General features: G+C 49.3%; 13 protein-coding genes and 2 long non-coding RNA genes across 23 annotated transcripts; 7 read left to right on the top strand and 8 right to left on the bottom strand.

The window, feature by feature from the left end:
* Positions 1–5,635: 5,635 nt before the first annotated feature.
* LOC123345083 lies at positions 5,636–11,905 on the bottom strand. Of its 4 annotated transcripts, none has more exons than XR_006572706.1 (5): positions 11,680–11,905; positions 10,508–10,719; positions 9,054–9,179; positions 8,125–8,229; positions 5,636–7,041 (listed from the first exon to the last, which is right to left on the bottom strand). It is a non-coding gene; the product is annotated as an uncharacterized LOC123345083 (long non-coding RNA). The 4 variants fall into 4 exon arrangements; XR_006572705.1 differs by having other exon boundaries at positions 5,636–7,407; positions 11,716–11,905; XR_006572704.1 differs by having other exon boundaries at positions 11,716–11,905.
* A 297-nt stretch (positions 11,906–12,202) lies between these two features.
* Positions 12,203–45,562, top strand: LOC123346795 (zinc finger protein 436-like). The gene is made up of 8 exons (XM_044984254.1): positions 12,203–12,470; positions 14,992–15,080; positions 17,605–17,718; positions 18,058–19,086; positions 33,422–33,649; positions 34,101–34,164; positions 42,522–42,670; positions 43,122–45,562. Exons 3-8 carry the CDS (start codon positions 17,628–17,630, stop codon positions 44,228–44,230), a joined length of 2,670 nt encoding a protein of 889 aa, XP_044840189.1. The 5' UTR covers positions 12,203–12,470; positions 14,992–15,080; positions 17,605–17,627; the 3' UTR covers positions 44,231–45,562.
* Positions 27,114–33,529, bottom strand: LOC123345060 (zinc finger protein 34-like). Its single transcript, XM_044981682.1, has 5 exons — positions 33,271–33,529; positions 32,538–32,626; positions 30,906–31,032; positions 30,188–30,301; positions 27,114–29,905 (listed from the first exon to the last, which is right to left on the bottom strand). Exons 2-5 carry the CDS (start codon positions 32,559–32,561, stop codon positions 28,851–28,853), a joined length of 1,320 nt encoding a protein of 439 aa, XP_044837617.1. The 5' UTR covers positions 32,562–32,626; positions 33,271–33,529; the 3' UTR covers positions 27,114–28,850.
* A 22,492-nt stretch (positions 45,563–68,054) lies between the features above and the next one.
* On the bottom strand, positions 68,055–144,259 carry LOC123346794 (zinc finger protein 271-like). Its single transcript, XM_044984253.1, is given in 7 exon segments — positions 68,055–68,358; positions 68,611–68,995; positions 69,136–69,327; positions 77,444–77,532; positions 87,428–89,177; positions 89,592–89,699; positions 144,046–144,259. Coding segments are annotated over 7 exon segments (3,042 nt in total).
* Positions 144,260–151,989: 7,730 nt separating this feature from the next.
* LOC123346793 (butyrophilin subfamily 1 member A1-like) lies at positions 151,990–155,139 on the bottom strand. Its single transcript, XM_044984252.1, has 2 exons — positions 155,034–155,139; positions 151,990–152,577 (listed from the first exon to the last, which is right to left on the bottom strand). The coding sequence occupies exons 1-2, from the start codon at positions 155,137–155,139 to the stop codon at positions 152,033–152,035; spliced, it is 651 nt and encodes a 216-aa protein (XP_044840187.1). The 3' UTR covers positions 151,990–152,032.
* Positions 155,140–170,279: 15,140 nt separating this feature from the next.
* Positions 170,280–191,961, bottom strand: LOC123346792 (butyrophilin subfamily 3 member A2-like). The gene is made up of 7 exons (XM_044984251.1): positions 191,707–191,961; positions 186,302–186,418; positions 182,335–182,682; positions 178,362–178,643; positions 176,945–177,061; positions 170,803–170,835; positions 170,280–170,431 (listed from the first exon to the last, which is right to left on the bottom strand). The coding sequence occupies exons 2-7, from the start codon at positions 186,405–186,407 to the stop codon at positions 170,280–170,282; spliced, it is 1,038 nt and encodes a 345-aa protein (XP_044840186.1). The 5' UTR covers positions 186,408–186,418; positions 191,707–191,961.
* Positions 191,962–212,228: 20,267 nt separating this feature from the next.
* On the top strand, positions 212,229–264,420 carry LOC123345200 (butyrophilin subfamily 2 member A1-like). 2 transcript variants are annotated; one of them, XM_044981907.1, is made up of 12 exons: positions 212,229–212,658; positions 217,918–218,034; positions 223,144–223,491; positions 230,121–230,402; positions 235,175–235,291; positions 237,892–237,924; positions 239,065–239,097; positions 239,186–239,218; positions 249,381–249,401; positions 251,511–251,516; positions 251,619–251,645; positions 262,687–264,420. In XM_044981907.1, exons 2-12 carry the CDS (start codon positions 217,929–217,931, stop codon positions 263,238–263,240), a joined length of 1,560 nt encoding a protein of 519 aa, XP_044837842.1. In that variant the 5' UTR covers positions 212,229–212,658; positions 217,918–217,928; the 3' UTR covers positions 263,241–264,420. The 2 variants fall into 2 exon arrangements, with proteins under 2 accessions (XP_044837842.1, XP_044837843.1); XM_044981908.1 differs by lacking the exon at positions 212,229–212,658 and adding an exon at positions 212,762–212,862.
* Positions 264,421–298,677: 34,257 nt separating this feature from the next.
* Positions 298,678–299,799, top strand: LOC123346791 (uncharacterized protein F54H12.2-like). The gene has a single exon (XM_044984250.1). The coding sequence runs from the start codon at positions 298,678–298,680 to the stop codon at positions 299,797–299,799; it is 1,122 nt and encodes a 373-aa protein (XP_044840185.1).
* A 23,588-nt stretch (positions 299,800–323,387) lies between these two features.
* LOC123345197 (butyrophilin subfamily 1 member A1-like) lies at positions 323,388–974,467 on the bottom strand. Of its 2 annotated transcripts, XM_044981900.1 has the most exons (15): positions 974,242–974,467; positions 971,239–971,296; positions 968,899–969,015; positions 965,219–965,566; positions 949,606–949,887; positions 944,195–944,311; positions 941,414–941,446; positions 940,495–940,527; positions 940,374–940,406; positions 655,561–655,593; positions 655,437–655,469; positions 645,230–645,250; positions 643,971–643,976; positions 337,772–337,798; positions 323,388–325,653 (listed from the first exon to the last, which is right to left on the bottom strand). In XM_044981900.1, exons 3-15 carry the CDS (start codon positions 969,002–969,004, stop codon positions 325,094–325,096), a joined length of 1,632 nt encoding a protein of 543 aa, XP_044837835.1. In that variant the 5' UTR covers positions 969,005–969,015; positions 971,239–971,296; positions 974,242–974,467; the 3' UTR covers positions 323,388–325,093. The 2 variants fall into 2 exon arrangements, with proteins under 2 accessions (XP_044837835.1, XP_044837836.1); XM_044981901.1 differs by lacking the exons at positions 940,374–940,406; positions 940,495–940,527; positions 941,414–941,446; ... (4 more) ...; positions 971,239–971,296; positions 974,242–974,467 and adding exons at positions 655,682–655,714; positions 656,601–656,633; positions 658,371–658,487; ... (2 more) ...; positions 704,440–704,556; positions 718,564–718,757.
* LOC123345204 (butyrophilin subfamily 1 member A1-like) lies at positions 418,851–499,962 on the bottom strand. Its single transcript, XM_044981913.1, has 12 exons — positions 499,720–499,962; positions 485,093–485,209; positions 470,546–470,893; positions 447,349–447,630; positions 441,023–441,139; positions 434,284–434,316; positions 433,419–433,451; positions 433,173–433,205; positions 427,742–427,762; positions 425,867–425,872; positions 425,736–425,762; positions 418,851–420,820 (listed from the first exon to the last, which is right to left on the bottom strand). Exons 2-12 carry the CDS (start codon positions 485,196–485,198, stop codon positions 420,261–420,263), a joined length of 1,566 nt encoding a protein of 521 aa, XP_044837848.1. The 5' UTR covers positions 485,199–485,209; positions 499,720–499,962; the 3' UTR covers positions 418,851–420,260.
* LOC123345202 (erythroid membrane-associated protein-like) lies at positions 555,891–569,822 on the top strand. Of its 2 annotated transcripts, XR_006572749.1 has the most exons (4): positions 555,891–556,015; positions 559,128–559,133; positions 559,236–559,262; positions 568,166–569,822. XR_006572749.1 is itself a non-coding variant. In XM_044981910.1 (3 exons), exons 1-3 carry the CDS (start codon positions 559,112–559,114, stop codon positions 568,729–568,731), a joined length of 615 nt encoding a protein of 204 aa, XP_044837845.1. In that variant the 5' UTR covers positions 559,018–559,111; the 3' UTR covers positions 568,732–569,822. The 2 variants fall into 2 exon arrangements, 1 of the variants encoding a protein (XP_044837845.1); XM_044981910.1 differs by lacking the exon at positions 555,891–556,015 and having other exon boundaries at positions 559,018–559,133.
* On the top strand, positions 718,863–1,062,523 carry LOC123345199 (butyrophilin subfamily 2 member A1-like). 3 transcript variants are annotated; one of them, XM_044981905.1, is made up of 13 exons: positions 718,863–719,572; positions 728,314–728,430; positions 999,264–999,611; positions 1,020,117–1,020,398; positions 1,027,738–1,027,854; positions 1,031,764–1,031,796; positions 1,032,102–1,032,134; positions 1,032,223–1,032,255; positions 1,032,347–1,032,379; positions 1,042,512–1,042,532; positions 1,045,736–1,045,741; positions 1,045,844–1,045,870; positions 1,061,843–1,062,523. In XM_044981905.1, exons 2-13 carry the CDS (start codon positions 728,325–728,327, stop codon positions 1,062,400–1,062,402), a joined length of 1,599 nt encoding a protein of 532 aa, XP_044837840.1. In that variant the 5' UTR covers positions 718,863–719,572; positions 728,314–728,324; the 3' UTR covers positions 1,062,403–1,062,523. The 3 variants fall into 3 exon arrangements, with proteins under 3 accessions (XP_044837840.1, XP_044837838.1, XP_044837841.1); XM_044981903.1 differs by lacking the exons at positions 718,863–719,572; positions 728,314–728,430 and adding exons at positions 991,304–991,548; positions 996,000–996,116; XM_044981906.1 differs by lacking the exons at positions 718,863–719,572; positions 728,314–728,430; positions 1,027,738–1,027,854 and adding exons at positions 991,304–991,548; positions 996,000–996,116.
* Positions 795,480–841,155, bottom strand: LOC123345201 (E3 ubiquitin-protein ligase TRIM39-like). Its single transcript, XM_044981909.1, has 9 exons — positions 840,673–841,155; positions 832,378–832,473; positions 822,761–822,991; positions 821,159–821,181; positions 820,952–821,059; positions 819,892–819,927; positions 817,660–817,670; positions 796,253–796,311; positions 795,480–795,986 (listed from the first exon to the last, which is right to left on the bottom strand). Exons 1-9 carry the CDS (start codon positions 841,090–841,092, stop codon positions 795,480–795,482), a joined length of 1,491 nt encoding a protein of 496 aa, XP_044837844.1. The 5' UTR covers positions 841,093–841,155.
* Positions 845,209–849,709, top strand: LOC123345205. Its single transcript, XR_006572750.1, has 3 exons — positions 845,209–845,261; positions 847,020–847,151; positions 849,507–849,709. It is a non-coding gene; the product is annotated as an uncharacterized LOC123345205 (long non-coding RNA).
* On the top strand, positions 864,382–870,375 carry LOC123345203 (endonuclease domain-containing 1 protein-like). Its single transcript, XM_044981911.1, has 2 exons — positions 864,382–864,643; positions 869,124–870,375. Exons 1-2 carry the CDS (start codon positions 864,518–864,520, stop codon positions 869,520–869,522), a joined length of 525 nt encoding a protein of 174 aa, XP_044837846.1. The 5' UTR covers positions 864,382–864,517; the 3' UTR covers positions 869,523–870,375.
* Positions 1,062,524–1,153,433: the final 90,910 nt, after the last annotated feature.

Here is a 1,153,433-nt window from a genome sequence, read left to right as displayed (position 1 = left end):
ACTTACCCGCCCTGTTAAAATGGGGGCTTATTTCCCATCTGAATTTGTCTAGCTTCAGCTTCCAGCCACCAGCATGCGAGCAGAGCTGTCCCTAGAGTACGGCCAATCGGGGCAACTCCCCCAGGCCCCTGTGCTTTGGGGGACCCTGCACTTCGTGCGGAGGCGGGCACTCGCCGGGGAAGTGAGGCGAGAGGAGTGAGGAGGTGAACAGGGAGGTGAGTGGCGGGCGGGGGTGGGGAAGAGGAGCCCCCCTACCAACCTCCCCCTCCCCTCAGCTCCTCCCTGATCAGCGCCTCTCCTTCCCTCTCAGTGCCTGCCGCCAATCACCTGTTTTGCAACATCTGGCGCTGGTGGGGAGGGGAGAGGAGCGAGGGTGCAGCATGCTTGGGGGAGGGGGTAGAACTGGGTGGGGAAGAGGCAGGGTGAGAAGGGTTGGGGGCAGGACTGCCTGGGGGGGCAGGGCAATTTGCCCCAGGCCCCACGAGTATATAGTATTCTATAGTATTGCAACTTTTTTGTCTGGAAGGGGCCCCCAAAATTGCATGGCCCCAGCCCCCCTGAATCCTCTGGGCAGCCCTGGTTGGGGGTGGGAAGAAGTAGGGCAGGGTGGGGCCCTGAGGAAAGGTGGGGAGTGGGGGCGGGGCCTGGGCAGAGCCTGGGGAAGCACCCCCCGGCTGATAAGTGCAGAGTTTCTATGTCCCAGGCCCCGCACCCCCCCTAGGGACGGCCCTGCCTGCGGGGGAGATGGGCTACGTGGGGAATTAGGAAGTTGCAGGAGAAGAAACACAGGGCTAGACCCTCTGCTGGCGTCCAGTGGTACAGCTCTCCTGGAGTGGCTGGGGATAATACCTAGTTCTTCTCTAGGGCTACTCATCCAGAGCCTCAAAGCCGACGGAGGTGAGTGCCATTGTTCCCCTGTTACAGATGGGGCAGTAACTTGCCTGGGGTCCCTGGCCAAGCTGGGGATTTGGGAAGGAGGAGCCTGGGAACTATAGACCAGTCACTTTGACTTTGATCCCTGGAAGCTATTGGCCAGGGGTGGCCAAACTGCGGCTAGTGAGCCCCATGTGGCTCTTTTACAGCTCAGGTGCGGCACGCGGAGCCCCCCTGCCCCATTCTCCGCCTACCAGAGACGACTGGTGGCTGCTGAAAACAGATGGGGGGGACAATTTAAAGGTTTGCCCCCCGCCAACAGCTTGCATCATGCCCCCCAAGCACACACCCCCTTTCCCTCAGCAGGCCCTCCCTGCAACTCCCAGGTGTTTGCTCCAGTGGAGAGGCAGCAGCAAACAGCTGGGAGCTGCAGGGAGGGGTTGGTGCTTTAGCTCCCCGAGGAGAGGCACCAGCAAAAGCAGCGGCTCTCCCTGCAGCTCCCAGCTGTTTGCCACTGACTCTCCCCACAGCCGCAGCTCCCACAGCTCCAGCAGCTGCTGTGCAGGGAGGGGGTCCTGCAGCACCATGTAACCAAGTGGGGCCAGCAACCCCTGGCAAAAATCTTAGCGGGGGATATGTGACCCTGTGTGCCTCCCTCCACATGCGTCACTTCAGACTTCTGCCTAGCGGGACAGGAGGTCTCAGGGCTTCAGTCCCACAGGGCACGTCTGCTGGGGCTTGGGACTTTCAGCAGGAGCAGGGCTTCAGCCCTGAGCCCTGGCAGGCACCTCCCATGGCGCTGAGGCCTGAGACCCTCCCCACCGGCAAGGCTGAAGCCCTGAGCCTCGGCAGTCGCGCCCCGGCTCTTGAACTTCTGAAGATTGTCGTATGTGGCTTGACGGGTCGGTAAGTTTGGCCACCCCATAATAGAGCAATGTATAACATTCAGTGTGCGAATACCTGGAGGATGAAGAGGTAACCCGCACATCTAAGGACAACCACACGGATTTACTAAGAACAAATGCCAAACCAGCTTGATTTCCTTCTTTGACAGAGTAACTGGTTTGGTGGATGGGGGAATGTGGTGGACCTAACTTATTTGGACTTCAGCAAGGCTTCTGACACAGCCCCACATCTCGTTTTGATAAGTAAGCTGGAGAAATGCAGGCTTGGCAGAACTACCATTGAGTGGATATGTAATTGGTTAAACAATCGCAGGCAAAGGGTAATTGTTAATTGAATGATGGCAGATTGGAGGAAGGTCTCGGGAGGGGTTCCATAGGGATCTGTTCTGTATACAGTGGTGTTTAATATCTGCATTAATGACCTGGATGTAGGAGTATGTCCAGACTGTCTGCCGGAGTCGACGAGAGCATGTTCGGGGATCGATATATCGCGTCTAGACAAGACACAATATATCAATCCCCAATAAATCTCTCAGGATTGTTGGGCAGATCCTGTTGTGTGTCTCCCACCGCTCACTTTTCTGATCTGAGGTTAGGCTGAACTGTGTCTGGATCCAGAGTTGCAACACTGGGGGAGAGAGTGTGCCGGGGACAGAGGTTGGTCACTGGGATTAAAGGGAAATTAACCTGCGTCCCCGTTAATAACTGTTTAGTCCCTAATTTTAGATCAGTCACTGATGGAAACAGAGGCAAAGCATCATAACCCACAGGACAGAGTGGGCTTTTCCTCCCTGCCCTGTTCAGGGGCGGCTCTAGGTTTTTGGCCGCCCGCCACGGGAGCAGCGGACCTCCCACGGCCTGCGGCAGGTCCGCTGCTCGGTGGACCTCCCGCAGGCATGACTGCGGCAGGTCCGCCGGCCCAGCCTGCCGCCCCCCCCGGGAAAGGGCCGCCCCAGGCAGGTGCTTGCCCCGCTGGGCTCTGGAGCCGGCCCTGGCCCTGTTTAGTCCCTGGAGCAGGAGGCAGGGAAGTTCCATTTGTGCAGAATAAACACACAATCCCCCATCCATGAGGCGTCTGGGCAGCTTCAGCCTCTCTCAGCTCCTGTGGGGACTCGTGGGAGGGGATTGGATCCCCCTGCAGCCTGTGCTGGACTCAGGAATCACTCCCTCGTGATATCAGCCACACTGTCCCCTCCACTACCGAAACAGGGGCAGGAGTGAATGTGGTTGGGGTAGGAGGCTCTGGGGAGGAGTCTCCCTTGTGAGCCTCAGAGGATGGAACTCTGCCAGCTTCATCCGCGGCTGTTGCTGTCTGTTCCCCCCCACCCCCACACATTGAACCAACTCTGGCCGCCAGGGTGGGTGTGGAGGGGCTGGAGTCAGGAGTGGCAGAAGGTCCTTAAAATTGGAGGGGACAACACCTGAACTGTGACCCCACTGCCTCACCCCTAAGGCCTGCCCCCCCATGCTGCCCCTCCTGCCAAGGTGCCATCCTCACACTGCCCATTCCCCCGAGGCCCCACCCTTACACCGCTTATACCCCCTAAGCCCTCTGGCCTCGCACCCCTGCTTCTCCGCTGAGACCCTGCTCCCGAGCCAGCTCGTCCCCCCAAGACTCTGCCTTCTCTCTGCCCCGTGACCCCCCCCCCGGCTCGCCCTTACAGCCGTTAAAAAGTGAGGGGGCCATGACCCCCTGGCTCCCCACAGTCCGGTGTCCCTGGCTGGGGGTTGGGACAGATGCACAGAACACTTTATAAGAGGAGTTCCAGAGTCAAATTGTGCCCCATCCCTGACGCAGTCACATTTGGGGTGGCAGGGCATGGGCCATACATTGAGTCCAGAGCCCAACTCCTACCTCACGCTGATAAGTTAACAAGCTCCATCCATGTGCAGCTTAGGACCTGCACATCTACGCCTGCCAGAGCCTCTGGCTTGTCTGACAGGGTGCACAGACACACGGCAGGATCTGCCTGAAAAGCCTGAGAGATTTGAACCTTGTGTGTGTGTCCTGGGCGCTGAGGGGTTCGCGGCCGGGAGATGTTACTGGGAGGTGGAGGTGGGAGACAAGACAGGCTGGTACCTGGGGGTTTGTAGGGAATCTGTACAGAGTAGGAAGGAGTGGGTCACACTCACACCTGGGAATGGATACTGGGCTGTGAGGCTGAGGGATGGAGAATACAATGCCTGTCCCTCCCACTTAACCCCCTGTCTCGTGAGCATCAGGCCCAGCCGGGTGGGGATTTTCCTGGACTATGAGGCGGGCGAGGTCTCATTTTTCAATGTGACTGACAGGTCCCATCTCTTCACTTTCACTGACACCTTCTCCAGGACGCTCCGCCCTTATTTCTGTCCTGATTTCAGTGCTGGGGGTAAAAACGCGGCTCCCCTGATAATCTGCCCGGTCCCAGCTCAAGCCAGAGGGAATCTCTGTCCCTGACAGTGACCCCGTGGCACAGACTGTCCCTTCCCAGCGCTGACCCTCCCCAGACAGCCTGCAGCCCTGCACACTCATAGACTTTAAGGCCAGAAGGGCCCATCATGATCATCTAGTCTGACCTCCTGTGCATTGCAGGCCACCGAGTCTCACCCACCCACTCCTGTAATAGACTTCTAACCTCTGGCTGAGTTACTGAAGTCCTCAAATCATGGTTTAAAGACTTCAAGTGACAGAGAATCCACCATTTACACTAGTTTAAACCTGCAAGTGACCCATGTTGCAGATGTCATTGTGGCCAGATGAGGCCCCCAGGCAGTACTGTCTTTTCCCCTTCAGACACTCCATGAAAGTGGCTCCATCCTGGTCTCAGACACTTACCCCACCCAGGAAAACCCTGCCTGCCTTCAGCTCCTCGGAGCTCTCTGCAGTGTAAGGACACTGGGAGTAGACACCATCACCCCACCCAGACAGCTCCAGTGCCCCCTGCCCAATTCCTCACCTTTCTATGTAGGGAGGGGGGAATCTCACTTGGCACAGACTTCAGCTTTCTGTGCTTTCTATGGTTCTCCCAGCCAGTGGCAGATTACTACACAGGCCAATGGGGGCCCCCAGAAAAATCTCCCCCCTCCCCACATGGCACTGGGGCTAGAGGAGCTCTCGCTCCCTGCTGCGGTACTGGGGCTGAGGTGAGGGCACAGAGCTTCTCTGGTCTTGGGGCCGCAGCAGGGGATGGGTGGGTAGAAAGGAGCCAAGCAAGCAGGGAAGGGGTGGGGGTGTTTGCAGGGAAGAGGTGGAACGGGGGTGGGGCCACAGGCAGAAGGGGTAGAACGGGGGTGGGACCACGGATCTGGTGCCAGGACCCCTCACTTGCTCTGACTCAGGGCCTCAAAAGGCTTTAATCCCCCTCTGGTCCCAGCTCAGAGTGCACATTTCCCCTCATACCTCAGGGGATGTCTGTCCCCACAGAAGACACTGCAGTAGATCGGGTGAGCTGTCTGGGACTTTGTCTCACTGTGGCCTTGGTGATGGGTGGGGGGACCTGGCTTCAGTTCCAGCTGGTTTGTGGGGGTTGGGGGGAGAGTAGCCCCAGGGTCTGTTTTAGCTCTGCTGACACTCCTCTCCGGAGTCAGGGATCTGCACCCACTCCTCCTCCGGGGCTGTCGTTTGCAGCCCTTTCCTGTTGAGGAACAGCATCCCCGCCCCCGCAATACAGTTTCCTGTATCTCCATCACTGGTGCAGTGAGTTAGCCATTCTCAGCTCTCCCAACCTTCCAGTGTGACCCCTACAGGTTTCCCAGCCCTGTATTGCCACATTCCCCCACACCCTCTCCCTTCGCATCACATCAGGGCAGGCCTCAGGACCTAACCTTCCTCACCCCGCCTCTGCCTCTTGGCCCAAGGATTTCTGTGCCAGAAGAAACTGCTGAGTCTCCTGTAACCAGGGGCCTGAGACTCAGCACACGTTTGTTTTATTATTGGTAATTTTTCATATTTCAGCCATCTGGGAAGTCTCTGAGACGAGAGAGGAGAAAATGAGCAAAAACAGATGGCCGTGAGACAAATAACCATTTGGGGAAGGGATACCCAAACAGCTCAAGGCCTAGCAGCCAGTTCTCTGGGGGCTTTGAGAGTGTTACAAGGTCTACAGGGTGTCCATCCCCCAGGTAACAAATTCAGGTGAATGGGGATCCCAGCCCAGGTGCTGGGGGAAGCTAGGCACAGGTCTCAGGAGTGAGGCATGGCCGGCGTATCCTTCTCCAGGGATAGGGAATGGAGAGGAGTCCATCCCAGGCCCAGAAAGCAGATGGGAGGATCTTTCTCCCCTGCCATGAAGCAAAGGACTTAGAAGCTCGGGCTGCAGCAGGAAGGTGGAACTGACCAGGGTCTTTCCTCCTCTGCCTACTGAGCCAGAGAACGGTACCGATCAGGCTGGAGTAGGTTCTGCTGTCTCCTGACCCCAGAGACAGGCAGCCAGCCACTGAATGCCCCCTGGCATTCCTGAGAACTGCAAATGCTCTGGGGATGGGGCGGGGGTTTGTTTATTTAAGGTCTTTTCACACAGTGGAGTATCTGATGCACAGCGAGGTTGGATCTCTGCTGGAAGCTCTTCCTGCAGCCCAGGCAGGAATAGGGTGTGTTGCCCGTGTGGACTCGCCGGTGCGTCACGAGGGATGAGCTGTAGCTAAAGCTCTTCCTGCACTCAGAGCAGACGTAGGGTTTCTCTCCCATGTGCAGCCTGTGATGGCTGGCAAGGGTCTAGCTGCTGCAGAATCTTTTCTCGCAGTTGGGGCACTTGTAAGCAGGGCTTTGGAGCTGTGCTCCGGCTCCGCTCCAGCTCCGGGCAAAAACCTGCAGCTCCACTTCTCCGAAGCTGCTCCATGCTTCAGCTCTGGGCTCCACTACAAAGCCCTGCTTTTAAGGCCTCTCGCCCGTGTGGGTTCTCCGGTGCCTGTAAAGGCATGAGTTGCAACTAAAGCTTTTCCCACACTCAGCGCACCTGTGGGGTCTCCCTCCCACTGGGTTGCTCAGCTGGGTTACACTTTTGTTGAGTTCCTTCAAACCTCCCACGCCATGAGTGGGTTTATCCTGACTTGTCCCCAGCTAGTTTCCTTACAGCCTTTCTGATCCACACTGAGATTCACAGACTTTTTCCTGCTCACAACTCTGTGAAGCGTTCCCTTCGGTTTTTACTGATTCCCCCCCATTCAGGGCTTAGGGACACATTCCTCTCGGATTTTATTGACACTGTCCCATGCAGCTCCACTGGCTCAGGGCCCTCCTGCTGAGAATTCTCCTCCTTGTTCTCAGCCACTGTCAAGTCACCTGCTGGGATAGAAAGAAACCCCAAACACGAGTCATCCCCTGTGCCAGGGAGACAGGGGATCTCAGAGACGGGCAAACCTCAAAACAAAACCAACTGTTCACATACAAAAATCAGAAGCAGATCTCCTGTCTCTCCTCTGGGTGAAGGGAAAGGACCAGTTCTGCCTCTGCATCCATCTGAACACTCAGGGGGAAGGGAGCTATGGCCAGGTATCAGTCAGCCGGGGCAGGAAGCCATGAGTAACATCTGATGTGATGATACGACACCGGCTGGGGACAGCTCTGACCTGGGTGAGATGAGGTAGAATTTGGGGGAGCTCAGGAGGCCTTTGTGGGAATCCCAACTTTTTACTTCCTGTGTCAATGGGTCTGTCATAAAAGATAGTTAAGGGTTAATGTCTCTTTTACCTGTAATGGGTTAAGAAGCTCAGTAGACTTGGCTGACACCTGACCAGAGGATCAATAAGGGGACAAGATACTTTCAAATCTTGGTGGAGGGAAGTCTTTTGTTTGTGCTCTTTGTTTTGGGGGTTGTTCGTTCTCGGGACTGAGAGGGACCAGACATCAATCCAGGCTCTCCAAATCTTTATGAATCAGTCTCTCATGTTTAAAACTTGTAAGTAACTAGCCAGGCAAGGCGTGTTAGTCTTATTTTTGTTTTCTCAACTTGTAAATGTTTCTTTTTTCTGGAAGGATTTTTACCTCTGTTTGCTGTAACTTTGAACTTGAGGCTAGAGGGGGTTTCCTCTGGGCTATATGAATCTAAGTACCCTGTAAAGCATTTTCCATCCTGATTTTACAGAGATAATTTTTACCTTTTCTTCCTTTAATTAAAAGCTTTCTTTTTTAAGAACCTGATTGATTTTTCTTCGTTTTAAGATCCAAGGGGTTTGGATCTGTGTTCCCCAGGGAAGGTTTCGGGGGGACAGAAAGTGTGCCAGACACTGATTTCTGGCTGGTGGCAGCGTTACCAGATCTAAGCTAGTAATTAAGCTTAGAAGTGTTCATGCAGGTCCCCACATTTGTACTCTAAAGTTCAAAGTGGGGAAAGAAACCTTGACAGGGTCATTTTAACCAATTCCTCACCTGTGCAGGTGCTCCCTGGACTCTCCCTTTTCTCTGAGTACTGGAGGCCTGGGTCTTCCCCTCGCTCCTGCTGGGACATCATATTGGGCTTAGAAATCAGATGCCCTGCTCAGCGGAAAGAAAAGATGTACGATCAGGGGGAATTACATCTCTGATAATATTCCCTATGTAGAACACGCTATTATTTTGATTCAGCCTCCTTCTGTGTTGGGGGGGAGGGGAGGGGAATACATGGGAAGGTGGTAATACATGGGGTGAGAAACGTTTGCATGTAGGGGCGAGTGTTGTTCCTCTTGTAGGGGATTCAGGGATCTTCAGACATGGGCTGACACAGTCTTGGTGCTAAGCCCTTTGCCTGGTTCTAAACCTCCAGAGGCCTCTCTATGGTCCAGGCAGGAGGGGACCAGGGATTCTGTGTGAATGCAAAATTCTATGCAGCCCTTCTGCCTCCTAGGGGGCGGGATTAGACTCCCTGCAGAGTTTCTGAATTTCCTGGGAAGAGGGTGTGGGGAGTGAGTCTCTCTCACAAGGGTTCTGGGGAATGAAGGGTTGATACTCCCCCCACCCTTAAATCTAAGGCACCAACAGCAGTTGAAGAAGATCAGCGTAGATAGGGAGAAGTCACTGATTTGGGTGCCTGTTGTCACAGATCATGACATTACGGGGTGATGCTATGTTTCATCAACATGACATGATGGGATGCAGCACGGAAAAGAGAGGGAGGCTCCCACAAACCCAGGAGAGGGAGAGGGAGAAAGGAGAGATCCTTCTGGGCCTAGAGGAGAGGATGGGAAAATGTGACACCCCCCCGCCCCCACACACACTTTCACTTAAACCCTGGGGACCAGGGAAGAACCCTGAGCAGAAGTGGATTCTGGCACTCCAGAGACTCCACAGCGGCTAGTCACAGAGGGGACAGGGATCCTTACATAGTGAGGTCACTGTCTTGTAATTCTCCTGCATGACGTCCCTGTAGAGGGCTCTCTGACCGGGGTCCAGCAGAGCCCCCTGCCCCGTGTGAAATACACAGCCACCTCCTCGAAGGTCACCAGACCCTGGAACAACAAGGGCAAAGAAAAAAGGTCAAAAAGGTGAAAAATTTAACTGGCGCCATTATCAGTGCCCATGTTGGCACCCAGCCCGACACAGGAGCTCTGAGATGCATGAACTACCCCACTCATCCCAAATGGCACGTTGACCTCAGAGTCTGAGGAGGACACATTAAATGGCCACACTATTAACTATTTCAGCTGGGAGTCAAAGCCCATGAGGAAGGCAAGGACAATCATACAATGAAGATCTGCACTAGCTACTGCGAAAGGCACATACATTGGCCACCACAATTTGGTCGAGTTCCCTCCGACTGTGTATTTTCCAGGAGCCCAGCATCACAGAGTGGGGTGCAGGAAGAGATGGGGTTGGCTAGATCAGTGCTTGTGAGACAGAATCTGCTTTTTTGAGTACAAATTATTGGGGGGAGGGGTGGATTGGAGAACCAAAATATCGCTCACCGAAGGCAATAATATATTTAGGATCCACCTTGGCAAAAGGGGCCCAAGCATATGGCCCAGAAGTGGGTGAAGGGAAACGGTTTGCTGAACAAAGGGGTGGCCACAGACTTTCTTTTCTAACGTGACTTATTGGAGATGAAGGAAAAGCCAGAAGAACCGCCCCACAAGGGGCAGCAGGACATGCGGCAGTCTGCAGCAACCCTGAGAACAATACGCTCGATGAGCTTGGCACACAGACAGAGTTCATAGGTATATCACATCCACCACTTCTCCTTTATCCACAAGACTCATTATCCTATCAAAGAAAGCGATCAGATTGGTTTAACATTATTTGTTCTTTACAAATCTATGCTGGCTATTCCCTATCACCTTAACACCTTCCAAGTGTTTGCAGATGATTTCCTTAATTACTTGCTCAATTATCTTCCCTGGCACAGAAGTTAAACTTAACTGGTCTGTAGTTTCCTGGGTTGTTTTTATTTCCCTTTTTATAGATGGGCACTATATTTGCCCTTTTCCAGTCTCCTGGAATCTCTCCAGTCTCCCATGATTTTCCAAAGATAATAGCTAGAGGCTCAGATACCTCCTCTATTAGCTCCCTGAGTATTCTAGGATGCATTTCATCAGGCCCTGGTGACTTGCAGGCATCTAACTTTTCTAAGTGATTTTTAACTTATTCTTTTTTTATTTTATCTTCTAAACCTACCCCCTTCCCATTAGCATTCACTATGTTAGGCATTCCTTCAGACTTCTCAGTGAAGACCGAAACAAAGACGTCATTAAGCATCTCTGCCATTTCCAAGTTTCCTTTTACTGTAACTCAGGGCAAACTGATCCCAGATAAATTTGAGTGGGAGGCTGCGGGTACCTACCAGTGGCTCTTTGTTTTTCCTCTCCCTATAAGTTTTGCTTTCTTCTCTCTTTCCTCACTTGTGACATCTAGAAGAAGGCAGAGGGGGCGAAGAAGGTGCTTTTTTACAAATTGCCGCCAATGGCTTCCCAGATGCCAGATTTCAGCACCCCCAGCACTCGCTCACACAGATCCCAGGGCAGGAGCAGACCCTCGGGCTTGTGGGTTCAGCAGCTACAGTGAGGCAGATGTCAGAGGGGTAAGGCCATGGGCCAGCAGATTTTCCACAGAGAAAAACAGTGGCAGCTCAAGTGGGGGGAGTGATGCAGTCCCAAACCACCAGCTCCCATCATCCCCTCCCAAATAGCCTTCATTCCAAACCCTTTCCTACCCCCCAAACTCACCCCATCTCCGAACATCTCTCCGCAGACCAGTTCTAAACACAGCCACCAACCAACACCCCAGTTCCAACCACTGCCCCAGGAACCAGCTCCCACATACCAGCTGCCTGCTCCCCCCACTATCAGACCTCTCCTCCCCAAATTAGAATCAGTGTCTGGCACAAATCCCAGATCCAAATATCCCCCCCATCACAAAGCCCTGGTCCCCTCAAACACCAGGCTTGCCACCTGCCCAGATTTTCCCCAGATGATCCTTTTTTCTATTTTTTTTTTGAAGCTGCACTCCCAGGAAATCTGTGAGGGTGCTCATTCCACACCGCCCGCTGGCCAGCTGTGTGGGCTCTGCATCATCCCAGATTAGGGTGACTAGACAGCAAGTGTGAAAAATCAGGATGGGGGTGGGAGGTAATAGGAGCCTATATAAGAAAAAGCTCCAAATATTGGAACTGTCCCTATAAAATCGGGATATCTGGTCACCCTATCCCAGGTGTCCTGGGTTTTGTACCTGAGAGGTGGTGCGCCTAGTCACCAACACCCCCTAACCTGAAACATCCCAGCTCCAAACATCCCCCCCCCACACCATCTCTACACCCCAGCTCCCTTCCCCCCACCCCAGTTACAAACAGTGCCTCCCAACAACCAGCTCCCAACCTCCCCCAGTGACACCCCCTAACTCTCTAGCTCCAATTCCTCACACACCCCAGTGACAAGCACCCTCCTCGCACCTCCTAGCTCCAACCCCCCACTCCTGAACACGCCCCCCACCCCAACAGCACTCGAGCTCCGCACAAACCCCTTGGGAGATCCGCTGCCCCCTGGGTGTCCCCACCGTGCTCCCCAGCTGCCCCCAGGGCTGCAGCAGGCTCCGGGGGATGGGCTCCTGGCACCGCGGGCAGCACTGGCGCTGCTCCGCTTCCTCCCAGCGCTGGGGCCCGGGGAGCGGCGCCCTGCGTGCAGCGCTCCCTGCCCGGGCCATGGGGCAGCCGCTGGGTTTGAGCTGCCAGGGCTCAGGGGAAGGTTTTGCCATGGGGGCGGGGGGGGGTCTCCTTGCCGGGGATTGGTTGGTGCCTGGGGCCTCGCCAAGGTGTGGGTGGATCCAGCTGTAGTGAAAACCAAACCCAAACCCCGCGAGGCTGAGAAGATCTGGGGGATGGGCAGGGAGTCCGGACACCTGGGTTCTCTTCCCGGCTCTGTGGGAACAAGGCGGCTCCTTCCAGCCTGACACAGTCCCTGTGAGTGTTGCTACCCGACTCGGTATTGAAGGGCACAGGAAGGGGCTAACCCAGCTGGGCTCCTGCAGCTGCTGCCGGGAGGGAGGCAGCAGGTGCTGGGGGAAAGGAATCGGAATCGGAGCCCTGGGGGATCCTGCATGTGAGTTAGTGCTAAAGTCTGATGCCGCTGCCTCCGTTGTGGTCTGGGAGCCCGGGCTGAGCAGCTGCTGCGTGGGGTCTGTGCGGGGTGGGGGGAGACCTGCATTAACCCCTCTCTGTGCCCAGCGGTGGGGGACTTTCTCCGGTGCTTGGAACCAGCCCCTGGGGCAGCCCCGGGCTCTGCCGCCACCAGCCCCTGAGCCGGAGCCTGCAGGTGAGGGGAGAGACCTGGGGGAAGGGCTGGGGCTGGAGCCGGAGCCGGGCAGGAAAGTGACTCTGCACAGCCTCAGATCTGGCAGTCCCGGTCTCTTGTTATTTTGTGCTTTTCTTAAAGCCCCAGGAGCATGTATTCCACGGGGTGTGCAGAGTCTTCCAGGGGGTAGATCAACTCACCTAGCTCTTTGCCTAGTTTTACAACAGGCTACATAAAAAGCCGAGTGAGGTCAGTACAAGCTAAAATTTCATACAGACAAAATGAGAAAGGAAGCAATTTTTCAGTACTAGTATGTGGTGATACTTGTATTTTTAGGTCTGATTTTGTAAGCAGGTCATTTTTAAATGAGGTAAAATTTGGGAGTACACAAGACAAACCAGCCTCCTGAAAGGGGGACAGTCATCTGGAAAGGCTGAGAGCCACTGGTCTGGTCCAGTGTTTCTCCCGCTTTTTGGAGAGTGATCTGCTGCCTTTCTAAACTGCATCTGGGAGATCTCAGGGCAAACACTGTTCTTTTAGTCCAGGCATTAGGGTGTCGTTAAAACTCGGCTTCTAGCCTTCCTGGTTGCACAGAAAAAAAGCTTGATGACTTGAGTGAAACTCAAAAGCCCAAATCCACACAAACAGAACCTGCAATTTTTGTTATTTTTATTTTTAGCAAATGCCATGATTTTGGGGGTCTGGCTCACGATTTTGGGGTTGTCTGCACCAAGAGCCAAACTGCAGGAGAGAGCCACTTCAGGGGGACCATGAATAAGCCTCAGTGGGGTATCCTGTTTTGTCAGAGGAGTTGTCAGGGAGGGGGTGAAAAATAAGACCGAGATGCAGGGAAAAGAAGATGTGTGGGAGAGACAGCTTGAAATGTGGCAGATTTAGCCATCTCTGTGCAATTAGGGCAATAACAGGGAGCGACGAGAGAGAGTGTGTGTGTGGGGGGGTTTATTCCTGATTTACACATCTGCCCCGTTGTTGTCCTGTTGTGTCCCCCCCACACACACCCCGAGCCGGCTACTGCTTCCAGTGATAAGTAGGGCCCTACCAAATTCACAGTCCATTTTGGTCAATTTTGTGGTCATAGGATATTTAAAATAGTAAATTTCATATCAGCTATATAAATCTGAAATTTCACAGTGTTGTAACTGTAGGGGTCCTGACCCAAAAAGGAGTTGTGGGGAGGTCACAAGGTTATTGTAGGGGGGGGTGCGGTACTGCTATCCTTACTTCTGCGCTGCTGCTGGTGAGGTGGCTTCAGAGCCGGGTGCCCGACCAATAGCTGCTGCTCTCCAGCTGCCCAGTTCTGAATTTGATCTGCATTTCCAGCAGATCGAGGGATGTGATCATTCCCCTCTACTCAGCACTGGTGAGGCCTCATCTGGAGTACTGTGTCCAGTTTTGGGCCCCACACTACAAGAAGGATGTGGACAAATTGGAGAGAGTCCAGCGGAGGGCCACAAAAATGATTAGGGGGCTGGAGCACATGACTTATGAGGAGAGGCTGAGGGAACTGGGATTGTTTAGTCTGCAAAAGAGAAGAATGAGGGGGGATTTGATAGCTGCTTTCAACTACCTGAAAGGGGGTTCCAAAGAGGATGGATCTAGACTGTTCTCAGTGGTAGAAGATGACAGAACAAGGAGTAATGGTCTCAAGTTGCAGAGGGGGAGGTTTAGGTTGGACATTAGGAAAACCTTTTTCACTAGTAGGGTGGTGAAGAACTGGAATGGGTTACCTAGGGAGGTAGTGGAATCTCCTTCCTTAGAGGTTTTTAAGGTCAGGCTTGACAAAGCCCTGGCTGGGATGATTTAGTTGGGTTTGGTCCTGCTTTGAGCAGGGGGTTGGACTAGATGACCTCCTGAGGTCCCTTCCAACCCTGAGATTCTATGATTCTATGAAGATAGTGCAGAAATAAGGGTGACAATACCATGACCCCCACAAAAAATAACATTATGGACCCCCCTGCAACTCCCTTTTGGGTCAGGACCCCCAATTTGAGAAATACTGGTCTCCCCCGCCCCCCCCATGAAATCTGGGTAAAAGTACACAAAAGACAGGATTTCATGGGGGGAAGACCTGATTTCATTTTCCGTGATGCGTTTTTCATGGCTGTGAATTTGGTAGGGCCCTAGTGATAAGCCATGGGGTTCCCATAGAGTTCCACAGGGATGGGTAAACGTCCCCAGTATGAAAACACAGTACTCTTTAATTCCTGGTTTTCAGAGGTTTACACAGAGTTGGTTCAACGGTCTGGAAGCACACAAGGTGGGTCAGTCACCCTACCTCTGTGTTAACAATTTGGGGGGGGGGGGCTGTGAAATGTCCCTTTGCTATACAGAGGGTTTAAAAATGTCTCAGTGGGTTTAATCCTTATTGGGAGAGTCTGGGTCTGGGCTGTAATAAAATGACCAAATGATTTCCCAACCAGGCAGAGTCTCTCTGCAGGGAAACAGCCTGTTGAGAATTGGGGTGTGAAAAGGACTAAAACTCCTTCTGCAGTCACCCCAATCACTCCTCTTGCCCTGACAGGCTGCAGAATAACAGCCACATTTCGCTCCAGATTGTCCCATTCTCCTGAGGGGCCGGGTAGAGGAATGGCTGCAGTGAAGCTGATTCAGGTAGGGGATTTTTCAGGGGCCTGTCCTGAAGGAGACACAAGAGGAGAAAGAGAGGGGGACAGGGTGTGAGAAACCTGCTGGGACTTGTTGGATCTGGGTCCTGGTTTATAGGAACAGGCCCGTTGGAAGGGGGCAGAATTTCCCCAATTTATGGAACAGTAAACAAACCCCTGAAGAGAAATGGGGAAACTTGTCAGCCTCTCCACATGGAAGCTTGAGCCCAGAAGCCAGAGGCTACTATGAAATATGAAGGGGCCACCCTGCCCTGTCCCCTCACACTCAGCAGCTAGCAATGGGGAGCGTATTGGGATTCCCACCCGGGCTCTGTCCCTGTCCCCTGTTTGGTGCCTCCATCTCCTGTATCAGCTAGTAGGCGTGTGATTAAATGTGATGGTGCTGCCCTCTGTCTTCTGGGAAGCACAAGGAGCTCTCGCTTTCTCCTCACCCCCTGAAGCCTCCTGACTGCTCTGACTCTCCCAGAGTTTCCATTTTATTGGCCCCCTCCCCTGTGAATAGTGGGATTGTGGCTGGGGCAGCAGGTACCGAGTGGGTGACTGTGGCTGTTTCAGATGCCGGTGACCTTCGAGGAGGTGGCTGTGTATTTCACCCAGGGGCAGGGGGCTCTGCTGGACCCCGCTCAGAGAGCCCTCTACAGGGACGTCATGCAAGAGAATTACAAGACGGTGACCTCGCTGGATAGGGGATTCCTGTCGTTTTGATTTACCCCTGGGGGAATTCTGCGTATCAGATATGCAGAATTCATCTGTCTCCTATAATTTTGTATTTTCCTGCATAAGAAACGTTTTGCTTAAGAAGTGCTGCAGTTCCGGCTTTTACCCACCAGAGGCTAGAACAGCAGCACCACAGCGGCCTCTGGTGGGCAAAAGGTAAAAGTGCAGCACTTCTTAGGCAAAACGTATTTTATGCTGGAAAATACGTAATTCTGTGCCCAGTGCTGCAGAATTCTCCCAGGAGCAGGGCCAGCTCCAGACCCCAGCACGCCAAGCACGCGCTTGGGGCAGCATTTGCCGGCAGGGTGGCAGGCGGCTCCGGTGGACCTTCTGCAGTCATGCCTGCGGGAGGTCCACCGGAGCCGCGGGACCAGCGGACCATCCACAGGCACGTCTGCAAGAGGTCTCCCGGAGCCACGGGACCGGCGACCGGCAGCGTGCCTTCTGCGGCATGCCGCTGTGCTTGGGGCGGCCGGATTCCTGGAGCCGCCCCTGCCCAGGAGTAGAGTTTATCACAGCACCCTGCTCGCGGATCCAGGTCAGGACAGAGAGGGGCACACAGGGATGCTGGGGGATCACAGACTGGGGTTCAGAATGGGACAGACTGGCGCATGGGCTCAGGAGCTACTGGGGTGACAGTGTTGAGCCTGGGGACGGGGGAGGGGGGGGGCTGCAGAGACCCATAGGGATGAGAGGTGCAGGGACGTGCCTAGCTGAATGGGAGAGGCTTGGGGTCAGCGAGGGTCTGCATGCGGGAGGCTTCCCAACACCATAACATTTCTCCCACCCCTCCCCCCCGCAAAGAAAAACCACATACCCACACCCAACACCCTCCAGGTTCACTCCTAGGCTCCTTCCCTCTCCCTCAGCTCTTCCGTTACCCCTGAATCCCCTAAGCCTTTGCACTGCTTCTGACAGGTGCAGAAAATACAGTTCTGTATTGCAATTTAAATGAATTACACTAAGTTCTGTATTAATATGCCTCATAAGGAATCTATTTGTAATATATAAAAACCAGAATCTTTTTTTTAATCTGTATTGTTACAGACATACTTGCTGACAGATATTTTGAAATAAATTACCAAAATAATTGTAACTGGTATGATTATATTGTGTTATTTTGACAAATAAAATATGCAGAATTTTGCAAAATGTTCAGATATTGTGTGCAGAATTTTTATTTTATTTTTTGTGCAGAATTCCCCCAGGAGTATTGATTGTTAGAAACTGTAGGGTCTGTGATGTGCCCAATTTGGCTTCTGCTCAGGTCCTTTCCTGGTCTCTTAGGCTGTACAGGATTGGGCCCCGTAGTCCCCTGGCCTGGTGAGAGAGAGACTTTCAGCTCTAAACCTTTTCCCATGGGCCAAGGGAGTCAGAAACCTAAGGGAGATCCTACTTCATATCCATCTTCCATAATTTACACGGGGGCAGAAGCTTCATCTTCTCCCGTCTGTATTCACTCTCTCACACAGAACCCCAATTCCCCTCCCTTTCTGGGACTAGCTCCATCTGTGGGGTCGGCCCTGGCCTCTGCAGGTTTAGAAATAGGCAGGGACTTAATATCAGAGCTGGGTCTGAGTTAGCATGTCCCCCAGAAACTCCTACTGAGGTGCAATATCTCCCCACGGAGACATCTGCCTCTCCCATAGGGTTGGGGGGGTCAGTGACATTCACATTTCACACGCCCCTAGCACAGCATGGGGGCTGGTTAAAATCAGGGAATGTTCTTTGTGACTGATATTCTACAAATATATAATGCATCCTGATCTTGCCTGATTTCACTCCCTGGGCAGGATTTCTCCTTCTCAAATCTGACATGATCATCTGGTTCGAAAGAGGGGAAGAACTGTGGGTCCCGGATCTCCAGGGCTCTGCAGAGAGGGAGATGTCGAGAGGTACCTGCACAGGTGGGGAACCAGTGAAATGGACGTAGGGAACTATCAGCTGAGTTTTGCTCAAAGACCTCGTGAGCTCTCCCAGTTCTGCCCTACCATCTCTTACGCCCAGCATGTGTCATACCCTCAGGGCAGACGTCACTCATGGCTTCCACCAATCCCGACTGACATCTGGCAATAGCTCCCCACTGACCTCTCTTCTTGGTGTCTAAATCGGGTCCCTTTATTTCTCAACCACCCCAGCAGTTACTGTGTTTCATTTCCCCAGCCCTCCTGATTTTCTATTCCCTTTCTGAGCTTCCCTTTCTCCCCAGTGCCGGGAAGGACTCATGTCTGGATTCTCTATCCCAGCAGGTGGTGGGATGGTGAGTGAGAACCAGGAGAGAAATCCTCTGCAGGATGGTCCTGAGCAAGCAGAACCCCATGGGATGTTATCAGGAAGAGCTGAAGGGCTTGTCTCCCAGGACCCCGAACGGGGAGAAGGCTGTGGGATTCAGCACAGGCCAAAGAGGCAGCAGGGAAATCATCCATCGGAGAAAGGTGGCAAATCCAACAATGGTGTGGGAGCTTGCAAGGGCCTCAAGGAAACCCCAGCCCAGCCGAGAAACCCCAAGGGGGAGAGAAGACACACGTGCACGGAGTGCGGGAAGAGCTTCAAACGGAGCTCCAACCTTATCACCTATTGGCGGATCCACACCGGGGAGAGGCCCTACAAGTGCTTCGACTGCGGGGAAAGCTTCAACGTGAGCTCCAACCTCATCGCGCACCGGAGACTCCACACGGGGGAGAAACCTTATACGTGCTTCGACTGCGGGAAAAACTTCATCGTGAGCTCGCAACTCACTATACACCAGAGGATCCACACGGGAGAGCGACCCTATCAGTGTCCCGAGTGCGGGAAAAGCTACATCCAGAGCTCAGCCTTGGTTAAGCATCGGAGAACCCACATGGCAGAAAAACCCTACAAGTGCCCCGAATGCGCAAAAAGCTTCACTGTGAGCACCGCCCTCATTAGGCACCAGAGACTGCACACGGGCGAGCGATCCTATACGTGTCCCGAGTGCAGAAAAAGCTTCGGTGTAAACTCGGACCTTATCCGACACCAGAGACTGCACACAGGAGAGAGGCCTTATAAATGCCTGGACTGTGGGAGAAGCTACACACAAAGCTCAGCTCTGATCAGGCATCAGAGAATCCATACAGGAGAAAAGCCTTATAAATGCCCCAGCTGTGGCAAGAGCTTCAGCCAAAGATCAAATCTGATTAAACACCAGAGAATCCACACGGGAGAAAAGCCGTATAGATGCGGCGAATGTGGAAAATGTTTTAGCACCAGCTCAAATCTTGTAACGCATCAGAGACTCCACACTAGAGTCTATTAGAACAGACCAAAGGAGATAACTTACATTTGTCAGTTGCCTTCTTGGGTGTTATGTGTGTTGATCTCGTGTTTAACCAGGCAAGACCGACCCAAATCATCTGGCCCATGGGGATTCTGCCTAACTCTGGAGCCCCATGCCAGCCTCTACAATTCTGGGTACTGCCTATATACCCTGGACTCAATGCCACCCTGTGAAAACTCAGAGCTTCGCCGCCTGCCAGGGATTTAGGTGGAGCATCTCTGCATTCTCAGCCCCATCCCTGCACACTGATGGGCATATACCCAGATGCCCCTGTGTAAACTGTGGGTTAGGCTCTGTCTCCATCATGTAACCAAATACCACCCCCAAAAAGAGTCTTGAAGACACCAGATGGGAGCCACCACACAAAAATATTCCCTGCTGGGGTTGAGGGTTCTTCATCCTGCCTTAGTCTTGGATCCTCCTCCAGCTCTGTTCTTCCTGCACAAACCCAGTGTAGTGTAAAGGGATTGGGTAGTGTCCCTTTAAATTGTATGTGAGGGCCTTTGCTGGCCCTCACTGTCTTCTCTGAGGCCAGAGCATGGTATAGGTATGTACCTAGGGTCTTGCATGTTGAATATACGTACAAAACACAGCTATTTGGACTCCACTGTGCTTGTGTAGTTTCTCCACATTACGTATGTTACGTAAAGAGCAAAAGACACACCAGTTGTTGAAAGGATGGGATCCTAATCCACGAATAGAGTGAAATAGATAGTGACTGCACTTCATAGAATCATAGAATCTCAGGGTTGGAAGGGACCTCAGGAGGTCATCTAGTCCAACCCCCACTTAAGAACAGCCATACTGGGTCAGACCAATGGTTCATCTAGCTCAGTATCCTGTCTTCCCACAGTGGCCAGTGCCAGGTGCTTCAGAGGGAATGAACAGAACAGGTAATCCTCAAGTGATCCCCTGTTGCCCATTCCCAGCTTCTGGCCAACAGAAGCTATGGACACCATCCTGGCTAATAGCCACTGATGGACCTATCCTCCAGGAACTTATCTAGTTCTTTTTTGAATCCTGTTATAGTTTTGGCCTGCATAGATATAGGTTGACCATGTGTTGTGTAAAGAAATATTTAATTTTGTTTGTTTTAAACCGGCTGCCTATTAATTTCATTTGGTGACCCCCTTGTTCTTGTGTTATGAGAAGGAATAAATAACACTTCCTTATTTTCTTTCCCCACACCAGTCATGATTTTATAGACTTCTATCATATCCCCCCTTAGTCATCTCTTTTTCTGAAAAGTCCCAGTCTTATTAATCTCTCCTCATATGGAAGCTGTTCCATACCCCTAATAATTTTTGTTGCCCTTTTCTATATCTTTTCCAATTCCAATATATCTTTTTTGAGATGGAGCAACCACATCTGCATGCAGTATTCAAGATGTGGGCGTGCCAGGGATTTATATAGAGGCAATATGATATTTTCTGTCTTATTATCTATCCCTTTCCTAACGATTCCCAGTATTCTGTTTGTTTTTTTGACTGCTGCTGCACATTGAGTGGATGTTTTCAAAGAAACTTGCTGGGGCTGTAAGTTAGCTGTTCATTTAGAGATTATTTAAGTAAAAAATGTGTAGCTGTTTCGGGGAAATGGATTTGTTTGAGAGCTCAGTAGAGAACTTGTCCACCTGTATCAAGAGACTGAAACAATCTATAATTTCTCATAACATAACTGATGAAAGAAACGTGGCATCTGTTAAACCCACCAAAAAACAAACAAACAAAAAACCAAACGTTGCTGAGAGGTGAAAACTCTATAAAGATCTAGGTCATCTGGCAAGGTCTAACAATGCAAATCCTTGCTAGGAGTTTAGTGTAGTGGCCAGGGATTGATACATACAGTGAAAGCTGTGTTATCTGGCACTTCATCAACTGCAAAGCTCTATTCTGATCTCTCTCAATACAAATCTTCAGTCTAGTAACCGGGACTAGTAAACTGCCCAGGAGGTTATGCAATTGCACATTCTGCACTCTGCTTTTATGCAAAAGAGGCAGAAGACAAGTCAGCCAGTTGATATGAGGAATTTATTCAAAAAAGCAGCTTTTTTGTGTCATAGGGTCAATATAGCTTCAACCCAATCTCCTACAGTGATAGTTGATGTTGATAATGCCAACCCTGAGACACTGCAAGATCCTGCAGTGCCTTCTGAATCATCAAAGAAAGACTAAGTTAAGTTCAGTATAGCTTTAGGGTTCAGTGTATTTTTAGTGATCTGGGTGTAGGCATTGCGCTGCCCATTGTGGTATGTAGTGTCATAAGATAACGTGCTGTATAGAAAACTTTCCATGTATACACCTAAGTGCTTCAAGAAACCAACCACTCTGCAGAGCAGTACTACCACTGGATTGGTGAGTACCTGTCTACTATTTTATACTTTATTCATTTTATTGTGTTCTAATTCTTTAAAAATTGGTAAGTATAACTCTTAGTTACTTGGAATTTTTGATTAACCGGCATCTCCATTCCCCCAACATGCCAGATAACAAAGCTTTTACTGTAAATTGCAAAACAATGCCTTTCCTGTTTGGATAGACTTGGTTAACATTGGTTACTGGGGATACCCCACTGTGCCCTGTGGTTTCTCCATGTGCAAAGGCTCCAAAACATCCCAGGAGGAGGGGGAAGAGGCCCTTCTTTAACATTTTTTAGCCTCATGATTAGAGTACTGACCTGAGATGTGAGAGGCCCCCTGTTCCAGTCCTTTCTCTGCCTGATGAGAAGGGATTTGATCAGTGATCTGCCACCACTGGACTGTAGAGCAGTTCTCACGTTTTCTTTGGCCCCATTGATATTACATTATTGAATTAAAGTGGAACAACTTCAGTAGGAGAGGACACCCCTCACCCCCCTTCAGAATATCCCACAGCCTGGTGGTTAGAGCTCTGACTTGAGTGGTAGCAGATCCCTTCCCCTCACTAGCTAGAAAGGGGACTTGAACTTCTGTCTCCTAAGTGAGTGCTCTAACCACTGGGCTAAAGGGACAGCATCTTCTTGATTGCTCCCTGCAGGCGAACGCCTGACTCCCCCAAGCTCATGGATTGCTCTGGGGGACTGAGGTGCCTGGACACACACACAGCAACGGCAGCAGCACACATGTCCAGAGGCAGAAACAGGTGCCTAGAGAACTGTTACAGCAAAAAGTCAGGTGCTGAGTGCGTTTAGGCACCTATGGGGTTGGGTGGCAGTTGAGTAGGGGGTTTTGTGGATTGCAGCAGCTCCTATAAATGGGATTTAGGCATCTAAATCTGCAGGTTAGGAACCTAAATACCTTTTGTAGATCTAAGTGTGACTCTCTCTGCCCCACTTCCCCCCTCTCACTCCACCACCAGGGACATCCCCACAGGAATAGAAGCCTCATCGGGGATGCTGCTGTAAAATGCACCGTGTTCACTCGCTCCCCTTAACATGAGCTCTCTGCATTTCCTGCACTCCGAGTGTTGGTTTTTATGACTGGATCTCACCATCTCTCATGGAGTGTCTGCACTTTTCTACCAGCTTTAAAAAGCCGGCCTGTTGCTGGTTCCTAGGCAGTGGCGGGAGTTTTGCTTTTATTTCCTGGTTTTAATTAATAAAGTAGAATTTAGTTTCTCAAAGTCCCGGAGCCGTCTGTGAGCAAAAATGGCCCTTAATAGAGTTGGCAGCTTCCTGGGAAGTCTCTTCGATGCGTTATTTCCCCAGCCCTGGAACCCATCCACTGCAGACCCCCAGAACAGGAGCAGGGGGTTGTTAACAACTGCCCCCTAATGACAAATGTTGGGCTGCCTGCTGCCTCCATGGCTGGCTTTGCAGGCCTCAAATATGCCTTAGTGCGCCGAGCTGGATGTGGGGAAAGAGCTCTGAGGCAGGGAACATGGGGACTCAGTGGAAAGCACTGATCCTGGTTGTCTCTCCAGGTTGTTGGGCTGAAGATGGAGGGTTTATGACAAAGCACAGTGTTACATTAAGGTTTGTTAATTACAAGTACAACATTTGAGATTTTACATCAGCACTGGATATTTAGATAGAAAAATGTGCAAATGTTTTGTGAAAATATTAATAAATAGAAAAGGACTGAAATCGGGGGGGGATTATATAAAAATTCAATAACTGAGAAAAGGGAAAATATCTGATGGCTATTGCAGTAACATTTGATTCTTGGAGAGAAGCACTGAAGACGGGAGAGGCTGTCTCCAGATTAGATCATTGTAAAGAACAGCAATAGTAGAGAATTGATATCAGTATGAGCTACACACACACAAAAAAGACTCGGGCAACCACTCAAAGTGTATAACCTGCCACCTATGAACAATGGGAGTTGCCATACCAACTCATTCATTGCTGTCACTAGTAGGGTGACCACATGTCCCATTTTTCAAGGGACAGTCCCATTTTTCGGGACTTTTTCTTATATAGGTGCCTACTACCTCCCAGCCCCTGTCTGTTTTTTCAGTTGCTATCTGGGCACCCTAGTTACTAGGGCTCTTTGTTAATTATTGCTTAGGCAGAGGAGGCTGCTAGTGCTCAAGATATTGGGGGTTAGTTTCTTGGGTCAGACACTGCTGTGTCCTCCACTGGGATCTGGGCTCCCCCAGGCTGAGGAGCTACTGCTCCCCCCAGGGCAGCTGTTTCAGGGACAGACCTTCATTAATGCTCCCTCTGTGCCCAGCCAGGTGGGAACTTTCTCAGATGGCTGGAACCAGCCCCTGGGGCAGCCCCGGACTCTGCCGCCACCAGCCCCTGAGCCGGAGCCTGCAGGTGAAGGGAGAGACCCGGGGGAAGGGCTGGGGCTGGGCAGGAAAGTGACTCTCTGCATAAACCACAGGAGCACCATTAAGGGGAGGGGGGTTTCCTTCTCCATAAGTCTCAGTTTTATTTTCAGTGAACAGTCAGTGCTTCCCTTAGACATTTCAGTTGCTCCTGATGGAAATCAGAGGAAGTTATTGGCCATACCTCTGCTTCTCACTCAGCAAATAAAATGTTTTCTTTCTTGAATTAGTCTTTATACCCCTGGGGCATTTTTTTTTCATAATAACATCTAAGACATGTAGTGTCATATTATATTTTCATTAGGCACAGTTAAGAATTATCCAGTTGGGTCACTGTAGATACTCAGGATTTCTATATTACTTTATAAAACCGAACATTTTCCAGAGGTTAAAACAGGCTTTTAGCTCACTAAATGCAAGATCAACTTTTAAATTCATTTTTATGTTTTGAATCCTTATACCTTTAGTCCCTTGAACTGGAGTGTGTTTTCATTTGTGCTGGAGAAATATCAAATGCATTGTATAAATAGATTACAATGTTAAGACTTTATTTCTAATTATTGAGTAACATAATTGGAAAAGTAAACACATTGCCAGTGGAAAAAGGTGATAATATTTTATCTACTGGAAATACACCTTCAGATGTATTACAGCTGATAGGAAATTCATGGGGTTGGCCAATCTATTGTAATATTTTCTTTCCAATTATCACTTTAAAAGCTTTTTGGCTTTTCTTTTCTTTAAGCTAGTGCCAAAATGAATTAATTCTCTAGTTTGTTAGTTATTCCATGTTTTAGAACAGGGTAGGCAACCTATGGCACGCGTGCCAAAGGCGGCACATGAGCTGATTTTCAGTGGCACTCACACTGTCCGGGTCCTGGCCACCGGTCCGGGGAGGCTCTGCATTGTAATTTAATTTTAAATGAAGCTTCTTAAACACTTTAAAAACCTTGTTTACTTTATATACAACAATAGTTTAGTTATATATCATAGACTTCTAGAAAGAGACCTTCTAAAAACATTAAAATGTATTACTGGCACGCGAAACCTTAAATTAGAGTGAATAAATGAAGGCTCGGCACACCACTTCTGAAAGGTTGCCGACCCCTGTTTTAGAAGCATGTTTGAGGGGAAACTCAACTACTTTAGACTTCTCAACTTTTTGATGAGAAATGAGATACAAATTAAGACTAAATATATTTGCTTGAGTATAATTTTCCAAATGGTAATATAATTAAAATTAAAAAGTATGTGGGTGTTTGAGGGTAATTGATGTGATGTTGTAAGGACAATGATATTGAGCAGATATTCTGCATGAATTCTATATACCCATTAAAGTTATTAGTTCTTGTATTAAGGCTCCAAAACTGATAGAGGAAAGTAAATGAAAAGTAATGCACATTGGAAAACATAATCCCACCTATACAAACAAAATGATGGGGTCCAAATTAGCTGTTACTACTCAGGAAAGAGATCTTGGAGTCATTATGGATAGTTCTCTGAAAACATCTGCTCAGTGTATAGCAGCAGTCAAAAAAGCTAACAGATTGTTAGGAACCATTAGGAAAGGGATAGATAATAAAACAGAGAATATCATAATGCCTCTATATAAATCCACGATATGCCCACATCTTGAATACTGTGTGCAGATCTGGTCGCTCCATCTCAAAAAAGATAGACTGGAATTGGAAAAGATACAGCAAAGGGCAACAAAATTGATTAGGGGCATGGAATGGCTTCTGTATGAGGAGAGATTAAAAAGACTGGGACTGTTCAGCTTGGGAAAATATGAGTAAGGAGGGATATGAGAGAGTCTATAAAATGTTCACTAGTGTGGAGAAAGTAAATAAGGAAATCTTATTTATTCCTTCTCATAACACAAGAACTAGGGGTCATTAAATGAAATTAATAGGCAGGTTTAAAACAAACAAAAGGAAATATTTCTTCACACAAAGCTTGTGGGACTAGTTGCCAGGAGATATTGTGAAGGCCAAAAACTATAATAGGGTTCCAAAAAGACCTAGATAAGTTCATGGAGGATAGGTCCATCAATGGTTATTAGCCAGGATGGGCAGGGTTGGTGTCCCCAGCCTGTTTGCCAGAAGCTGGGAGTGGACAACAGGGGATGGATCACTTGAAGATTGCCTGTGCTGTTATTCTCTCTGAAGCACCTGGCACTGGCCACTGTCAGAAGACAGGATACTGGGCTAGATGGACCTTTGGTCTCAGCCAGTATGGTTGTTCTTATGATACTTCAAGGCTTGGGATTGGGAATATTTTACTGCATTATCTCCTGTTTGTTCTAAATTTACATATAAAAATAAAATATGGCTTTAACTGGTGTTTGTATATATATTTTTCTTTCTTTATATAGGAATCCGTTATAGTGCTCCTGTCAGGTAATTTCTAGGCTATCATCTCCCAAAAGAAATAGAGTTTTCAGGTGCTTAAGTAGCTCCTGGAATCATGGTTAAAGTTCCTCCCCCCACCACCCCAATCTGAAATGGCGCCAACAGTAAATTTGTAGGTCCAGTTATCACAACAGTTACCACAGAGGGAGCAAGAGCATCAGAGAAACCACCAGGAACCCAGAAGCAGGCATTTGATGGGAAGCAATGGCCTGGGATGGAGGACATCTGAGAGCCTGCAGCTGTTCTGTGTCCATGGGGAAATGTCACAATTCTGCCTGGGAGTCATTGGATCCCGCACTGGAGCATGGAGCAGGAAGAGGGAAGAGACACTGGAGATGCTGCCAGGGAGGAGATGGGCTGCTCCCCATCTGGAAATGTTCATGTATTCAGCCTCCCAGTGACCAGCTGCTCCAGTCCTGAGCAACCTCTGGGGCTCACCCCCAGCCAGGGCTCCTGAACTCTGAGGTGGTTTATCCCCTGCACTGATTAAACCTGCCGGACAGGGGAAGGGAAGAGACAGAGACTGAACCCAGAGTCACTCAGAGCCACAAAAAGACGTGGAGGAGCCCAGATCCCCTTTTAAAACTGGATGCACAGAGACATGAGCAAAAGGGCTGGATATGGGGAATGATCAATTCCCGCCGAGGGACAGTGAATAAGGGAGGAAGTGACCCGGTTTGGGACACCTGGCCCACTATCCCTAGAGCTCAAGAACGCCGGAAACTTGTGGGACACCCAGGGTGATGGGAGAATTGCAGCAAACATTTTATTAGCATGTCTTTGGAAAACCAGAAACCAACAAAGGTAAAAATGTCAACAAGAAAAAGACTTTCCCAAAACCCACATTTCCAGAAACATGAGACCATCCAGAAAATGGAGAAAAATCCTCCCAGGGCAGTTCCTTCAGGAATAACTCCAGCATGTGATAACGTGAACAGAGCCTCTGCCTGGAGACAGGGACAAAGGAATCCAGCTAAAACTTTCCCTTTGGCTCACTAAAACAGTCTCCCACCAGGGAAAGCCAGGAAAGGAGAAGGGCTGCTGGTAGAAGGTCACAAATGTAACCATTAGCAGAGCTGGGAATGGAATGCGGGACTGCAGTTTAATAGCTGTCCTTCCTACTCTAACCCATTAAATTTACTGCTGTGGGAATTCTGCGCCATTGCACAATACAGAATTTTGCAGAAATTAATGTGCACGCAGAATTTCCTTTCCCCCACAGAAATGGGCTGCAGAGCTGCTGGTCACCCCTAGGGGCTGCTGGACCCAGTAAAGCTGAGCTCGCACATAGACAACACTGCTGGGTGGTGGGAGGAGGGAGCTGGAGGTTTCCTGGCAGCTGCAATTCCCAGCATGCCCTGAGGAAATGAGGCGGTGGAGTGCAGGAAACTCCACACAAGCCTGGGACCCAGCCTCAGGCTTATCCCTGGGCTCTGGGGATGGGAAGGGATATGGGTATATGGGCCGGGGGGACCCTTCAGCTGGGTTCTGGGGAGGAGGGTGTATGGGTATCTGGGCTAGGGGGCTCTGCAGCTGGGCTCTTGAGAGGTAGGGCAGTCAGGTGTATTGGCTGGGAGGGGGAGCACAGCTGGGCTCTGGAGGAGAGGGGTTGTGGGTGTCTGGCCCCCTGACTGGGCAGAGAAACAGGAACTGGGTTATCATAGCAGTTTCTTTAACTCTCTACTCCTGGGGGAATTTTTGTGTATGTCTGTATTGCTACAGACATACTTGCTAACAGGTATTTTTAAATAAATTACTAAAATAATTGAATCTGGCTTGATTATGTATTGTTATTTGGACCAATAAAATGTGCAGAATTTTAAACTATTGTCCACAGAATTTTATTTTTTTTGGCATATAATTTTTAATTTTCGGGTGCAGAATTCCCCAAGAAGTAATTAGACCCTGTGCCCCACCCAGAGTGGAGAACAGAAGCCAGGAGTCCTGATTCCTAATCCCCTGCTTACACCATACTGCCCACATAGTAACAGTGCAATATCCCAAAGGTCTCACCTCCTCATCTGGCTCCAGCCCACCTCACTGCCTGCAGAGATAGCCAGTACACGGAGCACTGCTCTGAAATCCTGTCACTTCAGACCAGCAGCTCTCACTGCCTTATAACTACAGACCCACAGGCCCCCTTCACTGCTTCTCTGAATAACATCCCCCCACCTCTGTCCCGAGAGGCAGAGATGAGTCTGACACAAACTGTAACTCTTCTCTGTACTCTAAAGTGTATGTGGAACCCACAGAAATGTCACCCAACTCATCCCATCACCTGCTCCCTCCGACTATAAAACGACCAGCTCCTCAGTACCAAGAGTTCCTTCCTCCCTGGCCAACACCAACCATCCTCCACCGAAATCCAAATCATCCACTTGCCTTCTACTCCTATCCAGACCCTCCACATTTACACTTTGCTGCAGAAGGACACAGGGAGAGCTCCCACCACCGTCTATCCTGTGGGATATTAGAGCAATCTTTGCCTTGTAGCTTTTCCTACAGACAGAACACTTATAGGGTCTCCCTAGAGTGTCAGTTCTCAGATGTTTAATAGGGACTGAGCTGTAACTGAAGCTTTACCAACAGCCAAGGCAACTATAGGGTCTCTCTCCCATGTGCACTTTCTGATGTGTAATGAGATGTGAGCTACGACTGAAGCTTTTCCCACACTTGGGGCATTTATAGGGTCTCTCTCCAGTATGGACTCTCTGATGTGCAATGAGGTTTGAGCTACCACTGAAGCTTTTCCCACAGTTGAGGCATCTATAGGGTCTCTGTCCTGTATGGACATTCAGATGTGCAATGAGGTGTGAGCTACAACTGAAGCTCTTCCCACATTCAAGACATTTATAGGGTCTCTCCCCGGTATGGACTCTCTCATGTGCAATGAGATGTGAGCTACAACTGAAGCTTGTCCCACAGTCGAGGCATTTATAGGGTCTCTCTCCTGTATGGACTCTCTGATGTACAATGAGATGTGAGCTACAACTGAAGCTTTTCCCACACTCGGGGCATTTATAGGGTCTTTCTCCTGTATGGACACTCTGATGTACTATGAGGTTTGAGCTGCGGCTGAAGCTTTTCTCACATTCAGGGCATTTATAGGGTCTCTCTCCCGTATGGATGCTCTGATGTGCAATGAGGTTTGAACCGCGGCTGAAGCTTTTCCCACATTCTGGGCATTTATAGGGTCTCTCTCCTGTATGGACTCTCTGATGCGCAATGAGGTTTGAGCTACGACTGAAGCTTTTCCCACACTCAAGGCATTTATAGATTTTCTCTCCATTGTGGATTCTTCGATGTACAATCAGGTTTGGACTCCCACTGAAAGTTTTCCTGCATCCAGCATCTTCATACAGTTTCTCTTCCATGTAGATCCTTGGGTGGATCACAGTTTCATTCAGGTTATTCAAACTTCCATCTCGGAGAGTGGATTTACTCTGTCTCTCCCCTTGGTAGTCTCCCTGCAGCCTCTCTGGTCTGCGCAGACCCTCACAGGTATTCCCCTGCTCCAGACTCTGGGAAACATGGCCTTCAGATCTTCCCAGTACAGTCCCCTGTGGTTGTACTTGCTCCGGATCTTCCTGTTCAGGATTCTTCTCCTCATTCTCACCCACCAACCCATCACCTGCTAGGACAGAGAGAGAATCCAGACATGAGTCCTTCCCTGTGCCGAGGAGAAAGGGAAGCTCAGGAAGGGGAGTGGCTAAGGGGTGGAACAAACAGAAATATCTCTTGGAGAGATAGGAAAGACAGGAGCCATGAGTGATTTCTACCGTGAGAACCTGCAGGGGACAATCCTGACCCAGGTGAAGTGAGGCAGAAAGCAAGAAACTTGTAGGCCCTTTGTGGGAGTCCCAGCTGTTTGTGCCAATAACGAGTGGATTGTGAATCCATATAACTAATTCCTCACCTGGGCTGGGGTTTCTCAGGATCTCCTTTTCCACGCAGCCCCATAGCTCTGGGACCCACAGTTCTTCCCCTTGTTCCAGCTGGGAGATCACCTCAAGTTTGGGAATGGGAAATCCTGCACCAGGGAAAGAAAAGAGGTGAAAACAGGGTCTTACAGTTACTCAGAGACACAGATGTTTCCATATATGCTGAGTGGGAAGATGCCCTTGAATAAAACCAACAGGTGAGGAAATGTTCCTGGAGACCATTCGAGCAGACTGGATGGTTCCTGGGAGATGTGCCGTTTCCTCTGCAGGCAATACAAGGATCTCCACACTGGGGGATTTTAAAAATCTGGTATAGAACAAGATTTCATTCAACCTCTTACCCCTTTGTAAGCCTGCTGAGACCAGAGCCCTTTCCACGCACAGAGCCAGTCCTGGGAAGAGCAGGACACACAAAATCCCAGTATGTGAGAATGAGCCCATGTTTAAAAAGACAAGAGGAGCACATCACCTACCCTCTCCCTTTGATGGGGACGGATTAATATCTCCACTCTGTCTCCGAATTGCCTCTTCCCTGGAAGAGGTATGGAGGTGACAGACTGGCTCTCAAGAGTACTGGGGACTATGGGGCTGATCTCCCTGAAATCTGACTAGGAAAGAAACCTGAGTAGAAGCCAATTTTGGTTCATCAGAGATCCCTCTGGTTCTAATACCCAAGGGGACAGGAATCCTTACCCAGCGAGGTCACATTCTCATAATTCTCCTGCATCACATCCATGTAGAGGTTTCTCTGACATAGGTCCAGCAGAGCCCACTCCTCCTCCGTGAAATACACAGCCACCTCCTCAAAGGTCACCGGCCCCTGAAACAGCCAGAGTCCCCCACTCAGGACCTGTTCCCCCAGCCACAATGCCCCCAGTTCAGTCACAGGCAGTGTGATTGGGGGTGCTCCTCACACCGGCCCTGCAAAAGCTGAATTTGGGCTAGTTGGGCCCAATCAGCTAATTAGGCTGCAAACAAGGGCACTTTAGGCTAGAGGCAGCTAATTAGAGAGAAGCTCACCTATGCAGGGGCAGGCGGGGCCTATATAAGCCAGGAAGCTGGCTACAGACAGGGTCAGTGGGAAAGCAGGCTGCAGTCACTCCCTGGGAGGAGGGAGCTTGGCGTGGCAAACCCAGTGAAAGGGGAGAACCAGCGAGGGTGGCAAGGCTCAGGGGAAAAATAACGAGGTATGGGGTAGGCTAGAGATTGGCTGCGGATGAGAGGGCCCTTGAGCCAGGACCCAAAGGGGCCGGGGCGGCTCCAGGTACCAACACGCCAAGCACTTGCCTGGGGCGGCAAGCCACGGGGGGCGCTCTGCCGGTTGCCGCAAGGGCGGCAGGCAAGTTGCCTTTGGCAGCATGCCTGCGGAGGGTCTGCTGGTCCCGTGGCTTCGGCAGACCTCCCGCAGGCATGCCGCCGAATCCGCGGGACCAGGGACCTCCCGCAGGCAAGCCGCCAAAGACAGCCTGCCTGCCATGCTTGGGGCGGCAAAATACTTAGAGCCGCCCCTGAGGGGGGACATGTCCCCCTACCAGGCACTGATGAAGTGGCACTGGTGAGGCAGTGAGCAGAGAGACTGCCTGAGCCCCGGATTGTCAAGAGGGACTTTGATAGCCTGGATGGAAGCGGGAAACATGTCTGGTAACTCTTCCCAAGAGCTGAGTCCTGAAGGGGAGACTGCGGTTCCAAGAGCGAGAGGAGTCTGCAGGATGATGGGAGAGACACTGCCAGAGGAGGGAAGCACCCAGCAGGAGGTGGTGCCATATGCAATGGTCAACCATGTGATGGGTAGGGCTGGTAAATCTCCCTGCTTTCTCTGGGGAAGGAGGGTAAAATTTCTCAAATTCTTCATTAAAAACCTACACTATTTCCATGGTGAAACTGTGATGCCCAGAGCTGTTGACTCTAGTGATTTCATCACAGGTCTCACAATATTTATTTGAGAGTTATAAAATTATCCCATGATCTCACAGTTCCTAGCACAGAACATAAGAACAGTCATACTGCATCAGACCAAAGGTCCATCTAGCCCAGTATCCTGTCTTCAACAGTGGCCAATGCCAGGTGCTTCAGAGGGAATGAACAGAACAGATAATCGTGAAGTGATTCATTCCCTGTCATCCATTCCCAGCTTCTGACAAACAGAGGCAAGGGACACCATCCCTGCCCATCCTGGCTAATAGTCATTGATGGACCTATCCTCCATGGATTTCAGGCCCCACATTCACAGACCCCAGCAGAGAGATTTCATTTCCTCTTCTCCTCCCCTTCTGCTTTCCCTGTCCCCCCACGAATTCACTCCAGACCGAACCCACCATCTCCTACCTGAGCTTGTTCCACTTCAGCCATTTCCCTGCCCTGTCCCCTGGGAGGATGGGACAATCTGGATCAAAACATGGACGTTATTCTGCAGCCTGTCAGGGCGAGATGGGCAATTGGGGAGAACATAAGAACATAAGAAAGGCCGTACCGGGTCAGACCAAAGGTCCATCTAGCCCAGTATCTGTCTACCGACAGTGGCCACTGCCAGGTGCCCCTGAGGGAGTGAACCTAACAGGCAATGATCAAGGGATCTTCCTCCTGCCATCCATCTCCATCCTCTGACGAACAGAGGCTAGGGACACCATTCTTACCCATCCTGGCTAATAGCCATTTATGGACTTAGCCACCATGAATTTATCCAGTCCCCTTTTAAACATTGTTATAGTCCTAGCCTTCACAACCTCCTCAGGTAAGGAGTTCCACAAGTTGACTGTGCGCTGCGTGAAGAAGAACTTCCTTTTATTTGTTTTAAACCTGCTGCCTATTAATTTCATTTGGTGACCCCTAGTTCTTGTATTATGGGAATAAGTAAATAACTTTTCCTTATCCACTTTCTCAGTGGAGGTCTCAGAAGGGGCTTTGGTTCATTTCATACCCCGATACCCATCCTCCCCTCCGCTCTTTCCCTGCAGACAGAGGATCTAGCCTCTGCCAGGCTGGGAAAACACTTGGTCACTTTATTACTCGCTTGAGCCAGGATCAGCCTTTGAATTTACACCCACAGTTCTGCACCCACCGTTATTTTTCAGCCACTCTTCTCCCGAGGGGGACATGCAGCGGGGACCCAGCTTCCTGTGCCCCAGGCTGGAGCTTTTCTCCAGGACCCCAGAGATCTCCCAGCGCTGTTTTCCCTCCCGGCCCCAGCGCGGTCCCTCGGGTCTCTGCAGGCTCCGGCTCGGGGAGAGACCCCGCTGCAGCCGCCCGCTGCTCGGTCCCACTCCCAGCTCCCAGACAATGGAGGCGGCAGCAGCAGCAGCGTCTGGCCCGGGAAGCTCCGACCCCGAGCAGAGCGAAAGGCAGCGATCGCAGCCTCCGGAGCCCCCGGCTAACGACACCCGCTGCCCGCGGGCTGGGGACGTGGCCCGAGTCTCCCGGCGAGGGCTGCAGCTCGGACGGTAGCCGGGGCACAGGAAGGGGCTGGATCAGGGCGGCTCCATCCAGTGAGTGTTGCAGCTCGGCTTGGTATCGCGGGGAACAGGAAGGGGCTGGAGCAGCTGATGATCGTGTGGATGCGGGGGTGGGAGAGGCTCTGCGGTTCCTGGATGGGACTTGCTGCTTGTGATCCCGGGCTGAGCCGCTGCTGCTCCCCAGCGGGGTGTGTGCGGGGAGAGCCCTTCCCTAGCGCCCCTCTGTGCCCAGCCGGGGGGACTCTCTGCGGGGGCTGGAACCAGCCCCTGGGGCAGCCCCGGGCTCTGCCGACACCAGCCCCTGAGCCGGAGCCTGCCGGTGGGGAGAGACCCGGGGGAAGGGCTGGGGCCGGGCAGGAAAGTGACACTGATCTCACAGGCCCTGGGAACCTGCTGCCTTGTGAACGTGCCTGCAGCAGCATCTGAGCTGCTTTAACAGAAATGAAGCCGCTGCCCCGAGGTCCTGTCAGGATTTTCCCCAGGGGCCAGAGCAGGAGGACGAGGTAATGGGGCTGCAGGGGAACCATGAAGAGGCCCTGGGGGGAGGGTGTTGCCCTTTGTCTCTCGAGGAAGCGAAGTTGTCAGGAAGGCGAAGCTTGGCAGATTTAACCAGCTCTGCCCAGTTAGGGAAGAGACAAGGTGGGGGAGGTAATAGCTTTTATTGGACCAACTGCTGTTGGTGAGAGAGACAAACGTGCAAGCTACAGGGTGTTCTTCATCAGCTATGGCTATAGCTACACTACCAGTTATGTCGCTGGGGTGTGAATAAGCCACTCCCCTGAGTGACATAAGCAGGGCCATCCCTAGGGGGGTGCGGGGCCAGGGACAACCTCCCCCCTCCGCCCCAGGCCCCACCCCCACTCTATCTCTTCCCCCAAATCCTCACCCTGCCTCTTCCTGCCCCTGCCCCGCCTCTTTCTGGTTTCCGCCCCCTTCCCAGAGCGATGCTAGAAGCCGTCAAGGTGGGCTGCCGCTTCCCACCAGTGAGTGCAGGCCTGACCCCTGCTGCCCGTGCCAGGACCCCCGCTAAGACCCTGGGCCAGCCTGGCCCCCTGCACCCTAAGCCCACCCCCCCGGCCCGCCTAGCACCGCCCACATGCCATGCACACAGAGCTGTCCCTGTGGGACCCCTCAAGAAACACACCCACTCAATGAGGATTCCCTCTTTACAATTACATTTTGTGATCTGTCACTTAGCTAGTTTTTAATCCATTTAGTGTGTGCCATGTTGATTTGTATCAGTCTAGTTTCTTTAATTAAAATGTCTTGCAGTATCGAATCAAATGCCTTACAGAAAATCTATTACATCAGTGCTATTACCTTTGTCAATCTAATTTGTAATCTCATTTAAAAAAATATCTAGTTTAACAAAATCCATTTACCATATATCTATGTTGATTGACATTAACTGTATTAGGCCTGGTCTACACTAGGACTTTAATTCGAATTTAGCAGCGTTAATTCGAACTAACCGCTCAACCGTCCACACCAGGAAGCCATTTAATTCGAACTAGAGGGCTCTTTAGTTCGAATTTGGTACTCCACCCCGGCAGGTGGAGTAACGCTAAATTCGACATGGCTAGTTCGAATTAGGCTAGGTGTGGATGGAAATCGAACTTAGTAGCTCCGGGAGCTATCCCACAGTGCACCACTCTGTTGACGCTCTGGACAGCAGCCCGAGCTTGGATTCTCTGCCCAGCCACACAGGAAATGACCCGCGAAAATTTGAATTCATTTTCCTGTCTGGGCGGTTTGAATCTGACGTTCTGGTTGCACATCGGGGCGAGCTCCGCAGCACCGGCAGCAATGCAGAGCTCTCCAGCAGAGGAGTTCATGTAATCTCTGAATAGAAAGAGGGACCCGGCATAGACTGACCGGGAACTCTTCGATCTGATCGGTGTGTGGGGCGAGGAATCTGTGCTTTCGGAACTGCGCTCCAACGAACGGAATGCAAAGACCTACGAGAAGGTCTCCAAAGCCATGATCCAGACAGAGGATACAGCCGTCATGCAACGCAGCGCCGCGTGAAAATCAAGGACCCCAGACAAGCCTACCAAAAAATCAAAGCGGCCAACGGACGCTACGGAGCCTGCCACCACTGCCCCACCAGTGACCATGGACTCTGATGATGGGACAGTGTCGACGGACAGTTCCTCGACGATGTTCACGGACGGGGAAGATGAGGAAGGGTTTGTGGAGGACGAGGCAGGCGATAGCGCTTACAACGCTGGTTTCCCCGACAGCCAGGATCTATTCATCACCGTCACGGAGATCCCCTACCAACCCTCCCCGGCCAGGAACCCGGATCCTGAATCAGGGGTAGGATCTGTCGGTAAGTGCTTTAACCATGTTAACTTTTATTCTTAATATAACAGGAATCTGAAGTGTGTGAAAAGGAGGTCTCTGTATATATGGTGATAGAACAGAAATCCTCCTGGGAGAATGCCACGAAGCTCTCCTGCCGTTAATCGATAAGCATCAGCAGGAGGTTCCTGGGGAGAGCTGCCTTATTGGGTGCTCCGTGGTAGCACACTTTTCCGCGCGAGGCTTTCACGCGGTATTCAGGGAGCACTGCCTCCCAGAGCACGGCTGCATAGGTCCGTGGTTCGTGCTAGATTTCACGCAGCATGCGCGCTCTCTATCTCCTTCAGTGCCCGTCCTCACGGTGATCTCGCTCGGAGACTCCTGCATCTAAGTAGGGGAAGAAATGTTACGTTACGCCTGGTCCAAAGTATTTTTAATAAATAAACGGACAGACGGCATAGCACAGACTCAGCACGCAGCTGCGTGACGAGCGTAACGGAAAGCCAAAGAATCAAATGGACGCTCATGGAGGGAGGGGGGAACGAGGACGCAAGGTATCCCACAGTTCCTGCTGTCTCCGAAAAGCATTTGCATTCTTGGCTGATCTCCAAATGCTTCTAGGGTCAAACACAGTGTCCGCGGTGGGTCGGGGCATAGCTCGGCAATTTACGCAGCCCCCCGACCCCCAGAAGTTAAAGGGAAAACAATCCTCTGTTGACTCTTTTACATGTCACCGTATCTGTACTGAATGCTGCAGATAGACGCGATGGTGCAGCACTCAACACCAACATCCTTGCTCCCCCCACGCTATGGATGGCTGATGGTACAATAAGATGGAAATCCATCCTCATCATCAGCCTATTGGCACATGGGGCAGTGCAAAAGGACTGGTAACCATGCGTACTAGCATCTGTGAGGTTGATCAAGGGCGCCTGGCCCTAATTTTTCATGGTAGATGGTGCAGTATGGCTGGTAACCGTCCTCATCATTGCAACAGGGGGCTGAGCTCCATCAGCCCCCACCCTTCATTGTAAAGAAAAGATTCAATTGCCCCTGGACTAGCAGAGGGATGAGTGGCTCCCTCCTCCACACCCCTTAATGTCATCTCTGGACTATCATTGCAGCTGGAGGCTTCCTTCCACTCATTTCTCACAAACGACTACCTGTGTCTTATTCATGCATTCTATATTACTTCATCACACAAGTGGGGGGACAATGGTATTGGAACCCAGGAAGGCTGGGGGAAGAACGGAATGAACAGCTGGGGTTGTTTCAGGAGCACACCCTGTGAATAGCGTTCAGCTCAAAATTTATGCAGGATTGGACAGAGAGCAGCTGTGGTCTCTGGTTGTATGATACAGTGGTTCTCTAGTACACTTGCCCATAATCTAGGCAGGACTGATTCTATTTTTAGATACCCAAAAAGGAGGGATTGACTCGGGGAGTCATTCCCAAATTTTGCTTTTGCGCCCCTGGCTGATCGACCAGGGGCACTTATGACAGCACCAAATGGCGCAGTGCAAAAGGACAGGTAACCATGACCATCTTATTACCGTCTTCTTACCAGTTCATGGTATGGTAGACGGTGCAGTATGCCTGGTAACCATCGCTGCTGTCATGCAAAAGCATAAGCATGCTGCTGTGTAGCGCTGCTGGTCCGCCTCTGTCAGCGGCATCCAGTACACATACGGTGACATATACAAAAGGCAAAATAGGGTCCATTGTTGCCACGCTATGGCGTGTGCCAGGGCATTTCATGGAAAACGTGCTCGAAATGATTGTCTGCCATTGCTTTCCCGGAGGAAGGAATGACTGGCGACATTTACCCAGAATCCACCGCGCAAATGATTTGTGCAACAGCAGGCACAGGGGTCTCAACAAAAAATTCACAGAGACAGCCTAGACTCAGTTAATTGTTCGCAAAAAAGTATCATTGCAAGGAATTAACTAACTGTTTCCCATCTCACAGCTTCCACTGTCTCCAGACCTGCCACAGCATCCACCTCGCAGAGGCTGGCGAAGATTAGGCGGCGAAAGAAAAAGACAAGGGACACGATTTTCGATGAATGTGTGGGCTGCTACCTAGCCGAGGCGGACCAGCAGAGGCAGTGGAGGGAGAAAGTCTCTCTGTACCAGCGCTCACACAGCGAATGGGAGGAGAGGTGGCGTGAGGAACACAAGCAGGCGACTCAAGCAATGCTTGTACTACTGAGGGAGCAAACGGACACGCTCCGGCGACTTGTGTATGTTCTGCAGGACCGCTGCAGGACAGAGCCCCCGGCAGTATCTCTGCAACTGCCCTCCCCCGCCACAAAGTCACATTCCCCCCTCACCTCAAATAACCAGGAGGATGCCCGCCCTGGGCCGTGAATACTGTCACTGCACCCCAGCAGAGTGCTCAAGTAACCAAAAGCTCTCCTACCCTACATTTGCATAAGTCCTTCCCTTCCAGACTCAAACAAGTCCCAATCCCAGTCCCATCCCATAACTGTGTACTTAAGTAATAAAAATACTTTGCTGTTAAGTACTGTTTCCGTCATGTTTCTTCACTGAAGACTGTGTTTGAATGGGGTGCGTGGGGAAGTGCGTTGCTAATTGCATAGGACAGGCACCTTTCGCAGGGTACAGACACGGGGGCCGGATCAGCAGCGGGTAACACACACAGTGCAGTCAGCAGGCACCGTGGTCGGTATGGGAGGTGGTTTCCAGGTTCTGTGTGGGCGGTGGGGATGTGACTTTTTAGCGGGGGAGGGCAGGTACAGATCTTATACAGCGGTCCTTGTCGTGGACCGCTGAGTCACGCAGCAGAGGAATCTGTATCCGTCCTCCTCCGCCACAAGGCCACATAGCCCCCCGCACACAGAATCCCAAAAAGGAGGGATGGCAGGCTCCGTTGAAACAAGCAGTCCGGCAATGCGGACCGCTGTAGGAGCAGGAGCCTGTCATTCCTTGAGTTTAGAGGCGGTCTTTACATCAGCGCACACCCTACCCACCGCAGTCTGCGTTCCAGTTTCGACCCTTTAACGAAAAGTCATGAATAAAGAAACCTCTCCTCAGTAACAGTGTGACATGTATTTTATTTTTACACGTGTCTTGGAAGTGGAGGAAACGGGGAGAACGGGGTATTTAACCGAAGAGGAGAGTCAACAGTAACTGGGTAAAGAAACAGGGGCAGGTTCAGCTTCTCTGTAAAGAAACTGAACAGTCACAGGTCACGCTGCTCGCTGGTATTTAAAGAGTTCCTTGTCGCTGTCCCAGGCGCCTGTATAGGGCTTCATGAGCAAGTGCATTAGCGGGCAGGCTGGGTCACCGAGGATCACTATAGGCAAATGCACATCCACAACAGTTATTTCGTGGTACGGGAAGAAACTACCTTCCAGCAGGCGTCTGAGCAGCCCACAGTTCCTGAGAACACACGCATCAGGAACCTTGCCCGGCCATACGACGTTCATGTTGGTAAAACGTCCCCTATGGTCCCCAGTGCTTGCAGAACCATTGAAAAGTAGCCCAATTTCTCAGCAGCTGAATGTGGAAGAGGTGGACGATAAAGTGCGAGGAGGAGAAAACGGCGAGGATCGCAGCGGGCTCCATGCTTGCAGTGCTGTGGCGTCCACGCTGTCACTGACCAGAAAAGTGCACGAACAGATTGCCCGCAGGCGCTTTCAGGGAGGGAGGGAGTGAGGGCGTGATTGACGGTTCAATGACGACAGTTACCCAAAACCACCCTCGACACATTTTTTCCCCCAGCAGGCATTGGGGGCTCTACCCAGCATTCCAATGGGCAGCGGGGACTGCGGGAACTGTGGGATAGCTTCCCACAGTGCACCGCTTCGAAAGTCGACGCCGGCCCCGTTAATGTGGACTCAGAAGTTCGAATTAGTGTATTTAGTATGGATACACAAATTCGACTTCATAAGGTCGAATCCACAAATTCGAATTAAGTAGATTCGAAATAGTCCTGTAGTGTAGACAAGGCCTTACTCTCCTTTAATTCTTTACGTCTCATATCAGCTGTTCTGTTGTTTTGCTTGGGATCGATGTCAGGCTGATGGGCCTATAATTACCCAAGTCATCCCATTTACCCCTTTGAAGCACAACATTAGCTTTCTTCCAGTCCTATGGAACTTCTCCATTGTTCCAACACCTTTTGAAAATTAACATTAAAAACAGAGGTCCAGATTCACAAAGGTACTTGGGCACCTAACCCCCAGACTGAGTTGCCTAAGTCCTGTTTTTAGGCACCACTGTGATCTGCAGAACTCCCACTCAGCTGCTGCCTAATCCTGTAGGCAGCTAACCGCATTCAGCACCTTTGTTTTTGCAGGAAGAGCTCCCTTGGTGCCTATGTTTCTGCCTCTGGGCGTGTGCATCACCCTAGGTACCCAGACATCTCTGTCCTGCCTAAGCCTCAGTGCTATTCACAACCCGAGGGATAGTAGGTGGCAGAGTGTTTAAATCTCCTGGGGGGCCAGATCTGGTAGGTGTGCTTAGAGGCCTCCTAGATCTACGCAAAACAGCCTTGAGAGTGCAAGGGGGAAGGCAGGCCTCCCTTATAACACAAGAGGTGGGAGGCCATCCATTCACGTCCCTCCTCTGGCTGCTGAGGGATTTGAACAGGGATCTGCTATCTCCAGGTGAGTCCTCTTAACCACCGAACTATGCGATGTTCTATTGCGGGTCATGCTCTGTCTCGCCTGTTGAAGTTGTTCCATTTTAATTAAATATTAATTGGGCTAGAAATAAAGTTAGAACGACTCGGTAGCCTAGTGGGGTTAAAGTACTCACCTGAGAGGTAGCAAAATCCCTTCTCATCAGGCAGAGTGGGGAACTGAACCAGAATCTTCCACACCCTGGGTGAATGTCAGAATCACCGGGCTAAAGGTTCCAGGGGAGGGCCTGCCCCCCACCCTGTTTTATGTAGATCTAGGCAGCCTCTGAGCATGTCTACTAGGTCAGGTCCCACACGCAGTTTAGGCAGAGGAATAACTTTCTTCTCTCGGTTTGTGAATCACTAGCAGAAGTAAATGCCCCCCTGCAGCCCGGATTTAGATGCCAAGCTTTGTGAGAGGTTTGAGACGCACCTCTCTCCTTGGCATCTCCCACTGGCTGGCTTAGGCAGCTGCTCACCTAGGGTGCTGGCTTTTGTGGATTCCATTCTAAAGTGCCTGTTGCACAGGGAGCTCAGGCATGTAACTCAGACTTTGTGGATCCCAGTGTTATTCTTGTGATTTGCCAGGCGCCTAAAAGTAGGTGTTGCAACACTCAGTGTCAAGCTGCCTTAGCCCCTCGGGTTCTGTGGTGGCCAATTCCTTTGTTTGTCTGGGGTAGCAGTGCTTCCTGAATCTGGTTGTCCAAGAAGTCTTCTGATGCTCTGTAGCATCTGTACTTGTCCTGCCGAACCACTGATCTTTCTTCCAGCATAGCCACCAACTAGCACTTAATCCAGAGGAAGTCCCTTCTGACTTCCACCAGGACAGAAAATATGGCACATCCAAACCACTGTGCCATCGCTGACAATCACGATAATGAATGTAGGAAGAAAGCCTCTCACGCTTCCTCTCTAAACTGCCTTCAAAATGTCCCTGTTTGCCTCTCCAGTTCATCTGGTAAATCACAATTTAAAAAAAAAAAATAAATGTTTTGTTATTTACCTCCTGGTTTTTGAGACTTGTGGAGGGAGAGAGCTGCCTGGCCCCAGCATGTATGTGTAAGGTGAGTGTGTGTGTGCACACGTAATCACATCACAGTGACAAAACTCCACCTGCAACAGTGCACATGGAAAAATACTGCCTCACCCACTAACTCTCCCCTGCCACTGGGACGGGACAGGTGTCTTTCAGTCCCTCTCCACCCACCTCCCTTATCAGTATTTTGTCTGCTCTCTTCCCCAGCCAGTCTCCTGCCCACCCCACCATGGCTTCCCAGAATCTCCTCTCCCCACCTGTCCTTGTATTCATCTGTCTTTCCCTGTCCAGTCTGCTACCTCTCGCTGCTGCTATCTCGCATGCACCTGCATGCCCAAATCCCCAGCACTCATCAGCCTCTCTCCAGCTCCCACCATCCCCCTGTGCCTTTTCAGCCTCCCCATAGCTCCCCATATTTCCATGTATCCTCATAGTTTCCCATCTACTCTCCTAACCCCAGAGCTGCAGCCATATTCCTTCAGTCTCATTGAAAACAATGGGAGCTGGTAGCCATCTTTACTAGGGGCAGCCTCACTTCCACATGCCAAAATTTCAGGAAAATTGTAGCCATTTTGAATAAGGGCAGTGTGAGTCCAGCCCCCCTGGAAGTCGTGGAAAGATGACAGGCATGTGGAGCAAGGGGAAAATGTGTGAGTTCTGTGCCAGGAATTGTGAGATCTTTGTGATAAACTTCTAAAAATCCCAGCTAAATATCAGAGTTGGCATCTCTGGGCATCACATTTTCCACACAGAAACTGTGTGTTTTTAATGGAAGCTTTGAGAAACTTTCCTTTTGTCTCTGGGAAGGGGGATTTTGCAGCCCTGCCTGGGACTGAACTGGTGGGACTGTGACGGGGGCAGCAAGTTCTGAGTGGGGGACTCTGGCTGTTTCAGGGATCGGTAACCTTCGAGGAGTTGGCTGTGTATTTCGCGGAGGAGGAGTGGGCTGTGCTGGACCCCCCTCAGAGAGCCCTCTACAGGGACGTCATGCAGGAGAACTATGAGAACATGACCTCGTTGGGTAAGAATTCCTGTCCCCTCGGGTATTAGAAGTCCTGGGTCCATTTCTGCTCAGGGTTCTTCCCTGGTCCCTTAGATTTCCCTGGACCCAGCACATCTGGAAAACAACTCTGTATCAGAATTATGGTAAACCCCTGGTCTCGTTCAGTTCTGTGTCATCTCACCCAGGTCCGGATTATGCCTAGCAGGTGTCATATCCTCATGGCAGATGTCACACACAGCTTCCCACCCACCCTGACTGACACCTGGCTGTCCCCCACAGATGGGATGTGGAACCAGAATTGGTCCCCTCCTGTTTCTCTGCTGGGAAAGGGTTTGGGGGGAGTCCCCTACTGATTTTTCAATCTCCCCAGCAGTTATTTTGATTTTCCCCCCCCATTTGCCTTTTCCCTTTCTGAGGTTTTCATTCTCCCAGTGCAGGGAGTGACTCCTGGATTCTGTCTCTATCCCAGCAGGTGATGGGACGGGGAGTGAGAACGAAGTGGGGAATCCTCCTCAGGAAGGTCCTGAGCAAGTGCAACGGCCCAGGGCATTAGCAGAGAACATTACCCACAGTCCTGAGCAAGGAGACACCTGTGAGAGTCAGCACAGGGCGGAGATGCAGCAGGGAGCCCATCCAGGGAACAGACGGGATAAATCCACTCACCAGGGGGGCAGTTTGAAAGACCTTAATAAAGACTTGATGCAGCCGAGAAACTGCCCAAAAGATAAACTGTATCAGTGTGCTGAGTGTGACAGAAGCTTCAATCGCAGTTCAAACCTTCTTGTCCATCAGAGAGTCCACACAGGAGAGAAACCCTATAACTGCCCCAAGTGTGGGAAAAGCTTCAGTGATGGCTCAGCTCTGACTAAACATCAGAGGATCCACACCGGAGAGACACCCTATGTCTGCTCTGACTGTGGAGAAAGCTTCAATCAGAGATCAAACCTTACTGTACATCAGAGAGTCCACACAGGAGAGAGACCCTATAGCTGCCCCGACTGCGGAAAACGATTCACTCACTTCTCAAACCTTGTTAAACACCAGACAATCCATGCGGGAGAAAAACCCCATAAGTGCCCCAACTGTGGGAAACATTTCAGGTGGAGCTCACAACTTATTAAACACCTTGTTTCACACCAGAGAGCCCACAAGGGAGAAGAACCCTATCGCTGCTCTGACTGTGGGAAACGCTTCAGTTATAGCTCACACCTTAATAGACATCAAATTATCCATACCGGAGAAAGACCCTATAAATGCCCCGACTGTGGGAAAAGCTTCAAGCTTAGCTCCATCCTTCTTGTACATCAGAGAATCCACACAGGAGAGAGACCTTTCCACTGCCTTGAATGCGGGAAAAGCTTCTGTGACAGCTCAGGCCTTATTAGACATCAGAGAATCCATACCGGGGAAACACCCTTTCAATGTTCTATCTGTGGGAAAAGTTTCACTCGGAAATCGCATCTTATTTCACATCAGAGAACTCACACAGGAGAGACACCCTATAAATGTTCTGTCTGTGGGAAAAGCTACAAGGTGAAGGTCTCTCTAATATCTCACCAGAAACTCCACACAGGCTAGCATGTGGCAAGAGCTCTCCCTGTGAGGCAATGGGTCTCTGGCCTTCCAAAGCAAAGTGTAAATATGCTGCATTTGCAGATGGTCTGGGTTGGTCCAGCAGGTGGGCGGATGGTTTGGGTTTCAGGGTGGAATGGTTGGTGGAGGCCAGAGGAGGAGAGAACACAGTACGGTGGGAGATGGGTCATTTCAGGGTCTGGGGAGAGCAGGCAATGGGGATTAGTGGGACATTTCTGCAGGTTCCCCACACACTTTCCAATGTAGAGAAAAGGTAAAAATGCTGCATTGCAGTTTGTGTCTGAGTCGTCTCTGTAGCTTCTAAGACCTCTTGGGACAAGGGGATTTATTTAGGGAAGCAGCGAGGGGTCCCGTGGGGCCATAGTGATAAAGCAGAGAGCTGCCAATCTGCAGTGACCGGATATCAGAGCAATTCACCGTTTATTGGAGTCCTCTGCAGACAGGGTGGGGGAAACTTGGGCATTCATGGTGGAGATTCCCTAGTGAGGTGGGGTTTTGCACTGTTCCTATGAGGGCAGTATGGTATGATAGGGAGAACAGGGGGCATCGGGACACAGGATCTTGGTTCTGAGAGGGGAGTGAGGTCTAATGGGTTAGAGCGGAGGGGACTGGGAGCCCTGACGCCTGGGTTCAATAACCAACTCTGCTAGTGTCTCCTGGTGTGATCTTGTACCAGCCACTTCCCCTCCTCTCTGTGCATCTATTGTTTCATCCCTACAATGCACGTACTAGCAGTCACTCACCTCCCCGTGGAGTTCTGAGATTGTCACTAGTTACTGTGTATTCAGAGGCTCAGGAGGAAAGAGGCTCCATGGGAGGAAAGTTGCATTATTACCATTACTGTGTTGTATTATTATGAGACATTCTCCCGTTCCTTGCCAGGTCTCTGTCGGGGGAGTGTGTTACTGAGCTGAAGGGAAGGGTTTTAGCTAGGTTCCCTTGTCCTTGTTCTCAGGCACAGGCTGTTACACACTCAGATTATTCCTGAAACAACTGCCCTGGATGGGAGTTTCTCCTTGTTTCAGGATGGTCGGGGAGGGAAGAGGAGAGGGTCTCGTGTTTCAGGGCATGCAGGCTTCAGGTTAACCTGTATTTCTCAGTGAAGTTTTTACCTCAATGGGTTTTTGATTTTCCAAATAAATTCCTGGTCAAATGTTTGTTGTGCATCTCTACTTCATCTTCTGGTGTATCCCTGGAATTTCCTCTGTTCTCCAGCTCTGGGCAGAGTGCCCCAGACTGGGTCAGTTTCCCCCTTACTTGCTCCTGCTTAGCAGGAATCACTCACTCCCAGTATCCAGCCCTTTCACTGATGTCTCTGCCCATGTGACTTTAGAAGGGGGGTGTTGATTCAGGTGCCTCATGTCTTTGCTCTTGCGGCTCTGAGTGTCTCTGGGCTCAGACTCCGTGTCTTCTTTTCCTCTCTCCCAGGGGTTTAATTGGTGCAGAGGATAAACAGCCTCAGAGGCAGAATCTGGAGGCCCTGGCTGGGCGTGAGCTCCAGTGGTCACACACAGTTGGAGCGGGGCTTCCTGAGAACCTGGATACATAGATGCTTCCAGAGGGGGAGCAGCCCATCTTCTTCCTGGCAACATCTCCAGCATCTGTCCCCTCTTCCTGCTTTGTGCTCAGCTCTGTGAGGAATCCAGTGACTCCCGGGCAGAACTGTGACATTTCCCAGGGCCACAGAGCAGCTGTAGGGCTCTCAGATGTCCTCCATCGTAGGCCTTCGTTTCCCATCAGATGCCTGGATCCTCCTCCCAGTTTTCTGGAGGTTTTGCTGATGCTCTGCCTCCTTGCTGCGGTAACTGCATCACTCTAAGGGACAACCCACTTTCCCCCCATACTCTGCTGTCTGGTTCTCTGTCCTAGAGCCCAGCTCCATTGCAAACTGGGCCCACAGTGCTTCAATTCCAGCCATTGTAGGGTTCTTGACCAGACCTGGACAGTGCTACCAGAACTCAACCAGTAAACAAATGGGGCAAATCCTTCAGATAGGATCTTGTTTGTGACACCAATTGTGTAAGTGGGGGAATGGTTCCACTATTGTGGGGAACTTTCCTGGCTTCCACGCTGCCCCGGTGGAATCGGAGTGAAAGGATCTGAGTCCCACTCCAGCTTCCTTTTCCCAGCCTTGTAAGAGACAACAGTGTGTAACCCACTAATGCCCCTTTGACTGGAGGTGGTAACAGGCCACTTGACAAGGAATGGTCTCTTCTGATATGTGTTACTACTTACCATAAATCTGTTCCTCCCTGTATTTAGTTGAGCGACTCTGACTGACCAGTTACAATCGGGTGTTTAAAGTTTCCACAGTGCGATTGACACTCATTTCTCCACTGTCAGTGCAGCTCTCATTTTGGTGTCCCTACGCTGGAGGGCTGGGGCAAGTTTTGCACACAAATCAAGGAATGTGGCCTTGTGCATCCGGAAGTTCTACAGCCACTGCTGGTCATCCCACACCTGCATTAAGATGTGATCTCCCCAGTTGGTGCTTGTCTCTCGGGCCCAGAACCGGAGCTCCACCGTCTGTGACTGCGCCGTGAAGGCCACCAACAAGCTTGAATTGGTTGTTGCTCTGTCCCACAGCAATCTGTTCTGCACGGACTCCTCATCTCCCCCACATCTATTTTTGTGGCTCTCCATATACTGCAGGATCATGCATCCTGGGCTTGCAACGCTCATAACAATAGTGCAGAGATGTGCAGGCTCCATGCTTCCATCAGAGAGGGCCATGCTGGTTTGTGGGATATAGGGAAAAAAGGTGCAAAAATTATGGGATATGTATAAAATGATGGGATGGTGAACATTGCATTATGGGAAGTTGATCCCATGCTCCCAGTCACCACTGTGCGACCCATTTGGGCCCCACTGTGTGTTGCCAAAATTTTCCAAAATACAGTGTGGTGGACGGTGGTGAGTTGCATTGGGGGAATACCTACCCATGGTGCACTGCACTCGGAATCAAGGGCTCCTGGTGAGTGCACTCCCCACCAACACAAGGAGCCAAGTAGGCACGTGCACAAGTGACATGTTAACTGCAGCAACTATATTCTGGTGTAACTTCAGTTAACGTAAGATTGTAGTGTAGATATGGCTTTAGGAATATGAATTATTTGGGAGAAGTAACAGCAAAACAATGAGGCTAGGCCAAGATTCATTCAGGGAATTAGACTCCTACTTTTGTGGATCTGGGCCTCCTGTACCCCAAAGAGCCAGGACCAAAAAGACACACAAAAAGAACCCAATATTTATTTCTTTTTTAAATTCCATGACTTGAGGGCGTATAACTCATGATTTTTGAATTCTTGTGGTTGTCAAGCAGTCTTTGGGTTGTAGAGGTGTGTGCGTTATGTTGTGAACGCCAAAACTATAACTGGGTTGAAAAAAGAATTAGATATGTTCCTGGAGGACAGTTCCCTCAGTGGCTACTAGCAAAGGTGATCAGGGATGCAACCCCATGCTCTGGATGTCTCTAGTCTCTGTGTGCTAGAAGCTGGGAGTGGACGACAGGGGGACGGATCACTTGATGATTGCATGTTCTGTTCATTCCCTCTGAAGCACCTGGCATTGGCCACTATCAGAAGACAGGATACTGGACTAGATGGACCTTTGGTCTGACCCAGTGTGGCTGTTTTTATGTTCAGTAAAAATCATAGTAGATTTTTGCCTTTGATGAGGATTTAATAGCAAATTGCATACTGTCCTTAGTGAATATTGGGAACCAAGTTCTACACGTTGCAAGCAGAGACATGCAAAAAAGCAGTAAGGCCTGGATTGAGAGGCAAAACAACAGTTGTGAAAGGCAATCCCCATGAGTGGAGCAAATGAAAATGAAGATGTTTTGACACCAGGCCAGGAGATCAGTCAGGCTGGAAGTCACAGGATCCAACAGAATAAACTTGCGCTATACAAATAAAAATTCCAAATTAAAAGTCACAGTAAAAGCCTAGGAAGTGCTATACTAGAAACACAGGCGTCATTGCTAGAACTACTAGCCACTATTTACTTCTGAATATTTTCACTGATTTGCTATTAAAATATAAATTAAATAGCACAATGACATCCATCTTCACAGTGTTGACAAAGGTAAATGATGAAGTTATAACATTAATGACATTGTAAAAGGTAAACAATTAGAAGGGGCAAAACTATATTTAAAATGGCTTACAAGAAAGGGAGCACAATTCAGGGAATGCCAGCAGAAGATCAGACACATTTGTCAGCGGCCAGGAGGCTCTACACAGACATATAATGGGATAAGGGATCTTTTGAATACTCAAGATGTGGGACACAGTTTTTGGGGGGTGTATGTAAAATATTTCACTGAATCAAGTCTCCTGCAGCATCTCAGCACGTCATATCTGATAGAGACGCTGCCGTGTCTAGGCATTGGTATACCGGTGCCTTAAGAACCCAGCCCTGGGAAGCCCGTGCTGAGCCGTACTGTCTTGTGCAAAGGGGAATAAAAAAAGTCCCTCTGCTCTACACCCTATTTTTGCAAATACAGCAGGTGGCTCATCCCATTGGGGTAACTGTTATCCATAGGTGCTGGAACTAGGGGTGCTGCTACACCCCCTGGCTTCAAGTGGTTTCTATCATGTACAGGGTTTACAATTTGGTTCAATGGCTCTCAGCACCTCCACTGTACAAATTGTTCCACCTCCCCTGCTGTTACCCCCTTTGCCCCTCCCTGTGCCCCAGGGCTTTGCCCTGAGCCACCATCTGGCAGCACCTCACCCCTGGGCTTAGCCCTGGCTCCTTCCTACCCTCCCCCAGCTGCAGTGAGATCAGCAATGCAGAGTCATCAAGCAGCTCCACTGTCTGTAGACATCAGAGAATCCACACTAGAGAAAGACCCTATAAATGCACCAAGTGTAGGAAAAACTTCACTCAGAGCTCAGTCCTTACTAAACATCAGAGAACCCGCACAGGAGAGTCACCCTATAGATGTTCTGTCTGTGGGAAAAGCTACAAGACAAAGCTGGCTCTAATGTCTCACCAGAAACTCTACACAAGATAGAAGGTGTTGGGAGCCTTCCCTGTGGGTCAATGGGTCTGTGCCCTCCTGAAGCAAAGTGTAAATGTGCTGCATTTGAGGAGGGTCTGGGTAGGATCAGAAGGTGGGTTGATGGTTGGGGTTTCGGTGGTGGGAGGTTGGTTGGGGCCAGGGAAGGAGGAAACACTGGGTACTAGGGAGATGGGTCATTTCAGAGTCTGGAGGGAGCAGGCAATGGGATTAGTTGGGAGACATTTCTGTGGATTCCACACACACTTTCCAATGTAGAGAAGAGGTAAAAATACCTGGTTGCAGTTTGTGTCTGACCATCTCTGTAGCTCCTACGGCTCTTCGTGGTGGGGATAAGGGGACATTATTCTGGGAGGCAGCGATGGAGCCTGTAGCTATAAGGCAGTGAGAGCTGCTGATCTGAAGTGTCAGGATTTCAGAGCAGTGCTCCGTGTATGGAATATTTCTGGATACAGAGAGGTGGGCTGCAGATCGGGGAATGTGTGGGGACGTTATCTGTGGGGTGGTATCTTTGGGGTACTGCACTGTTGCTGTGTGAGCAGTACGGTGTAATACTGCAGGGAGCAGGGAGACTAGGAATCAGGACTCCTGGGTTCTCTTCTGCACTCTGCATGAGGAGTAGGGTCTAATGGGCTAGAACAGGAGAGACAACTATGAATCAGGACTCCTGGGTTCTGTTCCCAGCTCTGCTAGTATTTACATTTGTGACCTTATACGAGTGGCCCTTCCCCTGAATCTTCCTGCTAGGAAACTGTTTTAGTGAGCCAAAGGGAAAGTTTACCTGTTTCCTTTGACCCTGTTTGCAGGGAAAGGCTCTGCTCATGTTGTTACACATTGGGATTATTCCTGAAATATAGTAGAACCTCAGAGTTATGAACATATCGGGAATGCAGGTTATTCATAACTCTGAAATGTTTGTAACTCTGAACAAAATGGTATGGTTGTTCTTTCAAAAGTTTACAACTGAACATTAACTTAATTCACCTTTGAAACTATACTGTGTAGAATAAATATGCTGTTTTTAACCATTTTAATTTAAATGAAATAAGCACAGAAATGGTTTCCTTACTTTGTCAAATCTTTTTTTAACCTTTCTGTTTATTTTTTTTCTTCATTTACGTTTAACACAGTACTGTACTGTATATGCTTTTTTATTTGTTTTTTTGTCTCTGTTGTTGACTAATTGCATACTTCTGGTTCCAAATGACATGTGTGGTTGACTGGTCAGTTCATAACTGTAACGGCCATGGGAGGATTTTATTTCTTATTGTCGATGGTCAGGGAGGAGAGAGGGTCTCGTGTTTCTGGAAATTCGGAAGAGTTTTTTTCTTGTTTACATTTGTACTTCTCTTGGTCTCTAGCTTTCCAAATAAATAATAAAATGTTTGAATGATTCTCTCATCACCCTGGGTGTCCAAGTTTCTTCTTGAGGGGTGGTGGGCAAATTGCCTCTAACCAGGTCAGTTCCTCCCTTATTCACTGCCTGTCAGCAGGAATCGCTCATTCCCCATATCCAGCCCTTTTGCTGATGTTTCTGTCCATCTGGTTTTAAAAGGGGATCTGGGCTTCTCCACGTCTTTGCTCTCAGTTCAATCTCTGTCTCTTCCCTTCCCCTGTCCGGCAGGTTTGATCAGTGCAGGGGTTAAACAGCCTCAGAGGCAGAGTTCAGGAGCTGTGGCTTGGGCTGAGCCCCAGGGCCGCCCAGAGAATTCAGGGGGCCTGGGGCAAAGAAATGTTGGGGGCCCCTTCTATAAATAAATTGCAATACTATATTCTCCTGGGGGCCCTTGTGGGGCCCACAGCAAATTGCCCCACTTGCTCCCCCCCCACGGGCGCCCCTGGAAAAAAATAAACCTTCCGCATTTTGGCACAAACCCAGTTTTGAGAAAACTTCTTTACAAGGTATCACTGGTTCTCAGCATCAGCTACTACTAAAAGGCACTAAAGCTCATTAAAAGGGTTGGACAAATATTTTCCATCAAAACTTTTTCTGGATCGAAAACTAGGGGTTTTTAAAAAGCAGAAAAAAATCACGGACAACGTCTGCTTTCCTTCAAAATTTGTTGGGGTTTTTTTAATTAAAAAACTGAAATTAGTCTGCCAAAACCTGAACATGGTTTGAGGTTTCAAAAGTGTGTGGCCAAATATTTGCTGCTTGCTGTGTTTGATTGTTTAAAGAAACAATAAAAAAATTCTGCTTAAAAAAAAATCCAAAACTTTTGAACCACCTCAGCTTGTAACCAAACACCTGAGCCATCCAAGCAGAGATTTTTCCAGGTTTCTGATACTCTGCTGGCTTCCTTGACTCATATCTGTCTCCATAACTTTGGGTTCATTTAGGTTAGAACATAAGAACAGCCATACTGGGTCAAACCAAAGGCCATCCTGCCCAGTATCCTGTCTACTGACAATGGCCAATGCCAAGTGCCCCAGAGGGAGTGAACCTATCAGGTAATGATGAAGTGATCTCGCTCCTGCCATTCATCTCCACTCTCTGAGAAACAGAGGCTAGGGACACCATTCCTTGCCCATCCTGGCTAATAGCCATTAATGGACTTATCCTCCATGCATTTATCTGTTTCCTAAAGACTGGCTCCATGGGGTCCCTCACAAACTGGAGACGGTTACTGTGGGTTTGTCTTTAGTATAGTTTATATACATACTCCACGAACTGAGCATTTGAGCTTCTTCCAGAATCTGAGATGAGCCTATGTTGTCAAAACTGAAATGCTCAAAATAGCACATGCATGTGAATGGACACAGGGTGCTAAAATTAAATTAATCCAGGGGTTCTCAAACTGGAGGTCAGGACCCCTCAGGGGGTCACAAGGTTATTACTGGGGGTTGTGAGCTGTCAGCCTCCACCTCAAACCCCGCTTTGCCTCCAGCATTTATAATAGTGTTAAATATATAAAAAAGCGTTTTCAATTTATAAGGGGGGGTCGCACTCAGAGGTTTGCTGTGTGAAAGGGTCACTAGGACAAAAGTTTGAGAACCACCGAATTAACCCCTCTGAAGCCTCAGGGAATGCAGGGGAGGGGGGTCTCCCTTGGCAGGGTTGGGAAGGATCTTGCTCTTCTCATGTGATCCCTCCCCCAGTGGCTAATTTTAAATGAAGCTACCCTCCCCTGACATGAATCTCCCTATGGCACTGAAATTAAATATAGACTATAATTTGGCATTTGAGAAGTGAAAGGGATGGTAGCCCTAATGGAAAAGCTAACAGGTTGGCTCTTCTGCAAGCCTCAAACTGCTGAATGAGCTTTAGGGTAGGGAAGGCTGTGCCTCCCAAACAGCCTGGCCCTGCCTCCTATCCGACCCCCACCCACTTCCTGCTCCCCAACTGCCCCCCTCAGAATCCCCGACCCATCCTGCTCCTTGTCCTCTCACTGTCACCCAGAGATCCCCCACCACCACCCTGGGACCTGACCCCTGCTCCCTGTCTGCCCCAACCCCTATCCACCCCCCCACCCCCCTGCTGAGTCCTGACAGACCCCCCCCGGAACGCCCACAATCCAAACCCCCCATTCCCTGTCCCCTGACCGCCCCCTCCCTGTGCCCTGACTGTCCCCAGGACTCCCTGCCCCTTAGCCAACCCCCCCCCGGCCCCTTACCCCTGGCTCCCCCGCCTCACCCGGAGCCTCAGTGCCTTGCTGAACAGCTGCAGCGTGTCTCTGGGGGGGCCTGAGCCCCGCCCTGCTCAGGGCCGCGTGGTGAGGGGGCGGGGCTGTGAGCTCCACACCGAGGAGAGGGAGCTGAGCTCAGCCCGGAGCTCGCAGCCCTGCCCCCTCACCATACGGCTCTGAGCGGGGCGGGGCTCAGGGGCCCCGCCGGAGACACACTGCGGCACTGTCTGAGGACAGCGCTTGATGCGCTGAGGCTCCAGGAGAGGGGCGGAGGCGGGAGCCTCAGCTGTTCTCCTGGGGGCTCCTGCGGAGCCCAGGGCCTGGGGCAAATTGCCCCACTTGCCCCCCCCCTGGGCGGCCCTGCTGAGCCCCAGAGGTTGCTCAGAACTGGAGCAGCTGGTCTCTGCCAGGCTAGATAGTCAGATGGTCCTGGATGGGGAGCAGCCCATCTCCTTTTCCCCGGCATCATCTCCAGTGTCTCCATGCCTAGCTCAGTGAGGAGGCCCGTGACTCCCAGGCAGAATTGTTACATTTCCCCATGAATGCAGAAGAGCTGCAGGCTCTCAGCCATCCTGGTCAGACTCCATCCCAGGCCTTCATTTCCTCTTGGATGCCTGATCCTGTTCCCAGTTTCCTTGTGGTTTCTCTGATGCTCTTGCTCCTTCAGTGGTAACTGTTGTGATAACCGGGCCTACAAATTTACCTCTTCGCAGAGCTTCCAAGGAAGATGAGTGGTATCTCCTGTTGTGACACTCTGACCCTCAAAATAGCACCCTGAAACCCTCATAGACTCATAGACTTTAAGGTCAGAAGGGACCATTATGATCATCTAGTCCGACCTCCTGCACAATGCAGGCCACAGAATCTCACCCATCCACTTCTATTATAAACCCCTAGCCTATGTCTGAGTTAATGAAGTCCCCAAATTGCGGTTTGAAGACCTCAAGCTGCAGAGAATCCTCCAGCAAGTGACCCGTGCCCCATGCTGCAGAGGAAGGCGAAAAACCTCCAGGGCCTCTGCCAATCTGCCCTGGAGGAAAATTCCTTCCCGACCCCAAATATGGCGATCAGTTAAACCCCGAGCATGTGGGCAAGACTCACCAGCCAGCACCCAGGAAAGAATTCTCTGTAGTAACTCAGATCCCAACCTGTCTAACATCCCATCACAGACCACTGGGAATCCTTACCTGCTGATAATCAAAGATCAATTGCCAAATTAATTGCCAAAATTAGGCTATCCCATCATACCATCCCCTCCATAAATTTATCAAGCTTAGTCTTAAAGCCAGATATGTGTTTTGCCCCCACTACTCCTCTTGGAAGGCTGTTCCAGAACTTCACTCCTCTAATGGTTAGAAACCTTCGTCTAATTTCAAGTCTAAACTTCCTAGTGTCCAGTTTATATCCATTTGTTCTTGTGTCCACATTGTTACTAAGCTTAAATAATTCCTCTCCCTCCCTAATATTAATCCCTCTGATATATTTATAAAGAGCAATCATATCCCCCCTCAACCTTCTTTTGGTTAGGCTAAACAAGCCAAGCTCTTTGAGTCTCCTTTCATAAGACAGGTTTTCCATTCCTCAGATCATCCTAGTAGCCCGTCTCTGAACCTGTTCCAGTTTGAATTCATCCTTCTTAAACATGGGAGACCAGAACTGCACACAATATTCCAGATGAGGTCTCACCAGTGCCTTATATAACGGTACTAACACCTCCTTATCTTTGCTGGAAATACCTCGCCTGATGCATCCTAAAACCGCATTCACTTTTTTAACGGCCATATCACATTGGCGGCTCATAGTCATCCTGTGATCAACCAATACTCCGAGGTCCTTCTCCTCCTCTGTTACTTCCAACCGATGCGTCCCCAATTTATAACTAAAATTCTTGTTATTAATCCCTAAATGCATGACCTTGCACTTTTCACTATTAAATTTCATTCTATTACTATTACTCCAGTTTACAAGGTCATCCAGATCTTCCTGTATGATATCCCGGTCCTTCTCTGTGTTAGCAATACCTCCCAGCTTTGTGTCATCCGCAAACTTTATTAGCACATTCCCGCTTTTTGTGCCAACGTCAGTAATAAAAAGGTTAAATAAAATTGGTCCCAAAACTGATCCCTGAGGAACTCCACTAGTAACCTCCTTCCAGCCTGACAGTTCACCTTTCAGTATGACCCATTGTAGTCTCCCCTTTAACCATTTCCTTATCCACCTTTCAATTTTCATATTGATCCCCATCTTTTCCAATTTAACTAATAATTCCCCATGTGGAACCGTGTCAAATGCCTTACTGAAATCGAGGTAAATTAGATCCACTGCATTTCCTTTGTCTAAAAAATCTGTTACTTTCTCAAAGAAGATCAGGTTGGTTTTGCATGATCTACCTTTTGTGAAACCATGTTGTATTTTGTCCCAATTACCATTGACCACAATGTCCTTAACTACCCTCTCCTTCAAAAATTTTTCCAAGACCTTACATAGTACAGATGTCAAACTAACAGGCCTATAGTTACTCGGATCACTTTTTTTTCCTTTCTTAAAAATAGGAACTATGTTAGCAATTCTCCAGTCGTACGGTACAATCCCTGAGTTTACCGATTCATTAAAAATTCTTGCTAACAGGCTTGCAATTTCATGTGCCAGTTCCTTTAATATTCTTGGATGAAGATTATCTTGGCCCTCCGATTTAGTCCCATTAAGCTGTTCGAGTTTGGCTTCTACCTCGGATGTGGTAATATCTACCTTCATATCCTCATTCCCAATTGTCATCCTTCCATTATCCCTAAGCTCCTCATTAGCCTTATTAAAGACCGAGGCAAAGTATTTATTTAGATATTGGGCCATGCCTAGATTATCTTTAATCTCCACTCCATCCTCAGTGTTTAGCGGTCCCACTTCTTCTTTCTTTGTTTTCTTCTTATTTATATGGCTATAGAACCTTTTACTATTGGTTTTAATTCCCTTTGCAAGGTCCAACTCTACCTGGCTTTTAGCCTTTCTCACTTCATCCCTACATGTTCTGACCTCAATAAGGTAGCTTTCCTTGCTAATCCCACCCATCTTCCACTCCCTGTAGGTTTTCTGCTTTTTCTTAATCACCTCTCTGAGATGCTTGCTCATCCAGCTTGGTCTACAACTCCTGCCTATGATTTTTTTCCCCTTTCTCGGGATGCAGGCTTCTGATAGTTTCTGCAACTTTGACTTGAAGTAATTCCAGGTCTCCTCTGCCTTTAGATCCACAAGTTCTTCAGGCCACTCCACTTGCCTAACTAATTTCCTTAATTCTTTAAAGTTAGCCCTTTTGAAATCAAAAACCCTAGTCCCAGATGTATTTTTGTTTATCCTTCCATCTAGTTTGAACTGAATTAACTCATGATCACTCGAACCAAGGTTGTCCCCTACAACCATTTCTTCTATGAGGTCCTCACTACTCACCAAAACCAAATCTAAAATGGCATTCCCCCTTGTTGGCTCTTCAATTACTTGATGAAGAAATCCATCAGCTATCACATCCAGAAAAATCTGAGCCCTATATAATACTACTAGCACTTGTCCTCCAGTCTATATCTGGGAAGTTAAAGTCTCCCATGATCACACAATTTCCATTAGTGTTTACTTCATTAAAAACATTAAAGAGGTCTCTATCCATCTCCAAATCAGATCCCGGCAGTCTGTAGCACACCCCAAGCACTATCCCAGGGGAGGCTCTAGTAGCTTTCTTTCCCAATGTGATTTTTGCCCAGACAGACTCTGTCTTATCCATTCCATCACTTCTTATTTCTTTACAGTTAACCTCATCATTGACATACAACGCTACTCCACCACCTTTGCCTTTATTTCTGTCTTTCCTAAACAGCACATAGCCTTCAATACCTGTACTCCAGTCATGACTACTATTCCACCATGTTTCTGTTATCCCTGTAATATCCGGTTTCACTTCCTGCACCAGTAGCTCTAGTTCCTCCATTTTGTTTGCTAGGCTCCTCGCATTAGTGTACAGACAGCTTAATTTTTGCCGTTTGGCTTCACTGACATTCTTTATCTGGTTAGGCACAGACATTCTACCACCAGTATCACCTATTAGACTGGTATCTACACTACCCTTCCTCCTTATGTCCATTCTTCTGCTCATGGCTGTATCCTCTCTTACTTTGTTTTCTTCCCTCTCGGTGTTAAATTCCAGCGTGGAGATAACCTGGACATCTCCCAACCATCTCCCCCAAATTCCTAGTTTAAAGCTCTCTTAATCAGTTGGACGAGCCTCCATCCTAGAAGTCTATTTCCCTCCTTACTCAGGTGAAGTCCATCCCGAGAGAACAGTCCTCTGTCCATGAATGCTTCCCAGTGGCCGTACATCCCAAAGCCCTCCTTATAGCACCACTGCCTGAGCCATCTGTTGATCGCCATAATATTGTCACATCTTTGTTGCCCTTCTCTAGGAACAGGCAGAATCCCACTGAAGATCACCTGAGCCTCGATTTCCTTAAGCGTCTTCCCCAGCCTGGCATAGTTTCCCTTGATATGTTCCAGCAAGAACCTAGGCGTATCATTCGTTCCCACATGAAGGATAATCAATGGATTCTTTCTCGCTCCCATTAAGATCCTTTTCATATTCCCCACTGTGATTGGATTATGATATGTTTGTACAATGCATGCCTTGCGAGGTATCTGATGAGTTGAACATTAATATCCTGTTGAATTGTATGGACTGTCACTGTATGTGAAGTTATAAAGTATTGCTATAAATTTGTTACTGAAATGTGTGGTAATTTGGAAACAGGCTGAGCTGGAATTCAGTCTGTGTATTAAGAACTGTAAACTACCTGGAACATCCAGTGGGGTGAGAAACTGCTTGATTCAAATCTTGCTTAGTCTGTAGAATTTAGACTGCAATTCTATTTTTTATTTCTTATGCAATCAACTTTGATCTCTGGGGCTGCTACTTATAATCACTTAAAATCTACCATTCTATAGTTAATAATCCTGCTTTATGTTTTATTGAAAACTGTGTTTCTGGTTGACATGCTTGGGGAATCTCAGCTCAGGTTAATAAGGGCTGTTGCACATCCACTGCAATTGGTTGGAGTGGCGGACTAATAAATGAGCTTGCACAGCCCAAGGGAGTCTTGAGCAGTGTAAGATGGTACATTACTGGGGTGCAAGGTTGGGGGTTGGAGTGATTTTCTGGTGCCTCTCTGTATAATTCATGACTGGCTGAGAGAGCCTTCATGAAATGTAGGTGGGTGTGGGTCTCCACACGCTGATGGTTGAGTGATCACAGAGCCTGGAGGGGTTTGCTGCTTGTCACTGGCAGAGCACTGTAAGAGACAGCCCAGGCTAGAGAGTTAAGGGGGCACAGTGGTACCCCAGTTCCAGGTTGTACCTGAGGATCCCATCACACCTGTGGTTTGTTTGTTTTTTTTCAGCCCAGTATCCTGTCTACCGATAGTGACCAATGCCAGGTGCCCCAGAGTGAGTGAATCTAACAGGTGATGATCAAGTGATCGCTCTCCTGCCATCCATCACCACCCTCTGACAAACAGAGGCTAGGGACACCATTCCTTACCCATCTTGGCTAATAGCCATTAATGGACTTAACCTCCATGAATTTATCCAGTTCTCTTTTAAACTCTGTTATATTCCTAACCTTCACAACCTCCTCAGGCAAGGAGTTCCACAAGTTGACTGTGCTCTGTATGAAGAACTTCCTTTTATTTGTTTTAAACCTGCTACCCATTAATTTCATTTGGTGGCCCCTAGTTCTTATATTATGGGAATAAGTAAATAACTTTTCCTTATTCACTTTCTCCACGACTCATGATTTTATATACCTCTATCATATCCCTCCTTAGTCTCCTCTTTTCCAAGCTGAAAAGTCCTAGTCTCTTTAATCTCTCCTCATATGGGACCTCTTCCAACCCCCCCTAATCATTTTAGTTGCCCTTCTTTTCTAATGCCAGTATATCTTTTTTGAGATGTACTCATCTGTACTCAGTTTTCAAAATGTGGGTGTACCATGGATTTATATAAAGGCAATAAGATATTCTCCACCTTATTCTTTATCCCTTTTTTAATGATTCCTAACATCTTGTTTGCTTTTTTGACTTCTGTTGCACACTGTGTGGACGTCTTCAGAGAACTATCAACGATGACTCCAAGATCTTTTTCCTGATTAGTTGTAGCTAAATTAGCTCCCATCATATTTTATGTCTAATTGAGGTTATTTTTTCCAATGTGCATTACTTTACATTTATCCACATTAAATTTCATTTGCCATTTTGTTACCCAATCACTTAGTTTTGTGAAATCTTTCTGAAGTTCTTCAGTCTGCTTTGGTCTTAACTATCTTGGGACCCGCAGCAGGGGGCGCTGCTCTGTGGGACACGTTCCCAGGCTGGGAGAAGGAGTCAGGCCGGATCCAGACACGTGCCACGTTCCCAGCCCACAGGCAGGGGGTTTCATTAGCCAGGGGCCTCTGGGGGCTGCTTGGGGGATGGGAGGCTGCGTTCGCTGCCTCTCGCTCTGCTCAGGGTTGGAGCTTCCCAGGTCAGATGCTGCTGCTGCCGCCACCTCAATTGTCTGGGAGCGGGACCGAGCAGCGGCTGAAGCGGGATCTATGCTGGGGGGAGACCTGCATTAACCCTGCTCTTCCCAGCCCAACTGGGACCGGCCCCTGGGGCAGCCCTGGGCTCTGCTGCCCCAGCTCCAGAGCTGGAGCCTGCAGGGGATTCAGAGACCTGGGGGGACTGCGCTGGGGCTGGGAGGGGAGGCCGGACCCCTCTGCACAGTGCTGGGCAATCTCTGGGGAAAAGCTCCAGCCAAGAGCACAGGGTGCTGGGTCCCCGCTGTCTGTTCCCCTCGAGCAGGTCTCGGGGTCTGGGGGTGTGTGAATGGGGGTGAAGCCGTTTGAGAGCCCCCCAGGGAAAGCCCTAGAGAAGGGCAGGGCTGTGTCGGGGTGATGAGTTAGTTGGTTTCCCACAGAAAATGGGCACTGCCCAAACCCAGACCTGAAAGGGGCAAAACAGTGACACGTGCCTGTGAATTAGCCTCTGAACGTGCCCCCAGCCAGGGCAGTGCAGCAGGCACAGAGCTGTAGCTGTGCACACGATGCCCTTTGCACACTCAGGAGAGGAATGGCTGGAAATAACTGTGGGTGTAAATTCAAAGGCTGATGCTGGCTCACATGAGTAATAAAGTGAGCAAATGTTTTCCCAGCCTGGCAGAGTCTAGATCCTCTGTCTGCAGAGAAAGAGCCTGGGGTGGGGGTATCGGGGTGTGAAATGAACTAAAGCCCCTTCTGAACCCTCCCTCATCACCCTTCTCACCCTGACAGGCTGCAGAATAACGTCCGTGTTTTGATCCAGATCATCCATCCTCCCAGGGGACAGGGCAGGGAAATGGCTGCAGTGGAACATACTCAGGTAGTAGATTGTCTGGCAGCTGCTGGAAGGTTTGGTCAGAAATGATTCGCGGGGAGGAAAGGAAAAGGGGAGGAGAACAGAACATGAAATCTCTGCTGGATTCTTTAATGTGGGCCTTGAATTACATACAAACAACCATACTTAGTCAGACTTATGGTCCATGTAGCTCAGTATCCTGTCTTCTGACAGTTGCCAGTGCCAGGTGCTTCAGGGGGAATGAACAGACCAGGCAATCGTTGAGTGATTCATGCCGTCGTCCACTCCAAACTCCAGGCAGCAAGAGGCTAGGGACATCCAGAGCATGGTTTTGCATCCTTGATCATCTTGTCTAATAGACATTGATGGACCTATCCTCCATGACCGTAACTGATTATTTTTTGGCCTTCACAACATCCCCTGGCAATGAGTCACACAGGTTGACTGTGCATTCTGTGAAGCAGTAGTTCCTTTTTGTTTCTTTTAAATTTCATACCTAGTAGGTGATGCCTGGTTTTTGTGTTATGTGAAGGAGTAAATAACATTTCCTTACTTTCTCCACACCCTTCATGATTTCATAGACCTCTATCATATCCCCCTTTAGTTGTCTCTTTTCCAAGCTGAAAAGTCCCAGTTCCTACCCATGAGAGGATCTTCCCTCTTCTCCCATGACTGCTTGTGTTGCATAAGAGCCTTTGGTGAAGGACCTTGTCATAGGCTTTCTGAAAGTCCAAGTTCACTAGATGCCCTGGATCACCCTTGTCCACATGCTTGTTGACCCTCTCAAAGAATTCTAGATGATTGGTGAGACATGATTTCCCTTTACAAAAACCATGTTGATGCTTCCCCAACAAATCATGTTCATCTATGTGTCTGATAATTCTGTTCTTTATTAAGGTTTCAACCAATTTTCCTGGTACTGAAGTTAGACTTTCCGGCCTGCAATTGCAGGGATCGCCTTTTAAAAAACTGGCATCACATTAGCTATCTTCCAATCATCTGGTACAGAAGCTGATTTGAGTGACAGGTTACATATCACAGTTAGTAGTTCTGTGACATTCCTAGCAGGGTGTGGTGGAAATTCCTCACTGTGAGGAAACAAAGCCCTGGATGTGCTGAAATCAGAGGCCTATTGCCAGTGCAGATTGTGCCTCAGCCATCAACCTCCTGGAAAGGCAGGGGCTGGGCTTGCATCTCACAGGGGTTTAACCAATCAGTGCAGAGCAGCGCACTGCCTCTCTCACGCTGGCTGACCTGTGCACCCCCTGAGAGAGAGCAGCTCGTGAAGTTTCTGCCTGTGAAATATGATCTGTATAGAGAACAGCAGGTGATGGCAGATTCTGCTGCAATGTGGTGGGTGGGGAGGGGATGTGTAGGGAGTGGGGGAGGGTGAGTGGGGAGGGCATATTTGGGGGTCATGGGCGTTACAAACACCCCCAGCCCTACACTCAAGAGTATAAACAGTCCCTGTTCTATTCCCTCCATTCCCCCCAGCACATTCCTCACCCCAGTGTCCCTTCCACATCTCCATTTCTCCTCCTCACACTCTTCCCATCTCCTCTCCACTTTCACCTTCCCCCCACTCTCACTGGCTCCCTTCAACCCCTATAGTCCCTGCAGCTTCCCCTCCCCCCCCCAAACCTGACTCCTTCTCCTCCAGGTCCCCCCAAAAGCTGTCCTCTCAGGCTGTGTTAAGTCTGGTACAGTCCAGGCTGTATGATCTCATCAGGCAGCCAGCTCACCACTGCCTGTGATGTGCACGCAGCAGCAGGGAGCACCAGAGAGATTCCTCTGCCTGCAGTGCCCAGTGGGCACCCTGCAGGCTGGATTTGGTCTCTGAATCAGGCTTTTCTGGTTTTCATTTTCACCTAATCAGCAGGGATGCTGCCAGTGGATCCTTAAAACATTCCCTGGAATTTTGGAATGGATCATAGACACAGGGAGAAATCCCTTTGGGTGGCGCATCGGGCCCCACTCCCCTCTGCCAGGAAATTTGGGGGCAGTTATATTTCCCTTCCAGTGTCAGTTTGTAGGGTGGATTTCATTCCCCCTGAGGGGGGAGAGGGAAGTGTGTGTGTGTTTTGTGTCACTATAGGGAGAATTGCCACCTTCAACACCACACATGCAAAAATGAAGGCCCACACTGCTCACTCAACCCCCAGGAAAGGGGAACTTCCCTTCTGTTCTTCTTCCCTCTGCTTCTTACCAGCACCCTGTCTTCTCTCCATCTCAGCTACTCTCCTGCATTCTTGCCCCACCCCCTATGTTCACCTCTCTTTCCCTTCAGTCTCTTACCTCTCACCTCTGCTATATCCCTACATGCCCCTGCCCACTTAGTCCTCACACCCCTTCCTGTACCTCTTCACTGTCCTTCCTACACACCTTCCCCTGAAGCCTCCTAAACCTCCTCCCTGCACCCCAATTTCCTTCCATTACATCTTCCCTGCCAAGCCCACACATCTTCCTAAACTCTTCAGGGTCAATCTGCTCCCCACAAATCACCCTGGACCCTGCTCAGACTCCCACAAGCTCCCAACACTTACCCTGTATCTGCCTCACTCCACTCATGTAATTTATAGATCAATGGAGCTGGCATCTGGGACAGAGATCAGGGCAGCAAAGTGCCTAGGGGATAAATCCCCTTTTCCCCAATACAGACAATTGCAACACTACAGAGTTAGTATCACAGAAAGCACCAAAAAACTAGAAGCAGGAGCCAGACACCCGCTGGGAAGCAAACGCTTGGGATGGAGTCCAGCCAGGATCTCTGAGAGCCCTTCAGCTGCTCTGTGTCCTCGGGGAAATGTCAAGATTCTGCCCGAGAGCAACTGGATTCCTCACTGAGCTGAAAGAGAGGATAGACTCTGGAGATGCTGCTGGTGAGGAGACAAGCTGCGCCCTCTCTGGAGGTGTCTGCATATCCAGCCTTGTGCTAAGCTCAAGAACTGAGGAAATTCCCCAGGATGCTCAGGGAGACGAAGGGTTTGCAACAAATCTTTTAGTCAGAAAAGCAGAAACCAATATTGAAAAAACTTCAATGTGAAATTAAAGACTCAACCAAAATCTAAATGTCAAGAAACACAAGACCTCACCCCCACCATCCAGAGGCAAGGAGAATTCCCTCCCAGGACAGTCATTTCAGGAATAATCCCAATGTGTTCTGAGTCTCTGCTTGAAATCAGGGACAAAGGAATCCAGCTAAAACCCTTTGACTCAGTAAAACACTCCTCTGACAGAGAGAGCTAGGGAAGAATGAGACAGTGGCAGAATAATAAAATACAGTAATAATAAAGAAACGTTCTAGCTGAAGATGACAATATTCATAGAATCATAGAACTGGAAGGGACTTCGAGAGGCCATCTAGTCCAGTCCCCTGCACTCAAGGCAGGACTAAGTATTATCTAGACCATCCCTGACAGGTGTTTGTCTAACCTGCTCTTAAAAATCTCCAGTGATGGAGATTCCACAACCTCCCTAGGCAATTTATTCCAGTGCTTAACCACCCTGACAGTTAGGAAGTTTTTCCTAATGTCCAACCTAAACCTTCCTTGCTGCAATTTAAACCCATTGTTTCTTGTCCTAACCTCAGAAGTTAAGAAACTTTTTCTTCTTCCTCCTCCTCCTTGTAACCACCTTTTACATACTTGAAAACTGTTATGTCCCCTCTCAGTCTTCTCTTCTCCAGACTAAACAAACCCAGTTTTTTCAATCTTCCCTCATAGGTCACGTTTTCTAGACTTTTAATAATTTGTGTTGCTCTTTTCTGGACTTCCTCCAATATGTCCATATCCTTCTTGAAATGTGGTTCCCCAAACTGGACACAATACTCCAGTGGAGGCCTGTGACAAGTCCTCTGCCCGCCCCTCTTCCTGGGGCCCACTGGTTGCCCCAATAAAGCTCAGAGAGGCTTCCAGTTATGCAGCACCCGTGGCTTTATTTACACAACATTCTCCCACCACCAGTGTTATGCTATGTACAGAGCTTGCAGGCCTGATAATCTCCTCTCCTAAACAGAGTCTGCCCTCAGCCTGGAGACTGACCTTCCCCTGGCCATTCCCCCTTCTTCTGGCTGCGAACCAGCCTTTATAGCCCTTGAATCCTCAGGCCCCAGGTGCAGCCAGTTCTAAAGGCCAGGCACCAGGCTTCTCCCCAGCCCCAATCTATTTCCCCTGTTTGAGGCTGGCTTAGCAGGGGCTAATTAGGTGCCTTTGCACCAGCACCCTGTTACAAGGCCTAATCAGCACGGAGTTGAGTGGAAGAATTACTTCTTGTGTCTTGCTTACAACACTCCTGCTAATACATCCCAGAAGGATGTTCACTTTTTTTTGCAACAGCGTTACACTGTTGACCCATATTTAGCTTGTGCTCCACTATGACCCACAGCTCTCTTTCTGCAATACTTCTTCCTAGGCAGTCATTTCCCATTTTGTATTATTGTCATGAGACACTTGATATTGTTGCTATTAGCGAAATCTGATGGGATGATGCACATGAGCGGAATGCTAAAATCAATGGTTATCACCTAGTCAGGAAAGATCAAGTGGACAAAAGGAAGGGGGAGTGGCACTCTGTCAAAATAGCATGACTTGTTTCTAAGTTACTGATAACTAGGAAGAAAATGATCTTGAATGCTTATGGATCAAGATCATAACAGATAAACCACAAGCTGGGGTACTAGTTGGTGTCTGCTACAGACCATCAAATCACACTAGGGAACAACAGGATGACTGAATCCTTAAGTATCTACCTTTTAATATGTAGTGAAAAAAGCTACATGATTGAGAGACTTCAGTCTGAGTGACATATGTGGGAGGTCTCATGCAGCCACTAATACAACATCCTTGGAGTGTTTAAATATAATAAATGACAACTTCCTAACTCAAAGTTTTGCATCCAACACAGGGGAATTCTGTATTAGATCCTGTCATGACATACAAGGAGGAATTGATCACAGAACTAAAAATTAGTGGTAGCTTAGGCACAAGTGATCATAACTCAATCACATTTGTTACATGCAAACATCATAAATCCCAACCAATACTGTATATACTTGATGCTTTGAAAGGACAAATTTCACAAAGCTGAAAACAATGATGAGACAAATCAGCTGCAAGAAAGAATTTAAACAGAAAAATGTAAATGGTAACCAGGGATAAGAATACTTTACTAGATGTCCAAAATTCCACAATTGGTTAAAACACAACAACTTGGCTTCAAGAAGTGAAGACAGCTATAAAAATAAGAAAACAGTATATTAACAAATGGAAGAAATGGAAAGCTAATAATAATGAACATAAATCAGAAGCTAGAAATTGTAGAAAATTGAGAAGGGACTCAAAAGGACACAAGCACAACTCCAAGGCCAGAAAAATTAAGGACAACAAGAAAGAGGTTTTTTTAAGTATATTAAGAACTAAGAGTCCTAACAATGGTACTAGTTCCTGACTAGATGGAAATAGCAGAATTATCAATAATAATGCAGAAAAGCAGACGTATTCAATAATTTCTGTTCTGTACTTTGTATCCAAGAGTTTTAAAGGAGTTAGCTGAGGAGCTCTCTAGACCATTAATGTTGATTTTAAAATAACTCTTGAAACACTGAGGAAGTTCCAAAAGACTGGAAGAAACCTAATGCTGTGCTTGGAAGGTTAATGGGATGACTTAGGCAATAGAAGGACTGCCAGCCTTACAGATCCTGGGGAAATTAATGGAGTAGCTGATACAGGACTTGATTAATAAAGAATTAAAGGAGGGTAATATAATGAATCCCCATTAACATGGGTTTACGGAAGACAGATCCTGTCAAACTAACTTGATCTATTTGTAATGAAATTACAAGTTTGGCTGATAAAGGTCATAGTACTGATTGAATATACTTAGACTTCTGTAAGACATTTGACTTGGCACTGCATGATACTTTGATTAAAAAACTAGAATGATTCATGGCACACATTAAATGGGTTTAAATCAACATGGCACACATTAATGGATTTAAAACGGACTAACTGACAGGTCTCAAAATATAATTATAAACTGGGAATCATTGAGTGGGTGTTTCTAGTGCAGTCCTGCAGGGATCAGTTTTTTGTGGTATCCTTTTTAACATTTTCATCAGTAACCTAGAGGAAAACATAAAATCATCACTGATAAAATTTGCAGGTGACACACAGATTGGGGACTGTTATAAAGTTGGGTGCCAGCAAACCATATGCATTTCAGTATGGCCAAATATAAACTAATATAATTAGGAACAAAAAAAATGCAGGCCTCAGTTACAGGGATGGGGGACGGTATCCTGGGAAGCAGTGATTCCGAAAAAGATTTGGGCGTCATGATAGATAATCAGCTGAAGGTGAGCTGCCAATGGCCCAAAGGACAAATGTGCTCCTTGGACGTCTAAACAGGGAAATATTGAGTAGTAGAGAGGTTTTATTACCCTCCATATTTGGCAATGGTGTGACAGCTACTTGAAGTCTGTCTCGAGTTCTGGTGTCCACAATTCAAGAAGGTTGTTGATAAACTGGAAAGGGTTCAGAGAGGATCCACAAGCATGATTAAAGCCTTGGGAAACATGCCTTATAGTGAAAGACTCCAGGACCTTGAGCTATTTACTTTAGCAAAGAAAAGATTAGGAGGTGACTTGATCACAGTCTCTAAGTAAGTATCTTGGAAACAAATATTTGACAATTGGCTCTTCAGCCTAGCAGACAAAGATCTAACAAGATCCAATGGCTGGAATTTGAAGCTGGACAAATTCAGCCTAGAAATAAGGCACAAACTTTTCAACAGTGGAACAACTTACCAAGGGTTGTGGTGGATTCTCTATCAGTAGCAATTGGTAAATCAAGACTGGATGTTTTTTAAAAAAAGATCTGCTCTGGTTCAAACAGGAATTAATTCACGGAAGGCCTATGGCCTGCACCATGCAGGTCAGGCTAGGGGAACACAATGGTCCCTTCTGGCCTTAGACTCGATGAACACACGATGATTAGTGACAGCCCACAACTCTCCAGGGAGGTGGGCGACTATTACTATCCCCAGGGCAGAGACGGGAGGAAGGGCACCACAGAGAGGGGAAGTGACTGGTACGGGGTCACACAAGGGGGGTTGGCTACTGAACGGAGAAGTCCTAACTCCCACTTCCCTTGCCCTGCTCTAGCCACCTGACCCCACTCTTCTCAGAGCCAGGAGCCAGACCCAGGAGTGCTACGTCCCAAGTCCCCGGCTCTCACAGGGCAATCAAACCGCTCTAGGGAATCTCCCCCCAATGTCCAGTGCATCTCTCTCCCCTCCTCCCCCCGCACGTCTACAGGGATGTGCAATACATCGAGACTTGCTCTGAAATCCTGTTACTTCAGAGCAGTAGCTCTCGGCTGCCTTATAACTACAGCCCCATACGACGGCTTGGTGCTGCCCTACAGAACGTCCCCATGCATCTGTCCTCAAGGGCCTTAGGATGCCTGGATGGCAACAGGGAATTTTTACCTCCCTGCTGAATCGGAAAGCGCATATGGAACTTGCACAAATGTCTCCCTGCTAATTCCATCACCTGCTCCCCCTAGACCCTGAAATGACTCATCTCCCCAGTGCCCAGCATTTCCCCCTCCTCTGGCCCCACCAGCTGCCCTCACTGAAATCCAAACCATCCGCCTGCCTGCTGCCCCCGCTCAGCCCATCCTCAACTGCAGCAGGTTTACACTTTGCTTCAGGGGAGCACAGACCCATTGCCCCACAGGGAGAGCTCCCACTGCCTTCTATCCTGTGTGGAGTTTCTGGTGGGACACGAGGGAGACCTTTGCCTTGTAGCTTTTCCCACAGACAGAACATTTATAGGGTGTCTCTCCATTGTGCATTCTCTGGTGTCTAATAAGGTGCCATTTCTGAGCAAAACTTTTCCTGCACTCGGGGCAGTTATAGGGCCTCAGGCCGGTGTGGATTCTCCTGTGTCTAATAAAGGCCGAGTTGTGACTGAAGCTTTTCCCGCAATCGGAGCATTTATAGGGCTTCTCTCCTGTGTGGATTCTCCAATGCACAATAAGGTCAGAGCTATTACTGAAGCTTTTCTTGCAGTCAGGGCAGTTATAAGGTCTCTCGCCTGTGTGGATTCTCTGATGTGAAATAAGTTCTGAGCTCTGCTTGAAACTTTTCCCACAGACGGAACATTGATAAGGTGTCTCTCTGGTGTGGATTCTTTTAGGTATAGTGAGGTCTGAGCTCCGAATGAAGCTTTTGCTGCACTCAGGACAGCTAAAGGGTCTCTCTCCAGTGTGGGTTTTCTGATGTGTAATGACATGAGCCTTCCAACTGAACCCCTTCCCGCACTCAGGGCAGTAGAAGGGCCGCTCTCCCGTGTGGATTCTCTGATGAGTGATAAGGTGTGAGCGCCGACTGAAGCTCTTCCCGCACTCAGGGGAGTTATAGAGTTTCTGTCCTGTGTGGATTCTCTGATGCTTAATGAGGTTTGAGCCATCACTGAAGGTTTTCCCACAGTCGGGGCAGTTATGGGGTTTCTCTCCTGTGTGGGTTCGTCGATGTGAAAGAAGTTGTGAGCTGCGCTTGAAGCTCTTCCCACAGTCGTGACACTTGTAGGGTTTCGCTCCCGTGTGGACTCTCTGATGTATAATCAGGGTAGAGCTCCGACTGAAGCTTTTCCCACACTCGGGGCAGTTATAGGTTTCTCCCCCGTGTGGTTTCTCTGATGTACAATAAGATGTGATCTCCAACTGAAGCTTTTCCCACACTCAGCACAATCATACGTTTTTTCTTTAGTGCAGATTCCTGGCTGGATCGTGTCTTTGGGAAAATCTTTCAAAACTCCACGGTGAGTGGATTTACCCTGCGTCTTCCTGCGGTGGTTTCTTAGCTGTCTCTCTGGCCTGAGCTGACTCTCGCTGGTTGCTTCCTGGAGTCCTGAGCAGGGACTGTTCCCTTCAGCAATTCCTGATTGCATCCCATACAGTTCCACTTGCTCGAGACCGTCCTGCTGAGAATTCTCCTCCTCCTTCTCAGTCACCATCCCATCACCTCCTGGGAGAGAGGGAAAATTCAGACATGAATATCAACTTGATCTGGGATGAAAGGGAACCTCAGAAAGGACAGTGCAAAGTCAGCAAACCAAAATAACTGCTGGGAAGATTGAAAAAAGCAGGAGCTGAATGTCCCCTCCTCCAAAACCTTTCTCTGGAAGAGAGGAGGGAACCAATTCTGCCTCCACGTGTCAGGCAGGGCGGGCAGGAAGCCATGAATCACATGACACCTCGTGGGAAGAATCCTGAGCTGGTTGAGATGAGGCAGAACTGGGGTAGCTCATGGGGCCTTTGTGGGAATCCCAGCTGTTGACATCAATGGCGGGTGGTTTCTGCATCCATTTAACCAATTCCTCACCTGTGTGGATGTTTTTCAGGATCTCTCTTTCCTTAGAGCCCTGGAGATCCAGAACCCACGGCTCTTCCCCCTGTTCCAGCTGGAAGATCACATCCGGTTTGGCAATGGGAAAACCTGCTCCAGGAAAACAAAACAGATGAGACAAGAATTTTACAGTTATTCTGATCCAGAGATGGGTTGGGTGGGTGCCCTTGTATAAATTCAACAGATGGAAAAATGTTCCTGGAGCCCCTTTGGGATGGTCAGATGGTTCCTGGGAGACCTGCAGTTCTTCCTGCAGGAGATTCAGAGATTTCCACCCACAGGGGATTATATGACTCTGGCAAAGCACAGTTGTGCAACCTCTTACCCCTTTGTAACCCTGGTGAGATCAGAGCCCTTTCCAGGTATAGAGCCAGTCCTGGGAAAGGAGGGACACACAACATCTTTCTGCGTACCAGCGTGTGCCCATATTTAAAAACACAGATAGGAATATACCACCCATCCTCTCTCTCGGACATGCCGGGAATGGGGATGGGGATGTATTAGCACCCTACTGTGTCTCAATATCTCCTCTCCCGTAGGAGGAAGCATAGAGGACGCAGACATTTCCCCATGGGTTCTGGGGAATCCCCCTGAAATCTAAGGGACCAGGGAAGTACCCTGAACAGACGCCAACCCAGAATCTTCAGAGACTCCCCAGCTTCTAATAACCAAGGAGACAGAAATCCTTACCCAGAGATGTCACAGTCTCATAATTCTCCTGCATGATGTCCCTGTAGAGGGATCTCTGACTGGGGTCCAGCAGAGCCCACTCCTCCTTGGTGAAATACACAGCCACCTCCTCGAAGGTCACCGGCCCCTGAAACAGCCAGAGTCCCTCACCCAGGACCTGTTCCCCGCAGCCATAATCCCACCAGCTCAGTCATGGGCAGGGCTGGAAAATCCCCCTCCCCACAGAGAGCAGGGAACTGCCCTGGGAAAGGGGAGATTTCTCAAAACTGTCATTAAAAACACACAGTTTCGGTGGCGAAACCATGATGCCCAGAGCTCCCAACTCCGGTAATTTTATCATGAGTCTCACAATATTTAGCTGAAATGTTTGGACATTTCCCATGTTCTCACAGGAATCTCATGATTCCTGGCACAGAACTCACACATGTTCCCTTTTTCAACAAGGTCCCATTACTTTGGAGAGGGGGGGGGGCTGGAGTCAAACTGCCCTGATTGAAGATGGCCCCCATTCACCTGCAGTTTTGGCATGTGGAATTAAGAGTGAGGCTGCCCTTGGTAAAGATGGCCACCAACTCCTATGGTTTTCAATGAGACTGAAGCCCTGCTCTCCTCAGGCACAGCTGTGACTCTAGTTAGGAGACTGGACAGGAAACTATGAAGATAAATGGAAATGTGTGGGGGTCAGAGGGAGGCTGAGGGGGATTCGTGGGGCCTGCAGAGAGGCTGAGGAGCTGCAAGGGCATATGAAGTTGCAGCTGTGAGAAACAGGAGACTGCAAAGGGGAAGACAGTTGAATACAGGGCAGGTGAGGAAGAGACTGGAGACTGCGGGAAGACATTGGTTGGGGCAGAGAGGAGACAAAGTAATGGGAAGGGAAGGGGTGGAGAGAGCCAGAAAGGCATCTCCCCCTTCCCAGCGGTAGGGGAGGGTCAGTAGTTGGTGTCCCCCTGTGAGCAGCGGCAGGGAGGTTTAATTTTTGCATGTGTGCAGTTGCAGGTGGAAGTTTTGTGGCTGCAATGCAATACACAAACACTGGGGCCAGGCAGCTTAGCCCCAGGTGGCGGGAAGGAGGGGTCCTGCCCCAATGCTGAAAACCCAGAAAGCAAATAAAACTGCTGCAAAATGTAAACGCTAGTGTTTTTTAAGATGAACTAGAGAGGCAAACAGGGGACTTTTGGAGGGAGTGTGAGAGGTTTCTTCTAGGTACAGTTTTACATGGCCAGCAATGGAACAGTGGTTGTGACCTGCAACAGATGTGCCACATTTTCTTTCCTGAAGGAGGTCACATCAAACTTCCTCTGGATGACGTGCAAGTTGGTGGCTATGCTGGAAGAAAGATTAGTGGTTTGGCAGGATAAGTACAGATACAGAGATGCTGAGAAGTTCTTGGACAACCAAATTCAGGAAGCACCAGCACCCCAGACTCAAGACTGGAACTGGCCACCACAGAACCAGAGAGAGGAGGAGACAAGAGAAGGAGGCATGGCAGTTTGTAATCACTGAGGCAGGAGGACCAGGTGACATTCTCCACAGCTGCAGGCATTTGAGGATGGGCAAACCATGAACACCAGAGAGAAAAGGACCAGAAAGAACTCCACACAGCTAGAAGTATCCCATTGCATGTTCTCAGTGTGGAAACTGCAATATCTAGTTAACCAAACAGAATGGAGACCTGTACAGGACATACCCGAGGATGCCTGTCCAACCCACAAGACAATCAAGCATGCCTGCAAAGAGATCTCCACCCATGCAAGAACGGCAGACGATCCTTGTTGGGGATTCTGTGCTAAGAAGAATGGAAAGAACATTCTGCCAGGGACAGGCAGGCAACAGGACAGAGCCCAGACATGAGGAGTCACTCTGAGATCGGGGAGGGCTTCTGGAGTCAGTGGGCAAGGATGCAGTGGTGATGGTCCGTATCGACATTAATAACACTGTGTCATGGGGCACCTCACCGATTACAGACAACTTCAGAGAAACCAGAAGGGTGCTAATGGAAAGGACCATGAAAGTGATAGTCTCAGATGCTTCTTGTCCTGGGAGCGAAGGAAGGCAGAAGGTTCTGGAAGCAAACCACTGGCTAGATAAGTAGTGGAAGGTTTTGGTTTTATGAAATATTGGACCATCTTCTAGAGGGAAGAGAGGGCTGTACAGGTTGGATGGCCTCCATATCTGTTGAACGGAAACCAACCTGCTAGGTGACAAGCTGGCTAGAGTAGTCAAGAGGGCATTAAACTAATAACAAAAGGAGAAAACAAATGAGCACTCAGACCAAAAGATCAAGATGTTGAGAACAAAATTATTCAAGGCACCAAGAGACATGAAGAGAAGAAATTCTTTAATTGCCTACACACTAGGAGCCTGAGTAAAAAACAAACGAAATTGGAATTGATTGTTAATGAGAAAAAAATCAACCTACTTGTTATTACTGAAACTTGGTGAGAAGATTGGCATGATTGGAGTGTTAAAAAAATTAAATGATATTGTCTCATATGATGATAACATTTCACTAGTATATCTGGAGGATGTTAAACAGCAGCTACTAAGGTTAAACATTTTTAAATCAGCAGATCCAGAGAACTTGCATCCAAGAGTTTTAAAAGAGCTGGCTAAGGAGTAGCTGAAGAGTAGTTAATGTTGATTTTCAATAAATCTGGGAGTACCGAGGAAGTTCCAAAAGACTGGAGGAAAGCTAACGTTGTGCCAATTTTTAAAAAGGGTAAACAGGGTGACCTGAGTAATTATAGGCCTGTCAGTATGACATCGATCCTGGACAAGAGAATGGAGCAGCTGATATGGGACTCGATTACTAAAGAATTAAAGGAAGGTAATGTCATTAAAGCAAATCAACATGAATATTTGGAAGATTAACTTCGTACCTTTTTTGAGATGGCAAGTTTGGCTGATAAAGGTAATAGTGCTGCTCATACTTAGAATTTTGAAAGGTGTTTGACTGGTACTGCACAACATTATGGTTAAAAAACTAAAATATCAAATTAAAATGGCAGAAATTAAATAGATTAAAAACTGGCTAACTGGTGGGTCTCAAACAGTAACTGTAACCAGGGAATCGTCATCAAGTGGGTGTGTATCCAGCGGGGTCCCACAGGAATTGGTTTATGACCCTATTGCTATTTAACAATTTTATCAGTCACCTGGAAGAAAACAAACTCATCACTGATAAAGTTTGCAGATGACACAAAGATTGGAGATGTGGTAAATAACAAAGAGGACAGATCACCCTTACAGAGCGACCTGGATCATTTAGTAAGTTGGGTGTCAGTAAAGAATTTGCATTTCAATATGGCCAAATAGAAACTCATACAATTAGGAAGAAAGAATGCAGGCCATAGACACAGAATGGAGGGCTCTATCCTGGGAAGCAGTGAATAAGACTTGGGGGTTATGGTGGATAATCAGCTGAATATGAGCTCCCAGAATGACGGTATGGCCAAAAGGGCTAATGTAATCCTCGGATGAATAAACATGGGAATGTCGAGGAGGAGTAGAAAGGTTATACTAGCTCTGTGACAGCTACTTGACTACTGTGGCCAGTTCTGGTGCCCACAATTCATGAAGGGTGTTGAAAAATTGGAAAGGATTCAGAGAGGAGCCACAAGAATGATTAAAGCTTTGGAAAACATGCCTTGTAGTGAAAGACTCCAGGAGCGCAATCTATTTAATTAACAAAGAGAAGGTTAAGGGGTGACTTGATCACAGTTTATAAGTATCTACATGGGGAACAGAAATTTGACAATGGGCTCGTCAATCTAGCAGATAAACATATAACAAGATCCAATGGCTGGAAGCTGAACGTGGATAAATTCAAACTTGAAATAAGGCACAAACTTTTTAACAGTGCTGGTGATTAACTGCTGGAAAAACTTACCATGGATTTTCCATTAGTGGCATTTTTTTCAATTCAGTTTGGATGTTTTTGAAAAGACAGGCTCTAGTTCAAACAGGAATTAATTCGGGAGAGTCCTAAATCCAGTGTTATAGAGGATATCAGACTAGCTGATCATAATGGTCCATTCTGACTTCCTATGAATCTATGCCCATCTCCTGACTTTCTGGAGAGACTCACGGCTTCCGAGTTCTGCATTCTGGTTGTAGGCTTTGGATATCAACATTTGTAGGCATTTGCTTTCTCAAGTATAGTAATTTACTGTGCTTGTCCCACAAATTCAGGGCCCACATTAAAGATAGTGCAGTATATAAGGGTAGGTTAGTATCTCTTTAAAATAGTTTGTAAGCTCTCTAGTAGCGCTCACTGTGCGCTAGTTTTAGAAACCTCAAGAAAGCAGTGCAACAGTGTGTGTAGTTAGGCCTTGGGTGTCGGTGGGTATTTAGTAAACATGGCTTTTTGAAACCCAATTCTGCCTGTGTGCTTTTTCCAAGTTCTTTGTCTTGTTTGAAGAGCAAAAGACCCAGCTGGCAATGGGGATTGGATCTGAATCCAGAAACGCAGTGGAATAGACAGTGACTGCAGATGCCCAGTTGAAATGGAACTCAAAGGAAACTGCTGCCTTTAGCCAGTGGGACTGTCAGTAAACTGCTCATTGAGTGGGGACAAATAAAGGGTTAAAAAAAAATCTCTGGCTGGCTGAGGAAAACGGACTTGTTTGACAGCAGAGGGCTCGTCCTCTGGAGAGCTGGAACAGTATTTCATTACTAATGGTGCCAACAGGGCAGGGGCGGGTGCAATGGGGATCGTGCAGGGGCACGGGCCCCCCCAATCAGTGTGTGCACAGAACTCCTCCAGGGCGGGAAGAGAGACCTCCTCCGGCCTGAGGGTGGGGAGGGAAACGACAGCCCCTCCGGCTCTGGGCTGAGATCCAGCCCCTCCAGCTGCCTGGGAAGAGCGAGCTCCTCTGGCCCCAGGGTGGGAAACGACAGCCCCTCCAGCTCTGGGGTGAGATCCAACCCCTCCAGCTGCCTGGGAAGAGCGAGCTCCTCTGGCCCCAGGGCTGTGGCTGGGAGAACCAGGTCCTCCAACACTGGGGCTACAAAGGGGAGAGCCAGCTCCTCCGCCCACGGGGGGCAGGCACAGAAAGTGTCTCTCCAAAAGCGGCCAAACTTTTATTCCTGTTTTATTGGCCTTAAGCAAGGGGGAGGGGGAGAGAAAGAATAGGGCGGCTGTCACAAGGTGGACTGGGCCCTTGAGGAAAGAATTGGTCCAGCCCGCCTGTGCCTCATTAACAGCCTCTCAAGGGGGCATGGTGGAGGGTTCTAGAAAGAGCCAGAGGAGAGGAGACGACAGGAAGAGGAAGCCGTGACAAAGAGCGAGACAGGCCCCTGCAAGGCAGACCTTGGGAGTTTTGGGTCAATGTGTCAGGGAATTGACTGTGTGCAGTTTAAGACTGGAGGGGGTGGAAACAAAGATATTTTGGGGTTAATTTTGAAATTTTTGTTAATAAAACAGACCCTAAGGAGGGGTATTATTGAAGAGAGAGAGAATTCTTTTTGAGTTTATTGGGGAACCAAGAGGGGAAACTGAGGCAGGACACTTGCAGCACAACCTCAGTCTCTAATGGGGTGCTCAGGAGGTGGCTGGTCCTGTTACAGTGGCAGATAGCTCTCCTGGCTTAGGGGGAATGCGAGAATGGGAGAAACAATATGTGGAAAGAGGGGGATTGGGGAGGACATGGGAGGAACCATCAGGGATTCTGGCATGGGGAAGGGGGGACACACAGACCCTTAGTATGAGGGAGTAGGTCGGTGGGGGGGGGTTGCAGGGAGCCCCTAAAATAGGGATGGGAGGATGGCACACTTGTGGGGGCCACAGGGAATGAAAAGATGCCAGGAGGCCCTGATGTGTGCAATGAGTTTGGTCTACAGAAGCAACAAAGTGTTCAGTCTTCTAGTAACAGGAGTATCGATAGTAACATATTGCTAAGTTATTTTTTTAAATGTTCTCCTTCATCAAAGAGGCAGGAGTAGACAGTGTGTAGGAAGTGGGTAATATCCCTTTAAACAGTTTGTGAGCCCTCAGGCGGCCCTCACTGCGTTCCTTAGGAGCTGCCAGAAACCAGACCAAGTCAATGTACACAGGTGGCGAGGCCTTGCACTTCTGTGTATCGTCAGAAAAACCCAGCTGTGCCCCTAGGGGTTCTCCATATTGTGTGTTGTGTAAAGAGCAAACTATGCAACAGAAGGTTTTTCATTTCCTGTTCTTCCCTCCCTCTGTATTTACTGTCCCTCCTCCAGGGGTGAAAGTAACTTACAGGACTTACCGGTACTGCCAGAGTCCTGAGGGAGGCGTGGCCTCATAGGAAGAGGCGTGGCCTCAGGGGCGGCTCTAGACATTTCGCCACCCCAAGCAGGGCGGCATGCCACAGGAGGCGCTCTGCCGGTCGCTGGTCCTGCGGCTCCAGTGGACCTCCTGCAGGTGTGCCTGCGGAGGGTCTGCCGGTCCCACGGCTCCACCGAAGCCTCGTGGGACCAGCGGACCCTCCGCAGGCACCTCCCTGCGGGAGGTCCACCAGAGCCGCCTGCCGCCCTCCCGGCGACTGGCAGAGCACCCCCCACGGCATGCCGTCCCAAGCATGCGCTTGGCATGCTGGGGTCTGGAGCCTCCCCGCATGGCCTCTCAAGATTTAAAGGCCCTGGGGCACCAGCTGTGACTCGGAGACCCAGAGCCCTTAAATCAACCAAGGGCTCCCAGCTGCAGAGGTGGCTGGGAACCCTCAGGGGCAAACTAAAGGGCCCAGTGCTCCAGCCACCAGGGGGAACCCCAAGCTTTGTGGGGCTGGGGCAGGGATTTAAAGGGCCCAGAGTTCCTGCCGCTGAGGGAAGCCAGGAGACCTTTAAATCCTGCCCCCAGCCCGGCCGCCGGAGCCACGGCCAGGATTTAAAGGACTTTGAGCTGCCCACGGCCGAGGGCAGCCCAGAGCCCTTTCAATCCCCACCGTGGAAGTCGATGTGGTCCAACACAGCATACTGGCTCTTGCCGGTACGCCGTACTGGACCGGACCAGCTTACTTTCACCTCTGCCCTCCTCCACATGCAGGCCAACCCCACCACTTCCCTGAAAATCACTTACCTGCACTGGCTCCATTACAGCCCGTTCCCTTCCCTGTCGCCTGGGAGGCTGGGACAACCGGGAGCAAGATGTGGACACTATTCTGCAGCCTGTCAAGGCGAGAAGGGCGATGGGGCAGGTTATAGAAGAGGTTTTAGTCCATTTCACGCCGATTTCCTCAGGCTCTTTCTCTGAACAAAGGTACTTTACATTTAGCCTCTTTATTGCTGCCTAGCCCAGCCCCGTCCAGCCCCCCCATTAGGACTAAACTCATTGAAACAGGTTTAAACCCTCCAGTAACACAGACTTTAAGCCAAACCCCAGAAAGGAGCAGAACCAAAGGAGCTGCTCTGGGGGATCCCCCGACACTGTCCCCAGGCAGCGCATCCCCTCAGCAGCGCGGGCACCAGGCAGAGGCAGGAACTGGCTTTTCCTCTCCCTGCCCCTCCCCTTCTCCCCAGGAAGGTCACTGTGCCCCGGGGTGCTGCAGGGAATGGGGCTGGGCAGGGCTGGGAGCCGGGAACCTCCCTCCCCACTGATCGCTCCTGCTGCCCCTGCCAGGCTCTGCCCCTGTCTCCCTCCTGCCCCCTCCCCTCGGGCTGGGAGACTCGGTCCCTGGCCCGGCCCGGGCCGCTCGCTCCCCGGAGCTGGCTCGGCTCCTGCAGGCGCTCAGGGGGCAAAGCCGGGGGGGGGGGGTCAAGGCGGGCAGCAGCTCTGGGACTCGCAGCCCCCCGGGAGCAGAGCTGGGGCAAGGAGGGGCCGGTGGTGCAGAGTCACTTTCCTGCCCGGCCCCAGCCCTTCCCCCGGGTCTCGCCCCTCACCTGCAGGCTCCGGCTCAGGGGCTGGTGCGGGCAGAGCCCAGGGCTGGTTCCAGCCCCCGCAGAGAGTCCCCCCGGCTGGGCACCGAGGGGCACTAGGGAAGGGCTCTCCCCGCACACACCCCGCTGGGGAACAGCAGCGGCTCAGGCAGTGATTTCCCTACACCCCCTCCAGTTTTGTGAGCTAGTTACATACCAATTTAGTGACTGTTTGGAAATCTGAATTTAAACTGAAACATTAATACACACTTTAAAAGCTTATACAGTATATGATAAAATATGTGTATCTGAAAAAGTATAATAGATTTGAAAAGTATGAACGTAGACTAGCTTCCTTGCTTCCTTATACAGCTGTTTTTTTATGATGTCAGTGCATTCATTTCGGTGATGTTGGCCAACCTAATAATTTCAAATGATGATTTGTAAGCAAAGTCTAAATGAGCTCTCCCTGACAGCTAGTGATGAGCTTGGGGCTAAGGCTTCAGGGCCAGATTATATTTACATTCACATCTAATCTACCTAGGTATCCAGCAAACAGAGCTGTGATAGATTTTGGCTGGGGTTGGGTTACAAACCACTTGAATGTGGGGGGAAAGGGGGATGAAATGTTGTTCTTATTGTATGAGTAAAGGGCAGTAGAACTGTACTTAGCCTGTGATGATCTGAAGGCATCAAGAGAGAGGGTGGGGACTTGTCCCTCTCCATTGTTTAAAGACAGAGCTGATTAGGCTCCATAGTCTTTTGTTCTGTTAAGTGATCACTGCAGCTGAAATCACTGACAATCAGGTCTAAGTGCTTAGTCCTGTTGTGGGGACAGTGTTCCTGTGGGGACAGTGTTTTTGTGTAAGAGACAGCCCAGACTGCACTAGCAGCGAGGTTCCCGCACTGAGAGCTCAGCTGAAATCACTGAGAACTGGTGGAACCTCAAGAGACCAACTCGCAGAGGTCACAGTGGTAGGTGACAGCAGAAGGTGACTGTGCAGGGCCATTGGCAACAGAGCGGTGGAGTGAATGGTGGCACAACGAACAGCCGTGGCCAGAGCGAACTGTGCCTTTTTGTTCCCCACCTGGAAGGTGTACTCACGTGAAAGCACCTCTGAACTCTGAGTCTCCACTGACCAAGGACAACACCGGTGAGTGGAGTGCGGTGGAGGGAAAAGTGAGGGGCACGTTAAATAAACATTTGTTTGTTGGACTATATTTTAGTCACTTTGCTCCAGAATGCTAGATTTGTGACTGGGAATGGAAACTTATATAAATATGTTTCCCAGTAGGCCAAGATTTTTAAAATGCAGTATTTGCCAAGGTTGTTATCTCACATTGTTGCTATCTTGGGAGGTCATTATGTTGGGGAGTTTCTGTACCAAACATTTTTATTATAATTAATTTTTACATAAGAATGGTCATACTGGGTCAGACCAATGGTCCATATAGCCCAGTACCCTGTCTTACAACAGTGGTCAAGGCCAGGTGCTTCAGAGGGAATGAACAGAACAGGTCATCATCAAGTGATCCATCCCCTGTTGCCCATTCCCAGCTTCTGGCAAACAGGCTAGGGACACTCAGAGCATGGTGTTGCATCCCTCTCATCCTGGCTAATAGCCACAGATGGACCTGTTCTCCAGGAATTTATCTAGTTCTTTTTAAAATCCTGTTTTAGTTTTGGTCTTCACAGCATCCCCTGGCAAAGAGTTCCCTGGGTTGACTTTATATTGTGTGAAGAAATACTTCCTTTTGCTTTTTTAAAACCTGCTGCCTATTAATTTCATTGGGTGACTGCTAGTTCTTGTGTTATGTGAAGGATTAAATAAAATTTCCTTATTCACTTTCTTCACACCAGTCAAGATTTTGTAGACCTCTATCATATCCCCATTAGTCATCTCTTTTCTAAACTGAAAATTCCCAGTCACTTTAATCTCTCCTCCTGTTTCATACCCCTCATCATTTTAGTTGCCCATCTCTGTACCTTTTCCATTTCCAATATATATTTTTTAGGATGGTTGACCAGATCTGCACACAGTATTCAAGGTGTGCACGTACCATGGATTTATATAGAGGCAATATGATATTTTCTGTCTTATTATCTATCCCTTTCTTAATGATTCCCAACATTGTTTGCTTTTGTGACTGTTGCTGCAAATGGAGTGGATGTTTTCAGAGATGTATCCACAATGACTCCAAGATCTCTTCCTTGAGTGTTAACAGCTAATTCAGATGCCATCATTTTGTATGTATAGTTGAGATTGTTTTCCAATGTGCGTTACTTTGCATTTATCAACATTGAATTTAATTTGCCATTTTGTTGCCCAGTCACCCAGTTTTGTGAGATCCCTTTGTAGCTCTTCGCAGTCTGCCTGGGACTTAACTATCTTGAATAGTTTTGTATCATCTGCAAATTTTGCCACCTCACTGTTTACCCATTTTTCCAGATCATTTATGAATATGTTGAACAGCGCTGGTCCCAGTACCGACCCCTCAGGGATACCACTATTTATCTCTCTCCATTCTGAAAACTGATAATTTATTCCTACCCTTTGTTTCCCATCTTTTAACCAGTTACTGATCCATGAGAGGACTTTCGTCTTACCCCATGATGGCTTACTTTTCAAAAGTCAATTTAAATACTTTTTTTTAAATGTATATATTTTTAGAAATCTAGACCTGTTATGTATTATAGTATAACTTGCATTATTCTTATGTTAAATTTGCATAATCCTAACAAAACATTTACTTTATTCATATCTCTTTTATATATCTCATTGGTTCTGACACCCCCTCCCCTGTAAATTCGAACACCCCCCCTAATTTCAATTCCTGGGGAAACCACTGGGCTCAGGCTGGGCTTCCGGCTCACTATGGAGGCGGCAGCAGCTTCTTCCAGCCTCCTCGGTCATTGATCACTCAAATGCAGGAGCGGTGCAGTCTCTCGCCCTCTGTGACTACCATTAACGCTCACCCCAGCGCCGGATGCAGCTCTCAGCTGTTGCTGCTCCCAGCCCCGCTTCCTGTGCCCCCGGATAACCACCCGGGCTGCAGCCCCCCCAGGACCGGCTGTAACGACAGCCCAGAGTCTGTCTGCGGGGACAGAGCCTGGGGGAATCAGGGTATGAAATGCGCAAATCCCCTCTCGAGACCTCCCCAGTCGCCCTCCTCGGCTGCAGAATAAGGATGCGTGTTTTGCTTCAGATTATTTCTGTTGGGGGAGGGAGGAGGAGGTTTAGTTCTTTGCTGTTACCCAGCTGCCTGGGTCCAGACATGCTCAGTAACATGGGCTGAAGAAGCCGCTGCCCTCCCCTGCCATGAGAATCTGCTCCCTGCTATAAAAGGGGGCTAAAGCAGCGGCTGACAACCTTTCCAGCCCACTGGCCCCCTTTCAGGAGTCTGGCTTGTCATGTTTTACAACAGGCTACATAAAAAGCACTCGCAAAGTCAGTACAAAGTCAAATTTCATAGACAGTGACTTGTTTATACTGCTCTATATACAACACATGGAAACGTAAGTGCAATAATTATATTCCAATTGATTTATTTTATAATGATATGGTAAAAATGCAAAAATCAGCAATTTTCCAGTAATAGCGGCTTTGACACTTTTGTATTTTTAGGTCTGATTGTGTCAGCAAGTCGTTTTTAAGTGAGGTGTAACTTGAGGGCTGGCAGGATAAATCTAACTCCTGAAAGGGGCACAATAGTCTGGAAAGGCTGAGAGCCGCTGGCTTAGAGAGACCAGATGGTGGAGGGGGGAGGGCGTGACCTAGTAGTTTGCCCTGTAATAGGGCAGCAGCAAAGGCCAGAGCAGTTCTGGGGGCTGTGTATGCGAGGGTGTCCCTGCAGCGTGGAGCAACGCAGTAAGTCCTCGCTCTGGGGAGACCCTGTGTGGAAGCCCTGAGTTACAGGGACCTAGGTATTCCTGCCTCATGGCTCTATTTCCCATGGAATTTCTTCTATTAATTAGATCACGATAAACGGATGGTGCCCTGTTAACTCCTGGAGGGAGGACTGTGTCTCTGGGGGGGGGAGGGGTGTCATTGGGGAATGCGGGACTGTAGAGAATTGTGAATGTCCCAGGAGGTCCCCAAAATTAAAAGGCCCCAGGGATGCTGACCAAAGCCCAGGATGACAGCAGAGGGCCCGTGTCTCCAGGACTCTGGCTCTGGTTCATTCACTCTGGAGGTTCCAGGGAGGAGAGAAGGGTTGTGCCTGGATCCCTTCTGCACCACATTTCGGAGTAGGGGTCCCATGGGTAGGGGTCCCATTGGCAGGTGGCTGAGGTTCTACAGCTTTGGGCCTGGTTGGAGATTGGGATGGACAGCTGAGTGCCTTGTCCTCAGCTAACCAGACTTCGGAGGGGTGGAACTAAGGACAGCAGCCCACCTTTGGGGACATGAGGGAGACCCTTGGGTCCCTGGCCAAAACAGGAAAGGCCTGGGAGAGGGCGAGCTATAAGTGGGGGAGCTGCAGGCCTGTAGGCTGGGGAATCTCTGGGTGGATGTGTTCTTTGCAGGGCCCAGAGGGATTTGGCCCAGTTGTACCCAGAGGTTCTCTAGTGATCCCTCACTGTGATGGCGGAGTTGTGCAATGCCCAGGCAAGTTGATTCAGCTTAGTTTTACTTTAATGCATTCCCTGTATGACCCCAGCTAGGCTGGGGGCAAAGGTCACAGAATGAACTCAACCCCAGGATGTGAAGGGTCACTCGGAGGGGAACCCTGAGTGTTAGGCACCTGCCTGGGAGCGGAGACAGTCAGGCACCGACAGTGCTTGTGTAACCCACTGGCCAGTGTGTGAGATGTGTCTCCCCAGCCCCACGCTCCGAGGAAATGTGGCCGTCATAGCCCAGCTACTGAGCCATGCTGAAGACACTCATGCATCCAGCTAGGGAAGTCACTGGTGTTGGCCAGGCTGTGTTGTGAGACTCTGCTGCTGACACTGTGATCTGTGCCAGCTCCGAGAGATGCTCCCTTTTGGATTCTCTCGATAACACCCTCTGGGGTTCTGACCCAATGACCCCAATGCGCAACCATTGATTTACACCAGCGAGGCACCTGTCCCACTGTTGTGTAATTTTCATGTGTCAAGTGGCTCGGTAAACTGAAGGAAGAACTGGGGTGGGCTTTGGTCTGGAGAGGGCTCTCTGGAGGGAATCTCTCCTCGTGCCTGGGGAGGGCACGCTCTGCCCCTGGTATGGCGGCTGGTGTGGCAGTGGCTCTCCCTGTCCCCAGAGTCATATCCAGAGGGATCTCCACCCCCAGTGGAATGTCTGATGAGGGAGGGATGCGCGCAGCACCTGGGGGGGTCTCTCTGCCCTCTCTGGTGCCTGGTGTGAGTAGACGTGTTCCCAAAGGTTCTTGCTGCTGCTCTCACACTGGTAGGGCCTGGCCTGGCTGTGTGGGTGCTGGATGGGGGTCTTCCTGGGTGGCTGTGTGAGCGCTGGGGACCCTCACAGGGTGTCTCCTCGGGCTGGCTGTGCAGTTGAGTGACATCTGCCATAAAGATACAACGGTTGGGCACAATCCTGACCTGGGTGAGATGAGGCAGAACTGGGGGAGCTTGCAGAGCCTTAAAAAAAATTCCCAGCTGTTTATACCAATGATGGATGGTTTCTGTAGGACCGTTTAACCAATTCCTCACCTGTGTGGATGTTTCTCAGGACCTGCCTTTCCTCAGAGCTCCAGGACCCACAGCTCTTCCCCCCATTCTCAGCTGGGAAATTATGCTCAGTTTTGGAATTGGAAAATTGGTTGTGAGAAAACAGGTGAGATGCGGGTTTTACAGTTGTCCTGCGACAGAGCTGTTGCCAGATGGGCTGGGTGGGTCCTTGTATAAAGAAAACAGATGAGAAAATTTTCCTGCAGATTCTTTGGGGAGCTCAGGTGGTTCCTGATGTGACATTGGCAAACCATGTGCCACTTTATGCCAAGATCCCTACGCCTCACTTAGATACTGAAAAACACCCAGAACCAGCCTGGTTCACTGTGTGTTAGTACTGGTCAAATAGGTGGTAGAGTTATAAAAACGTGCTTAGTGTTTTGACTGTTTTGAATGCTTATAAATGCTGCGCACTTTAAGCTCACTTATAACATCTGCATCCCATATTGTAAGGTAATAGTTGAGCATTTGCATTGTGAGCCTCTCTAATGATGTAAACCACCAGACAAGAGGGAAACATTAACTAGTGTGACATACTAGTATCTAGCCCGACAAAGCAAGCCCATTGACACCAGACAAACTGGGAGACATGATGCAAGTGAATTCCTCCCAACAGTTGAACTTGCAACTCAGAGCAGAAGGGGGGAGGGAATAAAAAGCCTTAAGAAAGAGGAACTGTATCTTCATGCTGCTTGGATTCTAAGGGGCAAGGATTACTGAGCATAAACTAAAGATATCCTGTTTCCCTGCAGCTCAGATGATGGCCCAGGGCTGCTTTAAACACCTGCCCTGAGATGTCTGGGCTGACAATTTCAGACAACAAACAACACATGGGAGTGTTTTGTCTGGTGGCTGCAATTGGTCACTCCCCTCTAGGTCCAGGGCAGGGGTTGTGATCAGAGCCCTGATGTTGGGGTTCAATGGACTAGGTACAGCACAGAGCCATGGAGCTGGGGTCTGGGACCGAGAATGGGAAGCAGAGTATAGGGGAGGGGAAGACCCAGAGACTGAGCCCAGAGGCACTTAGAGCTGCAAGAGCAAAGACATGGAGGTGCCAGATATCCCTTTTAAAGCAGAATGGCCAGACACATCAGTGAAAGGGGCTGGATGGGGGAGTGAGAGATTCCTGCTGAGGGGGAGTAAATAAGAACGGCCATACAGGGTCAGCCCAATGGTCCATCTAGCCCATGGTTCAGACTTCTGACAGTGGCCAAGGCCAGGTGCTTCAGAGGGAATAAACAGAACAGGCAATTTTTGAGTGATCCAGCCCATCGTCCAACCCTACAGCTTTTGGCAGTGAGATGCTTAGGGACACCCAGAGCACGGGGTTCCGTCCCTAAATGCCTTGGCTAATAGCCATTGATGGACCTATCCTCCATGAGCTTATCTAATTATTTTTGAAGTTATACTTTTGTCCTTCACAACATCCCCTGGCAATGAGTTCCACAGGCTTATTGTGTGTGTGTGATGAAACACTTCCTTTCGTTAGTTTTTACCTGCTGCATATTAATTTAATTGGGTGACACCTGGCTCTTGTGCTATGAAGAGTAAATAACACTTCCTTCTTTACTTTCTCCACACCAGTCATGATTTTATAGACCTCTATCATATCCCCCCTTAGTTGTCTCTTTTCCAACAGGAACAGTCCCAGTCTTTTTCATCTCTCCTCATATGAAGCTGTTTCATACCCCAATCATGTCTGTTACCCTTCTCTGTACCTTTTCCATTTCTAACATATGTTTTTTGAGATGGGGAGACCAGAACTGAAAGCCATATTCAAGGAGTGTGTACATATCCTGGATTTATACAGTTGCATTATGAGATTTTCTCTCTTATTATCTATCTCTTTCCTAACGATTCCCAACATTCTGTTTGCTTTTTTGACTGCCGCTGCACACTGAGTGGATGTTTTCAGAGACCTATCCACAATGACTCCAAGATCTCTTTCTTGAGTGGTAACAGCTCATTTAGACCCCATCATTTTATATGTATAGTTGGGATTATATTTTCAAATGTGCATTATTTTGAATTTATTGACATTGAATTCATGAGGGGGAATTTACCCAATCTGGGGCACTTTGCCCTGTACCCATATAGCTGAAGAACAGAGGAAATATCTGAGATTCCCTGGGAGACGATGGATTTTGCAACGAACATTTTATTAGGAATTTATTTGGAAAAAACCCAGAAACTAATCAAAGTAAAAACTTCAATGAGAAATAAAGATGACTCTGTAATCTGATTTTCTAGAAACAAGAGACCCTCCGCTGACCCACCATCCCAAAACAAGGGGAAAAATTCCTCACGGGGAGGGAGCATTTATTTCAGGAAAAATCCCATGTGTGATGTCAGCTGAGCCCCTCCCTGAAAACAGGGATGAGGAAATCCTGCTGAAACCCTTCCCATTGGCTCAGCCACTCACTCCCCTGACACAGCGAGCCAGGAAGGGACCGGTGAGTTTCAGTACCTCTGGCCTCCTGAGTCACTCGTCACACAATAATTAGTGGCACCTCATGACTCCCTGTGGAGGGGAGCAACTATTATCCCCATCAGGGACCGGAGAAGAGGAGGCTGCACAGAGAGGAGGGGGAGTGACTGACACAAGATCACACCAGGAGACACTAGCACGGAGCGTTATTGAACCCAGGGGTCCTGTCTGCCCATCTCTCCACTGCCACCCCACACCTCCCACCTCTAGCTGTGGGGATGTACAGAAGATGCTCTGGCATTGGCATAATTCGCCCAGTCACCACCTCAAAGGGTGTGTGATCCATGGAGGCAGCTGGAGTTGCCCTGAGTGCCATTAAAATTAGTGGAATCAGGGTGTCCTGACAGTATCCATTGGCACCTACCACCTTCGTTTGATGGTGCGATTGGGCACCATAACTGGGAACTGAACCTAGGAGTCCCAGGGTCCCAGCCTCCACAAGAGCTGAGAATAGAACCCAGGAGTCCTGAGTCCCAATTCCCTCTGCTGTCACTATTGCACCATACTGTCCTCCCAGGAACAGTGCAACTCCAAATGGCAATACCTGTCTGGGTAATCTCCACCATTAATTCCCTTCTCAGTCCCTCCTCCCATCCCACGGCTGCAGAGCTGTTCAATACACTGAGCATTGCTCTGAAATCCTGTTACTTCAGCTTAGCAGCACCATCTGCCTTATAACCACAGCCCCAAGGGGCCTCTCGCTGCTTCCATGAGTAACGTCCTTCTGCCCCTGGCCTGAGAGGCCTGAGGAGCTGCAGACACAAACGGCAACAGTGCATTTTTACCTCTTCTCTACATTGGAGAGCGTGTGTGGAACCCACAGATACATCTCGCTACTAATCTCATTGTCTGCTTCACCCAGACCCAGAAAAAACATAACTCCCAGTATCCAGCGTTCCTGCCTCTTCTGGGTCCCATATAAACCATTCCCCACTAAAACCTCAACCTTGTGCCCACCTGCTGCCCCTGCCCAGACCCTTCTCAAATGAAGCACATTTACACTTTGCTTCAAGAGGACATTGACCACAAGGAGAGCTCCCAACACCTTCTACCTTGTGTGCAGTTTCTGGTGGGATATTAGGGAGACCTTTGCCTTGTAGCTTTTCTCACAGACAGAACATCTGTATGGTTTATTTCCATTGTGCATTCTCTGATGGACAATAAGGGCTGAGCTCTGGGTAAAGTTCTTTCCACACTCAGAGCAGTTAAAGGGCTTCTGTCCTGTGTGGATTCTCTGATGTCTAATAAGGTGCAATCTCTGACAGAAACTTTTCCCACATTCGGTGCAGTTAAAGGGTTTCTCTCCCGTGTGGATTCTCTGATGTGAAATTAGTTCTGAGCTCCGCTTGAAGCTTTTTCCACACTCAGGGCAGTTATGAGGTTTCTCTCCCATGTGGATTCTCTGATGTGAAATAAGGTCTGAGCTGCGCTTTCAGCTTTTCCCGCACTCAGGGCAGTTATAGGGTCTTGCTGCCATGTGGATTTTCTGATGTACAGTGAGGTTTGATCTCTGGCTGAAGCTCATTCCACAGACAGAGCATTTATAAGATCTCTCTCCTGTGTGAATTCGTCTGTGTGAAATAAGGTCCAAGCTCTGTTTGAAGCTTTTCCCACAGTTGACACATTTATAGGGTGCCTCTCCCGTGTGGATTCTCTGGTATGAAATCAAGTCTGAGCTCAGAGCAAAGCTTTTCCCACAGAAAGAACATTTATAGGGTGTCTCTCCTGTGTGGAGTCTCCAGTGTTTACTAAGGTCCGAGCTCTGCCTGAAGCTTTTCCCACAGTTGGGGCACTTACGGGGTCTCTCTCCTGTGTGGATTCTCTGATGTGAAATCAGGTACGAGAAATTGGAAAAATGCTTCCCACACTCCAGGCAGTTATAGGGTCTCTCTCCTGTGTGGACTTTCTGGTGTTTAAGGAGGTTTGAACTCTGGCTGAAGCCTTTCCCACAGTTGGGGCATTTATAGGGTCTCTCTGCCACATGGATTCTCTGATGTACACTAAGGTCTGTTCTCTGCTTGAAGCTTTTCCCGCACTTAGGACAGCTATAGGGTGCCTTTCCTGTGTGGATTCTCTGGTGGACAGTAAGGTACGCTTTCTGACGGAAGGTTTTCCCACAGTCGAGGCATATATAAGGTCTCTCTCCTGTGTGGATTCTCCGGTGTGAAATCAGAGATGAGAAATAAGCAGAATATTTCCCACACTCAAGACAGTTATGGGGTTTCTCTCCCATATGGATTGTGTGATGTGAAATAAGGACTGAGCTCTGCTTGAAGCTCTTCCCACAGTCAGGGCATTTATATGGCCTCTCTCCCGTGTGAATTCTCTGGTGTGAAACAAGGTCTGAACTGTGCTTGAAACTTTTCTTGCAGTTGAGGCATTTATAGGGTCTCTCTCCTGTATGGATTCTCTGATGTACAATAAGGTTTGATATCTGACTGAAGCACTTCCCACAGCTGGGGCAGTTATAGGGTTTTTCGCCGGTGTGGACTCTTTGATGTCTAACAAGGTTGGATTTCCGGTTGAAACTTCTCCCACACTCAGCACAGTCATATGGTTCCTCTTTACTGAAGACTCTTGGCTGGATCGTGGTTTCCTTCAGACCTCCCATTTGGTAAATGGATTTACCCAGTTTCATCCCTGGGTTGTTTCCTTGCTGGCTCTCACAGGCTTTTCTCTGCTCAGGACTCTGGGAAACGTCCTCTTCAGATTTTCCTGATAGATTTCTGTGTTGTTCAGGAACTCGCTCGGGAACTTCCTGCTGAGGATTCACCTCCCTGCTCTCTCCCACCATCCCATCACCTGCTGGGACAGATGAATAATCCAGACAGGAGTCATGTCCTTTGCCCGAGGGGAAAGGGAACCTCAAAAAAGTGAATGGGATGGCAGGAAATAAACCAGAATATCTGCTGTGGAGATGAAAAAATCAGGAGCCAAATCCCTCCCCCCGAAACCCTTCCCCAGAAAGGAGAGAGGAGGGGACCAATTCTGCCTCCACATCCCAAGTGAACACCCAGGGGGGAGGGAGCTAGGTGTCAGTCAGAATGGGTGGGAAGCCCTGAATTGCATCTGACATGAGGATACGACACCAGCTAGGCACAGTCCTGACCTGGGTGAGATGAAGCAGAAGTGTGGGAGCTCATGGGCCCTTTTGGGAATCCCAGCTGATTATGCCAATGACAGGTGGTTTGTGTGTCCATTTAATCACTTGCTCACCTGTGCGGATGTTTCTCAGGATGTCCCTTTCCTCAAAGCTCGGGAGATCTGGCAGATCTTCCCCTCGTTCCAGCTGGGATATTATGTTGGGTTTGGCAATTGGAAATCCTGTTCCAGGGAGAGAAAGCAGGTGAGACCAGGAATTTACAATTATTCTGAGACAAAGCTGTTTGTAGATGTGCTGGATGAGTGGGCATCCTTGTATTCTTCACAGAGTTTAGGGCAGAAGGGACCAATAGATCATCTAGTCTGACCTAATGTGTATCACAGGCCTTTCATTTCACCCAGGTACCACCTATATTAAGCCCAGAGACTTTAGCTGAAAACATTTCAGTCCCCAGGAGAGTAAACTGTGTGGCACAGGGAGAGAACAGGAGAGACCAACATGCTACTAATGTCTGAGGCCCCTGCACTGGCAGGGAATTGATTTGGTAAAATGCTCAGATGATCCCAGCAGGTGAGCCAGGCCCAATGCTGCAGACTCAGGAAAGCTAACCCCATCCCCCGCCAAGGTTCCAGCCAATCGGAGCTGCAGGAAAATTCATTCCTAACCCCGTCAGGTGATCAGTTTGATCCTGAGCATGTGAGTAAGATACACCAGCCAGGAATCTAGAAAGAGGATTCTCACCCTTAATTACTGGTCCACCCCATCTGGTGTCTTCTCTTCAATTATGGCCAATCTCTTATGCTTCAGAGGAGGAAAAATACAAACAAAGATCCTAGAACATAACTAGCCATTTGTACATTGGGGTAAAATATTCTTTTTTGAGCGCTGTAAATGACCAAGTGAAATCACAAAAAATGATTATAATCATTATTCAATGACCAAACAGAAAAAACACTTAATAAATTCAGTGACACCCAAACCTCCAAAAACCCGGTAAATACAAAGTTAAAGTATTTCAAACTCAACTTCTGAGAAAACAGGAAATTGTACTGGCATGGCAGTGCCACTATAGTTAAGGTTGCATCACAACTTCTGTTGAAAGGTTGACTTTTCTAAGTCCTCTAAAATCAACATCCTTTGTTAGACTCCTTTAAAATATGGTGTGCGTGAGGAGGGTGTTGGGTGCAGTCAGTGACCCAAACTTGGGGTCATTTGAGCTAGAAGTGCCAGAGATATAAGACCTGAAAAAAACAGCCATTTATAAAAAGAGTTTCTAGTTTGTTTTTTTTGCATAGAGCTAGAGATCTAACTATTGACCAGCGTCACACTGTTCTCAATAGTTTTACCCAAAATAGTTCATGGCACCCCCTAAATCTTTGGGGGATCCAGACTGAAAATGGGATTTAAGAAAATGTACATTTTTTAAATGACACATGCACCAATACAGAAAAGCCGTTAGCGGGTTTCCATTTCTGCCATTTTATAGGCTTTAAAGCACAACTCTTGTAAGTGCTCTAAAATCTGAATGGTTACTCAGATCATTTTGCACCCTCCTTGGGGTGTTGGATAGCATTAGTGACCCAAATATGGGGTCTTTTGAGGGGTTTTCGAGTTATAGGTCCCCTCAAAAATGTCCCTCTACTGTGAGGTACTAGTGACTCAGACCTTGCTGAAACCGGTTAACTGTAAACTCACCCTTCAATTATGCTTCAGGGTTTCAGCCAGCTACCAGCAGGGATCAGAAAAGGATCCCCACAATGTATTCTGGGAGGGTTTTTTTGTATTTTCTTCCTCTAATACACCAGGGATAATAATTGGAGATGGGGCAGTGGGCGGGGTGGGCCAGGGCTCTTAGGTCGCACTGAGGAGTCTCTCTCTCAGGTACTTGGCTGGCTGTTTCTTGCTCACAACATGGGGTCTAACTGATGGCTGTATGTGAGGTTGGAAAGGAATTTCCCCAGGTCAGATTGGCAGTGACCTTGGGGGTCTGTTCACCTGGTTGTCCTCTGCAGCATGTGGGTGCGGGTCACTTGCCAGGATTCTGTGGAAGCAGCAAAGAATCCTGTGGCACCTTATAGACTAACAGACGTTTTGCAGCATGAGCTTTCGTGGGTGAATACCCACTTCTTTGGATGCAAGTCACAGCTACCCCTCTGATACAGGATTCTGTGGGTATATCTCACTTAATCATTTCCCTGCCATTGTTGGGGCCTCAGACTCTGTGCACCTTGGTTCCTCTTATTCTCTGCCTGCTACACATAATGGTCTAGTCTCCTGCGATCTGTAATACTTCAGTCTAATTTTGGTTGTGCAGTTGTGTGCAGGTGCTGTGGGGTGTTGGTGGCCTGTGATATACAGGAGGTCAGACTAGATAACCCGGTGGTCCCTTCTGGCCTTAAAACTCAGTGACTCTAATGACCTTCTCTTAAATCAGTCATTTCTAAGACAGAGGCCTGGTCTACACTTACAATTTAGACTGATGTAGTGACAGCGCTCAGCTACACTGCCGTAGCTGTGCCAACCTAACCCTTGGTGTAGACCAGGGGTCAGCAAAATTTCAGCAGTGGTGTGCCGAGTCTTCATGTATACACTCTAATTTAAGGCTTCGCATGCCAGTAATACATTTTAACATTTTTTAGACGGTCTCTCTGTAAGTCTATAATATATAACCAAACTATTGTTATATGTAAAGTAAAGCTTCTGAAATATTTTGAAAACCTTGTTTATTTAAAATTAAATTAAAATGCAGATCTTATCAGTTTAGTATCAGAGGGGTAGCCGTGTTAGTCTGGTTCTGTAGAAGCAGCAAAGAATCCTGTGGCACCTTATAGACTAACAGACGTTTTGCAGCATGAGCTTTCGTGGGTGAATACCCACTTCTTCAGATGCAAGTTGCATCTGAAGAAGTGGGTATTCACCCACGAAAGCTCATGCTGCAAAACGTCTGTTAGTCTATAAGGTGCCACAGGATTCTTTGCTGCTTCTATCAGTTTAGTGTGATCCTTGCCCTTGCTTTTCCTTGCTGAGTTTTCCAATGTCTGGTGGCTCGTATTTGGATACTTTAAGCTGCACAGAGGCTTCTGAGTGATCAGTTGTTAACTGGCTGGAACCCCAGATCGGCAGCTGAGGTGAGTGGAGCTGGTGGCTGGTAGGGCTGAGCAGGGCTGGAGGCCTGGACCCTGTCTGGCAGGGAGCCTGCGCTGGAACTCCAGCCAAAAGCAAGATGAGTGGGGCTGTGGGGGGGTCCCGGCTGGCAAGGGGCCAGCAGCCAGAACCCCAGAGCAGCAGTGGGCTGAGCGGGTCAGCCTGCCCAGCTCTGGGGTTTCAGCCGCCAGCTCTTGCCAGCCAGGGTCTCAGCCCGCTGCCAGCCGGGGGTTCCTTCACCCAGGCTGGCAGCGGGTGCTGAGTGGGACCGGCGGTGGGACCCCGGCTGGCAGGAGCCAGTGGCGGAAACCCCAGAGCAGCGATGGGCTGAGTGGCTCAGCCTGCTCCACGTGCCATCAAAAATCGGCTCGCATGCCACCCAGGTGGACAGAAGAGTGCTTCATTAGGATAGTTACTGTCACTCAGGGAGGTTGTGTTCCTACAGTGACCGAAAACTCCCTTCCATTGCTGTAGGCTACATCTATGGGGTTATGCCAGCGCAGCTACATTGCAGCAGCTATGCTGCTCTAGCCTCCACAGCGTAGCCAAGCCCAGAATCTTTCATGCTGTAGATATAATCTGAATTCTTGTTTTCTCAGATGTATTACCTTGCATTTGGTTGTACAAGTACTAAACACATTGTGACAGGTTGGATCACAGAAACCCCCTTGGGAGCTGCCACCTGATGTGCCAAGACTACTTCTATCCCAGCTTTCCCTGACAGTTCAGGACTCCAGCACCCTGTCTTGCTGAGCCAGACACTCCTGTCTGTTCCAACACAGACGCAGGGTCTGAATTACTTGCCCAAAGCTGCAGGTTTAGCTGAAAGCAGCTAACAGAAGTGTGCTTGTCTTTAACACTCAGATGCCCAACTTCCAATGGGGTCTAAACCCAAATAAATCTGTTTTATTAACACTCAGATGCCCAACTTCCAATGGGGTCTAAACCCAAATAAATCTGTTTTACCCTGTATAAACCTTATGCAGGGTAAACTCATAAATTGTTTGCCCTCTATAACACTGATAGTGAGATATGCACAGTTGTTGGCTCCCCCAGGTGTTAATACATACTCCGAGTTAATTAATAAGTAAAAAGTGATTTTATTAAATACAGAAAGTAGGATTTAAGTGGTTCCAAGTAGTAACAGACAGAACAAAGTAAGTCACCAAGCAAAATAAAATAAAATGTGCAAATCTATGTCTAATCAGACTGAATACAGATAAGATCCTCACCAGTTCCAGAATGATCCCTTTTACAGACTAATCTCCTTTTAGCCTGGATCCAGCAATCACTCACACCTCTTGCACACTGTCCTTTGTTCCAGTTTCTTTCAAGTATCCTGGGGGTGGGGGGAGGTGGAGAGGCTCCCTCTTTAGCCAGCTGAAGACCAAAATGGAGGGGTCTCCCAGGGGTTTAAATAGACTCTCTCTTGTGGGTGGAGACCCCCTCCTCACTCCTAAGCAAAGTCCAGCTCCAAGATGGAGTTTTGGAGTCACCTGGACAAGTTACATGTCCATGCATGACTCACAGTTTTTACAAGTAGCATCCATTTTTTACATGCTACCTTGAACGTCCTCAAGTAGACTTCTTATGTGGATTGGAGCATTCCAAGAACCATTGTCCTTTAAGTGTTTCTTGATTAGGTAAAAAGAACAGGAGTACTTGTGGCACCTTAGAGACTAACAAATTTATTTCAGCATGAGCTTTCGTGAGCTACAGCTCACTCCTTCGGATGCATAGAATGGAACACACAGACAGGAGATATTTATACATACAGAGGTGGAAAATGTGGAAGTATGCATACCAACAGGAAGAGTCTAATCAATTGAGATGAGCTATCATCAGCAGGAGAAAAAAACACAAACTTTAGAAGTGATAATTAAGATGACCCATAGAAGGTGTGAGGAGAACTTAACATAGGGAAATGGGTCATTACACTAGTTGAATCTAACCATTCCCAGTCTCTGTTTAAGCCTGAGTTAATTGTATCTAATTTGCATATTAATTCGAGTTCAGCAGTCTCTCTTCGGAGTCTGTTTTTGAAATTTTTTTGTTGCAAAATTGCCACCTTCAAGTCTGTCACTGAGTGGTTAGAGAGGTTGAAGTGTTCTCCCACTGGTTTTTGAATGTTATGATTCCTGATGTCAGATTTGTGTCCATTTATTCTTTTGCGTAGAGACTGTCCGGTTTGGCCAATGTACATGGCAGAGGGGCATTGCTGGCACATGATGGCATATATCACGTTGGTAGATGTGCAGGTGAACGAGCCCCTGATGGCGTGGCTGATGTGATTAGGTCCTATGATGGTGTCACTTGAATAGATATGTGGACAGAGCTGACATCGGGCTTTGTTGCAAGGATAGGTTCCTGGGTTAGTGTTTATGTTGTATGGTGTGCGGTTGCTGGTGAGTATTTGCTTCAGGTTGGGAGGCTGTCTATAAGCGAGGACTGGCCTGTCTCCCAAGATCTGTGAGAGTGAGGGATCATCTTTAAGGATAGGTTGTAGATCTTTGATGATGCGCTGGAGAGGTTTTAGTTGGGGGCTGTAGGTGATGACTAGTGGCGTTCTGTTATTTTCTTTGTTGGGCCTGTCCTGTAGTAGGTGGCTTCTGGGTACTCTTCTGGCTCTGTCAATCTGTTTTTTCACTTCAGCAGATGGGTATTGTAGTTTTAAGAATGCTTGATAGAGATCTTGTAGGTGTTTATCTCTGTCTGAGGGATTGGAGCAAATACGGTTGTATCTTAGAGCTTGGCTGTAGACAATGGATCTACTTGCGCTACATTGATGACATCTTCATTTAAGCAGGAAATTCAGATCACTGTAACAATAACCTGTCCTCATTATTATTGATACCCCACTAATCTTTGTGCCATCCACAAGCCTTAGCAGCAAAGATTTTACATCATCATGAAGATTGTTGATAAAAATATTAAGTAGTGTTGGGCCAAGAACTGCTCCCTAGGTCACCCACTAGAAACAGCCCTGCTCATTGACTTCTCCCCATTAACAAAAACATTTTGAGATCTGTGAGTGAGCCAGTTGTCAATCCATCTACTGTGTGGTCTAGTTCATTCCATATAACACAAGCTTTTTAAATCAAAATGTCATGTGATACCAAATCAAATGCCCTGAAGAAATCCAAGTATATTGTATCAACACTGCTGCCTCCATCCACCAGAGCTGCATAAACCAAACAGATGTTCCTGAAGACCCTTTGGGGAGGTCAGATGGTTCTTGGGAGGTGTACAGCTCCCCTTGCAGGAGGTGCAGCCATCTCCACACACTGGAGGATTTTATGACTTTGGCACAATACAGTTGTGTGCAACCTCTTACTCCTTCCTAACCTTGCTAAGACTACAGCCCTTTCCAGCCATGGAGATAGTTATGGGAAAGGATGGAGAGCAGACATATCTGTGTGCGAGAGCATGTGTTTAAAAACACAGAGTGCTACATACAGCCCATCCTCTCCCTTGGAAGTTCTGGGGATGAGCCTCTCCACTATGTTTCTGAATCTCCTCTCCCCTGGGAGGGGTATCAGGAGGGAACAGTCTCTCTCACATGGTTTCTGGGGCTGATCTTCCTGAAATCTAAGGGGCCAGAAAAGAACCCTGAGCAGAAGCCAACCCAGATGCTTCAGAGACCTCCCATCTTTCTAATACCCGAGGGGACAAGGAATCCTTACCCAGCGAGGTCACATTCTCATAGTTCTGCTGCATGATGTCCCTGTAGAGGGCTCTCAGACTGTGGTCCAGCAGAGCCCATTGCTCTTCAGTAAAATACACAGCCACCTCCTCGAAGGTCACCAGCTCCTGAAACAGCCAGAGTCCCCCTCTCAGAACCTGCTGCCCCAGCCACAATGCCACCAGCTCAGTCACAGGCAGGGCTGCAAAATCCCTCACCCCCACCCCACAGAGAGCAGGAAATTTTCCTTGGGGAAGGGAGAATTTCTCAAAGCTGTCATTAAAAACACACTATTTTGGTGGTGAAACCGTGATGCCAACAGCTGCCAACTCAGCTGATTTTATCATGACCATGATTCCTGGCACGGAACTCACACATTGTTCCTTGTTCTACATGGCCACCACCTTCCATTACTTTCAGGGTGGGTAGAGTCAAACTGCCCTTATTCAAAATAGCCACCATTTCCCTACAGTTTGTAAACCCACCTCCAGAGTTACTCTTGGCTTCTGAGTGCTGTAGGATGGCAACAGAGCTTTGGTATCATGGAGTTGTTTCCTCACACAGGAGTACTTCCACCCTGTCCCTGAAATTCGGGTCCTACCTTAAAGAAGATATAGTGTATAAGTTTAAGTTAGTATTTCTTTCAATGGTTTATGAGCTCTTTAGTGGAGCTCACAGTGTTATAGGTTTTAGAAGCCTCCAGAGCCAGAGCAGCAGTGGGTATGTAGCTCATAGACTTTAAGGTCAGAAGGGACCATTATGATCATCTAGTCTGACCTCCTGCACAATGCAGGCCACAGAATCTTACCCATCCACTCCTGTAGCAAACCCTTAGCCTATGTCTGAGTTATTGAAGTCCCCAAATTGTAGTTTGAAGACCTCAAGCTGCAGAGAATCCTCCAGCAGGTGACCCGTGCCCCACGCTGCAGAGGAAGGCGAAAAACCTCCAGGGCCTCTGCCAATCTGCCCTGGAGGAAATTCCTTCCCAATCCCAAATATGGTGATCAGTTAAACCCTGAGCATGTGGGCAAGACTCACCAGCCAGCACCCAGGAAAGAATTCTCTGTAGTAACTCAGATCCCACCCCATCTAACATCCCATCACAGACCACTGGGTATACTTACCTGCTGATAATCAAATATCAATTGACAAATGAATTGCCAAAATTAGGCTATCCCATCATACCATCCCCTCCATAAACTTATCAAGCTTAATCTTAAAGCCAGATATGTCTTTTGCCCCCACTACTCCCCTTGGAAGGCTGTTCCAGAACTTCACTCCTCTAATGGCTAGAAACCTTCATCTAATTTCAAGTCTAGACTTCATAGAATCATAGAACTTAAGATCAGAAGGGACCATTATGATCATCTAGTCAGACCTCCCGCAAAATGCAGGCCACAAAAGCTGACCCACCCACTCTTGAAATAATTCTCTCCCTTGACTCAGCTGTTGAAGTCCCCAAATCCTGGTTTAAAGACTTCAAGTAGCAGGTAATCCTCCAGCAAGCGACCCCTGCCCCATGCTGCGGAGGAAGGCAAAAAACCTCCAGGGCCACTGCCAATCTACCCTGGAGGAAAATTCCTTCCCGACCCCAAATATGGCGATCAGCTGAACCCCGAGCATGCGGGCAAGACTCTCCAGCCAGACACTCAAGAAAAAGACTTTCAATATCCCAACATTGACTCTCGGTACTAATTACCAGTGGCAGCACGTTATTGACCTATTGACTAAATAGTGTTATCCTATCAAACCATTCCCTCCATAAACTTATCAAGCTTAATCTTAAAGCCAGAGAGGTCCTTCGCCCCCACTGTTTCCCTCGGTAGGCTGTTCCAGAATTTCACTCCCCTGATGGTTAGAAACCTTCGTCTAATTTCAAGCCTAAACTTCCCGACTGCCAATTTATATCCATTTGTTCTCGTGTCCACATTAGTACTGAGCTGAAATAATTCCTCTCCCTCCCTGGTATTTATCCCTCTGATATATTTAAAGAGAGCAATCATATCTCCTCTCAACCTTCTTTTGGTTAAGGAAAACAAACCAAGCTCCTCAAGTCTCTTTTCATACGACAGGCTTTCCATTCCTCGGATCATTCTAGTGGCCCTTCTTTGTACCCATTCCAGTTTGAATTCATCCTTCTTAAACATGGGAGACCAAAACTGCACACAGTACTCCAAATGAGGTCTCACCAACGCCTTGTATAACGGGACTAGCACCTCCTTATCTCTACTAGAAATACCTCGCCTAATGCATCCCAAGACCGCATTAGCTTTTTTAACGGCCACATCACATTGCCAACTCATAGTCATCCTGCGATCAACCAGGACTCCGAGGTCCTTCTCCTCTTCCGTTACTTCCAACTGGTGCGTCCCCAGCTTATAACTAAAATTCCTGTTAGTCATCCCTAAATGCATAACCTTACACTTCTCACTATTGAATTTCATCCTATTACTAATACTCCAGTTTACAAGGTCATCCAAATCTCCCTGGAGGATATCCCGATCCTTCTCCGAATTGGCAATACCTCCCAACTTGGTGTCATCCGCAAACTTTATCAGCCCACTCCTACTTTTGGTTCCGAGGTCAGTGATAAATAGATTGAATAAGATCGGACCCAAAACCGAACCTTGAGGAACTCCACTGGTAACCTCCCTCCAACCTGACAGATCACCTTTCAATACGACCCGCTGCAGTCTCCCCTTTAACCAGTTCCTTATCCACCTCTGGATTTTCATTTCAATCCCCATCTTTTCCAATTTAACCAGTAATTCCTCATGCGGTAGCGTATCAAACGCCTTACTGAAATCAAGATATATTAGATCCACCGCATTTCCCTTGTCTAAAAAATCTGTTACTTTCTCAAAGAAGGAGATCAGGTTGGTTTGGCACGATCTACCTTTCATAAAACCATGTTGTAATTTGTCCCAATTGCCATTGACCTCAAGGTCCGTAACTACTCTCTCCTTTAATATTTTTTCCATGACTTTGCATACTACAGATGTTAAACTAACAGGCCTGTAGTTACCCGGGTCACTTTTTTTCCCCTTCTTGAAAATAGGAACTATATTAGCTAATCACCAGTCAAACGGTACAACCCCCGAGTTCAGAGATTCATTAAAAATTATCGCTAACGGGCTTGCAATTTCACTTGCCAATTCCTTTAATATTCTAGGATGAAGATTATCCGGGCCACCTGATTTACTACCGTTAAGCTGTTCAAGTTTGGCTTCTACCTTGGATACTGTAATTTCCAACCCCGTACCTTCATTCCCATCAGTCACTCTGTCACTATTCCTAAGCCCTTCATTATCCTTATTAAAGACCGAGGTGAAATATTCGTTTAGATATTGTGCCATGCCTAGCTTATCCTTGATCTCCACTCCGTTTACAGTTTTAAGCAGTCCCACTTCTTCTTTCTTAGTTTTCTTCCTATTTATATGGCTAAAAACCTTTTACTATTGGTTTTAATTCCCTTCGCAAGGTCCATCTCTACCCGGCTTTTGGCTTTTCTCACTGCATCCCTACACCCCCTGACCTCATTAAGGTAGGTTTCTTTGCTGATCCCTCCCATCTTCCACTCCCTGTACGCTTTCTGTTTTTTCTTAATCACCCCTCTGAGATGCTTGCTCATCCAGCTCGGTCTAAAACTGCTACCTACGAACCGTTTTCCCTTTTTCAGGATACAGGCCTCTGACAGCTCCTGCAACTTCAACCTGAAATAATCCCAGGCGTCTTCCGCCTTTAGATCCCTAAATATGTTAGTCCAATCCACTTCCCTAACTAGTCGCCTTAATTTCGTAAAGTTAGCCCTTTTGAAATCGTAAACCTTAGTCTCAGATGCAATTGTGTTTATCCTTCCATTTATTTTGAACCGAATTAGCTCATGATCACTCGAGCCAAGGTTGTCCCCTACAACCATTTCTTCAACAAGGTCCTCACTACTCACCAAAACCAAATCTAAAATGGCATCCCCCCTCGTTGGTTCAGTAACTACTTGATGAAGGAATTCAACAGCTATCATGTCTAGGAAATGCTGAGCCCTATTATTATTACTAGCATTTGTTCCCCAATCTATATCCGGGAAGTTAAAGTCTCCCATGATCATACAGTTCCTATTAGTATTTACCTCTTTAAAAACATTAAAGAGTTCTCTATCCATATCCAGGCTAGATCCCGGCGGTCTATAGCACACCCCAATCACTATCCCAGGGGAGGCTCTAGTAGTTTTCTTCCCTAATGTGACCATTGCCCAAACAGACTCCGTATTATCCATTCCATTACTAGTTATTTCATTACAGTTTACCTCATAATTGACATACAATGCTACTCCCCCACCTTTACCTTTGTTTCAGTCTTTCCTAAACAGCACATACCCTTCCATACCTGTACTCCAGTCGTGACTATGTTTCGGTTATTCCTACGATATCCGGTTTCAATTCTTGGACCAGGAGCTCCAATTCCTCCATTTTGTTACCTAGGCTTCTCGCATTGGTGAACAAACATCCTAATTTTTGCTGTTTGGCTTCTCTCACCTTTGTTACCCAATTTGGTAGGGACACAGTACCACCAATATGACCTATTGGTCTAGTATCCATCCCCCCCCTCTTCATTACCTCCAAACCCCTCCCTATGGCTATATCCATTCTTATCCTGTTGTCCTCCCTCTCAATGTTTAAATTTGGCGTGGAGAGTGACTGGACATCTCCCAACCGTCTCTCCTCAATTCCTTCCTAGTGTCCAGTTTATATCCATTTGTTCTTGTGTCCATATTGGTACTAAACTTAAATAATTCCTCTCCCTCCCTAATATTTATCCCTCTGATATATTTATAAAGAGCAATCATATCCCCCCCTCAACCTTCTTTTGGTTAGGCTAAACAAGCCAAGCTCTTTGAGTCTCCTTTGATAAGACAGGTTTTCCATTTCTTGGATCATCCTAGTAGCCCTTCTCTGTACCTGTTCCAGTTTGAATTCATCCTTCTTAAACATGGGAGACCAGAACTGCACACAGTATTCCAGATGCGGCCTCACCAGTGCCTTATATAACGGTACTAACACCTCCTTATCTTTGCTGGAAATACCTCGCCTGATGCATCCTAAAACTGCATTCGCTTTTTTAACGGCCATATCACATTGGGGGCTCATAGTCATCCTATGATCAACCAATACTCTGAGGTCCTTCTCCTCCTCTGTTACTTCCAACCGATGTGTTCCCAATTTATAATTAAAATTCTTGTTGTTAATCCCTAAATGCATGACCTTGCACTTTTCACTATTACATTTCATCCTATTACTATTACTCCAGTTTACAAGGTCATCCAGATCTTCCTGTATGATATCCCGGTCCTTCTCTGTGTTAGCAACAGGGCCGGCTCCAGACCCCAGCGCGCCAAGCGCGCGCTTGGTGCGGCATTTTGCCAGGAGGGCGGCAGGCGGCTCCGGCGGACCTTCTGCAGTCATGCCTGCGGGAGGTCCACCGGAGCCGCGGGACCAGCGGACCTCCCGCAGGCATGACTGCGGAGGGTTCGCTGGTCCCGCGGCTCGGGTGGACCTCCCGCTGGCATGCCTGTGGATGCTCCACCGGAGCCGCGGGACCAGCGCACCCTCCGCAGGCACGTCTGCAAGAGGTCCCCCGGAGCCACAGGACCGGTGACCGGCAGCGCGCCCCCTGCGGCATGCCGCCGTGCTTGGGGCAGCCAAATTCCTAGAGCCGCCCCTGGTTAGCAATACCTCCCAGCTTTGTGTCATCTGCAAACTTTATTAGCACATTCCCACTTTTTGTGCCAAGGTCAGTAATAAAGAGATGAAATAAGATTGGTCCCAAAACTGATCCCTGAGGAACTCCACTAGTAACCTCCTTCCAACCTGACAGTTCACCTTTCAGTATGACCCGTTGTAGTCTCCCCTTTAACCAGTTCCTTATCCACCTTTCAATTTTCATATTGATCCCATCTTTTCCAATTTAACTAATATTTCCCATGTGGAACTGTATCAAATGCCTTACTGAAATCAAGGTAAATTAGAGCCACTGCATTTCCTTTGTCTAAAAAATATGTTACCTTCTCAAAGAAGGAGATCAGGTTGGTTTTGCACGATCTACCTTTTGTAAAACCGTGTTGTATTTTGTCCCAATTACCATTGACCTCAATGTCCTTAACTACTTTCTCCTTCAAAATTTTTTCCAAGACCTTACATACTACAGATGTCAAACTAACAGGCCTATAGTTACTTGGATCGCTTTTTTTCCCTTTCTTGTTACTATGTTAGCAATTCTAGGCCTTGGGTGTCTGTGAAAATTTACTAAATGTGATTATTTGGAACCCAACTATGCCTGTGTGGTTTCATCGAGTTCTTTGGCACATTACACAGTAAAAAGACACAACAATTTGCACCGAGGACATGGTCCAAATCCGGGAATACAGTGGAATAGACAGTGACTGCAGAGGCCCAGTGAAAGTGACTCTACAAAGAAATTGCTACCTGCAGCCAGTTGGACTGTTTATTAAGTCAGGGTGGAAGAGGGAAGGTTTAAAACTGCCTGGTATTTTGGGAAAACGGGCTTGTACAATAGCTCAGTAGAGGACTGTCCCACTGATATTGAGAGACAACATGGATCCCAGTGAGACTATGTCTTCGCTGCAGAGTTAACACCAGTTTATGAGCTACTTCTCATAAACTAGCCAAGCTTGAGTGAGGCCTTGTCTACACTACAAGACTATTTCAAATCTACTTAAGTCGAATTTGTGGATTCGACCTTATGAAGTCGAATTTGTGTATCCACAGTAAATACACTAATTCGAATTTCTGAGTCCACAGTAACGGGGCTGGCGTCGACTTTGGAAGCGGTGCACTGTGGGAAGCTATCCCACAGTTCCCGCAGTCCCCGCTGCCCATTGGAATGCTGGGTAGAGCTCCCAATGCCTCCTGGGGGAAAAATGTGTCGAGGGTGCTTTTGGGTAACTGTTGTCATTGAACCGTCAATCACGCCCTCCCTCCCTGAAAGCGCCGGCGGGAAATCTGTTCGCGCCCTTCTCTGGTCGGTTACAGCGCGGACGCCACAGCACTGCGAGCATGGAGCCCGCTGCGATCATTGCTGCACTTATGGCCGTTGTCAACTCCTCGCACCTTATCGTCCACCTCTTCCACAGTCAGCTGCTGAGAAATTGGGCGAGGAGGCTCCGGCAGCGCGGTGAGGACAGGAATTCACAGAGTGGCGCAGACCTCTCACAAAGCAGGGTACGCCGCGCCGTGGAGATCATGGTGGCAATGGGTCAAGTTCATGGTGTGGAACGGCGATTCTGGGCCCGGGAAACAAGCACGGACTGGTGGGACCGCATAGTGCTGCAGGTCTGGGATGAATCACAGTGGCTGCGAAACTTCAGGATGCGTAAGGGCACTTTCCTTGAACTCTGTGACTTGCTGTCCCCTGCCCTGAAGCGCCAGGACACCCGGATGCGAGCAGCCCTGAGTGTGCAGAAGCGAGTGGCCATAGCCCTCTGGAAACTTGCAACGCCAGACAGCTACCGGTCAGTAGCGAACCACTTTGGCGTGGGCAAATCTACCGTGGGGGTTGCTGTGATTGAAGTAGCCCACACAATCATTGAGCAACTTCTCTCAAAGGTAGTGACTCTCGGAAACGTCCAGGACATCATAGATGGCTTCGCCGCGATGGGATTCCCAAACTGCGGTGGGGCTATAGATGGGACTCACATCCCTATCCTGGCACCAGCCCACCAGGCCAGCGAGTACATTAACCGAAAGGGCTACTTTTCAATGGTGCTGCAAGCACTGGTAGACCATAGGGGACGTTTTACCAACATCTTCGTTGGGTGGGCGGGCAAGGTTCATGACGCGCGTGTGTTCAGGAACTCTGGTCTGTTTAAACGCCTCCAGGCAGGTACTTTCTTCCCGGACCACAAAATAACGGTTGGGGATGTGCAGATGCCTACAGTGATCCTCGGGGACCCAGCCTACCCGCTAATGCCCTGGCTCATGAAGCCCTATACAGGCGCCTTGGACAGAGAGAAGGAACTCTTCAACTACCGGCTGAGCAAGTGCAGAATGGTGGTGGAGTGTGCTTTTGGACGTCTCAAGGGGAGATGGCGGAGCTTACTGACTCGCTCGGACATCAGCGAAAAGAATATCCCCGTAGTTATTGCTGCTTGCTGTGTGCTCCACAATCTCTGTGAGAGCAAGGGCGAGACCTTTTTGTCCGGATGGGAGGTTGAGGCAAATCGCCTGGCTGCAGTTTACGCTCAGCCAGACACCCGTGCCGAAAGAAGATCCCAGCGGGAAGCGCTGTGTATCCGGGAGGCTTTGAAAACAAGTTTCCTCGGAGAGCAGGGTAACCTATGACTCTCCACTTTCTTTCAAGAGAAACTGACCCTGGGCCTGTGTCTGTATGTGTCGATTTCGATCTGCGGTTACATACCCCGTTCTCCAAGTTTCCCCCACTTCCAAAGCACGTTTTAAAGCAAATTAATTGTTACACTCATTATTAATAAATCTTTGTTTTACTTTGCATTTCTGTTCAGGTGTTGAAACATGGACGCATACTGTGCTGGGCACGGTGTGCACTGATGTACAGACCGCTTGTTCCATAGAGGAATGACATCCTCCTGCTCCTACATAGGTCTCTGGGGTGGGGGACGGTTGCAAGTGGTTGTGCATGAAGGGGAGGAATTGCAGGAAGGGGTGGGTTTGCAGGAAGGAGCGAGTGGTGCCTTCTTTGGATAGGGGTTTGGATGACGGCAGTGGACTGCGGGTTTGGGCGTAGGAAGGGGTGAGGGGTGTGGGGGAAGGGTGAGTATCTGTCCGTGGATGAGGGATCTTGTTGGGGCTCAGGGCAGCGGAGAGGCTCGTTGCTACGGTGGAAGTGCATGGTAAGGGCAGCGTGCCTTAACATTAAGGGGGTGGCAGGCGCTAGGACCCTGGACAAGCATACACATCACAGAATGACCCGGGGCAGCATACACCACACAGAGTGACCCTGGTGCCTACTGACTGCAGTGTGTGTGTGCCCTGCAGTTGATCATGCCCCCAAGTCTGTACCCTGGTAATGTAGGCTATACCGTGCAATTATAAATCCCCTCCCCCCCCATACACAAAAAAATCCTCTGACACGAAAGACGTGACCGAAACAGTGAATAACAGCAAACAGCTTTTAATAATCTAATACACAGTGGGGGGATGAAACTTGGATTTGGGACTGGGTGAGCCTGTAAGGGAAGCACTTCTACAAATTTATAGCGTGAGAGGTGTGTGGTACATTAGCGCTATGCAGTGGTGCAGTGACAGTTCTCACGGCCCCTACCGCCCCTCCGTCTTGTACTTTTGGGTGAGGGGGGGCAGGACTTCTTGGCGGGGGAGGGCGGTTGCAGATACACTGCAGGGGGGCTCTGTCCTCCTGCCTGCGGTCCTGCAGAACATCAACAAGGTGCCGGAGCGTGTCCGTTTGCTCCCTCATTAGCCCAAGCAGCGTTTGAGTCGCCTGCTGGTCTTCCTGCCGCCACCTATCCTCCCGTTCGATGTGTGTGCGATGCTGTTGACATAGGGTCTCCCTCCACTGTCTCTGCTCTGCCGCCTCGGCTCTGGAGCAGGCCATCAGTTCCGCGAACATCTCGTCCCTAGTCTTTTTCTTTCGCCGCCTAATCTGCGCCAGCCTCTGCGAGGGGGATGCCGGGGCAGTCCGGGAAAGAGCCGAAGCTGTGTGATGGGAAAAGTAACTGATTTCCTTGAACAGATACATGTTTGCGAACAGTGAACACAGTCTAGTCAGTTTCTCTGAACAAGACCATACAGGGCAACAAGTCTCACGAGATCTCAGGACAAGTTCGAGATTTCGGAATACGCTCTCATTGGCTGCGGCATTGCACAGGAGAGCGGACAAGTGGGGAGAGACAGCTGAATCCGTCTAGCAGACAGTCCTGGTAAGCCTTACAGTACATTCTGCTTATCAGTTAATGGATAGCTGTGCCCTCCCGCTAAAGGCAATCTGGAAATCATATACTCTGACCCTTTTCCAGCCACTCCCGCCAGTGCACGGGAAAGATCAATGTATGCTTTTCCTATGTGGCCTACAACACGTGGCTGTTAAGTGAGGGTCATTGTTATGCAAAGTAAAAGTCAACCATTCACAACAGTAACAATACACTAATTGCCCTAATTAGATGCAGCATTTCATGAACGAGATCACCCTGATGCGGGTCCCTCGGAGTCACAAAGAGCGGATGCTAAGGGAAGCCCTGCAGAGACCAGGACCATATGCGGCCATGCTTGTGGAGGCGATGATTCCCATCTACATAAGGATGTCCTGGCGCGGAAGAGTGTGCTTCCACGGAGCACCCAACAAGGCACCTCTCCCCAGGAACCTCCTGCGGAGGCTTTTCGAGGACCTAAATGAGACCTTTCTTGAATTGTCCCTGGAGGATTATTGTTCAATCCCTATATGTGTGGACCTACTTTTCATATAGTATTTCACTGAAAATTTTATATATAGTATTTCTATTTTTTTATACCTGTTTTATAAAAAATAAATGTTTACATGTTTATAGCACTTACCGCCTGATCCTTCCCCTGATTCAGAGTCCGGGTTAACGGCCGGGGAGGGTTGGTAGGGGATCTCTGTGAGGGTGATGAAGAGATCCTGGCTGTCAGGGAAAGCGGTATTGTGTTCGCTGTCGCCTGCGCCGTCCTCCACAGACCCTTCCTCATCTTCCCCATCGGCGAACATCGAGGAGGAACTGTCCAGGTTCACTATGCCATCCACTGAGTCCACGGTCACTGGTGGGGCAGTGGTGGCAGACCCACCTAGAATGGCATGCAGTGCCTCGTAGAAGCGGCATGTCTGGGGCCGGGCTCCGGAGCGTCTGTTTGCCGCTCTGACTTTTTGGTAGCCTTGTCTTAGGTCCTTGATTTTCACGCGGCACTGCATTGCATCCCGGCTGTATCCTTTCTCTATCATTGCTTTGGAGACCTTCTCGAAGGTCTTTGCATTCCGCTTGCTGGAGCGCAGCTCCGACAGCACAGACTTCTCGCCCCACACACCGATCAGATCCAGGACTTCCCGGTCTGTCCATGCTGGGGACCTCTTTCTATTCTTGGATTGGCCGGACTCCTCTGCTGGACAGCTCTGCATCGTTGCAGGTGCTGCGGAGCTCGCCCCGATGTCCAGCCAGGACGTCAGATTCAAAGTGCCCAGACAGGAAAATGAATTCAAATTTTCCCGGGTCATTTCCTGTGTGGCTGGTCAGAGAATCCAAGCTCCGACTGCTGTCCAGAGCGTCAACAGAGTGGTGCACTGTGGGATAGCTCCCGGAGCTACTAAGTTCGATTTGCATCCACACCTAGCCTAATTCGAGCTAGCCATGTCGAATTTAGCGTTACTCCACCTGTCGGGGTGGAGTACCGAATTCGAACTAAAGAGCCCTCTAGTTCGAATTAAATGGCTTCCTGGTGTGGACGGTTGAGCGGTTAGTTCGAGTTAACGCTGCTAAATTCGAATTAAAGTCCTAGTGTAGACCAGGCCTGAGAGAGGCCACACAGCGAAATAACACCTGAGTTACTGTGTCCATGTCCACATGGGTGCTGCTCTCACTCGTGTGTGTTGCTAAGACTTTTGGGGGCACACCCCATGATTCTTCATTCTGCAGGCAGCTGAGCTGCTCTCAAGTTAAGGGTTTTGTGTGTGAATGCGACTCAAGTTAGGGACAGCACTCGAGCTATAAGTAGAGTTAACTTTGCCGTCATGAGAAGCCCCGGGACAGTTATAGCATCTCCAGAACTGTTACATTTAGAAGAAAACAAAATGTTTGGAATTCTTACAATGTAGATGAAGTTAGACTTGAAATGAAGCTTGATAGAGGGTGTGCTCTGTCTTATTTCATAGCAGGATTATCAAAGGCTACTTACAGAGATAAAGTTGTGGAAAACCTCAGTGCTACTAAAAACATACAATGGAAATCCTCTCTCCCTGAGGTCTTATTAAAGTGAAGGTAACATAAATAAAGTGCATATGCTGAACCTGTAGGTTGTGGAGTGAAAGGATCCAGTAATAGAGAATGACATGGATTCAGCTGGACTGGCTGAGCATAAAAGTCCTTCATTTTTATTATTATTGAGTCTGATACAAAACAGATTATCTGAACTTATGCACAAGAAAGCTGACGTCTTTCACTGAATGCCTGCCTAAACCAGCTTTTAAGAACAGGTTCAGCAGGATGTCCTACCCCAGAGATGCCTAACGAAAACACCCATCCTCCAGTACAGCCACAGACACTGACTTGTGTCAGCACCACTGAGACTTGCATCCTTGTTTCCACTACAACTGACCCTAGCATCACATAGCGGGAAAATGTGGCTGACACAGCTAGGCCAGAAGTACAGATTCTGCCTCAGATGCTGTTGTGATACCAATGCAATGGTCTTCCGAGAGAAGTTGCAAAACAACTCGGACTGAATTTGTAGCATGCTGGATTCTTAACCATAGTCAATTTGACAATAATGTATTGGTGAGATTCTCTCCCCCCACCCCCTATACTCTTATATTAAAGAGGGAGGAGTCCGGAGCGTGCAGGAATTGGGTAATATCCTTGTCATGCGGGTAATTGGTCTGATGAAAACGGGAGCCAAGCATGTTGCTGGGTAATGATAAATGGGGAGGACTGGAGAGTGCTAACCTCATCAAGGGTGTTGAGCATTATGATTGGGTGAACCCTAGAGGAAGGAAGGCTGGGTAAGCCAATTGGAGGGGGGCTAAGAGGAGGATAGACTGTCTCCCCCTTCCTGAGGGAAATGGAGGCAATCCCCGACTGTCTCTCCCCTGCTTGATGGGAACGCGGGCGATCCCCCAACTGTCATCCCCTGCCTGAGGGGAACGCGGGCGATGCACCGACTGTCTCCCCCCACCTGATGGGAGCGCAGGTGATGCCCTGACTGTCTTATCCTGCCCCCCTGAGGGGAGCATAGGCGATGCCCCGACTGTCTCCCCCTGCCCCAGGGGAGCTTGGGTCATCCCCTGACTGTCTCCCCCTGCCTGATGTGTTGCCGCTTTTGCCCTCAAAGGGCTTTGCCAAACTCGTGCAGAGAGCAACTGGCCTGGGAAATGCTGAGGAGCCTCCGTACACTGTGGGGACTTTGTCCACTGTGAGTAACGCCTATTGCTGCAGCAGAGAGGTTAGACTCCTGGGCAAATCAGCACTCTCATCACCTCATCATACTCCAGCAGCTTCAGGCCTGCAACATCTTATCAAGATAGATGGGGTCCTCCACCTTACGGAGCCCACTACTGTGGAATAAACTGGACTCATCAATCCAGGGCAATCCACTCTAGGGGTTGTGTTACTTGCGAGTTGTATGGTGTTACTGAAGTATCCACTCCAACTCCATCTTTCCCTTCCCTTTATAGGCTTCCTGTATATTTCCCCTTGTAAATAATGTGTACATTAACTGTTGGTTCATCCATTACAGAAGGTATGTAATGTACGGAGGCATCAGGCTAGTCCTGGGGGTAAGGACCGGGTCAGGGATAACTGAAACTGCATAGGGAGGTAGGGTAGGGTTCCTGGCTCCCTTAAACAGTCAGGTGGGGGCACTACCAGCTAGTAACTGAGAACCCAGGCTCTGGAAACTCACTGTGGCTGAAGCAGAGGAACACCCAGTAAGGGTTCCTGTTGATGATTAGCTGCCCTTAAAGACCAGGCAATCCATAAAACCCCATTACATCCCTTTAGGCATTTTGTGATCTCTCTGGTGGCTCACTATGTTCTATGGTTTAGAAGCTGCCAAGGACTAATCTAAGCAGTAGTGTAAATACGTGGCTAGGCCTTGCATGTCTGTGTCTAGTTACTAAACATGGTTATTTGTGACCTAGAAGTGCCCCCGTGGCTTCTCCCTATTGTGTTTGTTGTGTAAAGAGCAAAGGACACAACAGAGGTTTTTCATTCCCCATTCAACTTTTCTTCTGTATTTCCTGTCCCTCCCCCATGTCCAGACCAACCCCAACCTCCCCAGGGGCCCCCTGCCAATCACTTACCTGAACCAGCACCTCTGCAGCAGCCATGTCTCTTCCCTATCCCCTGGGAGGATGGCAGGATCTGGAGCAAGATGTGGATGTCATTCTGCAGCCTGTCAAGGCAAGAAGAGCCATTGGGCAGGCATCAGAGAATGTTTTAGTCCATTTTACACCCCAGCTCTTTACCTGAAGCCAGATTCTAGATTCTGCCAGGCTGGAAAAACACTTGGTCACTTTATTGCAGCACAGTCCCAGCCCCTCCCACCAGGATTAAACCCATGAAGACGTTTCTAAGTCTCAGAACCAAATCTTAGGGCAGGTCAGCACTTACAATGCTGCAGCAGCACAGCTGCATCTTCAGTAAAGACGCTACCTAGGCCAACAGGAAGGCTTCTCCTGTCGAGGTAGATACTCCACCTCCCACAAGGCAGTAGCTATGTCCATGGGAGAATTCTCCTGCCAATCTAGCACTGTGTACACAAGGGGTGGCAAACCTGAGCCTGAGAAGGAGCCAGAATTTACCAGTGCACATTGCCAAAGAGTCACAGTAATATGTCAGCAGCCCCACATAAGCTCCCCCTTCCACACTCCCAATGCCTCCCATCCACCAGCAGCCCCATTGATCAGAGCCTCCTGCTCCCTCCTGATCAGCTGTTTTGTGGCATGCAGGAGGCTCTGGGGGAGACGGGGAGGAGCAAGGGCACGGCAGACTCAGGGGAGGTGGTGGAGAGGGAGCAGGGCTTGTGGCAGAGCCAGGGGTTGAGCAATGAGCACCCCCTGGCACATTGGAAAGTTGGTGCCTGTAGCTCCAGCCCCGGAGTTGGTGCCTGTACAAGGAGCCACATGTGGCTCTGGAGCCACAGGTTGGCCACCCCAGTCTACACCGGGGATTAGATGGTTTAACTGTGTTACTTTTCTTGGGGTGTGGATTTTTCACACCCCTGAGTGAGGTAGTTCTACTGACCTAATTTCCTAGTGTGGACCTGGCCTGGGAACAGAGCAGAACCAAAGGATCCGCTCTGGGGGATCCCCTGACACTGTCCCCAGGGCAGCGCATCCCCCCAGCAGCGCGGGCACCAGGCAGAAGCAGGAACTGGCTTTTCCTCTCCCTGCTCCTCCCCCGGAAAGTCAATGTGTCCCGGGGTGCTGCAGGGAATGGGGCTGGGCAGGGCTGGGAGCCGGGACCTCCCTCCCCGCTGATCGCTCCTGCTGCCCCTGCCAGCCTGTTTTCCCCCCCGCATCTTCTTCCCCCTCTGCCCAGGTGCTGGGGACATTCACTCTCCTGGCTGGCTCGGCTCCTGCAAGTGCTAACGAGAGCCGGGAGAGGGGCGGGCAGCAGCTCTGGGACTCGCAGACCCCCGCCCCCCGGGAGCAGAGCTGGGGCGAGGAGGGGCCGGTGGTGCAGAGTCACTTTCCTGCCCGGCCCCAGCCCTTCCCCCGGGTCTCGCCCCTCACCTGCAGGCTCCGGCTCAGGGGCTGGTGGTGGCAGAGCCCGGGGCTGCCCCAGGGGTCCAGCCCCCGCAGAAAGTCTCCACCTGGGCTGGGGGGCACAGAGGGGGCTTGGACAGACCCCACTGGGGAGCAGCAGCTCCTCAGCCCAGGCTCACAGATCACATTGGAGGCGGCAGCAGCAGCAGCCTGTAACCCAAGAAGCTCAGCCCCTGAGAGGGAAGGGGCGGAGGAGAGGAATTTCCCCACGTTGCTGAGCTGTCCCTGAGCAGGCTGGAGCGATCTGAACATGCTCGGGAACATCCGCTGAAGCCACTGCCCCCACCTGCCATCAGAATCTCCTCCCAGGGCTGCACAAGGGCCTCTTGTTTATGGGGCAAGGTCTAAATTGTGTCCAGAAGTGGGTGGAACAGCTGGTGGAGGCAGGGGAAGGGGGCAGGTAGACAGAATCAGGGGGAGGGCGCAGGAACCGAGGTTAGACTAGGGGGAGATGCGCTGCCAGACAGGGACAGAGGGGAAAACCCCGGGACAGTGAGGGGCAGAGGGGATAAAAGTTACTTCAATGGGGTGAGCCCTGTGCAGTGGTTGCCAAAATAGCACATGGGTGGCAGAGAGGTTTGTGTTCCTTGCTGGCCCATCTCAGCAACCCCTCTCCAGGGCTGTGGTGTTAAAGCACATTATTGTATACGTCTTTGTTACACAAAATAATTCATTGTCACTTTATGGGGGACTTATCTACTGTTAAGATGCCTGACAGTTACTCTGTTTCCTATAAGCCACTGTAAATGCAATTTCACTCCAGGTTATTTATTTTTAATTCATATGCTCATAGACTTTAAGGTCAGAAGGGACCATTATGATCATCTAGTCTGACCTCCTGCACAATGCAGGCCACAGAATCTCACTCATCCACTCCTGCAACAAACCTCTAACCTATGTCTGAGTTACTGAAGTCCTCAAATTGTGGTTTAAAGACCTCAAGGTGCAGAGAATCCTCCAGCAAGTGATCCATGCCCCATGCTGCAGAGGAAGGTGAAAAACTTCCAGGGCCTCTGCCAATCTGACCAGCCCCAAATATGGCGATCAGCTAAACCCTGAGCATGTGGGCAAGACTCACCAGCCAGCACCCAGGAAAGAATTCTCTGTAGTAACTCAGATCCCACACCATCTAACATCCCCTCACAGACCACTGGGCATACTTACCTGCTGATAATCAAAGATCAATTGCCAAATGCATTGCCAAAATTAGACTATCCCATCATACCATCCCTTCCATAAACTTATCAAGCTTAGTCTTGAAGCCAGATATGTCTTTAGCCCAGGGCCGCCCAGGGGGGGGGGCAAGAGGGGCAATTTGCCCCAGGCCCCGAGCCCCACAGGGGCCCCCACAAGAGTTTTTCGGGGTCCCTGGTGCGGGGTCCCTCACTCGCTCCGGGGGCCCCGGACAACTCTTGCGGGGCCGGGCGCAGGAGCTTCTTCGCTCCCGGTCTTCGCCGGCGGGGGATCCTTCCGCACCGGGGCGGAAGGACCTCCCGCTGGCGAAGTACTGCCGAAGACGGAGCGGGACCCGCTGCCGAAGTTCAGCTCAGTCTTCCGCGGTAATTCGGCGGCGGGGGGGCCCTTCCGTTCCGGGATCCGCCGCCGAAGTGCCCCGAAGACCCGCGGCAGGGCCCCCCCCCCGCAGAATTACCGCCGAAGACCGGGCTGCCCGTTGGCGGCGGGTCCCGCTTCGGTGGTAATTCGGCGGCGGGGGGGGGGGGGCACGCCGCGGGTCTTCGGGGCACTTCGGCGGTGGGTCCCGGAACGGAAGGGCCCCCCACCGCCGAAGACCCCAGGCCCCCGGAATCCTCTGGGTGGCCCTGCTTTAGCCCCCACTACTCCCCTTGGAAGGCTGTTCCAGAACTTCACTCCTCTAATGGTTAGAAACCTTCATCTAATTTCAAGTCTAAACTTCCTAGTGTCCAGTCTATAATCCGTTTGTTCTTGTGTCCACATTGGTACTAAGCTTAAATAATTCCTCTCCCTCCCCGATATTTATCTCTCTGATATATTTATAAAGAGCAATCATAACGGTGTTGACAACAGGGGGCGCTATTACCCCTGAATTGGGTCTTTACTGGCTCCCAGTGGAGCAGATTACTGTCATACCAGTGAAAAGGGTCCACAGCAATTATTTTCCATGCACAGCAGTTTCATGAGAAGGAATTACACAAGCAGTAAAGGGTTACATTAAGCACATAACTCCTATGTTAGACATTAAGAGCTATACATTAAGAGCTACAAATTCCTCTTAACGAGTCTCTTTTACAAATACACACAAACAGGCTCTGCACTAGCCTCACACAGTTCCTACTTCTTAAACACAGAAGGTGGTTGCCAATTTTATGGACGGCTTTGTCTCTCCAGGTCTGTTCTTCTCAGCCCTCTGGTCTGTCTTGGATTCCATCGAGGCAAGGCCTTGGCTGTCTTCAGACACCTCTGGGTCACAGTCCTACTCGAGCCCACGGAACAAAGTTTTGGCTACTCTGTCTGGCAGCATTGTTTCTTAAAGAGTCAATTAAAGAATCTCAACCAACAGTAATTTACTTTGCTTGATTCTCATACTCTTTTTCCTCAAAGGAGTCACATGTCTTAAAAGCATGCCCAGTGGGCGTGTGGTTATTAATTTTATTTAATTAGTATTTTAGAAGGGGCTGGGGAGGTACCCAATGAAAATCACTCCACATTTACTCACTCATCAATCATTCACTCTGGCTCTCTGCGTGGTGTCCTTGCTGTAGTAAGGTCACTACAACCCCAGGTTGACCTGTGCTCCATGCTGGAACTTTATACATGTGATATTTATTTTGCATGGGCCCAAATTTGCCAACCAATAGGTTCAATATCGATTGTACACACAGACTTTGCCAGTTCTTTATCAAATCTGCTTCTGCTTAAAGGGACTCTGCTTCCAGGATCCTCTGCAGCCCTTCAGCCATGTTTAAGTCATGTCAAGTTATGCTCACACAATTCATTCAGTATGGCCACACCATACCCGTAATTTGTACGCTAACTATTAGATTATGTGTGGGGTTTTTTGTTTTTATAAAACTTAAAGCATTATTTTACGATTATTAGTTGCATAATTTAACAACTTAATTTTATAATTTTTTTGCAAAGCTTATTTTTTTTATATTGCTTACAGATCTGATATTTACAACAGAAACATATAAGGAATAATATAGAAATTTCAGAACTACAAAATAACATTCCCAATTAACTTTATTTCATGTTACTTGACATACAACATCATACCAAGCACACATTTGAGATTTTATTTTTTCTACAGTTTTTTAAACAATTTTATACTTTTGAGCAAGCAGACCTTTTACAGATAGTATTAGTTTAGTTGATTGTTCTATTTGGCCCAGTGTGCCTTGATTAGTTTGTATTTTTATAGTCCAATCAGTAATATTTTACTTGATTTTTTTTTAACTCGGCAATGTTAATTTAGGGTGAATCATAAAGATTTCAGTCATTTGGGGGTTCCATTGCTATTGTTCATACTGGAAATGAGTTATATTTTCATGAGTACACCACATTTCTTGGTCCATAAACCAGGTGTGGTTGTTTATTGTTACATTACCCTTTTTTTAATGTCAACATATATTTTGGTTTATTTTATATAATTTCCACCAACCATTTTTTTACTGTAAGTTTATGGTGAGATTACCTTCCTTTATTTTAAATTTCAATTTTTTAAAAATCAAGGTTCCCCATTTCCATTGGGCTTCCAGTATTTGCTTTTCTTTTAATTCAGGTATTTACCATAATTCATTTTCTTCTAGTTTATTTTATAGTATTTTGTTTTATTTTTCCAGCTGCTGGCATATATTACTGGATACACTTCTTGTGCCTTTCCATTGGCTATACCGGAAAGGACGAGAGGGCACTGGCATATGGTACATGTTTGCACTTGCACCTTTCAGGTATCTTGGAATGATTGAGTCATATAAGAGTAGTAACTCAATGCCCAGTTAAGAGTCTGGGGCCAAGTTTCTTTTTGGCTCTGTTTTAAGATTTTTTTATTGTTCTTTTAAGATTTCCTGGGCTTTTATACAAACTTTTTTCCAGGATAATCCTGAGCGAATATTACTTATTTGTTTATCAATATTTAAAACACTTTTTTCCAAAAATTTACTTAATTTCATTCCAGAATATCCCAGCTTTTGATTCATTGTTTTTCCTTGTTTTTCAGTGTGTGCTGACTGCATTAGTTGCTTTAAAGTTTTTTTTATTTTTGCCCTTAGGTTAGAGAGGCTCCACATGTTTCCTGATAAACACATGCTCTATTTGTTACATGAAAGGTTCATATTCCTTGAGAGGTTTTTTTGGCCCCAAAGGGATGAACAGATTTTGTTACCAGACAGTGCCAAACTTTTCCATTTTCCACATTTAGTTTTTTTCCCTCATCATAGCCTTTATCAGGTTTGACCACTTTTTTCAGTATTTGAACTGAGGAATTGGCTGCTTGGAGAAAGAGTTTTGTGTTCTTATTTTTTTCTGGCTTCCTTTTTTTTTTTAATTCTGGGGAGATAAGTGTTGTTGAAACATAACTTTGGACAAAGCTACAGAGGACGGCTCTGAACCGTTATTTATAGTAAGGTTCATGCCAGCTAGAACTGTACTTAAATTGATATTATTTTCAGCAGTTAGGGATTGTTTTTGAATTTCTGCTCCTGCTTTTTCAGTTGGGCAGAGGTGCTGTTATAGTTATAGGTCTGCGTTCTATAAAAGGTGGAAGTAAGGTGATTGGACTCTCATATCGGAATCCCCATTTTATTCTTTTATACAGATACTTCCCTGGTTTTACAAATACTGCTTCACATTTTTTCACACATTTTCAATTAAGTTGAAGACCATTTTTACAAGAACTTTTTCCTGGTCGGGGTAGGCTCACCATATAGGGCCTTTACTTCATAGTTTTGTGACATTCCAGTTCCAAGTCATACATTTTTTGTTTGCTTTAATTACCTTTCCACGAAGGGTAACTATAACACTCAGTCCTATTTCTTACTCCCTTACCCATTCAAGATTAGTACCTCCAATTTGGAGGAGAAAATCTATGCATATCTTTGGTATAAGCCCCCATTGCTGTTGGAATTGCTTGATTTTACAATCTCTGGTTGCCTCTTCCATGGGACAGATGGATGGTGATTCAGTAGCCACATGGCAGACGAGCCCATAGATGACCAAACGAAACAGGTTCCATGGTATATTTTTTGCTTCCATGGATTAGTTTGTGAAAACAAATAAACAAAACACAGGCCTCTAACCAGTCCTTATAGGTTAGTACATTTTACATGACTATATACTATTTTATATTTATCTTATATATTCATGAACTATTATACTAACTTTTTTGGTGGATACAGTTTGACTTGATCAGAAGGTTTTCATACATTCCCATTTGGAGTGGCCACCAGAACCATTATAGGACTGGCCACATATTTTACAGGGAATGGTCCTTTTCACGTGGGGTTTAGCCTTTTTTTTACTTACCAATTTTTGACCATTTTCCATTAATACCCAGATGGTTCTTTTTATTCTTCCCTTTGTCTTCGCTGATTCTTTTGTGCCCACATTTTTTTAACTGTTTGCACTAAATCTGCTATTCAAACTTCCTTCTGCACCCATTCAGGTATCCGTTTTTCAGATGCGAGTAGGAATTTAGGAGTTCTCATAGCAAGACCTGTCATTAACTTAAAAGGTGAGTAGTTACTTTCAGCTTGTTCCAAGGCTTTTATGGTCATCAGGATTGCAGGTGTAAGCAGAGTCAGGATGAGCTCTACCCTGACATCTGGTGGTGAATTATGGGGAGTGTGGAAAGGAATTTCAGGTGTTTGCATTTGCACACCCACCCCACCTAGCAAACCCACGGCAGCCTGGGATGGTTATTTTGACAGCTCTGGGATCCCCAATTTCTTTGTTATTGGGGCAGGAGGAATAAAGTGTGGTCACCCTGATTATGTGAATGAGGAACTATGAGACTGCTTTATGACAGAGAGTCTCACCATCAATTAAGTAGCACTCGCTAGACGAGGGACATGGGTGCCAAAACCCAGTGAATTGAGAGAGGTTGGGGATTGGTGTGTGTTCCTGATGGTATGGGCCCTGTTTGAAGGCCTGGAACACCAATTGCACCACCTTCTCTCTGCACTGTTGAAGAGCAGAGCTAATTTTGATTCCAGAATTCACTTTGGGCCAAAGGCACACCAGAACTGGGGCTCCCCTACTACAAGCTGAAATCACTAAAAGAGCTAAGCTTGCTGAGCTGAGATCAATGAGTGCTGTGTTAACTAGTGGGGGAGCCTGAAGATCTATCACTAAGCGGCTGGCAGAGTGGAGCAGTTTGCAGCACATTGGAGCAGCCCACGGAACAGTGAGCAGAGTGGAGCGGCTCACGGGTTGGCTGGAGAAGCGGCACAGCTGGTGGAGTGGGGCCGGTCATGGTGAAGGCTGCAGCAGAACTCCATGGAGAGGCAGAGCAGTCGGCCCTGGCCCATGTAAGGTGCCCCTTAACACCCTGTATGCCCCCCCCCATTTCCACCCAGGCTGGGGGGGTAAAACTCTGCAGATAAACTTTTGAACTCTGGGGTGGCACTGACCAGGGACAGAGACTCTTTGGGTTGTTGGACTTTGGGGTGATTGGACTTAAAACCCTAAGGGGAAAAGGACATTGCCAAAACTTACTTGGTGGGTCTTTTGCTCATGGTTTACATTACGAATCCTGTTTGTGGTGTTTCCCCAATATGATGCCACATTGTTTCCCTCCTTCATTAAAAGGATTTTGCTACACTCAGACTCTGTGCTTGCGAGAGGGGAAGCATTGCCTCCTAGAGGCGCCTGGGGGGTGGTATGTAATTGTCCCAGGTCACTGGGTGGGGGCTCGAGACGGTTTTGAATTTGCGTTATTGAAACAGAACCCCTGGATACTGAACCCAGCCCTTGCTGCTGCCAACTCAGAGGGGCAGAAGGGTTACACAGGTAAAGCAGTTTTGCAATTTCAGCCCTGTGTTTGAATTTGCTTGGTCACGGCTGGTTTTTTGTTGCTGTTTTTTACTTTTCCTGCACTCGGTGGGTGGTAGGCGGACTATATGCCATTTTTGTTTGATTTTCATTATTATTAATAATGCTTTTGCCACTGTTTCCATGAAGTGAGGTCCTTGATTACTATTTATGATGAAGGGCATACCCCATCTGCTTAGTATTTGGGTCCATAAAGCCTGAGCTGTAGTTTGAGCTGTGTTATTTGTTGTGGGGATTACTTTTACTCAGCCTGAAAAATTATCTATGACCACCAAGCAAAAGGGTTTTTTTGTAGGAGTTTTTTTAAAAGGTCCAATGTAATCCATTTGTAATTTTTGCCACGTGTTAGGTTGGTGTTCCTCTTCCCCCTCCACTGCCTCCTCCCGCTCCCCCCGGCATTTAGAGTTAACTTGGGCACACACCAAGCATTATTGACAAAATGTGTTAATATGCATGTTCATTTCTGGCCACCACATTACTTTTTTAACTTGTGCTAATGTTTTTTTAGCTCCAAAATGTCCTTGTTTGTGTACAAATCAGATTAGTATTTTTTATGTTTTTCTGGAGGTACCCAGTTTTTTATCCCCTTGTTTTGCTATTATTACATTTTGGTTTTTTGTTATTTTTCATTTTCCTTCTACTTCTGTTATTCTTCGTCCCACTTGTTTTCATTTCTGGTCTTCACACTGTCTGAATGCTTTGTGTTGTTTCAGAAGTTTTTGATCAGCTGTATCAGTGTTTGCTGTTTTCCTGGATTTGCTTATTTTTTCATTTGACATTGAGTTACCACTTTGATGTTACTGTGAACCACAGGAGATGTTGTAGCTGCTGCTTCCTTAGCCATTTCATCCATTTCACACTGTAGTATCCTTCCAGAGTATGTTGTTTAGCATGAGCCTTAGGCCTGGTCTACACTAGGACTTTAATTCGAATTTAGCAGCGTTAATTCGAATTAACCGCGCACCCGTCCACACCAGGAAGCCATTTAATTCGACCTAGAGGGCTCTTTAGTTCGAATTCGGTACTCCACCCCGACAAGGGGAGTAGCGCTAAATTCGACATGGCTATGTCGAATTAGGCTAGGTGTGGATGCAAATCGAACTTAGTAGCTCCAGGAGCTATCCCACACTGCACCACTCTGTTGATGCTCTGGACAGCAGTCTGAGCTTGGATGCTCTGACCAGCCACACAGGAAAAGTCCTGGGAAAATTTGAATTCCTTTTCCTGTCTGGACAGTTAGAATCTCATTTCGTGGTTGGACATCGGGGCGAGCTCAGCAGCACCGGCAGCAATGCAGAGCTCTCCAGCAGAGGAGTTCATGTAATCTCTGAATAGAAAGAGGGCCCCAGCATAGACTGACCGGGAACTCTTGGATCTGATCGGTGTGTGGGGCGAGGAGTCTGTGCTTTTGGAGCTGCGCTCCAAAAAACGGAATGCAAAGACCTACAAGAAGGTCTCCAAAGCCATGAGAGACAGAGGATACAGCCGGGATGCAACGCAGCGCCACGTGAAAATCAAGGACCCCAGACAAGGCTACCAAAAAATCAAAGCGGCAAACGGACGCTACGGAGCCTGCCACCACTGCCCCACCAGTGACCGTGGACTCTGATGATGGGACAGTGTCGTTGGCCAGTTCCTCGGCGATGTTCGCGGACGGGGAAGATGAGGAAGGGTTTGTGGAGGACGAGGCAGGCGACAGCACTTACAACGCTGGTTTCCCTGACAGCCAGGATCTCTTCATCACCCTCACGGAGAGCCCCTACCAACCCTCCCCGGCCGTTAACCCGGACCCTGAATCAGGGGAAGGATCACTCGATAAGTGCTTTAAACATGTAAACTTTTATTCTTAATATAACAGGAATCTGAAGTATGTGAAAAGGAGGTCTCTATATATATGGGGATAAATCAGAAATCCTCCTGGGAGATCTCCACGAAGCTATCCTAGAGGTAATCGAAAAGCCTCCGCAGGAGGTTCCTGGGGAGAGCTGCCTTATTGGGTGCTCCGTAGTAGCACACCTTTCCGTGCCAGGCTTTCATGAGGTACTCAGGGAGCATTGCCTCCCCGAGCACGGCTGCGTAGGGCCCTGGTTTGTGCTGGCTTTCACACAGCATGCGCTCTCTATCTCCTTCAGTGACCCTCCTCAGGGCGATCTCGCTCGGCGACTCCTGCATCTAATTAGGAAAATTACTGTAATGTTACGCCCGGTCCAAAGTATTTTAAAAAAATCTCCGGACAGACGGCGTAGCAGAGAGTCAGCACGCTGCTGTGTGACAAGCGTAACGGGAAGCCAAAGAATCAAATGGACGCTCATGGAGGGAAGGAGGGAGGGGGGGGGCTGAGGACGCAAGCTATCCCACAGTTCCCGCTGTGTCCGAAAATCATTTGCATTCTTGGCTGAGCTCCAAATGCTTCTAGGGTCAAACACAGGGTCCGCGGTGGTTCAGGGCATAGCTCGTCAATGTACAGCCACCCCCCACCCCCAGAAGGAAAAGGGAAAGAAATCGTCTCTTGACTCTTGTAAATGTCACCCTATGTGTACTGAATGCTGCTGGTAGACGCGATGCTGCGGCACGCTACGGTAGCATCCTCGCCCCCCCTCCCCCGCCTCATGGGTGACTGATGGTGCAATACGACTGGTACCCGTCCTCATCATCAGCCTTGCGTTAGATGATGTAGTGCAATAAGACTGCTACCTGTCCTCATCATCAGCCCATAGGTAGACGGCCTGCTAACCGTCTTCATCATAGCAACAGGGGGCTGAGCTCCATCAGCCCCCGCCCTTCATGTGTAAAGAAAAGATTCTGTAATGCCTGGACTATCATAGCAGCTGGAGGCTGCCTTACCCTCATTTCATTTCCCTAACAAGTCACTGTTTCTTATTCCTGCATTCCTTATTACTTCAGCATACAAATGGGGGGACACTACAACGGTAGCCCAGGAAGGCTGGAGGAGGAGGGAAGCAACAGGTAGGGTTGTTGCAGGGGCACCCCCTGTGAATGGCACGCAGCTTGTCATTCCTGTGGGATCTGACACAGAGCGGCTGTGCTCTGTAGTTCTCTGATACACTAAAACCCTAGTACAGTTGCCCCATATTCTAGGCGCGACTGTTTCTATTTTTAGATACCATAAAGGAGGGATTGACTCGGGGAGTCATGCCCAGTTTTGTCTTTTGCGCCCCCGGCCGATCTCGGCCAGGGGCACCTATGACAGCAGCAGAAGGTGTAGTGCAATAGGACAGCTACCCGTCATCACCTTGCCAATTTACATTGGCATGGTAGATGGTGCAGTATGGCTGATAACCATCTCTGCTGTCATGCAAAAGCAAATGAATGCTGCTGTGAAGTGCTGCTGAATCGCCTCTGTCCGCGGCATCTAGTACACATACGGTGACAGTGACAAAAGGCAAAACAGGCTCCATGGTTGCCATGCTATGGCGTATGCCAGGGCAATCCAGGGAAAATGGGCTTGAAATGATTGTCTGGCATTGCTTTCCCGGAGGAAGGAATGACTGACTACATTTACCCAGAACCACCCGCGACAATGAAATTTGCACCATCAGGCACTGGGATCTCAACCCAGAAGTGCAAGGGTCTGGGGACACTGCGATGGGGTAGAACAGGGGCAGAGTTTATGCTTTCCGGATTGCCTGCTGCAGGAGTGCGGACGAGATAGGTGCTGTGCATGGTGTTGTTCACAGACACAGACTAGACTGTGTTCATTGTTCGCAGAAATGTATCTTTGCAAGGAATTCACTCCCTCTTTCCCATCACACAGCTTCGACTGTCCCCAGACCTGCCACAGCATCCCCCTCACAGAGGCTGGCAAAGATTAGGCGGCGAAAGAGAAAGACACGGGACGAGATGATCGCTGAACTTGCGGGGTGCTCCCGAGCCGAGGCGGACCAGCAGAGCCAGTGGAGGGAGACCCTCTCTCAGCAGCAGCGCTCACACAGCGAACGGGAGGAGAGGTGGCGTGAGGAAGACAAGCAGGCGACTCAAACGCTGCTTGGACTAATGAGGGAGCAAACGGACACGCTCCGGCGCCTTGTGGATGTTTTGCAGGACCGCAGCCAGGAGGACAGAGCCCCCCCGCAGTGTATCTGCAACCGCCCTCCCCCGCCACAAAGTCCCATACCTCCCGTCACCCAAAGTAACCAGAAGGAGTGGCGCCAGGGGCCGTGAAAACTGTCACTGCACCCCAGCAGAGTGCTCAAGTACCCAAAAGCTCTCATACCCTAATTTTTGAGAATTCCTTCCCTTCCTGACTCACCGTAGCCCCAATCCCAGTTTCATCCCCTGACTGTCTGGTTAATTATTAAAAATACTTTGCTGTTAATTACTGTTTCCCTCATGCTTTTTTACACAACGCTGCGTTTGAAGGGGTGGGTGGGGAAGGGGGTAGGGTATTGCATAGGACAGTCACCTTTAGCAGGGTACAGAGACGGGGGCAGGATCAGCAGCAGGTCACACACACAGTGCAGTCAGTAGGCACCCTGGTCGGTATGGGAGGTGGTTTGCAGGTTCTGTGTGGGTGGGGGGGGTACGTGACTTTGTAGCGGGGGAGGGGGGTTACAGATCTCATGCAACGGTCCCTGTCCTGGACCACAGAGCCACGCAGCAGAGGAATCTGTATCCGTCCTCCCCCGCCACAAGGCCACATAGCCCCCGCACACAGAGTCCCAAAAAGGAGGGATGGCAGGCTCCGTTGAAACAACCAGTCCGGCACTGCGGACCGCTCTGGGAGCAGGAGCCTGTCATTCCTCGAGTTTAGAGGCGGTCTTTACATCACCGCACACCCTACCCAGCACAGTCTGCGTGCCAGTTTCAACCCTTTAACGCAAAGTCATCAATAAAGAAACCTTTGTAAAGTCACAGTGGACCATCTGTTTTATTTTTAAACGTGTGTTGGAAGTGGGGGAAGCGGGGTGGACGGGGTATGTAACTGCAGATGCTAGTCAACAGTAACTTGGTAAAGAAACAGGGGCAGGTTCAGCTTCTCTGTAAAGAAACTGAACAGTCACAGGTCACGCTGCTCGCTGGTACTTGAAGAGTTCCTTGTCGCTGTGCAAGGCGCCTGCACAGAGCTTCACGAACCAGGGCATTAGCGGGTAGGCTGGGTCCCCGAGGATCACTATAGGCAGCTGCACATCCCCAAGAGTTATTTTGTGGTCCGGGAAGAAACTACCTTCCTGCAGGCGTCTAAACAGACGAGATTTCCTGAAAACACGCGCGTCATGAACCTTGTCCGGCCACCCGACGTTGATGTTGGTAAAACGTCCCCCATGGTCCACCAGTGCTCGCAGCACCATTGAAAAGTAGCCCGATTTCTCAGCAGCTGACTGTGGAAGAGGTGGACGATAAAGTGCGAGGAGTTGACAACGGCCATAACTGCCGTGGGCTCCGTGCTCGCAGTGCTGTGGTGCCCGCGCTGTCACTGAGCAGAAAAGTGCACGAACAGATTGCCCGCAGGCGCTTTCGGGGAGGGAGGGAGGGTGTGATTGACGGTTCAATGATGACAGTTACCCAAAACCACCCTCGACACATTTTTCCCCCCAGCATGCATTGGGGGAAAATCCCAGAATTCCAATGGGCAGCGGGGAGTGCGGGAACAGTGGGATAGCTTCCCACAGTGCACCGCTTCCAAATTCGATGCTGGCCCTGTTACTGTGGACTCACACAGTCGAATTAGTGTTTTTAGTGTGGATACACAAATTCAACTTCATAAGGTCGATTCCACAAATTCGACTTAAGTTGATTCGAAATAGTCTTGTAGTGTAGACATACCCTTAATGTGCTTGATTTCTGTGGAACCAGCCCTTTTCCGAATAATATCAATCATAGTTTTCCATTAATCCCAGTATGCAACTTCTTTGCCTTCCTGCTGTTCCCATATGGGTGCCCATATGCTTACTCCTTGCACAGTCCATTGAGAGTCAGAGCATATGACCACATCACAGTCCAAGGGAGTTGCTTCGAATGCTAGCTTGACTGCTGCCCCTTCGCATCCCTGGGCTGACATTTTTTCACATGGGATCATCAGTTCTTGTTCTGGAAACAAACAGCTGCTGCTGCACAAACAAGTTGACTTTCCTTGTAATAACTAGATCCATTTGTAAACCAAACCCACTTGTGATCCTGTATTGCCTGTAGTAGATCCCCAGTTTCTTGCACAGGCCACTTGTACTGTGTCTGTACAGGTACAGGACATTCATGTTGTTTCCCTTCTATTATTAGAGCATGTGGAAGTAGTGGGGGTTCCTTTATTTACCACAAGCCTGCGGTTCTGTAGAATCAGGGCCCACTTAGCCAAACAATAATCACTTACTTTAATATTCAAAGTCTTTTCTTGCAGAATCAGCTTCACAGGGAGGAGCTGTGGTTACAATAATAGGAGTTTGTCCTGTTATGTATTCCCATTTCTGTAAGGCCCATATAATAGCCAAGCATTCCAGTTCACATGGAGAAAATATGGACTCATGGGATGTTAATTTTCAACTTCCATAAACACCGGGGCATTGCTTTTCCAAGTACTACTGCACCTATAGCTCCCAAGCTGTGTGATACCATTAAGTAACAAGATTTAGTTGGATCTGGATATGCTAATGCTGGTGCAGTCATAACTGCATCTTTTAACGTTCTGAATGCCTCAGCATGTTCTGGGCCCCCGTCCCATTGTCAGTTTTTTTTATTAGGGACCATAGGGGGTCTACAAATGTCAGCCAAATTTGGTATAAAATCCTGAGCAAATTCCATAGCTCCCAACAATACCCTAACTGAATGCACATCCACTGGCTTAGGGAGGGTGCTTAAGATTTTCACTTTTAGTTTACTGATAGTACAACCCTCCTGTCCCAAGATAGTACCTAGATATTTAACTTTTTGCTGTGCCTTGTCCCATGATAATTTAAAGCCTGTTTTTTCACTATTCCCAGGACCAGCTTAGTTCGATGTTTACACTCCTCCTGGGAAATGGCTGTTATTAGTATAAGCAGCAAAGAGTCCTGTGGCATCTTATAGACTAACAGACGTTTTGGAGCATGAGCTTTCGTGGGTGAATACCACTTGGTCATGCATCCAACGAAGTGGGTATTCACCCATGAAAGCTCATGCTGCAAAACGTCTGTTAGTCTATAAGGTGCCACAGGACTCTTTGCTGCTTTTACAGATAGAGACTAACACAGCTACCCCTCTGATACTTGTTATTAGTATGTTATTCACATAAGAAGTAACCCACGGCTTATTCAAATCAGGGAGCTGATTCCACATCCTTGTCACATGTGCATGTGCTATAGCTGGAGCATCATGATAACCCATGGGGACACATTGAAACGTGAACTGTTCATTCTGCAATGTAAAAGCAAATCGAGACTGACTCTCAGGGGTTAATGGAATAGCAAAGAAACAGCAATATCCAGTACAGAGAACCATTTAGCAGCTGCAGCTATTCCAGCCAATATAGCTGGAAGATTAGCTACTATTGGTGTCATCGGGACTGTAGCCGCATTGATTTTCCAATAATTAATTGTGAGGTGCCCCTTCCATCCACTTTTTGCACAGGCCAGATCAGAGAATTGTGTGGACTCTGGCACTTCACCACCACTTTTTGTTTTTTTTTTAAATCCTGTAACAATTTTTTTTTCTAAGCAGCACAGCTTCTGCAGGGTAGGAACACTGAGGAACTGGTTTTACAAATTTTTCTACTATTTTCACTGCTGCTTGTATGCTCCCACATTCAGATTATTTTTTGGCTCACACCGTAGGGAATTCCCGTGTTCATTTATTATCATGCAGCACTGCAGCTGCTACGGCTTTACAAGCTTCTTTCCTTAATTCTCCTGGAATTACCTGCTCACTCACAATCTCTGTCTCCCTTTTCCACAGCTGACTTTCTGCCAGATCAATTATCCGTTTTTTCTGCTGTATCACATCTGCACCTAAGGTAGCATTTTCTGTCATGCTGTTACAGACCCCTGTATCTGTCCAAAATTTACTGTGCCTTATCAGCCATGACAGATTTTTTAAAATAAAATTCCTTTTACTCCTTTCCCCTGAAAGCCAAATAAAGGAAAAAATTGTCCTTTTTGCATGTCCTCCTGCACCAATTTAATCAGAGTTGCCTCCACTCCTGTATCAATTAATGCCAGTAACCATTGTATGTTTCCTTTCACCCCCACCTGCCCCGCTTCCACGTAAGGTCTAGCAGTTACGTGGGGCTGCAATTTAGCCACTAACATTCAATCTTGGGGGGACAGGGGTTGCTAAGGGCAAGGCAACTCTACTGAGATGTGGAGCTACCCTACGGGAAGCTGCCACCTCCATCTGAGCCAACCCCTCGGACAACAAGCCATAAGGGCCGACCAGATCTCCCGCACCTGTTCCCACAATCTCAACAGCCTTAGCCCCAGGTTGTGGCACAGGCTGTGACTTGTGCCCGGCCTAATCACTCACAGCATTTAACAAAACCTCTAAAGGCTGTCCATTTAAACAAACCATATCCGCTCCTTTCTCCTGGAGTAAAGCCCATATTTATGCTCACACTGATCTTCCACTGGACCCTCTGCATCCTCTGTGGGTCGTCCCACTTCATGTCCCATACCGGCGTGATTAGGGCCCCTGTAGCCTGCTTGGTTGCTGTAAGAAACCTTGCTGACTGCCACTTATTCTGCTCACTACCTTTTTAGCCTGTCAGGCCATCTTAATTAATTTAGCCTGATCCAACTCCTTTTGAGATTCTATAAACACCTTAATAGGTTTCCTTAAACCATTATATAACAAATTTGTTACCTGCCCTTCCTTTATATCAGCTAGAGAACCTGCCAACAACAGTCTAGCACAATAAGCCATAACTGACTTTCCCTCCTCCTGATGCATCAGCAAAACTGCTTAACTCAGAAGGGGTTCAGAAATACTGAGCTATCGCTTGTACTGCAGCCTCTCTGTCCTCTTGATTTGACTCCAGCTCAAGCTCTGCTAACACCACCACCCCTTCCGTGGGGCCAGCACAAGTTATTACCAGCTCCCTTAGGTCTCCTGAATCCAAATGTTCTCTAACAGTGTATCCCATTAACCAACTCAGACACGTTTTTTGAGTCAAGGGGCCTAATTGCTTTGCTAACGCCTGCTTCTCACTTTCAGTAAACAGGTGAGTTGTCTTTTTTAATAGGGGATTTAGGTATTTGAACCATCAATGCTGGCTGTTTTATCCCCCCCCCCAATTCAACAGGCTCATCCTCCTCATGCAGGAGTTTAAACACCTCACTCCCTTTACACATCGTACCATCAGCATTGTATTTGGCTCTATATCTTTGTTTTTTAATCACATGTGGATGCCTTACAGGTATATCAATGTTCTGGTATATACATAGGCTGACTTGCTGCTTCAATCCCATACTTTTTGCCAGACCGTAATGACACACACCCTTTTTCCATTTTTCCCCTCTTTCATATATTTATATGGAGGTGGAGGGGCGCTTGGCTTTACATATTCCTCCTCCTTCTCTTGTACTTTTTCCCTTTGACACTTTTTCAGAGCATTTTCCCAATCCTCATCAGCTCAGGGATTATGATTAAAAGCCAAGCTACAAATCATTTTTCTAGCCACCAAAGCAGACTCCAGCTTATTAATTACAGTGAAACCCCACTATAATGTGGTGTTTGGGATCCAAAAAATTCCATCGCAATAAATGCGGGGTCGCGATATAGCGGGGTTTCATGCCGGACAGTTTAAGTCAGTGGTCCCCAATGCGGTGCATTGATGTGCGGCCGCCTAGTGCCCCAGTGCCTAGTGCCCAGCAGGGGAAAGAAGCTGCGGCCCCGCACCTACCGGCGACAGAGAACTCCGAGGCTGCAGGCACCGGTGCTCTCTGTCCCCGGCAGGTGCAGGACCGCGGCTTCCTTCCGGCTTCTCTGAGGCTGCAGGCGGCGGTGCTCTCTGTCCCTGGCAGGCCGGAGAGAAGCCGCATCCTCGCGCCTGCCAGTGACAGAGAACTCCAAAATAAATCTTGAAAAATTGTTGGCTCCTGCCACACTCTTCTCAAAACATGAATGTGCTACTGGCCACAAAAAGGTTGGAGACCACTGCCGTAATACTCAAAAAAAACAGGAGTACTTGTGGCACCTTAAAGACTAACAAATTTATTGTAGCATGAGCTTTCGTGAGCTAAAGCTCACTTCTTCGGATGCATAGAATGGAACACACAGACAGGAGATATTTATACATACATATCTCCTGTCTGTGTGTTCCATTCTATGCATCCGAAGAAGTGAGCTTTAGCTCACGAAAGCTCATGCTACAATAAATTTGTTAGTCTTTAAGGTGCCACAAGTACTCCTGTTTTTTTTGCGGATACAGACTAACACGGCTGCTACTCTGAAACCTGCCGTAATACTGTTTGCATTTTGCCGGAATACTGTACTTTTTTACAACATTTATAAATAAACTGCGTTTTTCCAGTCATATAGTATAAAGTGACTTATGGCCATTGCAGATCCATTGCACTTACTGTAGTCCTCAGGTTGTACATGTGTATAGTGTTTGTCTATGAAGTTGTTATTAATTTCCTATATATTTAAAAATATTTTATCGTTATGAATATGCCAGTTCGCAAATGCAAGTCATTTTCTGCCAGAGAGAAATTGTATGCCCTGGATCAACTAAAGAAGGGCAAACAACAAACTCAGCTTGCTAGATATCTAGGAATTAGCGAGTCCACTCTGTGAGGGTGGAAAAAAGAAGAAGAAAAATGCCATAGCCTACCCTGCATTCTTGAAATGGAAACTGGTTTACAGCGCAAAAAGGTCAAGTTTGCGAATGATGAAAGCCTAGATTCAGCCTTGTATCAATGGTTTGTCCAGGCTCGCTCAGAACGAGTTCCTATTTCTGGCCCTATTCTGAAAGCTCAAGCAGAGAAATTTGATTGTCTTATCAATGGAAATGAATCCAAATTTAAGGCGAGTAACGGCTGGCTGGACAGACTCAAGAAAAGGCACACTATAAGCCAACTTCTTGAGTCTGGGGAAATCCACTCAGCTGATAAAGAGGCTGCTGATTCCTATCCAATTGAGCCTAAAAAGTCACTGGAGGAAGGTTGCTACACAGCCAATCAAGTTTACAACTGCGACGAGACTGGTTTATGCTTTAAAATGTTACCCAATCGCACCCTTGCAACCAAAACTGACAGTCACAAACGAGAAGGCTTTAAGCAGAGAAAGGACCATGTCACTCTCTTGTTTTGCGTCAACAAGTCTGGCAGCCACAAACTCAGACCTCTGATGATCAGAAAAGCGAGGTCTCCCAGATGTTTTCATCATGTTAATATGAAAGCCCTTCCCTTTGAATACACCAACAGCAAGAATGCATGGATGAATAGCTCTATATTTGAAGGCTGGTTCCATAAAACTTTTGGGCCAGCCGTTCGGGCTTATTTGCGAAAGTTGACAGCAGGAGGAAAAAGCTCTTCTTCTGCTGGATAATTGCCCTGCCCACTCCCCAGCAGAAAATCTTGTCAGTCGTGACGGCAAGATTAAAGTCTCTTATCTCCCAAAGAACAGTACATCAGAAATCCAGCCACTGGACCAAGGCATCATATCGGTATTTAAACAAAACTATCATCGGGAAATGATCAAGTGGATAACTCCTCCTCTGTCCACACATGACTGGCATCACTCAACTTGAAAGAAGTCTGTCACCTCGGTGGGAAAGCCTGGGATGCTATCTCTGCATGTTGCATTGAACGGTGCTGGATAAAGGGTCTTGGTCTAGCTTTTCCATCATCTACAAATGCTGATGGCAATGACAAAGAGCTTGAATTTACAAGATTCATTGAAGACAACGTATGTTTAGCCAAAGAAGCACTCCAAGAATATGAGCAGTCATCATGATATCCTCAACTGGTTTTCAGCAGATGACATCTGCCCCATATATGAACACATCTCAGATGATGAAATTATTGCAAATGTCAGTGGGAAGAATGAAGCTGCACCACCAGAGCCCGAAACCAGTGGTGATAATGATGATGACGATGATGATGATGGCACCTCAGCTCTTCCACCAAAAGCGTCTGAGGCAGTAAAGCATCTAGAAGCCAGTTTGAGGTGGCTGGAAACTCAAGACGTGGAGAGCATCAAAATCCTCCAACTCAGAAGCATACTTGACTTTGCTAGAAGACAACAGTCCGTGGCAAATAAGCAGACCACACTAGATAGCTTTTTTAAGAAGCGATGTGTAACAAGATTGACTTTGCACTCTGCGCAATGATTAGTACTGTATACAGTACTGTAGTTGATTTCATGTTTCTTTCATGTACATTTAATTAAATTACTACTTTTGTGTTTAAAACAGGCTGGGATAACCATTGTTTTTTTTACAAGACTTAAACCAGTAGTCCCCAACCTTTTTGTGGCCAGTAGCACATCTATGTTTTGAGAAGAGTGTGGCAGAGCCAACAATTTTTCAAGACTTATTTTGAAGTTCTCTGTCACTGGCAGGCACAGGGCCGTGGCTTCTCTCTGGCCTGCCAGGGACAGAGAGCACCAGTGCCTGCAGCTTCAGAGAAGCCAGAGAGAAGCCGCGGTCCCGCACTTGCCGGGGACAGAGAGCATCGGTGTCCGCAGCCTCGGAGAAGCCAGAGAGAAGCCACGGCCCGCGCCTGCTGGGGACAGAGAGCACCAGTGCCCGCAGCCTCAAAGTTCTCTGTCCCCAGCAGACGCAGGGCCGCAGCTCCTCTTGAAGCGGAGAGAAGCTGCGGCCCTGCACTTGCCAGGGACAGAGAGCAGCGGCGCCCATAGCCTTGGAGTTCTCTCTCCCTGGCAGGCACAGGGCCTCAGCTTCTCTCCCCTGCCATGATATTGGGGACCACTGGTATTATGCCTTAAAGGGGAGCCAACCTATGATTGCTTTATATGCCATTTTGCTTTATGGCGGGGAGTGTTATTACGAGGTTTGACTGTACTTCAATGCATTTCTTATGATTCTCTTTTCCAGGTGGCTTTGTAACCTGTTCAGTTAAAACTGACACAGCCCCTTTATATTCTTTTGCCTCTGTAACAGGGTCCACGACCCATCCTCCTTCCTGGGGCCTGCTTGCTGCCCCCAATAAGGCTGAGAGAGGCTTCAGGGTTGTGCAACACCCGTGTCATAGGTTTCTCCCCCACTTGGAGCTTTTGTGTTCACAAGATGGGGACCTGCATGGACTCCCCTAAACTAAAATCCTAGTTTAGATCTGATACGCTGCCACCAGTCAGTTTTCTAAGTATCTGACACACTGCCTGTTCCCTTCAAAACTCTCCCTGGGGAACACAGATTCAATCTCCCTGAATCTCAACACAAAGGGAAGCAGCCCACTTCCCCCCTCCCTCTCCCGTAGCCACTCGGGAGAGATACACACCGATTCAACTCTGTGAATCAACCTCAGGAGGAACTCACTCTTCCCCCCTCCCCTTCCCTTGAATCTCCACAAGAGAAGAAATTAACCAAGTCCAAAGAAAAGAAAAGAATTTATTAAAAAGAACAAAAAAAAGAAAGTACACTATCTCTGTCATACCAGGATGGAACAATACACAGAGTCTAAATTATAAACCTGGAGAGAATTCCCCCTCCCCCTTTCTTTCTCAGTAAAAGCAAAGTACAGCAATAGAAATAAAGAGATTACTTCAGCAAAACACACAATTGCCAATGCAGAAATAAAAGAAAAAAAATACTAGTTCGCCATTCTAATACTCACTAGACTGAATAGAAGAACAATACTGCAGAAACCTGGGAGGACTTGATTAAGATGTCTGGACTCCCTTAACTCCCAAGAGAGACTCAACTCAAAACAAAAAACACAGAAAAAACTTCCCTCCACAGATATTTGAAATTATCTTGTCCCTGATTGGTCCTCTGGTCAGGTGGTCATCAGGTACTGCTTGTTAACCCAGTACAGGTAAAAGAGACCTTAACCCTTTACTAACTGTTTATGACACGCCCCCCAAAACGCAGACAGTGGGGAACCCACACTGGCGGTGATTTCCTTCTAGAACTTTAAAGTAAACATATTAAAAAACACATGCACTGTTACAGATACTACTAAGTATGTAACCAACGAGATTTTTCACATTTCAAGAACAGTTGTTAACCATTTGATTCTGGGAAACTTTCACGAGAGAGTGCATCAGCAACCTTGTTGGAAGCTCCTGAAATGTGGTGAATTTCAAAATCAAAATCTTGGAGAGCTAAACTCCATCGAAGAAGTTTTTTGTTGTTTCCCTTGTTAGTAATGAAGCCACTTTAGTGCAGCATGGTCGGTTTGTAGCTGGAACCGCCGTCCCCAAACGTATGGGCGTAGCTTTTCCAGGGCATACACAATGGCGTAACATTCTTTTTCACTGATGGACCAGTGGCTTTCCCTCTCAGACAGTTTCTTGCTGAGAAACACGACAGGATGGAAGTTGTGATCCGATCCTTCCTGCATGAGAACTGCTCCTACCCCACGTTCAGATGCATCTGTGGTCACTAGGAAGGGTTTGTCCAAGTCCGGGGCCCTTAACACAGGGTCAGACATGAGCGTCGTCTTAAGCTGGGTAAAGGCTTTCTGACACTCATCAGTCCACTTAACTGCATTTGGCTGTGTTTTTCTGGTTAGATCAGTTAGTGGGGCAGTGATTTGGCTGTAGTGTGGTACAAATCGCCTGTAATATCCGGCCAAGCCTAAGAAGGATTGGACCTGTTTCTTTGACCTTGGGACAGGCCATCTTTGTATAGCCTCCACCTTGGCCTGTAGGGGGTTAATGGTTCCTCGACCCACCTGGTGCCCTAGGTAGGTCACTCTGTTTTGGCCTATTTGACACTTTTTGGCCTTAGCAGTTAGTCCTGCCTGCCTGATGCGCTCAAAGACCGTTTCCAGATGTTCTAGGTGTTCGGGCCATGAATCAGAAAAAATGGCCACATCATCGAGGTAGGCAACTGCACATTCTCCCAATCCCACGAGTAGACCATCTACCAGCCTTTGGAAGGTGGCGGGTGCATTCCGCAGTCCGAACGGAAGTACATTAAATTCATACACCCCTGCGTGGGTGATGAATGCTGACCTTTCTTTGGCGGGTTCATCTAGTGGTACTTGCCAGTACCCCTTGGTTAAATCCAATGTAGAGATGAACTGGGCACATCCCAGTTTCTCCAATAGCTCATCGGTGCATGGTATTGGGTAGTTGTCGGGGCCAGTTACAGCATTAAGCTTGCGGTAGTCCATGCAAAAGCGTATTTCCCCATCTGGTTTGGGAACTAGAACCACTGGAGATGCCCATGCACTGGTAGAGGGGCGGATGATACCCATCTCCAGCATGTTTTCAATCTCCCGTTTAATAGCAACTTGGGCATGAGGTGACACCCGGTAGGGTGGGGTTCTAATCGGATGAGCATTACCTGTGTCAATGGTGTGGTACGTTTGCTCAGTCCGTCCTGGGTTGGCTGAGAACAAAGGGCCGAAGTGAGTGCACAGCTCCTTGATCTGTTGCCGCTGTAGACATTCCAGGGTTGTGGAGAGGGTCACCTCTTCCACACCACCATTTCTTTGTCCTTCGTAGTAGACACCTTCAGGCCACTCAGTGTCATCTCCTCCCTGGGCTATAAACTGACAGACCTGTAATTCTCTGGGATAAAAGGGCTTGAGAGAGTTAACATGGTACACTTTAGGCTTTAAGGAGGGATTAGGAAATGCTATGAGGTAGTTAACAGCTCCCAGGCGCTCCTGGACCGTGAATGGTCCTTCCCATGACGCTTCCATCTTATGGGCCTGTAGCACCTTCAAGACCATGACCTGGTCTCCTACCTTGAAGGAATGCTCTCTGGTATGTCTATCATACCAGACCTTTTGCTCTGCTTGAGCATCCTTTAGGTTCCCTTTAGCAAGGGCCAAAGAGTGTCGGAGGGTGTTTTGTAGGTTGCTTACAAAGTCCAGAATGTTAGTTCCTGGAGAAGGCGTAAACCCCTCCCATTGTTGCTTCACCAACTGTAATGGCCCCTTAACTTCATGACCATACACAAGCTCGAATGGTGAGAATCCTAAACTGGGATGTGGTACAGCTCTGTAGGCAAACAGCAACTGCTGCAACACTAGATCCCAATTATTGGAGTGTTCATTCACGAATTTATGGATCATGGCCCCCAAAGTTCCATTAAACCTCTCCACCAGGCCATTAGTTTGGTGGTGGTATGGGGTGGCAACCAAGTGATGCACCCCATGAGCTTCCCACAGGTCTTTCATGGTCCCTGACAGGAAATTTGTTCCCAAATCTGTAAGAATGTCAGTGGGCCAACCTACCCTGGTAAAAATGTCAGTTAAGGCCTGGCACACAGTGTTAGCCCTGGTGTTGCCTAGAGCTACTGCTTCCGGCCATCTGGTAGCAAAGTCCACAAAAGTCAGTATGTACTGCTTTCCTCTGGGGGTCTTCTTTGGGAAAGGACCCATAATATCCACAGCTACTCGCTGAAATGGGACCTCAATTATGGGAAGTGGCTGGAGAGGGGCCTTGACCTGGTCTTGGGGTTTTCCTACCTTTTGGCATACCTCACAAGACCGGACATAATTGGCAATGGCCTTGCCCATCCCCTCCCAGTCGAAGGACCTTCCCAACCTGTCCTTGCTTCTGTTCACCCCAGAATGGCCACTGGGATGATCATGGGCTAAGCTTAAGAGCTTTTCCCGGTACTTAGTTGGAACCACCAACCGTTTTTGAGGATGCCAGCCTTCCTGGTGTCCACCAGAAAGAAGCTCCTTGTATAAAAGTCCTTGTTCTACAACGAACCGGGATCGGTTAGCAGAACTGAGAGGCGGTGGGTCGCTCCGTGCCACCGCCCATGCTTTTTTAAGGCTGTCATCGGCTTCCTGCTCAGTCTGGAACTGTTCCCTTGAGGTTGGAGACACCAGTTCCTCCGTAGACTGTGGACTTGGGCTTGATCCCTCTGGAAGCGATGTAGGTGATGAGGTTGTTTCCGTTGACTGTGGACCGCTCTCCGCTGGTTCACTAGGTGTTATTTCAGGCTCCAGCTGAGCCTCTTGGGTAGGGTTGTCTGCTGCTTCTGCCAGTTCAGGCCCGTTGGCGCCCCCTGGCGCTGGTGTCAGTGCTGGCGCTGGTTGCTCTTCCAGTTCCGGTCCTGGGACTGGAGGTACTATGGCTGCTGTAGTTGTTGGCATGGGATCCGATTCCACCACCTCTGTCTGGGTCTCTGGTAACACAGACGGGGTCCTGGTGGATGGCTCAGGAACAGGGATGGGAGTGCCTGTTTGTTTGGCCTGGCTGCGGGTGACCACTCCCCCCTTCTTGGCCAGCTGCACATGGCTGGCCAAGTCTTCCCCCAGTAGCACGGGTATGGAATAATTGTCATAGACAGCAAAAGTCCACTTTCCTGACCAACCCTTGTACTGGACAGGCAATTCAGCTGTAGGTAAGGTTACAGATTTTGACATGAATGGAGAAATTGTGATTTTGACCTCTGGGTTGATGAATTTCAGGTCCACTAAGGACTGGTGGATAACTGACACGCTCGCCGCGGTGTCTCTCCACGCAGTAATCTTCTTCCTGCCCACTCTCAAGGTTTCCCTGCACTTCGGGGGTATTTGAGAGACATCCGGGCCTGGGGATCCTTGGTGTAGTGATGGTGTAATGGACTGTACTCGATGGGGGTTCTTGGGGCATTTGGCCTTTATGTGTCCCAGTTCATTACATTTAAAACATCGCCCAGCTGATGGGTCACTGGGCCGAGGTGGGTTGCTGGAGACTGGTGAGGTGGGACTGTAGGTGGTTTGAGGTTTTATTTGGGTTGCAGCTGGGGTCTTGATTGACCCCCTGTGGTAGGATTTATTGTCCGTTTGTCCCTTGTTAGATTCACTCCCCTGGGTGGTAGCTTTTTTCTTTTCTGCCACAGCCATCCATTTGGCTCCAATCTCCCCTGCCTCAGTGAGATTTTTTGGTTTGCCATCTTGTATGTAGCGTGTAATGTCCTCAGGAACCCCATCCAAGAACTGCTCCATCAATATCAGGAGGTTTAGTTCGTCCACGGATTTAACATTGGCTCCTGATAACCAGGAAAAATACTGCTTTTCAAGGTAGTGGGCGTGTTTTGGAAATGACACCTCTGGTTTCCATTTCTGGGCTCTGAAACGCTGACGGGCATGATCAGGGGTTATGCCCATTCTGTATCTGGCCTTGGTTAGGAACAGTTTATAATCGTTCATTTTGTCCTTAGGCATTTCAGCTGCCACCTCGGTTAAGTCTCCGCAAAGCTGTGACCTCAGCTCTACCATGTACTGGTTTTCAGGGATGATGTACCCAATGCAGGCCCTTTCAAAGTTTTCTAAGAAGGCCTCAATGTCATCACCTGTTCTGTAGGCGGGAAATCTTTTCCAAGAAGGATGATCAGTAGGTGGATGAGGGGTTGGATTGGTTGGATCATTCTGCTTAGCCTTTTCTAATTCCAGTTCTGCCTGTTTTAACTCCATTTGTCTCCTGTGCTCAGCCTCTTGTTTCTCCATCTCCCTCTTGTAGTCAGCCTCTTTGGCTTCCATCTCTCTCTTGTGGTTAGCCTCTTTGGCTAGTTGTTTCTCCATCTCCCTCTTGTGGGCAGCTTCTTCCTTGGCCAATTCTGCTCTAACTAGATCTATTTGCAACCTAGCAAGTTCCAGTTTGTCAACTGTGTCACTGCCACTCATGTTTGTGCCTTCTGGTGTTGGCCACACCCCTCTGCAGTCAAGGAATTGGGTTGCTTGCTGGTGCTGGCCACACCCCTCTGCAGTCAGTGAACTGCGTTCCCCCAATTCCTACCCCTTTCTATTCCCGGATAGACTGAATAGAAAAGAAACAAAAACTCTGTATTTGCATTTGGTGCTATGCTGATGTAGCTGGTTCACAGCTACCAACTGTGCTTTAGACTGAGAAAGAGAAAAAAAAATGTCCCCCTCCTCTTCACAGCACTAAACAAACCGGTCTAGCAAGTGCATCTTGCAAATTCTAAGTATCTTTCAGTAGGGGTCTCTTCTAACAAAAGCCTTGCCAGAAAACCCTTATTCCCTTCAGCCAGCCTCACTGAAAATCTCCTTCTAACAAAACCTTGTTAGAAACTGAATACTTCTAACCCCCCCTCTTCTCTCAGGTTGCTTTCCTGCTCTAGAAGAAGAGAATAGCTCTTTTCAGCTTAGCCCAGCTGAAAAAAACTCCTTCTAACAATACCTTGTTAGAAAACCTTGTTTGTTTGCCTTCGGGGTATTTCTCCCTCCTAACCTGCATTCCTGCTTTAGGAGAAGAGAATAGCTCTCAATGGCTCTCTGGTTCAAGTCACCGCTGCTCACCATGTCATAGGTTTCTCCCCCACTTGGAGCTTTTGTGTTCACAAGATGGGGACCTGCATGGACTCCCCTAAACTAAAATCCTAGTTTAGATCTGATACGCTGCCACCAGTCAGTTTTCTAAGTGTCTGACACACTGCCTGTTCCCCCCAAAACTCTCCCTGGGGAACACAGATTCAATCTCCTGAATCTCAACACAAAGGGAAGCAGCCCACTTCCCCCCTCCCTCTCCCCTAGCCACTCGGGAGAGATACACACCGATTCAACTCTGTGAATCAACCTCAGGAGGAACTCACTCTTCCCCCCTCCCCTTCCCTTGAATCTCCACAAGAGAAGGAATTAACCAAGTCCAAAGAAAATAAAAGAATTTATTAAAAAGAACAAAAAAAAGAAAGTACACTATCTCTGTCATACCAGGATGGAACAATACACAGAGTCTAAATTATAAACCTGGAGAGAATTCCCCCTCCCCCTTTCTTTCTCAGTAAAAGCAAAGTACAGCAATAGAAATAAAGAGATTACTTCAGCAAAACACACAATTGCCAATGCAGAAATAAAAGAAAAAAATACTAGTTCGCCGTTCTAATACTCACTAGACTGAATAGAAGAACAATACTGCAGAAACCTGGGAGGACTTGATTAAGATGTCTGGACTCCCTTAACTCCCAAGAGAGACTCAACTCAAAACAAAAAACACAGAAAAAAACTTCCCTCCACAGAGATTTGAAATTATCTTGTCCCTGATTGGTCCTCTGGTCAGGTGGTCATCAGGTACTGCTTGTTAACCCAGTACAGGTAAAAGAGACCTTAACCCTTAACTAACTGTTTATGACAACCCGTGTCTTTATTTACTTGTTATCCCGCCACCAGCGTCTATCTATAGACATGCTTTACAGGATTAGTCACCTCCTTTACAGGCAGAGTCAGCCTTCAGCTGGGAGGCCTCCAGTTCCCTCTCTGACTGACTTCTCCCTTGCTGCCCCCTGTCTTCTCGCTCACTTCCAGCCTCTATAGCCCTTGGTTTGTCAGTCCAGCAGGTGTTGCCAATCCTCAGGCCGGCATCAGGCCTTTTCCATCAGCCCCAATCTGTTTCCCCAATTGTAGCTGATTAGGCAGGGGCTAATTAGATGCTTTTGTACCAGCACCCTGCTACAGCCTCCCATTTATACTTTTGTTTTTCCTGCATTTGTGCATTCATATTACATTTTAATTCCTGACAAGTTTCAGTTAAAGCAGCCATCTGCTGGACATTAGTTACATTTTGCATCAGAGCAGTTTGCAAATTTTTTTTCATCTCCTTATTTTGCAATTTCAGCTTCTCCAGCTCCTGTTGCAAACTTTCCTTCTCCTGTTTCCAAATTTCATGCTCCTCAGCAAACTTATTCACAGCCTAATAAATGCTGCTGTGTCATTTGTTTCTTTTTAGGAGTAGGAGTGCCACAGGGATAGAAAGTTTTAAGGAGGGCTGAAGAGAGTAAACCGAGGCAAGGCAGTTGCATGGCCACCCAGAGCCAGCTGAGGGGAGTTTAGGGGTGTCACCCCATGATGAGTCTGCACAACTGGCCCCCATTTAACAGAATTGCTGCCCGTTCCCCAGGCAGACAGAGCCTGCGTCCCTGAGTGAGAACCTGGAGCAACTGAGCACAGGGTGGTGCCTCCCACCTGACTCCTGGTTTCTGCATCCGAGCTCCCAGGCTGTTCCCTCTTGCCTGTGGCTATCTCTGAGCCTGCTGTCCCTGCCCTCTGGCTGCCCCTGCTCAATGGCTCCATGTCTAGTTGGCAGCCGGTATCAAGCGGAGTGCTCCAAGGGTCGGTCCTGGGGCCGGTTTTGTTCAATAGCTTCATTAATGATCTGGAGGATGGTGTGGACTGCACCTTCAGCAAGTTTGCAGATGACACTAAACTGGGAGGAGTGGTAGATACGCTGGAGGGTAGGGATAGGATACAGAGGGACCTAGACAAATTAGAGAATTGGGCCAAAAGAAATCTGATGAGGTTCAACAAGGACAAGTGCAGAGTCCTGCACTTAGGACAGAAGAATCCCATGCACTGCTACAGACTAGGGACCAAGTGGCTGGGCAGCAGTTCTGCAGAAAAAGGACCTATGGGTTACTGAGGACGAGAAGCTCGAAATGAGTCCACAGTGTGCTCTTGTTGCCAAGAAGGCTAAGGGCATTTTGGGTGGTATAAGTAGGGGGATTGCCAGCAGATCGAGGGACATGATCATTCCCCTCTATTCAGCATCGGTCAGGCCTCATCTGGAGTACTGTGTCCAGTTTTGGGCCCCACACTACAAGAAGGATGTGGAAAAATTGGAAAGAGTCCAGCGGAGGGCAACAAAAATGATTAGGGGACTGGAGCACATGACTTATGAGGAGAAGCTGAGGGACCTGGGATTATTTAGTCTGCAGAAGAGAAGAATGAGGGTGGATTTGATAGCTGCTTTCAACTACCTGAAAGGAGGTTCCAAAGAGGATGGATCTAGACTGTTCTCAGTGGTACCAGATGACAGAACAAGGAGTAATGGTCTCAAGTTGCAGTGGGAGTGGTTTAGGTTGGATATTAGGAAAAATTTTTCACTAGGAGGGTGGTGAAGCACTGGAATGGGTTACCTAGGGAGATGGTGGAATCTCCTTCCTTAGAGGTTTTTAAGGTCAGGCTTGACAAAGCCCTGCTGGGATGATTTAGTTGAGGATTGGTCCTGCTTTGAGCAGGGGGCTGGACTAGATGACCTCCTGAGGTCCCTTCCAACCCTGATATTCTATGATTCTATGAAAGCGCTGCTGTGTGTTCACACTGTCAGCTGCCAGTGCAATAGTGTGGCCACACTTGTGGCACTTGCAGCGGCATTCGGAGTGGTGAACTATGGGCAGCTATCCCACAGGGCACCTCTTCCCCTTCTGCCACTGAGGCTTGTGGGAAAGCGGAGGGGGGATTGCAGGGCATCCTGGATCCTGTCCCAATGCCCTGTCATGCATCTTTTTGCATCCCAGCAGCACCTTTGCTTCCATCCGTGTTTGGCGCCATCTTTCAATTATTTTTGTAGTGAGCGCCCTGTCTGCCTCACCGGTCTGCAGGAATGGATCCTGCACTGTTAAGGAATGTGCTGATGGGTCTCACTAATACATCACAAATGGCAGTACAGTTACTCCTTAAACTACAAAGTGATGAGGAGGAGTCCGACAATGATACCACAAGCAAAATTTGAGTCAACAGTGTGATGCTGTTGCAAAAAAAGCAAACATGATTCTGAGATGCATTAACAGGTGTGTTGTGAGCAAGACACGAGAAGTCATTCTTCTGCTCTACTCTGCACTGGTTAGGCCTCAACTGAAGTATTTTGTCCAGTTTTGGGCACCACATTTCAAGAAAGATGTGGAGAAATTGGAGAGGGTCCAGAGAAGAGCAACAAGAATGATTAAAGGTCTTGAGAACATGACCTATGAAGGAAGGCTGAAAGAATTGGGTTTGTTTAGTTTGGAAAAGAGGAGACCGAGAGGGGACATGATAGCAGTTTTCAGGTATCTAAAAGGGTGTCATAAGGAGGAGGGAGAAAACTTGTTCACCTTAGCCTCTAAGAAGCAATGGGCTTAAACTGCAGCAAGGTTGGTTTAGGTTGGACAATAGGAAAAAGTTCCTAACAGTCAGGGTGGTTAAACACTGGAATAAATTGCCTAGGAAGGTTGTGGAATGTCTATCAGGGATGGTCTAGACAGTATTTGGTCCTGCCATGAGGGCAGAGTACTGGACTCAATGACCTCTCAAGGTCCAGTCCTAGAATCTATGAATCTATGATATCACCACGCCTACTAGCTATGACATGAGATTGCCTGTGGCATTCATGGATGTGCTGGCCATCATGGAACACCACTTTTGTGCTCGGGAAACAAGCACTGAATGGTGGGATCATATCATCATGCAAGTCTGGGATGATGAGCAGTGGCTGCAGAACTTTCGGATGAGGAAACCCACTCTCTTGGGACCGTGTGCTGAGCTCGCCCCCGCCCTGCGGTGCAAGGACATGAGAATGAGAGCTGCCCTGCCAGTGGAGAAGTGTGTGGCAATCGCACTGTGGAAGCTCGCTACTCCAGACAGCTACCGATTGGTCGTTCAGAGTGGCCAAGTCAACTGTTGGACTCGAGTTGATGGAAGTGTGCAGGCCATTAATCGCATCCTGCTCAGAAAAAACATTGCTCTGCGTGACGTGGATGGCTGTACACAAATGGGCTTCCCTAACTGCAGAGGGGTGATAGATGGCATGGATATTCCAATTCTGGGGCACCAGACCACCTAGCCTCCGAGTACATTAATCGGAAGGGGTATTTCTCAATGGTTCTCCAGGCACTTGTGGATCGCCGTGGGCGTTTCACGGACATTAATGCAGGCTGGCCCGGAAAGGTGCATGATGCACGTATCTTTCGGAACACAGGCCTGTTCATTACATCCCTTGACAACCCCTCAGGTTGACATATCTGCTGTAGAATCTAAACTCCATGGTTTAATGCGAATTGAGATTTGAAATTGTTTGTTGTACTAGAAGTACAAAAGGGGGGAGTGTGGAAGCAAGGAAAGAATTAATAAGGATTTGAAGGGGATTTTAATGCATGTTAGTCAGTTAGCAAGAGTCAGGCCATACTGTGACCCTTATGACGTGAGATTTGTAGAAGCAAGATAATGTAAGACAGAGTAAACTGTGTGAAAGTATTATGACCTTGCAATGTGCAGTCTTGCTTTTTCTAGTAAGATAGCAGAAAAGCTTATGTATAAACAAAATGTATTTGTTGCTTTTTACTGTCTCCATAATTGTCTAAGCTTGTCTGTAACAAAGGTATAAAAGCTTAATGTAATTGTTTACCAGTTGAGAGACCTGTCCAGGACCCTGTGTCCTATGGCACTCTCTCCCTCCATGGTAATTACTGGAGAAATAATAAAGTATTTAATTTTGCTGCACCCAAACAAAAAGCGAGAACTAAGTTTTTCTTCGACACCTGCCTACCCCTTGATGCCAGGGCTCATGAAGCCTTGACAGCAGCAAGGAGCAGTTCAACATGAGTTTGAGCAGGTGCAGAAAGACTGTCGAGTTACTTCTGCTGAGTGTGCCTTTGGCCATTTAAAGGCCCGCTGGCAATGTCTGTATGGGAAGCTGGACCTGGTCGATGACCACATCCCTATGGCTATAGCTGCAAGATGTATCCCACATAATATTTGTGAAAGGAAGGGTGAAAGTTTCACTCTGGCCTGGAGCGCTGAATCTCAGCGGCTGGAGGCTGAATTTGAGCAGTCAGAGACCAGGGCCATTGGGGGGCACAACGCAGGGCCGTGAGGATTCGGGATGCTCTGAGGCAGCAATTTGATGCTGAAAGCCAGTAATGTTTGGTGCCATGCACAGGAGTGCAGTGGTTGTAATGCTAGTAGGTATCTAGTGCTCCACATGATGCACTGACTAGCAGTGCTTGTTGCTTTCCTGGGCTAAGCTTGCTTTCACTTAATGCTGTTGTGACGTTGCACTCCATATACTTCCACAGGCTGTGTTCATCATTCAAAATATCTCGCTGCTGAGGTGATCAAGGAAGCAGGTCAGGGTTTTCTGCAAAACTGTGGATTCAGCCCTGGCCCTTATGCAGTTTCCCTTTGTGAGGCAATGGTCTTGCCACCCTGATGGCACAATGGGACAATGAACACAGCAGTGTTGCCAAGGAACCTACAGAATCGGATTGCCTGGTATCTGCATGAGACCTTTGATGAGATCTGTGGGGCCAATTGCCAAGATGTGAGAGATGCATCAATGCCCTGTTCCAGTTCTAGGCACTACACAGACCCAAGCCTGCTTTCTGCAACTCTCTTCACCCCACCAACCTGCCCCCAGCAACTCGCTCAAAAGTCAAAGTCACTTACCAAGTGCCTCCTCTGATCTTTGCGATTCCCCAAGTTCCAGTTGGTGTGACTGGCTAGCTTCCTCCAGGCTTGAAAACAGCTCCTGGATGCATGCATCTATGGATGCCGGGTCATCCTCTGTCTCTGGGCTCCCCTCCTCCTTAGCACCCTCGCTCCCAATTTCCTCCTCCTGGCTCATTGCACTCTGGGCTGGCATGGCCTGTGAAGTGTCCATGGTGCAACTTGGAATCGAGGTGAGTGTGATGGGTTGGATCACAGAGATTCCCTTGGGACTGTCACCTTGTGTGCTGAAATCACCCCGAGCCCATTTTCCCTGCCAGCCTGGGCTCCCCAGAACCCCATCTAGTAGAGTCAGACATGCAAGCCTGCTCAACACAGACCCAGGGTCTGGGCCAAGCCCCAAAAGCTGCAGGCTTCACTGAAAACAGCTCAGCAAGTTACCTGTCTCCAGCACCCAAATACCCAGCTCCCAGTGGAATCCAAACCCCAAATAAATCCGTTTTACTCTGTATAAAGCTTATACAGGGCAAATTCATGAACTGTCCGCTCTCTATAACACTCAGAGAGATGTGCACAGCTGTTTGCTCCCCCAGGAATTAATCACTTTTAATAAATTAATTACTCTGGGTTTATTAATAGACAAAAATGATTTTATTAAGTATAAAAAGTAAGATTCAAGTGGTTTCAAGTAATAGCAGACAGAGCAAGGAAGGTCACAAAAATAAAATAAAACTAAATATAAGTCGAAGCCCAATACACTAAGAAACTGATTACAAGTAATATCTCTCCCTCAAAGCTATTCCAGTAAGCATACTGCACAGACAGGATTCTTTCCTAGCCTGGGCCCAGCAATCTTGCTTTTCAGACCAAAGCTGTAGTTTATGGCCTGGGTCCAGCAATCTTGAGCTGGCTGAAGACAAACTGGAGGGGTTTCCAGGGTCTTTCACATTCTCTGCCTTGTGGGAGGAAACCCCTTTGCAAGATTACAGCAGCTAGATGGAGTTTGGAGCCACATGGGCAAGTCACATGTCCATGAATGATTCAGCTTTCTGCAGGCCGACCCGCCATTGTTTACATGTTAGCTTAGCACATGTGGATTGGTGTCTCCCACAGTCCATTGTTAGTCAAGTACTTCTAATTTACTTGAATAGTCTTCACAATAGGTTGGCTCACCCTCCCTTATGTGTTTCCCACAGCAAACACTTAACATACTAGACTAGAGCCAACACTCATAACTTTAGATATGAAAATGATACATGCATACAAATAGGATGAATATATTCAGTAGATCATAACCTTTGCAGAGATATGTTACATGGCATATTTAGCATAAAGCATATTCCAGTTATGTCATACAGTAACTACTCACTTAAAGTCATCCCGGTTAACGTTGTTTTGTTCTTACGTTGCTGATCAGTTAGGCAATATGCTCGTTTAAAGTTGTGCAATGCTCCCTTCTAACGTTGTTTGGCAGCCACCTGCTTTGTCCACTGCTTCAGAAGAGCAGCCTGTTGCAGCTGGCTGGTGGGGGGGCTTGGAACTAGGGTGGACCGGCAGCCCCCTATCAGCTCCCCGCTCCCCTAAGTTCCCTGTGCAGCACTGCATCCCGGTCACGGCCCCTTTCAGTTATGGCTCCTGAATCTGTCCATAAGTATCGTAATTCCTATGGCTGGAGTGCAGCTGGGACTGAACAGCTTTCTCCCGCCAAACACTGATGAGGTCTAGCATCTCAGCATCAGGGCCGGCTCCAGACCCCAGCGCGCCAAGCAGGCGCGTGGGGCGGCATTTTGCCGGCAGGGCGGCATTTGGCTCCGGCGGACCTTCTGCAGTCATGCCTGCGGGAGGTCCACAGGAGCCCTGGGACGAGCGGACCTGCCGCAGGCATGACTGCAGAGGGTCCCCTCTTCCTGCGGCTCCGCTTGAGCTCTCGCAGGCATGACTGCGGCGGGTGCGCTGGTCCCGCGGCTCGGACGGAGCTCCCGCAGGCATGCCTGCGGATGCTCCACCGGAGCCGCGGGACCACGGTATCGTCCGCAGCCACTTCTGCCCCGGCCACGGGACCGGGGAAGGGCGGTGCGAGCGGCGCGGTGCGCCGCCTTGCTTGGGGCGGCGGAATTTCTAGAGCCACCCCTGCTCAGCATTGCTCCATGCTGAGGATCACCTGGAGCGTGGAGGCATGGTCACCTGGAAAGATGCACAGAGAGCGCTCCATGCCTTGCTGAGCAAATAGGAAGGGGACTTTCATAATTCCCAGAGAATTTAAAGGGCGGGTCTGACAGTTGGTCACCTGAGGCCAGGGCAGTAGAGTTCAAACTGATGACCAGAGTGGCTAGAACAGGCATTGTGGGACATGTCCTGGAGGCTGATGAGAGCACAGCAATAGAGCAGGGCGTCCACACTGGCACTGCGGTGCTTTAGCCTGGGCGCAGAAAGCTCTACGCCTCTCGTCGAGGTGGATTACCAGGAGTGCTCCAGCCATGGAGTCGGGGCACTCTATGTGCCTTGCCAGTGTGGACACCTCGAGAGTTATAGTGCCTGGGACTGATTTAATGCGCTCCAACTTGACGGCATGCGAGGTGGAAAGAGGACATGTAAAATTATATATCGACATGGCTGTCCAGAGCAGATACTGGCAGATCTGGGTTCTGAATATAATAATGAGGTAACAGTTTCCATTTGGTGTTATTTTCACTACATGGTCACCTACACAATCATGCCCCTGTGACGGGGGCTGTTAGCGGCTACAAACTGAGCCCTTTGGAAGCTTGTGATATGCATTGCACAGCTTCTTCACTGAGAGCACCCAGGGCACCGGGTGCAGTTAGAGTAGGAGGGACTGAGTAGTTTGGGTTTGAAAGGGCAGAGGGGATCACTTGTATCTGTAGGGAGCCTGATGAGGTCACTAGCTCAGTGCTGAGAAGAAAGCAGCCGTATAAAAGGCTGAACCAGGGAGCAGGAAGGGGCCTCCACGTAACTGCTGCTATCTTGTGATGTACAATAAATGGTACTAAAGACACTTGTGGGAGGTTCCCTGGCAGACTCCCTGCTGCTTAATTCACACAGAGGTCTGCCAGCCAGGGGTTGCAGGAACTGATGCAGGAGCATTCATAGTTAGAAATTTAAAAATGAACATTGCCAGCTATCTCTTAATGACATTTCATGCTGTAAATTGTTAGTGACAACACACTTTTATGTCTTGTCAGATATGTTAACATACAACATAGTTTTTACTATTTGCGAACATATTTTCCCATGTAATAATGCAATAAAATTGGATAAGAAATCACAGTAATTACATATAATTCAATGGGAAATGGGGAAAGGAACGCAGATATTACAGAAGGAAATTTTAGGAAAAATTATCTATTTTTAGATTAACACTTCCCGTATTAAAAACTAGGAAAAACAGATAGCTTCAGCCAGGGCCGGCTCTAGGTTTTTTGCCGCCCCAAGCAAGAAAATTTTGGCTGTCCCCCACCTCAACCCTGGGCTCCCCCCCGCACCCTTGGGCTCTCAACCCCCCACCAGTGCCCTCCCCCACCTGCACCCCCTGCTGCCCCAGCCCTGGGCTCCCCACCACCAGTGCTGACTTCGCCTGCTCCATCCTCGCCTCCAGCCAGTCCGGGGCTGGCAGGGTCGGGGTAAGCAGCAGGGCTCCCGGGCTGCACCTAACCCCAGGGTCCCTCTGTGACGGTGCTGCCCGTGAGAGCCAGCTGAGGTCACTCAATCAGGGTGAACTGCAAACCAAACGGGGCAGATAAACCCCAAACGCTGGTGGTTATTCCAATACTTAGATTTACCAACCAGCACAAAACAGCTTCTATAGCACCTCACTGGTTACTTAGAAGTCCAAACAACACAGTTCCCTTAAAGTACCCAGCCTCAGGCCTCTGTCCAGACACACCTGTCAGATATGATGATGATTACTGAAAATCTGACCTCATCATATAACAGAAAAGGTTCTTCCAATCCCAAAGGATCAGCCACATACCCAGGTCCAATTATAACTTAGACCTTACCCAAAATACACGCTATAGCCAATTCTTATTAACTAAGCTAAAATGTATTAAAAAAGAAAAGAGAGAGTGAGTGTTGGTTAAAAGATCAATATACATACAGACTTGAATTCAATTCTCAAGGTTCAGATGCATAGCAGAGGTGAGCTTGTAGTTGCCAAAAGTCCTTTTAGAAATAGTCCATAGGTTACAGTCCAATTTCTATATTCAGGGTGGCTCCAGTCATTGACTGGGGATCTCAATCTTTGTGGCTTAAGGTTTCCCCCTCTTGAAACCCAAAGCAGATCTGAGATGAAGCAGGATCATGTCCCAGGGTTCTTATACACTTCCAGCAGCCTTTTAGCCTGAGAAAATAATAGGCTTAACTCTCCTTCCAAACATCCTGGCAATTAGTACAGGGTAATTTATCCATTAAACAGTTCAGATACAGGTTACCACAATCTTCAAAGAGACACATAGACAATAATACCATTTCACTCAAGTATCATCATAAATGTTAATATTCCTTTTTTGATCTTTGAATTAAAACTATAGCAATAGACAAGACTTGTTTGCTTACATCACAAGACCTGAACAAACATCTACCCTTCTACCTCTGACAATGCAGACTTGCATTTCAAAGCTCTATTCATTTACAGATCTTCCTAACCAGTCCTTAAGGTTCACCCATGGGTTAGGTCAGTCTGTGAGGTGACTTAATTAACTCTTTCTGGCCCTGTCACCTTTCAATGAAATATTATATTACACTCTTAATGTCACACCCTCCAGCCAGGGCACTCACCTCCAGGACCGGCCGGGACTCGGGAGGGCAGAGCCAGGGGAACCGCCCTGGCACGGGGCTGAGGAGCCAGGGCAGGGCAGCCCCAGAAGGAGTGGAGCCCCAGAGAGCGGGACATAGTCCCTGCATGGCAGCGCCCCGGGTACCAGTCCTCTCTATGTCCCCACTGCTGCTGCTGCTCCTGGCCACCCTGCCGCAGCCCCTGGGCGGCTTGGGCTGGTTTGCCCAGCCCTGGCTGTGGCGCTGGGGAGCGGCCGCCCTGCAGCACCTGCAGGCGGCTCTGTGCACCTCTGTGCACTGCGCTGCTCCCCAACACGAACCACAGCAGCCCCAGGGCACCTCCTGCGCAGGACGTGCTGCTGCTGCCAGGTCTGGCTCTAGGCTTTTGCCACTCCAAATGGGGGAAAAAAGAAAAAAGAAAAAGGCTGGCTGGAAAGCCGCCCTTGAAAATGTGCCACCCAAGCACGTGCTTGGTTTGCTAGTGCCTAGAGCCGGCCCTGGCTTCAGCAGCCCCATGCCACCTAGACAGCAGCAGACTGGATAAAAACACAAAAGAATCCATCACAAGATAACTTTAGGGTATTTATTTTCAAATAATCAAGGTAAGTTTAGGGCATGAATAAATTTTCAAAACTGAATTATTACATTGAAAATGTTCATAACGCATCACATTTAAAACAAAAAGTAGTCCTAGCAGTGCCATGCAATGTGCCTCCCCTCATACTCTGCTCAGCTAGCTCTTCAGGAAATGAGGTTCAATTGCTAATTTCAAGGAATTAGACCAATCAGTCACTATTTGTACACAGCATTTAAGTAGTTGGTGGACAGAGAACCCAGAGGAACTGTGATGAATTTCCTGGAGCAACTTTATTTTCTTTGTACTCTAAACCTCACATGACAACAAAAATATCACTCTTTCAATTGATTTATGGCCGAGAAGAAAGGTTTCCCAATAAAGCTTCACCAAATTTCATGTTATGGGCCATTAAGTGCCAGCATCTTTAATACAATTAAGTTAATTTGTGATGATTCAGTAAAGGAATACAACCCCTTCTCTGTTTTTTTTTACAAAAATACATTTGTTACGTTCTTAGAACCAAGAACATGAAGAGCCTGGCAGTACATTGAAATCAACAGTGGACACTGACAGTATATTGCCTGCAAATAATATTTCTAAAGAAAAATAAACTAAAGAAAAGGATATTGTAGAAGAGATTTCTATCTACAGGAAGAGAGCATTTGAGGTTCGGGACCATGTTTTGTTAATTGATGTGAGAACAAGAAAGGAAGGGTCATGTCTTGATTACCAATTATATGTAGCTAGAAAGTTAAAAATCATATGAATTAATGCTGACAGAAGTTCAAAGACTATTTTATAATCTTGTGTGAGTTAACTTAAAAATATTGCTTAATTAATTCTATCATTTTTTCACCAATTAATTTTCAAAGGTGTAGTGCAGGAGGCGGGTGGACGTGTGTCATAAACAGTTAGTTAAGGGAAAAAAAATTTTTTTCTTTCTCGGTCAAAAGCACAGTCATTCCCGCAGAACACAATTTGCAAAACAATAGATTTGATTTTTCTTTGATTAGTCGATGATAGACAGGGTTAGGAACTGAAGCAAAGAACACAGACAAAGGCTTCCCTCCACAGAGATTTGAAATTATCCTGCCCCTTGATTGTTCCTCTGGTCAGGTGTTTCTCAGGTTACTGAGCTTGTTAACCCTTTACAGGTAGAAAAAAAACCTTAACCCTTAACTAACTGTTTATGACAACGTGCCCCAGGGCCGCCCAGAGGATTCTGGGGGCCCGGGGTCTTCGGCGGCGGGGGGCCCTTCCGTTCCGGGACCCGCCGCCGAAGTGCCACGAAGACCCGCGGATGGGGCCCCCCCCGCCGCCGAATTACCGCCGAAGCCGGACCCACCGCTGAAGTGCAGCCCGGTCTTTGGCAGTAATTCGGCGGAGGGGGGCCCCCGCCGCGGGTCTTTGGGGCACTTCGGCGGCGGGTCCTGGAACGGAAGGGCCCCCCGCCGCCGAACTGCAGCCCGGTCTTCGGCGGCGGGTCCCGCTCCGTCTTCGGCGGTAATTCACCAGCGGGGTGTCCTTCCACCCCAGAGCGGAAGGACCCCCCGCTGGCGAAGACCAGGAGTGAAGAAGCTCCTGCGCCCGGCCCCGCAAGTGTTTTCTGGGCCCCCTGGAGCGAGTGAAGGACCCCGCTCCAGGGGCCCCGAAAAACTCTGGTGGGGGCCCCTGTGGGGCTCGGGGCCTGGGGCAAATTGCCCCTCTTGCCCCCCCCCCGGGTGGCCCTGACATGCCCTGCCTTCCAGAGAGAACCAGTCAAGACAATAAAGACAGCGAGAGAGAGCAGCTGCTCATGTGTAGTTGTGATGTTTATGACACATGTACATTGTAACTGAACAACCCAGTCTGACAGTTTTTAATAATTATTTTGATAAGATAAATATTTTGGATTTCCTGAAATGACACAGTTGAAATACAAATGATGCTATGTAGAGAAGTTAAACCTCAATATAGATTTGAGGGAAGAATAAAAAAAAATGTAAATAATTCCATTTCTAAAAATATGCTTGTTTCTGAAATACTGTTGAAATGTAAATGAAAATATTTTTGTTTACAATAACAACAGTTTCTAATATAGAATAATTTTTTTTTTCATATTTTGCATTGAGATTCCACAGGGGTAGAATATTCTGACAGGAGTGAATGATCCCCATCCACCACCATCTGCTACCCATGGGCAGGGGATGGGGAAAGGTGACAGCAGCAAAACCCACCAGCTGCCTGGCAGGATTTCTTACCAGCATCACCCTGTGCCGGGCATGCAGCAAACACAGAGGGAGCGGGTGGGGTGGGGAGGGGGAAGCTGTCTCGGCTCCTTCCAGCCAGTGGGTCCCATTCACCCAGCCTGGACTGGGGTTGGCAGGTGTCCGGGTTTCTCACTCACTCACTCATGCCCGTCACCCCAATCGGGGTATGGGCCGCCAACCACAGATCTCCAGAGTCCTCTATCCTGGGCCATTCGCTCTAGCTGGTTCTACTCCAGCTGAAAAGGGAAACTGGCAGCATCTGGTCAGCACAAAAAAGTCCAGTTCCCTGCAGTAACCAGCCTCCACCACCAGGGGGCAGGAAGAGCAGCAGGGCTGGGAGGGGCCAGTCTGTGCCGCGGGGTCACTGTCAGGGACCGAGATTCCCTCCGGCCTGAGCTGGGACCGGGCAGATTATCAGGGGATCAGCACTGAACCAGGGACAGAAATAAGGGCGGAGCGTCCCGGAGAAGGTGCCAGTGAAAGTGAAGAGATGGGACCTGTCAGTCACATTGTAAAACGAGACCTCGCCCGCCTCATAGTCCAGGAAAATCCCCACCCGGCTGGGCTGGACGCTCACGGGGAGGGGGGTCGGGGGGGAGGTGCCGGCCTCGTATCCCCCATCCCTCAGCCACACGGCCCAGAATCCATTCCCAGGTGTGAGTGTGACCCACTCCTTCCTGCTCACAGATCCCCTACAAACCCCCAGGTCCCAGCCTGTCTTGTCTCCCACCTCCACCTCCCAGTAACGCCTCCCGCCTGTGAACCCCTCAGCGCCCAGGACACAGGGATAATAATCAAATCTCTCAGGGTTGTTGGGCAGATCCTGGCGTGTGTCTCCCCATCTCACACGTTTCCGATCCTCAGACAGGACGAGCCAGGGATTTGCCGTGTCTGGATCCAGAGTCACGTCCACTGGTGAGAGAGTCACAGAGTCAGGGCCGGGGCAGTGGCTGGTCACTGGGATCAAAGGGAAATTAACCTGCGTCCCCGTTAATCACTGTGCAGGGTGGGGGAGGGGTTGTTGCCTATGGGAGTCAGGGCCCCTCTGCCTGTGAGGAAATGGCAGACGCTGGGGGAGGGGGTGGGAAGGTGTCAGTGGGGGAGGGGAGGGGAGGGCAGCAGAGGGATGGGGGAGGGGACAGCTTGATGCTGGGAGAGGAAAGGGCTGGGCAGGTGACGAGCAGTGGGGGAGGGGCAGAGGGGGGCAGGCACAAGGGCAATGGGGGGCAAGAGGAGCTGGCACCAGGAGGGCAGGGAGGGTGAAGGGGGGCAGATTCAAAGGGGATGCAGGGGCTGAAGGGTGGAGCAAGGGGAGAGGAGGGGAGGGGCAGACACAAGTGCAAGGGGGGCAAGGGAAGCAGTGGGCATCAGGATGACGGGGTCGGGGAAGGGAAGAGCAGGTTCTAGGGGGATGCAGGGGGTGAGGGGAGGGGTGGGTGCCAGGGCAGAAGAAGGGGAGAGACCCCAGGGGCACAGGGGTGTGAGGGAATGGGGGGGAGCTCCAGTGCGGTGGGGAGGAGGGGAGGAGGAATGGGGCAGGTACTGGGAAGGCAGAGGGGGGTAGAAGGAGGGGCTGGCCCCAGGGGAAAAGGAGGGGGAGGGAGAAGGTGTGGGTGACAAGGGGAGGAAGGGGGTGAGAGGTAGGGCAGGTGACAGAGGGACATGGGGGGAAAGGTGTGGGGCAGAATCCAGGGGGAAACAGGGGACCAAGAGAAGAGGCTGTCATCAAGGGGGAGAGGGGCATGATGGTAGGGGTGGGTATTGGTGGGGGGGGGGGAGGGCTAGTCACCAGGAGGGATGCGGGGGCTGAGCAGAGGGGCAGATGTAAGGAGGGGAGACAGGAGAGGGGTGGGCACCAGGGGGCAGAGTGGGGGAAGGGAACAGATGCACACAGGGGGTAGAAAGTGGGGTGTGGAGAAGGGCACCAGGGGGCAGAGAGAGGATGAGGGGAGGGGTAGGACCCAGAGGTTAGAAGAAGGTGTGGGGAGGGGTGGGCACCAGGGGGGCAGAGATGGGGGGAAGGGTCTGACACCAGGGGGCCCAAAGTGGGTCAAGGGAAGGGGTTTGCACCAGGCAGGCCGAGGGGGCAAGGGAAGGGGCGGGCACCATGGAGGCAGATGGGGCCGAGGGTAGAGATGGGCCTCGGGGGGGCAGAGAAGTGAACAAAGTGGCTGGTACCAGGGCACTAGAGGGCGGTGAGGGGTGCAGGTGTCAGGGGGCAGAGAGGGGTGAAGGGGGCAGACCTGCATCTCTGTTGCTTTGGGGCCGTGTGTGGTTGGTTTGTTACTAAGAGCAGGTCAGTGCCGTCCCCACACACACTGGCCAGGCAGCCCTGCCCCAGGGATGGAGCTGGGACTCTCCATGCCGGCCAGCCCCATGGGCACCACCTTCCAGCCAGACAAACCCCACAGACAGCCATGGGAAGTGGATCTGGGCTTGGCTCCTGGGTGGGGGCAGGACAGTGGGGGGATGGGCATGGGGGGATGCTTGGAGGTGTAACTGGGTAATGGGGGGAACAGGGGCCATTACTAATGAGGCTGGGGCAGTGGGGAGGGTGGGGGCATTTCCTCACTTCCTGCCCCCTCCATCTGGGAGAAGCTGCACCGGGGGCCAGTCCCAGCTCACACCTGCGCAGCGCGTCTGCACTAGGGTTTTGCTCGGGGGCACCAACATGGCTGAGACACTGCTGTGCCAGGGGCCGTAACCCCTCCCCTCACTGGGGTTATGGATCAATAATTACAGGGTCACTGGGGCAGGGGAGCTGGACTCTGGGCTCCCAGGTGGAGCCCGACCCACTGGGCTGCAGAGTCATTCTCACTCCCACACTCTGGCCCAGTGCCCATGGCAGTGTTTAGACACAGGGGGCGTCTTCAGCAGGAGAGATTGAGGGAGCCCCACGTCAGACACCCAGAGCCCAGCAGTTCCAGCCCTCACCTGAGTGGGGGGGGGGACTCCCATTCCAATTCCTGCCCCACATATCAAGGTGGGGGGGAATTGAACCTGGAGCTCCCAGCTGAGGGCCCAGCCACTGGGCTAAAGGCTAGAAGGGAAGCGGTGGCACCTTCTGTTCATTCAAACCATTCAGCAAACTCAACATGGACTTGCAAAGTTTCAGTCGATCCAAAATAATATATTGCAGCAAATAAACTATTTGTCCAAAACATTTCACCCAGCTCCACTGCAAACCTGTCTGAGCAACTTAGGAGCCCAAACCCCAGTGACTTGCAGTGAGTGACTGTCAACATCCAAAGCAACGTAGAGTTATGGGCTCAGGACATCGGCTATGAAACACCCCAGGGCTGCTGTTAAATTTGCCCTGGGTAGGAAAATTCCCCACCCCCCGCAGCTCCTGATCTCACCCCAAAAACCAGGCTGAAAATGGAGTCTCAGCTCCAGCCTGAACTCTCTGCTCAGAGCGATTTGTCCCCTGGACTCTGCGAGCAGCACAGACCCTCTGCAGCTGCATCTAGGCATCTCCCAGAGTGGATAATGGTCACCGAGCCCGTCTCAGAGCCCCAGGGCTCAGGTGTCTCCATCTAACAACAACACCAGTCTCATTAACCGTCCCTGGGTCAGACAGGCCGAGAACTTTCACACCCAGACTCTGGAGACACTTTGGGTTCATCTACACAACCCGCGGCAGCAAGTCTCAGAGCCGGGAGAACAGACTGAGGTTTGTGGGGCTCCTGCTATGGTGCTAAAAAGAGCCGTACAAACCTTCTGGCTCAGGCTGGAGCTGGGGCTCTGAAGCCCAGGGAGTAAGTGGGGGCTTCAAACCTAGGCTCCAGCTCCAGACACAACATCTACTCAGCTGTGTTTAATGCTGTAGCACAAACCCCACAAGCCCATGTCTGTCACCCCGGCTCTGAGACTCGCCCAGGAGGGCTGACAGAACAGCATGACACAGACCCCTTCCATGCCGGAGGGACATTCACTCTCCCAAGCTGGTGTCTGGAGGGCCAGCAACAGCCAAGGGTGTTCCAGCTCCCATTGCTGGAAGTGCCCAGGCACCCACAGCGATGCACTGAGGAAGGCCAGTGACTGGAAAGGGTCACCCTAACCCACCGCAGACAGGGCTGGTCCAATGCTGTGCACTGACTGTGGGCAGGACGGGCACATGAGATGGGGCTGCCTCCAGGAGCAAGGATGGGGAGACTGGCCTGGTTTCCCAGAACACTTGGGGAACAGGGGAGTCCCAGGTTATTAAATACAAATAAATGTACCCCATGTACCATGGGGAGGTCAGGCCCAGGACTGTGGGAACCCCATTTTGGGCTGGAAAGAGTGACCCCCCCCAGGGTTAATTTGTTTTGACTGCAGGGAAAAGGGACACATAAAAAGATGCTGCTCTACAAGAACTTTGGATTTGGGGCAGAGAGGTCGTTGCTATGGGGCAGTGAGAGTTTCTAGTACTGGGTAAAATGGGTTGCTAAGAAAGCAGGCCCTGGGGTATGAGCTTCAGAGGGAGAGGCCAGCCATGGGTTTCAGACGTCCCTCCGCTTACCAGGGATACCTTAGCCTCCCTCCCAGATTCAAAGCTTGGGAACTGGGGGTGTTTGAGTAGCTTCCCCCAAGAACCTGAAAGGACTCCCTTGGAAAATGATCCAGCCAGCAGCTCTAGGGGACAGCCGGCTCCCTGGGCCAGGGGAGCTGGGGCAGAAGCTAAATGAGATTCAGCCTTTCTGGTGTTCTTGGGAGCTGGGTGTGACAAGAGCTCTGACAGGGCTATTGAACAGCTCTGTAATTTGCAGGCCCAGGTGCGAGTTTTCTTACGAAACTGGCCAAGCAACAGGAGCAAACCCAGTGACCAGAGGACAGGCAGAAGGAGCTACTCGCAGAGCAGGAGAGAAGCCACCAGGTTCAGGCTACAGAGAGCAAACAGATCAAGACACCGAAAAAGAAACGGCTTTCGGCAGAAGATTCTGTTCTAGCTCCCAAGCATCCCAGCCATTGAAGATAAAGCTCCAGCACCAGCGTAAGTGAAGGACTGATGTGACTATTGATATTCAGGAGAAACTCACAGCTGCTGAATGTACCAAGCCCCAGACACCACCCCACAGGGAGGAAGCAGCAGTTGGAATTGCCAATACCCCTGGTCAAGGAGCCCAGGCGCTAGAGGAGAAGCAGCACCTGGAGACCAGAATAGTTCAGCCATTGGAGGAGCAAAGCATCAGGGAGCTGGGGAACAGCAGTCTCTACGCAGCCAAGGTAGGAAATGAACCATGCAGAGGAAAGTTACCCAGGAACCAAAACCGTAAGGGCTTGAACAAGCCTTAGGCCTTGCGAATGAGGGGCCCAGAAAAGGCTGCAGGATGTGAGTGGTGTGGCTGGGAAACTAGAGCAGGGTTTGCTGGGACACAGGATCCTGCCACACTGGTTAGAAGGAAGAAACCCGGCAAACTTGAAACAGAGGGTGTCTGCAACTGAGCTGGGAGGTGAGATTCCCAGCTCATGTAAACGTACCTGCACTAACTCTGCTCAGGCTAGCACACTAAAGCTAGCATGCTAATCGAAGCAGTGTAGCCTGGCTAGGAAGGGCCGCTCGGGCCAGCTGCCTGAGTACGTACCAAGAGGGCTGAGTGGGTTTCTACTCAGGCAGTAGCTGAAGCTGCCACCTGTGCTACCCTGGCCAAATGGCTATTGTTAGATGCTAACAGAGGTATGTCTACATGAGCTGGGAATCAGACCTCTTAGAACAAATGTAGATGTTTGCTAAGAGAGGAGAAGGAACAGCTCCTGGAATGAGTTAAAGAACTAGACGGACAAAAGCTGATGGCTCAGGAGGGGTCAGAGGTGCTGGCTGAGGGCTCTGGTGTGTGCGATAAGAGAGATCCGAGCAATAAATCACCAGGAAGCTGCATTTACACAGGGGAGTGCAGTGATGCTGCGGGTGTCCTGGGAGAGTTTTTAGCAGAACAAGTGGATCACACACTGAAGGGCTGGATGTCGATGGGCACAGATACAGAGGTGCTGGCTACAAAGGAAGCTGCACTAGTGGCTGTGTCCTCTACAGCGACTCAACAAACCCACCCACTAATGGACTGGAAAGAACTAGAAGAAAAGGTTGCTGCAGCTGAGGGGAGCAGGGCCGAAGGCCTTGCACAGCTGAGCACCCTCCAGGTCCAAAGGCTGAGGCCCTGCAGGAGCTAGAGGAGATGCAGTGACAAGGGACTGGATCTCAGCCCAAGCCATCCAGCAGGAGCAGGAGCACTGGAAGGAGCTTGTTTCAGCACTGGAAGGTGACCGGGGAACAGCAGTGTTTGTTGTTGCAGAAGGAGCTGACTAATCTCCAGAACCAGCTTAAGATCGAGTGTGGAACGAAGCTCAGCTCTGAGACGCATACAAAGCAGGAGAGCCCAGAGGCCTTGTGGAAAGAGATGAAATTCTGTCAGAGAGCAGGCGCGGCGTCTCCAGAAAACAGAGCAGCTGGGCAGGGAGCTACACCAGCTGGCTGGAGATAAGCACAGAGTTGTGATGGGTGCAGAGGTACAGGCCCATCGCGTGGAAGATGGACTGTCTGAGGTGGGGATTCCACCTGCTGGAGGGAAAAGCCACCATAAAAACACACCTCCAAGAGGAAGTTGAAATAGAAAAGGAAGAGACTGGGGACCTCTCCCCGCAGAGACCTGAAAGAGCAACACAAAGCCCAAACCAGAGCTGGGCTAAACCGAAGTCCATCCTACAGGAAAAGGGGAGGAGCAGAAAGGCACTTTCCCAGCTGATAACGTTACACCAGCCATGTAGACAGAAGAGGATCTGAACATAGGCGCCGACTTATATGGGGCTCTGGGGCTTTAGCCCCATGAATAAATCCCAAGCAGGGGCTCTGCCCCACCAATGTTTTTTCTCCCCTGCTTGGAGCGCCCCCCCGCCGCTGCCGCCGCCGCCAGGGCTGCCCAGAGCCCTTTAAATCCCAGCCGCGGCTGGGAATCAGAGGGCTCTGGGCTGCCTGCTGCAGCGGGAAGCCCAGAGCCCTCTGATTCCCGGCTGCGGCTGGGATTTAAAAGGCTCTGGGCTCCCCGCGGTTGCAGGCAGCCCAGAGCCCTTTAAATCCCAGCAGCGGCTGAGATTTAAAAGGCTCTGGGCTCCCCGCGGTTGCAGGCAGCCCAGAGCCCTCTGATTCCCGGCGGCGGCTGGGATTTAAAAGGCTCTGGACTGCCCGCCGCAGCAGACAGCCCAGAGCCCTCTGATTCCCGGCCGCGGCGGGGATTTAAAGGGCTCTGGGCTGCCTGCAAACGCGGGGAGCGCAGAGCCTTTTAAATCCCAGCCGCGGCTGGGATTTAAATGGCTCTGGGCTGCCTGCAAACGCGGGGAGCGCAGAGCCTTTTAAATCCCAGCCGCGGCTGGGATTTAAAGGGCTCTGGGCTGCCTGCAAACGCGGGGAGCCCAGAGCCCTTTAAATCCCAGCCGCGGCCGGGAATCAGAGGGCTCTGGGCTGTCTGCTGCGGCGGGCAGCCCAGAGCCTTTTAAATCCCAGCCGCGGCCGGGAATCAGAGGGCTCTGGGCTGTCTGCTGCGGCGGGCAGCCCAGAGCCTTTTAAATCCCAGCCGCGGCCGGGAATCAGAGGGCTCTGGGCTTCCCGCTGCAGCAGGCAGCCCAGAGCCCTCTGATTCCCGGCCGCGGCTGGGATTTAAAGGGCTCTGGGCTGCCTGCAAACGCGGGGAGCGCAGAGCCTTTTAAATCCCAGCCGCGGCTGGGATTTAAAGGGCTCTGGGCTGCCTGCAAACGCGGGGAGCGCAGAGCCTTTTAAATCCCAGCCGCGGCTGGGATTTAAAGGGCTCTGGGCTGCCTGCAAACGCGGGGAGCGCAGAGCCGTTTAAATCTCAGCCGCGGCGGGGATTTAAAGGGCTCTGCGCTCCCCGCTGCGGCGGGGAGCCCAGAGCCTTTTAAATCCCAGCCGCGGCCGGGAATCAGAGGGCTCTGGGCTTCCCGCTGCAGCAGGCAGCCCAGAGCCCTCTGATTCCCGGCCGCGGCTGGGATTTTAACAGCTCTGGGCTGCCAGCAACCGCGGGGATCCCAGCGCCTTTCAAATCCGAGCCGCGGCCGGGAATCAGATGGCCCGGGGCGCCCCGCCGCGGCCGGCAGCCCAGAGCCTTTTAATCCCCAGCCGCGGCCGGGAATCAGAGGGCTCTGGGCTGCCTGCTGCGGCGGGGAGCCCAGAGCCCTCTGATTCCCGGCCGCGGCTGGGATTTTAAAAGCTCTGTGCTCCCCGCGGGTGCAGGCAGCCCAGAGCCCTTTAAATCCCAGCCGCGGCTGAGATTTAAAGGGCTCTGGGCTCCCCGCCCCAGCGGGCAGCGCCCAGAGCCCTTTAAATCCCAGCAGCGGCTGAGATTTAAAGGGTTCTGGGCTCCCCGCCGCAGCGGGCAGCCCAGAGCCCTCTGATTCCCGCCGCTGGGATTTAAAAGGCTCTGGGCTCCCTGCGGTTGCAGGCAGCCCAGAGTCCTCTGACTCCCAGCCGGGGCTGGGATTCAAAGGGCTCTGGGATCCCCGCGGCTGCCAGCAGCCCAGAGCCCTTTGAATCCCAGCCTCTGTCCGCTGATTGCCCCCTCCCCAGACCCCTGCCCCAACTGCCCCCCAGAACCTCCACCCCCTATCTAAGCCCCACTGGTCCTTGTTCCCCAATTACCCCCTCCCGAGACCCCTGCCCCTAACTGCCCCTTGGGACCTCAGCCCCTATCTAAGCCTCCCTTCTCCTTGTCCCCAACTGCCCCCTCCTGAGACCCCACCCAACTTCCCCCCCGCAGGACCGCACCCCCTACCTGTCCCCTGATAAACCTCTTAGACTCCCATGCCTATCCAATTGCTGCCTGTCCCCTGACTGCCCCTTCGAACCTCTGCCCCATCCAACTCCCCCTGCTCCTTGTCCCTTGACTGCCCCCCGGAACTCCCTACCTCTTCTCCAACCCCCAAACCGCTTACTGTGCCACTCAGACCAGCGTATCTGGCTCCATGCAGCTCCAGACAGTTGCTGCCATGCTCCCCCATGGAGCCCACAGCCCTCTCCCACCCCCAGCACCTGCCTTCCAGATTTGAACACCTCAAAATTCAGGAGTGCTCAAGCTCGGTTTGGGCAGCTTTTACTTCATTTCTCCCAAATCAGTTTCCCCTGCAAGGTGCCAACTGAAGGTGTTGGAGAACAGAGAGATCAGGTGGCCTCCTAATGCCTGGAAAAGAGACAAAGGCCGGAGGAGGGAGTGTCAGTGCCTGTGCGGACTTCTGGGAAGTGCACGGTGTGGAAGGGGATGCTGTGATGCTTTGGAACATCTCCATACAAAGCCAGTCAGGACTCTGGGGGAGCCTCCTCTCTCGGAGCATACTGTCTCCAGGGCAAGAAGCTTACACCTTCCTGGGTCTGACCTCGGAGCATTCAGCATGCCCTTCCACGTCATGCACTTTCCAAAGTGAGTCTGCCCAGGCTGGTCCTGGGGCAACCAGAGGTCGCTGCACCCCAACTCTGCAGTCAGATGTGACTCTCAGCCAGACAGTAAAACAGAAGGTTTATTAGATGACGGGAACACAGTTTAAACAGAGCTTGTTGGTACAGAAAACAGAACCCCTCTGTCAGGTCCATCTTGGGGGGTGGGGAGCCCAGAACCAAGTTCTGGGTCTCTCCCAATTTCCCCAGCCAGCTCCAAACTGACACTCCCTCCTCTGGCCTCTGTGTCTCTTCTGGACAAGGAGGCCACCTGATCTCTTTGTCCCCAACACCTTCAGTTGGCATCTTGCAGGGGAAACTGAGGCACCCACACAGTATTCAGAGAAAATATTAAGAACATTCCCACTTCATCACAACAGATGCAACAAAATATAATACCGTATATTGAAGTAGGCAAGTGCTGCTTCTGACTTTCCACTTTTAATTGACCCTTGTAATCTTGTGGCGCTGACGCGTTGTAGCTTCATTTTATATCGGCTTACAGGGCGGGAGCGGGGGGGCACCACCATTTTGGGCCCCACCAAAAATTATACAAACCTGCCGCCTATGGATCTGAAATGTGCTCCCAGAGCTAATTTACTGAAGGATGCAGGAAAAAAAGCTGTGCTCAGTAATAATTAGAGATACTAATCAGGAGCTCTCTGAATGAAAGACAAACTTAACTCCGAAGGGCATTTGTGTGAGTGTGTCCTGGGAGGCAGCTGTTGGGGGGATGTTGTAGCTAGGTGGGGCTGTGTGTAACAGACCTTATTTAAGCTAACCTCAGCCATACCTGGCAGAGCATTAAAGGGCCTTGTGATGAGCACATCTGGTGTGTATCTGGCTCTGTAGCCAGCCCGTATCTGTTACAGCAGCATGACGGCAATGGTGGAAGCCCGGTGCTATTGCCTACTTCTGCTATGGCCAGAGGGCCTGACTCACAGAGTACAAGTTGTTCTGAACTAGGCCATGCTGAAGACTATGGGGGATTTTGCCCATCACATGAGCTACACAGGACTGTGGGGAACACAACTCCTGGTCTCTTCATTTTTTCACAATTCAGTGATGAGAATAAAAATATGACCAAGGGCCTTGTAGGTTTCCTTGTGGCAGAAGGGCAGGAAGTGCCCCCTGGCTGCAGAACATAACCAAGTGTTAGCCACAGTCAAGCCTGCCTTTAGGTAGACTGGGGGAAGGGAGGTCATGGGGGCCCTTTAAGGGGAGTCAGGGACCAGCCTACCTGTGACAGGCTCCTGTAAGGGAGAACCAGCCAACCCAGCCCCACCTGGAAGTAACTAAATCCCTAGGTGGCTGGTTGGCAGCTAAACAGCTAATAAGTCTGATAAAGGGTTACCAGGGCTGAGCTGGAGGGATCCCAGAAACAGGAAGCTAGTGAGCAGAGGGGATCCCAGGAGAGTTCACAGAGCAAGAAGCTGGGAAGGGGTGCTCCTAGAGAGAGGAGCTGCCAGAGATGACATTGATAGGAACAGCAGCTGTATGAGGACAGAGCCCTGCAGGTGAGGGCTGCAGGGAACAAAGGGACAGTCTGAACTGAACCCGGCTCTGGGAAGGACGGCTGGGGGCGCCTGACTCGAGGAGAGTGAGGCCCTTGAATTAGAGCCAGAGGCTGAAGCTGAATAAAGGAAAAGATTTTATTTTGGGGTTAGTGGGACTCAGAGTGGATCCCAGCAGGGGACTTTTGTCTCAGCCCTTTTGGAGTGTGGGGAGCAGTTTAAGGAGGGCTGAAGAGAGTAAACTGAGGCAGGGCAGTTGCAGGGCCACCCAGAGCCAGCTGAGGGGGAGCTTAGGGGTTCTACCCCATGATGAGTCTGCACAACTGGCCCCCATTTAACAGAACTGCTGCCTGTTCCCCAGGCAGACAGAGCCTCGCTCTCTCCAGTCTGTCTGCTTGGGCCCAATGGAGCCTGCGTCCCTGAGTGAGAACCTGGAGCAACTGAGCACAGGGTGGTGCCTCCCACCTGACTCCTGGCCTCCCCATCCCAGCTCCCAGGCTGTTCCCTCTTCCTTGCAGCCTGTGGCTGTCTCTGAGCCTGCTGCCCCTGCCTTCTGGCAGCCCCTGCTGTGTGTGTACTGAGCCCATTGATGGCTGGATATTGAACTCGAGGTGACCCAGGGCCCAGCACGGAGCCAGCAGGGTCACTACAATACTCTGTCTGACCCAGCCAGACAGGCCGAAGATTGCACTGGGATCCTTGCACCATCTCGGCGTTGTTGCCCCCCTTGCAGGGCCTTGTCCTCACTCAGACCGGGAGCTGTTAGGGGCTGGCAGCCCCTTGTTCTGTCTCTGCAGCACTTGACTCACGCATGGGCTCTATATCAATAACACTCACTGCCCAGCCCCATAGGTCTGTGTGACAGCACGAGGCCTTCCCCATTACACATCCCTAGTTACTCTGCCCCACATATTCACCCAGTGACTCCCCTGAGCTGCCAGACCTGGGTCCCTGGGGTCACAGCATGGGCAGTCGAGTGGCACTGACCGGCCGGGGCTGCTGGGGTGGGGGGAAGGAAAGGGTTAATCCCAGCACGGTGGCACTTTGCTGCCCGGTCCTGGCTGGTCTCCGCCCTCTGGGTGCAGCGCAGGGCATGTATCTCTGAGCAGGTCCCTGCCCACTCAGCTGCCATTTGCCCCAGACACAGAGAACCCAGGTGCCAAGGGAAGGAGCAGCCCCAGCAGCGCCACATTGGCCCTGGCACGGACTGAGCCTGTGAGTGCAGCAGCAGAGGCAGCGGCAAAGAGAGGGGCTCAGCCATTGAGAGCAGCAGGGTCCCCACCCACAGGGGAGAGGTCAGTGCTGGGACAACAGGCCAGGGTGGGTCAGGGGCTGGGAGCTCTGGCAGCGAGTGCGGTGCCAGCACCAAGGGCCCTGGCCATTTGGGAACAGGCATTGAGTCTCTCAGGGACCAGGACCCTGCCCAGGGCAGGGTGGGGGAGGTAGGAGGCTCCCCAGGGGCTGGAGATTCCCTAGAATGAGGCATCGAGGAGACTGGCTCAGGATCCCGACAGGCTCAGGGGCCAGGGGTGTGGAATGGCCCAGAGCCCAGCCCTGCCCAGGGCCCCGTGGCCATAGACTGCGCTGGGCTGGAGGCAGCAAGGGCGGGGAGGGAAGCAGGGCTGGCAGTGGCAGGGGTCTGAAATAACCCAGAAGGAACATTTGGCCTTCCTGACTCTAGCCTGGCCCGGCTAGAGTCCTGATCGCTGCCACCAACTCCTCCTCCTCCTCACTCTGGCGCAGCACATAAACAACAATGGCTCATGTTTTAGGTTCTTTTGCAAAAAAAAAAATCTAAATATACGAATGTGCTGATGAACGTTCTATAACATCTCTGTCTCCCTTCCTGAGCTGGGGTGTCTGTGACTTTGCTCAAAGTGTTAATAAACCATTTGTAAATCTAAAAGAGTTCCTAGAGTGTGAGTGTGCAGCTGTGCACAGCGGGGTTCCCAACTATGTCATGATTTAAATAATACTGGGCCTGATCTTGGGACAAAAACCCTCAAAGTGACAACTACAAATTCATAAGTAATCAGTATAATCAATATAGAATCTCTAGATCGGGCTACAGGCCCCCTCACACCCGCTGCCATCCCCTTCACTGGCTCCACTCCTTGTCCCCACCCCCAGGCTCTGCCCTGCCCACCCCTCACCTGACACCTCCTGCTGCTCCCCCACTACCAGCCCCACTCACCCTCCTTCTCCCTTTGTTCCCTTCTCCCACCAGCTCCCCCTACACCCCGAACAAACTCCCTGCTGCTGAGCATCATCCAGCCACCTCCTCCTCCTTCCTGCCTCAGAACCCCCTGCTCTCACCTGGCTTCCCAGCTCCGACTGCCCCCCACACTCCTGTGCTGCTTTAATTCACACACCCAGGCACTGGGCACTAGCACAGTGCACATGTGCAAGGTCCATGTCCTATGGTGGCACATGAGACCCAAGCTCTGTGACAGTCCCCTGGCCTTACGGGGCTCTGCTCCCCAAGCCCTCCCCTGCCACTGCCCCTCCCTGGCCAGTCCAGTGTCCTGTCTGTTATCGGGGTAGTGAACGGATGCTCTTGTGGGTAAAGTGCTGACCTAGGGACCAGCAGATCTAGGCCCAGCTTTGCCACAGCAGGGGGGAGTCAGGGCTTGAGGTCCCTGGGAGGGGGGCTGATGGGAGGCTTCTCCTCTTTCCCTTGGAAGCAGGTGTGACAGTAACTTACATTTCTTACAGGTGCTGTCCTATGGCAACCGCCCCTTGGGGAGGGGGCTCAGGGCAGGGGGTTGGGGCAGTGCCACCTAGGACTGTGGGTGCTGGCTTGGGCTGGGGCCTCCCTCCTCTGCCCCTGGTCGTCTGGCGCTGGGGCCGGGGGTCACAGGGGTGGTGCTTTGGGCTCCTGTGGGGGAGGAGGATAGAAGGGGAGGGACGGGGCAGAAGGGGAGGGATGGGACAACCATGCCCAGCACGGCCCAGTATTAACCTGCCAGCAGCATCCAGAGCCCTGCCCCCAGCTGGTCAATCTCTTACCGGTGTGCTGCACCGGGGCACCCTGGCTCACTTTCACCTCTGCTTGGAAGTAACTTTAAGGACTTGTCCACATGGGGAGAAGCCATGAGTAGCTAGTGCAGAACAGCTACTCAGTGCTAGCTGCCTGTGCGGACACTCTGATTCCATGCTAAGAGTGCCCTTGTCTGCTTTGGGTTAATCCCCATTGGAAGATACAAGTGCAGAATATTCCACACTAGCTACTCTGGGATCTTCCCCATGAATTCCCCATGCTGAGAAGCCCTAAATGTGGGGACAGGAGGTTTAAATTCCTTGTTCCTCACCCCAGCAACCCTTCTAGAGCCACCAGCTGCCCCTCTGCCCTCCACCCACTCTCTGCCACTGCATCCAGCAGGGCTGGATAAGCTCATCAGCTGGATGTTTCTGCCAAACAATGGCCAGTACTGAAATAAACAATGTATTAATTAGAGGCTATAAAATAACAACAGCGAGCAGTTAACCAATTATCTGTTTGCACCTGCTCCCTCCTGCCCCCAGCAGGTACCCTAAGGGGAGTGTGTGAATAACCAAGCTCCTTAAAGTTTCACGCAGACAATGACATTTTGCCTGACCCCTTAGTTACTGTGAGAGCTGTAAGAGGACTGAGCAGGGACTGAGTATCCCAGGGGAATGGGACTGAGAGGGACTGCGGCAGTATCAGTGTTAGTTACCTGCGTATCCTCGGGCTCTGGTGAGTCCTGAAATAATCAGAAATGAGAATTTACACAAACGAAATGCAGCCTCAGCAAGTCACAGACTGTGAAAAACAAATGACACAGAACTTACCCAGTTCTGCCAGAGGGTCCATGGGAATGAGAGGAGAGAAAAGGGAAAAAAGAACATAAATGAATCAACAGGAGAGATTCTCAGTAACAAAAGTGCCCAGTTCTAACCCAGCATTACATTGGCTTCAGTGGGAATTTTGTCTGAGTAAGGACAGCAGGACTGGGCTCCTAATCAATAGATATGATGTCTCCAGTGGTGAAAGTAACTTATGGGTCTTACTGCCGGAGTCCTGAGGGGGGCGTGGCCTCAACTGGAAAACGTGGGGCCTCAACCAGAAGAAGCGTGGCCTCTCAAGATTTAAAGGCCCTGGGGCATTGGCTGTGGCTGGGAGCCCCAGGGCCTTTAAATTGACCCGGGTCTCCCAGTTGCAGACATGGCTGGGAGCCTCCGGGGCTCAGGGGCAAATTAAATGGCCCGGGGCTCGGGACACCGTGGAGCCCCAAGCCCTTTAAATCCCCACTGAAGCTTCAGCTGCTGGAGCCACAGACTAGATTTAAAGGGATCTGGGCTGCCCACAGACATGGGAGCTCTGAGCCCTTTAAATCTGGCCCCAGCCCGGCCGCCAGGGGAGGCGGGATTCAAAGGGCTTTGGGCTGCCCGCAGCAGTGGGGAACTCTGATCCTTTTAAATCCCGGCTGCTGGAGCCGCGGGTGGGATTTAAAGGGCTCTGGGCTCCCTGCAGCTGCGAGAGCTCTGTGCCTTTTAAATCCTGGCCCCAGCCCGGCTTCCGGAGCTGCAGGCGGGATTTAAAGGGCTCTGGGCTGCCCACAGCTGCTGGAGCTCTGAGCCCTTTAAATCCTGGCCCCAGCTCAGCTGCTGGAGCCACAGGCGGGATTCAAAGGGCTCTGGGCTCCCCTGCTGCAGCGGGCAGCCCAGAGCCCTTTAAATCCCCGCCACCGAAGCCGGTGCAGTCTGGCATGGCGTACTGGCTCTTGCTGGTACGAAGTACTGGACCGTACCGGCTTACTTTCACCTCTGGATGTCTCCATTATTGCATCTAATCCTGCAAACCCTCCCCACAGAAATCAATGGGGCTGCACATGTGGGGATCACTCATGTGAGTCAGGGGGGGCAGAATGGGGCCATTAGTGATAAGGGGCCCAGTTCTTTCCCCTGCTCCGGTCACTGTGTGTAGGGATGGTACAGACTGGCTGGAACCAGGCCCTGGACATCAAAGAATTCACCTGGCGTAGGGAGAGCCCATATGGGATAAAGCAGCATATCTGGTTCCTGTGTCAACTGCCCCCCTGCCATCCTGGTGTAGGGGGAGTGTCAGGGCTGGGAGGGGCTGGGGTGTGTGTGCTGGGGCAAGGCAGGGCAGGGCACATCACCAGTTCTCAGGGACCACAGCCAGCTGGAGTGAATTAGAGAAACCCCTGGGGCAGCCTGAGAACCAGGGAGCCATAACCAGCTCCCTCACTGCCCCCACCCCAAGCAGATCCTGGCCCAGCAGAGAACCTGGGCCTGCAGCTCAAAGAACTCTTCCCTCATAAGTGTCTCCATCAGCTGGGTGATGCTGGGTGACCCCCAAGAGGTGATAGTGCCTGCAACTCCTGCCAGCTTCAGTGTGATCAGACCCATGTGCCTGATCCTACAGCTGCTGTGTGTGGAAGCCAACAGGGCCCAATCCTGCTCCAAGGAGACCTATGGGTGCGGGAGAACATCCATGGAGAGCTCACCAGGCCAGGCCCTATTGGTATAAAAGAATCATTGTTCTCGTTACAGGGTCTCTCCAGTGTCAGTAGGTGACGTTTGTTTGTTTGCTTTTTAAGGGTATTTTCAAGGGTTAATGTTGTGAAAAATAAAACTGGTAACATTCATATTTCAATACCAAAAATTTCCCATCTATTATGTCTGGGTAATATCTGAATTTCCCCTTGTCATGTACGTTACCTGTCTCAGTAACACAAGTTTTTACACTAACACGTCTTTTCACACTCAGCTCTGAGTGTTCCTTTTCCAATTTAAAGCATAATCAAAGTTAGTACAAATGCCCTCACCTTTCGCTGCCTCGTATTCCGCTGGAAAGTCAAAGACATCGGGAGTTAATGTTGAGTCTCAAAACTTAATGGGCAACAGTCAAGCTAAAAGTGACGTCTCCCTCACTGGTGATACGAGTGTTTTGGAAGATTTGTCCATAAGGCACTAAGCAGAACACAGCACAGGAGCCGGCTTCTTATGGGCGAATGGACTGAAGCTGTCCTGCCCCATCTGTTATATCTACTGCGTTATAAACCTCAGATACTGGACAGGTAAACCTGGCCCAGAGAGCAGGGCTTCCTGGCTCCACGTCATTACTCGTCTCTGGCCGTGCCACACTGTTCCCTCTTCATCCTGCAATGAGGGCAGGGGACTGGACTCAATGACCTCTTGAGGTCCCTTCCAGTCCTAGAACTATGAATCTATGAATCCCCCATCCTCTGCACACACACACACCTTTACGCTCCACCCCAGGCCATAACTCCAGTCTCCTGCCCCACTGCACATTGTTATTTGCATTCCAGTAGCATCTACAGGTCGCACTCAGAGCTGGGCCCCACTGAGCTGGGTCCTGTACACACACACTCAGGGCCAGCACTGATCGCGCTAGGTCCCGTACACACACACTGAGGGCTGGGCCCCACAGCGCTAGGTCCTGTATACACACACAAGGCTGCGACCCACTGGGCTGCATCCTGTATGCATACACAGTGCCAGGCCCCATGGTGCTAGGTCCTGTACACACACACTCAGGGCCAGGTCCCATGGTGCTAGGTCCTGTACACTCAGGGCCTGGCTGACCACATACCCACCCAGGAGAGATTCCAGGGGGTGCAGCACGGCTGGGTTTGGAGGAGGGATTGAAGAGAGAAGGAGGCAGCTTTATAAATACTGAGGGGATGTTTTTCAGTACATGGAGTGGGAGTGGGAGAAAACACTGAGGCATTTAAGGGAGAAGCAGACAGGCAGGTGACCAGACACCCCAATATTAGGGGCTTTGTCTTATAAATGCAACTATCATCCCCCACCCTGCACAAAAAAAGTGTCCTGATTCTTCACACTTACTATCGGGTCACCCTACCTAGGCTGTCAGGAGAAAAAATAAATAAAATAAAAAGCCCAGCGGCAATAAAGCTGCCCCTGGAAGTGGTGCCAAGAATGATGGCCCCACTGGCCCACCCCTAAAACTGGCCCTTCATGCCCACCCCTGGAACTGGCCCAGCACGTCCACCCCTAAAACCAGCCCTGCTGGCCCACCCCTAGAACTGACCCTGCTGGCCCATCCCTAGAACCGGCCCCGCACACCCATGTAATTATCCCCAAACCAAGAAAATACAGGAAATACAGAACTAAGGTTACATTTAAAATCAGTTGGATCCCACTGACCCCAGACACTGACCTTTCTGTCTCTCTATCTCAGATTGCAGAGCCTCTAGAGGGAGTAAAAGAGGGAGAGGTGAGACTTCCCCCTGTCATATATATGAAGATAGACTTAATATTGTAACAGACACTGACCTTTCTCTCCCTCCCATTCAGACAGCAGGGTCTCTAGAGAGAGAACAGAGTGAGAGGTCATTCATCAATTCACAGATTCCAAGGCCAGAAGGGACCATTGTGACCATCTAGTCTGAGCCCTGCATAATAATTCCTACAGCAGATCATTTAGAAAAACACCCAATCTTGATTAAAAACTGCCAGTGCTAGGGAATCCACCATGACCCTTGGTATGGGCAGTGGGTATAATAGGGTAGGAGAGGCTCAGCCTCCCCTGCCACTGCCATGGCCACCAGACCTCTGTTTGTGGGGTTTTGGGGGGAAGTTTTTGATTTATTACACCCCATGCAGGTTCAGGGCAGCTGAGGAGGTGGGATGTGCTATTCAGCTTCCTGGGTTCAATCAGTAATTCCCTTGGACTGGAGATTACTGAGGAACCCAGGAAGATGAGTAGCACATAGCACCTCTTCAGCCGCCCCGGAATCTGCATGGGGCATAGCAAAAGTGTCTTCCAGACCTGAGAGATGTTTTTCCCCAGGCAGCTTGGGATCTGGGAAGGGGAGGCACAGCACAGCTGCAGCTGAACCGGGGCAGCTACGGGCAGGTGGGAGGGGGGAGGACTTGGACTTCAGCCGGCCTGGGGCTCCTCCAGCTGAGGGACGGGGCACTTGGGGCTCCTCCAGATGTGGGGGAGGGACAGGGGGTCCTGGGGTTCTGACTGCAGTGGGGAGGGGGGCCACGGGTGAAAGAGGCAGAGCTGGGGCTAGCTTCCCCAAAGGGAGGCTCCACCTGCCGCCCATGACCCTCAGTAAATTGTTCCAATGATTAATTAATAATTAATAATGGCTGGCAAGATTTCACCCTGTTGTGCTTATGGGGATAACTCTACGGCCAGCTAATGTGATGGGCCCAGACACTGACCTTTCTCGCTCTCCTTATCCGATTGCAGGGTCTCTAGAGGGAGAAAAGGGCGAGAGGTGAGATTTCACTATCACATTTAAGGCGCAGTTCCTGCTATTAACGTAATTGTGCTGTAACTATGGAAGCGAGGCAGACAGACTGACACACAGGAGACACTGACAGATCTGTCTCAACATCCCTGCAGCCAGCATCCCCCATGCCTGTCTAATCTGGCTATTGAGAGGGATGGTAGGAATAGGGGGAAGGTCTCTTTTTTTGTCCAGTTCCTTGCCTGCTCCCCTCTGGCCCATCCCCTGAACAGCCCCAGCTCTCTCCCCCCCTTCCCCCCCACCCAAGCTCCTGACTGGGTGGATGGAGGATGGAAGTGAGCGATGGAAATGGGGGCACTGACCTGGGCTGGGAAAGGGACGGGGTCTGATTGGCTACATTCTAGGCCAACTCCTGACTCTGTGGCAGGTGCCTGTCCCTTGGTCCTAGTGCTACATGGGAACAGCTCCCCCTAGGGCCTGGGGAGATGGGAAGGGTCCCAGCTAAGAACAGGGTGGAGAGACCTTTCTTTAGCTGGGTGCTCAAGTCAGCATGAGCCAAGGGGGGGTGGGGTATGAATGGGTCCCTACAGGCGTCGCCTCTAAGATCAGCTCTTTCCCACTGGCACTGGGAGCTCGTCCCCTTGATGTGTCACTGCAGGAAATGGAGGTAGCATCATGTCTGTCAGTCACTGCTGAGCACAGCCTGAGTGAGAGCAGGGCCGCCCAGAGGGGGGGGCAAGAGGGGCAATTTGCCCCAGGTCCCGAGCCCCACAGGGGCCCCCACCAGAGTTTTTCGGGGCCCCTGGAGCGGGGTCCCTCACTTGCTCCGGGGGGCCCGGCAAACTCTTGCGCGGCCGGGCGCAGGAGCTTCTTCTGCTCCCGGTCTTCGCCGGCGGGGGGTCCTTCCGCTCCGGGGCGGACGGACCCCCTGCTGGCAAATTACCGCCGAAGACGGAGCGGGACCCGCCGCCGAAGCGCAGCCCGGTCTTTGGCGGTAATTCGGCGGCGGGGGGCCCTTCCGTTCGGGACTCGCCGCCGAAGTGCCCCGAAGACCCGCGGCGGGGCCCCCCTCCGCCGAATTACTGCCGAAGACCGGGCTGCGCTTCGGCGGCGGGTCCCACTTCGGCGGTAATTCGGCGGCCGGGGGGGGGCCCCACCGCGGGTCTTCGGGGGCACTTCGGCGGCGGGTCCCGGAAGGGAAGGGCCCCCCGCCGCCGAAGACCCCGGGCCCCCGGAATCCTCTGGGCGGCCCTGAGTGAGAGCATCATGTGTCCAGTGTGAGTAGTGTCTCAGACCAGCTGTGCAAGTCCTGAGTGTGTTTGTGTTATTACAGCATCCGAGCCAGAGCTCACCAGTGCAGCTGGTGCAGAGAATTCTCTGAAAGGCCCAGGGAACAAGGCAGTGACAGTTAATTGTTCTGATTGTTTAATGCTTCAAAATGAGCCCAAGAGAGTTCTCTCTCTCTCTCTCTCTCTCTCTCTCTCTCTCTCTCTCTCTCTCTCTCTCTCATTCTCTCTCTCTCGGCATATACATGACTTTTACATACAACTCAAAATGAGTCTATCCCTGTCACCTAAACATGCACTCAACCCACATAATGTATCTGTCAACTAAAGCCACTAACTAAACTAGTTCATACCTGGTGCTGAAGGTGACAGTTCTAAAGGTGCAGCATCCAGTTCCAGCTTTCACAAGTTCAAAGCACATCTCCTTTCTACTCCTCTGAATTACCTGCTTCCGTCCCCACTGGGAAATCATTGGAACAGACATTTCCCCTTCCCAGTTATTCCGACACTGGTACATTTCTACATCATTTTCACAGCCCTTCAGGTGAGAAAACTCTCTGGGTGGCACTTTCACAGCTGCCTTGGGGGTTTGCACACTCAGCATCCATTAATTTAAACAAAAAATGAATATTCAGACCCCTTAGGCAGCTGTGAAAATTCCAGCATCTCTATAAACATATAGATCACTGAAGGGCAGTTCTGCCCTTTGTGACTGGAAAGAAAACTACAGCTGAGCACTTATGCTACAATAGAGAGTCCATTGCCCTGTGTACCCCACTGACTGACACCCTGAGAGCCCAGGGCTATGAGCTCCAGATCCAAACCCTGATTGTCGGCGCCCTGGGCGCGTGGGACCCAACAACAAGCCAGTGCTGAGAGCATGTGGAGTTGGTTGGTGCTGCACCCGGCTAATGAGGCAGCTCATGGTGTCCGATGCCATCAGATGGTCCAGGACATATAGATTGAGCACATTACAGGACACCGACAATACCAGAACCAGATCGCCAACAAGGGACACAGTCAGGGAAATAATTCATTTCCTTCCCTGACAGACTGTATCCATCAATAGAAGACCCACCAGACACCAACAGGCTGAGGGACACTCTGACTCTATATACTCTATGGGTGGTGAACCTGAGAACACTTATTCCCTACCACTTAGAAACTCACACACCTTAATCTGGGACAATGCTTGTTATGTACCCTACGTATCTCGTCAGCTTTGTAACCAAGTGTATCTATTGTGTGGTTAACCCGCTCCTGCCCTGAAGGGCTTAAAACAGCCCTGGGGGAAGGTTGTGGCTGGGAGCTGCTAAATTGGGCTGATTGGGAAGTGGCTGCAGCCGGGCCAAGTCCCAATCAGGCCACAGCTGGCCTGTATAAAGAGTCTGTGAGCCAGGAGCTCAGCAGTTTCTCTCTGCATTCAGAGAGAGAAGGGTCTGGCTGTAGGGAGCTAGGGTATGTCTACACTATGGGATTATTCCGATTTTACATAAACTGGTTTTGTAAAACAGATTGTATAAAGTCGAGTGCACGCGGCTACATTAAGCACATTAATTCGGCGGTGTGCGTCCATGTACCGAGGCTAGCGTCAATTTCCAGAGTGTTGCATTGTGGGTAGCTATCCCATAGCTATCCCATAGCTCCTGCAGTCTCCCCTGCCCAGTGGAATTCTGGGTTGAGATCACAATGCATGATGGAGCAAAAACAGTGTCACAGGTGATTCTGGGTAAATGTCGTCACCCAATCCTTCCTCCGGGAAAGCAACGGCAGACAATCATTTCGCACCCTTTTCCCCGGGATTGCCCTGGCAGACACCATAGCATGGCAATCATGGAGCCCCTTTTGCCTTTTATCACTGTCATCGTTTGTGTACTGGATGCTGCTGACAGATGCGGTACTGCACTGCTACACAGCAGCATTCATTTGCCTTTGCAAGATAGCAGAGATGGTTATCAGTCATATTGTGCTATCTGCCATTGTAAAGTGATGATGAGATGACGGTTATCAGTCATTCTGTACCGTCTGCTGCTATCATGGGTGCTCCTCGCTGGCCTTGCTGCAGTCGGCCGGGGGTGCATAGGCAAAAATGGGAATGACTCCCCAGGTCATTCCCTTCCTATGTTTTGTCTAAAAATAGAGTCAGTCCAGCCTAGAATATGGGGCAAGTGTACTACAGAACCAGAGAGCACAGCCGCTCCATGTCAGAGCCCCAGAGATCCCGCAGAAATGATGAGCTGCATGCTATTCTAGGGGGTGCCCCTGCAACAACCCCACCCGTTGCTTCCCTCCTCCCCCAACCCTCCTGGGCTACTGTAGTAGTACCCCCCTATTTGTGTGATGAAGTAATAAAGAATGCAGGAATAAGAAACCCTGACTTTTTTAGTGAAATAAAATGAGCGGGAGGAAGCCTCCAGCTGCTATGATAGTCCAGGCAGGACATTAAAGGGTGGGAGGGGAGAGGAGACCAGCCTTCTGCTACTATGATAGTACAGGCACTACAGAATCTTTTCTTTAGACATGATGGGGGAGGGGGGCTGATGGAGCTTAGCCCCCAGTTGCTATGATGAGGATGGTTACCAGCCATTCTGCACCATCTACTGGAAATGACCAGGAGTCATTCCTATTTTTACCCAGGCGCCCCCAGCCGACCTCACTGAGGCCAGCCAGGAGCATTCACAGGATGATGACAAGGACGGATACCAGTCCTTTTGTACCATACTGTCCACCGGAGGGGAGAGGAGGGGAGAGGATGCTGCTGTTTAGCGCTGCAGCACCCCGTCTATCAGCAGCATGCAGTAGACATAGGGTGACATTGAAAAAAGGCGAGAAACAATTTTTTTCCCTTTTCTTTCGGGGGGGGGGGAGGAAGGTTGTAAATTGACGACATACACCCTGAAACACCAGGGAAAATGTTTTTGACCCTTCAGGCATTTGGATCCCAGCCAAGAATACAAATACTTTTCGGAGACTGCGGGGACTGTGGGATAGCTGGAGTCCCAAGTACCCCCTCCCTCCCTCCATAAGCGTCCATTTGATTCTTTGGCTTTCCGTTATGCTTGTCATGCAGCACTGTGCTGAGTCCCTGCTGTGGCTTCTGTCTATCATAGCCTGGAGATTTTTTCAAATGCTTTGGCATTTCGTCTTCTGTAATGGAGCTCTGATACAACAGATTTGTCTCCCCATACAGCGATCAGATCCAGTATCTCCCATATGGTCCATGCTGGAGCTCTTTTTGGATTTGGGACTGCATGGCCACCCGTGCTGATCAGAGCTCCACACTGGGCAAACAGGAAATGAAGTTCAAAACTTTGTGGGGCTTTTCCTGTATACCTGGCCGGTGCATCCGAGTTCAGATTGCTTTCCAGAGTGGTCACAATGGTGCACTGTGGGATACCGCCCAGAGGCCAATACCGTCGATTTGCGGCCACACTAACCCTAATCCAACATGGAAGTACCGATTTCAGCGCTACTCCTCTCGTCGGGGAGGAGTACAGAAACCGGTTTAAAGAGCCCTTTATATCGATATAAAGGGCCTCATTGTGTGGACGGGTGCAGGGTTAAATCGGTTTAACCCTGCTAAATTTGGTTTAAACGCGTAGTGTAGACCAGGCCCTAGAGATAGAGTACCTGAGTGGAGCAGGGCTGGGGAAAGGCAGAGGAGCTGGGGTGCTCCAACCTGGAAAGCCCCAGGCTGTGGCCTAGCATAAGGCCAAGCAGTACTGGGGGTTGCAGAGGACAGCCCATGAGTAGGCCAAGGCAGCAGGTCCAGACCCTCCTTGCCAGTGATGAGTGGCTGATACCGCAGTCTGCCCCAGGGAGTGGGGCTAAACAATGACTGGGAGTAGCCATATACTGAGGTGAGGTAGGAATAGGGTGACCAGATGTCCTGATTTTATAGGGACAGTCCTGATTTTTGGGTCTTTTTCTTATATAGGCTCTTATTACCCCCCACCCCGTCCTGATTTTTCACACTTGCTGTCTGGTCACCCTAGGTGGGAACAGTGGGTGGGGGTTCCTTGGGGAGGGGAGACCCTGAGACTGGGGGGTTACTGCCAGGGGGCAGCACCCCAAGTAAAAGGGCACCGGGTCCACGGAGGGACACAGGGGGCCAGAGAACAGGTGGAACACCAGCCTGCAGAGGGCGCTCCAGAGCTGGAAGACGTAATTCCTGGAACAGACCAGCAGGAGGCACCACAGGGGTGAGTTTGCCCATCTACACCGAGACTTTTAATTTTTCATAACCCAAGCTTGACTGCAGATGTACAGTGCATTTTTCATTTAAACCTGTGTAATGTGAATTTGATTTCAAACATTAGTTTTAATAAAATATTTGTGTCTCAGGCAGAGCAAATCTGAGTGTAGATAAGTGCTAACCTTTCCATTTGCACAGCCACTGCTTTGCCCATCCACAGCTCCTACTCACAAGCAGACTGGGGGTCATATTTGGGCCCTAACAACCCCATGTCTTCTACTTCACATTGTGTTTTTCTTGCCAGCAGCCAAGTTCCATATGTCAAGGCTCCAAGCCCAGCTCACTGAGCCCCACATGGTGTTTCAGACAGAGCTATGTGGCTCCCCTGGGAACAGTTCAGAGTCACATTCACTCTGAATCCTAGAGTGAGATCTGAAGCCACCCAACAATTCTTGGTTCAAACACGATAATTTCTTCAGCTCCCTCTTCACCCTCGGCCCAGCTCCCACTGCCTGAAATGCCTCCAAACACTGAATCAAAGCCCCTCTATCCCTGTCTCTTTACTTCTGGTTTGTTTTTTAAATCTCTGTCTGTCTCTCACCATGTTCCCCTCACCCCTCTCATTACATCACCTTTCACTCTGCTTTGCTTCCAGAAGCAGTAACTGGCCAGGGCCATGAGAACAGCCATGAGAGGCAGGATCACCCCCAGAGCCACCGTCCAGGGATTGTCTTGTGGGAAATACAGTTCTGCAAGAGAAAGTGCCATTGACTTGGGAGCAAACACATGCAGAATGAAGGCAGGACACTGACAACTTACAAGACTCTCACAGGCAGATGTGGCTGCTTTGTGCTTTGAACATGGTTAATTAATGGGAGGGGGTGTGTTGGGGATAGGGAGGGGGCAGGGGGCAGCTCCATTATGCTACACCTATCCCTCACTGTCATAAGTTCAAGAAGTCCCTAGGTTGCTCTAAGTGACCCCAAGGCTACAGATTAGGGTTCAGCTTCACGGGAGAGTCTGGCCCAAAATACGGTAATGCAGGATTTTAATAAAAACAAAACGTGAGCCTATAGATTCAGAGTAAAAATTCCTCCAGAGTCCTCTTCCCTGGGCCTTGGAGCAATGGCTGACTAGAGGGTTCTTTGCTAAGTGATTAGTGGTGTATATTGAAAACGGTGTAAAACTTACAGGCTGACACTTAAAATTCTGAGGGGATTATGTTCCTGTAGAAAAGCCCTGATTCTGCTCACACGCTTTGCTACAGAGCCCCCTAGCCTGCTAACAGGATTGGGAAACCGCTGACTCTTAAAGTAACAGCTTGCAATTCTAACACAGTCCTCAGTACAGCACAAGAACAAGGGAGTGTTCCCTCCCCCATCTCTACTGAGAAGAAGGATGATTGCTGGGTACTAAGCTATTATGAAAATCTGGCCAATGGTTCCCCAGCCTCCTGGAAAGTCCTAAGCGCTGCCAAACAGCTGTTTGGTGGGAGGAAGCGCTGGGAGGTTGGTGGAGGAGCGGGGCTGTGGCACGCTGGGGGGGGAGGAGTTGGCGCCTATGCCAGGCTCCAGGAAATAGCTCCACGAGCTGTCTGCGGGCCATGTGTTTGAGACCCCTGCTCTACACTGTAGTCAGACACCTGCAGCTGGCCCATGCTAAATGATTCAGGCTCAAGGGGCTCGGGCTAAGGGGCTGTTTATTTGCAGTGTAGGTATTCGGGCTGAGGCTAAAGCCTGAGCTCTGGGACTCCCCCAGCTTAGAGGGTCCTAGAGCCCAGTCTCCAGCCCAAGCCCAAATGTCTACACTGCCATTTAACAGTCCCTTAGCCCAAGCCCCTTAGCCTGAGCCAGCTGGCACGGGCCACCAGCAGGTGTCTAACTGCAGTGTAGACATCTCCCAAGAGAACTGAGGTTGTTCAGGACTTTCCAAGACATGCTCAGCACCTTGAAGGTTCAGGCCAATAAATAGGAGACACAATGATAAATACTCTCTGCCCATGTCTGCAGTGACTTAGTTTATCCATGTGTGGCATGGACAGGCACTGACCTGCTAGGGAAATCGCTGTCTTTCTCTCCTGGTTGAGTAGGGGATTCCTGACACAGCAGGACACTTTCTGGTTGGACTCTTCTGTTATAACAACGGCAATCTCTGCCTGAAACAGACCATTGGCCTCTTGTGCAATGTTTTTAGAGGCCAATGGTAAGATCTGCCCCTGGAGATCTCTCCACTGAGCCTCGGGCTGTGAGTACCATCTGTCTGATCGACACACCACACGTATCCCTCCATCCTGATGTCCCTCCACAGAGATGACAGGATCAGAGCCCAAACCTACAGAAGAAATAAATGAACTTGTGATAATCTTACAGCACCCAGTAAAGAGCCAAAAGTTTTATTATACTGTTATCAAAAGCCATTTCCTATTAAATTAATAATTGACTGAGAGTTCATAAGTATGGATGGTCAGTTAATATGGCCAGATTCTTATTTGATACACAGTAAAATAAATGTTAATGTCAGGGCTTTTTTATGCACAAACTTGTTCCAATTTAGTTAAACTGGTTTAGTTAATCCAGGGCAAATCCCTGTGTGGACACACTTAAATCAAGAAGGAATTGACTCAAGCTAAAGCAATATAAGCCATTTCCAAACCCATTTAAGTGTCTACACAGATGTTTGCACTAGCTCATTGAAAGCAGTGCACAAGTATGTGTAGACAAGCCTTAAATTAATTTACAAATAAAAAACCTTGTAATAGGGGAGTTTGGGTTGTGTTAGCAGGGCCTTGTACCCTTCCAGAATATATAATGGAGATATACACCTATCTCCTAGAACTGGAAAGGTCCCTGAGTCCAGCCCTCTGCTTTCATTAGCAGGACCAAGTACTGATTTTGCTCCAGATCCCTAAGTGGTCCCCTCAAGAAGTGAACTCACAACTGTAGACTTTGCAGGCTAATGCTCAAACCACTGAGCTATCCCTCCCTGTTTAACTGGAAAAGTGGATAGCAGAAAACTGGTACCTCCGAAAGCCAGGAATTATACTCGGCAAAACAGAAACACAAACACTAGATAGAAGGAAATGACAGGTTGTGATGCATCCCACATCAGATCACACTTGGGTTTTTTTAGTACTGACAAGCTAAACTGAAATAAAATTCTCTTAATCTGAAGCAAGTGTCTTGTACCTTAACCAGGTGTGAATTCAAAGAGATTTCATGATTGTGGTGTCAGAGTGTATGCAGAGAAGCCCTCAGGGAGTTTGGAAATTTCACACAAACCAGCCTAGAGAGGGAAACAACCTCCCAGGAGAGACAGAGAAAGGATGGGTGGCTGGAGCCTTCCCCATGGGATTCTTGCCCAGTAGAGCACAGGCTACCAAGTCCCCTCCCAACACGGGTGTGACTCACAAGGCTTTGGTCTGACAGACTCATGGGAAATGCCCAAGTGCCACAGACAAAAGCTGAGGTTGAAGGGCCTATGGTGGACATTATATGTAACTCCCTATCCCATCCCCCATGCTTCTGTGGCTGTTCCTTTTAAAAAGTTCACTGATTCCAGCTAGTCGGGGATTAGCAAGTGTAAGGTCTGGGGACTTTTTTCTACAGCCACATTAGGAGAGCAGCAGCCATGAGCCAAGAAGCAGAAAGTCCCATCCTCACATTCCATCTAAATTACATTAAAACAATGTAATATCGGGCTGTTAAGAAGGAGATCCTGTCCTAATAGTGCCCACCATCACCAGATAAGCAAGGAATCTCTTAAGATGTTTAAAGAAAACTTTGCCTGATGGCCTTCTGTCTGGCAAGGAATCACTTATCAATAGTTGTGGGTGTGAAACCTCTACTTCGTTATTGTTTTGCCTTTATTGTCCCCACTTCTCTATTGTTTGTGTCTGGTTTCTGTTTTGTTCTTCGATTGTTTCTGTCTGTTGCGTAACTAATTTTGCAAGATTTAAATCAACTAAGGTGTTGGGATATCATTGGTTAAAGAATTGTTTCATGATATGTTAGGACTGATCAAAGAATATTGTAATATTTTAGTAAAATGATTGGTTAAGCTAAGCAGGACTCAAGCTTCACTATGTAACTTGGGGTCCAAGGAGACCAGCAGAAGGACCAGAAGAAGAACAAGAAGAAAAGACCTGGAAGAAGAAGAACTCACCTGTAAGACACAGCCTAAGATCAGAGCCGGTATGAATCTTCTGCATGACTGTGATGAGCAACAACCAGAATGCAGATGAGACTGACCTTGCCTGGCCAACAGGGAAAGTCCGCCTGCCTGATCAGGATTGGTGAGCAGAGCATTGTATGCTTAGCATGTGTATTCTGCTCGGTAATTGTTAATAGAGGATATGGATAGTACTGTGTAAGGGTCTTTCACTGGTAAAAGACCCCGCAAATCCACGGAAGCATGCCCCCTGAGCCCTAGGAATTGGGTAAGGGTGGGGTGTCCTAGAGTGTGCAGGTAACATGGGTGAACAAAGGAAAAAGTTAATGAACTCTTGCAGTATGCCCAGTAGGGCATCTCCAAGGGTGGGAGACAATTCCACTCCCAATATAAAGAAAAAAAGTACCAAAGTCTTCAGTTAAACCCAGAGGGGCGGTGAAGATCTCTGCCCTGAGTGCTGATACTCACTCACAGGCCTGCTTTAACTGATTGCATCGAGAAGATAATCACAAAGAGACGGATACCAGCTTTTTGGATGAACTGGATGCTTGCTGCTGGTTCAACTCAGAGCAATGTGGTGGCATTAATGCCAAATCAGCAGAGTATCTTTTAAATGCACAGAGTGTGTGGCCTGTGAACCATTTGGTACTGAAGAAATCTGTATGTTTGATGCTAATTTTGTTGGTGCTAGATTTATGAGGAGTCTCAGTTAACCGTGTTCCCTGGGGTGGAAGGAGTTACCCTGCTGTGCTCCAGTTCGTGCCTGTTCTTGGTTGGAGCGGACTCCATCTTGGCCATGAGGGGTCTATAGTTACATATTAATACCCACAAACTACTTGCCAATGCAGAATTATGGCTGCCTAGCAGGGCTTTGTGCATTTCCAGCAGCTAAGCTTAAGCTCCTGAAACCCAAGAGATACAAAGTAACAGCACACAGAGCCCCAGCCCTGCAACCTGGACTCTGTCTCTTGGGCTGGCAGTAAGTGCTGGGAGCGGTTTAGTGAGGGTGGTTCCATAATTCACAGGCTTGACGGAGACTGTGTTTGGAGTCGCTGTAGTGATTGCGGGAGGGATTAATTTAAGCAGGCTGGCAGAGCTGTCACTGCGATATGAGGAGAGGTGCATGTACCTGAGGGGTCATGTATGTGTCTCATTTCAGTGCTGAGGTCTATAGGCTGTGTCAGTAGAAGTGCACAGAGGCGTCTTCTTGCCATAGGTACTCTCAGCTGTCTGGTGTTTGCTGCACCTGACCTAAACCTCATGTCCTGGTTACAGACCTAGCTACACATGTGCCCACGCTGGTGTCTCTGGCAGCATCTTCAGGTATCAGGCCTCCTGCCTTCACCTGTCCTGGGGGGCAGGGAAAATTGCTCAATTCTCCCATTCTTATACCAGGCTCTGGGCTACAGGACTCTGTGTATCAACCACTGTTACCTTGTGGGTGACAGACACATGTCGAGATCAGTCCCAGCTGGTGACATCAGCATGGGGAGGATCAACTATTCTCTGGCCCCAGATGTGCACAAAAATTTTGTAATAATCACAACATGCCAATATCACCTAACTTGTTAGGGGTGTTTGTGTGTCTCATTAATTCCTTGCTCTAATGACCTCAAAGTTAGCCCACTAATCCTGTCCTAGACTCTACTGTGTCACAGCAATTTTCAAAACAATCTGAGTACGTGTGTGGATTTTAGAGTCCATAGACAAAACAGCTGTTAAACAGTGAACTAGAATAAACCTTATCCAGAGCAGAGCTACTGCCCCACTATAATGAGACACATCAGGTGGCATCTCACAATGACCCCTCTGACTCCACCCTTTTGAAGACGTCGAAGTATCACAAGTTACTGACCTGCCACCTGTAGTTCCAATAAAGCGTCTTTATAAAAGACACTGGACTGAAAAAAACACTTGTACGGCCCATTGTCGGAGGGTCGGATATTGTGTATTCTCAGGAAAACTCTCCCATTGGTGATGTCATCTCTCAAGAGCTCAGTTCTTCCACTATATTCTGGCATCTGCTGTCCATACTGATGCTCCCCATCACGGTACAGGTGCACAATTTCAGAGTCCTGGGATCGTAACCATCCCACCTCCATGTTCTCAGCACTCATCCTGGGGGAGAGGTGGCAGGACAGGATGGCCTCCCCATCTAGGGAGGCAGTGACTGCATGGTCAGATCCAGTCACTGTGAACTGTGCTGTGAAATGAGTCAGAGGGAAAAGAAAATTAAAGTGGAGAGAAACCAAGACACACAGGAATGTGAGTGCAGCAGGATGAGTATTGCCAAGTCAGGCCCCCACCCCCCAAATCATTAGCTTAAAAATAAAGAGATTTAAAAAAAAATCATAAAATTGGGATTGTTCTTTGCCTTCTGATTTCTGAACCTTTAAAGTTGCCTTGGGTCACATTTCCAAGCATTTATCTGTATCCACAAGGGACAGAAATTTACTTTATAACAAAATGAAAGTTGAGCTTCTCACCTAATCACAGGTCTCCAGGAGCTGTGGCTTTAAGAAACACATCAAATGTCATGAGACTTGTGATAAAATTCTGCGAGCTGGTAACATTGGATGGGGATGTCTACAGCTGGAGCTGGAACTGTAATTTACAGTGTGGGGGGAAATGCATCCACTAGCTTTGATTGAGGTAGCATGAGAAAGTGTAGCCATTGGGGTGTGAGCGGGGGGGATGGGTTAGCTCCCCAAGTATGAGCCTGCCCAGGACCCTAGGTACATATTCAGGGATGCTGCTTATGCCACTGTGGCTACTCTACCATTTATAGCACGACAGCTTGATCAGAGCTAGTGCAGGTACGTCTACCCCATCTGGAGACAGCAAGGAACAACATCTTACATATTAAAGGCTTTGACAGTGCTAACTAATGGCTTTGTGGTGAGGGAAGAGGAGGGAGAGCTGAGATGGTGGAGGGGAAGGGGGGGCTTTATGTTGTGAGGGATGGTGGGGTAGAGGATGGAGAAGGAATCAGACTCAGCAGTTTTCTCTCACACTTACAGTCACTGTAAGCACCAGGGAACTGTCGAGATGCTGGGACATGGGCTGTGTCTCAAATTTCTCGGTTAGCAACTACACACTGTAAACCCTTCAAAGCACAACCCTATTATCCCCATTGCACTGTAACAAAATGCACAGGCAGGGCGAGGAGTGCTGAGGAACAACATAGCAACCATGTGGCCTAGTGGAGAGACCACTGGACTGGGACTATTCCTGGCTCTGCCAGGGGCCTGCTCAATGACCTTGGGCAAGTCTTGTCACTGCTCTGTGCCTCAGTTTCCCCATCTGTAAAATGGGGATAATGAATAAAGTTCCTTGAGCTCTACTGATGAAAAGCACTATAGAAAAGTTAGGACTTTGTGTTGTTATCACAGTCATGTATCAATTGCAAACCTAAGTGAGAACTACAACCGCCTAAATGACCATTAATGTCTACTACAGTAACTCCCTACTTAACGTCCTCTCGCTTAACACTGTTTCGATCTTATGTCCCTGCTCCATTACGGCACGTGCTCGTTTAAAATTGTGCAATGCTCTGCTATAATGTCGTTTGGCTGCTTGCTTTGTCCATGGCTGGCAGCCCCCTATCAGCTCCCCTACACCCCCGCCCCCAGTGCCTCCCACCTGCTGGCAGACCCTGTGGCTCAGCACCTTCCCCCTGATTCCCAAGCCTCCTGCCCGCAGAAATCAGCTGGTTTGCAGCGTTCAGGAGGGAGGGGGAGCCTGCGCGCCACGTCCTCGCTCCTCCCTCTTCCCTCCTGAACACCACAAACCAGATGATTGCCACAGGCAGGAGGCAGGGGAGGGATGGGGGAGGAGCGAGGATGCGGCGTGCGAAGTAAAGGACGGGGGGGGGAAAGAAGAGACAGGTTAAGGGTGAGGGCTTGGGGGAAGGGGTGGAGTGGGCAGGCTGAGGGTTGAGCCCCCCACCCCTGGCAAAGTCGGTGCCTGTGCTTGCAAGAACAGCAAGAGGAGCAGGGGGACAATCCACCCTCTTGCACTCTCTGACTCCACCACCTCAACCAAGCTTCATACTCAGCAGTGATGATTGTAGTATTAAATTGTTTCTTTAAAATTGTTTAAAACCTATACCAGTATTAAATTGCTTGTTTAAAATGTATGTTTTTTGTCTGGCAAAAAAATATTTCCCTGGAACCTACCCCCCCTCCATTTATATTAATTCTTATGGGGAAATTGGATTAGCCAAACATCGTTTCACTTAAAGTCGCATTTTTCAGGAACATAACTACTATTGTACAAGGTGTCTCTTTCTGTTCAAGAAACTCGGAAAGACACTGACAAAAATCTTTGCTAATGCAGAGTTAAGGTTCCCAGAGGTATCTCAGGTCCTTCCAGAAAACAGTTCAGCAAAACTCAGGGCTCTGAACACCAGCAAATGCAAAATTAAGGTACAATCCAAAGCAACCTTAACTCTGCCCTCTCTGAGAGCTGATCCAATACACCCACCACACACAGACCCACACTCTGCCTGCGCAGATAAGGCACATGACTCAGGGATCAGGGCACATAACAACTGTATCCAGAGCCATTCTGTCCATTGGATGGTTCAGGGCAGTCGCCCCAGGCCCCACGCTTTGAGGGGCCCCATGCTTCATGGCACGTGGGGGCTGGTGGCAGCGTGACCAGCCCTGCTTAGCTTCGCACCGCCTTGTCGGCTCCCGGCATCACTCCGGGGAGGTGTGGGGGGTTGGGGGAAGGGGAGGAATGGGGGCGGGGGTGGGAGGCCCCCATCCCCTTAGGGACGTCCCTGACTGTAGCACAGAGTCAAATGCCTTCGCCTTGCTAAGGGAAAACTTGTTTTTAGGGGAGCTGCTCTGAACAGGAGCTACCAACCCTGTTCTACACCGAGCTACTGCCCAGAAACAGCCCCTCACATGTCACATTTTACAAACCCTTCACCCCCTTTAACAGCCTCTCCACCCTCACTCCCAGCATTCCATCTAGCACTACATGTTCCTTACCCATCACTGAACACACAGACAATCCCCAGGGCAAACAGACCCCTGAGCCCTGCTACTGACACAACTACACAGCTCAGGGCTGAAATGGGGGATACTGGATCCCTCAGTAGACATGCACCTCTCTCCTTTCCTCACATGCCTGGGGGAGCTCTGACCCAGATCACCCCACAGCACAGCGACAGCTCCACCAAGCTGCTCCAGCTAATGTCTCCACTACACTACCTAGTACTATGAATGCAGCTGGAGTATATGCAGGTAATTCCCAGTGGCTATTGCTAGCTCTGGGGAGGAGGGAGTCAGTGTGGCAGAGTTAAGGTTGCATTGGCGTGTGCTTTAACTCCGTATGTTCTGGTTTTCAGCAGTTTGAGTTTTGCTGAATTCGATGCTCTGGAAGGGCAGATGAACCCCCCAGTAACCGTGACTCTGTGTCAATGAAGGTTTTTGTCAGTGAATGTGCCAGGTGGCAGGAGGAGTCGGGGAGGGGGACACTCTCACGCTAGCAGGAAGGGGCAGAGCGGAGGCTGGTGCTAGATTAAAGCAAGGACCATAAGGGAAGTGGAAACACCAAATCCAGGGGAGAAATCCAGGCCCCACTGAAGTCAATGGGAGTTTTCACCCAGGGGTTTGGCTGGCAGGAGTCCACCAGACAGCATTAGGAGGAGGGATATTCTGGGTGTGCCCTGAGCTGTGGGGGTGTCCAGTGGGGGTGACCCTGGAAGGGGTGACATGGTCACTTCTCTCTGTATGTGTGAGGAGCTGCAGGGCAGCAGAGCTCTGTGTGAGAACAGGCAGCAAACCCAGCGAGGAGGCCGGAGCTCCTACCTGACACCAGCCTGTGAACCTGTAGAGTGAGGCAGAGAGCGACGTAGCCGGGCAGAGCAGAGCTCACTGTGGAGCCAGGGGAGAACGAGGGAACCTTCCCCATCATCGTAGCTGGGTCTGGGCACAGAAGAAACAAACAAAATCAGACGTGCAGTGACTGGCAGGGTTAGCCCACCCTGGTGTGCAATGCCTGGAGTTGGGAAGGGATTCTCCCCATAGCTCTAGTTTGCACTAGCTCCAAGCAGGGTCAAACATCACTGGGGTTAAAATGCCAGCAGTTGCTGGCAGCCTGTTTGCACTAGTGCTTGCTCCCTGGAGCTGCACCTGTGCTAAGGTTAATGGTTATTTCAGAATAAATCCATATGTGGACACTCTAATTTTGGAGTAAGAATGTCTTGTTTCTATGTTAGCCCACTTCTGCAGTGCACTGGGTAAACAGGAACAATGCAATTGTCTTCTGGAAAAAGAGTGTTGTATTAATTTAGCTGTAATATAGGGTGTGTCTACACTTTCTGTTGACCGAGACTCTGAGATTACTGCTGCGAGTCTTTTATTGCTGTGTGGACGTACCCATAGGGGCCCAAAGAGTCAAAGTGTTAACATGACCCAGTCACTATTCAATATTAAACAGTTAAAATGGGCTTGGATTTGGTATACAGAGACCTCAGCCTGCTTAGCACCATGGCAAATCCTTTCAATCTTTTATTAAAGATATAGAAAAAGAAGGAAAAACAGTTAAAAAATTTGAAATATAAAATATTAAATTAGACTTTCATTTAACAACATCCCTTGTTTCCTTTCTCTTTAGCTTTTTTAAAAGGAAAAAGCCTCTTATCTGACAGTCTCTTAGATGGTAATAAATTATGGGAATAGAGATGGTGACCTGAAGAACAGCTCCGTGTGTCTCAAAAGCTTGTCTCTCTCGCCAACAGAAGTTGATCCAATAAAAGACGCTACCTCACCCCACCTGTTTCTAATATCCTGGGACTGACATGGCTACAACTACACGGCATACATGTTACTAACTGCTTTGTCAGGAAAAGAGAAGAAGTTACTGACATGGGCTGACTCTGTTGTTGTTGCTGTTGTTGATAACGTCCAGTCATATTTGCTAAGAAGACAAAACAAGACAAACACACAAAAGGGGAGAGACAAGACCAGCAAAGATAGAAAATGCAGCTTCTGTCTCTGGCGCGGACCCTCACTTGCAATTTCACTGCTGGAGAAACACAAGCCCAGAACATGGTGGGACCTGGGTTCTAAGATCTGGCAACTTTTTTCCAGCAGCAGGCTGTTTAGGGCATTGCTTTAACAGGCACATGGCAGTGTTGCAAAATATGCAGTCTTGGCCCACTAAATCAGACTCTTATTAGACAGAAGGAAAAAGGAGAGAGATAAGAAATTAAAAATGAAAATGAAAATTGAAATTAAAAAAGTAAAGTGGGAGAGAGAGACACACTCAAAATCTCACATCCCAGGTGGTCTTTGGGATTCAGCTGGAGCCCGTGGAGGTGGTGATGCCATCAGGGTCCCTCTCTCTGGCCTGGTCTGGTCAGGACATCTCTCAGGACTGAGGTGAGAAAGGTCTGGGATCCTAGGAGATTCTGGGGGTGGTAGGTATGATGGTGAAACTCAGGCCAGTGGCCCATTTTTCTCCCCCGGAATCTTTCTTTAAGCACTCTGTCACAAGGTGCTCCACTCACCCCTTGTCTGGCACCTCCTCCTGGTCACCCTGAGGATTAGGTCTTCAGCTAGGTCATTTTTCCCCCTTCTGGGGTACAGTCCTCCAATGTCTCTGTCAGTCCCACAGTGACCCAGGCAGTCTTTCCAGTTCATTGCACCAAGGATGCCTATAACAGTCTCAACCCCTTTCATAGGACTATGATAAATTTTGTACTAAGTATGCCTCATAAGGTATCATTTGAAAACATAATTTGCTGATTATTGTTGTCCTGGTAAAATATGCATAGCAACATTGTAAGTAAAGTTATAAGATTCTATTGTGTGATGTTACTAAGACAAATCCTAAATCTAGAGAGAGGTCACAAACTGGTTGTCCAATAACAAAAGTCAAGGCAATGTCTCAGTCAGGTATCAACAAACTCAAACGGAGAGAACTTGGGGTGTTTGCTCTCCCTTCCTATACAATTTTTCTCTCTCTCTCCCTTCCTCTCTACCCACAGCATCAACAACACCTGACAAGCAAAGGAAGCAGAACTGGAGTGGGGGGAGGGATTCTGACTGAAAGGAATTCAGCCAGTAAGACTGCTGGAATATGTGGTGAGAGAGACCTTTGTTTTGACTTCACTTAGATAGTTAAATTATGCGTTAGTTGCATTTTACTTTTATTTTCTTGTAACCAATTCTGACTTTTATGCCTCGTTACTTGTAACCACTCCATGCACAGAGATGACCAAATTTGGCCCAAGGATTCTCTCTTCAGCTGTCACTGCTTTGTTCTGTTATCTCAGTGCAGTGACATGGATATTAAAAACGCAATGCTGGGCAAAAGCTCTCACACCCACCTGGCAGCATTGCCAAGGATCCACAGATTCTCAGGGTCTGGTCTATACCCAGCCTGTAACCAGTCTCCTGGCAGTGACCCCTTCAGTGTGCCAGGCCCCAAGGACCCACACAGTTCTACTGGGGCAGTCCCATGGCCTCCAAGGCTCCAAGACTAGAGCATCGGGCAGCAGCAATCCCTATGTCTCTATGTGGCTTCCTGCAGTGAATCCAGTCCAGCCAGACTCCTGCAGGAGGTTTGTACTGGGCCCCTTCAGGGCTCTGAGGTCTCAGTGTGTATTTATAGTGACACAGGCAGCCTTTGCAAATCAAGAGAACCATTTATTGGTCACCAGGTACGCAGACTCCAAAAGTCTTTGGGTTAGAATGAGAGAGGCAGGCACAGAATATAGTTCCTCTGATTGGAAGCCAGGCTGTCACCAGGCCCATCCTCACCTGCCTTGTCTTCTTTGTCTCCCCATTCCAGCAGCGCTCTGTGTCTGTGTACCCCGCTCTTCCTAACCTAACCCTGACACCTCTCCTCTTTGCTCTCCAGACACAGCCATGTTGTGCTCCCATGTTCAGCTGCCCCTGCAGCGAGGTGCTAATATTTAGTCATTGTGGTTTCCATTGTCTCTGTAGGGTCGGCCATTCCAGCCCAGAAAGTCCAAGCAGCTCTATGTCTGAGATACCTGCCTTCATCTCCCATGTCCCAGGGAGAAAATCAATTCTTTCCCGCAATGGATAGTGCTGCCAAGGTGATAGATACAGAATCATACAGATAGTTCATAAAAATATTACAGACAATTCCCACTTTGTCACACCTCTTTCCTCTTTGAGATCAAACTGAGTGAGCTCTCTTCAACCAGTGACCTGGGAGTGTTCATATCTCCTGCTACTTGGGACTCAGATGCCTTCCAAGTTCAGATAAAACCACAGATGTTTTCCATAGATGCCAAAACCAATTTCCCATCCACTTGGTAGCTTTTCTACCAGGCAATTTCAAGATTCTTACAGCACAGACTTTCATTACTCAAACAGACCGTTTTCAAAACACAGTTCAGAGCAGTTTTATATCCCCCCCTTGGGCCTTATCTTTTGGATGACACTAGGAGGGTGCACATGGGGAGTTTTCATGTGCCTCTGTGTTCTCCTGCCTCCGCAATGCCTTGAGGATTGAAATTGAGATGGGAACCTGCCACTACCCCCTCCCGCTTGTCTTCCAGGGAGTGAGGAGGGCTGTGAACCAACCTTCCTCCATATGTCAGCTGACGTGGCCACAGCGTTGGGGTGTCTTTACCCCTTGGTTGAGGTAGGGAGTGAGCCTTTGAGTATTTGGGAGGATCAGAATAGGGAAAATGCTCAGAGGCAGAAAAATAAGCACCTGTAAACTGTTACTGCAAAAATTTAGGCACCAAGTGATTGTAGGCACTGCAGGGTTTGGCCACAGATGAGCAGAGTTTTTTGAATCCCAGTGTGTCCTGATTCTGGGATTTTTTTGTAGGTACCTAAAGTGACAGGCACCTAAGTCCTCTTATGAATCCATCCAGTGGTAAGGAAGGGGAGCCACACACAGCCAATAACATCACGTAAGGAAGCGATTCACTAATTACAGCTCTCATCAGGCAGCAAAACAGCAGGAACAAATGAGCTCTACTGCAGGGCCCCAGGCTCTGCTAAAGTCCAATGAACCAACAAAGGGAAAAACCTTCTCTCAGTCTTCAGGCTAGAAGATCTGTGGGGCAGAGGCTCTGCCTCATTATGTGACTGGAATGGACTAAGCACATTGTGGTGTTACCAAAACCAAACACTTACTGATCATGCTAAGGCTAAAATTCCCCACTCTGGCACTTCGAGTGCAGAAGGTGGGGTCCTGCATGAAAGATCCCCTAAGCTTATATTTTACCAGTTTAGTTTAAAACTCCTCCAAGGTACAGAGTCCTCTGCCTTGGACAGGTATCACTGCCAACACCAAGTGATTTACACAAAATATTCAGGGAAGGATCACTTGGAATCCCTATCACCCCAGAATATTCCCCTAAGTCCTTCACCCCCTTTCCTGGGGAGGCTCGAGAATAAAATACCAACCAGTTGCTTTATCAAGGTGAGCACAGAGAAACCCTTTGTTTTAAGGCCTTTGGAATCAAAGGATTCTTTTAAAAAAGTAAATTTTATTATAAGAACAAAATAAAGAACCACATATGAAAAAATCACGATGGTAATAGATTTCACAGAGTGCTAGAATTTAATATGCACAGAGAATTCCTCTCTGGGCTCAGCTTTGGTTTCCAAAAGAAAAAGATGAAAAATCCTACAAAAGCACAGAGAAAACACAAGCCCAACAAACAAAATAGCCTAATCGCATCTATCTAAACCCTTTTTTTACCCTACTCACATTTCTGTGGTTTTAGATGGATTATTCCAGGTATGGTTTTAGGAGATTTTGTACCTGCTGGCTTCATCTCAGTTCTGAGAGAGACCCAGACCAAAACCAAAGACTGCTGAGAAAAGGAAACTGTTTTCCCTGATTTGAATGTATTTTTGATTTTCATTGAGTCTCAGCTCTCTTCCAACTACTCCTTTGTTTGTTTGTGTTTTTTTTCTAATCATCTTCAGGGAAACAGTTAACCCTTTACAGGTAAAGCAATTCAGAACAGCTAAGAAGGTCTTTCTAGCTAAATGAATGGGCTGGTATACATAAAGGTTGCTACCTTCCCCCTATATTCATGACAGATCATCATGTGTGCGTGTTTCTGCAGCCAAATTTACACTCGAAGTGTGGGAGCAGCAGTTTTCCCCTGCCAAACCTGGGAGAGGAGCCCTGTGACACTGACAGCTGAGTGAGTGTGTGGATGAGGAAATATCAAACTACTCTGTAGTTCTAGGGACGGAAGCCCCCTTACCTGCCGAGTCCTGCGGGGACACTTCCAAGCAGCTTCAGGGTCCTTGGGAAGCTCTCAGTTTTTCTAGCATCCACAGCCATCTCCTAGGGAGAGTTCCTGCTTTCTGTGAAACCTCCCTTTGCTGAGGTGGTTTCGTCCATTCAGCACAGGAGATATAGAGCCAAGGAGTTTGACTCTGTCCTGTTCATTTCTGTCTTCTGTTAATTTACTGCATTTGTAACTGAATGGAATCGCTGCCTGTTTCTGCTGCTCCCACCAGCTTCAGAAATGAAAGTAACTCAGTAGCTGGGAAGTTATCGAAACAGGAATCCTTGTCACATGCTGAGTAAAGTACAAGGATCAAAGTCCTCTTAAAGAAACATCCCCAGCAGTGCCAGTGAGTGACAGATTTGGAACCAACCCACTCACTTTGGCAGGTGACACTCAGCTCTGCCGTGTTTCTCCTGCTCTCTGAGAATCAGTAAAATAAAAAGAAATTGCATGTGAAGGCACCATCCTCCAAGGCTTCCGTCTCCTGTGGGTGAAGGAAAGGAAGTTTCACACTTACCTGATTGTGAGGGGGTGTGGCAGGGCTGGGCGCTGCAGACACTCAGCTAGAGACCTGGGGTAATTGATGAGTTTTCTTGTGCAGCCAAAATACAACAGATTATCCGAGCTTGGGCCATTGTCCCTTCATGCAGCTGCACAGTCTGGGACATTGCTTGCCTGGCAGGGCCTCTGGAGGTGAGTTTTCTCACACTCCATGTCCAGGGGATGCCTGGCTTGTCTGCTGAGACTTCTAGAAAACACCAGCACTAGTCATGACGGTGGACTTTGTGGTGTGGATGCCAGTTCCCCAGGGCACAGACTAAGCCCCATTGATTAACTTTGCTGAGTCACACAGTGCCCAGTTATAATGAAGGGCTGTGTTATCGCACGTGCAGGGCAACTGAACCCATTCAAGCTGTCCCAAAGCAAAGATAGGAAGAATAGTAAGATACCAACATGGCTTCATCAGGAGTTCTTTAATGACCTGAAAGTCAAAAAAGAATCTCACAAAAACTAAACAAAAGACTAGTACAAGCATGTCAGGACAAAATCAGAAAGGCTAAGGCACAAAATGAGTGACACCCAGCATGGGACACACAAGGCAATAAGAAGTTGTTCTATAAATACATTAGTATAAAGGGAAAGATGAAGAAAGAGCAGGTTCTCTATTTAGCGGTGAGAGAGAGCTAAGAACTGATGACATCAAGAAGGCTAGGGGTTTTTAATGTCTATTTTGCTTCAATCTTCACTAGAAACGTTAATTGTGACCAGATGTTTAACATAAATCATATTAACAGCAAAGGGGAAGGCATGCCAGCCAAAATAGGGAAAGAAGAGGTTAAAGAATATTTAGATAATTTAGATGTATTCAAGTAGGCAGGGCCTGACAAAATTTACCTTAGGCCTTGTCTACACATGCAAGTTAGAGCACATTACATCAGCCCCGGGCACCCTAACTCCTGAGGTGTCCACACTGGCAAGGCATGTAGAGTGCCCCGACTCCGCGGCTGGAGCGCTCCTGGCAATCCACCTCCATGAGAAGCATAACGCTTGCTGCACCCCGGCTGGAGCGCCATGGTGCCAGTGTGGATGCCCTGGTCTATTAGCTCTGACCAGCTCTGGGATGTGTCCCACAATGCCTCTTCTAGCCACTCTGGTCATCAGTTTGAACTCTACTGCCCTGCCCTCAGGTGACCAACCGTTAGATCCACCCTTTAAATTCTCTGGGAATTTTGAAAATCCCCTTCCTGTTTGCTCAGCAAGGTGTGGAGTGCTCTCAGTGAATCTTTCCAGGTGACCATGCCTCCATGTGCCAGGTGATCCCCAGCATGGAGCAATGCCAAGGTGCTGGATCTCATCAGCATTTGTGGAGGCTGTCCAGCATCAGCTGTGCTCCAGCTGTAGGAATTGTGATAGCTGATGGATTTCTTCACTAAGTAGTTGAAGAACCAACAAGACGGGATACCATTTTAGATTTGGTTTTGGTGAGTAGTGAGGACCTCATAGAAGAAATCGTTGTAGGGGACAACCTTGGTTCAAGTGATCATGAGCTAATTCAGTTCAAACTAGATGGAAGGATAAAAAAAATAGATCTGGGACTAGGGTTTTTTATTTCAAAAGGGCTAACTTTAAAGAATTAAGGAAATTAGTTAGAGAAGTGGGTTGGACTGAAGAACTTGTGGATCTAAAGGCAGAGGAGGCCTGGAATTACTTCAAGTCAAAGTTGCAGAAACTATCAGAAGCCTGCATCCCAAGAAAGGGGAAAAAAATCATAGGCAGGAGTTGTAGACCAAGCTGGATGAGCAAGCAACTCAGAGAGGTGATTAAGAAAAAGCAGAAAGCCTACAAGGAGTGGAAGATGGGAGGGATTAGCAAGGAAAGCTACCTTATTGAGGTCGGAACATGTAGGGATAAAGTGAGAAAGGCCAAAAGCCATGTAGAGTTGGACCTTGCAAGGGGAATTAAAACCAATAGTAAAAGGTTCTAGAGCCATATAAATAAGAAGAAAACAAAGAAAGAAGAAGTGGGACTGCTAAACACTGAGCATGGAATGGAGGTTAAGGATAATCTAGGCATGGCCCAATATCTAAACAAATACTTTGCCTCAGTCTTTAATGAGGAGTTTAGGAATAATGGTAGGATGACAAATGGGAATGAGGATATGGCGGTAGATATTACCACATCCGGTAGAAACCAAACTCGAACAGCTTAATGGGACAAAATTGGAGGACCCAGATAATCTTCATCCAAGAATATTAAAGGAACTGGCACATGAAATTGCAAGCCCATTAGCAAGAATTTTTAATGAATCAGTAAACTCAGGGTTGTACCGTACGACTGGAGAATTGCTAACATAGATCCTATTTTTAAGAAAGAGAAAAAAAGTGATCTGAGTAACTATAGGCCTGTTAGTTTGACATCTGTAGTAAGTAAGGTCTTGGACAAATTTTTGAAGGAGAAAGTAGTTAAGGATATTGAGGTCAATGGTAATTGGGACAAAATACAACATGGTTTTACAAAAGGTAGATCGTGCCAAACCAACCTGATCTCCTTCTTTGAGAAGGTAACAGATTTTTTAGACAAAGGAAACACAGTGGATCTAATTTACCTCGATTTCAGTAAGGCATTTGATATGATTCCAGATGGGGAATTATTAGTTAAATTGGAAAAGATGGGGATCAATATGAAAATTGAAAGGTGGATAAGGACCTGGTTAAAGGGGAGACTACAACGGGTCGTACTGAAAGGTGAACTGTCAGGCTGGAAGGAGGTTACTAGTGGAGTTCCTCAGGGATCGGTTTTGAGACCAATCTTATTTAATCTTTTTATTACTGACCTTGGCACAAAAAGTGGGAATGTGCTAATAAAGTTTGCAGATGACACAAAGCTGGGAGGTATTGCTAACACAGAGAAGGACCGGGATATCCTACAGGAAGATCTGGATGACCTTGTAAACTGGAGTAATAGTAATAGGATGAAATTTAATAGTGAAAAGTGCAAGGTCATGCATTTAGGGATTAGTAACAAGAATTTTAGTTATAAATTGGGGACACATCAGTTTGAAGTAACAGAGGAGAAGGACCTTGGAATATTGGTTGATCACAGGATGACTATGAGCCGCCAATGTGTTATGGCCGTGAAAAAAGCTAATGCGGTTTTAGGATGCATCAGTCGAGGTATTTCCAGTAGAGATAAGGAGGTGTTAGTACCATTATACAAGGCACTGGTGAGACCTCATCTGGAATACTGTGTGCAGTTCTAGTCTCCCATGTTTAAGAAGGATGAATTCAAACTGGAACAGGTACAGAGAAGGGCTACTAGGATGATCCGAGGAATGGAAAACCTATCTTATGAAAGGCGACTCAAAGAGCTTGGCTTGTTTAGCCTAACCAAAAGAAGGCTGAGGGGGGATATGATTGCTGTCTATAAATATATCAGAGGGATAAATATTAGGGAGGGAGAGGAATTATTTAGTACCAATGTGGACACAAGAACAAATGGATATAAACTGGACACTAGGAAGTTTAGACTTGAAATTAGACGAAGGTTTCTAACCATTAGAGGAGTGAAGTTTTGGAACAACCTTCCAAGGGGAGCAGTGGAGGCAAAAGACATATCTGGCTTCAAGACTAAGCTTATGGAGGGGATGGTATGATGGGATAGCCTAATTTTGGCAATTAATTTGGCAATTGATCTTTGATTATCCGCAGGTAAGTATGCCCAGTGATCTGTGATGGGATGTTAGATGGGGTGGGATCTGAGTTACTACAGAGAATTCTTTCCTGCGTGCTGGCTGGTGAGTCTTGCCCACATGCTCAGGGTTTAACTGATCGCCATATTTGGGATCAGGAAGGAATTTTCCTCCAGGGCAGATTGGCAGAGGCCCTGGAAGTTTTTCGCCTTCCTCTGCAGCATGGGGCACGGGTCACTTGCTGGAGGATTCTCTGCAGCTTGAGGTCTTCAAACCACAATTTGAGGACTTCAGTAACTCAGATATAGGTTAGGGGTTTGTTACAGGAGTGGGTGGGTGAGATTCTGTGGCCTACATTGTGCAGGAGGTCAGACTAGATGATCATAATGGTCCCTTCTGACCTTAAAGTCTATGAGTCTATGAATTAAGATACCTATGGGCAGATATCAAGGGCCATGATTGAAAGGGGCCATGACCGGGACACAGTGCAGTGCAGGGTTAAAGTGAAGGAGCTGCGGAATGCCTACCACAAGACACGGGAGGCAAACCACCGCTCCACTGCTGCCCTCACAACCTGCTGGTTCTACAAACAGCTGGACACAATACTTGGGGGCAACCCCATCTCCACTCTGAAGAGCACCATGGACTCTTCAGAGGCTGTGCCAGCCCAGAATGCAATGAACCAGGAGGAAAGCAGGAGCGAGGGTGCTGAGGAGGGGGGCCCAGAATCAGAGGACGGCCCAGCACCCATAGATGTATGCATCCGGGAGCTATTTTCAAGCCCAGAGGAAGGTAGCCAGTTGCAGGAGATGGTGCTTGGGAAAGAACAAACAGCAATGGAGGCACCCAGTAAGTGGCTTTTATATTGAGAAGGGAGTTGTTGGGTGAGGGCTGTTGGTGAGAGGAGGGTTGCAAAAAGAAGGCTTGAGGATGTGTACATGCCTAGATGAGGAACAGGGTGTTGATGTGCTCTCTCACATCGCTGTAATCAGCCTTGGTGATCTCATCAAAGGTCTCGTGCAGAAGCTGGGCAATGCGCTTGTGCAGGTTCCTTGGCAGAGAAACCGTGCTCCTTGTCCCAGCACCGCGCCACTGTGCCATGAGTGGAGGGGGACCATTGCTGCACACAGGCAAGCTGCATAAGGGCCAGGATGGAAGCCACAGCATTGCAGAAGACCCTCCCTTGCTTTCCAGATCACCCTCAGTAGCGAGATATCTTCTAGGACGAACCCTGTGGAAAATGTGGGGACAGTGTTGAGTATAGGGGCCCCCAGCAGTTGTTGGCTCCCCGCAAGAAACAGGACCCCAGAGGACAGTATGGCCCTGGAACAATCAGTCCCCTGTGCCCCTGTGGTTACTCACCATTTCGAGGCTGTTGTGGGTTAGGTGTGCTTGCCTTGGAACAGGCTGTTTGAGCTATTGTGTGAGCTGTGCTTGTGTTTAAGTTCAGCTGAATCATTGCTCTGTCTAGTGCAAACAATGCTGCCTCTGTAAAATGTTGCATTTTGGCTTTACAGATGCAACCTTGTGATCCCATCCATCCTTGTCATCAACAGCCGAACGGCTGCGCAGCCTCAGGAAGCGGCTGCGCAGAACCAAGGAGGACCTTCTGCATGAAGTCATGCATCAGTCCCTTACTGAAAATGAAAAAGCACAGGAGTGGCGGGAGACCAAAAGGAGAGTCTGGCAGGAGAATGCAGATCACCGGCAACAAGCCATGAAGTGGCTCCTAAGCATCATGGAGCACCAAGCAGACTCAGTGCAGGTGCTCGTAGCATTGCAGACGGAGAAGATCCACCCCCCCGCCCCCACGAAGCCCCTGTCCCAAAACTCTTTCTCTTGAGCACCCATGTCACTACCAACCCATTTTCCACAACATCCACTTTCTTATCTCAACCAGCTGCCTCCGTCACCTTTACCTTCATCATCCACCCATTCAAATGCCAACCCTTGCCCTCTGTACTCAACCCCCATCCCCATGCAGTTTAGCCAGCCTGAAGTGCACTGCACAGACAGGAAGGCTGAATATGATATCAGGACATAAGCAAATCTGTGATTGTTCCATGCCCCACCCCACGCCCTTCCTCTCCAACACAGTACAGATGCCATGTTTGTTTCTCCAGCAGTTGTGTTTCTTTTCAATAAATGCATTTTTCTGGTTTTTGAAACATTCTTTATTGCATTAATTAAAAGCAAGCATATCCCAGAAAAATGACAGGCATTGCTAGTCAGTGCATCATCTGTAGCAAACACAGATGCCTACTAGCATTGGAACCACTGCTCTCCCATGCAGGAGACCCAGCATCAATTTGCTGCCTCAAGGCATCCCTAATCCTTGCAGCCCGGCGCTGGGCCCCTCTAATAGCCCTGCTCTCTGGCTGTTCTAATTCAGCCTCCAGGTGTTGAACCTCAGCAGTCTATGCTGGAGTGAAGCTTTCACCCTTCCCTTCACAAATGTTATGGAGGGTACAGCACGTGGATATAACCGCTGGGATGCTGTCATCGGCTAGGTTCAGCTTCCCATATAGACATCACCAGCGGGCCTTTAAACAGTCAAAAGCACACTCCACAGTCATTCTGCACTGACTCAACCTGCTGTTCAACCTCTCCTTGTTGCTGTCAAGGCGCCCCATGTATGGTTTCATGAGCCATGGCATTAAAGGGTAGGCTGGGTCTCCAAGGATCACAATGGGCATTTAAACTTCCCCTATGGTGATCTTCTGGTCCAGGAAGAAAGTCCCCGCTTGCAGCTTCCCGAATGGGCCAGTGTTCCGAAAGATGAATGCATCATGCACCTTTCCAGACCAGCCTGCGTTAATGTCCGTGAAACACCCATGGTGATCCACAAGCACCTGGAGAACCATTGAGAAATACCCCTTCCGATTAATGTACTTGGAGGCTAGGTGGTCTGATGCCAGAATTGGAATATGTATGCCATCTATCGCCCTTCCACAGTTAGGGAAGCACATTTGTGCAAACCCATCCACAATGTCATGCACGTTGCCCAGAGTCATGGTTCTTCTGAGCAGGATGCAATTAATGGCTCTGCACACTTGCATTAATACTCTTCTTATATGTTCCATTCTATGCATCCGATGAAGTGGGCTGTAGCCCACGAAAGCTTATGCTCAAATTAATTGTTAGTCTCTAAGGTGCCACAAGTACTCCTGTTCTTTTTATGGATACAGACTAACATGGCTGCTACTCTGAAACGACTCCAGCAGTTGACTTTCCCACTCCGAACTGGTTAGCGACTGATCAGTAGCTGTCTGGAGTAGCCAGCTTCCAGATTGCGATTGCCACACACTTCTCCAACGGCAGGGCAGCTCTCAGTCTCATGTCTTTGCACCGCAGGGTGGGGGCAAGCTCAGCACACAGTGCCATGAAACTGGCTTTCCTCATCTGAAAATACTGCAGCCACTTCTTGTCATCCCAGACTTCCATGATGATATGATCCCACCACTCGGTGCGTGTTTCCCAAGCTCAAAAGCGGAGTTCCACGGTGGTCAGCATGTCCATGAATTCCACAGACAATCTTGTGTCGTATGTGTTATGCGTATCGACCTCTTCATTGGACTTCTCACTGTCACTTTGTAGTTTAAGGAATAACTCAACTGCCATTGGTGACATGCTGGCGAGACCCATCAGCATATTCCTGAACAGTTCGGGATCCATTCCAAGACAGAGCATGCTGTACAAAAACAGTTGAAAGATGGTGCCAAATGCAGAAGGAAGCAAACAGACTGCTGGGATGCGAAGCGATGCACAACAGGGCATTGGGACAGGACCCAGAATGCCCCGTGACTCCCCTCCCCCTTCCCACCAGCTTCAGCATCAGAATGGGGAGAGGTGCTCCATGGGATAGTTGCTCATAATGCACTGTTCCGAAAGCCACTGCATGTGCCGCAAATGTGGCCACACCACTGAGGTTGGAGTTGACAGTGTGAACACATGGCAGCACTTTCCCTGCTGCTGTCTCTGAGGGCAGATATAACTCCAGGCACCCTACAGCTGCAAGAGTAAACGTAACCTTAGATTACTTAAGGAACTAGCTGAATCTATCTCTGACAATTAAGAATTATCTTCAAGAATATATGGAGGATGGCTGGGGTCCCAGAGAACTGGAGAAGGCCAAACAAGGACAACCCAGGTAACTTTAGTACCCAGAAAGATAATGGAGTAAATAATCAATCAATCTGTAAGCACCTAGAAGAAAATAAGTTGATAAGTAACTGTCAACATGGATTTGTCAAGAACAAATAATGCCAAACCAATCTATTTTTCCTTCTTTGACAGGGTTACCTGCCTAATGAATGGGGAGAAGAAGCAGCAAAGATATATCTTGATTTCAGTAAGGCATATGACCAGTCACCACGTGACATTCTGATAATCAAACTAGGAAAATGTGATCTAGATTAAAAACTACTGTAAGGTGGGTGCACAGCTGGTTGAAAAAACACTCAGAATAATTATGAATGCTTCACTGTCAAATTTGGGAGTGCAGGCCTAGCCGGGTCCTGCAGAAGTTAGGCCTGGGTCTAGTACCATTCAATATTTTCATTAATGACTTAGATAAAGGAGAGGAGAGTATGCTTATAAAATGTGCAGATGACACCAAACTGTGAGGAGTTGCAAGTGTTTTGGAGGTTATGATTAGAATTCAAACTGATCTTCAGAACCTGGAGAAATGGTCTGAAATAAATAGGATGAATGCAAGGACAAATGAAAAGTACTAATGAGCTGAACAAATACAAACTAGGAAATGACTGCTTAGGAAGGAGTACTGCAGAAAATGATCTGGGGGTTAGAGTGAATCATACACTGAATATGAGTCAACAAAGTAATATTGTTGGAAAACAAAGTGAGCACCATTCTGGGATGTATTGGCATGTGGTCCTTTCTCCTCCAGCTCCCAGTAGCAGCTAAACTGTAGCCCTAAGGATTAATCTGCTGGTCTGTATAAATATATCTTTCTAATAAATTTGAGTATTTAATGTAATAGGCTTATAGATTTATATTAAGAATAAGTTTGGCTGTAATGCAAGAGACCAACAGGCCAAACATCCTGTATGTGATGCTGAGGCAGCTTTAGCACATTTTTGAACCCTTACTCAGAAAAGTAATAATAGACAAAATACCTACACAGATGTCTAGAGATCTTTGACTGAACCAATAACAGTAAAGAGTGGAAAAAGGGGATTTTTGCCCACAAATCTAACAAGTACACCACAAATGCGTACATGCCTGTCATTCATATGCACATACATACTAGCCTATGGGGCAAGGGTACCCTAACATTTCTGTGGGGGAAGGATGAAATTTGGGCATAGGAAGAAGGATTTCCGTCTAATGCCCTATAAAAAGGTGAGGCAGCTAACCATTGGGCAGGCAATCTACCCATCTACCTGCTCTCGTCTACTCTTCATTGCCTCCACCTTCAACTACGTATCGATGCTACCCATCTACGATGGCTATTAACTATTAATAGGCCGTATTATTATTCCTTTTCAAATTGTAAGTCTCTATTTCATTTTATAGAAAGCATACATAGTTAAAATAGAGAGCAAATAGCTCTGCAATAGCTTCCTCTGCCAGAGGTGTGAAAACGGAAATTGCCACAGGCATGGCCTGTATCTTCCAGCACCAGTTTATTAAAACAGTGTGTGAGTATTAACCACGTTTGCAGCTCATAATATTGTATTACCATAGATATATCTCTTAAAGAACTGTGATACTTATAACTCTGTAATCCTAACTGTTTTACCATTTGCTTACCATTTCATTGATTTTGATAAAAAGTCTTTATGACTATATCTGTCTCAATGTAAGCTCCTGTCATGACCCCGAAGTTCCTTTTGTAAACTCTGTGAAGCCTGATCAGGACAAACTTTATCTTCTGATCAAACATATTGGTGAGCCAAACCCATACTAATTAATATCCAATAATTATTATTAATATCATCAATTAGTTGTAAATTAATTAATTAAATAAAATTAAATTAAGTGGGTAAATTAAATTAACACCACTAACACACTCCAAATCAGGCTACACAACCCAACAACCCTCTACCCTGATCTGTTGCTCCTTTTTATATGGCCCTTCATAGTTAGGTCAATATAAGCTGCCTTATGGTACATTTGATACGCTTGTGAAGGGTCAGGGCCTACTAGCCAAGAATGTCCACTGAGAAGGAGCCCAGAGTGCCAGGCACTCAAAACCAAAACTCATTCCTGGTGCCCCACCTACAGTAGAAGGCCAAGCAGTGGCAGAAGGATTCCTAGGCCTGTCCTTGGTGGAAAATCACTCTGCAGACAGTGCTGGAAGAAACATGAACAGCGCCAGCATATCTAGTGACTTCTGTGAGCGAGCATTTGGAGACTGCTTAACTGATGAAGTACTTATAGCAGAGGTTTGGGAGATACTGGCTCAGAAGTCACCACCATTACTGAGTCGCATTTTAAGAAATATTTGAAGGACAAGGAGCTGACCACGCACAGTACATGGTTTGTACATCTAACAGCAGCTAATGGAATGGCAATCCCAGTGGTAGGGTGCCTTGAAACAGATATAGAGAACATGGGTCAGACACTGCCAGGAAAATGCATCTTCATCCCGAAAGACAAGGTCTCTGAAGGAAATCATATGGGAGATGGAGTCCCAGGGATTCTAGGGATGCACATCATTAGTGAGCTGAAGGAGCTACTGTTGCCAGGAGAAGGAACGATGAACTGTCACAGGCTCTCTAAGGAGAATGCTGTGCAGAGTAGGGTACTGGCTTGAGCAGAGAGACAGCCATTCCCTGGGCCCCTTGGGGCAGACTGGAAATGTGAAAGTGGCTGGAAGACAGAAGAATCATAGAATCATAGAATAGAATCATAGAATATCAGGACCAATTCCCAACTAAATCATCCCAGCCAGGGCTTTATCAAGCCTGACCTTAAAAACCTCTAAGGAAGGAGATACCACCCCCTCCCTAGATAACCCATTCCAGTGCTTCACCGCCCTCCTAGTGAAAAAGGTTTTCCTAATATTCAACCTAAACCTCCTCCTCTGCAACTTGAGACCATTGCTCCTTGTTCTGGCATCAGGTACCACTGAGAACAGCCTAGATCCATTCTCTTTGGAACCCCCTTTCAGGTAGTTGAAAGCAGCTATCAGATCCCACCTCAGTCTCATATCCAGCTTCTCGTCCACCGTAACCCCTAGGTCCTTTTCTGCAGAACTGCTGCCCAGCCATTCAGTCCCTAGTCTGTAACAGTGAATGGGATTCTTCCATCCTAAGTGCAGGACTCTGAACTTGTCCTTGTAGAACCTCATCTGGTTTCTTTTGGCCCAATCCTCTAATTTGTCTAGGTCCCTCTGTATCCTATCCCTACCCTCCAGCGTATCAACCACTCCTTCCAGTTTAGTGTCATCTGCAAACTTGCTGAGAGTGCAGTCTACGCCATCCTCCAGATCATTAATGAAGATATTGAACAAAACCGGCCCCAGGACCGACCCTTGGGGCACTCCGCTTGAAACCGGCTGCCAACTAGACATGGAGCCATTGATCACTACCCGTTGAACCCAACGATCTAGCCAGCTTTCTATGCAACTTATAGTCCATTCATCCAGCCCATACGTTTTTAATTTACTGGCAAGAATACTGTGGGAGACCATATCAAAAGCTTTGCTGAATAACACATCCACTGCTTTCCCCTCATCCACAGAGCCAGTTATCTCCTCATAGAAGGCAATTAGGTTAGTCAGGCATGACTTGCCTTTGGTGAATCCTTGCTGACTGTTTCTGATCACTTTCCTCTTCTCTAAGTGCTTCAGAATTGATTCCTTGAGGATCTGCACCATGATTTTTCCAGGGACTGAGGTGAGGCTGACTGGCCTGTAGTTCCCCGGATCCTCCTTCTTCCCTTTTTTAAAGATGGGCACTATATTAGCCTTTTTCCAGTCATCCGGAAGGTGGCTATTCTGGAAGGTGGCTATTCCTCCCTGGAGAGGGAAGATCCTTTGTGAATGCTGCTGAGTACCAGGAAATACTGGTGGATATCAAGTGCTTGTAGAGCTCGCATCTTGGGCAAGCCTACCTAATGGGTTCTTGACAGCCAATATATTGACAAATGCCATGAAAGGAAGAATACCAGTGAGTCTTCTAAGCTCAAGTGTGAAGACTGAGGAGTTGTATCCTCGAATTAGAGTTGCTGAGGTACACCGGCCTGAGGATGTGGTTCCTCGGGTGGAGGTGACCTTTGAAGAGAATAAAGATGAGCTGCGAGTGATAAGAAGAGAGAATGAAGAACAAATTGCCAGTTGCAGTTCAAGCAGAGCTCCAAGAGTTGATTCCTGTCACAGATGGTTAACTTAGGGCTTGTCTACACTACCACTTACTTTGGTATAATTTATGTCACTCACAGGTGTGAATAAGCCACCCCCCTCGAACGATGTAAGTTACTTTGATCTAAGCACCAGTGTGGACAGCACTATATTGGTGTGAGAATTTTTCCCACCGACATAGCTACAGCCTCTCATAGAGGTGGAGTTTTATGCCTACAAGAGCTCTCTCCCAGTGGCATAGAGTGTCTTTACTAGATGTAGAGCTTCTAGTGTAGACTAGCCAGGGGCGGCTCTACCTTTTTGGCCGCCCCAAGCAGTCATGCGCGGGAGGCGCCCCAGAGCCGTGGGAGCAGCGGATCTCCCGCGGGCATGACTGCAGAGGGTCCGCTGGTCGCGCGGCTCGGCTGGACCTCCCGCAGCTGCGGACGGTTTGCAGGTCCGGTGGCTCTGCTTGAGCTGCCGCAGGCATGACTGCGGGAGGTCCAGCCGAGCCGCGCGACCAGCGAACCGTCCGCAGTCATGCCGGCGGGAGGTCCGGTCCTCCCGGGGCTCCGGTGGACCTCCCGCAGGCATGCCTGCGGAAGGTCCGCCGGCCCAATTTGCCGCCCCCCCCGGGAAAGCTTGCCGCGCTGGGGTCTGGAGCCGGCTCTGAGACTAGCCCTTAAGCATGTTGCTAGAGAAGCATCAAAAATCTTTTCTAAGGATGAGCTGACCAGTTCGGAGGACTGGGTCAAAGGTCACCATGACAGGCTGAAGACAACCTGTGAAGTTGCTCCCAGCACAACTCAAGACACAGCCCAAAGCAGGAAGAGGACTTCTGATCACAAGACCAGTGGGGCTCTCATCAGACCTGCTGACCATGTCCTAGTTCATAACCATAGACACTGGGGATGTAATAAAATACAGGACAAGTGGGAGTCAAATCTCCACATTGTACTTTCTCACAACAATCCTGAGCTGCCAGTTTACACCATCGGGCCTGGAGGAGGAGGTCCTGAGAGAGTAGTGCCTAGGGACCAGCTAAAACATTGCACTCTTAGTCTGATTAGGGACCATAGGTGGCACAGATCAGCATGCCCCGAGGAGACTGAAACCAGTCTGAGTGTGGTTCTAGTCACATAAACTGAGTCCCAGGGGGAACAGAGTAGAGCAAAGCCAAAGCCTGATGAAAACGGTCAGATCCCTCAAATTGACCCGGTGTTACTCGGGGACGGGGAATAGAAAATATGGGTAATAAACCACTAGTGTTAAGATGGTTCCAGGGAACTAAGAAAGGTGAAACACCCGTTACATTTACAGATGATTATGTTATTGGTTTTGTGCATTGTATTAGTGAATGTTATCATGTGTAAGATAAAGAAGTGGACATAGAATGTTAAATATGTTAAATGTTTATATATATAAAATGCTTGTAAATGTTGTTAATGTGGGACCTGGATGTGCTAGTGTTGACATTCTGGATGTGGCAGAAAGGGGGGAATGTACGGGGGTTGTTGGCCCTGTACTGAAACTTAGTGGAGGTTTGGCACTCTCCAGAAAGAAAGGGGAAAGGCTGAAGAGAAATTAAGATCCTAAGACTGGCAGTACCCAGGGCCAATGGGCAGAGGCCAAGTTCTCCAAGTAAACCTGATTGACAGGGCAGGCAGGCCAATGAAGGAGTCAAGAGCCCAGAGGACCATCCTCATGTGAACTGGAGCTGCCTGACCGAATCCATCACAATTAGCTACCCTGGAGCAGAGGATGGCACAGATGAGAGATAGCAAATTGTGACAGATGTTTGAGGCCCTGTCACAGTTTGCTACCATGGAACCAGAGGATGGGGATGGTAAAAAATTTTGAGAAGTGTACCCTCATTTGTATCCTTAGAGCCATTAGAAAGGTGGGAGGTGTAGCAAATTGTGACAAGGCACCATGAAAGTCGGTAACTGATACTGGTAACAAAATCTGCTGGACGTTTCCAACATGGAATTTAGTATCAGTTGTGCAAGTCTGTCTGTATTGGTGGTCTGCAAAGTCCCTTCACTGCATGCAAGGATAGTTCAGGGACTAAGGCCAGGAGAATTTGGCCAATGCTTGCCCTAGAAAGCAAAGGGAGGTTGGAAATGGGAGGGGCTTTGAATCCTTAGTGTTCTGTAGCATTTACAATGGCAGAAATTTCCCAAACTTCCATAACCCTGACTGCCTACATAAGCTTTGTGACATTCCCACCTCTCCTGAAGAAGCAGAAAAATCTTCTCAGTGCACTTTTAACTCACTGGTGAATGTGAGCTATGCATCCACAGAGTATATTCAGCTTTTACACCTCTCTGCTCATTGTCCACCCTCCTTCCTTTGCCACCTGCTCCCGTCTCCTGCTGTTAAACAGGGTCACAGATTGTAGTCGGGTCACAAATGACACAGGATGACGGGAAAGTTCAGTCTGAGTGTTTCTTTGCACTGGGTGGGGAGACTGGGTGGGGTCAGATCAGCCAGGCAAATTATTTACCAGGTGCTGGGAGAAATAGCAGACAGTGAAGGTCTCGTGTCCTCCTGCTTGGCAATCAGGGTATTTCCACCCTGGGGAGTAACCTGCATGTCACTGATCTGCTAACATGGTGTAAACACGGTGTGGAGTGGACATCCCCATTTAATCACCAGGTTTAAAAGCCTGGTTCTGCCCTTGTAGTGGGAGGAGAGCAGGCTAAGGTGACTGGATTTGGGGGGCAAAGGGGCTAAGGTGACTGGATTTTTGCCCTGACATCTCTCTGGTGCCATGTGTGATACTGAGCCACTGGTAATCACATGGGAGGTCCCCACATGGGGCCCGGCTGTAGCCCCCACTGATGTCAGTGGGAGTTTTAACCATTCACCCAATGGGAGTGGGATGGGGGCTCACAGGTTTGAAGCATCGAGCTGAGAAGTGTTGATTCCCCCTCCCAGCCTCAGGAACAGACAGACCCCGTGGGGGGATCCTGAGGCTGGATCTGCCAAGGACAGAAGGGAACAGGCTAAGATAAGAGAAGGGTGGGACACTGGGAGAGGGCAGAAGGGGCAGGTGGGTGGCAGCGGGAAAGGGGGTGATTGAGGCAGGGTGAGACCTTGCCCCATGAGGGGTTCTGTACCCTTATCCTGTCACCTGTGTGAGCCAGTATCTGCCGCTAGTGTTACATTAAAAGCAGCAAAGAGTCCTGTGGCACCTTATAGACTAACAGACGTTTTGGAGCATGAGCTTTCGTGGGTGAATACCCACTTCGTCAGATGCAAGTAGTGGAAATTTCCAGGGGCAGGTATATATATGCAAGCAAGAAGCAAGATGTTAGATGAAGTTTTCTAACTTCTCTTCCTTCTCTTTTTAAGAATGAAACTTCCCAAGTGCCAGACAGTTAATGTGTCACTGGCCATCAAGCAACCGTTGACCTGATAAGGGAATGGTTTTAAGGTGCTACCCGTATTATTTATTGCTGTAAAGTCTGAAGGTTACAACAATTCCTGCCTCCAGAGATAAGGAGCTTTTCAATGCAAACTGGTATGAAGAAAAGTTACCAAATACGGAGGTGACTCATGTCCCCTGCCCAGATCTGCTCTGACAGGAAACCTCTGCAACAGGGTCCCCTGCTCCCATGTGAATGGGCTCAGAGGTCTCTGTGGCACTGCCCCCCCTGCAGAGTGTGCTCCATGGATCCGACAGCAGACGGTGAGGAGAATGGATGGGCCAGAGCTGGGGATACCCATCGTCCCTCCCTCAGCCTAGTGGAGATTCACTGGAAAAGGCAATATCCCCGGGGGCTGTATGATATTTTCTGCAGCTTCCCATTCACGGTGGGGATCTCCCTTTCTGGGGTTCCCCAGGTGCAGCTGTGATCACAGGGGACTTCCTGCTAGTGCTGTTCCCTACACGCTGTGTTTCCCAGGGATGGCCATGGGCACTGCCTGGGGCTTAGGGCCTCCTGACTTCCTGCTGGTCCTGTCACCAGCCAGTTTTGGGGCAAGTCTCTGGCTCAGTCTGTGGGAGAGCAGCCCCCACCACTGACAGAGCTGTGCGAAGGGTATTCCTGTATGGGAGCCCCATGGAGACATCCTGCAGCTGCAACCCCTCCGGTATGTGTTACCACAGCAGGGGTGTGATCCCTCCTGCTCTAGTCAGGTTCTTATACTGCACCCATCCCTGTGTGCTCTGCAACCTTGTAATTTATATATTTAGTCTTTCATTAATTTTGGAAGAGTTTAAAAAAGAAAAAGAAATTAACCTTATGGAAAAGTAGAATACAAATGTTCCCAGCAATAATTTGTACAAAAGATTCTGGGGAAATGCAGGGGAGATATTGAGGTATCAAACCCAGAAATCAAAGCAGCTAGGAGGACAAATACAATCCAATGATCCTTCAAAAAACTTTCTGCAACAGAGAAGTGGCTGGGCATTGGCACACACCTGGCTTTCACCACTAGGGCACTGGTACAGTCAGTCAGTAATAGCACAGGACAATGATACATGGACGTCTGGTGACCTATGTGAAGTGAGCTGCTGGGTCTTAGTCTATTTCATAGGGAACTGGTACTACATTGCCTCATCCACTCTCACAACTGGCACCGACACAGATGCTGTTTGAAGTCTCAGCACAGAGACAAAACATCCACTGGACAGGGAAATGGTTTCAAAGAGGTAGCCGTGTCAATCTGTATCAGAAAAAAAAAAGAGGAGTCCTTGTGGCACCTTAGAGACTAACAAATTTATTTGGGCATAAGCTTTCATGTGTTATGACCCACTTCATCAGATGCATGGAGTGAAAAATACAGTAGGCCGGTATAAATATACAGCACATGAAAAGATGGGAGTTGCCTTACCAAGTTGTGGGGTCAGTGCTAAGGAGGCTAATATAGTCAGGGTGGATGTGGCCCATTCCCAGCAGCTTACAAGAAGGTGTGAATATCAACAGAGGAAAAAAATTACTTACTGTAGTGCTAACAAGGCCAATTCAATCACGGTGGATGTGGTCCATTCTCAACAGTTGACAAGAAGGTCTGAATATCAGCAGGGGGGGAAATTACTGTTTGTAGTGACCCAGCCACTCCCAGTCTTTATTCAGGCCTAATTTGATGGTGTCAAGTTTGCAAATTAATTCCAGCTCTGCAGTTTCTCGTTGAAGTCTGGTTTTGAAGTTTTTTGTTGTTGAAGAATGGCTACTTTTAGGTCTGTTAGTGAGTGTCCAGGGAGACTGAAGTGTTCGCCTACTGGTTTTTGAATGTTACAATTTTTGATGTCTGATTTGTGTTATTTATTCTTTTTTGTAGAGACTGTCTGGTTTGGCCAATGTAAATGGCAGAGGGACATTGCTGGCACATGATGGCATATATCACATTGGTAGATGTGCAGGTGAACAAGCCCCTGATGGTGTGGCTGATGTGGTTAGGTCCTATGATGGTGTCCCTTCAATACATATGCGGGCAGAGTTGGCAATGAGGTTTGTTGCAGAGATATGTTCCTGGTTTAGTGTTTCTGTTGTGTGGTGTGTAGTTGATGGTGAGTATTTGCTTCAGGTTGGGGGGGGCTGTCAGTAATCGAGGACTGGCCTGTCTCCCAAGGTCTGTGAGAGTGAGGGATCGTCCTCCAGGATAGGTTGTAGATCCTTGATGATGCGCTGAAGAGGTTTTAGTTGTAGGTGATGGCTACAGGCGTTCTGTTACTTTCTTTGTTGGGCCTGTCCTGTAACAGGTGACTTCTGGGTATCCATCTGGCTCTGTCCATCTGTTTCTTCACTTCCTCAGGCAGGTATTGTAGTTTTAAGAACGCTTGATAGAGATCCTGTAGGTGTTTGTCTCTGTCTGAGGGATTGGACTGTATTAGCATCATTAGCACTGACCCCACCCCACTTGGTAAGGCAACTCCCATCTTTTCATGTGCTGTATATTTATACCGGCCCACGGTACTTTTCACTCCATGTATCTAATGAAAGCTTATGCCCAAATAAATTTGTTAAATCTCTAAGGTGCCACAAGGACTCCTTGGTTTTTTTGGACAGGGAGAGTGACTGACTCAGATCCCTAGAGGGGCCCTGCCCATGGGGTCACAGCCTGTGCAGCTGCATGAAGGAAACCTGGCCACAGACTCTGCTACATTGTTTTATTTAATTGCACCAGGAAATCTATGAATGAAACTGACACCGTGGAGCGGGGTTTTGTCTGATTATCTTGGGCAGCTGCCTGAGTTACTGAAGTTCTCAAGTCATGATTTAAAGACTTTTAAGCAATAACCTTGGAAATGAGAACAGGCAATGACTGCCTGAGTCTGCAGACAGACTGAAACAGTAGCTCTGAGAGGAGTGAAATGCCCCAGACATCTGAGCTAAGGTCCCATGGAGGGGGAGAGAAAAGAACAGCAGAGAGAGAAAATTCAGCTTCTGTCTGTGGGTCTGACTCTGACTCACAGCCTCACTGCTGGAGAATCACAGCACATGGTCTGATCAGCCACTGCGAGGACAGAGCAAACTTGTACCAGCATCCGGCTGTTTAGGTCATTGCTTTTAGTGCCTCTTTCTGGACACAGGCTTACAGCTATTTTGCAAAATATACAGAAGGCAAAAGGAGAGGGACTGGACAGAATAAAAATAAGGCAGGGAAGGAAAAGGACACAGAGAGAGAGGGGTGTGTGTGTGTGTGTGTGTGTGTGTGTGTGTGTGAGAGAGAGAGAGAGAGAGAGAGAGACAAAGTCTCTTATCCCAGGGATGTATCCAGAGTCGGTGGAGGTGGTGATGTCACCTGGGACCCTCCCTGGCTTGGTCTGGTCAGCGCATCTCTCTGGATCAGACCTATGAAGGCCCAAGAGTGTAATAGTGGATTCTGAGGTCCCAAGAGATGGTGGGGGTGGCAGCCATGATGGTGGAGCTCGTTCTTTCAGGCCCACCCAGCTCCCAGTCAGTCAGCAGCTGCTAATTCCCCTCCCAGGTTCTCTTCTAGAGGTCCCCACAGGGGGAGCAGTGGGTGGAATAGCCCATCCCCTCATTATTTGGTTCACCAGCTAGGCCTAATTTCAGGCACACCCATTGTGTTCCATTGATTTCCCATCCCATCCTCCTCATGTTAACCAGGTATGATCTGAACACAGCCCTGGAGTTAAACCAGGAATCTGTTTGTGGGGATTGATTCAGTCTGTCTGTCTCCCAGCAGAGCCGGCGCTCGGCATAAGCTGACTAAGCAGCTGCTTAGGTCCCCGAGCAGCTCAGGGGGCCTGATCTGTGGAAATAATACAGTTAGAATTCACATGGCTGGGTAAGGGCCACCCCCCCACACACACTATTCCTGATAAGGGACCCGCAATGGGGCAGCACTGGCTCTGTTTGCAGCTTTTGTTATCAGCATTTATTGCTATCGGCTATTGTGATGTTTTATCAACTTTAAAAAAAGAACAGGAGTACTTCTGGCACCTTAGAGACTAACATATTTATTTGAGTATAAGCTTTCGTTAGTCTCTAAGGTGCCACAAGTAACTCCTGCTCTTTTTGCGGATACAGACTAACACGGCTGCTACTCTGAAATTTATCAACTTTCTCTCACTTCTCACATCTCGGCTCACAATTCGGGTAGATGTGTAGCTCAATTATCACAATATTACACAGTGAGGGAATTCAGCATTTTCCAAGATCCCACAGAATTCAGGAGGTTTGTTGCACTCAGCCAGGCACCATTTTATTTTTTGTCTCCCTGCCCTGCTGGGACCTGTTTCTAGGGGAAGAGCAGAGCAGCCAGGGCCCAGGAAAGAGGATCTGGGCCAGGCTGTCTGAATAACACCACAGGAGTGGAGGCCCAGGGAGTAGGGCTGGCCCACTGGAGAGCATAGAGCAAAACCCCGTCCCCTGAATAATCACTGGTTAATGTTACATCAGGGAACTGGAATGATTAACATGGCCACTGAGTCTAGGGGCTGCTGCAGCAGGATTTGGTCCCATTCTTGACACAGGGCTGAAGTAATTACAGAGATTCGTAGAGCACAGGACAAACAGCCTGCAGAACTGGCCGTCACCAGGCAACCTGCAGAGCTGAGGCTGCTGGCACGGAAGCTGCTCTCTCACTAGCTCTGTGGGTGTGTCAGAGGAATTTGATCTTTGTGCCATAACCGTCCTGTGAGGCGGATCCAGTCACAGTCATGTTCGATCCTTCTTTCACTTTTGAAGCTGGTGGATGTGCCAAGAGGGGACGGGGCTTCCATTCATTATAAAATGCATTAACTGACTGAGAAGCTCAGGGGCAGGCTGGAGTTAACCCCTGCGGCTCCCTGACCCCTCTGGCAGGATGGATGTCACAGCCTGGGAAAGGGAACCAGTCACTGGGAGCAGGAGCTCTGCCTAGAGGGAATGGCTCTGGGTGCTAGCGAAGCCGGGAGCCCCCTGGAGAGACTGGAACGGCTCCGAAACGACTCCACAGGACACCGCAGGTAGGGGGTCACTCACTGCAACCCCAACTGAACTGCTGCCCTGGATAGCTCCAGGCTGATTAGTCAGACGAGCTGCTGCTGTCAATGGGCCTCGTTCCTGGGATCTGGGGGATAAACTGTCACTTTCCTACTGGGATCGCAGCTGTGGCTGTAGAAATGTCCACACAGATTCAGAGACCTGCCCAGTCCCTTCTCCACTGCCAGGTTTGCGTTTGTTTGCTGTTCTGCTCTATTTACTGACAGGGGTAGGCACCGATTCGCCGCCTGTAATGTTCCTGTGGGGCGCTGTTGGGAGTGTGCGGGTGTTTTCACCTTCAGCTCACTAATGGGACACTCCACAGTGAGAGGGTGAAAGATGGAAGGGAAACACCTGGGGCCGGATTGGGTGCAAGTGGTGCAGCAAGGGAGAAATTTTCTAAAGCTCCTAATGGATTTTGGAGCATAATCCCATTCCCTGTTGACCCTAACTCCTCTGTGTTTGTAAAAATCTCCCCCTCTGAGAGTCAATTGCACCTGTCTGTGCCCACGAGGCCCTTGGCATCCTGGGGGCCCCTCACCCCAAGGGAGAGCTGGTGAGGCTGCTGCTGCCCTTAGGGGGGTTTCTGGCAGGGCGGGGGCAGTTTTACTTCTCACTGGTGCTCTATCAGCGGCTGCCACCGAATGCAGGTGCCCAGTGAGTGACACACACTGTGGCCCACCAGCCCTGCTCTCACCTAATTCCTCCCCAGTGTGGTTGATCGTTGAGCCATGCCAGCCCCTGCAGCCATCCTGGCCTGAGGCAGGTTACAACCACTTCACCACATGACAGTCCAGACCCAGCCAGAGCTTCCATCGGTGTAACATGGTGTGAGCCCCATGTGGAAGGCCACTGCCCTTCACAGCAAATCAGCGTCTTGCAGGCACTGGAGGCCATAGAGGCCTAGGGCCACGTTTCCAAAAGAGCTCAGCTCTGAACTGCTCCTGGTGTGACAGGGCAGGTTTCCGGGGCTCTGAGCAGCCGCAGTTGGGAGGGCAGGGCAGGCGGTGACATAGCCCCTCACTGGTCTGGATTGCACCCAAAATATCACAGACACTGCAGAAACAGGTCACCAAAAAAATGACTTAGGGGCTGGAGCAAATGCCCCACAGTAGGAGACTGAAGGAGATCAATCTGTTCACTTTAGCAAAGAGAAGATTGAGAGGTGACTTTCTGTCATGGATTCACTAGGTCTGATCTATGCTCTGGCCTTCAGCCAGTCCCTTGGGACTGACCTTCTACTGTGCTGGACCACACGATCCACACAATTCCACATTACTATGCGGAGGACCAGTGCTAACAAGGTCAATTAGATCAGGGTGGATGTGGTCCACTCCCAACAGTTGATGAGAAGGTGAGAATACCGAAAGAGGGAAAATTACTTCTTGTAGCGAGCCAGCCACTCCCAGTCTCTATTCAGACCCAGTCTGATAGTGTCAAGTTTGCGTATGAATTCCAGCTTTGCAGTTTCACACTGAAGTTTTTTTGCTGAAGTATGGCAACTTTCAAGTCTGTTACTGAGTGTCCAGGGAGATTGAAGTGCTCTCTTACTATTTTTTTAATGTTACCATTCTTGATGTCTGATTTGTGTCCAGTTACTTTTTTGTGTAGAGACAGTCTGGTTTGGCTAATGTACATGGCAGAGGGGCATTGCTGGCACATGATGGCATATATCACATTAGTAGATGTGCAGGTGAACAAGCCCTTGATGATGTGGCTGATGTGGTTAGGATCTATGATGGTGTCACTTGAATAGATATGTGGGCAGAGTTGGCAACGGGGTTTGTTGCAGGGATTGGTTCCTGGGTTAGTGTTTTGTTGTGTGATGTGTAGTTGCTGGTGAGTAGTTGCTTCAGGTTCAGGGGCCATCTGTAAGTGAGAACTGTCCTGCCTTCCAAGGTCTGTGAGAGTGAGGGATCATCCTTCAGGATAGGTTGTAGATTGTTGATAATGTGCTGGAGAGGCTTTAGTGGGGGCTGTAGGTGATGGCCAGTGATGCTCTGTTACTTTCCTTGTTGGGCCTGTCCTGTAGTAGGTGACTTCTGGGTACCCGTCTGGTTCTGTCCATCTGTTTCTTCACTTCCCCTGGTGGGTATTTGTAAGAATGCTTGATAGAGATCCTGTAGGTGTTTGTCTCTGTCTGAGGGATTCGAGCAAATGTGGTTGTATCTTAGGGCTTGGCTGTAGACAATGGATTGTGTGACGTGTTCTGGAGCCATTTAGGTAAGTATAGCAATCAGTAGGTTTCCAGTATAGGGTGGTGTTTATGTGACCATTTGCATGGTAGCATCTAGGAAATGGATCTCTTGTGTGGACTGGTACAGGCTGAAGTTGATGGTGGGGTGGAAATTGTTGAAGTCCCGGTGGAATTCTTCAAGGGCCACCTTCCAGAGCCAGTGCAACCTATTAGGCGATATAGGCAGTCACCTAGGGTGCTAGGATTTGGGGGGCGCCATTTTCTTCGGCGGCGACTGCAGCAGCCGGATCTTCGGCCCACCGGTCGCCGCCGGCAGTTAGGTGGAGGGACCTGGGGCGGGGGAGTACAGGGAGGTCTGCCTGCAGCAAGTAATGGAGGGGGCGGCACTCTACTTGCGCTACAGTGATGACATCTCATCATCTGGACTCATGGAAAAGAAGCCCTCGAGGAATTCCAGCGTGATTTTAACAATTTCCATCCCACCATCAACCTCAGCCTAGACCAATCCACACAAGCGTTCCATTTCCTAGACACTACTGTGCTAATAAGCAATGGTCACATAAACACCACCCTATACCGGAAACCCACTGACTGCTATACTTACCTACATGCCTCCAGCTTCCATCCAAGACACACCACACAATCCATTGTCTACAGCGAAGCTCTAAGATACAACCGTATTTGCTCCAATCCCTCAGACAGAGATAAACACCTACAAGATCTCTATCAAGCATTATTAAAACTACAATACCCATCTGCTGAAGTGAAAAAACAGATTGACAGAGCCAGAAGAGTACCCAGAAGCCACCTACTACAGGACAGGCCCAACAAAGGAGATAACAGAACGCCACTAGCCATCACCTACAGCCCCCAACTAAAACCTCTCCAGCGCATCATCAAAGATCTACAACCTATCCTTAAAGATGATCTCTCACTCTCACAGATGTTGGGAGACAGGCCAGTCCTCGCTTATAGACAGCCTTCCAACCTGAAGCAAATACTCACCAGCAACCGCACACCATACAACATAAACACTAACCCAGGAACCTATCCTTGCAACAAAGCCCAATGCCAGCTCTGTCCACATATCTATTCAAGTGACACCATCATAGGACCTAATCACATCAGCCACGCCATCAGGGGCTCGTTCACCTGCACATCTACCAATGTGATATATGCCATCATGTGCCAGCAATGTCCCTCTGCCATTTACATTGGCCAAACCAGACAGTCTCTACAAAAAAGAATAAATAACACAAATCTGACATCAGGAATCATAACATTCAAAAACCAGTGGGAGAACACTTCAACCTCTCTAACCACTCAGTGACGGACTTGAAGGTGGCAATTTTGCAACAAAAAAACTTCAAAAACAGACTCCAAAGAGAGACTGCTGAACTCGAATGAATATGCAAATTAGATACAATTAACTCAGGCTTAAACAGATACTGGGAATGGTTGGGTCATTACACTAATTGAATCTATTTCCCTATGTTAAGTTCTCCTCACACCTTCTATGGGTCATCTTAATTATCACTTGACAAGTTTTTTTTCTCCTGCTGATGATAGCTCATCTCAGTTGATCAGACTCTTCCTGTTGGTATGCATACTTCCACCTTTTCATGTTCGCTGTATGTATAAATATTTCCGGTCTGTGTGTTCCATTCTATGCATCCGAAGAAGTGAGCTGTAGGTCACGAAAGCTCATGCTGAAATAAATTTGTTAGTCTCTAAGGTGCCACAAGTACTCCTGTTCTTTTTTCAATGGATTGTAGTTTCCTCAGGAAGTAAGTGGTGTCTCGAAGAGAGCTAGGAGTTCTGGTAGCATAGGACCTGAGGAGAGAATCCAAATAGCCAGACAATCCTGCTGTAAGAGTGCCAATGCCTGAGATGATGGAATGACCAGGATTCCCAGGTTTATGGATCTTGGGAAGCAGATAGAGGGTGTGTCTGTGTAGATTTGTTCCTGTGATTCTTCAGGGAGTTTCTTGAGTAGATGTTGTAGTTTCCTTTGGTACTCTTCAGTGGAATCAGAGGATAGTGGCCTATAGAATGTGGTTTGGAGAGTTGCCTGGCAGCCTCCCATTCATAATCCGACCTCTTCATGATGACTACAGCACCTCCTTTGTCAGCCTCCTTCATTATAATGTGTTCTCACCTTCTCATCAACTGTTGGGAGTGGACCTCATCTGCACTGATTGAATTGACCTTATTAGCACTTGGTCCTCCGCATAATTATGTAACACACCCACCTCTGCATGTTTTTATATATCTGCTCATTGAAGTTTCCACTTTATGCATCTGATGAAGTGTGTTCCAGCCCACAACAACTTATGCACAAATAAATTTGTTAGTCTTTAAGGTGCCACAGGACTCCTCATTGTTTCCATTGATATGTGTTGATTCCAGCCCAGACACTCTGAGTGGCTCTGCATCTCAGATCTCTGGCCTGTTCAGCCTAGTTCCAGTGAGAGAAGCAATTCTTTCCCCCAAAGCAGTAGTGATGACAAGGGGAATGATAGAGAGTCCTACTGATAGTTCATAAAAATATTTCAGTAAAGTTCCCCATCTGTCACACCTTCATGGAGAAAATACAGGGTACTAAGGTTCTCTTTAATATAGGGTAGAAAGGCATAACAAGAACCAATGGCTGGAAGTTAAAACTGGACAAATACAAATTAGAAATAAGGCACAGAATTATAACACTGAGGGTGATTAATCATTGGAACAAACTACCCAGGAAAGTGGTGAATTGTCCATCTCTTGCTGTCTTCAGATCAAGGGTTGGTGACTTTCTGGAAGATGCTTTAGTCAAATACAAGTTTGGGCTGAGCACAGGGGTAAATGGGTGAGAGTGTTTGGCCCATGGCACAGATCAGACTAGATGATCTAATGGCCCCTCTGACCTTAGTCGATGAATACTGGGAAGTGGGCTAATGTAAACGTAACTGATCCATGGACCAGGGCTGTGAAAATCAGACAACCTGGCGCTGTCACTGTGTCCAACTCACTCGCTGTCTGGTTTGTTATTTCTCCTGTTCCCCAGACCAAGCTACGATGATGGGGAAGATTCCCTTGTTCTCCGCCGGCTCCACAGTGAGCTCCGCTCTGCCTGGCTACGTCGCTCTCTGCCTCACTCTACAGGTTCACAGGCTGGTGTCAGGTAGGAGCCTCGCTGGGTTTGCTGCTGTTGGTATTGCTGGTCGTTAACATAATAAATAATAATAGGAGATATACCAATCTCCTAGAACTGGAAGGGACCTTGAAAGGTCATTGAGTCCAGCCCCCTGCCTTCACTAGCAGGTCCAAGTACTGATTTTTGCCCCAGATCCCTAAGTAGCCCCTCAAAGATTGAACTCACAACACTGGGTTTAGCAGGCCAATACTCAAACCACTGAGCTATCCTTCCCCCCCTAACATCCATCTCACACCGTTGCCATCTCTTACAAACCACATCTGCTCAACTTGTCAACAACTAGTACCATGGAGAAAGCACAGGGCACAGCTGGGTCCTCAGTAACCATGGTTACTATCTATACAACATCATGTCAGGCCTTGAGGCTACATCCATCCTACTGTTCTGGCTGCTTTCTGGCAACTTCAAAAACAGAACACAGTGAGCACCACTACAGGGCTCGCAAACTATTTAAAAAGTCACTTCCAATTGCTAGACACTGCACTGCCAGACCGTATACCTCACAAATCAAGTATCAGAGGGGTAGCCGTGTTAGTCTGGTTCTGTAAAAGCAGCAAAGAATCCTGTGGCACCTTATAGACTAACAGACGTTTTGCAGCATGAGCTTTCGTGGGTGAATACCCACTTCTTCGGATGCAAGGCATCCAAGTTGAGCAGATGTGGTTTGTGGTTTGTGGTTGAGCAGATGTGGTTTCGGATGCAAGGCATCCAAAGAAGTGGGTATTCACCCACGAAAGCTCATGCTGCAAAACGTCTGTTAGTCTATAAGGTGCCACAGGATTCTTTGCTGCTCTCACAAATCAGACTCTTCAGCCATGGAGGAGTCCTGAATCCTAGACTCTACAGTTTAGAAGTAACTACACACAACTCATTCATGCTGCAGTAGACACATCTGACTAGGACTCAGAGCTAGACCTCATCTCACAGTGAGGATGTTTGCTGGCTTTTTCATCCCATGTCTTCCGTGAACCCCTTAAAGCAGTGGTCCCCAACCTTTTTTGTCTGGTAAGGACAAGCAGCGTCATCCAGAGGCATCACTGCCGAAATGCCGCCGAATTTCGCCGGCATTTCGGTGGATGCTTATCCGCTGGCCAGTACGCGGGTGCATTTAGATACCCCCACGGGCACCATGGCACCCGCAGGCACCGCGTTGGGGACCCCTGCCTTAAAGTGACCCCCTCCACCCCCGGGGCTGCCTCCACAGCTACTCGAGCATTTCGGTTCCCTCCTACTGTGGTTTCCATCCTGCTAATTTGACTGGCTCTCTCTGAATGCTGTGTCTTGCCACTGAGACACCCCCCCACACTACCCACCCCTTCCTGTGCAGTTCCACAGTGACTAGCTCTCTGTTTTCTTCACTTTTTTATCTGCTTCCTTCTCCCCTCCATTATCTGGCCTCTGACTTTACCTTTGACGCCATTGTCTGTGTAGTGATGATCTGTTTTCATCTCTTTACACCTTGCTGGCCTTTACACCACCCCTCCTGCAGATGAGGAGGCCTCTGTTCTGGAGCAGCAGGAAAAGGCCTTGGTGTGTCAGAGACCCAGGACCATTATCCCCAGGGCACCCACGAGATGTGTTGAGCCCTATTCAGAGATAATAGGGACAATGTCTAACACTCACATGTGAACTCTGCGTGGCAGATATTGCAGCCACATGTGACATTTTGGGGACTGTTGAATTCACTTTATGAATGTTCTGTGTATTTTTGTGTCTCTTTTATCCATGGCCTCTATACATGTTATATGTACCTTTGTGGGCTGGGGATTATAATCTACGCCATGGGGGAGAGTTACCCCACCTCCCAGCCCCACACACTGTTTCTCTCTCACACACATTCTCTCACACTCTCCCCACCACACACTGTGTCTCTCTCTCACACACACACTGTCTCACACTCCTCCACACACAGTCTCTCACACTCCCCCTACACACTCTGTCTCTCTCTCACACACACACTTGTACTACTGTTGTTGTTATTAATTCTTGATACTTCCTGTCGAAATGCACAAGGCACATATATTCCCTGTAATTTTATTCTTTCAAAGTTCCTTAAGGATAACAGTGCTGGTTTTTTTTTAAAACGTGTCTGTGCATTTCATAATCTTATTTCCCTCTTATGCTTAAATTTAAGTCTTTGAGTAGTGAGTTCTAAAATGCACAGCCTGTCCTGGCTGGAGTAATTCTCATTAGTACTTTTATTATCATATTGTGCTTTGCCATTCATTATTTAAAGTGGTACAATTAAATAATAGTATCCTTCTAAAATGTAAATTTAGCTTGTACTCACCTTAGCAGTGCCAGTTTAACAACAACAACAAATGCTAAACACGTAACTTTAGCCATTGTGCAGAAAGTCACTTATTTTCAAATGGCATTTTTAGTTATATCTGTAAAATAACTTACAATTCATATGAAAATATATGTGGTTCCAAGTCTGATACTAATAGTAATGATGGAGTCAAATGTTAGTGAGTCAAGTACATGACTGTGATAGGTAAACATGAATGCAAAAGTAATTAGAAAACTAAATTCCCATTGGTAATAAAAGAGAAAAAAAACTTTTTCTAAATTAAGTAAATACTTTTTTAGTGGAGTGAAGAACAATTGCCTAGAATAGAGTAGATAATGGCAGTAAAAGAGATTGTGTCTGTTAGCGAAAGTAAGCAGATTTTATTTATTTTTATTTATCTCTACTAAAGATAGAGCACAAAGTATCAAACTTGTGTTTCTTATATCTGTGTTAAAGCTCCAGACCTGTTAGCTCAAAGTTTGGGATTGGGAATATTTTGCTCTATTATCTCCTGATTGTTCTAAATTTACATATACATTTTAAAAGTGGCTTTAATTGGAGTTTGTCTATTTTTTTTCTTTCCTTTTATATGTAACCTTTCTGCCAGGTGGAGTCGGCAGCAACCAGGGCCAGGTTCAATATCTATGGGTTCCTCTTCAACAACCCAGAACTGGTTCCAGTCCCACTCAGTAACCTGGGCAAATTACACACCACCCCTGGGCGCCTCTGAGAGACAACACTTCCCCACTCACAAGCACAGAATCTGAGTGTAGAAAAGAAATTTAATGAAAGGAGAGGGAAGTCAGCCGACGTTAATTAGGGAAAATGCCACAAGCAGGATTCATAATCATAAAACTGTGAGCAGGATACCCATCCCAGAGTGTGTAGGGCAGTGTCTTCTGCTTCATGTTCTTGAGTTCTACAACCAAAAGTTCCTTTTCTGAGCCCCTCTCTGCTCTCTCACTCCACCCCACTCCACTCACAGTGGTTGTCCTTGGTCAGTGAGGAATCAGGGTCAGAGGTGCATCTGTGTAGGTTCACCTCCCACCCAGGGAAGAAGACACCTGGCTTGATTTACCATCTAAGCACTTGCTCTGACTAGTTCCCCACCAGCCCCCATTCCTCTTGCCAATCACCTGTGTCTGCTGTGACCTGGGCAGGTTGGTCTCTTAAGGTTTTATCCAGCTCTTAGTGATTGTCAGCTCTGAGGCTGGGCAGAGACACTATCACACCAGAAGTGATTATCAGCTCTTTTAAACACTAAACAACAAAAGGCTCCTAATAGAACCTATTTAGTATTATCTTTGAACCATGGGGAGGAACAAGTTAAACCAGACCAGGAACCCTTAAGAAGCAGCACATCTTCTAGCTAAAACACTTGCCCCTATTACTGCTCTTTTCCCGGAAAGTGCTGGCATTCCAGCCCCTGGCTTAGTGAGGTCCTTTCAGGTCAGGGTGACCTCTCATTTGGGACAAGTTAAGCACAGTTCTGCTCCCTTCTACTCAGACAATAAAGACAACAACACTGATAACAGCATTTCACTACCCCTGCATTCAGTACTAAAGTGATCTGTAACCCAACACCAGCCACAGTTGATCACTTGGAGCTGCACAGCTCCTGTCTGCTAGATATTTACACAGAGTAGGTGTGTTCATGTAAATACAGTTTGCTCCTGAAGTCTCTCCCCGTCTCAGCTGTCAGGGGAGAGTTCATTCAGACCCTGCTTACCTCTAGGAAATAGATACAGTGCTCCTGTCAGCTAATTACTAAGTTATATATAAAAAAAACAAAGCCTGGCATTTTCAGGTACCTATATAGCCCGTGGAATCACAGTTAAAGTTGCCCCCACTCCCCAAAATCAGAAATGGCACCCAGTGAGCCAGGAGTGGCCCACAGGGCTGCGGGCTCTGGCAAGATGCAGCCCCTGTGTGGTAGTGTAAAGCCTGCCTTGAGCTGCAGGCTGAGTGCCAGGCACCATGAGTCATAGTAGCAGTCAGGGTAGCATTGTACCATATATCACACCAGCCTTACTTCTGTGCTGCGGCTGGCAGGACTGTTGTCTTCAGAGCTGGGCACCCAGCTGGCAGCCACCACTATCAGGACACCCAGCCAATGCTGGAGCTGAGCTCTAGCACCTCTTTCAATATAAATTAAACACTTGGGTGGGGCAAGGAGGTGATGGGGAAGTGGGAAGACTGTGGGTGCCAAGAGATGGGAGGAGACACCAAAGACTTTGAAATCTACCAGTGAGTCCCATGTGCCAGATGAGAATCCTTTGGCACAAGCATAACGCGTGTTCAGACCTTTGATTGGTTTATGGTAACTTTTCTCTGTCAGGCTTTTCTCCTTATATGTTCTCTGCTTTGGAAGAGCTCTTTGGTTATTGGTAGCCGCTGGCACAAGCTGTTCATAGCCCTGAGAGAGAAAACAAAGCACAGATGCTGGTCTTTGATCAGGCCTGCTGGGAAAACCACAGTGAATTGAGTGGCCTGAAACCCTAGTGTGGAGGGAGAAGGCCGTGGGTCCCTGTTCAGAGAGAGGTGATGGCTGGAGGCCTGAGACCTAAGGAGACATTCCTTGAGCAGACCACAGAGGGGTCAGAGGTGCAGTTACCCCAAGCCTGTGACTCTCTGAACTCACAGACATGTCTAGGGCACTGCATGGGGACATGGTGTTCACTTCTAACCCAGGGTGCTCTCTTACTGTGAGTCTTACTGCTGAGTTAATGCCACCCCCAGCCACTTGCCAATTTAATTTCCATTTTCCTTTGTACATTTTACAGCACAATTCACAGTGACTGGACTTAACCATCCAGTCACTGCCTCCCTAGGGGGTGAGGCCATCCTGTCCTGCCACCTCTCCCCCAGGATGAGCGCTGAGAACATGGAGGTGAGATGGTTCCGATCCAAGTACTCTGAAGTCGTGCATCTGTACCATGGTGGGCGGGATCAGTACGGAGAGCAGATGCCGGAATATGGAGGGAGAACTGAGCTCTTGAAAGACGACATCACCAATGGGAGAGTTTCCCTGAGAATACGGAATATCCAACCCTCTGACAATGGGCAGTACACGTGTTATTTTGAGTCCAGTCTCTCTTATGAAGAAGCTTTATTGGAACTGCAGGTGGCAGGTCAGCAATTTCTTCTGATACTTTGACGTCTTTAACAGGGTAATAAGTGGAGTCTGAGGGGTCATTGTGAGATGACAGTTGACTTTTCTCATTATAGTGGGTCAGTAGCTCTGCTCTGGTTAAGGTTTGTTCTAGTTCACTGTTTAACAGCTGCTTTTTTCCTAAGGCTCTAAAATTCACACTCATACTCAGATTGTCTTGAACATTTCTGTGGCTCATTGGAGTCTGGGGTACAGTTAGTGGCCTAAATTTGAGGTCATTAGAGCAGTGGTTCTCAACCAGGGTTACATGTATCCCTGGGGGTACACAGAGATCTCCCAGGGGGTACATGAACTCATCTAGATATTTGCCTAGTTTTACAACAGGCTACATAAAAGGCACCAGTAAAGTCAGTACGAACTAAAATTTCATACAGACAATGGCTTGCTCATATTGCTCTATACACTATACACTGAAATGTAAGTTCAATATTTTATATTCCACTTGATTTATTTTATAATTATGTGGCAAAAATGAGAAGTCAGCAAATTTTCAGTAACAGTGGCTGTGACACTTGTATTTTTATGTCTGATTTTGTAAGCAGGTAGTTTTTAAGGGAGGTGAAACTTTGGGGTACGCAAGACAAATCAGATTCCTGAAAGGTTAAGAGTCACTGCACTTCTGCTGACACAGCCTACAGACCTCAGCAGTCCAGTGAGACACATACGTGATCCCTCTCGTCATATCACAGTGACCTGAGTGACAATCTTGCCAGCCTGATCTAACTAACCCCTCCCCCAGTCACTACAGCGACTCCGAACACGGGGAAGGCAGTGGCAGATAGATGCTGGCATCCAAATCCGAGAAACACAACGCCAGCAATGGCACCTTCCTCGTGCCTGTTTATCATGGCACCACCCTCACTGAACTGCTCCCCGTGCCTATTGCCAGTCCCAGGAAGCAGAATTCAGGTTGCAGGGCTGGGGCGCTGTGTACTATTACTTTGTATCTCTTGGGTTTTAGGAATGTAAGTTTAGCTGCTCCCTGCATTTGGAACGGCACCAGGCTCTGCTGAAAAACTGTAATTCTGCACTGGGAAGTGCTTTGTGGGAATTAATATGTAACTATAGAGCCCTCATGGCCAAGATGGAGTCTGCTCTGCAGAGCGGCTCTGGTCAAGAACAGGCACACACTGGAGCACAGTGGGGTAACTCCCTTCCACCCCAGGGGCACCTGTTCTGACCCCCCTGTGTAAATGCACACACCCCGGAATAGATCATAGGAAAGGGAAATATTTATTTACAGAGGAATGAAGGTAGAAAAACAACAGGGGGAAAATATGGGAGCCCTGGTAAAACAGGTTACAGTCAACCCAAGGACTCATAGGCCCAAACACAGTGTCACAAGGCAGACACCAAGGTCTGTGTCTACACTCTGAGTTCAGGAGTCCTGGGTCGAGTTCCCATGCAGCAGTGAGTCTTGGGTGCTCCTGGTCGTCTTTGACACCAATTAATTTTCCACAGCAAACCCCTCCAAGTGCCCTCTTCTGCTGCTCTTGGCAAAGCCCCACAGAGCAACAACGTCCCCAATTAGTTAACTAACAGCCTCCCACCTTAATCCCAATGCAAAGTCACAAGCTCCAGTACTCACAGTCCTATACAGCTCTGAGTGACAGCAAAACTGGGTCTGGCTCTGGTTTGTCCTTCTCGGATGATTCCTCCCTGGCACAGTGCTCCTCCTGGCTCCCATCCTGGGATGTCCCCAGCCAGCCACTTTGTACCTCCTAGGCTTTGAGCAGGTTCTCAGCTGCTTCACCAGGCGAGGGCCCATTCACTGTAGGCCTCTTGTCAGGAGGTACAGACACACACGCCCTCTTGCTTTCCCTTTCTCCACTCTCCTTCTCTTGGAACGCCCAACACTTCCTCTGCCCAAGAGGGTCACAAATGTTTGTAAAATTATCTTTGTAACTAAGTGGAAGTAGTGGAAGACTTTAGCCTTCCTGCCCATCAGTTAAGCAGTGCACAGCTCCTTCCAATGGTCCTTCTGATCCAATCCTTTGTCCCTGCTGAGAGGTGTTGTTTGTGTTCAGTAGAGGAAGAACCAGTCTCTTGTTCCTGCTCAGGAAATTGCAGGATTATGTAGCAGCTCCCCACAATTGGTACAGATGTGCCAAGACTACTTCTATCCCTGCTTTCCCTGCCAGCTCAGGACTTCAGCACCCTGTCTTGTTGAGCCAGACACTCTTATCTACTTCAACAAAGACCCAGAGTCTGAATTACCTGTCCCAAAGCTGCAGGTTTACCTGAAAACAGCTCACAGAAGTGTGCTTGTCTTTAGCACCCAGGTGCCCAACTCCCAGTGGGGTCTAAACCCAAATAAATCCGTTTTACCCTGTATAAAGCTTATGCAGGGTAAACTCATAAATTGTTCGCCCTCTATAACCCTGATAGAGAGATATGCACAGCTGTTTGCTCCCCCAGGTATTAACACATACTCTGAGTTAATTAATAAGCAAAAAGTGATTTTATTAAATACAGAAAGTAGGATTTAAGTGGTTCCAAGTAGTAACAGACAGAACAAAGTAAGTCACCAAGCAAAATAAAAAAAAAAGCGCAAATCTACATTTAATCAAACTAAATACAGATAAGTTCCTCATCAGTTCCAGAATGCCCCCTTTTACAGACTGATCTCCTTTTAGCCTGGGTCCAGCAATCACTCACACCGCTGTAGTTACTGTCCTTTGTTCCAGTTTCCTTTAAGTATTCTGGGGCGGTGGGGTGGAGAGGCCCCTTCTTTAGTCAGCTGAAGAACAAAATGGAGGGGTCTCCCAGGCGTTTAAATAGACTCTCTCTTGTGGGTGGAGACCCCTCCTTACCCTGTGTAGAATCTAGTCACAAAATGGAGATTTGGAATCACATGGCAAGTCACCTGCCCATGCATGACTCAGGTCTTGTAGGCGGCAGCCATTACCCACATGCTACCTTGAATGTCCTCAGGTAGACTTCTTATGTGGATTGGAGTCTTCCAAACTCTTATGTCTGTTAAATGCTTCCTGATTCAGCACATTCCTTTCTAAAGGAGTGACCAAATGTTCCAACTAAGGCTACTTAGAAATCAAGCAATTATACAGCCGATGTTCATAACTTTGAACACACAAATGTTGCCTGCATACAACTAGGATGAACATAACCAGTAGATCATAACCTTTACAGAGATATGTTACATGGCATATGTAGCAAAACTCTGTTCTAGTTATATCATACATACATTTATAAGCACCCCCATTAAGCCTTACGGGGTACACTGTCACAGTAGGCAATATGAAGCATGTGCACATAAGCTAGAACACCACTAAATGAGAGGCAGCGTTAGCCAGTGGATAGCGCAGTGGACTGAGAGTCAAGGGACAGGGGTTCTATTCCTGCCTTTACCACTGAGCTGTGCATGAACTTGAGCAAGTCTCTGCACCTCTGTTTCCTCTCTCACCCTTTGTCCATCTTGCCTGTTTAGACTGTAAACTCTTCAGGGCACAGGCTGTCTCCTGTGATGTGTGTGCAGTGCCCAACACACCAGGGCCCCAGACCATAGGCACCGACTCCGTGGTTGCTCTGGGGCTGGAGCACACATGGAAAAAAATTGGTGGGTGCTCTGCACACACCGGCAGCTCCCCACCCTGCCCCCCCACCCCAGCTCACCTGCTCTCCACCTCTGCCTCCTCCCCTGAGCCTACCATGTCCCGTTTCTCCCCCTAGCTCCCAGCACTTGTGCTGTGAAACAGCTGTTTCACTCAGCAAGTGCTGGGAGGGAGGGTGGAGGAGGAGGAATGCGGCACGCTTGGGGAAGAGGCGGGGCCGGGATTTGGGGAAGGGGTCCAATAGGGGCAGGGATGGGGCAGAGGTGGGGCAGGGACTTTGGGGAAGGGGTTGGAATGAGGGCAGGTCAGGGGCGGGAGGGGGCTTGATCACCCACCGGTGCCAGGAAAAGTTGGTGCTTATGCCCAAGATTGGGGCCTCTAATCGCTGCTGTATGACAGACAATCATAGCCAATAATTCCAAAACACTTGTAATTTGTGTATTTCATCATTTTAATTTTAATGCACTGACAATGTTACATTCTACTTAAAATCCTTCTAGCCACTCACTCCCATCCACAGCACAATAACTATTAACTGTGGGTAACCTGAGCTGCCAATCATGGCCATGACTGGATATTACTTTATAACCACAAGGCATTCCCTTGTGTAATGTACATGTAACCCACCACACTTTGGTTACACAAGCACCCACTGTAATTCCATGTTACTCCAGGAACAAAGAGGGGCATAATAACACGTGAGATTAAATATACACATTTGGACAGTCATGGATGCTCATAGCCTGAATTTCTTCCAGACTGGAGCAAGACACCACAATGGAGTAAAGCTGCTCAAACTAAAACAATCGTTAGGTTCATAAGAGGACAAGCTGAGAGTTAACTGAGACTCCTCATAAATCTAGACGCAATCTTATCATTATATCCAACGCGTTGCAAACAACAACAATGAAATTAGCATCAAACATACAGATTTCTTCACTACCAAATTGTTCACACAGAGGCCCCAAATCCTATGCCTTTAAAACATACATTACTGACATGGCATTAATATCACCACTGAGCTGAACAAACAGCAAGCACCCAGTTCTTCCAGTAGGCTGATATCCTTGTCATTGTGGTTATCTTCTTGCTGCAATGAGTAAAACAGGCCTGTGACTATCAGTGCTCAGGGTGGAGATCTGGTATGGCTGACACTCCCTGAGCCTGGCTAAACTAACTTAAGATTTTGGCAACTTTTTTTCTTCATACAGTAAACGCTGTTTTATCTGGCACTTCAGCAGCTAGAAAGCTCTGTAAACTGTCATTTCTGATCATCATTGAAATTGCAGTTTATAATCCGCTTGGCGCAGGGCTGGCAGGGGGTTGGAGCACAGGAGGGGTTATGGAATGTGGGCTCTGGGACGGAGTTTGGGTATGGGAAGGGGTGCAGGGCTGGGGGTTGGGGTGTAGGGCTGGGGCACAGGCTCTGGGAGGGAGTTTGGGTGTGGGAGGGAGCTCAGGGCAGGGATTGTGGGATGGGAGGGGATGCAGGGTGCCAGATTTGGTGGCTCCCCCTCGGGTGGCTCCCTGCAAGCAGTGACCTGTCCCAGCTGCTGCTAGCAGAGGGGTGGCCAGGAGGCTCTGCATGCAACCTCAGCCCACAGCTCCCATTGGCTGCAGTTCCCTCAGTGAGGGGTGGGGGCAGCACACGGAGCCACCTCCCATGCATCCATCTAGGAGCAGCCAGGACAGGTCACCACTTGCAGGGAGCTGCCTGAGGTAAGTGTCCCAGGATCCGGCACCCCGTCCCCTTTTCTGCTCCCCAAAACCCTGCCCCAAACCCCCTCCATCACCCAAACTCCCTCCCAGAGCCTGCGCTCCAACCCCCAGCCCCGCACCCTCTCCTGCACCCAAACTCTCTCCCTTAGTTAACTGGAATTTTTCACTCATTGGTACCCCCCATTGCCCCAACATGCCGGATAAAACAGTTTTTACTGTATTTGGGAGTGGAATTGTCCCCCACCCTTGGAGATGCCCTACTGAGCTTGCTGCAAGGGCTCATGAACTTTTCCCTTTGTTTACCTGCGAGTCCCCAGCTAGCTGGAATCAATGGGCTGTTTAAAAGGAACAGAAACAGAAGCATGGAGGGTTACATAGAATTTTCACATCAGGCCTTTTAACCTCAGTCCTTGTCTGTGGCTCTTGGGCATTTCCTCTGAGTCTGTCAGACCAAAGCCGTGTGAGTCACACCCCTGCTCGGTGAGCACTCCACAGCCTGTGCAAGAATCCCATATGGGGAAGGCTCCAGACACTCGTAGCTTCTTTGTCTCTCTTTGTAGGTCATTTTCCTTTCTAGGATGGTCTGTGTGAAATTTCCAAACAGCCTAAGGGCCTCTCTGCACACACACTGACCCTGCAATAATGAAATCTGTTTGAATTCACACTTTTGATTAAGGTACAAAACTCTTGTTTCAGATTAAGATAGTTTTATTTCAGTTTAGCTCATCAATAATAAACCCTCCAAGTGTGATCTGGTGTGAGAAGTGTGAGTGTTTGTGTTTCTGTTTTGCTGAGTGTATTTTCTGGTTTTCAGTTGTATCAGTTTTCTGCTGTTCACTTATTTATTCTGTAAGCCTACAAGGCACTGCCAAGCGGGGATTTTTTATTTGCGAATTAATTTAACATTTGTCTACACATACATGGGCACTGGTTCTGATGAACTAGTGCAAAGCTCTGTGTGGACACTCCTAAAAGAGTTTGGAAAGGGCTTATATTGCTTTACCTTGAGTCAATTCCTTCTTGATTTAAGAGTGTCCACACAGGGATCTATACTTGATTAACTAAACCAGTTTAACTAAAGTGGAACAAATTTGTGCATAGAACGGCCTTGACATTAATGTTAATTTTACTGTCTATCAAATATGAATCTGACCAGATTAACTGACCAGCCACACTCATGGACTCACATTTGATTATTAGTTTAACAGGAAATTGCTTTTGATAACAGTGTAATAAAGCTTTTGGCTTTTTACTGGGCACTGCAGGATTATCACAGGTTCATTTATTGCTTCTGTAGGTTTGGGCTCTGATCCTGACATCTCTGTGGAGGGACATCAGGATGGAGGGATCCGGGTGGTATGTCGATCATCCAGATGGTACCCAGAGCCCGAGGCTCAGTGGAGAGATCTCCAGGGGAAGATCTTACCATCAACCTCTAAAGCAATAACCCCAGAGGCTGATGACCTGTTTCAAACAGAGATTGCCATTGTTATAACAGAAGAGTCCAACCAGAAAGTGTCCTGCTGTGTCAGGAATCTCCGACTCAACCAGAAGAGAGAGTCAGCAATTTCAATAGCAGGTCAGTGCCCGTCCATGCTGCACCTGTATAGATTGTGATACTGCAGACGTGAGCGGAAAGTATTTATCACTGTGTCTCCCATTTATTGGCCTGAACCTTCAAGGCGCTGAGCACGTCTTGGAAAGTCCTGAACAACCTCAGTTCTCTCTGGATATGTCTATACTGCAGTTAGACACCTGCTGGTGCCCTGTGCCAACTGGCTCAGGCTAAGGGGTTGTTAAATGACAGTGTAGATGTTCAGGCTCGGGCTGGAGACCAGGCTCTAGGAGCCTGTGAGGGTCCCAGAACTCGGGCTTCAGCCTAAACCCATCTACACTGCCATTAAACAGCCCCTTAGCCTGAGCCCAGCACACCTGAGTTAGTTGGCACAGGCCAGCTGTGGGTGTTTAATTGCAATATAGACATAAACTTTGACTCCAGTAGGAGCTGAGGGTGTTTAGCACCTTGCAGGCTGGGACACCATTGGCCACATTTTCATAATAGCTCAGTACTCAGCTGTTATGGGTGGGACCCCCTTAGAAATTATATAAACTGGATTATATTATAAACAAGAAATATGTTTACTAACTACAAAAGATGGATTTTAAGAGGTTAAAGAGGTAGCAAACAGAACAAAGCAGATTACTAAGAAAATAAAACAAAGCACACACACTAAGCTAGATTCACTAATGAAATTGGTTACATATAGCAATTCCTCACTCTCGATAGAGGTCAGTATTAGGTAAATTCCTTCACAGGCCAAATATCTTTCCAGCCTGGGTCAAGCAGTTCTTGTTTCCAGATGTTTTTCAGTGTCTCTTTGGGTGGGGAGGCAGCGGAGAAATGAACTGAAGACCTTGATTGTTTCCATCCCCCACCTTATGTAGGATTTTGATAAGGCAGGAAACCTTTGTTTGATTCCCCCAACTCCCAATGGAAAAGTTCAGCCGTCCAAAATGGAAGTTAGTATCAGATAACCAGATCACCTGACTCTGTAGCATCACAGCATCCATGAGTTAGTGGCACTATGGAGCATCCACAGGAAGGCCAAGCCTTTTCACAGTCCATTGTCCTCACTGATGGGCCATCGGCCCTGTCTGGCTTCTCCATTGTTGTATCTGAAGTGTTAACAGTGGCTGTCACCCAAAGTAGTATAGTTGGAATACAGATACATAGTCAATATTCCTAACTTCAGATACAAAAAAGATGCATGGATACAAATAGGATAATCACATTCACTAAATCACAACCTTTCAAATGATACCTTACTTGCATAAAGTACATCTCAGTTATGTCCTGTTCATATCATAAGCGTATTTTCATAAAGAATATAGAGCGTAATGTCACACCAGCAACCATCATTCTTCTCAGTAGGGGTGGGGGAGGGAATTCTTTTTGTTCTTGTGGTGTAGTGTGGACTGTGTTGGTATTGCAAGTTGTCACTTTAAGAGACGGGTGTTTGCCAGGTGCTGTTTGCAGAACAGAGGGCTCTGTAAAAATGCAAAATCAGAGCTTGTCTACAGGAACAGTTAGTTTGTGGCAAGCTAGGGTGTAAATCTGGTGCACACTAACTGTCTGTGTGGCCCCTGCTACATGCACTAACAATTCCATAGTGTGCTTTGATCTGCCCCACTTTGAAATGGGAACAGATCTACGTACACCAGGGAACTTTCAGTGCACAGCAGCAGGGTGCACACAGCAGGCTAGTGCAAGGTGGATTTACACCCCAGCCTGCCATGCACTAACTGTTCCTATAGCCAAGCCAATGTAAAGCAAGGTGCCCACTGCCTTAGGGAGCAGCCTCCCCTCTCCGGTTTGGGTTCTTGTGTGTTATGGTTCTGGATTCTAAGAAGTAAAGTCCTGTTTGTGACATGCCCTAGGGTACAGTCTGGACTGTTGAACTGCTGTGTCCCTTTAACTCTCCAGCCCAGGATGCCTGTTACATGGCTTTGCTAGTGAAAAGCAGGCTCTGTTCACACAGCCATTAGCATGTAAAGTCACTCCCAGCAAAGTTACATGAATGCTTTCCCAGCCACTTATGAACTACATAACATACAGGGTAACACTCACAAATTCCCCAGCCTTGTACCCAGAAATGTGCATCCTGTAGTGTCCAGCACATTACTGAACAATCTTTAATAGTCAGTCATTTCATCAAAGGAAATGATTCTGCTGGGGTGTTTGTTAACCTGAGTACAGATTTCCCAAACACTTCAACCAAAACACACTGGTAAAGGTAAAAAAATAAAATAAGTTTATTAACTACAGAATGGTAGATTTTAAGTGATAATAAGTGAAAAGGCATAAAGGTCAGAATTAGTCACAAAAGAAATAAAAAATAAAACCAAAAACTAATTCCTAAACTTTACTAAGCTAAGTAAGATTTGAAAGCAAAAAGGGTTCTCACGCCCCAAAACGTACTGAAGCCCATACTAACTGGAAAGCCTTCCAGCTAGGACCAACTCTTCCCCTGCACCCCCCACACCCCCAGTTCAATGATGCTCCTATTGACTTTCAAGCAATCTTATTGCTATGAGTAGACATGGGGAAAGAGATGTAATGTCAAGATCACTGTCTATTATTTTATACTCTGCTCCTCTCTTCGAGGATTACTCCCCACTGGGGTATAGACAAAACAGACCCGTGTATGTGAGACTTGAAGAGTCTGTCAGGAGAACTGTAAATTTCTTGTTCACACCAGCCGTGTATGTAACATTCGAGATGTCACAAGGGATGATATGCAAATCCTTTGTTTACAGTCCCCCGATGACAAATGGTTGCCTCAGCAGTTAATAGCTTTCTAACACCTGTCATCAGTTCTTTGTTGTTTCACAGGAGCTAGTCTGTGGACATTCCCCAGAATTACAATATATTTCACTAACAAACATAGTAAAATCTCATAGCTCCACATACAATGTTAACGTACACATTTTAACAGAACAGAACAGTGATGTTCATTGAATTATGAATTTTCAAAATATACCTCACAAAGCATACTTTGTACAAGATATATCATAACCATAGAACCGTGGTGAACATGGGGGTTCAGGGTGTTATATGGGACACAGTGTGTCACAGTGTTACATAAAGCGTGATATGATGAGTTGTGCCCACTGTCTTAGGGACTCCATCGTGGGGTTCTTGTGGGTTAAGGTTCTGGATTCTAAGGGATACAGTCGTGTTATGCTGCAACCTTCCAGCCAGAATATTTATGTTTGTATCTAACCTCTCTGTGTGTGCTGTGAGGATCACAGTTCTCAGTGTGGAGAGGGAGGGAACTCTCCTTTCTTCTCACTGAGAACTGCTGGGTGCTCTGTATTTATGCAAATTTAGCCAATTAAGTCGTTTTTCCGGATTAGCACAAGAGAGTCCTGGATATGGTCTGAGCATTGCTACTTAGATGATGTCTGAAATGACCACATCAGTATAAAAGCTCCACTCTGGGCCCAGTACTTCAGTTCAGACTCTGGCAAAACTCCAATCATCTTAAATGAGAATTTTGCCCTAGTCATAACTGAGGATCAGGTCGTAACTTGTGCTTAATTGCACAGAAGGCAGTAATCATAGAGCTCCACAGCCAGCATCGGCCATGAATGTACATTGTGTTTTTTTATTTCACAGTCACACAGTGGGACAGATCCTATCTTCCTTGCATAACCAGGTTGATGAGAGTTTTGGCAGTGCTAACACTAAAGGATCAGGCCCAAAACATGCAGAAACAAACTTTTAGCTAAAAGCATCTTAATTTTTAGAAAAAAAGGTTCATTTTTTCTGTGTTATTATCTACTAAATAACTTTGTTAATACAGAATGAGTAGTTCATCACTATAATAACAATGTTGCATATGTTAATCACTATTCATCTGAGATCTCATAGTGCTGCACTGCTGATAAGCATATGCTATGACCGGTATCACATGATTGTTGTGTTCCCAGCATACCCACAGAGAGTTAGAAACAAAACAAATACTCTTCCTGGAAGGGTGCAATGTAACACTGCTTTATTCCCAAGAATCCAGAACTCTAACACACAACAGCCAAATGCAGAGAGAGACAAAGCAGGCTGCTCCCTGAGGCAGGGAGGCAGAACACAGCCCACTTGGCTCTGTGCAGAATGACTGCAGAGGCCCCACACTGCATGCTCCTTACAGAGCCCCCTAGCCTGCAAGCACCAGAAATCCCCTCAGGATTCAGGGGGACAATTTGTGATTTTTACACAGTTTTTAATACATCACACTAACCACATAGCAAGGATCCTGTCGTCAGCATTGCCCCAGGGCCTAGGGAAGAGGAATCTGGAAGAATTTTTAATCTGACTTTCCAGGCTCAAGTTTTGTTTGTATTAAAATCCTGCAATAAGATATTTTGGGCCAGACTCTCTCATGTGGCTGAGCCCCTCTGAGCACAGGGGAGCTGGGGGTGTCAGGGAGCTGGTCACAACTCTCTGATTCTCAGGGCCAGTCTGCACTGGCTGCAGCTTGAGGATCAGTTAGAGCAGCCTAGGGAATACCTGAATTAATGCCAGTGGGGGATTGATGTAACACAGCAGAGCTCCACCCTGTCTCTACCCCCTCCCTACCTCCAGCACGCCCCCTCCCATTAATGAACCATGATAAGTAAGAAGAATGAAGCCTGGACTTTCATTGACTTAATAATAAAGCACAAAGGAATCACCTCTCACAGTGTATTTCCCTGTTAGATTCTTTTAACTAATCACGGTGTCACCACTGTCGCAGTGTCCTGCCTTCATTCTGCGCGTGTTTGCTCCCAAGTCAATGGCACTTTCTCTTGCAGAGCCATTTTTCCCCAGGGTCAATCAATCGAAAGTGGCTCTCTGGGTGATCCTGGCTCTCCTGGCTGTTCTCATGGCCCTGGCCGCTTACTGCTTCTGGAGGCGACACAGAGCAACAGGTGAAGTAACGAGGGGTGGGGGGGATTTGAAGTTGGGGGGAAAGAGAAAAATGAAAAACAAAAGTAAAGATACAGGGATTAAGGAGCTTTGATTCCATGTTCAGAAGAGTTTCAGGCAATGGGATTCAGGGGGAGGGTGAATGATGACTTCATATTTGAGTTGAGAAGGGTCAAATGGCTTCACCCCTTCAATGCTCACTAAAGGATCCCAATCGAATGGGATTCTGAACTATTCCACAGGATCAACACTGCTTACATTGAAACACCCGTGTGGGGCTCAGTGAGCTGGGCTTGGACCACTGACATTTGTTACTTGGCAAGAAAAAACTAACGGACAGTAAGAGAGAGGAGATTTCTTCAGCTCCAGTTCTGCTCCATTCCCCCGTCTGTGCATGCCCCTTCCCCTCCCCATCTAGATGAGTAGGAGCTGCGAATGGGAAAGTAGTGATAATGGAGAGGTTACCTCCTCTACAGTGTGGTCATGGAGCAGTGCCCAGAGACAGCTCTCCCTGTGCTCTAGGAAAACCACTCCATGAGGGGCGTAGCTCCCGGTGGGGGAAGCCTGTCTACACTGGCAAGTTACTGCGCTGAAACTTGCTGCACTCAGCCTGAGGGTGGATCTACACTGCACACTTCTGTCAGTAGAACTACATCCCTCACTCGGGGGTGTGGGAAATCCTTGCCCGTGAGCAACTCAGTGATCCCGACCTAGCTCTCAGGGAGGTGAAGTACCTACCCCAATGGGAGAGGCTCTCCTGTCAGCGTAGGTAGCATCTCCACTACGCGCTCCAGCGGCGCATCTGCACTGGTGCAGCTGCAGTGCTGTAGGTGTAGACAGGCCCTGAGATCCTGCTACAGGGACAGGGCAATAAACTCTCTATTGTAGTACAAGTGCTCAGCTGTAGGTTTTCCTCTGATCACAAGGGGCAGAAATTGGCCTTCAGTGATCTGGCCATTTCTAGCAATGTTGGGTTTTCAAAGCTGCCTAAGGGATCTGAATACTCAATTTTTGTTTAAATTAATGGGCACCAAGTGTGCAAACCCCAAGGCAGCTGTGAAAGTCCCAGGCAGGGTTTTCTCGCCTGAAGTGCTGTGTGGGAATTTACAAGTATCTGAAGAATTGGGAAGGGGAAATGTCTGTTACAATGATTTCCCAGTGAGGATGGAAGCAGGCAATTCAGAGAAGCAGAGAGGAGCTGTGTTGTACCTGTAGAACGGTCACCTGTAAACCTTCTGTCTGTTGGAACTGGCAGCAACAAGGGCCGGGTTCAATATCTAGGGGTTTCTGTACATCAGTGCAACACAGAAGCAACTTGAGCCCCCACCCAGTAACCTGGGACAATTATATACCACCCTCTGGCAGTACTTTCCCTCTTGCAAGCACAAAGTCTCAGTGTAGAAAGAAACTTGTAATAAAGGAGGGAAATAACCTGGCATTAATTTGGGAAAACACCACAAACAGGGTTCATAAACATAAACAACGAGCCAAAGGTGGTGGAATCTCCTTCTTTAGAGGTTTTTAAGGTCAGGCTTGACAAAGCCCTGGCTTGGATGATTTAGTTGGGGATTGGTCCTGCTTTGAGCAGGGGATTGGACTAGATGACCTCCTGAGGTCCCTTCCAACCCTGATATTCTATGATTCTATCATTTATTTCCAAGCACTAAAAAAATCAGAAAAATTAACTATCACTGTCTTGTTCCCTGGGCCTTGCAGAGAATTCTCTGCACCAGTTGCACTGGTGAGCTGTGGCTAGGATGCTGTAATAACACAAACACACTCAGGACTTGCACAGCTGGTCTGAGACGCTGCTCACACTGGGCATAAGATGGTCTTGCTCAGGCTGTGCTCAGCAGTGACTGTTAGACATGATGCTACCTCCATTTCCTGCAGTGTTGGTACCCCAGGGTTGATGCACCAAGTAGATGAGCTCCAAGTAGGAAAGAGCCGATCTTAGAGGCGATGCCTGTAGGGCCCATCCACACACCCCTTCATAGTTCATGCTGACCCAAGCATACAGCCCATCCTCCACTCCATTCTTAGCTGGGGCACCCCATCTGCCCAGGCCCTAGAAGGAGCTGGTCCCAGATATCACTAGGATCAGGCAATGGGCATGACCCTAGTGAGACATGGCCAGGAGTTGACCTATGATGGAGCCAATCAGACCCTGTCCCGTATCCAGCTCAGGTCAATGCCCCATTCCCATCACTCACTTCCCTCCCTCATCCCCACAGTCAGGAGCTGGGGAGAGCTGGGGCTTTTCAGGGGATGGGCACAGAGGGGAGCAGACAGAGAACTGGATACAAAAAAGAGACCTTCTCTCCTCTCACCCACAACAGTCAGATCAGACAGGAGTGATGGATCCTAGGAAGCGGGGATGGCTCCTGGGGGAGACACTTAGAGCAGCTCCTAGAGGTGATGGTCAGTGGGAAGGAAAGTGAGGGATGGTCAGTGCAGGGATGTTGAGACAGATCTGTCTGTGTGTCCTGTTTGTCAGTCTGTCTGCCTCGCTTCCATAGTTACAGCACAATTATGTTAATAGCAGTAACTGCACCTTAAACATGATGGTGAAATCTCACCTCTTGCCCTTTTCTCTCTCTAGAGATTCTGCGATCTGAGATGGAGAGCGAGAAAGGTCAGTGTTTGGATCCCATCACACTAGCTGGAAGTAGAGTTATCCCCATAAATAAAATAGGGTGAAATCTCACCATTATTAATTAACTATTGGAATAATTTCCCAAGGGCCGTGGTGGATTCTCCAGCACTAGCAGTTTGTAAATCAAGATGGATGTTTTTCTAAAAATGATCTTCTGTAGGAATTGTTGTGGGGAAGCCCACAGGTTTGTGTTATACAGGGATCAGACTAGGTGATCATAATGATCTGTATCTATTGGGCTTCCGGGAAACTGGGCGGGAGGAAGCCCGCCCAATGCTAAAGGATCCCCCCCCCCAGCCTAAGGGGAGGATCTACAGGACTTCAGAAACCCACTAATTTTGGGGGACAACTAATAAAAGAACAGTGACAGGAGTGCGATCAAACATAATGATCTGTAGCAGGATGGTCCCCTGCTCCTGCCCTTCAGGGCTTAAAACAGCCCAGGAGAGGGCTGTATCTGGGGCAAGAAGCCTGGGCTGATTGGGAGAAAGCAGGCCCAGCTGTGGCCAGGTCCCAATCAGGCCCAGCTGGCCCCTATAAGAGGCAGTGAGCCAGGAACCCCATCATTCTTCCTCTGCCTGTAGAGGGAAAAGGGCCTGGCTGCAGGGTGCCTGTGAAGGTACTAGAGTGGAGTAGGGCTGGGGAAAGCCAGAGGAGCTGGGGAGATCCTGCCTGGAAAGCCCCAGGCTGTGGCCTAGCATTAGGCCAAGAGGTACTGGGGGTTTCAGGGGGTAGCCCGGGGTAGACAAAGGCAGCAGGTCCAAACCCCTTTGCCTATGATGAGTGGCTGATACTGCAGTCTGCCCCAGGGAATGGGGGCTAGATGGAGACTGGGCAGTAGCCAATACTGAGGCAAAGTGGGGATAGTGAGGTGGGGGTTCCCCTGGGAGGGGTAGTCCCAGTTAAAGGGGCACTGGGGTCCTGGGAGGGACACGGGGGCCAGTATCTTGAAGGTGGATCACTGGCCTGTAGAGGGTGCTCTGGGCTGGAAACAGAGCTAATTCCCGGAAGTCACCAGCAGGAGGCACTGCAGGGGTGAGTCCGGCCCTTCTACGTGGTCCCTCCTGGCCTTGGAATCTATGAATTGATGCATCACCTCTCACCCTGTTCTCTCTCTAGAGACCCTGCTGTCTGAACGGGAACAAGAGAAAGGTCAGTGTCTGGGCCAGTTACAATATTAACTCTATCCCCATAAACACGACAGGGGGAAGTCTCACCTCTCCCTTTTTTCTCCCTTTAGAGGCTCTGCAATCTGAGATGAAGAGGCAGAAAGGTCAGTGTCTGGGACCAATGGGATGCGTTGAAGATTTCATGTGAAGTCAGTCATGTCAGCTTAGTTGAGCCAACTGAACTCAATTGAAAGCCACATTTACTGCCAGTGGAGTCACAGTTTAACATCTTTAGCTCAATTTTTAGCAAGTGGAGTTAGAGCCTGTTTGAATGAGTGACAGGGAATGTCTCCATCTCAACACCAGAGCCCCAAGCAGTGAGCTCAGGGCTGCTTGCGCTGACACAAAGAGGCTCTGAAGGGTGAATGGCCCATTTGTCCTAATAAACCCCATGGGAATTACAGAAATGGCACCTTGAGCCCAGGGCCCTGCATACACCAGCCCAGCTCGGTCAGTCTCATTGCTGGAGACTGTGGGTACGTGTATAGTGCAAAAACCCACCTGTGGCTGCGAGTCTCATTGCCTGGGTCAACTGCCTGGGGCTTGTGCTGCAAGGGCTAAATCTGGGAGTGTAACCGTTCCCACTCGGGCTGGAGCCCAGGCTCTGAGATGCTTTCCCCCATCGCTGGGTTTCAGAACACAGGTGCCAGCCCAAGCAGTAACTTCTACACTGCTATTTTCAGCCCTGGAGTGCGAGCGCTGCAAGCCCGAGTCACTTGCTCCAAGCTCAGACCCACTGACCCAAGGTTTTTTGCAATGTAGATGAACCCAGAGAGACTTGTCCAGTGTTTGACAGGATCCCTCACCTGGGAACCCCCTGTGTTCTGACCCTTCCATGCCCATGTAATATGGTGTGGGGGGGAGGGATTTTACCCTCAGTGACCATGCACACCCACAACCTCAGCCCCACCCTGCAGTGACTCCATACAATAACCATACAGGTCTTATCAGTGCAGAGCAGTGTGTGTGGTTCTACATTAAATGAAACTGATTTTTAAAGGCACACAATATTTTTCAGTTTTCCCCTCATGATCTTACTACAGGGCAGAGTTAAGGTTGTTTAGGTACCTTAGAATCATAGAATATTAGGGTTGGAAGGGACCTCAGGAGGCCATTGAGTCCAACCCCCTGCTCAAAGCAGGACCAATCCCCAGATTTTTACCTTAGTTCCCCAAATGCCCCCCCAAGGATTAAATTCACAATCCTGGGTTTAGCAGACTAATGCTCAAACCACTGAGCTATCTCTCCCCCCTTAGCTGATTGCTAGACCATAGATTTCTTTTATAATTTAACCATAATTTGTATTTCCTGGGTGTATAACACTTGGTTTGGGAATAATTAAAAGATTCCTCCTGTAATGTATTTTACCTTTAAGTTATGTAAGCAGAGTCAGGATGAGCTATATCCTGACATCTGGTGGAGAATTATGGGGAGTGTGGAAAAGAATTTCAGGTATTTGCATTTGCACACCCACCCTGCCTAGCATAGCCAACGGCAGCCTGGGATGGTTACTTTGACAGCTGTGGGATCCCCAATTTCTTTGTTATTGGGGCAGGAGGAGTAAAGTGTTGTCACCCTGATTATGTGAATGAGGACTACGAAACTGCTTTATGACAGAGTTTCACCATCACTTAAGTAGCACTTGCTAGACAAGGGACATGGGTGCCAAAACCTAGTGAATTGAGAGAGGTTAGGGACAGGTATGTGTATCTGATGGTATGGGTTCCCTTTTGAGAGTCTGGCATACTAATTGCACTTCTTTCTCCCTCTCTCTCTCTCTCTCTCACTGTTGAACAGCAGAGCTAATTTTGAGTCTATTAGGAATCTAGAAGTTGTTGCGCTGAATTCACTTTGGACCAATGGTGCAACAGCACTGGGGCTCCCCTACTACAAGCTGAAACCACTAAGAGCTGAGATCACTGAGTGTTGTGTTGTGTTGTGTTAACTAGTGGCTGGCAGAGCAGTTTGTAGGATGGTTGGAGTAGCCTAGTGGAGCTGAGCCGTTTGTGGGAACAGCTGGAGTAGTTCATAGGATGGCTGGTGGAGCGGAGCAGGGTGTGGAACGGTTGGAGCAGCCCATAGAACAGTGAGAGGAACAGAGCTGTTTGTGGTGAAGGCTGCAGCAGATCTCCACGGAGAGGCAGGGCAGTTGGCCTCGGCCCACATAAGGTGCCCCTTTACACCCTGTGCTGCCCCCCCCATTTCCAATCGGGGTGTGGGGTTAAAACTTTTGAACTCTGGGGTGATTTAGACTTAAGACCCTGAGGGGGGAAAAGGACATTGCCAAACATACTTAGAGGTGGTTTTTTTTGCTGATGGTTTGTGTTATAAGCCTGTTTGTGGTGTTTCTCCAACAGAATGCTGCATTGTTTCCCCCCCTTTATTAAAAGGATTTTGCTATACTCAGACTCCATGCTTGCAAGTGGGGAAGTGAGGCACCGGGGGGGGGGGGTATGTAATTTTCCCAGGTCACTGGGTGGGGGCTTGAGCCGGTTTTGCATTGTGTTATTGAAACGGAACCACTGGATACTGAACCCGGCCCTTGTTGCTGCCAACTCAGAGGGGCAGAAGGGTTACAGTTACAAGTACGTCCCCTCAGCCTTAACTCCACATTAATGTAGTTTTTATCTGGGAATTGCATTGTGCATTATGGCCTGGACCTACAAAGAAACCCCAGCCATAAGCCTCTCAATCCCAGTTTTAGGCACCATAGTCCACAAAACTCCACTTGGTTGAAACCCAACCCTGTAGGCACCTAAACTTACTTGGGGCATTAATCCCTGGTGTAAACATTCTCTTAGTGTCTAAGTTTCTGCCTCTGGACACATGGAATACATGGCTGCCTTGCTATAGACATCTGGGCACCTATCTCCCACCTGTGACCCCGGAGACACATCAACTGAGGGGAGGAACATCTAGCTCACTCGTGGGGCCTGATCTAGTAGATGTGCTCAGAGGTCACCCAACAGCACACAGCATGAGGTGGGAGATGGAAAGAGGGTGCACCTCCCTTGTAACATTTAGCCCAGGGGTTAGAGTACCCACGTGGGATGTAGAAGACTCTGGTTCAAGTCCCCCATCTCTACTAGAGAAGGCATTTAAACAAGGATCTTCTATCTCTCAAGAGAATGCTCTAAGCCAGGGGCAGGCAAACTTTTTGGCTTGAGGGCTGCATCAGGTTTCCAAAATTGTACGGCCTGGCCCCGACCACTTCTTGCCCCCTGACGGCCCCCTCGGGACTCCTGTCTCATTCAAGCCCCCCTGTTCCCTGACAGCCTCCCCGGGACCCTTTTCCCCATCCACCTCCCTGTCCCCTGACTGCCCCTGGAACCTCTGCCCCTGACTGCCCTCCTCCCGTTCAACCCCCGTTCCCCACCCTCTGACCTTCCTGCCCCTTATCGACACCCCTGACCACCACCCTGAACTCCCCTGCCCTCTATCCAACCGCCCTACTCCCTGCCTGTAGCACTGGGTCAGGCCGAGGCTCTGCAGCTGCACTGCCCCAGGAGCTCCCAGTCCTGCAGCCCAGAGCATTGTGCCGGCAGCACAGTGAGCTGAGGCTGTGGGGGACGGGCGGGGTCTCGCTTCCCGGGCCAGGAGCTTAGGGGCCTGGCAAGAGGGTCCCCTGGGCCACATCCGTAGTTTGCTCACCTCTGTTCTAACCACTGGGCTATGGGACATTCTGATGTGAGGCTCCCTCTGTCTTTTTTGTTCAAGTTGTTACACTTTAATCAAATATTAACTCAGAATCACTCTATAACACCCCTCTGCCCTTCAGCCATCTTGTGTGGAGTGTGGCTAGTGCCTTACTCTGTCTCACAGACACACTGCCTGGCTCCAGAGAGGGGCTCCTTGCTGTGGATCGTTAGCAGAGAAAGGCATCACCGTCAGGAGAGGGGTGGGGCTTAGCACATATCCCTTTTGTCGGTCTCTCCCATTGGCTGGCTTACATGGCTCCTAACACACTGGGTTCTGTGGATCCCATTCTAAGGCACCTGCTTCTCCCCATTCATTGTATTGGGAGCTCTGAGATGCCTTTGGGGTTACACGAGTTCTCCAGGGTAAATCGCTGCAACCTGCTCACAGTGTGGGACCCTTCTCTGTGCCCACCGGGGGAAATTCTCCCAAAGCTACTGGCTACAGGCAACGCGAGGCGCTGGGCTCCATGAGCCCTGCTGTCTCTCTCTGCAGGCTACCAATTCACACCCCGGCTTTGTTACACTCCCGTGCCCAGTCCCCTGTCTCCTCCTGGACACCAGCAATGCACGCCGATCTGGTGCCTCAGTGGAAGCAGTGCGCCCCTGCTTACTGGCTTCACCTTTGCACTAGGCACTTAGACACATCTACAGTAAAACCAAACTGAAGTTTAATTAATAGAGCCTGAGACAGAGATTCAAAAGCAAGTGTAGGTTTGTAAACAAAGTTACAGGTATAAGAAACACAATCTATAGCCTATACTTGTGTAACCCTTCTGACCCTCTGAGTTGGCAGCAAGAAGGGCCAGGTCCAGTATCGAGGGGTTCTGTTTCAATAACGTAATGCAAAACCAGTTTGAGCCCCCACCCAGTGACCTGGGACAATTACATACCACCCCTGCCCGGGCGCCTCTAAGAGGCAACACTTCCCTTCTCACAAGCACAGAGTCTGAGTGTAGCAAAATCCTTTTAATAAAGGAGGGAAACAATGTGGCATCATATTGGGGAAACACCACAAACAGGATTCATAACACAAACCATGAGCATAAGACCCACCTCCAAGTACGTTTGGCAATGTCCTTTTCCCCTCAGGGTCTTAAGTCCAAATCACTCCAAAGTCCAACAACCCAAAAGTCTCTGTCCCTGGTCAGTGCCACCCCAGAGTTCAAAAGTTCATCTGCAGAGTTTTACTCCCCCAGCCTGGGTGGAAATGAAGGGGGCACACAGAGTGTTAAGGGGCACCTTATGTGGGCCAAGGCTGACTGCCCCGCCTCTCCGTGGAGGTCTGCTGCTGCCTTCACCACGAACGGCTTCACTCCTCCAGCCGTCCCCACAAACTGCTCCAGTCTGCTCTGCTCCACTTGCTGTTCCATGGGCCACTCCAACTGTCCCACATGCACTCCACCAGCTTCTCCTCTCCCCTCGCTGTCCCGTGAACCACTCCCACTGTCCCCACAGACTGCTCAGCTCCACTCTGCTGCACTCACTGCTCCAACCATCCTACAAACTGCTCTGCCAAATGCTTAGCAATGTATCTTTAGGCTCCCCCACCAATTAACACAGCAGTCAGTGATCTCAGCTCACTAAGTTTAGCTCTTTTAGTAGTTTCAGCTTGTAGTAGGGGAGCCCCAGTGCTGGTGCACCATTAGCCTAAACTGAAATCAGGCTCAGCAGCCTCTAACTAGATTCCTAATGGAATCAAAAGTAGCTCTGTTACTCAAGAAGGAGGAACATAGAGAGAGAGCACAATTGACATACCAGACACAGCTATCCCCACCCACTCTTAATTTATTGGGTTTTGGAACCTGTGTCCCTTGTCTAGCAAGTGCTACTTAGTTGATTGTGAGACCCTCTGTCATAAAACAGTCTCATAGTCCTTCATTCACATAATCAGGGTAACAACACTTTATTCATCCTACCCCAATAACTGAGAAATGGGGGATCCCACAGCTGTCAAAGTGACCATTTTGGGCTGCCGTGGGCTTATGCTAGGCAGATTGGGTGTGCCTATGCAAACAAGACCAGCCCCCTAAGTTCTTTTCCACACTCGCCATAATTCACCACCAGATGTCAGGGTAGAGTGCATCCTGACTCTGCTTACACTTGTTAGCAGGGCACTATCTTGTCTGACAAGGTATTTCTCACCCACTGGTCAGTTCTACTCACAGTGGCTGTGAGAAGGCTGGTGCAGGGAAGGGAGTTACAAATTTCCAGCCTTTCACACAATGAGGCTGAGGTTTTCGAAGCTGCCTCAGACATCTGGATGCCCGTTCAAATTTCTGCTTGAAACCTTGTTAAAATTTTGTTTTCATGTTTCTGTTACAATAAGACATGAACAGGGCCCTTTCCCCTGACTTAGGGTGTCCTGCAGGTGTCTTCCTGCTCCCTGAAGCTCTCCATAGCTGAGGGACTTGCTGGCCAGGCATTTATGAGGACAAGGAGATCTTTAAGCCATCACCTGATCCCTGGCCTCAACATCAGCTGATTAGTCACAGGGTGTGGCTGGGTCCAACTCCCCTTAAAAGACCAGACACCCTGTGACACTTAGTCTCACCCATCTTCACACTTTCCATCCCTGACCCCCATTCCCTGTCTAATTATTGCCCCTTCTTCCATCCATCTCTGAGCTCAGTGAACGCTCTGTCTACAATCTCTGTCTGGAGATCCTCTCCTCCAATTCCATCCTAGACCTGCTCCAATCCAGCTTCTGTCCCCTGCACTCCCCTGAAACCACTCTTGCCAAAGTCTCTAATGACCTTCCTGGCCAGATCCTATGGCTTCTGCGTGATCCTTGTCCTCCTTGTGCTAGCTTCATGCTCCTCCTTCTGACACCACTGACCACTCCTGTCTCCATTAAATCCTTGGCTTTCACAGCTCCATCCTCTCCCACTTCTCTTCCTGCCTCTCTAATTGCTTCTTCTGTGTCTGTTTTGTTGAGTCGGTCTCTTCCTGTCTCCCTCTTTCAGAGAACACCCCCCAGAGCCCAGTGCTTGGCCCCCTGCTCTCCTCTCTCCACACCCTGCCTCTAGTAGCTCTTACCTACACGCATGGCATCAGATACCAACTCTGTGCCAATGTCTCTCAAACTCTTTCTCCGCTAAAGACTCTTCCCACATCTTGGCTGTCTGACATCTTCTCATCAATGTCCAGAGGGCAACTTAGGTTCAACCGCTGAGTGTTTAATCTCTTCTGCACCCCTCAGAGCCCTCCTCACTTCCTAGTTTCTTCATCTCTTTGGATAACACCGTGAGCTGTCCCAGAGGCAGGGGGCTGTGGCTGCTCCCCCTGCCTCCCTGCCTCCCATCCCACACACTGGTCTGTCCCGAGCTAGGTACCAGGATCTCTGCTTCTCCTGTGGTCCAGAGACCTGAGGTGGGGTGTGAGGCTTGAGCTGACTGGAAGGAGCCCAGAGTGGCTCAGAACTGTTCCATGATGCAGGCCTGGGTTGGGAGTTGGGCAAGCAGGCAGAAAAAACTATCCTGTATTTTTGAAATACAGTGTTGGCCACCCTAACAACACCTCCATCCTCCCAGTCACTCAGGCAAGAAATCTGGGCATTGTCTCTGACTCACCCTCTCGCTGGGCTGCACGTCCTGACCTCACCCCAGTCTCCCTGCTCCTGCGTGTATAACACGTCACAGATACAGCCTCTTGTGTCTGTCCTGACAGCCCAGGCTCTCGTTCCCCCCATCATCTCACACCTCCACTGCTGTGATCTCCTCCTGCCCAGCCTTGATGCCAGCCGCTTTGTCCCCTCAGCTGCATCCAAAGCCCGGCTGCTGGGCTCAGCCCTCAGGCTTGTCTCTCCTGCCACCTCCACCACTTAGTTCCACTAAGGCCCCTCCAGCACCGCTCCAGCACAAGCTCCTTGTCTTTGCCTTTAGGTCCCTCAACTCAACATTTAGTCCCACCCTGTCTGAGCGATTGGCGCCGCCTTCCCTCTGCCAATGATGGCAGCCTGCAGAGCCGGCTGTAGGGGTGGGCTCGTGGAGCCATCACCCTCAGCACCACTTCCAGAGGGAGCCGTATTGATGCTGGCCTTTTTTTTTTTTTTGCGGTAGGGTGTATAGTTGCATATATAAGACAAAGCCCCTAATATTGGGACGGTCCTGATAATATTGGGGTGTCTGGTCACCCACAGCCTGGGTCACCCACCTGTCTGCTTCTCCCTTAAACACCTCAGTGTTTTCTCCCCCTCCCACTCCATGTACCGAAAAACACTCCCTCAATATTAGTAAAGCTGCCCCCTTCTCTCTTCACTCCTCCTCCAAACCGAGCTGTGCTGCACCCCATGGAATCTCTCCCATCTGGCACTGGGCACCTGCTGAGCTGGGCTGTGGTTTGTTTTTATCGTTACCTCCCCCTCCCAACCCCTTCACGCCACTTGTCTATTTCATCCCCCTGTTGTACCCGGTTGGCCATGCAGAGGGTGAGCTCCCTGGGCCAGGGACTGTCACTTTCTTAGATGCAGTTTGTGTGGACAGAAGGGGACAGTGGGTGCGTATGGGAGCCATAGAAGAGGCTGTTGTTTTAGTTGTGGCAGGATCTAATGAGGGCCTGAGAGAGAGATTGTGCTGCAGGGATGGAGAGAAAAGGGCAGATACTGGAGATAACGCTCAAGAGGCAGCAGAAGTGGCCTGGGTGTGCAGAGGGAGAAACCAGAAATAACCACAAGGCTGTGGGCACTGAGATTTGGCCAGGGCGATCACTAGGGACCCCAGTGAGAGCGGTTCGAGTGGAGTGGGAAGTCAGACTGGAAGGGATCTAGGACAGCTGGAGACACAAGCATTGTTTGCAGCCTGGGTTCACTGAGTTCAGAGACAAAAGGGAGGAGGGAGATGGGGCAGCAGTTAGAGGGGTGGGTGGGGAAGAGGACGAGGTTTGTGGGTAAAGTTAGACCTGGGCATAAATATTTGCAGGGTCAGGCCCCCAGTGTGTAAACACTTTGGAATAGGGACTGTGTCTCTTACAGTCTGGAGTGTGTGTGTACAGGTCCTAGTGCTGTGGGCAGGGCTGGATTAAGAAGGGGACTTTAGGGGCTGTAGTAGCGCAGGGCCCCAGGCTAAGCGGGGGTGGGCCTGGGCTGCAGCCACTAAAGCTCCTCTGTGTTGCATTCTTGGCCGGCTCTGTCTGGCGGGGGGGAAGGGGGAGCGGTTCCATGCACTGCTGACCCGTTTCTCCCACACCCACCCCGGGCTGGAGCTGCGCCACCACTAGTGCAGGGAAGCTCTCTGTCCCAGTGCTTTGCTCGCTCCACTCCCACTGCTCCCGTAGGCTGGGAATTGGGACCAATGGGAGATGTGGGGGTCGGTGCCTGCAGGTGTCCTTTCCTGACACCAAACGGGAACAGCAGGTAAGTGCCCCACATGCCAGCCCGCTCCTACACCCTCCCATACCCCGCATTACCACCGCCAGCCTGCTCCCACACCCTCCCTTCCTCCCAGACCCCCCACCCCCACACCCTCCCTCCCAGACCCCCCCAGCCTACTCCTGCACCTTCCCTCAGATCCCACCCTCCCTCCCTCCCAGACCCCTCACCCCCACACCCTCCCACACCCTTCCTCCCAGACCCCCCCAGCCTACTCCTGCACCTTCCCTCAGACCCCACACTCCCTCCCCCCAGCCCGCTCCTGCACCCTCCCTCCCTCCCAGATCCCGCACCCCCACCCCTAGCCTGCTCCTGCACCCTCCCTCCCTTCCAGACCCCCCAGTCCCAGCTTTCTCCTGCACCCTACCTCCCGCCCAGATCCCTGCCCCCAGCCCGCTCCCCAGCAGCCCCCTCTGACACACTGAAACCCTCATTTTTGGCCCAACCCCAGAGAAAAGGGGGCCCCACAAAATCAACTAGTCCCAGGCCCTCAGGAGAGTTAATCCAGCCCTGGCTGTGGGGTCCAGCCCTGAGTGTGTGTGTACAGGACCTAGCACAGTGGGGCCCAGCATGGACTGTGTGCATACAGAACCTACTGCAGTTGGGCCCGGCGCTGAGTGCAACCTGTAGATGCAACTGGAATGCAAATAACAATGTGGAGTGGGGCAGGAGACTGGCCATGGGATATGCAGGTATGATGTTGGGTGGGGCTTAAAGGTAGGGTTGCTAACCCTCCAGGATTTCCCTGGAGTCTCCAGGCATTAAAGATTAATCCTTAATTAAAGATTATGTCTTGTGATGACATCTCCAGGAATACATCCAACCAAAATTGGAAACCCTACTTAAAGGTGTGTGTGTCTGTGCAGAGGTCAGGGGATGAAGAGGAGTGAGTGGGGAGAGTTTCAGGGATCAATATGGGAGGGACAGAGAGTAGTGATGTGGAGCCAGGAAGCCCTGCTCTCTGGTCCAGGTTTACCTGTGCAGTGTCTGAGGTGTATAACATAGTACATGTAACAGCTGGGGCAGGACAGGTTGGGTCCCTGCCTCCATAAGAAGCCGGCTCCTGTGCTGTGCTCTGCCTAGCGTCTTATGGACACATTTTACAAAACATTTGTATCACCAGTGAGGGAGACGTTGCTTTTCGCTCAACTATTTCCCATTAAGTTTTGAGACTCAACATTAACTCCGGATTTTACTTTCCAGGGGAATACGAGGCAGTGAAAGGTATGTGTGTTTTTACTAGTTTTGATTATGCTTTAAATTGGAAAGGGAACACTCAGAGCTGTGAGAGCAAAGACGTGTTAGTGTAAAAATTAATGTGTTACTTTTACAGGTAACGTACATGACAAGGGGAAATCCAGATATTACCCAGAAATAATGAATGGAAAATTTGTGGTATTGAAATATGAATATTAACTACAGTTGCCAATGGCACAAAACCATACACCCTTGCCCCACCCTCTGCCCTGCCTCTTCCCCTAGGGTCTGTGCCTTCTCTGAGGCCACGCCTCCATTCACTCCATCTCCCCTCCCTCTGTCGCTCACTCTCCCCCACCCTCACTCATTTTCACTGGGCTGGGGCAAGGGTTTGGGGTGCAGGAGGGGGTTTTGGCTCTGGCTGGGGGTGCAGGCTTTGGGGTTGGACCAGAAATGAGGGGTTCAGAGCATGGGAGGGGGCTCTGGGCTGGGGCAGGGGTGCAGGAGGGGATGAAGGCTCCAGATGGGGGTGTGAACCCTGGGGTGGGGCCAGGGATGAAGGGTTTGGGGTGCAGGAGGGGGTCTGGGCTGGAGCTGAGGGGTTTGATGTGTGGAAGCGGGCTCAGGGCTGGAGCAGTGGTTTGGGCTCCAGGAGGGAATTTGGGTGCTGGTGGGAGCTCAGGTCTGGGGCAGGGGTTTGGGGTGTGGGCTCTGGGAGGGAGTTAGGGTGCAGGAGAGGGTTCCGACCTGGGGCCGGGGGTGCTGGAGAGGGTTTGGGGTGCGGGCTCCAACCTGGTGGCACTTACCGCAGGCAGCTCCCAATGAGCAGGGCTTTCTGCCTGCCCTGGCTCTGCATAGCTCCTGGAAGCATGTCCGGCTCCTAGGCGCAGGGTCAGCCAGGTGCCTCAGCGCTCGCAGGCACTGCCCCCGCAGCTCAAACTGGCCCTGGTTCCTGGCCAGTGGGAGCCGTGGAGCTGCCACTCAGGGCAGGGGCAGTGCTCAGAGCTTCCCTGATCACCCCTGTGCCTAGAGGCCTCAGGGACACGCTGGCTGCTTCCAGGAGTCACACGGAGCCAGGGCAGGCAGGGAGCCTGCCTTAGCCGCACTGCACTGCTGACTGGACTTTTAACAGCCCGGTCAGCAGTGCTGACCGGAGCTGCCAGGGTCCTTTTTCGACCAGGTGTTCCAGTCATAAACCAGACACCTGGCAACACTAATATTAACGAGAACAATAATTATTTTACATGAATAGGGCCCACCCTGAGAACTCGCCATGGATGTTATCCCACACACATAGGTTTCCTTGGAGCAGGATCGGGCCCTCTGAGCCCTGTTTCCACACACCACACACAGCAGCTGTAGGATCAGGCACATGGGTCTGTTCACACTGAAGCCGGCAGGAGTTGTAGGAGCTCAGCACCCCTTGGGGTCACCAGCATCACCCAGATGATGGAGACACTTATGAAGGAAGAGTTCTCTGAGCTGCAGGCCCAGGTTCTCTGCTGGGCCAGGACTTGCGAGGTGGGGGACGGGGGCAGGGCGGGAGCTGGTTATGGCTCCCTGGTTCTCAGGCTGCCCCAGGGGCTGTTCTGATTCACTCCAGCTGGCCGTGATCCCTGAGAATTGGTGATGTGCCCTGCCCTGCCCCAGCACACACACACCCAGCCCCTCAGTCCCAGCCCTGACACTCCCCCTACACCAGGATGAGGGGGGCAATTAGCACAGGAGCCAGTTACGCTGTTTTACCCCAGCTGGGCTCTCCCTACGCCAGGGGAATTCTCTGATGTTCAGGGCCTGGTCCCAGCCAGTCTGCACCATCCCTGCACACAGTGACTGGAGCAGGGAGAGAACCGGGCCCTTTATCTGCCCCCCTGACTCACATGAGTGATCCCCACAGGTGCGGCCCCATTGATTTCTGGGGGGAGGTTTTGCGGGATCAGGTGCAATAAAGTAGAAGCCCTAACTACTGATTAGGAGCCCAATCCTGCTGTCCTTACTCAGGCAAAATTCCCACTGAGGCCAATGTAATGTGGGTTTAGAACTGGGCACTTTTGTTACTGAGAATCTCTCCTATTGATTCATTTATGTTCTTTTTTTCCCTTTTCTCCCCTCTCATTCCCATGGACCCTCTGGCAGAACTGGGTAAGTTCTGTGTTGTTTGTTTTTCAGTGTGTGACTTGTTAAGCCTGTAACTTGCTGAGTCGGCATTTTGTTTGTGTAAATTCTCATGTCTGATTATTTCAGGACTCGCCAGAGCCCGAGGATACGCAGGTAACTAACACTGATACTGCCACAGTCACTGTCAGACCCATTCCTCTGGGATACTCGGTCCCTGCTCAGTCCTCTTACAGCTCTCACAGTAACTAAGGGGTGGGGCAAAATAGAGAATACCCAGGCTACACACACACACAGACACAGTACCTGCTGTGAGGGGGAAGCTGGTGCCACAGGCAATTGTTTAACTGTTCTTTGTTGCTATGTTTCACTGCTCACCTTTTTTTGGCAGAAACATCCAGCCGATGAGCTTATCCAACCCTGCTGGATGCAGTGGCAGAGAGTGGGTGGAGGGCAGAGGGGCAGCTGGTGGCTCTAGAAGGGTTGCTAGGTTAAGGAACAAGGAATTCAAACCTCCTCTCCCCACACTGAGGGCTTGTCGGCGTGGGGAATTCACAGGGAAGAGCCCAGCATGGCTAGTGTGGAATCGCTGTTCTGCACCATAATAGTGAGGGTGTGAATTTAAAGCTATTCCGCACTAACTCCCCATGTGGACACTATTATTCTGCACTCAGTCTGCAGCAGAGGGGGGAGGGCACTCAGTTCCAATGGGGATTAACCCAAAGCAGACACGGGCACTCTTAGCATGGAATCAGAGTGTCCGCACAGGCAGTCAGTGCTGACTAGCTGTTCTGCACTAGCTATTCAGGGCTTTTCCCTGTGTAGACAAACCCTTAAAGTTACTTCCAAAGGAAAGAGGAGAAGCATCCCCTCCCCTCCTCTCCCCTGGACCACAAGCCCTGACTGTCCCTTGCTCGGTTGTCCACACTCCAGATCCCCCATGACAACTCCACACCCCAGGTTCAGGCTTCAACAGGAACATCTGCAGCACCTGGGAAATTTGAGGGCAGCATAAAACAAACAGAATTTCTTATTGAGTTAAAGGCTGGATTCTGCCACCCTGGTGCAATGGATCTCGAGGGGCTGCCCAGCGTGAGTCTGGGTGGCACAATCTGATCCTAAACTCACGGATATTATTTGCAGTGCAGGACGGCCTGGAGTTTCCAGCCACACTCAGGGCCCTGGTGCTGGGAGCTGTAAAACATGTAACAGACCGTCCCTGCCCCAAAGAGCTTCCAGTCTGAATAGACCAGATGGACACAGAGTGGGGGATGGAAGGACGATTATCATGGGTGGCACATGAGCCCCCTTCGGGGAAGCTAGCCACATGGCCCAGCCCCTTCTGCCCAAGTCTTCATCCCCCCCAACTCCCATCTGCTGGAGCCCCATATATCAGCTCCCCCCTGTCAACCAGTGCCCTGAATGCGCCCCCACCCTCTTCCTCGAAGCAGCCAGAGGAGTCCTGATCAAGCCATCCTGAGTCACTGGCCTGCACCAGCACAGTACCGCCCCCAGTGCCAGGTCACCGGCTGGCCTCCACACTGTCCCCAGCACCGGGTTGTTAGCCTCTGGCCAGCGGCAAAGCTGAGCTCCCGCCGGCTTGGGCAATGGCTTGGGGGAGAGCGCAGAACATGGGTGGGACCAGAGCCTGGCCTATTTTACCCACCGCCCATGACGATTATCCCCATTTCACAGCTGGGGAACTGAAACACAGAGAGACTCAGTGACTTGTCCAAGGTGACACAGACAGCCTGTGGTGAAGCTGGGCCTAGATCTGCTGGTTCCTAGGACAGCACTTTAACCATGGAGGGAGTTTGTTCCTGGTCTAGAGGGAGCTGGTGGGAGAAGGGAACAAAGTGAGCATGAGGGTGAGTGGGGCTGGTAGTGGGGGAGCCGCAGGGGCTGAGGGGTGAGCAGGGCAGAGCTTGGGAGGGGAGCAGAAGGAGTGGAGCCACTGAAGGGGATGGCAGTGGGTGTGAGGCATCCAGGGTGGTGAGGAGGACAAATTGTGTGGCAACCATCAGAACAGAATCCCAGGTCAAGGCAAGAGTCAGGAAGGCCAGATGCTCTTTCCAGGCACCAACCTAGGCTCAGGTTCATTTCATCCCTGCTCCCCTCCCCACCTCTGCTCCCCTCCCCTTTGCTACCCCCAGCCCAGTGCAGTCTGTGTCCACTGGGCCTGGTCACAGATGGGTCTGGGCCATTTCATGTCCCTGAGCATGTAGGGATCCCGAGCATCCCATCATCATCCCCTTCTCACATTCATCTTCCACACTCCCTCAGCTGGCTCAGGGTGGCCCTGCAAACACCCCACCTCAGCTTACCCTCTTCACACTCCACATTACTCCACACAGTCCAAAAGGTCTGAGACAAAAGTCCCCTGCTGAGGTCTGTTTTTAGTTCATGTAAACCCCCAAATAAAATATTTTCCTTTGCTCTGCTCCAGCCCTGGCTCTCACTCCAGCTCCTCACTCTCCTCAAGTCAGGAGTCCCTCAGCCCCCCCATTCCCAGAGCCGGGCTTGGTTCTGTCTTCCTCATGGAATGAGGAGCTCCCAGCCCTTCTTCCTGGAGCTGAGCTTGGTTCAATCTCCCTGGTGGAATCAGGAGCCCCCAGAGCTGGGTTCAGGTCAGGCTGCACCTTTATTCCCTGCAGCTCTCAGCTTTAGGGCTCTGTCCTGCTGTAGCTGCTGTGGGCTGTCACTGTCACCTCTGGGGGCTCTTCTCCCTCAGGGGAGCCCCTCTCTCTAGGGGCATCCCCTCCTGGCTCCTTGCTGTGTGATCTCTCCTGGGATCCCCTCTCCTCAGCAGCTTCCTGTCTCTAGGACCCTTCAGCTGAGCCTTGGTAACCCTTTATCGGGCTCATTAGCTGTTTGGCTGCCAACCAGCCATCTACAGATTTAATTACTTCCAGCTGGGGCTGGGTTGGCTGGTTCTCCCTTACTCGGAGCCTGTCATAGGTAGGCTGGTCCCTGACTCCCCTTAAAGGGCCGGCCCCCATGACATCCCTTCTCCCCACAAAGCCAGACTGTACCCAAAGGAAGGCTTGACCATGGCTCACACTTGGTTATTGTCTGCACCCAGAGGGGTACTTCCTGCCCTGCTGCCACAAGGAAATCTGCAAGGCCCTTGGCCATATTTTTATTCTCATCACTGAAGTATAAAGAGACCAGGAGTTGTGTCCCCAATGTTCTATGTAGCTCATGTGACAGGCAAAATCTCCCATAGTCTGCAGCGTGGCGTAGTTCAGAACTTGTACCCCCTGTAAGGGCATGTCTACACTGCAAACGTCAGTCAACCTATGTTAGGTCACCTTACAGCCACGGCAGTAATTACTGGGGTGGCTGTTGTCCCCACTGCCCTCCTTCTCTCAGCTGTGCCCAGCTCCCCGCCAGGAGCCCAGCTGCCCCACAGGGATCTTGGGCAGCCACCCAGCTTCTCACCTCCCTTAGCAGGGAGCTAGGATGGAGGGCAGCTGGGCTTCAGCTGAAGCCCACCATGGGACAGGGCTTTCTTGATAATTTCAGGGTTCCAGCATGGAGCCGTGAAATTAATGACAGCCAACAGCTGACATAAGTAAGGCAGTGCCTGCACCAACACTGCATCACCCTAACTACACCGATATTAGTCCTATGCCTCTTGTGCAGGTGGAGTTATTATGTCGGTGTAATGCAGCACTTACATAAGTGGGAGCAAGGCTGTGGTGTGTGCACTGACATAATTAGGTCAGCATAAGCTGCCTTGCATCAGACTGACTCTGTGGTGTAGACCAAACCTAAGTCAGGCCCTCTGGTTATCGGAGAGATAGTCAATAGCACTGACCTTTCACCACTGGTGTCATGCTCCTGTGCCAGATATGGACTGGCCACAGCGCTTCCCTCCGTGCTAGATACACACCAGCTGTGTTCAGTGTAAGATCAATTAATGCTCTGCCAGCTCTGACTGAGGATTGTTTTAAAAATGGTATTTAGCACACAGCAGCACCTAATGGCTGAACAGTATAATACAGTTTAGCATTCCATTACATCTCCCCCTTTAAATCCTACATTCCTACCATTTACAGTATTTACACTGTCACACTGTATTTGGAGTGCAGTATGGATCAGTCTATCGGGTCTCTCTGAATGGCACTGGTCTTCTAATGACATGACCCGAATATGTAAGAGATTGGTTCTCTGGTGTTCATTAGTTGCAATGACTGACTGTGGTCCGTCTGGAATCCTTGAGTCGTCTTCTTGCTCTGCATCCACCATCTGTAGAGTTTGCTCTGTCGATTGTTCTTTTTGAGAAACAAACTGTAGATACTGACAGTTTCTGCTGAGCTCTCTTCTGTCAGTCTCGACCACATACAACCTGGACGCTGAATTATTTTTCTTTACGACAGCTGGAGTATTCCATTCTTTTTCTCCATCCAGTTTGACACAAACACCATCACCAGGTTCTAGATCTGGTAGGTCTCTGAATGATGTCTGTTGTAAAAGTGTTCCTAAGCTCTTTTTGCCTTTTTATCGGATTTGGCCACTCCCTACTTTGGGAGGGCAGTTCTGAGTTGTCTTCCCATCAGGAGTTGTGCTGCACTGTATCCAGGAGCTGCTATTGGTGTTGATCTGTAACTCAGAAGAGCAAAGAATGGATCTTTCTGTTGTAGGATATTCTTGGCTGTCTGTACAGCTCTTTCAGCTTCTCCATTCACTTGTGAATAATATGGGCTGCTAGTAATATGAAGAAGATCATATTTTATCTGGCTAAATTAAATTCTGCTGCAGTGAATTGTGGTCCATGCTCTGTCACAAGTTCTTCTGGAACCCTGAAACAACCAAAAGTGGACTTCAGTTCCTCAATAACACTCTGATATGTTATATCTTTTAAGTACGCTATTTCTATATGCCTGGAAAAATAATCCACAACTAGCAAGTAATGATGTCCCCTGAATTCACAGAAGTCTGCAATGAGTCTCTTCCAAGGTCTCTTTCATTCAGATTATTTCCTTCTTTGCATCATTAATTGCTACTGGCCATATCTTTTTTCCTGCAGCCTTCAGCAAAGGAGCTCTGGGAGTCCATTTTGGATCCTCCTCCGCCCACACGACTGTGTGTAATGTTATCAACTGGAAAAGCACCTTCCTGCTCCTCCCCTGGAGGGATGTCTTTTCCTTTCGGATGGACTTCTTTATAGCCCAGCTTCAGTTCAGGCTTTGTGTTGCTCTTCCAGACCTCTGCGGGGGACAGGTCCCTTGTCTCTTCCCTTCTTATTTCAGCTTCCTCTTGGATGTAGGGTGACCAGACGTCCCAATTTTCTAGGAACAGTCCCAATATTTGGGGCTTTTTCTTATATAGATGCCTATTACCCTGCACCCTCTGTCCCAATTTTTTACATTTGCTATCTGGTCACCCTACTTGGATGTGTGTTTTTATGTTATTAACATGGTTGCTTTTCCCTTTAGCAACCGGAATCCCCACCTCAGACAGCCCATCTTCCACCCGTGCACCCATCACAGCGCTGACCTTGTCTCCAGCTGGCTGGCATAGCTCACTGCCCAGCTGCTCTGTTTTCTGAAGATGACTTGTGTTCTCTCTCTGGCATAATTTTCTCTCTTTCCACAAGGCCTCGGGGTCTCCTGCTTCGTATGCATCTCAGAACCAGGCTTCATTCCACACTCGACCTTAAGCTGATTCTGGAGTTTCGTCAGCTCCTGCTGCAGTAACAACCACTGCTGTTCCCCGGTCACCTTCCAGTGCTGAAACAAACTCCTTCCAGTGCTCCTGCTCCTGCTGGATGGCTTGGGCTGAGATCCAGTCCCTTGGGCAGCGCATCTTCTCTAGCTCCTCCTCAGCCTTTGGGCCTGGAGGGTGCTCAGCTGTGCCTTCTGCCCTGCTCCCCTCAGCTGCAGCAACCTTTTCTTCTAGCTCTTCCCAGTTCATTAGTGGGTGGGTTTGCTGGGTCGCTGTAGAGGACATGGCAATTACTACAGCTTCCCTTTTAGCCAGCACCTCCGTATCTGTGCCTGTTGACATCCAGCCCTTCAGTGGGTGATCAACTTGTTCCCCTAAAAACCTCCAAGGACACCCACGGCATCACTGCACTCCCCTGTGTAAATGCAGTCACCGGTGATTTATTGCTGGCTTCTCTCTTATCGCACACACCAGAGCCCTCAGCCTGCACCTCTGCCCCCTCCTGAGCCATCAGCTTTAGTCTTTCTAGTTCTTTAACTTGTTTCAGAATCTGTTCTTTCTCCTCTATTAGGAAACATTTATATTGGATCTAAGAGGTGTGATTCCCAGCTCACACAGACGTAGCTGAGCTAGCACCTAACAATAGCCATGTGGCCAGGATGGTACAGGTGGCAGCTTCAGCTACTGCCTGAGTAGAAACCCACCCAGCCCCCTTGGTACGTACTCAGGCAGCTGGCCCGAGCTGCCCTTCCTAGCCAGGCTACACTGCTACCTTCTATTAGCATGCGAGCTTCAGTGTGCTAGCCTGAGCAGAGTTAGTGCAGGTACGTTTACATGAGCTGGGAATCTCCCCTCCCAGCTCAGTTGCAGACACCCTCTGTTTCACCTTCTCCAACTTTCTTCCTTCTAACCAGTGTAGCAGGCTCCTGTGTCCCAGCAAACCCACCTCTAGTTTACCAGCCACACCACTCACGTCCTGCAGCTCTTTCTGGGCCCCTCCTTCCCAAGGCCTAGGGCATGTTCAAGCCCTTCCCGTTTTGGCTCCCGGGTAACTTTCCTCTTGCATGGATCATTTCCTACCTTGGCTGCCTTGAGACTGTTGTTCCTCAGCTCCCTGTTGCTTTGCACCTCCAATGGCTGAACTATTCCTGTCTCCAGGTGCTGCTTCTTCTCTAGGGACAGGGCTCCTTGACCGAGGTATTGGCACTTCCAGCTGCCACTTCCTCCCTGTGGGGTGGTGCCTGGCGCTTGGTACATTGAGCAGCTGTGAGTTTCTCCTGCATTTGAATAATCTCACCAGTCCGTGGCTCATACGGGTGCTGGAGCTTTATCTCCAACGGCTTCTTGGGAGCTAGAGCAGAATTTCTTCTGCCAAATGCCCTATTCCTTTTTCAGTGCCTTGACCCATTTGCCCTCTGTAACCACAACCTGGTGGCTTCTCTCCTGCTCTGTGAGTAGCTCCTTCTGCCTGTCCTTTGGTCACTGGGTTTGCTCCTGTTGCTTGGCCAGTTTCAGTAAGAAAACCTGCACCTGGGCCTGCAAATTACAGAGCTGTTCACTAGCCCTGTCAGAGCTCTAGTCATATCCCTCTCCTGGGACCACCAGAAAGGCTGAATCACATTTAGCTTCTGCCCCAGCTCCCCTGGCCCAGAGAGTGGCTGTCCCCTAGAGCTGCTGGTTGGATCATTTTCCAAGGGAGTCCTTTCAGGTTCTTGGGGGAAGCTACTCAAACGCTCCCAGTTCCCAAGCTTTGAGGCTAGGTGAGTGAGGCTAAGGTATCCCTGGTAAGCAGAGGGACGTCTGAACAGGGGCGGCTCTAGCCATTTTGCCGTCCCAACCACGGCTGGCAGGCTGCCTTTGTGGCAGCTTGCCTGTGGAGGGTCCGCTGGTCCCGTGGCTTTGGCGGACCTCCCGCAGGTGTGCCTGCAGGAGGTCCGAAGCCACGGGATCAGTGGACCCTCCGCAGGCAAGCCGCGGAAGGCACCCTGCCTGCTGCCCTCATGGTGACCGGCAGAGCGCCCCCCGCAGCTTGCCGTCCCAAGCACGTGCTTGGCGTGCTGAGGTCTGGAGCCACCCCTGCGTCTGAAACCCATGGCTGGCCTCTCCCTCTGACGCTTATACCCTAAGGCCTGCTTTCTTAGCAACCCATTTTACCCAGTACTAGAAACTCTCACTGCCCCATAGCGACAGCCCCAATCCCCTCTGCCCAAAATCCAAAGTTCTTGCAGGGCAGCATCTTTTTAATGTGTCCCTTTTTCCTGCAGTCAAAACAAATTAACCCTGGGGGAGGGTCACTTTTCCCAGGCCAAAATGGGGTTCCCACAGTCCTGGGCCTCACCTCCCCATGGCAGGGTGTCTTTAGTAACCTGGGACTTCCCTGTTCCCTGAGTGTTCTGGGAAACCAGGCCAATCTCCCCGTCCTTGCTCCTGGAGGCAGCCCCATCTTATGTGCACAGCACTGGACCAGCCCTGTCTGTGGTGGGTCAGGGTGATGCTTTCCAGTTGCTGGCCCTCCTCAGTGCATCACTGTGGGTGCCTGGGCACTTCCACCAATGGGAGCTGGAACACCCATGGCTGTTGCTGGCCCTCCAGACACCAGCTTGGGAGAGTGAATGTCCCTCCGGCATGGAAGGTGTCTGTGCTGTGCTGCTTTGTCAGCCCTCCTGGGTGAGTCTCAGAGCCGGGGTGCCAGACTTTGGCTCATGCAGTTTGTGCTACAGCATTAAACACAGCTACTGTCTGTGCTGTGCTGTGTAGATGTTGTGTCTGGGGCTGGAGCCTGGGTTTGAAGCCCCCACTGCTCCCTGGGCTTAAGAGCCCAAAATTCAGACTGAGCCAAAAGGTCTGTATGGCTCTTTTTAGCGCCATAGCCGGAGACTCACAAACCTCAGTCTGTTCTCCCGGCTCTGAGACTCACTGCCATGGGCTGTGTAGATGAACCCAAAGTATCTCCAGTGGCTGGGTGTGAAAGTTCCCAGCGTGTTTGACCCAGGGCCAGTTAATGAGAGCAAGGAGGGTGGCTGGTGCAGTTGTTAAATGGAGACACCTGAGCCCTGGGGCTCTGAGATGGTCTCTGTGACCATTATCTACTCTGGGAGATGCCCAGGTGCAGCTGCAGAGGGTCTATGCCACTCACAGAGTCAATGGGACAAATGGCTCTGGGCTGAGAGTTCAGACTGGAGCTGTCTCCATTTTAAACCTGATGTGGGGGTGAGATCAGGGCCCGGAGAGGGGGATTTTTCTACCAAGGGCAAATTTAACAGCAGCTCTGGAGTGTTTCATAGCTGATGCCCTGAGCCTGGCCTGCCCGTACCTGTGTGTTTCTGGGGATGTTGACAGTCACTCACTGCAAGTTTCTGGAGTTTGGACTCCTAAGTTGCTCAGACAGGTTTGAAGTGGGCCAGGGAGAAATGTTTTGGAGAAATAGTTTATATTTTTGGTTTGATTGAAACTATTCCAGAATCCATGTTGAGTTTGCTGACTAGTTTCAATGAACAATAAAAGGTGCCCCCTGTGTGATGTGAGGCGGGAATTAGAATGTGGGTCTCCCCCTCAGGTGAGGATTGGAACTGCTGGGCTCCGGGTGTCTGATGTGGGGCTCCCTCAATCTCTCCTGCTGAAGACGCTCCCTGAGTCTAAACACTGCCATGGGCCTGGGCCAGAGCATGGGGGTGAGAATGACTCTGCAGCCCAGTGGGTCGGGCCATATCTTGGAGCCCAGAGTCCAGCTCCCCTGCCCCAGTGCCCCTGTAATTACTGACCCATAACCCCAGTAAGGGGAGAGTTTATGGCCGCAGCACAGTGGTGTCTCAGGCCGTGTCTGCCGGGGTTTCCTTGCACCGATGTAACTGCCCTGGTGCAAACCCCTAGTGCAGACGCACTGCACAGGTACGGGCTGGGACTGGCACCTGATGCACCTTCTCCCAGATGGAGGGGGCAGGAAGTGAGGAAATCCCCCCTCCAAAGCAACAGAGATTCCCTGGGGTCTGCCCCATCCCTCATATGCCTCTGCCTCCCAGGTGCCTGCAACTCCACAGTACCACTTGGCCCTTGCCTCTGTTCAGCCATAACCCCAGTGAGGGGAGGGGTTACGGCAGGGGATGGCCACCGACATAACCCAGCCAGCCTCCTCTGACTTTAGCGCAGGCAGGAAGGGGTTAAGCCCTAAGGATGCATTGTGCACCAGGGCCCAGGGAACCTGACTGCAGGGGCTTCAGGGAACCGGGCCAGAGAGGTGGCTCAGCAGGGGAGGGTGCCCAGGGGATGGAGTAGCTCCGCACTCCCTGAGAGCAGGACCCTACCCCGGGCAAGTTTGGGGTGTGAACAGGCTGGAAACCACACACACACACACTCTCTCTCTCTCTCTCTCTCTCTCTCTTCAGAGCTTAGCTGAGGAGAGGAGAGGCTTCTTTGTGCCAGCGCTAGGGGGAGGGCAGGGGAGGTTGGCACATGCAGGGCTCGGCTCCTCCTGGCCAGTGCCCTGAGCTGGAGGGTCTTGGGTTTTCCCAGAGTGCAGCCCAGCCAGAGGCAGTGGGGGAAGGAAAGAGCCTGCCAGCGAGGCTGCTGGGGAGCTGCTGAGCACTCGAGTCAGGGGCTGGTTCTTCACACAGTGCTGGGAGCAGGATGTGCCCCGCTGGGGGGCAGCAGATATGGAGGAGCAGTGGGGCTGGGGGGCGGGAAGGGGCAAAGCAGGGAGAGGACAGCGAGAGGGGGGAGCAGGTAAAGGGCCAAGTTGGGGTTGAAGCAGGGGCAACATGTAACCAGCTGCCACCTGGTGCCTGCCTGCACTCACCAGCTACTGCAGCTCACAGCGCGCAGTCAGTGCTGGCCGGACAGGGGGCAGGACCCTGCTGGCTGAGAGCTGGCACACAGTGGGGGCTGCACTGATGAAACCGCAGGCAGGGCCAGCTCTAACATTTTTGCCTCCCCAAGCAACAAAAAAGAGCCCCGCCCAGCTGTAACACCCCCCCCCTGCGAGCGCCATGCCGCTGAACCCCCCCGAGTGCCACGTCACGCTGCCCAAGTCCCTGCCCCCCCAAGCATCGCATTGCGCTGCCCAAGCCTCCCCCACCCCTCCTCCAGCACCGCCTGGCCGAACCAAAAAGAGAGAGGGGTGTGGGGATGTGGGCCCCAGGGGGGCAGAGGGAGGATGAGGGGAGGGGTGAGCACCAGTGGGGCAGAGATGGGGTGAGGGAAAGGGCTTACACCAGGGGTCCAAAAGTGGGAAGGGAAGGGCAGGCACCATGGAGGCAGATGGGGGCAATGGTAGAGATGGGCCTAAGGGGTCCAGAGGAAGAGTGAAGGGAGGGGCTGCCACCAGGGCACTAGAGGAGGGGTAAGCGTGCTGGTGTCAGGGGGGCAGAAGGTGAGGGGAAGAGCAGGGGGGAGAACTAAGAGGAAGGTGCCGGGTGTGTGTGTGGAAGAAGGGGCAGGCACCATGGGGAGTAACGGGGATGCAGGTTAATTTCCCTTTGATCCCAGTGACCAGCCCCTGCCCCCGGCCCTGACTCTGTGACTCTCTCCCCAGTGGACGTGACTCTGGATCCAGGCACGGCTCATCCCAACCTCGTCCTGTCTGCAGATCTGAAAAATGTGAGACACGGAAACTGGGATCCGCCCAACAAGTCTGAGGGAGCTGAGCATGATATCTGGGTCCTGGGCACTGAGGGGTTCACAGGCGGGAGGCATTACTGGGAGGTGGAGGTGGGAGGCAAGATAGGCTGGTACCTGGGGGTTTGTAGGGAATCTGTGAGCAGGAAGGGGAAGGTCACACTGTCACCTGAGCATGGATACTGGGTCATGTGGCTGAGGGGTGGGGGATATCAGGCCCTCACTTCCCCCTCGACCCCCCTCCCCGTGAGCATCAGGCCCAGCCGGGTGGGGATTTTCCTGGACTATGAGGCGGGCGAGGTCTCGTTTTACAATGTGACTGACAGGTCCCGTCTCTTCTCTTTCACTGACACCTTCTCCGGGACGCTCCGCCCTTATTTCAGTCCTAGTTACAGTGCTGGGGGTACAAACGCGGCTCCCCTGATAATCTGCCCGGTCCCAGCTCAGGCCGGAGGGAATCTCTGTCCCTGACAGTGACCCCACGGCACAGATTGGCCCCTCCCAGCGCTGCTGCTCTTCCCGCTCCCCCAGTGGTAGACATTTTGTGCTGACCACATGCTGCCAGTTTCCCTTTTCAACTGGAGGTTTCAGTCGAGAACCGGACACCTGGCAACCCCCACCTCAGGCTGGATGAATAGGTCCCACTTGCTGGAAGGAGCCAGACAACTTTTCCCCCTCCCCCTGTGTTTGCTCCATCCCTGGCACAGGGTGATGCTGGTAAGAAATACTGCCAGAAAGCTAGTGGTTTTTGCTGCCCTCACCTTTCCCCATCCTCTGTCCCAGGGGTAGCAGATGGTGATGGACAGGGATTATTCACTCCTGTCAGAATATTCTATTCCTGTGAAATCTCAATATGAAAGAAAAAAGATTATTCTAATTTAGAAAATATTATTGTCACAAGGTGTAAATGCAAGAACATTTTCATTTACATTTCAACAGCATTTCAAAAACAAGCATCTAAACATATTTTTTAGAAATGGAGTTATTTACATTTTTTTTAGTTCTTCCCTCAAATCTATATTGAAGTTTAACTTCTCTAAATAGTATAATTTGTATTTCAGCTGTCGAATTTCAAGAAATCCAAAATATTTATCTTAAAAAAAATTATTAAATTGTCAGACTGGGTTGCTCAGTTACAATGTACATGTGTCATAAACATCACAACTCCACACATGTGCAGCTGCTCTCACTCTCTTTGCCTCTCTTTATTGTCTTGACTGGTTCTCTCTGGAAGGCAGGGCACATACACCCACCCCCTGCACCATACCTTTGACAATTAATTGGTGAAAAAATGATAGAATTAATTAAACAATATATTTAAGTTAACTCACACAACATTATAAAATAATCTTTGAACTTCTGTTAGTATTAATTCATGTGATTTTTAACTGTCTAACTTCATATAATCAGTAATCAAGATATGACACTTCCTTTCTTGTTCTCACATCAGTTAACTAAACAGGGTCCCGAACCTCAAACGCTATCTTCCTATAGATAGAAATCTCTTCTACAATATCCTTTTCTTAGTTTATTTTTCTTTAGAAATATGATTTGCAGGCAATGTACTGTCAGTGTCCACTGTTGATTTCAATGTACTGCTGGGCTCTTTATGTTCTTGGTTCTAATGATGAAACAAATGTATTTTGGTAAAGAAACAGAGACGGGGTTGTATTCCTTTACTGAATCATCATAAATTAAGTTAATTGTATTAAAGACACTGGCACTTGATGACACATAACATGAAATTTGGTGATGCTTTATTAGGAAACCTTTCTTCTCGGCCATAAATCAGTAGAAAGGGTGATATTTTGTTGTCATGTGAGGTTTAGAGTACAAAGAAAATAAAGTTGCTGCAGGAAATTCATCTCAGTTCCTCTTGGTTCTGTCCACCATCTTCAGGAATACTCTGTAAAAATAGTGACATTGATCTAATTCCTTCAAATTAGCCATTGAACCTCATTTCCTGAAGAGCTAGCTGAGCAGAGTATGAGGGGAGGCACATTGCATGGCATTGCTAGGACTACTTTTTGTTTTAAACGTGATGTGTTATGAACATTTTCAATGTAATAATTCAGTTTTGAAAATTTATTCACAATATGCCATTCATGTCAGAGTGCCCTAAACTTACTTTGATTATTTTAAAATAAATACCCTAAGATTATCTTTTGATGGATTCATTTGTGTTTTTATCCAGTCTGCTGGTGTCTATGTGGAATGGGCTGCTGAAGCTATGTGTTTTTTCCTAGTTTTTAACACAGGGAAATGTTAATCTAAAAATAGATAATTTTTCCCTAAAATTTCCTTCAGAAATATCTGCATTCCTTTCCCTGTTTCTCACTGAATTATGTGTAATTACTGTGGTTTCTTATCCAATCTTATTGTGTTGTTACATGGGAAAATATGTTGGCAAATAGGTTAATATACAACATGGTTTTTACTATCCGACAAGACATAAAAATATGTTGTCACTAACAATTTACAGCATGAAATGTCATGAAGAGATTGCAGGCAATGTTCATTTTTAAATTTCTAACTTTGCATGGGCTCCCCCATCAGTTCCTGCAACCCCTGGCTGGCAGACCTCTGTGAATTAATCAGCCTCCAGTCTGCCAGGGAACCTCCACCAAGTGTCTTTATTACCATTTATGGTGCCTCACAGAATAGCAGCATTTATGAGGAGCCCTCTTCCAGCTCCCTGGTTCAGCCTTTTGTACTGCTGCTTTCTTCTCAGCGCTGAGCTAGTGACCTCACCAGGCTCCCTATAGGTGCAAGTGATCCCCTCTCCCCTTCTGTAACAAGGGGTGCTCTCGTGGGACCAGGGCTGGCTCTAGGTTTTTTGCCGCCCCAAGCAAAATAAAATTTGGCTGCCCCCACCCCAGCCCTGGGCTCCCCCCCGCACCCTCCTGCTTCCCCAGCCCTGGGCTCTCCCCCCCCCACCTGTACCCCCTTCCGCCCCAGCCCTGGGCTCTTCCCCCCCTCCCCCATCTGCACCCTCCTTCTGCCCCAGCCCTGGGTCACTGGTGACTTGCTCCCAGGGCAGGTCATTCAGCAGGAATTTTGGATGTGCACAAAACACAGACAGGATTGGTTCCCATATGGTTACAGAACTGCAGTAAAGTGCCTCAATTTTCAGCTTGTGTGATTGGAGGATATCTGGATGCATTATAAGACTGTCCTCCATAAATGAGGAAAAGTTGAGGTGCCTTTATTATTCTTTTGTTCCACTCTTTGTTTCTATGGGGAATTTGCCAATGCAATATCACTGTCTTCCTTTTAAACAAACAACAACAACAAAAAAACAATGGCTGTTGAAAATAGCAAATCCAGTCCTAAAAACCACTGGGAAGTATTTCTTGCTCAATTATATCTACTTTTTCTACAGCAAATTACAGTGGATCAGTATATTTGATTTGGGAGAAATGAAGTAACAGCTGCCCAAATTGAGCTTGAGCACTCGTGAATTTTGAGGTGTTCAAATCTGGAAGGCAGGTGCTAGATTCCCTTTCTGAATATTAGCTAAATCTGGAAAGGAAAAGTCAATTTCTGCTTCCATGGCTCAGAAGTGGAAAGCCTCCTAATTGCCTGGTACTGTAGCTAAAGTTGCCCAGGTCCAGCCTCACCTCCCCTCCCTTACTTTTCATTTTAAATTCTAGTGGGATCCACGTACCTCCCTTGCTAGGCTTCAGATAGAGAGGGGCACTGTCCATTTAGTCCACCCAATTCCTTCTTTGGGGGCTGCAAGGGGAGGTCACACCAGTATCCCTAATCCAGTCTGGGGATGTCTTCTGAAGGGGATATCTGGCCAAAGCCTTCTACTCTTTGGGCTCACTTGTTCCCCATTCACAGTGCCACCTGGCTCTAGCAGTGTGCTCAAGCTGCAGCATGAGGTTTCAGCTACCATACTCCCTCCCCCTTTTCCTGTTGGTAGTGGCCAAGAGAATGCTGGGAAATGTAGTTCTTTCCCTGCTCCAGGGCTGGTTCTATAGGCAGGGAGCTAACCAAGGAACTACAGCTCCCAGGGCCCCCTGTTGGTTCTCAGCTCCCAGGCTGGATCCCTGCTAGCTACCGCCCCTGCAAATGGGCTGCCCCATGCAGCTGCTTGCTTTACTGGTGCCTAGAGCCGCCCCTGGGTGGGACGCTACTGAGAGTACCACTTCAGGGCAATTTGCTGAGAAACAGGGCAGTCACAGCCTCAGGCTGGTGGGTATCCACCTCTAAGGCACACCAAACCAGCCAAACAGAGAGGACTTTGGTTTTACACCACTGGCTAACCAGAAGTCATACAAGCAATTCCCTCAGGTACCCCAGTTCCCTTGTGCCACCAGTAGCATTCCTTATAGGGATGTTTGATTATGAAAACCAGTGTCCCCAATTAAAGGTTCTCCTGATCCTAAAGGACCAGCCACAAAACCCAGGTCAATATAAAAATCAAATCTTATCCCAAAATCATGATTTTGCCAGTCTTTTAGGATGTAAAATCTAACGGTTTATTCATAAAAAGAAAGAAATATAGATGAGAGTTAAAATCAGTTAAAGGAATCAAATACATACAACAATTGAAAAGTTCTTGGTTCAGGCTTATAGCAGTGATGGAATAAACTGCTGCCTCAAATCAAGTCTCTGGAGTACACCCGCAGATTTGGATGGGTCCTTCATCCTTTGTTTAGAGCTTCAGTTTGTAGCAAAGTTCCTCCAGAGATCAGAAGCAGGTTTGAAGACAACATGGGCAGACTTCCAGGGCCTTTTTATATCCTCTACCATGTGGAAAATCCCCATTGTTCTTGCTATGGAAAATCACAGCAGAAGATGGAGTTTGAAGTCACATGAGCAAGTCACATGTCTATGCATGATTCAGTTCTTTGCAGGTAGCAGCCATTGCTCACATGCTACTTTGAACATTCCAGGAAGGCTCCTCAGATGTGGATTGGAGTCTCACAGGGTCCATTGTCAGTTAAGTGTTTCTTGATGGGGCACTTAATCTGAATAGTCCCTTCTCTATGAGCTGGCCAAATGTTTCACTGGTGCTACTTAGAATCAAACACATTGAAATACAAATACATAGCCAATACTCATAACTTCAAATACATAAATGCTACACACATACAAGTAGTTTAATCACAATCAGCAAACTACAACCTTTTCATAGATATCTTACTTGACCATCTTTGTTGCAACTATATGACAGTGGTTGCAATGATGATGTATATGGTCATAGTTCATTTAGATAACGTCATACCTTCTAAACCCAAACTACTAAGTGGAAATTCTTCTCACTATTTTGAAAAATCATCTGTAGCTGTCAGTACATACTGGTATCCCATCTGTGGGACTGGATATAGCCTGATTAAATCTTCTCCCAGCACTTCCCAGGGTTTAACAACTTATGTGCAAGAACACTGGCTAGGATTATCATTTGGATCTTTCTTATGACATTTTTATTATAATCCCATATATAGTAAGCAAAGTAAACATTATAATGTGGTTTCTGTAGTAATTGATGTCTCCACACAGTCAGAATCTAACTTTTGGTGTTTTTCACAAGTAAATAAATACAGGCCAAACTTCTGCAACTGAAAACTTGCATAAATACAGTGTTCCAGCACAATGGGCAATAGAAGTCTTTGCTGCCCTGTGTCATCCTTTAGTTCACATGTGCACTTGTTATAGTTGATCAGAGGCTTTATTGTGCAGCAATAATAAATACAGAGAATGATAAACAATTAGCTTGGCTAATGTTTAAAAACACTTCAGATGTATTTAACATGGGGAAAGATGCAAAGTGTTTGATTTAACGGGGAGCCATCCACTCAGGTCCACTTCATTGCAGTGCTTGTAAAGTTAAGTCCAAATTGTAAAGAAGGACATTTGTTTTGCACAATCTCCTGTATAAACTCCTGTAATGCCGGGAGTTACAGCACTCCTCAGAGAGCGCCGCAGGGAAACGCTGCTGTGTGTTCACACTGTCAGCTATCAGTTATTAGTCATTTTAATTCTAGTGATCACTTCACACAACAAAGATTCCCCACTGAGTCCAATCAGCTTTGTCTTTAAACAGAAGAGTTAAATAATGTCTAGAAGAATTCTTCAGACAGACCATACTTACATCCATTTTTTTTCTGTTATACTAGCAGTTGGCCTCCCTACCCCTGCTTAGCAAGTGAGGTAGCTGAGGGTGACCCCCTCATTCAGGCAGGCTAAGCACAATTCCACTGCCCATTACTCATACAATAAGGATAACAACGTTTCATTACCCTGCATTACCCTGCATTCAGTAATAAAGTGATTTGGAACCCCAAACCAGCCAAAATAGATCACTTTGTTGAAGCAGTTCCCTCTGGTGCGCACCTACGCAGAGTAGGTGTGTTTATACAAATGCAGCCTGTTCCTGAAGTCTTCCCGCCCAGCTCAGCACTAGATGTTGGGGGGAGGGCTCATTCAGACCTGCCTACACATCACTGAACCCAACACAGTGTATGAGCCTCACAGCTACTGCAATTGTCAAATCTGATTTATTTGAAGCTGTATTTGTGCTCAATAGTATGGGTGCTGAAACACGGGGTTGTACTATAATCTAAATGTTTTATGCAATTGTCAATATAATATCCAGGTTGAGCCTATGTGAAAATGGAAGATCTCTGATAGTCGAAAGTCCCAATCCTTGTACCTATTTTGTAAGCTATTATATATATTTTTGGGTCTAGGCCCTGTGTTATAGTCTTTCTTTTAAAGAGAAATAACAAATCTCTAGCTAGGGATGTTGGTCTAGTTAGGGTGCATTGTAACTGCATCGATATAACAGATTATTTTTGGAGTGTTATTCATAAAAAAGGCATTTGAAATTATTAAGTGTGTAACTGTCTTATGGTAAAGAGAGGTAGTGTATTCCTAAGGAGAGAAAGAAAGTGAATCCCATTTGAATGCACAGCATCCTGGATGATTTTCATGAAGCCCTGCCTCTTCCACCTGCAATTCTGGGAGTTCTTAGACAAATCTCATAATCCTCTTCTCCGATGGATCAAGGTGGCCATTTTCCTTCATGGAGATCTGCTTGGCAAGTCAAGTTACAGCATCCCCAGCTCAAGGAATTTCCTGGAAGGGAAGGGAAATGTTGTGTCTTTTGCTCTCTACACAATAGTAAGCAGGTCTGAAATGCTCACAGCAGCCAGATAACTCAAGGGTGGAGTTTAAAAGGGAGCTAAGAATGCAGACTACCAATTCCTACTCCTGGAGGAATTCTGTGCCACTGCCCATGTGCAGAATTCATGTCTGGTGTAGATTTCTTTTCCCCAGAGAAAATATATTCTACCTGAGAAGTGCTGCAGTTCGCCTTTTGCTCACCAGAGGCCATCATGGTCCAGCAGCATGGCTATAATAGCCAGCTTTCTAGGACCACAGTGTCTTCTGGTGGGCAAAAGGTGGAAATGCAGAACTTCTCAAATTGCAGTGGGGGAGGTTTAGGCTGGATATTAAGAAAAACTTTTTCACTAGGAGGGTGGTAAAGCACTGGAATGGGTTACCTAGGGAGCTAGTGGAATCTCCTTCCTTAGAGGTTTTTAAGGTCAGGCTTGACAGAGCCCTGGCTGGGATGATTTAGTTGGGAATTGGTCCTGCTTTGAGCAGGGGGTTGGACTAGATGACCTCCTGAGGTCCCTTCCAACCCTGATATTCTATGATTCTTGGGCAGAATGTATTTTCTGCAGGAAAAAAATTGGGGGCATGCGCAGTGTCACAGAATCCCCCCAGGAGTAGAAGTTCATCACAGCACCCTGCCCTCAGAGCCAGGTTAGGACAGACAGAGCGGGGCACATGGGACTTTTAGGTGGGTCACAGACTGGGGTTCAGAATGGCAAGTGGGGGGCACTGACTGGGGCACAGGTTCAGGAATTAGTGGGGTGACAGTGCTGAGTCAGGGGCTGAATGGCAGTGGGGGTGCAAGGCCACATGGGTCAGGGGGCCAACAGCTACCAGGGTGTCCCCTCCCCAGAATGCAGGCTCAGAGGACAAGCTGGCCATGGTCGATGGGCACTAAAATGATCTCCAGGTGCAGTCGTGAGTGCGCAGGGCCCAGGTGCTACTGGCAGCCCTTGTCATAGTGGATGCCCTAGGGACAGGAGGAGGCTCTGACCTCCTGGGGAGAGTGAAGGAAGCAGAAGTGAAGACAGTTCTTGCACTGTGGGAGGCAAGAGACCAGAAGGGAACCTGCAGGCCAGTAAGCGGACCACAGGGAACACGAGACAGCAGCTAGTGGGAAGGTCTGAGCCCCAGAGGAGAGATCTGGGATGGGAGGAGCCTATACAGGAGAGATGGGCTCCACCTAAACCAAAGTGGAACCACACTGCTGGCACTAAACATTAAAAAGGTTGTAGAGCAGTTTTTAAACTAGGAGATGGGGGAAAGCTGACTGCTGCAGAGGAGCATGTGGATCGGACACAGACTTCTCTTAGGGGAGAGTCTGATGATAGAGAATCTCCAGGTTATAGTCAGGAGCAGAGGACGGAAGAGTATAATGTAAGGGCTGGGTCAGATGATAAACAGTCACATAAAAAAGAATCTGGCACATCAGAAAAGGGCAGACAACTAAACAGGGGCAGGTTTTTAAAGTGCTTGTACACAAATGCTAGAAGTCTAAATAATAAGATGGGTGAACTAGAGTGCCTTGTGATAAAGGAGGATATTGATATAATAGGCATCACAGAAACCTGGTGGAATGAGAGCAATCAATGGGACACAATCATTCCGGGGTACAAAATATATCGGAAGGACAGAACAGGTCGTGTGGGGGAAGGAGTGGCACTATATGTGAAAGAAAATGTAGATTCAAATGAAGTAAAAATCTTAAGCGAATCCACATGTTCCACAGAATCTCTATGGATAGAAATTCCATGCTCTAATAAAAATATAACATTAGGGATCTATTATCGACCACCTGACCAGGACAGTAATAGTGATGATGAAATGCTAAGGGAAATTAGAGAGGCTATCAAAATTTAAGGACCCAATAATAGTGGGGGATTTCAATTATCCCCATATTGACTGGGAACATTTCACTTCAGGATGACATGCAGAGATAAAATTTCTCGATACTTTAAATGACTGCTTCATGGAGCAGCTGGTACGGGAACCCACAAGGGGAGAGGCAACTCTAGATTTAATTCTGAGTGGAGTGCAGGAGCTGGTCCAAGAGGTAACTATAGCATGACCGCTTGGAAATAGTGACCATAATACAATAGCATTCAACATCCCTGTGGTGGGAAGAACACCTCAACAGCCCAACACTGTGGCATTTAATTTCAAAAGGGGGAACTATACAAAAATGAGGGGGTTAGTTAGACAAAAGTTAAAAGGTACAGTGACTAAAGTGAAATCCCTGCAAGTTGAGTGGGCCCTTTTTAAAGACACCATAATAGAGGCCCAACTTCAATGTATACCCCAAATTAAGAAACACAGTAAAAGAACTAAAAAAGAGCCACTGTGGCTTAACAACCATGTAAAAGAAGCAGTGAGAGATAAAAAGACTTCCTTTAAAAAGTGGAAGTCAAATCCTAGTGAGGCAAATAGAAAGGAGCACAAACACTGCCAACTTAAGTGGAAGAGTGTAATAAGAAAAGCCAAAGAGGAGTTTGAAGAACGGCTAGCCAAAAACTCCAAAGGTAATAACAAAATGATTTTTAAGCACATCAGAAGCAGGAAGCCTGCTAAACAACCAGTGGGGCCCCTTGACGATCAAAATACAAAAGGAGCACTTAAAGACGATAAAGTCATTGCGGAGAAACTAAATGGAATGAAGTCTTTGCTTCAGTCTTCACGGCTGAGGATGTTAGGGAGATTCCCAAACCTGAGCTGGCTTTTGTAGGTGACAAATCTGAGGAACTGTCACAGATTGAAGTGTCACTAGAGGAGGTTTTGGAATTAATTGATAAACTCAACATTAACAAGTCACCGGGACCAGATGGCATTCACCCAAGAGTTCTGAAAGAACTCAAATGTGAAGTTGCGGAACTATTAACTAAGGTTTGTAACCTGTCCTTTAAATCGGCTTCGGTACCCAATGATTGGAAGTTAGCTAATGTAACGCTAATATTTAAAAAGGGATCTAGAGGTGATCCCGGCAATTACAGATCGGTAAGTCTAACGTCGGTACCGGGCAAATTAGTTGAAACAATAGTTAAAAATAAAATTGTCAGACACACAGAAAAACATAAATTATTGAGCAGTAGTCAACATGGTTTCTGTAAAGGGAAATCATGTCTTACTAATCTATTAGAGTTCTTTGAAGGGGTCAACAAACATGTGGACAAGGGGGATCCGGTGGACATAGTGTACTTGGATTTCCAGAAAGCCTTTGACAAGGTCCCTCACCAAAGGCTCTTACGTAAATTAAGTTGTCATGGGATAAAGGGGAAGGTCCTTTCATGGATTGAGAACTGGTTAAAAGACAGGGAACAAAGGGTAGGAATTAATGGTAAATTCTCAGAATAGAGAGGGGTAACTAGTGGTGTTCCCCAAGGGTCAGGCCTAGGACCAATCCTATTCAATTTATTCATAAATGATCTGGAGAAAGGGGTAAACAGTGAGGTGGCAAAGTTTGCAGATGATACTAAACTGCTCAAGATAGTTAAGACCAAAGCAGATTGTGAAGAACTTCAAAAAGATCTCACAAAACTAAGTGATTGGGCAACAAAATGGCAAATGAAATTTAATGTGGATAAATGTAAAGTAATGCACATTGGAAAAAATAACCCCAACTATACATACAATATGATGGGGGCTAATTTAGCTACAACGAGTCAGGAAAAAGATCTTGGAGTCATTGTGGATAGTTCTCTGAAGATGTCCACGCAGTGTGCAGAGGCGATCAAAAAAGCAAAGAGGATGTTAGGAATCATTAAAAAGGGGATAGAGAACAAGATGGAGAATATAATATTGCCCTTATATAAATCCATGGTATGCCCACATCTCGAATACTGTGTACAGATGTGGTCTTCTCACCTCAAAAAAGATATTCTAGCACTAGAAAATGTTCAGAAAAGGGCAACTAAAATGATTAGGGGTTTGGAGAGGGTCCCATACGAGGAAAGATTAAAGAGGCTAGAACTCTTCAGCTTGGAAAAGAGGAGACTAAGGGGGGGATATGATAGAGGTATATAAAATCATGAGTGATGTTGAGAAAGTGGATAAGGAGAAGTTATTTACTTATTCCCATAATACGAGAACTAGGGGTCACCAAATGAAATTAATAGGCAGCAGGTTTAAAACAAATAAAAGGAAGTTCTTCTTCACGCAGCGCACAGTCAACTTGTGGAACACCTTACCTGAGGAGGTTGTGAAGGCTAGGACTATAACAATGTTTAAAAGGGAACTGGATACATTCATGGTGGCTAAGTCCATAAATGGCTATTAGCCGGGATGGGTAAGAATGGTGTCCCTAGCCTCTGTTCGTCAGAGGATGGAGATGGATGGCAGGAGGAAGATCACTTGATCATTGCCTGTTAGGTTCACTCCCTCTGGGGCACCTGGCATTGGCCACTGTCGGTAGACAGATACTGGGCTAGATGGACCTTTGGTCTGACCCGGTACGGCTGTTCTTATGTTCTTATGAGTGAGACTGAGGAGGAATTGACAGGAGTGCTCAGAGCAGAGGCAGGTCGGGGCCCCAGAGGAGAGATGTGAGACGGAGGAGGAAGTCCCAGTTCATAGGAGAGACAGGACTGGGTTACGGAGCATGGACTCCTGATCTGGAGATGGAAAGAGCTGGCAAGTTCAGTGGGGAGGGGAGGCAGCAGCCCCACAGAGTGTGCTGTTCAATTGGCCTTGGGGAAACTGGGAGAGAGATGATCTGTGAGATGCTGGGACCTGGGCGCCGGGCAGGTGGCAGCCCACTGCATTGCAAGTGAGAATGTCCCTGGAAGGAGGACAAGGGCCAGGCTCCCCTGGTCAGACAGAGCCCAGGAGGCAGCTGGGTGCTTGCCCCTGGAGCAGGCTACTGTCTCCCAACAGCAGCAGCTGTCATACAGGAGGGGAGTCATCACAGCTAAGGGCCAGGGGACCCGGTGCAGAGTACGGTGGGGAAAGGGCTTCCATCAACAGCACTGTCAGCAGCAGAGTTTGAAATAGCCCCTGGCCTGCTGTGGAGAGAGCATGGGTAGGGCTGATGGTGAGAACATCAGAATGGTCATGGACTAATGGTCCATCTAGCCCTGTGTCCTTTCTTTGGTAGCAGCCCATACCAGAGCTTCTGGGGGAGTGATCAGAACAGGGCAATTATGGAGTGATCCACCCCTGTCTTCCAGTCCTGGCTTCTGGACATCAGAGGTTTAGGGTCACCCCGAAAAGGGGTTTGCATCCCTGACCATCTTGGCTAATAGCCATTGATGGACCTATTTTCCAGGAACTTCTGCAATTCTTTTTAAACCCAGTTATTCTTTTGGCTATAAGAATATCCAGTGGCAATGAGTTCCAGAGGCTAATTGTCCATTGTGTGGAAAAAGTACTTCCTCTTGCTTATAATAATTCTGCAGCCTGTTAGTTTCATCAGGAGAGTTGGCAGCCCTATAGTCGTCTCTTTTCTAAACTCAACAGCCCTAATCTTTTTAGTCTTTCCTCATATGGCATAATTTGGATCATCTTTGTTGCCCTTGTCTGAACTTTTTTCAGTTCCACTCTATCCTTTTTGAGGTGGAGCGACCAGAACTGGACATTGTATTCAAGGTCTGGTAGGAGTATGGATTTTATCGAGGCATTATGATATTTTCTGTTTTATTTTCTATCCCTTTCCTAACAGTTCCTAACATACTGTTAACCTTTTTGACCACTGCTGGGCAGTGAGAAGAAGTTTTCAGAGAACTATCCATGGTGACTCTTGGGTGGTAACAGCTAATTTCGACCCCATCGTTGTATATGTGTAGTTGGGATTATTTTTGCCCATGTGCATTATTTTGCACTTATCAGAATTGAATTTCATCTTCTATTTTGTGGACCTGTCACCCAGTTTTGTGAGATCTCTCTGTAGCTCCTCACACTGTGTTTTACACTTAACTATCCGGAATGGGGGTCTAGGGAGTAGTCTTACATCTAGCATGGGGACAGTGCTGCAGTGAAAGCCAACACAGAGGCACAGTAGCAGTGAGGTCCCAACTACCTACTGAAATCACTAAGAACTGAGCTAAGTGGTGGAACCTCAGAGCAGGGCAGTGCCAAGGTGTCAGCGAGCAGCAAGCGGTAGCAGCAGCGATTGCAGCAGGGGTGAGCAGTGGCAGTGGTGAGCGTGGTAAAGAGGGCAGCGAGCAGCAGACAGCGGCAGAGTTAACAGCATCAAGCAAGCAGCAGCAGAGAACGGTGGCAGAGAGCAGTGGAGGGGTGAGCAGTGGCAGAGACAAGCAGGGGCAGTGGCAGTGAATTCTGGGACTTCACTGACCATCGGTGAGTGGGTGCCACAGAGGGAGTGGGGAGTGGCATATAAAGGGATGTTTGTTTGTCACACTCTCACCCCACAAGGTGGGAAACTGAGGCAAAGGCCACTGCCCAATGAACTCTGAGGTGGGTGTTTACTTAGGGTTACCTGCTTTTGAATTGTGGTTGTGGTGTTTTCCCAAATTGCTAGGTTCCCTCTCCCTTTTAATAAATCGTTGGTTTTGTTTGTGTTATACACAGACTCAGTGGTTGTGAAAGGGAAATTACTGCTTCTTAGAAGCACCCAGGGGTGGGGTTCAGTTTTCCCAGAACTGAGCCAGTTTTGTTCTGCATTATTAAGAGGAACCCCTCGATAGTTGGGCAGAGGGGTAACACAAGGATCAGCAGCGTAAATGTTCAGTCAGATTGTGATCTAGATCTCTGTTGTCTTTGCCTTTGTTCAGAAGGACACAAATGTTCCCTTCCCCACACATCTCTAGGAGAGTCCCTGTATCCTGGCAAGCATGACACCAGGGGCGGCTCCAGGCACCAGCACCCCAAGCACGTGCTTGGGGTGGCAAGCCACGGGGGATGCTCTGCCTGTCGCCGTGAGGGTGGCAGGCAGGGTGCCTTCGGCGGCATGCCTGCAGAGGGTCCGTATTTGACATTAATTTGCTGAATGCTTTTGGCCAAAAAAGGAGACTTAGGGAACCATTCAGAAAATTGCCAGCACAGACAAGACCTTCCTTGTAATGTGTAGCCCAGTGGTTAGCATACTCAGCTAGAATGTGAGAAATCAGGGTTCAATTCCCACCTCTGCCTGAGGTGGACTGGGGATTTATATGTGGGTTCCTCATATTGTATGCGAGTGCATTAGCTATGGGCAGGGGCGGCTCTAGACATTTCGCCACCCCAAGCACGGCTTCATGCCGCGGGGGCACTCTGCCGGTCGCCGGTCTTGCGGCTCTGGTGGACCTCCCGCAGGCATGCCACCGAAGGCACCCTGCCTGCCGCCCTCCCGGCAACTGGCAGAGCGCCCCCCGCGGCATGCCGCCCCAAGCACACACTTGGCATGCTGGGGCCTGGAGCCACCCCTGGACAGGATCTGGCTATCCTGAGAACTATCACACCTCCTCCCTCCCCACTGGTCAGGGCCCAGAGACAACACCTTGATAGAAATCCCAACATCCAGCTGGGAAAGGCAGGAGCCTGGGCTTATCACCAGAGCATTTCTGCTGAACCTCTCGGTGAGGTCACTGACCTCTGTGGATATGTCTACACTGCAGTTAAAAACCGGAAGCTGGCCCGTGCCACCTGACTCAGGCTAAGAGCTGTTTAACTGTGATGCAGGCATTTGGGCTTGGGCAGGAGCCCGGGCTCTAGACCCTGCAAAGTGAAAGGGTGCCAGAGCTCGGGCTGCAGCCTGAGCCCAAACATCTACACCACAATTAAACAGCCTCTTAGCTTGAGCCCAAGTCAGCTGGCACAGACCAGCCACAGATGTCTAACTGCAGTGTAAACATACCCTCTCTCTCCTGGATAATAAGTTTTTCAAGACCTGCTGTGACATTATGCATCTTGTGGGAGCACCCTACATCCCATGTTCATCCTTATAATAAGATTGTGTGGTATCCAATGCAAAATTTGTCATGTCAGGTGTCTTCAGAGGGCTCATGATGCACTGAGCATCGTTCTTATAGTGGTGTTATATTCATTATTGTTACAGTAATGTTATAGTAATGTTATAGGTTATAATTTTCATATACATAGTTATGAGGCTGAAAAATGTATCCTCATGGCTTAAAGCAAGCCGAGGCAAAAACTCTCCACCTGCACGTAGATCCTTGCTCAGCTCACAATTCTGAAATGCTCACTCATGCTGAGGATTATTTATTCATGTAAGTCATCTTGCTGAACCCTGTCAGTCATTAGGAGCCTGTTTTTCAGAGGTTTTGTGCATCCACCACTCCCTCTGCTCAGCATCTCTAAAAACCAGGCCTACAGCACTAGAAATATTACCTTATAGGACAGAAATGCAAGGAAAAGCATAGCTTACAGGCCAAATACTTAGGAACCATATTGATATTTTGCATTGTCAGCATCTGCTGGACTCGAAGTTTGATCTTACCAACCATGCTGAAGAAGCACAAGAGACTATATTCACCATTCAAGTGGTGAGGACAAGTCTTAGCATGATGAAAGACTTCCAGATCAACCCACACACCCTAAGTTCACAATAAAACTGGAGGAGGGAGTGAAGGGAGATAAATTCTTAATCACTTATCCAGGGAGTCAACATTTCTTTAAAAAGTTTCACTTTCATGAACCAAACTGTCAAGCTGTTAGCACAAATCTTATCTTATTATCAAAAACTAAACTTTAAAGCGGCGGAACAGAGAGAAGATCTGTGGATATGTATAAGGCCACCAGAGCTGTTATAATGGATCTTAGCCCCATTCTCTGAATTTCTTCAGCACTTTGAGGACAGCATCATCTCATACATGCTTTGGCCTTGTAAGAAAATATGCCAATGCCCTTTCTTTGGCTATTTAAAAAAACAAAATTCTTTGTTGAACTCCCAGACTGTGAACCTGCTCAGCAGGCTGACTTGAGAATGGAGGACACTGTCAGAAGATGATCCTGCTGGAAAAGGGTTAAGAGAACTTAGGTCTTGGCTACACTTGAGAGTTACAGTGCTGTTATTGGCTTTATAGTGCTGTAACTCACTCCCCGTCCACACTGGCAAGTCACATACAGCTCTGTATCTCCCTGGCTACAGCATTGCTTGTACTCCACCTCCATGAGAGGAATAAAGAGAATAGCACTGCTGCTGCAGCGCTGGCATGCCAGTGTAAACAGAGAATAATCTTAGTACGCTGTAACTGACCTCCGGAAGCTTCCCATAATCCTTTTAAATAAAGATTACTCTCTTTGTTTTGTTGTGATGCCTCCCTTTATTTTGTTGTGAACTCCTGGCTCCTGAAGCTGCTTATCAAAAAAACAAACACAGCTAGTGTTTGCTTGAAAAGAGGGGGAGGGAGGGGGCTTGAGGAGAGAAGCAGCACAGCGCGTGGGAGGGAGGGAGCGGGGGGGGGGTCCATTTCGAGGAGGCTGCTTATCTGGTCTGTTTGCTTTCAGTGAGTGAGAGAGGGGTGGGGGAGGGGGTCAGAACTTGCAAGGCAGCTGCTGACACAGTGTCGGCTCCAAAAATCCACTCTCTTTCTCCCCCACGCTCCCTGTCACACTCCACCCCACCCCCCTCTTTTGAAAAGCACGTTGCAGCCACTTGAATGCTGGGATAGCTGCCCATAATGCACTGCTCCCAATGCCGCTGCAGATGCTGCAAATGTGGCCATGACAATGCGCTGGCAGCTGTCAGTGTGGACAGACTGCAGAGCTTTCCCTACTCAGCTGTACGAAGACAGGTTTAACTCCCAGCGCTGTACAGCTGCAAGTGTTGCCATACCCTAAGTTTCCTCACTGAGGCAAGTGGCTTATTACTGAAGTAAATGTAAGGAAGAGGAGAGTGGCTGTCAGAAAGGGCATCTTTTCCTGGGCTGAGCATTCCTGATGTAGGCACTCCCAGAATAGCCGAGCCTGGCAAGAATTCTTGAGTTGAATTTTATTAACAAAGAAATTCACTAAAACATACAGCCAAGTCAGAGGAAATGGGTAAGCTTTTGATACTATGGATTGGAAGAATTTTGTTTTATAGTAGGTTGAGAAAGGCACCTGCTCACAGACGCTCACTGCTAGATGCATCGGTTACATATTACACACCCCCTATTTCTTCAATTAGAAGAAAACTGCTGCATTGGTTTTATGAATGAGCTTGAAAACATTTCAGAGGATCACAAACAATAAAAACTTAATTAACACACAACTAAGATTGAAAGCATGTTTGAATGGAGCCCAATTAACAACCCAAACCAATTATACTGGCTTTACAAAAATGCCACTTTTTTACTGCAGGGTGAATGACAATGTGTAGCTTTGAATTCCTGTAAAATGGACAATCTTTTTCTACACTACAAGTGGAATTTTAGAACTGCAGACCTGTAGAAAAGTTCTTTAACTTTCATTCATCTCTCTGAATGGGTGGAATGCAATATTATTGCTGGATATTCATGTAATTTTTAAAACTTTCATATAAATAGTGAAAGTATAGATAAATCCTTTCATTTTTTTAAGAAGTTAAGATATATGATTTTCAACTGTATAATACCAAATGAAAAACAAATACCGGCAGGCAAAGTCATGAGGTCCCTTAGCATCAAGTAAAATTTTCTACTAAATAGTCAGTCTTAATTTTGTGGTCTATATGTGAAACCCACATCTAAAGTTACATATGAAAAAACAGTGAATGTTTACCAGGAATATTTTACACACACCAACTTTTTTTGGAATGTGAAATAGATACTTTCAAAATATGAATAGAATTACAATTTTTCCCTAATACTTAGTAACCTTCAGCTACTGTAAGGAGGAACAAAATTACATTTCAAGGCAAAACTGTATTTTAATTAGCGTTACCTAGTACACCCACACAGCCCTCACCTTCAGTGCAATAAGGGAAAAACTGTTACACTCCGCAAATGTCTTTGGCTGCCACTGCAAAGCACCGAAGTTGGAGCCCCAGCAAAAAGGGGGCAGGAAGGTAAAATTGGCTTCAAGTCACTGTAGTGACACCCTAGTTCTAGGATAGCAAACAACCTTACAAGACTGTTATATGACTGCAGTAGGCTGCTCTGCAGCCCAGAAAAAACACTCCCCTTTCCATCCCAATCAACCCCCATGGCAACCCCTGCACTGGGAGAAATCTCCAGGGGGCTATTACATCTCCCCTTTTCTACCAGAGTGGCATCAAGAGGCTGGTGCAGTGGATAAAGTCTGTCCCAGGGTGGCCTTAAAGCAACTGTATTCCATCACAGAAACCCTCTTTTGAGATCCTGATGATGAAGGAAATGTCCCTATACCATGGAGGTGTGGTGCTGAGCCAGTAACCACACACAGAACTGCATTTGCCCAACAATCCAGCAAGGTTATGAGATTGCTGGCTCAGCAACACTGTCAAAGTCTGTGCATTTGTGTCATCTAAGCAAGCAAGACTTTCTGGGCCACAGACATCACGGAGGCCTGAACTGTAACGTCAGCCCAACATGCTAAAACTCCACAGTTAGTGACATCACAGAGGCCCGTGTATTGACATCACACCACTATATACTCAGACACCTGAAAGAAACCCTAATCTTGAAATTTACCTAGCAAATTAGACACCCTTAGCCCAAGAGCTCACAGAACCCTGTTCCCTGATGTCAGACCAACAAGCTACAGGTCCCAAGTCAGCAAGACTCCTCCTGCCTTGACATCAGACCAACTACCCAAAAGAGCTGAACCAGTGGACCATCACCAAGGCCTATATCTTTAACCCAGTGCAGCAAGCTGTGGCCACTTTGCTAGTAAACTTCACAAGGGTCTGCGTGTTGACATCAGATCTGCATGCTAGAGTTGCTGACCACAGGTCTCACAGTCACCATCTGACATCAGCCAAGCAAGCTAGATGTGGCAAGTCAGTGACCTCACAGAAACTCATACCTCGATATCAGCACAGAAAACAAGAGAGGCTCTGAGCCAGTAATTATCATAGAGGGCTGTGCCTTGTCATCAGCCCAGCAAGCTAGAAGTGCAGAACCAGAGAGCTTGCAAAGACATGAACCACACAACTCAGTCAAGCACCCTGGATTAGAACTGGTTGGAGCTGGGGCATGGATGAGGGTAAACTGGCCAAACCTCTACCAGGACAAAACTGAGCAAAGATGGTAGGGTTAGGGTTAGGGCCAACAAAATAAATGTGTGCTATAAAGAGAAAAAAAGGTAGAATTAAAAACTCCAAATTACAAATCAAAGTACAAAAACCATAGCAAGTGCTATAATAGAAACACAGATGGAATTGCTAAAACCAATAACAACTACTTACTTGAATTTTTTTGATGAGCATTAGCTATTAAAATGCAAAATAAACAGCACAATGACATGCATTGCACAATGATAATACAGATAAATGACAAAGTGTTCAGAGTAATAAGAGTAATAGAAATAACATTTTTAAAGGAGCAAAATGATAATTAAAATGGATTACAAGGAAGAGAGCGCAATTCAGGGAATCATGGCAGCAGATAAGATAAATGTGTGAACTGCTATGAGACTTCATGTAGACATATAGTGATAAGAGACTCTTTTAAATACTCAGAATATGTGACACAGAATTTGCGGGATTGTAGGTAAATTATTTCACTGCATCACGTCTCCTGTAGCAGTAAAGTAGCACCAGGGGCAGCAGGTTTGTATATTTTTTGGTGGTGTCTAGAACAGGTCCAAGGCAGTTTTTACTGTGAGAGGGAGTTTGGGGTCAGTACTGGGTTTACAATGAGGCCAATGGCGCCATGGCACCAGGCCCACACTGGGAAGGGGCCCATTACGGACCCCTCTAACCCATCCACACAGCCGGGTCTGGCCCCCTCGCCTGGGGCAGTCCAGCACCCAGGCCTTGCTGTGTGAGCAGCTCTCAGCCAGCAGGTTCCACTCACCTGTAGGGGGCTCATCACACTGCAATTGGGGTCCATCATGTGGGCTGGGCAAGGCTGCTGGCCACAGGGTCAATGGGTGTGGCTAGGCCAGGTGGGATCTCGGGAATCATGTCCCAGGGATTTGCCACACTCCCCAGCACTGCTCCAGCTCTGAGCTGTCTCTGCTCTGGGGCCTGTGTGTCCCCATCTGCCTCCCCAGGGGCAGAGCCACCTGGGACTGGTGCAGAGGCTGGGCTAGTCTCAGCCAGTCACAGGAGACAGTGCAGGGGGGCTCAGCTGGGTCCTGCCAGGCATGTGGGTCCTGAGGGAGCCTGGCTTGGGTAGGATCTGCTCTGGCCTGGCTGATTGCACCATTTCCAAGGGGCCAGAATTATCCTGCTCCAGGACCAGCCCTGGCTGCCCTGCCGACTCAGCCTGGCAGACACAGTTACCTCCCATCAGGGCTGGCTACTGTGGCCAGGGGTCAGAGTGTGGGAGAATAGGTCTATAGGGAGTCTCGCGGGGGTGCTGGGCATTGAGGGAGTGGGAGGTGCTCAGCAGTGAGGAAGGTTTGCATGTTTAGGGGTGCTGGGGAGTGTGGGGCTTTGGGGGACACTCGGCAGTGGGGGGTGGGGTAGGATGACCAGACAGCAAATGTGAAAAATCGGGACAGGGGGTGAGGGGTAATAGGAGCGTATATAAGAAAAAGACCCAAAAATCAGGACTGTCCCTATAAAATTGGGACATCTGGTCACCCTAGGGTGGAGAGATCTGTGTGTGTCAGGGTGCTGGGAAGTGGGGGTGTCTGTGCAGGGCACTGTGCAGTTGTGGCGGTGGGGCTGTGGAGGGCACTGGGCAGTGAGGGGCTCTGGGGGGGAGGTGCAGGTTGTTGTGCAGTAGTGGTGGGAGGGCTGTTGGGGGTGTTTGGCTGGGGGGGGCACTGGGTAGTAAGAGGATATGTGGGGGGGTTCTGGGTGGGTGGGGGGGTGCTGGGCAGGGGGTTTGTGGGCATCTCTGGGCGGTGTGGCACTGGGCATAGGAAGACAGAGGGGTGCTGGGCAGGGGTGTAGCATGGTGCGGGCGTGGGCCTGCCCCCAAGGGGAAGAAGCATGATGGCAACGCAGGGCCAGGCAGGCCAGTTTCGTCTGGTGGCTGCTGGTTTGTAAACAGTGCCCTTGTATTGGGCTGGGTGGAGCGGGGCTGCCCCGCTGTGCCATGACCCATCTCCCATTGCTCCCGGCCAGCTCCTCGCTTGCGGGGGGCAGAGTCCTCATTTGCCCCCATGGGGGTCCACAGATGTTTAGCACTGGGCCCACAAAAGGTTAATCTGGCCCTGTTTGGGGTCCAGGCTCTGGGGGGGAGTTTGGGTGCAGGAGGGGTGCAGGCTCTGACCTGGAGCAGAAGGGGATGCAAATGTGTGGGCTCTGGGAGGAAGTTAGCACCTCAGCATGTTATATAAGAGAAAGGAGCTGCAATGACTTCATATAGACATAGAAACTGATAGAAGACACTTTTAAATACTCAAAATGTGTGAGGCAGAGTTTGAGGGAGGGAGTGTCTGTACAATATTACACAGCATTAAGTCTCCTGGCTGTAGCAGTAGAGTAGCACCTCAGCGTTTATATAAGATAGAGAGGAGCTGCAGTGTCTAAGCTTTGACAGTCTAGGAATTGGGATGCCTGTTGTCAAGGTTCCTTCCCCACTCTGAACTTTAGAGTACAGATATGGGGACCTGCATGTGAACCCCTAAACTGAATTACCAGCTTAGATTTGGTTTTGCTGCCACCACTCCCAAGTACTAACTCCCTTCCCTGGGTAGCCTTGAGAGACTTCTTCACCAATTTCCTGGTGAACACCGATCCAAACTCTTGGATCTTAACACAAGGAGAATTTAACCATCCCCCTCTCCTTTCCCCCACTAACTCCTGGTGAGTCCAGATCCAACCCCCTTGGATCTTAAAACAAGGAAAAATTAACCAGGTTCTTAAAAAGAAGGCTTTTAATTAAAGAAAGAAAGGTAAAAATCATCTCTGTTAAATCAGGATGGAAAATAACTTTACAGGGTAATCAGATTTAAAGAGCCCAGAGGAACCCCATCTAGCCTTAGGTTCAAAGTTACAGCAAACAGAGGTAAATCCTCTAGCAAAAGGAACATTTACAAGTTGAGAAAACAAAGATAAACCTAAGGCGTCTTGCCTGGCTGTTACTTACAAGTTTGAAATATGAGAGACTGGTTCAGAAGATATGGAGAACCTGGATTGATGTCTGGTCCCTCTTAGTCCCAAGAGCGAACAACCCCCAAAACAAAAGCCTTTCTCCCACCAAGATTTGAAAGTATTTTGTCCCCTTATTGGTCCTTTGGGTCAGGTGTCAGCCAGGTTATCTGAGCTTCTTAACCCTTTACAGGTAAAAGGATTTTGGAGTCTCTGGCCAGGAGGGATTTTATAGTATTGTACACAGGAGGGCTGTTCCCTTCCCTTTATAGTTATGACACCTGTGCTTTAAGAACACAGTCCCAGGAGCCCGCCCTCTGCTCCAGCACTGACATGCAACGTCCTGTGAGAACTAAAAAAGCCTCTGCCCCCCTGCACACCCCTATATTTGCAAGCACAGCAGATGGCTCATCCCACAGGGTAACTGTTGGCCCCTCTCCCTGGACAGAGGTTTTTGTCCCCTCACAGCATCTGGTAGCATCCTCCCCTGGGCTTTACCCAGGCTCCCACCCCCAATTTTCCCCCTCCAGCCCGTCTTCTGCTGCTACTTACAGTAGCTCGATCCCCCCAGCCCATGAGGCATCTATGTGCATCCTTAGATGGCTATCTACTTTTAAATGAGAAGGGGAGTTAGTTTCATTCTGTCAGTTTAAACAGATTTCTTTATTTGCTTGTTTTTGTGACACTTATTCTACTGCAAAACACCTTGGGGAAAAGATCTGCTTGTTCCAGATTCAGCCCCTCCATCTCCAATGATAGTCTGAGAAAACTCCTGATGCACATGAGGGCCCCCAACCAGCCCCAGAAGCAGCAGGGAAGACCAGGTTCCACTGCCTGGATGCCACTGAAGGGAAACAGACAAATGACAGAATTGTACTTTTTCCGGATGGAAAAGCTCCGGGATCTTGTCAGACCTCCCCAGTGCCCTGAGAGACGCTCACAGGAGCTCAGCCACCTGCCCCCCAGTTATTCTCCCCTCTTCAGCTCAAGATAGTTTCCCAGCTGAGGCCTGGGAACAGTGAGAAAACAGCCACTGGGTGAGGGGAGCTGGAGGGTCCCTGATCTCTGGCTCTTGCTGTCCTCTCTCTTCCCTGGCAGCTGTCACCCAAGGGAAGGGATGGCTCCTCTCTGGCACCTGGGCTCTGGGGTCAGGAACTTCCCAGAGCTCCCCGCTCATGGGGCAGTGGGGCTGCTGATTCAGCGCCCTCGCTCCAGCCTCCTCCCTGCTTTAGGGAGGGTCACCTGGCAGGGGGACAGCAACAGCCTGGGATGCAAACTTTAGCCCTGGCCAGGCCCCAGTAAGGGTCACAGCCCCTCTTATGGTAAGGGGGTTACAGTCCCCCACCCTAGTATCACGGCGTCGCCCAGGGCTCCCTGCTGCCTGCGTCAATGGCAGGGGCTGGGGCCCCAGCACATCCCGATTAGTGACTGAGTGTGGATGAAAAGTTCCCTTGGATTTTGCCCTTTTCTCTCTGATAACCCCAAATTGATCAAATCTCCACAGACTTCCCCCATTTCCCATTGAATTCCCAAATTAGATGTAAAATCCCCTGCAGCTCGGCCCCGTCTCTCTTGTTACTGGTGACTGATATAAAATCTCCTCAGGTTGTGTCACTTTGTTGAATTCTCAAATACTGATGTAAAATCCTCTCCGGCTCTGGGCTCCCCAGTCCCTGTCTGCCGCCACTTCCTGTTCTGAAGGGAAACTGTTGCCCTGAGTCATCACCCCAGTGTGGGGGATAGGGGCTGAACCCCCCAGTGACCAACTTTCCCCTTTGCGTCTCAGAATCAAATTGTTTCCCCCTCTATACACTTTAAAATTGACCTGTTGGTGGTGACTATCCCCCATTTGGGAACAGGGTCTCCCAGCTGCTAGTGGGACACTTGGACAGATCTGATCTACTGCATCTGAGGCTAAAACCAGGATGAGGGGTCACTCTCCACCCATGAGGGCTGCTCTGTGTGTGGCTGGGTCCCTGCTCCTCACAGGCAGCGCCCAGAAAGGCTGAAAATCTGCACTTAACCCCCGGCCCTGCCCTGCCATTGATATGGGAGGCAGGAAGCCATGGGCGACGCTGGAACAGGGAGCGGTACAGAACAGGAAGCTCCTTTGGTGAGTTGGGGGAGGCAGCAATCGGGAAGGGCAGCTGGGAGGCTGGATTGGGTTAATGATTCAATCATTTGGAGAAATGAGAGTAGTAATTAACTCAATAGCATTCATCACCATGCAATTTTGACAGGTTTCCATGCCCCTTTTAGGGCTTATGTCCCACCTTCCCACCCCCTGTTTCCGTTGTCGCCAAAGTGTGGCGCCATCGGCCATTTTGAAAAAATGTGAGCGTGTATGTGTTTGACTAGGGGAAATGTTGTGTATGTTTGTGCTTGGGTACATGGAGAGAAAAAGGATGAAAGAAGAGTGTAAAGAAGAAAAAAGAGAGTTTGAGTAAGGTTTAGAGGAGAAAAAGGAAATTTGAAAGAAGAGAGGTAAGTTATTGAAGAAAAGAGGCTGGTTATTCAAGAATAGAAAGAGAAGAAAAAATAAAGCAGTAAGTGGATTTTTTACTGAACACATGTAGAGCAAGACATCCTACCCCTACAACTGTTGATAGTGAAATGATAGCTGTTCTGGGTGGTGAGGCTGGGGAGCTAGCCCCTCCTTTTGGTGGACCAATCAGAGGTGGTTTTACAGTTAGGTCACAGAACACAGTTGTTAAACCAATCCTAGAGTCCCAACATTTTAAACGAGAGCCTTTTAGAAATGAGCTATTTTTTACCAATGAGCATTTTGCCTTGTGTATAAAAACACGTAGTTTTGCAAGCCTAGATACAAAGACATGTCCATGTACAAGACGCCTACAGAAGCCAAGAAGCCGGAATTGCCTTGGGTGCACCAGTCTGTGTTCAGATGAGAAGGCCACTTTACACTTATTTTGCCAACGAGAAAGGGTTGTTGCCGAGCCCTATGTTTCATCCTGAAATAGAACCGAAGAAAGAGGAAGACTTTATGGAGCCACAGTCATTTGTGAAAGAGAAAAATGATAAAGTGTGAAAAAATTTGTTGTCGGATTTGGAAAAAACTGACTCGAAGACAGAGGTAAAAGCCCTTTTTATAACAAATTAATGAAAAAATTACAAAATGTTTTATAAAGATAAATGGTTAAATATTTTTGTTTTTTATAGGTAGGAATAGAAGAAGAGCCTATATATGAGGACATGGCAACCGAGGGACAGTCGCAGGATAGCAATGTCGAGAACCAACCAATAGACCCCGAGTCATGGAAAGATGGCGATGTTGTTATGGTAAAAGCAAGTGAAAGCTTTACCAGTTGTGAAAAAATTATCACATTAACGTGCTTAAAAATGACTTTTGTGGTTTTTTTGGGCAGATAACCAAGCCGGGGCCGTACAAGATTACTGCTCTGGTGTGTGACAAATAGCCAACAGGCGCAGAGACAGAGGCAGATGGGGAGGTAAAGGCGGCTTAAAATATTTGAAAGAAAAGAAATATATCTATGTATGCCACTAATTAAACGTTACTATACGGTTGGCTTAATAATAGGTTGCTGAAACTATGATCAACAGCGCCCTTGCCGGTGGTGATTCAGAAACAAAGGACACAAAAAGGGTGTGCAGCGAGCGGTTGTCAACGGTAGAACCAAAAGAACATGATGAGGTAAAAGTTACTTAGATAATCTTGAAAGAAATATAAATATAAACATATATAAGGGGAGGTTAAATAAAACTATATGTTTGTGTTTAATAACAGGAAGGTGCTACGGGGCCCGACGGTGCATCAGCCGAGGGTGATGATGATTCAGAATCAGACGAGGGTACGATTGAGGTAGCACAAATAAAACTGTAGGTCTTTTTTATTTTGAAGGTTTTGCAACAAAGAATTTAAAACATGTTTTTAGTTTGTTTTTGACAGACATCTTCAGAGGATGAAGAGGATAAAGAGAGGTGGCCTTTGAGCAGAATAACCGTGATATGCACCTGTTGTTTTTGCATAAAGCAAGATGTTAAAAAAAAGTCTGTGAAAAGTAAGGAGGGTGACCAGAAGAGCTGCGAAGATGCCGTTATGGCTGATATTATTAGGGCTGTTGTAGTAAAAGCCATTTACCGCTGTTTGAAAAAACAACTTTTGGAAAACTGTGCAGCCTGCGCGGTAAATGAGCCCAACCCTTTTAGCCACCCTTGTTTTTTTTGGGGTCGCTCAGAAGTATTTAATCAGATTAGATATATTTCTTCTAAATTGAATGTGGCCCAGCTTCTAAATATAGTTATAGCCGAAGGCTACAAACTGAAAAAACTTAACATAACCACTGAAACTATAACCAAAGTTGTTAAAATGATTAGGGAGGTTGCAGAAACATTTGACCCAGTGGCTTTGCTGGTAGACCTGTCAAATGAGGTGGCAGCCGATATTGGCCGATCGGTGTGTAGCAGGGTTTGTAAAATGGATTATAAAACTTATTACATATCAGCTCCTGACCCTAAAGGCTCCAAAAATATTGATTAAGATGTATTGTAAAATAAAATAAAAAAGTTTGTATAACCGTTTTCTATATTACTTTGCTTATGCATTAAAGAAAGGTGTATTATGGTACCGTATATTACTTTGCTGTTGCTTTAAAAGTTTTTTTTTAAAAGTAAGATGTGTATAGACGCTGCTGTATTAAATAAAAACAAAAGCAAAAACAAACTCTTGTGTATATGTGTGTTTTAAAGCAAGACGGGTTAAACATGGTGAAGTTGCTAAAGAAAATGTATTACTCTCCCGGAGAAGTTGGGAGTTTTGGGGGTGTAATACCCTTATTTCAGGCTGCTAAAAGACACCGTAAAACTTTAAGCAAAAAAGCAGGTTGCCGCTTGGTTTGCGGATCAAGATGCTTACACTTTACATAAACCGGCAAGACTTAAATTTAAAAGAAATAAAACAGTTGTGTCTAATGTGGATGCGCAATGGCAGGTGGATTTGGTTGATATGGCCACCCATTCTAACCACACTGATGGTCGTAAATATATTTTAACAGTAATAGATATTTTGTCTAAATACGCCTGATCAGTAACCCTAAAGAATAAGACCGGGAAAGAGGTGGCAAAGGCGTTTAAAGCTATTTTTACACAAGGCCATGTGCCTCAAAAATTACAAACAGACCGAGGAAAAGAGTTTTTAAACAAAGCTTTAAAGAATTTGTTTAAGCAACAGGGTACACCATTTTGTTACCAATAACGAAGTCAAAGCCGGGATTGTGCAGAGGTTTAACAGAACTTTAAAATCAAAGATGTGGCGGTATTTTACCGCCCATAACACCTTTCGCTACATTGATGTGCTGCAGGCCTTCATAGATGGTTACAACAAAAGTTATCACAGAACTATTAAAGGATGCCCAATTGAGATGACACAAGCTAATGTGCTGAGCATGTGCAAAACCGTCTACGGGGATAGTTTTAAAATAAAGGCGCCACATGTGATTTTTAAGAAAGGGGATCACGTAAGAGTATCTAAAATGAAGGGCACTTTTGAAAAGGGATATCAGCAAACCTTTACTGATGAAATATGTATAGTGTCAGGGGTTTTATTACGAGGACAAAGGCCTGTGTATGCATTACAAGATTACTGAGGAGAGGAAGTCACGGGGTCTTTTTACCCTGAAGAATTACAAAAAGTAAACCCTAATCAGGACCATGTTTACAGGGTAGAAAAGATTTTAGCAAAAAAAACGTTAGGGAAGAAACAAGTATTTGTTTGTGAAATGGAAAGGTTGGCCTAAAAAAATTAACAGCTGGTTCATAGAATCTCAGGGTTGGAAGGGCCCTCAGGAGGTCATCTAGTCCAACCCCCTGCTCAAAGCAGGACCAACCCCAACTAAATCATCCCATCCAGGGCTTTGTCAAACCTGACCTTAAAGACCTCTAAGGAAGGAGATTCCACCACCTCCCTAGGGAACCCATTCCAGTTCCTCACCACCCTACTAGTGAAAAAGTTTTTCCTAATGTCCAACCTAAACCTCCCCCTCTGCAACCATTACTCCTTGTTCTGTCATCTTCTACCACTGAGAACAGTCTAGATCCATCCTCCTTGGAACCCCCTTTCAGGTAGTTGAAAGCAGCTATCAAATCCCCCCTCATTCTTCTCTTCTGCAGGCTAAACAATCCCAGTTCCCTCAGCCTCTCCTCATAAGTCATGTGCTCCAGCCCCCTAATCATTTTTGTTGCCCTCCGCTGGACTCTCTCCAATTGATCCACATCCTTCTTGTAGTGTGGGGCCCAAAACTGGACACAGTACTCCAAATGAGGCCTCACCAGTGCTGAGCAGAGGGGAATGATCACATCCCTCGATCTGCTGGAAATGCCCCTACTTATACAACTCAAAATGCCATTAGCCTTCTTGGCAACAAGGGCACACTGCTGACTCATATTCAGCTTTTCGTCCACCGTAACCCCTAGGTCCTTTTCCGCAGAACTGCTGCCCAGCCATTCGGTCCCTAGTCTGTAGCAGTGCATGGGATTCTGCCGTCCCAAGTGCAGGACTCTGCACTTGTCCTTGTTGAATCTCATCAGGTTTCTTTTGGCCCAATCCTCTAATTTGTCTAGGTCTCTCTGTATCCTATCCCTACCCTCCAGTGTATCAACCACTCCTCCCAGTTTAGTGTCATCTGCAAACTTGCTGAGGGTGCAGTCCACACCATCCTCCAGATCGTTAATGAAGATATTGAACAAAACCGGCCCCAGCACCAACACTTGGGGCACTCCACTTGATACCAGCTGCCAACTAGACATTGAACCATTTATCACTACCCGTTGAGCCCGACCATCTAGCCAGTTTTCTATCCACCTTACCGTCCATTCATCCAGCCCATACTTCTTTAACTTGCTGGCAAGAATACTGTGGGAGACTGTATCAAAAGCTTTGCTAAAGTCTAGAAATAGCACATCCACTGCTTTCCCCTCATCCACAGAGCCGGTTATCTCATTATAGAAGGCAATTAGGTTATTCAGGCATGACTTGCCCTTGGTGAATCCATGCTGATTGTTCCTGATCACTTTCCCCTCCTTTAAGTGGTTCAAAATTTATTCCTTGAGGACCTGCTCCATGATTTTTCCAGGGACTGAGGTGAGACTGACTGGCCTGTAGTTCCCTGGATTTTCCTTCTTCCCTTTTTTAAAGATGGGCACTACATTAGCTTTTTTCCAGTCATCCGGGACCTCCCTCGATCACCATGATTTTTCAAAGATAATGGCCAATGGCTCTGCAATCTCATCGGCCAACTCCTTTAGCACCCTCGGATGCAGTGCATCCGGCCCCATGGATTTGTGCTCGTCCAACTTTTCTAAATAGTCCCGAACTACTTCTTTCTCCACAGAGAGCTGGTCACCTCTTCCCCTTACCATGCTGCAGAGTGCAGCTGTCTGGGAGCTGACCTTGTCTGTGAAGACAGAGGCAAAAAAAGCATTGAGTACACTAGCTTTCTCCACATCCTCTGTCACTAGGTTCCCTCCCTCATTCAGCAAGGGGCCCACACTTTCCTTGACTTTCTTCTTGTTGCTAACATACCTGAAGAAACCCTTCTTGTTACTCCTAACATCTCCGGCTAGCTGCAACTCCAAGTGTGATTTGGCCTTCCTAATTTCACTCCTGCATGCCTGAGCAATACTTTTATACTCCTCCCTGGTTATTTGTCCAATCTTCCACTTCTTGTAAGCTGTTTTTTTGTGTTTAAGACGAGCAAGGATTTCACTGTTAAGCCAAGCTGGTCGCCTGCCATATTTACTTTTCTTCCTACACATCGGGATGGTTTGTTCCTGCAACCTCAATAAGGATTCTTTAAAATACAGGCAGCTTTCCTCGACTCCTTTCTCCATCATGTTATTCTCCCAGGGGACCTTGCCCATCAGTTCCCTGAGGGAGTCGAAGTCTGCTTTTCTGAAGTCCAGAGTCTCTGTTCTACTGCTCTCCTTTCTTCCTTGTGTCAGGATCCTGAACTCGACCATCTCATGGTCACTGCCTCCCAGGTTCCCATCCACTATTGCTTCCTCTACTATTTCTTCCCTGTTTGTGAGCAGCAGGTCAAGAGGAGCTTTCCCCCTAGTTGGTTCCTCCAGCACTTGCACCAGGAAATTGTCCCCTACACTTTCCAGAAACTTCCTGGATTGTCTGTGCACCACTGTATTGCTCTCCCAGCAGATATCGGGGTGATTAAAGTCACCCATGAGAACCAGGGCCTGTGATCTAGCAACTTCTGTTAGTTGCTGGAAGAAAGCCTCGTCCACCTCATCCCCCTGGTCTGGTGGTCTGTAGCAGACTCCCACCACGACATTACCCTTGTTGTTCATACTTCTAAATTTAATCCAGAGACTCTCAGGTTTTTCTGCAGTTTCATACTGGAGCTCTGAGCAGTCATACTGCTCTCTTACATACAACGCAACTCCCCCACCTTTTCTGCCCTGCCTATCCTTCCTGAACAGTTTATATCCATCAATGACAGTATTCCAGTCATGTGAGTCATCCCACCAAGTCTCCGTTATTCCAATTACATCATAATTCCTTGACTGTGCCAGGACTTCTAGTTCTCCCTGCTTGTTCCCCAGGCTTCTTGCATTTGTGTATAGGCATGTAAGATAACTCACTGATCGTCCTGGTGTCCCAGTATGGGGCAGGAGCCCTCCCCTCTTGCACTCACCTACTTGTGCTTTCTCCCGATATCCCACTTCCCCGCTTACCTCGGGGCTTTGGTCTCCTTCCCCCGGTGAACCTAGTTTAAAGCCCTCCTCACTAGGTTAACCAGCCTGCTTGCAAAGATGCTCTTCCCTCTCTTCATGAGGTGAAGCCCGTCTCTGACTAGCAATCCTTCTTCTTGGAAGACCATCCCATGGTCAAAGAATCCAAACCCTTCTCTCCGACACCATCTGCGTAGCCATTCGTTGATTTCCACGATTCGATGGTCTCTACCCTGGCCTTTTCCTGCCACAGGGAGGATAGACGAAAACACCACTTGTGCCTCAAACTCCTTTATCCTTCTTCCCAGAGCCACGTAGTCTGCAGTGATACGCTCAAGGTCATTCTTGGCAGTATCATTGGTGCCCACATGGAGAAGCGTCTCAAGTGCAAGACCTTTAATAAAGAGGGGAGAAAATGACTGAACAAACTTTTTACATTACCTTACCAAGCAACGCCTCTGCTGGGGCTTTTCCTCAAAATACTGATTCCAATTTTACAATACAACTATCCAAGCCTTTAAATTTGATAGGTCAGTGGGATGTCGCTTTATTGGAAATTCATTATTGTCACTCGTGGAACACACTCTTTTACGATACACCATTTACGTTAGCATCAGAAAAAGAAATCCGAACCTACAACATAGATGCCGGCTATTATTCAAGCATTCATCATTTAATAGAAAACATCAACAAGAATATTGACAAAGATACTGAAAAACTAAATGTCAGCGTCATTTACAGCTCGGTGACTAGAAGGGTTCAGTTAAAAGCAAAGGATGAAAATTACTTTTTTTCCACAAGGGGAAAACTGTCAACAATATTGGGAATGCTTCCGGATTAAATGTGTAGGATAGCACCGTACCCCGCAGACATTACGGGTGGATTTAACTCTTTATACGTGTACACAGACATAGTGGAACATCAGTTAGTGGGGGACTACTATGTGCTGCTGTTGCGCTGCGTTCCCATTCGCGGTAGCAACAATTAATTTATTAGCATCACGTATGACAAACCGCATTATGTCCCCGTGAGTAAGCAGCATATCAGAACAATTACTATTGAAATAAAGACGGATCAGAATAAACATGTTTCATTTAGTTTTGGGAAGGTGATTGTTAAACTATATTTGCGCCCCAGAAAAGCTGAAGAATGGTGACTATGAAAAACTATGGGGACCCCTTTTTGTATAGGAACTACTACAAAGCCCAGGCTGGTTATGGTTTACCGGGATATCAAGGATTATCCGTTATGTACGGGGCCTTTTTAGGGGGGATATTTCACAGTCTTTTTAGAAAAGCCATGCCACTTTTAAAAAGGGATTTTGACATTATCAAACCCCACATGAAAACAGCTGCAAAAATATAACCAAAGACATCGTGAATCATCGGGAAAGCCGACTGCTGCAGAGGAGTGTGTGGATCGGACACAGACTTCTCTTAGGGGAGAGTCTGATGATAAAGAATCTCCAGGTTATAGTCAGGAGCAGAGGAATGAGAAGTATAATGTAAGGGCCGGATCAGATGGTAAACAGTCACATAAAAAAGAATCTGGCACATCAGAAAAAGGCAGGCTAATAAACAGGGACAAGTTTTTAAAGTGCTTGTACACAAATGCCAGAAGTCTAAATAATAAGATGGGTGAACTAGAGTGCCTTGTGATAAAGGAGGATATAGATATAATAGGCATCACAGAAACCTGGTGGACTGAGAGCAATCAATGGGACACAATCATTCCGGGGTACAAAATATATCGGAAGGACAGAACAGGCCGTGCAGGGGGAGGAGTGGCACTATATGTTAAAGAAAGTGTAGATTCAAATGAAGTAAAAATCTTAAGCGAATCCACAGGTTCCATAGAGTCTCTATGGATAGAAATTTCATGCTCTAGTAAAAATATAACAGTAGGGATCTATTATCGACCACCTGACCAGGACAGTAATAGTGATGATGAAATGCTAAGGGAAATTAGAGAGGCTATCAAAATTAAGAACCCAATAATAGTGGGGGATTTCAATTATCCCCATATTGACTGGGAACATTTCACTTCAGGACGAAATACAGAGATAAAATTTCTCGATACTTTAAATGACTGCTTCATGGAGCAGCTGGTACGGGAACCCACAAGGGAAGAGGCGACTCTAGATTTAATCCTGAGTGGAGCGCAGGAGCTGGTCCAAGAGGTAACTATAGCAGGACCGCTTGGAAATAGTGACCATAATACAATAGCATTCAACATCCCTGTGGTGGGAAGAACATCTCAACAGCCCAACACTGTGGCCTTTAATTTCAAAAGGGGGAACTATACAAAAATGAGGGGGTTAGTTAGACAAAAGTTAAAAGGTACTGTGACTAATGTGAAATCCCTGCAAGTTGCGTGGGCCCTTTTTAAAGACACCATAATAGAGGCCCAACTTCAATGTATACCCCAAATTAAGAAAAACAGTAAAAGAACTAAAAAAGAGCCACCGTGGCTTAACAACCATGTAAAAGAAGCAGTGAGAGATAAAAAGACTTCCTTTAAAAAGTGGAAGTCAAATCCTAGTGAGGCAAATAGAAAGGAGCACAAACACTGCCAACTTAAGTGCAAGAGTGTAATAAGAAAAGCCAAAGAGGAGTTTGAAGAACGGCTAGCCAAAAACTCCAAAGGTAATAACAAAATGTTTTTTAAGTACATCAGAAGCAGGAAGCCTGCTAAAAAACCAGTGGGGCCCCTTGACGATGAAAATACAAAAGGAGCGCTTAAAGATGATAAAGTCATTGCGGAGAAACTAAATGAATTCTTTGCTTCAGTCTTCACGGCTGAGGATGTTAGGGAGATTCCCAAACCTGAGTTGGCTTTTGTAGGTGACAAATCTGAGGAACTGTCACAGATTGAAGTATCACTAGAGGAGGTTTTGGAATTAATTGATAAACTCAACATTAACAAGTCACCGGGACCAGATGGCATTCACCCAAGAGTTCTGAAAGAACTCAAATGTGAAGTTGCGGAACTATTAACTAAGGTTTGTAACCTGTCCTTTAAATCGGCTTCGGTACCCAATGACTGGAAGTTAGCTAATGTAACGCCAATATTTAAAAAGGGCTCTAGGGGTGATCCCGGCAATTACAGACCGGTAAGTCTAACGTCGGTACCGGGCAAATTAGTTGAAACAATAGTAAAGAATAAAATTGTCAGACACATAGAAAAACAAACTGTTGAGCAATAGTCAACATGGTTTCTGTAAAGGGAAATCGTGTCTTACTAATCTATTAGAGTTCTTTGAAGGGGTTAACAAACATGTGGACAAGGGGGATCCGGTGGACATAGTGTACTTAGATTTCCAGAAAGCCTTTGACAAGGTCCCTCACCAAAGGCTCTTACGTAAATTAAGCTGTCATGGGATAAAAGGAAAGGTCCTTTCATGGATTGAGAACTGGTTAAAGGACAGGGAACAAAGGGTAGGAATTAATGGTAAATTCTCAGAAATGAGAGGGGTAACTAGTGGTGTTCCCCAAGGGTCAGTCCTAGGACCAATCCTATTCAATTTATTCAGAAATGATCTGGAGAAAGGGGTAAACAGTGAGGTGGCCAAGTTTGCAGATGATACTAAACTACTCAAGATAGTCAAGACCAAAGCAGATTGTGAAGAACTTCAAAAAGATCTCACAAAACTAAGTGATTGGGCAACAAAATGGCAAATGAAATTTAATGTGGATAAATGTAAAGTAATGCACGTTGGAAAAAATAACCCCAACTATACATACAACATGATGGGGGCTAATTTAGTTACAACGAGTCAGGAAAAAGATCTTGGAGTTATCGTGGATAGTTCTCTGAAGATGTCCACGCAGTGTGCAGACGCGGTCAAAAAAGCAAACAGGATGTTAGGAATCATTAAAAAGGGGATAGAGAATAAGACTGAGAATATATTATTGCCCTTATATAAATCCATGGTACGCCCACATCTCGAATACTGTGTACAGATGTTGTCTCCTCACCTCAAAAAAGATATTCTAGCACTAGAAAAGGTTCAGAAAAGAGCAACTAAAATGATTAGGGGTTTAGAGAGGGTCCCATATGAGGAAAGATTAAAGAGGCTAGGACTCTTCAGTTTGGAAAAGAGGAGACTAAGGGGGGACATGATAGAGGTATATAAAATCATGAGTGATGTTGAGAAAGTGGATAAGGAGAAGTTATTTACTTATTCCCATAATACAAGAACTAGGGGTCACCAAATGAAATTAATAGGCAGCAGGTTTAAAACTAATAAAAGGAAGTTCTTCTTCACGCAGCGCACAGTCAACTTGTGGAACTCCTTACCTGAGGAGGTTGTGAAGGCTAGGACTATAACAATGTTTAAAAGGGGATTGGATAAATTCATGGAGGCTAAGTCCATAAATGGCTATTAGCCAGGATGGGTAAGGAATGGTGTCCCTAGCCTCTGTTTGTCAGAGGATGGAGATGGATGACAGGAGAGAGATCACTTGATCATTGCCTGTTAGGTTCACTCCCTCAGGGGCACCTGGCATTGGCCACTGTCGGTAGACAGATACTGGGCTAGATGGACCTTTGGTCTGACCCGGTACGGCCTTTCTTATGTTCTTATGTTCTTATGTTCTTATGTCTAGCACCGTTATAAACAAAATAGGAGCACACATGCCACAGGAAGGTTTCAGTTTAGTGGTGATGAGAAGAAAAAGAGCAGTGTTGAGACAGCCGTTTAAAGGACCTCCTAGGCCCTTTTTTAAAAAAAAAAAGCTGTCAGAAGACGTCTTACCCATAAACCTAAAAGGTGCCCTAAGAAGAGGAAGCATCGCGTCACCCGTGGTAAAAGAGATATATTTTAAAATGGCTTTTATTCATTGTGGCTCTGATGAATGCACCAAATCGGAACTGGATTTATTTCAAATAGCCCCCACACAAACCAGTATCGAGAATAGCTTTTATGTAGAGGTGCCTTCTTTGGCCGCTTTGACGGCGAACGCCCCTCTTGAATTTTTTATTTCGGGACACGGGGATCATTACTTAGACCTTAACAACATGCTACTCTACGTGTGCTGCAAGGTGGTAAAAGAAGATGGGTCAGACATTGATGATGATGCCCGGGTGGCCCTAACAAACTACCCCATTGCCACCCTTTTTAACCAGCTGGATGTTACTTTAGGTGACCGTCTTATCAGTCAGAGCAACAATTGTTACCCTTACAGAGGCTTAATAGAGCTAATTTTGAACTACAGCCATGACACCCTCGCTACGCAGTTTTTGACAGGAGGGTTTCATAAAGACACGGCGGGGGCCCACGAAAACACCCTTTTGGTCGGCGCGGCTAATGAGGGGTTTATGCGCAGGACCAGACTAATGGCCAGCAGCAGGAAGCTGGATTTGTTGGGACCTTTAAACAGCGATTTGTTTTTTCAAGAAAAACTATGGCTGAACGGCATGGATTTAAAAATTAAACTGACGCGTAGCAAAGATGTTTTTTGCCTCATGAGTGGGAATGCCAACCAGAATTATAAAGTTCACATTATTTCAGTGTCCCTGTTTGTAAAACGGGTAAAAGTAACCCCGGGGGTTCATTTGGGGCACGCTGAAGCTCTAATGACCACAAATGCTAAGTACCCGGTAGACCGGGTGGGCATAAAGGTGTTTAGCATTCTCTCCGGCAGTCGTGTTAGTAACCAGGAAAACCTCTTTTTGGGACAGCTACCCAAGCAGCTTATAATCTGTTTTATAGATCACGAAGCCTTCAGCGGCAGCTACATTAAAAACCCTTTTAACTTTAAACATTATAACATTAATTTTGTGGCCTTGTATGTGGATGGCGAACAGGTGCCAGGAAAACCCCTACAACCTGATTTTGAAAATGGAAACTGTGTGAGGGAGTACATGCAGCTTGTGCAGGCTACTGGAAAATATGTAAAAGGCCGCTTGCTCTTAATCAACAGTGATGAATTTGTCCAAGGCTATACACTGTACGCCTTCGATCTGACCCCGGATCAGGAGTGTGCCGATCATTATTCTCTGATTCAAACTGGAAACCTGAGAGCGGAAATTCGGTTTGCATTGGCTTTGCCCTCTACGGTTAACATGATAGTGTATGGGGTTTTTGATAATGTGCTCGAAGTGAATCATAGAAGAAACATCCTGTTTGACTATATGTGATCATGAACACCGTGCAGCTAAGACATATTTTATCAAACAACCCTTCTTTTTTAGATGTTTTTCCTAGCGACTTGCTTCCGAAAGGTTTTGTGTCCGGAAGACCTCTGGGACTTATTGTTAACACTCACCCCCATAACTTACCTGGGGAACATTGGCTGGCCCTTTATTTACCAAAACAGGGTCCTGGTGAGTTTTTTTGGCTCCTACGGATTTTCCCCAGGCAGTAACTTTTTTCCTAAGTCTATTATGACTTTTTTAAACTGTAACTCTAATAACGTTGTGTTTCATCAAAGACAACTACAGGACCCCCTAGCTGTAACCTGTGGTTATCATTGTATTTAAAAAAAACAACAACGTAGTAGGGGTTTATATTTTGATTGCATTTTAAAATTGTACACCGATGATTTACCAGAAAATGACCGCTTGGTGGTGCGATTTGTAAAAGGGAAAAGACCAGACATGCCCAGGCATGTTTCAAACATGTTTCAACATGTCCAAACGTGTTTGTCTTGTCGTGAGTTTAAAGAGGCGCATCAATAAAGCACACCTTGAATTTTATTTACGTCTTTTATTTTACACCATTAACCATTTGATTTTTCGATTTTTAACAGGGACATTTTTAAAAGGGGTGATGCTACTTGTGGCCTTGACAGGATCTAGCCCTGTTTTAAAATGTTCTAAAAATTGTTTATTGGTAACATGCCCTAGGACAGACGTAGGCACGTTCAATTCCACCAAGGCTTTCATAAAAACATTCCACCCTTTAGGAGTCCTTTTGTTAGCGAAAGAATAAGAGCCGGTTATCCCCCTGACTAAATCGAGCATGTGAGACTCCTCAATCACTTTTCCGCGGTACACAAAACTGCCATTATCAGCCCAAGAAGAAACATCTTTAAGTTTATTTAACAATATTTCAGCTTTTTTCTTATAGCAAGGATTTACCCCCTCCAACACCTCCTGAATGACAAAGTCCGATGAACCCCCCCCTGAACTTCAGGAGGTTGAAGTTCCTCTTGCTCTTGCTCTTGCTCGGGGAAAAAGAGGTTTATTTTAGTCTTTTCCGTTTCACCATGCTTGGCCAATACCAGGTATCTTTGCAGAACCCCCTCGTAGAGTTTAGCCTTTTCGTAGTCAGATAAACCGGTTCTTTGAAGAATGTCTTTCATTTCTGAATCCAACTGGTGAGTGGTTGTGGTTCTGATATTTTCTTCACCACTAGAAGCACACTTTATTTGTTCTAAATAATGGCTAGGAACGAGGTACATTTTTTCAGCGTGTTCCATTATCTGTTAATTAAAAGGCTTGACAGTAGAGGGAGTGCAAAGCTCAACAAAGGTCCAATAAAGCCACCGGTCTGTTTTACAATTCGCTTTTTTCTTTTGAGGGATAGCTTTTTATCGCTCAGCTTTTTAATAATTCCCCATTTTCTTTTTAGGATGCTTATTTGTCGGGGTTTCAGAGGAACGTTTCCTTTTAAAGTGTTAAGTGCTATTTCTGAGATGGCCGCTACCAGGTCATCAGAAGCCGAGGAGAAATTAGCCTTCCGTTGCTGCGGCTTGGCTTTGATGAGAAATTTTAAAAGAGCCAGGTTTCTCTGCACGCGGTTAGACATGTTTGTCAGGGGGGTGATCTTTTTTAAAATAGAAGATTGATAAAAATAACTATTTTTATAGGGTTTTTAAAAGGTGTATACACAGGGCCAGTCTGGGGGAAAAAGACCTGTTCTTAACCTGAGGGCTTCAGGCATTGAAGCATTTAAATCCTCCAGCAGATACCTGTAGGGGTTTTTGGTAGCGTTCTCAAAAGCCTCCAAAAAGAATTGTGTTTTACTAGGGTACATTTGCTGGGCCAAAGTGGTGATTTGCAATTTATCGCGTTTTTTTTTAAAAAGAACCATATACTTAGAATTTAAATTAATTGTACGGCTTTTTTTCCCCTGACAAAACACATTTTGCACAATGTACATAATACTTAGGGTTTTTGTGGTGTAAGTATTTTGTAAGGCTTTCTCGATTTCACCGCTTTCAGAAGCAGACTCCATTAGATCATCTATAATAACCATATTCACTTTATTACTAGGAAATACATGTTCATCATTAAAAGTATTAGGTAAACCTTCCAAAAATGTAATACATGGAAATTTTTGCAGCAAATCTTTATAAAATGGTTGCCAACAGCTATAACACCACACAATATTTTCAGGCATACATGATAACAACTTATTACCATTTTCTAACAATTGCTTTATAAAAAATGATTTTCCAGAATTTGAGGGGCCACAAAGCAAACAGGAAAAGGGGTGAACAAACTGAACATGGTTTTTCATAATAATTAATACATATACAGCAAGGTTTTAAAATCCTCCTCTAGGGCTCTTTTGTCGTAAACGACTTTTGGGGTTTTCTTCAGAATTCTTGTTTCTATCATCCAGTGCTTTTTTACCCTTACGATTCCTGTCTGCTCTACCATGATTTCTTTTGGGACCTCTTCCATGGGGTAATCCCAGATGAGTTCTTTTAAGCTTTCAAAATTAATTTTCTTGCTATTCCCTGAGGTCAGTGTGCTTCCAGAGGAGGCCATTTCTTACGAAGGACACGTGTTTTAGGAAGCATGGAAAGGCTGCTGAGAGGAAACATGGACTCCTTCACCACCCCCGTCAGAACTTCGTATTTTGTTTTAGCCCCGAGGTTCTTTGACCATCCACGGAGAAAATGCTACATCAGCGACAGTTCTGAGGAGGAGGAGGGAGTGACCAAGGGGAGACCTTTGGCCCAGCCATTGATGGATACGCTGGAATCCGACCCCGAAACTCTCCTGAGACATTCCAATGAACATGGCGACCTCTCTTTGTCCACCCCCTCAGAGGACTCTTTCCAATTTTTCCACATCCTTCTGGTAGTCTGGAGCCCAAAACCGGACACAGTACTCCAGATGAGGCCTCACCAATGTCGAATAGAGAGGAATGGTCACATCCCTCAATCTGCTGGCAATGCCCCTACTCATACATCCCAAAATGCCTTTAGCCTTCTTGGCAACAAGGACACACTAGCAACAAAAACACATCTCTGTGGTGATCTACTGGTTAGGCTTTGGTGCTCTCACTGCTGCAGCCTGGGTTTGATTCCCAGTCAGGGAGTGAAGTTCTGGGGGGAGGTATAGCTCTATGGTTTGAGCATTGGCCTGCTAAACTCAGCAGTATGAGTTCAATTCTTGAGGGGGCCATTTAGGGAACTGGGGTAAAAATCTGTCCAGTGATTAGTCCTGCTTTGAGCAGGGGGTTGGACTAGATGATCTCCTGAGGTCCCTTCCAACACTGATATTCTATGACTCATGTCCAGCTTCTTGTCCACTGTAACCCCTAGGTTCTTTTCTCCAGAACTGCTGCCTAGCCACTTAGTCCCTAGTCTGTAGCAGTGCATGGGATTCTTCTGTCCTAAGTGCAGGACTCTGCAGTTGTTCTTGCTGAACCTCATCAGGTTTCTTTTGGCCCAATCCTCTAATTTGTCTAGGTCCCTCTGTATCTTATCCCTACCCTCCAGCGTATCTACCACTCCTCCTAGTGTAATGCCATCTGCAAACTTGCTGAGAGTGAAATCCATGCCATCCTTCAGACCGTTAATGAAGATATTGAACAAAAACGGCCCCAGGACTGACCCTTGGGGCACTCTGCTTGAAACCGGCTGCCAACTAGACATTGATCACTACCCACTGAGCCCAACGATCTAGCCAGCTTTCTATCCACCTTACAGTCCATTCATCCAGCCCATGCTTCTTTAACTTACTGGCAAGAATACTATGGGAGACCGTATCAAAAGCTTTGCTAAAGTCAAGGAATAACACATCCACTGCTTTTCCCTCATCCACAGAGCTAGTTATCTCCTCATAGAAGATAATTAGGTTAGTCAGGCATGATTTCCCCTTAGTGAATCCATGCTGACTGTTCCTGATCACTTTCCTCTCCTCTAAGTGCTTCAGAATTGATTTCTTGAGGACCTGCTCCATGATTTTTCCAGGGACTGAGGTGAGACTGACTGGCCTGTAGCTCCCCAGATCCTCCTTCTTAACTTTTTTAAAGATGGGCACTACATTAGCCTTTTTCCAGTCATCTGGGACCTCCCCTGATCACCATGAATTTTCAAAGATAATGGCCAATGGCTCTGCAATCTCATCGGCCAACTCCTTTAGCACCCTCGGATGCAGCGCATCCGGCCCCATGGACTTGTGCTTGTCCAGTTTTTCTAAATAGTCCCAAATCACTTCTTTCTCCACAGAGGGCTGGTCACTTCCTCCCCATACTGTGCTGCCCAGTGCGGCAGTCTGGGAGCTGACCTTATTCATGCAGACAGAGGCAAAAAAAGCATTGAATACATTATTTTTTTCCACATCTTCTGTCACTAGGTTGCCTCCCTCATTCAGTAAGGGGCCCACACTTTCCTTGACTTTCTTCTTGTTGCTAACATACCTGAAGAAACCCTTCTTGTTACTCTTAACATCTCTTGCTAGCTGCAACTCCAAGTGTGATTTAGCCTTCCTGATTTCACTCCTGCATGCCTGAGCAATATTTTTATACTCCTCTCTGGTCATTTGTCCAATCTTCCACTTCTTGTAAACTTCTTTTTTGCATTTAAGATCAGCAAGGAATTTCACTGTTAAGCCAAGCTGGTTGCCTTCCATATTTACTATTCTTCCAACACATCGGGATGTTTTTTTCCTGCAACCTCAATAAGGATTCTTTAAAATATAGCCAGCTCTCCTGGACTCCTTTTCCCCTCATGTTATTCTCCCGGGGATTCTGCCCATCAGTTCCCTGAGGGAGTTAAAGTCTGCTTTTCTGAAGTCCAGGGTCTGTATTCTGCTGCTGTGACGTTATTGATATAAACTGGGACCATATAGAATATGGTTTGCAACCAAGGTCCTGTAGTGGCATCAAATCTTATGTAAACAGGTTCATATAAGGTGTCTAAGACCAGGTTATGGGTTGCTGGTTATGATTATGCTGTCTGTGTGCATGTATCATTTTTAGTTGAAGTTATGAATATTGGCTCTATACTGTCTGTATTTCAAGTTGGTGCTGTGCTTCTGGGAAACATGCCAGACAAGTTGGTGTTAGCTCTGCCTAGCCTGCTTGATGGCCCATTAAGGACCATCAGCTAAACAATTGACCCATGGAGAGAAGGCAGAAATGCCTTGTGACTCAGCAAAGTATGCAGGGACTGGCCCATGTGACTCCAGACTCCATTTTGCTGTAATTTTCCACAGTAAGGACAAAGAGGTTCTTACACCTGGAAAAGCCTATATAAGGCTGAAGCCTCATCTCCATCTGGTCTTCAATCCTGCTTCTTACCTCTGGAGGGACTTTGCTACAAGCTGAAGCTCTGCACAAAGGACTGATGACCCATCCCAGCGGGGGATGTTCTCCAGAGACTTGATTTGAACCTGCAGTTTATTCCATCACTGCTACAAGCCTGAACTAAGAACTTTGCCATTACTGTATGTAATTGATTCCAGTTAACCAATTCTAGCTCTCATCGCTACCTTTTTCCCTTTATGAATAAACCTTTAGATTTTAGATTCTAAAGGATTGGCAACAGCGTGATTTGTGGGTAAGATCTGATGTGTATATTGACCTGGGTCTGGGGCTTGATTCTTTGGGATCGAGAGAACCTTTTTCTTTTATTGGGGTATTGGTTTTCATAACCATTCATCCCCAGGATGAGTGGCACTGGTGGTGATACCCGAAATTGCTTGTGTGACTTATAGTTAGCCAGTGGGGTGAGACCAAAGTCCTTTTTGTCTGGCTGGTTTGGTTTGCCTTAGAGGTGGAAAAACTCCAACCTAGGGCTGTGACTGCCCTGTTTGAGCAATTGGTCCTGATTTGGCACTCTCACTTGGGTCCCACCAGAACCGCATCGTCACAGCTACTCTCCCTTCTTCCTTGTGTCAGGATCCTGAACTTGACCATCTCATGGTCACTGCCGCCCAGGTTCCCATCCACTTTTGCTTCCCCTACTAATTCTTCCTGCTTTGTGAGCAGCAGGTCAAGAAGAGCTCTGCCCCTAGTTGGTTCCTCCAGCACTTGCACCAGGAAATTGTCCCCTACACTTTCCAAAAAACTTCCTGGATTGCCTGTGCACAGCTGTATTGCTCTCCCAGCAGATATCTTTACTTGGTCTGTAAAGTGACAGGGGTTAACGTCACACACTCAGCATCAGCATCTCAGCACACAGGTGAGTCGTACTGGTGTCTGGTTGTGTTACAGCAGAGGGGATTGTGATAGGGCAAGGCCAGATGGCTACAGTAAAGTAGTAAGGAACAGATATGTTAGCCCTAGGCTAAACAAATCCCTAGTACCATGGTAACCAAACGGCAGTTGCTCCAGGTTAATCAAGACTCCTGGGGCCAATTAAGAGCTTTCTAGAAGGCAGTGGAGATAGCTACATTGATTGGGCCACCTGAAGCCAATCAAGGGCTGGCTGGAACTAGTTAAAAGACTCCCAGTTAGTCAGTGAGTGGTGTGTGTGAGGAGCTGGGAACAAGAGGCACGAGGAGCTGGGAACAAGAGGCACAAGGAGCTGAGAGTGAGAGGGTTTGCTGCTGGAGGACTAAGGAGTACAAGCATTATCAGACACTAGGAGGAAAGTCCTGTGGTGAGGATAAAGAAGGCGTTTGGAGGAGGCCATGGGGAAGTAGCCCAGGGAGTTGTAGCTGTCATGCAGCTCTTCCAGGAGGCACTATAGACAGCTGCAGTCCACAGGGCCCTGGGCTGGAACCCGGAGTAGAGGGTGGGCCCGGTTCCCCCCAAACCTCCCAACTCCTGATCAGACACAGGCGAAGTTGACCCAGACTGTGGGTTCCACCAGAGGGGAAGATCACTGAGGTGAGCAAATCTGCCAATAAGCGCAGGACCCACCAAGGTAGAGGAGGAGCTTTGTCACAGGATACAGAGAGAGAAACACAAAGGTAAGTGAATGTTTGTGAGGCTCTCATGACTACCATAGTGTGTGTGGCTGATAAATCATTTGCACCCTTTGCTAAATCAGCTGCGTCACTAGGAGTGTGTACAATGAAACTCTTTTAATTCTGCAAAGCCAATCTGCTTCCAGCCTCACCTGTCTGACCTCAGCACGACACTCTCCCAGCTCAGGGTCACCAGCTCCCTCCCCAGAGACAGCACCAAGGGGATGAGCTGCTGAGCAGGACAGCCAAAGGGGGGTGGGGCAAGTGGAGCAATTTGCTCCAGGCCTCAGAATGTCTGTGGCTCCCCCGGTACCTCAGCATGCCATGTCAAGGAGTGGCCTTGGACAGCACTGCAGTGGCGTGTAGCTCCGCGGGACCTGAGCTCCTCCCCGCTCAGAGCTGTGTGTAAAGGGGGCGGGTCTGGTGGGCCGAGCAGCAGGAGCTCAGGTCACGCTGGAGCCACGCCGCTGCAGCGCTGTCCAGGGCCGCTCCTGGACGCGGCTCACTGAGGTTCCAGGAGAGCAGAGAAGTGGGGGGAAGTGGCATGGTAAGCCCCTCTGAGCTGGACACCCCCCTGACACCATTCTCCGCACAGCCCTGACCCCAAGCTCTGAGCCCAGCCCCGCTGAGCCAGACACCCCTGTTATATCCTTGGGGGCAGCCGGTTTATGAAGAAATCACTTGAGACCAGAGAGCAGACAGCTAACAAAACTACCATTTTATTATTTACAGACACAGAGCTCACCCAACCGGCTGAAGCCGGCTGGGCTATCCCCTAATAATCTAACTCAGTTGCCATAGGAACAAAAACCATGACAACCAAATACACAACATATTCCTCCCCCTCTAATAAGAACATCCCCTAAATAAAACACACACTAGACTGGAGAAAGAGGGTAGACTGCCTCCATTCCCGGCTAAACCCTGGGGATTATTTTGCCCCATAACTGTGGGTTCGCCCTAGCTAAAGATCCAGCCGATGAGGAGGCCTTCTGTCTCTAGGTGGATTACGGCGAACTTCTGGTGTTGTTGCACCCGAAAGTACCAGGGGCTCAGGGTCCGCAGCACGAACAGGTGAGGAGGTGGTATCAGCTCGTGCTGGGCAAAGGGGTATCTCAGCTGCCGGCAGTAATGGAGGAGAACAGTCAGGAACAGGTAATTCATGATTTGGTGTCTCACCAGAAGAAGTGAAGTCAGACCCCTCAACTGTAGATGTGTCCTGAGGACTGGCATGACCTGGCAACAGCTGATCTACATGTCGCCGCCAGGTAAAATTCTCTGCAGTCCGGACTGTGTAGGAAACAGGTCCTGTTTGAGTGATGATTGTGGCAGGGACCCATTTAGCTCTGGAAGTATAATTCCGAGCCAAAACTGGCTGTCCTGGTCTAAAGGTTCGGTCTTTTGCTCTGGGTGCCCGTCTGATGACTTGATATTGCTGCTGATGTTGCACAATTCGTCGGGGTTCAGAACATTTCAGCAGATCAAAGCAAGTGCGCAGCTGTCGTCCCATCATTAGAAAGGCCGGGGATGCCTGGGTCGTAGCATGAGGTGTGTTTCAGTAGGAAAGTAAGAAGGTATCCAGACGCTTTTGAATGGAGTGTTGTCCCCTTGCTGATTTCAAAGCGTTTTTCATTGTCTGCACAAATCTTTCAGCTAATCCATTGGTGGATGGATGATATGGTGCTGACGTGATGTGGTGTATCCCATTTGCCTTCATAAAATTTTAAAACTCCTGAGAGACGAACTGTGGTCTGTTGTCGCTCACAAGTTGTTCTGGCAGACCAAAACAACTAAAGAGTCCTCATAGTTTTTGGACAGTACTCTCTGCAGTAGTGGACTGCATTATAGAGACTTCTGGCCATTTAGAATGGGCATCTACTGCCACCAAGAACATGCTTCCTTCAAGGGGGCCAGCAAAGTCAACGTGAATATGTTGCCACGGGTTTTCAGGCCAGTCCCATGGGTGTAGGGGTGCCCACTAGGGTGCATTCCTCACACCCTGACATGACATACAAGCTTTTGCCTTCTCTTCAATAGCACTGTCCAATCCAGGCCACCAAAAATAGCTTTGTGCAATTTCCTTCATGCGCACTATTCCACAGTGACCAGAATGTAGCTGTTCTAACATCTGTGATCTCAGTGGTGGTGGAATAATGACACGTCTCCCCCACAACAACCAACCAGATTGGACAGATAACTCCGTCCTCCTGGACATGTAGGTAACAAGGTCAGGTGAAACCGGAGAGGTTTGTCGAGATTTTCCATGCATCACCAGGTCCATAACTTGGGACAATACTGGGTCAACGCGAGTTGCCTTCTTTATCTGAGTAGCAGTGATGGGTGTATTCTCTACCTGTTCAAAGTAGAAGATTTCCTTTTGGGCACTATCTTGATGTTTGACCGGCAAAGGGAACCTTGAGAGGCCATCTGCATTGCCGTGCAGAGTGGATTTCCGATATTTGATGTCATATGTGTGTGCTGAAAGTAACAATGCCCAACGTTGCATACGACTAGCAGCTAATGGGGGAATGCCTGTGTAGGGTCCAAAAATTGACGTCAGAAGTCGATGGTCTGTGAGAAGAGTAAACTTTCGCCCAAACAGGTACTGATGAAACTTCCAAATTCCAAAAACAATTCCTATTGCCTCACGTTCGATTTGGGAGTAGTTAGTTTCTACTTTGCTTAAAGTGCGTGAAGCAAAAGCAATAGGGAGTCGAAGTCTGCTTTTCTGAAGTCCAGGGTCTCTGTTCTACTGCTCTCCTTTCTTTCTTAATCCAATTTCTAAATTTGGATAAAATTCGGGTAAATTATATGAAATGAATTAACTGGAGAAGGTCCAAACTAGTTGCGCATGAAACGTTTGGAAACAACGCTAATGCCTGATGTTAAAACTCTGAATCTCTGAAGAAATTTCTGTGGCATTCGAATCGCTGTCATATTTGAGACTTAAATCCATTGCTACTTTTTGAAGATTTGTAGTGTCCTTTTAACAAGCGAATCACCCAAAAGAAAATCGAAATCAGAAGATATCTCATTTGAAGTTTCATATCTCCAATTTAACTCAACTATTATGGTGTCAAATGTGGTTTTTATTTGTACTTTGAAAGGTTGTTCAGCTGATAAATTAGATGATTTGTCTGCACACTCATAAAGTTGCTGCCTTTTTACTTTTCACTTTTGGGATTCAATAAATTCTGCTGGTATTTCTATATTTTCAGCCTTTTTTTACAATCAGTAAAAATATTGACCATATTGTTATCGCTTTCACGCACATCTTGTAAAATATTTTGTAATCCGTTGATCATTTTACAAGCCTGAGAAACAGTGATGCCTTTTGCTTGTAGGGCTTTATTCACTCTGTCAATATGAGTTAGGATATTGCGCCATATGGGTAATGTGCACAAAAGTTCATAATTAATTTTTTTAAGAAGGTTATCAGTTGTTGATACTGCTTCTGGACATTTCGATGCAACAGCGACATTTTTAGAGCCTTGGTCACTTCTGTAATCTGTGAATTTAAGGATTCAGTTGCATTAGCTCTTGATGACCATCTAGTATAAGCATGACCTTTTAGCGATACTTTTAACATACCCATTAAAATATCCCAGCAACTGATTGAATGAGAAAAACATATGTACAACTTTTGTACAGTGGCAAAGAATGAAACCACAGTAGGATTTATGGAAGCCGCACATACTCCAACTAAATTCAGACAGTGGGCTGAACATGGTACAAAATTCACTAATCTATTTTTTTGCAAAATGACAGCTTTGACGCCTTTGTACACATCTGACATATTTGCACCATTATCATAGCCTTGGCCTCTTGTGTTTTGAAAATCAAGCCCATCATTTTCGAGCTTCTTTATTATTTCTTCGGCTAATCCACTTCCTGTTTTTTCTTTGGGTTCAATGAAGTCTATGAAACTTTCTTCTATAGATACAATTCCATTATCGATTCTCACGTATCTCACAATCTGGGACATCTGCTCTCGATGAGATATGTCTGATGTGCAGTCCAGAAGGATAGAATAATATTTAGCTTTTTTAAATTTTGGATATAATTTCATTACGAACTTGGTTTGCTAGTAAGCCAATAAATTTGTTTTGTATAGCCAGTGAAAAATGACTCACTGAACCTTTTTTGTGAGTTACGATATGCTGTTTTAGTTGAACATCATAATGATTTATAAATTCCAATAGATTAAGAAATATTCCCGAATTAGAGTTTTCTATACTGCTACATGATCCTCTAAGTGGTAAATTGTTTTTGGCGCAAAACATCACGGCATCAATAATTATTTTTAGAATTTGTCTCCATTTTTGTTTATCAGTTTCAATAGCTTTTTGTAGTGCATCATCGACACATTCTCCGCTTAGTAATATCTTTTGTAAGGATTTCCATTTACAGAAATTTTCATGATGATTGGTTGAATTTTCATGTTCCACAACACGGTTTAAATTTTTCCAATAATTAAATTCTACTTTCTGATTTGCAATATTAAGTTTGGTAAAGCGCTGATCGAACAACATGCATGGAAAATAAAAAAATAGACTTACTGGTTTCTGAGTAAATAAGTCAATGATGCTCTACAGTTTCACCATTAAAAAGCTTTTTAAAAAACCAGTCTCCTGAAAATTTTCTTCCATCTGCAGATTTTCCCTGGTCAGGTCCATGTTCAATAAGGTGGCATCTTATTTCATCATGTATACAGGGCCAAGATGGTGAATAGTTAAAATTGATTTCACTTATTTGCCTTGCAGAGGAATTATGTTGCTAATTGCAGCCGTTCACATTAGTTTTAGTCATGATATCGAAGGTGTCGATACCTCATCATTGTCAGTAATAGATACTGGTGTCGATGCCTCATCATTGTCAGTAATCAATACTGAAGGTGAAGTTGTAACCTAACGATCCAATTGCTGGTTGATAGCAACAATAATTTCTGAAGTTGTATAATTCTCATTGTTACTATTAGATAGGGGTGCCGAACTTATGACGTCAGAGATGTCTGTTGGCATATTCCCATCGTTTGATGCATTTTTCACTAGCCATTTCCCCATTGTCATTGACAATTTTTCATTTTCTACTGTAGCATGTTTTCGTCATTTATGGTTGTCAAGGTGTCTCCCCCACTCTGAACTTTAGGGTACAGATGTGGGGACCTGCATGAAAATAACCCCTAAACTTATTTATCAGCCTAGGTTACAGTAGTTGCCACCACCGAATGCTTTAAACAAAAAAAAAAGGGAAAGGACCATTTGGAGTTCCTCTTCCCCCAAAATATCTCCCTCCCAAGTCACTATAACCCTTCCCTGGGTAGACTTGAGATACTTCTTCACCAGTTCCCTGGTGAACACTGATCCAAACCCCTTGGATCTTAAAACAAAGAAAAATCAATCAGGTTCTTAAAAGAAGAATTTTATTAAAAAGAAAAGGTAAAAATCCTCTCTGTAAAATCAGGATGGACCTTAACTTTACCAGATAATCAGATTCAAAGAGCCCAGAGGAACCCCCTCTGCCCTTAGGTTTCAAGTTACAGCAACCAGAGGTAAACCCTCTAGCAAAAAGGAACATTTACAAGTTGAGAAAACAAAGATAAAACTAGCACGTCTTCCCTGGCTACTACTTACAAGTTTGAAATATGAAAGACTCGTGCAGAAAGATTTGGAGAACATGGATTGATGTCTGGTCCCTCTTAGTCCCAAGAGCGAACACACCCAAAACAAAGAGTACACAAACAGAAGCCTTCCCGCCAAGATTTGAAAGTATCTTGTTCCCTTATTGGTCTTTTGGGTCAGGTGTCAGCCAGGTTATGTGAGCTTCTTAACCATTTTGAGGTAAAAGAGGAATCAACCCTTAACTGTCTGTTTATGACAATGGTACTCTGCCCCACTCGGACATTTAGAATTCATAATATTCATAATGCAGGGTCTTGTTCAGTAGACTGGAATAAAAATTTAAAATACATAAATGTATTAAATTTGTCTAAACATTAAACAACATTAATATATTATAGAGACTGCAGATTCCCAATCTGTGATCTCCATAAGAAATAAGGAATGATAAACAAAGGCACTCACCATTTGGTGAGTCTTAAGCGGATCCGATAAGTCCTAATATATAATAAGCGTGTGCTCACTGGGAATACTAGAACTTGATTACTCGAATGACGGTTGTTGTGTCTGCAGACAAATGCACTAACACAGACCTGCAAAACTCGTAAAGCGGTGAGGGCCATAGTACTCCAAAGAAAACAGCTGAGGGCCGAAACCCCCGGCCTCTCTGAAACACCCCCTCCAGCGCCGCCCAGCCCCCTGAAACACCCCCCCAGCACCACCTGGCCCTGCGGAAACAACCCACCCCCAGTGCCGCCCGCCCCATGAAAACAAACCCTCCTTCCCCAGCACCGGCCTGTCGAATCAGCTGTGGGACGAAAAGGAAGGGGGGAAGAAACGGCACACATAGGGTGACCAAATCACAGCAGTAAAATAGGATCTGCCCCCTCCCCGCTCGGCCCAACCATCACACCCCTCTTCACCCCCTAGACCCCTGCTGGCTTGCTGCGTCCCTCCTACTCAGTCCCCCACCCACCACTCGCCTCCTTTCACCTTCTCCCTCCCTGCCAGAAACCCCCATGCCTGCCCCTAGAACTCCTGCTGGCTCACTGCTCGCCTCTTTGCCCACCCGCTGCTTGCCCACCCGCTCATCTCCAACTTGCCACTTGCCGTCCTCGCCTCTCCCTCCGCAAGTATAAAGCCTCATTCAAAGATCCAGGGGTCACTATATTACTGCACACAGCAGTCAATCAATGCAGTTGTAGATAAATCTCTGCATTATGCATTTTTGTATAACTTTTATATGACTTTGTATTGACCCTTGGGAATATGTTATAGCGGGCCCCTAAGGTAGTATAATTAAGGTAAAAGAAAAATGTCTTTTTGCTAGATGTAGAATAAGATCTCCCCCCCCCCCCAGTTTGTAATCAATTGCCCTGTTGAATGAACGAGGTGTGAATGAGGAAGGCGTGGAAGGCAGCACCTCCAGTCAGCTGCAACCCTTGGAGGGACTGGGAGCCAGACCAAGGACAGGCAAACTTGTCAAGTGGGCTGACTAGAGAAGAGCAGACATACTGATGGCCTCTGGGGTTAGAAGCAAGCGCCTTCCTTTGGGAACACCCTCTTTGCAGCATTGGGACAACTCCCAGCCCAGAAAAAAGCAGCAAAAAGGACCAATGGACACAGTCCCAGATTTTGAATCTGGGAGATTTGCCCCTCTCCATCCACCGACTTGCTGCTCGCCTCCTCACCGCTCCTCCAAGTATCAGGGGTGGCAGGTTTGTAGAAATTTTGGTGGTGCCCGGAATGCTTGGAGCCCGCCCCCCGAGACTCTTGCCTCCCACCTGCCTAAGGGTCTGTGAGGGAGTTTTGGTGGGGGGAAGAGGTCTGGGGTGCAGGCGCTGGGTTGGGGCAGGGGATTGGGGTGTAGGATGGTTGAAAGTTTGGGCTCTGGGATGGAGTCTGGGGTACAGGCTCTGGGATGGAGTTTGGGTGCTGGATGGAGGCTCTGGGACAGAGTTTAGGGGCCGGAAAGGGGGTGTGGGCTCTTGGAGGGGGTGGTGGGTGCTGGGCGGGGGAGAGAACTGCCATCACATGTGGCTTCCTTCCTCCCCTGCTGCTCCTCACCATAGCCTCACTGGGGGTGGGGGACGGGGCTGCCCCATGCACAGTTTGCAGGAGTGGTGGATGGGGGGTGGATCACAGGGTCAAACACTCACTGAAGCCACAGCAGCTGCTCAGGTGAGTGAGGTACACTGCAGATGATCCTGTCTCCCTCCGGAAGCCCCCCTGGCATCTCCTCCAGGTGGGTGCCGGGGAAGGGGAGGGCTGTAAAGCACGTGTGTGCCTCCTCCACCCTCCCCCACCTAATGTGAAGCAGCCGGCTGCCTCGGGCCCACTGCCGGCTTCTCTTGTTGCCATAGAGGCAGCAGCATCTGGGAGAGCTGCGCACAGTTTTCGTTCTGGCAGGGACGCTCCAGGGTTTTTCTGTGCCCTCAGCTTTGTGCACCTGAGGCAAGTGCCTCACTCGCTCCGCCCTTGTTACGGCACTGCCTGGAACACTGGACATTCCAGAACTTCAGGAACAGGATGAACCTGTCTTCACTGGTGTGACGCTGGCCCCACTGTCATGATTTTGCCAGCGCCACTCATTTGAAGTCACGCTGTACAGAGGACACCATTTTGCAGACTGTGCCACCCTGCCCCGCCCAGTGTGTCCAAGGTAATGCCGGCAGAAGCAGCATGGCAAGCTCTGCAAAATGGTGTCCTCCATAATGATACCGGACAAAAGCATGTATGGTACTAGACAGGGGCAAACCTTTCCAAAACCAGCATTGTCCAACTTAAACCAAATGGCCTGCCTAGAGACGATCCTTAAATACATTTTAAAATCCATTTAGTTAAACTTGTGTGAAAGGATGTGTGGACACTCTTGTTTCAGTTTGAACAAGGCTTATTTCAGTTCATCTCAAGTCAATTAGGAATCAAGTTAATGTAAACCTCCATAAGGTGTATTTAAAATGAAATAAGAGGAGCATCCACACAGGGGTTTTCTCTGGTTTAACTATATTGGTTTAAAAAACAATTTCAGGCCATGTCTACACTGGCAAGTTAAAGTGCTCTAACTTGCTGGTTCAGGGGTGTGAAAAATTAATCCCCCTGAGTGCAGCAAGTTTGAGCGCTTTAAAGCAGTAGTATGGACAATCTCTGAGCGACTCCCCTCCTGGAGGTGGATTACCCAGAGCACTGGGAAAACTCTCTCCCAGCTATCAAGTGCGACCACACTTGCACATCAAAGCACTTATCGTGGTTCAGAGTGGTTTATTTTGGTGTAGCTTAAGCAAGTGAGGCCATGTCTACATGTGCAGATGTAAAGCAACGAGAGTTAAACCACCCCTCAGAGAGTGCTCCAAGGAAAGCTCTGGCAGCTGGCGTGAACGCACTTGTGGCACTTGCAGTGGCATTTGGAGGGGTACATTCTGGGCAGCTATTCCACAGGGCACCTCTTCCACTTCTGCCACTGAAGCTTGTGGGAAGGCGGGGAGGGGGGATCGCGAGGCATCCTGAGTCCTGTCCTAATGCCTCATCATGCATCTCTTTGCAACCCAGCAGTCCCTTTGCTTCCATCCACACTTGGTGCCATCTTTCAATTGTTTTTGTACTGTGCGCTCTGTCTGCCTCTTCGGTCTGCAGGAATCCTGAACTGTTGAGAAATGTGCTGATGGGTCTCACTAACACATCACAAATGGCAGTCCAGTTACTCCTTAAACTATAGACGAGGAGTCTGATGATGATATCGCCACGCGTACTAGCTACCACGTAAGATTATCTGTGGCATTCACGGATGTGCTGACCAGTAAGGAATTCAACTTTTGGGCTTGGGAAACAAGTACTGAGTGGTGGGATCACATCGTCATGCAAGTCTGGGATGATGAGCGGTGGCTGCAGAACTTTTGGATGAGGAAAGCCACTCTCATGGGACTGTGTGCTGAGCTCACCCCCACCCTACGGTGCAAGAACACAAGAATGAGAGCTGCCCTGACGGTGGAGAAGCAGGTGGCAATCGTACTGTGGAAATGGCTACTCCAGACAGCTACTGATCAGTCGCTAACCAGTTCAGAGTGGGCAAGTCAACTATTGGACACATGTTGATGGAAGTGTGCAGGGCCATTAATCACATCCTGCTCAGAAAAAAAACATTGCTCTGGGCATTGTGGATGGCTTTGCACAAATGGGTTTCCGTAACTGCAGAAGGGTGATACATGGCATGCATATTCCAATTTTGGCACCAGACCACCTAGCATCTGAGTACATTCACCGGAAGGGGTATTTCTCGATGGTTCTCCAGGCGCTTGTGGATCACCATGGGCATTTCATGGCGATTAATGCTGGTTGGTGTTGACAGGTGCATGATGCACATATCTTTCAGAACACAGGCCTGTTCAGGAAGCCACAAGTGGGGACATTTTTCCCATACCAGAAGATCACCACAGGGGAAGATGAAATGACCATTGTGATCCTGGGAGATCCCGCCTACCCCTTGATGCCGTGGGTCATGAAGCCTTGACAGCAGCAAGAAGTGGTTCAACAACAGTTTGAGCAGGTGTCGAGTGTCCCTTTGGCCGTTTAAAGGCCTGCTGGCAATGTCTGTATGGGAAGCTGGACTTGGCCGATGACCACATCCCTATGGTTATAGCCATGTGATGTACCCTGCATAATATTTGTGAAGGGAAGGGTGAAAGTTTCACTCTGACCTGGAGCGCTGGGTCTCAGTGGCTGGAGGCTGAATTTGAGCAGCCAGGGCTGGTGCAACCATTTAGGCAAACTAGGCGGCTGCCTAGGGCGCCTAGTTGTTGGGGGCGCCTAAAAGCTCGCTCAGGCGAGGAGGTGGAGTGGAGATGAGCTGGGGTGGGGGAGAGGGGGGAAGGGCACGGGTTGGGCCACCTGCAGTAACGGGGCGGGGGCACACAGGGGAACCGCTCCCCTCCCCAGATCACCTCCACTCTGCCTCCTCCGCTGAGCACACAACCCCCGCTCTAATTCTTCTCTGCAAGCCTGGAAGAGTGGAGAATTAGAGCAATGCCTGCATGCTCAGCGGAGAAGGTGGAGCCGAGGTGAGCTGGGGCAGGCTCCCCAGGCAGGGTTAGCTGCCTATTTTCACTTAATGCAATTGTGACGTTGCACTTCATATACTTTATGAAAATATGGTTATGAACATGAATATAACATAACTGAAATATGCTTTATTCTAAATGCCCCATGTAACATACCATTAGAAAGGTGATAATCTATTCTATTGGCAGTGACATGGGGGCACAAGGGAAAGAGTTTTGGGACACAGGCTGCAGGGAGTGCAGTGCGGAACTCCTCCGTATGCAGTTCTACAAGCACCTGCATCAAGTCCGTTTGCCGCTCCATGATGTTTAGGAGCCGCTCTGTGTTCTCCTTCCGTTCCCTCATCTTTCTGTCACACCACTCCTGCAGTTTTCTGTTCTCAGCAACGGTCTGCTGCATAACTTCATGCAGCAGGTCCTCTTTACTTTGTCGAGGCCACTTCCTGAGTCTGTGCAGCTGTTCAGCTGGTGATAACAAGGACGACTGGGATACCAAGGTTGCCTCTGTGAAGGCAAAATGTAACATTTTACAGAGGCATCATTGTTAACACTAGACAGAGCAATGATACAGCTGGACTTAAACACAAGCACAACTCACATACCTATCACAACTGTCTGTCCCAAGGCAAGAGAACATAAGCAACAAGACCCCCAAAGTGTGAGTAATCTCAGGGGCCAGGGGAACTCATTGCTAAGGGACCGTGTGTAATGGGGAGAGCTAACACTGCAGGGGGGCCTTATACTCAATACTATCCACACATTTTCCACAGGCTGTGTTCATCACTCAAGATATCTCGCTGCTGAGGGTGAGCAGGGAAGCAAATCAGAGGTTTCTGCAAGTCTGCGGATTCCGCCGTGGCCCTTATGCGGCTTCCCTTTGTGCAGCAATGGTCCCACCACCCTGATGGCACAATGGTGTGGGAATGTTACCCTTAATGGGACAATGAACACAGCAGCGTTGTCAAGGAACCTACAGAATCGAATTGCCCGGTATCTGCATGAGACCTTTGATGAGATCTGTGAGGCCGATTGCCAAGATGTGAGAGATGCATCAATGCCCTGTTCTGCTTCTAGGCACCGCACAGACCCAAGCCTGCTTTCTGCAACTCTCCTCACTCCACCATCCTGTCCCCAGCAAGTCACTTCCCAAAAGCAAAGGTGCTTACCAGGTGCCTCCTCTGATCTTTGTGATTCCCCAAGTTCCAGCTGATGCAGCTGGGTAGCGTCCTCCGGGCTTGAAAACAGCTTCTGTATGCATGCATCTATGAATGCCGAGTCATCCTCTGTCTCTGGACTCCCCTCCTCCTCAGCACCCTCACTCCCAATTTCCTCCTCCTGGCTCGTTTCACTCTGGGCTGGCATGGCCTGTGAAGTGTCCATGGTGCTCCTTGGAGTGGAGGTGGGTGTGATGGGTTGGGTCACAGAGATCCCCTTGGGACTGTCATCTGGTGTGCTGAAATCACCCTAGCCCATTTTCCCTGCCAGCCTTGGCCCCCCAGAACCCCATCTAGTTGAGCCAGACATGCTAGCCTGACCAACACAGACCCAAGCTTATACAGGGCAAATTCATAAACTGTCCGCTCTCTATAACACTCTGAGAGATGTGCACAGCTGTTTGCTCCCCCAGGAATTAATCACTTTTAATAAATTAATTACTCTGGATTTATTAATAGACAAAAGTCATTTTATTAAGTATAAGAAGTAAGATTCAAGTGGTTTCAAGTAATAGCAGACAGAGCAAGGAAGGTCACAAAAGTAAAATAAAACAAAACGCAAGTCTAAGCCCAATACACTAAGAAACAGATTACAAGTAATATCTCACCCTCAAAGATATTCCAATAAGCATACTTCACAGACAGGATTCTTTCCTAGCCTGGGCCCAGCAATCTTGCTTTTCAGACCAAAGCTGTAGTTTATGGCCTGGGTCCAGCAATCTTGAGCCAGCTGAAGACAAACTGGAGGGTTTCCAGGGCCTTTTATATTCTCTGCCTTGTGGGAGGAAACCCCTTTGCAAGATTACAGCAGCTAGATGGAGTTTGGAGCCACATGGGCAAGTCACATGTCCATGAATGATTCAGCTTTCTGCAGGCTGATGCCATTGTTTACATGTTAGCTTAGCACATGTGGATTGGTGTCTCCCACAGTCCATTGTTAGTCACCTACTTCCAATTTACTTGAATAGTCTTCACAATAGGTTGGCTCACCCTCCCTTATGTGTTTCCCACAGCAAACACTTAACATACTAGACTAGAGCCAGGGCTCATAACTTTAGATATGCAAATGATACATGCATACAAATAGAATGAATATATTCAGTAGATTATAACCTTTGCAGAGATACGTTACATGGCATATTTAGCATAAAACATATTCCAGTTATGTCATACAGTAACTACTCACTTAAAGTCATCCCGGTTAACGTTGTTTCATTCTTACGTTGCTGATCAATTAGGGAACATGCTTGTTTAAAGTTGTGCAGTGCTCCCTTCTAATGTTGTTTGGCGGCCACCTGCTTTGTCCACTACTTCAGAAGAGCAGCCTGTTACAGCTAGCTGGTGTGGGGCTTGGAACTAGGGTGGACCGGCAGCCCCCTATCAGCTCCCCACTCCCCTAAGTTCCCTGTGCAGCACTGCATCCCGGTCACGGCCCCTTTCAGTTATGGCTCCTGAATCTGTCCATAAGTATCGTAATTCCTATGGCTGGAGTGCAGCTGGGACTGAACAGCTTTCTCCCGCCAAACACTGATGAGGTCTAGCAGCTCGGCATTGCTCCATGGTGAGGATCACCTGGAGCGTGGAGGCATAGTCACCTGGAAAGATGCGCAGAGAGAGCTCCATGCCTTGCTGAGCAAATAGAAAGGGAACTTTCAAAATTCCCAGAGAATTTAAAGGGCGGGTCTGACAGTTTGTCACCTAAGGCCAGGGCAGTAGAGTTCAAACTGATGACCAGAGTCGCTATAACTGGAATTGTGGGACATGTCCCGGAGGCTGATGAAAGCACAGCAATAGAGCAGGGCGTTCACACTGGCACTGCGGCACTTTAGCCTGGGTGCAGAAAGCTCTACACCTCTTGTCGAGGTGGATTACCAGGAGCGCTCCAGCCATGGAGTCGGGGCACTCTATGTGCCTTGCCAGTGTGGACACCTCGAGAGTTATAGTGCCCGGGACTGATTTAATGCGCTCCAACTTGACAGCATGTGAGGTGGAAGGAGGATGTGTAAAATTATATATCACCATGGCTGTCCAGAGCAGATACTGGCAGATCTGGGTTCTGAATATAATAATGAGGTAACAGTTTCCATTTGGTGTTATTTTCACTACATGGTCACCTACACAATCATAGCCGTGTGACGGGGGCTGTTAGCGGCTACAAACTGAGCCCTTTGGAAGCTTGTGATATGCGTTGCACAGCTTCTTCACTGAGAGCACCCAGGGCACCGGGTGCAGTTAGGAGGGACTGAGCAGTTTGCGTTTGGAAGGGGAGAGGGGATCACTTGCACCTGTAGGGAGCCTGATGAGGTCACTAGCTCAGCGCTGAGAAGAAAGCAGCCATATAAAAGGCTGAACCAGGGAGCAGGAAGGGGCCTCCACATAACTGCTGCTATCTTGTGATGCACGATAAATGGTAATAAAGACACTTGGTAAAGATTCCCTGGCAGACTGCCTGCTGCATAATTCACACAGAGGTCTGCCAGCCAGGGGTTGCAGGAACTGATGCAGGAGCATTCATAGTTAGAAATTTAAAAATGAACATTGCCTGCAATCTCTTCATGACATTTCATGCTGTAAATTGTTAGTGACAACACACTTTTATGTCTTGTCAGATATGTTAACATACAACGTAGTTTTTAATATTTGTGAACATATTTTCCCATGTAATAATGCGATAAGATTGGATAAGAAATCACAGTAATTACACATAATTCAATGGGAAATAGGGAAAGGAATGCAGATATTTCTGAAGGAAATTTTAGGAAAAAATATCTATTTTTAGATTAACACTTCCCGTGTTAAAAACTAGGAAAAACAGATAGCTTCAGCCAGGGCCAGCTCTAGGTTTTTTGCCGCCCCAAGCAAAAAATTTTTTGGCTGCCCCCCACCTCAACCCTGGGCTCTCATCCCCCCGACCAGTGCCCTCCCCTACCTGCACTCCCTGCCGCCCCAGCCCTGGGCTCCCCACCACCAGTGCTGACTCCGCCCACTTCCTCCTCGCCTCCAGCCAGTCTGGTGCTGACAGGGTCGAGGTAAGCAGCAGGGCTCCCGGGCCACACCTAAGCCCAGGGTCCCTCTGTGACGGTGCTGCCCATGGGAGCCAGCTGAGGTCACTCAATCAGGGTGAACTGCAAACAAAATGGGGCAGATAAACCCCAAACACTGGTGGTTATTCCAATACTTAGATTTACCAACCAGCACAAAACAGCTTCTATAGCACCTCACTGGTTACTTAGAAGTCCAAACAACACAGTTCCCTTAAAGTACCCAGCCTCAGGCCTCCGTCCAGACATACCTGTCAGATATGATGATGATTACTGAAAATCTTACCTCATCATATAACAGAAAAGGTTCTTCCAATCCCAAAGGATCAGCCACATACCCAGGTCCAATTATAATTTAGACCTTACCCAAAATACACGCTATAGCCAATTCTTATTAACTAAGCTAAAATTTATTAAAAAAGAAAAGAGAGAGTGAGTGTTGGTTAAAAGATCAATATACAGACAGACTTGAATTCAATTCTTGAGGTTCAGATGCATAGCAGAGGTGAGCTTGTAGTTGCCAAAAGTCCTTTTAGAAATAGTCCATAGGTTACAGTCCAATTTCTATATTCAGGGTGGCTCCAGTCAATTACTGGGGATCTCAATCTTTGTGGCTTAAGGTTTCCCCCTCTTGAAACCCAAAGCAGATCTGAGATGAAGCAGGATCATGTCCCAGGGTTCTTATTCACTTCCAGCAGCCTTTCGGCCTGAGAAAACAAGAGGCTTAACTCTCCTTCCAAACATTCTGGCAATTAGTACAGGGTAATTTATCCATTAAACAGTTCAGATACAGGTTACCACAATCTTCAAAGGGACACATAGACAATAATACCATTTCACTCAAGTATCATCGTAAATGTTAATATTCCTTTTTTTATCTTTGAATTAAAACTATAGCAATAGACAAGACTTGTCTGCTTACATCACAAGCCCTGAACAAACATCTACCCTTCTACCTCTAACAATGCAGACTTGCATTTCAAAGCTCTATTCATTTACATATCTTCCTAACCAGTCCTTAAGGTTCACCCATGGGTTAGGTCAGTCTGGGAGGTGAGTTAATTAACTCTTTCTGGCCCTGTCACCTTTCAATGAAATATTATATTACACTCATAATGTCACACCCTCCAGCCAGGGCTCTCACCTCCAGGACTGGCTGGGACCCGGGAGGGCAGAGCCAGGGGAACTGCCCTGGCACGGGGCTGAGGAGCCAGGGCAGGGCAGCCCCAGAGGGAGTGGAGCCCCAGAGAGCGGGACATGGTCCCTGCAGGGCAGCGCTCCGGGTACCAGTCCTCTCTATGTCCCCGCTGCTGCTGCTGCTCCTGGCCACCCTGCCGCAGCCCCTGGGCGGCTTGGGCTGGTTTGCCCAGCCCTAGCTGTGGCACTGGGGAGCGGCCGCCCTGCAGCACCTGCAGGCAGCTCTGTGCTCCTCTGTGCACTGCGCTGCTCCCCAACACGAACCACAGCAGTCCCAGGGTGCCTCCTGCACAGGACTTGCTGCTGCTGCCAGGTCTGGATCTAGCCTTTTGCCACCCCAAGTGGGGGAAAAAAGAAAAAGGCTGGCTGGAAAGCTGCCCTTGAAAATGTGCCGCCCAAGCACGTGCTTGGTTTGCTAGTGCCTAGAGCCGGCCCTGACTTCAGCAGCCCCATGCCACCTAGACTGCAGCAGACTGGATAAAAACACAAAAGAATCCATCACAAGATAACTTTAGGGTATTTATTTTCAAATAATCAAGGTAAGTTTAGGGCATGAATAAATTTTCAAAACTGAATTATTACATTGAAAATGTTCATAATGCATCACGTTTAAAACAAAAAGTAGTCCTAGCAATGCCATGCGATGTGCCTTCCCTCATACTCTGCTCAGCTAGCTCTTCAGGAAATTAGGTTCAATTGCTAATTTCAAGGAATTAGACCAATCAGTCACTATTTGTAGACAGCATTCCAGAAGGTGGTGGACAGAGAACCCAGAGGAACTGTGATGAATTTCCTGGAGCAACTTTATTTTCTTTGTACTCTAAACCTCACATGACAACAAAAATATCACCCTTTCGACTGATTTATGGCTGAGAAGAAAGGTTTCCCAATAAAGCTTCACTAAATTTCATGTTATGGGCCATTAAGTGCCAGCATCTTTAATACAATTAAGTTAATTTGTGATGATTCAGTAAAGGAATACACCCCCTTCTCTCTTTTTTTACCAATCTAAATTTGTTACGTCCTTAGAACCAAGAACATGAAGAGCCTGGCAGTCCATTGAAATCAACAGTGGACACTGACAGTACATTGGCTGAAAATAATATTTCTAAAGAAAAATAAATTAAAAAAACGGATATTGTAGAAGAGATTTCTATATATAGGAAGCTAGCATTTGAGGTTCGGGATCATGTTTTCTTAATTGATGTGAGAACAAGAAAGGAAGGGTCATGTCTTGATTACCGATTATATGTAGCTAGAAAGTTAAAAATCATATGAATTAATGCTGACAGAAGTTCAAAGACTATTTTATAATCTTGTGTGAGTTAATTTAAATATATTGCTTAATTAATTCTATCATTTTTTCACCTATTAATTTTCAAAGGTGTAGTGCAGGAGGCGGGTATACGTGCCCTGCCTTCCAGAGAGAACCAGTCAAGACAATAAAGAGAGCGAGAGAGAGCAGCTGCACATGTGTAGTTGTGATGTTTATGACACATGTACATTGTAACTGAACAACCCAGTCTGACAGTTTTTAATAATTATTTTGATAAGAGAAATATTTTGGATTTCCTGAAGTAACACAGTTGAAATACAAATGATGCTATGTAGAGAAGTTAAACCTCAATATAGATTTGAGGGAAAAATCAAAAAATAAATGTAAATAATTCCATTTCTAAAAATATGTTTAGATGCTTGTTTCTGAAATACTGTTGAAATGTAAATGAAAATGTTTTTGTTTACAATAACAACAGTTTCTAATTTAGAATAATCTTTTTTTTCATATTTTGCATTGAGATTTCACAGGGGTAGAATATTCTGACAGGAGTGAATGATCCCCATCCTCCACCATCTGCTACCCCTGGGCAGGGGACAGGGAAAGGTGAGGGCAGCAAAACCCACCAGCTGTCTGGCAGGATTTCTTACCAGCATCACCCTGTGCCAGGGGTGGAGCAAACACAGAGGGAGGGGGTGGGGTGGGGTGGGGTGGGGAGGGGGAAGCTGTCTGGGCTCCTTCCAGCAAGTGGGTCCCATTCACCCAGCCTGGGCGGGGGTTGCCAGGTGTCCGGGTTTCTACTCCAGCTGAAAAGGGAAACTGGCAGCATCTGGGCAGCACAAAAAAATCCAGTTCCCTGCAGTAACCAGCATCCGCCACCAGGGGGAAGGAAGAGCGGCAGCGCTGGGAGGGGCCAGTCTGTGCCGCGGGGTCACTATCAGGGACCGAGATTCCCTCCGGCCTGAGCTGGGACCGGGCAGATTATCAGGGGAGCCGCGTTTTTACCCTCAGCGTTGAGACCAGGATGGAAATAAGGGCGGAGCTTCCCGGAGAAGGTGCCAGTGAAAGTGAAGAGATGGGACCTGTCAGTCACATTGTAAAACGAGACCTCGCCCGCCTCATAGTCCAGGAAAATCCCCACCCGGCTGGGCCTGATGCTCATGGGGAGGGAGGTCGGGGGGGAGGTGCGGGCCTGGTATTCCCCCTCCTTCAGCCACACGACCCAGAATCCATTCCCAGGTGTGAGTGTGACCCACTCCTTCCTGCTCACAGATTCCCTACAAACCCCCAGGTACCACTCAGTCTTGTCTCCCACCTCCCCCTCCCAGTAACGCCTCCCGCCCGCAAACCCCTCAGCGCCCAGGACACAGAAATATTTCTCAAATCTCTCAGGGTTGTCGGGCAGATCCTGTTGTGTGTCTCCGAGTCTCACATGTTTCCGATCCTCAGACAGGACGAGCCAGGGATTTGCCGTGTCTGGATCCAGAGTCACGTCCACTGGGGAGAGAGTCACAGAGTCAGGGCCGGGGGCAGGGGCTGGTCACTGGGATCAAAGGGAAATTAACCTGCGTCCCCGTTAATCTCTGTGCGGGGTTGGGGTAAGGGATGTTGCCTGAGGGGAGTCAGGGCCCCTCTGCCTGTGAGGAAATGGCAGACGCTGGGGGAGGGGGTGGGAAGGTGTCAGTGGGGGAAGGGAGGGCAGCAGAGGGATGGGGGAGGGGACAGCTTGATGCTGGGAGAGGAAAGGGGTGGGGCAGGTGATGGGGCAGTGGGGGAGGGGCAGAGGGGGCAGGCACAAGGGCAATGGGGGGCAAGAGGAGCTGGCACCAGGAGGGCAGGGAGGGTGAAGGGGGGCAGATTCAAAGGGGTTGCAGGGGGTGAAGGGTGGAGCAAGGGGAGAGGAGGGGAGGGGCAGACACAAGTGCAAGGGGGGGGCAAGGGAAGCGGTGGGCATCAGGAGGACGGGCTGGGGGAAGGGAAGAGCAGGTTCCAGGGAGTTGCAGGGGGTGAGGGGAGGGGTGGGTGCCAGCGCAGAAGAAGGGGAGAGAACCCAGGGGCACAGGGGTGTGAGGGAATGGGGGGGAGCTCCAGTGCGGTGGGGAGGAGGGGAGGGGCAGGTAGTGGGAAGGCAGAGGGGGATAGAAGGAGGAGCTGGCACCAGGGGAAAAGGAGGTGGCAGGGGAAGGTGCAGGTGACAAGAGGAGGAAGAGGGATGAGGGGTAGGGCAGGTGACAGAGGGACATGGGGAGGCATGGGGGGGGCAGACTCCAGGGGGAAACAGGGGACTGAGAGAAGGGGCTGTCATCAAGGGGGAGGGGGCATGATGGTAAGGGTGGGTATTGGTGGGGTGGGGAGAGGGGGGGTGAGGGAAGGGCTAGTGACCAGGAGGGATGCAGGGGCTGAGCAGAGGGGCAGATGTAAGGAGGGGAGACAGGAGAGGGGTGGGCACCAGGAGGCAGAGTGGGGGAAGGGAACAGATGCACACAGGGGGTAGAAAGTGGGGTGTGGAGAAGGGCAGGCCCTAGGGGGCACAGGGGTGTGGAGATGTGGGCACCAGGGGACAGAGGGAGGATGAGGGGAGGGGTGGGACCCAGAGGCTAGGAAAGGGTGGGGGGAGGGGTGGGCACCAGGGGGGGCAGAGATGGGGGGAAGGAAGATCTGACACCAGGGGGCCCAAAGTGGGTCAAGGGAAGGGGTTTGCACCAGGCAGACCGAGGGGGCAAGGGAAGGGGCGGGCACCATGGAGGCAGATGGGGGCGAGGGTAGAGATGGGCCTCAGGGGGGGCAGAGAAGTGAACAAAGGGGCTGGTACCAGGGCACTAGAGAGGGGTGAGGGGTGCAGGTGTCAGGGAGGCAGAGAGGGGTGAAGGGGGCAGACCTGCATCTCTGTTGCTTTGGGGCCGTGTGTGGTTGGTTTGTTACTAAGAGCAGGTCGGTGCCGTCCCCACACACACTGGCCAGGCAGCCCTGCCCCAGGGGTGGAGCTGGGACTCTCCATGCCGGCCGGCCCCACGGGCACCACCTTCCAGCCAGGCAAACCCCACAGCCGGCCCCTTCCCTCGCCAAGCCCAGCCCCTCCCCCAGGCCATGGGAAGTGGATCTGGGCTTGGCTCCTGGGTGGGGGCAGGACAGTGGGGGGATGGGCATGGGGGGATGCTTGGAGGTGTAACTGGGTAATGGGGGGAACAGGGGCCATTACTAATGAGGCTGGGGCAGTGGGGAAGAGGAGGGGGCATTTCCCCACTTCCTGCCCCCTCCATCTGGGAGAAGCTGCACTGGGGGCCAGTCCCAGCTCACACCTCCGCAGTGCGTCTGCACTAGGGGTTTGCATGGGGGCACCGACATGGCTGAGGCACTGCTGTGCCAGGGGCCATAACCCCTCCCCTCACTGGGGTATGGATCAATAATTACAGGGTCACTGGGGCAGGGGAGCTGGACTCTGGGCTCCCAGGTGGAGCCCGACCCATTGGGCTGCAGAGTCATTCTCACTCCCACACTCTGGCCTAGTGCCCATGGCAGTGTTTAGACAGCAGTAGAGATTGAGGGAGCCCCACGTCAGACACCCAGAGCCCAGCAGTTCCAGCCCTCACCTGAGTGTGGGGGGAGACCCACATTCCAATTCCTGCCCCACATATCACAGGGGGGGATTGAACCTGGGGCTCCCAGCGGAGGGCCCAGCCACTGGGCTAAAGGCTAGAAGGGAAGCGGTGGCACCTTCTGTTCATTCAAACCATTCACCAAACTCAACATGGATTTGCAAAGTTTCAGTCCTTCCAAAATAATATATTGCAGCTGTAAGCAGAATCAGGATGAGCTCTACCCTGACATCTGGTGTGAATTATGGGGAGTGTGGAAGGAATTTCAAGGAGTGGCAAGGATTTGCATTGCAATAGCCAACGGCAGCATGGGAGGGTTATTTTGGCAGCTGGGATCCCCAATTTCTTTGTTATTGGGGCAGGAAGGAAAAAAAGTGCTGTCACCCTAATTATGTGAATGAGGAACTATGAGACTGCTTTATGACAGAAATGACTCAACCTACATTAAATAGCACTTGCTAGACAAGGACAGGGGTTCCAAAACCCAGTAAATTAAGAGAGGTGGTGGGGGGATTGGTGTGTACACCTAATAGTATGGGCCCCTTTTGAGGGTCTGGAATGCCAATTGCACATTCTCCTTTCTCCACTGTTAAAGAGCAGAGCTAATTTTGAATCGTTTAGGAGTCCATCTGGAGGTTGCTGACCTGAATTCATGTTGGGCCAATGTGGCAGTAGGACTCCCCTACTAAAAGCTGAAATCACTAAAAGAGCTAAGCTTACGGAGCTGAGATCACAGAGTGCTGTGTTAACTAGTGGGGGAGCCTGAAGCTTTATTGCTAAGCAGCTGGCAGAGCGGAGCAGTCTGTAGCATGCTGGAGCAGCCCATGGAACAGTGAGCAGTGTGGAGCGGTTTGTGGGGATGTCTGACACGGTTCATGGAGGAGCGGCACAGCTGGTGGAGTGGTGCCAGTCGTGGTGAAGGCTGCAGCAGAACTCCACGGAGAGGTGCAGTCGGCCCTGGCCCACGTAAGGTTTCCCTTAACACCCTGTGTGCGCCCCCCCACATTTCCACCCAGGCTGGAGGGGGGTAAAACTCTGCAGATAAACTTTTGAACTCTGGGGTGGCACTGACCAGAGACAGAGACTTTTGTGTTGTTGGACTTTGGGGTGATTGGACTTAAGATCCTAAGGGGGAAAGGACAGTGCCAAATGTACTTGGAGGTGGGTTTTTGCTTATGGTTTGTGTATAGTCCTGTTTGTGGTGTCTCTCCAACGTGATGCCGCATTGTTTCCCTCCTTTATTAAAAGGATTTTGCTACATTCGGACTCTGTGCTTGCGAGTGGGGAAGTATTGCCTCCTAGAGGCGCCTGGGGGTGTAGTATGTAATTGTCCCAGGTCACTGGGTGGGGCCTTGAGCCGGTTTTACATTGTGTTATTGAAACGGAACCCCTGGATACTGAACCCGGCCCTTGTTGCTGCCAACTCAGAGGGGCAGAAGGGTTACACAGCAAATAAACTATTTGTCCAAAACATTTCATCCAGCTCCACTGCAAACCTGTCTGAGCAACTTAGGAGCCCAAACCCCAGTGACTTGCAGTGAGTGACTGTCAACATCCACAGCAACGTAGAGTTATGGGCTCAGGACATCGGCTATGAAACATCCCAGAGCTGCCGTTAAATTTGCCCTGGGTAGGAAAATTCCCCACCCCCCGCAGCTCCTGATCTCACCACAAAAACCAGGCTGAAAATGGAGTCTCGGCTGCAGCCTGAACTCTCTGCTCAGAGCGATTTGTCCCCTAGACTCTGCGAGCAGCACAGACCCTCTGCAGCTGCATCTAAGCGTCTCCCAGAGTGGATAATGGTCACCGAACCCGTCTCAGAGCCCCAGGGCTCAGGTGTCTCCATGTAACAACAGCACCAGTCTCATTAACCGGCCCTGGGTCAGACAGGCCGAGAACTTTCATACCCAGACTCTGGAGACACTTTGGGTTTGTCTACACAGCCCGTGGCAGCAAGTCTCAGAGCCGGGAAAACGGACTGAGGTTTGTGGGGCTCCTGCTATGGCACTAAAAAGAGCCGTACAGACCTTCTGGCTCAGGCTGGAGCTGGGGCTCTGAAGCCCAGGCAGTAAGTGGGGGCTTCAACCCAGGCTCCAGCCCCAGACACAACATCTACACAGCTGTGTTAAATGCTGCAGCACAAACCCCACAAGCCAACGTCTGTCACCCCGGCTCTGAGACTCGCCCAGGAGGGCTGACAGAGCAGCACGGCACAGACACCTTCCACGCCGGAGGGACATTCGCTCTCCCAAGCTGGTGTCTGGAGGGCCAGCAACAGCCAAGGGTTTTCCAGCTCCCATTGCTGGAAGTGCCCAGGCACCCACAGCGACGCACTGAGGAAGGCGACGCACTGAGGGTTAGGGTGACTGGAAAGCATCACCCTAACCCACTGCAGACAGGGCTGGTCCAATGCTGTGCACTGACTGTGGGCAGGACGGGCACATGAGATGGGGCTGCCTCCAGGAGCAAGGACGGGGAGACTGGCCTGGTTTCCCAGAACACTCGGGGAACAGGGGACTCCCAGGTTATTAAATACAAATAAATGTACCCCATGTACCATGGGGAGGTCAGGCCCAGACTGTGGGAACCCCATTTTGGGCTGGAAAGAGTGACCCCCCCTCCAGGGTTAATTTGTTTTGACTGCTGGGAAAAGGGTCACATAAAAAGATGCTGCTCTACAAGAACTTTGGATTTGGGGCAGAGGGGCTGTTGCTATGGGGCAATGAGAGTTTCTAGTACTGGGTAAAATGGGTTGCTAAGAAAGCAGGCCCTGGGTTATGAGCTTCAGAGGGAGAGGCCAGCCATGGGTTTCAGACGTCCCTCTGCTTACCAGGGATACCTTAGCCTCACTCCCAGATTCAAAGCTTGGGAACTGGGGGTGTTTGAGTAGCTTCCCCCAAGAACCTGAAAGGACTCCCTTGGAAAATGATCCAACCAGCAGCTCTAGGGGACAGCCGTCTCTCTGGGCCAGGGGAGCTGGGGCAGAAGCTAAATGAGATTCAGCCTTTCTGGTGTTTTTGGGAGCTGGGTGTGACAAGAGCTCTGAGAGGACTATTGAACAGCTCTGTAATTTGCAGGCCCATGTGCGAGTTTTCTTACTGAAACTGGCCAAGCAACAGGAGCAAACCCAGTGACCAGAGGACAGGCAGAAGGAGCTACTCACAGAGCAGGAGAGAAGCCACCAGGTTCAGGCTACAGAGAGCAAACAGATCAAGACACCGAAAAAGAAACGGCTTTCGGCAGAAGATTCTGTTCTAGCTCCCAAGCAGCCCAACCATTGAAGATAAAGCTCCAGCACCAGTGTAAGTGAAGGACTGATGTGACTATTGATATTCAGGAGAAACTCACAGCTGCTGAATGTACCAAGCACCAGGCAGCACCCCACAGGGAGGAAGCGGCAGTTGGAATTCCTGGTGAAGGAGCCTTGGCCCTAGAGGAGAAGCAGCACCTGGAGACCAGAATAGTTCAGCCATTGGAGGTGCAAAGCATCAGGGAGCTGGGGAACAACAGTATCTACGCAGCCAAGGTAGGAAATGAACCATGCAGAGGAAAGTTACCCAGGAGCCAAAACCATAAGGGCTTGAACAAGCCCTAGGCCTTGAGAAGGAGGGGCCCAGAAAAGGCTGCAGGACATGAGTGGTGTGGCAGGGAAACTAGAGCAGGGTTTGCTGGGACACAGGAGCCTGCCACACCGGTTAGAAGGAAGAAACCCGGCAAACTGGAAACAGAGGGTGTCTGCAACTGAGCTGGGAGGTGTGATTCCCAATTCATGTAAACGTACCTGCACTAACTCTGCTCAGGCTAGCACACTGAAGCTCGCATGCTAATAGAAGCAGTGTAGCCTGGCTAGGAAGGGCAGCTCGGGCCAGCTGCCTGAGTACGTACCAAGGGGGCTGGGCAGGTTTCTACTCAGGCAGTAGCTGAAACTGCCACCTGTGCTACCCTGGCCACATGGCTATTTTTAGGTGCTAGCTCAGCTATGTCTACATGAGCTGGGAATCACAATGTAGATGTTTGCTAATAGAGGAGAAGGAACAGCTCCTGGAATAAGTTAAAGAACTAGACAAAAGCTGATGGATCAGGAAGGGGGCAGAGGTGCAGGCTGAGGGCTCTGGTGTGTGCGATAAGAGAGAGCCGAGAAATAAATCACCAGGAGGCTGCATTTACACAGGGGAGTGCAGTGATGTTGCGGGTATCCTGGGAGAGTTTTTAGCAGAACAAGTGGATCACACACTGAAGGGCTGGATGTCAACAGGCCCAGATATAGAGGTGCTGGCTACAAAGGAAGCTGCACTGGTGGCAGTGTCCTCTACAGCGACCCAACAAACCCACCCACTAATGACTGGGAAGAGCTAGAAGAAAAGGTTGCTGCAGCTGAGGGGAGCAGGGCCGAAGGCCTTGCACAGCTGAGCACCCTCCAGGCCCAAAGGCTGAGGCCCAGCAGCAGCTAGAGGAGATGCGCTGACAAGGGATTGGATCTCAGCCCAAGCCATCCAGCAGGAGCAGGAGCACTGGAAGGAGCCCGTCTCAGCACTGGAAGGTGACCGGGGAATAGCAGTGTTTATTGTTGCAGAAGGAGGTGACTAATCTCCAGAACCAGTTTAAGATCGAGTTAGGAACGAAGCTCAGCTCTGAGACGCATACAAAGCAGGAGAGCCCAGAGGCCTTGTGGAAAGAGATGAAATTCTGTCAGAGAGCAGGCACGGCTTCTCCAGAAAACAGAGCAGCTGGGCAGCGAGCTACACCAGCCGGCTGGAGAGAAGCACAGCGCTGTGGTGGGTGCAGAGGTACAGGCCCATCGCGTGGAAGATGGACTGTCTGAGGTGGGAATTCCATCTGCTGGAGGGAAAAGCCACCATAAAAGCACACCTCCAAGAGGAAGTTGAAATAGAAAAGGAAGAGACTGGGGACCTCTCCCTGCAGAGACCTGAAAGAGCAACACAAGCCCAAACCAGAGCTGGGCTAAACGGAAGTCCATCCTACAGGAAAAGGGGAGGAAGGCACTTTCCCAGCTGATAAGGTTACACCAGCCATGTGGACAGAAGAGGATCTGAAATGTGCTCCCAGAGCTAATTTACTGAAGGATGCAGGAAAAAAAGCTGTGCTCAGTAATAATTAGAGATACTAATCAGGAGCTCTCTGAATGAAAGACAAACTTAACTCCAAAGGGCATTTGTGTGAGTGTGTCCTGGGAGGCAGCTGTTGGGGGGATCTTGTAGCTAGGTGGGGCTGTGTGTAACAGACCTTATTTACGCTAACCTCAGCCATACCTGGCAGAGCATTAAAGGGCCTTGTGATGAGCTCATCTGGTGTGTATCTGGCTCTGTAGCCAGCCCATACCTGTTACAGCAGCATGACGGCAATGGTGGAAGCCCAGTGCTATTCCCTACTTCTGCTATGGCCAGAGGGCCTGACTCACAGAGTACAAGTTGTTCTGAACTAGGCCATGCTGAAGACTATGGGGGATTTTGCCGGTCACATGAGCTACACAGGACTGTGGGGAACACAACTCCTGGTCTCTTCGTTGTTTCACAATTCAATGACGAGAATGAAAATATGGCCAAGGGCCTTGTAGGTTTCCTTGTGGCAGAAGGGGAGGAAGTGCCCCCTGACTGCAGAACATAACCAAGTGTTAGCCACGGTGAAGCCTGCCTTTAGGTAGACTGGGGGAAGGGAGGTCATGGGGGCTGGCCCTTTAAGAGGAGTCAGGGACCAGCCTACCTTTGACAGGCTCCTGTAAGGGAGAACCAGCCAACCCAGCCAACCTGAAAGTAACGAAATCCCTAGGTGGCTGGTTGGCAGGTAAACAGCTAATAAGTCTGATAAAGAGTTACCAGGGCTCAGCTGGAGGGATCCCAGAAATAGGAAGTTGCTGAGGAGAGGGGATCCCAGGAGAGGTCACTGAGTCAGAAGCCTGGAAGGCATGCGTCTAGAGAGAGGAGCTCCTCTAAGGGGGAGGAGCTGCCAGAGATGACATTGATAGAAACAGCAGCTGTATGAGGACAGAGGCCTGCAGGTGAGGGCTGCAGGGAACAAAGGTACAGTCAGAACTGAAACTGGCTCCAGGATCGAGGGCTGGGGGCTCCTGACTCGAGGAGAGTGAGGACCTTGAATTAGAGCCAGAGGCTGAAGCTGAATAAAGGAAAATATTTTATTTTGGGGTTACTGGGACTCAGAGTGGACCCCAGCAGGGGACTTTCGTCTCAGCCTTTTGGAGTATGGGGAGCAGTTTAAGGAGGGCTGAAGAGAGTAAACTCAGGCAGGCAATTGCAGGGCCACCCAGAGCCAGCTGAGGGGGAACTTGGGGGAGCCACCCCATGATGAATCTGCACAACTGGCCCCCATTTAACAGAACTGCTGCCCGTTCCCCAGGCAGACGGAGCCTCGCGTTCTCCAGTCTGTCTGCTTGGGCCCAATGGAGCCTGCGTCCCTGAGTGAGAATCTGGAGCAACTGAGCACAGGGTGCTGCCTCCCACCTGACTCCTGGACTCCCCATCCCAGCTCTCAGGCTGCCCTCTTCCCTGCAGCCTGTGGCTGTCTCTGAGCCTGCTGCCCCTGTCCTCTGGCACCCCCTGCCGTGTGTGTACTGGGCCCATTGATGGCTAGATATTGAACTGGAAGTGACCCAGGACCCAGCACAGAGCCAGCAGGGTCACTACAATACTCCGTCTGACCCAGCCAGACAGGCCCAAGGTTGCACTGGGATCCTTGCACCATCTCAGCGTTGCTGCCCCCCGCAAGGGTCCTTGTCCTCACTCAGACCGGGAGCTGTTAGGGGCTGGCAGCCCCTTGTTCTGTCTCTGCAGCACTTGACTCACGCATGGGCTCTATATCAATAACACTCACTGCCCAGCCCCTAAGGTCTGTGTGACAGCACGAGGCCTTCCCCATTACACATCCCTGGTTACTCTACCCCACATATTCACCCAGTGACTCCCCTGAGCTGCCAGACCTGGGTCCCTGGGGACGGGGTCACAGCATAAGCAGTCGAGTGGCACTGACCGGCCAGGGCTGCTGGGGTGGGGGGAAGGAAAGGGTTAATCCCAGCACGGTGGCACTTTGCTAGCCAGCCCTGGCTGGTCTCTGCCCTCTGAGTGCAGCACAGGGCGTGTATCTCTGAGCAGGTCCCTGCCCACTCAGCTGCCATTTGCCTGAGACACAGAGAATCCAGGTGCCGAGGGATGGAGCAGCCCCAGCAGTGCCGCATTGGCCCTGGCACGGGCTGAGCCTGCGAGTGCAGCAGCAGAGGCAGCAGCAGAGAGAGGTGCTCAGCCATTCAGAGCAGCAACGTCCCCACCCACAGGGGAGGGGTCAGTGCTGGGACAACAGGCTGGGCTGGGTCAGGGGCTGGGAGCTCTGGAGCAGGCGCGGTGCCAGCACCAACGGCCCTGGCCATGTTGGAACAGCCAGTGAGTCTCTCAGGGACCGGGACCCTGCCCGGGGGAGGGTGGGGGAGGTAGGAGGCTCCCCAGGGGCTGGAGATTCCCTAGAATGAGGCATCGAGGAGACGGGCTCAGGATCCCGACAGGCTCAGGGGCCAGGGGTGTGGAATGGCCCAGAGCCCAGCCCTGCCCAGGGCCCCGTGGCCATAGACTGCGCTGGGCTGGGGGCAGCAAGGGCAGGGAGGGAAGCAGGGCTGGCAGTGGCAGGGGTCTGAAATAACCCAGAAGGAGCATCTGGCCTTCCTGACTCTAGCCTTGCCCTGCCAGTCTGTCCTGATCGCTGCCACCAACTCCTCCTCTTTGTCTCTCTGGCCCAGCACATAAACAACAATGGCTCACGTTTTAGGTTCTTTTGCAAAAAATTATCTAAATATATGAATGTGCCGATGGACGTTCTATAGCATCTCTGTCTCCCTTCCTGAGCTGGGGTGTCTGTGACTTTGCTCAATGTGTTAATAAACCATTTGTAAATCTAAAAGAGTTCCTAGATTGTGAGTGTTGCAGCTGTGCACTGCAGGGTTCCCGACTATGTCATGATTTAAATAATACTGGGCCTGATCTTGGGACAAAACCCCTCAAAGTTACAACTACAAATTTGTAAGTAGTCAGTATAATCAATATAGAATTTCTAGATTGCCCCCTCTACAGGCCCCCTCACACCCACTGCCGTCCCCTTCACTGGCTCCACTCCTTGTCTCCACCAATCCACCCCCGGCTCTGCCCTGCCCACCCCTCACCTGACACCTCCTGCTGCTCCCCCACTACCAGCCCCACTCACCCTCCTTCTCCCTTTGTTCCCTTCTCCCACCAGCTCCCCCTACACCCCAAACAAACTCCCTGCTGCTGAGCATCATCCAACTGCTACCTCCTCCTTCCTGCTTCAGAACCCCCTGCTCTCACCTGCTTCCCAGCTCCGACTGCCCCCCGACTCCTGTGCTGCTTTAATTCACACACCCAGGCACTGGGCACTAGCACAGTGCACATGTGCAAGGTCCATGTCCTGTGGCGGCACATGAGACCCAAGCTCTGTGACAGTCCCCTGGCCTTACAGGGCTCTGCTCCCCAAGCCCTCTCCCGTGTCACTGCCCCTCCCTGGCCAGTCCTGTGTCCTGTCTGTTATCGGGGTAGTGAACGGATGCTCTTGTGGTTAAAGTGCTGACCTAGGGACCAGCAGATCTAGGCCCAGCTTTGCCACAGCAGGGGGGAGTCAGGGCTTGTGGTCCCTGGGAGGGGGGCTGATGGGAGGCTTCTCCTCTTTCCCTTGGAAGCAGGTGTGAAAGTAACTTAAATTTCTTACAGGTGCTGTCCTATGGCAACCGCCCCTTGGGGAGGGGGCTCAGGGCAGGGGGTTGGGGCAGCGCCGCCTAGGGACTGTGTGTGCTGGCTCGGGCTGGGGCCTCCCTCCTCTGCCCCTGGTCGTCTGGCGCTGGGGCCGGGGATCACAGGGGTGGTGGTTTGGGCTCCTGTGGGGGAGGAGGATAGAAGGGGAGGGAGTGGGCAGAAGGGGAGGGATGGGCCACCCATGCCCAGCACTGCCCAGTGTTACCCTGCGAGCAGCATCCAGAGCCCTGCCCCCAGCTGGTCAATCTCTTACCAGTGTGCTGCACCGGGGCACCCTGGCTCACTTTCACCTCTGCTTGGAAGTAACTTTAAGGATTTGTCTACATGGGGAAAAGCCGTGAGTAGCTAGTGCAGAACAGCTAGTCAGCACTGGCAGCCTGTGCAGATACTCTGATTCCATGCTAAGAGTGCCCTTGTCTGCTTTGGGTTAATCCACAGTGGAAGATACAAGTGCAGAATATTCCACACTAGCTACTCTGGGCTCTTCCCCATGAATTCCCCACACTGAGAAGCCCTAAGTGTGGGGACAGGTTTAAATTCCTTGTTCCTTACCCCAGCAACCCTTCTAGAGCCACCAGCTGCCCCTCTGCCCTCCACCCACGCTCTGCCACTGCATCCTGCAGGGCTGGATAAACTCATTGGCTGGATGTTTCTGCCAAACAATGGCCAGTACTGAAATAAACAATGTATTAATTAAAGGCTATAAAATAGCAACAGCAAGCAGTTAACCAATTATCTGTTTGCACCTGCTCCCTCCTGCCCCCAGCAGGTACCCTAGGGGGTGTGTGAATTACCAAACTCCTCAAAGTTTCACGCAGACAATGACATTTTGCCTGACCCCTTAGTTACTGTGAGAGCTGTAAGAGGACTGAGCGGGGACTGAGTATCCCAGAGGAATGGGTCTTAGGGTACGTCCATACTACCCGCCCGGGTCGGCGGGTAGCAATCGACTTCTCGGAGTTCGATATATCGCGTCTCATCTACACGCGATATATCGAACTCCGAACGCGCTCCCGTCGACTCCGGAACTCCACCACCGCGAACGGCGGTGGCGGAGTCGACAGGGGAGCCGCAGACTTCAATCCCGCGGCGTGAGGACGGGTAAGTAGTTCGAACTAAGGTAGTTCGAGTTCAGCTACGCTATTCGAATAGCTGAACTTGCGTACCTTAGTTTGACACCCCCCCCCAGTGTAGACCAGGCCTTAGAGGGGCTGCGGCAGTATCAGTGTTAGTTACCTGCATATCCTTGGGCTCTGGTGAGTCCTGAAATAATCAGAAATGAGAATTTACACAAAGGAAATGTAGCCTCAGCAAGTCACATACTGTGAAAAACAAACCACACAACCAGAAACAGCTTACCCAGTTCTGCCAGAGGGTCCATGGGAATGAGAGGGGAGAAAAGGGAAAAAAGAACATAAATGAATCAACAGGAGAGATTCTCAATAACAAAAGTGCCCAGTTCTAACCCAGCTCCAGTGGGAATTTTGTCTGAGTAAGGACAGCAGAACTGGGCTCCTAATCAATAAATATGATGTCTCCAGTGGTGAAAGTAATTTACGGGACTTACTGTCGGAGTCCTGAGGGGGGCGTGACCTCAACTGGAAGACGTGGGGCCTCAACCGGAAGAGGCGTGGCCGCTCAAGATTTAAAGGCCCTGGGGCATCGGCTGTGGCTGGGAGCCCCAGGGCCTGTACATTGACCCGGGTCTCCCAGTTGCAGACGTGGCTCGGAGCCCCCGGGGCTCGGGGCAAATTAAATGGCCTGGGGCTCGGGCCACCGTGGAGCCTCAAGCCCTTTAAATCCCCACTGAAGCTTCAGTTCCTGGAGCCACGGACTGGATTTAAAGGGATCTGGGCTGCCCACAGACATGGGAGCTCTGAGCCCTTTAAATCTGGCCCCAGCCCGGCCGCCAGAGCAGGCGTGATTCAAAGGGCTTTGGGCTGCCCGCAGCAGCGGGGAGCTCTGAGCCTTTTAAATCCCGGCCGCCGGAGCTGCGGGTGGGATTTAAAGGGGTCTGGGCTCCCTGCAGCTGCGAGAGCTCTGTACCTTTTAAATCCCGGCCCCAGCCCGGCTTCCGGAGCTGCAGGCGGGATTTAAAGGGCTCTGGGCTGCCCACAGCCGCTGGAGCTCTGAGCCCTTTAAATCCTGGCCCCAGCCCAGCTGCTGGAGCCACAGGCAGGATTCAAAGGGCTCTGGGCTCTCCTGCTGCAGCGGGCAGCCCAGAGCCCTTTAAATCCCCACCGCCGAAGCCGGTGCGGTCTGGAATGGCGTACTGGCTCTTGCCGGTACGCCGTACTGGACTGTAGCGGCTTACTTTCACCTCTGGATGTCTCCTTTATTGCATCTAATCCTGCAAACCCTCCCCCCAGAGATCAATGGGGCTGCACCTGTGGGGATCACTCATGTGAGTCGGGGGGCAGAATGGGGCCATTAGTGATAAGGGGCCCAGTTCTTTCCCCTGCTCCAGTCACTATGTGCAGGGATGGTGCAAAATGGCTGGAACCAGGGCCTGGACATCAAAGAATTCACCTGGCATAGGGAGAGCCCATATGGGATAAAGCAGCATATCTGGTTCCTGTGTCAACTGCCCCTGCCATCCTGGTATAGCAGGAGTGTCAGGGCTGGGAGGAGGTGTGCTGGGGCAGAGCAGGGCACATCACCAATTCTCAGGGACCACAGCCAGCTGGAGCGAATTAGAGCAACCCCTGGGGCAGCCTGAGAACCAGGGAGCCATAACCAGCTCTCGCCCTGCCCCCACCCCAAGCAGGTCCCGGCCCAGCAGAGAACCTGTGCCTGCAGTTCAAAGAACTCTTCCTTCATAAGTGTCTCCATCATCTGCGTGATGCTAGGTGACCCCAAGGGGTGCTGAGTGCCTACAACTCCTGCCGACTTCAGTGGGATCAGACCCATGTGCCTGATCCTACAGCTGCTCTGTGTGTGTGGAAGCCAACAGGGCCCGAGCCTGCTCCAAGGAGACCTAGGGGTGTGGGAGAACATCCATGGAGAGCTCACCGGGCTGGGCCCCATTGGTATAAAAGAATCATTGTTCTCGTTACAGGGTCTTTCAAGTGTCAGTAAGTGACATTTGTTTGTTTGCTTTTTAAGGGTGTTTCCAAGGGTTGATGTTGTGAAAAATAAAACTGGTAACATTCATATTTCAATACCAACATTTTCCCATCCATTATGTCTGGGTAATATCTGGATTTCCCCTTGTCGTGTACGTTACCTGTCTCAGTAACACATTAATTTTTTACACTAACACGTCTTTGCACACACAGCTCTGAGTGTTCCTTTTCCAATTTAAAGCATAATCAAAGTTAGTACAAATGCCCTCACCTTTCGCTGCCTCGTATTCCGCTGGAAAGTCAAAGACATCGGGAGTTAATGTTGAGTCTCAAAACTTAATGGGCAACAGTCAAGCTAAAGGCGACGACTCCCTCACTGGTGATACGAGTGTTTTGGAAGATTTGTCCATAAGGCACTAAGCAGAACACAGCACAGGAGCCGGCTTCTTATGGGCGAATGGACTGAAGTAGTCTTGCCCCTTCTGTTATATCTACTACGTTATAAACCTCAGATATTGGACAGGTAAACCTGACCCAGAGAGCAGCACTTCCTGGCTCCAGGTCATTACTCGTCTCTGGCCGTGCCACGCTGTTCCCTGCAACCCCCCACCCACCTGCCCATCTTCATCCTGCCATGAGGGCAGGGAACTGGACTCAATGACCTCTCGAGGTCCCTTCCAGTCCTAGAATCTATGAATCTATGAATCCCCCATCCTCTGCACGCACACACACACACCTTTACGCCCCACCCCAGGCCATAACTCCAGTCTCCTGCCCCACCTGCACATTGTTATTTGCATTCCAGTAGCATCTACAGGTCGCACTCAGAGCTGGGCCCCACAGCGCTAGGTCCTGCACACACACACTCAAGGCTGCGACCCACTGGGCTACATCCTGTATGCATACACAGTGCCAGGCCCCATGGTGCTAGATCCTGTACACACACACTCAGGGCCAGGCCCGATCGTGCTAGATCATGAACACACACGCTCAGGGATAGGTGCTGTGCACACATTCATGGGCGGGCCCCACTGTGTTATGTTCTGTACACACACACACATACACTCAGGGCTGGTCTTCTCTGAGCTAGGTCCTGTATGCACACAGAGTGCCAGGCCTCATGGTGCTAGGTCCTGTACACACACACTCAGGGCCTAGCTGACCACGTACCCACCCAGGAGAGATTCCAGGGGGGGTGCAGCACGGCTGGGTTTGGAGGAGGGATTGGAGAGAGAAGGAGGCAGCTTTATAAATACTGAGGGGATGTTTTTCAGTACATGGAGTGGGAGAAAACACTGAGGCGTTTAAGGGAGAAGCAGACAGGCAGGTGACCAGACACCCCAATATTAGGGGCTTTGTCTTATAAATGCATCTCCTCCCACCCCGCACAAAAAAAAGTGTCCTGATTCTTCACACTTACTATCAAGTCACCCTACCTAGGTCAGGAGAAAAAATAAATAAAATAAAAATCCCAGTGGCAATAAAGCTGCCCCTGGAAGTGGTGCCAAGAATGATGGCCCCGCTGGCCCACCCCTAAAACCAGCCTTGCATGCCCACCCCTGGAACCAGCCTTGTGTGCCCACCCCTGGAACCAGCCCTGCTGGCCCAGCCCTAGAACCGGCCCCACACGCCCACCCCTAGAACTGACCCTGCTGGCCCACCCCTAGAACCGGCCCCGCGCACCCACGTAATTATCCCCAAACCAAGTGTTATAAACTCAGGAAATACAGAACTAAGGTTACATTTAAAATCAGTCGGATCCCATTGATCCCAGACACTGACCTTTCTGTCTCTCCATCTCAGATTGCAGAGCCTCTAGAGGGAGAAAAGAGGGAGAGGTGAGACTTCCCCCTGTCGTATTTATGAGGATAGACTTAATATTGTAACAGACACTGACCTTTCTCTCCCTCCCATTCAGACAGCAGGGTCTCTAGAGAGAGAACAGGGTGAGAGGTGATTCATCAATTCACAGATTCCAAGGCCAGAAGGGACCATTGTGATCACCTAGTCTGACCCTTGCATAATAATTCCTACAGCAGATCATTTAGAAAAACACCCAATCTTGATTAAAAACTGCCAGTGCTAGAGAATCCACCATGACCCTTGGCATGGGCGGTGGGTATAATAGGCTAGGAGAGGCTCAGCCTCCCCTGCCACTGCCGCAGCCACCAGACCTCTGTTTGTGGGGTTTTGGGGGGAAGTTTTTGATTTATTACACCCCATGCAGGTTCAGGGTGGCTGAGGAGGTGGTATGTGCTATTCAGCTTCCTGGGTTCATCAGTAATTCCCTTGGACTGGAGATTACTGAGGAACCCAGGAAGATGAGTAGCACATAGCACCTCCTTAGCTGCCCCAGAACCTGCATGGGGCATAGCAAAAGCTTCTTCCAGACCTGAGAGATGTTTTTCCCCAGGCAGCTTGGGATTTGGGAAGGGGAGGCACAGCACAGCTGCAGCTGACCTGGGGCAGCTCTGGGCAGGTGGTAGGGGGGAGGACTCAGACTTCAACCGGCCTGGGGCTCCTCCAGCTGAGGGAGGGGGTGCTTGGGGCTCCTCCAGGTGTGGGAGAGGGACAGGGGGTCCTGGGGTTCTGACTGCAGTGGGGAGGGGGACCATGGGTGAAAGAGGTGGAGCTGGGGCTAGCTTCCCCAAAGGGGGGCTCCACCTGCCGCCCATGACCCTCGGTAACTTGTTCCAATGATTAATTAATATTTAATAATAGCTGGAAAGATTTCACCTTGTTGTGTTTATGGGGATAACTCTACGGCCAGCTAATGTGATGGGCCCAGACACTGACCTTTCTCGCTCTCCTTATCTAGTTGCAGAGTTTCTAGAGGGAGAAAAGGGCGAGAGGTGAGATTTCACCATCATGTTTAAGGCGCAGTTCCTGCTATTAACGTAATTGTGCTGTAACTATGAAAGTGAGGCAGACAGACTGACAAACAGACAGATCTGTCTCAACATCCCTGCAGCCAGCATCCCTGCTGCCTGTCTAATCTGGCTATTGAGGGGGATGGTAGGAATAGGGGGAAGGTCTCTTTTTTTGTCCAGTTCCTTGACTGCTCCCCTCTGTGCCCATCTCCTGAACAGCCCCAGCTCTTTTCTGACCCCCCACCCTCTCCCCCCCCAGCTCCTGACTGTGGGGATGGAGGATGGAAGTGAGCGATGGGAATGGGGCACTGACCTGGGCTGGGAAAGGGACGGGGTCTAATTGGCTCCATTCTAGGCCAACTCCTGACCCTGTGGCAGGTGTCTGTCCCCTGGTCCTAGTGCTACATGGGAACAGCTCCCCCTAGGGCCTGGGGAGATGGGGAGTGTCCCAGCTAAGAACAGGGTGGAGAGACCTTTCTTTAGTTGGGTGCTCAAGTCAGCATGAGCCAAGGGGGGGGGTATGAATGGGTCCCTACAGGCATCGCCTCTAAGATCAGCTCTTTCCTACTGGCACTGGGAGCTCATCCCCTTGATGTGTCCCTGCAGGAAATGGAGGTAGCATCATGTCTGTCAGTCACTGCTGAGCACAGCCTGAGTGAGAGCAGCGTGTGTCCAGTGTGAGCAGTGTCTCAAACCAGCCGTGCAAGTCCTGAGTGTGTTTGTGTTATTACAGCATCCTAGTCACAGCTCACCAGTGCAGCTGGTGCAGAGAATTCTCTGAAAGGCCCAGGGAACAAGGCAGTGACAGTGAATTGTTCTGATTGTTTAATGCTTCAAAATGAGCCCAACAGAGTTCTCTCTCTCTCTCTCTCTCTCTCTCTCTCTCTCTCTCTCGGCATATACACGACTTTTACATACAACTCAAAATGAGTCTATCCCTGTCACCTAAACGTACACTCAACCCACATAATGTATCTGTCAACTAAAGCCACTAATTAAACCAGTTCACACCTGGTGCTGAAGGTGACAGTTCTAAAGGTGCAGCATCCAGTTCCAGCTTTCACAAGTACAAAGCACATCTCCTTTCTGCTTCTCTTAATTACCCACTTCCATCCCCACTGGGAAATCATTGTAACAGACATTTCCCCTTCCCAATTATTCCAACACTGGTACATTTCTATATCATCTTCACAGCCCTTCAGGTGAGAAAACTCTCTGGGAGGAACTTTCACAGCTGCCTTGGGGGTTTGCACACTCAGCTTCCATTAATTTAAACAAAAAATGAACATTCAGACCCCTTAGGCAGCTATGAAAATTCCAGCATCTCTATAAACATATAGATCACTGAAGGGCAGTTCTGCCTTTTGCGACTGGAAAAAAAACTACAGCCGAGCACTTATGCTACAATAGAGAGTCCATTGCCCTGTGTACCCCACTGACTGACACCCTGAGAGCCCAGGGCTATGAGCTCCAGATCCAAATCCTGATCATCGGAGCCCTGGGCGCGTGGGACCCAACAACTAGCTGGTGCTGACAGCATGCGGGGTTGGTCGGCTCTACACCTGGCTAATGAGGCAGCTCACGGTGTCCAACGCCATCAGATGGTCCAGGGACATATAGACTGAACACATCACAGGACACTGACAATACCAGAACCAGACCACCAACAAGGGACACAGTCAGGGAAATAATTAATTTCCTTCCCTGACAGACCGTATCCGTCTATAGAAGACCCACCAGACACCAACAGGCTGAGGGACAAACTCCACCCATGTACCAATCCACTTTACCGCTACTGACTCTGACTCTATACACTCTATGGGTGGTGAACCTGAGAACACTTATTCCCTACCACTTAGAAACTCACACACCTTAATCTGGGACAATGCTTGTTATATACCCTACCTATCTCGTCAGCTTTGTAACCAAGTGTAGCAGGATGGTTACCCTGCTCCTGCCCTGAAGGGCTTAAAACAGCCTTGGGGGAAGGTTGTGGCTGAGAGCTGCTAAATTGGGCTGATTGGGAAGTGGCTGCAGCTGGGCCAAGCCCCAATCAGGCCACAGCTGGCCTGTATAAAGAGTCTGTGAGCCAGGAGCTCAGCAGTTTATCTCTGCATTCAGAGAGAGAAGGGTCTGGCTGTAGGGAGCTAGGGTATGTCTACGCTATGGGATTATTCTGATTTTACATAAACCGGTTTTGTAAAACAGATTGTATAAAGTCGAGTGCACGCAGCCACACTAAGCACATTAATTTGGCGGTGTGCGTTCATGTACCAAGGCTAGCGTCAATTTCCAGAGTGTTGCATTGTGGGTAGCTATCCCATAGTTCTCGCAGTCTCCCCCACCCATTGGAATTCTGGGTTGAGATCACAATGCATGATGGAGCAAAAACAGTGTTGCGGGTGATTCTGGGTAAATGTCGTCACTCTGGGAAAGCAACGGCAGACAATCATTTCGCGCCCTTTTTCCCTGGATTGCCCTGGCAGACACCATAGCATGGCAACCATGGAGCCTGTTTTGCCTTTTGTCACTGTGTCACCGTATGTGTACTGGATGCTGCTGACAGACGCGGTACTGCACTGCTACACAGCAGCATTCATTTGCCTTTGCAAGATAGCAGAGATGGTTATCAGTCATATTGCACCATCTGTCATTGTAAGTGGGTGATGAGATGATGGTTATCAGTCATTCTGTTCCATCTGCTGCTATCATGGGTGCTCCTTGCTTGCCTCGCTGCAGTCGGCCGGGGGCACATAGGCAAAAATGGGAATGACTCCCCAGGTCATTCCCTTCCTATGTTTTGTCTAAAAATAGAGTCAGTCCTGCCTAGAATATGGGGCAAGTGTACTAGAGAACCCGAGAGCACAGCCGGTCCATGTCAGAGCCCCAGAGATCCTACAGAAATGATGAGCTGCATGCCATTCTAGGGGGTGCCTCTGCAACAACCCCACCTATTGCTTCCCTCCTCCCCCAATCCTCCTGGGCTACCGTGGCAGTGTCCCCCCTATTTGTGTGATGAAGTAATAAAGAATGCAGGAATAAGAAACCCTGACTTTTTAGTGAGATAAAATGAGGGGGAGGAAGCCTCCAGCTGCTATGATAGTCCAGGCAGGACAGAATCTTTTCTTTAGACATGACAGGGGGGTGGGGGGGCTGATGCAGCTTAGCCCCCAGTTGCTATGATGAAGATGGTTACCAGCCATTCTGCACCATCTGCTGGAAATGACCAAGAGTCATTCCTATTTTTACCCAGGCGCCCCCCGGCCAACCTCACTGAGGCCAGCCAGGAGCACTCACAGGATGATGACAAGGACGGATACCAGTTCTTTTGTACCATACTGTCTGCGGGAGGGGAGAGGAGAGGATGCTGCTTAGCGCTGCAGCACCCTGTCTATCAGCAGCATGCAGTAGACATAGGGTGACATTGAAAAAAGGCAAGAAACGATTTTTCCCCCTTTTCTTTTGGGGGGGGGGGAAGGGTGTAAATTGACGACATACACCCTGAAACACCCGGGAAAATGTTTTTGACCCTTCAGGCATTTTGAGCCCAGCCAAGAATGTAAATGCTTTTCGGAGACTGCAGGGACTGTGGGATAGCTGGAGTCCTCAGTACCCCCTCCCTCCCTCCATGAGCGTCTATTTGATTCTTTGGCTTTCCTTTAAACTTGTCACGCAGCACTGTGCTGAGTCCCTGCTGTGGCCTCTGTCTATCATAGCCTGGAGATTTTTTCAAATGCTTTGGCATTTCATCTTCTGGAACGGCTCTGATACAACAGATTTGTCTTCCCATACAGCGATCAGATCCAGTATCTCCCGTATGGTCCATGCTGGAGCTCTTTTTGTATTTGGGACTGCATGGCCACCCGTGCTGATCAGAGCTCCACGCTGGGCAAACAGGAAATGAAGTTCAAAAGTTTGCGGGGCTTTTCCTGTCTACCTGGCCAGTGCATCCAAGTTCAGATTGCTTTCCAGAGTGGTCACAATGGTGCACTGTGGTATACCGCCCGGAGGCCAATACCGTCGATTTGCGGCCACACTAACCCTAATCCAACATGGCAGTACCGATTTCAGCACTACTTCTCTCGTCGGGGAGGAGTACAGAAACCGGTTTAAAGAGCCCTTTATATCGATATAAAGGGCCTCATTGTGTGGACGGGTGCAGGGTTAAATCGGTTTAACCCTGCTAAATTCGGTTTAAATGCGTAGTGTAGACCAGGCCCTAGAGATAGAGTACCTGAGTGGAGCAGGGCTGGGGAAAGGCAGAGGAGCTGGGGAGCTCCAGCCTGGAAAGCCCCAGGCTGTGGCCTAGCACTGGGCTAACAGGTACTGGGGGTTGCAGAGGGCAGCCCATGGATAGGCCAAGGCAGCAGGTCCAGACCCTCCTTGCCAGTGATGAGTGGCTGATACTGCAGTCTGCCCCAGGGAGTGGGGCTAGACAATGACTGGCAGTAGCCTTATACTGAGGTGAGGTAGGAATAGGGTGACCAGATGTCCTGATTTTATAGGGACAGTCCTGATTTTTGGGTCTTTCTCTTATATAGGCTCTTATTACCCCCCACCCCCATCCTGATTTTTCACACTTGCTGTCTGGTTACCCTAGGTGGGAACAGTGGGTGGGGGTTCCTTGGGGAGGGGAGACCCTGAGACTGGGGGGTTACTGCCAGGGGGCAGCACCCCAGGTAAAAGGGCACTGGGTCCAGGGAGGGACACGGGGCCAGAGGACAGGTGGATCACCAGCCTGCAGAGGGCTCTCCGGAACGGGAAGACCTAATTCCTGGAACAGACCAGCAAGAGGCACCACAGGGTGAGTCTGCCCATCTGCACCAAGACTTTTAATTTTTCATAACCCAAGCTTGACTGCAGATGTACAGTACATTTTCTTTAAACCTGTGTAATGTGAATTTGATTTCAAACATTAGTTTTAATAAAATATTTGTGTCTCAGGCAGAGCAAATCTGAGTGTAGATAAGTGCTAACCTTTCCATTTGCACAGCCACTGCTTTGCCCATCCACAGCTCCTACTCACAAGCACACTGAGGGTCATAGTTGGGCCCTAACAACAACACCCCTTCTACTTTGCATTGTGTTTTTCTTGCCAGCAGCCAAGTTCCATATGTCGAGGCTCCAAGCCCAGCTCACTGTGTCCCACATGGTGTTTCAAACAGAGCTATGTGGCTCCCCTGGGAACAGTTCAGAGTCACATTTACTCTGGATCCTGGAGTGAGATCTGAAGCAACTCAACAATTCTTGGTTCATACATGATAATTTCTTCAGCTCCCTCTTCACCTTCAGCCCAGCTCCCACTGCCTGAAACGCCTCCGAACACTGAATCAAAGCCCCTTAATCCCTGTCTCTTTACTTCTGGTTTGTTTTTTAAATCTCTGTCTGTCTCTCACCATGTTCCCTTCACCCCTCTCATTACATCACCTTTTGCTCTGCTTTGCCTCCAGAAGCAGTAACTGGCCAGGGCCATGAGAACAGCCAGAAGAGGCAGGATCAGACCCAGAGCCACCGTCCAGGGATTGCCTTGTGGGAAAAACAGCTCTGCAAGAGAAAGTGCCATTGACTTGGGAGCAGACACATGCAGAATGAAGGCAGGAAACTGACAACTTACAAGACTCTCACAGGCAGATGTGGCTGCTTTGTGCTTTACTATTAAGCCAATGGAAGCCCAAGCTTTAGCCTGGTTACTGAACATGGTTAATTAATGGGAGGGGGGATGTTGGGGCGGGAGGGGGGGCAGCTCCATTATGCTACACCTATCCCCCACTGGCATAAGCTCAAGAAGTCCCTAGGTTGCTCTAAGTGATCCCAAGGCTACAGATTAGGGTTCAGCTTCACGGGAGAGTCTGGCCCAAAATACGGTAATGCAGGATTTTAATAAAAACAAAACTTGAGCCTATAGATTCAGAGTAAAAATTCCTCCAGAGTCCTCTTCCCTGGGCCTTGGAGCAATGGCTGACTAGAGGGTTCTTTGCTAAGTGATTAGTGGTGTATATTGAAAACTGTGTAAAAGTTACAGGCTGACACTTAAAATTCTGAGGGGATTATGTTCCTGTAGAAAAGCCCTGATTCTGCTCACACGCTTTGCTACAGAGCCCTCTAGCCTGCTAACAGGATGGGGAAACCGCCAACTCTTAAAGTAACAGCTTGCAATTCTAACACAGTCCTCAGTACAGCACAAGAACAAGGGAGTGTTCCCTCCCCCATCTCTACTGAGAAGAAGGATGATTGCTGGGTACTGAGCTATTATGAAAATCTGGCCAATGGTGCCCCAGCCTCCTGGAAAGTCCTAAGTGCTGCCAAACAGCTGTTTGGTGGCAGGAAGCGCTGGGAGGTAGGTGGAGGAGCGGGGCTGTGGCACACTGGGGGGGGGGAGGAGTTGGCGCCTATGCCAGGCTCCAGGAAATAGCTCCATGAGCTGCCTGCGGGCCATATGTTTGAGACCCCTGGTCTACACTGTAGTCAGACACCTGCAGCTGGCCATGCTAAATGATTCAGGCTCACAGGGCTCAGGCTAAGGGGCTGTTTATTTGCAGTGTAGGTATTCGGGCTGAGGCTAAAGCCTGAGCTCTGGGACTCCCCCAGCTTAGAGAGTCCTAGAGCCCAGTCTCCAGCCCAAGCCCAAATGTCTACACTGCAGTTTAACAGTCCTTAGCCAAAGCCCCTTAGCCTGAGCCAGCTGGCACAGGACACCAGCAGCTGTCTAACTGCAGTGTAGACATCTCCCAAGAGAACTGAGGTTGTTCAGGACTTTCCAAGACACGCTCAGCACCTTGAAGGTTCAGGCCAATAAATAGGAGACACAATGATAAATACTCTCTGCCCATGTCTGCAGTGACTTAGTCTATCCATGTGTGGCACGGACAGGCACTGACCTGCTAGGGAAATCGCTGTCTTTCTCTCCTGGTTGAGTAGGGGATTCCTGACACAGCAGGACACTTTCTGGTTGGACTCTTCTGTTATAACAATGGCAATCTCTGCCTGAAACAGACCATTGGCCTCTTGTGCAATGTTTTCAGAGGCCGATGGTAAGATCTGCCCCTGGAGATCTCTCCACTGAGCCTCGGGCTGTGAGTACCATCTGTCTGATCGACACACCACACGGATCCCTCCGTCCTGATGTCCCTCCACAGAGATGACAGGATCAGAGCCCAAACCTACAGAAGAAATAAATGAACTTGTGATAAACGTACAGCACTGAGTAAAGAGCTAAAAGTTTTATTATACTGTTATCAAAAGCCATTTCCTATTAAATTAATAATTGACTGAAAGTTCATAAGTGTGGATGGTCAGTTAATATGGCCAGATTCTTATTTGATACACAGTAAAATAAATGTTAATGTCAGGGCTTTTTTATGCACAAACTTGTTCCAATTTAGTTAAACTGGTTTAGTTAATCCAGGGCAAATCCCTGTGTGGACACACTTAAATCAAGAAGGAATTGACTCAAGCTAAAGCAATATAAGCCATTTCCAAACCCATTTAAGTGTCTACACAGATGTTTGCACTAGTTCATTGAAAGCAGAGCACATGTATGTGTAGACAAGCCTTAAAATAATTTACAAATAAAAACCTTGTAATAGGGGAGTTTGGGTTGTGTTAGCAGGGCCTTGTACCCTTCCAGAATATATAATGGAGATATACACCTATCTCCTAGAACAGGAAAGGTCCCTGAAGGGTCATTAAGTCCAGCCCTCTGCTTTCACTAGCAGGACCAAGTACTGATTTTGCTCCAGATCCCTAAGTGGTCCCCTCAAGAAGTGAACTCACAACTGTAGGCTTTGCAGGCTAATGCTCAAACCACTGAGCTATTCCTCCCCTTTTAAATGAAGAAGTGGATAGCAGAAAACTGGTACCTCCAAAAGCCAGGACTTATACTCGGCAAAACAGAAACACAAACACTAGATAGAAGGAAATGACAGGTTGTCACGCATCCCACATCAGATCACACTTGGGTTTTTTTAGTACTGACAAGCTAAACTGAAATAAAATTCTCTTAATCTGAAGCAAGTGTCTTGTACCTTAACCAGGTGTGAATTAAAAGAGATTTCATGATTGTGGTGTCAGTGTGTATGCAGAGAAGCCCTCAGGGAGTTTGGAAATTTCACACAAACCAGCCTAGAGAGGGAAACAACCTCCCAGGAGAGACAGGGAAAGGATGGATGGCTGGAGCCTTCCCCATGGGATTCTTGCCCAGTAGAGCACAGGCTACCGAGTCCCCTCCCAACATGGGTGTGACTCACAAGGCTTTGGTCCGACAGACTCATGGGAAATGCCCAAGCGCCACAGACAAAAGCTGAGGTTAAAGGGCCTATGGTAGACATTATATGTAACTCCCTATCCCATCCCCCATGCTTCTGTGGCTGTTCCTTTTAAAAAGTTCACTGATTCCAGCTAGTCAGGGATTAGCAAGTGTAAGGTCTGGGGACTTTTTTCTACAGCCACATTAGGAGAGCAGCAGCCATGAGCCAAGAAGCAGAAAGTCCCATCCTCACATTCCATCTAAATTACATTAGCACAATGTAATATCGGGCTGTTAAGAAGGAGATCCTGTCCTAATAGTTCCCACCATCACCAGATAAGCCAGAATCTCTTAAGATGTTTAAAGAAAACTTTGCCTGATGGCCTCCTATCTGGCAAGGAATCACTTATCAACAGTTGTGGGTGGGAAACCTCTACTTTGTTATTGTTTTGCCTTTATTGTCCCCACTTCTCTATTGTTTGTGTCTGGTTTCTGTTTTGTTCTTCGATTGTTTCTGTCTGTTGCGTAACTAATTTTGCAAGATTTAAATCAACTAAGGTGTTGGGGTATGATTGGTTAAAGAATTGTTTCATGATATGTTAGGATTGATCAAAGAATATTGTAATATTTTAGTAAAATGATTGGTTAAGCTAAGCAGGACTCAAGCTTCACTATGTAACCTGGGGTCCAAGGAGACCAGCAGAAGGACCAGAAGAAGAACAAGAAGAAAAGACATGGAAGAAGAACTCACCTGGAAGACACAGCCTAAGATCAGAGCCGGTATGAATCTTCTGCATGACTGTGATGAGCAGCAACCAGAATGCATATGAGACTGACCTTGCCTGGCCAACAGGGAAAGTCCGCCTGCCTGATCAGGATTGGTGAGCATAGCATTGTATGCTTAGCATGTGTATTCTGCTCGGTAATTGTTAATAGAGGATATGGATAGTACTGTGTAAGGGTCTTTCACTGGTAAAAGACCCTGCAAATCCACAGAAGCGTGCCCCCTGAGCCCTAGGAACTGGGTAAGGGTGGGGTGTCCTAGAGTGTGCAGGTAACACAGGTGAACAAAGGAAAAAGTTAATCAGCTCTTGCCGTACGCTCAGTAGGGCATCTCCAAGAGTGGGAAACAATTCCACTCCCAATATAAAGAAAAAAAGTACCAAAGTCTTCAGTTAGACCCAGAGGGGAGGTGAAGATCTCTGCCCTGAGTGCTGATACTCACTCACAGGCCTGCTTTAACTGATTGCATCGAGAAGATAGTCATGAAGAGACGGATACCAGCTTTTTGGATGAACTGGATGCTTGCTGCTGGTTCAACTCAGAGCAATGTGGTGGCATTAATGCCAAATCAGCAGTGTATCTTATAAATGCACAGAATGTGTGGCCTGTGAACCATTTGGTACTGAAGAAATCTGTATGTTTGATGCTAATTTTGTTGGTGCTGTTTGTAAAGTATTTGCTATGTGGATGTCATGATAAGATTGTGTCTAGATTTATGAGGAGTCTCAGTTAACCCTGTTCCCTGGGGTGGAAGGAGTTACCCTGCTGCGCTCCAGTTCGTGCCTGTTCTTGGTTGGAGCGGATCTATAGAGCAGACTCCATCTTGGCCATGAGGGGTCTATAGTTACATATTAATACCCACAAACTACTTGCCAATGCAGAATTACGGCTGCCTAGCAGGGCTTTGTGCATTTCCAAAATGCAAAAAGCAGCTAAACTTAAGCTCCTGAAACCCAAGAGATACAAAGTAACAGCACACAGTGCCCCAGCCCTGCAACCTGAACTCTGTCTCCTGGGCTGGCAATAAGTGCTGGGAGCGGTTTAGTGAGGGTGGTTCCATAATACACAGGCTTGATGGAGACTGTGTTTGGAGTCGCTGTAGTGATTGGGGGAGGGATTAATTTAAGCAGGCTGGCAGAGCTGTCACTGCGATATGAGGAGAGGTGCATGTACCTTGAGGGGTCACGTATGTGTCTCATTTCAGTGCTGAGGTCTGTAGGCTGTGTCAGTAGAAGTGCACAGAGGCGTCTTCTTGCCATAGGGACTGTCAGCTGTCTGGTGTTTGCTGCACCTGACCTAAACCTCATGTCCTGGTTACAGACCTAGCTACACATGTGCCCATGCTGGTGTCTCTGGCAGCATCTTCAGGTATCAGGCCTCCTGCCTTCACCTGTCCTGGGGGACAGGGAGAATTCCTCAATTCTCCCATTCTTATACCAGGCTCTGGGCTACAGGACTCTGTGTATCAACCATTGTTACCTTGTGGGTGCCAGACACATGTCGAGATCAGTCCCAGCTGGTGACATCAGCATGGGGAGGATCAGCTATTCTCTGGCCCCAGATGTGCACAAAAAATTTGTAATAATCACAACATGCCAATATCACCTAACTTGTTAGGGGTGTTTGTGTGTCTCATTAATTCCTTGCTCTAATGACCTCAAAGTTAGCCCACTAATCCTGTCCTAGACTCCACTGTGTCACAGCAATTTTCAAAACAATCTGAGTACGTGTGTGGATTTTAGAGTCCATAGACAAAACAGCTGTTAAACAGTGAACTAGAATAAACCTTATCCAGAGCAGAGCTACTGCCCCACTATAATGAGACACATCAGGTGGCATCTCACAATGACCCCTCTGACTCCACCCTTTTGAAGATGTCAAAGTATCACAAGTTACTGACCTGCCACCTGTAGTTCCAATAAAGAGTCTTTATAAAAGACACTGGACTGAAAAAAACACTTGTACGGCCCATTGTCAGAGGGTTGGATATCGTGTATTCTCAGGAAAACTCTCCCATTGGTGATGTCATCTCTCAAGAGCTCAGTTCTTCCACTATATTCTGGCATCTGCTGTCCATACTGATCCTGCCCATCATGGTACAGGTGCACGACTTCAGAGTCCTGGGATCGTAACCATCCCACCTCCATGTTCTCAGCACTCATACTGGGGGAGAGGTGGCAGGACAGGATGGCCTCCCCACCTAGGGAGGCAGTGACTGCATGGTCAGGTCCAGTCACTGTGAACTGTGCTGTGAAATGAGTCAGAGGGAAAAGAAAATTAAAGTGGAGAGACACCAAGACACACAGGAATGTGAGTGCAGCAGGATGAGTATTGCCAAGTCAGGCCCCCACTCCCCCAAATCATTAGCTTAAAAATAAAGAGATTTAAAAAAAATCATAAAATTGGGATTGTTCTTTGCCTTCTGATTTCTGAACCTTTAAAGTTGACTTGGGTCACATTTCCAAGCATTTATCTGTAACCACAAAGGACAGAAATTTACTTTATAACAAAATGAAAGTTGAGCTTCTCACCTAATCACAGGCCTCCAGGAGCTGTGGATTTAAGAAACACATCAAATGTCATGAGACTTGTGATAAAATTCTGCGAGCTGGTAACATTGGATGGGGATGTCTACGGCTGGAGCTGGAGCTGTAATTTACAGTGTGGGGGGACATGCACCCGCTAGCTTTGATTGAGGTAGCATGAGAAAGTGTAGCCATGGTGGTGTGAGCGGGGGGGATGGGTTAGCTCCCCAGATATGAGCCTGCCCAGGGCCCTAGGTACATATTCAGGGAGGCTGCTTATGCCACTGTGGCTACTCTGCCATTTATAGCACGACAGCTTGATCAGAGCTAGTGCAGGTACGTCCACCCCATCTGGAGACAGCAAGGAACAACATCTTACATATTAAAGGCTTTGACAGTGCTAACTAACGGCTTTGTGGTGAGGGAAGAGGAGGGAGAGCTGAGATGGTGGAGGGGAAGGGTGGGGGCTTTATGTTGTGAGGGATGGTGGGGCAGAGGATGGAGAAGGAATCAGACTCAGCAGTTTTCTCTCACACTTACAGTCACTATAAGCACCAGGGAACTGTCAAGATGCTGAGACATGGGCTGTGTCTCAGATTTCTCTGTTAGCAACTACACACTGTAAACCCTTCAAAGCACAACCCTATTATCCCCATTGCACTGCAACAAAATGCACAGGCAGGGCGAGGAGTGCTGAGGAACAACATAGCAACCATGTGGCCTAGTGGAGAGACCACTGGACTGGGACTATTCCTGGCTCTGCCAGGGGCCTGCTCAATGACCTTGGGCAAGTCTCTTCACGGCTTTGTGCCTCAGTTTCCCCATCTGTAAAATGGGGATAATGAATAAAGTTCCTTGAGCTCTACTGATGAAAAGCACTATATAAAAGTTAGGGCTTTGTGTTATTATCACAGTCATGTATCAATTGCAAACCTAAGTGACAACTACAACTGCCTAAATGACCATTAATGTCTATTACAGTAACTCTCCACTTAACATCCTCTTGCTTAACATTGTTTCGATCTTACGTCCCTGCTCCATTACAGAATGTGCTCGTTTAAAGTTGTACAATGCTCTGCTATAATGTCGTTTGGCTGCCTGCTTTGTCCACGGCTGGCAGCCCCCCATCAGCTCCTCTACACCCCTGCCCCCAGTGCCTCCCACCTGCTGGCAGACCCTGCGGCTCAGCACCTTCCCCCTGATTCCCCCTCCTCCTGCCTGCAGAAATCAGCTGGTTTGCAGCGTTCAGGAGGGAGGGGGAGCCTGCGTGCCATGTCCTCGCTCCTCCCTCTTCCCTCCTGAACACCACAAACCAGATAATTGCCACAGGCAGGAGGCAGGGGAGGGATGGGATGGGGGAGGAGCGAGGATGCAGCGTGCGAAGTAAAGGACAGGGGGGAAGAAGAGACAGGTTAAGGGTGGGGGCTTGGGGAAAGGGGTGGAGTGGGCAGGCCGAGGGTTGAGACCCTCACCCCTGGCAAAGTCGGTGCCTGTGCTTGCAAGAACAGCAAGAGGAGCAGGGGGACAATCCACCCTCTTGCACTCTCTGACTCCACCACCTCAACCAAGCTTCACCCCCATCCCCCTAGGGACGTCTCTGACTGTAGCACAGAGTCAAATGCCTTCTCCTTGCTAAGGGAAAACTTGTTTTTAGGGGAGCTGCTCTGAACAGGAGCTACCGACCCTGTTCTACACCGAGCTACTGCCCAGAAACAGCCCCTCATGTGTCACATTTTACAAGCCCTTCACCCCCTTTAACAGCCCCTTCACCCTCACTCCCAGGATTCCATCTGGCACTACATGTTCCTTACCCATCACTGAACACACAGACAATCCCCAGGGCAAGCCGGACCCCTGAGCCCTGCTACTGACACAACTACACAGCTCAGGGCTAAAATGGGGAATACTGGATCCCTCAGTAGACATGCACCTCTCTCCTGTCCTCACATGCCTGGGGGAGCTCTGACCCAGATCACCTCACATCACAGTGACAGCTCCACCAAGCTGCTCCAGCTAATGTCTCCACCATTCAGTCCAGCTACACCTAGTACTATGAATGCAGCTGGATGCAGGCAGGTAATTCCCAGTGGCTAGTGTGGGCTCTGGGGAGGAGGCAGAGTTAAGGTTGCGTTGACATGTGCTTTAACTCTGTATGTTCTGGTTTTCAGCAGTTTGAGTTTTGCTGAACTCGATGCTCTGGAAGGGCAGATGAAACCCCCAGTAACCGTGACTCTGTGTCAATGAAGGTTTTTGTCAGTGAATGTGCCAGGTGGCAAGAGGAGACGGGGAGGGGGACACACTCACACTAGCAGGAATGGACAGAGAGGAGGCTGGTGCTAGATTAAAGCAAGGACCATAAGGGAAGTGGAAACACCAAATCCAGGGGAGAAATCCAGGTCCCACTGAAGTCAATGGCAGTTTTCACCCAGGGGATTGGCTGGCAGGAGTCCACCAGACAGCGATAGGAGGAGGGATATTCTGGGTGTGCCCTGAGCTGTGGGGGTGTCCAGTGGGGCTGACCCTGGAAGGGGTGACCTGGTCACTTCTCTCTGTATGTGTGAGGAGCTGCAGGGCAGCAGAGCTCTGTGTGAGAACAGGCAGCAAACCCAGCAAGGAGGCCGGAGCTCCTACCTGACACCAGCCTGGGAACCTGTAGAGCGAGGCAGAGAGTGATGTAACCGGGCAGAGCGGAGCTCACTGTGGAGCTGGGAGAGAACGAGGGAACCTTCCCCATCATCGTAGCTGGGTCTGGGCACAGAAGAAACAAATAAAATCAGACGTGCAGTGACTGGCAGGGTTAGCCCACCCTGGTGTGCAATGCCTGGAGTTGGGAAGGGATTCTCCCCATAGCTCTAGTTTGCACTAGCTCCAAGCAGGGTCAAACATCACTGGGGTTAAAATGCCAGCAGTAGCTGGCAGCCCGTCTGCACTAGCGCTTGCTCCCTGGAGCTGCACCTGTGCTAAGGTTAATGGTTATTCCAGAATAAATCCATATGTGGACACTCTAATTTCAGAGCAAGAATGCCTTGTTTCTGTGTTAGCCCACTTCTGCAGTGCATTGGGTAAACAGGAACAATGCAATTGTCTTCTGGAATAAGAGTGTTGTATTAATTTAGCTGTGATACAGGGTATGTCTACACTTTCTGTTGACCCAGACTCTGAGATTACTGCTGTGAGTCTTTTATTGCTGTGTGGACATACTCATCGGGGCCCAAAGAGTCAAAGTGTTAACATGACCCAGTCACTGTTCAATATTAAACAGTTAAAATGGGCTTGGATTTGGTATACAGAGACCTCAGCCTGCTTAGCACCATAACAGATCCTTTCAATCTTTTATTAAAGATATAGAAAAAGAAGGAAAAACAGTTAAAGCACTTGAAATATAAAATATTAAATTAGACTTTCATTTAACAACATCCCTTGTTGCCTTTACCTTTAGCCGGAGAGAGTTTTTAGAAGGAAAAAGCCTCTTATCTGACAGTCTCTTAGATGGTAATAAATTATGGTAAGAAAGATGGTGACCTGAAGAACAGCTTCGTGTGTCTCAAAAGCTTGTCTCTCTCACCAACAGAAGTTGATCCAATAAAAGACGCTACCTCACCCCACCTGTTTCTAATATCCTGGGACTGACATGGCTACAACTACATGGCATACATGTTACTAACTGCTTTGTGAGGAAAAGAGAAGTTACTGACATGGGTTGACTCTGTTGTTGTTGCTGTTGTTGATATTGTCCAGTCATATTTGCTAAGAAGACAAAACAAGACAAACACACACAAAAGGGGAGAGACAAGACCAGCAAAGATAGAAAATGCAGCTTCTGTCTCTGGCGCGGACCCTCACTTGCAATTTCACTGCTGGAGAAACACAAGCCCAGCACATGGTGGGACCTGGGTTCTAAGATCTGGCAACTTTTTTCCTTCAGCAGGCTGTTTAGGGCACTGCTTTAACAGGCACATGGCAGTGTTAATATGCAGTCTTGGCTTGCTAAGTCAGACTTTTATTAGACAGAAGAAAAAGGAGAGAGATAAGAAATTAAAAATGAAAATGAAAATTGAAATTAAAAAAGTAAAATGTCATGTGGGGGCAGTGGGAGAGAGAGAAAGATACACTCAAAAATCTCACATCCCAGGTGGTCTTTGGGATTCAGCTGGAGCCCGTGGAGGCAGTGATGCCATCAGGGTCCCTCTCTCTGGCCTGGTCTGGTCAGGACATCTCTCAGGATTGAGGTGAGAAAGGCTGGGATCCTAGGAGATGCTGGGGGTGGCAGGTATGATGGTGAAGCTCAGGCCAGTGGCTCATTTTTCTCCCCCAGAATCTTTCTTTAAGCACTCTGTCACAAGGTGCTCCACTCACCTCTTGTCTAGCATCTCCTCCTGGTCACCCTGGGGATTAGGTCTTCAGCTAGGTCACCTTTCCCCCTTCTGGGGTACAGTCCTCCAATGTCTCTGTCAGTCCCACAGTGACCCAGGCAGTCTTTCCAGTTCATTTCACCAAGGATGCTCGTAACAGTCTCAACCCCTTTCATAGGACTATGATAAATCTTGTACTAAGTATGCCTCATAAGGTATCATTTGAAAACTCATAATTTGCTGATTGTTGTTGTCCTGGTAAAATATGCATAGCAACATTGTAAGTAAAGTTATAAGATTCTATTGTGTGATGTTACTAAGACAAATTTTAAATCTAGAGAAGCAACAAAGAATCCTGTGGCACCTTATAGACTAACAGACGTTTTGCAGCATGAGCTTTCGTGGGTGAATACCCACTTCTTCGGATGCATCCGAAGAAGTGGGTATTCACCCACGAAAGCTCATGCTGCAAAACGTCTGTTAGTCTATAAGGTGCCACAGGATTCTTTGTTGCTTTTACAGATCCAGACTAACACGGCTACCCCTCTGATACTTAAATCTAGAGAGAGGTCACAAACTGGTTGTCCAATAACAAAAGTCAAGGCAATGTCTCAGTGAGGTATCAACAAAATCAAATGGAGAGAAAATTGGGGCATTTGCTCTCCCTTCCTATACAGTTTTTTCCTCTCTCTCTCATCCTCTCTACCCACGGCATTAACACCACCTGACAAGCAAAGGAAGCAGAACTGGAGTGGGGGGAGGGATTCTGACTGAAAGGAATTCAGTCAGTAAGACTGCTGGAATATGTGGTGAGAGAGACCTTTGTTTTGACTTCACTTAACCTGTTAAATTATGCATTAGTTGCGTTTTACTTTTATTTTCTTGTAACCAATTCTGACTTTTATGCTTTGTTACTTGTAACCACTCCATGCACCAATTTGACTGAATCTGGCCCAAGGATTCTCTCTCTTCAGCTGTCACTGCCTTGTTCTGTTATCTCAGTGCAGTGACATGGATATTAAAAACACAATGATGGGCAAAAGCTCTCACACCCACCTGGCAGCATTGCCAAGGATCCACAGATTCTCAGGGTCTGGTCTATACCCATCCTGTAACCAGTCTCCTGGCAGTGACCCCTTCAGTGTGCCAGGCCCCAAGGACCCACACAGTTCTACTGGGGCAGTCCCATGGCCCCAAGGCTCCAAGACTGGAGCATCAGGCAGCAGCAATCCCTGTGTCTCTATGTGGCTCACTGCAGTGAATCCAGTCCAGCCAGACTCCGGCAGGAAGTTTGTACTGGGCCCCTTCAGGGCTCAGAGGTCTCAGTGTGTATTTATAGTGACACAGGCAGCCTTTGCAAATCAAGAGAACCATTTATTGGTCACCAGGTATGCAGAATCCGAAAGTCTCTGGGTTAGAATGGGAGAGGGAGGCATAGAATATAGTTCCTCTGATTGGAAGCCAGGCTGTCACCAGGCCCATCCTCACCTGCCTTTTCTTCTTTGTCTCCCCATTCCAGCAGCGCTCTGTGTCTGTGTACCCATCACTTTCTAACCTTACCCTGACACCTCTCCTCTTTGCTCTCCAGACACAGCCATGTTGTGCTCCCATGAACCTCCCTGCAGCGAGGTGCTAATATTTAGTCATTGTGGTTTCCATTGTCTCTGTAGGGTCGGCCATTCCAGTGTGTTGATTCTAGCCCAGAAAGTCCAAGCAGCATTATGTCTGAGACACCTACCTTCATTTACCGTGTCCCAGGGAGAAAATCAATTCTTTCCCCCAATGGATAGTGCTGCCAAGGTGAAAGATACAGAATAATACAGATAGTTCATAAAAATATTACAGACAATTCCCACTTTGTCACACCTCTTTCCTCTTTGAGATCAAACTGAGTGAGCTCTCTTCAACCAGTGACCTGGGAGTGTTCATATCTCCTGCTACTTGGGACTCAGATGCCTTCCAAGTTCAGGTAAAACCACAGATGTTTTCCATACAGGACAAAACCAATTTCCCATTGACTTGGTAGCTTTTCTACCAGGCAATTTCAAGAGTCTTAGAGCACAGACTTTCATTACTCAAACAGACTGTTTTCATAACACAGTTCAGAGGAATTTCATATCCCCCCCTTGGGCCTTATCTTTTGGATGACACTAGCAGGGTGCATATGGGGAGTTTTCATGTGCCTCTGTGTTCTCCTGCCACCGCAATGCCTTGAGGGTTGAAACTGAGATGGGAACCTGCCACTACCCCTCCCACTCATCTTCCAGGGAGTGAGGAGGGCCGTGAACCCACCTTCCTCCATATGTCAGCTGACTTGGCCACAGCCTTGGGGTGGTTGGGGTAGGGAGTGACCCTTTGAGTATTTGGGAGGATCAGAATAGGGAAAATGCTCAGAGGCAGGAAAATAAGCACCTGTAAACTGTTACTGCAAAAATTTAGGCACCAAGTGATTGTAGGCACTGCAGGGTTTGGCCGCAGATGAGCAGAGTTTTGTGAATCCCAGTGTGTCCTGATTCTGGGATTTTTTTGTAGGTACCTAAAGTGACAGGCACCTAAGTGCTCTTATGAATCCATCCAGTGGTAAGGAAGAGGAGCCACACATGGCCAATAACATCACTTAAGGAAGCGATTCACTAACTACAGCTCCCATCAGGCAGCAAAACAGCAAGAGCAAATGAGCTCTACTGCAGGGCCCCAGGCTCTGCTAAAGCCCAATGAACCAGCAAAGGGAAAAACCTTCTCTCCGTCTTCAGGCTAGAAGCTCTGTGGGGCAGAGACTCTGCCTCATTGTGGGACTGGAATGGACTAAGCACACTGTGGTGTTACCAAAACCAAACACTTACTGATCATGCCAAGGCTAAAATTCCCCACTCTGGCACTTCGAGTGCAGAAGGTGGGGTCCTGCATGAAAGATCCCCTAAGCTTATATTTTACCAGTTTAGTTTAAAACTCCTCCAAGGTACAGAGTCCTCTGCCTTGGACAGGTATCACTGCCACCACCAAGTGATTTACACAAAATATTCAGGGAAAGGTCACTTGGAATCCCTATTGCCCCAGAATATGCCCCTAAATCCTTCACCCCCTTTCTTGGGGAGGCTCGAGAATAAAATACCAACCAGTTGCTTTATCAAGGTGAGCACAGAGAAACCCTTTGTTTTAAGGCCTTTGGAATCAAAGAATTCTTTAAAAAAAGTAAATTTTATTATAAGAACAAAATAAAGAACCACATAAGAAAAAATCACGATGGTAATAGATTTTACAGAGTGCTAGAATTTAATACACACAGAGAATTCCTCTCCAGGGTCAGCTTTGGTTACCAAAATTAAAAAGAAGATGAAAAATCCTACAAAAGCACAGAGAAAACACAAGCCCAACAAACAAATAGCCTAATTGCATCTATCTAAACCCTTTTTTACCCTACTCACATTTCTGTGGTTTTAGATGGATTATTCCAGGTATGGTTTTAGGAGATTTTGTACCTGCTGGCTTCATCTCAGTTCTGAGAGAGAAGACCCAGACCAAAACCAAAGACTGCTGAGAAAAGGAAACTGTTTCCCCCAATTTGAATGTATCTTTGATTTTCATTGAGTCTCAGCTCTCTGCCAACTCCTCCCTTGTTTGTTTGTAGTTTTTTTCTAATCATCTTCAGGGAAACAGTTAACCCTTTACAGGTAAAGCAATTCAGAACAACAGCTAAGAAGATCTTTATAGCTAAATGAATGGGCTGGTATACATAAAGGATGCTACCTTCCCCCTATATTCATGACAGATCATCATGTGTGCGCGTTTCTACAGCCAAATTTACACTCGAAGTGTGGGAGCTTCAGTTTACTCCTGACAAAACTGGTAGAGGGGCCCTGTGACACTGACAGCTCATCTGAGTGAGAGTGTGGATGAGGACATATCAAGCTAGTCAGTAGTTCTAGGGATGGAAGCCCCCTTACCTGCTGAGTCCTGCAGGGACACTTCCAAGCAGCTTCAAGGTCCTTGGGAAGCTCTCAGTTTTTCTAGCATCCACAGCCATTCCCTAGTGAGAGTTCCTGCTTTCTGTGAAACCTCCCTTTGCTGAGGTGGTTTCGTCCATTCAGCACAGGAGATATAGAGCCAAGGAGTTTGACTCTGTCCTGTTAATTTCTGTCTTCTGTTAATTTACTGCATTTTTGACCGAATGGAATCACTGCCTGTTTCTCCTGCTCCCATGAGCTTCAGAAAGGAAAGTAACTCAGTAGCTGGCCCCTGCTCCTGGAAATTTCCACTACTTGCATCCGACGAAGTGGGTATTCACCCACGAAAGCTCATGCTGCAAAACGTCTGTTAGTCTATAAGGTGCCACAGGATTCTTTGCTGCTTTTACAGATCCAGACTAACACGGCTACCCCTCTGATACTCAGTAGCTGGGAAGTTATCCAAACAGGAATCCTTGTCAAATGTGGAGTAAAGTACAAGGATCAAAGTCCTCTTAAAGAAACATCCCCAGCAGTGCCAGTGAGTGACAGATTTGGAACCAACCCACTCACTTTGGCAGGTGACACTCAGCTCTGCCGTGTTTCTCCTGCTCTCTGAGAATCAGTAAAATAAAAAGAAATTGCATGTAAAGGCACCGTCCTCCAAGGCTTCTGTCTCCTGTGGGTGAGGTAAAGGAAGTTTCACACTTACCTGCTTGTTAGGGGTGTGTCAGGGCTGGGCGCTGCACAGACTCTCAGCTAGAGACCTGGGGTAATTGTTGAGTTTTCTTGTGCAGCCAAAATACAACAGGTTGTCTGAGCCTGGGCCATTGTCCCTTCATGCAGCTGCACAGTCTGGGACATTGCTGGCCTGGCAAGGCCTCTGGGGATGAGAGTTTTCTCACACTCCACTTCCAGGGGATTCCTGGCCTTCTGCTGAGACTTCTAGAAAACACCAGCACTAGTCATGACGGTGGACTTTGTGGTGTGGATGCCAGTTCCCCAAGGCACAGACTAAACTCCATTGATTAACTTTGCTGAGTCACACAGTGCCCAGTTATAATAAAGGGCTGTGTTATCGCACGTGCAGGGCAACTGAACCCATTCAAGCTGTCCCAAAGCAAAGGAAAGATAGGAAGAATAGTAAGAGACCAACGTGGCTTCATCAGGAGTTCTTTAATGACCTGAAAGTCAAAAAAGAATCCCACAAAAACTAAACAAAAGACTAGTACAAGCATGTCAGGACAAAATCAGAAAGGCTAAGGCACAAAATGAGTGACACCCAGCATGGGACATACAAGGCAATAAGAAGTTGTTCTATAAATACATCAGTATAAAGGGAAAGATGAAGAAAGAGCAGGTTCTCTATTCATTGGTGAAAGAGAGCTAAGAACTGATGACATCAAGAAGGCTGGGGGTTTTAATGTCAATTTTGCTTCAATCGTGACTAAAAAGGTTAATTGTGACCAGATGTTTAACATAAATCATATTAACAGCAAGGGGGAAGGCATGCCAGCCAAAATAGGGAAAGAAGAGGTTAAAGAATATTTAGATAATTTAGATGTATTCAAGTAGACAGGGCCTGACAAAATTAACCTTAGGCCTTGTCTACACATGCAAGTTAGAGCACATTACATCAGCCCCGGGCACCCTAACTCCTGAGGTGTCCACACTGGCAAGGCATGTAGAGTGCCCTGACTCCGCGGCTGGAGCGCTCCTGGCAATCCACCTCCATGAGAAGCATAACGCTTGCTGTGCCCCGGCTGGAGCGCCATGGTGCCAGTGTGGATGCCCTGGTCTATTAGTGCGCTCTGACCAGCTCTGGGATGTGTCCCACAATTCCTTTTCTAGCCACTCTGGTCATCAGTTTGAACTCTACTGCCCTGCCCTCAGGTGACCAACCGTTAGACTCACCCTTTAAATTCTCTGGGAATTTTGAAAATCCCCTTCCTGTTTGCTCAGCAAGGTGTGGAGTGCTCTCAGTGAATCTTTCCAGGTGACCATGCCTCCATGCGCCAGGTGATCCCCGGCATGGAGCAATGCCAAGGTGCTGGATCTCATCAGCATTTGTGGAGGCTGTCCAGTATCAGCTGTGCTCCAGCTGTAGGAATTGGGATAGCTGATGGATTTCTTCACCAAGTAGCTGAAGAACCAACAAGACGGGATACCATTTTAGATTTGATTTTGGTGAGTAGTGAGGACCTCATAGAAGAAATCGTTGTAGGGGACAACCTTGGTTCAAGTGATCATGAGCTAATTCAGTTCAAACTAGATGGAAGGATAAACAAAAATAGATCTGAGACTAGGGTTTTTTATTTCAAAAGGGCTAACTTTAAAGAATTAAGGAAATTAGTTAGAGAAGTGGGTTGGACTGAAGAACTTGTGGATCTAAAGGCGGAGGAGGCCTGGAATTACTTCAAGTCAAAGTTGCAGAAACTATCAGAAGCCTGCATCCCAAGAAAGGGGAAAAAATCATAGGCAGGAGTTGTAGACCAAGCTGGATGAGCAAGCAACTCAGAGAGGTGATTAAGAAAAAGCAGAAAGCCTACAAGGAGTGGAAGATGGGAGGGATTAGCAAGGAAAGCTACCTTATTGAGGTTTGGACATGTAGGGATAAAGTGAGAAAGGCCAAAAGCCATGTAGAGTTGGACCTTGCAAGGGGAATTAAAACCAATAGTAAAAGGTTCTAGAGCCATATAAATAAGAAGAAAAAAAAGAAAGAAGAAGTGGGACCGCTAAACACTGAGGATGGAATGGAGGTTAAGGATAATCTAGGCATGGCCCAATATCTAAACAAATACTTTGCCTCAGTCTTTAATGAGGAGTTTAGGAATAATGGTAGGATGTGTGATGGGGCAAGGCCAGATGGGTACAGTAAAGTACTGAGGAACAGGTATGTTAGCCCCAGGCTAAACAAATCCCTAGTACCGTGGTAACCAAATGGCAGTTGCTCCAGGTTAATCAAGGCACCTGGGGCCAATTAAGATCTTTCTAGAAGGCAGTGGAGATTAGAACACCTGCAGCCAATCAAGGCAGGCTAATAAGGGCACCTGGTTTAAAAAGGAGCTCACTCCAGTCAGGAGAGGGGGAGCCAGAGGAGAGGAAGTGTATGTGAGGAGCTGGGAGCAAGAGGCACAAGGAGCTGAGACTGAGAGGGTATGCTACTGGAGGATTGAGGAATTATCATACAATCAAGCATTATCAGACACCAGGAGGAAGGTCCAGTGGTGAGGATAAAGAAGGTATTTGGAGGAGGCCATGGGGAAGTAGCCCAGGGAGTTGTAGCTGTCATGCAGCTCTTCCAGGAGGCACTATAGACAGCTGCAATCCACAGGGCCCTGGGCTGGAACCCGGTGTAAAGGGTGGGCCCGGGTTCCCCCCAAACCTCGCAACTCCTGATCAGACACAGGAGGAGTTGACCCAGACTGTGGGTTCCACCAGAGGGGAAGATCACTGAGGTGAGCAAATCCACCAATAAGCGCAGGACCCACCAAGGTAGAGGAGGAACTTTGTCACAGATGACAAATGGGAATGAGGATATGGCGGTAGATATTACCACATCCGGTAGAAACCAAACTTAATGGGACAAAATCGGAGGGCTCAGATAATCTTCATCCAAGAATATTAAAGGAACTGGCACATGAAATTGCAAGCCCATTAGCAAGAATTTTTAATGAATCAGTAAACTACTAGGGCTACTAGGATGATCCGAGGAATGGAAAACCTATCTTATGAAAGGAGACTCAAAGAGCTTGGCTTGTTTAGCCTAACCAAAAGAAGGCTGAGGGGGGATATGATTGCTGTCTATAAATATATCAGAGGGATAAATATTAGGGAGGGAGAGGAATTATTTAGTACCAATGTGGACACAAGAACAAATGGATATAAACTGGACACTAGGAAGTTTAGACTTGAAATTAGACGAAGGTTTCTAACCATTAGAGGAGTGAAGTTCTGGAACAACCTTCCAAGGGGAGCAGTGGAGGCAAAAGACATATCTGGCTTCAAGACTAAGCTTGATAAGTTTATGGAGGGGATGGTATGATGGGGTAGCCTAATTTTGGCAATTAATTTGGCAATTGATCTTTGATTATCTGCAGGTAAGTATGCCCAGTGATCTGTGATGGGATGTTAGATGGGGTGGGATCTGAGTTACTACAGAGAATTCTTTCCTGGGTGCTGGCTGGTGAGACTTGCCCACATGCTCAGGGTTTAACTGATTGCCATATTTGGGATCGGGAAGGAATTTTCCTCCAGGGCAGATTGGCAGAGGCCCTGGAAGTTTTTCACCTTCCTCTGCAGCATGGGGCACGGGTCACTTGCTGGAGGATTCTCTGCAGCTTGAGGTCTTCAAACCACAATTTGAGGACTTCAGTAACTCAGACATAGGTTAGGGGTTTGTTACAGGAGTGGGTGGGTGAGATTCTGTGGCCTACATTGTGCAGGAGGTCAGACTAGATGATCATAATGGTCCCTTCTGACCTTAAAGTCTATGAGTCTATGAATTAAGATACCTATGGGCAGATATCAAGGGCCATGATTGAAAGGGGCCATGCCCGGGACACAGTGCAGTGCAGGGTTAAAGTGAAGGAGCTGTGGAATGCCTACCACAAGACACGGGAGGCAAACCACCGCTCCACACACTGCCCTCACAACCTGCTGGTTCTACAAACAGCTGGACACAATACTTGGGGGCAACCCCATCTCCACTCTGAAGAGCACCATGGACTCTTCAGAGGCTGTGCCAGCCCAGAATGCAATGAACCAGAAGGAGGAAAGCAGGAGCGAGGGTGCTGAGGAGGGGGGCCCAGAGTCAGAGGACGGCCCAGCACCCATAGATGTATGCATCCGGAAGCTATTTTCAAGCCCAGAGGAAGGTAGCCAGTTGCAGGAGATGGTGCTTGGGAAAGAACAAACAGCAATGGAGGCACCCAGTAAGTGGCTTTTATATTGAGAAGGGAGTTGTTGGGTGAGAGCTGTTGGTGAGAGGAGGGTTGCAGAAAGAAGGCTTGAGGCTGTGTACATGCCTAGATGAGGAACAGGGCGTTGATGTACTCTCTCACATCGCTGTAATCAGCCTTGGTGATCTCATCAAAGGTCTCATGCAGAAGCTGGGCAATGCGCTTGTGCAGGTTCCTTGGCAGAGAAACCGTGCTCTTTGTCCCAGCACCGCGCCGCTGTGCCATGAGTGGAGGGGGACCATTGCTGCACACAGGCAAGCTGCATAGGGACCAGGATGGAAGCCACATCATTGCAGAAGACCCTTCCTTGCTTTCCAGATCACCCTCAGTAGCGAGATATCTTCTAGGACGAACTCTGTGGAAAATGTGGGGACAGTGTTGAGTATAGGGGCCCCCAGCAGTTGTTGGCTCCCCACAAGAAACAGGACCTCAGAGGACAGTATGGCCCTGGAACAATCAGTCCCCCGTGCCCCTGTGGTTACTCACCATTTCGAGGCTGTTGTGGGTTAGGTGCGCTCGCCTTGGAACAGGTTATTAGTGCTATTGTGTGAGCTGTGCTTGTGTTTAAGTTCAGCCAAATCATTGCTCTGTCTGGTGTGAACAATGCTGCCTCTGTAAAATGTTGCATTTTGGCTTTACAGATGCAACCTTGTGATCCCATCCATCCTTGTTATCAATGGCCGAACAGTTGCGCAGCCTCAGGAAGCGGCTGCGCAGAACCAAGGAGGACCTTCTGCATGAAGTCATGCATCAGTCCCTTACTGAAAATGAAAAAGCACAGGAGTGCCGGGAGACTAAAAGGAGAGTCTGGCAGGAGAATGCAGATCACCGGCAACAAGCCATGAAGTGGAGCACCAAGCAGACTCAGTGCAGGTGCTCGTAGCATTGCAGACAGAGAAGATCCGTACCCCCCTCCCCCATGAAGCCCCGTCCCAAAACTCTTTCTCTTGAGCACCCATGTCACTACCAACCCATTTTCCACAACATCCACTTTCTTATCTCGACCAGCTGCCTCCATCACCTTTACCTTCATCATCCACCCATTCAAACTCCAACCCTTGCCCACTGTACTCAACCCCCATCCCCATGCAGTTTAGCCAGCCTGAAGTGCACTGCACAGACAGGAAGGCTGAATATGATATCAGGACATAAGCAAATCTGTGATTGTTCCATGCCCCACCCCGCGCCCTTCCTCCTCCCACACAGTACAGATGTGTCATGCCATGTTTGTTTCTCCAGCAGTTGTGTTTCTTTTCAATAAATGCATTTTTCTGGTTTTTGAAACATTCTTTATTGCATTAATTAAAAGCAAGCATAGCCCAGAAAAGTGACAGGCATTGCTAGTCAGTGCATCATATGTAGCAAACACAGATGCCTACTAGCATTGGAACCACTGCACCCACATGCAGGAGACCCAGCATCAATTTTCTGCCTCAAGGCATCCCTAATCCTTGCAGCCCGGCGCTGGGCCCCTCTAATAGCCCTGATCTCTGGCTGTTCAAATTCAGCCTCCAGGTGTTGAACCTCAGCAGTCCATGCTGGAATGAAGCTTTCACCCTTCCCTTCACAAATGTTATGGAGAGTACAGCACGTGGATATAACCGCGGGGATGCTGTCATCGGCTAGGTTCAGCTTCCCATATAGACATCACCAGCGGGCCTTTAAACAGTCAAAAGCACACTCCACAGTCTTTCTGCACTGACTCAACCTGCAGTTCAACCTCTCCTTGTTGCTGTCAAGGCGCCCCATGTATGGTTTCATGAGCCATGGCATTAAAGGATAGGCTGGGTCTCCAAGGATCACAATGGGCATTTTGACTTCCCCTATGGTGATCTTCTGGTCCAGGAAGAAAGTCCCCGCTTGCAGCTTCCTGAATGGGCCAGTGTTCCGAAAGATGAATGCATCATGCACCTTTCCAGACCAGCCTGCATTAATGTCCATGAAACACCCATGGTGATCCACAAGCACCTGGAGAACCATTGAGAAATACCCCTTCCAATTAATGTACTTGGAGGCTAGGTGGTCTGGTGTCAGAATTGGAATATGTGTGCCATCTATCACCCTTCCGCAGTTAGGGAAGCACATTTGTGCAAACCCATCCACAAGGTCATGCACTTTGCCCAGAGTCATGGTTCTTCTGAGCAGGATACAATTAATGGCTCTGCACACTTGCATTAATACTCTTCTTATATGTCCCATTCTATGCATCTGATGAAGTGGGCTGTAGCCCACGAAAGCTTATGCTCAAATTAATTGTTAGTCTCTAAGGTGCCACAAGTACTCCTGTTCTTTTTATGGATACAGACTAACATGGCTGCTACTCTGAAACGACTCCAGCAGTTGACTTTCCCACTCCGAACTGGTTAGCGACTGATCAATAGCTGTCTGGAGTAGCCAGCTTCCAGATTGCGATTGCCACACACTTCTCCACCGGCAGGGCAGCTCTCAGTCTCGTGTTTTTGCACCGCAGGTGGGGGCAAGCTCAGCACACAGTGCCATGAAACTGGCTTTCCTCATCTGAAAATACTGCAGCCACTTCTTGTCATCCCAGACTTGCATGATGATATGATCCCACCACTTGGTGCGTGTTTCCCAAGCTCAAAAGCGGAGTTCCATGGTGGTCAGCATGTCCATGAATTCCACAAACAATCTTGTGTCGTATGTGTTATGTGTATCAACCTCTTCATTGGACTCCTCACTGTCACTTTGTAGTTTAAGGAATAACTCAACTGCCATTGGTGACATGCTGGCGAGACCCATCAGCATATTCCTGAACAGTTCGGGATCCATTCCAAGACAGAGCATGCTGTACAAAAACAGTTGAAAGATGGTGCCAAATGCAGAAGGAAGCAAACGGACTGCTGGGATGTGAAGCGATGCACAACAGGGCATTGGGACAGGACCCAGAATGCCCCGCGACCCCCTCCCCCTTCCCACCAGCTTCAGCATCAGAATGGGGAGAGGTGCTCCGTGGGATAGCTGCCCATAATGCACTGTTCCGAAAGCCGCTGCATGTGCCGCAAATGTGGCCACACCACTGCGGTTGGAGTTGACAGTGTGAACAAATGGCAGCACTTTCCCTGCTGCTGTCTCTGAGGGCAGATTTAACTCCAGCCACCCTACAGCTGCAAGAGTAGACGTAACCTTAGATTACTTAAGGAACTAGCTGAATCTATCTCTGACAATTAACAATTATCTTCAAGAATATATGAAGGATGGCTGGGGTCCCAGAGAACTGGAGAAGGCCAAACAAGGACAACCCAGGTAACTTTAGTACCCAGAAAGATAATGGAATAAATAATCAATCAATCTGTAAGCACCTAGAAGAAAATAAGTTGATAAGTAACAGTCAACATGGATTTGTCAAGAACAAATAATGCCAAACCAATCTATTTTTCCTTCTTTGACAGGGTTACCTGCCTAATGAATGGGGAGAAAGAGCAGCAAAGATATATCTTGATTTCAGTAAGGCATATGACCAGTCACCACATGACATTCTGATAATCAAACTAGGAAAATGTGATCTAGATTAAATTACTGTAAGGTGGGTGCACAGCTGGTTGAAAAAACACTCAGAATAATTATGAATGCTTCACTGTCAAATTTGGGGGTGCATACCTAGTGGGGTCCTGCAGAGGTTAGGCCTGGGTCTAGTACCATTCAATATTTTCATTAATGACTTAGATAAAGGAGTGGAGAGTATGCTTATAAAATGTGCAGATGACACCAAACTGGGAGGAGTCGCAAGTGTTTTGGAGGTTATGATTAGAATTCAAATTGATCTTCAGAACCTGGAGAAATGGTCTGAAATAAATCGGATGAATGCAAGGACAAATGCAAAGTACTAATGAGCTGCACAAATACAAACTAGGAAATGACTGCCTAGGAAGGAGTACTGCAGAAAATGATCTGGGGGTTAGAGTGAATCATACACTGAATATGAGTCAACAAAGTAATATTGTTGGAAAACAAAGTGAGCACCATTCTGGGAAGTATTGGCATATGGTCCTTTCTCCTCCAGCTCCCAGTAGCAGCTAAACTGTAGCCCTAAGGATTAATCTGCTGGTCTGTATAAATATATCTTTCTAATAAATTTGGGTATTTAATGTAATAGGCTTATAGATTTATATTAAGAATAAGTTTGGCTGTAATGCAAGAGACCTACAGGCCAAACATCCTGTATGTGACGCTGAGGCAACTTTAGCACATTTTTGGACCCTTACTCAGAAAAGTAATAATGGACAAAATACCTACGCAGATGTCTAGAGACCTTTGACTGAAACAATAACAGTAAAGGGTGGAAAAAGAGGATTTTTGCCCACAAATCTAACAAGTACACCACAAATGCGTACATGCCTGTCATTCATATGCACATACATACTAGCCTATGGGGCAAGGGTACCCTAACATTTCTGTGGGGAAGGATGAAATTTGGGCATAGGAGGAAGGATTTCTGTCTAATGCCCTATAAAAAGGTGAGGCAGCTCACCATTAGGCAGGCAATCTACACATCTATCTGCTCTCGTCTACTCTTTATTGCCTCCACCTTCAACTACGTATTGATGCTATCCATCTACGACAGCTATTAACTATTAATAGGCCGTATTATTATTTCTTTTCAAATTGTAAGTCTCTATTTCATTTTATAGAAAGCATACATAGTTAAAATAGAGAGCAAATAGCTCTGCAATAGCTTCCTGTGCCAGAGGTGTGAAAATGGAGATTGCCACAGGCCTGTATCTTCCAGCACCAGGTTATTAAAACAGAGTGTGAGTATTAACCACGTTTGCAGCTTATAATATTGTATTACCATAGATATATCTCTTATAGAACTGTGATACTTGTAACTCTGTAATCCTAACTGTTTTACCATTTGCTTACCATTTCATTGATTTTAATAAAAAGGTCTTTAAGACTATATCTGTCTCAGTGTAAGCTTCTGTCATGACCCTGAAGTTCCTTTTATAAACTCTGTGAAGCCTGATCAGGACAAACTTTATCTTCTGATCAAACATATTGGTGAGCCAAACCCATACTAATTAATATCCAATAATTATTATTAATATCATTAATTAGTTATAAATTAATTAAATAGAGATAAAATTAAATTAAATGGATAAATTTAATTAACACCACTAACACACTCCAAATCAGGCTACACAACCCAACAACCCTCTACCCTGATCTGCTGCTCCTTTTTATATGGCCCTTCATAGTTAGGTCAACATAAGCTGCCTTATGGTACATTTGCTACGCTTGTGAAGGGCCAGGGCCTACTAGCCAAGAATGTCCACTGAGAAGGAGCCCAGAGTGCCAGGCACTCAAAACCAAAACTCATTCCTGGTGCCCCACCTACAGTAGAAGGCCAAGCAGTGGCAGAAGGATTCCTAGGCCTGTCCTTGGTGGAAAATCACTCAGCAGACAGTGCTGGAAGAAACATGAACAGTGCCAGCATATCTAGTGACTTCTGTGAGCAAGCATTTGGAGACTGCTTAACAGATGAAGTACTTATAGCAGAGGTGAAGACCAGATGTTTGTTAGATACTGGCTCAGAAGTCACCACCATTACTGAGTCGCATTTTAAGAAATATTTGAAGGATAAGGAGCTGACCATGCAGAGCACATGGTTTTTACATCTAACAGCAGCTTATAGAATGGCAATACAAGTGGTAGGGTGCCTTGAAACAGATATAGAGAACATGGGTCAGACACTGCCAGGAAAATGCATCTTGATCTGGAAAGACAAGGTCTCTGAAGGAAGTAATCTGGGAGATAGAGTCCCAGGGATTCTAGGGATGCACATCATTAGTGAGCTGAAGGAGCTACTGTTGCCAGGAGAAGGAACCAGGAGGACGAACTGTCACAGGATCTCTAAGGAGAATGCTGTGCAGAGTAGGGTACTGGCTTGAGCAGCGAGACAGCCATACCCTGGGCCATTTGGGGCAGACTGGAAATGTGAAAGTTGCTGGAAGACAGAAGAATCATAGACTCACAGAATACCAGGACCAATTCCCAACTAAATCATCCCAGCCAGAGCTTTGTCAAGCCTGACCATAAAAACCTCTAAGGAAGGAGATTCCACCACCTCCCTAGGTAACCCATTCCAGTGCTTCACCACCCTTCTAGTGAAAAAGGTTTTCCTAATATCCAACCTAAACCTCCCCCACTGCAACTTGAGACCACTGCTCCTTGTTCTGTCATCAGGTACCACTAAGAACAGCCTAGATCCATTCTCTTTGGAACCCCCTTTCAGGTAGTTGAAAGCAGCTATCAGATCCCACCTCAGTCTTCTCTTCTGCAGACTAAACAATCCCAGTTCCCTCTGCATCTCCTCATAAGTCATGTGCTCCAGCCCCCTAATCATTTTTGTTGCCCTTCGCTGAACTCTTTCCAATTTTTCCACATCCTTCTTGTAGTGTGGGGCCCAAAACTGGACACAGTACTCCAAATGAGGCCTCACCAGTGCTGAGTAGAGGGGAATGATCACATCTCTCGATCTGCTGGCAATGCCCCTACTTATAGAGCCCCAAATGCCGTTAGCCTTCTTGGCAACAAGGGCACACTGATGACTCATATCCAGCTTCTCGTCCACTGTAACCCCTAGGTCCTTTTCTGCAGAACTGCCTAGCCATTTGGTCCCTAGTCTGTAACAGTGAATGGGATTCTTCTGTCCTAAGTGCAGGACTCTGAACTTGTCCTTCTTGAACCTCATCAGGTTTCTTTTGGCCCAATCCTCTAATTTGTCTAGGTCCCTCTGTATCCTATCCCTACCCTCCAGCGTATCTACTACTCCTCCCAGTTTACTGTAATCTGAAAACTTGCTGAGAGTGCAGTCCATGCCATCCTCCAGATCATTAATGAAGATATTGAACAAAACCGGCCCCAGGACCAACCCTTGGGGCACTCCGCTTGAAACCGGCTGCCAACTAGACATGGAGCCATTGATCACTACCTATTGAACCCGACAATCTAGCCAGCTTTCTATCCACCTTATAGTCCATTCATCCAACCCATACATTTTTAATTTGCTGGCAAGAATACTGTGGGAGACCATATCAAAAGCTTTGCTAATGTCAAGGAATAACACATCCACTGCTTTCCCCTCATCCACAGACCCAGTTATCTCCTCATAGAAGGCAATTAGGTTAGTCAGGCATGACTTGCCCTTGGTGAATGCATGCTGACTGTTCCTGATGACTTTCCTCTCCTCTAAGTGCTTCAGAATTGATTCCTTGAGGACCTGCACCATGATTTTTCCAGGGACTGAGGTGAGGCTGACTGGCCTGTAGTTCTCCGGATCCTCCTTCTTCCCTTTTTTAAAGATGGGCACTATATTAGCCTTTTTCCGGAGAAGGTGGCTATTCCTCCCTGGAGAGGGAAGATCCTTGATGAATGCTGCTGGGTACCAGGAAATACTGGTGGATATCAAGTGCTTGTAGAGCCTGCATCTTGGGCAAGACTACCTAATGGGTTCCGGCCAGCCAATGTACTGACAAATGCCATGAAAGGAAGAATACCAGTGAGTCTTCTAAACTCAAGTGCGAAGGCTGAGGGGTTGTATCCTCGAATTAGAGTTGCTGAGGTACACTGGCCTGAGGATGTGGTTCCTCGGGTGGAGATGACCTTTGAAGAGAATAAAGATGAGCTGCGAGTGATAAGAAGAGAGAATGAAGAACAAATTGCCGGTTGATTCATGTCACAGATGGTTAACTTAGGGCTCGTCTACACTACCACTTACTTTGGTATAATTTACATCGCTCAGGGGTGTGAATAAGCCACCCTTGAACGATGTAACTTACTTTGATCTAAGCACCAGTGTGGCCAGCACTAAATCGGTGGGAGAATTTTTCCCAGTGGCATAGCTACAGCCTCTCATAGAGGTGGAGTTTTATGCCTACAAGAGCTCTCTCCCATCAGCATAGAGTGTCTTTACTAGACGTAGAGCTTCTAGTGTAGACTAGCCCTTAAGCATGTTGCTAGAGAAGCATCAAAAATCTTTTCTAAGGATGAGCTGACCAATTTGGAGGACTGGGTCAAAGGTCACCATGACAGGCTGAAGACAACCTGTGAAGTTGCTCCCAGCACAACTCAAGACACAGCCCAAAGTAGGAAGAGGACTTCTGATCACAAGACCAGTGGGGTTCTTGTCAGACCTGCTGACCCTGTCCTAATTCGTAACCATACACACTGGGGATGTAATAAAATACAGGACAAGCAGGAGTCAAATCTCCACATTGTACTTTCTCACAACAACCTCGATCTGCCAGTTTACACCATCCGGCCTGGAGGAGGAGGTCCTGAGAGAGTAGTGCCTAGGGACCAGCTAAAACATTGCACTCTTAGTCTGATTAGTGACCATAGGTGGCACAGATCAGCATGCCCCGAGGAGACTGAAACCAGTGTGAGTGTGGTTCTAGTCACATAAACTGAGTCCCAAGGGGAACAGAGTAGAGCAAAGCCAAAGCCTGATGAAAATGGTCAGATCCCTCAAATTGACCCAGTGTTACTCAGGGACAGGGAATAGAAAATATGGGTAATAAACCACTAGTGTTAAGATGGTTCCAGGGAACTGAGAAAGGTGAACCACCTGTTACATTTACAGATGATTATGTTATTGGTTTTGTTCATTGTATTAGTGAATGTTATCATGTATAAGATAAAGAAGTGGACATAGAATGTTAAATGTTTATATATATAAAATGTGTGTAAATGTTGTTAATGTGGGACCTGGATGTGCTGATGTGGACATTCTGGATGTGGCAGAAATGGGGGAATATACGGGGGTTGTTGGCCCTGTACTGAAACTTATTGGAGGTTTGGCACTCTCCGGAAAGAAAGGGGAAAGGCTGAAGAGAAATTAAGATCCTAAGACTGGCAGTCCACAGGACCAATGGGGAGAGGCCAAGTTCTCCAGGTCAACCTGATTGACAGGGCAGGCAGGCCAATGAAGGAGTCAGGAGCCCAGAGGACCATCCTCCATGTGAACTGGAGCTGCCTGACCTAATCCATCACAATTAGCTACCCCTGGAGCAGAGGACACTGGAGATGAGAGATAGCAAATTGTGACAGATGGTTGAGGCCCTGTCACAATTTGCTACCATGGAACCAGAGGATGGGGATGGTAAAAAATTTTGAGAGGTGTACCCTCATTTGTTAGAATTTACTATCCTTAGAGCAATTAGAAAGGGGGGAGGTGTAGCAAATTGTGACAGGACACCATGAAAGTCAGTAACTGCTACTGGTAGCAAAATCTGCCTGATGTTTCCAACATGGAATTTAGTATCAGTTGTGCAAGTCTGTCTGTATTGCTGGTCTGCAGAGTCCCTTCACTGCATGCAAGGACAGTTCAGGGACTAAGGCCAGGAGAATTTGGCCAATGCTTGCCCTAGAAAGCAAAGGGAGGTTCGAAATGGGAGGGGCTTTGAATCCTTAGTGTTCTGTAGCATTTACAATGGCAGAAATTTCCAAAACTTCCATAACCCTGACTGCCTACATAAGCTTTGTGACATTCCCGCCTCTCCTGAGGAAGCAGAAAAATCTTCTCAGTGCACTTTTAAGTCACCGGTGAATGTGAGCTCTGCATCCACAGAGTATATTCAGCTTTTACACCTCTCTACTCATTGTCCGCCCTCCTTCCTTTGCCGCCTGCTCCCGTCTCCTGCTGTTAAACAGAATCACAGATTGTAGTCGGGTCACAAATGACACAGGATGAGGGGAAAGTTCAGTTACAGTGTTTCTTTGCACTGAGTGGGGAGACGGGGTGGAGTCAGATCAGTCAGGCAAATTATTTACCAGGTGCTGGGAGAAATAGCAGCCAGTGAAGGTCTCGTGTCCTCCTGCTTGGCAATCAGGGTATTTCCACACTGGGGAGTAACCTGCATGTCACTGAGCTGCTAACATGGTATAAACACAGTGTGGAGGGGACATCCCCATTTAATCACCAGGTTTAAAAGCCTGGTTCTGCCCTTGTAGAGAGAGGAGAGTTTGGGGGCAAACAGGCTGAGGTGACTGGATTTTGCCCCAACATCTCTCTGGTGCCATGTGTGATACTGAGCCACTGGCAATCACATGGGAGGTCCCCACATGGGGCCCAGCTGCAGCCCCCACTGATGTCAGTGGGGGTTTTAACCATTCACCCAATGGGAGTGGGATGGGGGCTCACAGGTTTGAAGCATCGAGCTGAGGAGTGTTGATTCCCCCTCCCAGCCTCAGGAACAGACAGATCACGTGGTGGGGATCCTGAGGCTGGATCTGCCAAGGACAGAAGGGAACAGGCTAAGATAAGAGAAGGGTGGGACACTGGGAGAGGGCAGAATGGGTGGGTGACAGCAGGAATGGGGCCAATTGGGGCAGGGTGAGAGCTTGCCCCAAGAGGGGTTCTGTACCCTTATCCTGTCCCCTGTGTGAGCCAATATCAACCACTAGTGTTACATTGTTCAACGTTAGATGAAGTTTTCTAACTTCTCTTCCTTCTCTTTTTAAGAATGAAACTTCCCAAGAGCTGGACAGTTAATGTGTCCCTGGCCATCAAGCAACGGTTGACCTAATAAGGGAACGATTTTAAGGTGCTACCCGTATTATTTATTGCTGTAAAGTCTGAAGGTTACAACAATTCCTGCCTCAAGAGACAAGGAGCCTTTCAACACAAACTGGTATGAAGAAAAGTTACCAAATATGGAGATGACTTGTATCCCCCTGCCCAGATCTGCTCTGACAGGAAACCTCTGCATCAGGGTCCCCTGCTCCCATGTGAATGGGCTCAGAGGTCTCTGTGGCACTGCCCCCCTGCAGAGTGTGCTCCAGGGATACGACAGCAGGTGGTGAGGGGAATGGATGGGCCAGTCAGCCTAGTGGAGATTCACTGGAAAAGGCAATATCACCTGGGGCTGCTTGATACATGGACGTCTGGTGACCTATGTGAAGTGAGCTGCTGAGTCTTAGTCTATTTCATAGGGAACTGGTACCACATTGCCTCATCCACTCTCACAACTGGCATCGACACAGATGCTGTTTGAAGTCTCAGCACAGAGACAAAACATCCACTGGACAGGGAAACAGTTTCAAAGAGGTAGCCGTGTCTATCTGTATCAGAAAAAAAAATGAGTCCTTGTGGCACCTTAGAGACTAACAAATTTATTTGTGCATAAGCTTTCATGTGTTATGACCCACTTCATCAGATGCATGGAGTGAAAGTACAGTAGGCAGGTATAAATATACAGCACATGAAAAAACGGTAGTTGCCTTACCAAGTTGTGGGGTCAGTGCTAAGTAGGCTAATACAGTCAGGGTGGATGTGGCCCATTCCCAATAGTTTACAAGAAGGTGTGAATATCAACAGAAGGAAAAAATTACTTATTGTAATGCTAACAAGGCCAATTCAATCAGGGTGGATGTGATACATTCTCAACAGTTGACAAGAAGGTCTGAATATCGGCCGGGGTGGGGAGGGGCGGAAATTACTGTTTGTAGTGACCCAGCCACTCCCAGTCTTTATTCAGGCCTAATTTGATGGTGTCAAGTTTGCAAATTAATTCCAGCTCTGCAGTTTCTCGTTGAAGTCTGGTTTTGAAGTTTTTTTGTTGTTGAAGAATGGCGACTTTTAGGTCTATTAGTGAGTTTGGGGAGATTGAAGTGTTCTTCTACTGGTTTTTGAATGTTACAATTTTTGACGTCTGATTTGTGTCCATTTATTCTTTTTTGTAGAGACTGTCCGATTTGGTCAATGTACACGGCAGAGGAGCATTGCTAGCATATGATGGCATATATCACATTGGAAGATGTGCAGGTGAACAAGCCCCTGATGGTGTGGCTGATGTGGTTAAGTCCTATGATGGTGTCCTTTAATACATATGTGGGCAGAGTTGGCAATGGGGTTTGTTGCAGAGATATGTTCCTGGTTTAGTGTTTCTGTTGTGTGGTGTGTAGTTGATGGTGAGTATTTGCTTCAGGTTGGGGGGCTGTCAGTAAGCGAGGACTGTCCTGCCTCCCAAGGTCTGTGAGAGTGAGGGATCATCCTCCAGGATAGGCTGTAGATCCTTGATGATGCGCTGAAGAGGTTTTAGTTGGGGGCTGTAGGTGATGGCTACTGGTGTTCTGTTTCTTTCTTTGTTGGGCCTGTCCTGTAACAGGTGACTTCTGGGCAGGGCCGGTACAAGGATCTTTCGCGCCCTAGAAGAAACTTCCACCTTGCGCCCCCCCCCGCACCTCCACCATGAGGTGTCCCCCCTCTGCGGCAGCTATCCCCCTCCACCTTGAGGTGTCCCCCCTGCGGCAGCTCCCCACCCCCCACCCTCCGCCCTGAGGCACCTTCCCACCCAGATCACCCCTGCTCTGCACACGAGCACCCCGAGCATGCTGTCACTACTTCACTTCTCCTGCCTCCCAGGCTTGTGGTGCCTAAGCTGATTGGCGCCGCAAGCCTGGGAAGCAGAAGTGAAGCAGCTCACCCCACCCCGCCTCCTCCCCGAGCACGCCATGGCTGCTTCACTTCTCCCGCCTCCCAGGCTTGCGGCACCAATCAGCTTAGGTGCCGCAAGCCTGGGAGGTGGGAGAAGTGAAGCAGCCACAACGTGCTTGGGGAGGAGGTGGGGCAGGGGTGAGCTGGGGCGGGGAGTTCCCCTGCATGCCACTCCCCCCTTACTTGCTGCAGGCGGCCCTCCCCGTGCCCCCTGCCTCACCTCCCTCTGCCTAAATGCCAGCAGCGACCAGAGCAGCCAAAGATCCGGCTGCCGCAGTCGCTGCCGAAGAAAATGGCGCCCCTCCAAATCTCAGCGCCCTAGGCGACCACCTAGGTCGCCTAAATGGTTGCACCGCCCCTGCTTCTGGGTACCCGTCTGGCTCTGTCCATCTGTTTCTTCACTTCCTCAGGTGGGTATTGTACTTTTAAGAATGCTTGATAGAAATCCTGTAGGTGTCTGTCTCTGTCTGAGGGATTGGACTGTATTAGTATCATTAGCACTGACCCTCCCACTTGGTAAGGCAACTACCATCTTTTCATGTGCTGTATATTTATACCTGCCCACGGTACTTTTCACTCCATGCATCTAATGAAGAGGTTCATAACCCATGAAAGCTTATGCCCAAATAAATTTGTTAAATCTCTAAGGTGCCACAAGGACTCCTTGGTTTTTTTGGACAGGGAGAGTGACTGACTCAGATCCCTAGATGGGGCCCTGCCCATGGGATCTCAGCCTGTGCAGCTGCATGAAGGGAACCTGGCCATAGACTCTGCTACATTGTTTTATTTAATTGCACCAAGAAATCTATGAATGAAACTGACACTGTGGAGAGGGTTTTGTCTGATTATCTTGGGCGGCTGCTGAGCTCCTGCCAGGCTGCTGGTCCTTGTCACATTCCTCACAACCAGACCTGTGTTGGAGTTTCTCTCTAGTGCGTCAGGAAGCCTGGGCAGGTGGGTGTTACATAAACATTATTTCCTAATTACACCTGGGCCCAGTGAATCCCTCAATTCTCAGGCTGCAGAATCCACCTCTTGCTGCAGAACTGGGCTCCAGAATCTCCATCTGCATCTTCAATAATCATGGGTGGAATTTTCAAAGCCCCACAGAAGATTTGGAGGCCCAGCTCCCTTTTAAAATTAATGAGAATTGGGCACCCAATTAATTTACTCATTGACTTCAAGGGCAAAAGGGACCATTGTGATCATCTAGTCTGAGCTCCTGCACACCACAGGCTACAGAACCTCATCCACCCACTCCTGTAATAGACCCATAAATGCTGCCTGAGTTACTGAAGTTTTCAAGTCATGATTTAAAGACTTTTAAGCAATAATCTTGGAAATGAGAACAGGCAATGACTGCCTGAGTCTGCAGACAGACTGAAACAGTAGCTCTGAGAGGAATGATCTGCCCCAGACATCTGAGCCAAGGTTCCATGGAGGGGAGAGAAAAGAACGTCAGGGAGAGAAAATGCAGCTTCTGTCTGTGGGTCTGACTCTGACTCACAGCCTCACTGCTGGAGAATCACAGCACATGGTCTGATCAGCCACTGCGAGGACAGAGCAAACTTGTACCAGCATCCAGCTGTTTAGGTCATTGCTTTTAGTGCCTCTTTCTGGCCACAGGCTTACAGCTATTTTGCAAAATATACAGAAGGCAAAAGGAGAGGGACTGGACAGAATAAAAATAAGGCAGGGAAGGAAAAGGACACAGAGAGAGAGGGGTGAGTGTGTGTGTGTGTGTGAGTGAGAGTGAGAGTGAGACAAAGTCTCTTATCCCAGGGATGTATCCAGAGTCGGTGGAGGTGGTGATGTCACCTGGGACCCTCCCTGGCTTGGTCTGGTCAGCGCATCTCTCTGGATCAGGCCTATGAAGGCCCAACAGTGTAATAGTGGATTCTGAGGTCCCAAGAGATGGTGGGGGTGGTAGCCATGATGGTGGAGCTCTCTCTTTCAGGCCCACCGAGATCCTAGTCAGCCAGCGGCTGCTAATTCCCCACCCAGGTTCTCTTCTAGAGGTTCCCACAGAGGGAGTGGTGGGTGGAATAGCCCATCCCCTCATTATTTTGTTCACCAGCTAGGCCTAATTTCAGACACACCCATTGTGCTCCATTGATTTCCCATCCCACCCTCCTCATGTTTACCAGGCGCGATCTGAACACAGTCCTGGAGTTAAACCAGGAGTCTGTCTGTGCGGATTGATTCATTTTGTCTGTCTCCCACCAGAGCTGGTGCTTGGCATAAGCAGACTAAGCAGCTGCTTAGGGCCCCGAGCAGCTCAGGGGCCTGATCTGTGGAAATAATACAGTTAGAATTCACATGGCTGGGTAAGGGCCACCCCCCCACACACACACTGTTCCTGATAAGGGACCCCAATGGGGTAGCACCAGCTCTGTTTGCAGCTTTTCTTATCAGCATTTATTGCTATTGGCTATTGTGATATTTTATCAACTTTAAAAAAAGAACAGGAGTACTTCTGGCACCTTAGAGACTAACAAATTTATTTGAGTATAAGCTTTCGTTAGTCTCTAAGGTGCCACAAGTACTCCTGCTCTTTTTGCGGATACAGACTAACACAGCTGCTACTCTGAAATTTATCAACTTTCTCTCACTTCTCACAGCTCAGCTCACAATTCGGGTAGTAGTGTAGCTCAATTATCACAACATTACACAGTGAGGGAATTCAACATTTTCCAAGATCCCACAGAATTCAAGAGGTTTGTTGTGCTCAGCGAGGCACCATTTTATATTATGTCTCCCTGCCCTGCTGGGACCTGTTTCTAGGGGAAGAGCAGAGCAGCCAGGGACCAGGAAAGGGGATCTGGGCCAGGCTGTCTGAATAACACCACAGGAGTGGAGGCCCAGGGAGTGGGGCTGGCCCACTGGAGAGCATAGAGCAAAAGCCTGCCCCCCAAATAATCACTGGTTAATTTTACATCAGGGAACTGGAATGAATTAACATGGCCACTGAGTCTAGGGGCTGCTGCAGCAGGATTTGGTCCCATTCTTTACACAGGGCTGAAGTGATTACAGAGATTCATAGAGCACGGGACAAACAGCCTGCAGAACTGGCCGTCACCAGGCAACCTGTAGAGCTGAGTCTGCTGGCAGGGAAGCTGCTCTCTCCCTAGCCCTGTGGGTGTGTCAGAGGAATTTGATCTTTGTGCCACAACCATCCTGTGAGGCGGATCCAGTCACAGTCACGTTCCAGCCTCGATCCTTCTTTCACTTTTGAAGCTGGTGGATGTGCCAAGAGAGGACGGGGCTTCCGTTCAATATAAAATGCATTAACTGACTGAAAAGCTCAGGGGCAGGCTGGAGTTAACCCCTGCGGCTCCCTGACCCCTCCGGCAGGATGGATGTCACAGCCTGGGAAAGGGAACCAGTCCCTGGGAGCAGGAGCTCTGCCTAGAGGGAATGGCTCTGGGTGCTAGCGAAGCCGGGAGCCCCCTGGAGAGACTGGAACAGCTCAGAAACGACTCCACAGGACACCGCAGGTAGGGGTCACTCACTGCAACCCCAGCTGAACTGCTCCCCTGGATAGTTCCAGGCTGATTAGTCAGACGAGCTGCTGCTATCAACGGGCCTCGTTCCTGGGAGTTGGGGGATAAACTGTCACTTTCCTACTGGGATCGCAGCTGTGGCTGTAGAAATGCTCACACAGATTCAGAGACCTGCCCCGTCCCTTCTCCACTGCCAGGTTTGCGTTTGTTTGCTGTTCTGCTCCATTTACTGACAGGGTACGAACCGATCGCTGGCTGTAATGTTCCCGTGGGGCGCTGTTGGGAGTGTGCCGGTGTTTTCATCTTCAGCTCACTAATGGGACACTCCAGAGTGAGAGGGTGAAAGATGGAAGGGAAACACCTGGGGCTGGATTGGGTGCAAGTGGTGCAGCAAGGGAGAAATTTTCTAAAGCTCCTAAGGGATTTAGGAGCATAATCCCATTCCCTGTTGACTCTCAGAGGGGGAGATTTTTACAAACACAGAGGAGTTAGGGTCAACTGCACCTGTCTGTGCCCACAAGGCCCTTGGCATCCTGGGGGGCCATCACCCCAAGGGAGAGCTGGTAAGGCTGCTGCTGCCCTTAGGGGGGTTTCTGGCAGGGCGGGGGCGGCTTTACTTCTCACTGGTGCTCTATCAGCGGCTGCCACCGAATGCAGGTGCCCAGTGAGTGACACACACTGTGGCCCACCAGCTCTGCTCTCACCTAATTCCTCCCCAGTGTGGTTGATCGTTGAGCCATGCCAGCCCCTACAGCCATCCTGGCCTGAGGCAGGTTACAGCCACTTCACCACATGACAGTCCAGACCCAGCCAGAGCTTCCATCGGTGAGCCCCTTGTGGAAGCCCACTGCCCTTCACAGCAAATCAGCCTCTTGCAGGTGCCGGGGGCCATAGAGGCCTAGGGCCATGTTTCCAAGGCCTGGTCTACACTAGGACTTTAATTCGAATTTAGCAGCGTTAATTCGAATTAACCGTGCACCCGTCCACACCAGGAAGCCATTTAATTCGACATAGAGGGCTCTTTAGTTCGAATTCTGTACTCCTCCCCGACGAGGGGAGTAGCGCTAAATTCGACATGGCTATGTCGAATTAGGCTAGGTGTGGATGCAAATCGAACTTAGTAGCTCCAGGAGCTATCCCACAGTGCACCACTCTGTTGACGCTCTGGACAGCAGTCCGAGCTTCGATGTTCTGACCAGCCACACAGGAAAAGCCCCGGGAAAATTTGAATTCCTTTTCCTGTCTGGACAGTTTGAATCTCATTTCGTGGTTGGACATCGGGGCGAGCTCAGCAGCACCGGCAGCAATGCAGAGCTCTCCAGCAGAGGAGTTTATGTAATCTCTGAATAGAAAGAGGGACCCAGCATAGACTGACCGGGAAGTCTTGGATCTGATCGGTGTGTGGGGTGAGGAATCTGTGCTTTCGGAGCTGCGCTTCAAAAAATGGAATGCAAAGACCTACGAGAAGGTCTCCAAAGCCATGAGAGACAGAGGATACAGGCGGGATGCAACGCAGCGCCGCGTGAAAATCAAGGACCCCAGACAAGGCTACCAAAAAATCAAAGCGGCAAACGGACGCTACGGAGCCTGCCACCACTGCCCCACCAGTGACCATGGACTCTGACGATGGGACAGTGTCGACGGACAGTTCCTCGGCGATGTTCGGGGAAGATGAGGAAGGGTTTGTGGAGGACGAGGCAGGCGACAGCGCTTACAACGCTGGCTTCCCCGACAGCCAGGATCTCTTCATCACTGTCATGGAGATCCCCTACCAACCCTCCCCGGCCGTTAACCTGGACCCTGAATCAGGGGAAGGAGCAGTCGGTAAGTGCTTTAAACATGTAAACTTTTATTCTTAATATAACAGGAATCTGAAGTATGTGAAAAGGAGGTCTCTCTATATATGGGGATAGAACAGACATCCTCCTGGGAGATCTCCACGAAGCTCTCCTGGAGGTAATCGAAAAGCCTCCGCAGGAGGTTCCTGGGGAAAGCTGCCTTACTGGGTGCTCCGTGGTAGCACACTTTTCCGCACCAGGCTTTCATGAGGTACTCAGGAAGCATTGCCTCCCCGAGACGGCTGCATAGGCCCCTGGTTTGTGCTGGCTTTCACGCAGCATGCGCTCTCTATCTCCTTCAGTGACCGTCCTCAGGGTGATCTCGCTCGGAGACTCCTGCATCTAATTAGGAAAATTACCATAATGTTACGCCTGGTCCAAAGTATTTTTAAAAAATCTCCGGACAGACGGCGTAGCAGAGAGTCAGCACGCTGCTGCGTGACAAGCGTAACGGAAAGCCAAAGAATCAAATGGACGCTCATGGGGGGGGGACTGAGGACGCAAGCTATCCCACAGTTCCCGTTGTGTCTGAAAAGCATTTGCATTCTTGGCTGAGCTCCAAATGCTTCTAGGGTCAAACACAGGGTCCGCAGTGGTTCAGGGCATAGCTCGTCAATGTACAGCCACCCCCCACCCCCAGAAGGAAAAGGGAAAGAAATCGTCTCTTGACTCTTGTAATTGTCACCCTATGTGTACTGAATGCTGCTGGTAGATGCAATGCTGCGGCACGCTACGGTAGCATCCTTGCCCCCCCTCCCCCACCTCATGGTGACTGACAGTGCAAAATGACTGGTACCCGTCCTCATCATTAGCCTTGTGGTAGATGGTGTAGTGCAATAGGACTGCTACCTGTCCTCGTCATCAGCCCATAAGTAGACAGCCTGCTAACCGTCTTCATCATAGCAACAGGGGGCTGAGCTCCATCAGCCCCCGCCCTTCATGTGTAAAGAAAAGATTCTGTACTGTCTGGACTATCATAGCAGCTGGAGGCTGCCTTACTCTCATTTCATTTCCCTAACAAGTCACTGTTTCTTATTCCTGCATTCCTTATTACTTCAGCATACAAATGGAGGGACACTACAACGGTAGCCCAGGAAGGCTGGAGGAAGAGGGAAGCAACAGGTAGGGTTGTTGCAGGGGCACCCCCTGTGAATGGCACGCAGCTCGTCATTCCTGCGGGATCTGACACAGAGCGGCTGTGCTCTGTAGTTCTCTGATACACTAAAACCCTAGTACAGTTGCCCCATATTCTAGGCGGGACTGTGTCTATTTTTAGATAAAGGAGGGATTGACTCGGGGAGTCATTCCCAGTTTTGTCTTTTGCGCCCCCGGCTGATCTCGGCCAGGGGCACCTATGACCGAAGCAGAAGGTATAGTGCAATAGGACAGCTACCCGTCATCACCTTGCCAATTTACATTGGTGTGGTTGATGGTGCAATATGGCTGATAACCATCTCTGCTGTCATGCAAAAGCAAATGAATGCTGCTGTGTAGCGCTGCTGAATCGCCTCTGTCCGCGGCATCTAGTACACATACGGTGACAGTGAGAAAAGGCAAAACAGGCTCCATGGTTGCCACGCTATGGTGTATGCCAGGGCAATCCAGGGAAAACGGGCTCGAAATGATTGTCTGGCGTTGCTTTCCCAGAGGAAGGAATGTCTGACTACATTTACCCAGAACCACCCGCGACAATGAAATTTGCACCATCAGGCACTGGGATCTCAACCCAGAAGTGCAAGGGTCAGGGGACACTGCGATGGGGTAGAACAGAGGCAGAGTTTATGCTTTCAGGATTGCCTGCTGCAGGAGTGCGGATGAGATAGGTGCCGTGCATGGTGTTGTTCACAGACACAGACTAGACTGTGTTCATTGTTCGCAAAAATGTATCTTTGCAAGGAATTCACTCCCTTTTTCCCATCACACAGCTTCGACTGTCTCCAGACCTGCCACAGCATCCCCCTCACAGAGGCTGGCAAAGATTAGGCGGTGAAAGAGAAAGACACGGGATGAGATGATCGCTGAAGTTATGGGGTGCTCCCGAGCCGAGGCGGACCAGCAGAGCCAGTGGAGGGAGACCCTCTCTCTGTACCAGCGCTCACACAGCGAACGGGAGGAGAGGTGGCGTGAGGAAGACAAGCAGGCGACTCAAACGCTGCTTGGACTAATGAGGGAGCTGAACCACTGACTGATGATCCAGGAGATTGGCTGTCTATAATATCAGACAGGCAAGTGTGTGACATTGTTGCACGTGGCCCACCGCAGCAGAATGAAAGTTACGAATTTCCATTTAACGAGGAAAGACGGAGGTTCACAAGTACTCATTTCTATCGAACCATGGCAAATGGCGAGAAAATAAGACGTTCATGGTTAATGTACTCAGTTCAGAAAGATGCCATTTTTTGTTTTTGTTGTAAATTATTTGGCACTGGCGACATACCACTACGTCGTGGAACATCTGCTTGGAAAGCACTGTCAAAAAGACTTCAGCAGCATGAAACAGGCAAAGGTCATCAAGACTGTATGGTGAAACGGTTTGACCTTCGGTCAGGCATAGTAAACCGTACATCTATTGACCAACTCGAATTGCAGGCTTTTCTGAAAGAAAGAGATTTCTGGAGAAATGTTGTCAAACGCATAGTTGATGTCATTATTTTCTTGTCCAAAAGAAACTTGGCGTTTCGAGGAAGTAATGAAAAGTTCGGCGATCCTTCGAATGGCAACTTTTTGGGACTGTTTGAATTGCTTGCAAAGTATGATACTGTCCTCAGCGAACTTTTACAGAGGATTAAGAAGGCAGAGACACATGTTCAGTACCTCAGTCCACAGATCCAAAACGAGCTGATTCAACTCGTTGCCAGTAACATTCAAGAGGCCAACATAACGCAGCTTAAAAAAGCAAAATATTATTCAGTTATTTTGGACTGTACTCCCGACGTGTCACGTGAAGAACAGATGTCTGTGGTGTTATGCTTTGTTGAATGCAACGGTGAAAATGGTGTCAATATTCGTGAAGCGTTTGTTGGGTTTCTTAATGTTCATGATACAACTGGCGAGGGCTTATTGGAAACGTTTCTTGAAAAGGCAAACAACTTAGGAATAGACATTGCTGACATGAGAGGCCAAGCTTATGATAACGGTGCAAATATGAGAGGAAAGAATAAAGGAGTTCAAGCCCGCATGCTAGAAATAAATGACCGTGCCTTGTATGTACCATGTGGAGCTCACACTTGGAATCTTGTGATCTCAGACGCGGCAAAGTCATCGAAATATGCCATTGACTTTTTCGGTCTAATTAACAGAATATACGTTCTCTTTTCTTCTTCACCTTCACGTTGAGATATACTTCAAGAACATATGCCAATATCTGTTAAAGGGTTATCGGACACTCGTTGGGAGTCGAGAATTGATGCTGTGAATCCATTGCGTTATCACCTTGAAGAATTGTGCAATGCTTTGTCATCTTTGCGAGAATATGCGCTCGAAAAGAAAAATGGCAATACAGCAACAGAAGCCGGTGTGCTTTTAGACCATGTTACTACGTGGCCTTTTGTTCTGACTGTGTACACGTGGTACGATATACTATTTCACGTCAATAAAACCAGCAAATTAATTCAGTCAACAGATGTGTCAATTGACGTACTGCAGGCAGAAGTCGGTGCTACAATGAAGTTTTTGGAAGACTATCGAAATACAGGATATAACTCTGTGGTCACAAATGCACGTGAAATAGCAGAGCATATGGGTATTGAGCAGGTGTTTCCAGAAACCAGGGTGCAACGTAAGAAGAGAATGTTTGATTACGAATGTGCTGATGATTCGAGTCGTCTTTCTGCCGAAGAAAAATTCAAATCGCAGTTCTTTCTTGTTCTCACTGATCAGGCCATATCTTCTGTTTCGTCGCGATTTGACCAACTCGTGGAGTGGTATAAGTTGTTTGGATTTCTGTACGACGCTAACAGCCTGAAGCAGTGTCACAGAGAAAATGAACTGGAGAATCACAGCAAAAATTTTGAAAGAAAAATGGGAGACATTGATGCCAACGAACTCATAATGGAATTGAATCGTTTTATTTATGTCATTGAGAAAGAGAGAGGACTTGTCACGGCAAACAATTTTTTAACGTACATAGACAAGAACAGCCTTCAGGAGATATATCCGAATCTTTGCATCTGCATCAGAATTCTTCTGACCACACCAGTTACTGTCGCCGGTGCTGAAAGGAGCTTCAGCAGAATGAAACTGATCAAGAATATCCTGCGCTCAACCATGACAGATGACAGGCTTTCTGCACTTGCAGTTATCTCAGTCGAAAACAAGATTGCCAGATCTCTGGACTATGATGCATTGATTAACCAATTTGCGGAGAACAAGGCTCGAAAGAAGCGCTTTGCGTAAATACGGAATACATGTGCACTGTAGGCCTATGTATACATAATATGAACCCTGTATATTGCATAAAATAAATACCGCATTCCAGTTTCTGCATTGTAAGGGGCCCCGGACATATGTTCGGAGGGGGCCACGTTCTTTGTTGCTACGGCCCTCATTGGGCCGACCCAAAGGCGGTGATAATAAGCCTGAGAGGGTCTGAACCAGGAAAATTGCCTCATTCTACAGAAAGACTGGAAAGGTAAAAATTCTCTCTCTCTCTCTGTCTCTCTCTCTCTCTCTTTGCCCTTTGCAACGGAAGCTCTCTTTTCCCTTTTCTTGCCCTGTTCTTTCTTTTAACCTACCCTGATACTGAATGCGTTTCTATTCACTTTTTTACCCTGTGCTTACTAAAGAGGCTCTGCCTGCTTCTCTCTCTCTCTCTCTCATTCTGATTCCACCATGTGCTTTCTATCTTTGCTCTTTGCAAAGAGGGCTCTCTCTTCTCTTTTCTTGTCCTGTTTTTTCTTTTAACCTCTTTTTTTTTCTTAACCTACCCTGGTATTGACTTAGTAAATTTCTTTTTTAAAGCTATTTTTATTGTTTTTAATATTATTTAATAATTTTAAAGGCTTTTTTCTTAACCTACACTGGTAATGAATAGTTCAAATGCTTTTTTTATTCACTTTTTTACCCTGTGCTTACCAAACAGGCTCTGCCTTTGTAAATTCCTTTTTTAAACCTCGTTTTTAATAATTTTACATGTTTTTTCTGAACCTACACTGGTGTTAAATAATTTTATTGTGTTTTTTTTAGTCACTCTTTATAGTTTTTACCAGGGGCTTACTAAACAGGTTTTGCTGTAGTTAATTTCTTTTTTAAACCTCTTTTTATTGTTTTAAATGTTTTTTCTACTTTAACCTGGTATTGAATAGTTTACATGTTTTTTATTTACTTGTTTTTATTCTGTGCTTACTAAACAGGCTCTGCTTTAGTAAATTCCCTTTTAAAACCTAGTTTTTAATGTTTTGTAATGATTTTTTCTTAACCTACATTGGTATTGAATAGTTTAAATGCATTTTATTTACTTTTTTACCAGGGTCTTACTAAACAGATTTTGCCTTAGTAAATTCCCTTTCTAAACCTAGTTTTCAATATTATTTAACTCTTTTCTTAAGCTAACCCTTTAAAAACAAAAATCTTGCTATTCTTGAATAACCAGTCTCTTTTCTTCAATAACTTACCTCTCTTCTTTCAAGTTTCTTTTTTCTCCTCTAAACCTTACTCAAACTCTCTTTTTTCCTCTTTACACTCTTCTTTCATCCTTTTTCTCTCCATGTACCCAAGCACAAACATACACAACACTTCCCCTAGTCAAACAAATACACGCACACATTTTTTCAAAATGGCCGATGGCGCCACACTTTGCCGCCAATGGAAACGGGGGGTGGGAAGGCGGGACATAAGCCCTAAAAGAAGCGTGGAAACCTGTCAAAATTGCATGGTGATGAATGCTATCGAGTTAATTACTACTAATGGGTCACAGATTGCAGAGGATTTTATATCAGAATTTAATATCATTATGTAATGAGTAGTTGGGATTTTAACCCCATCATTCAGGGTCCGGCCAACTGCGCTGGTAGCAGCCAGGCAGCGCCACTCCCCCATGTTCTGTTCTATTCCATCCTTACAACCCCTCATCCCCTCAGGGTCCCAGCACTGTGTAGCCAGGCACCAGCTGCACAACTTGCATTTGTCCCCTGGAATTCTCTCCTGCTTCCTTCTCTCCTCAGGGGCAGGAATTTTCAATCTGTTTAGCCATTGGTGGGTGTGGTGTCTGCCGTGCTCTGTATGCTAATGACAGGAGGCAGGTCTAAGACATCACTGGGTGCTGGGAACCCAACATGGGGTGTTAGAGGCTGTTCCTGGCTTCTGCAGGAGTTTGCCCCACAGCCTGGGAGCGGTTCCCCTGCAGCCTCACAGACCCAGCAACTCTGTGAGTGCAGGGACCCCGCTCTCTCCATGGCTTTGACTCCGTCCTGGGCTTCCCCTCGACAGCACCTTCCCAGCCCATGTCCCTGGTCTTCCCTGACCTTTCTCCTGCTGGCCTTCTGCCCTGGGGCCATGGGAAATAACAGGGAGGGAGGAAGCAATTCAACCAGCTGTGTCCCTGCATGGTCTTGATTCCCAGTTCTGCTCATTGTCAGGCAGCCAGGACAGGAATTAAAGTCAGGAAAACAGGAATAACATGGATCTGAATGACATAGAATCATAGAATATCAGGGTTGGAAGGGATCTCAGGAGGTCATCTAGTCCAACCCCCTGCTCAAAGCAGGACCAATTCCCAACTAAATCATCCCAGCCAGGGCTTTGTCAAGCCTGACCTTAAAAACCTCTAATGAAGGAGATACGACCACCTCCCTAGATAACCCATTCCAGTGTTTCACCACCCTACTAGTGAAAAAGTTTTTTCCTAATGTCCAACCTAAACCTCCACCACTGCAACTTGAGACCATTACTCCTTGTTCTGTCATCTGCCATAACAGAGAACAGCCTAGATCCATCCTCTTTGGAACCCCCTTTCAGGTAGTTGAAAGTAGCTATCAAATCCCGCCTCATTCTTCTCTTCTACAGACTAAACAATCCCAGTTACCTCAGCCTCTCCTCATAAGTCATGTGCTCCAGCCCCTTAATCATTTTTGTTGACCTCTGCTGGACTCTTCCCAATTTTTCCACATCCTTCTGGTAGTGTGGAGCCCAAAACTGGACACAGTACTCTAGATGAGGCCTCACCAATGTCGAATAGAGGGGAATGATCACATCCCTCAATCTGTTGGCAATGCCCCTACTCATATATCCCAAAATGCCTTTAGTCTTCTTGGCAACAAGGACACACTGGCAACAGAAACACATCTGTGTGGTGGTCTACTGGTTAGGCTTTGGCACACTCAGTGCTGCAGTCTGGGTTTGATTCCCAGTCAGGGAGTGAAGCTTTGGGGGGAGGTATAGCTCTGTGGTTTGAGCAGTGGCCTACTAAATCCAGCATTGTGAGCTCAATTCTTGAGGGGACCATTTAGGGAACTGTGGTAAAAATCTGTCCAGAGATTAGTCCTACTTTGAGCAGGGGGTTGGACTAGATGATCTCCTGAGGTCCCTCCCAACCATGATATTCTATGACTCATATCCAGCTTTTTGTCCACTGTAACCCCTAGGTCCTTTTCTGCAGAACTGCTGCCTAGCCACTTGGTCCCTAGTCTGTAGCAGTGCATGGGATTCTTCCATCCTACGTGCAGGACTCTGCACTTGTCCTTGGTGAACCTCATCAGGTTTCTTTTGGCTCAATCCTCTAATTTGTCTAGGTCCCTCTGTATCTTATCCCTACCCTTCAGCGTATCTACCACTCCTTCTAGTGTAGTGTCATCTGCAAACTTGCTGAGAGTGAAATCCACGCCATCCTCCAGATCGTTAATGAAGATATTGAACAAAAAAGGCCCCATGACCGACCCTTGGGGCACTCTGCTTGAAACTGTCTGCCGACTAGACATTGATCACTACCCATTGAGCTCGATGATCTAGCCAGCTTTCTATCCATCTTACCGTCCATTCATCCAGCCCATACTTCTTTAACTTGCTGGCAAGAATACTATGGGACACCATATCAAAAGCTTTGCTAAAGTTAAGGAATAACACATCCTGCTTTTCCCTCATCCACAGAGCTAGTTATCTCCTCATAGAAGGCAATTAGGTTAGTCAGGCATGATTTCCCCTTAGTGAATCCATGCTGACTGTTCCTGATCACTTTCCTCTCCTCTAAGTGCTTCAGAATTGATTTCTTGAGGACCTGCTCCATGATTTTTCCAGGGACTGAAGTGAGGCTGACTGGCCTGTAGTTCCCCAGATCCTCCTTCTTCCCTTTTTTAAAGATGGGCCCTACATGAACCTTTTCCCTGTCATCTGGGACCTCCCCCAATCGCCATGAGTTTTCAAAGATAATGGCCAATGGCTCTGCAATCACATCCGCCAACTCCTTTAGCACCCTTGGATGCAGCGCATCCGGCCTCATGGACTTGTGCTCGTCCAGTTTTTCTAAATAGTCCCAACTACTTCTTTCTCCACAGAGGGCTGGTCACTTCCTCCCCATACTGTGCTGCCCCTACTAAGTCTTCCCTGTTTGTGAGCAGCAGGTCAATAATAGCTCTGCCCCTAGTTGGTTCCTCCAGCACTTGCACCAGGAAATTGTCCCCTACACTTTCCAAAAAACTTCCTGGATTGCCTGTGCACCGCTGTATTGCTCTCCCAGCAGATATCTTTACTTGGTCTGTAAAGTGACCGGGGTTAATGTCACATACTCAGCATCAGCATCTCAGCGCACAGGTGAGTCGTACTGGTGTCTGGTTGTATTACGGCAGAGGGGATTGTGATGGGGCAAGGCCAGATGGCTACAGTAAAGTAGTAAGGAACAGGTATGTTAGCCCCAGGCTAACCAAATGCCTAGTACCATGGTAAGCAAATGGCAGTTGGTCCAGGTTAATCAAGACACCTGGGGCCAATTAAGAGCTTTCTAGAAGGCACTGGAGATAGCTACATTGATTGGGCCACCTGAAGCCAATCAAGGGCTGGCTGGAACTAGTTAAAAGACTCCCAGTTAGTCAGTGAGTGGTGTGTGTGAGGAGCTGGGAGCAAGAGGAGCAAGGAGCTGAGAGTGAGAGGGTGTGCTGCTGGAGGATTGAGGAGTACAAGCATTATCAGACACCAGGAGGAAGGTCTTGTGGTGAGGATAAAGAAGGTGTTTGGAGGAGGCCATGGGGAAGTAGCCCAGGGGGTTGTAGCTGTCATGCAGCTGTTACAGGAGGCACTATAGACAGCTGCAATCCACAGGGCCCTGGGCTGGAACCCGGAGTAGAGGGTGGGCCTGGGTTCCCCCCAAGCCTCCCATGTCCTGATCAGACACAGGAGGAGTTGACCCAGACTGTGGGTTCCACCAGAGGGGAAGATCACTGAGGTGAGCAAATCCGCCAATAAGCACAGGACCCACCAAGGTAGAGGAGGAACTTTGTCACAGGATACAGAGAGAGAAACACAAAGGTAAGTGAATGTCTGTGAGGCTCTCATGACTACCATAGTGTGTGTGGCTGATAAACCATTTGCACCCTTTGCTAAATCAGCTGCGTCACTAGGAGTGTGTACAATGAAACTCTTTTAACTCTGCAAAGCCAATCTGCTTCCAGCCACACCTGTCTGACCTCAGCACGACACTCTCCCAGCTCAGGGTCATCAGCTGCTTCTCCAGAGACAGCACCAAGGGGATGAGCTGCTGGGCAGGGCAGCCAAAGTGGGGTGGGGCAAGTGTAGCAATTTGCTCCCAGCCTCAGGCCCTGCAGGGGCCCCCATGAGAATGTCTGTGGCTCTCCCGGTGCCTCAGCATGCCACGTCCAGGAGTGGCCTTGGACAGCACTGCAGTGGTGTGTAGCTCCGCGGGACCTGAGCTCCTCCCCACTCAGAGCTGTGTGTAAAGGGGGCGGGTTTGGCGGGCCGAGCAGCGGGAGCTCAGGTCCCGCTGGAGCCACGCCGCTGCAGCGCTGTCCAGGGCCGCTCCTGGATGCGGCTCACTGAGGTTCCAGGAAAGCAGAGAAGTTGGGGAAAGTGGCATGGTAAGCCCCTCTGAGCCGGACACCCCCTTGAACCCTCCTCCCCACAGCCCTGACCCCAAGCTCCAAGCCCAGCCCCTCTTAGCCGGACACCCCCCTGACCCCATCCCCCCCACAGCCTTGACCCCAAGCTCTGAGCCCAGCCCCTCTGAGCTGGACACCCCCTGTCCCCATCCCCCCCACAGCCCTGACCCCAAGCTCTGAGCCTAGCCCCTCTGAGCTGGACACCTCCCGACCCCACCTCCCCCAGCCCTGACCCCAGCTCTGAGCCCAGCCCCTCTGAGCCAGGCACCCCCCAACTCCATCCCCCCCCACAACCCTGACCCCCAGCTCTGAGATTAGCCCCTGTGAGCCGGGCACCCCCCAACCCAGAGTCCAGATCCCCACCTAGCCCTGAGCAACAGCAGCACCACCCCCAGGCAGCAACAGTCCCCTGGCACCAACCATCACCATCACCCAGCGACAGCCCATTGGAATTGCCAATAATTGGAAAAAGATTTACGAGAAAATCAAGAGTCATGAAGAAAACGCTTTACATTCGAGCAATTACATTAAGTGAAAGGAATTATTTCGGACACTCAGTGATAAAAGAGGCATTGATGCAGCATTATAGCATAGTATTAAACAGGAGGAGGAAAAATGGCGTAAAATATTAACTGCCATGGTTGACGTAATTCTTTTCCTAGCAAAGAATAATCTGCCATTTCATGGTAGACATTCTACTATTGATTATGACGACTGTGGGCTTTTCTTGTCAACACTGAAGCTTGTGGGCAGGTACAATACTGAGGTGAAACAACATCTGGAGATGGTAGCTCAATGCAGAGAGTCTGGTCAAAGAATGCAGGCTCACTACCTGTCATGGCGTACTCACAATGAGTTCTTGAAACTGTGTGGGGAGAAAGTTTTAAACTCTATTCTTGAAGAGTTAAGAAGAGCCTGATATTTCAGCATTGTTGATGGTACACCCACAAAGCAGTTAGTTTTTATTCTCAGATATGTGATGCAAAAAAATGGAAATTGGGATGCGCATGAAAGATTTTTTTAAACTAGTAGATTTTGAAAAGAAGACTGGCGCAGATATAGTAGAACAGATAAAGAGGTTTTTAAAAGAATGTGACTTGGAACTATCTTGGTGCAGAGGGCAGGGATATGACAATGCATGCCTCTAACATGTCAGGAAAATTTCAGGGAGTAAAGACAAGAATTTTGGAAGAAAATGCCCAAGCCTATTTTTTTCCATGCAGCGCTCACACGCTGAACCTCTGTGGCACCCACACTATGGAAACCAGTGTAGAGAAAAAAACATATTTTTGAAATGTTCAGAAACTCTATAGAGTATTTGCTCTTAGCCCTGCGAGATGGAAAATTTTGCAGACCACTGCGAATATATCTCTTCACTCTGTATCTAAAACTAGGTAGAGGGCAAGAGTTGATGCTGTTCGCCCCCTAATCAAAAATCACACAGGTGTGCTGGAAAGTTTAATTAAAATTGAAGAGGAGCTTCATTTACCTCCCGAAATCCAGGCAGATGTTGACTGTTTGATTAAGTGGCTTAAGTCATTTGAATTTGTACTTCTTACTACAATATGGTTTAAAGTGCCTCAGTGTATTGCTGATAAGAACAAGGTCCTACAAAGTGCCAAATTAACAATAGAAGAGGGAGCTAAACACATGAGTAACTTAGTCAAGGAAATTCAAACAATGAAAGATTCTTGGCCAATTTTTTTTTTAAGCCAAACAAGTCACTTCAAGCCTCGTCATTGACCCAAAAATGAAAAGTGACTCAAGGATCCGGAAGAACAAGTGATTCTTTGACAACACAGGGGATGCAGACTATACGTTTGACTCGCCCGGTATTCAGTTCAAAGTACAAGTGTTCGTCCTGACAATGGATTTGCTTCTATCAGAGCTAGGAGGTCTTGGCAAAAGAATGGCTGAAGTCTCAAATTTATTTTCACTCAGTTTGTGTCTGCCAGATAAAGTGGATGAATCTTCTATAGAACATTTTGTTGACACTTTGGCCACAGCGTATCCAAAAGACCTCCAGAGAGATCTTCAAGAGGAACTTATAATCTTTTACAAAACAAAAGAAGATTGATGGACATATAACCTCTGTACTTACACTTCTTAATGCTGTCTTCAAAAAAGGGTTGGAAAATGTGTTTCCAAAGATTTGTATTTGTTTATGCCTACTAACAGTGTTGCCAGTGTCGGTAGCATCAGGAGAGCATGCATTTAGTAAGCTAACATTGATTGAAAATCATTTGTGTTCAGCCACTGGGGAAGAAAGGCTGAACCATTTGCTCACTTTGAGCATAGAATATGAAATGGCCAAAGACATAAGTTTTGATGACATTATTAATGAGTTTGCCAAAATGAAAGCGAGGAAAAAATTTGCAGCTGTATAATTAATGATCAGAACGTTTTGTAAAAAAACAATTTCATAAGAAGCATTATGTAATTGCAAATGTATACATACCATTAAAGCATTTAATATTAAATAATGTATATTGTGTATTTTCAAATTATTAAAAAATATTTTTGAATGTATTTCACTGGTTATTTTTTACATTTCCAAATACATGTTACTATAGTATCGCAACTTTTTTTATGGAAGGGGCCCCTGAAATTGCTTTGCCCCAGGCCCCCTGAATCCTCTGGGCAGCCCTGCTGCTGGGTACAGAGCATGGCAAGCAGGGGGCAGGTGTGTGGTTGTACAGAAGGTGCCCAGGCAATGGACATGGAATTGGGCAGGAGCCATGTGGTCGGGTGAACATGTGACGACAACAGGAGACAAACTTCCTGGGCTCCTTCCCATGAGTTGGTGCCATTCACCCAGCCTGGGGCTGGGCTCTCACTCCACTTCCCCTGGCTTACATACCAAATTCCTTTCCCCAGCTCTCCCCACTACCCATCCCTCCTTCACGCTGGGACCAGGTCCACCACACAACTGAGTCTGCAGCACAGGGCAGCCCCTACAGGAGGGCCCCAGCATTCACTGCTGCCCCTTGTGGCCGTTTCACTCCCCTCCATGGGCAGAGACTCCCCCAAAGGCTGGAAATGACAGGATGTTCCCATCTCAGAGTCAGATAACACAGTTAATGGCCCTGAGGGGTCCTAGGAAGCCCCCAAACTGACTCCTCCTGCTACCTCCTCCCCCACTGCACAGATATAGCCCCGCCAGTGGGTAACACTGAGTGGAGGCCTATCAGGGCAGATAAAGGTGTCCCTTGTGCTGGTCACTGTGTGTAACAGGGATGTAAATTCCTTTATCAGGCACTGGTCAGCATACCAGTCATGGCCCCTTAGGGATATCAGCTTAGCAACGTCCACAGCCAGATCCCTATGGCAGTGACTGGCTACAAGAGCTTCCTGAACCAACAATCCCTCCCTGATTGTGATAATATCCAGGTCTCAGCAAGGCTCCCAGAGGCTGCTCAAGGGGTGTCATAGGACTTCTGGGGTAATATTGCAGCAATAGTGATATACTCAAACCCAGGAGCAAATAGGCAAAATTTGGCCCCATCCCAACTTTTAAACAGGGGTTGGGTCATCTGGGGAACTAGACACCAGAGGGCACACAGGTAAACAGGTCAGTAACAGTTGCCTGCAAAGCAGTGTGGGATAGCAATTGGAGGACTGTCAAAGTGATGCACAGCAGGCTTGTGCGCACACAGACAATAGATGGATAGAACTATTTGAAGCATAGGTAGCCCACTTTGCAAGAGGACTCCAGAGTTCACATAAACACAGAATTAGTGTTGCAGTATGTGTATGCATACATTTTAAAATCAGATTACTTCAAATTAATCCAGTTTAACCCCCCTGTGTAGACAAGTAGGGTGGCCACTGACCATCCCTGGAACCGGAGCTGTAACTAGCTATTTTTGCGCCCGAGGCAAGAATGTAAAATTGTGCCCTCCCCCCTCCATATAATTCCATGGTAGTTACTTTGTAAAAAAAAAAACATAAATAATAATGATAATAGAATGTTTATTTATTTTAATCATAAGTTCCGTGTACAAAATCAACTATTACATATAAGGTGTGCATCATAGTGCATGTAACATACTATTTAAATAATCACAAATAAAATTTAGCTGTAGAACCATATCAGATACAATTAACTATTTTTCAAAATTGTACTTTTCGTGCTTTTAATGAGGCAAATTCATCGATAATTGCCTCAAAATTAATATTATTCACTACTTCATGTTCTATTGACAAGATAGACATATTTGTTAATCTCTCCTAACCCATGGTTGCTCGAAGGTAGTTTTTAATTAATTTGAGCTCACTGAAGCTTCTTTCACAAGAAGCCACAGTTACTGGCAAGCAGAGAAATATTCTTAATCCAATTTCTAAATTTGGATAACATTTGGGCAAATTATATTCATGAATTAACTGGAGAAGGTCCAAACTAGTTGCACATGAAACATTTGGAAACAACGCTAATGCTGATGTTAAAACTCTGAATCTCTGATGAAATTTCTGTGGCATTCAAATCGCTGTCATATTTGAGACTTAAATCCATTGCTACTTTTTGAAGATTTGTAGTGTCCTTTTAACAAGCGAATCACCCAAAAGAAAATTGAAATCAGAAGATATCTCATTTAAAGTTTCATATCTCCAATTTAACTCAACTATTATGGTGTCAAATATGGTTTTTATTTGTACTTTGAAAGATTGTTCAGGTGATAAATTAGAAGATTTGTCTGCACACTCATAAAGTTGCTGACTTTTTACTTTTCACTTTCGGGATTCAATAAATTCTGCTGGTATTTCTATATTTTCAGCCGTTTTTTTACAATCTGTAAAAATATTGACCATATAATTATCGCTTTCACGCACCTCTTGTAAAATATTTTGTAATCCATTGATCATTTTACAAGCCTGAGAAACAGTGATGCCTTTTGCTTGTAGGGCTTTATTCACTCTGTCAATATGAGTTAGGATACTGTGCCATATGGGTAATGTGCACAAAAGTTCATAATTAATTTTTTTAAGAAGGCTATTAGCTGTTGATACTGCTTCTGGACATTTCGATGCAACAGCAACATTTTTAGAGCCTTGGTCACTTCTGTAATCTGTGAATTTAAGGCTTCAGTTGCATTAGCTCTTGATGACCATCTAGTATCAGCATGACCTTTTAGTGATACTTTTAACATACCCATTAAAATATCCCAGCAACTGGTTGAATGAGAAAAAAATGTGTATAACTTTTGTACAGTGGCAAAGAATGAAACCATAGTAGGATTTATGGAAGCCGCACATACTCCGACTAAATTTAGACAGTGGGCTGAACATGGTACAAAATTCGCTAATCTATTTTTTTGCAAAATGACAGCTTTGACACCTTTGTACACATCTGACATATTTGCGCCATTATCATAGCCTTGGCGCCTCGTGTTTTGAAAAGCAAGCCCATCATTTTCGAGCTTCTTTATTATTTCTTCGGCTAACCCACTTCCCATTTTTTCTTTGGTTTCAATGAAGTCTATGAAACTTTCTTCTATAGATACAATTCTGTTAATGATTCTCACAATCTAGGACATCTGCTCTCGATGAGATATGTCTGATGTGCAGTCCAGAAGGACAGAATAATATTTAGCTTTTTTTTATTTTGGATATAGTTTCATTACGAACTTGGTTTGCTAGTAAGCCAATAAATTTGTTTTGTATAGCCGGTGAAAAATGACTCACTGAAACTTTTTTGTGAGTTACGATATGCTGTTTTAGTTGAACAGCATAATAATTTATAAATTCCAATAGATTAAGAAATATTCCCGAATTAGGGTTTTCTATACTGCTACACGATCCTCTAAGTGGTAAATTGTTTTTGGCGCAAAACATCACGGCATCAAGAATTATTTTTAGAATTTGTCTCCATTTTTGTTTATCAGTTTCAATAGCTTTTTGTAGTGCATCATCAACACATTCTCCGCTTAGTAATATCTTTTGTAAGGATTTCCATTTACAGAAATGTTCATGATGATTGGTTGAATTTTCATGTTCCACAACACAGTTTAAATTTTTCCAATCATTAAATCCTACTTTCTGATTTGCAATATTAAGTTTGGTAAAGCGCTGATCAAATAACATGCATGGAAAATAAAAAATAGACGTACTGGTTTCTGAGTAAATAAGTCAATGATGCTCTACAGTTTCACCATTAAAAAGCTTTTTAAAAAAACAGTCTCCTGAAAATTTTCTTCCATCTTCCGATGTTGATTCATGGAAATCTGCAGATTTTCCCTGGTCAGGTCCATGTTCAATAAGGTGGCATCTTATTTTATCATGTATACAGGGCCAAGATGGTGGATAGTTAAAATTGATTTCAATTATTTGCCTTGCAGAGGAATTATGTTGCTAATTGCAGCCATTCACATTAGTTTTAGTCATGATATCGAAGGTGTCGATACCTCATCATTGTCAGTAATAGATAAATAGATACTGGTGTCGATGCCTCATCATTGTCAGTAATCAATATTGAAGGTGAAGTTGTAACCTCACGATCCAATTGCTGGTTGATAGCAACAATAATTTCTGAAGTCGTATAATTCTCATTGTTACTATTAGATAGCGGTGCCGAACTTATGATGTCAGAGATGTATGTTGGCATATTCCCATCATTTGATGCATTTTTCACTAGCCATTTCCCCATTGTCATTGACAATTTTTCATTTTCTACTGTAGCGTGTTTTCGTCGTTTATGGTTGTCAAGGTGTCTCTCCCACTCTGAACTTTAGGGTACAGATATGGGGACCTGCATGAAAATAACCCCTAAACTTATTTATCAGCCTAGGTTACAGTAGTTGCCACCACCGAATGCTTTAAACAAAAAAAAAAAGGGAAAGGACCATTTGGAGTTCCTCTTCCCCCAAAATATCACCCTCCCAAGTCACTATAACCCTTCCCTGGGTAGACTTGAGATACTTCTTCACCAGTTCCCTGGTGAACACTGATCCAAACCCCTTGGACCTTAAAACAAAGAAAAATCAATCAGGTTCTTAAAAGAAGAATTTTATTAAAAAGAAAAGATAAAAATCCTCTCTGTAAAATCAGGATGGACCTTAACTTTACCAGGTAATCAGATTCAAAGAGCTCAGAGGAACCCCCTCTGCCCTTAGGTTTCAAGTTACAGCAACCAGAGGTAAACCCTCTAGCAAAAAGGAACATTTACAAGTTGAGAAAACAAAGATAAAACTAACATGTCTTGCCTGGCTACTACTTACAAGTTTGAAATATGAGAGACTCGTGCAGAAAGATTTGGAGAACATGGATTGATGTCCGGTCCCTCTTAGTCCCAAGAGCGAACACACCCAAAACAAAGAGCACACAAACAAAAGCCTTCCCCCCTTCCTGCCAAGATTTGAAAGTATCTTGTTCCCTTATTGGTCCTTTGGGTCAGGTGTCAGCCAGGTTATGTGAGCTTCTTAACCATTTTGAGGTAAAAGAGGAATCAACCTTTAACTGTCTGTTTATGACAGTGGTACTCTGCCCCACTCGGATGTTTAGAATTCATACTATTCATAATGCAGGGTCTTGTTCAATAGACTGGAATAAAAATTAAAAATACATAAATAAATGTATTAAATTCATCTAAACATTAAACAAAATTAATATATTATACAGATTGCAGATTCCCAATCTGTGATCTCCATAAGAAATAAGGAATGATAAACAAAGGCACTCACCATTTGGTGTGTCTTAAGCGGATCCGATCAGTCCTAATATATAATAAGTGTGTGCTCACTGGGAATACTAGAACGTGATTACTCGAATGACGGTTGTTGTGGCTGCAGACAAATGCACTAACACAGGCCTGCAAAACTCGTAAAGCGGTGAGGGCCATATTACTCCAAAGAAAACAGCTGAGGGCCGAAACCCCTGGCCTCTCTGAAACACCCCCCCCCAGCGCTGCTCAGCCCCCCAAAACACCCCCCCCGCAGCACCACCTGGCCCAGCGGAAATAACCCACCCCCCAGTGCCGCCCACCCCATGGAAACAAACCCTCCTTCCCCAGCGCCGGCCTGCCGAAACAGCTGTGGGCCGAAAAGGAAGGGGGGGGAAGAAACGGCACATATAGGGTGACCAGATCACAGCAGTAAAATAGGATCTGCCCCCTCCCTGCTCGGCCCGACCATCACACCCCTCTTCACCCCCTAGCCCTCTGCTGGCTTGCTGCGTCCCTCCTAGTCAGTCCCCCACCCACCACTCACCTCCTTTCACCTTCTCCCTCCCTGCCAGAAACCCCCATGCCCGCCCCTAGAACCCCTGCTGGCTCACTGCTCGCCTCTTTGCCCACCCGCTGCTTGCCCACCCACTGCTTGCCCACCCGCTCACCTCCAACTTGCCACTCGCTGTCCCCGCCCCTCCCCCCGCAAGTATAAAGCCTCATTCAAAGATCCAGGGGTCACTATATTACTGCACACAGCAGTCAATCAATGCAATTGTAGATAAATCTCTGCATTATGCATTTTTGTATAACTTTTATATGACTTTGTATTGATCTTTGGTAATATGTTATAGCGGCCCTCTAAGGTAGTATAATTAAGGTAAAAGAAAAATGTCTTTTTGCTAGAAGTAGAATCAGATCTTCCCCCCAGTTTGTAATCAATTGCCCTGTTGAATGAACGAGGTGTGAATGAGGAAGGCGTGGAAGGCAGCACCTCAGACAGCTGCAACCCTTGGAGAGGGGCTGGGAGCCAGACCAAGGACAGGTAAACTTGTCAAGTGGGCTGACTAGAGAAGAGCAGACATACTGATGACCTCTGGGGTTAGAAGCAAGTGCCTTCCTTTGGGAACACCCTCTTTGCAGCATTGGGACAACTCTCAGCCCAGAAAAAAGCTGCAAAAAGGACCAACAGACACAGTCCTAGATTTTGAATCTGGGAGATTTGCCCCTCTCCATCCACTGACTCACCGCTCGCCTCCTCACCCCTCCTCCAAGTATCAGGGGCGGCAGGTTTGTAGAAATTTTGGTGGTGCCCGGAATGCTTGGAGCCCGCCCCCCGAGACTCTTGCCTCCCACCTGCCTAAGGGTCTGTGAGGGAGTTTTGGTGGGGGGAAGAGGTCTGGGGTGCAGGCGCTGGGTTGGGGCAGGGGATTGGGGTGTAGGATGGTTGAGAGGTTGGGCTCTGGGATGGAGTCTGGGGTACAGGCTCTGGGATGGAGTTTGGGTGCTGGATGGAGGCTCTGGGACAGAGTTTAGGGGCTGGAAAGGGGGTGTGGGCTCTTGGAGGGGGTGGTGTGTGCTGAGGGGGAGAGAACTGCCATCACATGTGGCGTCCTTCCTCCCCTGCTGCTCCTCACCGTAGCCTCACTGGGGTTGGGGGATGGGGCTGCCCCATGCACAGTTTGCAGGAGTGGTGGCTGAGGAGGCTGGGGGGTGGTAGATCACAGGGTCAAACACTCACCGAAGCCACAGCAGCTGCTCAGGTGAATGAGGTCCACTGCAGATGATCCTGTCTCCCTCTGGAAGCCTCCTTGGCATCTCCTCCAGGTGGGTGCCGGGGAAGGGGAGGGCTGCAAAGCACGTGTGTGCCTCCTCCACCCTCCCCCTCCTAATGTGAAGCAGCCGGCTGCCTCGGGCCTGCTGCCGGCTTCTCTTGTTGCCATAGAGGCAGCAGCATCCGGGATAGATGCGCACAGTTTTTGTTCTGGCAGGGACGCTCCAGGGTTTTTCTGTTCCCTCAGCTTTGCGCGCCCGAGGCAAGTGCCTCACTCGCTCCGCCCTTGTTACGGCACTGCCTGGCACACTGGACATTCCAGAACTTCAGGAACAGGATGAACCTGTCTTCACTGGTGTGACGCTGGCCCCACTGTCATGTTTTTGCCGGCGCCACTCATGTGAAGTCACACTGTACGGAGAACACCATTTTGCAGACTGTGCCACCCTGCCCCGCCCCAGTGTGTCCAAGGTCATGCTGGCAGGAGCAGCGTGGCAAGCTCTGCAAAATGGTGTCCTCCATAATGATACCGGACAAAAGCATGTATGGTACTAGACAGGGACAAACCTTTCCAAAACCAGCATTGTCCGACTTAAACCAAACGGCCTGCCTAGAGACGAGCCTGAAATACATTTTTAAATCCATTCAGTTAAACCTGTGCGAAAGACCATGTGGACACTCTTATTTCAGTCTGAACAAGGCTTATTTCAGTTCATCTCAAGTCAATTAGGAATCAGGTTAATGTAAACTGTTATATCCTTGGGGCAGCCGGTGTAGGAAGCAATCACTTGAGGCCAGAGAGCAGACAGCTAACCAAAACCTCCATTTTATTTACAGATCAGAGAGCTCACTCAGCTGGTTGAAACCGGCTGAGCTATCCCATAATAGTCTAACTCAGTTGCCATAGTAACAAAACCCATGACAACCAAATACACAACATATTCCTCCCCCCCAATAAGAACATCCCCTAAATAAAACACACACTAAACTAGAGAAGGAGGGTAGACTGCCTCCATTCCCGGCTAAACCCTGGGGATTATTTTGCCCCATAACCGTGGGTTCGCCCTAACTAAAGATCCAGCCGATGAGGAGGCCTTCTGTCTCTAGGTGGATTACGGCGAACTTCTGGTGTTGTTGCACCCGAAAGTACTAGGGGCTCAGGGTCCGCAGCACGAATAGGTGAGGAGGTGGTATCAGCTCGTGCTGGGCAAAGGGGTATCTCAGCTGCCGGCAGTAATGGAGGAGAACAGTCAGGAACAGGTGACTCATGATTCGGTGTCTCACCAGGAGGGGTGAAGTCAGACCCCTCAACTGCAGATGGGTCCTGAGGACTGGCATGACCTGGCAACAGCTGATCTACATGTCGCCGCCAGGTAAGATTCTCTGCAGTCCGGACTGTATAGGAAACAGGTCCTGTTTGAGTGATGACCGTGGCCGGGACCCATTTAGCTCTGGAAGTATAATTCCGAGCCAAAACTGGCTGTCCTGGGCTAAAGGTTCGGTCTTTTGCTCTGGGTGCCCGTCTGATGACTTGATATTGCTGCTGCTGTTGCACAGTTTTTCTGGGTTCAGAAGGTTTCAGCAGATCAAAGCAAGTGCGCAGCTGTCGTCCCATCATTAGAAAGGCTGGGGAAGCCTGGGTCGTAGCATGAGGTGTGTTTCTATAGGAAAGTAAGAAGGTATCCAGACGCTTTTGAATGGAGTGTTGTCCCTTTGCTGATTTCAAAACGTTTTTCATTGTCTGCACAAATCTTTCAGCTAATCCGTTGGTGGACGGATGATATGGTGCTGACGTGATGTGGTGTATCCCATTTGCCTTCATAAAATTTTGAAACTCCTGAGAGACGAACTGCGGTCCGTTGTCGCTCACAAGTTGTTCTGGCAGACCAAAACGACTAAAGAGTCCTCGTAGTTTTTGGATAGTACTCTCTGCAGTAGTGGACTGCATTATAGAGACTTCTGGCCATTTAGAATGGGCATCTACTGCCACCAAGAACATGCTTCCTTCAAGGGGGCCAGCAAAGTCAACGTGAATACGTTGCCATGGGTTTTCAGGCCAGTCCCATGGGTGTAGGGGTGCCCACTGGGGTGCATTTCTTACACCCTGACATGACATACAAGCTTTTGCCTTCTCTTCAATAGCACTGTCCAATCTAGGCCACCAAAAGTAGCTTTGTGCAATTTCCTTCATGCGCACTATTCCACAGTGACCGGAATGTAGCTGTTCTAACATCTGTGATCTCAGGGGTGGTGGAATAATGACACGCCTCCCCCACAACAAACAACCAGATTGGACCAATAACTCCATCCGCCTGGACATGTAGGGAACAAGGTCGGGTGAGACTGGAGAGGTTTGTCGAGATTTTCCATGCATCACCAGGTCCATAACTTGGGATAATACTGGGTCAACGCGGGTTGCCTTCTTTATCTGAGTAGCAGTGATGGGTGTATTCTCTACCTGTTCAAAGTAGAAGATTTCCTTTTGGGCACTATCTTGATGTTTGACCGGTAAAGGTAACCTTGAGAGGCCATCTGCATTGCCGTGCAGAGTGGATTTCCGATATTTGATTTCATATGTGTGTGCAGAAAGTATCAATGCCCAACGTTGCATACGACTAGCAGCTAATGGGGGAATGCCTGTGTAGGGTCCAAAAATTGATGTCAGAGGTCGATGGTCTGTAAGAAGAGTAAACTTTCGCCCAAACAGGTACTGATGAAACTTCCTAATTCCAAAAACAATTCCTAATGCCTCACGTTCGATTTGGGCGTAGTTAGTTTCTGCTTTGCTTAGAGTGCGTGAAGCAAAAGCAATAGGTCTTTCTTCTCCCGAAGGCATAATGTGTGACACGACCGCTCCCACTCCATAAGGGGAAGCATCGCAGGCCAATTGCAGGGGTAAGGATGGATCAAAGTGCGTTAGAACTTCAGAATTTAACAATGCATCCTTAGCTTTGTTAAATGCAACATCACAGGCTTCAGTCCACTTCCAGGCCTTGTTCTGCCCAAGGAGCTCATGAAGTGGTTTTAGCAGTGTGGCTAACTGTGAGATGAACTTTCCATAATAGTTCAGTAGTCCTAGAAATGAGCGCAGCTGGCTTACATTTCGAGGTGGGGGAGCCTCCACAATAGCTTTAACTTTTGCAGGGGCCTTATGAAGACCTGCAGAATCGATGATGTGTCCTGTACTCGGGCGGTACTCACCCCTGCCGCGCCTCCTGCTGGTCGGTCCCGGAATGTCCCTCGGTCAGGCCCTGGAGCGCCCCCGGCAGGCCGGTGACCCGCCTGTTCTCTGGCCCCGGCGTCCCTCCCTGGACCCGGTGCCCGCTATCTATAATTGGGTCTCCCCCTCCCAGGGGAACCCCGCGCTACTATCCCCGCCTTGCCTCAGTAGTGGCTACTGACAGTCATGGTCTAGCCCCACACCCTGGGGCAGACTGCAGTATCAGCCCACTCATCACAGGCAAAGGGGGTTTGGACCTGCTGCTTTGTCCTACCCCTGGGCTGCCCTCTGCAACCCCCAGTACCTTTGGCCCTATAGCTAGGCTGCAGCCTGGGGCTTTCCAGGCTGGAGCTTCCCCAACTCCTCAGCCTGTTCCCAGCCCTGCTTCACCCTAGGTGCCTTCTCAGCTCCCTAAGCAGCTAGGCCCATCTCTCTCTGGAGCAGAGAGAGACTGTTCTGGGCTCTAGCTTCCCTGCCTCTTATAAGCCCCAGGGCTTCAGTTTGGGGCGTGGCCCCAGCTGCAGCCACTTTCCCACTCAGCCCAGCTCTGTCAGGGCCGCTTTTAACCCCTCTCAAGCCCTGTCAGGCAGCATTCTAAAGCCCTCAGGGCCGGAGCAGGGTCCACCCTGCTACATGTCCCAAATATTCAACAGAGGGCTTGAAGAATTCACACTTGTCTTTGCGAACTCGTAGGCCATACTCTTCCAGTCTTTGTAGGGTAGCCTCTAAATTCTTTAAGTGATCCTCTTCATTTCTTCCAGTGACCAGGATATCATCCAGATAGCACTGAACTCCTGACAAGCCACACAAGATCTGGTCCATAGCCCTCTGAAACAGGGCGGGAGCCGATGTGATTCCGAAGGGTAGGTGACAGTATCGATAAAGCCCCTTATGAGTCACAATAGTCAACAGCTCTTGGGACTTTTCATCGACGTGCATCTGTAAATATGCTTGACTCAGATCAATCTTACTGAACTTTTGTCCCCCAGCCAGGCCTGCGAAGAGGTCATCGATGCGGGGAAGCGGGTATTGCTCTGCACACAACACTGGGTTGACAGTGACTTTAAAATCACCGCAAATCTGGAGAGAGCCATCTTTCTTCACTATTGGAATGATAGGAGTGGCCCATGAGCTATGGGTAACTGGTATTAGGTCTCCATTGGTGACCAGGCGCTCCAGGTCTGCTTCAACTTTTGGCCTGATGGCATATGGCACAGTTCGGGCTTTCAGATATTTTGGTGGACTGCCAGGTTTAATGTTCAATGTCACAGTGATTCCCTTCATACTTCCCAAATCATCTCCAAAAACAGCAGCATGTTTCCTTAGTATAGGGGTTAGACTGGTTTCTTCTTTAGTCATCCGGTGCACTTCTGCCCAGTTCAGCTGAATCTTCCCAAGACAAGACCTACCCATTAAGGCTGGGTAGTTACCTCTCACCACAAACAGTGGCAATTTAGCCGCCTGTCCATTGAGCTCCACCTTAACATCAATAGTGCCCAACATGGGCACAGCTTCACCTGTATACCTCTTCAGAACAGTTTTTGTTGCCTTAAGCGGAAGATGCTGTAGCTTTTCCTTATACACAGTCTCAGGAACCAGGGAGACAGCTGCACCGGTGTCTAGTTCCATGCGTAGAGGTTTGCCCTCCAATAAGGGGGTTACCCAGTATTCATGTGAGCCCGCTGCCAAAGACAAAACATGCAGTGGCACTTCCTCTTGTGAGGAGGTGTCACCTTGATCATCCTGGGTCTGCTCTAGGGTATGCAAGATTCCTCTTTTTGTCGGCCAGACCACAGGCCTCTTTTTCTTTTGTTTACCGGCATACTCAATGTGTCCCTTTTTGCCACAGTGTCGACACACCAGGTCCTTACACCAGCATTCTGATGCCTGGTGACCCAGCTTACCACAGCGGTAACATTCTTGACTCTGCACCGTTTCGTGGGTCAGTTCTTGTGACACTTTTTGCACCCTAGGGGATGCACCGATGTATTGTGCCTCCCTTGTAGCCAGTTCCACGGAGACAGCAATATCAACAGCCTTCTGTAATGTAAGCTGAGCCTCTGTCAGTAGGCGCTTCCGTATAGCTTCACTGCAGAGGCCACACACTAACCTGTCACGCAGGGCATCATTTAACATCTCTTTAAATTCACAGTGTTCTGCTAGCTTTTTTAAAATGGCTACAAATTGTACAACTGTTTCATCTTCCTTTTGGTCTCTTTTGTGGAACCTATATCTTTCAGCAATTACCAGTGGTTTTGGGGAGAAATGAGACCCCAGGATTTCCACAATGTCACTGTAAGATTTAGTCTCAGGCTTAACAGGGTGTAGTAAGCTGCGTAGCAGAGAGTAGGTTTTAGCCCCTACAACAGTTAAGAATATTGGCACCTTCTTCGCATCTGTAATGTCATTTGCAATACCAAAAAGCTCAAAACGCTCAGTATACACATGCCACTGCTCTGTATTCTCATCAAAAGGCTCCAGGGGCCTGGTCAGAGTAGCCATGATTTTTAGTTTCACTTTCACAGTCAGTGCAAACAAGCAGCTTTTTTTCTTTGTTTGGTCTTTACCTTGACTTCTACTTCCTTCTGTTACTGGAGCAGCACCAGGATCCCATCCTCGTCGCCAGTGTTATATCCTTGGGGCAGCCGGTGTAGGAAGCAATCACTTGAGGCCAGAGAGCAGACAGCTAACCAAAACCTCCATTTTATTTACAGATCAGAGAGCTCACTCAGCCGGTTGAAACCAGCTGAGCTATCCCATAATAGTCTAACTCAGTTGCCATAGTAACAAAACCCATGACAACCAAATACACAACATAAACCTCCATAAGGAGTATTTAAAATGAAATAAGAGGAGCATCCACACAGGGGTTTTCTCTGGTTTAACTATATTGGTTTAAAAAACAATTTCAGGCCATGTCTACACTGGCAAGTTAAAGCGCTCTAACTTGCTGGTTCAGGGGTGTGAAAAATTAATCCCCCCGAGTGCAGCAAGTTTGAATGCTTTAAAGCAGTAGTATGGACAGTCTCTGAGCGACTCCCCTCCTGGAGGTGGATTACCCAGAGCACTGGGAAAACTCTCTCCCAGCTATCAAGTGTGACCACACTTGCACATCAAAGCATTTATCTTGATCCAGAATGATTTATTTTGGTGTAGCTTAAGCAAGTGAGGCCATGTCTACATGTGCAGATGTAAAGCAACGAGAGTTAAACCACCCCTCAGAGAGTGCTCCAAGGAAAGCTTTGGCAGCTGTAGTGAATTCACTTGCGGCACTCGCAGTGGCATTTGGAGGGGTACATTCTGGGCAGCTATTCCACAGGGCACCTCTTCCACTTCTACCACTGAGGCTTGTGGGAAGGCGGGGAGGGGGCATCCTGGGTCCTGTCCTAATGCCTCATCATGCATCTCTTTGCATCCCAGCAGTCCCTTTGCTTCCATCCACACTTGGTGCCATCTTTCAAAGGTTTTTGTACTGTGCACTCTGTCTGCCTCTTCGGTCTGCAGGAATGGATCCTGAACTGTTGAGAAATGTGCTGATGGGTCTCACTAACACATCACAAATGGCAGTCCAGTTACTCCTTAAACTACAGATGAGGAGTCTGACGATGATATCGCCACGCGTACTAGCTAGATTGTCTGGCATTCACGGATGTGCTGACCAGTAAGGAATGCAACTTTTGGGCTTGGGAAACAAGCACTGAGTGGTGGGATCACATCGTCATGCAAGTCTGGGATGTAAGCAGTGGCTGCAGAACTTTCGGATGAGGAAAGCCACTCTCATGGGACTGTGTGCTGAGCTCGCCCCCACCCTACGGTGCAAGAACATGAGAATGAGAGCTGCCCTGCCGGTGGAGAAGCAGGTGGCAATCGTACTGTTGAAGCTGGCTACTCCAGACAGCTACCGATCAGTTGCTAACCAGTTCAGAGTGGGCAAGTCGACTATTGGACACACGTTGATGGAAGTGTGCAGGGCCATTAATCGCATCCTGCTCAGAAAAAAAACATTGCTCTGGGCATTGTGGATGGCTTTGCACAAATGGGCTTTCCTAACTGCAGAGGGGTGATACATGGCATGCATATTCCAATTTTGGCACCAGACCACCTAGCATCTGAGTACATTAATCGGAAGGGGTATTTCTCGATGGTTCTCCAGGCGCTTGTGGATCACCATGGGCATTTCATGGCGATTAATGCAGGCTTGTGTTGAAAGGTGCATGATGCACATATCTTTCGGAACACAGGCCTGTTCAGGAAGCCACAAGTGGGGACATTCTTCCCGTACCAGAAGATCACCACAGGGGAAGATGAAATGACCATTGTGATCCTGGGAGATCCTGCCTACCCCTTGATGCCATGGCTCATGAAGCATTGACAGCAGCAAGAAGTGGTTCAACAATAGTTTGAGCAGGTGCAGAATGACTGCTGAGTGTGCCTTTGTTCCTGAGTGTTTAAATTCCTGCTGGCGATGTCTGTATGGGAAGCTGGACTTGGCCGATGACCACATCCCTATGGTTATAGCCATGTGATGTACCCTGCATAATATTTGTGAAGGGAAGGGTGAAAGTTTCACTCCAACCTGGGAGCGCTGGGTCTCAGTGGCTGGAGGCTGAATTTGAGCAGCCAGGGCCGGTGCAACCATTTAGGCAAACTAGGCGGCTGCCTAGGGGGCCCAGTGGTTGGGGGCGCCTAAAAGCCCACTCAGGCGAGGAGGTGGAGTGGAGGTGAGCTGTGGGGTGTGTGTGGGGGGGGGGCATGGGGTGGGCCGCCTGCAGTAATGGGGCGGGGGCACGCAGGGGAACCGCTCCCCTCCCCAGATCACCTCCACTCTGCCTCCTCCGCTGAGCACACAACCCCCGCTCTAATTCTTCTCCACAAGCCTGGAAGAGTGGAGAATTAGAGCAATGCCTGCATGCTCAGCGGAGGAGGTGGAGCCGAGGTGAGCTGGGGCAGGCTCCCCAGGCAGGGTTAGCTGCCTATTTTCACTTCATGCAATTGTGACATTGCACTTCATATACTTTATGAAAATATGGTTATGAACATGAATATAACATAACTGAAATATGCTTTATTCTAAATGCCCCATGTAACATACCATTGAAAGATTATGATCTACTGTGTTGACGGTGACATGGGGTGCAAGGGAAAGAGTTTTGGGACACAGGCTACAGGGAGGGCAGGCACGAAGCTGCTCCATATACAGTTCTACGAGCACCTGCATCGAGTCCGCTTGCAGCTCCATGATGTTTAGGAGCTGCTCTGTATTCTCCTTCCATTCCCTCATCTTGCTGTCACACCACTCCTGCATTTTTCTATTCTCAGCAACGGTCTGCTGCATAACTTCATGCAGCAGGTCCTCTTTACTTTGTCGAGGCCGCTTCCTGAGTCTGCGCAGCTGTTCAGCTGGTGATAACAAGGAGAACTGGGATACCAAGGTTGCCTCTGTGAAGGCAAAGTGCAACATTTTACAGAGGCACCATTGTTAACACTAGACAGAGCAATGATACAGCTGGACTTAAACACAAACACAACTTACATACCTATCACAACTGTCTGTCCCAAGGCAAGAGCACATAAGCAACAAGCCCCCCAAAGGGTGATTAATCTCAGGGGCCAGGGGAACTCATTGCTAAGGGGGGCCTTATACTCAACACTATCCACACATTTTCCACAGGCTGTGTTCATCACTCAAGATATCTCGCTGCTGAGGGTGAGCAGGGAAGCAAGTCAGGGTTTTCTGCAAGTCTGCGGATTCCGCCGTGGCCCTTATGTGGCTTCCCTTTGTGCAGCAATGGTCCCACCACCCTGATGGCACAATGGCACGGGAATGTTACCCTTAATGGGACAATGAACACAGCAGCGTTGCCGAGGAACCTACAGAATCGGATTGCCCGGTATCTGCATGAGACCTTTGATGAGATCTGTGAGACTGACTGCCAAGATGTGAGAGATGCATCAATGCCCTGTTCTGCTTCTAGGCACCGCACAGACCCAAGCCTGCTTTCTGCAACTCTCCTCGCCCCACCAACCGGTCCCCAGCAACTCGCTTCCCAATATTAAAGGCGCTTACCAGGTGCCTCCTCTGATCTTTGTGATTCCCCAAGTTCCAGATGCTGCGACTGGCTAGCTTCCTCCGGGCTTGAAAACAGCTCCTGGATGCATGCATCTATGGATGCCGAGTCATCCTCTGTCTCTGGACTCCCCTCCTCCTCAGCACCCTCACTCCCAATTTCCTCCTCCTGGCTCATTGCACTCTGGGCTGGCATGGCTTGTGAAGTGCCATGGTGCTCCTTGGGGTGGAGGTGGGTGTGATGGGTTGGGTCACAGAGATCCCCTTGGGACTGTCACCTGGTGTGCTGAAATCACCCCTGAGCCCATTTTCCCTGCCAGCCTTGGCCCCCCAAAACCCCATCTAGTTGAGCGAGACACGCTAGACTGCCCAACACAGACCCAGGGTCTGCGCCAAACCCCCAAAGCTGCAGGCTTCACTGAAAACAGCTCAGCAAGTTACCTGTCTTCAGCACCCAGATACCCAGCTCCAAGTGGAATCCAAACCCCAAATGAATCCATTTTACTCTGTATAAAGCTTATACAGGGCAAATTCATAAATTGTCCACTCTCTATAACACTGATAGAGAGACATGCACAGCTGTTTGCTCCCCCAGGTATTAATCACTTACTCTGGGTTTATTAATAAACAAAAGTGATTTTATTAAGTATAAGAAGTAAGATTCAAGTGGTTTCAAGTAACAGCAGACAGAGCAAGGAAGGTCACAAAAATAAAATAAAACAAAATGCAAGTCTAAGCCTAATACATTAAGAAACTGATTACAAGTAATATCTCACCCGCAAAGATATTACAATAAGCTTCTTTCACAGACAGGATTCTTTCCTAGCCTGGGCCCAATCCTTTTCAGACCAAAGCTGTAGTTTATGGCCTGGGTCCAGCAATCTTGAGCCAGCTGAAGACAAACTGAAGGGTTTCCAGGGCCTTTTATATTCTTGACCTTGTGGGAGGAAACCCCTTTGCAAGATTACAGCAGCTAGATGGAGTTTGGAGCCACCTGGGCAAGTCACATGTCCATGAATGATTCAGCTTTCTGCAGGCTGACCCGCCATTGTTTACATGTTAGCTTAGCACATGTGGATTGGTGTCTCCACCAGTCCATTGTTAGTCACCTACTTCCAATTTACTTGAATAGTCTTCACAATAGGTTGGCTCACCCTCACTTATGTGTTTCCCGCAGCAAATACTTAACATACTAGACTAGAGCCAACACTGGTAACTTTAGATATGAAAATGAGACATGCATACAAATAGGATGAATATATTCAGTAGATCATAACCTTTGCAGAGATATGTTACATGGCATATTTAGCATAAAGCATGTTCCAGTTATGCCATACAGTAACTACTCACTTAAAGTCATCCTGGTTAACATTGTTTCGGTCTTACGTTGTTGATCAATTAGGCAATAGGCTTATTTAAAGTTGTGCAATTCTCCCTTCTAACATTCTTTGGCAGCCGACTGCTTTGTCCACTGCTTGCAGGAAGAGCAGCCCACTGCAGCTAGCTGGTGGGGGCTTGGAACCAGGGTGGACCGACAGCCCCCCCATCAGCTCCTCACTCCCCTAAGTTCCCTGTGCAGCAGCTGCCCAGCAGGCTACCAATTGCCGACAGTTCAGCTGTCCCTCCCCCAACTGCCCTGTGCTGCTCCTCCCCTCTGCCTTGGAGCTGCTCCCAGGAGCCTCCTGCTTGCTGTGCAGGGGGGGGGCTAATGTCAGGGTGTCCCCCTCCCCCCTGCTCCTGCACCCCACTTACCCCTTCTCCATATAGAGCAGGCTGGGGACACAGATGGAGAGAGACAGAGAGAGCTTGGGGCAGCAACAGCTGCTGTCTCAACTTCCAGATCCACTTAAAAAGACAATGTGGGGTCAGCTTACTTAAAGGGGCAGTGCGCAGCGCTTTCTCTCTCTCCAATACACACAGGGTGTGTGTCTTTGTCTCTGTCTGCCATGCTTGCTGTCTCCCTTCCATCCATTCCTGCTGCCTTGTAATGTGAGGCTACATTAACAACGTGTTAACCCTTGAGGGCTCAGCCAAAAGCTAGTTCATCATTTAGCAGTAAGGCATTCCCTGGGAAATATCCCACCCTCTTCCACCCTCTGACTTCACCACCTCAACCAAGCTTCACAATCATCATCACTGTGTACAGTATTAAATTGTTTGTTTAAAACTTATACTGTGTGTGTATATATTTATATAATATATAGATTTTTTCTGGTGAAAAAAATTTCCCTGGAACCTAACCCCTCCTATTTACATTAATTCTTATGGGGAAATTGGATTCGCTTAACACTGTTTCGCTTAAAGTCACATTTTTCAGGAACATAACTACAATGTTAAGCGATGAGTTCCTGTATTCACATTCATAAGCATATTTCTATAAACATATGGAGTGCAACGTCACAGTGGGGTCGCCCCCAAGTATCGTGTCCATCTCTTTGCAGAACCGGCAGGTCATGGGGGCAGTACTGGAGTGGTGGTTTGCCTCCCGCACCTTGTGATATGCTCCTTCACTTTCACCCTGCACTGCACTGCACTGCATCCCAGTCATGGCCCTTATCGGTTATGGCTCTTAAATCTGCCCATAAGTATCATAATTCCTATGGCTGGAGCGCAGCTGGGACTGGACAGCCTCCTCCCCCCAAACACTGATGAGGTCTAGCATCTCGGCATTGCTCCATGCTGAGGATCACCTGGTGCATGGAGGAATGGTCATCTGGAAAGATGTGCAGAGAGCGCTCCATGCCTTGCTGAGCAAATAGGAAGGGGATTTTCAAAATTTACAGAGAATTTAAAGGGCAGGTCTGACAGTTGGTCACCTGAGACCAGGGCAGTAGAGTTCAAACTGATGACCAGAGTGGCTAGAACAGGCATTGTGGGACATGTCCCGGAGGCTGATGAGAGCACAGCAATAGAGCAGGGCATCCACACTGACACTGTGGCGCTTTAGCCTGGGCGCAGAAAGCTCTATGCCTCTCGTCGAGGTGGATTACCAGGAGCGTTCCAGCCGTGGAGTCAGGGCGCTCTATGTGCCTTGCCAGTGTGGACACCTCGAGAGTTATAGTGCCCGGGACTGATTTAATGTGCTCCAACTTGACGGCATGTGAGGTGGCAAGAGGACATGTAAAATTATATATCACCATGGCTGTCCAGAGCAGATACTGGCAGATCTGGGTTCTGAATATAATAATGAGATAACAGTTTCCATTTGGTGTTATTTTCACTACATGGTCACCTACACAATCATGGCTGTGTGACAGGGGGCTGAGAGCAGCTACAAACTGAGCCCTTTGGAAGCCAGCACCCTGGTCACTGAGAGCACCCAGGGCACCGGGTGCAGTTACAGTAGGAGGGACTGAGTAGTTTGGGTTTGGAAGGGCAGAGGGGATCACTTGCACCTGTAGGGAGCCTGATGAGGTCACTAGCTCAGCGCTGAGAAGAAAGCAGCAGTATAAAAGGCTGAACCAGGGAGCAGGAAGGGCCTCCACGTAACTGCTGCTATCTTGTGATGCACGATAAATGGTAATAAAGACACTTGTGGGAGGTTCCCCGGCAGACTACCTGCCAGCCAGGGGTTGCAGGAACTGATGCAGGAGCATTCATAGTTAGAAATTTAAAAATGAACATTGCCAGCAATCTCTTAATGACATTTCATGCTTTAAATTGTTAGTGACAACACACTTTTATGTCTTGTCAGATATGTTAATATACAACATAGTTTTTACTATTTGCGAACATATTTTCCCATGTAATAATGCAATATGATTGCATAAGAAATCACAGTAATTACATATAATTCAATGGGAAATAGGGAAAGGAATGCAGATATTTCTGAAGGAAATTTTAGGAAAAATTATCTATTTTTAGATTAACACTTCTCCGTGTTAAAAACAAGGAAAAACAGATAGCTTCAGCCAGGGCCGGCTCTAGGTTTTTTGCCACCACAAGCAAAAGCAATTTTGGCTGCCCCGCACCTCAGCCCTGGGCTCCCCCCTGCATCCCTGGGCTCTCACACACCCCCACCAGTGCCCTCCCCCACCTGCACCCCCTGCCGCCCCAGTTCTGGGCTCCCCACCACCAGTGCTGACTCTGCCCGCTCCCTCCTCGCCTCCAGCCAGTCCGGCGCTGGCAGGGTCGGGGTAAGCAGCAGGGCTCCCAGGCCGCACCTAAGCCCAGGGTCCCTCCAGCCGGGGCTCCCGCCTCCAGGACCAGCCGGGACCTGGGAGGGCAGAGCCGGGGGAACCACCCTGGCAAGGGGCTGAAGAGCCAGGGTAGGGCAGCCCCAGAGGGAGTGGAGCCCCGGAGAGTGGGACGTGGGCCCTGCATGGCAGCACCCCGGGTGCCGGTCCCCTCTATGTCCCCGCTGCTGCTGCTCCTGGCCATCCTGACGCAGCCCCTGGGTGGCTCGGGCTGCTTTGCCCAGCCCTGGCTGCGGCGCTGGGGAGCGGCTGCCCTGCGGCACCTGCAGGTGGCTCTGTGTGCTCCGCGGAGATGCCCCCAGCCCAAGTGTCCCGCACTTGGAGCCTGCCTGGCCACAAGGTGTGGGCGCTACTCCACGACATGAACCACAGCGGCCCCAGGGTGCCCCCTGCACAGGACGCGCTGCTGCTGCCAGGGCTGGCTCTAGGCTTTTGCCACCCCAAGCGGGGGAAATAAGAAAAAAAAAAAGGCTGGCTGGAAAGCCGCCCCTGAAAATGTGCCGCCCCAAGCACATGCTTGGTTTGCTGGTGCCTAGAGCCGGACCTGGCTTCAGCAGCCCATGCCACCTAGACAGCAGCAGACTGGATAAAAACACAAATGAATCCATCACAAGATAACTTTAGGGTATTTATTTTCAAACAATCAAGGGAAGTTTAGGGCATGAATAAATTTTCAAAACTGAATTATTACATTGAAAATGTTCATAATGCATCACATTTAAAACAAAAAGTAGTTTCAAGGAATTAGACCAATCAGTCACTATTTGTACACAGCATTCAAGAAGGTGGTGGACAGAGAACCCGGAAGAACTGTGATGAATTTCCTGGAGCAACTTTATTTTCTTTGTACTCTAAACCTCACATGACAACAAAAATATCACCCTTTCAATTGATTTATGGCCAAGAAGAAAGGTTTCCTAATAAAGCTTCACCAAATTTCATGTTATGGGCCATTAAGTGCCAGCATCTTTAATACAATTAAGTTAATTTGTGATGATTCAGTAAAGGAATACAACCCCTTTATTTTTTTACAAAAATACATTTGTTACGTCCTTAGAACCAAGAACATGAAGAGCCCAGCAGTACATTGAAATCAACAGTGGACACTGACCGTACATTGGCTGCAAATAATATTTCTAAAGAAAAATAAACTGAAAAAAAGGATATTGTAGAAGAGATTTCTATCTACAGGAAGAGAGCATTTGAGGTTCGGGACCATGTTTTGTTAAGTGATGTTAGAACAAGAAAGGAAGGGTCATTTCTTGATTACCGATTATATGTAGCTAGAAAGTTAAAAATCACATGAATTAATGCTGACAGAAGTTCAAAGACTATTTTATAATCTTGTGTGAGTTAACTTAAATATATTGCTCAATTAATTCTATCATTTTTTCACCTATTAATTTTCAAAGGTGTAGTGCAGGAGGCAGGTATATGTGCCCTGCCTGCCAGAGAGAACCAGTCAAGACAATAAAGAGAGCGAGAGAGAGCAGCTGCACATGTGTAGTTGTGATGTTTATGACGCATGTACATTGTAACTGAACAACCCAGTCTGATAGTTTTTAATAATTATCTTGATAAGAGAAATATTTTGGATTTCCTGAAATGACACAGTTGAAATACAAATGATGCTATGTAGAGAAGTTAAACCTCAATATAGATTTGAGGGAAGAATAAAAATAAATGTAAATAATTCCATTTCTAAAAATATGTTTAGATGCTTGTTTCTGAAGTACTGTTGACATGTAAATGAAAATATTTTTGTTTACAATAACAACAGTTTCTAATTTAGAATAATCTTTTTTTTCATATTTTGCATTGAAATTTCACAGGGGTAGAATATTCTGACAGGAGTGAATGATCCCCATCCACCACCATCTGCTACCACTGGGCAGGGGATGGGGAAAGGTGAGGGCAGCAAAACCCACCAGCTGTCTGGCAGTATTTCTTACCAGCATCACCCTGTGCCGGGGGTGGAGCAAACACGGGGGGAGTGGGTGGGGTGGGGAGGGTGAAACTGTCTTGGCTCCTTCCAGCAAGTGGGTCCCATTCACCCAGCCTGGGCTGGGGTTACTAGAGGTCTGGTTTTCTACTTCAGCTGAAAAGGGAAACTGGCAGCATCTGGGCAGCATCAAAAAATCCAGTTACCTGCAGTAACCGGCCTCCGCCACCAGGAGCAGGAAGAGCAGCGGGGCTGGGAGGGGCCAGTCTGTGCCGCGGGGTCACTGTCAGGGACCGAGATTCCCTCCGGCCTGAGCTGGGACCGGGCAGATGAGCAGGGGAGCCGCGTTTGTACCCCAAGTTTTGAGACCAGGACAGAAATAAGGGCGGAGCTTCCCGGAGAAGGTGCCAGTGAAAGTGAAGAGATGGGACCTGTCAGTCACATTGTAAAACGAGACCTCGCCCGCCTCATAGTCCAGGAAAATCCCCACCCGGCTGGGCCTGACGCTCATGGGGAGGGGGGTCGGGGGGGAGGTGCCGGCCTCGTATCCCCCATCCCTCAGCCACACAACCCAGTATCCAGTCCCAGGTGTGTATGTGACCTTCCCCTTCCTGCTCACAGATTCCCTACAAACCCCCAGGTACCACTCAGTCTTGTCTCCCACCTCCACCTCCCAGTAACGCCTCCTGCCCGCAAACCCCTCAGCGCCCAGGACACAGACACAAGGATCAAATCTCTCAGGGCTGTTGGGCAGATCTTGGCGTGTGTCTGAGTCTCTCACACCTTTCCGATCCTCAGACAGGACGAGCCAGCGATTTGCCGTGTCTGGATCCAGAGTTACGTCCACTGGGGAGAGAGTCACAGAGTCAGGGCCAGGGCAGGGGCTGGTCACTGGGATCAAAGGGAAATTAACCTGGGTCCCTGTTAATCACTGTGTGGGGTGGGAGGGGGGGCTGTTGCCTGAGAGAAGTCAGGGCTCATCTGCCTGTGAGGAATCGGCAGATGCCAGGGGAAAGGGTGGGAAGGTGTCAGTGGGGGTGGGGGAGGGGAGGGCCGCAGAGGGATGGGGGAGGGGAAAGCTTGATGCTGGGAGAGGAAAGGGGTGGGGCAAGTGATGGGGCAGTGGGGGAGGGGCAGAGGGGGGCAGGCACAAGGGCAAAGGGGGGCAAGGGAAGCGGTGGACATCAGGAGGACAGGCTGGGGGAAGGGAAGAGCAGGTTCCAGGGAGTTGCAGGGGGTGAGGGGAGGGGTGGGCGCCAGCGCAGAAGAAGGGGATGGACCCCAGGGGCACAGGGGTGTGAGGGAATGGGGGGGAGCTCCAATGGGGTGGGGAGGAGAGGAGGAGGAGTGGGGCAGATACTGGGAAGGCAGAGGGGGGTAGAAGGAGACGCTGGCACCAGGGGAAAAGGAGGGGGCAGGGGAAGGTGCAGGTGACAAGGGGAGGAAGAGGGGTGAGGGGTAGGGCAGGTGCCAGAGGGCCATGGGAGGGCACGGGGTGGGGCAGACCCCAGGGGGAAACAGGAGACCAAGAGAAGGAGGTGCCATCAAGGGGGAGAGGGGCATGATGGTAGGGGTGGGTGCTGGTGGGGCGGGGGAAGGGCTAGTCACCAGGAGGGATGCAGGGGCTGAGTGGAGGGGCAGATGTAAGGAGGGGAGACAGGAGAGGGGTGGGCACCAGGGGGCAGAGTGGGGGAAGGGAACAGGTGCACACGGGGTAGAAAGTGGGGTGTGGAGAAGGGCGGGCCGTAGGGGGCACAGGGGTGTGAAGATGTGGGCACCGGGAGACAGAGGGAGGATGAGGGGAGGGGTGGGACCCAGAGGTTAGGAAAGGGTGTGGGGAGGGGTGGGCACCAGGGGGGCAGAGATTGGGGGAAGGAAAATCTGACACCAGGGGGCCCAAAGTGGGTCAAGGGAAGGGGTTTGCTCCAGGCAGGCCGAGGGGGCAAGGGAAGGGGCCGGCACCATGGAGGCAGATGGGGGCGAGGGTAGAGATGGGCCTCGGGGTGGGGCAGAGAAGTGAACAAAGGGGCTGGTACCAGGGCACTAGAGGGGGTGAGGGGTGCAGGTGTCAGGGAGGCAGAGAGGGCTGAAGGGGGCAGGCCTGCATCTCTGTTGCTTTGGGGCCGTGTGTGGTTGGTTGGTTACTAAGAGCAGGTTGGTGCCGTCCCCACATACACTGGCCTGGCAGCTGCCCTGCCCCAGGGGCGCAGCTGGGACTCTCCATGCAGGCCGGCCCCACGGGCAACATCTTCCAGCCAGGGAAACCCCACAGCCGGCCCCTTCCCTCGCCCGGCCCAACCCCTCCCCCAGGCCATGGGAAGTGGATCTGGGCTTGGCTCCTGCGTGGGGGCAGGACAGTGGGGGGATGCTTGGAGGTGTAACTGGGACATGCGGGGAACAGGGGCCATTACTAATGAGGCTGGGGCAGTGGAGAGGGTGGGGGCATTTCCCCACTTCCTGCCCCCTCCATCTGGGAGAAGCTGCACCAGGGGCCAGTCCCAGCTCACACCAGCACAGCGCGCCTGCACTAGGGGTTTGCACGGGGGCACCAACATGGCTGAGGCACTGCTGTGCCAGGGGTCATAACCCCTCCCCTCACTGGGGTTATGGATCAATAATTACAGGGACACTGGGGCAGGGGAGCTGGACTCTGGGCTCCCAGGTGGAGCCCGACCCACTGGGCTGCAGAGTCATTCTCACTCCCACGCTCTGGCCCAGGTCCATGGCAGTGTTTAGACACAGGGAGTGTCTTCAGCAGGAGAGATTGAGGGAGCCCCACGTCAGACACCCAGAGCCCAGCAGTTCCAGCCCTCACCTGAGGGGGGGGGGAGACCCACATTCCAATTCCTGCCCCACATATCACAAGGGGGGATTGAACCTGGAGCTCCCAGCCGAGGGCCCAGCCACTGGGCTAAAGGCTAGAAGGGAAGCAGTGGCATCTTCTTCTGTTTATTCAAACCATTCAGCAAACTCAATATGGACTTGCAAAGTTTCAGTCGATCCAAAATAATATATTGCAGCAAATAAACTATTTGTCCAAAACATTTCACCTAGCTCTACTTCAAACCTATCTGAGCAACTTAGGAGCCCAAACCTCAGTGACTTGCAGTGAGTGACTGTCAACATCCCCAGGAACGCAGAGTTATGGGCTCAGGACATCGGCTATGAAACAACCCAGAGCTGCCGTTAAATTTGCCCTGGGTAGGAAAATTCCCCACCCCCGGCAGCTCCTGATCTCACCGCAAAAACCAGGCTGAAAATGGAGTCTCGGCTCCAGCCTGAACTCTCTGCTCAGAGTGATTTGTCCCCTGGACTCTGCGAGCAGCACAGACCCTCTGCAGCTGCATCTAGGCATCTCTCAGAGAGTATAATGGTCACCGAGACCATCTCAGAGCCCCAGGGCTCAGGTGTTTTCATCTAACAACAGCACCAGTCACCCTCCTCACTCTCATTAACCGGCCCTGGGTCAGACAGGCTGAGAATTTCACACCCAGACTCTGGAGACACTTTGGGTTCGTCTACACAGCCCACGGCAGCAAGTCTCAGAGCCGGGAGAACAGACTGAGGTTTGTGGGGCTCCTGCTATGGCGCTAAAAAGAGCCGTACAGACCTTCTGGCTCAGGGTGGAGCTGGGGCTCTGAAGCCCAGGGAGTAAGTGGGGGCTTCAAACCCAGGCTCCAGCCCCAGACACAACATCTACACAGCTGTGTTTAATGCTGTAGCACAAACCCCACAAGCCGACGTTTGTCCCCCCGGCTCTGAGACTCACCCAGGAGGGCTGACAGAGCAGCACGACACAGACACCTTCTGTGCTTGAGGGACATTCACTCTCCCAAGCTGGTGTCTGGAGGGCCAGCAACAGCCATGGGTGTTCCAGCTCCCATTGCTGGAAGTGCCCAGGCACCCACAGCGACGCACTGAGGAGGGCCAGTGACTGGAAAGCGTCACCCTGACCCACTGCAGACAGGGCTGGTCCAATGCTGTGCACTGACTGTGGGCAGGACGGGCACATAAGATGGGGCTGCCTCCAGGAGCAAGGATGGGGAGACTGGCCTGGTTTCCCAGAACACTCGGGGAACAGGGGAGTCCCAGGTTATTAAATACAAATAAATGTACCCCATGTACCATGGGGAGGTCAGGCCCAGGACTGTGGGAACCCCATTTTGGGCTGGAAAGAGTGAACCCCTCCCTCCCAGGATTAATTTGTTTTGACTGCAGGGAAAAGGGACACATAAAAAGATGCTGCTCTACAAGAACTTTGGATTTGGGGCAGAGGGGATCTGGGCTGTTGCTATGGGGCAGTGAGAGTTTCTAGTACTGGTAAAATGGGTTGCTAAGAAAGCAGGGCCTGGGGTATGAGCTTCAGAGGGAGAGGCCAGTCATGGGTTTCAGACGTCCCTCTGCTTACCAGGGATACCTTAGCCTCACTCCCAGATTCAATGCCTGGGAACTGGGAGCGTTTGAGTAGCTTCCCCCAAGAACCTGAACTGACTCCCTTGGAAAATGATCCAGCCAGCAGCTCTAGGGGACAGCCGACTCTCTGGGCCGGGGGAGCTGGGGCAGAAGCTAAATGTGATTCAGCCTTTCTGGCGGTCCCAGGGGAGGGGTGTGACAAGAGCTCTGAGAGGGCTATTGAACAGCTCTGTAATTTGTGGTTAAAATGCTGACCCAGGGACCAGCAGATCTAGGCCCAACTTTGCCACAGCAGGGGGGAGTCAGGATTTGTGGTCCCTGGGAGGGGACCTGATGGGAGGCTTCTCCTCTTTCCCTTGGCAGCAGGTGTGACAGTAACTTACATTTCTTACTGGTACTGTCCTATGGCAACTGCCCCTTGGGGAGGGGGCTCAGGGCAGGGGGTTGGGGCAGCGCCGCCTAGGGACTGTGTGTGCTGGCTTGGGCTGGGGCCTCCCCCCTCTGCCCGTGGCTGTCTGGCGCTGGGGCCAGGAGTCATGAGGGAGTGGTTTGGGCTCCTGTGGGGGAGGAGAACAGAAGGGGAGGGTTGGGCCGCCCATGCCCAGCACCGCCCAGTGTAACCCTGCTGGCAGCATCCAGAGCCCCGCCCCCAGCTGGCCAATCTCTTACTGGTGCGCTGCACCGGGGCACCCCGGGTCACTTTCACCTCTGCTTGGAAGTAACTTTAAGGACTTGTCTACATGGGGAAAAGCCCTGAGTAGCTAGTGCAGAACAGCTAATCAGCACTGGCTGCCTGTGCAGACACTCTGATTCCATGCTAAGAGTGCCCTTGTCTGCTTTGGGTTAATCCCCATTGGAAGATACAAGTGCAGAATATTCCACACTAGCTACTCTGGGCTCTTCCCCATGAATTCCCCACGCTGAGAAGCCCTAAGTGTGGGGACAGGTTTAAATTCCTTGTTCCTCACCCCAGCAACCCTTCTAGAGCCACCAGCTGCCCCTCTGCCCTCCACCCACTCTCTGCCACTGCACCCAGCAGGCTTGGATAAGCTCATCAGCTGGATGTTTCTGCCAAAAAAGGGCCAGGATTGAAATAAACAATGGAGTAACTAGAGGCTATAAAATAGCAACAGAGAGCAGTTAACCAATTATCTGTTTGCACCAGCTCCCCCCTGCCCCCAGCAGGTACCCTGGGGGTGTGTGAATAACCAAGCTCCTCAAAGTTTCACGCAGACAATGACATTGTGCCCCACCCCTTAGATATTGTGAGAGCTGTAAGAGGACTGAGCAGCAACCAAGTATCCCAGAGGAATGGGTCTGAGAGTGTGGCAGTATCAGTGTTAGTTACCTGTGTATCCCTGGGCTCTGGTGAGTCCTGAAATAATCAGAAACGAAAATTTACACAAACGAAATGCAGACTCAGCAAGTCACAGACTCAGCAAGTCACACACTGTGAAAAACAAACAACACAGAACTTACCCAGTTCTGCCAGAGGGTCCATGGGAACGATAGGAGAGAAAAGGGGGAAAAGAACATAAATGAATCAACAGGAGAGATTCTCAGTAACAAAAGTGCCCAGTTCTAACCCCACATTACATTGGCTTCAGTGGGAATTTTTCCTGAGTAAAGACAGCAGGATTGGGCTCTTAATCACTAGCTATGACTTCTCTTTTATTTCATCTGATCCTGCAAACCCTCCTCCCAGAAACCTGTGGAGATTACTCATCATGAGAGTCAGGGGGGCAGAATGGGGCCATTAGAATCATAGAATATCAGGGTTGGAAGGGACCTCAGGAGGTCATCTAGTCCAACCCCCTGCTCAAAGCAGGACCAATTCCCAACTAAATAATCCCAGCCAGGGCTTCATTAAGCCTGACCTTAAAAAACCTCTAAAGAAGGAGATTCCACCACCTCCCTAGGTAACCCATTCCAGTGCTTTACCACCCTCCTAGTGAAAGAGTTTTTCCTAATGTCCAACCTAAACCTCCCCAACTGTAACTTGAGACCATTACTCCTTGTTCTGTCATCTGCTACTACTGAGAAGAGTCTAGAGCCATCCTCTTTGGAACCCCCTTTCAGGTAGTTGAAAGCAGCTATCAAAGCCCCCCTCATTCTTCTCTTCTGCAGACTAAATAATCCCAGTTCCCTCAGCCTCTCCTCATAAGTCATGTGCTCCAGCCCCCTAATCATTTTTGTTGCCTTCCACTGGACTCTTTTCCAATTTTTCCACATTCTTCTTGTAATGTGGGGCCCAAAACTGGACACAGTACTCCAGACGAGGCCTCACCAATGTCGAATAGAGGGGAATGTCCCTTGATCTGCTGGTAATGCCCCTACTTATACAGCCTAAAATGCCCTTAGCCTTCTTGGCAACAAGGGCACACTGTTGACTCATATCCATCTTCTCGTCCACTATAACCCCTAGGTCCTTTTCTGCAGATAAGGGGCCCACTTCTTTCCCATTGCTCCAGTCATTGTGTGCAGGGATGGTGCAGACTGGCTGGAACCAGGCCATGGACATCAGAGAATTCCCCTGCCGTGGGGAGAGCTCAGCCAGGGTAAAGCAGCATAGCTGGCTCCTGTGTCAACTGTTCCCCCGCCATCCTGGTGTAGGGGGAGTGTCAGGGCTGGGACTGAGGGGCTGGGGTGTGTGTGCTGGGGCAGAGCAGGGCACATCACCAATTCTCAGGGACCACAGCCAGCTGGAGTGAATCAGAACAGCCCCTGGGGCAGCCTGAGAACCAGGAAGCCATAACCAGCTCCCTCACTGCCCCTACTCCAAGCAGGTCCTGGCCCAGCAGAGAACCTGGGCCTGTAGCTCAGAGAATTCTTCCTTCATAAGTGTCTCCATCATCTGGGTGATGTTGGGTGACCCCAAGGGGGTGCTGAGTGCCTGCAACTCCTGCCAGCTTCAGTGGGATCAGACCCATGTGCCTGGTCCTACAGCTCCTGTGTGTGGAAGCCAACAGGGCCGAAGCCTGCTCCAAGGAGACCTATATGTGCAGGAGAACATCCCTGGAGAGCTCACCAGGCTGGGCCCTATTGGTATAAAAGAATCATTGTTCTCGTTACAGGGTCTCTCAACTGTCAGTAAGTGACGTTTGTCTGTTTGCTTGTTAAGGGTATTTCCAAGGGTTAATGTTGTGAAAAATAAAACTGATAATATTCATATTTCAATACCAAAAATTTCCCATTCTTTATGTCTGGGTAACATCTGGATTTCCCCTTGTCGTATACGTTACCTGTCTCAGTAACACATTAATATGTTTTATACGAACACGTCTTTGCACACACAGCTCTGAGTGTTCCTTTTCCAATTTAAAGCATAATCAAAACTAGTACAAATGCCCTCACCTTTCACTGCCTCGTATTCCGCTGGAAAGTCAAAGACATCAGGAGTTAATGTTGAGTCTCAAAACTTAATGGGCAACAGTCAAGCTGAAAGCGACGTCTCCCTCACTGGTGATAAGAGTGCTTTGAAAGATTTGTCCATAAGGCACTAAGCAGAGCACAGCACAGGAGCCGGCTTCTTATGGCGAATGGACTTAAGCTGTCCTGCTCCAGCTGTTATATCTACTGTGTTATATACCTCAGATATTGGACAGGTTAAACCTGGCCCAGAAAGCAGGGCTTCCTGGCTGCATGCAGAGGTGAAAGTAAGCTGGTATGCCTCGATATGGTATACTGGCAAGAGCCAGTTTCCCATACTGGGTGGCCTAGCTTCCCCACCCCAGGGGGCAATTTAAAGGGCCTGGGGCTCCCAGCAGGGGCTGGAGCCCCAGGCCCTTTAAATTCCCACCAGAGCCCCACTGCTGGAGCCCTGGGGTAGGGCTGCGGAGCTCTGGGGGGTATTTAAAAAGTCCAGGGCTCCCGCTGCTTCTACCGCCCCGGCCCTTTAAATAGCTGCCGGAGCCCTGCTGCCGCTACCCCAGGGCTCAGGGGCTATTTAAAGGGCTGGGGCAGTAGAAGCAGGGGAGCCGTGGCCCTTTAAATAGTCCCCGGAGCCCTGGCTGCTGCTGCTGCTACCCCAGTGGTGGGAGGAGGTGGAGGAGTGGGGGGCACTTGCCTTACATGGTGGGCTGGGGCTGGCTCTGACCCCCTCAGCCCCATCCCTTCTGCCCTAGGTCCCGCCCCTTCTTGGGGCCAGAGCTGGCCGCAGCGTACCGGTAAGTCACTGGACTTACTTTCACCCCTGGCTCCACATCATTACTCATCTCTGGCCATGCCACACTGTTCCCTGAAACCCCCCACCCACCTGCCCCTCTTCGGCCCCCGTCCTCTGCACAGACACACAGACATTTAAGCCCCACTCCAGGCCATATCTCCATAGCCCAGGGCCAATCTCCTGCCCCACTGCACATTGTTATTTGCATTCCAGTAGCATCTAGAGGTCGCACTCAGGGCTGGGCCCCACTGAGCTGGGTCCTGTACACACATGGTCAGGGCCAATTGTGCTAAGTCCTGTACACACACACACACTGAGGGCTGGCCCCCACTGTGCTAGGTCCTGTACACACACGCTCAGGGCTTGGACCCACTGGGCTACATCCTGTACGCATACACAGTGCCAGGCCCCATGGTGCTAGTACCTGTACACACACACTCAGGGCCAAGCCCGATCGCGCTAGATCCTGAACACACACACTCAGGGCTAGGTGCTGTGCACACATTCATGCGTGGGCCCCACTGTGCTAGGTTCTGTACACACACACACACGCACTCAGGGCCAGGCCCACCATGTGCCCAGCCAGGAGAGATTCCAGGGGCCACAGCACAGCTGGGTTTGGAGGAGGGATTGAAGAGAGAAGGGGGCAGCTTTACTAACACTGAGGGGGTGTTTTTCTGTACATGGATTGGGTGTGGGAGAAAACACTGAGGTGTTTAAGGGAGAAGCAGACAGGCGGGTGACCAGACACCCCAATATTAGGGGCTTTGTCTTATAAATGCAACTATTCCCCCCCGCCCCTGCACAAAAAAAAAGTGTCCAGATTTTTCACACTTACTATCTGGTCACCCTACCTAGGCTACCAGGAGAAAAAAAAATAAAAAGCCCAGCAGCAGTACAGCTCCCCTGGGATGATGGCCCTGCTCACCCACCCCTGGAACCGGCCCCACATGCTCACCCCTAGAACCGGCCATCACTGGCAGGGGGAAGGTGGTGCCAATCACTGAGACAGGGTGGGACTAAATGTTGAGTTGAGGGGCCTAAAGGCAAAGACAAGGAGCTTGTGCTGGAGCGGTGCTGGAGGGGCCTCAGTGGAACTAAGTGGTGGAGGTGGCAGGAGAGACGAGCCTGAGGGCTGAGCCCAGCAGCCGGGCTTTGGGTGCAGCTGAGGGGACAAAGCGGCTGGCGTCAAGGCCGGGCAGGAGATCACAGCAGTGGAGGTTTGAGATGATGGAGTGAACGAGAGCCTGGGCTGTCGGGACAGACACAAGAGGCTGGATCTGTGACATGTTATACACGCAGGAGCGGGGAGACTGGGGTGAGGTCAGGATGTGGGGGCCTAGAGAGAGGCTGAGTCAGAGACAATGTCTAGAATGACTGGGCTGATGGAGATGTTGTTGGGGTGGCCAACACTGTATTTAAAAAATACAGGACAGTTTTTTTCTCCCCCCACAACCCCTGACCTGGGCCTACATCATGGAGTGGTTCTCCCAGCCAGTGCAAGGGAAATATCCCCCAGCCCCTCCCATAAGGAGACACCTCAAGCAGAGCTCAGACCCCAGGCCTCCCACTCCACTCTGGGCTCCTTCCAGTCAGCTCAAGCCTCACACCCATACCAGGACCACAATCCCTGGCCCACAGAAGGGGCAGAGATCCTGGTACCTAGCTCGGGGCAGTCCAGTGTGCGAGATGGGAGGCAGGGAGAGCTGTCATAACCCCCTGCTTTGGGGAGGACTCATGCTGTTATCCAAAGAGATGAAGAAACTAGGAAGTGGGGTGGGCTGTGAGGGGCCAGAAGAGCTTTGACCTGAAGTTGCCCTCTGGACATTGACGAGAAGGAGATGTCAGACAGGCTGAGATGTGGGATGGGAGGCCCGGGAACAGTCTTTAGCAGAGCAGGAGTTTGAGAGTCACTGGCATAGAGGTGGTATCTGATGCCGTGAGTGTCCATAAGAACCACTAGAGCCAAGCACTGAGCTTTGGGGGATGTGCTGTGAAAGAGGGAGACAGGAAGAGACCGACCGAGAGCGATTAGGGAGGCAGGAGGAGAACTGGGAGAGGAGGGAGCTGTGAAAGGCGAGGATTTAATGGAGATAGGAGTGGTCAGACCCACCCACAGCAATTCCAGGCCCCACGGCAGAACAGTCATTGGGCCCCCAGGCATGCACAAGCTGCGCCCATGCAGACACAGTCCACCTGACATTTGAGCAGTGCTGCTGGCTGCGCTGTTGTGCACACTCTTCCAGCATGGCCAGGGCTGCCACATGCCCATCTGGTAGCGTTGCCAATTGTCTAATGACACAAACCCAAAGACCATTGCCATGCCCCCTGCCCCGCCCCTTCTCTGAGGCCCTGCCCCCTGCTCACTCCATCCCCCTCCCTCTGTCATTTGCTCTCCCCCACCCTGACTCACTTTCACCAGGCAGGGGCAAAGGGTTGGGGATGGAGGCTCTGGGAGGGAGTTTGGGTGCAGGAGGGGTGCAGGGTGTGGGCTCTGGGAGGGAGTTTGGGTGCAGGAGGAGGTGCAGGCTCTGGTAGGGAGTTTGGGTGCGGGGGGGTGCAGGGTGTGGGCTCTGGGAGGAAGTTTGGGTGCGGGGTGCTGGCTCTGGACTGGGGCAGGGGGTGGCGGTGCAGGGAGTCAGGGGGTCAATGCTTTCCTTGGGCAGCTGCCAAAAGTGACTGGCACACCCCTCTGGCAGAGGCTTCTAGATACGGGGGCAGGGGATACTGTGGGGGCCAGTGGCCTTTATGGGGAGCGCGGGGCTCGGGGAGAGAGGCAGGGGGTGGAGGGGTGGTTCACACACTGCCCATGAGGAAGGTTCTTCTCCTCCCTGTCTCTCACCTCAGTTCTGGGTGGCTTCTGTGCACGTCTACTGGATCAGGCCCCACGGCTGAGCTAGATGCTCCTCCCCCCAATTTATGTGTTGCCAGGGGCCCAGGTGGGAGATAGGTGCCCAAACATCTAGAGTGAAGCAGCAGTGTACTCTTGGTGCCCAGAGGCAGAAGCTTAGACAGTGGGAGTTTTATGTCGTGAGTGAATTTAGGTGCCTACAGGGGTAGGTGTCAGCCAAGTGGGGGGTTGTGGATCACGGTGCCTAAAACGGGGATTGAGGCTGGAGTTTAGGTGCCTAAGGCTCTTTGTAGATCGGGACCATAATGAGATTCAGAGATAAAAGCTGAGGGAGGTTGTGGAATCTCCATCATGAGAGCAGGTTAGACGAACACCCGCCAGAGATGGTCTAGATAATGCTTAGTCTTGCAATGAGTGCAGGAGACTGGCCTAACTGACCTCTCAAGGTCCCTTCCAGTCCTACGAGTCTATGATTAGTGTGGGGTTAAGGTGGAGAGGACGTACTTGTAATTTAAGGGTAAAGCACATTACAGGGATCTTGTAATTATCCCCAAACCAAGTGTTATAAACTCAGGAAATACAAAATTAAGTTTAAATTTAAAAGAAATCCAAACATGCCATGGTGTAGAAATGCAACTAAGGCACCTAAGCAACCTTAACTCTGCCCCATAGTAACTTTATGAGGGGAAACTTAAAAAAACAAACAACCCAGCGTGCCTTTAAAAATCAGTTTAATTTAATATAGACCCCCACACACACTGCTCTGCATTGACCAGACCTGTGCGGTTATTGTGGGGAGCTGCTACAGGCTGGAGCTGAGGTTGTGAGTGCGCATGGTCACATGAAATCCTGCCCCCTTCCACATTACATGGGCATGGAAGGGCCAGAACACGGGGGGTTCCCAGGTGAGGGATCCTGTTAAATACTGGACAAGTCTCTGTGGGAGCCAGGCTTGTGAGGCTCATGCAGTACAGACGTTCCCACTCAGGCTGGGACCTGGGCTCTGACACCCAGTGAGGAGGGAAGTGGGAGGTCTCAGAGCAGGAACAGCTACACTGCTAGATTTAGTCCTGCAGCGTGAGCTCCAGTCAGCTGACTCAGACTCTGAGACTTGCAGCCACAGGTGGTTTTTTGCACTGGACACGTACCCACAGTCTCCAGCAATGAGACTGACCGAGCTGGGCTGGTGTATTCAGGGCCCTGGGCTCAAGGTGCCATTTCTGTAATTCCCATGGGGTTTATTAGATCAAATGATCCCTTCCCCTTCAGAGCCTCTTTGTGTTAGTGCGAGCAGCCCCTGAGCTCCCTGCTTGGGCTCTGGTGTCGAGATAGAGATGTTCCCCATCACTCATTCAAACAGGCTGTAACTCCACCTGCTTAAATTGAGCTACAAGTGTTAAACTGTGACTCCACTGGCAGTAAATGGGACTTTCGATTGAGTCAAGTTGGCTTGACTGAGCTAACTCAACTGACATGAAGTGAAATGTTCAACCCATCAGCTCCCATTGGTCCCAGACACTGACCTTTCTGTCTCTCCATCTCAGATCGCAGAGCCTCTAGAGGGAGAAAAGGGAGAGAGATGTGATTCCCTCTGTCATGTTTATAACGGTAACCCCACAGCTAATGTAACTGGTCCAGACACTGACCTTTCTGTCTCTCCATCTCAGATTGCAGAGCCTCTAGAGGGAGAAAAGGGAGAGAGATGTGATTCCCTCTGTCATGTTTATAATGGTAACCCCACAGCTAACATAACTGGTCCAGACACTGACCTTTCTGCCTCTCCATCTCAGATTGCAGAGCTTCTAGAGGGAGAAAAGAGAGAGACATGAGATTCCCCCCATCGTGTTTATAACCGTAACCCCACAGCTCACATAACTGGCCTGGATACTGACCTGTCTGTCTCTCCATCTCAGATCGCAGGCTTTCTAGAGGGAGAAAAGAGGGAGAGGTGAGACTTCCTCCCGTTGTGTTTATGGGGATAAATATCAGTTAATGTAACAGGCCCAGATACTGACCTTTCTCTCCCTCCCATTCAGACAGCAGGGTCTCTAGGGAGAGAACACGGTGAGAGGTGATTTATCAATTCATAGATTCCAAGGCCAGAAGGGACCATTGTGATCACCTAGTCTGACCCCTGCATAACACAAGCTACCCCACAATAATTCCTACAACAGATCGTTTAGAAAAACATCTAATCTTGATTAAAAACTGCCAGTGCTAGAGAATCCACCATGACCCTTGGCCTGGGCAGTGGGTATAATAGGCTAGGAGAAGCTCAGCCTCCCCTGCCGCTGCTGCAGCCACCAGACCTCCGTTTGTGGGGTTTTGGGGGGAAGTTTTTGATTTATTATGCCCCATGCAGGTTCAGGGCGGCTGAGGAGGCGGTATGTGCTATTCAGCTTCCTGGGTTCAATAGGTAATTTCCCTGGACTGGAGATTACTATGGAACCCAGGAAGCTGAGTGAGATAGAACCCGGAACCTGCATGGGGCATAGCAAAAGTGTCTTCCAGACCTGAGCGGTGTTTTTCCCCAGGCAGTTTGGGGTCTGGGGAGAGGAGGCACAGCACAGCTGCAGATGACCTGGGGCAGCTCCAGGCAGGTGTGTGTGTGTGTGGGGGGGGGGGACTCGGGCCTTCAGCTGGCGTGGGGCTCCTCCAGGCATGGGGGGGTTTCAGGGCTCCAGCCGTGGGGGGCAGAGGGATCTCTGGGCTCCAGCTGAGGGGGGACACAGGTGGAAGAGGCGGAGCTGGGGCTAATGAACCCATGTCTCTCGATAAATTGTTCCAATGATTAATTAATAACAGCTGGGAAGATTTCACTCTGTTGTGTTTATGAGGATAACTCTACTGCCAGCTAATGTGATGGGCCCAGACACTGACCTTTCTCGCTCTCCTTATCCGATCTCAGGGTCTCTAGAGGGAGAAAAGGGCGAGAGGTGAGATTTCACCATCACGTTTAAAGCGCAGTTCCTGCTATTAACATAATTGTGCTGTAACTATGAAAGCGGGGCAGACAGACTGACAAACAAGACACACAGACAGATCTGTCTCAACATCCCTGCAGCCAGCAACCCCACTACCTGGGCCCTGTCACACTCCTGTCTAATCTGGTTGTGGAGGGGGGCTGGGTGGGGAAGAAGGTCTCTTTTTGTCCAGTTCCTTGTCTGGTCCCCTCTGTGCCCATCTCCTGAACAGCCCGAGCTTCCACCACCCCAGCTCTCTCCACCCCCAGCTCCTGACTGTGGGGATGGAGGATGGAAGTGAGCGATGGGAATGGAGCACTGACCTGGGCTGGGAAAGGGACAGGGTCTGATTGGCTACATTCAAGGCCAACTCCTGACCCTGTGACAGGTGCCTGTCCCCTGGTCCTAGTGATACATGGGAACAGCTCCCCCTAGGGCCTGGGCAGGTGGGGAGTGTCCCAGCTACGAACAGGGTGGAGAGACCTTTCTTTAGCTGGGTGCTCAGGTCAGCAGGAGCCAGGGACGGGGTGTGGATGGGCCCCTACAGGCGTCGCCTCTAAAATCAGCTCTTTCCCACTGGGAGCTCGTCCTTTTGGTGCATCAGCCCTGGGGTACCAACACTGCAGGAAATGGAGGTAGCGTCATGTCTGCCAGTCACTGCTGAGCACAACCTGAGTGAGAGCATCTTGTTCCCAGTGTGAGCAGTGACTCAGACCAGCCGTGCAAATCCTTAGTGTGTTTGTGTTATTACAGCATGCGAGCCACAGCTCACCAGTGCAGCTGGTGCAGAGAATTCTCTGAAAAGCCCCAGGAACAAGGCAGTGACAGTTAATTGTTCTGATTGTTTAATGCTTCAAAATGAGCCCAACAGAGCTCTCTCGCTCTCTCTCGCTCTCTCTGGGCATATACATGACTTTTACATACAACTCAAAATGAGTGTATCCCTGTCACCTAAACGTGTGCTCAACCCACATAATGTATCTGTTAACTAAAGCCACTAACTAAACCAGTCAAACTTGGTGCTGACAGAGTGTGCAGGTGACAGTTCTAAAGGTGCAACACCCAGTTCCAACTTTCACAAGTACAAAGCTCCTCTCTGCTTCTCTCAATTATCTGCTTCCGTGCCCACTGGGAAATCATTGGAACATCATTCCCCTTCCCAATTCTTCCGACACTAGTATATTTCTACATCATTTTCACAGCCCTTCAGATGAGAAAACCCTCTGGGTGGCACTTTCACAGCTGCCTTGGGAGTTTGCACACTAAGGCCTGGTCTACACTACGAGTTTATATCGAATTTAGCAGCGTTAAACCCAATTAACCCTGCATCTATCCACTCAACGAAGCCCTTTATATCAATATAAAGGGCTCTTAATACCAATATCTGTACTCCTCCTCGACGAGGGGAGTAGCGCTGAAATCGCTATTGACATTTCGGATTAGGGTTAGTGTGGCTGAAATTCGACGGTATTGGCCTCGAATCCCAAGCTATCCCACAGTGCACCATTGTGACCGTTCTGAACTTGGATGCACTGGCCAGGTAGACAGGAAAAGCCCCGCAAACTTCTGAATTTCATTTCCTGTTTGCCCAGCGTGGAGAGCTGATCAGCGCAGGTGACCACACAGAGCTCATCAGCACAGGTAACCATGCAGTCAGAGAATCAAAAAAGAGCTCCAGCTTGCACCGTACCAGAGGTACTGGATCTGATCGCTATACGGGGAGAGGATTCCATGCTAGCTGAACTACGTTCCAAAAGACGAAATGAAAAAACATTTGAAAAAGTCTCCAAGACCATGATGCAGAGAGGCCACAGCAGGGACTCAGTACAGTGTCGTGTGAAAGTTAAGGAGCTCCGACAAGCCTACCAGAAAACGAAAGAAGCAAACGGAAGGTCTGGGGCAGGGCTGCAAACATGCCGCTTCTACGCTGAGCAGCATGCAATTATAGGGGGGCCGCCACCATTACCCCACCGCTGACTGTGGATTCCGAGGAGGGGGTAATCTCAGCCATGCCTGAGGATTCTGCGGACGGGGAAGATGAGGAGGAGGAAGAGGAGGACGAGCTTGCAGAGAGCACACAGCACTCCGTTCTCCCCAACAGCCAGGACCTTTTTCTCAGCCTGACAGAAGTACCCTCCCAGCCCTCCCAAGGCGATATCCCAGACAATGAAGCCATGGAAGGGACCTCTGGTGAGTGTACCTTTGTAAATATAAAACATGGTTTAAAAGCAAGCGTTTTTTAATGATTAATTTGCCCTGAGGACTTGGGATGCATTCACGGCCAGTACAGCTACTGGAAAAGTCTATTAACGTGTCTGGGGATGGAGCGGAAATCATCCAGGGACATCTTCATGAAGCTCTCCTGGAGGTACTCCAAAAGCCTTTGCAGAAGGTTTCTGGGCAGAGCTGCTTTATTCCGTCCTCCATGGTAGGACACTTGACCACGCCATGCTAGTAGCAAGTAATCTGGTATCATTGCATGACAAAGCCTGGCAGCGTATGGTCCCGGTGTTTGCTGGCATTCAAGCAACATCTGTTCTTTATCTCACTGTGTTATTCTCAGGAGAGTGATATCGTTCATGGTAACCTCGTTGAAAAACAGGAATTTAATTAAGAGGACAGAGGTGGCCATTCCTGCTGGGCTGTTTGCCTATGGCTGAAAAAAAATCCTTCCCTGCAGTTAGCCAAGCAGTGGGAGGATGGGCGGGGGGGGGGGGTGATTGGCGCTGAGCTTTTTCACATTTGGCTAGCAGGTCTTGATCTTCCATGATACCAGCCACGCGGTGGGGGGAGGGGTAAAGCAATCATCCCAGAGAATTGGATGGGTGGGGAGTTTGGTTTCTACTGCTGCACGTTAACAGGAAAGCCGCAGCACTCAACGGGCTTTACTTGGTATGTGGGAAAGGAGGGTGCTGGATGTATGAACGCTGCAGAAGCCAAAAGACAATGGCTTACCATGGCCGCATGCAAACCGAATTCTGTTGCCCGGACCTGCATCTGTGATCTCTAACACCAAAGCCGCAGGCACTCAATATTAAGATGCAAAATGCGACCTTGTACTCAAATCACATGTGCTATGTAATGTGAATAGTGTTGTTCACTATGAAAGAGTATACCTGGTGGTGAGCTGGGGCCGGTTTGCAGCGGTTCGCAGGAACCGGTTGTTAAATTTAGAAGCCTTTTTAGAACCGGTTGTTCCAGGACAACCGGTTCTAAAAAAGCTTTTAAATTTAACAAAGGCTCGGGCAGCTGTCCACCCAGCCCCGGCCCCAGCTCATGCCCCCTCCTTCCCTGGACGCTCTGCCCTCCTTCTCCTCCCCTGCTTCCCGCGAATCAAATGTTTGCAGGAAGCCTGAAGCAACCATCAGGCAGGTAAGCTGGGCTGGGGGGGGGATGCGAGGAGGGCTCCAGCCCGGCTCGAGGAGTCAGGCTGCGCGGCGCCGGTGCCAGCCAAGCGGCTCTGGCCCAGGGAGTCGGGCCCCACTGCGCCAGTGCCGGTGCCGGCTGACTGGCTCTGGCCCGGCCCAGCCCAGCTCAGGGAGTCGGGTCCTGTGGCGCCGGCGCTGGACAAGCAGCTCCGGCCCGGCCCGGGGAGTCGGGCTCCATGGGACCGGTCCCGGTGCCGGCTGAGCGGCTCCGGTCTGGGGAGTCGGGCACCGCGGTGCCGGCGCCGGTCCCAGTGCCAGCCAAGCGGCTCCGGCCCTGCCCGGGGAGTCGGGCCCCGCAGCCCTGGCGCCGGTCCCGGTCCCGGCTGAGCAGCTCCGGCCCAGCCCGGCCCGGCCCAGGGAGTCGGGCCCTGTGGCGCTGGTGCCGGCCGAGTGGCTCTGGCTCGGGTAGTTGGGCCCAGCGGCGCCGGTCGTGGTCCTGGACGAGCGGACCCAGCCCCGGCCCCAGGCAGTGTGGTAAGGGGGCAAGGAGAAGGGAGGGGGTGTTGGAAGAGGGCATGGGAGTTCGGTGGGTTGTGGGGGGGTGGATAGGGGTCAGGGTGGTCAGAGGGAAGGGAACAGGGGGATTGAATGGGGGCAAGGGTCCTGGAGGGGCAGTCAGGAAGGAGCAGGGGTTGGATGTGATGGTGGGGGGCAGTCAGGGACAAAGAGAAGGGGTGGTTGGATGGGGCAGGGGTCCCAGGGGGCCATCAAGAATGAGAGGAGGGGTTAGATGGGGTGGCAGGGGGCAGTCAGGGGACAGGGAAGGGGGGTGGATGGGTCAGGGGTCCCTGGGGGTGTGTCAAGGAACATGGGGGGTTGGATGGGGCACGACCCCCCCCCCGTGCGGGGGGGCACGACCCCATTGTGAGGTGAGGAGGAGGGAACCTGTTGTTAATATTTTGGCAGCTCATCAATGAGTGTACCCATTGTTCTATAAAATGTATCTTTTTAAATACTTCTCTTCCTTTTTTCCCTCCCTCCTGCAGCTGCAAAGTTTTCAAGCCTCCTTCCTCCATCCCGAAGGCTATCTCAGATAAGGCGGTGGAAAAAAAGGACGCAAGATGAAATGTTCACTGAAATCATGGAATCGACCCGCAATAAAAGTTTTGGGCCCCACAATACAAGAAGGATGTGGATAATTTGGAGAGAGTCCAGCGGAGGGCAACAAAAATGATTAGGGGGCTGGAGCACATGACTTATGAGGAGAGGCTGAGGGAACTGGGATTGTTCAGTCTGCAGAAGAGAAGAATGAGGGGGGATTTGACAGCTGCTTTCAACTACCTGAAAGGGGGTTCCAAAGAGGATGGATCTAGACTGTTCTCAGTGGTAGAAGATGACAGAACAAGGAGTAATGGTCTCAAGTTGCAGAGGGGGAGGTTTAAGTTGGACATTAGGAAAAACTTTTTCACTAGTAGGGTGGTGAAGAACTGGAATGGGTTACCTAGGGAGGTGGTGGAATCTCCTTCCTTAGAGCTTTTTAAGGTCAGGCTTGACAAAGCCCTGGCTGGGATGATTTAGTTGGGGATTGGTCCTGCTTTGAGCAGGGGGTTGGACTAGATGACCTCCTGAGGTCCCTTCCAACCCTGAGATTCTATGATTCTATGACCTGCACATTTCCCAGAGTCACTACCTTTCCTAGCAGCAGCTTAGTGATTGCTTTGGCTACTTGCATCACAGCAGCCCCCACAGTAGATTTGCCCACTCCAAATTGATTCCTGACTGACCGGTAGCTGTCTGGAGTTGCAAGCTTCCACAGGGCTATTGCCACTCGCTTCTCAACTGTGAGGGCTGCTCTCATCTTGGTATTCTGGCGTTTCAGGGCAGGGGAAAGCAAGTCACAAAGTTCCATGAAAGTGCGCTTATGCATGCAAAACTTTCGCAGCCACTGGGAATTGTCCCACACCTGCAACACTATGCGGTCCCACCAGTCTGTGCTTGTTTCCCGGGCCCAAAATTGGCGTTCAGTGGCTAGAACCTGCCCCATTACCAGCAGGATCTCCAATGCGCCGGGGCCCGTGGTTTGAGAGAATTCTGTGTCCATATCCTCATCACTCTCGTCACCGCTCTGCCATAGCCGCCTCCTCCTTGCTTGGTTTTTCAGGTCCTGGTTCAGCATAGACTGCACGAGAATGCACGAGGTGTTTACAATGTCCATGATTGCTGTCTTGAGCTGAGCAGGGTCCATGCTTGCTGTGGTATGGTGTCTGCACAGTTCACCCAGGAAAAAAGGCGCAAAATGGTTGTCTGCCATTGCTTTCATGGAGGGAGAGGTGAGGCTGTACCCAGAACCACCAGCGCCAATGTTTTTTGCCCCATCAGGCACTGCGATCTCAACCCAGAATTCCAATGGGCGGGAGAGACTGCGGGAACTATGGGATGGCTACCCACAGTGCAACGCTCCAGAAATCGACGCTAGCCGATGCACACTGCCAAATTAATGTGCTTAGTGTGGCCGCGTGCACTCGACTTTATACAATCTGTTTCCAAATACCGGTTTCTGTAAAATCGGAATAATCCCATAGTGTAGACATATCCTCAGTATCAATTAATTTAAACAAAAAATGGGCATTCAGACCCCTTAGGCAGTTGTGAATACTCCAGCATTTCTATAAACACAGATCACTGAAGGGCAGTTCTGCCCTTTGCAACTGGAGAAAAAACTACAGCTGAGCACTTATACTGCAACAGAGAGTTCATTGCCCTATTTCTGTAGTGAAGCAGGATCTCAGGCAGAGCAAATCAGAGTGTAGATAAGTGCTAACCTTTCCATTTGCACAGCCACTGCTTTGCCCATCCACAGCTCCTACTCACAAGCACTGACTGGGGGGCAGAGTTGGGCCCTAACAAACCCCTCTCTTCTACTTTGCGTTCTGTTTTTCTTGCCAGCAGCCAAGTTCCGTATGTCGGTGCTCTCAGCCCAGCTCAGTGAGCCCCATACGAGTGTTTCAAACTGAGCCATGCAGAGCCCCAGGGAACAGTTCAGACTCACACATGCGATTGGGATCCCGGAGTGAGATCTAAAGGGCTGAAACCACTTGAAAATTCTTGGTTCAAACATGATCATAATTCCTTCAGCTCCCTCTTCACCCTCAGCACAGCTCCCACTGCCGGAAATGCCTCCGAACACTGAATCAAAGCCCCTTAATCCCTGTCTCTTTACTTTTGGTTTGTTTTTTAAATCTCTGTCTGTCTCTCACCAGGTTCCCTCCACCCCTCTCATTACATCACCTTTCGTTCTGCGTTGCCTCCAGAAGCAGTAACTGGCCAGGGCAGTGAGACCAGCCAGGAGAGGCAGGATCAGACCCAGAGCCACCGTCCAGGGATTGACCCTCGGGAAAAACAGCTCTGCAAGAGAAAGTGCCATTGAGCTGGGAGCAAACGCGCAGAATGAAGGCAGGACACTGCGACAGTGGTGACACTGGAACTACTTACAAGATTCTCACAGGGAAATACACAGGGAGATGTGGCTGCTTTGTGCTTTACTATTAAGCCAATGGAAGCCCAAGCTTTAGCCTGGTTACTGAACATGGTTAATTAATGGGAGGGGGTGTGTTGGGGCTAGGGAGGGGCTAGGGTGCAGCTCCATTATGCTACACCTATCCCCAACTGGCATAAGCTCAAGAAGTCCCTAGGTTGCAACATGCTCTAAGTGATCCCAAGGCTGTAGACTGGGGTTCAGCTTCATGGGAGAGTCTGGCCCAAAATATGCTAATACAGGATTTTAATAAAAACAAAACTTGAGCCTATAGATTCAGAGTAAAAATTCCTCCAGAGTCCTCTTCCCTGGGCCTTGGAGCAATGGCTGGCTAGAGGGCCCTTTGCTAAGTGGTGTATATTGAAAACTGTGTTAAAATTACAAGCTGACACTTGAAATACTGAGAGAATTCCTGGTTCTGCTTGCAGGCTGAAGGTCTCTTTTGGAAGCATACATCTGGGTCCTCTGCAGTCAGTCTGCAAAGAGCCAACCTAGAGCAGGGTGGGTTTGGTTCTGCCCTGCTGCCTTAGGGAGCAGCCTGCTTTGTCTCTCTCAGTATTTGGCTGTGGCATGTTAGAGTTCTGGATTCTTAGAAATAAAGCAGTGCTACATTGCAGCCTTTTAGGAAGAGTGTTTATGTGTGGTTTCAACTCTCTCTCTCTGTGCTGTGAACATAACAATTAGGTAATACTGGGCATACCAGCAGGGCAGCACTATGAGACCTCAGATGAATAGTGCTTTACAAATACAACAGTCTTACTATTACAGTGATGAAATAGTTATTCAGTATTAACCAAGTTATTTGGTGGATAATAATAAATAAAATCGCAACCTTTTTGTTCTAAAAATTAAGGTGCTCCTAGGTAAGATTTTGTTTCAGCCAATTTTGGGCCTCAACTTTTATTGCTGGTATTTTCAGATGTATTCTACGTAGCAATGCTCAGACCATATCCAGGGCTCTCTTGTGCTAGTCAGGAAAAATGACTTCATTAGCCAGATTTTCATAAATACTCAGCACCCAGCAGCTCTCACTGAGAACAGAGGAGAATTCCCTCCCCCACCCCCACTGAGAACTGTGATGTTCACAGCACACACAGAAGTTAGACACAAACATAAATACTCCTGCTGGAAGGTTGCAGCGTAACACAACTTTATGTCTTAGAGTCCAGAACCTTAATACAGATGAGATAACCGGCTCTGTGGATGAGGGGAAAGCAGTGGATGTGCTATTTCTGGACTTTAGCAAAGCTTTTGATACAGTCTCCCACAGTATTCTTGCCAGCAAGTTAAAGAAGTATGGGCTGGATGAATGGACGGTAAGGTGGATAGAAAACTGGCTAGATGGTCAGGCTCAACGGGTAGTGACCAATGGTTCCATGTCTAGTTGGCAGCCGGTATCAAGTGGAGTGCCCCAAGGATTGGTGCTGGGGCCGGTTTTGTTCAATATCTTCATTAACGATCTGGAGGATGGTGTGGACTGCACCCTTAGCAAGTTTGCAGATGACACTAAACTGGGAGGAGTGGTTGATACGCTGGAGGGTGGGGATAGGATACAGAGGGACCTAAAAAAATTAGAGAATTGGGCCAAAAGAAATATGCAGACTTCGACTCCCTCAGGGAACTGATGGGCAAGGTCCCCTGGGAGAATAACATGACGGGGAAAGGAGTCGAGGAAAGCTGGCTGTATTTTAAAGAATCCTTATTGAGGTTGCAGGAACAAACCATCCCGATGTGTAGGAAGAAAAGTAAATATGGCAGGCGACCAGCTTGGCTTAACAGTGAAATCCTTGCTCGTCTTAAACACAAAAAAAACAGCTTACAAGAAGTGGAAGATTGGACAAATAACCAGGGAGGAGTATAAAAGTATTGCTCAGGCATGCAGGAGTGAAATTAGGAAGGCCAAATCACACTTGGAGTTGCAGCTAGCCGGAGATGTTAGGAGTAACAAGAAGGGTTTCTTCAGGTATGTTAGCAACAAGAAGAAAGTCAAGGAAAGTGTGGGCCCCTTGCTGAATGAGGGAGGGAACCTAGTGACAGAGGATGTGGAGAAAGCTAGTGTACTCAATGCTTTTTTTGCCTCTGTCTTCACAGACAAGGTCAGCTCCCAGATAGCTGCACTCTGCAGCACGGTATGGGGAGTAGGTGACCAGCCCTCTGTGCAGAAAGAAGTAGTTCGGGACTATTTAGAAAAGCTGGACAAGCACAAGTCCATGGGGCCGGATGCACTGCATCCGAGGGTGCTAAAGGAGTTGGCAGATGAGATTGCAGAGCCATTGGCCATTATCTTTGAAAAATCATGGCGATCGGGGGAGGTCCCGAATGACTGGAAAAAGCTAATGTAGTGCCCATCTTTAAAAAAGGGAAGAAGGAAGATCCAGGGAACTACAGGCCATTCAGTCTCACCTCAGTCCCTGGAAAAATCATGGAACAGGTCCTCAAGGAATCAATTCTGAACCACTTGAAGGAGGGGAACGTGATCAGGAACAGTCAGCATGGATTCACCAAGGGCAAGTCATGCCTGACTAACCTCATTGCCTTCTATGATGAGATAACCGGCTCTGTGGATGAGGGGAAAGCAGTGGATGTGCTATTTCTGGACTTTAGCAAAGCTTTTGATACAGTCTCCCACAGTATTCTTGCCAGCAAGTTAAAGAAGTATGGGCTGGATGAATGGACGGTAAGGTGGATAGAAAACTGGCTAGATGGTCAGGCTCAACGGGTAGTGATCAATGGTTCCATGTCTAGTTGGCAGCCGGTATCAAGTGGAGTGCCCCAAGGATTGGTGCTGGGGCCGGTTTTGTTCAATATCTTCATTAACGATCTGGAGGATGGTGTGGACTGCACCCTTAGCAAGTTTGCAGATGACACTAAACTGGGAGGAGTGGTTGATACGCTGGAGGGTAGGGATAGGATACAGAGGGACCTAGACAAATTAGAGGATTGGGCCAAAAGAAATATGATGACGTTCAACAAGGACAAGTGCAGAGTCCTGCACTTAGGATGGAAGAATCCCATGCACTGCTACAGACTAGGGACCGAATGGCTGGGCAGCAGTTCTGCAGAAAAGGACCTAGGGGTTACGGTGGACGAAAAGATGAATATGAGTCAACAGTGTGCCCTTGTTGCCAAGAAGGCTAATGGCATTTTGAGTTGTATAAGTAAGGGCATTTCCAGCAGATCGAGGGATGTGATCATTCCCCTCTATTCAGCACTGGTGAGGCCTCATTTGGAGTACTGTGTCCAGTTTTGGGCCCCACACTACAAGAAGGATGTGGATAAATTGGAGAGAGTCCAGCAGAGGGCAACAAAAATGATTAGGGGCTGGAGCACATGACTTATGAGGAGAGGCTGAGGGAACTGGGATTGTTTAGTCTGCAGAAGAGAAGAATGAGGGGGGATTTGATAGCTGCTTTCAACTACCTGAAAGGGGGTTCCAAAGAGGATGGATCTAGACTGTTCTCAGTGGTAGAAGATGACAGAAAAAGGAGTAATGGTCTCAAGCTGCAGAGGGGGAGGTTTAGGTTGGACATTAGGAAAAACTTTTTCACTAGTAGGGTGGTGAAGAACTGGAATGGGTTACCTAGGGAGGTGGTGGAATCTCCTTCCTTAGAGGTTTTTAAGGTGAGGCTTGACAAAGCCCTGGCTAGGATGATTTAGTTGGGTTTGGTCCTGCTTTGAGCAGGGGGTTGGACTAGATGACCTCCTGAGGTCCCTTCCAACCCTGAGATTCTATGATTCTATGAAACCAGAGAGGTGGGTTGCTCCCTAAGGCAGTGGGCACAACTCACCCCACCTTGCTTTATGGTAGCTCGTCTATAGGCACAGTTAGGCAGGCTGGGGTGTAAATCCACCTCGCACTAGTCTGCTGTGCCCAGGGCTGGTGCAAGAATGCTTCACGCCCTAGGCAAAACTTCCACCTTGCGCCCTCCCCCGTCCCCGAGCCCCCGCCCTGAGGCACCCACCCCATGGCAGCTCCCCCCCTCCGCCCTGAGGCACCCCCCCTGTGGCAGCTCCCCACCCTGAGGCACCCCTGCCACCCCAGCTCACCCATCCCGCCTCCTGCCCGAGCACACCGTCACTGCTTCACTTCTCCCGCCTCTCAGACTTGCAGGGCCAATCAGCTTAGGCGCCGCAAGCCTGGGAGGTGGGAGAAGTGAAGCAGCCACGGCGTGCTCGGGCAGGAGGCGAGGCAGGGGTGAGCTGGGGCTTGGAGTTCCCCTGCGTGCCACCTCCCCCCCATACTTGCTGCAGGCGGCCCTCCCCACACTCTCCTGCCCCAGCTCCCTCCGCCTAAATGCTGGCGGCGATGGGGGCGGACGAAGATTCAGCTGCCACGGTCGCTGCCGAAGAAAATGCCGCCCCCCAAATCCTAGCGCCTTAGGCGACTGCCTAGGTCACCTAAATGGTTGCACCAGCCCTGGCTGTGCCTTAACTGGCTGTGTGCACCCTGCTGCACTGCACTAAAAGTTCCCTGGTGGACCTTGATCTGTTCCTTTTTCAAAGTGGGGCAGATGAATGTGCACATGTAGCAGGGTCCACATGGACAGTTAGTGTGCAGATTTACACCCCAGTTTGCAGGGACAGTCTAACCACTAGGCGAACGCCTCACCAAGATTTGGGGGTGCCAAAAAGCGGTGTCCAGCGTCACGGAAGTCAGCTGACTGGGGCAGGGTGGGGAGTGAGGCCTCCATAACAAACCCGCCCCTGCAGCAAGGGGCACCGTGCAGGACGGTCAGTGGGAATCTGTGGTGGAGCAAGGAGGAGACAGCCAGCTGGGTGCGGCAACCAGCGCGGCCGAGGGATGGAACCGTTGCGGGAGGCAGGATGCAGTCCTGAGCTCAGGTGAGCTTTGCCCTCTAACACGCCGCGCCTGGGGCCAGGTGCAGCCACCTCCTGGGGTGAAGGAAAGTGAAACTAAACCCTGCAGCGCTATGGAGGGGAAAGGGCTGGTACAGGTGTCACTTCCAAACACTGACCCCGCCCACCCCCAGTGGCACTGTGCCAATGCGGGGAGCCAGCCCTGATCCCCAAGGAGATCCTCACCTGCTCCCTGGGAGAGCCGGGCTCTGCCCTCCTTGCCCCTGGGTCACCCCCTGAAGGCGAAGTTCTCAGAGCCTGGGAACATTTAGAGACCCTGTGAGCTGGGGGCATTCTCAGCCTCCTCCTTGCTCATAGGTTTCCCTGGGCCAGAAGGGACCGTTGTGATATCTCCTCTGACCCCCTTGTATTAATTCTAATGAACAATGCCACATTATGCAGTATTCATTTTTTAAAGTTTATAACAAGCAATGCTCCAGGGGGAGAGAGGAGGGGGTGGGCACAAAGTGGAAGTTTCACCTAGGGTGCAAAATATCCTTGCACAGGCCCTGCCAGTTTGCCACAAACTAACTGTTCCTGTAGACAAGCCCTGATTCTGCTCACATGCTTTGCTACAGAGCCCTCTAGCCTGCAAACAGGACCTGGAAACCCCCAACTCCTAAAGTGACAGCTTGCAATTGCAACACAGTTCTCAGTACAGCACAAGAACAAAGGAGAATTCCCTCCCCCTCCCACACTGAGAAGAAGGATGATTGCTGGGTACTGAGCTGTTATGAAAATCTGGCCAATGGCGCCCCAGCCTTCAAGGTGCTAAACTCCCTCAGCTCCTACTGGAGTCAAAGGGTACGTCTACACTGCAATTAGCACCCACAGCTGGCCTGTGCCAACTGACTCAGGCTCAGGGGGCTCCGGCGAAGAGGCTGTTTAATTGCAGTGGAGACTTTCAGGATCAGACTGAAGCTCAAGCTCTGGGAACCTCCCACCTCACAGGGTCCTAGAGCCTGGTCTCCAGCCCAAGCCTGAATGTCTACACTGCCATTTAACAGCCCCTTAGCTGTAGCCCGTTAGCCTGAGCCAGCTGGCACAGGGCACCAGCAGGTGTCTAATTTCAGTGTAGACATCTCCAAAGAGAACTGAGGTTGCTCAGGACTTTCCAAGATGTGCTTAGCATCTTGAAGGTTCAGGCCAATGAATAGGACACAGTGATAAATACTCTCTGCAAGACTCAGTCTACCCATGTGCAGCATGGACGGGCACTGACCTGCTATGGAAATTGCCGACTCTCTCTCCTGATTGAGTCGGGGGTTCCTGACACAGCAGGACACTTTCTGGTTGGACTCTTCTGTTAGAACAATGGCAATTTCAGTTTGAAACAGGCCATTGGCCTCTGGGGTTATTTCTTCAGAGGCTGATGGTAAGAGCTGCCCTTGGTGATCTCTCCACTGAGCCTTGGGCTCTGGGTACCATCCAGATGATTGACACACCACCTGGATCCCTCCATCCTGATGTCCCTCCACAGAGATGACAGGAGCAGAGCCCAAATCTACAGAAGAAATAAATGAACTTGTGATAATCTGACAGTGCCCAGTAATGAGCCAAAAGCTTTATTACACTGTTATCAAAAGCCATTTCCTATTAAACTAATAATCGAGTGTGAGTCCACAAGTACACCTGATCAGTTAATCTGGCCAGATTCATATTTGATACACAGTAAAATTAATATTATATTAGGGCTTTTCTATGCACAAATTTGCTCCAGTTTAGTTAGACTGGTTTAGTTAATCAAGTGCAAATTCCTCTGTGGACACTCTTAAATCAAGAAGGAATTAACTCAAGCTAAATCAATATAAGCCATTTCCAAACCCATCTAAGTGTTCATAGAGAGGTTTGCATTAGTTCATCGAAAGCAGTGAATGTGTATGTGTAAGCAGAGTCAGAATGAGCTCTCCCCTAACATCTGGTGGTGAGCTGTGGAAAAGGACTTCAGGGACTGATCTCATTTGCATGGGCACACCCACCCTGCCTAGCATGATGCTTGCCCAAATGGTCACTTTGGCTACTGTGGGATCCCCAGTCTCTTTGTTATTGGGGCAGGAGTAATAAAGGGTTGTTATCCTGGTTGAGTGAATCAAGGACAGCAGACCTGTACTTGACATTTTCTGACTGAGAGACTCACCCACAACTAAGCAGCACTCCAAAGCCCATTTTGTTGAGAGAAGGTGGGGATAGGTATTTGTACTGCCTGGCCCATGAGGGTGTGAAACATGATTTTGACCGTTTCTCTCTCCACTGTGTAATAACAGAACTAATTTAGACTTAATTAAGAGTCTAGTTATATGTTGTAAAGCTGAATTTACTAATACCTAGGTCTAAGCATTAGACCTATTTGGGCTAGGGGTTCTGATGCAAAAAGACTATCCAGTGTGCACCACCAGTGAGGTTCCCCTACTAACACCTGAAATCACTGAGAGCTGTTGTGGGCCGTTTTTGAATGGCTAGTGGAGAGGTGTGGCCAACAGAGTGGTTGGTGGAGAGGTGCAGCAATTGGCCAGTGGGGGTTGGGGGGGCAAGTAAGGGCCTGAGTAGTGGAGCATGTAAGGTGCCTCCATACCTTTCCCCCCCTTCCATGCAGGCTGGGAGGTGAACTCTGCAAATGAACTTCTGAACTCTGGGGCTGCACTGACCAAGGACAGCAACTGTGAGTGGAGTGACTTTTGGGTCACTCAACTTAAGAACCAAAAGGGGAAGAACATGGCCCAACCTACTTGAGGGTGGGTCTTCTGATTCATGGTTTATGTTTATGAACCTTATCCGTGGTGTTTCCCCAAAATAATGCCACATTGTTTCTCTCCTTCATTAAAAAGTTTTTGCTACACTCAGACTCTGTGCTTGCGAGAGGCATGGGTGGCAGGTTTGTAGAAATGTTGGTGGTGCCAAGAACCCGCCCCCACCCAGTTCCGCCCACCCCAAACTCTGACACCCCACCTGCCTAAGGCTCTGGGAGGGGGGTTGGGTGTGGGGAGGAGGTCTGGGGTTCAGGTCCTGGGCTGGGGAATAGGGTGCAGGAGGGGTGCAGGGTGCAGGATCTAGGATCGAGTTTGGGTACTGGGTGCAGGCTCCGGGCCGGGGCAGGGAGTGGGTGTGCAGGAGGGGGTGAGGGGTGCAGGCTCTGGGATGGAGTTTGGGGGTGGGAGGTGGTACAAAAGGAGGGGGTGCAGGCTTTGGGAGGGAGTTTGAGGGCAGGAGGGGGTGTGTGGGACGGGGGAGGGGGTACACACTGTGGGAGGGAGTTTGGGGATAGGAGGGGGTGCAGGGATGAGGCCTGTGGGGCTGAGGATGAAGGGTTCGTGATGCAGGAGGGGGCTCAGGGATGGAGCAGAGGATTAGGGTGCGGGGGGATGAGGGCTCTGGCTGGGGATGAGGGGTTAGGGGCGTTGGAGAGGCTCAGGGCTAGGGCGGAAGGGCAGGGTAAGGGCAGCCTGCCCTGCCATTATTGGTTGGGGGGCACTAGGACCCTGGGGCAGCAGACAGCAGTTGCTGCCGGGAGGAATGTCCTACTCCAGCAGCACAAGAAGGCAGGGGAGAGGCGCGCGCTGGTTTCTTTCGGGGGGTGGCAGGCGGAGGCCAGGGCCCACTCCAGGCAGGACGCGGTGGTGTGCGGGGGAGACCCATGGGGGCTGGGGGCCCCCAGGCAGGGCCGGGAGACTGACCCAGCTCCAAATATTGGGGGAGCTCGGCCCCCGGCCCTGAATATTGCTGGAGCTCGGGCACCACAAAAGAATATAACCCGCTGCCTATGGCGAGAGGGGAAGTATTACCTCTTGGAGGTGCCCGGGGCGGTGACGTGTAATTGTCCCAGGTCACTGGGTGGGGGCTCGAGATGATTTTGCATTGTGTTATTGAAAAGGAACGCCTAGATACTGCACCCGGCCCTTGTTGCTTCCAGCTCTGACGGGCAGGGGTTACATATGTGTAGACAAGCCTTAAATTAATTCACAGATAAAAAACCTTGCAATAGGGGAGTTTGGATTGGGTTGGCAGTGCCTTGTACCCTTCCAGAATGCAGAAATGGGTAGCAGAAAACAGGTACCTCTGAAAGCCAAGAAATACAGTCAGCAAAAGAGAAACACAAACACTAGATAGAATCACAGAATCATTAGAATATTAGGGTTGGAAGATACCTCAGGAGGTCACCTAGTCCAATCCCCTGCTCAAAGCAGGATCAACACCAACTAAATCATCCCAGCCAGGGCTTTGTCAAGCTGGGACTTAAAAACTTCTAAGGAAGGAGATTCCACCACCTCCCTAGGTAACCCATTCCAGTGCTTCACCGCCCTCCTAGTGAAATAGTGTTTCCTAATATCCAACCTAGACCTCCCTCACTGCAACTTGAGACCATTGCTCCTTGTTCTGTCATCTGCCATCACAGAGAGCAATCTAGCTCCATCCTCTTTGGAACCAAGGGCACCACTGGGGGGTGGGGCTGCTCCCCCCCCCCCACGTTTCCTACCAGGATGCTGTCTCCTGCCTCTCCCCTCATTAGCCAAGGGTGAGAGGAATGCAGGCAGCTTGTATCTTTGCTTTACTCCCCTCCCCCACACGGAGTGTGGGATGCCCGCTCATCAAGCAGAACAATTAAAGGCTCAGCCCCTGCAAACTTCTGTAAGGATGAGAGTAAACATCACCTCCATGAAATTCACTGATCCTACTCAGGGCTGGGAGCTTCTGCAGCACTTTTTTTCCAAATTCAAAACAAACAAGCTCGGGGAGTCAGTGTGCTTATGTCAGAAGAGCAAACCCCCTCCTTGTGACACCAGTAGACAGGGCTGCTCAGTGGGCGGGGAAGTCTGGCTGCTGCACAATGAGGTTAGAAGCCCAGCTTTGGATGTCAGTGCTTCACACCACAAACATTGCTTAAATTACACTTAAAACTTTCCCATTTTTTACAACTCTCTAATTTTGTAGTGAAACGTCCACACTGGGCACTGCCATTATTCTGCTGTTTGGTCCCACTTGTCTATGGGAGTCTTTCATTTGCCAAGCAATGGGCTTTGGGTCAGATCATCAAGTCCAGTTCCCTGCACTCATGGCAGGACCAGCACCATCCAGAACATCCCTGACAGGTGTTTGTCTAACCTACTCTTAAAAATCTCCTATGATGGCGATTCCACAACCTCCCTAGACAATTTATTCCAATGCTTAAACCACCCTGACAGTTAGGAAGTTTTTCCTAAGGTCCAACCTAAACCTCCCTTGCTCCCACTGCTTCTTGTACTATTGTCAGAGGTTAAGAACAAGTTTTCTCCCTCATCTATTCTTCTATTTAGTCCCAGTTGTCTGTGAGAGTCATTCCTTGAACTACACTGGGCTTTGGGTCAGGTTACCAGGTAAGGCCATATAGGCTGTTACACACAAATACTGATTCCTTGGTGAATAACTTAATCTTACCAAATCTCCCCAGGACTGCACTTTTCTCCTTTAAGAGTAACTGCTGCCCTTAAGCAGTCATTTTATAGCCTGTGTCTGCTGTGCTGTACATCCTTCTCTTCCAACTGGTAAGTAATCTTAGCTCCTGTTTACTTACTCTTTAATATTTCTGAGGGTGCCAGACTCTCACTAACTTGAGTACAGTCCGTGAATTTCATTGACATGATGTTTACTCTCAAAGCCTTCCAACTTAATCCTTTGTATTTATCATTTTGTACAAACCCTTCAGTGCACATAAACTAAAACCAATCTGAACAATTTATAAGATTTGGCTGCCAAAATTTATTATAGTCTAGATCCATGCTGCTAACATCCATCATTTAATTATATAGTGGCTTTTTAAGATTTTTTTTTTAAGTTTGGTACCTCAGCTACTCTTGAGCCATCATTAATTTCATCCACCCCCTTTTCATTTGTTAATTAATGCAAATACTTTCTCTCTAATGCTACTTTCCCCCTTGACAAACTTTTAAATTTTCATCTTAATTCAACTCCTTTATGTTAAGAGTGAAAGGCCAAGTTATAACAAATAATCTGAACATTTATTTCATGATAAAATAGAAAGATCTCCAAAAATATCATGTCTATTAATAATCTAGAGATCATGCAGCAACTGTTCTGGCCTTGTATATGATGGAAACCACTTCAAGCCAGGGGGTGCTGCATCCCCAGTAGCCCTAGTTCCAGCACTTAAAACTTATTTTTAAAGGCTACGTATCTGACTGAAAATAGTTCTTAGACCAAGAGTCCTGGGCAGTGTTTGAAACCCAAACATTGGAGCATTAGGACATTGAAAGTGAAATGAATTAAAGCTGTAGAACTGATTTTTTTTCAGTGTCTACACTTAGATAAATGCAGAAAGTAAAGCACAGCCAGGCTGCAAGAGCCATGCTGCAGAATAGAAAACCTGGAATCGTTCCTTGCTAGGAAGAAACAAGGATGAGCTGCCACCACCACAAACATTGCTTAAATTACAGTAAAACTTTCCAATTTTTTCTAACTCTAATTTTGTAGTGAAATGGCCACACTGGGCACTGCCATTTTTCTATCATTTGGTCCCACTTGTCTGTGGGAGTCTTTCCTTTGCCAACAATGGGCTTTGGGTCCGGTCCATCAGCCACAAACAACGATTCCCCTGGGAATGTCTGGATTTTACCAAATCTCCCCAAAGTGGGGTTGCACTTTTCTATTCTAGGACCTTTTCCCCAGATACCTTTTGAGGAGCTGCTACCCCCAAGTAGCCATTTTGTAGCTTTCTGCTGTATCTTCCCTTCCAGCTGCTAAATATTCGTATTTCCTGTTGGATTTACTGTTTAACATCTGTGAGGGTGGCAGAGTCTCACAAGCTTGAGTGCTATTGGTGAATTTCACAGAGGTGATGTTTACTCACTCAAATCCTTACAGCAACACACTAGAAACCTCCTTCTAACTTAACCCTTTGTGTTTATTATAACTATTTGTATAAACCCTTCAGTGAACATAAACCTAAACCAATCTGAACAATTTGTATGATTTGGCTGCCAAAATTTGTTATAGATCTATATGCTGCTAACATCCATCATTTAATTATACTCTAGATAGTGATTCTTTTTAAAGGTATAGACCGTAGTGGTAATAAAAATAATGTTTAAATAACTATATTGGGCTACTTTTGAAATGACTGTGGATTACTGATGAAGTAAAAAATAGCCCTGGGAATCATGGTTAAAGCCCCGCCCCCCACCAAAATCTGAAATAATGCCCCTGTTTGGAACCTCCCTTCAGGTAGTTGAAGGCTGCTATCAAATCCCCCCTCACTCTCCTCTTCTGCAGACTAAATAAGCTCAGTTCCCTCAGCCTCTCCTCATAAGTCATGTGCCCCAACCCCCTAATCATTTTTGCTGCCCTCCGCTGGACTCTCTTCAATTTCTCCACATCCCTTCTCTAGTGGGGGACCCAAAACTGGACACATTACTCCAGATGTGGCCTCACCAGTGCCGAATAGAGAGGAATAATCACTTCCCTCGATCTGCTGGCAATGCTCCTACTAATGCAGCCCAATATGCAGTTAGCATTCTTGGCAACAAGGGCACACTGTTGACTCATATTCATCTTCTCATCCACTGTAATCCCCAGGTCCTTTTCTGCACAACTACTGCTTAGCCAGTCGGTCCCCAGCCTGTAGCAGAGCTTGGGATTCTTCTGTCCTAAGTGCAGGACTCTGCACTTGTCCTTGTTGAACCTGATCAGATTTGTTTTGGCCCAATCCTCCAATTTGTCTAGGTCACTCTGGACCCTATCCCTACCCTCCAGCGTATCTACCTCTCCTCCTAGCTTAGTATCACTGCAAACTTGCTGAGGGTTCAATACATCCCATCATCCAGATCATTAATGAAGATGTTGAACAAGACCAGCCCCAGGACCGACCCTTGGGGCACTCCACTTGATATCGGCTGCCAACTAGACATCAAGCCATTGATCACTACCCGTTGAGTCTGACGATCTAGCAGCTTTCTATCCACCTTACAGTCCATTCATCCAAGCCATACTTTTTTAATTTGCTGGCAAGAATACTGTGGGAGACCATATCAAAAGCTTTGCTAAAATCAACATATATCACATCCACCCCTTTCCGCATATTCACAACGCCAGTTAACTCATCATAGAAGGCAATCAGGTTGGTCAGGCACTATATGTCCTCAGTGAATCCATGCTGACTGTTCCTGATCACCTTCCTCTCCTCCAAGTGCTTCAAAATGGATTCCTTGAGGACCTGCTCCATGATTTTGTCAGGGACTGAAGTGAGGCTGCAGTTCTCTGGGTTCCCTGGGTTCTCTTTCTTCCTTTTTTTAAAGATGGGCACTATATTTGCCTTTTTCCAACTGACCAGGACCTTCCCCAATCGCCATGAGTTTTCAAAGATAATGGCCAATGGCTTTGCAATCACATCAGCCAACTCCCTCAGCACCCTCGGATGCATTAGATTCAGTCCCATGCACTTGTGCATGTCCAGCTTTTGTCAATAGCCCTTAACCTGTTCTTTCACCACTGAGGGCTGCTCACCTCCTCCCCATACTATGTTGTCCAGGAAAGCAGTCTGAATGAAATGCTGAGTTAAAGTCAGGCCTCCCACAAAGAGGTGAAAGTACGCCATGCCGGACTGGATTGGCTTCCGCAACAGTGATTTAAAGGGCCCAGGGCTCCGGCTGCTGAGGAGAGCCCTGGGCCCTTTAAATCACTGCTGGAGCCCTGCCACCCCGGGGTAGCAGTGTCAGGGGTCCCACGGTAATTTAAAGAGCCCGGAGTGCCACGGCGGCCAAAGCCCCAGACCCTTTAATTCACCCCTGAGCCCCGGGGCTCCCAGCCACCTCTGCAGCTGGTAGTTCCAGGATGATTTAAAGGCCCTCGGGCTCTCAGCCACAGTCGGAACCCCAGAACCTTTAAATATTGAAAGGCCCCTCCTCTTCCGGTTGAGGCCATGTCTCTTCTGATTGAGGCCATGCCCCTGCTCAGGACTCCAGGGTACTGGTAAGAACTTTAAATTACTTTCATCCCTGCTCCCACACCAGATCACACTTGGATTTTTTTAGTATTGACAAGCTAAACTGAAATACAATTCTCTTAATCTGAAGCAAGAGTCTTGTAACCAGGTGTGAATTCAAACAGGTTTCATTATTTGGTGTCAGTGTGTATGCAGAGAGGCCCTAAGGGAGTTTGGAAATTTCACACAGACCAGCCTAGAGAGGGAAACAACCTCCCAGGAGACACAGAGAAGGGATGGGTGTCTGGAGCCTTCCCCATGGGATTCTTGCCCAGAAGAGCACAGGCTACTGTATCTTCTCCCAGCAGGGGTGTGACTCACAAGGCTTTGGTCCAACAGACTCATGAGAAATGCCCAAGAGCCACAGACAAGAACTGAGGTTAAAGGGCCTATGGTGCACATTATATGTAACCCCCCATCACATCCCCCATGCTTCAGTGTCTGTTCCTTTTAAACAGTTCACTGATTCCAGCTAGTCAGGGACTAGCAGGTGTAAGGTCTGGGGGACTTTTCCTGCAGCCACATTAGGAGAGCAGCAGCCATGAGCCAAAAAGGAGAAAGTCCCATTGTCTCAAAGTGTATGCACCAGTGCTCTTTTATTCTTGTGCCAGTTCCCACCATCTGCTATATGCACTTTATACACTGTCTTCAGGCCAACACCCTGGGGGACCACTAACTTCCCCAGCTAGCAGGGATCTAAAGCCACATGCTTTCCTCCCCACCTCCCAGCTTCCTCCCTGCCAGCTTTATACAGCCAGCTGGCGAATCAGGCCTGCAGGTGCCCACGCTCAAGTAATCAGGGCGCAGTCTCCCCTGCCAGCCTCAACTAATTCCCCTTAATTGGAGCAGGTTAATCTCCTGGCCAGCACCCTGTTACACCCATCCTCACATTCCATCTAAATTACATCAAAACAATGTAATATTGGGCTGTTAAGAAGGAGATCCTGTCCTAATAGTACCCGCCATCATCAGATAAACCAGGAATTTCTTAAGATGTTTAAAGAAAACTTTGCCTGATGGCCTCCTGTCTGGCACGGAATCACTTATCAACAGTTGTGGATGGGAAACCTCTACTTCTTTATTGTTTTGCCTCTATTGTCCCCACTTCTCTATTGTTTATCTGTCTGGTTTCTATCTGGTTCTTTGATTGTTTCTGCCTGTTGCATAACTGATTTTGCAAGACTTAAAACAACTAAGGTTCTGGGGTATGATTGGTTAAAGAATTGTTTCACAGTATGCTAGGAATGATCAAAGAATATTTTGTAATATTTTAGTAAAATGATTGGTTAAGGTACAACTAAGCAGGACTCAAGTTTCACTATGTAACCTAGGGTCCAAGAAGACCAGCAGAAGGAACAGAAGAAGAAAAGACCTGGAAGAAAAAGAAGGAACTCGCTTGTAAGACACAGGCTAAGATCAGAGCTGCTACAAATCTTCTGCATGACCATGATGGGCAGTGAACAAGGGTTAGCCGGGGCTTGACCTCCTCCGGGGCACCGGGGAGCCACACCGGCTCACTACACACAGTTGTCGTTCGGGGGGAATTAGTCTATCTGCGGGGGTCTCCCTCGGCAGCCCTTGTAGTAACTGAAACAAACACCGTGAGCCCAGGCCCTGGGTCAGGGCGGGCAACAATGAGTCAGGGGCTCAGGCCCTCAGGCAGGTCTGAGCAGGAGCAGTACACTTAGTAGCAAGCCCAGGCCCTAGGTCTGGGCGGGGCAATAGAGCCAGGAGCTCAGGACCTCAGGCAGGGCTGAGCAATAACAACAGGCCCAAACCTCCTCAGGTCTGGGGGAGGGGGAGACTGCCACCCGTGAGTGGGGTGGCAGGGGGGCTGCAGGCCCGCCCACTCCTCTGTGTCCCAGCCTGGGGCCCTAGCAGTGGCAGAAGACCCGCTGCTCAGTCAGTGGGGATCCTGGCTGCAACACACTGACCTGGGCTCTGGCAGTGCTGCCCCCGAGCTACTTCCAAACTCCCCCTCTGGTCGTACTGGGTCCAGGTGTTATCCTCTGGGGGGTCCAGGACCATGGGTTCTTCGGGGCAGTGGGCAATCGGCGGGCATGGCAACTCCTCTGGGTAGCGGTCACAGGGCAGGTCCAGGAACTCCTCCAGGTAGTGGGCACAGGGCAGGCCCGGCCAATCCTGGCAGCTGCCTTGGGCCACGGGGTTTTCCCAGTCGCGGGCTAGGCTGGCGACGTCTGGTCTCTCCGGCGGCTGGGGCCTTACTGAGCTCTGAGGGCTGGCCTTTATTTTTCTGGGTCGCCTCTGACCCTCTGAGGGACGGGGTCTGAGCTCCCTAGCTCTGCCCACTCCGGCCTCCGGACAGGCTCTTCCTCCTCCAGGGCAGCAGGGAGCCACACCACCTGACAACATACCCCCCCCCCCCAAGTCTGGCTCCTGCTCGTCAGGGCCAGGCTCTTCCATCCCTCCTAGGCGGGACAGGTAGTCTGCGATCACATGCTCCTTGCCAGCCCTATGTTGGATGGTGAAAGCGTAGGTCTGTAATGCCAGATACCACTGCAGTAAGCAATCATTGTTATTTTTCATCCTCATCAACCATCGGAGGAGGGCATGGTCCGTGACTAGCATGAACGGAGTCCCAAGGAGGTAGTACCGTAGGACCTCACAGGCCCACTTCATGGCAAGTGCCTCTTTCTAGACCATGGCGTAGTTCTTCTCCCGTGGAAATTATTTTCGGCTGAGGTATAGAAGGGACAGGACGGCCCCCAGGCCCACCTCTGAGGCATCCGTCTGGAGGAAGAACCCACGATTGAAGTCCGGGCTGTATAGGACCGGCTCCTGGCAGAGACACGTCTGGAGTGTCCGGAAGGCATCTTGGCAGTCTGGGGACCACCGCACCTGCCAGAGACTGTCCTTCGTCAACAGTCCTGTTAAGAGCGCTGCGATGGAAGCAAACTGGGAGATGAACTGCTGATAGTCTCCGGTGAGCCCCAGGAACTGTCATACTTGGCGTTTCGTGGTGGGTGTCGGACAGGCTGCTAGAGCTTGCACTTTCCCGACGAGGGACTTCACTCATCCTCCCCCTATGGTGTATCCAAGGTACATGGCCTCCTGCCATCTGATGCAGCACTTTTTCGGGTTGGCTGTCAGTCTCACCTGCCACAGGTATCTCAGGACCGCCACTACCCGTTCCAGATGGTCCTACCAGTGGCGGCTATAGATCACGATATCATCCGGATAGGCTGCTGCATAGTCTTGATGGGGCCGTAGAAGGCGATCCATTAGCCGCTGGAACGTCACCGAGGCCCCATGGAGGCTGAAAGGCATCCACGTAAACTGGTAGAGTCCCGCTGGAGTGGTGAACGCCGTCTTTTCCTTAGAGAGGTCATTGAGCGGGATCTGCCAGTACCCTTTACTGAAGTCGAGGGTGGTAATGAACCAGGCCTCCCCTAGGCGGCCAAGCAGCTCGTCCACACGGGGCATAGGATAAATGTCAAACTGTGAGATGGCATTCACTCTCTGGAAGTCTATACAAAAGCGCTGGGTGCCATCGGGCTTGGGTACCAAGACCACTGGGCTATGCCACTCACTCTGGGACGGCTCGATGACTCCTAAGGCCAGCATGGCCTGTACTTCTTCCTCCACCTCCTGTCGCATTCGGTACAGCAGTAACCTGGTCATTTCCCAGATTACTTTCCCTGGATCAGTCTGGATGGAGTGATAGACCAGGGTCATGTAGCCAGGTAGGGCCGTAAAGGTTCCCCGGAAAGCCTGTAGGAGACACTGGGCCTGCTTGCTCTGCTCCTCTGTGAGGGTGTTGCCGAGTAGGGGGACAGGGGGTCCTCGGTCAGGGGCGTGTGGGGTCCCAACTCAGGCTTTGACGGGCAAGGGTTAATCAGCAGGCCCTCCTGCTCCCACCACGGTTTCAACAAATTCACGTGGTATCGTTGGGTCTTCTTGCGCCGGTCAGGCTGGTGGATCTCGTATGAGATGGGCCCAGCCTTCCAAACTACCTCATAGGGTCCCTGCCAATGGGCCATTAGCTTCGACTCGCTTGATGGCAGGAGGAGCAGGACCCGATGCCCTGGTTCAAAGGCGCACACCTGCGCTTCATGGTTATAAGTTTGCTCCTGTGAGTTCTGTGCAGCCTTTAGATTTTCACTAGTCAGGGCTTCAGCCTGAGCTAGGTACTCCTGCAGCTGGAGGACATACTTCAGGAGTCCCTGGGCTGGAGAGGGAGATTGCTTCCAGGTTTCCCGCATTAAGTCCAAAAGGCCCCGTGGACGGCATCCATATAACAGCTCAAATGGAGAGAACTTTGTTGACGACTGGGGTACCTCATGGATAGCTAGCAGCAGGGGAGGGAGCAGCTGGTCCCACGGGGACAGCTCCTCTGGGGGGAACTTCAGCAGCATCTCCTTGAGGGTCCAGTTGAAGCGTTCCACCAGCCCATCCGTCTGCGGGTGGTAGACGGAGGTGCATAATTGTTTAACCCCTAGGAGCTTGCATACCTGCTGCAGCAGCCAGGAGGTGAAATTGGTGCCTTGGTCCGTTAAGATTTCTCGGGGCAGGCCCACCTGTGCAATGACCTTCACCCAGTTCCCCAGTGATGGTCCGGGCAGTGGTGCTCCGCAATGGGACGGCCTCTGGGAAATGGGTGGCATAGTCAACGATGACCAGGACATACTGGAACCCTGAAGCACTTTTCAGAAGCGGGCCCACCAGGTCCGTGGCCACTCGTTCAAATGGTGTCTCTATTATAGGCATAGGGATTAGGGGGCCCTGGATACTCATGGGGGAGCAGCTAACTGGCACTCCGGGCAGGAGCTACCATAGTTCTTCACCTCCTGGTGAACACCGGGCCAGAAGAATCATGTCAAAATCCAGGCAAGGGTCTTTTCATGGCCCAGATGCCCGGCAGCAGGAATATCGTGTGCGAGCATCATGACGGCTCGTCGGTGACACCGCGGTACCAGCAGCTGGGTTCGCGGTTCCTTCGTGTGGGGGTAGTGGTTGATCCAGTAAAGACGGTCCCAGTGTAGCTCGAAGTGGGGCCACTGGGTTGTGCGCTGGGGTTCAACAATGGTCCCATTGACCGCCACCTGCTGCTCATAGGCTTGGCTAAGGATGGGATTGTCTCTTTGATCTTGGTAAAAGTCGGTATGGAGTAGGTGATCGACAGAGGGCCCCGGCCTGGGAGTGTCTGTTTCCTTAGTCCCTGCCTCAGGCTCCGGGGTCCCATCATCCCCCACTGGTAGGACCTCTGAGCACTCTCCTTCCAGTGACAGGGTTGAGCAGAGGATCTCCTCGAAGGCGGGCCAGTCCCACCCCAGGATCACTGGGTATGCAAGTCGGGGGGCCAGACCGATAACGATTCGTCGGGTGACTCTGGACACTGTTAATGGGACCCAGGCACTAGGGTAGGGCCAGACATCACCATGGATGCATTGCAGGTGGATTGTTCCTAAGTGGGGGTCCGCCTTAGGCCCCAAATTCTGGCAAATCAGTGTCTGGCCACAGCCAGAGTCTACCAGGGTCTGGGTGGGATGGTCTTCAACAACCACGAGAACCGTGATCTTGGGAGCCTGTGGTAGCCAGGCCCTGGTGTCTCCTGCACAGACCTGGCTAAAGCTGCAGTCCATTTCCGCGCAGTCCTGCTGCAAATGTCCAGACTTCCCACAACGAAAGCAGGGCCCAAGTTCAGGGCAACCGCCTTGAGGAGGGGCTCCCATAGGATCCCTGGGGGGACTCCACTGAATCCTCAAGACACGGTATGGGGGGCACGGAATCTGGCCGAGGGGGAAGTTTGGGGCGTCTGCACCAAAGCCCCGGATGTCCCCCTTTCTTTCAGTGTTAGGGCGTTCTGGTCCAGTAAGGTCATAGGTTCCGATAGCGGGCCCCACCAGTGTTTCGGCCGTGAAGAAGTCTTCCATCAGCATGACGGCGGCTGCTAATGTCGTCGGCCGATTGCGGAGCACCCAGGCCCGTCCTCGGGCCGGGAGGATGTGCACAAACTCGACTTGTTTTGTAACCTCCTCCACCATCCTCCTCCACCACTTAGTCCTGGTGAACACAGATCCAAACTCTTGGATCTTAAAATAATGAAAAATCAATCAGGTTCTTAAAAGAAGAATTTTAGTTAAAGAAAAAAGGTGGAAGGAGTTCCTCTGTAAGATTAGAATGAAAGATAATCTCACAGACAATCAGATTCAAAACACAGAGGGTTTCCCTCTGGGCAAAACATTAAACAGGGAAACTATCCACCAGCCAACTCTGCCTCTTGTTTATTATTGTTATAGCATATGTGCATGTTCTTCATATTCTCTACCAATCGTGGGGAGCCGCTACATAATCCTGCAGTTTCCTGAGCAGGAACAACAGACTGATTCTCCCTTTGGTGAACACAGACAACACCTCTCACCACACACTGCACAGCAGGGACAAAGGGTTGAATCAGAAGAACCATGTGAAGGAGCTGTGCACTGCTCAACTGATGGGCAGGGAGACCAAACTCTTCCACTACTTTCACTTACAAAGCTAATTAGAAACATATTTGTGACCCCCTTGGGGTTTAGAGAGCACGGCCCCTTCGAGCCTGTGCTGGGGCAGAGGAAGTGCTGGGTGTTCCAGGGGAGGCGAGTGGAGAGAAGGAGGGACAGGGTGAGTGTGTCTGTAGATCTGGACAAAAGGGCTACAGCAAGAGGCCCTCACACAATGACAGTAGCCGAACACTTGCCAAAAGCCCAGGAAGGACAGAGCAGCTGACTGGGGACGTCACAGGATGGGAGCCAGCAGGAGCACTGTGCCAGGTAGGACTCCCCTGAGCAGGACAAACCAGAGCAGGTCCCAGTATCCCTGTCACCCAGAGCTGTATGGGGCTGTGAGTACTGGGGTTTGTGACTCTGTATTGGGAATAAGGAGGGAGGCTGTTAGCTAGTTAAGTGGGGAGGTGGTTGCTCTGTGGGGTTTACAGAGAGAAGCAGAAAAGGGCACCGTAGGGCTTTGTTAGGGAATGTTCACTGATGCCAAAGACGAGCAGAAGCACCCAAGTCTCACAGCTGAACTGGAACTCTGCCCACGATCCCTGAAATCTGAGTGTAGACACAGTGCCTGGCATCTATGCTTTAATGTTGTGGTACCACTGGGCACGTGAGGCCTCTTGTTGGATCTAAGGGTATGTCTACACTACCAGAGTAGTTCGATTCTACTTAAATCGAATTTGTGGAGCCGATATTACAAAGTCGAACGTGTGTATCCACACTAAGGACAGTAATTCGACTTTGTGAGTCCACACTAATGGGGCAAGCGTCGACATTGGAAGCGGTGCACTGTGGGCATCTATCCCACAGTTCCCGCAGTCCCCGCTGCCCATTGGAATTCTGGGTCGAGCCCCCAATGCCTGCTGGGGAAAAAATATGTCGAGGGTGGTTTTGGGTAACTGTCGTCATTCAACCGTCACTCCCGCCCTCCCTCCCTGAAAGCGCCGGCGAGCAATCAGTTCGTGCACTTTTCTGGTGAGTGACGGCACGGACGCCACAGCACTGTGAGCATGGAGCCCGCTGCGATCATCGCTGCAGTTATGGCCGTTGTCAACTCCTCGCACCTTATCGTCCACCTTTTCCACAGTCAGATGCTGAGAAATCGGGCGAGGAGGCTACGGCAGTGCGGTGAGGACATGAAGTCAGAGAGTGGCACAGACCTCTCACAAAGCATGGTACGCCGCGCCGTGGAGATCATGGTGGCAATGGGTCATGTTCATGCTGTGGAATGGCGATTCTGGGCCCGGGAAACAAGCACGGACTGGTGGGACCGCATAGTGCTGCAGGTCTGGGATGAATCACAGTGGCTGCGAAACTTCAGGATGCGTAAGGGCACTTTCCTTGAACTCTGTGACTTGCTGTCCCCTGCCCTGAAGCGCCAGGACACCCGGATGCGAGCAGCCCTGAGTGTGCAGAAGCGAGTGGCCATAGCCCTCTGGAAACTTGCAACGCCAGACAGCTACCGGTCAGTAGCGAACCACTTTGGCGTGGGCAAATCTACCGTGGGGGTTGCTGTGATGCAAGTAGCCAACACAATCGTTAAGCTACTGCTCTCAAAGGTAGTGACCCTGGGAAACGTTCAGGTCATCATAGATGGCTTCGCCGCGATGGGATTCTCAAACTGCGGTGGGGCTATAGATGGAACTCACATCCCTATCCTGGGACCGGACCACCAGGCCAGCCAGTATATTAACCAAAAGGGCTACTTTTCAATGGTGCTGCAAGCACTAGTGGACCATAGGGGAAGCTTTACCAACATCAACGTCGGGTGGCCGGGCAAAGTTCATGACGCGCGTTTTTTCAGGAACTCTGGCCTGTTTAGACGCCTGCAGGAAGGTAGTTTCTTCCCGGACCACAAAATAACTGTTGGGGATGTGGAAATACCTATAGTGATCCTCGGGGACCCAGCCAACCCGCTAATGCCCTGGCTCATGAAGCCCTATACAGGCGCCTTGGACAGTGACAAGGAACTCTTCAACTACTGGCTGAGCAAGTACAGAATGGTGGTGGAGTGTGCTTTTGGACGTCTCAAGGGGAGATGGAGAAGCTTACTGGCTTGCTCAGATCTCAGCGAAACCAATATCCCCGTTGTTATTGCAGCTTGCTGTGTGCTCCACAATCTCTGTGAGAGCAAGGGGGAGACCTTTATGGCGGGATGGGAGGTTGAGGCAAATAGCCTGGCTGCTGATTACGCCCGGCCAGACAGCCGTGTGATTAGAAGAGCCCAGCGGGAAGCGCTGTGCATCCGGGAGGCTTTGAAAGCTAGGTTCCTCAGCGAGCAGGGTAACCTGTGACTATTAAGTTTGTTTACAGAGAAGCTGAACCTGCCCCTGTTTCTTTACCCAGTTAATGTTGACTATCCTCTGCAGTTACATACCCCGTTCACCCCATTCCCCCCCTTCCAACACACGTTTAAAAATAAAATACATGGAATTTTGTTAATTAACACCGTTTTCTTTATTACTGATTTTGCGGTAAAGGGTTGAAACTGGGACGCAGACTGTGGTGGGTAGGGTGTGTAGTGATGTAAAGACCGCTTCTAAACTCGAGGAATGACAGGCTTCTGCTCCTAGAGTGGTCCACAGTGCCGGACTGGTTGTTTCAACGGAGCCTGCCACCCCTCCTTTTCGGGACTCTGTGTGTGGGGGCTATGTGACTTTGTGGCGGGGGAGGACGGTTACAGATCCCCTGCTGTGTGGCTCTGTGATCCAGGATAAGGACCTTTGCATAAGATCTCTAACCGCCCTCCCCCGCCACAAAGTCACATAGCACCCCCAAAACAGAACATGAAAACCACCTCCCAGACTGACCAGGGTGCCTAGTGACTGCACTGTGTGTGTGACCTGCTGCTGAACCTGCCCCCGTGTCTGTACTCTGGTAAAGGTGACTGTCCTGTCCAATTACCAACCCCCTTCCCCCCCTTCAAACACAGTCTCCTCTAAAAGAACAGGACGGAAACAGTAATTAACAGAAAAGTATTTTTTATTATCAACTAGACAGTTAGGGGATGAAACTGGGACGGGGGCTTGGGTGAGGCAGGAAGGAAAGGACTTATCAAAATTTTGGGAATGAGAGCCTTTTTGTAATTGAGCACTCTGCAGCGGTGGAGTGACAGTTTTCACGGCCCCTGCCGCCTCTCCTTCTTGGTACTTTGGGTGAGGGGGGTATGGGACTTTGTGGCGAGGGAGGGCGGTTAGAGATAGACTGCAGTGGGGCTCTGTCCTCCTGCCTCCGGTCCTGCAGAACATCCACAAGGCACTGGAGCGTGTCCGTTTGCTCCCTCATTAGTCCAAGCAGCGTTTGAGTCGCCTGCTGGTCTTCCTGCCGCCACCTGTCCTCCCGTTCGCTGTGTGAGCGCTGGTACTGCGACATGTTCTCCCTCCACTGGGTCTGCTGGGCCGCCTCGGCTCGGGAGCAGCCCATAAGTTCTGAGAACATCTCGTCCCATGTCCTTTTCTTTCGCCACCTAATCTGCGCCAGCCTCTGTGAGGGGGATGCCGGGGTAGGTCAGGAGACAGTCGCAGCTGTGTGATGGGAAAAAGGGAGTGAATTCCTTACAAAGATACATTTTTGCGAACTATGAACATAGTCTAGTCTGTCTCTGTGAACAAGACCATGCACAGCACCTATCTCATGCGCACTCAGGACAAGTTCGAATTTTCGGCCTTCACATTCATTGCCTGGGGTCTTGCACTGGAGATCAGACAAGCGGGGCAGGACAGCAGAATTCGTGGAGCAGGCAGACATGGTAAGCCGTAGACTTTTGGCTGCTTAAAACTAAATTTATAGCAGTGCTCATAGCACTTGCAAGTTCCTGCTGCCGGCAATCCGGAAAGCATGAACTCTGCCCCTGTCCCACCCCCTCGCGGCTGTCCCCGGGAAAGATCCCTGTATGCTGCCCCTGTTCCGCCTCCACCACGTGGCTGTAAACCGCCAGTTACAGTTATGTAAAGGAACAGGCAAGCAGTCCCAATACTAACATTCCCCTAATTAAAAGCAGGTCACCATGAGCGACATTACCCTGCTGAGGATCAGTGAGACAGATAAAGACCGCATGCTGCGTGAAAGCCAGCAAAAACCAGGGCCCTATGCCGCCATGCTCTGCGAGGCAATGATACCAGAGTACCTGAGGATAGCCTGGCGCGGAAAAGTGTGCTACCACGGAGGACACAATAAGGGCGCTCTCCCCAGGAACCTCGTGCGGAGGCTTTTTGATTACCTCCAGGAGACCTTCGTGGAGATATCATAAGAGGATTTCTGTTCTATCCCCGTTCATATTGACCTTCTTTTCAGATAGTTAATATTCCTGTTCTGTTCAAAATAAATGTTTTCATGTTTAAAGCACTTACCGACTGATCCTTCCCCTGATTCAGGGTCCGGGATAACGGCTGGGGAGGGTTGGTAGGGGATCTCCGTGAGGGTGATGAAGAGATCCTGGCTGTTGGGGAAATCAGCGTTGTAAGCGGTGTCGACTGCCTCCTCCTCCTCATCTCCTTCCTTATCTTCCCCGTCCGCAAACATCTCCGAGGAACCGTCCGTCGACACTATCCCATCGTCAGAGTCCACGGTCAGTGGTGGGGTAGTGGTGGCGGCCGCACCTAGAATGGCATGCAGTGCCTCGTAGAAGCGGCATGTCTGGGGCTGGGATCCGGAGCGTCCGTTTGCCGCTTTGATCTTCTGGTAGCCTTGTCTCAGCTCCTTGATTTTCACGCGGCACTGCATTGTATCCCGGCTGTATCCTCTTTCTGTCATGGCTTTGGAGATCTTCTCGTAGATCTTTGCATTCCATTTTTTGGAGCGCAGCTCCGAAAGCACAGACTCATCGCCCCACACAGCGATCAGATCCAAGACTTCCCGGTCAGTCCATGCTGGGGCCCTCTTTCTATTCTGAGATTGCATGGACACCTCTGCTGGAGAGCTCTGCATCGCTGCCAGTGCTGCTGAGCTCGCCCCGATGTCCAAACAGGAAATGAGATTCAAACTGGCCAGACAGGAAAAGGAATTCAAATTTTCCCAGGGCTTTTCCTGTGTGGCTGGTCAGAGCATCTGAGCTTGGACTGCTGTCCAGAGCGTCAACAGAGTGGTGCACTGTGGGATAGCTCCCAGAGCTATTAGCGTCAAATTCCATCCACACCTACCCTAATTCGACATGGCCATGTCGAATTTAGCACTACTCCCCTCGTCGGGGAGGAGTACAGAAATCAAACTAAAGAGACCTGTATGTCGAACTAAATAGCTTCGTTGTGTGGACGGGTGCAGGGTTAATTCGATTTAACGTGGCTAAATTCGACATAACCTCCTAGTGTAGAGCAGGCCTAAGTGTATTTTATCCCTCCCCCTATCTTCTCCCTGTTGTTTTTCTACCTTCATCCCTCTGTAAATACATAATTTCCCACCCTATCTTTGCTCTACTATTCCAATGGGTGTGCGTTGACACCGGAGGTTTTTGAACAGGCAGGAACACCCTTTGCCTGTCAATAGTGTGTGTGTGGAGTGGGGGGGTGGGAGGGGTCAGGGTGATGACAGCTGGATTCAGCAGTGTTACTGAGCAAGCTCAGTCCATGTCAGCACGCTCAATACAAACCAGGCAGCAAATCTGGGGGAGCATGTGATCCCATATGCCTTACCACCACCACCACGTGTCCTGGGGTGGAAGGGAGTTACTCTGCTGCACTCCAGTTCACACTGTTCTTGGCCGGAGCTGCTCTGCAGAGCAGACTCCATCTCGGCCATGAGCGTTCTACAGTTACAGATTTTAAAAATGTATTAAGATGATATTAAAAATGTGAACAGTACAGTGTTTAAGCATAGAAGTTTCTGGTGATCAGGGAATAACATACAGGTTATCAAGGGTGCAAAGTTTGGGTTAAGAAAGCCTACAAAATACTTGCCAATGCAGGGTCTGGTGCCTTTCCAAAATGCAGAGAGTAGCTAAACTTAAACTCCTGAAACCCAAGAGTTACAAAGTAGCAACACACACCACTCCAGCCCAGCGACCTTAACTTTGCTTCCTGGGACTGGCAATAAACTCTGGGAAGGGTTCAGTGAGGGTGGTGTGACACCAGTCAGCTCTGAGTTCTTGGGGAACCAGGGTGCAGTATCCAGCCTGACTCATGAAAGACACCCGCCCCAGCCTCTGCTTAAACCAAAACCCATCAGAGGAAAGAAAACTTGCAGAGAGCAGTGAAGGGCATTGGGAGACACACCTAGACCCCTCCTGACAAAGGTGATAATATTAAGACATCTCCATTAGCATACAGAATGGAGAACAGAGACAACTCCCCTAGCCTCATCTGCATGAAAGACCGGACAGGGAGACATCTCAATTTGCATACAGAATGGAGAACAGAGAACCGCACTGAACTCTGGGACCAGAAAAAGCAGGGAAGCACTGCATCATGGGAATCTCTGCTCCAGATGCCAATGAACCTATGCCTGCCCATACCCAGATTAGCAGTTATCAGACCAATTATTCTAGTAATGAATTCTTGATTGATATCCAAAATACTGAAGCAGCCTAGTTGCATTGTGAGCTCCCTGGAAGAAAACACCACCCATAGCCAAGAGTGATCAGCTCCTATTGTGAAACCTAAAGAAAACCCTTGAGTCATCAGTTTACCCAAAAACAAATCTATTCTTCTCCCTTGAACCATTGTTGTTTCTCTACAAAAATCCCTACACCCTACTCACCCTCCAGTAAGCATTCTGATGCTTAGGCTATGGCTACATTAGCGCTTCAAAGCGCTGCCGCGGCAGCGCTTTGAAGCGCTAAGTGTAGTCAAAGCCCCAGCGCTGGGAGAAAGCTCTCCCAGCGCTGTCCGTACTCCAGCTCCCTGTGGGGAATAACGGACAGCGCTGGGAGCTGGCTTTGACTACACTGGCGCTTTGTAGCGCCGCAATTTGCAGCGCTGCAGAGGGTGTTTTTTCACACCCTGCTGCAGCGCTGCAAATTTGCAAGTGTAGCCATACTCTTAGATCCAAACTATTCATCAGTTCCACTGGGACTCCATATTCTCCTGACTGATCATGTTGGGGGATCTGCCTGTCTCCTACCCTCAGGACCCTGAGCTACCACCATCACTTGGAAACCCTGACCAGTTCAAGCATCAGGGAGCGGTAAGATCCCTTTCTCTTTCTCTCTCTCTCTGTTTTCCTTTCTACCTCAGGTATCAACCTTTAATAATGTATGTTATGTTGGTTTAGCCCTCCTTGTATAGTGATCACTATTCAATAAATAACTTGTATGCTTAAGCTGGTTGCTTCTCTCTCTCTCTTGCTGAACTTTACTCTTTTGTGTTTTTAGCTTCTCCCATTCACTCTGCAGCAACGCTTCTTTTACCTAAGCTAAAGATCTCAGCAGCAGTGGGTTTTGCTCATCAAGTAGATTACTGTGGGGTTTGCTCAGGGCCGGCTCCAGACCCCAGCGTGCCAAGCACGCGCTTGGGGCGGTGTGCCGCGGGAGAGCGGCAGGCGGCTCCAGTGGACCTCCTGCAGACATGCCTGCGGATGGTCCGCTGGTCCCACGGCTCCGGTGGACCTCCCACAGACATGCCTGCGGAGGGTCCGCTGGTCCTGCGGCTTCAGTTGAATATCCGCAGGCGTGCCAGCGGGAGGCCCACCAGAGCCGCGGGACCAGCGGACCCTCCGCAGGCACATCTGCAGGAGGTCCACTGGAGCCGCGGGACCGGCGACCGCCAGAGCGCCCCCGCGGTGTGCCGCCCTGCTTGGGGCGGCGCAATTCCTAGAGCCGCCCCTGGGTTGCTCATCAAGTAGGTTACTACTCACAATTGTGATGTGAGAGTGGGGATAGGGACGTGCCGAATCTGGGACGCATAAAGGTGACAGCTTGAAAGTGCTGATTGACCCAATCCACTCAGACTTGCTCTGTTAGTGTGTGTGTGTGTATATGTGTGTGTGTGTGTGTGTGTGTTTCTCCAGGTCCAGGGCTGGAGAATCCTGCAGAGTAGCTCCATTGGGAGGGGATTTGCAGAAGGGAGGAGTAGAGCTCCATATGAAAACACAAGTGACACAAGCAGTACATTGATAGAATTACCGAACACCCCGCCCCCCAGAAGAGTAACCCGAATAAATGAGCATATTCCAAAGTAACGGGCAGATCTGGTAACAGGTGCCACAACACACAGGCATGATGGAGACTGTGTTCGGAGTCGCTGTAGTGACTGGGGGAAATTCAAGCAGGCTGGCAGAGCTGTCACTGCGATATGAGGAGAGGTGCATGTACCTTGAGGGGTCACGTATGTGTCTCATTTCGGTGCTGAGGTCTGTAGGCTGTGTCAGTAGAAGTGCACAGAGGCGTCTTCTTGCCACGCCATGAGGATTGTCAGCAGTCTGATGTTCGCTGCATCTGACCTAAACCTCATGTGCCCTTGCTGGTCTCTCTGGCATCTTCAGGGGTCAGGCCTCCTGCCTTTACCTGTCCTGGAGATGGGGAGTTCCTCAATTCTCCCATTCTTATACCAGGCTCTGGACTACAGGACCCTGTGTATCAACCACTGTTACCCTGTGGGCGCCAGACACAAGCCGAGATCAATCCCAGCTGGTGACATCAGCATGGGGAGGATCAGCTATTCTCTGGTCCCAGGTGTGCACAAAAAAGTTGTAATAACCACAACATGCCAATATTTCCTGACTTTTTAGGGGTGTTTGTGTATCTCATTAATTCCTTGCTCTAATGAACTCAATCTTAGCCCACTAACCCTGTCCCAGACTCCAATGTGTCCCGGAAAATTTCAAAATAATCTGAGTATGCGTGTGGATTTTAGAGCCCTTAGACAAAAGAGCTGTTAAACAGTGAACTAGAATAAACCTTAACCAGAGCAGAGCTACTGCCCCACTATAATGAGACACATCAGGTGGCATCTCACATTGACCCCTCTGACTCCAATTATTGCCCTGCTGAAGATGTCAAAGTATCAAAACAAGTTACTGACCTGTCACCTCTAGTTCCAATAAAGCATCTTTGTAAGAGGCACTGGACTGAAAATAACAACTGTACTGCCCATCGTCGGAGGGTCGGATATCACGTATTCTCAGGGAAACTCTCCCATTGGTGATGTCGTCTTTCAAGAGCTCAGTTCTGCCTCGATATTCCAGCATCTGCTCACCGTACTGATCCTGCCCATCACGGTACAGGTGCACGACTTCAGAGTTCTGGGATCGTAACCATCCCACCTCCATGTTCTCAGCGCTCATCCTGGGGGAGAGGTGGCAGGGCAGGACGGCCTCCCCACCTAGGGAGGCAGTGACTGGATGGTCAGGTCCAGTCACTGTGAACTGTGCTGTGAAATGAGTCAGGGGAAAAAGAAAATTAAATTGGAGAGGAACCAAGACAGACAGGAATGTAAGTGCAGCAGGATGCTGATTGCCAACTTTGAAGTGTTCAAAAATCAGGAGACAGTCCCCTCACCCAAATTATGAGATTGGCTTAAAAATAAAGAGATTTTTAAAAAATCATAAAATTGGTCTCTGCCTTCTGAACTCTTAAAGATGACTTGGGTCACATTTCCAAGTATTTATCTGCACCAAGATGGACAGAAATGTACTTTAAAACAAAATGAAAGCTGAGATTCTCAGCTAATCACAGGCCTCCAGGAGCTGTGGCTTTAAGAAACCTATCAAATAGCATGAGACTTGTGATAAAGTTCTGTGAGCTGGTAACACTGAGGAGACATCTACATTTTGAGCTGGAGGTGTAATTTGCAGTGTGTGGAGACATGCACCCACTAGCTTTGATTGAGCTAGCATGAGAAAGCGTAGCCGTGCTGGTATGAGCAGGGGGATGGGCTAGCTCCCCAGGTATGATACTGCCCAGGACCCTAGTTACATATTCAGGGAGGCTTCTCATGCTACTGTGTCTACTCTGCCATTTATAGTAGGACAGCTTGATCAGAGCTAGTGCAGGTATGTCTATCCCATCTGGAGACAGCAAGGAGCAACATCTTACATATTAAAGACATAGACAGTGCTAAATGATGGCTTCATGGTGAGGGAAGGGGAGGGAGAGCTGGAATGGTGGAGGGGCAGGGCGGGCTACAAGTTGTGAGGGATGGTGAGGCAGAGGATGGAGAAGGATGGAGGAGTTTTCTCTCATTCTTACAGCCATTGTAAGAACCAGGGAACTGTCGAGATGCTGGGACATGGGCTGTGTCTCAGATTTCTCGCACCAGCCCTGTTAGCAACTACACACTGTAAACCCTTCAAAGCACAACCCCCATTGCACTGTAACAAAATGCACAGGCAGGGCGAGGAGTGTTGAGGAACAACATAGCAACCATGTGGCCTAGTGAGAGACCATAAAAAGGCAGTCAGCTGCGAACCAGCTGAGCAGCGAACAGCAGAGAGGCAAACAGAAGGAGTTTGCCTGGGAGTTCGCCTGGAGAGAGCTCTTAGAAGGAAGAGACCATGGATGCTGAGCAATCCGCCGTTGTGACCTGCACAGGATGCGCCATGTTCGTCTTCCTTCCACAGGATAGGAGCGACTTTGTCTGTACCAAGTGCAAGCTGATCTCCATCTTGGAAGAGAAGATTCAAGGTCTGGAGAAACGAATAACAACCCTGCGTTCCATAAAAGAAAATCCTGGATAGATGTCAGGATCAGCTGCAGCGGGCACAATGTTCTGAAGATTCAGAGCAGGCTACGCAGCGGGGACAGAAGGCCAGCGAGGATAAGTGGCGGCATGTGACTTCCAGAAGGGGAAAGAGTACCAGAAACATCCATGTACCAGAAACACAGATACAGGTGAGCAACCGTTTTCGTGTTCTCTCCACAGGTACTAGTGCAGAGAGTGGAGTGGATGATGCACCTGAGGGAACAGAGCAGAAGGAGACTCCACTGATTGGAAGGCATGAGATGCACTGTCCTAGGGATGGGGGTTCCACGACCACCACTCCCAAGAGGAGGAGGAGGAGGGTGGTGGTGGTCGGGGACTCTCTTCTCAGGGGGACTGAGTCATCTATCTGCTGCCCTGACCGGGAGAACCGAGAGGTGTGCTGCTTGCCAGGGGCTAGGATTCACGATGTGACGGAGAGACTGCCGAGACTCATCAAGCCCTCGGATCGCTACCCCTTCCTGCTTCTCCACGTGGGCACAAATGATACTGCCAAGAATGACCTTGAGCGTATCACTGCAGACTACGTGGCTCTGGGAAGAAGGATAAAGGAGTTTGAGGCGCAAGTGGTGTTCTCGTCTATCCTCCCTGTGGCAGGAAAAGGCCAGGCTAGAGACCGTCGAATCGTGGAAATCAACGAATGGCTACGCAGATGGTGTCGGAGAGAAGGGTTTGGATTCTTTGACAATGGGATGGTCTTCCAAGAAGAAGGATTGCTAGGCAGAGACGGGCTCCACCTCACGAAGAGAGGGAAGAGCATCTTTGCAAGCAGGCTGGCTAACCTAGTGAGGAGGGCTTTAAACTAGGTTCACCGGGGGAAGGAGACCAAAGCCCCGAGGTAAGTGAGGATGTGGGATAGCGGGAGGAAGCACAAGCAGGAGATTACAAGAGGGGAGGACTCCTGTCTCAGACCGAGAAAGCGGGACAATCAGCGGGTTATCTTAAGTGCCTATACACAAATGCAAGAAGCCTGGGGAACAAGCAGGGAGAACTAGAAGTCCTGGCACAGTCAAGGAATTATGATGTAATTGGAATAACAGAGACTTGGTGGGATAAGTCACATGATTGGAGTACTGTCATGGATGGATATAAACTGTTCAGGAAGGACAGGCAGGGCAGAAAAGGTGGGGGAGTTGCGTTGTACGTAAGAGAGCAGTATGACTGCTCAGAGCTCCAGTATGAAACTGCAGAAAAACCTGAGTGTCTCTGGATTAAATTTAGAAGTATGAACAACAAGGGTAATGTCGTGGTGGGAGTCTGCTACAGACCACCGGACCAGGGGGATGAGGTGGACGAGTCTTTCTTCCAGCAACTAACAGAAGTTGCTAGATCACAGGCCCTGGTTCTCATGGGTGACTTTAATCACCCCGATATCTGCTGGGAGAGCAATACAGCAGTGCACAGACAATCTAGGAAGTTTCTGGAAAGTGTAGGGGACAATTTCCTGGTGCAAGTGCTGGAGGACCCAACTAGGGGAAAAGCTCTTCTTGACCTGCTGCTCACAAACAGGGAAGAAATAGTAGAGGAAGCAATAGTGGATGGGAACCTGGGAGGCAGTGACCATGAGATGGTCGAGTTCAGGATCCTGACACAAGGAAAAAGGGAAAGCAGTAGAACAGAGACCCTGGACTTCAGAAAAGCAGACTTCGACTCCCTCAGGGAACTGATGGGCAAGGTCCCCTGGGAGAATAACATGACGGGGAAAGGAGTCGAAGAAAGCTGGCTGTATTTCAAAGAAACCTTATTGAGGTTGCAGGAACAAACCATCCCGATGTGTAGGAAGAAAAGTAAATATGGCAGGCGACCAGCTTGGCTTAACAGTGAAATCATTGCTCGTCTTAAACACAAAAGAACAGCTTACAAGAAGTGGAAGATTGGACAAATAACCAGGGAGGAGTATAAAAGTATTGTTCAGGCATGCAGGTGTGAAATCAGGAAGGCCAAATCACATTTGGAGTTGCAGCTAGCTGGAGATGTTAGGAGTAACAAGAAGGGTTTCTTTAGGTATGTTAGCAACAGGAAGAAAGTCAAGGAAAGTGTGGGCCCCTTGCTGAATGAGGGAGGCAACCTAGTGACAGAGGATGTGGAGAAAGCTAGTGTACTCAATGCTTTTTTTGCCTCTGTCTTCACAGACAAGGTCAGCTCCCAGACAGCTGCACTCTGCAGCACGGTATGGGGAGGAGGTGACCAGCTCTCTGTGGAGAAAGAAGTAGTTTGGGGCTATTTAGGAAAGCTGGACGAGCACAAGTCCATGGAGCCGGATGCGCTGCATCCGAGGGTGCTAAAGGAGTTGGCCGATGAGATTGCAGAGCCATTGGCCATTATCTTTGAAAAATCATGGCGACCGGGGGAGGTCCCGGATGACTGGAAAAAAGCTAATGTAGTGCCCATCTTTAAAAAAGGGAAGAAGGAAGATCCAGAGAACTACAGGCCAGTCAGTCTCACCTCAGTCCCTGGAAAAATCATGGAACAGGTCCTCAAGGAATCAATCCTAAACCACTTAAAGGAGGGGAAAGTGATCAGGAACAGTCAGCATGGATTCACCAAGGGCAAGTCATGCCTGACTAACCTAATTGCCTTCTATGACGAGATAACCGGCTCTGTGGATGAGGGGAAAGCAGTGGATGTACTATTTCTGGATTTTAGCAAAGCTTTTGATACAGTCTCCCACAGTATTCTTGCCAGCAAGTTAAAGAAGTATGGGCTGGATGAATGGACGGTAAGGTGGATAGAAAACTGGCTAGATGGTCGGGCTCAACGGGTAGTGATCAATGGTTCCATGTCTAGTTGGCAGCCGGTATCAAGTGGAGTGCCCCAAGGGTCGGTGCTGGGGCCGGTTTTGTTCAATATCTTCATTAACGATCTGGAGGATGGTATGGACTGCACCCTTAGCAAGTTTGCAGATGACACTAAACTGGGAGGAGTGGTTGATAGGCTGGAGGGTAGGGATAGGATACAGAGGGACCTAGACAAATTACAGTATTGGGCCAAAAGAAATATGATGAGGTTCAACAAGGACAAGTGCAGAGTCCTGCACTTAGGACGGAAGAATCCCATGCACTGCTACAGACTAGGGACCGAATGGCTGGGTAGCAGTTCTGCAGAAAAGGACCTAGGGGTTACGGTGGACGAAAAGCTGATTATGAGTCAACAGTGTGCCCTTGTTGCCAAGAAGGCTAATGGCATTTTGGGTTGTATAAGTAGGGGCATTTCCAGCAGATCAAGGGATGTGATCATTCCCCTCTACTCAGCACTGGTGAGGCCTCATTTGGAGTACTGTGTCCAGTTTTGGGCCCCACACTACAAGAAGGATGTGGATACATTGGAGAGAGTCCAGCGGAGGGCAACAAAAATGATTAGGGGGCTGGAGCACATGACTTATGAGGAGAGGCTGAGGGAACTGGGATTGTTTAGTCTGCAAAAGAGAAGAATGAGGGGGGATTTGATAGCTGCTTTCAACTACCTGAAAGGGGGTTCCAAAGAGGATGGATCTAGACTGTTCTCAGTGGTAGAAGATGACAGAACAGGGAGTAATGGTCTCAAGTTGCAGAGGGGGAGGTTTAGGTTGGATATTAGGAAAAACTTTTTCACTAGTAGGGTGGTGAAGCACTGGAATGGGTTACCTAGGGAGGTAGTGGAATCTCCTTCCTTAGAGGTTTTTAAGGTCAGGCTTGACAAAGCCCTAGCTGGGATGATTTAGTTGGGTTTGGTCCTGCTTTGAGCAGGGGGTTGGACTAGATGACCTCCTGAGGTCCCTTCCAACCCAGAGATTCTATGATTCTATGACCACTGGACTGGGACTATTCCTGGCTCTGCCAGGGGCCTGCTGGGTGTTATTATCAAGTCTCTTCACTGCTCTGTGCCTCAGTTTCCCCATCTGTAAAATGGGGATAATGAATAAAGTTCCTTGAGCTCTACTGATGAAAAGCACTATATAAAGTTCGGGCTTTGTGTTATTATCTAGCCACAGTCATGTATCAACTGCAAATCTAAGTGAGAACTACAACTGCCTAAATGACCATTAATGTCTACTACAAGGAGTCCTCTTTCTGTTCAAGAAACTAGGAAAGACACTGACAAAAATCTTTGCTAATGCAGAGTTAAGGTTCCCAGAGGTATCTCGGGTCCTTCCAGAAAACAGTTCAGCAAAACTCAGGGCTCTGAACACCAGCAAATGCAAAGTAAAGGTACAGGCCAAAGCAACCCTCTCTGAGAGATGATCCAATACACCCACCGCACACAGATAAGGCACATCACTCAGGGATCAGGGCATATGACAACTGTGAAAACATATGACAATGGCCATCCCTAGCCATTTTGGTGCCCTACACAGGGCTGTGTGGAGCCCCAGGCCTCCACAGCTAGGGGAGGGGGGGATGGCTGGCAACTTCCTGCAGGAAGTGGAGTGACCTGGCCCCAGCCTCCTCTGCTCCCCTGGCTCCCAGGAGCGGCGAACAGCAAAGAGGCTAACAGAGGGAGTTTGACTGGGAGTTCACCTGGGGAGAGGCCACTGAGGCTTTCATCTTGCAGGCTTCTCTGAGTAGTTACTGCAACAGCTGAGGAAACTCTTACAAGGAAGGTAATATGGATGGTGAGTGATCAGCTGTTGTGACCTGCACAGGATGTGCCATGTTTGTCTTTTTTCCGCAGGACAGAAGCAACTTTGTCTGTACAAAGTGCAAGCTGGTCTCCATATTGGAAGAGAACGTTCAAGGTCTGGAGAAACAAGTGTCAACCCTGCGTTGCATAAGAGAAAATGAAGATTTCCTGGACAGACGTCAGGATATGCTTCTACGGGCATAACATTCTGAAGATTCAGAGCAGGCTGCAAAATGGGGACATAAGGACAGTGAAGAAAATTGGCAGCATGTGCTCTCCAGAAGAAGAAAGAGGAGCATCCATGTACCAGGAATGCAGATACAGTTGAGCAACTGTTTTCACGTTCTCTCCACAGGTACTAATGCGGAGAGTGGACTAGATGATACATCTGAGGGAAGGGAGCAGAAGGAGACTCCACCAATTGGAAGGCATGAAATGCACTGTCCTAGGGATGGGGGCTGCAGCTCCCAAGAGAAGGAGGTGGGCAGTGGTGGTGGTTGGGGACTCTCTTCTAAGGACGAATGAGTCATCTATCTGTTGTCCTGACCGGGAAAACCGAGAAGTGTGCTGCTTGCCAGGAGCTAGGATGTGACGGAGAGACTGCCAAGACTCATCTAGCCCTAGGATCACTACCCCTTCCTGCTTCTCCACGTGGGCACCAGTGATACTTCCAAGAATGACCTTGAGCGGATCAATGCAGATTATGTGGCTCTGGGAAGAAGGATAAAGGAGTTTGAGGTGCAAGTGGTGTTCTCGTCCATCCTCCCTGTGGAAGGAAAAGGCCTGGGTAGAGACTGTTGAATCATGGAAGTCAATGAATGGCTATACAGGTGGTGTCAGAGAGAAGGCTTTAGATTCTTTGACCATGGGATGGTGTTCCAAAAAGAAGGATTGCTAGGCAGAGACGGGCTGCACCTAACGAAGAGAGGGAAGAGCATCTTCGCAAGCAGGCTGGCTAACCTAGTGAGGAGGGCTTTAAACTAGGTTCACCTGGGGAAGGAGACCAAAGCCCTGAGGTAAGTGGGGAAGTTGGATACCAGGAGGAAGTATGAGCAGGAGAGCGCAAGAGGGGAGGACTCCTTTCTCAGACTGAGAAAGCAGGACAATCAGTGAGCTATCTTAAGTGCCTATACACAAATGCAAGAAGCCTGGGAAACAAGAAGGGAGAACTGGAAGTTCTGGCATGGTCAAGGAATTATGATGTGATTGGAGTAACAGAGACTTGGTGGGATAACTCACATGACTGGAGTACCATCATGGATGGATATAAACTGTTCAGGAAGGACAGGACAGGCAGGGCAGAAAAGGTGGGGGAGTTGCATTCTATGTAAGAGAGGAGTATGACTGCTCATAGCTCCAAAACTGCAGAAAAACAGCTGGACAGCTGCAGCAACACAAGAGCCAGCAAACAGAGCTGTAAACAGGGGAGTTTCAGTGGGAGTTTGCGGGGGAGACTAAGAGACCTAGGCAGAGGAATTGACAGACTAGTGAAGGGAGGGAGTGGTGTTCTGCGGGTGCTCTGTTGCCTGTTGTGGGTTTGTTTTGCTGTAGGTGGTGGTGGTTTGCTTTGGTTTGTGTTTCCTGGACTAACAGGTTTTAGGTGGGAAGGCTATGACCGATACAGAGGCAGCAGTGAAACACAATGATGATGACTGGATGTGGAAGCTGTGGCATGTACATGATCCTGGAGGGGGTACCTGAGAAGAGTTTTGTCTGCATGAAGTGCCGCCTGATAGAGCTGATAGAAGAAAAGATCCGAGGACTCATTTGGAGTATTGTGTGCAGTTTTGGTCTCCCATGTTTAAGAAGGATGAATTCAAACTGGAACGGGTACAAAGAAGGGCCACTAGAATGATCCAAGGAATGGAAAGCCTGTCGTATGAAAGGAGACTTGAGAAGCTCGGTTTGTTTTCCTTAACCAAAAGAAGGATAAGAGGAGATATGATTGCACTCTTTAAATATATCAGAGGGATAAATACCAGGGAAGGAGAGGAATTATTTCAGCTCAGTGCTAATGTGGACACGAGGACAAACGGATATAAATTGTCAGTCAGGAAATTTAGGCTTGAAATTAGACGAAGGTTTCTAACCATCAGAGGAGTGCAATTCTGGAACAGCCTACCGAGGGAAACAGTGGGGGCGAAGGACCTCCATGACTTTAAGATTAAGCTGGATAAGTTTATGGAGGGGATGGTATGATAGGATAACGGGTTTAGTCAATAGGTCAATAACGTGCCACACTGGTAATTAGTACAAAGGGTCAATGTTGGGATATTGTTAGCCTTTTCCAGAGGGTCTGGCTGGAGAGTCTTGCCCACATGCTCGGAGTTCAGCTGATCGCCATATTTGGGGTCGGGAAGGAATTTTCCTCCAGGGTAGATTGGCAGTGGCCCTGGAGGTTTTTTGCCTTCCTCCGAAGCATGGGGCAGGGGTCGCTTGCTCGTGGATTATCTGCTACTTGAAGTCTTTAAATCATGATTTGGAGCATTCAACAGCAGAGTCAAGGGAGAGAATTAGTTCAGGAATGGGTGGATCGGCTTATGTGGCCTGCATCTTGCAGGAGGTCAGACTAGATGATCATAATGGTCCCTTCTGATCTTGAATTCTATGATTCTATGATTCTAAAAGACATGTAGAGTTGGACCTTGCAAAAGGGAATTAAAACCAATAGTAAAAGGTTCTATAGCCATATAAATAAGAAGCAAAGAAAGAAAGAAGAAGTGGGACCACTAAACACTGAGGATGGAGTGGAGGTTAAGGATAATCTATGCATGGCCCAATATCTAAACAAATACATTGCCTTAGTCTTTAATGAGGAGCTTAGGGATAATGGTAGGATGACAAATGAGAATGAAGATATGGAGGTAGATATTACGACATCCGAGATAGAAGCCAAACTCGAATAGCTTAATGGGACTAAATTGGATGGCCCAGATAATCTTCATCCAAGAATATTAAAGGAACTGGCACATGAAATTGCAAGCCCATTAGCAAGAATTTGTAATGAATCAGTAAACTCATGGTCTGTATTGTACGACTGGAGAATTGCTAACATAGTTCCTATTTTTAAGAAAGGGGAAAAAAATGATCTGAGTAACCATAGGCCTGTTAGTTTGACATCTGTAGTATGCAAAGTCTTGGAAAAAATTTTGAAGGAGAAAGTAGTAAAGGACATTGACGTCAATGATAATTCGGACAACATACAACATGGTTTTACAAAAGGTAGAACATGCCAAACCAACCCGATCTCCTTCTTTGAGAAGGTAACAGATTTTTTAGACAAAGGAAACATAGTGGATCTAATTTACCTCAATTTCAGTAAGGCATTTGATACGGTTCCACATGGGGAATTATTAGTTAAATTGGAAAAGATGGGGATCAATATGAAAATTGTAAGTTGGATAAAGAACTGGTTAAAGGGGAGACTACAACAGGTCATACTGGAAGGTGAACTGTCAGGCTGGAAGGATGTTACTAGTGGAGTTCCTCAGGGATCGGTTTTGGGACCAATCTTATTTAATCCTTTTATTACTGACCTTGGCACAAAAAGCGGGAATGTGCTAATAAAGTTTGTGGATGACACAAAGCTGGGAGGTATTGCTAACACAGAGAAGGACCGGGATATCATACAGTAAGATCTGGATGACCTTGTAAACTGGAGTAATAATAATAGGATGAAATTTAATAGTGAAAAGTGCAAGGTCATGCATTTAGGGATTAATAACAAGAATTTTAGTTATAAATTGGGGACACATCAGTTGGAAGTAACAGAGGAGGAGAAGGACCTCGGAGTATTGGCTGATCACAGGATGACTATGAGCCGCTAATGTGATATGGCCATTAAAAAAGCTAATGCGGTTTTAGGATGCATTAGGTGAGGTATTTCCAGTAGAGATAAGGAGGTGATAGTACCGTTATACAAGGCACTGATGAGACCTCATCTGGAATACTGTGTGCAGTTCTGATCTCCCATGTTTAAGAAGGATGAATTCAAACTGGAACAGGTACAGAGAAGGGCTACTAGGATGATCTGAGGAATGGAAAACCTATCTTATGAAAGGCGTCTGAAAGAGTTTGACTTGTATAGCCTAACCAAAAGAAGGCTGAGGGGGGATATGATTGCTCTTTATAAATATACCAGAGGAATAAATATCAGCGAGGGAGAGGAATTATTTAAGCTCAGTACCAATGTGGACACAAGTAAAAATGGATATAAACTGGATACTAGGAAGTTTAGACTTGAAATTAGAATTAGAAGGTTTCTAACCATTAGAGGAGTGAAGTTCTGGAACAGCCTTCCAAGGGGAGTAGTGGGGGCAAAAGACATATCTGGCTTCAAGACTAAGCTTGATAAGTTTATGGAGGGGATGGTATGATGGGATAGCCTAATTTTGGCAATTAATTGATCTTTGATTATCAGCAAGTAAATATGCCCAATGGTCTATGATGGGATGTTAGATGGGGTGGGATCTGAGTTACTACAGAGAATTCTTTCCTGGATGCTGGCTGGTGAGTCCTGCCCACATGCTCAGGGTTTAACTGATCGCCATATTTGGGGTCAGGAAAGAATTTTCCTCCAGGGAAGATTGGTAGAGGCCCTGGAGGTTTTTTGCCTTCCTCTGCAGCATGGGGCATGGGTCACTTGCTGGAGGATTCTCTGCACCTTGAGGTCTTTAAACCACAATTTGAGGACTTCAATAACTCAGACATAAGTTAGGGGTTTGTTACAGGAGTCGGTGGGTGAGATTCTGTGGCCTGTATTGTGCAGGAGGTCAGACTAGATGACCATAATGGTCCCTTCTGACCTTAAGTCTATGAATCTATGAAAAACCTGAGAGTCTCCGGATTAAGTTTAGAAGTGTGAGCAACAAGGGTGATGTCGTGGTGGGAGTCTGCTATAGACCACCAGACCAGGGGGATGAGGTGGACGAGGCTTTCTTCTGGCAACTAACAGAAGTTACTAGATCACAGGCCCTGGTTCTCATGGGGGACTTCAATCACTCTGATATTTGCTGGGAGAGCAATACAGCGGCGCACAGACAATTCAGGAAGTTTTTGGAAAGACAATTTCCTGGTGCAAGTGCCGGAGGAACCAACTAGGGGCAGAGCTCTTCTTGACCTGCTGCTCACAAACAGAAGAATTAGTAGGGGAAGCAAAAGTGGATGGGAACCTGGGAGGCAGCGACCATGAGATAGTTGAGTTCAGGATCTTGATGCAAGGAATAAAGGAAAACAGCAGAATACGGACCCTGGACTTCAGAAAAGCAGACTTTGACTTCCTCAGGGAACTGATGGGCAGGATCCCCTGGGAGAATAACATGAGGGGGAAAGGAGTCCAGGAGAGCTGGCTGTATTTTAAAGAATCCTTATTGAGGTTGCAAGAACAAACCATGCTGATGTATAGAAAGAATAGTAAATATGGCAAGCGACCAGCTTGGCTTAACAATGAAATCCTTGCTGATCTTAAACACAAAAAAGAAGCTTACAAGAAGTGGAAGATTGGACAAATAACCAGGGAGAAGTATAAAAATATTGCTCAGGCATGCAGGAGTGAAATCAGGAAGGCCAAATCACACTTGGAGTTGCAGCTAGCAAGGGATGTTAAGAGTAACAAGAAGGTTTCTTCAGGTATGTTAGCAAAAGGAAGAAGATCAAGGAAAGTGTGGGCCCCTTACAGAATGAGGGAGGTATCCTAGTGACAGAGGATGTGGAAAAAGCTAATGTACTCAATGTTTTTTTTGCCTCTGTCTTCACAAACAAAGTCAGCTCCCAGACTACTGCACTGGGCAGCACAGTATGGGGAGAAGGTGACCAGCCCTCTGTGCAGAAAGAAGTGGTTCGGGACTATTTAGAAAAGTTGGACAAGCACAAATCCATGGGGCTGGAGGCACTCATCCGAGGGTGCAAAAGGAGTTGGCAGATGTGACTGCAGAGCCATTGGCCATTATCTTTGAAAACTCATGGTGACTGGGGGAGGTCCTGGGTGACTGGAAAAAGGCTAATGTAGTGCCCATCTTTAAAAAAGGGAAGGAGGAGGATCCAGGGAACTACAGGCCATTCAGCCTCACCTCAGTCCCTGGAAAAATCATGCAGCAGGTCCTCAATGAATCCATTCTGAAGCACTTAGAGGAGAGGAAAGTGATCAGGAACAGTCAGCATGGATTCACCAAGGGCAAGTCATGCCTGACTAAACTAATTGCCTTCTATGATGAGACAACTGGCTCTGTGGATGAGGGGAAAGCAGTGGATGTGCTATTTCTGGACATTAGCAAAGCTTTTGATACAGTCTCCCACAGTATTCTTGCCAGCAAGTTAAAGAAGTATGGGCTGGATGAATGGACGGTAAGGTGGATAGAAAATTGGCTAGATGGTCGGGCTCAATGGGTAGTGATCAATGGTTCCATGTCTAGTTGGCAGCCGGTATCAAGTGGAGTGCCCCAAGGGTCGGTGCTGGGGCCGGTTTTGTTCAATATCTTCATTAACGATCTGGAGGATGGTGTGGACTGCACCCTTAGCAAGTTTGCAGATGACACTAAACTGGGAGGAGTGGTTGATAGGCTGGAGGGTAGGGATAGGATACAGAGGGACCTAGACAAATTAGAGGATTGGGCCAAAAGAAATATGATGAGGTTCAACAAGGACAAGTGCAGAGTCCTGCACTTAGGACGGAAGAATCCCATGCACTGCTACACACTAGGGACCGAATGGCTGGGCAGCAGTTCTGCAGAAAGGACCTAGGGGTTACGGTGGACGAAAAGCTGAATATGAGTCAACAGTGTGCCCTTGTTGCCAAGATGGCTAATGTTATTTTGGGTTGTATAAGTAGGGGCATTTCCAGCAGATCGAGGGATGTGATCATTCCCTTCTATTCAGCACTGGTGAGGCCTCATTTGCAGTACTGTGTCCAGTTTTGGGCCCCACACTACAAGAAGGATGTGGATACATTGGAGAGAGTCCAGCGGAGGGCAACAAAAATGATTAGGGGGCTGGAGCACATGACTTACGAGGAGAGGCTGAGGGAACTGGGATTGTTTAGTCTGCAGAAGAGAAGAATGAGGGGGGATTTGATAGCTGCTTTCAACTACCTGAAAGGGGGTTCCAAAGAGGATGGATCTAGACTGTTCTCAGTGGTAGAAGATGACAGAACAAGGAGTAATGGTCTCAAGTTGCAGAGGGGGAGGTTTAGGTTGGACATTAGGAAAAACTTTTTCACTAGTAGGGTGGTGAAGAACTGGAATGGGTTACCTAGGGAGGTGGTGGAATCTCCTTCCTTAGAGGTTTTTAAGGTCAGGCTTGACAAAGCCCTGGCTGGGATGATTTAGTTGGGGATTGGTCCTGCTTTGAGCAGGGGGTTGGACTAGATGACCTCCTGAGGTCCCTTCCAACCCTGATATTCTATGATTCTATGAACCGCACCCCAGCACTTGCCGGTAGCATGGCTGGGAGGTAGGGGAGCGGAGCAGGCTGGGGCTGCCAGTTAGTGCAGGGAGCCCGACCCCTCCTGCAGTCCTCAGGGGAAGGGCTGGCTGGAATGGGGGCAAGGCTGGGGTGGAACAGGGGTGGGAACCATGGGGAAGAGGTGGAGTAGGGGCTCAAGCAGCACGCAGCTGCGTAGGGCACCAGGAAATTTGGTGCCCCAACTTTCCTGGTGCCCTACGCAGCTGCGTACTTTGCATATGGGTAGGGATGGCCCTGACTGTAGCACAGAGTCAAACTCCTTCTGCTTGCTAAGGAAAAACTTGTTTTTAGGGGAGTTGCTCTGAACAGGAGCTAACGACCCTGTTCCACACTGAGCTATTGCCCAGAAACAGCCCCACACTTGTCACATTTTACAAACCCTTCACCTCTTTAACAGCCCCTTCACCCTCACTCTGCATCAATGAAGGTTTTTGTCAGAGAATATGCCAGGTGGCAGGAGGAGATGGGGCGGGATACACTCTCACACTAGCAGGAAGGAGCAGAGAGGAGGCTGGTGCTAGATTGAAGCAAGGACCATAAGGGAAGTGGAAACACCAAATCCAGGGGAGAGATCCAGACCCCACTGAAGTCAATGGGAATTTTCACCCAGTGGTTTGGCTGGCAGGAGTCCACTAGACAGCATTAGAGGGAGGGATATTCTGGGTGTTCCCTGAGCTGTGGGGATGTTCAGTGGGGGTGACCCTGGAAGAGGTGACATGGTCACTTCTCTCTGTATGTGTGAGGAGCTGCAGGGCAGCAGAGCTCCGTGTGAGAAGAAGGCAGCAAACCCAGCGAGGAGGCCGGAGCTCCTACCTGACGCCAGCCTGTGAACCTGTAGAGTGAGGCAGAGAGCGACGTAGCCGGGCAGAGCGGAGCTCACTGTGGAGCCGCAGGAGAATGAGGGAACCTTCCCCGTCATCGTAGTTGGGTCTTGGATCAGAAGAAACAAACAAAATCAGAGGTGCAATGACTGGCACAAGGGTTAGCCCACCCTGGTGTGCAATGCATGGAGTTGGGAAGGGATTCTCCCCGTAGCTCTAGTTTGCACTAGCTCCAAGCAGGGTCAAACATCACTGAGATTAAAATGCCAGCAGTAGCTGGCAGCCCATCTGCACTAGTGCTTGCTCCCTGGAGCTGCACCTGTGCTAAGGTTAATGATTATTCCAGAATAAATCCATATGTGGACACTAATTTCGGAGCAAGAATGCCTTGTTTGTGTGTTTACCCAATGCACTGCAGAAGTGGGCTAACAGGAACAATGCAATTGTCTTCTGGAATAAAAGTATTGCATAAATTTAGCTATAATATAGGGTATGTGTTCACTTTCAGTTATCCAGACTCAGACTTACTGCTGAGAGTCTTTTATTGCTGTGTGAATGTACCCATAGGGGACCAAAAAGTCAAAGGCCTAGTCTACACTACGAGTTTAGGTTGAATTTAGCAGCGTTAAATCGAATTAACCCTGCACCCGTCCACACAACGAAGCCATTTACTTCGACATAAAGGGCTCTTAAAATCGATTTCTGTACTCCTCCCCGATGAGAGGAGTAGTGCTGAAATCGACATTGCCATTTCAAATTTGGGTTAGTGTGGCCACAATTCGACGGTATTGGCCTCTGGGAGCTATCCCACAGTGAACCATTGTGACCTCTCTAGACAGCAATCTGAACTCGGATGCACTGGCCAGGTAGATAGGAAAAGCCCTGCGAACTTTTGAATTACATTTCCTGTTTGCCCAGCATGGAGAGCTGATCAGCACAGGTGACCATGCGGTCCGAGAATCGAAAAAGAGTCCAGCATGGACTGTACCGGAGGTACTGGATCTGATCGCTGAATGGGGAGACGATTCAGTGCTAGCAGCACTACGTTCCAAAAGACGGAATGCCAAAACATTTGAAAAAGTCTCCAAGGGCATGATGGAGAGAGGCCACAATAGGGACTCACTACAGTGCTGTGTGAAAGTTAAGGAGCTCAGATAAGCGTACCAGAAAACCAAAGAAGCAAATGGATGGTCCAGTGCAGAGCTGCAGTCATGCCACTTCTACGCTGAGCTGCATGCAATTCTAGGGGGGTCTGCCACACTACCCCACCCCTGACTGTGGATTCCAATGAGGGGTTACTCTCAGCCATACCTGAGGATTCAGCGGACGGGGAAGATGATGATGAGGAAGACAATGACGAGCTTGCGGAGAGCACACAGCACACCGTTCTCCCCAACAGCCAGGATCTTTTTCTCAGCTTGACTGAAGTAGCCTCCCAACCCTTCCAAGGCGGTATCCCAGACAACGAAGCCAGAGAAGGGACCTCTGGTGAGTGTATCTTTGTAAATATAACATATGGTTTAAAAGCAAGCGTTTTTTAATGATTAATTTGCCCTGAGGACTTGCGATGCATTCGCAGCCAATACAGCTACTGGAAAAGTCTGTTAACGTGTCTGGGGATGGAGTGGAAATCCTCCAGGGACATCTCCATGAAGCTCTCCTGGAGGTACTCCAAAAGCCTTTACAGAAGGTTTCTGGGCAGGGCAGCTTTATTCCGTCCTCCATGGTAGGACACTTGACCACGCCATGCATGTAGCAAGTAATCTGATATCATTGCATGACAAAGCCTGGCAGCGTATAGTTCCAGTGTTTGCTGGCATTCAAGCAACATCCGTTCTTTATCTCGCTGTGTTATCCTCAGGAGAGTGATATCGTTCATGGTAACCTGATTGAAATACGGGAATTTAATTAAGGGGACAGAAGCGGCCATTCCTACTGGGCTGTTTGCCTGTGGCTGAAAAGAAATCCTTCCCTGCAGTTAACCAAGTGGTGGGGGAAGGGGGGCATTGGCGCTGTGCTGTTCGCATCTGGCTAGCAGGGATCTTCCCTGATACCAGCCTCACGGTGGAGGGAGGGGGAAAGCGATCATCCCAGAGAATTGGATGGGGGGCAAGGGTAGTTTGGTTTCTGCTGCTGCACGTTAACATGAAAACCTCAGCACTCAACGGGTTTTGCTTGGTATGGGAAAGGAGGGTGCTGCTTTTATGAAGGTTGCAGAAGCCGAAAGACAATGGCTTACCATGGCCGCATGCAAGCCGAATTCTGTTGCCCAGCCCTGCGTCTGTGATCTCTAACACCAAAGCCGCAGGCACTCAATATTAAGATGCAAAATGCTACCTTGTACCGAAATCACATGTGCTATGTAATGTGAATAGTGCTGTTTACCGTGAAAGAGTATACCCATTGTTCTGTAAAATGTATCTTTTTAAAATACTTCTCTTCCTTTTTTCCCTCCCTCCTGCAGCTGCAAATTTTTCAAGCCTCTCTCCTCCATCTCGAAGGCTATCTCAGATAAGGCGGCGAAAAAAACACACACAAGATTAAATGTTCTCTGAGATCATGCAGTCGACCCGCAGTGAAAGAGCTCATTTGAATGAGTGGAAGGACACAGTATAACAGTACAGGAAAGCAGCCAACGAACGTGAGGACAGGAGGGAAGCTCAAGATGAGAAGTGGCAGCAGGAAGATCAGAGGAGGCAGGATGCAATGCTGGGGTTACTGCGGGATCAAACAGACATGCTCTGGCATCTGGTGGAGCTTCAGGAATGGCAGCAGGATTACAGAGTGCCGCTGCAGCCCCTGTTTAACTGCCCTCCCTCCTCCCCAAGTTCCATAGCCTCCTCACCCAGATGCCCAAGAATGCGGGGGAGAGGGTCTGTGCACTCTGCCACTCCACACCAGTTGACAGCCCAAATAAAAGCCTGTAATTCAACAAGTTTTGAAGTGGCCTTTTCCTTCCCTTCTGCCCTCCTCCCACACCCCACCTGGGCTACCTTGTCAGTTCTCTCCCTATTTTTATAATCAATTAATAAAGAATACATGGTTTTTAAATGATAGTGACTTTATTTCCATAGAAAGCAAGCTGTGATCAAAGGGGGGAGAGTGGGTGGCTTACAGGGAATGAGTCAATCAAGGGGGCAGGTTTTCTTCAAGGAGAAACAAACAGAACTCTCACACCGTAGCCTGGCCAGTCATTAAACTGGTTTTCAAAGCTTCTCTGATGTGCAGCGCTTCCTGGTGTGTTCTTCTAATCGCCCTGGTGTCTGGCTCTCCATAATCAGCGGCCAGGTGATTTGCCTCAACCTCCCATCCCGCCATAAATGTCTCCCCCTTACTCTCACAGAGATTGTGGAGCACACAGCAAGCAGCAATAACAATGGGGATATTGGTTTGGCTGAGGTCTGAGCGAGTCAGTAATGTGTGCCAGCGTCCTTTTAAATGTCCAAATGCACATTCTACCACCATTCTGCACTTGCTCAGCCTGTAGTTGAACAGCTCCTGACTACTGTCCAGGCTGCATGTGTATGGCTTCATGAGCCATGGCATTAAAGGGTAGGCTGGGTCCCCCAGGATAACGACAGGCATTTCAACATCCTCAATGGTTATTTTCTAATCTGGGAAGTAAGTCCCTCGCTGCATCCATTTAAACAGATTAGTGTTCCTGAAGACGTGAGCATCATGAACCCTTCCTGGCCATCCCACGCTGATGTTGGTGAAAAGTCCCTTGTGATCCACCAGTGCTTGCAGCATCATTGAAAAGTACCCCTTGCGGTTTATGTACTGGCTGCCCTGGTGCTCTAGAGCCAAGATAGGGATATGGGTTCCATCTATCGCCCCACCACAGTTAGGGAATCCCATTGCAGCAAAACCATCCACTATGACCTGCACATTTCCCAGAGTCACAACCTTTCGTAGCAGCAGCTTAGTGATTGCTTGGGTACTTGCATCACAGCAGCCCCCACAGTAGATTTGCCCACTCCAAATTGATTTCCGACTGACCGGTAGCTGTCTGGCGTTGCAAGCTTCCACAGGGCTATCGCCACTCAATTCTCAACTGTGAGGGCTGCTCTCATCTTGGTATTCCAGTGCTTCAGGGCAGGGGAAAGCAGTCTGTGCTTGTTTCCCGGGCCCAGAATCAGTGTTCCACAGCATGAACCTGCCCCATTAACACCATGATCTCCAAAGCGCTGGGGCCTGCAGTTTGAAAGAATTCTGTGTCCATGTCCCCATCACTCTCGTCTCCGCGCTGCCATTGCCACCTCCTCCTTGCCTGATTTTGCAGGTTCTGGTTCAGCATAAACTGCACAATAATGCGCAAGGTGTTTACAATGTTCATGAGTGCTGCGTTGAGCTGAGCGGCATCCATGCTTGCCATGGTATGGTGTCTGCACAGGTAACCCAGGAAAAAAGGCGTGAAACTGTTGTCTGCCGTCCCTTTCACGGAGAGAGGGAGGGAGAGGGGGGACTGTCATAGGTCTCACCCCCACTCTGAACTTTAGGGTACAGATGTGGGGACCTGCATGGACACTTCTAAGCTTAATTACCAGCTTAAATCTGGTCTCGCTGCCACCATCCAGAATTTTTGAGTAGCTGGATCACTCCCTTTTCCCCAAAAAACCTTCCCCTCCCTGGGTAGCCTTGAGAGACTCCTCCACCAATTCCCTGGTGAGTCCAGATCCAATTCCCTTGGAGCTCTAAAACAGGGAAAAAATCAATCTGGTTCTTAAAAGGAAGGCTTTTAATTAAAGAAAAGAAAGGTAAAAGAAAGAAAAAAAAACCTCTGGGAGACAGCATATCAGCTAATCTCATAGACAATAGATTGAAAACACAGGATGTTCCCCTGGGCAAAAATCTTAATACACACAAGAATACCCAATTTGATAATTCCATTAATTTGCACTAAGACAAGTACAAAAGAAAATAAACATAAACCTATTTATTCCTTTCTAAAACTTACTACTCTGATAAGAGGCTGGTTCCCTGATCTTTTTCACTCCCACTGAAACTGAAACTGACTAAACAAAGGAAACTTCCCTCCTTCCTTTTGAAACATCTTGTTCCCCCATTGGTTCCTCTGGTCAGGTGTCAGCTAGGCTAGGTGAACTTTTTAACCCTTTACAGGTAAAAGAAGCATTAACCCTTAACTATCTGTTTATGACAGGGCCTGACAACATGTACCCAGAACCACCTGCAACAATGTTTTTTGCCTCATCAGGCATTGGGATCTCAACTCAGAATTCAAATGGGCGGGGGAGACTGCGGGAACTATGGGATAGCTATGGGATAGCTACCCACAGTGCAACACTCTGTAAGTCGATGCTAGCCTCAGTACTATGGACGCAAACTGCCGAATTAATGTGGCCACATGCACTTGACTTTATATAATCAGTTGCCAAAAATCAAATTCTGTAAAATCAGAGTAATCCCATAGTGTAGACATACCCAAAGGTGTTAATATGACCCAGTCAATGTTCAAAACAGTTAAAATGGGCTTGGATTTGGTATACAGAGACCTCAACCTGCTTAGCACCATGGAAAATGCACCATAACAAATATTTTCAATCTTTTATGAAAGATATCAAAAAAGAAGGAAAAACAGTTAAAGCATTTGAAGTATAAAAAATTGGTCTTTCATTTAACAACATCCCTGGTTTCCTTTCCCTTTAGCTGGAGAGAGTTTTTAAAAGGAAAAAGTCTCATAGGGCTGGTCTACACTACAAGTTTAGGTCAACGTCTCAGCATTAGGTCAAATTTATATAGAGTGTGTTGTCGACCTAAAGGCTTTTAAAATCTACTCCTGTACTCCATCTGAATGACTGGAGTAAAGCCAGAGGTTACATTCATGCCTTGAATTAATGGGAGTGTAAAAACTGTGTTCTGTAATTCGGAGTTACTGGCCTCCAGGTGATGACCCAGAGCGCTCCAGTGAGCACTTTGAACTCCAATGCTCTTCAGCCAGGTGAGCAGGAAAAGCCCTGGAGGGAAGAGTTTGTGCAGGCAGAATCTGAACCAGCAAAAGAAACACTGCTATCTATGCCAAAATCGCACAGGACATGGTCGATAAGGGCTACACCAGGGACACACAGCAGTGCCACGTGGAAATAAAGGCGCTTATACAAGCGTACCAAGGACAAGACTGGCAAACAGCCACTCTGGTTCTGAGCCACAGACATGGGAGACTGACGACATGCACCCATAACCATCCGCAACAATGTTTTTATCCCATGAGGCATTGAGACCCTAGCTCAGAATTCCAATATGCTGCAGGGACTGTGGGATAGCTACCCACAGTGCATCACTCCTTGAGTTGATGCTACCTTGGGCAATGAGGATGTGCTCCGTGGACCACAGCCACCTAGAGGGGACATGCAAAATTGCATTTGTTAAATTGGATGCTCAAAGTCAAATTAAATAAAATCAACCTAATTTTGTAGTGTAGACATGCCTTTATTTGACAGTCTCTTAGGGTATGTCTTCACTACCCGACGGATCAGCGGGCAGCAATCGGTCCAACTGGGGTCGATTTATTGTGTCTAGTCTAGATGTTCGGTGTCTGTGTACCCTGCTCTTCCTAGCCTTACCCTGACACCTCTCCTCTTTGATCTCCAGACACAGCCATGTTGTGCTCCCATGTTCAGCTTCCCCTCCAGCTCGGTGCTAATATTTAGTCATTGTGGTTTCCATTGTCTCTATAGGTTATGCCATCCCAGTGTGTTGATTCTAGCCCAGAAAGTCCAAGCAGCTCTATGTCTGAGATACCTGCCTTCATCTACCACGTCTCAGGGAGAAAATCAATTCTTTCCCCCAATGGATAGTGCTGCCAAGGTGATAGGTACACAGTCGTACAGACAGTTCATAAAAATATTACATACAATTCCCACTTTGTCACATCTCTTTCCCCTTTGACATCAAACTGAGTGAGATCTCTTCAACCAGTGACCTGGGAGTCTTCATATCTCCTGCTACCTTGGGACTCAGATGCCTTCCAAGTTCAGGTAAAACCACAGATGTTTTCCATACAGGACAAGAGACGGTTACTCACCGTAGTAACTGTTGTTCTTTGAGATGTGTTGCTCCTATCCATTCCAGTCAGGTGTGCGCGCCGCGCGTGCACGGCTCTTTGGAACATTTTTACCCTAGCAACTCCGAGGGGCCAGCTGGCGCCCCCTGGAGTGGCGCCGCTATGGCGCCTGTTATATACCCCAGCCGGCCCGTCCGCTCCTCAGTTCCTTCTTGCCGGCTACTCCGACAGTGGGGAAGGAGGGCGGGTCTGGAATGGATAGGAGCAACACATCTCGAAGAACAACAGTTACTACGGTGAGTAACCGTCTCTTCTTCTTCGAGTGATTGCTCCTATGCATTCCAGTCAGGTGATTCCCAAGCCTTACCTAGGCGGTGGGGTCGGAGTGAGACGTGGTGGAGTGTAATACTGCGGAGCCGAAGGCTGCATCGTCTCTTGATTGATGCACCAACGCGTAGTGGGAGGCGAAGGTGTGGACAGAAGACCAGGTAGCCGCTCTACAGATGTCCTGGATGGGGACATGGGCCAGGAAGGCGGCCGACGAGGCTTGTGCTCTCGTGGAGTGAGCGGTGAGGCGGCATGGTGGCACGCGAGCAAGCTCGTAGCAGGTCCGGATACATGCTGTGACCCAGGAGGAAATCCGTTGGGAGGAGATCGGCTCGCCTTTCATGCGGTCAGCAACCGCTACGAACAGCTGGGGCGAATGCCGGAAGGGCTTCGTCCGCTCGATGTAAAAAGCGAGCGCCCTGCGGACGTCAAGGGTGTGAAGCTGTTGCTCCCGAGGCGAGGCATGCGGCTTCGGGAAGAAGACCGGGAGGAAGATCTCCTGGTTGAGGTGGAAGGCAGAGACCACCTTAGGGAGGAAGGCCGGATGTGGTCGAAGCTGCACCTTGTCTCCGTGGAAGATGGTGTATGGTGGACCCACCGTTAGAGCACGGAGCTCAGAGACTCATCTCGCTGATGTAATGGCGACTAGGAAGGCTGTCTTCCAGGAGAGGTAGAGCAGGGAGCACGTGGCCAAGGGCTCGAAGGGGGGACCCATCAGCTTGGCCAGCACAAGGTTCAAATCCCAGGTCGGGGCAGGACGCCGCACCGGCGGGTACAAGCGGTCCAGGACTTTAAGGAAGCGGGAAACCATCTGGTTGGAGAAGATGGACCGACCTTCCACAGATGGACGAAAGGAGGACACTGCTGCCAGGTGAACTCTCAAGGAGGAGACCGCAAGACCTTGCTCCTTAAGGTACCAGAGGTAGTCCAGGATGGTAGGGACAGGGACTACGAAGGGATTGAGGCCTCGTTGGTCACACCAGAGCGCGAACCGCTTCCATTTCACCAGATAGGTGGAGCGAGTGGAAGGCTTTCTGCTCTCTAGCAGGACGTGCTGAACTGCCGCCGAACAGTCCCTCTCTGTGTGGGTCAACCACGCAGGTACCAAGCTGTAAGATGGAGGGACTGCAGGTTCGGATGGCGGAGTCTGCTGAAGTCCTGGGTGATGAGGTCCGGCCATAACGGAAGGGGGATAGGATCCCGAACGGAGAGCTCGAGCAGCAGGGTGTATCAATGTTGCCTTGGTCAGGCCGGAGCCACGAGTATGACGCTGGCTCTGTCCCTCCGAAGCTTCTGTAGCACTCGGTGCACGAGCGGGAACGGAGGGAAGGCGTAGAGGAGGTGATCCTTCCAGGAATACAGGAAGGCGTCCGACAGGGAGCTCAGCGAGTGACCCCAGAACGAGCAAAACAGGTGGCACTTCCTGTTCGCCTTGGAGGCGAATAGGTCTATCCGGGGAAACCCCCACCTCCGGAAGATTGTGTGCACGACGTCGGGACGGAGAGACCACTCGTGGGAGAGGAACGACCTGCTGAGATGGTCGGCCAGTGTGTTCTGCACTCCCGGAAGAAAGGACGCTTCCAGGTGAATCGAGTGGGTTACGCAGAAGTCCCACAGGAGCATCGCTTCTTTGCAGAGGAGGGAGGAGCGGGCTCCGCCCTGCTTGTTCACGTAGAACATTGCCGTGGTGTTGTCCGTGAACACTGTCACACAGCGGCCTTGCAGGCGGGTGCGGAAGGTGTGACACGCCAAACGGATCGCTCGCAGCTCGCGGATATTGATGTGCAGAGCGAGCTCTTGGGGCGACCAAAGGCCTTGGGTGTGAAGGTCGCCCAGGTGAGCTCCCCAACCGAGCGCTGAGGCATCCGTGGTCAGAGTGGCGGATGGACGAGGAGGGTGGAACGGGACTCCCGCACACACGACCTCCGGGTCGAGCCACCAGCGGAGGGACTCGAGGGTCGGCTTGGTGATCGTGACCACCATGTCGATGGGATCTCGATGCGGCCGGTACACCGACGCGAGCCAAGACTGGAACAGGCGGAGGTGGAGCCGCGCGTACGCGGTGACATATGTACACGATGCCATGTGGCCCAGGAGGCGGAGGCAGGATCGCACCGTCGTGGTCGGGAAGGTGACGAGGTCCCGGATGATGGAGACCATCGTCTGGTGCCGAGATCGCGGCAGGCAGGCGCGGGCCAGCGAGGAGTCGAGGACCGTTCCAATGAACTCCACCCGCTGCGACGGAATCAAGGTGGACTTCTCGGCATTGATGAGAAGACCGAGTCGCTGAAAGAGGGACAGGATTTCTGTCAACTGGCCCATTACCGGCCACCGAGACTTTCCGCGAACCAGCCAGTCGTCGAGATACGGGTAAACGTGTATGTGACGACGGCGGAGGGCTGCGGCAACCACTGCCATGCATTTGGTAAATACCCTCGGTGCGGTGGAGAGCCCGAATGGTAACACGGCGAACTGGAAGTGGGCGTTGTTGACCACAAAACGGAGGTAACGTTGATGAGGAGGATAGATCGCGACATGGAAGTAGGTGTCCTTCATGTCGAGGGCGGCAAACCAGTCTCCCGGATCCAGAGAGGGAATGATGGTCCCCAGGGTGACCATGCGAAACTTTGGCTTGAGCAGGTATTTGTTGAGCTCGCGAAGGTCCAGGATAGGACGTAGCCCTCCTTTCGCTTTGGGGATGAGAAAATAACGGGAATAGAATCCCCTGCCCCGCCTGTCTTGAGGCACTGCCTCTATGGCACCCACGCTCAACAGAGTCTGGACCTCTTGTAAGAGGAATTGCTCGTGAGAGGGGTCCCTGAAGAGGGACAGGGAGGGTGGGTGGGAAGGTGGGGGCGAAACAAAGTGAAGGCGGTATCCCGATTGGACTGTTTGAAGCACCCAGTTGTCCGTTGTTATTTGGGACCACGCCGAAAAGAAATAGGAGAGGCGGTTGTAGAAGAGAAGGGTAGGATCCGGTAGGGAGAGTGATGGGCCGTCCTCGGGCGTCCCATCAAAAGGCCTGCTTGGACCCCTGAGGGGCCTTGGAAGGGGCCTGGGCCTGGTTGCGCCTGTTGCCGGATGGTCGACGGCGATTCGGGCCTAGTCGCCTGCTGTTGTACGGGCGGTACTGTTGTTGAGGGAAAGACCGGGAGGGTTGTTGCCGGAAGGACCTGCGCTGCGGAGCCGGTGTGTGCATCCCGAGGGTGCGGATGGCGATGCGATCGTCCTTCAGGGTCTGAATCCGGGAATCAGTTTTCTCGGAGAAAAGACCCTGGGTGTCAAAGGGCAGGTCCTGCAACGTATACTGCACCTCTGGTGGCAGGGTGGAGGACTGCAGCCAGGAGATGCGCCGCATCGTCACCCCTGAGGCCAAGGTCCGAGCTCCCGAGTCCGCAGAGTCAAGGGCGGCCTGGATGGAGGACCTGGACGATTTCTTCCCCTCCTCCAACAACGCGGAGAACTCCTGGCGGGAGGCTGTTGGTAGGAGCTCTGTAAATTTCGCCAGGGACGCCATGATGTCATACACGTACCTGGCGAGGAGGACCATCTGGTTGGCGATGCGAAGTTGCAGGCCACCAGCCGAGTAGACCTTGTGGCCTAACAGGTCCATTCGCCGCGCGTCCTTTGACTTTGGCGCAGGGGCAGGTTGACCATGCCTCTCCCTGTCATTGACCGACTGAACGACCAACGAGTCCGGGGTCGGGTGAGTATACAGATACTCGTAGCCCGTGGGGGGGACTGAGTACTTGCGCTCAACCCCACGGGCCGTAGGAGGGATGGACGCAGGCATCTGCCAGAGTGTGGTGGCGTTCTTTTGTATTGTCCGAACAAACGGTAATGCCACGCACACTGGAGCCTCCGCTCCAACGACATTTGTTATGGGGTCCTCGTCCTCCTGGACCTCCGCCACGGGGAGAGCCATGGCCGTCGCCACGCGGCGAAGCAGGTCTTGGTGCGCCCTTAGGTCTATCGGCGGAGGATCCATGGCAGATGCTCCGGCCACCGCCTCGTCAGGTGAGAACGACGAGGACAAGCCCTGGATGACAGCCTCCGTCGATGGACCTGCTGACTGCTCGTCGGCTGGGTCGGGCTGCGTGTGCCTCTGGGGGTCAGGCGGTATGGAAACCGCGCCCGGTGGTGAAGGGGGCGGTCGGCTGACGGTCGCCTCTGGTACCCTGTGCTCGGAGGCAGGGGCTCTTGGAGGGAACGACACTCCCTGAGTCTCATACTGGGTCCAGGGAACCCAGAAGCCCCACTGCTGTGCCCCCTGAGGTTGGCCTTGTGGGGTAGGTGGCAGGTGCCCGTTGCTGTCTGCCCCGGAAGCAACCGACGCGGGGCGGGATGGCCATGGAGGTGCCGAGGTGTTGACGGATTGCGCCGTCGAATGAGGTAGTCTGTCCCCGGACGGTGCCGAGGATCGGTGCCAGTCTGCACGGTACCGGGATGGTGACCGAGACCAACGTCCGCTGCGGTGCCGGGAGCTCGACCGGTGCCGGGAGCTCGACCGGGATCCGGACCTGCGGCGCCGGGAGCGGCTACGCGAGTCGCGGTGCCGGGAACGGTGCCGGGAAGCAGACCTTCGTCGGTGCCGACGCGAAGGCGATCGGGACCTGGAGCGACACCGGGAGTGCGACCGGTACCACGATGTCGAACGGTACCAGGACTGCGACCGGCGTCGGGACGGCAACCGGTACCGCGATGGCGAGCGGTGCCTAGATCTTGAGCGACGGGACGGTGACCTGCGGCGGGACCGGGAACGTGACCGGGACTGGGAGCGTCGTCCGTGCCGTATGTCCGGAGAGGGGGGCCGTATCATCATTGCCGGCTTTCCCGCCGAAACGACAGCCCGCACCGGCGGTGCTGGGGGCCGGAGGCTCGATGCCTCTGTGAGCTCTATGAGCTCGCGCGCCGTGGAGAAAGCCTCTGGCGTCGATGGCAGCCGGAGCTCAACCGCGGTCGGTGCCGGGGAGCATGGCGGTGCCGGACTCGACGGCCTTTGCGGCGCCGGAGTCAACGGCCCGGTGCACGTCCTGTGCACAGCCACAGCGGGGACCGCAGGTGGCGCAATTGTCTTGGCTGCTGGGCCCTCAGCGTGGGACTTGGCAACCGCTTTCGCCGGCTTGCGCTTCTTTGATGGCGACAGGGAGCGGTGCCGGGCCTTCGGTGCCGGTGGCTGAGGTCGCGGAGTCTCGGTGCCGGAACGGCCTGGGGCCGGCGGTGCGCTCCGTACCGATGAAGCCTTCGGTGCCGGCGCAGACGGTGATGGGGGCTGGAGCGAAGCCTCCATGAGGAGCTGCTTTAATCTTATGTCCCGCTCCTTACGCGTCCGGGGTTTGAAAGCGGAACAGATAGGGCACTTATCTGTCCTGTGACTCTCACCGAGGCAACGGAGGCAGGAGTCATGCGGATCCCCTACTGGCATAGGCCGCTGGCAAGATGCACAGGGCTTAAAGCCCGGTGCCTTGGGCATGAGCCCGCACCGGGGGAGGAAAGGGAGGGGAAACCCTCCGTAACCTTATCCTAAAAACTAACTATCTAACTAACAGAAACTATCTATACTAATCACTAAACGAACTATATACACGAAAAAGTAGCGAGAGCTAGGGTTGTGGAGGACAGAGAGCACTCCACAGTTCCAACTGGCCGTCACGGGCGGTAAGAAGGAACTGAGGAGCGGACGGGCCGGCTGGGGTATATAACAGGCGCCATAGCGGCGCCACTCCAGGGGGCACCAGCCGGCCCGCCGGAGTTGCTAGGGTAAAAATGTTCCGAAGGAGCCGTGCACGCGCGGCGCGCACACCTGACTGGAATGCATAGGAGCAATCACTTGAAGAAGAAAACCAATTTCCCATCCATTTGGCAACTTTTCTACCAGGAAATTTCAAGATTCTTACAGCACAGACTTTCATTACTCAAACAGACCGTTTTCATAACACAGTTCAGAGCAGTTGCACACCCTCCCTTGGGTCTTATCTTTTGGATGACACTAGCAGGGTGCACATGGGGAGTTTTCATGGGCCTCTGTGTTCTCCTGCCACCCCAATGCCGTGAGGGTTGAAACCGAGATGGGAACCTGCCACTACCCCTCCCACTCATCTTCCAGGGAGTGAGGAGGGCCGTGAACCCACCTTCCTCCATATGTCAGCCGACTTGGCTGCAGCCTTGGGGTGTCTTTACCCCTTGGTTGGGGTAGGGAGTGAGCCTTTGAGTATTTGGGAGGATTGGAGTAGGGAAAATGCTCAGAGGCAGAAAAATATGCACCTGTAAACTGTTACTGTAAAAATTTAGGCACCAAGTGACAGGGCCACCCAGAGGATTCAGGAGGCCTGGGGTCTTCGGTGGCAGGGGATCCTTCCGCTCCGGGACCCGCCGCTGAAGTGCCCCGAAGACCCGCGGGGGGGGGCCCCCGCCACCGAATTACCGCTGAAGCGGGACCTGCTGCCGAAGTGCAGTCGGGTCTTCGGCGGTAATTCGGCAACACGGGGTCCTTCCACCCTGGAACGGAAGGACCCCCCTCTGGCTAAGACCGGGAGCGGAAGAAGCTCCAGGGGCCTGGGCCCCGTGAAAGTTTTCCGGGGGCCCCAGAGCGAGTGAAGGACCCCGCTCCAGGGGCCCTGAAAAACTCTCGTGGGGGCCCCTGCGGGGCCCGGGCCTGGGGCAAATTGCCCCTCTTGCCCCCCCCTTCAGGGCAGCCCTGCCAAGTGATTTAGGCACTGCAGAGTCTGGCCGCAGATGAGCAGGGTTTTGTGAATCCCAGTGTGTCCTGATTCTGGGATTTTTTTCTAGATACTTAAAGTGGCAGGAACCTAAGTTCTCTTATGAATCCAGCTGGTGGTAAGGAAGGGGAGCCACACACGGCCAATACCATCATTTAAGGAAGTGATTCACTAACTACAGCTCACATCAGGCAGCAAAACAGCATGAACAAATGAACTCTACTGCAGGGCGCCAGGCTCTGCTAAAGCACAATGAACCAGCAAAGGGAAAAACCTTCTCTCAATCTTCAGGCTAGAAGCTCTGTGGGGCAGAGACTCTGCCTCATTGTGTGACTGGAATAGACTAAGCACACTGTGGTGTTACCAAAACCAAACACTGATCATCATGTGTGTGTGTTTCTTCAACCAAATTTACACTTCAAGTATGGGAGTGGCAGTTTACTCCTGACAAACCTGGGAGAGGGGCCCTGTGACACTGACAGCTCATCTGAGTGTGTGTGGATGAGGAAATATCAAGCTAGTCTGTAGTTCCAGTGCTGGAAGATCCCTTACCTGCTGAGTCCTGCAGGGACACTTCCTCCAAGCAGCTTCAGGGTCCTGCAAAGCTCTCAGTTTTTCTAGCATCCATGAGTTTGCACTTCCTGTGAAACTTTCCTTTGCTGAGGTGGTTTCACCCATTCAGCACAGGAGTCACAGCCAGGGAGTTTCACTCTGTCCTGTTCATTAATTTACTGCATTTGTAACTGAATGGAATCGCTGCCCGTTTCTGCTTCTCCCACCAGCTTCAGAAATGAAAGTAACAAGATAACTGGGAAGTTATCTGAAACACAAATCCTTGTCACATGCTGAGTAAAGTACAAGGATCAAAGTCCTCTTAAAGAAACATCCCCAGCAGTGCCAGTGAGTGACAGATTTGGAGCCGACCCACTCACTTTGGCAGGTGACACTCAGCTCTGGCCTGTTTCTTCCTGCTCTCTGAGAATCAGTAACATAAAAAGCAAATTGTATGTAAAACCTCTGTCCTCCAAGGTTTCAATCTCCTGGGGGTGAGGGAAAGAAAGCCTAACATTTTCCTGATTGTGAGGGGTATGGCAGAGCCAGGTGCTGCACGGACTCTCAGCTAGATACTTGGGGTAATTGATGAATTTTCTTGTGCAACCAAAATACAACAGATTGTGCGAGCCCCAGGCCATTGTCCCTTCATGCAGCTGCACAGTCTGGGACATTGCTGGCCTGGAAGGGCCTCTGGGGATGAGAGTTCTCTCACACTCCATGTCCAGCAGATACCTGGCCTGTCTGCTGAGACTTCCAGAAAGCACCGGCACTAACACTAGTCATGATGGTGGACTTTGTGCTGTGGACACCAGTTCCATGGCCGCCCAGAGGGGGGGGGCAAAGGGGGCAATTTGCCCCGGGCCCCGGGCTCCGCTGCGGCCCCCAAGAGAACAGCTGAGGCTCCTGCCTCCACCCCTCTCCTGGAGCCTCAGCGCATCAAGCGCCATCCTCAGACAGCGCCGCAGCCTGACTCCGGCGGGGCCCCTGAGCCGCTCAGAGCCGCGTGGTGCGGGGCTGCGAACTCCGGGCTGAGCTCAGCTCCCTCCGCTCGGCGTGGAGCTCCCAGCCCCGCCCCCTCCCCACGCGGCTCTGAGCGGGGCGGGGCTCAGGCCCCGCCGGCCACACGCTGCAGCAGTTGAGTGAGGCGCTGAGGCTCCGGGTGAGGAGGGAGCCGGGGGTAAGAGGCTGGGGCACGGGGGGTTGGCTAAGGGGCAGGGAGTCCTGGGGACAGTCAGGGCACAGGGAGGGGGCAGAGGTTGGGGGGCCGGTCAGGGGGCAGGGAATGGGGGGAGTTGGATTGGGGGCGTTCCGGGGGGGGGTCTGTCAGGACTCGGGGGTGGTGGATAGGGGTTGGGCCAGACAGGGAGCAGGGGTGGGATCCCAGATTTGTGGTGGGTCTCTGGAGGATGGTGAGGAGAAAAGGAGCAGGATGGGTCGGGGATTCTGAGTGGGGCAGGCAGTCGGGGGGCAGGAAGTGGGTGGGGGTTGGATAGGGGGCAGGGCCAGGCTGTTTGGGAGGCACAGCCTTCCCCACCCTAAAGCTCATTCAGCAGTTTGAGGCTTGCAGAAGAGCCAAGCTGTTAGCTTTTCCATTAGGGCTACCATCCCTTTCACTTCTCAAATGCCAAATTATAGTCTGTATTTAATTTCAGTGCCATAGGGAGATTCATGTCAGGGGAGGGTAGCTTCATTTAAAATTAGCCACTGGGGGAGGGATCACCTGAGAAGAGCAATAGCCTTCCCAACCCTACCAAGGGAGACCCCCCTCCCCTGCATTCCCTGAGGCTTCAGAGGGGTTAATTCAGTGGTTCTCAAACTTTTGTCCTGGTGACCCTTTCACATAGCAAACCTCTGAGTGTGACCCCCCCCCTTATAAATTGAAAACACTTTTTTATATATTTAACACTATTATAAATGCTGGAGGCAAAGTGGGGTTTGAGGTGGAGGCTGACAGCTCACAACCCCCAGTAATAACCTCGTGACCCCCCTGAGGGGTCCTGACCTCCAGTTTGAGAACCCCTGGATTAATTTAATTTTAGCACCCTGTGTCCATTCACATGCATCTGCTATCTCAGTTTTGACAACATAGGCTCATCCCAGATTCTGGAACAAGCTCAAATGCTCAGTTTGTGGAGTATGTACATAGTTTATACTAAAGACAAATCCACAGTAACCGTCTGCAGTTTGTGAGGGACCCCATGGAGCCAGTCTCTAGGAAACAGATAAATGCATGGAGATTAAGTCCATTAATGGCTATTAGCCAGGATGGGTAAGGATTGGTGTCCCTAGCCTCTGTTTCTCAGAGAGTGGAGATGGATGGCAGGAGCGAGATCACTTGATCATTACCTGATAGGTTCACTCCCTCTGGGGCACTTGGCATTGGCCATTGTCAGTAGTCAGGATACTGGGCAGGATGGCCTTTAGTTTGACCCAGTATGGCTGTTCTTATGTTCTAAGCTAAATGAACCCAAAGTTATGGAGACAGATATGAGTCAAGGAAGCCAGCAGAGTATCAGAAACCTGGAAAGATCTCTGCTTGTATGGGCTCAGGCGTTTGGTCACAAGCTGAGGTGGTTCAAAAGGTTTGGATTTTTTTTTAAACAGAATTTTTTTATTGTTTCTTTAAACAATCAAACACAGCAAGCAGCAAATATTTGGCCACACACTTCTGAAACCTCAAACCATGTTCAGGTTTTGGCAGACTAATTTCAGCTTTTCAATTAAAAAAACCACAACAAATTTTGAAGGAAAGCAGACATTGTGATTTTTTTCTGCTTTTTAAAAACCCCTAGTTTTCGATCCAGAAAATTTTTTGATGGAAAATATTTGTCCAACCCTTTTAATGAGCTTTACTGCCTTTTAGCATTAGCTGATGCTGAGAACCAGTGATACCTTATAAAGAAGTTTTCTCAAAACTGGGTTTGTGCCAAAATGCAGAAGGTTTATTTTTCCCAGGGGTGCCCGTGGGGGGAAGCAAGTGGGGCAATTTGCCGTGGGCCCCGCAAGGGCCCCCAGGAGAATATAGTATTGCAATTTTTTTATAGAAGGGGCCCCCAAAATTTCTTTGCCCCAGGCCCCCTGAATTCTCTGGGCAGCCCTGACCAGTTCCCTAGGTAGACTAAGCTCCATTAATTAACTGTGCTGAGTCACTGACCATTTATAATGAAGGACAGTGTTATCGCATGTGCAGGGCAACTGAACCCACTCAAACTATCCCAAAGCAAAGGAAAGACAGGAAGAACAGCAAGGAAGTACTTGGCACTCCTCTGCCAAAGGTTTCTTGGGAGGGCTGCTCTGTTTCTTCCCCCATGATAGGAAACTTTGCCATGCCAATTGGCAAATACTTCGGCAGGCATCATAGCAGCACATAGGCAAGCAGCATATGGACCCGGCCTGCAGCTGCACGCACAGAGGAGCTTCACCCTTGCATCCTCAGTTACTCTCATGAGTGAAATAAGCTACTGGAAAACAGTGCCAGTATTCAGAACAGTGTCTTGTAGTGATACCTCTCTGAAATCCCTCACCCTTTGTCTTATTTTACCCATCCCCCTGGGGCCAAACTCATCATGCCTGGGGCTCCCACCGTGCCATATGCCAACCAAAGGAAGTGATAAAATTGTGTTTTTAACTCATTTGGATCAAGGGTGAGAATTCACTCACAATAATGCCTCTGTGTCTTGTTTCTTTAGCATATGTACATGTGTCCTTGAGGTCTCCTCTTGCTCACCAGCTGAGCGGCTCCATCTGATAAGGATACAAAAGAAGAGGAGTAAGGAAAAGATGTTCTGTTAGGTGCTGCAATTCTCAGGTGCTTCGGGTTGTAAGCAGAGAGCATTGGGAGAAAAACTGTGAATGGATAGTCAAGATAGGAAACAGGCAGGAGCACAGAAGGAAACTTCTCCCTCTTAGTATCACAAATGTTATGCAGAGCACACAGGTGCTATGACAAAGGGAATATTTTTCTCACTGAAGTCTAACCTGCCAAAAAAGCAGCGCCAGTGCCTCTTTAAGTGACCAAAGACATTCAACAGTCATTCTGCGCCTGCTGTGCCTGTTGTTGAAGCACTCATTGCTGCAGACTTCAAAGTTGCCAGTGTATAGGCTGGGTCTCCAATGTTCACTATTAGCATTTCCATATCGCAAATGGGAATCTTCTGGTCTGGAAAGAAAGTCCTTGTTTGCAGATTTCTGTTCTGGCCAGTGTTCCAGAAGATGCATGTTTCATGCACCTTTCCAGACCAGCCTGAATTGATGTTGGTGAAACAACCCTGGTTATCCACCAGTGCTTGCAATACTATAGAGAAGTACTCCTTTGTGTTGATGTACTCCATCGCAAGGGGGTCCACGGCCAAAATGGGGATATGGGTTCAATCTATCGCCCACCACAATCAGGGCATCCCATTGCTGCAAAACCATCCACTATTTCATGCAAATTACCCAGAGTCACAGTCCTTTGCAGCAGGAGGTGATTAATGTTTGGGGGAGGTGATTGAGAAGCAGGAGGTGATTAACTTGCCTCATTGAAACCCCCACAGTGGACTTCCCAACTCCAAAATGATTTGCGACTGATCGGTAGCAGCCTGGAGTTGCCAGCTTCCACGCAGCGATCGTCATTCCCTTCTTCACTCTTATGGCGTCACCCATTTTGGTGTCCTTTTTCTGCAGGGCAGGAGGAAGCAGAGATGATGGAACAATTTGTATAATGGGAGTGTTGAGAGTCATTGAACCAAACTGTAAACCCTGTATATGATGGACGCCACTTCAAGCCGGAGGTTCCTGCTGCACCCCCAGTATCCCTGGTACCAACACCTTTCCAGATGTCAGCTGCATTCATTGGAATTCATTGAGATTCATCAGACCCCTGTTCTCAGAAATCTCCTTCCATATACGTCCCAACAGCCCGCAACTTTGAAAACTGCCACTGAGCACTCCCTGGCCATCTTCGTTTTGTTTTATCCTCAAAAATGGAAAAGTAACATTACTAAAACATCAGAGTCACCTAAGTGAACAAGTAGCAGGCACGTGGGCTTATATGATCTGGGTTCTGTGCATGATGCACATTTGGGTTGTGCAGCTAGAGTAATATGTATGCCCTCACGCCCATCATGCAGGTCCTGAATATGCGGGAGCACCAGGCAGGTGGAGCAGGGTAATGGAGCTCAAGGGACAGAATAAAAGGTCTGATGGGCCAGATGCAGCCTGCAGACCATAGTTTGCCCACTCCTGGTCTACATTGACAACTGTGTTGTTCTAACTAGGTCGCCCTAAGCACTATGCCTCTTGTCAAGGTGTTTTTATTATGTTGGGGTTGCAGGATAGTATAAGAACATAAGAATGGCCATACTGGGTCAGACTAAAGGCCCATCTAGCCCAATAGCCTGTCTTATGACAGTGCCCAGTGCTGGTGCCCCAGAGGGAATGAACAGAAGAGGTAATCATTAAGTGATCCATCTCCTGTTGGTCATTCCCAGCTTCTGGCAAACAAAGGCTAAGGACACCATCCCTGCCCATCCTGGCTAACAGCCATTGATGAACCTATCCTCTATGAATTTATCTAGTTCTTTTTTTGAATCCTGTTATGATCTTGGCCTTCACAACATACTCTGGCAAGGAGTTCCACAGTTGACTGTGTGTTGTATGAAGAAATACTTCCTTTTATTTGTTTTAAACCTGTTGCCCATTAATTTCATTTGGTGACCCTTGTTCTTGTGTTATGAGAAGTAGTAAACAACACTGCCTTACCTATTTTCTCTACACCAGTCATAATTTTATAGACCTTAGTCATATCTCCCCTTAGCCATCTCTTTTCCAAGATGAAAAGTCCCAGTCTTATTAATTTCTCCTCATATGGCAGCCGTTCCATACCCCTAATCATTTTTGTTGCCCTTTTCTGTACCTTTTCCAATATATTTTTTTTGAGATGGGGTGACCACATCTGCATACAGTATTCAAGATGTGGGCATACCATGGATTTATGTAGAGGCAAGATGATATTTTATGTCCTATTATCTATCCCTTTCTTAATTATTCCTGGCATTCTGTTCGCTTTTCTTACTGCCGCTGCACATTGACTGGATCTTTTCAGAGAACTAGCCACAATGACTCCGAGATCTCCTTCTTGAGTGGTGACAGCTAATTTAAACCCCATCATTTTATATGTATAGTTGAGATTATGCTTTCCAATGTGCATTACTTTGTATTTATGAACATTAAATTTCATCTGCCATTTTGTTGCCCAGTCACCCAGTTTTGAGAGATCCTGTTGAAGCTCATCACAGTCTGCCTGGTTCTTAACTATCTTTAGTAATTTTGTATCATCTGAAAATTTTGCCACCTCACTGTTTATCCCATTTTTCAGATCATTTATGAATATGTTGAACGGGACTGGTCCCAGAACAGATCCTTGGTGGACACCACTATTTACCTCTCTCAATTCTGAAAACTGACTCTTTATACCTACCCTTTGTTTCTAATCTTTTAACCAGTTACCAATCCATGAGAGCACCTTCCCTCTTATCCCAAGGCAGCTTATCTTGCTTAAGAGCCTTTGGTGAGGGACCTTGTCAAAGGCTTTCTGAAAATCTAAGTACACTATATCCACTGAATCACCTTTGTCCACATGCTTGTTTACCCCCTCAAAGAATTCTAGCTGATTAGTGAGGCATGATTTTAAATAATAATTAGAGATATACCAATCTCCTAAAACCAGAAGGGACCTTGAAAGCTCATTGAGTCCAGCCCCCTGCCTTCACTAGCAGGACCAAGTACTGATATTTGCCCCAGATCCCTAAGTGGCCCCCTCAAGGATTGAACTCATAAGTCTAGGTTTAGCAGGCCAATGCTCAAACCACTGAGCTATCTCTCCCCTGGTTTTCCATTACTAAAACCATGTTGACTCTTCCTCAATAAATTAAATTAATCTATATGTCTGACAATATTGTTTTTTATTATAGTTTCAACCAGTTTGCCCAGTACTGAAGTCAGACTTTGTAGTATAGACAAGGCCTTAAACCTGCCTCAGAACAGTGGAATGGACTAGATGACCGATCAAGGTTAAGTGTCCTGTTAACACTTTGCCAGTCAAATGGGCATTAGTGGGTTACAGACTGTTGCCTCTTATAACTCCAGGTAAAGGGAATGGGAGTGAGGACTCAGATCCTCTCGCTATCCAATTCTACTGAGGTAGTGCAGAAGCCAGGAAAGTTCCCCACAACAGTGGGACCATTCCCCCATTTACATAATTGGCATCGCAAACAGGATCCTATCCATAGGATTTGCCCCATTGGTTTACTGGTTGAATACTGGTAGTATTGTCCAGGTCTGGGTCAGAAATCTATAAAGGCTGGAATTGAAGAACTATACATACAGTTTTTTGAACTTCAGCACACATTACTGAACAGGCTGAGGCATTATGATAAGCTAGAACTGAACAGCAAGAAGTTTTATCATTGTCTAAGGTGGTGACAGACCAGCATGCTGATGCAGCTAAGAAACCTCCTACCATTTATGTTCAATGAGACTGGAAGATACCTGAGTTCAATAGCTTGCCAACAAAGCCAGGGGACATCACGATAGAAGACTGGATTAAGTCAGTGAAAGCAGATCTACAGGTGTTGAGAATTGAAGATCACAAGGATTTTGTGGAAGAGAATGGCAAAGTTCAGACCAGATCCATAGTGAAGTTCAGGGCAACAGCTGACAAGACAGATTGTAGCCCTAAGGATTAAATCTGTTTGTTTGTATAAATATATCTTTTCTTATTTTACTATTTGATGTAATAGGTTTATAGATTTATATTAAAATAAGTTTGGCTGTAATGCAAGAGACCTACAGGCCAAAACCCTGTATGTTAAGCTAATGTGAAGTTAACACATTTTGGGACCCTTACCCAGAAAAGTAAAATTAGACAAAACACCCACGTAGATGTCTAGAGACCTTTGCCTGAACCAATAACAATGGAGTGTGGAAAAAGGGGATTTTTGCCCACAAATCTAACAAGTACACCACAAATGTGTACATACCTGTCATCCATACGCACATACATACCAGCCTATGGGGCAAGTGTACCCTAACATTTCCGTGGGGGAAGAATAAAATTTGGACATAAGAGGATTTCTGATTAATGCCCTATAAAAAGGCGATGCATCTCACCATGAGGAGGGCAATCTACCCACCTATCTACTCCTGTCTACTCTTCATTGCCTCCACGACCTATCAATGCGACCCATCTACGACGGCTATTAACTATTAATAGGCCATACTTTATTTCTTTTCAAACTTTAAGTTTAAGGTAACTAGGCAAAGCTTGCGATTATTTCAGTTTAAGATTTATAAAGCTAAGTAAAGAGAGTAAATAGCTCTGCATTAGCTTCCTCTGCTAAGAGGTGTGAAAACAAAACTGCCACAGGCGTGGTACCAAATCTCCCAACACCAGGTTATCAAAACAGGGTGTGAGTATTAACTAAACTTTGCAGCACATAATCTTATATTACCATATATAGATAGATAGATAGATATATCTTAAAGAACTGTGATACTTGTAACTCTGTAATTCTAACTGTTTTACCATTTGCTTACCATTTCATTGATTTTAATAAAAAGTCTTTATTACTATATCCGTCTCAGTGTAAGCTTCCTGTCATACTCCCGAAGTTTCTTTTATAAACTCTGTGAAGCCTGATTCAGGACAAATTTTATCTTCTGATCAAACAAATTGGCAAGCCAAAACCCACACTAATTAATATCAATAATAATAATTATTAAAATTATTAATTAAAAATTAATTAAATAAAAATAAATTAAGAAGATACATTAAATCAACACTACTAACACACCCCAGATCAGGCTACAAGATGTGGAGAAGACATTTCAGCTTCTCTTAGAAGAGTATGGAAACTGTGATGGGTTGGGTCACAGAGATCTCCTTGGGACTGTCACCTGATGTGCTGAAATCACCTCGGAGCCAGTTTTCCCTGCCAGCCTGGGCCCCCCAGAACCCTACCTTGATGGGGCAGACATACTAGCCTGCCCAATGCAGACCCAGGGTCTGGACTAACCCCTAAAGCTACAGACTTTAATTGAAAACAGCTCAGCAAGTTACCTGTCTCCAGCACCCAGACACCCAGCTCTCAATGAGATCCAAACCCCAAATAAATCCATTTTATTCTGCATAAAGCTTATACAGGGTAAACTCATAAATTGTTCACCCTCTATAACACTGAGGCCTGGTCTACACTAAGCGTTTAAACCGGTTTTAGGAGCGTAAAACAGATTTAACGCCACACCCGTCCACACTGAGAGGCCCTTTATATCGATATAAAGGGCTCTTTAAATCGATTTCTGTACTTCTCCCTAACGAGAGAAGTAGCGCTAGTATTGGAATTACCATATCGGATTAGGGTTAGTGTGGCCGCAGATCGACGGTATTGGCCTTCGGGTGGTATCCCACAGTGCACCACTGACCGCTCTGGACAGCAATCTGAACTCGGATGCAGTGGCCAGGTAGACAGGAAAAGCCCCGCGAACTTTTGAATATTTCCTGTTTGCCCAGCGTGGAGCTCCGATCAGCACGTGTGGCGATGCAGTTAAAAATCAAAATAAAGAAAGAGCTCCAGCATGGACCATGCGGATGTGATTGCTGTAAGGGCAGGCAAATCTGTTCTATCAGCGCTCTGTTACAGAAGACGAAATTCAAAATCATTTTTAAAAAATCTCCAGACAGACACCATAGCAGGGACTCAGCGCACTGCTGCGTGACAAGCATAACGGAAAGCCAAAGAATCAAATGGGCGCTCATGGACTGGAGGACTCAAGCTATCCCACAGTTCCTGCAGTCTCCGAAAAGCATTTGCATTCTTGGCTGAGCTCCAAATGCTTCTAGGGTCAAACACAGTGTCCGCGGTGGGTCAGGGCATAGCTCGGCAATTTACGCACACACCCCCCACCCACCCCCAGAAGTGAAAGGGAAAACAATCCTCTCTTGACTCTTTTACATGTCACCCTATCTTTACTGAATGCTGCAGATAGACGCGATGCTTCAGCACTCAACACCAACATCCTTGCTCCCCCCCGCCATGGGTGGCTGATGGTACAATATGGCTGATATCCATCATCATCATCAGCCTATTGGCACATGGGGCAGTGCAAAAGGACTGGTAACCATGCCGACTAGCATCAGTGAGATCAATCAAGGGCACCTGCTCCTAATTTTTCCTGGTAGATGGTGCAGTATGGCTGGTAACCATCTCTGCTGTCATGCAAAAGCAAAAGCATGCTGCTGTGTAGCGCTGCTGAATCGCCTCTGTCAGCGGCATCTAGTACACATACGGTGACAGTCACAAAAGGCAAAACAGGCTCCATGATTGCCATGCTATGGCATCTGCCAGGGCAATCCAGGGAAAAAAGCCGTGAAATGCTTGTCTGCCGTTGCTTTACCAGAGGAAGGAGTGACTGACGACATTTACCCAGAACCACCCGCGACAATGATTTTTGCCCCATCAGGCACTGGGATCTCAACCCGGAAATTCCAAGGGGTGGGGGAGGCTGCAGGAACTATGGGATAGCTACGGAATAGCTACCCACAGTGCAACGCTCCAGAAATCGACTCTAGCCTCGGACCGTGGACGCACACCACCGATTTAATGTGTTTAGTGTGGCCACGCGCACTCGATTTTATACAATCTGTTTTGCTAAACCGGTTTATGTAAATTCGGAATAATCCCGTAGTGTAGACGTACCCTGATAGAGAGATATGCACAGCTGTTTGCTCCCCCAGGTATTAACACATACTCTGAGTTAATTAATAAGAAAAAAGTGATTTTATTAAATACAGAAAGTAGGATCTAAGTGGTTCCAAGTAGTAACAGACAGAACAAAGTAAGTCACCAAGCAAAATAAAATACAATGCGTAAATCTATGTCTAATCAAACTGAATACAGATAAGATCCTCACCAGTTCCAGAATGCTCCCTTTTACAGACTAATCTCCTTTTAGCCTGGGTCCAGCAATCACTCACACGCCTTGCACACTGTCCTTTGTTCCTGTTTCTTCCAAGTATCCTGGGGGGTGGAGAGGTTATCTCTTTAGCCAGCTGAAGATAAAATGGAGGGGTCTCCAAGGGGGTTAAATAGACTTTCTCTTGTGGGTGGAGACCCCCCTCCTCACTCCTATGCAAAGTCCAGCTCCAAGATGGACTTTAGAAGTCACTTGGGCAAATCACATGTTTTTGCAGGTAGCATCCATTGTTTACATGCTATCTTGAAGGCCCTCAAGCAGACTTCTTATGTGGATTGGAGCATTCCAAAATCCATTGTCCTTTAAGTGTTTCTTGATTAAGTACTTAATTTCACTATTCCTTTCTCCAGGAACTGACCAAATGCTCTACTGAGGTTATTTAGAAATCAAACCAGTACACAGCCAACATTCATAACATTCATAACTTCAAATACAAAAATGATACATGCATACAAATAGGATTAATACATTCAGTAGATCATAACCTTTGAGATGTGTTATATGGCATATGTAGCATTAAACACGATCTAAGCATATTTCCATAAAGTCTTATGGGACATACCGTCACAGAGAGTTTGGGGACAAACAGGCTGAAGTGAGTGGATTTTGCCCCAACATCTCTCTGGTGCCATGTGTGATACTGAGCCACTGGCAATCGCATGGGAGGGCCCCACATGGAGGCCCAGCTCCAGACCCCATTGACATCAGTGGGGATTTTAACCATTCACCCAATGGGAGCAGGATCAGGGCTCACAGGTTTGAAGCATCGAGCTGAGGAGTGTTGATTCCCCCTCCCAGCATCAGGAACAGACAGACCCTGTGGAGGGGATCCTGAGGCTGGATCTGCCAAGGACAGAAGGGAACAGGCTAAGATAAGAGAAGGGTGGGACACTGGGAGGGGGCAGAAGGGGCAGGTGGGTGGCAGCAGGAGAGGGGGTGATTGGGGCAGGGTGAGAGCTTGCCCCATGAGGGGTTCTGTACCCTTATCCTGTCCCCTGTGTGAGCCAGTATCTGCCGCTATTGTTACATTGTTCAACGTTAGATGAAATTTTCTAACTTTTCTTCCTTCTCTTCTTAAGAATTAAACTTCCCAAGAGTCAGATAGTTAATGTGTCCCTGGCCATCAAGCAACCATTGACCTGATAAGGGAACGTTTTATGGTGCTACCCGTATTATTTATTGCTGTAAAGTCTGAAGGTTACAACAATTCCTGCCTCCAGAGACAAGGAGCCTTTCAACACAAACTGGTGTGAAGAAAAGTTACCAAATACAGAGGTGACTCATGTCCCCCTGCCCAGATCTGCTCTCACAGGAAACCTCTGCACCAGGGTCCCCTGCTCCCATGTGAATGGGGCTCAGAGGTCTCTGTGGCACTGACCCCCCTGCAGAGTGTGCTCCATGGATCCGACAGCAGATGGTGAGAGGAATGGATGGGCCAGAGCTGGGGACACCCATCATCCCTCCCTCAGCCTAGTGGAGATTCACTGGAAAAGGCAGTATCACCTGGGGCTGTTTGATATTTTCTGCACCTTCCCATTCATGGTGGGGATCCCCCTTTATGGGGTTCCCCAGGGGCAGCTGTGATCACAGGGGACTTCCTGCTAGTGCTGCTCCCTAGGTGCTGTGTTTCCCAGGGTTGGCCATAGTGGGCACTGCCTGGGACTTAGGGCCTCCTGACTTCCTGCTGGTCCCTCAGCACTGGCCAGTTTTGGGACAAGTCTCTGGCTCAGTCTGTGGGAGAGCAGCCCCCACCCACTGACAGAGCTGTGCGAAGGGTATTCCTGTATGGCAGCCCCCAAGAAGACATCCTGCAGCTGCAACCCCTCCGGCAGGTGTTACCACAGCAGGGGTGTGATCCCTCCTGCTCTAGTCGGGTTCTTATACTGCACCCATCCCTGTATCCTCTGTGACCTCATAATTTATATATTTAGTCTTTCATTAATTTTGGAAGAATTTAAAAAAGAAAAAGAAAGCAACCTTATGGAAAAGTAAAATACAAATGTTCCCAGCAATAATTTGTACAAAAGATTCTAGAGAAATGCAGGGTAGATATTGAGGTATCAAACCCATAAATCAAAGCAGCTAGAAGGACAAATATAATCCAATAATCCTTCGAAAAGGTTTCTGTTACAGACAGGTGGCTGGGCATTGGCCCACACCTGGCTTTCACTGCTGGGGCACTGGTACAGTCGCTCAGTAATAGCACAGGACAATACGTGGATGATATCTGGTGACCTGTGCGAAGTGAGCTGCTGGGTCTTAGTCTATTTCATAGGGAACTGGCCCCACATTGCCTCATCCACCCTCACAATCGGCACCAACACAGATGCTGTTTGGAGTCTCAGCAGAGAAGTGAAACAACCACTGGACAGGGAGAGTGACTGACTCTGATCCCTAGAGGGTCCCCTGCCCATGGGGTCTCAGCCTGTGCAGTTGCATGAAGGGAACATGGCCACAGACTTTGGTAAATTGTTTTATTTAATTGCACCAGGAAATCTATGAATGAAATTTACACCATGGAGAGGGTTTTCTCTGCCTGTCTTGGGCGGCTGCCGAGCTCCTGCCAAGCTGCTGGCCCTTGTCACACTCCTCACAACCAGACCTGTGTCAGGGTTTCTCTCTAGTGTGGCAGGAAGCTGGTGGGTGTTGCATAAACATTATTTCCTTAATTATACCTGGGCCCAGTGAATTCCTCAATTCTCAGGCTGCAGAATTCACCTCTTGCTGCAGAAGTGGAATCAAGAGTCTCCATTTGCATCTTCAATAATCAAGGGTGGGATTTTCAAAGCCCCCCAGAAGATTTGGAGGTCCAGCTCCCATTTGAAATTAATGGAGATTCGGCACCCAATTCATTTACTCATCAACTTCAAGGGCAGAAGGGAGCGTTGTGATCATTTAGTTTGACTTCCTGCACGGCACAGGCTACAGAACCTCTCCCACCCCCTCCTGTAATAGACCCATAGCTGCTGGCTGAGTTACTGAAGTTCTCAAGTCATGATTTAAATACTTTTAAGCAATAACCTTGGAAATGTGAACAGTCAATGACTACCTGAGTCTGCAGACAGCCTGAAATAGTAGCTCTGAGAGGAGTGAACTGCCCCAGACATCTGAGCTAAGGTACCATGGAGGGGAGAGAAATGAACAGCAGAGAGAGAAAATGCAGCTTCTATCTGGAGTTCTGACTCTGACTTGCAGCCTCGCTGCTGGAGAATCACAGCACACGGTCTGATCAGTCACTGTGAGGACAGAGCAAACTTGTACCAGCATCCAGCTGTTTAGGTAATTGCTTTTCGTGCCTCCACTGCAAAATATACAGAAGACAAAAGGAGAGGGACTGGATAGAATAAAAATAAGGTAGGGAAGGAAAAGGACACACAGAGGTAGAGGTGTGAGTGTGTGTGTGTGTGTGTGTGAGAGAGAGAAAGTCTCTTATCTCAGGGATGTATCCAGAGTTGGTGGAGGTGGTGATGTCACCTGGGACCCTCCCTGGCTCGGTCTGGTTAGCGCATCTCTCTGGATCAGGCCTATGAAGGCCCAACAGTGTAATGGTGGATTCTGAGGTCCCTAGAGATGGTGGGGGTGGCAGCCATGATGGTGGAGCTCGCTTTTTCTGGCCCACCCAAATCCCAGTCAGCCAGCATCAGCTAATTTCCCTCCCACCCCCAGGTTCTCTTCTAGAGGTCCCCATGGGGGAGCGGTGGATGGAATAGCCCATCCCCTCATTATTTGGTTCACCAGCTAGGCCCAAATTCAAACACACCCGTTGTGCTCTATTGATTTTCCATCCCACCCTCCTCATGTTTACCAGGCATGATCTAAACACAGTCCTGGAGTTAAACCAGGAGTCTGTCTGTGGGGATTAATTCAGTCGGCCTCTCTCCCACCAGAGCTGGTGCTTGGCGTAAGCACACTATGCAATTGCTTAGGGCCTCGGGCAGCTCAGGGGGCCCTGATTTTTGGAAATAATGCAGTTAGTATTCTCAGGGGTGGGTAAAGACCACTCCCCCCCCCACACACACACACTGTTCTCTCTTAGGGCCCCCAATGGGGTAGCATCGGCTCTGTTTGCAGCTTTTCCTATCAGCATTTATTGCTATAGGCTATTGTGATATTTTATCAACTTTCTCTCACTTCTCACAGCTCAGCTCACAATTCAGGTAGATGTGTGGCCCAGTTATCAGAACATTCCACAGTGAGGGAATTCAGCATTTTCCAAGATCCCACAGAATTCAGGAGGTTTGTTGCGCTCAGCCAGGCACCATTTTATATTATGTCCTGCTGGGACCTGTTTCTAGGGGAAAAGCAGAGCAGCCAGGGCCCAGGAAAGAGGATCTGGGCCAGGCTGTCCGAATAACACTGCAGGAGTGGAGGCCCAGGGAGTAGGGCTGGCCCACTGGAGAGCATAGACCAAAACTCTGCCCCCAAATAATCACTGGTTAATTTTACATCAGGGAACTGGAATGAATTAACATGGCCACTGAGTCTAGGGGCTGCAGCAGCAGGATTTGGTCCCATGCTTTACACAGGGCTGAAGTGATTACAGAGATTCGTAGAGCACGGGACAAACAGCCTGCAGAACTGGCCGTCACCAGGCAACCTGCAGAGCTGAGGCTGCTGGCACAGAAGCTGCTCTCTCCCTAGCCCTGTGGGTGTGTCAGAGGAATCTGATCTTTGTGCCATAACCGTCCAGTGAGGCGGAGCCAGTCATGGTCACGTTCCAGCCTCGATCCTTCTTTCACTTTTGAAGCTGGTGGATGTGCCAAGAGAGGACGGGGCTTCCGTTCAATATAAAATGCATTAACTGAATGAAAAGCTCAGGGGCAGGCTGGAGTTAACCCCTGCGGCTCCCTGACCCCTCCGGCGGGATGGATGTCACAGCCTGGGAAAGGGAACCAGTCCCTGGGAGCAGGAGCTCTGCCTAGAGGGAATGGCTCTGGGTGCTAGTGAAGCCGGGAGCCCCCTGGAGAGACTGGAACGGCTCAGAAACGACTCCACAGGACTCTGCAGGTAGGGGGTCACTCACTGCAACCCCAGCTGAACTGCTCCCCTGGATAGTTCCAGGCTGATTAGTCAGACGAGCTGCTGCTATCAACGGGCCTCGTTCCTGGGATCTGGGGGATAAACTGTCACTTTCCTACTGGGAACTCAGCTGTGGCTGTAGAAATGCCCACACAGATTCAGAGACCTGCCCAGTCCCTTCTCCACTGCCAGGTTTGCATTTGTTTGCTGTTCTGCTCCATTTACTGACAGCCAGAGGTAGGCACCGATTGCTGGTGTAATGTTCCCGTGGATGACTGTTGGGAGTGTGTGAGTGTTTTCATCTTCAGCTCACTAACGGGACACTCCAGAGCAAGAGGGTGAAAGATGGAAAGGAAACACTTGGTGCCAGACTGGAAGCAACTGATGCAGGAAGGGGGAGATTTTATAAAGGTCCTAAGGGATTTAGGAGCACAAGAACCATTGATACTAACTCTCCTGTGTTTGTAAAAATCTCCCCCTTCCGAGTGTAAATTGCAGCTCTCTGCGCCCACGAGGCCCTTTGTGGGCCCTCCTCACCCTAGAGGAGGCAGGGGAGGCTGCTGCTGCCCTCACGGGGTTTCTGGCAGGGCAGGAGAGATTTACCTCCCACTGGCATCTATCAGCAGCTGCCACCGAATACAGGTGCCCAGTGAGTGACTCCCCTGCCAGTCCTGCTCTCACCTACTTCCTCCCTCGTGTGGCTGCTCATTGCGCCATGCCAGACCCTGCAGCCATCCTGGCCTGTGGCAGGTTACAGCCATTTCCCCTCGTCACAGTCCAGACCCAGCCAGAGCTTCCATCAGCGCTATGTGGTGTGAGCCCAGAGTGAAGTCAGCCCATGTCGGAAGCCCCCCACTGCCCTTTACAGCAACTGTCTCAGCCTCTTGCAGGCACCGGGGGCCATAGAGGCCTAAGGCCACGTTTCCAAAAGAGCTCAGCTCTGAACTGCTCCCTGTGTGACAGGGCATTTCTGCAGTTCTGAGCAATCACAGTTGGGAGGGCAGAGCAGGCGGTGACACAGCCCCTCACTGGTCTGGATTGAACCCAAATTATCACAGACACTGCAGAAACAGGTCACAAAAAATGATTCACAGTAGGAGACTGGAGGAGATCAATCTGTTCACTTTAGCAAAGAGAAGATTGAGAGGTGACTTTCTGTCATGCATTCACTAGGTCTGATCTATGCCCTGGCCTTCAGCTAGTCCCTTGGAGTGACCTTCTATTGTGGTGGACCCCACGATCCACACAATTCCACATTACTATGCGGAGGACCAGTGCTAACAAGGTCAATTTGTTCAGGGTGGATGTGGTCCACTCCCAACAGTTGATGAGAAGGTGAGAATACCGAAAGAGGGAAAATGACTTCTTGTAGTGAGCCAGCCACTCCCAGTCTCTATTCAGACCCAGTCTGATAGTGCATATGAATTGCAGCTCTGCAGTTTCACGCTGCAATCTGGTTTTGAAGTTTTTTTCTGAAATATGACAACTTTCAAGTCTGTTACTAAGTGTCCATGGAGACTGAAGTGCTCTCCAACAGGTTTTTAAATGTTACCATTCTTGATGTCTGATTTGTGTCCATTTATTCTTTTGCATAGAGACTGTCTGGGTTGGCCCATGTACATGGCAGAGGGGCATTGCTGGCACATGATGGCATATATCACATTAGTAGATATGAAGGTGAATGAGCTCCTCATGGTGTGACTGATGTGATTATGTCCTATGATGGTGTCACTTGAGTATATATGCGGACAGAGTTGGCAATGGGATTTGTTGCAGGGATTGGTTCCTGGGTTAGTGTTTTTATTGCGTAGTGTGTAATTGCTGGTGAGTATTTGCTTCAGGTTGGGGCTGTCTGTAAGTGAGGACTGGCCTGCCACCCAAGGTCTGTGAGAGTGAGGGATTATCTTCTAGGATATGTTGTATATCCTTGATGATGTGCTGGAGACACTTTAGCTGGGGGCTGTACGTGATGGCCAGTGGTGCTCTGTCACTTTCCCTGTTGGGCCTGTCCTGTAGTAGGTGACTTCTGGATACCCATCTGGCTCTGACAATCTGTTTCTTCGCTTTCCCTGGTGGATATTGTAGTTTTAAGAATGCTTGATTGGGATCCTATAGGTGTTTGTCTCTGTCTGAGGGATTGGAGCAAATGCAGTTGTATCTTAGAGCTTGACTGTAGACAATGGATCGTGTGATGTGTTCTGGATGAAAGCTGAAGGCATGTAGATAAGTGCAGCAGTCAGTAGGTTTCCGGTATAGGGTGGTGTTTATGTGACCATTTGCACTGTAGCGTCCAGGAAATGGATCTCTTGTGTGTACTGGTCCAGGCTGAGGTTGATGGTGGGGTGGAAACTGTTGAAGTCCTGATGGAATTCTTCAGGGGCCTCCTTCCCGTGGGTCCAGATGATGAAGATGTCATCAGTGTAGCGCAAGTAGAGGAGGGGCACTTGGGTACAAGAGCTGAGGAAGTGTTGTTCTAAGTCTTTAAACGGAGTGGAGATTAGGGATAATCTTGGCATGGCACAATATCTGAACGAATATTTTGCCTCGGTCTTTAATGAGGCTAATGAAGGGCTAAGGAATAGTGATAAAGGGACTGATAGGAATGAAGATATGGGGGTAGACATTACGGTATCTGAGGTAGAAGCCAAACTTGAACAGCTAAACGGAAGTAAATCGGGGGGCCCGGATAATCTTCATCCTAGAATATTAAGGGAATTGGCAAGTGAAATTGCAAGCCCGTTAGCGATGATTTTTAATAAATCTCTAAACTCGGGGATTGTACCGTTTGACTGGAGATTAGCTAATGTAGTTCCCATATTCAAGAAGGGGAAAAAAAGTGACCCGGGTAACTACAGGCCTGTTAGTTTAACATCTGTAGTATGCAAAATCATGGAAAAAATTTTAAAGGAGAGAGTGGTTACGGAGCATGAGGCCGATGGCAACAGGGACAGATTACAGCATGGATTTACGAAAGGTAGATCGTGCCAAACCAACCTGATCTCCTTCTTTGAGAAAGTAACAGATTTTTTAGACAAGGGAAATGCAGTGGATCTAATATATCTTGATTTCAGTAAGGCGTTTGATACGGTACCGCATGAGGAATTATTGGTTAAATTGGAAAAGATGGGGATCGAAATGAAAATCCAGAGGTGGATAAGGAGCTGGTTAAAGGGGAGACTGCAGAGGGTCGTATTGAAGGGGGAACTGTCGGGTTGGAGGGGGGTTACCAGTGGAGTTCCTCAAGGTTCGGTTTTGGGTCCGATTTTATTCAATCTATTTATCGCTGACCTGGGAACCAAGAGTAGGAGTGGGCTGATAAAGTTTGCGGATGACACCAAGTTGGGAGGTATTGCAAATTCGGAAAAGGATCGGGATATCCTCCAGGGAGATTTGGATGACCTTGTAAACTGGAGTATTAGTAACAGGATGAAATTCAATAGTGAGAAGTGTAAGGTTATGCATTTAGGGATGACTAACAAGAACTTTAGTTATAAGCTGGAGACGCACCAGTTGGAAGTAACGGAGGAGGAGAAGGACCTAGGAGTCCTGGTTGATCGTAGGATGACTATGAGTAGGCAATGTGATGTGGCCGTTAAAAAAGCTAATGCGGTCTTGGGATGCATTAGGCGAGGTATTTCTAGTAGGGATAAGGAGGTGCTAGTCCCGTTATATAAGGCGTTGGTGAGACCTCATTTGGAGTATTGTGTGCAGTTTTGGTCTCCCATGTTTAAGAAGGATGAATTGAAACTGGAACGGGTACAAAGAAGGGCCACTAGAATGATCCGAGGAATGGAAAGCCTGTCGTATGAAAGGAGACTTGAGGAGCTCGGTTTGTTTTCCTTAACCAAAAGAAGGATAAGAGGAGATATGATTGCACTCTTTAAATATATCAGAGGGATAAATACCAGGGAAGGAGAGGAATTATTTCAGCTCAGTGCTAATGTGGACGCGAGGACAAACGGATATAAATTGTCAGTCAGGAAATTTAGGCTTGAAATTAGACGAAGGTTTCTAACCGTCAGAGGAGTGCAATACTGGAACAGCCTACCGAGGGAAACAGTGGGGGCGAAGGACCTCCATGACTTTAAGATTAAGCTAGATAAGTTTATGGAGGAGATGGTATGATAGAATAACGGGCTTAGTCAATAGCTCAATTAAGAGACACACTGGTAATTAGTACAATGAGTCAATGATAGGATATTGTTAGCCTTTTTCCAGACGGTATGGCTGGAGAGTCTTGCCCGCATGCTCGGGGTTCAGCTGACCGCCATATTTGGGGTCGGGAAGGAATTTTCCTCCAGGGTAGATTGGCAGTGGCCCTGGAGGTTTTTCGCCTTCCTCCGAAGCATGGGGCAGGGGTCGCTTGCTTAAGGAGTGGGTGGATCGGCTTATGTGGCCTGCATCTTGCAGGAGGTCAGACTAGATGATCATAATGGTCCCTTCTGATCTTGAATTCTATGATTCTATGATTCTATGATAAGTCAGTCATAAAAATGTTGGCATATTGTGGGGCCATTTGGGTACCCATCGCAGTGCCGCTGACTGGAAAGTATAAATCATCCTCAAATCTGAAATGGTTGTGGGTGAGGACAGAGTCACAAAGTTTAGCCACCAGGTGTGCTGTGACATCATTAGGGATACTGTTCCTGATGGCTTGTAGTCCATCTTTGTGTGGAATGTTGGTGTCGAGGGCTTCTACATCTGTAGTGACCAGGATGGTGTTTTCTGGAAGATCACCAATGGATTGTAGTTTCCTCAGGAAGTCAGTGGTGTCTCGAAGATAGCTATGAGTGCTGGTAGCATAGGGCCTGAGGAGAGAGTCCAAATAGCCAGGCAATCCTGCTGTAAGAGTGACGATGCCTGAGATGATGGGATGTCCAGGATTTCCAGGTTTATGGATCTTGGGTAGCAGATAGAATACTCCTGGTTGGGGCTCTAGGGGTGCGTCTGTGTAGATTTGTTCCTGTGCTTCTTCAGGGAGTTTCTTGAGCAGATGGTATAGTTTCCTGTGGTACTCCTGTCAAGGTTTCTTCTCCACTCTGAACTTTAGGTTACAGATGTGGGAACCTGCATGGACACTTCTAAGCTTAATTACCAGCTTAGATCTGGTATCGCTTCCACCATCCAGATCCCTCTGTCTGGAACTCCCCCTTTCCTCCAAAAACCTTCCCCTCCTAGGGTAGCCTTGAGAGACTTTTTCACCAAGTTCCTGGTGAACACCGATCCAACCCCTTGGATCTTAACACAAGGAGAATTTAACCATCCCCCCCTCCTCTCCCCCACCAATTGCTGGTGAATCCAGATCCAATCCCCTTGGATCTAAAAACAAGGAAAAATCAATCAGGTATTAAGAAAAAGGCTTTTAATTAAAGAAAAGAAAAGTAAAAGAAAACCCTCTGGGAGAGATTAGCATACCAGCTACTCTCACAGACAACAGATTTAAAATACAGAGGATGTTCCCCTGGGCACAAATTTAGGCCTTGGCTACACTTGCAAATTTGCAGCGCTGCAGCAGGGTGTGAAAACACACCCTCTCCAGCGCTGCAAATTGCGGCGCTGCAAAGCGCCAGTGTGGTCAAAGCCCCAGCTTTGACCACACTGACTCATTATGCATTTGACTCATTATGCATTTGACTCATTGGAGTCTGGGATAGGGTTAGTAGGTTAAATTGGAGGTCATTAGAGCAATGGTTCTCAGCCAGGGGTACATGTATCCCTGGGGTATACAGAATGCTCCTAGGGGGTACATCAACTCATCTAGATATTTGCCTAGTTTTACAACAAACTACATACAAAGCACCAGTGAAGTCAGTACAAACTAAAATTTCATACAGACAATGACTTGTTTATATTGCTCTATATGCTATACACTGAAATGTAAGTTCAATATTTATATTCCAATTGATTTATTTTATAATTATGTGGTAAAAATGAGAAGTCAGCAATTCTTCAGGAAAAACGTATTTTTATGTCTGATTTTGTAAGCAAATAGTTTTTAAGGGAGGTGAAACTTTGGGGGTATGCAAGACAAATCAGATTCATGAAAGGGGTACAGTAGTCTGGAAAGGTTAAGAGACACTGCATTAGAACAAGGGATTAAGAAGATACACAAACACCAATAGAAAGTCAGGTGATATTAGCATGTTGTGGTTATTACAACTGTTTTGTGCACACCTGGGGCAAATAATGGCTGATCCTCCCCAGACTGATGTCACCAGTTGGGATCGATTCTCGGCTTGAGTCTGGTGCCCACAGGGTAACAGTGGTTGATACACAGGGTCCCATTACCCAGAGTCTGGTCTAAGCATGGGAGAACTGAGGAATTCCCCCTGCCCCGCAGGACAGGTGAAGGCAGGGGGCCTGACAGCTGAAGGTGCTGCCAGATAGACCAGCCAGGGCACAGGTGTAGCTAGTTCTGTAACCAGGACATGAGGCTTAGGGCAGGTGCAGCAAACACCAGACTGCTGACAATCCCCATGGCTGGAAGACACCTCTGTGCACATCTATTGACACAGCCTACAGGTCTAGGGTGACCAGATGTCCTGATTTTAGGGACAGTCCTGATATTTGAGGTTTTTTCGAATATAGGTGCCTATTACCGCCCCCCCCCAGTCTGTCCCGATTTTTCATATTTGCAGTCTGGTCACCCTATACAGACCTCAGCACTGAAATGAGACATATGTGATCATATCAGAGTGACAGCTCTGCCAGCCTGTTGTAATGAATCCCTTCACCAGTCACTACAGCTACTCCGAACACGGGGAAGGCAGTGGGAGTGCAGGCAGAGAGATTCTGGAATCCAAATCCGAGAAATACAACACCAGCAATGACACCTTCCTCGTGCCTGTGTATTATGGCACCACCCTCACTGAACCGCTCCCTGCACCTATTGCCAGTCCCAGGAGGCAGAGTTAAGGTTGCAGGGCTGGGGCTCTGTTTGCTGTTACTTTGTATCTCTTGGGTTTCAGGAATGTACGTTTAGCTGCTCTCTGCATTTGGAAAGGCACAAGGCCCTGCTGGGAAACTGTAATTCAGCATTGGGAAGTACTTTGTGGGAATTAATATGCAACTATAGAGCCCTCATGGCCAAGATGGAGTCTGCTCTGCAGAGCGGTTGTGGCCAAGAACAGGCGCGCACTGGAGCACAGCGGGGTAACTCCCTTCCACCCCAGAGGCATCCATTCCAAACCCACCGGTGTAAATACACACACACCAGAATAGATCAGTGAATATAGGAAAGGGAAATATCTATTTACTGAGGGATGAAGATAGAAAAACAACAGGGGGAAATATGGGAGCACCGGTAAAAGAGGTTACAGTCAACCCAAGGGACCACGGGACCAGTGATACCACAATTAAAAATGTGAGACGCCAAGCACTGCGTCTACACTCACAGTTCAGGAGTCCTGGGTCGAGTTCCGGTGCAGCAGTGAGTCTGGGGTGCTCCTGGTTGTCTTTGACACCAATTAATTTTCCACAGCAAACCTGTCCAGTGCCCTCTTCTGACGCTTTCTGCAAACCCACACAGAGTGACAACCTCCCCACTTAACTGGCTAACAGCATCCCTCCTTATTCCCAATGCAGAGTCACAAACCCAAGTACTCACAGCCCCATACAGCTCTGAGTGACAGCAAAACTGGGTCTGGCTCTGGTTTGTCCTTCTCAGGTGATTCCTCCCTGGCACAGTGCTCCTCCTGGCTACCATCTTGGGGTGTCCCCAGCCAGCCGCTCTGTCATTCCTGGGCTTTGGGCAGGTTCTTGGCTGCTGTCACTGTGTGAGGGCCTCTCGCTGTAGCCTTCTTGTTTGAGAGCTACAGACACACTCGCCCTGTCTCTCTCCTTGTCTTCACCCTCCTCCCCCCGGAACACCCAGCACTTCCTTTGCCCCTGGGCAGGTTTGAAGAGGCCGTGCTCTCTAAGCCCCCAAGGGGTCACAAATGTTTGTAAAATTATCTTTGTAACTAAGTGGAAGTAGTGGAAGACTTTAGCCTCCCTGCCCATCAGTTAAGCAGTGCACAGCTCCTTCCAATGGTTCTTCTGATTCAACCCGTTGTCCCTGCTGAGAGGCATTGGCTGTGTTCAGCAGAGGAAGAACCAGTCTCTTGTTCCTGCTCAGGAAAGTGCAGGATTATGTAGCAGCACCAGCTCCCCACTATTGGTAGAGAATATGAAACATGTGCACATAAGCTAGAACAGCACTAAATGAGAGACACAATCACCGGGTGGACAGCGCAGTGCACTGAGTGTCAAGGGACAGAGCTTCTAGTCCTGCCTTTACCACTTGAGCAAGTCTCTGTGTCTCTGTTTCTTCTCTCAGCCTTTGTCCATCTTGCCTGTTTAGACTGTAAACTCTTCGGGGCACAGACTGTCTCCTTCCCTGCCCCTATGTGCCCACACTCCACCCAAGCCCCATCCCCTGAGTGACATGGTCTCGGGGATTAGCAGGGGGCCTGAAGCCGGCAGCAGGGGTTGGGCCCACCTCCCCACTCACCAGTGCGGCAGCACTGCCAGACTATACCAGCAGACCCGCCGAGAGGGGGGAGAAAAAAGTCGTCCGTGTGCGGGCTGGACTGGCAGCCAGCTCCTGCCAGAGTGCTGCTCCAGCGCACACCGACCCACTTTTATCTCTGAGCATAGCCACGATTGGGTATTACACAGAGTTCACTTTATAACCACAAGGTAATTCCCTTCTGCACTGTACATGTAACCCACCACACTTTGGTTACACAAGCACCCACTATAATTCCATGTTATTGCAGGGAGAGTGAGCGCATTCAGTCTGGTTGGACAGCAGAACTCCCACCTGTGGATAACAACAAGGGATAAATATGCACATTTGGACAGTTGTGGATGCTCATAGCCTGAATTTATTCCAAACCGGAGCAAGGGCTTGTCTACATTACTGCACGGATCGATCTAAATTTCGCAACTTCAGCTATGTGAATAGCATAGCTGAAGTCAACGTACTTAGAGCTCCTTACCATAGTGTCTTCACAGCGGTTATTCGACAGTTGACGCTTCCCATCAACTCTGCGTGTGCTTCTCATTCCGGTGGAGTACCAGAGTCGATGAGAGAGCGCTGAGCTGTCAATATATCGCATCTACATTAGACGCGATAAATCGACCCCTGGGGGATCGATTGCCACAGGGCGATCCAGCCCCTAGTGTAGACATGCCCCAAGACACCACAATGGAATAAAGCTGCTCAAGCTAAAACAATCATTAGGCTCATAAGAGGACAATCTGAGAGTTAACTGAGGCTTCTCATAAATCTAGACACAATCTTATCCTGACATCCATACAGCAAATACTTTGCAAACAACAACAATAAAATTAGCATCAAACATACAGATTTCTTCAATACCAAATGGTTCACAGGCCACAAATCCTGCATTTAAAACATACACTACTGATGTAGCATTAATGTCACCACACCACCATGAGCTGAACAAGCAGCCAGCATCCAGTTCTTCATATAGGCTGATAACCTTCTCCTTGTGGCTAGCTTCTTGCTGCAATGAGTAAAACAGGCCTGTGACTATCTGTGCTCAGGGTGGAGATCTGATGTGGCTGTCTCCCTCTGGGTCTGGCTGAAATAACTTAAGATTTTGGTAATTTTTTTCTTTATATAGTAAAAGCTGTTTTATCCAGCACTTCACCAACCAGATCATTATTGAAATTCTAGTTTATGGTCCACTTGGTGCAGAGCTGGCAGGGGGTTGGCGTGCAGGAGAGGTTGTGGAGTGCATGTTCTGGGAGGGAGTTTGGGTATGGGAGGGGGTGTGGGGCTGAGAGTTGGGATGCAGGGCTGGGGCTCAGGCTCTGGGAGGGAGTTTGGGTGCAGGAGAGAGCTTGGGGCAGGATGTTGCGGGGTGGGAGAGGGTGTGGGGTGCCAGATTTGTGGGGCACTACCCTTGGGCAGCTCCCTGTAAGTAGCGATGTGTCTCTGCTGCTCCTAGGCAGAGGGGTGGCCAGGAGCATCTGCATGCTATCTCCACCCACAGGCGCTGCCCCCGCAGCTCCCATTGGCTGCAGTTCCCTCAGGGTGGGGTGGGGGCAGTGCGCAGAGACACCTGCCATGCCTCCATCTAGGAGCAGCCAGGACAGGTCATCGCTTGCAGAGAGCGGTCTGAGGCGAGCACCCCAGGATCTGGCGCCCTGCCCCACTTTCTGTCCCCAACCCCCTGCTCCAAGTCCCCTCCAGCACCCAAATTCCCTGCCTCCCACTCAGTTAACCAGCATTTTTCACTCACCGGTACCCCCCATTCCCTCAACATGCCGGATAAAACAGCTTTTACTGTATTTAAGAGTGGAATTGGCCCCCACCCTTGGAGATGCCCTACCGAGCCTGCTGCAAGGGCTCATGAACTTTCCCCTCTGTTTACCTGCGAGTCCCCATCTAGCTGCAGTCAACGGGCTTTTTAAAAGGAACAGAAACAGAAGCACGGGCGGGGGGGAGGTACATAGAATTTTCACATGAGGCACTTTAACCTCAGTCCATGTCTGTGGCTCTTGGGCATTTCCTATGAGTCTGTCAGACCAAAGCTGTGTGAGTCACACTCCTGCTGGGTGAGCACTCCATAGCCTGTGCTCTTCTGGGCAAGAATCTCATATGGGGAAGGCCCCACAGCTGATGCAAGGATATTATGTGCCCTAGGCAAAACTTCCACCTTGCATGCCCCACTCCCCCCACCCATCGGTCCATTGAGAAGCAAATCCCAATGAGCCTTTATAGACCCCAGGGACTAGCCTGCCCAGGGGCCAACCATGCCCAGAGACTGCTCCCCAGACCAGGTTCCCCCTTCCCCACTCCCTGAACTCCCCTGGAGGGTGCACAGCCCCCCCACGAGCACCCCCACGAGCCCTCCCCACCCCGGCGGCCCCCTCTTTGAGTCCACTCACTGGCTTTGCCGGGCTTGGGCCGCTGCAGCAGCTCGGCAGGGAGGAGTTGCCTTCTGGGGGCTCCTGAGAGCTCCTGCAGCAAATGCATGCAGGGCCTCCCACAGGATTCAGGGGGCCTGGGGCAAAGCCAGGGAGCTGCAGCGCTTGTACTCACTGGCGGTGGTCCGGGTCTTTGGTGGCATTTTGGCAGCAGGGGCCCTTCAGTCGCTCCGCATCTTTGGCAGCACTGAAGGGCCTCCCACCACAGAAATACTGTTGAAGACTCAGAGTGACTGAAGGGTCCCCCTGCCGCCGAAATGCTGCCAAAGGCCCGGACCACTGCCAGGCAAGGGCTTGCAGTGCTCCTTCAGGGCCTGGGACAAATTGCCCCACTTGCCCCCCTGCCCGGGTGGCCCTGGATGCATGCGGGCACTGGCCCCCATGCGCCCCCCCAAATCCCTCCTCACTGCGCTCAGGCTCTGCAGCTCCCGGGAGTGTGAGCTGCCGCCACTGCCCCTCCCAGAGCAGGTTCAGGGCCCTGCGCCCCAGCAGCGGCTCACATGCCCGGGAGCCGCAGGGGGAGCTAGAGGACACATGGGGGCCGGTGCCTGCATGCATCTGCTGCAGCCTGCAGGATCCCCCGAGGCGGGGGCGGTGCCGGGCCGCAGCCTGGGCAGGAGTGGCAAGTGGCACAGCTGCTCCCTGCTAGCGGTGCCGCCGCCTTTGCAGGGCTCCTGCCCCCCTGCTCCGCGCCAGCTCCTCCATGGCTGGGGCTTGCCACCCCTGCTAGCCGACGCTCTGGCTCTCCGGTGCCTCCGGAAGGCAGCTTTTCCCAGCTGAGCCAGTGCACCGCTTTTTGGCACACCCAGGGACGTCCTTAGGATTTATGGGGCCCTATACAGTATTATTAAACTAGTGCCCCTATGCCCCAGGGCAGCCTGAGCTTGCAGCGGGGGTGGAGGGACAAGGCAGAAAGAATAACAAGATGCCTGGTCCGCCTCACAGTGGCGGAGAGTCACAGTTCCCCGCAGAGACCCCTGTACCCTCTCCCTCCCACAGAATGGACGTGCAGAAGGTACCTAATTAAAAGCACTAAAATTGGGAATTAAAAATGTCAGTCACAGGTTTTTTTATATGCCCTGAAGTTTGCCAGACATTTATTTGCAAAAATTTTGTAGTAAGGGTGAGTCACTAGCTGTCTTGCTGAATACAATATTAAATATGCTGGAATACATGATGCAGCTCTTCTCTGTTTTACATTTTCTTAATCAGTATTTCTAAACTGATTTTATATTTTAAATGTACTCTTAAGCCTTCATAAAGTAATTCCAGATTACTACATATTTAACTCACTGAAACAGACATTATTTTAAATTAATCAGTCACAGAGGTTTAGTGTGTTCATAACAATGTTCATTGCTTTTAGAAAAAGGGAACAGTAATTTACTGTGTGTGATCTCCATAACAATACACGTTTATGAAATTTCATCAACTTTAAAAAATACGTTTCCAAAGATTTTAGGCATAACAAAGGATTTTTATATCTTACTAAGGTACTGGTTTTGCTTAAAACTAGTTCATCAGATAGTCAGAAATAAAGAATGGGAAACTCTTTGTCCAGCTATCTGGAAGCAAAGGGCTGTTGCTTCCTTCAATGGGGGGTGGGAGGAAGAGGGGGTGAAGGGAGAAATGCATGGACAGAAAGGACAGGAAGACTTTGGAAGTAAGTTTTTTTACTATAGTAATTTAAAGTTTTCACCTCTTAACTCAGAGAGCCGAGAAGCGCAACTCTTTTTGTCAGTACATTCAGGGTATGGCTACATTAGCGCTTCAAAGCGCTGCCGCGGCAGCGCTGCCACGGCAGCGCTTTGAAGCGCTAAGTGTAGTCAAAGCCCCAGCGCTGGGAGAAAGCTCTCCCAGCGCTGTCCGTACTCCAGCTCCCTGTGGGGAATAACGGACAGCGCTGGGAGCCGCGCTCCCAGCGCTGGGGCTTTGACTACACTGGCGCTTTGTAGCGCCGCAATTTGCAGCGCGGCAGAGGGTGTTTTTTCACACCCTGCTGCAGCGCTGCAAATTTACAAGTGTAGCCATACCCTCAGACTCTGACAGTAGATACTTGGGGGTTGGCAAATGCCTCTTAAATGTCTTCATTACACCTTGAATGGCTCTTTAACAGTTTCAGTATTGTGCTAATAGGTCTGGCAGGCTGGAGACTTTTTCTCTTTTAACTACTAGATCCCCTTCCCAGGAAGACTCAGAGCCTGCAGGAAGGGTCAGAACAGGGATAGGAAAACCAGTTGAGTGGACACTAAAACCCAGTGGTGCCCCAAATTTTCAGGTGCCCTACCCAGCTGCCTATGCCTAAGGACGGCCCTGGGTGCCCCCAACCACTTGCCGCCCTAGGTGATTGCCTAGTTTGCCTAGTGGTTGCACCGGCCCTGGCTTTACAGCACCCAAACTTACTGCTCTTGGGTGTGGGGATTGATTTTTCACTCCCTTGAGCGAGCAAGTTACTGCACTGTAATTTGCAGTGTAGACATGCCCTGAGTGTATTTCCTGGCTTTCAGTTGTACGAGTTTTCTGCTATTCACATCTTTATTCTGGAAGGGTACGAGGCTCTGCCAAGCAACCTGAACTGCCTTATCACAGGGTTTTTTATTTGTGAATTAATTTAATGCTTATTTGCACATACATGGGCACTGGTTTTGATGAACTAGTGCAAAGCTCTGTGTGAAGAATCCTAAATAAGTTTGGAAATGGTTTATATTGATTTACCTTGAGTTAATTCCTTCTTGATTTAAGAGTGTCCATACAGGAATTTGTACTTGATTAACTAAACCAGTTTATCTAAACTGGAGCAAATTTGTGCATAGAAAAGCCCTAATATTAATTTTACTGTATATCAAACATTAATCTGGCCAGATTAACTGACCAACCACACTCGTGAACTCACATCTGATTATTAGTTTAAAAATAAATGGCTTTTGATAACAGTGTAATAAAGCTTTTGGCTCATTCCTGGGCACTCTAGGATTATCACAAGTTCATTTATTTCTTCTGTAGATATGGGGTCTGCTCCTGTCATCTCTGTGGAGGGACATCAGGACGGAGGGATCTGGGTGGTGTGTCGATCATCCGGATGGTACCCACAGCCCAAGGCTCAGTGGAGAGATCACCAGGGCCAGCTCTTACCATCAACCTCTGAAAAAATAACCCCAGAAGCCAATGGCCTGTTTCAAACTGAAATTGCCATTGTTCTAAAAGAAGAGTCCAACCAGAAAGTGTCCTGCTTTGTCAGGAACCCCCGTCTCAACCAGGAGAGAGAATCAGTGATTTCCATAGCAGGTCAGTGCCTGTCCGTGCCACACATGGATAGACCGAGATGCTGCAGACATGAGCGGAGAGTATTTATCATTGTGTCTCCTATGTATTTGCCTGAAACTTCAAGGTGCTGAGCACATCTTGGAAAGTCCTGAACAACCCTCAGTTCTCTTTGGATATATCTGCACTGCCATTAGACACCTGCTGGTGGCCCGTGCCAGCTGGCTCAGGCTAAGGGGCTGTTAAATGGCAGTGCAGACATTCAGGATCAGGCTAGAGACCAGGCTCTAGGACCCTGTGAGGGTCCCAGAGCTGGAGCTTCAGCCTAAGCCCATCTACACTGCCATTAAACTGCCCCTTAGCCTGAGCCAAGAGCACCTGAGTAAGTTGGCACGGCCAGCCACGGGTGTCTAATCGCAGTGTAGACATACTCTTTGACTTCAGTAGGAGCTGAGGGTGTATAGCACCTTGCAGGCTGGGACACCATTGGCCACATTTTCATAATAGCTCAGTACCCAGCTGTGATGGGTGGGACCCCCTTGGGATGCCACCTGATGTGTTGGGATGCCACTGAGTCAGTCTGTTCTACTGGCCTGGATCCCCTTTACCTGGTCTTGCTGGGCCACGCTCACAAGCCTCTTCCAGCCAAGCACACAGGCAGGGCCATGTCTTGCTGCAGAACAATACAGATACTGAGATCAGTTCTGGGAAGACTCAATTTAAGGGACTTGCCACAGCACCAGGTGTTCACCTCTCTTGGAGTGCAAACCCAAACTTATATGAAATTTGCCCCTTCCCTCAATGGGAAGGAAGGTATGCACAACTCCACCCCACAGTTAAAAATTATATAAATATGTTTACTGACTACAAAAGATGGATTTTAAGAGGTTAAAGAGGTAGCAAACAGAACAAAGCAGACTATTAAGAAAATAAAACAAAGCACACAAACTAAGCTAGATTCACTAAGGAAATTGGTTACATATAGCAATTTCTCACCCTAGATAGAGGTAGGTCTTAGGTAGATTCCTTCACAGGCCAGAACTCTTTCCTGCCTGGATCAAGCAGTTCTTGTTTCCAGATGTTTTTCAGTGTCTTTTTGGGTGGGGAGGCAGAGGAGAAATGAACTGAAGACCTTGATTGTTTCCACCCCCACCTTATATAGGATTGCCATAAGGTGGGAATCCTTTGTTTGATTTCCCATCCCCCAGTGGAAAAGTTCAGCAGTCCAAAATGGAGGTTAGTATCAGGTGTCCAGGTCACCTGACTCTGTAGCATCACAGCATCCATCAGTGGCAGTATGGAGCATCCGCAGGAAGGCCAAGACTTTTCACAGTCCATTGTCCTCACTGATGGGCCATCAGCCCTGTCTGGCTTCTCCATTGTTGTACCTGAAGTGTTAGCAGTGGCCGTCACCCAAAGTAGCATAGTTTAAATACAGATACATAATCAATATTCCTGACTTCAGATACAGAAATGATACATGAATACATGGATACAAATGGGATAATCGTATTCAGTAAATCATAACTTTTCCTCACGGGGCCATCTTGCATAAAGTACATCTCAGTTATGTCATATACATATCATAAGCATATTTTCATAAAGACTATGGAGTGTAACGTCACACCAGCAATCATCATTCTTCTCAGTAAGGGTGGGGGAGGGAATTCTCCTTTGTTCTTGTGGTGTAGTGAGGACTGTGTTGGAATTTCAAGCTATCACTTTAAGAGAGGGGTGTTTGCCAGGTCCTGTTTGCAGACCAGAGGGCTCTGTAGAAAATCCTGCGAGTCTACAGAAACAGGTACTTTGTGGCAAGCTGGGATGTAAATCTGCCTCTCACTAGCCTGCCACATACTGTACTGTCCATGTGGACCCTGCTACGTACACTAGTAATTCCGTAGTGTGCTTTGTTCTACCCTGTTTTGAAACAGAAACAGATCAAAATGCACCAGGGAACTTGTAGTGCACAGTCGCAGGGTGCACACAGCCAGTTAGTGCGCAGCAGGCTAGTGCAAGGTGGATTTACATCCCAGCCTGCTGCACACTAACTGTTCCTATAGACAAGCCAACGTAAAGCAAGGTGCCCACTGCCTTAGGGAGCAGCCTTCCCTCTGTGGTTTGGGTTCTTGCGTGTTATGGTTCTGGATTGTAAGAAGTAAAGTCCTGTTTGTGACATGCCCTAGGGTACATTCTGGAGTGTTGAACTGCTGTGTCCCTTTAACTCTCCAGCCCAGGGTGCCTGTTACACGGCTTTGCTAGTGAAAAGCAGCCTCTCCAGGCTCTGTTCACACACAGCCATTAGCATGTAATGTCATTCCCAGCAAAGTTACATTAATGCTTTCCCAGCCACTTATGAACTACATATAGGGTGACACTCGCAAATTCCCCAGCTTTGCACCCAGAAATGTGCATCCTGTAGTGTCCAGCACACTACTGAACAATGCAAGCCCATTAATAGTCAGTTATTGCATTAAAGGAAATGATTCTGCTGGTGCCTTTGTTAACCTGAGGAGAGATTTCCCATATACTTTAACAAAACACACTGGTTTATGTAAAACAATAAAACAAGTTTATTAACTAGAGAAAGACAGATTTTAAGTGATAATAAGTGATAAGGCATAAAGGTCAGAATTGGTTACAACAGAAATAAAAAATAAAACCAAAAACTAATTCCTAAACTTTACCACACTAAGTAAGATTTGAAAGCAAAAAGGTTTCTCACACCCAAAAACTTACTGCAGTCCAAACTAACTGGAAAGCCTTCCAGCTAGGACCAACTCTGCCCCTACCCACGCCCACCCATCCACACACACACACAGTTCAATGATGCTTCTACTGACTTTCAATCTTATTGCTGTGAGTAGAGATGGGGGAGGAGAGGTAATGTGAAGATCACTGTCTATTATTTTATACACTTCTCCTCTCTTCGAGGATTACTCCCCACTGGAGTGTAGACAAAACAGTCCCCTGAGATTCAAAGAGTCTATCAGGAGAACTGTAAATTTCTTGTTTGCACCATCTGTGTATGTGACGTTTGAGATGTCACTGGGGATGATATGCAAATATTTTGTTTACTGTCCCCCTGATGGCGAATGGTTGCCTCAGAAGTTAATAGCTTTCCATCACCTGTCATCAGTTCTTTGTTGTCTCTGAAGAGCTAGTTTGTGGGCATTCCCCAGAATTACAAAATATTTCACTAACAAACATAGTAAAATTTCATAGCTCCACATATAATGTTAACGTACACATTTTAACAGAACAATTATGTATCAGTAAATTATGTATCAGTAAATCATAATCAGTAAATTATGAATGTCAAATGATACTTCACAAGGCATACTTTGTACAAAATATATCATAACTGTATAACAGTGGTGAACATGGGAGTTCAGGGTTTTATATGGGGTGTAGTGTGTCACAGTGTTATGTAAAACAAGGTGGGATGAATTGTGCCCACTGCCTTAGAGACTCCATTGTGGGGTTCTTGTGGATTAAGGTTCTGGATTCTAAGGAATAAAGTCACATTACGCTGCAACCTTCCAGCAGGAGTACTGATGTCTGTGTCTAACTTCTCTGTGTGTGCTGTGACCATCACAGTTCTCAGTGTGGGTTGGGGAGGGAATTCTCCTTTGTTCTCAGTGAGAGCTGCTGGGTGCTGAGTATTTATGAAAATCTGGCTAATGAAGTCATTTTTCCTGACTAGCACAAGAGAGCCCTGGATGTGGTCTGAGCATTGCTACTTAGATTATATCTGAAACTCCCACATCGATGTGAGAGCTGCACTATGGGCTCCATCTTGCAGTTCAAATTCTAGCAAAATCCCATCGCCTTAAATGAGAGTTTTGCCCAAGTCATAACTGAGGATCAATTCATATCTTATGCTTAATTGCACAGAAGGCAGCAGTCACAGAGGTCCACAGCCAGCATTGCCCTTGAACATACATTGTGGTTTCTTATTTCACGGTCACACAATGGGACAGATCCTACCTTCCCTGCACAACCAGGTTGATGAGAATTTTGGCAGTGCTAACAATAAAGGATCAGGCTTAAAACATGCAGTAACAAACTTTTAGCTAAAAAGCATCTTGATTTCTAGAAAAAAGATTAATATTTTCTGTGTTATTATATACCAAATAACTTTGTTAATACAAAATGAGTAGTTCATCACTCTAATAATAATGATGTTACATATGTTAATCACTATTTATCTGAGATCTCATAGTGCTGCACTGCTGATAAGCTTATGGTGTGCCCAGTATCACGTGATTGTTGTGTTCACAGCATACCCATAGAGAGCTAGAAACAAAACAAATACTCTTCTTGGAAGGTTGAAATATAATGCTGCTTTATTCCCAAGAATCCAGAACTCTAACACACACCAGCCATATACAGAGAGAGACAAAGCAGGCTGCTCCCTGAGGCAGGGAGGCAGAACACAGCCCACCTGGCTCTGTGCAGAGTGACTGCAGAGGCCCCACACCGCATGCTCCTTACAGAGCCCCCTAGCCTGCAAGCAGCATCAGAAAAACCCCCAGGATTCAGAGTGACAATTTGTGATTTCTACACAGTTTTCAATACCCCACACTAATCACATAGCAAGGACCCTCTTGTCAGCATCACCCCAGGGCCCAGGGAAGAGGAATCTGGAGGAATTTTTAATCTGACTCTCCAGGTTCATGTTTTGTTTGTATTAAAATCCTGCAATAACATGTTTTGGGCCAGACTCTCTCATGTGGCTGAGCCCCTCTGAGCACAGGGGAGTTGGGAGTGTCAGGGAGCTGGTCACAACTCTCTGATTCTCAGGGCCAGTCTGCACTGGCTGCAGCTTGGGGATCCGTTAAAGCAGCCTAGAGAATACCTGAATTTATGCCAGTGGGGGATTTATGTAACACAGTAGAGCTCCACTCTGTCTCTACCCCCTCCCTACCTCCAACACGCCCCCTCCCATTAATGAACCTTGATCAGTAAGATGAATAAAGCCTGGACTTTCATTGCCTTAATAATAAAGCACAAAGGAGCCAGATCTCATGGTGTACTTCCCTGTGAGAGTCTTGTAACTAGTCACAGTGTCACCACTGTCACAGTGTCCTGCCTTCATTCTGCACGTGTTTGCTCCCAAGTCAATGACACTTTCTCTTGCAGAGCTGTTTTTCCCGAGGGTCAATCCCTCGAAAATGGCTCTCTGGGTGATCCTGGCTTTCCTGGCTGTTCTCATGGCCCTGGCCGGTTACTGCTTCTGGAGGCGACACAGAGCAACAGGTGAAGTAATGAGATGGGGGAATTTGGGATGGGGGGAGAGATAAAAATGAAAAACAAAAGTAAGATACCAGGATTAAGGGGCTTTGATTCCATGTTCAGAAGAGTTTCAGGCAACGGACAGCAGGAGAATGATGACTTCACATTTGAGCTAAGAAGCATCAGATGGCTTCACCCCTTCAATGCTCACGAAAGAATCCCAATTGAATGGGATTCTGAACTATTCCATGGAGCTCATCCCTGCTTATATTGAAACACCTGTGTGGGGCTTGGTGATCTGGGCTTGGAGCACTGACATCTGTAACTTGGCAAGAAAAAACTAACAGAAAGTAGAAGGAGAGAGGGGATTTCTTCGGTTCCAGTTCTGGCCCCTCCCCATCTAGATGAGTAGGAGCTGCGAATGGGAAAGTAATGCTAATGGAAAGGTTACCTCCTCTACAGTGTGGTCACGTGCCAGTGCCCAGAAACAGCTCTCCCTGTGCTCTAGGAAAACCACTCCAGTGCTGGGAGCCTGTCTACACTGGCAAGTTACTGCACTGAAACTAGCTGTGCTCAGCCTGAAGGTGGATCTACACTGCACACTTCTGTCAGTAGAACTACATCCCTCACTCAGGGGTGTGAGGAATCCTCACCCGTGAGCAACTCAGTGATCCCGACCTAGCTCTCGGGGAGGTGGAGTACCTACCCCAATGGGAGAGGGTCTCCTGTCTGCATAGGTAGTGTATCCACTACGCACTCCAGCAGCACATCTGCACTGGTGCAGCTGCGGTTCTGTAGGTGTAGACAGGCCCTGAGATCCTGCTACAGGGACAGGGCAATAACCCCTCTATTGTAGTACAAGTGCTCAGCTGTAGGTTTTCCTCTGATCACAAGGGGCAGAAATTGGCCATCAGTGATCTGGCCATTTCTAGCAATGCTGGGGTTTTCAAAGCTGCCTAAGGGATCTGAATACTCAACTTTTGTTTAAATTAATGGGCACCAAGTGTGCAACCCCCCAAGGCAGCTGTGAAAGTCCCAGGCAGAGTTTTCTCGCCTGAAGTGCTATGTGGGAATTTACAAGTATCTGAAGAACTGGGAAGGGGAAATGTCTGTTCCAATGATTTCCCAGTGAGGACAGAAGCAGGTAATTCAGAGAAGCAGAGAGGAGCTGTGCTTTGTACTTGTGAAAGCTGGAACTGGCTGTTGCACCTTTAGAACTGTCACCTGTTAGCCTCCTGCCTGTTGGGACTGGCAGCAACAAGGGCCAGGTTCAATATCTAGGGGTTTCTCTTCATCAATGCAACACAAAACCACCTTGAGCCCCAACCCAGTAACCTGGGACAATTATATACCCCCTCTGGGTGTCTCTGAGAGGCAGTACTTTCCCTCTTGCAAGCACAAAGTCTTAGTGTAGAAAAAAATTGTAATAAAAGGAGTGAAATAACCCGGCATTAATTTGGGAAGACACCACAAACAGGGTTCATAAACATAAACAATGAGACAAAGACTCAGGCAGTGTCCTTTCCCCTCAGGTTCGTAAGTCCAGCAACCAAATGTCCCTTTAACATGCCCATCCCTTCTCTGCATCCCACTCACAATCGTTGTTCTGGGTTAGTGCAGACCCAGAGTCCAGAGGTGCATCTGCAGAGTTCACCTCCCACCAGGGGGAAAGAGGGGATAAGCAGGCACATTAGTAGCTCTGCTGCACAGGCAATTGTAGCTCACAGCTGGTCGCGGTGGCACAGGAGCCGGCGAACAGGGCTGCCAACAGGGGAGTTTGAGTGGGAGTTCCCATTGGAGGAGCCAGGTATTTGTATTTGCGTCTGTCTTTGTAGTGCTTGTATCTCTCTGTAGGGGCAGACTGCTGAGCCCTGATTAGGGGGCGGAGCTAGGCGGAGGAGGGGGCCTATAAAAGCGGCAGCCCAGCCAGGCAGCGGCACAGCTGCTCGCGGCGGCACAGGAGCCGGCGAACAGGGCTGCCAACAGGGGAGTTTGAGTGGGAGTTCCCATTGGAGGCGGAAGGGGCAGGGGGCGTGGTGCTGTGTTCCCCAGGTGAGAAGGCTGATAGAGGCAGAGGCAACAGCAGCCATGAGCCAAGCAGCGGAGGAGTCAATGAGGATGATCGCATGCGGCAGCTGCGGTATGTACATGGTCCTAGTGGGGGCACCGGAACAGAGGTATATATGCATGAAGTGCCGCCTAATAGAGCTGATGGAAGAAAAGATTCTAGGTCTAGAGATGCAGGTAGAAACCCTGGTAGAGATTAAAAAGGGGCTTGAGCAGCTGATGGAGCAAAGGCAAGCTGTGGCTGAAGGGGAATGCTCAGAGGTGCAGGGGGAAGCAGGGGCTAAGCCCTGTGAGGGGGGGAATGCTGGATGGGGAACATGGGCAGTGGAAGCATGTGACCATGAGAAGCAGGCAGGGGAAAAGGAGGGCCAGTGAAGGAGAAATAGAGCTAAGGAACAGGTTTGAAGGTTTGGAGAATGAGGAAGGGGTACAGCAGGTGGTAGCTGACGGTGGGAGGGCAAGGAAGAAGAGAAGAGCGGCTAGTCCGATAGAAAGAGGGGAGGAGTCGATGGAGGCAGCACCAACTTTGGGCCCTGGGAGGATGCAGGATGGCTTAAGGGGGACTACAGGGGATGATAGGAATGGAAGGAGCTTGCAACCAGGGGGAACGGGGGATAGGTTAGCAGACCGCACTGTCACCAGGCAAAGGCAGGTCTACATGATTGGGGACTCCATACTGAGAAGGTTGGACAGGCCTGTGACCAGGGCCGATCCGGAGAACAGAAGGGTGTGCTGTCTACCGGGCGCTAAAATACGGGATGTGGACCTGCAGTTGAAAAGGATCCTAAAAGGAGCAGGTAAGAACCCGTTGATCATCCTTCATGTAGGAATGAAATGAGACCCCAGGATTTCCACAATGACACGGCTAGATTCTCGCTGGAGAGAATCAAGGGAGACTATGCCAGGCTGGGTAAGACGCTCAAGGAAATTGAGGCTCAGGTGATCTTCAGTGGGATTCTACCTGTCCCTAGGGAAGGGCGACAAAGGGGTAACAGGATTGTGATGATAAATAGTTGGCTCAGGGAGTGGTGCTATAAGGAGGGCTTTGGGATGTATGGGCACTGGGAGGCTTTCGGGGACAGAGAACTGTTCTCGCGGGATGGGCTCCACCTGAGTAGGGAAGGAAATAGACTTCTAGGAGGGAGGCTGGCTCATCTGATCAAAAGAGCTTTAAACTAGGAATTGGGGGGAGACGGTTGGGAGATGTCCAGGCACTCTCCACGCCAAATTTAAACATTGAGAGGGAGGACAGCAGAATAAGAACGGATATAGCCAGAGGGAGGGGTTTGGACATAAGGAAGAGGGGGGGGGGGATGGATACTAGACCAATAGGTCATACTGGTGGTACTGTGTCCCTACCAAACTGGGTAACAAAGGTAAGAGAGGCCAAACAGCAAAAATTAGGATGTTTGTTCACCAATGCGAGAAGCCTAGGTAACAAAATGGAGGAATTGGAGCTCCTGGTCCGAGAATTGAAACCGGATATTGTAGGAATAACCGAAACATGGTGGAATGCTAGTCATGACTGGAGTACAGGTATGGAAGTGTATGTGCTGTTTAGGAAAGACCGAAACAAAGGTAAAGTTTGGGGAGTAGCATTGTATGTCAATAATGAGGTAAACTGTAATGAAATAACTAGTAATGGAATGGATAATACGGAGTCTGTTTGGGCAATGGTCACATTGGGGAAGAAAACTACTAGAGCCTCCCCTGGGATAGTGATTGGGGTGTGCTATAGACTGCTGGGATCTAGCCTGGATATGGATAGAGAACTCTTTAATGTTTTTAAGGAGGTAAATACTAATAGGAACTGTATGATCATGGGAGACTTTAACTTCCCGGATATAGATTGGGGAACAAATGCTAGTAATAATAATAGGGCTCAGCTTTTCCTAGATGTGATAGCTGATGAATTCCTTCATCAAGTAGTTGCTGAACCGATGAGGGGGGATGCCATTTTAGATTTGGTTTTGGTGAGTAGTGAGGACCTCATAGAAGAAATGGTTGTAGGGGACAACCTTGGCTCGAGTGATCATGAGCTAATTCGGTTCAAAATAAATGGAAGGATAAACAAAATTGCATCTGAGACTAAGGTTTACGATTTCAAAATGGCTAACTTTACTAAATTAAGGCGACTAGTTAGGGAAGTAGATTGGACTAACATATTTAGGGATCTAAAGGCGGAAGACGCCTGGGATTATTTCAGGTTGAAGTTGCAGGAGCTGTCTGAGGCCTGTATCCCGAGAAAGGGAAAACGGTTCGTAGGTGTTGTGTATTTGGTTGTCATGGGTTTTGTTACTATGGCAACTGAGTTAGACTATTAAGGGATAGCTCAGCCGGCTTCAACTGGCTGAGTGAGCTCTCTGTATATCTGTAAATAAAATGGAGGTTTTGGTTAGCTGCCTGCTCTCTGGCCTCAAGTGATTGCTTCCTACACCGGCTGCCCCAAGGATATAACACTGGCGACGAGGTCAGACTCCGGTGCTGCTCCAGTAACAGAAGGAAGTAGAAGTTAAGGTAAAGAACAAACAAACAAAAAAAAGCTGCTTGTTTGCACTGACTGTGAAAGTGAAACTAAAAATCATGGCTACTCTGACCAGGCCCCTGGAGCCTTTTGATGAGAATACAGAGCAGTGGCATGTGTATACTGAGCGTTTTGAGCTTTTTGGTATTGCAAATGACATTACAGAAGCGAAGAAGGTGCCAATATTCTTAACTGTTGTAGGGGCTAAAACCTACTCTCTGCTACGCAGCTTACTACACCCTGTTAAGCCTGAGACTAAATCTTACAGTGACATTGTGGAAATCCTGGGGTCTCATTTCTCCCCAAAACCACTGGTAATTGCTGAAAGATATAGGTTCCACAAAAGAGACCAAAAGGAAGATGAAACAGTTGTACAATTTGTAGCCATTTTAAAAAAGCTAGCAGAACACTGTGAATTTAAAGAGATGTTAAATGATGCCCTGCGTGACAGGTTAGTGTGTGGCCTCTGCAGTGAAGCTATATGGAAGTGCCTACTGACAGAGGCTCAGCTTACATTACAGAAGGCTGTTGATATTGCTGTCTCCATAGAACTGGCTACAAGGGAGGCACAATACATCGGTGTATCCCCTAGGGTGCAAAAAGTGTCACAAGAACTGACCCACAAAACGGTGCAGAGTCAAGAATGTTACCGCTATGGTAAGCTGGGTCACCAGGCATCAGAATGCTGGTGTAAGGACCTGGTGTGTCAACACTGTGGCAAAAAGGGACACATTGAGTATGCCTGTAAACAAAAGAAAAAGAGGCCTGTGGTCTGGCCGACAAAAAGAGGAACCTTGCATACCCTAGAGCAGACCCAGGATGATCAAGGTGACACCTCCTCACAAGAGGAAGTGCCACTGCATGTTTTGTCTTTGGCAGCGGGCTCACATGAATACTGGGTAACCCCCTTATTGGATGGCAAACCTATACGCATGGAACTAGACACCGGTGCAGCTGTCTCCCTGGTTCCTGAGACTGTGTATAAGGAAAAGCTACAGCATCTTCCGCTTAAGGCAACAAAAACTGTTCTGAAGACGTATACAGGTGAAGCTGTGCCCATGTTGGGCACTATTGATGTTAAGGTGGAGCTCAATGGACAGGCGGCTAAATTGCCACTGTTTGTGGTGAGAGATGACTACCCAGCCTTAATGGGTAGGTCTTGGCTTGGGAAGATTCAGCTGAACTGGGCAGAAGTGCACCGGATGACTAAAGAAGAAACCAGTCTAACCCCTATACTAAGGAAACATGCTGCTGTTTTTGGAGATGATTTGGGAAGTATGAAGGGAATCACTGTGACATTGAACATTAAACCTGGCAGTCCACCAAAATATCTGAAAGCCCGAACTGTGCCATATGCCATCAGGCCAAAAGTTGAAGCAGACCTGGAGCGCCTGGTCACCAATGGAGTCCTAATACCAGTTACCCATAGCTCATGGGCCACTCCTATCGTTCCAATAGTGAAGAAAGATGGCTCTCTCTGGATTTGCGGTGATTTTAAAGTCACTGTCAACCCAGTGTTGTGTGCAGAGTAATACCCGCTTCCCTGAATCGATGACCTCTTCGCAGGCCTGGCTGGGGGACAAAAGTTTAGTAAGATTGATCTGAGTCAAGCATATTTACAGATGCACGTCGATGAAAGGTCCCAAGAGCTGTTGACTATTGTGACTCATAAGGGGCTTTATCGATACTGTCGCCTACCCTTCGGAATCACATCGGCTCCCGCCCTGTTCCAGAGGGCAATGGACCAGATCTTGTGTGGCTTGTCAGGAGTTCAGTGCTATCTGGATGATATCCTGGTCACTGGAAGAAATGAAGAGGATCACTTAAAGAATTTAGAGGCTACCCTACAAAGACTGGAAGAGTATGGCCTACGAGTTCGCAAAGACAAGTGTGAATTCTTCAAGCCCTCTGTTGAATATTTGGGACACATCATCGATTCTGCAGGTCTTCATAAGGCCCCTGCAAAAGTTAAAGCTATTGTGGAGGCTCCCCCACCTCGAAATGTAAGCCAGCTGCGCTCATTTCTAGGACTACTGAACTATTATGGGAAGTTCATCTCACAGTTAGCCACACTGCTAAAACCACTTCATGAGCTCCTTGGGCAGAACAAGGCTTGGAAGTGGACTGAAGCCTGTGATGTTGCATTTAACAAAGCTAAGGATGCATTGTTAAATTCTGAAGTTCTAACGCACTTTGATCCATCCTTACCCCTGCAATTGGCCTGCGATGCTTCCCCTTATGGAGTGGGAGCGGTCGTGTCACACATTATGCCTTTGGGAGAAGAAAGACCTATTGCTTTTGCTTCACGCACTCTAAGCAAAGCAGAAACTAACTACACCCAAATCGAACGTGAGGCATTAGGAATTGTTTTTGGAATTAGGAAGTTTCATCAGTACCTGTTTGGGCGAAAGTTTACTCTTCTTACAGACCATCGACCTCTGACATCAATTTTTGGACCCTACACAGGCATTCCCCCATTAGCTGCTAGTCGTATGCAACGTTGGGCATTGATACTTTCTGCACACACATATGAAATCAAATATCGGAAATCCACTCTGCACGGCAATGCAGATGGCCTCTCAAGGTTACCTTTACCGGTCAAACATCAAGATAGTGCCCAAAAGGAAGTCTTCTACTTTGAACAGGTAGAGAATACACCCATCACTGCTACTCAGATAAAGAAGGCAACCCGCGTTGACCCAGTATTATCCCAAGTTATGGACCTGGTGATGCATGGAAAATCTCGACAAACCTCTCCGGTCTCACCCGACCTTGTTCCCTACATGTCCAGGCGGACGGAGTTATCGGTCCAATCTGGTTGTTTGTTGTGGGGGAGGCGTGTCATTATTCCACCACCCCTGAGATCACAGATGTTAGAACAGCTACATTCCGGTCACTGTGGAATAGTGCGCATGAAGGAAATTGCACGAAGCTATTTTTGGTGGCCTAGATTGGACAGTGCTATTGAAGAGAAGGCAAAAGCTTGTATGTCATGTCAGGGTGTAAGAAATGCACCCCAGTGGGCACCCCTACACCCATGGGACTGGCCTGAAAACCCGTGGCAACGTATTCATGTTGACTTTGCTGGCCCCCTTGAAGGAAGCATGTTCTTGGTGGCAGTAGATGCCCATTCTAAATGGCCAGAAGTCTCTATAATGCAGTCCACTACTGCAGAGAGTACTATCCAAAAACTACGAGGACTCTTTAGTCGTTTTGGTCTGCCAGAACAACTTGTGAGCGACAACGGACCGCAGTTCGTCTCTCAGGAGTTTCAAAATTTTATGAAGGCAAATGGGATACACCACATCACGTCAGCACCATATCATCCGTCCACCAACAGATTAGCTGAAAGATTTGTGCAGACAATGAAAAACGCTTTGAAATCAGCAAAGGGACAACACTCCATTCAAAAGCGTCTGGATACCTTCTTACTTTCCTATAGAAACACACCTCATGCTACGACCCAGGCTTCCCCAGCCTTTCTAATGATGGGACGACAGCTGCGCACTTGCTTTGATCTGCTGAAACCTTCTGAACCCAGACAAACTGTGCAACGTCAGCAGCAATATCAAGTCATCAGACGGGCACCCAGAGCAAAAGACCGAACCTTTAGCCCAGGACAGCCAGTTTTGGCTCGGAATTATACTTCCAGAGCTAAATGGGTCCCGGCCACAGTCATCACTCAAACAGGACCTGTTTCCTATACAGTCCGGACTGCATAGAATCTTACCTGGCGGCGACATGTAGATCAGCTGTTGCCAGGTCATGCCAGTCCTCAGGACCCATCTGCAGTTGAGGGGTCTGACTTCACCCCTCCTGGTGAGACACCCAATCATGAGTCACCTGTTCCTGACTGTTCTCCTCCATTACTGCCGGCAGCTGAGATACCCCTTTGCCCAGCACGAGCTGATACCACCTCCTCACCTATTCGTGCTGCGGACCCTGAGCCCCTAGTACTTTCGGGTGCAACAACACCAGAAGTTCGCCGTAATCCACCTAGAGACAGAAGGCCTGGATCTTTAGTTAGGGCGAACCCACGGTTATGGGGCAAAATAATCCCTAGGGTTTAGCCGGGAATGGAGGCAGTCTACCCTCCTTCTCTAGTTTAGTGTGTGTTTTATTTAGGGGATGTTCTTATCAGGGGGGGAGGAATATGTTGTGTATTTGGTTGTCATGGGTTTTGTTACTATGGCAACTGAGTTAGACTATTAAGGGATAGCTCATCCGGTTTCAACCGGCTGAGTGAGCTCTCTGTATATCTGTAAATAAAATGGAGGTTTTGGTTAGCTGCCTGCTCTCTGGCCTCAAGTGATTGCTTCCTACACCGGCTGCCCCAAGGATATAACAGTAGGTAGCAGTTTTAGACCGAGCTGGATGAGCAAGCGTCTCAGACCTCAGGATTAAGAAAAAACAGAAAGCGTACAAGGAGTGGAAGATGGGAGGGATCAGCGAGGAAACCTACCTTATTGAGGTCAGAGGGTGTAGGGATGCAGTGAGAAAGGCCAAAAGCCGGGTAGAGATGGACCTTGCGAAGGGAATTAAAACCAATAGTAAAAGGTTTTTTAGCCATATAAATAGGAAGAAAACCAAGAAAGAAGAAGTGGGTCTGCTTAAAACTGTAAACGGGGTGGAGATTAAGGGTAAGCTGGGCATGGCACAATATCTAAACGAATATTTTGCCTCTGTCTTTAATGAGGCTAATGAAGGGCTTAGGAATAGTGGCAGAGTGACTGATGGGAATGAAGGTGCGGGGTTGGACATTACAGTATCCGTGGTAGAAGCCAAACTTGAACAGCTTAACGGTAGTAAATCAGGTAGCCCGGATAATCTTCATCCTAGAATATTAAAGGAATTGGTGAGTGAAATTGCAAGCCCGTTAGCGATAATTTTTAATGAATCTCTAAACTCGGGGGTTGTACCGTTTGACTGGAGATTAGCTAATATAGTTCCTATTTTCAAGAAGGGGAAAAAAAGTGACTCGGGTAACTACAGGCCTGTTAGTTTAACATCTGTAGTATGTAAAGTCATGGAAAAAATATTAAAGGAGAGAGTAGTTACGGACCTTGAGGTCAATGGCGATTGGAACAAATTACAACATGGTTTTACGAAAGGTAGATCGTGCCAAACCAACCTGATCTCCTTCTTTGAGAAAGTAACAGATTTTTTAGACAAGGGAAATGCAGTGGATCTAATATATCTTGATTACAGTAAGGCGTTTGATACGGTACCGCATGAAGAATTACTGGTTAAATTGGAAAAGATGGGGATCGAAATGAAAATCCAGAGGTGGATAAGGAACTGGTTAAAGGGGAGACTGCAGCGGGTCGTATTGAAAGGTGATCTGTCGGGTTGGAGGGAGGTTACCAGTGGAGTTCCTCAAGGTTCGGTTTTGGGTCCGATCTTATTCAATCTATTTATCACTGACCTTGGAACCAAAAGTAGGAGTGGGCTGATAAAGTTTGCGGATGACACGAAGTTGGGAGGTATTGCCAATTCAGAGAAGGATCGGGATATCCTCCAGGGAGATTTGGATGACCTTGTAAACTGGAGTATTAGTAATAAGATGAAATTCAATAGTGAGAAGTGTAAGGTCATGCATTTAGGGATGACTAACAGGAATTTTAGTTATAAGCTGGGGACGCACCAGTTGGAAGTAACGGAAGAGGAGAAGGACCTCGGAGTCCTGGTTGATCGCAGGATGACTATGAGTCGGCAATGTGACGTGGCCGTTAAAAAAGCTAATGCGGTCTTGGGATGCATTAGGCGAGGTATTTCTAGTAGAGATAAGGAGGTGCTAGTCCCGTTATACAAGGTGTTGGTAAGACCTCATTTGGAGTACTATGTGCAGTTTTGGTCTCCCATGTTTAAGAAGGATGAATTCAAGCTGGAACGGGTACAAAGAAGGGCCACTAGAATGATCCGAGGAATGGAAAGCCTGTCGTATGAAAGGAGACTTGAGGAGCTCGGTTTGTTTTCCTTAACCAAAAGAAGGTTGAGAGGAGATATGATTGCTCTCTTTAAATATATCAGAGGGATAAATACCAGGGAGGGAGAGGAATTATTTCAGCTCAGTACTAATGTGGACACGAGAACAAATGGATATAAATTGGCAGTCGGGAAGTTTAGGCTTGAAATTAGACGAAGGTTTCTAACCATCAGGGGAGTGAAATTCTGGAACAGCCTACCGAGGGAAACAGTGGGGGCGAAGGACCTCTCTGGCTTTAAGATTAAGCTTGATAAGTTTATGGAGGGAATGGTTTGATAGGATAACGTGATTTAGTCAATAGGTCAATAACGTGCCACCACTGGTAATTAGTACCGAGGGTCAATGTTGGGATATTGAAAGTCTTTTTCCTGAGTGTCTGGCTGGAGAGTCTTGCCCGCATGCTCGGGGTTCAGCTGATCGCCATATTTGGGCTCGGGAAGGAATTTTCCTCCAGGGTAGATTAGCAGTGGCCCTGGAGGTTTTTCGCCTTCCTCTGCAGCATGGGGCAGGGGTCGCTTGCTGAAGGAGTATCTGCTACTTGAAGTCTTTAAATCAGGATTTGGGGACTTCAACAGCTGAGTCAAGGGAGAGAATTATTTCAGGAGTGGGTGGGTCAGCTTTTGTGGCCTGCATCTTGCGGGAGGTCAGACTAGATGATCATAATGGTCCCTTCTGATCTTAAGTTCTATGATTCTATGATTCTATGAATTGCTTTCCACTCCTCTTTGCTAGCCACTGTTCTGGCTGATCACTGTGCCTCTTCACCAGTTACCCTGCCAGACAATTAGCCCTCTGCTTCTCTTCCCTGGCTACTCCGCTGGCCAATTGCTACACCAATCCACCAGGATGTTTTCAGGTCCACCCCCCCCACACACACACACACACCTAGCACAGCTCTCATAATTTCAGCTGTTAGAGTGTAGGAGCCTCACTGGCTGGTGCACACTAGGTAGTCTCTTACATCAGAGACACTGTCCCAAAGCAGGTCTAACAGTTAGACCTAGATATCAGTGATTTCAGCTCTGGGGTGTTTAACAAAACTCAATTGAGTCTAAGGGTATGTCTACACTACCAGATTAGTTCGATTTAAGTTAATTCGAATTTTTGGAATCGACCTGTATCTGCAACCGCCCTCCCCCGCCACAAAGTCCGGTGCCGCTTACCTAAAGTGGCTCCGGGGTGGCAGTGGCGCACACCAGGGCCAGGGCAGGCTCCCTTCATGCCTGCCCTGTCCCCACGCCACTCCAGGAAGTGCTGCGGCCCCTGGGGGGGGAGGAGCAGAGGGCTCTGCGTGCACACATGGAGCCCTTTGCCTCCCGGCCCGGGGGCTGCTTCTGAGAGCAGCGCCGGGCCCGCAGCACCACCAGGGGTAATCCCGCGGGCCGGATCCAAAGCCCTGAAGGGCCGGATCCGGCCCGCGGGCCATAGTTTGCCCATCCCTGCCCTAGAAGGAGCTGGTCCCAGATATCACTAGGATCAGGGAATGGGCATGACCCTAGTGATACATGGCCAAGAGTTGGCCTATGATGGAGCCAATCAGACCCTGTCCCGTATCCAGCTCAGGTCAATGCCCCATTCCCATCCTTCACTTCCCTCCCCCAGCCCCACAGTCAGAAGCTGGGGAGAGCTGGGGCTTTTCAGGGGATGGGCATAGAGGGGAGCAGACAGGGAATTGGATAAAAAAAAAAGAGACCTTCTCTCCTCTCCCCCGCAACAGCCAGATCAGACAGGAGTGTGACGGGTCCCAGGAAGCGGGGATGGCTCCTGGGGCAGACACTTAGAGCAGCTCTTTGAGGTGATGGTCAATGCGGGAGGGAAGTGAGGGATGGTCAGTGCAGGGATGTTGAGACAGATCTGTCTGTGTGTCCTGTTTGTCAGTCTGTCTGCCTCACTTTCATAGTTACAGCACAATTATATTAATATCTGGAACTGCACCATAAACACGATGGTGAAATCTCACCTCTCGCCCTTTTCTCCCTCTAGAGACTCTGCGATCTGAGATGGAGAGCGAGAAAGGTCAGTGTTTGGATCCCATCACACTAGCTGGCAGTAGAGTTATCCCCATAAATAAAATAGGGTGAAATCTCGCCATTATTAATTAATGATTGGAACAATTTCCCAAGGGCCATGGTGCATTTTCCAGCACTGGCAGTTTGTAAATCAAGATTGGATGTTTTTCTAAATGATCTGCTTTAGAAATTATTGTCGGGAAGCCCCTGGGCGTGTGTTATGCAGGGGTCAGACTAGGTGATCACAATGGTCCCTCCTGGCCTTGGAATCTATGAATTGATGCATCATCTCTCACCCTGTTCTCTCTCTAGAGACCCTGCTGTCTGAACGGGAACAAGAGAAAGGTCAGTGTCTGGGCCAGTTACAAAATTAACATTATCCCCATAAACTTGACAGGGGGAAGTCTCACCTCTTCCTCTTTTCTCCCTCTAGAGACTTTGCGATCTGAGATGGAGAGACAGAAAGGTCAGTGTCTGGACCAGTTACATCGTGGGGTTACCATTATAAACATGACAGTAAAATCTCACCACTTGCCTTTTCTCCCCCTAGAAACCCTGCAATCTGAGATGGAGAGGCAGAAAGGTCAGTGTTTGGACCAGTTACATAGTGGTGTTACCGTTATAAACACGACAGTGAAATCTCACCTCTCCCTCTTTTCTCCCTCTAGAGACCCTGCGATCTGAGATGAAGAAGCAAAAAGGTCAGTATCTGGACCAGTTACATAGTGGTGTTACTGTTATAAACACGACAGTGAAATCTCACCTCTTGCCTTTTTCTCCCCCTAGAGACCCTGCAAGCTGAGATGAAGAGGCAGAAAGGTCAGTGTCTGGGACCAATGGGATGCGTTGAAGATTTCATGTGAAGTCAGTCAAGTCAGCTCAGTCGAGCCAACTTAACTCAATTGAAAGCCACATTTACTGCCAGTGCAGTCACTGTTTAACACCTTGAGCTCAATGTTAGCAAGTGGAGTTACAGCCTGTTTGAATGAGTGACAAGGAATGTCTCTGTATTGGCACCAGAGCCCAAGCAGGGAGCTCAGGGCTGCTCACACTGACACAAAGAGGCTCTGAAGGGTGAAGGGCCCATTTGCCCTAATAAACCCCATGGGAATTACAGAAATGGCACCTTGAGCCCAGGGCCCTGAATACACCAGCCCAGCTTGGTCAGTCTCATTGCTGGAGACTGTGGGTACGTGTCCAGTGCAAAAAACCACCTGTGGCTGCGAGTCTCAGACCCTGGGTCAACTGACTGGGGCTTGTGCTGCAGGGCTAAATCTAGCAGTGTAGCCGTTCCCACTCGGGCTGGAGCCCAGGCTCTGAGACCCTCCCCCATCGCTGGGTTTCAGAACCCAGGTGCCAGCCCGAGCAGAAACTTCTACACTGCTATTTTCAGCCCTGTAGAGCGAGCGCTGCAAGCCCGAGTCACTTGCCCCAGGCTCAGACCCACTGACACAAGGTTTTTTGCAATGTAGATGAACCCAGAGAGACTTGTCCAGTGTTTGACAGGATCCCTCACCCAGACACCACCTGTGTTCTGACCCTTCCATGCCCATGTAATATGGTGGAGGGATTTTACCCTCAGTGACCACGCACACCCACGTCAGCTCCACCCTGCGGTGACTCCACACAATAGCCATACAGGTCTGATCAGTGCTGAGCAGTGTGTGTGGTTCTACATTAAATGAAACTGATTTTTAAAGGCACACAATGTTTTTCAGTTTTCCCCTCATGATCTTACTACAGGGCAGAGTTAAGGTTGTTTAGGTGCCTTAGCTGCATTTCTAGACCATAGATTTCTTTTATAATTTAACCATAATTTGTATATGCTGGGTGTAAAACACTTGGTTTGGGAATAATTAAAAGATTCCTCCTGTAATGTGTTTAACCCTTAAGTTACAAGTACGTCTCCTCAGCCTTAACTCCACATTAATGTAGTTTTTATCTGGGAATTGCATTGTGCATTATGGCCCGGATCTACAAAGAAACCCCAGACATAAGCCTCTCAAGCCCAGTTTTAGGCACCATGGTCCACAAAAGCCCACTTGGTTGAAACCCAACCCTGTAGGTGCCTAAACTTACTCGGGGCATTAACCTGTAGTGTAAAAGCTCTCTCAGTGTCTGCCTCTGGGTCTGGCTATAGACATCTGGGCACCTATCTCCCACCTGCGCCCCTGGAGACACCTAAACTGAGGGGAAGAGCATCTAGCTCACTCGTGGGGCCTGATCCAGTAGATGTGCTCAGAGGTCACCCAACAGCACACAGCATGAGGTGGGAGATGGAGAAAGTGTGAGTCTCCCATGTAACATTTAGCCCAGGGGTTAGGGTACCCACCTGGGATGTGGGTGAGTCTGGTTCAAGTTCCCCCGCTCTGCCAGATGAGGAGAAGGCATTTAAACAAGGATCTTCTACCTCTCAGGACAATGCTGGGCTGTGGGACATTCTCATGTGAGGCTCCCTCTGTCTCTTTTGTTCAAGTTGTTACATTTTAATTAAATATTAACTCAGAATCACTCTATAACACCCCTCTGCCTTTCGGCCATCTTGTGTGGAGCGTGGCCCGCACCTTACTCTGTCTCACAGACACACGGAGGTGCCTCATCTGCCTGGCTCCAGAAGAGGGCTCCTGGCTGTGGATTGCTAGCAGAGAAAGGCACCACCGTCAGGAGAGGGGCGGGGCTTAGCACAAACCCCTCTTGTCAGCCTCTCCCATTGGCTGGCTTACATGGCTTCTAACACACTGGGGTCTGTGGATCCCATTCTAAGGTGCCTGCTTCTTCCCATTCATTGTATTGGGAATTCTGAGATGTCTCTGGGGTTACATGAGTTCTCCAGGGTAAATTGCTGCAACCTGCTCACAGTGTGGGAGCCTTGTCTGTGCCCACCAGGGGAAACTCTCCCAAAGCTACTGGCTACAGGCAATACGAGGCGCTGTGCTCCGGGCTCCATGAGCCCCGCTGTGTCTCTCTGCAGGCTAGTAATTCACACCCCAGCTTTGTTACACTCGAGTGCCCAGTCCCCTGTCTCCTGCTGGACACCAGCAATGCACGCCGATCTACTGCCTCAGTGGAAGCAGTGCACCCCCACTTACTGGCTTCCCCTTGGTTCAACACACTCCTTTGCACCAGGCACTTAGACACATCTACAGTAAAACCAAACTGAAGTTTAATTAATAGAGTATCAGACGGAAACTCAAATAAAAGCAAGTGTAGATTTGGAAACATAAAGTTACAGGTATAAGAAACACAATCTATAGCCTATACTTGTTAGCAGGGCACTATCCTGTCTGACAAGGTATTTCTCACCCCCTGGTCAGTTCTACTCACAGTGGGTGCGAGAAGGCTGGTGCAGGGAATGGAGTTACGAATTTCCAGCCAATGAGGCTGAGGCTTTCGAAGCTGCCTCGAAGATCTGGATGCCTGTCCAAATTCCTGTTTGAAACCTTGTTAAAACTTTGTTTTCATGCTTTTGTTACAATCAGACATGAACGGGGCTCTTTTCCCTGTCCTAGGGTGTCCTGCAGGTGTCTTTCTGCTCCCTGAAGCTCTCCTTATCTGAGGGACTTGCTGGCCAGGCTTTTATGAGGACAAGGAGATCTTTAATCAGTCACCTGATCCCTGGTCTCAACATCAGCTGATTAGTCACAGGGTGGGGCTGGGCCCAACTCCTCTTAAAAGACCAGACACCCCGTGACACTTAGTCTCACCCATCTTCACACTTTCCATCCCCAATCCCAGTTCTCTGTCTACTTATTGCCCCTTCTGCCGTCCATCTCTAAGCTCAGTGAAAGCTCCAGCTACAATCGCTGTCTGGAGTTCCTCTCCTCCAATTCCATCCTAGACCTGCTCCAATCCGGCTTCTGTCCCCTGCACTCCCCTGAAACCGCTCTCGCCAAAGTCTCTAATGACCTTCCTGGAAAGATTCTATGGCTTCTGTGTGATCCTCATTCTCCTTGTGCTAGCTTCATGCTCCTCCTTCTGACATCATTGACAGACCACTCCTCTCCATTAAATCCTTGGCTTTCACAGCTCCCTCCTCTCCCAGTTCTCCTCCTGCCTTTCTAATCACTTCTTTGGTGTCTGTTTTGTTGAGTCGGTCTCTTCCTGTCTCCCTCTTTCAGAGAACATCTGCCCCCCAGAGCCCCGTACTTGGCCTCCTGCTCTCCTCTTTTCACACCCTGCCTCTAGTAGCTCTTACCTACATGCATAGCTTCAGATACAACCTCTGTGCCAATGTCTCTCAAACTTCTTCTCCACTAAAGACTGTTCCCACATCTCGGCCTGTCTGACATCTCCTCATCAATGTCCAGAGGGCAGCTGCACCCCTCAGAGCCCTGCTCACTTCCTAGTTTCTTCATCTCTTTGGATAACACCATGAGCCCTCTCAAGGGACTGTGGCTGCTCCCCCTCCCTCCCTGCCTCCCATCCCACACACTGGTCTGCCCTGAGCTAGGTACCAGGATCTCTGCCTCTCCAGTGGTCCAGAGATTGTAGCCCTGAGGTAGGGTGTGAGGCTTGAGCTGACTGGAAGGAGCCCAGAGCAGAGTGGGAGGCCTGGGGTCTGAGCCCTGCTCGAGGTGGCTCCTTATGGGAGGGGACCGGGGCCATTTCCCCTGCCCTGGCTGGGAGAACCATTCCATGATGTTGGTCTGGGTTGGGAGTTGGGCGGACAGAGGAGGCAGGGCAGAAAAAACTGTCCTGTATTTTTTAAATACAGTGTTGGCCACCCTAACAACACCTCCATCCGCCCAGTCACTCAGGCCAGAAATCTGGGCATCGTCTCTGACTCAACCTCTCGCTGGGCCCACATGTCCTGACCTCATCCCAGTCTCCCTGCTCCTGCGTGTATAAGACATCATAGATACAGCCTCTTGTGTCTGTTCTGACAGCCCAGGCTCTCATTCATCTCACACCTCCACTGCTGTGATCTCCTCCTGTCCAGCCTTGATGCCAGCCGTTTTGTCCCCTCAGCTGCACCCAAAGCACGGCTGCTGCTAGGCTCAGCCCTCAGGCTCATCTCTCCTGCCATCTCCACCACTTAGTTCCACTGAGAACCCCTCCAGAACAAGCTCCTTGTCTTTGCCTTTAGGTCCCTCACCAGTTAGTCCCACCTTGTCTGCGCAATTGGTGCCACCTTCCCTCTGCCAGTGATGGCAGCCTGCAGGGCCGGTTTTAGGGGTGGACGTGCTGGGCTGTCACCCTCGGCACACCTTCCATGGGGAGCCATATTGCTGCTGGGCTTTTTTTTTTCCTCTCCTGACAGCCTAGGTAGGGTGACCGGCTAACAAATGTGAAAAATCAAGCCTTTTTTTGCGGTAGGGTGTTTAGTTGCATATATAAGACAAATCCCCTAATATTGGGACGGTCCTGGTCACCCTCAGCCTGGGTCACCCACCTGTCTGCTTCTCCCTTAAACACCTCAGTGTTTTCTCCCCCTCCCACTCCATGTACCGAAAAACACCCCCTCAGTGTTAGTAAAGCTGCCTGTTGTGTATTTGGTTGTCATGGTTTTTGTTCCTATGGCAACTGAGTTAGATTATTAGGGGATGGCCCAACCAACTTCGGCCGGTTGGGTGAGCTCTGTGTTTGTAAATAAAATGGTAGTTTTGTTAGCTGTCTGCTCTCTGGCCTCAAGTGATTTCTTCCTAAACTGGCTGCCCCCAAGGATATAACACTGCCCCCTTCTCTCTTCAATCCCTCCTCCAAACCCAGCTGTGCTGTGCCCCTGGAATCTCTCCTGTCTGGCATTGGGCACCTGCTGAGCTGGGCTTTGGTTTGTTTTTATCGTTATCTCCCCCTTCCATCCCCTTCTCCCCACTTGTCTATTTCATCCCCCTGTTGTACCTGGTCTGCCATGCAGAGGGTGAGCTCCCTGGGCCAGGGACTGTCACTTTCTTAGATGCAGTTTGTGTGGACAGAAGGGGGACAGGGGGTGTGTTTTAGTTGTGGCAGGATATAATGAGGGCCTGAGAGAGAGATTGTGCTGCAGGGATGGAGAGAAAAGGGCAGATACTGGAGATAACGCTCAAGAGGCAGCAGCAGTGTTTGGAAATGGCCTGGGTGTGCACAGGGAGGAACCAAAAATAACCACAAGGCTGTGGGCACTGAGATTTGACCAGGGCGATCACTAGGGAGCCTACTGAGAGCAGTTCGAGTGGAGTAGGAAGTCAGACTGGAAGGGATCTAGGACAGCTGGAGACACAAGCAATGTTTGCAGACTGGGTTCACTCAGTTCAGAGACAAAAGGGAGGGGGGAGATGGGGCAGCAGTTAGAGGGGTGGGTGGGGAAGAGGAGGAGGTTTGTGGGTAAAGTTAGACCTGGGCATAAATATTTGCAGGGTCAGGCCTCAAAACTGTAAACTCTTTGGAGTAGGGATTGTGTCTCTTACAGTCTGGAGTGTGTGTGAACAGGTCCTAGTGCTGTGGGCAGGGCTGGATTAAGAAAGGGGCTTTAGGTGCTGTAGCCCAGGGCCCTGGGCTGCAGTCACTAAAGCCCCTCCGTGGTGCATTCTTGGCCGGCTCTGCCTGGAGGTGGGGAAGCGGCTCTGTGCACTGCTGACCCATTTCTCCCACACCCGCTCCAGGCTGGAGCCATGACAACGCTAGTGCAGGGAAGCTCCCTGTCCCAGTGCTTTGCTCGGTCCACCCCCACCGCTCCCATTGGCTGGGAATCAGGGCCAATGGGAGCTACGTGGGGTGGTTCCTGCAGGTGTCCCGCCCCCCGCACAAAGTGGGAGCACCAGGTAAGCACCCCGCCCGCCAGCCCCTTCCTGCACCCTCCCAGACCCTGCACCCTCCCAGCCCACTCCTGCACCCTACCTCCTTCCCAGACCCCTCACTCCCACCCCAGTCTGCTCCTGCACTCTAGATCCCTCCCTCCCAGACCCTGCACCCCCCAGTCCGCTCCTGCACCCTCCCTCTCTCCCAGATGCTGCACCCCCCCAGCCTGCTCTTGCACCCTAGTTCCCTCCCAGACCCTGCACCTCCACCCCAGCCTGCTCCTGGAACCTCCCTCCATCGCAGACCCCGCACTCCCACGCCCAGCCTGCTCCAGCACTCTACATCCCTTCCTCCCTCCCAGACCCCGCACCGGCAACCCCCAGCCTGCTCCTGCACCCTGCACCCTGACTCCCTCCCTCCCAGACCCAGCCTTCTCCTGCACCTTACCTCCCGCCCAACCCCCACCCCCAGCCTGCTCCCCAACAACTGCCTCCCACACACTGAACCCCTCATTTTTGGCCCAACCCTGGAGCCTAGGCCCCTCCCCCAAAATCAACTAGCCCTGGGCCCCCAGAAGAGTTAATCCAGCCCTGGCTGTGGGGCCTGTACAGGACCTAGTGCCATGGGGCTCAGGCCTGAGTATGTGCGTATAGACCTAGCACAGTGGGGCCCAACTCTGAGTGTGACCTCTAGATGCAACTGGAATGCAAATAACAATGTGTAGTGGGGCAGGAGACTGGCCCTGGGACAGGGGCGGCTCTAGGAATTTGGCCGCCCCAAGCACGCCAGTCATGTGGCTCCGGGGGACCTCTTGCAGTCATGCCTGCGGGAGGTCCGTTGGTCCCGCGGCTCTGGTGCACCTCCCGCAGGCATGACTGCGGAAGGTCCGCCGGAGTCGCCTGCCGCCCTCCCGGCAAAATGCCGCCCCACGCGCGCGCTTGGCGCGCTGGTGTCTGGAGCCGGCCCTGCCCTGGGATATGCAGGTATGACATCAGGTGGGGCTTTAAAGGTATGGTTAACAAGCCTCCAGGATTGGCCTGGAGTCTCCAGGAATTAGATCAATCTCTAATTAAAGATTATGTCATGTGATGACATCTCCAGGAATACATCCAATCAAAATTGGCAACCCTACTTAAAGTCATGTGTGTCTGTGCAGAGGACGGGGCTGAAGAGGGGCAGGTGGGGAGGGTTTTGGGGATCAATATGGGAGGGAGGGAGAGAGAGTAGTGATGTAGAGCCAGGAAGCCCTGCTCTCTGGTCCAGGTTTACCTGTGCAGTGTCTGAGGTGTATAACATAGTACATGTAACAGCTGGGGCAGGACAGGTTGGGTCCCTGCCTCCATAAGAAGCCGGCTCCTGTGCTGTGCTCTGCCTAGTGTCTTATGGACAAATCTTGCAAAACATTCGTATCAGCAGTGAGGGAGATGTTGCTTTTTGCTGGACTATTTCCCATTAAGTTTTGAGACTCAGCGTTAACTCAGGATGTCTTTGACTTTCCAGGGGAATACGAGGCAGTGAAAGGTATGTGTGTTTTTACTAGTTTTGATTATGCTTTAAATTGGAAAGGAATATTCAGAGCTGTGTGTGCAAAGAAATGTTAGAGTAAAAATTAATGTGTTACTGTTACAGGTAAAGTATATGACAATGGGAAATCCAGATATTACCCAGAAATAATGGATGGAAAATTTGTGGCATTGAAATATGAATATTAACTACCATTGCCAATGACACAAAACCATTCACCCTTGCCCCATCCTCTGCCCTGCCTCTTCCCCTAGGCCCAGCGCCTTCTCTGAGGCCCTGCCCCCACTCACTCCATCTCCCCTCCCTCTGATGCTCACTGCCCCCCACCCTCACTCATTTTCACTGGGCTGGGGAAAGGGTTTGGGGTGCGGGAGAGGGTGATGGCTCTGGCTGGGGTGTGGGCTTTGGGGTGGGACCAGAAATGAGGGGTTCACGGTGTGGGAGGGGACTCTGGGCTGGGGCAGGGGTATAGGAGGGGATGAAGGCTCCAGCTGGGGGTGTGGGCTCTGGGGTGGGGCCAGGGATGAGGGGTTCACGGTGTGGGAGGGGGCTCTGGGCTGGGGCAGGGGTGTAGGAGGGGATGAAGGCTCCAGATGGGGGTGTGGGCTCTGGGGTGGGGCCAGAGATGAGGGGTTTGGGGTGCAGGATGGGGTCCAGGCTGGAGCCGAAGGGGTTGAAGTGTGGAAGTCGGCTCAAGGCTGGAGCTGGGGTTTGGGGTGCGGGAGGGGGTGTGGGCTCCAGGAGGGAGTTTGGGTGCTGGTGGGAGCTCAGGCCTGGGGCAGCAGTTTGGGGTGTGGGCTCTGGGAGGGAGTTAGGGTGCACCAGAGGGTTCTGACCTGGGGCAGGGGGTTGGGATGCTAGAGAGGGTTTGGGGCGGACTCCAACCTGGCAGCGCTTACCTCAAGTGGCTCCCAGTCAGCGGGGCTCCATGCCTGTCCTGGCTCTGGGTAGCTCCTGGAAGCAGCCAGTATGTCTGGCTCCTAGGCCCAGGGTCGGCCAGGTGCCTCAGCACCCGCAGGCACTTCCCCCATAGCTCAAACTGGCCCTGGTTCCTGGCCAATGGGAGCTGTGGAGCTGTCACTCAGGGTAGGGGCAGTGCTCAGAGCTTCCCTGATCACCCCTGCGCCTAGGGGCCGTGGGGACAAGCTGGCTGCTTCCAGGAGTCACACGGAGCAAGGGCAGGCAGGGAGCCTGCCTTAGCCCCTCTGCACCTCCGACTGGCCTGGTCAGCAGTGCAGACTGGAGCCGCCAGGGTCCCTTTTCGACCAGATGTTCCAGTCAAAAACCGGACACCTGACAACCCTAATATTAATAGTTTTATTTTTCACATTCAGCCTTGGAAATACAGTCTTAAACACAAACAAACAAACAAACTTCACTTACTGACACCAGAGACACCCTGTAACAAGAACAATAATTAGTTTACATGAATAGGGCCCTGTCAAGGTTCCTTCCCCACTCTGAACTCTAGGTTACAGATGTAGGGACCTGCATGAGAACCTCTAAGCTTAATTACCAGCTTAGATCTGGTTTTGCTGCCACCACTCCCAAGTACTAACTCCCTTCCCTGGATAGTCTTGAGAGACATCTTCACCAAGTTCCTGGTGAACACCGATCCATCACAAGGAGAATTTAACCATCCCCCCTCCTTTCCCCCACCAATTCCTGGTGAGTCCAGATCCACTCCCCTTGGATCTTAAAACAGGGAAAAATCAATCAGGTTCTTAAAAAGAAGTCTTTTAATTAAAGAAAGAAAGGTAAAAATCATCTCTGTAAAATCAGGATGGAAAATAACTTTACAGGGTAATCAGATTCATAGAGCCCAGAGGAACCCCCTCTAGCCTTAGGTTCAAAGTTACAGCAAACAGAGGTAAATCATCTTAGCCAAAAGGAACATTTACAAGTTGAGAAAACAAAGATAAAACTAACACGCCTTGCCTGGCTGTTACTTATGAGTTTGAAACATGAGAGATTTGTCCAGAAAGATTTGGAGAGCCTGGATTGATGTCTGGTCCCTCTTAGTCCCAAGAGCGAGCAAAACCCAAAACAAAGAGCACAAACAAAAGCCTTCCCCCCACCAAGATTTGAAAGTATCTTGTCCCCTTATTGATCCTTTGGGTCAGTTGTCAGCCAGGTTACCTGAGCTTCTTAACCCATTACAGGTAAAAGGATTTTGGTGTCTCTGGCCAGGAGGGATTTTATAGTATTGTACACAGGAGGGCTTTATAGTTATTACAGGCCCACCCTGTGAACTCTCCATGGATGTTTTCCCGCACACATAGGTTTCCTTGAAGCAGGATCGGGCCCTCTGAGCCCTATTGGTTTCCACACATCACACACAGCAGTTGTAGATTCAGGTACATGGGTCTGATCCCACTGAAGATGGCAGGAGTTGCAGGCCCTCAGAACCCCTTGGGGTCACCAGCATCACCCAGAGGATGGAGACACTTATGAAGGAAGAGTTCTCTGAGCTGCAGGCCAAGGTTCTCTGCTGGGACAGGGCCTGCTTGGGGTGGGGAGCAGGGGCTGGTTATGGCTCCCTAGTTCTCAGGCTGCCCCAGGGGCTGCTCTGATTCACTCCAGCTGGCTGTGGTCCCTGAGAATTGGTGATGTGCCCTGCCCTGCCCCAGCACACACCCACCCAGCCCTTCAGTCCCAGTCCTGACACGCCCCCTACACCAGGATAAGGGGCCAATTGGCACAGGAGCCAGTTACACTGTTTTACCCCGGCTGTGCTCTCCCTACGCCAGGGAATTCTCTGATGTCCAGGGCCTGGTCCCAGCAAGTCTGCACCATCCCAGCACACAGTGACCAGAGCAGGGAGAGAACTGGGCCTGTTATCTGCCCCCCTGACTCACATGAGGTGCACAGGTGCAGCCCTATTGATTTCTTGGGGGAGGTTTTGTGGGATCAGGTGCGATAAAGGAGAAGCCCTAACTACTGATTAGGAGCCCAATCCTGCTGTCCTTACTCAGGCAAAATTCCCACTGAGGCCAATGTGATGTGGGTTTAGAACTGGGCACTTTTATTACTGAGAATCTCTCCTATTGATTCATTTCTGTTCTTTTTTCCCTTTTCTCCCCTCTCATTCCCATGGACCCTCTGGCAGAACTGGGTAAGTTCCGTGTCATTTGTTTTTCACAGTGTGACTTGTTGAGTCTGTGACTTGCTGAGTCTGCATTTCGTTTGTGTAAATTCTCATGTCTGATTATTTCAGGACTCGCCAGAGCCCGAGGATATGCAGGTAACTAACACTGATACTGCTGCTGTCACTGTCAGACCCATTCCCCTGGGATACTCGGTCCCTGTGCAGTCCTCTTACAGCTCTCACAGGAACTAAGGGGTCGGGCAAAATAGAGAATACCGAGGCCACCCACCCACACAGATACACATGGTACCTGCTGTGAGAGGGAAGCTGGTGCCACAGGCAATTGTTTAACTGCTCTCTGTGGCTATGTTATAGCCTCTAGTCAATTAATTATTTATTTCACTGCTCACCATTTTTTGGCAGAAACATCCAGCCGATGAGCTTATCCAGCCCTGCTGGATGCAGTGGCAGAGAGTGGGTGGAGGGCAGAGGGGCAGCTGGTGGCTCTAGAAGGGTTGCTGGGGTGAGGAACAAGGCATTCAAACCTCCTCTCCCCACACTGAGGGCTTGTCGGCCTGGGGAATTCACAGGGAAGAGCCCAGCATGGCTAGTGTGGAATCGCTGTTCTGCACCATAATAGTGAGGGTGTGAATTTAAAGCTATTCCACACTAACTCCCCCTGTGGACACTATTATTCTGCACTCAGTCTGCAGTAGGGGGTGAGGGCACTCAGTTCCAATGGGGATTAACCCAAAGCAGACAAGGGCACTCTTAGCATGGAATCAGAGTGTCCGCACAGGCAGTCAGTGCTGACTAGCTGTTCTGCACTAGCTATTCAGGGCTTTTCCCTGTGTAGACAAACCCTTAAAGTTACTTCCAAGGGAAAGAGGAGAAGCATCCCCTCCCCTCCACTCCCCTGGACCACAAGCCCTGACTGTCCCTTGCTCGGCTGTCCACACTCCAGCTCCCCCATGACAACTCCACACCTGAGGTGCAGGCTTCAACAGGAACATCTGCAGCACCTGGGAAATCTGAGGGCAGCATAAAACAAATAGAATTTCTTATTGAGTTAAAGGCTGGATTCTGCCACCCCAGTGCAGTGGGACTCGAGGGGCTGCCCAGTGTGAGTCAATGTGGCACAATCTGACCCTGAACACACTGATACTATTTGCAGTGCAGGACGGCCCCGAGTTTCCAGCCATGCTCAGGGCCCTAGTGCTGGGAGCTGTAAAACACATAACAGACCATCCCTGCCCCAAAGAGCTTCCAGTCTGAACAGACCAGACGGACACAGGGTGGGGGAAGGAAGGACGATTATCATGGGTGGCACGAGCCCCCTTCGGGGAAGCTAGCCACGCAGCCCAGCCCCTTCTTCCTAAGGCCCCGCCTCCCCAACCCCCGTCTGCTGGAGCCCCATATATCAGCTCCCCTATGTCAACCAGTGGCCTGAATGCACCCCCCCACCTTATCCTCCAGCAGCCAGAGGAGTCCTGGCCAAACTGTTCTGAGTCACTGGCCTGCACCAGCACCATACCACCCCCAGTGCCAGATCACCAGCTGGCCTCAGCACCGCCCCCAGCACCAGGTTTCTAGACTCTGGCCAGAGGCAAAGCTGAGCTCCCGCTGGCCTGGGCAATGGCTTGGGGGAGAGCGCGGAACATAGGCGGGGCCAGAGCCTGGCCTGTTTTACCCATCGCCCATGACGATTATCCCCATTTCACAGCAGGGGAATTGAAACACAGAGAGACTCAGTGACTTGTCCAAGGTCACACGGGCAGCCTGTGGCGAAGCTGGGCCTAGATCTGCTGGTTCCTAGGACAGCACTTTAACTATGGAGGGAGTTCGTTCCGGGTATAGGGGGAGCTGGTGGGAGAAGGGAACAAAGTGAGCATGAGGGTGAGTGGGGCTGGTAGTGGGGGAGCAGCAGGGAGTGAGGGGCGAGCAGGGCAGAGCCTGGGAGGGGAGCACAAGGAGTGGAGCCAGTGAAGGGGTTGGCAGTGGGTGTGAGGCATCCAGGGTGGTGAGGAGGAGGAGTTGAGTGACAATGATCAGAACAGAAGTGCAGGGCAAGGTAAGAGTCAGGGAGGCCAGATGCTCTTTCCAGGCACCAACCTAGGCTCAGCCTCTGGTTCATTTAATCCCTGCTCCCCTCCCCACCTCTGCTCCTCTGCCCCCTCGCTGCCCCAACACAGTGCAGTCTGTGTCCACTGGGCCTGGTCACAGATGGGTTGGGGCCATTTCATGTCCCTGAGCCTGTAGGGATCCTGAGCCTCCCATCATCACCCCCTTCTCACACTCCCTCAGCTGGCTCAGGGTGGCCCTGCAAACACCATGCCTTAGTTTACTCTCTTCACACTCCTTACATTACTCCACACAGTCCAAAAGGTCTGAGACAAACGTCCCCTGCTGCGGTCTGTTTTCAGTCCATATAAACCCCAAAATAAAATATTTTCCTTTGCTCTGCTCCAGCCCTGGCTCTCACTCCAGCTCCTCACTCTCCTCGAGTGTCAGCCATTGTCAGTCCCTCCATTCCCAGAGCTGGACTTGGTTCTTTCTTCCTCATGGAATCAGGAGCTCCCAGAGCTGGGTTCAGGTCAGGCTGCACCTTTATTCCCTGCAACTCTCAGCTTTAGGGCACTGTCCTGCTGTAGGGCGTCACTGTCACCTCTGGGGGCTCTTCTCCCTCAGGGGAGCCCCTCTCTCTGGGGGCATTCCCTCCTGGCTCCTTGCTCTGTGAGCTCTCCTGGGATCCCTTCTCCTCAGCAGCTTCCTGTCTCTAGGACCCTTCAGCTGAGCCCTGGTAACCCTTTATCAGGATCATTAGCTGTTTAGCTGCCAACCAGCCACCTAGAGATTTAATTACTTCCAGGTGGGGCTGGTTTGGCTGGTTCTCCTTTATAGGAACCTGTCATAGGTAGGCTGGTCCCTGACTCCCCTTAAAGGGCCAGCCCCCCGTGACATCTCTTCCCCCCACAGAGCCAGACTGTACCCAAAGGAAGGCTTGACCATGGCTCACACTTGGTTATTGTCTGCACCCAGAGGGGTACTTCCTGCCCTGCTGCCACAAGGAAATCTGCAAGGCCCTTGGCCATATTTTTATTCTCCTCACTGAAGTACTAAGAGACCAGGAGTTGTGTCCCCAACGTTTTGTGTAACTCATGTGACAGGCAAAATCCTCCATAGTCTACATTGTGGCGTAGTTCAGAACTTGTCCCCCCTGTAAGGGCATGTCTACACTGCAAACTTAAGTCAACCTATGTTAGGTTGCCTTACAGCCACGGCAGTAATTACTGGGGTGCAGTGATGACAACCAGTTCCCTCCTCCTCACCTCACGAGGGGGTTGTGCCCCCCTCGGGGGGTCGTGATCCATCCAACCCCCCATGTTCCTTGACACCCCCCCCGGGACCCCTGACCAATCCCCCCTTTCCCTGTCCCCTGACTGCCCCTTGCAGCCCCATCCAACCCCTTCTCTCATTCTTGATGGTCCCCTGGGACCACTGCCCCATCCAACCACCCCTTCTCTCTGTCCCTGACTTCCCCCACCACCTCATCCAACCCCTGCTCCTTCCTGATTGCCCCTCGGGACCCTTGCCCCCATTCAATCCCCCGTTCCCTGCCCTCTGACCGCCCTGACCCCTATCCACCCCCCCACAACCCACCGAACACCCCCTCCCTGCTCCCTTACCACACTGCCTGGGACCGGGACCAGGTCCGCTCCGCTGGGACCTCGACCGGCACCGCGGGGCCCGATTCCCTGGGCCGGGCTGAAGCCGCTTGGCCAGGGCCGGAGCCGCGGGGCCCAATTCCCCGGGCCGGAGCCACTCGGCCGGCACCGGGCCTGGAGCCACGGGGCCCGAATCCCTGGGCCGGGCTGGGCCAGAGTCACTCTGCCAGCACCGGGGCTGGAGCCATGGGGCCCGAATCCCCGGGCCAGGCCGGAGCTGTTCGGCGGGCACGGGGCTGCAGCCACGGGGCCTGACTCCCCGGGCCGGGCCGAGTCCGAGACGCTCAGCTGGGACCAGCCCGAGCCAGTGCTTGGCCGGGGTGCTTGGCCGGGGCCAGGTGGACCGGACTGGGCCGCGCGCACCGTCCCGCCCCCTCCCGCGCCCGGCTTACCTGCCTGCTGCTTGTTTCAGGCTTCCCGCAAACATTTAATTCGCAGTAAGCAGGGGAAGGGGAGGAGAAGGAGGGCGGAGCAATCAGGGGAGAGGGGGAGGTGAGCTGGGGCCGGGGGCCGGGTGGACAGTTGCCCGAGCCTTTGTTAAATTTAAAAGCTTTTTTAGAACCGGTTGTCCTGGAACAACCGGTTCTAAAAAGGCTTCTAAATTTAACAACCAGTTCTTGCGAACCGGTGCAAACTGACTGGAGCTCACCACTGCTGGGGTGGCTGTTGTCCACTCTGCCCTCCTTCTCTCAGCTGTGCCCAGCTCCCCACCAGGAGCCCAGCTGTCCCACAGGGATCTCAGGCAGCCACCCAGGCATCTCGCTCACCTCCCTTAACAGGGAGCTAGGATGGAGGGCAGCCCGGCTTCAGCTGAAGCCCACCATGGGACGGGACTTTCTTGTTAATTTCCCAGCTCCAGCATGAAGCCGGGAAATTAATGACAGCCAACAGCTGACATAATAAGGCAGTGTCTACACCAACACTGCATCACCCTAACTATATTATTATTACACCAACATTAGTCCTATGTCTCTTGTGCAGGTGCAGTTATTATGTCAGTGTAGTATGGCACTTACATCAGTGGGAGCAAGGCTGTCGTGTGAGCACTGACATAAGTAGGTCAACTTAAGGTGCCTTAAGTCAGGCTGACTCTGTAGAGTAGACCAAACCCAAGTCAGGCCCTCTGGCTATAGCAGAGGTAGTCAGTAGCACTGACCTTTCACATGACTCGAATATAGAACAGTTTGATCCTCTGGGTGTTTTAGTTGCAACAACTGACTATGGTCAGCCTGTAATCCTTGAACAGTCTTCTTGTTCTCCATCCACCATCTGTAGAGTTTGCTCTGTCAATCGTTCTTTCTGAGGAATGAACTGTAGATGTTGACCGTTTCTGCTGAGCTCTCCTCTGTCAGTCTCGATCACGTACAACCTGGGCACTGGATTCCTTTTCTTTACAACAGCTAGAGCATTCCATTCTTTTTCTCCATCCAGTTTGACACAAACACGGTCACCAGGTTCTAGACCTGATAGGTTTCTGAGTGGTGTCTGGTGTAAAAGTGTTTCTAAGCAATTTTTGCCTTTTTATCTGATTTGGCCACTCTCTACATTGGGAGGGCAGTTCTGAGTTGTCTTCCCATCAGGAGTTGTGCTGCACTGTATCCAGGAGCTGCTATAGGCATTGATCTGTAACTCAGTAGAACAAAGAATGGATCTTTCTGCTGTAGAATATTCTTGCCTGTCTGTACAGCTCTTTCAGCTTCTCCATTCGCTTGTGAGTAATATGGTCTGCTAGTAATATGAGGAAGACCATATTTTATTTGGACAAATTCTGCTGCAGTGAATTGTGGTCCATGCTCTGTCACAAGTTGTTCTAGAACCCTAAAATGGGCAAAAGTGCACTTCAGTTGCTCAATAAAACTGTGGTATGTTATGTCTTTCAAGTACACTATTTCTATATACCTGGAAAAATAGTCCATGATGTCTAGGTAATGATGTCCCCTGAATTCACATAAATCTGCTGTGAGTCTCTTCCAAGGTCTCTTTTATTCAGACTAGCTCCTTCTTTGCATCACTAATTACTACTGGCCACGTCCTTTTTCCTGCAGCCTTCAACAAAGGAGCTCTGGGAGCCCATTTGGGATCTTTTTAGCTGAGCTCTGGTTCAGGCTTTGTGTTGCTCTTTCAGGCCTCTTGGGGGGAGGTCACCTGCCTCTTCCCTTCTTATTTCAGTTTCCTCTTGGATGTGTGTTTTTATGTCATTAACATGGTGGCTTTTCCTTCAGTGACCAGAATCCCCACCTCAGACAGCCCATCTTCCACCCGATGGGCCTGTACCTCTGCACCCAACACAGTGCTGACCTTGTCTCCAGCTGGCTGGTAGAGCTCGCTGCCCAGCTGCTCTGTTGTCTGGAGAGGACTCGTCTTCTCTCGCTGGCACAATTTTATCTCTTTCTGCAAGGCCTCTGGGCTCTCCTGCTTCGTATGTTTCTTCTAGCTCTTCGCGGTCCATTAGTGGGTGGGTTTGCTGGGTCGCTGTAGAGGACACGGCCACTAGTGCTGCTTCCCTTTTAGCCACCTCCTCCCTATTTGTGCCCGTCGACATCCAGCCCTTCAGTGGCTGATCAACTTGTTCCCCTAAAAAGCCTCCCAGGATACCTGTGGCATCACTGCACTTCCCTGTGTAAATGCAGCCTCCTGGTGATTTATTGCTGGGCTCTCTCTTATCACACAAACCAGAGCCCTCAGCCTGCACCTCTGCCCTCTCCTGAGCAGAGTGTTTCTAGTTCTTTAACTTCTTCCAGAAGCTGTTCTTTCTCCTGTCTTAGGATATGTTTACATTTGATCTAAGAGGTGTGATTCCCAGCTCACGTAGATGTAGCTGGCAGTGTGGCCAGGGAAGCACAGGTGGAAGCTTCAGCTACCTGCCTGAGTACAAACCGTCCCAGCCCCCCTTGGTATGTATTCAGGCAGCTGGCCCAAGCTGCTTATCCTACCCAGGCTACACTGCTTCTATTAGCATGCGAGCTTGAGCAGAGCTAGCACAGGTACGTCTACATGAGCTGGGAATCTCACCTCTCAGCTCAGTTGCAGACACCCTCTGTTTCCAGTTCTCCAACTTTCTTCCTTCTAACCGGTGTGGCAGGCTCCTGTGTCCCAGCAAACCCTGCTCTAGTTTCCCAGCCACACCACTCACATCCTGCAGCCCTTTCTGGGCCCCTCCTTCGCAAGGCCTAGGGCTTGTTCAAGCCCTTTCAGTTTTGGCTCCTGGGTAACTTTCCTCTTGCATGGCTCATTTTCTACCTTGGCTGCCTTGAGACTGTTCCCCATCTCCCTGTTGCTTTGCTTCTCCCTTGGCTGAACTATTCCGGTCTCCAGGTGCTGCTTCTCCTCTAGGGCCAGGGCTCCTTGACCAGGGGTATTGGCAATTCCAACTGCCACTTCCTCCCTGTGGGGTGGTGCCTGGTGCTTGGTACATTCAGCAGCTGTGAGTTTCTCCTGCATTTCAAATTTCAGTAAAATGATTGGTTAAGGTATAGGTAAGCAGAACTCAAGTTTTACTATATAGTCTGCAGTCAATCAGGAAGTAGGGGGCATGGGAACGGGGACTGGGGATGGGGGAATTGAAATCATGTTTTGCTAATGGGGGGATGGGAACAGGGAATGGGAACAGGGACACAGGCAAGGCTCTGTGATGTCAGAGCTGGGAAGGGAGACACTGAGGAAGGAAACTGGAATCATGCTTGCTGGAAGTTCACCCCAATAAACATTGAATTGTTTGCGCCTTTGGACTTTGGGTATTGTCGCTCTCTGTTCATGCAAGAGGACCAGGGAAGTGAGAGGGTGAAGGAATAAACCCCCTAACAGTCCCTGCCCTTTCCTTTGTCCCCTCTGCCTGCCTGGAACAAGTCCCTTCCCTCGCCCTCTTTGGGCCTCCTAGTGTATGCCCTTCCCCTCCCCCCATCTCTGTCCCCCTGGTGCCCACCCCTCCTCCCCCTCCCCTTGTCCTAACATCTGGGTACCTCTCCTCTATCTCCCTCAGCCCCCCTAGGGCCCACCTTTCTCCATCCCCCACTCCCCTGTTGTCCTCTGGGGTCTACCCCACACCTTGCCCCCATGTCCCTCTGTCACCCACCCTACTTCTCACCCCTCTTTCTAGCCTTGTCATCTGCATCTTCCCACCCGCTTTTACTCTGGTGCCAGCCCCTCCTTCTACTCCCCTCTGCCTCCCTGGCGCCTGCCCCTCTGTTCACCCCTTGTGTCCCCTGGTGCGAGCCCCTTCCCTTCCCCCTCTGTGCCCTAGTGCCACCTGCCCCTTCTCCTGCCAGCCCTTTGGCCCCTGGTGACCACTCTTCCCCTCATCTCTGTTTCCCTTGGCACTTGTCCTGCCCCTCACTCATGCTCTATGGCCCTGGTCCCTGCCCCTCCTCTTCCTCCTTAACCCCCCCCCCCAGTGCCCACCCCTCCCATCACCCCTCTCTGCCCTCAGTACATGGTCTTCTACTCACCCACCCACACAGACCCCTGGCACCTGCTTCTCCTCCGTCCCTCCACCCACTGGTTACTGCCTCTGCCCTAGCCAGCCCCTGTCCCTGGGATCCTGCCTCACTCTGTCCCCTGTTGCCTCCCAATCACTTCCCTCCATGGTCCTGGCACCTGCCCCACTGCTCATCCCCTCCACCCCCTGGCACCTGTCCCTCTCCTTGATTCCCTCTGCCCCATTGGAGCCCTCCCCTTCCCTTGCTTTCCTGTGCCCCCTGGGGTCTGTCCCCTTCTTCTCCCCTGGTGCCCAACCCTCTCCTCACCCCCTGCAGCCCCCTGGAACCTGCCCCCCTTCACTCCCCTCTGTCCTCCTGGTGTCCACTCCCATTGCCCTTGTGCCTGCCCTTCCCCTCTACCCCTCCACCCCCACTGCCCTGTCACCTGCCCCTCCCCTTTTGTGTTCCAGTACCAACCTGTCCCCTCCCCTCCCACCCCCACTAACACCTTCCAACCGATCCCCAGCTTCCCCTGCCCTTTCCCCATCATTGTCTCCTCACAGGCAGACGGGCCCTGACCAGGGGCGGCTCTAGCAATTTCGCTGCCCCAAGCAGGGCGGCACGCCGCGGGGGGCACTCTGCTGGTCGCCGGTCCCGCGGCTCCGGTGGACCTCCCGCATGCCTGCGGGAGATCCACCGGAGCCACCTGCCGCCCTCCTGGTGACTGGCAGAGCACCCCCTGCGGCATGCCGCCCCAAGCACGCGCTTGGCGCGCTGGGGCCTGGAGCCGCCCCTGGCCCTGACTCCCCTCAGGCAACAACCCCCGCCCCCAGTGATTAATGGGGATGCAGGTTAATTTTCCTTTGATCCCAGTGACAAGTCCCTGCCCCCGACACTGACTCTGTGACTTTCTCCCCAGTGGACGTGACTCTGGATCCAGACACGGTTCATCCTGAACTCGTCCTGTCTGAGGATCGGAAACGTGTGAGATGCGGAGACACACACCAGGATCTGTCCGACAACCCTGAGAGATTTGATACTTGTCTGTGTGTCCTGGGTGCTGAGGGGTTCACAGGCGGGAGGTGTTACTGGGAGGTGGAGGTGGGAGACAAGACAGGGTGGTCTCTGGGAGTTTGTAGGGAAACTGTGAGCAGGAAGGGGAGGGTCACACTCACACCTGGGAATGGATACTGGGCCGTGCAGCGGTTTGGTGGGAGATACGAGGCCTGCACTTCTCCCCCGACCCCCCTTCCCATGAACATCAGGCCCAGCCGGGTGGGGATTTTCCTGGACTATGAGGCGGGCGAGGTCTCGTTTTACAATGTGACTGACAGGTCCCATCTCTTCACTTTCACTGACACCTTCTCCGGGACGCTCCACCCTTATTTAAATCCTGTTTGCAATACTTGGGGTAAAAATGTGGCTCCCCTGATAATCTGCCCGGTCCCAGCTCAGGCTGGAGGGAATCTCAGTCATGGACAGTGACCTCGCGGCAGAGACTGGCCCCTCCCAGCGCTGCTGCTTTTCCCACCCCCCAGTGGTGGGAGCTAGTTACTGCAGGTAACTGGACGTTTTGTGCTGACCGGATGCAGCCAGTTTCCCTTTTCAACTGGAGGTTCCAGTAAAAAGCCAGACACCTGGCAACCCCAGCCCAGGCTGGGTGAATGGGACCCACTTGCTGGAAGGAGCCAGACAGTTTTCCCCCTCCCCCTGTGTTTGCTCCACCCCTGGCACAGGGTGATGCTGGTAAGAAATACTGCCAGACAGCTGGTGGTTTTTGCTGCCCTCACCTTTCCCTGTCCCCTGCCCCAGGTGTATCAGAAGGAGGTGGACGGGGGTCATTCACTCCTGTCCGAATTTTCTACCTCTGTGAAATATCAATGTAAAATATGAAAAAAATAATTCTAATGTTATTTTTGTAATGAGGTGAAAATACAAGAACACTTTCATTTACATTTCAGTATTTCAAAAACAAGCATCCAAACATATTTTTAGAAATGGAATTATTTACATTTATTCTTTTATTGTTCCCTCAAATCTATATTGAAGTTTAACTTCTCTACATAGCATCATTTGTAGTTCAACTGTGGAATTTCAAGAAATCCAAAATACTTATCTTAACAAAATTAATTATTATCAGATTGGGTTGGTCAGTTACAATGTACATCACAACTACACACATGTGCAGCTGTGTTCTCTCTCTCTCCCTCTCTTTATTGTCTTGACTGGTTCTCTGTGAAAGACAGGACACATACACCCACCTCCTGCATTACATCTTTGAAAAATAATAGGTGAAAAAATGATAAAATTAATTAAGCAATATATTTAAATTAACTCACACAAAATTATATAATATTCTTTGAACTTCTCATGTGATTTTAAACTTTCTAGCTGCATATAATCAGTAATCAATCTATGACCCTTCCTTTTTTGTTCTCACATCAGTTAACAAAACACGGTCCCCAACATAAGAACATAAGAATGGCCGTATCGGGTCAGACCAAAGGTTCATCTAGTCCAATATCTGTCTACCAACAGTGGCCAATGCCAGGTGCCCCAGAGGGAGTGAACCTAACTGGCAATGATCAAGTGATCTCTCTCCTGCCATCCCTCGCCATCCTCTGACAAACAGAGGCTAGGGACACCACTCCTTACCCATCCTGACTAATAGCCATTTATGGACTTAACCACCATGAATTTATCCAGTTCTTTTTTAAACACTGTTATAGTCCTAGCCTTCACAATCTCCTCAGGTAAGGAGTTCCACAAGTTGACTGTGCGCTGCGTGAAGAACTTCCTTTTATTTTGTTAAACCTGTTGCCTATTAATTTCATTTGGTGACCCCTAGTTCTTGTATTATGGGAATAAGTAAATAACTTTTCCTTATCCACTTTCTCCACATCACTCATGATTTTATATACCTCTATCATATCCCCCCTTAGTCTCCTCTTTTCCAACCTCAAATGCTCTTCCTATATATAGAAATCTCTTCTACAGTATCCATTTTTTTAGTTTATTTTTCTTTAGAAATATTATTTGCAGCCAATGTACTGTCAGTGTCCACCATGGATTTCATTGTACTGCCAGGCTCTTCATGTTCTTGGTTATAAGGACAAGTGTAGTTTGTAAAGAAATAGAGAAGGGGTTGTATTCCTTTACTGAATCATCACAAATTAACTTAATTGTATTAAAGATGGTGGCACTTAAAGACACATAATAATAAATTTGGTGAAGCTTTATTGGGAAACTTTTCTTCTAGGCAATAAATCAGTCGAAAAGGTGATATTTTTGTTGTCATGCAAAGTCCAAAGAAAATAAAGTTGCTCCAGGAAATTCATCACAATTCCTCTGGGTTCTGTCCACCACCTTTGGGAATGCTCTGTTAAAATAGTGACTGGTTGGTCTAATTTCTTCAAATTAGCGACTGAACCTAATTTCTTGAAGAGCTAGCTGAGCAGATTATGAGGGGAGGCACATCACATGGCATTGCTAGGACTACTTTCTGTTTAAAAAGTGATGCGTTATGAACATTTTCAAAGTAATAATTCAATTTTGAAGATTACTTCACAATATGCCATTCATGTCAGAGTGCCCTAAACTTACCTTGATTATTTGAAAATAAACACCCTAAAATTATCTTTGGATTCATTTGTGTTTTTATCCAGTTTGTTGGTGTCTAGGTGGCATGGGCTGCTGAAGCTATGTGTTTTTCCTAGTTTTGAACACAGGGAAATTTTAATCTGAAAATAGATAATTTTTCCCTAAAATTTCCTTCAGAATATCTGCGATCCTTTCCCTATTTCTCACTGAATGATGTGTAATTCCTGTGGTTTCTTATCCAATCTTATTGTGTTATTACATTGGGAAAATAAGTTGGCAAATAGGTTAATATACAACATGGTTTTTACTATCTGACAAGACATAAAAATGTGTTGTCACTCACAATTTACAGCTTGAAGAGTCATGAAGCAATTGCCGACAATGTTCATTTTTAAATGTCTAACTATGAATGGGTCCCCCATCAGTTCCTGCAACCCCTGGCTGGCAGACCTCTGTGTGAATTAAGCAGCCTCCAGTCTTCCAGGGCACCTCCACCAAGTGTCTTTATTACTGTTTATGGTGCATCACAACATAGCAGCAGTTACGTGGAGGCCCCTTCCTGCTCCCTGGTTCAGCCTTTTATACTGCTGCTTTTCTCTCAGCGCTGAGCTAGTGACCTCATCAGGCTCCCTACAGGTGCAAGTGATCCCCTCTGCCCTTCCAAACCCAAACTACTCAGTCCCTCCTCCTCTAACTGCACCCGATGCCCTGGGTGTGCTCAGTGACCAGGTTGCTGGCTTCCAAAAGGCTCAGTTTGTAGCTCCTCACAGCCCCCTGCCACACGGCCATGATTCATAGAATCATAGAATCTCAGGGTTGGAAGGGACCTCAGGAGGTCATCTAGTCCAACCCCCTGCTCAAAGCAGGACCAAACCCAACTAAATCATCCCAGCCAGGGCTTTGTCAAGCCTGACCTTAAAAACCTCTAAGGAAGGAGATTCCACCACCTCCCTAGGTAACCCATTCCAGTTCTTCACGACCCTACTAGTGAAAAAGTTTTTCCTAATGTCCAACCTAAACCTCCCACTCTGCAACTTGAGACCATTACTCCTTGTTCTGTCATCTTCTACCACTGAGAACAGTCTAGTTCCATCCTCTTTGGAACCCCCTTTCAGGTAGTTGAAAGCGGCTATCAAATCCCCCCCCTCATTCTTCTCTTCTGCAGGCTAAACAATCTCAGTTCCCATAGCCTCTTCTCATAAGTCATGTGCTCCAGCCCCCTAATCATTTTTGTTGCCCTCCGCTGGACTCTCTCCAATTTATCCACATCCTTCTTGTAGTGTGGGGCCCAAAACTGGACACAGTACTCCAAATGAGGCCTCACCAGTGCTGAATAGAGGGGAATGATCACGTCCCTCGATCTGCTGGAAATGCCCCTACTTATACAACCCAAAATGCCATTAGCCTTCTTGGCAACAAGGGCACACTGTTGACTCATATTCAGCTTTTCGTCCACCATAACCCCCTAGGTCCTTTTCTGCAGAACTGCTGCCCAGCCATTTGGTCCCTAATCTGTAGCAGTGCATTGGATTCTTCCGTCCTAAGTGCAGGACTCTGCACTTGTCTTTGTTGAACCTCATCATATTTCTTTTGGCCCAATCCTCTAATTTGTCTAGGTCCCTCTGTATCCTATCCCTACCCTCCAGCGTATCAACCACTCCTCCCAGTTTAGTGTCATCTGCAAACTTGCTAAGGGTGCAGTCCACACCATCCTCCAGATCGTTAATGAAGATATTGAACAAAACCGGCCCCAGCACCGACCCTTGGGGCATTCCGTTTGATACCGGCTGCCAACTAGACATGGAACCATTGATCACTACCCGTTGAACCCAACCATCTAGCCAGTTTTCTATCCACCTTACCGTCCATTCATCCAGCCCATACTTCTTTAACTTGCTGGCAAGAATACTGTGGGAGACTGTATCAAAAGCTTTGCTAAAGTCCAGAAATAGCACATCCACTGCTTTCCCCTCATCCACAGAGCCAGTTATCTCATCATAGAAGGCAATTAGGTTAGTCAGGCATGACTTGCCCTTGGTGAATCCATGCTGACTGTTCCTGATCACTTTCTCCTCCTTTAAGTGGTTCAGAATTGATTCCTTGAGGACCTGTTCCATGATTTTTCCAGGGACTGAGGTGAGACTGACTGGCCTGTAGTTCCCTGGATCTTCCTTCTTCCCTTTTTTAAAGATGGGGACTAGCTTTTTTCCAGTCATCCGGGACCTCCCCCGATCGCCATGATTTTTCAAAGATAATGGCCAATGGCTCTGCAATCTCATCGGCCAACTCCTTTAGCACCCTCGGATGCAGTGCATCCAGCCCCATGGACTTGTGCTCGTCCAGCTTTTCTAAATAGTCCCGAACTACTTCTTTCTCCACAGAGAGCTGTGGTCACCTCCTCCCCATACCGTTCTGCAGAGTGCAGCTGTCTGGGAGCTGACCTTGTCTGTGAAGACAGAGGCAAAAAAAGCATTGAGTACACTAGCTTTCTCCATATCCTCTGTCACTAGGTTCCCTCCGTCATTCAGCAAGGTGGGTGACCATATAGTGAAAATAACGCCACATGTAAACTGTTATCTCATTATTCAATTCAGAACCCAGATCTGCCAGTATGTGTTCTGGACAGTTGTGTTGATATATAATGTTACATGTCCTCTTTCCACCTCATGTGCTGTCATAGTTCTAAGTGAAAATTCTTCTCCCTATTTTGAAAAAATCATCTGTAGCTGTCAGTACATACAGGTATCGCTTCTGTTGTACTGGATATAGTCCGATTAAATCTGCTCCCAGCAGTTCCCAGGGTTTAACATCCTAAGTGCAAGATCACAGGCTAGAGTTACCATTTGGATCTTTCCTATGACATTATTATAATCCCACATATAGTAAGCAAAGTAAACATTATCATATAGTTTCTATAATAGTTGATGTCTCCACACAGTCAGAATCTAACTTTTGGTGTTTTTCAGAAGTAAATAAATACAGGCTGAACTTCTGCAACTGAAAACTTGCATCAATAAGCTGTGCCAGCACAATGGGCAATAGAAGTCATTGCTGCCCTGTGTCATCCATTATTTCACGTGCAGTTGTTAGAGCTGGTTAGAGGCCTTATTGTGCAGCAATAATAAATACAGAGAATAATAAACAATTAGCTTGGCTAATGCTTAAAAGCACTTCAGATGTATTTAACATGGGAAAAGATGCAAAGGGTTTGATTTCATGGGGAGCTGTCCAGCCAGGTCCATTTCATTGCAGGGGTTGTAAAGTTAAGCCCAATAACAAGTGGACATTTGCCTTCCATGATATCCTGTATTAACTCTTGCAAAGCATATGACAGAGGCACCAAGGTGACCGGAACCTTCTGTAACTCCCTGGGTTCTCTGCTGCCTTTCCAATGAAAAAGATGGTTACTCACCGTTGTAACTGTTGTTCTTCGAGATGTGTTGCTCATATTCATTCCAGTTAGGTGTGCGCGCGCCGCGTGCACGCTCATCGGAAGATTTTTACCCTAGCAACACTCGGTAGGTCAGCTGGGCGCCCCCTGGAGTGGCGCCGCTATAGCCCTAGATATATACCCCTGCCGACCCGTCTGCTCCTCAGTTCCTTCTTGCCGGCTACTCCGACAGTGGCGAAGGAGGGCGGGTCTGGAATGAATACGAGCAACACATCTCGAAGAACAACAGTTACAACGGTGAGTAACTGTCTTTTCTTCTTCGAGTGATTGCTCATATGCATTCCAGTTAGGTGATTCCCAAATAACGGGGGCGGTATGTGGGGTCAGAGTGAGATGTGGCAGAATGCAAGACTGCTGAGCCAAAGGCTGCATCGTCCCTGGATTGTTGCACCAATGCATAGTGGGAAGCGAAGGTGTGAACGGAAGACCAGGTCGCCGCCCGACAGATGTCCTGAATGGGGACATGGGCTAGGAAGGCGGCAGAAGAGGCTTGTGCTCTTGTAGAGTGAGCGGTGAGATGGCTAGCCGGAAGCTGAGCAAGCTCGTAGCATGTCCTGATACATGACGTCACCCAGGACGAAATTCACTGAGAAGAGATTGGCATGCCCTTCATGCGATCTGCTACCGCCACAAAGAGCTGGGGCTAATGCCGGAAGGGTTTCGTTTGCTCTATATAGAAAGCGAGGGCCCTACGTACGCCGAGGCTATGAAGCTGTTGTTCCCGACGCGATGCGTGCGGCTTCAGGAAGAAAACTGGGAGGAAGATGTCCTGGTTTACATGAAAGGCCGACACCACTTTAGGAAGGAAGGCGGGGTGTGGCCAAAGCTGCACTTTGTCCTTATGGAAGATAGTATACGGCGGGTCAGCCGTTAGGGCACGAAGCTCAGAGACTCGTCTCGCTGAAGTGATAGCAACGAGGAAGGCCGTTTTCCAGGACAAATAGAGAAGGGAACACGTGGCCAAGGGCTCAAAGAGGGCTCCCATTAGCTTGGCTAAGACCAAGTTCAAATCCCAGGTAGGAGTTGGGCGCCGTACCTGTGGGTATAATCGTTCTAGCCCCTTAAGGAAGCGGGAAACCATCTGATTAGAGAAGATGGAACGTTCCCCTATGCTGGGCCTAAAGGCGGAAATGGCCGCCAGGTGCACTTTCAAGGAGGAGACCGCGAGGCCTTGCTCCTTGAGGGACCAGAGATAGTCCAAAATCTTGGGAATAGGCACCAGGAGAGGATTGAGACCTTTCTGATCGCACCAGAGTGCGAAACGCTTCCACTTGGCGAGGTAAGTCGACCGAGTGGAAGGTTTCCTGCTTTCCAGCAGCACCTGCTGCACTGCAGCAGAACAGTCATGCTCCGCTCGGGTCAGCCATGCAGGAGCCAAGCTGTAAGGTGGAGGGACTGCAGGTCCGGGTGGCGAAGCCTGCCGAAGTCCTGCGTTATGAGGTCCGGCCATAACGGGAGGGGAATGGGATCTGCCACTGAGAGGTCGAACAGCAGGGTGTACCAGTGCTGTCTCGGCCATGCCGGAGCAATGAGAATAAGGCGGGCCCTGTCCCTCCGGAGATTGAGCAGCACCCGGTGTATGAGGGGGAACGGAGGGAAGGCATATAGCAGGTGATCCGTCCACTGGAGGAGAAAAGCGTCTGATAGGGAGCCCTGGGAGCGTCCCTGGTAAGAGCAGAACAGGTGGCATTTCCTGTTCTCTCTGGAGGCAAATAGGTCTATTTGGGGAAAACCCCACCTCTGGAAAACTGTGTGTATAACGTCGGGATGAATCGACCACTCGTGGGAGAGGAATGACCTGCTGAGATGGTCTGCCAGCGCGTTCTGTACTCCCGGGAAAAATGATGCCACTAAATGTATGGAGTGGGCTATGCAGAAGTCCCACAGTTGCATCACTTCCGTGCAAAGCAGGGAGGAACGTGCCCCGCCCTGCTTGTTTATGTAGAACATCGCTGTCGTGTTGTCTGTGAAGACAGACACGCAGCGACCTTGGAGGTAGGAGCGAAAAGTTTGGCACACCAAGCGAACCGCTCTCAGTTCCCTGATGTTGATATGCAGGGTCAGCTCACGGGGTGACCAGCGGCCTTGGGTGTGTAGGCTGTCGAGGTGCGCACCCCACCCCATGGCCGAGGCGTCTGTGGTCAGAGTGATGGAGGGGTGGGGAGGGCGGAATGGGACTCCGGCACACACCACCTCTGGGTCTAATCACCAGTTGAGAGAGTCGAGGGCTGACCTCGGGATCGTGACCACCGTGTCTATAGAGTCCCTGTGCGGGCAGTATACAGACGCCAGCCAAGTTTGAAAGGTGCGAAGCCGGAGCTTCGCATACAGGGTCACGAAAGAGCACGCTGCCATGTGGCCTAGGAGGCTGAGGCAGGTGCGCACCGTTGTTGTCGGGAAGGACTGTAGGCTTCGAATGATGGAAGCCATGGACTGGCACCGAAACAGAGGGAGGCAGGCTCTGGCCAGATTGGAGTCCAGGACTGCGCCGATGAATTCTATTCTCTGCGTTGGAGCCAAGATAGACTTCTCGGTGTTGATCATAAGGCCTAGCTCGTGAAAAAGGCCTGTGACCACGGACATTTGCTGCGTTATGAGCTGCTGGGACGTTCCGCGGACCAGCCAGTCATTGAGATACGGGTAGACATGTATCCGATGATGGCGGAGGGCTGCGGCGACCACCGCCATGCACTTGGTGAAGACCCTCGGTGCCGTGGAGAGGCCGAAGGGGAGCACCGTGAACTGGTAGTGCTGGTGGTTGACGACAAAGCGAAGGTAGCATCGATGAGGAGGGTAAATGGCGATATGGAAGTACGCGTCCTTCATATCGAGGGCGGCAAACCAGTCTCCCGGATCCAGGGAAGGGATAATGGTCCCCAGGGTCACCATGCGGAACTTGAGCTTCACCAGAAATCTGTTGAGCTCTCGGAGGTCTAGGATTGGACGCAGACCTCCCTTCACCTTGGGGATCAGGAAGTAGCGGGAGTAAAAACCCCTGCCCCTCATGCCTTCTGGCACCTCCTCTATGGCACCCAAACTCAACAGAGTCTCGAACTCTTGCAAGAGGAATTGCTCATGAGAGGGGTCCCTGAAGAGGGATGGGTAGGGTGGGTGGGAGGGAGGGGGCGAAACAAACTGGAGGCGGTAACCAGATTCCACCGTGCGAAGTACCCAGCTGTCTGATGTTATCTGGGACCAAGCCGGTAGGAATTGGGAGAGACGGTTGGAAAATAACGGGGAAGGATCCGGTAATGAAACTGGTGGGCCGTCTTCGGGCGTCCCATCAAATGTTCTGCTTAGACCCCGAAGCAGGTTTCGAGGGTGGTTGGGACTGGTTCCCCTGATTGCCCGACTGTCTCCGCCGGTTCACCCTGCCCCGGTGCCTGTTATCCGGTCGCGGCCTGGGCTGGTTGTAAGGGCGGTATGGTTGGGGCCGGAAGGATCTTCTCTGGGTCACCGGGGTGTGCATGCCCAGGGAACGGATCGTGGTGCGACCATCCTTAAGGGTCTGCAGCCTTGGGTCAGTCTTCTCCAAGAAGAGACCTTGACCGTCAAAAGGCAAGTCCTGAATTGTCTGCTGTACTTCAGGCGGGAGCGTCGAGGCCTGAAGCCACGAAATGCGCCTCATGGTTACCCCAGAGTCCAAGGTCCTGGCACCCGAATCTGCTGAGTCCAGAGACGCCTGAAGAGCCGACTGGGACGCTTTCTTACCCTCCTCCAAGAGGGCCGTGAACTCCAGGCAGGATTCCTGTGGCACAAGCTCGGTGAACTTAGCCAGAGACACCAAGGTATTAAAGGTGTATCTGCTCAGAAGGGCCGGTTGATTGGCAACCCGTAACTGAAGGCCTCTGGCTGAGTAGACCTTGCGGCCTAGAAGGTCCATGCGCCGCGCCTCCTTTGACTTAGGCGCCGGCGCTTGTTGGCCATGGCGTTCACGGTCATTGACCGATTGGACCACCAACGAGCAGGGAGCAGGGTGAGTGTAGAGGTACTCATAGCCCTTGGATGGGACCATGTACTTCCTTTCCACTCCCCGGGCAGTCGGAGGGATGGAAGCCGGTGACTGCCATATGGTATCCGCATTCCGCTGAATAGTGCGGATAAATGGCAGGGCCACCCAAAGAGGCGCATCCGCCGATATTATATTCACGACTGGGTCGTCGTCTTCCGCCACTTCCTCAATCGGCAGGTTTATATTCTGGGCCACCCACCGCAACAAGTCCTGATGGGCCCGAAGGTCAATCGGAGGAGGGCCCGAGGCGGATGTTCCTGCAACCGCTTCATCCGGGGAGGAAGAGGAGGACAGGCCGGGGGCCAGAGTGTCCTGCGGAGGCTCAGAAAGCTGCTGTGGAGCCTCTTCGACAGGAAGAGGCTCAGCATCCTCGGATGCCAGTGGCATCTCTCCCACAGCAGTGGAAGGAGGCCTGCTGACCGTGGCCTCAGGCACTCGGTGGTCGGAGGGCCTGGAGCGCTGAGTCGCAAAGGGGACTCCTTGTGCCTCGTGGTATGCCCACGGAGTCCAGAAGGCCCATTGGGGGGGACCTTAGTCCTGGCCTTGAGGCTCGGTGCGCTGGTCAGCTGCACTGTCGGCCCAGGAGGAGACGGATGGTTGTCTCGAAGGCCAAGGCGGTGCCGAGACACTGTGCGACTGAGCCGCCGACGCTGCCGTTCTGTCCCTGGACGGTGCCGGGAAGCGGTGCCGCTCTTCACGGTGCCTGGAGCGAGCCCGGGACCATCTACCGCGCCGGTGCCGGGAGGTCGACCTGGATCTCGAGTCCCGACGGTGAGAACGGCTGCGGGACGTGCGGTACCAGGAGCGGTACCGAGAGCCGGAGCGGTGCCGATATCGCCTGTCCGGTGATCGGGACCGGGAGCGTCTCCGCGAGTACGACCGGTACCGCGAAGGAGAGCGGTACTGGGACTGCGAGCGGTGTCAAGATCGGGAGCGGCCTGAACGGGAACGTCTCCAGGACCGAGACCTGGAGTAACGTCTGTCTTGCCGGTCAGGGGAAGGAGGCCTCATTATGGCCGGCTTGCCCGCTGATTTAATAACCCGCACCGGCGGCACCGGGGGTTGAGGATGCGTTGGCTCCATCAACGCAATAAGCTCTCTCACCGTTGAAAAAGTCTCAGGCGTCGACGGGAGAGCGAGCTCGACCGTGGTGTGCACCGGGGAGCAAGGTGGTACCGGACTCGACGGCTCTTGTGGTGCCGGAATCAACGGTACAGCGCTAGGTTGTTGCGCTGTCGGTGCCAGAGGCAGAGGTGCCGGCGCCAGTGCCGGAGGTCGGGTTGCAGTCCTAGGCGCAGAGATCTTCTTGGACGAGGTCGGTGCCACCTTGCGTTTCCCCGACGGAGAAAGGGAACGGTGCCGGGGAGCCGGTGCCGGCTGCTGCTTTCGCTGGACCTCGGTACCGGAACGAGCTGGAACCTCAGGCGCACTCCGCACCGAAGCTGACTGGTGCCGCAGGGCTAAGTGCCGACTCCATTAGGAGCTGCTTCAAGCGAAAGTCCCGCTCCTTTTTTGTCCTCGGCTTGAAAGACTTGCAAATGCGGCACTTATCTGGAAGGTGAGACTCTCCTAAGCACCGCAGGCAAGAATCGTGAGGGTCTCCAACCGGCATCGGCTTCTGGCAGGCCGAGCACGGCTTAAAGCCCGGTGCCCTGGGCATAGGCCCACACCGGGTTGGGGGAAAAAGAAGGGGTTAGCCCCCCAATTTCCCCGAGTAACTATATGCTAACTACAACTAAAACTAGTAAACTAAATCTAACTATACAAAACTTTCGAACTATATACAACAACTAGTAGAGAAAACAAGTGAGAAGCTAGGGCTGTGGAGGACAGCAGTGCCACACTCCACTGTTCCAACGACCGTCACGTGCGGTAAGAAGGAACTGAGGAGCGGACGGGTCGGCAGGGGTATATATCTAGCGCTATAGCGGCGCCACTCCAGGGGGCGCCCAGCCGACCCACCGAGTGTTGCTAGGGTAAAAATCTTCCGACGAGCGTGCACGCGGTGCGCGCACACCTAACTGGAATGCATATGAGCAATCACTCAAAGAAGAACCAGAGAACGTTACCCAGAGGACTCAAAGGTCTCCTTGGAGATCTAAGAGAGACTCAAACCAAGCAGTGGAAACACAAACTGCCTGATGGAACCAGCACATGATAATTGGAAGGGCCCCAAATGCCACAGCTCTGGACAGTTTCTTGTCCCTGAAGAAGTCACACCTATTTTAATCTACAGTCTTTGCACTAAGAATTTCTGACTTACCCAGCAGGGCAGAAACAGAACCCAGGTCTCCTGATTTTTACTCCAGAGCCAGAACCATTAGACCATTCTGACTCCCATGGGACATGGTTTCTTTACACCCTCCACCATGTCTTTGATGTCTCTGCTTCTCTCACCATATCCCTCCAGGCCCTTTCCACACCACCCTGCGTAGGAGATCCTGATGGGCACGAAGGTCTATTGGAGGAGGACCCGAGATCATTGTTCCCGCCACTGCCTCATCTGGGGAAGACGAGGAGGATGCCACAGGGGCTAGAGGGTCTGGTGGCACGTCCTGCTGGGTTGGATCCTGCTGCCTGGGGTCCCCTACGCTGGGGTCTGGTGTTTGCCCAGGGGTCAGGGTTGTAGTTTCCATACCCCCTGGAGCAGGACGGCTTATGGTGGCCTCTGGCACACGAGGTTCTGAGTGGGATGAACAGGAGGCCCCAGATGCTACCCCCTGGGCTTGGTGGTACACCCATGGGGTCCAGAAAGACCACTGAGGTTGTCCTTGACTGGGATCATGGCCCCCTTCAGGTGAGTGCCCGGCGTCCCCTTCATCCTGGCCAGGGGCATAGTAGCCCGGATGCAAACCCACCTCCGACTGTGAGGAGCGAGAGGCAGAGCGTGACGGCCAAGGTGATGCCAAACGTGACTGCGCCGATTCTTCAGGGCACGGTGGAGATTGGAACTGAGTCGCCGGTAAGCACTGCGGCCTAGACTCTGGGGACTGGTGCCAGGACCAAGACTGGTGCTAAGGTCTGGATCGGTACCGAGAACCAGACCGTGACCACGACCAACTGTGGGATCAGTGCCGTGACCGATTCCGGGAGGGAGAATGGCGCTCTGATCAGTGCCGGAAGCCATGCCTGGATCAGTACCACGAGTCTTGTTGGGAGCTGGAACGGTGCCGTGAGTGCGACCAACAATGCGAGTATGACCGGTGCTATGAGGGAGAGCAGTGCCGGGACTGCGGGTGTCATTGGGACTGTGAACAGTGCCTGGAGCTGGTTCGGATCCGGGACTGGGAGCGGCGTCGCACTTCCACCGGAGGAGTTGTTGGGTGGATCAGGTTTGGCTTTCCCCTAGACTGTAGCGCACGAACCGAGTCCGTCAGGGCGATAATGTCCCGTGCTGCTACAAAAGTTTCCAGTGTTGACGGAAGCTGGGGCTCAACCATGGTACGTGCCAGGGAGCCTGTGCACACCTGACTCAATGGCTCCCCCCTCGGTGCCGGACTCAATGGTGTCGGTTCTTGCACCCTCAGTCGCTTCATGCCTGGACACAACTCTGAGATTGTCCTCAGGGGTACCAAGGACTGCTGAGGCGGATCCGCCGTCTCTGCCCTGCTGTTCTGCTTCTGGGCGAGTGAGAGAGATCGGCACCAGATCGACTGCACCTGTTGTGATGCCGGGGAGGTCCAGTGCCATGGGTCTCTGCTAGAGTCCATCTGCAGCGCAGTACCTGCCGTTGCCGTCGGGGCGCTGCGTACCGAAGTGCTCGGTGCTGGGTGTCGGCGCAGTGCCAGAGGGTCCAGGCTAAGGGCCGCCTCCATTAGGAGCTGCTTTAACCGAAAGTCTCACTCCTTTTTAGTCCGAGGCCGGAAAGCTTTACAAATCTTGCACTTGTTGGACTGGTGGAACTCCCCAAGGCACTTCAAGCAGGAGTCGTGGGGGTCGCCTGTTGGCATAGGCTTGGAGCAGGCCGAACAAGGCTTAAAGCACGGAGCCTTGGGCATGAGCCCAGGCAGTAGGTGGGGAGGAGGGGAAGACCCCTTCCAACCCACTGTAATTCTATATACACTATATACACTACAACTACAACTAAAATTACAACTAGAAATAAAACTACACTAACTATAGTACAACTATACAAGTACGGGTAAAGAGAATGCTAGGGAAAGTGGAGATCGGCAAAGCCATGCGCCACAGTTCCAACGACCATCACGGGCGGTAAGAAGGAACTTAAGGGGTGGGGGGTCGGCTGGAGCATATATCCAGCGCCATGAAGGCGCCACTCCAGGGGGCTCCACAGACGACTCACGGGGTGTTGCTAGGGTAAAAATTCTCCAACGATCGTGCACGTGGCACACACACACCTAATTGGAATCGATATGAGCAAGCACTCGAAGAAGAAGGTACTCATACCCATTGGTGGGAACAAAGTATTTACGTTTAGCTCCCCTGGCCATTAAGGGGATGGAGGCAGGCATTTGCCACATAGTCTTGGCATTTAATTAGATGGTCTTTATAATGGGTAATGCCACCCTGGAGGGGCCTTCTGGTGCCAAGATATCCACCATCAGGTCCTCCAGCTGCAGGTTCATATTTAGGGCAACCCGATGGAAGAAATCCTGCAGCGCCCTCTAATCCATGGGTGGTGGTCCAGATGTCAAGGTGCCTGCCACCTCCTTATCAGGGGATGACAAGGAGGAAGCCACCTGTAGAGCTGGTTCCAAAACATCCTCTTGTTCCCAAAGTGCTGGGTTGCCTTGGGTACCGGGTGTAGCAGCAGTCGGTGAGGGTGGTGCTGGTGCTGGGTCTTGTGTGGGCTCCTGAGGTGGGCAACCAAGTGTTGCCTCTGGGACGGTGTTGGTCTACAGTGTGTTGCCTGGGCGATGAGCAGTGTGGGAACCGGTGTTGGGAACAGTGCCGCGAGGTCACAGACCAGGACTTGGACCTCGAGTGGGACCATGATTTACAGGACAACGACCACTTCCAGTGGGAGCGGCTTTGAGGGTTGGGGCTGTGGGACCAGTGTCACGAGTCAGACCGGTGTGGAGCATGGACACGGTGCTGGGACTCGTGGTGTGGAGAGTCAGGCCGGGGGGCTGGCGGTCCCAACATGGAAGGCTTGACTCTAGATGGCGCCATATTCCAAGGGAGCAGTGGCTTATCTCTTAAAGTGGGAGACTTAGGTGCCGTCATCTCGATGAGGCCCCTAGTGGCTTCAAAGGTGTCTGGGGTTGAAGGTATCATGGCTTCCTCCACCTGTAGCCACAGGGAGTCCAAGAGGATAGGACTCACTGGAGAGGGCGGGGCCCGCGTAGGCTGTGCACGGCTCGATGGTCTGCTGGCCAGAGTCCCGTTGCCTGCACTGTCTGCTCCAGAGGGTACTGATGTAGTAACTGCCTGTGGGTAGGATTTTCCCTTTGCTTGCTTTTTGCACCCAGCAGAGGAATGGGAGTGGTGGTGGGAAGAACGCTTCTCGGGTCCGGGTGATCGACAACTTCTTGGCTGGCATGCCGGGTCCTTTCTCAGCACCGTAGGAGAAGTGGCTGCACTGAGGCACTCGGGGCCGCGTCCTGCTGTGGACTGAGAGATGACTCCATTAGGAGTTGCTTTAACCTAAAGTCTCTCTCCTTCCTGGTGTGAGGTTTGAAAGCCTTGCAGATCTTACACTTATCGGATTGGAGGGCCTCCCCCAGGCACCAGAGACAGGAGTCGTGGGGATCACCCATGGGCATGGTCTTTGCACAGGAGCTGCAGGGTTTGAAGCCCTGAGTCCCCTGATTAATGATAAACTAACAAAGCAAATTATTTACAGGTGATAACAGAGGAGCATGCAGAGCAAGAGAGCCACTGTTCCAACAACTGTCACTGGCGGTAAGAAGAAACTGAACAGGGGTCGGGCCAGCAGGGTCATATATAGACCCTGCTGGCCCCTCCAGGGGGCTGGCCACTCCAGGGGGCTCCACAGCCAGCCTGACGGATAGCTGCTAGGGAAAAACTTCCGACAGCTGTACACACAGCGTGCGTGCACACATTCAACTGGAATTGATATCAGCAAGCACTCGAAGAAGAACTTGAGATAAAACAGGCCCCAAAACTCTTCTGGACAAACCAAATGGCAAGTCCTTTCCTGTCTCCCCGTCCAGGGGACTCCAAGTGCAGACTCTGACCCACTGCCTGGCTGTCACACAGGGGAAATGGCTACTGGGATTCTGAAGAGAATACGGAGATGACTGGGAGCCATGTGATGGGTTGGCAAAGAGGGCTCAAGCCCTAGTGTGAAGGTTCCTTCCCCACTCTGAACTTTAGAGTACAGATATGGGGACCGGCATGTGAACCCCTAAACTGAATTACCAGCTTAGATCTGGTTTTGCTGCCACCACTCCGAAGTACTAACTCCCTTCCCTGGGTAGCCTTGAGAGACTTCTTCACCAATTTCCTGGTGAACACCGATCCAAACCCTTGGATCTTAACACAAGGAGAATTTAACCATCCCCCTCCTTTCCCCCACCAATTCCTGGTGAGTCCAGATCCAAACCCCTTGGATCTTAAAACAAGGAAAAATCAATCAGGTTCTTAAAAAGAAGGCTTTTAATTAAATATATAAATATATAATTGGAGTTATACTGATCTCCTAGAACTGGAAGGGACCTTGAAAGGTCATCGAGTCCAGCCCTCTGCCTAGCAGGACCAAGTACTGATTTTTCCCCCAGCTCCCTAAGTGGCCCCTTCAAGGATTGAACTCACAACCCTGGGTTTAGCAGGCCAATGCTCAAACCACTGAGAATTAAAGAAAGAAAGGTAAAAATCATCTCTGTAAAATCAGGATGGAAAATAACTTTACAGGGTAATCAGATTCAAAGAGCCCAGAGGAACCCCCTCTAGCCTTAGGTTCAAAATTACAGCAAACAGAGGTAAACCCTCTAGCAAAAGGAACATTTACAAGTTGAGAAAACAAAGACAAAACTAACACGCCTTACCTGGCTGTTACTTACAAGTTTGAAATATGAGAGACATGTTCAGAAAGATTTGGTGAGCCTGGATTGATGTCTGGTCCCTCTTAGTCCCAAGAACGAACAACCCCCAAAACAAAGAACACAAACAAAAGCCTTCCCCCTACCAAGATTTGAAAGTATCTTGTCCCCTTACTGGTCCTTTGGGTCAGGTGTCAGCCAGGTTACCAGACCTTCTTAACCCTTTACAGGTAAAAGGATTTTGGTGTCTCTGGCCAGGAGGGATTTTATAGTATTGTACACAGGAGGGTTGTTACCCTTCCCTTTATAGTTATGACATGCCCCCCAAATCACAGATAGTGTTGGACAGCCAGTTCCACACTGGCTGTGATTTTTTTCCTGGAGCTCTAGGAGAAAACAGAGTTAATAAGACACATGCACCTCTAGACATACTACTGATTATATAAAAACTAACAATATGTCCCACATTCCAAGAACAATTTTTAACCAGTTGATTCTGGGAAACTTTTATGGGAGAGTGTATCAGCCACTTTGTTAGAAGCTCCTGAAATGTGTTGTATTTCAAAATCAAAATCTTGGAGAGCTAAACTCCACCGAAGAAGTTTTTTGTTATTTCCTTTGGTGGTATGAAGCCACTTTAGTGCAGCATGATTGGTTTGTAATTGGAAACGCCGCCCCCAAACGTATGGGTGTAGCTTTTCCAGGGCGTACACAAAGGCATAGCATTCTCTTTCGCTGATGTACCAGTGGCTTTCCCTCTCAAACAGTTTCTTGCTGAGAAACACAAAAGGATGGAATTCTTGATCTGGTCCTTCCTGCATTAAAACTGCTCCTACCCCACGCTCGGATGCATCTGTGGTTACTAGGAATGGTTTGTCAAAGTCTGGGGCCCTTAGCACAGGTTCAGACATGAGAACATAAGAATGGCCGTACCAGGTCAGACCAAAGGTCCATCTAGCCCAGTATCTGTCTACCGACAGCGGCCAATGCCAGGTGCCCCCGAGGGAGTGAACCTAACAGGCAAAGATCAAGTGATCTCTCTCCTGCCATCCATCTCCATCTCTGACAAACAGAGGCTAGGGACACCATTCCTTACCCATCCTAGCTAATAATGAGTGTCGCCTTAAGCTGGTTAAAGGCCTTTTGACACTCATCAGTTCACTGAACTGCATTTGGCTGTGTTTTTCTGGTCAGGTCTGTCAGTGGGGCAGCGATTTGGCTGTAGTGTGGTACAAATCGCCTATAATATCCAGCCAAGCCTAAGAAGGATTGGACCTGTTTCTTTGACTTTGGGATAGGCCACTTTTGGATAGCATCCACTTTGGCCTGTAGGGGATTTATAGTTCCCTGACCCATCTGGTGTCCAAGGTAAGTCACTCTGTTTTGGCCTATTTGACATTTTTTAGCCTTAACAGTTAGTCCTGCCTGCTTGATGCGCTCAAAGACTTTTTCCAGGTTCTACAGGTGTCCTGCCCATGAATCAGAAAAAATGGCCACATCATCAAGGTAGGCAACTGCAGTCTCCCAGTCCCGCTAGGAGACCATCTACAAATCTTTGGAAGGTGGCGGGTGCATTTCACAACCCGAAAGGGAGCACATTAAATTCATACACCCCTGCCTGGGTGACGAAGGCTAACCTTTGCTTGGTGGGTCCATCTAGTGGTACTTGTCAGTATTCCTTGGTTAAGTCTAAGGTAGAGATGAACTGGGCATGTCCCAATTTCTCCAATAGCTCATCAGTGCGTGGCATTGGATAGTTGTCGGGATGAGTTACAGCATTTAGCTTACAGTAGTCCACGCAAAAGCGTATTTCCCCATCTAGTTTGGGTACCAGAACCACTGGAGATGCCCATGCACTGTTAGAGGGGCGGATGATACCCATTTCTATCATGTTTTGGATCTCCCGTTCAATAGCAACTTGGGCATGAGGAGACACCCGGTAGGGGTTCTAATTGGGTGAGCATTACCTGTGTCAATGGAGTGGTATGCCCGTTCAGTCCGTCCTGGGGTGGTTGAGAACATTGGCGCAAAGCTAGTTAACAGCTCCTAGGCGCTCCTGGACTGTGAATAGTCCTTCCCAGGACGCTTCCATTTTATGGGCCTGGAGCATCTTTAAGACCATGACTTGGTCTCATACTTTGAAGGACCGTTCTCTGGAATGTTTATCATACCAGCCCTTTTGCTCTTCCTGAGCATCCTTTAGGTTTTCTTTAGCAAGGGCTAAAGAGGGTCAGAGGGCGCTTTGTAGATTGCTTACAAAGTCTAGAATGGTAGTTCCTGGAGAAGGCATAAACCCCTCCCATTGCTTCTTCACCAACTGTAATGGCCCCTTAACGTCGCAGCCATACACAAGTTCAAATGGTGAAAACCCTAAACTGGGATGTGGTACAGCCCTATAGGCAAAAAGCAACTGATACAACACTAGGTCTCAATCATTGGAGTGTTCACTTACGAATTTACGTATCATGGCCCCCAAAGTTACATTAAAACTCTCCACCAGGCCATTGGGTTGATGGTGGTAAGGGGTGGCAACAAAGTGATTCACCCCATGAGCTTCCCACAGGTTTTTCATGGTCCCTGCCAGGAAATTAGTTCCCGAATCTGTAAGAATGTCGGAGGGCCAACCTACCCTGGCAAAAATGTCTGCTAATGCCTGGGCAGATACTTTTAGCCCTGGTGTTGCTTAGAGCTACTGCTTCCGGCCATCGGGTAGCAAAATCCATGAAAGGCAGTATGTACTGCTTTCCTCTGGGGGTCTTCTTTGGGAAAGGACCCAGAATATCCACAGCTACTCGCTGAAATGGGACCTCAATTATGGGGAGTGGCTGGAGAGGGGCTTTGACCTGGTCTTGGGGCTTTCCCACTCGTTGGCATACCTCACAAGACCGGACATAATTAGCAACGTCCTTGCCCATTCCCTCCCAGTGGAAGGACTTCCCCAAACGGTCTTTGGTTCTGTTCACCCCAGAATGGCCATTGGGATGATCATGGCCTAAGTTCAAGAGCTTTACCCGGTACTTAGTTGGAATTACCAACTGTCTCTGAGGATGCCAGTCTTCCTGGTGTCCATCAGAAAGAGTCTCCTTATATAAAAGTCCTTGTTCTACAACAAACCGGGATCGGTTAGAAGAGCTGAGAGGCGGTGGGGTGCTCCGTGCTGCCACCCAAGCTTTCTGAAGGCTGTCGTCTGCTTCCTGCTCAGCCTGGAACTGTTCCCTTGATGCTGGAGACATCAGTTCCTCCTTGGACTGTGGACATGGGCTTGGACCCTCTGGAAGCGATGCAGGTGCTGGGGTTGTTTCCGTTGACTGTGAACCGCTCTCTGCTGGTGCATTAGGTGATATTTCAGGGTCTGGCTGAGCCTCTTGGGTAGGGTTATCTGCTGTTTTTTCCAGTTCAGGCTCGCTGGTGCCCTCTGGCGTTGGAATTGTAGATGGGGTTGCAAGCGCTGGACTCAGTGGTGGCAATGGTTCTGGTGCTGGTTGCTTCACCAGTTCCGGTTCTGGGACTGGATCCACTACGGCTGTAGCACTCGTGGGCAGAAGATCTGGTTCCACCAACTCTGTCTGGGTCTCTGGTAACACAGACGGGGGCCCTGGTGGAAGGCTAAGGAGCAGGGATAGGTGTAAAAGCTTGCTTAGCCTGGCTGCAGGTAACCATTCCCACCCTCTTGGCTAGCTTCATATGGTTGGCCAAGTCATCCCCCAGCAGCATGGGGATGGGATAATTGTCACAGACTGCAAAAGTCCACATTCCTGACCAGTCCTTGTACTGGACATGCAACTTGGTTGTAGGCAAGGTTACAGAGTGTGACATGAAGGGTTGAATTGTTACCGGAGCCTCTGGGTTGATGAGTTTGGGGTCCACTAGGGATTGCTGGATAGTCTACACTTGTGTCCCAGCGTCCCTCCATGCGATAACCTTCTTTCCGCCCACCCTCAAGGTTTCCCTTCGCTCCGAGGGTATTTGAGAGGCATCTGGGCCTGGGGAGCTTTGGTGTGATTGTGGTGTAATGAACTGTAATCGGTTGGGGTTCTTGGGGCAGTGGGCCTTTATATGTCCCAGTTCATTAAATTTAAAACATCGCCCTGCTAAGGTATCCCCGGGGCGAGGTTGGTTGGTGGAGACTGGTGTGGTGGGGTGAGAAGGCATCTGGAGTTTCCCTTGTGGGGTGGGGGGCTTGGGTTGCCCCCGGTGGTAGGGTTTGGTTTCGATTTGCCCCCTCTGATATTCGCTCCAACTGCTACTAGTTTTTTTCTTTTCTGCCAACTGCACCCATTTGGCTCCAATCTCCCCCGCCTCCGTTACAGTTTTGGGCTTCCCATCTAGGATGTACCTTTCTATTTCCTCAGGAATACCCTCTAAGAACTGCTCCATTTTCATTAGGAAAGACAGATCTTCCAGAGATTTAACACTTGCTCCTGATATCCAGGCATCCCAATTTTTTTCAATGTGGTAGGCGTGTCGGGAAAATGCCACATCTGGTTTCCACTTTAGGGCTCTGAACTGCCGATGGGAATGCTCAGGTGTTAGCCCCATTCTGATTCTGGCCTTGTTTTTAAAAAGTTCATAACTGTTCATGTTTTCTTTAGGCATTTCAGCTACCACCTCTGCTAAGGGTTCACTGAGCTGCGGCCTCAGTTCTACCATGTATTGATCTGTAGAGATGCGGTACCCAAGGCAGGCCCTTTCAAAATTTTCTAAGGCAGCCTCGGTATCATCACCTGCCTTGTAGGTGGGGAATTTTCTGGGATGGGAAGTGGTACCTGGAGAGGGGTTGCTAGGGTTGGCTGGTATATCCTGCCTAGCCCTTAACAACTCCAGTTCATGATTCCTCTTTCCCTCTCCTCCCTCTCTTTTTCTTTCTGCTCCATAGCTCTCTTGTGGGCAGCCTCCTCCCTGGCTTTTTCTGCATTAATTTCTAATTGTTTTAGTTCTATCCGTCTCTTATGTTTGTTTTCTTTCTCTGTTGCTTCCAGTTTAGCCAGTTCTAGTTAGCTGCTTCACTGGTAGCCATTTTCCTGCTTTCTTGTGCCAGGTCACACCCGCTCTGCTGTTCACTGAAACTGGGATGCACTGAGCTCAGGGCTGCTTAGTTAACAGAGGGCTTGGCTACACTGGAGAGTTGCAGCGCTGGTGGAGGCTTTACAGCGCTGCAACTTAGTAACTGTCCACACCTGCAAGGCACATCCGGCGCTGCAACTCCCTGGCTGCAGCGCTGGCTGTACACCTGGTCTGCTTGGGGTATAACGAGTGCAGCACTGGTGATGCAGCGCTGCTCGTCAAGTGTGGCCACACATCAGCGCTGTTATTGGCCTCCAGGGTATTAGGAGATATCCCAGAATGCTTTTAACTAAATTCCTCTCTTTGTTTTGTTATGATGCCTCTCTTTGTTTTGTTGTGAACTCGGGGCTCTAGGAGCTGCTTATCTAAAAAACAAACACAGCTCTTGTCTGCTGTGAATGAGGCAGGCAGGGGGATGAATGTCTACAGCTAGTGTTTGCTTGAGGAGAGAAACAGCAGGGTGGGAGGGGGAGAAAGGGAGTCCATTGGAGCAGCTGCTTATCTGGTCTCAAGGCTATTTGCAGTTAAGAGTGAATGAGGGGTCAAGGAAATGGTTAAATTTTGCAAGGCAGGGAGCTGACACAGAATTTGCAAGGCAGCCTTTGCAAGGCAGGGAGCTGACACACAGTGTCAGTGACACACTGCAGCGCTGGTAGCTGTGAGTGTGCCCACACACCAGCGCTTTCCCTACACAGCTGTACAAACACAGCTGTAACTCCCAGCGCTGCACATCTGCAAGTGTAGCCATGGCCAGAGACTTTCACAGCATTCAGTGTTCAGTTTTTCTAAGCTAGCTATACAGGAGAGTTAGAAAGAAAGAAAAAAAACAATTCAGCTTGTAAATTCCTTTTGCTAGCTGCTTGCTCACAGCTTGAAACCTTCTCTTAACAAAGACCCTTGTTAAAAAACTTAACACTTCTTCCTTCGGGCAAAGAGATAAGATATGCATCTATGTTCAGCTCTGCTTTCTAAGCAGCTAAAAAGGAGGAAAACAATCTTACTTGCTTTTGGTTTAAAATGATCCCACTGCTCTGCCACCATGTCAAGTTTCCTTCCCCACTCTGAACTTTAGAATACAGATATGGGGACCTGCATGTGAACCCCTAAACTGAATTACAAGCTTAGATCTGGTTTTGCTGCCACCACTCCGAAGTACTAACTCCCTTCCCTGGGTAGCCTTGAGAGACTTCTTTACCAATTTCCTGGTGAACACCGATCCAAACCCTTGGATCTTAACACAAGGAGAATTTAACCATCCCCCTCCTTTCCCTCACCAATTCCTGGTGAGTCCAGATTCAATCCCCTTGGATCTTAACACAAGGAAAAATCAATCAGGTTCTTTAAAAGAAGGCTTTTAATTAAATATATAAATATATAATTGGAGATATACTGATCTTCTAGAACTGGAAGGGACCTTGAAAGGTCATTGAGTCCAGCCCCCTGCCTTCACTAGCAGGACCAAGTACTGATTTTTGCCCCAGCTCCCTAAGTGGCCCCTTCAAGGATTGAACTCATAACCCTGGGTTTAGCAGGCCAATGCTCAAACCACTAAGAAAGGTAAAAATCATTTCTGTAAAATCAGGATGGAAAATAACTTTACAGGATAATCAGATTCTTATAGCCCAGAGGAACCCCTTCTAGCCTTAGGTTCAAAGTTACAGCAAACAGAGGTAAATCCTCTTAGCAAAAAGGAACATTTACAAGTTGAGACAACAAAGATAAAACTAAGACGCCTTGCCTGGCTGTTACTTACAAGTTTGAAATATGAGAGACTGGTTCAGAAAGATTTGGAGAGCCTGGATTGATGTCTGGTCCCTCTTAGTCCCAAGAGCGAACAACCCCCAAACAAAGAGCACAAACAAAAGCCTTCCCCTCCCCCAAGATTTGAAAGTATCTTGTCCCCTTATTGGTCCTTTGGGTCAGGTGTCAGCCAGGTTACCTGAGCTTCTTAACCCTTAACAGGTAAAAGGATTTTGGTGTCTCTGGCCAGGAGGGATTTTATAGTATTGTACACAGGAGGGCTATTACCCTTCCCTTTATAGTTATGACACCTAGGGATCCAGGACTTGGATGAAATGGTGATGTGAAATGTGGGGGGTGGGAAATTCAGCAGCAGAGAGAGCTGGTCTTTCTTGGAAGGCAGAGCAAAGGAGTAGCAGTGGCTGGGGAACCTCAAAAAACTTCCCTGACTGCAGGAAGCCCCCATTGTTGCTGGGGAGCAAGGAGACAGCCACCAGGCAACTTCAGAGCAGTTATTTGTCTGTGCATGTCCTCTCCACTCCCCATGCAATGATCCTGCAGCCTTCAGCTATGAATAAAATGCATGCAGGGAGTCAGCCACCTGTGTGCCTAGGGGCATAGCAATGGCAGTGATGGCCTCTTTGGCCAAGAACACTAACTCAGACATAGGCTAAGGGTTTGCTACAGGAGTGGATGGGTGAGACTGTGTGGCCTGCATTGTGTAGGAGGTCAGACTAGATGATCATAATGGTCCCTTGTGACCTTAAAGTCTATGAGGATAAGTATGCAGAGACAGGAACACAGGAGATAGTGGTGTGGAAAGGGTGCTGGCCCCAGGGATATGGGGGGAGAAGCAGAGACACCAAAGTCATGATGGAGGGTGTAAAAAAAACCATGTCCCATGGGAGTCAGAATGGTCTAATGGTTGTGGCTCTGGAGTAAAAATCAGGAGACCTGGGTTCTATTTCTGCCCTGCTGGGTAAGTCAGAAATTCTTAGTGCATAGACTGTAGATTAAAATAGGTGTGACTTCTTCAAGGACAAGAAACTATCCAGAGCTGTGGCACTTGAGGCCCTTTCAATTATCATGTGTTACTTCCATCAGGCAGTGTGTGTTTCCCCTGCTTGGTTTGGGTCCCTCTTATATCTCGAAGGAGACCTTTAAGTCCTCTGGGAAATGTTCGCTGGTTTCATTGGAAAGACAGCAGAGAACCCAGGGAGTTACAGAAGGTTCTGGTCACCTTGGTGCCTCTGTCATATGCTTCGCAGGAGTTCGTAGAGGATATCATGGAAGGGAAATGTCCTGCTTGGATTGGACTTAACTTTACAACCCTTGCAATGAAGTGGACCCGAGTGGATGGCTCCCTGTTAAATCAAATACTTTGCATCTTTCCCCATGTTAAATACATCTGAATCATTCTCTGTATTTATTATTGCTGCACAATAAAGCCGCTAATCAGCTCTAACAAGAACACATGTGAACTAATGGATAACAGGGCAGCAATGACTTCTATGCCCTGTTGTGCTAGCACCGCATATTTATGCAAGTTTTCAGTTGCAGAAGTTTGGCCTTTATTTATTTACTTCTGAAAAACACCAAAAGTTAAGATTCTACATCAACTATTATAGAAACCACGTTATAACATTTACTTTGCCTAGTATATAGGGGATTATAAGACAAATATCATAAAAAAGATCCATATGATAACTCCAACCTCTGTTCTTGCATAGGTTGTTAAACCCTGGGAATTGCTGGGAGCAGATTTAATCGGGCTGTATCCGGTACCACAGTAGTGATACCAGTATTTGCTGACAGCTATGGATGATTTTTGAAAATAGGGAAAGTCCACTTCAAACTAGGTGGAGATTATGCCATTGCACTCCATATGCTTAATTTAAAAAAAGCTTCTGAATATAACTGGAATATGCTTTATTCTAAATGCCTCATGTAACATGTCATTAGAAAGGTTATAATCTACTAAGTGTGTTAATACTATTTGTTTGCCTGTATTATTTCTATGTTTGGAATTAGGAGAATAAATGTGTAAACTTGTATTACAGATGTAGACAGATTAAGGCCTGGTCTACACTAGAGGGGGGGGGGTCGATCTAAGGTACTCAACTTCAGCTACGTGAATAGCGTAGCTGAAGGCGAAGTACCTTAGCTTGAATTACTTACCCGTCCTCACGGCGCGGGATCGACGTCCGCGGCTCCCCTGTCGAATCTGCTACCGACCCTCGCTCCGGTGGAGTTCCGGAGTCGACTGGAGCGCGTTTGGGGTTCGATATATCACGTCTAGATGAGACGCGATATATCGAACTCCAAGAAATCGATTGCTACCCGCCGATCCGGCAGGTAGTGAAGACGTACCCTAAGTGAAGGCCATAAAGGGTGCTCAGGGAAAAAAAAAAGTTGTGAATGGCCCTGTTTACCTGCAAGCCTCCCTGTGTAAGTGTGGGCCGACCCAGGAAGAATGGAGACTGTGGTCTTACAGTGACATGTCACCCAATACTGAAAACCATCTTGAAGCTGCTACTTTTCCAGACGGGGGTGGGATTCCACAGGTTTCCCACGGTAGAGACGTTCTATATAAACTTGGAGAAGCAAACAATGAGTCTTCAGCTGGCTTAAGAGATGGCCTCCCCACCCCACAGATAGCTGCAAGCACCTGGAAACAAGAGGACTGTAACCAGAAAGGCGGACCCAGGTCAGAAAAGGCATCTGACCTGAGAAGGATTTTACCTGAAGTAACAACTTGGGTGAGAAGTTAACATTGGTAACAGATTTCTTAGTGTATTAAGCTTAGCCTTGCATGTTTTGTTTTATTGTGCTTTGTGACTTACATTGTTCTGTCTGTTATTACCTAAAAGCACTTAAATCCTACTTTTTATATGAACTGGGTGTCTGAGTGCTGGAGACAGGTATCCTGCTGAGCTGTTTTCAGTTAAGATCCAAGGTTGAGTCTGTAACTGAGTATCCAGGGAGAACACTTCAACCTCCCTAGACACTCAATTACAGAACTAAAAGTTGCAATTATTCAACACAAAAAAAAAAACAAAAAAAAAAACAGACTCCAACAAGAAACAGCAGAACTAGAATTAATCTGCAAACTGGACACCATTAAATTAGGCTTGAATAAAACTGGGAGTGGATGAGTCATTACACAAACTAAAAAGTATTTCCCCATGTTAATTTTCCCCATACTGTTACTCACATCTTTTTGTCAACTGTTTGAAATGGGCCATCCGAATTATCACTACAAGTTTTTTTTCTCCTGCTGCTAATAGTCTGTTAGAGTTGGTATGGCAAACCCCATTTTTTTCCGTGTTCTCTGTGTATATCTACCTACCTCCCTACTGTATTTTCCACTCCATGCATCTGATGAAGTGGGCTTTAGCCCACGAAAGCTTATACTCAAATAAATGTGTTAGTCCCTAAGGTGCCACAAGTACTCCTAGTCCCAAGGTGGTCTCTGTGAGCGAACCCATCACAGAGGTTCCCTGCCAGACGGCAAGCTGTTTAATTCACACAGAGATCTGCCAGCCAGAGGATGCAGGAACTGAGGGAGGAGCCCATTCATAGTTAAGAAATTTAAAAATGAACATTGCCTGCAATCTCTTCATGCTGTAAATTGTTGGTGACAACACATTTTTGTCTTGCAGAGGTTACTATTTGCCAACATTTTCCCATGTAACACCACAAGACTGGATAAGAAATCACAGTAAATAAATACATAAATACATACATTCAGTGAGAAATAGGGAAAGGACCACAGATATTTCTGAAGGAAATTTTAGGGAAAAAAAATCATCTATTTTTAGATTGACATTTCCCTGTGTTAAAAACTAGGGGGAAAAAAAAGACACAACTTCAGCAGTCCAGGCCACCTAGACACCATCAGATGATAAAAAACACAAATGAATCCATCACAATATAATTTTAGGGTATTACAGTAACTCTTCACTTAAAGTTGTCCCGGTTAACGTTGTTTCATTGCTGATCAATTAGGGAACATGGTCGTTTAAAGTTGTGCAATGCTCCCTTATAATGTCATTTGGCAGCCCCCTGCTTTCTCCACTGCTTGCAGGAAGAGCAGCCCATTGCAGCTAGCTGGTGGGAGCCTGTAACCAAGGTGGACAGGCAGCCCCCTATCAGCTCCCCTAAATTCCCTGTGCGGCAGCCGCGCAGCAGGCTATCAATTGCCAGCAGTTGAGTTGTCCCTCCCCCCACTGCCATGGGCTGCTCCTGCCCTCTGCCTTGGAGCTACTCCCCGGAGCCTCCTGCTTGCTGTGTGGGGTGGGGTAGGGTGGGGGAAGACAGAAGAGAAGAGCTAATGTCAGGGTGTCCCCCTGGCCCTTGCTTACCCCATCTTCCATAAAGCAAGAGGGATGCACAACAGGGCTCAGGACAGAGGGACCTTCCAGGCAGCAGCTGCTGTCTCAGCTTGCTGATCAACTTAAGGCAGTGTACTTAGAGTGGGGTCAGTGTACTTAAACGAGCAATGTGCATCTCTCGCTCACACACAGGGTGTGTGTCTCTGTCTGCCATGCTGTCTCCCCTCCCTCCATTCCTGCTGCCTTGTAGAGTGTGAGGCTACATTAACAACAATGAGTTAACCCTTGAGGACTCAGCCAATTGCTAGTTCATCATTTAGCAATAAGGAATCCCCAGGGAAATATCCCACCCCCTGACTTCACCACCTCAACCAAGCTTCACAATCATCATTGCTGTGTACCAATATTGTTTGTTTAAAACAAACAGTGTGTGTGAGAGAGAGAGAGAGAATAATACATAAAAAAAGAGAGACACTGACTTGTCTGATGAAAAAAATTTCCCTGGAACCTAACCCCACCCTCCCCTATATATTAATTCTTTTGGGGAAAGTGGATTTGCCTAACATCGTTTCGCTTAGGTCACATTTTTCAGGAACAAACTACATTAAGCAAGGAGTTACTGTATTTTCAAATAATCAAAGTTTAGGGTACTCTACCATGAATGGTATATTGGCAATAAATCTTCAAAATTGAATTATTACATTGAAAATGTTCATAATGCATCATATTAAAAAAAAAGTAGTCCTGGCAATGCCATGTGATGTGCCTCCCCCTCATACTCTGCTCAGCTAGCTCATCAATATATTAGGTTCAATTGCTAATTTGAAGGAATTAGACTAATCAGTCACTATTTTTAGAGGATTCCAGAAGGTGGTAGACAGAGATCCCCGAGGAACCGTGATGAATTTCCTGGAGCAACTTTATTTTCTTTGTGCTCTAAACCTCACATGAGAACAAAAATATCACCTTTCAGCTGATTTATGGCCAAGAAGAAAGGTTTCCCGATAAAGCACCAAATTTCATGTTGTGTCTTTAAGTGCTAGCATCTTTCATACAAGTAAGTTAATTTGTGATTATTCAATAAAGGAATAGAACCCCTTCTCTATTTCTTTAGAGAACTACATTTGTTGTGTCCTTATAACCAAGAACATGAAAAGCCTGGCACAGTACATTGAAATCAACAGCTGTACATTAGAAATATTATTTGCAGCCACAGAAAAACAAACTAGAAAAGGATAGTGTAGAAGAGATTTCTATATAGAGGAAGATAGTCCCAAACCTCAAATGTTGTGTTTTGTTAACTGATGTGAGAACAAGGGTCATATCTTGATTACCGATTATATGCAGTTTAAAAAAAAATCACATGAATTAGTGCTGACAGAAGTTCAAAGACTATTTTAAAATCTGTGAGTTAACTTTAATAGGTGAAAAGATATAATTAAGCAATATATATATTTTCCAAAAGTGTAGTGCGGAAGTGGGTGTATGTTCCCAGCCTTCTAGAGAGAACCAGTCAAGACAATGAAGAGAGAGCGCATGCACACGGCTGTGTAGTTTATGACATGTACATTAAGTATCAGAGGAGTAGCCGTGTTTGCCGCTTCGACATGTACATTGTAACTGAACAACCCCGTCTTACAATTTAGTAGTAATTTTGTTACCTGCAGTAACTGGCCTGCACCACTGGGGGCAGGAAGAGCAGCAGGGCTGGGAGGGGCCAGTCTGTGCTGTGGGGTAACTGTCAGGGACAGAGATGCCCTCTGGCCTGAGCTGGGACCGGGCAGATTATCAGGGGAGCCGCGTTTGTACCCCCATCATTGTAACCAGGATTGAAAGAAGGGTGGAGTGTCCCAGAGAAGGTGTCAGTGAAAGTGAAGAGATGGGACCTGTCAGTCACACTGTAAAATGAGACCTCGGCCTCCTCATAGTCCAGGAAAATCCCCACCCAGCTGGGCCTGACGCTCACAGGGAGGGGAATACAGAGGGAGGTGCTGGCCATGTATTCCCTACCCCTCAGCCACACCCAGTATCCCTCCGCAGGTGAGGGTGTACCACACCCCTTCCTGCCCACAGATTCCCTACAAACCCCCACTTCCCACGCTATTTTGTCTCCAACCTCCACTTCCCAGTAATGCCTCCCACCCATGAACCCCTGAGCACCTAGGACATTGAGCTCAGTATCAAATCTCTCAGGGTTGTCAGGCAGCTCCTGACATGTGTCTCCGAGCCTCACATGTTTCCGATCCTCAGACAGGATGAGTTCAGGCTGAGCTGTATCTGGATCCAGAGTCACGTCCACTGGGGAGAGAGTCACAGAGTCAGTGCCAGAGCAGGTCACTGGGGTCAAAGGGAAATTAACCTGCGTCCCATTAATCCCTGTGCAGAGGGGCTGGGAGGGGATTGTTGCCTGAGGGGAGTCAGGGTCCTTCTGCCTGTGAGGAGACAATGAGGGGGATAGGGCAGGAGGAGGGGGACAGGTTGATGCTGGGAGAGGAAAGGGGAGGAGCAGTCACCCAGAGGACAGGCCAGGGGTGCGTGAAGGGAGGGGCAGATTCCAGAGAGCTGCAGAGGGTGAGCACCAGTGGAGAAGGGGACAGACCCCAGGGAAGCAAGGGAAGTGGTGGGCACCAGGGGGCAAAGGGATGTGAGGGAATGTGGGAGCTCCAATGAGGCAGGGGGAACCAAGGGGAGGGACAAGTGCCAGGAGGTGGAAGTGATGAGCACTAGGGCAGGTGCCAGGACTGGGGGGGGGGGTGCAGAGTGAATGCGCAGGCACCAGGGGGACGGAGTGAGGCAGGAGTCTGGGGACAGAGGGGCTGGCTAGTGCAGGGACAGTCACCAGTGGGCAGAGGGCAAGAAGCAGGGCAGGTGCCAGGAGGCTGCGGAGGGGTGAGGAGAGGAGCTTGTGCCGGGGGGCAGAATGGGGTGATGAGAGGGACGGTCACTGAGGGGGAGGGGGAGGAGGCAAAGGGGGGAAAAAGAGGGGCAGGCATCAGGGCTGAAGAGCATGAGGGAGGGGCAGGGCTGGTGCCAGGGGAAACAGATGAGGGGTGGGCACCAGGGCTAAAGAGGGATCAGGAGAGGGAGCGAGCACTGGGGCACAGAGGGGGAGAGGGAAGAGGCTTGCACCAGGGGACACAAGGGGTGAACAGAAGGGCAGGCGCTAGGGATGCAGGGGGGTAGAAAGAGGGGCTGGCACTAGGGTAAAATGAGGGGCTTGAGAAGGTGCAGGTGACAAGGGGAGAAAGGAGTGAGAAGTAGGGCAGGTGCCAGAAGGACAAGGTGACTACCCTTTCCCTTGCTCCCCAAGAGGGATAGGGGCAGTTGAGCAGAGGGGCAGATGCAAGGAAGGGAGACAGGAGAGGGGCAGGCACCAGGGGAGCACAGCATGGGATGTGGTGAAGGGCAGTGGGGCACCAGTGGGGCAGAGATTGGGGATGGAGTTTTCACCAAGCAGGCAGAGGGGGCAAAGAAAGGACAGGCACCAGGGGCAAGGGGAGAGGCAGGTGTTAGGAGAGGGGATGGGGAGGGGCAAGGGAAGGGGTGCATGCCAGGAGGGCTGAAGGGGGTGAGAAGGGTGGGAGACACGGCAGCAGAGGGAAGGGGGAAGAGGTGGATGATAGGTGGTGGGGGGGTGAAGTGATAGGTGGGCTCCAGGGTGCAGAGGGTGCTTGGGGGAGAGGGGCAGGTGCCAGAGGGGGCAAAGGGAGGGGTTTCAGCAGGGCAGGTGTGGGTGGAGGGCAGGGGCATGAGCCAAGGAGGCAAAGTGGGGGCAGAGGGGCCCAGGGAAGCAGAAAGAGGGTGACAAGGGGTGGGGTGAGGGATGAAGATGGAGGCAGGGGCCAGGTGGGCACAGAGCATGAGGAAATGGTAAGGAAGGGGCAGGTCCCGGGGGACAGAGGGGTGAGGGAAGGGTAAGGAGGGCCAGGCCCCAGAGAATCTATTGCTTTGGGGCCCGTGTGTGTCTGGTTTGTTGCTAAGAGCAGGTTGGTGCTGTACACACACACACACACACACACGCACACACACACACACGGTGCAGCCCTGCCACCACAGGGAGCAGCTGGGACTCTCCTTTGTGGCCGGCCACATGGGCACCACCTTACAGCCAGGCAAACCCCACAGCCAGCCCCTCCCCTGGCTCAGGGCATGGGCAGGGTGTCTGGGCTGGAAGGGGGCAGAGCAGTGGCAGGGTTGGAGTTGAAGGGGGTGGAGGGGGAGAAGGAACAGGGGCGGTTGCTAATAAGGCCGGGGCAGAGAGGAGAGGAGGGGGCATTTCCTCACTTCCTGCCTCCTCCATCTAGGAGAAGATGCACAAGGCACCAGTCCCAGTTCACACCTGCGCAGCACATCTCCACTAGCTGTTTGCACCGGGGCAGCTATATCAGTGAAAGGAAACCCCAGCACACATGGCCTGAGACACTGCTGTGCTAGGACCATAACCCCTCCCCTCACTGGGGTTATGGATCAGTAATTACAGGGGCACTGGGGCAGGAGAGCTGGACTCGAGGGCTCCCAGGTAGGGCCTGATCCACTGGGCTAGAGTCATTCTCACTCCCACGCTCTGGCGCAGTGCCCATGGCAGTGTTTAGACATAGGGGGTGTCTTCAGCAGGAGAGACTGAGGGAGCCCCACGTCAGACACTCTGAGCCCAGTGGTTCCAGTCCTCACCGTAGTGGGGGAGACCCACATTTCTATTCCTGACTCCCATCACACGGGAGATTGAACCTGGGGCTCCCAGCTGAGGGCCCAGCCACTGGGCTAAAGGCTAGAACGGAAGCACTGGCACCTTCTGTTCATTCAAACTATTCAGCAAACGACATGGATTCCCAAACTGTTTCAGTCGATCCAAAAATATAATTTTGTAGCAAATAAACTATTTCTCCAAACCATCAGCACTTCACTGGCTTGACTTACGTAAGTACAAATTGTTCTGAACTGCACCGTGCTGAAGACTGGAGGATTTTGCCCAGCACATGAGCTATGCAGAAAGCTGAGGAAGAGAACTCCTGGTCTCTTAATACTTCAGTGACAAAAATATGACCATGGGTCTTGCAGATTTCTCTGTGGCAGCAGGACAGAAATAGCCCCTGGCTGCAGAAGATAACCAAGCATGAGCCAGAGTCAAGCCCACCTTTGAGTACAGGTAGGCTTTTTTTTGGGGGGGGGGCGCGCAAAGGGCTATCACAAGGGTCCACCCCATAAGAGGAGTCAGGGACTAGGCTACCTGTGGCAGGCTCCTGAAGGGAGAACCAGCCAACCCAGATCCACCAGGAATAACTAAAGCCCTAGGTGGCTGGTTGGCAGCTAAACAGCTAATGAGTCTGATAAAGGGTTATCAGGGCTCAACTGAAGGGATCCTAGAGACAGGAAGTTGCTGAGAGGAGCTCCCAGGAGAGCTAACAAAGCAAGGAGCCTGGAAGGGGTGGACAGAGAGAGGAGCTCCCAGAGGTGACAGTGACAGCAGCAGCTGCTGCAGAACAGAAGCCTGCAGGGATTAAGATAAGGAACCCAGCTCTGGGAAGAAGGGCTGGGGGTTCCTGATTCCACGAGGAAGACAGAACCAAGCCCAGCTCTGGGAAGGCCAAGGTGAGGGGGGACATGACAGAACCATCCCATGAAAACTCTGCAAAACTGGCACCCATTTAACAGAATTGCTGCCCCTTCCCCCAATCAGATAGAGCCTCACTCTCTCCAGTTTGTCTGCATGGGCCCCTCACCACAGTGTCTGACCCCAGTGGAGTATGCATCACTGACTGAGACCGTGGGGTGAACACTCAGCACAGGGTGTTGTGCCTCCAGCCCAGCTCCCAGGCTGCTCCCACTTCCCCACAGCATCCAGCTCTCCCTGACCTCAGGCTACCCCTGCTCTGGGGGTATGGAGGGCCCTGCTGGATGATGCTTAACTGGAGGTTAGCCAGGGCCCAGCACAGAGCCAGCAGGGTCACTAAAATACTCTTTCAGACCCAAACAAAGAAACAGGACAGGCTCAGGGAGAAGCCAGCCCCACACAGGGACCCTCAGTCTTCCCAGCATTTGCTGCTCCTCTTGCTGGGCCCTGTCTGCACTCAAACCAGGAGCCCTTCGGAGCCGGCAGCCCCTTGATCTGGTTCTCCAGTGCCTGGCTCACTCATGGGTGCTAGATAAATAACTCTCACAGTCCAGCCCCTAAGGGCTGTGTGACAGCGCAGGGCCTTCCCCATTGCACATGGGGACCCTGGTTACTGCAGGGAGCCCTGGTTACTCTGCCCCACACATTCACCCAGCAACTCCTGAGCTGCCGGATGCGGGTCCCTAGGATCAGAGTGTGGGGAGTCCAAGTGGCACTGACTGGTCAGGGACTGGTGGGATGTGTGGAAGGATAAGGTTAATCTCTGCCCTCTGGGTGCAGCACAGGGGTGTCTCTCGGGGCAGATCCCTCCCCTCTCACCTGGGGCATTTGCCCCAGACACAGAGATTCCAGGTGCCAAGGGAAGGAGCAGCCCCAGCAGTGCCACATTGGCCCTGGCATGGGCTGAGCTTGTGAGCGCAGCAGAGGGGTGGGGTCAGGGCTCAGCCATTGAGAGCAGCAGCATCCCCACCTGCAGGGGAGGGGTCAGTGCTGGGACAACAGGCCAGGATGGGTCAGAGGCTGGGAGCTCTGGCAGCATATGAGCTCTGGGCCTGGCCAGTATGGAGCAGCCAGTGAATCATAGAATCATAGAATCTCAGGGTTGGAAGGGACCTCAGGAGGTCATCTAGTCCAACCCCCTGCTCAAAGCAGGATCAAACCCAACTAAATCATCCCAGCCAGGGCTTTGTCAAGCCTGACCTTAAAAACCTCTAAGGAAGGAGATTCCACTACCTCCCTAGGTAACCCATTCCAGTTCTTCACCACCCTACTAATGAAAAAGTTTTTCCTAATGTCCAACCTAAACCTCCCCCTCTGCAACTTGAGACCATTACTCCTTGTTATGTCATCTTCTACCACTGAGAACAGTCTAGATCCATCCTCTTTGGAACCCCCTTTCAGGTAGTTGAAAGCAGCTATCAAATCCCCCCTCATTCTTCTCTTCTGCAGACTAAACAATCCCAGTTCCCTCAGCCTCTCCTCATAAGTCATGTGCTCCAGCCCCCTAATCATTTTTGTTGCCCTCCGCTGGACTCTCTCCAATTTATCCACATCCTTCTTGTAGTGTGGGGCCCAAAACTGGACACAGTACTCCAAATGAGGCCTCACCAGTGCTGAGTAGAGGGGAATGATCACATCCCTTGATCTGCTGGAAATGCCCCTACTTATACAACCCAAAATGCCATTAGCCTTCTTGGCAACAAGGGCACACTGTTGACTCATATTCAGCTTTTCGTCCACCGTAACCCCTAGGTCCTTTTCTGCAGAACTGCTACCCAGCCATTCAGTCCCTAGTCTGTAGCAGTGCATGGGATTCTTCCGTCCTAAGTGCAGGACTCTGCACTTGTCCTTGTTGAACCTCATCATATTTCTTTTGGCCCAATCCTCTAATTTGTCTAGGTCCCTCTGTATCCTATCCCTACCCTCCAGCGTATCAACCATTCCTCCCAGTTTAGTGTCATCTGCAAACTTGCTAAGGGTGCAGTCCACACCATCCTCCAGATCGTTAATGAAGATATTGAACAAAACCGGCCCCAGCACCGACCCTTGGGGCACTCCACTTGATACTGGCTGCCAACTAGACATGGAACCATTGATCACTACCCATTGAGCCCGACCATCTAGCCAGTTTTCTATCCACCTTACCGTCCATACATCCAGCCCAGACTTCTTTAACTTGCTGGCAAGAATACTGTGGGAGACTGTATCAAAAGCTTTGCTAAAATCCAGAAATAGCACATCCACTGCTTTCCCCTCATCCACAGAGCCGGTTATCTCGTCATAGAAGGCAATTAGGTTAGTCAGGCATGACTTGCCCTTGGTGAATCCATGCTGACTGTTCCTGATCACTTTCCCCTCCTTTAAGTGGTTCAGGATTGATTCCTTGAGGACCTGTTCCATGATTTTTCCAGGGACTGAGGTGAGACTGACTGGCCTGTAGTTCCCTGGATCTTCCTTCTTCCCTTTTTTAAAGATGGGCACTGCATTAGCTTTTTTCCAGTCATCCAGGACCTCCCCTGATCACCATGATTTTTCAAAGTCTCAGGGTCTGGGCCCTGTCCAGAGTGGGACAGCTGATGGGGTAGGAGGTTGAGGCACTGAGGTGACATTCAGGCTCATGACCAGTGAGTGAAGTGGCCCAGAGCCCAGCCACGCCCAGGGCTCAATGTTCTCCTGCCTCTGCCCCCAGAGAACACAATGGGCGTTTCAGGCCTGCTCCACACCCAGATTTAGTGCCAGTGTCAGTTGGGGGATGAAGTTTTATTGATCTAGTTCAGGGGTAGGCAACCTATGGCATGTGTGCCAAAAGCAGCACGCGAGCTGATTTTCAGTGGCACTCACACTGCCCGAGTCCTGGCCACTGACCGGGGGGGAGATGGGGGACGGACGCTCTGCATTTTAAATGAAGCTTCTTAAACATTTTAAAAACCTTATTTTACGTACAACAATAGTTTAGTTATATATTATAGACTTCTAGAAAGAGACCTTCTAAAAACGTTAAAAATGCATTACTGGCATGCGAAACCTTAAATTAGCGTGAATAAATGAAGACTCAGCACAGCACTTCTGAAAGGTTGCTGAATCCTGATCTAGTTCAACCAGTGCAACCCCTAAGGTGGACACAATTATACCAGTATAAAAGGTGCCTTGCACCAGTACAGCCTATTCCCCTTCCCATCACAGAAATGGGCCAGTTTAAACTGTTCCAGGATAACTGAAGTGGGGCAACACTGGCGTACCGACAACCCCTAGAGCATGAACGTCCCTGGGGCAGAACTCAGCCAGTACTGAGAGCTCTCAGAAACCCCACCCTCAATGCCTAAACACACTGTGCTCAGAGCACAGGAGTGGTACCCAGGAGTCAGCTTGTCAGGAAGTCAAACACGGACAAGCAGCAGAGCAGAGCAGGGAGACCTCCTGCTCCCCATCCTCAGAGCTCAGCCAGCCTTGGCATTGGGGCAGCTGCCATGCCAGGCTGCTGATCACAATGTGTCCCCCTCACCATATGTCAATTCTCCTCCACACCCACATGTAAAGGAAACCCAGTGCAGGAGCTTTCACTCACCGGTGAATCTCACCAGCATTTCCCGCATGTCAAGGCAGATTTCATACATGTTCTTCAGGTCAGGAAAAATGGTTTCTGGTGGCTGGAATGTCACATGCTCACTCCTGTGAAGAAAACGTTCCTTCATCACTCATCTGCTCTGCACACACAGTCACAGGAACAGAAGGGGAAATGGAACAGACCTGATCAATACGCTTTTCACATCCTGAAAGGAGACAGAAAGCTGCATTGCAAAACTACTGAATGACTTTCCAATCTATTAGATTAAGTCCACAACATGTAACATGTCAGGGCCAGCCCCTTCTGTGCAGGATGCTCAGCAGTGATCACCGATTTCAGGTGTCACATCTCCCTGGCTCTGACTCTCACAGGAGCAGAAAGTCATGTGACAACGGCACAGACTAGGAGAACACCACATTCTGTGAACACTGAACACAGAGCTTTGCTGGAATAAGCAAGTCAGTGTCATTCCTATCTTCCCTGTCTCTCCACCACTTTCATGAAGAGCTTCCATTCAAACCATCCCCAGCCTCCTCACTTTCTGGATTCTTGTGGCAGATCTAAGGACACAGTGCCCAGAACCTCACCTGGAGCAGCTGCAGCCCCCAGTGCTTCAGCTGGCATGTGGGTGCTCAGCACTTGCCGCTATCAGACCCCTAGTATCTCAGGCTGGCATCCAGAGATGGAGGCCCCCAGCATCAGTGGCCAGCAATGAGTTGCGGCCCTTTCATTCCATTCATTTGAGAGCTCACTTTGGCTCATAGTTCCCCCCCGCCGAGCACAGGTGCCAACTCTGTGGGTGCTTCGAGGCTGGAGCACCCACAGAAAAATTAACTGTGCTCAGCACGCAATGGCAGCCAAGCTCCCCCCAGCACCTCTCACTCACCAGTAGCTCCACTGATGAACTGCTCCTCCCTCCTAGCACCTCCTGCCTGCCACAAACAGCTGTTTCGCCGCGTGCAGGAAGATCTGGGAAGGGAGTGGGAAGAGGTGGGGTGGGGGTGCAGTCTGGTGGAAGGGATGGGGGCAGGACATGGGGTGGGGGGGTCTAGCAGCCCCCGGCTAGGGGCAAGTCAGCACCTATGCCTCTGAGCCCCCCCACTCCCTAGTCACCATATGGCTCAGAAATTCTGAGCATCCGCCGCATTGGGCCAGGTTCCAGCTGTCACAGCAGGGTCCACGTCAGCCCCATGCTCCTTGTGTTCCAACAGTTTGACAGGCACAGCCCCCACTCCATCTTGTTTCCCTCTAACACCGACTGTGTGTGTTGGTGCTGACAGGGCCTCACTTCTAAGCTTCTGTCTGTGTTGGGAAACTGTCAGAGCAGGCACAGGAAATACGATTTGTCACTAACTCCTGAGATCTAGTCACTGGCTGGAGAGTTGAAGGTTGCAGGGAGGGATGGGGAGGTTGTTAACAGTCTCACCTGCAGCAGCTCAGCAGCTGGTTGCTGACACTTCTCCTCCATCTCTGTGATCAGCTGCTGCAGAGCAGAGCTCTGCTCCGGTTATATTGTCCTGGAGACTCTTCAGAGTCTCCCTCTCCTCCTCTGTCAGTCTCTGCAGTAGCAGCTGCTCTTCCTCACTCAGAAGCTGGTGCAGTTTCTTAAATTCACATGTGATTGACAGTCTCAGATTATCTACATGGTCCTTTAAGACAGGAATATAAAAAGTGAACAAACTCCAGGCAGCAGAGCTGGGCACATGCGGTGCTGGGTCTACCTCATGGAGCAGGGCTGCAAGTCAAGGGCTGCATGGATCGTGTACCCAGATCAGTTTTAGAGTCATGGAAAAGGAACTGAAAATATCCTTCAAATGAAGAGCAACTGGGTTACACTCCTAACCACTGCCACCATACCCCTAGCCACTTCCCTGTTCTGTGATGCGGGTGGGGAGTTGGAGGGGCAGGACAGAAGGGCTTTGTCCCTTTTTCTAAAGATCCTTGTGCTCTGGATGGATTGGGGCTCCCTCCTTGGTTACACCTTGATAACTGAAGCTGGAGCATCTGACAATTCCCTGAAGCCAGCTGGAATGTTGCACTCCATATGCTTTATGAAAATATGCTTATGAATGTGAATATGACAACTAAAATGTGCTTTATGTAAGATGTCCCATGTTTGGTACCTTTGCAAAGATTGTAGTTTTCTGGTTATGATTATGCTGTCTGTATGTGTGTATCATTTTTATATCATATTGGCTCTATGCTTGTACTGGAAGTGTTTGCTGTGGGAAACACGTAAGGGAGGTTTGGCCAACATATTGTTAAGAGATAAATTGTTTTAGCCCAGGCGGGGTTATTTTGAATAGCTAGAAAGCATACTTTAGAGGGGCAGAGGCAGTGTCTATTGCTGATTAAGTGTTTCTACCCTGACAGAGTATCCCACTAACAAGCTATACAGATAAGTAGACCTAGAGAAGTTTTTTAGAGAATATTTAAGAATAAATGATACAAAGTGTTTGAGGCATCAGTTATTGTGTCATTGGGGGTAACATACAGGTTGTAGGGGGATGTTAGCGTTTTGGTATTGGACGGCATATACATATACACAGTCTGTCATGTCCCCAATGCGGGGTATACGGTGGGTGGGTTCAAGGTACAGCCAGCAAGCAATGAGGGTACATCACTCATACAAACAGGTTATGGATAGTCGTGGGCATGAATAAATGAGCGGACTGGGTAATGATGATAGGATGACCGTCACAGGGCAGAGTTCAGTTTGGTTGGTTCAGGGCTCAGGGGATAAAGTCCAACAGGGGAAGTTTACAGGTCACTTCAGCCTTATGGGTGCGCAAAGTCACACCGGCTTACTCTTGGTATTGATGGTGGCCGGTGTCATGCTCTGTGTAAATGTCTCTGGACCACCGAATAGCGTCCGAGACCATTAGGCATCTCATGAGCCACGCATAGCGACGGCCCACCCCACACGTCCGCAGTACGTTTTCATTAAGGGGGTCCCAGACACCCAAGGCCCCAACGATCAGAGCGTTGGTGTGGACCTCGTAGCCCTTTGCTCGCAGGGTGTCAGCCAGGGGAGCGTACTTTTTGAGTTTGCGGGCTCGGGCTTGGTGGAAGGCCGTGGTCCTATTCTCAAATGGGATCGTCACGTCGACGAGGATGATCTTTTTCCGGTCCTCATCCGTGATCACGATGTCCGGGCGCAGCAGGCTGTCGGTGCCGGGGATGGCGCGATTGACAGCGATCTCTCCCAGGTGCAGGGCGATGGCCTTCACCACGCAGTCCTGGATGGCGTTGTGGCGCAGCTGCCAGGCTCTGTCATGGGGCTTGCAGCTGCACAGGACATGGGGCAAAGGTCTCCATGGCGTACCCACACTTCCGGCAGCATTTGTCCGGGTTCCCGTGGCGGATGGCTCTGTTGAGAGGGACACAGTTCAGCCGGGCGCGGTGTATGAACCGCCAGTCGGCAAAATGGATGAAGCTGCCTGAGGGGAGGAAGTGGTTGCTGGAGTCCCACTTGCTGGTGACCTCGAAAGCCTTGCCCTGGTCCGGCTTTTTCTTCAGGGTGTCCACGTAGAGCGCACGGATGGCGGCCTTCAGCGACCTCTCCAGCATGCCTCTGGCTCCGGGGTTGACGACGGTGTTGCCCTCCATCCCGATATGTGGCACCAGGACTCCTAGCTCCTGCCGTTCCTCGCTTCACACCCAGCGGCAGCCCAGTCGCTTTCCCAGTCGGCGCGTGGCGTTGTGGGCGCGGGTCCACAGCGAGGCGATGTCGCTCCTGTCCCAAGCGAACTCACCGTCCAGGGAGCCGCTCAGGAAGGTGGCCACATCTTGGTCAGAGGGAGCTCTGCCGATTCGCTTCGCGGTGGCGGCGCGCAGGGTGGTCGTCGCGATGTTCTTTACCACGGCATCCGGGCACGTCAGGAGGCGAAAGGCGTGCATGACGACCGCGATGTCGCAGAGGTCTCCCATGCGGGGGACGTTGGCGCCCCCGTGTCGGTGGGCGATGTATACGAGCTCGTTGCTGGCTCTCTGGGGTAGGGACAGCCACTTCTTCACCAGCTGCCGGATGGTGTTGTCCGCCTTGTTGAGGGGCACCTTCGCCGTGGTGGATCCTCTCAGGATGAAGGCGATGCGGGGGATCAGGAAGGTGTTGAGGGCATTGATTTTCTGCCATGGCGCCAGCAGGGATGCATCAATCTTGGCGGCGTCCTGCAGGATCTCCCGGATGGTGTCCTCGGGGGTCTGCTGGACGCGGAAGCCCGTCGGCATGCCGAGGTGTTGGTACGCCTGCCCCTCCGCCAGGGGAACGACGGACTCGCCCTGGATTAGGAATTCCATAGTCAGCACCGAGTCCCTCTTGCTCCCATCGACGTGGAGGGACGCGCACTTCTTGGCGTTGAAGCGGAGTCCCGTCCAGTCCGCGGCTCTCCTGATGGTGTCGAGCATGCCCTGGAGTCTCTCGGGGTCGTCCGCGATCAGAACCAGGTCGTCCGCGTAGGCCAGGATGCTCACCCTCTCGCCGTGCAGGTCGAAGCCGTGCAGGTCGAAAAAACACCAAAGCTAATAAGTATGCAGTGTTAGGCATGTGAACCCCTGGACAGTAACATATGATGTAGAGTGATTGGTTAGTGTTTTTGCATAGCTACGCTTTAAGTACAATAATCGGTTAAGGCATAGATAAAAATGCTCACTTGAATTATCTAAGGAGGGTCAAAAAAACAACCTCCTTGGAACTTAGCTCCAAGACACAGCTCAAGACCAAACCTGTTAGAATTGTTAACCCCTGCACGAACGTACTGTGCAAATGCTGGAGCGAGATTAGATCCTGACTGGCCATCAGGAGTGGGCCATCTTTATTGGGAGTGGGGAGCACTAGACACTTGGTGTGTATTCTGTTACTTGTGAAGTGCTAATATATGTACATGTTTAAGGATACTCATCGTGTGAAGGCTCTTTCACTGGGAACAGATCAGACTCATAGAGCCCTGAGCCACCAGGGAGGGGTGAGTTGGGTCCTGTACACCCTTAGTACCCATGAGGACAGGTGGGGGTGGTAGCTTTAAATTGTGTGGCTAACAATGCATGGGTGCGATGGGCTCACATGCAAACACTGCACCTACTGCTGTAAATGTGACCCATCTCCCTCCTGCCCCAGAGAGCCCTGGGGTAAGTCTGTACTGCTGCCCAGGGGTCAGGAACTGCCCCTCCTCCTCAGGCCTGCTGTACTGTGACCCCCCCACCCCCACCCCCACCCCAGAGAGGTGTCCTGCTCCTGGCACCGTCCCAGGAAAACGGCCACAGCAGGTTACATTGCTTTACAGCCCCTCTACCCTGGGAAGGGCTCAGGGAAGGATAAACCTAGACACCCACCTGCCACTCCATGGATTTCTCCTTCTCTTCAGAAATCAGCCTCAGGGCCTCCTCCAGCTCCTTCCTCAGAGGGCCCAGGGCTGTCTGGAGTTTCTCCTGCGGGGCATTTTGAGATAAACAGCCATTACTCTACATGTCTGGTGTGTGGAGATTGCAGGACGCAGGGCCAAATGAAGCAAAGGCCCTGCAGACTTGTGTCCAGGCCCCAGCTCCGAGAGTCATGTGATTACATCAGGATTTTGGCTTCCATTAAAAACAGCATGTTTGTAGCCTTCAGGGTGCAAAGAAAATATTGAAAACATGCCCCGAGTGTGACAGAGCCAGCAACACCTGCCTGAGCCTGCAGAGAGCCTGAGCCTGCAGAGAGCCTGAGCCAAGTGTCCTGAGAGGAGACTGCCCCATTCATCTGTATGGGCATCAACACCAAGGCTCATTGCTCTGGGGGCTCTGCCAACCCTGCTCCAGAAGGGGGCTGCGTCTGAGACAACCTGGCTGGGGCGGGGGGGCTCCCAGACCCCATTGCTGTCTCTCTGTGGGAGAGGAACGTGCTGTTCCTGTTGGAAAGCAGGGCGCTCTCTGACCCTGGCATTCAACAGAAGGGAATGCCCAGCTGCTCCCCTGGCTTGTCCAAAGAGGTTTGCAGCCCCCAGCCCCAGCCAGCCAGCCCTTGGATGGGTGGCTCCTTCCACAGCCATTGCCATTGGGGCAGGGTCACAGCAGGGCCCTGTGTCAGGGTGTGGAGCCCGGGCCCCGGCTGGCCTCAGTCCTGCCCTGTGTGAAATGCACATTTCAGTAACAAAGCCAGGAGGATGCCCTGAGCAGAGGCAGTAGAGTCAGTGCAGGGCCCAGGACATCTTCTGGCTGAGACACTAATCCCAGGGGAGACTCTTCCCCACTCAGATGCTGCAATCTCAGGATCATAGTTTATCAGATGTTTCAGGACATGGAGCCCAGTCCCAACTCCGCAGCCCCAAGCAATCACCTGGCAGGGGGAAGCACTGGGATTGGGGTGGATCGGTGTGTTTATGGAGAAGCACAAAGCAGCTGGGCCCCGGGGCCCAGGATCTGGCCCCTTCTCTATGCCCCTTCCCCCACTCTTATCTCAGGTGTCCCTTGTTCAGGGGATGTCCCTTACCTCAGGGTAGCTCCTCATGTCCCACACTAGATATACCTCCCTCACCTTTCTCTCACAGGCTCCACCTCCCCAAAACCACCCTCCTTCACTGGGCCCTATAACATCTCCCCTCCCCCTCCAAACATCTCTAGGCGTCCACAGGAGACACATGAAATGGAGAATCCAAGATGCCCCTTTTGCTCCTTCTTACTACTGCAAAGGGGCAAATAAGCACCAACCCACTGGCTGAGCCAACCCCTCAGGCCTCGGCCACACACTGAAAAGGGAATGGCACAAGCCCTGGTTTCCCCCATTCAGATGCCCTAAGGCGGCTGTGATCACTTCGCACTGGACGCCCTGCCTGGCAAAGAGATGGAGGCAACTGGGCAAATCAGAGGCGAGGGGTGGCCAAGGTCTGAGCAGGGGGCAAAAATTGACTGGTCAGGGAGGTCAAGCAGCTGGAAGCAGGGTTAGGGTAGGGGCCCACTAAGTTTGGTCTGAGTTTGGGATCCTCAGTAGCAACAGGGTTCAGAGTGGTAGCCGTGTTAGTCTGTATCACCAGAAAGAACGAGGAGTCCTTGTGGCACCTTTAAGGTCTCTATGGCTTTGGTTACACTTAGCGCTGCACAGCGCTGCCGCGGGAGCGCTCCCGCAGCAGCGCTTTGAAGCGCGAGTGTGATCAGAGCTCTCCCAGCGCTGTCCAACTCCACCTCCCTATGGGGATTAACGTACAGTGCTGGGAGTCGTGCTCCCAGCGCTGGGGCTCTGATCACACTGGCGCTTTGCAGCGCCGCAACTTGCAGCACTGGAGGGGGTGTTTTTTCACACCCTGCTGCAGCGCTGCAAATCTGCAAATGTAGCCATGGTCTAAGTGCCACAAGTACTCCTCGTTCTTTCAGTAGCAACAGTTTTAATCCTCCTATGTCATATTTAATAGAGATCATGAGCACTTTACCAACTGCAGGCTCAGTTATGGCTCTGAAGCTTGAGCAATGGTGGGGAGGAGCAGAAGGTGGTACATCTTCAAGCAATGGTGATAGGAGCAGTGTTTGTGCTGGTGGAAGTAAGGGGGAGCCCTGGGGCCACCAGGAGCACTGCAGAGTGAGGGTTGCCCTCACCAGTACAGAACAGATGTAGCAGCATACACTCCACACAGTGCATGGCTCCTCTGGGGTAGGGTTACCATATGTCTGTATTTTCCCAGACATGTCCGGTTTTAATCTTAAATCGCCATCCAGGAGGAATTTTTAAATATCTAAAAACATCCGGGAAAATACGGATGTATGGTAACCCTAACAAAGTCCCAGGGCTGGCGGCGCTTCCTGGGGCAGCTCCCAGCAACCGCCCGACAGCAGGAGCCTGCAGTGTGGGCAGCTCCTAGGCAGAGAGGCAGAGGGGGTCTCCGCATGCTGCACCGGCTCCCTCCTGCCCAATCAGAGCTGCAGGGGTGGGGCTTGCAGGTGTCAGCAGTTGGCAGAGAGCCCTCTGCCCCCCCAATCCAACCCAACCCTAGGAGCAAGAGGGACCTGCCGGATGCTTCCCAAGAGCCACCCCAGGTAAGCACCGCTGGGACTCCCCACCCCATCCCCCAGCAGGTCCCTCTGGCTCTTAGGGTCGGGTCGGGGGGGTGGGGGGGACAGAGGGCTCTCTGCGTGCTGCCGGCACCTGCAAGCCCTGCCAGTATGCCATACCAGCTTACTTTCACCTCTGAGGAGAGACCTTCATTAAAGCCCCTTCTGTGCCCAGCTGGCGGGTGGGGGGGCGAGTGTGACGTTATTGACATAATCTGAGACCGTAGAGATCATTATTGCGACCAAGGTCCTGTAGTGGCACCAAATCTTGTATAAAGGGAGTCAAATAAGATGTCTAAGACAAGGTTATGGTTTGCTGGTTATGATTATGTTGTTTATATGTGTGTATCATTTTTGTAGTTAAAGTTATGAATATTGGCTCTATACTGTCTGTCTTTCAAACTTGTGCTATGCTTCTCGGTGACACCCAGACAAGTTGGTGTCAGCTCTGCCCATCCTGCTTGATGGCCCATTAAGGACCATCAGCTATACAACTGACCCATTGAGAGAAGGCAGTTATGCCTTGTGACTGAGCAAAGTATGCAGGGACTTGCCCATGTGACTTCAGACTCCATTTTTCTGTAATTTTCCACAGTAAGAACAAAGAGGTGTTCTTACACCTGGAAAAGACTATAAAAGGCTGATGCCTAATCTCCATCTTGTCTTCAATCCTGCTTCTTATCTCTGGAGGGACTTTGCTACAACTGGAAGCTCAACACAAAGGACTGATGACCCACCCCAGCTGGGGATGTACTCCAGAGACTTTCTATTCTATTCTATTGTAAGCAGAGTCAGGATGAGATCTACCCTGACATCTGGTGGTACATTATGAGGAGTGGGCAAAGGAATTTTAGGAATGTGCATTTGCGTTGGTAAATCCACTCCACTTAGCATAACACACAGCAGCATGGGATGGTTATTTTCACACTGTGGAATCCCCAATTTCTTTGTTATTGGGGCAGGAAGGAAAAAAAAGTGCTGTTACCTTAATTATGTGAATGAGGAACTATGAGACTGCTTTATGACAGAAATGACTCAACCTACATTAAATAGTACTTGCTAGACAAGGGACATGGGTTCCAAAACCCAGTGAAGGGAGAGAGGCTGGGGACTGGTGTGTGTACCTGATGGTATGGGCCCCTTTTGAGGGCCTGGAACACCAATTGCACATCCTCCTCTCTCCACTGTTAAAGAGCAGAGCTAATTTTGAATCCTTTAGGAGTCTATCTGGAGACTGTTGACCTGAATTCACGTTGGGCCAAGGTGGCATTGGGGCTCCTCTACTACAAGTTGAAACCGCTAAGAGCTGAAATCACTAAAAGAGCTAAGCTTACTGAGCTCAGATCACTGAGTGGGGGAGCCTGAAGATCGATCGCAAAGCAGCTGGCAGAGCGGAGCAGTCTGCAGCACGTTGGCGCAGCCCGTGGAACAGTGAGCAGTGTGGAGCGGTTCGCGGGGACGGCTGATGCGGTCCACGGGTTGGCTGGAGGAGCGGCACAGCTGATGGAGTGGAGCCAGTCGTGGTGAAGGCTGCAGCAGAACTCCACGGAGAAGCGGAGCAGTCGGCCCTGGCCCACGTAAGGTGTCCCTTAACACCTTGCGTGTGCCCCCCCCATTTCCACCCAGGCTGGGGGGGTAAAACTCTGCAGATAAACTTTTGAACTCTGGGGTGGCACTGACCAGAGACAGAGACTCTTGGGTTGTTGGACTTTGGGGTGATTGGACTTAAGACCCTGGAGGTGGGTTTTTTTGCTTATGGTTTGTGTATAGTCCTGTTTGTGGTGTCTCTCCAATGTGATGCCGCATTGGTTCCCTCCTTTATTAAAAGGATTTTGCTACACTCGGACTCTGTGCTTGCAAGTGGGGAAGTATTGCCTCCTAGAGGCGCCCGGGGGGGGGGGGTAGGTAATTGTCCCAGGTCACTGGGTGGGGGCTCGAGCCGGTTTTGCATTGTGTTATTAAAACGGAACCCCTGGATACTGAACCCGGCCCTTGTTGCTGCCAACTCAGAGGGGCAGAAGGGTTACACTATTACTGCTACAAGCCTGAACTAAGAACTTTGCCATTACTGTATGTAATTGATTCCATTTAACCAATTCTAGCTCTCATCTCTATCTTTTTCCTTTTATGAATAAACCTTTAGATTTTAGATTCTAAAGGATTGACAACAGCGTGATTTGTGGGTAAGATCTGATTTGTATATTGAGCTGGGTCTGGGGCTTGGTCCTTTGGGATCGAGAGAACCTTTTTTCTTTTACTGGGGTATTGGTTTTCATAACCATTTGTCCCCATAAAGAGGGGCACTGGTGGTGACACTGGGAAACTGGAGTGTCTAAGGGAATTGCTTGTGTGATTCGTGGTTAGCCAGTGGGGTGAGACCAAAGTCCTCTCTGGCTGGCTGGTTTGGTTTGCCTTAGAGATGGGACAACCCCAGCCTTGGGCTGTAACTGCCCTGCTTTAAGCAATTTGTCCTGAATTGGCTCTCTCAGTTGGGTCCCACCAAAACCAGCATCATTACAGGGGGTCCTGTCCCTAGGGTACCTCTAGGCTCTGCTGACACCAACTCATGAGCTGGAAGCCCTAGATCGGGGTAGGCAACCTGTGGCATGAGTGCCGAGGGTGGCATGCGAGCTGATTTTCAGTGGCACTCACACTGCCTGGGTCCTGGACACTGGTCCAGGGGGATCTGCATTTTAATTTAATTTTAAATAAAGCTTCTTAAACATTTGAAAACCCTTATTTACTTTACATACAACTATAGTTTAGTTAGATATTATAGACTTATAGAAAGAGACCTTCTAAAAATGTTAAAATGTATTACTGGCACATGAAACCTTAAATTAGAGTGAATAAATGAAGACTCGGCACACCACTTCTGAAAGGCTGCTGACCCCTGTCCTGGATGATGAGAGAGATCTGGGGGAAAGGGCCAGGGCCAGGCAGGAAAGTGACTCTGCACAAAAGACCCCGGGAGCCTTAGATCTCACTGCCCCTGGGAATCTGCCCCCCTTGTTGTCAATGTGCCAACAGTAGGGTGACCAGACAGCAAATGTGAAAAATTGGGACAGGGGGTGGGGGGTGATAGGATCCTATATAAGAAAAAGACTCAAAAATCGGGACTGTCCCTGTAAAATTGGGACACCGGGTCACCCTAGCCAGCAGGCGGGATCTCAGCTGTGTGAACATCATGAAGCCGCTGCCCTCACCCAGGTCTCAGCTCTGCTCAGGAACTGCCCCAGGGGAGCTACAGGGAGACCCAGGGAAGGGGAGGCCTGGAGGGAACTGCCCACAGAAAGCATTTCTCTGCCAGAAGAGATCAGAGAAGCTTACCAGGTCCTGATGGACGGGGCTGGGGATAGAGACTGCTGAGGTCCCTGAACAGGGGTGGCAACAGGGAACAGGAATACTGGACTTTGTGTTCCTGCTGCAACTTACTTTATTTCTGCCCAGTTGAAGAAAGAAGGGAAGAAACCTGTAAAGGGGGAACAGCGGAAAAGGGGTCAGGAGAGGCCCTGAGACAAAGGCCCAAACCCCTGGGACAAAAGTCCCACTAACGGGGCTGGCAGCACTGTGGGTGGGGCCAGACTCCTTTCAGACCTGAAAGTGAAGAGACAAGTAAACCCTCTGGAGGACTGGAGTTACAGACAAAGACTGAACCAACTAAGGGAAACTGAGGCAGGGACTGTCATAATTCTGCTGTAGACTGCCAGGGTTTCTAGAGTGCTAAGGTCCCTCAGTTATAGGTGCCTGTTGATACAGATGAAATTAATGGGAGTTAGGCACCCAGACACTTTTGAAAATCCCACGAGGTATCTATGTGCATCCTTAGGTGCCTATGTACTTTTAAATGAGAAGGGGAGTTAGTTTCATTCTGTCAGTTTAAACAGATTTTTTTATTTGTTTGTTTTTGTGACACTTATTCTACTGCAAAACACCTGGGGGAAAAGATCTGCTTGTTCCAGATTCAGCCCCTCCATCTCCAATTATTGTCTAAGAAAACTCCTGATGCACACGAAGGCCCACAGAAGCAGTAGGGAATACCAGGCTCTGCTGCCTGGATGCTGCTAAAGGGAAACAGACAAATGACAGACTTGTACTTTTTCCAGGATGGAAAAGCTCTGGGATCTTGTCAGGCCTCCCCTGTGCCCTGAGAGATACTCACAGGGGCTCAGCCTCCCACTCATTGTTCTCCCCTTTCCAGCTCCAGAGAGTTTCCCAGCTGAGGCCTGGGAACAGTGAGAAAACAGTCACTCGGTGAGGGGAGCTGGAGAGTCCCTACTATCTCGCTCGTGCCGCCCTCTCTCTTTCCCGGCAGCTGTCACCCGAGGGAGGGGATGGCTCCTCTCTGGCACCTGGGCTCTGGGGTCAGGAACCCACACTGCTCAGCAGAGCTGCTGCTTCAGCTCCCTCCTTCCAGCCTCCTCCTCTCCTTCAGGGAGGGTCACCTGGCAGGGGGCAGCAAACTTCAGCCCTGGCCAGACCCCAGTAAGCGTCAGAGTCCCCCTTATGGTAAGGGGGTTACAGCCTCCCCTGCCCTGGTATCGCAGCATTGCCCAGGGCTCCTGGCTGCCTGCGTCAATGGCAGGGTCTGGGGACCCAGCACGTCCCGGTTAGTGACTGAGTGTGGATGAAAAGTTCCCTTGGATTTCACCTTTTTCTCTCTGATAACCCCATATTGATCAAATCTCCACAGGCTTCCCCCATTTCCCATTGAATTCCCAAATTAGATGTAAAATCCCCTGCAGCTCGGCCCCGTCTCTCTCGTTACTGGTGACTGATGTAAAATCTCCTCAGATTGTGTCACTTTGTCGAATTCTCAAATACTGATGTAAAATCCTCTCTGGCTCTGGGCTCCCCAGTCTCTGTCTGCCGCCACTTCCTGTTTTGGAGGGAAACTGTTGCCCTGAGTCATTACTCTAGTGCAGGGGAGGGGGGCTAAAAGGACCAGCTTTCCCCTCATGTCTGAGCATCAGATTGTTTTCCCCTTTACATCAATTAACCCCCACCCTTTCCTCTTTAATAATTGAATGTTGATATAAAATCTGCTCCAGGTTTGCTCTTTCCCATGTAATTATCAGTTACTGACAGAAAATTCTCTCCGATTGGGATTCTCCCCCTCCCGTTTTAAGTGCAGCAGCATCGCCTTTTTTGGAGGGAAGCTGTTGCCCTGAGTCATTCTCCATGTTGGGGGGCTGCAGGGAAAGGGGGTCAAACCCCCCAGTGACCAACTTTCCCTCTCACATCTCAGAATCAAATTGTTTCCCCCTCTACACACTTTAAAATTGATCTGTTGGTGGTGACTGTCAGAGTCAGGGCTGGCTCCAGGCACCAGCCAAGGAAGCAGGTGCCTGGGGCGTCACATTATAAGAGGCGGCATTCCGGTTATGCAGGAAACAGCAGTTCGTCGGCCTGTTTTTGTTTTTCACTTGGGGCAGCAAAAAAGGTAGCGCCGGCCCTGATCAGAGCCAGGAGCCTCCCCTATCTGGGAAACGGGGTCTCCCAGCTGCTAGTGGGACACTTGGCCAGACCTGATCTGGTTTTAGCCTCAGATGCAGCAGGATGAGGGGTCACTCCGCACCCAAGGGGGGCTGCTCTGTGTGTGACTGGGTCCCTGCTCCACACAGGCAGCGCCCAGAGTGGCTGAAAATCTGCACTTAACCCCCTGCCCTGCCTTGCCATTGACATGGGAGGCAGGGAGCCGTGGCCGATGCTGGGGCAGAGAGCAGGACAGAACAGGAAGCTCCTTTGGTGAGTTGGGAGGAGGCAGCAGCCGGGAGGGGCAGCTGGGAGGCTGGATTGGGTTAATTATTCAATCATATGGAGAGATGGGTCACAGGCTGCAGAGGATTTTATATCAGAATTTAATATTATTATTTAATGAGTAGTTGGGAGTTTAACCCAGTCACTCAGGGTCCGGCCAACTGCCCCGGTAGCAGCCAGCGGCGCTGCTCCCCCATGTTCTGTTCTGTTCAGTCCTTACAGCCCCTCATCCCCCCAGGGTCCCAGCACCGTCTAGCCGGGCACCAGCCACACGACTCACATTTATCCCTGGGATTCTCTCCTGCTCCCTGCTCTCCCCAGGGGCAGAGATTTTAAATCGGTTTATCCATTGGTGGATGTGGTGTCTGCCGCGCTCTGTGCGCTGGTGACACGAGGCAGGTCTAAGACGTCACCTGGTGCTGGGAACCCAACATGGGGATGTTTGGGGCTGTTCCTGGCTCCTGCAGGAGTTTGTCCCACAGCCTGGGAGCAGCTCCTCTGCGGCCTCACAGACCCAGCAGCTCTGTGAGTGCAGGGACCCCTGACTCCATCCTGGGCTTCCCCTCCACAGCACCTTCCCAGCCCATGTCCCTGGTCTGCACTGATCTTTCTGCTGCTGGCCTCCCCCAGCCCGGGGCCATGGGAAATGACAGGGGAGGGGCCAGCCCAACCAGCTCTGTCCCTACGTGGTTCTGATTCCCAATTCTACTCGTTTTCAGGCAGCCAGGCCAGGAATTAAAGTCAGGAAAACAGGAATAACGTGGATCTGAATGACATCTTTACTGGGTCTGTGAAATGACAGTGGTTAATGTCACACACTCAGCAACAGCATCTCAGCACACAGGGGAGCCATGCTGGTGCTTGGTTGTGTTACAGCAGGGGAGATAGAGAGAGAGAAACACAAAGGTAAGTGAATGTCTCTGAGGCTCTCGTGACTCCCACAGTGTGTGTGGCTGGTAAACCATCTGCTAAATCAGCTGCATCACTAGGAGTGTGTGCGATGAAACCCTTTTAACTCTGCAAAGCCAACCTGCTTCCAGCCTCCCCTGTCTGACCTCAGCACGACTCTCCCAGCTCAGGGTCACCAGCTCTCTCCCCAGAGACAGCACCAAGTGCAGGAGCTGCTGGGTACAGAGCAGGGCAAGGATGGGGCAGGTGTGTGGTTGTACAGGAAGGTGCCCAGGCAATGGACGTGGAAGTGGGGAGGAGCCATGTGGTCGGGTGAACATGTGGTGAGAACAGGAGACAAACTGCCTGGGCTCCTTCCCATGAGTTGGTGCCATTCACCCACACACACAGAGCCCTGGGGCTGGGCTCTCACTCCACTTCCCCTGGCTCAGCTACCAAATTCCTTCCCCAGCTCTCCCCACTACCCATCCCTCCATCACGCTGGGACCAGATCCACCACACAACTGAGTCTGCAGCACAGGGTGGCCCCTACAGCAGGGTCCCAGCGCTCACTGCTGCCCCCTGTGGCCGTTTCACTCCCCTCCATGGGCAGAGACTCCCCCAAAGGCTGGAAATGCAGAGATGTTCCCATCTCAGAGTCAGATTAATGGCCCTGAGGGGATCTAGGAATCCCCCAGACCGACTCCCCCTGCTACCTCCTCCCCCACTGCACAGATACAACCCCGCCAGTGGGTAACACTGAGTCGGGGGCCTATCAGGGCAGATAAAGGTCTCTCTTGTGCTGGTCACTGTGTGTAACAGGGATGTAAATTCCTTTATCAGGCACTGGTCAGCATCCCAGTCATGGCCCCTCAGGGGCATCAGCTTAGCAACGTCCACAGCCAGATCTCTATGGCAGTGACTGGCTACAAGAGCTTCCTGAACCAACGACCCTTCCCCGATGGCGATGAGATCCAGGTCAAAGCACGGTGTCCAGAGGCTGCTCAAGGGGTGTCATAGGACTTCTGGGGTAATATCACAGCAATAGTGATATACTCAAACCCAGGAGCAAATAGGCAAAATTTGGCCCCATCCCAACTTTTAAACAGGAGTTGGGTCATCCAGGGAATTAGACACCAGAGCAGGGGAGGGCACACAGGTAAACAGGCCAGTAACAGTTGCCTGCAAAGCAGTGTGGGATAGCAATTGGAGGACTGTCAAAGTGATGCACAGCAGGATTGTGTGCACACAGACAATAGATGGATAGAACTAAGAGGAGGAGGAGGAGGGTGGTGGTGGTCGGGGACTCTCTCCTCAGGGGGACTGAGTCATCTATCTGCCGCCCTGACCGGGAAAACCGAGAGGCGTGCTGCTTGCCAAGGGCTAGAATTCACGATGTGACGGAGAGACTACCGAGACTCATCAAGCCCTCGGATCGCTACCCCTTCCTGCTTCTCCACGTGGGCACCAATGATACTGCCAAGAATGACCTTGAGCGTATCACTGCAGACTACGTGGCTCTGGGAAGAAGGATAAAGGAGTTTGAGGAGCAAGTGGTGTTCTCATCTATCCTCCCTGAGGCAGGAAAAGGCCAGGGTAGAGACCATCGAATCGTGGAAATCAACGAATGGCTACGCAGATGGTGTCGGAGAGAAGGGTTTGGATTCTTTGACCATGGGATGGTCTTCCAAGAAGAAGGATTGCTAGGCAGAGACGGGCTCCACCTCACGAAGAGAGGGAAGAGCATCTTTGCAAGCAGGCTGGCTAACCTAGTGAGCAGGGCTTTAAACTAGGTTCACCGGGGGAAGGAGACCAAAGCCCCGAGGTAAGTGGGGAAGTGGGATACCGGGAGGAAGCACAAGCAGGAGACTGCAAGAGGGGAGGACTCCTATCTCAGACCGAGAAAGCGGGAAAATCAGCGAGTTATCTTAAGTGCCTATACACAAATGCAAGAAGCCTGGGGAACAAGCAGGGAGAACTAGAAGTCATAGAATCATAGAATCTCAGGGTTGGAAGGGACCTCAGGAGGTCATCTAGTCCAACCCCCTGCTCAAAGCAGGACCAAACCCAACTAAATCATCCCAGCCAGGGCTTTGTCAAGCCTGACCTTAAAAACCTCTAAGGAAGGAGATTCCAGCACCTCCCTAGGTAACCCATTCCAGTGCTTCACCACCCTACTAGTGAAAAAGTTTTTCCTAATATCCAACCTAAACCTCTCCCTCTGCAACTTGAGACCATTACTCCTTGTTCTGTCATCTTCTACCACTGAGAACAGTCTAGATCCATCCTCTTTGGAACCCCCTTTCAGGTAGTTGAAAGCAGCTAACAATTCCCCCCTCATTCTTCTCTTCTGCAGACTAAACAATCCCAGTTCCCTCAGCCTCTCCTCATAAGTCATGTGCTCCAGCCCCCTAATTATTTTTGTTGCCCTCCGCTGGACTCCCTCCAATTTATCCACATCCTTCTTGTAGTGTGGGGTCCAAAACTGGACACAGTACTCCAAATGAGGCATCACCAGTGCTGAGTAGAGGGGAATGATCACATCCCTCGATCTGCTGGAAATGCCCCTACTTATACAACCCAAAATGCCATTAGCCTTCTTGGCAACAAGGGCACACTGTTGACTCATATTCAGCTTTTCGTCCACCGTAACCCCTAGGTCCTTTTCTGCAGAACTGCTGCCCAGCCATTCGGTCCCTAGTCTGTAGCAGTGCATGGGATTCTTCCATCCTAAGTGCAGGACTCTGCACTTGTCCTTGTTGAACCTCATCATATTTCTTTTGGCCCAATCCTCTAATTTGTCTAGGTCCCTCTGTATCCTAGCCCTACCCTCCAGCATATCAACCACTCCTCCCAGTTTAGTGTCATCTGCAAACTTGCTAAGGGTGCAGTCCACACCATCCTCCAGATCGTTAATGAAGATGTTGAATAAAACCGGCCCCAGCACCGACCCTTGGGGCACTCCACTTGATACCGGCTGCCAACTAGACATGGAACCATTGATCACTACCCATTGAGCCCGACCATCTAGCCAGTTTTCTATCCACCTTACCGTCCATTCATCCAGCCCAGACTTCTTTAACTTGCTGGCAAGAATACTGTGGGAGACTGTATCAAAAGCTTCGCTAAAGTCCAGAAATAGTACATCCACTGCTTTCCCCTCATCCACAGAGCCAGTTATCTCGTCATAGAAGGCAATTAGGTTAGTCAGGCATGACTTGCCCTTGGTGAATCCATGCTGACTGTTCCTGATCACTTTCCCCTCCTTTAAGTGGTTCAGGATTGATTCCTTGAGGACCTGTTCCATGATTTTTCCAGGGACTGAGGTGAGACTGACTGGCCTGTAGTTCCCTGGATCTTCCTTCTTCCCTTTTTTAAAGATGGGCACTACATTAGCTTTTTTCCAGTCATCCGGGACCTCCCCCGATCGCCATGATTTTTCAAAGATAATGGCCAATGGCTCTGCAATCTCATCGGCTAACTCCTTTAGCACTCTCGGATGCAATGCATCCGGCCCCATGGATTTGTGCTCGTCCAGCTTTTCTAAATAGTCCCGAACTACTTCTTTCTCCACAGAGAGCTGGTCACCTCCTCCCCATACCGTGCTGCAGAGTGCAGCTGTCTGGGAGCTGACCTTGTCTGTGAAGACAGAGGCTAAAAAAGCATTGAGTACACTAGCTTTTTCCACATCCTCTGTCACTAGGTTCCCTCCCTCATTCAGCAGGGGGCCCACATTTTCCTTGACTTTCTTCTTGTTGCTAACATACCTGAAGAAACCCTTCTTGTTACTCCTGTTACTCCAGCACTGTTAGCTGCCAGGACACTTGCGGCACTTGCGTGTGCACTCTGGACAGCTATCTCACAGGGCACCTCTTCCTCTTCTGCTGCTGAGGCTTGTGGGAAGGTGGAGGGGGGGATCGCGGGGCATCCTGGGTCCTGTCCCATGTCCCATCATGCATCTCTTCGCATCCCAGCAGCCCCTTTGCCTCCATCTGCATTTGGTGCCATCTTTCAATGGTTTTTGTACTGTGCTCTCTGTCTGCCAGAATGGATCCTGAACTGTTGAGGAATGTGCTGATGGGTCTCACTAACACATCACAAATGGCAGTCCAGTTACTCCTTAAACTACAGATGAGGAATCCAACGATAATATCGCCACATGTACTAGCTATGACACAAGATTGCCTGTGGCATTCACGGATGTGCTGACCACCATGGAACACCACTTTTGGGCTCGGGAAACAAGCACCGAGTGGTGGGATCACATCATGATATATGTCTGGGATGATGAGCAGTGGCTGCAGAACTTTCGGATAAGGACTGTGTGCTGAGCTCGCCCCAGCCCAGCAGTGCAAGGGACACGAAAATGAGAGCTGCCCTACTGGTGGAGAAGCATGTGGCGATCGCACTGTGGAAGCTGGCTACTCCAGACAGCTACCGATTGGTCACTAACCAGTTCGGAGTGGGCAAGTCGACTGTTGGACTCATGTTGATGGAAGTGTGCAGGGCCATTAATCGCATCCTGCTCAGAAAAAACATTGCTCTGGGCAATGTGCATGACATTGTGGCTGGCTTTGCACAAATAGGTTTCCCTAACTGCGGAGGGGCGATAGATGGGATGCATATTCCAATTCTGGCTACACCTAGCCTCCGAGTACATTAATCGGAAGGGGTATTTCTCAATGGTTCTCCAGGCGCTTGTGGATCACCGTGGGCATTTCATGGCCATTAATGCAGGCTGGTCCAGAAAGGTGCATGATGCACGTATCTTTCGGAACTCAGGCCTGTTCAGGAAGCTGCAAGCGGGGACATTCTTCCCAGACCAGAAGATCACTGTAGGGGAAGACAAAATAACCATTGTGATCCTGGGAGATCCTGCCTACCCCTTGATGCTGTGGCTCATGAAGCCTTGACAGCAGCAAGGAGCAGTTTAACAGGTGCAGAATGACTGTCGTGTGCCTTTGGCCGTTTAAAGGCCTGCTGGTGATGTCTGTATGGGAAGCTGGACCTGGCCGATGACCACATCCCTATGGTTATAGCCGCATGATGTACCCTGCATAATATTTGTGAAGGGAAGGGTGAAAGTTTCACTCCGACCCCCGGAGTGCTGAGTCTCAGTGGCTGGAGGCTGAATTTGAGCAGCTAGAGTCCAGGGCCATTAGAGGGTCACAACATGGGGTTGTGAGGATTCGGGATGCTCTGAGGCAGCAATTCGATGCTGAAAGCCAGTAATGTTTGGTGCCATGCACAGGAGTGCAGTGGTTGTAATGCTAGTAGGTACCTAGTGCTCCATATAGTGTACTGACTAGCAGTGCTTGTTGCTTTCCTGGGCTATGCTTGCTTTCACTTAATGCAGTTGTGACGTTGCACTCCATATACTTTATGAAAATATGCTTATGAACATGAATATAACATAACTGAAATGTGCTTTATTCTAAATGCCCCATGTAACATACCATTAGAAAGATTATGATCTACTGTGTTGGCGGTGACATGGGGTGCAAGGGAAAGAGTTTTGGGACACAGGCTACAGGGAGGGCAGGCACGAAGCTGCTCCATATGCAGTTCTACGAGGGCCTGCATCGAGTCCGCTTGCCACTCCATGATGTTTAGGAGCTGCTCTGTGTTCTCCTTCCATTCCCTCATCTTGCTGTCACGTCACTCCTGCATTTTTCTGTTCTCAGTTATGCAGCAGGTCCTCTTTACTTTGTCAAGGCTGCTTCCTGAATCTGTGCAGCTGTTCAGCCGGTGATAACAAAGGTAACTGGGATGCCAAGGCTGCCTCTGTGAAGGCAAAATGCAACATTTTACAGAGGCACCATTGTTAACACTAGACAGAGCAATGATACAGCTGGACTTAAACACAAACACAACTCACATACCTATCACAACTGTCTGTCCCAAGGCAAGAGCACATAAGCCACAAGACCCCCAAAATGGAGAGTAACCTCAGGGGCCAGGGGAACTCATTGCTCAGGGACCGTGTGTAATGGGGAGAGCTAACACTGCAGGGGGCCTTATACTCAACACTATCCACACATTTTCCACAGGCTGTGTTCATCACTCAAGATATCTCTCTGCTGAGGGTGAGCAGGGAAGCAAGTCAGGGTTTTCTGCAAGACTGCGGATTCTGCTCTGGCCCTTATGTGGCTTCCCTTTGTGCAGCAATGATCTCACCACCCCTGATGGCACAATGTCACGGGAATGTTACTCTTAATGGGACAATGAACACAGCAGCATTGCCGAGGAACCTACAGAATCGGATTGCCCGGTATCTGCATGAGACCTTTGATGAGATCTGTGAGGCCGATTGCCAAGATGTGAGAGATGCATCAATGCCCTGTTCTGCTTCTAGGCACCGCACAGACCCAAGCCTGCTTTCTGCAACTCTCCTCGCCCCACCAACCTGCCCCCAGCAACTCGCTTCCCAAAATCAAAGGCGCTTACCAGGTGCCTCCTCTGATCTTTGCGATTCCCCAAGTTCCAGCTGTTGTGACTGGCTAGCTTCCTCTGGGCTTGAAAACAGCTCCTGGATGCATGCATCTATGGATGCCAAGTCATCCTTTGTCTCTGGGCTCCCCTCCTCCTTATCACCCTTGCTCCCGATTTCCTCCTCCTGGCTCCTTGCACTCTGGGCTGGCATGGCCTGTGAAGTGTCCACGGTGCTCCTTGGAGTGGAGGTGGGTGTGACGGGTTGGGTCACAGAGATCCCCTTGGGACTGTCACCTGGTTTGCTGAAATCACCCCTGAGCCCATTTTCCCTGCCAGCCTGGGCCCCCCAGAACCCCATCTAGTTGAGCCAGACACGCTAGCCTGCCCAACACAGACCCAGGGTCTGGGCCAAGCCCCAAAAGCTGCAGGCTTCACTGAAAACAGCTCAGCAAGTTACCTGTCTCCAGCCCCCAGATACCCAGCTCCCAGTGGAATCCAAACCCCAAATAAATCTGGTCTACTCTGTATAAAGCTTATACAGGGCAAATTCATAAATTGTCCACTCTCTATAACACTGATAGAGAGACATGCACAGCTGTTTGCTCCCCCAGGTATTAATCACTTACTCTGGGTTTATTAATAAACAAAAGTGATTTTATTAAGTATAAGAAGTAAGAGTCAAGTGGTTTCAAGTAATAGCAGACAGAGCAAGGAAGGTCACAAAAGTAAAATAAAACAAAATGCAAGTCTAAGCCTAATACATTAAGAAACTGATTACAAGTAATATCTCACCCTCAAAGCTATTCCAATAAGCATACTGCACAGACAGGATTCTTTCCTAGCCTGGGCCCAATCCTTTTCAGACCAAAGCTGTAGTTTATGGCCTGGGTCCAGCAATCTTGAGCCAGCTGAAGACAAACTGGAGGGATTTCCAGGGTCTTTTATATTCTTGGCTTTGTGGGAGGAAACTCCTTTGCAAGATTACAGCAGCTAGATGGAGTTTGGAGCCACATGGGCAAGTCACATGTCCATGAATGATTCAGCTTTCTGCAGGCCTACGCCATTGTTTACATGTTAGCTTAGCACATGTGAATTGGTGTCTCCCACCGTCCATTGTTAGTCAAGTACTTCCAATTTACTTGAATGGTCTTCACAATAGGTTGGCTCACCCTCCCTTATGTGTTTCCCACAGCAAACACTTAACATACTAGACTAGAGCCAACGCTCATAACTTTAGATATGAAAATGACACACGCATACAAATAGGATGAATAAATTCAGTAGATCATATCCTTTGCAGAGATATGTTACATGGCATATTTAGTATAAAGCATATTCCAGTTATGTCATACAGTAACTACTCAAAGTCATCCCAGTTAATGTTGTTTTGTTCTTATGTTGCTGATCAGTTAGGCAATATGCTCGTTTAAAGTTCTGCAATGCAATGCTTCCTTCTAATGTTGTTTGGCAGCTGCCTGCTTTGTCCACTGCTTGCAGAAGAGCAACCTGTTGCAGCTAGCTGGTGGGGGGCTTGAAACCAGGATGGACCGTCAGCCCCTCATCAGCTCCTCCTATCAGCTCCCCACTCCCCTAAGTTCCCTGTGCAGCAGCTGCCCAGCAGGCTAGCAATTGCTGGCATTCAGCTGTCCCTCCCCCAACTGCTCAGCCAAAAGCTAGTTCATCATTTAGCAGTAAGGCATTCCCTGGGAAATATCCCACCCTCTTCCACCATCTGACTTCACCACCTCAACCAAGCTTCACAATCATCATCACTGTGTACAGTATTAAATTGTTTGTTTAAAACTTATACTGTGTGTTGTGATACAGCTTGGCCAGAGGGCAGCAGGAGAGTGTTACAAGGGAGCCTTATTCCCTGTAAGAGGAAGAAAGTTTGCTATAGATTAACTAGAGCACCTGCAGTCTGTCACATGATAAAAAACCCTGTTTCAATCAGACAGTGTGGGAGTTGGAGCAGAAAGGATTGGTGCTGGAGCAGAGAACAGTTTGAAGAAAAGCAGAGGAAAGTTTGGAGGAGTGCTGCAGTGGCCTAAGAAGTCCAAGACCCTAGGTAAAGGGCACCTGGCTTGTGCAGAGGGAGGACAGGAAGCCCCCCCCCCACAAGCTGAAGGGCAGGAGAGGGAAGTAGCCCAGGGGAAGGAACCGCCAGTTCAAGTGGTTCACCGCTATCCTCAGGGCCCCTGGGCTGGGACCTGGAGTAGAGGGCGGGCTCAGGTCCCTCCCTCTCCACTCCCCTCCTCAAAGACACTAGTAGGGCAATTAATATTCCAATTCAGGGGCAAGAAATAGTGCCCTGAACCCCCCACAAAGAAGAGAAAGCGCGAGACCCATCATAATAGTACTGGCAATTTGCCATAGTGTGTATATATTTATATAATATAGAGATTTTTTTCTGTGAAAAAAATTTCCCTGGAACCTAACCTCCCTATTTACACTAATTCTTATGGGGAAATTGGATTCGCTTAACACTGTTTTGCTTAAAGTGACATTTTTCAGGAACATAACTACAACGTTAAGTGAGGAGTTACTGTATTCACATTCATAAGCATATTTCCATAAACATATGGAGTGCAATGTCACAGTGGGGTCGCCCCCAAGTATCGCGTCCAGCTCTTTGTAGAACCGGCAGGTCATGGGGGCAGCACTGGAGCGGTGGTTTGCCTCCCGCACCTTGTGATATGCATTCCGCAGCTCCTTCACTTTCACCCTGCACTGCACTGCATCCCGGTCATGGCCCCTTTCGGTTATGGCTCTTAAATCTGTCCATAAGTATCATAATTCCTATGGCTGGAGCGCAGCTGGGACTGGACAGCTTCCTCCCCCCAAACACTGATGAGGTCTAGCATCTCGGCATTGCTCCATGCTGAGGATTGCCTGGAGCGTGGAGGCATGGTCACCTGGAAAGATGCGCAGAGAGCACTCCACGTCTTGCTGAGCAAATAGGAAGGGGACTTTCAAAATTCCCAGAGAATTTAAAGGGCGGGTCTGACAGTTGGTCACCTGAGGCCAGGGCAGTAGAGTTCAAACTGATGACCAGAGTGGCTAGAACAGGCATTATGGGACATGTCCCGGAGGCTGATGAGAGCACAGCAATAAAGCAGGGCGTCCACACTGGCACTGCGGTGCTTTAGCCTGGGCGCAGAAAGCTCTACGCCTCTCGTCGAGGTGGATTACCAGAAGCGTTCCAGCCGTGGAGTCTGGGCGCTCTACGTGCCTTGCCAGTGTGGACACCTCGAGAGTTATAGTGCCCGGGACTGATTTAATGCGCTCCAACTTGACGGCATGTGAGGTGGAAAGAGGATGTGTAAAATTATATATCACCATGGCTGTCCACAGCAGATATTGGCAGATCTGGGTTCTGAATATAATAATGAGGTAACAGTTTCCATTTGGTGTTATTTTCACTACATGGTCACCTGCACAATCATGGCCTGACAGGGGCTGTTAGCAGCTACAAACGGAGCCCTTTGGAAACCAGCACCCTGGTCACTGAGCACACCCAGGGCACCGAGTGCAGTTAGAGGAGGAGGGACTGAGTAGTTTGGGTTTGGAAGGGGAGAGGGGATCACTTGCTGTAGGGAGCCTGATGAGGTCACTAGCTCAGTGCTGTGAAGAAAGCAGCAGTATAAAAGGCTGAACCAGGAAGCGGCCTCCACAAACCTGCTGCTATCTTGTGATGCATGATAAATGGTAATAAAGACACTTGTGGAAGGTTCCCTGGCAGACTCCCTGCCAGCCAAGGGTTGCAGGAACTGATGCAGGAGCATTCATAGTTAGAAATTTAAAAATGAACATTGCCAACTATCTTTTAATGACACTTCATACTGTAAATTGTTAGTGACAACACACTTTTATGTCTTGTCAGATATGTTAATATACAACATAGTTTTTACTATTTGTGAACATATTTTCCCATGTAATAATGCAATAAGATTGGATAAGAAATCACAGTAATTATATATAATTCAATGGGAAATAGGAAAAGGAACACAAATATTTCTGAAGGAAATTTTAGGAAAAATTATCTATTTTTAGATTAACACTTCCCCGTGTTAAAAACTAGGAAAAACAGATAGCTTCAGCCAGGGCCGGCTCTAGGTTTTTTGCTGCCCCAAGCAAAAAAATTTTGGCTGCCCCCCACCCCAGTCCTGGGCTCTCACCCCCAACCCCAGTGGCCTCCCCCACCTGCGCCCCCTGCCGTCCCAGCACTGGGCTCTCCCCGCCCAAACCCGCTGCCACCCCAGTCCTGGGCTCCCCACCACTAGTGCAGACTCCACCCGCTCCCTCCTCGCCTCCAGCCGGTCCAGTGCTGGCAGGGTCAGGGTAAGCAGCAGGGCTCCCAGGCCGTGCCTCAGCCCAGGGTCCCTCCAGCCAGGGCTCCCGCCTCCAGGACTAGCCGGGACCCGGGAGGGCAGAACTGGGGGAACCACCCCGGCAGGGGGCTGAGGAGCCAGGGCAAGGCAGGGCAGCCTCAGAGGGAGTGGAGCCCCAGAGAGTGGGACGCGGGCCCCACATGGCAGTGCCCTGGGTACCACTCCCCTCTATGTCCCCGCTGCTGCTGCTGTTCCTGGCCACCCTGCCGCAGCCCCTGGGCGGCTCGGGCCTCTTCACCCAGCCCTGGCTGCGGCGCTGGGGAGCAGCTGCCCTGCGGCACCTGCTGGCAGCTCTGTGCACCCCGCAGGGCGGTCCCCAGCCCCAAGTGTCTCGTGCTTGGAGCCTGCCTGGCTCAACCACAAGGTGCGGGTGCTGCTCCCCGACACGAACTACAGAGGCCCCAGGGTGCCCCCTGCGCAGGACACACTGCTGCTGCCAGGGCTGGCTCTAGGCTTTTGCCACCCCAAGCGGGAGGAAAAAAAGAAAAAGGCTGTCTGGAATGCTGACCCTGAAAATGTGCCACCCCAAGCATGTGCTTGGTTTGCTGGTGCCTAGAGCTGGCCCTGGTTTCACCAGCCCATGCCACCTAGACAGCAGCAGACTGGATAAAAACACAAATGAATCCATCACAAGATAATTTTAGGGTATTTATTTTCAAATAATCAAGGTATGTTTAGGGCATGAATAAATTTTCAAAACTGAATTATTACATTGAAAATGTTCATAATGCATCACATTTAAAACAAAAAGTAGTCCTAGCAATGCCTTGCAATGTGCCTCCCCTCATACTCTGCTCAGCTAGCTCTTCAGGAAATGAGGTTCAATTGCTAATTTCAAGGAATTAGACCAATCAGTCACTATTTGTACACAGCATCCAGGAAGGTGGCGGACAGAGAACCCAGAGGAACTGTGATGAATTTCCTGGAGCAACTTTATTTTCTTTGTACTCTAAACCTCACATGACAACAAAAATATCACCCTTTCAATTGATTTATGGCCGAGAAGAAAGGTTTCCCAATAAAGCTTCACCAAATTTCATGTTATGGGCCATTACGTGCCAGCACCTTTAATACAATTAAGTTAATTTGTGATGATTCAGTAAAGGAACACAATCCCTTCTCTATTTTTTTAACAAAAATACATTTGTTGCATCCTTAGAACCAAGAACATGAAGAGCCTGGCAGTACATTGAAATCAACAGTGGACACTGACAGTACATTGGCTGCAAATAATATTTCTAAAGAAAAATAAACTAGAAAAAGGATATTGTAGAAGAGATTTCTATCTACAGGAAGATAACGTTTGAGGTTTGGGACCATGTTTTGTTAATTGATGTGAGAACAAGAAAGGAAGGGTCATGTCTTGATTACCAATTATATGTGGCTAGAAAGTTAAAAATCATATGAATTAATGCTGACAGAAGTTCAAAGACTATTTTATAATCTTGTGTGAGTTAACTTAAATATATTGCTCAATTAAGTCTATCATTTTTGTTTACAATAACAGTTTCTAATTTAGAATAATCTTCTTTTTTCATATTTTGCATTGAGATTTCACAGGGGTCGGAAATTCTGGCAGGAGTGAATGATCCCCATCCTTCACCATCTGCAACCCCTGGGCAGGGGACGGGGAAAGGTGAGGGCGGCAAAACCCACTAGCTATCTGGCAGTTTTTCTTACCAGCATCGCCCTGTGCCAGGGATGGACCAAACACAGGGGGAACAGGGGTGGGGGGGAAGCTTTCTCGCTCCTTCCAGCAAGTGGGTCCCACTCACCCAACCTGGACTGGGGTTGCCAGGTGTCTAGGTTTCTACTTCAGCTGAAAAGGGAAACTGGCAGCATCTGGGCAGCACAAAAAAAGATCCAGTTATCTTCAGTAACCGGCCTCCAATACCAGGGGGTGGGAAGAGCAGCGGGGCTGGGAGGGGCCAGTCTGTGCCGCAGGGTCACTGTCAGTGACCGAGATTCCCTCCGGCCTGAGCTGGGACCGGGCAGATTATCAGGGGAGCCACGTTTGTACCATCATCATAGTCATCATCATAGTCACCAGGATTGAAATAAGGGCGGAGCTTCCCAGAGAAGGTGTCAGTGAAAGTGAACAGATGGGACCTGTCAGTCACATTGTAAAACGAGACCTCGCCCGCCTCATAGTCCAGGAAAATCCCCACCCGGCTGGGCCTGACGCTCACGGGGAGGGGGTTCGGGGGAGAAGTGCAGGCCTCGTATCTCCCACCGCTCAGCCACACGACCCAGTATCCATTCCCAGGTGTGCGTCTGACCCACCCCTTCCTGTTCACAGATCCTCTACAAACCCCCAGGTCCCACTCAGTCTTGTCTCCGACCTCCACCTCCCAGTAACACCTCCCGCCCGCGAACGCCTCAGCGCCCAGGACACAGGGATAAGTATTAAATCTCTCAGGTTTGTTGGGCAGATCCTGGCGTGTGTCTCCCCATCTCACATGTTTCCGATCCTCAGACAGGACGAGGTTGGGATTTGCCGTGTCTGGATCCAGAGTCACGTCCACTGGGGAGAGAGTCACAGAGTCAGGGCAGGGGCTGTCACTGGGATCAAAGGAAATTAACCTGCAGCCCCGTTAATCACTGTGCGGGGAGGGGAGGGTTGTTGTCTGAGGGGAGTCAGGGCCCCTCTGCCTGTGAGGAAATGGCAGATGCTGGGGGAGGGGGTGGGAAGATGTCAATGGGGGAAGGGAGGGCAGCAGAGGGATGGGGGAGGGAAGAGCTTGATGCTGGGAGAGGAAAGGGTTGGGGAAGGTGACAGGGCAGTGGGGGAGGGGCAGAGGGGGGCAGGCACAAGGGCAGTGGGGGGGCAAGAGGAGCCGGCACCAGGAGGGCAGGGGAGGGTGAAGGGGGTTAGATTCAAAGGGGTTGCAGGGGGCGAAGGGTGGAGCGAGGGGAGGGGAGGGGCAGACACAAGTGCACGGGGGCAAGGGAAGCGGTGGGCATCAGGAGGACAGGGTCGGGGAAGGGAAGAGCAGGTTGCAGAGGGGCAAGGGAGGGGTGGGTGTCAGCGCAGAAGAAGGGGACAGACCCCAAGGTACAGAGAAGCAAGGGAAGGGGCGGGCACCAGGGGTGTGAAGGAATGGGGGGGGGCGCCAATGGGGTGGGGAGAAGGGGAGAAGGGGAGGAGGAATGGGGCAGGTACTGGGAAGGCAGAGGGGGTAGGAGGAGGGGCTGGCATGGGAGGGAGAAGGTGCAGGTGACAAGGGGAGGAAGAGGGGTGAGGGGTAGGGCAGGTGCCAGAGGGCCATAGGGGGGGCAAGGGTGGGGCAGACCCCAGGGGGAAACGGGATGGAGAGAAGAGGCTGCCATCAAGGGGGAGAGGGGCATGATGGTAGGGGTGGGTGCTGGTAGGGCGGGGGAAGGGCTAGTCACCAGGAGGGATGCAGGGGCTGAGCAGAGGGGCAGATGTAAGGAGGGGACACAGGAGAGGGGGCACCAGGGGGCAGAGTGGGGGAAGGGAACAGATGCACACAGGGGGTAGAAAGTGGGGTGTGGAGAAGGGCAGGCCCTAGGGGGGCACAGGGGTGTGGAGATGTGGGCACCGGGAGACAGAGGGAGGATGAGGGGAGGGGTGGGACCCAGAGACTAGGAAAGGGTATGGGGAGGGGTGGGCACCAGGGGGGCAGAGATGGGGGGAAGGAAGGTCTGACACCAGGGGGCCCAAAGTGGGTCAAGGGAAGGGGTTTGCACCAGGCAGGCCGAGGGGGCAAGGGAAGGGGCAGGCACCATGGAGGCAGATGGGGGCGAGGGTAGAGATGGGCCTCAGGGGGGCAGAGGAGTGAACAAAGGGGCTGGTACCAGGGCACTAGAGGCAGGTGAGGGGTGCAGGTGTCAGGGAGGCAGAGGGGGCGACAGGAGGGGTGGGGGGAGAACTAAGGGGAAGGTGGCAGGGGGAGGGGGTACAAGGGAAGAGGCAGGCACCAGGGGTGGGGGTGGGGGCAAGGGAAGGGGCTTGTGCCAGAGGGTGAGGGGAGGGATGGGGTCAGGGACAGGCACTGACAGGACAGAGTGGGGGAGAGGTGGGCACTGGGGGGCAGTGGGGTGGCATGAGATGGGGCAGGCACTGGGGCAAATGAAGATTGAGGGAAGGGTGGTCATCACGGGGTGGGAGGGCAAGGGAAGGGCTGGGTGCCAGGGGGGCTAGAGGGGCATGAGGAGAGGGGTGAAAGTCAGGGGGTAGAGGGGACAAGCAGATGGGCAGGCAGCTATGGGGCAGGGGGAGGGGCAGGTGCCGGGGGACAGTCGTGTGGCATGGAAAGGGGCAGGCACTGTGGCCAACAAGGGGCAAGAGGAGGCATTGGGGGTGCAGGGGGCAAGGTAAGAGGGGGGTGCCAGAGGGGCAGGTGCTGGGCGACAGAAGGGGGAAAGGACGGGGCAGGCAAAAGGAGGGAAGGGGGAGGGGAGCAGTGGGTGCTAGGAGCAGGATGGTGTGAAAGCAGGGGTAGGCACCAGGAAGGCAGGGAATGGAGTCATGGTGATGAGGGCAGAGGGTGGTGTGTGGGGGGGTGGGCACCAGAGAGGAGGGAGGGAAAGGGCAGGTGACAGGGGGATTGAGGGGGGTGAGCAGAGGGGCAGACACAAGGAAGGCTGAGGGAGGAGGGGTGGGCACCAGGGGACAGAGAGGGGTGAGGAGAGAGGCAGAGCAGGTGGGTAGAGGGTGTTAGGAGACGGGCTTGGGAAGGGGCAGGAGCCAGAGGGTCAGAGAGGATGGGGAGGGGGCATGTGCCAAGAGTGCTGAGGGAAGTGAGAAGAGCAGGAGCCAGGACAACAGAGGAGGGTGAAAGCTTGGGTGAGCACTAGGGGCAGATGGGGGTGAGGGGAGAGCTGGGATTCGTGAGTGCGGGGAAAGGGGAGAGCAGAGGCCAGGGAGTGGGGGAGTGAAGTGATGGGTGGGCACCAGGTGCAAAGAGTGTTTGGAAGAGGGGGCAAGTGCCAGCCCAGGAGGGCAGGAAGGGGGTGGGCTCCAGGGGGGCAGAGGTAGGTGGAGGGCAGGGGCATGTGACAGGGCAGGGGGCATGTGACAAAGTGGGTGGAGAGGGGACCATGGGAGCAGAAAGGGGGTGAAGGGAAGGGGTGGGGCAAAGTGGAGCCACGGAGGATAGAAGCAGGGGCCAGGTGGGCACAGAAGTTGAGGGAAGGGAAAGGGAGGGGCAGGAGCTAGGGGCCGGAGGAGATTGGCAGGTGCCAGGGGACAGAAATCGGTGAAGGTGACAGACCTGCATCTCTGTTGCTTTGGGGCCATGTGTGATTGTTTTGATACTAAAAGCAGGTCCGTGCCATCCCCACACACACTGGCCAGGCAGCCGCCCTCCCCCAGGAGTGGAGCTGGGACTCTCCATGCCGGCCGGCCCCACGGGCACCACCTTCCATCCAGGCAAACCCCACAGCCTTCCCTCACTAAGCCCAGCCCCTTCCCCAGACCATGGGAAGTGGATCTGGGCTTGGCTCCTGGGTGGGGGCAAGACAGTGGGGGGATGGGCAGTGGGGAGATGCTTGGAGGTATTACTGGGACATGCGGGGAACAGGGGCCATTACTAATGAGGCTGGGGCAGTGGGGAGAGGAGGGGGCATTTCCCCACTTCCTGCCCCCTCCATCTGGGAGAAGCTGCACCAGGGGCCAGTCCCAGCTCACACCTGCGCAGTGCGCCTGCACTAGGGGTTTGCACGGGGGCACCGACATGGCTGAGGCACTGCTGTGCCAGGGCCACAATCCCTCCCCTCACTGGGGTTATGGATCATTAATTACAGGGTCAATGGAGCAGGGGAGCTGGACTCTGGGCTCCCAGATGGAGCCTGACGCACTGGGCTGCAGTCTCATTCTCACGCCCATGCTCTGGCCCAGTGCCCATGGCAGTGTTTATACACAGGGGGTGTCTTCAGCAGGAGAGATTGAGAGAGCCCCACAGCAGACAGCAAGAGCCCAGCAGTTCCAGCCCTCACCTGAGGGGGGGAAACTCCCATTCCAATCCCTGCCCCACATATCACAGCGGGGGATTGAACCTGGAGCTCCCAGCTGAGGGCCCAGCCACTGGGCTAAAGGCTAGAAGGGAAGCGATGGCACCTTCTTCTGTTCATTCAAACCATTCAGCAAACTCAACATGGATTTGCAAAGTTTCAGTCGATCCAAAATAATATATTGCAGCAAATAAACTATTTGTCCAAAACATTTCACCCAGCTCCACTTCAAACCTGTCTGAACAACTTAGGAGCCCAAACCCCAGTGACTTGCAGTGAGTGACTGTCAACATCCCCAGCAACGCAGAGTTACGGGCTCAGGACATCGGCTATGAAACACCCCAGAGCTGCTGTTAAATTTGCCCTGGGTAGGAAAATTCCCCATCCCCCGCAGCTCCTGATCTCACCCCAAAAACCAGGCTGAAAATGGAGTCTCGGCTCCAGCCTGAACTCTGCTCAGAGCAATTTGTCCCCTGGACTCTGCGAGCAGCACAGACCCTCTGCAGCTGCACCTGGGCGTCTCCCAGAGAGGATAATGGCCCTGGGTCAGACACGCTGGGAACTTTCACACCCAGACTCTGGAGACACTTTGGGTTCATCTACACAGCCTGTGGCAGCGAGTTTCAGAGCCGGGAGAACAGACGGAGGTTTGTGGGGCTCCTGCTATGGTGCTAAAAAGAGCCATACAGACCTTCTGGCTCAGGCTGGAGCTGAGGCTCTGAAGCCCAGGGAGTAAGTGGGGGCTTCAAACCCAGGCTCCAGCCCCAGAAACAACATCTACACAGCTGTGTTTAATGCTGCAGCACAAACTCCACAAGCCGATGTCTGTCACTCCGGCTCTGAGACTCGCAGACGTCCCTCTGCTTACCAGGGATACCTTAGCCTCCCTCCCAGATTCAAAGCTTGGGAACTGGGGGCGTTTGAGCAGCTTACCCCAAGAACCTGAAAGGACTCCCTTGGAAAATGATCCAACCAGCAGCTCTAGGGCACAGCCGTCTCCCTGGGCCAAGGGAGCTGGGGCAGAAGCTAAATGTGATTCAGCATTTCTGGTGGTCCCAAGAGAGTAGTATTACTAGAGCTCTGACAGGGCTATTGAACAGCTCTCTAATTTGCAGGCCCAGGTGCAGATTTTCTTACTGAAACTGGCGAAGCAACAGGAGCGAACCCAGTGACCAGAGGACAGGCAGAAGGAGCTACTCACAGAGCAGGAGAGAAGCCACCAGGTTGAGGCTACAGAGAGCAAACAGGTCAAGGCACCGAAAAAGGAACAGGGCTTTCGGCAGAAGAAATTCTGCTCTAGCTCCCAATGAGCCCAGCCATTGGAGATAAAGCTCCAGCACCTGCGTAAGTGAAGGACTGATGAGATTATTCAAATGCAGGAGAAACTCACAGCTGCTGAATGTACCAAGCCCCACCCCACAGGGAGGAAGTGGCAGTTGGAATTGCCAATACCCCTGGTCAAGGAGCCCTGGCCCTAGAGGAGAAGCAGCACCTGGAGACCAGAATAGTTCAGCCATTGGAGGTGCAAAGCATCAGGGAGCTGGGGAACAACAGTCTCAAGACAGCCAAGCTGCAGGCAGCCAAGGTAGGAAATGAGCCATGCAGAGGAAAGTTACCCAGGAGCCAAAACTGAAAGGGCATGAACAAGCCCTAGGCCTTGTGGGAGGGGCCCAGAAAGGGCTGCAGGACGTGAGTGGTGTGGCTGGGAAACTAGAGCAGGGTTTGCTGGGACACAGGATCCTGCCACACCGGTTAGAAGGAAGAAACCTGGCAAACTGGAAACAGAGGGTGTCTGCAACTGAGCTGGGAGGTGAGATTCCCAGCTCATGTAAACATCCCTGCACTAACTCTGCTCAGGCTAGCACACTGAAGCTTGCATGCTAGTAGAAGCAGTGTGGCTAGGAAGGGCAGTTTGGGCCAGCTGCCTGAGTACGTACCAAGGGGGCTGGGCGGGTTTCTACTCAGGCAGTAGCTGAAGCTGCCACCTGTGCTACCCTGGCCACATGGCTATTTTTAGGTGCTAGCTCAGCTATGTCTACATGAGCTGGGAATCACACCTCTTAGATCAAATGTAGATGTTTGCTAATAGAGGAGAAGGAACAGCTCCTGGAATAAGTTAAAGAACTAGACAGACAAAAGCTGATGGCTCAGGAGGGGGCAGAGGTGCAGGCTGAGGGCTCTGGTGTGTGCGATAAGAGAGCCCAGCAATAAATCACCAGGAGGCTGCATTTACACAGGGGAGTGCAGTGATGCTGCGGGTGTCCTGGGAGGCTTTTTAGCAAAACAAGCGGATCCCACACTGAAGGGCTGGATGTCGACGGGCACAGATACAGAGGTACTGACTAAAAGGGAAGCTGTAGTAGTTGCCGTGTCCTCTACAGTGACCCAACAAACCCACCCACTAATGGACTGGGAAGAGCTAGAAGAAAAGGTTGCTACAGCTGAGGGGAAAAGGGCAGAAGGCCTTGCACAGCTGAGCACCTTCCAGGCCTAAAGGCTGAGGCCCTGCAGGACCTAGAGGAGTCGCACTGGCAAGGGACTGGATCTCAGCCCAAGCCATCCAGCAGGAGCAGGAGCCCTGGAAGGAGCCTGTCTCAGCATGGGAAGGTGACTGGGGAACAGGAGTGCTTGTTGTTGCAGAAGGAGCTGACTAATCTCCAGAACCAACTTAAGATCGAGTGTGGAACAAAACTCAGCTCTTACACGAAGCAGGAGAGCCCAGAGCCCTTGTGGAAAGAGATGAAATTCTGTCAGAGAAAGAAGGCGCGGCTTCTCCAGCAAACAGAGCAGCTGGGCAAGGAGCTACACCAGCCGGCTGGAGACAAGGACAGCACTGTGGTGGATGCAGAGGTACAGGCCCATCATGTGGAAGATGAACTGTCTGAGGTGGGGATTCCATCTGCTGGAGGGAAAAGTCACCATAAAAACACACCTCCAAGAGGAAGTTGAAATAGAAAAGGAAGAGAATGGGGACCTCTCCCTGCAGAGACCTGAAAGAGCAACACAAGCCCAAACCAGAGCTGGGCTAAACCGAAGTCCATCCTACAGGAAAAGGGGAGCAGCAGAAAGGCACTTTCCCAGCTGATGTTATACCAGCCATGTGGACAGAAGAGGATCTGAAATGTGCTCCCAGAGCTCATTTACTGAAGGCTGCAGGGAAAAAAAGCTGTGCTCAGTAATAATTAGAGATGCTAATCAGGAGCTATCTGAATGAAAGACAAACTTAACTCCAAAGGCACGTGTGTGAGTGTGTCCTGGGAGGCAGCTGTTGGAGGGACCTTGTAGCTAGGTGGGGCTGTGTGTAACAGACCTTATTTAAGCTAACCTCAGCCATACCTGGCAGAGCATTAAAGGGCCTTGTGATGAGCACATCTGGTGTGTATCTGGCTCTAAGGGAAGATCTATAGCCAGCATGTATCTGTTACAGCAGCATGACGGCAATGGTGGAAGCCTGGTGCTATTGCTGAAGTATTCCATATCAAATGATTCTGTCTTTTGCTTCTGCTGCAAGTTGTTTGCCAGTAGTACTATTGGAGCATCATCTCTTTCTGGAAAAGGCTCAAGGGATTGGAAAAAACATGTCTTTCAGGGCACGAGAAAAGCAGTCAACATTTGATGAATGTTCAGACATGGAAGGAAATTGAACTATGATTGAAATACAAGAGAACAATTGATGAAGAACATTTGTGCTTCATTAAACAAGAAGAAAAGTATTGACAGCAAATACTAAAACATCTGATTGCTTTGGTCAGAGTTCTCGGTATGTAAAACCTGGCCTTTTGGGGAACACAAGAAAAACTGCACACTTCGGGTAACGGGAACTTCCTCAAATTTGTCGAATATCTAGCTTACTTTGACCCACTTATGGATGAGCATCTTCGCAGGATTAAGGACAAGGAGATGCATGTACATTACCTAGGGAAAGACATACAGAATGAGCTTATTCAGCTTCTATCCAATGCCATCAAACAAAAAATCCTAGCATCTGCTCATGCTGCAAAATACTTTCCGATCATTCTAGATTGTACACCAGATGCAGGCCACGTTGAACAAATGACCATAATCATTCAGTTTGTGGATAGGTCTACTTCAGAGACAGAGAATGAGACTGAATCAGTATTCATAAAGGAACACTTCTTGGGATTTGTGTCGCTTACGGAGACAACTGGAGCTGGTATGACAGAAACTAGTCTTCATCTGTTAGAAGAGATGTCACTGCCTATAGAAAACTTGCATGGTCAAGGCTACGACAATGGGAGCAATATAAAAGGGAAAAAAATGGTGTCCAGTGAAGAATTTTGGATATTAATCCATGAGCCTTTTTCATTCCTGGCAGTGCACATTCATTGAATTTGGTTGTTAATGATGCTGCAAAGTGTTGCTTGGAGGCAACTGCCTTCTTTGATTTAGTTCAACCTGTTTATGTGCATTTCTCAGCTTCTGCACATCGCTGGGAAGTTCTAACACACCACGTATCTAATCTCATAGTTAAACCATTGAGTGAAACAAGATGGGAAAGTCAAATTGATGCCTTGAAACCTCTTCGCTATAAGCTTGGTGACATCTATGATGCTCTGATAGAGATCTAGGATGACACTACTCTAACAGGACCATCTGGCAATGCGTCACGAGTTGATGCAAAGGATCTTGCAAAAGCCATTTCTAGTTTCAAGTTTCTTGTTTCTCTTGTTGTGTGGTATATTGTTTGAGATCAACATGACTAGCAAACAACTTCAGGTGAAAGAATTCGACACAACTGACACCATTAATCAACTTGGAGAAACCAAGACGTTTCTTGTAGGCCGCAGAAGTGATGCAGACTTTGAGAAAACATTGGTAGTTGCAGGTGAACTTGCGGAGGAGTTGGATGTACCAGCACTTTTTGAACCAGATCCAATCCGTATTAGAAAAAAGAGGAAGCAGTTCACATATGAAGCAGATGACGAACCTATTTATAATCCAAAAGAAAAATTCAAAGTGAACTTTTACTTTGCAGTCATCGATACAGCAATACATTCAGTTGAAGAAAGATTCACATTGATGCAACAAATTAGTTCAGTATTTGGCTTCCTATATGATGTTTACAGTTTGCAAAATACACTACCAAAGCAAATTATGGAACATTGCTTGAATCTGGAGCAAACTTTGCAACATGGTGAATCCAAAGATATTGATGCCTTTCACTTGTGCAATGAATTGCAAGCTATTGCATGATGAGTCCAAAAGAGTGCATCACCGCAAGATGTATTGAACTTCATATGTACAAATAAACTGACAGATAGTGTCCCCAACACAGTTATTGCTCTTTGCATCCTCTTGACTCTCCCAGTTTCTGTGGCCAGTGGTGAGGAAAGCTTCTCGAAGCTCAAGTTGATAAAAACATACACGCGAACATCAATGTTGCAACAAAGACTTGTTGAGCTATCTACCTTGTCAACAGAACATGACATTGCTTGCAGCATTGACTTGGAGGAACTTGTTTCTAAATTTATTAAACTGAAAGCGCGGAAAAATAAATTATAACATGTTACTCTGTGACAGTGTATTGTGTATAATGTATGTGATTTATTTTAAGATCCATGCTGTGTTGTGTAAAGTGAAAACAATAACAGTGTCAACACTGTCAGGTTATTCATTTATTTTCATTAAATATGTAGACTAAATAATTAAATTAATACATTTTCAAGCCGAACATGTATTCATTCTAATGAACAATGCCACATTATGCAGCATTCATTTTTGAAAGTTTTTAATAAGTGATGCTCGGGGGGAGGGCAGGCGCAAGGTGGAAGTTTTGCCTAGGGCGCAAAATATCCTTGCACCAGCCCTGTCTGCAACCCATCCCGTATCCTCCTGGGGCTCATATTTGGTGTTATCTCCATTGACTCTTCCCCTCTTCCTATAGAACTAGCTGCTCTTCTTCTCTTCCTTCACCTCTCACCTTCAGTGACCACCTGTTGTGCCCCTTCTTCATTTTCCAACTCCGCAAATTTGTTCCTGAGCTCTATTGCTCCTTCACTAGCCCGTCTTTTCCTTTGCCTGGTTCTCTTAATCACATGCTTCCACCGTCCACTTTCCTCACTCAGCAGTCTCCTCTCAGAGCTCTTTGGTCCTGCTTCCATCTGCAAGTCTGAGCTCTTTCCTTCAGCCTCCTTGTGTCTTTGCTCCATCATCTGCTCGAACTCCCTTCTAAACTCAACCAGAGTTTCCACCTGCATGTCCAATCCTCAGATCTTTTCTTCCATCAGCTCTATCAGGTGGCACTTCATGCAGATGAAACTCTTTTCACGTACCCCCTCCAGGATCATGTACATGCTGCAGCTTCCACATCCAGTCATCTTCTTTGTGTCTTCCACTGCTTGGACCACTACCACTGTGGCCTCTGTATCTGTCATAGCCTTCCCACCTAAATCCTGTTAATCTGAGAAACACAAACCAAACCACACCACCACCACCACCCACAGCAAAACAAACCCCCAAGGAGCACTAGAACACTGCACACTCCCTTCACTAGCCTGTCTGTTCCTCTGCCTGGTTCTCCTAGTCTTCCCCCCAAACTCCTCTTGCAAACTCCTCTGTTTGCTGGCTCCTGTGCTGCTGCAGCTGTCGGTGCCACTGCCTGACTGACTGGCTACCTTTATAAGACCCCTAATCAGAGAAGCCCCACCCCACCATCAGAGCTGAGCTTCTCTCCCAGCACACTGCCCCTACCAGTGTCTACAAATACACATACAAATACCGAGTATCCCAGAGGAATGGGTCTGACAGTGACTGCGGCAGTATCAGCGTTAGTTACCTGCGTATCCTTGGGCTCTGGTGAGTCCTGAAATAATCAGAAATGAGAATTTACACAAACGAAATGCAGACTCAGCAAGTCACATACTGTGAAAAACAAACCACACAACCAGAAACAGCTTACCCAGTTCTGCCAGAGGGTCCATGGGAATGAGAGGAGAGAAAAGGGAAAAAAGAACATAAATGAATCAACAGGAGAGATTCTCAGTAACAAAAGTGCCCAGTTCTAACCCCGCATTACATTGGCTTCAGTGGGAATTTTGCCTGAGTAAGGACAGCAGGATTGGGCTCCTAATTGCTAGTTATGACTTCTCCTTTATTGCATCTGATCCTGCCCCCCAGAAATCCATGGGGCCGCACCTGTGGGGATCACTCATGTGAGTCAGGGGGGCAGAATGGGGCCATTAGTGATAAGGGGCCCAGTTCTTTCCCCTGCTCCGGTCACTGTGTGCAGGGATGGCACAGACTGGCTGGAACCAGGCCCTGGACATCAGAGAATTCCGCTGCCGTAGGGAGAGCCCAGATGGCGTAAAGCAGCATAGCTGGCTCCTGTGTCAACTGCCCCTGCCACCCTGGTGTAGGGGGAGTGTCAGGGCTGGGAGGGGCTGGGAGGAGGTGTGCTGGGGCAGGGCACATCACCAATTCTCAGGGACCACAGCCAGCTGGAGCGAATTAGAGCAACCCCTGGGGCAGCCTGAGAACCAGGGAGCCATAACCAGCTCCCTCACTGCCCGCACCCCAGGCAGGTCCTGGCCCAGCAGAGAACCTGGGCCTGCAGCTCAAAGAACTCTTCCTTCACAAGTGTCTCCATCATCTGGGTGATGCTGGGTGACCCCAAGGGGGTGCTGAGTGCCTACAACTCCTGCCGACTTCAGTGGGATCAGACCCATGTGCCTGATCCTACAGCTGCTGTGTGTGGAAGCCAACAGGGCCCGAGCCTGCTCCAAGGAGACCTATGGGTGCAGGAGAATATCCATGGAGAGCTCACTGGGCCGGGCCCTATTGGTATAAAAGAATCATTGTTCTCGTTACAGGGTCTCTCAGGTGTCAGTAAGTGACGTTTGTTTGTTTGCTTTTTAAGGGTATTTCCAAGGGTTAATGTTGTGAAAAATAAAACTGTTAATATTCATATTTCAATACCAAAAATTTCCCATCCATTATGTCTGGGTAATATCTGGATTTCCCCTTGTCGTGTACATTACCTGTCTCAGTAACACATTAATTTTTTACACTAACACGTCTTTGCACACACAGCTCTGAGTGTTCCTTTTCCAATTTAGTAATAGTAATAATAGGATTGAACTCACAACCCTGGGTTTAGCAGGCCAATGCTCAAACCACCCTAATTTAAAGCATAATCAAAACTAGTAAAAATGCCCTTACCTTTTGCTGCCTCGTATTCCGCTGGAAAGTCAAAGACAGTGGGAGTTAATGTTGAGTCTCAAAACTTAATGGGCAACAGTCAAGCTGAAAGCGATGTCTCCCTCAGTGGTGATACGAGTGTTTTGAAAGATTTGCCCATAAGACACTAAGCAGAGCACAGCACAGGAGCCGGCTTCTTATGGGCGAATGGACTTAAGCTGTCCTGCCCTATCTGTTATATCTACTGTGTTATACACCTCAGATACTGGACAGGTATAAACCTGGACCAGAGAGCAGGGCTTCCTGGCTCCATGTCATGACTTGTCTCTGTCCCTTCCACACTGATCCCTGCTAGGTTCTGTAAACACACACTCAGGGCTGGGCCCCACGGTGCTAGGTCCTGTACATGCACACTGAAGGTCAGACTCCACAGCACTAGATCCTGAACACACACACACACACACACACTCAGGGCTAGGTGATGCGCATACATTCATGGGAGGGCCCCACTGTGTTAGGTACTGTACACACACTCACACACACTCAGGACCAGGCTTCTCTAAGCTAGGTCCTGTATGCACACACTTAGAACTAGGCCCCATGGTGCTAGGACCTGTACACACACACTCAGGGCCAGACCCACCATGTGCACAGCCAGGAGAGATTCCAGGGGCCACAGCACAGCTGGGTTTGGCGGAGGGATTAAAGAGAGGAGAAGGGGGCAGCTTTACAAATACTGAGGGGATGTTTTTCCATGCATGGAGTGGGAAGGGGGAGAAAACACTGAGGTGTCTAAGGGAGAAGCAGATAGGCAGGTGACCAGACATCTCAATCTTATTAGGATTATCCCAATATTAGGGGCTTTGTCTTATATATACAACTATCCCCTGCCCTCCCCATCCCGCACACACAAAATGTGTCCAGATTTTTCACACTTACTATCTGGTCACCCTACCGAGTACCAGGCTGCCAGGAGAAAAACAAAATAAAAAGCTCAGCGGTTGTACAGCTCCCCCTGGAAGTGTGATGAGGGTGCCGACCCTGCGCGCCCATCCCTGGAACTGGCCATCGCTGGCAGAAGGAAGGTGGCGCCAATCACTCAGACAGGGTGGGGGGATTTGAGCATTGGCCTGCTAAACCCAGGGTTGTGAGTTCAATCTTTGAGGGGCCACCTAGGGATCTGGGGCAAAAATCAATACTTGGTCCTGCTAGTGGAGGCAGGGCGCTGGACTCAATGACCTTTTGAGATGCCTTCCAGTTCTAGGAGATAGGATATCTCCATTATTATTATTATTATTTTTTAATGTTGAGTTGAGGGGCCTAAAGGCAAAGACAAGGAGCTTGTGCTGGAGCGGTGCTGGAGGGGCCTCAGTGGAACTAAGTGGTGGAGGTGGCAGGAGAGACGAGCCTGAGGGCTGAGCCCAGCAGCCGTGCTTTGGGTGCAGCTGAGGGGACAAAGCGGCTGGCATCAAGGCTGGACAGGAGGAGATCACAGCAGTGGAGGTTGTGAGATGAAGGGGGGAACGAGAGCCTGGGCTGTCAGGACAGACACAAGAGGCTGAAGCTGTGTTGTGTTGTACAGGCAGGAGCAGGGAGACTGAGGAAAGGTCAGGACGTGCAGCCCAGAGAGAGGCTAAGTCAGAGACAATGCCCAGATTTCTGGCCTGAGTGACCGGAGATGTTGTTAGGATGCCCAACACTGTATTTAAAAAATACAGGACAGTTTTTTCCTCCCCTCCCCCAACCTGGGCCTACATCATGGAGTGGTTCTCCCAGCCAGGGCAGGGGAAATACCCCCTGGCCCCTCCCAAAGGAGACACCTCAAGCAGGCCTCCCCCTTCACTCTGGGCTCCCTGCAGCCAGCCCAGGCCTCACACCCCACCTCAGGACCACAATCCCTGGCCCACAGAAGGGTCAGAGATCCTGGTACCGAGCTCAGGGCAGCCCTTTGTGAGGGATGGGAGGCAGGGAGGGAGGGAGAGCTGTCACAGCCCCCTACCTCGGGGAGGGCTCGTGGTGTTATCCAAAGAGATGAAGAAACTAGAAAGGGGGGTGGGCTGTGAAGGGTGCGGAAGAGATTCAACACTCAGCTTTGAGCTTAAATTTCCCTGTAGACATCGAGGAAGAGGCGTTGTCAGACAGGCTGAGATGTGGGATGGGATGCCTAGAAACAGTCTTTAGCAGAGCACGAGTTTGAGAGTCACTGGGCATAGACAGGGCCGACCCACAACATTTTGGCACTTGAGGTGGAGAGCTCAAATGAGGCCCACATGCCCCCTTGCTTGGGCCAAAACTTTGAAAGGTCTCAATTCTGCCTTCTTCCTGTTCTACTCCTCTCATGGTACTGCTCTGCTACCTATCCCACTAAAGGTGAACTAACAACTTAAAATGCCTTGTTCAAAAATTTTAAGTAACACTTAACTTTCAAACACCTGAACAGCAAATGTAACTTTTCTTGTCTGCATAGTAAACACTGGCATTTTTATCTGTTTGAATAATCAAAGTGGTGCTTTCCGTGCCTTCTTGGTTGCAAAGATTTGAACTGCTTCCTGAAGGTCCACAGTTTGGGCCAGCTTATGCTCTATTGAGATGGTTGCAAGGCCGACCAGCCTCTCCTGTGTGATTGTGGAGCGTAGATGTGTTTTTATTAACTTCAGCTTGGAGAAGCTGCCTTCTCCATTGGCAACTGTTACCGGAAGTGTCAGAAGTATGTGCAGAGCAACAAAAGCATTTGGAAAGAGGGTGGTCATATTATTTGTGCACATATATTCCAGAACAGCTGCTGAGATGTATCTTGAAAGGGCTTTCAGTTCATCACCTAAATCACTCGCATCAATATCGTGCATGTCATCATGTGTCAACACTGTCTCCAGTGCCCTGCATTGCTGATGCAGGTCTTCAGGTATAGTGAGGAGTTTTGGAATATCATGAAACATTCCAAATATACTGCTGTGTTCCTTGAGCTGCATGAAATGTTCTTCAACTAACTGTCTTGCACAATCTAGCACCTGGTAAAAGAATTCAACTTTGAATTGTTGTTTGGGGTCTCTTATGGGATTATCCCGTGCCTTGTAATCAAAATGTCTTCTTCTTCGGTGACTCTTGTATTCTTGAATGGGTGGGAAAATAGCTTCAGTGTGAAGTTCCTCTGCCAACTTCTGTGCACTCTTCAGAACATTTTGAAATCCCTCATCTGATTGGTAAGACTGTAGGTATGACTTTGTTTTGTCCAGTTGTTCCATTGCTCCAGATATATCAAGGTCAACACCTTGGAGTCTTGCTTACAACATTTATTTCAAACAGTATATCATGCCACAACACTAAGCCACACACAAATTTGAAGTTTTGAATGTTTCTGGTGATTCCATTTTGCTCTGCCACTGTTCTCCAATGAACAGTTCCTGTCATAGCATCATCCTCCATAATGGCAACTATGGCATCATCTATCTTCCCAATTTGGTGTTTGATAGGCTTCATCGCCTCCACTCAACATTCCCATCATGCAGCACTCAGTGATTTCAGTGTCAGAGAGGATGTTCCCAGATGTTGCTTCAAAATTTGCCATCGATGAGTTGATGCAGAGAAAAATACATAGATGCTTTGAATTACATTAAAAAATTCAGCAGCCTCACTAGAAGCTGATGCTGCATCACTGACCACCAAGTTCAATGAATGAGAATCGCATGGGACAAAAAAAGCTCGAAGGTTTAACTCTCGGATCCGTGTCTGCACTCCTCTGTTCTTTCCCCTCATGTTGGCATCATTATTGTAGCTCTTACCTCTCATGTCAGCTATAGGAATTCCCATATCTTCCAGATTTTTAAGAAGCACATTTGTTATACCAACTCCTGTAGTATCATCAGTGTCAATAAATTCTAGAAAATGCTCTCTGACAGTCACCATTGCAGGAACATTTTCACTAGGTTCTGTTGTTGTTACAAAACACCACCATTAAAATCATTTGTTCTTTATGGCTGATTTCAGGTGTGCAGTCCAGAATAACAGAGTAATATCTTGCTAACTTCAGGTCTGCCACAATCTTCTGTTTGACTTTTGTTGCCAGTAACTGTATGATCTCATTTTGAATTGTTTTTCCAAGGTAGTGGTGTGTCTACATTTCTTGGGTGGTGACTCTTCTTAGATGCTCCTGGAGTACAGCATCAAACTCAGCCATCAGCTCCACAATTTTAAGGAAGTTTGCATTGTTTGGCACATACAGCTGATCTGAAGTGACATGAAGAGCTAGGTTTTGGTAGCAAGTATTCTCACAATGGCAATGAGCCTTTTCAGGATATTTTGCCAGTAAAGAGACTCTGATGCAATCTTCTCTTGATGCTGATCATCTATGGTGGCCTTTAACCTTAGTCTCATCTCAAGCTCTTTCCACCTATGGAATGCTCTCTGTTGACTTGCTGCCTTCTCATGGCATGCCAGTTTTCTAGCCAGATTTTTCCAGTCCTTTGTTCCTGTAGAACCCAGTGTGGCTGGAACATTAGATTGGAAGAATTTGCAACAAAACCAGTATGCAGCATTCTGGGTTTTTGAGTACGTAAGCCGTGGCCTCTCCACTTTGTGACCATTGGGGATTTCACACCAGCAATGTATTGGATGGAAACTTCTATTTTCATTGTCTTTGGGGAACATGAAGTTTTTCACTTGCTGTGGCCCATGCAGTACAAGGAAGTCCCTCAGGCTACTGCTCAAGTGGGTCCACAGTCCTGGATCATCTAGACTTAAGGAACTAAACTCAGCAACAGTTGTTTCTTGCCCCTCCACCACACTCTTCTCTGATCTACATTTTTCTTCAGGAATGTGCATGGTTACATCCATTTGAGATGGAGATATGGATGCTGCAGTAGCTGCCAGGTCACCTGCACTCTGACTAACTGGAAGATCAGGCATCTCCTCACTACTCACATCCTCACTGGGGCCAGATGGCTCACCAGGAACATTTGTGTCTATGTATCTCAGGAGAGCTCCTTCCTGCTTAGATAGAAAAGCTTCCTTTGTTTGCTTGCTTTTTTTGAATGCTGCCCCAGAAGGATGTTTTCTTCTTTCACTCTGTGCCAGCTATAGTGGCTCTCAACACTCAGTTGAAGGGGACAAATAAGCAGGCTTCATGGTAAGGCCAACCCTGGGCATAGAGGTGGTATCTGATGCCTTGAGTGTCATAGAATATCAGGGTTGGATGGGACCTCAGGAGGTCATCTAGTCCAACCCCCTGGTCAAAGCAGGATCAATCCCCAGACAGATTTTTGCTCTAGATCCCTAAATGGCCCCCTCAAGGATTGAACTCACAACCCTGGGTTTAACAGGCCAATGCTCAAACCACTGAGCTATCCCTCCCCCCATAAGAACCCCTACGGACTAGCACTGGGCTTTGGGGGATGTGCTGTGAAAGAGGGAGACAGGAAGAGATCAACCCAACAGAACAGAAACCAAAAGTGATTAGGGAGGCAGGAAGAGAACTGGGAGAGGAGGGAGCTGTGAAAGGTGAGGATTTAATGGAGATAGGAGTGGTCAGGCCCACTGACAGCAATTCCGGGCCCCAGGGCAGAACAGTCATTGGGCCCCCATGTACACACAAGCTGCACCCATGCGGACATGGTCCACCTGACATTTGGGCAGTGCTGCCGGCTGTGCTGTTCGGGTGCTCTTCCGGCACTGCCAGGGCTTCCACATGCCTGTCTGGTAGCATTGCCAATTGCCTAATGGCACAAACCCCAAGACTCTTGCCATGCCCCTTCTCTGAGGCCCTGCTCCCTGCTCACACCATCCCCCTCCCTCTGTCACTCGCTCTCCCCCACTCTCACTCACTTTCACAAGGCAGGGGCTTTGTCAAGCCTGACCTTAAAAACCTCTAAGGAAGGAGATTCCACCACCTCCCTAGGTAACCCATTGCAGTGCTTCACCACCCTACTAGTGAAAAAGTTTTTCCTAATGTCCAACCTAAACCTCCCCCTCTGCAACTTGAGACCATTACTCCTTGTTCTGTCATCTTCTACCACTGAGAACAGTCTAGATCCATCCTCTTTGGAACCCCCTTTCAGGTAGTTGAAAGCAGCTATCAAATCCCCCCTCATTCTTCTCTTCTGCAGACTAAACAATCCCAGTTCCCTCAGCCTCTCCTCATAAGTCATGTGCTCCAGCCCCCTAATCATTTTTGTTGCCCTCCTCTGGAATCTCTCCAATTTATCCACATCCTTCTTGTAGTGTGGGGCCCAAAACTGGACACAGTACTCCAAATGAGGCCTCACCAGTGCTGAATAGAGGGGAATGATCACATCCCTCGATCTGCTGGAAATGCCCCCTACTTATACAACCCAAAATGCCATTAGCCTTCTTGGCAACAAGGGCACACTGTTGACTCATATTCAGCTTTTCAACCACCGTAACCCCTAGGTCCTTTTCTGCAGAACTGCTGCCCAGCCATTCGGTCCCTAGTCTGTAGCAGTGCATGGGATTCTTCCGTCCTAAGTGCAGGACTCTGCACTTGTCCTTGTTGAATCTCATCATATTTCTTTTGGCCCAATCCTCTAATTTGTCTAGGTCCCTCTGTATCTTATCCCTACCCTCCAGCGTATCAACCACTCCTCCCAGTTTAGTGTCATCTGCAAACTTGCTAAGGGTGCAGTCCACACCATCCTCCAGATCATTAATGAAGATACTGAACAAAACCGGCCCCAGCACTGACCCTTGGGGCACCCACTTGATACCGGCTGCCAACTAGACATGGAACCATTGATCACTACCCATTGAGCCCGACCATCTAGCCAGTTTTCTATCCACCTTACTGTCCATTCATCCAGCCCATACTTCTTTAACTTGCTGGCAAGAATACTGTGGGAGACTGTATCAAAAGCTTTGCTAAAGTCCAGAAATAGCACATCCACTGCTTTCCCCTCATCCACAGAGCCGGTTATCTCATCATAGAAGGCAATTAGGTTAGTCAGGCATGACTTGCCCTTGGTGAATCCATGCTGACTGTTCCTGATTACTTTCCCCTCCTTTAAGTGGTTCAGAATTGATTCCCTGAGGACCTGTTCCATGATTTTTCCAGGGACTGAGGTGAGACTGACTGGCCTGTAGTTCCCTGGATCTTCCTTCTTCCCTTTTTTAAAGATGGGCACTACATTAGCTTTTTTCCAGTCATCCGGGACCTCCCCCGATCGCCATGATTTTTCAAAGATGATGGCCAATGGCTCTGCAATCTCATCGGCTAACTCCTTTAGCACCCTCGGATGCAGTGCATCCGGCCCCATGGAGTTGTGCTCGTCCAGTTTTTCTAAATAGTCCCGAACTACTTCTTTCTCCACAGAGAGCTGGTCACCTCCTCCCCATACCGTGCTGCAGAGTGCAGCTGTCTGGGAGCTGACCTTGTCTGTGAAGACAGAGGCAAAAAAAGCATTGAGTACACTAGCTTTCTCCACATCCTCTGTCACTAGATTCCCTCCCTCATTCAGCAAGGGGCCCACACTTTCCTTGACTTTCTTCTTGTTGCTAACATACCTGAAGAAACCCTTCTTGTTACTCCTAACATCTCCGGCTAGCTGCAACTCCAAGTGTGATTTGGCCTTCCTAATTTCACTCCTGCATGCCTGAGCAATACTTTTATACTCCTCCCTGGTTATTTGTCCAATCTTCCACTTCTTGTAAGCTGTTTTTTTGTGTTTAAGACGAGCAAGGATTTCACTGTTAAGCCAAGCTGGTCGCCTGCCATATTTACTTTTCTTCCTACACATCGGGATGGTTTGTTCCTGCAACCTCAATAAGGATTCTTTAAAATACAGCCAGCTTTCCTCGACTCCTTTCCCCGTCATGTTATTCTCCCAGGGGACCTTGCCCATCAGTTCCCTGAGGGAGTCGAAGTCTGCTTTTCTGAAGTCCAGGGTCTCTGTTCTACTGCTCTCCTTTCTTCCTTGTGTCAGGATCCTGAACTCGACTATCTCATGGTCACTGCCTCCCAGGTTCCCATCCACTATTGCTTCCTCTACTATTTCTTCCCTGTTTGTGAGCAGCAGGTCAAGAAGAGCTTTTCCCCTAGTTCGTTCCTCCAGCACTTGCACCAGGAAATTGTCCCCTACACTTTCCAGAAACTTCCTGGATTGTCTGTGCACCACTGTATTGCTCTCCCAGCAGATATCGGGGTGATTAAAGTCACCCATGAGAACCAGGGCCTGTGATCTAGCAACTTCTGTTAGTTGCTGGAAGAAAGCCTCGTCCACCTCATCCCCCTGGTCTGGTGGTCTGTAGCAGACTCCCACCACGACATTACCCTTGTTGTTCATACTTCTAAATTTAATTCAGAGACTCTCAGGTTTTTCTGCAGTTTCATATTGGAGCTCTGAGCAGTCATACTGCTCTCTTACATACAACGCAACTCCCCCACCTTTTCTGCCCTGCCTATCCTTCCTGAACAGTTTATATCCATCCATGACAGTACTCCAATCATGTGAGTTATCCCACCAAGTCTCTGTAGCTGAAGGCCCAGGTGGGAGATAGATGCCCAAACGTCTAGAGTGAGGCAGAAGCTTAGACTGTGTGAGAACTTACACAGAGATTTATGTCGTGAGTGAATTTAGGTGCTTACAGGGGTAGGTGTCAGCCAAGCGGGGGGTTGTGGATCACGGTGCCTAAAACGGGAATTGTAGCTGGAGTCCAGGTGCCTAAGGCTCTTTGTAGATCGGCGCCATAATGCGATTCTGAGATAAAACTGAGGGAGCTTGTGGAATCTCCACCATGAGAGCAGGTTAGATGAACACCTGCCAGAGATGGTCTAGATAATACTTAGTCTTGCCAGGAGTGCAGAAGATTGGCCTGACTGGCCTCCCGAGGTCCCTTCCAGTCCTACGAGTCTATGATTAGCATGGGGTTAAGGTGGAGAGGACATACTTGTAATTTAAGGGTAAAGCACATGATAGGGATCTTGTAATTATCCCCAAACCAAGCGTTATAAACTCAGGAAATACAAAACTAAGGTTCAATTTAAAAGAAATCCAAACATGCCATGGTGTAGAAATGCAGCTAAGGCACCTAAGCAACCTTAACTCTGCCCCATAGTAACTTTATAAGGGGAAAATTAAAAAAAAAAAACACCTTCGCATACCATTAAAAATCAGTTTCATTTAATATAGACCCCCACACACACTGCTCTGCATTGACCAGACCTGTGTGGTTATTGTGCGGAGCCGCTGCAGGCTGGAGCTGAGGTTGTGGGTGCACATAGTCATTGAGGGTGAAATCCTGCCCCCTCCCACATTACATGGGCATGGAAGGGCCAGAACACGGTGGGTTCCCAGGTGAGGGATCCTGTTAAATACTCTACACACACACACACACACACACACACACACACACACACACACACACACACACACACACACACACACACACACCCTGTGGCAGTTGGTCTCAGAGCCAGGCTTGTGGGGCTCATGCGGTACAGACGTTCCCACTCAGGCTGGGACCTGGGCTCTGACACCAGGGCCGGCTCCATAGTTTTGCCGCCCCCCAAGCAAAAAAAAAAAAAGCCACGATCAGGAACTCTACCGCCGTCGCTTCATTCTTCGGCGGCAATTCAGCAGTAGGTCCTTCCCTCTGACACGGACTGAGGGACCCGCTGCCGAATTGCCACCAAAGAGCTGGACGTGCCGCCCCCTTCCAGGGGCCACCCCAAGCACCTGCTTGCTGGACTGGTGCCTGGAGCCGGCCCTGTCTGACACCCACTGAGGAGGGAAGGGGGAGGTCTCCAAGCAGGAACGGCTACACTGCTAGATTTAGCCCTGCAGCGCGAGCTCCAGTCAGCTGATCCAGTCTTTGAGACTTGTGGGCATGGGCGGTTTTTTGCACTGTACATGTACCCACAGTCTCCAGCAATGAGACTGACCGAGCTGGGACAGTGTATTCAGGGCCCTGGGCTCAAGGTGCCATTTCTGTAATTCCCATGGGGTTTATTAGATCAAATGATCCTTTCCCCTTCAAAGCCCCTTTGTGTCAGTGTGAGCAGCCCCTGAGCTGACAGCTTGGGCCCTGGTGCGGACATGGAGATGTTCCTCATTCAAACAGGCTGTAACTCCACCTGCTAAAATTGAGCTCAAGGTGTTAAACTGTGACTCCACTGGCAGTAAATGGGACTTTCAATTGAGTTAAGTTGGTTTGACTGAGCTGATTCGAATGATATGACCTGAAATCTTCAGCCCATCAGATCCCATTGGTCCCAGACACTGACCTTTCTGTCTCTCCATGTCAGATTGCAGAGCCTCTAGAGGGGAAAAGAGGGAGAGACATGAGATTCCCTCTGTTGTGTTTATAATGGTAACCCCACAGCTAACGTAACTGTTCTGGACACTGACCTTTCTGTCTCTCCATCTCAGATCGCAGAGCCTCTAGAGGGGGAAAAGAGGAAGAGGTGAGATTTCCCCTTGTCATGTTCATGGGGATAGAGTTAATATTGTAACTGGCCCAGACACTGACCTTTCTCTCCTTCCCGTTCAGACAGCAGGATCTCTAGAGAGAGAAAAGGGTGAGAGGTGATTCATCAATTCACAGATTCCAAGGCCAGAAGGGACCATTGTGATCACCTGGTCTAACCCCTGCATAACACAAGCCCGTGGGTTTCCCCACAGGCCCATGGGTTTCCTCACAATAATTCCCTACAGCAGATCATTTAGAAAAACATCCAATCTTGATTCAAATTGCCAGTGCTAGAGAATCCACCATGACCCTTGGCATGGGTGGCGGGTATAATAGGCTAGGAGAGGCTCAGCCTCCCCTGCCACTGCCACAGCCACCAGATCCCCGGTTTTGGGGGGAAGTTTTTGATTTATTATGTTCAATACAGGTTCCGGGGCAGCAGAGGAGATGGTATGTGCTATTCAGCTTCCTGGGTTCATCAGTAATTTCCCTGGACTGGAGATTACTGTGGAACCCAGGAAGATGAGTAGCACATACCACCTCCTCAGCTGCCCTGGAACTTGCATGGGGCATAGCAAAAGTGTCTTCCAGACCTGAGAGATGGTTTTCCCTAGGCAGCTTGAGGTCTGGGGAGGGGAGGCACAGCACAGCTGCAGCTGACCCAGGGCAGCTCTGGGCAGGTGGGAGGCGGGAGGGCTCGGGGCTTCAGCTGGCCTGGGGCTCCTCCAGCCAAGAGGGGAAGGGGGTCTCGGGGCTCCAGACGTGGGGGGGCAGGGCGGTCTTGGGGCTCCGGCTGAGGGGGGGCACAGGTGGAAGAGGTGGAGCTGGGGCTAGCTTCCCAAAGGGGGCTCCACCCGCCACCCATGACCCTCAGTAAATTGTTCCAATGATTAATTAATAATAGCCGGCAAGATTTCACCCTGTTGTGTTTATGGGGATAACTCTACTGACAGGTAATGTGATGGGCCCAGACACTGACCTTTCTCGCTCTTCTTATCCAACTGCAGAGTCTCTAGAGGAAGAAAAGGGTGAGAGGTGAGATTTCACCATCACGTTTAAAGCGCAGTTCCTGCTATTAACGTAATTGTGCTGTAACTATGAAAGTGAGGCAGACAGACTGACAAACAGGACACACAGACAGATCTGTCTCAACATCCCTGCAGCCAGCATCCCCACTGCCTGGGCCCTGTCACACTCCTGTCTAATCTGCTACTGAGGGTGGCAGTGCGGGGGGAGAAGGTCTGTTTTTGTGTCCAGTTCCTTGTCTGCTCCCCTCTGGCCCATCCCCTGAACAGCCCCAGCTCTCTCTCCCTCTCCCCCCCCCGCCCAAGCTCCTGACTGGGGGGATGGAGGATGGAAGTGAGCGATGGGAATGGGGCACTGACCTGGGCTAGGAAAGTGACAGGGTCTGATTTGCTACATTCAAGGCCAACTCCTGACCCTGTGGCAGGTGCCTGTCCCCTGGTCTTAGTGATACATGGGAACAGCTCCCCCTGGGCCTGGGTAGATGGGGAGGGTCCCAGCTAAGAACAGGGTGGAGAGACCTTTCTTTAGCTGGGTGCTCAGGTCAGCAGGAGCCAAGGATGGGGGTGTGGATGGGCCCCTACAGGCGTCACCTCTAAAATCAGCTCTTTCCCACTGGGAGCTCGTCCCCTTGGTGCATCAGCCCTGAGGTACCAACACTGCAGGAAATGGAGGTAGTGTCATGTCTGACAGTCACTGCTGAGAACTGCCTGAGCGAGACCATCTTGTGCCCAGTGTGAGCAGTGTCTCAAACCAGCTGTGCAAGTCCTGAGTGTGTTTGTGTTATTACAGCATCCGAGCCACAGCTCACCAGGGCAGCTCAAAACGAGTATATCCCTGTCACCTAAACGTGCACTCAACCCACATAACGTATCTGTTAACAAAAACCACTAACTAAACTAGTTTATACCTGGTGCTGAAGGTGACAGTTCTAAAAGTGCAGCATCCAGTTCCAACTTTCACAAGTACAAAGCTCCTTTCTGCTTCTCTCAATTACCTGCTTCCGTCCCCACTGGGAAATCATTGGAACAGACATTTCCCCTTCCCAATCCTTCCAACACTGGTACATTTCTATGTACTGTTCACAGCCCTTCAGTTGAGAAAACCCTCTGGGTGGGACTTTCACAGCTGCCTTGGGAGTTTGCACACTCAGCATCCATTAATTTAAACAAAAGTTGAGCATTCAGACCCCTTAGGCAGTTGTGAAAATTCCAGAATCTCTATAAATACATAGATCACTGAAGGGCAGTTCTGCAGGCAGAGCAAATCCGAGCATAGGTAATGGCACCTTTCCATTTGCACAGTCGCTGCTTTGCCCATCCACAGCTCCTACTCACAAGCACAGGGCAGAACTGGGCCCTAATAAACCCCTCTTCTATTTTGCATTCTGTTTTTCTCGCCAGCAGCTCTCAGCCCAGCTCACTGAGCCCCATACAGGTGTTTCAAACTGAGCCATGTGGCTCCCCAGGGAACAGTTCGGACTCACACATTTGGTCAGGATCCCAGAGTGAGATCTGAAGGGCTGAAACCACTTGACAATTCTTGGTTCAAACATGATCATAATTTCTTCAGCTCCCTCTTCACCCTCAGCCCAGCTCCCACTGCCTGAAACTCCTCCGAAAACTGAATCAAAGCCCCTTAATCCCTGTCTCTTTACTTTTGGTTTGGTTTTTAAATCTCTGTCTGTCTCTCACCGTGTTCCCCCCACCCCCTCTCATTACATCACCTTTTGCTCTGTGCTGCCTCCAGAAGCAGTAACTGGCCAGGGCAGTGAGAACAGCCAGGAGAGGCAGGATCAGACCCAGAGCCACTGTCCAGGGATTGACTTGTGGGAAAAACAGCTCTGCAAGAGAAAGTGCCATTGACTTGGGAGCAAACACGTGCAGAATGAAGGCAGGACACTGTGCCAGTGGTGACACTGGGACTAGTTACAAGACTCTCACAGGGAAATACACAGGGAGATGTGGCTGCTCTGTGCTTTATTATTAAGCTTGTGGAAGCCCAGGCTTTAGCCTGGTTACTGAATATGGTTAATTAATGAGAGGGGGCATGCTGGGGATAGGGAGGGGGCAAGGGGCAGCTCCATTATGCTACACCTATCCCCACTGGCATAAGCTCAAGAAGTCCCTAGGTTGCTCTAAGTGATCCCAAGGCTGCAGATTGGGGTTCAGCTTCACGAGAGAGTCCGGCCCAAAATATGTTAATGCAGGTGTGACAATTGGTGCCCCCCATTAAGCTTTATAGAAATATACTTATGTATGTGTGTGTGTATATATATATATATATATATAACATAACTAGAATGTGTTTTATGCTACATATGCCATGTATCTCTGTAAAGGTTATGATCTATTGAATCTATTAATCCTATTTGTATGCATGTATCATTTTTGTATTTGAAGTTATGAATATTGGCTGCATACTTGTTTGATTCTAAGTAGGCTGTAGTGAAGCAGTTGACTACAGACTATTCTAAGTGCCCAATCAAGAAACACTTAAGCCAACAATGAATTTAGGGTATGTCTACATTACAGGATTATTCTGATTTTACAGAAACCAGTTTTTGGAAACAGATTGTATAAAGTCAAGTGCATGCGGCCACACTAAGCACATTAATTCGGTGGTGTGCGTCCATGTACCGAGGCTAGCGTCGATTTCCGGAGCGTTGCACAGTGGGTAGTTATCCCATAGCTATCCCATAGTTCCTGCAGTCTCCCCTGCCCACTGGAATTCTCAGCCTGTTCAGCCTTTTTTCACTGTCACCATATGTCTACTGGATGTTGCTAACAGACACTGTACTGCAGTGCTACACAGCAGCATCCCCTTGCCTTTGCAAGTTAGCACAGATGATTACCAGCCCTACTGGACTGTCTGCTGCCTTGCAAGTTGATAATGAGGGTTACCAGTCATACTGTACTGTCTGCTGCTGTCATGGATTGGCTGGGGGTGCAGGGACAAAAATGGGAATGACTCCCAGTCATTTTCTTCTTTAAGTTTTGTCTAAAGGGAGAGTCAGTCCTGCCTAGAATATCAGGCAAGCTTACTGAAGAACCAGAGCGGCAAACAGCTGCTCTGGGTCAAAGCCTCAGACATCCTGCAGAAATAATGAGCTGCAAGCCCTTCTAGGGGGTGCTTCTGCAACAACCCCACCCATTGCTTCCCTCCTACTCCACCCTTCCTGGGCTACCGTGGCAGTTATCCCCCCATTTGTGTGATGAAGTAATAAAGAATAATAATAATTGGAGATATACCAATCTCCTAGAACTGGAAGAGACCTTGAAAGGTCATTGAGTCCAGCCCCCTGCCTTCACTAGCAGGACCAATTTTTGCCCCAGATCCCTAAATGGCCCCCCTCAAGGATTGAACTCACAACCCTGGGTTTAACAGGTCAATGCTCAAACCACTGAGCTATCCCTCCCCCCAATGCAGGAACAAGAAACAAGACTAACTTTATTGCCTCTGCAAGCAGAGATTAAAGGGGACAGCAGCCTGCAGCTGCTATGATATTCCAGGCAGGAGTGAATCTCCAAGAGACAAAACTTAAAGAAGAGAATGACTGGGAGTCATTCCCATTTTTACCAAGGCCAACCAGGAGCACTCACTGGAAGACGATGATGGATATCAACCATACTGCACCATCTACTATCCAGAAGGGAAAGGAACAGGATGCTGCTGTGTAGCGCTGCAGCACCATGTCTGCCAGCAGCATCCAGTATAGAATCATAGAATCATAGAATCCAAGATCAGAAGGGACCAATATCTAGTCTGACCTCCTGCAAGATGCAGGCCACATTAGCCGATCCCCCCACTCCTTTAGCAAGCGACCCCTGCCCCATGCTTCGGAGGAAGGCGAAAAACCTCCAGGGCCACAGCCAATCTACCCTGGAGGAAAATTCCTTCCCGACCCCAAATATGGCGGTCAGCTGAACCCCGAGCATGCGGGCAAGACTCTCCAGCCATACCCTCTGGAAAAAGGTTAAGAATATCATATCATTGACCCATTGTACTATTTACCAGTGTGGCACTTAATTAACCTATTGACTAAGCCCGGTATCCTATCATACCATCTCCTCCATAAACTTATCTAGCTTAGTCTTGAAGTCATGGAGGTCCTTCACCCCCACTGTTTCCCTCGGTAGGCTGTTCCAGTATTGCACTCCCCTGATAGTTAGAAACCTTCGTCTAATTTCAAGCCTAAACTTCCTAGTGTCCAGTTTATATCCATTTGTTCTTATGTCCACATTGGTACTAAGCTTAAATAATTCTTCTCCCTCCCTAATATTAATCCCTCTGATATATTTATAAAGAGCAAGCATATCCCCCCTCATCCTTCTTTTGGTTAGGCTAAACAAACCAAGCTCTTTGAGTCTCCTTTCATAAGATAGGTTTTCCATTCCTCGGATCATCCTAGTAGCCCGTCTCTGAACCTGTTCCAGTTTGAATTCATCCTTCTTAAACATGGGAGACCAAAACTGCACACAATACTCCAGATGAGGTCTCACCAACGCCTTATATAACAGGACTAGCACCTCCTTATCCCTACTAGAAATACCTCGCCTAATGCATCCCAAGACCGCATTTGCTTTCTTAACGGCCACATCACATTGCCTGCTCATAGTCATCCTACGATCAACCAGGACTCCTAGGTCCTTCTCCTCCTCCGTTACTTGCAACTGGTGCGTACCTAGCTTATAACTAAAATTCTTGTTAGTCATCCCTAAATGCATAACCTTACACTTCTCACTATTGAATTTCATCCTGTTACTAATACTCCAGTTTACAAGGTCATCCAAATCTCCCTGGAGGATATCCCGATCCTTTTCCGAATTGGCAATACCTCCCAACTTGGTGTCGTCCGCAAACTTTATCAGCCCACTCCTACTCTTGGTTCCCAGGTCAGCAATAAATAGATTGAATAAAATCGGACCCAAAACCGAACCTTGAGGAACTCCACTAGTAACCCCCCTCCAACCCGACAGTTCCCCCTTCAATACTACCCTCTGCAGTCTCCCCTTTAACCAGCTCCTTATCCACCTCTGGATTTTCATTTCAATCCCCATCTTTTCCAATTTAACCAGTAATTCCTCATGCGGTACCGTATCAAACGCCTTACTGAAATCCAGATATATTAGATCCACCGCATTTCCCTTGTCTAAAAAATCTGTTACTTTCTCAAAGAAGGAGATCAGGTTGGTTTGGCACGATCTACCTTTCGTAAATCCATGCTGTAAACTATCCCAGTTGCCATCGGCCTCCTGCTCCGTAACCACTCTCTCTTTTAAAATTTTTTCCATGACTTTGCATACTACAGATGTTAAACTAACAGGCCTGTAGTTACCCGGGTCACTTTTTTTCCCCTTCTTGAATATAGGAACTACATTAGCTAATCTCCAGTCCAACGGTACAATCCCCGAATTTAGAGATTTATTAAAAATCATCGCTAACGGGCTAGCAATATCACTCGCCAATTCCCTTAATATTCTAGGATGAAGATTATCCGGGCCCCCCGATTTACTTCCGTTAAGCTGTTCAAGTTTGGCTTCCACCTCCGATACCGTAATGTCTACCCCCATATCCTCATTCCCATCGGTCCCTCTATCACTATTCCTTAGCCCTTCATTAGCCTCGTTGAAGACCGAGGCAAAATATTCGTTCAGATATTGTGCCATTCCAAGATTATCCCTAATCTCCACTCCGTTCAAAGTTTTAAGCGGACCCACTTCTTCTTTCTTGGTTTTCTTCCTATTTATATGGCTAAAAAACCTTTTGCTATTGGTTTTAATCCCCTTCGCTAGGTCCATCTCCACCCGTCGCTTTGCCTTTCTCACTGCTTCCCTACACCCTCTGACCTCAATAAGGTAGGTTTCTTTGCTGATCCCTCCCATTTTCCACTCCTGGTACGCTTTCTGTTTTTTCTTAATGACCCCTCTGAGACGCTTGCTCATCCAGCTCGGTCTAAAACTGCTACCTACGAGCCGTTTTCCCTTTCTCGGGATACATGCCTCTGACATCTCCTGCAACTTCAACCTGAAGTAACCCCAGGCATCATCTGCCTTTAGATCCCTAAATATGTTAGTCCAGTCCACTTCCCTAACTAGTTGCCTTAGTTTAGTAAAGTTAGCCCTTTTGAAATCGTAAACCCTAGTCTCAGATGCAATATTGATTATCCTCTCATTTATTTTGAAACGAATTAGCTCATGATCACTCGAGCCAAGGTTGTCCCCTACAACTATTTCCTCAACAAGGTCCTCCTTACTCACCAAAACCAGATCTAAAATGGCATCCCCCCTCGTCGGTTCAGCAACCACTTGATGAAGGAATTCATCAGCTATCACGTCTAGGAAAAGCTGAGCCCTATTATTGTTACTAGCATTTGTTTCCCAATCTATATCTGGGAAGTTAAAATCCCCCATGATCAAGCAGTTCCTATTAGTGTTTACCTCCTTAAAAACATTAAAGAGCTCTCTATCCGTCTCCAGGCTAGATCCCGGCGGTCTATAACACACCCCAATCATTATCCCGGGTGAGGGTCTAGTATTTTTCTTCCCCAATGTGACCATTGCCCAGACAGACTCCGTATTATCCATTGCATTGCTAGTTATTTCATTACATTTCACCTCATTATTGATATACAATGCTACTCCCCCCCCCTTTACCTTTGCATCGGTCTTTCCTAAACAGCACATACCCTTCCATACCTGTACTCCAGTCATGGCTACCGTTCCACCATGTTTCGGTTATTCCTACGATATCGGGTTTCAATTCTCGGACCAAGAGCTCCAGTTCCTCCATTTTATTACCTAAGGCCTGGTCTACACTAGGCGTTTAAATCGGTTTTAGGAGCGTAAAACCGATTTAACGCCACAACCGTCCACACTAGGAGGCACCTTATATCGATTTTAATGGCTCTTTAAATCGGTTTCTGTACTCCTGCCCGACGAGAGGAGTAGCGCTAATATCGGTATTAACATATCGGAATAGGGTTAGTGTGGCCGCAATCGACGGTATTGGCCTCCGGGAGCTATCCCACAGTGCACCACTGACCGCTCTGGACAGCATTCTCAACTCGGATGCACTGGCCAGGTAGACAGGAAAAGCCCCGCGAACTTTTGAAATTCATTTCCTGCTTCGACAGCGTGGAGAGCTCATCATCACAGGTGACCACGCACAGCTCATCAGCACAGTTAACAATGCGGTCTCCTGAGAATCGAAAAAGAGCCCCAGCATGGACCGCTCAGGAGGTACCGGATCTGATCGCTATATGGGGAGAGGATTCAGTGCTAACAGAACTGCGTTCCAAAAGACGAAATGAAAAAGTATTTGAAAGAATTTCTAAGGCTATGACGGCTAAAGGCCACAGCAGGGACTCCGTGCAGTGCAGAGTGAAAGTTAAGGAGCTCAGACAAGCCTACCAGAAAACCAAAGAAGCAAACGGAAGGTCCGGGGCAGGTCGAAAAACATGCCGCTTCTATGCTGAGCTGCATGCAATTTTAGGGGGCTGCGCCACAAGTACCCCACCCCTGACCGTGGATTCCGAGGTGGGGGTTGTAATCTCTGCCATGTCTGAGGATTATGCAGACGGGGAAGATGAAGAGGAAGAAGAGGAAGACCTCGCAGAGAGCACACAGCACTCCGTGACCCCCAGCAGCCAGGAGCTTTTTATCACCCTGACGGAATTACCCTGCTCCCAGCCCTCACAAGCAACTATTCCAGAGAATGACGCCCTGGAAGGGAGCTCTGGTGAGTGTACCTTTGCAAATAGCAAACAGTGTTTTTTAAGCAAGCCTTTTTTAATGATTGATTTGCCCTGAGGACTTGGAATGCATTCGCAGACAGTATAGTTACTTAGAAAAGTTTGTTAACATGTCCGGCGATTGAGAGGAAATCCTCCAGGGACATCTCGATGAAGCGCTCCTGTAGGTACTCCAGAAGCCTTTGCAGAAGGTTTCTGGGCAAGGCATCCTTGTTCCGCGCACCATGGTAGGACACTTTACCATGCCATGCATGTAGCAAGTAATCAGGTATCATTGCGTGGCAAAGCATAGCAGCGTATGGTCCCGGTGACTGCTGGCATTCAAGAAGCATCCGCTCTTTATCTTGTTCTGTTATCCTCAGCAAAGTGATATCATTCAGGATAACCTGGTTAAAAATCAGGAATTTAAGTAAGGGGGGTGGCCATTTTTCTACTGGGTTCGTGGAATGCATCACCTTAAAAAAAACACTTTCCTGCACGTAGCGAAGCGGGGGGAGGGGAGGAGTGAAATGCCGATGATCTTTTCTGTGTGGTCACCGGCGAGGCGATCTTCCCCAAGCTACCGGACAAGCAGTGGGTGGGGGGGAGGGGGAAGGTTGTTGATTAGCAGGGAGCTAGCGTGGTATTAGCCATGCGTTGGGGGGGGAGGGGTAAATCACTGAGACAGTGGCTTACCATGGCCGCATGCAAGCTGAATCCTGATGCCTGGACCTGTGTCTGAGATCTGTAACCCCAGAGATGCAAGCAGTCACTATTAAGATGAAAAATGCGACCTTGTAGGGAAATCACATGTGCTATGTAACGTGAATAGTGCTTTTCACTGTGAAAGAGTATAACCATTGTTCTGTAAAATGTATCTTTCTAAATATTTATCTCCCTCATGCAGCTGCAAATTTTTCAAGCGTCCCTCCTCCATCCCAAAGGCTAGCACAGATAAGGCGGAGGAAAAAGAAGACGCGAGATGAGATGTTCTCGGATATTATGGAAGTTACACACAATGAAAGAGCTCATCTGAATGAGTGGAAGGACGTGGTTTCAAATTACAGGAAAGAGGCCAGTGAACGTGAGGACAGGAGGGATGAACGTGAGGACAGGAGGGACAACCGAGATGAGAGGTGGCGGCAGGAAGACCGGCAGGAAAATCAGCGGTGGCGGCAGGAAGATCAGCGGTGGCGGGATGCAACTCTGGGGCTGCTGCGTGATCAAACTGACATGCTCCGGCGTCTTGTGGAGCTTCAGGAACGGCAGCAGGATCACAGAGTGCCGCTGCAGCCCCTGTATAACCACCCTCCCCCCTCACCATGTTCCTTAGCCTCCTCACCCAGACGTGTAAGAACGCGTGGGGGGAGGCTCCGTGCACCCGCCCACTCCACCCCCGTGGACAGCCCAACCAGAAGGATGCCGTTACTCTGAATTTTTTTTTAATGGCCTTCTCCAACCCTCCTTTCCTCCTCCCAAAGCACACCCTTACTTCTCTTCCTCTTTTTATAATGAATCAATAAAGAATTCATGCTTTTTAAATGAGAGTGACTTTATTTGCATAAGTAAGCTGTACTCGAAGGGGGAGGGGGAGTTGCTTACAGGGACTGAGTCAATCAAGGGGGTTGGGTGTTCATCAACAAACACAGCAGTCACACTGTACCCTGGCCATTGATGAAGCTTGTTTTCAAAGCTTCTCTGATGCGCAGTGCTTCCTGGTGTGCTCTTCTAATCTCCCTGGTGTCTGGCTGCGCGTAATCAGCGGCCAGGTGATTTGCCTCAGCCTCCCACCCCGCCATAAAGGTCTCCCCCTTACTCTCACAGAGATTGTGGAGAATACAGCAAGCAGCAATAACATAGGGGACATTGGTTTGGCTGAGGTCTGAGCGAGTCAGTAATGTGCGCCAGCGCGCCTTTAAACGGCCAAATGCACATTCCACCACCATTCTGCACTTGCTCAGCCTGTAATTGAACAGATCCTGACCACTGTCCAGGCTGCCTGTGTATGGCTTCATGAGCCATGGCATCAAGGGGTAGGCTGGGTCCCCCAGGATAACGACAGGCATTTCAACATCCCCAACTGTTATTTTCTGGTCTGGGAAGTAAGTCCCTTGCTGCAGCCGTTTAAACAGAGTAGTGCTTCTGAATACGCGAGCGTCATGAACCCTCCCTGGCCATCCCGCGTGGATGTTTGTGAAACGTCCCTTGTGATCCACCAGTGCTTGCAGCACCATTGAAAAGTACCCCTTCCGGTTTACGTACTGGGTGCCCTGGTGCTGCGGTGCCAAGATAGGGATATGGGTTCCATCTATCGCCCCCCCACAGTTAGGGAATCCCATTGCAGCAAAGCCATCCACTATGGCCTGCACGTTTCCCAGAGTCACAACCTTTCGTAGCAGCAGCTTAGTGATTGCTTTGGCTACTTGCATCACAGCAGCCCCCACAGTAGATTTTCCAACTCCAAATTGATTCCCGACTGACCGGTAGCTGTCTGGCGTTGCAAGCTTCCACAGGGCTATCGCCACTCGCTTCTCTACTGTGAGGGCTGCTTTCATCTTGGTATTATGGCGTTTCAGGGCAGGGGCAAGCAAGTCACAAAGTTCCATGAAAGTGCCCTTACGCATGCGAAAGTTTCGCAGCCACTGGGAATCGTCCCACACCTGCAACACAATGCGGTCCCACCAGTCAGTGCTTGTTTCCCGGGCCCAAAATCGGCGTTCAATGGATAGAATCTGCCCCATTACCATCAGGATCTCCAAAGCGCCGGGCCCCGCGGTTTGAGATAATTCTGTGTCCACGTCCTCATCACTGTCATCGCCGCGCTGCCGTATCCGCCTCTTACTCGCCTCGGTTCGAAGGTCCTGGTTCAGCATATACTGCACGAGAGTGCGCGAGGTGTTTAAAACATCCACGATTGCGGTATGGAGCTGAGCAGGGTCCATGCTTGCTGTGCTATGGCGTCTGCACGGTTCACCAAGCAAAAAAGGCACGAAATGGTTGTCTGCCGTTGTCAGGGAGGGAGGGAGGGGTGAGGCTGTACCCAGAACCACCCGCGAAAATGATTTTTGCCCCATCAGGCACTGGGATCTCAACCCGGAAATGCCAAGGGGCGGGGGAGGCTGTGGGAACTATGGGATAGCTAGGGAATAGCTACCCACAGTGCAACGCTCCAGAAATCGACGCTAGCCACGGACCATGGACGCACACCACCGATTTAATGTGTTTAGTGTGGCCGCGCTCCACCCGATTTTATAAATTCTGTTTTACAAAACCGGTTTATGCAAATTCGGAATAGTCCCGTAGTGTAGACGTACCCTAAGCTTCTCGCATTGGTGAACAAACATCCTAATTTTTGCTGTTGGGCTTCTCTCACTCTTTTCACCCAACTCGGTAGGGACACAGTACTACCAGCATGACCTGTGACATACAGTGACATTGAAAAAAGGCGAGAAACGATTTTTTCGCCCTTTGCTTTCACAGACGGAGTGGGGCGGGGCCTGACGACATATACTCTGAACCACCTGCGACAATGTTTTTGACCCTTCAAGCTTTGGGAACTGAGCCAAGAATTCAAATAGTTTTCAGAGACTGCAGGAACTGTGGGATAGCTACAGTCATCAGTTGTCCCTCCCTCCGTAAGTGTCCATTTCATTCTTTGGCTTTCCAGTACGCTTGTCTCAGCTCCTTAAGTTTCACACAGCACTGTGTCGAGTCCCTGTTGTGGCCTCTGTCCATCATAGCCTTGGAGATTTTTTCAAAGGTTTTGGCATTTGGTCTTTTGGAACGGAGTTCTGATAGAACAGATTCATCTCCCCATACAGAGATCAGATTCAGTATCTCCCGTACGGTCCATGCTGGAGCTCTTTTCTGATTCTGGGACTGCATGGTCACCTGTGCTGATCGGCGCTCCACGCTGGGCAAACAGGAAATGAAATTCAAAAGTTTGCGGGGCTTTTCCTGTCTACCTGGCCAGTGCATCCGAGTTCAGATTGCTGTCCAGAGCGGTCACAATGGTGCACTGTGGGATAACTCCCAGAGGCCAATACTGTCGAATTGCAGCCACACTATCCCTAATCCAAAATGGCAATACCGATTTCAGCGCTACTCCCCTCATCGGGGAGGAGTACAGATATTGATATTAAGAGCCCTTTATATTGAAATAAAGAGCTTCTTGTGTGGACAGGTGCAGCGTTAATTCGGTTTAATGCTGCTAAATTTGAAATAAACTCATAGTGTAGACCAGGCCTTGGAGACACCAATCCACATCTGGGCCTTCCCAGGAATATGGCTTGGCTGGTAAGAAACTCAGTCATGCATGGATATGTGACTTGACCAGGTGACTCCAAAACTCCATTTTATAGCTGGATGTTGCATAGGAGAGAGGAGGGGGTCTCCACCCACAAGAGAAAGTGTATTTAAGCTGTGGGAGACCTCTCCATTTTGTCTTCAGCTAGCTAAAGAGGGAGCCTCTCCCCCTCAAAGTTACCTGAAAGAAACTGGAACAAAGGACAGAGACTGCAAGGGGTGTGAGCGATTGCTGGACCCAGGCTAAAAGGAGATTAGTCTGTAAAAGGGAGCATTCTGGAACTGGTGAGGATCTTATCTGTATTCAGTTTTTTACTGTATTAGACAGACTGGCATGTTTTATTTTATTTTGCTTGGTAACTCACTTCGTTCTGTCTGTTACTACTTGAAATCACTTAGATCCTACTTTCTGTATTTAATAAAATCACTTTTTACTTATTGATTAACCAAGAGTATGTGTTAATACCTGGGGGAGCAAACAGCTGTGCATATCTCTCTATCAGTGTTATAGAGGGTGAACAATTTATGAGTTTATAAGTATCCTGTATAAGCTTTATGCAGGGTAAAATGGATTTATTTGGGTTTAGACCCCATTGGGAGTTGGGCATCTGAGTGTTAAAGACAAGAACGCTGCTGTTAGCTGCTTTCAGGTTAAGCCTACAGTTGTTAGGGAATGTGATTCAGATCTGGGTTTGAGTTTACAACAGACCAGCAGGTCTGGCTCAAACCAGGCAGGGCAGTGAAGTCCTAAGCTGATAGGGCAGGAAAGCAGGAGCAGAAGTAGACTTGGCACATCAGTTGGCAGCCCCAAGGGGGTTTCTGTGATTCAACCCGTCACAGCAGGATTTTAATAAAAACAAAACTTGAGCCTATAGATTCAGAGTAAAAATTCCTCCAGAGTCCTCTTCCCTGGGCCTTGGAGCAATGGCTGGCTAGAGGGCCCTTTGCTAAGTGGTGTATATTGAAAACTGTGTTCAAATTACAAGCTGACACTTGAAATCCTGAGGGGATTCCTGGTCCTGCTTGCAGGCTAAAGGGCTCTTTTGAGAGTGTGCATCTGGGTCCTCTGCAGTCAGTCTGCAAAGAGCCAGCCTAGAGCAGAGTGGGTTTCATTCTGCCTCTCTGCCTTAGGGAGCAGCCTGCTTTTTCTCTCTCTGTATTTGGCTGTGGCATGTTAGAATTCTGGGTTCTTAGAAATAAAGCAGTGCTACATTGCAGCCTTTTGGGAAGAGAGTTTATGTGGGGTTTCAACTCTCTCTCTCTGTGCTGTGAACAATTAGGTAATACTGGGCATATCATAGACTAACCATCAGTGAAGCACTATGAGACCTCAGATGAATAGTGCTTTACAAATACAACATTCGTACTATTACAGTGATGAAATATTCATTCAGTATTAACCAAGTTATTTGGTAGATAATAATACATAAAATCACAACCTTTTTTTCTAAAAATTAAGATGCTCCTAGGTAAGATTTTGTTTCAGCCAATTTTGGGCCTCAACTTTTGTTCTGGTATTTTCAGATATAATCTAAGTAGCAATACTCGGACCATATCCAGGGCTCTCTTCTGCTGTTTAGGAAAAATAACTTCATTAGTCAGATTTTCATAAATACTCAGCACCCAGCAGCTCTCACTGAGAACAAAGGAGAATTCTCTCCCCCACTCCCACTGAGAACTGTGATGATCACAGCACACAGAGCAGTTAGACACAAACATAAATACTCCTGCTGGAAGGCTGCAGCGTAACACAACTTTATGTCTTAAAATCCAGAGCCTTAACACACAAAAAACCTTAAAACAGGAGAGGGAGCTGCTCCCTAAGGCAGCGGGCAAAAGTGGTGGAGTAGCATTGTATGTCAATGATAAGGTAGACTGTAAAGAAATAAGAAGTGATAGAATGAATAAGACAGAGTCTGTCTGGGCAAAAATCACACTAGGAAAGAAAGCTACTAGAGCCTCCTCTGAGATAGTGCTTGGGGTGTGCTACAGACCACCAGGATCTGATTTGGAGATGGATAGAGACCTCTTTAATGTTTTTAATGTAGTAAACACTAATGGGAATTGTGTGATCATGGGAGACTTTAACTTCCCAGATATAGCCTGGAGGACAAGTGCTAGTAACAATAATAGGGCTCAGATTTTTCTGGATGTGATAGCTGATGGATTTCTTCACCAAGCAGTTGAAGAACCAACAAGAAGGGATGCCATTTTAGATTTGGTTTTGGTGAGTAGTGAGGACCTTATAGAAGAAATGGTCGTAGGGGACAACCTTGGTTCGAGTGATCATGAGCTAATTTAGTTCAAACTAGATGGAAGGATAAACAAAAATAGATCTGGGACTAGGGTTTTTGATTTCAAAAGGGCTAACTTTAAAGAATTAAGGAAATTAGTTAGGGAAGTGGATTGGACTGAAGAACTTGTGGATCTAAAGGTGGAGGAGGCCTGGAATTACTTCAAGTCAAAGCTGCAGAAACTAGCAGAAGCCTGCATCCCAAAAAAGGGGAAAAAAACCATAGGCAGGAGTTGTAGACCAAGCTGGATGAGCAAGCATCTCAGAGAGGTGATTAAGAAAAAGCAGAAAGCCTACAGGGAGTGGAAAATGGGCAGGATTAGCAAGGAAAGCTACCTTATTGAGGTCAGAACATGTAGGGATGAAGTGAGAACGGCTAAAAGCCATTTAGAGTTGGACCTTGCAAAGGGAATTAAAACCAATAGTAAAAGGTTCTATAGCCATATAAATAAGAAGAAAACAAAGAAAGAAGAAGTGGGACCGCTAAACACTGAGGATGGAATGGAGGTTAAGGATAACCTAGGCATGGCCCATTATCTAAATAAATACTTTGCCTCAGTCTTTAATAAGGCTAATGAGGAGCTTAGGGATAATGGAAGGATGACAAATGGGAATGAGGATATGGAGGTAGATATGACCACATCCGAGGTAGAAGCCAAACTCGAACAGCTTAATGGGACAAAATCGGAGGGCCCAGATAATCTTCATCCAAGAATATTAAAGGAACTGGCACATGAAATTGCAAGCCCATTAGCAAGAATTTTTAATGAATCAGTAAACTCAGGGGTTATACTGTACGACTGGAGAATTGCTAACATAGTTCCTATTTTTAAGAAAGGGAAAAAAAAGTGATCCGAGTAACTATAGGCCTGTTAGGGTATGTCTACACTACAAGAGTAGTTCGAATCAACTTAAGTCGAATTTGTAGAATCGACCTTACAAAGTCGAATTTGTGTGTCCACAGTAAGGACACTAATTCGACTTTGTGAGTCCACACTAACGGGGCAAGCGTCGAAATTGGAAGCGGTGCACTGTGGGAAGCTATCCCACAGTTCCCGCACTCCCCGCTGCCCATTGGAATTCTGGGATTTCCCCCCAATGCATGCTGGGGGGAAAACTGTGTCGAGGGTGGTCTTAGGTAACTGTCAGCATTCAACCGTCACTCCCGCCGGCGGGAAATCAGTTCGCGCACTTTTCCTGTTAGTGACAGCGCGGACGCCACAGCACTCCACTGCGATCATGGAGTCCGCTGCGATCATCGCTGCACTTATGGCCGTTGTCAACTCCTCGCACCTTATCGTACACCTCTTCAACAGTAAAATGCTGAGAAATCGGGCGAGGAGGCTCCGGCAGCACGGTGAGGACATGAAGTCTCAGAGTGGCACAGACCTCTCAGAAAGCACGGTACGCCGCGCCGTGGAGATCATGGTGGCAATGGGTCATGTTCATGCTATGGGACGGCGATTCTGGGCCCGGGAAACAAGCACGGACTGGTGGGACCGCATAGTGCTGCAGGTCTGGGATGAATCACAGTGGCTGCGAAACTTCAGGATGCGTAAGGGCACTTTCCTTGAACTGTGTGACTTGCTGTCCCCTGCCCTGAAGCGCAAGGACACCCGCATGCAAGCAGCACTGAGTGTGCAGAAGCGAGTGGCCATAGCCCTCTGGAAACTTGCAACACCAGACAGCTACCAGTCAGTACCGAACCACTTTGGCGTGGGGGTTGCTGTGATGCAAGTAGCCAACGCAGTCGTTGAGCTACTGCTCTCAAAGGTAGTGACCCTGGGAAACGTCCAGGTCGTCATAGATGGCTTCGCCGCGATGGGATTCCCAAACTGCGGTGGGGCTATAGATGGGACTCACATCCCTATCCTGGGACCAGCCCACCAGGCCAGCCAGTATATTAACCGAAAGAGCTACTTTTCAATGGTGCTGCAAGCACTGGTGGACCATAGGGGACACTTTACCAACATCAACGTCGGGTGGCCGGGCAAGGTTCATGACGCGCGTGTTTTCAGGAACTCTGGTCTGTTTAGACGCCTGCAGGAAGGTAGTTTCTTCCCGGACCACAAAATAACTGTTGGGGATGTGGAGATGCCTATAGTGATCCTCGGAGACCCAGCCTACCCGCTAATGCCCTGGTTCATGAAGCCCTATACAGGCGCCTTGGACACTGACAAGGAGCTCTTCAACTACCGGCTGAGCAAGTGCAGAATGGTGGTGGAGTGTGCTTTCGGATGTCTCAAGGGGAGATGGCGAAGCTTACTGACTCGCTCGGATCTCAGCGAAACCAATATCCCCATTGTTATTGCAGCTTGCTGTGTGCTCCACAATCTCTGTGAGAGCAAGGGGGAGACCTTTATGGTGGGATGGGAGGTTGAGGCAAATCGCCTGGCTGCTGATTACGCTCAGCCAGACACCCGTGCAATTAGAAGAGCCCAGGTGGGTGTGAAGGAAGGGGTGAGGGGTGCAGGAAAGGGTGAGGGGTGTGTGGGAAGGGGGAGGAGGTGTAGGGGGATGAGGGCTCTGGCTGGGGCTGAGGGTTTGGGGCATTGGAGAGGCTCAGGGCTATGGTGGAAGGGCAGGGTAAGGGCAGCCTGCCTTGCCATTTGTGTATGGCAGGCGCTAGGACCCTGGGGCACCAGACAGCATTTCTGCAGGGAGCCGCTCTACTGTCAGGCAGGTACGCAGCGCGGTGGGGCGGGGGGAGACCCTTGGGGGCCAGGGCCCAATCCAGGCATGGCCGGGGGAGAGACCCAGCTCCAAATATAGCTGGAGCAGGGCACCTGCCGCCTATGCACAGAACATGAAAAACACCTCTCAGACTGATCAGGGTGCCTAGTGACTGCACTGTGTGTGTGACCTGCTGTAGATCCTGCCCCCGTATCTGTACCCAGGTAATGGTGACCGTCCTATGCAATTACCAAACCCCTCCCCACCCTTCACACAAAGTCTTCTGTAAAGAAACATGATGGAAACAGTAATGAACAGCAAACTATTTTTAATAATCAACTACACAGTGAGGGAACGAAACTGGGATTTGGGCTTGGGTGATCCAGGAAGGGAAGGATTTCTCAAAATTTAGCGAATGAGAGCTTTTTGGTACTTGAGCACTCTGCTGGGATGGAGTGACAGTTTTCACGGCCCCTGGCGCACCTCCTTCTTGTTATTTTGGGTGAGGGGGGTATTGGACTTTGTGGTGGGGGAGGGCGGTTGCAGATACAGTGCAGGGGGGCTCTGTTGTCCTCCTGCCTGCGGTCCTGCAGAACATCCACAAGGCGCCTGAGCATGTCTGTTTGCTCCCTCATTAGTCCAAGTAGCATTTGAGTCGCCTGCTGGTCCTCCAGACGCCATCTGTCCTCCCATTCGCTGTGTGAGCGCTGCTGCTGAGAGAGGTTCTCCCTCCAATGGCTCTACTGGGCCGCCGCGGCTCGGGAGCAGCCCATAAGTTCTGCGAACATCTCGTCCTGTGTCTTTTTCTTGCGCCGCCTAATCTGCGCCAGCCTCTGTGAGGGGCATGCTGGAGCAGGTCGGGATACAGGTGCAGCTGTGTGATGGGAAAAAGGGATTGACTTCCTTATAAAGATACATTTCTGCAAAGAAGAAACATAGTCTAGTCAGTCTCTGTGAACAAGACCATGCACAGCACTCACTCAGGGAAAGTTCGAATTTTCGGAATTCGTTTTCATTGCCTGGGGGATTGCACTGCAGATCAGACAAGCGGGGCAGGACAGCAGAATCCGTGGAGCAGCCAGGCATGGTAAGCCAAAAACTTTTGGCTGCTTAAAAGTCAATGTATACCACTGTCCTCTTGCTACAGGCAATCCTGAAAGCATAAACTCTGCCCCTGTTGCACCCCCTCGCGTCTGTTCCCTGGGAAAGATCCCTGTATGATGCCACTCTGCAGCCTCCACCACGTGGCTGTAAAGTGATGCTGATTGTTATGCAAAGGAACAGTGAAGCACTCCCAATACTAATAGTACACAAATTACTGTAATTAAATGCAGGAGTCTCCGAGCGAGATCACCCTGAGGAGGGTCACTGAGGCAGATAGAGAGTGCATGCTGCGTGAAAGCCAGCACAAACCAGGGGCCTATGCGGCCATGCTCGTGGAGGCAATGCTCCCGGAGTACCTGATGAGAGCCTGGCGCGGAAAAGTGTGCTACCACGGAGCACCCAATAAGGCAGCTCTCCCCAGGAACCTCATGTGGAGGCTTTTCGAGTACCTGCAGGAGAGCTTCTCGGAAATCTCCCAAGAGGATTTCCGTTCCATCCCCATTTATATTGACCTTCTTTTCGCATAGTTAATATTCCTGTTCTGTTAGAAATAAATGTTTACATGTTTAAAGCACTTACTGACTGATCCTTCCCCTGATTCAGGGTTCGGGGTAACGGCTGGGAAGGGTTGGTAGGGGATCTCAGTGAGGGTGATGAAGAGATGCTGGCTGTCGGGGAAATCAGCGTTGTAAGCGCTGTCGACTGCCTCGTCCTCCTCATCTTCCCCGTCCGCGAACATCTCTGAGGAACAGTCCGTCGACAGTATCCCATCCTCAGATTCCACGCACACTGGTGGGGCAGTGGTGGCAGACCCACCGAGAATGGCATGCAGTGCCTCGTAGAACCGGCATGTCTGGGGGTGGGCTCCGGAGCGTCCGTTTGCCACTCTGATTTTTTGGTAGCCTTGTCTCAGCTCCTTGACTTTCACGAGGCACTGCGTTGTATCCCGCCTGTATCCTCTGAGTGCCATGGCTTTGGAGACCTTCTCGTAGGTCTTTGCATTCCGTTTGTTGGAGCGCAGCTCCGAAAGCACAGACTCCTCGCCCCACACAGTGATCAGATCCAAGACTTCCTGGTCAGTCCATGCTGGGGCCCTCTTTCTAGTCTGAGATTGCATGGACACCTCTGCTGGAGAGCTCTGCATTGCTGCCAGTGCTGCTGAGCTCGCCACGACGTCCACACAGGAAATGAGATTCAAACTGGCCAGACAGGAAAAGGAATTCAAATTTCCACGGGGCTTTTCCTGTGTGGCTGGTCAGAGCATCCAAGCTCGGACTGCTGTCCAGAGCGTCAACAGAGTGGTGCACTGTGGGATAGCTCCCGGAGCTACTAAGGTCGATTTGCATCCACACCTAGCCTAATTCGACATAGCCATGTCGAATTTAGCGCTACTCCCCTCGTCGGGGAGGAGTACAGAAGTCAAACTAAAGAGCCCTCTATGTCGAATTAAATAGCTTCGTGGTGTGGACGGGTGCACGGTTAATTCGAATTAACGCTGCTAAATTCGAATTAAAGTCCTAGTGTGGACCAGGCCTCAGTTTGACATCTGTTGTATGTAAGGTCTTGGAAAAAATTTTGAAGGAGAAAGTAATTAAGGACATTGAGGTCAATGGTAATTGGGATAAATTACAACATGGTTTTACAAAAGATTGATCGTGCCAAACCAACCTGATGTTCTTTCAGAAGGTAAGAGATTATTTAGACAAAGGAAATGCATTGGATCTAATTTACCTCGATTTCAGTAAGGCATTTGACATGGTTCCACATGGGAAATTATTAGTTAAATTGGAAAAGATGGGGATCAATATGAAAATTGAAAGGTGGATAAAAAACTGGTTAAAGGGGAGACTACAACGGGTCGTACTGAAGGGTGAACTGTCAGGCTGGAAGGAGGTTACTAGTGGAGTTCTTCAGGGATCAGTTTTGGGACCAATCTTATTTAACCTTTTTATTACTGACCTTGGCACAAAAAGCGGGAATGTGCTAATAAAGTTTGCGGATGACACAAAGCTGGGAGGTATTGCTAATCCAGAGAAGGACCGGGATATCATATAGGAAGATCTGGATGACCTTGTAAACTGGAGTAATAGTAATAGGATGAAATTTAATAGTGAAAAGTGCAAGGTCATGCATTTAGGGATTAATAATAAGAATCTTGGTTATAAATTGGGGACACATCAGTTGGAAGTAACAGAGGAGGAGAAGGACTTCTGAGTATTGGTTGATCACAGGATGACTATGAGCCGCCAATGTGATACGGCCATTAAAAAAGCTAATGCAGTTTTAGGATGCATCAGGCGAGGTATTTCCAGCAAAGATAAGGAGGTGTTAGTACCGTTATACAAGGCACTGGTGAGTCCTCATCTGGAATACTGTGTGCAGTTCTGGTCTCCCATGTTTAAGAAGGATGAATTCAAACTGGAACAGGTTCAGAGACGGGCTACTAGGATGATCCGAGGAATGGAAAACCTATCTTATGAAAGGAGACTCAAAGAGCTTGGTTTGTTTAGCCTAACCAAAAGAAGGATGAGGGGGGATATGCTTGCTCTTTATAAATATATCAGAGGGATTAATATTAGGGAGGGAGAAGAATTATTTAAGCTTAGTACCAATGTGGACATAAGAACAAATGGATATAAACTGGACACTAGGAAGTTTAGACTTGAAATTAGACGAAGGTTTCTAACTATTAGAGGAGTGAAGTTCTGGAACAGCCTTCCAAGGGGAGTAGTGGGGGCAAAAGACATATCTGGCTTTAAGACTAACTCCTGGTCTACACTAGGCGTTTAAACCGGTTTTAGGAGCGCAAAACCGATTTAACGCCACAACCGTCCACACTAGGAGGCACCATATATCGATTTTAATGGCTCTTTAAACCGGTTTCTGTACTCCTCCCTAACGAGAGGAGTAACACTAGTATCGGTATTAAAATATCGGATTAGGGTTAGTGTGGACGCTGATCGACGGCATTGGCCTCCGGGAGCTATCCCACAGTGCACCAGTGACCGCTCTGGACAGCATTCTGAACTCGGATGCACTGGCCAGGTAGACAGGAAAAGCCCCGCGAACTTTTGAAATTCATTTCCTGCTTCCCCAGCGTGGAGATCTCATCTCATCAGCACAGGTGACCACGCACAGCTCATCAGCACAGTTAACAATGCAGTCTCCTGAGAATCGTAAAAGAGCCCCAGCATGGAGTGCACGGGAGGTACTGGATCTGATCGCTATCTGGGGAGAGGATTCAGTGCTAACAGAACTGCGTTCCAAAAGACGAAATGAAAAAGTATTTGAAAGAATTTCTAAGGCTATGACGGATAAAGGCCACAGCCGGGACTCAGTGCAGTGCAGAGTGAAAGTTAAGGAGCTCAGACAAGGCTACCAGAAAACCAAAGAAGCAAACGGAAGGTCCGGGGCAGGTCGAAAAACATGCTGCTTCTATGCTGAGCTGCATGCAATTTTAGGGGGCTGCGCCACAAGTACCCCACCCCTGATCGTGGATTCCGAGGTGGGGGTTGTAATCTCTGCCATGGCTGAGGATTATGCAGACGGGGAAGATGAAGATGAAGAAGAGGAGGAAGACCTAGCAGAGAGCACACAGCACTCCGTGACCCCGCAGCCAGGAGCTTTTTATCACCCTGACGGAATTACCGTCCTCCCAGCCCTCACAAGCCACTATCCCAGACAATGACGCCATGGAAGGGAGCTCTGGTGAGTGTACCTTTGCAAATAGCAAACATTGTTTTTTAAGCAAGCCTTTTTTAATGATTGATTTGCCCTGAGGACTTGGGATGCATTCGCAGACAGTATAGTTACTTAGAAAAGTTTGTTAACATGTCCGGGGATTGAGAGGAAATCCTCCAGGGACATCTCGATGAAGCGCTCCTGTAGGTACTCCAGAAGCCTTTGCAGAAGGTTTCTGGGCAAGGCAGCCTTGTTCCGCCCACCGTGGTAGGACACTTTACCACGCCATGCATGTAGCAAGTAATCAGGTATCATTGCGTGGCAAAGCATAGCAGCGTATGGTCCCGGTGACTGCTGGCATTCAAGAAGCATCCGTTCTTTATCTTGTTCTGTTATCCTCAGCAAAGTGATATCGTTCAGGATAACCTGGTTAAAAATCAGGAATTTAAGTAAGGGGGGTGGCCATTTTTCTACTGGGTTCGTGGAATGCATCAGCTTAAAAAAAAAAACTTTCCTGCACGTAGCGAAGCGGGGGGAGGGGAGGAGTGAAATGCCGATGATCTTTACTGTGTTTGGTCACCGGCGATCTTCCCCAAGGTACCAGACACGCAGTGGGTGGGGGGGAGGTGGGAAGGGTGTTGATTAGCAGGGAGCTAGCGTGGTATTAGCCATGCGTTGGGGGGAGGGGTAAATCACTGCAGAAGCTGAAAGACAGTGGCTTACCATGGCCGCATGCAAGCTGAACTCTGATGCCTGGACCTGTGTCTGAGAGATCTGTAACTCCAGAGCTGCAGGCACTCACTATTAAGATGAAAAATGCGACCTTGTAGGGAAATCACATGTGCTAGGTGAATACTGCTTTTCACTGTGAAAGAGTATAACCATTGTTCTGTAAAATGTATCTTTCTAAATATTTATCTCCCTCATGCAGCTGCAAATTTTTCAACCATCCCTCCTCCATCCCAAAGGCTAGCACAGATAAGGCGGAGGAAAAAGAAGACGCGAGATGAGATGTTCTCGGATATTATGGAAGTTACACGCAATGAAAGAGCTCATCTGAATGAGTGGAAGGACGTGGTTTCAAATTACAGGAAAGAGGCCAGTGAACGTGAGGACAGGAGGGATGAACGTGAGGACAGGAGGGACAACCGAGATGAGAGGTGGCGGCAGGAAGACCGGCAGGAAAATCAGCGGTGGCGGCAGGAAGATCAGCGGTGGCGGGATGCAACTCTGGGGCTGCTGCGTGATCAAACTGACATGCTCCGGCGCCTTGTGGAGCTTCAGGAACGGCAGCAGGATCACAGAGTGCCGCTGCAGCCCCTGTATAACCACCCTCAACCCTCACCATGTTCCACATCCTCCTCACCCAGACGTGTAAGAACGCGTGGGGGAGGCTCCGTGCACCCGCCCACTCCACCCCCGTGGACAGCCCAACCAGAAGGATGTCGTTACTGTGAATTTTTTTTTTAATGGCCTTCTCCATCCCTCCTATCCTCCTCCCAAACCACACCCTTACTTCTCTCCCTCTTTTTATAATGAATCAATAAAGAATTCATGCTTTTTAAATGAGAGTGACTTTATTTGCATAAGTAAGCTGTACTCGAAGGGGGAGGGGGAGTTGCTTACAGGGACTGAGTCAATCAAGGGGGTTGGGTGTTCATCAACAAACACAGCAGTCACACTGTACCCTGGCCATTGATGAAGCTCGTTTTCAAAGCTTCTCTGATGCGCACCGCTTCCTGGTGTGCTCTTCTAATCTCCCTGGTGTCTGGCTACGCGTAATCAGCGACCAGGTGATTTGCCTCAGCCTCCCACCCCGCCATAAATGTCTCCCCCTTACTCTCACAGAGATTGTGGAGAATACAGCAAGCAGTAATAACATAGGGGACATTGGTTTGGCTGAGGTCTGAGCGAGTCAGTAATGTCCGCCAGCGCGCCTTTAAACGGCCAAATGCACATTCCACCACCATTCTGCACTTGCTCAGCCTGTAATTGAACAGATCCTGACCACTGTCCAGGCTGCCTGTGTATGGCTTCATGAGCCATGGCATCAAGGGGTAGGCTGGGTCCCCCAGGATAACGACAGGCATTTCAACATCCCCAACTGTTATTTTCTGGTCTGGGAAGTAATTCCCTTGCTGCAGCCGTTTAAACAGAGTAGTGCTTCTGAAGACGCGAGCGTCATGAACCCTCCCTGGCCATCCCACGTGGATGTTTGTGAAACGTCCCTTGTGATCTACCAGTGCTTGCAGCACCATTGAAAAGTACCCCTTGCGGTTTACGTACTGGGTGCCCTGGCGCTGCGGTGCCAAGATAGGGATATGGGTTCCATCTATCGCCCCCCCACAGTTAGGGAATCCCATTGCAGCAAAGCCATCCACTATGGCCTGTACGTTTCCCAGAGTCACAACCTTTCGTAGCAGCAGCTTAGTGATTGCTTTGGCTACTTGCATCACAGCAGCCCCCACAGTAGATTTTCCAACTCCAAATTGATTCCCGACTGACCGGTAGCTGTCTGGCGTTGCAAGCTTCCACAGGGCTATCGCCACTCGCTTCTCTACTGTGAGGGCTGCTTTCATCTTGGTATTATGGCGTTTCAGGGCAGGGGCAAGCAAGTCACAAAGTTCCATGAAAGTGCCCTTACGCATGCGAAAGTTTCACAGCCACTGGGAATCGTCCCACACCTGCAACACAATGCGGTCCCACCAGTCAGTGCTTGTTTCCCGGGCCCAAAATCGGCATTCAATGGATAGAATCTGCCCCATTACCATCAGGATCTCCGAAGCGCAGGGGCCCGCGGTTTGAGAGAATTCTGTGTCTACGTCCTCATCACTGTCATCGCCGCGCTGCCGTATCCGCCTCCTCCTCGCCTCGGATTGAAGGTCCTGGTTCACCATAGACTGCACGAGAGTGCGCGAGGTGTTTAAAACATTCACGATTGCGGTATGGAGCTGAGCAGGGTCCATGCTTGCTGTGCTATGGCGTCTGCACAGTTCACCAAGCAAAAAAAGGCGCGAAACGATTGTCTGCTGCTCAGGGAGGGAGGGGTGAGGCTGTACCCAGAACCACACGCGACAATGATTTTTGCCCCATCAGGCACTGGGATCTCAACCCGGAAATGCCAAGGGTCGGAGGAGGCTGCGGGAACTATGGGATAGCTACGGGATAGCTACCCACAGTGCAACGCTCCAGAAATCGACGCTAGCCTCGGACCATGGACGCACACTACCGATTTAATGTGTTTAGTGTGGCCGCGCGCACTCGATTTTATAAAATCTGTTTTACAAAACCGGTTTATGCAAATTCGGAATAGTCCCGTAGTGTAGACGTACCCTAAGCTTGATAAGTTTATGGAAGGGATGGTATGATGGGATAGCCTAATTTTGGCAATTGATCTTTGATCAGCAGGTAGGTATGCCCAGTGGTCTGTGATGGGATGTTAGATGGGATGGGATCTGAGTTACTACAGAGAATTCTTTCCTGGGTGCTGGCAAGTGAGTCTTGCCCACATGCTCAGAGTTTAGCTGATCGCTATATGTGGGGTCGGGAAGGAATTTTCCTCCAGGGCAGATTTTCAGAGGCCCTGGAGGTTTTTCACCTTCCTCTGCATCATGGGGCACGGGTCACTTGCTGGAGGATTCTCTGCAGCTTGAGGTCTTCAAACCACGATTTGAGGACTTCAATAACTCAGACATAGGGTAGGAGTTTGTTAGAGGGGTGGGTGGGTGAGATTCTGTGGCCTGCATTGTGCAGGAGGTCAGACTAGATGATCATAATGGTCCCTTCTGATCTTAAAGTCTATGAGTCTATGAGTCTAACTCACCCCACCTTGCTTTATGTCAGCTCGTCTGAAGGCACAGAGAGTGCACAGCAGGCTGGGGTGTAAATCCACCTCGCACTAGCTTGCTGTGCCCTAACTGGCTGTGTGCACCCTGCTGCACTGCACTAAAAGTTCCCTGGTGCACTTTGATCCGTTCCTGTTTCAAAGTGGGGCAGATCAAAGCACACTATGGAATTGTTAGTGCATGTGGTAAGGTCCACATGGACAGTTAGTGTTTGAGGCAGATTTGCACCCCAGCCTGCCATGACCTAACTGTTCCAGTAGACAAGCCCTGATTCTGCTCACATGCTTTGCTACAGAGACCTCTATCCTGCAAACAGCACTGGGAAACCCCCCACTCTTACAGTGACAGCTTGCAATTGCAACACAGTTCTCAGTACAGCACAAGAACAAAGGAGAATTCCCTCCCCCTCCCACACTGAGAAGAAGGATGATTGCTGGGTACTGAGCTGTTATGAAAATCTGGCCAATGGTGCCCCAGCCTTAAAGGTGCTAAACACCCTCAGCTCCTACTGGAGTCAAAGGGTACGTCTACACTGCAATTAGCACCCACAGCTGGCCCATGCCAACTGACTCAGGCTCAGGGGGCTCGGGCAAAAGGGCTGTTTAATTGCAGTGTAGATCTTTAGGCTCAGACTGAAGCCCAAGCTCTAGGAACCTCCCACTTCCCAGGGTCCTAGACAGGGCCATCCTTACCCATACGCAAAGCATGCAGCTGCGTAGAGCACTAGGAAATTCAGGGCACCAAATTTCCTGGTGCCCTGTGCAGCTGTGTGCTGCTCCAGCTCCTACTCGGCTCTTCCCCAGGCCCCTGCCTGTGCTCCGCCCCAGCCCCACTTCTTCCTACCCCTGCTCTGCCCCAGCCTCATCCTGCCCCCACTGTCCTGAAGATTGCAGCCAGGCCCGACACTGCACTCATTGCTAAGTGGAGAGACCCGGCCCCAGCTGCGTGGGAGCCAGGGGAGCAGAGCAGCCTGGGGCCCCAGGCCTCCACAGGTGGGAGCGGGGGGAGCTGACCCCAGGCCTCCATGGGGGGCGCTGTGTGGGGTCCCACACCTCTGTGGGGAGGGGGGAGCTGGCTACTTCCTGCGGGAAGTGGAGTGACCTGGCCCCAGCCTGCTCTGCTCCCCTGGCTCCAAGACTTGGGGGGAGGGAGAACCACCCTCCAGTACTTGCCGGAGGTGCTGCTGGGAGCCAGGGGAGCAGGGCAGGTTGGGACCAGGTCACTCCACTTCCCGCAGGAAGTAGCCAGCCCCCACCCCCCACAGAGGTCTGGGGCCAGCCAACCCCCTCACGTGGAGGCCTGGGGCGAGGCCCCAAACAGGCCCCCCATGGAGGCCTAGGGCTAGCTGCTCCTGCCCGCAGAGGCCTGGGGCCCCACACAGCTCCCCCAAGGGGAGGGCTGCGTAGGGCACCAAAATAGCTAGGAACGGCCCTGGTCCTAGAGCCCAGTCTCCAGCAGAAGCCTGAACATCTACACTGCCATTTAACAGCCCCTTAGTCCGAGCCCCTTAGCCTGAGCCAGCTGGCACAGGGCACCAGCAGGTGTCTAACTGCAGTGTAGACATATCCAGAGAGAACTGAGGTTGCTCAGCACCTTGAAGGTTCAGGCCAATGAAGAGGAGACACAATGATAAATACTCTTCGCCCATGTCTGCAGCATCTCGGTCTATCCATGGGTGCCACGGACGGGCACTGACCTGCTATGGAAATCACTGACTCTCTCTCCTGGTTGAGTCGGGGGTTCCTGACACAGCAGGACACTTTCTGGTTGGACTCTTCTGTTAGAACAATGACAATCTCTGTTTGAAACAGGCCATTGGCCTCTGGGGTTATTTCTTCAGAGGCCGATGGTAAGAGCTGCCCCTGGTGATCTCTCCACTGAGCCTTGGGCTGTGGGTACCATCCGGATGATCGACACACCACCCGGATCCCTCCGTCCTGATGTCCCTCCACAGAGATGACAGGAGCAGAGCCCAAATCTACAGAAGAAATAAATGAACTTGTGATAATCCTGCATTGCCCAGTAATGAGCCAAAAGTTTTATTAAATGGTTATTAAAAGCCATTTCCTATTAAACTAGTAATCAAGTGTGATTCCATGAGTGTGGTTGGTCAGTTAATCTGGCCAGATTCATATTTGATACACAGTAAAATTAATATTAATATTAAGGCTTTTCTATGTACAAATTTGCTCCAGTTTAGTTAATCAAGTGTAAATTCCTCTGTAGATACTCTTAAATTAAGAAGGAATTAACTCAAGCTAAATTGATAAGCCATTTCCAAACCCATTTAAGTATCATAGAATATCAAGGTTGGAAGGGACCTTAGAAGGTCATCTAGTCCAATCCCTTGCTCAAAGCAGGACCAACCCCCAGACAGATTTTTGCCCCAGATCCCTAGGTAGCTCTCTCAAGGATTGAGCTCATAACCCTGGGTTTAACAGGGTAATACTCAAACCACTGAGCTCTCCCTCCCCACAAATGGGGTCATAGAGAGGTTTGCATTAGTTATCATATAATCATAGAATCTCAGGGTTGGAAGGGACCTCAGGAGGTCATCTAGTGCAACCCTCTGCTCAAAGCAGGACCAAACCCAACTAAATCATCCTAGCCAGGGCTTTGTCAAGCCTGACCTTAAACACCTCCAAGGAAGGAGATTCCACCACCTCCCTAGGTAATCCATTCCAGTTCTTCACCACCCTACTAGTGAAAAAGTTTTTCCTAATGTCCAACCTAAACCTCCCCCTCTGCAACTTGAGACCATTACTCCTTGTTCTGTCATCTTCTACCACTGAGAACAGTCTAGATCCATCCTCTTTGGAACCCCCTTTCAGGTAGTTGAAAGCAGCTATCAAATCCCCACTCAATCTTCTCTTTTTCAGGCTAAACAATCTCAGTTCCCTCAGCCTCTCCTCATAAGTCATGTGCTCCAGCCCCCTAATCATTTTTGTTGCCAAATGAAGTTCATCAAAAGAAGTGCATCTGTATGTGAAAGCAGAGTCAGAATGAGCTCTCCTCTGACATCAGGTGGTGAGCTGTGGAAAAGGACTTCAGGGACTGATCTCATTTGCATGGTGCTTGCCCAAATGGTCACTTTGGCTGCTGTGGGATCCCCACTCTCTTTGTTATTAGGGCAGGAGTAATAAAGCATTGTTATCCTGGTAGTGTGAATCAAGGACAGCAGACCTGTACTTGGCATTTTCTGACTGAAATACTCACTCTCAACTATGCAGCACTCGCTAGTCAAAGGACATGGGTTCCAAAGCTCATTGAGTTGAGAGAGGTTGGGACATAAATATTTGTACAGCCTGGCCTATGATGAGTCTAAATGTGATTGCCACCCTTTCTCTTATGTAATAATGGAGCTAATTTAGACTTAATTAAAAGTCTAATTATATGCTGTAGAGTAGAAATCACTGATATGTAAGTCTAAACATTATACCTACTTTGGGCTAGGGGTTCTGATGCAAGAAGACTTCCACAAGACTATCCAGTATGCCCTAGCAGTGAGGTTCCTCTACTAACACCTGAAATCATTGAGAACTTGGGGGAGGCTGGGAGGGGATGAAGACATCTTGGTGAATGGCTAATGAAGAGGAGTGGCTAACAGAGTGGTTGGGGGAGAAGTGTGGCAATTGTTCTTGGGGAGGAGCAAGTGAGGGCCTTAGCAGTGGAGTGTGTAAGGTGCCTCCATACCTTCCCCCACTTCCACCCAGGCTGGGAAGTGAACTCTGCAGATTAATTTCTGAACTCTGGGGCTGCACTGACCAAAGACAGCAACTGTGAGTGGGATGACTTTTGAATTGCTGGACTTAAGAACCTAAAGGAAAAGGACACGGCCCAATCTACTTGAGGATGGGTCTTCTGGCTCATTTGTTTATGAACCTTGTTTGTGGTGTTTCCCCAACATAATGCCGCATTGTTTCCCACCTTCATTAAACATTTTTTGCTACACCCAGACTCTGCTCTGCACTACACTCATCAGACTCTGTGCTTACAAGAGGGGAAGTATTGCACCCAGAAGAGGCACCGGGGGGTGGTATGTAATTGTCCCGGGTCACTGGGTGGGGGCTCAAGCTGGTTTTGCATTGTGTTATTGAAAAGGAACCCCTAGATACTGAATCCAGCCCTTGTTACTGCCAACTCTGACGGGTAGGGGTTACATACATGTAGACAAGCACTAAATTAAGTCACAAATAAAAAACCTTGCAATAGGGGAGTTTGGTTGTGTTGGCAGTGCCTTGTACCCTTCCAGAATGCAGAAATGGGTAGCAGAGAACTGGTACCTCTGAAAGCCAGGAAATACACTCAGCAAAAGAGAAACACAAACACTCCATAGCATTATAGAATAACAGAAGATTAGGGTTCGAATGGACCTCAGGAGGTCATCTAGTCCAACCCCCTGCTCAAAGCAGGACCAACACCAACTAAATCATCCCAGCCAGGTCTTTGTCAAGCCAGGACTTAAAAACCTCTAAGGATGGAGATTCCACCACCTCCCTAGGTAACCCATTCCAGTGCTTCACCACCCTCCTAGTGAAATAATGTTTCCTAATATCCAACCCACTGCAACTTGAGACCATTGCTCCCTGTTCTGTCATCTGCCACCACTGAGAACAGCCAAGCTCCATCTTCTTTGGAACCAAGGGCGCCATTCACAGGGGGCTGGAGCACCCCCCTAAACACTGTCTCCTGCCTCTCCCCTCACTAGCCAAGGGTGAGAGGAATGCAAGCAGCTTGTGTCTTTGCTTTACTCCCCTCCCCTGCTCGGAGTGAGGGATGCCCACTCTTCAGGCAGAACAATTAAAGGCTCAGCCCATGCAAACTCCTGTAAGGATGAGAATAAACGTCACCTCCATGACATTCACTGATCCTACTCAGGGCTGGGATCTGCTGCTGCACTTTTTTCAAATTCAAAACAAGCAAGCTCAGGGAGTGATTGTGCTTATGTCAGAGGAGCAAGCCCCCTCCTTGTGACACCAGTAGACAGGGCTGCTCAGGTTGGCGGGGAAGGGGGGGAGAAAGGAGTGGGGGCTGGCTGCTGCACAATGAGGTTAGAAGCCCAGCTTTGGATGTCAGTGCTTCACTGCTAGAGCAGCAGAGCTAAAGAATGAGCACCTGGGATCTTCCCCTGCTGGCAACAAACATGAGGTGTCACCCCACAAACATTGCTGAAATTACACTAAAACTTTCCCATTTTTTCCAGCTCTCTAATTTTGTAGTGAAATAACCACACTAGGCACTGCCATTATTCTGCCGTTTGGTCCCACTTGTCTGTGGGAGTCTTTCTTTTGACAACAATGGGCTTTGGGTCAGATCATCAAGTCCAATTCCCTGCACTCATGGCAGGACCAGCACCATCTAGACCATCCTTGACAGGTTTGTCTAAGCTGCTCTTAAAAATCCCCAGTGATGGAGATTCCACAACCTCCCTAGGCAATTTATTCCAGTGCTTCACTATCCTGACAGTTAGGAAGTTTTTCCTAATGTCCAACCTAAACCTTCCTTGATCCCACTGCTTCTTGTCCTATCGTCAGAGATTAAGGAGAATAATTTTTCTCCCTCATCTATTCTTCCATTAATCCCAGTTGTCTGTGAGATTCACTCCTTTAACTACAATGGGCTTTGGGTCAGGTTACCAGGTAGGGCCATATAGACTGTTACACACAACACTGATTCCTTGGTGAATGCCTTGATCTTACCAAATCTCCCCAGGATTGCAATTTTCTCCTTTACATGTGCAGATACAAGCAAATGCTGCCCTTAAGCAGTCTTTGTATAGCCTGTGTCTGCTATGCTGTACGTCCTTCTCTTCCAACTGGTAAGTAATCTTGGCTCATGTTTACTTACTCTTTAATATTTCAGAATCTCACTAATTTGAGTACAATCTGTGAATTTCACTGACATGATGTTTACTCTCAAAGCCTTCCAACTTGATCCTTTGTATTTATCATTTTGGACAAACTCTTCAGTGCACATAAACCAAAACCAATATGAACAATTTGTAAGATTTGCCTGCCAAAATTTATTATAGTCTAGATCCATGCTGCTAACATCCATCATTTAGTTATTTAGTGACTTTTTACGATTTTTTTTTTTTTAAGTTTGGTACCTCAGCTACTCGAGCCATCATTAATTTCATCCCCTCCTTTCATTTTGTTAATGAATGCACATATTTTCTCTCTAGAGTCTAATGCTACTTTCCCCCTTGACAAACATGTAAATGTTCATCTTAAACCCTGTAGCTCAGCATCAGCTCGTTTATGTTAAAGGTGAAAGACCAAATTACAACACAATCTGAAAATGTATTTCATGATAAAAATAGAAAGATCTCCAAAAATATCATGTCCAAGAATAATCTAGAGATCATGCAGTCATTATGCTGGCCCTGTATGTGATGGAAATCACTTCAAGACACGGGGTACTGCACCTCCAGTACCCCTAGTTCCAGCACTTAAAACTTATTTTTAAAGGCTACGTATCTGACTGAAAATAGTTCTTAGGCCAAGAATCCTGTGCAGTGTTTGAAACCCAAACATTGGAATGTAGCAACGTGGACCCCCACTCCTGCCCTGAAGGGTTAAAAACAGCCCTGGGAGGGGGTTGTGGCTGGAGAAAGCAGCTTTTAGGCTGGGCTGATTGGGGGAAGTGGCTGCAGCTGGGGCCATGCCCCAAACAGACTCGGCTGGCCCTATAAAGGCAGAGAATCTAGGGGCAGACAGTCAGTCTCCTGCTGTCTGTAGAGGGAGAAGGGCCTGGCTGCAGGGAGCTAAAGACAGGGTACCTGAGTGAAGCAGGGCTGGGGACAGGCTGAGGAGCTGGGGAGCTCTAGCCTGGAAAACCCCAGGCTGCAGCCTAGCAGAAGGCCAAGGGATACTAGGGGTTGTAGAGGGCAGCCCAGGGGTAGGCCAAGGCAGCAGGTCCAAACCCTCCTTGCCAGTGATGAGTGGCTGATACTACAGTCTGCCCCAGGGGATGGGGCTAGATGATGACTGGCAGTAGCCATACGGTGAGATAGGGTGGGGGTTTCCCAGGGAGGGGAGACCCTGAGAGAAAGGGGTTACTGCTTGCGGGCAGCACCCCAGCTAACAGGGCACCAGGGAGGGACATGGGGGCCAGAGGACAGGCAGATCATTGGCCTGCAGAGGGCACTCCGGAGCTGGAATTGAGCTAATTCCCAGGAGTCACCAGCAGGAGGTGCCGCAGGGGTGAGTCTGCAGTCTACATGGAGCATTAGGACATTGAAAGTGAAATGAATTAAAGCTGTAGAACTGATTTTTTTTTCATTGTCTACACTTAGATAAGTGGAGAAAGTAAAGCCTAGCCAGGCTGCAAGAGCCGTGCTGCAGAATAGAAAACCTGGAATCGCTCCCTGCTATGAGAAAACAAGCATGAGCTGCCACCACCAGAGATATTGCTTAAATTACACTTAAAATTTCTCAATTTTTTCCAACACTCTAATTTGTAGTGAAACGGCCACACTGGGCACTGCCATTATTCTACCATTTGGTCCCACTTGTCTGTGGGAGTCTTTCCTTTGCCAACAATGGGCTTTAGGTGACTTGGGTCAGGTCCATCAGCTGTGACACAGAAACACCAGTTCCCCTGGGAATGTCTGGATTTTACCAAATCTCCTCAATTTGGGGTTGCACTTTTCTATTCTAGGACCTTTTCCCCAGATATCTTTTGAGGAGCTGCTACCCTCAAGTAGCCATTTTGCAGCTTTCTGCTGTATCTTCTCTTCCAGCTGGTAAATATTCATATTTCCTGTTGGATTTGCTGTTTAACATCTGTGAGGGTGGCAGTCTCACAAACTTGAGTGCAATCAGTGAATTTCATGGAGGTGATGTTTACTCTCTCAGATCCTTACAGCAACACACCAGAAACCTCCTGCTAACTTAATCCTTTGTATTTATTATAACTATTTGTATAAACCCTTCAGTGAACATAAACCTACGCCAATCTGAACAATTTGGATGATTTAGCTTCCAAAATTTGTTACAGATCAATATGCTACTAACATCCATCATTTAATTATACTCTAGAAAGTGATTCTTTTTAAAGGTATAGACTGTAGTGTTAATAAAAATGTTTAAATATATTGGGCTACTTTTGAAGTGACTGTGGATTATTGATGCAGTAAAAAATAGCCCCGGGAATCATGGTTAAAGCTGCCCCACCCCCACCAAAATCTGAAATGGAACCCCCCTTCAGGTAGTTGAAGGCTGCTATCAAATCCCCCCTCACTCTTCTCTTTTGAAAACTAAATAATCCCAGTTCCCTCAGCCTCTCCTCATAAATCATGTGCCCCAACCCCCTGATCATATTTGCTGCCCTCTGCTGGACTCTCTCCAATTTCTCCATAACCCTTCTGTAGTGGGGGCCCCAAAACTGAATGCAGTACTCCAGATGTGGCCTCCCCAATGCCAAATAGAGAGGAATAATCACGTCCCTCTCTCTGCAGGCAATGCTCCTACTAATGAAGCCCAATATGCCATTAGCATGCTTGGCAACACGGGTACACTGTTGACTCATATCCAGCTTCTCATCTGCTGTAATCCCAAGGTCCTTTTCTGCAGAACTACTGCTTAGCCAGTTGGTCTCCAGACTGTAGCAGTGCTTGGGATACTTTTGTCCTAAGTGCAGGACTCTGCACTTTTCCTTGTTGAACCTCATTAGATTTCTTTTGGCACAATCCTCCAATTTGTTTAAGTCACTCTGGACCCTATCCCTACCCTCCAGCATATCTACCTCTCCTCCCATCTTAGTGTCATCTGCAAACTTGCTGAAAGTGCAATCCATCCCATCATCCAGATGATCATCCACTGAGGCAAGCTGGGGATAGAGGGTTGGGGGTTCCCCTGAGAGGCGAGACCAAGAGCGTGGGGGTAATGCTGGGGCAGAACCCCAAGGTAAAGGGTCTGGGAGGGACATGGGACCAGCGGCAGGTGAAACACTGGCCTGCAGAAGGCGCTCCAAAGCTGTAATTGAGCTAATTCCCTGGACAACCAGCAGGAGGCGCCGCACCGGTGAGTCCTCACTTTGCTACGTTGCCTTTTTCCAGTTGTCCGGGACCTTCCCCAGTCGCCATGAGTTTTCAAAGATAATGGCCAATGGCTCTGCAATCACATCAGCCAACTCCCTCATCACCCTCGGATGCATTAGATCCAGCCCCATGGCCTTGTGCATGTCCAGCTTTTCTGAATAGCCCTTAACCTGTTCTTTCCCCACTGAGGGCTGCTCACCTCCTCCCCATACTGTGTTGCCCAGAACAGCAGTCTGAAGGAAATGCTGGGTTAAAGTCACGCCTCTCACACCAGATCACACTTTTTTAGTATTGACAAGATAAACTGAAATAAAATTATCTTAATCTGAAACAAGAGTTGTGTACCTTAACCAGGTGTGAATTCAAACTGATTTCACTATAGCAGTGTCAGTGTGTATGCAGAGAGGCCCTCATGGAGTTGGGAAATTTCACACAGACTAGCCTAGAGAGGGAAACAACCTCCCAGGAGAGACAGAGAAGGAACAGGTGTCTAGACCCAGGTGTCTAGACCCAGAGCAGCGAACAGCAGAGAGGCAAACAGAAGGAGTTTGCCTGGGACCCCTCTGAGCAGAGGTACGCTAAGTGCTGCAGTAGGGGGACTGCGCTGGTGAGTATCTGAGTGTCTGTTGGGGGCGCAGTTTGGCAGTTTGACTGTGTGCTTGATTGTTTGATTGCTTGTTTGACCAGTTTGATCTGGGAGTGCTTTGTTCCAGCTGGGCCTGACTGTTATAAAAAAGGCAGTCAGCTGCGAACCAGCTGAGCAGCGAACAGCAGCGAGGCAAACAGAAGGAGTTTGCCTGGGATCCCTCTGAGCAGAGGTACGCTAAGTGCTGCAGTAGGGGGACTGCGCTGGTGAGTATCTGAGTGTCTGTTGGGGGGGGCAGTTTGGCAGGTTGACTGTGTGCTTGATTGTTTGATTGCTTGTTTGACCAGTTTGATCTGGGAGTGCTTTGTTCCAGCTGGGCCTGACTGTTATAAAAAGGCAGTCAGCTGCGAACCAGCTGAGCAGCGAGGCAAACAGAAGGAGTTTGCCTGGGAGTTCGCCTGGAGAGAGCTCTTAGAAGGAAGAGACCATGGATGCTGAGCAATCCGCCGTTGTGACCTGCACAGGATGCGCCATGTTCGTCTTCCTTCCACAGGATAGGAGCGACTTTGTCTGTACCAAGTGCAAGCTGATCTCCATCTTGGAAGAGAAGATTCAAGGTCTGGAGAAACGAATAACAACCCTGCATTCCATAAAAGAAAATGAGGATTTCCTGGATAGACGTCAGGATCAGCTGCAGCGGGCACAACGTTCTGAAGATTCAGAGCAGGCTACGCAGCGGGGACAGAAGGCCAGCGAGGATAAGTGGCGGCATGCGACTTCCAGAAGGGGAAAGAGTACCAGAAACATCCATGTACCAGAAACACAGATACAGGTGAGCAACAGTTTTCATGTTCTCTCCACAGGTATTAGTGCAGAGAGTGGAGTGGATGATGCACCTGAGGGAACAGAGCAGAAGGAGACTCCACTGATTGGAAGGCATGAGATGCACCTTCCTAGGGATGGGGGTTCCACGACCACCACTCCCAAGAGGAGGAGGAGGGTGGTGGTGATCGGGGACTCTCTCCTCAGGGGGACTGAGTCATCTATCTGCCGCCCTGACCGGGAGAACCGAGAGGTGTGCTGCTTGCCAGGGGCTAGGATTCACGATGTGATGGAGAGACTGCCGAGACTCATCCAGCCCTCGGATCGCTACCCCTTCCTGCTTCTCCACGTGGGCACAAATGATACTGCCAAGAATGACCTTGAGCGTATCACTGCAGACTACGTGGCTCTGGGAAGAAGGATAAAGGAGTTTGAGGCGCAAGTGGTGTTCTCATCTATCCTCCCTGTGGCAGGAAAAGGCCAGGGTAGAGACCGTCGAATCGTGGAAATCAACGAATGGCTACGCAGATGGTGTCGGAGAGAAGGGTTTGGATTCTTTGACAATGGGATGGTCTTCCAAGAAGAAGGATTGCTAGGCAGAGACGGGCTCCACCTCACGAAGAGAGGGAAGAGCATCTTTGCAAGCAGGCTGGCTAACCTAGTGAGGAGGGCTTTAAACTAGGTTCACCGGGGGAAGGAGACCAAAGCCCCGAGGTAAGTGGGGAAGTGGGATTCCGGGAGGAAGCACAAGCAGGAGATTACAAGAGGGGAGGACTCCTGTCTCAGACCAAGAAAGCGGGACAATCAGCGGGTTATCTTAAATGCCTATACACTAATGCAAGAAGCCTGGGGAACAAGCAGGGAGAACTAGAAGTCCTGGCACAGTCAGGGAATTATGATGTAATTGGAATAACAGAGACTTGGTGGGATAACTCACATGATTGGAGTACTGTCATGGATGGATATAAACTGTTCAGGAAGGACAGGCAGGGCAGAAAAGGTGGGGGAATTGCGTTGTATGTAAGAGAGCAGTATGACTGCTCAGAGCTCCGGTATGAAACTGCAGAAAAACCTGAGAGTCTCTGGATTAAATTTAGAAGTATGAACAACAAGGGTAATGTCGTGGTGGGAGTCTGCTAGAGACCACCAGACCAGGGGGATGAGGTGGACGAGGCTTTCTTCCAGCAACTAACAGAAGTTGCTAGATCGCAGGCCCTGGTTCTCATGGGTGACTTTAATCACCCTGATATCTGCTGGGAGAGCAATACAGCGGTGCACAGACAATCCAGGAAGTTTCTGGAAAGTGTAGGGGACAATTTCCTGATTCAAGTGCTGGAGGAACCAACTAGGGGAAAAGCTCTTCTTGACCTGCTGCTCACAAACCGGGAAGAAATAGTAGAGGAAGCAATAGTGGATGGGAACCTGGGGGGCAGTGACCATGAGATGGTCGAGTTCAGGATCCTGACACAAGGAAGAAAGCAGAGCAGTAGAACAGAGACCCTGGACTTCAGAAAAGCAGACTTCGACTCCCTCAGGGAACTGATGGGCAAGGTCCCCTGGGAGAATAACATGACGGGGAAAGGAGTCGAGGAAAGCTGGCTGTATTTCAAAGAAACCTTATTGAGGTTGCAGGAACAAACCATCCCGATGTGTAGGAAGAGAAGTAAATATGGCAGGCGACCAGCTTGGCTTAACAGTGAAATCCTTGCTCGTCTTAAACACAAAAGAACAGCTTACAAGAAGTGGAAGATTGGACAAATAACCAGGGAGGAGTATAAAAGTATTGCTCAGGCATGCAGGTGTGAAATCAGGAAGGCCAAATCACACTTGGAGTTGCAGCTAGCCGGAGATGTTAGGAGTAACAAGAAGGGTTTCTTTAGGTATGTTAGCAACAGGAAGAAAGTCAAGGAAAGTGTGGGCCCCTTGCTGAATGAGGGAGGGAACCTAGTGACAGAGGATGTGGAGTAAGCTAGTGTACTCAATGCTTTTTTTGCCTCTGTCTTCACAGACAGGGTCAGCTCCCAGACAGTTGCACTCTGCAGCACGGTATGGGGAGGAGGTGACCAGCTCTCTGTGGAGAAAGAAGTAGTTCGGGGCTATTTAGGAAAGCTGGACGAGCACAAGTCCATGGGGCCGGATGCGCTGCATCCGAGGGTGCTAAAGGAGTTGGCCGATGAGATTGCAGAGCCATTGGCCATTATCTTTGAAAAATCATGGCGATCGGGGGAGGTCCCGGATGACTGGAAAAAAGCTAATGTAGTGCCCATCTTTAAAAAAGGGAAGAAGGAAGATCCAGGGAACTACAGGCCAGTCAGTCTCACCTCAGTCCCTGGAAAAATCATGGAACAGGTCCTCAAGGAATCAATCCTGAACCACTTAAAGGAGGGGAAAGTGATCAGGAACAGTCAGCATGGATTCACCAAGGGCAAGTCATGCCTGACTAACCTAATTGCCTTCTATGACGAGATAACCGGCTCTGTGGATGAGGGGAAAGCAGTGGATGTACTATTTCTGGATTTTAGCAAAGCTTTTGATACAGTCTCCCACAGTATTCTTGCCAGCAAGTTAAAGAAGTCTGGGCTGGATGAATGGACGGTAAGGTGGATAGAAAACTGGCTAGATGGTCGGGCTCAACGGGTAGTGATCAATGGTTCCATGTCTAGATGGCAGCCGGTATCAAGTGGAGTGCCCCAAGGGTCGGTGCTGGGGCCGGTTTTGTTCAATATCTTCATTAACGATCTGGAGGATGGTGTGGACTGCACCCTTAGCAAGTTTGCAGATGACACTAAACTGGGAGGAGTGGTTGATACGCTGGAGGGTAGGGATAGGATACAGAGGGACCTAGACAAATTAGAGGATTGGGCCAAAAGAAATATGATGAGGTTCAACAAGGACAAGTGCAGAGTCCTGCACTTAGGACGGACGAATCCCATGCACTGCTACAGACTAGGGACCGAATGGCTGGGTAGCAGTTCTGCAGAAAAGGACCTAGGGGTTACGGTGGACGAAAAGCTGAATATGAGTCAACAGTGTGCCCTTGTTGCCAAGAAGGCTAATGGCATTTTGGGTTGTATAAGTAGGGGCATTTCCAGCAGATCGAGGGATGTGATCATCCCCCTCTACTCAGCACTGGTGAGGCCTCATTTGGAGTACTGTGTCCAGTTTTGGGCCCCACACTACAAGAAGGATGTGGATAAATTGGAGAGAGTCCAGCGGAGGGCAACAAAAATCATTAGGGGGCTGGAGCACATGACTTATGAGGAGAGGCTGAGGGAACTGGGATTGTTTAGTCTGCAAAAGAGAAGAATGAGGGGGGATTTGATAGCTGCTTTCAACTACCTGAAAGGGGGTTCCAAAGAGGATGGATCTAGACTGTTCTCAGTGGTAGAAGATGACAGAACAAGGAGTAATGGTCTCAAGTTGCAGAGGGGGAGGTTTAGGTTGGATATTAGGAAAAACTTTTTCACTAGTAGGGTGGTGAAGCACTGGAATGGGTTACCTAGGGAGGTGGTGGAATCTCCTTCCTTAGAGGTTTTTAAGGTCAGGCTTGACAAAGCCCTGGCTGGGATGATTTAGTTGGGTTTGGTCCTGCTTTGAGCAGGGGGTTGGACTAGATGACCTCCTGAGGTCCCTTCCAACCCTGAGATTCTATGATTCTATGACCCTTCCCTGTGGGATTCTTGACCAGAAGAGCACAGGCTATGAAGTCCTATCCCAGCAGGGGTGTGACTCACAAGGCTTTGGTCCGACAGATTCATGGGAAATGCTCAAGAGCCGCAATCAAGAACTGAGGTTAAAGGGCCTATGGTGGCAATTATATGTACCATACCCATCCCATCCCCTGTGCTTCTGTGGCTGTTCCTTTTAAACAGTCCACCAATTCCAGCTAGTCAGGGACTGGCAGGTGTAGGGTCTGAGGCCTTTTCCTGCAGCCACATTAGGAGAGCAGCAGCTATGAGCCAAGAAGCAGAAAGTCCCATCCTCACATTCCATCTAAATTACATTAACACAATGTAATATCAAGCTGTTAAGAAGGAGATCCTGTCCTAATAGTACCCACCATCACCAGATAAGCAAGAGCAGCAAAGAATCCTGTGGCACCTTATAGACTAACAGACGTTTTGGAGCATGAGCTTTCGTGCGCTACAGCCCACTTCATCGGATGCATGTAGTGGAAAATACAGTAGGCAGATATATATACACAGAGAACATGAAACAATGGGTGTTACCATACACACTATAAGGAGAAGCAGCAAAGAATCCTGTGGCACCAAGCAAGAAAACTTGGCCTGATGGCCTTCTGTCTGGCAAGGAATCACTTATCAACAGTTGTGGGTGTGAAACCTCTACTTCGTTATTGTTTTGCCTTTATTGTCCCCACTGCTCTATTGTTTATCTGTCTGGTTTCTGTCTGGTTCTTTGATTGTTTCTGTCTGTTGCATAACTAATTTTGCAAGATTTAAATCAACTAAGGTGCTGGGGTATGATTGGTTAAAGAATTGTTTCACAGTATGTTAAGATTGGTCAAATAATTAGTTTGTAATATTTTAGTAAAATGATTGGTTAAGGTATAGCTAAGCAGGACTCAAGTTTCACTATGTAACCTGGGGTCCAAGAAGACCAGCAGAAGGAACAGAAGAAGAAGAAGAAAAGAAGACCTCGAAGAAGAAAGATCTTGCCTGTAAGACACACCCCAGGTTAGGGCTGCTACAAATCCTCTGCATGACTGTGATGGGCAGCAGCCAGAATGCAGACAAGACTGACCTTGCCTGGCCAACAGAGAAAGTCCGCCTGCCTGATCAGGATTGGTGAGCATAGCATTGTATGCTGCTCTATAATTGTTAATAAATAGAGGGTGAGGATATTACTGTGTAAGGGTCTTTCACTGGTAAAAGACCCTGCAAACCCACAGAAGAGTACTCCCCAAGCCGTAGGAATTGGGTAAGGGTGGGGTGTCCTAGAGTGTGCAGGTAACACGGGTGAACAAAGGAAAAAGTTTATGAACCCTTGCAGTATGCTTAGTAGGGGCATCTCCAAGAATGGGGGGCACTTCCACTCCCAATATAAAGAAAAAAGGTACCAAAGTCTTCAGTTAGTTCAGCCAGACCCAGAGGGCAACAGCCACACCACAGGGGAAGTGAAGATTTCTGCCCTAAGTGCTGATACTCACAGGCTTGCTGTTGCAGCGCAGGCGTGCGTGGACAAAGCTCAACAGTCAGTTTGATTGGAAGCAGAGTCATTTATTTCTCTCCAGCATGCTCTTATATACAATTAAGGCCAGGCAATCAAGCAGTTGCTAATTGGTTAATAAGGTACACACAAGCACAGCTGTAACTTCATTGGGTAATTGCCATTCTGTCTAACCTTCTAATTTATTATCCTGTTACTGCCTACCAGCAGATAAGAACTAGCCTCATCCTAGAAACTTGCATGTCAGTTTCTCACACTCTCATGCAAAACAATCCGACAGCTTGCTTTTACTGATTGCAGCGAGAAGATAACCACAAAGAGACAGATACCAGCCTATTTGAAGAACTGGGCGCTTGCTGCTGGTTCAGCTCATGGCGGTGTGGTGACATTAATGCCAAATCAGCAGTGTAAGTTTTAAATGCAGGATTTGTGGCCTGTGAACCATTTGGCACTGAAGAAATTTGTATATTTGATGCTAATTTTGTTGGTGCTGTTTGTAAAGTATTTGCTGTATAGTTGTAATGATAAGATTGTGTCTAGATTTGTGAAGAGTCCCAGTTAACCCTCAGATTGTCCCCTTATGAACCTAATGATTGTTTCAGTTTGGGGCAGCTTTACTCCATTGTGGTGTCTTTATTCCAAACTGGAGCAACTCAGGGTATGAGCATCCATTACTGTCAAAATGTGCATATTAATCTCATGTGTTGTTATCCACAGGTGGGAGTTCTGCTGTCAGACCAGACTGAACCTGCTGCAGTAACATGGAATTATAGCGGGTGCTTGTGTAACCAAAGTTTGGTGGGTTACGTGTACATTACACAGGGAATGACCTTGTTGTGGTTATAAAATGAACTCTGTGTAATACCCAGTTGTGGCAGCTCAGGTTACCCACATTTAACAGTTATTGTGCTGCGGATGGAGTGAGTGGCTGGAAGGGTTTTAAGTAAAAGTTGATCAGAGTTACTGGCTATGATTGTTTGCCTTACAGTAGTGACTGGGGCCCAGGTGTGTTGGGCGCTGTACACATGGGCAGTGGGTGAACCCCGCCTCTTCTTCCGGAGGCCCCACGGCAGCCAAGCCCCCCGCACCATAGGAGCAGGCCTCCAGGCCCCTATGTGAGTGGTATGCAGACCCAGACTCCCTGGTCCCTATGGGAAGGACAGACAGCCACAGCCTCCCTGACCCCGGAGCACAGGGAGGGTGGGTGGTGCGCTGCCCCGCGGCCCCAGCCTCACGAGACTGGAGGGAGCTGTGCTGAAGTGGGGGAGGGCTGGGGACAGAGTGTGGGTGGGGCCATGTCTGGCATTGCCTTCCTGTCTCTTATACCCGCTGCCCATGGCTGTACACACATTGTAGGAGACAGTCTGTGCCCTGCAGACTGTAGTCTAAACGGGCAACACAGTCAAAGGATGAGAGAGGAAACAGACTTGCCGAAGTTCAAGCACAGCTCAGTCAGAAAGGCAAGACTAGAACCCCCGTCCCTTGACACTCAGTCCACTGCACTATCCACCAGACAGCCCTACCTCTCGTTTATTACTGTTCTAGCAATCATGGGGAGCCACTACATAATCCTGCAGTTTCCTGAGCAGGAACAAGGGACTGGTTCTCCCTTTTACGAACACAGACAATACCTCTCACCACACACTGCACAGCAGGGACAAAGGGTTGAATCAGAAGAGCCATTTGAAGGAGCTAAGTGCTGCTAAACTGATGGGCAGGGAGGCCAAACTCTTCCACTCCTTTCACTTACAAAGCTAATTAGAAACATATTTGTGACCCCCTTGGGGTTTAGAGAGCACGGCCCCTTCAAACCTGTGCTGGGGCAGAGGAAGTGCTGGGTGTTCCAGGGGAAGAGAGTGGAGAGAGGGAGGGACAGGGTGTGTGTGTCTGTAGATCTGGACAAAAGGGCTACAGCGAGAGGCCCTCACACAATGACAGTAGCCGAACACTTGCCAAAAGCCCAGGAAGGACAGAGCAGCCGACTGGGGACGTCACAGGACGGGAGCCAGGAGGAGCACTGTGCCAGGTAGGACTCCCCTGAGCAGGACAAACCAGAGCAGGTCCCAGTATCCCTGTCATCCAGGGCTGTATGGGGCTGTGAGTACTGGGGCTTGTGAGTCTGTACTAGGAATAAGGAAGGAGGCTGTTAGCTAGTTAAGTGGTTGCCACTCTGTGGGGTTTACAGAGAGAAGCAGAAGAGGGCACCGTAGGGGTTTGCCGGGGAAAGTTCACTGGTGCCGAAGACAAACAGAAGCACCCAAGTCTCACAGCTGAACTGGAACGCTGCCCAGTGCCTTAGCGCTGTGAGTGCAGACACAGTGCCTGGCATCTACGCTTCAATGTTGTGGTACCACTGGGCAGGTGGGGCCTTATACTGGATCTAAGCGTGTTTTATCCCTCCCCCTATTTTCTCCCTGTTGTTTTTCTACCCTCATCCCTCTGTAAATACATATTTTCCCATCCTATCATTGCTCTACTATTCTGATGGATGTGTGTTGACACTGGAGGTTTTGGAGTAAGCAAGGACACCCCTTGCCTATCAATAGTGGGGGGGGGGAGAGAGGGGGGCAGGGATCAGGGTGATGGCAGCTGGCTTCAGCAATATTACTGAGCAAGCTCAGTCCTTGTCAGCATGCTCAGTATAAGCCAGGCAGCAAATCTGGGGGAGCACCACCACCACCTGTGCCCTGGGGAAGGGAGTTACCCTGCTATACTCCAGTTCACACTGATCTTGGCTGGAGCCACTCTGCAGAGCAGAGTCCATCTTGGCCACGAGGGTTCTACAACATACTTGCCAATGCAGAATTACGGTTGCCCAGCAGGACCTGGTGCCTTTCCAAAATGCAGAGAGCGGCTAAACTTAAACTCCTGAAACCCAAGAGATACAAAGTAACGGCACACACCACCCCAGCCCTGCCACCTGGACTCTGCCTCCTGGGGCTGGCAATAAGCTCTGGGAACGGTTCAGTGAGGGTGGTTCCACAACACCCAGGCATGACGGAGACTGTGTTTGGAGTCGCTGTAGTGACTGGTGGAGGGATTAATTTGAGCAGGCTGGCAGAACTGTCACTGCAATATGAGGAGAGGTGCATGTACCTTGAAGGATCACGTATATGTCTCATTTCACTGCTGTGGTTTGTACACTGTGCCAGTAGAAGTGCACAGAGGTGTCTTCTTGCCATGGGGATTGTCAGCAGCCTGGTTTTGCTGCATCTGACCTAAACCTCGTGTCCTGGTTATAGACCTAGCTACACATGTGCTGTTGCTGGTCTCTCTGGCAGCATCTGCCTGCCTTTACCTGTCCTGGGGAGCGGGGAGGGGGGAAATTCCTCAATTCTCCCATTCTTATACCAGGCTCTGGGCTACAGGACTCTGTGTATCAACCACTGTTACCCTGTGGGTGCCAGACACAAGCCGAGATCAATCACAACTGGTGACATCAGCATGGGGAGGATCAGCCATTGTCTGGCCCCAGGTGTGCACAAAAAAGTTGTAATAATCACAACATGCCAATATCACCTGACTTTTTAGGGGTCTTTGTGTATCTCATTAATTCCTTGCTCTAATGAACTCAATCTTAGCCCATTAACTCTGTCCCAGACTCCAATGTGTCCCAGAAAATTTCAAGACAATCTGAGTATGTTTCTGGATTTTAGAGCCCTTAGAAAAAACAGCTGTTAAACAGTGAGCTAGAATAAACCTTAACCAGGGCACAGCTACTGCCCCACTATAATGAGACACTTCCAGTGGCATCTCACAATGACCCCTCTGACTCCACTTATTACCCCGCTGAAGACGTCAAAGTATCAGAACAAGTTACTGACCTGCCACCTGTAGTTCCAATAAAGCGTCTTGGTAAGAGGCACGGGACTGAAAATAACATGTGTACTGTCCATCGTCGGAGGGTCGGATATCACGTATTCTCAGGGAAACTCTCCCATTGGCGATGTCGTCTCTCAAGAGCTCAGTTCTGCCTTGATATTCCGGCATCTGCTCTCCGTACTGATCCTTCCCATCACGGTACAGGTGCACCACTGCAGAGTCCTGGGATCGTAACCATCCTACCTCCATGTTCTCAGCGCTCATCCTGGGGGAGAGGTGGCAGGGCAGGATGGCCTCCCCACCTAGGGACGCAGTGACTGGACGGTCAGGTCCAGTCACTGTGAACTGTGCTGTGAAATGAGTCAGGGGAAAAAGAAAAAATTAAATTGGAGAGGAACCAAGACAGACAGAAATGTAAGTGCAACGGGATGTGTATTGCCAACTTTGAAGTGTTCAAAAAGAAAATCAAGAGACAACCCCCCGCCCCCGCCCAAATGATGAGATTGGTTTAAGAATAAAAGAGATTTTTTAAAAATCATAAAATTGGTCTCTGCCTTCTGATTTCTGAACCTTTAAAGATGACTTGGGTCTCATTTCCAAGTATTTATCTGCACCAAGATGGACAGAAACGTACTTTACAACAGGGGTAGCAACCCCTATGGCACGGGTGCCGAAGGCAGCACGCGAGCTGATTTTTAATGGCACTCACACTGCCCAGGTCCTGGCCATGGCTCCGGGGAGCTCTGCATTTTAATTTAATTTTAAATGAAGCTTCTTAAACATTTTAAAACTCTTATTTACTTTACATACAACAATAGACTTATAGACAGAGACCTTCTAAAAACATTAAAATGTATTACTGGCACGCAAAACCTTAAATTAGAGTGAATAAATGAAGACTTGGCACACCGCTTCTGAAAGGTTGCTGACCCCTGCTTTAAAACAAAATGAAAGCTGAGAGTCTCAGCTTATTACAGGCCTCTGGGAGCTGTGGCTTTAAGAAACCCATCAAATAGCATGAGACTTGTGATAAATTTCTGTGAGCTGGTAACACTGAGAAGATGTCTACACTTCGAGCTGGAGGTGTAATTTCCAGTGTGGGGAGACATGCACCCATTAGCTTTGATTGAGCTAGCATGAGAAAGCGTAGCCATGGTGGTGTAAGAGGGGGGATGGACTAGCTCCCCAGGTATGATCCTGTGATTCCTGCCCAGGACCCTAGGTACATATTCAGGGAGGCTGCTCGTGCCACTGTGGCTACTCTGCCATTTATAGCACGACAGCTTGATCAGAGCTAACGCAGGTATGTCTACCCCATCTGGAGACAGCAAGGAATAACATCTTACATATTAAAGGCTTCAACAGTGCTAACTAATGGCTTCACGGTGAGGGAAGGGAGAGCTGGGGGAGGAAGAGGGGCTACACGTTGTGAGGGATGGTGGGGCAGAGGATGGAGAAGGAGTCAGACTCAGCAGTTTTCTCTCACTCTTACAGTCACTGTAAGCACCAGGGAACTGTTGAGATGCTGGGACGTGGACTGTCTCTCAGATTTCTTGCCCTGTTAGCAACTACACTCTGTAAACCCTTCAAAGCACAATCCCATTATCCCCATTGCACCATAACAAAATGTACAGGCAGGGCGAGGAGTGCTGTGGAACAACATAGCAACCACGTGGCCGAGTGGAGAGACCATGGGACTGGAACTATTCCTGGCTCTGCCACTGGCCTGACCGGTGATCTTGGGCAAGTCTCTTCACTGCTCTGTGCCTCAGTTTCCCCATCTGTAAAATGGGTATAATGAATAAAGTTCCTTGAGCGCTACTGATGACGAGCAATATATAAAAGCTAGGGCTTTGTGTTATTATCTAGCCACAGTCATGTATCAACTGCAAATCTAAGTGAGGACTACAACTACCTAAAGGACCATTAACATCTACTACAAGGAGTCCTCTTTCTGTTCAACAAACTAGGAAGACTCTGACAAAAATCTTTGCTAATGAAGAGTTAAGGTTCAAAGCCAACCTTAACTCTGCATTCTCTGAGAGATGATCCAATACACCCACTACACACAGACCCACACTCTGCCTGTGCAGATAAGGCACATCACTCAGGGATCAGGGCATAAGACAACTGTAGCACAGAGTCAAACGTCTTCTCCTTGCTAAGGGAAAACTTGTTTTTAGGGGAGCTGCTCTGAACAGGAGCTACCGACCCTGTTCTATATTGAGCTACTGCCCAGAAACAGCCCCACACTTGTCACATTTTACAAGCCCTTCATCCTCTTTAACAGACCCTGCACCTTCACTCTGCATCAATGAAGGTTTTTGTCAGTGAATGTGCCAGGTGGCAGGAGGAGATGGAGGGTCGGGGAGGGGGGACATTCCCACGCTAGCAGGAAGGGGCAGAGAGGAGGCTGGTGCTAGATTAAAGCAAGGACCATAAGGGAAGTGGAGACACCAAATCCAGGGGAGAAATCCAGGCCCCACTGAAGTCAATGGGAGTTTTCACCCAGGGGTTTTGCTGGCAGGAGTCCACCAGGCAGCATTAGAGGGAGGGATATGCTGGGTGTGCCCTGAGCTATGTGGCTATTCAGTAGGGGTGACATGGTCACTTCTCTCTGTATGTGTGAGGAGCTGCAGGGCAGCAGAGCTCTGCATGAGAACAGGCAGCAAACCCAGCGAGAAGGCCGGAGTGCCTACCTGACGCCAGCCTGAGAACCTGTAGAGTGAGGCAGAGAGTGACATAGCCGGGCAGAGCGGAGCTCACTGTGGAGCCAGGGGAGAATGAGGGAACCTTCCCCATCATCGTAGCTGGGTCTGGGAACAGAACAAACAAACAAAATCAGACGTGCAGTGACTGGCACAAGGGTCAGCCCACCCTGGTGTGCAATGCCTGGAGTTGCAATGCTCCCCATAGCTCTAGTTTGCACTAGCTCCAAGCAGGTTTTTCTATCATTGAGGTTAAAATGCCAGCAGTAGCTGGCAGCCCATCTGCACTAGCGATTGCTCCCTGGAGTTGCACCTGTGCTAAAGTTAATGGTTTTTCTTCAAGAGCTTGCTCATATCGATTCCAATTAGGTGTGCGCGCACCGCGTGCACGTTCGTCAGAAGATTTTTACCCTAGCAACACTCGGTGGGTCGGCTGGATTGCCCCCTAGAGTGGCGCTGCCATGGCGCCGAATATATATCCCAGCTGACCCAATGGCCCTTCAGTTCCTTCTTACCACCCGTGTCGGTCGTTGGAACAGTGGAGCGCGGCTTAGCTGATCTCCACTTCCCTAGCTACTCGTAGTTATCTCGTTAATTCTTGTATATATAGTTCAAATTTCTATAGTTTTAGTTAATTTTATTCGTTCATAACATAGTTAGTGTATATAGTTAACAGAGGTTCGGGGATTATCCCCTTCCCCACACCCAGTGCCGGGGCCTATGCCCGGTTCACCGGGTTTCAAACTGTGCTCGGTCTGTCACAAGCCGATGCCAACAGGAGATCCCCACAACTCCTGTCTTAAGTGCCTCGGGGAATCTCACCTCGCAGATAAGTGCTGTATTTGCAAGGCCTTTAAGCCGAGGACAAAAAAGGAGCAGGACTTTCGTCTCAAGCAGTTCCTGATGGAGGCAGCTCTTACCCCTCCACCTTCGGCACTGAGCGCTGGACAGTCTACAAGCAGAAGCGCTTCCTCGGCACCGGATCACACCGGTACCGCTAAGGCCTCTCGGCACCGACCGTCGCCGGCACCAACGTCTGTTCGGCACCACTCCCTCTCCCCGAGGGTGAACAGACATAAGACTTCTGCTGCTTCCGTGACACCTGCACCGCAGCCAGAGCACTCGACTAAGTCGGACCGCCCGGCACCGACACCTGCCGTGGCACCAACAACGTTGGCACCGTCGATTCCGGTCCCGCAAGGGCCGTCGAGTCCGGTGCCTAAAAACTCCCCAGCGAGAGCCGTGGTTGAGCTCACTATTCCCTCCACACCGGAGACATTTTCCACGGCGAGGGAGCTGATCGCAATGACAGAGTCTGCACTGCCTCAACCACCGGCACCGCCAGTGCGGGTCATACAGTCGATCAGCAAGCCTGCCCTGATCAGACCACCCTCTGTCAGCACCACAGAGAGGCACTGTTCACGATCGCGGCCCCGCAGGCGTTTTCGGTCCCGTCACTGGTCCCAGTCCTGATGCCGCTCGCATTCCTGGCACCATTCTCCTTCTCGGTACCGGTCGCATTTGTGGCACCAATCAGTTTCCCGTTCGCCGGCCCGGTACTCTCGGCACTGATCCAGCTCCTGGCACCGCTCCAGGCACTGTGACTCTCGCAGCTGCTCCCGTCGTCAAGCCTCGAGATCTCGGTTGACCTCCCGGCACCGTTCCGGTTGCAGGTCCGATCTCGTTCCCAGTACTGGTATGGCTCCTGGTACCGATCCCCGGTGCTGAGTAGAGCGAGATCAGTCAGAGAGGGAGACTCTGCCCAGGGCTTATCAGCCCCTCCATGGCCATCATGACACACATCGGTGTCCTCTCATGCGGACAGTTCCTATGCTCAGGACCGTGATTCCCATGTGCTCACCAGAGTCTTCCAGGAGACCCAGGCCCAAGACCAAGACCCCCATCAGTGGTCATTCTGGACACCTTGGGTGTACCACCAGGCCCAAGGTGTACCTGTAGTTCCGCCTCGCTCTGTCCCATCAGAGCTCCGAGTGCCAGAGGCTACTGTTAGCCGTCCCCCTCCGACCGGTATGGAGGAAGCTCCAGTTCAGCCACCAGAATCCCAGATCCATCTGGAGCAGGAGGTCGTCCAAGAACAAGAGCCCACACAGGACCTGCTTGTCCCCGGCCTTTCCTCTTCCTCCTCTCCAAATGAGGCGGTGGCAGGAACATCCTCCTCGAGCCCTCCTCCAATCGACTTGAGGGCCCATCAGGACCTCCTGAGGCGGGTGGCACTCAATATGAACCTCCAGGTGGAGGAAGTCCCGGAGATAGAGGACCTGGTGGTAGATATTCTGTCGGCTGATGCACCCACAAGAGTGGCTTTACCGTTTATCCGGACGATCCAGGCCAATGCTGATACCATCTGGCAGTCTCCAGCCTCTATCCTGCCCACTGCCAGGGGAGTTGAGTGCAAGTACATGGTGCCATCTAAGGGGTACGAGTACTTGTATGTGCATCCTCCTCCCTGCTCCCTCGTAGTACAGTCTGACAATGAGAGGGAATGCCATGGCCAGCAAGCGCCTGCTCCAAAATTGAAGGAGGCTAGGCGAATGGACTTACTGGGCCGTAAGGTGTACATGGCAGGGGCCCTACAACTCTGGGTGGCAAACCAACAAGCCCTGCTTAGCTGCTACAATTATAACACCTGGGCGGCGGTGGGTAAATTTACGAAGTTAGTCCCTCAAGACTCCGGTCAAGAGTTTGCTGCCCTCTTGGAGGAGGGGAAGAAGGTGGCGAGAACTTCCCTCCAGGCCTCATTGGATGCAGCCGACTCCGCAGCCAGGACTCTGGCCTTGGGTGTTGCCATGAGATGCATTTCATGGCTTCAGGTGTCAGGCCTCCCGCCGGAGCTACAGCATACCATACAGGACTTGCCCTTTGATGGTAGAGGCCTGTTTTCTGAAAAGACTGACCCTAGGCTACAAAGCCTGAAGGACAACAGGGTCATTATGCGCTCTCTCGGCATGCACATGCCGGTGACTCAGCACAGGCCTTTCTGTCCCCAGCCTCACTGCCCTTACCCTGCGCCTAGACAAAGACAGGACTTTGGGAGAAGGTGTGGCCGAGGCGGTCGTAGGCGGAAGTTAGGACCCCAAGGGGGCCAAAATCAGGGTCCCGCCAAACCACTAGCGGGGCCAAAGCCAAACTTTTGAAGGCACGCCCGAGGACGGCGTACCAGTTATTACCCAGGATCTGTTCCCTCCCTTTTACAACCGCCTCTCCTTTTTCCTCCCTGCGTGGTCCCATCTAACCTCGGATAATTTGGTCCTACGCACGGTGGAACTTGGGTACCACCTCCAGTTTATTTCGCCCTCCCCCTCCATCCTCATACCTCTTCAGGGACCCCTCTCATGAGCAATTCCCCTTGCAAGAGGTGCGGACGCTCCTCGCCATCAGAGCTATAGAAGAGGTACCAAAGAACGAAAGGGGCAAGGGGTTCTACTCCCATTATTTCCTAACCCCCAAGGCGAAGGGAGATCTCAGACCTATCCTAGGCCTGCGAGAACTCAACAAGTTCATGATAAAGCTGAAGTTCCGCATGGTATCCCTGGGAACCATCATCCCATCCTTGGATCCCGGAGATTGGTATGCCGCCCTCGATATGAAGGATGCATATTTTCATGTCGCCATTTATCCTCCACACAGAAGGTACCTCCAGTTTGTGGACAACCGTCAATATTCCCAGTTTATGGTCCTTCCGTTTGGCCTCTCTACAGCCCCAAGAGTATTCACAAAGTGCATGGCTGTAGTCACCGCCCCTCTCCGCCGCCGTCAGATACACGTTTTTCCAGATAGACGATTGGCTCATTCGAGGGACCTCCGAGGCCCAAGTCACCTGTCATGTGGGCATCGTCAAGGACCTATTCCTGCGTCTAGGCTTGATGATCAATATAGAGAAATCCACTCTGATTCCCACACAGAGAATAGAATTCATTGGGGCCATCCTGGACTCCAATCTCGCCAGAGCCTGCTTACCTCAGCCTCGGTTTCAGGTGATGGTAACAATTATACTAGGTCTACGGAACTTCCTGACAACTTCGGCTCGCACTTGCCTCGGTCTCCTGGGTCACATGGCTGCCTGCACGTTCATGATCAAACATGCCAGGCTACACCTCCGTCCCCTCCAATCGTGGCTCACCTTGGTATACCACCCAGGCAGAGACAGCATAGACGTGATCGTCACGATCCTCCCGAACATCCTAGGCTCCCTCGACTGGTGGTCGATGCCCTCCCTGGTGTGTGCAGGGATGCCGTTCCATCCGCCTCAACCCTCGGTGTCCCTGATGACAGATGCCTCATCTCTCGGCTGGGGTGCTCACCTCGGTCAGCTTCGCACTCAAGGCCTTTGGTCAGCTCAAGAGCTGGCCTTGCACATCAATGTCCACGAGTTGAGAGCAGTCCGCCTTGCGTGCCAGGTGTTTCGGCAGCACCTACAAGGCCGTTGTGTCTCATTGTTACAGACAACACAATGGCCATGTATTACATAAACAAGCAGGGAGGAGCCCGGTCCTCCCCTCTTTGTCAGGAAGCCATTCAGCTCTGGGACTTCTGCATAGCCCAATCGATACACCTGGTAGCGTCCTTTCTCCCAGGGGTTCGGAACACTCTGGCGGATCGCCTCAGCAGATCCTTCCTGTCTCACAAGTGGTCGATTCGTCCGGACGTTATCCATTCTGTTTTCCAGAAGTGGGGCTTTCCCCGCATAGACCTCTTCGCTTCTCGCGAGAACAGGAAGTGCCAGACGTTCTGCTCATTCCAAGGCCTCTCCCCGGGCTCGATCTCGGGTGCTTTTCTCATGCCGTGGACGAGCCATCTCCTGTACGCTTTCCCACCGTTCCCGCTGGTTCACAGGGTCCTGCTAAAACTCCGCAGGGACAGAGCGCACCTGATCATGATCGCTCCAGCGTGGCCCAGGCAGCACTGGTACACCATGTTGCTAGATCTGTCGATAGCCAACCCGATTCCCCTGCCTCTTTGCCCAGACCTCATAACGCAGGATCACGGCAGACTTCACCACCCAGACCTGCAATCCCTGCACCTCACAGCATGGCTGCTGCATGGCTAAACCGATCCGAGTTATGTTGCTCTGCCTCGGTACAACAAGTACTCCTGGGTAGTAGGAAACCTTCCACTCAGTTAACATATCTGGCCAAGTGGAAGCATTTCTCCTGCTGTGTGAAACGCACAATGTTACTCCCACCAAGATCCCGATCCGTTCCATCTTGGACTACCTCTGGTCTCTCAAACAGCAGTGCCCGGCGGTGTCACCATTGAGGGTACACTTGGCAGCCATCTCTACCTTCCACCCAGGGGAGAGTGGCCACTCCATATTCTCACACCCTATGGTTTCTAGGTTCCTCAAGGGCTTGGAGTGCATATACCCCCAAGTTCACCACCCCGCCCCAACCTGGGACCTCAACCTGGTTCTAACCAGACTTATGACTGCCCCATTCGAGCCGCTGGCAACCTGCTCGCTGCTATACCTGTCCTGGAAGACAGCATTCCTCGTAGCCATTACATCGGCCAGACGAGTCTCCGAGCTCACGGTGGACCCACCGTATACTGTGTTTCACAAGGACAAGATGCAGTTGCGTCCACATCCGGCCTTCCTCCTTAAGGTGGTATCGGCCTTTCATATCAACCAGGATATCTTCCTTCCGGTCTTCTTTCCGAAGCCACACTCATCACGACGGGAACAACAATTGCACTCCCTAGATGTCCGTAGGGCGCTCGCATTTTATATCGAGCGGACAAAGCCCTTTCGTAAAACGCCCCAACTCGTCGTTGCAGTGGCAGACCGAATGAAGGGCCTACCTGTCTCCTCCCAGAGGATTTCATCTTGGGTGACGTCACGCATCCGTACTTGCTATGACTTGGCCCATGTTCCATCGAGCCACCTCAGTGCACATTCCACCAGGGCTCAGGCTTCTTCTGCTGCCTTCCTGGCTCACGTACCCATCCAGGAGCGCAGCTATCTGGTCCTCGGTCCACACCTTTGCCTCACATTATGCCCTGGTCCAACAGTCTAGAGATGATGCAGCCTTTGGCTCAGCAGTTTTGCATTCTGCAACATCTCACTCCAACCCCACCGCCTAGGTAAGGCTTGGGAATCACCTAATTGGAATCAATATGAGCAAGCACTCGAAGAAGAAAAGACGGTTACTCACCTTTGTAACTGTTGTTCTTCGAGATGTATTGCTCATATCCATTCCAAACCCGCCCTCCTTCCCCTCTGTTGGAGTAACCGGCAAGAAGGAACTGAAGGGCCGTTGGGTCGGCAGAGGTATATATTCGGCGCCATGGCGGCACCACTCTAGGGGGCGACCCAGCCGATCTACTGAGTGTTGCTAGGGTAAAAATCTTCCGACGAGCGTGCACGCATACCTAATTGGAATGGATATGAGCAATACATCTAGAAGAACAACAGTTACAAAGGTGAGTAACCGTCTTTTATTCCAGAATAAATCCATATGTGGACAGTCTAATTTTGGAGTAAGAATGCCTTGTTTCTGTGTTAGCCCAGTTCTGTAGTGCAATGGGTAAACAGGAACAATGCAATTGTCTTCTGGAATAAGAGTGTTGTATAAATGTAGCTGTAATATAGGGTATGTCTACACTTTCAGTTGACCCAGACTCTGAGACTTACTGCTGGGAGTCTTTTATTGCTGTGTGGATGTACCCATAGGGGCCCAAAGAGTCAAAGGTGTTAACATGACCCAGTCACTGTTCAATACAGTAAACATTTAACACATTTAACGTCCTCTTGCTTAATGCTGTTTCGATCTTGCATCCCTGTTCCATTATAGAACATGCTCGTTTAAAGTCGTGCAATGCTTCGCTATAACATTGTTTGGCCACCTGCTTTGTCCATGGCTGACAGTACCCCAACGCCCACCCCTCGTGCCTCCTGCCCACTGGTGGACTCTGCGGATCGGTGCCTTCCCCCTGCTCCCCCCGCCTCCTGCAATCAGCTGTCTTGTGGTGTTCTGGCTCTGGGAGGAGGAGTGAGGCTGCGGCGCGCAGCCTCTCCACTCCCTTCCCTGCCTCCTGAACACCGCAAACCAGCTGATTGCCATGGGCAGGAGGAAGATGCTGATCCACAGGGCTCACCGTCAGGCGGGAGGTGCTGGGGAGGGGGCATAGGGGAGCTGATAGGGGGGCTGCCAGCCTGTTTAATACCTGTATTAAATTGCTTGTTTAAAATTGTTTCAAATATATATAATGCCTATTGTCTGGCACAAAAAATTTCCCTGGAACCTAACCTCCCCCGTTTACATTAATTCTTATTTGGAAATTGGATTCGCTTAACATTGTTTTGCTTAAAGTCGTATTTTTCAGGAACATAATTACAACATTAAGTGAGGAATTACTGTATTAAACAGTTAAAATGGGCTTGGATTTGGTATACAGAGACCTCAGCCTGCTTAGCACCATGGCAAATGCACCATAACAAATGTTTTCAATCTTTTATTAAAGATATCGAAAAAGAAGGAAAAACAGTTAAAGCATTTGAAATATAAAATATTAAATTAGCCTTTCATTTAACAACATCCCTGGTTTCCTTTCCCTTTAGCTGGAGAGAGTTTTTAAAAGGAAAAAGCCTCTTAGGGCTGGTCTACACTACACGCTTAGGTCAACGTATTCAGCATTAGGTCAAATTTATAATGAGTGTGTTTACACTGCCGAGTCCCTCCCGTTGACCTAAAGGATTTTAAAATCGACTCCTGTACTCCACCTGAATGAGTGGAGTAAAGTCAGAGGCAATATTCATGCCTCTAATTAAGGGGAGTGTAAACAATGTGTATTGTAATTTGGAGTTACTGGCCTCCAGGTGATGATCCAGAGCGCTCCAGTGAGCACTTTGAACTCCAATGCTCTTCAGCCAGGTGAGCAGGAAAAGCCCTGCCCAGACACACAAATTCACTCCTGCATGGATGGTTCGGGAGATGCTGTATCTGATTGCTGGTGGAGGGAAGAGTTTGTGCAGGCAGAGTCTGAACCAGCAAAAGAAACACCGATATCTATGCCAAAATCGCACAGGACATGGTGGATAAGGGCTACACCAGGGACACACAGCAGTACCACATGGAAATAAAGGAGCTTAGACAAGTGTACCACAGGACAAGGCTGGCTCAGCTCTCATTTGAAATTAATGAGGATTGGGCACCCAATTCATTTACTCATCGACTTCAAGGGCAGAAGGGACCATTGTGATCATCTAGTCTGACCTCCCACATGGCACAGGCTACAGAACCTCTCCCACCCCCTTCTGTAATAGACCCATAGCTGCTGGCTGTTACCGAAGTTCTCAAATCATGATTTAAAGACTTTTAAGCAAGAACCTTGAAAATGTGAACAGGCAATGACTGCCTGAGTCTGCAGACAGCCTGAAACAGTAGCTCTGAGAGGAGTGAACTGCTCCAGACATCTGAGCCAAGGTCCCATGGAGGGGAGAGAAAAGAACAGCAGAGAGAGAAAATGCAGCTTCTGTCTGGGGGTCTGACTCTCAATCGCAGCCTTGCTGCTGGAGAATCACAGCACATGGTCTGATCAGCCACTCCAAGGACAGAGCAAATTTGTACCAGCATCCGGCTGTTTAGGTCATTGCAAAATATACAGAGGCAAAAGGAGAGGGACTGGACAGAATAAAAATAAGGTAGGGAAGGAAAAAGACACACAGAGGTTGTGTGTGTGTGTCTGCTCAGCGCATCTCTCTGGATCAGGGCTATGAAGGCTGTGGAGGCCAAGAATTAATTAATAAAGGTTTGAAGGGATCTTAATGTATGTTAGCTAATTAGCAGAGGTTAAGCTGTTACCCTGTATCTGGTGCAGAGTGAATTGTGTGAAAAGTCGTTACGACCTTGTGAATTGCAGTCTTGTTTTCTGTTCTGGTATTGCAGACAAATAAGATAATGAATAGGCTTATGTATAAACAAATGCAAATGTTTACTTTTACTGTCTGCAAGTTTGCTAGCCACTGTCTGTTAAGAAGGTATAAAGATTGTTATGATTGTTTTACTAATTGAGAGAGATCTGTTCAGGACAAGGGGCAACCCAGTTCCTGACACTCTCTCCCTCTTGTGTTCACTAGAGTATTATAATAAAGTATTTGTTTTTGCTGCACCTAAACATAAGCGAGAACTGAGTTTTCTTCGACAATTTGGGGGCTCGTCCGGGATGGCAACGCCCACGGACACACAGACGGCTGCTACGGATCGTTCCCCTTCGAACCCCATGGCGCCACAATAGAGGTAAGAGACCTTTTGAAATCTCTATTGGGGTATCGGAGGAGGACTGTCTGTGGGGGACGTCTGTTTCTGTTGGGCTCACGCCATCTGAACTTTTTGACTGTGCAGCAGGATCAAATGCAGAGTGGTATTGGGGAGAGGCCCCAAGAAGGTTAGTTATAGCAGTACTGGGAACTGCTGAGTTGGCCAACAGGTAATGCATAAGGTAATGCATTAGAATGCACCGGTGCTGAGGGGTTTTTACCGCCTCAAGAGGGGTTGTCATACCGCCTCATGGTATTGGTCCGGACCAGGTAATGATGCATCTTGGTTAAAAAAAATAAAAAATAAAATAAAAAAAGAAAAATTTTTTTTAAAAAGGTTAAAAAAGGGTTAAATAGAGGAAAAGAGGCCTTGGTGTGTGTGTGTGTGTGTATACCTGTGTGAGTGTTCGTTGCTGGAAGACGCCCAGATTGCCCTGTGAAGCAATTGCTAATGATCAGGAGTAGTCTAACGCAAGCCCAGTAACTAGTGGATCTTTAGGAGATCCGACCCACGGTGGGCTGACTCAGCTTGGCATAGTCCGGCGAGGAAGCTGCCTGGGTCTAGGAGTGTGTGAACCCATCTTCCCTCCTTTTCCCTTCTGTGTGGGCTACTGACAATCTGATCGTCTCCCTGGAAGCAATTAGAGTATGCGGGTTTATCTCCCAGAAATGGAGTCTTTAGCCGACGCTCTTTGCTGAAAGGAGATGTACGAGGGTCGTAGTCTTTCTTGTGAGTCTCTCCTGTACGTGAGTGCCCTGTAGGGAGGGATTCTTAGATTCTGGTCCGCTAGCGCGGACAGGGACCCCTTCAGTTGGTGTGACTGGAACATGGGGGGGGAACAGTCTAAACTTTCCACTTTACCCCCTAAGGGTACCCCAGCATATTACATGTACGTACATTATGGTCCTAAAACCTGCAGGTATTTAAATGATTGGAATCTGTACACGCGTGAAAATTCATTTAAACAATGCCCATTAGAAGGTACCTTTGAGTTAGATAAACTTACATGCCTCCGGGAAGCCCTTAAATCACACACCTCTGCTGCGCAGTGCGAGCAGTTTCTGTCTTGGTGGGAGGAAGCAACAAAGAGACTCCATGAGTCTCGGGTGCGGAGTCTGAAGGACTCCCAGGAGAAATTAAAAACTGAAGTACAAGATTTAAAACTTAAATGTCGGACATCCAAATGTCTTCCTGCTTCAGTGCAGCCCTCTGCTTCTCTTTATCCTCAATTAGTTAAACCTGAAAGTGAGGAGGAGACTACAGAAGATATAGTGGATTTTTTTAGCAGCATTCCACAGCCGCAGCAGGTTTCCCCCTCGGCCCCCCCTTCTCGGGCTGTGCAGGCAGTAATTGTTTCGTCGCCGCAATTATCAACTGCACAAGTTGTTCATTCTCCTTCTTCGGAAGAATTATCTTCTTCCCTACTGACTGACACCAGTAGTCCGGTTAACCCTGCTTCTGCTGATAACCATGCCGGCTACTTTCTTAGAAGCACGACACAGGCACTCCAGGCTCCTTTAAGGGACTTGCCTGGAGCTGGAGCGATAGGGGGGTTAATTAAGGTACATGCCCCGTGGACACCTGGAGATCTTAGAAACTTGGTGAAAGAATTTCCTAAAATCAGGGAGGAGCCAGTAAAGTTTAGAGAAGAGCTCCAGACAGTGATTCAGTGCTATAATCCATCTTGGGCAGATATTAATCAACTTTTATGAGCTGTACTGCCCGCCGAAGTACAGCAACGCCTTAAGAGACAGGCAGCTTGGCCTGATACCGACCCTGGTATTGGGGATGCTTTGACAGAGGCTAGGAATCGTCTCTTGACCTCTATTTCAGAAGTTTGTCCTAAGAAAACAGATTGGACCAAGATTGCAAATTGTAAACAAAATAAGGGAGAATCCCCTGCTGATTATCTTGATAGACTGACTAAGGTCTTTGAACAGCATTCGGGAATTACTGATCCAGCTGATAATGCCAGGGAAGCGGTGGGAGCTGCTTTTGTTCAGGGACTCTTGCCAAAAGTTCAGCAACCATTGAGAACTATTTGTATTGGCTGGCAAACTAAACCCCTTTCAGAATTGGTGACAGTTGCAAATCATTGTACGGCTTGCATAGACCAGAAGAAAGAAACCAGTGAAACAAAACTTATGGCTTTACAGTTGCAAACTTATCAGAACAGGGGTCGTGGGGGAATGAGAAGAGGACGGGGACGAGGTCGTGGGAGAGGTATGGGACGGGGTTCCTCATATCCTGCCCAGAATCCTGCCCCGACTGGGAGCACTGCATGCCACTTGTGTGGTCAGGAGGGACACTGGAGAAATGAGTGTCCAAATCGATTTGCTCAAAATCCTACTCAGTTCCCCAATCCTGAAGCGCCTGTTTTCTCCCCACAAGGAACCCCTTACTAGGACAGCCTGAGGGAACGTAACTGCATCATGAATCCTTTAATTTCTATTAATCAAGAAGGCCCGTTTGTTGATTGTAATATTGCTGGTAAATCTGTTACTTGTCTTGTAGACACTGGGGCTAGTAGGTCTGCTCTGAGATCCTCGGAGTTTCCCTCTGTTCCTTTGTCCGCTTTGTCTGTTAATGCTGTGGGCATTTCAAACTGTCCTGTTTCGCATCCTGTCTCAGTACCCCTCGAAATTTGTCTTGGCCCTCTAGAAGATATACATATTAATCTTACCACTGCTGCAGGCAATCATATTATTTACTGGCCTGCAGATAGACTGTTACATGTAGCTCTTAGATTTCAGGTATATTTTAATTGGACTAGGATAGTACCTGATCGGTTTCAGAATTTGCTTTCATTGTTGCCAGAGGTTCGCAGAATCTCTGAGTTGCAAGGGCAGATTCACATGCTTCAGAATATATATCATGCTGAGCAGAATGCCTTTCATACAGCTTATAGAGTTTCTACTTTATGTACTAAGTTTGATGTATTGTGCTTTGTTACCAAAACTGTACGACAACCCCATTATTTTATTCCTATGGGGATGTTATTGTTTGTAGTGTTGTTAGTTGGTGTGGGATTATGTTATTGTTGTTGTTGTTGTAAAGGACGTAATGGTAGTAATACTACTTTTCATGTTCATGCTAATCATGCATTGTCATTACATCCCATGAAAACCCCTAAGGTTGGGATGTCTCCTGTAGACTCTGAAATCCATGGTTTAATGCAAATTGAGATTTGAGGTATTTGTTGTACTAGAAGTACAAAAGGGGGGAATGTGGAGGCCAAGAATTAATTAATAAAGGTTTGAAGGGATCTTAATGTATGTTAGCTAATTAGCAGAGGTTAAGCTGTTACCCTGTATCTGGTGCAGAGTGAATTGTGTGAAAAGTCGTTACGACCTTGTGAATTGCAGTCTTGTTTTCTGTTCTGGTATTGCAGACAAATAAGATAATGAATAGGCTTATGTATAAACAAATGCAAATGTTTACTTTTACTGTCTGCAAGTTTGCTAGCCACTGTCTGTTAAGAAGGTATAAAGATTGTTATGATTGTTTTACTAATTGAGAGAGATCTGTTCAGGACAAGGGGCAACCCAGTTCCTGACACTCTCTCCCTCTTGTGTTCACTAGAGTATTATAATAAAGTATTTGTTTTTGCTGCACCTAAACATAAGCGAGAACTGAGTTTTCTTCGACAAGGCCCAACTGTGTAATGGTGGATTCTGAGGCCCTAACACACGCTGGGGGCAGGGGCGGCTCCAGGCCCCAGCATGCCAAGTGCATGCTTGGGGTGGCATGCCGTGGGGGGCGCTCCGCCGGTCGCCAGGAGGGCGGCTCCGGTGGACCTCCTGCAAGCGTGCCTGCGGAGGGTCCGCTGGTCCCACGGCTCGCCTGCAGGAGGTCCCCAGGAGCCGCGGGACCGGCGACCGGCAGAGCATCCCCCGCGGCATGCCGCCGTGCTTGGGGCGACGAAATGGCTAGAGCCGCCCCTGGCTGGGGGTGGCAGCCATGACAGTGAAGCTCACTCTCTCCGGCCCACCCGGCTCCCAGTCAGCCAGCATCAGCTAATTCCTCCCCCAACCAGGTTCTCTTTAAAAAGTCCCCAGGGGGATTGGTGGGTGGAATAGCCCATCCCCTCATTATTTTGTTCACCAGCTAGGCCTAATTTCAGACACACCCATTGTGCTCCATTGATTTCCCATCCCACCCTCCTCGTGTTTACCAGGCATGATCTGAACACAGTCCTAGAGTTAAACCAGGAGCTCATCTGTTGGGACTGATTCAGTTGGTCTGTCTCCCACCACAGCTGGCGCTTGGCATAAGCTGACTAAGCAATTGCTTAGAGCCCCGGGCAGCTCAGTGGGCCCTGATTTTTGGAAATAATGCTGTTAGTGTTCTCAGGGGTGGGTAAAGGATTGTATGACTCAGCCAGGCACCGATTTATATCATGTCTCCCTGCCCTGCTGGGATCTGTTTCTAGGGGAAGAGCAGAGCAGCCAGGGCCCAGGAAAGAGGATCTGGGCCAGGCTGTCTGAATAACACTGCAGGAGTGGAGGCCCAGGGAGTGGGGCTGGCCCAATGGAGAGCACAGAGCAAAACCCTGTCCCCCAGATAGGGTGACCACATGACAGAGGTCAAATATCAGGACGCGGGGGGGCAGGCGAGCCAAAACAAAAAACAAAAACAAAGCGGCGGTGTAGCAAAACAAAAAAACCCGCCGGAGCACAGGAAAAATTGGTGGGGGCTGAGAACCCACCGGCAGCTCCACGCCCCGCGCCCCCCACCCCAGCTTGCGTCCGCTCCGTCTCCACCTCCCCCCTCGGGAAGGGAGGGGGCAGCACGCAGAGCCGCCCCCCGGCCAGAGGGGCCAGGTGAGTCCCTAGCTTACCTGGAGCGGCTCCCAGGAAGCATCCAGCAGGCAGGTCCCGTCCCTGTGGTTCCTAAGGTCCCGCGGGTCTGGTCAGGTCGAGTGGGGTAGCGGTGCGGGGGCTCCCTGCCGGCGCCTACAGCCCCGCCCCTGCAGCATGCGGCAGAGACCTCCTCGCCGCCTCTGCGTGTGCCTGGGGGGTGGCGCTGCAGCACTCTGCGGGCTCCTGCCGGCTGGCGAGCGGGCAGCGCCGCAGGGAGTTCAGCGGCGCTGCCCCAGGGCCCAGGAAGAAGAGGTGAGCGGTGCCGGCAGCGCTGGCTTGCGTCCTCCACCAGACGGTCCCCCAATATCGGGACAAAGTACGTCTTGACCGATGTACGGTCGGGACGCAGGACAAGTCCCTTAAAATTGGGACTGTCCCGATAATATTTGGACGTCTGGTCACCCTACCCCCAGATAATCACTGGTTGATGTTACATCAGGGAACTGGAATGAATTAACATGGCCACTGAGCCTAGGGGCTGCTGCAGCAGGATTTGGTCCCACTCTTGACACAGGGTTGCAGTAATTACAGAGACTCGTAGAGCGACGGGACAAACAGCCTGCAGAACTGGCCGTCACCAGGCAACCTGCAGAGCTGCGGCTGCTGGCACGGAAGCTGCTCTCTCACTGTGGGTGTGTCAGCGGAATCTGATCTTTGTGCCATAACGGTCCTGTGAGGCGGATCCAGCCACAATCAGTTCCAGCCTCGATCCTACTTTCACTTTTGAAGCTGGTGGATGGGCCCAGAGGGGACGGGGCTTCCATTCAATATAACCTGCATTAACTGACTGAAAAGCTCAGGGCAGGCTGGAGTTAACCCCTGCGGCTCCCTGACCCTCCGGCGGGATGGATGTCACAGCCTGGGAAAGGGAACCAGTCCCTGGGAGCAGGAGCCCTGCCTAGAGGGAATGGCTCTGGGTGCTAGCGAAGCCGGGAGCCCCCTGGAGAGACTGGAACGGCTCAGAAACGACTCCACAGGACACCGCAGGTAGGGGGTCACTCAGTGCAACCCCAGCTGAACTGCTCCCCTGGATAGTTCCAGGCTGATTAGTCAGACGAGCTGCTGCTATCAACGGGCCTCGTTCCTGGGATCTGGGGGATAAACTGTCACTTTCCTACTGGGAACTCAGCTGTGGCTGCAGAAATGCTCACACAGATTCAGAGACCTGCCCAGTGTCTCCACTGCCAGGTTTGCATTTGTTTGCTGTTCTGCTCCATTTACTGACAGGGGTAGGCACCGATCGCCGGTGTAATGTTCCCGTGGGACGCTGTTGGGAGTGTGTGGGTGTTTTCATCTTCAGCTCACTGCTGTGAGGCTCCAGAGTGAGAGGGTTAAAGATGGAAGGGAAACACTTGGGGCCAGATTGGGTGCGACTGATGCAGGGAGGGGGAGATTTTCTAAAGCTCCTAAGGGATTTAGGAGCACAAGGCCCATTGATCCTAACTCTCCTGGGTTTGTAAAAAGCTCCCCCTCTGAGTGTAAATTGCAGCTGTCTGCGCCCACGAGGCCCTTTGTATCCAGGGGGGCCCCTCACCCCAAGGAGGCAGGGGAGGCTGCTGCTGCCCTTAGGGGGTTTCTGGAAGGACTGGGGGGGGGGGAAACTTTACCTCCCACTGACATCTATCAGCAGCTGCCACTGAATGCAGGTGCTCAGTGAGTGACTCACCCACCAGCCCTGCTCTCACCTACTTCCTCCCGAGTGTGGCTGCTCATTGAACCGTGCCAGACCCTGCAGCTGTCCTGGCCTGTGGCAAGTTACAGCCACTTCACCATATCATAGTCCAGATCCAGCCAGAGCTTCCATCAGCGCTATGTGGTGTGAGCCCCAAGTGAAGTCAGCCCTTGTTGTCGGAAGCCTCCTACTGCCCTTTACAGTAATGCAGCCTCTTACAGGCGCTGGGGGCCAGAGACCTAGGGCCACGTTTCCAAAAGAGCTCAGCTCTGAAATGCACCCTGTGTGACAGGGCATTTCTGCAGCTCTGAGCAGTCGCAGTTGGGAGGGCAGGGCAGGCAGTGACACAGCCCTTTACTGGTCTGGATTGCACCCAAAATATCACAGACACTTCAGAAACAGGTCACAAAAAATGATTAACAGTAGGAGACTGGAGGAGATCAATCTGTTCACTTTAGCAAAGAGAAGAGTGAGAGGTGACTTTCTGTCATGGATTCACTAGGTCTGATCTATGCTTTGGCCTTCAGCCAGTTTCTTGGGAGTGACCTTCTACTGTGGTGGACCCCAGGATCCACACAATTCCACATTACTATGAGGAGGACCAGTGCTAACGAGGTCAATTTGATCAGGGTGGATGTGGTCCACTCCCAACAGTTGATGAAAAGATGAGAATACCAAAAGAGGGAAAATTACTTCTTGTAGTGAGCCAGCCACTTAGGACTTGGCTACACTTGAGAGTTGCAGTGCTGGTGGAGGCTTTCCAGCGCTGCAACTTAGTAACCGTCCACACCTGCAAGGCACATCCAGCGCTGCAACTCCCTGGCTGCAGCGCTGGCTGAACACCTGGTCTGCTTGGGGTGTAGCGAGTGCAGCGCTGGTGATCCAGCGCTGCTCGTCAGGTGTGGACACACACCAGCGCTGTTATTGGCCTCCAGGGTATTAGGAGATATACCACTATTCCTGTTCAGCCACTCTGCTCATCAGTTTGCACTCTACTGCCCTGGCCTCAGGTGACCCGCCCTTTAAATGCCCCGGGAATTTTAAAAATCCCCTTCCTGTTTGCTCAGCCAGGTGTGCAGTGAATCTTTCCAGGTGACCATGCCTCCGTGCGGCAAACGAGCCCCAGCATGGAGCAATGGCGAGTTGCTGGACCTCATTAGTGTTTGGGGGGAGGAAGCTGTGCAGTCCCAGCTGCGCTCCAGCCGTAGGAATTATGATACCTTTGGCCAGATATCAAAGTCCATGCTGGAAAGGGGCCATGACCGGGACGCGCTGCAATGCAGGGTTAAAGTAAAGGAGCTGCGAAGTGCCTATTACAAAGCCCACGAGGGCAACCACCGCTCCGGCGCTGCCCCCACGACCTGCCATTTTTCCAGGGAGATGGACATGATACTTGGGGGTGACCCCACTGCCCATCCGACGACCACGATGGACACTTCTGAGCAGGGTGGGGGACAGGAGCAGGAGGAGGAGGTGGAGTGGGGTGGCGGAGGAAACCGAGAGTGAAGCTACTGGGGTGGGGGAAGACACCCCAGAGTCCCAGGAGGCATGCAGCCAGCAGCTCTTCTCAAGCCAGGAGGAAGGTAGCCAATCACAGCAGCCAGCACAAGGAGAGGAGCGGGTTACCGGTAAGTGGCTTTTATTTTCAGGGTGGAAATGTTTCGGGAGAGGAGGGGGGGTTAGGGCTGCATGCATGCATGCCTAGATGTGGAATAGCCCATTGATGTGGTCTATCACGTCGCGGTAATTGGCTGCGGTAATCTCCTCAAAAGTTTCAGCCAGAGCGTGGGCAATGCGCCTGCGCAGGTTTATAGGGAGAGCCATTGTGGTCCTTGTCCCAGTCAGGCTAACACGTCCGCGCCACTGTGCCACGAGGGGTGGGGGGACCATTGCTGCACACAGGTAAGCTGCATAGGGGCCAGGGCGGAATCCGCATTGCTGTAGAAGACCTTCCCGCTCTTCTCTGGTGACCCGCAGCAGCGAGATATCTTCCAGGAGTAACTCCTGTGGAAAATGTTGGGAGACTGTTCAGTGCAGATCCCCCCTGTAGCTGTTTGCTGTCCCCAATGCACAGAAACCCCTGCACAGCCCTGAAGCAATCAGTCCCCCTTACTCACCATTTTGTGGCTCCTGTTGTGTTATGTGTGCTCTGTTTGGTATGGGAAAAGTATGCTAAAGTGAAGACTGTAAACTCCTTCAGTGTGTGGGAATTACTGTCTGGATGAGATAATGAACAATGCTACCCTGTTAACTGTTGCCATTTTTGCCTTTCCAAAAGCAACCTTGACTGCTGGACTGCCCGTCTCCACCACTGCACAGAGACTACAAAATCTCAGGAAGAAGCCGCGAAAAACCAAGGAAGACATGCTGAAAACAGTTATTGATTACTCTGCTAGAGAGAGGAAAAACCTGCAGGACTGGAGAGAAAGGGAAAGCAGGATCCGCCAGAGAAACGCAGTGGCCAGGAGGAAAAACACAAAGCAGCTGCTAAGCATCCTGGCGTGCCAAGCGGACTCTATCCAGTCACTGGTAGCCATGCAGGCAGAGCACTACCGTGCTACCCCCCGCCCCTCCCCCATCCCAAAGCTTTTTCCCTTGTGCCCCAATGTCAGCTCCAAACCCCCTTCCCCAGCATCCAGGTTCTTACCACCACCAGCTGCCTCCAACACCTGTACGTTCACCAACCAGCCCTGAGAACTACGACCCTTACCCTCTGCACTCAACCCCCATCACCATGCAGTATATGCACCCTGAAGTGCAGCAGTCATTGCACAGCACTTCAGACAGGACATATTCAAACTTGTGACTGTACAGTTCACCAACCCACCCCCCTGCCCTTTTAGGTTCCCGAAATGTTGTGTGTCTGTCAAGGAAGTTATTTTCTTTTCAATAAAAGAATTCTTGGCTTTGAAAACAGTCTTTATTATTGCAGATAGTGAAAGATACCTTAGCCCAGTAAAGAAACAGGCACTGCAAATTATTTTTAGGGATAATAGAATCCTACTAACAGTGTAACCACTGCACTTCACTCCCATGCAAGGCAGCAAACATTACTGTTGGCTTTCAGCCTCAAATTCTTCCTTCAAGGCATCCCTAATCCTTGTAGCCCTGTGCTGGGCCTCTCTAGTAGCCCTGCTCTCTGGCTGTGCAAATTCAGCCTCCAGGACTTGAACCTCGGTGGTCCATGCCTGACTGAATGTTTCACCCTTCCCTTCACAAATATTATGGAGGGTACAGCATGCGGATATAACCGCGGGGATGCTGCTTTCCCCCAAGCCTAGCTTCCCATACAGAGATCTCCAGCGAGCTTTTAAACGGCCAAAAGCACACTCCACAGTCATTCAGTCTGTAGTTGAACCAGTCCTTGCTCCTGTCAAGCTTCCCTGTATAGGGTTTCATGAGCCAAGGCAGTAACGGGTAAGCGGGGTCTCCAAGGATCACAATGGGCATTTCGACGTCCCCTACTGTGATCTTCCTGTCTGGGAAAAAAGTCCCTGCCTGCAACTTCCTGAACAGGCCACTGTTCTGAAAGATGCGTGCATCATGAACCTTTCCAGGCCAGCCTGTGTTAATGTCAATGAAACGCCCACGGTGATCCACAAGCGCCTGGAGAACCATAGAGAAATACCCCTTCCGATTAACATACTCGGATGCTAGGTGGGGGGGTGCCAGAATAGGAATATGCGTCCCATCTATCGCCCCTCCACAGTTAGGGAAACCCATTTGTGCAAAGCCATCCACAATGTCCTGCACGTTCCCCAGAGTCACGGTTCTTCTTAGCAGGATGCGATTAATGGCCCTGCAAACTTGCATCAACACGATTCCAACGGTCGACTTTCCCACTCCAAACTGGTTCCCGACTGACCGGTAGCTGTCTGGAGTTGCCAGCTTCCAGATTGCAATAGCCACCCGCTTTTCCACCATCAGGGCAGCTCTCAATCTTGTGTCCTTGCACCGCAGGGTGGGGGCGAGCTCAGCACACAGTCCCATGAAAGTGGCTTTTCTCATCCGAAAGTTCTGCAGCCACTGCTCGTCATCCCAGACTTCCATGATGATGTGATCCCACCACTCAGTGCTTGTTTCCCGAGCCCAAAAGCGGCGTTCCACGGTGCTGAGCATTTCCATGAATGCCACAAGCAATTTAGTGTCACATGCGGCAGGCGACTCGATATCATCGTCGGACTCCTCACTGTCACTTTGGAGCTGAAGGAATAGCTCAACTGCCAAACGTGTTGTGCTGGCGACACTCATCAGCACAGTCCTCAGCAGCTCAGGCTCCATTTCCCACAGAAATCGCGATTCACAGAGAGAGAGTAAAACACAGCAAGAGACTCACAATGGCGCCAAAAGTGGCCGGAAAAACTGTGACTGCTGGGATGTGAAGCGATGCACCACGGGGTGTTGGGACAGGAAGCGGAATGACCCACACCCTTCCGTCCCCTTCCCACAACCCACGGCGCCAAAATGGGACGAGGTGCTCTGTGGGATAGCTGCCCACAATGCACCTCTCAATACAGCGCTGCAAATGCTTCAAGTGTGGCCACACTGCAGTGCTGTTAGCTGTCAGTGTGGCCACACACCAGTGCTGTCCCTACACAGCTGTACTAACACAGCTGTAACTCCCAGCGCTGCAACTCTCAAGTGTAGCCAAGCCCTTAGTCTCTATTCAGACCCAGTCTGATAGTGCATATGAATTGCAGCTCTGCAGTTTCACGCTGAAATCTGGTTTTGAAGGTTTTTTGCTGAAGTATGGCAACTTTCAAGTCTGTTACTGAATGTCCAGGGAGATTGAAGTGCTCTCCAACAGGTTTTTGAATGTTACCATTCTTGATGTCTAATTTGTGTCCATTTATTCTTTTGCGTAGAGACTGTCTGGTTTGGCCAATGTACATGGCAGAGGGGCATTGCTGGCACATGATGGCATCTATCACATTAGTAGATATGCAGGTGAATGAGCTCCTGATGGTGTGGCTGATGTGGTTATGTCCTATGATGGTGTCACTTGAGTATATATGCAGACAGAGTTGGCAATGGGATTTGTTGCAGGGATTGGTCCCTGGGTTAGTGTTTCTATGATGTGATGTGTAGTTGCTGGTGAGTATTTGCTTCGGGTTGGGGGCCTGTCTGTAAGCGAGGACTGGTCTTCCACCCAAGGTCTGTGAGTGAGGGATCATCCTCCCAGATAGGTTGTAGATTATTGATGTGCTAGAAAGGCTTTATCCGGGGGCTGCAAGTGATGGCCCGTGGTGATCTGTTATTTTCCTTGTTGGGCCTGTCCTGTAGTAGGTGACTTCTGCATACTCGTTTGGCTCTGTCAATCTGTTTCTTCACTTCACATGGTGGGTATTGTAGTTTTAAGAATGCTTGATAGATATCCTGTAGGTGTTTGTCTCTGTCTGAGGGATTGGAACAAATGCGGTTGTATCTAAGGGCTTGGCTGTAGACAATGGATCATGTGATGTGTTCTGGATGAAAGCTGGAGGCATGTAGGTAAGTATTGCAGTCAGTGGGTTTCTGGTATAGAGTGGTGTTTATGTGACCATTTGCACTGTAGTGTCCAGGAAGTGGATCGGTCCAGGCTGATGGTGGGGTGGAAACTGTTGAAGTCTCGATGGAATTCTTCAAGGACCTCCTTCCCGTGGGTCCAGATGATGAAGATTTCATCAGTGTAGTGCAAAGAGAGAAGGGGCACTTGGGGACGAGAGCTGAGGAAGCGTTGTTCTAAGGGCAGGTCTACACTACGGGGGAAAATCGATATAAGATACGCAACTTCAGCTACGTGAATAACGTAGCTGAAGTCGAAGTATCTTATATCGAATTACCTACCGTCCTCACGGCGCGGGATCGATGTCCGCGGCTCCCCATGTCGACTCCGCTACCGCCGTTCGGGTTGGTGGAGTTACGGAGTCGACAGGACCGCGTTCGGGGATAGATATATCGCGTCTAGATGAGACGCGATATATCGATCCCTGAGAAATCGATTGCTACCCGCCGATACGGCGGGTAGTGAAGACGTACCCTAAGTCAGCCATAAAAATGTTGGCATACTGTGGGGCCATGCGGGTGCCCATCACAGTGCCGCTGACTTGAAGGTATAAATCGTCCCCAAATCTGAAATGGTTGTGGGTGAGGACAGAGTCACAAAGCTCAGCTACCAGGTGTGCTGTGACATCATCGGGGATACTGTTCCTGACGGCTTGTAGTCCATCTTTGTGTAGAATGTTGGTGTAGAGAGTTTCTACATCCGTAGTGACCAGGATGGTGTTTTCTGGAAGATCACCAACGGATTGTAGTTTCCTCAAGAAGTCAGTGGTGTCTTGAAGATAGCTAGGAGTGCTGGTAGCATAGGACACGAGGAGAGAGTCCAAATAGCAAGACAATCCTGCTGTAAGAGTGCTGATGCCTGAGATGATGGGACATCCAGGATTCCCAGGTTTATGGATCTTGGGTAACAGATAGAATACCCCTGGTCAGGCTCTAGGGGTGTGTCCGTGTAGATTTGTTCCTGTGCTGCTTCAGGGAGTTTCTTGAGCAGATGGTGCAGTTTCCTTTAGTACTCCTCAGTGGGATCAGAGGATAGTGGCCTGTAGAATTTGGTGTTGGAGAGCTGCCTGGCAGCTTCCTGTTCGTAATCCGACCTATTCATGATGACTACAGCACCTCCTTTGTCAGTCTCCTTTATTATAATGTGTTCTCACCTTCTCATCAACTGTTGGGAGTGGACCACATCTGCCCTGATTGAATTGATCTTGTTAGCACTGGTCCTCTGCATAGCAATGTAACACACCCATCTCTGCATGTGTATATATCTGCCCACTGAAGTTTCCACTTCATGCTTCTGACAAAGTGGGTTCTAGCCCACAAAAGCTTATGCACAAATAAATTTGTTAGTCTTTAAGGTGCCACCGGACTCCTCATTGTTTCCACTGATATGTGTTGATTCCAGCCCAGACACTCTGAGTAGCTCTACATCTCAGATATCTGGCCTGTTCGGCCTAGTCCCAGCAAGAGAAGCAATTCTTTCCTCCAAAGCAGTTGTGATGCCAAGGGGATCGGTAGAGAGTCCTATTGATAGTTCATTAAAATATTTCAGTAAAGTTTCCCATCTGTCACACCTTCTGTGACAGAGCAGGGAGTGGGGAGTATTGACCTGGGAATGTTGTGTGGGAGTTTTACTGGTACTGTCTGCATTGATGCTGGATGGTGGTGGGATATCAGGGTGTGACTTCACTTGGGGGATGATACATGAGCAAGTAACTTGAGCCCTGGAGGGGGTTGGGGCCAGGTGACACCTTCTGCCCAGGAAACTGGACAAAGGCTGGAGGAGGAGCTGGGGAGGAGGGGTGGTTGGGTGAGATGGCTGGAGGGGGTCTCAGTTTGGAGCTGGCTGGGGAAATGAAAGGAGGCCCAGGACCAGGGTCTGGGCTCCCAGGCCCCCCAAGATGGACCTGACTGAGGGGGTCCTGTTGTCTGTACCTACAAGCCCTGTTTTGGACTGTGTTCTTGTCATCTAATAAACCTTCTGTTTTACTTGCTGGCTGAGAGTCACAGTGAATTGCAGGGGTTGCAGGGCTGCGACTCCCCTACATTCCGTAACACCTTCATGGAGAAAATACAGGGTACTAATATAGGGTAGAAAGGCATAACAAGAACAAATGGCTGGAAATTAAAACTTGACAAATTCAAATTAGAAATAAGGCACAGAATTGTAATACTGAGGATGATTAATCATTGGAACAAACTACCCAGGGAAGTGGTGAATTGTCCATCTCTTGCTGTCTTCAGATCAAAGATTAGTGACTTTCTGGAAGATGCTTTAGTCAAACACAAGTTTGGGCTGAGTACAGGGGTAAATGGGTGAGAGTGTTTGGCCCATGGCACAGGTCAGACTAGATGATCTAATGGCCCCTCTGACCTTAGTCTATGAATATTGGGAAGTGCGTTCATGTAAACGTAACTGATCCATGGACCAGGTCTATGAAAGTCTGACAACCGTGGCACTGTCACTGCATCCCACTCACTCACCATCTGGTTTGTTATTTCTCCTGTTCCCCAGACCAAGCTACGATGACAGGGAAGGTTCCCTCATTCTCCCCTGGCTCCACAGTGAGCTCTGCTCTGCCTGCCTATGTTGCTCTCTGCCTCGCTCTACAGGTTCATGGACTGGTGTCAGGTAGGAGCTCCAGTCTCCTCGCTGGGTTTGCTGCTGTTGATATTGCTGGTAATCACCATCCATCTCACATCACTGCCTTGTCTTATAACCCATGTCTGCTCAACCTGCCCACAACCAGCAACATGGAGAAAGCACAGGGCACAGCTGGGTCCCCACTGACCTGGTTACTATCTATACACCTGTGATGGGTTGAGTCACAGAAACTCCCTTGGGAACTGCCAAGTGATGTGCCAGGACTACTTCTGCCCTTGCTTTCCCTGCCAGCCTGGGACTCCAGCACCCTGTCTTGCTGAGCCAGACACACCTGTCTGCTCCAACACAGACCCAGGGTCTGAATTACTTGTCACAAAGCTGCAGACTTGACTGGGAGCAGCTTACAGAAGTGTGCTTGTCTTTAATACTCAGATGCCCAACTCCCAGTGGAGTCTAAAACCAAATAACTCTGTTTTACCCGGTATAAGGCTTATATGGCGTAAGCTCATAAGTTGTTCGCCCTCTATAACACTGACAGAGAGATATGCACAGCTTGCCCCCCAGGTATTAATACATACTCTAGGTTAATTAATAAGTTAAAAGTGATTTTATTAAATACAGAAAGTAGGATTTAAGTGGTTCCAAGTAGTAACAGACAGAACAAAGTGAATTACCAAGTAAAATAAAATAAAACACGCCAGTCTATGTCTAATACAGTAAGAAACTGAATACAGATAAGATCTCACCAGTTCCAGTGAGCTTCCTTTTACAGACTAATCTCCTTCTAGTCTGGGTCCAACAATCACTCATACCGCCTTGTAGTTACTGTCTTTTGTTCTAGTTTCTTTCAGGTATCTTTGGGGGTGGAGAGGCTCTCTCTTTAGCCAGCTGAAGACAAAATGGAGGGGTCTCCCATGGGCTTAAATAGACTTTCTCTTGTGGGTGGAGGCCCCCTCCTCTCTCTTATGCAAAGTCCAGCTCCAAGATGGTGTTTTGGAGTCACCTGGTCAAGTCACATGTCCATGCATGACTGAGTTCCTACCAGCCAAGCCACATTCCTGTGAAAGCCCAGATGTGGATTGGTGTCTCCAAGTTCATTCTTGGCTTAAGTGTTTCCTGATTGGGCAATTACTGAGAATAGTCTTTTCTCAGAAAGCTGACCAACTGCTTCACTACAGCCTACTTAGAATCAAACAAATATGCAGCCAATATTCATAACTTGGAATACAAAAGTGATACATGCATACAAATAGGATTAATAGATTCAGTAGATCATAACCTTTACAGAGATATGTTACATGGCATATGTAGCATAAAACACATTCTAGTTAAGTTTTTTATAGATATATAAAAACATATTTCCATAAAGCCTTACGGGATACATCGTCACTCAACCTGCCCACAACCAGCAACATGGAGAAATCACAGGGCACAGGTGGGTCCCCACTGACCATGGTTACTATCTGTACACCATCATGTCTGGCCTTGACGCTACATCCATCCTACCGCTCTGCCTGCTTTCTGGCAGCTTCAAAAACACAGAACACAGTGAGCACCACTACAGGGCTTGCAAACTATTTAAAAAGACACTTCCAATTCCTAGCCACACCATATACGTCACAAATCAGACTCTTCAGCCACGAAGGAGTCCTGAATCCTAGACTCTCCAGTATAGAAGTAACAACCCACATGTCATTCATACTGCACTAGACACATCTGACTTGGACTCAGAGCTAGACCTCATCTCACAGTGAGGATGTTTGCTGGCTTTTTCATTCTGTGCCTTCCGTGAAGCCCGTATAGTGACCCACTCCACCCCGGGGCAGCCTCCACAGCTACTCGGGCATTTCGGTTCCCTCCTCCTGTGGTTTCCATCCTGCTAATTTAACGGGCTCTCTCTGAATGCTGAGTCTCTCCACCAAGACCACCCCCCCCGCACCCCATCCTGTGCAATTCCACAGTGACTGGCTCTCTGTTTCCTTCACTTTTTTATCTGCCTCCTTCTCCCCTCCATTATCTGACCTCTGACTTTACCTTTGAAGCCATCGCCTGTGTAGTGATGATCTGTTTTCATCTCTTTACACCTTGCCGGCTTTTACAGCACCCCTCCTGCAAATGAAGAGGCCCCAGTGCTGGAGCAGCATGATTGGGGCACCATTTCAGATTTGGGGGGGTTAACCCTGATTCCCAGAGCTATTTTTTACTGCGTCAGTACTCCACAGTCACTTCAAAAATAGCGCAATATATTTATTTAAACATTATTTTTATTAACACTACGGTCTATATCTTTAAAAAGAATCACTATCTAGAGTATAATTAAATGATGTATGTTAGCAGCATATAGATCTATAACAAATTTTGGCAGCCAAATCATACAAATTGTTCAGATTGCCGTAGGTTTATGTTCACTGAAGGGTTTATACAAATAGCTATAATAAATACAAAGGGTTAAGTTAGAAGGAGGTTTCTGGTGTGTTGCTGTAAGGATTTGAGAGAGTAAACATCACCTCCATGAAATTCACCGATTGCACTCAAGTTTGTGAGACTCTGCCACCCTCACAGATGTTAAACAGTAAATCCGACAGGAAATACGAATATTTACTAGCTGGAAGAGAAGATACAGCAGAAAGCTGCAAAATGGCTACTTGAGGGTAGCAGCTCCTCAAAAGGTATCTAGGGAAAAGGTCCTAGAATAGAAAAGTGCAACCCCACTTTGGGGAGATTTGGTAAAATCCAGACATTCCCAGGGAAACTGGTGTTTCTGTGTCACAGCTGATGGACCTGACCCAAAGCCCATTGCTGGCAAAGGAAAGACTCCCACAGACAAGTGGGACCAAATGGTAGAATAATGGCAGTGCCCAGTTTGGCCATTTCACTACAAAATGAGAGAGTTGGAAAAAATTGGGAAATGTTAAGTATAATTTTAGCAATGTTTGTGGTGTGACACCTCATGTTTGTTGCCAGCAGGGAAGATCCCAAGTGCTCATTATTTAACTCTGCTGCTCTAACAGTGAAGCACTGACATCCAAAGCTGGGCTTCTAACCTCATTGTGCAGCAGCCAGCCCCCGCTCCTGCCCCCCCTGCAGCCCTGTCTGCTGGTGCCACAATGAGGTGGTTTGCTTTTCTGACCTAAGTACACTCACTCCCTGAGCTTGCTTGTTTTGAATTTGAAAAAAAAAATGTTGCAGAAGCTCCCAGCCCTGAGGAGGATCAGTGAATTTCATGGAGGTGATGATTACAGTGGAGTCGCATCATACACGCATTTAACGTATGCAAATTCAACTATATGCGCTTGGGGGCGGGGGGGTGGAAGAATCGATCTAAGTTATGCTACTTCTGCTACGTAAATAATAGAGCTGAAGTCGACGTACTTAGATCTACTCACCGCGGTGTCTTCACTATGCTGAGTCGACTGCTGCCGCTCCCCCGTTGACTCTGCCTCCAGCTCTTGCAGTGGTGGAGTAGAGGAGTCAATGGGAGAGCGCTCGGGGATCGATTTATCACATCTAGACTAGACGTGATAAATCGATCCCTGCTGGCTCGATCGCTGCCCATTGATCTGGCGGGTAGTGTAGACAGCCTCTACATGCTGTTCAAACCTCCTTCTGAAGAGGGACAGCCTTCTGATGAGAAGGAATTCAAAGCCAGCCAAGGTTGGCTTAACAGTTTTAGGAACCGCTTCAACCTCAAAAATGTGCAGACTGCTAGTGAAGCTGCATCTGCCAATGAAGAGGCAGCAAAAGCCTACCCCGAACAATTAAAGAAAATCATAGAAGAAAAGGGCTATCTTCTGGAACAAGTTTTTAATGCTGATGATACTGGGCTCTTTTGGAAAAAAATGCCCAACCACACTTACACTTCAAAATCAGAAAGACAAGCCCCTGGCTTCAAAGCAGCTAAAGATCGTGTGACTGTGTTGTTTTGTGGCAATGCGGCTGAGCATTTAATAAAGCCGGGCTTTCTCTACAGGGCTGCAAATCCCCGTGCCCTAAAAGGCAAGAACAAAAATCTCCTGCCTGTCTTCTGGCAATCAAATAAAAAGGCTTGGGTGATGGCAGCATTATTTCTGGATTGGTTCCACAAGTGTTTCATTCCGGAGGTCAAGCGGTACCTTGAAGAGAAAGGACTTGACTTTAAAGTGTTGCTGATCATAGACAGTGCTCCTGGCCACCCTGAGGCACTCCGGTTTGTGCATAACGACATTGAAGTCGTCTTTCTCCCCCTCCCCCCCACCGCCCAATACCACCTCCATCCTCTCGACCAAGGCGTTGATTCCCTGTTTCAAGGCCATGTACACAAGGCTTACGTTCTCACGGATATGTAGCACTATGGATGCTGATTTTCAAGGGTAATTTTGACTAGATGCAATTTTTGCCTTACGCGCTGGCTTTAGAACCTAATCCCTGCATAAGATGCGACTCCACTGTACTCTCATCCTTACAGGAGTTTGCATGGGCTGAGCCTTTAATTGTTCCGCTTGATGAGTGGGCATCCCACACTCTGGGGCCGGGGAGGGGAGTAAAGCAAAGACACAAGCTGCCTGCATTCCTCTCTCTCTTGGCTAGTGAGGGGAGAGGCAGGAGACAGCATCCTGGTATGAAACTTGTGTGTGTGTGTGGGGGGGGGCTCCAGGTCCCCTTTCCTACCCCCAAATGGTGCCCTTGAGCACGAAAAGGCCTGGGTGCATCAGAGAGCCAGGCCCCCAGCACCTTTATCCCCAGGGCGCCCATGAGAAGTGTTGAGCCCCATTCAGAGATAATAGGGACCGTGTCTAACACTCACATGTGAACCCTGCGTGGCAGATATTGCAACCACATGTGACATTTTGGAGACAGTCAAATTCACTTTATGACTGTTCTGTGTATTTTTGTGTCCCTTTTATCCATGGCCTCTATACACGTTATATGTACCTTTGTGGGCTGGGGATTGTAATCTACGTCATGGTGGAGGGTTACTCCACCTCCTTCAGGAGCTACACACCATGGGGGGTAATTACTTGTGGGACAGGTAGCAGCTCCAGAGAAGTGCCACCCCTAGGGAGAGTTGCATAAACTGGGTTAGACAAGGCAGGGCTGGCCTTAGGCGTGGGTGGCCTGGGTGACCACCCAAGGCGTCTTGCTGAGGGGGCACCTCTGGAGCAAGGTGGTCCTGTCTCTCCTCCCACCACTGCTGTGCGTCCATCTGCAGCCGCTGCTGCTCCTGGTTGAAGGTGCCCCCGGCCGAGCTGCTTCTGGAAGCCTCTTGTCTGCTGTGCAGATCCAGGTGTGGGGGCTGATGTTGGGGCGACCCCATCCCCCTGACCTTGTAACCAGTCTTCACTGAGCTCGGGTAGGGGGACAAGACTAGTGCTGCTGCCTCTGGGTCACAAGTGGGAGCTGCTGGCCACTGCTGCTGTCTGAACAAGACCTTCAGACTAATGAGTGCTGTGCTTAAAGAGACAGCACGCTATTTCTCACACTCCCCCAACATACACTCTGTCTCTCTCTCTCACACACTCTGTCTCTCACACTCCCCCAACACACACAAACTCTCCCCCCAACACACACTTGTACTACTGTTATTAATTCTTGGTAGTTCCTGTTGAAATGCACAGTGCACATATATTCCCTGTAATTTTATACTTTCAAAGTTCGTTAAGGATTACAGGGCTGTATTTTTATTTTATTTTTTTGACTTGTCTGTGCATTTCATAATCTTATTTCTCTCTTATGATTACATTTAATTCTTTGAATGGTAAGTTCTAAAATGCCCAACCTGTCCTGGCTGGAGTAATTATCGTTAGTACTTTTATTACCGTATTGTGCTCTGCCATTCATTATTTAAAGTGATACAATCAAATAATAGTATCCTTCTAAAACATAAATTTAGCTTTTACTGTTATTAGTCTGATACTAATAACAATGATGGGGTCAAATGTTAGTGAATCATGTTCATGATTGTGATGGGTAAACACAAATGCCAAAGTAATTAGAAAAATAAAATCCCGTTCATAATAAAAGAGAAAAAAAAGAAAACCCTTTTAAAATTAAGTAAATATATTTTTAATGGAGTAAAAAACCAATTGACTAGAATAGAGTAGAAAAGATGGAGTACAAAGTATCACACTTGTGTTTCTTATATCTGTGTTAAAGCTCCAGAACTGATAGCTCAAGGCTTGGGATTGGGAATATTTTGCTGTATGGTCTCCTGATTGTTCTAAATTTACATATAAACTTAAAAAGTGGCTTTAATTGGAGTTTGTATATATTTTTTCTTTCTTTTTATATGTAAAATTTCTGCCAGGTGGAGTCGGCAGCAACCAGGGCCAGGTTCAATATCTAGGGTGTAACAAGGTGCAGATTTCCCAGCACAGCACCTCCTGTTGGTCACCTTGGGAATTAGCTCTCCAGCTTCAGAGCGCCCCCCGCTGTGGCCAGTGTCCCTCCTGCCTCAGTTCCCCATGTCCCTCCTGGACCCTGGTGCCCCTTGCCTTGGGGTTCTGCCCCACAGCAGTGCCCCCACGCTCTGGGTCTCCCTTCCCAGGGGAACCCCACCCCCTATACCCACCTTGCCTCAGTGGCTACTGCCAGTCATCATCTAGCCCCCTCTCACTGGGGCCAACTGCAGTCTGAAATGGCCACTCATCATTAGCAAGGGGGCTGGACCTGCTGCCTTTTTAGCCCCCAGCTACCTCCCTGCAGCCCCAGTACCTCCTTAGACATTTAGCAAAGCCGCAGCCTGGGGTTTTGCCTGGCCAGAGCTCCCCAGCTCTGCCTGCCCTTCCCCAGCACTGCTCTGTTTAAGATACCCTGTGCTCAGTGATGAGCTGCCAAAATATTAACAACCGGTTCCCTCCTCCTCAGCCCAGGAGGGGTCATGCCCCCCGCTGGGGACTCCTGACCCATCCAACCCCCCCATGTTCCTTGACAGCCCCCCCCCGGGACCCGTGCCCTATCCACCCCTGTCATGAATAGTTAGTAAAGGGTTAAAGCATAGTACCTGGTGGGCACCTGACCTGAGGACCAATCAGGGAAGTTTCAAATTCTAGGAGTTTCAAATTCTCTTCCCTGATTGGTCCTCAGGTCAGGTGCCCACCAGGTACTATGCTTTAACCCTTTACTAACTATTCATGACAACCCCCATTCCCTGTCCCCTGACTGCCCCTTGCCACCCCATCCAACCCCTTCTCTCATTCCTGATGGCACCCGGGGACCCCTACCCCATCCAACCACCCCTTCTCTCTGTCCCCTGACTGCCCCTGGAATCCCTGCCCCTGCCTGCCCCCCACCGCCCCATCCAACCCCTGCTCCTTTCTGACTGCCCCTCCGGGACCCTTGCCCCCATTCAATCCCCCTGTTCCCTGCCCTCTGACTGCCCCGACACTAATCCACCCCCCCAACTCCCCTGCCCTCTTCCCACACCGGCTCCCTGCTCCCTTACCTTGCTGCCTCGAGATGGGGGCCCAGCTGGGCTGGGGCTGGGACCGGAGCCACCCGGCCGACATCGGGGCCGGACCCCGGGGGCCGGGGCAGGAACCGCGCTGCCCGGCCGGACCCGGACCTGGGGGCCGGGGCAGGAACCGCGCCGCCTGGCTGGACCCGGGGGCCGGACCCCGGGTCCGGGGCAGGAACCGCGCCGCCCGGCCGGACCCGGACCTGGGGGCCGGGGCAGGAACCGCGCTACCCGGCCGGATCCAGGGGCCGGGGCAGGAACTGCGCCGCCCGGCCGGACCCGGACCTGGGGGCCGGGGCAGGAACCGCGCCACCCGGCCGGATCCAGGGGCCGGGGCAGGAACCGCGCCGCCCGGCCGGACCCAGACCCGGGGGCCGGGGCAGGAGCCAAGCCGCGCCGCCTGGCCAGACCCGGGGCCGGGGCAGGAGCCGAGCCGCGCCGCCCAGTCGGACCCGGAGCCGGGGCAGGAGCCGGGGCAGGACCCGGACCCAGGGGCCGGGGCAGGAGCCGAGCCGCGCCGCCCAGTCGGACCTGGACCCGGGGCAGGAGCCGGGGCAGGACCCAGACCCAGGGGCCGGGGCAGGAGCCGAGCCGCGCCGCGTGGCTGGACCCAGACCCAGACCCGGGGGCCGGGAAGGTGCCAAGCCGCGCTGCCCGGCTGAGGTCGGGGCTGGACCCGGGAGCTGGGCAGGTGCCGAGCCGCGCCGCCCGGCCGAGTTCAGGGCCGGGCAGTAGCTGAGCCGCGCCGCCCGGCGAGGTCGCAGCTGGACCCGGGGGGCAGGTGCCGCGCCGCCTGGCCCGAGAGTCCCGCCGCAACCTCACCGGGCGGCGCGGCGCCTGGAGCCCTTCTCCCGCTGGCACCCCCAGCCCCAGCTCACCTGGTGGAAGGATCTGCTTCCTTCTCAGGCCTCCCAGGCTTCCCGCGCGAACAGCTGATTTGTGGGAAGCTGGGGAGGGGGAGGAGAAGCCGGAGGAGCTTCAGAAGAGGAGGAGTGAGGTGAGCTGGGGCTGGGGGAAGGGTAGAGAGCTGTTAGAGCTTTAGTTAAATTTAAAAGCCCTTTTGGAACTAGTTGTCCCTCCAGGAACAACCGGTTCTAAAGGGGCTTCAAAATTTAACAACCGGTTCTAGCGAAGTGGTGCCAACCGGCTGCAGCTCACCACTGCCTGTGCTCCCAGGCAGCTAGGTCCTTCTCATTCCACCGCTGGAGTGAGACCCTCCCCAATAAGCACCTTAGCTGCTTTTCACCTTCTAATCCCAGGAGCAGGGTAACTGCCCCGCTACATTAGGGGTTCCTCTTCAACAACCCAGAACTGGCTCCAGTCCCCACTCAGTAACCTGGGCAAATTACACACCACCCCTGGGTGCCTCTGAGAGACAACACTTCCCCACTCACAAGCACAGAGTCTGAGTGTAGAAAAGAAACTTAGGGTATGGCTACACTTGCAGCTGTACAGCGCTGGGAGTTAAACCTGTCTTCGTACAGCTGTGTAGGGAAAGCGCTGCAGTCTGCCCACACTGACAGCTGCCAGTGCACTGTCGTGGCCACATTTGCAGCAGTTGCAGCGGCATTAGGAGCGGTGCATTATGGGCAGCTATCCCAGCATTTTATCTGTTGGCTGCTTGCTCACCGCTGTTGGTGCACCTCTCCTTCAGCAACCCTCCTGGTTGCTTGTCATGCTTTTCCACGGGCCGCCCGGCTAGCCACTCATCATGCTTCTCCTCCACTGCCCTGTTGGCTTCTTGTTGTACCTCTCTGCCTCACCAGCCACTCGTTCACCAGCTGACTGTCAGTTACCTTCTGCTGCCATCTGCATCTCTACTGTGATCTCTGCACATCACTCTCTTAGTAATTTTAGCTCTTAGCAGGCAGGGCAGAAACTCAGTCCCACCACAAATGATTTAAGCTCTCAGTGATTTCCAGATCTGGGCAGGCAGGGCAGAAACACAGTTCTTCTACAACTGGTTTCAGCTCTGATTGAACAATTAAAATAACAAGGAGGCTTCTAATGAAACCTATTTAGCAATATTCTTTGACCAGTGGGGGGAACAGGTTGAACCAGTCTAGGGGTATGGTTACACTTGCAGCTGTACAGCGCTGTGAGTTAAACCTGTCTTCATACAGCTGAGTAGGGAAAGTGCTGCAGTCTGTCCACACTGCCAGCTGCCAGCTCACTGTTGTGGCCACATTTGCAGCAGCATTGGGAGCGGTGCATTATGGGCAGCTATCCCAGCTTCAAGTGGCTGCAATGTGCTTTTCAAAAGGGGGGTGTTGGGGTGGAGTGTGACAGGGAGCATGGGGGGAGAGAGAGTGGATTTTTGGAGTGCCAACATTGTGTCAGCACCCTGCTTTGCAAGTTCCGACCCTCCTCCACCCCTCTCTCACTCACTGAAAGCAAACAGCAGCTGTTTGTTTTTTTCTCACAGACCAGATAAGCAGCCAATTGCGGAAAGGGAACCCCCCCACACGCCACCTCTCTCTTCAAGCAAACACTAGCTGTGGGTGTTCCAAAGGGAGCCCCCCTGCCTGCCTTTGCTCATTCACAGCAAACAGGAGCTGTGTTTGTTTTTTTGATAAGCAGCTCCCCAGAGCGTCCAGAGTTCACAACAAAACAAAGAGAGGCATCACAACAAAACAAGGAGAGGAACCTTCACTTAAAAAGATTATGGGGAGCTTCCAGAGGTCAATCACGGCGTAATAAGGTTACTCCCTGTTTACACTGGAGCACCAGTGTCTCAGTCACTCTGCACCAGCTGTTATTCCTCTCCGGGAGATGGAGTATCTGCAGTGCTGTAGCCATGGAGATACAGTGCTGTATGTGCCTTGCCAATGTGGACAAGGAGTGAGTTACAGCACTGTGGGTGGCTTTATTGCACAGTAACTCTCAAGTGCAGCCAAGGCCTATGTAGGACCCTTAGTGAGGGTGTGCCACCTTCTCACTGGGATATTTATCCCCCACCCCTCTAACTTCCACAGGTATCTGGCATTCCAGCCCCTGGCTTAACAAGGTTCTTTCAACTGAGGATGGTTCCCCTCATTTGCAACAGGTTAAGCACAGTCCCACTTCTCTGTATTCCCACAATTACAACATTGGTAACAGCATTTCACCACCCCTGCATTCAGTACTAAGGTGATTTGTACCCATTACCAGCCAAAGTTGATCACTTTGACACCTCTGCATCTGTTGAATATGTAAGCAGAGCAGGAGCAAACTGTATTTACATAAACACACCCGAGTCTCTCCCACTCCCAGCTAGCTGTCAGGGAAGCATTCATTCAGACCCTGCTTACATAAACATAATATTAACCCTTTAGACAGTGGTTAGCCAGTATTCAGGGTCTTATGGGTTCTTTCCATTAGAAGGAGAAACTGCTGATGGACTCGGGTATTTATTTGATGAAATCCATTTATGTACATAGAATGTGCACAAAGTCCTGCATCATTGAACACAGTAGGAATCAAACAGCAGAAGGCAATTTCTTTGCTCACAATTCGAAGCCTCTTTCAACCAGAACTGTGCCCAACAAGTTCTCTTTCAGCTTTCACATGCTCCAAGTGCTTTTCTGGCTGTCTCTGTTCCTTTTCAGCCTTTTCTGTCTGCTTCTGTAGTGTTTTTCTCTGCTTCTGCTCTCACACACAAGCACACAGCTCTACCAAAGCAATACCCATCCCTCTACATTTGCATTCTGCCCACATAGCTCATCTCTTGACAAGACTTGCACATGGGATGTAATTTAAGTGATGGTTCTTATAGTTTCATAAAGGAGCTTCACTGCTTCTAATTTTTATCCTGAATGAAAGGTGCTATTACACTCATCAGATTCAATGAGGTTGCACCCTACATCTGGTATAACAATAATTTACAGTTGTGCAAATGCATTATTTCTTGTAAACTCCATATATAATTTCATGCCCCATGGACTATAAAATACATGAAATAGACCTTGTTGTTTGTGTGTATTGTTAAAGAAATGTATATGAATTTTCCATGTTTTCTCTGAGTTTATCTTCCTTGTATCCTGGTACATTTCTTAGCTCATTTTAAAGTGGTTGGACCTGACCAGCCTGTCACTGCCACTGTGGGAGAAGAGATTGTGTTACCCTGTCACCTGTCCCCCAAGATGAGTGCTGAAAACATGGAGGTGACATGGTTCCGGTCCCAGCTCTCTCCATTTGTTCATCGCTATAGTAATGGAAAGGACCAGTATGGGCAGCAGATGCCAGAATATCAGCGGAGGACAGAGCTCTTGAAAGATGGTCTCACCAATGGAAATGTTGCCTTGAGAATTTTCAGTATCAGACCTTCTGATGAAGGACAGTACAGCTGTTTTGTTCAAGAGGGTATTGATTATGAAGAAGCCCTATTGGAACTAAAGGTTTCAGGTCAGTAGCATGTGGGGGAAGCAGTAGATGTGATATATCTTAATTTTTAGTAAGGCTGTTGGCACTGTCCCACATGACAGTCTCATAAACAAACTAGGGAAATATGGTTTGGCTGAAATTGCTAGAAGGTGGGTGCACAACCTGGCTGAAAAATTGAACCCAAAGAGTCGTTATCAGTTGTTTGCTGTTACACTAGGAGGATGTATCAAATGAGATCCCACATGGGTCATTCCTTGGTCCAGCACTCTTCAATATTTTCATTAATGACTTAGATGATGCAGTGAATGCACTTATAAAATGTGCAGATGTCATCAAGCTGGGAAAAGTGCAGGCCCTTTGGAGGGCAGGATTAGAATTCAAAATGATCTTGATAAAGTGGAATATTGGTCTGAAATCAACAACATGAAATTAAGTAAAAATATGCAAAGAGAAATACATGTAGGAAGGAAAAAATAAATGCACAAATACAATATGGGAATAACTGTCTGGGCAGCAATGCTGTAGAAAAGGATGTGGAGATTGTAGTGTATCACAAAGTGAATATGGAGCCAACAGTGTGATGCTGCAGTGAAAACAAAAAAAGGAGATTTAGGCTGCATAGTAGGAAAATCTTTTTAACTATGAAGATAGTTAAGCACTGGAACAGGTAACCTAGGCAGGTCATGGAATTCATGTCATTGTAGGTTTTTTAAGAACAGGTTAGACAGACACCAGTTTGGGATGGCCTAGGAGTACTTAATCTTGTCTCAGTGTGGGTGAGTGGAGTAGATTAAGGGTTCTCAACATTTTCCTTTCTGAGTCCCCTCCCCTCAAACTTGCTATACAAACTCTACAGTCCAATTGTGCCACAATCACTGTTTTTTCTGCCAGGGCCAGTATTAGGGGTAGCAAGCAGGTCGGTTGCCCAGGGCCCCACACCACAAGGGGCCCCAGGAAGCTAAATTGCTCAGGCTTCGGCTTCAACCTTGTGTGATGGGGTTCAGGTTTCAGCCATGCACAGCAGGGTGGGGCTTTGGCTTTCTGCCCTGCGCCACAGCAAGTCTAATGCTGCCCCTGCTTGGTAGACCCCCTGAAACCTGCTCATAGCCCCCCAGGGCTCCACAGACCCCTGGCTGAGAACTGCTGAACTAGATGACCTTTTGCATTCCCTTCCAACCCTATATTTCTATATGTCTGTATTTCCTTTGGAGAAGATTCTCAGTGATTCTTATTTGCATTTTACTATCCAAAATTTCCTGTTACCTTCCATTTACTTCCAGTAACTCCAGTGTGTCACTTTTGTAAATCGGATTTAAGTTCCTATGTCATTTGGGTGCTTTTGAAAAATTTCCCCAAGTCTGTTGCGAGGTGTAATTCTTCATCCAAACATGAAGTACTTTGGATAAAAGGAAGGTCCGCCAGAGCCGCCTGCCAGCAAAATGCCGCCCCAAGCGCGTGCTTGGCGCGCTGGGGTCTGGAGCCGGCCCTGTTCACTGGTGAAAAGCAGTGGAGGAGGAATGGGCTTTCATGGGAGGAATTGTTCTCCCTCCTTAAAGTTTTAGCAGCCTTCACCAGAATGAAAAGAAATAGCACCAGAGTGACAAGGAGCCAGCAGAACACTAGCCACTCATTTTCAGCTGTGGAGTAGCTAGTCATGCCTGCGGGAGGTGCACCGGAGCCGCGGGACCAGCAGACCCTCCGCAGGCACGTCTGCAAGAGGTCCCCCGGAGCTGCAGGACCGGCGACCGGCAGCGCGCCCCCTGTGGCGTGCCGCCGTGCTTGGGGTGGCCAGATTCCTAGAGCTGCCCCTGCCAGTGAAAAGGGGCTTAGGAGCAGCCACACATACTGAGCTCTGGGTTAAACTTAACCAGACATGGACAGACTTTTCTCCTCTGCTGCTTTGACATGTACCCATGGGGCCAGCTAAAGCAGATTGTATATGATCAAAGAAGAGATATTTCACCTGAAGGTACATTTGAAATATAACTTTTATTTTTCTCAATCTTTTTCTTTATCAGTTAGTGATAAGATCATTTACCAGCTAAGGGGTTCATGAAATCATGAAATACAATGTTTTGACATGCGTAGATCCTAGAATGGAAAAATAGTGAAGGAAAAAGTTTTCATTTCCTTCTCTATGAAATAATTACAATTTCTTGCTCATATAGTTTCCTGAGTCCATGACTATAGGGAATAAAAGGGATGTTTAAATGTTTATCCTGCAGGCTGAACATGTGCATAAATTAATACCCATTTATTAATTTTCTCTAGCTTCAGGCTCTGCTCCTCACATCTCTGTTGAGGATTATCAGGATGGAGGTATCCGGGTGGTGTGTCGATCGGTTGGCTGGTACCCACAGCCTGAGGTGCTGTGGAGAGATGCCAGTGGACAGCATCTACCATCATACTCTGAAACCAATTCCAAAGAAGCCAATGAGCTGTTTGACGTACAAAATTCCATCGTTATTACAGAGAATTCACACCAGAACTTGTCCTGTGTAGTCAGGAATACCCACAGCAACCAAAAAAAGGAATCAACATTGTTTTATATATCAGGTCAGTTACCACCAAAACAACACACTGTGATCAGCAACAGAAAAAAGACAACAGCAGATTGGTTAACTACATTAAAATGTATCAATAGCAATGAAGGCTAGAGTATGATATTTAGAAAAAAAACCTACAAAAGAAACAAACCAAGGGTGGGATTTTCAAAAGTGCCCTGAAAGTCAACAAGACAGGGGAGGGATAGCTCAGTGGTTTGAGCATTGGGCTGCTAAAGCCAGGGTTGTGAATTCAGCCCTTGAGGGGCCACTTAGGGATCTGAGGCAAAAAATCAATACTTGGTCCTGCTAGTGAAGGTAGGTGGCTGAACTCAATAACCTTTCAGGGTCCCTTCCAGCTCTATGAGATAAGTCTCTGTGTGTGTATGTATGTATAAGACTCATGATCCTAAATAACTCAGACACTCTTGAAGATCCCACCTATACTGTGTAGCAGAGATGGCCAAACTTACTGACTCTCTGAGCCACATATGACAATTTTCAGAAGTTTGAGAGCTGGGGCACAACTGCCAGAGTTTGGGGCTTCAAACCTGCAGCTAGGGGGGTCTCAGGGCTTCAGCCCCATGGACAGCACCTTTCAGGGCTTGGGGCTTCAGTGGGAGGACACATGGGATCACATGCTCCCCAAGACTTTTGCCAGGGTTTGCTGGCCCTGCTTGGTCACATGGTGCCACCAAGCCCCTGCCCTGTGTGACAGCTGCTGGAGCCGGCAAGCTGTGAGCTGTGACTATGGGGAGAGGCAGTGGAAAACAGCTGGGAACTGCAGGGAGAGCTGCTGCTTTTGTTTCTGCCTGAGAGCTCACTTGGGACCATGGGGAGGAGGGGCTGAGAGCTCAGCCCCAGCTGAGGTTGAACTCTCAGCAACGGCCGGGACTGCAGCAGAGCTCTTGGCCCTGGCCGGAGCGCTGAGCCTGGAGCCCCTCCCCTGTTCCACCATTCCACCAAAGGCCCCATGCATGGCCCCACCCCATTTCACTCCTTCCAACCATGAACCTGACCCAATTCTGCCTCCATGCCACCTCTTCTCCCAAGGCCCCACACCCCGTTTGCTCCTTTCTAACCCGTGTGCTGTGGCCCTAAGTCCAGAAAAGCTCTATGTCCCCAGTGTGGCTTTGGAGCGAGAGCTCCTCCAGCCCCAAGGCTGTAGCAAGGGGGATTTTTCCAGAGGCCCCAGATTGGCCAGGACCCCTGGACATAGACCCCGTGGGTCCGTGCGGTAATCCACCACCTCTCCCATCCCCCAGCCTCTTCCCAAGCCTGCATTATGGAGTGCCCATGACTGCAGCCCCAGTGTGCTGAGCACTCTATAAATAAACAGTGATAGATCTAAACTAAAGGAACAAGACAGGCAAAAGACTGGAGAGGAAACCAAGCAACTGAGAGGGGAAATGACATGCTAAAGCTCATACGGCAGGGCACCAGCAGAGCGGGGAACATAATCCAGTCTCCTGAGTCTGAAGCCAGTTCTTTAGGCATGGACAAGGTTGCCTCTCAGTGCAATAACAGCAGTGAATTAAACCAGGCTGATTCATACACTGATCTGTGAATTGATGGGTGTGTTGGTTGGAGTCTCTTGTAATATAGGTTTCTGGTGCTCTGTGCATTGCAGACAGGGCTGTATTTCCACCTTTGTTTTAGACCACTCCGGCTGGAGATAGCTTTATATGATGTGGAATCATTTAATTTTTGCCCTTACTTACAGAGTGATGTGAATCCATCTGGGGTTTTCTTTTACAGATGCCTTTTTCCCAAAGACGAATCCATGGATGGTGGCTCTGTGGGTGATCCTGGTGATTTTGGCTGGTTTCATTGGCCTCACTGTTTATCTATTTAAAATAAAAGGTAAACATTATAAAGAAAAATATAATGAGATTTTCTTCCAATAAATTCAGTAAGGCTACATCTGAAAAACTAAAAAGGAACATGAAAAATGTAGAAGCAAGAAAAAATAATGGTTTTGTATGGGAATGTCCTTGCAAATGAACTTCACTGAGTTACACCAGCTGAGCCCTCACATTTATTTGAGTACTGACAAAATAATGTCATACAGCCACGGGAAACATAAAATTAGAGAAAAGTGAAATATGTGAAACCCATCAAAGTCTCATCAGTTGTACAGTATCTGTGCACATCTTTCACTGAACCCAAACACAGTACACTGGTGAATTTACGTAAATCCCAAAATATACAGTCCTGTAACTGTCCACACAAGGGAAAAGAAACTCCTTGAAGTGTAAAAATATAATTAAGAAGGCCAAAAAAGAATTAGAAGAACAGATAGCGAAATAATCAAAAAATAATAGCAATTTTTTAAAAATACATCAGAAGCAGGAAGCCTGCTAAACAACCAGTGGGGACACTGGACAATCGAGATGCTAAAAGAGCACTCAAGGATTATAAGGCCATTGTGGAGAAACTAAATGAAATTCTTTCCATCAGTCTTCACGGCTGAGGAGGTGAGGGAGATTCACAAACCTAAGCCATTCTTTTTAGGTGACAAATCTGAGGAACTATCCCAGATTGAGGTGTCATTAGAGGAGGTTTTGGAACACATTGATACACTAAACAGCAATAAGTCACCAGGACCAGATGGTATCACCCAAGAGCTCTGAAGGAACTGAAATGTGAAATTGCAGAACTACTAACTGTAGTCTGTAACCTATCATTTAAATCAGCTTCTGTATCAAATGACTGGAGGATAGCTAATGTGATGCCAATTTTAAAAAAGGTCTCCAGAGATGATCCCAGCAATTACATACTAGTAAGCCTGACTTCAGTACTGAGAAAACTGATTGAAACTATAGTAAAGAACAAAATGGTCAGACACATAGATGAACATAATTTGTTGGGGGAAGAGTCAATGTGGTTTTTGTAAAGGGAAATCATGCCTCACCAATCTACTGGAATTCTTTGAGGGGGTCAACAAGCATGTGGACAAGGGGGATCCAGTGGAGATAGTGTGCATAGATTTTCAGAAAGCCTTTGATAAGGTCCCTCACCAAAGGCACTTAAGCAAAGTAAGCTGTCATGTGATAAGAGGGAATGTCCTCTCAAGGATTGGTAACTGATTAAAAGATAAGAAACGAAGGGTAAGAATACATCAGGGGTCAGCAACCTGTCAGAAGTGGTGTGACGAGTCTTCATTTATTCACTCTAATTTAAGGTTTCACGTGCCAGTAATACATTTTAATGTTTTTAGAAGGTCTCTTTCTATAAGTCTATAATATATAACTAAACTATTGTTGTATGTAAAGTAAATAAGGTTTTTAAAATGTTTAAGAAGCTTCATTTAAAATTAAATTAAAATGCAGAGACCCCTGGACCGGTGGCCAGGACATGGGCAGTGTGAGTGCCACTGAAAATCAGCTTGTGTGCCTACCTCCGGAATAAATGGTCAGTTTTCAGAATGAAGAGGAGTAAATAGTGGTGTCCCCTAGCGGTCTGTACTGGGACAAGTCCTGTTCAACATATTCATACATGATCTGGGAAAAGGAATAAACAGTAAGGTGGCAAAATTTGAAGATGATCCAAAACTACTCAAAATAGTTAAGTCCCAGGCAGACTGCGAAGAGCTACAGAAGGATCTCTCAAAACCGGGTGACTGGGCAACAAAATGGCAGATTAAATTCAATGTTGCTAAATGCAAAATAATGCACATTGGAAAATATAATCCTAACTCTACATTTAAAATGATGGGGTCTAAGTTAGCTGTTACCACTCAAGAAAGAGATCTTGGAGTCATTGTGGATAGTTCTCTGAAAACATCCACTTAATGTGCAGCATCAGCAAAAAAAGTGAACAGAATGTTGGGAATCATTAGGAAAGAGATAGATAATAAGACACAAAATATGTATTGCCTCTATATAAATCCATGCTATGCCCACATCTTGAATACTGCATGCAGATGTGGTCACCCCATCTCTAAAAAGATATGTTGGGATTGGAAAAGATTCAGAAAAGGGCAACAAAAATGATTAGGGGTATGAAACGGCTTTTGTATGAGGGGAGATTAATAAGACTGGGACTTTTCAGCTTGGAAAAGAGACGACTAAGGGGGGATATGATTGAGTTCTATAAAATCATTACTGTGTGGAGAAAATAAATAAGGAAGTGTTATTTACTCCTTCTCATAACCTAAGAACTAAAGGGTCATCAAATGAAATTAATAGGCAGCAGGTTTAAAAGAAACAAAAGGAAGTATTTCTTCACACAATGCACAGTCAACCTGTGGAACTCTTTTGTGAAGGCCAAGACTATAACAGGGTTAAAAAAAGAACTAGATAAATTCATGGAGAATAGGTCCATCAATGGCTATTAGCCAGAATGGGCAGGGACGGTGTCCCTAGCCTCTGTTTGCCAGAAGCTGGGAATGGGTGGTAGAGGATGATCACTTGATGATTACCTGTTCTGTTAATTCCCTCTGGTGCACATGGCATTTTGCCACTGTTGGAAGACAAGATACTGGGCTAGATGGATCTTTGCTCTGACCCAGTATGGCCGTTTTTATGTTCTAATAATAATTTTTATTTGTCACTGTTTATTTTATTTTATTTATTTATTTGGGGAATGTGATACAGACGTTGGTGTCATTATCTTTCCTCCAACAAGTAAAATTTTACACAAATTTGTCTCCTCATTATTATTATTATTATTATTTATTATTTTGATGGGGAGATTTTAGAACCAGAAACACCACTACCTCAATAAGAGCTTTGCCATTGACTTCAGGGAGTGGAGGATCAAGCACCAAATGCGCAAGTCCTAGAACAATACAGTTGATAATATTAGGGCCTGAAATTACACTCTTTGCACCCCTAAAGCTCCCAGCAAAGTCACTGGAAATGTAGGATATACAAGGAAGCAGGACTGGGCTCTAATTCTGCAGGGAATTCAGAACTTTCACAACTGTAAATCCATGGAAATAGTCACTTTTTTATATTGAACTCCAATGTAGTCACATGATTAGTAAAACATAAATTGAATGTTTATTATCGAGGTGCTAAGAATTCACATAATGAAAACTTTTCTTTCAATCTGCATTAACTGTAAATATTCTTAGATAACTTGTATTTGGTCCGGTTTGCTTTTTTAATTTTCTCCGAATAGAAACTGTTCTATGAAGTTGTTATTTTTTGTTGTTGTGATTATTGGTAATAAAGGAATACCAGCTTGAAACTCACATGAAATATCCATAATGTATTGATGATAATTCTGTAGGTAGGAGATGGGAACAAAGAAAACATGATGTAAGATATATCTTCACTGAGGGTGAAATTCCCCTCACACTGGAGGTGCCATGAAGTGGGAGACAAGGGGGACTCTGTGCCCCCCTGCACAGCGGGGAAGGGCTTCATGCCAACTTAGTGTCAGTTTTTCCCCTTTGTGCAGAGTTGTTTCTGATAGGATGAGAAATAGATGATATGAGTTGGGTCTATTCTTGGTTTAATCTTGTTATTTTCAAAACATGTAGAAGAAAGTCTTTTATCCTAGAACACAGTAAAAACCAACAACAGCAGACAGTTTCCTTGCTCAGAAAATTCCCAGTCTGCCACTCTAGTGAGTTCTGTGCCCAAGAAGTCCTGCGTGCTTCTTCTTCACACACACACACACATATACAGAGTTCACTATCAGGGAAAGCCCTGTTAATCTACCTGGGTTGGCTTTTTGCCCAGTGCAGTGGTCAGTAGTTTTCATTATTTCTAGCTGGATCACAACATAAAAGGCCACAATTATTCTTTCTACTGAACCTGAAGGCAGATGCTTGGCTTTAACAAAGTCTGTGATTCTCTTTGGATCAAAATCCCATTAACACCTGTCAAAATAACATCAACAACTGCTGAGAAAGGGATGTGTGTGTGTGGCTACATGTACTATAAATCTTGCAGGAAGCCAGAAGCTGGGGCTAGGGAGGGTTTCTTGCAGAAACTGGACAGTGAAGTACAGGGAGAAATGGAGACAGAGACTGAAGAATTTATTGGATAGCTCTGTTTCCTTATTATAACAACATGATATGGTCGGTGATATAGAAAATGACTCTGTTGATCTTTACCATTGTCACATGACAAGTATCAGGTCAGTGGAGACATAGGAATAAAGCCACCAGGGCCAGGATTTTGTAGATTCCAGATAGGGGATGTGCAGGAGCTGCAGCTCAGATCAAAGTGAGTACACTGGCCATTGTGAGGCTTCAGAGGTGCCCTGTGTCCTGCCTGTGGTAGCTTTACTGAAATCTCTTTTTGCCAACAAATTGCAGTGCACCTGAGCACTACAGTGCTGGGCCCTTCAGAAACAGCCCATGGTAGGTAAGGAAATAAATATATCTATTCCAGTGGAGGGGGGCAGGGAATTCCTAGAAACTTTCAGGTTTAAAACCAAGCCCTTTTTGAATCATCACAGCTAAATATTGTCAATTGTAACGTCTCTCTGCCCAACAGTCCCATAATTCAGATACTGCCCTCTTTACCTGTAGTGTGAATTTTGTACATAGAGAATACAGCTCTTTAACTGTGTATCCAGGGGGATAGAAGTTCTGGACAATAAAACTTGATATAATAATGAATATTTATTTCTCTACCTTTTCAGGGAAACTTACTGCAGAACTTGGTAAGTCTTCTTTTCTTCTTTCTACTTTTTGCACTCACTTGTATCCTTTCCAGAGTGTTTTGTTGTTGTGGTGATGTTGATGTTGTTTATTTTGTTTTTTGTTAGATTGATTGATTGATTTGGGGCGGGCAGGGTTTTTCTGATTATTTCTTTCTTGTGGGGGTTGTTTTTCTTTTTTCTATTTAAGTTTTAAAAAATGTAAGATAGAGCTAAGGCTGATCAGTGTCACACAGAATAAACAAAATTTAAAAAGAGATTTGAAAAGAAATGAGCTGTCAGATTTAATTTTGATTCTGACAATACTGAGAAATAACACAGAAAACAAGTGGAAAGTGGATCTTTGTCATAAAAATAAAATTAAAATTAAATTGGCAATATTTTGAAGAAAAAATGTTTCTTTCTGAAAAAGGCAATTTTTCAAGAAAAACACTTTTAATTCAAAAATTTGGGATTAGCTTTCAGATTTGACTTGCTGTGTCTGAGTAGAACTCATTGGACTCAGTGGAACTGTTCAGATCTGTAAAGTTAAGCACATGCATCAATCTTTTCAAGATCACTGCAGATATATGTTCTATTCTGCTCCGCCTAAAGTAAATGGGAGATTTTTGACTGACCTCAGTGGGAACAGGCTCAGGCTTTTCTTACCAGGTATTTTGCATCATAATTCTAATGTGTCCGTGGGAAAAATCTGATTGTAAATTTTTGACAATTGCATAGGTATTGGGACTTGTGTTTAAAGTGTAGCCTCTGAGAGAGAAGCACTTACACAATCTAGGTGTGTTTCTGATTCTTTATTTTAATTTATCATAAACATCTATTAGAAATTATAAATGTATTTTTTCCCTCAGTGTATCATTCTGTACACTACTGAATCCTATAGAATTTGTTCAAGTGAATACTCATCTCTGATTATGTGATTGGTTTCAGGCTGGAGAAAACTTGCTGTCCATATGAAAAAGGGTAATTGAAGATCATACTGTATCAATGTTCAAGTCTCACATTTCTTGATTGTCGCAGTGGGTCGTTCAGGGCCGACCTCACAAACATCCTCTATATTAGTGCACATCGGGATGTGAGACAGGTTTTATGCCTATGTCCTGCCACAACACAATGCATTCAGATCATATCACAGATCCTCCCACTCCTCTTTCTGCATGTTCACTGCCCCCTGCAGGGCTTTCTGAGAGCACCTCCCGGTGACTGTACAGAGCCAATGGGACATGCACCTCTCCATCTGCTCATAGACTCATAGACTTTAAAGTCAGAAGGGACCATTATGATCATCTAGTCTGACCTCCTGCACAATGCAGGCCACAGAGTTTCACCCACCCACTCCTGTAACAAACTCCTAACCTATGTCTGAGTTACTGAAGTCCTCAAATTGTGGTTTGAAGACCTCAAGCTGCAGAGAATCCTCCAGCAAGTGCCCCATGCTGCAGAGGAAGGCGAAAAACCTCCAGGGCCTGCCCTGTCTTCCCATCAATCACCTTCCTGCTCCTGCTCATGTCTCCTCCTTACTCTTCTTCAGCCCCCCTGCCTGGGAGAAGGACAGAGCCATGTTCTGCAGATGAGGAGCAAACTGAATTCTGTGTCTGATGTCTAGATACCATGATGATGGAGAATGGGAAAAGTGTAGACTAGAATTACAGCTAGAGGGGCCGGGGTAAGTGAGAAAATAAAATGTAGGGAAGGAAGATCCTGCTGCCTGCACATGAGCCAGAGCGAGCAGTGGAGGAGAGATGGGTGGGGGAGTGAAGGTGGTGGTGGGAAGGAAGGGAAGGGAAGGATGGGGGTAGGGTGACCAGATGTCCCAATTTTTATAGGGACAGTCCCAATTTTGGGGTCTTTTTCTTATATAGGCTCCTATTACCCCCCACCCACTGTCCCGGTTTTTCACATTTGCTGTCTGGTCACCCTAGATGGGATGACAAGCAGTTTTGAAGATGATAGGACATTTGGAGAGGGGAGGAGAGTGAGGAGGCCCATATCACATCAAAAGGAGGAAGCAGCTGGGACATAAAAGGAGTCATGCTGGAAATAAGGCAATGCAGGGGCAGGGGAGCTGTGTCAATATTCTTCACTTCATCTAATCTGCTGTGTCGCCCCAGGGATACCAGGATTCCTGTGTCCCCCACAGGGATACTAGTCCCCTTCCAGGGGAGAGGTGGGGCCAGGAGGGGATAGACTCTGATTGTGAAACCTGGTCCAGCTGTCCCCTTCACTCTGTCACTGACACATCTCTGCCAGGGGAGTGACTCTCCCCTGCACTGTGCTGAGATCTCAGAGCTGCTCCCCATTCAGAAGTGGTAAATCCTGGAGGAAGCAGATTCCGTGTCACTCTCCAGCTAGGGCAGATTCTGTCACTGACATGATCAAACTCTCCCTCAGGGCTGAGCTCTGACCTTAATGTTCCAATTTTCTCTTTCCCCAGTGAATGTGACTCTGGATCCAGACACGGCTCATCCCCTTCTTCAACTGTCTGAGGATTGCAAAAGTGTCAAAGAGTTATTCACACGGCTGAATCGGCTCGACAATCCTAAGAGATTTGAATATGAACTTTGTGTGCTGGGCTGTGAGGGGTTCACCTCAGGGAGACATTACTGGGATGTGGAGGTGGGGGGTGGGAGATCCTGGGCTGTGGGGATCGCCAGAGAGTCTGTGAGGAGGAAAGGAGAGGTCATCTTTAAAACTGAGGAGGGGATCTGGGCTGTGGGCGCTTGGGAGAATCAGTACCTAGCTGCCACCTCCCCTCGCTCCCCATTGATCCTGAACCAGATGCCCAAGAGGATCCGGGTTTTTCTGGACTATGAAGTGGGGCAGGTGGTATTTTTGATGCCGATAAAGGGGTCCTGATATTCTCTTTCCCACCGGCTTCCTTTGCTGGGGAGAGAATCCACCCCTGGCTCTGGGTCTGGGATACAAAATCCATCCAGATGCTCATCATGTCCGGCCTTGCAGCATCAAAGACAATGTGAAAAACCAACGGGTATGTTTGCCCAGGCTGTTAGTGAACACAGTATGTGAACTCATTTTTTTCTTTTCCCCTTTTAGGATGAGGCATAAGGCATCGTGTGGTTCTCATTCTCCATTTTTATTGTATTCCTATTACAAGCACTGAAAAAATATAAAGAGTGAACAACTGATCTGGAGATATGAATAAATGTGCTGTTTTTAGGACTGAACATTTGCTATTCTGGGGCTCTGAAGATGTCCTTGCTGATTATATGCCTAATCTCCTTGCAAAATGCATTAATATGAGTTTAATAGAAAACAAATATAAGGGTAAGTGAATGCTACTATCATCTAACATGCATAATATGTACTATATTGATGAAGGGTGAGAGAAAAGATAGGGATGAGGTGTATGCTGCACCTTAACTGTGCATTTCTTCATCCCACATTGTCTAGTTTTAAATAACTGCCTAGTTCCAATTTGGGTTTCAAACCATTCATATTTGTTTAAAAGTTGAACCCAGCCATAAGGACAATTTTGCTAAGTAATTTTCTGAGGGAAAAATTCTGCCTTCACTTGTACCACTTCAAAGACTGGGAAGAAATGGTCAATTTTTTAACATGGAGAAGAAGATTTTCAATGGGATCCATGCAGGGACCAGAAGTGTTGAATATATTGATGATCTAGAGAATGTGGTGACAGATCACCTGGCAAAACTTGTGGACAATTCCAATGTCTAGGTTTCTTGTACACTTAACCTTAACTCTGAAAATGTTGCCTCCTCCCCTCAACTAAAATGCTCTGTGGAGGATTCTCACCCTCAGGCTTCACACTGCCATGACAAAGGTGGTTTTTGTTTGTTTTTATTTTGAAAAACCCTATTATAGGTTGGGTTAAACCTTGCTGAAGTCACACTTCAGTTGAACTAGTAGAAACCGTTATGCTCACTGATGAAATAATAGAGATCTTGGTCCACAACAAAGGCCCCTTCAAGCTTCAGGCTTTTCCTGCCTGCATGAGACTTAGCCATCCTGGGAAAACCTCAGAGCCCTCCAGTGCACAGGTTTAGGAGGTTTTCATTTGAGGCCTAGTGCACCTAGCCTTTTAGCCACTAGTCTGATGAATTAACAAGATCAAACCCTCCCCAGGGCTCAGCTCAGCCTCTAACCCTCTGATTCTCTCTCCCTAGAAAATGTGACTCTGGATCCAGATACAGCAAATATCAAACTCATTGTGTCTGAGGATTGGAAGAGTGTGTGGTGGGGAGATGCACGACAGGATGTGCCTGACCATCCCCAGAGATTTTACCCTGGTTATTATGTCCTGAGATCTGAGGGATTCACCTCAGGGAGCCATTACTGGCAGGTGGAGTTGGGGGATGGAGCAACCTGGTGGACAGTGGGGGTGATCACAGAGTCTGTTACAAGGAAAGGAGGGGTCAGATATTACCCTCAACGTGGGGTCTGGGCTGTGGAACAGTACAGGGGTCAGTACCATGCTCTTGGCTACTCTAAGTACTCCTTGCCCCTGGGTGATAGTCTGAGAAAGATTGGGATTTATCTGGACTATGAAGGGAGGCATGTGACATTTTATGATACTATTAAAAGGACTCCAATCTCCACTTTCATTGCTACCTGTTTCAAAGAGGAGAAAATCTTCCCTGTTTTCTGGGTTTGGGGTAAAAGATCCCAACTCAGACTGTGTTCCTGAGACACAGGGTAGCACGTGATCCTGGGGCTCTGTGCTGTCAGTCCATGGAGAGTGGGAAGAGATCAGGAAAAAATAAATCATTATCTCTGCAAGGATGTCCAGCCCCTTGTTCGTATCCTTTGTGATCATGGAGGATCCCAGTAATCTGCAGGGTGAATGAATGGCATAGGGGAACCCAAGGGTAATGGTGGAGAAGATGCAGGGGATTAAGAGCTGAAATCTGAGAAGCAGGAAAAGGTGACTGAAGAAGTGGAAACTGGTAGGAAGGTGGAGGAAGGTGTGACTGGAGGGAAAGTCTTGGAGAATGAGAAGATTGGGAGAGAAGAGAAGATTGCTAGAGAGGAGTATTGTCAGAAGTGTTGTCAGATGCTACCGGTGTGGTGCTCTGCTCTCTCCAATGTTGATATCACTCGGCTGCATGCGTGTGTTCCCTCTGTGTGCTGCCCCAGCTCTGTGCAGATAGCTGACAAAGCAGACCCGATGAAAACCCCCAATATCAACAGAGTCCAGTAAGATGCAAAGCCACGTCGGCTAGGTTTATTGCGATCTTGGACCCCCTTGAAGGGTCCCCGTAGATTACTTAGTCTACCGGGCGTACTGCGACAGAGTGCCTCTTGGCAATGGACCTGGCTCAGTCAGTGGCGGGACTTTCCACTGCCCCCTCGGCCGGACAAAGACACTGCCCCAGGAATGCATTCTTATACACAAATACAAACAAGTTACACATCACACCTGATGTATTGAGGGGCCACCCCTCTACGTAGCAAGGTTCAACCTTTCTACGTATTTAGGTGCCGCCTTCTATCTTGTACATGTTGGTTCGATCAAAACAACTCTATCCATCATTTTACCCTTTTGCCCCTGTCATTGGGATGGGTCGGCCTGTCCTTTTATTATCTATGGAATGTTTCAGTATAGTGTATTCTAGTGTATTTATACTTTGGTATGCTAGGTGAATATATGTTTATACAGCATCAGCCCTTTTCCTTGCCAGCTTCTGTGAACCTGGCCGGCCTCTGGCTCACACCTTAACTTTGCTTTATGTTAGCAAAGTCTTGACCATTACTTTAGTTCAGGCCTCAGGCCTCATACCGGGCCTTTATCAGGGCCTGCACTTACTACAAGGAGAGGGGAATCCAGGAGTGAGGTGGTGTGAATGAAGAAGGGGAATCTGGAAGTGGACCACAAGCGTGAGATGAAAGGTGGAATCTGGGGGGTGAAGGGGAAGGTGTTAAGGACTATATATTTCAATCTTGACACAAGAAGAACCTGCTGTGGTGATGAACTATAAGACGGAATGGGAAGATGACCCCAGCTATGGGGAGGGGAGAGATAGAGATGGGGCAGGTTGTATGTTCTTTGGAGCAGGGTGTCAGAGAGGCTGTATTTCCTGCTTATGGTCCAGCAAGTCACCTCCTCAGCCATCACCCTTCTTCAGCAGGGACCTGCGTCTCTCTCTCTTTTCTGATGGGTTTTTCCAGGCTGTTCAGTTCCCTGCCTACACTGTGAGTTCCCCAGCAAGTCAGACTACCTCAGCAGTCCTACTTTGCCTTCTCCTCAGAGACTATAAATAGCATCATTGCCCACAGTTATGTTACAACACAGCAGTCTCTAAGCAAGCATATTTATTCTTCAGGTGAAAGCATTAGAGAGAAAACATATTAAAAACAATAAAAGAACGTATATGTATGCTAATAAGCTTTACCAGAGATCACCCTGAATAGTCCTTCAAACACCACCATGGGGTCTTATTATGGTCACAAGTTCATAACAGTTTCAGTTCAGAACAAGCAAACCCATGGATCTGTGAGTTGCTCCTTTATACAGTTTGGGCCTTTGATCTTGGGACCATGACAGTGGTTCTCTCCTCAGAGTGTAGCTTCATAATGTTGGGTCCAAAGGTGGGAATTTGCATTCACTCCCCAACACTCCCTGTATCTCCTAGGAAAGCTACTTAACTTTCTTTATTCCAAAAGTTCCCTCTTAGGATTTACATTGGCCAAATCTTCCCTCTAGAGAAATTACATACAATCTCATAATAATAACCAAACTCTATATTTATCATAAAATAGTCTCCAAAGCTATTTAAAGTTAATGAAATAAGATCTTCCAAAGAAATTGCCATATCTGTCACACAGGGACCTTCTTTTTGTTTTATGTTTTTGCAGCAAACAGCAAAATGGAGTCCTGCTCTATGACTCGGGTCCTTAGGTGCAACTGCAATACAAATAAATAATTATAATAAATAATAATCAGAGGTTAAAAAAATTAACGGCTACTGGGTTTTAAAACTTCCCGAAGGCACAAATTCCTTTCCTTGTCCTTGGACGCTATTGCTGCCACCACCAAGTGATTTACACAAAAATTCAGGGAAGGGTCACTTAGAATCCCTATTCCCCCAAAATATCCCCCCAAGCCCCTTCACTCCCTTTCCTGGGGAGGCTTGAGAATAATATACCAACCAGTTGCCTTAGCAATGTGAGCACAGACCAGACCCTTTGTCTTCAGGACACTGAAATCAATCAGGTTTTTAAAAGAAGAACTTTATTTATAAAGAAAAAAATAAAAGAAACACACCTGCAAAATCAGGATGGAAGGTAACTTTACAGGGTAATAAAAAGATCTTAAACACAGAGGATTCCCCTCTGGGCTCAGCTTCACAGTTACAAAAACAGGAATAAAACTACCTCTGTAGCATAGGAAAAGTCAAAAGACAAAACAAAAGATAACCTAATGCATTCCTACCCCATTTCCACCACCTACCCTACTCACAGTTTCTGTGGTTTTAGATGGATTATTCCAGGTATATTTTCAGGAGATGTTGTACCTGCTTGGCTTCTCCCTCTGTCCAGAGAGGGAACAACATACAGAACAGCAAACAAATCCTCCCCCCTGCCACGATTTGAAAGTATCTTCTTTCCTCATTGGTCCTTCTGGTCAGGTGCCAACTAGGTTATTTGAGCTGCGTAACCCTTTAGAGTTAAGGCAATCCAGTACAGCTGCCAAGGAGGGATTTTATGCTACTGCATACATAAAGGTTGCTACCCTTCTCCCTATATTCAGGGAACTGATGAGCAAGGTCCCCTGGGAGAATAACATAATGGGGAAAGGAGTCGAGGAAAGCTGGCTGTATTTTAAAGAATCCTTATTGAGGTTGCAGGAACAAACCATCCCGATGTGTAGGAAGAAAAGTAAATATGGCAGGCGACCAGCTTGGCTTAACAGTGAAATCCTTGCTCGTCTTAAACACAAAAAAACAGCTTACAAGAAGTGGAAGATTGGACAAATAACCAGGGAGGAGTATAAAAGTATTGCTCAGGCATGCAGGAGTGAAATTAGGAAGGCCAAATCACACTTGGAGTTGCAGCTAGCCGGAGATGTTAGGCGTAACAAGAAGGGTTTCTTTAGGTAGGTTAGCAACAAGAAGAAAGTCAAGGAAAGTGTGGGCCCCTTGCTGAATGAGGGAGGGAACCTAGTGACAGAGGATGTGGAGAAAGCTAGTGTACTCAATGCTTTTTTTGCCTCTGTCTTCACAGACAAGGTCAGCTCCCAGACAGCTGCACTCTGCAGCACGGTATGGGGAGGAGGTGACCAGCTCTCTGTGGAGAAAGAAGTAGTTCGGGACTATTTAGAAAAGCTGGACGAGCACAAGTCCATGGGGCCAGATGCACTGCATCCGAGGGTGCTAAAGGAGTTGGTCGATGAGATTGCAGAGCCATTGGCCATTATCTTTGAAAATTCATGGCGATCGGGGGAGGTCCCGGATGACTGGAAAAAAGCTAATGTAGTGCCCATCTTTAAAAAAGGGAAGAAGGAAGATCCAGGGAACTACAGGCCAGTCAGTCTCACCTCAGTCCCTGGAAAAATCATGGAACAGGTCCTCAAGGAATCAATTCTGAACCACTTAAAGGAGGGGAAAGTGATCAGGAACAGTCAGCATGGATTCACCAAGGGCAAATCATGCCTGACTAACCTAATTGACTTCTATGATGAGATAACCGGCTCTGTGGATGAGGGGAAAGCAGTGGATGTGCTATTTCTGGACTTTAGCAAAACTTTTGATACAGTCTCCCACAGTATTCTTGCCAGCAAGTTAAAGAAGTATGGGCTGGATGAATGGACGGTAAGGTGGATAGAAAACTGGCTAGATGGTCGGGCTCAACGAGTAGTGATCAATGGTTCCATGTCTAGCTGGCAGCCGGTATCAAGCAGAGTGCCCCAAGGGTCGGTGCTGGGGCCGGTTTTGTTCAATATCTTCATTAACGATCTGGAGGATGATGTGGACTGCACCCTCAGCAAGTTTGCAGATGACACTAAACTGGGAGGAGTGGTTGATACGCTGGAGGGTAGCGATAGGATACAGAGAGACCTAGACAAATTAGAGGATTGGGCCAAAAGAAATATGATGAGGTTCAACAAGGACAAGTGCAGAGTCCTGCACTTAGGATGGAAGAATCCCATTCACTGCTACACACTAGGGACCGAATGGCTGGGCAGCAGTTCTGCAGAAAAGGACCTAGGGGTTACGGTGGACGAAAAGCTGAATATGAGTCAACAGTGTGCCCTTGTTGCCAAGAAGGCTAATGGCATTTTGGGTTGTATAAGTAGGGGCATTTCCAGCAGATCGAGGGATGTGATCATTCCCCGCTATTCAGCACTGGTGAGGCCTCATTTGGAGTACTGTGTCCAGTTTTGGGCCCCACACTACAAGAAGGATGTGGATAAATTGGAGAGAGTCCAGCGGAGGGCAACAAAAATGATTAGGGGGCTGGAGCACATGACTTATGAGGAGATGCTGAGGGAACTGGGATTGTTTAGTCTGCAGAAGAGAAGAATGAGGGGGGATTTGATAGCTGCTTTCAACTACCTGAAAGGGGATTCCAAAGAGGATGGATCTAGACTGTTCTCAGTAGTAGAAGATGACAGAACAAGGAGTAATGGTCTCAAGTTGCAGAGGGGGAGATTTAGGTTGGACATTATGAAAAACTTTCACTAGTAGGGTGGTGAAGAACTGGAACGGGTTACCTAGGGAGGTGGTGGAATCTCCTTCCTTAGAGGTTTTTAAGGTCAGGCTTGACAAAGCCCTGGCTGGGATGATTTAGTTGGGTTTGGTCCTGCTTTGAGCAGGGGATTGGACTAGATGACCTCCTGAGGTCCCTTCCAACCCTGAGATTCTATGATTCTATGATGACAGATGGTTTGCCTCCCTCACCTTATGGTATACCTACCTCCGTTCCTTTATCTTCACTTTGCATTGCACTGTGTCCTAATCGTACCCCCTTTCACACAAACTATGAGAAATCTGCCAGTGGGTATCAAAATTTCTACGGCTGGAGTGTAACTGGGACTGGACAGCCTTCTCTCCTTATATATGCAGCAGATCCAACAGCTCCTCATTTGTATAAGCGGGAGAGTGTTTGCTGCCATGGCCAGCTGAAAAGATGTGATGTGAGCTCTCCACATCGAGCAATCAGGAAAAGGAATTTCAAAAATTTGTGGGGCTTTAAAGGGGGAGGTGTGGATGGTTGTTTACCTAGCTGCAAGGCAGCAGAGTTCTAATTGCTAACCAGAGCAGTCAGGACGGGCATTGTGGGACACCTCTTGGAGGCCATTTACAGTGGCAAACCAAGTGCGGTGTCTACACTGGCACTCTGCTGCTAAAACATCGGTGCAAAAAACTCCCTATGTTTCTTGTTGAGGTGGTTTTATTTTGTCACCCAAACAGGGCAGTTTTGTTACCAAAAGTGCCATTGCAGTGTCTATGCCTCTACTGTTTTTTCCTCCAAAAGCTGCCTTTTGTCAACAAAACTCTATAGTGTAGACAAGGCCTTAGAAATGCTGCCCAAGGATATTAAGAAGATGTTACGGAACAGCCTGGGAAGGAGGGTGAGAATCACAGATGCTGTCTCCTAGTGCTTCTTCCCTACCTGTCCTTAGGCTTCATGAGGGTGACTAGTCGACTCGTGGGAAGGACACAAATGGTGGCACCAGCTAAAGGGGGCCACATAACCTCCCCATGTGACCCCCCATATGCAGGGCTGGTGCAACCATTTAGGCAAACTAGGCGGCCGCCTAGGGCACCTAGTGGTTGCAGGCGCCTAAAAGCCCGTTCAGGCGAGGAGGTGGAGTGGAGGTGAGCTGGGGTGGGGGGGCGCGGGGAGGGCTGCCCACAGTAATGGAGTTGGGGGGCGCACAGGGGAATGCTCCCTGCCCCAGATCACCTCCACTCTGCCTCCTCCGCTGTGCATGCAGCCCCTGTTCTAAGTCTCCTCCAACTGGCATTGCAAGCCTGGGAGGGGAGGAGAATTAGAGTGGCGCCGGCGTGCTCAGAGGAGGAGAGCTGGGGCGGGCTCTCCAGACAGGGTTAATTGCTGCGGGGGTGGGGGGGCTCCCCAGCTGGGGTTAGCTGCCGAGGGGGGGGCGGGCTCCCCAGGCAGGGTTAGCTGCCACGGCGAGGGGGGGAGTCTCCCCAGGCAGGGTTAGCTGCAAACAGTACAATGAGCTCAAGCCCTTTGTTGCAGGGGGCTGAGCAGCAAACAGTACAATACGCTCAGGCCCTTTGGAGCAGGGGCTGAGCAGCAACCAGTTCAGGGAACTCAGGCCCCTTGTGGCAGGGGCTGAGCAGCAAACAGTACAATGAGCTCAGGCCCTTTGTTGCAGGGGGCTGAGCAGCAAACAGTACAATACGCTCAGGCCCTTTGGAGCAGGGGCTGAGCAGCAACCAGTTCAGGGAACTCAGGCCCTTTGGGCAGGGGCTGAGCAGCAAGCAAACAGTTTAGGGAGCTCAGGCCCTTGGTTGCAGGGGCTGAGCAGCAAACAAACAGTAGGTGTATAGGCCCAGGTCCTTACACCTGAGTGTTGGGTGAAGGGGAAAACTGCCACCCGTGAGTGGAGTGGCAGGAGGGACACAGGCCCACCCACTCCACTGTGTCCCAGCCCGGGGCCCTAGCAGCGGCTGTCACCGCTGCTGGTCAGTGGGGTCCTGACCGCAACACACTGACATCGGGACCTCTGCGTCTGCAGCCTGACAGGGGTCGGCTACCCCCGGGCTACTTCCACTTTCCCCCTCAGGGCCTACCTCGTCCGTGGCACCAGCTCCAGGCCAGTCAATCAGCATAGGCTCCTCCGGACCAGGGCTTGGTGGCAGGTCCGGCAGCTCCTCAGGGAATTCCGGCCAGGCGTGCTCGGGTGGCTCCTCCGGGTAACAGCAGGGACGGGGAAGCTCCGGCGGCTCCTCTTCGTAGTGGGTGCGGGGAAGTTCCGGCGGCTCCTCCCAGTAACGCGCCCGGGGAAGCTCTGGTGGCGCCTCTTCGTAGCGGGCACGGGGAAGCTCCGGCCAGTCAGGACAGCTGCCTCGGGTTCTGGAGGGTTCCCAGTCAGGAGCTACTGCCGGCACGTCTGCTCCCGGCGGCGGCTGGGCTCTGACTGAGCTCTGGCGGCCGGCTTTTCTACTTCCTGCCCCGCCCCCTGACTTCCGGGGAGCGGGGACAGGTGGTGGTGGCTCCGCCCACTTGGGTGTCTGAGAGGGTGCTCCCTCTGCTGGGCAGGAGAGGAGCCAAACTGACTCACTACACACACACCCCCTTAAGTCTGGCTCCCGCCTGTCGGGGCCAGGCTCTTCCATCCCCCCAATACGGGACAGGAAGTCTGCGTTGGTGTGGTCCTTGCCAGCCCGATGCTGGATGGTAAAAGCATAGGGCTGCAAGGCCAAGTACCAGAGCATGATGCGGGCGTTATTGTCCTTCATGCGCATTAGCCGCCGGAGTGGGGCATGGTCCGTGACCAGGGTGAAGGGTGCCCCCAAGAGGTAGAAGCGGAGGGCTTCGCAGGCCCATTTTACGGCGAGCGCCTCCTTTTCTACCACAGAGTAGTTCTTTTCTCGAGGAAACAGCTTCCGACTGAGGTATAGCACAGGGTGGTCCTGACCATTCACCTCTTGGGACAGGACCGCCCCCAGCCCTACCTCGGAGGCGTCTGTCTGCAGAATGAATCCTCGATGGAAATCCGGGCTGTACAGGACCGGCTCCTGACAGAGGCATCTCTGGAGGGTCCGGAAGGCTGTCTCGCACTCCAGGGTCCACCGCACCTGCCGGGGACTGTCCTTGGTTAGTAGTCCAGTTAGGGGCGCCGCTATGGACGCGAACTGCGGGACGAACCTTCGATAGTACTCAAGGCCCAGGAACTGCCGAACATGCCGTTTAGTTGTCGGGGTAGGATAGTCCATTAGGGCTTGTACCTTCCCCACAAGGGGTTTTACCTGACCTCCCCCAACCGTATAACCCAGGTAGGTAGTCTCCTGCCAGGCAATGCGGCATTTCTTGGGGTTGGCTGTCAAACCCGCCTGCCGCAGGGATCTTAGGACCGCCGCGACCCGGGGCAGATGATCTTCCCATCGGTGGCTATAGATGACGACGTCGTCTAAGTAAGTGGCCGCATAGTCACGATGGGATTGTAGCAAGTGGTCCATCAGTCTCTGGAAGGTCGCGGGGGCCCCGTGGAGACCGAAAGGCATTCGGGTAAATTGGTATAGCCCCGTTGGGGTGGCAAAGGCGGTTTTATCCTTGGAGGCCTCGTCGAGGGGAATTTGCCAATACCCCTTACTGAGGTCGAGGGTGGTAATAAACTGTGCCTCTCCCAGTCGGCCCAGTAGCTCGTCCACGCAGGGCATCAGGTAGGCGTCGAAGCGCGAGATGGCATTCACCCTCCGGAAATCGATACAGAAGCGGCGTGTGCCATCTGGCTTGGGCACCAGGACCACAGGGCTGCGCCACTCGCTTTGGGATGGCTCAATGACTCCCAAAGCCAGCATTGCTCGAACCTCCTCCTCGACGTCCTCACGCATCTGGTAGGGCAGGGGCCGGGTTGTTTCTCGGACCACCTTCCCGGGCTCGGTCTGAATTGAGTGGCAGACCAGAGTGGTGTAGCCCGGGACTGCTGTAAAGGTCTTCTGGAAGGCCCGCAGGAGACAGTTGGCCTGCTTGCGCCTGTCTTCTGTCAACGACTCGCCCAGTATGGGTGCCGGGGGGTCCTCCGTCTGGGGCATGCGGGGCCCCAGTTCTGGCTCAGGCGGGTACGGGTTAATTAAGATGCCCTCCCAGTCACACCACGGTTTCAGCAGGTTTACGTGATACTGTTGGGTCCCCTTGCATCTATCCGGTTGGCGAACCTCGTAGGTGACCGGTCCCACTCTCCGGACTACTTTGTACGGTCCCTGCCAGCGGGCCAACAGCTTGGACTCGCTTGAAGGTAGGAGGAGTAGGACTCGATCCCCCGGCATGAACTCCCAGACCTGTGCCTCCCGGTTGTATGCCCGCTCCTGCCGCTCCTGTGCCATTCTTAAATTCTCACATGCCAGGGACCCCGCCTGGGCCAAGTACCCCTGCAACTGGAGGACGTAATTCAGGAGGCCCTGGGCTGGGGAGGTCGACTGTTCCCAGGTCTCCCGCATTAGATCCAGGAGGCCCTGCGTCCGGCGTCCGTATAGTAGCTCAAACGGAGAAAACTTCGTTGATGTCTGGGGGACCTCCCGGATGGCTAACAGCAGGGCTGGCAGGAACTGATCCCAGTGGCGGAGCTCCCCCGGTGGGAAATTTCGCTTCAGGGTCCGATTAAAGCGCTCCACCATCCCGTCTGTCTGCGGGTGGTAGACTGACGTGCGGAGCTGCTTTATCCCTAAGAGGGTACACACCTGTCTTAGGAGCCGGGAGGTGAAGTTGGTCCCTTGGTCCGTCAGAATCTCCCTGGGGAGCCCTACTCACGTGAAGATCTTCACCAACTCCCCGGCAATGGTCCGGGCGGTAATGCTCTGCAATGGGATGGCCTCCGGAAACCGGGAGGCGTAGTCCACAAGTACCAGAACATATTGAAACCCAGCCGCACTTTTCGGTAGGGGGCCCACGAGGTCCATGGCGACCCTTTCAAAGGGTGTCTCCATCAGGGGCATGGGGACCAGGGGCGCCCTGGGCACCCCGGGCGGAGCAGCTAGCTGACACTCCGGGCAGGACCGGCAATACGTCTTTATGTCTTGGTAGATCCCCTGCCAGAAGAACCATCCTAGGATCCGCGCGAGGGTCTTCTCCTGCCCCAGGTGCCCGGCGGCTGGCACATCATGGGCTAACTTCATTACGGCTCGCCGGTGACACTGGGGAACCAGCAGCTGTGTCTGCGGCTCCCGGGTGCGCGGGTCCCGGTCCATCCGGTAAAGGCGGTCCCGGCGGTGTGGCCATTGGGCAGCTCGCTGGGGATCAATGACCGCCCCATCCACCGCCGCGTGTTGCTCATAACAGCGGCTGAGTGTAGGATCTGTCCGCTGATCCCGGCAAAAATCGGTGTCGAGGCGGGGTTCAAGGGTGGGCTCTGGCTGTAGCCCCACCGCGTCCGTAGTCTCCGCCTCATTCTCCGTGACTTCCTCGGGGTCCTGGTGGTCCGCTTCCAGGGCCGGCGTGGCTCGAAGAACTTCCTCAAAGGCGGGCCAGTCCCGACCCAGGATAACGGGATATGCTAGGCGGGGCGCTAGGCCGAATGTCAAACTCCGGGTGACGCCTGCGATTGTCAGGGAAACTCGGGCGCTGGGATAGGGCCGGACATACCCATGGATACATTGCAAACAGACTGACCCTAAGCGGGAGTCGGCCAGAGGGCCCAAGTCCTGACGGATTAACATCTGGCCACATCCGGAGTCGATCAAGGCCTGGGTGGTCCGGTTGCCCGCGACGCTCGGGGGGCGGGGACTTGGGTGGCGCGACGCTCGGGGGGCGGGGACTTGGGCGGCGCGACGCGACGCTCGGGGGGGCGGGGACTTTGGCAGCACGATGCGACGCTAGGGGGGCGGGGACTTGGGCGGCACGATGCAACGCTCGGGGGGGCGGGGACTTGGACAGCGCAACGCGGCGCTCGGGGGGGCGGGGACTTGGGCGGCACGACGCTCAGGGAGGGGCAGGGCGGTGCTCTTTTTTTTTGCTTGGGGCAGCAGAAATGTTAGAGCCGGCCCTGCATGCTGCTACAAAAGTTTCCGGTGTTGACGGAAGCTGACACTCAACCACGGTACGTGCCGGGGAGCCTGTGCACACCGGACTCAATGGCTCCCCCCTTGGTGCCGGACTCAACGGTGTTGGTGCTTGCACCCTCAGTCGCTTCATGCCTGGACATTACTCCGAGGTTGTCCTCAGGGGTACCAAGGACTGCTGAGGCAGATCCGCCATCTCTGCCCTGCGGTGCCGCTTCTGGGCGAGTGAGAGAGATCGGCACCGGATCGACTGTGCCTGTTGTGGTGCCGGGGAGGTCCAGTGCCACGGGTCTCTGCTAGAGTCCATCTGCAGCACAGTACCTGCCGTTGCCGTCGGGGCCCTGTGTACCGAAGTGCTCGGTGCTGGGTGTCGGTGCGGTGCCGGAGGGTCCAGGCTAAGGGCCGCCTCCATTAGGAGCTGCTTTAACTGAAAGTCCCCCTACCAAGATTTGAAAGTATCTTGTCCCCTTACTGGTCCTTTGGGTCAGGTGTCAGCCAGGTTACCAGACCTTCTTAACCCTTTACAGATAAAAGGATTTTGGTGTCTCTGGCCAGGAGGGATTTTATAGTATTGTACACAGGAGGGCTGTTACCCTTCCCTTTATAGTTATGACATGCCCCCCAAATCACAGATAGTGTTGGATAGCCAGTTCCACACTCGCTGTGATTTTTTTCCTGGAGCTCTAGGAGAAAACAGAGTTAATAAGACACATGCACCTCTAGACATACTACTGATTATATAAAAACTAACAATATGTCCCACATTCCAAGAACAATTTTTAACCAGTTGATTCTGGGAAACTTTTATGGGAGAGTGTATCAGCCACTTTGTTAGAAGCTCCTGAAATGTGCTGTATTTCAAAATCAAAATCTTGGAGAGCTAAACTCCACCAAAGAAGTTTTTTGTTATTTCCTTTGGTGGTATGAAGCCACTTTAGTGCAGCATGGTTGGTTTGTAGTTGGAAACGCTGTCCCCAAACGTATGGGTGTAGCTTTTCCAGGGCGTACACAATGGCATAGCATTCTCTTTCGCTGATGTACCAGTGGCTTTCCCTCTCAAACAGTTTCTTCCTGAGAAACACAAAAAGATGGAATTCTTGATCTGGTCCTTCCTGCATTAAAACTGCTCCTACCCCACGCTTGGATGCATCTGTGGTTACTAGGAATGGTTTGTCAAAGTCTGGGGCCCTTAGCACAGGTTCAGACATGAGAACATAAGAATGGCCGTACCAGGTCGGACCAAAGGTCCATCTAGCCCAGTATCTGTCTACCGACAGTGGCCAATGCCAGGTGCCCCAGAGGGAGTGAACCTAACAGGCAATGATCAAGTGATCTCTCTCCTGCCATCCATCTCCATCTCTGACAAACAGAGGCTAGGGACACCATTCCTTACCCATCCTGGCTAATAATGAGTTTCGCCTTAAGCTGGTTAAAGGCCTTTTGACACTCATCAGTTCACTGAACTGCATTTGGCTGTGTTTTTCTGGTCAGGTCTGTCAGTGGGGCAGCGATTTGGCTGTAGTGTGGTACAAATCGCCTATAATATCCAGCCAAGCCTAAGAAGGATTGGACCTGTTTCTTTGACTTTGGGATAGGCCACTTTTGGATAGCATCCACTTTGGCCTGTAGGGGATTTATAGTTCCCTGACCCATCTGGTGTCCAAGGTAAGTCACTCTGTTTTGGCCTATTTGACATTTTTTAGCCTTAACAGTTAGTCCTGCCTGCTTGGTGTTCTCAAAGACTTTTTCCAGGTGCTACAGGTGTTCTGCCCATGAATCAGAAAAAATGGCCACATCATCGAGGTAGGCAACTGCAGTCTCCCAGTCCCGCTAGGAGACCATCTACAAGTCTTTGGAAGGTGGCGGGTACATTTCACAACCCGAAAGGGAGCACATTAAATTCATACACCCCTGCCTGGGTGATGAAGGCTAACCTTTGCTTGGCGGGTCCATCTAGTGGTACTTGCCAGTACTCCTTGGTTAAGTCTAAGGTAGAGATGAACTGGGCATGTCCCAATTTCTCCAATAGCTCATCAGTGCGTGGCATTGGATAGTTGTCGGGATGAGTTACAGCATTTAGCTTACAGTAGTCCACGCAAAAGCGTATTTCCCCATCTGGTTTGGGAACTAGAACCACTGGAGATGCCCATGCACTCTTAGAGGGGCAGATTATACCCATCAGTAGCATGTCCTGGATCTCCCATTTTATAGCAGTTTAGGCATGAGGTGACTCCCGGTATGGTGGGGTTCTAATTGGGTGAGCATTACCTGTGTCAATGGAGTGGTATGCCCGTTCAGTCCATCCTGGGGTGGTTGAGAACATTGGCGCAAAGCTAGTCCACAGCTCCCTGATCTGCTGTCACTGCAGACATCCAAGTGTCGTGGAGAGGTTCACCTCTTCCACGCCACCATCACTTTTTCCTTCATAGTAGACACCTTCAGGCCACTCCGCGTCATCTGTTCCCTGGGCTATAAACTGGAAAACCTTCAATTCTCTGGAATAAAAGGGTTTAAGAGAATTAACATGGTATACCTTAGGCTTTATGTTGGAGGTGGGGGATGCTATGAGATAGTCAACAGCTCCTAGTCGCTCCTGGACTGTGAATAGTCCTTCCCAGGACGCTTCCATTTTATGGGCCTGGAGCGCCTTTAAGACCATAACTTGGTCTCATACTTTGAAGGACCGTTCTCTGGAAGGTTTATCATACCAGGCCTTTTGCTCTTCCTGAGCATCCTTTAGGTTTTCTTTAGCAAGGGCTAAAGAGGGTCAGAGGGTGCTTTGTAGGTTGCTTACAAAGTCTAGTATGTTAGTTCCTGGAGAAGGCATAAACCCCTCCCATTGCTTCTTCACCAACTGTAATGGCCCCTTAACGTCGCAGCCATACACAAGTTCAAATGGTGAAAACCCTAAACTGGGATGTGGTACAGCTCTATAGGCAAAAAGCAACTGATACAACACTAGGTCCCAATCATTGGAGTGTTCACTTACGAATTTACGTATCATGGCCCCCAAAGTTCCATTAAACCTCTCCACTAGGCCATTGGTTTGATGGTGGTAAGGGGTGGCAACAAAGTGATTCACCCCAGGAGCTTCCCACAGGTTTTTCATGGTCCCTGCCAGGAAATTAGTTCCTGAATCTGTAAGGATGTTGGAGGGCCAACCTACCCTGGCAAAAATGTCTGCTAATGCCTGGGCAGACACTTTTAGCCCTGGTGTTGCTTAGAGCTACTGCTTCCGGTCATCGAGTAGCAAAATCCATGAAAGGCAGTATGTACTGCTTTCCTCTGGGGGTCTTCTCTGGGAAAGGACCCAGAATATCCACAGCTACTCGCTGAAATGGGACCTCAATTATGGCGAGTGGCTGGAGAGGGGCTTTGACCTGGTCTTGGGGCTTTCCCACTCGTTGGCACACCTCACAAGACCGGACATAATTAGCAACATCCTTGCCCATTCCCTCCCAGTGGAAGGACTTCCCCAAACGGTCTTTGGTTCTGTTCACCCCAGAATGGCCATTGGGATGATCATGGCCTAAGCTCAAGAGCTTTACCCGGTACTTAGTTGGAATTACCAACTGTCTCTGAGGATGCCAGTCTTCCTGGTGTCCATCAGAAAGAGTCTCCTTATATAAAAGTCCTTGTTCTACAACAAACCGGGATCGGTTAGAAGAGCTGAGAGGCGGTGGAGTGCTCCATGCTGCCACCCAAGCTTTCTGAAGGCTGTCATCTGCTTCCTGCTCAGCCTGGAACTGTTCCCTTGATGCTGGAGACATCAGTTCCTCCTTGGACTATGGACATGGGCTTGGACCCTCTGGAAGCGATGCAGGTGCTGGGGTTGTTTCCATTGACTGTGAACCGCTCTCTGCTGGTGCACTATGTGGTATTTCAGGGTCTGTCTGAGCCTCTTGGGTAGGGTTGTCTGATGTTTTTTCCAGTTCAGGCTCGCTGGTGCCCTCTGGCGTTGGAATTGTAGATGGAGTTGCAAGCACTGAACTCAGTGCTGGCAATGGTTCTGGTGCCGGTTGCTTCACCAGTTCCGGTTCTGGGACTGGATCCACTACGGCTGTAGCACTCGTGGGCAGAAGATCCGGTTCCACCAACTCTGTCTGGGTCTCTGGTAACACAGATGGGAGCCCTGGTGGAAGGCTAAGGAGCAGGGATAGGTGTAAAAGCTTGCTTAGCCTGGCTGCGGGTAACCATTCCCACCCTCTTGGCTAGCTTCACATGGCTGGCCAAGTCATCCCCCAGCAGCATGGGGATGGGATAATTGTCACAGACTGCAAAAGTCCACATTCCAGACCAGTCCTTGTACTGGACATGCAACTTGGCTGTAGGCAAGGTTACAGAGTATGACATGAAGGGTTGAATTGTTACTGAAACCTCTGGGTTGATGAGTTTGGGGTCCACTAGGGATTGGTGGATAGTCTACACTTGTGCCCCAGTGTCCCTCCATGCGATAACCTTCTTTCCGCCCACCCTCAAGGTTTCCCTTCGCTCCGAGGGTATTTGAGAGGCATCTGGGCCTACGGAGCTTTGGTGTGATTGTGGTGTAATGAACTGTAATCGGTTGGGGTTCTCGGGGCAGTGGGCCTTTATATGTCCCAGTTCATTACATTTAAAACATCGCCCTGCTAAGGTATCCCTGGGGTGAGGTTGGTTGGTGGAGACTGGTGTGGTGGGGTGAGAAGGCATCTGGAGTTTCCCTTGGGAGGGGGGGGGGCTTGGATTGCCCCTGGTGGTAGGGTTTGGTTTCGATTTGCCCCCTCTGATATTCGCTCCAACTGCTACTAGTTTTTTTCTTTTCTGCCAACTGCACCCATTTGGCTCCAATCTCCCCCGCCTCCGTTACAGTTTTGGGCTTCCCATCTAGGATGTACCTTTCTATTTCCTCAGGAATACCCTCTAAGAACTGCTCCATTTTCATTAGGAAAGACAGATCTTCCAGAGATTTAACACTTGCTCCTGATATCCAGGCATCCCAATTTTTTTCAGTGTGGTAGGTGTGTCGGGAAAATGCCACATCTGGTTTCCACTTTAGGGCTCTGAACTGCCGACGGGAATGCTCAGGTGTTAGCCCCATTCTGATTCTGGCCTTGTTTTTAAAAAGTTCATAACTGTTCAAGTTTTCTTTAGGCATTTCAGCTGCCACCTCTGCTAAGGGTCCACTGAGCTGCGGCCTCAGCTCTACCATGTATTGGTCTGCAGAGATGCTGTACCCAAGGCAGGCCCTTTCAAAATTTTCTAAGGCAGCCTCGGTATCATCACCTGCCTTGTAGGTGGGGAATTTTCTGGGATGGGAAGTGGTACCTGGAGAGGGGTTGATAGGGTTGGCTGGTATATCCTGCCTAGCCCTTAACAACTCCAGTTCATGATTCCTCTTTCCCGCTCCTCCCTCTCTTTTTCTTTCTGCTCCATAGCTCTCTTGTGGGCAGCCTCCTCCCTGGCTTTTTCTGCATTAATTTCTAATTGTTTTAGTTCTATCCGTCTCTTATGTTTGTTTTCTTTCTCTGTTGCTTCCAGTTTAGCCAGTTCTAGTTAACTGCTTCACTGGTAGCCATTTTCCTGCTTTCTTGTGCCGGGTCACATCCACTCTGCTGTTCACTGAAACTGGGATGCACTGAGCTCAGGGCTGCTTAGTTAACAGAGGGCTTGGCTACAGGGGGAGGGATAGCTCAGTGGTTTGAGCATTAGCCTGCTAAACCCAGGGTTGTGAGTTCAATCCTTGAGGAGACCACTTAGGGATCTGGGCCAAAAAAATTGGTCCTGCTAGTGAAGGCAGGGGGCTGGACTCAATGACCTTTCAAGGTCCCTTTCAGTTCTAGGAGATTGGTATATCTCCTATTATTATTACACTGGAGAGTTGCAGCATTGGTGGAGGCTTTTCAGCGCTGCAACTTAGTAACTGTCCACACCTGCAAGGCACACCCAGCACTACAACTCCCTGCCTGCAGTGCTGGCTGTACACCTGGTCTGCTTGGGGTATAACGAGTGCAGCGCTGGTGATGCAGCGCTGCTCGTCAAGTGTGGCCACACACCCGCGCTGCTATTGGCCTCCAGGGTATTAGGAGATATCCCAGAATGCTTTTAACTAAATTACTATCTTTGTTTTGTTATGATGCCTTTCTTTGTTTTGTTGTGAACTCGGGGCTCCGGAAGCTGCTTATCTAAAAAACAAACACAGCTCTTGTTTACTGTGAATGAGGCAGGCGGGGGATGAATGTCTACAGCTAGTGTTTGCTTGAGGAGAGAAACAGCGGGGTGGGGGGAGGGGGAGAAAGGGAGTCCGTTGGAGCAGCTGCTTATCTGGTCTGCAGGCTATTTGCAGTTAAGAGTGAATGAGGGGTCGAGGAAATGGTCAAATTTTGCAAGGCAGCCTTTGCAAGGCAGAAAGCTGACACAGAGTGTCAGCTCCAAAAATCCACTCTCTCTCTCTCCCCCGCTCCCCGTCACACTCCACCCCACCCCCGTCTTTTGAAAAGCACGTTGCTGCCACTTGAACACTGGGATAGCTGCCCATAATGCACCACTCTCAACAGCGCTGCAAATGCTGCAAATATGGCCACACTGCAGCGCTGGTAGCTGTGAGTGTGGCCACACACCAGCGCTTTCCCTACACAGCTGTACGAACACAGCTGTAACTCCCAGCGCTGCACATCTGCAAGTGTAGCCATGGCCAAAGACTTTCACAGAATTCAGTGTTCAGCCATACAGGAGAGTTAGAAAGAAAGAAAAAAAAACAATTCAACTTGTAAATTCCTTTTGCTAGCTGCTTGCTCACAGCTTGAAACCTTCTCTTAACAAAGACCCTTGTTAAAAAAACTTAACACTTCTTCCTTCGGGCAAAGAGATAAGATATGCATCTATCTTCAGCTCTGCTTTCTAAGCAGCTAAAAAGGAGAAAAAAACCTTACTTGCTTTTGGTTTAAAATGATCTCACTGCTCTGCCACCATGTCAAGGTTCCTTCCCCACTCTGAACTTTAGAATACAGATATGGGGACCTGTATGTGAACCCCTAAACTGAATTACAAGCTTAGATCTGGTTTTGCTGCCACCACTCCGAAGTACTAACTCCCTTCCCTGGGTAGCCTTGAGAGACTTCTTCACCAATTTCCTGGTGAACACCGATCCAAACCCTTGGATCTTAACACAAGGAGAATTTAACCATCCCCCCTCCTTTCCCCCACCAATTCCTGGTGAGTCCAGATCCAATCACCTTGGATCTTAACACAAGGAAAAATCAATCAGGTTCTTTAAAAGAAGGCTTTTAATTAAATATATAAATATATAATTGGAGATATACTGATCTCCTAGAACTGGAAGGGACCTTGAAAGGTCATCGAGTCCAGCCCCCTGCCTTCACTAGCAGGACCAAATACTGATTTTTGCCCCAGATCCCTAAGTGGCCCCTTCAGGGATTGAACTCACAACCCTGGGTTTAGCAGGCCAATTCTCAAACCACTGAGAATTAAAGAAAGAAAGGTAAAAATCATTTCTGTAAAATCAGGATGGAAAATAACTTTACAGGATAATCAGATTCTTATAGCCCAGAGGAACCCACTCTAGCCTTAGGTTCAAAGTTACAGCAAACAGGTAAATCCTCTTAGCAAAAAGGAATATTTACAAGTTGAGAAAACAAACTAACACGCCTTGCCTGGCTGTTACTTACAAGTTTGAAATATGAGAGACTAGTTCAGAAAGATTTGGAGAGCCTGGATTGATGTCTGGTCCCTCTTAGTCCCAAGAGTGAGCAAAACCCAAAACAAAGAACACAAACAAAAGCCTTCCCCCCACCAAGATTTGAAAGTATCTTGTCCCCTTATTGGTCCTTTGGGTCAGGTGTCAGCCAGGTTACCTGAGCTTCTTAACCCTTTACAGATAAAAGGATTTTGGTGTCTCTGGCCAGGAGGGATTTTATAGTATTGTACACAGGAGGGCTGTTACCCTTCCCTTTATAGTTATGACACCTAGGGATCCAGGACCTGGATGAAATGGTGATGTGAAATGTGGGGGGTAAGAACTTCAGCAGCAGAGAGACCTGGTCTTTCTTGGAAGGCACAGCAAAGGAGTAGCAGTGGCTGGGGAACCTCAAAAAACTTCCCTGACTGCAGGAAGCCCCCATTGTTCCTGGGGAGCGAGGAGATAGCCACCAGGCAACTTCAGAGCAGTTATTTGTCTGTGCATGTCCTCTCCACTCCCCATGCAATGATCCTGCAGCTATGAATAAAATGCATGCAGGGAGTCAGCCACCTGTGTGCCTAGGGGCATAGCAATGGCAGTGATGGCCTCTTTGGCCAAGAACACTAACTCAGACATAGGCTAAGGGTTTGCTACAGGAGTGGATGGGTGAGACTGTGTGCCCTGCATTGTGCAGGAGGTCAGACTAGATGATCATAATGGTCCCTTCTGACCTTAAAATCTATGAGGATAAGTATGCAGAGACAGGAACACAGGAGATAGTGGTGTGGAAAGGGTGCTGGCCCAGGGATATGGGGGGAGAAGCAGAGACACCAAAGTCATGATGGAGGGTGTAAAAAAAACCATGCCCCATGGGAGTCAGAATGGTCTAATGGTTCTGGCTCTGGAGTAAAAATCAGGAGACCTGGGTTCTATTTCTGCCCTGCTGGGTAAGTCAGAAATTCTTAGTGCACAGACTGTAGATTAAAATAGGCGTGACTTCTTCAGGGACAAGAAACTGTCCAGAGCTGTGGCATTTGAGTCCCTTTCAATTATCATGTGTTAGTTCCGTCAGGCAGTTTGTGTTTCCCCTGCTTGGTTTGGGTCCCTCTTGTATCTCTAAGGAGACCTTTGAGTCCTCTGGGAAACGTTCTCTGGTTTCATTGGAAAGACAGCAGAGAACCCAGGGAGTTACAGAAGGTTCTGGTCACCCTGGTGCCTCTGCCATATGCTTCGCAGGAGTTCATACAGGATATCATGGAAGGCAAATATCCTGCTTGGATTGGACTTAACTTTACAACCCTTGCAATGAAGTGGACCCGAGTGGATGGCTCCCTGTTAAATCAAATACTTTACATCTTTCCCCATGTTAAATACATCTGAATCATTTTCTGTATTTATTACTGCTGCACAATAAAGCCACTAATCAGCTCTAACAAGTGCATGTGAACTAATGGATAACACAGGGCAGCAACGACTTCTATGGCCTGTTGTGCTAGCACCGCATATTTATGCAAGTTTTCAGTTGCAGAAGTTTGGCCTTTATTTATTTACTTAAGAAAAACACCAAAAGTTAAGATTCTACATCAACTATTATAGAAACCACGTTATAACATTTACTTTGCTTAGTATGGGATTATAAGACAAATATCATAGAAAAGATCCATATGATAACTCTAGCCTCTGTTTTTGCATAGGTTGTTAAACCCTGGGAATTGCTGGGAGCAGATTTAATCGGGCTGTATCCGGTACCACAGAAGTGATACCAGTATTTACTGACAGCTATGGATGATTTTTGAAAATAGGTAAAGTCCACTTCGAACTAGGTGGAGATTGTGACGTTGCACTCCATATGCTTAATGAAAATATGCTTCTGAATATGACCTAACTGGAATATGCTTTATGCTAAATGCCTCATGTAACATGTCATTAGAAAGGTTATAATCTACTAAGTGTGTTAATACTATTTGTTTGCCTGTATTATTTCTATGTTTGGAATTAGGAGAATAACTGTGTAAACTTGTATTACAGATGTAGACAGATTAAGGCCTGGTCTACACTAGAGGGGGGCGTCGATCTAAGGTACGCAACTTCAGCTACGTGAATAGCGTAGCTGAAGTCGAAGTACCTTAGCTTGAATTACTTACCCGTCCTCACGGCACGGGATCGACGTCCGCGGCTCCCCTATCGACTCCGCTACCGCCACTCGCTCCGGTGGAGTTCCGGAGTCGACGGGAGCGTGTTCGGGGTTCGATATATCGCGTCTAGATGAGACGCGATATATCGAACTCCGAGAAATCGATTGCTACCCGCCGATCCGGCGGGTAGTGAAGACGTACCCTAAGTGAAGGCCATAAAGGGTGCTCAGGAAAAAAAAAAGAGCTGTGAATGGCCCTGTTTACCTGCAAGCCTCCCTGTGTAAATGTGGGCCAACCCAGGAAGAATGGAGACTGTGGTCTTACAGTGACATGTCACCATGTCACCCAATACTGAAATCCATCTTGAAGCTGCTACTTTTCCAGACGGGGGTGGGATTCCACAGGTTTCCCATGGTAGAGACGTTCTATATAAACTTGGAGAAGCAAACAATGAGTCTTCAGCTGGCTTAAGAGATGGCCTCCCCACCCCACAGATACCTGCAAGCACCTGGAAACAAGAGGACTGTAATCAGAGGGGCGGGTGAGAAAAGGCATCTGACCCGAGAAGGATTTTACCTGAAGTAACAACTTGGGTGAAAAGTTAACATTTGTAACGGATTTCTTAGTATATTAAGCTTAGCCTTGCATGTTTTGTTTTATTGTGCTTTGTGACTTACATTGTTCTGTCTGTTATTACTTAAAAGCACTTAAATCCTACTTTTTATATGAACTGGGTGTCTGGAGTGCTGGAGACAGGTATCCTGCTGAGCTGTTTTCAGTTAAGGTCCAAGGTTGAGTCTGTAATTGAGTATCCAGGGAGAACACTTCAACCTCCCTGGACATTCAATTACAGGACTAAAAGTTGCAATTATTCAACCAAAAAAACTTCAAAAACAGACTCCAACAAGAAACAGCAGAACTAGAATTAATCTGCAAACTAGACACCATTAAATTAGGCTTGAATAAAGATTGGGAGTGGATGAGTCATTACACAAACTAAAAACTATTTCCCCATGTTAATTTTCCCCATACTGTTACTCACATCTTCTTGTCAACTGTTTGAAATGGGCCATCCTGATTATTATCAGCAGGAGGAAAAAAATGTGTAGTGATAGTCTGTTAGAGTTGGTATGGCAAACCCCATTTTTCCCCCATGTTCTCTGTGTATATCTATCTACCTCCCTACTGTATTTTCCACTCCATGCATCTGATGAAGAAGGCTTTAGCCCACGAAAGCTTATACTCCAATACATTTGTTAGTCTCTAAGGTGCCACAAGTACTCCTAGTCCCAAGGTGGTCTCTGTGACCGAACCCATCACAGAGGTTCCCTGCCAGACTGTAAGCTGCTTAATTCACACAGAGATCTGCCAGCCAGGGGTTGCAGGAACTGAGGGGGGAGCCCATTCATAGTTAAGAAATTTAAAAATGAACATTGCCTGCAATCTCTTCATGCTATAAATTGTTGGTGACAACACATTTTTGTCTTGTCAGAGAGGTTAATATATAACTTTTTTTTTTTTTTTACTATTTGCCAACATTTTCCCATGTAACACCACAAGACTGGATAAGAAATCCCAGTAAATACATATAATTCAGTGACAAATAGGGAAAGGACCACAGATATTTCTGAAGGAAATTTTAGGGAGGGGGGGGAGGCAAAAAAACCCTATTTTTAGATTAACATTTCCCGGTGTTAAAAACTAGCAAAAAACACACAACTTCAGCAGTCCAGGCCACCTAGACACCATCAGACGATAAAAACACAAATGAATCCATCACAATATAATTTTAGGGTATTACAGTAACTCCTTACTTAAAGTTGTCCAGGTTAACGTTGTTTCATTGCTGATCAATTAGGGAACATGCTCGTTTAAAGTTGTGCTATGCTCCCTTATAATGTCATTTGGCAGCCCCCTGCTTTCTCCACTGCTTGCAGGAAAAGCAGCCCATTGCAGTGAGCTGGTGGGAGCCTGTAACCAGGGTGGACCGGCAGCCCCTTAGCAGCTCCCCTAAATTCCCTGTGCAGCAGCCCCGCAGCAGGCTATCAATTGCCAGCAGTTGAGTTGTCCCTCCCCACACTGCCATGTGCTGCTCCTGCCCTCTGCCTTGGAGTTCCTCCCCGGAGCCTCCTGCTTGCTGTGTGGGGTGGGGTAGGGTGGGGGAAGACAGAAGAGAAGGGCTAATGTCAGGGCGTCCCCCTGGCCCTTGCTTACCCCATCTTCCATAGAGAAGGAGGGATACACAACAGGACTCAGGACAGAGGGACCTTCCAGGCAGCAGCTGCTGTCTCAGCTTGCTGATCAACTTAAGGCAGTGTACTTAGAGTGGGGTCAGTATACCTAAATGAGCAACGTGCATCTCTCGCTCACACACAGGATGTGGCTCCGTCTGCCATGCTGTCTCCCCTCCCTCCATTCCTGCTGCCTTGTAGAGTGTGAGGCTACATTAACAACAATGAGTTAACCCTTGAGGACTCAGCCAATTGCTAGTTCATCATTTAGCAATAAGGAATCCCCAGGGAAATATCCCACCCCCGACTTCACCACCTCAACCAAGCTTCACAATCATCATTGCTGTGTACCAATATTGCTTGTTTAAAACAGTGTGTGTGAGAGAGTGTATATATATATATATATATATATATATATATATATATATATATATAAATAGAGAGAGAGAGAGAGACTGACTTGTCTGATGAAAAAAATTTCCCTGGAACCTAACCCCACCCTCCCCTTTACATTAATTCTTATGGGGAAATTGGATTTGCCTAACATTGTTTCGCTTAAGTCACATTTTTCAGGAATAAACTACATTAAGCGAGGAGTTACTGTATTTTCAAATAATCAAAGTTTAGGGTACTCTACCATGAATGGCATATTGGCAATAAATCTTCAAAATTGAATTATTACATTGAAAATGTTCATAATGCATCATATTTAAAACAAAAAGTCGTCCTGGCAATGCCATGCAATGTGCCTCCCCCTCATTCTCTGCTCAGCTAGCTCATCAATATATTAGGTTCAATTGCTAATTTGAAGGAATTAGACTAATCAGTAACTATTTTTAGAGGATTCCAGAATGTGGTAGACAGAGAACCCCGAGGAACTGTGATGAATTTCCTGGAGCAACTTTATTTTCTTTGTGCTCTAAACATCACGAGAACAAAAATATCACCTTTCAGCTGATTTATGGCTGAGAAGAAAGGTTTCCTGATAAAGCACCAAATTTTATATTGTGTCTTTAAGTGCTAACATCTTTCATACAAGTAAGTTAATTTGTGATTATTCAATAAAGGAATAGAACCCCGTCTCTATTTCTTTAGAGAACTACATTTGTTGTGTCCTTATAACCAAGAACATGAAAACCCTGGCACAGTACATTGAAATCAACAGCGGACACTACCAGTACATTAGAAATATTGTTTGTTTTTCTTTGGCTGCAAATTAGAAAAGGATAGTGTAGAAGAGATTTCTACATAGAGGAAGATAGTCCCGAACCTCAAATGCTGTGTTTTGTTAACTGATGTGAGAACAAGGGTCATATCTTGATTACTGATTATATGCAGTTAAAAAGTTTAAAAAAATCACATGAATTAATGCTGACAGAAGTTCAAAGACTATTTTAAAATCTGTGAGTTAACTTAAATATATTGCTTAATTATATCTTTTCACCTATTAATTTTCCAAAGGCGTAGTGTGGAAGTGGGTGTATGGTCCCAGCCTTCCAGAGAGAACCAGTCAAGACAATGAAGAGAGAGCGCATGCACACAGCTGTGTAGTTTATGACACACGTACATTGTAACTGAACAACCCAGTCTTACAATTTAGTAGTAATTTTGTTACCTGCAGTAACTGGCCTGCACCACTGGGGGCAGGAAGAGCAGCAGGGCTGGGAGGGGCCAGTCTGTGCTGTAGGGTAACTGTCAGGGACAGAGATACCCTCTGGCCTGAGCTGGGACCGGGCAGATTATCAGGGGAGCCGCGTTTGTACCCCCATCATTGTAACCAGACTTGAAAGAAGGCTGGAGTGTCCCGGAGAAGGTGTCAGTGAAAGTGAAGAGATGGGACCTGTCAGTCACACTGTAAAATGAGACCTCGCCCACCTCATAGTCCAGGAAAATCCCCACCCGGCTGGGCCTGATGCTCACAGGGAGGGGAATCCAGAGGGAGGTGTTGACCATGTATTCCCCACCCTTCAGCCACACCCAGTATCCCTCCGCAGGTGAGGGCGTACCACACCCCTTCCAGCCCACAGATTCCCTACAAACCCCCACTTCCCACGCTATTTTGTCTCCTACCTCCACTTCCCAGTAATGCCTCCCACCCATGAACCCCTGAGCACCTAGGACATTGAGCTCAGTATCAAATCTCTCAGGGTTGTCAGGCAGCTCCTGACATGTGTCTCCGAGCCTCACATGTTTCCGATCCTCAGACAGGATGAGTTCAGGCTGAGCTGTATCTGGATCCAGAGTCACGTCCACTGGGGAGAGAGTCACAGAGTCAGTGCCAGAGCAGGTCACTGGGGTCAAAGGGAAATTAACCTGCGTCCCATTAATCCCTGTGCAGAGGGGCTGGGAGGGGATTGTTGCCTGAGGGGAGTCAGGGTCCTTCTGCCTGTGAGGAGACAATGAGGGGGATAGGGCAGGAGGAGGGGGACAGGTTGATGCTGGGAGAGGAAAGGGGAGGAGCAGTCACCCAGAGGACAGGCCAGGGGTGCGTGAAGGGAGGGGCAGATTCCAGAGAGCTGCAGAGGGTGAGCACCAGTGGAGAAGGGGACAGACCCCAGGGAAGCAAGGGAAGTGGTGGGCACCAGGGGGCAAAGGGATGTGAGGGAATGTGGGAGCTCCAATGAGGCAGGGGGAACCAAGGGGAGGGACAAGTGCCAGGAGGTGGAAGTGATGAGCACTAGGGCAGGTGCCAGGACTGGGGTGGGTGGGTGCAGAGTGAATGCACAGGCACCAGGGGGACGGAGTGAGGCAGGAGTCTGGGGACAGAGGGGCTGGCTAGTGCAGGGACAGTCACCAGTGGGCAGAGGGCAAGAAGAAGGGCAGGTGCCAGGAGGCTGCGGAGGGGTGAGGAGAGGAGCTTGTGCCGGGGGGCAGAATGGGGTGATGAGAGGGACGGTCACTGAGGGGGAGGGGGAGGAGGCTAAGGGGGGAAAAGGAGGGGCAGGCATCAGGGCTGAAGAGCATGAGGGAGGGGCAGGGCTGGTGCCAGGGGAAACAGATGAGGGGTGGGCACCAGGGCTAAAGAGGGATCAGGAGAGGGAGTGAGCACTGGGGCACAGAGGGGGAGAGGGAAGAGGCTTGCACCAGGGGACACAAGGCGTGAACAGAAGGGCAGGTGCTAGGGAGGCAGGGGGGGTAGAAAGAGGGGCTGGCACTAGGGTAAAATGAGGGGCTGGAGAAGGTGCAGGTGACAAGGGGAGAAAGGAGTGAGAAGTAGGGCAGGTGCCAGAGGGACAAGGTAACTACCCTTTCCCTTGCACCCCAAGAGGGATAGGGGCAGTTGAGCAGAGGGGCAGATGCAAGGAAGGGAGACAGGAGAGGGGCAGGCACCAGGGGAGCACAGCATGGGGTGTGGTGAAGGGCAGTGGGGCACCAGTGGGGCAGAGATTGAGGATGGAGTTTTCACCAAGCAGGCAGAGGGGGCAAAGAAAGGACAGGCACCAGGGGCAAGGGGAGAGGCAGGTGTTAGGAGAGGGGATGGGGAGGGGCAAGGGAAGGGGTGCATGCCAGGAGGGCTGAAGGGGGTGAGAAGGGTGGGAGACACGGCAGCAGAGGGAAGGGGGAAGAGGTGGATGATAGGTGGTGGGGGGGTGAAGTGATAGGTGGGCTCCAGGGTGCAGAGGGTGCTTGGGGGAGAGGGGCAGGTGCCAGAGGGGGCAAAGGAGGGGTTTCAGCAGGGCAGGTGTGGGTGGAGGGCAGGGGCATGAGCCAAGGAGGCAAAGTGGGGGCAGAGGGGCCCAGGGAAGCAGAAAGAGGGTGACAAGGGGTGGGGTGAGGGATGAAGATGGAGGCAGGAGCCAGGTGGGCACAGAGCTTGAGGAAATGGTAAGGAAGGGGCAGGTCCCGGGGGACAGAGGGGTGAGGGAAGGGTAAGGAGGGCCAGGCCCCAGAGAATCTATTGCTTTGGGGCCCGTGTGTGTCTGGTTTGTTGCTAAGAGAAGGTTGGTGCTGTACACACACACACACACACACACACACACACGGTGCAGCCCTGCCACCACAGGGAGCAGCTGGGACTCTCCTTTGTGGCCGGCCACATGGGCACCACCTTACAACCAGGCAAACCCCACACCCAGCCCCTCCCCTGGCTCAGGGCATGGGCAGGGTGTCTGGGCTGGAAGGGGGCAGAGCAGTGGCAGGGTTGGAGTTGAAGGGGGGGAGGGGGGGGAGGAACAGGGGTGGTTGCTAATAAGGCCGGGGCAGAGAGGAGAGGAGGGGGCATTTCCCCACTTCCTGCCTCCTCCATCTAGGAGAAGATGCACAAGGCACCAGTCCCAGTTCACACCTGCGCAGCACATCTCCACTAGCTGTTTGCACCGGGGCAGCTATATCAGTGAAAGGAAACCCCAGCACACATGGCCTGAGACACTGCTGTGCTAGGACCATAACCCCTCCCCTCACTGGATCAGGGGAGCTGGACTCGAGGGCTCCCAGGTAGGGCCTGATCCACTGGGCTAGAGTCATTCTCACTCCCACGCTCTGGCCCAGTGCCCATGGCAGTGTTTAGACATAGGGGGTGTCTTCAGCAGGAGAGACTGAGGCCTTGTCTACACTACAGGACTATTTCGAATCTACTTAATTCGAATTTGTGGATTCGACCTTATGAAGTCGAATTTGTGTATCCATACTAAATACACTAATTCGAACTTCTGAGTCCACATTAACGGGGCCGGCGTCGACTTTCGAAGCGGTGCACTGTGGGAAGCTATCCCACAGTTCCCGCAGTCCCCGCTGCCCATTGGAATGCTGGGTAGAGCCCCCAATGCCTGCTGGGGGAAAAAATGTGTCGAGGGTGGTTTTGGGTAACTGTCGTCATTGAACCGTCAATCACGCCCTCACTCCCTCCCTCCCTGAAAGCGCCTGCGGGCAATCTGTTCGTGCACTTTTCTGGTCAGTGACAGCGTGGACGCCACAGCACTGCAAGCATGGAGCCCGCTGCGATCCTCGCCGTTTTCTCCTCCTCGCACTTTATCGTCCACCTCTTCCACATTCAGCTGCTGAGAAATTGGGCTACTTTTCAATGGTTCTGCAAGCACTGGGGGACCATAGGGGACGTTTTACCAACATGAATGTCGTATGGCCGGGCAAGGTTCCTGATGCGTGTGTTCTCAGGAACTGTGGGCTGCTCAGACGCCTGCTGGAAGGTAGTTTCTTCCCGTACCACGAAATAACTGTTGTGGATGTGCATTTGCCTATAGTGATCCTCGGTGACCCAGCCTGCCCGCTAATGCACTTGCTCATGAAGCCCTATACAGGCGCCTGGGACAGCGACAAGGAACTCTTTAAATACCAGCGAGCAGCGTGACCTGTGACTGTTCAGTTTCTTTACAGAGAAGCTGAACCTGCCCCTGTTTCTTTACCCAGTTACTGTTGACTCTCCTCTTCGGTTAAATACCCCGTTCTCCCCGTTTCCTCCACTTCCAAGACACGTGTAAAAATAAAATACATGTCACACTGTTACTGAGGAGAGGTTTCTTTATTCATGACTTTTCGTTAAAGGGTCGAAACTGGAACGCAGACTGCGGTGGGTAGGGTGTGCGCTGATGTAAAGACCGCCTCTAAACTCAAGGAATGACAGGCTCCTGCTCCTACAGCGGTCCGCATTGCCGGACTGCTTGTTTCAACGGAGCCTGCCATCCCTCCTTTTTGGGATTCTGTGTGCGGGGGGCTATGTGGCCTTGTGGCGGAGGAGGACGGATACAGATTCCTCTGCTGCGTGACTCAGCGGTCCACGACAAGGACCGCTGTATAAGATCTGTACCTGCCCTCCCCCGCTAAAAAGTCACATCCCCACCGCCCACACAGAACCTGGAAACCACCTCCCATACCGACCACGGTGCCTGCTGACTGCACTGTGTGTGTTACCCGCTGCTGATCCGGCCCCCGTGTCTGTACCCTGCGAAAGGTGCCTGTCCTATGCAATTAGCAACGCACTTCCCCACGCACCCCATTCAAACACAGTCTTCAGTGAAGAAACATGACGGAAACAGTACTTAACAGCAAAGTATTTTTATTACTTAAGTACACAGTTATGGGATGGGACTGGGATTGGGACTTGTTTGAGTCCGGAAGGGAAGGACTTATGCAAATGTAGGGTAGGAGAGCTTTTGGTTACTTGAGCACTCTGCTGGGGTGCAGTGACAGTATTCACGGCCCAGGGCGGGCATCCTCCTGGTTATTTGAGGTGAGGGGGGAATGTGACTTTGTGGCGGGGGAGGGCAGTTGCAGAGATACTGCCGGGGGCTCTGTCCTGCAGCGGTCCTGCAGAACATACACAAGTCGCCGGAGCGTGTCCGTTTGCTCCCTCAGTAGTACAAGCATTGCTTGAGTCGCCTGCTTGTGTTCCTCACGCCACCTCTCCTCCCATTCGCTGTGTGAGCGCTGGTACAGAGAGACTTTCTCCCTCCACTGCCTCTGCTGGTCCGCCTCGGCTAGGTAGCAGCCCACACATTCATCGAAAATCGTGTCCCTTGTCTTTTTCTTTCGCCGCCTAATCTTCGCCAGCCTCTGCGAGGTGGATGCTGTGGCAGGTCTGGAGACAGTGGAAGCTGTGAGATGGGAAACAGTTAGTTAATTCCTTGCAATGATACTTTTTTGCGAACAATTAACTGAGTCTAGGCTGTCTCTGTGAATTTTTTGTTGAGACCCCTGTGCCTGCTGTTGCACAAATCATTTGCGCGGTGGATTCTGGGTACATGTCGCCAGTCATTCCTTCCTCCGGGAAAGCAATGGCAGACAATCATTTCGAGCACGTTTTCCATGAAATGCCCTGGCACATGCCATAGCGTGGCAACAATGGACCCTATTTTGCCTTTTGTATATGTCACCGTATGTGTACTGGATGCCGCTGACAGAGGCGGACCAGCAGCGCTACACAGCAGCATGCTTATGCTTTTGCATGACAGCAGCGATGGTTACCAGGCATACTGCACCGTCTACCATACCATGAACTGGTAAGAAGACGGTAATAAGATGGTCATGGTTACCTGTCCTTTTGCACTGCGCCATTTGGTGCTGTCATAAGTGCCCCTGGTCGATCAGCCAGGGGCGCAAAAGCAAAATTTGGGAATGACTCCCCGAGTCAATCCCTCCTTTTTGGGTATCTAAAAATAGAATCAGTCCTGCCTAGATTATGGGCAAGTGTACTAGAGAACCACTGTATCATACAACCAGAGACCACAGCTGCTCTCTGTCCAATCCTGCATAAATTTTGAGCTGAACGCTATTCACAGGGTGTGCTCCTGAAACAACCCCAGCTGTTCATTCCGTTCTTCCCCCAGCCTTCCTGGGTTCCAATACCATTGTCCCCCCACTTGTGTGATGAAGTAATATAGAATGCATGAATAAGACACAGGTAGTCGTTTGTGAGAAATGAGTGGAAGGAAGCCTCCAGCTGCAATGATAGTCCAGAGATGACATTAAGGGGTGTGGAGGAGGGAGCCACTCATCCCTCTGCTAGTCCAGGGGCAATTGAATCTTTTCTTTACAATGAAGGGTGGGGGCTGATGGAGCTCAGCCCCCTGTTGCAATGATGAGGACGGTTACCAGCCATAGTGCACCATCTACCATGAAAAATTAGCAACAGGCGGCCTTGACCGACCTGTTCCAAGCAAGTTGGTACGGTCGTTATGGTTACCAGTCCTTTTGCACTGCCCCATGTGCCAATAGGCTGATGATGAGGATGGATTTCCATCTTATTGTACCATCAGCCATCCATAGCGTGGGGGGAGCAAGGATGTTGGTGTTGAGTGCTGCACCATCGCGTCTATCTGCAGCATTCAGTACAGATACGGTGACATGTAAAAGAGTCAACAGAGGATTGTTTTCCCTTTAACTTCTGGGGGTCGGGGGGCTGCGTAAATTGCCGAGCTATGCCCCGACCCACCGCGGACACTGTGTTTGACCCTAGAAGCATTTGGAGATCAGCCAAGAATGCAAATGCTTTTCGGAGACAGCAGGAACTGTGGGATACCTTGCGTCCTCGTTCCCCCCTCCCTCCATGAGCGTCCATTTGATTCTTTGGCTTTCCGTTACGCTCGTCACGCAGCTGCGTGCTGAGTCTGTGCTATGCCGTCTGTCCGTTTATTTATTAAAAATACTTTGGACCAGGCGTAACGTAACATTTCTTCCCCTACTTAGATGCAGGAGTCTCCGAGCGAGATCACCGTGAGGACGGGCACTGAAGGAGATAGAGAGCGCATGCTGCGTGAAATCTAGCACGAACCACGGACCTATGCAGCCGTGCTCTGGGAGGCAGTGCTCCCTGAATACCGCGTGAAAGCCTCGCGCGGAAAAGTGTGCTACCACGGAGCACCCAATAAGGCAGCTCTCCCCAGGAACCTCCTGCTGATGCTTATCGATTAACGGCAGGAGAGCTTCGTGGCGTTCTCCCAGGAGGATTTCTGTTCTATCACCATATATACAGAGACCTCCTTTTCACACACTTCAGATTCCTGTTATATTAAGAATAAAAGTTAACATGGTTAAAGCACTTACCGACAGATCCTACCCCTGATTCAGGATCCGGGTTCCTGGCCGGGGAGGGTTGGTAGGAGATCTCCGTGACGGTGATGAATAGATCCTGGCTGTCGGGGAAACCAGCGTTGTAAGCGCTATCGCCTGCCTCGTCCTCCACAAACCCTTCCTCATCTTCCCCGTCCGTGAACATCGTCGAGGAACTGTCCGTCGACACTGTCCCATCATCAGAGTCCATGGTCACTGGTGGGGCAGTGGTGGCAGGCTCCGTAGCGTCCGTCGGCCGCTTTGATTTTTTGGTAGGCTTGTCTGGGGTCCTTGATTTTCACGCGGCGCTGCGTTGCATCCCGGCTGTATCCTCTGTCTGGATCATGGCTTTGGAGACCTTCTCGTAGGTCTTTGCATTCCGTTCGTTGGAGCGCAGCTCCGAAAGCACAGACTCCTCGCCCCACACACCGATCAGATCCAAGAGTTCCCGGTCAGTCTATGCCGGGTCCCTCTTTCTATTCAGAGATTACATGAACTCCTCTGCTGGAGAGCTCTGCATTGCTGCCGGTGCTGCGGAGCTCGCCCCGATGTGCAACCAGAACGTCAGATTCAAACCGCCCAGACAGGAAAATGAATTCAAATTTTCGCGGGTCATTTCCTCTGTGGCTGGGCAGAGAATCCAAGCTCGGGCTGCTGTCCAGAGCGTCAACAGAGTGGTGCACTGTGGGATAGCTCCCGGAGCTACTAAGTTCGATTTCCATCCACACCTAGCCTAATTCGAACTAGCCATGTCGAATTTAGCGTTACTCCACCTGCCGGGGTGGAGTACCAAATTCGAACTAAAGAGCCCTCTAGTTCGAATTAAATGGCTTCCTGGTGTGGACGGTTGAGCGGTTAGTTCGAATTAACGCTGCTAAATTCGAATTAAAGTCCTAGTGTAGACCAGGCCTGAGGGAGCCCCACGTCAGACACTCCGAGCCCAGTGGTTCCAGTCCTCACCGGAGTGGGGGAGACCCACATTTCTATTCCTGACTCCCATCACACGGGAGATTGAACCTGGGGCTCCCAGCTGAGGGCCCAGCCACTGGGCTAAAGGCTAGAACGGAAGCACTGGCACCTTCTGTTCATTCAAACTATTCAGCAAACGACATGGATTCCCAAACTGTTTCAGTTGATCCAAAAATATAATTTTGTAGCAAATAAACTATTTCTCCAAACCATCAGCACTTCACTGGCTTGACTTACGTAAGTACAAATTGTTCTGAACTGCACCATGCTGAAGACTGGAGGATTTTGCCCAGCACATGAGCTATGCAGAAAGCTGAGGAAGAGAACTCCTGGTCTCTTAATACTTCAGTGACAAAAATATGACCATGGGTCTTGCAGATTTCTCTGTGGCAGCAGGACAGAAATAGCCCCTGGCTGCAGAAGATAACCAAGCATGAGCCAGGGTCAAGCCCACCTTTGAGTACAGGTAGGCTTTTTGGGGGGGGGGCGCGCAAAGGGCTATCACAAGGGTCCACCCCATAAGAGGAGTCAGGGACTAGGCTACATGTGGCAGGCTCCTGAAGGGAGAACCAGCCAACCCAGATCCACCAGGAATAACTAAAGCCCTAGGTGGCTGGTTGGCAGCTAAACAGCTAATGAGTCTGATAAAGGGTTATCAGGGCTCAACTGAAGGGATCCTAGAGACAGGAAGTTGCTGAGAGGAGCTCCCAGGAGAGCTAACAAAGCAAGGAGCCTGGAAGGGGTGGACAGAGAGAGGAGCTCCCAGAGGTGACAGTGACAGCAGCAGCTGCTGCAGAACAGAAGCCTGCAGGGATTAAGATAAGGAACCCAGCTCTGGGAAGAAGGGCTGGGGGTTCCTGATTCCACGAGGAAGACAGAACCAAGCCCAGCTCTGGGAAGGCCAAGGTAAGGGGGGACATGACAGAACCATCCCATGAAAACTCTGCAAAACTGGCACCCATTTAACAGAATTGCTGCCCCTTCCCCCAATCAGATAGAGTCTCACTCTCTCCATTCTGTCTGCGTGGGCCCCTCACCACAGTGTCTGACCCCAGTGGAGTATGCATCACTGACTGAGAATGTGGGGTGAACACTCAGCACAGGGTGTTGTGCCTCCAGCCCAGCTCCCAGGCTGTTCCCACTTCCCCACAGCATCCAGCTCTCCCTGACCTCAGGCTACCCCTGCTCTGGGGGTATGGAGGGCCCTGCTGGATGATGCTTAACTGGAGGTTAGCCAGGGCCCAGCACAGAGCCAGCAGGGTCACTAAAATACTCTCAGACCCAAACAAAGACACAGGACAGGCTCAGCCCCACACAGGGACCCTCAGTCTTCCCAGCATTTGCTGCTCCTCTTGCTGGGCCCTGTCCACACTCAAACCAGGAGCCCTTCGGAGCCGGCAGCCCCTTGATCTGGTTCTCCAGTGCCTGGCTCACTCATGGGCGCAAGATCAATAACACTCACAGTCCAGCCCGTAAGGGCTGTGTGACAGCGCAGGGCCTTCCCCATTGCACGTGGGGACCCTGGTTACTGCAGGGAGCCCTGGTTACTCTGCCCCCACACATTCACCCAGCAACTCCTGAGCTGCCGGATGCGGGTCCCTAGGATCAGAGTGTGGGGAGTCCAAGTGGCACTGACTGGTCAGGGACTGGTGGGATGTGTGGAAGGAAAAGGTTAATCTCTGCCCTCTGGGTGCAGCACAGGGTGTGTGTCTCGGGGCAGATCCCTCCCCTCTCACCTGGGGCATTTGCCCCAGACACAGAGATTCCAGGTGCCAAGGGAAGGAGCAGCCCCAGCAGTGCCACATTGGCCCTAGCATGGGCTGAGCTTGTGAGCGCAGCAGAGGGGTGGGGTCAGGGCTCAGCCATTGAGAGCAGCAGCATCCCCACCTGCAGGGGAGGGGTCAGTGCTGGGACAACAGGCCAGGATGGGTCAGAGGCTGGGAGCTCTGGCAGCATATGAGCTCTGGGCCTGGCCAGTATGGAGCAGCCAGTGAATCATAGAATCATAGAATCTCAGGGTTGGAAGGGACCTCAGGAGGTCATCTAGTCCAACCCCCTACTCAAAGCAGGACCAAACCCAACTAAATCATCCCAGCCAGGGCTTTGTCAAGCCTGACCTTAAAAACCTCTAAGGAAGGAGATTCCACTACCTCCCTAGGTAACCCATTCCAGTTCTTCACCACCCTACTAGTGAAAAAGTTTTTCCTAATGTCCAACCTAAACCTCCCCCTCTGCAACTTGAGACCATTACTCCTTGTTCTGTCATCTTCTACCACTGAGAACAGACTAGATCCATCCTCTTTGGAACCCCCTTTCAGGTAGTTGAAAGCAGCTATCAAATCCCCCCTCATTCTTCTCTTCTGCAGACTAAACAATCCCAGTTCCCTCAGCCTCTCCTCGTAAGTCATGTGCTCCAGCCCCCTAATCATTTTTGTTGCCCTCCGCTGGACTCTCTCCAATTTATCCACATCTTTCTTGTAGTGTGGGGCCCAAAACTGGACACAGTACTCCAAATGAGGCCTCACCAGTGCTGAGTAGAGGGGAATGATCACATCCCTCGATCTGCTGGAAATGCCCCTACTTATACAACCCAAAATGCCATTAGCCTTCTTGGCAACAAAGGCACACCGTTGACTCATATTCAGCTTTTCGTCCACCGTAACCCCTAGGTCCTTTTCTGCAGAACTGCTGCCCAGCCATTTGGTCCCTAGTCTGTAGCAGTGCATGGGATTCTTCCGTCCTAAGTGCAGGACTCTGCACTTGTCCTTGTTGAACCTCATCATATTTCTTTTGGCCCAATCCTCTAATTTGTCTAGGTCCCTCTGTATCCTATCCCAACCCTCCAGCGTATCAACCACTCCTCCCAGTTTAGTGTCATCTGCAAACTTGCTAAGGGTGCAGTCCACACCATCCTCCAGATCATTAATGAAGATATTGAATAAAACCGGCCCCAGCACCGACCCTTGGGGCACTCCACTTGATACCGGCTGCCAACTAGACATGGAACCATTGATCACTACCCGTTGAGCCCGACCATCTAGCCAGTTTTCTATCCACCTTACCGTCCATTCATCCAGCCCATACTTCTTTAACTTGCTGGCAAGAATACTGTGGGAGACTGTATCAAAAGCTTTGCTAAAGTCAAGAAATAGCACATCCACTGCTTTCCCCTCATCCACAGAGCCGGTTATCTCATCATAGAAGGCAATTAGGTTAGTCAGGCATGACTTGCCCTTGGTGAATCCATGCTGACTGTTCCTGATCACTTTCCCCTCCTTTAAGTGGTTCAGAATTGATTCCTTGAGGACCTGTTCCATGATTTTTCCAGGGACTGAGGTGAGACTGACTGGCCTGTAGTTCCCTGGATCTTCCTTCTTCCCTTTTTTAAAGATGGGCACTACATTAGCCTTTTTCCAGTCATCCGGGACCTCCCCCGATCGCCATGATTTTTCAAAGATAATGGCCAATGGCTCTGCAATCTCATCGGCCAACTCCTTTAGCACCCTCGGATGCAGCGCATCCGGCCCCATGGACTTGTGCTCGTCCAGCTTTCCTAAATAGCCCCGAACTACTTCTTTATCCACAGAGAGCTGGTTACCTCCTCCCCATACCGTGCTGCAGAGTGCAACTGTCTGGGAGCTGACCTTGTCTGACCTTGTCTGTGAAGACAGAGGCAAAAAAAGCATTGAGTACACTAGCTTTCTCCACATCCTCTGTCACTAGGTTCCCTCCCTCATTCAGCAAGGGGCCCACACTTTCCTTGACTTTCTTCCTGTTGCTAACATACCTAAAGAAACCCTTCTTGTTACTCCTAACATCTCCGGCTAGCTGCAACTCCAAGTGTGATTTGGCCTTCCTAATTTCACTCCTGCATGCCTGAGCAATACTTTTATACTCCTCCCTGGTTATTTGTCCAATCTTCCACTTCTTGTAAGCTGTTTTTTTGTGTTTAAGACGAGCAAGGATTTCACTGTTAAGCCAAGCTGGTCGCCTGCCATATTTACTTTTCTTCCTACACATCGGGATGGTTTGTTCCTGCAACCTCAATAAGGTTTCTTTAAAATACAGCCAGCTTTCTTCGACTCCTTTCCCCGTCATGTTATTCTCCAAGACCCTAGGTAAGGGGCATCTGGCTTGTGCAGAGGGAGGGCAGGAAGTCCCCCACAATCTGAAGGGAAGGAGAGGGAAGTAGCCTAGGGGAAGGAACTGCCAGTTCAAGTGGTTCACCACTATCCTCAGGGCCCCTGGCTGGGACCTGGAGGAGAGGGCGGGCCCAGGTCCCTCCCTCGCCACTCCCCTCCTCAAAGACACTAGTAGGGCAATTATTATTCCAGTTCAGAGGCAAGAAATAGTGCCCTGAACCCCCCACAAAGAAGAGAAAGCATGAGACCTATCATAATAGTGCCAGCAATTTGCCACAGTGCGTATATATTTATGTAAGCAGAGTCAGGATGAGCTCTACCCTGACATCTGGTGGTAAATTATGGGGAGTGCAGAAAGAAGTTTCAAATATTGGCATTTCAGTTATTTGCATTGGCACTCCCACCCCACTTAGTATACTGCACAGCAGCCTGGGATGGTTATTTTCACAGCTGTGGGATCCCCAATTTCTTTGTTATTGGGGCAGGAGGAATAAAATATTGTCACCCTGATTAAGTAAATGAGGAACTACAAAATTGTCTTATGATAAAGGGTTTCATTATCAACTAACTAGCACTTGCTAGACAAGGGACATGGGTTCCAAAACCCACTGAAGGGAGAAAGGCTGGGACAGATATCTGTACTTGGTGGTATAGGCTCCTTGTGTGAGCCAGAAGCACTGGTTCCACCTATGCCTCTCTCCACTGTGGAATGTCAGAGTTAATTTTTGATTCCCTTAAGAATGTAGATACAGGTTACTGAGCTGAACTCATTGGCACTGGGGCTCCCCTACTGTGAGCTGGAATCACTGAGAGCTGAAATCACTGAAGAGCTGGACTGGCTGAGCTGAGAGCACTGAGTACTGTACTAATGAGTGGGGGAGCCTGCAGAAATACTGTGGAGCTGAGCAGCTGGCAGAGTGGAGTGGAGCCAAGCAGATCACAGGACAGCTGGTGGGCCAGAGCAGCTGGCAGAGCGGAGCAGCCCACAGAGCAAGCAGAGCTGAGCAGTTTGTGGGGATGACTGGTGGAAGAAGAACCCCACGAAGAGGCAGGGCAGTTGGCCCTGAACCACGTAAGGTGCCCCTTTCTACCCAGGCTGGGGAGGGGGACCTCTGCAGATAGACTCTCGAACTCTGGGGCTGCACTGACCCGGGACAGAGACTTTTGGATTGTGGGACTTTGGGGATTATGGGTGATTTGGGGGTTGCTGGACTCAAGGGCCCAGGGGGAAGGACACGGCCCAATTTGCTGGGGTGGGTCTTTGCTCACGGTTTGATCTATGAACTCTAGCTAAGGTATTTTCCCAATGTAATGCTTGTTGTTTATCTCATGTAATTAAACCTTTTCTGCTATACCAAGACTCTGTGCTTGCGAGAGGGGAAGTATTGCCTCCTCGAGGCGCCAAGGGTTGTGTGTAAGATTTTCCCAGGTCACTGGGTGGGGGCTCGAGCTGGTTTTGCATTATGTTGTGGGGAAGGGACCCCTATGTATTGACCCTGGCCCTTGCTGCTATCATTTCGGCCTGGCAGAAGGGTTACATTTTTGGGGGCTCGTCCGGGATCCCTGGGTCAGTACCCCTCGCAAGCATGTGTTGAGTGTTCCACTGTATTGGGAAATAATTGTGTTTATATTTTGAGGAAATTACTGTTTGTATAATGGCTAATATGTTGGGTCTGATGGGCCCCAGTCCCGCAGCCTCTAGCTCAGGGGCGGCAGCTGCAGCCTATGATTGGGCAAAAGCACTGGGGCATATATTGGAAAAGATTGTGTTGGCCTATGCTATGTCAAACTCTTTTTGTAAGTTAAGGCTATTTGATGGGGAAGAGGAGTTTGAACCCTGGTTGGAGCATACCAGTGAAATGCTGCGGGAGTGGGCCGTACCCGATGTAGAAAAGCAAAGATGTCTAATAGAGAGCCTTAGTGGCCCAGCACTAGATGTAATTCGCACCCTGAAGCTAATTGACCCTGGGGTCAGTGTGCAGGACTGTCTAAAGGCCCTTGATAATACCTTTGGGAGAGTAGAGAGCCCTGAAGACAGTTACTGTAAATTCCTTGATTCCCGACAGCAAAGAGGTGAGAAAATTTCAGCCTATATACAGAGGCTGGAGAGACTGCTTCAGAGAGCTGTTATGAGGGGAGCAGTGACTGCTGAGCAGATGGATCAGACCAGACTGCCTCAAGTTGTAAGAGGGGCTCAGTATCAGAACCCGATCCTACTTCATCTCCGACTAAGAGAACGGCTGCCCCCCACCCCAGCTCTGGGCTCTCAACGCCCACCCCAGTGCCCTCCCCAACCTGCGCCCCCTGCTGTCCCAGCGCTGGGCTCTCCCCCCCCCGAACCCGCTGCCACCCCAGCCCTGGGCTCCCCACCACCAGTGCTGACTCCACCCACTCCCTCCTCGCCTCCAGCCGGTCCGACACTGGCAGGGTCAGGGTAAGCAGCAGGGCTCCCGGGCCGTGCCTCAGCTCAGAGTCCCTCCAGCCAGGGCTCCCGCCTCTAGGACTAGCCGGGACGCGGGAGGGCAGAACCGGGGGAACCACCCCGGCAGGGGGCTGAGGAGCCATGGCAGGGCAGCCCCAGAGGGAGTGGAGCCCCAGAGAGTGGGACGCAGGCCCACATGGCAGTGCCCTGGGTACCAGTCCCCTCTATGTCCCCGCTGCTGCTGCTGCTCCTGGCCACCCTGCCGCAGCCCCTGGGCGGCTCGGGCCGCTTCGCCCAGCCCTGGCTGCAGTGCTGGGGAGCAGCTGCCCTGCGGCACCTGCAGGCGGCTCTGTGCACCCCGCAGGGCGGTCCCCAGCCCAAGTGTCTCGCGCTTGGAGCCTGCCTGGCTCAGCCACAAGGTGCGGGCGCTGCTCCCCGACACGAACTACAGCGGCCCCAGGGTGCCCCCTGTGCAGGACATACTGCTGCTGCCAGGGCTGTCTCTAGGCTTTTGCCACCCCAAGCAGGGGAAAAAAAAAGAAAAAGGCTGGCTGGAAAGCCGACCCTGAAAATGTGCCGCCCCAAGCACGTGCTTGGTTTGCTGGTGCCTAGAGCCGGCCCTGGCTTCAGCAGCCCATGCCACCTAGACAGCAGCAGACTGGATAAAAACACAAATGAATCCATCACAAGATAACTTTAGGGTATTTATTTTCAAATAATCAAGGTAAGTTTAGGGCATGAATAAATTTTCAAAACTGAATTATTACATTGAAAATGTTCATAAGGCATCACATTTAAAACAAAAAGTAGTCCTAGTAATGCCATGCAATGTGCTTCCCCTCATACTCTGCTCAGCTAGCTCTTCAGGAAATGAATTGCTAATTTCAAGGAATTAGACCAATCAGTCACTATTTGTACACAGCATCCAGGAAGGTGGTGGACAGAGAACCCAGAGGAACTGTGATGAATTTCCTGGAGCAACTTTATTTTCTTTGTATTCTAAACCTCACATGACAACAAAAATATCACCCTTTCAATTGATTTATGGCTGAGAAGAAAGGTTTCCCAATAAAGCTTCACCAAATTTCATGTTATGGGCCATTAAATGCCAGCATCTTTAATACAATTAAGTTAATTTGTGATGATTCAGTAAAGGAAAACAACCCCTTCTCTATTTGTTTTACAAAAATACATTTGTTGCATCCTTAGAACCAAGAACATGAAGAGCCTGGCAGTACATTGAAATCAACAGTGGACACTGACAGTACATTGCCTGCAAATAATATTTCTAAAGAAAAATAAACAAAAAGAGGATATTGTAGAAGAGATTTCTATCTACAGGAAGAGAGCATTTGAGGTTCGGGACCATGTTTTGTTAATTGATGTGAGAACAAGAAAGGAAGGGTCATGTCTTGATTACCGATTATATGTGGCTAGAAAGTTAAAAATCACATGAATTAATGCTGACAGAAGTTCAAAGACTATTTTATAATCTTGTGTGAGTTAACTTAAATATATTGCTTAATTAATTCTATCATTTTTTCACCTATTAATTTTCAAAGGTGTAGTGCAGGAGGTGGGTGTACGTGCCCTGCCTGCCAGAGAGAACCAGTCAAGACAATAAAGAGAGCGAGAGAGCAGCTGCACATGTGTAGTTGTGATGTTTATGACACATGTACATTGTAACTGAACAACCCAGTCTGACAGTTTTTAATAATTATTTTGATAAGAGAAATATTTTGGATTTCATGAAGTAACAGTTGAAACACAAATGATGCTCTGTAGAGAAGTTAAACCTCAATATAGATTTGAGGGAAAAATAAAAAAAATGTAAATAATTCCATTTCTAAAAATATGTTTAGATGCTTGTTTCTGAAATACTGTTGAAATGTAAATGAAAATGTTTTTGTTTAGAATAACAACAGTTTCTAATTTAGAATAATCTTTTTTTCATATTTTGCATTGAGATTTCACAGGGGTAGAAAATTCTGGCAGGAGTGAATGATCCCCGTCCGTCACAATCTGCTACCCCTGGGCAGGGGACGGGGAAAGGTGAGGGCACCAAAACCCACCAGCTGTCTGGCAGTTTTTCTTACCAGCATCACCCTGTGCCAGGGGTGGAGCAAACACAGGGGGAGCAGGGGTGAGGGGGGAGCTTTCTGGCTCCTTCCAGCAAGTGGGTCCCATTCACCCAGCCTGGGCTGGGGTTGCCAGGTGTCCGGGTTTCTACTCCAGCTGAAAAGGGAAACTGGCAGCGTCCGGTCAGCACAAAAAAAAAAAAATCCAGTTCCCTGCAGTAACTGGTCCCCACCACAGCGGGCGGGAAGAGCAGCAGGGCTGGGAGGGGCCAGTCTGTGCCGCAGGGTCACTGTCAGGGACAGAGATTCCCTCCTGCCTGAGCTGGGACCGGGCAGATTATCAGGGGAGCCGCGTTTGTACCCCCAGCGTTGAACCAGGGACTGAAATAAGGGCGGAGCATCCTGGAGAAGGTGCCAGTGAAAGTGAAGAGATGGGACCTGTCAGTCACATTGTAAAACGAGACCTCGCCCACCTCATAGTCCAGGAAAATCCCCACCCGCCTGGGCCTGACGCTTTCGGGGAGGGGGGTCAGTGGGGAGGTACGGGCCTTGTATTCCCCATTCCACAGCCCCACAACCCAGAATCCATCCTCAGGTGTGAGTGTGACCCACTCCTTCCTGCTCACAGATTCCCTACAAACCCCCAGGTCCCAGCCTGTCTTGTCTCCCACCTCCACCTCCCAGTAACGCCTCCTGCCCCCGAGCCCCTCAGCACCCAGGACAATGAGATAGTTATCAAATCTCTCAGGGTTGTTGGGCAGATCCTGTCGTTTGTCTCTGTATCTCACATGTTTCCGATCCTCAGGCTTTGGCTATACTTGCATTTCAAAGCGCTGTGGCAGCGCTTTGAAGCACTAAGTGTAATCAAAGCACCAGCGCTGGGAGAAAACTCTCCCAGCGCTGTCCGTACTCCACTTCCCTGTGGGGAATAACGGACAGCGCTGGGAGCGCGGCTCCCAGCGCTGGGGCTTTGACTACACTGGCGCTTTGTAGCGCCGCAATTTGCAGTGCTGCAGAGGGTGTGTTTTCACACCCTGCTGCAGCGCTGCAAATTTGTAAGTGTAGCCAAGCCCTCAGACAGGATGAGTTTGGGATTTGCCGTGTCTGGATCCAAAGTCACGTCCACTGGGGAGAGTCACAGAGTCAGGGCCGGGGGCAGGGGCTGGTCACTGGGATCAAAGGGAAATTAACCTGCATCCCCGTTAATCACTGTGCGGGGGGAGGGGGAGGGTTGTTGCCTGAGGGGAGTCAGGGCCCCTCTGCCTGTGAGGAAATGGCAGATGCCAGGGGAGGGGGTGGGAGGGTGTCAGTGGGGGAGGGGAGGGGAGAGCTTGATGCTGGGAGAGGAAAGGGGTGGGGCAGGTGATGGGGCAGTGGGGGAGGGACAGAGGGGGGCAGGCACAAGGGCAATGGGGGGCAAGAGGAGCTGGCACCAGGAGGGCGGGGGAGGGTGAAGAGGGCAGATTCAAAGGGATTGCAGGGGGTGAGGGGTGGAGCAAGGGGGGGCAGGGGAAGCGGTGGGCACCAGGAGGACGGGGTGGGGGAAGGGAAGAGCAGGTTCCAGGGGGTTGCAGGGGGTGAGGGGAGGGGTGGGCGCCAGCGCAGAAGAACGGGACAGACCCCAGGGGCACAGAGAAGCAAGGGAAGAGGTGGGCACCAGGAGCAAAGGGGTGTGAGGGAATGGGGGGAGCTCCAGTGGGGTGGGGAAGAGGAGTGGGGCAGGTAGTGGGAAGACAGACGGGGGCAGAAGGAGACGCTGGCACCAGGGGAAAAGGAGGGGGCAGGGGAAGGTGCAGATGACAAGGGGACGAAGAGGGGTGAGGGGTAGGACAGGTGACAGAGGGACATGGGGGGAAAAGTGTGGGGCAGACCCCAGGGGGAAACAGAGGACAGAGAGAAGGGGCTGCCATAAAGAAGGAGAGGGGCATGATGGTAGGGGTGGGTGCTGGTGGGGTGGGGGAAGGGCTAGTCATCAGGAGGGATGCAGGGGCTGAGCAGAGGGGCAGATGTAAGGAGGGGAGACAGGAGAGGGGTGGGCACCAGGGGGGCAGAGTGGGGGAAGGGAAAAGGTGCACACAGGGGGGCACAGAGGTGTGGAGATGTGGGCACCAGGGGACAGAGGGAGGATGAGGGGAGGGGTGGGACCCGGAGGTGAGGAGAGGGTGTGGGGAGGGGTGGGCACCAGGGGGGCAGAGATGGGGGGAAGGAAGATCTGACATCAGGGGCCCCAAAGTGGGTCAAGGGAAGGGGTTTGCACCAGGCAGGCTGAGGGGGCAAGGGAAGGGGCAGGCACCATGGAGGCAGATGGGGGCGAGGGTAGAGATGGGCCTCAGGGGGGCAGAGGAGTGAACAAAGGGGCTGGTACCAGGGCACTAGAGGGGGGGTGAGGGGTGCAGGTGTCAGGGAGGCAGAGGGGGCGACAGGAGGGGCGGGGGGAGAACTAAGGGGAAGGTGGCAGGGGGAGGGAGTACAGGGGAAGAGGCAGGCACCAGGGGATGGGGTGGGGGCAAGGGAAGGGGCTTGTGCCAGAGGGTGAGGGGAGGGATGGTGTCAGGGACAGGCACTGACAGGACAGAGTGGGGGAGAGGTGGGCACTGGGGGTCAGTGGGGTGGCATGAGATGGGGCAGGCACTGGGGCAAATGAAGATTGAGGGAAGGGTGGTCATCACGGGGTGGGAGGGTAAGGGAATGGGTGGGTGCCAGGGGGGCTAGAGGGGCATGAAGAGATGGGTGAAAGTCAGGGGGTAGAGGGGACAAGCAGATGGGCAGGCAGCTATGGGGCAGGGGGACAGTGGTGCAGCATGGAAAGGGGCAGGCACTGTGGCCAACAAGGGGCAAGAGGAGGCATTGGGGGGTACAGGGGGCAAGGTAAGAGGTGGGTGCCAGAGGGGCAGGGGGAGGGGCAGGTGCTGGGCGACGGAAGGGGGAAAGGACGGGGCAGGCAAAAGGAGGGAAGGGGGAGGGAAGCAGTGGGTACCAGGAGCAGGCTGGTGTGAAAGCAGGGGTAGGCATCAGAGAAAGTCAGAGAATGGAGTCATGGTGATGGGTGCAGAGGGTGTGTGGGGGGGCACCAGAGAGGAAGGGAGGAAAGGGGAGGGGCAGGTGACAGGGGGATTGAGGGGGGTGAGCAGAGGGGCAGACACAAGGAGGGCTGAGGGGGGAGGGGTGGGCACCAGGGGGCAGAGAGGGGTGAGGGGAGAGGCAGGGCAGGTGGGTAGAGGGTGTTAGGAGAGGGGGTTGGGAAGGGGCAGGAGCCAGAGGGTCAGAGTGGGGCTAGAGGAGAGCTGGGCACAGGGGGGTGAGGGAAGGGGCGGGTGCCAGAGGGGCAGAGAGGATGGGGAGGGGGCATGTGCCAGGAGCGCTGAGGGGAGTGAGAAGAGCAGGAGCCAGGACAACAGAGGAGGGTGAAAGCTGGGGTGGGCACTAGAGGAAATGGGGGTGAGGGGAGAGCTGGGATTCGTGAGCAGGGGGAAAGGGGAGAGCAGAGGCCAGGGAGTGGGGGAGTGAAGTGATGGGTGGGCACCAGGTGCAAAGAGTGTTTGGAAGAGGGGGCAAGTGCCGGCCTTCGAGGGCAGGGTGAGAAGGGGGGTGGGCTCCAGGGGGGCAGAGGTAGGTGGAGGGCAGGGGCATGTCACAAAGTGGGTGGAGAGGGGACCATGGGAGCAGAAAGGAGGTGGGGCAAAGTGGAGCCATGGAGGATAAAAGCAGGGGCCAGGGGGGCACAGAGGTTGAGGGAAGGGAAGGGAAGGGAGGGGCAGGAGCTAGGGGCCGGAGGGCGATGAGATTGGCAGGTGACAGTGGGGCTGAAGGGGCATCTCTGTTGTTTTGGGGCCGTGTGTGGTTAGTTTGTTACTAAGAGCAGGTTGGTGCTGCCTCCACACACACTGGCCAGGCAGCCCTGCCCCAGGGGGGGAGCTGGAAGTCTCCATGCCGGCCAGCCCCCCGGCCCCACCTTCCAGCCAGGCAAACGCCACAGCCGGCCCCTTCCCTCGCCCGGCCCAGCCCCTCCCCCAGGCCATGGGAAGTGGATCTGGGCTTGGCTCCTGGGTGGGGGCAAGACAGTGTGGGGGCGGGCATGAGGGGATGCTGAGTAATGGGGGGAACAGGGGCCATTACTTATGAGGCCAGGGCAGTGGGGAGGGGAGGGGGCATTTCCCCACTTTCTGCCCCTTCCAATTGGGAGAAGCTGCACCAGGGGCCAGTCCCAGCTCACACCCACGCAGTGCGCCTGCACTAGGGGGCACCGACATCCCTGAGACACTGCTGTGCCGGGGCCGTAACCCCTCCCCTCACTGGGGTTATGGGTCAATAATTACGGGGTCATTGGAGCAGGGGAGCTGGACTCTGGGTTCCCAGATGGAGCCCGACCCACTGGACTGCAGAGTAATTCTCACTCCCACGCTCTGGCCCAGTGCCCATGGCAGTGTTTAGACAGGGGGTGTCTTCAGCAGGAGAGACTGAGGGAGCCCCACGTCAGACAACCAGAGCCCAGCAGTTCCAGCCCTCTCAGCCTGCGGGGGGAACTCCCATTCCAATTCCTGCCCCACATATCAAGGAGTGGGAGGATTGAACCTGGAGCTCCCAGCTGAGGGCCCAGCCACTGGGCTAAAGGCTAGAAGGGAAGCGGTGGCACCTTCTTCTGTTCATTCAAACTATTTAGCAAACTCAACATGGATTTGCAAAGTTTCAGTTGATCCAAAATGACATATTGCAGCAAATAAACTATTTGTCCAAAACATTTCACCCAGCTCCACTGCAAACCTGTCTGAGCAACTTAGGAGCCCAAACCCCAGTGACTTGCAGTGAGTGACTGTCAACATCCCCAGCAATGCAGAGTTACGGGCTCAGGACATCGGCTATGAAACACCCCAGAGCTGCCATTAAATTTGCCCTGGGTAGGAAAATTCCCCACCCCCCGCAGCTCCTGATCTCACCCCAAAAGCCAGGCTGAAAATGGAGTCTCAGCTCCAGCCTGAACTCTTTGCTAAAAGCGATTTGTCCCCTGGACTCTGTGAGCAGCACAGACCGTCTGCCGCTGCATCTAAGTGACTCCCAGAGATGATATTGGTCACCAAGACCGTCTCAAAGCCTCAGGGCTCAGGTGTCTCCATCTAACAACCGTGCCAGCCACCCCTCTCACTCTTATTAACCGGCCCTGGGTCAGACACGCTGGGACCTTTCACACCCAGACTCTGGAGACACTTTGGGTTCATCTACACAGCCCACAGCAGCGAGTCTCAGAGCCGGGAGAACAGACTGAGGTTTGTGGGGCTCCTGCTATGGCGCTAAAAAGAGCCGTACAGACCTTCTGGCTCAGGCTGGAGCTGGGGCTCTGAAGCCCAGAGAGTTAGTGGGGGCTTTAAACCCAGGCTCCAGCCCCAGACACAACATCTACACAGCTGTGTTTAATGCTGTAGCACAAACCCCACAAGCCGATGTCTGTCACACCAGCTCTGAGACTCGCCCAGGAGGGCTGACAGAGCAGCACGACACAGACACCTTCCATGCCGGAGGGACAGTCACTCTCCCAAGCTGGTGTCTGGAGGGCCAGCAACAGCCATGGCTGTTCCAGCTCCCATTGGTGGAAGTGCCCAGGCACCCACAGCAACGCACTGAGGAGGACCAGTGACTGGAAAGCATCACCCTAACCCACCGCAGACAGGGCTGGTCCAATGCTGTGCACTGATTGGGGGCAGGACGGGCACATGATATGGGGATGCTTCCAGGAGCAAGGACGGGGAGACTGGCCTGGTTTCCCAGAACACTCGGGGAACAGGGGAGTCCCAGGTTATTAAATACAAATAAATGTACCCATGTACCATGGGGAGGTCAGGCCCAGGACTGTAGGAACCCCATTTTGGGCTGGAAAGAGTGACCCCCCCCCAAGGTTAATTTGTTTTGACTGCAGGGAAAAGGGACACGTAAAAAGATGCTGCTCTACAAGAACTTTGGATTTGGGGCAGAGGGGCTGCTGTTATGGGGCAGTGAGAGTTTCTAGTACTGGGTAAAATGGGTTGCTAAGAAAGCAGGCCCTGGAGTATAAGCTTCAGAGGGAGAGGCCAGCCATGGGTTTCAGATGTCCCTCCGTTTACCAGGGATACCTTAGCCTCCCTACCAGATTCAAAGCTTGGGAACTGGGGGCATTTGAGTAGCTTCCCCCAAGAACCTGAAAGGACTCCCTTGGAAAATGATCCAACCAGCAGTTCTAGTGGACAGCCGGCTCTCTGGGCCAGGGGAGCTGGGGCAGAAGCTAAATGTGATTCAGCATTTCTGGTGGTCCCAAGAGAAGGGTGTGACAAGGGCTCTGACAGGGCTATTGAACAGCTCTGTAATTTGCAGGCCCCGGTGCGGGTTTTCTTACTGAAACTGGCCAAGCAACAGGAGCGAACCCAGTGACCAGAGGACAGGCAGAAGGAGCTACTCACAGAGGGGGAGAGAAGCCACCAGGTTGAGGCTACAGAGAGCAAACAGGTCAAGACTCCAAAAAAGGAACAGGGCTTTTGACAGAAGAAATTCTGCTCTAGCTCCCAATGAGCCGAGCTGTTGGAGATAAAGCTCCAGCACCTGCGTAAGTGAAGGACTGATGAGATTATTCAAATACAGGAGAAACTCACAGCTGCTGAATGTACCAAGCACCAGGCACCACCCCACAGGGAGGAAGTGGCAGTTGGAATTGCCAATACCCTTGGTTCTAGAGGAGAAGCAGCACTTGGAGACCGGAATAGTTCAACCAAGGGAGGTGCAAAGTATCACGGAGCTGGGGAACAACAGTCTCTACACAGCCAAGGTAGGAAATGAGCCATGCAGAGGAAAGTTACCCAGGAGCCAAAATTGTAAGGGCTTGAACAAGCCTTAAGCCTTGCAAAGAGGGGCCCAGAAAGGGCTGCAGGATGTGAGTGGTGTGGCTGGGAAACTAGAGCAGGGTTTGCTGGGACACAGGATCCTGCCACACCGGTTAGAAGGAAGAAACCTGCCCCCCCCCAAAAAAGGAAGAACTGGAAGCAAAGGGTGTCTGCAACTGAGTTAGGAGGTGAGATTCCCAGTGCAGGGACGTTTACATGAGCTAACTCTGCGCAGGCTAGTGTTAGCCAAATAGGCTCGTTCCCCCTGGAGCTTTTCCAATTACCCCAAGGAGGCACGGAGAGACAGGGGGACGGTTACCAGATTCTTTATTCGGTCAGCTGAGCGGGTGTCCCTCTCGGCTCGCGCCTGAGAAAGGAGCACACTATACAGGCCCGAAGCATGTTCTTTTATACCCACGAACAAACAGCTTAGCGTGTCGAATTCTGCTAACCTATGCATTCTTTACATTTGTGTCTGGCAGAAATTAGGGACCACCTGTTCGCCTCCCCCCTTTCTTTGCATCCTCTCCCATGGGCAGGCACATTTGTTTAACTCATTCCCATTTTTGGTATACATTATATATATATCTTGTGTCCATGTAATTTTGGACGGGGGTAGCAACTGGAAAAACAAGCGGGGAAAATGACAAATGCCTGAGGATATATTTGGCTTAAGCATATATCTGGCCTTATTTGGCTTAAGCATATATCTGGCCTTATTGTCTAACAATTCCCCCCTAAAAAGCAATTTGAGAGCCTTATGGCCCCCAGTCTTCAGCCTTTACTGGCTGATACATAGCCATCATCCGTTGATGTATCATTCGATTCACCACTCGTCGGACCAAGGTAACTACACAGGGAGCGAAGCAAGCTAGGGTTAATAGGGTTGTAATAAAGAATACAAAGAGAAGAAAACCTTCTTGGAGCCATCCTAGTTGCGGCAACCAGGATGTAAACCACTCGTCGGACCAAGGTAACTACACAGGGAGCGAAGCAAGCTAGGGTTAATAGGGTTGTAATAAAGAATACAAAGAGAAGAAAACCTTCTCGGAGCCATCCTAGTTGCGGCAACCAGGATGTAAACCACTCGTCGGACCAAGGTAACTACACAGGGAGCGAAGCAAGCTAGGGTTAATAGGGTTGTAATAAAGAATACAAAGAGAAGAAAACCTTCTCGGAGCCATCCTAGTTGCGGCAACCAGGATGTAAACCAATCTGTATTCCACCCACCCCAGGTTTGGACCGGGACATGGGCTAACTTCCTCAATTCCCTTGTTATTTGTTTTACTGCTTTTCCATTATCATCTATTTGTAAGCAGCAATTAGACTCGTTTAATTTGGCACAGATTCCTCCTTCCTCTGCCAACAAATAATCAAGAACTAGATGGTGCTGATAAATCACATTTCTCATCTGAGTGGACTGATCGGCTAAAAGATCAAGAGCCGCAGCCGTTTGATTAGTTATTATTTCTAAGATGGCTTGCAGCCTAATTATCCGATTTAAGTTGTAAATGGGCTCCCTTGCCCCTGAAATCCACTCATTTGGATTCCATGTAGCTGGCCCATAATGTTTTATAATTCTTTCAGGGGGCCATTCCTGAGCTCCCCACGTTTGGGAGCTTCCAGCGGTCAATGAAGAATCCACAGACCGCCTCTCCCTAATCAGATCATCATATACCTTAATTCCCAATTTGCCTCCCTGCACCTGGGGTAGTAGAAAGAACAAGGGCCTAATGTACCCGACATAACATATTCCTGACCAATTTGGAGGCAATCTTCGATAAGCGTATTGCCCACATATCCAGTAATGGCCTTTTAGGGCCCTTTTTCCTTTTGCAAAGGGGCCCTCCCAGGTTTCGGGGTCGTCTTCGGGGCCCGGCTCTTCATAATATAAAGAGTTACCCATTTCTAGGGGACCCCCTAGGACGATGGACGTACCGTCGGGATTACAATAGTCACATTTCCACGCCCCAGCCCCTTCCCTCCAAGCACAATTACAGCCAAATTTAGGGCTATCGGTCGTAGACCAGAAATGGTTAAAATGGGTTACCCGAGTTCCGTTAAGGTGCTGCCATGCCCACTGATACCAACGTACCACATGGTCCTTACTGATGGTATCATCGCGCTGGCAGCTTATAAAGAGGGAATCAAAGAAATGATCCCCTGCTACTGCCTTACAACCCTCGCTGCGATGATGTTGGAAAGAACACTGTACCCAGCTATGATTAGTGAGTTGTACGTGGGTGTCGTTCCATCACCCTTGATATTTAGAACAGTCATACGTATGGCAACTAGGGTGATCGTAGCAGTCAAACCCTAGAGATAGGGTCCAGTCACATCGGCTTTCTCCCACATACACTCCCTCTGGTCGAGTCCGATTGAGACAAAGGATCCCTACTCCAGAAGAATAGAGGCGCCAAGGACTGCTATCCTCAGTCCAATGTCCCGTTCCATCATGGACTATACTCAAATTACTAATCCACCATTTAGCTTGTACTGGCTGGGCTACCCAAGGCCACTCATTCCAATCCCCTGGGCCCCCACATACCCAGCAACTACTAAGATTAAAGGAATTAGCTATTGTTTCCCCTAGTTGTACAAACCTATTTTCCCAACCATAGTAGCAGTGTGAATACATAAGCAATAGTATCAGTAATAAGTTCATTATCGTTTTTTCTTAAATAGTCCTTTCAGTCCGTCAAGTCCTTGATATTCCCAGACGGTGTCTTCGCCCGTGCCACCCCGGGCCTCCGGAGCCGGGGCGGACAGAGGGCTGGTGTCCTTGTCTGTTGAGTCGGTTTCCAGGTCCGGACTCAGGAACCGCTTAACCCGTGTGTGGTGTATCCATTTGTCGCTCCCGAGAATTTTAACCGCGGCCTGGCTGATGAGAGAAACAGTGTGTGGACCGTCCCACCTCGGCGTGAGAGGGTCGCGCTTCCACTTTTTGATAAGGACCTGGTCACCGATCCGGAATGGATGCACGGTCTGGTCCAGGGGAAGGGCCTGGAAAGGCGCCGCGTATCGATGCAGCTGTAACAAAACAGATTGCAACCCGGAAACCTGTTTCCATAATAAGTCGTTTCCCACTTCCCAGGTTACGTCCTCCCGGAACCCTGGGATAAGTATTCGGGGAGGAAACCCAAAGACCAGCTCAAAGGGTGAAAGTTTAAGACCCTTTCGCGGGGCCCTCCGAATGCGGGTGAGGGCGAGTGGCAAAGCATCGAGCCATTTTAAGTTAGATTCTGTGCATATTTTAGTAAGAGTATCTTTGAGAGTTCTATTCATCCTTTCCACTTGACCCGAGCTCTGCGGCCTCCAGGGTGTGTGAAGTTTCCACTGTATGCCGAGAGCCTGGGACACCTGCTGGACCACTTGTGAAACAAAGTGGCTTCCCCTATCAGACTCAATTACTTCGGGGAGATGGAAACGAGGAAGTATTTCTTGTACCAGGGCCTTGGTGACAGCCCGGGCCTGACAATGCCGGGTGGGGTAACATTCCACCCATCCGGTAAGTTGATCAACAAATACAAGCAGGTATTTATAGCCCCTGCAAGGGGGCACCTCAGCGAAGTCAACTTGCCACCTTTGAAAAGGGAACATAGCCCATGGTCGGCCTCCCATCGGGGCAGGAGGGCCACATCCCTTCTGGTTTGTTTGCTGACAGACGGCACAGTTATTAACAATTCTCTGGGCCTCCATGTGCATACCCAGCCCCTTAAGGGATCTGGCAGCCAAATCAACCATTGCCCCAGACCCCAAATGTCCCTCTCTATGCAAGAGCCGGAAGATTTCCTGGAGTACTGGCCTGGGGACAAAAACCTCTCCCCCAGGCAGTCTCCACCATCCAGAGGAAACCTGCCGGCCTCCCGCAGCCTGGGCTTGACCTATCTCCTCGGCCGTGTATTGGGGAGGAGGGGTTTTAGCCTCAGTGTCCTGAACCATGAGAAGCCATAGGGCCCCATCTCGGGCGGCCTCCTTCGCAGCCTGATCAGCCAGCTGATTATACCTTCGCTGTTCGGCCTCTGGGGCTTTCCCATGGGCACGCACATGTATCACGGCAACCCGGAGAGGGAGCATTAGGGCCTCGAGCAACATTTTAATGAGGCTCCCATGTGCAATCTTTTGGCCTGAGGCCGTAATGAATCCTCTTTCTCTCCACAGGGTCCCATGTGCATGCACTACCATGTAGGCATACCAACTGTCGGTATACAAGTTAAGGGTTTTCCCGGCTCCCAAGCGGAGAGCCTCAATGAGAGCCACTAGTTCCGCTGCCTGAGCAGATAAGTTGGGGCTGAGTTTAAATTTGTGTATCCCTTTATCCTTAATCACCACTGCCGCCCCAGTAAATCGCTTGCCATTTACCACATAACTAGACCCATCGACATATCCCTCAACATCGGGGTTGGGCCAGGGCAGGTCTGAGAGATCAGATCGGGGTTTGGTCTCTTGTTGTAAGACTTCAGTACAGTCATGAATAGGACCGGCCTCAGAGGAGGCCTGGGGATCGGGCAGTAGGGTGGCTGGGTTAAGGGAACTGACTGTCTTAAAGGTCAGATTGGGGGCCAACAGGAGCCCCACCTCATATCTAGTATGCCGACTGGGGTTTAGATGCTTTTCCCCCGCACCAGTTCCCAGTATTTGAGGCACCCCGTGGGGGACCACAACTTCAGTATCTCCACCCAGGGTTAATTTTTCGGCTTCCTGAACGAGGAGGGCGGTTGCTGCTACGGCCCGTAAACAGGCAGGCCATCCCTTGGCGACGGGGTCCAAGACTTTTGAATAGTAGCCAATGGGTCGCCAGGTTGGTCCTGACCTCTGGCACAGTACTCCAGCTGCCACCCCTCCCCTTTCATGAACGTATAGGGTGAATGGCTTTCGGGAATCTGGGAGGGCTAGAGCCGGAGGCTGAACCAAGGCTTCTTTAAGCTCTCGAAATGCTTTTTCCATTTCCTTGGTCCATACCCAGTGAAGCAAACCTTCCTTAGTCAGGGACTCATATAATGGTCTGGCTTTTCCCCCATAGTCAGGGATCCACAGCCGACAAAAGCCAGTCAGTCCCAGAAATGCCCTTAATTCTCGGGGATTCCGGGGCTGAGGGCTATCGAGTATAACCTGGATCCGCTCTTTACCCAAACTACGACTCCCTTGGCAGAGGTGGTATCCAAGGAAGGTGACCTGCTGCTTAACTAATTGAGCTTTTTCCCTTGAAACTTTATATCCTTGTTCCCCGAGGTAATTAAGGAGCTCTATAGTGTGCTCCTTGCAGGCTGCCCCTGTCTCAGTACTTAAGAGCAGATCATCACAATACTGGACTATGTTACATGCAGGGTGGTTAGCTAGGAATGGGGCCAGGTCCCTTTTTAGCTGGCTGCCAAAAATCTCAGGCGCACAGGTGAGCCCCTGTGGGACAACGGTCCAGAGATATTGGGCCTTGTAGTGGGTGTCCGGATCCTCCCATTCAAAGGCAAACAACTTTTGAGATTCTAAATCAAGGGGAATGGAAAAGAAGGCGTCTTTTAAATCTATTACCGAGAACCAGCCGTGGTTTTTAGGTACTTGGCCTAAAATCGTATGGGGATTTGGGACGACCGGGTAGGGGGCTTCTATTAGCTTGTTAATCTGTCTCAGGTCCTGGACCAATCGATACTGTCCATTAGGTTTAGGCATTCCCATTATCGGAGTATTGTACGGGGATGTGCCTTCCCTTAGCCATCCACACTGCAGGAACTTTTGAATCAGAGGTTTCAGCCCGATCCGAATGGTTAACTTAAGGGGGTATTGTCGAATTCGGGCCGGGCTGCTTCCCGCCTTAAGGGAGATATGCACCGGTGCAGCATTCTTAGCTCGGGCAGCCCCTCCCCCCTCCGCCCAAACTTCAGAGTTAACCCCCGGCAGCTGGCTCTCGCCACTCTCCTGACATTCCGAGGAGTGATTTCTAGCACTTATGAGAGCCATCTGGTAGTTAGAGGTTTGTTGCTTTGGGATTCTAACTTCCATTTTCCCGTTTTTGAACGAGATCTCCGCCTGTAATTTAGTGAGGATGTCTCGTCCGAGCAATGCTATGGGGCAAGAGGGACTGCAAACAAACTGGTGAGAGATTTGTTGATCCCCGACTTTTACTAGGAGAGGGAGAGTTTTCTCCAAAGCTGTAGTCTGTCCCTCAATCCCTTGAACAACAGCACGTCCCTGAGTTCTACCCCGGGGAGCCTTATTGAGGGGGAGTAAACTAAGGGTAGCCCCAGTATCGATTAGGGCTTCAATTGGGCGGCCCTCCACTTTAATTTTTACCGTGGGGTCCAAGCTGGCAGCTTGTGCTGCCAGGAGGGGCCGCTGGGTCCCCCGACCCCCCTATGGGGAAGATCCCTCCCCCGAAAGTCCCGTATTGCTGTAGTAAACGGGGGAGGGAAAAGCCCTGTCCGTGTACTCTTTTCCCTTTGCATGCCTCCGGGGGCATTCATTTTTCCAGTGTCCCTCCTCCTTACAGATAGCACATTGATTCCGACCTAAACGGGGACCCTTTCCCTTACTCCTACTCGGTGGCCCCGAGCGTCCTCTAGCCTTACCCCCCTTCTCCTCATTTCCCTCCCTTAGGGCCAGTGCCAAAACGCGGGCCCCTTTCTTTCGTTCCTCATCGTCTCTGCGATCATAAACCTTCATTACAATCTCTAAAAGCTCCCCTATATTTTTACCCGATGCCCCCTCCAATTTTTGCAACTTTTTCCTAATGTCCTCATAAGATTGTCCAATGAAGAGGGGAATCAACACCTGCTTTCCATTGGCACCTTCCGGATCAAGGTCTGTGTATTTCTTACAAGTGTTACACAGACGTTCATAAAAGGCAGCTGGATTCTCACTCTTTTCCTGTCGAATATTATACAGCTTAGCCCAATTTGGTGTTTTTCTAATACAGCGCTTCATGCCCTGTACTATAGCGGCAGCATAGTTGCGGTGCTTATCTAAGTCATTGCTACCATGCCCCCAATCAGGAGGGCTTTCTGGCAATAGTTCTGCCAGCTTGGCTGGGTTTTTTTCTGTCTCTTCTAGCTGTTCACGGGCTTTTAAGAGGACTAAACGCCTTTCTTCGGCAGTGAGTAGGGTGTTTAGAGCTACTCTCATATCGCCCCAGGTAGGATTATGGGCCGAGATTAAGGTCTCGAATACTGCCGTTAGCGGGGCTGGATCCTCCGAGAACGGGGGATTCTGGTGCTTCCAATTATATAAATCACTGCTAGTGAAGGGGACATAAAGCATAGTGAGTTGACTGTTTGAGGTTAAAGCCTCCCTTAAGGGCATCGTGTGCGCCGTGTTACCCTCACCCCCGTCTGGGGAGTGAGTAAGGGTTAGTTGGGTATCTTCAGGTGGTATCTTCCCCACCTTCCTTGTGAAAGATATTGCGGGGCTGAGGTGAATCATTACCCTGCTCCTAGTGTTCTCCCAGGGGCCTGAGGGGGTTTGAGGGCGCTCCTGCCTGGAGGTTCCTGGGATGCTTGACTTGTCCTCCTGTTTCGCAGTTGAGGCAATATCCTCAGAGGGAGGGGGGCCTTTTGTTGGGGCTGCCAGGACCGGGAGGCCGGGATACAGAGGGGGAGGGGGCATAGGATCAGGGGCAGAGGGAATTACAGCTGGCGGACAAGACTTCTTAACAGGAGTACCGGCCTTCCTAACGGGGGCACGGGCCATTAGAGTTTTAATAGTCCGTGTTTTACATTTTTGCAACCATGGGGGGGGGGGGGGTTTGGCCACGAGGTCCTGCCAAATATCTATATAAGGATACTGATCCCAATTGCCTTTTTGGGTTACAGTGCTATGCACAGCTTGTACGATTTCTGGTTTGAGTGTTCCCCCCTCGGGCCATTCCACCCCGAGTGATGCCCATTCCAGAGTACAGAACTTTATAAGATTGTCCTTACATAATACAATGCCATAATCAGCCTGGCGTCTAAATGCTTTCCAATTATTCAACATACACCCTAGGGGTGTCCCAGGAAAGGTGCTTTGAGAGGACCCCATTATATTTTGACCTGATCTATTAGAGGGAAAGAAGAGGAGGAGTATCATTCATTCAGGGTTCCACTGGGTCACGAGGTTCGGCTGACCCCCCTTGCGATCAAGATTTTCCGGTCATCGAGTTTCCTCTCGCAGAAATCTTGGGGCGGCTAGGATCAGCTTAAGTCCCAGACCTGGTCAGCGGCATTCACTCCTTTCATACACACACACGTTCCCTAACTGCCTGCTCAAATGATTATAATTTTGGTCTCCAACAAAACATTAATAGAAAGAATAAGAATACTGTTGTCAAAAACAGAATCAATCCCTGGGGTTGTTCCAAGTCCCAGTAATTGCCCAGAACAGCCCACGAACTGGTGGAGTTAGTCATTGGCAAGTAATTATTTAACAAGGAACATTACACATTTGATATAACAACATAGCATACTGCAGTCCACTATCCCATGCACGTGCTACCTAGAGGGTTCCTGTGTCCAACCTACACTGCAGGGGCGCTCCTGTTAGGTATTATACCTCAAACCCGACAGGCAAACGCACTTACCGCCTGGAGTGGCCGCGTCCAGCAGTTGGACTCCCCTCTGCTTCGTCCGCCCTGCTTCCGTGTCCTGTGGAGTTCTCTATAGAGGGGGCGCAGCCGTCCCGGCCGATTGAGGCGACCTGGAGCTCGAGCAAACCACAGCCCGAGGTGGCCACTCTCCTAGGTCGTCCTCGGCCGCCGGTCAAACGCCCCCTACAGGGAGAGAAGTCCCATCTGGGGTCGCCATTTGTTAGCCAAATAGGCTCGTTCCCCCTGGAGCTTTTCCAATTACCCCAAGGAGGCACGGAGAGACAGGGGGACGGTTACCAGATTCTTTATTCGGTCAGCTGAGCGGGTGTCCCTCTCGGCTCGCGCCTGAGAAAGGAGCACACTATACAGGCCCGAAGCATGTTCTTTTATACCCACGAACAAACAGCTTAGCGTGTCGAATTCTGCTAACCTATGCATTCTTTACATTTGTGTCTGGCAGAAATTAGGGACCACCTGTTCGCCTCCCCCCTTTCTTTGCATCCTCTCCCATGGGCAGGCACATTTGTTTAACTCATTCCCATTTTTGGTATACATTATATATATATCTTGTGTCCATGTAATTTTGGACGGGGGTAGCAACTGGAAAAACAAGCGGGGAAAATGACAAATGCCTGAGGATATATTTGGCTTAAGCATATATCTGGCCTTATTTGGCTTAAGCATATATCTGGCCTTATTGTCTAACACTAGCACACTGAAGCTAGCATGCTAATAGAAGCAGTGTAGCCCGGCTAGGAAGGGCAGCTCGGGCCAGCTGCCTGAGTACGTACCAAGGGGGGCTGGGTGGGTTTCTATTCGGGCAGTAGCTGAAGCTGCCACCTGTGCTACCCTGGCCACATGGCTATTTTTAGATGCTAGCTCAGCTACGTCTACATGAGCTGGGAATGACACCTCTTAGATCAAATGTAGATGTTTGCTAAGAGAGGAGAAGGAACAGCTCCTGGAATACGTTAAATAACTAGACAGACTAAAGTTGAGGGCTCAGGAGGGGACAGAGGTGCAGGCTGAGGGCTCTGGTGTGTGTGATAAGAGAGCCCAGCAATAAATCACCAGGAGGCTGCATTTACACAGGGGAGTGCAGTGATGCTGCGGGTGTCCTGGGAGGCTTTTTAGCAGAAAAAGCGGATCACACACTGAAGGGCTGGATGTCAACAGGCACAGATATGGAGGTGCTGGCTACAAAGGAAGCTGCACTAGTGGCCGTGTCCTCTACAGCGACCCAACAAACCCACCCACTAATGGACTGGGAAGAGCTAGAAGAAAAGGTTGCTGCAGCTGAGGGGAGCAGGGCAGAAGGCCTTGCACAGCTGAGCACCCTCCAGGCCCAAAGGCTGAGGCCCTGCAGGAACTAGAGGAGATGCGCTGACAAGGGACTGGATCTCAGCCCAAGCCATCCAGCGGGAGCAGGAGCTCTGGAAAGAGCCCGTCTCAGCATGGGAAGGTGACCGGGGAACAGCAATGTTTGTTCTTGCAGAAGGAGCTGACTAATCTCCAGAACCAGCTTAAGATCGAGTGTGGAACAAAGCTTAGCTCTGACACGCATACAAAGCAGGAGAGCCCAGAGGCCTTGTGGAAAGAGATGAAATTCTGTCAGAGAGCAGGCGCGGCTTCTCCAGAAAACAGAGCAGCTGGGCAGCGAGCTACACCAGCCAGCTGGAGACAAGAACAGCACTGTGGTGGGTGCAGAGGTACAGGCCCATCGCGTGGAAGATGGACTGTCTGAGGTGGGGATTCCACCTGCTGGAGGGAAAAGCCACCATAAAAACACACCTCCAAGAGGAAGTTGAAATAGAAAAGGAAGAGACTGGGGACCTCTCCCCGCAGAGACCTGAAAGAGCAACACAAGCCCAAACCAGAGCTGGGCTACAATGAAGTCCAAACTCCATCCTACAGGAAAAGGGGGGAGCAGAAAGGCACTTTCCCAGCTGATAACATTACACCCAGCCATGTGGACAGAAGAGGATCTGAAATGTGCTCCCAGAGCTCATTTACTGAAGGCTGCAGTGAAAAAGGCTGTGCTCAGTAATAATTAGAGATGCTAATCAGGAGCTCTCTGAATGAAAGACAAACTTAACTCCAAAGGCACGTGTGTGAGTGTGTCCTGGGAGGCAGCTGTTGGAGGGACCTTGTAGCTAGGTGGGGCTGTGTGTAACAGACCTTATTTTACGCTAACCTCAGCCAGACCTGGCAGAGCATTAAAGGGCCTTGTGATGAGCACATCTGGTGTGTATCTGGCTCTGTAGCCAGCCCATACCTGTTACAGCAGCATGAGGCAATGGTGGAAGCCCGGTGCTATTGCCTACTTCTGCTATGGCCAGAGGGCCTGACTCACAGAGTACAAGTTGTTCTGAACTAGGCCATGCTGAAGACTATGGGGGATTTTGCCCATCACATGAGCTACACATAAGGTGACCATTTTTTTCAAATTTAAAACCAGGACATTTAAAATAGCTCAGCCAGCATGAGTAATAGTCGCTGTCGTAGAATATAAGTTGAAAAAATATTGCAGAGTATGCTTATCTTATTTTTTTCTTTAAGTGAAAGAATACAATAAAATGTACTTCTTTTATTTATATTATATATTATGAAAGTAATTTTGCAAAAAAACCCCCAAATATTTGATATGGGTAGATTAGTACATAATTGTATACTTGGGATTTTGGGATCCAAGTAATAAAGAAACAAGTGTAGCAGTAAAACAAAATGGTTTTAATAAAAAATGGTACAAAAGTACTTAATCTACATTCCTAATTTTGCTTCTTATATTTTTGTGAAGAGTGGATTGATTTTAATAATAATTCGTTTTCCTGGATGTTTTTATAAAATTCCATGCAAGTTTTGTTAAAATTATATTTAGTAATTAGCAAACATTTCAAAGTTTCAACATGTAATTGAGTTTTATCACTGGACCAGATATTGTTCATCAAAGAAAAAAGACGTTCGGCAGGTGCATTGGTTCCTGGTAAACAGAGACAATATTCTACCAATTTGCCAATATTTTTGTAGGAAACATCATTTTCACTGAAGGCTTTGAATATTTCAATCCATCTGTTCGATACTGGTACAGAATTTTGTCTCCAGTGAGTAATTTTTTCATCTGTAATGTAGCGCAGGAAAAAGCAGGTTTCATCAAACAGTTCATCTTCTACTAAATTGATTTCAGAAAAATACTGAAGAATGTAATCACTGCAAACTTGAATGTTGTCATGGGTGAGTTTAGTGTTTAACAAAACCCAGTTGAATTTTTCGGTATGCTTAATAGGTCCTTCCCATTCCTCTAGATATTGAATACATGTGTCATAAAATTCTACCACTTTTTCTTTGAAAATAGCAGGTTTTAATATGCCTTCTTCCTCAAGCTGCTTCAAATTTTGCCGCACCTGTAACGGCAAGAAAACGTTTGCTTTTCTGTCAGCTAATTTTGTTTTTAAGTCACTGTAAATATTGCTAGTTTCTATAATAGAAATCTCCTGTCCTTCTATTTTCAAAATAGCATTGTGGAACACTGATGACACGTTATGCAAAAAGTAAAGCCAAGACTCTGTCTCTGAATTATCAAAATAATTTGTGATAATTGTGGGGCTCTTCTCATTTGAGGCAAAATATGATTTTAAGGCAGGATATATTTGTACGACGCGCTCAATCGCGGGTCGTAACGCCAACCATCGTGTGGCACTGTATCCCAAGACTTTCTTATATTCGATGTCCACGAATTCACAAAATTCTTTCAATTCATTAACGCACACTGTATATATATAAAAGTATGAATAAATCTTGGTGATGAAAGTTTGCACATCAATTGGTACACAGTCAGCTGCAGTTTGTATAGCATTGTTCAAAATATGAGTGGCACAACCAATTCCCACAAGCTCTCTTCCACCCAAATTTGATTTCAGCTTGGTAAAAATGTTATTTTTCCCACTTCTTCGCATTCCTCCCAAGTTAGTATTGGTGTTGTCAGCACACAATCCAAGTACCTTGGTATCTAAACGATACTTTTTTAACACTTGCAAAATATAATCAGTAACTATGTCAGATGTTTCGCCTGGCAAATCTCTTACTTCCAAAATTTTGACGTGTATTCCAGACTGGTATGAAAAATATCTTATTATTATGGGAATCAACTTTACTTCCTTGTGGTTTGATGCATCCGAATAAATAGAAATAAAATTTGCAGCATCTAAATCCTCTTCCAATAACTGTTTCGCATAAGGCACCAGCACATCGGTAACTATTGCCTCGCATTTTGTTCTAGAACATGTAAACCTGGAATCAAAACATGTTTTAATCAGTTTGCAGGTACAATCGATTGATCGGAATGAGTGATTATGCATTACTGTGTGGTACGCCCATAAACCTTCAGCTGCAGCTAGTTTTCTTTCAGCATCTTCAAATTGTTGTTTCTTAAAATATGATGTCACACTCGTATTTGCAATTGCTGCACACACGGCCCGTTTATGTTTGACTGTTTGTATGTGGTTTTCAATGTTGGTTTTTCCACTGTTTGCAATAGAAAATATACTTCTGCATTTTACACATTCCACCTCACCATTGTCATTATTAGTACTTGCTTTGATGAATGTATATTTCGATTTTAACTCGTCATTGAAGACGCACTTTCGTCATTTTGGCGCCATGGGTGTCCAAAAATAAACAATTATTACAAACTTCGTCGGATGTCGGTCTTGGTCCGAGGGGGCGAAGTCACCGGTCCAGGATCGAGGGGGGCAAAGACGCCAGTCCTGGTCCAAAGGGGCGAAGGCGTTGATCCTGGTCCAAGGGGGCGAAGTCATCAGGTCCTGGCGAAGCAGCGAGGTGCGCTGTGAAAACGGCGGAGCGAAAACCTCGAGTAACCGAGAGAGCGCGGAGCTCTGAGGGCCAGTGTCACAGTCCGAAGATGCCAGATCACTGGTGCCTTTCCTGTGCTGCGGAGGGCCTTTTATAGTCCGAAGCTAACACCGAATTGGTCGATTTTGGCGGGCTCTGTGTGATGACGTCATCATCGAGTTCCCACGGTCGGGCTGTATGCAATGCGCGGAAGTATTATCGAAGAGTCGCCGCGGCCACAATATAGTGAGAGTGCGTGTGCTGAATGCCGAGTATTGCCGAGATCCAACGACGAGAACTGTCGTGTAAAATAAAACTAAAACTAGGATAAATTAATAAAATTGATTTAGGCTGGTTTATCAAGGATTGATTTGATGTACTCAATCTTTTGATAAATTAATAATTTTTGATTTTGTAGTCCTAAACTGTACTGGTTACATCTCACGACTAACCAGACCAATGTCCAAAAAACCAGTACTGTACTGGTAAAACCAGTACGTATGGTCACTTTAGCTACACAGGACTGTGGGGAACACAACTCCTGATCTCATTTTTTCAATTTTTTTAAAAATATGGCCAAGGGCCTTGTAAGTTTCCTTGTGGCAGAAGGGCAGGAAGTGCCCCCTGGCTGCAGAACATAACCAAGTGTTAGCCATAGTCAAGCCTGCCTTTAGGTAGACCGGGGGAAAGGAGGTCATGGGGGCCGGCCCTTTAAGGGGAGTCAGGGACCAGCCTACCTGTGACAGGCTCCTGTAAGGGAGAACCAGCCAACCCAGCCCCACCTGGAAGTAATTAAATCCCTAGGTGGCTGGTTGGCAGCTAAACAGCTAATGAGCCTGATAAAGGGTTACCAGGGCTCAGCTGGAGGGATCCCAGAAACAGGAAGCTGCTGAGGAGAGGGGATCCCAGGAGAGCTCACAGAGCAAGGAGCCGGGAAGGGGCGCACCTAGAGCAGTGGTCCCCAACGCGGTGCCCGCGGGCACCATGGCGCCCACTGGGGCATTTATGTGCACCCGCCTAGTGCCCAGCAGGGGAGAGAAGCCACGGCTCGGCGCCTGCCGGGGACAGAGATCTCTGGGGCCCGCAGGCTGCGGGCGCCGGTGTTCTCTGCCCCTGGCAGGCACAGGGCTGCGGCTTCTCTCCGGCTTCTCCAGGGCTGCAGGCGCAGTTCTCTGTCCCAGGTAGGGGCGAGGCCGCAGCTTCTCTGCAGCTTTGAAGCTGGAGAGAAGCCGGGGCCCTGCCCCTGCTGGGGACAGAGAACTCTGGGGCTGCAGGCTGCAGGTGCTGGTGTTCTTGGTCCCTGGCAAGCGCGGGGCTGTAGCTTAAGCCGGAGAGAAACCACGGCCCTGCGCCTGCCAGGGACCGAGAACACCAGCGCCTGCAGCCCCAGAGAAGCCGGAGAGAAGCTGCGGCCACGCGCCTGCCAGGGACAGAGAATGCCGGTGCCCACAGCCTGCAGCCCCGGAGTACTCTGTTCCCAACAGGCGCGGGGCCATGGTTTCTCTTCCCTGCTGGGCACTAGGTGGGCCCTGCGCCTGCCGGGGACAGAGAACACCAGCGCCCGCAACCTGCAGCTTGAGTTCTCTGTCCCTGGCAGGTGTGGAGCCGCGACTTCTCTCCGGCTTCTCTGGGACTGCAGGCTGCGGGCGTTGGTGTTCTCTGTCCCCAGCAGGTGCCGGGCCATGGCTAAGCCGCCGCCCCGCCCCTGACAGGGACAGAGAACTCCGGGACTGCAGGCTTCATTCTATGTTAAAGTAAGAATAATAACTATATTTGGACCATCGGTTCAACAATGTTTTACTTTTTTAAAATAAATAAGATGAAAACTCTTTCTGATATTTATTTTGTAAAAACTCCTTAATTTTTCTTACAGGCAGATAAAAAAGAGCAAATTCACATGGTAAGGTGAAAAAGTAATTGTCGAATAATTTAATTAATACCTTTTACATGTAAAATTACCCTTTTTATCTTATGGATTCATATATTATGTGATATTAAATATGATGTTTTTCGTATTATTTAATTTACAAATACAAAATAAGCCTTGACAAATTGTTGGCGCCTGCCACACTCTTCTGAAAACATGAATGTGCTACTGGCCACAAAAAGGTTGGGGGCCACTGGCCTAGAGAGAAGAGCTCCTCTAAGGGGGAGGAGCTGCCAGAGATGACATTGATAGAACAGCAGCTGTATGAGGACAGAGCCCTGCAGGTGAGGGCTGCAGGGAACAAAGGTACAGTCTGAACTGAGCTCAGCTCCAGGATCGAGGGCTGGGGGCGTCTGACTCAAGGAGAGTGAGGACCTTGAATTAGAGCCAGAGGCTGGAGCAGAGTAAAAGAAAAGATTTTATTTTGGGGTTACTGGGACTCAGAGTGGACCCCAGCAGGGGACTTTTGTCTCAGCCCTTTTGGACTGTGGGGAGCAGTTTAAGGAGGGCTGAAGAGAGTAAACTGAGGCAGGGCAGTTGCAGGGCCACCCAGACCCAGCTGAGGGGGAGCTTGGGGGAGCCACCCCATGATGAGTCTGCACAACTGGCCCCCATTTAACAGAACTGCTGCCCGTTCCCCAGGCAGATGGAGCCTCGCGTTCTCCAGTCTGTCTGCATGGGCCCAATGGAGCCTGCGTCCCTGAGTGAGAACCTGGAGCAACTGAACACGGGGTGGTGCCTCCCACCTGACTCCTGGCCTCCCCATCCCTCTTCCCTGCAGCTGTCTCTGAGCCTGCTCCTCCTGCCCTCTGACTGCCTGTACCCTGGGGGTACTGAGCCCCCTGCTGGCTGCATATTAAACTGGGGGTGACCCAGGGCCCAGCACGGAGCCAGCAGGGTCACTACAATACTCTGTCTAACCCAGACAGAGAGGCCCATGGGTGCACTGGGATCCTTGCACCATCTCAACGTTTGCTGCTCCCCGTGCGAGGCCTTGTCCACACTCAGATCGGGAGCTGTTAGGGGCCAGCAGCCCCTTGTTCTGTCTCTGCAGTGCCTGGCTCACTCGTGGGCACTATATCAATAATAACGCTCACTGCCCAGCCCCTAAGGGCTGTGTGACTGGGCGGGACCTTCCTCATTGCACACAGGGACCCTGGGGTGCAGGGAGCCCTGGTTACTCTGCCCCACAATTCACCCAGCAACTCCCCGGAGCTGCCGGACCCAGGTCCCCAGGATCAGAGCGCAGGCAGTCGAGTGGCACTGACCGTCCAGGGCTGCTGGGGTGGGGGGAAGGAAAGGGTTAATCCCAGCACAGTGGCACTTTTTTGCCCAGCACTGGCTGGTCTCTGCCCTCTGGGTGCAGCTCAGGGCGTGTGTCTCTGAGCAGGTCCCTGCCCACTCACCCGCCATTTGCCCCAGACACAGAGAACCCAGGTGCAGAGGGAAGGAGCAGCCCCAGCAGCGGCGCATTGGCCCTGGCACGGGCTGAGCCTGCGAGTGCAGCAGCAGAGGCAGCAGCAGAGAGAGGGGCTCAGCCATTGAGAGCAGCAGCGTCCCCACCCGCAGGGGAAGGGTCAGCGCTGGGACAACAGGCCGGGCTGGGGCAGGGGCTGGGAGCTCTGGCAGCGAGCGCGGTGCCAGCACCAACAGCCCTGCTCGAGATCCTGGGCCTGGCCAGCCTGGAGCAGCCAAAGAGTGACTCAGGGCCTGGGACCCTGCCCAGGAAGGGGCTTCCGGGGGGGGGGTGACAGGAGGCTCCCCAGGGGCTGGTGATCCCCTAGAATGAGGCACTGAGGTGACAGGCTCAGAGGCCAGGGATGTGGAATGGCCCAGAGCCCAGCCATGTTCAGGGTCGAGTGGGCACAGACTAGGGTGACCAGATGGCAAATGTGAAAAATCGGGACAGGTTGGGGGGAAATCGGTGCCTATATAAAGAAAAAGGCCCAAATATTGGGACTGTCCCTAGAAAATTGGGACATCTGGTCACCCTACCACAGACTGTGCTGGGCTGGGAGCAGTGCATGGGGAGGCGAGCAGGGATGTGCTGGCTCCAGCCAGTCACAGAGAGGAAGCTGCTTCCCTCACAGTCTGTGGTTTCTGCTCCCTGGAGCCCTAAGACTCTGACCCTGCAGCCAGCACAGCCTCCATCGGCTGGGACAGACACACCCAGCTTGTCCCCTTCGACTGCTCCCTGCTGGGGGTGGGTGGGAAGAGAGGAGCGGCGGGGGTAGTGTTGCCGGCTCAAAGAGCCCGAGGCGGAGCAACAGCAGGGTTCGTTGCCCGGTGTGCGTCGCACTAATTATCACACCAGGGTGGAGAAGCAAAACCAGGTTTATTTGAGCCCAAATAGGTGCCAGGGAGAAAAGCATTCTCAAATCCTGCACCCCGATACAAGCGGTTTTCCTCTCTTTATACAGAACTTCAGCTAAACATTCCCATTACCCCCACACTCCTCCTCTCCCCCCCACCTTTCATTCCCATGCAGCAAATACACTTTGCAATAGCAATCACATGAAGCAGTTAAGTCATACTTGGCAAAAAACCACCTTAGCTCGTTAGCAACTTTTCTGTGATCAGTTATCTGTACTTTCCCACCGTGGGGGCTACGTTCTCATGCATATAACTTTAATTACAGCACCTGCTTTCCGCCTATCTTATTTAATATTGGCTACATCTAGTATCAAGCAACCTTGCCACTGCCAGTAATTAGCACATAACACAAAAGGTTACAAAAGTTTAGTAAGGCTAACAAAAGCACTTTACATAAAGGTACTTTGGGTCACATAGGCCCAAAGTCACAACTTTGGTTTACTCAGGCCTAGTGGCACCAACAGTAGGATGAAAGGGCCAGTTCAACAATCACAGACCGAGCTCACTGAACCTTCCCAATCCCCATCTCCTCTGTCTTAGTTTCTTCTCTGTCCCTCCTCACTGTCAGGTTTCAGCCTTTGCCCCCGTCTCCATACTGGGGTCTTGGATTGGAGCAGCTCACGGTCAGCTGTTGTGACAGGGTCACACTCTTGTGAGTGAGTCTCACTCACTGAGCAGCAAACCACTGACCCAACCTCACACTGGGCTGTGCTCAGAGCGGACGAGGGGCCCGTAGGATTCAGCTTGTTACCCAGTAACACATGGCCCAGGTCAGACCGCAGCAGCCAGACCGGCCTCTCCTGCAGCGCAGAAAGCTGGGCCAGCCTTGGCTAATGGGACTGGGACAGTGCTGAGCTGTGCCCACACAACGCAGCCCCCACATGTCCCAGGAGAGAGGCACAGACACATCATCCGTTACCCGTCTGTGCAGCTCCCGGCACAATGGGCCCAGTCCAGGCCTCACCTGGCTCAGTGACACCCATTAACTCAGCCATGGAGGGGTCAGGATGTCAGAGTGATGGGGCCTGGTCAGATACCTGGGCAAGTACCAGCAGGTGGCTGTAAGTAGCAGGCAAACTGCCCAACACTCAGCACATCAGCCTCCAGCTCCAGCTATCACACAACTCCAAGCCTGTCAGCTGGGTCCATGTGTGTCCCAGGGTCCCAGGCTCTGTCCAGATCCCCAGGCACAATACAGTGGAATGTCCCAGTAGATTCCACTCACCTCTGAATCTCTTCAGCACTTCCCTCATGTCAAGGAAAATTGTATACATGTTCTTCAGGTCAGTAGAAACAGCTTCTGGTTCCTGGAGTTTCACATTCTCACTCCTGTGAAGAAAATGTCCCATCATCACTCAGCTGTTCTGTACACACATCATCCCAGAACCACCACCATGAATATAAGAGCAATGAACATGGGAAACACACCTGCTCAATGTGCTTTTCACATCCTGAAAGGAAAAAGAGAATCAATGTTCTGTATTAATACAATGTGCATAAAACTGTGTGAGTTTCACTCTGGGCATCAAACTTTCATCTAGAACAGGGGTGGCCAACCTGAGCCTTAGAAGGAGCCAGAATTTACCAGTGAACATTGCCAAAGAGCCACAGTAATATGTCAGCAGCCCCCCATCTGCTACCCCACTCCAGCCCCCAGCGCCTCCGGCCCACTGGCAGCCCTGCCAATCAGCGCCTCCTCCTCGCTCCCCATGTCTCCCACCCACCGCAATCAGCTATTTTGCAGTGTGCAGGAGGCTCTGGTGGGGAGGAGCGAAGGCATGGCAGGCTCGGGGGACGGGGCAGGGGCCTTGGGGGAAGGGGTGGAGTGGTGTCAGGACCTGGGGCAGAGCAGGGGGTTCAGCAGTGAGCACCCCACAGCACATTGGAAAGTTAGCATCTGTAGCTCCAGCCTTGGAATCAGCGCCTATGAAAGGAGCCGCATATTAACCTCTGAAGAGCTGCATGTAGCTCCAGAGCCACAGGTTGGCCACCCCGATCTAGAAAACAGACCAACCCTCCAGGCTTCACTGTTTTGTGGTAAAATCTCATACACCATTTTGCATTAACACTTGTTTCATTTATGTAGGTGAGACAGGAATTTAGCTAAAGGGCTCTCCCTTCTAGGGACCCAACCCATCAGTATCTGTGTCTATCAACTGTGTTGGGTCCAATGCTCTGGAGTCAGAGCAGGGATGGGTTTAGCTCAGTAACATTTTTGTATCATCCATTTAATCTCCTGTGGCCTCCTTGGGTCTCCATGATGAAAATTCCCCTCTAACATGAACTATGATATTATGGAACTGATAGAGCCCTTAGTCTGATGTTCTGTTTGTCAGTAAACCACAGAACACATTTATTCTAATGGTTGGAATCCAGACCCAGGGATCTGAGTTATAATTCTGGATGGGTGTGTTGCCGGCACAGAGCCCCGAGGACAGCAACAGTGGTTCATTGCCCGGTGTGCTTCGCTCCAATAAACACACCAAGGTGGAGAAGCAGACAAAGTTTATTTGAGATCTCAAATCGCTGGTTGCTCGGAGACACACACATCTCAAATCAAGCAGCACAGATAAAAGCAGCTCTCTCTCTTTATACATGATTTCAGCTAAGCATCTCTATTACCCCCACTCCTTATCCCCCTTTACTCCCCCCTCTCCTAGTTCCCATATAGCGGATACATTATACGGCTAGCAATTACACTAAGCAGGTTAAATCATACTTGGCAGCAAACAAATCATCTCGTTAGTGACTTTTTTTTCACTGGTTATTTTGTTTTACTCCCTCTTTGTTATCCTGCCTTCCTCCCCCCTCCCTTCAGCCAGGTGCAAGCAGGCCTTATCATTGCCTCCTGGTATCAGTGTTGCACTGATAACTAGCTGCTACACATTTCATTCTCGGTTACTGGCTTGTGAGGTCGATTACAGTTTAGCTTGGGGCCCTCTAGGCATGCATAGAATAACTTTGGTTCATTCAGGCCTAATACAGATGCCTGATGCCACCAACAGGTGGAGAATTTTGATGCCATCTCACCTTTAGCAGCTCAGCAACCGGTTGCTGACACTTCTCCTCTCTCTCTGCAATCAGCTGCTGCAGAGAGGAGCTTTGCTGCGAGAGTTTGGTTACATTTTCACTTAGCCTCTGCAGAGTCTCCCTCTCCTCCTCCTCCAGGCTCTGCAGAAGCATCTGCTCCTCCTCTCTCAGCAGTGTGTGCAGTTTGTTAAATTCACCTGCAATCATCTCTCTCTTATTCTTCACTTTCCCCTTGAAATAGAAGAATAGGAAAGGCACAGAGAAAATGTGAGCCAGATGTTGAGTTACATGGACTGGGCCTGTCAAGGGTTCCCTCCCCACTCTGAACTCTAGGATACAGATATGGGGACCCACATGAAAGACCCCCTGATCTTATTTCTACCAGCTTAGGTTAAAAATCCCCCAAGGCACAAATTCTCCATTGTACCTTCGATTAGGTAACGCTGCCACCACCAAATGATTAGACAAAACTCAGGGAAAGGACCACTTGGAGTTCTTACTCCCCTCTAATATCCCCCCAAGCCCTACACCCACTTTCCTGGGGAGGCTTGAGAATAAACAAGATAAGCACAAACCAACCTTGGGTTTTTTTAGGACTCTAAAAAAACCAGATTCTTTAAAAAAACCAGAACTTTATTAGAGAGAAAAAAAGTAAAAGAAGCACCTCTGTAAAATTAGAATGGAAGATAATATCATAGGGCAATCAGATTCAAAACACAGAGGAACTTTAAAGTTAAAAAAAGAAAACCAGGAATACACCTTCCTCTCAGCACAGAGTAAATCACAAGCCAAAATAAAAGTAAGCTAACGCATTCCCTTGCTAGTACTTACGAATGCTAATGGAGTCGGATTGCTTGCTTTCTTGATCTGTCTCCGGCAAGCACACAGAACAGAACAGAACAGAACAGACAAAAACAAAGCCTTCCCCCACCCCCATTTGAAAGTATCTTGTCCCCGTATTGGTCCTTTGGGTCAGGTGCCAGCCAGGTACTTGAGCTTCTTAACCCTTTACAGGTAAGAGGATTTGGTGCCTCTGGACAGGAGGGACTTTATAGTACAATATACAGAAAGGCTGTTACCCTTCCCTTTATATTTATGACAGGACCTCTGTCCATGAAGCAGGGGATATTAGATCAGTATCAGGTTTGTAAGGATATTGACTTCATTGGGAAATGTACCATAATGGGTTTGTTTTAGTTCAGAGTTAATATGGCCAGTTCTATAGCAGGGTTGTCTAGGGTGCTTTGTAAAGCTACAGTATGTTATTGGGCGTGGCATGGGATGGACACAGTGGAGTGGGGAGAAATCAAGGGAACAGGAGATATTTACAGGGAGCTGCAGGGTGTCCGTGGGGGGATTTGGGTGCCAAGTGCTGGGCACTCAGACACCCAGGGGAGCCGTCACAGCGGGATGTGGGTGATGCTCCTTCTTTGACAACCTGCTCCCAGGGCTGCAAAGTTCAGGACCTAGGGCTGGTGCTAATAGTCCTTTGGGTGCCATCCTGGGGCTCACAGGGGTGTTGGGCACCCAAGGCATTGTCAGGGCTGGCTTTGGCCTCACCCAGTCTGCATGAGTGCCCCATGCCCATGTGCCCAGTGCCCCTGGGATCGCAGCCTTTAGGGAGCTCTCTAGGCTCCCAGAGCAGCAGGTTGGCTGATGCCAGCTGTGTCCCCACCTGCTCTCTGAAAGGAGCCGTTGGACCGATGCTGAGCCGGTGCTCAGCCTGGCGGGGAGGGGGCTGGCTGCTCTGCACTGGCCTCTCTAGCTCCCCTGCAGCTCAGCCAAGAGGTGCTGGGTGATCCTGGTGTTGGTGCCACTAGGCCTGAGTAAACCAAAGTTGTGACTTTGGGCCTGAAGTGAACCAAAGTTCTTACATGCTGTGAACTTTAACCAGCCTAAGATGCTAACAGACTGCAAGCAAAATGTGTAGCTGTCAGCAATCTCCGCTTGCAAATGTAGGAGTTTGAAACAGCAGAAGCGGCGGGGAGGAGGGGGAGAGGGGGAAGGAAAATCTGTATGCGTTTGTTCTGTGAAGGCCATAGATAAGCTTGTGCATGAGAACCTTTTCTAACACGCTGAAATGTAATGCCTAATGTAGCTGCTGCTGGGAAGGGAGGGGTGAGGGGGAAAACCGAACAAAAGGCTTACACAAACAAGTGGGGTATAAATGCTGGGACCCCGCCTGTGAGCGGGTGTGCAGGATTTGAGAAGGCTTTTCTCCCTGGCACCTTTCTTTGTGCACAAATAAACCTGGTTTTGCTTCTCCACCCTGGTGTGATAATTAGTGCGACGCACACCGGGCAACGAACCCTGCTGTTGCTCCGCCTCGGGCTCTTTGAGCCGGCAACACTGGGATGAGCCTGCCCCCAGTGTGACTCAGCCCCAGTGATGTTGGGGAAAGTCCCTCTTACTCTCCCTGAGATGCCAACATGGCCAGGGGCTTAAGCAGCTTCCCTGACCCCTTTCCTCCCTGCCCCCAGAGCCCTCCTCCCTGAAACCCCAGTAAGTGAGCCCCAGATCCTCCACCCACCCCCAACCTCTGCCCTGTCCTGACCCACCTCCTCTTCCCTGTGCAGGACTCTAACCTGTCTGTCTGTTGGGTTCAGCTATGTGAGGGGGGAGGGGCCGTGCTCAGTGTCTGTCCGAAGAGGCAGCTGTTTGAATGCTGTAACTTCCACCTCCAACTCTGCCCTGGTTAATCTGAGCCCCCAGCGCAACCCTCCAGCTCCCCTGGGCCCATCTGCTTAGGGGGTTTGGACACTGACCCATCCCCCAGACCACCCCCACCCCGCCCCTGGGAGCCCTGCAGCCACAGGGCACTCAGACAACTCGGGTGCAGCAATAGTAATCCCCAGAGTGCCAGCTCCCTCAGGAGCCCCTGCTGGCACCTGCCTGAGACTTTGTACATGTGGCCTGGACCCTGCAAAGGGCCGTAGGCCTGCAGCCTCCTTCTCCTCCTGCCCCTGGGAGCTGTTGAGTTACAGCTAATTCGAGTGGTGCAGCGTTATCGTATCTCTAATATCTCCCCCCATCAGACATGGCCAGCGCATCCTTCATGGGGCCTGTCACCTCCCGGCCCTGCTCCCATCCACAGGGATACTCCCCACGTGCCTATGACAGCCCCTCTCAGTGGGTGACTGGCCGCCCCTGCTGGGCCTCGTCTCTCAGTCGCTGGGGCTGCAGCTACTCTGCCGAGTGATACTGATCATTGGGCCGTGACCTCTAGTGATGTAGGACGTAACGCGCTCTCACTGGGATATAATCAATGGTTTCAGACCCACACCAGTGACTGTCCCAAGGCGCAGCCGTTTCCATGGCGCTGGCTGGGCACTTTGCCGGACACATTCAAACCTGGGTGTTAATTGTCATGCACCTAAATCCCTATTGTCTGAGGAACTGAACAGCAGCTGCTTCCAGTGTGGGCAGTGGGAGCTGCTGCGGTTCTGTCCTCTGGAAATCAGCCCACTTCCGCTGTGCTCTAAATACGGCTTCAGATGCAGAACCAGAGGCACCCAGCTCTGAGCATTTCAGCTCTTGGAAATGACCAGTTTTGTTTGAATAGCGAGATACTAACTTCTCCTCTCATCCCTGCTGCTAGCGTCTTCTTCACGCCCCCCACGCTCTCTGCAGGGGTTTCACTGTAAAAGGCAGGTGAACAGAACAGACATTGTGTCCCATGGGTTCATCACCTGGCTACAGACAAGCACAGGTAAAGTCACAGTGACAGTAGCAGGTCACTGGGATGAAGTGGCCATGTGATGGCAACAGGGGCTGTGAAGTGGTTGAGTGCTGCCTGGCTTGACACTGATCTGCCCCTGCTCTGCTCACTCAGGGGGTGTCCCCACTGCAATGAAGGTGACACAGCACTGTGTGTAGACACACTCAGGTAGCTTTGCTCTGGCTAGCTCGGGCACTGGTAGCTATGAAGCTGCAGCAGCACGGGCTGTACACACCCACCCAGACCCTGGGTGTTACTCAGTCACTAGCCTGCAGTTGGCTGTTGGGGCGATGTAGATGCACCCTGGGGGCAGATTTTCCACAGAGCTCCACACCCGCAACTGGGTTTGATGTTCAGAACAGCTCAGCTCCCAGCATGGCCCCAGCCCACCCAGCTCCGTGAATCTGAACCTCACCCACGGGGGGGGCAAATCATCCTCCCAGCTCCAGTGTCTGGCCCAGGCACTGGGCAGATTCACTGCAGGGATTGTGGGTGCTGAGCGAGAAGGAACAATCTGTTTCCTCCTCTGTTTCCTCCAGGCTGCAGAGAAGCTGCAGAGCTTTGTCATGGAGGCCAATGAAAACTGATGGCTCTAGCAGCCGACACACCATCCCCAGTTTGGCAGTTTGACTGTGTGCTTGATTGTTTGATTGCTTGTTGGACCAGTTTGATTTGGGAGTGCTTTGTTCCAGCTGGGCCTGACTGTTATAAAAAGGCAGTCAGCTGCAAACCAGGTGAGCAGCGAACAGCAGAGAGGCAAACAGAAGGAGTTTGGCTGGGATCCCTCTGAGCAGAGGTACGCTAAGTGCTGCAGTAGGGGGACTGCTCTGGTGAGTATCTGAGTGTCTGTTGGGGGGGCAGTTTGGCAGTTTGACTGTGTGCTTGATTGTTTGATTGCTTGTTTGAACAGTTTGATTTGGGAGTGCTTTGTTCCAGCTGGGCCTGACTGTTATAAAAAGGCAGTCAGCTGCGAACCAGCTGGGCAGCGAACAGCAGAGAGGCAAACAGAAGGAGTTTGCCTGGGAGTTCGCCTGGAGAGAGCTCTTAGAAGGAAGAGACCATGGATGCTGAGCGATCTGCCGTTGTGACCTGCACAGGATGCGCCATGTTTGTCTTCCTTCCACAGGATAGAATCGACTTTGTCTGTACAAAGTGCAAGCTGATCTCCATATTGGAGGAGAAGATTCAAGGTCTGGAGAAACGGATATCAACCCTGCGTTCCATAAAAGAAAATGAGGATTTCCTGGATAGACGTCAGGATCAGCTTCAGTGGGCACAATGTTATGAAGATTCAGAGCAGGTTACACAGCGGGGACAGAAGGCCAGTGAGGATAACTGGCGGCATGTGACATCCAGAAGAGGAAAGAGTACCAGAAACGTCCATGTACCAGAAACACAGATACAGGTGAGCAACCGTTTTCATGTTCTCTCTGCAGGTACTAGTGCAGAGAGTGGAGTGGATGATACATCTGAGGGAACAGAGCAGAAGGAGACTCCACTGATTGGAAGGCATGAGATGCGCCGTCCTAGGGATGGGGGTTCCACGACCACCACTCCCAGGAGGAGGAGGAGGGTGGTGGTAGTCGGGGACTCTCTCCTCAGGGGGACGGAGTCATCTATCTGCCGCCCTGACCGGGAAAACTGAGAGGTGTGCTGCTTGCCAGGGGCTAGGATTCACGATGTGACAGAGAGACTGCCGAGACTCATCAAGCCCTCGGATCGCTACCCCTTCCTGCTTCTCCATGTGGGCACCAATGATACTGCCAAGAATGACCTTGAGCGTATCACTGCAGACTACGTGGCTCTGGGAAGAAGGATAAAGGAGTTTGAGGCGCAAGTGGTGTTCTCGTCTATCCTCCCTGTGGCAGGAAAAGGCCAGGGTAGAGACCGTCAAATCATGGAAATCAACGAATGGCTACGCAGATGGTGTTGGAGAGAAGGGTTTGGATTCTTTGACAATGGGATGGTCTTCCAAGAAGAAGGATTGCTAGGCAGAGACGGGCTCCACCTCACGAAGAGAGGGAAGAGCATCTTTGCAAGCAGGGTGGCTAACCTAGTGAGGAGGGCTTTAAACTAGGTTCACCGGGGGAAGGAGACCAAAGCCCCGAGGTAAGTGGGGAAGTGGAATACCGGGAGGAAGCACAAGCAGGAGACTGCAAGAGGGGAGGACTCCTGTCTCAGACCGAGAAAGCGGGACAATCAGCAAGTTATCTTAAGTGCCTATACTCAAATGCAAGAAGCCTGGGGAACAAGCAGGGAGAACTAGAAGTCCTGGCACAGTCAGGGAATTATGATGTAATTGGAATAACAGAGACTTGGTGGGATAACTCACATGATTGGAGTACTGTCATGGATGGATATAAACTGTTCAGGAAGGACAGGCAGGGCAGAAAAGGTGGGGGAGTTGCGTTGTATGTAAGAGAGCAGTATGACTGCTCAGAGCTCCGGTATGAAACTGCAGAAAAACCTGAGAGTCTCTGGATTAAATTTAGAAGTATGAACAACAAGGGTGATGTCATCGTGGGAGTCTGCTACAGACCACCAGACAAGGGGGATGAGGTGGACGAGGCTTTCTTCCAGCAACTAACAGAAGTTGCTAGATCACAGGCCCTGGTTCTCATGGGTGACTTTAATCACCCTGATATCTGCTGGGAGAGCAATACAGCAGTGCACAGACAATCCAGGAAGTTTCTGGAAAGTGTAGGGGAGAATTTCCTGGTGCAAGTGCTGGAGGAACCAACTAGGGGAAAAGCTCTTCTTGACCTGCTGCTCACAAAACAGGGAAGAAAAAGTAGAGGAAGCAATAGTGGATGGGAACCTGGGAGGCAGTGACCATGAGATGGTCGAGTTCAGGATCCTGACACAAGGAAGAAAGGAGAGCAGTAGAACAGAGACCCTGGACTTCAGAAAAGCAGACTTTGACTCCCTCAGGGAACTGATGGGCAAGGTCCCCTGGGAGAATAACACGACAGGGAAAGGAGTCAAGGAAAGCTGGCTATATTTTAAAGAAACCTTATTGAGGTTGCAGGAACAAACCATCCCGATGTGTAGGAAGAAAAGTAAATATGGCAGGCGACCAGCTTGGCTTAACAGTGAAACCCTTGCTTGTCTTAAACACAAAAAAACAGCTTACAAGAAGTGGAAGATTGGACAAATAACCAGGGAGGAGTATAAAAAGTATTGCTCAGGCATGCAGGTGTGAAATTAGGAAGGCCAAATCACACTTGGAGTTGCAGCTAGCCGGAGATGTTAGGAGTAACAAGAAGGGTTTCTTTAGGTATGTTAGCAACAGGAAGAAAGTCAAGGAAAGTGTGGGCCCCTTGCTGAATGAGGGAGGGAACCTAGTGACGGAGGATGTGGAGAAAGCTAGTGTACTCAATGCTTTTTTTGCCTCTGTCTTCACAGACAAGGTCAGCTCCCAGACAGCTGCACTCTGCAGCACGGTATGGGGAGGAGGTGACCAGCTCTCTGTGGAGAAAGAAGTAGTTTGGGACTATTTAGGAAAGCTGGACGAGCACAAGTCCATGGGGCCGGATGCGCTGCATCCGAGGGTGCTAAAGGAGTTGGCCGATGAGATTGCAGAGCCATTGGCCATTATCTTTGAAAAATCATGGCGATCGGGGGAGGTCCCGGACGACTGGAAAAAAGCTAATGTAGTGCCCATCTTTAAAAAAGGGAAGAAGGAAGATCCAGGGAACTACGGGCCAGTCAGTCTCACCTCAGTCCCTGGAAAAATCATGGAGCAGGTCCTCAAGGAATCAATTTTGAACCACTTAAAGGAGGGGAAAGTGATCAGGAACAGTCAGCATGGATTCACCAAGGGCAAGTCATGCCTGACTAACCTAATTGCCTTCTATGATGAGATAACCGGCTCTGTGGATGAGGGGAAAGCAGTGGATGTGCTATTTCTGGACTTTAGCAAAGCTTTTGATACAGTCTCCCACAGTATTCTTGCCAGCAAGTTAAAGAAGTCTGGGCTGGATGAATGGACGGTAAGGTGGATAGAAAACTGGCTAGATGGTCGGGCTCAACGGGTAGTGATCAATGGTTCCATGTCTAGTTGGCAGCCGGTATCAAGTGGAGTGCCCCAAGGGTCGGTGCTGGGGCCGGTTTTATTCAATATCTTCATTAATGATCTGGAGGATGGTGTGGACTGCACCCTTAGCAAGTTTGCAGATGACACTAAACTGGGAGGAGTGGTTGATACGCTGGAAGGTAGGGATAGGATACAGAGGGACCTAGACAAATTAGAGGATTGGGCCAAAAGAAATATGATGAGGTTCAACAAGGACAAGTGCAGAGTCCTGCACTTAGGACGGAAGAATCTCATGCACTGTTACAGACTAGGGACCGAATGGCTGGGCAGCAGTTCTGCAGAAAAGGACCTAGGGGTTACGGTGGACAAAAAGCTGAATATGAGTCAACAGTGTGCCCTTGTTGCCAAGAAGACTAATGGCATTTTGGGTTGTATAAGTAGGGGCATTTCCAGCAGATCGAGGGATGTGATCATTCCCCTCTACTCAGCACTGGTGAGGCCTCATTTGGAGTACTGTGTCCAGTTTTGGGCCCCACACTACAAGAAGGATGTGAATAAATTGGAGAGAGTCCAGCGGAGGGCAACAAAAATGATTAGGGGGCTGGAGCACATGACTTATGAGGAGAGGCTGAGGGAACTGGGATTGTTTAGTCTGCAGAAGAGAAGAATGAGGGGGGATTTGATAGCTGCTTTCAACTACCTGAAAGGGGGTTCCAAAGAGGATGGATCTAGACTGTTCTCAGTGGTAGAAGATGACAGAACAAGGAGTAATGGTCTCAAGTTGCAGAGGGGGAGGTTTAGGTTGGACATTAGGAAAAACTTTTTCACTAGTAGGGTGGTGAAGAACTGGAATGGGTTACCTAGGGAGGTAGTGGAATCTCCTTCCTTAGAGGTTTTTAAGGTCAGGCTTGACAAAGCCCTGGCTGGGATGATTTAGTTGGGTTTGGTCCTGCTTTGAGCAGGGGGGTGGACTAGATGACCTCCTGAGGTCCCTTCCAACCCTGAGATTCTATGATTCTATCTGCAGAAGGGAAACAGGAGCCACGTAATAGTGAAAACACTGCACCCAATATTGAGAATTTGCCCCTATCAGAGATCTCAAGGCTGGGTCTGCACCACTTTACAAGGGCCAGGAACTGCCCCTCCTCTGCCTACAGGAGCTGCTGCACTGAGATCCCCACCAGAGAGACAGCCTGATGCTGCCAGCACCCTGGATGGCAGGTACCATAGGCCAGGGGAGGCTGAGCTTCCCCAAACAGGATGCAGCGCCCCTCCCTTTGGAGGATGCTGCAGACCTGCTGCCTTTGGAGTGCTGCCTGCGCTCCGCCCGGAGCCCCCGCTCCAGCTCTTCCCCCGAATCCCACAGCACCCGCCGTTTGCTGCCCATCAGCTGTGTGGGGGGCCCCACCAATTGTTCCTCTCCGCCCCTCCCCCGTCACTCCCCCTTAAGGCAGGAGGTGGCAGAAAGGAGCAAGCGGCAGGCGAGGGGGCCTTGGGGGTGGGGGAGAGGAGCGAGCTGCAAAACTGAACGGTGAGCGGGGAGCCTCTGTGGAGCGGGCTGAGCAGGAGCTGGGCATGGGGCAGAGCAGGAGGGGAGCGTGGGCGGGGCCTCGGGGAGAGGAGGACACATGGGGGTGGAGCAGTGGGCAGGGTGATGATCCGGGCACCGGGGAGGTTCCGGCACTCAAACCCAGGCTCCCCAAATGCCGGAGGCTTGTGCTGTCCATGGCTGGCACCAAGCCTGTGCAACGGAGCAAACAACCAGAGCAGGTTCATAACCTCATTCTGGAGCTTTACGGCCCCGTCATTCCTGGGAACGCTGCAGGGGGAAGGGCTCAGGGAGGAATAAACCTGGACACCCACCTGCCACTCTGTGGTTTTCTTCTCCTCTTTAGATGTCAGAGCCAGGGCCTCTTCCAGCTCCTTCCTCAGAGGGCCCAGGACTCCCTGGAGTTTCTCCTGCAGGGACATCGCGTACGATAAACAGCCATTAGTCTGCCTGTCTGATGGGTGGACAGTACTGTCCATATTGGCATTTCATACACAAGCAGTAAATACCCTGGAAGGAGGCAGCAGACTGGGCTCTTCCGGACCAAAGGCCTCATGGGAGCAGAGACGCCAGTCTCAGAGCAGGGGCTCTCCTCCCTGCAGACACTCAGGACTTCTCAGAGCCTGTGTCTGAGCTAAAGCTTCACATCACTGAGCACAGGCCAGAGGGGACACAGCTGGGAAGGTTCTGAACGATCCCTCCTGCCGGTGCCAGTGAAGATGTTGGGGCAGCACCTCGCTGCACTGTACCCAGACCCAGGCCAGGAACAAGACCCCACTGTGCTCTCGTTTGTCCAGGCTCCCATGTGGCCTCCCTCAGGCAGCAGCCGAGCACCTGAGCCAGCGCAGTCCCATTAACTGTATAGGGTGAAGCTGTGATGTGGCTGGAGGTCAGTGAGGAACAGGGAACACTCGGTCTGGGGGAATGTGCCACCCATAATTATAACTGCTCCAGAGCTGTAATAACCCAGGGCTCTCTTCCCCTTTGACAGCGTGTGATTCATTCACACAGCACAGCAACGTGCTCCTGCCCCGTCAGCCCCGCTCTGTGCAGCACCCCTGGCAGCCCCTCAGAGCCCCCCCTAGAGATCTCCCCATTTCACTCTCTCTTTGGGCCCGTGAGTTCTCTCCCCCTCTCTGCTCAAGGGCCCAGGCTGCTGCTGCAGCTGCTGCTGAGAGCTCCTGGGGAGCTGTTCGGTGACACCCCTGCGGTGCTACTGCAGGGAAGCAGTGAGTGATGGAGCCAGCAGGGGCTAGTGAGAGACAGGAGGTGGAAAAGCAGCCTTTGCATCCAGCAAAACAGCTTCATAAATGAGCAGGGATCAGAATGTGGGAGGGGCAAAGGTGGCTGGATTCTTTGAAGCTCCATCCACAAAATAAGCTCCGCCCATGTGAGTCACCAAAAGGAAACACCATGATCTGTTCACAGTAGTTGGTGCAATCTTCAACATAGGATGGAGTTGCTGATCGGCTCCAAGGGGATCCTGGGGCCTGGCTCCCCTCATGGGGCTAGAATATACCCCTGGGATCTGCTGGACTCCCTGGGCTGGGTCCTTCTATACTGGTAAAAAAAGTAAAAGGTGGCATCTCCCAAACATCACCTGCTTGTGGCATTGGAAGGCGGCATCACTGGCAATAAATGGTGCTGAGCTGTGACTCTCCCTCTCTGCTCTCACACAGGAAACAAAATCCTTAACAATGTTGATATTTGAATGATCATCCCTGGGCACCTGAGCTGGGACTGAGGCAGTTTAGACCTCTCAGAGCTGCTGTGCCCAGCTCTCTGCATCCCCTACATGTGGGTCAGTTATCAGGTTTTCTTCACAACCAGAAGAGCTGGAGAGTCAGTGTAACACAAAGTGAAAGCTGAGATCCTGGAGAACAAGGCAGTCACTTCGGAGAAGTACCAGTACTTCCTGGCTGTGTCGGAGCCCTGTCAGCGAACACAGAGACTTGGGCCTGGTCTTAACCTAACACACAGGTCGCCCTAGCTACTTAGCTGTAGCACTGTAATAAGGTAATAATTGGAGATATACCAATCTCCTAGAACTGGAAGGGACCTTGAAAGGTCATTGAGTCCAGCCCCCTTCCTTCACTAGCAGGATTGATTTTTGCCCCAGTTCCCTAAATGGCCCCCTCAAGGATTGAACTCACAATCCTGGGTTTAGCAGGCCAATGCTCAAACCACTGAGCTAGCCCTCCCCAGAGGGGCAGAGAAGCAGCTCCATGGATGAGGGACTGGGAGCAGAAATTTGGAACAGTTCAGGCCAAACTGAGATTGTCAGTGAGTCTGGTCCCTGTGGGGAGGGAATTCAGGCCATTTCCCTCCCTTCCATCTGCAACCCTGGGTAGAGCCCCCAAGGTCAGCCCATGTCCTCCCATCTCCTGGGGTGAGGGCAGGGAATTTCAGCAGTGTCTCATCCCCAGCCTCCCACTCTTTAGCACAGACACAGCCCCAGATGGGAGATGGGAGCACTAACATGTTTCTTTAATGTTGTTCCAGAACCGCATTGTCTCACCCATGCTGCCAAAACCCAACTTTGCCAGAGCACAGATGGCCCCAACTTTGCCAGACAATTATAATACCATCGTGTGTACACCCTAGTGTATAGTAAATGGTGTATCTAAGCTGTAAGGTCAGCCCACATCCTACTAACTTTATCTGGGCTAATGGTTGCAGGAGTTAATATAGGTGGAACAGGACTGCTGGACAGGGAAGAGCTGAAAGAGGAGAGAAGAGGAGGATATGTAGAGAAAGAAGAGCAGGACGCAGATACCAGCTGTGGGTTTCTGTGCCACTGAGGTTCAGGAATGTGTCAGGGTCCAGATTATTTTGGTGTGTAAGCAGGACCGGAGCAAGGATATTTTGCGCCGTAGGCAAAATTTCCACCTTATGCCCCCCCTGTGATGTTCAGCCCCCACCTTCCTACCGCCAAGTTCCCCCCAGGGGCCCAGACGCTCACAAAGCACAGGAGGCACCGGGGGGGGGGCTGCAAAGAGGGGGGTGGTATGGGGGCTCTTCCAGGGGAAGGTGGCAGAGAGGGGGGTGCATGGGATTGTTGCAGGGGGTGGAGGTGGCCAAGAGGTTGTTGCCGGCACAAAGGCCTGAGGCGACTGCAACAGTGGTTCGTTGCCCGGAGTGCCTAGCTCCAATTAGACACACCAGGGTGGAGAAGCAAAAAAAGTTTATTTGAGATCTCAAAGCCCAGTGCTCGGAGACCACGTCTCAGATCAAGCACACACCATACAAGCAGCTCTCTGTCTTTGTACATGATTTTAGCTAAGCATGTCTATTACCCCCAATGCCCAGCTCCCCCTTCCCCCCCCTCTTCTTCCCTCCCTTCTAGTTCCCATACAGCAAGCACATTATAACATAGCAATTACTCTAAACAGGTTATATCATACTTGGCAAAAGACATATTATCTCGTTAGTAACTTTTCTTGACCGGTCATTCTGTTTCACTCCCTTTAGCCAGGTGCAAGCAGGCTGTATAATTGCCTCCTGGTACTGATAACTAGTTGCCACACATTCCATTCTTTCCATCTAGCCTGTGGAGTTAATTAAAGTCTAAACATGGAAGCGGTTCAGACAAGCAGAGGCCTAATACAGGGAGCCTTCATTGGCACTGTCATTTTCCACCCCTCTGTCAACACTGGGCCATGCCTGGTGCCACCAACAAGGTGGAGGGCGGGGGTGTAGTGGCAGGGAAGAGATTCCACAGAGGCAAAAGGGGCTCGTTGCAGGGGGTGCAGTGGCAGGGAGTGGCACAAGGAAGTGGGCAGGAGGGGGTTGTTGCAAGGGGCTGGCAGGCAGGGTGTGTGTCTGTGCCTGGGGTTGTTGCAGGGGGGTGAAGGTGGCACAGAGGGGTTTGCACAAGGGAGGAGTGGGCAGAAGGGAGATGGCAGGTGGCAGGGGAGGGGTCCCGAGGTTGATGCAGGGGTGAAGGTGACCGTGGCTGGCGGGGGGGACGGGGGATGGGGTATGTTCCTGGGTGGAGGTTGCCCAGAGGCAAAAGTGGCAGGACAGGGTGGGTGGTTGGGGCTGGGGGTGCAAAGGGGAGAAGGTAGCTGGTCGCTGGGTGTTGGAGGGGGTGATGCTGGCTGGGGGAGGAGTGCCCGGGTTGCTCCCACAGACACCATTCCCCAGGCCAGGGACTGGACCTGCCCACCCCCCGGGCGCTCTGTGGGCCCGTGTGGCTCTCTGTGGCCTGGCTAGGTACCCTGCAGGCGGAGTAGACACCTAGTTTCTATTCCCGAAGAGCAGAGCACAGCTGCACCTTCTTCCCCACGCCGTGGGCCGAGACGGGCTCCCCGCTGCCCCCGGGGCTCTCAGTGGTGGCACAGGCAGCCAGCCCCTCCCCATGCCCGAGACTGCTGCCGCCACCACTGAGAGCCCTGGGGGCGGCGGGGAGCCCGACTTGGCCCACGGCACGGGGAAGAAGGCACAGCTGCTAGCGCTAGACCCTCCCGTACCGTGCCCTGCTGCCGGCTGCTCCCCCAGGGGGAGAGCCTGGCTGCGCCGCGGGCAGCCCCTCTGGAGCCAGGAGGCAGGGAGCAGTGGCAGCCTTGTGCTCCGCTGTTTAAAAAATATTTGGGGTATTGCTTTTTGGCACCCCCAACCACTTGGCGCCCTAGGCGGCCGCCTAGTCCGCCTGGTGGTTGCACCGGCCCTGTGTGTAAGCAGGGTCTGAATGAGCTCTCCCCTGACAGCTAGCTGGGCAGGAGAAAAGACTTCAGGACCAGACTGTATTTACATGAACACACCCACTCTGCCTAGATATCCAGCAGACAGAGCTGTCCTTGCAAAGTGATCAACTTTGGCCGGTGTTGGGTTACAAATCAGTTTTGTACTGATGCAGGGATAGTGAAATATTGTTATCAGTGTTGTTATATTAATTGTATGAGTAAAGGGCAGCAGAGCTGTGCTGAGCCTGCCCTGAATTAGGGGGTCACCCTCTACTGAACGCTCTAAGCAGGGGGCTCGGATGCCAGAGCCCTGTGAAGATTAAGACAGGGTGGGAATAAATGTGCCTGCTGGGAGGTGTGGCCTTTACCCAAGAGTCCTAGGCATGGTTTAACTTGCTGTTCCCCACCGTTGAAAGATAGAACTACAGACGGGTCTCGATTTACACAGGGGTTATGTTCTTAAAAAACACTGTGCAAATAGAAATCGTGTAAAAAGATGCCAAGAGTCTATGGGAAATAAGGGTTCAGGTTCTGGGCTCACAAGATAAATGCCAGGAGGGTGGAGTGGAGTAAATCCCCAGTGCCTCCACCCCACTCCCTGGCAGCAGTGCTGAGCAGAGCAGAGTGAGCCCCCAGCAGGAGTGCCGGGCAGAGCTGGGCGAGCTCTGGAACCTGCTCCCTAGTAGGAGCACCAGGCAGTGGAATGGGGCAAGCCCTCGTGCCCAGCTACCCGCAGGAGCACTGGGCAGAGCAGGAGTGCCACCGAGTGGCACAAGCTATCATGGCCTGGGTGCACTCCTGGGACTGGGGGGGCCCTGACCAAAGTTTCCATGGCCGCCTGCAAGGCTGGCTGGAGGAGGCACCCCGATCCCTCCTGCTCCATCCCTCCTGCCTTCCCTCCCCCACCCCCATCATTGCCCACCCAACCAAGTGTCGGGTCCTGGTTATGCCACTGATTTATGCATCTTGGCCACCGTGCTACACTGTGTAAAAGTGAATCCCTCACGTGTGCAAAAATAAAGGATCACAATTAATTGACCATGTATAACTGAAACCATGCAAAAAAATACTGTGTAAATCAAGGCCTGACTGTAATTAAGGCTCTATTAGGATTCCTTTGTTTTGTTAAGTGATCGCAAAATACTTCCACAATTATGAGAGACTCTTTTCTTTTCCCTTCTCTTTATTATCAACAAAGTGTCAGATTATACAGAGTCCATAGGACAGAGCAGGACAATGCTCTCAGGCCCCACGCTGCAGGGGGATGTGGGGTCCAGGGTGGCCTGGGGGGTTAGCAGGGGATCTGGCAGCAGCGAGTGCCCCAGCCCGACCTGCTCTGTCTCATCCCCCCGGCTCCTGGCATCACTCGGGGGAGGGGTCGGAAGCTGGAAAAAGCGTGGGCAAAGACTTGGGGGAAGGGGTGTGGAGCAGGATCGGGAAGAGGTGGGTCTTGGGGGAAGAGGTGGAGTAGGGATGGCCATGAGTGTAGACACTGCTGTTTGTTTTGTCGCCAGAACTGGCTTCCGCCAGTATCCCACAATGCCAGCCCTGATCGCTCTGCTCCATGTTTTGATCTGAGACTGCCCCCTCCCCTTTCAGAGCTCCAGGAGGTATCTGACAGCTGAGTGTGCTGCTCCCTTTGGGGAACAAAGAGCAAACCATTGGCATGGTCCTGTTCTGCCGGGCACTAGGAACAGAGCAGCTAGCAGACGGCTGTCATGGGCAGGGGGGAGAGACTGCTGTGCTGCTTTGCCATTCCTCAGCACAGAGAGCTCACAGAGCTGCTCAGGATGCTGCTCTCGGCAGCTGAGGAGGCTTGTGGGAAAACTCGGAAGGAACCACAGAGAACCATGGGTGGGCAGGCAGAGCAGGCTGCTTCGGGAGAGACTGCTGTGCCGAGCAGTGCCAGGGACTGATGTGTATGTGTGGGTGTGGGTGTTCCCCTCCTCCAGGATAGGTCGGGCAGCCTGCTGCCTCCCCTGCCCCAGACACACCACTGTCCTCTCCCTCCCCCCACACATAGGGGCCGACTTCCCTGCTTTCCGGTGGCTGCTTGACCTGCTCTGCCCCCAGCCCCGCCTCTTCCTACCCCTGCCACGCCCCCATTCCAACCCCTTCCCCAAATTCCCGCCCTGGCCCTGCCTCCCAAGTATGCCACGTTCCGCTCCTCTGCCTCCCTCTAGGAGCTTGCTAACACTGCCAAACAGCTGTTTGGTGGCGGCTGGACTGGAAGCACTGGGAGGTAGTTGGAGGAGCAGAGACACGGCACGCTCAGGGGAGGAGGTGGGGCAGGGGGTGAGGGGAGCTTGGCTGTCAGTGGGTGCAGAGCACCCACAAATTTTTCCTCATGGGTGCTCCAGCCCCGGAGCACCTATGGAGTCAGTGTCTATGCCCCCACGCACTTCAGGTGGAAAAGGATGCCCCTTGGAAAGATGTGATTGAGAACCTGCATCATGTGATGTTGTACCTGCCCTGTGAGGAACTGCAAACCTTTCCCAAAGCACCCTGTGGCCAGCTGGACAGTGCACTGTTCTCCGTGTGGATGTAAGAGCTGCTAGTGTGTATGTGCTCTGCCCGCACAAGGAGCTAATGTGCAAATGCAACAGCGGTTTTAATTAAAGTGGCATAACTTTTGCCAGCAAAACGTTGTAGTGTAGACAAAGCCTAAGAGCTGACAATCACTAAGAGCAGAGTAGAACCTCAAAAGACTGATTGACAGAGGTTATAAGAGAGAAGCAGGTGACAGGGCAGACAGTGGAATAGATCAGTTGGGTGTGTAGCACGGTGGTGACACCAGAGCAAGTGCTTGGACAGAGGAGCAAGCAAGGTGCCTTCTCCCCCACCCCCTCCCCAGATGCACCTGTGAACTCTGAGTCTTCACTGACCAGAGACAGCCATTTTGAGTGGGGTGTGGTGAGGGAGCAGAGAGGGACTTGTTAAAGCAACTCTTGATTGTAGAGCTCAGAAACCTGAGGCAGAAGACACTGCCCATCACACTCTGGGTGGGTGTTTTGCTCATGGTTTTATGTTTATGAATCCTGCTTGTGGCATTTTCCTTAATTAATGCGGAGTGACTTCCCTCCTCTCATTTAAAGTTTCTTTTCTACCATAGTCACCAACTCTGTGGGTGCTCCAGGGCTGAAGAAACCACAGAAAAAAAATAGTGGGTGCTCATCATTCACTGGCAGCTCCGCCTATCAGCTCCTCCCTCCCGCAACACCTCCTGCCTGCTGGTGGCCCCGTGATCAGCTCCTCCCCCTTTCTCCCAGTGCCTCCCACTCACCACAGATCAGCTGTTTAATGGTATGCAGGAGGCACTGTGGGGGAGGGGTCAGAGCAAGGGTGGGCAACACTCAGGGAGGGGGCAGAATGGGCAGGAAGAGGCAGGACTAGGTCGGGGTGTGGTCTTGGGGGAAGGGAAGGAGTGAAGCCAGAGCAGGGGTTGAGCACTGCTGGGGAAATGAGGAAGCCAGTGCCTGTGTTTTCTACACTCAGACTCAGTGCTTGCGAGAGAGGAAGTATTGCCTCTCAGAGGCGCGCAGGGTGGGGTGTGCTTTGCCCAGGTTACTGGGTGGGGGCATGAGCTGGTTCTGTGTTATACTGTTGAAAAGGAGCCTCTAGATATTGAACCCTGCCCTTCTTGCTTTCCACTCCACCTGGCAGATGGGTTACAAGTGCATAAAGAGCCATCAGCCCTGTTCTCTCTATCAGGCATTGAAACTTGCAGTGTTGGGGCAAAGAATGTCTGGATCTTTTTCCATTACCCACAACCCCCAGTGCTCACCCCTTTGAAAACCAGGCCTCTTTTGTTTAGGTGCCTAACCTTAGGCAGCCAGGTGTGAAAGTTTGTCCTTGGATTGAGGAGAAGAATAAACCTTGTGCCCTTAAGGGGGTTAATTATGCAAAGTCAACAGCATTTCCTACCTTGTACTCCTGGGCAGCCTCCTCAATGGGAACCACTGTGTGAGCGCGGTGAGCTCGGGACTCTCGGCAGATCACGCAGATGAGAGTTTGATCCCCCTCGCAGAAGAGTTTCAGAGCCTCCTGGTGCCTCTCACACAGTTCCTCCTTTTGCCCTTTTCCAGGTTTTAACCCCAGTTGTTTGAGCTTTTGTACAATGTTGTTCAGTTGGGTGTTGGGCCTGAACTCCCTTTTCTGGAGCTGGGCTCTGCACTGGGGACAGGTCAGGGGTGTCCCTGCTCTCTTTTCTGCACAGTACTGGCTGAGGCAGGCTCGGCAGAAGTTGTGCCCACACACGATAGTCACCGGCTCTGTCAGATACTCCAGGCAGATGGAGCAAATAGCTTCATCTTCTATGTCCCCTGCTGTAGCTGGAGAGGCCATCGCAGCTGGGTGGGTGTCTGTTCTCTCTGCCCTTTGCAGGCAGCCAGCAGCCCAACCAGCCACATCCGCAGGCAACCCAAAAGCAAAAGGAAAAAAATCAAACAGCAAGCAGCCGTTTAAAGTTTTTAAATCGTGCAACCAGGAGCCAATCACACACTCTGGCAGGAGATTCTACACCATCCCACCCCCACCAAAGAAAAGGCAGATGCCACAGCCCCAAAAAGCCCCCCAAAAAGCAACTTCAAGAAATGAATAGGTACTGAAATTTAGTACACAAAGAAGCTAAAATAGACTTACTAGGAGCAGAGGGGATAAAGGTTACCACAGTGGGGTGAGCCATCCACAGTGGTTGCCAAAATAAGACATGTGGCAGAGAGGCTGGTGTTGTGGTGTTAAAGCCCATTGCCCCATACGTCTTTGTTACATAAAATAATTCATTGTCCCTTGATGTGTCTCTGACCTGCTTTTCCCATGGCCTGACAGTTACTCTGTTTCCTATAAGCCACTGTAAATGCAGCTATCAGAGGGGCAGCCGAGTTAGTCTGGAGCTGTAAAAAGCAACAAAGAGTCTTGTTGTTTTGTAAATGCAACTTCACTCCATTTTATTTATTTATTTTTAATTCCTTTTTAAAAGCAGTGTTTTGGTTACTCCTGTTTTCCTTATTAGGCCTTGGTTAACATTGTGCACATGGATGCCATTGTGCTGCTCAGTGTACAGTTTTAATAATAAATAATCACAGAAAATAATAATTGATGCTACAGGTTGAACCTCCCTAATCCAGACTTCCCTAGTCCAGCAACACCCCTGGTCCGGCATTGTCGGTGACCCAGTGGGTGCTCCGGGGCTGGAACACTCAACAGGGAAAAACTGACAGGCTGGGGCCAGGAGTGTTGTGGGACCAGGGAAGAGTGGAGCTGGCAGCGGCTGGAGGAGTGGAGGGCTGGCAGCTGGGAGCTGAGCCCCTGGGGAGTGGAGCCCCCAAGCCCCTGGGGAGCAGAGGGGCTGGTGCCCCAGGGACAACATCAGGGAGTGATGGGGCTCACATTGGTCCCAAACCAGGGAATTTGCTGGACCGGGAAGGTCAGTCTGGTCCCGAGGGTGCCAGACCAGGAAGGTTCAACCTGTAGGGTATTTAAGCAATCACTTATAGCAGAGGTTCTGAACCTTGGGCCACAGCTTGTTCAGCTTTCACACCTGGCTGCCTTCTGGCGGATGTGAGACGCTTTGTTTACCTGAGCATCCGCAGGTACGACTACGTGTAGCTCCCAGTGGCTGCAGTTCACTGTTCCTGCAGGAATTAGCTACACCTAGCTAGGGACAAAAAGGCAACCAGAAGAGGTTCTATAAATATGTTAGGAGCAAGAGAAAGACAAAGGAAAGTGCAGGCCCCCTACTTAGCAAAGAAGGAGAGCTAAGCTAATACCTGACAACCTCAAGAAAGCTAAGTGTCAGGAATCAGGGCCTGCAGGAGAACCAGTCTCTGGGCAACCTAATGAGCACAACTGGCCTGTATTAGGCTGCTTGATTGGCTACAGCACCTGATTGGTTGGGAGAATCAGCTGAGCAGCTCTTAAGCCCAGCACCAGCAGCACTTCAGAGGCTGCTCAAAGCATCAGGTACTGCTGGACTAGCACCTGCCTTGTTCTAGTCTTGTCCCTGATTTGCCTCATTTTAGCTAACCCACTTCTGATCCTTGACTCAGGTTCCTGACTCCAGTGTTGGCTCCTACTTCTGGCTAGACTCCAGTTCTGATCTCTAGGTATAATTGCCCATGTCACTGACACTGAGGTGTTTAATGCCTATTTTACTTCAGTCTTCCCTAAAAAGGTTCATTGTAATCAGATACTCTACACAATTAATATTAGCAGCAAGGGGGGAGGAACACCACCCAAAGTAGGGAAAGAACAGGTTAAAGTATATGTAGGTAAGTTAGATGTATTCAAATTGATGGAGCCTGATGAAATTCACCTGTGGGCACTGAAGGACCTGACTGAAGCCATCTCAGAGCTAATGATGATGATCTCTGAGAACTCATGGAGGAAAGAGGAGGACCCTGGGACTGGAGAAGGGCAAACATTGTACCTAGCTTTAGGGGAATAAAGAAGACCTGGGGAGTTTTAGACCAGCCAGCCTAACTTCAGTACCTGGAAAGATACTGGAACAAATATTTAGAGCACTCTCCTATGTGGTGTGGGAGACCCCAGCTCAAGTCTTTTCTCTCCCTCAGAGGGGATGTGAACCTGGATCTCTTTCATGGGTGGTGGGTATAATAGGCCAGGGGAGGCTAAGCTTCCCCAAACTGAGGCTGTGGCCTTGCCCTGAGACCCCAACCTTGCTCCATCTCTCCCTCCAAGCAGGGGGGCAGCTTGGCACTTGGGCTGGTTGGCCGACAAGGGGTTTGGGGCAGTGGATAGCTTGGGTGGACCAACTGGCAGCAAGGGGTGGCTTGGGCTGGCCAGGGGCTTGGGGGGACTCAGGCCATGGTGGGGGTGGTTGGGGCTACTCTGGCTCTGGTGGTGGGCAAGGGGGAAGCAGGGCCTTGGATGGGGGAGCAAAGTAGGGGGCTAGCCTCCCTGAACAGGGGGTTCACCCACACCCATACTGTCTTCATATTGCAGGTAAGTGCTCTAATTACTGGGCTGAAAGTGATGAGGCAGGTAGGTCCTCCTCTGGCCAGGTATTGAATGGGACCAGACCTGCTGAATTGAGCCCTGAAGGCAAGATAAAAGTGGAGGATGACCTGTTTTCCCCAGGTTCATGGGTCATGCTAGGGATTGGACAGGACACAGGTGTGTGGGTGCCTAGTGGGAGGGGGCAGCACTGCACATGTCTGGAGCAGGAAACACAGGCACTTTTAGGGGACTGCTACAGCATACAGTTGGGTAAATTCCAAGTGAGTTTAGGTTTTTATTACTTTGCAAATTCTGAGGGAAGTAGTTCCTGACACACTGACCAGCTCCAGCTGCCTGGATCTCAGCCCCTTCCCTCAGGCTCCAGATCTGGAGTCCCAGTGCCTTCACTTAGACCCTCCTCATTAATCGCCTCCTGCTGTATGAAATGTGGAGCAATAATATCTGAGAGAGCCAACTAGGGCTGGATCCTGCAAAGCCTCTCGTTTGAATCATTATGTTGGTGGCAGAGGTGCTGGGGGGATTGCAGGGGGTGTCAGCGGCTGGGATCATGAGTACCAACAGGCAGCAGGGACCGGTCCCTACCTGAGCTATTTACTCCCCCTCCCGCTCTTGTTTCCTGTTTTGGTTGGGGCGAGGGGAACTCATGTGATTTACCAGAATCCTGCCCGTTGGGCTTTTTCTACTGGCTGGAAGCAGCTCCTGAGCCGGAGCCTTCAGGTGAGGGGCGAGACCCGGGGAAGGGCTGAGGCCGGGCAGGAAAGTGACTCTGCACCACCGGCCCCTCCTCACCCCAGCTCTGCTCCCGGGGGATGGGGGTCTGCGAGTCCCAGAGCTGCTGCCCTCCCCGCCCCGGCTTCCAGCTCCTGCAGGAGCCGAGCCAGCTACAGCCTGGCAGTTCCTGAATGACATTCAGCTCCGTTCTGACACCACACCCCCCATTGATCAGTTTTTGCTTCCCACCCCCGTTCCATTCACACTCAAATTAGTGACTTCGGATTTCAACCCCCCTTACCCCCTTCCCCATTCTGCCAGCACCCAGGGCAGGGGGCGCAGGCGGGTGCAAACGAGGTGATGCTTTTTGCAGGAGCTGCTTCATCCCCGCAGCTGGAGCAAGCTGTGTCGGGTGGTGCTGGGCAGGGGTGTAGGTACAAGTGCTGGCAAGCCACGCTGTCTCTGCATTGAACCATTCAATAGCACAGTATAGTATGCACTTTCTGCTATGCTAGCTTAGTCACACAAGACAATGGCCCGGTGAGGGGAACCAGCCTTAACCAATCAGAATGAAGTAAACAGGTGTATCAATCATATAGTAATAAGTAACCTGTGTGATGTCAATCATGTAATACTGAGTAACCAGTCTGTAAGAAAGAGAAAAAAAGCAGCGGTCTGGGACTATCCAGGAACGCCTCACTGCAGCTTTGTCTCGTCTCTGTTTCCCGATACAACATCTGGTGACCCCGACGTGATCCAGACGCAAGACCCCCGACTCATCGGCTGGCTTAGCCTTGGTGCACCACAGCGCAACGCGCTCCCTCGTGAGTATGGGGGGGGATTTATCCATTGAGCAAAAAGATCATGCAAAAGAGTTATTGAAGCTTATCAAACAGGACGGGTGTACTGCAGTATCGTTACGGCACTTGGAGGAATTGCTCCGAGTGATTGAGTATAAGTGCCCATGGTACTCGAACCGAGGCTCCCTAGATCACTCCGATTGGATAAAGATCGGAGAGGCATTGTTTAGGGAACCTCAAGCCGAGATCCAACATATTCTGTTGTGGCAGCACTGTTCAGCTGCGGTGGGGAGATTACGAAAAGAGGCGTCCCCCTCCGCACCTCCCTTGCTCTCGGTAGAGGCACCTCCCGCCTATCCCCGAGTGCTCCCACCAGCCCCTTTTTTAGCACCAAAAACTTCTACACCAGTGGTGGACACCCTGGGGCAGAAGTCCCTTCATCAGGGTGCTGTCTGTGCCGCCCTTGCGGCGGCGCGGGCGAGCGGGCAGGACCCCTTATTGGAAGAATGGGAGGGAGAAATCCCTTTGGTGTTTCCTTTGTCTTATGACCCTCCCAATGAGGCAGGTGAAGTGGTAGCTCGGCACTCCACCCTCCCGTATTCAATTCTTCGGGAGCTTAACAAAGCGGTACGTGAGTCAGGGCTGCGTTCCACTTATGTGCAGGGTATGATAGAAGGGATCGCTAATAGTTATACTATGATCCCGGAGGACTGGAAACATCTATTTCGTATGATCCTTTCCCCTGCACAGTACGTGGTATGGGATAATGAGTTTAAGTTGGCAGCCCTAGCACTCGGTAACGCGCAGAATACTGCTGAGCAAATATATGGGACAGGAGGTTTTGCCACCATGGAGCAACAATCTATATTGCCCATGGAATCTTTTCACCGCATGGCAATGTGCATTCAGAGAGCCTTTCGGCGCGTTCCAGCCTCTGGCAAGCCCCTTCGATCATTCACAAATGTTAAACAACAAGCTACTGAACCTTATCATCATTTCGTTGATCGCCTCAAGGAGGCTGTTCAACGCCAAATTGACAATCCGGACGCTCAGACGGAACTCCTTTTACGCTTAGCGTATGAGCAGTCCAATGCTGACTGTCGGAAAATTCTCCAAACTATCATTCACCGCCCTAATTATACACTTGCTGATATGTTACAAGCATGTGCCGAAGTGGGCACTCAGACCCACGCTATGGCACTGTTGGCGGGAGCAATCCGTCAAGGTAACAAACCTACAGGTAACTGCTTTAACTGCCAGCGACCTGGACACTTCAAAAAGGAGTGCCGGGCCCCAGGAGGTGGTGCTCATAAGGGCGGAACTAACACCACCGGGGGCCGTCCTTCTAAAAAGTGCCCAAAATGTAATAAAGGATATCATTGGGCTAATCAATGTCGCTCCTCAACCCCAGATAATTCGGGAAACTTTCGACCGGGCCCCCCTCCAGCCCCGGTTTAAAGGAGGGAGCTTTGCCTGCCACAGCTGCTCGACCAGCCACAAAAGACAGTGCTGGTTTGGATCTTATTAATGCAGTAGATATGCAATCCCCTCTCCCTGGTGACGTACTCCTCATGCCTACGCAGCTTTCTGGTCCGCTTCCCCCAGACACATTTGGGTTAATTTTGCCTCGCTCATCTGCCAGTAGTCAGTCTATTATGATTGTGCCTGGAGTTATCGATTCTGATTATACCGGCATTATCTATGTTCAAATTTGGAGTCACCTTCCCCTCAAATTAAAGGCGGGGGACTCTTGGGCTCAACTGCTAATCTTACCTTACACAGCGCCGGCCGGACCCAGCCAAGCGAGTCGTGCCGGCGGATTTGGTTCTACTCGCGTTAATCTGGAGCAAGGTCTCCTTTTTCATCCACAGATTGCTGCAGTATTACAACACATCCGAACCCACAAACCGACCCGTAAGTATATCATCAACGGTAAGGAGCTCTATGGGTTGCTAGACACTGGAGCGGATGTTTCAGTAGTTGCACAAAAGCATTGGGACCCTTCCTGGCCTTCCGAAGTTTCCCCCTCTGTTTGGGGAGTGGGAGGCCCGCAATCTTCCCGACAAAGCACCAATTGGCTCTCAGTATGGGATAGTGAAGAGGGGCGAGAGGTTGCAAAAATTCATCCGTGCATTTTGCCTATTGATCTTAATCTCTGGGGGCGAGACCTATTGTCTCAGCTGGGAGCCTCCCTAGTGGTGCCATGACACGTCAATGCTCCTCACACACTGCCCTCCCACTGGAATGGAAAACCCACGTCCCAGTGTGGGTTGAGCAATGGCCACTCCCTCAGGAAAAATTAATAGCCCTTAAGGAATTAGTTCAGGAACAATTAACCGAGGGACATATTGAGCCTACTACTAGCCCATATAATACTCCGATCTTTGTTATTAAGAAAAAATCTGGACGCTGGCGATTATTACATGATCTCCGAGCTATAAACAAAATTATGGAACCTATTGGAGCCCTTCAATGTGGGACCCCAAATCCGAATGTTATACCACACGATTATCAGTTAGCAATAATCGATCTTAAGGATTGTTTTTTCTCTATCCCTCTCCTCCCCCGTGATAGAAAGTACTTTGCCTTTACTATCCCTGTTTTGAATAATAGTCAGCCAACAGAACGCTACCATTGGAAGGTTCTTCCCCAGGGTATGCTAAACAGCCCCACCCTCTGTCAGTATTATGTGAATCAGTCTCTCTTACCCTTTCGCAAACGGTACCCTATGCTTAAGGTTTACCATTATATGGATGATATCCTCATAGCAGGACCAGAACTCCCTCCTTCATGGCAAACTGACCTGCAAAATATGCTCCAGGAATACGGCCTTCAAATAGCCCCAGAAAAGGTACAATGTATAGAACCTTTCCTTTATCTGGGCCACAAAATGATGGCCGCTTATTCCATTCCGATTATCCCGCAAATTGCCTTGAAAACCAACATTAATTACGTCACCCTTCAACAAGTCCTGGGCATTATTAATTGGGTACGTCCCTATTATCGCCTTGATACTAACATGTTAAGTCCATTATTTGATGCTCTTCGGCAGGGGCGTCACCCCTCCGATATCATTTCTCTCACAAAAACACAATTAGATGCCATTGAGCAGGTAAATCAATCTCTCGCAAAGGTTTGGGTGGATCGTGCCGTGGATAACGAGCCTCCGCGTCTCGCTTGTCTTCAAGGGGTGACCCAACCTTGTGCCGCCCTCTTTCAAGCACCCGAGGCTGGGACGGTACACTCGCCCATACCCCGGCAAACACCCTTACAGTATTTACGGACGGGAGTCCAAACCGTGGGGTTCTCTCTTGGCGTGACCCATCTACTACCCACTGGTGTTCTCTGTTTACCCTACCCCAAAGCTCCGCCCAGCGTGCTGAGCTGGCTGCAGTAATTTTGGCCTTTAATCGTTTTTCTATGCAACCGTTTAATATTATCACTGACAGTTTATATGTAGCCAATGTTGTTTCAAATATTAGTGGTAGCTATGTATCACCAGCGCTAGATAAAAATTTGCTAGCTTTATTTTTAGCATTGCAACATCTCATTCATTCCCGTACCGATCAGTTTTTTATTGCTCATATTCGAAGCCACCAACCTTTCCCTGGCATGTTGACAGAAGGCAATGCCCAGGCGGATGCCCAACTCAGGGCATTCCCTTGTACTCCTATAGAAAGTCATGCCCTACATCATCAAAATGCCAAAGCATTGGCTAAACAATTTCAGATCCCTCTCTCTGATGCTCGAGGTATTGTTCAACAATGCCCTCAATGTACCCTTAACCCACAGGGTCCTCCCATAGGGGTAAATCCCCGTGGTCTCGGAGCCAATCAACTTTGGCAGATGGATGTCACCCTTTTCCCCCCCTTCTCCCCTTGGAAATACCTGCACGTTGTCATCGACACATTTTCTGGTTACACTTGGGTAACTGCCCAAAAAGGGGAGGCTACCAAACATGTTTTTAATCACTTGATTCGCAGTTTTGCGGTAATGGGCAGCCCCGCTGAGTTAAAAACCGACAATGGCCCTGCTTACTGTTCCTCCGCCATGGCCGCATTTTGTGTCCGGTGGCGCATTCTCCACAAATTCGGCATTCCTTATAATTCCCGGGGTCAGGCCATTGTTGAGCGGGCTAACCGCACCCTAAAGGAGGCCCTTACTAAACAAAAAGGAGGAGTGCCCCTATCCTTGCCAGATAAGGAAGAATGGCTGGCTCGTGTCTTGTTTACTCTGAATCATTTGAATTTAACTTTGTTTAATAATCAGTTTTTATCTAGAGCCCAGCGCCATTATAGACAGACCGAGCCCCTTCCGGCGCCGAAGGTGATATATCGCAAGTTGCCAGGACCAGAGTGGAGCCTGCCTGTGCCACTCATCACCTGGGGCCGGGGCTACGCAGCAGTGTCAACTGAAACCGGCCCTGTGTGGGTTCCCGCTCGCTTTGTGAAGCCGTGGAGAGATGGCCTGGCATCAGGGGCTAAAGAATCCCATTCCGGACTTCAGTCTAACCCTGACGGAGAGGGTGGACAAGATTGACAAGGCCCGAAAGCGTGGCACACCTAACACTGCCATAACTTGGGGGCAGGTCAAAGCTTTATCACGGCAGGCTGAACATGTATTAGAGCAAACTAAGGCGGATAAGACTACAGAAAACTACTTTCTTGCGCTAATAGCCAGCTTAAATGCTAATTCTCTTTGCTGGGTTATGTATATTTGGGTGACCGTTCTGTGTTTGCCGCAAGGTGTTGCAGCCCCTCTCCCTTCCACCAATGTGTGGGAGACATTTATTCACACCTTGAATCAGACATCCTTTTGCCTCTCCCAGCAAGTTACGGTGGGAGACATCTTAGGTACCTGTCTGATTCCTGTATGCCATAATCCTAATGATGTTGAAAATGCTACTTGGTTTTATTCTAGTCTGGGGCCAAATTCCACTATTCATGGCTTGGGTTATGCTGGCTATCATAATTGGGGACCCCAAACACCTCGTAGACCTAGGAATGCGCTTGCCCTTCGAACCCCATATGCAGCCACACATAACATAACCTGTGCCCGCATGACCAATTGTACTATGAGTAATTGTAAGCAGTTTCCTGCTCCAGCCTTGAATTGTTCTGCTGTAACAAATATCTCTTATATATACAAGCATGTACAGCTGCCAAATGGGTGGTTTTGGACATGCTCAGGATATACTTTCAATTATATGCCCGCCAATCTTAGTGATGGCACTTGTTGTTGCCTACGTCGATTTGCGCTTATATTACCCACCAAAAGGCAGCTGTTAAATACTTCGCGAGTTAGTCGCAGCCTTCCTTTAGATGCTTCCTGTGATAGCCGTGTACATTTACTTTAAAAAACTGAGACTGTCGCTTTGGCTGTTTCTCTTGTCGGGGTCCCCGGGTTGGCCACAGGAAATAGTATGCGAATTAATGGTTTGGCTTGCGCGGCCACTAAGGCTTTGAATGCGACATCTACCGCTATAGCCCTCCTTAATGATGAGCAGGAAGACATCCGTCATGGGGTATTGCAAAATCGAGCGGCTATAGATTATTTACTTATGCTGCATCATTATGGATGTGAAAAGGTTAATGATATGTGTTGCTTTAATATTTCTGATCATCATCATTCAGTTGAATATCAGCTTAATATTATTAAAAATTTAACAGATCAAATCAAATACAATCCAGACCCCTTCTCGGGATGGTGGGATTGGCTCTCCTCATGGCTTCCTAACACTGGGTGGTTACATCAGCTTGTCACCTTTGGGGGACTCACTGTACTCTTGCTCGTGCTATTTTGCTGCGGCATTCAATGTGTCCCCTCATTTGTTTCTCTCTTCATTAAGGGCTGCCCGTGGACCAACCCAGGGCCCCCTCGTAAGTATTAGTCATGTTAACAAAACAAAAAAGGGTGAGATGTAGGTACAAGTGCTGGCAAGCCACGCTGTCTCTGCATTGAACCATTCAATAGCACAGTATAGTATGCACTTTCTGCTATGCTAGCTTAGTCACACAAGACAATGGCCCGGTGAGGGGAACCAGCCTTAACCAATCAGAATGAAGTAAACAGGTGTATCAATCATATAGTAATAAGTAACCTGTGTGATGTCAATCATGTAATACTGAGTAACCAGTCTGTAAGAAAGAGAAAAAAAGCAGCGGTCTGGGACTATCCAGGAACGCCTCACTGCAGCTTTGTCTCGTCTCTGTTTCCCGATACAACACAGGGGAATTGCTGAGAGCCCAGCAACCCCTGGAGAGTGGGAATAGCAGCTGGGGAGGGCACTGACCCCCCCGCACTGGCACCCCCAGCAAACTGCCCCCCAGACCCGTCCCTGCCAGCTCAGTGCCCTGGGTAGGGCTGTCACTGTCAGAGGGATTTGTTCTGCCGCAGCCAGGGACGCAGCCCAGTACTTTAAGACAAGTTTCTGCTACTTTTGTACTTTCTGTTCTGAAGCGAGTGGAAGGAGGAGGAGGGGAGAGCATTCGTCCCAGTCAATTCAGCTATAAATGGAACAAAAGTAACATGAAGAGCTTAGTCCCAACCCCCTGGCTCCATGAGCCCCTGTCCCAGTATGGGGCAGCTGGGGTGGGAGGGCAGGAGGCTCCCCAGGAGCTGGAGAGTCCCTAGAATGAGGCATTGAGCCAGGCTTAGGATCCCGACAGGCCAGGGGTGTGGAATGGCCCCAAGAGCCCAGCCCTGCCCAGGGCCCCGTGGCCATAGACTGCGCTGGGCTGGGGGCAACAAGGGTGGGGAGGGAAGCAGGGCTGGCAGTGGCAGGGGTCTGAAATAACCCAGAAGGAGCATTTGGCCTTCCTGATTCTAGCCTTGCCCTGCCAGTCTGTCCTGATCGCTGCCACCAACTCCTCCTCCTCCTCACTCTGGCCCAGCACATCAAAAACAATGGCTCACATTTTAGGTTCTTTTGCAAAAAATTATCTAGGTATATGAATGTGCCGATGGACGTTCTGTAGCATCTCTGTCTCCCTTCCTGAGCTGGGGTGTCTGTGACTTTGCTAAATGTGTTAATAAACTATTTGTAAATCTAAAAGAGTTCCTAGAGTGTGAGCGTGCAGCTGTGCACGGCGGTGTTCCCAACTATGTCATGATTTAAATAATACTGAGCCTGATCTTGGGACAAAAACCTGTCAACCCTTAAAGTGAGAACTACAAATTGGTAAGTAATCAGTATAATCAATATAGAATCTCTGGATCGGGCTACAGGCCCCCTCACACCCACTGCCGTCCCCTTCACTGGCTCCACTCCTTGTCCCCACCCCCAGGCTCTGCCCTGCCCACCCCTCACTTCAGGGCCGCCCAGAGGATCCAGGGGGCCTGGGACAAAGCAATTTCGGGGGCCCCTTCCATAAAAAAAATTTCAATACTATACAATACTATATTCTCGTGGGGGCCCCTTCAGGGCCTGGTGCAAATTGCGCCACTTGCTTTCTCCCTCCCACCCCCCGCAACGGGCGGCCCTGGGAAAAATAAACCTTCTGGTTCTCAGTATCAGCTAGTGCTAAAGGCACTAAAGCTCATTAAAAGGGTTGGACAAATATTTTCCCTCAAAACTTTTTCTGGATCGAAAACTAGGGGGTTTTAAAAAGCAGAAAAAAATCACGGACAATGTCTGCTTTCCTTCAAAATTTGTTGTGTTTTTTTTTAATTGAAAAGCTGGAATTAGTCTGCCAAAACCTTAATATGGTTTGGGGTTTCAGAAGTGTGTGGCCAAATATTTGCTGCTTGCTGTGTTTTTTGTTTAAAGAACAAATATTTGCTGCTTTGCTATTGTTTAAAGAAAGAATAAAAAAATTCTCCTTAAAAAAATCCAAAACTTTTGAACCACCTCAGCTTGTGACCAAACACCTGAGCCCATCCAGGCAGAGATTTTTCCAGGTTTCTGATACTCTTCTGGCTTTCTTAACTCATATCTGTCTCCATAACTTTGGGTTCATTTATCTTAGAACATAAGAACGGCTATACTGGGTCAAACCAAAGGTCCATCCAGCCCAGTATCCTGTCTACCGACAATGGCCAATGCCAGGTGCCCCAGAGGGAGTAAACCTAATAGGTAATGATCAAGTGATCTCTCTCCTGCCATCCATCTCCATCTGACAAACAGAGGCTAGGGACACCATTCCTTACCCATCCTGGCTAATAGCCATTAATGGACTTAACCTCCATGCATTTATCTGTTTCCTAGAGACTGACTCCATGGGGTCCCTCACAAACTGGAGATGGTTACTGTGGGTTTGTCTTTAGTATATAGGCTATGTACATACTCCACGAACTGAGCTTGTTCCAGAATCTGGAATGAGCTTATGTTGTGAAAATTAAAATGCTCAAAATAGCACATGCATGTGAATGGACACAGGGTGCTAAAATTAAATTAACCCAGGGGTCTCAAACTGGGGGTCAGGACCCCACAGGGGGTCACGAGGTTATTACTGGGGGTCGTGAGCTGTCAGCCTCCACCTCAAACCCTGCTTTGCCTCCAGCATTTATAATAGTGTAAAATATATAAAAAAGTGTTTTTAATTTATAAGGGGGGGGTCGCACTCAGAGGTTTGCTATGTGAAAGGAATCACCAGTATAAAAGTTTGAGAACCACTGAATTAACCCCTCTGGAGCCTCAGGAAATGCAGGGTAGGGGGGTCTCCCCTGGTAGGGTTGGGAAGGATATTGCTCTTCTCATGTGATCCCTCCCCCAATGGCTAATTTTAAATGAAGCTACCCTCCCCTGACATGAATCTCCCTATGGCACTGAAATTAAATATAGACTATAATTTGGCATTTGAGAAGTGAAAGGGACGGTAGCCCTAATGGAAAAGCTAACAGCTTGGCTCTTCTGCAAGCCTCAAACTGCTGATGAGCTTTGGGAAGGCTGTGCCTCCCAAACAGCCTGGCCCTGACCCCTATCCGACCCCCACCCACTTCCTGCCCCCTGACTGCCTGTCCCCCATCAGAATCCCCGACCCATCCTGTTCCTTGGCCCTTCACCGCCTCCCAGAGACCCCACCTCCCAACCACCACGTGGGGACCCCACCCCTGCTCCCTATGCCCTGACTGTCCCGACACCTATCCCTTTTTTTGGCTGCTTGGGACGGCAAAACACCTGGAGCCTGCCCTTGCGCTGAGGCTTCGGGAGAGGGGTGGAGACAGGGTGCGGTGGGGCGGGGGAGGGACCCTCAGCCATTCTCTTGGGGGCCCCTGTGGAGCCCGAGGCCTGGGGCAAATTGCCCCACTTGCCCCCCCCCTCTGGGCGGCCCTGCCTCACCTGACACCTCCTGCTGCTGCCCCACTACCAGCCCTACTCACCCTCCTTCTCTCTTTGTTCCCTTCTCCCACCAGCTCCCGCTACACCCCGAACAAACTCCCTGCTGCTGAGCATCATCCAACCACCTCCTCCTCCTTCCTGCCTCAGAACCCCCTGCTCTCACCCGGCTTCCCAGCTCCGACTGCCCCCCACACTCCTGTGCTGCTTTAATTCACACACCCAGGTACTGGGCACTAGCACAGTGCATATGTCCTATGGTGGCACATGAGACCCAAGCTCTGTGACAATCCCCTGGCCTTATGGGGCTCTGCTCCCCAAGCCCTCCCCTGTCACTGCCCCTCCCTGGCCAGTCCAGTGTCCTGTCTGTTACTGGAGTAGTGAACAGATGCTCTTGTGGTTAAAGTGCTGACCTAGGAACCAGCAGATCTAGACCCAACTTTTTCACAGCAGGGGTTAGTCAGGGCTTGTGGTCCCTGGGAGGGGGCCTGATGGGAGGCTTCTTCTCTTTCACTTGGAACACAAGACACACCAGCCTGCACATCTTGCACTGGGGCTGGAGGCACTTTTGCTGCGTCGCTTGCCAACCCAGCCAGTTCTGGGGCTGGGGGCATTACAGCCACGTTGCCTACCTGCCTACACAATGCTGGGGCCTGGGAGCATTCCAGCCGTGTCACCTGCCCCCGTGCCGAGCATTGGGATTAGGGACATGGTGGGGGTGTGGCCAGTGGCTGCAGGTATGTGCTGGTGGGGGAGAGAGCCCGAAGGGGGGGAGCGCTCAGGCAGAGGGGGAGGGGCCAGACAGTCTCTATGCAAAAGAATACATGGAAACAAATCAGACATCAGGAATAGTAACATACAAAAGCCAGAAGGAGAACACTTCAATCTCCCTGGACACTCAATGACAGATGTAAAAGTAGACATTCTTCAACAAAAAAACTTCAAAAACAGACTTCAAAGAGAAACTGCAGAGCTACAATTCATTTGCAAACTTAATACCATTAAGTTGGGCTTGAATAGAGACCGGGAGTGGCTGGCTCACTACAAAAGCAATTTTCCCTCTTTTGGTATTGACACCTCCTCATCAACGATTGGGAGTGGACTACATCCACCCTGACTGAATTGGCCTTGGCAACACTGGTTCTCCACTTGCAAGGTAACTCCCTTCTTTTCATGTGCCAGTATATTTAGGCCTGTATCTGTAATTTTCACTCCATGCATCTGAAGAAGTGGGTTTTTACCCATGAAAGTTTATGCCCAAATAGATCGGTTAGCCTTTAAGGTGCCATCAGATTCCTCGTTTTTTTAGAAAACAAGCTCACCCTCCTAACTAAAACAAGCCCCTGGCACCCCTTCTTATACGGCTTAGGTGCTTGGGCCCTCCTGTGTCCAAACTTGTCTTCCTCGCCCACAAAAATATTAGGGTACACTTACTTCACAGGATGGTGTGATGTTATGTAATTGATCTATGACCATATAGGTCATTATTGCAACCACTGTCATATAGTTGCAACACATTTTGTACAAAGAGGGTCACATGAGATGTCTATGAAAAGGTTGTAATTAGCTGTCTGTATGTGTATCATTTTTGTATTTGAAGTTAAAAGTATTGGCTATGTATTTGTATTTCTCTATATTTGCTTATGAGTAGTCCCAGCGAAGCTTGGCCAGCTTCTTGAGAAGGGAATATTCAGATTAAGTGGCTCATCAAGAAACATTTAACTGACAGTGGACCTTGGGAGACTCCAATCCACATCTGAGGGACCTTCCTGGGAACGTTCAAGGTAGCATGTGAGCAATGGCTGCCAACTGCAAAGAACGGGGTCATGCATGGACATGTGACTTGCCCACGTGACTCCAAACTCCATCTTGCTGCTGTAATTTTCTACAGTAGGAACTAGGGAGTTACCTCCACATGGTAGAGGATATAAAAGATCCCGGAAACCCCTCCATTTTGTCTTCAATCCTACCTCTGACCTCTGGAGGGACTTTGCTAGAAACTGAAGCTTTGAACAAAGGACTGAACGACCCATCCAGGCTGGGATGTTTGTACTTCAGAGACTTGATCTGAGCCAGCAGTTTATTCCATCACTGCTATAAGCCTGAACCAAGAACTTTGAAATTGTTGTATGCATTTGATTCCATTTAACCAATTTTAACTCGCATCTATATTTCTTTCTTTTTATGAATAAACCTTTAGATTTTAGATTCTAAAGGATTGGCAATAGCATGATTTGTGGGTGAAATCTGAGTTATATATTGACCTGGGTCTGGGGCTTTGTCCTTTGGGATCAGGAGAACCTTTAATTGGGGACACTGTTTTTCATAACCATTTGTTCCTATAAGGAGTGCCATTGGTGGTGATACAAGGGAACTGGAGTATCTGAGGGAACTGCTTGTATGACTTCTGGTTAGTCAGTGGGGTGAAACCGAAGTCCTTTCTGTTTGGCTGGTTTGGTGTGCCTTAGTAGCGAAGGACCCCCAGCCTTGGGCTGTGACTGCCCTTCTCTAAGCAGTTTGCCCTGAATTGATACTCTCAGTAGTGTCCCGCAAGAGCACGCCTTGTTACACATACCCTACGAGCGGGGTTCGCATTGTTGACAGGAGAGCGCTCCTGCTCACAATGAGCCATTCATGCCGCCACTTGCCATGGCAAAACTTTTGACTTTCAGGGGTTTTTCTAAAGCACTTGTGAACAACAACAGTTTTGCATTCAATTGCCAGTGTAGACAAAGCCTGAGTTTCTACCATTTAACACAGCTCCCAATAAGTAGTGTAGAATGTCACTACTAGCACAGAGAGGACTATCTCTTTCACTGCAATTAGCTAAGGCTCAACCCCTAGTCAGGGCCGCCCAGAGAGTGGGGCAAGTGGGGCAATTTGCCCCAGGCCCCACAGGGGCCCCCACGAGAGTTTTTCGGGGCCCCCGGAACGGGATCCTTCACTCGCTCCAGGGCCCCCGGAAAACTCTTGCGGGGCCCGGGCTTCGGTGGCGGGGGGGTCCTTCCACTCTGGGGCGGAAGGACCCTCCCGCCGGCAAATTACTGCCGAAGCGGGACCTACTGCCGAAGTGCCAGGTCTTTGGGGCACTTCGGCGGCAGGTCCCGGAGTGGAAGGACCCCCCGCTGTCGAATTACCGCCAAAGCGGGGGCCTCCCGCCACCGAAGACCCTAGGCCCCCTGTATCCTCTGGGCGGCCCTGCCCCTAGTTATTGGTCACTTTAATTCTAGTGATTTTTTTCACACAACAAAGACTCCCCACTGAGTCCAATCAGCTTTGTCTATAAAGCAGAAGAGTTAAATAATGTCTAGAAGAATTCTTCGGACAGACCCTACCTACATCCATTTTTTTCTGTTATACTAGCAGTTGGCCTCCCTACCCCTGCTCAGCAAGTGAGGTAGCTGAGGGTGACCCCCTCATTCAGGCAGGCTAAGCACAATTCCACTGCCCATTACTCATACAATAAGGATAACAACATTTCACTACCCCTGCATTCAGTAATAAAGTGATTTGGAACCCCAAACCAGCCAAAATAGATCACTTTGTGGAAGCAGTTCCCTCTGGTGCGCATCTACGCAGAGTAAGTGTGTTTATACAAATGTAGCCTGTTCCTGAAGTCTTCCCACCCAGCTCAGCACTAGATGTCGGGGGAGCAGGTCTGAAACTTTCACAACATCCAGAGAACTCAAGGGTGGAGTTTAAAAGGGAGCTAAGAATGCAGACTACCAATTCCTACTCCTGGAGGAATTCTGTGCCACTGCCCATGTGCCGAATTCATGTCTGGGGCAGATTCTTTTTCCCCAGAGAAAGTGCTGCAGTTCTGACTTTTGCCCACCTGAGGCCACTGTGGTCTGGCAGCATGGCTATACAGTAATAGCTGGCTTTCTAGGACCACAGCGGCTTCTGGTGGGCAAAAGGTAGAACTGCAGAACTTCTCCAGCAGAATGTATTTTCTGCAGGAAAAAAAATTCTGGGCATGCGCAGTGTCACAGAATCCCCCCAGGAGAAGTTCATCACAGCACCCTGCCCTCAGAGCCAGGTTAGGACAGACAGAGCAGGGCACATGGCGCTGCTGGGTGAGTCACAGACTGGGGTTCAAAATGGCTAGTGGGGGGCACTGACTGGGGCAAGGGCTCGGGAATTAGTTGGGTGACAGCGCTGAGTTAGGGGCTGAATGGCAGTGGGGGTGCAAGGCCACATGAGGACGGGAGTAGGAGCAGTGGTGAACTGGAGCCGGTTCGTGTGAACTGGTTGTTAAATTTTAAGCAGTTTTAGAACCAGTTGTTAACCTGTTTCCCTGCGAGGGGGCGCTGCGGCTTTGATGGGCTCTGGCCAGGAAGTGATGTAATTCCTCCTCCAGCCACTGAGGGTGCTGCGCCGCAGGAGCCATGTGAGTCACTGTCTGGCCCTGGGCACGGGCCCTGTTGCTGCTGCTGCTCCCCCGACCCCTGGCCCTGGGGCTCCCGCTGCTGCCTGGTGGGTCCCCGGCTGCTCTGCTGGGCCTGGGCCTGGGCTGCATCCTGCTGCTCAGTCTGCTCCGAGCCGCTCTCCCTGTGAGTAGCCGCCACCCTGCCTGCAGCCAGCCCCTGTCTCCAGCCAGCCCCGCACCCCCTGCCCGCAACCAGCCCCTGCCTGCAGCCAGCCCTGCACCCCATGCTCTGTCTCCAGCCAACCCCTGGCGCACCCGTCTGCGGCCCTGCCCGAAGCCAGCCAGCGCCACACACCCCTGTCTCCAGCCAGCCCCGCACCCCCTGCCCGCAGCCAGCCCCTGCCGCACCCCCTGCCCAGCCCGCACCAGCCCCGCACCCCCTGCCCGCAGCCAGCCCCTGCCGCACCCCCTGCCCAGCCCGCACCAGCCCCTCACTTCCTTCTCTGTCTCCAGCCAACCCCTGGCACACCCTCCTGCCCGAAGCCAGCCAGCCTTGCATTCCTCTGTCTCCAACCAACCCCTGCCGCACCCCCCTGCAGCCCTGCCCGAAGCCAGCCAGCCCCACACACTCCTGTCTCCAGCCAGCTCCACACTCCCTGCTCCGCCCGCAGCCAGCGCCACACCTCCTGCCTCCAGCTAGCCCTGTCCTATGCCCCTGTCTGCAGATGGCCCCACATCCACTGGTGTCCTGCAGTTCCCAAGGCAGTAACCCTGCACACCTGCTTCAATGAGGGCAGGGAGCAGCTGGGACCCATACATGTGCACACCCTAGGTGACCAGACAGCAAGTGTGAAAAATCGGGATGGGGGTGAGGGGTAATAGAAGCCTATATGAGAAAAAGACCCAAAAATCAGGACTGTCCCTATAAAATCGGGACATCTGGTCACCCTAGCACACCCCAGGGAGTGGTGGGGACTCACACATGTGAAACAGAGCTCATTTCTAGTTCAGGCTCATCTTTTTAAAAAAGAACTTTAGGTGGGGTTAACATACATCCATATTTTCCCAGACATGTCAGGCTTTTTGGTTCTTAAATCACTGTCCAGGAAAATACAGATGTATGATAACCCTATTGGTACCAAAAATACATACTGTGGCACATCCCTTAAATCAGAACTTTTTATAGGGAACCGGTTATTAAGATTTTGGCAGCTCATCACTGAGTAGGGGGTCTGTAGGGACATATGGGGATGGGAAGGAGGCTGCAGAGACCCACAGCGATGGGGGTGTGTGTGTGCAGAGACAGGGACAGATGTGCCTAACTGAATGGGAGAGGCTTGGGGTCAGCCAGGAACTTCCTGGGGGGAGACTGTCCAACTCCCTAACAATCCTCTTCCCCCCCGCCTCCCAAAACACCTGTTCCATACTTCTCCCAACCCTCATCCAACGAAACTCCAGGATCCTTTCCTCTCCCTCAGCTCCTCTGTTACTCCCTCAAGCATTTGCACTGTTTCTGATGGGTGTGGGAATACTTTTCTGTATTGTAATTTAAACTAATTACTCAAAGTTCTGTATTAATAGGCCTAGTAAGGAATCTATTTGTCAAAAACATTACCGGAATCTTCTTTTTTTTAGTCTATATTCTTACAGACATACTTGATAGCTATTTTGAAATAAATTGCGAAGATAATTGAAACTGGCATGATTATATTGTGTTATTTTGACAAATAAAATATGCAGAATTTTAAAATCTAGTGTGCAGAATTTTTAATTTTTTGGCACAGAATTGCCCCGGGAGTAAAGAATTCCCGGAAGAGCTCTCTGATGAGGGAAGTCCACAATGAGTGATTACTGATATTGGAGCTATGCTTGGCTACACAATAAGTGACCCATGTAATCAATATTACCATTGTTCCTGGAATAACATTGGAGGAAGAAGGCATTGAACAGTGAAAACAACCGTGTTGGACCTATAGTTGTAACTCACTTCCCCATTCTTGGGCCTCCCCAGCAGGCCCCAAATTATTACAAGAAAATGCGGCACTGCCCTTTGATCATGCAGGCTTTTAAGGCTTATTCCATTGGCATGAACAATGGATGGGTGGGGAAAACATTGCAGGAAAGGGCAGGTGGGGAAACTATTCAGATCACACAGCAGGGTCCCCAGTGGTGTTTATCAGTGGTGTGTCTTGGGGCCACAGAAAATGTGTCCATATGTCGATATGCTCAGGTTGGCACCCTGATCAGTGAAAACTTTATTTTTGTTTTCACTACTGGGTAATCTGGCCACGGAAGGGAAGCTCTTCACTGATATTTTGCTCACAATCCTCCTTTGGGGTGAGAGAAGAGGGGGAGTGATCACAAGGGCAATGAAAAAAGTTTCAAACTCAGGTTCATAAAGTCAGGCAACCGCCTTTAAGTGTTTAGCTGAAAATCCTGAAAAAATTCCAGCAAACTGAAAAGCTGACAAAAGTTTCATTTCGGGTTGAACTAAATGTTTTGGTTGACCCAAATGCACCTGCTCGTTTAATTTCAAGGCACTTTTTAACATGAAAGCAAAGGAAATAAAGGCCTAAAAGAGATCCACAAAATGGCCTGAAGAGGAGCCTCCATTATAATGTTTAGGCCATTGGTTAGGGAACTCACCTGGGAGACCCAGGTTCAATTCCCTTGTTGCTTGACATAGAATAGGTGTTTGAACTGAGGTCTTCCCACATTGCAGACACTGCCTTAGTACCTGGGCTGTTCTGGTGGGTGGTTAGCGCACTCTGGCCTAGTGATGCTGTTCCAGTGTAAAGAAATAACCACTGGAGCAGGGAAATGAACGTGAGTCCCCTGCTGTGATGCTGTCTTTATAATGATTCTGCCACTTTAATAAAACCCAGCTATGCAGGACTTTGGAAGCAGACATTAATGTTACGGTACCAGCTCCCCAGGGCCATATCATCCAGGATCATTCAATTGCACAGGTTTGAGTGCTCAGTGGGAATATAGGGTTGGATGAATAGCTGTGCTTGGGGACAGTGTACAAAGGGGCAGGCAGATCTAGCAGGAGGAGAAGAGGTTTGCAGATGGACCAGGAGAATGACACATGAGAGAGGAAGAAAAGACTGGGATTGTTTCCCTTACAGGAGGCAAATAAGAGGGGCCTTGCTAAAAGCACATGAAACAATGAATGTGACAGAGGCAGGAGATCAGCTCCCTCCCCCACAACGCAAGAACTGGGGGCATTTGATTATTGATAAAGGAGGCAAATTCCAAACTGATCAAAGGAAATACTGTTCCTCACATGGTACAGGTAGGGGGGTTGGAGTTTCTCATGTGAGCACAGACCCTAGTTATGTGTGGGGGGTTTTGCTTTATGCAGAGATTGGGGGCAGGTGACGCTACGATGACATGGAATGATGTAAGAAGGACTCGCTGGAGAGACATGGCGGGCAGGGCTCTTAGATGCTGACAAGCCTCAGGTTCACTGCCTGGCTGTGATCGGCCAGGGGATTGCGTGTCTCAGGAATTTCGTTGTTCTCAACTATGGTGTAGTAGGGGGCTGCCTGTGTGTTATGGCCTCGGTTGATGGGATGTGTGGTTCTCATGGTGAGTAGCTTAGGACAGTTTGGGAGTCTCTTGTTCAGGTGACCATGTGTTCATTCTCTGTCTGTATTCTCAGGATACGTCTACACGGCAAAAAGCAAAAAACCCATGGAATTGAGTCTCAGAGCCTGGGTCAACCTACTCGGGCTCCCGGGACTAAAAATAGCCATGTAGACATTTAGGATCAAGCTGGAACCCAGGCTCTGAAACCTGGTGAGGGTGGAGGGCTCAGCCAAAGTTCCAACGTCTACCCGGCTGTTTCTAGCCTTGCAGCTGAAGCCCACAGCGAGAGGCAGTTGACCAAGGCTCTGAGACTCAAGCTAAGTCTACACCATAAACCTCAAAGCGCTGCTGCGGGAGCGCTCCAGTGGCAGCGCTTTGATCTGCTCGTGTGGTCACCCGCGAGCACTTGGGAGAGAGCTCTCCCAGCACCCTATGTAATCCACCTCCACGAGGGATTAGCTCTGAGCACAGCTCCCAGCACTCTAAGCCTGTCTTCACTGGCGCATTACAGCACTTAAACTTGCTGCGCTCGGGAGTGGGGAGTGGGTGGGGGTGTGCTTTTTCACCCCCTGAGTCAGCAAGTTACTGCGCTGTGACTTGCCAGTCAGGGGCGGCTCTATGTTTTTTGCTGCTCCAAGCACGGCAGTGAGGTGGCTTTCGGAGGCGTGCCTGCAGGAGGTCCTCCGGTGTCGCTCCTTCAGCATCCCCGTTGCCGAATTACCGCCGAAGCCACGGAACCGGCAGACCTCCAGCAGGCATGCCGCCAAAGGCAGCCTGACTGCTGCCCTCACAGGGACCGACAGGCTGTCCCCCACGGCTTGCCGCCCCAGGCATGCGCTTGCTGCGCTGTTGCCTGGAGCCGCCGCTGTTGCCAGTGTAGACAAGCCCTCAGTACCACAGGGGTTTCATTGCTGTGCTGATGTACCCCCAGGATGTTTGTCTAGCTGGGCTGAGTATGTCTGTGTGGATGTATATAGCACTCACTGCTGGGTGATCGGTGTAGGTCAGTGGTGGGGGTAGCGAATGATTACTCCTTAAATGGCTGTGGGGAACTGTCTGGGCACAGGACTCTGGTTTGTTGCAGCTGTAGTGGTTTTGCACAGACACTGTAACATTTGGTCCAGGGGTGGGTGAGGGCATTATACGGGGGGATCTGGGCTCCACTGAACACACGTCCAGCCAAAGGAGTCAGCCATTGCAGAGAACCTGCAGCTGCAGAGAGGGAATGAGCTGCTTGCTCCCTGCACGGCCTTCAGCTCCTGGAAGGTTTGTGCTGGGAAGATTGTGATGAAAAACCTTTTTTCCTCCAAAAATGCAGATCCAGGTCAACCAAAACAATTTCTGATTCTGAGCTGCTGTAGTATAATTTTTTCAGTAAAAAAAAATAAAAGAAAAAAAAATAAAAGAAAACAATTGTGGGGAAATGTCAGAACAGTTTCTTTTGGAATTTCTACGCAACTAATTGTTTCAACTTTTTGTTTTGGAAAGACATTTTGTTTCAGATTTCCTGTCAATGTTCTTTTTTAAACAACTATTTAAATATACTTTAAAAACCATGAAATTGAAATGAAACATTTTGTTCAATATGAAACAAAAAACATTTTGCAACATTTAGTTTCACCAAAAAATTTGAAACATTTTCATTTGGGCTTGACCCAAAATCAGTCTGCTGGACTTTCAACTGAACCGAATATTTGCACAGCCTTTATCAAGCCCTGTATTGCGCCAGCTCAGGGATGTGGCTGCATGGCCCAGCCCAGCCCCTGGGAAGGCCTGGGCAGGAAGCCCACAGATTACTCAGCCTGAGATGGGTAGTGGAGGTGGCTCTCCGAAGAACGAGATAAGTAGCAGCTGCAAAGGGACTGGCTCTGACACTGTGAGCCATGGGGCCCCTCGCACTGCTGGGCTTTGCCTTGCTCTGGGCTGGGCTGGCGCTGGCTGAACTGGTCCCCACTTTCAGTAAATGCAGACGCTATTTCTACAGAGGAATTGAGCCCCAAGGGTTTGACACTACAAACAGAGCTAACATTTGCCAGAAATATGGAGAAACATCATTTTGCAACCTTTTACGATGAGAGAAGCCGAATCCCGGTCTGGTCAGCTTACACTATAGATGAAGGAAATTGCACAGATACAGCCTCAGAAACATGGAAGGTGGAGCTGCAGGTCAGTCTTTCTCCTGTCTGAATCTCTCTGGGTCTCATCTAGGCACCACAACATGGAGCTCTTGATGCCTCTGCCTCCTGGAGTGGGGGTGGCACAGAGATCCATCCCTTAGGTATAGGGCCCTGGGGCTCCCTTCTTCCCTCTCTGAGCACCAGCAGGGCCCCTCTCAGGGTATCCTTTTGAACTCAGAGAGGTGGGGATGGTGGCTGAGTGCTCCAAGTACTTTCCCGGCAGCCAGGGTTTCTCTGCTTTGGTGGGGGGACAGGCCCACTGTGGTCTGCCCTTTTGGCACACACAGAGCCCCCTGATGGGAGGGGTTGGCAAGGACCCCAGAGCAGAGGGGCTGGGACTTAACTCCCCTTGCACTGTATGGGACAGCTCCCGTTCATAGCTCTATTCAGGCTCTCTGCAGACTCAGGCAGGCATCACTGTGTCAATCCCATTCGAGTCACATTTTCAAGCTTTTCTGTACAACCACAAGAGCTAGAGACTTATTCTTTTTTTAAATGCAAGCTGAGATTCTGCCATGGTCCCAAGTACCAGAGCCCGCATATGGGCATAGAGTTCCTCTGCCTGATTCCAGCCCTGAGTGAGACCTTCCACAGGGGAACAAAGGAGACTTGGACTCAGCATTGCAATACCTAGTGCATAGGCAGCCTGAAGCCTAATGGAACCCACAACAGCCCCAAGTGAGGTGTACAGGGTCCATGTACACTGCATGGGGAGACATGGGTGCCTGACAATGGGATCCACAAAAGCCACATGCTGAGGAGGAAGCTTTCTAAATTAGCCAATAGGAAATGCTGAGGAAAGGGGGGTTTCCTAAGCCCTGCCCCTCAAAGGGATTTAGAGGCCTGAGTCTTGGCAGGAGGGAGGCATTTCCCCTCACACAAGATTCACAGCTGTGCCCCCTTTCATGGAGTTAGATTTTTCTCACAAAAAACAGAAAAGGGTTGGGGGTGGAGAAAGTCACCCCTTTAATCCAGTGATTAGAGCACTCCCCTGATATGTAGGAGAGCCTGGTTCACTTCTACCCTCTTCCTGATGCGGAGAAGGGACTTGAAGTTGGGTATCCTCCCTCCCAAGAGAGGGCTGAGATGCCTGGTCACTCTGATGTGGGTCTCCCTCAGTCTCTCCTGTTGAAGCTCTTCCACGATGTACGAATAATTCACCCAGCGTTGGAGCACGGGGATGGCCTATTGAGTTTCCCACATGATGCTCTAACCACTGAACTAGAGTCAGTCTCACTCTCTCCCTGGCCTAAGGACTATTACAGTTTTCATACACAGTAGAAGAGCTTCAGCAGGGAACACTGAGAGACCTGTCCCAAATGCAGAAACTAAGGTACTCTACACAAATGGGGAAAGACCGAAGTTCAAATCTTTTCTCCCCAGCATGCCATAGCTGCTGGAACAAGGAACACTGTGGGTGCTGCCACAGCCCATGGCTTGAAATGGTTTCCATCATATATGTAAGCAGAGTCAGGATGAGCCCTACCCTGACATCTTGTGGTAAATTATGGGGAGTGTGGAAAGGAATTTGAAGTATTTGCATTGATATTTCAGTTATTTGCATTGGCACTCCCACCCCACAGCAGCCTGGGATGTTTATTTTCACAGCTGTGGGATCCCCAATTTCTTTGTTATTGGGGCAGGAGGAATAAAATGTTGTTACCCTGATTAAGTAAATGAGGAACTACAAAACTGTCTTATGATAAAGGGTTTCATTATCAACTAAATAGCACTTGCTATAGAAGGGACATGGGTTCCAAATCTCAGTGAATTAGGAGTGGCTGGGGACAGATATTTGTACTTGGTGGTGTAGGCTTCTTGTGTGAGCCAGAAGCACCAGTTCCACCTATGCTTCTCTCCACTGTGGAATGTCAGAATTAATTTTTGATTCTCTTAAGAATCTAGATACAGATTACTGAGCTGAACTCACTTTGGGCTAATGGTGCACTGGGGCTCCCCTACTGTGAGCTGAAATCACTAAAGAGCTGGACTTGCTGAGCTGAGAGCACTGAGTACTGTGGTAACTAGTGGGGGAGCCTGAAGCAATACTGTGGAGCAGAGCAGCTGGTAGAGCGGAGTGGAGCAGTTTGTGGAGCCACAGGGTGAGTGGAGCCACACAGTTTGCAAGGATGGCTGGTGGACCAGAGCAGCTGGTAGAGCGGACAGCTGTGGGACGGGTGGAGCGGCCCACAGAGCAAGCGGAGCTGAGCAGTTTGTGGGGATGGCTGGCGGAAGCAGAACCCTATGAAGAGGCAGGGCAGTTGGCCCCGAATCACGTAAGGTGCCCCTTTCTACCCAGGCTGGGGATGGGGACCTCTGCAGATAGACTCTCGAGCTCTGGGGCTGCACTGACCCGGGACAGAGACTTTGGGATTGTGGGACTTTTGGGACTGTGGGTGATTTGGGGGTTGCTGGACTCAAGGGCCCAGAGAGAAGGACACGGCCCAATTTCCTGGGGTGGGTCTTTGCTCACGGTTTGGTCTATGAACTCTAGTTAAGGCATTTTCCCAATGTAATGCTTGTTGTTTATCTCATGTAATTAAACCTTTTCTGCTACACCAAGACTCTGTGCTTGCGAGAGGGGAAGTATTGCCTCCTCAAGGCGCCCAGGGGTGTGTGTAAGATTTTCCCAGGTCACTGGGTGGGGGCTCGAGCTGGTTTTGCATTACGTTGTAGGGAAGGGACCCCTATGTATTGAACCCGGCCCTTGCTGCTATTGTTTCGGCCTGGCAGAAGGGTTACATATACAGGGTTTACAGGTTGGTGATTACAATGGGCAGAGAGAGATGGGTGTCTTGGGGTGTTTCCCTCTTTTGATAGTCCTGTCCCCCCTTTGAGAAGCATTTCCAGCTGAGATTCAGGAGACAGGGTGTCTATGTGTAATTCCTTTGTTTAGAATAGACCTGTTTGCCAGCTTCTCTTTGGGCAGGGCTGTGGTTTGGAACATGTATTAATAACACCATACAGGGGAATCTTAGAACTTCTCACACAATGTTGCCACACATATTTTATCAGGACAATATTGACCAGCAACTTACGAGTTTTAAAATGATACCTTAGAAGACACGTCTTTTGTGCAAAGATTATTACAATAGTGTGTAGGGTGTGAACGCAGGGGTACATTCTGTCACAGGCTGGAAAAGGCCACAACTGTCCCAGGTGACAAGTTTCAGAGGGGTAGCCATGTTAGTCTGTTTCAGCCAAAACAATGAGGAGTCCTGTGGCACCTTAAAGACTAACACATTTATTTGGGCATAAGCTTTCGTAGGATGGAGCCCACTTTGTCAGATGCATGAAGTGGGTTCCAGCCCATGAAAGCTTATGCCCAAATAAATTTGTTAGTCTTTAAGGTGCCACAGGACTCCTCATTGTTTTTGTCCTAGATGAACATCTCCTAGGGAAAATAACTGACAGCATTATAGAGTAGTTTGCAGTGTTGTGTAGCCATGTTTGTCCCAGGATATTAGGGAGACAAGGTGGGTGAAGTAATCTCTTTTATTAGATCAACTTCTGTTGGTGAGAGAGACAAGCTCTCGAGCTTACACAGAGCTCTTCTTCAGCTCTTCTTTCACTAGCAGAGGATAGTCCAGTAAAAGATATTACCTCATGCACCTTGTCTCAGCATTATACAATGTCAGAGCTCATTAACTTTATAAAGCAGGTAGTGAAGATTTATATACCATTGGGAGATATTTTAATAAATATAAATTGCAAAAATTAGGTCAATGTGTAGTTTTGCTTATTGGTTGGATGTTGTGAGATATGTGTGGGGTGTGTAACTCTCTTCTCTTTCTACTGTTCTTCTCAGTCAATCAAACAAACCCCACAAGTTCATAAAGGGGAAGTTGAGATCAAATGAGTAACTGAAGGGTAAAAATCTTTATGAGAATGTTTTAGCTAGTAAAAAACAACCATTACAAAGTCAAGAAATTCAGAGTTAAGGTTAAACTTGCTGCACAAGAAACTCAGACATTCAAAACTCTGGCAATCCATAGTTCAGGCACCCAAACAACTGTAACTCTGCCCCATAGAGACCCCAGCAACCCTTTCCCCCTCTTTATGGATGCAGTATCAATAGTGTGCACCACAGGGCACTGCATTTATAAGTCACCTCTCTCATACCGAATGCACTGCTTTAGTTTTATGTTAGTCCTGTTTGTGCAAGTGCCATAATGCCGTGATCTGGGCCAGGACAAAGACAAGCCATGATCTGGGCCAGGAGACACATGGAGAGTGGAGGTACGAATGCTCCTCCTGCTGGGAGAACTGGCCAGCGCCTTAAATCATTTGCTGGGCACTGTAAATCAAATAGATAAAGCAGGAAAAGAGTGGGATTCAGAGAAGGGTGATGAAAATATATCGAGTCAAGAGACAGAGATTGGTTCTGCCCTTGATTCCCTGCTGCTCTGTGTGTCATGGACATTTTGATGCAAGTTGAATGTAAGGACTCTGGCCTTCTCTATTTCCAGCTGGCTGGTTTGTCAGAGGCAAATATGGAGATGGAAGGAAAACTGCTTCAAGACATGAAACAGAAAAACCGGAAAGAAAACCAATCCATCAAAGAAAAACTGAAAGAAAAGCAAGCCATCAATGAAGATTATGAGAGAACACACTATGACCGGGGACACCTGAACCCAAACTCCTTCCAGTGTGGTCAAGGCCGAATAGCCACCTTCACACTCACCAATGCGGTCCCCATGAACCCCTGCTTCAATTGGTATGAGCTAGAACGAAATCTCAAGACGCAGTTAACAAACAGCTGTGAGAAAAATCAGAAAGGGAAACCCTTTCTAGAGACTGGAGCAGTGCCCAATGAAAAATATAAAATCCCCATTAAGAAGGATGACAAACAAAGGAACATCAACTGAGATGCAGAGAGGGTGGTGGTGCCCAGCCACATCTGAACAGCCATTTGCTGTGAGCACTCAGACAATAACAAGAAATTCTCCTTCGCCTTCCTGGGAATGAACAGGCCAAATAGCATCCTGGAGCCCATGAAAGTGACACAGCTGAACAAAGAGCTAATGGGGCTGTATGGGAATCCATCAGAGCAGCCAATCAAGATTTTTAATGATGACTGTAATGAAGAAGGCACAAAGTCACATTACGTTTTATTGGAAATAACCAAACAGTTGCACGACACCAGCTAGACTCTGGGTTTCCCTTCTCACCCATTTCCAGAATCATGGCCCAGTTTCAGGTAGTTTCAGGTGTTCTTACAAGGAGAGATATTCAAAGACATGATAATACATGTTTATTAACTACAGAAAGAGAGATTTTAAGTGATTACAAGTATGAGGCGTAAAAGCCAGAATTGGTTACAAAGAAATAAAAGGTAAAGTGCAAACTAACACCAAACTTAACAAACTAAGTGAACTTGATGGTTCTCACCACATGCTCACAGCAGTCTGGATGGACCTTCAGCCAGGACCACTCCCCCAGTTCAGTGATGCTTCGTTTGTTCTTCAGATGTTGTTGATGCTGCGAGTAGAGACGTGGGGACAGAGGTGATTTGTGTCCTCTGTTGCTCATTTTTATATCTTTTCCTCCTCTGAGAATCATCCCCAGCTGGAATTCAGATGACAGCCAGTCTGTTTATACAGGAACCTCCAACTAAGGCCTGGTCTACACTAGGACTTTAATTTGAATTTAGCAGCGTTAATTCGAATTAACCGTGCACCCGTCCACACCACGAAGCCATTTAATTCGACATAGAGGGCTCTTTAGTTCAAATTCTGTACTCCTCCCCGACGAGGAGAGTAGCGCTAAATTCGACATGGCTATGTCGAATTAGGCTAGGTGTGGATGCAAATCAAACTTAGTAGCTCCGGGAGCTATCCCACAGTGCACCACTCTGTTGACGCTCTGGACAGCAGTCCGAGCTTGGATGCTCTGACCAGCCACACAGGAAATGCCCCGGGAGGGAGAACCTCTCTCAGTACTAGCGCTCACACAGCGAACAGGAGGAGAGGTGGCGTCAAGAGGACCAGCAGGCAACTCAAACGCTGCTTGGGCTAATGAGGGAGCAAACGGAGATGCTCCGGTGCCTTGTGCATGTTCTGCAGGACCGCAGGCAGGAGGACAGAGCCCCCCTGCAGTGTATCTGCAACCGCCCTCCCCCGCCACAAAGTCCCATACCCCCCTCACCCAAAATAACCAGAAAGAGGGGCGCCAGGGGCCATGAAAACTGTCACTGCACCCCAGCAGAGTGCTCAAGTACCCAAAAGCTCTCTTACCCTACATTTTGAGAAGTCCTTTCCTTCCCGCCTCACCCAAGCCCCTGTCCCAGTTTCATCCCCTAACTGTCTAGTTGATAATAAAAAATACTTTTCTGTTAATTACTGTTTCCGTCATGTTCTTTTAGAGGAGACTGTGTTTGAAGGGGGGGGAAGGGGGTTGGTAATTGGACAGGACAATCACTTTGTAGCGGGGGAGGGGGGTTACAGATCTCATGCAACGGTCCCTGTCCTGGACCACAGAGCCACGCAGCAGAGGAATCTGTATCCGTCCTCCCCCGCCACAAGGCCACATAGCCCCCACACACAGAGTCCCAAAAAGGAGGGATGGCAGGCTCCGTTGAAACAACCAGTCCGGCACTGCAGACCGCTCTGGGAGCAGGAGCCTGTCATTCCTCAAGTTTAGAGGCGGTCTTTACATCACCGCACACCCTACCCAGCACAGTCCGCGTCCCAGTTTCAACCCTTTAACGCAAAGTCATCAATAAAGAAACCTTTGTAAAGTTACAGTGGAACATGTATTTTATTTTTAAACGTGTGTTGGAAGTGGGGGAAGCGGGGTGGACGGGGTATGTAACTGCAGATGCTAGTCAACAGTAACTTGGTAAAGAAACAGGGGCAGGTTCAGCTTCTCTGTAAAGAAACTGAACAGTCACAGGTCACGCTGCTCGCTGCTCGCTGGTACTTGAAGAGTTCCTTGTCGCTGTGCAAGGCGCCTGCACAGAGCTTCACGAGCCAGGGCATTAGTGGGTAGGCTGGGTCCCCGACGATCACTATAGGCATCTGCACATCCCCAAGAGTTATTTTGTGGTCCGGGAAGAAACTACCTTCCTGCAGGTGTCTAAACAGACCAGAGTTCCTGAAAACACGCGCGTCATGAACTTTGCCTGGCCACCCGACGTTGATGTTGGTAAAACGTCCCCCATGGTCCACCAGTGCTCGCAGCACCATTGAAAAGTAGCCCTATTTCTCAGCAGCTGACTGTGGAAGAGGTGGACGATAAGGTGCGAGGAGTTGACAATGGCCATAACTGCAGCGGGCTCCGTGCTCGCTGTGCTGTGGCGCCCGCGCTGTCACTGAGCAGAAAAGTGCACGAACAGATTGCCCGCAGGCGCTTTCAGGGAGGGAGGGAGGGCATGATTGACGGTTCAATGATGACATGTTGCCTGATTTGGGGAGGGTTAGTAGGGACAGTGGAATTTATCCACTTAATTTGGTTATATGTAATAATTAATTTTCTAATTAATTAGTAATGTTAGTAACAATTAATAGATATTAATAACTTGGGTATGGCTCGCCAATATGTGTGATTAGAAGATAAAGTTTGTCTTGAATTAGGCTTCACAGAATTTAATACAAGGAGATTGGGGTGTATTACAGGAATTAGGACAGAGACAGAGTTTAGTCAAACAAGACCTTTTATTTAAAATCAACAAAACAAGAAGTAAATGTAAAATGTTAAAAGCAGTATGAGATTACAAAGTTACAAAATATCACAGTTTTTTAAGAGATATGATATGATATTATACAGTTATAAATGTACTCTACAGCGCTAGAGTAAATTTCACACCTTTGCTAGAGGAAGTTACAAAGAAACTGGTTATGAGTAAAACCCTCTTTTTTTTAACCTAAATGCTCTAGCAGAAATGAGAATATGTTCATACTCACAACTTTGAGAAGAATCAATACTACGACTTAGTATTAACAGCTTTCATAGGAGAAAAGGCTTCGAAGCAGGTTGAGACGACAAGGAAACAGAGAGATGTATCGCCTGCTCTAATGGTGGATTATCACACCTTTTATAGGGAGAAATCCTTCCTCTTATGCCCAAATTTGTCTTTCCCCATGGAAAGGTGAGGGTACCTGTTTTCATAGGCTGACCTTTGTATACGTATTAATGACAACTATCTACGTATCTTGTGGTGTACTTGTTAGGTCCTTTTGCACCTAACTAGGTGAAAGGTTAGCAGATATTCAGAAAGTCCCTAGACAATTTGCGTAGGTTTGTTTCCTATTATCACTTTTCTGAGTAAGGGTCTTAAAGGTTGCTTTCAGCGTCACAGAGGAAATAGGCCAGGATGTCTGGCCTCGAAGTTTCTAGGTATCTTGCGTTACAGCTATTGCAAATTTCTATTAATCTATGCAGCCTACACACTTTATCAAAAAGACATTTTATACAGACCAACAGATTAATCCTCAGGGCTACACGCCTCCCTTTGACGGGGTGGTTTACATAAAGAAACCCCGTCACCTAGGACTTAACATCTGTGGGGCCCTTTTTAGTTTCATACCTGGGCAAATTTTGGTAGGTATTAGGAATGGGCACCATGTATATATATTCATTTTTATCCCCAGATGGTGCTCGTCTGTGCATTTGTTTAGGTGATTGTCTGGGTGTCTGTCTAGGTCTCTGCCTAGTTTTTGGCTTGGGTTTGTTGCGTTTATACAGCATATAACCTAATATAAGGAAATTAATTACAATCCCAATTCCTTGGATAATTATCCATACTTCTAATCCGAATTTTTCTTTAGAAGTTGTTGCAGGCTCATTTCCTTCATTCATTAATTGGGTAATAACTTGTTGGGCTTCATCCATATTATTAGTAATTTGAATGAGGTGAGTCTCTTTACGAGTCATTAAGGATTTCATTTGCAACCCTAATGGTGGAATATAAGCCAGAAAAGTAGGTGTACTTTGAATAGTTAAATTCTGGTAATTAGGGTTAGACTGAATAATGGTAATGTTCTCAAAAATAGGAATAGGGGAAATAACTTGATTTCCTATTACCGTGGGTTGCTTTGGGGTAAAACAGAAATTTGGCTCTGTGACAGGACACTCCAAGGGACCATACTGGTACCTCTTTTGGTTGGTAACCACGCAAAATTGGTTCCTTCCAGCATAGGTCACCCTCTCCATTGGAGTCTTCCATGTGGTCAGCCTCACCAGGCATGACGATGATGAATTCTGTGCTTTCTCTCCCTGTAGTCCACACAAAACAGTGTTTGTTTCAAACACATTACACCTACAGATATACTGGGGTCCTTTTTCAGAACAACAGGCCATCTGTGGTACCTTCCAAGTCTGAGTTGGAGTGTGATAGACTACCAGGGGAGGTGCATTAACGCGTTCCCTGTAGATGTCATCTTCGAGGTGACCTATAGAATGGATAGCAGCCAATTGCCTGTACACATTTCTGTCTGGGTTAAACACTGGTAACGAGACCGTGAATTAAACATACAAAGATCGTGCCATTATACAATCTTTTGTAAGAGAACAACTGTCTCGGTTGGGGTGAGGTGTCACAGATCCTATCTCTCTCATAGCACCCACTGACAAATGCTGGCATGTATCCAAACAAGTGGATCTTTCCTTTTCCAGCTTTTGAAAACATTTAGGACAATACCAACTCATTAGTTGTTCATCCTTAATTAAGTTAGGGACTTCTTCTAATTTTAAGGATCGCAATGCATTAGTAATTGTGCTTACAACATATTCCCCATATGCAGAACATATAATTTCTTTCCCCAACTGCTGATCTCTTTTCTGATCATTGTTTAAAGAAATTAACTGGTTAATTTTCTGTTGAGTTTCATTAAACAATTGGGTTATATCATGCATATTATAAACAGTAAATCGTTCTTCCTGTGCCAATCCCTTTATTCCCTGTAACATTGGATTGACTACTTGGTTAGCTTCCTTTTTTAACACATAATCTATATGCTTGCGGATTTTTCCAATATCCACTTGGTTCCAAATTGACATTCCTGCACCAAATAGTCCTGTTAGGGATCCTAAACCTCCAAGGAGATTTAAGCTACGTTTTCTCCTAAGAGTTGGTGACTTAGGGACTTTATTATCCTTCAACAGAACAATATCCCGCACTTGTTGCTGATAGGCTACAATCCTATCCACAAGTCGTACTGAGAAAAAGGAAGCTACATTGGTATGCTGACAATAGCTAAATTCTCCCAAGTACCAATTAGACAAATTTAGCACTACAGGAATATGCATAAATTGAACTTGATTAATTATTTTCCCCATCATGGGTGTTGTGGTAAGACCACTAACAGGTCCTGGGTTTAACACTGGACAATTTACATCATTTGTTCTTGACTGATCAAGATCATAGTCAATAACTGGGTCCTGAACTTTAAGTTCAAATGTCATATTTTGGACATATTTTTTGTTTCCTGTTTTGGTTTGAAAGGTAGCTATAATGAGCACCTCATATCGCCCTTGGTCCTCATATTTAAGCTTATACAAGGTTAAACTTCCCCCTGTTATCAAATTATTACAGCTAGCCTTATTTTTTCAAGTTCCATAAGCTATACCATGTTTTAGGGAAGTTGAATTTATAAACGTCTTGCAACCACCACCCTTTGAATCCTCATCCAAGGGCCACATCTTTTTCCAACCACTAGAGGGTAGTGTAGTTACTTCTACCAATTGATATTCAAAAGTAACATCTTCCCCCCGAATTCCCTTAACCTGTTGAATCGGGTTGTTGACCAGTTTTGGATTAAGGATAATAGTCCGTTCCTTCTTTGTTGGTATGTTCTGTTGCTTGGGCTCAGACAACTGAGTACGATTCGGTCGTCTGGTTTTCTGGGGTTGCAATAGTTCGGTTTCAGACTTAAGATTTTGGCATAGTCCTACCCTTAGAGCAACAATAAGGGTGTAATAAGTCAAAAATGTCAATGTCAATTTCATGGTTGCAAACTGCTGGGCTCCAATTGTTGCGATTTCGTCTGATCACTTAAGTCCTGAGGAAGAAGTTGCTCCTGCGACCTGGACGATCGATACAGCTTTAACTGGTTAGCATGATAAATCTTGTCTTTATTATGCTTTCCTCCTGTTACTCTGATCTTATATACTGCTGAACTGAGTTTATTAATGATTTGGAAAGGTCCAATCCATCGATTACACAACCCATGTTCTGGTGACTTATATGACAATAACATTACTTGGTCTCCTACCTCCCAAGTATTCTCTCTCTGGTTTTTGTCAAAGTAAGCCTTTGCCTTACGTCTGGATTTTCCCAATTTAGCAGCTACCTGCAAGTGAATGTGATTTAAATGTTTTTGCAGATTTTGCAGGTAGGTATTCATTTTTATTCCCTCTAATTGAGTGCCACTAGCTTGCCAAATTAAATGTTCTGGTAATCTCATTGTTCGGCCTGTCATCACTTCAAAAGGTGTTTTATCAGTAGATGCAGCCGGTGTCGCCCTCAATGCCATTAAAATTAAAGGCATGAGGGTGTCCCAGTTACGTCCATTGGCATCAACCAGTTTCCTCAACATCACTTTTATAGTCCGATTGGTTCGTTCCACCATCCCAGATGACTGTGGTCTGTATGGGATGTGTAGTCTCTGCGGGACTCCCATCAATTTAAGACAATCCCTAAAGAACTGTCCTGTGAAATGTGATCCCTGGTCTGATTCTACCTTTGCAGGGATCCCCCAGCGAGAGAAGACTTGTTCTACCAAGACTTTGGCAGTGGCTTTTGCAGTATTGGCTTTAAGAGGAAATGCCTCTATCCACTTTGAGAAAGGATCGATAATCACCAATAGATATTCGTTACCTCTTTGGGTCCTTGGCAAAGGACCTACAAAGTCAATCTGCAAAGCCATCCACGGACCTTCATACACCTGGGATCTTAGTGGCGCATTTCTTTTGGATGGAGTAGGATTAGCTTGGGCACATGCCAGACAATTTTCACAATATTGTTGCACATCCATCCTAAGAAGTGGCCACCACCCTACAGATGCAAGACGTTGGACAGTTTTGTCCACTCCCTGATGTCCTCCTGTAGGAGTGTCATGGACCATGTACATCATTTCCCTCCGTAGGTGAGCTGGAACTACCCACACAGGGAAAGGACCTCCTGTATACATGAGAATTCCATCTACGACTTGTAACTGCTGTTCATGTCGTAGATACAAAGGGTCTATTGTTAGTGATCCCTCTTTGTCTATTTTGGAAAGCTCTAGAATTACTTTTATTATGTCCTTATCCAATTTTTGCATGTCTTTTAGATCTGGTATATTGGGTTGTACCAATTTAGTTGCAGCTATAGGACATTTAGGATTAGGGTTAATAACAGAATACTCCTGATCCTTACTTTCCCAAAATTCTCCTGATCGGGCTCCTTCACGGGCCAATTTATCAGCTTTCTCATTTTCCATAGCATAAGGGTCTAATTTCCAGTGAGCTTTTACTTTTTTTATATTGATTGGCCGCTCTGAAACAGTAACTATTACTGTTAACCAATGGATATATCTCATCAGTGATGCATACCTAATAGGTGTGCCATCAGAAGATGTAAAACCATTTGTTTCCCAATATGGTAGGAACTCTGTGAGAGAATTGCATACCCATGCAGAGTCTGAAAACAGACAGATATCTTGGTATGTGGTGGTGATGGAGAACTGCACACAGTACTCCAACACACAAGCCACTGCAGCTAATTCTGCATATTGAGCCGAATGTGGAGTGCATGAATATGCCTTTTCCCAAGGCTCTCCTTTCCCCTCAGGGGGAACTGCATAGATTCCGAACCCAGTATAGGGTTTGCCTTGATGGTAATAACTAGAACCATCAACAAAGAATTTATACCTATTAATGGGATCTGTCTCCTGGATTAAAGGTTGAAAGAGCTTTTGTTTTTCCTCCCCCCTTAGATCCAATTGAGCAAAGTTGGGACACTTGTGTGGCTCTCCCTGATACAATAGAGCTGTTGGTAACAAGGATGGTGTCCTAATAGGTTTAACTGCGATATCTTTCCCTTGCAGTAATAATGCCCAGTGAGCAAGGCGAGCATTTGAAACTTGCCCATCTTTTACCCTGTTGGACAGTAAAAACTGAAGAGGAGTGTGCGATGAGTGTAATATGATCGGGCTGAGGCCAATTAGAAAAGAAAAGTGTTGTATGGCCCAACTGGTTGCCAATAGATACTTTTCACAATTGTCATATTTGAGTTCAATTGATGACATTAAACGTGAGGCATAGGCCACAGGTCTGATTTTCCCATGCCTTTCTTGTGAGGCCACAGCCGCCAACGCATTAACACTCACCGCTACCTCCAGATGATAGGGTATTTCAGGATTTGGTGTGATCAACACCGGAGCCTTGATAATGGCCTGTTTTAGTTGGGATACTGCCTCCGTGTGTTGCTCAGACCATTCCCACTGTACACCTTTCTTTAGAAGTTGGTACAAAGGACCTGCAATAGAAGCAAAATTAGGGATGAAATCCCTGTGGTACCCAGTTAAACCTAGGAAAGCTCTTAAAGCCGTAGGTTCCTGTGGTAAAGGCAATGTTTGGATTGCATCCACCTTCTGTTGCGCTGGAGTCCTACCCCATTTTGTCAGGGTGAGGCCCAAGAAAGAGACACAATTAGCCATTAGCTGAGCCTTGGCTGGATTGCACTTTAACCCTGCTTCTTTTAGAATTTGCAGGAGCTCGTCAAGTCTTTTTAAATGCTCCTTTTTCGTCTGTGTTGCTAAACACAGATCATTTACATATTGAAATAGAACATTTGGTTTAGAAAATGGTGACAGTATCCGTCTCATTTGTGCATGGAATAAAGCTGGAGAGTTTTTATATCCCTGGGGCAAACGTGTCCAAGAATATTGCACTCCCTGAAAACTAAATGCAAAACGGTACTGTGAAATGTGTGCCAATGGTAATGTCCAAAAGCTGTTACTGATATCTAATACAGTAAACCATACAGCCTTTGGATCAAAGGATTTGATTAGATCTGGCATTTTGGCCACTGTGGGGGCACAAGTTGGTGTGACTTGGTTTAGGCGTCTGTAATCTATTGTGAGACGCCACGAACCATCCGGTTTCTTAACAGGCCAAATAGGTGAATTTGCAGTGGAAGTACATTTTCGTAGTACTCCCTGTGTCAGCAAGGACTTAATAGTCTTTTCTATGTATGGATTTGCTTGTTCTGGGTAAGGATACTGTTTTTGGGCTGAAATTTCTCCTCCTTCCACCACAATAGTGACAGCCATGCATTCACAGTCATGTTTGTGTTTAGCAAAGGCATTTGCATGTTTGTACAGTAATGCCTGTAACTCAGGTTGGTTTGCATGTTTAGCCACTATTTCGTCCAAATCATACCCTTCAGGTTCAAAGTCCTCCACTGGAGATACCATGCCACACTCAGGTATGACTACTGGAGAGTCATCCTTTTCCTGTTCTACTGAAAGACACAATAATTGGTTACACAAATCAAGAACACATCCCTGTTTGTATAAGAAATCAGTTCCCAATAAGGAATTCTTTGGGTCTGCTAACTTCATTAATGCAAAAGTATGATTCTTTCTTAGGTGACCTATCTGTACTTCAAGGGGTGTAGAAAGTGTGGTAGTAACCTGATTACTTGCAAAGGTTGCAAGTGTCTTGGTACATCCTGATGATAGAGGAGAGGATCTAGGATCCTCGACATGGAGAATACTGATTGCTGCTCCAGTATCTATAATGAGATTCCTGTCTAGTCCCTCTATCACTGCAGATATTGTGGGTCTTCCACTTGTATCTTTGCCCAAAGGGGTTATGACTACACTCGGGGTTGTTTGTAGTCATGCAGCATATGCTGTCAGATAATCAAGGGGTTCCTCCTCTATCTCCTCAGAGGCAGCCAATTCTGGAGGAGTGGCTGTCCACTGGGGAAAAGGGGATGGATCGACAGAGGCCACTGGACGGTTCAAGGTTGCTGAGCCTTGGCCTTCCATCATCATCAGCTCATTCACACGGGCATGAAGTTCTTGGATAGCCCGTCATTGAGCCTCAAGCGTCTGTTGCACTGTTTTAAACATTTTCACAACTGAGTTCTCAGTTTTGTGCAAAGGCGGTGATTTAGGTCTCTGCAGACGTGAACCGTTCTGTGCAGCATCTGAAAAGAAAGGAACACGATCCCGGGCTCCTGCATAGGATCCAAACGCATAACCCTGTCGAGGGGCCTGGCCACTCGAAGGTCCAGGGTTATTACGTGGGTTAGGGTCATTTTGCCAACGTTGATACTTAGGGAATTTAGGAACTCCTCGTCCTAATCCTGGCTGAGGTTGAGGTCCCTCAATCCTCACCGTAGGATTAGTTTGTGGTTCCTGAAGTACTGCAACCGGGGCTCCACGCCGACCTAATTTAGAGCCTCCCTGTGCATATGCTTTAGCCAATAAGGCTAATGTTCTTTTTAAAGAAATATCATCAGTGATATGCATATTAACCATTTCTCTTAACTGAGGAAGAGAATTATTAACTAACAGACTGATATATGGCAGTTCATCTGTTTCTTCTTTGATATGACTCCGCCAAGCTGCACTTAACCGCAAATGAAACTGATGTGGAGTTTCATTAGGTTTCTGCTTTAAGTTAGACAGAATTGCTACTCCAGCTTGCCCTGGGTGCTGATTATGTTCCAATAGGGCTACTGTCTCTTGAAAAGTTTTCTCTCCTACCCTAAACTTAAGTGGCAAAGTACTCCACAATGCTCGATTCACTGTGAGTTGTAAGATTTTAACCCAATCCTCCCTTGGTAAGCCAAACACTTTTGCTGTCTCCTGCACACGTTGTGCATGCATAGCAACTGAAGAATCCTCCATCATTCCTACTTGCTTAGCTACCAGGTCTAAGGTTTTAATATCTGTAACAACTGCTACAGGACAATCAGAATTGGAACCTGCAGCTCCTTCTTCTGGATCTGAATCTGAGCTTTCATCTGAGCTTTCATCTGAGCTTAAATCTACAATTTCTATTCCTTGCCTCCTTCTACCTGGATTCACATTTTCCTCATCTGAACCATCAAAACTTTCCACTGGAGATAATCCTGGGTATCTAGGATAATTTTCCATGAAATGTCTATGGCTTACATTCAAAGTGTCTCCACACTGACACAGGACATCCCTTAGTCCACTAAAGTCTGGCGTGGTAGGGCGTTCTATCAATACACTAGGTGATACCAGCATATACCACGGGGGTGTAGAGGACCCACGAAATTCCTGGGGTCTAGGCAATGTTGATTGCCCAAATGCCAATAAATGTCCACCCAAAGGGACTGGATTTTCTACTCTATATGGTGCTAATGTAACATTGGGTGGAGGAGCAGGAATTCTATTCCCTGCTTGTTGTTGTAGCTCTCTTTTTAACTTAGAGATCACTACATCACATGCATTAGCTACCTGTGTTACCTGTGATACGGCTTCTTCTAATCCTTGAACAATGACCGATTCTAAAGGTACTGCTTCTTCACTCACAGAAGCTGTCTCTACAGAAGTAGAGATCTTTTCCTCTTTCTCTGCTTCTCTGTTTGTGTCACTAACTGCTTCACTGACTGTGACACTTGTCTCCGCCTCCTGAACTGTCACTTCAGAACTTCCGTCTCTTATCGGCAGACTGTCAGTTTTTTCTGCACTGCCAATTTCCTCTGACTTCACAGATTCAACTTGCAAATTCGCTTCTGAAGGTACTGTGTCTGCTTGAGCTAATTCTCTTGTTTTACTTCTAGTCACTGGTTTAATATGATTTTCTACCTCTGTCGGGTTCACCATACCAATAGGAATGGGAATCAATTCTTCAACTTCCTCTGCTTTATTTTCTCCCTTTTCTAGTTCTTTAATCTTTTCCAACAGCCGACCACGGTCTACTCTATAGGCTACCAGCATCTGCTGAACTTCCCTGAGTAACTCCATCTTTTTATTCAATTTCTTTCCCAATGAACTACAAGCTACAAGCAAGCATTCGACAGCTATTCCCTTCACCACCTTAGCTTTTTTCTTTTTCTGCTCTGTTTCATCCTCAAATACATTACTCACAAAACCCCATGGGTTTCTCTGCTCAGAAATCATTCCACTATTTCCCAGCTGCTCCAAACCTCCACCATGTTCCTGAATATATTTCCTAGCAAAGTTTTCCAAGGCTAAACTGCTAGAAATTCCAACACACTCCACTCCTGTTCTATCTTCACTTTTAACACTCTTACTACGAAATAGAGAATTCATCTCTTTCTTTTCCTAGTATATTCACTAGAATCTAGTATATTCACTAGAATCAAACCTCTGTCGATTTACTTCTGATACACAAAAAGGCGTCCCTTTTACAGAAACAACAGGATAATACCCCTTGACTGGTTTAAGCACTATATATCATAAAAGTCCCAAGTAAATAGAGAGAGTGGGGATATTCTCTTCTCTCTTCTCTCGATGGCTTATAGCAGATCGAGAGGTCTTTCCCCTCTGTCGGGACCTGCCAAATATCGGGGAATACTGAGGCAGACGGATCAGAGGTGCAGTCCAGAAGAGTTAATGGGACTGAGATAAGGTATCTTTGAACTATTCAAGTTCTGACTGATTGCGGCCTTTCTGGCGGCTATGAATACCTTGCTTTATTAACTCCCCGCCACCACTAGTGTGGGTCATCGGATCCAGATGCTACTGCAAATATTTTATTCGGTACCATTCATTAACTTCTTCAACATATAAAAACCCCTTTCTGTGCACATATATCACTTTTAAACTTTATTACTTTAATATTCAGTTAGCTAATACAGTTAAAATCTTTTAGGCAAAAGTGAAAGTAAAAACCTTTCGGATGTATAACCACAATACAAAACGGAAATACTGGGCGTGCTGCCAGCAGCAATAACCACAGTTGATTCTGACTCTGGTTTAAGAGAAAGATTTCAGAGTTTTACTGAAATTAACTATTTACTTGCGTTTCAAAGGGTCCAGGAATGTCTGGAATACCTGAAATTCCTGTCACACACTCCTTAAATCTCCTCCTGGCTGGCTCGCCAGTCTGTTGCCTGATTTGGGGAGGGTTAGTAGGGACAGTGGAATTTATCCACATAATTTGGTTATATGTAATAATTAATTTTCTAATTAATTAGTAATGTTAGTAACAATTAATAGATATTAATAACTTGGGTATGGCTCGCCAATATGTGTGATTAGAAGATAAAGTTTGTCTTGAATTAGGCTTCACAGAATTTAATACAAGGAGATTGGGGTGTATTACAGGAATTAGGACAGAGACAGAGTTTAGTCAAACAAGACCTTTTATTTAAAATCAACAAAACAAGAAGTAAATGTAAAATGTTAAAAGCAGTATGAGATTACAAAGTTACAAAATATCACAGTTCTTTAAGAGATATGATATGATATTATACAGTTATAAATGTACTCTACAGCGCTAGAGTAAATTTCACACCTTTGCTAGAGGAAGTTACAAAGAAACTGGTTATGAGTAAAACCCTCTTTTTTTTAACCTAAATGCTCTAGCAGAAATGAGAATATGTTCATACTCACAACTTTGAGAAGAATCAATACTACGACTTAGTATTAACAGCTTTCATAGGAGAAAAGGCTTCGAAGCAGGTTGAGACGACAAGGAAACAGAGAGATGTATCGCCTGCTCTAATGGTGGATTATCACACCTTTTATAGGGAGAAATCCTTCCTCTTATGCCCAAATTTGTCTTTCCCCATGGAAAGGTGAGGGTACCTGTTTTCATAGGCTGACCTTTGTATACGTATTAATGACAACTATCTACGTATCTTGTGGTGTACTTGTTAGGTCCTTTTGCACCTAACTAGGTGAAAGGTTAGCAGATATTCAGAAAGTCCCTAGACAATTTGCGTAGGTTTGTTTCCTATTATCACTTTTCTGAGTAAGGGTCTTAAAGGTTGCTTTCAGCGTCACAGAGGAAATAGGCCAGAATGTCTGGCCTCGAAGTTTCTAGGTATCTTGCGTTACAGCTATTGCAAATTTCTATTAATCTATGCAGCCTACACACTTTATCAAAAAGACATTTTATACAGACCAACAGATTAATCCTCAGGGCTACAGACAGTTACCCAAAACCACCCTCGACACATTTTTCCCCCAGCATGCATTGGGGGGAAATCCCAGAATTCCAATGGGCAGCGGGGAGTGCAGGAACTGTGGGATAGCTTCCCACAGTGCACCGCTTCCAAATTCGACGCTGGCCCCGTTACTGTGGACTCACACAGTCGAATTAGTGTATTTAGTTTGGATACACAAATTCGACTTCATAAGGTCGATTCCACAAATTCGACTTAAGTTGATTCAAAATAGTCTTGTAGTGTAGACATACCCTAAGATATAAATTTCTCGCTCAGACCCTTCTTCCTGCCAAAGAATGGCCGCTTCACCACGTGATAGTCCATCTGGTTTTGTTGACACCTGGCTGAGGCATCAGTTTGCCTTTGTCTCTGAGGAACTGGTTTGAACTGCTTCCCCAGATTTGGAATATGCCTTAGTAACATCATACAGGGAAATCTTATAACTTTACATACAATGCTGCCACACATATTTTACCAGGACAATAATAATCAGTGAAATATGAGTTTTCAAATGATGCCTCACAAGACATGTTCAAAATTTATCATAATCTTGTAAAAGTGGTGAACATACTGTCACAGAGCTCTGCCAAGGCACAAAGGGCAGGCTGGATTTTAAGATATCGATCCTCATTCTGATTTTGGCCTCAGGCACACAAAACAGTCAATGACAGGAATGAAAAGACAGGCCCCTTCTCCACAGATCCCAGTGCCAGGGTCACACTGTAATCTGCATGAGGGGTTAAAATCCATGTGCATTTTATATAACAACCTGGTATATGGATTGTGCCAGCTCTTTTCCAGGCCCAAAGTCCTGAGTTTGGTCAAGAGACCAGAGGCCTAGCAAATAGTGATCAGCTAAGAGAAAGCTGGGGGCAAACAGATAATCTTGTTTTGCTAAAATAAGACTAGTCAGCAAATTGCCAGGTGTTAGTGCTGAGAACTGAATAATTGTGTCTTATTCAGAGTTGCAAATTGAACAAAGAATCCCTGTTCCTATTGTGTTAGTTTCTTCTGTAGGGAGACGTTCTTCCCACAGATCCAACCTTGAGTTTATGAAAGGTTGGCACATGTCAGTATAAGATATGGCCTCCTCCCACCTCCCTTTCCCAGGGACCAATGCCTGCCTTAAAACACAAAGGAGACAATCTTTATTGTCATATACTTTCACTGTTTCTTTGTTTTAACCCCTAGGAATATATCTGCTGGACAATCAGAGGAGCTACTTCATTCCTATGGACCCCAAATCAGAATTCAACCTATATATTTGATACTAATAACATTTTATCAAAATATTAATTAAATGTTAACTTGCTAACTTGAGACCATGGGTGGAGACATTATGTAACCTGTTAACCATTGGCTAATGTGCTATCTTGTCTTGTGGCTATGCCAGGGTGTGGAACTGCCTACCCCGTCACTTTCCCCCGCCCATGGAAAATCCATATATTCCATTGTAATCAATTGATTGACAGTGTCTCTGAGCCTAATAAGCAAGGTGACACTCTGCCAGCTCTGTGTGTAATAAACTCCTATGCTTGACCTCTACATGGTGTGGATGTATGTTCCTTCATCGCACACAAAGCAGAATGATGCTCTGATAATGCAGTGGGAGAGTGGGAGCAGATCACAGAGTGACCAGTGCTGCCTGTCTGCACGTGGCCCAATGGGGTTCCTCACGTTACCCATCTGCAGCCTGAGCCTGATGCATGGAATGAGCAGCTGTGAATGAATCGGTAAACTCAGGGGTTGTACCGTACGACTGGAGAATTGCTACCATAGTTCCTATTTTTAAGAAAGGGAAAAAAAGTGATCCGAGTAGCTATAGTCCTGTTAGTTTGACATCTGTTGTATGTAAGGTCTTGGAAAAAATTTTGAAGGAGAAAGTAATTAAGAACATTGAGGTCAATGATAATTGGGACAAATTACAACATGGTTTTACAGAAGGTAGATCGTGCCATACCAACCTGATCTCCTTCTTTGAGAAGGTAACAGATTATTTAGACAAAGGAAATGCAGTAGATCTAATTTACCTCGACTTCAGTAAGGCATTTGACACGGTTCCACATGGGGAATTATTAGTTAAATTGGAAAAGATGGGGATCAATATGAAAATTGAAATGTGGATAAGGAACTGGTTAAAGGGGAGACCAGTCCCTGGAAAAATCATGGAACAGGTCCTCAAGGAATCAATTCTGAACCACTTAAAGGAGGGGAAAGTGATCAGGAACAGTCAGCATGGATTCACGAAGGGCAAGTCATGCATGACTAATCTAATTGCCTTCTATGATGAGCTAACCAGCTCTGTGGAGGAGGGGAAAGCAATGGATGTGCTATTTCTGGACTTTAGCAAAGCTTTTGATACAGTCTCCCACAGTATTCTTGCCAGCAAGTTAAAGAAGTATGGGCTGGATGAATGGACGGTAAGGTGGATAGAAAACTGGCTAGATGGTCAGGCTCAATGGGTAGTGATCAATGGTTCCATGTCTAGTTGGCAGCCAGTATCAAGTGGAGTGCCCCAAGGGTCGGTGCTGGGGCCGGTTTTATTCAATATCTTCATTAACGATCTGGAGGATGGTGTGGACTGCACCCTTAGCAAGTTTGCAGATGACACTAAACTGGGAGGAGTGGTTGATATGCTGGAGGGTAGGGATAGGATACAGAGGGACCTAGACAAATTAGAGGATTGGGCCAAAAGAAATATGATGAGATTCAAGAAGGACAAGTGCAGAGTCCTGCACTTAGGACGGAAGAATCCCATGCACTGCTACAGACTAGGGACCGAATGGCTGGGCAGCAGTTCTGCAGAAAAGGCCCTAGGGGTTACAGTGGAAGAAAAGCTGAATATCAGTCAACAGTGTGCCCTTGTTGCCAAGAAGGCTAATGGCATTTTGGGTTGTATAAGTAGGGGCATTTCCAGCAGATCGAGGGATGTGATCATTCCCCTCTACTCAGCACTGGTGAGGCCTCATTTGGAGTACTGTGTCCAGTTTTGGGCCCCACACTACAAGAAGGATGTGGATAAATTGGAGAGAATCCAGCGGAGGGCAACCAAAATGATTAGGGGGCTGGAGCACATGACTTATGAGGAGAGGCTGAGGGAACTGGGATTGTTTAGTCTGCAGAAGAGAAGAATGAGGGGGGATTTGATAGCTGCTTTCAACTACCTGAAAGGGGGTTCCAAAGAGGATGGATCTAGACTGTTCTCAGTGGTAGAAGATGACAGAACAAGGAGTAATGGTCTCAAGTTGCAGAGGGGGAGGTTTAGGTTGGATATTAGGAAAAACTTTTTCACTAGTAGGGTGGTGAAGAACTGGAATGGGTTACCTAGGGAGGTGGTGGAATCTCCTTCCTTAGAGGTTTTTAAGGTCAGGCTTGACAAAGCCCTGGCTGGGATGATTTAGTGGGGTTTGGTCCTGCTTTGAGCAAGGGGTTGGACTAGATGACCTCCTGAGGTCCCTTCCAACCCTGAGATTCTATGATGAGACTACAACGGGTCGTACTGAAGGGTGAACTGTCAGGCTGGAAGGATGTTACTAGTGGAGTTCCTCAGGGATCGGTTTTGAGACCAATCTTATTTAACTTTTTATTACTGACCTTGGCACAAAAAGCGGGAATGTACTAATAAAGTTTGCAGATGACACAAAGCTGGGAAGTATTGCTAACACAGATAAGGACCGGGATATCATACAGGAAGATCTGGATGACCTTGTAAACTGGAGTAATAGTAATAGGATGAAATTTAATAGTGAAAAGTGCAAGGACATGCATTTAGGGATTAATAATAAGAATTTTAGTTATAAATTGGGGACGCATTAGTTGGAAGTAACAGAGGAGGAGAAGACCTTGGAGTATTGGTTGATCACAGGATGACTATGAGCCGCCAATGTGATATGGCCGTTAAAAAAGCTAATGCAGTTTTAGGATGCATCAGGCGAGGTATTTCCAGCAAAGATAAGGAAGTGTTAGTACCATTATATAAGGCACTGGTGAGACCTCATCTGGAATACTGTGTGCAGTTCTGGTCTCCCATGTTTAAGAAGGATGAATTCAAACTGGAACAGGTTCAGAGACGGGCTACTAGGATGATCCGAGGAATGCAAAACCTGTCTTATGTAAGGAGACTCAAAGAGATTGGCTTGTTTAGCCTAACCAAAAGAAGGTTGAGGGGGGATATGCTTGCTCTTTATAAATATATCAGAGGGATTAATATTAGGGAGGGAGAGGAATTATTTAAGCTTAGTGCCAATGTGGACACAAGAACAAATGGGTATAAACTGGACACTAGGATGTTTAGACTTGAAATGAGATGAAGGTTTCTAACCATTAGAGGAGTGAAGTTCTGGAACAGCCTTCCGAGGGGAGTAGTGGGGGCAAAAGACATATCTGGCTTTAAGGCTAAGCTTGATAAGTTTATGGAGGGGATGGTATGATGGGATAGCCTAATTTTGGCAATTAATTTTGGCAATTGATCTTTGATTATCAGCAGGTAAGTATGCCCAGTGGTCTGTGATGGGATGTTAGATGGGATGGGATCTGAGTTACTGCAGAGAATTCTTTCCTGGGTGCTGGCAGCTGAGTCTTGCCCACATGCTCAGGGTTGAACTGATGGTCATATTTGGGGTTGGGAAGGAATTTTCCTCCGGGGCAGATTGGCAGAGGCCCTGGAGGTTTTTCGCCTTCCTCTGCAGCATGGGGCACGGGTCACTTGCTGGAGGATTCTCTGCAGCTTGAGGTCTTCAAACCACAATTTGAGGACTTCAATAACTCAGACATAGGTTAGGGGTTTGTTATAGAAGTGGATGGGTAAGATTCTGTGGCCTGCTTTGTGCAGGAGGTCAGACTAGATGATCATAATGGTCCCTTCTGACCTTAAAGTCTACGAGTCTATAAGCTTCAATGGCAATTACTGGGCTCCTCTCCTCAATTTAAGATGCTTGTTAAGTACTGTAAACACATCCATCCACACATCAAAAGCTTCTCCCACCTACTACAAAAATAGCCCAACATTTTAAAACTGGCAAGAAAAAACAAAATTAGAAAAAGCATAATGCATGTCAGGGTCCATGTGTTATACGCCATGAACAACACTTCACTGGTGTTGAAAACACTCTACATTAGCCTTGTGCCTTATATCATACCTAAGGCAAAGGGTGCAACACATGCCTTATGTGCTGTTGCTTACTTAGCTTTGAAAAGCAGACTAGTGCTTTTTGTAAATGTAACACAGATGTTTCTCACAAACTATACATACTACTAAAGAGAGCTAACAGGGAAAAGGGTAAAAGTACTTGGATAAGAACATCTAGATGGGGGAGGGGGTGGGCAGGAGGGGAGAGTCTGGGACCATCCCTGGAGAATCAGATATTTTAAAGCACGCTAGAGCCTAATGGAAATAGCAGATAAATGTTGGATCTCTTCAGGAATTAAATATGATGAGCATCCGTTCAGTACCCCGATAACAGACAGGAGAGTGGACTGGCCAGGGAGGGGCAGTGACAGGGGAGGGCTTGGAGAGCAGAGCCCCGTAAGGCCAGGGGACTGTCACAGAGCTTGGGTCTAATGTGCTACCATAGGACATGGACCTTGCACATGTGCATTGTGCTAGTGTCCTGTGCCTGGGTGTGTGAATTAAAGTAGAACAGGAGTGTGTGGGGCAGTCGGAGCTGGGAACCGGGTGAGAACAGGGGGTTAAGAGGCAGGAAGGAGGAGGAGGTGGCTGGATGATGCTCAGCAGCAGGGAGTTTGTTCGGGGTGTAGGGGGAGCTGGTGGGAGAAGGGAACAAAGGGAGAAGGAGGATGAGTGGGGCTGGTAGTGGGGGAGCAACAGGAGGTGTCGGGTGAGGGGTGGGCAGGACAGAGCCTGGGGGGTGAGGACAAGGAGTGGAGCCAGTGAAGGGGACGGCAGTGGGTTTGAGAGGGCCTGTAGCCAGATCTAGAGATTCTATATTGATTATACTGATTACTTACCAATTTGTAGTTGTCACTTTGTGGGTTTACCTGTTTTTCTCCCAAGATCAGGCCCAGTATTATTTAAATCATGACATAGTTGGGAACCCCGCTGTCCACAGCTGCACACTCACACTCTAGGAACTCTTTTAGATTTATAAATCGTTTATTAACACATTTAGCAAAGTCACAGACACCCCAGCTCAGGAAGGGAGACAGAGATGCTACTGAACGACCATCGGCACATTCAGGTAAGTGAAGACCTACTAGTTGAGGAGAGTTAGTGCAGGGACGTTTACATGAGCTGGGAATCTCCCCTCCCAGCTCAGTTTCAGACACCCTCTGTTTCAAGTTTGTGAGTTTCTTCCTTCTAACCGGTGTGGCAGGATCCTGTGTCCTAGCAAACCATGCTCTAGTTTCCAAGCCATATGACTCACGCCCTGCAGCCCTTTCTGGGCCCCTCCTTTGCCAGGCCTAGGGCTTGTTCAAGCCCTTTCAGTTTTGGATCCTGGGTAACTTTCTTCTGCATGGCTCATTTCCTACCTTGGCTGCCTTGAGACTGTTGTTCCCCAGCTCCCTGATGCTTTGCACCTCCAATGGCTAAACTATTCTGGTCTCCAGGTGCTGCTTCTCCTCTAGGGCCAGGGCTCCTTGACCAGGGGTATTGGCAATTCCAACTGCCACTTCCTCCCTGTGGGGTGGTGCCTGGTGCTTGGTACATTCAGCAGCTGTGAGTTTCTCCTGAATATCAATAGTCACATCAGTCCTTCACTTACGCTGGTGCTGGAGCTTTATCTCCAGTAGCTGGGCTTCTTGGGAGCTAGAACAGAATCTTCTGCCGAAAGCCCTGTTCCTTTTTCGGTGCCTTGACCTGTTTGCTCTCCATAACCACAACCTGGTGGCTTCTCTCCTGCTCTGTGAGTAGCTCCTTCTGCCTGTCCTCTGGTCACTGGGTTTTCTCCTGTTGCTTGGCCAGTTTCAGTAAGAAAACCCGCACCTGGGCCTGCAAATTACAGAGCTGTTCACTAGCCCTGTCAGAGCTCTTGTCACACCCCTCTCCTGGGACCACCAGAAATGCTGAATCACATTTAGCTTCTGCCCCAGCTCCCCTGGCCCAGAGAGCCGGCTGTCCCCTAGAGCTGCTGGTTGGATCATTTTCCAAGGGAGTCCTTTCAGGTTCTTGGGGGAAGCTACTCAAAAGCCCTCAGTTCCAGAGCTTTGAACCTGGGAGTGAGGCTAAGGTATCCCTGGTAAGCAGAGGGACGTCTGAAACCCATGGCTGGCCTCTCCCTCTGACGCTTATACCCCAGGGCCTGCTTTCTTAGCAACCCATTTTACCACTACTAGAAACTCTTCCTGCCCCATAGCAACAGCCCCTCTGCCCCAGATCCAAAATTCTTGTAGAGCAGCATCTTTTTATCTGTCCCTTTTCCCTGCAGTCAAAACAAATTAACCTTGGGGGGGGGGTCACTCTTTCCAGCCCAAAATGGGGTACCCACATTCCTGGGCCTGACCTCCTCATGGTACATGGGTACATTTATTTGTATTTAATAACCTGGGACTCCCCTGTTCCCCGAGTGTTCTGGGAAACCAGGCCAGTCTCCCCATCCTTGCTCCTGGAGGCAGCCCCATCTCATGTGCCCGTCCTGCCCCCAATCAGTGCACAGCATTGGACCAGCCCTGTCTGCGGTGGGTCAGGGTGACGCTTTCCAGTCACTGGCCCTCCTCAGTGCGTCGCTGTGGGTGCCTGGGCACTTCCAGCAATGGGAGCTGGAACACCCTTGGCTGTTGCTGGCCCTCCAGACACCAGCTTGGGAGAGTGAATGTCCCTCCGGCATGGAAGGTGTCTGTGCCGTGCTGCTCTGTCAGCCCTCCTGGGCGAGTCTCAGAGCCGGGGTGACAGACATCGGCTTGTGGGGTTTGTGCTACAGCATTAAACACAGCTGTGTAGATGTTGTGTCTGGGGCTGGAGCCTGGGTTTGAAGCCCCCACTTACTCCCTGGGCTTCAGAGCCCCAGCTCCAGCCTGAGCCAGAAGGTCTGTACGGCTCTTTTTAGCGCCATAGCAGGAGCCCCACAAACCTCAGTCTGTTCTCCCGGCTCTGAGACTTGCTGCCACGGGCTGTGTAGACGAACCCAAAGTGTCTCCAGAGTCTGGGTGTGAAAGTTCCCAGCGTGTCTGACCCAGGGCCGGTTAATGAGACTGGTGCTGTTGTTAGATGGAGACACCTGAGCCCTGGGGCTCTCAGATGGTCTCTAGGACCATTATCCTCTCTGGGAGACGCCCAGGTGCAGCTGCAGAGGGTCTGTGCTGCTCACAGAGTCCAGGGGACAAATCGCTCTGAGCAGAGAGTTCAGGCTGCAGCCGAGACTCCATTTTCAGCCTGGTTTTTGGGGTGAGATCAGGAGCGGGGGGGGGGGGGGGGGAATTTTCCTACCCAGGGCAAATTTAACGGCAGCTCTGGGGTGTTCCATAGCCGATGTACTGAGCCCATAACTCTGCGTTGCTGGGGATGTTGACAGTCACTCACTGCAAGTCACTGGGGTTTGGGCTCCTAAATTGCTCAGACAGGTTTGAAGTGGAGCTGGGTGAAATGTTTTGGACAAATAGTTTATTTGCTGCAATATATTATTTTGGATCGACTGAAACTTTGCAAATCCATGTTGAGTTTGCTGAATGGTTTGAATGAACAGAAGAAGGTGCCACCACTTCCCTTCTAGCCTTTAGCCCAGTGGCTAGGCCCTCAGCTGGGCCTGGTTCAATCCCACCCTCTTGATATGTGGGGCAGGAATTGGAATGGGAGTCCCCCCCCCGAGGTGAGGGCTGGAACTGCTGGGCTCTCAGTGTCTGACGTGGGGCTCCCTCAATCTCTCCTGCTGAAGACACCCCCTGTCTAAACACTGCCATGGGCACTGGGCCAGAGCATGGGAGTGAGAATGACTCTGCAGCCCAGTGGGTCGGGCTCCATCTGGGAACCCAGAGTCCAGCTCCCCTGCTCCAATGACCCCGTAATTATTGACCCATAACCCCAGTGAGGGGAGGGGTTACGGCCCCGGCACAGCAGTGTCTCAGGCATGTTGGTGGTTCCTAGTGCAGGCGTGCTGCGCAGGTGTGAGCTGGAACTGGACCCTGGTACAGCTTCTCCCAATTGGAAGGGGCAGGAAGTGGGGAAATGCCCCCCCTCCCCACTGCCCCGGCCTCATTAGTAATGGCCCCTGTTCCCCCCATTATCCAGTGTAGTAAGAGGAGGCCCTAAGACATAAACCTTGGTATCAGAGGCCTGGTATGAGGCCTGAGGCCTAAACTAAAGTAATGGTCAAGACTTTGCTAACATAAAGCAAAGTTAAGCTGTGAGCCAGAGGCAGGCCCTGCTCACAGAAGCTGGCAAGGAAAGGGCTGGTGCTGCAAGAAGATACCTAAAAGGTACTGAACATTCACATACTTGCACATTCCACACAGATAACAAAGAACAGGCTGGCCCATCCCAATGACAGGGCCAAAAGGGTAATATGATGGATAGAGCTGTTTTGTTCGAACTAACATGTACAAGGTGAGAGGCGGCACTTACTAGGTAGAGGGGTTGTAACTTGCTACGTAGAGGGGTTGCACCTCATACGTCAGGAGTGATGTGTAACTTGTTTGTACCTGTGTATAAGAATGCATCCCTGGGGCGGTGTCTTTGTCTGGCCGAGGGGGCAGTGGAAAGTCCCGCCACTGACTGAGCCGGGTCCATTGCCAAGAGGCACCCTGTCGTAGTATGCCCGGTAGACTAAGTAATCTACGGGGACCCTGCAAGGGTGTCCAAGATCGCAGTAAACCTGATTGATGTGCCTTCGTACCTTACTAGACTCTGTGGTTATTGGGGGTTCTCGTCGGGTCTGCTGTGTCAGCTATCTGCAGAGCTGGGGCAGCACACAGAGGGAACACATGCACGCAGCCGAGTGATATCAACAAGGAGAAAGCAGAGCACCACACCAGTAGCACTCTGACTACACTTCTGACAATACCCAGTTACACCTCCAAGCATCCCCCCATGCCCATTCCCCCACAGATTTAGTTGGGGTTGGTCCTGCTTTGAGCAGGGGGTTGGACTAGATGACCTCCTGAGGTCCCTTCCAACCCTGAGATTCCATGATTCTATAAGTCTTGCCCCCACCCAGGAGCCAAGCCCAGATCCACTTCCTATGGCCTGGGGGAGGGGCTGGGCTGGGCGAGGGAAGGGACCGGCTGTGGGGTTTGCCTGGCTGGAAGGTGGTGCCTGTGGGGCCGGCCGGCTTGGAGAGTCTCAGCTCCACCCCTGGGGCACGGCTGCCTGGCCAGTCTATGTGGGGACGGCACCGACCTGTTCTTACTAACAAACCAACCACACGCGGCCCCAAAGCAACAGAGATCCAGGCCTGCCCCCTTCACCCCTCTCTGGCCCCTGGCACCTGCCAATCTCCTCATCGCTCTCCAGCCCCTAGCTCCTGCCCCTCCCTTCCCTTCCCTCAACCTCTGTGCCCACCTGGCCCCTGCTTCTATCCTCCATGGCTCCACTTTGCTCCCCCCCCCTTTCTGCTCCTATGGTCCCCTCTCCACCCACTTTGTCACATGCCCCCTGCCCTGTCACATGCCCCTGCCCTCCACCTACCTCTGCCCCCCTGCAGCCCGCCCCACTTCTCATCCTGCCCTCCTGGGCTGGCACCTGCCCCCTCTTCCGAACACTCTTTGCACCTGGTGCCCACCCATCACTTCACTCCCCCACTCCCTGGCCTCTGCTTTCCCCTTTCCCCCCCGCTCATGAATCCCAGCTCTCCCCTCACCCTCATCCGCCCCTAGTGCCCACCCCATCTTTCACCCTCCTCTGTTGTCCTGGCTCCTGCTCTTCTCACTCCCCTCAACGAGCGGAGTGACTCCTGACACATGCTCCCTCCCCATCCTCTCTGCCCCCCTGGCACCCGCCCCTTCCCTCACCCCCCTGTGCCCAGCTCTCCTCTAGCCCCACTCTGACCCTCTGGCTCCTGCCCCTTCCCAACCCCCTCTCCTAACACCCTCTACCCACCTCCCCTGCCTCCTCACCGCTCTCTGCCCCATGCTGTCCATCCCTCCCCCCTCAGCCCTCCTTGTGTCTTCCCTTCTGCTCACCCCCTCAATCCCCCTGTCACCTGCCCTTTCCCCCCTTCCTCTCTGGTGCCCCCCCCACCATCCTCTGCCCCCATCACCCATGACTCCATTCCCTGCCTTCCTGGTGCCTACCCCTGCTTTCACACCATCCTGCTCCTAGCACCCACTGCTCCCCTCCCCCTTCCCTCCTTTTTCCTGCTCCGTCCTTTCCCCCTTCTGTCTCCCAGCACCTGCCCCTCTCCCAGCCCCTCTGGCACCCCCCTCTTACCTTGCCCCCTGCACCCTCCAATGCCTCCTCTTGCCCCTTGTTGGCCACAGTGCCTGCCCCTTTCCATGCCGCACGACTGTCCCCCTGGCACCTGCCCCTCCTCCTGCCCCATAGCTGCCTGCCCATCTTCTTGTCCCCTCTACCCCCTGTCTTTCACCCCTCTCCTCATGCCCCTCTAGCCCCCCTGGCACCCAGCCCTTCCCTTGCCCTCCCACCCTGTGATGACCACCCTTCCCTCAATCTTCATTTGCCCCAGTGCCTGCCCCATCTCATGGCATCCCAATGCCCCGCAGTGCCCACCTCTCCCCCACTCTGTCCTGTCAGTGCCTGTCCCTGACCCCATCCCTCCCCTCACCCTCTGGCACAAGCCCCTTCCCTTGCCACCCCCGGTGCCTGCCTCTTTCCTTGTACCCCCTCCCCCTGCCACCTTCCCCTTAGTTCTCCCCTCACCCCTCCTGTCGCCCCCTCTACCTCCCTGACACCTGCACCCCTCACCCGCCTCTAGTGCCCTGGTACCAACCCTTTTGTTCACTTCTCTGCCCCCCTGAGGCCCATCTCTACCCTTGCCCCCATCTGCCTCCATGGTGCCTGCCCCTTCCCGTGCCCCCTCGGCCTGCCTGGTGCAAACCCTTTCCCTTGACCCACTTTGGGCCCCCTGGTGTCAGACCTTCCTTCCCTCCATCTCTGTCCCCCCTGGTGCCCAACCCTCCCTACGCTCTCTCCTAGCCTCTGGGTCTCACCCCTCCCCTCATCCTCCCTCTGTCCCCCTTGTGCCCACATCTCCACACCCCTGTGCCCCCCTAGGGCCCAACCTTCTCCACACTCCACTTTCTACCCTGTGTGCACCTGTTCCCTTCCCCCACTCTGCCCCCTGGTGCCCGCCCGTCTCCTGTCTCCCCTCCTTACATCTGCCCCTCTGCTCAGCCCCTGCATCCCTCCTGGTGACTAGCCCTTCCCTCGCCCCACCAGCACCCACCCCTACCATCATGCCCCTCTCCCCCTTGATGACAGCTCCTTCTCTCCGTCCCCTGTTTCCCCCTGGGGTCTGCCCCACCCCTTGCCCTCCCATATACCTCTGGCACCTGCCCTACCCCTCACCCCTCTTCCTCCCCTTGTCACCTGCACCTTCTCCATCCCTCTGCTTTTCCCCTGGGGCCAGCCCCTCCTTCTACCCGCCTCTGCCTTCCCAGTACCTGCCCCACTCCTCCTCCCCACCCCACTGGAGCTCCCCCCATTCCTTCACATCCTGGTGCCCGCCCCTTCCCTTGCTTCTCTGTGCCCCTGGGGTCTGTCCCCTTCTTCTGTGCTGGCACCCACCCCTCCCCTCACCCCCTGCAACCCCCTGGAACCTGCTCTTCCCTTCCCCCACCCCGTCCTCCTGGTGCCCACCGCTTCCCTTGCCCCCTCTTGCACTTGTGTCTGCCCCTCCCCTCCCCTCGCTCCACCCCTCACCCCCTGCAACCCCTTTGAATCTGCCCCCCTTCACCCTCCCTGCCCTCCTGGTGCTGGCTCCTCTTGCCCCCCATTGCCCTTGTGCCTGCCCCCTCTGCCCCTCCCCCACTGCCCCATCACCTGCCCCACCCCTTTCCTCTCCCAGCATCAAGCTGTCCCCTCCCCTCCCCCACTGACACCCTCCCACCCCCTGCCCCGGCATTTGCCATTTCCTCACAGGCAGATGGACCCTGACTCCTCTCAGGCAACAACCCTCCCCCACCCAGCGATTAACGGGGTTGCAGATTAATTTCCCTTTGATCCCAGTGACCAGCCCCTGCCCCCAGCCCTGACTCTGTGACTCTCTCCCCAGTGGACGTGACTCTGGATCCAGACACGGCTCATCCCTGGCTCGTCCTGTCTGAGGATCGGAAATGTGTGAGATGGGGAGACACACGCCAGGATCTGCCCAACAACCCTGAGAGATTTGACACTTCTGCTAGTGTCCTGGGCGCTGAGGGGTTCGCGGGCGGGAGGCGTTACTGGGAAGTGGAAGTGGGAGACAAGACTGACTGGACTCTGGGGGTTTGTAGGGAATCTGTAGAAAGGAAGGGGGAGAGCACACTCACACCTGGGAATGGATACTGGGTCATGTGGCTGAGGGATGGGGGATACGAGGCCGGCACCTCCCCCTAGACCCCCCTCCCCGTGAGTGTCAGGCCCAGCCGGGTGGGGATTTTCCTGGACTATGAGGCGGGCGAGGTCTCGTTTTACAATGTGACTGACAGGTCCCATTGTTGCAGCGCAGGCGTGCGTGGACAGAGCTCGACCATCAATATGATTGAAAGCAAAGTCATTTTATTTCTCTCCAGCATACATCTTTATACACTTAAAGCAAGCAATCAAGCAATTGCTAATTGGTTAATAAAATACACACAGGCAGCAGCTGTAACTTCATTGGGTAACATCATCCTAGACAGCTTTTTAATTTATTATCCTATTACTGCCTACCAGCAGATAAGAACTAGCCTCATCCTAGAAACTTGCATATCAGTTTCCCACACTCTCATGCACAACAATCCCACACTTCCCCCCTTTTCTCATAATAAAAAAGGGAAGGCACAGCAAAACATTCCCAGCTCATAGCATCACATTACTACAATCTATTACACAGCAAAACTAAAAGCAAATCTAAACACCAGCTGCCTAACTAAACCGTAACAATATCTTCCGCAGTGCCCTACTTTTACCTAAACATCCCTCCTCCAGGTAACGCAAGTGGCCCAAGGGGCCAGGAGGGTTCTGCCAATGTGCAAACACACACAAAGCAGGTTTTCAATAAGGGCTTCCACTGCAGCAACATGGGGCAAGCAAAAGGCCGTAGTATTTATGGCACTCTGCGCCAAAATCAGCCAAGGCCGGACCCACTTCGCCGGAATCCATCTGGGACCTTGAAAACAATCTCAGCTAGGCCACCTGGCATTTGCCTCGCTCTGGCATAACAACTTTATCTCATCCCTCTGTTCTTGTAACCACGCTGCTGTAATTTTCCACCAAGGCAGCATAGGGAAGATGCAACCGGACATCTCCCCCCTATTCTTAAACACCAAAAAATTAAAAACATCCAATAAACTACACCAAACTTATAGCAGAAGGCATACAAACAAAACAAAAAAATTAATATACCTTATGCTACAAAGCTCACCTATAACCATGCAATTCATAACATACAACACCAACAACATCAAACAAAACAAAACATAAAACATATAAATACAACAACAACAAAAAATAATAAATTCTGCAGGATTCCCCCATACTCTATTGCACACCAAATTGTGACAAATTTCTGTTACCAATTCATCCCTCAGTAGTCAGGCGATCAAACTGACACTGAGGGAGGGGGGGTCCTAGCAGAAAAAACACAACATAAACCACATAAACATTTCGACAACACCACAACAATTCTGGCCAAAAAACACGTCACAAACAAACACAAGACATAAAACATAAATGTAAACTCTATAAATAAATGCATGGTACATTAAATGCTATGCAGCTAACACCAATTTTCTTAAATATCTAAAAAACAAAAACAAAACCACCCCTACTGGGCAAGCAATCATTACATACAATATACAAATACCCTTAGTACCATCAGGCAAAAAAAGAAAAATTACATCATCAATTAAATCATTTACAATAATACAATTGCATCCTGACTTACTTCTAAATTCAACTGCTATTCCCTCCAGCAACCACAGAGTTAACTTTGTACTCTGCCTAACATTACTCGCTAGTAGTTAATTACCTTTTCTATCAACTACACCCTCAAGGTTATCAACCAGTATTCCAAGCTTGTTGTCTGTTGCCCGCCGCCTGGGCCCGATCCTTTTTTCCTCTTCAAGTTCTCTATCTATTGCGTGCCTGCCTGGGCCCGATCCATATTTCCTCTTGCTAAACCGTACTAGCCCCTACCTTTCTGGTATCTTCTGTGAACAACTATCTGTACTTTCCCACCGTGGGGGCTACATCAAATATCAAACAATCATACAACTGCCAATAATCAGTACATAATACAGAATTTACAAAAATCTAAAAAGGCTAACAAAAGCACTTTACATAAAGGTATTTTGGGTCACATAAATTCAAAGCCATTCTCCCAAATTACCTAAATTTACGCCTAGTAACACCAACTCCTCCCCCCCTTGAGAATACTCAGCAAACCTTTTGGCTGAGTTTTCTCAAACTTGAAAAACAACAAACAATTAAACTCTAAAAAGCTGGGGTAAATAATTTCACATTCATCCTCCCCATGAACCCGGCAGGGTTCAATATGTAAAAGCCCTCACCCCCCAACTCAACCGGTTTACATGCTGGGGAGGGGCACTGCAAATATTTACACTTTTACTTAAACAGTGTCTAAATATATTTTTACAATTCCAGATCAGATGGTACTCCTAATATATTTGTAAGGGTAGTGGGCTATCCTGGTGCTCAAAATCACTCCGAATGGCCATCAGCTGGCCATTCAAAAATTCAAACATACTAGCTCCCACGGCAATGCTTTCTCAGCCTCAATAAAATAAGGACATATCATTTACAATTCAGTTAGGGTGGGCTATACATACTGAAGGATTTATCCAAAACACAGGGCGCAGCCTGTAGAATAAACCCCGAAATTCAATTAATACCACAGTTCCAAACATAAGTCCCACAAATTTCGTCCTGCCAGTGTGTAATTCTTTGTGTCTTCACCAGGGTCAGTGCTCAATGTCTTTTTAATCAGGAATTTCTGGACTTTGGCAATATCAACAACATAAGTGTTTTTTCTTGTTTTCCACCACCGGCATGGTTCAGCTTCTACGGGGGGAAATTTACCAGGACATCATCCCGTAGTAATTTTGCTTCTTTCAAAAAACAACAAAAAAAAATTCCAATAACACAATGGGGGCTGCCAAGGGACACCTTGTCCTTTTTTCATGCTGTCCAAAAACACAATAGGACTAAAAATTTACATAGGCCAATCATCAGTAGAAAAATTCTTCTGATGTGGAGGGGTCTTTCTGCAGTAAAAATCATGGGTCCAAGCAGTCAGTCTTTTTTGTAGCGTTTCTTTACCCATAAGAAAAGAAATCTAACACATTCCAGTAATACCAGGCCGAGTTTTGCAGCTCTCATTAACTTTTTTGGGCCCAGTCATGCTCTCTTTAGTCTGGGCTGTTCGCCAAGTCTTATCTTTAGCTTGCTTAGTTAACTCATGCTGTTCCTTTTCCTTCCCTGCTTGGCTTCTTTTAATCTGTGAATCCTATGTCAGGACACCCAGCTATTGCTGCTCATACCGGAGAAGCATAATGGTTTTCCCGGCACTGTCCCAGGCTCAAACCTCCCGTCCAGGGCTCGCTTGCAGCGGAGCACCTCCTCACGTGCCTCTGCCTGCTCACGAGCCTCTGCCTGTGCCATGCACTCCAAAGCTTTCTCGTCCAGGGCTCGCTTCCAGCGGAGCACCTCCTCACGAGCCTCTGCCTGCTCCCCCTCTCTCCACAATGATCCAGCTGGAAAACCTTGCATTTGATTTAACTTATTATAAATGGCCTGCAGCTGTTGACCCTGGCGCTCCATTTTCTTATAAAAGACATTAAACTGGGTAAACTGAATAGGCGTAGTCAAATTGGGATAGACCTGTGATGGCACGTGTCTCACCCGAGCCTCCTTTATTTCCCCGCATTCGTGACACCCCCAGGTCCCGTGGACACGGCATGGCTTGGGAGGGGGTGCATACGGCAAAGCTGTTTTCATAGGCTCGGGCGTATTGGAGGGTAGTGGAACCATAACAGGGGCAACATTATCCAGGTCGGAAGCCAAAGGTATCACCGTGTCCTTGCCACCGAAAAACTCCCTGGCTCCAACCAACAACACAGAAGGCATTTCGGGCGTTGGGCGAAAAAGCTTAAAAAGGGCCGCCTGCACTCCTGCCTCGGCCACGAGAGTTTTTACTATCTTCTTTGTCTTATTCCATACTGGACTCAGGGAAAAGGCTTCCTTATCGCCCTGAACCACCGACTTCCAAAGCTTGGAGCCTAGCCGCTCCCACACAGTTTTATTAAAAATTGTACTTGGCTTAACAAAAGGTTCCCTTCTCTGTCCCCACCGCAGCAGGCGGGATAACATATCAAAGGGGAGCCTTTCTCCCTGCCGCTTCATAATGTGCAATAAAGGCTTCTGTGTTATCTTTTCTTCAGCTGATACAGCAGCACTCACGTTAGCTGCTCTGCCCTTCTCCACCGCGGCTTATAGCCGCTCTCCTCAGGGCTCAGGTGCGCCTCTCTTTTCGGACGCCCGGGGGCTTCTCCAGCACTCCCCGCCGCGGCTCCCAGCCGCCCGCCTCTGGGCTCAGGCTCCTGGCCGTTCGCCTCTGGGCTCAGGCTCCCGACACTATCATCACTCGATACGAATCATGTCGGAATCCGGGGGCTTCTCAAGCACTCCCCGCCGCGGCTCCCAGCCGCCCGCCTCTGGGCTCAGGCTCCTGGCCGTTCGCCTCTGGGCTCAAGCTCCCGACACTATCATCACTCGATACGAGTCACGTCGGATAAGCACTCCCCGCCTCTGGGCTCAGGCTCCTGGCCGTTCGCCTCTGGGCTCAGGGCTTCTCCGCCTGGGTCAGGCCACCGACACTTTCATTCGATACGAATCACGTCGGGGTCACCATTTGTTGCAGCGCAGGCGTGCGTGGACAGAGCTCGACCATCAATATGATTGAAAGCAAAGTCATTTTATTTCTCTCCAGCATACATCTTTATACACTTAAAGCAAGCAATCAAGCAATTGCTAATTGGTTAATAAAATACACACAGGCAGCAGCTGTAACTTCATTGGGTAACATCATCCTAGACAGCTTTTTAATTTATTATCCTATTACTGCCTACCAGCAGATAAGAACTAGCCTCATCCTAGAAACTTGCATATCAGTTTCCCACACTCTCATGCACAACAATCCCACATCCCATCTCTTCACTTTCACTGGCACCTTCTCCGGGACGCTCCGCCCTTATTTCTATCCTGGTCACAACGCTGGGGGTACAAATGCGGCTCCCCTGATCATCTGCCCAGTCCCAGCTCAGGCCGGAGGGAATCTCGGTCCCTGACAGTGACCCCGCGGCACAGACTGGCTCCTCCCAGCGCTGCTGCTCTTCCTGCCCCCTGGTGGCGGATGCTGGTTACTGCAGGGAACTGGACTTTTTTGTGCTGACCAGATGCTGCCAGTTTCCCTTTTCAGCTGGAGTAGAAACCCGGACACCTGGTAACCCCAGCCCAGGCTGGGTGAATGGGACCCACTTGCTGGAAGGAGCCCAGATGGCTTCCCCCCGACTCCCCCTGTGTTTGCTCCTTCCCTGGCACAGGGTGATGCTGGTAAGAAATCCTGCCAGAGAGCTGGTGGTTTTTGCTGCCTTCATCTTTCCCCATCCCCTGCCGAGGGGTAGCAGATGGTGGTGGATGGAGATCATTCACTCCTGCCAGAATTTTCTACCCCTGTGAAATCTCAATACAAAAGATGAAAAAAAAAGATTATTCTAAATTAGAAAATGTTACTGTAAACAAAAACATTTTCATTTACATTTCAACAGTATTTCAGAAACAAGCATCTAAACATATTTTTAGAAATGGAATTATTTACATTTATTTTTTTATTTTTCCCTCAAATCTATATTGAGGTTTAACTTCGCTATATAGCATCATTTGTATTTCAACTGTGTTACTTCAGGATATCCAAAATATGTCTCTTATCAAAATAATTATTAAAAACTGTCAGACTGGGTTGTTCAGCTACAATGTACATGTGTCATAAACATCACAACTACACATGTACTGCTGCTCTCTCTCGCTCTCTTTATTGTCTTGACTGGTTCTCTCTGGAACGCCGGGCACATACACCCACCTCCTGCACTACACCTTTGGAAAAAAATAGGTGAAAAAATGATATAATTAATTAAGCAATATATTTAAGTTAACTCACACAAGATTATAAAATAGTCTTTGAACTTCTGTCAGCATTAATTCATATGATTTTTAACTTTCTAGCTACATATAATTGGTAATCAAGACATGACCCTTCCTTTCTTGTCCTCACATCAATTAACAAAACATGGTCCCGGACCTCAAACACTATCTTCCTCTAGATAGAAATCGCTTCTACAATATCCTTTTTTTAGTTTATTTTTCTTTAGAAATATTATTTGCAGCCAATGTACTGTGAGCGTCCAGTGTTGATTTCAATGTACTGCTGGGCTCTTCATGTTCTTGGTTCTGAGGATGCAACAAATGTATTTTTGTCAAAAAAAAACAAAAACAGAGAAGGGGTTCTATTCCTTTACTGAATAATCACAAATTAACTTAATTGTATTAAAGATGCTGGCACTTAATGGCCCATAACATGAAATTTGGTGAAGCTTTATTGGGAAACCTTTCTTCTCGGCCAAAATCAATTGAAAGGGTGATATTTTTGTTGTCATGTGAGGTTTAGAATACAAAGAAAATAAAGTTGCTCCAGGAAATTTATCACAGTTCCTCTGGGATCTCTGTCCACCACCTTCCTGGATGCTGTGTACAAATAGTGACTGATTGGTCTAATTCCTTGAAATTAGCAATTGAACCTCATTTCCTGAAGAGCTAGTTGAGCAGAGCATGAGGGGAGGCACATTGCATGGCATTGCTAGGACTACTTTTTGTTTTAAATGTGATGCATTATGAACATTTTCAATGTAATAATTCAGTTTTGCACCAGCAAAGGAAGCAGGTGCCTGGGGCGGCACATTCTAAGGGGCGGCATTCCGGTTTTGCAGGAAGCGGCAGTTTGTCGGCCTGCTTTTTTTGTTTTTTGTTTTACTTGGGGCGGCAAAAAAGGTAGTGCCATCCCTGATCAGAGCCAGGAGCCTCCCCCATCTGGGAATCGGGGTCTTCCAGCTGCTAGTGGGACACTTGGCCAGACCTGATCTGGTTTTAGCCTCAAATGCAGCTGGATGAGGGGTCACTCCCCACCCAAGGGGGGCTGCTCTGTGTGTGACTGGGTCCCTGCTCCATACAGGCAGCGCCCCGAGTGGCTGAAAATCTGCACTTAACCCCCCACCCTGCCCTGGTATTAACATGGGAGGCAGGGAGCTGGGGCAGGGAGCAGGACGGAACAGGAAGCTCCTTTGGTGAGTTGGGGGAGGCAGCAGCCGGGAAGGGCAGCTGGGAGGCTGGATTGGGTTAATTGTTCAATCATTTGGAGAAATGGCTCACAGGCTGCAGAGGATTTTATATCAGAATTTAATATTATTATGTAATGAGTAGTTGGGAGTTTAACCCAGTTGCTCGGGGTCCGACCAACTGCCCTGGTAGCAGCTGGGTGGTGCCGCTCCCCCATGTTCTGTTCTGTTCTATTCCATCCTTACAGGCCCTCATCCCCCAGGGTCTCACCACTGTCTAGCCGGGCACCTGTCACACAACTCGCATTTGTCCCCGGGTTTCTCTCCTGTTCCCTTCTCTCCCCAGGGGCAGGGATTTTCAATCTGTTTATCCGTTGGTGGATGTGGTGCCTGCCGCGCTCTGTGCACTGGTGACACGAGGCAGGTCTAAGACATCACCTGGTGCTGGGAACCCAACATGGGGATGTTTGGGGCTGTTCCCGGCTCCTGCAGGAATTTGTCCTACAGCCTGGGAGTGGTTCCCCTGCAGCCTCACAGACCCAGCAACTCTGTGAGTACAGGGACCTCGCACCCTCCACAGCTCTGACTCCATCCTGGGCTCCTCCTCCACAGCATCTTCCCAGCCCATGTCCCTCCTCTGCCCTGAACTCTCTGCTGCTGGCCTCCCCCTGGGTCCATGGGAAATGACAGGGGAGGGGCCAGCACAACCAGCTCTGTCCCTGCATGGTTCAGATTCCCAGTTCTGCTCATTGTCAGGCAGCCAGACCAGGAATTAAAGTCAGGAAAACAAATAATGTGGATCTGAATGACATCTTTACTGGGTCTGTGAAATGACAGGGGTTAATGTCACACCCAGCATCAGCATCTCAGCACACAGGGGAGCCGTGCTGGTGCCTGGTTGTGTTACAGCAGGGGAGATACAGAGAGAGAGAAACACAAAGGTAAGTGAATGTCTGTGAGGCTCTCATGACTCCCATAGTATGTGTGGCTGGTAAACCATTTGCACCCTCTGCTAAATCAGCTGCATCACTAGGAGTGTGTATGATGAAACCCTTTTAACTCTGCAAAGCCAACCTGCTTCCAGCCTCCCCTGTCTGACCTCAGGATGACACTCTCCCAGCTCAGGGTCACCAGCTCCCTCCCCAGAGACAGCACTGAGGGGGAGAACTCTGGGTACAGAGCAGGGCAAGGATGGGGCAGGTGTGTGTTGTACAGGAAGGTGCCCAGGCAAAGGACATGGAATTGGGGAGGAGCCATATGGTCCTGGAGTGTGTGAAGAGGTGAGCGGCCGGCTGGGCTCGTCGGTGCTGAGCAGGTAGCCCCACAGCCAGAGATCCTCACCTTCCCACCTGCCGGGGCTGGGCCAGGGCACCGTGAGGCTGAAGAGCAGCAGGTCTGGGAGGCTCTCCAGGTCCTCAGCTGCCAGCATGTTGAGGGTGAGGGCGGTGAGCACGAACTGATCCACCTTGGCCACCAGCAGCGCCGCAAAGCCCAGGGAGGGGGCCGTGTTCAACGCGCCGCCCCGCAGCCACACTGCCACCTGTAAGTATTCCCGCTCCCTGCTGCCCAGCAGCTCCACCTGCATGGGGACAGAATCGTAGCTGGGCCAGGGCTTGGCTGCCATGTGTTGGTAGCGGATCCCACTTTTGTGGAGGAGCCCAGTGCTGGGGCGGCAGGGCGTGCGGGTGGAGGGGGCACTGTTGGGCGGGGTGAGGAGCTCAAGTCTGGGGGCAGGGGCAGCCAAAATGTTTTTTTGCTTGGGGCAGAAAAAAACCTAGAGCCAGCCCTGGATAAAGGTCTCTGTCATGCTGGTCACTGTGTGTAACAGGGATGTAAATTCCTTTATCAGGCACTGGTCAGCATCCCAGTCATGGCCCCTCAGGGGCATCAGTTTAGCAACATCCACAGCCAGATTTCTATGGCAGTGACTGGCTACAGGAGCTTCCTGAACCAATGATCCTTCCCCGATGGTGATGAGATCCAGGTCAAACACGGTGTCCAGAGGCTGCTAAAGGGGTGACATAGGACTTCTGCGGTAATATCACAGCAACAGTGATATACTCAAACCCAGGAGCAAATAGGCAAAATTTGGCCCCATCCCAACTTTTAAACAGGGGTTGGATCATCCGGGGAACTAGACACCAGAGGGCACACAGATAAACAGGTCAGTAACAGTTGCCTGCAAAGCTGTCAAAGTGATGCCCAGCAGGATTGTGTGCACATAGACAATAGATAGATAGAATTATTTGAAGCATAGGTAGCCCACTTTGCAAGAGGACTCCAGAGTTCACAATAAACACAGAATTAATGTGCTGGGAAGGGTTGCAGTGTGTGTGCACATACATTTTAAAATCAGATCACTTCAAATTAATCCAGTTTAACCCCCGCCCCCACCGTGTAGACAAGTAGGGTGGCCACTGACCATCCCTGGAACACTGGACATTCCAGAACTTCAGGAACAGGATGAACCTGTCTTCACTGGTGTGACCTTGGCCCTGCTGTTATGACTTTGCTGGCACCATGCATGTGAAGTCACGCTGTACGGAGGACGCCATTTTCCAGAGTGTGCCACCCTGCCCCCACCGGTGTGTCCAAGGTCATGCTGGCAGAAGCAGCATGGCAAGCTCTGCAAAATGGTGTCCTCCATAATGATACCAGACAAAAGCATGTATGGTACTAGACAGGGACAAACCTTTCCAAAACCAGCACTGTCTGACTTAAACCAGACAAACAGCCTGCCTAGAGATGAGCCTTAAATACGTTTTTTCATCCATTTAGTTAAACCTGTGTGAAAGACTGTGTGGACACTCTTATTTCAGTTTGAACAAGGCTTATTTCAGTTCATCTCAAGTCAATTAGGAATCAGGTTAATATAAACCTCCATAAGATGTATTTAAAATGAAATAAGAGGAGCATCCACACAGGGGTTTGCTCTGGTTTAACTAAATTGGTTTAAACAACAATTTCAGGCCATGTCTACACTGGCAAGTTAAAGTGCTCTAACTTGCTGGCTCAGGGCTGTGAAAAATCAACTCCCCCCGAGCGCAGCAAGTTTGAGCACTGTCTAGTGGGGACAGGCTCCGAGCGACTCCCCTCGTGGAGGTGGATTACCCGGAGCACTGGGAGAGCTCTCTCCCAGCGATCAAGCGTGACCACACTCGCACATCAAAGTGCTTATCGTGGTCCCGAGTGGTTTATTTTGGTGTAGCTTAAGCCAGTGAGGCCATGTCTACACATGCAGATGTAAAGCGCCGGAAGTTAAACCACCCCTCAGAGAGCGCTCCAGGGAAAGTGCTGCTGTGTGTTCACACTGTCAGCTGCCAGGGCAATGGCATGGCCACACTTGCAGCACTTGCAGCAGCATTCAGAGTGGTGCACTCTGGGCAGCTATCCCACAGGGCACCTCTTCCTCTTCTGCCGCTGAGGCTTGTGGGAAGGTGGTGGTGGGTATTTTGGGGCATCTTGGGTCCTGTCCTAATGCCTCATCATGCATCTCTTTGCATCCCAGCAGCCCCTTTGCTTCCATCCGCACTTTGCGCCATCTTTCAATGGTTTTTGTACTGTGCGCTCTGTCTGCCTCTTTGGTCTGCAGGAATGGATCCTGAACTGTTGAGGAATGTGCTGATGGGTCTCACTAACACCTCACAAATGGCAGTCCAGTTATTCCTTAAACTACAGATGAGGAGTCTAATGATAATATCACCATGTGTACTAGCTATGACATGAGATTGCCTGTGGCATTCACGGATGTGCTGACCACCAAGGAACACCACTTTTGGGCTTGGGAAACAAGCACTGAGTGGTGGGATCACATCATGATGCACATCTGGGATGATGAGCAGTGGCTGCAGAACTTTCGGATGAGGAAAGCCACTCTCATGGGACTGTGTGCTGAGCTCGCCCCAGCCCTCCGTTGCAAGGATAAGAATGAGAGCTGCCCTGCTGTTGGAGAAGTGTGTGGCGATCGCACTGTGGAAGCTGGCTACTCCAGACAGCCTGGGCCCCCCAGAACCCCATCTAGTTGAGCCAGACATGCTAGCCTGCCCAATACAGACCTAGGGTTTGGGCCAAGACCCAAAAGCTGCAGGCTTCACTGAAAACAGCTCAGCAAGTTACCTGTCTCCAGCACCCACATACCCAGTGCACAGCGGAATCGAAAGCCCAAATAAATTCATTTTACTCTGTATAAAGCTTATACAGGGCAAATTCATAAATTGCCCGCTATTACAGTGATAGAGAGCTATGCACAGCTGTTACCTCCCCTGGGTATTAATCACTTATTCTGGGTTTATTAATAAACAAAAGTGATTTTATTAAGTATAAGAAGTAACAAAGTCTAAGCCTAATACATTAAGAAACTGATTACAAGTAATATCTTACCCTTAAAGCTATTCCAATAAGCATACTGCACAGACAGGATACTTTCCTAGCCTGGGCCCAATCCTTTTCAGACAAGCTGTATTCTATGGCCTGGGTCCAGCAATCTTGAGCCAGCTGAAGACAAAATGGAGGGTTTTCCAGGGCCTTTTATGTTCTCTGCCTAGTGGGAGGAAACCCCTTTGCAAGATTACAGCAGCTAGATGGTGTTTGGAGCCACATGGGCAAGTCACATGTCCATGAATGATTCAGCTTTCTGCAGGCCGATGCCATTGTTTACATGTTAGCTTAGCACATGTGGATTGGTGTCTCCCACAGTCCATTGTTAGTCACCTACTTCCCATTTACTTGAATAGTCTTCACAATAGGTTGGCTCACCCTCCCTTACGTGTTTCCCACAGCAAACATTTAACATACTAGACTAGCGCCAATGCTCATAACTTTAGATATGAAAATGATACATGCATACAAATAGGATGAATATATGCAGTAGATCATAACCTTTGCAGAGATATGTTACATGGCAGATTTAGCATAAAGCATATTCCAGTTATGTCATATTCACATTCATAAGCATATTTCCATAAAACATATGGAGTGCAACGTCACAGTGGGGTCGCCCCCAAGTATCGCGTCCAGCTCTTTGTCGAACTGGCAGGTTATGGGGGCAGCACCGACATGACGGTTTGCCTTCCACTCCTTGTGATATGCATTCTGCAGCTCTTTCATTTTCACCCTGCATTGCACTACGTTCTGGTCATGGCTCCTTTCGGTCATGGCCCTGGATATCTGGCCATAAATATTGTAATTCCTATGGCTGGAGCACAGCTGGGACAGGACAGTCTCCTCTCCCCAAACGCTGATGAGATCTAGCACCTCATCATTGCTCCATGCTCGGGATTGCCTGGAGCGTGGAGGCATGGTCATCTAGAAAGATGCGAAGAGAGCGCTCCATGCCTGGCTGAGCAGACAAGAAAGGGACTTTCAAAATTCCCAGAGAATTTAAAGGGCGGGTCTGACAGTTGGTCACCTGAGGCCAGGGCAGTAGAGTTCAAACTGATGACCAGAGTGGCTAGAACAGGCATTGTGGGACATGTCCTGGAGGCTGATGAGAGCGCAGCAATAGAGCAGGGCATTCACACTGGCACTGTGGTGCTTTAGCCCGGGTGCAGAAAGTTCTATGCCTCTTGTAGAGATTAACAGGGGTGCTCCAGCCTCAGAGTCAGGGCACTCTATGTGCCTTACCGGTGTGGACTCCTCAAGAGTTATAGTGGCTGGGACTGATTTAATGCGCTCCAACTTGACGGCATGTGAGGTGGAAAGAGGACATGTAAAATTATATATCGACATGGCTGTCCAGAGCAGATACTGGCAGATCTGGGTTCTGAATATAATAAGGAGGTAACAGTTTACATTTGGTATTTTCACTATATGGTCACCTACACAATCATGGCCATGTGACGGGGCTGTTGGCAGCTACAAACTGAGCCCTTTGGAAGCCAGCACCCTAGTCACTGAGAACACCCAGGGCACCGGGTGCAGTTAGAGGAGGAGGTACTGGGTAGTTTGGGTTTGGAAGGGCAGAGTGGATCACTGGCACCTGTAGGGAGCCTGATGAGGTCACTAGCTCAGCACAGAAGAAAGCAGCAGTATAAAGCCTGAATCAGGGAGCAGAAAGGGGCCTCCACTAACAGCTGCTATCTTGTGATGTACGATAAATGGTAATAAAGACACTAGGTGGAGGGTCCCCGGCAGACTGCCTGCTGCTTAATTCACACAGAGGTCTGTCAGCCAGGGGTTGCAGGAACTGATGCAGGAGCATTCATAGTTAGAAATTAAAAAATGAACATTGTCAGCAATCTCTTAATGACATTTCATGCTGTAAATTGTTAGGGTATGTCTACACTACAAGAGTAGTTCGATTCAACTTAACTCAAATTTGTGGAATCAACCTTACAAAGTCCAATTTGTGTATCCACACTAAGGACACTAATTCTACTTTGTGAGTCCACACTAACGGGGCAAGCATCGACATTGGAAGCGGTGCACTGTGGGAAGCTATCCCACAGTTCCCGCAGTCCCCGCTGCCCATTGGAATTCTGGGTAGAGCCCCCAATGCCTGCTGGGGGAAAAAATGTGTTGAGGGTGGTCTTGGGTAACTGTCGTCACTCCCGCCGGCGGGCAATCAGTTCACGCACTTTTCTGGTGAGTGACAGCGCGGACGCCACAGCACTGCGAGCATGGAGCCCGCTGCGATCATCGCTGCACTTATGGCCGTTGTCAACTCCTCGCACCTTATCGTCCACCTTTTCCACAGTCAGCTGCTGAGAAATCGGGCAAGGAGGCTCCGGCAGCGCGGTGAGGACATGAAGTGTCAGAGTGGCACAAACCTCTCAGAAAGCACGGGATCCCGTGCCATGGAGATAATGGTGGCAATGGGTCATGTTCACGCTGTGGAACAGCGATTCTGGGCCCGGGAAACAAGCACAGACTGGTGGGACCGCATAGTGCTGCAGGTCTGGGATGAATCACAGTGGCTGCGAAACTTTCGCATGCGTAAGGGCACTTTCCTTGAACTGTGTGAGTTGCTGTCCCCTGCCCTGAAGCGCAAGGACACCCGGATGTGAGCAGCCCTGACTGTGCAGAAGCGAGTGGCCGTAGCCCTCTGGAAACTTGCAACGCCAGACAGCTACCAATCAGAAGCGAACATTTTGGCGTGGGCAAATCTACCGTGGGGGTTGCTGTGATACAAGTAGCCCATGCAATCGTTGAGCTACTGCTCTCAAAGGTAGTGACCCTGGGAAACATCCAGGTCGTCATAGATGGCTTCGCCGCGATGGGATTCCCAAACTACGGTGGGGCTATAGATGGAACTCACATCCCTATCCTGGGACCGGCCCACCAGGCCAGCCAGTATATTAACAGAAAGGGCTACTTTTCAATGGTGCTGCAAGCACTGGTGGACCATAGGGGATGTTTTACCAACATCAATGTCGGGTGGCCGGGCAAGGTTCATGACGCGCGCGTTTTTAGGAACTCTGGTCAGTTATATGCCTGCAGGAAGGTAGTTTCTTCCCGGACCACAAAATAACTGTTGGGGATGTGCAGATGCCTATAGTGATACTCGGGGACCCAGCCTACCCGCTAATGCCCTGGCTCATGAAGCCCTATACAGGCGTCTTGGACAGTGACAAGGAACTCTTCAACTACTGGCTGAGCAAGTGCAGAATGGTGGTGGAGTGTGCTTTCGGACGTCTCAAGGGGAGATGGAGGAGCTTACTGACTTGCTCGGATCTCAGCGAAACCAATATCCCCATTGTTATTGCAGCTTTCTGTGTGCTCCACAATCTCTGTGAGAGCAAGGGGGAGACCTTTATGGCGGGATGGGAGGTTGAGGCAAATCGCCTGGCTGCTGATTACGCTCAGCCAGACAGCCGTGCGATTAGAAGAGCCCAGCGGGAAGCGCTGTGCATCCAGGAGGCTTTGAAAGCTAGGTTCCTCAGCGAGCAGAGTGACCTATGACTGTTCAGTTTCTTTACAGAGAAGCTGAACTTGCCCCTGTTTCTTTACCCAGTTACTGTTGACTATCCTCTGCAGTTACATACCCCGTTCACCCTGTTTCCCCCCTTCCAACACACGTGTAAAAATAAAATACATGTTCCATTGTTACTTAACAACGGCTTCTTTACTAATGACTTTGCGTTAAAGGGTTGAAACTGGGACGCAGACTGTGCTGGGTAGGGTGTGTAGTGATGTAAAGACCGCTTCTAAACTCGAGGAATGACAGGCTCCTGCTCCTAGAGCGGTCCGCAGTGCCGGACTGGTTGTTTCAACAGAGCCTGACATCCCTCCTTTTTGGGACTCTGTGTGCGGGGGCTATGTGACCTTGTGGCGGGGGTGGACGGTTACAGATTCCCCTGCTGCATGGCTCTGTGGTCCAGGACAAGGACTGCTGCATAAGATCTGTAACCACCCTCCCCCGCTACAAAGTAACGTACCCCCCACCCACACAGAACCTGAAAACCACGTCCCATACCGACCAGGGTGCCTACTGACTGCACTGTGTGTGTGACCTGCTGCTGATCCTGCCCCCGTGTCTGTACCCTGGTAAAGGTGACTGTCCTATGCAATTACCAACCCCCTTCCCCACCCCCCCTTCAAATACAGTCCTCTGTACAAAAACATGACGGAAACAGTAATTAACAGCAAAATATATTTAATAATCAACTAGACAGTTAGGGGATGAAACTGGGATTGGGGCTTGGCTGAGTCAGGAAGGGAAGGACTTCTCAAAATTTAGGGAATGAGAGATTTTGGGTAATTGAGCACTCTGCTGGAGTGGAGGCGCCCCTCCTTCTTGTTATTTTGGGTGAGGGGGGTATGGGACTTTGTGGCGGGGGAGGGCGGTTGCAGATACACTGCAAGGGGGCTCTGTCCTCCTGCTTGCGGTCCTGCAGAACATCCACAAGGCGCCGGAGCGTGTCCGTTTGCTCCCTCATTAGTCCAAGCAGCATTTGAGTCGCCTGCTTGTCTTCCTCACGCCACCTCTCCTCCCGTTCGCTGTGTGAGCGCTGGTACTGAGAGAGGTTCTCCCTCCACTGGCTCTGCTGGGCCGCCTCGGCTCGGGAGCAGCCCATAAGTTCAGCGAACATCTCGTCCCATGTCTTTTTCTTTCGCCGCCTAATCTGCGCTAGCCTCTGTGAGGGGGATGCTGGGGCAGGTCTGGAGACAGTCGCAGCTGTGTGATGGGAAAAAGGGAGTGAATTCCTTGCAAAGATACATTTTTGCAAACAATGAACACAGTCTAGTCTGTCTCTTTGAACAAGACCATGCACAGCACCTATCTCATGCGCACTCAGGACAAGTTCAAATTTTTGGCCTTCGCTTTCATTGCCTGGGGTCTTGCACTGGAGATCAGACAAGCGGGGCAGGACAGCAGAATCCGTGGAGCAGCCAGGCATGGTAAGCCGTAGACTTTAGGCTCCTTAAAACTTAATGTATAGCAGTGCCCTCCTGCTGCAGGCAATCCGGGAAGCATAAACTCTGCCCCTGTTCCACCCCCTCGCGGCTGTCCCCGGGAAAGATCCCTGTATGCTGCCCCTCTGCAGCCTCCACCACGTGGCTGTAAAGCGATGCTTATTGTTATGCAAAGGAAATGTGAAGCATTCCCAATACTAACATTACACTAATCCCACTAATTAAATGCAGGAGTCGCCGAGCGAGATCACCCTGAGGAGGGTCACTGAGAGAGATAGAGAGTGCATGCTGCGTGAAAGCCAGCACAAACCAGAGGCCTATGCTGCCATGCTCATGGAGGCAATGCTCCCAGAGTACCTGATGATAGCCTGGCGCAGAAAAGTGTGCTACCACGGAGCACCCAATAAGGCAGCTCTCCCCAGGAACTTTTCGATTACCTCCAGGAGAGCTTCGTGGAAATCTCCCAAGAGGATTTCTGTTCTATCTCCATATATATTGACCTTCTTTTCACATAGTTAATATTCCTGTTCTTTCAAAAATAAATGTTTACATGTTTATAGCACTTACCGACTGATCCTTCCCCTGATTCAGAGTCCGGGTTAATGGCCGGGGAGGGTTGGTAGGGGATCTCTGTGAGGGTGATGAAGAGATCCTGGCTGTCAGGGAAATCAGCATTGTAAGTGCTGTCGCCTGCCTCGTCCTCCACAAACCCTTCCTCATCTTCCCCATCCGCGAACATCACCGAGGAACTGCCCATTGACACTATCCCATCCTCAGAGTCCATGCACACTGGTGGGGCAGTGGTGGCAGACCCACCGAGAATGGCATGCAGTGCCTCGTAGAAGCGGCATGTCTGGGGCTGGGATCCGGAGCGTCCGTTTGCCGCTTTGATTTTTTGGTAGCCTTGTCTCAGGTCCTTGATTTTCACGCGGCACTGCGTTGTATCCCGGCTGTATCCTCTGTCTCTCATGGCTTTGGAGACCTTCTCGTAGGTCTTTGCATTCCGTTTTTTGGAGCGCAGCTCCGAAAGCACAGACTCATCGCCCCACACAGCGATCAGATCCAAGACTTCCTGGTCAGTCCATGCTGGGGCCCTCTTTCTATTCTGAGATTGCATGGACTCCTCTGCTGGAGAGTCTGCATCGCTCCCAGTGCTGCTGAGCTCGCCACGATGTCCAAACAGGAAATGAGATTCAAACTGGCCAGACAGGAAAAGGAATTAAATTTCCCCGGGGATTTTCCTGTGTGGCTGGTCAGAGCATCTGAGCTCGGACTGCTGTCCAGAGCGTCAACAGAGTGGTGCACTGTGGGATAGCTCCTGGAGCTACTAGCGTCGAATTCCATCCACACCTAGCCTAATTCGACATGGCCATGTCGAATTTAGCGCTACTCCCCTCGTCGGGGAGGAGTACAGAAATCGAACTAAAGAGACCTCTAGGTCGAACTAAATAGCTTTGTTGTGTGGACGGGTGCAGGGTTAATTCGAATTAACGCTGCTAAATTCAACATAAACTCCTAGTGTAGACCAGGCCTTAGTGACAACACACTTTTATGTCTTGTCAGATATGTTAATATAAAACATAGTTTTTACTATTTGCAAACATATTTTCCTATGTAATAATGCAATATGATTGGATAAGAAATCACAGTAATTACATATAATTCAATGGGAAATAGGGAAAGGAACACAGATATTTCTGAAGGAAATTTTAGGAAAACTTATCTACTTTTAAATTAATATTTCCCTGTGTTAAAAACTAGGAAAAACAGACAGCTTCAGCAGCCCATGCCACCTACACACCAGCAGACTGGATGAAAACACAAATGAATCTATCACAAGATAATGTTAGGGTATTTATTTTCAAATAATCAAGGTATGTTTAAGGCAAGAATAAATTTTCAAAACTGAATTATTACATTGAAAATGTTCATAACGCATCACGTTTAAAACAAAAAGTCCTAGCAATGCCATGCAATGTGCCTCCCCTCATACTCTGCTCAGCTAGCTCTTCAAGAAATGAGGTTCAATTGCTAATTTCAAGGAATTAGACCAATCAGTCACTATTTATACACAGCATTCCAGAAGGTGGTGGACCGAGAACCCAGAGGAACTGTGATGTATTTCCTAGAGCAACTTTATTTTCTTTGTATCCTAAACATCACATGACAACAAAAATATCACTCTTTTCCCAATAAAGCTTCACCAAATTTCATATTATGGGCCATTAAGTGCCATCGTCTTTAATACAATTAAGTTAATTTGTGATGATTCAGTAAAGAAATACACCCCCTTCTCTATTTTTTTACCAAAATACATTTGTTGCATCCTTAGAACCAAGAACATGAAGAGCTTGGCAGTACATTGAAATCAACAGTGGATACTGACAATACATTGGCTGCAAATAATATTTCTAAAGAAAAATAAACTAAAAAAAGGATATTGTAGAAGTGAAGGAAGTTAGCATATGAGGTTCGGGACCATGTTTTGTTAATTGATGTGACAACAAGAAAGGAAGGGTCTTGTCTTGATTAGCGATTATATGTAGCTAGGAAGTTAAAAATAACACGAATTAATGCTGACAGAAGTTTAAAGACAATTTTATAATCTTGTGTGTGTTAATTTACATATACACCTCTACCCCGATATAACACTGTCCTCGGAAGCCAAAAAATCTTACCATGTTATAGGTGAAACCGTGTTATATCGAATTTGCTTTGATCCACTGAGCTGCGCAGCCCTGCCCCCCCTGAGCATTTCTTTGCTGTGTTATATTCGAATTCGTGTTATATCGGATCACGTTATATCGGGGTAGAGGTGTATTGCTATTAATTTTCAAAGGTGTAGTGCAGGAGGTGGGTGTACGTGCCCGGCGTTCCAGAGAGAACCAGTCAAGACAATAAAGAGAGAGAGACAAAGAATAACTGCATATGTTGTGATGGTAATGACACATGTACATTGTAACTGAACAACCCAGTCTGACAGTTTTTAATAATTATTTTGATAAGAGAAATATTTTGGATTTCCTGAAGTAACACAGTTGAAATGCAGATGATGCTATGTAGAGAAGTTAAACCACAATATAGATCTGAGGGAAGAATAAAAAAAAATGTAAATAATTCTGTTTCTAAAAATATGTTTAGATGCTTGTTTCTGAAATACTGTTGAAATGTAAATGAAAATGTTTTTGTTTACAATAAAATGTTCTAATTTAGAATAAACTTTTTTTTTGTTTGGTTGGGGTTTTTTTCATATTTTGCATTGAGATTTTACAGGGGTAGAAAATTCTGACAGGAGTGAATGATCCCCATTCATCACAATCTGCTACCCCTGGGCAGGGGGTGGGGAAAGATGAGGGCAGCAAAAACCACTACCTGTCTGGCAGGATTTCTTACCAGCATCACCCTGTGCTAGGGGTGGAGCAAACACGGGGGTGGGGGGGCGAAATCTGTCTGGGCTCCTTCCAGGAAGTGAGTCCCATTCACCCTGCCTGGGCTAGGGTTGCCAGGTGTCTGGTTTTCTACTCCAGGTGAAAAGGAAAATTGGCAGCATCTGGTCAGCACGAAAAGTCCAGTTGCTGCAGTAAATGGCCCCCACCACTGGGGGCGGGAAGAGCAGCAGCACTGTGGGGGGCCAGTCTGTGCTGCAGGGTCACTGTCAGGGACCAAGATTCTCTCCAGCCTGAGCTGGGCATGGGCAGATTTTCAGAGGAGCTGCGTTTTCACCCCCAGAGTTGGTACCAGGACTGAAATAAGGGTGGAGAGTCCTGGGGAAGGTGCCAGTGAAAGTGAAGAGATGGGACCTGTCAGTCACATTGTAAAACGAGACCTCACCCGCCTCATAGTCCAGGAAAATCCCCACCCGGCTGGGCCTGACCCTCACGGGGAGGGGGATTCTGGGGGAGGTCAGGGCCTCATATCTCCCATACCTCAGCTGCACGGCCCAGTATCCATTCCCAGGTATGTGTGTGACCCACCCCTGCTTTTTCACAGTTTCCATACAAACCCCCAGAATCCATCTAGTCTTGTCTCCCACCTCCACCTCCCAGTAACGCCTCCCGCCCGTGAACCGCTTAGCGCCCAGGACGCTGGGACAAGGATCAAATCTCTCAGAGTTGTCGGGCAGATCCTGGCGCGTGTCTCCATGTCTCACACGTTTCCGATCCTCAGACAGGATGAGGTTGGGCTGAGCCGTGCCTGGATCCAGAGTCACGTCCACTGGGGAGAGAGTCACAGAGTCAGGGCTGGGGGCAGGGGCTGGTCACTGAGATTGAAGGGAAATTAACCTGCATCTATGTTAATCGCCCTGCTGGGTGTGGGGGTGGTGTTGCCTGAGAGGAGTCAGAGCCCGTCTGCCTGTTAGGAAATGGCGGGGAGAGGGTAGGAAGGTGTGAGTGGGGGAAGGGAGGGGAGGACAGCAGCGCTTTTACTCAACTGGCAGCGCTTTTACTGGCTCTCTGGGTCTTCGGCAGCACCTCAGCAGCAGGAGCTTCACTTGCTCCATGGGTCTGCGGTGGTGGGTCCTTCAGTGCCGCCGAAAACACCCGGAGCTAGTGAAGGGCCCGCCCCCGAAGTGCCGCCGAAGACCTGGAGTGCTGCTGGGTGAGTAAAAATTTAAAAATTAAAAAGGCACCACTTGTGCTTGGTGGGGGAGCATCTGCTGCCCCGCTCCCCCCCAGCTACGCTACTGGGCACAGGGAAGCAAGGGAAGGGGCGGGCACCAGGGGCACAGGGGTGTGAGGAAATGGGGGGGAGCTCCAATGGGGTGGGGAGGAGGAGTGAGGCAGGTACTGGGAAGGCAGAGCGGGGTAGAAGGAGGGGCTGACACCAGGGGAAAAGGAGGGGGCGGGGGAAGGTGCAGGTGACAAGGGTAGAAAGAGGGGTGAGGGTAGGACAAGTGCCAGAGGGCCTTGGGGGGGGGGGAGGGAGGGCTGATCCCAGGGGGAAACAGGGACCGAGAGAAGGGGAAGTCATCAAGGGGGAGAGGGGCATGATGGGTGGGTGCCAGGAAGATGGTGGGGGGAGGCGAGGGAAGGGCTAGTCACCATAGGGATGTGGGGGCTGAGCAGAGGGGCAGATGTAAGGAGGGGAGACAGGAGAGGGGCGGGCACCAGGGGTCAGAGTGGGGGAAGGGAACAGGTGCACACAGGGTAGAAAGTGGGGTGTGGAGAAGGGCAGGCCCTGGGGGGCAAAGGGGTGTGGAGATATGGGCACCAAGGGAACAGAGGGAGGACGAAAGGAGCGGTGGGACCCAGAGATTAAGAGAGTGGGGAGGGGTGGGCACCAGGGGTGCAGAGATGGGGGAAGGAAGGTCTGACACCAAGGGGCCCAAAGTGGGTCAAGGGAAGGGGTTTTCACCAGGCAGACAGAGGGGACAAAAGAAGGGGCGGGCACCATGGAGGCAGATGGGGGCGAGGGTAGAGATGGGCCTCGGGGGGCAGAGGAGTGAACAAAGGGGCTGGTAGCAGAGGACTAGAGGGGGGTGAGGGGTGCAGGTGTCAGGGAGGCAGAGGGGGCGACAGGAGGGGCGGGGGGAGAACTAAGGGGAGGGGGGAAGGGGAGAGGGTACAAGGGAAGGTGGCAGGGGGAGGGGGTACAAGGGAAGAGGCAGGCACCAGGGGGTGGGGTGGGGGCAAGGGAAGGGGCTTGTGCCAGAGGGTGAGGGGAGGGATGGGGTCAGGGACAGGCATTGGCAGGACAGAATGGGGGAGAGGTGGGCACTGGGGGGCAGTGGGGTGGCATGGGATGGGTCAGGCACTGGGACAAATGAAGGGTGAGAGAAGGGTGGTCATCACGAGGTGGGAGGGCAAGGGAAAGGGTTTGTGATATGGAGGCTAGAGGGTCATGGGGGGTGAAAGTCATGGGTAGAGAGGACGAACAGAAGGGCAGGCAGCAATGGGGTAGGGGGAGGGGCAGGCACCAGGGGGACAGTCATGTGGCATGGAAAGGGGCAGGCACTCTTTCCAACAAGGGGCAAGAGGATGTATTGGGGGTAAAGGGGGTAAGGGAAGAGGTGGGTTCCTAAGGGGCAGGGGGAGGGGCAGGTGCTGGGGGACAGAAAGGGGAAAGGATGGGGCAGGCAAAAGGAGGGAAGGGGGAGGGGAGCAGTGGGTGCTACGAGCAGGATGGTGTGAAAGCAGGGGTAGGCACCAGGGATGCAGGGAATGGGGGCAGTCATGGATGATGGGGGCAGAGGATGGTGTGGGGGGCCAAGGAGAGGGGCAGGTGATGGGGGATTGAGGTGGGTAAGCAGAGGGGCAGACACAAGGAAGGCTGAGGTGGGAGGGGTGGGCACCAGAGGGCAGAGAGGAGTGAGGGGAGAGGCAGAGCAGGTGGGTAGAGGGTGTTAGGAGAGGGGCTTGGGAAGGAGAAGAGCCAGAGGAGCAGGATGGGGCTAGTGGAGAGCTGGGCACAGGGGGCAAGGAAGGGGCAGGTGCCAGGGGGGAAGAGAGGGTGGGGAGGTGGCATGTGCCAGGAGCGCTGAGGGAAGTGAGAAGAGCAGGAGCCAGGACAACAGAGGAGGGGTGAAAGATGGGGTGGGCACTAGAGGAAATGGGTGTGAGGGGAGTGCTGGGATTCGCGAGTGGGGGGGGGGAAGGGGCGAGAAGAGGCCAGGCCCAGGAAGCAGAAGGAGTGAAGTGATGGGTGGGCACCAGGTGCAAAGAGTGTTTGAAAGAAGGGGCAGGTGCCAGCCCAGGAGGGCAGGGCGAGAAGAGGGGAAGGCTCCAGGGGGACAGAGGTAGGTGGAGGGCAGGGGCATGTGATAGGGCAGGTGGCATATGACACAGTGGGTAGAGAGGGGACCATGGGAGCAGAAAGGGGGTGAAGGGAGGGAGTGGGGCAAAGGGGAGCCAGGGAGGATAGAAGCAGGGGCCAGGTGAGCACAGAGTTGAGGGAAGGGAAGGGAGGGGCAGGAGCTAGGGGCCGGAGGGCGATGAGGAGATTGGCAGGTGCCGGGGGCAGAGAGGGGTGAAGAGGGCAGGCCTGCATCTCTGTTGCTTTGGGGCCGTGTGTGGTTGGTTTGTTACTAAGAGCAGGTTGGTGCCGTCCCCACACACACTGGCCAGGGAGCCCTGCCCCAGGATGGAGCTGGGACTGTCCATGCTGGCCAGCCCCACAGATACCATCTTCCAGCCAGGCAAATCCCACAGCTGGCGCCTCCCCTCCCCTTCCCTTTCCTCCCCTCTCCTCCCCAAGTCCAGCCCTCCCCCAGGACATGGTAAGTTGAACTGGGCTGGATGGGGACTGGACAGTGGCAGTGGGGGGATGCTTGGAGGTGTAACTGGGGAACAGGGGACATTACTAATAACTACCCAGCCCGGGTGCAGGACAGACTCATGAAGACAAAGCAGGCCACATGCTCCCATTGCCCTGTTGCAATTGCACTGTGACTTGGCCAGCCCACTGTTGCATGCCAGGGACTGGAGAGGAGAGTGCCCATTTCATCTTGCAGCTCTTTGAATCCTACCCCGTCCGCCTCCTCCCTCCACATCCAAACCCGGTCTGCTCCCCTTGCATTCCCCAAAGCCCAAGAGATTGGAAAAACATATCTTTCAGGGCACGAGAAAGGCAGTCAACATTTGATGAATGTTCAAACATGGAAGGAACTTGAACTACGATTGAAATACAAGAGAACAATTGATGAAGAACATTAAGCAAGAAGAAAAGTATTGGCAGGAAATACCAAAACATCTGATTGCTTTGGTCAGAGTTCTCAGTATGCAAAACCTGGCCTTTCAGGGAACACAAGAAAAACTGCACACTTCTGGTAACAGGAACTTCCTCAAATTTGTCCAGTATCTAGCTTTGTTTGACCCACTTATGGATGAGCATCTTTACAGGATTAAGGATAAAGAGGTGCATGTACATTACCTACGGAAAGACATATAGAATGAGCTTATTCAGCTTCTATCCAATGCCATCAAACAAAAAATCCTAGCATCTGCTTGTGCTTTTTGATCATTCTACATTGTACACCAGATGCAGGCCACGTTGAACAAATGACCATGACCATTCAGTTTGTGGATAGGCCTACTTCAGAGACAGAGAATGAGATTGAATCAGTATTCATAAAGGAACACTTCTTGGGATTTGTGTCACTTACGGAGACAACTGGAGATGGTATGACAGAAACTATTCACCAGTTAGAAAAGATGTCATTGCCTATAGAAAACTTGCGTGGTCAAGGGTATGATAATGGGAGCAATATGAAAGAGAAAGAAAATGGTGTCCAGTTAAGAATTTTGGATATTAATCCACGAGCCTTTTTTGTTCCTTGCAGTGCACATTCATTGAATTTGGTTGTTAAAGATGCTGCAAAATCTTGCTTGGAGGCAACTGTCTTCTTTGATTTAGTTCAATGTGTTTATGTGTATTTCTCAGCTTCTGCACATCGCAGGGAAGTTCTAACACACCACATATCTAATTTCACAGTTAAGCCATTGAATGAAACAAGATGAGAAAGTCGAATTGATGCTTTGAAACCTCTTCACTATTAGCTTGGTGACATCTATGATGCTCTGACAGAGATCTATGATGACACTACTCTAACAGGATCATCTGGCAATACGTCACAAGTTGATGCAAAGGATCTTGCAAAAGTCATTTCTAGTTTCAAGTTTCTTGTTTCTCTTGTTGTGTGGTATATTGTTTGAGATCAACATGACTAGCAAACAACTTCAGGTGAAAGAATTCGACATAATCAATTTGGAGAAACCAAGAAGTTTCTTGTAGGCTGCAGAAGTGATGCAGGCTTTGAGAAAACGTTGGTAGATGCAGGTGAACTTGCGGAGGAGTTGGATGTACCAGCACTTTTTGAACCAGATCCAATCCATATTAGAAAAAAGAGGAAGCAGTTCACATATGAAGCAGATGACAAACCTATTTAGAATCCAAAAGAAAAATTCAAAGTGAACTTTTACTTTGCAGTCATCGACACAGCAATACATTCAGTTGAAGAAAGATTCACATTGATGCAGCAAATTAGTTCAGTATTTGGCTTCCTATATGATGTTTACAGTTTGCAAAATACAACACCAAAGCAAATTATGGAACATTGCTTGAATCTGGAGCAAGCTTTGCAACATGGTGAATCCAAAGATATTGATGCCTTTGACTTGTGCAATGAATTGCAAGCTATTGCACAACGAGTCCAAAAGAGTGCATCGCCGCAAGATGTATTGAACTTCATATGCACAAATAAACTGACAGATAGTGTCCGCAACACAGTCTTTGCTCTTCGCATCCTCTTGACTCTCCCAGTTTGTGGCCAGTGGTGAGCGAAGCTTCTCGAAGCTCATGTTGATTAAAAACATACATGCGAACATCAATGTTGCAACAAAGACTTGTTGGGCTCACTACCTTGTCAATAGAACATGACATTGCTCGCAGCATTGACTTGGAGGAACTTGTTTCTAAATTTGCTAAACTGAAAGCACGGAAAAATAAATTCTAAATTATAACATGTTACTGTGTGACAGTGTATTGTGTATAATATATGTGATTTATTTTAAGATCCATGCTATGTTGTGCAAAGTGAAAACAATAACAATGTCAACACTGTCAGGTTATTCATTTATTTTCATTAAATATGTAGACTAAATAATTAAATTAATAAATTTTCAAGCTGAACATGTATTAATTCTAATGAACAATGCCACATTATGCAGCATTCATTTTTTAAAGTTTTTAATAAGCGATGCTCGGGGGGGAGGGCAGGCGCAAGGTGGAAGTTTCACCTAGGGCGCAAAATATCCTTGCACTAGCCCTGTCTGCAACCCATCCCGTATCCTCCTGGGGCTCATATTTGGTTAAAAAAAAACCTCTTTATGTAAAATCAGGATGGAAGTGTTTACAGGATATACAGCTTATAAAAACTAGAGAAACTCTAGCCTAAGTACAAGTACAGCAAAGAGGTAAAATATTGTTCCAGCAACACACATTTGCAAATACAGAAATTAATTAGAAGACTAATCCGCCTTTCTAATACTCACTATACTGAATAGAAGAGAATACTTCAGGAAGCTGGGAGAGCCTGGATATACGTCTGGCCCCTCTTAGATCCAAAGAGAGAACAGCCCCCAAAACAAAGAACACAAACAAAGACTTCCCTCCACAGAGATTTGAAATTATCTTGTCCCTTGATTGGTCCTCTGGTCAGGTGTCCATCAGGTTTACTGAGCTTGTTAACCCTTTACAGATAAGAGAGACCTTAACCCTTAACTATCTGTCTATGACAATCCTTGCACCAGCCCTGTCTGCAACCCATCCCATAACACCAAATATGAGCCCCAGGAGGATATCTCCATTGACTCTTCACCTCTTCCTATAGGACTAGCTGCTCTTCTCTTCTTCCTTGCACTCTCACCTTCAGCGACCACCTGCTGTGCCCCTTCTTCATTTTCCAACTCCGCAAACCTGTTCCTGACCTCTATTGCTCCTTCACTGGCCCGTCTTTTCCTTTGCCTGGTTCTCTTAATCACATACTTCCACCATCCATTTTCCTCACCCAGCAGTCTCCCCTCAGAGCTCTTTGGTCCTGCTTCCATCTGCAAGTCTGAGCTCTTCCCTTCAGCCTCCTCATATCTTTGCTCCATCATCTGCTCAAACTCCCTTCTAAACTCAACCAGAGTTTCCACCTGCATGTCCAATCATCAGATCTATCAGGTGGCACTTCATGCAAACAAAACTCTTTTCAGGCATCCCCTCCAGGATCATGTACATGCTGTAGCTTCCACATCCAGTCATCTTCTTTGTGTCTTCCACTGCTTGGGTCACTACCACTGCTGCCTCTGTATCTGTCATAGCCTTCCCACCTAAACCCTGTTAATCTGGGAAACACAAACCAAACCACACCACCACCACCCACAGAAAACAAACCCCCATCGAGCACAAAAATACTGCTAGAACACTGCACACTCCCTTCACTAGCCTGTCTGTTCCTCTGCCTGCCTCTCTTAGTCTTCCCCGCAAACTCCTCTTGCAAACTCCTCTGTTTGCTCGCTCCTGTGCCGCTGCAGCTGTCTGTGCCACTGCCTGACTGGCTGGCTGCCTTTATAAAACCCCTAATCAGAGAAGCCCCACCCCATAATCAGAGCTGAGCTTCTCTCCCAGCACACTGCCCCTACCAGCATCTACAAATACAAATACACATTGTCATAACTATAAAGGGAAGGGAACAGCCCTCCTGTGTACAATACTATAAAATCTCTCATGGCCAGAGACACCAAAATCCTTTTACCTGTAAAGGGTTAAGAAGCTCAAGTAACCTGGCTGACACCTGACCAAAAGAACCAATAAGGGGACAAAATACTTTCAAATCTTGGTGAGGAGAAGGCTTTTGTTTGTGCTCTTTGTTTTGGGGGTTGTTCGCTCTTGGGACTAAGAGGGACCAGACATCAATCCAGGCTCTCCAAATCTTTCTGAACTAGTCTCTCATATTTTAAACTTGTAAGGAACAGCCAGGCAAGGAGTGTTAGTTTTATTTTTGTTTTCTCAACTTGTTAATGTTCCTTTTTGCTGAGAGGATTTTACCTCTGTTTGCTGTAACTTTGAACCTAAGGCTAGAGGGGGTTCCTCCGGGCTCTATGAATCTGATTACCCTTTAAAGTTATTTTCCATCCTGATTTTACAGAGATGATTTTTACCTTTCTTTCTTTAATTTAAAGACTTCTTTTTAAGAGTCTGATTGATTTTTCCTTGTTTTAAGATCCAAGGGGATTGGATCTGGACTCACCAGAAATTGGTGGGGGAAAGGAGTGGGGACGGTTAAATTCTCCTTGTGTAAAGATCCAAGAGGTTGGATTGGTGTTCACTAGGGACTTGGTGAAGAAGTCTCTCAAGACTATCCAGAAAAGGGAGCTAGTATTTGAGAGTGGTGGCAGCAAGACCAGATCTAAGCTGGTAGTTAAGCTTAGAGGTGTTCATGCAGGTCCCCACATCTGTACCCTAAAGTTCAGAGTGGGGAAGGAACCTTGACACACATAAAAATACAAATACCGAGTATCCCAAAGGAATGGGTCTGAGACATGGGCGCCAACTTATATGGGCTCGTGGGGCTAAAGCCCCAGGAATATTCACAATCAGGGGCTCTGCTCCACCAGTATTTGGAGCTAGGTTTCTCCCCTCCTTGGAGCGCAGGGGAGCCAGAGGGCTCTGGGATGCCGGCAGCCGCGGGGAGCCCAGAGCCCTTTAAATCCCAGCCGCGGCCGGGAATCAGAGGGCTCTGGGCTGCCGGCAGCCGCGGGGAGCCCAGAGCCCTTTAAATCCCAGCTGCGGCCGGGAGTCAGAGGGCTCTGCACTGCCCGCTGCGGCGGGGAGCCCAGAGCCCTCTGATTTCCAGCCGCGGCTGGGAAGCAGAGGGCTCTGGGCTGCCTGCCACCGCGGGGAGCCCAGAGCCCTTTAAATCACAGCCGCGGCCGGGAGTCAGAGGGCTCTGCGCTGCCGGCAGCCGCGGGGAGCCCAGAGCCCTTTAAATCTCAGCCGCGTCTGGAAATCAGAGGGCTCTGGGCTGCCTGCAACCGTGGGGAGCCCAGAGCCTTTTAAATCCCAGCCGCCGCCGGGAATCAGAGGGCTCTGGGCTGCCTGCAACCGCGGGGAGCCCAGAGCCCTTTAAATCTCAGCTGCAGCCGGGAGTCAGAGGGCTCTGGGCTGCCGGCAGCCAGGGGGAGCCCAGAGCCTTTTAAATCCCAGCCCCTGGCCGCTGATTGCCCCCTCCCCAGACCCCTGCCCCAACTGCCTCCCAGGACCCCCACCCCCTATCTAAGCACCACTGGTCCTTATCCCCCGATTACCCCCTCCCAAGACAACTGCCCCTTGGGACCCCAGCCCCTATCTAAGCCTCCCTTCTCCTTGTCCCCCAACTGCCCCCTCCTGAGACCCCACCCAACTTCCCCCCAGGACACCACCCCCTACCTGTCCCCTGATAAACCCCCTGGACTCCCATGCCTATCCAATTGCTGTCTGTCCCCTGACTGCCCCTCCGAACCTCTGCCCCATCCAACCCCCCCTGCTCCTTGTCCCTTGACTGGCCCCCGGAACCCCCTACCCCTTCTCCAACCCCCAAACCGCTTACTGTGCCACTCAGACCAGCGTGTCTGGCTCCGTGCAGCTCCAGGCAGTTGCTGCCATGCTCCCCCATGGAGCCCACAGCCCTCTCCCACCCCCAGCACCTGCCTTCCAGATTTGAACACCTCAAAATTCAGGAGTGCTCAAGCTCGGTTTGGGCAGCTTTACTTCATTTCTCCCAAATCAAATATACTGATCCACTGTAACTTGCTGTAGAAAAAGTAGGATAAAATTGAGCAAGAAATGCTTATTAGGACTGGAATTGCTATTTTCAACAGCCATTGCCTTTTTGTTTGCTTGAAAGGAAGACAGTGATATTGCATTGGCAAATTCCCCATAGAAAGAAAGAGTGGAACAAAAGAATAATAAAGGCACCTCAACTTTTCCTCATTTATGGAGAACAGTCTTATAATATGCATCCAGATATCCTCCAGTCGCACAAGCTGAAAATTGTTCCACTTTACTGCAGCTCTGTAACCGTATGGGAACCAATCCTGTCTGTGTTTTGTGCACATCCAAAATTCCGGCTGAATGACCCGCCCTGGGAGCGAGTTACCAGTGACCCAGGGCTGGGGCAGCAGGAGGTGTGGGGGGGCACTGGTGGGGGGGAGCCCAGGGCTGGGGCAGCAGCAGGGTGGAGGGAGGGCACTGGTGGGGAGGAAAGGGGGAAGCCCAGTGCTGGGGTGGCAGGGGGTGTGGGAAGGGCGGCAGCCACATTTTTTTTTGCTTGGGGCAGCAAAAAACCTAGAGCCGGTCCTGCCCGGAGCTTCCCTGCCTGAACGTAAAGAGTGCACAGCGCGCGTCTCTTTCCCTTGCTGCTGCTGCTGCTGCTGCCGCCGCCTAAGGGCTACAGCATAACAGCAGTGCAAGCTGCTGGTGCTGTAGCACCTCAGGAGGGGAGTTGAGGGGGCCGTGCTGTGCCCCCTCACCATAATCCCATCTAGGTTGTAATTAATTTTGACTGAGTTGACCAGGACAATATCCCTAAAACCTGCAGACTTGTGGCTGCTGCTCTGTGACTTTTAAAGCAGATGAAGCCACTTTTGATTACAGTTTAAAACAAAACGATGCGGGTGAGAGGAGGAAGTGATTGATTGGTTTCACATAGGACCTGGAGTAAAATTGCTATAAAGGATTGTCTGAAACTGGTGTACAGACAAACTAGTGTGTGGCAAAGTCTTAAAATGACTGAGAATTGAAATATTTAATTGTAATGTGCTCTTAAATTAATCAGATTGCATCGACAATTGGGAACCATTTTTATACAGTGATGGTAAAATGTATATTGAAGTAGGCAAGTGCTGCTTCTGACTTTCCACTTTTAATTGACCCTTGTAATCTCGTGGCACTGACGCGTTGTAGCTTCATTTTATATCGGCTTACAGGGCGGGAGCGGGGGGGCACCACCATTTTGGGCCCCACCAAAAATTATACAAACCTGCCGCCTATGGTCTGAGAGTGACTGCGGCAGTATCAGCGTGAGTTACCTGCATATCCTTGGGCTCTGGTGAGTCCTGAAATAATCAGAAATGAGAATGTACACAACCGAAATGTAGACTCAGCAAGTCGCACACTGTGAAAAACAAACAACACAGAACTTACCCAGTTCTGCCACAGGGTCCATGGGAATGAGAGGAGAGAAAAGGGAAAAAAGAACATAAATGAATCAACAGGAGAGATTCTCAGTAGCAAAAGTGCCCCATTCTAAACCCACATTACATTGGCTTCAATGGGAATTTTGCCTGAGTAAGGACAGCAGGATTGGGCTTCTAATTACCAGTTAGGACTTCTCTTTTACTGCATCTGATCCTGCAAACCCTCTCCCCAGAAATCAATGGGGCCGCACTTGTGGGACTCACTTATGTGAGTCAGGGGGGCAGAATGGGGCCATTAGTGATAAGGTACCCAGTTCTTTCACCTGCTCTGGTCACTGTGTGCTGGAATGGTGAAGACTGGCTGGAACCAGGCCCTGGACATCAGATAATTCCCCTGCCATAGGGAGAGCCCAGCCAGGGTAAAGCAGCATAGCTGGCTCCTGGGTCAACTGCCCCTGCCATCCTGGTGTAGGGGGGGTGTCGGGGCTGGGAGGAGGTGTGCTGGGGCAGGGCAGGGCACATCACCAATTCTCAGGGACCACAGCCAGCTGGAGAGAATTAGAGCAACCCCTAGGGCAGCCTGAGAACCAGGAAGCCATAACCAGCTCCCGCCCTGCCCCCACCCCAAGCAGGTCCTGGCCCAGCAGAGAACCTGGGCCTGCAGCTCAAAGAACTCTTCCTTCATGAGTGTCTCCATCAGCTGGGTAATGCTGGTGACCCCAAGGACTTCTGAGTGCCTGCAAATCCTGCTGACTTCAGTGGGATCAGACCCATGTGCCTGATCCTACAGCTGCTTTGTGTGTAAGCCAACAGGGCCCAATCCTGCTCCAAGGAGACCTATGGGTGTGGGAGAACATCTATGGAGAGCTCAGTGGGATGGGCTCCATTGGTATAAAAGAATCATTGTTCTCATTACAGGGTCTCTCCGGTGCCAGTAAGTGACGTTTGTTTGTTTGCTTTTTAAGGGTATTTCCAAGGGTTGATGTTGTGAAGAATAAAACTGTTAATATTCATATTTCAATACCAAAAACTCCCCATCCATGATGTCTGGGTAATATCTGGATTTCCCCTTGTCATGTACGTTACCTGTCTCAGTAACACATTAATTTTTCACACTAACAGCTCTGAGTGTTCCTTTTCCAATTTAAAGCATAATCAAAGTTAGTATAAATGCCCTCACCTTTCACTGCCTCATATTCCCCTGGAAAGTCAAAGACATCGGGAGTTAATATTGAGTCTCAAAACTTAATGGGCAACAGTCAAGCTAAAAGCAACGTCTCCCTCACTGGTGATACGAGTGTATTGAAAGATTTGTTCATAAGGCACTAAGCAGAGCACAGAACAGGAGCCGGCTTCTTATGGGCGAATGCACTGAAGCTGCCCTGCCCCATCTGTTATATCTACTACATTATAAACCTCAAAGACTGGACAGGTAAACCTGACCCAGAGAGCAGCACTTCCTGGCTCCATGTCATGACTTGTCTCTGTCCCTCCCACACTGATCCCTGCTAGGTCCTGTACACACACACTCAGGGCTGGGCCCCACGGCGCTAGGTCCTGTACATGCACACTGAAGATCAGACTCCACAGCGCTAGGTCCTGAACACACACTCGGTGCTAGGTGCTGTGCACGCATTCATGGGAGGGCCCCACTGTGTGAGGTTCTGTACACACACACACACACACACACACACATTCAGGGCCAGGCTTCTCTAACCTAGGTCCTGTATGCACACACTTAGAACTAGGCCCCATGGTGCTAGGTCCTGTACACACACACTCAGGGCCAGACCCACCATGTGCCCAACCAGGAGAGATTCCAGGGGCCACAGCACAGCTGAGTTTGGAGGAGGGATTGAAGAGAGGAGAATGGGGCAGCTTTACAAATACTAAGGGGATGCATGGAGTGGGAATGGGGAGAAAACACAGAGGTGTTTAAGGGAGAAGCAGATAGGCAGGTGACCAGACATCTCAATTTTATCAGGACTATCCCAATATTAGAAGCTTTGTTTTATATATACAACTATCCCCTGCCCTCCCCATCCCGCATACAAAAATATGTCCAGATTTTTCACACTTACTATCTGGTCACCCTACCCAGTACCAGGCTGCCAGGAGAAAAACAAAATAAAAAGCCCAGCAGCTGTACAGCTCCCCCTGGAAGTGGCGCCGAGGGTGCCGGTCCTGCTGGCCCCCCCGGGAACTGGCCATCGCTGGCAGAGGGAAGGCGGTGCCAATCGCTCAGACAAGGTGGGACTAATGTTGAGATCAGGGGCCTAAACGTAAAGGCCCAAAGGAGCTTGTGCTGGAGCGGTGCTGGAGGGGCCTCAGTGGAACTAAGTGCTGGATGTGGCAGGAGAGACGAGTCTGAGGTCTGAGCCCAGCAGCCGGGCTTTGGGTGCAGCTGAGGGGACAAAGCAGCTGGCATCAAGCCAGGCAAGAGGAGATCACAGCAGTGGAGGTGTGAGATGATGGGGTGAACAAGAGCATGGGCTGTCAGAACAGACACAAGAGGCTGGATCTGTGATGTGTTATACAGGCAGGAGGAGGGAGACTGAGGAAAGGTCAGGACATGCAGCCCTGGTAGAGGCTGAGTCAGAGACGATGCCCAGATTTCTGGCCTGAGTGACCGGAGATGTTGTTAGGATGCCCAACACTATATTTCAAAAATACAGGATAGTTTTTTTCTGTCCCCCTCAGCGTGGGCCTACATCATGGAGTGGTTCTCCCAGCCAGGGCAGGGGAAATACCCCCCGGCCCCTCCCATAAGGAGACACCTCGAGCAGGGCTCAGCCCCCAGGCCTCCCACTCTGCTCTGGGCTCCCTGCAGCCAGCTCAGGCCTCACACTCCACCTCAGGACCGCAATCCCTGGCCCACAGAAGGGGCAGAGATCCTGGTACCTAGCACAGGGCAGCCCAGTGTGCGGGATGGGAGGCAGGGAGGGAGGGAGAGCTGTCACAGCCCCTTGCCTCGGGGAGGGCTTGTGGTGTTATCCAAAGAGATGAAGAAACTAGGAAGGGGGGTGGGCTGTGAAGGGTGCGGAAGAGATTCAACGCTCAGCTTTGAGCTTAAATTTCCCTCTAGCTGGCACATACAGCTGATCTGAAGTGCCACGCACTGCTAGGTTTTTAGTAGCAAGCCTCGAGGAAGAGGCGTTGTCAGACAGGCTGAGATGTGGGGTGGGATGCCTGGGAACAGTCTTTAGCAGAGCATGAGCTTGAGAGTCACTGGCATAGACAGAGCCGACCCACATTTTGGCACCTGAGGTGGGGAGCTCAAATGGCACCCCATACTCCCTTGCTTGGGCCAAAACTTTGAAAGGTCTCAGTTCTGCCTCCTTCCTGTTCTACTCCTCTCATGGTACTGCTCTGCTACCTACCCCACTAAAGGAGCACTAACAACTTAAAATGCCTTGTTCAAAATTTTTAAGTAACACTTAACTTTCAAACGCCTGAACAGCAAATGTAACTTTTCTTGTCTGCATAATAAACACTGGCATGTTTATCTGTTTGAATAATCAAAGTGGTGCTTTCCCTGCCTTCTTGGTTGCAAAAATTTGAACTGCTTCCTGAAGGCCCACAGTCTGGGCCAGCTCATGCTCTAATGGGATTGTTGCAAGGCCGACCAGCCTCTCCTGTGTGATTGTGGAGCGTAGATGTGTTTTTATAACTTCAGCTTGGAGAAGCTGCGTTCACCACTGGCAACTGTTACTGGAAGTGTCAGAAGTATGTGCAGAGCAACAAAAGCATTTGGAAAGAGGGTGGTCATCTTATTTGTGCACATATATTCCAGAACAGCCTTTAGAGTTGATCCTGCTGAAATGTATCTTGAAAGGGCTTTCTGTTCATCACCTAAATCACTCACATCAATATCATGCATGTCACCATGTGTCAACACTGCCTCCAGTGCCCTGCATTGCTGGCGTAGGTCTTCTTAAGGTATAGTGAGGAGTTTTGGCATATCATGCAACATTCCAAATATACTGCTGTGTTGCTTGAGCTGCATGAAATGTTCTTCAACTGACTGTATTGCACAATCTAGCACCTGGTTAAAGAATTCAACTTTGAATTGCTGTTTGGGGTCTCTTATGGGATTATCTCGTGCCTCGTAATCAAAATGTCGTCTTCTTCAGTGACTCTTGTATTCTTGAATGGGTGGGGAAATAGCTTCAGTGTGAAGTTCCTCTGCCAACTTCTGTGCATGTTATTCAGAACATTTTGAAATCCCTCATCTGACCGGTAAGACTGTAAGTATGACTTTGCTTTGTCCAGTTGTTCCATGCTCCAGATATATTAAGGTTAATACCTTGGAGTCTCTTGCTTACAACATTTATTTCAAACAGTATGTCATGCCACAACACTAAGCCACACACAAATTTGAAGTTTTGTATGTTTCTCGTGATTCCATTTCACTCTGCCACTGTTCTCCCACGAACAGTTCCTGTCATAGCATTATCCTCCATAATGGCAACTATGGCATCTTCCCAATTTGGTGTTTGATAGGCTTTATCACCTCCAGTCGACTTTCCCATCACGTGGCACTCAGTGATTTCAGTGTCAGAGAGGATGTTCCCAGATGTTGCTTCAAAATTTGAAATTGATGAGTTGATGCAGAGAAAAATACATAGATGCTTTGAATTACATTAAAAAAATTCAGCAGCCTTACTAGAAGCTGATGCTGCATCACTGACCATCAAGTTCAATGAATGAGAATTGCATGGAACAAAAAAAGCTTGAGGATTTAACTCTCGGATCCGTGTCTGCACTCCTCTGTTCTTTTCTCTCATGTTGGCACCATTATCGTAGCTCTGACCTCTCATGTCAGCTATCGCAATTCCCGTATCTTCCAGATTTTTAAGAAGCACATTTGTTATACCAGCTCCTGTAGTATCATCAGTGTTAATAAATTCTAGAAAATGCTCTGTGACAGTCACCATTGCAGGGACATTTTCACTAGGTTCTGTTGTTGTTACAAAATGTACCATTAAAATCATTTTTTCTGTATGGCTGATGTCAGGTCCAGAATAAAAGAGTAATATCTTGCTGACTTCAGATCTGCCACAATCTTCTGTTTGACTTTTGTTGCCAGTAACTGTATGATTTCATTTTGAATTGCTCTTCCAAGATATAGTGGTGTGTGTACATTTCTTGGGTGGTGACTCTTCTTAGATGCTCCTGGAGTACAGCATCAAACTCAGCCATCAGCTCCACAGTTTGAAGGAAGTTTCCATTGTTTGGCACATACAGCTGATCCGAAGTGCCACGCACTGCTAGGTTTTTAGTAGCAAGCATTCTCACAATGGCAATGACTCTTTTCAGAACATTTTGCCAGTAAAGAGACTCTGATGCAATATCCTCTTGATGCTGATCATCTATGGTGGCCTTTAACCTTAGTCTCATCTCAAGCTCTTTCCACCTATGGAATGCTTTCTGGTGATTTGCTGCCTTCTCATGGCATGCCAGATTTCTAGCCAGATTTTTCCAGTCCTTTGTTCCTGAAGAACCCAATGTGGCTGGAACATTAGATTGGAAGAATTTGTAACAAAAACAGTATGCAGCATTCTGGGTTTTTGAGTAAATAAGCTGTGGCCTCTCCACTTTTTCACCACTGGAGATTTCATGCCAGTAATGTGTTGAATGGAAACTTCTATTTTCACTGTCTTTGGGGAACATGAAGTTTTTCACTTGCTGTGGCCCATGCAGTACAAGGAAGTCCCTCAGGCTACTGCTCAAGTGGGTCCACAGTCCTGGATCCTCTAGACTTCAGGCTTCGTTAAATTTATTTTATGCTTTCACTCCTCTTTAATAAATACATTACTTGCAAACAGTGAATTGAAAACACAGCAAAAGAAAAACGACCATTAGTGATTGGACAGTTTCTTACTTTGTGTTACATTTAACTGTTCTTTTGACAGCCCAGTTTTTAAAGCCAAGTTCGTATGGAAATGCTTTCACTCCACTTGCACTGCTTTTGGAAATAGCCTACTGCTTCATCTGTCTATTTATTTTAGTGCATTCATGACACAACACAGTCAGCACAATGTCTCATCTCCGCTTAACAAAAGATTGTATGGTAGTTATTGTCCTTTTTAAAAAATGCATCCATTTTTGTCAGCGTCAGCTTTTTAAATTTGATTCCCATATTCCTTTGTCAGGTACAGTTAATATGTTAATGTAGAAGGAACAATTACAGTGTAATAGCCACAAAATAAGTGGTGATCTGTGGCCCCATTTTACAAGAGGAACATGCAGTTGTTGTCACTGTGGCATAAATGATCTGTGAGCACTTACTCACAGGTAAGTTCTTGTAAATCTTAAAGTCTAAGACACTCTTCCATGGTATTCATGGTTGGAAACTGTATTTGTTGTTCGTTTTTCTTTCACTCATATTGATTTAAACATTTATATCTTGGCATATCCTTACTCCTCCTCATTGTTTTTCAATGTAGAACTAACTAATGCTTCATAGAGAGATCCCATAGTATGGGAAGGACATTGTTGTACACTCTGGTCTTGAAAAAGTGAGTGAGACTAAAATGTTTTGTTTTACCTGCAGAGCAGAAGAAAAAGGTTTCTAGTTACTAGAATGTTTTTTTGGGGGGAAGAAACACATCCAAGCACACTGCAAATCTCAAACTCTTGTGCTCTTTAGGTCTGATGCACCAGTGGTGGTCACATTTTTCAGTCATTTACACCAATGAGGAATGAGTGTGTAAAACACTGCTGTTCTGACTTGGGATTTTTGTTCAATACTTCATTACTGAATTAAACTAAAATCGTAGCATTTTTATTAGCTGACTTTTGGATACAATGCATCATTCATTGTCACAACCAGATAACTCGTTAAAGTTCAGGATATTCTGTAATATCATGAGTTGTAATGGGTTGCATAATCAGAAGAATTTATGACCGCAAACTGTATATTGAGTTTAAAGACACTTTTGAAAAAAGGCTTTTTAGGCAATCCTGGAAATTACAGGTCAGTAAGTCTAACTTCAATACCAGGCAAATTGATGATTGAAATTATAGTAAACAGAATTATCAGATGAACATGATACATTGAGGAAGAGTCAACATGGCTTTTGTAAAGGGAAATTGTGCCTCACCAATCTATTAGAATTCTTTGAGGGTGACAACAGTCATGTGGACGAGGGTGATCCAGTAGCTATAGTGTAGTTGGACTTTCAGAAAGCCTTTGACAGCGCTGCTCACTGAAGGCTCTTAAGCCTTAGGTTGGATATTAGGAAAAACTTTTTCACTCGGAGAGTGGTGAAGCACTGGAATGGGTTCCCTAGGGAGGTGGTGGAATCTCCTTCCTTAGAGGTTTTTAAGGCCCGGCTTGACAAAGCCCTGGCTGGGATGATTTAGTTGGGAATTGGTCCTGCTTTGAGCAGGGGGTTGGAGTAGATGACCTCCTGAGGCCCCTTCCAACCCTGAGATTCTATGATTCTAACTAAACTCAGCAGCAGCTGTTTCTTGTGCCTCCACCACACTCTTCTCTGATCTACACTTTTCTTCAGGAATGTGTATGGTTACATCCATTTGAGATGGCGATATGGATGCTGCAGTAGCTGCCAGGTCACCTGCACTCTGACTAACTGGAAGATCAGGCATCTCCTCAGCACTCACATCCTCACTGGTGCTGGAAGGCTCACCATGAACATTTGTGTTTCTCAAAAAAAACAGGAGTACTTGTGGCACCTTAAAGACTAACAAATTTATTTAAGCATGTCTGTCTGGTAGCGTTGCCAATTGCCTAATGGCACAAACCCCAAGACCCTTGCCCTCCCCCTTCTCTGAGGCCCTGCTCCTTGCTCACACCATCCCCCTTCCTCTGTCACTCGCTTTCCCCCACTCTCACTCACTTTCTCAAGGCAGGGGGTTGGGATCCAGGAAGAGGTGTGAGGTGCAGGATCTGGAAGGGATTTTGGGAGCAGGACGGAGTGCAGGGTCTGGGCTCTGGGCTGGGGCAGGGGGTTGAGGGTGCAGAAGGGGGTGCAGGGTGCAGACTCTGGAAGGGAGTTTGGTGTGGAAGGGGTGCACGATGTGGACTCTGGGAGGGAGTTTGGGTATGGGGTGCTGGCTCTGGGCTGGGGCAGCAGGTTAGGGTACAGAGGGCCAGGGAGTCAGTGCTTTCCCTGGGAAGCTTCCAAAAGTGACTGGCACACCCCTCTGGCAGCAGCTGCTTGGCATGGGGGCTGGGGTCACTGAGTGGGACCAGCGACCTCGATGGGGAGCTCAGAGCTCGGGCAGGGGCTCGGGAAGAGGGGCAGGGGGCAGAGGAGTGGTTCATGCAATGCCCACAAAGAAGGTTCTTCTCCTCCCCGTCTATCACCTCAGTTCTGTGTGCTGTTGCTGTTGGGTGGCCTCTGAGCACATGTACTGGATCAGGCCCGACGGGTGAGATAGATGCTCCTCCCCCAAATTTATGTGTCTCCGGGGGCCCAGGTGGGAGGTAAGTGCCCAAACATCTAGAGTGAGGCAGCAGCGTGCTCTTCATGACCAGAGGCAGAAGCTTAGACAGCGTGAGAACTTACACAGAGATTTATGTCCTGAGTGAATTTAGGTGCCTACAGGGGTAGGGGTCAGCCAAGCAGTGGGTTGTGGATCACAGTGCCTAAAACGGGGATTGTGGCTGGAGTTTAGGTGCCTAAGGCTCTTTGTAGATTGGCGCCATAATGCGATTCTGAGATAAAACTGAGGGAGGTTGTGGAATCTCCATCATGAGAGCAGGTTAGATGAACACCTGCCAGAGATGGTCTAGATAATACTTAGTCCCGCCATGAGTGCAGGAGACTGGCCTATGAGGTCTCTTCCAGTCCTATGATTCTATGATTAGTGTGGGGTTAAGGTGGAGAGGACGTACTTGTAATTTAAAGTAAAGCACATTACAGGGATCTTGTAATTATCCCCAAACCAAGCGTTATAAACTCAGGAAATAAAGAACTGAGGTTAAATTTAAAAGAAATCCAAACATGCCATGGTGTAGAAATGCAGCTAAGGGACCTAAGCAGCCTTAACTCTGCCCCATAGTAACTTTATGAGGGGGAAATAAAAAAAACGAAACACCTTAGCATGCCTTTAAAAATCAGTTTCATTTAGTATAGACCCCCCCCCACACACTGCTCTGCATTGATCAGACCTATATAGTTATTGTGTAGAGCCGCTCCAGTACGGAGCTGAGGTTGTGGGTGCACATGATCACTGAGGGTGAAATCCTGCCCCTCCTACATTACATGGGCATGGAAGAGCCAGAACACGGGGGGTTCCCAGGTGAAGGATCCTGTTAAATACTGGACAAGTCTCTGTGGGTTTGTTTACACACATCTACCCACACACCCACACCCACACACCCCTGTGGTGTGGGGCTCACGCAGTACAGATATTCCCACTCAGGCTAGGAACCTGGGCTCTGACACCAGGGCCAGCGCCATAGTTTTTGCCGCCCAAAGCAAAAAAAAGCTGCAGTCAGGAACTCTATCGCTGCCGCTTCATTCTTCGGTGGCAATTCAATGGTAGGTCCTTCCCTCCGACACAGACAGAGGGACCTGCCACCGAATTGCTGCCGAAAAGCTGGATGTGCCGCCCCCTTCCAGAGGCCACCCCAAGCACCTGCTTGCTGGACTGGTGCCTGGAGCCGGCCCTGTCTGACACCCAGTGAGGAAGGAAGGGGGAAGTCTCCAAGCAGGAATGGCTACACTGCTAGATTTAGCCCTGCAGTGCGAGCTCCAGTCAGCTGATCCAGACCCTGAGACTCACAGCCACGGGTGGTTTTTTGCACTGTACACATACCCACAGTCTCCAGCAATGAGACTGACCGAGCTGGGCTGGTGTATGCAAGGCCCTGGGCTCAAGGTGCCATTTCTGTAATTCCCACGGGGTTTATTAGATCAAATGATCCCTTCCCCTTCAGAGCCTCTTTGTGTCAGTGCGAGCAGCCCTGAGCTCCCTGCTTGGGCTCTGGCATCGAGATGGAGATGTTCCCCATCACTCATTCAAACAGGCTGAAACTCCACTTGCTAAAATTGAGCTAAAAGTTTTAAACTGTGACTCCACTGGCAGTAAATGGGACTTTCAATTGAGTCAAGTTGGCTCGACTGAGCTAACTCAACTGACGTGACATGAAATGTTCAACCCATCGGATCCCATTGGTCCCAGACACTGACCTTTCTGTTTCTCCATCTCAGATCGCAGGGCCTCTAGAGGGAGAAAAGGGAGAGACATGAGATTCCCCCTGTCGTGTTTATAATGGTAATCCCACCAGGGCCACCCAGAGGGGCGGGGGGGCAAGTGGGGCAATTTGCCCCAGGCCCCAGGCTCCGCAGGGGCTCCCACAAGAACAGCCGAGGCTCCCTCCCCGGCCCCAGCCAGACCCCGTCTCCACCTCTCTCCCAGAGCCACAGCCCATCTAGGAGCATCCCTGCAGAGCGTGGCACCTGAGCCCCGCCCCGCTCAGAGCTGCGTGGTCAGGGGGCGGGGCTGCGAGCTCCAGGCTGAGCGGAGGGAGCTGAGCTCAGCCTGGAGCTCGCAGCCCCACCACCTCACCATGCGGCTCTGAGCGGGGCGGAGCTCAGGGGCACCGCCGGAGACACGCTGCAGCTGTTGAGGGTCGGTGCTGGATGCGCTGAGGCTCCGGGTGACGGGGAAGCCGGGGGTAAGGGGCCGGGGTTGGGAGGGGGGGTTGGCTAAAGGGCAGGGAGTCCCAGGGACAGTCAGGGAGGGAGCAGGGGAGGGCAGTCAGGGGACAGGGAATCGGGATGGGGTTGGATTGTGGGTGTTCATGGGGTCTGTCAGGACTCAGCAGGGGGGTGGATAGCGGTCGGGGCAGTCAGGGGACAGGGAGCAGGGGTGGGGTCCCCGCGTGGTGGTTGAGGGTGGGGTCTCTGAGGGACAGTGAGGGGACAAGGAGCAGGATGGGCTGGGGATTCTGAGGGAGGCGGGCAGCTGGGGGGCAGGAAGTGGGTGGGGGTCCGATAGGGGGCAGAGCCAGGCTGTTTGGGAGGCCCAGCCTTCCCTACCTTAAAGCTCATTCAGCAGTTTGAGGCTTGCAGAAGAGCCAAGCTGTGAGCTTTTCCATTAGGGCTACCATCCCTTTCACTTCTCAAATGCCAAATTATAGTCTATATTTAATTTCAGTGCCATAGGGAGATTCATGTCAGGGGAGGGTAGCTTCATTTAAAATTAGCCACTGGGGGAGGGATCACATGAGAAGAGCAATCTCCTACACCACCTAGCTCCTTCCCAACCCTACCAAGGGAGACCCCCCTCCCCTGCATTCACTGAGGCTTCAGAGGGGTTAATTCAGTGGTTCTCAAACTCTTATACTGGTGACCGCTTTCACATAGCAAACCTCTGAGTGGGATCCCCTTATACATTAAAAACACTTCTTTATATATTTAACACTATTATAAATGCTGGAGGCAAAGCGGGGTTTGAAGTGGAGGCTCACAGCTCACAACCCCCAGTAATAACCTTGTGACGCCCTGAGGGGTCCTGACCCCCAATTTGAGATCCCTGGGTTAATTTAATTTTAGCACCCTATGTCCATTCACATGCATGTTCTATTTTGAGCATTTCAGTTTTCACAACATAGGCTCATCCCAGATTCTGGAACAAGCTCAAATGCTGAGTTCATTGAGTTTAAACAATCAAACACAGCAAGCAGCAAATATTTGGCCACACACTTCTGAAACCCCAAACCATATTCAGGTTTTGGCAGACTAATTTCAGCTTTTCAATTAAAAAAACTACAACAAATTTTGAAGGAAAGCAGACATTGTCCATGACTTTTTTCTGCTTTTTAAAAACCCCTAGTTTTCAATCCAGAAAAAGTTTTGACGAAAAATATTTGTCCAACCATTTTAATGAGCTTTAGTGCCTTTTAGCACTAGCTGATGCTGAGAACCAGTGATGCCTTGAAAAGAATTTTTCTCAAAACTGGGTTTGTGCCAAGATGCAGAAGGTTTCTTTTTCCCAGGGCCGCCCGTGGGTGTGGAGCAAGTGGGGCAATTTGTGCCAAGCCCCGCAGGGGCCCCCATGAGAATATAGTATTGTATAATATTGCAATTTTTTATATGGAAGGGGCCCCTGAAATTGCTTTGCCCCAGGCCCCCTGAATCCTCTGGGCGGCCCTGAATCCCACAGCTAATGTAACTGGTTCGGACACTGACCTGTCTGTCTCTCCATCTCAGATCGCAGAGCCTCTAGAGGGAGAAAAGAGGGAGAGGTGAGATTTCACCCTGTCATGTTTATGGGGATAGAATTATTATTGTAACGGGCCCAGACACTGACCTTTCTCTCCCTCCCATTCAGACAGCAGGGTCTCTAGAAAGAAACAGGGAGAGAGATGCTTCATCAATTCACAGATTCCAAGGCCAGAAGGGACCATTGTGATCACCTAGTCTGACCCCTGCATAACACAAGCCAGGGGCTTTCCCCACAATAATTCCCACAGCAGATCATTTAGAAATACAGCCAATCTTGATTAAAAACTTCCAGTGCTAGAGAATCCGCCATGACCCTTGGCATAGGCAGTGGATATAATAGGCTAGGAAAGGCTCAGCCTCCTCTGCCACTGCTGCGGCCACCAGACCTCCGTTTGTGGGGTTTTGGGGGGAAGTTTTTTATTTATTATGTTCCATGCAGGTTCCGGGGTGGCCGAGGAGGTGGTATGTGCTATTCAGCTTCCTGGGTTCATCAGTAATTTCCCTGGACTGGAGATTACTGTGGAACCCGGGAAGATGAGTAGCAAATAGCACCTCCTCAGCCGCCCCGGAACCTGCATGGGGCATAGCAAAAGTGTCTTCCAGACCTGAGAGATGTTTTTCCCCAGGCAGCTTGGGGTCTGGGGAGAGGAGGCACAGCACAGCTGTAGCTGACCAGGAGCAGCTCTGGGCAGGTGGGAGGGGAGAGGGCTCGGGGCTTCAGGCAGCCTGGGGCTCCTCCAGCTGAGGGAGGGGGTACTTGGGGCTCCCCCAGGTATGGGGGAAGGACAGGGGGTCTCGGGGCTCTGGCTACGGGAGCTGGGGGGAGGGCATGGGCAAAAGAGGCAGAGCTAGAGCTAGCTTCCCCAAAGGGGGCTCCACCCACCGCCCAAGACCCTTGGTAAATTGTTCCAATGATTAATTAATAACAGCTAGCAAGATTTCACCCTGGTGTGTTTATGGGAATAACTCTACTGCCAGGTAATGTGATGGGCCCAGAAACTGACCTTTCTCGCTCTCCTTATCCGATCGCAGGGTCTCTAGAGGAAGAAAAGGGCGAGAGGTGAGATTTCATCATCTTTAAGGTGTAGTTCCTGCTATTAACATAATTGTGCTGTAACTATGGAAGCGAGACAGACAGACTGACAAACAGGACACACAGACAGATCTGTCTCAACATCCCTGCAGCCAGCATCCGCACTGCCTGGGCCCTGTCACACTCCTGTTTAATCTGGCTATTGAGGGAGTTGCGGGGCGGGGAGAAAGTCTCTTTTTTTCCGCGTCCAGTTCCTTATCTGCTCCCCTCTGTGCCCATCCCCTGAACAGCTCCAGCTCCCCACCACACTCCACCCCCAGCTCCTGCCTGTAGGGATGGAGGATGGAAGTGAGCGATGGGAATGGGGCACTGACCTGGGCTGGGAAAGGGACGGGGTCTGATTGGCTACATTCTAGGCCAACTCCTGACCCTGTGGCAGGTGCCTGTCCCCTGGTCTTAGTGATACATGGGGACAGCTCCCCCTAGGGCCTGGGTAGATGGGGAGTGTCCCAGCTAAGAACAGGGTGGAGATGCCTTTCTTTAGCTGGGTGCTCAGGTCAGCAGGAGCCAGGGAGGGGGGTGTGGATGGGCCCCTACAGGCATCGCCTCTAAGATCAGCTCTTTCCCACTGGGAGCTCGTCCCCTTGATGTGTCAGCCCTGGGGTACCAACACTGCAGGAAATGGAGGTAGCGTCATGTCTGACAGTCACTGCTGAGCACAGCCTGAGTGAGACCATCTTGTGCCCAGTGTGAGCAGCATCTCAGACCAGCTGTGCAAGTCCTGAGTGTGTTTGTGTTATTACAGCATCCTAGCCACAGCTCACCAGGGCAGCTGGTGCAGAGAATTCTCTGAAAGGCCCCGGGAACAAGACAGCGACAGTTAATTATTCTGATTGTTTAATGGTTCAAAATGAGCCCAACAGAGTTCTCTCACTCTCTCTGGGGCATATATATGACTTTTACATACAACTCAAAATGAGTGTATCCCTGTCACCTAAGTGTGTACTCAACCCACGTAATGTATCTGTTAACTAAAGCCACTAACTAGACCAGTCACACCTGGTGCTGAAGGTGACAGTTCTAAAGGTGCAGCATCCAGTCCCAGCTTTCACAAGTACAAAGCTCCTTTCTGCTTCTCTGAATTGCCTGAATTCCCCACTGGGAAATCATTGGAACAGACATTTCCCTTTCCCAATTATTCCGACACTGGAACATTTCTACATCATTTTCACAGCCCTTCAGGTGAGAAAGCCCTCTGGGTGGGACTTTCACAGCTGTCTTGGGGATTTGCACACTCAGTATCCATTAATTTAAACAAAAATTGAACATTCAGACCCCTTAGGCAGCTATGAAAGTTCCATCATCTCTATAAATACATAGATCACTGAAGGACAGTTCTGCAGGCAGAGCAAATCTGAGTGTAGATAAGTTCTAACCTTTCCAGGTATGGCTACACTTGCAGCTGTACAGCGCTGGGAATTAAACATGTCTTCATACATCTGAGCAGGGAAAGAGGTGTAGTCTGTCCACACTGACAGCTACCAGTGCACTGTCGTGGCCACATTTGCAGCATCTGCAGCAGCATTGGGAGCGGTACATTATGGGCAGCTATCCCAGCGTTCAAGTGGCTGCAATGTGCTTTTCAAAAGGGGTGGTGGTGGAGTGTGACAGGGAGCGCAGGGGAGAGAGAGAGTGGATTTTTGGAGTCAACACTCTGTCAACAGCTGCCTTGCAAGTTCTGACCACCTCCCCCACCCCTCTCTCACTCACTGAAAGCAAACAGCAGCTGATAAGCAGCCTCGCTGAAACGGACCCCCCGCTCCCTCCTTCCCGCGTGCCATGCCGCTTCTCTCCTCAAGCCCCATCTTTCCCCTCTCTTCAAGCAAACACTAGCTGTGGGCGTTCCAAAGGGAGCCCCCTGCCTGCCTCTGCTCATTCACAGCAAACAGGAGCTGTGTTTGTTTTTTTGATAAGCAGCTCCGGGAGCCCGGAGTTCACAACAAAATAAAGAGAGGCATCACAACAAAACAAAGAGAGTTATCTTTACTTAAAAGGATTATGGGATACTTCCGGAGGTCAGTCACTGCCTACTAAGATTATTCCCTGTATACACTGGCACCCCAGCACTGCAGCAGCAGTGCTATTCTCTTTATTCCTCTCATGGAGGTAGAGTACAAGCAGCGCTGTAGCCACGGAGATACAGCACTGTATGTGCCTTGCCAGTGTGGGCAGGGAGTGAGTTACAGCGCTATAAAGCCACCAACAGTGTTCTAACTCTCAAGTGTAGCCAAGGCCTGTATTTGCACAGCTTTGCCCATCCACAGCTCCTACTCACAAGCACAGACTGGGGGAGTAGAATCGGGCCCTAACAAACTCCTCTCTTCTACTTTGAGTTCTGTTTTTCTTGCAAGCAGTCAAATTCCGTATGTCGGTGCTCTCAGCCCAGCTCACTGAGCCCCATTCAGGTGTTTCAAACTGAGCCATGTGGATCCCAGGGAACAGTTCAGACTCACACATTCGCTCTGGATCCCAGAATGATATCTGAAGGGCTGAAACCACTTGACAATTCTTGGTTCAAACATGATCATAATTTCTTCAGCTCCCTCTTCACCCTCAGCCCAGCTCCCACTGCCTGAAACTCCTCCGAACTTTGAATCAAAGCCCCTTAATCCCTGTCTCTTTACTTTTGGTTTGGTTTTTAAATCTCTGTCTGTCTCGCACCATGTTCCCCTCACCCCTCTCATTACATCACCTTTTGCTCTGCGTTGCCTCCAGAAGCAGTAACTGGCCAGGGCCATGAGAACAGCCAGGAGAGGCAGGATCACCCCCAGAGCCACTGTCCAGGGATTGACTTGTGGGAAAAACAGCTCTGCAAGAGAAAGTGCCATTGACTTGGGAGCAAACACGTGCAGAATGAAGGCAGGACACTGTGCCAGTGGTCACACTGTGACTAGTTACAAGAGTCTCACAGGGAAATACACAGGGAGATGTGGCTGCTTTGTGCTTTATTATTAAGCCAATGGAAGCCCAAGCTTTAGCCTGGTTACTTAACTTGGTTAATTAATGGGAGGGAGCAGGGCTGGCTCCAGGCACCAGCCGAGCAAGCTCATGCTGGGGGCTGCAGAGTCTATGGGGCGGCATTCCGCCCTAACCTAGGGTGGCATGGCTGCTTTTTTTTTTTTGTTCGCTGCTCCAGCTGCCCTGTAGGGGGTGGTGGCGCAGAGGAGGGGAGTGCCCTGCAGCAAACTCGGCAGGGCAGCCCGCATCCTTCCCTCCCCGCTGACCAGAATGGCATGGAGCCCTCCCGGCAGGCGGCGCAGCGGTCAGGGCCGCGGGGTGAGAGCCCCGCTGAAGCGCTGGCTGCCCCCTTTCTCTCTCTCCCCACTCACTCCCTCCCCTCCACTAGACCGGGCGTGCACTCTGCAGCACAGGGAGCCCTCCTGCACCCTGGCTCCGGCTGCCCTGAAGCATTTTTTGTTTTGTTTTTTTCCTCTGCTTTGCCAGCCGCACCGTTGTTCCCCTACCCCCTGCTTTGCCACTCCAGCCATGCCATGTCCCCACCCCCGCTTTGCCACTTCAGCCACGCCATGTTTCCCCCCCTGCTTTTCCACTCCAGCCGTGCGGTGTTCCGCCCCCCCCCCCCATGCCGCTTTGCTGCGCCATGTTTTTGTTTTGTCCACCCCAACCCCCGCTTTGCTGCTCCGGCCACACCATGTTTTTGTTTTTTCCCCCCTGCTTTGCCGCTCCGTCCTCCCCCTCCCCCTTTTTTTTTTGCTTGGGGCAGCAAAAAGCCAGAGCCAGCCCTGGGAGGGGGCATGCTGGGAGGGGGTAGGGTTCAGCTCCATTATGCTACACCTATCCCCCATTGGCATAAGCTCAAGAAGTCCCTAGGTTGCTCTAAGTGTCCCAAGGCTACAGATTGGGGTTCACCTTCATGAGAGAGTCCAGCCCAAAATATGTTAATGGAGGTGTGACAGTCGGTGCTCCCCATTAAGGCTTTATGGAAATATGTATGTATGTATATATGTATAACATAACTAGAATGTGTTTTATGCCATGTAACATATCTCTGTAAAGATTATGATCTATTGAATCTATTAATCCTATTTGTATGCATGTATCATTTTTGTATTCGAAGTTATGAATATTGGCTGCGTACTTGTTTGATTCTAAGTAGGCTGTAGTGCAGTTGGTTAGCTTCCTGAGAAAAGACTATTCTCAGTAAGTACCCAATCAAAGAAACACTTAAGCCAACAATGAACTTGGAGACACCAGTCCACATCTGGGCCTTCCCAGGAATGTGGCTTGGCTGGTAAGAAACTTAGTCATCCATGGACATGGGACTTGCCCAGGTGACTCCAAAACTCCATCTTGGAGCTGGACTTTGCATAGGAGTGAGGAGGGGGTCTCCACCCACAAGAGAAAGTCTATTTAAGCCTGTGGGAGACCCCTCCATTTTGTCTTCAGCTGGCTAAAGAGGGAGCCCCTCCACCCCCAAAGATACCTGAAAGAAACTGGAACAAAGGACAGTGACTACAGGGGGTGTGAGCGATTGCTGGACCTAGGCTAAAAGGAGATTAGTCTGTAAAAGATTAGTCTCATTCTGGAACTGGTGAGGATCTTATCTGTATTCAGTTTTTTACTGTATTAGACATAGACTGGCGTGTTTTATTTTATTTTGCTTGGTAACTCACTTTGTTCTGTCTGTTACTACTTGAAATCACTTAAATCCTACTTTCTGTATTTAATAAAATTACTTTTTACTTATTAATTAATCCAGAGTATGTGTTAATACCTGGGTGGGCAAACAGCTGTGCATATCTCTCTATCAGTGTTATAGAGGGCGAACAATGTATGAGTTTATGAATGGATTTATTTGGGTTTAAACCCCATTAGGAGTTGGGCATCTGAGTGTTAAAGACAAGAACGCTGCTGTTAGCTACTTTCAGGTTAAGTCTACAGTTATTAGGGAACGTGATTCAGACCTGGGTTTTGCAGCAGACTAATAGGTCTGGCTCAAACCAGGCAGGGTACTGAAGTCCTAAGCTGACAGGGCAGGAAAGCAGGAGCAGAAGTAGACTTGGCACATCAGTTGGCAGCCCCAAGGGAGTTTTTGTGATTCAACCCATCACAGCAGGATTTTAATAAAAACAAAACTTGAGTCTATAGATTCAGAGTAAAAATCCCTCCAGAGTCCTCTTCCCTGGGCCTTGGAGCAACTGCTGACTAGAGGTCCCTTTGCTAAGTCGTGTATATTGAAAACTGTGTAAAAATTACAAACTGACACTTGAAATCCTGAGGGGATTCCTGGTCCTGCTTGCCCGCTAAAGGGCTCTTTTGGGAGCGTGCATCTTGTTCTCTGCAATCAGTCTGCAAAGAGCCAGCCTAGAGCAGAGTGGGTTTGGTTCTACCCCACTGCCTTAGGGAGCAGCCTGCTTTGTCTCTCTCTGTATTTGGCTGTGGCATGTTAGAGTTCTGGGTTCTTAGAAATAAAGCAGTGCTACATTGCAGCCTTTCAGGAAGTGTTTATGTGTGGTTTCAACTCTCTGTGTGTGTGCTGTGAACATAACAATTAGGTAATACTGGGCATATCATAGACTAACCAGCAATGCAGCACTATGAGACCTCAGATGAATAGTGCTTTACAAATACAACAGTCTTACTATTACAGTGATGAAATATTCATTCAGTATTAACCAAGTTATTTGGTAGATAATAATACATAAAATCACAACCTTTTATTCTAAAAATTAAGATGCTCCTAGGTAAGAATTTGTTTCAGCCAATTTTGGGCCTCAACTTTTGTTCTGGTATTTTCAGATGTAATCTAAGTAGCAATACTCAGACCATAACCAGAGCTCTCTTCTGCTGTTCAGGAAAAATAACTTCATTAGTCAGATTTTCATAAATACTCAGCACCCAGAAGCTCTCACTGAGAACAAAGGAGAATTCCCTCCCCCACCCCCAGTGAGAACTGTGATGGTCACAGCACACAGAGCAGTTAGACACGAACGTAAATACTCCTGCTGGAAGGTTGCAGCGTAACACGACTTTATGTCTTAGAATCCAGAACCTTAACACACAAGAAACCTTAAAACAGGAGAGGGGGGCTGCTCCCTAAGGCAGTGGGCACAACTCACCCCACCTTGCTTTATGTCAGCTTGTCTATAGGCACAGAGAGTGCACGGCAGGCTGGGTTGTAAATCCACCTCACACTAGCCTGCTGTGCCCTAACTGGCTATGTGCACCCTGCTACACTGCACTAAAAGTTCCCTGGTGCACTTTGATCCGTTCCTGTTTCAAAGTGGGGCAGATCAAAGCACGCTATGGAATTGTTAGTGCATGTGGCAAAGTCCACACAGGCAGTTAATGTGTGCCAGGCTAATGAGAGGCAGATTTACACCCCAGCCTGCCATGACCTAACTGTTCCTGTAGATAAGCCCTGATTCTGCTTGCACACTTCGCTACAGAACCCTCTAGCCTGCAAACAGCACTGGGAAACCCCCCACTCTTACAGTGACAACTTGCAATTGCAACATAGTTCTCAGTACAGCACAAGAACAAAGGAGAATTCCTTCCCCCTCTCACACTGAGAAGAAGGATGATTGCTGGGTACTGAGCTGTTATGAAAATCTGGCTAATGGCACTCCAACCTTAAAGGTGCTAAACATCCTCAGCGCCTACTGGAGTCAAAGGGTACATCTATACTGTAATTAGCACCTGCAGCTGGCCTGTGCCAACTGACTCAGGCTCAGGGGGCTTGGGCAAAAGGGCTGTTTAATTGCAGTGTAGATCTTCAGGCTCAGACTGAAGCCCAGGCTTTAGGAACCTAGGGTCCTAAACAGGGCCATCCTTACCCATATGCAAAACATGCAGCTGCGTAGAGCACCAGGCAATTCAGGGCACCAAATTTCCTGGTGCCCTGCACAGCTGCGTGCTGCTCCAGCTCCTACTCCAGCTCTTCCCCAGGCCCCCACTTGTGCTCTGCCCCTGCCCAGCCCTGCCCCCACTCTCCTGAAGATTGCAGCCAGGCCTGACCCTGCAATCACTAGTGCTGGGGGGCAGTTCCTCCCTTCCGGCAAGCCTGGGAGCCAGGGGAGCAGAGCAGCCTAGGGCCCCAGGCCTCCACAGGTGAGAGTGGGTGGAACTGGCCCCAGGCCTGGGGGGGGGGCTGTGTAGGGCCACAGTCCTCCATGGAGACGGAAGGACGGATGGACAGACGGACGGGCGGGCAGGGGTAGGGAAGGGGACTGGCCACTTCTTGTGGGAAGTGGAGTGACCTGGCTCCAGCCTGCTCTGCTCCCCAGGCTCCTAGGCTTGGGGGGGAGGGGCAACCACCCCCCAGTGGTCAGGGACAGCTCTAGGTTTTTTTGCTGCCCCAAGCATGCCAGGCAGGCAGTCTTCGGGGGCTTGCTTGCGGGAGGTCCCCGATCCCGCGGATTCAGCGGCCCACCCGCGGGACCAGCAGACCCTCCGAACGCATTCCGTTGAGGGAACCTGCCTGCTGCCCTTGCAGCGACCAACAGAGCGCCCCCCGTGGCTTGCTGCCCCAAGCACGCGCTTGGCATGCTGGTACCTGGAGCCGCCCCTGCTGGCGGTGCAGCTGGGAGCCAGGGGAACAGGGCAGGTTGGGGCCAGGTCTCCACTTCCCACTGGAAGTAGGCAGCTCCCCCTTCCCCCCATGGAGGCCTGGGGCCAGCCAACTCCCTCTCATGGAGGCCTGGGGTGGGGCCCCAAACAGGCCCCCCACAGAGGCCTGGGGCTAGCTTCTCCTGCTTGCGGAGGCCTGGGGCCAGCCCCCTGATGGAGGCCTGGGGCCCCACACAGCTCCCCCCATGGGGGGGCTGCGTAGGGCACCAAAATAGCTAGAGATGGCCCTGGTCCTAGAGCCCGGTATCCAGCTGAAGCCTGAATGTCTACGCTGCCATTTAACAGCCCCTTAGTCTGAGCCCCTTAGCCTGAGACAGCCGGCACAGGCCACCAGCAGGTGTCTAACTGCAGTGTAGACATATCCAAAGAGAACTGAGGTTGCTCAGGACTTTCCAAGATGTGCTCAGCACCTTGAAGTTTCAGGCCAATGAAGAGGAGACACAATGATAAATACTCTCCGCTCAGGTCTGCAGCATCTCAGTCTATCCATGTGTGGCATGGATGGGCACTGACCTGCTATGGAAATCACTGACTCTCTCTCCTGGTTGAGTCGGGAGTTCTTGACACAGCAGGACACTTTCTGGTTGGACTCTTCTGTTAGAACAATGACGATCTCTGTTTGAAACAGGCCATTGGCCTCTGGGGATATTTCTTCAAAGAATGATGGTAAGAGCTGCCCCTGGTGATCTCTCCACTGAGTCTTGGGCTGTGGGTACCATCCGGATGATCGACACACAACCCGGATCCCTCTGTCCTGATGTCCCTCCACAGAGATGGCAGGAGCAGAGCCCAAATCTACAGAAGAAATAAATGAACTTGTGATAATGATTATTAAAAGCCATTTCCTATTAAACTAATAATTGAGTTCATGAGTGTGCTTGGTCAGTTAATCTGGCCAGATTCATATTAAATTTTACTGTGTATCAAATATTAATATCAGGGCTTTTCTATGTACAAATTTGCTCCAGTTTAGTTAATCATGTGTAAATTCTTGTGTGGACACTCTTAAATCAAGAAGGAATTAACTCAAGCTAAATTGATAAGCCATTTCCAAACCTATTTAAGTATCATAGAATATCAAGGTTGGAAGGGACCTTAGAAAGTCATTTAGTCCAATCTCCTGCTTAAAGCAGGACCAATCCCCAGACAGATTTTTGCCCCAGATCCCTAAAGGGCTCCCTCAAGGATTGAGCTCATAATCTTGGGTTTAACAGGCCAATACTTAAACCACTGAGTTATCACTCCCCACAAAGGGGGTCATAGAGAGGTTTGCATTAGTTCATCAAAAGAAGTACATATGTATGTGTAAGCAGAGTCAGAATGAGCTCTCCTCTGACATCTGGTGGTGAGCTGTGGAAAAGGACTGCAAGGACTGATCTCATTTGCATGGGAACACCCACCCTGCCTAGCATGATGCTTGCCCAGATGATCACTTTGGCTGCTGTGGGATCCCCAGTCTCTTTGTTATTGGAGCAGGAGTAATAAAGGGTTGTTATCCTGGTAGTGTGACTCAAAGACAGCAGAACTGTACTTGGCAATTTCTGACTGAGGTACTCACCCTCAACTATGCAGCACTCACTAGGCAAAAGACATGGGTTCCAAAGCCTATTGAGTTGAGAGAAGTGGGGGTGGGGGCTTGTATGGTTTGGTAAGGTCCAATATATGATTTTTTTCTCATTACTGTATTTTTTTCCATGGTATAATAACAGAGCTATTTTAGACTTAATTAAGAATCTAATCATATGCTGTAGAGTAGAAATCTCTGATATGTAAATGTAAGTATTATACATACTTTGGGCTAGGGGTTCTGATGCAAGAAGTATGCACTAGTAGTGAGGTTTCCCTATTAACACCTGAAATCATTGAGAATGGGGGAGGGAGAGGATGAAGACATCTTGGTGAGTGGCTAGTGGAGAGGTGTGGCAATTGGTGGGGAGGGGTGCAAATGAAGGCCTGAGCAGTGGAATGTGTAAGGTGCCTCCATATCTTCTTCTCCTTCCACCCAGGCTAGGAGGTGAACTCTGTAGATGAAATTCTGAACTCTGGGGCTGCACTGACTAATGACAGCAACTGTGAGTGGGGTGACTTTTGGGTTGCTGGACTTAAGAACCCAAAGGAAAAGGACACGGCCCAATCTACTTGAGAGTGAGTCTTCTGGCTCATGATTAATGTTAATAAACCTTGTTTGTGGTGTTTCCCCAACATAATGCCGCATTGTTTCCCTCCATTAAACATTTTTTGCTACACCCAGACTCTGTGCTCTGCACTACACTCATCAGATTCTGTGCTTGCAAGAGGGGAAAGTATTGCATCCAGAAGAGGCACCTGGGGGATGGTATGTAATTGTCCCAGGTCACTGTGTGGGGACTCGAGCTGGTTAGATACTGAACCCAGCCCTTGTTGCTAGCAACTCTGATGGGCAGGGATTACATACATGTAGACAAGCATTAAATTAATTCACAAATAAAAAACCTTGCACTAGGGGAGTTTGGGTTGTGTTGGCAGGGCCTTGTACCCTTCCAGAATGCAGAAATGGGTAGCAGAAAACTGGTACCTCTGAAAGCCAGGAAATACACTCAGCAAAAGAGAAACACAAAGACTTGATAGCATTATAGAATCATAGAAGAATAGGGTTGGAAGAGACCTCAAGAGGTCATCTAGTCTGACCCTCTGCTCAAAGCAGGATCAACACCAACTAAATCATCCCAGCCAGGGCTTTGTCAAGCCAGGACTTAAAAACCATTAAGGCTGAGGGGGGGATATGATTGCTCTTTATAAATATATCAGAGGGATAAATATTAGGGAGGGAGAGGAATTATTTAAGCTTAGTACCAATGTGGATACAAGAACAAATGGATATAAACTGAACACTAGGAAGTTTAGACTTGAAATTAGATGAAGGTTTCTAACCATCAGAGGAGTGAAGTTCTGGAACAGCCTTCTAAGGGGAGCACTGGGGGCAAAAGACATATCTGGCTTTAAGATTAAGCTTGATAAGTTTATGGAAAGGATGGTATGATGGGATAGCCTAATTTTGGCAATTAATTGATCTTTCATTATTAGCAGGTAAGTATGCCCAGTGGTCTGTGATGGGATGTTAGATGGGATGGGATCTGAGTTACTACAGAGAATTCTTTCCTGGGTGCTGGCTGGTGAGTCTTGCCCACATGCTCAGGGTTTAACTGATCGCCATATTTGGGGTCAGGAAGAAATTGTCCTCCAGGGAAGATTGGCAAAGGCCCTGGAGGTTTTTCGCCTTCCTCTGCAGCATGGGGCACGGGTCACTTGCTGGAGGATTCTCTGCAGCTTGAGGTCTTTAAACCACGATTTGAGGACTTCAGTAACTCAGACAGAGGTTAGGGGTTTGTTACAGGAGTGGGTGGGTGAGATTCTGCGGCCTGCGTTGTGCAGGAGGTCAGACTAGATGACCATAATGGTCCCTTCTGACCTTAAGTCTATGAATTTGGATGATTTGGGAAGGGCAGGGGGCCATAGCCTTCCTGACCCCAGAGCATGGGGGGGGGGGTGCACAGCCCTGCAGCCCCAGCCTCCTGAGATTGGAGGGAGCTGTGCTGAAGCAGGGGGTGGGGGGAGGGGCAGGTTAGGGCTGCGGACGGACTGTGGGCAGGGTCACGTCTGGCATTGCCTTCCCCTGTCTCTTATACCTGCTGCCTATGGCTGTACACACATTGTAAGAGACAGCCTGTGCCCTGCAGAGTTTACAGTCTAAACAGGCACCACAGACAAAGAGTGAGAGAGGAAACAGAGACTTTCCGAAGTTCACACACAGCTCACAGCAGAAGCAGTACTAGACCCCCTGTCCCTTGACATTCAGTCCACTGCACTATCCACCAGGCAACCCTGCCTCTCATTTATTACTGTTCTAGCATATGTGCATGTTCTTCATATTCTCTACCAATCGTGGGAAGCTGCTACATAATCCTGCAGTTTCCTGAGCAGGGACAAGGGGCTGGTTCTCCCTTTTATGAACACAGACAATGCCTCTCACCACACACTGCGTAGCAGGGACAAAGGGTTGAATCAGAAGAAACAATGGAAGGAGCTGAGCGCTTCTTAACTGATGGGCAGGGAGGCCAAACTCTTCCACACAACTTTCACTTACAAAGCTAATTAGAACATATTTGTGACCCCCTTGGAGTGTGTGTGTCTGTAGATCTGGACAAAAGGGCTACTGCAAGAGGTGCTCACACAATAACAGCAGCCAAAAATTTGCCAAAAGCCCAGGAAGGACAGAGCAGCTCACTGGGAACGTCACAGGATGGGAGCCAGGAGGAGCAGGTTCCAGTATCCCTGTCACCCAGAGCTGTATGGGGCTGTGAGTACTGGGGTTTGTGACTCTGCATTGGGAATAAGGAGGGAGGCTGTTAGCTAGTTAAGTGGGGAGGTTGTCACTCTGTGGGGTTTGCAGAGCGCAGCAGAGGAGGGCACCAGAGGGGTTTGTTGGGGAATGTTCACTGGCGCCAAAGATGAGCAGACATACCCAAGTCTCACAGCTGGACTGGAACTCTGCCTAGGATCCCTGAACTCTGAGTATAGACACAGTGCCTGGCATCTACACTTTAATGTTGTGGTACCACAGGGCATGTGGGACCCCTTGTTGGATCTAAGCATATTTTATCCCACCCCCTATCTTCTCCCTGTTGTTTTTCTACGATCTTCCATCTGTAAATACATATTTTCCCTTCCTATCTTTGCTCTACTATTCTGATGGGTGTGTGTTGACACCAGAGGTTTTGGAACAGGCAGGGACACCCCTTGTCTGTCAATAGTGTGTGTGTGGGGGGGGTGTCAAGGTGGTGGTAGCTGGCTTCAGCTGTATTACTGAGCAAGCTCAGTCCATGTCAGCATGCTCAGTACAAGCCAGACAGCAAATCTGAGGGAGCATGTGACCCCATATGCCACCTGTGTCCTGGGGTGGAAGGGAGTTACCTTGCTGTGCTCCAGTTCAGGCTGGTCTTGGCCAGAGCCACTCTGCAGAGCAGACTCCATCTCAGCCACGGGGGTTCTACAGTTACATACTAAAGCCTACAACATACTTGCCAATGCAGAATTATGGTTGCACAGCAGGGCCTTGTACCTTTCCAAAATGCAGAGAGCGGCTAAACTTAAAAACCTGATACCCAAGAGATACAAAGTAACGGCACACAGCGCCACAGCCCTGCCACCTGGTCTCTGCCTCCTGGGACTGGCAATACGCAGTGGGAACAGTTCAGTGCAGGTGGTGCCACAACACACAGGCATGACAGAGACTGTGTTCGGAGTCCCTGTAGTGACTGGGGGAGGGATTAATTCAAGCAGGCTGGCAGAGCTGTCACTGCAATATGAGGAGAGGTGCATGTACCTTGAGGGATCACATATGTGTCTCATTTCAGTGCTGAGGTCTGTAGGCTGTGTCAGTAGAAGTGCACAGAGGTGTCTTCTTGCCAAGCCATGGGGATTGTCAGCAGTCTGGTGTTCGCTGCACCTGACCTTAACCTCATGTCCTGGTTACAGAACTAGCTACACATGTGCCCTTGCTGGTCTCTCTGGCATCCTTAGGGGTCAGGCCTCCTGCCTTCCCATGTCCTGGAGAGCAGGGAGAATTCCTCAATTCTCCCATTCTTATACCAGGCTCTGGGCTACAGGTCTCTGTGTATCAACCACTGTTACCCTGTGGGCATCAGACACAAGCCGAGATCAGTCCCAGCTGGTAACATCAGCGTAGGGAGGATCAGCTATTGTCTGGCCCCAGGTGTGCACAAAAAAGGTGTAATAACCACAACATGCCAATATCACCTGACTTTTTAGGAGTGTTTGTGTATCTCATTAATTCCTTGCTCTAATGATCTCAGTCTTAGCCCACTAAGCGGATAGGGCGCTGCAGACAGGGGAGTTTGAGAGGGAGAGCAAGAGATCCTGCTGCTGAACAGACTACCAGGTGAGAGTACTAGCTGTTGATGTGAGTGTGCTAGACTGTTTGAATTTTAATTGTGATTCTGATTTCAGGTGACTTCAGTTTCAGTTACTGCTGCTGTTCCCTTGATTGTTCCTTTGATTGCCTTGATTGGCCTTCCCCAGTGTGACTCACGGGGTGGGGGGAGGAACTGACCTAGGCAAGCAGGCTTTAAAAGCCAGAGGCAGAGTGACCAGGGGAGCAGAGCAGACAGGGGAGTTTGAGAGGGAGTTTGTGACAGAGGGAGGCTTACAATGGTTAGGAAGACCTGCAACACCTGTGCCAGCACTTCTTCTGTCACCTCCACCTGCGCCTGTAGCCAGACAGCGCCTGAGCTTGGATGCATCTACCCAGATCCTGGTGTGGTTTTGCAGGGACTGTAACTTGCAATTTCCACTTACGGATATCCAGGCTGGGGGGGGGGGCATCCAATGTGAAAGGTGCCTACTGGTGGAATCTCTCAGGCAGCAGGTGGGAGAGCTACAGGAGGAGGTGGCTAGGTTGAGGAGCATCCGAATCCATGAGCAATTCCTGGACAATGTCCATGTGGAGACAGCTGAGGTAGCTGTCCCCGTACACAGGACTGCTGACACACCACTGGTGGAGGAGGAGATGGCTCAGGGTGGACACTGGCAGCTGGTTACTTCTGGCAGTGGGCAGTGCTCCACCCCTGCTCCGAACCCTCTCGCCGTGGTAATAGGTAACTGTCATGGGATCTCACCCCCACTTTGAGCTTGTGGGTTCAAAGATGGGGACCCGCATGTATTCTGCCACCATGTCCTATGGGATCTCACCCCCACTTTGAGCTTGTGGGTTCAAAGATGGGGACCCGCAGGTATTCTGCCACCACCCTAACCCTTAGGGTGGGGTTCCTTCTCGCTGCCACCACTCAATCAAGAAATGTGGATTGAGACACAGTCCTTCCCCAAAATCCTAGGGGATTCCAAGAGCCCCAAATCCATGGAGTTCTCACACCCAGGAGAAACAAACCATTCCCCCTGCTTCCTCCCCCCCCCTCCCTTTTCCTAGGAGAGATACCGGGATCCAACTACAGAGGGATACCTCCCCCTCCCCTTTCCCTGAGAATCCACCCAAGGAAAGACCAACAAGTCCTTAATAGAAAAGAATTTATTAAGAGAACAAAAAGAAAGTACAGAATCTCTATGAGCCCAAGCTGGACACTCATAGGGGATAACCTTATCAATCTCTGGAGAGAATTCCCCCTCCCCCCTTTCTCAGTCAAAGCAAAATCAGCAACCAGGAATAAAGCATTTCCTTTAGCAAACACACAATTGCAAATATAGAAATCAAATCATAAGACTAATTCGCCTTTCTAATTAATACTCACTATTAATTAGTAGAAACTACTCCAGGAGAACTTGGAGACATGACTGTCCTCTGTTAGATCCAAAAACAGTTCTCACACAGACAAAGGCTTCCCTCCACAGAGATTTGAAAAAATCTTATCTCTGATTGGTCCTCTGGTCAGGTGGTCACCAGGTACTACATGTTAACCCTTTACAGGTAAAACAGACTTTAACCCTTAACTATCTGTTTATGACAGTAACCGTTATGCTCTTCTTGATACAGGAGAGAAGGAATCAACCCCTACAGTAAAAGAGGAGAAGCCTCGTACCCCTAAGGCTGGGAGGTCTGCTGCCACCGCTGCAAATAGGAAACGTAGGGTAGTGGTGGTCGGAGACTCTCTGCGGAGGGGGATGGAGGCGCTCATCTGTCACCCTGACATTTCATCTCAGGAGGTATGCTGCCTGCCGGGGGCCCATATCTGAGACGTTACAGAGGCATTGTTGAGGATTATCCAGCCCTCTGACTACTACCCCATGCTACTCATCCATGTGGGCACAAATGATACTGCGAGGTGTGACACTGAGCGGATCAAGAGTGGCTACAGGGCTCTGGGAGTACGGGTGAAGGAGTTTGGAGCGCAAGTGCTATTCTCTTCGATTCTTCCTGTCAAAGGTAGAGACAGATGCATCATGGAAGATGGTGTTGCCAGGAGGGCTTTGGCTTCCTCGACCACGGGATGCTATTCAAGGAAGGACTGCTAGGAAGAGATGACATTCACCTTTTGAGGAGGGGAAAGACCCTATTTGCACACAGACTGGCTAACCTAGTGAGGAGGGCTTTAAACTAGGTTTGACGGGGAGAGGTGAGCAAAGCCTACAGGTAAGTGGGGAATATGGAGACCTGAGAGATGAGTCGGAAACAAGAGGGAGCGTGGGCTATAATGGCAGAGAGAAAGGAGGGTCAGGGCAAAACTGGGAGACAAGATCAAACCAGTATCTTAGATGCCTATATACAAATGTGAGAAGTATGGGTAATAAGCAGGAAGAACTGGAAGTGCTAATAAATAAATACAACTATGACATTGTTGGCATCACTGAAACTTGGTGGGATAATACACATGATTGGAATGTTGGTGTGGATGGGTACAGCTTGCTCAGGAAGGATAGACAGGGGGAAAAGGGTGGAGGTGTTGCCTTATATATTAAAAATGTACACACTTGGACTGAGGTGGAGATGGACATAGAAGACAGAAGTGTTGAGAGTCTCTGGGTTAGGCTAAAAGGGGTAAAAAACAAGGGTGAGGTCATGCTAGGAGTCTACTACAGGCCACCTAACCAGATGGATGAGGCTTTTTTTAAACAACTAACAAAATTATCCAAAGTCCAAGATTTGGTGGTGATGGGGGACTTCAACTATCCAGATATATGTTTGGAAAATAACACTGCAGGGCACAGACTATCCAATAAGTTCTTGGACTGCATTGCAGACAACTTTTTATTTCAGAAGGTTGAAAAAGCTACTAGGGGGGAAACTGTTCTAGACCTGATTTTAACAAATAGGGAGGAACTCATTGAGAATTTGAAAGTAGAAGGCAGCTTGGGTGAAAGTGATCATGAAATCATAGAGTTTGCAATTCTAAGGAAGGGTAAAAGGGAGTACAGCAAAATAGAGACAATGGAATTCAGGAAGGCGGATTTTGGTAAGCTCAGAGAGCTGATAGGCAGGGCCGGCTCCAGACCCCAGCGCGCCAAGCAGGCGGCTCCGGCGGACCTTCCGCAGTCATGCCTGCGGGAGGTCCACCGGAGCTGCGGGACCAGCGGACCCTCTGCAGGCACGTCTGCAAGAGGTCCCCCGGAGCCGCGGGACCGGCGACCGGCAGCACACCCCCTGCGGCATGCCGCCGTGCTTGGGACGGCCGGATTCCTAGAGCCGCCCCTGCTGATAGGTAAGGTCCCATGGGAATCGAGACTGAGGGGAAAAACAACTGAGGAGAGTTGGCAGTTTTTCAAAGGGACACTATTAAGGGCCCAAAAGCAAGCTATTCCGCTGGGTAGGAAAGATAGAAAATGTGGCAAAAGACCACCTTGGCTTAACCACGAGATCTTGCATGATCTAAAAAATAAAAAGGAGTCATATAAAAAATGGAAACTAGGACAGATTACAAAGGCTGAATATAGGCAAACAACACAGGAATGCAGGGGCAAGATTAGAAAGGCAAAGGCACAAAATGAGCTCAAATTAGCTATGGGCATAAAGGGAAACAAGAAGACTTTTTATCAATGCATTAGAAGCAAGAGGAAGACAAAGGACAGGGTAGGCCCACTGCTCAGTGAGGAGGGAGAAACAGTAATAGGAAACTTGGAAATGGCAGAGATGCTTAATGACTTCTTTGTTTTGGTCTTCACCGAGAAGTCTGAAGGAATGCCTAACATAGTGAATGCTAATGGGAAGAGGGTAGGTTTAGAAGATAAAATAAAAAAAGAACAAGTTAAAAATCACTTAGAAAAGTTAGATGCCTGCAGTCACCAGGGCCTGATGAAATGCATACTAGAATACTCAAGGAGCTATAGAGGAGGTATCTGAGCCTCTAGCTATTATCTTTGGAAAATCATGGGAGACGGGAGAGATTCCAGAAGACTGGAAAAGGGCAAATATAGTGCCCATCTATAAAAAGGGAAATAAAAACAATCCAGGAAACTACAGACCAGTTAAGTTTAACTTCTGTGCCAGGGAAGATAATGGAGCAAGTAATTAAGGAAATAATCTGCAAACACTTGGAAGGTGGTAAGATGATAGGGAATAACCAGCATGGATTTGTAAAGAACAAATCATGTCAAACCAATCTGATAGCTTTCTTTGATAGGATAACGAGTCTTGTGGATAAGGGAGAAGCGGTGGATGTGGTATACCTAGACTTTAGTAAGGCATTTGATATGGTCTTGCATGATATTCTTATCGATAAACTAGGCAAATACAAGTTAGATGGGGCTACTATAAGGTGAGTGCATAACTGGCTGGATAACCGTACTCAGAGAGTAGTTATTAATGGTTCCCTAATCCTGCTGGAAAGGTATAACAAGTGGGGTTCCTCAGGGGTCTGTTTTGGGACCGGTTCTGTTCAATATCTTCATCAATGACTTAGATGTTGGCATAGAAAGTACGCTTATTAAGTTTGCAGATGATACCAAACTGGGAAGGATTGCAACTGCTTTGGAGGACAGGGTCGTAATTCAAAATGATCTGGACAAATTGGAGAAATGGTCTGAGGTAAACAGGATGAAGTTTAATAAAGACAAATGCAAAATGCTCCACTTAGGACGGAACAATCAGTTTCACACATACAGAATGGGAAGAGACTGTCTAGGAAGGAGTACGGAAGAAAGGGATCTAGGGGTTATAGTGGACCACAAGCTAAATATGAGTCAACAATGTGAGGCTGTTGCAAAAAAAGCAAACATGATTCTGGGATGAATTAACAGGTGTGTTGTGAGCAAGACACAAGAAGTCATTCTTCCGCTCTACTCTGCACTGGTTAGGCCTGAACTGGAGTATTGTGTCCTGTTCTGGGCACCGCATTTCAAGAAAGATGTGGAGAAATTGGAGAGGGTCCAGAGAAGAGCAACAAAAATGATTAAAGGTCTTGAGAACATGACCTACGAAGGAAGGCTGAAAGAATTGGATTTGTATAGATTGGAAAAGAGAAGACTGAGAGGGGACATGATAGCAGTTTTCAGGTATCAAAAAGGGTGTCATCAGGAGGAGGGAGAAAACTTGTTCACCTTCTGTCATAAACAGATAGTTAAGGGTTAATGCCTCTTTCACCTGTAAAGGGTTAAGAAGTTCACCTAGCCTAGCTGACTCCTGACCAGAGGAACCAATGGGGGAACAAGATGTTTCAAAAGGAAGGAGGGAAGTTTCCTTTGTTTAGTTTCAGTTTCAGCCAGAGAAAAAAGATCAAGGAACCAGCCTCTTATCAGAGGAGTAAGTTTAGAAAGGAATAAATAGGTTTATGTTTATTTCTTTGTAACCTGTCTTGTGCAATTAGAGGAAGAATCAAATTGGGTATTTGGGTATTTTTTTTGGTGTAACTAAGGTTTTGCCCAGGGGAACATCCTCTGTGTTTGGAATCTGTTGTCTGAGAGAATGGCTGGTATGCTAATCTCTCCCAGGGGTTTTTCTTGTGCCTTTCTTTTCTTTAATTAAAAGCCTTTTTTAAATAACCAGAGAACAGAAGGGTGTGCTGTCTACCGGGCACTAAAATACGGGATGTGGACCTGAGGTTGAAAAGGATCCTAAGAGGAGCAGGTAAGAACCCGTTGATCATCCTTCATGTAGGAACAAATGACACGGCTAGATTCTCGCTAGAGAGGATCAAGGGAGCCTATGCCAGGTTGGGTAAGACGCTCAAGGAAATTGAGGCTCAGGTGATCTTCAGTGGGATTCTACCTGTCCCTAGGGAAGGGCGCCAAAGGGGTGACAAGATCGTGACGATAAATAGTTGGCTGAGGGAGTGGTGTTACAAGGAGGGCTTTGGGATGTATGGGCACTGGGAGGCTTTCGGGGACAGGGAACTGTTCTCACGGGATGGGCTCCACCTAAGTAGGGAAGGAAGTAAAATTCTAGGAGGGAGGCTGGCTCATCTGATTAAAAGAGCTTTAAACTAGACATTGGGGGGAGATGGTTGGGAGAGGTCCAGGTACTCTCCACGCCAAATTTATACATTGAGAGTGAGAGCAACAGGATAACAACAGATATAGCCAGAGAGGGAGGGTTAGGTATAAGGAAGGGGGGGGGGACGGATACTAGACCGACAGGTCATACTGGTAGTACTGTGTCCCTACCAAGTTGGGTGAAAAGGGTGAGAGGAGCCAAACAGCAAAAATTAGGATGTTTGTTCACCAATGCGAGAAGCTTAGGTAACAAAATGGAGGAACTGGAGCTCCTGGTCTGAGAATTGAAACCGGATATCGTAGGAATAACCGAAACATGGTGGAACGGTAGCCATGACTGGAGTACAGGTATGGAAGGGTATGTGCTGTTTAGGAAAGACCGAAACAAAGGTAAAGGTGGGGGAGTAGCATTGTATGTCAATAATGAGGTGAAATGTAACGAAATAACTAGCAATGCAATGGATAATACATTGCTAGGAGTCTGTTTGGGCAATGGTGACATTGGGGAAGAAAACTACTAGAGCGTCCCCTGGGATAGTGATTGGGGTGTGCTATAGACCACCGGGATCTAGCCTGGATATGGATAGAGAGCTCTTTAATGTTTTTAAGGAGGTAAATACTAATAGGAACTGTATGATCATGGGAGACTTTAACTTCCCGGATATAGATTGGGAAACAAATGCTAGTAATAATAATAGGGCTCAGCTTTTCCTAGACATGATAGCTGATGAATTCCTTCATCGAGGGGGGGGATGCCATTTTAGATCTGATTTTGGTGAGTAACGAGGACCTTGTTGAGGAAATAGTTGTAGGGGACAACCTTGGCTCGAGTGATCATGAGCTAATTCGGTTCAAAATAAATGGAAGGATAAACAAAATTGCATGTGAGACTAAGGTTTACGATTTCAAAAGGGCTAACTTTACTAAACTGAGGCGACTAGTTAGGGAAGTGGATTGGACTAACATATTTAGGGATCTAAAGGCGGAAGATGCCTGGGGTTACTTCAGGTTGAAGTTGCAGGAGCTGTCAGAGGCCTGTATCCTGAGAAAGGGAAAACGGTTCGTAGGTAGCAGTTTTAGACCGAGCTGGATGAGCAAGCATCTCAGAGGGGTGATTAAGAAAAAACAGAAAGCGTACAAGGACTGGAAAATGGGAGGGATCAGCAAAGAAACCTACCTTATTGAGGTCAGAGGGTGTAGGGAAGAGTGAGAAAGGCAAAGAGCCGGGTGGAGATGGACCTAGCGAAGGGGATTAAAACCAATAGCAAAAGGTTTTTTAGCCATATAAATAGGAAGAAAACCAAGAAGGAAGAAGTGGGACCGCTTAAAACTTTAAACGGAGTGGAGATTAGGGATAATCTTGGCATGGCACAATATCTGAATGAATATTTTGCCTCGGTCTTTAATGAGACTAATGAAGGGATAAGGAATAGTGGTAGAGGGACTGACAGGAATGAAGATATGGGGGTAGACATTACGGTATCTGAGGTAGAAGCCAAACTTGAACAGCTTAACGGAAGTAAATCGGGGGGCCCGGATAATTTTCATCCTAGAATATTAAGGGAATTGGCGAGTGAAATTGCAAGCCCGTTAGCGATGATTTTTAATAAATCTCTAAACTCGGGGGTTGTACCGTTTGACTGGAGATTAGCTAATATAGTTCCTATATTCAAGAAGGGGAAAAAAAGTGACCCGGGTAACTACAGGCCTGTTAGCTTAACATCTGTAGTATGCAAAGTCATGGAAAAAAATTTAAAGGAGAGAGTGGTTACGGACCTTGAGGCCGATGGCAACTGGGACAAATTACAGCATGGTTTTACAAAAGGTAGATCGTGCCAAACCAACCTGATCTCCTTCTTTGAGAAAGTAACAGATTTTTTAGACAAGGGAAATGTGGTGGATCTAATATCTTGATTTCAGTAAGGCGTTTGATACGGTGCCGCATGAGGAATTACTGGTTAAATTGGAAAAGATGGGGATCGAAATGAAAATCCAGAGGTGGATAAGGAGCTGGTTAAAGGGGAGACTGCAGAGGGTCGTATTGAAGGGTGATCTGTCGGGTTGGAGGGGGGTTACCAGTGGAGTTCCTCAAGGTTCGGTTTTGGGTCCGATTTTATTTAATCTATTTGTCGCTGACCTCGGAACCAAAAGTAGGAGTGGGCTGATAATGTTTGTGGATGACACCAAGTTGGGAGGTATTGCCAATTCGGAAAAGGATCGGGATATCCTCCAGGGAGATTTGGATGACCTTGTAAACTGGAGTATTAGTAACAGGATGAAATTCAATAATGAGAAATGTAAGGTTATGCATTTAGGGATGACTAACAAGAATTTTAGTTATAAGCTGGGGACGCACCAGTTGGAAGTAACGGAGGAGGAGAAGGACCTAGGAGTCCTGGCTGATCGTAGGATGACTATGAGTAGGCAATGTGATGTGGCCGTTAAAAAAGCTAATGCGGTCTTGGGATGCATTAGGCGAGGTATTTCTACTAGAGATAAGGAGGTGCTAGTCCCGTTATATAAGGCGTTGGTGAGACCTCATTTGGAGTACTGTGTGCAGTTTTGGTCTCCCATGTTTAAGAAGGATGAATTCAAACTGGAACGGGTACAAAGAAGGGCCACTAGAATGATCCGAGGAATGGAAAGCCTGTCGTATGAAAGGAGACTTGAGGAGCTCGGTTTGTTTTCCTTAACCAAAAGAAGGATAAGAGGAGATATGATTGCACTCTTTAAATATATCAGAGGGATAAATACCAGGGAAGGAGAGGAATTATTTCAGCTCACTGCTAATGTGGACACGAGGACAAACGGATATAAATTGTCAGTCAGGAAATTTAGGCTTGAAATTAGACGAAGGTTTCTAACCATCAGAGGAGTGCAATTCTGGAACAGCCTACCAAGGGAAACAGTGGGGGCGAAGGACCTCCATGACTTTAAGATTAAGCTGGATAAGTTTATGAAGGGGATGGTATGATAGGATAACGGGTTTAGTCAATAGGTCAATAACGTGCCACACTGGTAATTAGTACAAAGGGTCAATGTTGGGATATTGTTAGCCTTTTCCAGAAGGTCTGGCTGGAGAGTCTTGCCCACATGCTCGAGGTTCAGCTGATCGCCATATTTGGAGTCGGGAAGGAATTTTCCTCCAGGGTAGATTGGCAGTGGCCCTGGAGGTTTTTCGCCTTCCTCCGAAGCATGGGGCAGGGGTCAGTTGCTGATGGATTATCTGCTACTTGAAGTCTTTAAATCATGATTTGGAGCATTCAACAGCAGAGTCAAGGGAGTGAATTAGTTCAGGAGTGGGTGGATCGGCTTATGTGGCCTGCATCTTGCAGGAGGTCAGAGTAGATGATCATAATGGTCCCTTCTGATCTTGAATTCTATGATTGATTTTTCCTTGTTTTTAGATCCAAGGGGGTTGGATCTGGATCCACCAGGAGTTGGTGGGAGAAAGGAGGGGGGATGGTTAATTTCTCCTTGTTTTAAGATCCAAGGGGTTTGGATCTGTGTTCACCAGCAAATTGGTGAAGTCTCTCAAGGCTACCCAGGGAAGGAAAGTAGTGCTTGTGAGTGGTGGCAGCCAGACCAGATCTAAGCTGTTAATTGAGCTTAGAGCTTCTCATGCAGGTCCCCCACATCTGTACCCTAAAGTTCAGAGTGGGGAAGGAACCTTGACACTTTCCCCTCTAAGGATAGAACAAGAAGCAGTGGGCTTAAACTGCAGCAAGGGAGGTTTAGGTTGGACATTAGGAAAAAGTTCCTAACTGTCAGGGTGGTTAAACACTGGAATAAATTGCCTAGGGAGGTTGTGGAATCTCCATCTCTGGAGATATTTAAGAGTAGGTTAGATAAATATCTATCAGGGATGGTCTAGACAGTATTTGGTCCTTCCATGAGGGCAGGGGACTGGACTCGACCTCTCGAGGTCCCTTTCAGTCCTAGAGTCTATGAATCTATGAACCCTGTCCCAGGCTCCAATGTGTCATAGCAAATTTCAAGACAATCTGAGTATGTTTCTGGATTTTAGAGCCCTTAGAAAAAACAGCTGTTAAACAGTGAGCTAGAATAAACCTTAACCAGAGCAGAGCTACTGCCTCACTATAATGAGACACATCAGGTGGCATCTCACAATGACCCCTCTGACTCCACTTATTACCCCACTGAAGATGTCAAAGTATCAGAACAAGTTACTAACCTGCCACCTGTAGTTCCAATAAAGTGTCTTTGTAAGAAGCATTTGACTGAAAATAACAACTGTATGGCCCATCGTCGGAGGGTCGGATATTGCGTATTCTCAGGAATACTCTCCCATTGGTGATGTCGTCTTTCAAGAGCTCAGTTCTGCCTCGATATTCCAGCATCTGCTCTCTGTACTGATCCTTCCCATCACGATACAGGTGCACCAATTCAGAGTCCTGGGATCGTAACCATCCCACCTCCATGTTCTCAGCGCTCATCCTGGGGGAGAGGTGGCAGGGCAGGACGGCCTCCCCACCTAGGGCAGCAATGACTGGATGGTCAGGTCCAGCCACTGTGAACTGTGCTGTTAAATGAGTCAGGGGAAAACTAAAATTAAATTGGAGAGGAACCAAGACAGACAGGAATCTAAATGCAGCAGGATGCATATTGCCAACTCTGAAATGTGCAAAAATCAGGAGACAGTCGTTTTCCCTCCCGCCCCCAAATTATGAGATTGGCTTAAAAATAAAGAAATTTTTTTTAAAATCATAAAATTGGTCTCTGCTTTCTGATTTCTGAACCTTTAAAGATGACTTGGGTCACATCTCCAAGTATTTATCTGCACCAAGATGGACAGAAACATACTTTAAAACAAAATGAAAGCTGATATTCTCAGCTAATCACAGGCCTCTGGAAGCTGTATTTTTAAGAAACCCAGCAAATAGCATGAGACTTGTGATAAAGTTCTGTGAGCTGGTAACACTGAGGGGACATCTACACTTTGAGCTGGAGATGTAATTTCCTGTGCGGGGAGACATGCACCCTCTAGCTTTGACTGAGCTAGCATAGACTCCTAGACTCATAGACTTTAAGGTCAGAAGGGACCATTATGATCATCTAGTCTGACCTCCTGCACAATGCAGGCCACTCAATCTCACCCATCCACTCCTGTAGCAATCCCTTAGCCTATGTCTGAGTTACTGAAGTCCTCAAATTGTAGTTTGAAGACTTCAAGCTGCAGAGAATCCTCCAGCAAATGACCCGTGCCCCATGCTGCAGAGGAAGGCGAAAAACCTCCAGGGCCTCTGCCAATCTTCCCTGGAGGAAAATTCCTTCCCAACCCCAAATATGGTGATCAGTTAAACCCCGAGCATGTGGGCAAGACTCACCAGCCAGACACCCAGGAAAGAATTCTCTGTAGTAACTCAGATCCCAACCCATCTAACATCCCATCACAGAGCATTGGGCCTATTTACCTGCTAATAATCAAAGATCAATTAATGCCAAAATTAGGCTATCCCATCATACCATCCCCTCCATAAACTTATCAAGCTTAGTCTTAAAGCCAGATATGTCTTTTGCCCCCACTACTCCCCTTGGAAGGCTGTTCCAGAACTTCACTCCTCTGATGGTTAGAAACCTTCGTCTAATTTCAAGTCTAAACTTCCTAGTGTCCAGTTTATACCCATTTGTTCTTGTGTCCACATTGGTACTAAGCTTAAATAATTCCTCTCCCTCCCTAATGTTTATCCCTCTGCTATATTTATAAAGAGCAATCATATCCCCCCTCAGCCTTCTTTTGGTTAGGCTAAACAAGCCAATCTCTTTGACTCTCCTTTCATAAGACAGGTTTTCCATTCCTCGGATCATCCTAGTAGCCCTTCTCTGTACCTGTTCCAGTTTGAATTCATCCTTCTTAAACAAGGGAGACCAGAACTGCACACAGTATCCCAGATAAGGTCTCACCAGTGCCTTATATAACGGTACTAACACCTCCTTATCGTTGCTGGAAATACCTCGCCTGATGCATCCTAAAACTGCATTAGCTTTTTTAACGGCCATATCACATTGGCGGCTCATAGTCATCCATGAGAAAGTGTAGCCATGGTGGTGTGAGCAGGGGGATGGGCTAGCTCTCCAGGTATGATCCTGCCCAGGACCCTAGGTACATAGTTGGGGAGGCTGCTCACACTACTGTGGCTACTCTGCCATTTATAGCACGACAGCTTGATCAGAGCTAGCGCAGGTACATCTACCCCATCTGGAGACTGCAAGGAACAACATCTTACATCTTAAAGGCTTCGACAGTGCTAACTAATGGCTTCATGGTGAGGGAAGGGGAGGGAGAGCTGGGATGTTGGAGGGGGAATGGGGTCTACACATTGTGAGGGATGGTGGGGCAGAGGATGGAGAAGGAGTCAGACTCAGCAGTTTTCTCTCACATTTGCAGTCACTGTAAGAACCAGGGAACTGTCGAGATGTTGGGACATGGGCTGTGTCTCAGATTTCTCGCACCAGCCCTGTTAGCAACTACACACTGTAAACCCTTCAAAGCACAACCCCATTATCCCCATTGCACTGTAACAAAATGTACAGGCAGGGCGAGGAGTGCTGAGGAACGACATAGCAACTGTGTGGCCTAGTGGAGAGACCACTGGACTGGGACTATTCCTGGCTCTGCCACTGGCCTGCTGGGTGATCTTGGGCAAGTCTCTTCACTGCTCTGTGCCTCAGTTTCCCCATCTGTAAAATGGGGATAATGAATAAAGTTCCTTGAGCTCTACTGATGAAAAGCACTATAGAAAAGTTAGGGCTTTGTGTTATTATTTAGCCACAGTCATGTAGTCTTTAAAATCATGATTTGGAGCATTCAACAGCAGAGTCAAGGGAGAGAATTATTTCAGGAGTGGGTGGATCAGCTTATGTGGTCTGCATCTTGCAGGAGGTCAGACTAGATGATCATAATGGTCCCTTCTGATCTTGAATTCTATGATTCTATGATGTATCAACTGCAAATTTAAGTGATAACTACAACTGCCTAAATGACCATTAATGTCTACTACAAGGAGTCCTCTTTCTGTTCCAGAAAGTAGGAAAGACACTGACAAAAATCTTTGCCTATGCAGAGTTAAGGTTCCCAGAGGTATCTCAGGTCCTTCCAGAAAACAGTTCAGCAAAACTCAGGGCTCTGAACACCAGCAAATGCAAAGTTAAGGTACAGGCCAAAGCAACCTTAACTCTGCCCTCTCTGAGAGATGATCCAATACACACACCTCACACAGACCCACACTCTGCCTGCGCAGATAAAGCACATTACTCAGGGATCAGGGCACATGACAACTGTAGCACAGAGTCAAACGCCTTCTCCTTGCTAAGGGAAAACTTGTTTTTAGGGGAGCTGCTCTGAACAGGAGCTACTGACCCTGTTCTGCACAGAGCTACTGCCCAGAAACAGCCTCACACTTGTCACATTTTACAAGCCCTTCATCCCCTTTAACTGCCCCTTCACCCTCACTCTGTGTCAATGAAAGTTGTTGTCAGCAAATGTGCCAGGTGGCAGGAGGAATACGGGGCAGGGACACTCTCATGCTAGCAGGAAAGGGCAGAGAGGAGGCTGGTGCTAGATTAAAGCAAGGACCATAAGGGAAGTGGAGACACCAAAATTCAGGAGAGAAATCCAGGCCCCACTGAAGTCAATGGGAGTTTTCACCCAGGTCTTTGGCTGGCAAGAGTCCATTGGACAGCATTAGAAGAAGGGATATTGTGGGTGTGCCCTGAGCTGCGGGGGTGTCCTGTGGGGGTGACCCTGGAAGGGGTGACATGGTCACTTCTCTCTGTATGTGTGAGGAGCTGCAGGGCAGCAGAGCTCTGCGTGAGAACAGGCAGCAAACCCAGCGAGGAGGCTGGAGCTCCTACCTGATACCAGCCTGTGAACCTGTAGAGTGAGGCAGAGAGCGACGTAGCTGGGCAGAGCGGAGCTCACTGTGGAGCTGCAGGAGAATGAGGGAACCTTCCCCATCATCGTAGCTGGGTCTGGGATCAGAAGAAACAAACAAAATCAGACGTGCAGTGACTGGCAGGGTTAGCCCACCCTAGTGTGCAATGCATGGAGTTGGGAAGGGATTCTCCCCATAGCTCTAGTTTGCACTAGCTCCAAACAGGGTCAAACATGACTGAGATTAAAGTGCCAGCAGTTGCTGGCAGCACGGTTGCACTAGTACTTGCTCCCTGGAGCTGCACCTGTGCTAAGGTTAATGATTATTCCAGAATAAATCCATATGTGGACACTAATTTCGGCGCAAGAATGCCCTGTTTGTGTGTTAGCCCAATTCTGTAGTGCATTGGGTAAACAGGAACAATGCAATCGTCTTCTGGAATAAGAGTGTTGTGTAAATTTAGTTGTAATATAGGGTATGTCTACACTTTCTGTTGACCGAGACTCTGAGATTTACTGCTGTGAGTCTTTTATTGCTGTGTGGACGTACCCATAGGGGCCCAAAGAGTCAAAGGTGTTAACACGACCCAGTCACTGTTCAACATTAAACAGTTAAAATGGGCTTGGATTTGGTACACAGAGACCTCAGCCTGCTTAGCACCATGGCAAATGCACCATAACAAATGTTTTCAATCTTTTATTAAAGATATCAAAAATGAAGGAAAAATAGTTAAAGCATTTGAAGTATAAAATATTAAATTAGCCTTTCATTTAACAATATCCCTGGTTTCCTTTTCCTTTAGCTGGAAAGAGTTTTTAAAAGGAAAAAGCCTTTAGGGCTGGTCCACATTACAAGCTTAGGTCAACATATTCAGCATTAGGTCAAATTTATAATGAGTTTACACTCCTGTCAACCTAAAGGCTTTTAAAATCAACTCCTGTACTCCACCTGAATGAGTGGAGTAAAGTCAGAGGCGATATTCATGCCTCGAATTAAGGGGAGTGTAAACACTGTGTATTATAATTCAGAGTTACTGGCCTCCAGGTGATGACCCAGACACTCCAGTGAGCACTTTGAACTCCAATGCTCTTCAGCCAGGTGAGCAGGAAAAGCCCTGGGGAACTTTTGAATGTTCATTCCCTGATGGAACAGCCTGGAGAGCTCACCAGCATAGCTGAGCATGCCTGCCCAGACACACAAATTCACTCCAGCATGGATCCTTCAGGAGATGCTGTATCTGATTGCTGAGAGGGGAGCAGACGGAAGCATTTGTGCAGGCAGAGTCTGAACCAGCAAAGAAACACCGATATCCATGCCAAAATCGCACAGGACATGGTGGATAAGAGCTACACCATGGACACACAGCAGTGCCATGTGGAAATAAAGGAGCTTAGACAAACGTACCACAGGACAAGGCAGGCAACCAGCCACTCTGGTTCTGAGCCACAGACATAGGAGACTGGTGACATGCATCCATAACCACCCGCAACAATATTTTCATCCCATGAGGCATTGGGACCCTAGCCCAGAATTCCAATTTGCTGCAGGGACTGTGGGATAGCTACCCACAGTGCATCACTCCTTGAGTTGATGTAACCCCTGGCAGTGAGGATGTGCCCTGTCAACCACAGCCACCTAGTGGGGACATGCAAAATCGGATGCTCACAGTCAAACTGAATAAAATCAACCTAATTTTGTAGTGTAGACATGCCCTTATGTGACAGTCTCTTAGATGGTAATAAATTATGGGAAGAAAGATGGTGACCTGAAGAACAGCTCTGTGTGTCTTGAAAGCTTGTGTCTCTCACCAACAGAATTTGGTCCAATAAAAGATGTTACCTCTCCCCACCTGTCTCTCTAATCTCCTGGGATCGACATGGCATACATGTTACTAACTTCTTTGTGGGGAAAAGAGAAGTTACTGACATGGGCTGACTCTGTTGTTGTTGCTGTTGTTGATAAAGTCCAGGCATGTTTGCTAAGAAGACAAAACAAGACAAACACACACAAAAGGGGAAAGACAAGACCAGCAAAGAGAGAAAATGCAGCTTCTGTCTCTGGCGCTGCCCCTCATTTGCAATTTCACTGCTGGAGAAACACAAGCCCAGCACATGGTGGGACCTGGGCTCTGAAACCTGGCAGCTTGTCCCAGCAGCAAGCCGTTTAGGGCATTGCTTTTAGCTGCCTCTCTCATTACCAGGGCTGTCCTTAGGATTTACGGGCCCTATGCAGGATTATAAAATGGTGCTTCAGTGTGTCAAGGGGGCACTGCCCCTGGACAAAACCTGCTCAGGGGCCTGTTTGTGCCAAGCCAGCCTACCTGCTCACCTACCCCACAGGCAGAGCCCCTTGGCTGCTGGCCAGAGCCGGTCCCCAGCCTGTGTGGAGAGAAAGCAAGGCCAGGTGAGTGGAGTGAACCCACTGTGACTCATGACTATGCTCCCCTCTCTCTTGGCTCAGCCTGGCTCTTTCACCCACCCACCTGCTACCAGCTGATTTGTACAGGGCCAGCACTGCTGACACCCAGCTGTGGCCAGTAGGGAGCAGGGAGGAGACAGACAGCTGGCAGCACATGCACAGACAGGCCTGCTCCCCTTCCTGCACCCCGAATTCCTGCACCTATTTACTGCTAACCCCTGCATCTCCTTCCTGCACCTATGTGGGGAAACTGACCCACCTAGATGCACAAAGCAGCTGGCATTGCTGCTTGCTCCCCCTAGGACTGGTGCTCCTGCCCCACACACCCCTAGGGGGCTGTGATGGAAGAATTGAGAGCAATATCAGGGCTCCCTGCATCCAGGTCACTTTCCCCACCTGGGCTGCATGAGTGAAGAGCAGCAGCTCCTGATGCCTCCTAGCACAGCTCAGGTGGGGAAAGTGACCTGGATGCCAGGAATCCTGGTGTGTGTGTGTTGTGGGGGGGGGCTCTGAGTGTGTGTGTGTCTTTCTTTCCCCTTTTGTGTCTTTCCCCTTTTGTGTGTGTTTGTCTTGTTTTGTCTTCGTGTGTGTGTGTGTGTGTGTGTGTGTGTGTGTGTGTGTGTGTGTGTAAAACCAGCTAACAAAGCTGGCCAACACACCAGCCATGTGCTGCCCCCACTAAGAGGGAACCAACCCATTATCTCATCCATCACATTTCTCATAGGAGCTACCAGGGCTTGAAGTACATTTTTGCATGAAACAGGGGCAAATTTAAAAACTGTTTAAAACATTAAAAAAAATATGAAAAACTCTATTACATTGTATTTACAGTATCGTTATTCATATTAGTCTTGCTAGTCCTCCCCCCCTCAGCAGAGACACACAGAGATTAGGATTAGGACCAGCTGTGCCCCCAAAAGACCAGGCCAACCCTCCAAACTGGACCTAACCCACATACTTCCCCAGACCAAACTGGACCTGACTCTCCCTAAACCAGGAGTGCTGGTGGGGGGATATAGCAGGGTGAACTAGGGGAGGTCCAGTCTCTCTCATGGGTGCTGGTGGGGGGAGGATGGTGCAGAGGGAATGGGGTTTCCCCCAGGGGCATTGGTGGGGGTAATTGACAGTTGGGGGTGCTGGCTCTGCTGAGTGGAAGCCAGGTTGTCACCAGGCGCATCCTTGCCTGCCCTGTCTTCTTTGTCTCCCCATTCCAGCAGCGCTCTGTCTTTGTACCCTGCTCTTCCTAACCTAACCCTGACACCTCTCCTCTTTGCTCTCCAGACACAGCCATGTTGTGCTCCCATGTTCAGCTTCCCCTGCAGCGAGGTGTTAATACTTAGTCATTGTGGTTTCCATTGTCTCTGTAGGATTGAGAGTAGCAGCCGTGTTAGTCTGTATCCGCCAAAAAAACAGGAGTACTTGTGGCACCTTAAAGACTAACAAATTTATTTAAGCATGAGCTTTCGTGAGCTACAGCTCACTTCTTCGGAGCTGTAGCTCACGAAAGCTCATGCTTAAATAAATTTGTTAATCTTTAAGGTGCCACAAGTACTCCTGTTTTTTCTGTAGGATTGGCCATTCCAGTGTGTTGATTCTAGCCCAGAAAGTCCAAGCAGCTCTATGTCTGAGCTGCCTACCTTCATCTACCATGTCCCAGGGAGAAAAGCAATTATTTCCCCCAATGAATAGTGCTGCCAAGGTGATAGGTACACAGTCGTACAGACAGTTCATAAAAATATTACATACAATTCCCACTTTGTCACATCTCTTTCCCCTTTGACATCAAACTAAGCGAGATCTCTTCAACCAGTGACCTGTGAGCATTCAGATCTCCTGCTGCTTGGGACTCAGATGCCTTCCAAGTTCAGATAAAGCCACAGATGTTTTCCATACAGGCCAAAACCAATTTCCCATCCGCTTGGTGGCTTTTCTACTAGGCAATTTCAAGATTCTTACAGCACAGACTTTCATTACTCAAACTGACTGTTTTCAGAACACAGTTCAGAGTAGTTTCACACCCTCCCTTGGGTCTTATCTTTTAGATAACACTAGCAGGGTGCACATGGGGAATTTTCATGGGCCTCCTGCCACTTCAATGCCTTGAGGGTTGAAATCGAGATGGGAACCTGCCACTATCTTCCAAGAGTGAGGAGGGCCATGAACTCACCTTCCTCCATATGTCGGACAACTTGGCTGCAGCCTTGGGGTGTCTTTACCCCTTAGTTGGGGTAGGGAGTGACCCTTTGAGTATTTGGGAGGATTGGAGTAGGGAAAATGCTCAGAGGCAGAAAAATAAGCATCTGTGAACTGTTACTGCAAAAATGTAGGCACCAAGTGATTGTAGGCACTCCAGGGTTTGGCTGCGGATGAGCAGAGTTTTGTGAATCCCAGTGTGTCCTGATTCTGGGATTTTTTTTCTAGGCACCTAAGTCCTCTTATGAATACATCCAGTGGTAAGGGAGGGGAGCCGCACACAGTCAATAACATCACTTAAGGAAGCGATTCACTAACTACAGCTCCCATCAGGCAGCAAAACAGCAAGAGCAAATGAGCTCTACTGCAGGGCCCCAGGCTCTGCTAAAGCCCAATGAACCAGCAAAGGGGAAAACCTTCTCGCAGCCTTCAGGCTAGAAGCTCTGTGGGGCAGAGACTGTGCCTCACTGTGTGACTGGAATGGACTAAACACTCCATGGTGTCACCAAAACCAAACAGTTACTGATCATCATGTGTGTGTGTTTCTGTGGCCAAATTTACACTCAAAGTATAGGAGCAGCAGTTTACCCCTGACAAACCTGGGAGAGGGGCCCTGTGACACTGACAGCTCATCTGAGTGTGTGTGTGTGTGTGTGTGTGTGGATGAGGAAATATCAAATGAGTCTAGTCCCAGTGCTGGAAGATCCCTTACCTGCTGAGTCCTGCAGGGACACTTCCTCCAAGCAGCTTCAGAGTCCTGCAAAGCTCTCAGTTTTTCTAGCATCCATGAGTTTGCACTTCAGGGGAAACCTCCCTTTGCTGAGGCAGTTTCACCCATTCAGCACAGGAGTCACAGCCAGGGGAGTTTCACTCTGTCCTGTTCATTTCTGTCTGTTGTTAATTTACTACATTTGTAACTGAATGGAATCGCTGTCCGGTTTCTGCTGCTCCCACCAGCTTCAGAAATGAAAGTAACTCAGTAGCTGAGAAATTATCATAACAGAAATCCTTGTCACATGCGAGTAAAGTACAAGGATCAAAGTCCTTTTAAAAAAACATCCCCAGAAGTGCCAGAGAGTGACACATTTGGAGCCAACCCACTCACTTTGGCAGGTGACACTCAGCTCTGCCCAGTTTTTTCCTGCTCTCTGAGAATCACTAAGGGTATGTCTACACTACAAGACTATTTCGAATCAACTTAAGTCGAATTTGTGGAATCGACCTTATGAAGTCGAATTTGTGTATCCACACTAAATACACTAATTCGACTGTGTGAGTCCACAGTAACGGGGCCAGTGTCGAATTTGGAAGCGGTGCACTGTGGGAAGCTATCCCACAGTTCCTGCACTCCCCGCTGCCCATTGGAATTCTGGGATTTCCCCCCAATGCATGCTGGGGAAAAAAATGTGTTGAGGGTGGTTTTGGGTAACTGTCATCATTGAACCGTCAATCACGTCCTCCCTCCCTCCCTGAAAGCGCCTGCGGGCAATCTGTTCGTGCACTTTTCTGCTCAGTGACAGCGCGGGCGCCACCGCACTGCGAGCATGGAGCCCGCTGCAGTTATGGCCGTTGTCAACTCCTCGCACCTTATCGTCCACCTCTTCCACAGTCAGCTGCTGAGAAATAGGGCTACTTTTCAATGGTGCTGCGAGCACTGGTGGACCATGGGGGGCGTTTTACCAACATCAACGTCGGGTGGCCAGGCAAAGTTCATGACGCGCGTGTTTTCAGGAACTCTGGTCTGTTTAGACGCCTGCAGGAAGGTAGTTTCTTCCCGGACCACAAAATAACTCTTGGGGATGTGCAGATGCCTATAGTGATCCTCGGGGACCCAGCCTACCTGCTAATGCCCAGGCTCATGAAGCCCTATGCAGGCGCCTTGCACAGCGACAAGGAACTCTTCAAGTACCAGAGAGCAGCGAGCAGCGTGACCTGTGACTGTTCAGTTTCTTTACAGAGAAGCTGAACCTGCCCCTGTTTCTTTACCAAGTGACTGTTGACTAGCATCTGCAGTTACATACCCCGTCCACCCCGCTTCCCCCACTTCCAACACACGTTTAAAAATAAAATACATGTTCCACTGTAACTTTACAAAGGTTTCTTTATTGATGACTTTGCATTAAAGGGTTGAAACTGGGACGCGGACTGTGCTGGGTAGGGTGTGCGGTGATGTAAAGACCGCCTCTAAACTCGAGGAATGACAGGCTCCTGCTCCCAGAGCGGTCTGCAGTGCCGGACTGGTTGTTTCAACGGAGCCTGCCATCCCTCCTTTTTGGGACTCTGTGTGCAGGGGCTATGTGGCCTTGTGGTGGGGGAGGACGGATACAGATTCCTCTGCTGCGTGGCTCTGTGGTCCAGGACAGGGACCGTTGCATGAGATCTGTAACCCCCCTCCCCCGCTACAAAGTCACGTACCCCCCCACCCACACAGAACCTGCAAACCACGTCCCATACCGACCAGGGTGCCTACTGACTGCACTGTGTGTGTGACCTGCTGCTGATCCTGCCCCCATGTCTGTACCCTGGTAAAGGTGATTGTCCTGTCCAATTACCAACCCCCTTCCCCCCCTTCAAACACAGTCTCCTCTAAAAGAACATGACGGAAACAGTAATTAACAGAAAAGTATTTTTTATTATCAACTAGACAGTTAGGGGATGAAACTGGGACGGGGGCTTGGGTGAGGCAGGAAGGAAAGGACTTCTCAAAATTTAGGGTAAGAGAGCTTTGGGGTACTTGAGCACTCTGCTGGGGTGCAGTGACAGTTTTCACGGCCCCTGGCGCCCCTCCTTCTGGTTATTTTGGGTGAGGGGGGTATGGGACTTTGTGGCGGGGGAGGGCGGTTGCAGATACACTGCAGGGGGGCTCTGTCCTCCTGCCTGCGGTCCTGCAGAACATGCACAAGGTGTCGGAGCATGTCCGTTTGCTCCCTCATTAGTCCAAGCAGCGTTTGAGTCGCCTGCTGGTCCTCTTGACGCCACCTCTCCTCCCGTTCGCTGTGTGAGCACTGGTACTGAGAGAGGTTCTCCCTCCCGGGGCATTTCCTGTGTGGCTGGTCAGAGCATCCAAGCTCAGACTGCTATCCAGAGCGTCAACAGAGTGGTGCACTATGGGATAGCTCCCGGAGCTACTAAGTTCGATTTGCATCCACACCTAGCCTAATTCGACATAGCCATGTCGAATTTAGCGCTACTTCCCTTGTCGGGGAGGAGTACAGAATTCGAACTAAAGAGCCCTCTATGTCGAATTAAATGGCTTCCTGGTGTGGACAGGTGCACGGTTAATTCGAATTAATGCTGCTAAATTTGAATTAAAGTCCTAGTGTAGACCAGGCCTAACATAAAAAGGAAATGGCATGTAAAGGCACCATCCTCCAAGTCTTCCATCTCCTGGGGGTGAGGGAAAGAAAGCCTCACATTTACCTGATTGTGAGGGGTGTGGCAGGGCAAGGAGCTGCACAGACTCTCAGCTAGAGACCTGGCGTAATTAATGAGTTTTCTTGTGCAACCAAAATACAACAGATTGTCCGAGCCCCAGGCCATTGTCCCTTCATGCAGCTGCACAGTCTGGGACATTGCTGGTCTGGCAGGGCCTCTGGGGGTGAGAGTTCTCTCACACTCCATGTCCAGGGGATGCCTGGCCTGTCTGCTGAGACTTCCAGAAAGCACCTGCACTAGCACTAGTCATGATGGTGGACACCAGTTCCCTAGGTAGACTAAGCTCCACTGATTAACTGTGCTGAGTCACTGACCATTTATAATGAAGGGCTGTGTTATCGCAGGCCAGGGCAACTGAACCCATTCAAACTATCCCAAAGCAAAGGAAAGATAGGAAAAATAGTAAGAAGGTACGACGCAAACCTCTGCCAAAGGTTTCTTGGGAGAGTTGCTCTGTTTCTTCCCCCATGATAGGAAACTTTGCCATGCCAATTGGCAAATACTTCTGCAGGCATCATAGCAGCACATAGGCAAGCAGCATATGGACCTGACCTGTAGCCGCACGCACATAGGAGCTTCAACCTTGCATCCTCATTTACTCTCATGAGTGAAATAAGGTACTGGAAAACAGTGCCAGTAGTCAGAACAGTGTCTTGTAGTGATACCTCTCTGAAACCCCCCACCCTTTGTCTTATCTCGCCAAACTCATCATGCCATGTACCAGCCAACAAAAAGTGATAAAATTGTGGTTTTAATTCATTTGGAACCAGGGTGAGAATGCACTCACAATAATGCCTCTGTGTCTTGTTTCTTTAGTATCTGCAGATGTGCCCTTGAGGTCTCCTTCTGCACACCAGCTAAGGGGCTCCATCTGATAAGGATACAAAACAAGAAAAGTAAGGAAATGATGTTCTGGGAGGTGCTGCAATTCTCAGGTGCTTAGGACTGTAAGCACAAAGCATGGGGAGAAGCTATCAATGAAAAACTGTGAATGGATAGTCAAGATAGGAAACAGGCAGGAGCATAGTTGGAAACTTCTCCCTCTTATGCAGAGCACACAGGTACTATGACAATGGGAACATTTTTCTCACTGAAGTCTAACCTGCCAAAAAGACAGCGCCAGTGCCTCTTTAAGCGACCAAAGACACATTCAACAGTCATTCTGCACCTGCTGTGCCTGTTGTTGAAGCACTCATTGCTGCAGACTTCAAAGTTGCCATTGTAAGGCTTCATAAGCCACAGGAGCAGGAGTAGGCTGGGTCTCCAAGGTTCACTCTTGGCATTTCCATATCGCTAACAGGAATCTTCTGGTGTGGAAAGAAAGTCTCTGTTTTCAGCTTTCTGTACTGGCCAGTGTTCCTGAAGATGCATGTTTCATGCACCTTCCCAGACCAGCCTGCATTGATGTTGGTGAAACAACCCTAGTAATCTACCAGTGCTTGCATTACTATAGAGAAGTACTCCTTTGTGTTGATGTACTCCATCACAAGGTGGTCTGGGGCCAAAATGGGGATATGTGTTCAATCTATCACCCACCACAATCAGGGAATCCCATTGCTGCAAAACCAACCACTATTTCATGCAAATTACCCAGAGTCATAGTCCCGTGTAGGTGATTAATGTTTGGGGGAGGTGATTAACAAGCAGACAAGCAGGAGGTGATTAACTTGCATCATTGCAACCCCCACAGTGGACTTCCCAACTCCAAACTGACTTGCAACTGATTGGTAGCAGCCTGGAGTTGCCAGCTTCCACATAGTGATTGTCATTCCCTTTTCCACTATTAGGGCATCATCCATTTTGGTGTCCTTTCTCTGCAGGGCAGGGGCAAGCAGAGGTGCTGGAACAATTTGTATAATGGGGGTGCTGAGAGTCATTGAACCAAACTGTAAACCCTGTGTATGATGGACACCACTTCAAGCCACGGGTTCTTCCCACAGCCCCAGCATCCCTGATACCAGCACGTTTCCAGATGTCAGCTCCAGTCATTGGAATTCATTGAGATTCATCAGACCCCCTGCTCTCAGAAATCTCCTTCCATGTAGGTCCCAACAGCCCACAACTTTGAAAACTGCCACTGAGCACTCCCTGGCCATCTACCCTTTGTTTTATCCTCAACAATGGAAAATTAACATTACTAAAACATCAGAGTCACCTAAGTGAACAAGTAGCAGGCACGTGGGCTTACACATTCCAGGCTCTGTGCATGAAGCGCATTTGGGTTGTGCCCTCATGACTGTCATGCAGGTCCCGAATACACAGGAGTGCCAGGCATGTGGAGCAGGGCAATGGAGCTCAAGGGACAGAATGAAAGGTCTGATGGGCCAGATGCAGCCTGCAGGCCATAGTTTGCCCACTCCTGGTCTACACTGACAACTGCATCATTCTAACTAGGTCACCCTAAGTGCTACACCTCTTGTCAAGTTGGTTTTATTATCTTGGGGTTGCAGGAAAACATAAGAATGGCCATATTCAGTCAGACCAAAGGCCCATCTAGCCCAGTATCCTGTCTTCCAACAGTGTCCAATGCTGGTGCCCCAGAAGGAATGAACAGAACAGGTAATTATCAAGTGATCCATCTCCCATCACTCATTCCCAGCTTCTGGCAAACAGAGACTAAGGACACCATCCCTGCCCATCCTGGCTAATAGCCATTGATGGACCTATCCTCCATGAATTTATCTAGTTCTTTTTTGAATCCTGCTATGGTCTTGGCCTTCACAACATCCTCTGGCAAGGAGTTCCACAGGTTGACTGTGTGTTGTGTGAAGAAATACTTCCTTTTGTTTGTTTTAAACCTGCTGCTTATTAATTTCATTTGGTGACTCTAGTTCTTCTGTTATGAGAAGCGGTAAACAACACTTCCTTATCTACTTTCTCTATACCAGTCATAATTTTATAGACCTCAATCATATCTCCACTTAGCCATCTCTTTTCCAAGCTGAAAAGTCCAAGTCTTATTAATCTCTCCTCATAAGGAAACTGTTCCATACCCCTAATCATTTTTGTAGCCCTTTTCTGAACTTTTCCCAATTCCAATATATCTTTTTTGAGATGGGGCAACCACATCTGCACACAGTATTCACGATGTGGGCATACCATGGAATTATATAGAGGCTGTCATAAACAGATAGTTAAGGGTTAATGCCTCTTTTACCTGTAAAGGGTTAAGAAGTTCACCTAGCCTAGCTGACACCTGACCAGGGGAACCAATGGGGGGACAGGATGTTTCAAAAGGAAGGAGGGAAGTTCCCTTTATCTTAGTCAGTTTCAGTTTTGGCTGGAGTGGAAAAGGTCAAGGAACCAGCCTCTTATCAGAGTAGTAAGTTTAGTAAAGAATAAATAGGTTTATGTTTATTTTCTTTTTGTGACTTTGTGCAATTAGAGGAATAATCAAATTGGAAATTCTTTTGTGTACTAAGTTTTTGCCCAGGGGAACATCCTCTGTGTTTTGAATCTGTTGTCTGTGAGAGTAGCTGGTATGTTAATCTCTCCCAGAGGTTTTTTCTTTTACCTTTATTTTCTTTAATTAAAAGTCTTATTTTTAAGAACCTGATTAATTTTTCCTTGTATTAAGATCCAAGGGGATTGGATCTGGACTCACCAGGAATTGGTGGGGGAGAGGAAGGGGGATGGTTGAATTCTCCTTGTGTTAAGATCAAAGGGGTTGGATCAATGTTCACCAGAAAATTGGTGAAGAAGTCTCTCAAGACTATCCAGGGAAGGGAGATAGTACTTGGGAGTGGTGGCAGCAAAACCAGATCTAAGATGGTAATTCAGTTTAGGGGTTCACATGCAGGTCCTCATCTCCGTAATCTAAAGTCCAGAATGGAGGTGAAACCTATGACAGTGACAAAATGATATTTTCTGTCCTATTATCTATCCCTTTCTTAATTATTCCCAGCATTCTGTTCGCTTTTTTGACTGCCGCTGCACATCGAGTGGATGTTTTCAGAGAACTATCCACAATGACTCCGAGATCTCTTTCTTGAGTGATGACAGCTAATTTAGAGCCCATCATTTTATATGTATAGTTGGGATTATGCTTTCCAATGTGCATTACTTTGTATTTATCAACATTAAATTTCATCTGCCATTTTGTTCCCTAGTCACCCAGTTTTGAAAGATCCTTTTTGTAGCTCTTCACAGTCTGCCTGGGTCTTAACTATCTTTAGAAATTTTTTATCATCTGCAAATTTTGCCATCTCACTGTTTACCCACTTTTCCAGATAATTTATGAATATGTTGAATAGGACTGATCCCAGAACAGACCCCTGGAGGACACCACTATTTACCTCTCTCCATTTTGAAAACTGACCCTTTATACCTACCTTCCTATCTTTTAACCAGTTACTAATCCATGAGCACACCTTCCCTCTTTTCCCATGGCTGCTTATCTTGCTTAAGAGCCTTTGGTAAGGGACCTTGTCAAAGGTTTTCTGAAAACTAAGTACACTATATCCACTGGCTCACCCTTGTCCACATGCTTATTGACCCCTCTCAAAGAATTCTAGCAGATTGATGAGACATGGTTTTCCTTTACTAAAACCATGTTGACTCTTCCTCAACAAATTATGTTCACCTATATGTCTGACAATATTGTTCTTTATTATAATTTCAACCAGTTTTCCCAGTATTGAGTCAGGCTTACAAGCCTATAATTGCCGCAATCACCTCTGGAGCTCTTTTTAAAAATTGGTGTCACATTAGCTATCCTCCAGTCATCTGGTACATAAGCTGATTTAAATGATAGGTTACAGACTACAGTTAGTAGTTCTGCAATTTCACATTTGGGTGAATACCACTTGGTCCTGGTGACTTATTACTGTTCAATTTATCTATTTGTTCCAAAACCTCCTCTAATGATACTTCAATCTGGGACAGGTTCCTCAGATCTGTCACCTAAAAAGAATGGCTCAGTTTTGGGAATCTCCCTCACATCCTCAGCCATCAAGACAGATGCAAAGAATTCATTTAGTTTCTTTGCAATGGCCTTAAATGAGGGTTAAATGAGTGGGAGTAGCATTGCAGTACGTACACTTATGTAGTTAGGTTGATATAAGCTGCCTTAATTCAACTGAACTTTGTAGTATAGACAAGGCCTTAGACCTGCCTCAGAACAGGGGACTGGACTAGATGACCAATCAAGGATAAGTGGCCTGTTAACACTTTGCCAGTCAAATGAGCATTAGTGGGTTACAGATTGTTGCCTCTTATAACTCCAGGTAAAGGGAGTGGGAGTGAGGACTCGGATCCTCTCGCTGTCCGATTCCAGCGGGGTAGTGCAGAAGCCAGGAAAGTTCCCCACAATAGTGGGACCATTCCCCATTTACATAATTGGCATTGCAAACAGGATCCTATCCACGGGATTTTCCCCATTTGTTTATTGGTTGAATTCTAGTAGTACTGTCTAGGTCGGGTCAGAAATCTATAAAGGCTGGAATTGAAGAACTACACATGCAGTTTTCTGAACTTCAGCACACATTACTGGACAGGCTGAGGCACTACGACAAGCTAGAACTGAGCAGTGAGAAGTTTTATCATTGGCTAAGGTGGCGACAGACCTGCATGCTGATGCAGCTAAGAAGTCTCCTATTATTTATGTTCCATGAGACTGGAAGATATCTGAGTTCAATATCTTGCCAACAAAGCCAGGGGACATCATGATAGAAGACTGGATTAAGTCAGTGAAAGCAGATCTACAGGTGTTGAGAATTGAAGATCACATGCATTTTGTGGAAGATCACGGCAAAAGCCAGACCAAATCCATAGTGAAGTTCAGGGGAATGGCTTGATCATTGCCTGTTAGGTTCACTCTCTCTGAGGCACCTGGCATTGGCCACTGTCGGTAGACAGGATACTGGGCTACATGGACCTTTGGTTGGACCTGGTACTGCTGGTCTTATGTTCACTATCTGCTATTAGCAGCAAAATCTGATTGAATTTGCTGACATGGAATTTAGTCCCTTCACTGCACGCAAGAACAGTTCAGGGACTAAATGTTCTCCACTCTACACTGTCTACAGGCCAGGAAAATGTGGCCAATGCTTGCCCTAGAAAGCAAAGGGTGGTTCGAAATGGTAGGGGATTTGAATCCTTAGTGTTCTATAGCATTTATATTTGCAGAAACTTCCATAATCCTGACTGCCTACATAAGCTTTGTGATATTCCTGCCTCTCCTGAAATCTTCTCAGTGTACTTTTAACTCACTGGTGAATGTGAGCTATGCATCCGCCTCTGGTCCTGAGCCACAGAGTATATTCAGCTTTTACACCTCTCTACTCATTGTCTGCCCTTCTTCACCACCTGCTCCCTTCTCCTGCTGTTAAACAGGGTCACAGATTGTAATCGGGTCACAAATGACACAGGATGAGGGGAAAGTTCAGTCTCAGTGTTTCTTTGCACTGGGTGGGGAGACTGGGTGGGGTCAGATCAGTCAGGCAAATTATTTACCAGATGCTGGGAGAAACAGCAACCAGTGAAGGTCTCGTGTCCTCCTGCTTGGCAATCAGGGTATTTCCACCCTGGGGAGTAACCTGCATGTCACTGAGCTGCTAACATGGTGTAAACACAATGTGGAGTGGACATCCCCATTTAATCACCAGGTTTAAAAGCCTGGTTCTGCCCTTGTAGAGAGAGGGGAGCAGGCTAAGGTGACTGGATTTTGGGGGCAAACAGGCTAAGGTTACTGGATTTTTGCCCCAACATCTCCCTGCTACCATGTTTGATATTGAGCCACTGGCAATCACATGGGAGGTCCCCACATGGAGCCCAGCTTCAGCCCCGATTGACATCAGTGGGGATTTTAACCATTCACTCAATGGGAGCGGGATGGGGGCTCACAGGTTTGAAGCATTGAGCTGAGGAGTGTTGATTCCCCCTCCCTGCCTCAGGAATAGACAGACCACGTGGGGGGCTCATGTGACTGGATCTGCCAAGGACAGAAGGGAACAGGCTAAGATAAGAGAAGGGCGGGACACTGGGAGGGGCCAGAAGAGGTGGGTGGGTGGCAGCAGAAGAGGGGGTGATTCGGGAAGGGTGAGAACTGTACCCTTATCCTTGTCCCCTGTGTGAGTCAATATCTACCATTATTGTTATTGTTCAATGTTAGATTAAATTTTCTAACTTTTTCCCTTCTCTTCTTAAGAATGAAACTTCCCAAGAGTCAGACAGTTAATGTGCCTCTGTGCATCAAGCAACCATTGACCTGATAAGGGAACGTTTTATGGTGCTGCCTGTATTATGTATTGCTGTAAAGTCTGAAGGTTACAACATAGAATCATAGAATCATAGAATCTCAGGGTTGGAAGGGACCTCAGGAGGTCATCTAGTCCAACCCCCTGCTCAAAGCAGGACCAACCCCAACTAAATCATCCCAGCCAGGGCTTTGTCAAGCCTGACCTTAAAGACCTCTAAGGAAGGAAATTCCACCACCTCCCTAGGTAACCCATTCCAGTTCCTCACCACCCTACTAGTGAAAAAGTTTTTCCTAATGTCCAACCTAAACCTCCCCCTCTGCAACTTGAGACCATTACTCCTTGTTCTGTCATCTTCTATCACTGAGAACAGTCTAGATCCATCCTCCTTGGAACCCCCTTTCAGGTAGTTGAAAGCAGCTATCAAATCCCCCCTCATTCTTCTCTTCTGCAGGCTAAACAATCCCAGTTCCCTCAGCCTCTCCTCATAAGTCATGTGCTCCAGCCCCCTAATCATTTTTGTTGCCCTCCGCTGGACTCTCTCCAATTTATCCACATCCTTCTTGTAGTGTGGGGCCCAAAACTGGACACAGTACTCCAAATGAGGCCTCACCAGTGCTGAGTAGAGGGGAATGATCACATCCCTCGATCTGCTGGAAATGCCCCTACTTATACAACTCAAAATGCCATTAGCCTTCTTGGCAACAAGGGCACACTGCTGACTCATATTCAGCTTTTCGCCCACCGTAACCCCTAGGTCCTTTTCCGCAGAACTGCTGCCCAGCCATTCAGTCCCTAGTCTGTAGCAGTGCATGGGATTCTTCCGTCCTAAGTGCAGGACTCTGCACTTGTCCTTGTTGAACCTCATCATATTTCTTTTGGCCCAATCCTCTAATTTGGGACAATTCCTGCCTCCAGAAATAAGGAGCCTTTCAATGCAAACTGGTGTGAAGAAAAGTTACCAAATATGGAGGTGACCCATGTCCCTCTGCCCAGAGCTGCTCTCACAGGAAACCTCTGCACCAGGGTCCCCTGCTCCCATGTGAATGGGCTCAGAGGTCTCTGTGGCACTGGCCCCCTGCAGAGTGTGCTCCATGGATCCGACAGCAGATGGCGAGGGAAATGGATGGGTGAGAGCTGGGGACACCCATTGTCCCTCCCTCAGCCTAGTGGAGATTCACTGGAAAAGGCAATATCACCTGGGGCTGTATGATATTTTCTGTACCTTCCCATTCATGATGGGGATCCTCCTTTATGGGTTCCCCAGGGGCAGCTGTGATCACAGGGGACTTCCTGCTAATGCTGCTCCCTAGGCGCTGTGTTTCCCAGGGATGGCCATGGGCACTGCCTGGGGCTCAGGGGGGCTCCAGACTCCAGCACGCCAAGCGCGTGCTTGGGGCGGCATGCCACGGGGGGCGCTCTGCCGGTCGCCGGTCCCGCTTCTCTGGTGGACCCTCCGCAGGCATGCCCGTGGGAGGTCCACCGGAGCCGGGGGACCGGCGACCGGCAGAGCACTCCCCGCGGCGTGCCGCCGTGCTTGGGGCGGCGAAATGTCTAGAGCCGCCCCTGCTGAGGCTTGGGGCCTCCTGACTTCCTGCTGGTCCCTCAGCACTGGCCAGTTCTGGGGCAAGTCTCTGGCTCAGTCTGTAGGAGAGCAGGCCCCACCCACTGACAGAGCTGTGCGAAGGGTATTCCTGTATGCGAGTCCCATGGTGATGTCCTCCAGCTGCAACCCCTCTGGCAGGTGTTACCACAGCAGGGGTATGATTCATCCTGATCTAGTCAGGTTCTTATACTGCACCCATCACTGTGCGCTCTGCGACCTTATAATTTATACATTTAGTCTTTCATTAATTTTGGAAGAATTTAAAAAAAAATCAACTTTATGGAAATGTAAAATACAAATGTTCCCAGCAATAAATTGTACAAAAGATTCTAGGGAAATGCAGGGGAGATACCAAAGCAGCTGGAAGGACAAATATAATCCAATGATCCTTCAAAAAGGTTTCCACTGCAGAGAAGTAGCTGGGTATTGGCCCACACCTGGCTTTCACTGCTGGGGCACTGGTACAGTTGGTCAGTAATAGCACATGACAATATGCGGATGATGTCTGGTGACCTGTGTGAAGTGAGCTGTTGGGTCTTAGTCTATTCCACATCGCCTCATCCACCCTCACAATCTGCTCCGACACAGATGCTGTTTGGAGTCTCAGCAGAGAGGTGAAACAACCACTGGACAGGGAGAGTGACTGACTCAGATCCCTAGAGGGGGCCCTACCCATGGGGTCTCAGCCTGTGCAGCTCCATGAAGGGAACCTGGCCACAGACTCTGCTACATTGTTTTATTTAATTGCACCAGGAAATCTATGAATGAAACTGACACTGTGGAGAGGGTTTTGTCTGATTATCTTGGGCTGCTGCTGAACTCCTGCCAGGCTGCCAGCCCTTGTCACACTCCTCACAACCAGACCTGTGTCGGGGTTTCTCTCTAGTGCGGCAGGAAGCCTGGACAGGTGGGTGTTACATAAACATTATTTCCTTAATTACACCTGGGCCCAGTGAATTCCTCAATTCTCAGGCTGCAGAATTCACCTCTTGCTGCAGAACTGGGCTCCAGAATCTCCATCTGCATCTTCAATAATCACGGGTGGGATTTTCAAAGCCCCACAGAAGATCTGGAGGCCCAGCTCCCTTTTAAAATTAATGAGAATTGGGCACCCAATTCATTTACTCATCGACTTCAAGGGCAGAAGGGACCATTGTGATCATCTAGTCTGACCTCCTGCACGTCACAGTCTACAGAACCTCATCAATCCACTCCTATAATAGACCCATAACTGCTGCCTGAGTTACTGAAGTTCTCAAGTCATGATTTAAAGACTTTTAAGCAATAACCGTGAAAATGTGAATGGGCAATGACTGCTTGAGTCTGCCAGACAGACTGAAATAGTCATAGGCGGCAGGTTTGTATAATTTTTGGTGGGGCCCAAAATGGTGGTGCCCCCCCGCTCCCGCCCTGTAAGCCGATATAAAATGAAGCTACAACGCGTCAGTGCCACGAGATTACAAGGGTCAATTAAAAGTGGAAAGTCAGAAGCAGCACTTGCCTACTTCAATATACATTTTACCATCACTGTATAAAAATGGTTCCCAATTGTCGATGCAATCTGATTAATTTAAGAGCACATTACAATTAAATATTTCAATTCTCAGTCATTTTAAGACTTTGCCACACACTAGTTTGTCTGTACACCAGTTTCAGACAATCCTTTATAGCAATTTTACTCCAGGTCCTATGTGAAACCAATCAATCACTTCCTCCTCTCACCCGCATCGTTTTGTTTTAAACTGTAATCAAAAGTGGCTTCATCTGCTTTAAAAGTCACAGAGCAGCAGCCACAAGTCTGCAGGTCTTAGGGATATTGTCCTGGTCAACTCAGTCAAAATTAATTACAACCTAGATGGGATTATGGTGAGGGGGCACAGCACGGCCCCCTCAACTCCCCTCCTGAGGTGCTACAGCACCAGCAGCTTGCACTGCTGTTATGCTGTAGCCCTTAGGCGGCGGCAGCAGCAGCAGCAGCAGCAAGGGAAAGAGACGCGCGCTGTGCGCTCTTTACGTTCAGGCAGGGAAGCTCCGGGCAGGGCCGGCTCTAGGTTTTTTGCTGCCCCAAGCAAAAAAAAATGTGGCTGCCGCCCTTCCCACACCCCCTGCCACCCCAGCGCTGGGCTTCCCCCTTTCCTCCCCACCAGTGCCCTCCCTCCACCCTGCTGCTGCCCCAGCCCTGGGCTCCCCCCCACCAGTGCCCCCCCACACCTCCTGCTGCCCCAGCCCTGGGTCACTGGTAACTCGCTCCCAGGGCGGGTCATTCAGCCGGAATTTTGGATGTGCACAAAACACAGACAGGATTGGTTCCCATACGGTTACAGAGCTGCAGTAAAGTGGAACAATTTTCAGCTTGTGCGACTGGAGGATATCTGGATGCATATTATAAGACTGTTCTCCATAAATGAGGAAAAGTTGAGGTGCCTTTATTATTCTTTTGTTCCACTCTTTCTTTCTATGGGGAATTTGCCAATGCAATATCACTGTCTTCCTTTCAAGCAAACAAAAAGGCAATGGCTGTTGAAAATAGCAATTCCAGTCCTAATAAGCATTTCTTGCTCAATTTTATCCTACTTTTTCTACAGCAAGTTACAGTGGATCAGTATATTTGATTTGGGAGAAATGAAGTAAAGCTGCCCAAACCAAGCTTGAGCACTCCTGAATTTTGAGGTGTTCGAATCTGGAAGGCAGGTGCTGGGGGTGGGAGAGGGCTGTGGGCTCCATGGGGGAGCATGGCAGCAACTGCCTGGAGCTGCACGGAGCCAGACACGCTGGTCTGAGTGGCACAGTAAGCGGTTTGGGGGTTGGAGAAGGGGTAGGGGGTTCCGGGGGCCAGTCAAGGGACAAGGAGCAGGGGGGGTTGGATGGGGCAGAGGTTCGGAGGGGCAGTCAGGGGACAGACAGCAATTGGATAGGCATGGGAGTCCAGGGGGTTTATCAGGGGACAGGTAGGGGGTGGTGTCCTGGGGGGAAGTTGGGTGGGGTCTCAGGAGGGGGCAGTTGGGGGACAAGGAGAAGGGAGGCTTAGATAGGGGCTGGGGTCCCAAGGGGCAGTTGTCTCGGGAGGGGGTAATCGGAGGATAAGGACCAGTGGTGCTTAGATAGGGGGTGGGGGTCCTGGGAGGCAGTTGGGGCAGGGGTCTGGGGAGGGGGCAATCAGCGGCCAGGGGCTGGGATTTAAAAGGCTCTGGGCTCCCCCTGGCTGCCGGCAGCCCAGAGCCCTCTGACTCCCGGCTGCAGCTGAGATTTAAAGGGCTCTGGGCTCCCCGCGGTTGCAGGCAGCCCAGAGCCCTCTGATTCCCGGCGGCGGCTGGGACTTAAAGGGCTCTGGGCTCCCCGCGGCTGCCGGCAGCCCAGAGCCCTCTGATTCCCGGCAGCAGCTGGGATTTAAAGGGCTCTGGGCTCCCCGCGGCTGCCGGCATCCCAGAGCCCTCTGGCTCCCCTGCGCTCCAAGGAGGGGAGAAACCTAGCTCCAAATACTGGTGGAGCAGAGCCCCTGATTGTGAATATTCCTGGGGCTTTAGCCCCACGAGCCCATATAAGTTGGCGCCCATGGAAATAGTAGCTCTGAGAGGAGTGAACTGCCCCAGATATCTGAGCTAAGGTCCCATAGAGGGGAAAGAAACAAACAGCAGAGAGAGAAAATGCAGCTTCTGTCTGTGTGTCTGACTCTGACTCACAGCCTCACTGCTGGAGACTCACAGCACATGCTCTGATCAGCCTCTGCGAGGACAAAGCAAACTTGTACCAGCATCCGGCTGTTTAGATCATTGCTTTTAGTGCCTCCACTGCAAAATATACAGAAGGCAAAAGGAAAGAGACTGGAGAGAATAAAAATAAGGTAGGGAAGGAAAAGGACACACAAAGGGGTGTGTGTGTGACTGTGAGAGAGAGAGAAGAGAGAAAGAGAGAGAGAGTCTCTTAGACCAGAGATGTAGCCAGAGTCGGCGGAGGTGGTAATGTCACCTGGAACCCTCCTTTGCTTGGTCTGGTCAGCGCATCTCTCTGGATCAGGGCTATGAAGGCCCAACTGTGTAATGGTGGATTCTGAGGGCCGAACACATGGTGGGGGTGGCAGCCATGATGGTGGAGCTCGCTCTCTCCGGCCCACCCGAATCCCAGTCAGCCAGTGTCAGCTAATTTTCCCCCAGTTTCTCTTTTAGAAGTCCCCAAGGGGAACGGTGGGTGGAATAGCCCATCCCCTCATTATTTTGTTCACTAGCTAGGCCTAAGTTCAGCTGAACCCATTGTGCTCCATTGATTTCCCATCCCACCCTCCTCATGTTAACCAGGCATGATCTGAACACAGTCTTGGAGTTAAACCAGGAGTCTGTCTGTCTCCCACTGGAGCCAGCACTCAGCATAAGCTGACTAAGCAGTTTCTTAGAGCCCCAAGCAGCTCAGGGGGCCTGATTTTTGGAAATAATGCAGTTAGAATTCACAGGGGTGGGTAAAGGCCACCCTGCCCCTCCCACACACACTCTTCTCTCTTAGGCCCCACAATGGGGTAGTACGGACTCCGTCTGCAGCTTTTCCTATCAGCATTTATTGCTATCGGCTACTGTGATATTTTATCAACTTTCTCTCACTTCTCACATCTCGGCTCACAATTTGGGTAAATGTATGGCCCAATTATCACATTCCACAGTGAGGGAATTCAACATTTTTCAAGATGCCACAGAATTCTGGAAGTTTGTTGCTCTCAGCCAGGCACCATTTTATATTATATCTCCCTGCCCTGCTGGGACCTCTTTCTAGGGGAAGAGCAGAGGAGCCAGGGCCCAGGAAAGAGGATCTGGGCCAGGCTGTCTGAATAACACTGCAGGAGTGGAGGCCCAGGGAGTAGGGCTGGCCCACTGGAGATCATAGACCAAAACCCTGCCCCCTAAATAATCACCAGTTAATTTTACATCAGGCAACTGGAATGAATGAATTAACATGGCCACTGAGCAGGGGCGGCTCTAGGATTTCTGCCACCCCAAGCATGGCGGCACGCCACCGGGGGTGCTCTGGCGGTCGCCGGTCCCGCGGCTCCGGTGGACCTCCTGCAGACATGCCTGTGGAGGATCCGCTGGTCCCGCGGCTCCGATGGACCTCCCGCAGGCATGCCTGCGGATGCTCCACCGGAGCTGCAGGACCAGCAGACCTTCCGCAGGCATGCCTGCGGGAGGTCCACCGGAGCCGCCTGCTGCCCTCCTGCGGGACGCTGCCCCAAGCGCGCGATTGGCACGCTGGGGTCTGGAGCCGGCCCTGCCACTGAGCCTAGGGGCTGCTGCAGCAGGATTTGGTCCCATTCTTTACAGAGGAATTACAGAGTTTCTTAGAGCGATGGGACAAACAGCCTGCAGAACTGGCTGCCACCAGGCAACCTGCAGAGCTGAGGCTGCTGGCACCAAAGAAGCTGCTCTCTCCCTAGCCCTGTGGGTGTGTCAGAGGAATTTGATCTTTGTGCCATAACCATCCTGTGAGGCAGATCCAGTCACAGTCACGTTCCAGCCTCGATCCTTCTTTCACTTTTGAAGTTGCTGGATGTGCCAAGAGAGGACGGGGCTTCCGTTCAATATAAAATGCATTAACTGAATGAAAAGCTTAGGGGCAGGCTGGAGTTAACCCCTGCAGCTCCCTGACCCCTCTGGCGGGATGGATGTTACAGCCTGGGGAAGGGAACCAGTCCCTGGGAGCAGGAGCTCTGCCTAGAGGGAATGGCTCTGGGCGCTAGCGAAGCCGGGAGCCCCCTGGAGAGACTGGAACGGCTCAGAAACGACTCCACAGGACACCGCAGGTAGGGGGTCACTCAGTGCAACCCCAGCTGAACTGCTCCCCTGGATAGTTCCTGGCTGATTAGTCAGACGAGCTGCTGCTATCAACGGGCCTCGTTCCTGGGATTTGGGGGATAAACTGTCACTTTCCTACTGGGAACTCAGCTGTGGCTGTAGAAATGCCCACACAGATTCAGAGACCTGCCCCGTCCCTTCTCCACTGCCAGGTTTGTGTTTGTTTGCTGTTCTGCTTCATTTACTGACAGGGCATGAACCGATCACCGGTGTAATGTTCCCGTGGGGCACTGTTGGGAGTGTGCGGGTGTTTTCATCATCAGCTCACTAACAGGACACTCCAGAGTGAGAGGGTGAAAGATGGAAGGGAAACACTTGGGGCCAGACTGGGTGCAACTGATGCAGGGAGGGGGAGATTTTCTAAAATTCCTAAGGGATTTAGGAGCACAAGGCCCATTGATCCTAACTCTCCTGGGTTTGTAAAAATCTCCCCCTCCAAGTGTAAATTGCAGCTGTCTGTGCCCATGAGGCCCTTTGTATCCCAGGGGGGCCCTCACCCCAAGGGAGGCAGGGGAGGCTGCTGCTGCCCTCAGGGGGTTTCTGGCAGGGAGCGGGGAGCTTTACCTCTCACTGGCATCTATCAGCAGCTGCCACTGAATGCAGGTGCTCAGTGAGTGACTCATCTGCCAGCCCTGCTCTCACCTACTTCCTCCCTCGTGTGGCTGCTCATTGGGCCATGCTAGACCCTGCAGCCATCCTGGCCCGAAGCAAGTTACAGCCATTTCCCCTTGTCACAGTCCAGATCCAGCCAGAGCTTCCATCAGCGCTATGTGGTGTGAGCCCCAAGTGAAGTCAGCCCTTGTCAGAAGCCCCCCACTGCCCTTCACTGCCACGCAGCCTCTTGCAAGAGCCATAGAGACCTGGGGTCACATTTCCAAGAGAGCTCAGCTCTGAACTGCTCCCTGTGTGACAGGGCATTTCTGCAGCTCTGAGCAGTCACAGTTGGGAGGGCAGGGCAGGCAGTGACACAACTCCTCACTGGTCTGGATTGCACCCAAAATATCATAGACACTGCGGAAACAGGTCACCAAAAAGATTCACAGTAGGAGACTGAAGGAGATCAGTTTGTTCACTTTAGCAAAGAGAAGAGTGAGAGGTGACTTTCTGTCATGGATTCACAAGGTCTGAGCTATGCCCTGACCTTCAGCCAGTCCCTTGGGAGTGACCTGCTACTGTGGTGGACCCCACGATCCACATAATTCCACATTACTATGAGGCGGACCATTGCTAACGAGGTCAATTCGATCAGGGTGGATGTGGTCCACTCCCAACTGTTGATGAAAAGGTGAAAATACCAAAAGAAGGAAAATGACTTCCTGTAGTGAGCCAGCCACTCCCAGTCTCTGTTCAGACCCAGTCTGACAGTGCGTACGAGTTCCAGCTCTGCAGTTTCATGATGAAGTCTGGTTTTGAAGGTTTTTTGCTGAAGTATGGCAACTTTCGAGGCTGTTACTGAGTGTCCAGGGAGACTGAAGTGCTCTCTAACAGGTTTTTGAATGTTACCATTCTTGATGTCTGATTTGTGTCCATTTATTCTTTTGCGTAGAGACTGTCCAGTTTGGCCAATGTACATGGCAGAGGGGCATTGCTGGCACATGATGGCATATATCACATTGGCAGATATGCAGGTGAATGAGCTCCTGATGGTGTGGCTGATGTGGTTATGTCCTATGATGGTGTCATTTGAGTATATATACAGACAGAGTTGGCAACAGGATTTGTTGCAGGGATTGGTTCCTGGGTTCGTGTTTCTCTTGTGTGGTGTGTAGTTGCTGGTGAGTATTTGCTTCAGGTTGGGGGGCTGTCCATAAGCGAGGACTGGCCTGTCTCCCAAGGTCTGTGAGAGTGAGGGATTATCTTCCCGGATAGGTTGTAGATTGTTGATGATGTGCTAGAGAGGCTTTAGCTGGGGGCTGTAGGTGATGGCCAGTCGTGCTCTGTTAATTTCCTTATTGGGCCTGTCCTGTAGTAGGTGACTTCTGGGTACCCATCTGGTTCTGTCAATCCATTTCTTAACTTCCTCGGTGGGTACTGTAGTTTTAAGAATGCTTGATAGAGATCCTCTAGGTGTTTGTCTCTGTCTGGGGGGTTGGAGCAAATGTGGTTGTATCTTAGGGCTTGGCTGTAGACAATGTGTGATGTGTTCTGGATGGAAGCTGGAGGCATGTAGGTAAGTACAGCAGTCAGCAGGTTTCCAGTATAGGGTGGTGTTTATGTGACCATTTGCACTGTAGTGTCCAGGAAGTGGATCTCTTGTCCAGGCTGAGGTTGATGGTGGGGTGGAAATTGTTTAAGTCCTGATGGAATTCTTCAAGGGCCTCCTTCCTGTGAGTCCAATGAAGATGTAATCAGTGTAGCGCAAGCAGAGGAGGGGCATTTGGGGAAGAGAGCTGAGGAGGCATTGTTCTAAGACAGCCATAAAAATGTTGGCATACTGTGGAGCCATGTGAGTACCCATAGCAGTGCCGCTGACTTGAAGGTATAAATCGTCCCCAAATCTGAAATGGTTGTGGGTGAGGACAAAGTCAAAGCTCAGCCACCAAGTTTGCCATGATATAATCGGGGATACTGTTCCTGATGGCTTGTAGTCCATCTTTGTGTGGAATGTTGGTGTAGAGACCAGGATAGTGTTTTCTGAAAGATCGCCAATGGATTGTAGTTTCCTCAGGAAGTCAGTGGTGTCTTGAAGATAGCTAGAAGTGCTGGTAGCATAGGACCTAAGGAAAGAGTCCAAATAGCCAGACAATCCTGCTGTAAGAGTGCCGATGCCTGAGATGATGGGATATCCAGGATTCCCAGGTTTATGGATCTTGGGTAGCAGATAGAATACCCCTGGTCGGGGCTCTAGGGGTGTGTCTGTGTAGATTTGTTCCTGTGCTTCTTCAGGGAGTTCTTTGAGCAGATGGTGTAGTTTCCTTTGGTAACCCTCAGTGGGATCAGAGGATAGTGGCCTGTAGAATGTGGTGTTGGAAAGTTGCCTGGCAGCCTCCCGTTTGTAATCTGGCCTATTCATGATGACTACAGCACCTCCTTTGTCAGCCTCCTTTATTATAATGTGTTCTCACCTTCTCATCAACTGTTGGGAGTGGATCACATCCTCTCTGATTGAAGTCCGCCACATAGTAATGTAACACACCCATCTCTGCATGTGTATATATATCTGCCCACTGAAGTTTCCACTTCATGCATCTGAGAAGTGGGCTCCAGCCCACGAAAGCTTATGCACAAATAAATGTGTTAGTCTTTAAGGTGCCACAGGACTCCTCATTGTTTTCATTGATATGTGTTGATTCCAGCCCAGACACTCTGAGTGGCTCTACATCTCAGATATCTGGCCTGTTCAGCCTAGTCCCAGTGAGAGAAGCAATTCTTTCCCCCAAAGCAGTAGCGATGCCAAGGGGATCCTACTGATAGTTCATTAAAATATTTCAGTAAAGTTCCCCATCTGTCACACCTTCTGTGATGGAACAGGGAGTGGGGAGTATTGACCTGGGAATGTTGTGTGGGAGTTTTACTGGTACTGTCTGCATTGGTGCTGGATGGTGGTGGGATATCAGGGTGTGACTTCACTTGGGGGATGATATGTGAGCATGTAACCTGAGCACCAGAGTGGGTTGGAGCCAAGTGACACCTTCTGCCTGGGAAACTGGACAAAGGCTGGAGGAGAACACGGGGGGTGGGGGGGTGGCTGGGGGAGATGGCTGGAGGGGGTCTCAGTTTGGAGTTGGTTGGGGAAATGGAGGGAGGCCCAGGACTGCCCCCAAAATGGACCTGACTGAGGGGGTCTTGTCATCTGTACCTACAAGCCCTGTTTTGGACTGTGTTCCTGTTGTCTAATAAACCTTCTGTATTACTGGCTGCCTGAAAGTCATGGTGAGTCGCAGGAAGTGGAGGGTGCAGGGCTCAGACTCCCCCACACTCTGTAACATTTTCATGGAGAAAATACAGGGTACTAAGGTTCTCTTTAATATAGGGTAGAAAGGCGTAACAAGACCCAATGGTTGGAAGTTAAAACTGGACAAATTCAAATTAGAAATAAGGCACAGAATTGTAACACTGAGGGTGATTAATCATTGGAACAAACTACCCAGGGAAGTGGTGAATTGCCCAACTCTTGCTGTCTTCAGATCAAGGGTTAGTGACTTTCTGGAAGATGCTTTAGTCAAACACAAGTTTGGTCTGAGTACAGGGGTAAATGGGTGAGAGTATTTGGCCCATGGCACAGATCAGACTAGATGATCTAATGGTTCTCTCTGACCTTAGTCTATGAATATTGGGAAGTGTGTTAATGTAAACGTAACTGATCCATGGACCAAGGCTGTGAAAGTCAGACAACCATGGCACTGGCACTGTTTCACACTCACTCACCGTATGGTTTGTTATTTCTCTTGTTCCCCAGATCAAGCTACAATGATGGGGAAGGTTCCCTCATTCTCCCCCAGCTCCACAGTGAGCTCCGCTCTGCCCAGATACATCGCTCTCTGCCTCGCTCTACAGGTTCACAGGCTGGCATCAGGTAGGAGCTCCAGCCTCCTTGCTGTTGGTATTGCTGGTCATCACCATCCATCTAGCATCGCTGCCTTGTCTTATAAACCATGTCTGCTCAACCTGCCAACAACCAGCAACATGGAGAAAGCACAGGGCACAGCTGTGTCCCCACTAACCATGATGGTTACTATCTATACAACATCTTGTCAGGCCTTGACACTACATCCATCCTACTGCTCTGGCTGATTTCTGGCAGCTTCAAAAACACAGCACACAGTGAGCACCACTACAGGGCTTGCAAACTATTTAAAAAGACACTACCAATTCCTATACACTGCACTGCCAGACCGTATACATCACAAATCAGACTCTGCAGGCATGAAGGAGTCCTGAATCCTAGACTCTCCAGTTTAGAAGTAACAACCCACATGTCATTCATGCAGCACTAGGCACATCTGACTAGGACTCAGAGCTAGATCTTCTCTCACAGTGAGGATGTTTGCTGGCTTTTTCATTCTGTGCCTTCCGTAACCTGTAGAGTAACCCACTCCACCCCTAAGCTGCCTCCACAGCCACTCGGTCATTTCAGTTCCCTCCTCCGGTGGTTTCCATCCTGCTAATTTAATGGGCTCTCTCTGAATGCTGAGTCTCTCCATGAAGACACCATCCCCACTCTCCTTTGCAGTTCCACAGTCACAGGCTCGTTGTTTCCTTCACCCTTTTTATCTGCCTCCTTCTTCCCTCCATTATCTGACCTCTGACTTTACCTTTAAAGCCATCGCCAGTGTAGTGATGATCTGTTTTCATCTCTTTACACCTTGCCAGTTTTTACACTACCCCTCCTGCAGATGAAGAGGCCCCAGTGCAGGAGCAGCATGACTGGGGAACCATTTCAGTTTTTTTTTCTTTAACCACGATTCCCAGGGCTTTTTTTACTGCATCAATAGTCCAGATTCACTTCAAAAGTACCCCTCTACCTCGATATAACACTGTCCTCGGGAGCCAAAAAATCGTACCGTGTTATAGGTGAAACCACGTTATATTGAACTTGCTTTGATCCACCGGAAAGCTCAGTCCCCCCCCGCCCCCCTCCAAGCACTGCTTTACTGAATTATATCCGAATTCATGTTATATTGGGGTAGAGGTGTAGCCCAATATATTTATTTAAACATTATTTTTATTAACACTACGGTCTATACCTTTACAAAGAATCACTATCTGGAGTATAATTAAATGATGGATGTTAGCAGCATATTGATCTATAACAAATGTTGACAGCCAAATCATCCAAATTGTTCAGATTGGTTTAGGTTTATGTTCACTGAAGGGTTTATACAAATAGCTATAATAAATACAAAGGGTTAAGTTAGAAGGAGGTTTCTGGTGTGTTGCTGTAAGGATTTGAGAGAGTAAACATCACCTCTATGAAATTCACCGATTGTACTCAAGTTTGTGAGACTGTGCTACCCTCACAGATATTAAACAGTAAGTACAACAGGAGATATGAATATTTACCAGCTGGAAGAGAAGATACAGCAGAAAGCTGCAAAATGGCTATTTGAGTGTAGCAGCTCCTCAAAAGGTGTCTGGGAAAAAGGTCCTAGAATAGAAAAGTGCAACCCCACTTTGGGGAGATTTGGTAAAATCCAGACATTCTCAGGTGTTTCTGTGTTGCAGCTGATGGACCTGACCCAAAGCCCATTGTTAGCAAAGGAAAGACTCCCACAGACAAGTGGGACCAAATGGTAGAATAATGGCCCAGTGTGGCTGTTTCACTACAAAATTAGAGAGTTGGGAAAATTGGAAAGCTGTAAGTGTAATTTAAGCAATGTTTGTGGTGTGACACCTCATGTTTGTTTCTTGCCAGCAGGAGAAGATCCCAGGTGCTCATTTGTTAGCTCTTCTGCCCTAGCAGTGAAGCACTGACATCCAAAGCTGGGCTTCTAACCTCATTATGCAGCAGCCAGCACCCCCTTACCCCGCTGGGGCAGCCCTGTCTACTGGTGTCACAAGAAGGGGGTTTGCTCTTCTGACATAAGCACACTCACTCCCTGAGTTTGCTTGTTTTGAATTTGAAAAAAAAATGCTGCAGAAGTTCCTAGCCCTGAGTAGGATCAGTGAATGTCATGGAGGTGATGTTTACTCTCATCCTTACAGGAGTTTGCATGAGCTGAGCCTGTAATTGTTCTGTAATTGTCAAGTCGGGCCTTAAAAATCCCTAAGGAAGGAGATTCCACCACCTCCTTAGGTAACCCATTCCAGTGCTTCACCACCCTCCTAGTGAAAAAGTGTTTCCAAATATCCAACCTAGACCTCCCCCACTGCAACTTGAGACCATTACTCCTTGTTCTGTCATTTGCCATCACTGCGAACAGCCGAGCTTCATCCTCTTTGGAACCCCGCTTCAGGTAGTTGAAGGCTGCTATCAAATCCCCCCTCACTCTTCTCTTCTGCAGACTAAATAACCCCAGTTCCCTCAGCCTCTCCTCGTAAGTCATGTGCCCCAGCCCCCTAATAATTTTCGTTGCCCTCCACTGGACTCTCTCCAATTTGTCCACATCCCTTCTGTAGTGGGGGGCCAAAAACTGGACGCAATATTCCAGGTGTGGCCTCACCAGTGCTGAATAGAGGGAAATAATCACTTCCCTCGATCTGGCAACAAGGGCACACTGATGACTCATAACTAGCTTCTTGTCCACTGTAATCCCCAGGTGCTTTTCTGCAGAACTGCTGCTTAGCCGGTCGGTCCCCAGCCTGTAGTGGTGCATGGGATTCTTCCGTCCTAAGTGCAGGAGCTGTTTGGTTACTGCCATTTCACACCCCTGTCACAGAAAGCAAAGCACAGATGCTGGTCTTTGGTCAGGCCTGTTGGGAAAACCACAGTGAATTGCAGGGCCTGAAACCTCAGTGTGAGGGAGAGGGACGTAGGTCCCTGACCAGAAAGAGGTGACAGGGCTGAGACCTAAGGGCACATTCCTTGAGCAGACCACAGAGGGGTCAGAGGTGCAGTTACCCTAAGCCTATGACTCTCTGCACTGATAGACATGTCTAGGGCACTGCATGGGGACATGATGTTCACTTCTAATGCAGGGTGTGCTCTCACTGTGGGTCTTCCTGCTGAATTAATGCCGCTTGTCGCCAATTTAATTTCCATTTTTCATTGTACATTTCACAGCACAGTTCACAGTGACTGGACCTGACCATCCAGTCACTGCCTCCCTAGGTGGGGAAGCTGTCCTGTCCTGCCACCTCTCCCCAAGGATGAGCGCTGAGAACATGGAGGTGAGATGGTTCCGATCCAAGTACTCTGCAGTTGTGCACCTGTACCGTGATGGGCAGGATCAGTATGAACAGCAGATGCTGGAATATGGAGGGAGAACTGAGCTCTTGAAAGATGACATCACCAGTGGGAGAGTTTTCCTGAGAATACGCAATGTCCAACCCTCCGATGATGGGCAGTACACGTGTTTTTTTCAGTCCAGTGTCTCTTATGAAGAAGCTTTATTGGAACTGCAGGTGGCAGGTCAGTGACTTGTGGTACTTTGATGTCTTCAACAGGGTAATAAGTGGAGTCAGAGGGGTCATTGTGAGATGACAGCTGATTTTTCTCATTATAGTGGGGCAGTAGCTCTGCTCTGGTTAAGGTTTGTTCTAGTTTACTGTTTAACAACAATTTTTTTCCCTAAGGGCTCTAAAATTCACACTCATACTCAGATTGTCTTGAAAATTGTTGTGATTCATTGGAGTCTGGGATAAGGTTAATAGGCTAAATTTGAGGTCATTAGAGCAGTGGTTCTCAACCAGGCGTACATGTACCCCTGGGGGTACGCAGAGAGCTCCCAGGGGGTACATCAACTCATCTAGATATTTGTATAGTTTTACAACAAGCTACATAAAAAGCACCAGTCAGTACAAACTAAAATTTCATGCAAAAAATTGATTTATTTTATAATTATGTGGTAAAAATGAGAAGTCACCAATTCTTCAGGAATAGTGGCTGTGACACTGTTGTATTTTTATGTCTGATTTTGTAAGCAAGTAGTTTTTAAGGGAGGTGAAACTGTGGGGGTATGCAAGACAAATCAGATTCCTGAAAGGGTACTGTAATCTGGGAAGGTTAAGAGACACTGCATTAAAGCAAGGGGTTAAGAAGATACACAAACACCAGTTAAAAAGTCAGGTGATATTGGCATGTTGTGGTTATTACAACTTTTTTGTGCACACCTGAGGCAAACAATGGCTGATCCTCCCCAGACTGATGTCACCAGTTGGGATCGATTCTCGGCTTGTGTCTGGCACCCACAGGGTAACAGTGGTTGATACACAGGGTCCCATAACCCAGAGTCTGGTCTAAGCGTGGGAGAACTGAGGAATTCCCCCCGCCCCACAGGACAGGTGAAGGCAGGAGGCCTGACTGCTGAAGGTGCTGCCAGACAGACCAGCCAGGGCACAGGTGTAGCTAGTTCTGTAACTATGACATGAGGCTTAGGGCAGGTGCAGCAAACACCAGACTGCTGACAAGCCGCATGGCTGGAAGACACCTCTGTGCATTTCTATTGGCACAGCCTACAGACCTGGAGTGATCAGATGTCCCAATTTTATAGGGACAGTCCTGATATTTGGGGTTTTTTCTTATATAGGCTCCTGTTATCCCCCACCCCCGTCCCGATTTTTCATATTTGCTTTCTGGTCACCCTATACAGACTTCAGCACTGAAATGAGACATACATGATCATATCACAGCGACAGCTCTGCCAGCCTGCTGTAATGAATCCCTTCACCAGTCACTACAGTGACTCAGAACATGGGGAAGGCAGTGGGAGTGCAGGCAGATAGATTCTGGAATCCAAATCCAAGAAATACAACACAAGCCATGGCATCTTCCTCATGCCTGTTTATTATGGCAGCACCCTCACTGAACCGTTCCCCGCACCTATTGCTAGCCCAGGAGGCAGAGTTAAGGTTGCATGGCTGGGGCTCTGTGTGCCGTCACTTTGTATCTCCTGGGTTTCAGGAATGTAAGTTTAGCCGCTCTCCGCATTTGGAAAGGCACAAGGCCCTGCTGGGCAACCATAATTCTGCACTGGGAAGTACTTTGTGGGAAAGGACAGTTACCTGTTCCGCAACTGGCGTACTTTGAGATGTGTTGCTCATGTCTATTCCACAGTAGGTGTGTGTGCCGCCATGTGCACCGGTGCCGGAAGTCTTTCTCCTAGCAGTACCCATAGGGGGAGTGCCGCATGCTCCCCCCACCCTCAGTTCCTTCTTGCTGGACCAACTCCGACAGAGGGGAAGGAGGGTGGGATGTGGAATAGACATGAGCAACACATCTCGAAAAACGCCAGTTACGGAACAGGTAATTGACCTTTCTTCTTTGAGTGCTTGCTCATGTATATTCCACAGTAGGTGATTGCAAGCTATGTCTGATGGAGGTGGATAGGAGCTGGCTGAAGCACAGCTCTACCGAAACCAGTGTCATCCCTGTCATGTGAGAGAATCGCGTAGTGCGAGGTGAACGTGTGCACTGAGGGCCAGGTAGCGGCTCTACAGATGTCCTGTATAGGGACATGGGCCACAAAGGCAGCCGATGAGGCCTGAGCCCTTGTTGAGTGCGTCCTCATGATAGGCGGTGAGGGAACCCCTGCCAGGTCATAGCATGTGTGGATGCATGATGTAATCCACTGGGAAAGCCTCTGGGTGGAGATCGGTTGATCCCCATGCACTCGGCTGAAGCAACAAATAGTTGAGGAGACCTGCGGAACAGCTTAGTCCGATTCAGATAAAAAGCCAGTTCCCTGAGCACATTGAGCATATGGAGGCGGCATTCCTTGCCAGAGGCATGAGGTTTGGGGCAAAGGACGGGCAAGAAGATGTCCTGGCCCATGTGAAAGGCGGAGACCACCTTAGGGAGGAATGCAGGGTGTGGGTGGAGCTGTACTTTGTCCTTGTGAAAGACCCTGTGGGGGGGGGGGTCGCAGGTCAGGGCCCTGAGCTCCGAAACCCACTGGGCTGACATGATAGCCATGAGGAAGGCTACCTTCCATGAAAGGTGAGACGATAAGCACGTGGCTAGGGTCTCGAACGGGGGTCCTGTGAGGCGGGATAATACCAAATTTAGATCCCCCGAGGAACAGGGGGTCTGGCATACGGAAAAGACCAGTCTAGCCCTTTGAGGAAATGCGTGGTCACGGTATGGGAGAAAATTGAGCAGCCCTGGACCAGTGGATGGAACGCTGATACAGCTGCCAGGTGCACCCTGATGGAGGAGGGTGTCAGACCCTGAGTCCTAAGGTGAAAGAGGTACTCAAAGATAAGTTGGAGCAGGGCAGACATTGGGGAAGTACCCCGCTCACCTGCCCACCTGGACCACTTTGTCAGGTAGGCTCGGTGGGTGGATGGCTTCCTACTTTCTAGGAGGACACGTCTGACTGCCTCTGAACACCTTCTCTCCTCTGCATCTAGCCATTGAGCAGCCACGCTGTCAAATGGAGGGTGGCCAGGTTGGGGTGGAGGAGGCAGCCCCTGGGAGAATAGGTCAACTGGGACTTACACCCAGAAATAAAGACTCTAGAAGGCTGGACTCATTTGGTAGGAAACTTTATTTGTCGTCCAGTTTCCAGCTCTGGGTGGCCAACCACCAAGCCCTCCTCAGCCGTTATGAGTTTAACCTGTGGGGGTCACTGCCTAAATTCGAACCTTCCCTTCCGGAAAGTGAAAGGAAGGAATTCAAGGCGCTCATAGAAGTGGGTGCCGCTGCTGCGAAGGCTGCCCGGTCCATGGCCTCAGCAGTGTTCAGACTCAGGGCGTTGTGGCTACTGCTGTCCGGGCTCTCCACGGAAGCGCAGTCTGTGATGCAGGATCTTCCCTTTGATGACAAGGATCTGTTGCGGCACAAACAGATGTGAAACTTCATGGCATGAAGGACTCACGTACGACCCTTCAAACCCTTGAGCTTTATGTTCTGCCCAAAGGGAAGCCTAAGCTGCAGGTTTCTGCCCCGGCTCCCCAGCCAGAATATGAGCCTGCCTACAAGAGGTCCAAGATCCAAAGCAGGTGACCTCAAAGATAGTCTTGCTCTGCCCTACAACCTGGGCCCTCAAGGGGCAAGCAGCAAGGCAACAGCGCTTTTCACAGCTTGCAGGAGGGTACCCGCGTGTCCCCCGAGAGGACCCGCCTACCAGTAAAGCTTGTCTTCAGCAACCACTTGTGTGCGTTCCTTACGGAATGGTCCCAAATAACATCGGACTGCTGGGTCCTCAACACCATTACACAGAGCTACACACTGCAATTTGTCTCACCCCTGCCCCCCCACCCTCCTCCCCCAGACAGCAGGGGAGAGCCGTTACATTTGCCCCTGCTAGAGCAGGAAGTGGGATGGCTCCTTAGGTTGGGAGCTGTGGAGAGAGTTCCAAGGGAGTCCTTGGGAAAAGGGTTTTACTCCCGTTACTTCCTTATCCTGATGGCGAAACGGGGGCTCAGGCCTATCCTGGATTTTCGAGACCTCAATCAGTTCATGGCCAAATGCCAGTTCCACATGGTCTCTCTGGCATGTATCATACCTGCTCTAGACCCTGGCAATTGGTATGTGGCCCTGGACCTTCAGGACGTATAATTCCATATCCATATATTTGAGGGGCACAAATGCTTCCTTCGTTTCCTGGTGGGACAGGACCACTACCAGTTTACAGTCCTCCCATTTGGTCTGTCCACCGTGCCCAGGGCGTTCACGAAGTGTATGGCGGTAGTGGCGGCCCAGCTCAGGTGCCAGGGGATCCAGATATTTCCCTACCTCGACGACTGGCTGCTCAAGGGCAGCTCGTGGTCCCAGGTACAGAACCATGTGCAGCTGCTCTTGGCTACGTGTGCCAACCTACGCCTCCTAGTAAATGAGGCCAAGTCAACTGGTTCCGGTGCAGCGCATAGAATTCATAGGCGCTCTCCTGGATGTCTCCACGGCCACAGTCTCTCTTCCTCTGGGCAGATTCCAGACCCTGAAGGGCTCATATCCTCAGTTACAGAGTTCCCTGTGACCATGGCCAGGGTATGCCTGCAGCTCCTGGGCCACATGGCAGTGTGCATGTATGTGGTCCACCATGCCAGACTTCAGATGAGGCCCCTCCAACTCTGGCTGGCCTCAGATTTCTCCCAGGGCTTGGTGGTTGGCCACCCAGAGCTGGAAACTGGAAGATGAATAAAGTTTTCTACCAAATGAGTCCAGCCTTCTAGAGTCTTTATTTTTGAGTGTGGGTCCCAGTTGACCTTGTCTCTCCCTATGATTTACAGACTCCACCACTAGGGAGTTGGGGGCCGGGTGGGTATAGAGTGTGGCAAACCCAGGACAAATAGCTACCAAGGGAGGGGTAGTAATTAGTCCCAGAGGGGTTAAAAGACCTCTCCCTACCCATTGAGGAGAGATAGCCATGGAGAAATAAGGTTAAGCTGGAACACCAGGGAACTAATTAGGTTCAGCTGGCCCCAATTCCTGGAGACCTTTTTAAACCCTCCCTGGCAGGGAAGCAGGGGGGAGTGAGAGAGGCAGAGAAGCTGCCAGCGAGTAGGTGCAGCAAGTCTCTGAGCTCTTCCAGCAAGGAAGACTGCACTCTGTCCCCAGAAGGGGAGAAAAACAGAGCAAGGGACTGACTGAGAAAAGGATTAGCCAGACCCTGCGCGACCTGGAAGGACTTTGCTTTGCCCAAGCCTGTGTCTCTGAGGCAAAAAGGGACTGAGCCAGCTGAGGAGAAGCAGGTACTTTGCCACAAGAGACACTCATGCCCTTTTGTGGGCACAAAATATCTGCGCTCTGCCTTTTTCGATATTGGCGTGAGGGAGGCCGGCATTTGCCAAAGGGTATTGGAAATGTTGGCCACCCCTTTGTGCAGTGACAGGGCCACTCTGCCCAGTGCCGAAGACGAGAGCACACTGAAGAGCGAGTCTGAGGGTCCCTCCATCTCCTTAAGTTGGAGATGGAGGCCCAACGCTACTCGCTTCAGTAGCTCTTGGTGAGCCCTGAAGTCCTCCTGTGCTGCGGAGGGGTGTGGGGCTGCAACCTTGTCATCAGGTGCTGGGGAGGAGGCCGGTACAGAGCTCTGAGCGTTGGTCGGTGCCGTGGGATCTACCCCTTGGTCGGACTCTGCGTGCGGTGCCGAGGAGCCGTGACCCACCGACCTATCCCGTGGAGGCCTGGATAGTGAGGCGGAGGGAGCCTCCGAAGCCCCTGCTACCGAATGAGTCCCTAGCTGGGCATGCGCGGGGGGCCAGGGGGTCCACTGGCACCATTGGCCCTGCCATGGGGGCCCCTGCCATTGACTATGCTGTGGCATTGGCGGCACCAACTGGTCAGGTTGGCTGGGCTGAGACGTAGGGGGCCTCGTGTGGGTCGAGGTCAGGGTTACCAAGGACCTGTCATTACCATGGGAGTGGTACGATCGATGGTGCCGAGAACGACGTCTACCACGGGACTGGGATTCCGACGTCAATGAACGGTGCCGTCTCGAGCTACTACTTCTCGAGACACTACGATTCTGAGGTCCGCGATGGCACGGGAATGGCGCTCCCTGCTGGGAGTCATGGGCGCAGTGCCTCGAGGAGAGAGAGCTGGAGTGCGAACGGCCACAATGCCCGCGTTGGGAGCAGCTATGGTAGCTCCGACGAGAAGGAAAGTGCCTATGTCTGTCCCGTCGATACTCTCTGTTCAGCATGGAATGGTGCCTGGAACTCTGATCTGATGGCACCCAACCAGACAACATGGTGGGTGACGAAAGCGGAGGCAGGAGACTGTGTCCTGAGTGGCAAGCAGGCCCGAGAGCGGTCCCCTGACTGGGATCTGCGTTGGGTCGGGGTCAACTATCTAGAGCCCAGCAGTGGCTTGCCTCTACAGCAGGGCCTGGGTGTCGGTGGTGCTCCGGGTACCTGCAGAGTCATAATGTCTCAGGACGCCTGCAGGGCCTCCGGTTTCGAAGGCATCTGCACATCCGGAGAGGCTCGAGTCAACGCCGCTGGACTGCTCTGCTTGACATGAGTCGGAGCTCTAGAGCCTGGGAGGGAACTGGGGCTGCCCAGCGCGGGTCTAGCCTCTCCCCCTGCTTTCTCGCGGCGCCCCTGAGACAATGGGGCCCTTCTCTGTTTCTTAGATGGAGAGCGGAGCCAGGCACTGGAAGGTGCCAGGGGATCACTGCACACCGAAGATGAGGCGCCCAGTGCCAAATCCACTCAGCACACCAGGGTTGGGGCCAGTGTCGACTCCATGAGAAGGGCCTGAAGTCTAACGTCTCTTTCTTTTTTAGTTCTAGGTTTCAAGGACCTGCAGATTTTACAGGAGTCACTAATATGGGATTCACGCAAGCAGTGGAGACAGATGGCGTGCGGGTCACTTCTGGGCATCGAACGCCTGCAAGAGTTGCACGATTTAAACCCTGGGGCCTGGGGCATGCCCCGGCCCGAATGCTAACTAACTGAACTGAAACTTGTTGAACTAACTAACGGGTACCACTAACAACGAACAACGAGTTCTGGGACGAGTTGCAGCAAAGCTGGAGCAGTAGTTCCGACACACCCTCACTGGTGGCAAGAAAGAACTGAGGGTGGGGGGAGCGCGTGGCTTCCCTTATAGCGTGCTATAGAGGTGCCACTCCAGGGGTCGCAGCGGCGCTTCCCCTATGGGTACTGCTAGGGGAAAGACTTCTGACACTGGTGCACATGGTGAGCATGCATACCTACTGTGGAAAACACATGAGCAAGCACTCAAAGAAGAACTAATATCTAACTATAGAGCCCTCATGGCCAAGATGGAGTCTGCTTTGCAGAGCGGCTCTGGCCAATAACAGGCACACACTGGAGCACAGCGGGGTAACTCCCTTCCACCCCAGGGGCACCTGTTTCAAACCCCACTGGTGTAAATACACACACACCAGAAAAGATCAGTGAATATAGAAAAGGGAAATATTTATTTACAGAGGAATGAAGTTAGAAAAACAACAGGGGGGAAATCTGGGAGCGCCGGTAAAACAGGTTACAGTCAACCCAAGGTACCACGGGCCCAGTGATACCACAGTTAAAAATGGGAGATGCCAAGCACTGCATCTACACTCACAGTTCAGGAGTCTTGGGTCAAGTTCCCAGGCAGCAGTGAGTCTTGGGTGCTCCTGGTCATCTTTGACACCAATGGATTTTCCACAGCAAACCCCTCCAGTGCCCTCTTCTGCCGCTCTCTGCAAACCCACACTGAGCGACAACCTTCCCACTTACCTGGCTAACAGCCTCCCTCCTTATTCCCAATGCAGTCACTAACCCAAGTACTCACAGCCCCATACAGCTCTGGGTGACAGCAAAACTGGGTCTGGCTCTGGTTTGTCCTTCTCAGGTGATTCCTCCCTGGCACAGTGCTCTTCCTGGCTCCCATCCTGGGGTGTCTCCAGACAGCCGCTCTGTCACTCCTGGGATTTCGGCAGGTTCTTGGCTGCTGTCACTGTGTGAGGGCCTCTGACTGTAGCCCTCTTCTTGGGAGCTACAGGCACACTCACCCTGTCTCTCCCCCTGTTAGCCCACACTAATGCCAGGACCTCCTTTTCGCAGCTGTTGAACTGCCTTTTAACTTCACTGAGTGTCCTCGATCTGTAGGCCACAGGTCAAAGGCCATTTCCATGGTCCTGCATGAGGATAGCACTTATGCCCTTGTTGGATGTCACCAGCCTTAGATGGAATGGCTGCTCAAGCTTTGGATAGGCTAATGCTGGTGCCTTGGCGAGAGCCTGTTTCAAGTCACAGAAAGCTTGTTGATGTTCCTCATTCCACTGCCACTCTTGGTCTTTCTTCAGTAATGGTCTGGCCATCTCAGAGTATCCTTCAATAAATTCCCTTGAGAAGCCAGTAAGACCCAGGAAAGATCTTAGTCCTGATACATCTTGGGGTACAGGTAACTTACAAATCAGGTTGACACGCTGAGTGTCTGGTCACTTGCCTTCCTCTCCAATGGTTATGCCCAGGTAGGTTACTTCTGAGCACACAAGCTGAGCCTTAACAGGGTTTATCAAGAAGCCAGTCTTCTTGATCTGGTGTAGGACAGCATCCAACATCTCCAGACTTTCTTCTTTTGTACCAGTGACTATAAGAATGTCATCTATGTAGCTTAGAACCTTACTATCATGTTTCCAGGTACTCCACATGATGGAAACCTGATGGTGACAAATCAATGGTGCATTATATAGGCCCTGAGCAAGTTGGCTAAATGTATACTGCTTATTTCTATAGGTGAAAGAGAACTTGGGCCAGGCAGAGGGGTGCAGGGGAATGGAGAAGAACGCATTAGACAAGTCCAGTATGGAAAACCATTTAGCCCTCGATGCAATTGTAGACATTACCTCATTGTATTTGGCAACTACAGGTGCCAAACGCGGAGTTATCTTGTTCAGTTCTCTGTAGCCCACCGTGAGACGCCAGATCTTGCCGTCAGCTTTCATTACAGGCAAGATGGGTGAATTACAGGGACTCTCTGTTGGCAAAAGCATTCCCTGTTCAACTAATGCCTTGATGGTGCTCTGAATGCCTTCCTCTGCAGCAACAGGATACCGATATTGCCTTTGTGGCTTCGGGTCAGGTCCATCAACTCTGTCTTCCTCAGATGTCTTGCAACATTGCAGTTTGTTCCTTGCAAACACCTCCTGATGCTTGAAAGCGATGTCAGCTATATCCTTTTCCCACTGTGGCAGTTCCAAGGTTTCAGGTGCTTTCACCGTGGCCACCCTGTGAGATAAAGGTATGATCTCATGACGTCTGTTGTTTTTGTCTTGAACCAATTTCCTGTTAGGCAGGTCCACAATAAGGCTCATAATAGAGATAAAATCCATGCCCAGGATACCCTGGCCTCCTAGGTCCTGAAGACCAAAGGTAGCTCTGGCTACTATAGTGTGGATTTTGCAGATGACAGGCTGTGTAAAGGGGACCACACTCTCACCCCCATTGAATCCTTTCAAAATTTTCGTCTCCTTGATGGGTATTTTTTTGGCTTTTGGCTCAGCAGTTATAAACCAAATGGAAACCAAAGCACCCGTATCAATCAGCATCTGCTGGATGAATCTTCTGAATTCTCCCTCCAGGACAACTGATGTTGATGGCCTGCCCCATGGGTTGTTGGTTATGGGTGCTGTTAAATGGTCCGGAGGGGAATCTTGGCCCCATCATAGTAGATCTACAGACTGTTTTTGCTGATGCTTTCTGCTTTTATGCCGTGCCAATCTCACTAGAAGCGCCCAGTGGGCAAACCTTCTATGTTTTCTTGTGCCTCATGCTGAAGCAACTCCTTCCAAATGACCCTCCTAAGTCCATCTGGCTGGCTGTTCTTGCTCAGATATGCAGCAGACTTCCTGTTAGGTTGAGGTGACTTCGGGCTTCCCTTATTGAACTCTTTTCCTTGATGGCTCTTGGCGGTAACCACTGCTACATTCCTTTTAGCTCCAGAGGGTGGAAAAGCTTCTCTTTGGATTTCATGTGCTTTTTGCAGCTTGTCCTCTAGCTCTCAAAGGGTCGTAGTCATGCAGTCCACTGGTCCTAAAGCCACCTTCAGAAATGGGGATAGCCCTTGCAGGACAGACTCAGGGAACTCTGGAACATCACAGGTGGTTGCCCCTGCTAACCAATACAGCAGTCTTTTACGGCTAAGATATTTCTCCGGCCTCTCAAAAGGCTGTTGTCTCTCAGAGTAATATCTCCCAATAAAGTTCTGATGTGGGAAGTAAAACCTTGAAACACCTTCAAACAATTGATGATTGGTTTCCATGTCAACTACCTGCAAATCAATTGGAAGGGCCCCAAATTCCTCTCCAGACGTACACTCCCTGATAAGAAAGGCTAGGTCTTCCTTACTAATACCAGGTAAGGAATTCGCCTTGGCCAGCTAATCCTGAGCATTCTCTCTGTTCAGTGGTCCAAGGGCCTTTCCCACCACACCAGCCTGTTCCAGGATGTATGTCTTGAGTTCATGCTGCATCTCTAGTGGCTGAGACGAGTCAGGATCGTAACTAATTACAGTGGTGGTGATCAATGCGCCCGCATCCTGGCCAGCGGTGGAGCATCCGCCAAAATGCCACCGAACTTCTGCGGCGTTTCGGTGGTGACGCCTCTCGACGACGTCATTGAGAGGCGTCATCGCCAAAATGCCGCAGAAATTCGGCGGCATTTTGGCGGGTGCTCCACCACCGCCATGGTCCTTCATCTGGCGCCCACCAAACGAAAAGGTTGGGGACCACTGGTTTACAGTCTAAACAGGCAAGATGGACAAAGGGTGAGAGAGGAAACAGAGGCACAGAGACTTGCCCAAGTTCATGCACAGCTCAGTGGTAAAGGCAGGACTAAAAGCCCTGTCCCTTGACACTCAGTGCACTGCGCTATCCACCCGGCGATTGTGTCTCTCATTTAGTTCTGTTCTAGCTTATGTGCACATGCTTCATATTCTCTACCAATAGTGGGGAGCTGGCACTGCTACATAATCCTGCGGGCACCACGTTGAGGACCCCTGCTGTAAACTCTTCAGGGCAAAGACTGTCTCCTGTGATATGTGTATAGTTCCCAACACACTGGGACTCCAGTTTCAGCTCGGGCCTCTGTATGACAGACAATCATAGCCAATAATTCCTATACACTTGTAATTTGTGTATCTCATGCAGGGGCGGCTCCTTGTTATTTGCTGTCCCAAGCACGGCAGTCAGGCTGCCTTCGGCAGCATGCCTGTGGGAGGTCCACTGGTAACGCGGATTCAACGGCATGCCTATGGAAGGTCCACTGGTCCCACACCTTCAGCGTACCCGCCGCCGAAGCCGCAGGACCGGCCGACCGGCTGCAGGCATGCCACCAAAGGCAGCCTGACTGCCACCCGTGCTTGCTGTGCTGGTGCCTGAAGCCGCCCCTGATCTCATCATTTTAATTTTAATGCACTGACAATGTTACATTCACTTAAAACCCTTCCGGCCACTCACTCCCATCCACAGCACAGTAATTGTCAACTGCGGGTAACCTGAGCTGCCAGTCATAGCCAGATGTGAAAGTGGAGGCCATCATCTGTAACAGGGGGGCAGATTTGGCCCCCAGAAGGGGTGGGGCCTTGGGCAGAAGGGGCAGGGCTGGGAAGCCCCCACCTTGCTCCTGTGTGCCCGCACTCCACACACGCCCTATCCCCCAAGCGACACAGCCTGGGGGATTATCAGGGGACCTGAATCTGGCAGCAGGGGTTGGGCCTGCTGCCCCACTCACCGATACGGCAGCACTGCCAGATTGTACCAGCAGACCCACCGACAGGGGGCAGCAAAAAGTTGGCCATGTGCAGGCCAGAGCAGCAGCCAGTTCTTGCCAGAGTGCTGCTCCAGCACGCACCAGCCCACTTTCACCTCTGATCATAGCCACGACTGGGTATTACACAGAGTTCACTTTATAACCACAACAAAGTAATTCCCTTCTGTACTGTACATGTAACCCACCAAACTTTGGTTAAACAAGCACCCACTATAATTCCATGTTACTGCAGGGAGAGTGCCCACGTTCAATCTGATTGGACAGCAGAACTCCCACCCGCGGATAACAACAAGGGATAAATATGCACATTTGGACAGTCGTGGATGCTCATAGCCTGAATTTATTCCAAACTGGAGCAAGGGCTTGTCTACATTACCGCATGGATCGATCTAAGTTTCGCAACTTCAGCTACATGAATAGCTTACCTGAAGTTGATGTATTTAGATCTCCCTACCATAGTGTCTTCACAGTGGTTATTTGACAGCTAACGCTCTCCTGTCAACTCTGCCTGTGCTTCTCATTCTGGTGAAGTACCAGAGGCAATGGGAGAGCACTCAGCTATCAGTTTATTGCATCTACACTAGACACGATAAATCAACCTCTGGGGGATTGATCACCATGCGTCGATCCAGCTCCTAGTGTAGACATGCCCCAAGACACCACAATGGAATAAAGCTGCTCAAACTAAAACAATCATTAGGCTCATCAGAGGACAATCTGAGAGTTAAATGAGATGACTCATCAATGTAAACACAATCTTATCATGACATCTATACAGCAAATTCTTTGCAAACAACAACAATAAAATTAGCATCAAACATACAGATTTCTTCAATACCAAATGGTTCACAGGCCACAAATCCTGTGCATTTAAAACATGCACTACTGATGTGGCATTAATGTCACCACACCGCCATGAGCTGAACAAGCAGCAAGCATCCAGTTCTTCAAATAGGCTAGTAACCTTCTCCTTGTGGCTATTTTCTTGCTGCAATGAGAAAAAGAGGCCTCTGACTATCAGTGCTCAGGGTGAAGATCGGATGTGTCTGTCTTCCTCTTGGTCTGGCTGAAATAACTTAAGATTTTGGCAATTTTTTTCTTTATACATTGAAAGTTGTTTTATCCAGCACTTCACCAACCAGAAAGCTCTATAAACTGGCATTTCTGATCATTATTGAAATTCCAGTTTATGGTCCACTTGGCGCAGGGCTGGCAGTGGGTTGGAGCACAGGAGGGATTGTGGAGTGCATGTTCTGGGAGGGAGTTTGGGTACAGGAGCTGGGGCGCAGGCTATGGGAGGGAGTTTGGGTGCAGGAAGGGATTGGGGCAGGAAGGTTGTAGAGCAGTTTTTAAACTAGGAGATGGGGGAAAGCCGACTGCTGCAGAGGAGACTGTGGATCAGACAGAGACTTCTCTGAGGGGAGAGTCTAATGATAGAGAATCTCCAGGTTATAGTCAGGAGCAGAGGATGGAAGAGGATAATGTAAGGGCCAGATCAGATGATAAACAGTCACATAAAAAGGATTCTAACACATCAGAAAAGGGCAGACAAATAAACATTGACAAGTTTTTAAAGTGCTTGTACACAAATGCTAGAAGTCTAAATTATAAGATGATAAAGGAGGATATTGATATAATAGGCATCACAGAAACCTGGTGGACTGAGAGCAATCAATGGGACACAATCATTACGGGGTACAAAATATATCAGAAGGACAGAACAGGTCATGCGAGGTGCGGGGGGGAGTGGCACTATATGTGAAAGAAAATGTAGAATCAAATGAAGTAAAAATCTTAAGTGAATCCACATGTTCTATAGAATCTCTATGGATAGAAATTTCATGCTCTAATAAGAATATAACATTAGAGATCTATTATCAACCACTTGACCAGGACAGCAATAGTGATGATGAAATGCTAAGGGAAATTAGAAAGGCTATCAAAATTAAGAACCCAATAATAGTGGGGGATTTCAATTATCCCCATATTGACTGGGAACATTTCACTTCAGGACGAAATGCAGAGATAAAATTTCTCGATACTTTAAATGACTGCTTCATGGAGCAGCTGATACGGGAACCCACAAGGGGAGAGGCAACTCTAGATTTAATCCTGAGTGGAGCACAGCAGCTGGTCCAAGAGGTAACTATAGCAGGACCGCTTGGAAATAGTGACCATAATACATTAGCATTCAACATCCCTGTGGTGGGAAGAACACCTCAACAGCCCAACACTGTGGCATTTAATTTCAAAAGTGGGAACTATGCAAAAATGAGGGGGTTAGTTAAACAGAAGTTAAAAGGTACAGTAACTAAAGTGAAATCCCTGCAAGCTGCATGGGCGCTTTTTAAAGACACCATAATAGAGGCCCAACTTCAATGTATACCCTAAATTAAGAAACACAGTAAAAGAACTAAAAAAGAGCCACTGTAGCTTAATAACCATGTAAAAGAAACAGGGAGAGATAAAAAGACTTCCTTTAAAAAGTGGAAGTCAAATCCTAGTGAGGCAAATAGAAAGGAGCATAAAAACTGCCAAATTAAGTGCAAGAGTGTAATAAGAAAAGCCAAAGAGGAGTTTGAAAAACGGCTAGCCAAAAACTCCAAAGGTAATAAAATGTTTTAAAGTACATCAGAAGCAGGAAGCCTGCTAAACAACCAGTGGGGCCCCTTGATGATTGAGATATAAAAGGAGAGCTTAAAGACGATAAAATCATTGCGGAGAAACTAAATGTATTCTTTGCTTCAGTCTTCTCTGCTGAGGATGTTAGGGAGATTCCCAAACCTGAGCCAGCTTTTGCAGGTGACAAATCTGAGGAACTGTCACAGATTGAAGAGTCACTAGAGGAGGTTTTGGAATTTATTGATAAACTCAACATTAACAAGTCACCGGGACCCGATGGCATTCACCCAAGAGTTCTGAAAGAACTCAAATGTGAAGTTGCGGAACTATTAACTAAGGTTTGTAACCTGTCCTTTAAATCGGCTTCTGTACCCAATGACTGGAAGTTAGCTAATGTAACGCCAATATTTAAAAAGGGCTCTAGAGGTGATCCCAGCAATTACAGACCAGTAAGTCTAACCGAGCAAATTAGTTGAAACAATAGTTAAGAAAAAAATTGTCAGACAGATAGAAAAACATAAACTGTTGAGCAATAGTCAACATGGTTTCTGTAAAGGGAAATCGTGTCTTACTAATCTATTAGAGTTCTTTGAAGGGGTCAACAAACATGTGGACAAGGGGCATTCAGTGGACATAGTATACTTAGATTTCCAGAAAGCCTTTGACAAGGTCCCTCACCAAAGGCTCTTACGTAAATTAAGCTGTCATGGGATAAAAGGGAAGGTCCTTTCATGGATTGAGAACTGGTTAAAAGACAGGGAACAAAGGATAGGAATTAATGGTAAATTCTCAGAATGGAGAGGGATAACCAGTGGTGTTCCCCAAGGGTCAGTCCTAGGACCAGTCCTATTCAATTTATTCATAAATGATCTGGAGAAAGTGGTAAACAGTGAGGTGGCAATTTTGCAGATGATACTAAACTGCTCAAGATAGTTAAGACCAAAGCAGACTGTGACGAACTTCAAAAAGATCTCACAAAACTAAGAGATTGGGCAACAAAATGGCAAATGAAATTTAATAAATGTAAAGTAGTGCACATTGGAGAAAATAACCCGAACTATACATACAATATGATGGGGGCTAATTTAGCTACAACAAGTCAGGAAAAAGATCTTGGAGTCATCGTGGATAGTTCTCTTAAGATGTCCAAGCAATGTGCAGAGGCAGTCAAAAAAGCAAACAGGATGTTAGGAATCATTTAAAAGACTGAGAATATATTATTGCCCTTATATAAATTGATGCTACACCCACATCTCGAATACTGTGTACAGATGTGGTCTCCTCATCTCAAAAAAGATATACTGGCACTAGAAAAGGTTCAGAAAAGGGCAACTAAAATGATTAGGGGTTTGGAATGGGTCCCATATGAGGAGAAATTAAAGAGGCTAGGACTCTTCTGCTTGGAAAAGAGGAGACTAAGGGGGATATGATAGAGGTATATAAAATCATGAGTGATGTGGAGAAAGTGGATAAGGAAAAGTTATTTACTTATTCCCATAATACAAGAACTAGGTGTCACCAAATAAAATTAATAGGCAGCAGGTTTAAAACAAATAAAAGGAAGTTCTTCTTCGCGCAGCGCACAGTCAGCTTGTGGAAGTCCTTATCTGAGGAGGTTGTGAAGGCTAGGACTATAATAGCGTTTAAAAGAGAACTGGATAAATGCATGGAGGTTAAATCCATTAATGGCTATTAGCCAGGATGGGTAAGGAATGGTGTCCCTAGCCTCTGTTTGTCAGAGGGTGGAGATGGATGGCAAGAGAGAGATCACTTGATCTCTCTCTGGGGCACGTGGCATTGGCCACTGTCGATAGACAGGATACTGGGCTAGATGGACCTTTGGGGTGACCCGGTACGGCCGTTCTTATGTTCTTATGTGGCGGGGCGGGAGGCAGTATGGGGTGCCAGATTTGGAGGGCACTACCCTTGGGCAGCTCGCCATAAACAGGAATGTATTAGGTAGAGGGGTGGCCAGGAGGATCTGCATGCTATCTCCGCCCACAGGTGATGCCCCCGCAGCTCCCGTTGGCTGCAGTTCCCTCACATTGGGGTGGGGGCAGCGCGCAGAGCCACCTGCCATGCTTCCATTTAGGAGCAGGCAGGACAGGTTGCTGCTTGCAGGGAGCTGCCTGAGGTGAGCGCCCCAGGATCTGGCATCCTGCCCCCATTTCTGCTTACCAACCACCTGCCCCAAATCCCCTCCATCACCCAAACTCCCGCCCAGAGCCTGCGCTCCACACCCCCTCGTGTGCCCCAACCCCCAACTCTGCATCCAAACTCACTCCCTCTCATTTAACCATCATTTTTCACTCACCTGTACCCCCATCCCCCGAGCATGCTGAATAAAACAGCTTTTACTGTATTTGGGAGTGGAATTGTTCCCCACCCTTGGAGATGCCCTACTGAGCTTGCTGCAAGGGCTCATGAACTTTTCCCTTTGTTTACCTGCGAGTCCCCAGCTAGCTGCAGTCAATGGGCTGTTTAAAAGGAACAGCAACAGAAGCATGTGGGCGGGGGGGTACATAGAATTTTCACCTTAGGCACTTTAACCTTGTCTGTGGCTCTTGGGCATTTCCTATAAGTCTGTCAGACTGAAGCCCTGTGAGTCACACCCCTGCTGGGAGAGCACCCTGTAGCCTGTGCTCTTCTGGGCAAGAATCCCATATGGGGAAGTCTCCAGACACTCGTAGCTTCTTTGTGTGAAATTTCCAAACAGCCTAAGGGCATCTCTGCCCACACACACACTGACCCCACAATAATGAAATCAGTTTGAATTCACACCTTTGATTCAGGTACAAGACTCTTGTTTCAGATTAAGATAATTTTATTTCAGTTTAGCTCATCAAAAATTAAAAAAAAACTCCAAGTGTGATCAGGTGTGGGAGGTGTTACCTTAAATCCTACATTTTCTTGTTGAGTGTTTGTCTTTCTGGTTTGCTGAGGCTATGTCTACACATCATAGGCAGCAGGTTTGTATAATTTTTGGTGGTGCCCAAAATGGTGGTGTCCCCTCTCCCCCCGCCCGCTCCCGCCCTGTAAGCCAATATGAAATGAGGTACAATGCATCGGCACCACAAGATTACAAGGGTCAATTAAAAGTGGAAAGTCAGAAGCAGCACTTGCCTGCTTCAATATACGGTATTATATTTTGTTGCACCTGTTGTGACAAAGTGGAAATGTTCTTAATGTTTTCTCTGAATACTGTGTGGGTGCCTCAGTTTCCCCTGCAAGGTGCCAACTGAAGGTGTTGGTGACAAAGAGATCAGGTGGCCTCCTTGTCCAGAAGAGACACAAAGGCCAGAGGAGGGAGTGTCAGTTTGGAGCTGGCTGGGGAAATGGGAAGAGGCTCAGAACTTGGGTCTGGGCTCCCCACCCCCCGAGATGGACCTGACTGAGGGGTCCTGTTTTCTGTACCTACAAGCTCTGTTTTAGACTGTGATCCTGTCATCTAATAAACCTTCTGTTTTACTGGCTGGCTGAGAGTCACGTCTGACTGCAGAGTTGGGGTGCGGGGACCTCTGGTTGCCCCAGGACCTGCCTGGGCAGACTCGCTGCGGAAGTCATGCTGAATGCTCTGAGGTCAGACCCAGGAAGGTGTACGCTTCTTGCCCTGGAGACAGTATGCTCAGAGAAAGGAGGCTCCCCCAGAGTCGTGACTGGCTTTGTATGGAGTAGTTCCAAAGCATCCCAGCATCCCCTTCCACACCATGAGCTTCCCAGAATTCTGCACAGGCACTAACACTCGCTCCTCTGGCCTTTGTCTCTTTTCCAGGCATTAGGAGGCCACCTGATCTCTTTGTTCTCCAATATCTTCAGGTGGCACCTTGCAGGAGAGCGGCCCAGGCCATCAGTTGCCCGGAGACAGGGTTTCGGCCATCCTCTGTGCAGATGGCATCACACTGGCTCTCTAGGGCTCTACAACAGTCACACTCCTTTATCCCACCATCTAGAGCCTTGAGAAATGCATAGGGGAAACTGAGGCACCCACACAGCATTCAGAGAAAACATTAAGAACATTCCCACTTCATAACACCTGTATGTGACTAGTTATATACTTTAAAGGGTGTAAAATAATCATTGTGCTAAACACAATGATATTCCAAACTGACCACCAAATTTAAGTTGCACATTTCTCCCCTCAGGTGAGGGCTCTGGGGTGGGGCTGGGGCTGAGGGGTTCACAGTGCATAAAGGTGCTCAGGGCTGGGGTGGTGGGGGCACAGGCTCTGGGGTGGGGCAGGGCTGGGGATAAGGAACTTGGGGTGCAGACAGGCTGCTCCAGGGCTAGGGCCAGAGAGGACTCCCTCCCCCCTTACTGGCAGCAGCAAGCTCCAGGGGAGGGACCACTTCTCTTCCCCCCGCCCACCCCTGACAGCACACTCACTCTGCACCACAGTCACTGCACATGCTCCTAGGGCCTCTCTCAGGTCCAGAAAGCCCACCTGCCTCCCCTATGGTGAGTACCAGGAGAGGGGGTGTTGCCATCACATGTGGCCTCCCCTGCTGCTGCCCCTCGCCCTAGCCTTACTGGGGATGGGGCTGCCCCTTGCCCAGCATTGGACAGGAGTGGTGGCTGGGGAGGGAGGGAGTGGATCAAAGGGTCAAACCTCACCGAAGCCCCAGCAGCTGCCCAGGTGAGTGAGGGTCACTCCAGATGTCCATCTCCTGGCCAGAAGTCCCCTTGGCGTCTCCTCCAGGTGGGTGCCAGGGACGGGAGAGAGGGCTTCCCAAGCACGTGTGTGTCTCCTCCCCGCTCCTCTCTCCCCCTCCCCCTCCCCCTCCTGAGGTGCTCCAACAATCTGCCGGCCACTGCTCTCTATAGCCTTAGGCAGAAGCAGCGGCAGGCAGCCGGCAGCACAAGCAAGGGAGAGAGGCACGGGCTGTTTTTTTTCAGGCAGAGAAGCTCTGAAGGGGGTGGGGGGAATGCTCCAGGGTTGGGGAGGGGCAGGGTCCACTCCAGGCAGTGCCAGGAGAGAAACCCAGCTCCAAATATTGGTTGAGCACAGCCCCCAGCCCTGAATATTCCTGGTGCTCAAGCACCACAAGCCTATATAACCTGCCACCCCTGTCTATACTAAGGCTATTTCTACACTTATAAGTTCAAAGTGCTGCCACAGCAGCGCTTTGACATGCGACTGTGGATGTGCTGTGAGAGAGCTCTCCCAGTGCTCCTGGTAATCCACCTCCACCAGGGGATTACCTTCAAGCGCTAGGAGTGCAGTTCCCAGTGCTTGCGGCCTGTCTACACTAGTGTTTTAAAGTGTTCAAACTTGCTGCACTCGGTGGGGTGATTTTTCACCTCTCTGAGCCAGCAAGTTGGAGCGCTTTGCCAGTGTAGACATGTGCTAAAAACCTCAAAGCGCAGCTGTGGCCGCACTGTCGCAGCAATGCTTTGTTCTGACTGTGTGCTCATCCGCGAGCGCTTGGGAGAGAGCTCTCCCAGCGCTCTATGTAACCCACCTCAATGAGGGGAATAGCTCCGGGTGCCTCCCAGTGCTCGGAGCCTGTCTTCACTGGAGCTTTACAGCATCAAAACTTGCTGCGCTTGGCAGGGTTTGATTTTTCACACCCCTGAGCGAGCAAGTTACTGAGCTGTAACTTGCAGTGTAAACATGGCCTGAGTGTATTTCCTGGCTTTCAGTTGTACCAGTTTTCTGCTATTCACATCTTTATTCTGGAAGGGTACATGGCACTGCCAAGCAACCTGAAATCCCCTATAACAAAGTTTTTGATTTGTGAATTAATTTAATGCTTGTCTACACATACATGGGCACTGGTTTTGATAAACTAGTGCAAAGCTCTGTGTGGACAATCCTAAATGAGTTTGGAAATGGCTTATAATGATTTATCTTGAGTCAATTCCTTCTTGATTTAAGAGTGTCCACACAGGAATTTGCACCTGATTAACTAAACCAGTTTAACTAAACTGGAGCAAATTTGTGCATAGAAAAGCCTTAGTATAATATTAATTTTACTGTATATCAAATATTAACTGACCAACCACATTCGTGAACTCACATCCAATTATTAGTTTAATAAGAAATGGCTTTTGATAACAGTGTAATAAAGCTTTTGGCTCATTACTGGGCACTGTAGGATTATCACAAGTTCATTTATTTCTTCTGTAGATATGGGCTCTGCTCCTGTCATCTCTGTGGAGGGACACCAGGACGGAGGGATCCGGATTGTGTGTGGATCATCCGGATGGTACCCACAGCCCAAAGCTCAGTGGAGAGATCACCAGGGGCAGCTCTTACCATCGGCCTCTGAAGAAATAACCCCAGAGGCCAATGGCCTGTTTCAAACAGAGATTGTCATTGTTCTAACAGAAGAGTCCAACCAGAAAGTGTCCTGCTGTGTCAGGAGCCCGCGACTCAACCAGGAGGGAGAGTCAGTGATTTCCATAGCAGGTCAGTGCCCATCCATGTCACACATGGATAGACTGAGACGCTGCAGACATGAGCAGAGAGTATTTATCACTGTCTCTCCTATTTATTAGCCTGAAACTTCAAGGTGCTGAGCACATCTTGTAAAGTCCTGAGTCTTTGGATATGTCTACACTGCAATTAGACACCTACTGGTGCCCTGTGCCAGCTGGCTCATGCTAAGGGGCTCAGACTAAGGGGCTGTTAAATGGCAGTGTAGATGTTCAGGCTCAGGCTGGAGACCAGGCTCTAGGACCCCATGTGGGTCCCAGAGCTCGAGCTTCAGCCTAAGTCCATCTACACTGCCCTTAAACAGCCCTTTAGCCTGAGCCCAGCATACCTGAGTTAGTTGGCATGGGACAACTGCAAGTGTCTAATTGCAATATAGACATAAACTTTGACACCGGTAGGAGCTGAGGATGTTTAGCACCTTGCAGGCTGGGACACTATTGGGCAGATTTTCATAATAGCTCAATACTGAGCTGTGATGGGGGGAACTCCCTTGGGATGCCACCTGATATGCTGAGATGCCACTGAGTCAGTCTATTCTACTGGCTTAGATCCCCTTTACCTGGTCTTGCTGGGCCAGGCTCACAAGGCTCTTCCAGCCAAGCACACAGGCAGGGCCGCATCCTGCTGCAGAATGATACAGACACTGAGATCAGCTCTGGGAAGACTCAACTTAAGGGACTTGCCACAGCCCCAGGTGTTCACCTCCTTTGGATTGCAAACCCAAACTTATATGAAATTCGTCCCTTCCCTCAGTGTGGAGGAAGGTATGCACAACTCCGCCCCCCGCTCCCCGCAGTTAAAAATTATATAAACTGGGTTATATTATAAACAAGAAATATGTTTACTAACTACAAAAGATGGATTTAAGAGGTTAAAGAGGTAGCAAACAGAACAAAGCAGACTACTAAGAAAATAAAACAAAGCACACAAACGAAGCTAGATTCACTAAGGAACTTGGTTACATATAGGGTGAGCAGACGTCCTGATTTTATCGGGGTGTCCTGATATTTGCTTGTTTGTCCCGCATCCTGACCGATGTTCGGTCGGGACACTGTACAAACAAGCAATTTTGCCCTCTGCTCCCCTTCCCCAACTCCGCCCCCTCCTTCCCCCATTGATCCCTCCCCAAATCCCCGCCCTGGCCCTGCCTCTTCCCCAAGCACGCCACATTCCTCCTCCCTCCCAGGCTTGCGTTGATCAGCTGTATGGCGCCGCAAGCCTGGAGGGAGGGGGTGGCCCCCAGCACTCACCCTGCAAACTGCTCCAGTCCAGCTTCTCCAGGAAGGTGAGCATGGCCCGGAAGAGATCCCGCAGCAGCTCCCTCCGCCCGAGCCCCCAGTAGAAGGCAAGGCAGGCCTGGGCGGAGAGGGTGGCTGGGAAGCGAGCCAGGCTGCCCCAGGGATCTAGAGCAGCATGTGGGCTTGGCAGCTCCAGGCCGGGGCATGCTCAGCTGTTGCAGCCACCATAGGGTCGGTAGGAGACGGGGCTTTTTTTTCCCTCTTCCCCCCCCCCCCGCCCCCGCATCCTGATATTTCATCTTTGTCATCTGGTTACTCTAGTTACATATAGCAATTCCTCACACTAGATAGAGGTAGGTCTTACGTAGATTCTGTCGGAGAAAAACTCAGTTCTCGCTTTTTCGTTTGGGTGCAGCAAAATCAAATACTTTATTATTTCTCCAGTAATTACAATGGAGGGAGAGAGTGCCATAGGACACAGGGTCGCCCCAGTCCTGGACAGGTCTCTCAACTGGTAAACAATTACAGCAAGCCTTTATACTTTTGTTACAGACAATAACTAGCAATAATACAGACAATAGAGAGCAACAACTACATTTTGTTTATACATAAGCCATTCTGCTATCTTGTTTGTCTCACTCCTAAGAAAAGCAAGCCTGCATATTTGGTTATCAGTTACAAGGTAGTAATAACTTTGTACACAGTTCTTTCCCTATGTCTCACACTATCCTTGCTTCTACAAATCTCACGTCATTAGGGTCACAGCTAGCCTAACTCTTGCTAACTGTCTGACATGCATTAAAATTCCCTTCAAATCCTTGTTAATTCTTTCCCTGCTTCCACAATTCTTTCACAGGCCAAGTATCTTTCCTGCCTGGGTCAAGCAGTTCTTCTCTTCCCCAGCCCCTCCAGTTCTTATTTCCAGATGTTTTTCAGTGTTTCTTTGGGTGGGGAGGCAGAGGAGACAAGAACCTTGATTGTTTCCATCCCCCACCTTATATAGGATTTTGATAAGGCACAAATCCTTTGTTTGATTTACCACCCTCCAGTGGAAAAGTTCAGTGTTCAAAATGGAGGTTAGGTCACCTGACTGTAGCATCACAGCATCCATCAGTGGCAGTATGGAGCATCTGCAGGAAGGCCAAGACTTTTCACAGTCCATTGTCCTCACTGACGGGCCATCAGCCCTGTCGGGCTTCTCCATTGTTGTACCTGAAATGTTAGCAGTGACCGTCACCCAAAGTAGCATAGTTCAAATACAGATACATAGTCAATATCCCTAACTTCAGATACAAAAATGATACATGGATACAAATGGGATAATCATATTCAGTAAATCATAACCTTTCCAATGATACCTCACAGGGGCCATCTTGCATAAAGTAAACCTCAGTTATGTCATATCCATATCATAAGCATATGTTCATAAAGAATATGGAGCGTAATGTCACACCAGCAATCATCATTCTTCTCAGTAGGGGTGGGGGAGGGAATTCTCCTTTGTTCTTATGGTATAGTGAGGACTATGTTGGAATTTCAAGCTATCACTTTAAGAGAGGGGTGTTTGCCAGATCCTGTATGCAGACCAGAGGGCTCTGTAGAAAATCCCGTGAGTCTACAGAAACAGTTAGTTTGTGGCAAGCTGGGGTGTAAATCTGCCTCTCACTAGCCTGCCACATATTGTACTGTCCATGTGGACCCTGCTACGTACACTAGTAATTCCGTAGTGTGCTTTGTTCTACTCCGTTTTGAAATGGGAACAGATCAAAATGCACCAGGGAACTTGTAGTGCACAGTTGCGGGGGTGCACACAGCCAGTTAGTGTGCAGCAGGCTAGTGCAAGGTGGATTTACATCCCAGCCTGCCGCACACTAACTGTTCCTATAGACAAGCCAACATAAAGCAAGGTGCCCACTGCCTTAGGGAGCAGCCCCTCTCTGGTTTGGGTTCTTGTGTGTTATGGTTCTGGATTCTAAAAAGTAAACTCCTGTTTGTGACATGCCCTAGGGTACAGTCTGGACTGTTGAACTGCTGTGTCCCTTTACCTCTCCAGCCCAGGGTGCCTGTTACATGGCTTTGCTAGTGAAAAGCAGCCTCTCTGGGCTCTGCTCACACACTGCAATTAGCATGTAAATCCCTCTCTGCAAAGTGACATGAATACTTTCCCAGTCACGTATGAACTACATATAAGGTGACACTCACAAATTCCCCAGCTTTGCACCCAGAAATGTGCATCCTGTAAGTCCCGCACTCTACTGAACAATGCAAGCCCATTAATAGTCAGTCATTTAATCAAAGGAAATGATTCTGCTGGTGCCTTTGTTAACCTGAGTAGAGATTTCCCAAACACTACCAAAACACATTGCTTTAGGTAAAACAATAAAACAAATTTATTAACTAGAGAAAGAGAGATTTTAAGGGATAAGGCAGAAAGGTCAGAATTGGTTACAAAAGAAATAAAAAATAAAACCAAAAACTAATTCCTAAACTTTACCAAGCTAAGTAAGATTTGAAAGCAAAAAGGTTTCTCACACCCAAAAACTTACTGCAGTCAAAACTAACTGGAAAACCTTCCAGCTAGGACCAACTCTCCCCTGCCCTCCACACACACAGTTCAATGATGCTCCTACTGACTTTCAAGCAATCTTATTGCTGTGAGTAGAGATTGGGGAGGAGATGTAATGTGAAGATCACTGTCTATTATTTTATACCCTCCTCCTCTCTTTGAGGATTACTTCCCAATGGGGTGCAGACAAAACAGTCCCCTGTGTATGTGAGATTCAAAGAGTCTATCAGGAAAACTGTAAATTTCTTGTTCACACCAGCCGTGTATGTAATATTTGAGATGTCACTGGGGATGATATGCAAATCTTTTGTTTACAGTCCCCTTGATGGCGAATGGTTGCCTCAGCAGTTAATAGCTTTCCATCACCTGTCATCAGTTCTTTGTTGTCTCTGAGGAGCTAGTCTGTGGACATTCCCCAGAATTACAATATATTTCACTAACAAACATAGTAAAATCTCATAGCTCCACATACAATGTTAACATACACATTTTAACAGAACAATGATATTCAGTAAATTATGAATTTCAAATGATACTTCACAAGGCATACTTTGTACAAAATATATCATAACCATATAACTAAACAATGGTGAACATGGGGGTTCAGGGTTTTATATGGGCTGCAGTGTGTCACAGTGTTACATAAAGCAAGGTGGGATGAATTGTGCCCGCTACCTTAGAGATTCCATTGTGGGGTTCTTGTGGGTTAAGGTTCTGGATTCTAAGAAATAAAGTCACGTTACGCTGCAACCTTACAGCAAGAGTATTGATGTGCGTGTTTAACTTCTCTGTATGTGCTGTGACCATCACAGTTCTCAGTGGGGGTGGGGCAGGGAATTCTCCTTTCTTCTCACTGAGAGCTGCTGGGTGCTGAGTATTTATGAAAATATGGCTAATGAAGTCATTTTTTCCTGACTAGCACAAGAGAACCCTAGATATGGTCTGAGCATTGCTACTTAGATTACATCTGAAACTCCCACATCAATGTAAGAGCTGTGCTATGGGCCCCATCCTGGAGTTCAGACTCTGGCAAAATCCCATCAACTTAAATGAGAATTTTGCCCAAGTCATAACTGAGGATCAGGTCATAACTTGTACTTAATTGCTCAGAAGGCCATAAACAGAGAGCTCCACAGCCAGCATTGCCCATGAATGTACATTGTGGTTTTTTATTTCACAGTCACAGTGGGACAGATCCTACCTTCCCTGCATAACCAGGTTGATGAGAGTTTTGGCAGTGCTAACAATAAAGGATCAGGCTCAAAACATGCAGAAACAATCTTTTAGCTAAAAAGCATCTTGATTTTTAGAAAAAAGGTTCATATTTTTCTGTATTATTATCTACCAAAAATAACTTTGTTAATACAGAATGAGTAGTTCATCGTTATAATAATAACGACGTTGCATAGTGCTGCACTGCTGATAAGTGTATGGTATGCTCGGTATCACATTATTGTTGTGTTCCCAGCATACCCACAGAGAGTGAGAAACAAAACAAATACTCTTCCTGGAAGGTTGCAATGTAACGCTGCTTTATTCCCAAGAATCCAGAACTCTAACACACAACAGCCAAATACAGAGAGAGACAAACCAGGCTGCTTCCTGAGGCAGGGAGGTAGAACATAGCCCACCTGGCTCTGTGCAGAGTGACTGCAGAGTCCCCACATTGCATGGGAGGAGTGGTAGATACGCTGGAGGGTAGGGATAGGATACAGAGGGACCTAGACAAATTAGAGGATTGGGCCAATAGAAACCTGATGAGGTTCAACAAGGACAAGTGCAGAGTCCTGAACTCAGGACGGAAGAATCCCATTCACTCTTACAGACTAGGGACCAAATAGCTAGGAAGCAGTTCTGCAGAAAAGGATCTAGGGGTTACAGTGGACAAGAAGCTGGATATGAGTCAACAGTGTGCCCTTGTTGCCAAGAAGGCTAACGGCATTTTGGACTGTATAAGTAGGGGCATTGCCAGCAGATTGAGGGGCATGATCATTTCCCTCTATTCGACATTGGTGAGGCCTCATCTGGAGTACTGTGTTCAGTTTTGGGCCCGACATTACAAGAAGGATGTGGAAAAATTGGAAAGAGTCCAGCGGAGGGCAACAGAAATGATTAGGGGGCTGGAGCACATGACTTATGAGGAGAGGCTGAGGGAACTGGGATTATTTAGCCTGCAGAAGAGAAGAATGAGGGGGGATTTGATAGCTGCTTTCAACTACCTGAAAGGGGGTTCCAAAGAGGATGGATCTAGACAGTTCTCAGTGGTACCTGATGTCAGAACAAGTAGTAATGGTCTCAAGTTGCAGTGGGGGAGGTTTAGGTTGGATATTAGGAAAAACTTTTTCTACTAGGAGGGTGGTGAAGCACTGGAATGGGTTACCTAGAGAGAATCTCCTTCCTTAGAGGTTTTTAAGGTCAGGCCTGACAAAGCTCTGGCTGGGATGATTTAGTTGGGGATTGGTCCTGCTTTGAGCAGGGGGTTGGACTACATCAGGGGTTGGCAACCTTTCCAGAGTGGTGTGCCGAGTCTTCATTTATTCACTCTAATTTAAGGTTTCGCATGCTAGTAATACATTTTAATGTTTTTAGAAGGTCTCTTTCTATAAGTCTATAATATATAAACTATTGTTGTCTGTAAAGTAAATAGAGTTTTAAAAATGTTTAAGAAGCTTAATTTAAAATTAAATTAAAATGCAGAGCCCCCTGGACCAGTGGCCAGAACCCGGGCAGTGTGAGTGCCACTGAAAATCAGCTCACGTGCCACCTTCAGCACGCGTGCCATAGGTTGCCTACCCCTGGACTAGATGACCCCCTGAGGTCCCTTCCAACCCTGATATTCTATGATTCTATGGTTCTATGCTCCTTACAGAGCCCTCTAGCCTGCAAGCAGCATCAGAAAACCCCTCAGGATTCAGAGTGACAATTTGTGATTTCTACACAGTTTTCAATACACTGCACTAATCACATAGCAAGGACCCTGTCGTCAGCATCTCCCCAGGGCCCAGGGAAGAGGAATCTGGAGGAATTTTTAACCTGACTCTTCAGGCTCAAGTTTTGTTTGTATTAAAATCCTGCAATAACATGTTTTGGGCCAGACTCTCTCATGTGGCTGAGCCTCTGGAAGCACAGGAGAACTGGGGGTCCCAGGAAGGTGGTCACAACTCTCTGATCTGAGGGCCAGTCTGCACTGGCTGCAGCTTGGGGATCAGTTAGAGCAGCCTAGGGAATATCTGAATTTATGCCGGGGGGGAATAAATGTAACACAGCAGAGCTCCACTCTACCCCCTCCTTACCTCCAACACGCACCCTCCCATTAACGAACCATGATCAGTAAGAAGAATAAAGCCTGGACTTTCATTGACTTAATAATAAAGCACAAAGGAGTCACATCTCCCTGTGTATTTCCCTGTGAGATTCTTTTAACTAATCACGGTGTCACCACTGTCACAGTGTCCTGCCTTCATTCTGTGTGTGTTCGCTCCCAAGTCAATGGCACTTTCTCTTGCAGAGTCATTTTTCCCGAGGGTCAATCCCTCGAAAGTGGCTGTCTGGGTGATCCTGGCTCTCCTGGCAGTTCTCATGGCCCTGGCCAGTTACTGCTTCTGGAGGCAACACAGAGCAACAGGTGAAGTAACAAGAGGGGGGGATTTGGGCGGGGGGGAGGAGATAAAAATGAAAAACAAAAGTAAAGATTTAGGGGCTTTGATTCCATGTTCAGAAGCGTTTCAGGCAACAGGTGGCAGGAGAAGGGTGAACGATGACTTCATATTTGAGCTGCGAAGTGTCAAATGGCTTCACCCCTTCAATGCTCACTAAAGGACCCCAATCGAATGGGATTCTGAACTATTCTGTGGGGATCAGCCCTGCTTACATTGAAACACCCGTGGGGGGCTTAGTGAGCTGGGCTTGGAGCGCTGACATTTGTAACTTGGCAAGAAAAAACTAACGGAAAGTAGGAGGAGAGAGGGGATTTCTTTGGTTCCAGTTCTGCCCCTCCCCTGGCCTGTGCATGCCCCTCCCCCTCCCCATCTAGATGAGTAGGAGCTGCGAATGGGAAAGTAGTGATAATGGAGAGGTTAGCAATTACCTTATCCACAGTGTGGTCATGCGCCAGCGCTCAGAGAGAGCTCTCCCTGCACTCTAGGAAAACCACTCCACGAGAGGCATAGCACACTTATGTCGGTATAACTACATCCCTTGCTCAGGGGTGTAGGAAATCCTCACCCGTGAGCAATTCAGTGATGCCAACCTAGCTCTCGGGGAGGTGAAGTACCTACCCCAATGGGAGGGGTTCTCCTGTCAATGTAGGTAGCATCTCCACTAAACATTACAGCAGCACATCTGTACTGGTGCAGCTGCAGTGCTGTAGGTGTAGACAGGCCCTGAGATCCTGCTACAGGGACAGGACAATAAACACTCTATTGTAGTACAAGTGCTCAGCTGTAGGTTTTCCTCTGATCACAAGGGGCAGAAATTGGCCTTCAGTGATCTGGGCATTTCTAGCAATGCTGGGGTTTTCAAAGCTGCCTAAGGGATCTGAATATTCAATTTTTGTTTAAATTAATGGGCACCAAGTGTGCAACCCCACAAGGCAGCTGTGAAAGTCCCAGCCAGGGTTTTCTCACCTGAAGTGCTGTGTGGGAATTTACAACTATCTGAAGAATTTGGAAGAGGAAATGTCTGTTACAATGATTTCCCAGTGAGGACAGAAGCAGGTAATTCAGAGAAGCAGAGAGGAGCTGTGCTTTGTACTTGTGAAAGCTGGAACTGGGTGTTATACCTTTAGAACTGTCACCTGTAAACCTTTTGCCTCTTGGAACTGGCAGCAACAAGGGCCAGGTGCGATATCTAGGGGTTTCTCTTCAACAATGCAACACAAAACCAGTAAACTGGGACAATTATATACCCCCTCTGGGTGTCTCTGAGAGACAATACTTTCCCTCTTGCAAGCACAAAGTCTCAGTGTAGAAAGAAACTTTTAATAAAAGGAGGGAAATAACACAGCATTAATTTGGGAAAACACCACAAACAGGGTTCATAAACATAAACAATGAGCCAAAGACTTAGGCAGTGTCCTTTCCCCTCAGGTTCTTAAGTCCAGCAGCCAAATGTCCCTTTAACATGCCCATCCCTTCTCTGCACCCCACTCACAGTTGCTCTGGGTCAGCGCAGACCCAGAGTCCAGAGGTGCATCTGCAGAGTTCACCTCCCACCCTGGGTGGAGAGGGGGTGAGCAGGCACATTAGTAACTCTGCTGCCCAGGCAATTGCTTGCCACTCCTCTTCACCAGCCACCATGCTGGCGGATCACTGTGCCTCTTCACTCACTACCCTGCCAGACAATTGGCCCTCTGCTTCTCTTCCCCAACCACCCTGCTGGCCAATTGCTACCCCAATCCATCAGGATGTTTTCAGGTCCCCCGCTTAATACAGCTCTCATGATTTCAGCTGTTAGAGTGTGGGAGCCTCAGTGGCTGGTGCACACTAGGAAGTCTCTTACATCAGAGACACTGTCCCAAAGCAGGTCTAACACTTAGACCTAGATATCAGTGATTTCAGCTCTGGAGTGTGTAACAAAACTCTCAATTGAGTCCAAATTAACTTTGCTATTACACAGCAGAGGTATAGGATCAAATGGCTGGCTGGCTGGCCAGCCTCACTAGACTTTGGAGCCCATGTCCCCTGCCTAGCAAGTGCCATTTAGTTGAAGGTGAATCCTTCAATCAGTTATGCCAAGTACAGTTCTGCTGCCTTTGTTTCACACACCAAGGATAACAAGCCTTTGTTACTCCTGCCCCACTAACAGCAATCCCATCATGCTGAGCACCTAGGCAGGGTGGGTGTGGAGGGCAGAGAGGCCCTGTGACCAGAATATATGGGGCTGCCCTTGTCCTCACCCTCAAGGCAGTGAGGCCCCATGGCCAGAGTCAATATGGCTGCCCCTATCCTCAGGGCAGCGAGGCCTAGCAGCAAAAGTCAGTCAATCCGGGGCTTTAACACCAGTGGCTCTAGCCTCCAGTAGCAATGCCCAATAGTCACCATCTCAGGCAGTAGTGCCCAATCCCTGGGGTGGCCCCTGCACCCAGTGGTAGGTGCAGGAAGGGGTAGGGGACCCTGCTCCACTGGGTCCCAACCCAGGGCCCTATGAAACTAGTAGCCCTGGTTTCAGATTCAGGTTCCAACCTTCCTGGGCTGCTTCCCATCCATGATTCCAGTGATGGCATTTCCTCCACTAGCAGCAGCCATCGGTCTTCCTCTGTCTCTGTGGTCAACCGGGGTCCTGCCATGGAATGGGTGTGTTCAGCTGCCCCTGCTGCAGCTCTAGCAGCTTCCTGGCAGGAGCTCAGAGCGTGCATACGCTCTCTTCCACTGTCAGCCCAGACTGGGCTGAACTGCTCCCTTGTATATCCAGCGTCCAGTTGGAGCGTGTCCAGGAGGGGCGAGGAAGCATGGCCTCTTGCACCCATAAGCTGTGTTCAACCCTTGTTGGACCAGTGCAGGGTTGATACGCCTCATCACACAGGGATTCACTCATTTTCAGTCATATGTAAAATCTGTCTATGTGTCCAGAGAGACCTATGTTGGGCTCATTTCCAAGCACTAAAAAAATCAGAACAATTAACTGTCACTGTCTTGTTCCCTGGGCTTTTCAGAGAATTCTCTGCACCAGCTGCACTGGTGAGCTGTGGCTAGGATGCTGTAATGACACAAACACACTCAGGACTTGCATGGCTGGTCTGAGATGCTGCTCACACTGGGGCACAAGATGGTCTCACTCAGTCTGTGACAGACATGATGCTACCTCCATTTCCTGCAGTGTTGGTACCTCAGGGCTGATGCACCAAGTGGATGAGCTCCAAGTAGGAAAGAGCTGATCTAGAGGTGATGCCTGTAGGGGCCCATCCACACACCCCTCCCCGGCCCATGCCAACCCAAGCATCCAGCTAAAGAAAGACCCCTCCACCCCATTCTTTGCTGGGGCACCACCCATCTACCTAGGCACTAGAAGGAGCTGGTCCCAGATATCACTAGGATCAGGGAATAGGCATGATCCTTGTGATACGTGGCCAGGAGCTGACCTGTGATGGAGCCAATCAGACCCTGTCCCTTATCCAGCTCAGGTCAGTGCCCCATTCCCATCCTTCACTTCCCTCCCCCATCTCCACTGTCAGGAGCTGGGGAGAGCTGGGGCTTTTCAGGGGATGGGCACAGAGGGGAGCAGACAGGGGACTGTATAAAAAAAGACCTTTTCTCCTCTGCCCCGCAACACTCAGATCAGACAGGAGTGTGATGGGTCCCAGGAAGTGGGGATGGCTCCTGGGGGAAACACTTAGAGCAGCTCCTTGAGGTGATGGTCAGTGCGGGAGGGAAGTGAGGGATGGTCAGTGCAGGGGTGTTGAGACAGATCTGTCTGTGTGTCCTGTTTGTCAGTGTGCCTGCCTCACTTTCATAGTTACAGCACAATTATATTAACAGCAGGAACTGCACCATAAACATGACGGTGAAATCTCACCTCTCACCTTTTCTCCCTCTAGAGATTCTGCGATCTGAGATGGAGAGCGAGAAAGGTCAGTGTTTGGATCCCACTACACTTGCTGGCAGTAGAGTTATCCCCATAAATAAAATAGGGTGAAATCTTGCCATTATTAATTAATAATTGGAACAATTTCCCAAGGGCCGTGGTGCATTCTCCAGCTCTTGCAGTTTGTAAATCAAGATTGGATGTTTTTCTAAAAGATCTTTTCTAGGAATTATTGTGAGGAAGCCCATGGGCTTGTGTTATACAGGGGTCAGACCAGGGGATCACAATGGTCCCTCCTGGCCTTGGAATCTGTGAATTGATGAAGCACCTCTCACCCTGTTCTTTCTCCAGAGACCCTGCTGTCTGAATGGGAACAAGAGAAAGGTCAGTGTCTGGGCCAGTTACAAAATTAACATTATCCCCATAAACATGACAGAGGGAAATCTCACCTCTTCCTCTTTTCTTCCTCTAGAGACTTTGCGATCTGGGATGGAGAGGCAGAAAGGTCAGTGCCTGGACCAATTACATTAGCTGTGGGGTTACCATTATAAACATGACAGGGTGAAATCTCACCTCTCTCCCTTTTTCCCCCCTAGAGACCCTGCAAGCTGAGATGAAGAGGCAGAAAGGTCAGTGTCTGAGACCAATGGGCTGCGTTGAAGATTTCATGTCAAGTCAGTCAAGCGAACTTAACTCAATTGAAAGCCACATTTAATGCCAGCATAGTCACTGTTTAACACCTGAGCTCAATGTTAGCAAGTGGAGTTACAGCCTGTTTGAATGAGTGACAAGGAAAGTCTCCGTATTGTCACCAGAGCCCAAGCAGGGAGTTCAGGGCTGCTCACAGTGACACAGATGGGGTCTGAAGGGTGAAGGGCCCATTTGTCGTAATAAACCCCATGGAAATTACAGAAATGGCACCTTGAGTCCAGGGCCCTGAATACACCAGCCCAGCTCAGTCAGTCTCATTGCTGGAGACTGTGGGTACGTGTACAGTGCAAAAAACCACCCATGGCTGCGAGTCTCAGAGCCTGGGTCAACTGACTGGGGCTTGTGCTGCAGGGCTAAATCTAGCAGTGTAGCCGTTCCCACTCGGGCTGGAGCCCAGGCTCTGAGACCCTCCCCCATCGCTGGGTTTCAGAACCCAGGTGCCAGCCCGAGCAGAAACTTCTACACTGCTATTTTAAGCCCTGTAGTGCGAGCGCTGCAAGCCCGAGTCACTTGCCTCAGGCTCAGACCCACTGACACAAGGTTTTTTGCAGTGTAGATGAACCCGGAGAGACTTGTCCAGTGTTTGACAGGATCCCTCACCTGGGAACCCCCTGTGTTCTGACCCTTCTGTGCCCATGTGATATGTGGGGAAAGGATTTCACCCTCAGTAACCACGCACACCCACAACCTCAGCTCCACCCTTCAGTGACTCCATATAATAACCATACATGTCTGATCAGTGCAGAACTGTGTGTGTGTGATTCTACATTACATGAAAATTCTTTTTAACGGCACACAATGTTTTCCAATTTTCCCCTCATAATCTTACTACAGGGCAGAGTTAAGGTTGTTTAGGTGCCTTAGCTGCATTTCTAGATCATAGATTTCTTTTATAATTTAACCATAATTTGTATTTCTTGGGTGTATAACACTTGGTTTGGGAATAATTACAACATTCCTCCTGTAATGTGTTTTATCCTTAAGTTACAAGTATGTTCTCTCAGCCTTAGCTCCTCATGAATGTAGTTTTTATCTGGGAATTGCATTGTGCATTATAGCCCAGATCTATGAAGAAACTTAGTCACCTTAAGCCCAGGCATAGGCCTCTGAATCCCAGTTTTAGGCACCGTGATCCACAAAACCCCACTTGCTAAAACCTCCCCCCGTAGGTGCCTAAACTCACGCAGGGCATTAATCTCTGGTGTAAAAGTTCCCTCAGTATCTAAGTTTCTGCCTCTGGGCATGTGGAGCACATGGCTGCCTTGCTGTAGACATCTGAGCACCTATCTCCCACCTGTACCCCTGGAGACACATAAACTGAGGGGAGGAGCATCTATCTCACTCATGGGGCCTGATCCAGTAGATGTGCTCAGGGGTCTCCCAACAGCACACACCATGAGGTGGGAGATGGAGCTACAGTGAGCCTCCCATGTAACATTTAGCCCAGGGGTTAGGGTACCCACCTGGGATGTGGGTGAGTCTGGTTCAAGTTCCCCCCTCTCTGCCAGATGAGGAGAAGGCATTTAAACAAGGATCTTCTACCTCACAGGAGAATGCTGTAATCACTGGGCTGTGGGACATTCTGATGTGAGGCTCCCTCTGTCTCTTTTGTTCAAGTTGTTACACTTTAATTAAATATTAACTCAGAATCACTCTATAACACCCCTCTGCCCTTCGGCCATCTTGTGTGGAGCGTGGCCAGTGCCTTACTCTGTCTCACAGACACACTGCCTGGCTCCAGAAGAGGGCTCCTGGCTGTGGATCGCTAGCAGAGAAAGGCACCACCATCAGGAGAGGGGCGGGGCTTAGCACATACCCCTCTTGTCAGCCTCTCCCATTGGCTGGCTTACATGGCTCCTAACACACTGGGTTCTGTGGATCCCATTCTAAGGTGCCTGCTTCTCCCCATTCATTGTATCGGGAGCTCTGAGATGCCTTTGGGATTACACGAGTTCTCCAGGGTAAGTTGCTGCAACCTGCTCGCAGTGTGGGAGCCTTGTCTGTGCCCACCAGGGGAAACTCTCCCAAAGCTACTGGCTACAGGCAACATGAGGCGCTGGGCTCCGGGCTCCATGAGCCCCGCTGTGTCTCTCTGCAGGCTAGTAATTCACACCCCAGCATTGTTACATTCACGTGCCCAGTCCCCTGTCTCCTCCTGGATACCAACAATGCACGCTGATCTGCTGCCTCAGTGGAAGCAGGGCACCTCCACTTACTGGCTTCACCTTAGTTCAACACACTTCTTTGCATCAGACATGTAGACATGTCTACAGTAAAACCAAACTAAAGTTTAATTAATAGAGCCTCAGACAGAGACTCAAATAAAAGCAAGTGTAGATTTGGAAACATAAAGTTACAGGTATAAGAAACACAATCTATAGCCTATACTTGTTAGCAAGTTATCCTGTCTCAAGGTATTTCTCACCCACTGGTCAGTTCTACTCATAGTGGCTGCAAGAAGGCTGGTGCAGGGAATTTCCAGCATTTCACGCAGTGAGGCTGAGGATTTCGAAGCTGCCTAAGAGATTTGGATGCCCGTCCAAATTCCTGTTTGAAACCTTGTTAAAACTTTGTTTTAATGTTTTTGTTACTATAACATTAGTTTATAGGTGACTTTCGGAAAACCCTGAACGTCAAGCTAACAGCGTTTACATGGGGATAGTTCCCTAGGTATCTGTAATGAACCATTCCTTAGATGTATATTATCAGGAGGTAGCCGTGTTAGTCTGGCTCTGTAAAAAGCGTGCCACAGGATTCTTTGTCCTTTAGATGTATAGTCACTAATGCCCCAATTCAGCTAACTACTTACATATCTGATTAATTTCTTTGCTGAATGGAGGCTTAAAACAGGACCTTTGAAGTACCGAGGAGTGGACAGAGTAAATCAAAGCAGGGCCCCCGAGTCTGGGATCCTGTCTGGGACAGTGGCCAGTACTATACCAGCTGGGTCAGAGGATGTTGCAAGAGACTCTCTAGAGGCCAGTGATGGAATAACCTGCCTGTAGCCAGTGTCTTCCTAACTCCCTCACTCAGAAGTTGACTTTGTCTCCTTCCCAAAATTCTCCTTCCATTCCAGCTAAACAGATGAACTTCCCCACCTAACTGACTCCCACAACTGACCCCAGCCACCAATTTGCCACCTGTGACTTCCTCCTGAACCCCCCACCCGCACCCCATGTTCTTCTGCACAGGATCTCACTGGTTTCTTTACAGAGAAAATGCACAAGATAAAACATGACCTCACCCCTCCATCCCTTCCAAAAGTTACACCTCTTCTCTCAGCCTCAAACCCCTCCAGCTGCTCCCACACCCATCCCCTGATCTCCTTCCCCTTGCTTGCATCCCTTACGCACTCTTCTCTTTAACTAACCTCCCTCTCTCCTCTGAACCTTCCCTTCACCATACCAATGTGGTTTTGTGCCAGCCAGGAGCTGTCCCACCAGCCTGTACCCCACCAGCACTCTCCAGTCACAGGGTCTCGGGACCCTTCCCTCCCAGCTTTGGTTTTATTTCTTCAAAACTGTTTAACACAAGTTCAGCATATCAGTCACGTCCTTTCCCCTGAGCTGGGCTCTTCTGCAGGGGCCTGGCCCCTTCCTGTAGGATCACACCCCACAGGCCATCTGCCTGACAATCAGACATGAACAGGGCTCTTTTCCCTGTCCTAGGGTGTCCTGCACATGTCTTCCTGCTCCCTGAAGCTCCCTTTAGCTGAGAGACTTGCTGGCCAGGCTTTTATGAGGACAAGGAGATCTTTAAGCCATCACCTGATCCCTGGCCTCAGCATCAGCTGATTAGTCACAGGGTAGGGTTGGGCCCAACTCCCCTTAAAAGACCAGACACCCTGTGAACTTAGTCTCTCTCATCTTCACACTTTCCATCCACAACCCCAGTTCCCTGTCTACCTATTTCCCCTTCTGCCTTCCATCTCTGAGCTCAGTGAACGCTCTGTCTACAATCACTGTCTGGAGCTCCTCTCCTCCAATTCCATCCTAGACCTGCTCCAACCCAGCTTCTGTCCCCTGCACTCCCCTGAAATCACTCTTGCCAAAGTTTCTAATGACCTTCCTGGCCAGATCCTATGGCTTCTGCGTGATCCTCATCTTCTTTGTGCTAGCTTCATGCTCCTCCTTCTTCTGACACCATTGACCAGACCACCCCTCTCCATTAAATCCTTGGCTTTCACAGCTCCCTCCTGTCCCACTTCTCCTCCTGCCTTTCTAATGACTTCTTCGGTGTCTGTTTTGTTGGATTGGTCTCTTCCTGTCTCCCTCTTTCAGAGAACATTCCCCCAAAAGCCCAGTGCTTGGCCTCCTGCTCTCCTCTGTTACCAGATTTGCCTGTTACTTTGGGATATGCTCATTTATTAGGGGTAATAATTGGAGATATACCAAACTCCTAGAACTGGAAGGGACCTTGAAAGGTCATCAAGTCCAGCCCCCTGCCTTCACTAGCAAGACCAAATTTTTGCCCCAGATCCCTAAGTGGCCCCCTCAAGGATTGAACTCACAACCCTGGGTTTAGCAGGCCAATGCTGAAACCACTGAGCTATCCCTCCTCCAGCCCTACTCTTCAGGGGTGGGAGATTTCTGTAATTCTATCAATGTACTGCATGTGTCATGTGTGTTTTCATATGGAGCTCTACTTCTCCCTTATGCAAGGCCCCACACACACAATAGAACTATCCTGCAGGACCTAGGTTCCCCAGGGCTGGGCTCTTCCAGCCCCAGAACCAGATGAATACACACACACACACACATACATTAACAGATCAAGTCTGAGTGGACTGGGTCAATCAGCACTTTCAAGCTGACCCCTTGTATGTCCCTGGACTCAGTGGTCTGGGTCTAGCAACACGTTCAAGCTACCACCCTTATGTGCCAAAGGTACTGCATCGGAATAGAGTAGGCCTGAGCAGTCTGGGTCGAACAGCACTTCCAGGCAGCCACCCTTATATGCCCCTGTACTCAGCAGACTGGGTCAAGCAGCACTTCCAAGCTGCCACCCTCATATGTCACAGGTTCGGCATGTCCCTATCCCCACTTTCACATCACAATTGTACTCGTAGTAACCCACCTGATGAGCAAACCCCACAGTATTTTGGGCAATACAGGAATCTTTAGCTTAGGTAAAAGAAGCATTGCTGCAGAGTAAATGGGAAGCTAAAAACACAAAAGAGTAAAGTTCAAAAAGAGAGAGAGAGAGAGAGAGAATCAGCTTAACCATAAAAGTTATTTATTGAATAATAGTGATAACTTCACAAGGAGAGCCTAAATCCACATAACAGTTGCATTATTAAAGGTTAATACCTGAGGTATAAAAGAAAACAGAGAGAGAAAGAAGAGGATCTCACTGCTCCCTGAAGCTTGAACTGATCGGGATTCCCAGGTGATGATAGTAGCTCAGGGTCCTGAGTGCTGGAGACAGGCAAAGCCCCCAGCACGATCAGTCAGGAGATGGAGTCTCAGTGGAACTGATGCAGAGTTTGGGTCCATGCATCAGAACACTTACTTGGGCTTAGATAGGGCTTTTTGTAGAGAAATACAATGGTTGATGGAAGAACACTAGATTTGTTTATGGGTAAACTGATGACTCAAGGATTTTCTTTAGGCTAGACAATAGGAGCTGATGACTCCTGGCTATGGGTGGTGTTTTCTTCCAGGCAGCTCACAATGCAATTAGGCTGTATCAGTATTTTGGATATCAATCAAGGATTCATTACTAGAATTGGTCTTATAACTGCTGAACTGGGTGTGTGCAGACGTAGCTCCATTAACATCTGGAGCAGAGATCCCCCATGATGCAGTGCTTCCCTGCTTTTCTGGTCCCAGAGTTCAGTACAGTTCCCTGTTGCCCATTCTGTATGCTAATGGAGATGTATCCCTGTCCCATCTTTCATGAAGATGAGGCTAGGGAAGTTGTCTCTGTTCTCCATTCTGTATGCTAATGGAGATGTCTTAATCTTGTCACTCTTGTCAGGAGGGGCCTAGGTGTGTCTTCCAGCGCCCTTCACTGCTCTCTGCAAGCCTTTTCTCTGATCGGTTTTGGTTCAAGCAGAGACTGGTGTGTGTGTGGGCGGGGGGGTGTTCATGAGTAGATTCTGCGTCCTGGTTCCCCAAGAACACAGAGCTGACTGGTATCAAGTCCCCCCATTGATGGGGTACTTGCACTATGCGAGTATTCCCATCACATCCTTACTCCATGGTACCAGGTCTGATCTTCCATCCATTGCAGCCACCACATCAGTTGTTGTATCCAACAAACCAGCAGAACCAGACCAATTGCTAATATAATTTGGAAACCAATAATCACCACAATGGGATGAAGCATGATATTCAAAATACCTGTTGCACTTGGGCTCCATCCAAGCAAAGTCTCCCACCAGGAGTGATGGCCTGTGTTTTTAACTGTGGTTGCAAGCCTAGAAATCTCCTGGTTGTGGTGTTGAGTCTTGAGTTTGCCATTCTCCCCCAGAGTTCTTAGCCTTTGCAGCTCAGTTTGTAAAGAGGGATGAGTTAATAGTACCTTAATGGCAGTGAGACCCATTCCCAGTGAAGTAGAGCTTAGGATAGGCATTTAACTGTTGTACACTCCATATAGGCACAGTAAACTTAACTATCACAACTAACAATGGTGGTTACATTATAGAAACGGCAATTAATGTAAGGCAACATGGGTTGGATCCAATGTCCATTAATTAATACAATATTACATCGTGTTCTAACACACACACATGCTTTACCAGCATAGATAATAGCATACCCCTCTTCCTGGATAACATCGAAGGAACAGTGAGACTTATTCCCAGGTTACCCGTTCATCCCAACCCTTATGGCTAGTTCCAATCAAGGGAGCACATACAGGTGCAATGTGAGAGATATTCATGCCCTCTAAGTGGATTTGAACCTCCTTCAGAGAAGTCTGAGGTTAAAAAAACAAATGTTCTTGTTGATCCAATTTCAACACGGGGTCCTGAAATTGGGGCTCTTAAACGTTGGAGGGGGAGCAAGGTTTGTGATCAGAGCATTGAAATTTAAAATTGTTTTTTTGTTGTTGGCCCAATTCCACTCTGTACAAACCTGGCTCATGAAATCCTTCCAAAATGGCAACATGCCCATAGAATTTAAACCAAATGTGTGGCATGAGCTTGTCACAATATGTGCCCTTTAATTGAATTACCCAGTTTGGGGGACCTTGCTGAATCAAGTCATGTCCAGCTAAAGTCTAGTTCAGCAGTTCCCAGTTTACGAGGAACCGTGTGATATTCTTGCCTGCTGGCATGATCAAACAGCTGCAGTTCCTCTCCAGGTAACAGAGGTATCTGAGTTCCAATAAAAATGATGACAGGTAGGGCATGGTTGTTCCCCAAACAGCGGAGGAAACCAGGGCTACCCTGCACCTTCCGCCACCCACGAGGCTGTCACTGGGTGTGTTTGATGGTTTTATGTCCCATTTGAGACCACAGCGGCTTACAGAAGAATGGGATGGAGTCTGGGGTAGTCTTAGTTTCATAACCAAACTTGATTGGCTCTCTGGTGGCACTCTGTGTGCAATTGGCAATGCTTTCCCAGAGGCAATCCGAGGAGCTGCCAACAGCATAGAACTGGTAGTAGTGATGCTGCAGGGCCAGGGGGTTGCTCTCATTTCCATAGAATCCATGCATGTGGCACAGCAATTTGACTTCCTGGGCTCCAGCTGGCAAGCACCTCCAGAGGTTCAGAAGAATCACAGGTACAGCATAGACCTGGACAGCATCAGACTCCATACACTTGTGAACAGCAGGGTGCTGGTGCATCAGTGGGATGTCCTGGCTTGTTCACAGGACCTGTGATCGGGCAAAGAAGAGAGAACAAATTCCCACACTCCCCCCGTATATACTGGGAGAATCTTGGACCAATATTATAGGGTAAACATGAAACAGTGACCTACGTGAGGGTGACCATAATAAGTCAAGGGCCTTTTTGGGCTTTTCCTGTCTCAACATCAGGGTAGGCACTGACCAGCCCACTTGATGTGTATTTTCCAATGTCCCAAAGCCGTTTCTTCTTGCTGGCCAAGAAGGGCCGACAGGATGGAGAAGACAGTTATGATATTCCTTGAGGGTTAGGTGGTTTACCCTTCCACCCTTTGAGCTGCACCTACACTGTTACTTGCTACAGGCAATGATTCATTCTGAGCTAACTCAATCAACTCACTTCCACACCCTTCAGTTGCAGCAAAAAAAGCTAGCACGAGGTTTTATTCCTTCAGGAGCACTTTTAGGCAACATGACAGGTTTCAGAGTAGCAGCCGTGTTTTCCCCAGAAATTTTGTCCTTTCCCTTTTTAGCTAGGAGTTGCTGCACAGAAACATCTTCCTGACCATCTCTCTGGGTTTCAGTTGAGTCCAGAATGACTTCTGAGACAACTGACATATCCTCAATCAGCATAAGCTGAGAGGCACATTCTGTCTGCTCCACAGACAGAAGATTGGGACAAACTCTCCCCCAGCAGATAAACTGCCATTCTTAACATTCACAAAGTTTGGAATTTCCTCCCCTTTGTTCCCAGACAAACATTTGGAGATTGGGGTAGCTCCCTCCATGGGCAAGTCATCACCCCCAACAGACACAGGCTTAGGAACACTTCCTTCATGGGTTTTAGTTGAGTCCAGAACCACATCTGGCACAACTGACAAATCCTCAAGCAGCATAAACTGGTGGTGCATTCTTGGCTGGCTTTGCGTGGCGGGGGGGAAGCGGCTCCATGCACTGTTGATCCATTCCTCCCCCACCTGTCCTGGGCTGAAGCCGGTCACTGCTAGCGCAGGGAAGCTCCCTCTCCCAGTGCTTCACTCGCTCCACCCCTGCCACTCCCATTGGCTGGGAATCAGGGCCAATGGGAGCTGGTGGGGGGTGCCTGCAGGTGTTCCCCTCCCACACACACCCCAAGCTGGAGCACCAGGTAATTGCCCTGTATGCCAGCCCCCTCCTACACCCTCCCTTCCTCCCAGACCCTGCACCTCCCAACCCCACTCCTGCACCCTCCCTCACTCCCAGACCCTGCACTCCCACCCCCATCCTGCTCCTGCACCCTCCCAAACTCGCTCCTGCACCCTACCTCCCTCCCAGACCCCCCACTCCAGTCTCCCTCCCTGCCTCCCAGACCCCGCACTCCCACCCCTAGCCTGCTTCAGCACCTTACCTCCCTCCCAAACCCCACAATCCCACCCCCCTGCCTGATCCTCCACCCTCCCTCACAGACCCCCACACCCAGCCCACTTCCCAGCAGCCGCCTCTCACACACTGAACCCCTCATTTTTGGCCCAACCCCAGAACCTACGGGGCCCCACAAAATCAACTAGCCCCAGGCCCCCAGAAGAGTTAATCCAGCCCTGTCTGTGGGGCCCAGGAAGGACCTAGTGCAGTGGGGCCCTGCCCTGAGTGTGTGCATACAGGATCTAGAGCCATGGGGCCCATCTCTGAGTGTCGCCTCTAAATGCAATTGGAATGCAAATAACAATGTGGAGTGGGGCAGGAGACTAGCTATGGGATATGCAGGTATGACATGAAATGGGGCTTAAAGGTAGGATTGCCAACCCTCCAGGATTGGCAGGGAGTCTCCAGAAATTAAAGATTAATCTTTAATTAAAGATTATGTCATGTGATGACAGCTCCAGGAATACATCCAACCAAAATTGGAAACGATACTTAAAGGTGTGTGTGTCTGTACAGAGGACAGGGGCTGAAGAGGAGTGGGTGGGGAGGGTTTCGGGGATCAATATGGGAGGGACAGAGAGTAGTGATGTGGAGCCAGGAAGCCCTGCTCTCTGGTCCAGGTTTACCTGTGCAGTGTCTGAGGTGTATAACATAGTACATGTAACAGCTGGGGCAGGACAGGTTGGGTCCCTGCCTCCATAAGAAGCCGGCTCCTGTGCTCTGCTCTGCCTAGCATCTTATGGACAAATCTAGCAAAACATTCATATCAACAGTGAGAGAGATGTTTTTCGCCTGACTGTTTCCCATTAAGTTTTGAGACTCAGCGTTAACTCAGGATGTCTTTTACTTTCCAGCGGAATACGAGGCAGCAAAAGGTATGTGTGTTTTTACTAGTTTTGAATATGCTTTGAACTGGAAAAGGAACACTCAGAGCTATGTGTGCAAAGACGTGTTAGTGTAAAAAATTAATGTGTTACTGTTACAGGTAATGTACATGACAATGGGAAATCCAGATATTACCCAGAAATAATGAATGGAAAATGTGTGGCATTGAAATATAAATATTAACTACAGCTGCCAATGGCACAAACCATACACCCTTGCCCCACCCTCTGCCCCACCCTCTTCTCCTAGGCCCTGCGCTTTCTCTGAGGCCCCGCCCACACTCACTCCATCTCCCCTCCCTCCATCACTCGCTCTCCCCCATCCCTCACTCATTTTCACTGGGCTGGGGCAAGGGTGCAGGAGGGGGTGAAGGCTCCAGCTGGGGGTGTGGGCTCTGGGGTGGGGCCAAGGATGAGGGATTTGGGGTGCAAGAGGGGGTTCGGGCTGGAGCTGAGGGGTTTGAAGTGTGGAAGTGGGCTCAAGGCTGGAGCAGGGGTTTGGGGTGCAGGGAGGGTTTGGGCTCCAGGAGGGAGTTTGGGTGCTGGTGGGAGCTCAGGTCTGGGGCAGGGGTTTGGGGTGTGGGCTCTGAGAGGGAGTTAGGGTGCAGGAGAGGGTTCTGACCTGGGGCCGGGGGTTGGGGTGCTGGAGAGGGTTTGTGGTGCGGGCTCCAACCTGGCGGCGCTTACCTCAGGCAGCTCCCAGTCAGCGGGGCTCCCTGCCTGCCCTGGCTCTGCGTAGCTCCTGGAAGCAGCCAGCATGTCCGGCTCCTAGGCTCAGGGTTGGCCAGGTGCCTCAGCGCCCGCAGGCCCTGCCCCCACAGCTCAAACTGGCCCTGGTTCCCGGCAAGTGGGAGCTGTGGAGCCGCCACTCAAGGCAGAGGTAGTGGGCAGAGCTTCCCTGATCCCACATGTGCCTAGGGGCAGCAGGGACATGCTGGCTGCTTCCAGGAGTCACACGGCACCAGGGCAGGCAGGGAGCCTGCATTAGCCCCACTGCACCTCTGACTGGACTTTTAACGGCCCAGTCAGCAGTACTGACCAGAGCCGCCAGGGTCCCTTTTCGACCAGGTGTTCCAGTCAAAAACCGGACACGTGGCAACCCTAATATTAATAGTTTTATTTTTCACATTAACCCTTGGAAATACAGTCTTAAACACAAACAAACACACTTCCCTTACTGACACCAGAGACGCCCTGTAACGAGAACAATAATTAGTTTACATGAATAGGGCCCACCCTGAGAACTCTCCATGGATGTTCTCACGCACACATAGGTTTCCTTGGAGCAGGATCGAGCCCTCTGAGCCCTATTGGTTTCCACACACCACACACAGCAGCTGTAGGATCAGGCACATGGGTGTGATCACACTGAAGCCGGCAGGAGTTGTAGGAGCTCAGCACCCGTTGGGGTCACCAGCATCACCCAGATGATGGAGGCACTTACGAAGGAAGAGTTCTCTGAGCTGCAGACCTAGGTTCTTTGCTGGGTTCTCTCCAGGTTCTCTGGACTATAAGGTGGATAGAAAGCTGGCTAGATCATTGGGCTCAATGGCTGGTGATCAATGGCTCCATGTCTAGTTGGCAGCCGGTTTCAAGCGGAGTGCCCCAAAGGTCAGTCCTGGGGCCGGTTTTGTTCAATATCTTCATTAATGATCTGGAGGATGGCGTGGACTGCACTTTCAGCAAGTTTGCAGATGACACTAAACTTGGAGGAGTGGTAGATTCGCTGGAGGGTAGGGATAGGATACAGAGGGACCTACAAATTAAAGGATTTGGCCAATAGAAACCTGATGAGGTTTAACAAGGACAACTGCAGAATCCTGCATTTAGGACGGAAGAATCCCATTCATTGTTACAGACTAGGGACCTAATGGCTAGGATGCAGTTCTGCAGAAAAGGACCTAGGGGTTACAGTGGACGAGAAACTGGATATGAGTCGAAAGTGTGCCCTTGTTGCCAAGAAGGCTAATGGCATTTTGGGATGTATAAGTGGGGGCATTGCCAGCAGATCGAGGGACGTGATCATTCCCCTCTATTCGACATTGGTGAGGCCTCATCTGAAGTACTGTGTCCAGTTTTGAGCCCCACACTACAAGAAGGAAGTGGGAAAATTGGAAAGAATCCAGCGGAGGGCAACAAAAATGATTAGGGGGCTGGAACACATGACTTATGAGGAGAGGCTGAGGGAACTGGGATTGTTTAGTCTGCAGAAGAGAAGAATGAGGGGGGATTTGATAGCTGCTTTCAACTACCTGAAAGGGGGTTCCAAAGCGGATGGATCTAGACTGTTCTCAGTGGTACCTGATATCAGAACAAGGAGTAATGGTCTCAAGTTGCAGAGGGGGAGGTTTAGGTTGGATATTAGGAAAACCTTTTCACTCAGAGAGTGGTGAAGCACTGGAATGGGTTATCTAGGGAGGTGGTGGAATCTCCTTCCTTACAGGTTTTTAAGGTCAGGCTTGACAACGCCCTGGCTGGGATGATTTAGTTGGGAATTGGTCCTGCTTGCGGGGTGGACTAGATGACCTCCTGAAGTCCCTTCCAACCCTGATATTCTATGATTCTATGGGCCAGGACTCACTCGAGGTGGAGGGCAGGGACAGGGCTAGGGCTGGTTATGTCTCCCTGGTTCTCAGGCTGCCCCAGGGACTGTTCTGATTCACTCCAGCTGGCTGTGGTCCCTGAGAATTGGTGATGTGCACTGCCCTGCCCCAACACACACCCCAGCCCCTCAGTCCTGGCCCTGACACTCCCCCTACACCAGGATGAGGGGCCAATTGGCACAGGAGCCAGTTACACTGTTTTACCCCAGCTGGGCTCTCCCTACACCAGGGGAATTCTCTGATGTCCAGGGCCTGGTCCCAGCCAGTCTTCACCATCCCAGCACACAGTGACCAGAGCAAGGAGAGAACCAGGACCTTTATCTGCCCCCTGACTCACATGAGTGATCCCCACAGATGTGGCCCCATTGATTTCTTGGGGGAGGTTTTGCAGAATCAGGTGTGATAAAGGAGAAGCCCTAACTAGTGATTAGGAGCCCAATCCTGCTGTCCTTACTCAGGCAGAATTCCCACTGAGGCCAATGTAATGTGGGTTTAGAATTGGGCACTTTTGTTACTGAGAATCTCTCCTATTGATTCATTTATGTTCTTTTTCCCTTTTCTCCCCTCTCATTCCCATGGACCCTCTGGCAGAACTGGGTAAGCTCCTTGTTGTTTGTTTTTCACAGTGTGACTTGTTGAGTCTGTGACTTGCTGAGTCTGCATTTCGTTTGTGTAAATTCTCATGTCTGATTATTTCAGGACTCACCAGAGCCCGAGGATACGCAGGTAACTAACGCTGATACTGCCACACTCACTCTCGGTCCCATTCCTCTGAGATACTCGGTCCCTGCTCAGTCCTCTTACAGCTCTCACAGGAACTAAGGGGTGGGACAAAATGTCATTGTCCATGTGAAAGTTAGAGAGAGAGAGAGAGAGAGAGAGAATACCCAGGCTCTCCCTCCCGCCCCTCCCCCCACACACACATCTGTGAGGGGGAAGCTGGTGCCACAGGTAATTGTTTATCTGCTCTCTGTTGCTATGTTATAGCCTCTAGTCAATTAATTATTTATTTCACTGCTCACCATTTTTTGGCAGAAACATCCAGCCAATGAGCTTATCCAGCCCTGCTGGATGCAGTGGCAGAGAGTGGGTGGAGGGCAGAGGGGCAGCTGGTAGCTCTAGAAGGGTTGCTGGGGTGAGGAACAAGGCATCCAAACCTCCTCTCCCCACACTGAGGGCTTGTTGGCGTCGGGAATTCACAGGGAAGAGCCCAGCATGGCTAGTGTGGAATCGCTGTTCTGCACCATAATAGTGAGGGTGTGAATTTAAAGCTATTCCACACTAACTCCCTGTCTGGACACTATTATTCTGCACTCAGTCTGCAGCACGGGCTGAGGGCACTCAGTTCCAATGTGGATTAACCCAAAGCAGACACGGGCACTCTTAGCATGGAATCAGAGTGTCCACACAGGCAGTCAGTGTTGACTAGCTGTTCTGGATTAGCTACTCAGGGCTTTTCCCTGTGTAGACAAACCCTTAAAGTTACTTCCAAGGAAAAGAGGAGAAGCATCCCCACCCTCCTCTCCCCTGGACCACAAGCCCTGACTGTCCCTTGCTTGGCTGTCCACACTCCAGCTCCCCCATGACAACTCCACACCCCAGGTGCAGGCTTCAACAGGAACATCTGCAGCACCTGGGAAATCTGAGGGCAGCATAAAACAAACAGAATTTCTTATTGAGTTAAAGGCCGGATTCTGCCACCCTGGTGTGATGGGACTCGAGGGGCTGCCCAGCATGAGTCAGTGTGGCACAATCTGACCCTAAACACACTGATATTATTTGCAGTGCAGGACAGCCTGGAGTTTCCAGCCACACTCAGGGCCCTGGTGCTGGGAGCTGTGAAACACATAACAGACCATCCCTGCCCCAAAGAGCTTCCAGTCTGAATAGACCAGACAGACAAAGGGTGGGGGAAGGAAGGATGATTATCATGGTTGGCACGTGAGCCCCCCTTCGGGGAAGCTAGCTACGCGGCCCAGCTCCTTCTGACCAAGGCCCAGTCCCCCCCAACCTCTGTCTGCTGGATCCCCAAATGTCCGCTCCCCCTGTCAACCAGCGCCCTGAATGCGCCGCCCTCCTCCCCCCAGCAGCCAGAGGATTCCTGGCCAAACTATCCTGAGTCACTGGCCAGTACCAGCACCGTACCACCCCCAGTACCGGCCCCCAGCGCCAGGTCACCAGCTGGCCTCAGCACCGCCCCCAGCACCAGGTTGTTAGCCTCTGGCCAGCAGCAAAGCTGAGCTCCCGCTGGCTTGGTCAATGACTTGGGGGAAAGCGCAGAACATGGGCAGGGCCAGAGCCTGGCCTATTTTACCCACCGCCCATGACGATTATCCCCATATCACAGCTGGGGAACTGAAACACAGAGAGACTCAGTGACTTGTCCAAGGTCACACGGGCAGCCTGTGGCAAAGCTGGGCCTAGATCTGCTGGTTCCTAGGACAGCACTTTAACCATGGAGGGAGTTCGTTCCGGGTATAGGGGGAGCTGGTGGGAGAAGGGAACAAAGTGAGCATGGGGGTGAGTGGGGCTGCTAGTGGGGGAGCAGTGAGGGGTGAGCAGGGCAGAGCCTGGGTGGGGAGCACAAGGAGTGGAGCCAATGGAGGGGATGGCAGTGGGTGTGAGGCACCCAGGGTGGTGAGGAGGAGGAGTTGGATTGCAAAGATCAGAACAGAATTGCAGGGCAAGGCAAGAGTCAGGGAGGCCAGATGCTCTTTCCAGGCACCAACCTAGGCTCAGGTTCAATTCATCCCTGCTCCCCTCCCCACCTCTGCTCCCCACCCCCTCACTGCCCCCAGCCCAGTGCAGTCTGTGTCCACTGGGCCTGGTCACAGGTGGGTCTGGGCCATTTCATGTCCCTGAGCATGTAGGGATCCCGAGCCTCCCATCATCACCCTCTTCTCACACCTCCCACCCACACTCCCTCCGCTGGCTCAGGGTGGCCCTGCAAACAGTCCACCTCAGTTTACCTTCTTCACACTCCTTACATTAGTCCACACAGTCCAAAATGTCTGAGACAAAAGTCCTCTGCTGAGGTCTGTTTTCAGTCCACATAAACCCCAGAATAAAATCTTTTCCTTTGCTCTGCTCCAGCCCTGGCTCTCACTCCAGCTCCTCACTCTCCTCGAGTCAGGAGTCCCTCAGCCCCCCAATTCACAGAGCCGGGCTTGGTTCTGTCTTCCTTATGGAAGGAGCTCTCTCTCTGGAGGCATCCTCTCCAGGCTCCTTGCTGTGTGAGGTCTCCTAGGATCCCTTCTCCTCAGTAACTTTCTGTCTCTAGGCTCCCTTCAGCTGAGCCTTGGTAACCCTTTATCAGGATCATTAGCTGTTTGGCTGCCAACTAGCTACCTAGAGATTTAATTACTTCCAGGTGGGTCTGGGTTGGTGGGTTCTCCCTTACAAGAGCCTGTCATAGGTAGGCTGGTCCCTGACTCCCCTTAAAGGGCCAGCCCCCCCCTCCTGTGACATCCCTTCCCCCCACAAAGCCAGACTGTATCCAAAGGAAGGCTTGACCATGGCTCATACTTGGTTATTGTCTGCACCCAGAGGGGTACATGCTGCCCTGCTGCCACAAGGAAATCTGCAAGGCCCTTGGCCATATTTGTATTGTCACTGAAGTACAAAGAGACCAGGAGTTGTGTCCCCAACATTCTATGTAGATCATGTGACAGGCAAAATCCTCCATAGTCTAGAGTGTGACGTAGTTCAGAACTTGTACCCCCTGTAAGGGCATCTCTACACTGCAAACTTAAGTCAACCTATGTTAGGTCACCTTACAGCCACAGCAGTAATTACTAGGGTGGCTGTTGTCCACACTGCCCTCCTTCTCTCAGCTATGTCCAGCTCCCCACCAGGAGCCCAGCTGCCCCATGGGGATCTTGGGCAGCCACCCAGGCTTCTCACCTCCCTTAGCAGGGAGCTAGGATGGAGGGCAGCCGGGCTTCAGCTGGAGCCCACCACGGGACTGGGCTTTCTTAATAATTTCACGGCTCCAGTATGGAGCCATGAAATTAACGACAGCCAACAGCTGACGTAAGTAAGGCAGTGTCTACACCAACACTGCATCACCCTAACTACACCAGCAAAATCAAGCAAGTTCTAAAAAGAAAAGATTTTGTTAAAAGAAAGAAAGTACACTATCTCTGTAATACCAGGATGGAAAAAATTACAGGGTCTAACTTATAAAAACTGGAGAGACTTCCCCTCCCTCCTCCTCAGAATAATCAAAGTAACAGCAAACAGAAATAAAGATATTTCTTCAGCAAACGCACAATTGCAAATGTAGAAATCAATTATAAGACTAAACCGCCTTCTAATACTCACTATACTAAATAGAAGAAAATACTTCAGGAAACCTTGGAGAACTTGAAGAATATGTCTGGCCTCTCTTAAATCCAAAGAGAGAACGGCAATCCAAACAAAGGACACAGACAAAGACTTCCCTCCACAGAGATTTGAAATTATCTTGTCCCTTGATTGGTCCTCTGGTCAGGTGTTCATCAGGTTACTGCTTGTTAACCCTTTACAGGTAAAAGAGACCTTAACCCTTAACTAACTGTTTTATGACAATGTCGGTGTAGTACAGCACTTACGTCAGTGGGAGCATGTGGTAGCTTCAGCTACTGCCTGAGTACAAACCCACCCAGCCCCCTTGGTACGTACTCAGGCAGCTGGCCCAAGGTACATTTACATGAGCTGGGAATCTCACCTCCCAGCTCAGTTGCAGACACCCTGTTTCCAGTTCTCCAACTTACTTCCTTCTAACTGGCGTGGCAGGCTCCTGTGTCGCAGCAAACCCTGCTATAGTTTCCCAGCCACACCACTCACGTCCTGCAGCCCTTTCTGGGTCTCTCCTTCGCAAGGCTTAGGGCTTGTTCAAGCCCTTTCAGTTTTGGCTCCTGGGTAACTTTCCTCTGCATGGCTCATTTTCTGCCTTGGCTGACTGCAGCTTGGCTGTCCTGAGACTGTTGTTCCCCATCTCCCAGTTGCTTTGCTCCTCCCTTGGCTGAACTATTCCAGTCTCCAGGAGCTGCTTCTCCTCTAGGGCCAGGGCTTCTTGACCAGGGGTATTGGCAATTCCAACTGTTGCTTCTTCCCTGTGGGGTGGTGCCTGGTGCTTGGTAGATTCAGCAGCTGTGAGTTTCGCCTGAATATCAATAGTCACACCAGTCCTTGGCTCACACAGGTGCTAGAGCTTTATCTACAATGGTTGGGCTTCTTGGGAGCTAGAGCGGAATTTCTTCTGCTGAACGCCCAATTTCTTTTTCGGTGCCTTGACCTGTTTGCTCTCGGTAGCCACAATCTGGTGGCTTCTCTCCTGCTCTGTGAGTAACTCCTTCTGCTTGTCCTCTGATCACTGGGCTTGCTCCTGTTGCTTGGCCAGTTTCAGTAAGAAAACCCGCACCTGGGCCTGCAAATTACAGAGCTGTTCAATGGCCCTGTCAGAGCTCTAGTCACACCCCTCTCCTGGGACCACCAGAAATGCTGAATCACATTTAGCTTCTGCCCCAGCTCCCCTGGCCCAGAGAGCCGGCTGTCCCCTAGAGCTGCTAGTTGGATCATTTTCCAAGGGAGTCCTTTCAGGTTCTTGGGGGAAGCTATTCAAATGCCCCCAATTCCCAAGCTTTGAATCTGGGACTGAGGCTAAGGTATCCCTGCTAAGCAGAGGGACGTCTGAAACCCATGGCTGGCCTCTCCCTCTGAAGCTCATACCCCAAGTCTTGCTTTCTTAGCAACCCATCTCACCCAGTACTAGAAACTCCCACTGCCCCATAGCGACATCCCCAATCCCCTCTGTCCAAAATCCAAAGTTCATAGAATCATAGAATTCAAGATCAGAAGGGACCATTATGATCATCTAGTCTGACCTCCTGCAAGATGCAGGCCACATAAGCCGATCCACCCACTCCTGAACTAATTCTCTCCCTTGACTCTGCTGTTGAATGCTCCAAATCGTGATTTAAAGACTTCAAGTAGCAGATAATCCACCAGCAAGCGACCCTGCCCCATGCTTCGGAGGAAGGTGAAAAACCTCCAGGGCCACTGCCAATCTACCCTGGAGGAAAATTCCTTCCCAACCCCAAATATGGCGATCAGCTGAACCCCGAGCATGCGGGCAAGACTCTCCAGCCAGACCCTCTGGAAAAGGCTAACAATATCACAACATTGACCCTTTGTACTAATTACCAGTGTGGCACGTTATTGACCTATTGACTAAACCCGTTATCCTATCATACCATCCTCTCCATAAACTTATCCAGCTTAATCTTAAAGTCATGGAGCTCCTTCGCCCCCACTGTTTCCCTCGGTAGGCTGTTCCAGAATTGCACTCCTCTGATGGTTAGAAACCTTCGTCTAATTTCAAGCCTAAATTTCCTAACTGACAATTTATATCCGTTTGTCCTCGTGTCCACATTAGCACTGAGCTAAAATAATTCCTCTCCTTCCCTGGAATTTATCCCTCTGATATATTTAAAGAGTGCAATCATATCTCCTCTTATCCTTCTTTTGGTTAAGGAAAACAAACCGAGCTCCTCAAGTCTCCTTTCATACGACAGGCCTTCCATTCCTCGGATCATTCTATTGGTCCTTCTTTGTACTCGTTCCGTTTGAATTCATCCTTCTTAAACATGGGAGACCAAAACTGCACACAATACTCCAAATGAAGTCTCACCAACGCCTTATATAATGGGACTAGCACCTCCTTATCTCTACTAGAAATACCTCGCCTAATGCATCCCAAGACCGCATTAGCTTTTTTAACGGCCACATCACATTGCCTACTCATAGTCATCCTGCGACCAACCAGGACTCCTAGGTCCTTCTCCTCCTCCGTGACTTCCAACTGGTGCGTCCCCAGCTTATAACTAAAATTCTTGTTAGTCATCCCTAAATGCATAACCTTACACTTCTCATTATTGAATTTCATCCTGTTACTAATACTCCAGTTTACAAGGTCATCCAAATCTCCCTGGAGGATATCCCGATCCTTTTCTGAATTGGCAATACCTCCCAACTTGGTGTCATCCGCAAACTTTATCAGCCCACTCCTACTTTTGGTTCCGAGGTCAGCGATAAATAGATTGAATAAAATCGGACCCAAAACCGAACCTTGAGGAACTCCACTGGTAACCCCCCTCCAACACGACAGATCACCCTTCAATACGACCCTCTGCAGTCTCCCCTTTAACCAGCTCCTTATCCACCTCTGGATTTTCATTTCGATCCCCATCTTTTCCAATTTAACCAGTAATTCCTCATGCGGTACTGTATCAAACGCCTTACTGAAATCAAGATATATTAGATCCACCGCATTTGCCTTGTCTAAAAAATCTGTTACTTTCTCAAAGAAGGAGATCAGGTTGGTTTGACACGATCTACCTTTCGTAAAACCATGCTGTAATTTGTCCCAGTTGCCATCGGCCTCAAGGTCCGTAACCACTCTCTCCTTTAAAATTTTTTCCATGACTTTGCATACTACAGATGTTAAACTAACAGGCCTGTAGTTACCTGGGTCACTTTTTTTCCCCTTCTTGAATATAGGAACTATATTAGCTAATCTCCAGTCGAACGGTACAACCCCCGAGTTTAGAGATTTATTAAAAATCATCGCTAACGGGCTTGCAATTTCGCTCGCCAATTCCCTTAATATTCTAGGATGAAGATTATCCGGGCCCCCCGATTTACTTCCGTTAAGCTGTTCAAGTTTGGCTTCTACCTCAGATACCGTAATGTCTACCCCCATATCTTCATTCCCATCAGTCCCTCTACCACTATTCCTTAGCCCTTCATTAGCCTCATTAAAGACCGAGGCAAAATATTCATTTAGATATTGTGCCATGCCAAGATTATCCCTAATCTCCACTCCGTTTAAAGTTTTAAGCGGTCCCACTTCTTCCTTCTTGGTTTTCTTCCTATTTATATGGCTAAAAAACCTTTTGCTATTGGTTTTAATCCCCTTCGCTAGGTCCATCTCCACCCGGCTCTTTGCCTTTCTCACTGCTTCCCTACATCCTCTGACCTCAATAAGGTAGGTTTCTTTGCTGATCCCTCCCATTTTCCAGTCCTTGTACGTGTTCTGTTTTTTCTTAATCACCCCTCTAAGACGCTTGCTCATCCAGCTTGGTCTAAAACTGCTACCTACGAACTGTTTTCCCTTTCTCGGGATACAGGCCTCTGACAGCTCCTGCAACTTCAACCTGAAGTAACCCTAGGCGTCTTCCGCCTTTAGATCCCTAAATATGTTAGTCCAGTCCTCTTCCCTAACTAGTCGCCTTAATTTAGTAAAGTTAGCCCTTTTGAAATCGTAAACCTTAGTCTCAGATGCAATTTTGTTTATCCTTCCATTTATTTTGAACCGAATTAGCTCATGATCACTCGAGCCAAGGTTGTCCCCTACAACTATTTCCTCAACAAGGTCCTCGTTACTCACCAAAATCAGATCTAAAATGGCATCCCCCATTGTCGGTTCAACAACTACTTGATGAAGGAATTCATCAGCTATCATGTCTAGGAAAAGCTGAGCTAGTATTATTATTACTAGCATTTGTTTCCCAATCTATATCCGGGAAGTTAAAGTCTCCCATGATCACACAGTTCCTATTAGTATTTACCTCCTTAAAAACATTAAAGAGCTCTCTATCCATATCCAGGCTAGATCCAGGCGGTCTATAGCACACCCCAATCACTATCCCAGGGGACGCTCTAGTAGTTTTCTTCCCCAATGTCACCATTGCCCAAACAGACTCCGTATTATCCATTGCATTGCTAGTTATTTCGTTACATTTCACCTCATTATTGACATACAATGCTACTCCCCCACCTTTACCTTTGTTTTGGTCTTTCCTAAACAGCACATACCCTTCCATACCTGTACTCCAGTCATGGCTACCATTCCACCATGTTTCGGTTATTCCTACGATATCCGGTTTCAATTCTCGGACCAGGAGCTCCAGTTCCTCCATTTTGTTACCTAAGCTTCTCGCATTGGTGAACAAACATCCTAATTTTTGCTGTTTGGCTCCTCTCACCCTTTTCACCCAACTTGGTAGGGACACAGTACTACCAGTATGACCTGTCGGTCTAGTATCTGTCCCCCCTCCTTCCTTATACCTAACCCTCCCCCTCTGGCTATATCTGTTGTTATCCTGTTGTTCTCCCTCTCAATGTATAAATTTGGCGTGGAGAGTACCTGGACCTCTCCCAACCGTCTCCCCCCAATGTCTAGTTTAAAGCTCGTTTAATCAGATGAGCCATCTGAGTTCTTGTAGGGCAGCATCTTTTTATGTGTCCCTTTTCCCTGAAGTCAAAACAAAATGGGGTTACCACAGTCTTGGGCCTGACCTCCTCATGGCAGGGTGTCTTCAATAACCTGGGATTCTCCTGTTCCCTGAGTGTTCTGGGAAACCAGGCCAGTCTGCCCATGCTTGCTCCTGGAGGCAGCCCCATCTTATGTGCTCATCCTGTCCACAGTCTGTGCACAGCATCGGACCAGTCCTGTCTGTGATGGGTCAGGGTGACACTTCCAGTCACGGTTGGTGCCTGGGCACTTCCAGCAATGGGAGCTGGAACACCCATGGCTGTTGCTGGCCCTCCAGACACCAGCTTGGGAGAATGAATGTCCTACCAGCATGGAAGGTGTCTGTGCTGCGCTGTGCTGCTCTGTGAGCCCTTCCGGGCAAGTCTCAGAGCTGGGGTGACAGACTTTGGCTCATGCAGTTTGTGATACTGTCTGTGCTGTGCTGTGTAGATGTTGTGTCTGGGGCTGAAGCCTGTGTTTGAAGCCCCCACTGCTCCCTGGGCTGAAGAGCCTGAAATTCAGACTGAGCCAGAAGGTCTGTACGGCTCTTTTTAGCGCCATAGCAGGAGCCCCACAAACCTCAGTCTGTTCTCCCAGCTCTGAGACTTGCTGCCGTGGGCTGTGTAGACGAACCCAAAGTGTCTCCAGAGTCTGGGTTTGAAAGTTCCCAGCGTGTCTGACCCAGGGCCAGTTAATGAAAGTGAGGGGGGTGGCTGGCGCAGTTGTTAGATGGAGACATCTAAATCCCTGAGGATCTGAGACGGTCTCTGTGACCATTATCTGCCCTGGGAGACACTCAGGTGCAGCTGCAGAGGGTCTGTGCTGCTCGCAGAGTCCAGGGGACAAATCTCTCTGGGCAGAGAGTTCAGGCTGGAGCCGGGTCTCCATTTTCAGCCTTATGTGGGGGTGAGATCAGGGTCTGGAGGGGAGGATTTTTCTAGCAAGGGCAAATTTAACTGCAGCTCTGAAGTGTTTCATAGCTGATGCCCTAAGCATTGCCTGTTTCTGGGGATGTTGACAGTCACTCACTTCAAGTCTATGGAGTTTGGACTCCTAAGTTGCTCAGACTGGTTTTAAATGGAGCTGGGAGAAATGTTTTGGAGAAATAGTTTATATTTTTGGTTCGATTGAAACTATTCCCGAATCCATGTTGAGTTTGCTGCTTAGTTTCAGTTAACAGAAAAAGGTGCCCCCTGTGTGATGTGAAGCGGGAATTGGAATGTGGGTCTCCGAACCGCTGGGCTCCGGGTGTCTGATGTGGGGCTTGTTATATCCTTGGGGGCAGCCGGTTTAGGAAGAAATCACTTGAGGCCAGAGAGCAGACAGCTAACAAAACTACCATTTTATTTACAGACACAGAGCTCACCCAACCGGCCGAAACCGGATGGGCTAGCCCCTAATAATCTAACTCAGCTGTCATAAGAACAAAACCATGACAATCAAATACACAACATATTCCTCCCCCCCAATAAGAACATCCCCTAAATAAAACACACTAGACTAGAGAAGGAGGGTAGACTGCCTCCATTCCCAGCTAAACTCTGGGGATTATTTTGCCCCATAACCGTGGGTTCGCCATAGCTAAAGATCCAGCCGATGAGGAGGCCTTCTGTCTCTAGGTGGATTACGGCAAACTTCTGGTGTTGTTGCACCTGAAAGTACCATGGGCTCAGGGTCCGCAGCATGAACAGGTGAGGAGGTGGTATCAGCTCGTGCTGGGCAAAGGGGTATCTCAGCCGCCGGCAGTAATGGAGGAGAACAGTCAGAAACAGGTGATTTGTGATTCGGTGTCTCACCAGAAGTGGTGAAGTCAGACCACTCAACTGCAGATGTGTCCTGAGGACTGGCATGACCTGGCAACAGCTGATCTACATGTCGCCGCCAGGTAAGATTCTCTGCAGTCCGGACTGTGTAGGAAACAGGTCCTGTTTGAGTGATGATTGTGGCAGGGACCCATTTAGCTCTGGAAGTATAATTCCGAGCCAAAACTGGCTGTCCCGGGCTAAAGGTTCGCTCTTTTGCTCTGGGTGCCCGTCTGATAACTTGATTTTGCTGCTGATGTTGCACAATTTGTCGGGGTTCAGAAGGTTTCAGCAGATCAAAGCAAGTGCGCAGCTGTCGTCCCATCATTAGAAAGACCGGGGATGCCTTGGTCGTAGCATGAGGAGTGTTTCTGTAGGAAAGTAAGAAGGTATCCAGATGCTTTTGAATGGAGTGTTGTCCCCTTGCTGATTTCAAAGCGTGTTTCATTGTCTGCACAAATCTTTCAGCTAATCCGTTGGTGGATGGATGATACGGTGCTGACGTGATGTGGTGTATCCGATTTGCCTTCATAAAAATTTGAAACTCCTGAGAGACGAACTGCAGTCCGTTGTCGCTCACAAGTTGTTCTGGCAGACCAAAACGACTAAAGAGTCCTCGTAGTTTTTGGATAGTACTCTCTGCAGTGATGGACTGCATTATAGAGACTTCTGGCCATTTAGAATGGGCATCTACTGCCACCAAGAACATGCTTCCTTCAAGGGGGCCAGCGAAGTCAACGTGAATACGTTACCATGGGTTTTCAGGCCAGTCCCATGGGTGTAGGGGTGCCCACTGGGGTGCATTCCTCACACCCTGACATAACATACAAGCTTTTGCCTTCTCTTCAATAGCACTGTCCAATCCAGGCCACCAAAAATAGCTTCGTGCAATTTCCTTCATGCGCACTATTCCACAGTGCGCACTATTCCACTATTCCACATACGGAATGTAGCTGTTATAACATCTGTGATCTCAGTGGTGGTGGAATAATGACACATCTCCCCCACAACAAACAACCAGATTGGACCGATAACTCCGTCCTCCTGGACATGTAGGTAACAAGGTCAGGTGAGACCGGAGAGGTTTGTCGAGATTTTCCATGCATCACCAGGTCCATAACTTGGGACAATACTGGGTCAATGCGAGTTGCCTTCTTTATCTGAGTAGCAGTGATGGATGTATTCTCTACCTGTTCAAAGTAGAATATTTCCTTTTGGGCACTATCTTGATGTTTGACCGGCAAAGGCAACCTTGAGAGGCCATCTGCATTGCCGTGCAGAGTGGATTTCCGATATTTGATTTCATATGTGTGTGGTGAAAGTAACAATGCCCAACGTTGCATACGACTAGCAGCTAATGGGGGAATGCCTGTGTAGGGTCCAAAAATTGACGTCAGAAGTCGATGGTCTGTGAGAAGAGTAAACTTTCGCCCAAACAGGTACTGATGAAACTTCCGAATTACGAAAACATTTCCCAATGCCTCACATTCAATTTGGGCGTAGTTAGTTTCTGCTTTGCTTAGGGTGCATGAAGCACAGTTCGGGCTTTCAGATATTTTGGTGGACTGTCAGGTTTAATGTTCAATGTCACAGTGATTCCCTTCATACTTCCCAAATCATCTCCAAAAACAGCAGCATGTTTCCTTAGTATAGGGGTTAGACTGGTTTCTTCTTTAGTCATCTGGTGCACTTCTGCCCAGTTCAGTTGAATCTTCCCAAGCCAAGACCTACCCATTAAGGCTGGGTAGTTACCTCTCACCACAAACAGTGGTAATTTAGCAGCCTGTCCATTGAGCTGCACCTTAACATCAATAGTGCCCAACATGGGCACAGCTTCTCCCGTATACGTCTTCAGAACAGTTTTTGTTGCCTTTAGCGGAAGATGCTGTAGCTTTTCTTTATACACAGTCTCGGAGACCAGCGAGACGGCTGCACCGGTGTCCAGTTCCATGCATATAGGTTTGCCATCCAACAACGGGGTTACCCAGTATTCATGTGAGCCCATTGCCAAAGACAAAACATGCAGTGGCACTTCCTCTTGCGATGAGGTGTCACTTTGATCATCCTGGGTCTGCTCTAGGGTATGCAGGGTTCCTCTTTTTGTCGGCCAGACCACAGGCCTCTTTTTCTTTTGTTTACAGGCACACTCAATGTGTCCCTTTTTGCCACAGTGTCGACACACCAGGTCTTTACACCAGTATTCTGATGCCTGGTGACCCGGCTTACCACAGCGGTAACATTCTTGACTCTGCACAGTTTTGTGGGTCGGTTCTTGTGACACTTTTTGCACCCTGGGGGATGCACCGATGTATTGCGCCTCCCTTGTAGCCAGTTCCACGGAGACAGCAATATCAACAGCCTTCTGTAAGGTAAGCTGAGCCTCTGTCAGTAGGCGCTTCCGTATAGCTTCACTGTAGAGGCCACACACTAACCTGTCACACAGGGCATCATTTAACATCTCCTTAAATTCACAGTGTTCTGCTAGCTTTTTTAAAATTGCTACAAATTGTACAACTGTTTCATCTTCCTTTTGGTCTCTTTTGTGGAACCTATATCTTTCAGCAATTACCAGTGGTTTTGGGGAAAAATGGGACCCCAGCATTTCCACAATGTCACTGTAAGATTCAGGCTTAACAGGGTGTAGTAAGCTGCGTAGCAGGGAGTAGGTTTTAGCCCCTACAACACTTAAGAATATTGGCACCTTCTTCGCTTCTGTAATGTCATTTGCAATAACAAAAAGCTCAAAATGCTCAGTTTACACATGCCACTGCTCTATATTCTCATCAAAAGGTTCCAGTGGCCTGCTCAGAGTAGCCATGATTTTTAGTTTCACTTTCACAGTCAGTGCAAACAAGCAGCTTTTTTGTTTATTTGTTCTTTACCTTGACTTCTCTTCCTTCTGTTACTGGAGCAGCACCGGAATCCCATCCTCGTCGCCACTTGTTATATCCTTGGGGGCAGCCGGTTTAGGAAGAAATCACTTGAGGCCAAAGAGCAGACAGCTAACAAAACTACCATTTTATTTACAGACACAGAGCTCACCCAACCGGCCGAAACCGGCTGGGCTAGCCCCTAATAATCTAACTCAGTTGCCATAGGAACAAAACCATGACAACCAAATACACAACAGGGCTCCCTCAGTCTCTCCTGCTGAAGACGCCCCCCTGTGTCTAAACACTGCCATGGGCCAGAGAGTGAGAGTGAGAATCACTCTGCAGCCCAGTGGATCGGGCCCTACCTTGGAGCCCAGAGTCCAGCTTCTCTGCTCCTGTGACCCTGTAATTACTGACCCATAACCCGAGTGAGGGGAGGGGTTACAGCCCCAGCACAGCAGTGTCTTCGGCCTTGTCTGCCGGGTTTTCCTTGCACCGATGTAGCTGTCCTGGTGCAAACCCCTAGTGCAGACACACTGTGCAGGTATGGATTGGGACTGGCACCTGATGCACCTTCTCCCAGAAGGAGGGAGCAGGAAATGAGGAAATCCTCCCTCCAAAGCAACAGAGATTCCCTGGGGTCTGCCCTGTTCCTCATAGGCCTCTGCTCCCAGGTGCCTGTGACTCCACAGTACCACTTGGCCCTTGCCTCTATTCATCCATAACTACAGTGAGGGGAGGGGTTAGGCCAGGGGGTGGCCAGTGACATACCCGAGCCAGCCTCCTCTGACTTTAGCGCAGGCAGGAAGGGGTTAAGGCCTAAGGATGCATTGTGCACCAGGGCCAGGGAACCTGACTGCAGGGGCTTCAGCAAAAGGGAGAGCTGGCTCAACAAGGGAGGGTGCCCAGGGGATGGAATAGCTCCACACTCCCTGGGAGCAGGACTCTACCCTGGGCTGCTGTGGACCCTGCAGGTTTGGGGCATGAACAGGCTGGAAATCAACCCCCTCCCTCCACTCCAGAGCTTAGCTGAGGAGAGGAGAGGCTTCCTTCTGCCAGTGCTTTCGGGGGGGCGGGGGGGAGTTTGGCTCCTCTTGGCCAGTGTTCTGGGCTGGAGGGTCTTGGGCTTTCCCAAAGTGCTGGCCCAGCCAGAGGCAGTGGGGGAAGGAAAGAGCCTGCCAGCAAGACCACTGGTGAGCTGCTGAGACCTTGAAACAGGGGCAGGTTCTTCACATAGTGCTGGGAGAAGGATGTGCCCCTCTGGGGGGCAGCAGATACGGAGGAGCAATGGAGCTAGGGGGGAGGAGGGGCAAAGCAGAGAGAGGACAGCGCCCTAGTACCAGCCCCTCTGTTCACTCTTCCTCTGCCCCCTGAGGCCCATCTCTACCCTCGCCCCCATCTGCCTTCATGGTGCCTGCCCCTTCCTTTGGCCCCTCTGCCTGCCTGGTGCAAACCTCTTCCCTTCCCTCCCACCTTGAGCGCCCTGGTGTCCTAACCTCTGAGTGCCACCCCTCCCCCACATCCTCCCTTGCCCCCCTGGTGCCCACATCTTCACACTCCTCTGCCCCTAGAGACTGCCTTTCTCTATACCCCACTTTATGCCCCCTTGGTGCCTGCCCCCTCCTCTCTCCTCTCCTTGCATCTACCCCTCTGCTCATATCCCCATCCCTCCTGGTGAAAACCCCTTCCTCTGACCCATTTTCGACCCCCTGTGTGCACCTGTTCTCTTCCCGCTGGTGCTCACCCCTCTCTTGTCTTCCCTCTTTACATCTGCCCCTCTGCTCAGCCACCACATCCCTACTGGTGAGTAGCCCTTCTCTTGATGCCCCTCCCGCCCCCCCGTCCTCCAGGCAACCACCCCTATCATCATGCCCCTCTCCCCCTTGATGGCAGCCCCTTCTGTCGGTCCCATTTCCCCCAGGGGTCTGCCCCACCCCATGCCCCCTCATGGCCCTCTGGCATCTGACCCACCCCTTACCCCTCTTTCTCCCCTTGTCACCAGTGCCTTCCCCTGCCCCCTCCTTTTCCCCTGGTGTCAGCCTCTCCTTCTACCCCCCTCTGCCTTTCCAGTACCTGCCCCACTCCTCCTTCCCTCCTCCCCACCCCATTGGCACTCCCCCCCATTCCCTCACACCCCTGTGCCCCTGTGGTCTGCCCCTTCCCTTGCTTCTCTGTTACCTTGGGGTCCATCCCCTTCTTCTGCCCTAGCACCCACCCCTCCCCTCACCCCCTGGAACCTGCTCTTCCCTTCCCCTGCCCCTGTTCTCCTGCTGCCCACCCCTTCCCTTGTCCCCTCTTGCACTTGTGTCTTCCCCTCCCCTCCCTTTGCCCCACCCCTCACCCCCTGCGGCCCCCTTCAAACCTGCCCCCTTCACCCGCCCTCCTGGTGCTGGCTCCTCTTGCCTGCCATTGCCCTTGTGCCTGACCCCCTCTGCCCCTCCCCCGGCCCTGTCACCTACCCCACCCCTTTCCTCTCCCAGTATCAAGCTGTCCCCTCCCGCATCCCTCTGCTGCCCTCCCCTTCCCTCCCCCACTGACACCTTCCCACCCCCTCCCCCGGTGTCTGCCATTTCCTCACAGGCAGACAGGTCCTGACTCCCCTCAGACAACAACCAACCCCCACACCCACCCCCCCACAGCGATTCACGGGAACTCAGGTTAATTTCTCTTTGATCCCAGTGACCTGCCCCTGCCCCCAGCCCTGACTCTGTGACTCTCTCCCCAGTGGACGTGACTCTGGATCCAGATACGGCAAATCCTGAACTCGTCCTGTCTGAGGATCGGAAATGTGTGAGACGCGGAGACATGCGCCAGGATCTGCCCAACAACCCTGAGAGATTTGATCCTTGTCCCAGTGTCCTGGGCACTGAGGGGTTCGCGGGCAGGAGGCATTACTGGGAGGTGGAGGTGGGAGACAAGACTAGATGGACTCTGGGGGTTTGTAGGGAATCTGTGAGCAGGAGGGGGTTGGTCACACACTCACCTGAGAATGGATGCTGGGCCGTGCAGCTGAGGTATTGGAGATACGAGGCCCTGACCTCCACCCCAACCCCCCTCCCTGTAAGCGTCAGGCCCAGCCGGGTGGGGATTTTCCTGGACTATGAGGCGGGCGAGGTCTCGTTTTACAATGTGACTGACAGGTCCCGTCTCTTCACGTTCACTGACACCTTCTCCGGGAGGCTCCGCCCATATTTCCGTCCTGGTCGCAATGCTGGGGGTACAAACGCGGCTCCCCTGATCATCTGCCCAGTCCCAGCTCAGGCCGGAGGGAATCTTGGTCCCTGAGAGTGACCCCGCGGCACAGACTTGCCCCTCCCAGTGCTGCTGCTTTTCCCGACCCCAGTGGTGGGGGCCAGTCACTGCCAGCAACTGGGTTTTTTGTGCTGACCAGATGTTGCCAGTTTCCCTTTTCAGCTGGAGTAGAAAACCAGACCTCTGGTAACCCCAACTCAGACTGGATGAACTGTGGGGGAGAGATAGCTCAGTGGTTTGAGCATTGGCCTGCTAAACTCAGGCTTGTGAGCTCAATCCTTGAGGGGGCCACCTAGGTAGCTGGTGCAAAAATCAGTACTTGGTCCTGCTAGTGAAGTCAGGGGGCTGGATTCAATGACTTTTCAGGGTTCCTTCCAGTTCTAGGAGACAGCTAGTGGTTTTTGCTGCCCTCACTTTTCCCCATCTCCTGCCCAGGGGTAGCAGATGGTGACGGACGGGGATCATTCACTCCTGTCAGAATTTTCTACCCCTGTGAAATCTCAATGCAAAATATGAAAAAAAAAGATTATTCTAAATTAGAAAATGTTATTGTAAACAAAACCATTTTCATTTACATTTTAACAGTATTTCAGAAACAAGCTTCCCTCAAATCTATATTGAAGTTTAACTTCTCTAAATAGTATAATTTGTATTTCAGCTGTGGAATTTCAAGAAATCCAAAATATTTATCTTAACAAAAAAAATTATTAAAATGTCAGACTGGGTTGCTCAGTTACAATGTACATGTTGTTACCCAGGGTTATTTTAACCCAAAGCTCTTGATAATTTTTACTCTGTGCGAGGTGGTATCAGGAAATAAATCAGGGGAGACACAGCCCTCCGATCAATAGATGGCTGGCACAAACAGGACAACACAAGAGTGCTTTCACTTAAAGCTAAACTTTACTTAGTCTCAAGCACTTACACACGTCCGCCACAGGTTAGTGAAACACCCCCAACCCTCGATAATTACTGAAGCTGAGCGTGGCTTTCGAGTGGCACCATGACAGGCTTCAGCCAGTGAGGACCTGAAGATGCGTCCAAAGGGAGCGTCCCTGAAGAGCCCCTCCTGAGAAGTCCAATTACCTCAAACTTTCCCCCCTTATTTATACATTAGTAATACAATGACGTATCCCTTAAAGGAAACTTGCTAAGCAAGCAGGGTTAAAAGGTCAGACACCTTATGATTGATTAACCAGAGATATTTTTTTTTCAGAGTGTCCATGCCTTTGGGCCCTGACAAACATTCCCGGGGGCACATATAAACAGACTTCTTGTTTTTCTACAATACATGCATCAGCAATTTTAAGACTCTTAGCAGGAAGGGTGTGGGGTCAAGCTCTCCTGTCTGGCATCTGAAACCCCTGCCCCTCCTGTCTGGTTATACTGAGGCTGCTGCATGACCAATTTATGAGCTACTAATGTTATTTTTGTTAGTAATAAGCAAGAATGGTTCAGTAAGGCCTGTTAACTTGACTACTGTTAGCAATACACAATAGTGGTTTAGGCAGTTTACTGGTTTGTCAAAATTTCCCTGAATGTGTCATAAGCATCACAACTACACACATGTGCAGCTGCTCTCTCTCTCTTTTCCTCTATTTTCTTGACTGGTTCTCTCTGGAAGGCCACACATATACATCCACCCCTTGCACTACACCTTTGATAATTAATTGGTGAAAAAATGATCGAATTAATTAAGCTATATATTTAAGTTAATTCATACAAGATTATAATATAGTCTTTGAACTTCTGTTAGTATTAATTCATATGATTTTTAACTTTCTAGCTTCATATAATCAGTAATCAAGATATGACCCTTCCTTTCTTGTTCTCACATCACTTAACAAAACATGATCCTGAACCTCAAATGTTCTCTTCCTATATATAGAAATCTCTTCTACAATATCCTTTTCTTAGTTTATTTTTCTTTAGAAATACTATTTGCAGCCACTGTACTGTCAGTGTCCAATGTACTGCTGGGATCTTCATGTTCTTGGTTCTAAGGATGAAACAAATGTAGTTTGGTAAAAAAACAGAGACAGGGTTGTAGTCCTTTACTCAATCATCATCAATTAAGTTAATTGTATTAAAAACGCTGGCACTTGATGACACATAACATGAAATTTGATGATGCTTTATTAGGAAACCTTTCTTCTCAGCCATAAATCAGTCGAAAGGGCGATATTTTATTGTCATGTGAAGTTAGAGTACAAAGAAAATAAAGTTGATCCAGGAAATTCATCTCAGTCCCTCTGGATTCTGTCCACCACCTGAAATGCTCTGTAAAAATAGTGACTGATTGGTCTAATTCCTTCAAATTAGCCATTGAACCTAATTTCTTCAAGAGCTAGCTGAGCAGAGTATGAGGGAAGGCACATCTTATGGCATTGCTAGGACTACTTTTTGTTTTAATCATGATGTGTTATGAACATTTTCAATGTAATAATTCAGTTTTGAAAATTTATTCACGATATGCCATTCATGTCAGAGTGCCCTAATCTTACCTTGATTATTTGAAAATAAAGACCCTAAAGTTATCTTGTGATGGATTCATTTGTGTTTTTATCCAGTCTGCTGCTGTCTAGGTGACATGGGCTCCTGAAGCTATGTGTTCTTCCTAGTTTTTAACACAGGGAAATGTTAATCTAAAAATAGATAATTTTTCCCTAAAATTTCCTTCAGAAATCTCTGCGTTCCTTTCCCTATTTCTCACTGAATTATGTGTAATTACTGTGGCTTCTTATCCAATCTCATTGTGTTATTACATGGGAAAATATGTTGGCAAATAGATTAATATACAACACAGTTTTACTATCTGACAAGACATAAAAATGTGTTGTCACAAACAATTTACAGCATGAAATATCATGAAGAGATTGCAGGCAATGATCATTTTTAAATATCTAACTATGAATGGGCTCCCCCATCAGTTCTAGCAACCCCAGGCTAGCAGACCTGTGTGAATTAAGCAGCCTCCAATCTGCCAGGTAACCTCCTCCAAGGGTCTTTATTACCTTTTCTAGTGCATCACAACATAGCAGCAGTTACAAGGAGCCCCCTTTCCTACTCCCTGGTTCAGCCTTTTATACTGCTGCTTTCTTCTGTGCTGAGCTAGTGACCGCACCAGGCTCCCTACAGGTGCAAGTGATCCTCTCTACCCTACTGTAACAAGGGGTGCTCCCAAACAAAGGCAATTTGCTGAGAAACAGCGCAGTCAGAGCCTCAGGCTGGTGGTTCTCCATCTCTAATGCTAGGGGTAGCTCTAGGCACCAGCAAAGCAAGCACCTGCTTGGGGCAGCCCATTTGCAGGGGTGGCAGAACCAACAGGGGGCTCTGGGAGCTGTAGTTCCTTGGTTAGCTCCCTGCCTATAGACCCAGCCTTGGAGCAGGGAAAGAACTACATTTCCCAGCATTCCCTTGGCCACTACCAACTGGAAAGGAAGGGGTGGGGACCTTATGCTGCAGCAAGCTGTGAGTGGAGAGTTGCCCTGTGAATGGTAGGGATACCATATTTTAACATTAAAAATACCCACGGGGAGGGAGGGTAGCCCCAGCCTGCCACTATCCACTCCCTCCAACTGCCCCCCACAGAAACCCCAACCCATCCAACTCCCTCCCCAGCTCCCTGTCCCCTGATCACCCCCTCCCGGGACCCCTGCCCCTAATGCCCCCTAGGATCCCACCCCCTATCTAAGCACCGCTGCTCCTTGTCCCCTGACTGCCCCCTCCCGGGACCCCTGCCCCTAACTGCCCCCCAGGACCCCACCCCCATCTAAGCCTCCCTTCTCCTTGTCCCCAACTCCCCCTCTTGAGACCCACCCCCCCACCTGTCCCCTGACAAACCCCTGGGACTCCCATGCCTATCCAACCGCTGCCTGTCCCCTGACTGCCCCCCGAACCCCTGACCCATCTAACCCCCCCTTCTCCCTGCCCCTGACTGCCCCCCGAACCTCCACCCCATCCAACTCCCCCTGCTCCCTGTCCCTTGACTGTCCCCTCCGGAATCCCCTACACCTTCTCCAACCCCCCAGCCCCCTTACTGTGCCACTCAGACCAGCGTGTCTGGGTCCGCACAGCACCAGACACGCTGCTGCATACATGCTGCTGTGTTCCCCCACGGAGCCCACAGTCTGCCCCCCCCATACACACCGCACCTGCCTTCCAGATTTGAACACCTCCAAATTCAGGAGTGCTCAAGCTCAGCTGCTTCATTTCTCCCAAATCAAATATATTGATCCACTGTAACTTGCTGTAGAAAAAGTAGGATAAAATTGAGCAAGAAATGCTTCCTAATGGTTATTAGGACTGGAATTGCTATTCTCAACAGCCTGTTGGAGTCCCTAGGCCTAAGTGAACCAAAGTTGTGACTTTAGGCCTGAGTGAACCAAAGTTCTTCCATGCTGTGAACTTTAACCAGCCTAAGATGCTAATAAACAGCAAGCAAAATGTGTAACTGTCAGCTTTCTTAGCTTGCAGCTGCAGTATAGCTCGAAACAGTAAAAAGCGGCAGTAAGACGAGGGAGAAGGGGGAGGAAAGTCTGCATGCGTCTGTGCTGTGAAGGCCATAGATAAACATGCGAATGAGAACAGTTCTAACAAACTACATTATAGTGTTAAGTGTAACTGTTGCAAGGGGGAGGGAGGAAGGGGGAAAAACAAGGGGGGTATAAATGCTGGGACCCCACCTGCGTGAGGGTGTGCAGGATTTGAGAATGCTATATCTCCCTTGCACCTTATTTGGGCTCAAATAAACTTGGTTTGCTTCTCCACCCTGGTGTGTTAATTAGTGGGATGCACACCGGGCAACGAACCCCACTGTTGCCCCTCCTCGGGCCCTCTGGGCCGGCCACAGTTTTGGCGTCCCTGGGTGGGCTCGAGGCAAAATTGTGCCTTGCCCGGACTCCTCCGATGGCCAGTGGACGACGGTCACAGCCAACGCCCAGCGCGCACCGGTGCCTTTACTGGGGGCCTCGGCAGAGACGTGTCAGGCCAACCTTGGAAGACACAACGGTGCAACGCACTCAGATAGTGGAGAAGCAGTTGCGGGCGACGGTGAGGAACTGGTCCTGTATACAAGGTAGGAACAGTCCAGTGGTGTGGACTTTTGCCTGTTAGGACCTGGGGACGCCCAGTGTCTCCGTATCCCTAGAGTTTGGGGCAGGGATAGAGTACAGGGCAGGCAGGGCAGGGTGTATGCCCTTAGAATGCATTCTAGTTTGTATGGAGAGCTCTTGTAAAAATCCCCCATCATATGCCCCAGAGCTGCACTGGGAGGAGAACTGTCCGTGGGGACGTCTGTCTTTGTTGGGCTCACACCATCTGAACGTATTGACTGTGCAGCAAGATAAGATGCATCATGGTAATAGGAAATAATGGCCTGCGTGTGTGTATGTATACCAGTGTGAGTGACTGTTACCAGAAGACGCCCAGAGTACCCTGTGAAGCGAAAGCTCATGACCAGGACTACTCTAACACAAGCCCGGTAACTAGTGGATCTTTAGGAGATCTGACCCATGGTGGGCTGACTCGGCCTGGCATCGTCCGGCGAGGAAGCTACCTGGGTCTAGGAGTGTGTGAACCCATCTTCCCTTCCCCCCTCCTTTCCTTTCCGTGTGGGCTACTGACAGTCTGATCATCTCACTGGATGCAATCAGAGTAAGCGGCGCCGTCTCCCAGAGACTAGCCGATGCTCTTTGCTGAAGGGAGGTGTAGGAGAGTCGTGGTCATCCTCATTAGTCTCTCCTGTGTGAGTACCCTGTAGGGAGAGATCCTTAGTTTATGAGCCGCTAGCGCGGACAGGGCACCCTCTCTGAGTGTGTAAGTGGAAAATGGGTAAGGGACAATCTAAACATTCCACCTCACCCCCTAACGGTACCCCAGCATATTACATGTACATACATTATGGTCCTAAAACCTGCAGGTATTTAGAGAATTGGAATCTTTACACACGTGAAAATCCATCTAAACAATGCCCATTAGAAGGTACCTTCAATCTAGATAAGATCATACATCTCAGAGGAGCTTTTAATCACCAAAGAAAAGCCTCTGACACAGTGTGAGCAATTTGTCTAGGAACGGGTTAATTTGAAATTCAGCTTGGCCCAGAGATAAAGAGAAAGTTGCTCTGCGTTCAAGGTCAAGAATCAACGCAGACTATGCTAAGTACAAAGAAAAACTGCTTTCGGCCCCAGCTGGCTGTGAAAAAAATATGTAGACAGAGGCAAACCAAAGGCAGTACAAGTTACAGAACTGAGATTGCATTTGCAAAGCTTAACTGTCCAGTGAGATCCAACAGTGTGCCTTTGCGATCCTGTAGCCGGTGTGGCTTGGTGACACTGGAGAAGCCACAGGCAGCTGACCTGGACTGGAATCTCTGAAAAAGACACCGCAGGAGATTCCAGGGTGTAAAAGAACAGCCCTCCCAAGAGCGGAAGCATGTTGAAAATTCTGGACAAGCTGTATACAGGATAATCTCCCGTCCGCCTATTCCCCTTCTCTGAATGTTATACACAGATGTGGCCAGTCTGGACATGTGTGAGTATTAAAGTGGCTTAAGGCTTGAGGCATTCATATTTTTCCTGAGTGATGTGGGAGCATTCCCAACACTCTCCATTGTTGTTTTATTATTTTTAATGAAGCTTTAAAATTTGGTTATATGGTGTGTTTTCTTTATTCTCCCCCAACGTCCTGCAGTGTCAGCCTGATCACCTGACATGAGGGATAGATTGGTAACAGAAATTTGTCACAGTTTGGTGAGCAATTAAGAATGGGGGAGCCCTGCAGAATTTACACCATCTATCTGTTTTACCCTTGTTATTTTATGTTTGCTCTGTGTTGTTGATGTTATATATTAAGGATTGCATGATTAAAGGTAAGCCCTAATAGAATAAGGAAACACTATCTGGTTTTGGTGCACTATCTGGTTCTGGTTCTGTTTTGTTTAACCGGTTACTGTTGTTTTTCTGCTCTGTTCATTTGGGCGTTAGGTGTATGGGCGGAACTGAACTTCTCGTTCGTAATTCCTCAGGGTGGAAGCCATTGTGTGCGATGAAGCTCTGAGGTTGTATTGAGATCCTTCTGTCCCATCCCCTGTAACGGACAGTGTAATAGAAGTAGAAAAATCTGGCTTAGACTGTAATTCCCTCTGCTCTCTGTGTAATTTTCTTTTCTGTTTAAGTGTCAGCAGACAAATGGGTGGGTCTTTGGGTAAACCCCCTAAAGGGGTTTGGATTATATGTTAAGTAAATGGCCTTTACCCAATGGCAATGTATTTTTGCCCAGGTGGCAAGCCTCACAAAGGAGGACTCGGGTAGTCTTGTGAGTAAAAATGTTTTAGGGAAAAGACCAGAAGGGTGGGGGCTAGTTGAGAAGCCCACTCTCCTAGCTAAACTGGTAGTGGAACAAGTTGGTGCCCATGGAAGGGACGGTTCAGCGAGAAAAGCAGGATCGGGCCCAGGCGGGAAAGCAACAGACAGAAAGATTGGAAAACAGGTTGGAAACTTTTGAGGGTGTAGTGGAAGGAAGGAGTAAGTAAGTATAAGCATGGGGATTTCAAATACTCAGGAGGATATTTGGAATGGTGATTTGAATTGATAAGCAAGTGATTTAAGGGAGAGTGAAAAGTTAACTCTGTAGTTGCTGGAGGGAACAGCAGTTGAACTTTGTAAAAATGCTAAAAAGAAAAGTTCTTGGTGTCTTTAAAATGTTTGTAAATAAATTCAGGCAAAGAAATTATTAGATTGCAATCATTTGGCTATGAACAATTTCGTTGAATTAGCTAAAGAATGTATACAGTGCTATGCAATTAAAATTGTATTAGGCTCTAGGGGCACTATAAGTGGTGATGTTTTTTTTCAGTGTTTAAAAGCAGGAGTTAAAAGTAAAAAGCAAGCCAGAAAGCATCTGTATTAATGCAAATTATCTAACTGATAAGGTAGAAGGCACTGAAACCTGGGCTGCCTATGAAACACATACAAGAAAATATGGGGTAAGTCCCCTGTTTTGCCTAAAATCAACAAGGGTATTTGTATATTTTAAGCAATGATTGACTGCCCAGAAGGGGTAGACCTCTGTTTTTGTCTTTGAGATAATCAGAGAAAACTGATGCCAGCTTAACAGCATTCAACATACCATGCATTTGCTGGCACAATAGAAATTATGTTTTGTGTTCTATGTTCTGTCTTGTGGTGTTTGTCTTGTGGCCAGAATTGTTGTGTTTAATATTTTCATGGGATGGTCTGGTTTGAAATCAAGCGGAAGGGTTGGATTGGAATGCAGATACTTGTTTTGTTCAACTTAGAATACAAAGTGTTTGGATACATCAGGAAAATGTGATATACTAAAGTCTAATACATTTCCTTAAGTAGGAAAGGGAAACTTCATTGGCCGGATCTTTTAATTGACAATTGTTATTAAAATTTGCATACCAACAGTCTTTGAAAGCAAGGACATGAAAAGTTAACCCACTCCCCATATTGTACAGGGGATCCTTCTGGCTACCTCAGATTTCTAGTCAGAGGGCTAGGGATGGTGGAAAGCTATTGAACTAGAGGTTGTATTGAATGAACTCATCAAAGTGGGTGTGCTTGTCCTGGTTTGTTGTTCCAAAGCTCTGTAATAAGGTTATTTTAGTGAAAGGGTATATGTGGCATACATTAAATAATAAGACTAATGTACTGTATAACAGCAATGTGTATGTGTTCATTGTTAACAAAAGGTGTATAAGTAAAAAGTAAAAGTTTCCTTTGTAGGTTAAGAGAAGCCAAAAATGGGAAAAGAAAAAAAAATGAGTTAACTGAGAAAAAATAGCTAACATGCTCAGTCTAAGGATAAGGTGCTGGCCCCATTCAAGGACACTGCTCACAGTTAAAACTTGGCTGATAACCAGAAAAAGGGGGGGACTTAAATTTGCCCACGCAGCTGTAAAATCTACAAAGAACTGCCAAGCACTAATGACATGTGTTAGGTTTCTTTTCTCACAGGTAAAGAAGCGCTATCCAAAGACCCTAGCAGCCCTGCCACTCTTGGAACCAGGAGACTGGATCAATGTAAAAGTCCACCAACGAAAGACTGCTTTGGCTCCATGCTGGAAAGGCCCATATTAAGTCCTGTTAATTACCAACACCGCTGTGAAGTGCCAAAGACTGACTGCCTGGACCCATGATTCTCACTGCAAAAAGACCCCTCCACATCAGGAGAATTCTCCTACTGAGGATTAGCCTATTTCTCCTTCTAGCTCCACTGTGCCTTCTGGACAGAAGGGAAAAAGGACAAGGTGAAGTGCTAGCTAACCTCTCCCTTGTCCACTGACAGACCTACTGTGCCTTTGAACTTTTCTAAAAGAATCAAAAACCATTACAAGGTGATGTGCTGGTAACCTCTCCCCTGTAGAATGCTGAACCACGACTGTTTTGGGAAAGAAAATGGAACACTCACTCCACTGAAATTGCCAAAGTCCAGGAATTCCTGACTAAAAAGGACATTGAGAACTGACCCTGGTGAAGAAACAAAGAATTATACACTGGCAGGAAGAAATTTGTGGGACCCATGCTTGGGAATGTGGTATTAATTGGATTTTGGGGTTTATTCTACAGGCTGCGCCCTGTGTTTTGGATAAATCCTTCAGCATGTATTGCCCTCCCTAATTGGATTTTAAATGACATTGCCCTTATCCAGTTTTCAGATCACTTCTACATACCCAAATTGCTCACAAGGGGCTGCCATTAGATTAGTACAACAAAAAGCCTGGGTTATTTCCTCTGGAAAAAGAGGGAATTGAGCAGATCCCTGTGGGCTGGGGCCAATAGTGCAGCAGCCATTTGGAATATTCTTCAAAGCCAAGAACATGATAAGAAATTGGGCCAACTAGAAAAGGCCACTAGCCTTATTTTTGAAGCTCAGCTATCCCGAGTACAGGCTGGAGTTGGTGAGTTACATGTCATTTCCACCATTAGTTCTATTCCCAGAAGTTACTAACAAAGATGGTATTAAATATCACTGAGGCTGGGAAGGCATTGCAGTGGGATCTAGTATGTTTAGAAATTCAGGATTTCCTGAATGACCAGCTGATGGCCATTCGGAGTGATCTTGAGCACCAGACTTGGCCCACTGCCCTTACAGACACATCAGGAACCATCTGATCTGTGGTCATGGAAACATACTTGGACACTTTCTGGATGAAAGTGTGGACATTCACAGTGCTCCTTCCAAGCATATGGACCGGTTAGGGTGGGTGTGGGCTCCCACATACCGAATCCTGCCGGGTCCATGGGGAGTATGCATATGGAACTGAATTATTCACCGAAACATCTGGGAAATTAAACCACTTGGTATACCTACCTGATTTATAGTTAGTGCCCCGATCCCTTAGTTGTTAAATGAACAAGATTCCACTCTTTTGTCCATGCATTCATTCCTGGGTTGGGGGTGACTAAGCTCAAAAGAGCAGTTGTAAATATTTCTGCAGCGCTTCATTGCTTTTTGTCCTCAAAGTTTGAGAAAACTCAGACAAAAGTTTGTTGAGTATTCTCAAAGGGGGGAGTTGTTGGTATCCCTAGGCCTAAGTGAACCAAAGTTGTGACTCTAGGCCTGAGTGAACCAAAGTTCTTCCATGCTGTGAACTTTAACCAGCCTAAGATGCTAATAAACAGCAAGCAAAATGTGTAACTGTCAGCTTTCTTAGCTTGCAGCTGCAGTATAGCTCGAAACAGCAAAAAGCGGCAGTAAGACGGGGGAGAAGTGGGAGGAAAGTCTTCATGTGTCTGTGCTGTGAAGGCCATAGATAAACATGCGAATGAGAACAGTTCTAACAAGCTACATTATAGTGTTAAGTGTATTAAGTGTCTCAGTGACCAGGGAGCTTTGCGAACAGGGGCTGCTAACAGGGAGTTTCGCAAGGGAGTTCTCCAGGTGAAGGAGGAGCTAATACAGCATCTGTGGGGTAAGTGACTGTCTGTAGTGTGTGTTTGTTTGTGTTTGGGGGTTACTTGCTGTGTGCTGAGCTTGTGTTTGTCAGTCTGTTTGTTTGTTTGGTTGTTTGAGGGACCGTGTGCTCTGGCTGGCAGTTGGAGGCAGGTTTGAAAGCTCGAAGCCTCTGGTAATTGGCTGAGCCTTAATCAGTGGGCGGGGCATTCACTCAGGCCCGGGCTTTATAAAGCCGCGCACAAGCGACCAGGGAGCTTTGCCTACAGGGGCTGCTAACAGGGAGTTTCGCAAGGGAGTTTGGAAGGGGAGTGGGAAGGGAGTGGGAGCCCCTCGCCGGCTGTAACCCCTTCCCCGTGGCCCCCCCCTAAAACCTATAGACCGAACCACATTCCAAAACCCCTTCCTGTAAACCACGCTTCCACTAACTAGGAGACAATGCAGGCAGAAGCCCAGCAGCAGAGTGGGGGCAATCCAGTTTATTGCGCTGAGCGTTGCATGTATGATTACCTGCCCTGTGGGCAGGTGGCGTATGTGTGCGGTCGGTGCAAGGAGCTCCTGGCCCTCAGAGACCATGTACGGGCTTTGGAGGCCAGGGTGGCAGAACTGGAGGAGCTGAGAGAGGCAGAGAGGTATGTTGATGAGGCTTTCCGGGACACTGTAGAATTGTCCCACCTCCGCTCAGACAGCTCCTGTGCTGTTGAGGAGGAAGAATGACCCAGGGAAGTAGAGCAGTCAATGGGAGCAGAGGGAAACCTTCCCGTAGTTGGGACCCTCCTTCCAGATGGTGCTGGGGTTGCCTCTCGCACTGAGGTTGCCTCTCCGGGGGAGGGAACTCCAGTTTCTAGGAAAAGGCAGTTGTTAGTAATGGGAGATTTGATTATTAGAAATGTAGATAGCTGGGTCTGTGATGACCAGGAGAACCGTATGGTGACTTGCCTGCCTGGAGCGAAGGTTGCGGATCTCTCGAGGCATCTAGATAGACTTATGTGTAGTGCTGGGGAGGAGCCGGTGGTCGTGGTACATGTAGGTACCAATGACATAGGGAAGGGTAGAAGAGATGTCTTGGAAGCCAAATTTAGGCTGCTAGGGAAGAGACTGAAATCCAGGACCTCTATGGTGGCATTTTCAGAAATGCTCCCAGTTCCACGCACAGGGCCAGGTAGGCAGGCAAAGCTTCAGAGTCTCAATGCGTGGATGAGACGATGGTGTAGAGAGGAGGGGTTCACGTTCATTAGGAACTGGGAAAACTTCTGGGATGGGAGGAGCCTATACAGGAGAGATGGGCTCCACCTAAACCAAAGTGGAACCAGACTGCTGGCACTAAACATTAAAAAGGTTGTAGAGCAGTTTTTAAACTAGGAGATGGGGGAAAGCCGACTGCTGCAGAGGAGCGTGTGGATCGGACACAGACTTCTCTTAGGGGAGAGTCTGATGATAGAGAATCTCCAGGTTATAGTCAGGAGCAGAGGACTGATAAGTATAATGTAAGGGCCGGATCAGATGATAAACAGTCACATAAAAAAGAATCTGGCACATCAGAAAAAGGCAGGCTAATAAACAGGGACAAGTTTTTAAAGTGCTTGTACACAAATGCCAGAAGTCTAAATAATAAGATGGGTGAACTAGAGTGCCTTGTGATAAAGGAGGATATAGATATAATAGGCATCACAGAAACCTGGTGGACTGAGAGCAATCAATGGGACACAATCATTACGGGGTACAAAATATATCGGAAGGACAGAACAGGCCGTGCAGGGGGAGGAGTGGCACTATATGTGAAAGAAAGTGTTGATTCAAATGAAGTAAAAATCTTAAGCGAATCCACATGTTCCATAGAGTCTCTATGGATAGAAATTTCATGTTCTAATAAGAATATAACATTAGGGATCTATTATCGACCACCTGACGAGGACAGTAATAGTGATGATGAAACGCTAAGGGAAATTAGAGAGGCTATCAAAATTAAGAACCCAATAATAGTGGGGGATTTCAATTATCCCCATATTGACTGGGAACATTTCACTTCAGGACGAAATGCAGAGATAAAATTTCTCGATACTTTAAATGACTGCTTCATGGAGCACAGGTACGGTAACCCACAAGGGGAGAGGCAACTCTAGATTTAATCCTGAGTGGAGTGCAGGAGCTGGTCCAAGAGGTAACTATAGCAGGACCACTTGGAAATAGTGACCATAATACAATAGCATTCAACATCCCTGTGGTGGGAAGAACACCTCAACTGCCCAACACTGTGGCATTTAATTTCAAAAGGGGGAACTATACAAAAATGAGGGGGTTAGTTAGACAAAAGTTAAAAGGTACAGTGACTAAAGTGAAATCCCTGCAAGTTGCATGGGCCCTTTTTAAAGACACCATAATAAAGGCCCAACTTCAATGTATACCCCAAATTAAGAAAAACAGTAAAAGAACTAAAAAAGAGCCACCGTGGCTTAACAACCATGTAAAAGAAGCAGTGAGAGATAAAAAGACTTCCTTTAAAAAGTGGAAGTCAAATCCTAGTGAGGCAAATAGAAAGGAGCACAAACACTGCCAACTTAAGTGCAAGAGTGTAATAAGAAAAGCCAAAGAGGAGTTTGAAGAACGGCTAGCCAAAAACTCCAAAGGTAATAAAAATTTTTTTAAGTACATCAGAAGCAGGAAGCCTGCTAAACAACCAGTGGGGCCCCTTGATGATCAAAATACAAAAGGAGCGCTTAAAGATGATAAAGTCATTGCGGAGAAACTAAATGGATTCTTTGCTTCAGTCTTCACGGCTGAGGATGTTAGGGATATTCCCAAACCTGAGCTGGCTTTTGTAGGTGACAAATCTGAGGAACTGTCACAGATTGAAGTGTCACTAGAGGAGGTTTTGGAATTAATTGATAAACTCAACATTAACAAGTCACCGGGACCAGATGGCATTCACCCAAGAGTTCTGAAAGAACTCAAATGTGAAGTTGCGGAACTATTAACTAAGGTTTGTAACCTGTCCTTTAAATCGGCTTCGGTACCCAATGACTGGAAGTTAGCTAATGTAACGCCAATATTTAAAAAGGGCTCTAGGGGTGATCCCGGCAATTACAGACCGGTAAGTCTAACGTCGGTACCGGGCAAATTAGTTGAAACAATAGTAAAGAATAAAATTGTCAGACACATAGAAAAACATAAATTCTTGAGCAATAGTCAACGTGGTTTCTGTAAAGGGAAATCGTGTCTTACTAATCTATTAGAGTTCTTTGAAGGGGTCGTGTAATAGTCCGAGGTTTGGGGCCGTGCCCTCTCAGGGGCCGTTGGGAGCCAGGCCGCCTCACTACACGGCCCCAATCAGTCTCCGGGTTCTGAAGGTCTTGGGGTTCTGCCCCTCAAGCACGGGCGGAACAAAAGGCACATGGTTAATGCAATGAGTCCCAGCCCTCAGTCCGGGCGGGACAGCAGACACTAGGTCTAGGCTCAGATCCTTTCCGCAGGCTGAGCACCCATAAAGTCAATAAGCCACGGCCCTCATTCAGGGCGGGGCAGCGAACCAGTTCTAAGCTCCGGTCCTGGCAGCCGGAGCTGAGCAGTTACAAAGTCTGTAAGCCCCAAGCCCTAGCTCAGGGCGGGGCAGCATACAAGAGTTCAGGGAGCTCAGATCCCCCTGCAGGCTGAGCAGTAACAAAGTTAACAAGCTAAGCCCAGGCCCTCAATCAGGGCGGGGCACCAAACACAGCAGTTCTAGGCTCAGCTCCTTACAGCAGGAGCTGAGCAACAATAATAGTTCAGGGCTCAGGTCCTGGCATCAGGAGCTGAGCAACAATAGTCAGTAAGCCCCCAGCCCTAGGTCAGGGTGGGGCATCAAACAATAGTCCCAGGGGCTCAGGTCCTTGTCTCAGGAGCTGAGCTATGGCTATAGTTCCGGAAGCCCAGGCCCTTAGTCAGGGCGGGTAATAAACAATAGTTCAAGGCCCAGGTCCTTACAGCAGGAGCTGAGTAACCAGAGTCAGAGGTTTAAGCTCCAAGCCCTCAGTCAGGGCGGGGCAACAACCAGCAGTTCTAGCTCAGACCCTCAGGCAGGGGCTGAGCAGACAGCATTAGTCCAGGGCTCAGGTCCTTGTCTCAGGAGCTGAACCACAGCAATAAGTCAGGAAGCCCAGACCCTTAGTCAGGGCGGGGCAATAAACAGTAGTTCAAGGCCCAGGTCCTTGTAGCAGGAGCTGAGTAACCAGAGTCAGGAAGCCCAGGCCCTTAGTCAGGGCGGGGCAACACACAAGAGTCCAGGGGGGCTCAGGTCCTTGCAGCAGGAGCTGAGCCCTAACAAAGTCAGGAAGCCCAGGCCCTTAGTCAGGGCGGGGCAGCAACACAGCAGTTCTAGGCTCAGGTCCTTACAGCAGGGGCTGAGCAGCAATGATAGTTCAGGGCTCGGGTCCTTACAGCAGGGGCTGAGCAGCAATGATAGTTCAGGGCTCAGGTCCTTGTGTCAGGAGCTGAGCTACAATAATAGTTCAGGGCTCAGGTCCTTGCATCAGGAGCTGAGCAGCAATGATAGTCAGTAAGCCCAAGCCCTAGGTCAGGGCGGGGCAGCAACCAATAGTTCAAGGGGCTCAGGTCCTCGGGCAGGAGCTGAGCAACAGCAGGTGCATGCAGGCTTCTATGCCTGAGCGCTGGTGGGAGGGGGAGACTGCCACCCGTAAGTGGGGTGGCAGGGGGGACACAGGCCCACCCACTCCACTGTGTCCCAGCCCGGGGCCCTAACAGCGGCGTGGATCCGCTGCAGTCAGTGGGGATCCTGGCCGCAACACACTGACATGGGCACGTCAGTGCCCTCAGCCGGACAGGGGTCGGCTACCCCCGGGCTACACTCCATCTCCCCCTCCATGGGTACCTGCTCCTCGCTGGGCTCTGCAGCGGGGTCCCACACCATGGGCTCCTCGGCGTGCTGATGGCTCTCCAGGTCGGGCTGCTCCTCCGGACTCGGGTCACGGGAACGCTCGGGCAGCTCCTCGGGGTACCGGGCTCGGGGCAGGCTCGGCCAGTCCACCTCGGGGTACCAGGCTCGAGGGAGGCTTGGTCGGTCCACGTCCGGGTACCTGGCTCGAGGGAGGCTCGGTCCGTCCGCGTCAGGGTACCTGGCTCGAGGGAGGCTCGGTCCGTCCGCGTCAGGGTACCTGGCTCGAGGGAGGCTCGGTCCGGCAGGAGCCTGAACGGGAGCGTCCGTCCTCTCCGGCCGCTGGGGTCCAACTGAGTGTTGAGGCCGGGCTTTTATACTTCCTGTCCCGCCCCTTGACTTCCGGGGGGCGGGAACAGGCGGCGGTGGCTCCGCCCACTGAGGTGGCTGTTCCAGTTCCTCCCTCTTAGGGGCCGTCGGGAGCCAGGCCGCCTCACTACAGGTCAACAAACGTGGACAAGAGGGATCCGGTGGACATAGTGTACTTAGATTTCCAGAAAGCCTTTGACATGGTCCCTCACCAAAGGCTCTTACGTAAACTAAGCTGTCATGGGATAAAAGGGAAGGTCCTTTCATGGATTGAGAACTGGTTAAAGGACAGGGAACAAAGGGTAGGAATTAATGGTAAATTCTCAGAATGGAGAGGGGTAACTAGTGGTGTTCCCCAAGGGTCAGTCCTAGGACCAATCCTATTCAATTTATTCATAAATGATCTGAAGAAAGGGGTAAACAGTGAGGTGGCAACGTTTGCAGATGATACTAAACTGCTCAAGATAGTTAAGACCAAAGCAGATTGTGAAGAACTTCAAAAAATCTCACAAAACTAAGTGATTGGGCAACAAAATGGCAAATGAAATTTAATGTGGATAAATGTAAAGTAATGCACATTGGAAAAAATAACCCCAACTATACATACAACATGATGGGGGCTAATTTAGCTACAACGAGTCAGGAAAAAGATCTTGGCGTCATCGTGGATAGTTCTCTAAAGATGTCCACGCAGTGTGCAGAGGTGGTCAAAAAAGCAAACAGGATGTTAGGAATCATTAAAAAGGGGATAGAGAATAAGACTGAGAATATATTATTGCCCTTATATAAATCCATGGTACGCCCACATCTCGAATACTGTGTACAGATGTGGTCTCCTCACCTCAAAAAAGATATTCTAGCACTAGAAAAGGTTCAGAAAAGGGCAACTAAAATGATTAGGGGTTTAGAGAGGGTCCCATACGAGGAAAGATTAAAGAGGCTAGGACTCTTCAGCTTGGAAAAGAGAAGACTAAGGGGGGACATGATAGAGGTATATAAAATCATGAGTGATGTTGAGAAAGTGGATAGGGAAAAGTTATTTACTTATTCCCATAATTCAAGAACTAGGGGTCACCAAATGAAATTAATAGGCAGCAGGTTTAAAACAAATAAAAGGAAGTTCTTCTTCACGCAGCGCACAGTCAACTTGTGGAACTCCTTACCTGAGGAGGTTGTGAAGGCTAGGACTATAACAATGTTTAAAAGGGGACTGGATAAATTCATGGTGGCTAAGTCCATAAATGGCTATTAGCCAGGATGGGTAAGAATGGTGTCCCTAGCCTCTGTTCGTCAGAGGATGGAGATGGATGGCAGGAGAGAGATCTCTTGATCATTGCCTGTTAGGTTCACTCCCTCTGGGGCACCTGGCATTGGCCACTGTCGGTAGACAGATACTGGGCTAGATGGACCTTTGGTCTGACCCGGTACGGCCTTTCTTATGTTCTTATGTTAACTGTTGCAAGGGGGAGGGAGGAAGGGGGAAAAACAAGGGGGGTATAAATGCTGGGACCCCGCCTGTGTGCGGGTGTGCAGGATTTGAGATTGCTATATCTCCCTTGCACCTTATTTGGGCTCAAATAAACTTGGTTTGCTTCTCCACCCTGGTGTGTTAATTAGTGCGACGCACACCGGGCAACGAACCCCGCTGTTGCCCCTCCTCGGGCCCTCTGGGCCGGCAACAAGCCATTGCCTTTTTTTTCTTTGTTTGTTTAAAAGGAAGACAGTGGTATTGCATTGGCAAATTCCCCACAGAAAGAAAGAGTGGAACAAAAGAATAGTAAAGGCACCTCAACTTTTCCTTATTTATGGAGGACAGTCTTATAATATGCATCCAGATATCCTCCAATCACACAAGCTGAAAATTGTTCCACTTTACTGCTGTTCTGTAACCATATGGGAACCAATCCTGTCTGTGTTCTGTGCACATCTAAAATTCCTGCTGAATAACTGGGAGCAAGTTACCAGTGACCGAGGGCTGGGGTAGCAGGAGGTGTGTGGGGGGGGCACTGGTGGGGGGGAAGGGGGGAGCCCAGGGCTGGGGCGGCAGGGGGGTGGGGGAGGGCACTGTTGAGGGGGAAAGGGGGAAGCCCGGTGCTGGGGCAGCTGGGGGGTGCAGGCGGGAGCCCAGGGCTGGGACGGGGGGGGCATCCAAAATTTTTTTGCTTGGGGTGGCAAAAAACCTAGAGCCGGCCCTGTCTAACACACACCAAACAAGCCAAACAGAGAGGACTTCAGTTTCACCCCATTGGCTAACCAGAAGTCATACAAGCAATTCCCTCAGGTACCCCAATTCCCTTGTACCACCAGTAGCACTCCTTATAGGGATGACTGATTATGAAAACCAGTGTCCCCAATTAAAGGTTCTCCTGATCCCAAAGGACCAGCCACAAAACCCAGGTCAATATACAAATCAGATCTTACACCCAAAATCACGATTTCACCAATCATTTAGGATCTAAAATCTAACGGTTTATTCATAAAAAGAAAAATATAGATGAGAGTTAAAATTGGTTAAAGGAATTAAATACATACAACAATTGAAAAGTCCTTGGTTCAGGCTTATAGCAGTGATGGAATAAACTGTGGCCTCAAATCAAGTCTCTGGAGTACACCCATAGATTTGGATGGGTCCTTCACTCCTTTGTTTAGAGCTTCAGTTGTAGCAAAGTTCCTCCAGAGATCAGAAGCAGGTTTGAAGACAAAATGGAGGGGCTTCCAGGGCCTTTTTATATCCTCTACCATGTGGAAGATCCCCATTGTTCTTACTGTGCAAAATCACAGCAGAAGATGGAGTTTGGGGTCACATGGGCAAGTCACATGTCCATGCATGATTCAGTTCTTTGCAGGTGGCAGCCATTGCTCACATGTTACTTTGAACATTCCCAGGAAGGCTCCTCAGATGTGGATTGGAGTCTCATAGGGTCCATTGTCAGGTAAATGTTTCTTGATGGGGCACTTAATCTGAATAGTCCCTTCTCAATGAGGTGGCCAAATGCTTCACTGGTGCTACTTAGAATCAACACATTGAAATACAGATACATAGCCAATACTCATCACTTCAAATACATAAATGCTACACACATACAAGTAGTTTAATCACAATCAGCAAACTACAACCTTTTCATAGATATCTTACTTGACCATCTTTGTACAAGATTTGTTGCAACTATATGACAGTGGTTGCAATAATGATGTATATGGTCATAGTTCATTTAGATAACGTCACACCATCCAAACCCAAACTACTCACTGCCTTCTCCTCTAACTGCACCCAGTGTCCTGGGTATGGTCAGTGACCAGGGTGCTAATTTCCAAAGAGCTCCGTTTGTAGCTGCTAATAGCACCTTGTCACATGGCCATGATTGTGTAATTGACCCTCTAGAGAAAATAACACCAAATGTAAACTGTTACCACATTATTCAATTCAGAACCCTTTCCACACCACTATCTCCTGTCTTCATGTCTCTGCGTACTTATCATACGTGATAGTGTTCTTGGCCAAAGAGGCCATCACTGCCATTGCTACATCCCTAGGCACACAGGTGCCTGACTCCTAGCATGCCCTGTATTCATAGCTGCAGGATCATTGCAGGGAAGTGGAGAGGAACTGGCAGGGCCGGCTCTACTGTTTTCATCGCTCCAAGCAGCTCACTGAATTGCAGCCGCGGAGGGCGGGGGCAGTCCGTGTGCCCTTGTGGCGGCTCGTGCGTTTCCGCAGTGGCAGCAATTTGGCAGCAGCTTCTGTCTTCAGCCAGCTGAACAGGACAGGTGAACACAAAAGCTGCCACCAAATTGCACTGCCACGGAAACACGTGTGCCACCCTAATGGCATATGGACTGCCCCCGCCTTCCGCTGCGGCAATTCGGCGCACAGCTTGGGGGCAAAAACACCCGGACTGCTGCTGTGACATTATTGATATAAATTGGGACCATATAGAACATGGGTTGCAACCAAGGTCCTGTAGTGGCACCAAATCTTAGGTAAAGGGGGTCATCTAAGATGTCTAAGACCAGGTTATGGGTTGCTGGTTATGATTATGCTGTCTGTGTGCATGTATCATTTTAGTTGAAGTTATGAATATTGGCTCTATAATTTCTGTATTTCAAGTTGGTGCTGTGCTTCTGGGAAACATCCCAGACAAGTTGGTGTTAGCTCTGCCTAGCCTGCTTGATGGCCCATTAAGGACCATCAACTACACAATTGACCCATGGAGAGAAGGCAGACACGCCTTGTGACTCAGCAAAGTATGCAGGGACTGGCCCATGTGACTCCAGACTCCATTTTGCTGTAATTTTCCACAGTAAGGGCAAAGAGGTTCTTACACCTGGAAAACCCTATATAAGGCTGATGCCTCATCTCCATCTTGTCTTCAATCCTGCTTCTTACCTCTGGAGGGACTTTGCTACAAGCTGAAGCTCGGCACAAAGGACTGATGACCCATCCCAGCTGTGGATGTACTCCAGAGACTTGATTTGAACCTGCAGTTTATTCCATCACTTCTACAAGCCTGAACTAAGAACTTTGCCATTACTGTATGTAATTGATTCCATTTAACCAATTCTAGCTCTCATCTCTACCTTTTTCCCTTTATGAATAAACCTTTAGGTTTTACATTCTAAAGGATTGGCAACAGCGTGATTTGTGGGTAAGATCTGATGTGTATATTGACCTGGGTCTGGGGCTTGATTCTTTGGGATCGAGAGAACCTTTTTCTTTTATTGGGGTGTTGGTTTTCATAACCATTCATCCCCAGGACAAGTGGCACTGGTGGAGATACTGGGAGACTGGAGTGTCTAAGGAAATTGCTTGTGTGACTTGTGGTTGGCCAGTGGGGTGAAACCGAAGTCCTTTTTGTCCGGCTGGTTTGGTTTTCCTTAGAGGTGGAAAAACCCCAGCCTAGGGCTGTGACTGCCCTGTTTAAGCAATTGGTCCTGAATTGGCACTCTCAGTTGGGTCCCGCCAGAACCGCATTGTCACAGTGGCGTAGTCGTGCTTGGATCCACAGAACCAGGTCAATTAAGCTTTGGGTCAGAACCCCACACTATCCAAATTTGAAATTTGGGATTGAGAGTTTGGTTGGTTAAAGATCAGTGACCATGAGACAGAAAGCATCAGGAAAAGCAATGAAACTGCAAGCCTTGAGAGACAGCCTGAAGTTTGAACATAAGAAAAAACTGGCAGAAATTCGAATGGAAGAGAAGCAAGCCTTGGCCCAGCTGGAAAAAGAGGCTGCTGAGAGAGAAGAAAAAGCTCATAAGTGGCGTCTGGAGCTGCTGGCTGCTGAGGAGAAAACTCGACAGATGCAACAGGAGACTCACAAGATGCAACAAGAAACTGCCAGACTTCAGCTCCAAGTCAAAAAAGCAATGGAAGAACAGCAGAAACTGTATCCTCTTGAAAATCCAGTTTATAACTGTGTTGATATGTGGTATTACTCTGGGCAGTTTTCTGTGTTTAACCAGTTTTGCTATGGCTATGGAGAGGGGGATTCTAACCAGGTGGGTTGCTCCAAAGGTTTGTCTGTGCCAGAAAGCAGTGTGTCTGTAAATGGAGTTTCTGAATGTCTGTCTGATGTCCCAGAAGTGAATCTGGAGTTAGATCAAGAGCAGAAAGATCTCATTGGTGAGGAAAATGTTTCTCAGGAGCAGATTAAAGTAGATGGTCAGGTTAAAGCCCTAACTAAGGAAGGAAAGGGTAGATCTGTAATGGGTGATGAAATGTTGGCTAGTACAGCTTGTAAAAGTGAACCTGAAATGGGTAACGGTGATTTGCTGGAAGTAGCTCAGTGTAGTGAAAAAAGCAGCAGCTTATCTGTGGGGAGTGGCAATGTGCCTGGTAGGGAAAGTTTGGAGGAGCCTAGGCAGCCTTGTGAGCTGATGGCTTTGTCTAGTCAGCAGTGTGGGAAGACAAGGATAGTGGAAGATAAGTGTCCCTTTCCCTTACCTGTGTCCTGTGTGGAGAAATGTGACAGTGAAGGAAATGTGCCTGTGTCTGTCAGGGGTATTGACTTGTCTATGGAAAAAGCTACCTCAGTCTCCAAGCAGTTGTCTGTGAACAGCCCTGTGTGCTGGAACAAGGGAAATGAGATCCCAAGCTGTGTGTCTGGAGAAGGAGAATGTGTCTCCGGCTCTTCTGTGTTTGTGGAGCAGACAGAAGGTGCCTTTCAGCCTGTGAGGGTTGAGGGTGAATCAGTTGTCTTGGAGTTGGTTGTAAATATAGCTAAAGCCCAGGAAGGGAATGGTCCTAAGTTTGTGTCTGCTGTGGGGAATGGCCCTGTGACTAGGTTGCATCCAGTTAGTGTTTTAGCAAAATCCCAGAGACCAAACAATGCTGGTGCTTGTAGTTTGCCAGTGCTAATGTGTGGTTGGAAAAGGGTGTAGCAACTCTGTCTGATCAGGGTAATACCCTAGCCAGGGCACAAGGGGAGCAAAAAGGTGATTTAATTGTGTTACCTACTAACAGTTTGACAACTTGTAGCAAGAAGGAAAAGATTCCTGAACTTGTTCCAGGCCAAAGGAACGAGAATGCTTCCAACCTGTTATCTAGAAAGTCTATAAGTTTGCCTAAAAGGGGATTGTGTAGAGATCTGCCTGATGGTCCAGAGGTGATTCTGAATGTAAGTGAGACCCAGAATGAGTCTGTGGTTGCTCAGGAAGGTGTTCCTTTAGAGCAAGCCCTAAGTGAAGCGGGGAAGGGCAGAATTTCTATGAGGGGTGAATTGCTGCTTAGAAAAGCTCATAGGGAAAGGAATCCTCATGGTAATTTGTGCAAGCAGTTTACTGCAACTGAAGGGCGTGCAAGTGATTTAATCAAGGAAGTTTCAGTTCCTAACAGCCAGAAATTTTCTGTTGTAAATGGATCCACTGACTTTCCTTTTGAGAGATCCAGTGTGGGCAGCTTTGAAAAGGTATCGGATGGAGTAGAAGCTGTTAACAAAGTTGAGCAGCCCTATGACCAGGTGGCTGTGTGTGGCCAGCTTGTTGGGAAGACAATGGTGTTGGAACAGAACTGTCTCCATGCTAATTCTGTGAGTGAGCAGTCTGTGCTTCAGGATCTGAGGACAGATTCAGTTACTGGTGTTTCAGAGCAGAACAGTTTTATGGCTGAATGCTTGAGGATGCAGGGGAGAGCAAACCAGCTCTCAATCTCAGACTCTTTGAATTTGTGTGGTATCTCTGTAAGACAAAGTCCAGCCTTGGAATCCATAGCAGCTAAGAAGTTAAAAATTAGTGTTTGTGTTAATGCAAATTACCTGCCTTTCTGGGAGAAGAAAGACTTGCTAATAACTGTTAGCGCAAAGAGCCCACTCCATCAGCCAGTGACTTCTGTTAGGCAAAAGCAGATCCAATCCACTGTTGTTCAAACCAAGTTTTACCTTGAGTTTGTAAAGAGATTCAATCATGTTATTGGACATGACTTTAATAAACCATTTCTGTTATACACCGGTACGGCCTTTAGCCCAACACTAGCTGTAGTGAGACAGACCCAAGGATGGGGGGCTCTTGGGATGCAGTCAGTGATGTTTGTGTCATCCCTTCCTGCATCAATTTTGCGTTGGGGGTGTGATATTATTGATATAAATAGGGACCATATAGAACATGGATTGCAACCAAGGTCCTGTAGAGATTTGATTTGAACCTGCAGTTTATTCCATCACTGCTACAAGCCTGAACTAAGAACTTTGCCATTACTGTATGTAATTGATTCCATTTAACCAATTCTAGCTCTCATCTCTACCTTTTTCCCTTTATGAATAAACCTTTAGGTTTTACATTCTAAAGGATTGGCAATAGCGTGATTTGTGGGTAAGATCTGATGTGTATATTGACCTGGGTCTGGGGCTTGATTCTTTGGGATCGAGAGAACCTTTTTCTTTTATTCATAGAATCATAGAATCTCAGGGTTGGAAGGGACCTCAGGAGGTCATCTAGTCCAACCCCCTGCTCAAAGCAGGACCAAACACAACTAAATCATCCCAGCCAGGGCTTTGTCAAGCCTGACCTTAAAAACCTCTAAGGAAGGAGATTCCACCACCTCCCTAGGTAACCCGTTCCAGTTCTTCACCACCCTACTAGTGAAAAAGTTTTTCCTAATATCCAACCTAAACCTCCCCCTCTGCAACTTGAGACCATTACTCCTTGTTCTGTCATCTTCTACCACTGAGAACAGTCTAGATCCATCCTCTTTGGAACCCCCTTTCAGGTAGTTGAAAGCAGCTATCAAATCCCCCCTCGTTCTTCTCTTCTGCAGACTAAACAATCCCAGTTCCCTCAGCCTCTCCTCATAAGTCATGTGCTCCAGCCCCCTAATCATTTTTGTTGCCCTCCGCTGGACTCTCTCCAATTTATCCACATCCTTCTTGTAGTGTGGGGCCCAAAACTGGACACAGTACTCCAAATGAGGCCTCACCAGTGCTGAGTAGAGGGGAATGATCACATCCCTCGATCTGCTGGAAATGCCCCTACTTATACAACCCAAAATGCCATTAGCCTTCTTGGCAACAAGGGCACACTGTTGACTCATATTCAGCTTTTCGTCCACCGTAACCCCTAGGTCCTTTTCTGCAGAACTGCTGCCCAGCCATTCGGTCCCTAGTCTGTAGCAGTGCATGGGATTCTTCCGTCCTAAGTGCAGGACTCTGCACTTGTCCTTGTTGAACCTCATCATATTTCTTTTGGCCCAATCCTCTAATTTGTCTAGGTCCCTCTGTATCCTATCCCTACCCTCCAGCATATCAACCACTCCTCCCAGTTTAGTGTCATCTGCAAACTTACTAAGGGTGCAGTCCACACCATCCTCCAGATCGTTAATGTAGATATTGAATAAAACTGGCCCCAGCACCGACCCTTGGGGCACTCCACTTGATACCGGCTGCCAACTAGACATGAAACCATTGATCACTACCTGTTGAGCCCGACCATCTAGCCAGTTTTCTATCCACCTTACCGTCCAATCATCCAGCCCATACTTCTTTAACTTGCTGGCAAGAATACTGTGGGAGACAGTATCAAAAGCTTTGCTAAAGTCCAGAAATAGCACATCCACTGCTTTCCCCTCATCCACAGAGCCGGTTATCTCATCATAGAAGGCAATTATGTTAGTCAGGCATGACTTGCCCTTGGTGAATCCATGCTGACTGTTCCTGATCACTTTCCCCTCCTGTAAGTAGTTCAGGATTGATTCCTTGAGGACCTGTTCCATTATTTTTCCAGGGACTGAGGTGAGACTAACTGGCCTGTAGTTCCCTGGATCTTCCTTCTTCCCTTTTTTAAAGATGGGCACTACATTAGCTTTTTTCCAGTCGTCCGGGACCTCCCCCGCTCGCCATGATTTTTCAAAGATAATGGCCAATGGCTCTGCAATCTCATCGGCCAACTCCTTTAGCACCCTCGGATGCAGCACATCCGGCCCCATGGACTTGTGCTCGTCCAGCTTTCCTAAATAGTCCCGAACTACTTCTTTCTCCACAGAGAGCTGGTCACCTCCTCCCCATACCGTGCTGCAGAGTGCAGCTGTCTGGGAGCTGACCTTGTCTGTGAAGACAGAGGCAAAAAAAGCATTTAGTACACTAGCTTTCTCCACATCCTCTGTCACTAGGTTCCCTCCCTCATTCAGCAAGGGGCCCACACTTTCCTTGACTTTCTTCTTATTGCTAACATACCTAAAGAAACCCTTCTTGTTACTCCTAACATCTCCGGCTAGCTGCAACTCCAAGTGTGATTTGGCCTTCCTAATTTCACACCTGCATGCCTGAGCAATACTTTTATACTCCTCCCTGGTTATTTGTCCAATCTTCCACTTCTTGTAAGCTGGTTTTTTTGTGTTTAAGACAAGCAAGGATTTCACTGTTAAGCCAAGCTGGTCGCCTGCCATATTTATTTTTCTTCGTACACATTGGGATGGTTTGTTCCTGCAACCTCAATAAGGTTTCTTTAAAATACAGCCAGCTTTCCTCGACTCCTTTCCCCGTCGTGTTATTCTCCCAGGGGACCTTGTCCATCAGTTCCCTGAGGGAGTCAAAGTCTGCTTTTCTGAAGTCCAGGGTCTCTGTTCTACTGCTTTCCTTTTTTCCTTGTGTCAGGATCCTGAACTCGACCATCTCATGGTCACTGCCTCCCAGGTTCCCAACCACTATTGCTTCCTCTACTATTTCTTCCCTGTTTTGTGAGCAGCAGGTCAAGAAGAGTTTTTCCCCTAGTTGGTTCCTCCAGCACTTGCACCAGGAAATTGTCCCCTACACTTTCCAGAAACTTCCTGGATTGTCTGTGTACTGCTGTATTGCTCTCCCAGCAGATATCAGGGTGATTAAAGTCACCCATGAGAACCAGGGCCTGTGATCTAGCAACTTCTGTTAGTTGCTGGAAGAAAGCCTCATCCACCTCATCCTCCTGGTCTGGTGGTCTGTAGCTGACTCCCACCACGACATTACCCTTGTTGTTCATACTTCTAAATTTAATCCAGAGACTCTCAGGTTTTTCTGCAGTTTCATACTGGAGCTCTGAGCAGTCATACTGCTCTCTTACATACAATGCAACTCCCCCACCTTTTCTGCCCTGCCTGTCCTTCCTGAACAGTTTATATCCATCCATGACAGTACTCCAATCATGTGAGTTATCCCACCAAGTCTCTGTTATTCCAATTACATCATAATTCCCTGACTGTGCCAGGACTTCTAGTTCTCCCTGCTTGTTCCCCAGGCTTCTTGCATTTGTGTCTAGGTACTTAAGATAACTCGCTGATTGTCCCGCTTTCTCGGTCTGAGACAGGAGTCCTCCCCTCTTGCAGTCTTCTGCTTGTGCTTCCTCCCAGTATCCCACTTCCCCACTTACCTCAGGGCTTTGGTCTCCTTCCCCCGGTGAACCTAGTTTAAAGCCCTCCTCACTAGGTTAGCCAGCCTGCTTGCAAAGATGCTCTTCCCTCTCTTCGTGAGGTGAAGCCCATCTCTACCAAGCAATCCTTCTTCTTAGAAGACCATCCCATTGTCAAAGAATCCAAACCCTTCTCTCCGACACCATCTGCGTAGCCATTCCTTGACTTCCACGATTCGACGGTCTCTACCCTGGCCTTTTCCTGCCACAGGGAGGATATCATTGGGAGGTTTTCATAACCATTCATCCCCAGGACAAGTGGCACTGGTGGGTATACTGGGAGACTGGAGTGTCTAAGGAAATTGCTTGTGTGACTTGTGGTTGGCCAGTGGGGTGAAACCGAAGTCCTTTTTGTCCGGCTGGTTTGGTTTTCCTTAGAGGTGGAAAAACCCCAGCCTAGGGCTGTGACTGCCCTGTTTAAGCAATTGGTCCTGAATTGGCACTCTCAGTTGGGTCCCGCCAGAACCGCATCATCACAGCCACCCCTTGCAGATTGCCACCCCAAGCAGCAACTTGGAATGCTGCTGCCTAGAGCCGGCCCTGTCTGGAAAGGTGCATGACGTATGCATCTTTCAGAATGCAGGCCTGTTAAAGAAGCTTCAAGCCAGGACTTTCTTCCCAGTCCAAAAGATCTCTGTAGGGGAAGTGGAAATGTTCATAGTGATCCTGGGAGACTCTGCCTACCCCTTGATGCCATGGCTTATGAAGCCATACAAGGGAAGTCAGCGGCAAGGAGAAGTTCAACAAGAGGTTGAATAGGTACAGAATGACTGTTGAGTGTGCATTTGGTCGTTTAAAGGCCTGGAGATGTCTGTATGGGAAGCTGGACCTGGGCAACGACAACATCCTTATGCTTATAGCCACGTGCTGTGCCCTCCATGATATTTGTGAAGGGAAGGGTGAAAGCTTCACTCAGGGCTGGGCCACAGAGGCTCAGTGCCTGGAGGCTGAATTTGAACAGCCAGAGATCAGGGCTATTAGAGGGGCACAGCACGGGGCCATGAGGATCAGGGATGCCTTGTGGTAGAAATTCAGTGCTGAGAGAGCCAGTAATGTGTGGTGCCATGCATGGGAGACATTGCTTCGTATGGTGTACTGACTAGCAGTACCTGTAGCTTTCCTGTGCTATGCCTGCTTACATGTTATACAGTAACGATTTCTTCCAAACCAAAAAAAAAAATCATTGATTAGAAAAATATAACAGCTGGAGAGACACACAGGGCAATGGGGGGAAAGAGGATGGGGAGAAATGGGAGGCACCCTGGACATTCACAGATTGGCATATGTCCAGGTATCATATGCAGACTTGCTGTCTGTAGTGATGTGCAAAGGATGCTGCACTTTATCAAGGATAAACTGCAGTGGAATGGAGGTTGAGTGCAGTGGTTACTGTTGGGAGTGGGCTGGGCTGGACAGGGGCAGATATGGGAGGCAACGGGTGGTGACAGGAGACTGGATGGTGGCCACATTGTGTTGTCAATGATATGGGGGTGCAAGGGCAAAAGTTATGGGACACCAGCTGCAGGGGAGGGTGGGTGTCGAGTTGCTCCATCTGCAGTGCTAGAAGCTCCTGGAACGAGTCCACTTGGCGCCCCATAATGTTTAGGAGCCGCTCCGTGGTTGCTTTGTGGTGCTCTACGTTCTCCTTCTTTTACCGCCTCTCCATGTCCCGGCACTCCAACATTTTTTTAATTTCATCAGCAGCCTGCTGCATAACTTCATGCAGAAGGTCCTCCTTTGTATTTTGAGGTTGCTTCCTCAGTCTGCACAGCTGTTCAGCTAGTGATAACAAGGGTATTTGCGATCCCAAGATTGCATCTGTGAAGCCAAAATGCAACATTTTACAGAGGGACCATTGTTTGCACTAGACAGAGCAATGATACGGCCAATCTTAAACACAAGCACAACTACTCACACACCTATTAGAATACCAGTGCACATAAGCCACAAGACTCTATAGTGAATAGCCACAGGGTCAGGGTGTGACGTTATCGATATAATCTGGGACCATACAGAACCAGGACGAGTGGGACTGGTGGTGATACTGGGAAACTAGAGTGTCTAAGGGAATTGCTTATGTGACTTGTGGTTAGCCAGTGGGGTGAAACCAAAGTCCTCTGTATCTGGCTGGTTTGGTTTGCCTTAGAGGTGGAAAAACCCCAGCCTTGGGCTGTAACTGCCCTGTTTAAGCGATTTGTCCTGAATTGGCACTCTCAGGCCTGGTCTACGCTATGCATTTAAACCGGTTTTAGGAGCGGTAAACCGATTTAACGCCGCACCCGTCCACACTACGAGGCCCTTTATACCGATATAAAGGGCTCTTTAAACCGGTTTCTGTACTCCTCCCCAATGAGAGCAGTAGCGCTAATAGTGGTATTACCATATCTTTGACAGTATTGGCCTCCGGGCGGTATCCCACAGTGCACCACTGACCGCTCTGGACAGCAATCAGAACTCGGATGCACTGGCCAGGTAGACAGGAAAAGCCCCGCGAACTTTTGAATATCATTTCCTGCTTGCCCAGTGTGGAGCTCTGATCAGCACGGGTGGCGATGCAGTCCCAAATCCAAAAAGAGCTCCAGCATGGACCGTATGGATGTGATCGCTGTATGGGCAGACAAATCTGTTCTATCAGAGCTCCGTTACAGAAGACGAAATTCCAAAGCATTTAAAAAAAATCTCCAGACAGAGGCCACAGCAGGGACTCAGCACACTGCTGCGTGACAAGCATAACAGAAAGCCAAAGAATCAAATGGACGCTCATGGAGGGAGGGGGGACTGAGGACTCAAGCTATCCCGCAGTTCCTGCAGTCTCCGAAAAGCATTTGCATTCTTGGCTGAGCTCCAAATGCCTGTAGGGTCAAACACATTGTCCGCAGTGGTTCAGGGCATAGCTCGTCAATTTACCCCCACCCCCCACCCCCAGAAGTAAAAGGGAAAAAAATCGTCTCTTGACTCTTTTAAATGTCACCCTATATCTACTGAATGCTGCTGGTACACGCGATGCTGCGGCACTGAACTGTAGCATCCTCGCCCCCCGTCCTTGGTGGCTGATGGTACAATATGACTGATATCCATCATCATCATCAGCCTTGTAGCAGATGGTATAGTACAGAAGGACTGGTATCTGTCCTCATCATCAGCCCATAAGTGCTCCTGACTGGCCTCCTGGTCATTCCCAGTAGATGGTACAGAACGGCTGGTAACTGTCTTCATCATAGCAACAGGGGGCTGAGCTCTATCAGCCACCGCTCTTCATGTGTAAAGAAAAGATTCTGTACTGCCTGGACTATCATAGCAGCAGGATGCTGGGCTCCTGTCCCCCACACTGCTTAATGTCCTGTCTGGACTATCAGAATAGCTGGAGGCTGCCTTCCCCTCATTTTATCTCACTAACGAGTCACTGTTTCTTATTCCTGCATTCTTTATTACTTCATCACACAAATGGGGGGACACTGCAACAGTAGCCAAGGAAGGCTGGGGCAGGAGGGAAGCAACAGGTGGGGTTGTTGCAGGAGCACCCCCTGTGAATGGCATACAGCTCATCATTCCTGTGGGATCTGACACAGAGCAGCTGTACTCTCTGATACACTGGATCTCTAGTACACTTGCCCCTTATTCTAGACAGGACTGATTCTATTTTTAGATACCATAAAGGAGGGATTGACTCGGGGAGTCATTCCCATTTTTGTCTTTTGCGCCCCCGGCCGATCTCAGCCAGGGGCACCTATGACAGCAGCAGAAGGTATAGTGCAATACAATTGGTAACCATCATCTCATCACCAATTTACAATGACATGGTTGACGGTACAGAACGGCTGCTAACCATCTCTGCTATCATGCAAAAGCAAATGAATGCTGCTGTGTAGCGCTACTGAATCGCCTGTGTCCGCGGCATCTAGTACACATACGGTGACAGTGACAAAAGGCAAAACAGGCTCCATGGTTGCCACACTATGGCATCTGCCAGGGCAATCCAGGGAAAAAGGGCACGAAATGATTGTCTGCCCTTGCTTTCCCGGAGGAAGGAACGACTGACGACAGTTACCCAGAACCACCCGCGACAATGATTTTTGCCCCAACAGGTACTGGGATCTAAACCCTGAATTCCAAGGGGTGGGGGAGACTGCGAGGGGGTGGAACAGGGGCAGAGTTTGTGCTTTCCGGATTGCCTGCAGCAGGAGTGCGCACGAGATAGGTGCTGTGCATGGTCTTGTTCACAGAGGCAGACTAGACTGTTCATTGTTCTCAAAAATGTATCTTTGCAAGGAATTCACTCCCTTTTTCCCCATCACACAGCTTCGACTGTCTCCAGATTTGCCCCAGCATCCCCCTCACAGAGGCTGGCAAAGATTAGGCGGCGAAAGAAAAAGACATGGGACGAGATGTTCGCTGACCTTATGGGCTGCTCCTGAGCTGAGGCGGCCCAGCAGAGCCAGTGGAGGGAGAACCTCTCTCAGTACCAGCGCTCATACAGTGAACGGGAGGAGAGGTGGCGTGAGGAAGACAAGCAGGCGACTCAAACTCTGCTTGGACTAATGAGGGAGCAAACGGACATGCTCCGGCACCTTGTGGATGTTCCTTGTGGATGTGTGACCGTCGGGAGTCCATCCCAGAGCACGGATCCGGGGAGAAAAGAGCCGCGTAGAAAGCCCTGGCCCTCCTGCACATCTCCGCCGGATCCGTGAGGGGGGTGCCGTCCTCCGCCAGGAGGCAGGTGATGTGCTTTTTGGCCCCCCTCCTTTTCTCCAGGGCGTAGAAGAAGCGGGAGCTGCAATCCATCCAGTGCCAGGCGGTGGTCCAGCAGTGCCAGGCAGTGGTCAGGTGGCCAGGCGGCCAGGCAGGAGGGACCCCGCTCAGAAGATGGTGGTGGTGGAGCCCTCAGCAACAAGGGCTGGAGCTGGGGTCCCTCACTCCCCTCCTCTGGGGAGCAGGCCAGCAGCCCCCCCCAAGGGGCTGTGGGTGGAGTAACAGCAGCAATTGAGGTGGTCCTATTAGTATCCAGGAAGTGCTAAAGGACCTCCCCCCAGCCTAAGGGGAGGATCCACAGGTCCGGGACACTAACTAATTACGTGGGACAACCAATGAATAAAACAGGAGCAGGAGTGAGGTCATAGGGCTAAACGAAGGGAACCAGATGGGGACACCGAGCAGAGAACCCTGGACAACGCCCACTGCTCCTCGAAGGCGTCAAGGGAGCCAGTGGACGCCACCCAGAGGAACTCTGCCCGGATGCGTGAACGGACGGAGGAGCGGAAATAGGCCCCACAGTCGCAGGAAATCCCGTCGGCCAACCTCCTCTCCCTGGTTTTATAGATGGCCAGTTTGGCCAGGGCCAAGAGGAGGTTGACAAGGAGATCCCGCGACTTCGTGGGGCCACGGACGGGGAGTGCATAGATAAAAAGGTGAGGGGAAAAGTGCAACCAAAAACGCAATAGGAGATCCAAGAGGAGCCGGAACACGGGCTGCAACCTGGCACACTCTAAATAAACATGTGCCAGGGTCTCCTTCACGCCGCAAAAGGGACAGGGGTAAACCGCACCAAGTACACGCCCGTGCTCACGGCCCCGTGAAGGAGCCACCAACTGACATCCCTGGCGGGCCTCGGGACTAGGGCAGAATACAGGCTGGCCCACCGGGGCTCCTCACCCTCGAGAGGTGGCAGGAGGTCCCGCCATTTCGTATCGGGCGGGAAGCGAGGGTGAGGTAGTGAAGCGTGTGGAGCACGAGCGTGTACAGATGTTTTCTTGGCGCGGTCTGGAACAGAACTGGCTGCAGATCGGGCAGCCGGCTCGCAGTGAAAGGGCGAGGGGGGTGATTGGGTCCATGGGGCAGGGGCCCGATAAAAAGGTCCACGGGGCCCGGGGTGGAAGGTGGGCGGGGCGTGCCCTCTCGCAGGACCCGGTCGAGGTAGGCCCGAGCAGCGGCAGTAAAGCGGCCTTCACCTCCTGAAGTACGCGCCGGGGGGTACGAGGGCTGGAGAGCCCCATGCGCTGAGCGAGCGTCAGGGGATCCAGACAGTCTCCCCGGTCGTAGTCCAGGAGGTCTCCGACCCTGGTGACTCCTGCCAAGACCAGCCTCTGGCGCACCGAGGGGGACTCTGCCACCTGCACACCGAGCTGGGGGTTGTGTAGCAGGGGCTCCGCGAGGAGATCAACCCCCACAGTGGCCGCCACAGACCTGGTTGTTGAAAAGAGCTTTCAGGTCCGGAGGAGGTCTTGGTAGAAGACCGGCAGCCCGGAGAGGTCTCGCGGAAGGCCCCTCGGATCGAGATAAAGGAGCTGCCGGTCGTATCGGAGCCCTCGGAAGCGGCGGAGGAAGGCGTGCGCCAATACACCCCACGCTGGACTACCCGCACCATACAGCAGTCTCTGCAGGGCCTGGAGGCGGAAGACGCGGACCTGAGTGCGCAGGCACTTCAGGCCCTGTCCCCCCTCCTCCAGGGGCAGGTGAAGGACCCCTGCAGAGACCCAGTGCGTTCCTGGCCAGAAGAACTCCAGAACCGCCGTCCGGAGGTTGGCCAGGAAATCCGGGGCCGGGACCAGGGCGTTGAGCCGGTACCAGAGCATGGACAGGACTAATTGATTCAGCACCAGCGCCCTCCCCCGGAGAGAGAGGCACTGGAGTAGTCCTGTCCATTTCCGGAGCCGCGCCCTCACCCCGCCCTCTAAACCATGCCAGTTCTCCGGCGGAGACGGATGCGTGGCAGAAAGGTAAACGCCAAGATAGAGCAGCGGACCCGCGCTCCACCGGATGGCCTGAAGCGCGGGTGGGAGGGAGCTCGCCTGCCACCCGTCCCCGACCACCAGGCCAGAGCTCTTGACCCAGTTGACCCGGGCAGAGGAGGCTGCCGAATAAATGGCCTGGCAAGCCTCCACCCGCACCAAGTCGCCCGGGTCCTGGACCACGAGGAGCACATCGTCAGCGTACACCGACAGGATCAGCCGCAGCTCCGGCTCCTGGAGCACCAACCCCGTCAGCCTCCGACGGAGGAGACAGAGGAAGGGCTCGATCGCCAGAGCGTACAGCTGACCCGAGAGGGGACACCCCTGCCGTACTCCTCGCCCGAAGCTGACCGGCTCGGTCAGGGTCCAGTTGAGCCTGACCAGACACTCCGCGGAAGCATACAGCACCTGGAGAAAACCCACAAACTGGGGTCCGAAGCCAAACGCTTGCAGAGTGCCCAGGAGATACCCGTGGTCCACCCTGTCAAACGCCTTCTCCTGATCCAGGGACAAGAGGGCGAACGACAGACCATCCCTACACCCTAATTCCAGAAGGTCCCGGACCAAATACAAGTTATCAAAGATCGTGCGGCCCGGGACGGTGTAGGTCTGGTCCGGGTGGACCACGTCCGCCAGCACGGACCCTAGCCGCATCGAGATGGCCTTCACAACAATTTTGTAATCCGTGCTGAGGAGCGAGATGGGACGCCAGTTCCGTAAATCGCGGAGATCCCCCCTCTTCGGCAATAAGGCGAGCACGGCTCGCCTGCACGAGAGAGGGAGCACCCCGCCCCGCAAAGACTCGGCCCAGACGGTGACTAGGTCTGGGCCGAGGACGTCCCAGAACACGCGGTAGAACTCCACGGTCAGCCCGTCCATGCCCGGAGATTTATTGGTGGGCATGCGACGGAGGGCTTCCGAGAACTCGGCCAGAGTGAGAGGCAGCTCTAGCCGGTCCCGGTCGCCCGCGCTGACCGTCGGGAGTCCGTCCCAGAGCACTTTGCAAGCGTTAGGATCGGTCGGATCCGGGGAGAAAAGAGCCGCGTAGAAGGCCCTGACCCTCCCGCAGATCTCCGCCGGATCCGTGAGGGGGGTGCCGTCCTCCGCCAGGAGGCAGGTGACGTGCTTTTTGGCCCCCCTCCTTTTCTCCAGGGCGTAGAAGAAGCGGGAGCCGCGATCCATCTCCCGAAGGAGGCGGATGCGGGATCGAACAAAGGCACCCCGGGCTCGATGATCCTCGAGGGCCCGGAGCTCCTCCCGCTTCTCCCGGCACGCTCCGCAGAGGGATGGATCCTCGGGGCTGGCGGCCAGACGCCTCTCCAGCTTCAAAACCTCCCGTTCCAACTGCTCTATCGCCGCATCCCTCCGTCGGCTGGCGCCCCGGGTGTAGTCGTGGCAGAAGAGCCGGGCGCGCACCTTCCCCAGGTCCCACCATCGCCGCGCCAAGGGAAAGGCGCGTCTCTGCCCTCGCCAGGCCAGCCAGAACTCCCGGAAGGACGCCATGAAGCCCACGTCCTCCAGCAAACTATTATTAAAATGCCAGTAGGCCGGCCCCGGCCTCTCCGCGCAGAGAGAGGCCGTTACGGTGGCAAGGTGGTGATCAGAAAAGGGGGCCGGCCGAACGCTGGAGGAGTGGGCTCGTGAAAGGTGGAAACGTGACAGATAAATGCGGTCCAGCCGGGAGTGGCGCGACCGATGGGCCTCCACCCGGACGAAGGTGAAAGTCGAGACGTCGTCCGGGTGGTGGTCGCGCCAGACGTCCACCAGGGAGTGGGAGATCGCCGTCCGCCACCCCGGGGCCCTCCCCGCCAACACCCGAAGCGACGCCCACCTCAGTCCTCGCGGAGGCTGCGGATGGCAAGCGGGCAAGGGGGGCTCCATACCGGGGCTCGGGGGTCCCGGACGCTCCTCCGTGCCGGGCCAAGGGGCAGTCCCTCCGGACGTGCCCCATCGCCCGGCAGAGGTAGCACCGGGCCTCCCCCGTTGAATAATGCACCCGGTAGCGGGCTCCCTGGTAGGGGACCACAAAGGACCCCTCGAGCGCCTCTCCGTCACGTGCCGCCGGCGGCAGTTGAAGCTGCACCTGCCGGCGGAATGAGAGGACGTGACGGAGGGCGGGGTCCTTGCAGCCCAACGGGAGAGGGCTGATGACAGAAATAGGGCGCCCCAGGGCAGAAAGGGCGGGCAGCAGGGCGGCATTGGGCAGGAAGGGAGGGACGGAGGTCAGGACCAAGCGGCCCAAATGGTGGAAGTGGGCGTGGCAAGGCAGGTGAGCAGCTCAGTCCCAGAGGCAGGAGGCCGAAGCAGAAGGAAAAACAGCCAGTGGGGGTGGTGGAGGGGGCAACGACGGTGGTGGGGGCGAAGGGGGACATGGATGGACCGGGGGCAGGCTCCGTGCCACACCCCCGGTGTCCCAACAGACACAGTCCAAACCCCCACCACAAGAGCACAGATCAAAAAATACTCAGTCCTTTAGTGCCCCCTCCACGGTGGTCTTCAGAGCCTCTATGAGGTCCTCCAGCAGCAGGCGGTCCTCTCCTTCTCCTTCTCCTCCTCCTCGGGGCTCCAGCAGCTCCCCAGCAGCAAACACAGCAGCTCCAGCAGCTCCAGGCGGTGATCTGGTGGCCGGGCAGGAGGGACCCCGCTCAGAAGATGGTGGAGGTGGAGCCCTCAGCAACAAGGGCTGGAGCTGGGGTCCCTCACTCCCCTCCTCTGGGGAGCAGGCCAGCAGCCCCCCCCAAGGGGCTGTGGGTGGAGTAACAGCAGCAACTAAGGTGGTGGGGGGGAAATCTACTAGCCAGCCAGCAAGCAGGTAGCAGAGAAAGGGGGTGGGTGGTGGTGTCTAGCCCAGCCAGGGGAGCAGCCGGAGCAGTGGCAGCAGCAGCAGCGAGGGCCCAGCAGGAACAGCAGCAGCAGCAGCAGCCCTCTCCCTCCTACCCTCTACAGCAGAGAAGGCAAAGGGAGGTCTTCTGGCTACTGGAGAAAGAGGTTTCTGTTCCCTGAGTGACCAGAGCAGGGGCTGCACTAGAGTAATCAGGAACCTGCTAGAACCAATTAAGGCAGACAGGCTGATTAAGTCACCTGCAGCCAATCAAGGCAGGCTAATCAGGGCACCTGGGTTTAAAAAGGAGCTCACTTCAGTTTGTGATGTGTGTATGAGGAGCTGGGAGCAAGAGGTGCAAGGAGCTGAGGATGAGCTGCTGGAGGATTAAGGAGTACAAGTGTTATCAGACACCAGGAGGAAGGTCCTGTGGTGAGGATAAAGAAGGTGTTTGGAGGAGGCCATGGGGAAGTAGCCCAGGGAGGTGTAGCTGTCATGCAGCTGTTACAGGAGGCATTATAGACAGCTGCAATCCCCAGGGCCCCGGGCTTGAACCCAGAGTAGAGGGTAGGCCCAGGTTCCTCCCAACTCCTGATCAGACACAGGAGGAGTTGACCCAGACTGTGGGTTCCACCAGAGGGGAAGATCACTGAGGTGAGCAAATCTGCCAATTAGCCCAGGACCCACCAAGGTAGAGGAGGAACTTTGTCACAGCTGTCTCTTTGTGTACATCATTTTTGTATTTTTGAAACGGGAATCTTCAAGTTAAGTGGCTCATCAAGAAACACTGAACTGACAATGGACATTGGGAGACTCCAATTCAAATATGAGGAACCTTCCTGGGAACATTCAAGGTAGCATGTGAACAGTGGCTGCCAACTACAAAGAACTGAGTCATGCATAGACATGTGACTTGCCCATGTGACTCCAAACTCCATCGTGCTGCTGTAATTTTCCACTGTAGGAACACCTTCCAATGGCAGAGGATATAAAAGGCCCTGGAAATCCCTCCATTTTGTTTTCAATCCTACTTCTGACCTACAAACTGAAGCTCTGAGAAAAGGACTGAATGACCCATCGAAGCTGGGATGTTTGTTGTCCAGAGACTTGATTTGAGCCAGCAGTTTATTCCATCACTGCTATAAACCTGAACCAAGAACTTTGAAATTGTTATATGTATTTGATTCCATTTAACCAATGTTAACTCTCATCTATATTTCTTTCTTTTTATGAATAAACTTTCAGATTTTAGATTCTAAAGGATTGGCAACAGCATGATTTGTGGGTGAAATCTGAGTTATATATTGACCTGGGTCTGGGACTTGGTCCTTTGGGATCAGGAGAACCTTTAATTGGGGACACTGGTTTTCATAACCATTTGCTCCTATAAGGAGTGCGACTACTAGTCAGGGCCAGCTCTAAGTTTTTTGCCACCCCAAGCACGCAAAGAAAAAAAAAATGAGAGCACAACTGCCACCCCTGAAATTGTGCCGCCCCAAGCACGTGCTTGCAGAGGTGGCACCAGCACGCCAAGCACGTGCTTGGGGTGGCAAGCCACTGGGGGTGCTCTGCCGGTCAGCCCGAGGGCAGCAGGCAGGCTGCCTTCGGCGGCTTGCCTGTGTAGGGTCCGCTGGTCCCGCAGCTTTGGCGGACCTCCCGCAGGCATGCCGCTGAAGTCAGCCTGCCTGCCATGCTTGGGGCGGCAAAATGCCTAGAGCTGCCCCTGAATGCTTGGTTTGCTGGTGTCTAGAGCTGGCCCTGCTGCTAGTGGTGATACATGGGAATTGGGGTATCTGAGGAAATTGCTGGTAGGACTTCTGGTTAGCCAGTGGAGTGAAACCGAAGTCCTCTCTGGTTGGTTGGTTTGGTTTGCCTTAGTAGCAAAGGATCCCCAGCCTCGGGCTGTGATTGCCCTGCTCTAAGCAGTTTGTCCTGAATTGATACTCTCTGTAGTGTCCCACAAGAGCACCCCTTGTTACACATCCCCTATGAGCGGGTTTGCATTGTCGACAGGAGAGTGCTCCTGCCCACAATGAGCCATTCACACTGCCACTTACTGCAGCAAAACTTTTGACTTTCAGGAGATTTTTTTTTAAGCACCTGTGAACAACAGTTTTGCATTCAATTGCCAGTGTAGATAAAGCCTGTTCCTACCATTTAACACAGCTCCCAATAAGTAGTGTAGAATGTCACTACTAGCACCGTTTCTTTCACTGCAGCTAGCTAAGGCTCAACCCCTAGTTATCAATCACTTTTAATTCTAGTGATCACTTCAGACAACAAAGACTCCCCAGTGAGTCCGATCAGCTTTATCTATAAAATGGTGGAATTAAATAATGTCTAGAAGAATTCTTCGGACACACCCTACCTACATCCATTTTTTTCTGCTACACTAGTAGTTGGCCTCCCTACCCCTGCTTTGCAAGTGAGGTAGCTGAGAGTGACCCCCTCATTCAAGCAGGCTAAGCACCATTCCACTGCCCATTACTCATACAATAAGGATAACAACGTTTCACTACCCCTGCATTCAGTAATAAAGTGATTTGGAACCCAAAACCAGCCAAAATAGATCACTTTGTTGAAGCAGTTCGCTCTGGTGCACATCTATGCAGAGTAGTTGTGTTTATACAAATGTAGTCTGTTCCTGAAGTCTTCCCGCCCAGCTCAGCACTAGATGTCGGGGGGAGGGCTCATTCTGACCTGCCTGCACATCACTGAACCCAACACAGTGTACAAGCCTCACTACTGCAATTTCAAATCTGATTTGTTTGAAGCTGTGTTTGTGCTCAATAGTATGGGTGCTGAAACACGGGGTTGTACTATATATATATAAATGTTTTATTCAATTGTCAATATAATATCCAGGGTGAGCCTATGTGAAAGCGGAAGATCTCTGATAGTTGAAAGTCCCAATCCTTGTATCTATTTTATAAGCTATTATATATATTTTTGGGTCTATGCCCTGTCTTATAGTCTTCCTTTTAAAGGGAAATAAATCTCTAGCCACATAATGTTGGTCTAGTTAGGGTGCATTGTAACTGCAGCAATATAACAGCTTATTTTTGGAGTGTTATTCATAAAAAAGGCATTTGAAATTAAGTGTGTGTGTAACTGTCTTATGGTAAAGAGAGACAGTGGATTCCTAAGGAGAGAAAGAAAGTGAATCCCATTCGAATTTCCATTTTTGGTATTGAGAGGGTTCCTATAGAAAATCCAGCTGTAGTCTCTTGCAAGGATAGGAATTCATGGTCTGTGCAAATACTTTAAGTGAGAGAGAAAAATTCTGTAGCACAGAATTAGTAAGTAAATGGACTTGCCTCCCCTCTACACTGGTGACAAGTGCACAGCATCCTGGATAATTTTCCTGAAGCCCTGCCCCTACCACCTCCAATTCTGGAAGTTCTTAGACAAATCTCATAATCCTCTGCTCCGATTGATCAAGGTGGCCATTTTCCTTCATGGAGACCTGCTTGGCAAGTCAAGTTATAGCATCCCCAGCTCAAGGAATTTCCTGGAAGGGAAGTGTTGTGTCTTTTGCTCTCTACACAATAGGGAGCAGGTCTGAAACTTTCACAACAGCCAGAGAACTCAAGGGTGGAGTTTAAAAGGGAGCTAATAATGCATCCTACTAATTCCTACTCCTGGAGGAATTCTGTGATACTGCCCATGTGCAGAATTCATGTCTGGTGCAGATTTTTTTTCCCCAGAGAAAGTGCTGCAGTTCTGACTTTTGCCCACCAGAGGCCACCGTGGTCTGACGACATGACTATAATAGCTGGCTTTCCAGGACCACAGCGGCTTCTGATGGTCAAAAGGTGGAACTGCAGAACTTCTCCGGCAGAATGTATTTTCTGCAGGAAAAAAAAATTCTGGGCATGCGCAGTGTCACAGAGCCCCCCCAGGAGTAGAAGTTCATCACAGCACCCTGCCCTCAGAGCCAAGTTAGGACAGAGAGAGCGGGGCACATAGGGCTGCTGGGTGGGTCACAGACTGGGGTTCAAAATGGCTAGTGGGCGGCACTGACTGGGGCAAGGGCTCGGGAATTAGTTGGGTGACAGTGCTGAGTCAGGGGCTGAATGGCAGTGGGGTTGCAAGGCCACATGAGGATGGGAGTAGGGGCAGTGGTGAGCTGGAGCCGGTTCGTGCGAACCGGTTGTTAAATTTTAAGCAGTTTTAGAACCAGTTGTTAACCTGTTTCCCTGCGAGGGGGCGCTGCAGCTTTGATAGGCTCCGGCCGGGAAGTGATGTAATTCCTTCTCCAGCCACCGGGGGCACTGCACTACTGGAGCCATGTGAGTCACTGTCTGGCCCTGGGCACGGGCCCTGTTGCTGCTGCTGCTCCCTGACCCCTGGCCCTGGGGCTCCCGCTGCTGCCTGGTGGGTCCCTGGCTGCTCTGCTGGGCCTGGGCCTGGGATGCATTTTGCTGCTCAGTCTGCTCCGAGCCGCTCTCCCCGTGAGTAGCCACCACCCTGCCTGCAGCCAGCCCCTGTCTCCAACCAGCCCTTCACCCACTGCCCGCAGCCAGCCCCTGTCTCCAGCCAGCCCCGCACCCCGTGCCCGCAGCCAGCCCCTGCCACACCCCCTGCTCTGTCTCCAGTGAACCCCTGCCCAAAGCCAGCCAGCTCTGCATTCCTCTGTCTCCAGCCAACCCCCGCCACACCTCCCTGCCGGCCCTGCCTGAAGCCAGCCAGCCCCATACCCCGCATCTCCAGCCAACCCCACACCCCCTTGCCTCCAGCCAACTCCACACCCTCCTGTCTCCAGCCAGCTCCGCACCCCCTGCCCTGCCCGCAGCCAGCCCCTCACTTCCTGCCCTGTCTCCAACCAAGCCCTGGTGCACTCCCCTGCCTGAAGCCAGCCAGCCTTGCATTCCTCTGTCTCCAACCAACCCCTGCCGCACCCCCCTGCAGCCCTGCCCGAAGCCAGCCAACCCCAGACACCCTTTTCTCCAGCCAGCCCCGCACCCCTCTGCCCTGCCTCCAGCCAGCCCCACACCCCCCATCTCCAGCCAATCCCACATCCCCTTGCCTCCAGCCAACCCCATACACTCCTGTCTCCAGCCAGCTCCACACCCCCTGCCCTGCCCGCAGCCAGCCCCTGTCTCCAGCCAGCCCCGCGCCCCCTGCCCTGGCCGCACCAGCCTCACAATTCCTGCCCTGTCTCCAGCCAACCTCTGGTGCACCCCTCTGCCCGAAGCCAGCCAGCGCTGCATTCCTCTGTCTCCAGCCAACCCCTGCCGCACCTCCCAGCGGCCCTGCCCGAAGCCAGCCTGCCCCACACCCCGCATCTCCAGCCAACCCCACACCCCCTTGCCTCCAGCCAACCCCACACCCTCCTGTCTCCAGCCAGCTCCACACCCCCTGCCCGCAGCCTGCCCCTGCCGCACCCTCTGCACTGTCTCCAGCCAACCCCTGCTGCACCCGTCTGCGGCCCTGCCTGAAGCCAGCCAGCCCCACACACCCCTTCCCTGCCTGCAGCCAGCCCCACACCCCTCATCTCCAGCCAACCCCGCACTCCCTTGCCTTCAGTCAACCCCGCACCCTCCTGTCTCCAGCCAGCTCCGCACGCCCTGCCCTGCCTGCAGCCAGCCCCGTACCCCCTGCCTCCAGCTAGCCCTGCCCCACGCTCCTGTCTGCAGATGGCCCCACATCCACTGGTGTCCTGCAGTTCCCAGGGCAGTAACCCTGCACACCTGCTTCAATGAGGGGGGCAGGGAGCAGCTGGGACCCACACATGTGCACACCCTAGGGTGGTCAGACAGCAAGTGTGAAAAATCGGGACAGGGGATGGGGGTTAATAGGAACCTATATAAGAAAAAGACCCAAAAATCAGGACTGTCCCTATAAAATTGGGATATCTGGTATCCCTAGCACAGCCCCAGGGAGTGGTGGGGACCCACACATGTGAAATGGAGCTCATTTCTAGTTCAGGCCCATCTTTTTAAAAAAGAACTTTAGGTAGGGTTAACATACATCCATATTTTCCCAGACGTGTCAGGCTTTTTGGTTCTTAAATCACCATCCAGGAGGAATTTTTAAAATTTCCTGGGAAAATACAGACATATGGTAACCCTATTGGTACAAAAAATACATACTATGTCACATCCCTTAAATCAGAACTTTTTATAGGGAACCGGTTATTAAGATTTTGGCAGCTCATCACTGAGTAGGGGGTCTGTAGGGACATAAGGGGATGGGAAGGAGGCTGCAGAGACCCACAGCGATGGCGGGTGCGGAGACAGGGACAGATGTGCCTTACTGAATGGGAGAAGCTTGGGGTCAGCCAGGATCTTCATGAGGGAGACTGTCCAACTCCCTAACAATCCTCTTCCTCCTGCCCCCCCACAACCTGTTCCATACTTCTCCCACCCACATCCAACGACCCTCCAGGATCCTTTCCTCTCCCTCAGCTCCTCTATTACCCCTAACTCCCTCAAGAATTTGCACTGCTTCTGATGGGTGTGGGAATACTTTTCTGTATTGTAATTTAAACTAATTACTCAAAGTTCTGTATTAATAGGCCTAGTAAGGAATCTATTTGTCAAAAACATTACCGGAATCTTCTTTTTTTAGTCTGTATTCTTACAGACATACTTGATAGCTATTTTGAAATAAATTACCAAAATAATTGAAACTGGCATGATTATATTGTGTTATTTTGACAAATAAAATATGCAGAATTTTAAAATCTAATGTGCAGAATTTTTATTTTTTTGGCATAGAATTCCCACAGGAGTAAAGACTTCCTGGAAGAGCTCTCCGATGAGGGAAGTCCACAATGAGTGATTACTGATATTGGAGCTATGCCTGGCTACCCAATAAGTGACCCGTGTAATCAATATTACCATTGTTCCTGGAATAACACTGGGGGAAGAAGGCATTGAACAGTGAAAACAACCGTGTTGGACCTATAGTTGTGACTCACTTTCTCGTTCTTGGGCCTCCCCAGCAGGCCCCAAATTATTACAAGACACGGCGGCACTGCCCTTTGCTAATGCCGGCTTTTAAGGCTTATTCCATTGGCATGAACAATGGATGGGTGGGGAAAACATTGCAGGAAAGGGCAGGTGGGGAAACTATTCAGATCATACAGCAGGGTCCCCAGTGGTGTTTATCAGTGGTGTGTCTTGGGGCCACAGAAAATGTGTCCATATGTTGGTATGCTCAGGTTGGCACCCTGATCAGTGAAAACTTCATTGTTGTCAATGCTGGGTAAATTGGCCACATAAGGGAAGCTCTTCACTGATATTTTGCTCACAATCCTCCTTTGGAGTGACAGAAGGGGGGGAGCGATCACAAGGGCAATGAAAAAAGTTTCAAACTCAGGTTCATAAAGTCAGGCAACCGCCTTTAAGTGTTTAGCTGAAAATCCCTCCAAAATTCCAGCAAACTGAAAAGCTGACAAAAGTTTCATTTTGGGTTGAATTAAATGTTTTGGTTGACCCAAATGCACCTGTTCATTTAATTTCAAGGCACTTTTTAACATAAAAGCAAAGGAAATAAAGGCCTAAAAGAGATCCACAAAATGGCCTGAAGAGGAGCCTCCATTATAATCTTTAGGCAGGAAGAGAAGAGGTTTGCAGATGGACCAGGAGAATGACACATGAGAGAGGAAGAAAAGACTGGGATTGTTTCCCTTACAGGAGGCAAATAAGAGGGGCCTTGCTAAAAGCACATGAAACAATGAATGGGACAGAGGCAGGAGATCAGCTCCCTGTCCCACAACGCAAGAACCGGGGCATTTGATTATTGATAAAGGAGACAAATTCCAAACTGATCAAAGGAAATACTGTTCCTCACATGGTACAGGTAGGGGGGCTGGAGTTTCTCATGAGCACAGACCCTAGTTATGTGCGGGGTTTTGCTTTATGCAGAGAGTGGGGACAGGTGACGCTGCGATGACATGGAATGATGTAAGAAGGACTCGCTGGAGAGACATGGCGGGCAGGGCTCTTAGATGCTGACAAGCCTCAGGTTCACTTCCTGGCTGTGATCGGCCAGGGGAGTGTGTGTCTCAAGAATTTCGTTGTTCTCAACTATGGTGTAGTAGGGGGCTGCTTGTGTGTTATGGTCTCTGTTGATGGGGTGCGTGGTTCTCATGGTGAGTAGCTTAGGACAGTTTGGGAGTCTCTTGTTCAGATGACCATGTGTTCATTCTCAGGGTACGTCTACACAGCAAAAAGCAAAACTCCCGCAGCTTTGAGTCTCAGAGCCTGGGTCAACTGACTCAGGCTCCAGGGACTAGAAATAGCCGTGTAGACATTTAGGATCAGGCTGGAACCCAGGCTCTGAAACCTGGTGAGGGGGGAGGGCTCAGCCAAAGCTCCAACGTCTACCCGGCTGTTTCTAGCCTTGCAGCCGAAGCCCACGGCCAGAGTCAGTTGACCAAGGCTCTGAGACTCAGGCTAAGTCTACACCACAAACCTCAAAGCGCTGCCAGGGGAGCGCTCCGGTGGCAGCTCTTTGATCTGCCTCTGTGGTCACCCGCGAGCACTTGGGAGAGAGCTCTCCCAGCACTCTGTGTAATCCACCTCCACGAGGGATTAGCTCTGAGCACAGCTCCCAGCGCTCTATGCCTGTCTTCACTGGCGCATTACAGCGCTTAAACTTGCTGCGCTCGGGGGTGGGGGGGTGGGTGTGTGCTTTTTCACCCCCTGAGCCAGCAAGTTACTGCACTGTGACTTGCCAATCAGGGGCGGCTCTATGTTTTTTGCTGCTCCAAGCACGGCAGTGAGGTGGCTTTCGGAGGCGTGCCTGCGGGAGGTCCTCTGGTGTCGCTCCTTCAGCGTCCCCACTGCCGAATTACCACCGAAGCCATGGAACCGGCGGACCTCCTGCAGGCATGCCGCCAAAGGCAGCCTGACTGCCACCCTCACAGGGACCGACAGGCTGCCCCCCATGGCTTGCCGCCCCAGGCACGCGCTTGTTGCGCTGGTGCCTGGAGCTGCCGCTGTTGCCAGTGTAGACAAGCCCTCAGTACCACAGGGGTTTTATTGCTGTGCTGATGTACCTCCAAGGTGTTTGTCTGGCTGGGCTGAGTATGTCTGTGTGGATGTATATAGCACTCACTGCTGGGTGATCGAGGTAGGTCAGTGGTGGGGGTAGCAAATGCTTATTCCTTAAATGGCTGTGGGGAACTGTCTGGGCACAGGACTCTGGTTTGTTGCAGCTGTGGTGTTTTTGCACAGACACTGTAACATTTGGCCCAGGAGTGAGTGAGGGCAATATACAGGGGGACCTGGGCTCCACTGAACACACATCCAACCAAAGGAGTCAGCCATTGCAGAGAACCTGCAGCTGCAGAGAGGGAATGAGCTGCTTGCTCCCTGTACTGCCTTCAGCTCCTGGAAGGTTTGTGTTGGGAAGATTGTGATGCAAAACCTTTTTTCCTCCAAAAATGCAGATCCAAGTCAACCAAAACAATTTGTGATTCTGAGCTGCTGTAGTCTAATTGTTTCAGTAAAAGAAAAAAAGGAAACAATTGTGGGGAAATGTCAGAACAGTTTCTTTTGGAATTTCGACGCAACTAATTGTTTCAACTTTTTGTTTTGGAAAGACATTTTGTTTCGGATTTCCTGTCAATGTTCTATTTAAAACAACTATTTAAATATATTTTAAAAACCATGAAATTGAAATGAAACATTTTGTTCAATATGAAATAAAAAACATTTTGCAACATTTAGTTTCACCAAAAAATTTGAAACATTTTCATTTGGGCTTGACCCAAAATCAGTCTGCTGGACTTTCAACTCAACCGAATATTTGCACTGTCCTTGTCGAGCCCGGTATTGCCCCAGCTCAGGGACGTGGCTGCATGGGCCAGCCCAGCCCTTGAGAAGGCCCTGGCAGGAAGCCCACAGATTACTCAGCCTGAGATGGGTAGTGGAGGTGGCTCTCCGAGGAACAGTATAAGTAGCAGCTGCAAAGGGACTGGCTCTGACACTATGAGCCATGGGGCCCCTCGCCCTGGTGGACTTTGCGTTGCTCTGGGCTGGGCTGGTGCTGGCTGAAGTGGTTCCCCATTTTCAGTAAATCCAGACGCTATTTCTACAGACACTACAAACAGAGGGTTTGACACTACAAACAGAGCTAACATTTGCCAAAATATGGAGAAACATCATTTTGCAACCTTTTTCAGCGAGAGCAGCCGAATCCCGGTGTGGTCAGCTGACACTATAGATGAAGGAAATTGCACAGATACAGCCTCAGAAACATGGAAGGTGGAGCTGCAGGTCAGTCTTTCTCCTGTCTGAATCTCTCTGGGTCTCATTTAGGCACCACAACATGGAGCTCTTGATGGCTCTGCCACCTGGAGTGGGGGTGGCACAGAGACCCATCCCTTAGGTATAGGGCCCTGGGGCTCCCTTCTTCCCTCCCTGAGCAGCAGCAGGGCCCCTCTCAGGGTCCCCTTTTGAACTCAGAGAGGTGGGGATGGTGGCTGAGTGCCCCAAGTACTTTCCCGGCAGCCAGGGTGTCTCTGCTTTGGTGGGGGGACAGGCCCACTGTGCTCTGCCCTCTTGGCACACACAGAGCCCCCTGCTGGGAGGGGTTGGCAGGGACCCCAGAGCAGAGGGGCTGGGACTTAACTCCCCTTGCATTGTATGGGACAGCTCCCCAGTTCATAGCTATATTCAGGCTCTCTGCAGACTCAGGCAGGCGTCACTGTGTCAATCCCATTCGAGTCACATTTTCAAGCTTTTCTGTACAACCACAAGAGCTAGAGACTTATTCTTTTTTTAAATGCAAGCTGAGATTCTGCCATGGTCCCAAGGAACCAGAGGCCGCACATGGGCATAGAGCTCCTCTGCCTGAATCCAGCCCTGAGTGAGACCTTCCACAGGGGGACAAAGGGCAATTGGACTCAGCATTGCAATACCTAGTGCATAGGCAGCCTGAAGCCTAATGGAACCCATGACAGCCCCAAGTGAGGTGTGCAGGCTCCATGTGCACTGCATGGGGAGAGATGGGTGCCTGACAATGGGATCCACAAAAGCCACAAGCTGAGGAGGAAGCTGTCTAAATTAGCCAATAGGAAATGCTGAGGAAAGGGGGGTTTCCTAAGCCCTGCCCCTCAAAGGGATTTAGAGGCCTGAGTCTGGGCTGGAGGGAGGCATTTCTCCTCATGTGAGATTCACAGCTGTGCCCCCTTTCATGGAGTTAGATTTTTCTCACAAAAAACAGAAAAGGGTTGGGGGCGGAGAAGGTCACCCCTTTAATCCAGTGATTAGAGCACTCCCCCGATATGTAGGAGAGCTTGGTTCACTTCTACCCTCTTTCTGATGAGGAGAAGGGACTTGAAGTTGGGTAAACTCCCTCCCAAGAGAGGGCTCAGATGCCTGGTCACTCTGATGTGGGTCTCCCTCAGTCTCTCCTGTTGAAGCTCTTCCACGATGTACAAATAATTCACCCTGCATTGGAGCAGGGGGACGGCATATTGGGTTTCCCACATGATGCTCTAACCACTGAACTAGAGTCAGTCTCACTCTCTGCCTGGCCTAAGGACTATTTCTGTATTCATACACAGTGGAACAGCTTCAGCAGGCAACACTGAGAGACCTGTCCCATAGGCCAGACACTAAGGTACTCTACACAAATGGGGAAAGAAGCAAGTTCAAATCTTTTCTCCCCAACATGCCATAGCTGCTGGAACGAGGAGCACTGCGGGTGCTGCCGCACCCCATGGCTTGAAATGGTTTCCATCATATACAGGGTTTACAGTTTGGTGATTACTATGGGCAGAGAGAGGGGGGGTGTCTTGGGGTGTCTCCCTCTTTTGATAGTCCTGTCCCCCCTTTGAGAAGCATTTCCAGCTGAGATTCAGGAGACAGGGTGTCTATGTGTAATTCCTTTGTTTAGAATAGACCTGTTTGCCAGCTTCTCTTTGGGCAGGGCTGTGGAACATGTATTAATAACACCATACAGGGGAATCTTATAACTTCTCACACAATGTTGCCACACATATTTTATCAGGACAATATTGACCAGCAACTTACGAGTTTTAAAATGATACCTTAGAAGACACGTCTTTTGTACAAAGATTATAATAATAGTGTGTAGGGTGTGAACGCAGGGGTACATTCTGTCACAAGCTGGAAAAGGCCACAACTGTCCCAGGTGACAAGTTTCAGAGGGGTAGCCATTTTAGTCTGTTTCAGCCAAAACAATGAGGAGTCCTGTGGCACCTTAAAGACTAACAAATTTATTTGGGCATAAGCTTTCGTAGGATGGAGCCCACTTTGTCAGATGCATGAAGTGGGCTCCATTCTATGAAAGCTTATGCCCAAATAAATGTGTTAGTATTTAAGGTGCCATAGATCTCCTCATTGTTTTTGTCCTAGATGAACATCTCCTAGGGGAAATGACTGACTGCATTAGAGAGTTGTTCGCAGTGTTGCTGTAGCCATGTTGGTCCCAGGATATTAGGGAGACAAGGTGTGTGAAGTAATATCTTTTATTGGACCAACTTCTGTTGGTGAGAGAGACAAGCTCTCGAGCTTACACAGAGCTCTTCTTCAGCTCTTCTCTCACTAGCAGAGGATGGTCCAGTAAAAGATATTACCTCATGCACCTTGTCTCAGCATTATACAATGTCAGAGCTCATTAACTTTATAAAGCAGGTAGTGAAGATTTATATATCATTGGGAGATATTTTAATAAATATAAATTGCAAAAATTAGGTCAATGTGTAGTTTTGCTTATTGGTTGGATGTTGTGATATATTTGTGGGGTGTGTAACTCTCTTCTCTTTCTACTGTTCTTCTCAGTCAAACAATCAAACAAACCCCACAAGTTCATAAAGGGGAAGTTGAGATCAAATGAGTAACTAAAGGGTAAAAATCTTTATGAGAATGTTTTAGCTAGTAAAAAAACAACCATTACAAAGCCAAGAAATTCAGAGTTAAGGTTGAATTTGCTGCACAAGAAACTCAGACATTCAAAACTCTGGCAATCCATAGTTCAGGCACCCAAACAACTGTAACTCTGCCCCATAGAGACCCCAGCAACCCTTTCCCCCTCTTTATGGATGCAGTATCAATAGTGTGCTCCACAGGGTACTGCATGAGTGCACTGCTTTATGTTTTATGTTAGTCTTGTTCGTGCAAATGCCATAATGCCGTGATCTGGGCCAGGACAAAGACAAGCCATGATCTGGGCCAGGAGACACATGGAGAGTGGAGGTAAGAATGCTCCTCCTGCTGGGAGAACTGGCCAGCGCATTAAATCATTTGTGGGCACTGTAAATCAAACAGATAAAGCAGGAAAAAGAGGGATTCAGAGAAGGGTGATGAAAATACATAGAGTCAAGAGACGGAGACTGGTTCTGCCCTTGATTCCCTGCTGCTCAGTGTGTCATGGACATTTTGATGCAAGTTGAATGTAAGGACTCTGGCCTTCTCTATTTCCAGCTGGCTGGTTTGTCAGAGGCAAACATGGAGATGGAAGGAAAACTACTTTGAGACCTGAAACAGAAAAACCAGAAAGAAAACCAATCCATCAAAGAAAAACTGAAAGAAAAGCAAGCCATCAATGAAGATTATGAGAGAACACACTATGACCGGGGACACCTGAACCCAAACTCCTTCCAGTGTGGTCAAGGCCAAATAGCCACCTTCACACTCACCAATGCGGTCCCCATGGACCCCTGCTTCAATAGGGTCAATTGGTATGAGCTAGAACGAAATCTCAAGACGCAGTTAACAAACGGCTGTGAGAAAAATCAGAAAGGGAAACCCTTTCTAGAGACTGGAGCAGTGCCCAATGAAAAATATAAAATCCCCATTAAGAAGGATGACAAACAAAGGAACATCAACCGAGCTGCAGAGAGGGTGGTGGTGCCCAGCCACATCTGGACAGCCGTTTGCTGTGAGCACTCAGACAATAACAAGAAATTCTCCTTCGCCTTCCTGGGAATGAACAGGCCAAACAGCATCCTGGAGCCCATGAAAGTAACACAGCTGAACAAAGAGCTAATGAGGCTGTATGGGAATCCATCAGAGCAGCCAATCAAAATTTTTAATGATGACTGTAATGAAGAAGGCACAAAGGCACAGGACGTTTTATTGGAAATAACCAAACAGTCGCACAACACCAGCTAGACTCTGGGTTTCTCCTCTCACCCATTTCCAGAATCCTGGCCCAGTTTCAGGTAGTTTCAGGTGTTCTTACAAGGGGAGATATTCAAAAACATGATAATACATGTTTATTAACTACAGAAAGAGAGATTTTAAGTATGAGGCGTAAAAGCCAGAATTGGTTACAAAGAAATAAAAGGTAAAGTGCAAACTAACACCGAACTTAACAAACTAAGTGAACTTGATGGTTCTCACCACATGCTCACAGCAGTCTGGATGGACCTTCAGCCAGGACCACTCCCCCAGTTCAGTGATGCTTCGTTTGTCTTTCAGACGTTGTTGATGCTGCGAGTAGAGACGTGGGGACAGAGGTGATTTGTGTCCTCTGGTGCTCATTTTTATATCTTTTCCTCCTCTTTGAGAATCATCCCCAGCTGGAATTCAGATGACAGCCAGTCTGTTTACACAGGAACCTCCAACTAAGATGTAAATTTCTTGCTCAGACCCTTCTTCCTGCCAAAGAATGGCCGCTTCACCAGGTGATAGTCCATCTGATTTTGTTGACACCTGGCTGAGGCATCAGTTTGCCTTTGTCTCTGAGGAACTGGTTTGAACTGCTTCCCCAGATTTGGAATATGCCTTAGTAACATCATACAGGGAAATCTTATAACTTTACATACAATGCTGCCACACATATTTTACCAGGACAATAATAATCAATGAATTATGAGTTTTCAAATGATGCCTCACAAGACATGTACAAAATTTATCATAATCTTGTAAAAGAGGTGAATATACTGTCACAGAGATCTGCCAAGGCACAAAGGGCAGGCTGGATGTTAAGATATCGATCCTCATTCTGATTTTGGCCTCAGGCACACAAAACAGTCAATTGCAGGAATGAAAAAACAGACCCACGCAGGGTCACACGGTAATCTGCATGAGGGGTTAAAATCCATGTGCATTTTATATAACAATCTGGTATACGGATTGTGCCAGCTCTTTCCAGGCCCAAAGTCCTGAGTTTGGTCAAGAGACTAGAGGCCTAGCAAATAGTGATCAAATAGTAAGAGAAAGCTGGAGTAAACAGATAATTTTGTTTTGCTAAAATTAGACTAGTCAGCAAATTGCCAGGTGTTGAAGCTGAGAAGTGAATAATTGTGTCTTATTCAGAGTTGCAAATTGAACAAAGAATCCCTGTTCCTATTGTGTTAGTTTCTTCTGTAGGGAGACATTCTTCCCACAGATCCAACCTTGAGTTTATGAAAGGTTGGCACATGTCACTATAAGATATGGCCTCCTCCCACCTCCCTTTCCCAGGGACCAATGCCTGCCTTAAAACACAAAGGAGACAATCTGTATTGTCATGTACTTTCACTGTTTCTTTGTTTTAACCCCTAGGATGTATCTGCTGGACAATCAGAGGAGCTACTTCATTCCTATGGACTCCAAATCAGAATTCAACATATATATTTGATACTAATAACATTTTATCAAAATATTAATTAAATGTTAACTTGCTAACTTATGGCCATGGGTGGAGACATTATGTAACCTGTTAACCATTGGCTAATGTGCTATCTTGTCTTGTGGCTAGACCTATCCCGGGGTGTGGAACTGCCTACCCCGTCACTTTCCCCCGCCCATGGAAAATCCATATATTCCATTATAATCAATTGATTGACAGTGTCTCTGAGCCTAATAAGCAAGGCAACTCCCCTCCAGCATTGTGTGTAATAAACTCCTATGCTTGACCTCTGCACGGTGTGGATTTATGTTTCTTCACCGCACACAAAGCAGAATGATGCTCTGATAATGCAGTGGGAGAGTGGGAGCAGATCACAGAGTGACCGGTGCTGCCTGTCTGCATGTGGCCCATTGGGGTTCCTCACGTTACTCATCTGCAGCCTGAGCCTGATGCATGGAATGAGCAGCTGTGCTCCAACTGACTCCCGAGGGGATAACGTCACTCCCGCGGCACAAAAACAACATCCCCCAAAATCCTCTCCACCAGGCACGCTGGGCATCTGCCTGCGACTGACCCAGAGATATGGAGGCAGGATCATCTCAGCTTGGTGGCCAATGGAAGGGCGGGGTGGAATACACTGGCCTGGGCAGCCAGTGGGAGGGTGGGGCAGATTTAAAGGAGCGTGGGGCGAGCAGAACAACAAAGCGCGGCCTGGCTGACTTGAGTCCGGGCGGGGGCGGCGGTTCCTGTTGGGGGGGGGGGGAGGGTCTTAGGCGACAGGGAACCCCACACGGTGCTGACACCCCTCCAATTTTGCTACCAGTAGCAGCTTCCGCCATGCAACTATGACCTTTTGACTACCTGTCAGAACGTGCCACCACTAGTCCAGGGGTAGCAAATTAGGAGGGATGGCTCTGCCTTGCCAAACTGGCAGAATTTGCTTCCTCATTTCTAATTTGCAATTGAATTATTTGATTATTGAGGTGTGCTGTCTCATTTTGTGTGCGAGTACATGTAAAGGGAGGTGAGACTTGGGGGTACAGAGCACAGACCAGACCCCATCATAGGGCTACTTCCAATGGTAGCAAATTGTGCCAAAGTGGGTCCCACCCATCAGATTTTGCTACCCAGCACCAGTCACCGGTCCTGGGGTGTCTTTCACATCTTCTGGTCCAGGGGTAGAGAATTCGGAGGATGGGTGCTTGTATAATTTGCAATGCTGGATGAGAAAAAAAATCCAGAGACTTATATGCTAAATTCTTACCTCACTTGCACGTGACTTCTGACTCAATGAAGCCAATAGAAGTGTACTGGTGTCAATGAAAGCATACATTTATCTACAGATCTGTAAAGGTTCAATAGCAATTACTGGGCTCCTCTCTTCAATTTAAGATGCTTGTTAAGTACTGTAAACACATCCATCCACACATCAAAAGCTTCCCCCACCCACTACAAAAATAGCCCAACATTTTAAAACTGGCAAGAAAAAACAAAATTAGAAAAAGCATAATGCATTTCAGGGTCTGTCAAGGTTCCCCCCCCCCACACTCTGAACTTTAGGGTACAGATGTGGGGACCTGCATGGACACTTCTAAGCTTAATTACAAGCTTAGATCCGGTAACACTGCCACCAGCCAGAATTCCAGTGTCTGGCGCACTCCCTGTCCCCCCAAAACTTTCCCTTCCCTGGATAGCCTTGAGGCTTTTCCACCAAGTCCCTGGTGATACCGATCCAACCCCTTGGATCTTAACACAAGGAGAAATTAACCATTCCCCCCTCCTTTCCCCCACCAACTCCTGGTGAGTCCAGACCCAATTCCCTGGGATCTTAAAACAAGAAAGAAAAAAATCAATCAGGTTCTTAAAAAGAAAAAGAAAGGTAAAATCATCTCTGTAAAATCAGGATGGAAAATATTTTACAGGGTAATCAGATTCAGATAGCCCAGAGGAACCCCCCTCTAGCCTTAGGTTCAAAGTTACAGCAAACAGAGGTAAAATCCTCTCAGCAAAAAGGAACATTTACAAGTTGAGAAAACAAAAATAAGACTAACACGCCTTGCCTGGCTGTTACTTACAAGTTTGAAACATGAGAGACTGATTTAGAAATATTTGGAGAGCCTGGATTGATGTCTGGTCCCTCTCAGTCCCGAGAACGAACAACCCCCAAACAAAGAGCACAAACAAAAGACTTCCCTCCACCAAGATTTGAAAGTATCTTGTCCCCTTGTTAGTCCTCTGGTCAGTTGTCAGCCAGGTTTACTGAGCTTCTTAACCCTTTACAGGTAAAAGAGACATTAACCCTTAACCATCTGTTTATGACGGGGTCTGTGTGTTATACTCCATGAACAATACTTCACTGGTGTTGAAAAAACTCTACATTAGCCTTGTGCCTTATATCACACCTAAGGCAAAGGGTCCAACACATGCCCTATCATGTACTGTTGCTTATTTAGCTTTGATAAGCAGACTAGTGTTTTTTGTAAATGTAACACAGATGTTTCTCACAGACTATACATAATACTAAAGAGAGCTAATAGGGAAAAGGGGAAAAGTACTTGGATAAGAACACCTAGATGGGGGAAGGGGTGGGCAGGAGGGGAGAGTCTGGGACCATCACTGGAGAATCAGATATTTTAAAGCAAGCTAGAGCCTAATGGAAACAGCAGATAAACGATGGATCTCTTCAGGAATTAAATATGATGAAAACAGTGTTCAGAATTTAAATGGATGATGAAAATCAAAAGGACCCAATCCTGCAAATACATATTGCCACGGGTTGTCCCACAGCAGCAACAGGAAAAGGTGAGGTGAAACTTCAGGTTTACATCTACTAGCTGGAAGCCAATACAAAAAAAGAACCTCTCATGAATTGTGTTTGAGTGGCTAACAGGCTGGTGGTGTCAGGGAGCTGACACCCAGTTAAGCTCAAAGCAAGATTCCCTCATGCTGGAGGCAGGGAGTAGCAAGGTGATTGTCAGGGCACATCTACACTGACAAAATTACAGCGCCGGCAGTTACAGCGCTGCTCAGAGAGTGCAGAAGGGAAACCGCTGTTGTGTGTTCACACTGACAGCTGCCTGCGCAATAGCGTGTTCACACTTGTGGCGCTATTCGCAGCGGTGCACTCTGAGCAGCTATCCCACAGAGAACCTCTTACTTTTTTGCCGCTAAGACTTGTGGGAAGGTGGAAGTGATGGCGGGGCATCCTGGGTCCCAGCAATCTCTGTACTTCCATCCGCATTTGGTGCCATCTTTCAGTGGCTTGTGTACTGCGTGCCCTGCCTCTTTCAGGCTGCAGGACTGGATCCCAGACTGTTGACAAGAATGCTGCTCGCTCTGACCAACACGTCATGGGTGGCAGTGGAGTTATTCCTTAAACTACAAAGGCAAGAGGAGTGTGACATTAATCTTGCTACATGTAGTAGCTATGACATGAGAATGCTTGTGGCATTCATGGAGGTGCTGACCACAGTGGAGCGCCACTTTTGGGCTTGGGAAACAAGCACTGAGTGGTGGGATCACATCGTGATGCATGTCTGGGATGATGAGCTGTAGCTGCAGAACTTTTGCATGAGGAAAGCCACTTTCATGGGACTGTGTGATGAGCTCGCCCCAGCCCTGCAGCGCAAGGGCATGAGAATGAGAGCTGCCCTGTCGTTGGAGAAGCACGTGGTGATTGCACTTTGGAACCTGGCTACTCCAAACTGATACTGATTGGTCACTAACCAGTTTGGAGTGGGAAAGTTGACTGTTGGAGTCGTATTGGTGCAAGTGTGCAGGGCCATTAATCACAGGGCCCAGAAACAACACCTTGATAGAAATCCCAACATCCAGCTGGGAAAGGCAGGAGGCTGGGCTTATCACCAGAGCATTTCTGCTGGACCTCTCAGTGAAGTCACTGACCTCTCTGGGTATGTCTACACTGCAGTTAAAAACCGGGAGCTGGCCCGTGCCACCTGACTCAGGCTAAGGGCTGTTTAACTGTGGTGCAGGCATTTGGGCTTGGGCAGGAGCCCAGGCTCTAGACACTGCAAGGTGAAAGGGTCCCAGAGCTCGGGCTGCAGCCTGAGCCCAAACATCTACACCACAATTAAACAGCCTCTTAGCTTGAGCCCAAGTCAGCTGGCACAGACCAGCCACAGATGTCTAATTGCAGTGTAAACATACCCTCTCTCTCCTGGATAGTAGGTTTCTGAAAAGTTTTTCAAGACCTGCTGTGATGTTATGCACCTCGTGGGAGCACCCTACATCTCCATGTTCATCCTTATAATAAGATGGTGTGGTATCCAATGCAAAATTTGTCATGTCAGGTGTCTTCAGAAGGCTCATGATGCACTGAGCATTGTTGTTATAGTGGTGTTATATTCATTATTGTTATAGTAATGTTATAGGTTATAATTTTCATGTATATAGTTATGAGGCTGAAAATGTATCCTCATGGCTTAAAGCAAATCAAGGCAAAAACTCTCCACCTGCACGTAGATACTTGCTCAGCTCACAATTCTGAAATGCTCACTCGTGCTGAGGATTATTTATTCGTGTAAGTCATCTTGCTGAATCCTGTCAGTCATTAGGAGCCTGTTTTTCAGAGGTTTTGTGCATCCACCACTCCCTTTGCTCAGCATCTCTAAACATCAGGCCTACAGCACTAGAAATATTACCTTATAGGACAGAAATGCAAGGAAAATCATAGCTTACAGGCCAAATACTTAGGAACCATATTGATATTTTGCATTGTCAGCATCTGCTGGACTCTAGGTTTGATCTTACCAACCATGCTGAAGAAGCACAAGAGACTATATCCACCATTCACCAATAATGGTCTCAAATGGTCATGAGGACTAGTCTTAGCATGAGGAAAGACTTCCAGATCAACCCATACACCCTAAGTTCACAATAAAACTGGAGGAGGGAGTGAAGGGAGATAAATTCTTAAATCACGTATCCAGGGAGTCAACATTTCTTTAAAAAGTTTCACTTTCATGAACCAAACTGTCAACTGTTAGCACAAATCTTATCTTATTATCCAAAACTAAACTTTAACGCGGCGGAACTTGAGTTAAAGCAGAGGAACAGAGAGAAGATCTGTGGATATGTATAAGGCCACCAGAGCTGTTATAATGGATCTTAGCCCCATTCTCTGAATTTCTTCAGCACTTTGAGGACAGTATCATTTAATAAGTGGTTTGGCCTTGTAAGAAAATATGCCAATGCCCTTTCTTTGGCTATCTAGAAAAAAAGTCTTCTTTGTTGAACTCAGAGATTGTGAACCTGCTCAGCAGGCTGACTTGAGAATGGACTGCACTCTCAGCAAGTTTGCAGATGACACTAAACTGGTAAGAGTGGTAGATATGCTGGAGGGTAGGGGTAGGATACAGAGGGACCTAGACAAATTAGAGGATTGGGCCAAAAGAAACCTGATGAGGTTCAACAAGGACAAGTGCAGAGTCCTGCACTTAGGACGGAAGAATCCCATTCGTTGTTACAGACTAGGGATCAAATCGCTAGGAAGCAGTTCTGCAGAAAAGGACCTAGGGGTTACAGTGAACGAGAAGCTGGATATGAATCAATAGTGTGCCCTTGTTGCCAAGAAGGCTAAGAGCATTTTGGGCTGTATAAGTAGGGACATTGCCAGCAGATCGAGGGATGTGATCATTCCCCTCTATTCGACATTGGTAAGGCCTCATCTGGAGTACTGTGTCCAGCTTTGAGCCCCACACAACAAGTAGGATGTGGAAAAATTGGAAAGAGTCCAGCGGAGGGCAACAAAAATGATTAGGGGGCTGGAGCACATGACTTATGAGGAGAGGCTGAGGGAACTGGGATTGTTTAGTCTGCGGAAGAGAAGAATGAGGGGGGATTTGATAGCTGCTTTCAACAACCTGAAAGGGGTTCCAAAAAGGATGGATCTAGACTGTTCTCAGTGGTACCTGATGACAGAACAAGAAGTAATGGTCTCAAGTTGCAGTGGGGGAGGTTTAGGTTTGATATCAGGAAAAAAAAATTCACTCAGAGAGTGGTGAAGCACTGGAATAGGTTACCTAGGGAGGCGGTGGAATCTCCTTCCTTAGAGGTTTTTAAGGTCAGGCTTGACAAAGCCCTGGCTGGGATGATTTAGTTGGGAATTGGTCCTGCTTTGAGCAGGGGGTTGCACTAGATGACCTCCTGAGGTCCCTTCCAACCCTGATATTCTATGATTCTATGACAGTGTCAGAAGATGATCCTGCTGGAAAAGGGTTAAGAGAGCTGTTGTGGAAAATTGACCACACGGTTGATTTTCTTGATCAGAAAGCCTGAGGCTCCTTTATTTTCATACAAGCATGCATGCAGGGAGAGTCAGCATGGCCCCATGCTGCTCTGCCTGTTACAACTTTTACCAAGCTTATAAAGGTTAAAACCGCAAAATGTAGCACGCTTATTACACACTGTTATTGCCTTATTTGGGATAAAATGCTATTCATAAGCAAGCTAATCATAGAATAATAGAATATCAGGTTTGGAAGGGACCTCAGGAGGTCATCTAGTCCAACCCCCTGCTCAAAGCAGGACTAATCCCCCAATTGCTTTTTCCATTTAGGGTTTTTCCTGTTATTGTCTTTGGCAGTTGAGTTCGTGGTCTGACTGTTCTAAGGACCCCTACTTTGCGGTTACAGTTGCGAAAGCTCTTGCCACACTCTAATTGTCACAAGCTGTCACAAGCTGAGCTGGCACACATGGGCCCTCCTTTTGTCCCTCTTTTCTAGTTCCCCTTTCCCTGGTTTCTTGCTTCTCCAGTGACCCTTATACAGATAAACAAATTTAGCAGAAGTTCAAACCTTTTCCCTTAGACAGCAATTGGGCTAGCTACAGGCCTTGGGCCTGTGAAGCAGTGGCTAGGGTGCATTTGTAATTCTGGGCCTATAAACAGGGAGGCTGATTTTCCCTATCAGAGCTTAGTTTCCTCACTGAGGCAAGTGGCTTATTACTGAAGTAAATGTAAGGAAGAGGAGAGTGGCTGTCAGAAAGGGGATCTTTTCCTGGGCTGAGCATTCCTGATGTAGGCACTCCCGGAATAGCCAAGCCTGGCGAGAATTCTTGAGCTGAATTTTATTAACAAAGAAATTCACTAAAACATACGGCCAAGTGAGAGGAAATGGGTAAGCTTTTGATACTATGGATTGTAAGAATTTTGTTTTATAGTAGGTTAAGAAAGGCACCTGCTCACAGACGCTCACTGCTAGATGCATCGGTTACATATTATACCTCCCCCTCTATTTCTTCAATTAGAAGGAAACTGCTGCATTGGTTTTATGAATGAGCTTGAAAACATTTCAGAGGCTCACAAACAATAAAAACTTAACACACAACTAAGATTGAAAGCATGTTTGACAACCCAAACCAATTATACTGTCTTTACAAAAATGCCACTTTTTTACTGCAGGGTGAATTACAATGTGTAGTTTTGAACTCCTGTAAAACGGACAATCTTTTTCTACACTACAAGTGGAATTTTAGAACTGCAGACCTGTAGACAAGTTCTTTAACTTTCATTCATCTCTCTGAATGGGTGGAATGGCAATATTATTGCTGATATTAGTGAGAGAAATTCATGTAATTTTTAAAACTTTCATATAAATAGTGAAAGTATAGATAAATCCTTCCATTTCTTTAAGCAGTTAAGATATATGATTTCCAACTGTATAATACCAAACAAAAACCAAGTACCAGCAGGCAAAGTCATGATGTCCCTTAGCATCAAGTAAAATTTCCTACTAAATATTCCTACTAAATATTAATCATAATTTTGTGGTCTATATGTGAAACCCACATCTAAAGTTACCTATGAAAAAACAGTGAATGTTTACCAGGAATATTTTACACACACCAACTTTTTTTTGGAATGTGAAATAGATACTTTCAAATATGAACAGAATTACAATTTTTTCCTAATATTTAGTAACCTTCAGCTACTGTAATTCCACTTAAAATCCTGGAAAACAGTTTAGAGACAAATATTAGCCTAGCATAGGGTAGCAAAGAGGAGGAACAAAATTACATTTCAAGGCAAAACTGTATTTTAATTAGTGTTACCTAGTACACCCACATAGCCCTCACCTTCAGTGCAATGAGGGAAAAACTGTTACACTCCACAAATGTCTTTGGCTGCCACTGCAAAGCACAGAAGTTGGAGCCCCAGCAAAAAGGGGGCAGGAAGGTAAAATTGGCTTCAAGTCACTGTAGTGCCACCCTAGTTCTAGGATAGCAAACAAATTTACAAGACCGTTATATGACTGCCCGTAGGCTGCTCTGCAGCCCAGAAAAAACAGAGTGCTCTCCACTCCCATTTCCATCCCAATTAACCCCCATGGCAACCCCTGCACTGGGAGAAATCTCCAGGGGGCTATTACATCCTCCCTTTTTCTACCAGAGTGGCATCAAGATGCTGGTGCAGTGGATAAAGTCTGCCCCAGGGTGGCCTTAAAGCAACTGTATTCTATCACAGAAACCCTCTTTTGAGATCCTGATGGTGAAGGAAATGGCACTATACCATGGAGGTGTGGTGCTGAGCTAGTAACAATCCAGCAAGGTTATGAGGTTGCTGGCTCAGCAACACTGTCAAAGTCTGTGCATTTGTGTCATCTAAGCAAGTGAGACTTTTTGAGCCACAGACATCACAGAGGCCTGAACTGTAACGTCAGCCCAGGATGCTAAAACTCCTGAGATAGTGACATCACAGAGCTCCGTGTATTGACATCACACCACTATCTACAGCTCTTGAGCTGACTCAGACACCTGAAAGAAACCCGAACCTTGAAATTTACCCAGCCAATTGGAGACCCTCAGCCCAAGAGCTCACAGAACCCTGTTCCCTGATGTCAGACCAACAAGCTACAGGTCCGAAGTCAGCAAGACTCCTCCTGCCTTGACATCAGACCAGCTACCTCAAAGAGCTGAAGCACTGGACCATCACCAAGGCTTATATCTTTAACCCAGTGCAGCAAGCTGTGGCCACTTTGCTAGTAAACTTCATAGCGGTCTTTGTGTTGACATCAGATCTGCATGCTAGAGTTGCTGAGCCACAGGTCTCACAATCACCATCTGACATCAGCCAAGCAAGCTAAATTGGCAAGTCAGTGAGCTCACGGAAGCTCGTACCTCGACATCAGCACAGAAAACAAGAGAGGCTCTGAGCCAGTAATTATCACAGAAGGTTGTGCCTTGTCATCACCTTTGGGGGGAGGGATAGCTCAGTGGTTTGAGCGTTGGCCTGCTAAACCCAGGGTTGTGAGTTCAATCCTTGAGGAGGCCACTTAGGGATCTGGGGCAAAAATTGGTCCTGCTAGTGAAGGCAGGGGGCTGGACTCGATGACCTTTCGAGGTCCCTTCCAGTTCTAGGACATTGGTATACCTCTGCTCAGAGGGAGTTTGCCTGGGATCCCTCTGAGCAGAGGTACGCTAAATGCTGCAATAGGGGGACTGCGCTGGTGAGTATCTGAGTGTCTGTTGGGGGGGCAGTTTGACTGTGTGCTTGATTGTTTGATTGCTAGTGTGACCTGGGAGTGCTTTGTTCCCGCTGGGCCTGACTGTTATAAAAAGGCAGTCAGCTGCGAACCAGCTGAGCAGCGAACAGCAGAGAGGCAAACAGAAGGAGTTTGCCTGGGAGTTCTCCTGGAGAGAGCCTACTGAGGCCCCCCCTTGCAGGTTTCTCTGAGTAGCTTCTGCCACAAGTAAGGAAGCTCTTAGAAGGAAGAGACCATGGATGCTGAGCGATATGCCGTTGTGACCTGCACAGGATGCGCCATGTTTGTCTTCCTTCCACAGGATAGAAGCGACTTTGTCTGTACAAAGTGCAAGCTGATCTCCATCTTGGAAGAGAAGATTCAAGGTCTGGAGAAACGAATAACAACCCTGCGTTCCATAAAAGAAAATGAGGATTTCCTGGATAGATGTCAGGATCAGCTCCAGCGGGCACAATGTTCTGAAGATTCAGAGCAGGCTACGCAGCGGGGACAGAAGGCCAGCGAGGATAATTGGCGGCATGTGACTTCCAGAAGGGGAAAGAGTACCAGAAACATCCATGTACCAGAAACACAGATGCAGGTGAGCAACCGTTTTCATGTTCTCTCCGCAGGTACTAATGCAGAGAGTGGAGTGGATGATACACCTGAGAGAACAGAGCAGAAGGAGACTCCAGTGATTGGAAGGCATGAGATGCACCATCCTAGGGATGGGGGTTCCACGACCACCACTCCCAAGAGGAGGAGGAGGAGGAGGGTGGTGGTGGTCGGGGACTCTCTCCTCAGGGGGACTGAGTCATCTATCTGCCGCCCTGACCAGGAAAACCGAGAGGTGTGCTGCTTGCCAGGGGCTAGGATTCACGATGTGACGGAGAGACTGCCGAGACTCATCAAGCCCTCGGATCGCTACCCCTTCCTGCTTCTCCACGTGGGCACCAATGATACTGCCAAGAATGATCTTGAGCATATCACTGCAGACTACGTGGCTCTGGGAAGAAGGATAAAGGAGTTTGAGGCGCAAGTGGTGTTCTCGTCTATCCTCCCTGTGGCAGGAAAAGGCCAGGGTAGAGACCATCGAATTGTGGAAATCAACGAATGGCTACGCAGATGGTGTCGGAGAGAAGGGATTCTTTGACCATGGGATGGTCTTCCAAGAAGAAGGATTGCTAGGCAGAGACGGGCTCCACCTCACGAAGAGAGGGAAGAGCATCTTTGCAAGCAGGCTGGCTAACCTAGTGAGGAGGGCTTTAAACTAGGTTCACCGGGGGAAGGAGACCAAAGCCCCGAGGTAAGTGGGGAAGTGGGATTCCGGGAGGAAGCACAAGCAGGAGACTGCAAGAGGGGAGGACTCCTGTCTCAGACCGAGAAAGCGGGACAATCAGCGAGTTATCTTAAGTGCCTATACACAAATGCAAGAAGCCTGGGGAACAAGCAGGGAGAACTAGAAGTCCTGGCACAGTCAAGGAATTATGATGTAATTGGAATAACAGAGACTTGGTGGGATAAGTCACATGATTGGAGTACTGTCATGGATGGATATAAACTGTTCAGGAAGGATAGGCAGGGCAGAAAAGGTGGGGGAGTTGCGTTGTCTGTAAGAGAGCAGTATGACTGCTCAGAGCTCCAGTATGAAACTGCAGAAAAACCTGAGAGTCTCTGGATTAAATTTAGAAGAATGAACAACAAGGGTAATGTCGTGGTGGGAGTCTGCTACAGACCACCAGACCAGGGGGATGAGGTGGATGAGGCTTTCTTCCAGCAACTAACAGAAGTTGCTAGATCACAGGCCCTGGTTCTCATGGGTGACTTTAATCACCCCAATATCTGCTGGGAGAGCAATACAGCAGTACATAGACAATCCAGGAAGTTTCTGGAAAGTGTAGAGGACAATTTCCTGGTGCAAGTGCTGGAGGAACCAACTAGGGGAAAAGCTCTTCTTGACCTGCTGCTCACAAACAGGGAGGAAATAGTAGAGGAAGCAATAGTGGATGGGAACCTGGGAGGCAGTGACCATGAGATGGTTGAGTTCAGGATCCTGACACAAGGAAGAAAGGAGAGCAGTAGAACAGAGACCCTGGACTTCAGAAAAGAAGACTTCGACTCCCTCAGGGAACTGATGGGCAAGGTCCCCTGGGAGAATAACATGACGGGGAAAGGAGTCAAGGAAAGCTGGCTGTATTTTAAAGAAACCTTATTGAGGTTGCAGGAACAAACCATCCCAATGTGTAGGAAGAAAAGTAAATATGGCAGGCGACCAGCTTGGTTCAACAGTGAAATCCTTGCTCGTCTTAAACACAAAAAAACTGCTTATAAGAAGTGGAAGATTGGACAAATAACCAGGGATATAAAAGTATTGCTCAGGCATGCAGGAGTGAAATTAGGAAGGCCAAATCACACTTGGAGTTGCAGCTAGCCGGAGATGTTAGGAGTAACAAGAAAGGTTTCTTCAGGTATGTTAGCAACAAGAAGAAAGTCAAGGAAAGTGTGTGCCCCTTGCTGAATGAGGGAGGGAACCTAGTGACAGAGGATGTGGAGAAAGCTAGTGTACTCAATGCTTTTTTTGTCTCTGTCTTCACAGACAAGGTCAGCTCCCAGACAGCTGCACTCTGCAGCACGGTATGGGGAGGAGGTGACCAGCTCTCTGTGGGGAAAGAAGTAGTTCGGGACTATTTAGAAAAGCTGGACGAGCACAAGTCCATGGGGCCAGATGCACTGCATCCGAGGGTGCTAAAGGATTTGGCCGATGAGATTGCAGAGCCATTGGCCATTATCTTTGAAAAATCATGGCGATCGGGGGAGGTCCCGGATGACTGGAAAAAGGCTAATATAGTGCCCATCCTTAAAAAAGGGAAGAAGGAAGATCCAGGGAACTACAGGCCAGTCAGTCTCACCTCAGTCCCTGGAAAAATCATGGAACAGGTCCTCAAGGAATCAATTCTGAACCACTTGAAGGAGGGGAAAGTGATCAGGAACAGTCAGCATGGATTCACCAAGGGCAAGTCATGCCTGACTAACCTAATTGCCTTCTATGATGAGATAACCGGCTCTGTGGATGAGGGGAAAGCAGTGGATGTGCTAGTTCTGGACTTTAGCAAAGCTTTTGATACAGTCTCCCACAGTATTCTTGCCAGCAAGTTAAGTAAGTATGGGCTGGATGAATGAACGGTAAGGTGGATAGAAAACTGGCTAGATGGTCGGGCTCAACGGGTAGTGATCAATGTTCCATGTCTAGTTGGCAGCCGGTATCAAGTGGAGTGCCCCAAGGGTCGGTGCTGGGGCCGGTTTTATTCAATATCTTCATTAACGATCTGGAGGATGGTGTGCACTGCACCCTTAGCAAGTTTGCAGATGACACTAAACTGGGAGGAGTGGTTGATATGCTGGAGGGTAGGGATAGGATACAGAGGGACCTAGACAAATTAGAGGATTTGGCCAAAAGAAATATGATGAGGTTCAACAAGGACAAGTGCAGAGTCCTGCACTTAGGACGGAAGAATCCCATGCACTGCTACAGACTAGGGACCGAATGGCTGGGCAGCAGTTCTGCAGAAAAGGACCTAGGGGTTACGGTGGACGAAAAGCTGAATATGAGTCAACAGTGTGCCCTTGTTGCCAAGAAGGCTAATGGCATTTTGGGTTGTATAAGTAGGGACATTGCCAGCAGATCGAGGGATGTGATCATTCCCCTCTATTCGACATTGGTAAGGCCTCATCTGGAGTACTGTGTCCAGCTTTGAGCCCCACACAACAAGTAGGATGTGGAAAAATTGGAAAGAGTCCAGCGGAGGGCAACAAAAATGATTAGGGGGCTGGAGCACATGACTTATGAGGAGAGGCTGAGGGAACTGGGATTGTTTAGTCTGCGGAAGAGAAGAATGAGGGGGGATTTGATAGCTGCTTTCAACTACCTGAAAGGGGGTTCCAAAGAGGATGGATCTAGACTGTTCTCAGTGGTAGAAGATGACAGAACAAGGAGTAATGGTCTCAAGTTGCAGAGGGGGAGGTTTAGGTTGGATATTAGGAAAAACTTTTTCACTAGTAGGGTGGTGAAGAACTGGAATGGGTTACCTAGGGAGGTGGTGGAATCTCCTTCCTTAGAGTTTTTAAGGTCAGGCTTGACAAAGCCCTGGCTGGGATGATTTAGTTGTGTTTGGTCCTGCTTTGAGCAGGGGGTTGGACTAGATGACCTCCTGAGGTCCCTTCCAACCCTGAGATTCTATGATTCTATGATCTCCAGTTATTACTAAATTACTATCAGCCCAGCAAGCTAGAAGTGCAGAACCAGAGAGCTTACAAAAACATGAACCACACAACTCAGTCAAACACCCTGGACTAGAACTGGTTGGAGCTGGGGCATGGATGAGGGTAAACTGGCCAAAGCTCTACCCAGACAAAACTGATATAAAGATAGTAGGATGGAGGTTAGGGTTAGGGCCAACAAAATAAACTTGTGCTAGAAAAAGAAAAAAAGGTAGAATTAAAAACTTCAAATTACAAATCAAAGTACAAAAACTATAGCAAGTGCTGTAATAGAAACACAGATGGAATTGCAAAAACCAGTAACAACTATTTACTTAAATTTTTTTGGATGAGCATTAGCTATTAAAATACCAAATAAACAGCACAATGACAAGCACTGCACAATGATAATACAGATAAATGACAAAGTGTTCAGAGTAATAAGAGTAATAGAAATAACATTTTAAAGGAGCAAAACTATAATTAAAATGGATTACAAGGAAGAGAGCACAATTCAGGGAATCACAGCAGCAGATAAGAAAAATTTGTGAACTGTTATGAGACTTCACGTAGACATATAGTGATAAGACTGTGAATGGCTAGCCAACTACAAAAGCAGTTTCTCCTCCCTTGGTGTTCACACTTCAGCTGCTAGACGAAGGCCTCATCCTCCCTGATTGAACTAACCTCGTTATCTCTAGCCTGATTCTTGCTTGCATATTTATACCTCCCTCTGGAAATTTCCACTACATGCATCCGACGAAGTGGGTATTCACCCACGAAAGCTCATGCTCCAATACGTCTGTTAGTCTATAAGGTGCTACAGGACTCTTTGCTGCTCATACAGTGGTAAGAGACTCTTTTAAATACTCAAAATGTGTGACACAGAGTTTGAGAGAATGTAGGTAAGTTATTTCACTGCATCAAGTCTCCTGTAGCAGTAAAGTAGCACCAGGGACAGCAGGTTTGTATATTTTTTGGTGGCGTCCAGAACAGGTTCAAGGGATTTTTGCTGTGGGAGGGGGGTTGGGGTCAGTACCAGGTTTACAATGGTGCCAATGGCACCGTGACACCAGGCCCACAATGGGAAGGGGCCCATTATGGATCCCTCTAACTCATCCACACAGATGGGTCTGGCCAGCTCAGCCTGGCAGACACAGTCACCTCCCATCCATGGGAGAGTAGGTCTCTAGGGAGTCTGGGGGAGTGCTGGGCTGTGAGGGGGTGGGAGGCACTCTGCAGTGGAGAAGGTTTGCATGTTTTGAGGTGCTGGGGAGTGGGGGGCTTTGGAGGGCACTGGGCAGTGAGGTGTGGGGAGATCTGTGTCTGTAGTGGGGCTGTGCAGTGGGGGAGAACTGTGTGTGTTGGGGCACTGGGAAGTGGGAGGAAGGCTGTGTGTGGCACTGTGCAGTTGTGGCAGTAAGGCTGTGGGGGGCACTGTGCAGTGAGGGGATATGGGGGGGGCTCTGGGCAGAGGGGTGCAGGGCGCTGTGCAATTGAGGTGAGAGGGCTGTGGAGGGTGTTCAGGTAGGGAGGCACTGGGTAGTGAGAGGATCTGGGGGTGGGTTCTGGGTGTGTGTGGGGATGCTGGGCATAGTGGTCTGTGGGAGACAGAAAAAAACAAAATGGAGGCAGAGGCAGCTGCCCACAAAAGAGCTATGGAGGCCCTGAGGGAGGTCCAGAAGCATGAACTGAAGTTAGCAAGGATTCAACAGAATACACCAAATAATCCTACCAATCCCACCAAAAATCCACGGATGGGAGCGACTATGTCCACAGTATGATTAATCCAGTGATATTGCTGAATATTTCCTCACCTTTGAGAGACTGTGCACACTCCATGTAATTCCTGACGAGCACAAGATGCCCACATTGGTATCAAAATTGACTGGAAGAGCTCTGGAAGTATTAAACAAGATGCCTATTGGGGAGGCTTCTGACTATGGTATATTTAAGGGTTTGGTTTTGAAACAATTTCAAGTTACACCTGACACAGAGTAAAATTTAGAGCCCTTCAGAGAGGGCCTGGACTAAGTAATGTGGCTTATGTAAACCAGATAAAGGATCTGTTAGAGAACTGAGTCGACAGCAGGGGTGTAACTACCTTTAAAGGAATGGTGGATCTGATGACTCAGGAACAATTCCTGAACATGTCCTAAGATAATATAAAACAGTGGTTATGGGCTAAGAAAATAGACTCAGCCGAAAGTCTTGCTTCTCACACTGATCAATATGAGCAGTCCCAGGCTGCCAGAGAGACGGGGAAAATCGACACAAAACAGGTGGAGGGAGCAGAGAGGAACAACCCTGGTCGCAGTTTGAGTGAAGATTAGAAGGGACACTCTCAAACCACACCCTACCACCGGGGGCAGGCCAAGGCCCCTCCTTCATTCCAAGGAAAACCCCAAACCACTTATCGTCCCATCACGCCAGTCTCCAACACCCCACCTCACCCCGGTGACCCCTTAGCAGGGCAATGTTTAAAATGTAATGAGCTGGGGCATATAAAGGTCAACTGCCCCAAGAACGCCAACTGATTACAGTTCATTACACCACAATCACACCAAAGGTCCCCAGGCCCAGATGCCTCTCAAATACCCTCAGAGCAAAGGAAAACCGTGAGTGTGGGCAGGAAGAAGGTTATTGCGTGGAGGAACACTGGAGCACAAGTGTCAACTATCCACCAATCCTTAGTAAACCCCAAATTCATCAACTCAGAGGCCCCGGTGACAATTCAACCCTTCATGTCGAGCTCTTTAAACTTGCCTACAGCCAAGTTGCCTGTCCAGTACAAGGGCTGGTCAGGAATGTGGACTTTTGCAGTCTGTGATAATTATCCCATCCCCATGCTGCTGGGGGAAGACTTGGCCAACCATGTGAAGCTAGCCAAGAGGGTGGAAATGGTCACCCGCAGCTGGGCTAAGCAAGCTTTCACACCTATCCTTCAAAGTAGGAGACCAAGTCATGGTCTTAAAGGCGCTCTAGGCCCATAAAATGGAAGCATCATGGGAAGGACCATTCACGGTCCAAGAGCACCTGGGAGCTGTTAACTATCTCATAGCATCCCCCACCTCAAAATTAAAGCCTAAGGTATACCATGTTGATTCTCTAAAGTCCTTTTATTCCAGAGAATTAAGGGTTTTCCAGTTTACAGCCCAGGGAACAGATGACGCTGAGTGGCCTGAAGGTGTCTACTACGAAGGGAAAAGTGACGGTGGCGTGGAAGAGGTGAACCTCTCCATGACCCTTGGATGTAATGCAGTGACAGCAGATCAAGGAGCTGTGCACTAGATTTGCACCCATGTTCTCAGCCACCCCAGGATGGACCAAACAGGCATACCACTTCATTGACACAGGTACTGCTCACCCAATTAGAGCCCCACCATACCGGGTGTCTCCTCAAGCCAAAACTGCTATAGAACAGGAGATCCAGGACATGCTACAGATGGGTGTAATCCACCCCTCTAACAGTGCATGGGCATCTCTAGTGGTTCTAGTTCCCAAACCAGATGGGGAAATACGCTTTTGCATGGACTACCATAAGCTAAATGCTGTAACTCGTCCCGACAACTATCCAATGCCACGCACAGATGAGCTATTGGAGAAACTGGGACATGCCCAGTTCATCTCTACCTTAGACTTAACCAAGGGGTACTGGCAAGTACCGCTAGATGAACCCACCAAGAAAAGGTCAGCCTTCATCACCCATGCAGGGGTGTAAGAATTTAATGTGTGCCCTTTCAGGCTGTGAAATGCACCCGCCACCTTCCAGAAACTTGTAGATGGTCTCCTAGCGGGATTGGGAGAATCTGCAGTTGCCTACCTTGATGATGTGGCCATTTTTTTCTGATTCATGGGCAGAACACCTGGAGCACATGAAAAAAGTCTTCAAGCGCATAACCCAGGCAGGACTAACTGTTAAGGCTAAAAAGTGTCAAATAGGTCTAAACAAAGTGATTTACCTTGGACACTAGATGGGTCAAGAAACTATCATCCCCCTACAGGCCAAAGTGGATGCTATCCAAAAGTGGCCCGTCCCAAACTCAAAGAAACAGGTCCAATCCTTCTTAGGTTTGGCCGGATATTACAGGTGATTTGTACCATACTACAGCCACATCACCGCTCCACTGACAGACCTCACCAGAAAGAAACAGCCAAATGCAGTTCAGTGGACTGACGAGTGTCAGAAGGCCTTTAACCAGCTTAAGGCGACACTCATGTGTGAACCTGTGCTAAGGGCCCCAGACTTTGACAAACCATTCCTAGTAACCACAGATGCGTCCGAGCATGCTGTGGGAGCAGTTTTAATGCAGGAAGGACCGGATCAAGAATTCCATCCAGTCGTATTTCTCAGCAAGAAACTGTCAGATAGGGAAAACCACTGATCAATCAGCAAAAGGGAATGCTACGCCATTGTGTATGCGCTGGAAAAGCTATGCCCATACGTTTGAGGACGGTGTTTCCAACTACAAACCAACCACATTGTGCTGAAGTGGCTTCACACCGTCAAGGACAATAACAAAAAACTTCTTCGGTGGAGTTTAGCTCTCCAAAATTTTGATTTTGAAATACAACACATTTCAGGAGCTTCTAACCAAGTGTCTGATGCACTCTCCTGTAAAAGTTTCCCAGAATCAACAGATTGAAATCGTCCTTGAAATGTGAAAAATATTGTTAGTTTTTGCATAATCAGTAGTGTTGTCAGATGCTACTGGTGTGGTGCTCTGCTCTGTTCAGTGTTGATATCACTCAGCTGCGTTCGTGTGTTCCCTCTGTGTGCTGTCCCAGCTCTTCAAAGATAGCTGACACAGCAGATCCTGAGAGAACCCCCAATGACCACAGAGTCTAGTAAGGTACGAAGGCACTTCGGCCAGGTTTATTGTCAAATGAAGCACAATGATAGTTCCCTCTAGATTTTACTCTACAGGACATACTATGAGTATGTGCCCCCTGGCAATGGACTCAGCTCAGTCAGTGGTGGGACTTTCCACTGCCCCCTAGGGGATGCATTCTTATACACAGGTACAAACAAGTTACACATCATTCCTGACGTATTGAAGTGCAACCCCTTCTACGCAGCAAGGTGCAACCCCTTTACATAGTAAGGTGCCGCCTCTCACCTTGTACATGTTGGTTCGAACAAAACAACACTATCCATCATATTACCCTTTTGGCCCTGTCATTGGGATGGGTCAGCCTGTTCCTTGTTATCTGTAGAATGTTCCAGTATTAGAGTGTCCTGGTACTGTGTTTATACTTCAATACACTATATGGATATATGTTTATGCAACATCAGCCCTTTTCTTGCCAGCTTCTGTGAGCAGGGCAGGCCTCTAGCTCACAGCTTAACTTTGCTTTATGTTAGCAAAGTCTTGACCATTACTTTAGCTCAGGCCTCATACCGGGCCTTTGATACCAAAGTTTATATCTCAGGGCCTCTTCTTACTACATTCCCCCACTTTTTGTCTTTTTATAGGGAGGATGTTTACCCATCGTCCCGGAAAAGCTTAATGCATGGACTAAAGATAACCCAGTGGGCTAAATACTGTTATGTGGTTATCTCATTTTACCATCCATACACTCATGCCCCCTCTGTCTTTTTAGTCTGCACATTCCCTAGTATGACTGATCGACAGATTTAATTATCCAATTCATTTAGGCCCCTTATAGTGGGCCTGGGAATGTTAGGCCCGGGACCATAAGTATGTGAGGGGTCAGTAACTGGTATGAGATGGCCTGTCTGATGTCTCACAGAGGGCTTTGTGGGGGTATAAACTATCCCAGGGATATAAATGTCTAAATATATGGAGGTTAGGGAATATATGTCTTATATATTTGTAGTATACATATATATGTATGTATATAGTCATCTGTTAGTTATTGGAAGAGTGTCTTGACAGTGTGCCTTAACTTCTTACTCTTTGAAATGATTGTTTGGGTGTACCACAGCAGTGTTGATTGCCATTTCCATCCCTTTATTCACTCGACATTGTAGCTTAGCTTTCTTTGTTTGATGGATCATATAGTAGCACATTCCTATTAAAACAACAACGGTTCGGGCCTGGATCCCCATTAGGAGTACGCTTAGGGTGTGGACCACTGGATGTAAAGTCACATCCTCTGGGATTGCCTACCAGGGTGTTTCCACCTCTCTTTGCACCGTATCAATTTCACTCATTTGCTGTTGGATTAATTGGGTTATTGGTATCAGGGATTCCTTAGTTCTTGCTACTAATTCATGTATATCTAGCTGTAAGAGTTTCACGAGGGGAAACAGATCAATTAATAAATTATGTAGGCGTTCATGTAGGATGACCGTTTCAGTGACAGCATTACCCTTTCTTGTTGGCCAAAAGGCATGGGCTCCTATTTGGATAGTGCTTGTCACAGGCACACAAAATCCAGCCTCACTTGTGGGGCAGATGTTACCATCTATGGAGAAATTATGATATCCTATGGCACAGGCCATGTCCTGAATTCGTACTACCTCAGTAACCAATTCCTTTTGTACTAGTCGTGCCCAGCCTTTCCTAGTGGCATTAATGTCAATTTTGGCATAGCACTCACTCAGCCACCGTCCATTATGTTTTGTGCAACACGCTTGATTAATTTCCGAGCCAGTTTCAGCCACCAGGCGCACAGTGGGGTAATGCTGCACATATGTCTTATTTACAAGCGTCCCCACGCTATTCACGTAGTATACCTTAATTGGCTCTTGTACTCATCTAGGGACTGCCATCATGAGGTGTATGCTTTTACCATCCTCTTGGTCCAGTCTTAGAATCTTATCAAATTTAGCAAATTGTAAAAAGATAGGCATCATATGGTTTATGCCCTGTTGTTGTATTTGGTTTATGATGGCTGCATGGTCTAATATTCGTGGCCAATTTTGAAAGCAAACTTTGCTCTCTATTACTCTGTTGCCATAGGCTGTGCACGCAACTGCCAGTGAAACGTCATTGTTCTGTATGCTGTTGATAAGAGACAAAATGGTAGCATTCAGGTGGTTAAACCCTTGAGCAATTAAATGCATATTGTCAATAGTGATCGCATGCTGGTCCAGTAATAGACTACTAATACCTCCCCCTGTTTTAACTGCTTTGCCTATTCCATCCACCACGGTGTTTATTTTCAAATTAAGATTTTCAATATCTGCCGAGTTCCATAGGGACATGCCAAGGCTAGAACCTCCCAGGGCTGTTCCCAACACATCCCTTCTGTTTCTATTATGTTGTGGGGTAATTTGAGAGCCCTTCCAGAATTGTAACTGCATCTGCACCTCAGAATTAAACCAATCCTTATAGTGGCTGGGACATTGCCCTGGCATGGTCGTACCTGCAAAATCCAGTTTTAGTGGCACGTAGATCCATCCTACATTTTCTACCATATATTCTGCAGTGGGGCGTAGGAAGATTCCTGATGTAGGCCAAGGTTGTACAATTGAACACCCTCTCCTTGGGGTAATGTCAATGTGTGGAGGGATGGAATGAGGTGGCGTTGGGGCTGTTGTTGGACAGGCATTGTTACAGACCTGCACATGGTAAATACATTTACTGGTACTTGGGGTTATAGACCAAGTCCCTTTGTATGTATCTGCATCCTTTAGTTGTATATTGCAAATGCGGATAGATGCACTCCACTTATCCTGTAAACTCATAAATTCCACTCTACTTAGCCAGTCCCCATATGTTTTTACATTTCCTTCAATGTAGCTGATTACTGGGTCTACTGCTTGAAACCAATCCAAATAGACTGTATTGGTCTCAAGCTGGTGTGCTTGCACAATGCATGTCAGAGTAAGATCCTCCCCCACCATTTCTGTGAGATATACCTCCATAATTTGCTTTGGTGGCACTAGAGCGCGCTCCATGTCCGGAGTGGCTCGCTTCCTTTCCTTATTTTGTTTATGTTCATGGTCCTGTGGTGCAGTACCAGGAAAAACTTTGCCGGAAGCTGGGTGAGGAAGGGCAGTAATATCAATGGTCTGATCACAATTAACAACAGTATCAACCTTCCAACAGCATGCATACTCCCCCTGTGTCTCTTTACTTAAAGTCGGTTCCTTTTCAACCCGCCGTTGCGCATTCTCGAGCTCTGGGACAGGAACACATTGAGTCTGGCTACCATTCTCAACTGTCCATCCCCAAGCCATCAGGATTGCAAACGGTGATACCCTGAGGATGTTTTCCATTTGTCGCTTTCCTTCAGTTTCACACACTAATTTCAACACAGTCCTGATAGCAAGTCAGCAGCACCCTATCTCCCATCCATCAGAGTTATTTGCTGTCTCTACCCAGAAGGTCCTGGTTACCGAATGTGTCCGGCTGATCCTTATGACATCGACCAGTCCCTTTGAGTCTTGGGCTACCACCAAAACGCCTGCAAGGATCCATATCCATGTTGGCATCTCAACCTGTGAAAATACAAAGCAACACTCGCCTCTCTCTTATGGGCACATGAAAGGTGTTGTGTGTGATTTTTTTGTTTTGTTTTGTTTTTTTTAGCAGCAGTACTTCATAGCAATAATATCTGATATAGGACCTTACATCAGCCGCTTCCATTTCTTTTCCAACGGCCCCTCCTGGGCATAATTCCTATCCAACAAATCCAGAATTATCTGATCACTTAGTGGATTTAGGAAAAGGAATCTCGTTCTTAAAGGGACGGTGGGTGCATTATCGCCATATTTGGGGTCAGGAAGGAATTTTCCTCCAGGGTAGATTGGCAGTGGCCCTGGAGGTTTTTCGCCTTCCTTCGAAGCATGGGGCAGGGGTCGCTTGCTGGTGGATTATCTGCTACTTGAAGTCTTTAAATCACGATTTGGAGCATTCAACAGCAGAGTCAAGGGAGAGAATTAGTTCAGGAGTGGGTGGATCGGCTTATGTGGCCTGCATCTTGCAGGAGGTCAGACTGGATGATCATAATGGTCCCTTCAGATCTTGAATTCTGTGATTATCAATCCATGAGATGCCTGGCCCTAACATCCACAGCGGCTGTTTTCCTACTTGGTCCAGTGTCCACACGGAAGTGTCCTTGTCATTCCACCAGATGGTGATCATATTACCAATACCCCAAGTAACTGTCCTCTTGCACTCCATTATCTGACCAGGTAAGGTCTGGACACTTCAAAGCGTTTCAATTGCCCCCAAGCAACATACAATAATAAGCGGGGTGCAGATGGAGCTCTGAGATTAAAGCTTGTAAAACTTCCATTATTTAATTGGAAGGTTTCCATGGTACTTACCTTTTTCGCTTATCCTGTGTATTTTTCTGTAAAGCAAGCACAGACATGTAACATGCATGTTTAACCCTTATATTCCTTCAATTGCATGGCATGCTTCCATCGAGGCTGTTGATTTATGTTGACCAAGTACAGAGAGGGCCCTAATTTATCCAAAATGGGCCAAGGTCCTCACCATTCTCCCTTTGGAAATTTTTTTCTTGGGACCTGGTTCAATTTTAGCCACTACCTGGTCTCCGATTTTCCATCGTTTGATATCACTATGTTCATCAAAAGCCTGATTCATCTTTTTCTGTTCTGCAGCCTGCTGTGCTGCAGCTGCTCCTTGAACTGTGCCCAACCAATATTTAAAGCTGTTCATCCAGGTGGTAGTTGCCAGTGCTGTAATTGTTTCCCAATCTGGAGGATACAACAGGTTTTCCCAACCAGGCATAGGTCTTCCAAACAGTATTTCATAGGGACTGAATCCTGTCATGCAGTTTGGACGGCCTCAGATCCTCAATAGGACCCATGGGAGAATCATGTCTCAATTTGTTCCCAATTCATTACATACTTTAGACAGTTCAATTTTTAGAGATTTATTCATCCTTTCCACCTGTCCCCCTGCCTGAGGGTGGTAGGGGATGTGTAGTGGTAGGGGAATACCGGCCCAGGTACCCATATTTTGGTATACCTGCCCAATAAAGGCAGGACCATTGTCAGAATCAATGCTGTGTGGCAATCCCCATTTTGGAAAAATTTCCGTTATTAACATTTTTGCGGTGGCCCCACTGGACTCTCTCCTTGTAGGGAAGGCTTCTCCCTCTTTCTTTAATGGGATACCCTGCCATTGTGAAGGGCATTCTACTATCCATTGCTGTATTGAATCATCTTTTGCCTGTAAGTCCTGTAAAACCTGTAACCCTTTCTGGTGGTTTTCTTCATTTTCCTGTTTTAGTTTTGCCTGTGCTCTAGTGGTTACCGCCACGGGCATTGGTTCCCACAGTGTGCCAGTAAGGGCTGCCTCCTTAGCCAATGTATCTGCTTGTTCATTTCCCCACTGTAAGGGACCTTTTCTTATATGGGCTTTTATCTTAACCATCCAGATTCTTTGATACTGCTGCGCCAACCTTTCTATCTGCTGCCATAGGATTTTATGTTTCACAGGCAAAAAGCCCAGTAGGAACGGCCACCTCTAAATGTCCCCTTAATTAAATTCCCGTATTTCAACCAGGTTACATGAATGATATCACTCTCCTGAGGATAACACAGTGAGATAAAGAACGGATGTTGCTTGAATGCCAGCAAACACCGGGACCATATGCTGCCAGGCTTTGTCATGCAATGATACCAGATTACTTGCTACATGCATGGCATGGTCAAGTGTCCTACCACGGAGGACAAAATAAGGCTGCTCTCCCCAGAAACCTTCTGCAAAGGCTTTTGGAGTACCTCCAGGATAGCTTCATGGAGTTGTCCCTGGAGGATTTCTGCTCCATCCCCAGAGACATTAACAGGCTTTTCCAAAATCCTCAGGCATGGCTGAGATTACCCCCTCCTCAGAATCTGTGGCCGGGGTAGGGTAGTGTTGGCACCACCCCCACTAAAATTGCATGCAGCTGAGCGTAGAAGCAGCATGTCTGCGGCTCTGCCCCGGAGTTTCTGTTTGATTCTTTGGTTTTCTGGTTGGCTTGTCTGAGCTCCTTAACTTTCACACGGCACTGTGTTGAGTCCTTGTTGTGGCCTCTCTCCATCATGCCCTTGGAGATTTCTTCAAATGTTTTTTTCATTTTGTCTTTTGGAACGGAGTTCTGATAGCATGGAATCATCTCCCCATACAGCGATCAGATCCAGGATGTCCCATACGGTCCATGCAGGTGCTCTTTTTTGATTTTCGCACTGCATGGTTATCTGTGCTGATGAGCTCTGCATAGTCACCTGTGCTGATGAGCTCAACTGGCCAAACAGGAAATGAGAGTCAAAAGTTCAAGGGACTTTTCAGGTACACCTGGCCAGTGCATCTGAGTTGAAAGTGCTGTCCAGAGCGGTCATGATGGTGCACTGTGTGACAGCTCCCAGAGGCCAATACCGTAGAATTGCGTCCACACTAACCCTAATTCGAACCGGCTATATCGATTTCAGTGCTAATCCCCTTGTTGGGGAGGAGTACAGAAATCGATTTCAAGAGCCCTTTATATTGAAGTAAATGGCTTCTTTGTGTGGACAGTTGCATGGTTAATTCAATTTAATGCTGCTAAATTCAACATAAATTTGTAGTGTAGACCAGGCCTTAGTAACAAGAAGAAGGTCTAGGAAAGTGTGGGCCCCTTACTGAATGAGGGAGGTGACAGAGGATGTGGAAAAAGCTAATGTACTCAATGTTTTTTTTGCCTCTGTCTTTACGAACAAGGTCAGCTCCCAGACTACTCCATTGGGCGGCACAGTATGGGAGGAGGTGACCAGCCCTCTGTGGAGAAAGAAGTGGTTCAGGACTGTTTAGAAAAGCTGGATGAACAGAAGTCCATGGGGCCGAAAGCACTGCATCCAAGGGTGCTAAAGAAGTTGGCGGATGTGATTGCAGAGCCATTGGTCATTATCTTTGAAAACTCATGGTGATCCAGGGAGGTCCCAGATGACAGGAAAAAGGCTTATGTAGTGCCCATCTTTAAAAAAGGGAAGAAGAAGGATCTGGGGAACTACAGGCCAGTCAGCCTCACCTCAGTCCCTGGAAAAATCATGAAGCAGATCCTCAAGGAATCAATTTTGTAGCACTTAGAGGAGAGGAAAGTGATCAGGAACAGTCAGTATGGATTCACCAAGGGCAAGTCATGCCTGACTAACCTAATTGCCTTCTATGATGAGATAACTGGCTCTGTGGATGAGGGAAAAGCAGTGGATGTGTTATTCCTTGACTTTAGCAAAACTTTTGATACGGTCTCCCACAGTATTCTTGCCAGCAAGGTAGAGAAGTATGTGCTGGATGATTGGACTATAAGGTGGATAGAAAGCTGGCTATATCGTCAGGCTCAAAGAGTAGTGATAAATGGCTCCATGTCTAGCTGGCAGCTGGTATCAAGCGAAGTGCCCCAAGGATTGGTCCTGGTGCCGGTTTTGTTCAATATCTTCATTAATGATCTGGAGGATGGCGTGGATTGCACCCTCAGCAAGTTTGCAGATGACACTAAACTGGGAGGAGTGGTTGATACGCTGGAGGGTAGGGATAGGATACAGAGGGACCTAGACAAATTAGAGGATTGGGCCAAAAGAAATATGATGAGGTTCAACAAGGACAAGTGCAGAGTCCTCCACTTAGGATGGAAGAATCCCATGCACTGCTACAGACTAGGGACCAAATGGCTAGACAGCAGTTCTGCAGAAAAGGAGCTAGGGGTTACAGTGGACAAGAAGCTGGATATGAGTCAACAGTGTGCCCTTGTTGCCAAGAAGGCTAATGGCATTTTGGGCTGTATAAGTAGGGGCATTGCCAGCAGATTGAGGGACGTGATCATTCCCCTCTATTTGACATTGGTGTGGCCTCATCTAGAGTAGTGTGTCCAGTTTTGGGCCTCTCACTACAAGAAGGATGTGGAAAAATTGGAAAGAGTCCAGCAGCGGGCAACAAAAATGATTAGGGGGCTGGAGCACATGACTTATGAGGAGACACTGAGGGAACTGGGATTATTTAGTCTGCAGAAGAGAAGAATGAGGAGGGATTTGATAGCTACTTTCAACTACCTGAAAGGGGGTTCCAAAGAGGATGGATCTAGACTGTTCTCAGTGGTAGCAGATGACAGAACAAGGAATAATGGTCTCAAGTTGCAGTGGGGGAGGTTTAGGTTGGATATTAGGAAACACTATTTCACTAGGAGGGAGGTGAAACACTGGAATGGGTTACCTAGGGAGGTGGTGGAATCTCCTTCCTTAGAGGTTTTTAAGGTCAGGCTTGACAAAGCCCTGGCTGCAGGGGCGGCTCTAGGCACCAGAAAAGCGAGCATCTGCTTGGGGCAGCCTATTTGCAGGGACGGCAAGGGAGCCGAGAACCTACAGGGGGCTCTGGGAGCTGTAGTTCCTTGGTTAGCTCTCTGCCTATAGGCCCAGCCCTGGAGCAGGGAAAGAACTACATTTCCCAGCATTCCCTTGGCCACTACCAACAGGAAAGGAAGGAGGGGGACCTCATGCGGCAGCGTGCTGTGAGTGGTAGGGATACCATATTTTAACATTCAAAAAAAAGGACACTCCAGTGGGAGGGAAACCCCACCCTGCCACCATCCACTCCCTCTGACTGCCCCCACAGAAACCCCAACCCATCCAACCCCCCCCCCCGCTCCCTGTCCCCTGATCACCCCCTCCTGGGACCCCTGTCCATAGCTGCCCCCCAGGACCTCATCCCCTATCTAAGCACCACTGGTCCTTGTCCCCTAATTGCCCCGTCCCAGGATCCCTGCCCCTAACTTCCCCCCAGGTCCCCACCCCCTATCTAAGCGCCGCTGGTCCTTGTCCCCTGATTGCCCTCTCCCGGGACCCCTGCCCCTAACTGTCCCCCAGGACCCCACCCCCTATCTAAGCCTCCCTTCTCCTTGTCCCCAACTGCCCCCTCCTGAGACCCCCCCAACTTCCCCCCAGGACCCCATCCCCTACCTGTCCCCTGACAAACCCATGCGACTCCCATGCCTATCCTACTGCTGCCTGTCCTCTGACTGCCCCCCTGAACCCCTGACCCATCTAACCCTCCCTTCTCCCTGCCCCTGAATGCCCCCCCAAACCTCTGCCCCATCCAACCTCCCCCCGCTCCCTGTCCCTTGATTGCCCCCCCCCGGAACCCGCTACCCCTTCTCCAACCCCCAGCCCCTTTACCGTGCCACTCAGATGAGCGTGTCTGGCTCCATGCAGTGCCAGACACGCTGCTGCTTACGTGCTGCTGTGCTCCCCTGCGGAGCCCCCTCCCCCCAACACACACACCCAGCACCTGCCTTCCAGATTTGAACACCTCAAAATTCAGGAGTGCTCAAGCTCGGTTTGGGCAACTGTTACTTCATTTCTCCCAAATCAAATATACTGATCCACTGTAACTTGCTGTAGAAAAAGTAGGATAAAATTGAGCAAGAAATGCTTCCCATTGGTTATTAGAGCTGGAATTGCTATTTTCAACAGCCATTGCCTTTTTTGTTTGTTTGTTTGTTTAAAAGGAAGACAGTGATATTGCATTGGCAAATTCCCCATAGAAAGAAAGAGTGGAACAAAAGAATAATAAAGGCACCTCAACTTTTCCTCATTTATGGAGGACAGTCTTATAATATGCATCCAATATCCTCCAATCACACAAGCTGAAAATTGTTTCACTTTACTGCAGCTCTGTAACCATATGGGAACCAATCCTGTCTGTGGTTTGTGCACATCCAAAATTCCTGCTGAATGACCTGCCCTGGGAGCGAGTTACCAGAGACCCAGGGCTGGGGTGGCAGGAGGTGTGTGTGGGGGGCACTGGTAGGGGGAAAAGCGGAAGCTCAGCGCTGGGGCGGCAGGGTGTGTGTGTGGAGAGGTGAGAGCCCAGGGCTGGGGCAGCAGGGAGTGCGGGGGGGGGGAGCCCAGGGCTGGGATGGTGGGCAGCCAACATTTTTTTTGCTTGGGGCAGCAAAAAACCTAGAGCCGGCCCTGCCTGGCTGGGATGATTTAGTTGGTGTTGGTCCTGCTTTGAGCAGGGGTTGGACTAGATGATCTCCTGAGGTCCCTTCCAACCCTGATATTCTATGATTCTAAGTTGAGGGCTGCAGAGAACAGTGGGAGGGAAGAGAGAGGGGCTTAGCAGAGAGTTCAGCAGGGACACGTGGTGCTGGGGGTACAGGTGCTATTGCTGAGCTGTAACGTGTGTGTCTTTATTAGGCAGCTGCCACTTTGAGTAGAAGCAAGGAAGAGCAGAATCCAGGGGAAAAGATGGGATGGGGGCAGCTGGAGTGGGAGTGGCAGGCTGTGCTGTCACCATGTGTATTTTCAGTTAGAATCATAGAATCATAGAACCACAGGCTTAGAAAGGCCACAAGGGCCTGCCGAGATACGGGATTTATTGTGTCTAAACCATATGAAACGTATGGCTACCCAAACTCCTTTTGAAAACCTCCAGTGAAGGAGCTTCCATGAGTTCCCTTGGCAGTCTGTTCCATTGCCCTATTGTTCTTACAGTTGGCAAGTTTTTCCTGAGATTTAAACTAAATCTGCTATGCTGCCGTTTAGAATAATAGAATCATAGAACTGGAGATGTCATCTAGTCCAGTCCCCTGCACTCAAGACAGAACTAAGTATTATCTAGACCATCCACGATAGGTGTTTGTCCAACCTGCTCTTAAAAATCCGCAGTGATGGAAATTCCACATCCTTCCTAGGCAATTTATTCCAGTGCTTATCCACTCTGACAGTTAGGAAGTTTTTCCTAATGTCCAGCCTAAACTGCCCTTGCTGCAATTTAAGCCCATTGCTTCTCGTAATATCCTTAGACGTTAAGAAGAACAATTTTTCTCCCTTCTCCTTGTAACAACCTTTTATGTACTTGAAAACTGTTATCATGTCCCCACTCAGTCTTCTCTTCTCCAGACTAAACAAACCCAACTTTTTCAATCTTCCCTCATAGGTCATGTTTTCTAGACTGCTAAGCATTTTTGTTGCTCTTCTCTGGATTTCTTCTCCAATTTGTCCACATCTTTCCTGAAATGTGGTGCCCAGAACTAGACACAATACTCCAGTTGAGACTTAATCAGCACAGAACAGAGCGGAAGAATCACTTCTCATGTCATGCTTACAACACTCCTGCTAATACATCCCAGAATGATGTTTGCTTTTTTTGCAACAGCATTACACTGTTGACTCATATTTAGCTTGTGGTCCACTATGGCCCCCAGATCCCTTTCCGCAGTACTCCTTCCTAGGCAGTCATGTCCCATTTTGTATGTGTGCAACTGATTGTTCCTTCCTCAGTGGAGTACTTTACATTTGTTCTTACTGAATTTCATCCTATTTACTTCAGACCATTTCTCCAGTTTGTCCAGATCCTTTTGAATTTTAATCCTATCCTCCAAAGCACTTGCAACCCCTCCCAGCTTGCTATCATCCACAAACTTTATGTTTCCTCTCTATGCCATTATCTAAATCATTAATGAAGATATTGAACAGAACTGGACCCAGAACCAATCCCTGCAGGACCCCACTTGTTATGCCCTTCCAGCATGACTGTGAACCACCGATAACTACCGTACACTCTGAGAACATTTTTCAAACCAGTTATGCACCCACTTTATAGTAGCTCCATCTAGGTTGTATTTCCCTAGTTTGTTTATGAGAAGGTCATGCAAGACTGGATGAGGAAAAAAAGAACGAACTGGGCTGTGTGTGCTGACTACACTTATTTGTCTGTTCTTAGGAGCAGAGAAAACCAGACCGCAGCACTACTGAATAACAGAGTGTTCTTGTTGGTTCGGGTCACGGTGTAATGGTCAATGTTTTATTCTAAATATGAACACAGAATCAAAACTGGATGGAAAGTGAGTGTAAACAGAGGCCAGTGGAACATTCATTGTTCCCTTGGAAGCATTAGGCTAGTCTCAGACCCTCAAACTCATGGGTTTTCTTCCCTATTGTCCTTCCGCATTTGTAAGGACCTGCAGGAAAGCTCCTGGTGATGGACACACTTTGCCCACACACTACTTTGTTCAGTATTATTCATGCTGTTTCTGCAGCACTGAGGCCTTGGATGATTTCAGCCCTGTTGGAATTCATAGATTCCTAGTTTTTGAAACCTGAAGGGACCATTAGATTTAGTCTGATCTTTATAACACAGGCCAGTGAATTTCAGCAGTTACTGAGCCCAATAACTTGTGTTTGACTAAAGGATCTTTCCAGAAAGGCACCAGTCTGGACTGGGAGATATTAAGGGATGGAGCATCCACCACCTTGGGAGTTTGTTAATCACCTGCACTGTTAAAAACTTGTGCCTTATTTCTCAGTCTGACTTCAGCTTCCAGCCATTGGTTATTGTCCTGCCTTTCTCCACTAGATTACAGAGCTGTTTGATACCCAGGATTTTCTCCCCATGAAGGCACATAAACACCATGATCAAGTCACCTCTCACTTTTCCTTTTGACAAACTGAACAGATTGAGCTCTTTCATTCTGTCCCTGTAGGGCATTTTGTCCATTCCTTGAATCATGTTTGTGGCTCTTTTTTGCACCCTCTCCACTCTTGAACATCTTTTCCAAAATGCTGCCATTAGAACTGGGCACAGTGTTCCAGGGTCCATCTCACCAGTGCCGAACACGGAGCTAAAACCCCTCCCTGCTCCTGCTCGCTGGTGAGGGGGTGTCTGGCAGAGCTGCTTTCCAACCCTTTCTAACTGTCATTGCTCCTCCTCTCCCAGTCAGTTCCTCGTCCCCTTTTTTCTGTTTCACTTCTCCTCCTGTCCCTCCAGGCCCCTCCCTTCTCTTCACCTCCCCCTGCACAGAGCAGGGCAGAGGCCAGCAGCAGGCACCTCCCACCAGTGACAGCAGAACCCACAGTGCTAGGGAAGGAGACAGACGGACTGAGCCCAGCAGCCATGGAGACACCTGCTCCACCAGGGAGTGGGAAACATAAGGGTGAGGGCAGAAAATCATGGCCTCAACGTCTTTAGCAGGTAGAGAGCTAGATAATGCCATTTGTAACATCTGTAGAGAGTATTTGACAGACCCGGTGACTATAGAGTGTGGGCACAACTTCTGCTGGGCCTGCATCACCCAGCATTGTCAGAGAGTGGAGACAGTCACCTGTCCTCAGTGTGGAGAAACGTTCCAGAAAAGAGCCTTCAGGCTCAACATGCAGCTGGGCAGAATCGTAAAATCCATCAAACAACAGGGCTTAAAGCCAGGACAAAGGGAAAGGGAAAGGAATGTCTTTGAGGAACATGGCAAAGAGCTCACGTGGTTCTGTAAGAAGGATGTTCAAACCCTCTGTGAAGATTGCAAAGGATCCCCGGCTCACCGCTCTCACGCTCTGATTCCCATGGCAAAGGCTGCCCATGAGTCCAAGGTAGGGGTGTTTTTGTTGGCTAATTAAATCCCTTCAGGGCCCTGTGTCACCCCCTCTCTGGACAGATACCAGTCTGCTGTGACTGGACCTAACCACAGGATCCCATGTGCTTCTAAGACTTCAGCTCTGGGTCTCTCAGAAGCACTCCCAGCTGCAGACCACATGTCTGCCCCCCTTCTCTGGGATGTGGTCCTCTGTACCCCAGCTGTCTGAAACCCCAGACCCAAAGCCGCAGCCCTGCCAAGCTCCCAGGTGGGTACACACGCTCCAGCAGATTTCCAGCTCACTGAGGGCACATTGAGTTCTCGACTGACCCCTTTAGGGACAATGTGTCAGGTGAGCCAGGAACACAGGCTCAGCAAAGGGATTTCTTAACCACAGACACTTGTATATTTAAGAAAACACTAGAAAGAGTTACAGATCTACACAAAATAACAAACAGTCCTGAGACAAACTGTCCCCGATCCCTAAAGCCCTGCGCCAATACAAAAATATGCATCTGCATCTGATCCATGATCTGCAAAAATTGTCTGTGGATTTAGGTAGGTGGTGAAGCACTGGAATGGGTTACCTAGGGGTCGGTGGAATCTCCATCCTTAGAGGTTTTTAAGGTCAGGCTTGACAAAGCCCTGGCTGGGATGATTTAGTTGGGTTTGGTCCTGCTTTGAGCAGGGGGTTGGACTAGATGACCTCCTGAGGTCCCTTCCAACCCTGATATTCTATGATTTGCAGGGCTCTACTTACCTGGCTGGGCTGAGGCTCCGAGGCACCCCACCCACGCCCCACCAGGGAGATCTGCATGGTCAGCTACAGCCAGGGAGCCCAGGTGGAGTTGTGGACTTTCCACCTGCCCTCCACCGGGCAGGGAGCCTGGGGGACAGGGACATGGAAGGGGGCTGCTCTCAGCATCCCCCTGCCCCAACTGCAGGCAGGTGAAAGGTCCGCCATGGCTCCCCACGGCTCCCTGGCTGGGCTCCACACTGGCCTGGCCAGAGGTAGAGAGTGGGTGACCTATGGAGCTGCCTGGAGGCTGCTCAGGTCCCCCTCCCACAACATGTGGAGGGTCCACTGCAGCTCCCCATAGCTGCCCACCTGGCTCTTGCCATAGCCAGGCTGTGGCTCTGAGCTACCCCACCACTCGCCTGGCCAGAGCCAGGTTGGTGAGAGGCAGTTGGTGCTGGCAGCTGTGGCGAGCCTGGGTCCCTCCACCTGCCCTAGGTGGGGTGCTGGGGGGCAGGGACATGGGCCGGGAGCTGCTTGGGCCCCCTGCCCAGGGCAGGTGGAGGGACCCAGGCTGTTCCAGCACAGCTCTCTGGCTCCGTCCAGGGCGGCGGCTCAGAGCCACAGCCTGGCCATGGTAAGAGCTGGGCAGGTAGCTGAGGGGAGCCGTGTCCCTTCCCCCAGGCCCCCTGCCCAGGGCAGGTGTCGCGGTTCCTCACAACTGCCCACCCAGCTCTTATGGTCAGAGCCCTCCACTGCTATCTGCAAAAATGGTCCACATATATAAAGCATATATCCATGGATTTGCAGGGCTCTACCTATATCCTGTGTCTCCCGCCACGTCCCTGCCTGGAGCGGGTCCCAGCCTCCACCTGCCACCCCCCCACACGTGTCTCCCCACCCCGCCACATCCCTGCCTGAAAGAAAGCAGCGCATGCCTCTCCCCTGCCTGCTTGTGCTGCCAGTGTAGCACATTCCTAGGTGGAGCGGCTCCCAGCAGAACGGTTGTCTGCTGACCCAGGGTCCTAGTGCCCCCATCCACTAATGGCAAGGCAGGCTGCCCTTACCCTGCCCTTCCACCCTAGCCCTGAGCCTCTCCAATGCCCCAAACCCCTCAGCCCCATCCAGAGCCCTCATCCCCCCGCACCCTGATCCTCTGCTCCAGCCCTGAGCCCCTTCCTGCAGCATGAGCCCCTCAGCCTCAGCCCCACAGCTGTCACCCCACACCCCAACCCTCTGCCCTAGCCCTGAGCCCCCTCCTGCATCGTGAATCCCTCAGCCCCACAGCCCTCACCCCTGCACTCCCTCCTATCCCCAAACTCCCTCCCAGAGGCTGCACCCCTCATCCCTTCCCATGCCCCCACCCCCAGCCCAGAGCCTGCACCCAAACTCCGTCCCAAAGCCTGCATCCCTCACCCCCTCCTGCACACCCAACCCCTGCCCCAGCCCAGAGCCTGCACCCAGCACCCAAACTCCATCCCAAAGCCTGCACCCTGCACCCCTCCTGCACCCTAATCCCCATATCAGGACCTACACCCCAGACCTCCCCCCCAAACCACTTCCCAGAGCCTTAGACAGGTGGGGGTGGAGTTTGGGGGGGTGGAGTTGGGGGGGTGGGTTCTGGGCACCACCAAAATTTCTACAAACTTGCCACCCATGGCTCCATCCCCATGCCAATAGCAGAGTCAGAGCTCTTTGTTTTAGTTACTAAAAAATGTTTTTTCTGCCTTTTAGTCCTATTAGCCCTGCAACTCATAGCTAACTTAACAAACTAAATGAATTCAAAACAAAAGATCTCTCACCATATGATTATGCAGTCTTACTGGCTGGATGCCTTTTAGTCAAGATCCCTCTCCCAGTCCAATGCTTCTTTCCTTGTCCTTCAGGCATTGTGGATGTCGTGGGCAGAGAGAAAGAGGGGAGAGATCATCTGGGGAATTTGCTTCCCTTTATTAGCCCTGCAGAGTGAAAGCAGGCCTGGGAGAGGGCTCTTTAATCCATCATATAAAGGAAGAGTGAGATCTCATGGCTGGAAGTTAAAGCTAGACAGATTTAGGCTAGAAGTAAGTTGCACATATTTTACCATGTATCAGAGGTGTAGCCGTGTTAGTCTGGTTCTGTAAAAAGCAACAAAGAGTCCTGTGACACCGTATAGACTAACAGAAGTGTTGGAGCATAAACTTTCGTGGGTGAATACAGATGCAGTGGGGTATTCACCCATGAAAGCTCATGCTCAGATACTTCTGTTAGTCTATAAAGTGCCACAGGACTCTTCGTCATATTTTACCATGAGAGGGATTTACTACTGGAACAACTTCTAAGGATTGTGATGGTTTCCCATTACTTGGAGTCTTTAAATCATAGCTGGGCGTCTCAAAGATATTTGCTCTAGCTTAACCACAAACTGATGATACAGGAATCACTGGGTGAGATTCTCTGACTCATACTCAAAAACAGTAGGTCAGACCAGATGATCAGAATGGCCCCTTCAGGCCTTATCAGCTGTGAATCTATGACTTATTCTGGCTAATGCTGGTCCATACAGAAGCATAACCTTTTGTGGTTGACAAAGGTGCAAGGCAGTGTGTTTAGCAACCTGTAGCCATAGAGGGGAGAATAAGTTAGCTACATGATTTGCTCAGATGAATGAAATTCATAAATACCTAGGGAAGCAGGGATGGCTGGAAATTTACCCTTCTGAAATAGGATTGTCCTGATGGGAAGAGGGGTTTGTGCCTGAAAGCATGTAGCACACCCATGGGGAATGGTCCCTGGATGTATTTTTGCTTGGTTGGTTGGTTGGTTGACAGTTTCCCCATTTTTCCTTTCAGGGGGAGGCAAGCACACCAAGCAGGTACTGTACATACATTTGCCTTTGTCATTTCCCCTTACATTCCTGTTCGATGCACTGCAGAATTACTGCACTGAACAGCTGAGCTGAAAGATGACAGAGAATGTCTTCTCTTTAGGAGTGAAAATGTGAACGTTCAGCAACAGGAAGCCATTTCTACTCAACAGCAGGAGCTCAGAGGTAAATGAACACCACTCTCATATTCAGCAGTGCCCACCCCAAGCACTCACAACTCATCAGTCAGGTCCAAATTCATGACAAGACTGGATAAAAATGTCACAAGATTTTGAACAAAAACAATTATGCCACCTTGTTTTTGAACACTTAAGGACATTCTAGCCACCCCATTCCCCACTTCCTGCCCCCACAGTCTGTGGGTGCTCTTTCAGGATGCACAGCCAGTCTCAAGAACACACGTACACATGTGACCATCTCCTGGAATTGGGGCATTAGCTCAAATGGTGGAGGTGGTGGTGGCTCTCCAGGTTTGTGTTCAGACTGCATAGGTGGGGGTTGATCACATACCTTCATGTGCAAATGCTCAGGCTGATATAATGAGATTAGAGGGGCAGGATGGTCCAACGGTTACAGAACTAACCTGCTCTGCCACAGATCTGCTGTGGGACGTTGGATGAGTCGCTTAGGGACAGATTATTAAAAATGTGTAGGAGCCTAAAGATTCAGATTAGTGCCTAGTGGGATTTTTGGTCATGCCCACATGCCGAAGTCCCATTGATTTTGTCATGGAGTCACCAGGGCGATGCTCTGGAATTACTCTGTATGAAGCCAGTCAGGACTCTGGAGGAGCCTCCTCTCTCTGAGCATACTGTCTCCAGGGCAAGAAGCTTACACAACTTTGACCTTCCTGGGGTCTGACCTCAGAGCATTCAACATCCCCTTCCACACTGTGCACTTCCTGCAGTGAGACCACCCAGGTGGTGCTCCTGGGGAAGCCAGAGGGTCCTGCACCCCAACTCTGCAGTCAGACATGACTCTCAGCCAGTTTAAAACAGGTTTATTAATTGACAGAAACAGAGCATAGAACAGAACACAGAAATCAGTGACTTTCAGCCAAGTCCATCTTGGGGGGAGGGGAGCCCAGAGCACTAAGGCACTAATAAACATTAATTAAAGTCCCCATAGAGACAAGAGAAAGATACATGTCCCTGTTTAAACGGATGAGGACATTTAACGGTTTTATTCTGCGCCCCAAGACAGACGAGACTGACTCTCTTCCAGCTGCCTGGCCCCTGCCCTGCCCATTGATCCTCCTTCGGCCTTTGTCTCGCTTCCCAGGCCAAGAGTCACCTGGTCACATCCCCCTCCTGGGTCTCAGATTACGAAGGGGCAGCCATAGCATCCATGCAGGCAGCTGGAGCAGCCCCAGCAAAAGTCACACACCCTTATTCCCACCATCTAGACATTAGTGCAATATACAGGGAAACTGAGGCACTCACAGCATTTATGCAAAACAGTAAAACTCACATAGAACATAACAAGGGAAATCCCCCCTATGTCACATCTGTCCCCCCTTTGAGACTGAACTGAGCGGGGTCACTTTAGTCAGTGACCTGGGGAAGTTCAGGCCTCCTTCTCTGGGACAAAGCATCGGCTATAACATTTGCACTACTCTTAACATCGACCACCTCCATCTCATAATCCTGGAAGGACATAATCCTGGAAGGACAGGCTTTGGCTCCTCTCATCTGGTGCAGCCACGGCAGGGTGAGTGGTCTGGGTACATAGTGAAGTGCCACCCAAATAGATCCAGCCGCAGCCTTTTAAGAGCTCACTCCATGACCAGGCATTCCTTCTCTATGGCTGCATAGCCCTGCTCCCAAGGCACCAGCTTCCTGCTCAGGAATATGATGAGGTGTTTCTCGCCCTTTGCATTGGCCTGCCTCAGCACCGCGCCCAGCCCTGTGTCTGGGGCATCGATGAACACCATAAAGGGCTTGTCAAAGTTTGGGTTTCTGAGCAGCAGGCCCTTGACCAGATCCTCCTTCAGTGTGCAGAGCCCTCTGGCACTACCTAGTCCAGACCAGCTTGTCTGGCTTACCCTTGTTACATAGCTCAGTGATGGGAGCTGACACAGAGCTAAAGTGGGGCACAAACCTCCGGTAGTGCCCTGCCATCCCAATAAAGGCCTGGCCCTGTTTCTTAGTCTGGGAGCAGGCCAGTCTCTGATCGCCTCCACCTTGGCTAGCTCTGGCTTTAAGCAGCCGCTCCCCACCTTGCAGCCCAGGTATGACACCTCTGCCATCCCCACCTTGCACGTCCCAGCTTTTACAGTCAGCCCTGTATCCTGGAGGCAACTCAGCCCCCTCTTCACCTGGGACACATGGTCCTCCAAGGTCTGTATAATGGCACAAATATCATCAATGTACGCTAGGGTAAAATTCTCCATCCCCCTCAGTAACTGATCCACCTAGTGCTGGTAGGTGACCGGCACCTCCATGAGCCCGAAAGGGACTTGTACAGCACCAAAGGGGTGACAAAAGCAAGTTTCAACCTGGTATCTGGATCCAAAGGCACCTGCCAGTAGCCTTTGGTGAGATCCCTGGTCATGGGGTACCGATTCCCCCCCAACTTGTCTAGGATCTCATCAGGCCTAGGTGTGGGCAGGCACTAGACATGGTAATGGCACTGAGCTTCTGACAGGCCACACAGAATCAGATTGACCCATCTTTCCTGGGGACCAGCACCATGGGAGAGGCCCCCAGGGCTGGTGGATGGCTGGATCACCCCTAAAACCAGCATGTCTCTGAGCTCTCCCTCCAGGGCCTGGGCTGTATTCCCAGTTACTCTGAATGGGGAACACCTGATGGGAGAGCTGTCTCCTGTCTCCACCCAGTGAACAGCCAGGTTAGTGAGCCCAGGCCTGTTGGAAAACAGCTGTTGGTACAAATGCAGCAGCTCTCTGATCTCTGTCTGGTGGGCAGAGGTTAGCTGGTCAGAGAGGGGAACTGATTCCAGCGAGGGGCCACCAGGAGTTCTTTCCCCTTCTCCCTGTGACCACACACGGCTAGTACCAGCCTCTCCCTGTTACAGTATGGCTGCATCATGTTGACCTGGTTCTCTTGATGGCTGGTCCCCTTGGTGGCTATGTCACAGATTTCAATAGGAGTTAGTTGGCTAGTTGCTTTTGAAAATCCTACTAGGCACCTATCTGAATATTTGGGTGCCTCAATGCTTTTAGAAAACCTGTCCCTCTATCACTTAGGTCCCCATCTGTACAATGGGGATAATAGTAGGGCTCTACCTCATAGTGGGGTTGTGAGGATAAATACACTAAAGATTGTGAGGAGCCCAGACACTATGGTAATGAGGGCCAGATAGGTACCAAAACAGATTATGGCACCGACACCAGAAGAGTTC

This window comes from Mauremys mutica, chromosome 12, assembly GCF_020497125.1.
Source record: "Mauremys mutica isolate MM-2020 ecotype Southern chromosome 12, ASM2049712v1, whole genome shotgun sequence".
NCBI classification, from domain to species: domain Eukaryota; kingdom Metazoa; phylum Chordata; order Testudines; family Geoemydidae; genus Mauremys; species Mauremys mutica.
The sequence above is the reverse complement of the archived record's forward strand: the minus strand, read 5'-3'. Positions and strand labels throughout refer to the sequence as shown.

Excerpts from the sequence above, each read along its gene's own strand:
- LOC123345060 (XM_044981682.1), bottom strand. The coding sequence starts at position 32,561 with ATGGCTGAAGTGGAACAAGCTCAG. Across the intron at positions 31,033-32,537 it reads CTGAAGTGGAACAAGCTCAG|GGGCCGGTGACCTTTGAGGA; the intron begins GTAGGAGATGGT and ends TGGCTGTTTCAG. Across the intron at positions 30,302-30,905 it reads TGAGAATGTGACCTCGCTGG|GATTTCCCATTCCCAAACTT; the intron begins GTAAGGATTCCT and ends TCCCTGGTGCAG.
- LOC123346791 (XM_044984250.1), top strand. The coding sequence starts at position 298,678 with ATGCTACTCTACGTGTGCTGCAAGGTGGTAAAAGAAGATGGGTCAGAC.
- LOC123345202 (XM_044981910.1), top strand. The coding sequence starts at position 559,112 with ATGGACCCTCTGGCAGAACTGG. Across the intron at positions 559,134-559,235 it reads GGACCCTCTGGCAGAACTGG|GACTCGCCAGAGCCCGAGGA; the intron begins GTAAGTTCCGTG and ends TGATTATTTCAG. Across the intron at positions 559,263-568,165 it reads CAGAGCCCGAGGATATGCAG|TGGACGTGACTCTGGATCCA; the intron begins GTAACTAACACT and ends CTTTCTCCCCAG.
- LOC123345197 (XM_044981900.1), bottom strand. The coding sequence starts at position 969,004 with ATGATGGGGAAGGTTCCCTCATTCTCCTGCAGCTCCACAGTGAGCTCC. Across the intron at positions 965,567-968,898 it reads GGTTCACAGGCTGGTATCAG|CACAGTTCACAGTGGCTGGA; the intron begins GTAGGAGCTCCA and ends CTCATTTAACAG. Across the intron at positions 645,251-655,436 it reads TGACATGGAGAGACAGAAAG|CGGAATACGAGGCAGCAAAA; the intron begins GTCAGTGTCTGG and ends TTGACTTTCCAG.
- LOC123345203 (XM_044981911.1), top strand. The coding sequence starts at position 864,518 with ATGGAGAAACATCATTTTGCAACCTTTTACGATGAGAGAAGCCGAATC. Across the intron at positions 864,644-869,123 it reads CATGGAAGGTGGAGCTGCAG|CTGGCTGGTTTGTCAGAGGC; the intron begins GTCAGTCTTTCT and ends CTCTATTTCCAG.
- LOC123346792 (XM_044984251.1), bottom strand. The coding sequence starts at position 186,407 with ATGATGGGGAAGGTTCCCTCGTTCTCCCCTGGCTCCACAGTGAGCTCT. Across the intron at positions 182,683-186,301 it reads GGTTCACAGGCTGGTGTCAG|CACAGTTCACAGTGACTGGA; the intron begins GTAGGAGCTCCG and ends CTCATTTCACAG. Across the intron at positions 178,644-182,334 it reads ATTGGAACTACAGGTGGCAG|GTTTGGGCTCTGATCCTGTC; the intron begins GTCAGTAACTTG and ends TTTCTTCTGTAG.
- LOC123346793 (XM_044984252.1), bottom strand. The coding sequence starts at position 155,139 with ATGCCTAGATGCAGCTGCAGAGGGTCTGTGCTGCTCGCAGAGTCCAGG. Across the intron at positions 152,578-155,033 it reads GAGACTCCATTTTCAGCCTG|TGGACGTGACTCTGGATCCA; the intron begins GTTTTTGGGGTG and ends CTCTCTCACCAG.
- LOC123345199 (XM_044981905.1), top strand. The coding sequence starts at position 728,325 with ATGACAGGGAAGGTTCCCTCATTCTCCCCTGGCTCCACAGTGAGCTCT. Across the intron at positions 1,020,399-1,027,737 it reads GTCAGTGATTTCCATAGCAG|AGTCATTTTTCCCGAGGGTC; the intron begins GTCAGTGCCCAT and ends TTTCTCTTGCAG. Across the intron at positions 1,032,135-1,032,222 it reads TGAATGGGAACAAGAGAAAG|AGACTTTGCGATCTGGGATG; the intron begins GTCAGTGTCTGG and ends TTCTTCCTCTAG.
- LOC123346795 (XM_044984254.1), top strand. The coding sequence starts at position 17,628 with ATGATCATCTGGTTCGAAAGAGGGGAAGAACTGTGGGTCCCGGATCTC. Across the intron at positions 19,087-33,421 it reads ACTCCACACTAGAGTCTATT|GCTCCGGCTCGGGGAGAGAC; the intron begins AGAACAGACCAA and ends GGGTCTCTGCAG. Across the intron at positions 34,165-42,521 it reads GGCCAGAGCAGGAGGACGAG|TGGGGGACTCTGGCTGTTTC; the intron begins GTAATGGGGCTG and ends GCAAGTTCTGAG.
- LOC123345200 (XM_044981907.1), top strand. The coding sequence starts at position 217,929 with ATGATGGGGAAGATTCCCTTGTTCTCCGCCGGCTCCACAGTGAGCTCC. Across the intron at positions 235,292-237,891 it reads GAGGCGACACAGAGCAACAG|AGATTCTGCGATCTGAGATG; the intron begins GTGAAGTAACGA and ends TTCTCTCTCTAG. Across the intron at positions 239,219-249,380 it reads TGAGATGAAGAGGCAGAAAG|GGGAATACGAGGCAGTGAAA; the intron begins GTCAGTGTCTGG and ends TTTACTTTCCAG.
- LOC123345201 (XM_044981909.1), bottom strand. The coding sequence starts at position 841,092 with ATGGCCTCTCCAGCTACAGCAGGGGACATAGAAGATGAAGCTATTTGC. Across the intron at positions 832,474-840,672 it reads AGGCTGCCCAGGAGTACAAG|GAGAAACTCCAGGGAGTCCT; the intron begins GTAGGAAATGCT and ends ATGTCCCTGCAG. Across the intron at positions 822,992-832,377 it reads AGAAAACCACAGAGTGGCAG|GGGAAAGTGAAGAATAAGAG; the intron begins GTGGGTGTCCAG and ends TTCTATTTCAAG.
- LOC123345204 (XM_044981913.1), bottom strand. The coding sequence starts at position 485,198 with ATGACGGGGAAGGTTCCCTCATTCTCCTGCGGCTCCACAGTGAGCTCC. Across the intron at positions 434,317-441,022 it reads GAGGCAACGCAGAACGAAAG|AGACCCTGAGATCGGATAAG; the intron begins GTGATGTAATGA and ends TTCTCCCTCTAG. Across the intron at positions 433,452-434,283 it reads GGATAAGGAGAGCGAGAAAG|AGACCCTGCTGTCTGAATGG; the intron begins GTCAGTGTCTGG and ends TTCTCTCCCTAG.